We start from the raw sequence: 1,102,869 nt of genomic DNA, 5'->3' as shown, positions 1-1,102,869 counted from the left end.
CAGAGATTCCTGGTGGAGTTGGGATTATGATGAGGTGCTTACCCCAGGCAGCCTGAGTAGAGGGAAAGAGCCAATTAACCCTGTGATAGGCTCCATGTGGGGGAGAGTCAGGGCTAATATGCTTTTAATTGATGAAGAAGCACAGCTGGGTGAGGGGAAGGCTTGCAGTCACTCTGAGTTTAGAGAAGAAAGAGAAGAAACAAGGGGGAAGCATAGAGGCTCTGGGATCCTGGCCATAGGTGCTGACTCCATGGGTGCTCCAGGGCTCAGCCGATTAGCTCCTCCCCCTCCCTCCCAGTGCCTCCTGCCCACCACAATCAGCTGTTCAGGGGCATGCAGGAGATGCTGGGGGGAGGGTGCAAAGTTGAGGGCAGGGTAGAACGAGGTGGGGTGGGTGCAGGAAGAGGCAGGGTGGGGCTTTGGGGAAGGGATAGAGTGGGGGCGGGGGTGGAGCATCCCCCACGAAATGACAAAAGTCAGCATCTGTGATCCTGGCTCTGAGGTAAGGGCATACACCTCGAAGAGGGTGGAGAAGGATTCCAATCAAGACAAAGTAGGAAGTAGCCCAGAGAAACTGCAGCAAGGTTTGAGAAAGTGCAGATCTTCACTGCTTCCTGAATGATCCCTGGGCTGGAACATGGGTTCCCCTACCCGCCAGTGGGGAAATGGCACAGGCTAGGTAGTGGAACAGAAGATTGGCTGAGACAGATGGCCTAGTGGGACTTCGATTCCCCAGAAGCAGAGGACTGTAGTGACCTGGCTGGAGGGCTAAGCCACAAAGAGCACCCTGACTCATGCAGAGAGAAAGAGGCTGTGGTTCACATGAATTAGTGACAGAAGAGGGGATTAGACCTGGAAGGAGCTAGTCCCCACAGGCAGTTAGAAGGCAGTGCCCCAGGGAGGAGTGAATCCCATCACAGGAAGGATGGGGGGGAAATATGCAGCCAATGGTTCTGTAGTAGGTGAGATCCCCACATGAAGGAAGGGAGGGTCTGCTGGCATGATCGCACCGAGGAAAAACCTTTCCTCTAATGGGCATAAAGGCTAAAATCCTGAACCCATTGAAGTCGATGTGAGTTTTACTATAGACTTCAAAGAGGCCAGGATTTCACATAAACACTGTTATAAGATGCTTCTCTAGAACTGACCTCAGGAATATATATTGTATCTGTCTTCCAGGAAATAGTGATAGAGCCCATGGATGATCCAAATATTTTATCACCCTCAAAAAGTCCATTAAAGATGGCTACTAATTCCAGCCATGCTACAAGTTTAGTTTTAAAAAACGTTCTTTCCTAGTTTCAGAAGGGTAGCCGTGTTAGTCTGTATCAGCAAAAACAACGGGGAGTCCTTGTGGCACTTTAGAGACAAACAAATGTATTTGGGCATAAGCTTTTGTGGGCTAAAACCCACTTCATCAGATGCATGTTTTTCTTTCCTACACTCCCACCCCCTAGCTACGGTACTTAAATGCCCCCTTTACTGTAGTAGTTGAGCACCTGATAATCTTTGATGTACTTCTGACAGCACCTGTGTGAAATGAGGCAGTACTATTATCCCAGTTTGTACAGAGAGAGAACTGAGGCCCAGAAAGGCTACATGACTTGCCCAAGGTCACACAGGAAGTCTGTTGGAGCAAGGACTTGGTTCCTGAGCTCTCAAGTCCTAGGCTAGTGCCCTAACCACAGGCCATCCTTCTAACCCCATCATCGTTATTCTGGAAAGTTCTTCCAGGCTACATACTGAGAGTCTCCCATTTGTAGCCTGGCAGTGTGGGAAGGGGAAAAGGCAATTTATTATACAGAGAAGAGAGACCACAACATCATGGAACCTCTCATGAACTTGGTAGTTCTAATCTTTCCACCTACCAGTTGACTCAGCACTAGTGTGTTTGAAAGCTATGGGGAATATGGAAGAAGGATTTTGAGTTTCTATAACAGACTTGCTCTTTCTCTGTGTAGGGCAGCTTCACACAAAACCAGGATTTGCAACCTTTCCAGAGCTTGCATTTGATCTGAAGTGTGATTTCTTTGTATAAATAAAAATTGTGAGGCAGTTGGATCATGCTCTTTAAGAAAAATCAGCCTCTTATGCTGCTTTTAAGGTAATGTGGTTTTTAGAAAGTTGTTTTTCACTCCAGGTTAAGCTTTCAACTAGTCTTCCTACTGACTTAGCCTTTTATGTTTCATGTTCTTTTAATAAATCCCCTGCCCATTTTGCTGAACACTCAACTCATTTTGTTTAAACAGCTATGTACAGTGCTTAATTTGTGCCAGGACTGAATCTCAGCACCTCTAGGCTTGGCAGTTCATAGCCCCGGCACCTTTGGCTGTGTCAGTTATGAAAGTAAAAAATATTGCTTGAGCCCTGGCACCTCTTTCATTACAAATTAGGCACATAGCCAGTGCCTAATCTTAACCATCAGTTCTTTTTATTTGATCTCGTAATTAGACTGCTGAATGAGTGACATGGCCTAGAGACACTGTCGTGGAGTAGACTGATCTAAAGCCGCAACCCTGATTGCAGGCAGAAAGGATGGTGAGGATGGAAATCTCTTCAAATGCACATTTGCAACTGAAGCAGAAGGTAAAGGAAGTTAAGGGGAAAATAAGTTGCATCATGTATAAATGTTACTTTTTTCCAAGTTCCCCCAGCATGAAAGTTTCCCTAATAGCACATGCTGGATCTGTGAATAAGCTTAGGTTTGCCAAGCATACATGTAAGATTTACAGCACATTTAAAAATCAAACTGGATTCAGATTGAACGTAATTTTTAAAATGCACACTTCTGTAAAACACCTCTGTTTTACCCAGCTCTGTCTAGCCTCATCTGACATTGTAGCTGTCACAATATGCATTGTCATAGAATCATAGAATATCAGGGTCATCTAATCCAACCCCCTGCTCAAAGCAGGACCAATCCCCAACTAAGGGTATGTCTACACTACAAAATTAGGTCAAATTTATAGAAGCCGGTTTTATAGAAATTGGTTGTATACAGCCGATTGTGTGTGTCCCCACATAAAATGCTCTAAGTGCTCTAGTCGGCGGACCGCGTCCACAGTACCGAGGCTAGCGTTGACTTCCGGAGCATTGCACTATGGGTAGCTATCCCACAGTTCCCGCAGTCTCCGCCGCCCATTGGAATTCTGGGTTGAGATCCCAATGCCTGAATGATGCAAAACAGTGTCGCGGGGGGTTCTGGGTACATGTCGTCAGGCCCCTCCCCCTCCGTCAGAGCACCGGCAGACAATAGATTCGTGCCTTTTTACCTGGGTTACCTGTGCAGACAACATACCACGGCAAGCATGGAGCCCGCTCAGATCAGCTCACCATCACCATATGTCATCTGGGTGCCGGCAGATGTGGTACTGCATTGCTACACAGCAGCAGCAGCTAACTGCCTTTTGGCAGTAGATGGTGCAGCATGACAGGTAGCTGTGAGGCTGGCAGCCGTAGGACTGCATTGCACCAGCCCCTTGCCTTTTGGTAGAAGATGGTATATTACGACTGGTAACCATCATTGTCGTACTGCAGTGGCTGTCAATCATGGGCACCTGGGCAGACATGCTACTGTCTCGATGATGATGGCTATCAGTCGTAGTATGCTATTTTCTGCCAATCGCCCAGTATTTTCTGCTAAGCACTCAGAAGAGGCCGAGGGCGATCTGGGTGCTGGCAGACATGGGGCTGGCAGACGAGGGGCTGCATTGCTACACAGCAGCAGCCCCTTGCCTTTTGGCAGAAGATGGTATATTACGATTGGTATCTGTCATCGTCGTACTGCAGTGGCTATCAGTCATGCTGCACCGTCGGCTGCCAGCTTAAGATGTAAAAAATAGATTTGTTCTCTATTCATTTGCTTCCCCTCCCTCCATGAAATCAACGGCCTGCTAAACCCAGGGTTTTGAGTTTAATCTTTGGGGGGTGCCATTCTGTGTGACAGTTGTTTGTGTTTCTCCCTGATGCACAGCCACCTTAAAAACCTCTAAGGAAGGAGATTCCACCACCTCCCTAGGTAACCCATTCCAGTGCTTCACCACCCTCCTAGTGAAAAAGTTTTTCCTAATATCCAACCTAAACTTCCCCCACTGCAACTTGAGACCATTACTCCTTGTTCTGTCATCTGCTACCACTGAGAACAGCCTAGATCCATCCTCTTTGGAACCCCCTTTCAGGTAATTGAAAGCAGCTATTAAATCCCCCCTCATTCTTCTCTTCTGCAGACTAAACAATGCTAGTTCCCCTCAGCCTCTCCTCACAAGTCATGTGCTCCAGCCCCCTAATCATTTTTGTTGCCCTCCGCTGGACTCTTTCCAATTTTTCCACATCCTTCTTGCAATGTGGGGCCCAAAACTGGACACAGTATTCCAGATGAGGTCTCATCGAGGTTGAATAGAGAGGAATGATCACATCCCTCAATCTGCTGGCAATGCCCCTACTTATACAGCCCAAAATGCCGTTAGCCTTCTTGGCAACAAGGGCACTGTTGACTCATATCCAGCTTCTTGTCCACTGTAACCCTTAGGTCCTTTTCTGCAGAACTGCTGCCTAGCCATTTGGTCCCTAGTCTGTAACAGTAAATGGGATTCTTCCATCCTAAGTGCAGGACTCTGCACTTGTCCTTATTGAACCTCATCAGATTTCTTTTGGCCCAATCCTCTAATTTGTCTAGGTCCCTCTGTATCCTATCTCTACCCTCCAGCGTATCTACCACTTTTCCCGGTTTAGTGTCATCTGCAAACTTGCTGAGAGTGCAGTTTACACCATCCTCCAGATAATTAATGAAGATATTGAACAAAACCGACCCCAGGACCGACCCTTGGGGCACTCTGCTTGATAGTGATTGTCAGTGATGTTTGAACTCATTCTGCTCCATTTTAATGTTTGGTACATAGAGGGCCTGATTTTCCATTGCTCGACTCTGCCCCTTGTGTAGCCACTGATACCGGTACAAAATGGATGTTGAGAACTACCATTTTTTATTTAGTAAGTGACTGACAAAAAAAGACCTTTAACAGAACAGGGTAATGCAGAACTGGGCCCAGAGTATCTAGAAAACTATTACCACAGTGATGGATGACTCAAGATACGTGTGACACTAGATCTGAGCAGAGAATTAGCTTCATAGTCCTTCTACTATTTGCACTGGTAGGTGTCAGTAAAGTAAAGGCTGCAGGGGTTAGGATTGGGAAAATTTACTCTAGCATGTGCTGGAAGCTATCACTAGGTGAGAAGAATGGGATGCAACATTTAGGTTTTAAATCCAGCTGCTAACATGAGTTAAAAGCAGAGCTGCTGTGTCTTCACTGATATTGTAACCTGGTTTGGCTAACCTGAGTTTAAAACACCTCCCTTCCCCCCTCTCCCGTTTTTTGGGGGGGGAAAGAAAGGGGGGGCAGTGTAGACCTAGCCAAAGAAATACAACACACTTTGGCAGCTGGGATGTGAGTTGGTTCAAGGGCATATGTCACTGCTGGAGTATGTGAGGTAGGTTAATAAGGCTTTGTCTACACTGGCAAGTTTCTGCGCAGTAAAGCAGCTTTGAGCGGTGTAACTCCTGAGGTGTACACACCACCAAGCCACTTAGTGCGCAGAACTGCACAGTTGCAGTGTTGTAAACAAAAAAAAAAAAAACAAAAAAAAAAACACCCCAAGAGGCGTACAGCTTTCTGCACCGGGGCTACAGCGCTGTGGTGCCAGTGTAGACATCCCACAATGGCTGTTCTCGCCTCTCTGGTCATCGGTTTGAACTCTACTGCCCTGCCCTCAGGTGACCAACCGTGAGCCCCACCCCTTAAATTCCTTGGGAATTCGGAAAATCCCCTTCCCGTTTCCTCGGTGACGTGTGGAGTAGTCTCAGCGCATCTTTCCAGGTGACCAGCCTGCTCCACACACCAGGCAATCCCCTACTTGGAGCAATGCCGAGCTGCTGGACCTCATCAGCATTTGGGAAAAGGAGGCTGTCCAGGCCCAGCTGCGCTCCAGCCGTAGGAATTATGATACCTATGGACAGATTTCATGATGCATGACAGAAAGGGGCCATGCCCGGGACACACTGCAGTGCAGGGTCAAAGTGAAGGAACTGCAGAACGCCTACCATAAAGCGCGGGAGGCAAAACGCCGCTCTGATGCTGCGCCCGCGAGCTGTCGGTTCTACAAAGAGCTGGACATGATACTCAGTGGTGACCCCATGTCCACTGCGAAGGCCACTGGGGATATTTCTGTGGCTCGCGTGCCAGTCGAGAGTGGACCGAGCCAGGAGGAGGAAATCTTGGATGAGGATGGGGAGGGAGACCCAGAGACAGAGCATGACTCAGAGGTCAGAGATACATGCAGCCAGGAGCTCTTCTCTACCCCAGAGAAGGCTAGCCAGTCACAGCTGTCGGAGCTTGGCAAAGTGCAAACAGGAGAGGAGGCCCCTGGTAAGTGGCTTTGATTTTGGAAATAGCTGAAGCGAGTTGTTGGGGGCAGGAGGGTGGCAGAAATCAGGCTTGTGTCTGTGTGATGCACGTACCACCACATGCCTAGTCTGAGTGGCGGAACCGGGTGTTGATTGACTCCCTCACTTCACGGGAATCTGCCTCAGAGATCTCCACAAAACTCTCATAGAGATACTGGGCAATCCGCTGCCGCAGGTTCTTTGGCAGAGTTGCTTTGTTTCTTGCCCTATTAAGTGTAACTTTTCCCCACCACTCTGCCATCACTGGAGAGGGGACCATTGCTGCACACAGGTGAGCCGCATAAGAGCCAGGGTGGAAGCCACAGTCTAGGAGAAGATCCTCCCTTGATTCCCCGCTCACCCTCAGCATCAAGATGTCTTCCATAATGAACTCAGCCTGTTGAAAATGTGGGGACAGGAATGATTATAAGTCCTCCTCCCCCTCAGTGCGAGCTCTCCCCAAGAGCCACGTGCCCAGTGGACAGTATGGTCCTGGAACACTGATTTCCCCTGCCCCTGCAGTTATTCACCATTTTGGGGATCTTGTGGCTCATGTGTGCTTGCCTGGGGACAGCCAGTTAGTGACAGGTATGTGAAAAGTGGCTGTGTTTTAAATCAGTGGGCAAACAATACTGCTTCTGTAAAATGTTGCATTTTGGCTTCACAGATATGACCTTGGGAGCCCAGCCTCCCTCTTTGTTATCGCAGGCTGAACGGTTGCACAGAATTAGAAAGCAACCACGAAGCACTAAAGAGGACTTTCTGCGTGAGGTTTTTTGGCTGTGGAGTGCATCATGACAAGAATTGAAGGAGTGGCGGGACAGCAAGAACAGGGACCGAAAGGAGAACGTGGTGTGCCAGAACGAAGCCACGGAGTGGCTTTTAAACATTATGGAGTGCCACGTGGACACACTCCAGGCTCTACTAACACTGCAAACTGAGCAGCTCCATGCCTCTGTTAGAAAACTCTTTCCCATGCACCCCCCAGATACTGCCAACATACTTCTATCAACCTTCTGGCTCCAGTCTGTACCCGCTGCATTCCACTCCTGCCCCATCACAGTCCAGCTCTGCAGACTCTCAGTACCCACTGCACTCTACACCCATCCCTCTGCAATTTAGCCCTGCTGAAGTACAGTACCCACTGCACTGTACTCCAAAGGACAAGGTTGCATATGATACCTGGACATATACAAATCTTTGACTGTCCCGGGACCCCACCTCCTCCTGGGACTCTCCCTTCATCCATCCCCCACAGTGCTGATGTGGTTTTTTTGTTTGTCTCTCTCCTCCAGTTGTTGTTTTTCAATAAAAGAATTGTTTTGCTTTGAAAGCAATCTTTATTCCTGTGGCGGGGCAAGACTCACCGGCGCAGAGCCTCCTGCTGATTGTCCAGGGACTTAGCTCTTTTCCAGCTCTGGAGCGCCCTCTGCCCACTGATGTCTCACCTGCCACTGGCCCCCATGTCCCTCCCAGACCCTGGTGCCCCTCTATGTCAGGTCTTGTCCCCAGCAGTAACCCACAATTTGGGTCTCCCCCCCCCAGGGAACCCCCAACCTATTATCCCCACCTTGCCTCAGTGGCTATTGCCAGTCATCATCTAGCCCCCGCTCCCTGGGGTAGACTGCAGTCTACAAACCACTCATCACTGGCAAGGGGGTTGGACCAGCTGCCTCTGCCTATATCTGGACTGCCCCTCTGCAGCCCCAGTACCTTTGTGGGCCCTTAACTCAGCCTGCAGCCTGGGGCTTTGCTAGGCTGGAGCTCCCCAGCTCCCTCTGCCCTTCCCCAACACTGCTTCACGTCAGGTATCCTGCTCCGCTCCCAGGCAGCCAGGGCCTTCTCTCTCAAGGAAGCTAGAGAGAGTGTCTGTCTCAGTCTCTGGCCCTCAGCCCTCTTATAGGCCCAGCTGTGGTCTGATTGGGGCGTGGCCCCACCTGTGGCTGCTTCCCCCAATCAGCCCAGCTTTTCCCCTGCCACAGCCCTCTCCCAGGGCTGTTTTAAGCCCTTCAGGGCAGGACCACCCTGCTACAATTCCATTAATTGAAAGCAAACAGAGCCTCGCAAAGCAACAGGCAATTGTCCTAAACCTTCATAGTGCATCGTCTCCACCAATCACAATCACCTCCTACCATTACAAGCATTGCACTCCTGAGCATAGCAACAAATATTAGTGACTTTTAGCTTTAAATTGCTGCCTCGAGGTAACCCTGATCCTTATGGCCCCCTGCTGTGCCCCTCTAATAGCCCTGGTCTCTGTCTGTTTAAATTCAGCCTCCAGTCGCAGAGCCTCAGCAGTCCAGCCCTGAGTGAAGCTTTCATCCTTCCCTTCACAAATATTATGGAGTGTACAGCACGCAGCTATAAGCATAGGAATATTATCATTGGCCAGGTCCAGCCTCCCATATAGGCAGCACCAGCGGGTCTTTAAATGGCCAAAAGCACACTCAACGGTCATTCTGCACTTGCTCAGCCTGTTGTTGAACCGCTCCTTGCTGCTGTCAAGTTGCCCCGTGTATGGCTTCATAAGCCATGGCATTAAGGGGTAGACAGGATCTCCCAGGATCACATTGGGCATTTCGACTTCCCCTACAGTGATCTTTGGGTCCGGGAAGAAAGTCCCTGCTTGCAGCTTCCTGAACAGGCCAATGTTCCGAAAGATGCATGCGTCACACACCTTTCTGGACCAGCCTATGTCAATGTCCGTGAAACAGCCACGGTGAGCCACAGGCGCCTGGAGAACCATAGAGAAATACCCCTTTTGATTAATGTACTCCATGGTTAGATGGTCTGGTGCTAGAATTGGAATATGAGTGCCATCTATTGCCCCTCCACAGTTAGGGAAGCCCATTTGTTCAAAGCCATCCACAACGTCACACACGTTGCCCAGAGACACGGTCTTTCAGAGCATGATTCGATTAATGGCCTTGCACACTTCCATCAACACGAGTCCAACAGTTGACTTTCCCACTCCGAACTGGTTAGCGACTGATTGGTAGCAGTCTGGAGTAGCCAGTTTCCACAGTGCAATCACCAACAACAGGGCAGCTCTCATTCTCATGCCCTTGTGCCGCAGGGCTGGGGCGAGCTCATCACACTGTCCCATGAAAGTGGCTTTCCTCATCTGAAAGTTCTGCAGCCACTGCTTGTCATCCCAGACATGCATCACGATATGATCCCACCACTCAGTGCTTGTTTCCTGAGCCCAAAAGAGGTGTTACACTGTGGTCAGCACCTCCATGAATGCCACAAGCAATCTCGTGTTGTAGCTAGTACACGTGGTGAGATCAATGTTGAACTCCTCTTGCCTTTGTAGTTTAAGGTATAACTCCTCTGCCACTCATGACTTGTTAGTGAGAGCGAGCAGCATATTGGTCAACAGTGCAGGATCCATTCCTGCAGATCGAAGAGGCAGAGCGTGCTGTACACAAACCATTGAAAGATGGCACCAAATGTGGATGGAAGCACAGGGATTGTTGGGGTGCAAAGCAATGCATCACGAGGCATTGGAACAGGACCCAGGATGCCCCGAGACCCCCTCCGCCTTCCCACAATTCTTAGCTGCAGAAGCGGAAGAAATGCTTTGTGGGATAGCTGCCCAGAGTGCACCGCTCCGAATACCGCTGAAAGTGCCGCAAGTGTGAACACACTATTGTGCAGGCAGCTGACAGTGTGAACACACAACAGCAATTTCCCTTCAGCGCTCTCTGAGCGGTGCTGTAACTGCCAGCGGTATAACTCTGCCCAAGTAGACATACCCTAAATGTTACCAAGGGGAGGTCTTAGCTGGACTATTTTTTTGAGAAGGTAGAAAACCATCTGTCGGAGAATTAGTCCTTTGACATTGCAAATATAAATAATCCTGCTGAAAGCATAACAAACTGTTGTTCTATGTATCACAAAGCCAAATAAAACTAAGATGATGCGAAGGATGGCAGAGTTGGATGCACACTAGACTTTCAGAACTGGGTCCAAGGAAAGCAATTAGCAGTCTTTTGTAAGCAAATTAATTGAATAGCTGTGACCTAACTTGCTTTGTCTGCTTCCATTTACTTTTCATATGAACATTAGATATGTTAGTACATCTGTTTCCTATAAGTGTTTTTTCATTTTATACTTTTTTTTAAGGGGGGGAGGGCTTCCTGAGTCCAAAATCAAGGCTCTATCACTCACTCATCGCTTCTCCCTAGTTGCAATTTTAAAAGTGCCAGAAATCTTAATGTGACCCAGGTGCCCCATGTTGGCAGCAGATACAAGTCTATATCCCAGGGCCTGGCTAGACGTGCCCAAATGGGAATGTTTCCTCTGTGATCACCATCTTGGTGATATTTCACCGAAGGGGGCCCTGTGTGGTCTCTGCCGAAAGCTAAGAACTTACTGGCTGTCATGGTTATTGTGGGATATAAGTATGGAAAATATTTTAAGAGTTATGTACCATGTAGAGTATTGTGTTCCAAAACTGCTGGATGCGAAACTGGTCACCTGGGGCCGGATGGCTCTTAGAGCTGACTTAATCAAGCGTGAGAACAATTGACATCTTTTAACCCAGCCCAACCAAGTGTTTACAGTCTAGACAAGGTGCAGGCTTGGGCCTTTATAAATGAGCCCAAGACCATGAATAGGGCGGTCAACGGAGCAAACAAAACGCCCTGGTTTTGAAAAGAGACAAAAGATATGAAACTGTACAAAAGGAGAAAGAAAAGCACACGATGGTATCCAGTACAGAGGTGACACTCTGCCAGCATGAGTGTCTCAAGAAAAGTGGATCCTTTCCAGCTCTTTCGACTGGACAATACCTGTGTGGACTGACCATTGGGTGATAAATTTGACAGGAAAGGAATTTGTTATTAAGTTTGGCTTTAAATTGCATTTTGTTTTTCATCTGTAACAGTATGTTTCCAATCCTTATACTTACCTCTATCTGAATCTTTACCTTGTGCATTGTCAAATAACCTTGCATAGCAGGGGTCTCAAACTCAGTTTACCTTAGGGCCGGTGCCAGTCCTCAAATCCTCCCAGCGGGCCAATAATGTCACTCATGCCACCCAGAACCTGCCCCCCCCAACACCGCCCCCCACCTGCCTAAGGCTCTGGGAGGGAGTTTGGGGTAGGGGATTGGGGTGCAGGGTGCAGGCTCTGGGAGGGAGTTTGGGTGCAGAAGGGGTGAGAGGTTGGGCTCTGGGAGGGAGTTTGGGTGGGGGAGGGGTTATGGGGTGCAGGCTCTGCAATGGAGTTTGGGTGCTGGGTGCAGGTTCTGGGCTGGGGCAAGGGGTGGGGGTGCAGGATGGATGCAGGCTCTGGGAGGGAGTTTGGGGGCGGGGAGGCATGTGGAAGGGGTGCAGGCTCTGGGAGGGAGTTTGGGGGTGGGAGGGGATGCAGGCTCTGGGAGGGGGTCGGGGGTGCGGTGCTTACCTGGGGCTCCAAGGCGGAGCAGGCCTGGGGGCCTCCGCATGTTGCTGCCCCCAGGCACCACCCGCAGGCACCGCTCCCGCAGCTTCCCATTGGCTGCAGGGGCACTCGGGGCGGGGGCAGCACGTGGAGGCACAGCCCCGCCCCGGGGCCGCAGGGAGGGGCCAGCAGCCATGTGGAGTGAGCGCAGGAAGCCGCTCAGCTCCGCTGTGCTGCCAGTGGTGGGTGAGGCCCAGGCCATTTTAAATCGCCTGTGGGATGTGCGGGGGAGGAGCGCCCAGGGCGGCAGGTGGGACCAAGGGAGAGACCCGGCCCCAAAATTGCTTGAGCCCTGCGGGCCACATTGGGGAAGTTCTTGGGCCACAGATGTCCCGCGGGCCGGGACTTTGAGACCCCTGTTCTATAGGGTTTTACTATAGGCACAAGCACATGCTATGTGCTAAGATGAGTGTTGAACTGAGGTGAAGCTAGTGACTTGGGGTGCAGCAGTGCCGGAAGCTCCCTAGAAGTGGGGTGGCCATTGGCAGCCGAACTGTGGCTCTGCTCTCCCACACCGCCTCTTTCCCCCCAAAGCCTGCCCTCGCACTGCCTCTTCCCCCTAAGACCCCGTCCCTGTTTGCTCCTCTCCGCCCTCTCCCACTCCCATCGCTCGCCTTTAAGGCAGGTAAAAAGTGATGGGACCATGGCCCTCTGACCCCCCTGTTCTGGTGCCCTGGTGTACAGATAGGTTGGAGGGACCTGTGCCTGGAGGCAAGAGCAGAACTCTGGAGGCTCTCTCTCTCCATAGAGTTAGGCCCAAGTTACCTCTGTTCCACTTCAAGGCAGAGCCTAAGGGCTGGGGTGTGCAAATTGCTAGCCTGCAGAGGGAAAGAGCATGGCTTCCGGAGCCAGAAGTGGGGTGCTTATGTTGCCAGCAGCCGACGGTGTTGGGTGAGTTCCCCCAAAGGGCACAGACAAGGCTCCCTTGCACTATAGCACTAAGCAGCTGGTAGCAATTCACCCTGTACCTCTTGGGTAACCCTGAATGTGTTACACTTAAGTAGTACTTTTACTTTTTTAGATACTGTAGATTATTTTCATCTCTAAAATTAAGGGGAAAAAATGGGCTGGATCATTGGCTGGTGTAAATCCGCATAACTCCATGGAAATCAATGAATACTGATTTACGCCATCTGAGGATCTGGTGCACTGTCTTTTTATGAGACTGTTGATGTGTACCACCATTAATATCTCTACTTGTTTTTTTTTTTTTCTGTCTGTCTCAAAGAAAATGGTAAAAACCTATTTTAATTTGCAGTTCTTGAGACTCAAAAACTTCAGGAATCATAGAATTGTAGGACTGGAAGGGACCTTGAGAGGTCTGTACAGTCTGGGGTGTACAAGTTATATGTGATTTATTTATTTCATATATTCTCCTCTGCTTCATGAATCTTATCCCAGCTCCCAAGAAATGGACTGTACTTGAGTACAGACTCTGGTAGATTTTTGTGAATAAGACTTTTCGTTGTGAAAGAACACTGAGCCAACTTCTGCCTTCAATTACTTAGAAATGAATTCCATTGAAGCCAGTGGGAATTGCATGTGAGTATCTGACAGAATCTGGCTGACTGACAAACGATGAAAATCTTGGGACAAATCCTACTTGCTTTATTCATGCATCCATGAGTACCATACACCCCGTGGGTACATTCACATTCGTGGAATCATTACATCTAATTACAAAGAGAAATCAAACACTAAAAGGGTTCCTTGTCTTTTCTCTGCAGACAAGGGGGATGACCATGGAGTGTCACCGCTGCAGCGTCATTGCCTTCCTCCAGACCCTGCAAAAGCCCATCCACAAGGAACTGAATCTGTGATTGGAGAGCAGGGTCCTCTCCATGAGTTGTCCCTCCATCAACCCCAAAGGCATTCTTCCCGCCACTAATATTTATTATTAATCGATATTCATTTTCTGTGGACTATTTGCATGCTGTTGAACCTTTCCCTGCTCCGTCCCCAGGGGGACCGCTCTGGCATATTGGCTCTTGAGTAGTTATAAATTGGGCTTCTGCTGAGATGTTCTGCCGAGGGGCTGCAGACAGCACCAGCTTTTTCGTTTCATGTTTGTACAGCACCCAACACAGTGGGGCTCCTCGGGTGCTACAGGAATACAAGTAATGGAGTACAGAGACATGAGAGTTGATTCTCAGGTACAACTGAGCTCCATTTGGCACAGGTCCTAAGAGGGGAGAGCACAGGTGACTGACCCAACTTTGTGCCTTCCCTATTCTGAGACTGGACTTGCAACCAGCAGCCTGTGGCTCCCCGGGGCTGTTGCAGCAGCTGGGAATAGGAGGAGTGCAGCTGTGCTACAGCCATGCCCCTTTCCCCTCCACCACTTGGCCCTTATGCTAACAGCTGTGAGAAGGGTGTACCCCCAGCCCACCACACAGAGAGCCCATTACACCAGGTGAATTCCCTAATGACCAGCTCTATCTTCAGGAAGATTATTTTCAATTGCAATATATTTTTGTTTTCTTTTGATTTGATTTATCTGGTGCCTGTATAATCTTTAGGCTGACTGTTTCACCACCTGTTAACTGTGCGTTGACACCCTACAGTTGTCACATGGGACTTTTGGACTGTGGACACACGGAAACAGTGAAGGGAGGAAGGGCAGAAAGAATTCAGGAATAGTGTTACATTAATTTGATTTACAAAGATCCAATCCTATGAAAATCACCCTTTCCATAAAATCCACTTTTAAGGGCAAGGTGGCATCTGGCTGAAACTCTTACCATAAGATCTAACCAGGACTAAGGACTAAGCCCTAAGCAGAAAGTTCCTGAACACTAGCTTTTTAATTCCTTTTGATTGCATACAATCATCACTATCCACCTCCCCATGATGTTGAAAATTTCCCCTCCCACCTTCTCTCTCTTATTTGTGTATGAGTTTTCCATTTTCCACCTTACTTTCCTCTGGCAAGGGGGAAGTTAGGGGTCACCACTGACAAACCACCCATCTAAATGAACCAACCAGAATTAAAACAAACCAGCCAATGAGGTTGCCTTCCTGGCAATACTGCATTCCGAAAAACAAATGGTCCTGGGAAACGGCATAAAAACACAGCACACGCGAGACTCCTCTTATGTGACCAAAATGGAGTCTCACAGCCACCAGTTAATACTGCAGCTTCTTCCGGTTCCAGGGAAACCCTGCCAAAATTATTCCCCTAAGGTAAGAATTTCCAACTCTCTCCTTTTTGAAATATGTGCAACTGGAAAAAGGAAGACACCAACTCTGCAGAATGCACCCTGCAATTGGGTTCTCCTTCTCTCACTTCCCCTTGAGATACTGCATATAAGTCACTATGAGCTTTAAATGCAAGTAACAGACCGTTTTAGCTATTATTTATTAATTAATCCTTCAACAGCTTTACCTCTTGAGTTACTATGCTCTCTATAGTAGCTTACTCCATCACAGAGATAATGCTACTTATCTGCCTAACAAGAGTATTGTGAGTCTAAGTTCATGAATATTTATGAAGCACTCTGAGCCCCTTGGAAAGACTATGCTATGAAGTGCAAAGTATTAATAATATTGTCTTTCTCTGAGAGTTCTGTTTTGTTTCAATGATCCCAGAGATAGAGAGGGTCATGCCCACTTGTATTGAATTTAGGGTAGTTGGTATTAGATTTAATACATGATAGGCAGGTCAGAGACCACTGCCTATCATGCTGACCAATATTATGTAATTATTTTCTTATACTCTCCCATCTGTCTATTCATCAGTTGTCTCTTGTCTTATACTTAGATTGTAAGCTCCGGGGGCAGGGACAATCCTTTTGTTCTGTGTTTGTACAGTGCCTAGCACAATGGGGTCCCCAGGCACTATGATAATACAAATAATGGTGATCGTAATAATACAGTATGGCAATTCCTATGTTCTTCATATATGGCCAGTGATTGGGCAACTGAAGGAGACAGTTGCTTCACTGAAAGCATTTGCACATTTACTCCATCCATTAAACTGCTCATTATCAATTAATCTTATGCCACATGGGAGATGTCAGGCTCACAAACAACCTTTTTAACCACTAACAGTTAAATAGCTACTGCCCTCCTACTCTTTTTTTGTTTTTTAAATAATTTAAGGCTACATCTACAGCTACAATCTATGTCTGCAAAACTTATGTCTCTCAGGTGTGTAAATATTCCACACACACACCCCCAGAGCGACATAAGTTAGATGACATAGGCATTTGCGTGCACAGCGCTATGTCAGCAGGAAAGCTTCTCCCACTGACATAGCTTATGCTATTCGCAGAGGTGGGTTTTTTTATGCCAACCAGAATGCTCTCTCCTGTCAGCAGAGAGCATCTTCACCAGACATGCTGTGCCGCTACAGTGCAGTACGTATAGACAGGGCCGGCGCAACCCATTAGGCGACCTAGGCGGTCGCCTAGGGCACTACAATTTGGGGGGCGGTGACCACGGTGGTATTTCGGCGGCAGAACCTTCTGCTACCTCTGTGGGGGGCGGCATTTTGGGGCGGGACCTTCCGCCACCTAGGGCGGCAGAAAAGCTGGCGGCACTCCTACGTATAGACATACATACCCTAACATTTTTATTGTTTTTGTTCTATTTTTTCTAACCTTCGAGATCCTTAGTCCCTTTAAAGGCTACTTAGAGGTGCAGTAAGTGGCTCTGGGTGGGATTCACAAAAGTATTTAGGCACCTATCTCTTTGTGAATCTCATCTTCTGTTGCTAACTGATCCAACTTGACATTCTCTTTATCACTCAGAGAAATGTCTCTCTTTTCTTCCCTAAGAAGGCAGGCTGCTTCAGGAATGCAGGGGTGGAAAAACCTTGCAAAAACAGACTTTTTTTTTTCTCCCCATGATTTCCAGTATGTGATGGTATCTGCTGGGTTTGAAATACCACGAGAATAGCCTTATTCTTGGTATTTCCTGTCCTGGCTAATATCCATATACATCTACACTTGATGGTTTATATATTTGTTTAATCACCAAACTTTTTCTAAATACAGAAAAGCTTCCAGTCAGTTGTTATTTTATCTGAATTGCTGTAGCCTAGAAAAATTCAGATGGAGACAAAACGACACAAGAAGTAGAATTTAAATGCTGATCTTCAACCTCCTCAGTGCTACAAGAAGTTTTTATTGTTTTTGATTTATGAAATTATTTTGTTCATTCAAGCTCAAACTACAACTAGGTGAAATGTTAAACGGCCTGCTTAAATGACCCCCGTCTCCTCCAGCCGTGTTTGGGAAATCTCCCACCATTGACTCTATCCCTGCTGGAAATACTAATGTTGATCAACCAGCAGCAAGAAGGGATGGCCATAGTTGGGGAAATCTCAGCTGTTTATAAGGCATGTACCTTGTAACATTTTGCCCATCTGTCTATTACTGTGTGTCTTTTTTCGACAGTATGCTATTGGGGACAGGGATTGTGTCATTGTATGTGTTTGGAATGCCGTTAGCATGCCCTGGGTGCTCCTGCAATCCAAATAATAATAAAATAAATGCCCAATATTGGTCTTTTCAACACAGTAACAGTGTGATACTCCCTGTGCTCTGACATGCAAACACAGATGTCAGGAAAAGGTCAAATTTAGGCCGATTCAATTAAGTGTGAACAGGTGCCTCCAGACCACCATGAAATAGCTGTCTGGGTAAGCCACTCTAATAGGGTGTGTGGGATTCTCTCCTATCATTGTGTGTAACTTTAAACCATCCTGTGACAACAGAGACTTTAATGAACCAGACTGCTTGACACACACATCCTTACAATTCCCATTCAGTTATAAAAATTAATCCGTAAAAAAAAAAAACATTTTATTCTGACAGTAGTCTGGATTGCCCCTGCTGTTGAAGTACTCTTGGGAGGGACCATGATGAAGGGAGTAAAACTTCTGCTATGGAGTTTCTGGGTGGGGCGAAACTAGAACCTTTCCCCCCAAATCATTTCAGTAGCAGGGGGTGGGGTTTATTTGACTCCATGTGGAACAAGCAGGGGTTCAGATACCCAAATGCTGTAGCTCTCCCAGAATCTGCAGGAGGCTGGGATCTTCCACGCTGGGTGGGTGTGGTGTGCGCTGTACTAATCTATACCCCACACTGAAGTTGTGTGGAGTATAGAGAAATCCAGAGTTTGGCCCAGCACATTGAGATTAAAATGTATGCTACCTAATGCTAATAACTGCTCAATTTTGGAATGTTTGTTCACATTTCTTAAGGATTCTTTCAATCCACTGTGAGCAGTTCTGTCACTTCCTTTTTAGGAAATGTCTTTAATTTAAACGGACTCAACAAATATTCTTCATTGTCAAGCAGTGATGTGTACAATTGTGCTTGTACATGGCTATTTCTATAAACAGTTTCCTTTTAGGGGAAAAAATCAATTTACAATGCAGAATACCATTAGTCTTCATTCATGGGAGGTGGATGTGTGAGGGTTGCTGTATACTCTACCTGCTAGCTGAAATTCAATATACTTTGCGAGCTCTGCCACAAAGAAGTTTATAATAAAATTATCACCTGCCATATCCCAGCTTTCCAGCTCAACCAAATCTTTTCACTTGTATAAGCAAAAAGTCTGCAGATGATAGATTTGATGTAGGGCAGCCACACATTAATCTATAATCTTCAATTTTAACTTTCCCCTTCAGTGACTCACTGAGTAATCCACTTGAGGAGATTTTCTATACTGAAATCTTCTTTTCCATTGAACTAATCTTCCCAGTCCTGTTAAGTGCTTTCTGTAATTAGGGGTATGTATATGATAGAAGAAAGTTAAAAAAAAATTGTTGGGTAGGTGGGGGTTATCCCAAAAAGAAAATTGTACTATAAGGAAAATATTACCAAAGATGCTGGACATTCAGAAACTGGACAAAGCAGGAATTAATCACTGCTCCTACAGAAGAATCTTTTAGAAAATAAACTATGACAATTGTGATGTTTCTTTTTTCTCATTATAGTAGTGTTTGTATATTTCCTTAAAATTAAATCAAATGTCTGAATTATTAAAAGAAAAGGAAAAAAAGAAAGCGGGTCAGATCCTCAGTTGGTGTAAATTGTCACAGGTCCATCAATGGACCTGTGACAATTTATACAAGTGAGGATCTGCCTCAGTGTCAGGTAGACTCCACTAATTTAGGCCCAGATTGTCTCCTAAACTGTAAAGCTCTGTAATAGACTGGAAATTCTCGACCTGATCCAAAGCTCTTTGAAGTGAATGGCCCTCTGTGAAGTTTTCCTTGTATAGTATCCTTGCAATCTTTTCCCCACTGGGGTAAGGTTTGGCCCTTGTGGAATGCACAGGGAAGTTTCATCCCAAAATGTGGGGATGGTTCAGATCTCAGTGGACCCATCAGAAATCAGGTCTCTCCACAAAGAAGTGCTCTGTGAGGACTGGGTATGTCTATACTGCAAATGGGTCTCGGGCTAAGGGGCAGTTTAATTGCAGTATAGATGTTCAGACTTGGGATGGAGACTGAGCTCTTAGAGTCCCAGAGGCCAATCTCCAGCCCAACCCCAGATGTCTGCCCCACAAGCCCAAGTCAGCTGGCATGGGCCAGCTGCAGATGTCTAATTACAGTGCAGACGTACCCTGTGAGTTTCTATATTGTCTCAGGGGTTGTTGGCTGATCTCTAAGCTCCATGGCAACACGATTGCAGGAGAGCGCTGCTGCAAAGACCATCCCTAGCCACTGCCCCAGGAGCTTTCCACAGCACTGAGGAGTGCACTGCAGAGAAAAGTTAATACTGTATCAGAGTGCCACCTATGCACTCATCAATAGTATTTCTAGTCATATATAAGTGTCCCTGCCATGTACTGCCTCAGCCCAGCCCAGTGTGATTGCTGATCTGAAATCCAGCCCTGACAGGATTTGGGTGCCTCTTGAACTCATATATACCTGGCATTTCAATTGTTTTCTCTGGTAATTTATTCCTGATGTTTATGTTGGGGGAATTTCATAAATCTTTAATTCTTAATTTATAGGATCATTCCCGCCCCCCCCCCCCCAACCCCTCCTGTCTGCAGAGCTAGAGCCAATGGGCCTCAAGTCCTCCCTGACATCAGTGGAATTACACCAGGGATGAATTTGGCCCACTATATTTTATAAATAACAGCTAAGCTGTGTGTATAAAATTACTGACACGCTAAGTATACTGAAGGAGAGTGTAAAACATTCTTTTAGAGACTGCCTGTGTGAGGACTTACTCCAATAGCTGAGCAAAATATAAGAATTTTCAAAAAGAAAACGGAACCTGATCTTAAATGATATTGGTTCTAAGGTACTGTTTTTCATTATCTATTTAAGAGTACTGCAGAGGTCTCATTCCTTACAGGCCAAACCAGCCATAAACACAAGTGGGGCCTCTGCATTTCATCGAAGCTCTGCAACCCAAGGGGTATCCCTGTGTCCCTTTTAGGACTGGATGGGAAGGAAACAACATACCTACTTTAGAGATTCCCTTCGCCTCCTCCAGCAATAGAACAGGAAGAGAAGGCCACTAGTGACCTGATTTCCCATTTATAGCAGCTTAGGGCCCCATCCATCCTTGGAACCTCATGAATTATAGCCAGCCTCATGAATTATAAGGCCAGCCCTGTTTATTTGCTTTACTGCAGCTCAGTTTAAGGTTTTTTAGCTTAATTTTTTTGTTGCGGTTAAAAAAAGCCAAGAAGAATCATTTCAGAAAACCTAAACTAAGTGACTCTAAATTGCTTCCAAGAACTCAGTGTCAACGGAATGACAAGACAAAGAACAAAGTACAAGTAATTATAGCTAATGGTCAGTTCTAGAGTCAGTCACTTGTATGCCTATTAATTCTTATATGTGGATTTTGTAAAGCCCTTTTTTATTAAGTCATCTATTAATACAATGGTGCAAAATTTAAAATATCTCTAAAATGATTTTTTTCTAGTTCCTGAGTCATATCAGTGGCATCTTGTATCTGGAGCCAAAGAATACACATCACAGGAGTAATCTCCCTATAAAAACAGCTAATACTCCTTGTATAAAATAAGATCCATGTGGTAAATGGATTAAAATAAAATGAATAAATATGTGTATTTAATTATAGCACTGGATTCTGAAATCAGAGGCAAAGAGAAAGTTACTCTGGGTTTCAAAAGATAACAAAGGTCCATGCACTAAAACATCTGCTTATCTCTGAAACATCTGTAGTGATTCTATCTATCTTGGTATTTACAGTATGTCTGCCATCACAATAATATCAGAACATTTCCCAAGTGTTCAGAAAATCACAAAAACACCCTCTCTGTTTTGTCCCCATTTATAGAACTAACAATTGACCTGGACTGTGGGGAAGGTCTCTGGGCTGTTCCCCAACCCACATGGTGAATCTCTGAGGCAAGAAAATCCGCCAATAAGCGCAGGACCCACCAAGATAGAGGAGGAACTTTGTCACAGTATATAGAGCTTATTGAGGGAATTCAAGGACATGAATTTTGTATTTATAGTCTTGAATGCACTGAGATCTATGGTTCATTCTTATTTCTGAAAGTAGAATGTTCTACTGATAGTAAGGTTGAGACTATTGCGTTGCTCGTGAGAGAGCCTTTACTGGTTTCATTGTTCCAATGGAGCATAGCTGTTGTGGAAGGTCATGATCACAGTTGGAGAGGTGATGGAGCTAGTTATTTCCGTGCATGTTTGTATGTAGACAAGCCCCTAGATAGCTAGCTCCACTCCCATGGGCGTTTTTGACTTTCAGTACTAATACTTTGTATATCTTGCATTTGGTATTGAACAGGGAGCCACTATAGAAAGTGGAGCATTGAGGTGATGTGCTCTTGCTGACCTTTGTTGCTAAGCAGATAGGCTGCTGTACCAAATGGCACTTTTTCCAGGTACGTGGCTTCCTTTCTAGAGAAGAGTTGCAGTAATTGAACCTTGAGTTCCCAAATGCATGTCTAGGGCTAAGTCTACACTATGAAGTTTTGCTGGCATAGGTATGTCAGGTAGGAGTATGAAAAAATCAGAACACCTAGTCAGCGTAGCTATGTTGGCAAAACCCCTGGTGCAGATGCAACTATGCTGACAGGAGAATGCTTCAGTGGGTTTAGCTAACGTTGTTTAGGGCACACCAGAACTGGGCACAGTGTTCCAGCTGCGGTCATACCAGTGCCAAATACAGATGTAAAATAACCTCTTTACTCCTACTCAAGATTCCCCTTTTACTCATCCTAGAACTGCATTAGCTCTTTTGGCCACAGCATCAAACTGGGACCTCATGTTCTGCTGATTATCAGTGTCAGGTTTACAATGGCTTCATGGAGCTGAGCTTGCACTGTGCCCTGAGACCCTGCCAGCCAGCAGGTTCTCTGGCCTCTGCTCAGCCAGAGGTAGGGGCATTGCCTATGCCCTGCATCTCCCTTGATGAGGTGTCTGCGAGCTCTGGGGAGACACTGGTGTTGTGAGTCTCCTCAGGCCGGGACTGGCCCCAGCCAGGCCCAGAGGCACCTGCTCCCCGCTCCTGTGGTCCAGCCCCCCAGAAGCCAGTGGGATTGGCTGCCCTGACCCAAGGAGGTGGAGCTGGAAGTTCCTCACAGAGGAGACGTGGGGCGATAGGTGTCCTTCCCTTTACATTGTGTCCCCTCCCTTCCCCCCCTTTCAGGAGGCAAGAGTCGTCTATGGAACAGCAAGAGATGGGCACTTAAGAATGGGATCTACAAAAGACAGCACACTAAACTGAGAGCTGCCTAAGCTAGCCAGTGACAGATGGTAAGAAGAAGGGTGTGTCCTCACAGAGTTCGGCACCTAAAGCTGCAGGTATGCACTGATCTCTGCTAGTGATCCACATGCAGTACCTAAAACATTCTTGTAACTCCACAATGAATTGCTGGGGAGAGGCAGGGGCCTCCTTTATAATCTTTATTCCAGTGGCTCAATTCTTCCCTTCTTCTGATGAGAAGGGATTTGAACAGGGGACTCCCATCTCTGAATGGGGTGCCCTAGCCAGGGGACTATAGAGTTAATCTCACTGTGTTTTAGGCCTAATTAATACTTAATTATTCAATTAATGTGGAATGGCTTCAACAGGAGAGATTGACAGAGCCCCACATCAGGAAGTTCCATAGCTCAATAGTTAAGCAGTGGGAAATCTCTGTTCAAATTCTATTTCCTTGTCAGTCAGAGGGAGGAACTGAAGTGGGGTCTCCCACCTCCTGGGCGAGTGCTCTAACTATTGTGCTACAGCAGGCTATAAGGGACAGTGTCTCTTCATTTTGTATGGAGATAAATGTACTCAGGCCCCACAGGAGAAAGGCAGAGGAATGCCTATCTTCCCCTCCTTTGAGGATTGTGGTATGGTTTAGGCATGAGATAAGCATCCAGACACCTGCCTGAGGAAGCAGTGAGCATGCCCAGAGGTAAAAATGTAGGCTCCTAGGGAACTTTTACAGTGAAAATTTAGGCACAGAGTGTGTTTACGTGTCTAAAAGGGTAGATGGCAGCTGAGCCAGGGGTTTTGTGATCACATTAGTGCCTAAAACTGGGACTAGGGTGCCTTTGTGATTCTCTTTGTCCCTCCATTTTTTTTACCTGGCTCCCCAAGGCCCCTTGTCAACATAACTGCTTCAAGAGTCAGGCTAATGCTTCCAAGAAGACCCCCCACACACACACTCACACACACTCACTTTCCCTAGCCAACCACTGCTCCTGGAATCCTACTTCCCTCCATCCCCCCAAGAGGGGCCTTCATAGCATGGAGAGGGAAGCAATGTAAGTTTTACTTATGCTACCACTCCAGAGGCTTGGAGAGTGTAGAAATCTGGTAGACCTGGACCATCACTAGGTGTTTCCTCAGGATTGGGAAAGAGGGGAGCATGCCACAGCTGCAGCACTCCTTCTTTTCAGGAGTGTTTTGTTTCTTTGCATGTTTTGTGTGGATATGGCCATTTGTGCTAATTCTCATTTTCCTTGAGTTTATTTTTCCTTATGAACAGGGAAAAATCAATGCTGAGTCTACTTAGATGGATCCAATTTCAAAATCCTGGCCCCCCTGAAAACATTGGCAAAACTCCCATTGAGTTCAGTGGGGCCACCATTTCACCCCTAGAGGATAATGCTGCAGCTGCCGTTTGTTATCCTCTTTGGCAAAACAACAAACCTTGCGTGTGGTTTATTTCCATGGCCAGTTTTCATATTGGTAACAGAAGGTGCATTAGAGAGAGCTGTGACAACAAAAAGGCCGATCCTCAGCTGGTGTAAATTGTCAGAGCTTCTGGAAACCAACTTACACCAGCTGAGGATCTGCCCCAGAGATTTAAAATGGAGGAACAGCCCATGTTTTAGGAAATCTAAATGTGTGAGACATTATTTAATAGCTGACTTAGTTTTAAAGTCCGGCAACCACTAACTGCTTCATTTTTTATTGTGGAAGTTCTGTTTCCCTCTTCTCCCCTGCAACACTCAGGACTATACTCAAGGAACTGAATAAAGTATATTGTAAAGCATATCAGAGTTTGCATGAAATGAAGCTATTGTTGTATGTTATTGGTTATAAATATAGACCCACAAGCAAGGGAGTAATGTGGAAAAACTGATGGAAACTTGTATTAAAATATGATACCTTGCAACTTAACATCTATAGGCAGCAAGAACTAATGCATTGTGAGCAAAACAGTGCTTTCACTATAAATCTTTTAAAAGAAAAAAACGGGTTCAGAGGAAAATGTCCGCAGTGAAATCGCTGATGGCTTTGGCCTTTACAATGTTAGGTATTACTAATTAAAGAGCTGAAGAGTTTTAGATTAATAACTTCATGGTAAGTCATTTTGAAGCAGCTTGGTTTTTTTTCTGATGTTTTTAATTTATTCTGGTTGCACTACAATGTGATCGTTTTATTTAAGTAGGGGGGAAAATAAACTGAGGTTGTTTTGGTTTTTTTAGGATATATAAATAGTTCAATGTGATATGAATAATGAAGTGAGATGCAACCAGAGGTCGCTAGTGTTAGAGCTTAGTGACATTAAAATGGAATTTCACTCTTTCCTCCATAGCTCTGCACCTGAAAGGTGATGATTTTGTGGAAAAAAGCTGCATAAAAATACCACTTTTTGCAGAACATAATTTATACCTCTTACTATAATAAATAAAAGCCACATAAGTTTAGCAACAAAGTTTAAAGTTATTTTAAGAAGTGAAAGGGATTCCCTTCAAAGTGTTAAGGAATGTCACAGGAGACAAGGAAATAGCCAATGCATAGTGCTTACACTGCAATTAATACTGTACTTCTGTTTCTTTTAATAAAACTAGCAACTGTATTTTAAATTTGTTTTATTTAAAAGGGTATAAAATATTATTTTGTCCTTATTCAAGGAAGTATGAATAAATTGATTTAAATGTGGAGGTCCAGACATGCTAACTTGCTGTCTTCAGTTCTTACTTTCACTTCCCTCTCAATTGAGTCTTAAAGAATAATTGAGTAGCAAAGGGTGTCTTGATTGAAATAACAGAACATTGCAATAACATTCTCTCAAACTCCTCTCCTGTCATTTAACACTTTATCACACTTAATTTGTATTTTCCATAACAGTAAAAGATGTGACAACTTGAAATAAATATAAAAAGTTTTATATCATTGATGGAGATCCTTTCTTTTTAAGTTAAAAACCAAAGAGTCAGTACCAACTTTAAAAAGTAGGTGACAAACGACATTTAGCAGCTCATTCATTGTCTTTGACAGAGTCCCTTTTGTAAGAGAATAAAGGTCATTGATGGTAGCAGCATTTAAATGGCTTTTCTTAAAATTGTATTGCACAATAATATCTAACAAGAAGATTGGGGGGGAGGAATAGCTCAGTGGTTTGAGCATTGGCCTGCTAAACCCAGGGTTGTGAGTTCAATCCTTGAAGGGGCCACTTGGGGATCTGGGGCAAAATCAGTACCTTGGTCCTGCTAGTGAAGGCAGGGGGCTGGACTCAATGACCTTTCAAGGTCCCTTCCAGGTCTAGGAGATGGGATTTTTCTATGTCTAACAGGGAAAGGGACCACTGTTTTGTGTTGTGGTTTTTTTTTTTATTATTTTTTTTTTATTCTTGGATGTGCCACAGATTTGCTTAGGTTTTGTCTATAGAAGCGTTTGCTGATTTTAACTATAGTGGTGTAATTAGACCTGCAAACCCCACTTCATGTGGATGCAGTTATATTAATATGAAAGTGCTTATAATGGTATTGCTTATTCTGGTTTGGGAAGTATGTTATCTTTATATACTGGTATAACTATGTCTACACTAGGGGCTTTACCAGTATAACTATTTTGGTTAAAAGTCTCACCCCTCACCAGAATAGTTATATCAGAACAACCTTTACACCAGACCTTAGAGCTAGATGCACAATACCTAACCCCTAGGTGGCCTGCTGGCCAAGTGAATTCTCAGCTCTGGATGCCTAACTCAGGGCATGTCTGTCTACACAGCCCATACAAGTGAGCCTTCCTTCTCAGCTGTAAACCCTCTCCTGGAGTTAGGTACCTAAGTCAGGGCAGCTGCTTAGATAGCCCATGTCCTAGCAGCTGAAACAGACTTTCTTGCAGGGGGAGAAAGCAAGGGACATGCTCACCCTAGTATAGCCAATAATCCAGTGGTTAGGGCACTCACCTGGGATATGAGAGACCTGGGTTCAGGTTCCTGCTCTGCCTGATTGGGAGTAGGCATTTAAATCCACCTGTGTTCTAGGTGAATCCCCTAAGCACCAGGCTGTTGGCTATTCTGAGGCATGTCTTTCTCAATTTCTCCTTTGGAAGCTGTTCACCTTCATATAAGTAGTGGACCAGTGACTGGAGCTCCCACATTTTAGGTGAGTGACCTAACCACCAGGAGATATGCATGCACATAAACAACCTACTACCCTGCCTGTCTTTTGTGACAGTTATCAGGTCCGAGGTATGCTCTGAGAGAGCCTACAGAATCAGGTCCCACTGGTGAGAGCGGCAGGGGAACACCTAGTTGGAGAATCTCACTTAAGGGCTTCAGCTTGAGGTAGAGCTCTGAGCAGCTCATTAGTTATGGGGTGGCATCAGCACTTAAGTAGTTTTGTGAATGCCTACTGTGGAAAGCTAGGTGCCTGCGGTGTTAGGTGGCAGCTGAGCAGCGATTTTGAGAATATCGGTGGTACCTAAATGTTGAACTTAGGCACCTCAGTCCCTTTGTGGATCTTTCCCTTAGACTTGTCAAAAAAAGTGAGATCTTGTCTCCTCTTGGAAATCACTCTGATTCACCAAGTCATGTAGCTCCACTAGTGCTGATTCTTAGACAAGGGTAAGATGATTTGAGCTAATCAAGTTTTATGTGACAATTGCATCTGATATTGTTCCAGAGGCTGTTCGTATGAGTTGAGCCTCAGGGCTCATGACACAGGAAATGCCTCTACAGATGAACCACAGACTCTGAGTGACTACTGCAGTCACAATATTACTATATATTCCTGACATCTTCCCTCTTTATTAGGTATCTATTCATGGTATTATAATCCTGTAGGTGTTGGCTAATAATATTTAGCATTTATATAACACTGTCCAACTTCAAAGCATTGGGTCAACATTACCTAACTAATCTATCAAGGGTCCTGTGTACATTAATGTTGCTATCCCCATTTTTTTAGGTGGGAAAACTAAGACAAAAGTTGTGACTAGTCCAAGTTGACAGTATTTCAGTGTTTGAGTTAGCATTCGAATTTAGAAGATCCTGGCTCTCAGTCTTGTGCTTAGTGGCAACACCAGAGAACAGGTGTTGTCTATCTGTAAGGAGAAGGGCAGACAAGGCATCCAAAACCCTAACTGTCTGATGTCTACCCTGCAATTAAACACACACAGCTGGCCTGTGTCAGCAGATGCAGGCTCAGACTAAGAGGTTGTAAAATTGCAGCCCAAGCCTGAATAGCTACACCACAATTTTCCAGCCCTCTAGCCTGAGCCCTGTGAGCCTAAGTCAATTGACATACCCAGAGAGAACTGGGTCAGCTCCACTGATCTGCATGCTGCCGGTAGAGGAAAAAGGGAATGATCATACACAGACAGTTTAAGATTTAGAAGGATCAGTTGTTTAAGGCACAATCCTTGCACTGAACCTTCGTTAGGGACACTACTGCATTCTTCTGTCATGCTGTGTGATCCTTAGATTTTTACTGGCATAGGTGGAATCGACTGCAAGGAAAGGAGTGGTGGGGCTGCCAATTCCATGCCAGGGGCAGAAGCAAGTCCAATAGATGAGAAATGCCTGATACTTGGGGTTTTGTGCTTCTGTTCTGGTGGAGGCTCTAAGGTTGGTGCTTCTCTACCTTTCTTAGGGGGCAGCAGCTTGAACCTGTGCATGCAGGTCAGCTGGTCCCTCCCACAACAGGAGACAGGAGAGCCCACTCTAGCAACAGCCTGGAAGGGGTAAAGCAGAGATGAAGTTCTCTTGCCTCTGTGGCAAAGTCCCAGTATAGCAGCTGGAGCCCTGCCTGTCAGCAGCTCCTGCTGTCTTCTGTCCCCAGCTTAATTTTAAAAAATCTTCGCTTTGATCCACATTTAGTTATATTGGCGCATAGAGCAATAATGAAAATTCAGCCTTACAACCTACAGACTGCGTCCGTGCTAGCAGGTAGCAACAGAGCGTAAATCCTATTGACGTCAATAGGAATTTCACCCTGAGGGCAAAATTGGTGCAGGTACCCCCTGATTCATATGACTGCTTATCTTTCAAAATATATTGATGACTTAATATGTTAACCTCAGTGGGGAACTGTCTATTTAAATGCTGCCTAAACATTACTCTCTGATGTGTCAAACAGAATGGTCTCAGGTAATATAGATAAATGCCTAAAATAGCCTCTCTTTTTTTTTTTTTTTTTTTTTTTTTTAATTGTTTTCAGTAGTTTCTGCATTGTGCTAAGCACTGTACAAACAAATAGGATGACGGGCACACACTCAGGGCTATCTCTGTCCCCTCCTCCTTACGTCCTGTGCAGAGCATAGCTCAGTTGGACCTCATTTTGGCACCAGACATTTTTACATGTACTTAGTTTTAAGTAGGTGAGTAATCGGTTGAAGTTAAATCAAGTCAAGCATATGGGTAAGTCTTTGCAAGATCAGGCCTTTTACTGTTACACCAATGCAACCCTATTAAAATACAGGGGGCTGTCCTGATGTAAATATGACAAAAATACTGGCCCAGTCTTCTCTTGAGTGTTTTATAGGAGAAGAAAATACATTGTCAGCTAGTAGGGGCTGAATCCCATGGCTTTGCCACAAGAGCTGAGAAAGCAAGGAGCAGCATGTTGTTGCACTGTCCCTAGAGCAGCCTAGGAGGGAGATTAGGGTTTGGATGTGACCTTTTATGGGAGCTGGGTAGGGCCTTAACTGTAACTATTCAGCTGCCTTCTAATTGATGAGATGATAAACCAGGAGGCAGCTCAGTTAAGTGGGAGGCTCCTTCAAGAGACCCTGGATCAGGGAAAGGAGCTGGAGGGCTTGCCACATATGCTGGATGAAAAGCCTGGTTGGGGATAGCTGCTGTGTAGGCAGCTGCAAAAGACCTCTGAAGCAAAGGTCTGAGGAAGGGTCAGGTGGTAGGACCTGCTTTACCTGCCTTGACTGATGTCAAACTGTTTGTGTTTGAACAATAATGCATCTCTTGGAAAAGGAAATGAAATACTGATCCTGGTAGTAGCCTCATTGATGCACTGGCTAATTAGTTGGCCTGCTTGCTTACATGACAGTAAGGAAACTGAGGCAGAGACAGGGTCTGCTGCCAGGTTTAAGGCGACCCTGTTACACGTGCATTCTGGCTTCTGATTCTCTGGCTGCTACAGGGAGGAAATGCATTGTGCCAGGTATAGACCCAACAATTTATGTTCCCTGGTATACTGGCACAGCTATGCTGACTAGCACACTGGGGCGGGGGATGACAGAATGAAGATTCTAGCCCAATTCCATCTCTCTCCACCCACCTGCCTGGGATAGGAGAACGTAGCAGCTTTGCAAAGCTGCCATTTCCTCTCCTGTGCTACTGCCCATGATGCAGGTAGCAGGTACAGGGGCCTAAGAGGCGTTATCTGACACTACTGTGCCACGGTGCTAGCTGGGCCACAATTGGCCCTAAAATGTAATAATAAAAATTAACTTGTGGACAAATATATTGAAGAATCACTACTAAGGCAGAATAACCATATTTTATGGAATGGTTTTATTATGAATGCAAACAAGATAATATCAGCTAACAAAAATCTTCAGCTGTCACTTTATTAGTAAATAAAAAAAATATGCTGCTGGTTTTGCAAGCGAGTTTCAGAACTGAGCAATTTCAGCGGGTGATTATGTAGCAGAGCTCTGGAAACCTTCTGTCCATTGCAGCTCCCAGATATTAACACAAGCTGCAGACTAAACATTTGTACCCTGCTTGTGCTGCCAGCTGACAAATGAAGGTAATTAATGAGTAGTTATAAGGTGGAAGAGTCTGGAAAATTGCAAGCTTTGTCATCTGAAATGCCCAGCACTGACGCCAGCATATTGGTTCAATTGCATTAGTTTTTCGAAGTAATCTGGTATGGTTGTCTGTTGTATATTGAGACTTACAGATTTTTTTTTTCTTTCCTATTTCCTTTATATAAAATTCTCCTACCCCTACATTTATTGCTGGCAGGGTAGTAGGTGAAAGAAATATCACATGCACTGATTCCAGCTATACGAGTCAGCTGGTGACAGGATTAGACACTATTCAATTTTTATGAAGTTGGGTGTCAGCTCTCCATTTTTTTTGAAAAGACATTTGTAATGAATGGTTACAATGGAAGCTCTCAGCAAAGATAAAATCAGTAGCATCTGCTTCAGTGTCTCACAGTTCCTGTTGGGAAATTGCCACTGCTGGTTTAATATGCTTTCCAAACTCTCTCTTGTAAGGGTTTATGATAGTAACTCTAACAAAAGAAGCAAAAAGGTTGGGCTAAATCCTGCTTGCCTTAGTCATTTGCATAATACCACTAAAGCCCATAGAAATATTAACACTAAGAAAGCAAGATGCATTTGACCATAAACTTAATTGTAGAACATCTTATGAATTCTTACTCTTCTCCCTGGGTTTCCCTTCCATTTTGGAGCCAGGAGAAGTACCTCAACTTCAGTCTGCAATTTAAGGTGTTGGTTGAGAATATTCTTTGGAGAGTACCAGCATTTGGCCTCATGGATCACGGATGAGTCATAGGTGTGGTTTGTTTTTTTGTTTTTTTGTTTTTTTAAAGGGAAGAAGGGATCATCTGTTCTGATCTCTTGCGCAATACAGGCCAAAGAATTTCACCCAGTAATTCCTGCACTGAGCCCAACAGCTCATGATTGACCTAGAGTATATCTTTTAAAAAGATATCCCGTTACATTCTAAGGACTGTAAGTGATACAGAATTTACCACATCCCTTTACAAACTGTTCCCAGGGTTAATTACTCAAACCATTAAAAATATGCATCTTGTTTGAACTTTGCTGACTTCAACTTCCAGCCACTGGATCTTATGACTTTATCTGTTAGATTAAAGAGCATTCTAGCATCCAATATCTTCTGCCCAATGAGAGCCGGGGGGGGGGGAGGGGGGAAGGGAAAGAGGGAGATAAAGCTGTAGCCTAAGGAGCAAAGACCTAGCAATAGATTTTTCCAAAGAGCAGTAGTGTACAAATAAACAGATTGTGTGTATTTTTACCATGTTTTGGAAGACCTTTCTGGGATTAAACCAACATGAATGTGCTATACAGATCAATTCATACTGTCTAACATTTTCCCCTTTGTAGAGCTTTCTTCTCTTGAATCACACTATGGTTTTAAGAAAAATTTCTAAGACCCCAATTCAGAAAAGCACATAAGCAGATGTTTGACTCCCATGCTTGAAGCTAAGCACTTGCTTAAGTGCTATTCTGAATAGGGATGTGTTCCTGAACTGGGACCTAAATGTATTAATAAGGATTACGGCAGAGTCCATTTTCTTTCATGAAGAAACTGCAGCATGATAGTAAAATCAACTTCTCTGTTACCAGCAAAAGCTGATTTCTACTGAAATCCATGATTGTGCAAATGATGAGATTTCTACATTTGTGGAAACATACACTTGTGTACTGCAGATCAGTAAATGAGCACTTGAATTTAGAAGTGAGCCCTTTGAGTTCAAACATCGTAAGTATTAAGTAACTTGTGACAGCTGCAATGTCAGTTGAGCTCACAGGTGCTAGATACAATATGTCTGTGTGTTTGAATTATAGAAGACTACACCTTAATAAATGTTATTGGATTCTGATTTTTACCACCACTTTACATATTAGAAATCTTAAATTTGGACTGCATGTAGGTTTTGAAAATGTAAATTGTTCCTGGAATCATCCTATAGCATGTACATTAAAAACAGTGTCACACTGACCAGAGAAAATTGAAACTAGAAAATATTTATTTAAATTGCAATATACTTTGCCAGTAGTTGTCTGTGTCCTACTACTTCTATTGCAGTTGCATGTTTGAATGGAAGCTTCATCTTACCCAATTTTAGTTTCTTCCTGGTGTGCCATCATATTTTTGGCACCTTTTTGGTTTTTGTTTTGTTTTTTAAATTATCATTAAACTGTTGCTTCCATTCATGTACTATTTTTTGAAGCTTTTCATTCACTGTTAAATTCACTCACTACAGCCTTTTATGTAGCCGTAATTCCACAGAAGGCTCAATTAATCTGAGGCATTATTTTTCTCTTGCAGACTGTAACAGTGCAAGCCAAGATTTGATTTCATGGAAAGGTGTCTGTGAGGTGCTGTGTTGTTGCAGCAGTGGACAGATCCTAGTCATAATGTCCTTCAGAAGTAGTTTAGCACACTACAATAGCCCTAAATTGTATATAGAATATAATATGGCTGCCATTCAATTGTTTGGTTCTGGTGGTGACAAACCTCGAGACTAAAGTTGACTAAAACAGAAATGAGATGCAATTACAGTCTTTTATGCTTTGTTATAGATGATCCTTTTTTATATAAGATTAATAAAAGTGGGGTGTTTTTTTTGTTTGTTTGCTACTCTTTAAAACTTATTTCCTGGCTCACTCCGTGTCCTTTCTGCCTGCCAACTGCTGTAACTGAGAGTTGTGAGTTTCAGTAGTCTTTACAAGCAGCTTTTAAAGTTTTTATTTTTTTGTGCAAAAATACTGCATCAGGACACTTTTAAACCCCAAAATGTAGCTCTTTTAAATAGGAAAAAAAACATAGGAAGTCCAGGAGCTGCAGGGGAGTGGAACCTGTGACTAGCTAACATTTATTTTAAACCTGTTTTAAAGCACTGACCATTCTTCAGTAAAGACATCAATACTAAATTGCACTATAATTATACAATAACTTGAGAACACTTCCTATTTACACAATAATAACTGTGTCCTGGGCTGAAGAAGCACCAAGATCGAGGTCTTCAATGAAAATAGTCCTCTCCACTATAATATGCCAATTTTGCTTTTGCTTTTCTCCCTTCTCTCCCTACCCCTTATAAGTCTTTTCTGATAGTACATTTGATCCAGCCAGTTTAACCATGAAAGGGACAGTACTGACAATCCCACGTGTTAAAAATTCTGAGTCAGGTCCCAATAAAATGATGCAAATGGCTTAGAAACTGAGATTTTAAAAAGTGTGTGGGGGCGTAAGGAGGTGTGTTGACTTCCAGGGTCATGTTTTCAAACTTTACTGTGCAGCGATGAGGGCTGCAAACTTACTATTTTAAATGGAAGCATTGTATGACTCCAGGAGTTAGGGCTTTAAGATAGACCCAATACTGCAAGAATTTAAATTAAAACTATGAGAGTTGGCAACAGGGTGTGGGGAGTCTCCATGCTGCCCCTACACCTGCATCTCAGCCTACTCTGTGTGCTGTTGGGTCCTACCCATTTCCCTCCCCTGGGCTGATATGCACTTAATCCCCAGGGCACACAGCGTAGTCCCTGTGCTTCCCCCACACAGAAAATCTATGGTGGTCTCCAGCCCTTGAATGGGGTAGGCAAACGAGTGAAGGTTCATCGAGCCCTGTCCCCTTCCACACACATCTACACAAGGCCAAAAGGCAGTCTGGCCCTCCATAAGCTTGACATTTCACAGTACCAAAATGAGATCCTGACTGGCCAGTTATTGATAAGGGACGTTGAAATAGTTAAAGTGTAATTTTACTTCTTTTAAGACAAGCTGTTTCTTAAGGACTTTTCTGTTTGCTCACCTCCACTGGATCTTAAACAGAGACATTGTGGTTGCTATGGAGAACTGTGAGCAAGCAGTGACAAATGTTCCCTCACATAAAGCCAAAGCGCCCTGTTAACCATCAGCCATTCAGATATGACTGACAGAGTGGAAAGGAAAGTCTGTGGGAAAAATATGAAACCAGTCCCAGCTTTCATTTTCTTAATATGTAAAGATGACCTCATGTTCTTTCAGCACAGCATGGTGGCACTCATATGATCTTGTGGTAGAGCATGATTTGCTGGTAGCTATTTCATTATTCAGGCATACCCATCACTGTGATAGACATCATTCTGAAACGGGAGACATTGAAAAGCCAGGCCTGAGTTTAATTTCACACACCCACATTTCACACCAAGCTAAAAGAATAAGGAGATTGTTTTTCTCTGGCTTTCTAAAAGTCACAAAAATTTTCTTCACAGTATATTTGTGAGAATATAACATCCCAGATCCTGTCAGTCCTTTCCTTTCCTCCAGACACTGAAGGCATTTGAGTAACATAAACTGTAAAATCTGGCATTACCGTTGATCTTTGCTTTCCACCTAAGATGCTTTCCAGGGCCAGCCTTGAAATTCAACACAACACCATTTTGTTGGAAGGAAACTAAAGTCATAACAGTATAGCTATTTTCTTTCACAAAATATGAATATTATAGCTTTCATTTATTAAAAATGATTTTGGTCACATAGGGCTTAATATGTTTATTTTAAAATGATTAATCTTTTCATTCTAAATACTCACTCTTTTTCTGTCTAGCTCCTGGTTCTTTAATGTTTTTGACCCAGAGCAAAAAAGATTAAAATAAAAGTTAATATTTGTATACAGTGTACTGTAGATGAAATTGTAGACCCTGAAGGCCTGTTATAAAAAGGCCTCTTGGGATGTGACAATCTAGGAATGCTTCCTAGCTATGTTATTAATGAAGACCAAGAAAACTAGATGAGATTCTATAGTCCTTACTCCGGCAAAACTCCCAATGAAATTTTGTCTAAGTTCATACTGGAAGCATGTAGGAGAGCCAGGGATGGAATACAGGTCCTTTTCCCCCAAGCGTACCTTAAGAACCTTACATCATCCTTCTTCTCAATTACGTCTGGTAAGTAAGCTTTGATTCTAAGATGTACTCATTAAAGTGTAAAAACATGTCTGAAAGGACTCTTAACTAAGCCCTAAATAAAATTCCATTCATCATTTAAGTGAAATCTAGTAAGAGTAGTAGGAAACGCTACTGGTAGCCACAGTTGAATTGACTGGTGGAACAATAAATAGTTGAATACAGGTCCGGCTCCAGGGTTTTTGCCGTCTCAAGCGGTGGGGAAAAAAAAAAAAAGCCACGATTGCGATCAGCGGCACTCCGGCGGCAGCTCCACCGCACCGCTTTCTTCTTTGGCGGGAATTTGGCAGCAGGTGCTTCCCTCCCAGAGGGACCCACCTCCAAATTGCCGCCAAACAGCCCGACGTGCTGCCCCTTTCCCTTGGCTGCCCCAAGCACCTGCTTGCTGGGCTGGTGCCTGGAGCCGGCCCTGGTTGAATAGAACTTTGAAAAATTACTATCTGGGAAAGTGAAACAGAGCATCAACTCTGTCTGCAACAGTTGCAGTATATCCGTCTCACCAGCGTCAGAAACACATCTGTGGGGCAGAACAAGTAAATCATAAATTGGACTTTACAGCTCTGAACAGATGCCTAAGTCAGAAACACTACAGTCTTTAGGTATGAGTGACATCATCCTTAGTTTATTTCCAGTTCTAAAGATACTAATGTGGATCAATACTTAACTGTACTAATTTACCTCTTCTCCAAAACATTATCCTTATAGGGTATCCCTTATTTTTTTAAAAGGGAATAGCGTGCCTACATTCCTTTTTCAGTAACATATCCCCATTTTTAATATATGTTTGAAGTAATTTAATTTGCTATGGAAAGCTCAGGTTGGTGTTCAGCAATGCCCAACTTTTGACCTACATTTCTAGCTGCAGTGCGTGATGCAACAAGAGGTCCAAAGATATGAATAATTTTTGGCTCCCATCTTTTGCTCAGTATTAGTCATGATGACACTGTCCCCAAACAAAACTGTTTTTCCTTAAGTGCTTTATATTGAGTCCAACTTTATGACTTGATCCCTTTGCTCCAAACTTCTGTACCAGAAAAATACATTTGTCCTCATATCAATCAGGGAGGTGTCATGTGCCTCTGATATAGCAATGAAGGCTTGTAGAACAGGTACCAGCACAAAGAGTCCTGGACGTCAAAAACGTGCAGTAATATTTCACTTCTTTGTGGGTACTGAATGAAAGGGTGTCTCAGCTATGCCAGTTCAAACCACATCACAGCTGCAGTGTCCAAAGAGACTCTAAAGTTTCAGACTCAGCCACTGCTATGTAAAATAATGCCACAGAAACATTCCCATGTCAAACACACAACTTTTTATAGTACATTAAATAGCTCTCTCAAGCACTAAGGGAGCAGATCAAATAAATATCCTATTCCAAGTAAGACAGAGATCCACTGTGTATCTCTTCAGGAAGAGCATGCAGTCTAAACTCTCATCTCTGCAAAGTGAGGTAATTTTGAAAATCCATCTACACTTCAAAAAGCTCAATTTTCAGTTTGTTAAAATAGTAAATAGAGTAGACTCCTCGTAACTGAGGTAGCTCTTCCCCCAATTATGCTGCTGTCACAATTAAACAAAGGAGCCATTTTTAACAAAATAATTTTTAAAGCCTGAAAAGAATTTAAGGCCTAGTTTGTCCTCGCTAAGGCCAGGTCTGCAGATCCAGCTTGGGGAAGTACAGAAGGTGGGAGAGTATGTTTCCCCTTCTCACCTAAGAAGCCCTTCTGTGGGTTCACCAGGGATTTGTATGGGTTCCAGATTGGGATGGGGTGGGCCAAGGAAGAAGCACTGTCTCCTTCTAAGCCTGAGACAGTCAGGTACAAATGGATACAGATCCAGTCTGTATTAACTTGCACGGTGTTGCCAGAGGGAGAAGAAGAGGTTCCAAGTCTGTGCAGGAAGGCTGGCAGCTGCTTGTGAGTTAGGGCTCTGCCTTCCAACTCCTTGAGTTCAGATACCAGCAGGATAGGAAAGCATTCATACCCAGAGTGCCTGCTCTGCAAAGGGCAGGAGGCCACCTCTTCCCAACATCCTTCCTAGACAGCACGACGGAGTGGCAGCAATAAACAGAGACCAGAGAAGAGTCAAAGACTGAAAGGGGGCCAAATGGAGGTTGGAAGTACAGTACCAAAAGAGGAAAATCAGAAAGGAGAACATAGAAAAGGGGCAAAATGGGGGGAAGGAGGAGGACACACAAAAGGCACAGATAGAAAGGCAGAGAGGAACACAATTAGGAGGACACATGCACACACCCACCCCATACCCCTATTCACAGAAAGGTGACAAAAATGAGAGGAGAGAAACTGGATTTCAGTAGTGGAAAAAGGGGGTATATCAAGGCAAGAAGGAAAAAATGGGGACTCCCCCAGTATGAGAGGGTTTATGCTTTCCCCAAGGAGGAGCAGAAAGAGGGGGGAAGCCCAGTTTCCAACTCTTGTGTTATGAATCACATCTTGCATTATCAGGTGTTTTTTTTTTTTAAAGTTCCTTCTCACTCTCTATATTGGGCTCTAAGGGCCATTGAGTTCAGTGCCTACGTGCTTCTGAAAATCCCCCTAGGTGCCTATCTGCATCTTGAGGCACATAAATACCTTTACAAATCTGTTTCAGAGTGGTGTGAGCAGATGCCAGACTATGGGCTTTAGCAGAGAGCTAGAGAATAATCTCCTGCCAGGAATCCCTCACTTAATAAAGTTTCTTCAGCACTGTATGCCAGTCCTCTCTGGCCACCATGGGTATGTCTACACTACACTGGGTAGCGAGTCTCTCAGCACGGGCCCACAGATTTGGCCTAGTGGGTTTGTACTAGAAATAGATGAGTAGACATTGTGGCTGGGGCTGGAGCCAGGCTCTGAAGCCTGGGTCGGGTGAGGTGGACTTAAGTGCCTGAGCTCCAGCCTGAGTTACAATGTCGAGGCACAATCTACACAGCTATTTTTAAAGAGCTAGCACAAGCCCTTCTAGCATAAGTCTGTGGACATGGGCTTGCTCCCAGAGGTAGGGAAGACAAGTCCTGGAAGACCAAGAAATCTATGAGTGTAACTTTTTGCCACATTTTACCTCCATCCATTTTAGGCCTGTCTACACAGGACAGTTTTAGCAGTTTTACCAATACACCAATACAATCCCCTTCCCCTCCCCCCCGTCCCCCATGCAAATGCTCTTGTTCTAGAATACTCAGTTTAGCTTCCCAAGTGACATACGGAAAAAAGAAAAAAATCACTCCTATAGTGGAATAAGCATGTCTAGAGGACCTGGGGTTATACTGGCATAACTATATCAATTTAAAGTCACACCTTAAGGTTTTTCAGTATAACCTTCCTGTGCACGCCCAGTCTTTGAGTTTTGCACTGATACCCATTACCATCATAACTAAGCAGCACAAAACAATGTGCTTTATTTTTTAAAATCTCATGATTTTTAAGCCAACCTCACAATTTTGGGGGAACTGACTAATGGTATTTGAAGAATGGGCACTGTGATGACAGAAGATTCCTATTCCCTCATGGGAAAGTCCATATGAGAAGAGAAACACTTCAGGTGAGGGAACAGGTTTGCCCTTAGAGTACTCATGGAGGCATGGACCTGCTGTCTGTCCTCTCCCTCCCCTTGAGGAGACATTCAAAGGGAAAGTCATTTGAGTAGGGCTTCCGTTGTTTTGGATAAATATCCAAACTTCTGGAGTTTCTTCTGGACCCCAAACATTTTGAGGCCTTTAAATAGGTTATTTAAATTAATCTAAAATTTACGTGCACCCTTCCAGCATCTGGAAGCCTCCCAGCTCCTTAACTTATTTGGATAATTGTCCCTGACAACAGGTATACAATGTCCAAAATTCTGTCCATAAATGAAAACCTGTAGCCTTTTCCAGACCCTACTTGGAAATACCCCTCAAAAGAGAGCAGCAGACCTGGGATGAAGTAAAATTCTGTAATGCATAAAAGTAATAATCACTGCATTACATCTACATTTCTTCTTTTAAATTGTTATTTGGCAACTTTTCTATCAAAAGATTGAAGCTTAGAATTTCACACACCTTTAACACCTGGGTAAAATACACCTTCATTAAAATTTGCTACTACTGTCCTAATTAAGCAGCAGTCATTATCATTACTGTCATAGATTGGTTCCCTGGGAGCTGTTTCAACAAAGCGTCTGTCCCAATTAAATATGTCCAAATTAAGTGGAACGTATTTTACTGAAATAACTACCTCTATCTGGGGCTCTTTCTATCATTTTGAAAAAATGTTTCTAATAATGACCCTTACAACACACCAGAGTACAAATGTTTTTACAGAGTTAAAAAAATATATATATTGATGCTGTAACAGAGATAACACTTCTTGACATCTACCACACTTGAGCCCTGTGTCTGTCATTTCCCTTGTTCTTTTGACTTGTCCCATGTGCCAGCTGATTATAGCCAGCATCTTGGCAGCACTCTGGCTTCATGTCTTTTACAGAGTGCTTTAGGCCAAGTACCTTTTACCTCCCCAGCTTTCGCCAGACGTCAGAAGTTTACTTTACATCTCTTTGGAACAGCCTGCCGTGGTTACCTCAGTAACAAGAATGTGAAACAAAATGATCTGAAAGAAAGCAATGTTTATTATATTAGAAACTAAACAGAAAATAAAAGTTAAACAGAATAAATGTGGCTGTGCTAGTACATATACAAGGCCTAGCTCAACAAGTTACAGCTAGGGCTGTCAAGCGATTAAAAAAATTAATTGTGATTAATCACGCAATTAAAAAAATTGTGATTAATCATGCCATTAATCGCACTGTTAAACAATAATAGAATACCATTTATTTAAATATTTTTGAATGTATTTTCAAATATATTGATTTCAATTACAACACAGAATACAAAGTGTACAGTGCTTACTTTATAATTTATTTTGGATTACAAATGTTTGCATTGTAAAAAACAGAAGAAATAGTATTTTTCAATTCCCCCATTACAAGTACTGTAGTGCAATCTCTTTATCATGGAAGTTGAACTTACAAACGTAGAATTATGTACAAAAAAACCTGCATTCAAAAACAAAACAATGTAAAACTTTAGAGCCTACACATCCACTCAGTCCTACTTCTTGTTCAGCGAATTGCTCAGACAAACAAGTTTGTTTACATTTGCGGGATATAATGCTGCCCGCTTCTTGTTTACAATGTCACCAGAAAGTGAGAACAGGCATTTGCATGGCACTGTTGTAGCCAGCATCGCAAGATATTTACGTGCCAGATGCGCTAAAGATTCACATGTCCCTTTGTGCTTCAACCACCATTCCAGAGGACATGCGTCCATGCAGGCATTGTAAACAAAGTTCTGCTCGATAATGATCCAAAACACTGCAGACTGACGCATGTTCATTTTCATCATCTGAGTCAGATGCCACCAGCAGAAGGTTGATTTTCTTTTTTGGTGGTTTGGGTTCTGTAGTTTCCGCATCGGAGTGCTGCTCTTTTAAGACTTCTGAAAGCATGCTTCACACCTCGTCCCTCTCAGATTTTGGAAGGCACTTTAGATACTTATGCCTTGGGTTGAGTGCTGCATCTATCTTTAGAAATCTCATACTGGTACCTTCTTTGCGTTTTGTCAAATCTGCAGTGAAAGTGTTCTTAAAATGATATGTGCTGGGTCATCATCCAAGACTGCTATAACATAAAATATATGGCAGAATGCAGGTAAAACTGAACAGGAGATGTACAATTCTCCCCCAAGGAGTTAATTAAATTTGTGACTTAACGCATTATTTTTTAAACGAGCATCATCAGCATGGAAGCATGTCCTCTGGGATGGTGGCTGAAGCATGAAGGGGCATACAAATGTTTAGCGTAACTGGTACGTAAATACCTTGCCATGCCAGCTACAAAATTGCTATGTGAATGCCTGTTCTCACTTTCAGGTGACATTGTAAATAAGAAGCGGGCAGCATTATCACCCATAAATGTAAACAAACTTGATTGGCTGAATAAGAAGTAGGACTGAGTGGACTCGTAGGCTCTAAAGCTTTACATTGTTTGGTTTTTGAGTGCAGTTACGTAACAAAAAAAAAATCTACATTGTAAATTGCACTTTCACGATAAAGAGATTGCACTACAGTACTTGTATGAGGTGAACTGAAAAATACTATTTCTTTTGTTTATCATTTTTACAGTGCAAATATTTGTAATACAAAATAATAATATAAAGTGATCATTGTACACTTTGTATTCTGTGTTGTAACTGAAATCAATATATTTAAAAATAAATTAAAAAAAAATATATGGAGATATACCTATCTCATAGAATTGGAAGGGACCCTGAAAGGTCATCAAGTCCATCCCCCTGCCTTCACTAGCAGGACCATGTACTGATTTTGCCCCAGATCCCTAAGTGGCCCCCTCAAAGATTAAACTCACAACCCTGGGTTTAGCAGGCCAATGCTCAAACCATTAACAAGTAAACTATTAAAGGACCATTGAAAGAAAAAAAAATTCTAAATGGAAGGTGACTGTATTAATTATAAATTGGTCCAACAATATAGGGTCAAAACCTGCTCACCGAAAGCCAATGGGATCACTTAGTGAGTAACAACTTAACATTATTTTTTGTATTTACATATACATCTCTTATTATTATTCATCCTTTCTAGAGTCAATACATGTTTTTTTTTCCCCATCAAACTACCAAGTATACCACAAAATTGCCCCTTCAGTGAGCAAAGCCTGGATTTGATTATCTAGGTATTAAAATAACCCCAAATATCACTGATATGAAGCATGCTAACTTCAAAATAATTGGAAAGAAGATTACAGGCAACGGAACAAACTCCCTCTCTCATGGATGGGGAGGGCAGCTGTCATTATGATCACAGTCCTGCCAAGGATATTTTATATTCTACAGATGGTTCCCTTCCTCTTCAACTCTAAAGATAGAGATGTGCTGAACAAGCATTTTGTAAAATTCCTCTTGAAAGGAAAAAAGCCAAAGATCAAATTAGAGCAAAGAAAATGGTGGGATACCGTTCCCAAATGTAAAGATCTATCTGCCTTTTAACAACAACAAAAGGTGGATATTTCCTAAACAAGGACTTGATTGATTTGACTTGGAAAGGATAATGTTTTAAAATATAAAACTGAGGTGGACTTTATATCATTGCTGATTATAGTGGATCCTTGGCTGCTCCAGTTATACTTGGCCTTTGTCTGAAGATAAATATTTCATAAATGTACCAGGAGGAGAGAAAATTGGAGCAAATCCTTTCAGACATCTTTTAATTCAAGATGGTTTTTCCATACAAAACATAATCCTCCTGAAGGAATAGCACCTTTGCTTAGTTTGAAAAACTAATTAACAAAATTGTGAGCATTGAAAATTACATCTGATCCTGTGTAGTAGAAAATTTCTGTCAAATCATTACGTGCACCATGAGTATGAGTGCACGCTTCCTTGTATGTACATGTTCCATCTAGACTCAGGGGTATACAATAGAGTTCTGTTCTCCATGCAACTGAGCCCTCACAGTGCTTGTATAGGAGTAATTAAAAGGCATAAGTCGGAGGTGGGCAGATAGGAGAAGTCCGCATGAACATGGTCCTCAAGGAAGAGTGCATGATTTGCTACATGTAAGGGGTGGGGGAAAAGAATAGTGTTAAAGAGCTAAATAGGGACTCTGACAATGCTGGACTAAGCATATGTAGTAAACATTCCTTTTAAGGTAGCTGTACACATAAAGGCAAGTGTGAATTAATGAAAGAGCTGGACAAATAATGTAAAATATTTTTCACAATTTTATTTTCCATTTTTCAAACAGAATTTTTAGTTGTAATAAATATTGTCCAGCTAGCTGGAAAGTGCAGCTAGCTCACAGTGTGGCTAAACTCCACAGACTCCTTGCAGCAATTTTTTTCTCCAGCCTCCATAGTAGCAGACAAAGGAGAGGGGAAATGGAAACAGCCAACACTTGGAGTCTAAATGAGAGCTTAAAAGCTCACTGCTCTGTTGCTTTCAATGGCCATCCACTGACAGATGGCATCACTATTACAAATCTTGAAAGATATCTGTTTCTGCTCCACCGATGAGATGCGCCCAGTAGAATGAGGAACACCATACCAGCCTCTTCCAGTAGTAAAGAGAAAGGGCTCTTTCCTTTTCAGCAGGAGCCAGCTAGTACTTTATTTGGTGCTCTGCTCAGCAGATCACTGTTGGTATTCCACAAACAACACATAACTGTAATGATATACATTGAACGGGGGGGGGTGGCAGAATGGAGCCTCACAGAACCCTATCTTCTTGGGGTAGATGAACAGTTACCTACTACTACTCTCTGAAATCCCTCAAAGAAATGAATGCAGCCATTAAAGAAAGAATCACCGCTAAGAAGCCCTGCTATAAGCACTTACCCTTGTAAACTTATTCTGTGGGTATTCAGACATTTTGTGCGCTGAAGACTGTAGAACATGAGACTTGGGTCAATTGGACTCTCTATACATTAAGTAAGTGATAGTGTGTTGATGTGATTCAAGTTCTTTTTTGCTGAGGTACAGCCAGTTTCTGGCTTAGTTATCTTTTATCAGGTATCCATTTTCTATTCAATATCTCCCCAACATTGTTTCTGATCAGTCTGCTGCCTCTCTGACATAGATTTGCCTTCATGATGCAAGGAATGTCAAAAATACTCAGCTTTTTATTTGAAACATTATGACCCTGAGGTGCTTTCAGTGCTAGTTAATTGTTGCTGAGAAACCCACAGTTGGATAACCAGCAGTATTCTGAAGCAGCAAGTGGAATTTGGCAAAGACTGAGGCCATTCATATTAGTTCTAGGAGAAATTTAGCTTCATGATCATTTGACTCTGTGGTATTTGAGGGTGGTTGTCAAAAATTCAGTGTTTTTCTTTAAAAGATCCCTCCTTCTGACTGAAAAGTGACTTTTGATATTTATATTGGTTTGCCTGCAGAGTTATCTTTCCCCCCATTATTCAAACAAAAATACAGTCATCTTGTGCTCTCTCTCTCTCTCTGCATACACATACTGCCAGAACTGATCTTTTCCTTCATTATTTATAAGATATTATATTACCTTATTGGCTGGACTCCCCAAAACAGCCTTGCTACCAGTCTGCATTGCAAACAAAATTGTACATATAAACTCAGTCTCACTAAAATCTTGTTTCAAATTAATCTGAAATAAAGTTGTGGAGTTTTAATATGGCCTTGCTTTAGTTTTTGCTTTTTAAGATTTTGATACTTATGATTTTACTAAACTCATTGGGCCAGACCCTGCGCCCATGCATATAGTGGAAATTTTGCCATTGGCTTTAAGGGAAGCAGGCTCTGGCCCTATAAATATTTCATTTGTAGCTGTATTAACTGCCACACAAATTCTCTATCTGCCAGTGGATACCTGTTCTTAGTTAAGAAAGGTGCTCCAATTATTTTATTTGGAAGTATGGAGGGAAAAATCCTACCTTCTGCTGTATGCTTGTAGTAATGGGGGAAGAACATGTAAAGACCTCCCCACACCCTCTTCTCCCATGCAGTAGCATCACGTTGCATCCAAGCTCTCAAGAGCAGTAGGATACTGTATCTGCTGGCAGCCCAGATAAAGCCACAAGGATGATCTGTTATCTTGTGAGTGGCTAGGCATCCCAGCTCTTGCACATATGCTACAGCCTGTAGGACATAGTATGGCAGGAGCATACTTTGCCCCTTTTCAAGGTCCAGATCCAACTTCTGTTGGCATCGGTTATAGTCAGGTCCTTAATTGTCCATGTACAAAGTGATATCTATTACTCTAATAGTCCCATTTCCCTGGGACTGGAGGAGGCAGGAATTGAGTTTAATTCTGTTTCTTTGTGAAAATATTTTGGTTCAAATTATCCTGATGGCTTTTTCTAATGATAGTCTTGTGCATACCTGGTTTGTTATATGCGTGTAATCAGATATTTCAGTCAGTTTAATAAAATAACTGGAAATGACATGCCATGGTTAGAGTAAAGATGCTCACTCTCTAACATGGGAACACTTTGTTAAATGGAGAGATCGGATGATTGAATTACCGTATAATGTTTCTCTAAACAAAAGCTCACTGTTGTAATTATTATTGTAATGTCTCTGATATTTACATGGCAAGGATTTGTTAACCTTTTAAAACTTCCTTAATAAAAAGATGTGGCCAGTGTCACAGCTTTCATGGGTTCCCAGTGTTTCACTTTTAGGCAATGCACAACATTCACTGTTTATTTTTTTCCAGAAGTATAGGAACAGCAATAGAGAAAGCAACACTGGGGACTTGTTCCAGATTTACACCCATGTTTCCAAGATCAGAATCTGGCCAGGGCCGGCTTTAGTAAGTGCAGGGCCTGATTCCTGGGGCGGCACTTCGGATTGCTGGCTGGGGGAGGAGAGGTCGCGGGGTTTGCTGCGCTCCAGCCGGAGCTCCAGCCGGGAGAGCGGGGCTCCCGAAGACGACCACCGCCGGGGTGAGTGCGCAGGGCCCTCTTAGGCGCGGGGCCCGATTCCGGGGAATCGGGCGAATTGGCCTAAAGCCGGCCCTGAATCTGGCCCATTGTTTTATTTTGTTCTGAGTTACCCCCTATTTATGAGACAGCACAGAAGCTTTTTCCTTTGTATTTGCACACTTTCTTTACGATAACTGAGGAGATGACTCACTTCTCATATTTGTAATATATATTCAAGACTCCACCTGGTCAAATCCCACCTTCATGATGTTATGCCGATAAATGCTTCCAGTACTTAGAGTGTGGAATGCTGGGTAGAGCACACACCAAGTCAGTTATCTATAGAGATGCTTCACAATCACTAAAAATCAGAATAAAGCCTCAGCGGTGTAAATCTGCACCAATTTAGATTTATATTTATATTTCATATTAAGCAATACATTCTTGTTCTATTTTAGCTTTCAGAATACCAAAGAACATGGTTGAAACATGATTTATTCTGAAACCCAGAGAAAATTCCTCATTTTCCCATCCTATAAACCTTCTAATCATTTGTAGATAAGATTGCTAAAGTACACACAAGTTAGAGTGTAGAATCTAAATTTTTCTGTCATCAGTTGACCATTTATGAAAATGTTTTTAAAAGTCCTTCAATAAATAACATTTATCAATTCTAGGAATGTGTTCTTGGTTTTTTTTTTTGTTTTGTTTTGTTTTGTTTTTTTTTTAACCAGGGAAGAGAGAGCTTAACTCAAAACCTATTACTTAAGTTATAAAACTACTTTCCAAAAATGATTTATTGTACAAGATATATTCCAGAAAGCTTATCTTTGTTTAACCATGTAAAAATCTACTTGTTCAGAGCCTGCATCCAATTATCTTCCCCTGTCTAGAGAACAACAAAAGTGATTAAGGGGCTGAAGGGGACTGTGTTATGAAAGGAGATTAAAAAAACAAAATATATATAGCTTGGCCAAATTACCACTAAAGAAAAATATGACAAATATGTACATATATTTGAAAGGTATAAATACTAAGAAGAAAGAGGAAATGTGTAGCATGGACCAAGGAAATAGAGCTCAGGAAAAAATCCTACCAGTGAGGACTATAAATATATGGAGTAGTCTCAGAATAGTGGTGATGAAAACACGGAGCTAGATCTTCTGGTGCAGTGTAGCCACTTATTGCTGCATCACTAACAGCACCTCATGCTTCCAAACAATGACATATAAGGCCAGGTCTATATTCAAAAGTTAAGTTGACCCAGCTACATCGCTCAAGGGTGTGAAAAATCCACACCCTTGAGCAAGGCAATTAATTCAAATTAATTCTACCCGGTGTAGACAGCATAAGGTTGATGGAAGAATTCTTCCATTGACCTAGTTACTGCCTCTCAGGGAGGTGGGTTAACTATGCCAACAGGAGAACCCCTGCTGTTGCTGTAGCGAGAGCCTATGCTGAAGTGCTACAGTGGCACAGCCACAGTGCTGCACCTGTGCTGCTGTAGCATTTCAAGTGTAGATGAGACCTAAGGAGGTATGGACCCACCACTGCTCAGTTCCTTCTCAACAGCCTGCGACTCAAGATGAAGCAATTCCGTGTCCACTGTTCTGAGCTTGCTGCCTTTCTTAACATAGACACTTTATTCTTATTTTTTTATTTAGTTTGTTGAGTTATTTTATTTCTCTTTTTCCTCAAACCTCCTTCACCTCTCTGTGGCAATGCCTCTCCTCCAGAAGGATTTCCTGTCACTGAATTCTGGAATCCTGATCCTTCCCAACCTCTCTTTCTTGATCCTCAGAGCATGGTTCCTAGATGGTTCTCAAGTATGGAGCCAACCTGTTTGGATAGCATTCAGTCAGTTCTTCTATCTAGTAGAAAACCTAGTACTTGCAAAACTTACCTTCAGAAGTGGAAATGCTTCCATTCCTGGTGTTCTCTTCACTGTTCTCAAGAAGTCCTGCTCTCCAAAATCCTAAACTACCTTTAAAGACACAAGGTCTATCAATGAGCTCAGTCAGAGTACATTTGGCTGCTATCATAGCTTTCCACTTGCCCACCAAGGACTTCTCAGTTTTTGCCCACCCTAGTATGCCCAGATTCTTCACAGACTTACACAACTTGTTTCCCCTTGTATGGAACCCTGCCCCACAGTGAGACCTTAATTTGGTTCTCAGTGTCCTGAGGAAACCCCCTTTGAACTGATGGCAACATGTTCTTTCCTCCATTTCTCCCTCAGGACTTCATTCCTTATAGCCATCACTTTGGCTAGACCAATGGGAGAGCCCAGTGCTCTCATGGTGAGCCCACATTTACTGTCTTCTACACAGATAAAGTTACACTGCGTCCCCATCCTCGATTCCTTCTTAAGGTCTCTTTGGAATACCATATTAATCAGAGGTCTGCCTACCAGTGTTCTACCCCAGAGAGGAAACCAGCTTATGTACACTAGATGTCAGGAGGCCCTCACCTTCTTTCTCAGCAGGACTAAGACATTCAGGGTCTTTCCCAGATTATTTGTTTCTTTTTTGCAGAGAGGATAAAGGGACAACCTATTTCCATTCAAAGACTGTTGAAGTGGGTTTTGGGTTGCATTTTAACTAATTATGAGTCTGCTGGGAAGAGTCCCCTCACAGAGCGACAGCACAATCCCCTAGGACTCAGTCCACATCTATGGCTCTACTAAAAGATATTCCCATAGCAGAAAGCTATAGGACTGCAACTTGGTCTTTCTTTAACACTTTGGCCAAGAATTATGCCATCTGACCTGCTTCCAGGGATGGTACTAACTTTGGTGACACAGTCCTCTGCACTGTTGCCTCCTCAACACTCACCTCCTCGTTGATTTACTGCTTGTGAGCCTTCTATGGTGGAGCACTTTTAGGGACAAAATATCTCTAAGAATTCAAGTCACTGCAAGGTAAGTAACCTCTCCCATATCCAGCCCCAAGCAGATCACCCAACTGTAAGGGTGATCCTCCATTGGCACAGAGCCAATGTAGGGACTCTTCCACTACCTTCCCACCCTGTGTAGGATGTATGACTGGTGACACAAAGTATGCCCAGGACATACCTACACTGCACTGATCCTTAGCTGTAGTTTGGACCCCACTGTTAGCCAGGAGAAGTCAGAGCAGGCTCTAGGCTGCTCTAACTCATGCTGAAGACTTGACTTGCACAGAGCCACCTCGGGATCAGGAGAGTGCAAATGAGTTTTTTTGCTCCCATCATTAGTGATATGTGCTGTGTGCAGGTCAGTCAGACCTCAGAATCTGGCTCCCCAACAATAGCCTATGATTTAATAGGTCTTTCCATTTCTAATTTCTGTGCTTTAAGATTAAAGAGAGGGATTATGGAAATGATTCTAACAAACTAACTAACATTCTTATCTGGGAAATCCACAAAGCCCTGTGGACTTGTTGACCAGTACAAGGAGTCTTTAAAGTAATTCATTCTGTATTTTTCCACTTTCCTGATTAATTTTTGTGCGTGGGTGTGTGTGCCCGTGTGTATAAAAATATGTATGTCTTCAGCCATGCCTATTTATGGTGAATGTCTCAAATAGACATATAATGTAATTTATTACTATACATAATGGCCTACATTTTCTAATGTGATTCTAGAGTGACTAGTGATTTTTTGGATTTGAACTTGATACACCTTAAAGGATCCTGATTTTCAAATGGCAGGTAGCTAATTACTTTCTGTAAGTCTTTAAGACGCCCCTTTAAGGTGTCAAATGGGGAACCAAAAATTGAAGCATCCACAGTCAGTGATCATTTTTGAAAATTCAGCCATTACTTTTTAAGTTTAGCTCCCTCCTCAGAGTACAAACACCTGTATGTACACTCCGAGTTTAGGTGGAACCCTTATATGTACTTCCTTTACTAAGTATGTCTTATTAGCGTACAGCACCATTATTAAATATAGGGTCTGATCCTAAAAATCCATATTTACATGAATAGGGACTATATTGTACTACAACTGAAGCATGGGAATTATGGGTCATAGGCTCTTAAATACAATGAAGAAAGAAAGGGCAAAAAGGCCAGAAATCCATTATAAATAACAAATATGCACTTTTAGTTTAAGAGCCCATTAAAATGTAAATAGCAACTTACAGTGTTCCAGTAACAGTAATCATAGGAACTCACCAGCCTGTCTTAAAATCTGCCTTTAAGGACTCTCCTAGTCCTTAGTTGAAATCTTTGAGGTAAGGTCTAACAAGAATGAAGGACATTTGAGCTAAGCTCTGGGCTGGAGACCAGTTTTACAGTTCCTTAGCTCAAACCTTTCTTGTTTTAGTCAATCAGTCCCCTATACCTTTCCCTGATATTTCCCTCCTTAGCCCTCCCCTCCTTGCCCATATATTTCTTCCCCTTATTAAAACATTTTTCTATCTTAAAAAGAAGAACAGGAGTACTTGTGGCACCTTAGAGACTAACAAATTTATTAGAGCATAAGCTTATAAATTTATTATTATTATTCTAATAAATTTGTTAGTCTCTAAGGTGCCACAAGTACTCCTGTTCTTCTTTTTGTGGATACAGACTAACACGGCTGTTACTCTGAAACTTTTCTATCTTGTTACTTCCAGCCTAGAGCCAACCACTAACAAGCCCCCCATATAAACAAAGAAACCCAAACTAGAATATACAAACCATCTAATATACAGCATTTTCTGCTCTGCCCTGGGAAGTTGCAGTGTTGTTTTCCTTGCAATACTGCACTCCTAACATAAGATGGTATCAAGGTCCATCCGGCCATCCCCCTCACATGATCTAAAGTGGAGTCCAACAGGCAGTAACAAACACTGCAGCTTTTCTTACTTTCAGAGTGATCTCTGCAAAAAAAATTATAGCAAGGTAAGAGTTCCCACATCTTTGCACACTTCTATTCAGCTGTATTTACTTGGTTTCTTTTTTTCGCTCCCTTCACCACAACCAAAGAACTCTTAGGAGGAGTATAAAATGGCACTAGTGATTTTTCTTTCTTCCTTACCTACAGGCAAGAGGCAGACTTCATTTTTTTAAATATAAAAGTATGAGAATAAGGGTAATATTGAGGGAAAGTTTGGGCAAAGGGGAAGAGTTTGCATTTTGCTCTGAATGCAGTGAGTTTAGTGCACATTCAAGATCAACTTTCACATGGTTTCTGTGTGAAAATTCTGTACAGTTTGGAGGGTTACGGCCAAATCCTGATCTCAGTGAAGTCAGTGGAGTTACACCATGGATGAATATGGTTCTTTGCTTCCGAGAACTTTTTAGAGTCAATGCATTTGAAATAAGCCACTATATATATGGTAGGAGCCAGTTCCTCAGCTGGTGCAAATTGCGAATTTGCATCCGCTGAGGATCTGGCCCCAGGAGTCCTATTTCTTTGTATCCGTTTAGATAAGCTAGACTGATAATTCTTTATTTCTTAACAATTCTGCACATTAAAGTTGTAATAACATCTGTTCATCTGTACATTTCTATATTTTGACAAAGCAAGTACTGATATCATACATTTGAAATGACAGTTTTTAAGCCAAATATATCAGTTTTATATTACTTTTTTTATTAATTAGAATATCCCCTGCTTCCCTTCAACTATTTATCTTCCAGATATTTTTCACTAACACTCTTATGCCTTCTATTCACATAAATATTTAGCACAGAATGAGATATCTGATGTGCTGATCCTTACATGTAAATCTGTACCAAATATGTAATCCAAGCTAAGTATAAAACCTGTGATTGGATAATACAATTATAAATGTTTGGAATGTTGTGATACAAGATGAAGTTAAATAGGGCTTCACATAGTCAAAGTTGACTCATCTCATACTCTAGAGGAGACCCACAAGCAGAAGAAAGATTTTGTTTTTTTGATAATGCCAATCCTTACACAGATTGAATATAGTCACATCTTTTGGTCATTCCAGGAAGCACTTCTGGCAAGAATATAACACCCCGAAGAACAACATTACGATGTCAGCAACATTGATTTTCTGGCACTGCAACTCCATTTACAAAATTATATTATTCTTTATATCCAGTACCCAAAGGAATGACAGCATGAAAAGTCTGCCAATTCCACAGCGCTAGCAGGCAGGCGGTATTTCTTTGGCAACCCATCTCTATTTCCATATCCTCTTGCTTTAAAAATAACCATTTATGATTAATTCTATATCTTGAGAGACACATTAATGGCTCTCCTTTCCAACTGGCTTTGGTGAAATAAAGTCTCATAGCCTAAACCAAAGGTATCAGGTATGGCATATGTATCTTTCTTTTTGGCAGCATAACACAATATTCAAACAATTAATATTAACATTTATAGAAAATACATATTTATTTTACACATGGTTGTGTCAAATTCACCACTGGCATAAGTGGGAGATGTTATGCAAGATAATTAAGCCCAAAAGCTAATTGTGAAGAGTTGCAAAGGGATCTCACTAAACTGGATGACTGGACAACAAAATGGCAGATGAAATTCAGTGCTGATAAGGGCAAAGTAAAGCACGTTGGGAAAAATAATCCCAACTACACATACAACTGATGGGATCTAAATTAGCTGTTACCACTCAAGAAAGATATCTTGGCATCATCATGGATAGTTCTCTTAAAATATCTGCTTAATGTGCAGCAGCAGTCAAAAATGCTAAAAGAATGTTAGGAGCCATCACAAAAGGGATAGATAATAAGACAGAAAATATCCTGATGTATCTGTGTTAATCCATGGTGTTTCCACACCTTGAATATTGTGTGCAGTTCTGGTCTCCCCATCTCAAAAAAGATTGGAATTAGTATTGGAAAAGGTACAGAGAAGGGAAATAAAAATTATTAGGGGTAGGGAACAGTTTCCATACAAGGAGAGATTAAAAAGACTGGCACTGTTCATCTTAGAAAAGAGATGAATAAGGGGAGATATGACTGAGGTCTATAAAATCATGAAGGGTGTGGAGAAAGTGAATAAGAAGGTGTTTTTTACCCCCTTCATATAACATAAGAACCAGGGTCACCCAATGAAATTAAGAGGCAATGGGTTTAAAGCAAAACATAAGGAAGTACTTCTTCACACAATACACAGTCAACCTGTGGAACTTGTTACCAGGGGATGTTGTGAAGGTGAAAAGTATAATTGGGTTCAAAAAAGAATTAGATAAATTCTTGGAGGATAGATTCATCAATGTCTGTTAGCCAAGATGGTCAGGGATGTAACCCCATACTCTGGATGTCCCTAAACCTCTGACGGCCAAAAGCTGGGACTGGAATACAGGGGACGGAGCACTTGAAATTGCCCTGTTCTGTTCATTTCCTCTGAAGCATCTGAAGTGGCCACTGTCAGAAGACAGAATATTGGTATAGATGGACCATTGGTCTGTCCCAGTATGGCCATTCTTATGTTCTGCCATTGAAGTCAGCACAACTGGTGAGCAGTCAGAGAACAGAATTGCCAATTCGTAGAATCCTTCATCAAATGGCTGCATAACACACATTACTGCAATTGAAACCTGTAGCAGGATCCTCCTGATCCATAGGCAGCAGTCCTAATGTGGAAGGCAGCTGGAGGACATGTCCTCTTGCTAAACTCTTCTTGTCGGCAAGCCATCGGCAAGTCATCCTTACCATATCTTACCTTCACATATAATGTGTTGCAATGCATTGCTGGGACATGGTATTGATGCAACGTGGCATAAAAAACAATTAAAAGTATGTTTTTCCTCAGAGGGCTTGGAGGAGCACCCTTGTGGACAGAATGGAAAGGGAGAGTGTATAGAGGAGAAATGTGCAGCAAAAGGGAAGAGACAGGCAGCAGGACATGGTAGCACTTTTCAAGCACCAGATGGATATGCTGGAGACGATTACAGACCCTCAGGTACAAGTCACCCATGTTCAACTCCTGCTAGAGCCTCTCAATAACTGCATTCTGGGACCTTCCTACATGCCCATCCTCACATACCACATATGTTCTGGGGCCACTGCAGTATCCTACCACTCCACCCTGAGGGAGACTACACAAAATCACAGTCACACATACTCTGACCTGTGAGACACTCAACTGGTGAATGTGTTTTTGAAATGAGAATGACTGTTTTTTCCCCTTCAAAGGTTCTTTTCACGGTACTTATACAGTTTCATGCAGTTACAATTAAAAGTCTATTTATGGAAAATTAATTAATCTGTATTAGTTCACAACATAAAGTGGCCTGGGATGATATCATTCAAAGATAATAGCAATAGGTGCATTTGCCCTGTTATATTACCATGCACACAGGACTCATTACAAGGTTCATACCGGAATGCTAAAAAACAATGCCAAGCAGAGCACACTACAACACACATTACTGTGATTCACTATTGAAATGGTCTTTCAAAGCCTCCCTGATCTGTATAGGTGAACTCTTTTTATAGCCCTGGTATCTGGCTGCTCAAAATCAGCAGCCAGGCATTCCCACTCCGCACTCCACCCCAGTGGAAACTTTCCCCCCTTTGCTTCACAGATATTATCAAGCGCACAGCAGGCAGCTATAACCATGGGGATATTTTTTTCACTAAAGTCTAATTGTGTGAGCCAGCACCCTTCAACAGTCATTCTGCACCTGCTGAGCCTGTAATTGAAATTTTCCTTGGTGCTGTCAAAGTGGCCAGTGAATGGCTTCATGAGCCACAGAAGAAAGGGGTAGCCTCGGTCTCCAACGATCACTATTGGCATTTCCATATCCCCAGTGGTAATCCACCAGTCTGGAAAGAAAGTCCTTGCTTGCATCTTTCTGAACAGGCCTGTTTTTTTAAAGTGGCGTGTGTCATACACCTTCCCTGACCATCCTGCACTGATGTCGGTAAAATGTTCCCGGTGATCCACCAGCACTTGCAATACTATAGAAAAGTAACCCTTTCTGTTGATATACTCCTTGGCAAGGTGGTCTGGTGCCAAAATAGGGATATGTGTGCTAGCTATCGCCCCACCACAGTTCAGGAAACCCATTGCTGCAAAACCTTTCAGAATGGTTGTCAAGAGTCACAGTCCTTTGTAGCAGGATGCAATTAATGGCCCTGCACACTTGCATCATAGTAACCCCCACAGTGGATTTTTCAACTCCAAGTTGATTCCCAGCTGATTGGTAGCACTCTGTCATGGCCGGCTTCCACACAGTGATTGTTTCTCCACCGTTAGTGTAGCTCTTATTTTGGTGTTGCTGCATCAGAGGCCTGGGGCAAGCTCTACACAGTTTCATGAATGTGACCTTGTGCATCCAAAAGTTCTGCAGCCACTACTCATCATCCTGTGCTTGCATAATGATGCAATCCCACCAGTTTGTGCTTGTTTCTCAGGCCCAGAACCAGCACACAACTGTCTGCAACTGCTCCGTGAATGCCAGCAACAACCTTGAATTGAATCTTTCTGTGTCTATGCAAGTCAGCCTACAAGGTATCGTCATATCCCTCATGGCTCCTCTGGCAGCTCTGAAGGACCAGGTACATTGTGTTCGTAACAGTCAGCACAATACTGAAAAGCAGCGCAGGATCCATGCTTCTCACAGAGGTGGCGGATGCGCGGGTTTGCGGGGCTTTTGAAAAGGGATGCAGATAATATTATGGGATGGAGAAAACTGCATCATGGGACATTGAAACTGTGTTCCCAGTCACCTCTGCATGACTCATTTGCCTGCATGAAGCTTTCCAAACCCTTCCCAAAACACCCTGTGCCAGATGGTGGTGCAGTGCACGGCAGGATAGCTACTCACAGTGCACTGCTCTCTGCATTGATTCAAGCGCTGCTAGAGAGGATGTGCACCGCTGATACAAGGACTGTAGTGTGGACATGCAAAAGTGATTTAATTATTGCGGCGGCTATACATCATTGTAATTTATGTCGACTTAATTTTGTAGTGTAGACTTGCCCTTAGTCAAGGTCCCAAAAGAACTCTGTGGCAGAGCTGGGAACAGATTTCCTGAGTCTGAGTCTAGTGTGTTAACCACAAGACCATTCTTTTGTTCCTTAGTGCCTTTGACAGAGACAGAGTAACAAAAGCCTTCATTTGTCTTACAACACACACCTGAAAAAGTAAGAAAGGGCAAATATTTTGCCAACCTCAGCCCACTGTCTCTTAAAAAAAAATCCCTCTCATGCTAACCCTGGCTTCTGAAGGAGTCAGTTTTAAGATACCAACCACAGTGGGAATAACGGAATTAATCAAAATAATTAAAAATATTTCTTTGTGAATCTCATAATGACTAGTTAGGTTCAGGGAGAATAAGAAATGTCCATATTATCTCTGAACCTGGGCATTATTCATTATTTTAACTCTGTCCAATTTTATATGCTTTGACACTGGAAAGTCTGTGACCCTTTAATACCAAGTAAGCATTTGTGGTGTTTTGTTAAAGTTTTTATCTTGTCTACACATGAACAGTTATTAACTCTATTTTCTTTGTATTCTTTTATTTTAATTTCATAGTTGTTTGTTTAGGATATATTTTAATACTTGACAGATATTTTTTTTTAAATTCATGATTACATAGACAGAGAGCGTAAGTGAAATATAATCTCTCTTCCAATAATTTTAGATGAGGCATTCATAAATAGAAAGGGCAAATATTTGGACCCCTGACCCACCATGGTTGAAAATCACAGAAGAAAATGAAAGGCCAAAGACTAGTGAACAACACTTTTATTCACCCCTGTTGAGAAGGAGTAAGACAGACTGATGGCTTTTCTTGAAGGGGTGGAAAATGAGTATTATCTAGGATCAAAAAAAAATTCTACAAGAATGTGGGCATCATCACAAGAAAAACATATATAGTATCTTATTACTCACTGCAGGATTATTACAGAGCACACTATACACGCTATAAAATGGGTCAGGTTGACTTACGTATGCTGGAGGGGCTGGGATGAAATAATGAATAACTAAAGGGGCTGGGATGAATCTAATGGGAATGCCCAAGACTCAAGTCTTGCACAAAAGAGTGTTGAATGACTTCCTGGATGATGCTGAACTATTCAGGGAGGGGGTGCCAAAGATCTTTGGCATGATGGGGGGGATGCTTGTGGATGAGGATGAAAAACAAATGCCTGTGGAGTGGTTTGAGCAGGAGGCTAGCCATGAATATCCAGATGGGTACAGGGAATAAGAGCAGGGGTCCTGGTTGGAGGTGCTCCTTAAAGGACTCCATCAGATACCTTTGCAAGTTCAGATTTGGTTTAGACATGGGCTGAGAGTGGAGCTGGTTCTCATCTTATTGGAATTGCCTTCCATCCTTAAACTATATACATCTGAGGTCACAATCTGGCTCTCTCAGAAGTACAGCAACTATTGTATGGGACACTAGATGTGAAACTGGGCAGTCCTCCTGCCATCTATCCTTCCTCCACTCACATGTTGTTGTGGAAAACAGTTGTTCTGCTAGTGTGAACAGGGTCAACTGAGTTCAACACCTGTTGTAGTAAAGCGTGCCAGAAACCTAGCATACTTTGCTACTGTGGGTGTTGAACTCAGCTGACCCCGTTCAAAAGAGCAGGACAACTGTTTTCAACAGTATCTTGTGGGATGAATGGGCTCTGGTATGTTTGACACTCTGTGTCAATATGGCAATTTCTATACTGTAGACACTTCCTCTTAGTCTGCTGGAAACAAGTGTTCTAACTGCATTGGTTGTACAGACTCAGTCTCTCCACACAGGCCTAAAATTTCTGTGGTGTTGCATGAGAGGCTAAGAAGCCTGATCCTCACCTATTGTTGTATCTATGAGAAATTATTCCACAGAGTGAACTAAAAGATATAGGGCAGATACCAGCTTATAGAGTGTCTGCCTAACCTATGTTGACATAGCAAATGTCCTATTTACATTAAAAACAAGACTAAGAAGAAAAGGCAAAAAAGATGTTGTCATCAAGGCCACCTTAGTTACATTTAAACACTGCTGTGATTGAATAGGTCCACATACAATTTATAAACACTTAGACTGGTGCACTTAAATTTACAGTGATATTTATTTTACTCCTATGCATCAGAGTAAAGAAAAACGTGTTTTTTGTTATCAGGCTGCTGGAGGCCCCACAGTCCTACTACACCATGTCCTAGGAAAGGAGCAGCAAAGGTGGATCCTCCAGGCCTGCCTAGAGAGGCTGCATGGAAGCATCCAATCAGAGCTCAGCAGCCTCAGATAAAAGGAGCTGCAGGAGTTTAGCTGCTCAGTTCCTGGATGGGACTGGGGTAAGCTCTTTTCTGCCACAGGAGCACCACTGGCTGTGTTTGCTTAAGCTGGGAGAGAGAGGATTTACGAATTGTAATCATTAGGTAAGGGGTGAAGATAAAGGGGCCAGGTAGGAAAAGGCCCAGGAAATAGCAGCAATGAACTGAAGTGAGCAGTATGTGGCTGCTGTTTATAGGGTCTCTGGGATGGAACCCACAGTAGTGGGTGGGCCTGGGTTTGACCGCTGGTGAAGTGGTGTAACCCCAAGAAGGGGGACAAGGCTTCCTAGGAAGCCCAAGTGAAGAGGTGAATTTAAAGGGCCCAGAGCCTGGGCTGAAGACCATGGTGAGGGTAAATAGACTGTTTCTGATGGACTCTTTCCTTACCCCAGAAGGGGTTCATTTTGACTGTGACACCCAGCTGGAGGGCTGAGCCACTGGGAACCTGCCAAATGAGGTCAACAACCTATAGGGGTGCCAGGAGTGGGGAAAAGGACTGCAGGGGTGCCAGATGCTTCAGAGGGAGTGAACAGAACAAGGCAATTAATTGAGTGATCCATCCATGTAATCCAATCCCTGATTCTAGCCATCAGAGTTTTAAGGACACCAAGAGTCTTAAGGACACCAACATCGTAATATCTGTAATGGGTTTTGATAAAACACTGAAGGCAATACATACTTTAAAAGGAAAAGAGTCTCATAGATTCCAAGGCCAGAAAGGACCATTGTGATCATCTGGTCTGACTTCCCGTATGACACAGGCCATAGAATTTCCCCCCACAATAATTCCTAGAGCATATCTTTTAGAAAAACATCCATTCTGGTGTAACCCCTTTGGAGGAGTGCTCCTGAAATACCACACTGATACTGTAGGGGACTTCCACCTGGATTACAGAAGTAATGGTGTCAGAGGCACAGAACTCGATTGCCTAACAGGCTGGCAATGCTACTAGCACCAGTCATGAGCTAGGACTCAGAGAAAAGGGGCTGATTTTATTTTCATTTGGCTGTTGGAGTTGAGAAGAGAGAGAAGCATTACAGATAGGGAGGACCTTTTTCTACCCTCCACATCCCTACCCAAGGGAAGACTGATTCCTTTGGGGATTTCTGAGACATTGAACACTGTCAGCGCAGCAGAGACCAGAAACCCAGGAGGCTGAGGAGGGAATCAAGGTCACGCTACCAAGCACTAGCCTAACTGCACATTTGAATCCAGACCAGAGAGCCACAAAGACAATCCCTCCATCCTAGGTATGGAGACTTTGTAACACCCTCGTTTATTTTGACATTGTGTCTTTAAGGCAGCCACCAATTTCAGCACTTTGAAACCTATCAAAGACTGAGCCTGAACTCACTACTTGCCTAGGCAGGTGCTGGGAGGAAGCAGGGAAGTATGCATTGGCTGTATATGTTGGAAGGGGTGGCATTTGTGTATTGGTAAGTTTTTCCCAATTGTTCGCTATTCTGAGTTTCCCCGTACCTGATAAAACCCTGGTTATTGTTTTATTATTCTAGCAGTTGTGATAGCTACTTTATTTTTGTGTGCACTAACACTCATCTGTATGAGATTGGGTGTTTAATATTTTCCTAAGGAATGGGCCCTCTGCACTAGGACGGGGTTCCTTGGGTAGAAGCACCAGGTGCCCTTATGGATGAACCCAGGAAAGGGAGAAGGCTGCAGCCCCATCTCATGGGTTACAGTTGGTTTAAAAACTGTCAGTGGTGGAGACTGCCCCATGAGCCTTAATAAGTTTAAAGGTGTTGGTGTAGTTGTTGTGCTGATCACACTGCAGAGGCAAAGTGGCAGAAGCAAGTTAGCTCACCCCTGGTTAATGTCAATGGATTTAAGCCCTGATTAAGTAAAGTACTTAAGTGCTTGCTTAAGTTCCATTGAAATCACTGTGGTGTAAACACAAGGTTAAGTGCTTTGCTGAATCAGGGCCTTCAATTGTTACCTCTGATTGCCAGTTGGTGGACACTGCCGCTTCAGTTTTAGTAGTACAGAGGGGGAAACTGAACTCCTTGGAGACCTGTTTAGACTATGTGGCAGAGCCAACTTAGTGGATGTGAACTAGATAGGCTCTACTTCCTCTGCTTTCCTTCCCCTTGAGTTGGCTTAATGCACCCTCCCCAAAATGATGTGTGGGAGTTGTATTTGGATCCTGCTATCCCGTAGCAGGCCACTAAGGAAGCAGAACAACAAATATATATTTTTTAAGCGTGCGGGTGTTGCTGTCAGGGTTTAAAAGAGGGATAATAATCCTCTAACAGGCCAATAGTTTTCCTGAAACACCCGACCCTGTTAGCAGGTGTCTATTCTGCTGCGAAAGGGGTAAGTGCAAGTTGCTGACTTTCAGAGACACACTATAAGGGAAGTTGGAATGGTTCTCTGGGGAGTAAGTACTGAGTGTGGCCAAAACAGTGCTGGGGGAGGAATCCTAGGGGCAGCCAGCCTAGGCAGAAAGTATGAGAAGTTGTTTGGTATCATCTTGGGGGGTTTATTATTATTATTTTATTTTATTAAAGTCAAACACCTGGAAGGGGGTGGTTTGGAAGTGGCATGCTGTATGGATGGTGTTTGTAGAGCAGATTAGAAAAGGTATCTGCTTTCATATCCTTACAAACATTGGAAACAGCCTCTTCTATTTTACGGCCAATGGTTACTGAGGTGATTAAGGAGCTTACAGTAAAAATATACTATCTTACAAATCCCTGGATGACTTCTAAAAGGCACTATGACAATAATCAATGCTATACTTTAGCAGGGCTGCCCAGAGGATTCAGGGAGCCTGGGGGAAAGCAATTTCGGGGACCCCTTCCATAAAAAAAAGTTGCAATACTATAGTAAAATGTATTTGGAAATGTAAAAAATAACCAGTGAAATACATTCAAAAATTAATTTTTAATAATTTGAAAATATACAAAATACATTATTTAAAAACATTAAATGCTTTAATGGTATATATACATTTGCAATTACATAATGGGCTGTTGCTGGGTGATGGTGATGGTTGGTGCCAATGGGCTGTCGCTGCCTAGGGGTGGTGCTGCTGTTGCCCAGGGCTGGGTGGGGAGCTGGGCTCTGGGTCGGGGGGTGCCCGACTCAGAGGGGCTGGGCTCGGAGCTGGGGGTCAGAGCTGTGGGGGGTGGAGTCAGGGAGGTGTCCGGCTCAGAGGGGCTAGACTCGGAGCTGGGAGTCAGAGCTGTGGAGGTGGTGTCAGTGGGGTGTCTGGCTCAGAGGGGCTGGGCTCGGAGCTGGGGGTCAGGGCTGTTGGGGGGTAGGGTCAGGGGAGTGTCCAGCTCAGAGGGGCTTACCGTGCTGCTTACTCCCGCCTCCCCCCTCTCCCAGAGCCTCAGCACGCCGCGTCCAGGAGCGGCCCTGGACAGCGTGGCAGAGGCGTGACTCTATGGGACCTGAGCTCCCGCTGCTTGGCCCGGAGCTCGGAGCCCCACCCCTTACCACGCGGCTCCGAGCAGGAGGAGCTCAGGCCACGCGGCTGCAGCGCTGTCCAGGGCTGCTCCTGGATGCAGTGCGCTGAGGCTCCGGGGGAAGGCGGAGGCGGAGGTGGGGGGGAGCCTCCGACATTCTCGTGGGGACCCCTGTGGGGCCCGGGGCCTGGGGCAAATTGCCCCACGTGCCCACCCCCCGGGCGGCCCTGTACTTAAGAGCCATAATGACCAGGTTACTGAATTGAGACCATAGCTTATGTTTGTGGAAGAGCCTTTCCAAAAACATGAGAGTCTGGGGATGAAAATATTTTTGAGACCTTACACACAGCATGTATAGCGGTTAGAGAATTGCCTAAAGATGTAGAGTATAAGAACCATTGCATTTCAGTATAAACTATCAGGAGAAGATTGAGGGACTGTGCAAACTAGCTTCTCTGAAACTAGAGCAGTTTGGGCTAATTTGGAAGCAAGTCCTTCTGCGTGAAAGACTACTTCTAGATGGAAACCTGTGATGAAAGAAAGCAGGTCTGGTGCAGGATAGACCAGGAAAAGGGGGGACAAAGATCGTTCTATGCCACCCTGGAACATGGGCTATTCTGAAGGCCAAAAGTTCAGATATATCATCAAAATTACCCTGGCAGCTCCAATTTATGATAGTGCATCCTACGCTGCCTATTGTCTTCTGCACAGCCCAGAATCCCCATAGCACCCAGTCCATCTTCCTGCCTGTGACATGCCCTCCCCGCTAGGGCTAGTAAACAGATCAATACTGTATCTGCAGCAGGAAACTTCTTCCCTGGCCAGTTGCAGCACATTCACTGCTCCTACTAATTGCCAGAATGGCATCTATCCAGTCATATACAGGGATGTGTAGGTAATGGAAAGCCAACCACAAGCACAAAAAATGTGCCCTGCTTGGCCACCTCTTAATTTGCATATGTGAAAGAAGTGGCCTAAATCTGACACATAACACTGTTATTTGTTATAGATTCACATAAATATAAAACTTTACACTGAATGCAATGTTTTGACAGCTTTAGCTGGTTAGTGAGCACTGACTGCTAACTTGCTTCAATCAAAATAGATGTTTGATATCTGGTTCTGGTTTTATTCAGATAATTGGGTTTATTTTTCTTTTCCAGCAAGATAACTGTACATATTACTTCAGTCTCTGGTATGTGTTAATCTTGTCCAGGTTTTTTCTAATGCACTTATATTAGAATTTCATAGATCATCTATGTCATGAAGGGGGAGAGAATTGAGGACCTATTGTGTCTGACTGGCAAAGGCCTTGCTTGATTCAGAATTAAACAGTGTATTCTAGATTGGGTGCCTTCAGTGCAACTGGCATCTCAGGGTATATTTCGATGACCATGTGGAATCTACCTAATCTATTTACTTACTTACTCTCCCCATCTCCTTCATTCCCCACCATCATTTTTCTTTTCCGATCACTTGCTTCTTTCTGCTGCACTATTTCCACTGCTTCTTCCTCACTCTAGTTCAGTCGCTGAGCCTTTTAGTTCTTTCCCGCCCCTCCATTTCTCCTTCTCTCCCCACAATTTGCTGGGCACAGACCCTGTTTCTCTCTCAAATGTTACTCCCATCAAGTCCTCTCTCTCCTGCACACACCTACGCAATCCTCTCTCTGGGGTAGGTTGTGTTGCTCCTCAGGGGCAGGAGGAAAATGGGCAACTGTGAGGCAGCCAGTGCTGGGTGACACCTCCTCTCCATTGTCTGTAGCTCCTCCCCACTGCCTGCCCCAAGGTGCTACATTAAGAAGCACACTGTGGGTGAGGGAGCCAGAAGGAAGTGGGAGCCTCAATAGAGAGACCAGATTTTCAAAGTTGGGGGCAGGGGAAAACTAGGACAGCTGTTTTAAGGTAGGGGACCAACAGCAAAGGAGAGAAGCTGGGACTCATGCTAGGGAAGCAGGGTATTTTAATAGGAAGTCTCATGAGGAGACTGGGAAGAGGAGGATGGGGAGTGCAGCTTTCAAGCGTCACAGACCTGCCACTGGGAAGCCCTGAAGCATACCAGCACTCAGTCAGCCTTTTGTCAGTTTCACAAGTGCTGCCAGCCAGTTGTTCCTTCTGGTTGCTTAAGACTGCAGGGGTAACAAAAACAGCTTTAAAAATATTCATACAGCCAATAGGGATTCTCTGGAAATACAGAGGTTTCAGGAGTACACAGACATCCTAAGGATGAGGAAGGCTTGGCTACCTGGGGCACCCCCAGAGAATAGCCCCTAGCAGCTGGGTGGAGGAACCTGCTCATTTCCCACAGTCCTGCTTATGTGTGAAATTTCAAATTACCATGAGTGATAGAGCAACAGCAGGGACAAAGATTTGATACCTATCACGTGCCTTTCAGATGGAGTGAGTTTATAAATGACCTTCCCGTGGTCTTTGTAATTTCCCGCCCCCCATCACAGAGACTCTCTACTAGGTTTATAATAAAGTGGACTGTGTTACTTCAGTAACAGGTGAGCAATAGTACACGATGGACCTGCTTCTGCAGCCTTTCTGCAGGCAAAATTGTATGATGGACAGGTCGAGACTTCTAGTCTGGAGCCTTCGGAGTAAATTTTCTGATGGGAGTTCTTGCTTTTGCAGACACAATTTGCACCCACAAAATCTGTATCTGCATTTTTGGACATACAATTCTAAGGCAGGCACAAACCTGAGTAGTTTTGTTATACCACCTGACTTCAGGTGGAAAGGGGCGGTTACTTAGATTCATTCTGTGAGCACAAAAATGTAGGAACAAATTATACCTGCACATAAAGAGACCAGTCCTTATACCTGCTGAGAATATACTCCTCATACATTCATAATCATATAATGGGTCTGATGCTGCTGCCACTGAAGCCAATAGATGCTGCCTTCAATGAGAACAAATTGGGGCCCAAAGTGAGAGAAATATCCAATTTTCTAGTGGAAAAATCTACTGTGATGCAAGACTCATGAGCAAAAATGTGTAATATAAGGTGGAGAACATTTTGTCCTGCTTTGGGATTCTTTGAGAAAACAGGAATGAAGGGCTGTAATGAAAGGGTCTTAGATTGCTATACCACTGTGGTTGCATTTATATTCAGAAATGCATTTCTTTGCAGCCACAAAGCCTTTGAGAAGTGAATTCTAATATTCTAATTAGATATGCATAGCAGAGCATTTTTCATTACATTTAAAAAAAAAAGGGAGGGTGGGGGGGACCAAAATCTACACCATCCTCCTGGAGTAAAGACTTTAAAGTCTCTCCCTGCAAGTTGCCGTAGAATGCACACATGCAAGCCCAAAAAAGTACTCAGAAAATGTATAAATAAACCCTGGATCCCTAAAGAACCAGATCCTGTTAGCCATTCAACCTTCTATAATGCCCAAAGCCTCAGTAATAAATAGAGAATGTTTTTCGTATTCCATGGGCTACTTTTTTCTTTTGTGGATAACTCTGAAACAATACTTTAGAAATATCAAGGAGATTTTACTACTTTTCCTGTCAAAATCAGATGTTTGACACCTCCCACCAGCATAGCTCACTCATTACCCCACTGAAGCAATGACAATGTAGCTTTTATAATACATGCATGTTGTTATATAAAAATGGAGAACTGGCTTCACTTTGTAAAAACAAATTTGGGGATTCTGCGCATGCTTATGTCAAAGGGGGCCTATCTAAGTTACGGCAGCCTTCCTGGGCTGCCCTATGTTTAGCAATGTTGTCTGGAATCTCTGCAGCAATGTGGCTCACCCCAAGATGTCCCTCTGATCCACAGCTCTGTCCCCAGTTTACCCCTTACACCAGTGCTAGTAAGGAATCCTTGGGAGAAAGCCTTATGTCTGTTTCCATTGTTCTTGCACCAGGGGACTCCTCTCCTGGCCAGATGTGAGGCTTTTTGGACCCCTTTGTGCTTCTCAGACCCTCTTAAATGGTATAAAGGGCCTGGCACGCGGGCACAGGATCCCACCCCAGGAGTTCAGTTTGGGACAGGTTGAATTTAAAATGACAGTGAGATATCCAGGAGGAGAAGGTGTAGAGATAGCCTGTGGTTTGGGACTGGATAGAAATTGAAAGGTCAGAGTGGAAAGGTAGATTTGTGAGTCAACCACATAGATAGCGGAGAGTCTGTGCTCCATCCTGACCAAGCCACAACAACTACACAACTATTTTTAGTGTGCTAGTGTGAACCTTGCCAACTGAAGTCTGTAGACCCAGACTCGAAGGCTTGCTCCCAGGCGTACAATAGGCATACCCTGTGAGACCTGCAAAGGAAAGAGGAGAGGAATGTACGGGGACCCACCAAAAGAGACTCTTAAATAACCAAGGAAATAATCTGGATTGCCAAATATAATTGTGAATTTCTTGACTCTTATCCTTTTGTATCACTGCCCAATAGTATCATTTAAGTTTGGGATGACACTTAAAACTGGCATCTTCAAATATTAACTGTAAATGTCAACAAGTTCATGAAATATGATAGTTAGGTGGCAACACTACAAAGCGTCTTTTGTGAAAGAAAGTGTTTTAAAATGCATACTTGAGCAAAAATTCTTCACTTTCTACTACTCTAATACTACTCTACATGCTGACTGCATATGTCACATAAGCATACTTCTAGTTCTAAACAATTAATCTCACATTATCCAGTATGTTAAGCCTCTTTGGGAGTTCATGCTTTGTGTATTTGGCTGACAAAGCAATATTTTCCTTCAAGATTCAATACTTTGCCTCACAGTGTTAATCACAGCTGTTCAACAATACATGATGATTTTGGTTAGATTTTAATGACAGTGGTTTAGCACTGTATTTTATGGTCATTCTAAAGGAATCTAAGATTTCCAAGATACCTTGTTGAATTTACTATTCTGTCTAATTATCCCCAATGCAGAGAGCATCTTATTGTACTAGCAATACGGAATACTTTCATAGCTGAGAAACCAAGACTCTTTCCTTCAGTTTAAAAAAACAAAAAACAATTGAAATGAGAGTAATTAATGGACAAAATGATCTGGGGAAAGTAAAATGTTTAGAATATTATATTTGAACCCAGTCTTTTAGTGAAGTTACACTTGAATCTGGTTAATCCAAAGAGCCCCCTTTTCAGATTATAATTCTTTGAAACTATTTTTATTGATGATCATTATAAATCAAGAAACCAACATGAACTGGGCTTAGACATGATAGGAGACATACAGGTAAGTAATCCAGATAAGGAGCTAGGTTCTGAAAAGGTCTAGTGAACACATATTTAAAAGGCTACATGTAATATTTATTATTTGTATTACAGTAGTACCTAGAGGCCCCAACCAAGAACATTGTCCTAAACACTGTATGTACGCATAGCAAGAGACAGTTCCTTCCTGTCCCAAATAGCTTCCAAGCTCAATAAACAAGACAGACAAAGGGATGAAAGTGCATGGAGAAGTGAAGTGACTTGCCCAAGATCACACAGCAGGTCAGTTGGAAATAAAACCAAGGTCTCCTGAGACTCAGTTGTAGCCTTAATTTTAAATTGAATTGATTAATAGTTCTGTGTTAAATCAGCAAGTCCAGCTCCTGTGTGGCCACAGCTTTAAGATCAGTAGGCTGGAAATCACCCTTAGGCTATGTCTCACTACAGCTTATGTCAGCATAACTTATGTCCCTCAGGGATGTGACTAAACCACCCCCCTGAATGACATAGAATCATAGAATATCCAGGTTGGAAGGGACCTCAGGAGGTCATCTAGTCCAACCCCCTGCTCAAAGCAGGATCAATCTCCAACTAAATCATCCCAGGCAGGGCCCCAGGACCATCCCTTGGGGCACTCCACTTGATACCGGCTGCCAACTAGACATGGAGCCATTGATCACTACCCATTGAGCCCAATGATCTAGCCAGCTTTCTATCCACCTTCTAGTCCATTCATGCAGCCCATACTTCTTTAACTTGCTGGCAAGAATACTGTGGGAGACAGTATCAAAAGCTTTGCTAAAGTCAAGGAATAACACATCCACCGCTTTCCCCTCATCCACAGAGCCAGTTATCTCGTCATAGAAGGCAATTAGGTTAGTCAGGCATGACTTGCCCTTGGTTGTTGACTGTCCATGCTGACTGTTCCTGATCACTTTCCTCTCCTGTAAGTGCTTCAAAATTGATTCCTTGAGGACCTGCTTCATGATTTTTCCAGTGACTGAGGTGAGGCTGACTGGCCTATAGTTCCCCTGATCCTCCTCCTTCCCTTTTTTAAAAATGGGCACTACATTAGCCTTTTTCCGGTCATCTGGGACCTCCCCCGATCACCATGAGTTTTCAAAGATAATGGCCAAAGGCTCTGCAATCACATCCGCCAACTCCTTTAGCACTCTTGGATGCAGTGCATCTGGCCCCATGGACTTGTACTCATCCAGCTTTTCTAAATAGTCCTGAACCACTTCTTTCTCCTCCCCATACTGTGCTGCCCAGTGCAGTAGACTGGGCGCTGACCTTCGTGAAGACAAAGTCAAAAAAAAAATTTGACTACATTACCTTTTTCCACATCCTCTGTCGCTAGGTTGTCTCCCCCATTCAGTAAGGGGCCCCAACTTTCCCTGACCTTCTTGTTGCTAACACACCTGACGAAACCCTTCTTGTTACTCTTAACATCCCTTGCTAGCTGCAACTCCAAGTGTGATTTGGCCTTCCTGATTTCACTCCTGCATGCCTGACCAATATTTTTATACTCCTCCCTGGTCATTTGTCCAATCTTCCACTTCTTGTAACCTTCTTTTTTGTGTTTAAGATCAGCAAGGATTTCACTGTTAAGCCAAGTTGGTCGCCTGCCATATTTACTATTCTTTCTACACATGGGGATGGTTTGTTCCTGCAACCTCAGTAAGGATTCTTTAAAATACAGCCAGCTCTCCTGGACTCCTTTTCCCCCTCATGTTATTCTCCCAGGGGATCCTGCCCATCAGTTCCCTGAGGGAGTCAAAGTCTGCTTCTCTGAAGTCCAGGGTCCGTATTCTGCTGCTCTCCTTTCTTCCTTGTGTCAGGATCCTGAACTCGACTATCTCGTGGTCACTGCCTCCCAGGTTCCCATCCACTTTTGCTTCCCCTACTAATTCTTCCCTGTTTGTGAGCAACAGGTCAAGAAGAGCTCTGCCCCTAGTTGGTTCCTCCAGCACTTGCACCAGGAAATTGTTCCCTACACTCCAAAAACTTCCCGGATTGTCTGTGCACTGCTGTATTGTTCTCCCAGCAGATGATAGGGTGATTGAAGTCCCCCATGAGAACCAGGGCCTGTGATCTAGTAACTTCTGTTAGTTGCCTGAAGAAAGCCTCGTCCACCTCATCCCCCTGCTCTGGTGGTCTATAGCTGACTTCCACCACAACATCACCCTTGTTGCTCACACTTCTAAACTTAATCCAGAGACTCTCAGGTTTTTCTGCAGTTTCATACTAGAGCTCTGAGCAGTTATACTGCTCTCTTACATACAATGCAACTCCACCCCCTTTTCTGCCCTGCCTGTCCTTCCTGAACAGTTTATATCCATCCATGACAGTATTCCAGTCATGTGAGTTATCCCACCAAGTCTCTGTTATTCCAATCACATCATAATTCCTTGACTGTGCCAGGACTTCCAGTTCTTCTTGCTTGTTTCCCAGGCTTCTTGCATTTGTGTATAGGCACTTAAGATAACTCGCTGATCGTCCTGCTTTCTGAGTATGAAGCAGGAGTCCTCCCCTCTTGCGCTCTCCTGCTCATGCTTCCTCCTGGTATCCCACTTCCCCACTTACCTCAGGACTTTGGTCTCCTTCCCCCGGTGAATGTAGTTTAAAGTCCTCCTCACTAGGTTAGCCAGCAAAGATGTTCTTCCCTCTCTTCGTTAGGTGGAGCCCGTCTCTGCCTAGCAATCCTTCTTCTTGGAACACCATCCCATGGTGTAAGAATCCAAAGTCTTCTTTCCGACACCACCTGTGTAGCCATTTGTTGACTTCCATGATTCGATGGTCTCTTCCTGGGCCTTTTCCTTCCACAGGAAGGATGGACGAGAACACCATTTGCGCCTCAAACTCCTTTATCCTTCTTCCAGAGCCACGTAGTCTGCAGTGATACGCTCAAGGTCATTCTTGGCAGTATCATTGGTGCCCACGTGGAGAAGCAGGAAGGGGTAGCAATCCGAGGGCTCGATGAGTCTCAGCAGTCACTCCATCACATTGTGAATCCTAGCGCCTAGCAAGCAGCACACTCAGTTTTTCCAGTCAGGAGGGCAGATAGATAATTCAGTCCCCCTTAGGAGGAAGTTCCTGACCACCACTACTCGCCTCCTTCTCTTGGGAGCGGTGGTCATGGAATCCCCATCCCTTGGACAGTGTATCTCATGCCTTCCAATCGGTGGAGTCTTCTTCTGCTCCCTTCCTTCAGATGTATCATCTAGTCCACTCTCTGCATTAGTACCTGTAGAGAGAACATGAAAACGGTTGCTCACCTGTATCTGCATTACTGATACATGGATGCTCCCCTTTCTTCTTCTGGAGGTCACATGCTGCCACTTTTCTTCTCCATCCTTCTGTCCCTGCTTCGCAGCCTGCTCTGATTCTTCAGAATGTTGTGCCCATAGAAGCATATCCTGATGTCTGTCCAGGAAATCTTCGTTTTTCTCTTTTGCAATGCAGGGTTGATGCTTGTTTCTCCAGACCTTGAACCTTCTCTTCCATTATGGAGACCAGCTTGCACTTTGTACAGACAAAGTTGCTTCTGTCCTGTGGAAGAAAGACAAACATGGCACATCCTGTGCAGGTCATAACAGCTGATCGCTCACCATCCATATTACCTTCCTTCTAAGAGCTTCCTCGGCTGTTGGAGTAACTACTCAGAGAAGCCTGCAAGAAGAAAGCCTCAGTGGGCTCTCCCCAGGCAAAGTCCCAGTCAAACTCCCTCTGTTCGCCGCTCAGCTGGTTCGCAACTGGCTGCCTTTTTATAACAATCAGGCCCACCTGGAACAAAGCACTCCCAATTCACACTTTTCAAACAATCAAGCACATGGTCAAACTGACGAACTGTCCCCACAACAGACAGATACTCACCAACACAGCCCCCGTAATGCAGCCCTTAGTGTACCTATTCTCAGACAGATCTCAGTCAAAGTCCCTCTGTTAGCCTCTCCGCTGTTACACCAACATAAGTGCTCATGTGCACAGCACTATGTTGGTGGGAGAGCTTCTCCCGTCAGCATAGAGTATCTTCACCAGATGTGCTACAGAAGCACTGTACCTGTAAACAAGGCCTTAGATTTGGAGGATCTAGGAACACACGAAGAATGGTCTTGTCTGTATTGTTTTATTAAGTAGATTATTAAGGTTACAATCACAAACAAAGACCAAAACCTAAGTGAGCTCACATGCTAGCTAATGCTGTATTCATACTCACATACTCAAAGATATTATCAAGTCTGGTGGATCTCTCAACAAGTGGTCAATGACAGAGGGGCAGTAGCGTAGCTAGAGGGGTGCAGGCGAAGCAGCCGCTTCCCCTCAGCACATTTTCCAAAAGCGGGGCCCATGCTCCGCTCTGAAGCTTGGTCTGCCGGGCAGCGCTGGGCTCCTGCAGGCAAAGGAGGGCAACACACCTGGAGGAGCCATGGGGAGAGGGCGGCACGGCCGGAGGACTGAGGGGGGGTGCAGCATGGTGGCCCGCAACTCCCCCTCCCCGCAAGTAGGGCAATTTGCCCCAGGCCCCGCAGGAGCCCCCACGAGAATGTGGGAGGTTCGCCTCCGCCTTTCCCCAGCACCTCAGCATGCTGCGTCCAGGAGCGGCCCTAGACAGCGCTGCAGCCGCGTGGCCTGAGCTCCTCCCGCTCAGAACCACATGGTAAGGGGGCGGGGCTCCAAGCTCCGGGCCAAGTGGCGGTAGCTCAGGTCCCATGGAGCCAAGCCGCTGCAGTGCTGTCCAGGGCCACTCCTGGACGCAGTACACTGAGGTTCCAGGAGAGAGGGGAGGCAGGAGTAAGCAGCATGGTAAGCGCCTCTGAGCCGGACACCCCCCTGACCCCATCCCCCCCCCCCCCCCCAGCCCTGACTCCCAGCTCTGAGCACAGCCCCTCTGAGCTGGGCACCCCCTGACCCCATCCTCCCACAGCCCTGACCCCCAGCTCCGAGCCCAGCCCCTCTGAGCCGGGCACCCCCGACCCCACCCCACCCCCAGCCCTGACCCCCAGCTCCGAGCACAGCCCCTCTGAGCCGGGCACCCCCTGACCCTATCCCCCCACAGCCCTGACCCCCAGCTCTGAGCTCAGCCCCTGTGAGCCGGGCACCCCCCGACCCTGAGCCCAGCTCCGCACCCAGCCCTGGGCAACAGTAGCGCCATCCCCAGGCTGCAACAGCTCATTGGCACCAACCATCACCATCACCCAGCGACAGCCCATTATGTAATTGCAAATGTATATATATCATTAAAGCATTTAATGTTTTTAAATAATGTATTTTGTGTATTTTCAAATTATTAAAAATTAATTTTTGAATGTATTTCACTGGTTATTTTTTACATTTCCAAATGCATGTTACTATAGTATTGCAACTTTTTTTTTATGGAAGGGGGCCCCGAAATTGCTTTGCCCCAGGCCCCCTGAATCCTCTGGGCGGCCCTGCTGGAACTGTTCAAAGTTACAATGCTTCGTGGACAAGTTATAGAAAATGTTGCTTTGAATCAGAAGTTTATAACATAGATGACTGTCCTAGTACCACATCCTGTCTTCTCAAATACTTCTAGAGCCCTACCCCTTCGCTTTCTGTCTCTCATCTGGACCATAATTCTCTGTACTATGAAAGAAGGCCTTGTAATTTCTCAGTGCTTACAGGTCTTCAATTGTCTGTCTCTTTCTCAAGCTTCTCCCTCAGCTTTCAGATCTGCACTATAAGCTGTGGGCCAAATCCTGTTCTCACATACACCGGTGCAACAGGGAGTAAAACATGGGCCCCCTTGCTCTTCTCCACTCACTGCAGTTTTTCCAGCACTGTCTTGTTCTCCATTCAGTCCTGATTCACCATTGCCCTGCACCTCATGCCATTATTTACAATGTGAAAAGTGGGTGTAAAACACTACTTTTCTGATCTAATAGTGTTACACCTACCGGGCCCTCACTTTGCTCTAGTGTAAATGACTATGCAAGATGCAGGACAATGGTGAATCAGGCACATTGTGCTCAGTGCACTCCTCTTTTGACAGCACAGAGCTGCTTCTTTTATCCATATAAAGTAAACACAATTCAATGTCAAATGTGAGGAATGGATCAGATGCTATTTTACAGAGCACTAGAATCCACCTTTGACATGAAATGTCTTCTTTCTTTTCATAATAAAATGAACCTCTCCAAATTTGAATTGGGATGGCAGTGAAAGAGAGAAGTCAGTTAAACCACATTTGTAGTAAGAAAACAACACCCTTTCTTCCCTCAAACAATATATACCAAAGTTTAAATCAAGCTTCATGTTTCTTTTACATAATCTTTAAACCTGCCTCAATGACAAAATTTTTCCAAAGTTTAAAAATATCCTCTATCAAGTTATTTATGCACTCAAAATATTTTTCCAGGACCATCTATTATTTCTGAGTTTGTTTTCCCAAGGGTCCTATTGTGAATGAACTCAAAAGCTACAGTTGGAAGGTATGGATTTAATCCATGTGCCAATGATCTCAGGCTCAGTCCTGAAAACACTTAGGCATATGTGCCCAGTATTAAGCATATGAGTACTTCCATTGAAGTTAATGGGACTACCCATGAGCTTAAAGTTAAGTACATGCATCAGTGTTTGCAATGTAGGGTCCTAAAGAACTATAATAATTTTCAGTAAATATTTCTACGGCCTTTCTTTTCTCTGAAATGTTTAACATCTTTATTGTCCCTTGAAGACTTACCTAGCTAAATAAGCCTGTTCTGCAACATCATTTATGTTACCTGTGATTAAAAGCTAGGACTGGGAAAGCTTTGTGAATTTTAATTCACACAAGTTCCAGCTTATTTTGCTATTTCTGATTCTGGTGTCTTAGCACCCTATGAATTTCAATTAGAGTTTTGGGGTCAACCTAACGCAGAGCAGGAAAACCCAGCAACATTAATTAAGCACTGTGAATTACACATGGGATCATTTGACTTTTTTGATTGAAACCAGAAATAGAATTAATGTCTGTCTTGGAAATTCCTATTTGTAGGTTGAATTTAGGTGAGAGAAGTTGAATTTGGAAAGGACAAAAAGGCCCCATCTAGACTAGGAAAATAGGTCACATTTTGAAAATGTTTAAACTAACGCTTTTTTAAACACAACTTTGCAACAAACGTGGACAGAGTGTAACATCTTTTTAAGATATGTTAGCGAGCATGTGTCCAGCTAATTCATTTTAAGGGTGTTAAGCTGTTTCTACAGTAGTGCAAAGTAATGTTTAAAAATGTATCAGCTAACACATTTTCAGACATGATCTAGTCTAGATAGGGCCAGGGAGGAAGAAGGAAGTTTTCTTTTTAAATGTACATATGAGACATTTACCAACACTTATGTTTTATAAGATTCCTTTTCAGTTAGAACGATAAGTTTCATTGTGTATGGTTTTTAATAACGCTTTTTAAAAGAGATGTGTAAGGAGGAGAAAAGAAGGCAGATGCTTTCCTTCCCCTGCACTCCTGGGTAGGCAAAGATCAGATTCTATGGAAACCATTTCCTCATGGTTGTGGCTAAAATCTAATATGTCAAAAATGCAATAGAACTGAGTCATGTTCTATCAGGAATTTTCTGTAGGATCCACAATTCAGTAGGAGCACATCTGCACAAGCCACAGAGAGATGTCTGAGGGTCTGTCACACACAGAAGAGTGCCTAGATAGCTGCAGGCTAACATCAAGAGGTGCATGCACCCATGGTGTAGCTGCAGCAGAGGCATTGGGTTGTTTTGGAAGGAAAGTGGGCCTGGCTGCGGAGGATATGAAGATGGTGGTTGAGTCTGTTAGCCTATGTGAGTGTCAATGATGAGTGAATGCAGGCTGTGTACAGTCAGACATGAGGCAGTGACCATCCCAGAAAGAATTATAACAGGAAGCCAGTTTCAAACTTAATTGTGAAGGGAATTGATGCCCCTCCATAACAGCAGGTGAGCAAATAGTGGAAAAGATACTCTTTAAAACTTGGAAGTGGATTTCTGTTTGAGAACAGGACTTGTTTTCTGTGGACAGTTGAGCATTTGCTAAGAGTCATAAATGGGCCCTCTGGTGAAAGTTTTGTTGTTGTTTTTTATTAAATGGACTTGCAGACCTCAGCTCAACATTATCCCCCTGAGAGAGCCCCACAGCGAATAGAAATGCTGATCTACCACATTACACTGGGAAAGTTCAAAAAATTGGCTCCCAGAAGCTATCATGTGACTCATACCATGTGACTTCTGGTATCCGTGAACCTAAAAAACAAACTGCTAAGCTCAGTTTCTTTAAAAAAAAAAAAAAAGGCTGTCTATCCAAATCAATTCTTTTTGATGAATGGGTTCCGTATTTGCCACCGTCTTGTGACAAAAAAGTATATTTTAAATTTGCATAATCCTATCTCAATGCCTGAAAGCGGCGCACCGGTGACCCTGGCTTGTCTGACAGTGATGATAACAGAGTGTATTCTCCAGTAGGTCCTACCATGATATTAAGGTGCCAGGGAGGGGACAGTTGTCTCCTTCTTGAGGTTGGGTACTAGCTAAGTTGAGGAGGTAAACCTGCCACTGACAGCATATCCAGCGTGTGGCTGAAGAAATGGCTAAAACAACATGAATAAATAGGCCCCAGTTCCTTGCATGTCCCTCGATCCATTCTGCAGCAACGGTGCTGAGTTCTATTGACGAGAGGCTGTTAAGAATCTCAGGGGCCAGAAAAAGGACTGCCCTCTCAGTGTGTACCTACAACTGCAAGACACTAATGAGGGATGACTCGATCAACCATATAATGGAGGAGATGGCAAGGACAGCCTGCGCTGTCCTTGGTCTCTCTGAAACATAACAAAGAAAGGAGCTGGAAGTGAAGTGGAGAGACCGAAGCACCATCATGTTGGGAAAAGGAGAAGGCGTGAGAACTGTTGGAGGAATTGGTTTTATCATCAACAAGAAATGGTCTTCAAAAATCATCTCCTGCAAGTTCAAGTCATCACGCATTGGAGTGCTGTACCTCCAACTGAACAAGAACAGCACAAGCACAAATGAAGATGATGATGTGGAAGAATTCTATCAGAAACTTGAGGAAACCCTTGCTCAAAAATCCACATATACAATTGTGATGGGAGACTTCAACGCCAAAGTTGGAAGGGGGAAAGAAGGCGAAAAGTTCATTGGAAGGTCTGGCATCGGCAAACGGAATTCATGAGGAGAGTGACTGGCAACTCTGGCAGAGACAAAAGAAATGTTTATTGGTAACACCTGGTTTAAGAAAAAGGCCAAGAGATGGTGAATATGGATCACACCCAATGCGAAGAACAAGAAGGAGATTGACTATATTCTGATCGACAAGTGGTGCATTGTACAAGACATCTGAGTAGTGCCATCATTCAACACCGGTAGTGACCATCACTTGCTCAGAGCGAAGCTTAACTTCAATGTCAAGGTGGAGAAGAAAGCGCTACAGATGGCAAATCAGAGACAGTGGCCAAAAATGTTAAACAAGGCAATCCTGAAAGCCAGCATTTCCAAGGACGATTGGAATCTCATTGATAACTACAATGAGGACTGTAAAAACTTCACTGATAAGTTGAGACAATATGCGAAATTAGCCAAGAAAGAAAGACCAAAAAGAGAGAAGGGAAGAATCTCAGAGGAAACGAGGAATTTGCTAGAGAAGTGGAGGAATATGGATCAAAATGATGGCGATAAACTCGAGTACTCCCTCCTCTGCAAGCTAGATAAGAAGACTAAAGGAGGACTTAGAAGTACTGAAATGAAAGGCTCTTAATGACCACTGAAGATCGCAGAAGCCTCAAAAAATGCAAATGGGAATTGACACTGTACAAGTCGACAATAATGGTGCTGAAGAACAAGGACGGAAAACCAGTCATTGACAGAACAGGGGTGGAAGCGGTCTGCAAAGATTTCTACACCAAACTGTTCATATCTCAAATAAATGTCCTACTACCAACACTTCAACAGACCAACAAGCATGCACTCCCGGTCTTCATCAGCAAAGTTCGACATGCAATTTACCAAATGAAGGAAGGAAAAGCTCCAGGAAAAGCTGGACTAACAACCAAAATGGTAAAATCTGAAGGCCATGACCTCTGAAAAACCCTTGCTCAGAGGTTTAGCTGTTACTTGGAAAAGCAGAAAATACCATTCAGGTGGAAGGAGTCCAACACCATTTTGCTGTACAAGAAAGATGATTGTGAAGATCTAAAGAATTATCCTCCAATATGCCTGCTCTCACATGTCTACAAGCTAGCTACCAAAATAATAACAAAATGACTAACAGAGTCTGGACGAGCAGCAGCAGAGAGGGCAGGCAGGTTTTCGAAGGAATTTCAGTACATTGGACCATATCTTCACTATAAACCAGCTATTGGAGTGCTCAAGGGAATACAAATTCCTTTTATGCATTGCCTTCATCAACTATAAAAAAGCATTCAACAGCGTAGAGATCAATGCAGTGCTGAAAGCTCTTGCAGAACTGAGCATCGACACAAACTACATCAAACTACTAAAGGAAGCAAACTCTGACTGCTCTATGGATATAACTCTGTTTGACACTCTCCTTCACATCCCAGTCAAAAAGGGTGTGAAGCAAGGAGACATAGTTTCACTGAAACTCTTCACAGCCTGCCTCGAAATGGTAATGAGGCGGATGAACTGGAAGGGTGGAATCAGCATCAACGGAGAGCATTTAAACCACCTCAGATTCGCGGACAATATCATGTTGATTGCTAAAAACACTATCAAAGTACAGAAAGTGCTGCGAGAACGACACAAAAAGCAGCCATGTCGGACTGAAAATGAACTGCTCTAAAACGAAATGTATACGGTCTGATGCTTTGCCAAAAGCCCAAATAATAGTCAAGGAAGAACAAATATCAGAAGTTGAACAATACGTCTATTTGGGCCAAGAAATTAACATGCGCCACAATCAGGAAGGCAAACTCTCACGAAAAAAGAAAGCTGGTTGGCACACATTCAATTCTATCAAGGATGTCCTCCAAGGAAAAACCAACAACGCAACACATGCCAGCCTCTTCAACTCAACAGTACTGCCAGCAATGTTGTATGGCAGTGAAATATGGGCACTGACGAAGATAGAGGAGCAACAACTGTCTGTCACGGAGAGGGCGATGGAAAGAAGAATTTGGGGGATTTCAATCCATGACTGAGTCCCCAGTGAAGTGATCAGACAGCAGAGTGGAGTGCAGGATGTCACTGAAAGCAGGTACAGTAAAATGCGATGGGCCGAGCATATAGCTAGGCTCACTGACAATCAATGGACTACAGCTGTTGCTGAGTGGTACCCACCGGAACTGAAACGACCACTCGGCCAACCTCCAAAGAGATGGAAAGATTTTATCATGAAAAGGCATGGCCACATATAGAGAAGGAAGGCCAAGATAAGAGAAGAATGGAAGACGTGTTCTGATCAGCGCAATCTATATGAGGGCTGAAGGACCAATTGATCAAGGTGATAAAATTGCACAAATTTGCATGAAGTGCTGCCTGGTGGCTCGGAAGCTTCTAGCTCATTCCAAAAAATAAAATCCCCTATTATAGATGCCCCAAATCCCATCCCAATAATGCACACCCCACATTTGCCCTTTTGCTCCCAGCACATTTATGCTCCCCCTGCATCTCTGGAGCATTCTTCTACACAAAGGCGATGTCTACACAGCAGCTGGGAGGACATGTGATAGCTCTGCTCCAGCTAGTATCTAAAAATAGCTATCATATGTGCATCGAGGAAGCGGCGAATTACACCTCCCAGCTACTACACAGACATACCCAGTTAAGATCAGACCTGAAGGAGGAGGGGTTAGAAGTTCTTTTTTATTCCCCCACCCAGACCTGAGAGGTAGCTCCAGAAAGGACCTCTTCTCACTCTTCCCAGACCTGAGGTAGAAGTTCTAGCAGGGCTCTTGACCCTATTTCCAGGCTTGGGTCTACAGGGGTGGAAAGTTCCTTCTTCCTAACACATTATGAGGAGACAGAGGCAGCAAAGTTGCCCTAAGCTGCTGGGTTCTTTGTTACGTTCTCAAGCCTCTCTACCCCTTGTGAAAATGGTATCAACTCCTTCCTATTCCCTATCCAAAATCTTCTATTGGCTCTTAAGAACCAGTGGAGGGCTCTGTTTGCAATATACAACAGCTCTGACTGGCTTCCCTTACCTATCTCCCCCACATCCTGGGGAAGGGAAGCCCACCAGTCTGAGGGAGTCTTCCCCACAGACTGCAGAATCTCTGAGGAACACCCATAGAAATGTCAGACCTCCTAATTTTATTTCTATGTTTGAACCCCATTTTTAATGGGTTTGGGTTTTGTAACAAAATTTGTTCTGCTCCAGTAAAATCTCTTTACTTGGTGCAGGAAAGTTAGGCTTTTGCCAAGAAAATATATACATAGTTCAAAAGTTTAACAAGACATTTTTGTTCCTAGCTTCACACAAAATAACATCACTCAAAATTGTTTTGGAAATACGCAGCAAAATTAAAATACATAGAGTGTAAATCAGAGAGAGTGTGTTTATCGTAGCCTTTGAAATATTCTAAAGCAGCCTGAGCTGAAAGGAAAGGGCCTCTACCTTAGCTTAATGCCAAGTGATTAGTCCTGTCCAAGACAATCAATTTATGATTAAGATCTTACAGAAAACCCTTGTCCTTTTGTGTTTCAATTACAGAAAATATTACAGTGCTAGCATATATATTGTTTAAAGTGAAAAAGCATCCAGAAGTAATAACTAATAACAGCAAATGGTGCGTGATGACCTGCTGGGAAAGGGCTGCTTCAGCCCCTGACTCTGCTCACATCCTTGCTGTTAAACTAGTTTTGAAGATAGAAAATACCGTGTTGGGGTGTGTGTGTGGAAATAATATAAATAGGTTCAACAGCAAAGAGTAGCGACAGCAAGATCCCTTATTTCAACCTCATCTAGGGGGAAGGTTGGGTGATGAGGAGAGGGCAGAAGATTGCCCCCTGTTTCAGTAAAAACCTCACAAGGGAGCTCTTCATGGAGAAAGATTGTGTGAAATTTCTCTTGGAGTTTTTTTCCCTTCCCCTCAGAATGAGCATCGGTTCGGTCCCTAAACATGGGAGTGAAATCCTAGGCCCATTGAAGTCAACACGCAAACTCCCATTGACTTCAATGAGGCCAAGCTCTGGACATATCTCAAGGGATCTGCTAGAGTCCCAAGATCAGCTCAAAGCAACAGAGAGTCCTGTGGCACCTTTAAGACTAACAGATGTATTGGAGCATAAGCTTTCGTGGGTGAATGCCCACTTCGTCGGATGCATGTGGGCATTCACTCACGAAAGCTTATGCTCCAATACATCTGTTAGTCTTAAAGGTGCCACAGGACCCTCTGTTGCTTTTTACAGATCCAGATCAACACGGCTACCCCTCTGATACTTAAGATCAGCTCAGAGGCCCAGTGTCTCTGCACAGACTCTGGGGGATTCCTGCCTGCCCTCCTCTGGCTCCCTGGCACTGACAGGGCTTCCTTCACCAGCAGACATTCTCACAGATCTCACCTGGAGAAGAAGCAGTGTTTGCCCAGTGAGGGTGAGAGGCACCATGCAAAAGCCAGAGACATTAACTGCTGGTGTTCAGGAGTCATAGTGAACATTCCCCTTCCTTTTGTCTTTACCTCCCCTGCATCCCTGCACCTACAGAAGAACCATCACGGTGTTAGAGGTAGGGGGAGATTGTGCAGTGGCTGACTCTCACCACCTCCAAAAGGGAAAATCAATGTGCAGAAGTTTTTGTATGTGTGATGATACCTCCATGCCATTGCCACCTCCCTTTGACTGAAGCAGTTGTGGCAATCAAAAAATGTTCTTTATTTGCAGACAGTGGGTGCTATTTCTGAAATTATGTTCTATCTGTGCAAAAACTGATTCCGGATCTCAGTATGAGGGAGTGAAGTGAGGGCAGTGTAAATATTTTTACACCTTTTTGACCTAATTAGTTAGCCGAAATTCGGGGTATAGTGCATTGTTTCAGTTAGGAGGAGAAATTGATTTTGGAGTCAAGTTTTTTTTTTTATGCAATCCTGTTTACTTACAACAAATGTACAAAGTGCTGTTTCCCAGAACACAGCAGGAATCAAACAGCAGGAGACAGTTTCTTTGCTCACAGTTCCAAGCCTCTTTCCAGCCAGTACTTAGCCCAAAAGCTCTGTATCCAGGCTTTCCCCAGGGACATGTTCCTAGTGCTTGTTTTGGCTGTGTCATTGGCTTTCTGCTGCTTCTCTTTCAGCTTCCCTGCTGTTTCTCCTGCTTCTCACACAAATACACACCTCCACCAAACAATACCCAGCAACATTCCCACACCCACATGTGCGTCTGTTTTAGGAGTTGGCTGCTATTAGTTTCAGCTAACTGGTTCCATAAAGGAACTTAATTGTTTCTTACATTTATTAACAATTAAGCCTGGCTGTTACACTCACCAGTTTCTATGAGGCTTAACCCAATCCAAAACAACATAAATGTAATGGGCCCTCAACTTTAATAGCTATATATGAACAATAAATGTATTCTGTGAAGGACAACATTCCAGTCTCCAAAAGATACATGTAGAAACAATCTTAAAGACTGTAAAATTCCCTGAATGTGTAAAAAGGGCAACCTCTCTAAATTTCTGTAAATGGCAAATCTAGTGACAGTATAAATATTAGGACATTTGGGAAATGAGTTGACTGGCCTATAGTCATTTTTAGTCTATGGATCTTACCTACTAGATTCCTGCCATGTGTAAAGTCAGTCTAGTCTGTAGTTATAGCCTAGTTTATCACTTTATGTTGCCTACCACAATATTAACAAGAACATCGATATTTAAAATGTATACCATATGTGCACCTTTTGGAGAGGATTCAAATGAAAATGGATAATAGATCCACGATGAAATAATTCTCAGTAAAGAAATTCTTTGGTATTCTCTCTTCTGCCAATTTACATGAAGTTATATTATATGGAAAAATACTGGGTTTTGTCACATTCCAAGATGATTGAGTAGGATATTAATAAGGGTCTGATGTGACCAGCCTATATAAGTATCTGGCAATGTAATTATGAGGTAGATCAATTTATTTTAAATAATCAATACAGGATCTTTCAACTGAGAAAGAAAGGAAGCAAGTTCAGAGTAGACATGTAATATGGATCAAATGAACTGAATACTTAGATTTTCTTATTTTTGGTGATACCTAGCCAAATAGAGAGAGAGTTCTTTGCAAAACTGAACAACAAGGCAGTGAAGTTCATGTAGGCAAGTAAAAAATTGTAATAAAATCAGAACTCTAGTCATCATGGAGGGGAAGGAGTACTACTACTCACCTTTGGAAAGTATTAGATGGCTGTACAATTCTTATGGTACTCTGTGATCATCTTTTCCTCTTAATAATTTATGTATAGGTATTTATGTTAAAAATAATTCTTCTTAATATATTTAATCTTTGAAAGTTATTGTTTTTGTATATAGTCTATATACATAGTATATTTTTTATAAAGTAAAGGGAACAATAAACATTAGTGACAATGGTGACAATATTGGGTCTGATTCTCCTTTCACAATAGAGCTAAGGTGTTTTCAAAAAAGCAAATGGGTGCCTAATGCTAGGCTTTTAAATCGATATTTAATATAAACAATTGAGAAGAAGAAAAACAGGGAACCACCTTTTAACTCTTGGAAAATATGTTGGAATAGGAGCAGTGTAGCAGGCAGAGTGAGAAAAACTATGGATCTTCTTTAAAAGGTAGAGACTGCCTTTCTTAAATAGACAGTTAACATGACACTTATTCTTGAAGTATACTAAAGCACTTCTAAACCACTGGTGTGCAGCCATCTGTGAGTGGAAAGAAACAGTTGTTTACCATGGATTGAAACTCTGCACAAAAGATCTTAAAATCCCAGTTCTGCAAACACTATTGAGTGAACCTTGAGTAGAGCCATTGGCTTCAGGGTAGTAACCACTATGCTTAATAGTAAGTGTTTTCAGACCCTGTGTCAGGAAATGAAGAATACTATATCCTTTTAAAACTGCAAGAGGAATTTAGATAGAATGTAGATACCAAATAGTACTTTTGGTCAAAATACAGGAGTCAAGACCTCCGGAGTTGCAAACAAGTTCCATAAAACTGTTGATGATCACTGTGGTCAGGACTTCAGATTTGTCTCACCAGAAATAGATCAACTGCAACAGCACAATGGTTGCTTATTCTATGATGGGGCTTTGGATGAAATTTCTAGGTTTTCTTTGACGGTTTCCTATCCAAGTATTGAGCCTACTTAGTTTGTGAGAGCTAAAAATATCACAACATGAAGGGGTAAGGTGGCTGCAGAAATAAACAGAAAACTGGAATCGAACAAGATGTACCATAGATAGGCCTTGAGGCTTCATTCTGCCAGGTGTTGAACAGTCTGACTTTGATCCAGCAAAGCCCTTAAGAACAGACTTAATTTGAAGTATATGAGTAGCCCCACTGAAGTCAATAAGACTACGCATGTGCCTCAATGCTTTTCTGGATCAGGGCCAGAATGTTCAATACCTTGCAAGACTGAGATCTCGGTGAACAATTTAGGAACTGAATGTAAATGTTCACTTTCTAATCCATCCACTCCTTCCTTCATCTTTGATCAGCCATCTCTGTTTCAGTTGTAGTTATGAGTAACATTTGTAAGCAACATACTTTTTTTAAGGTAAGTAAATAAGCTCCCTTCCTTTCACTGTTCTTGCTGCCTTTGATGTTCTGCTCAGTTGCAGCTGCTCTCCAATGCAATCCCATTTTTCTGCAAGAAATCTATTAAAGTACCCAGTGCCAAAAGCTCTCTTTATACTTCATATACTTGGCACTGTAGGGATTATGAGCATCTTACAGGTCTCAGAATGGCAAATCTCATGTTCAAATACCAACCTGCCATTTAGCTGTGCAGGTGCTATAACTCAGCTCCTGTGTTTGTTCCTGTTCTCCTACTTCCCCTGAATAAAACCTGAGATTTTTCTTGATGAATTTCAGCTTAAAGTTGAACCCCAGGAAAAAAGTCCAGCTTGAATAAATAGACAACCAGGTGAAGAACATTCTTATTTCATGAATAAGACTTTGTGTTTGCAGACAGGAGTCAGCTATTTTAATTGAATACTTTCTCCAGCTAGGAAATGGAATTCCTTGCCTATTATGTCCCAGACTGCAATCCACCTCTCAGGGCCGACTCCAGCATTTCTGCCACCCCAAGCAAAAAAAAAATTGCCACCCGCGATCGGCGGCGGCAATTGGGGAAAAAAAAAGCCGCGATCGGCAGTGGCAGTTCAGCGGCAGGTCCTTTGCTCCTAGAGGGAGTGAGGGACCTGCCGCCCCCGAATTGCCGCAGGTGCCGCCCCTCTCCCTTGGCCGCCCCAGGCACCTGCTTGTTAAGCTGGTGCCTGGAGCCGGCCCTGCCACCTCTGTGCAGGTGTACAAAGGGGAAGGAGGCAAGAAGCCTTGCCCCCCTTGTTCCCTAGAGGGCAGCCAAGTACAATCAGTCACTGCAGCCCCCAGAGCTGAAGGGGCTATTTGACCCTATTGATCTTAGTGTTCTGCACATTGGATGATCTCCTGCCTACTCTTGCTCATTCCTGTGTGGCCACACAGGGTGCTGATATGGATTGGGGGGCGGGGTGGGGGTGGTCTTCTGCATACAGTCTTTTTACCGTGTCCTGCAGCAGAGATACATGGCTTATGCTGCAAAGGGCTTTTTGTGTCTGTGGAGAAGGGAACTGAATTTGCCCCTTATAGCCTACTAATGCATATCCTTTTTAGCTTATTGCTATATTGACCAAGGGAGAATCGCAATGGTCAAATGATCCCAGCGCGCTCAAGTGTACTTAAGCATGTTAAGTTAAGACATTTTCATGGTGTGGAGCCAAAAGAGATAAGTTACCTTCAAATTAGCCACTTGAAAATAATCACTGTGGATCTTCCATGGGGGACATCTGCTTCACAACAGAAATGCTATTCCATGAGACAATTCAGTTGTCTTTGACAGGTACTGAGAGTGCCAGAGAGCAGAAATTACATGGTACGTAGGCCAGTAGCCCCTTGACTGATGCCTCTGACTTTGCTGTACAAACAGAGATCCTGCCAGTAAATAGGTACTAGAAGAGTATGTATTCACTGTCACAGAATGTTACAGGGAAAGGCGCTTGAGAAGTAAATACACTGGCTAGAAAATTAACTGGATCTAATTCTGTCATACACTAGCCATGGAAACAAAACTATGCTATTATTCACTCTCTTGACCTGAAATACATTTTACAACTATGATACTAAAGCCTATCATGTATTTGTTAATAAGCTGTGTTCAAGCATCTTAAGGAGAGGCTGATGTGTCCATATGCACACAGCAAGATGGCAATGTTTTGAAAATGTAATTCTATCCTAAGTCATTTTGGCTGGTAGAAAAGATGTTTTTCACTATTTTCTGTTTTTTGAGTGATTAATAATTGCATATATATGTGACCCATAGATGCCAATCCAAATGCTCAAAAATCATGAGTCAGGCCCCCAAACTCATGAGATTTAAAAAAAATCGGTTTCATTTTGTCTCTCTCCTGCTGTCAAAATGTTTGGAAATGTGAATCAATCTTCTCTCTGCAGCCATGAGGGTTAGAAACTTACTCTCATTAGACATGAGAGCTGAGATTCTCAGGTAATAACCTGATTCAAGCAGCTGGGACTTAAAGAAAATGCCAAATATTATGAGATTCATAATGAAATGTTGAGAGTTAGCAGCAACGGTGGCCATTTGTCCCACAGTTACTGTTTCCAAGATAGGTGAATTCTTACTGTTAGCTTTCAAATCTGGAGAATCAATAAGGGACCACCTTTTCTCTTTTTTTCTTCAATCTAACTAGGTGGGAGGCACTCACGCTATGGTGGTAAGGGCTAATATAAGACCCTAACAAAAATAACAGCTTTAGCACTGCTGACATCTGATCACAACAGTCCAGATGACAGAAAAAAGAGAAGCAGTGAAGGAGGAGGCATCCACAATAGAAATGGTCTTCAATCTGAACAGTGTCTTATAGCACAGCGGCTATAAGCAGTGCTGAGAGTGATGTTCCACCTCTTCTGTTATCACATTCTAGTGAGGGAGCAATTTATTGCAGATGGTAGTCACAGCCCAGCAGTGGATTCAGCCATGAATGAGGCATTTGAAAGAGCATGGAATGTGTGGCAGATAGGGTGACCAGATGTCCCGATTTTATAGGGACAGTCCCGATATTCAAGGCTTTTTCTTATATAGGCGCCTATTACCCCCCACCTCCTGTCCTGGTTTTTTTACACTTTCTATCTGGTTGCCCTAGTGGCAGACCAAAGCAAAGTTAACTCATACTCTGAATTAATTGGATGCAAATTTGAAGACTCCCAGCAGAGTATTTTGGTCCCACTCTGGCTTTTAAAAAGCCCAATTCACTGGCAAGTTTTCAAACTGCTGCTGTGGCAATAAGGAAGAATGAGCTCCCTTTCCAGAGGCCCAGGGCTACCAAATACACAGGCAAGGATCCAGTAAGATCTTTAGACATGGCACTGACAAATCTAATGATGCAGAATGCTGAGTGAGGCAGGAGTCCTGCAGGGGGGGGGGGGGAAGAGCAATCTTCTAATTAAAGACTATATTGTAATGCAAATGCATAAAACAGCTGAATTAAAGATGCATGGCTGATATCTAAGATCCTCAAACTTTAATGTTTTTAATATAGTTTTATAATGAAATATATACTTTCTAAATTCCATGTACATACTTTAGCTCTAACAACATCTGCCCTCCCTGTGCATTATGAAATGTGACTGAAAATTATACCTTGGAGGAAGAATTGTCCATATATTCACTGTTTGTTACATTAACCAGTAATGTTTATTAAATTGTGCCCATCTCAATTTTATATGTATATAATCAGGAGGAAAAACATAAGGATTGGTTGGAACACTGACAAAAGACCACCTCAAAACAAACCCAAGTAAGTTGCTTTAATAAATCCTAATGATTTATATACCATAACACTGTAATATGGTTGTAAGCTCATTAGAACATTCTCCTCTCCATATTCAGGCCTGGGCTACACTAGAAAATTAGGTCAGTTTAACTATGTTAGTCAGGGGTTGTGAAAAATCCACACCCCTGAGCAGTGTAGTTAAGATACCTATGTCCCCATGACAGCACTAGGTCATTGGAAGAATTATTCCCTTGACCTACCTACTGCTTTTCAGGGAGATGGATTAACTATGCTGATGGGAGAATTCCCCGGCAGTATAGGTAGTGTCTTATACTGAAGTGCTACAGTGGCGCAGCTGTGCCGCTGTAGTGGTTTTAAGTGTAGACAAGCCCAAGGCCTGGTCTACACTATATAGTTTGGTCAGCATAAACCGCCTTGTATCGACCTAGTTTTGCATGTGTCTACACTTAAAATTGTCTCCTACCGATGTAAGTGCCCCATTACACCAACATAGTAAAACCAGCTTAAACAGAAACCCACAGAGACTGCATATAGTACATTTCATTTTGTCAATAATCAGAGAAAAAAGAGCAAATGCAACTGATGGATTTTGTTCAGACACTTTTTTGGCCTCTCTTTCTCTTAGACCATTTATCATCTTTTCCCCATGATCTGTTTCCTGTGACCCTGTTAGCCTTTTGTAACAGCTGAATAAAGGCCAAGTGTATTACATCATGAAAGCCCAGAAAGCCCCTCCAACTTCATGCAGAAGAAAATGCAGTATTAAATTATGCAGGAGGACTTCAGGAGACACTTAGGCTCCGATTTAGACCATCTGCTTGTCAAATGTCTTGTCAGTATATCTTCATATTAACAAAAGCTTTTTCATCATGAGTGATAGGTAGGATGACTGAACAAGACAAAGAAGTGCCAGTGATACTGATGTATCCCCAAAGGTTCTGCCAGTGATTAAATACAAGTTTGAATTTAGCTGATGTCAGAGTTGTTGTGACTTTCCAAACCTGGAAAATAAACACTCGCACAGACACAATTCTCTCCCTCTCTTCCCCCCAAAAAGAAGAGACCACTGTGAAAATGCACCGGTGGTTTATTAAATGAAATGCACAAGCACCTACTTTGTAAGTATATTTACACTTTTTCCAAAATAAAAAGTTTGCAGTTCTGTACGTAAAACTCAAGAACACACAATCAAGTCTCCCAGTCGACTTACTAGTTACAGATTTAACTGTTTTATACCTGCCCCATTTTTGCCAACTCATTTGTTTTTCCCACACTTAGCTTATTAAGAAGTTTTGATCAAATCAATTGGAATATGTTAAACACAATGGATGCTGAGCTGGCTGTACAAGCTATAGATCATATTAAAAATTGAAAACATTTTGAATTCCTATCTGATTTTTAATTCCACAATTTTCCACCATTTTGATACAAACCACAATAACCTCTGTCACAAACAGAGGGGATAGAAATCTGACTCCCATTGTAAATGTGAGAAGAGAAGAAAAGTTCAGAGTCCCCAAAGAACAAATTTTCTTCTTCCAATTCTTCATTCAGCATCAGGCTTTATATTTGGAGTCAGACACATTCATTAACTAATGGAAAGATTCTATAACTTTTCTCCCATTTTTCAATTTTGTCCTTGTGTGGTTTGTCCTTTGTTAATTATACCAAGCCAGTTTCCCACTGAAACTGTGACATCAGCATCATTGGCCCATAATCTCCCATTCCTCCTTCAATTGCCTTTGACAATGGAGTACCTCTCTGTAGGGTCCATTGTTTGTGTGTAAAATGTCCCTGTGTAATCAGCAAAGTCATCCCTGTGCTCAGGGAAATATTTAATAGATGTATGGTAGTTGGATGCAAGAGGAGAGATGATTCTTCTTGAGAATTCCACTGTGTGTCATTTGGAAGCTGGAACATCAGTTCTCCTCTTTCATTCAACCAACCATGAGGGATGTAGAAGAATTTTCTTTTTTTAACTTCCACAATGTGTTTTATGACTGTTGGAGATGCTTCTTTCTCAATTAAGCTTAAATAGGTAGCTGAGCACCCAAGGGTCAGAAGTTTAGGATGATGATTGCACCTGAGAATCTCCCTTTTTTCTTTTATTATTGTTGTCTGAGCAAATAGTAAAGACCTTCATTGTCATATTTTTCTGTGCGTTCTTGGATGGCATCTTCAAAAACTTGGCCACAATATTTTGTGGTTTTCTATTTAGATACAATATCAATAGGTTGAAGATGGAATGTGATGTTGTTTTTTCCGTGTGGATGCTTGTAGCCAGTACTAGGTCCTTTCTCATGTTTGAACTTTTCTGAGTTACTGTCAATGTTGATTCTTTTAGGTCTTCCTTTTAATATTTCCTGTTTCTTTGCTTGCTGAATCTAATTATGGACCTCAACATTTAAGCCTCCTCAGTGACTACTATTCTAATTACAGGAGCAAATTCAAATACTGGTTAGTTTCAGAACCGATCATAATGATCCTGAAGAAATCCATGCATATAGAAACTCTAAATTATGTTTTGATGCTATTTCAGAGCCATTAAAATATGAAAATAATTGTAATCATCCCATTAATCTCATTAAGGTGTAGATGTTAAACTAAACATATTGATTAGACTTCTCTCTAGTTCAGAGCTCTCATGTATGGGTGAATTAGTTTAGGAAAAGAGTTAGCAGAGCACTAATTGTGCCTATTCATGGAGTCTTTACCCAAGAAAAACTCATACTGATGTTCAACCAGATCTATTTAAAACCTTTTTCTAACATCACTGTTTTTCTAGGTATGATTTTATAGTTCAGAGTCCTCCTATATGTGAAATGCTTTGTCTCTCTCTCTCCCGCACTGAGTAACGCTAAATTTCCAACTGGCATCCAAGGTTTGTTTTTAAACTATATGGCCTGAAAAAGTTTGGGATCTGGTTACCTGCAAGATGGCTTTTCTCCCTATGACGTACTGCTATAGCTGCAATCAGTAGAGGAACTTCAGCTGCCTCTTCCTCCATTTAAATCACTGGGAGCTGCTGGTTAGGCTTTCTTCATTGATGGGTCCTCATCTATGGATCTTGCTCCCCAATTTGGTCTATTAGAACCAGGATTTGATAACTATCTTGGTGTGTTGTGCGGCCTATTATTTATTCCAGGTATTTGAGGAGGTGATAGATGACACAGTAGGATTTTAAGGGGATGGAGGAGTGGTTGTTTGCTATAAAAATGTTAATTTTAATTTGTGAAGCTCCTAGAATTGAAGTGACATGTAGCTACAGCAATAAGTATACAACTGTTTACTCCTGAGGGCATTCTGCGCCAAAAAAAAATAAAAATTCTGCGCACAATATTTAAAAATTCTGCAAATTTTATTTGTCAAATAAATGTGGAAGCTCCATTATGGCATTAAGGAGCTTCCCCCCAGGACACGGACTCAGCAGTGAGGCTGCACCCAACCCTGACACAGCGCATGGACCAGGCCTGCCCCAGGAAAACCCCATGGCCCTGTCCCTCTGTGCCAGGCTCATCAGTTGTGGGCAGGCAGCCTCAGCAAGGCAGGATCCAAGTGTGGAGGGGATTAGTACGGGGGGATCCAGGTGTGGGTTGAGAGGGGTCTGTGAGGGCAATCTGGGTGCGGGCAGCTGTGTGGAGGATCCAGGTGTGGGGGGATCTGGATGCTCAGGGGCTTATTGGGGGATCTGGATGCAAAGGTAATGGGATTCTGCAGGGGAGTCCAGGTGAAGGTAGTTGGGGCTCAACAGTAGGGGGTCTGGGTGTGGGGGGGATAGAGCTCAGCAGGGGGGTCTGGGTGTGGGGAGCTGACACAGCCCCAGATGCCATGCAGGGGAAGAGGAAGTCCTGTTCTCCCCAGCCCAGCCAGGATTAGCAGCTGAGCCCAGCCAGGATTAGCAGCTGAGCCCAGCACAGGATAGAAGTTACCAGCTGGGTCTGGCTTTTGTGGACTGCATTCTTAGGGTCCTCCATCCCCACCCTAATCAATGTTAGTAAAGGTCCCCAAGGAGGGACAGGAGCAGAAGGCTGCCACCTTCTCACTGGGACTACACATCTTAGCAATAACCCTGCCTCAAACAGAGGCAGGCTGTAACAAGCTCTTTTTTCCCTTTCAAAAATTACCTCCATAAGCTTGTCAAGCAACCCTCAGGTTTAAGCTGCATCCTCTCCACTGCAGATAATCTCATTGCTCCCTTCCCTTGGAGGTTTTTATCCCACAACCGCACCGTCAGATAATTACAGCTGGGAAATCTTATTGCAACTGTATAATGAGGGGGTGGAGGGAACTTTCTGCCCAGCAATGAAATGGGGGAAGAGATCTCCAGCCCAACCTCTTCTGGAACTCTAGTCTTGGGGTTGTAAAAGGGGGGGGGGGAATATGATGGGGTTACTAACACCACCAGCATGTTTCCCTGGGTAATCTCCCACTTAATTGACGGCGAACGCTCAGCTATTTTTAAGCTGATGTTCATGTGTGTTTCATTTACCTTGCACTGCAGTAGTGCTGTGGCGGGTATGTACCCCATATTGGTACTGAAAGACTTAACTGGAGACACAAAGTAACCAGTGCAGCTGGTTGCACCTGGACGGTGGGTCAGGCCTAACTGAAGATGAAGACCAACTGAGGGAGGAGCTGGATGGTGAATGTAAAGGGAGGAATCCCAAATAAGAAAGCGTCTCCAAAGAGAAGAACTCTGTAGTTGCTCTCTGGTTGCTAGAGAGTGGCGGGGAAAGAGAGGCAGATGTATAGAAAGACCAGGGAGGGCTGTGGGAAAAGGCTTGAAGGAGTCTAAGGTAAAGAAGTCCAGGAAGGCAGCAAGGAGTGTGTAGGAGCGGACATTAGCAGCTTGCCACAGGGTCCCTGGACTGGAACCCTGAAGAGAAGAAGGGGCTAGCTTTTTTTATTGGTCTACTCCAAAAGGTAGTGCAGAAACACCCTGACAAAAGGAAGAGAAGGACCAGATCTCCTGGAAGAAAGCCGTAGGAGCCGTCACTCTGAACAAGAGTGGGAGGACAACCCTGCAGAGCCTGGGAAGGGGTGAAGAGTTATGTTTATTTGTGTTTAGTTTATTAGATTCTTGGCTTGCTCCAGAAGGGGAGGCACTAAATGTGACCTGACCTGAGGGCCAACTCACAAAAAGGCAGACAACTGCAGTGCCAGGGCAGCTTTTGGTAAGAGGGGCTAAAGGAGGAGAGCCTACTGTGCCACACCTAGCCAAGAGGATGGTGTGCCAGCAACGAGGCCTCTCAGTGTGACTGCCCTGTTTATCATCTTTCATATTTTGATGGTGTTAATAAACACAATTGCTTAATTTAAACCAGACTTCACCTGTGGGTCATTATTTCAATCCCACCTTCTTCTATAATAAATCTGAGATCTCCCTCTCCTCTAAGAATAGTGCCGACTGGATTCTGTTAGATACAATGGTGTAAATCCAGAGTAATTCCATTGATTTCATTTGAGTTACTCCAGATTTACATCAGCATACATGAGTTTTGATTATCTGACCCACAATGGACAAAAAAATAGAGCAAATATCTCATGCCACAACAATTATGGTCTATGTTAAAAATAATTGTGATTATTTATTACAAGGATGCTGCATGGGACAAAGGTGTAAGGAGCATTTTAACAGAATTCTGCTGCAAATAAGAATGTACTGACGATTATTTGGGTGCAATCCAAGTAGGCACACAGCTTCTATTAAGAGTCACAGGAACTGTGCTTCTAAGTTTCACTGCACTATAATAAAAATGTCATTCTGTGGGCCTGCCCCATCTTCCACTGAAGTTAGCAGGACTCATTCCATTGACTTCATCAGGGGTTGGATCGAGCTCTGTGTGTCTGAGAAAAGCTAATATGGAATTCAACTGAATAAACAGTTTAGTGATGAAGATTACAAAGTAACCTTTTACTTGCTCTTTTTTTAAACAGGGGAGAGATGTTTTGCTGCCAGTTTGTGTGTTTATTTTCCAGTTACCATAGGAAATAACTGACCTATTTTCTTCCAACGATAAATACCTTTACTGAAGCTTCCTAAAATGAGCACACAGCCAAGACTTGCACTGAGGGTCCCACCCACACTGTCTACTGCTAGAGCCTACTGTGGACTGATTTAAGCATTACCATTTTTACTTGCGGCTGTGAACTGTTGGATGAGTGTTTTTTCTTACTGTATGTTTATCCTGCTGACTCTGCTGTTCCAGATCAGAGATACAATTCTAATAGGAAACCTACAGCATTGTAGGCTGTAAAGAGGCCAAGGAGCCCAGCAATGCCACTGCCCCTCATTCGTAATTGTATCCCCACAATTTTGTTTAGCTCCAACTGTGCACCTTTAAAATGTTTATTCTGATTATTCCTATTTCTCTTCTTGATCCAGATGTTCAGGGCCTGATCCAAAGCCCATTGAAGTTATGGGGAGTGTTTCACTTGACTTAAGTAGCTTTTGGATCAGGTCTTCAATGCTAATGCTATTCCTCTTTTGTTTCCAGTTTAGTTAATGTAGCATCTTTTCTTTTGTTAAAAAAGAATCTGTGCAACTTTTTCAATGGGCGTTTAGCACTTCTGAAAAATAGGCTAATAGTTTCTTTAACCTACGTTATAACATTTGATTTGGCATCAATCTCGTAGCTCTTCTCCCTTGTGCTTTTTCATTTCTATTATTAGAGTAATGTCTGTGTATATATTACTCATATTGGCTTATCATGGTTTACTCAAAACAGTGCTAGAATTATTTCTGCCAAATGATAGCCAGCATTTCTATTTGTATATCATATTTGTTTTTCTTACTGCTGCTAAGCACTGTGCTGAATCTTTCAGAGTCTTATCTATCACTTTGTCCAGACACCAGTCCTGTTCAGTGTTGTACAGTATGGACAGCGAATGAGGCAAGTTTGTGTAATGAATGAGGCTGTCCAAAGGGGAATTTGAAAAGCATGTAATGAATGAGGCACAAAGAAGTGAAAGGAGAGTCTTGTGATTAAGTCATTGGACTGAGACCCAGAAAAATTGGAAGAGACACTGATATTTTGCCCCTGCAAATATGCATTTGAAATGAATTGTTTAAAACTGTATGTCACAACTGGCCCAGTACCACACTGTATGAACACAAGTCTGTTGCAGGTGTACCCAAACACTGGGTTCCACGTGCTTTGAAGCCAACTGGCCCTGGGCAGAGCATCAACTATGTTTCTAGCTCTGGAATTCTAGGGCACGCTCCCAGGCTCAGACTTCTTATCTAAGCCCCTCTTTGTGACATGAGACTTTGCAGTCCAGCTATGCTAGACTCCAAAACCACTGCCTCAGACCTCAACCCCCGTAGTTGTTTGCAGATTCTTTTGTCCTGGAAAAAAGCAAAAGGCACATCCCTGACACAGTCCACTTCTCTGCCAAATTTCAAGCCCTCGCTCCGAAGCCTGAAGGCACAAAAGCTTCTAAGAGAAACACTTGTAAGAATTTTTATAACCTGGACAAAACATTGTATTCTTACACACACACACACACACACACACACACACACACACACACACACACACACACACAAAATCAGCCTAACAGGGTCATATAATGGGAAGTGTTGGGCAACCTTCATTGTAAGTGGCACTACCAACCATTGTACATGAATAATCTAAGGCGCAGAGCAGTCAGGATCTTAAGTGTGTACTGTAACTAGGCAAAAACCTGCCTCAGTTGTATTGGTGGTGTAGGTAAAAGGGGACCAGGATGGTTCATAGCAAATTTTCAAGCAGCATGTGCACTGCTACACTAAGCATATCCCAAATCCATCAGTCACATCTTTAAGTGGATTTTATAGCAATATCGAGTCAGTCTACCCAGTAGCTGGTACAGAACATTCATAGATTCTTTAAAAGGCATTTGTTTAATCAAAACTAGTTTGCTTATAAACATTTTTTTAAATATGCAAATATACAAAAAATACCTTTAAGATATGTACAATAGTGCATATTGCAAGAGTGTTTCATAAATTCAGTTACAATTAAGCATGACTGGAATTCTTGAGGTGGGACTGACATCCACTGGGAAGAGGAAAGGGAAATTATTTACTCAGCACTAAGAAGAGCAGGAGTACTTGTGGCACCTTAGAGTGCCACAAGTACTCCTGTTCTGTTTGCGGATACAGACTAACACGGCTGCTACTCTGAAACCTGTCATTATACTCAGCACTGGATCTCACACCAATAAAAAAAGACACATGGTTTTGATTGTTTGTCTCCCCACTAAATTCCCTTGTATAAAAGTGAAGTGATCCTAAAGATGCTCGGGGATCTGACCATTCCAGCATCTACAAATTATTTATCCAGCTAAATAGAACCCAGTGTTTATTTTAACATTCATCAGCTCTTTCGTATGTTGTTATTGTGGCATTTTTCCTTCGTTTCACTTTATTTCAAGTGGAATTCTATTTAAGATTATAGGTCACTGCCTTGTGTCCTTGGGCTGAATTTAAATCTTTAACTGAGCCACTACAAATAAATTGTAATAATTTTTATGTGATTTCAGATCATGGTTGTGCTGTTAAGAACATTTTATTTAAACGCCCTGTCACTTTTGCCTACTGCTTGAAGGCCAGTTCATGAAATGCAATAGGTGTCAGTAGAAATGTTACATCTGCAAGAAAGAACTCATGCAAATGTAAAACTAGAATGTGGAAAAATGGTGTAATACACTCTGTAATCTAATACTGTTCTGTCTTCAAGGAGATGTTTTCTGTATTGTGAAGTGTGGTTTACTGGTACAATTGGTGCTTCATGTCAGTGGTGACTAAGTATATTTGATAATTTCCCTTTTCTTGGGATGCTCCTGTTAGGGCAGCTCCATTCTAGCCTCCTGTACATTTTGAAGAATCTTTTTCAATCTAATTAGGTAGAAGTCTTTAGCAACACAAACTCAGAACATAATTAGAAGGGGAATTAGATCCATTTTCCTTATGGAAAAAAATAGAATTCCACCCTGTCAGAGAATGGCTGGAACTTCCAGGGAGTTGGGCCCCAGGTCACCTATGATTGGTTAGCTACCTCCCAGCTGAGACTGATCAGCTAGGAATCTGGTGATTATAAAAGCCAGCAAGTGGCTCAGTGGGGACAGAGAGCTGCTAGGAGGAGGGAAGCTCTTGGTTTGGGGAAGAGAAGCTACAGGAAATTGGTTGGCTTGCTCTGGTGTGAGGTCCTGGAGTAGGGTAGGACTTTTTCAGAGGTGGTCTGTAGAGTGGAAACCTGTAGTGAATAGATGGACCCCAGGTAGGGGGAAGGGATAATTGATATTCGGCTTGTGGAAGAAATAAAGCTGAACCAGACCCTGAACATGGCATCACTCCTTTCTGGGCTGAGGGGACAGGCCAGCATTGTATGCCCCCAAGGATCCAAAGGAAATACTCCAGATATCCACGCCCCTTGATGCATTGTTTTAAACTGAATTATATACCTAATGAAACAGTCCGAAGAAGTTATTTCCCCCCACACACACACACTGTTTCCTGGACTAGTCATTCATTGTAGCAGCACAGAGAGCTCAAGAGGCAATGAACACAGGGGAAAAAATGAAGAGGAAAACCATTATATGATAGTGATGTCAGCCACATCAATGGTCATCTGGCCAGCTGGCAGCTATTCCTCCGCTTTAAATCTTAGCCATTCAATTAATGTCACTAGCATTCTTTCCCTTCCCAAGGTCTCTCTCCAGCCCCTGAGATCTGTCTCTGAATGAGGTCCCCTTGATGGTGCCTTCTTTATCTCACTCCTCTGTAAAGTTACTTTCTTCCATCCACTTAGGGAGGCTCCTGTTGGCCAGGCCTCTTCTTCTTATGTTGCCTCCTCTACACACACCCAGCTGGGTTGTTGCTGCCTTTACTGAGAGTGGAAGAGTCCAGAGCTCCCCAGTCTTATAGTCCCTAAATGGCATCTCTTCTGCCTTCCCCCACCCTCGCTGCTGAGGTTTAGAGTCCCCTCTTCTGCTTCATTTTTCCTGAACCCAAATAAATCCTGCCACTGAGCTGCCCCTTCTTATGTCTGAATGCCAGAGGGGTGGTGGTGACCATAAATGATGGAACAGGCTCAGTTGGATGGCACAAGGAGGAAGCCAATCACACAGTGAACAGTGCCTTAGGTGGTCCAAAATTTAATTAAAATCCAGATGGAATCTGCTTTTGAAAAAGTGGGATGCCAGTGGCTTTATGGACTCCAAACACCAGCTTTACGCAGCTTTAACAAAGACTGTAAGTGACCCAGGATTTTTAGGAAATATTATCTTGGCAAACTTTCCTTCCTAGCAAACACTTTACATTTGGAAGGCTATAGTCACAAGGGAAAAAAAACCTAAACACTTTTCTTCAAAATGGAAAACAGATTTTTCAGGGGCAGAAATGAGTCTCTTCACCTCTCTCACACACACACTCCTGATCAAACACTGAAGAAAACTGCATTATTCATTTCCCCCATTGTTCCATTAATGATAAAAATGCATTTAATTAAACTACAGTTTGGGTTGAAATACATATCAACAACTTAAGGCCAAATAAACTTTAAAAGAACCCTGAAGTTTAAACAAAAACGAATGAAACAAACAAAATTTAGAAGCTGAAAAATGTGAATTACTCTTTAAAAAATATGTTGCAAAGTATGGAAAATCAGTTAAGATCCCCTAAATAATCTTAACTCTGCTTCTGTAACCCTGTTTAGTGTCCCCACCTGTGTTCTCTCAATGTAAGGCTGTTTATGACAAGTACCACAATATCACAGCTACAGTAGTCTAGACAAGGGTGGCTCTATGTTTTTGTTGCCCGAAGCACGGCAGTCAGGCGGCCTTCGGTGTCACGCCTGCGGGCAGTCCGCTGGTCACGCGGATTCGGCGGCATTTCTGCAGGTGATCTGCTGGTCCTGCGCCTTTGGCATACCCGCCGTCGAATTGCTGCCGAAACCGCGGGACTGGCGAACCTCCCACAGGCATGCCGCCGAAGGCTGCCTGACTGCTGCCCTCACAGCGACCAGCACGCTGCCCCCGCGGCTTGCCGCCCCAGGCATGCGCTTGCTGCGCTGGTGCCTGGAGCCACCCCTGAGTCTAGATCTGAAACCCTACATACTGAGCTAGGAAACCTGATGGCTGGGGACACATTAAACTCCATAGATATTAAGGCCAGAAAGCACCATTATAATCACTTAGTCTGACCTCCTACATACCATAGGCCAAAGAACCTCGCCGAGCAATTACTGCATAAAGCCCATAATGTCTGTTTGAGCTATAGCATATTTTTTTAGAAAGATATTCTGTCTTGATTCAAAGACTTCAGGTGATGGAGAATCCATTGCATCCCTAGGCAAGATGTTCCAGTGGATACCTACCCTCGCTATTAAAATTTTGCATCTTATTTCTAGTCTAAAATTGTCCATTTTCAGCTTCCAACTACTGGATCGCATTATGCCCTTTTCTGCTAGATTAAAAACCATCTACTATCAGAAATACCTTCCCAATGGTAGGTACTTTATAAACCATATTTGTCACCTCTTAGCTTTCTCTCAGACAAACTAAATAGATTGAACTTCTTAAATGTCTCACTGTAAGGCAGGCTTTCCAGACCTCAAATAATTATTTTCTGGCCCTTTCCAATTTTTCAACATTTTTTTAAAGTGTGGACAGCAGAACTGGATACAGTATTCCAGTAATGGCCTCAGGATTGTGGAATACGGGGTAATACCACTTCCCTACTCCGACTTGTTATCCCCCCATTTGTACATCCAAGGATCACATTCACCTTCTTAATTACAGTATCACAAGGGGAGGGGGGGTCATTTCAACTTGTTATCTACCATGACCCCAAAATCCTGTTCAATGTCATTGTAGTCCACCATCTTGTAAGAGTGACCTACATTCTTTGTTCATAGATATATGACCTTGCATTTGGCTGTATTAAACGGCATGTGGTCCAAATGAGTCCATCTTACCAAGTGAGGCAGATTGCTCTGTAGAACTGACCTGTTCCCCTGACTCCACCAATATCTGTGTCATCTGAAAATTTTATGAGTCATGATTTTGTTTTCTTACAGAACACTGATAAACATATTGAATAGCATTTGGAAAACAATAGATCCCTCTGGGACCTCACTGGAAGCAACCCCATTGGATGATGAAATTCCCCTTTTACAATTCTTTTTTGAGATCTATTAGTTAACTAATAACTATTTTTAATCCATTTAACATGAGCCACACTGGTTTTGTATGGAGGAAATTTTTACCAGAATATTATGTGGGATCAAGTCAAATGCCTTAGAGAAATCTAAATATATATTGTCAACAGGTTTACCTTTTTCAACCAAACTTGTGATCTCAAAAGAATTATAGCAAGTTTTGTTTGTTTGACCTATCTTCCATAAAACCATGTTACCTGGCGCTAATTATGCTAGCAACCTTTAATTCTTTATTGATTACATCCTATATCAGCCTTCTCATGATTTTGCCCTGGATTGATGTCAGACTAACCAGTCTGTAGTTATGAATTTTAGTCTATAGCTATTAATTTTCATGGTTCATTAAACAATAAGTATAGTGAGTTTAGCAAAGAGTCCTGTGGCACCTTGTAGAGAAACAGACATATTGGAGCATGAGCTTTCGTGGGTGAATACCCACTTCGTCGGATGCAAGTGGGTATTCACCCACGAAATCTCATGCTCCAATACGTCTGTTAGTCTATAAGGTGCCACAGGACTCTTTGATGCTTTTACAGATCCAGACTAACATGGCTACCCCTCTGATACTATAGTAAGTTTGCAGCTGTGGACCTCTTGAACAAGATTCCCTCATAGCTTAGGGATGCAAGTATACATAGCCAAACCATGAGGTTATATAGAGTTTAAGTTGCCTGCTGCTGAAGAGAGCTTGACTACTGTGGATAGCGAAAAGCTTAAAGCAGGTTTAGAGGCCAAACGACACATTCATCTCTACTAGTGATCTCCAGAACAGATGTGAGACTCAGCGGCAATGTGATCTGGGGGATGCAAGTGCTGTTGCTTATGCTCTGCACCTTTTCTGTGGATAAACAGAGGAATTCTTTCCCTACATGTACCAACCCAGCACTTTTAATGGGCATTGTTTTCTCTTTAAAGATACTTATGCCAATGTATAGAGCAGGAGCAGGAGGAATAGACCTGGGTCTTTTGACGCCTGCGTGAATGCCCCAACCACCAAGCTATAGAGTAATTCTCTCTCGCTGGCCAAATGACTCTTTAATTATTTAATCCAAAGTGGAACAGCTTCAACAGGAGAGGCTGAAGGAGTCCTACATCAGAATATCCCCTAGCCCAGAGGTTAGGCATCTCTCTTAGAGAGGGAAGGACCTTCAAATACTTTCTCCCCAACAGGCAGAGGAGACAATTGAACCTGGGGATCTCCCACGTCCGGGATAATGATCTTACCAGTGGGCTAAAAGTTATAAGGCAGCAGCTAAACAGGGGGGTTGTGGATCATAGTGGTGCCTAAAACTGGGCCCTAGGCACCTAAGTATCTTTGTGTATCTGGGCCCAAACCCCTAAGCTTCAAAAGAATTTGAAGACTGCATGTAACTATAGTGGTCACTTGTGACATGTCAAAAGGTAAATGAAAATTAAAAAGATAATGGGTCAGATGCTCAGCTGGTTTAAATCAGTGCAGTTATATTGAAGTCACTGGACCTAGACTGATTTACCTCAACTGAGGATCCAGTTGTGGTTTGGTTTGGTCTTTTTTCTTCTGTGCCTCCTCTCAAAAATCTGACACAAAATTCCACACCTGACCCAAAGACCAATACAAATGGGATTCACTGATTTGCACCTACATTTTATTCCAGGGAAATGTTTCCACTCGTTCCTTACTAGCAACTATTCAAATTCCCTCATGCAAGTGCTATTTCAGTGCTTTACTCACAGCTGGGAATATGGGGCTTCCTCCTGGAACACCATCCTTTATTGACTCTATCAGTCATTTAACTATCACCATGGTGTCTGTACACCACACTGGGTACATCAGTCTAGACAGGAGGAGCACAGCGAAAGTGTTCTTGCAAACATCACTTACCACCTCTAACCCCAAGCTGCCTAATTTGAGCATCTCTGCAATGTACCAGTTCAACTGATCTCGAAAGCAAGAGTCCCCTAAACTTGACTCTCCTACATAAAAGTGTGAAGCACCGTGATGGGCTCCTGACTTCACTGGATATTGTTAATGAACAAATAAATTATTAAAATCATACCCAGAGAAAGGAAACTGCGCTATAAATATAACAAGCCTCTGCTTGCACTCAAGAGTTAAGCAGTCATCCATACCCTAGCTCATGTTCTAAATTATATAACTAGCTCACCCCAGTGGTTTATCCATTCCCTTCAAACATTATATATCTGCATTTGCTTCTATGGCAGTGTTATATTTTGGATCCATAGAATTTAATTGAAGACTTAGCCCCATTACCCAAGAGGGGGCAGGTTTTGTAGCTTTAATCATAACCTCGAAGTCTAGGTTTATCTTTATTTTTCAAATATGTGCTGTGGGGTCAGCACTGGGTCTTTGCGTTGATGACAACTACAAACACACACAGTAGAAAAATGAACAAGGGAGATTTAAAATGGTTTCATCGGGATGTTGCAGCCACAGGAACCTTGATATAAACCAGCTGTGAGGCACTCAGGGTAAAACAGCATTAAGATGAATCAATTTTAATAAAACTTCTAGTTTGTCTGCCATTTTCACTGTCTCTATAAGGCTGCCAGGTTTGTTGGGTTCAAGGGATATGTTCGTTATTTAAATAGTTTTATTATTTGCATTCATCCAATAAAACTTAAGAAATAAGTTCCTCACATGCTAACTGTGTATGCTGCCGACTCCTAAGAGACTAGTAAAGGAGCTGATAGGCCTACTTCATGTCTCAAAGTTAGCAGACGGGTCCAAGTATAAATGTAAAGCGCAGAACAAGTCTTGTAAATAAACCCTCCAAACAGGAGAAAGAAAAGTCTTCTGAGTCATTTCTGTAACCTTAATTCTGACTGAGGGCTAGATCTGAAATAATCAGCCTCCCAGGATATCTGCAAGTACCATGAAACTAAAACATCCAGCGGTAACCTAAGGTGCCTCAGCTTGTTTCAGGTACAATAAATGTGGGAATTTTCAATTAATATATTTCTCCTAATTTACACTAAATTATTCTATGTGCATTCTATTTATTGTCTAAAAATGAACAAACGTATATAGTGTTCAAAAAGTTTCACTTGTTGCAAAACGCAAACTTTTGCAGTTGTATTGTTTTTAGTGCTGATTGTGAATGGGCTGAGGAGATTTGGGACTGGCTCTGAATTAGGTTTAGGTTTGGGTTCAGAGTCTGGATCGGAAGCCAAACCAAGACTAGCAGTTCAAGTTTGATGATGCTATAATCCTGCTAAGTATTCCCTGAAGATTTTGTCCCCAAATTGGTGGAATGCTGACTTCTTGAGATTGTCACCATTTAGGGGCTGATCAAAAATAGATTTGGAAAATTAAGTCCCTTCAAGTTTTGGTCTGATCACAAGCCAAGATCATACAGGCAAGTTTGGGTCTGGGGAGTTGAATCTGAACCCATACACCCACCAATCATCTAAAACGTGTTTGAAATTTGAGATTCTAGTGTTACAGTGTGTCTTGCACGCCAGCAAAGTCCTGGGCTGCGTTAATACCACATCTTCCCTGCAGTTAGTTGAAGGAGGGGAAAACTCATATGAGCCACTCCTCATTGCAACCCTTGGGTGTATGCAAACCTGCAAAAGATAAGAAACTCTACGTGCAAGTACTTGGCAGTTAAGTACACCATGGAAATACAATTAATTACTGCACTGTTAAACACAGCATGCAACCTGATTATCTGTCACCCCACCTTGGAATTGTAAACAAACTAAAATGTGGGGCAAATGCGACAGGGTATAGCACCCTAAACATTTTCTTGTGCTTCAATTAATGCATCTAGCTTTCGATACAAGGAATTCAGCAGTAGGAATTTTGATGTGCCAATTAATTAAGGTGTTCAATAGTGAAAAAGAAAATGACTGATTGGTAAAAATGAATGTAACACAGTAAGGGCTTGTCTATACTTTAGCACAGCTACACCTGTGTAGTTGCTTAGTAAAGACACTGCCTACGCCAACGGGAGAGCTTCGCTCGTTGGTATAGGTACTCCATCTCCCCAAGTGGCAGTAGCTATGTTGACGGAAGAAGCCTGCTCATCAATATAGCACTGTCTACACTGGGAGTAAGTTCAGTATAACTGTGTCACACAGGGCGTGGAAAATCCACACCTCTAAGCAACGTAGTTATATTAATATAAACTGGTAGTGTAGACCAAGCCTTAGTCAAACAAATTGTCAGAGACAGTCCTGGGAAGAGTAGCAGCTTCCCAAGAAAGGGAGTTCACCCCAGCAAGGGACCCTGGCCTACCTCAGTGCTGGACCCCAAAACACCCAGTCTGCAACACAGGACCCCTGGCCCCACTGTACACGTGTACAGGACCCCAGACTCCAATGTAGGTCTCCAGTGAAAGATCCCAGTGAGAGACCCCAGTGTACACACTTGCAGGACCCCAGCACACATCAGTGCAGGATCCAGGACTCCCCAGAGGGGGACCCCAGTGCACCTGCATTGGCATCTGTCAGTTTTGGTGTCAATCTTCTATGATGTCCATGTGTTTAGGCTTTGCCTATGGGGGCATCTGCTCACTTCCATTGTATCTGAGCACGTTGGTGTTGAGTGGCCACAGCTTAGGAGAGCACAGCCACCTATTTTTCCCTAGTGTGATCCCTGTATATGAGTGTGTATAGCTCATGGGAGCAGTTCCCAAGCAATGGAGGAATGATTCAAAAGTGGGTTATGAGACGGCACCCAGTGAGTCACATACACTAGCCAAGAAATGCAAAATCTCACAGTCAATAGGACCTAGTGGGAACTGAGGTATTGGCAGGGAGGAGCAAGTCTCTCCTCCCGGTTTCTTCTGCAGTAGCAGCTCCATCTGCCCCACCCATCATCCAATTCTATAATAGGTCCTTGTCTTCCACAGGGTTCAGTTCAGCTCCAGGTTGGGGGAGTGGTGGCTCGAGGAGCTATGGGGCAACTTCACAGCCTCTTGGAGCCAGGCTGCAACCCTCTAAGCAGCTATTACACTGCACAGTATCATTTTTTAAACCTAAATATTTCAGCCATAGTCATTCACATATTTTTGTTTAAAACCTGGTCTACATTAGGGATTTGCCGCCTGCAGAATTTCATTTTAGAAAACAAAGGTGATTTCTGTTACAGAGGATTAAACTAGTTAAACTAAAAGATTTTTTTCTGTTTCTTTGCCCTCTCAGTTTCCTCCATCAGAGCAAAACCATGTTACTGAAGAGGACTGAAAATGGCAATTTTAGAGTACTTTTGTGCAATTGACCATATTTTTTAAATGGTCATTTAAGAAAGAATTCCATTCTCAAGTACAAAATATTTAGAGGCTAAATTTCAGCCTGAAGTTACAATTTATGGCTGTTATGACCCTCTTAAAAGTGAGGGACCTTTAAATGCAATGGTGGTAACAGGCACCAGTATCTTGCTGTAATAATTTAACACTTGTAGACATTGGACAGATGTATACATGTGCCTCTTCATACTCAGGCATCCACTAATTTTTGTAGCAAATGAACTGCAAATATAAGAGAAATATAAACTGGAATTACAGATGAAAAAACCCATGATGGTTTCAGAAGTCACAATTAGAGATATGTACAAACCAAATGACTGGGCGACATTTTTCCAGGGTATCTGAAAGTAGACTGCTCAGTACACAGTAGGCAGTACACTTCTTCCTTCCAATGTAGTCAGTTGGAGTTTTGGCCAATAGTTACATATAGCAATGCAAGTATTATATACATTATGTGAATTATCTGTGTTTCACTCATCTGATGGGCAGTAGTTTCCCTGACAAACCAATCCCTTTTAGGTGCACCTATGGAGAAACAGTGACATCCAGTGGCTAAATTGACCATAAATGTAATTATTAGACTCTAAATAGGTCAGGGCTGTTTCACAGAAGATTGACTATTCTCTTAATATCCTAAGAGTCTCTTAATATCCATAGTTTCCTATCAGCTGGTCAAGTATGAAAACTACGTTAATGGCAAGATCAAGTTGTGCTGCTGTAAAACCAGTATGAGTTCAGAATCAGCCCAATATCTTTATTTCCACTTAAAAGTCAAAATTTAAATCTGGCATCAATTGTTTGTGTTTTTCAATCTGAGTAAAATACCATGCTAACGAAATTCCCCTTACAGCAGGAAAATTGTGGGTCATGTGCTCCCCTCCCACAGAAAATCCCATGAGTGGGGAAAATTACTTTTAAAACAGAAAGCAGCCTGTGAATGTGAATTTGCAGTTTCAGGTACATGTTCCCTTTAAAGAAAAGGGATTTGTGACCTTGCAGAGGGGACAGGAGATACAGTCCTCAAATTTCCACAAGGAAATTAGCCTTCAAGCCACAGATTCCAGAACAACCATGAGTAGGATTGTCTGTCGTTCCATGCTGCTATGAGAGCCATATGTAACACACACACCATCTGGGTGTGGTGTTCTGTCCCATCTAGTGGCACCAAGACCACTTAGAGGAAAAAAAAAAAGAGTGAGTGAGTGAGTGTGAGTGTGAGTGTGCGCTCTACAGCCTTAGCTAACAGGCATTTGGCTTTTAGCTCATGCGGTAGAGGCTCATGCACTAAGCTCTAGAGGTCCCCGGTTCAATCCCGGCCACCAGGGTCTGTTGCCGTTACACGTACATTTGCTAGGGGGAGCAGGTCAGGCTTTTAGGTTGACTGGTATCTGTTCCAGGTTGTGACGAAGCAAAGAAACTGCCCGCCAACACAGCAAGGCTTAAAGAAAGCCTTTGGGCCCTGCTCTGCTCTGCTCTACCTGCAGCCAATGCTAGGCCTGGAGGGGGGATAAAAGAAGGGAGCCTGGCTTAGTTCAAGGCTGAGTGGTGAAGAGGCAGGAGCCTATCTGTCTCCTTGCCTGAAGGGATGGACCACCAGCCTGAGCAGTCACCTGGAAGAAAGCCACCAAGGGAAACTGTGAAGGAACTCCAGCACTGGAGGGAACTGACTGAGTGAACCACTGAGACTATGGGGCTCACCCTCACCAGCTTGCAGCTGCCCCACATGAAGGAGCCTGGGACTGCATCCAGGTGCCATCCAGATCCCAGAGAGAATCCTGTGGGAAGCAAACTGCCTGGTAGATTGTACTAGAGGATCCATGCCTCAAACTAAATGGGCTGGTAGGAAGTAGCATAGGGCAGTAAATTCTGGGTCCCTGCTGAGAGGGATGCCAACCCTCCTGTTAAGGGATTGACATCCACAGGGCTCTAGGCTGGGCCCAGGTCTCCATCCTGTGTTTTACCCTCCTCTTCCCTGCCCTTAAAGGCTGAGGCCACTCACCCAGCCCCGAGCTGAGAGTCAGCTGATCTAATCACTAAGCACTCTGCCACACAAGCCCTGTTACACAGGTCCTCAAAGGTTCTGAATCCACACTGCTTATTGAAAGAAATGTGACTCAGTATCAGTTTCTATCTTATACATTTTATTAAATCCCTTAAACTATAATAAAACTGAGAAAACATATAACCAGAGCTAGGTGACTAATTATACTTAACTAAGAATAAAACACTCTACCACATTAAGATAAAAATCAAACCAGTTATTTTCAATATTTGAGTGGAGTTAAATCTTCATATACATTCTAAGAAGGCTGTTTGATTGATTATAAAGCCCAACTGAAGAACTTCACCAAAGTCAGTCAAATCTGGTTCAGTTTAATACTGAAACCAAATTTTCTAATCTCTGAGCCACAACCTCAGAGCCAGTTATAAAACTTCTGTTTAATACTTGAAATGGGATGGCTAATCCTTTCCTTCCCCCCCCTCAACAGAGATATTATAATACAAATGTTATCAGAACATTTTTGATAAGCGGAAGTTAGTTACAGAGACCTGTTTGTTGATGTTATGACTTCCTCTTCCCAAGATGGTTGGTCTTGTTCATTCTGGAAGGTCAGACTTTCCTCGGGTGGCTTATTGACCTGAAAGGCTAGGCCTCACAGCCTTACCCTTCATTCTTATGGTTTATTAATTGCTCTCATTCTGACTTAGGGTGCCTGCCTCCAAGATTTTTGGATAAATCACATGTGAGACCTACTTTGGAGCCATGCATCTTGGTCCAATCAAATTTGAATTAGGTCATTATCTTTTCTGATGCTTGCTAACAAAGTCCCACTTAAGCTACCAATTTTTCAAATGTGCAATGTTGTCCATATTACAGAGACTGTTGGTTTGTGACCTCCAGTAACATAAAGAATCTGACACACACAACCACTTTTGAGAATGTTTACAGAACATTCAAATAATGGGGAAAACCCTAGCACAACAAAACCAGTTACACAACACTCATTCATCAGCAAAAGAAACATAAACTCATACCTTTCAATGTCATCATCTCCACTTTCTATTTTGCTCTATTTCTTAGGGTGTCATCAGTTGAAACTATATTTTCTAGAAAAATTCTGCCCCTGCTCCAATTTTGAGACTAATATAGGGGGTTTATTGTGGATTTCAGAGGGGGGCAAAATCAGGCTTATAAGGGAAACTCAGTGGCAACCTTAACTATTAACTCCAAAATGACATCATAAAAAAATGTCCTGCTTGAAATGAAGTGAATTACAAGGTTTCCTGGCTAAAAGCTAATCTCTCTTTTTATCAAGAGAGCGGATGATGATTTCAGAAGAGGGAAAGCATTGTAATTCACTTCAGACAAGAAACATTTTAATTACGGTTGCAATATACTTGTAAGGTATGTATTGTGTACTTCTCTAGAGGCTAGTCTATATAGAGGACAATGTTCTGCCTACTGGTGCCAGCTAATTGAATTACTCCTTAGCTCAAGTGATCTATGCTTTGGGTCTGAAGGTCCTAGGTTTAAACCCTGCTAAAAGTTCACCACAGGGGTTGTTACACTGTAACATATGTCAGTGCCTTATAGCACTGCAACAAGTGAGGTGTGATTGCATATTACATGCACAAAGCTAGCTTTAATAACATGTTAAGGTTGAGAAACTCAGAAGTTGGGGGATGAAATCCTGCCTCCATCCATGTCCATGACAAAACTCCCATTAACTTAAATGGGTATGTCTACACTGCAAAGAAAAACCCATGTCACTGAGTCTCAGAGCCTGGGCCAATTGACTCAGGCTTATGAGGGTTGGGCTGCAGGGCTAAAAATAGCAGTGCAACTACAGACATTCTCAAACCTCACCTGGCAGGCAGTGTTAGCCTAAGTGTGGATGGGGAATCAGTGAAAGCATAGCTCCTGAGGGACCCTTGCTGCCATGGGGAAATGTGTGGGTCTAGGACTTAGCTGGGCTTCTGCTGATGCTCCCACCATCTGTGGGATTTCCTTATGTATGTCAGCTATAACCACTACCCCTTTACCTTACCAGCTGCGTGATTTGGGAAAAAAATCTGAGTGTTAAAATTGAGAGTTGTTAGACCTTACCAGAGGTTTTTCTGGGGGGGTGGTGGCATGACTTGACCGTAAAGCACAAATGATTGTCCTGGGCCAAATGCCAAGAAAATTTGAGTATCTGCACTGAAGTCATTGGGAATGGCAGATGCTCAGCGCCAATGGCCTTGTGTGTTTAATTAAAGGCTCTTAAGATTAGAGGAAAAAGGAAAGAGCACAGCAACAAGTAGGGGGGGGGGAGAATTGTTTTTGGGAGGAGAAAAGTTTTTTTTTTCCACTTTTTTAAAAGATACTTTTCTTCCACAAGAATGCATTAGGTTTGCATACAACAGGGCTAATACAGAGAGGAGGTTAATTATCTTCTTGCGTGCTAGCTGATCATTAGAGCCTCAAAGTGAAGAAAGTGATCAGAGAATACATGTCACATGCCCAGGCTCCCCTAATTCAAAGCAGCTGCCACCTCAGTGCATCATATGAGGCAGGTCAAGCCCAGGGTGAAGCAAGCTTTCTGTGTAAGAATTTTAATTAGCAATGAGCACAATGAAATCCATAAGCTGTTGAAAGTTAACAAGTGCTACTGTCTGGGATTTATGCTTAAAGCCAGTTTGTGCACGCACCCCCATCATGGATTAGCCATCTATTGGATAGTCATCTACAAATATTGCAGTCATCCCTCCTAATCTTATTAGCCAGCCGCTAAGAAGCATTAAGGACACATTTATACCACATATGGGAAATAGTCCAAATAAAACTAACTAAAAAGCTACTTATTCATAAGCAAAAGCAGCCTTTTATGACTGATGGAGTCCAAGTTAATCAAATATATCAGGGGCCTAATTCAGGTCCTAAGTCTGGGAAGGTGCATGACATGATCGTACATAAATCAGTGAAGGCTCACACCCTAATTTATTGTAAAGACAAACCATGAGCTTATGTATTCTGCAGTTTGCCCCTTTTTATGCATTTATTTTGACATTTTAAGTATTTCGTCAGCATCTTTTCACCTTACAAATTGGCACTGTTCTGCAACAGAATTGTAACGGACTGTCAAGGTCCTAGGAAAAAGGGGGTACACAGTAAAATACAATTCTAAAAAATGTTAATAAAGTTTCCAAGAACATTGAAAGACCTCAGTATTTTTGTCTTCAACAAGTGTCATGAAGCTGATAACCGAACAACATCCATGACCTTGTGGAGCAAAACTTGAAGCAAATGAGGAGGGAAAGGGTGCAAAGGTGGCTTTGTGTTTCTCTGAGCCTGAGGCCATTGTTACTTTTTTATTTATAGAGGGATGCATGGGATGGGTCAAATGTGCTGTATCAGCAGATTAACAGACACACAGAAGATTGTGCAGTCTGCTCTGCTGACTTGGAACCAACCTTCCATGGCTCTGCTGTTATGTGTGTCTGACTTTTAGGGCCCAGGCCTATTGACTTCACTTGATGAAGGATCTGACCTTCTGTGTAGTCTTCCCCCCCACCCCCGCTGCTTCCTCTGCACCTTCAACCCCTACTTGCAGCCAATCATTCACAGAGGATGAAAGACTTGACCTAGGTCCTCTGCTCACCCTCTGAGCTTTCAAAACAAATGTCTGAATCTTTTATGCTTCCTCATCACTAATTCATATGTAATGAGAAACTCTCTTCTAGGAGGCATCATACCATGAACAGCGCTGTAAACCCCCTAGATTCACTGATTCTAGGACTGGAAGGGCCCTTGAGAGGTCATAGAGTCCAGTCCCCTGCCCTCATGCCTTCCTCACTAGGTTAGCCAGTCTGTGTCCAAATAGGGTCTTTCCCCTCCCCGAAAGGTGAACGCCATCTCTGCCTAGCAGTCCTTCCTGGAATAGCATCCCATGGTTGAGGAAGCCAAAGCCCTCCTGGTGACACAATCTTCGCAGCCAGGCATTCACCTCCACAATGCACCTGTCTCTGCCCAGGCCCCTACCTTTGACAGGAAGAATCAAAGAGAATACCACCTGCGCTCCAAACTCCTTCACCTGTACTCCCAGAGCCCTGTAATCACTCTTGAGCCGCTCAGTGTCACACTCGCAGTATCATTTGTGCCCACATGGATGAGTAACATGGAGTAGTAGTCAGAGGGCTGGATAATCCTCGACAATGCCTCCGTAACGTCTCAGATACAGGCCCCCAGCAGGCAGCATACTTCCTGAGATGAAATGTCAGGGCAACAGACAGGCACCTCCATCCCCCCCAGAAGAGAGTCTCCGACCACCTCTACCCTACGTTTCCTATTCACAGTGGTGGCAGCAGACCTCCCAGCCTTAGGGGTATGAGGCTTCTCCTCCTCTACTGTAGGGGGTGATTCCTTCTCTCCTGTATCAAGAAGAGCATAACAGTTACCTATTACCACGGTGGGAGGGCTCGGGGCAGGGGTGGTGCACTGCCTGCTGCCAGAAGTAACCAGCTGCCAGTGTGCACCCTGAGCCATCTCCTCCACCAGTGGTGTGTCAGCAGTCCTGTGTACTGGGACAGCTACCTCAGCTGTCTCCACAGGGACACTGTCCAGGAATTGTTTGTGGATTCAGATGCTCCTCAACCTAGCCACCTCCTTCTGTAGCTCCCCCACCTGCTGCCTGAGAGATTTCACCAGCAGGCACCTTTCATATTGGATGGTCCCCACAGCCTCAATGTCACTAAGTGGGAATTGCAAATCACAGTCTCTGCAAAACCACACCAGGATCTGGGTAGAAGCATTTATGCTCAGGCACTCTGTCTGGCTACAGGCACAACTGTTGCAGATCTTCCTAACCATCATAGGCCTCCCTCTGTCAAACTCCCCTGTCTGCAGCCCCCTGGTTGCTCTGGCTTTTAAAGCCTGCTTGCCTATGTCAGTCCCCACCCCCCCATGAGTCACACTGGGGAAGGCCAATCAAAGGCAATCAAGGGAACAAGGTCAGGCACTCAGTCCCAACTGCCACAGCAGCTGTAACTGAAACTGAAGTCACCTGAAATCAGAATCAAAATTAAAATTCAAACAGTCAAGCAAACTCCCTCACACCAACAGCTAGTACTCTCACTCTCACCTGGTAGCCTATTCGGCAGCGGGATCTCTTGCTCTCCCTCTCAAACTCCCCTGTCTACAGAAAGAAGAAACATTTAATCATAAACAGAATTTGTACCTAGCACTACTTCAGCCTCTAAATGTGAGTAGGCTCTGTGGTGCTAAGTGAACAAGAACATGAAGGGTGAGGACATGGGGAGGCAGGAGAGAGACCAGAGGGCTGGGCGTGAGTGTGACAAGCCACCTGGGAGCTGGAGCAAGGAAGCTGAGAGCCGTGCAAGGAAGCTGGCTATGCTGGTTGGAAGCCAGCAATGGGAGACAAGCCAGCAAGCAGGGTATGTGAGACAACTGCAGTGAGGGCTGGAAGAGGAAAGGCTAAAACTGCTTGGTTAACGGTCACTGAACCATAACCCAGAGTAGTGGGTGGACCGGGGTTCCCCTGCTGACCATTGGGGAAGTGGCACCATCAGGTCAGTATTAGAGAAGACTGCCTTTAGGTAACCCCCAGAAGGGGAAACCAAGTAGTGACCCAGCAGGAGTCATGAAGAAAAGGCTGTGAAAGGAGCTTCAGGGTGGGATGACAATGAGAGGGACACTGCCAGAGGAGGGTGCAACACCTAGCCAGAGCTAATTCCCAGGTGCCACCTGCAGTGAATGCAGCCTGTGACAAGGATGTGCTGTGATGGTTCTCGGGATACCCAGAAATGACAGCCACCTTGTTATCCACTGCCCCCTGTGAGATTTTTTTTTTTTTTGTGGCAGTTGGGTGTCTGCTCTCTGACAGTGCCAACCCTTCACCCACTCAAGCACACTCCTCTGGACTGTGTCAGTCCTAATTTTGCCTTAAAGGTTAACAATAGGTGCACCCCAACCCTTGAGTCCCTTGAATCACACTGCTGTGATATCCAGCCCCTGAGACTGGCTACTCACAGAAATCCCAGATTCTTGGAACCCAAAGATGCAGTGTAACCCAATTTACCAGTTTGACTTTAAACCAACGCTCCTGTAAGCCTTACAGCACGTGTGAACTAATAGTAAAACATAGGAAGATTTATTTAAGTAAGAATAAAAATTTAACTAGAAACAAGAGAGAGTGATGGAAACAACTGGTTAAAATACAAAACAAAATCATAAAACATGAATCTGGGTCTGCCTTCATCAGTGGTTACTCTTCCTAGCTAATATAGTAGATTTCCCCCAAAGTCAGTCTTTTGCAGAGTTGGCTGGTTTCAGACAAATCAGGATCCAAGTGTTCATAAATGCCCCCTGTTCTTTAAGGGGGTTTCTCAGTTATGGATCCAGAGGGTCTTTCCCCCCTCCTCTATTATACTGAAAACAGTCTTTCATTTCTATTCACAGCCAGGGAAAAAGTCAGAAGGAACCATTGTGATCATCTAGTCTGACCTACTGCACATTGCAGGCCACAGAACCTCACCCACCCACTCCTGAAATAGACCCCTAATCTCTGGCTGAGTTACTGAAGTCCTCAAATCATGGCTTAAAGGCTTCAAGTTACAGAGAATTCACCATATACGCTAGTTTAAATGTGCAAATGGCCGGTGCCCCAAGCTGCAGAGGAAGGCGAAAACCCCCCAGGGTCTCTGCCAATCTGATGCGGGGGGAAATTCCTTCTGACCCCAAATATGGCAACCAGTTTTATATATATATATATATGGCAACCCTGAACATGTGGGCAAGACCCACCACCAGGCAGATATCTGGGAAAGAATTCTCTGTAGTAACTCAGAACCCTCCCCATCTAGTGTCCCGGCCATTGGGAATTTTTGCTACTGGCAGTCGCTGATGGGCCAAGTGCCATTGTAGGCAGTCCCATCATACCACCCTCTCCATAAAATTATCAAGCTCAGTCTTGAAGCCAGTTAGCTTTTTGCCCCCACTTCTCTTGGAAGATTGTTCCAGAACTTCACTCCTCTGACATTTAGAAACCTTCACCTAATTTTGAGCCTAAACTTGTTGATGGCCAGTTTATATCCACTTGTTTTTTGTGTCCACATTGACACTTAACATGGGCAGCTGGTATCAAAGGCGGGGGAAGGCTCAGCCTACCCAAACTGCCTGCATTGTCCCACCCAAACTCTACCCCAAGACTCCCTCCTGCTTTGCGCTCTTCCTTCTCCTGTGGCCAGGGCCCTGGGCCTGTGGCGCCAGAACTGTGAAGGCCAGGTGGCCATACCCCTCCCACTTTTTAAAAGTGTATGGGCCTGGCCCATCCACTTTTGGTCGGGGCAGATCCCACCCCCTTCCCCTCCTCCTGTTCCCCCTGGGGCCCCACCCCCCGGCCAGGCCAGCGTGAAGCCCAGCCAGGGAGCCTGGGCAGCTGTGGGGAACCACAGCAGACCCTCCACCTGCCTGGCATGCGGGGGAGGGAGGGGGGCTGAGAGCAGCCCCTGGCCCGTGTTCCCACTCCCTGGCTACCCAGGGCAGGAGGAGGGTTCACGACTCCATGCCAGCTCCCCACAGCTGCCCGCATGGCTCTCCCCAACCCGGCTCCAGCTGGGCGGGGGGGCCTCAGAGAGCAGCCCAGCCATGGTAAGAGAACCAGGTCGAGGAGAGCCGTGTGGGCAGCTGTGAGGAGCCGTGGAGTCGCAGACCCTTCACCTGTCCCGGGTGGGTGGGGAGCCTGGGGAATGGGGACATGGGACGGGGGCTGCTCGGGCCCCCTGCATTGCAGGCAGGTAGAGGGTCCGCCGCGGCTACCCACAACTGCCTGTCCAGCTCTTATCATAGCCAGGCTGTGGCTCTGAAGCCCCCACCTGGCCAGAGCCGGCTCGGGAAGAGCTGCGTGGGTAGCTCTGGGGAGCTGCAGTGGACCCTCCACTTGCTCGGGGTGAGGGGGAGCTGAGAGCAGCCTCTAGCCCATGTCCCTGCCTCCCCGGCTGCCCAGGGCAGGAGGAGGGTCCGCGACTCCACGCTGACTCCCCACAGTTGTCCATGCGGCTCTCATGGACCTGCCTCCAGCAAGGAGGGAGGGTCTCGGAACTGCAGCCTGGCCACGGTAAGAGCCGCATGGGTAGCTCTGAGGAGCCGTAGCGCTGCAGACCCTCGATCTGCTCTGGGCAGGCAGGGGGTGGGGACATGGGTCGGGGGCTGCTGCCCCCTCCCACCACTGTGGGCAGGTAGGGGGACTACTGCAAATCCACAAAGCTGACCGCTCAGTTCTTATCATGGCCGGGCTGAGGCTCCTCCCCTGGCTGGAGTCAGGTTGGGGAGAGCCATGCGGGCAGGCATGAGGAGCCACAGAGTCGCAGACCCTCCACCTGCCCCGGGTGGGTGGGGAGCCCGGGGGGTGGGGACGTGGGCCGGGGGCTGCTCAACCTGCGCCCCCACTGCAGGCAGATAGAGGGTTTGCCACAGCTCCCCACAGCTAATCGTGTAATTCTTATCATGGCCAGGCTGTGGCTCCGAGTCTCCTCCCCTGGCCAGAGCCAGGCAGGGGAGAGCTGTGTGGGCAGCTGTGAGGAGCCTGGGTCCCTCCACCTGCCCTGGGTGGGGGGCCTAGGACACGGGCAGGAGGCTGCTTTTGCCTCCACCTCGGGTGGGGGCCGCTGCCCTCCCCCCCACACTTTTGGGAGGGCTCCAGCGCCCTTGCCCCGGGCTGGGGCTAGTGGGGGGTGGCCTGAAGCCAGGGACTCCAGGCAGCTGGAGCCGATGCTAGCATGCTGCCCACCCACCCAGTGCTCTGCGGTGGGAGTGGGCCTGCACTGCCTGCCCGCCCTCTGCACTGGGGGCCACGATCAGCTGCCTGCCCACTTGCCTCTCTGGGGCTCCGGCGGGGGGCTGTGCTACCTGCCCACCTGCCCATTGGACGCTCCAGGTGGGAGGGGCAGGGCCCTGGGCAGAAGGGATGGGCTGGCTGGGGGCTAGCCTCCCAAAGCCTGCCGTTCACCCACCACCCATGGCACTTAACTTAATTCCTCTCCTTCCCTGATATTTAGCCCTCTGATGTATTTATAAAGAGCAATCATATCTCTCCATAGCTTTATTTTGGTTAGGCTAGGGATAGCTCAGTGGTTTGAGCATTGGTCTGCTAAACCCAGGATTGTGAGTTCAATTCCTGAGGGGGCTACTTAGGGATGTGGGGCAGAATTGGTCCTGCTAATCAAGGCAGGGGGCTGGACTTGATAACCTTTCAGGGTCCCTTCCAGCTCTATGAGATAGGAATATCTCCATATATAAGCTCTGAGTCGCCTCTCATAAGCTAGGTTTTCCATTCCATGAATCATCCTAGTAGCTCTTTGCTACACCTGTTCCAGTTTGAAATCATCTTTCTTAAACATGGGAGACCAGAATTGCATACAGTATTCCAGATGAGGTTTCACCAGTGCCTTGTATAATGGTACTAACACTTACCCATCTCTATTGGAAATACCTTGCCTAGGATGACATTTAACCTTTTTCACAGCTGATGGCTCATGGTCATCCTGTGATCAATCAATACACCCAGGTCTTTCTCTTCCTCTGTTGATTTCAACTGATAAATCCCCAGCTTATAGCAAAAACTCTTGTTGTTAATCCCTAAATACATTACCTTGCACTTTGCACCTTGAAGATGTTTTAATTGTTTGTCATTGCCTCTGATGAAGTGAGGTTTTTACCCACAAAAGCTTATGCCCAAATAAATCTGTTAGTCTTTAAGGTGCCACCAGACTCCTTGTTGTTTTTGTAGATACAGACTAACACAGCTACCCCTTGATAATTGCCTCTGATGGTTTCCCATTTAAAGTCTTAGTATTGTGCAAGGCTAAACATTTAAGCTAACCAGGGCAGGGTGACAACTCCCCCTTGCCCAAATGGGACATTACCAAAACATCCTTTTACTCCAAGTCCATAAAACAAACTTTCAACAGAAATACATTATTTATTATTACCCATATATAAATCTCACAATGATTATGAATTGTGACAAGTTACAAGCTTTCTGTAGATACCTCACATAGAATCATAGGACCTGGAAAGGACCTTGAGAGGTCATCTAGTCCAGTCCTCTGCACTCATGGCAGGACTAAGTTTACTTAGACTCTCCCTGACACGTGTTTGTCTATATGTATATGACATACCATCTGATTCCAGACTTCCCTCTATTGAGAAGAACAGGAGCTGAGCACCAATGCTTGTGACTTTCCAGCCACATTGTGGAGAAATCAGTTCAAAGTGTTCTGGTTTGTTTTCCTGTGCTGCATGCTGTGTAATAACATGAGAGGCCTCAACATTTCTAAAACTAAACTGGGTCTTTATTAAGAGAACCATTTACAGAGTTGCTGCACTGCAGCTACCATTTAAGCCACATGTACACAGACTGGCTTCCTGGTGCCTCCTCCAAATTCTTCCCTCCTGCCACTTATGCTCTTCCCTCCAAGTTCCATGAAGATTGCTGCACATTTCAGCCAGAGCTGAGACAAATACATTGTCCCAGGCATTGCAACCAACACTTGTAAACACTGTTATACCCCTGGAGTGGTTGTTGTGTGTTGACAGATACAAGCCAATGTACAACATGGCAGGCTTGAGCCACAGCAACAAATGGTTGTTCCCAACACTTTTAAAACAATTGTAGTCTGGGCTGAAGTCACCTAATAGTAACTAGTTAAGGAAAATGACTTAAACAGCATGTGCTTTATCTTTCTCAGGGACCACCCTGGACATGATCCATTGGCAAGCTTTGGTGTAGCAAAAGTAGTAGTATGGTGCTCTCTGGTGGCTTAAACGAAAAGAGAAAATCAGGTCCCAAACATGATCAACAGAAAACAAAAGAAGAGAGTGATCAGTGCAAATGCTGGAGGAAAGGCAAAGTCCCTCCTTCATATCTCTTACATGATATGGCATCAAAAGGCATTTATAGAGTAAAGGCTGCCTAGCCAGAAAATCCACTGCTTTCCTGCTCTATATAAGCATGGATAAGAGGTCTTTCTTCCTCCTTTCCTAATAGCTATGCGTGTCAGCTCAACCGGGTCTAAAGACTGCCTATGAAGAGGAAGAAGAAAAAAGTTTCTTTTTATCATTGAGAGCCCTTTTCAACAAAGAATGTAGGGAATATGAATTAATCTGTTTTTAAATGGAGTTATGGAAGTAGAGAGAAGTTAAGTGACTTATCTTAGTCCATACAGTAAATCACGGTCAGAACTACAGATCATAAGAAATTTTTTTTAAAATTGTCAAAATTGTCACAAAAATGTATCCTGTTTTTAATTAAAAAATAAACACCTTTCTGATGGAAATTTTACAACAGCACTAGTTACAACCAGGTCCCCTAGTTACAACCTAGGTCTATAACTAAGGGTACGTCTATACTTACCTCTGGGTTCGGCGGTAAGCAATCGATCTTCTGGGATTGATTTATTGCGTCTTGTCTAGACGCGATAAATCAATCCCAGAAGTGCTCGCCGTCAACGCCGGTACTCCTGCTCCGCGAGAGGAGTACGCAGAGTCGACGGGGGAGCCTGCCTGCCGCGTGGGGACCCACGGTAAGTACCTTGTAGTTCGAACTAAGGTACTTCGACTTCAGCTACGTTATTCACATAGCTGAAGTTGCGTATCTTAGTTCGAACTGGGGGGTTAGTGTGGACCAGCCCTAAGGGAGAGAGAACAGCTGATTATCCACACATCTATCACATCCCTTAGCTTGTGCAACTGATGATAAGATGCATGTGATTTCTGTGTGCCATCCTGCTGGATACCTCTGCATCACTAACACCCCTTGTCCTCACATTGTCCAAGTTTCCTCCTCAAAGATGATCCAATGTGTGAGCTCACACATATAACATCAATGGACTGATAACTGCTTCCCAGTAACAGGTATGTTATTTTTCACACGCACCCCCTACAATGTCCTGCAATGAACTCTGTCTTGGGAGATCGTCAGGGGACTTGCACAGAACTCACTGAAAGATTGGGCCCTAAGTCATCAAATGAGAATGCCAGTAAATCAAGTGCCAGCTTTGCATTAAGCAAAAAGAGCATGGTATGCTGAGTTGTTATTCCCATTTTACAGGTAGGAAAACTGAGCTAGTGAGCAAGTAATTTGACTTGGCCAGGTGTTAAATGTGATTTTCATGGGCTGGAAGAAGCAGAGCTTGACCTCCGAGAGTGAAGCCCATCCCCAGAAAAAGCAGGGACTTTCCCAACAACAGCAGAGAGCAGTAGTGGGACAGGGACAGTCCCTGCTTTAGACCTCTTCCCTTGCCCAGACCTGTGTAGTCCTGGATGCCAGTGATGGGAACAGATTGCTTTTTCAATTAGTACTCTGGACACAATTTTCTTTCTTTAGTAAAAAGTTTGTATTACTTCAAGAACATGTGTGAACAACCAATAGGCAAACAAGCATAATAATACAATTATGTATGTTACATTTTTTTGTAGCTGAATTTGTTCAGAAATAAAATAAAATAGTACAACAAAAAGACATATGAGAGACAAAACAGCACAATCATAAAACTATAGTGAATGTAAGCCTTGCAATGACAGAACCAGAGGACAACGATGTACCAGAAAGAAAAAGCGGGCCTACATGTATAATAAGGGCTTAAAAACAACACAAGGCCCATATCCATATCATAATGTTAAAAAGCAATTACATTTATCAGGATTCTTCATTACTTTTTCAGAGTTCTTCACTAAAAAGGGGCACTGAATTGTACCAAAATCACTAGGAGCCATTTTTGTGCTAACAATAAGCTTTTCAATAGGAAATATATCCCATATACTTTTAAACTAAATAATTGTATCTGGAGGTTCCTTCTTTTACCATCTCACAATTAAGGAGCATTTTGCCAGTAGATTAGAAATAAACTTAGATTTTTTCAGTGGCCACTTGCCTTTCACAGAAGGTAGCATTCAGAGGCCCACAAAATGAATTTAAGTCCAGTGGTTTAAAAGATTAAATGAAGGATAGATGTAAAAAAAAAATGGCTATATTTGGACATCCTGTTGGACATGATTTTAAAAGCACCTTGCACACTATACTCACTCCAGCATATGTATTTGAGAAAGAACTTCTGGTGATTTGTTTAATAGAACACATATAGAGGAGCTAGCTGCTCTGTTCTAAATTTGGGACCAGTGCTCCAAAGAGGTCTCTTCCAATGTTGTTCCCATTTTGACATATAGCCATTTCTATCCTCCATATCACTTTTAAGAGTTCAATTAAGCCTTTATAGTCTTAATATTGGGACATTATGGCTTCCACTGCTGAAAAAGTCTTTCAAGCCTCTTTCTATCTTGAGTATTAAGTGCACAATGCTTTAACTGTAGTCTGGGAAAAAAAAGGATCTGGAGTAAATAAAGATTTATTTAGTTAATTGTTTTAAAAGTAGCAGCTGTGAAAGAGATTATGCCAGATTTCCTCCCAGAACAAGGGAATTCTGGAACTTGTAGTCCAGGGACCATTGGAGTTGTAGGCCAGAGAGCAAGGTCTGCTGGGAAAGGAAGTGGTATAAATGCAAGTCACTTGTCTTAGAATGGGGAGAAACTTGTGGAGAATAAGTGCTTCTAAGGACTCTTAAGTAATTGGGGACTGGTCAAGAGTTGTGGTGGGCTCTCTGCTGAGATAGAACTAAGGAAGGGCTGTGCTGTGCTGAAGAAATGTGTGGAAGGGCCAGGGCCAGGACTGAGGTCTGAGGCAATCAAGGGAAAGAAGTAGCCCTGAGGAAAGATTGAATCAAACAGTTGAGTTTGGAGCAGATGTCTGTTTCATTGGTTGGAGCTTCAGGGCTTGAGCCTGTGGTAGGAGGGCTCCTCTATGCCCTAGAGTGCTGCCTTAGGATGGTATCCTGAGACCCCTGTAGCTAAGGATACCTAATACAAATTGGAGAAGGTCATGGTCTCAGACATCCTGGAGGAAGGATGAAGGACTTTGTGGTGCCTTGGCACTGAGGGGTGAACCTTAGATTTGTGATTTTATTTTTTTTTCAGGGGAGGGGAGACTTTTTTTTCCCCATTTTTTTAGGCTGGTGGACTAACCTACCATTAGAAAAGAGAAACTGAGGCACAGAAGAGGGGAAAACTGAGACAGTGGCTGAACCTGATGGTGGAGAGGTTAAAAAAAAATCTTAAACCACTTTTTTTATTAATTGTGTTAGATCCTAAACTCTTCGATATTGTCTCCTTATGTAATCTGTAGAGTCCAGTACAATGGGGCTCTGATTCTGACTGGGATCTTTGGGCACTACTGAAATATAAATAATAATGTTAGTGAACTAGATGTGACTGGGAGTGTGGAACACTCCAAAGGTGATTTGTTGTGAGACTTTTGGTAAGTTACTTAACCTGCCTGCCTTGGTTTCCCCATCTCTAAAACAGGAACTACTATTATTAAACATGTTTGTTATGGGGGTGCCTAAGACTAATCAAGAATGGGGTCCAGTCTGCCAGGCATGTGCTTACACACACTGATTAGTCCCTGCTGTGAGGATCTTACAATCTAAATAAAGAGAAACAAAAGGTGGGAGGAAAGAGGTATGACAAACAGAGCAATAGTAGCAAACATCATGTTAATGCCAAGATTTTTTTTTTTTTTGGTAAGGTGGGTTTAGTTAGGAGGGGATAAGACCTCATTAGGAACAGAACTTGCAAGTTTCTGGGTTTGTAATTTTCTTGTCCTTCTTTTAGGACATCTGGACCTCTGATAAGTGGGTGGTAGTTAAGAGGGAGGCAGACTGTCTGGCTGTGCCAAGTAGTACATTGGGATGGTGAGACAATAGTGGTAGGAAAAGACAGATGGTGCCTACTTGAGAGACCTGATGATGGGGGAGGAAAGGGCTGGATGGTGGGATGCAGGTGGATAATGGGAGGTGATAATGGGTAGCCGGGTAATGGTGTGTGTCTAGGTAACCAACAGTAGTGGACAGTGGGAAACTGTTGCAAAGCATGGTGACAGGTGGCAGTTATGGGCAAGCAGTGGAAGATGATGGTAAGTGGGAAGCAGCAGCAGCCGCCACCTGCCTGGACTTGGGCTTCATCAGCTAAAATGACTTGTGGTTATGGGAGGCAGTAGACAAGGCCCTATTTACTCCATGGCACAATGGGATCTAATTCCATGGCAGTAATTCCAAAATTCTACTTCAGCACTAACTTATTTTATTGCTTCATTTCCATCCCCACTGCAAACTGGATTCCAACTATTTCCTCAACTTGCTGCTGCTCTGTGGAAGAGGGCAAGGGGCCTGTGTTATAATCTAATTTACTCCCCCTTGTAGGAAGACCTGAGGAACAGTAAGCCTGGGAGGCAGGCAGGGTAGATGAAGAACAAAATGCCAGGTGATTGGTTATAGGGAAAATGCTGAACTCTGCAGCATCTCTGAAAAATTCTGTATTTCAGAAAAATCCACAGGGCCCTGAATGAGATGAATGTGGAAGGTCACGTCTTAACAACTATTTTTTTCAGGATGTTTGCAGGCTCAGCAGGGCAAGGTTGCATTGACTTATTGCTTGGCTCGTTCTCATGGTTGTCTCTGCAATCCATAAAAGCCAGAAACATAATCTGTTTTAAAACAAATAAAGAGATTCTGGAGCCCAGTTCTGCAGCGAGGGGTGGATTCAAGGGCCGTGGGGGGGTGGGGGGGCTTGCTAGGCGTGGGAGGCAGCCTGTGGGAGCAAGAAAGGGGAGTGCATGGTGGCGTGTGAGGGGAAGGGTGCAAGCCGATCAGCCAGGCAGAAAGGTGATGGGAAGCAATGGGAGGTGGGGGTGATTTGGGGGAGGGGGAGTGAAGAAGGGTAAGTGGTAGTGTCAGGAGGGGTGGGGCTCGCTGGGGGCAGCACTGAGCTGTGTTGAGTGACAGCTGCAGGCACCGACTCTTCTTCTGGAAGAAACCAAACAGCTGTATGTGGATGGGGTGATATAGAACAAAATAGCCCCCCGCCACAGAGTTATTTCCTCTTCCCACCCCCTGGGGTTGTTTCCACCAACCAGAAGGTTTTTTACAGTCAGGTCAATGAGTCACTGCCCTAAAATGCGGCCGGAGAGCCAATGGGAATGGGCGCTCGAGCAACCAATCAGACAGCGCTTTACAAACAGCCAATCGGAAGGGCAGTGGCATTGTTGTTGTCCTGTCACAGGGGGTTGGGCCGTGGAGCAGCTCGCCCGGCCCGCTGCCGCCGAGTGAGAGTCTTGGGGAGGCCCGAGGCCCGCGCCCCTTCCTCTCGGTCGCGCCTTCGCCGGCCCCGCAGCGGGCGGGGCGATGCAGCCTCCGGGCCCCCAGCAGCCGCCCCTCTACGCGCCCAGCAACGGGGACTTCACCTTCGTCTCCTCGGCCGAGGCGGAAGGTGAGAGCGGGGCTGGGCAGGTTCGCGGCTCCCGGCCCGGGAGTGGCCGAGCGGGCGGCCCGGGGGCGCCTCTGTCTCTGGCGGAAGAGGTGGCCCCTGCCCCGTTACACTTGTGGGTGTCGGGGGCTTCTGCGGGACCCGGCAGCGTCTCTCCGTCTGGGCACTTGGGGTGGGTGGGAATAAAACGTAACCGCTTCCCTGCGAAATCCCAGCTACGCACCCGGCCCCGGGCTGCGGCTCCGTCTGCGTGGCACAGGCAGTGCCTGTGGGGCTGGTCTCCTCCTCCGGCAGCGGTGCTATCCAGGCCTGCGCCGCGCAGTGACACAGCCGTGCTTGTGACGCGTGTGGAGGTTGGGCGCCCTCCCCGACCCCCCACCCCCCCGACATGCCTGGGTTTGCTGCTTAGGTGGTGCTGTGAGTAGCTTGGGGCCACCATCTCCAAGGCTCAGTAACTCGGCGCTGAGCAGTAGGTATCTGAAAGCGAGTATTGTGCGGGATGCGTGGCCAGCACACTACGGTATAGTGTGGTGAATAGGCTGACGCTGCGTGAGCGGCTGTAATGTATTATCAAAATGTGCCTCGGGAGAATGCTGTCTTTATGTCAAGATATGCACTCGTGTTTAGTACAGCAGAATTATGCCACCTATAGTTCGACTAGCAGCTGTATTCTCCTCCCCCCCCCCCCCCCCCCAGCAATATCTACCCTAGGAGTATGAATGATCATTGCATGTGTATAAACATAACTGGTGGCTCTGAGAACATGTGTATGCAGACGTAATTCAGGATTTATATACAGCCAATCCTGAAACTAGAACCAGCATGGAAATCTACCAGAAAACTGAAGACTAAAAGGGGTGTGCTTATTCATTTATTAATTAACATAAACTGTGGTGAGTCAAGTGTAAAGGTAGAATTAGGTAGGCCAAAAAAGAATTTGAAGAGCAACTAGCAAAAGACTCAAAAACTAGCAGCAAAAAATTGTTTTACGTACACCAGAAACAGAGCCTGCCAAACAATCAGTGGCGCCACTGGATGAGTGAGGTGGTAAAAGAGCACTCAAGGAAGACAAGGCCATTGTGGAGAATACTCCAGCGGGAATTCTGTGCCATTGCACAAGTGCAGAATTAATGTCCTCTGCAGATGTTTGTTTTTTTTGTTTTGTTTTCCCCGAAGAATAATTGATTCTGATGGGGAGGCGAAGAGAAGCCACGAGAGGAGTGTCATGCATCCCTCCCAGGCAGCGGTCCCAAGCGGGTGCATCTGTTCAGGCATCAGAAGCAGACAGGGGAGATGTAAATCACTGCCTCGGGACTGCCCATGTGTGCATGCAAGACTCTGTCCCTCTTGCTTGCTATTGCCCTGTGTCCGGCGCAGAGGGGCAGGATGCTGGGATGTTTCTGGGGCAGGCATGGGGTGGGTCAGGCCCGTGCACTGGGTCAAGGTTGAGTACAGCCTTGCCACCAAGTCCATGTCCAGGGGAGGTGAGGGGGGCTGGAGGATGAGCCCCCACCTCTGTGCAGCCAATGACCTGTGCCTTTCTAATCTAGGATGCCTTTCTTATCTAGGACACCTGGGAATCAGCTGGGGACATTAATTGGTGTTGCTTTATTTCTTGATTTGTATTATTAGACCTCACTGTCTTGATTCCTTCCTCCTGTGTGCAATTCTTGCATGTCTCCAGAGTGTATACTTGCTGATTGCATGACTCCCTTTCTCCTCCAGGAAAGTTTTCCCACCCCCTTCTGCTTTTGAGATGGACACCAAGATGAGCCTGCTTACATTCTTGCCCTACCTTGTGCTAAGGATCAAATACACCTTCCTCTAATGTGGTGATTCACTGACCATTCATTTAGAAAAACATATTGGCTTTATTTTAAACATACTCAGTATTTTTCTTTCTATTTTAAGAATTTGTTTAAATTAGCCAGTCTGAGCAGAAATGTAATTCTAAAATGCACCATTTTGCACCATTTAAAAATCAGGAGCCTAAGCGAATATTTTTTTCTTTTTTTTTTTTTAATATAAATTTAATTTTTTAAAAACTGATTTTATACAAGGTCTCATTATTTAGCTTGCTGAGTATAAAAGAACATAAGAATGGCTATATTGGGCCAGACCAAAGGTCCATCTAGCCCAGTATCCTGTCAACTGACAGTGAACAATGCCAGGTATCCCAGAGGGAGTGAACCTAACAGGAACCTAACAGGGAAGTGAACCTAACAGGAAATGATCAAGTGATCTCTCTCCTGCCATCCATCTCCACCCTCTGACAAACAGAGACTAAAGACACCATTCCTTACCCTTCCTAGCTAATAGCCATTAATGGATTTAACCGCCATGAATTTATCTAGTTCTCTTTTAAACCCTGTTATAGTCCTAGTCTTCACAACCTCCTCAGGCAAGGAATTCCACAGGTTGACTGTGTGCTGTGTGAAGAGGAACTTCCTTTTATTTGTTTTAAACCTGCTCCCATTAAATTTCATTTGGTGGCCCCTAGTTCTTATACTATGGGAACAAGTAAATAACTTTCTCCACACCACTCATGATTTTATATACCTCTATCATATCCCCCCTTAGTCTCCTCTTTTCCAGGCTGAAATGTCCTAGCCTCTTTAATCTCTCCTCATATGGAACCCGTTCCAAACCCCTAATCATTTTAGTTGCCCATCTCTGAACATTTTCTAATGCCAGGATATCTTTTTTGAGATGAGGAGACCACATCTGAACGCAGTATTCAAGATGTGGGCATACCATCGATTTATGTAAGGGCAATAAGATATTCTCAGTCTTATTCTCTGTCCCTTTTTGAATGATTCCTAACATTGTTTGCTTTTTTGACTGCCGCTGCACACTGCATGGACATCTTCAGAGAACTATCCACGATGACGCCAAGATCTTTTTCCTGATTAGTTGTAGCTAAATTAGCCCCCATGTACAATTGGGGTTATTTTTTCCAATGTGCATTACTTTACATTTATCCACATTAAATTTCATTTGCCATTTTGTTGCCCAATCACTTAGTTTTCTGAGATCTTTTTGAAGTTCTTCACAGTCTGCTTTGGTCTTAACTATCTTGAGCAGTTTAGTATCATCTGCAAACTTTGCCACCTCACTGTTTACCCCTTTCTCCAGACCATTTATGAATAAGTTGAATAGGATTGATCCTAGGACTGACCCTTGGGGAACACCACTAGTTACCCCTCTCTGAAAATTTACCATTTATTCCTACCCTTTGTTCCCTGTCTTTTAACCAATTCTCAGTCCATGAAAGGATCTTCCCTGTTATCCCATGACAACTTAATTTATGTAAGAGACTTTGGTGAGGGACCTTGTCAAAGGCTTTCTGGAAATCTAAGTACACTATGTCCACTGGCTTCCCCCTTGTCCACATGTTTGTTTGACCCCTTCAGAGAACTCTAATAGATTACTAAGACATGATTTGCCCTTACAAAAATCATGTTGACTTTTGCCCAACAATTTATGTTCTTCAATGTATCTGTCAATTTTATTCTTTATTATCGTTTCAACTAATTTGTCTGGTACTGACATTAGACTTACTGGTCTGTAATTGCCGGGATCACCTCTAGAGCCCTTTTTAAACATCGATGTTACATTAGCTATCTTCCAGTCATTGGGTACAGAAGCTGATTTAAAGGACCGGTTACAAACCATAGTTAATAATTCGATTTCACATTTGGGTGCTTTCAGATCTCTTGGGTGAATACCATCTGGTCCCGGTGACTTGTTAATGTTAAGTTTATCAATTAATTCCAAAACCTCCTCTGGTGACACTTCAATTCCTCAGATTTGTCACCTACAAAGGACAGCTCAGGTTTGGGAATCTCCCTAACATCCTCAGCCATGAAGACTGAAGCAAAGAATTCATTTAGTTAGTCCGCAGTGACTTTATCGTCTTTAAGTGCTCTTTTTGTATCTCGATCGTCCAGAAGCCCGACTGGTTGTTTAGCAGGCTTCCTGCTTCTGATGTACTTAAAAAAACATTTTGTTGTTACCTTTTGAGTTTTTGGCTAGCTGTTCTTCAAACTACTTTTTGGCTTTTCTTATTACATTTTTACACTTAATTTGGCAGTGTTTATGCTCCTTTCTATTTACCTCACTAGGATCTGAGTTCCACTTTTTAAAAGATGCCTTTTTGTCTCGCACTGCTTCTTTTACACGGTTGTTAAGCCACGGTGGCTCATGTTTTTTAATTTAATTTTAAAGCTCCAGTGTATGCCTCTTGTTTTGACATTCATGGCCTGTTTTGAATGTGCATCCCCCCAATGCATCATTTTACATATAAATCTTCTCTGAATTACATTGCTAGTGTTTCTGACTTCTCTATGCAGAAATGTGTAACTTGTGCTAACATAAAATGTTTCTGAACTGTTTCAACATTGTCTTGTTCAGTGAGTACCAAGGAGCCACTATTTGTTGCTGGGTTCTATATTGCCTTAATCCAGGTACACTTATATTGCAAACTCTGGTTGAGAAACTAACAGTAGCTCTGCCTGTGTGTTTAGGAAATGCTGAATAGGTATTGTGAGGTTATTTTTATGTATTGTAGTTTAATTATTACTTGTATTCCTTACTACACATAATACAGAATTTTAATCTGTCAAAAAACGTTTCCTAAATCTTTTGTCTATAGTGTTACAGACATATTTGCTGATAGGTATGTTGAAATAAATTACCAAAATAATTGAAACTGGCATGATTATATTGTTTTGAAAAATAAAATATGCAGAATTTTAAAATTGTGCACAGAATTTTTAATTTTTGGTGCAGAATTCCCCCAGGATTAAGAGAGGCTAAATGAAGTCTTTGCATCTGTCTTAGTCGCAGAGGATGTGAAGGAGATTCTCACACTGGAGTCATTCTTTTTAGTTGACAAATCTGAGGGACTGTCCTAGATTGAGGTATCAATAGAGGAGTTTGGAACAAATTGATAAATTAAACCATAATAATCCACTGGATCAGATGGTATTTACCCAAGAGTTTTGAAGGAACTCATGTATGAAATTGCAGAAGTACTAAGTGTGGTATGTAACCTATCACTTAAATCAGCTTCTGTACCAGATGAATGAACGATAGCTAATGTGATGCCAATTTTTAAAAAAGGCATCAGAGGTGATTCTGGCAATTACAGGCCTGTAAGCCTAACTGCCAGACCAGGCAAATTGGTTGAAACTATAGTAAAGAACAGATTTATCAAACATGTAGATGAACACAACTTGTTGGGGAAGAGTCAACACAATTTTTGTAAAGGGAAAGCATACCTCACCAATCTGTTAGTGTTCTTTGGGGGAGTGAACAAGAGTGACAATGCACATAGTGTACTTGGACTTCAAAAAAACGCTTTGACAAGGTTCCTCACTAAAGGCTCTTAAGCAAAGTAAGCAGTCAGGGGATAAGAGGGAAGATCTTGTCATTGATCAGTAAGTGGTTAGACAAAGGATAGGATCATTCTTCAGAATGGACAGAAGTAAATAGCGGTGTCCAAGGATCTGTATTGGGACCATTGCTGTTCTACATATTCATAAAAGATTTGGAAAAAGGGGTAGAACAGTAAAGTGGCAGAGTTTGAAGATGATATGAAATTACTCAACATAGTTAAGTCCAAAGCAGATTGCAAAGAGTTACAAAGGGATCTCACGAATGGCAGCTGAAATTCAATGGTGATAAATGCAAAGTAATGCACATGGCAAACATAATCCCAACTGTGTACAAAACGATGGGGTCTAAATGAGCTGTTACCACTCAAGAAAAAGATCTTGGAGTCTTTGTGGATGGTTTTCTGAAAATATGTGTTCAATGTGCAGTGTCAGTCAAAAAAAAGTTAATGTTTGGAACCATTAAGAAAGGGATAGATAATAAGATGGTAAATATACTTCTGCTATATAAATCTATGGTACACCCACACCTTAAATACTGTGTGCAGTTCTACTCACCCCAACTCAAAAAAGGTATATTAGAAATGGAAAAGGTTCAGAGAAGGGCAACAAAAATGATTTAAATATATGGAACGGTTTCCATTTGAGGAGAAACTAAAAAGACTAGGACTGTTTAGCTTAAAAAAAGAGATCGGGGGGGGGGGGGGAGGCTTATGTCAGGTCCATAAAATCATGAATGATGTGGAAAAAGTGAATGAGGAAGTGCTATTAACCCCTTCACATGACACACGAATCAGGGGTTGCCCAATGAAATAAATAGGCAGCAGGTTTAAAAAAAGTACTACTTCACACAATGCACAGTCAACCTGTGGAACTTGTTGCCGGGAGATGTTGTGAAGGCCAAAAGTATACTGTGTTCAAGAAAGAATTAGGTGAGTTCATGGAGGATGAGTCCATCAATGGCTATTAGCCAAGATGATCAGGGACACAGCCCTGTGCTCTGGGTGTCCCTAAGCAGCTGACCTCCAGATGCTGGGACTGGACAACAGAGGATGGATCACTTGATGCCTTTAAACCATCTGGCATTGACTACCGTTGGATGCCAATACTGGGCTACGTGGACCGTTGGTCTGACCCAATATGGCCATTCTTAATTTCTAGCTAAAAGACCCTGTGGGATTACAAAAAGCTGTGTTTTGTTTTTCCTTTGTGTGTGTATGTGTCACTATTAATATGACGAAGTAAAAGTTTAAACAGGATTACACAACACGAGTGGTTTCGATACCTGCATCATATCCACACCAGCACATCCATTGATGGAGCCAACTTGTACAGAAAAATTAGTTACACATTTTCTCCAATGTAGATTTATTGTAACGGGCAAAAATTGCTGTCTGGTGTAAAAACTATGCTCTTTTTCCACTCCTTTGTTTGTCTATCTTCCTTGTCTCTGGCTTCTTATTTCTTTTGGAAGATTCCTTCTCTCAGTGGGCAAAGGATACAAGAGCCACATTGTTCTCCCATCCATTGTATTGCTGCTTCATAACAGGAGCAGAGAAGATTCTGCTTTGAAAGCCAGCTTTCAAGTTGACTGTCTGCGAAAAATCTCGGTACCACTTGCACAGGATGCTCTGCCTCAGTGAGGCACCACAAACAGAAGTTTTTGAAAGGTTCCGTAGCATTATACCATTACCACTAACTGCAGGACTTGCTTGTTGGAGGCAGGTTGGTGGCTTTTGATTCCCTGTGGGCCCATGTCCTTTCTATCATATGTCCTGAACGTGGTTCAGTAGGACTACATGGTTAGGCGTGTAGTATTCATGATAGACTATTCAAAGTCACAGCTTGTCAGTAACAGACAACTGATATAAAGTAGTCCTACTAAATATGATTTGGCCATAAGCCTTCCTGCCCTAAGACAGGATCCAAAACCTTACCACTCTGGTAGAAATGTTAAGCAGGTGACTGCTTGTTATGCTATACAAATGTTGGGTTTGATGGCAATAACTATATTCATAATACAAAGTACACTGCTCAATGAGACAGACTTTGTAGATAATGATATCCTACTGGAACCAAACATCTGTATGCAATAAAGAGTGCTTGTGGTAACGGATTAAGAGATTCAAAGGTCAGAAGGGACCAGTGTGATCATCTAGTCTGACTTCTGGTATTCTACAGACTATAGAACTTCCCCAAAATAAATCTTAGAGCATAACTCTTAGAAAAACATACAATCTCAGTTTAAAAATTGCCTATGATGGATGAGGACAACCTCTGAGGGGCTCTCCAGGTGCCAGTCCAGGGACAACTTTGTTATAAACTTCCAAATGCCTCTCCCAGTCCATTTCTCCTTCAGAAATGATACTGAATAGGGGGCCTTGCTTGCACGTACACCCCTCTACTGCTCAAGCTATTGCTGGCAAGAGCTAGGGGAGTTCTGTCAGACTAGTTCTAAATTGCTGAAAGCTGAGGGAAAAAAAGTTCTGCACAGGTTAGTGTGATGTCTTGCTCAGGTCACCCTCAAAACTGTGTGTCAGTTTCCTGTGAGCACACCAGCTTGTCTGCCTTACCGGCAACCTTCAAGACTCTGCCAGTCCATACCTTGCCTTGCAGGTGACAGTCAGTGAACCCCAGTTCCCAGGTTTTCTTGAGATGTCTTTTGCTGCATCTAGACCTCTGACTGGACCCTCGGAGAAGGTGTTAAGTTTGCTGCCTCCAAAGAGACAACACACACTAGCCTGTTAATACACAACATGGAGATGGTTTTGTAATAAAACAAGAATAAGTTTATTAACAAAGAACATAGGGTTATGTGATTTCAAGTAAGTGAAAGAGATAGGAAAGGTTAGAAATGAAACAAACAAAACATACTTTCTAGTGACTAAAATTAACTTCAGCAAGTTATTTCTGTCTAAATAGGTTTTTCATCTGTAGTCAGTTCCCAAAGACTTCAGCGTCTTTGATTGAAGGATCCACCTTTCTCAGATTTCAGGAGCTCTGGGCCCTTTTGCCCTAGTGACGGATGCCAAAATGGCATTCTGTTTCTGCTTGTATTTTCCAAAGTCTGTTGTCTTTGATGCCAGAGCCAGGAAGGCTTTGTGGCGGAGCAGGCTTCATTTCTATTGTGATCATTAAGTGGCCTCCCCTCCTCCCCGACTTGTTTTGCTTGAAGACTGTGTGCTGTCTAAGTAGGGGTACTTTTCTTTGTCTTCTGACATATTACCTGGCTCAGTTTACATTGGAAACATAGGAAGAGAGGTGAAACAACATTCCTTTGTCTAAGACGGGCTGGGCTTATAGTTGCAAAACACCTTCTAACAACATATTTCCAAACACACATACATCACATAATATTAATGACCAGCATGTCATCAGTTTGCATAAGGTACCTAACATGTCACCTTTTAGATACAGATTATAACAACAGTGGGTTGGGGCAATAAGTGTGTCAGGTATGATGTGAGTTGTGGTATGGTATGTCCTCTACCAGCTGGCATTAGGGAGGCTTCCTGGGTCACAGTGATGTTGTCAGAAACAAAATTACAAACCAGTAAATATTTCCTTTTGTAATTTAAAAATGGCTGAACAGCAGACACAGGGAAAACTTAAGTTCCAAGAGTGAATCGTTTAGCTAACTGAGTTTAAGGCAGAATTCTAAATTGGTCTTAACATTGGGTGTTAAGTGAAAACTTTATGCATACAAACAGTATAGACTAAGTCGTTATACCATCATTATAAGTTGCATCTTGACTTTTTAAAAACTTAGTTGTATTTGCATAGTCTCTTATCCTATATCATTCACATAAAAATATAACAACAATAGACATTGTCAAATTTAAAATCCCTAGATACTATGTCTATACCCAGGATTGCTGTCAATTGTATGGTTCATAGACACTATTCTTACGTTCCCTGTTCCCCGCCCCCTTTCTTTTGCTGTGTGAAAGGCCCACACAAACAGAGAAAAATGACTTTTCCCCTAGCATTGGCAGGGCAAGATTCTTAAAGACTGGAGGTGCCTCCAGGTTCCATATTGTAAATATTTGCAGAAATGCCACTGTGATCTATTTGTACTCTGTGCTAACTATGCTTACTGCTGTAAAGCTCTCAAAAAGAAGAGTTTCTGTACAAAAGATGTCACAATCTGCCAAAGGAGAGGAAAGACACCTGGGAATAGAAATACTTTAAATTGTTTTTGTTTTTTGTTTTAAACAACTTGATTTGGTTTGGATTCTACTCCTGGGCATTGCAGAAGTGCCTTTCAGATAGATTTGACTGCTGAGAGATTGGTTTCTTGGTGAACAAGTGTGTATATAGAGAGAATTTCATGAGGAAGGGATGATATGGATAAGGCAGGAAGGTGGGAGGAAGGAAATGGAGTTTCTTTAAAGAAAACCTGTGAAACAAAGGAGTTGAAGTCAACAAAATGAGATCACAGTTCTCGCTTGCAAGGTTCTACACCAGTGTACTCAGCACAAGCTTTCTACAAAAGTTGTGCTTTTTCTAGTAACAAATAGTGATTGAGACTGTGTTCTTGGAAGACAGAGAATACCATGTGGAGAAGTATCAAACTTTTTAACACAAAATGGAGCCTGGAATAGCATCCCTTCTTTTGTGACCTTTCTTTCCCATAATTTCCTACTTCTTCCTTGCCTTTGTTCTGTTTTCAGTTATTACTCTGCTCCTCTGTCATTCTAGTTTGTCTGTACCTCATTGCAAAGTAAGTGAAACATGCCAATACATTTTAGTTTGCCTTTTGTGGCATGTATACATAAACAGACAGAAAGCTTCCTTGCTTTGCTCCTTTTTTGTTTCTTTTAGTGTTGTGCCAGGGCTAGATCATTCTGTGTTAGAGAAGTCTGAGAATCTCTTCTGATGATAGCTCTGAATAAATAAAAGCAGGGCCTATGGAGTTCTGGTAGTTTTCTTTTTTAAAATGTCTGTGTAAAATCCAGGTTACAAATTGAAATGCATCTATGAAAGGTTTTCCTGTTGTAACCGGTCACACATACAAGGGAAAAATGGGGTGGAATAGAAAGGTGCTGGAATGCAGATAGGTTGCATTTAGTGCACTTGAAGTACTAAGCAAATTGCTACTATTGTGGCATACGATAGTTATGTCATTTAACTATCAATAATATAACACAAAGTAAGTCCAAAACTGTCAAACCATAATGTCTACAGTTAGACATCTAAATGAATGGGGTAACTTTAGACACCGAAGTTGGACAGTTTTGGCCCTAGAGCAATAATTGATATAGTTTTGTCAACATTTTCTGCCTATATAAAATATGTTATCACTTTCAAATTATGCATCTTATAGTGTACAATTTTATTCTATAACTTTGAATATTTCTTGGTATTAACCTGTGTAGGGTAGACCTACTGGAATACAGAAAAAATAGGCGAAGCAGTTCAAACTGGCTTTTGTGAAGGTATAAACATAGTCTTTCTCTCCTTTTTGTTCCAAGATCTTAGTGGCTCTATAGCATCTCCAGATGTTAAGTTAAATCTTGGAGGAGGAGGAGAAGGAGGAGGAGGAGAATTCATCAAAGAATCTACTGCAACAACATTCTTGAGACAGAGAGGATATGGCTGGCTTCTGGAAGTAGAAGATGATGACCCAGAAGATAACAAGCCACTTCTGTATGTCAAAATTGCTCTTTGATATCTATCTTCATTTTCTGGTTAATAACTTTTTGTTTGTTTGTTTTCCTGAACATTGGTGAGCAGTTAGTCTTTTTGCTGTGACTAGGATTCCACAGTGATAAATGGCTTAACTTTAAGTCTGTCATTGTATTTGTAACATTGTACATCATTATCTTTATTCAGGTTTTATTTTTGTGTTGTGGGGAAGAAGAAGCTAAAACTTGTTGCTTGTCTTGCTTTAGGGGAGGGTGGAAAGGATGAGGTAAAACTTGAGTATAATTGGCCATGGCTCATATAGAGTACAACAAAAGGTTGTTTTCTCACTGCTTCTTTTAAACTTTTGTTCTTTTAATGATTAACAAAAAATCAAATTTTAGGCTTGGTCTATACTACAGCGTTAGGTCAACGTAAGCTGCCTTATGTTGACCTATGTCAGTGCCTACACTGCAGCCTTGCTCTCACTGATGTAAGTGCCCTACTACACTGACATTATAACTCCACCTCCAGGAGAGGCATAGGGCTCATGTTGGTGTAGTTAGGCAACACTGTTGCTGTAGAGGCTGCATTACCTACCTCAGCTGTTGGCTACAATTCTTGTCAATTCTGCTGGAGCTGTGAAATTGACAAGAAAGGCTGTTAGGTTCCCTGCTGTGAACCCTGAGCCAGGCTTACAGCTTGGGCTGTCATCCTTGGACAGGTGTGGGGCTTCAGCTAGAACCCGGCTGCCCTCTAGGCTCCTGGCACCCACTCTGAGCCCAGCTACCAGGCACCGAGAGCCGGGGCTCCCAGAGCTGTCAGAACGTGGCTGCTCTGAGCAGAGACAATAGCAGTGTGAAATTGCCAAGAATGTCAATTTCACTGCTGGTAGGCTCTGTGCTGTGAAATTGAGCCTGCGCGAGTCTCACAGCTGGGGCTTTCACCCTGGGGCAGATGGGGGGGCTCCAACTGTGAGCCCCATGTGGCTATCAGTGCCCCACACTCAGCTGTCAGTGCCCCACAATGCCCCACTTCAGTCAATGCAAGTGCTCCTGGTGAGGACATGCTCCACTGGCAGGAGGAGGGTAGTGTGGACACCAACAGCCAATTGAGTTACTGCAGTGACTGTAGGATGACCTAAATTAAGCCGACCTAATTTTGTAGTGTAGACAAGCCCTTAGATTGTGACCTTTCTGTCCTCCTCTGTTGTGCTGCTATTAAGCTGAGTTTGTTTAGCATTGTTAAACAATCAACAACCCTGACTTACTGCTAATGTTCACTTGATATTTTGTTACTATCTGAAATGAAGGTATTGGAAATAGTGGTGGTCATCACCATAGTCTTGAAGTAAGTGGACAGAGATTTGGATTTAATTCAGGTTTAACTCCTCTGATATAAACTGACTTCATCAGGGCTTTTAAATGCTAGAGAAAAAAAATTCCTGCACTGTAGTCTTGTATACTAGGATTTTTCAGATCAAGGCTGTTTCACCGAAACTCAGTTTTAAAAGTATTATAAATGAAGTACAGTTCTTTTCCCACATCCTTTCATGTTATGTCAAAGGCACACAATCTGTTTAAAGCCAAAAATTACCATGATGCTGATAAACCCATGCTTCCCCCTGTGTAAAGAGGTCTGGCTGGGTTTTGTGATCTAATGGCTAGTGCACTTTGAAGCAGGTGATTTTGGTTCTGTTCCTAGTTCTGCCACTGATTTGCTGTGTGGCCTTGGCAAGACACTTAATATCTGTCCCGCAGTTTCCTCTCTGCAAAACAAGGATAATACTTGCCATTTTTTGTAAAGCACTTGGAGATCCTCAAACAGAAAGAGCTGGGAGACAACAGATCTTTCTGGAGACATTAAAACTCCATCTGCATCTCCTAGAGTAGTGAAACCCAAATATCTTTTCATATGATAAAAGTTGCACGCTAACCTTTTGTTTCAAAAAACTAAGACCACATTTCATCTCTTTTCCTAGAGAGCTAGACTGCTACATTGGGGGTGACAAAGCATAGGTGCTCTCTGTCACATAAGACTGTACGCTATAAAAGCCAACTCTGTGCACCAAAAGGTGATCTGTGCATTCTTAATGTTTATTACACCTCACAATTGGAGGACAAAGCTCCTAACCTTAATGCTTCTATGGATTTAAAACATGGCAGGCTGCCAGAGAGCCAGCACTGACTCTGTTCAATTGAGTCAAGGTCAGACTTCATAGGATAAACCCGTCTTTATTGAGGGATGGCCTTATTCATGGCCCACTTCCAATGACAGCCACCACCCTCTTGAATGAGAGAAAAGTCAATGTCAGGCAACAGACAGATGCATAGGCTTGGTCTACACTAAACCCCCAAATCGAACTAAGGTACGCAACTTCAGCTACGTGAATAACGTAGCTGAAGTCGACGTACCTTAGTTCGAACTTACCGCGGTCCAGACCCGGCAGGCAGGCTCCCCCGTCGACTCCGCGTACTCCTCGCGGCGAGCAGGATTACCGGAGTCGACGGGGAGCACTTCTGAGTTCGATTTATCGCGTCCAGACAAGACGTGATAAATCGAACCCAGAAGTTCGATTGCCTGCCGCCGAACCAGCGCGTAAGTATAGACAAGCCCATATACACGATGGAACCTATTGAGTGGTGGGGCTATGAACTTAACTCCAGAATTTAAATGATCATATCACATGACTTTCAGAATGAAATGTAAAACAAATAGTTGCTGACTTTAGGATGGATGGAGAGACATGCATGCTCCTGTCCTTTAGACAGTGGAAGGTATTAAAAATGTTGTGGCAAAGTTCAGTAAAAATACCTTGCTATAACAGAAGGAGATAAACTGCCCTAAGACTTGCATATACAAAAATAACTTCACTAGACTCAATAAAGAATATTCCCTGTCTGGGGTGACAGTGTAACTGCCTGTTTTCACTGGACTTAACTCATGGTCCAGCTTTTCTGAGAGAAGGCTATAAAACAAAGACCCTCTTATTTCCAGAGTACATTGTAAATGAGCATCATGGGACAAAAATCAAGCAATAACTTATTCTAATCATATTTAGCAGTTCTGTAATGATTTTCATCTGTAGAACTCAAAGTCCTTTACAAAGGAGGCCAGTATCATTATCTTCATTTTATAGCGGTGGAAGTTGAGGCACAGCATGGAGAGGGATATGCCCAAGATCACCCAGCAAACCAGTGGTAGAGCTGGGAATTGAACCCAGATCTGTGCCTTCTAATATAGTGGTCCTGATTCTGTACTTTCAGACCTATGCTCAGATGGGCAGCTGCAGGAGATCTCTTGAAGCTCCCCACTTCAGAGCCGCCTAGTTCCAACTGCGCAGGGGCAGCCCTAACTTGCATTAGAGTCCATCAGCAACCTTACACCAATAGAGGATCAGATATAGCAGAGTTCTGCTTCGCCTCACCTCTCCCTGTCATATCTGTGCTCTGCCCCTTGAATGCCCCCTCCTTTCCCTTATGCCATGGTTGAGGGGAGCAGCAAAGCTAAACTCTGCCAGATCTATACCAATGGAGAGTTTTGCAGACGGCAACTCTCCACTGGCCATCCCTGTCTGTTTTAAGGCTAATTTGTGGCCTGGAAGTGGGGGAGGGAGGTTGGAGAGTAGCAAGATCTGCTGCTAGAACATCTTTTACTGGTTTGATCAGCCCTTAGTTATTGCTGTTTACTCATGCTGGAAACCAGCCAGTTGAACTATTGGCATAAACTGGCCTGGGGGAAACTACCCAGTTGAAGCAACTACCTTTCCTTTAATTAAAAGACCATCTACTTCAGCTTGTTGGTATGCTTTTTTTAAACACTTTGAGGATTAATGAATCCTATGCTTTTGTTCCCTGTTGGGAGCATGTATTATTTTTAGTTGCATTATAAATAAATGTAATGTGTCTATGTGGTTGCATATTTCAATGTATATAATCTTTAAAATAGCATGACAATAAAAAAAACCTTGACAGATGAATATGGCATACATGTGCCTAGATGTTGGAGGACAGAAGCTTTGCTTTAATTCAGACTGCAGGGTATTTTACCCTTCTTTTGTGTTCCCAACCACAGTATTTATTTCAATATAGTTAATGATAAAATTGCATTAATGTTGAATAAAGTTGTTAGAAATTTAACAAGGGTTTCTTGAAGAAATATTTAAACAGTAAAAATAATTTTTATCTCACTAGGATGTTGAGATTTCATTTTATGCTGCCGGTATATCTTGGAAGTATTCCACGTCTTGTGTGTCACTCATCTGAAAGCATGTTCATAATGAACAAACTACAGACTCACTGCTTAATTAACCTGCTCTCACAGATTAATTATGAGATGAATGATTCTCTTTACACAAACTGTTCCAGTACCAAAATATGTAGTAAAGCTTTTGTTTTACAATTGTAGGGAGGAACTGGACATTGATCTGAAGGATATTTACTACAAAATTCGATGCGTGTTGATGCCTATGCCATCTCTTGGGTTTAATAGACAGGTAGTGAGAGATAACCCTGATTTTTGGGGCCCTCTGGCAGTTGTCCTCTTCTTCTCAATGGTTTCATTATATGGACAGTTCAAGGTAGGTATAAACCTTTTATCTAAAGAGAACTTTAAATATTGCGACTTGAATGCTAAACAGTTTATCATATTTATAGACCAGTAGAAAGCCTCTTCTCCCCTTGCCATGAGTATAGTGAGAAGAATGGAACATCTAGTTCCAAATATATTTCTTTCATGGGTGTCTTTCTGCATACTAAAAAACTTGTAATACTATACTAAATGTTCCTTGAACTACATCTCTATGGCTAATTAGAATAAAAATGTCAAGTTTTGTCTCTGAAATGGAAGTGAAGGAAGGGTGGGATTTCTGGAGGCTTGTAATGATATGCAATCTGTCAGATGCTCAGCTGTATACTAACTGGAATGACTAAAACATAAAACCTACATAATAGGTATATTTCAGTACAATGCTAAAGCAAAAGATGGCACCTTTACAATGCTGGTTCATCCATGTTAAATAAAATGTAAATTGTGACTGAAATTGAGGGACCCATAGGAATCAGTGATGAAAGTGAATGTCACTTAAATTTCTGTGGTTGGGGCACGATCATAGAGTAGAAAGTCTGCACCATGTTTTTCTGTATGAACACATTCCCTCCTCTGAAATCTTCTCCCATCTTTAATTTAGTTCTCAAATACAATTTACATTGATTGTACTATTAACTTCGTAATGTTTCAGTTCCCTCTACCACTGTCCTCTTTTTGCATTGCACAGTGAAAAAGATAGTTGGCTTTCCTACATGCTTCACAAAAAAGTTTGGGGACAGGAAACCATTAGAAGATTCCCCCTGCCCAACCACGTTACCCAGCCACATACTCTTGCAAACATCTTTAGTAAGGATATCTCTTCTAGAGAGGGGAAAAATTAGCTCTGTGTCCGGACATATTAGTAATAAGTTGTTAACTAAGAATTCTAATTCAAAAGTGGCTTATTCAGTTGGCCGTTAGATACTTGCTGGTTGAACCTTCTGCATTATAGTCATACTAGTAAGCCTTTTTTCAGATAATTTAAAACTTATTTACTGGTTTTATTGCCAGAAAACCTTTGTATAAAGATCTTGAATTTATTGTGGTTACAAATAATGCCATAACTGTCTGGTACTTTTTTGTCACCTTAGTTACCTTTGCCTTCTCTTGCTCCCACCCCCATAATTAAATAACTTCTGTCTTCTTAATACCTCTGTCTCTTGTCACTTGACTTCTCCTATGATTCCTTCAGAACTCAGGGAATGCAGCTTTTGATTGGCCAGCAAGAATTATAGTATAGAGATGCTTGGCCTTTCTTCCGCTTTTCCAGTATTGCCCAAGCATAACATCCCTTGTAGTGCTTCTAATCACTGCAACCTTTAAAAAGTGACAGAACTTAGATATGAACCTAGGTCTTCTCTTGGTAGCACCTAAGTGAGCCCCCATGCAAGCTCCACTTATAATAATGAGTAAACACCTTTAACCTTATCTTTAAATATAGCAATAAGTAAGGCGGTGTTTTAGTCACGGGTATTTTAGTAAAAGTCTTGGACCGGTCACGGGCAGCAAACAAAAATTCACAGCCCATGACTTGTACTATATACCTAACTAAAACTTGGGTGCTCAGGGGCAGCCCAGGGTCCTACTCGGGGGTGGGGGGTTTGGCATGACTGGCAGGCACTCTACCTGGCTCTGCGTGGCTCCCCAGAAGTGGCGACATGTCCCTTGGCTCCTAGGCAGAGGTGCGGCCAGGAGGCCTCCACGTGCTGCGCCCACTCCACAGCTCCCATTGGCTGCGGTTCCTAGCCAATGGGAGCTTTGGTGGTGGTGCCTGCAGGTGGAGGCAGGGCACAGAGCTGCCTGGCCACGCCTCCGCCTAGGAGCTGAGAGAGAGAGAGACATGTTGCCATTTCTGGGGAGCCCCCCCAGGGAAGCGCCGCCCAGAGCCCTTACCCCCTTCCGCACTCCAGCTCCCTGCCTCAGCCCGGAGCCCCCCTCCCACATTCCCAGCAGCGTCCGGTGTGTCTGGGCCCATTGAATTTTAAATGCAACCATACTTTGAAGCTCAGAGGCTGTCCTGGGAGTGCGGGTTCCCACTGTAGAAGTGCTATTTTCAAAGGGAAAACAATATTTCCCTTATTCTGCTTAGCAGCTGCACTCCAGATCAGCTGGGCTGCGATTTAATTTAAGTGTAGGCTAGGGACCTGAATTGCGTGATAATTTAAGCCAGTTTCATATTCATATTAAGAACTGAGGAGAGGAGGAAACCTGGGAGGAAGACTACCGCCTAAACTAGAAGTACTGTCAAGGTGTAGAAAGAGTTAGGAGTCATAACATAGATCTCTATTCTTTTGATTTTGTATTTTAAGGGTGACACACAGTATTCTGCCATCCCTAGAGACGATCTTCATCAACGAAGAAAAGAGATACAAGCTGAACATTGATTTTTCTTTGTTTTGTTGGTTTAAGCCAACTGCTCAATGTTGTCTGGGCATGCTTTTCATTGGGTGTGAAGAGATATTGATTTCCTTTTGTGTTTCAGAGTAGAATGAAAACAAACATGTTACCATCTTATAAAATCTGAGACTCAGTTGAACCCTCTCATCAGTGGATTCACTAAAATTTAGCCAGAGTTCTTTTAATTCCAAAATTTTTACTGACACTTTCCTGTTCTGATAACAAAACCACACTACGGGTAAAATACTGGTTTTACCATATTTTCTTGTTTGGGCATTCCAAACACACAAGCAAACTTGTCAGAAAAGATATTGTATAAATAATAAAACATCTGAATTTTATTTCTAAATTCCATTGTAATACTGAATAATACAAAGTTTGCTGCAGTTGACTTTCTTATGAAACCAAAATTAATTCTGAATTATAATAAAAATAATTGATAAGAATTAATTGTTCTCTCTCTTTTAAGGTGGTTTCTTGGATTATAACTATATGGATATTTGGATCCCTGACAATTTTTTTATTGGCCAGGGTTCTTGGAGGAGAAGTAAGTAGCATGTGAAAGTGTGATTGATATATAAAATATTCAGAAGTGACTTAGCTTTTTGGATGCTCAACTTGCGGCACTTTAAAATCACCTAGCTACTTTCTCAAAAATCTTGACCTCCCATATTTAGACATGAATTATAGCACAGTGTGGAACACATTGGTCTCTGTTGAAATTGAGTTTCAAGATAAATTCTTAGAGTTAGATCTAGTCAGAGAGCTGCTAGCTAGTGAACAGGTTTTGATTAAAAATAAGAACCAATCCAACTAATTTGTTCATGTAAGTCTGGATTTAAAAAACAAAACCAGACCCTTGGTCAATTTCACGTGCATTTATTTAAACTGCTGGCATTTACTTACAACTTGGCCAGAACCAGAAATATATCAGAAATACTACTAGACTTCTAGAGCATCCTTACTACAATTTTCACTGCTAACATGAACTTCTATCATTAATTTAGGCATCCCAGTGGAAGAGTTACTTTGTGTGGTGGTTAATTGCAGATATTCAGAATTAATGACTATTGTCGAGTTGATTATGAATTTGAAATCTGACCGTGTATTTCATACATACTATACTAATTTCTAAATGCTGCAGTAATTATGTAATAATTATTTGAAATGCATTACTCTGTCATTACCAGTAAAGAACCTTGCATTAAAAAGACTGGAAGTAACCAATTGTTATAATTTGCATAAATATATTACCCTGTGAATTTACATTTAATGACAGTAATATTAAAAAAAAAAAAAAAAAAGTTGCACATGTTAACAACTTTAATTCTGAGCCACAAGACAGATGCATGTACTCAACACTACACTTACTGGAATAGCTACTAATTCCATCATGACAAAATGTAAGTGTTTTCTCTGTTGACAAAACTTATGAGCTAGATTGAAGACATTTTTTTTTATTCTTTACGAATTGATTTATAATTTTCAGGTTGCATATGGGCAAGTTCTTGGTGTGATAGGATATTCTCTACTTCCACTCATTGTAATAGCACCTGTCCTCTTGGTGATTGGATCATTTGAAGTTGTATCTACACTAATAAAAGTGAGTTCAGTAATGTTTATTGTTTGTCACTATGCTTCAAAATATTATGTTGCCCTGAACAAAGTAATAATTTTAGTAACTTGTAATAAAATTTTAAAAGTACTGCTTGAATTCTTGGGACCCTCTTGTTCAGAAACATAGGTCAGGAAGTCACTCTGTCTTCCCCATAATTCAGTATAAGATATGTTTAGTTACTGCAATGTGAATGGTAACGTCAGTCATGTTCAGAGAGATGGTAGTAGAAGTAGTAATCTCAAACCACTTCTACAAAGAAGGTAAGTATTGTTATCCCCATAACACAAATGGAAAACTGAGGCAGAGAGAGCCAAAACTGACCAGCCCAAAGTCAACTACCAGTAGAGTTGGGCAAAATTTTTCAAACAAAACTTTTTTTAGCAACAAAATGCAGATTTGGTAACACTGAAATGTTTCGCAAATTGGTGTTGGTTTTGCCAAATTTGTGTCCAAAAATTTCAGGAAAAGTAGAAATGTTTCATTTTGATACTTCTGAAATGAAACTAGGGCTGTCAATTAATCACCGTTAACTGAAGCGATTAATGCAAAATACATTAACTAGGTTAAAAAAAGGCACAATGAATCGCAGTTTTAATCACATTGTTAAACAATAATACAATACCAATTTGAAATTTATTATAAATATTTTGGATGTTTTTCTATCATTTCAAATATATTTATTTCAATTACAACAGAATACAAAGTGTACCATGCTCACTTTATATTATTATTTGCATTACAAATATTTGCACTGTAAAGAGATAAACAAAACAAATAGTATTTTTCAGTTCACCTCATACAAGTACCATAGTGCAACTTACAAATGTAAATTTTTTTTTACATAACTGCATTCAAAAACAAAATAATGTAAAATTTTAGAACCTACAAGTCCACTCAGTCAGTCCTACTTCTTGTTCAGCCAATCGCTCAGATAAACATTGTTTACATTTGCAAGAGATAATGCTGCCTGATTCTTATTTACAATGTCACCTGTAAGTGAGAACAGGTGTTTGCATGGCACTGTTGTAGCCAGTTTTGGTATTTATGTGCCAGATGCGCTAAACATGTGTATGCCCCTTCGTGGTTTGACCACCATTCCAGAGAACATGTTTCCATGCTGAATTTAAATTGATATTCTATTATTGTTTAACTGTGTGATTAAAACTGTGATTAATTGCGACTATTTTTTAATCTCGCGATTAATTGTGATTTTAAAAAATCATTTGAGAGCCCTAAATGAAACCTTTTGATTTTTCAATTAAAAAAAAAAAACTAAACGAAACACTCAAAATTGAAACAAAACATTTTTTCAACTTTTCAGTTTGCTGAAAGGTTCTAAAAAGTGTTGGGTTTTTTTGTTTTGTTTTTTTTGATTTGCACCAAAACAATTTTTCGTTTTTGAATTGCCAGTGAACCAAAAAAATCTTTTATTTGCCCAGCTTTACCTACCAGGCCTGTGGCAGTAGAGAACTTTAATGAACTGTACTAGTATGGCAAAAGTTTCCTGAGGGTTTGCCTACCCAGCAATTAAAAATGCGTGTCTGACCCATGCCAGTTGACTCAGGCATGTGGGGCTTAGGGTACAGGGCTGTTTAATTGCAGTGTAGATGTTTGAGCTTTAGCTGGAGCCTGGGCTCTAGGACCCAGTGAGGTGGGATGGTCCCAGAGCTCAGTCAGCAGCCCAAGCCCAAACGTCTACACTGCAATTAAACAGCCCCCCTTAGCCCAAGTCAGCCCAAGTCATGGGTGTCTGATTGCACTGTAGACATACCCTGAGAGGTCTCAGAGCTATGTATGATTCTTTAAAGACTATACTACCTGAGTACAACTGCATGAATCTTTACTTGCAACTGTTGCCAGATTTCAGGGACGTGGCGGGTTGTCAATCAAAAGGTAACCTTGCTAGCTTTGTCCTGTATTCCTTTTGTATTGCTCAGTTTTGTTAGTTTATCTTTACTGTTAGCTACCAGTAACCACTCTAATTTCCTCAAACTTGAATTACCTTGCAGTTGCACCGTGGTTGAGGTTTTGCTACCTGTAATTACCACTAATTTGTATACTCAGAAGGTTAATCATTTTTGAATTACTTGTCTGTCCATTAATTAATACATAATTCTAAAAATAGGGTTACATTAATTAAATTTTAGTTACATGGTCATTATTTTATTGTCTTATGGTAATTTTAAGCAGATATGTGCACAATTCACTTGAGTTTCCAGTGCAAAAAATGCAGGGCCAAAGCCCTGTATCGAAGACATTTTAGCCCTGTGAAGCACCTATAGGTTGGCTTGAGGGTCTGTACTAGTGAGAATCTTCCAACCTGAGGGTGCTCAGGAACATTCCAGCAAGTTCTTTTCCAATTTCAGTCGGCAAAGGAGCTCCCTAACAATTCCAAATGATGTAGCTCAAGCCTTTACTATCACAGCCTCTGCTAAAGGCTATGAATATCTTACTGAATTCCAGTCACTAACCTCTTCTCCTTCCTGACACTGCCTACACAGAGCCCCAGTTTAGGAGTCACATGTGTGAGCATATAATTAAAGGACTTTTTGAGGCTATGTGCGTATTCCACTACTTATGTGAACAGATCCTTGGGAATATTGCTTGCAACAGGCTAAGGTCCTTTGACAGTCCCTCCAATTCATAGATTTCATTTTACACCAGTGTGCTAAACCTTCTTGCTTGAGGACAGTGGGTAGAGCCCTGCAAATCTACGGATATCTGCTTTATATCCGCAGATCATTTTTGCGGATTGGATGCAGACACAATTTTTGTATCCATGCAAGGTTCTAACAATGGGTGTTTGATTATATTTTACACTATGACCCAGTTAGCTTGAGACTAGAGGTTTGTATCAGGGCTCACTTGGTCTGAGGCAAGGCAGCCAATACTGCTTGCCTCAAGATGTGTCAGTGACAAGCACATGCACACTAACTAGTTATGCGACACTCTGCATATTCACTAAGCACTGCTGCTTGTGTTCAGTCTTTTTAAAGCATTCCTGCCTTGACTTTACAAATATGATTGTGCATCCAAAGCAGAGGAATCCAAACTTGCCTGTACTTGGAGGTTTTGTTTTTTCCAGTGGGCAATGTGTTAGAACAGTTTTGTTATTTGGGGAGACATTTTACAACCTGTACAGTGTTTGGGCCAGATGTGTTCTAGGAGCAGTAGCGTAGCTAGGGGGGGAGCAGGGGAGCAGCCGCTCCCCCACTGAGCATAAGTGGCGCCATGTCAATTTCTTGGCGCCTTTTTACTCACCCAGGGGAGTGATTTAAAAAAAAAAAAAGGCGCCACCCGCTGCGGTGCTTTTATTTTATCACCCGGAGGCGCTCTGGGTCTTCGGCGATGGGACCTTCACTCGCTCCAGGTCTTCGGCGGCATTTCGGCGGCGGGACCTTCAGTGCTGCCGAAGACACCTGGAGCGAGTGAAGGGCCCGCCGCCGAAGACCTGGAGTGCTGCCGGGTGAGTAAAAGCGCCGCAGCGGGTGGCGCCTTTTTTTTTTTTTTTTTAATTGCTCCCCCTGTTCCCTCCACCTAGCTACGCCACTGTCTAGGAGTTCTTAAATCCCATTTCTAAGATAACCAATGTGAGTTTCTTGTAGTAGTTATTGCCTCATTTTTCCACTGGTACACCGTGGAGCTTTGTAGTCTCCAAGAGTGAGACTTCTGCCATAGATGACATCTTTAGGGAAGGGAAAACTACTTATGTGCAGGGAAGAATTCACAGATATAGGGTAAGATGTCCAAAGTTGCTTACGTACAAGGTCACTTAAGTCCTTTAGAAAACTTAACCCATAATCTTTCAGGATTCTCTCCCACTCTTCTACCCTGCTCCACTTCAGAGTGAGAGGATTCTGGATATGATGTTTTCTTGATTCAGGCTGAGATTTTCAAAGAGGCCATAGTATAGGCACCGAACTTCCATTAACTTCCTTCAGCCCCTTTGAAAATCCCAGTCTCATGCTCTAGGCCACGGGTGGGTAAACGATGGCCCGCGGGCCAGATCCAGCCTGCCAGCCATTTTAATCCAGTCCTCAAGCTCCCGCTGGGGAGTGGGGTCTGGGGCTTGCCCTGCTCTGGTGCTGCAGCTGAGGAGCAGGGTTGGAGGCCGCTCCACGTGGCTCCCGGAAGCAGCAGCATGGTCCCGCTCTGGCTCCTACGCATAGGGGCAGCCAAGGGGCTCCTCTCTGCACACTGCCCCTGATCCAAGCACCGCCCCCACAGCTCCCATTGGCGGGAACTGCAGCCAATGGGAGCTGCAGGGGCAGTGCCTGCAGACGGAGCAGCGCGCAGAGCCACCTGGATGCGGCTCTGTGTAGGAGCTGGAGGAGAGACGTGGCTGCTGCTTCCAGGAGCCGCTTGAGGTAAGCACCACCTGGAACGTGCACCCCTGAGCCTCTCCCTGTGCCCCAACCCCCTGCCCTAGCCCTGATTCCCCTCCCACCCCCTTGATCCCAGCCCAGAGCACCATCCTGCATCCCAGTCCCTCATCCCCCGCACCCCCAGCCGGAGTCTGCACCCTCCCCGCACTCCACTCCTCTGCTCCACACCAGAGCCCATACCCCCAACCAGAGCCCTTACCCCCTCCCACACACCAACCCCAATTTTGTGAGCATTCATGGCCCACCATAAAATTTCTATTCCAAGATGTGGCCCTCGGGCCGAAAAGTTTACCCACCCTGCTGTAGGCAATCATGTATATATTGCTGTTACCTCTGGGATGTTAATATCAAAATAATTTTTTACAAAAATATTCTTTTTATGTCTATGCCTAAGGGAAGCTCTTGCTTCTTCTTGTTATTGAAATAAATTGGTTAGTATGTTCCAGAGCCCTTGAGGTAGGAGAATGCTCAGTAAAGTGACTAAGGTCACCAGCCAACAGGTGCTTGAGGAGGCCACATTTTTTTAGTTTTTCCCATGATTTGCATTGGAGGTGCAAGACCCAAGGGTAAGAATCTTGCAAGATGACATTCAGAGAAGCAGAATTACAGGTAATAATCATGAAAAACGTTCAAGTTGAAGAGGACTAAAACAGAATGAAGAGTTGTCAAATAGTGCTCCCCTGGTATAAAGATCTATACTATCTGAATATGTACACTTACTGTTTGCTTTATTGTAGCTATAGACTCTTACATTTAAATGAGTGCACGTGCAGATGCTTGACGCCACATGATGACCTTCATTGTAAAGTGCTTTGAGATCTGTTGAGAAAAACCAGTACATAAGAGCTGGAGATTATTAGTATGAATACATGTAGGTAAAATCTCTCAAATATCCATGAATGAAAATACTTAGAGACCAACATGGTGCATCTCTCTCTGAACACAGAGAAAATAACATACTATGTGTTCTCAATAATAACACTCAGTAAAAAAAACTGTAAGGTTTCTTTCCTAATTACCTTAAAAAAAAAGTACTGATTTTTGTATTGGTATCTGGACAGATTTTCTTGTACTGTCAGCTAACACTATACCTTTTTTCTTTTTAAGCTGTTTGGAGTCTTTTGGGCTGCATACAGTGCTGCTTCATTACTAGTCGGAGAAGAATTTAAGACTAAGAAGCCCCTTCTGATTTATCCAATCTTTTTATTATACATCTACTTCTTGTCCTTATACACTGGGGTGTGACCTGAAGTGTTGGATGTGGCCAGAAACAATATTTTATTCACATGCAGACTGGTAAAACATAAGATTAAGGAGGCTGGAGAAAATAGGAGTGACTGTTTTGTATCCAGTTGTTGAAAAGTTTTAAGACCTAAACACACATTTGTGTATATTATTTAATTAAGCAATTATAGCTATGTGGATTTGTATCAGAGTTCTAGGTTTAAGATTCTTTAGATTTTCATGAAATAATATAAGAACTTTGTGTTTTATAAGATTGTGTAGCAAAAATACAGCTTGATACCTGTGCCATAAGCACCAGGACCAAATTACTATATTACATTGAACGGGAATATGAAAAAATATTGGTAATGGTCTCAAAGTGCAATTTTTCTTTTTAGTTAAACACAGCTGGCTTTTTTGGCACAGCAAATTCTGTATATATTTATGAAACAATCCTGATGGTTCACAGAATAGGCTCTATAATTGAGACATGAAGATATTAGTATTTTTATGTTAGAACCCCAGATTTATTTGATTTGGCTTTTGCGATTTTATAAATTCTAATTTACTTTGGGGGAAAAAGTGTACATGTGTATTTTGTATCTATTGCTTGTGTGTAGCAGATATACTCCTTGTTTAAGGATGTACATTGGGTTTTCAACACTTGAAGACCCAAGCATTTGAATTAAAATTCGCATTTATATCTCTGCCCAACGGAGCAAGACATATACTGTGTGACATTAATTCATTAAATGGCTTATTTGTGGAATCAAATTATTTCATATTTAACAAGATCTGAATTTGAAGTCACACAAAACAACTTTCAACTGCAGCATTGGAGTAAGGTGTGGGAGAAGGAAGATAATGTATCAAATTTGTGACCTTGAGCAATGTTTTAAAATGACAAAATAAACAGAATGCTTCCCTAACCTTGTATCTGTTTTGTAACAGCTTGTTCTGTATTGCTTTTAATGGTACGTAATTTAACCAATCAGGAGTGTTTTTCTAATATACTGTTCACCTTTTGTAAAATGAAATATTAAGATTCTTAAAAGCCTGATTCTGCCTCCATTGAGTAAGGCAGGCAGAATTAGGGACTTAGCAACAAATTTTCACACTAATTTTGACTATCAAATTAGGTAATATTGTGATAACATTAAATACTTCCTGTATATACTATATAAATTGTTTATGTAATAGTTTGTTGATAATATTAATGGAAATTATGGAAAGAAAAAAATTATTGAAGGTAACTTAGCATGATATTTACTTTATTGAAAGTAAAGTTGTTTGTTATCTTTAGTAGGTAATATTTGGAAATAGGTTTTGACTGACCTTGCAATTTTTTTTTTGCTAACTTTTGTCTCTTAAAAATAATAGTAATAGTACAACCAGAGATCCTTACTGCAAATAATAAAAACTTATCAACCATTACAAGGTAATATGAGGAACTGCCTATTCTCTGTAGTAGTCAAACTACTGTGATTTAGCTTAATTCTGCAATATTTTTAATAAAATTATCCATATAACTTGAAACTTTAATTATTAATTTCATATAATTTATAATAATACTCATTAATTAAAATTTAAAGTTAAATTCTCAGCCTCCAAAAGAAACTTTGGTTTCTGTAACTTGCTTCTCTGCATGGGTACCTGGTAGTTTTAAATTAAACTACTTAAAGTTGGTGCTGGACAAATGTTGTGATAGCAAATCCCAGCTATGCTATGTCTTACAATACTGTAAACCCAGAAAAACTTTAGTTTAAAAGTTGATCATGATACCAATCTTTGACTTCAGCGGAAGTTTTTGTTGAATAAGAACTGCAAGATTTTGTACTAAACAAATAGTATGGTTTCTAAAAATAGATTATATATCTACAGCTTAGTGAACCTTAACCTATACTAGTGTATTTTACCAATTACCTTGTTGCATAATAATCCATAGTAACTGAAATTCATATCCCAAAGTGTTTTGAAAGTATTTGTACTGTTTTAAAATAATATACGCATTAGCAGTGCAGCTCTATCAGATATGATTCTGGAAGAAGTCAGAATAATGTGCTTCCGATCTTTATAATTTATCATTATATTAGTGTTTCATGAGAAGATCCAATTAGCATTTTAAACTTTAAAGAAACCAAGTCAGTGTGAATGAATGTAGTTAACTGCATCATAAACACTAGGGGTTAACCCACTTAAAGACTGGTAGGTATTTAATGAGTTTTTACCATTTCTTGTCTGTCCTTTCCAAGTTGTGTTATAGACAACTTTATAACATGTTTATGGCTCTGAGATGACAATATGAACTTGGGTACTGATTGAGACAGTTTAAAATCACTCTTTCTACACACCCAGCTTCCTTTTCATAAGGGACTATGATCACATTTCTTTAAAAATCTTAGTTTCTTTTATGCTAATATTTTCTTAAAACTATAGTTTTTGCTGTTTTAACAGTTCCCTCCTGCAAACTAGAGGGGTGTGTGTGTGTGTGTGTGTGTGTGTGTGTGTGTGTAATACCCAGTGTATATATGCATATAACATAGTAAGTCTTTTATAGACAACTGCAGAATTGCACCTTTTAAAGTCAATATATTTAGTTTCATCTTTCGCATATGCTATTCAAAGAAACATACTTAAACAGTTCTCAAATGGTTCCAATAGCTTGTTATAACTTTGCATTCAATTAACTCATATTTTTAGACCAGGTATATATGTAAATACAGCATAAGATGTATTTTATAAAGATTTTGAATTAAATTTGTTTACCAAATGTATAAAGCGTATTTATATTCACTGAATCAAAACACATACATCCACATTCCTATATATGTAATCAATTTCATGTTCTAAAATTGTAAATAAATTTTTAGGATTATGAAGTATACAAACTTCTGTTTCGTACTTGAAAATGTAATGCAGATTTCCTATCATTAGTGCAACTTCTAAGCTGAAGCAATTATTTTCCAGCTAAGCTTATTTGCAATGGCATGGATGCAACAGTATGGGACTTGCATGTGCACAGTGAAAATTGTGTTCTGACAAACTTGTGTGCATAGTGAACAGACATGTACAAAGAAGTATTTTCCTTTCTTCCCTCATTTGCAAAACTGGTACCATTTCATGAAAAAGGCAGTACAGTTGTTGGAATTACTCTGTGTTGCCATATAATTGCTTTTACTAGGCGAAGATGACACAGTTTGACTTTTGCATGGAAGAAATCACCACCTTTTCTCTAAGTTCTATTTTAAAATTACACACCTGAATTTTTCATACTCCACTGAAATAACGAAAGGTTGCCTAAAAGTTACTATCATTTGGCCCTTAAAGCACACTTTTCTGGCTTCTCTTTTCACTGTCCTGTATCCAGTCTTCATACTACATATACTTTCTCTGCCTGCTCCCTCCATTTGCGTACACAGTCTCTGTTCAAAGATAAACCCTGATGTTGGTTCAGCTACAGGGGCAGATACTACCTATCTCATTGGCTTCTACCATAAAACAAATCCTTTTGTATCAATGGAACCCTGTAGCTTTTGTCTGCAATAACTGATCATCTCAAGTGCATTCTTACAAAGCGACAGCAGTATATTTTTAAATGTCAAATATCCATCTTTAACTATAGATGACCCAAAAGTGCGTGTTTGTATTGTGTATCTATGCAAGCTAAAACTGCTAGCTCCTGCTGCTGGAAATTGTTCCAGTTTGGGAAAAGTAAGGGAGGGTCCTGTTGTCATAAAGACAGTTGACTATAAAGCTTAGTCCATCAGCTCTCAATAATTCAGTATTTTAAGCTATTTTTGATATGAAAAAGTAATGTTTATAAAACTGCTTGAGTTGTAACTAGAATTTAAAGAGCATAGCTATTTCTTCAGCATTGGACAAGCACTGCTTTCATCTTGAAGCTTTTAGGGCCTTACGTAAAGGCGACTGAACCCAGTGAGAGTATGACTGCAGTGGGCTTTAGACCATGGACTTGACTATGGGTACATCTACATAGAGATAAAAAACCTGTGAGTGGTCTGGGTCAGCTGACTCCATCTCACAGGGTTCCGGGGCTGAAAAATTGCTCTGTAGACATTCAAGCTTGGACCCTGCATAGGGTCCCAGAGCTCAGGCTTCAGCCTGAGCCCAAACCTCTACACAGCAACTTTTAGCCTCGCACACTTAGCTCCATGAGCTTCATTCAGGTGACTCAGGCCAGTCACGGCTATGCTGCAGGTCTTCTATCCTTAGGTAGGTGGGGAGACAGATTTTCAGAAGAGCTCAGCATTGTTCTCAGTGGGTGCTGCTGCACGCAGAGCATTTTTCCATATCTCTGTGCTTCCCTTAGGTGCATAAATGGGAGCTGAGCTCTTTAAATATCTCACCCCAATTGTCATTTCCTCACACTTTGGATTTTTGCAGTGGCACTGCAAGAGTAGAGGCTGTCTTCTTTCATCCCAGTAGATTCATGAATAGCATCGTCCTCACACCATCCTTCAAGATCAGTAAGGCATTCTTAAAAGAGCATATTCTTGGAAAATAAAGTTTAGCAGTCACTTTTGATTATTTAGATCAATAGACATCTAAGATTTAATATTCGGGCACTCTTGCATCTACAGCTGCATGTAAACTGGATAATTGCTTACCTCAACAGGAATTCTGCTTCTCACTGCTCATTATATGCAAAGTCCTAGAAATAGCATTTTGAAAATAAACATAACATTTCATATACATTATGTATATGAGGGCATGTCAACACTGCAATGTAAGCCCAACATTTGAACTTAGGCTGAAGACTCCCCCACTCCAACAATACTCAGATTTTGCTAACCCAGGGCTTGGTTCCAGGGTCCCAGGACCCTATGGGGGTGGAGGGTCCCAGCCTGAGTCAAGCCGGGACCCAGGGTTCAAGCCCTATTGCTTTGCAGTGTAGACACAGCACTACTGGACTTATACTTTGAGAGTCTGCCAAAACTAGCCCGCAATCTCACAGCCTTATTTTCTTTGTTCTCTGGACAGGCAAGTTTCCCCACACTGCACCATGAAGAAAGGGCTAGAGCAGCCACATTTTGGGAGGGCACTAGGAAGTCTGGGCTATGGCTGACTGAAATCGGGCCCACATAATGCAGTGTAGACACTAGAGCCCCAGGTTAGGATCCAGCGTTGAACAATTCCTATCTGAGGTTATAAACTACCTCAAGCCCTAGGTTAACAGATGGGGGGTAGACGTATCCCAAGTGTCCTGAGTAGAAATTTAGGCCACTGATATAAAAATTAGATCTAGCAAATAAAACTTGCTTTCTCAGCCCTTTCCTGGGATGGATAAGAACATTGGTTTCCAATACAAGGCTTTTGATAGCAAACAAAAATTTTATAGAAGCTAGAGCTGGAGAAGAATACATTTGAATAAATAATTGAAATATTTGATTTTTTTAAAGTTCAGTTTTATTCATACATATAATTCCTTATTCATGAATATTTAGATAGCCAACAGATAATAAAATGTTCATGTATCCCAATATTTTCATAATTTGAGCCTAATTTGATTGTTGTGGTACACAAATCCTTTTAAAATATTTGACAGTGTGAATTACATATCATAACTCAGCAGGCAATCACTTTAGATGCATGCATTTGACTCTACAGGCTCTAGCGACTGGTGGAGTCTTATTAATCACACACACTTCTAATAAGAATTTTTTTTGTGGGGCTGGCAAAAAGTGTACAAATATCATAGCTACACTTAGTATAAATCAATAATTTATATTACTAAAAATCAACTAGACTAAGATGAAGAGGGAAAAGGGGTAACTAGAAGTCAAAGGAGCCAGACTGCAAGCAACAACTGAAGTTCCTACACACTCAGCACAAGAGAAAAAGTAACTGAAATTGTTGGATGGGCTACACCTTCTTTGTTTAACAGGGAGTTTATTCTTATTTTAAATGGAAACTGGAACACAACTTTAAGTAGAGGGCCACAACCATCACCTCCATAATTACCTCAGGCACTCAGGGCTAACTGCCACTTTAGGCAACATTTAAGTGCTACTTACTTCTGTGAAACACCCTGTTCAGCTGTCACCTAACACTGTAAGTGCCTAAATTGCCTATGTACCTATGTTTCTGCCAGTAAAGCTACCATAGCACCTACGTTTCTGCTGGTGGGTATGTGTAAAATGGCTAGTCCTGATAGGCTAGTCCTAGTTGAGCTGCTCAGTGCCCTAGTGCAATTCTCAAAATAGACATTTTCTTGCATATCTTGCCTATAGGACCCAATCTGGTAGGTATGCTCTGAGCACACCTAACCCACATAAAGGAATTTTTATGGCTGGCAGGCTCTGTGTGAGTGTGTCCAATAGCAGGGCATCCATCTGGGATGTGGGAAACCTTTTCTCAAATTCCGATTCTGCCTGTGTTTGAAACTTAGGAATTCTGGATTTAGAATAGGGACTTGAACCCCAGTCTCTCACCTCCCAATTGAGTGCCCTAATCCCCAAGCTATGGGGTATTCTGAGGTGGGTAGGGTTCAATCTCTGCCGCTGAAGCTGTTCCACTTTGTATACTAATTAAATATTTATTAGGCCAGACTAGGGTTACCATATTTTAAGTATCCAAAAAGAGGACACTCCATGGGCCCCAGCCCCGCCCCAACTCCGCTCCTTCCCTACCCCCTGCCCAGCCCAGCCCCGTCCCTTCCCAGCCCCGCCCCCAACTCCGCCCCCTCCCCTGGACGCTTCGCCCCCCTCCCCCTCCCCCTCTCCCTCCCCTGCTTCCCGCAAATATTTGATTCGCGGGAAGCCTGAAGCAGCAGGCAAGCTGGGGCGCGGGGGCGCGGCCTAGTCCGGCCCCCCAGCCGAGCGGCTGGCTAAGAGGTTCTGGCCCCGGCATCTCCCGCCCGGCTTGGCTTGGGCCCTGGGGCACCGGCCCCTGGCCGAGCACCCCGGGCCGAGCACCGCCGGCCCCAGCCCCTGTCCCCGGCCCCGACCCCTGCCGAGCGCTGCCGGACCCCGACCCCGGCACCCGGCCGAGCACCCCCAACCCCGGCCCCGGGCCGAGCACTGCCGGCCCCGGCCCCGGCCCAGCCCAGCACCCCCGGCCCCGCACTGCGGGCCCCAGTGGCTCCGGCCCCCGGCCGAGCACCGCCGGTCCCTCCCTCCCTATTTTCCTGGACATGTCCGGCTTTTTGGGATTTCCTCCCAGACGGGGATTTGAGGCCCCAAAAGCCAGACATGTCTGGGAAAATCCGGACGTATGGTAACCCTAGGCCAGACAGAAATAGATTCTATAGTCTTGTGATCAGAGCCCTCCCCTGTGATATGGGAGACCAGTGGTCAGGCCCTACTCCAAATCAGGTTGAGCAGGGAGTTGAAACAGATCTCCCACATTCCAAATGAGTACCATAACCATTAATCTATTGGTTATAATGGGGTACAGTCTCTCTTTCTCATTCCTCCTCTCTCTCTCTCTGGTTTTTCATGAAACAAGGCTGACCTGGCCTAGGCATCTAACTCCAGGAAGGCTCATAGCTGAGAATGCTTAGTGGGGAGAGGTGCCTCTCTCTGCCTTGCAGTTAGGCATCCAACCATCTTTAAAGGGGTTGGGGGGGTATATGAAATGTTAAGGCGAGGGGTGGGACCTACTGGTTAGCTTAGATGGTTCCCCTCCCAGCTTGCTGGTTTCTGTAAATCCCTTTCTTAGGCACTTATCTCTCCCCATGCATTGTGTAGGGTGCATGGGCACCTAACTCATGGCTGAGGAGTCCATGGGGCACCAGGGCATATAAAAATTAAGCGTTGCAATGCTGAGCCTATGTTCTCTTTGTGGATCTAGCCCTATTTGGTGCCGAGGAGAGTTCCTACATATCAACCAATATTGTCTGATTGTTTCCTTGTACTCCCTTGTACTCCCCCTGTCTGTATCTTCCTATTGTCTTTTGTCTCAATTGTAAAGTTTTTAGGGCAAGGACTGTCTTTTGTTCTGTGTTTGTACAGCACCTAAATCAATGGGGTGCTAGTCCATGACTAGGGCTCCTTAGTGCTACAGCAATACAAATAAAATACAAACATCATCATCATCCTTCAGGGCCATGGTTTATACCAACACTCCTTGTGCTAGGGCACCTTTCCCAAGAGTGGGGATATGCAGACACTACCCCAAATGGACAAAGTTTAAACTTAGCTACTGATGACTCCATGTGGGAAGGCTACCCGCTCCTCTCTCTGGCACTGTATTTGTTACCTCTACTGTTGCGTACAGTACTGTGGCTACTGACAAAACAAGGAGCAATGGTCTCAAGTTGCAATGGGGGAGGTTTAGGTTGGACATTAGGAAAAACTTCTTCACTAGGAGAGTGGTGAAGCACTGGAATGGGTTACCTAGGGAGGTGGTGGAATCTCCTTCCTTAGAGGTTTTTAAGGTCAGGCTTGACAAAGCCCTGGCTGGGATGATTTAGTTGGGGATTGGTCCTGCTTTGAGCAGGGGGTTGGACTAGATGACTGTGACGGGTTGGATCACAGAAACCCCCTTGGGAGCTGCCACCCGATGTGCAAAGACTACCCCTGCTTCTGTTTTCCCTGCCAGCTCAGGACTCCAGCACCCTGTCTTGCTGAGCCAGACACTCCCGTCTGGCTCCAGACACAGACCCAGGGTCTGAATCACTTGCCCCAAAGCTGCAAGTTTACCTGAAAACAGCTCACAGTAGTGTGCTTGTCTTTAGCACTCAGATGCCCAACTCCCAGTGGGGTCTAAACCCAGATAAATCCGTTTTACCCTGCATAAAGTTTATGCAGGGCAAACTCATAAATTGTTCGCCCTCTATAACACTGATAGAGAGATATGCACAGTTGTTTGCTCCCCCAGGTATTAATACATACTCTGAGTGAATTACTAAATAGAAAGTGATTTTATTAAATACAGACAGTAGGATTTAAGTGGTTCAAAGTAGTAATAGACAGAACAAAGTAAGTCACAAGCAAAATAAAATAAAATGCGCAAATCTATGCCTAATCAAACTGAATACAGATAATCTCACCCTCAGAGATGCTTCAGTAAGTTTTTCTCAGACTGGACACCTTCCAGGCCTGGGCACAATTCTTTCCCCTGGTGCAGCTCTTGTTGCAGCTCAGGTGATAGCTAGGGGATTCTTCATGATGGCTTCTCTCTCTCTCTGTTCTCTTCCCCCCTTTATATATCTTTTGCATAAGGCGGGAACTCTTTGTCTCTCTGGTTTTCCACCCCCCCTCACTGGAAAAGCACCAGGTTAAAGATGGATTCCAGTTCAGGTGACATGATCACATGTCCCTGCAAGACTTCATTACTCACTTGCCAGCACACACATATACAGGAAGACTCACAGGTAAATACAGCCATCTGCAGACAATGGGAGTCATCAAGATTCCAAACCATCATTAATGGTCCACACTTTACACAATTACAATAGGCCCTCAGAGTTACATTTTATATTTCTAGTTTTAGATACAAGAGTGGTACATTTATACAAATCAGATGATCATACTCAGTAGATTATAAGCTTTGTAATGATACCTTACAAGAGACCGTTTGCATGAGGCATATCCCGGTTACTTACATTCACTTATTACCGTATTTTCTCTAAAACTATCTCAGTTACATTATATTGACTTATTATCAAGTTTTTATAAAACCATATAGACTGCACAACGTCACAGTCTCTTCCAAGGTCTGTCTGGTAGAGGTGTTGTTAAAAGTTCCTTGTGTTGTGTCAATTTGTTAGTTCTGTAATGTTCACATGCAGATACTTTATTCTTTATGTCCTTGCTGATGCCTAGCTGCCACCCTGACTGGTTGCTTGTTCATGGCCTTTAGTTAGTCCTCTATTTCCTTCATGGATTTCTTGTTTCACTGCATTTGGAATGATGATGCAGTCACCTTTATTAGTCCATTTGACTCGCTTAATTGGCCACATAGGTTTTTCTTGCTTAATTTGCCACATTGTCTTTTGTCACCTCCTTAGTGTCCTTTGGATACTTGAGCTAGCTGCCCTAATGTAACTCACAACTTCTTGAAGTTGTGTGTCTGCCAAGGTTGCTTTTTGTAGCTGGTGTAGTCTCTTTTCTGACACTGGCCTGTATGTGTCCACAGCATCCACATACACTTTTACATCATCTTTGCGCTCACGGGTAGTTGAGTGCAATGCTGATCTCTCTGACAGTGTGTCAGCTACTACCAGATTTTTCCCAGGAACGTATTTACAAACTTGGTTAAATTGCATTAACCTTACCAAAAGATGGCATCTCAGCAGTGCTTGATCCAGGTCTTTTTCACTGATATGGGTTACAAGTGATTTATGGTCTGTTATCAGTGTAAAAGAATTGTAAAAGTTCTCACACGCCCATATGTTTCCCAGGCACTCCTTTTTAATCTGTGCATATTGTGTTACTGCTTCTGTGAGTATGAGAGTGCAGAATGCAGCTGGTTTGCATTCAGATCCATGTTGTTGCAACAATACAACAATTAGGCCATAGCAGCTTGCATCCACACTGACCATTGTGGGTTTGTTCATCCACAGTACTTGAGAAACTGGAATGTTGAGATTTTTTTTTTACCTTTTTGAAGGCATTTTCTTGATTTGGCCCCCACAGCCAAGATGTGTTGGACTTTAACAGTACATTAAGTGTTTTTGTTAGTGTAGAAAGTTCTTGTGGGTATCAACCAAGGTAACTTGTATGTGTCTGAGTTCTGGTATATTCAGTGGTGCATTCAATTCTCAAATTGCTTTTACTTCCTCAAGGCTGGGACTGATTTCATCTTTCTTTACTGTCTGTCCCAAAAACTTGATTTGGTGTAGGGGGAAAACACACTTTCCCTTGTTTAACTTCAGTCCAGATTGACTGATAAAGCTTATAACTTCATTGAAGGTTTTGTTGTCATTGAAGGTCTCTTTTCATCGATGATTCACATATCAAAATATTGTCCATGAAAACTGCAACTCCATTTGTGTTTAGTAACAGTTCTGCTATCTTTCTTTGGAAAACTTCAGGTGCACTTGTAATCCCAAAAGTTAGTCTTCAAAAGCAAACTCTCCCAAAGCATGTGATAAATATAGTTAGTTTAGCACTCTCTTTGGATAAAGGAATTTACCAGAATCTATAAAAGGCACCCAGCTTGGGAAAATACTGTAGCTCCTATCACATTGGGGAGGAAGTCATCCTGTCTTGAGAGGATATATTTTTCTCTCCCAACTGCGTCATTAAGTCTTTTAAGATCCCCACATTTGTATTTTTCCATTTTTCTTCATAACCAGTACCATTTGGGGCACACCATGCTCTTGGCTCAGAGATTTCCTCAATTATACTATTCTGTTCCATTCTCTTTAATTCAGCTGCCACTTTATGAAGCAATGTGATAGGAATCCTATAAAGTGTATGTACATTGTACAGTTCAGCATTGTCTCTTAAGATTATTTGTCCTGGATCTCCTTTAAAAAGTCCAATATCACCAAATACTACATCAAGTTCTTCTACTTTTCCATCATAGCTGCCATGCTGTAGCCGAGAAGGTTGCTGGTCTTTGATCTTTTGATCACAAACACTCTGAATGCAACATTTTTGTTTTTGTAATTTATTTATGCTGTGAATTGGCCCATGCAGTTCAGAATTCTTCCACAGGAAGTCAGGGCTGTGTCAGGTGATTTCAGCTCTGGGAAGGGATAAAGTTAATTATATGTCCCTTCTGATATGATGGTCATGTCTGGTCCTAAGTTAATTTTACAGTTAATAGTCTTTCCATAAATATTCAGTTTCACTCTTCAGGCAAGCTTTTTGTCTTTATAAGTCTGCAGTAGTCAGTTCACTGACTGCTTTAGTCTGGCAAATGGTTACAAAATGTTCATATTGTATGCACTTATGCCATCCTGAGCCTTCAGCTAGACACACATCTCTTGGGTTATGAAATTTTCCACATCTTGTGCATTTAGTCTGAATGGCTTTATAGTTAGCCTGGCACTTTTTGCTCACTGCCTTAAGGGTTTTATGATAAATACTTTTAGTAATCACACTGTGTCTCTTTACAGCTTCTAAGCTGTTTTTTTTTTAAAGATACTCCTGTGCTTCACTAATTCACTCTGCTTTGTGGCACCTTTAAGACTAACAAGTATTGGGAGCATAAGCTTTCGTGGGTAAGAACCTCACTTCTTCAGATGCATGAAGTCTTAGTCTTAAAGGTGCCATAGGACCCTCTGTTGCTTTTTACAGATTCAGACTAACACGGCTACCCCTCTGATACTTGTCACTCTGCTTTGTTTTCTAGCTAACTATGTGTAGGGTTAAATCAGTCTTTAATTGTTGCTGCTGTGAGAGGCTTTTGTCTGTAAGCCCAATATCTGGTCTATTGCTAATATTTTCATGTTTTACAGTCCCCCAATCACCCTTTTCTGCCAAAGCATGCAAGGTTCTTATAAAAAATACAACAGATTCCCCTACTTCTTGAATTCTCTGGTGAAAACATGCCCTTTCATAAACTACATTTCTCTGAGAGGTATAAAGCGTGCATCAAACATAGCTAGACCTCTTTCACAGCCATCGCTCTGACTCTCTAAAGGCAAAGGGTTTAAAGATATGTTCTGCCTATAATCTATTGCATAAACTAAAGACAATATCTGGGTGCTTCCAGTACCCTGGAAGAGTTTAGTAGCAATGTAAAATCTTGCAAAGCACTGCTTCGTCTGTCTAGTCTAAAGGTTTGTCAAAACTGAAGTTCTCAGGGGCCATCGAAGAGTTGCATGCTGATGAGATTGATCCCAGAACCTTGGTTGCATCCCTTCCTGCCTCTGTTTGCAACCTTTGTTCCTGTTTTCCTTTTGTTTCTGTTTTCCTCCATTGCCAGTTTGGTTATTTTACTTCTGACACCATGTCCTGCACTCTTTGTACATGACAGGTTGCAAGGCTGCTACTAGGTGAGGCTCCTGTACCAGATATGGACGGGCTACACAGCTGCCATCGTAAGAGAGACCAGACGAGTTCTCATTAAGATACTTTACTGCACTACCAGGTATGGCTGTTACCAGCTCAGGTAAGAAACGTTACACAGGCTGCCAGCTACTGGCCGCGCCACACTACAGTTTTGGCAACCCGTTGCAGACTCCATTCAGCAGCTGGCGCGGGAGGGGAAACCCAGCCAACTCATAGGCTGGGATTCCCCGCTTCCGCCCCGCCCAGCACGAGCTGTGTGAGAGGCGGGGACAATAAAGCAGGCCCAGGTAGCGCCCCCCCTCCCCCGTTAGAGGGATAGACGCCTCCAGCTGTGACATCAGCCGCAGAGGAGACGGGCGCCCTGTTCCCTTCGCACTTCCGCCCCAGTCCCCAGGAGCGGGCATGGCGGAGGCTGCCGGGAAGAGGAGCTCGGAGCTAAGGGGAATTGCGGGTCGGGGGCGGAGTCTCCCCAGAAACGGGGCGGTGACGCACGCCCGGCCCCTCCCCCTTTCTTCCTTAGCCGTTGGCAACTGCGCTTTTGCTTTTTCCTCTTTCACCCCAGGGCTCTCGCTCTCGTTGTCAGTTCCGTATCCGGCGTGGGACGCGTCACTTCCTGCTCACGCCGGCGCTCTCTCTTTCCCCCTCTCCCCGGACCCGGATGGTGACTGGTGGCGGCCGCTGGGACTGTCACTGAGCGGTTCCCCGGGCCTGTTGTCCTGAGCGGTGGCAGCAGCCGGGAAGATGGCTGCGGCGGCGGCTGCGGGGGCCTCATGCTCCTCGGCGGCGGCCGCTGGCCCTGGATCGGTCTCCGCTGCGCCGGGCCCCTGCGAGTGGCTGCTGCTGCGGGACGGCTGCCTGCGCTGCGACGCCGACGGGCTCTGTAGCCTCTGCTACCACCCGGCTCTCAACGCCATCCTGGCCGTGACCGCCCGCGGCGCCATCAAAGTCATCGACGGTACCTCGGGGGCCACGCTGCAGGCCTCGGCGCTCAACGGTAAGTCCCGGCCTGGCCCGGGGGGAGGCGCCGGCGGAGCCAGCCCGGGCTCCGGCCCGTGGGGTAGGGGCTCCGTGAGAGCCGGGCCCCGCTCGGCAGAGTCTGGGGCGGGAGGTGGGCTCGGAACAGCTGGCGCTGGGCTGGGAGTCGGGCCCGGTGGTAGGTGGGAAGGGGGCTGTGATGGGCCGGCTGCCGGCATCTTTTCCCCCTGGTTGCTCCTCCGCCCGGCTGAGTGGCGGGGGCGATGCGGCGCCTGTTTCGGTTGGTTCCTAGGGCCCCGGCTCTCCTGTGCCTGGGGGTAACCCGGGGGGGGGCTGGGAGTCGCCCCCTCAGACTCGGTCCTGGCCTTGCTCCCGTATCTGAGGAGACTGGGGATCCCAGCCAGCCCCGCCGAGACGGGCCGCTGCCCGGTTAAAAACCGGTGAGAAGGGGGGGGGGGGGGGGTTGCGCGTGGGCGGGCAGGTGGGCTCCACTCGGTATCTTCGGCCTCTCGGGTTTCTCCTGAGCTTTCCTGCCTCTGTTGATCAAACCCGATAAATCCTTGCTTTCCTCGGGGGCTTATAGTCGGGGTAGCGCCGTGGCCAGCACTAAGACTTCCTTGTTTTTGGAAAATAAAATACAGACCGTTTACTGATGAGGTGCCAGTGGAGCATCTGTATTAGAGTTATTAAAGGAATAAAGCTAAACAGTTGTGAAACAAAGTGGATTATGTGATGGAGTGTCCTTGATTTCTTTTTATATTAATTTCTTTGTTGTTTTGTAAGTAATACACCATGCACAGTGAAGGCTCCCAGTTATTAGTACAAACCTGCTAGACTGTATAGGGCTTTACTTTAATCTTTATTGATGAAGATGTCAGTTATGTGTGGTGCTAATTGAGTCTTGATCTAAACTACACCTCTATCCTGATATAACGCTGTCCTCTGGAGCCAAAAAATCTTACCGCATTATATCGAACTTGCTTTGATTCGCCAGAGTGTGCAACCCTGCCCCCCAGAGCACTGCTTTACCTTGTTATATCAAGTATCAGAGGGGTAGCCGTGTTAGTCTGAATCTGTAAAAAGCAACAGAGGGTCCTGTGGCACCTTTGAGACTAACAGAAGTATTGGGAGCATAAGCTTTCGTGGGTAAGAACCTCACTTCTTCAGATGCAAGACTGAGGTTCTTACCCACGAAAGCTTATGCTCCCAATACTTCTGTTAGTCTCAAAGGTGCCACAGGACCCTCTGTTGCTTGTTATATCAGGTTGCGTTATATCTGGGTAGAGGTGTATTATAAATCCAGATATTACGTTTATGCTATAAATCACGTTAGTTGAAATTTATTTTAGGTTCTATTCCAAATCAACTATAATATCAAATCACTTTAGCTTCAAAAACCCTTCTGAGGTTTTTCTGAGGGCTTCTGTGCCCCTTGATTCTCATTGGTGATAACAATAATGTTTTTACCGTTCTGTTAAAAAGCGCTCGCTATTCACTGCATTTGTGGACATAGGAGTTCAACACTTTCTCTAATAATTGTCCACTTTTCCTTTGTTTTGGTTTTCTGTCCTGGTTAGGAAACTGATCTTTGGAAAATAAGTTCCGTGTATGAGGATTAGATCAGTTTCCCAGTTCATGAATTATCACCAGTAGAATAGAATATTCTGACAGGATTTCATAGTTTGGGGAAATAATCTTTATTATACAAAAATCCAATTCTGATATGTTACTATACTTCTGCTTTCACTATTGATTTTAAAATTATGTGGTTAAAGTTCATTAAGAGGACTTCCTTCTCTTGAGATTTTGGTGACCACTACCAAAGGAAGTATTGATGGTTGTATACAGAATTTAGCTTAGTAATGTCAGGTCCTGTACTGATTTCCTGCGAATTTTGCCTGTTAGGCTTGGGTAATAAATACACTCTCATTGAATATTAGGATTTAAATTATAAGAGCGAACTTCATAAGTGAGCAAAGGTTAGAAATCTGCACTCACTTTTCTTTCATAGAAAAATATATAATTCCCAAATGGTAATGGTCTCAATTCTTAAGTCTCTCATTTACTAAGTATCAGAGTTTCATCTATGATGATCTGTCAGGGGCAACACAATTGCAAAGTTGCCACTGACTGCTTAGTTTGGCCTGGAGAACCTTTATTCTTTTTTGAGTAATTGTCAACATGGATTCCACTTCCGATGTGCATATGCCTAAGATCAGATTCTTTTTGGCTAGCAATGCCCGTTGGGATTGCACTTATGCCATGGATGTCCTTGTGCCACCTTACCTGGGGGGGTGGGGTATAAAGAATAGAGCAGACCCAATTGGCCTTAGTTCCTTCTTGCTGCCTATAACAGAGATGGAACCTCTGCAGTGTTCCCTTACTCTGTGCACTGTAAAATCTCATTAGCCTAGGTAGTGGTAAATGTTTTTTGCTCTGTTTGTATAGCACCTAGCATAGTGGGATCTTGGCCTATTACAAGGGTCCATAGATGGTATGGTAATAGAAATTAACATTTTTTGTTCTCGCACATTGGCAAAAGGCTCTTACAAGAGATCCCCTAAATCTATTCTATCAGGACCTCAGCCATAGTGGCTGAAACAAAATCCTTGGGATTTAAAACTTGCCCCTTTTGTGGGGCTACTATCCCACACAGTGCTGGTCATTCTAGATGCGTCCTTTGCCTTGCAAAGGGACCCATCCCTGAAAGGTACTGGATATATTGCTCCTTCTCCAAGAAGACACACAAACCAAGGAGTGCCCCTTTTCAGAGCCTGAGGCAAAAGATTCTGCCAAGCCTGAACAGTCACTTTTGACTAGTGCTTCTGTGAACTGGAGCTCTACTGCCAACTCCCAGTTACACTTTTCAGGAGATTGAACCCCTTGACTACTGACAGTGGCAGAGCTCACCCCCCCCCTCGGTTGTCATCAAAGGGGTGTAGGAAGGTACGTTGCTTCCAGCATGAGTGTAGGCATAGGTCACCCTCTCTGTTTTCTAGTAGAATGAGACACAAGATCCATCATGTTTCTGTCCCCACTTATGCTCCCCTTCTGAAAGGCAGTTCACTGCCCAGAGCGGGTCCTTTTGATGCATCAGCACTGGCTGCTTACCAAGCACTCAGAGTACCACCAGAAACTGTGGACTTCATTTCCTCTGGTACCAGTGTTCTTGGTATTGATAACCTCTGTGCCTATGATGCTGATCTCCTGCACAGACTTTTTCAGTACCCTAGGTGTTCTCTATACTGAAGGATCTCTGTGACCACATAACCAGAGCCCCATTGCTCCCCTCGTCGGCTGTTCTAACCTGTCCTTTTTAGAAGTGCTATTACCTTAGTCCCAGTGAGCGATCCTGTTCATGTTGTGGGTAGGATTGGAGAATACCCTTCGACAACAGACAGGATAGCTCTCCCAACTCCCCTGGAAGAAGTATGTTCATTTTCTTCTTCCCCTTGTGAACATATCAGGGAGGTGTCTGCTGCCCCTCACTCTCCGTATTAGCTGTTTTGGTCTGGAAGAGAATCCAGAGATTACCCTATTAAACTTAGTGGGCAACCAACTAGGAAACTTCTTCCACCACCCTTCACTTGCCTCTCCTATAAGACAGCATACGTCTGTTTCTGAGGGTCATTTGGTACAGTCTTTCAGTCTGCACCTGCAGGAGCATGACAGCAAGGAAGAACACCAGCAAGAGGTGGAAGATCAATTGATCTTCCATCTCATGAGGCATGATAGATGCTTTGGAGATTGTGGGATTTTTCTTGCAGTATTTCCACCAGAAATTACAAATTTTTCTCTCCTCCATGCCTATTAATGAAGGATTGTTGGAATTGGCCAAGCATCTCTGGGGCCAGACAGTTGTGACATTTGGATCTGGTGAACCTCTCAACACAGTCTTTGATCGTATTACATGTTCTACTGGACCTGGTTTAGCAAAATAGAGGTCCGATATTACACCCAGTTCCAGCATTGTTATGTCTGACAGACTGGATGCTGGCTGGTTAACTGCCATTGAAATAAATTGTTTAGCTGAAGTCCAGAATATTTTAGCATGTAGCATAAAAACCTCTACTAGACTGACTTGTACAGCAGAACAGAAGAGGTTTTCTATTTGAGCAGCAGTGCATCACTTGTCTTCTTTGGAACCCCTATTTCTGCTATTCTGGACTATCTGCTCATTATACAACATTTCAGACTGTCCATCAGCTCTGTAAGTGTAAGCTTGCGTGCAGTATCTTCACATCATTTTCCAAGTCAGTCATACTATATTTTTGCATGCTACTCTTGAATGAGACCCTCAAGGAATCAACCACATTTCCCTCCTTCTGGGATCCCTTTCCTTCCTGGGACCTCAACACGGTGTTAAGTGACCTACTGGGACCTGCTTTTGAGCACCTAGTGACTTAGTCTTCATAGACAGGTGAGTAAAAAGAATGCCTTTTTTTAGTGGTCAGAACATCAGTTTAGCGGGTAGGGGAAATTCAGGCCCTTATGGCTGGTCCACTCTACATGGTATTCCATAAAGATAAGGTGACTTTTAGGCCTCACCCCAATTTCCTGACTAAAATTGTTCACAATTTTCATTTCAATCAGTTGATTCACCTCCCAGTTTTCTTTCTAAGCCCCACTCAAATCAGAGGGAAAGCCAAACTGCATACCCTTGATGTGGTGGGGCCTTTTCATACTAGCTGGATGAGACAAGGCCCTCCAGAAGCTTCCCTAGGCTGTTTTTAGCCTTTGCAGACAGAGTAAAGGTTGTCCAAATGGGTATCTAACTATAGGTCCTGTTATGAGAGAGCTATCTTGTATCCACATCTGCTGCTTAGAGCTCATTCCACTTGGGCTCAGGAAGTTTCTGTGGCTTCTCTAAGGGTCATCTCTATTCCAGAAATTTGCAAGGCAGCACTGCATGGTGATCAGTCCACACTTTGCCCAGCACTATTCCTTAGTTGAGGCTTGAAGAACCGATGCCCACTTAGATAGAGCTGTCTTGAAATCCTTGTTTTAAATAGCACTCCTAGCACTCCCTTCCTGACTCAGGTCACTGCTTGCTAGTCACCACAGGTGGAATCCACATGGACAATCATACCAAGAAGGAGGAACAGTTACTGACAGTTACTTCCAGGGATTGTGGATCTTTGAGATGTGTTGTCCATATGGAATCCCCAACATGCCCCGCTTCCTTGCTTCAGCGGAGTCCCATAGCAACAGGATTTTGTATTTTCAAAGAAATTGAGGTTCAGTTGTCCCTGCTCTGCCTTTTATGCCTTTGGGGGTTGTGTGTGAGCTGAGAGGATGTCCAGGGCACAGATGTGATTCTAATGGATGCTGCTAGCCGGAAAGAAGGCTAGATCTTGCATGCCTGGGGGTGTGTCTGCATCAAAAGTGGAATCCCTGTGGACAACCATCTTGAAGAACCACAGTTATTGCAAGGTAAATTATTATTCTTTATGGCTGACAAGGATGATGCACAAGAAGGAACAGAACTTTGCTTGCCTAATTTACATGTGTTGGAAGTTTAAAAAAAATGAAGAGGATTTTATTTATTTTTAACTGATAAACTAAACTTACGACTCCATTATGCCACTGTTAAAGTAAATATATTTAGGGCTGTGTAACTGGAATTAAATTAAACCACTACAGTCAACATATTATAATACTTTTATACAGAGAACTACCTTAACTTGATACAAAATGTAGCAAATAAATGACTGACTTCTGATTTGCCTTTCATTCTGAAGGATTCAAAAACACCCTCCAAACTCTGTGAGTTCACTTATCCTCCAGTTAAACACTGTCATGCTTCTAAATGAAGGTAGCTATTCTGTGCCCTCAACTTAAATTAGGGGAAAAAATGGATAAATAATTTCCCCAATTACAGCAACTTTAGAGAATTTAGGTAGGTCCAAAACAAGTTACTGAAATGTGTATCTGGCCTTTACGCAAGGTTTAACACCTCTTACTTTTGTGAAAAGCTCTTCTAAAGAGGTAGTTGCAGCTGTGACACTGGCAAAAACCAATGTGTAACTTTGGGAAGGGATAGTGTGTAAGCAACAAAATTGTGCTTGACTTTGAGCTTTCATTGGAGGGAAAAGTATCCAATTCTCATGGTTTTGGAGGCAACCTTGCCTGTGTGAATCAAGTGTAAATCAAAAGTGTTTTTCTGGCCTTATATACACTAGAGAAACTTGGTATCTTTCCCTAAATTTAATGACTGTAGTCCCTCTAAAATGCCTATTAACACTCCTCATGTCAGCTCATACTTCCAGTGTTGCACGTGCATTACAACTATTGTTTGGATTAGATTTATTTCAAGTAAGGCTAACCGCCATGTGCACCTTAGTCTCTAATATGGGTCGAGATTGCTGGTGTAATAGCTCCAATAGCTCACTTGCAAGCTATGCACATAGTGAACAAGATCTTCTAGTGCCACCTCTTTCACCACTTGTGTTGCAACCTTAACTTGGTGACATGTCTCAACGTAAACCATCATGTTGCCAGCTGGTCTCAAGCTGATGTTTGATTCATGGTACGATTTGGGCAGAGGAAAAGATCCAGGGCCAGTTGAATTGGAGCATATGTAAAACCTAGGTATGTGAGTAAGCATATTCAGGAGTGCCAAGCCATGCCTTGACAAGATAAGGACTTAATAGGATATCTTCAAAATCACTTAGGGATTTAGTTGCATGAACCCCATAGAATATGGAATTTCTACACCTCCACATGTTGAGTGGATCATGGGGTTTACAAGGAGCCAAACAAGAGATGCCCAATCTGTTGCTGGGACTTCAGGATCCCTTTAGGATAGATATTAGGGCTGTCAATCGCAGTTAGCTCACGAGATTAACTCAAAAAAATTAATTGTGATTAATCAGTTTTAATTGCACCGTTAAAGAATAGAATAATTGCAATTTATTAAATATTTTTGGATATTCTACATTTTCAAATATATTGATTTCAAAGTGTACAGTGCTTACTTTATATTATTTTTATTGCAAATATTTGCATTGTAAAAATGAGAAACAAAAGAAATAGTATTTTTCAATTCACCTCATACAATACCATAATGCTGGGGTTGGCAACCTACGGCATGCATGCCAAAGTTGGCACGTGAGCCGATTTTTTTTACTGGCATGCGGTGTGGGCTGAGCCGCTCAGCCCCACCGCCACTCTGGAGTTCCCGCTGCCAGCTGCCGGCTCCTGTGGGACCCACCGTGGGTCCAACTCAGCCCCTGCTGCTGGCCTGGAGGGGGGAAGGAACCCCGGGCTGGCAGCGGGCTGAGACCCCGGCTGGCAGGAGCCGCCGGTGAAAACCCCAGAGCTGCGGCGGGCTGAACCGCTCAGCCCGCCCTGCTCTGGAGTTCCCGCTGCCGGCTCCTGCCAGCCGGGGTACCCGCGGGTCCAATTCAGCACCCGCTGCTGGCCTGTGGGGGAAGGAACCCCAGGCAGGCAGCGGGCTGAGACCTCAGCTGGCAGGAGCTGGGGGCAGAAACACCAGAGTGGTGGCAGGCCGAGCCAGTCGCTGCTCTGGGGTTCTGGCTGCTGGCCCCTCGCCAGCAGGGGTCTCTACCGCGCAGCTCCACTCACCTTGCTTCTGGTTGGAGGCTCTCTTGCAGACAGGGTCCAGGCCTCCAGCCCTGCTCAGGCCTACCAGCCACCTACTCCACTCACCTCAGCTGCCAATCTTGGTTTCCAGCCCTTGCTCATCCTGCTTTCGGGCCTGGAGTCCCAGCAGGCCACCCTTTACATATAACAGTAGTTTGGTTATATATTATAGACTTATAGAGAGACCTTCTAAAAAGCGTTAAAATGTATTACCGGCACGCGAAGCCTTAAATTAGAGTGTATAAATGAAGATTTGGCATACCACTGCTGAAAGGTTGCCGACCCCTGCCATAATGCAATCCCTTTATTGTGAAAGTGCAACTTACAAATATAGATTTTTGTTGTTTTGTTATGTAACCAAGGTGGATTTGATTTAAATTGATTCAAATTTATTTAAATCACTTGTCAGGAAGACTTGATTTAATCATGGATTTCTACATAAAAGTGCATTTTTGTTGGTTGTTATAACGCTAATACATATTCTTCACAACACGGAGATAAATGTAGGTTTCATTTTTAGAAGGTACACACTATACATTTTTAAAGTGATTTATTTTGAAAACTTTTTTGATTAGTTTTACAGCTATATCAGAGAATGAATGATTGTTTGGTTATTTCATTTACCAAAGGTAATTGAAGCAGATAGTTCACCTCCCAATGACTTCATAAATATCTCCAATTCAACAGGTTAATCATTAATATTTGAAGGATTTTCTTGCCATGCTGTATTAGGAGGAGTACATCACCAGATAGACATTTAAATTTAGTTATTTAACTAAAACAACGTTACGTATTATGGATTTTTTTCTTCAACAGCAAACGTATAATATTTTAATAAAACAAGCACATGAATTTTTGAACTTAAACATTCAAGTTTTTTAAAATCAGGTTTGTTTTTGTTAAAATTGGTTAACTAAAATAGTTAAATGAAATATTAAATTAAATTGACTATGTCAGCCAGGTCAACATGAGAAATTTAAAATATTGGCTCCTACAGCTAACTCAGTTGTCTTCACCTTCATTTTCCTGTGTGTTCATAATCTGGAAAAGAAAAACAAGCTTTCCTGCTTTTTCAGGTCCCAAACAATTTCTCAATTTGGAATGAATTAGTCCAAAGGAAGAAAATACTCTTTCTACACCAGTAGTAGAAGCTACTGCTGTTAAGTGAGATTATCACTTCAGCGGTTTCTGAATCCAAGTGCTTAAGTGACTTTTCCACCAGTTCACTGGTGTGACTTTCTTTCAAACATAGATTTCCAAATTGGGTCTCTCTTACGGCCTGCTGCCATTATAGGTTTTCCCTTCTAGTGAGAGAATGGTATGGTAGATCTCAAATCAATGAAAGGCTATACTAAAGAAGACCGGAAGACTTCTGGAATATGCTGCTCGAACAGTTTCACTTTTGTTTCTATTGCCTGTCCCTCCCTTCTCACATTTATCTCCAGATTTCTTCTCCTTGTCCAGATCTATTCCGCCCCCAACAATCTTCTATTCATTGAACTTTTTGAAACTTTGCACTTTTAGAGAGAGGTAAGGGATTGACTGTGCGTACACAAATTTGCAAAGGGACAATGGATTTGAGGTCTGTTATTTCTTACCTCTATTTATTTATTTATTTAAAAACCTTTTTGCTGTTAACAACCATGTTATCTCTGGAGACACAAATCCAGTTTGAGAACTGCAAAACTAAGCATCTCTGATGGTATCTTCTAGACTGAGTACTTAGTCCCATGTTATAAAAAAAATCCAATTTAAATAAAAAAATCAGATTTAAAAAAAAAAATTGATTTTTATCCACCCTATATGTAACTTCACTCAAAAACAAAACAGTGTAGAACTTTAGAGCTTACAAGTCCACCTTATTCCTACTTCTTGTTCAGCCAATCTCTAAGACAAACAAGTTTGTTTACATTTATGGGAGATAATGCTGCTGACTTCTCACTTTCAGGGGACATTATAAATAAGAACAGGCGTTCGCATGGCATTTTTGTAGCCAGCATTGAAAGGTATTTACGTGTCAGATATGCTAAACATTCGTATGCCTGCCCCCATGCTTCAGCCACCGTTCCAGAGGACATACTTCCATGCTGATGACGCTTGTTAAAAAAAAAAAATGCGTTAATTTAATTTGTGACTGAACTCCTGAATAGTATGTCTCCTGTTCTGTTTTACCCGCATTCTGCCATATATTTCATGTTATAGCAGTCTCGGATGATAGCCCAGCACATGTTGATTGTTTTAAGAAGACTTTCACTGCAGATCTGACAAAATGCAAAGAAGGTACCAATCTGAGATTTCTAAAGATAGCTACAGCACTTGACCCAAGGCTGAAGAGTCTAAAGTGCCTTCCAAAATCTGAGAGGGATGAGGTGTGAAGCATGCTTTCAGAAATCTTAAAAGAACAGTCCGATGTGGAAACTACAGAACCCAAACCACCAAAAAAGAAAATCAACTTTGTGCTGGTGGCATCCTACTCAGATGATGAAAGTGAACATGCATCGGTCTGCACTGCTTTGGATCGTTGTTGAGCAGAACCCCCTCGTTAGCATGGACGCATGTCCTCTGGAATGGTGGTTGAAGCATAAAGGGACATGAATCTTTAACGCATCTGGCACATAAATATCTTGCGATGCCGGCTACAACTGTGCCATGTGAACACCTGTTCTCGCTTTCACATAACATTGTAAATAAGAAGTCAGCAGCATTATCTCCTGCAAATGTAAAAAAACTTTTGTCTGAGACTGACTGAACAAGAAGTGGGACTTAAGTGGACTTGTAGGCTCGAAAGTTTTACATTGTTTTGTTTTTGAATGCATTTTTTTTTGTACATAATTCTTATTGGGATATGTAAGGGTTAAGTAGAGACCTGGGAAACAGCTGGTGTGCTGGTACAGTATTGGGAAGTAAAGTCACAGGCAGGCACCGTTTCTTCGCTTAATAGATAAGTGTCATCCCTCACCCTCCCCTTCAGCTTGTTGGGAATAAAGTGTTGCAGCTGCATTAAAAATGTAGTTGTCTAAAGGATATCTTTGTGTAAAGAACTGTTCTCCCCCTCCCTTCCTTTCCCAGCTACATAAATGAGAACTGCTCATGGCCCCCTCGCCCCTTCTCTTGAGAACTGCTGATTAAGGGAATTTGTAGCAACAAACACTGCAAAGAAATGTATTTTCAAGGTAAAAATGTGCGTATAATTTGCGTAATGTTGTAATCAGTCAATAGGGGTGGGTTTACTAACAGTGGGTATTTCTGTTACTTAAGGGTTTTGGGGGGTAAAGATGCTCCTGACGTACGCAAGCATTCCGTTCTGGAATGCCTTGCATAACTCGAATTTTGCGTAAGTGGGGAACGTATCTCCGACCATTACGTCCCCCCAAAATCCCCTCCTATTTCTAGCTTACGGAACTTTTTCCGTAAACTCGGATTTGCGCACGTCGGGTTTACATAACTCGGGGAGCGTATGTATTGTAACAGATGTAGGAGTGTGCATGCTAACCTAAACAAAAAGAGTGTGCTGTAACTAATTCAGTGCTTACTGGACAATGGGGTCCAGGGGAACAAGTACACCTCTACCCAGATTTAACGCAACCCGATATAACACGAATTTGGATATAACGCGGTAAAGCAGTGCTCCGGGAGGGCGGGGGCGGGGCTGCGTGCTCCGGCGGATCAAAGCAAGTTCAATATAATGCGGTTTCACCTATAATGCAGTAAGATGTTTTTTTGGCTCCTGAGGACAGTGTTCTGTCGGGGTAGAGGTGTATCACAATAAAGGATTCCATCTACTCAATCCATCTCTGGGTCAACCTGCTCCTTACAACTCTACATTTGTAAGTTCAACTTTCATGATAAAGAAATTATATTACAGTACATTGTATGAGGTGAACTGAAAAATACTATTTCCTTTGTTTCTTTATAGCACAAATATTTGTAATCAAAAATAAATATTAAGTGAGCACTGTTAACTTTGTATTCTGTGTTGTAATTGAAATCAATATATTTAAATATTTTTGGATGTTTTCTCTATTTTCAAACAGTTTTCTATTATTTAACAGTGTGAGTAATCACAATGAATTTTTTTAATTGCGTGACAGCCCTAATAGATGTTCATTATTCTAACTAGCAGGGGAGATGGCAGCCTCCATTTTAGCAGGAGGAGGGAGTGTGTGTAAGGGATCCTTTGCAGAAGGTCTTCAGCTCTTTATTGTGAAACATAATGTACAGATTTGGGGATAGACAAAGAGTTTTGCAGGTTCTTACAAATATCGCAGCATTTGTAAAAGGCTGGACATAGCTTCACATGAGGGCAGAATTGTCCACTACTTCCTCTACTCTGCCAGCACTTGTTCCATTAGTGGCATCTGCAAAGCCCATTGCCTGGTCAGTCTCCCTAATAACTGCCAGGACTTTTCATTCCCTCACGTGCATGGGACACCACTGCCAGTCAGGCTGGAAGTGCTCAGCTTGGCATACGCAGCAGCTGTCTGAATGTGATTGGGTGGGATCCGAAATGGTGACCAAATGAGTGGCCCCGAATGGGGATGTGGTTCCATCAATGGCTCTCGGTTTGGGCAGCCCAGCTGTATGATCTCTGACACTTGCTATCTTAATCACCTACACCATACTATGACCTGCAAACCTACACCACAACAGCACTCCCTCTCTGGGCTTCCTGACCCCAGATTGGTTGTCCTCATTGAGGGGAACACTCAGTTTCATGGTTTGGTATTGAAATGTCAGCTAGCTCCCCATAGAGGTACAGAAAAGCCTCCTTTCCTCATCCTGAAGTTCTGGACCTGGTTCTGCTTATTCTAGATCCCTAGCACAACTTAGTTCCTGCAGTCTTTGCCCCCCATTTTAGGGAACAGAGCAACCAATCTCCCAATAATAATGTTTCTTAAAATTGAAGGTCCCCACTCATACTTGGCAGGGGGAAGGAATGTTTGTTTCCATGCTCCAGCTTCTTGGCAACTGTAAGAGGAAGGCTCTCTGCATTGGAACCCTTCCTCTTTTCATAGGTCTGGGGCTTTCTCCCCTGTGAATAACTACAGCGAAATGCACAACTTTATGAACACTAGTCAGTGGAATAGCTGAAACTTGTGGGCTCCCAGCATAATGCAACTACCATAGGTTAAAGGGTATTTTGAAGCAAGCAACTATGCTTTGCCTGTTTTCACCATGCCTTCCTGTTCTGAAAGGGAGTTGTGCCAGTGATTTGAAAAGATTTCTAGCATTTTGTAACGTTACTTTGCAGTTCCAAATTAAAGGCTTAACGTTTATATTTGCAGTTATGGGCATTGTTTTGGTACTTACCATGCACTAGATTAGTGATCCCCAAACTGTGGGGTGTGCCCCTCAAGGGGGGGGTGTGGTGCAGTGTTTGTGGGGGCATGTGGTGGGGTCCAAGCCAGCCCTCATGGGGGGTGGGAAGAGGAGAGAGTGCCACCCTGCCCCCAAGCCCAGCTACCGTCCCAGCCAGAACTCTGCTCTGTCCCCAGGCCAGCTGTGCCTCTAAGCCCAGCTTCTCCCAGTCTCCATTTCTGACCCCAGCTTTGCCTTCAGCCCAAGCTCCTCTGCTGAGTCAGTTGTGCAGTAGTGGAGTGGTGGGCGTGGACAGATTCTGTTACTGGTAAGGAGGGGTACTATGGGAAAAGTTTGGGCACCACTGCACTAGATCTTGGCAAAGAGCATTCACTATTAAGATTCATGTGTTTCCTTGGTGTGGATAGAAGTATTAAACTTTTTTTGTAATTTTTGAAAACAGCACAGTTTTTGGGGTACTCTCTCTCAAGGCCTTTTTTTGTTAAAATAACTTCAAGTTTTTGCCATAGGCTCCACCCTGGATCCTGACTTGACCTATCAATTTTCAAGCTGGTCTGACTCATCTTGGGATGTTGAACAGCGTCCAAAATTCAGCTAGAAACAGAACTGCAATTTCAGAGAGGTTCTCACTTCTCTATAATGACAACAAGAGTACTAAATAACATTTTTTTAAAAGTGGAATGATTATAAACCCTATAAACTGTTCTATAAGTGAGAGGGTTTGTAAGAAACTTCCCCTGTGAACACGTTATTCCTTAATTACTCACTTCGGGGTTTTTGTACCTTCATCAGATGCACTGGTACTGGCCATTGTGGGTGACAGAATAGTCTATTAGATGGATCACTGTTTTGATCCAGTATGGAAATTCTTGTACTTACACTCCAATTTTACAACAATTAAAACAGCATATTTTAGTCAGGAAGGAAGGTGAATATGGCAGAGATCTGCTTACTGAACAACAAAAATAAAAATACTGAAATCACTTTTTACTGTCTAACCTGGACGTTGATTGAGGTAGGAGTCCTAGGGGGGTTGGGGAAATGAGTTGATCTCTAAGTAAAGAATTCATCATAATGTTTACACAAGGGGACAGAATTGCACGATGAATCTACATGCTATTTGCTCTTTGATGCTTGCCACAGACAAAAAGTTTGCTCTTTGTCATCATCTTAAGTCAGATGGTGACCATAAGCACGGACGATCTCCTTTACAGAGGAGGAAGAGATTCAACCATAGACAACAAAATCTGCCCCTCAGTTTGGACACTGCTCGTCTTTTTAGTATGCTTCATTTCTCATACAGAAGGTGCTTAGTGTTTTCCATCCTTTGGCTGCTGGAGTGGGTTTTGCTTTCCCCTCTGCTGCATACATGTCACAATACTTTCTCCTGTCATCCCCAATTTACTGTTGATTTGGGAATGGATCTGTGACTGGATTCAATTTTTCTAGTTTCTTGGGAGTACAAGTATTGTTGGTTTGGACTATCACTCTGCCAGCAGAACACCAGTTTGCCTAATGACTGTAGAATGAAGGCTTGACTCTTGTTTTGCCCACTCTTGTAAGCCAGGGATATGTAGAAAAAAATGAGCCAAGTCAATGCCAAGAGTATAAAGAAACTATTCCATGAACTACTAGTGATTGGGGGTGGAATGCAGGGTGGTAATTAGAATGACTGTTCGTAGTGTTCAATGTTCCATGATTTGCCAAGGTTAGAAATATTTTGGAGGATCCAGTTCAAATGATTCCAGGATAATTAACTTTTCCAAATCCTGGTTCTGGACCTGTGATTTGTAAGAACTTAAATTCTTAAGTTTAGACTGTCCTGCTATCACCTGGGCATGTATAAACCACAGTCCACTTTAGAACTTGGAGCTGAACCTTTGAACTAGTGGAAGTTATTAGTCAGCTCTTGAGAGTTGGGTTTGCAACTTCAGCAGTCTTTGATTGCGGTATCTGCTTCTGTAGGTGTAGGTAGACTATGGGATATCCTTTACCAGTTAACTCAAATTCTAGGAACTGAAAGTAGGCTAGTTTTCCTGTTGTAAACATTGAACAAAGTCCAGGTGGCAATCGTAAATATCCTTGTAGAGAGTTTTGCTGATCATCCTTTGACAGCAAAAGTTTTTCTGCAAAAGCAAACTGAAGGAATCAAAATATAAAGGATACTTAGTCTCTCGATAGTCTGCACTGGAGACTTTTTACTAGATTTTTAGTTTAATAAAATAGGCTCTACTATTATATAGTACATGTTAGTCTGTGGGGGTGACCACTATATTTGCAGTTTATGGCATAATTTTGAAGATGTCAAATACGTCTCAATTTTGAACATAATTGTTTTCAATGAGTCCTTGAGACAATTGTAAGTTTAAATAAGTGTAATTTACATTTTAATACTTTTGCTACTGTCTGTAGAAATGATTTTTTTCTGTAGAATGGTTTATTTTCCTTGGCTGCAGTTGTATTTGTCCATAGATATTTCTCGCTGAGGAACTCCAGCATGTTGGTAAAAGTATAGTTTGCAAATGCTTGATTTTCCATTTAAAGTGTCCTCTCCTTTTTAGGTCAGCTAGAACTAAGACTTTACAACTCTGATATGATTCAATGGTTCCTGAGGTGGGGCACATGGCTCTCTCAGCAAGGATCTGCAAAGACAGTATACTGACAGACAAACTTATTTAAGGGAACCAGGGGAGTATAGGGGTCCTTGATACCAAAATTCTAGTTGATGAGGGCACCTGGCACAACTATTTCAGACTTTATGTATGACTTTAGAACTGTAGGTTTTATGTAGATCACTTTGCGTTGAGGGAGAAACCATAGGTGTTAAGGTAAAGCCGTAGTCAGATTATAAATAGAAGAGTAGTTTTCAGGTTAGTAATGGATTAGCTTGTTTATTATTTGAAGGAGGAAGTTTTGAAGTTGTGATGGATGGCAGTTACTGAAAACTATAGAGGGATTGTGAGATATTTAAAATTCATCTGAAGTGTAATGGGGTGGAGGCAATATACATTACCTTGCATAAATGTAAAATAATGCATATTGGTAAAAATAATTGAAACTACTCAGAAGTTGATGGGATCTGAACAATCAAGTTCCGCTGAGGTTGATTGGCTTCTAGTTGTTCTGTTACACATGAAAAGAGAGCACTGTAGAGATGTCAGTTTTAATGTCTTGCACACTTTTGGTATTGAAATGTCTTTAAATGTTTTACAGTTTTAGAAGTGATATGTTTAAGTCGTCATTTGAAATTTTTCCTCTCCTGGAAGAAAACATCAGGATGACTATACATGAGTACAGATTATGGTATCTCTTGTCTAACTGGGACTAATTAGATTTGCTTTAGTTCCTTGCCTTTCCTTCTAGATGGAAAGGAGGGGGCCAGGAAGGGACCCCCTCCCAAACTGTGTATTTTGTCTCCTTCCTCTAAAGCATCAGGGATGGCCAAAGCTGGAGATGGGACATTGAGGGCTGCGTCTCTGAGGTGGTATGGCACATTCTCTCTCATGTGCTTAGCTGTCTGGTTCTTGCTCAAAATCTAACAGATCATCATATGTGGGGTCAGGAAGGAAATTTCCCCCAAGTTAGGTTGGCAGTGACTGGTTTTTTTTCCACCTTTCTCTGCAGCATGGAGTGTAGGTCACTTGTCAGGATTATCTGGGTGTATCTCAATTAATTCCCTGCCATTGCAGGGGCCTCAGGTATTGGTGCATCTATTCTGTGCCTGTGGAACATAATAATGTAGTCTCCTGTGTGCTGTAATATTTTGGTTGTTTGGTGTACAGGTGCTGGGTTTTGTTGGTGAAGTGTGATATACAGGCTGACTGACTAGTGATCTGGTGGTCCCCTCTAGCCATGGAGAGGCTTCACCCATCTCCAAAGTACTGATCAGCTATTGAGTTTTTAGCTTGATCTATCTCTTCACTGTACAGCTTAATTCCTACCATTAACTTGACCTGCAGTCAAGAAGTAGTACTCATCATCTTAAAGGAATGAATGCAAACTGTTCGTTTGCCACATATGTGCATAAACTAAACTAAGACTTTTAGTGAAAGTAGGACTTGATTGACTGCTTTCACTATAGCTCTTAAAATGGTCATAGATAATTGTTTGGCAAGAATACATGAACAGTGTCATTAATCTTAAAGTGACTTTTGCCAGAGGGCTAAATAGCCTTCAAGATATCTGATCATATAGCTATTAAAAAACTAGTCCTAGACTGTCCCTTCAACGTTAACTTACTGATTCTTTAGCTAATTTTTATCTTGTGTCCCAAAACACTTGTTTACTGGATTGTGATAAATAGTTCTACTTTTAATAGCATTTTCTTCTGTATTTTCCCATGCAGCTAAACCAGGTGGACGGGTGAAATGTCAATATATTTCTGCTGTGGATAAAGTTATCTTTGTGGATGATTATGCAGTCGGATGTAGGAAAGACCTCAATGGCATCTTGCTGCTAGACACAGCTCTGCAAACACCTGTTTCAAAGCAAGATGATGTGGTTCAACTTGAATTGCCAGTTACAGAGGTAAGTTCTAAATTGTTAGTATATAATGACTCTATACTAGAGATAATGAAACTGTACTGAGTTGTTAATTTAATATTAAAGGATTGCATGCCTAATTGGATAATATTTTAATGTAAATCACCATAAAGCAGTAATTGCCCTCCACCAAAACTTGATGGGGGATAGTCCAACCTAAAATCTGGGAACAAAAAGGGCACATTGCCAGTCCTGCTCCTGCTATCCAGCTGAGGCATTTCAGAAGAGAAACCTGTCCAGCAGTCATTAGAGATAGGGATCCATTTCCTGCTCTGTTGTTAACCAAGCAGCAACTCCTGCTACCCATTCCAGAAACCAAGGCCCAGACTATGGAGCCCTTAGATCATGTGCTTTCTAGGCTTTCAAGAACAAGGAAAGAGGGATGAATGGCTAACATGTTGCCTCCGCTAATCAACTAATCCCCTACCTTAGAGGTGATTGAAAACACCACCTGGTCATTGAATACCACTTGAAGGAAGCTTGCCCATCTAGCTCGCGATGGAAGGATGATTCCTGGGGTCTTGTCTAGACTCGGAGTTAAGGTGTGATGTTAGCACGTTGGCTAACATATTTTAAGAGTCCATTAAAATATGTTAGCTAACGTGCTAACATATTTTAATGTTAGCACGTTAGACATAGTAGACAGTGCAGTGTACTTCTAACATATGCTAAGCTGGTTGAGGAAAGCTAGACTCTAGCAAAATGTTAGCACATGTTAGATAAAGTGTTAACGTTGGACCGCAATTCTTACTCAGGAAAAGGCCCATGCTGATAGTTAGCTCTGAAAAGAGCTTTCCAAGTCCTCAGGCTTACTGCTACCATTGCCAATGATATGCAGCTTATGCCTTCTGGGTGACTATAAAAGCTTGGTGGGTATCAAGGCCACATACGAGGACTCTAACTAGCCCAACACACTTCCTTTCCTGGGTTCTGCTCTCATTTGATATGTCACTTATGATGTGATACAAACAGTATTCAGTTCCATGGCTGTGTCAGTTTCAGCAAGAAGATCCCTGTACCTAAAACAGTGGGTAGTGGACACTTTTCCAAGGTCTGGACTCTTCTCTTTAAAGACTGTTTGGGAAGGAATTGGAGATCAGCAGGAACAGCTTCAGGGAGTCTAGGGCCTTATTGCCAAGAAAAAAGCAGGAAATGCTATTTTAAGGCAAGAACAGTCTGGTATAGTTACCTTTCATTATTAGAGGTGGTAACACCATCCCCAGAGAGCCCCAGGAAATTTTAAAACAGGTGTTCTGAAGAGAGCATGGGATCAGGTGGAAGAGTCCCTTCATCCATGCCTGGCCCCGTATTCCCCTTTTGTCCTAAGCTTTCACCAGTCTCGCACTCTACATTTATTAACTTTTGGTATGATGCGTCTACAAATCAGGCTCTGTATCTTGTACCCATCTCTAATAGACTGCATGTGATTCATTGGCATGTGACAACATTGTGAGGGTTTCTGCTCTTTCTTTTCTCCCAAATATTCTTTCTCTTAACTCATCACATGATATACTGATAAGTTTTCATCTTCTGAAGAGACTCGGGAAGTGTGAGGAGCCATGAGGATTTTAGTTTGCTCTTCCTCTGAAGAGCAGCCTTCGCTTGGGAGACTCTTATTGGTTTGCTTCCGTTGTCTGCTGCTCTTCAGGGAGTGAAAACAACATACATAATAATGGTTGGTAGACAGCAACCGAGGAGTCACCCCAGGTGGGTGGCACGGTGGGTGCCATTGGGAACTAGTGCTCCTTTTAAATGATCATTTTCAGCTGCCTACCAGCCTGCAAGCTAGCACATGGCATTGGGAAGTATTTTTGTTTTTCCCAATTCCAAACTATGAAAGATCTGACAAAACAGCTTCCTCAGAAGATGGCCTGTTTGCACAGTTCCTACAGTATGCTATGTGCTTCGCAAATAAAATAAATTTCTTGTCTGATACCTTGATCTAGCTACTGAATCCATCAAGTCTTACATTTTCCAGGATAGTAGCTTCTGTATCCAGACCTTAATTTTGTTTCTTTCCACGTTTTTAGGCTCAGCAACTGTTAAGTGCTTGCATAGAGAAGGTAGATGTCTCCAGCACAGAGGGATATGACTTGTTCATCACACAACTGAAAGATGGCTTAAAAAATACCTCACATGAGACAGCAGCAAACCATAAAGTTGCAAAGGTGAAGAAAGTGTCTCCAAAATTCTCTAACACTTCCTTTAAAAAAAAAATTGACACTTCATTTCCATTGTATGTTTTAAGGGCGTTTGTAGGTCACTTTTGAATAGCTATACATTAATTCTTATGGGGAAATTGGATTCGCTTAACATCATTTCGCTTAAAGTAGCATTTTTCAGGAACATAACTACAACGTTAAGTGAGGAGTTACTGTAAGTCTATTCTAATCTAATAGTACAGTTGATCTGAGCAGCTTCACTAGTCTTCCTAGAATGGCTTTCCTTTCCTAACAAGTATAAAATGCATTCTTTCTGTTCCTCTGAGACATGAGTTTGAATTGTAAACTTCCTTGTCTACAGTGTAACAGGATTTGGCCTAAAAGAAAAAAGCCTTCCAATTCCTTAGCGACAACAACAAAATGTAATTGAAAGCAGTTAACCAATTTTAAAATCTTTGCCCAACTCTTCACATCAATATAAAATAAATATTTATGTAGTATCCATAGGTTAGGCTCTTTACAAGCAGTAAGAAAGACCCCAAAGTTTACAGTCAAAATACAGAACATACAAATAACAGAATGGGTAAAGCGATGCAACGCTTCTTTTCAACTTTTAAAATGTAATTTAAATGCTTTTGCCCAAGTTGTTTCGACAAGGGGCTGGTCTGTAGTGTTTCAGTCTTAATCCAGGGGATTTGTGGCCATTAACATGCTGTTCTCAGGAATTGACTGGTGGGGCTATTGCTTCAGTATGAAATGTTCTATTGCAGTGATACTCAGACCTCAGTGGTTGAGGAGCCAAATTAGCAATCAACATTACCCAAAAGAGCCACAGTAATAGCTGGCTATAGTACTATATATTCACATTAAAATAGTATGACAGGGTAAATATTTAGAGTGTGTGTATAAAATCCATCCTCTCAGAAAATAAGTTAATACTTCAGTGCAAGTTGATAAGTTTATTGTTTAATAACATAGTAAAAAGACCCTGATTGGTTAATTTGCACTTGATTGCAAGTATGTGGAGCACACAGCAACTAGGTAAAGTAGCACAAGAGTACATTTAAAAGTGAAGTGTCCACAGGAACCGTTGGATTCTCCTAAAATTGATGCATTTTGAGTAATCTTTGAATTTATGGAAACTCAGTGTACCTGTTAGTTACCTTTGCTGAAATTCTATATTCTGTATCATACCAGAAACCATATTGTTTTGCAATTACTTTAGCAGTAGGCATACCAATTTACACTTAAGTGGACACATGTTTAGTCCTCTAACAAACTTCCTGATTTCTCTACAAAATCTAATACTGTATTGAAAGCTGAAGATTTGAATAAATGATGATCTGCCTCTTTAAATGTTTTATAAACTTTTTTCTTTAAAAGTTAAATATCAGATCTCTATTTCTATACTATTTTCTGAGTAGGCATCAAACTTGACCTCCAAAGACTTGCAAACAAGTGGTGGTTTAAAAATCCCCGCAAAAACTCTACTGTGTGAATTCAGGACTTTTATTTGTAAAATACATTTCTTCAGACATTAAAGACACTTCTGACTGAGAACTAAATTGGGATATAAAAAAGCATATTAAGTTTTAAGGTCTCATGTTTTTCCTGCTTTTATAACTCAAATAACTCAACTATTTTTTTATTATAATTCACCAAAAAAAAATCTTATTTGAGGCATTTTTAGAGCTCACATTGCTGAGTTTGGCTGCCATGTGCAGTATTGAGTGGTATAAGCAAATGAGATTACAAACTAATAAAAGCAGCAGAGAGTCCTGTGGCACCTTTATAGACTAACAGATGTATTGGAGCATGAGTATTCACCCATGAAAGCTCATGCTCCAATATGTCTGTTAGTCTATAAGGTGCCACAGGACTCTTTGCTGCTTTTACAGATCCAGACTAACACAGCTACCCCTCTGATACAAACTAATAAATGCACTCATTTTTCATGAGCAGTTTTAAAAAATTGAACAAATATTTTTGGGTTTTTGTGTTGTATTAGCATTCTGATGCTAGTATCAATGACACACTTATTAAACACAAGACTAGGCATTAGTATTTCTTGATTCTTGTTTGATTTCCAGGTGAAATATTTGTATTGTAATTTCTTGTAATAACTTTCCGATATCAAATTGGACATTTTTTCTTAATTCAGTGGGCAACAGTTACGTTCCATCTTCCTCATCATGTATTGAAGTCTGTCGCCAGTGCCATTGTAAATGAACTTAAGAAGATAAATCAAAATATTGCTGCCTTACCTGTAGCCTCCTCTGTGATGGATAGGTTATCTTACCTCTTACCCAGTGCGCGACCAGAACTTGGCGTGGGACCTGGTCGATCTGTGGACAGGTATATTAAAAAATATTAATGGTGAATTTTACCTTTTGTCTGGATCAAAGTAGATTCTGATTTCTTCAATTAGGAGAAATTGGATTTATCCATCTGCGAGAAAAGAAACTGGGGACTGCAGAAACTGGTTAATGTGTAAAGGTTTAGTGTAAATGATTTTTTACAAATTTTGGCATTATTAAATAAAACTACTGCTTCTCCAAAGATACTATCTCTGTGGATTTATCTCTCCTGGGTGTTACTTCCTTAGTGGAATACTGGTTGAATTCCCCTAGCTCTTAAATTTGTGTGCCATCCCCTGCAGAGTATAAATGCTTCCTTTCAAGCCTTCCCAGCACTTCCTTTTCAGCAGCAAATGGAGAAAACTTTACTTGCCTGGCTATCGCTTGAGCTTTTTCTGATTCCAGCAATGCCTCATTAGGGTTAAGATAATAACTGATACCTGCTTGCCAGTTAGGTTGCTATAGTTGTATTTTTTTAGGCTGTTGCTTAATAACTTTTGGCATGTTTCTGTATTGAGATTTATTTGGAGAGAAGTGTCAAAACCACTTCCTTCAGCATCTATATTTTTCCTTAATCTTCTCTGCAAGGTTTAACTTCTCCAGGTCCTGCTTGTATTGTTGGATTTCCCAAGTTCACAGCTTGAGTTGATATGACTACAAATTGATGTAGTGGCTGTCAGAGTGTTATGAGAGTTGTTTACGTTTGTTGTGGTAGACATCATAGCACATACATTCGCTCATATACCTAGTATAGATCACCAAACTTAATTCTTATGCACAACAATACTGCAACACTGTTTTTATACTACAGTTTCACAAATGAAGAGCTATTTATAGTGTCTTCACTTGGCAGCAGAAAACTCCTTGGACTGATTTTGGAGATGAGACTAAAACCATCTTGAATTCCCAGTTTCATAATTTCTTGTTTCAAGCATGTTAAGCAAAAGGGTACATCTACATTTATAGTAACGACACTGCACACCCAGTTAGCATGGGGATAAATAGCAGTGTAGACAGCGAGGCACTGCTTAGGTGAGTAGAGTAGATTGCCCTACATGCCTGAGCCCCCAGGATATATACCTTACACAGGTTCACTACATGCCCAGGCAGTGCCTCCCACATCTACATTGCTATTGTTAGCAATATAGTATCCCACCGCCAGTGCCTTTCTCTGCTGCAGTGTGAGGCTCTGGCAGCAGAATAGACTCTGTCAGGGGAGAGGCAGTGGGGAGCTGAAACTTTGTTCAGGAGTGCTATGTTTTCTCATCTGAAACTCTAAAGAATGAGAGGTGATGAGGTGGGGGCAGTCCTCCAACAGCACCAGCTCCCATCATAGTACAATTCTTTTCACCTGCAAAAGTGTCTGGGGTATGATGCACTATGGGATGACATTGGGTCACTTAGTGAGTGGTCCCAAAAATTTAGGACCACTGTATTATACAGTACTCAATCCTCTAAGACCCATGTGTGGAACATACTGAAAAGATAAACAGTGGTGGAAACTAGAAAAGATACAGGCTTCATTTCTTTAGCATGAATAAAGGTTTATGTAATCTCAGCTGCATAATTGAGAATTTTTAGTTTTGTTTTAGTATTTGTAGCATACAATGTATTTATGATGTAGCATATTTTCTTACATGGACTTGGCATAACTTCAGTTAAGTTTGAACTAAAATAATGACCTTTTGGATACTGCAAAGTATGTATCTCCATCCCTGGCATCCTGGGCTGGTTTTGGTAGCAAAGATGATTCAGTGGGATTTTCAGATAGTTGTATACCTCATTTTTAGGGGTTAGCTAGGTTTTGAATATCAGACAGGGAGAATAATTTTGGTAGTGTTTAATGCTTATTCTTTTCCATCTGGCTGAAGAGTGCATAGTGGATTACAGTACATTCAAACTTTATTCCTGCATTTGAAATTGATCACGTATGTATTGCCTCTTATTTAATTTGTTTGAAGAAATATTCTGAAATCCAAGTGTTGATAAATCATCCTTTCCCATAGCTTTCCTGATAGTTGTAAAAATGGCTAATTTAGTTTGATTTTAATTTTATCTGTTTACTGATGGCATTTGCTTTCTTAGATGTTTGTACAGCCTGCAGTCATTTAATATTGTTCTAAATGACACTTTGGATAACATAAAATGTCTCTTTTATAGGTCCTTGATGTATAGTGAGGCTAACAGACGAGAGACATTCACCTCATGGCCTCATGTAGGGTATAGGTGGGCGCAGCCGGATCCCATGGCTCAAGCTGGGTTCTATCATCAGGTAAAAAGATGATGCGTTTTGGATATAAATACATTATTGCCATATTTTACAATAAAAGAGATGCAGGGAAAAGTATGAATGCTCTTCAAAGATAAACTTCTCAATGGGTTCCTATGCTTGGATCGGTTCGTAGCACACCATCAGGTAGAAACTCTTAGTTCAAGAATTTTGAAGTAATTGAGCACTTTCTAGCTAGGAGGTGTCTCGTGCTTTCAGTGCATGGAGGCTGTCCCCAGAATTGTTCCAAGGTCCAGTTCTTTTTTCACTATGGTCAGTGGAAGATAATGATCTGAGTTCCCATATATGTAGCACTCTTTTAAATTTATATTTCTGGCAAAAAATAATTACTCAAATTCTGTTAATCATGTATATTACATTAATTTATTTTCCTATCGCTAGATTACTGAACAATTTCTGTGTAACTGAAGGCTTTCTCCTTTATGAAGAGAGCTTACATAAGGCAGAAAAAGCAAAAAGTGTGTGATGTGAATTCCTTGTTCACTAAATTACATTGATTTAGTGGGACTAACATTTTAAATTTTCCTTAATGTGGTGTAGATTCAAAACACATCTAGGTCTAGTTGATTAATTGGTTAAATATAATCGCTTTTTTTTATGTTGTTTCCCCATGCTTTTCATTAACTCCCTTAAGTTTCTAGCACTTTCTTACAGATAGCCTTCACTATGTAAATCCATATGTGGTACAGTAGATCTTTTAGTTTATTGTAAGGCTAGCTTACATCCACTGAAATCAGCATTATTTGCCAACTACTAAGCCTTTTAAATGCACTTAAAAGGTAAGTCTTTTTTTGCAAGGCAGCCTAAAAAAACCGCTTTACTGTTAGACCGTACATGCTTGCTAGCAATTTTCAACCAAGTGTCCCTAAGAACAAATGCAGTATCATGAGAAATATCATGGAGTTGCATTTAAATGTTTTCTAGATATACTGTACTTTAATGACTTGGGGAACAAAGGGAAAAATGCTAAATAAGGAGATTAAGTTCTTGTATGAGACACAAAATGGAATAGAATACTTGCAGTCTAACAGATTAAGCAGATAATTTAACATTCCCCAGTCTTTTAGGTTTTATTTAAAAAATTTGCAGATATGTTAACACAATCTCAGCATTATTTATCAGCTGTCTTATATCATATAGCTGTGTGACTTTTTTCAACAAAAATTACTTAAAGTAATTACTCTTCTTTCTTGTTTGAGATCTAGTATCATCTCTGAGATTCCTTTATCTCCAATGGCTTGGGCAGAGAAGTTTTGCAGTGCTCAGTCTCTTTTACCTAGTAGCATAGTGTTGTACTTTTTCAATTTAAAATACTGCCTCTTGCTATCTAAACTTTTGTGCGGGATATGGATGTAATGCTTAAATCTTCCTGTCAGAAGTAAAGTTTACAGTATATACAAAAAGAATCAAATAACTGGTTAAATTGTTTCTTTTCAAACTGATATGTTGACATTAATGCAAAACTACTTCCCTCTCATCTTTTTATAGCCTGCTTCTTCAGGAGATGACAGAGCCATGTGTTTTACCTGCAGTGTGTGTTTGGTGTGCTGGGAGCCTACAGATGAACCTTGGTGAGTCTAAGTGTGGAATGTGAGACTTATATTTTCATATCATACAGAAAGCAAAATATTAGATAAAAAAATTAAGTGGAGCACTGTGGTAGACATACCGTGCCTGAGTTGTTCTTATGCATTTGTATTTAGAAAGTTTTGAAGCAATGGATTTCCAAAAAATACCAGTTTTAAATGCAAACTGTCCTGCCATTTTAAGTAACACTTTATTGCACTACCTATAATACAGGAAAAGAATGAAACTGTGCTTGGTGAAAGCTCTTGGTTTTTCTCTTTCATTTGGAATACCTTTAAAATTTAATGGTCTTTCTTCTGACACTCAGGTTTACCTAAAATTTCTTCACCTGTAAATACTTATTTCAGGATTCTGTGTCAGGTGTGACAGTTGATGGTTACTGATATAAAGTGTGATAAGGCAAACGGGTTTGAATATTTGGATCTTACCGCCTTTAAATAAAGGGATCACTAGTTTTCAAATGACTTGTTAAATGTATGCATGAGTGCATTTCTTTACCTGTTTCTAGGTGCCTGATCTAACTTTGTCTTAAATATGTATCTTAAATTGTCACATTCCCTAAATTACATTCTGGCTAGCTTGATTTTTTTTTTTTTTTTTTTTTAAATTTTAGCCCTTTACTACTTCTTTGCCCCTTTTACTACACTTGATGATTTTCTCTTCTGTGGTACTATCCGTCAGGTATTAGTAAAGAATTATGATTCTTTTCAGTGTCTCCACCTACTGCACAAATTTAATTCAGAAATCTTTCACACTTGTCTTACTAGCTTTTTTTATTTTTATTGGTTAAGACTCTACACTTCTCAGTGTCCCTTTCTGTAGAGAGAAATGTAGAACTGAACACAGTACTTAACTTACTAAAGCTACATAAGGATGAAATCTGGTATTACAAGCAATGATACTGTATGTATGAGTTAAATTTTCTCTTGTTATAGCATCTTACCGCTTGCTCTTTTGACATTAGTATCCAGTCAGAGCCCAGCAGTTGTCATGATAACTTCATGGTTATTTCTCTTAATAGTGTATGCAAATCCCCCTGCAGTTTGATACACGGAATCCTTTAAGCGTTTCATACAATATGGTTATTGAGAAATAACCACAAACTAAGGATCAATAACCGTATTCTTATGCTCCAGTTAAAACAATTTCATTCTTATATGATTCAACTCTATTACAGATTGAGATATTACTTGTACATTATGTATATAGTGTCTTCACAAACATGGAAATTGATCTTAATAGTTAGTAGTTTGTATTCTAATGCAAACTTGCTGCTATGAGAAGCCAATGTTTTGATATTTTATTTTTTTAATGCACAAAGGTCTGAACATGAAAGACATTCCCCAAACTGCCCATTTGTCAAAGGTGAGCACACACAGAATGTACCCCTCTCAGTCACACTCGCAACAAGTCCAGCACAGTTTCCCTGTACAGATGGCACTGACAGGATAGCCTGCTTTGGATCGGGAAGTTGCCCTCACTTTCTAGCTGCAGCAACAAAACGAGGAAAGATCTGCATATGGGATGTTTCCAAACTTATGAAGGTACATCTTATTTAAGAATTCAGTAGGTAATAATTGTTTTGTCAGATTTAAATCAATGTACACCTCTACATTTTTATTTGTTTAGGTTCACTTAAAGTTTGAGATCAATGCATATGATCCAGCAATTGTTCAACAGCTTGTGTTGTCAGGAGAACAGAGCTCAGGGGTTGACTCAAGGAGACCAACATTAGCATGGCTAGAAGATTCCTCTAGCTGCTCAGATATACCAAAATTGGAAGGAGACAGGTATGCTAACCTTCCAAATTTAAAAATATCTTTAAAATTTTCTGTCTTGGATAATGGATTAGAAATGCCATTAAACTTATTCACACTTAGTTAGAAAGCGGAAGTAATTGATTCATCATTTGCTTATTCATGGAAATGGGAGTGGAATGTGGAGTGGTGATGCTTATGTACTACCATGTGATGTAAAAATGTCACTGAAGTCCCGTCTGGTGAATGATTGTTTTTCTGTCAAAGCTTATATTTTACCCCAGTTATATTTTAAAATACTTTCCTCACCTGTCTTAATGTGTGCAGTTTTTACCTTGCAGGTAGAAGAGATACATTATCAGAGTTTGCTTGAAATATTGTGATGCACGAAGCTAGAAGTAATGTGGGGGAACTTAAGTTTCAAGAATAGATCTTCATTTTAATCATATGGGATAGTAGTTAAATGCAAGTATTCTAAAGCTTTTGGAAAGTGTAGTTTCTAATCGTTATGCTTTGAAATCAAGTAAAATTATTTAAGAGCTGCCAGACCTTGTTTTTTCCATGTCTTATTAATCTGTTGTATGTACAGCGCTTTTAAAGTACAAATTACTATGGAAGTACTAAGAACTGTAATTCTTTCCTTACTACTTATCTTGGTTATTAAATGTGTGTTTATAGAATCATATATGTTTGCAAGGCCTGTCCTGAGGCATTTCAATTTGTTAGCTATGACTTGATGCAGACTGAAGAGATGATATCAAGCAAAGGAAAGGATGGCAGTTGCCAAAAAAAAAAACCCTTGCATATATTCACAACAAATACAGCTCTGTATTCTGTGAGATCTTATCACTATATCCAAGCATCATAAAATAATGTAGACTTTCTTTCTCTCGTGCCCATAAAACAATCATTGATGGAAAGCTCCTGGGGAAGTGAGTGTTGAAGGGTGATGTGATGGAATTTTCTGTCACCTTTCTAAACATTTTCACTGAACTTCAGGAGATCCAGAAAGCAATAGCCAGTCTGCATGGAAGCAGAAATTTATTTTTCTTTTTAACTGAAATTCATCTTCAAGTATACATCCCTATTGGTGTTCCACGTAGGATGTGTGTGTGCTTATGCACCCTTGACAGCCGATTATAAACCGTGTCTCTGCCTGCCCAGTGCAGCACTGTGTGCTCCCACGTGTGGGTAGTAGCGAGGCACAGACCTGCCACTGCTTAAGTTCCTTCTCTACTACCTGAGGCTTGACATGGAGCACCTGCAGTGTCCACTGCTTCCTATCTATTTTCCCACCTTTCTTACTTTTTAGCTTTATTTACTCTATTTAGTTTGTGTGTTTTGTGTGTTTTAAGTTCATTTTGTGCATGGAGGGAGCCCCCCACTGAATTTAACTCTTCAACTTTTGTAGTCTATGGCTTTCCCCATTCTGCCTAAGTCCTCGGGTTCAAACCCTGCCAGACTTGCCACAGGTCTCTTCTCTGTAGCAATGGGCACTCCAGCTGTCTCCGGTGCCTTGAAGAATCATAGAAGTGCAGGGCTGGAAGGGACCTCAAGAGGTCATCTAATCCATTCCCCTATGCTAAGTCAGGGCCAAGTATACCCAGACCATCTTTGACAGGTGTTTATCTAACCTATTCTTAACCTCCAATGATGGAGAACCTCCTTTGGAAGCCTATTCTAGTGCTTAATTATCCTTATAGTTACAAGGTTTTTCCTCTTATCTAACCGAAATCTCCCTTGCTGCAGATTATGCCCACCACTACTTGTCCTATATTAAGTGGATATGGAGAACAATTTAACAGCCCTTTAATGTATTGAATGACTGTTGTTAGGTTCCCCCCCCCACCCCCCTTCAGGCTTTTTTACCCTCAATACTAAACATGACCAGTTTTTAACCTTTTCTCGGAGGTCAGATTTTCTAAACCTTTTATCATTTTTGTTTCTCTCTTCTGGACTCTCTCCCGTTTATCCACCACTTTCCTGAAGTGTTGTGCTCAGAATTGGTTCCCATCTGAAGTCTCACCAGTACTGAGTAGAGCAGGACCGTTACCTCCTATGTCTTAAATACAACGCTCCCGTTAATATACCCCAAAATGATAGTAGCTTTTTTGGCAACTGCAGTACATTGAATATAAGTCACTCATATGTGATCCATTATAACACCCAGTTTCTTTTCTTCAGTGCTTCTGCCTCTCCAGTTACTCCCCATTTTGTAGTTGTGCATTTGATTTTTTCCTTCCTAAGTATAATACTTTTCACTTGTCTTTATTGAATTTCATCTTGTTAATTTCAAACCAGTTCTCCAGTTTGTCAGGATTGTCATTTTGTATTCTAATCCTGTCTTCCAAAGTGCTAACAACCCCTTCCAGTTTGGTGTCATCTGCAAATTTTATAAGCACTCTCCGCTCCTTTATCCGAATCGTAAATGAAAATACAGAGTATGTACAGTCCCCTGCAGGGCCCCACTAGATATGTTCCCCCCAGTTTGACAGCAAACTATTGATAACTACTCTTTTGAGTATGGTCTTTCAACCAGTTACACACTCACTTTATAGTAGTTTCATCTAGACCATATTCCTCTAGTTTGCTTGTGAGAATGTCATGTTGGCACTGTCAAAAATCTTACTAATTTTAAGGTATCATGTCTACAGCTTCCCCACTATCCGCTAGGCTACTAACCCTGTCAAAGAAGGAAATTACCATATATACTCGATCATAAGCCAGTTTGTTTATAAGCTGACACTCACCCCCCCCCCCCCCCCAGCATTAAGGAAAAATGGCTAATTTTTATGACCCATTCATAAGCCGACCCTGTAATTCAGGGGTTGGCAAACTTTGGCTCCCGGCCCATCAGGATAAGCTGCTGGCAGGCCGAGACGGTTTGTTTACCTCGAGCATCCGCAGGCACCGCTTATTGTCCTCGACTTCCAAGATGCCTGCTTTCATGTCATTGTTCATCCCCCCCCCCCCTCAAGAGTCTTCTGTGGTCTGTTATAGGCTCAGAGCATTACCAATACAGTGTCCTTCTCTTTGGGAATCTCGATGGCTCCAAGGGTCTTTATGAAGGTCCTGTCAGCAGTAGTGGCTCACCTGCATCAGTAGGGCATTGCAGTCTTTCCATATTTGGACGACTGGCTCCTCAGAGGCCACTCCATCAGTATTGGGAAAGATCTCTAAGAGAATTCAGATAATAAAAGCATCCCAGTTTTGCCCTCTGGACATGGTACAGCATAATACTTCGTTAATGGGGAGGTAGTATGAACACTTCGCTACCTAAATGTTATTGAATGACTTCTGTTACTCTGAAGGGAGTGTAATCTGTTGGTTATTGCATAAGAACAGGAATTGGGAACCCTGAATTCTAATTCTAGCTGGGCCCATGACATTGGACAAGTTTGTCAGCCTGCTCATGTCCCAGTTTCTGTTTTTAAAATAGGCATAAAACCTATTGTATCTCATAACATTGTGAGAATTAAAGTTTGTACAATCTTTGATGTATAGAGGCTGAGTAAATGCAAAGTGTATAATCCATGATTGCAAGTGTTGCAGTTGTCATGTTTTAAAATCTCATTGAGCTGTGTTGTGCTTTTAGTGATGACCTGTTGGAGGATTCAGACAGTGAAGAGCATTCCAGATCAGAATCTGTGACAGGTGGGTATAATATTTTTGAACACTGTATGCAAAAATCTGTTAGGAATTTAAGGATTTGTGGGTTAGGCAATGAAGTTAATTTGAACTCTACTTTCTTGCTTGTATATATGAAAATATATAGTGTTGGATCACCTTTACAGCTATATACATGTACACACTTTAGTCTGTGACAAGCTAAAGCTTTGGGAAAATGGCAAAATACACTTCACTTACATAAAATTCCATGGCAAGGAGTTAAAATCACATTACAAATCTTTTGTTGTGGAAAGAACTAATAGTAAAAGTAATAGTGGCATACAAATGTGTTCGCATTTTAAATAGCACAAAGCATTAGAACAGCATAATCAACTGGGGTTTATGACCGTGAAGTAATGTAAAGTTAAATGAAGTTACATCTAGGCATTTGAAAATAAGAAGTAGTTATCATTCAGCTAGTGAAATTGTCAGTTAAATGAAACTGGAAGGATGTTAAATTTCAAAACAGCATTCAAGTTCTTCTCAAAATGTGTTAATGGGGAGGGAAAAATTATCACTGGGGAAGGATGTGCAGTCGTATATGAAAGTAGTGTCTGAAAAGTGTTAATGCAGTATCTGAACAGCTCATATAACCAAAAAGGCACATAAAATTTTAAGCTAAAGTAAAAAAGGAAGCAAAATATTGATAGCTTGAATTTGGGTCTGGATTGTCCCATTTCTGGAACTGAGGAAATAGAGTTCTGTGGAAGACTTAAAATAAAAATGTGAAATGTCAACTTTAGCAGTTGTACAGTAACTTTCAGTTGTGAAAATCTTTTTCCATAGTGACAAAATTACTAAGGACCCAAAAGCTATATTGAATTATAAACGTTCTTGGATTTGTTTCTTGCTGTTTCTCACCAGTAGGTATAAACCTTCATGTTCTTTTGCTTTACTGGAGTCTGTACGGGGTTTGTTGTTTTTATTCTTGTAATGCTTGTATGCATTATCAGTTTTCATTTAATTTTATTATAACTTTTACACATCACTGGTTAAATGAACAGTTGCTGGACAAGGACAACAAGAATTTGAAATAGACTACTGATGGTAGTTGACATCTCCTCTCCTCTCCTCTCCTCCCCCCCCCCCTGCCCGTAGTATTGCTTCAGTGAAGATTGAGATGTAAAAGTATACTTTTTTTAAAATACTCTCTGTAGCGGTTTTTATTGGAAAAGAAGAAAATACAGTGAGCGAACAACTTTGATGTCTTTCAGATTTTGACTTCTTTATATCATGCCATTTTGCATGATGTTCCATAGACAAAGCAAGGAGGTAGAGAAGAGGGGACAAGAGTAAACTCACAGCTACACACGTTTTCAGTTGTGTTGGTAAATTGATAATAAGGTAGGACAGGAGTGAAGAGCAAACTTAAAGTCTAAAGTCAGGAAATTCAGAAGTGAGATTCCCACAGCAACCTTGAATTTCCAAGAGTTTTTGGATAGAACAGTGTTTGTGAAAGGTACCTCATACACATCTCTGAAGGCTAAATTTCTCTGTCCTTAAAAAAACTTCAGTGTAAACCCAGCTTCATTCTAGAGGGACCACCTTTTAAGACTGAGAGGTGCACTAAATGTATAATTGTAATATCTGGGAATGGTATCCGTCTGAAACAGAGTAGTAGGGTGAGCAGCAAAAAGGATGCCATGATCAACTTACTGCAGCTGAATTTTTGTAGTTAAGGGTAATGCCAGTAGTTAAACTGAACTTTCCAAAAATGTGACTTGCATATTCCTTTTTGTTTATCTGACTTTGCTATCTAATAAAATCTTTATTGAACAACACAAATTGATTACATGGCTATCAATAAAATAACTCTCAAACTGAGGCAAAGGAAAGTTTCAGTTTATTTTTGTACTGTTGAAGTAGAAATATTGCAAAAAAGTATCAGTTTTATGTTAAATAAAAATTGTTAAAGCTTTAGAAGGGAAACACTTGAAAGTCAGGAAGTGACAGCCCCGTAAATCTTAATTCTATTCGCTTGTATAGATGTAGTCTGATAGTTAATTACATGATCACAACTGCTTTTTGCAAGACCTCTTCATTTTCTGTGCAAAGTGAATAAGGTTGGGATCCTCACTGAAATGTCAAAGGACAGGGTGGGGAGGGAGAATAGAACTGCCTCACTTGCTCTACATTCTCCAGTTTGCACTCTGAATGAGATAGGGTTCTTACAGGAAAACTGATCATGTAATTAACTATATCATAATGCATAAGAACAAGGGAGTAGACTTGAGGTGTAGAAATCTGGATCTTCAAGTTTAAATGCTAGAAAAGAAGAATTTTTTATTTATTTATTTTAGGTTTATTTTCCTTCGGCTGTGTTTCAGCTTCTTCTTCCTGGTCTGGTATCAACCTATGACTTTTGTTTGCAATCATTCATGTTTACTAAATAATGCAAAGGTTCTGCAGCTTCTCAGAGTCACTTTTTTTAAAATTTTGTCCTTGCATTGTTCCAGTTTAATTAGACCAGGTTATATTTCAGCATTGATGGTGGTTCTTTCATATCTTACGATTGGTAGTTAGGAATACTGGGTGGGGGGGTGGTTTTGCTGGATGGTTTGTCAGCTGATGTGAACAGTAAAATATGGTGGTAGTGTAGCATGGGTTTATCAGCTAGGAGTGGGAGTTGAATCTGCCCTTCTGAGGGGGTCATACTGGGCTGTCTAGGTAGCTGGAGGGGGTATTGGGGTGTGTACAGCAGAGCCACTTGAGTGGCTTATGAGGTTCAGTATGGACAGCAGCTCAGGAAGGTAAGTTTGGCTTGATGGGAAAGTCTTCAGTTTCTTGTCCTCTATCATTCTGATTTGATTTTTCTTAATTATTTAAAGGACAGTTGTTAACTTTTGGGGAATAAATGTTTCTAGGTCTTTTCCCAAGTATGGAAATGTCACATTTTTGTATCTTCTGTATATTTGACGGTACATAGAGAAATGACTAAATGGTTGGTTAATAGAATTAGTCTATAATCTATACTTGTTTAGGTTGTGGTGAATTATATATATATATCTACTAATGCACTGTTTGTTCTAAAGGGCATACATCACAAAAAGAAACCATGGAGGTGAGCCTTGATGTAACAGCCCTGAGCATTCTTCAGCAGCCTGAGAAACTTCAGTGGGAAATTGTTGCAAATGTGCTTGAAGACACAGTTAAGGATCTAGAAGAACTTGGGGCAAATCCCTGTCTAGCTAACTGTAAGAGTGAAAAGATGAAGGAGAAGCATCTGGAACAACACAACATTCCCTTTCCTTGTTTATTAGCTGGGGGCTTATTAACATACAAATCACCTGCTACCTCCCCTGTTAGTAGTAACTCTCAGAGATCACTGGATGGTTTAAGCAGGACTCGAGGTGAGAGTGTATCAGAGCAGGGATCAACTGACAATGAATCCTGCACTAATTCAGAACTGAATTCCCCTCTGGTAAGGAGGACTTTACCAATATTGCTTCTTTACAGCATTAAGGAGTCTGATGAAAAAGCAGGAAAAATCTTTTCACAGATGAACAATATTATGAGTAAAAGTTTACACGATGATGGTTTTACAGTTCCACAGATCATTGAGATGGAGCTGGACAGTCAGGAACAGTTGCTGTTGCAGGATCCACCTGTGACTTATATTCAACAGTTTGCAGATGCAGCAGCCAATCTAACTTCTCCAGACTCTGATAAGTGGAATTCCATGGTTCCCAAGCCTGGAACATTGGTTCAGTGCCTGCGACTGCCTAAGTTTGCAGAGGAGGAGAACCTTTGTGTAGATTCAATCACTCCTTGTGCAGATGGAGTTCATTTGTTAGTAGGACTACGGACATGCCCTGTTGAATCCCTGAGTGCAATAAATCAAGTAGAGGCCTTGAATAATTTAAATAAATTAAATTCGGCACTATGTAACAGAAGAAAGGGTGAACTAGAGTCGAGTCTTGCTGTTGTGAATGGCACAAATATCAGTGTGATCCAGCACGAATCACCAGCAGATGTACAAACTCCTTTAATAATTCAACCTGAGCAGAGAAATGTTAGTGGTGGATATCTAGTGCTTTACAAAATGAACTATGCCACTAGAATAGTGACTCTAGAGGAGGAACCAATAAAAATCCAGCATATCAAAGACCCCCAGGACACAATTACCTCACTGATTTTGCTCCCACCAGATATACTGGATAATCGAGATGATGAGTGTGAGGAGCCTGTAGAAGAAATACATTTAACTCCTAAGAATGCTAATGGGAGAGAGAAAAAATCTGAGATCTCTACTCTTGGGCACCTGGTAATAACTACTCAGGGAGGATTTGTAAAAATTTTAGATCTTTCGAACTTTGAAATTCTGGCCAAAGTGGAGCCACCTAAAAAGGAGGGCAATGAGGAACCAGATATGTTTGTCTCTGTGATATACTGCTCGGGCACAGACAGACTGTGTGCTTGCACCAAAGGTAAGATATTTTTTCAAAAAGTGATAAACGCGATAATAAAATGACAAATGTTAAATGTGGTAGAATGTTGACTGAGTTTCAGAACTACAAAAGTACAACATATAAAGGATCTTAAGGGTTGTATATTGAGGATGTTCTCAAATTCACCCCTGGGGTTCTAGAATTATTCCACATTTTAAGTTTAGGTGATCTCTCTAAAACTGGAATGTACGTTTTAGGTGCACGCAGTGTATTGATAATTCTGTTCTTCATAGATTCGTAGTTTTAAAGCCTGAAGGGACTGTTAGATCATCTAGTCTGACTTCTTTTGTATCGCAGACCACTAAATTCCACCCACTTATCCTTGTATTTAAACCTAATAACTTTGTTTGACTGAAGCATATGTTCCAGAAAGACAAGGTGGGTGAGGTAATATCTTTTATTGGATCAACTTCTCTTGGTGAGAGAAGTTGGTCCAATAAAAGATATTCTGTCACCCACCTTGTCTCTCTAATATCCTGGGACAGACACAGCTTCAACAACACTGCATGTGTTCCAGAAAGGCATCCAGTCTTGATTTGAAGACTCAACGAAATGGAGAATCCATCTCTTTCTTCCCTTTGTAGTTTGTTCCAGTGGTTAATCACCCTCACTGTTAAAAATCTATCTTGCTTCCAATTTCTTATTTCCAGCCATCAGTTTTTGTTATGCCTTTCTTTCTTCACTCAATTAAATATTTTCTCCCCATGAAGGTATTTGTGCAGTAATAAAATCCCAATCCCAGGCCTGGTCTATGCTACAGAGGTCGACGTCAGGCAGCTTACGTCAACCTAATTATGTCAGTATCTACATTACAGCATTGCTCCTGCCGATGTAAGTGCTCTACTACACCGACATAATAACTCCACTTCCACAAGAGGCATAGGGCTTATGTCAATGTAGTTAGGATGATCCAGTGTCTGTGTAGACACTGTGTTTCTTACATCAGCTGGTGGTTGTCTTGTCAATTTCACAACAGAAATTGCTGTCCAGCTGCCCCTTGCTCTCCGGGAGAGCTGGGCAGCTGGACACTGCTTCTGCTCCCAGCTGGGAGCCAGGGCGAGAAGCCCAGGGTGGCTTCCCACCCACTCCTGGCAGGGGGCAGGAAGCCTGCCAGGAACCTGTGGGCAGCTAGGCTCCCAGCAGGGAGCTGCCAGCCCACTGCCTCTCCTAGGTCAGTGGAAGCGCTTCTGGTGAGGATGTGTACCACTGACCCAAGGAGGGTAGTGTGGACATGCTGTAAGTCGACCTATATTAGGTCAACTTACCTTTCTAGTGTAGACATACCTTCAGTCTTCTTTTTGATAAGCTAAACTGGTTGATCCCTTTATTTCTCACTGTCGCGCATTTTCTCCAAATCTCGAGTAATTTTGTGGCTGATTTCTGCATCCCCAATTTTTTCAACTTCTTCTTTTTATGGGTATGGACAGCACACAGTATTTCATTATTGGTCTCAGCAGTGCTGCATACAAGGGTAAAATTTTCTCCATACTCCTACTTGCTACTCCTGTATTTATGCATCCAAGAATTGAATTAGACCTTTTTGCCACAGCATCACACGGGGAGTTGAGTTTCAGTTTGTCATTGATCTCCAGGATGCAGTGCCCCATTCTATAGGAGTGGTCTGCCTTTTTTTTCCGCTTTAGATGTCTGACCTTGTATTTGGCTGAATATAAATGCTTTTTTTTGAGTGGGCCTCGTTTACCAAGTGATCAAGATCACCCTGTATGGCTGCCTAGTTCTCATCTGCCATCCCACCAATCTTTGTGTCCTCTGCAAATTTTATCAGCAATGATTATATATCGGGGAAGGGATAGCTCAGTGGTTTGAGCATTGGCCTGCTAAACCCAGGGTTGTGAGTTCAGTCCTTGAGGGGGCCATTTAGGGATCTGGGGCAAAAAAAAAAACAAAAAACTGTCAGGGGCAGTACTTGGTCCTGCTAGTGAAGGCAGGGGACTGGACTTGATGACCTTCAAGGTCCCTTCCAGTTCTGTGAGATAGGTATATCTTCATATATTATTAATAATACTTCCAGATCATTGATACGTGTTGAATGGTGTTGGGGCGTAGTACAGACCCATGCAGAATCCCACTAGAATTTGATGATGATTCCCCATTGACATCTGCTTTTTGAGATTAGCCAGTTTTTAACACTTAATGTATTCTTTGATACTGTGTAGTGTTCATGTTTTAGAGTGTTGTGCAGGACTAAGTCAAAGTATATTACATTTACCAGCCAAACCTGCACTCTAATCAAAGAATGAAATCAGGTTTGTGTGACAAGACCCATTTTTCATAAAACTGTGTTGATTGGCATTAATTAAATCCCTAGCTCTTTACTCTTAGTTAATTGAATCAGCTTTTCCATTATTTTGCCCAGGATTGATGTCAAGCTGCAACCTATAGTTATCTGGCTCACCTCAGCTTGCCCGCTTTGCATATTGGCACCATATTACCATTCTCCTAGTCTTCTGGATTTTCCCCGTACTCCAAGATTTATTAACAAAACAGCAGCAGGCCATAGATCTCTTCAGCCAGCTCTTTTAGAATTCTTGGGTGCAAGTTATCTGGGTCTGTTGATTTTAAAAATGTTTATCCGTTGCAGACATTGTTTAACATCCTCCTCAGTTGCTAATGTACTAGAAAGTAATTCACATCCTCATGTGATAAAAGGATATCATGCTTCTTTCCAAATATGGAACATAAATAATTATTGACAACTTCTGCTTTATTTGCATCATTAACAATAATTTTACCATCTCCATCTAGGCTTATACAATTGCCAGAACTTCTTTTGTTGCTAATATCCTTATTGTCCTTAGCACTGCCGTCCATGGAGTTTCCCCAATGTTTTTAGTTTCCCATAATCAATTTTCTGTATTTCATAACTTCTAGTTTATATTGACTTGGTATCAGTTTCCCTTTTTTCCATTGTTTTGTTATTTCTAATTGGTGCTTTCACTTTGCTACTGAACCAGGGTTGGTTTTTAGGCAAAGTTATCCTCTTTCTTGATTGTGGAATCATGGCTTTTTGACCATCTGCACTTTAAGTACTCTATTTTATTTACATTTTTCTCTCTACATTTTTCTTATTGGTAAATTTTTCTCATAACTTTCCTAAGCTTTGGGAAATGAGTCCTTTTGAAGCTTCATTAAGACTGAATTCATTTAACATTTACAAATAGTTCTTAACTTAGTCTCAAAACATTTTATAAAGGGGGAAAAAATGCATTTTGTGAATAAGACCTTGATGGCTTCCTGTTCATAAGCACACCCGGCAATGATCTTGATATCATGAAAGCTAAAAGGGATTGGTTCTGGTTAATTTGTGGATGGATGTTCAAATTCCAGAAATAGCAACCATTACAAAATGTACCTGATCCGGATGTGTAAGGTGTCTGACACATTTTTCATTGAAAGAATTTCTCATACCATACTCTACTTCAGAGGTTGGTAACCTCTGGCACGCGGCTCGCCAGGGTAAGCACTCTGTCAGGCCAGGCCAGTTCGTTTACATGCCGCGTCCGCAGGTTTGGCCCATTGCGGCTCCTACTGGCCGCGGTTTGCCGCTCCAGGCTAATGGGGGTGGCGGGAAGCGGCGCGGGCCGAGGGATGTACCGGCTGCAGCTTCCCGCCGCCCCCATTGGCCTGGAGCGGCGAACCGCGGCCAGCCGAACCTGCGGCCAGGTAAACGAACAGGCCCGGCCTGCCAGGGTGCTTACCCTGGCGAGCCGCATGCCAGAGGCTGCCGACCCCTACTCTACTTCTTTATGCCATTAATGTTGGGAGAGCTCTCCTTTTCCAAAAATGAACTATTGCACGTCTGGCTGCTAGTAGTAATTGTGTTTATATGTCATTTTCCTGAGTCAGTAACCTCTTTGGACTGTAAACTAATAGAATCACTGAATTCTTTGGATCACCTAACTCTAGTTATCTTAAAAATTCTATTTTCCTTCAAAAGAGATCATTCCCAGTATCTATGCAGAGAGGACCCTGTTCCTCTAAATACTCTCCAGTATTTGACTCCCATTTTTATATTTTCCTTACTTTAATCAGTCATCTCTCTCTCTACTTACGTTATTTTTTTTGCACAAATTGGTGAGGTTTTTGGTTTTTCTTCAGATATTTTCCTGTTCTAAAGTGTTGAGAGTCTTATTGTCTAAATTTTATTAGTAATAATTCATTATATCATGAGGTGAGTAGGCCCTTTCAGGTGGCCTTTGCCATAATAAGTGTTTCTCTCCTCATTAAGGGTCTTGCAAGAGATTTGATGTAATGGTTTACTTGCAAGGAAGTCACAACTAAGAATTATGAATTATTTGGTGTTAATTTACATAATTTTGTTATTGTGGAACAGTTTTTTTTGTTTTGTTTTTTTTATTTCTACTCCCATACATTACATATTTTGGATTAGATAGCCCTGGTTGAATTTCTGGATTGTTTCTGATGCATGTGAGTGGGAAGGGAAGGGGGCTGTCTTGTGTTTGTATCAAATTCTGTATCTGAAGTCTTATTTCCCTCTTGTGTTGGTCTAAATCTTCTAGGTAAAAAAATAAAATCAATGCACTAAATTGCTATTTAAGTTCTATTCAATTTCTACCCATTGTTCTCTGGGTCACCATGATATCAAGTTGATGCTGATCTTAACTGAGCTGCCCAATAATGATTGGTGCTTCCAGTCCTACTGGTACTATTTTTAATATGTTTCTACTTGTAATATGTAGCTGGAAGGTAGCTTAGAAACCTTCTCCCTGGCACATTAAACAGATGGCAAAGCTTGCAGATGAGCTCTCCACCAGACTAGAAAGCGGGGAGGCTGGAGGAATCCATCTGAAGCCTGAAAATAAAGCTACTTACTTATTACAGAATGCAGTGGTGGAGGAAAATGATTGAAGTTTTTTTGTGGTAGAATGGATTTTGAAAATGCTGACTCTTTTGAAAACTGCTAATAGATTTAATACTATTAGTCCAGATTGAGTAGAATGCATTAGTAGTCGATATAGAGTATAAAATCCGTGATACTCCGTGGTTTCAGAAATGGTTTGTAATGATTGCCATAACCATATATTAGTGTTGGATTATTGGTAAATATTATACTAATGTTTTGTTGGAAATTTCATTTAATAATGCTGAATTTTTGTTTACTTGATTTGTATGGAAAATTCAATTTTGACTTGCCCTCAGCTCAAAAATTTTTTTTTTTTAATTTTATTTTTTTTGGAAACTTGATCAAAATCAGTTCCCTAATTTTTGAGTAATGAGGGAGAAAATACAAGTTTCATATTCAAAAACCCAGAACCTTTCCTAAATATGGATAACTCATGAATTGCTAAACTTTCAAACTCCCAGGTGGCAAGCTGTCGAAACTGTTAGGTCAACTTGCCAAAAGCCAACAAAACAATTGGGTAAAAACTGATTTTCTTTATTCCATTATAAAACTGCCAGTAAGTACAGAAATAGTCTTACTTTGCATTCATAATTAGAATGTCTGCATCCCACTGTAGATACATGTGTGAGAAATTAAGTGTTTGCGTCGGTCTCCTTTATTCTGAAGTTTTCAGAACTTGGCCCCAAATGGAATAATGTTTTTCATTTGAGTTGGTCTGTTCTCACCCTTTTCTGAACTATAAACCCCTGTGCATCTGAAAGAGACTTACTCAGGTTAGATGTGGTCTGGACAGTGAAACTTCCATTGTATGAGCTCTACTCTGGAAATTTTCCAATAACTTCATCCTGAGGCAGACATCCGGTATAGATCATTTCAGACCAAACAGTTAAGGTTAGCCAAAATTCTAAGCTGCTGAAAACAGGATCTTACTGTGGGAAGTGTCAGGCAATCTCAATGGTTGGCACTCTTGCCTGCTGCTATAGATAAGAACATAGATGCTGGAACTAGGGGTAGTGGGGTGCTACTGCACCCCCTGGCTTGAAGTGGTTTCCATCATATACAGGGTTTGCAGCTTGGTTCAATGGCTCTCAGAACCCCCACTATACAAATTGTTTCAGCATCCTTGGATGAGAAAGTTTTAGGCTAATAGAGATGGAACACTGCACCAATATCAATATATGCCTGCTGGGGGAGCAGGTAGAAGCAAGGTGCGTTGGGGTTGGGGGAACTTTCTCCATGACATAGGAGTAAGGAAGACATTCCATCTCGCATCTTAAATTCTGACTTAAGAGAACATAAAACTACAGGTAAGGAAACTAACTTTATATTTTCCTAAGAAAGAACAGCAAGAAATACATGGTTCACGAGAGCTACCCAAAAGTTCAGAATATCGGCAGTAAACCACTGGGAATTCTGTTAACTTTACTTTTCTGGTACTTAGCAAAGTGACACTGTAGCTGTTGGGCATCAAGTTTATAAATAAAAGCTTAAAAATCTGCAGAAACTCATCTCTAGGTTCTTTTGCTTGCCAAGGCAAGATTACTACATGCCTAGAACTTAGTGGACAAGTGGATTTTTCAAGCCCTGACTATAAGAAGTTGAGGAAGTGGTATTTTATAGGGAATATGTTGAGTTGTTTTGAATGGGTTTCCAGTTGAAATGTTGGTGTAGTATCAATGTATTATGGCCAGATTTGAATTATATGATACTTATGAAAAGGCTAATCAGAGTTGTTTTTGGCTTTTTTCACATGTACTGAGCTAACTGTCTTCTTGGGTATTCAAGGAACCTTTCTGGCTGATCTGTTTCCTTCATAATCATTAGCAGATGGAATAAACATTTGCATGGTTGTTTCTGTACTTTTTCTGGTAAAGTTTAAAAAATATACAGAAGAGCCTTCAGATGCTTCGCAACTACTGTATGTAATGACCAGATAATGATGTACTTGTTAACTAAAAGTGGTTGAGGAAATATATGCTTGTTTGACATAAACTTGTCTCAAACTACTTCTGTTACTGTCAACCACATTTTAGGTGGAGAGCTTCATTTCCTTCAAATTGGAGGAACCTGTGATGATATAGATGAAGCTGATATACTTGTGGATGGATCCCTTTCTAAAGGGGTAGAGCAATCATCGGAAGGCATGAAGCCCTTATCTAACCCTTCTAGTCCAGGCATTACAGGTAAACCATTCACATTTAAACACAACAAAATATATTAACCATATGGAGGGAGGGAAGGTGTGTGTGTACGCGCGTTTTTTTTAAAGCATGTCAAGTGATCATCAATAGTCTAGTCTTGTGGCTGCAAAAATACCCTAACTCAGTATTCTTCCCAGTTCATTTTATCTTTGCATGTTGTTTGATGTGGAGTGGGGGATAAATGTGGAAGTGACAGAGTTTTATCACTGCCAAAGCTAAACTTTCTACACCCCTTAAATAAGCCTGGTAAGCTCATTATGTTGAATTAATATCATGCATTCAACCTCTAACGGTTGTAATGGCAGGATTTATGATACTGATGCTATCTAATACTGCAGTCTAACATAAACATAACATTTTAAACATAACATTGGGTAGAAAAATCATATATAGTTGCCTGAACACTGGAGTTGACTTGGTATTCTTCAGATCCTACTATTTCCAATGCATTTTAGAAGCCTTTTTTTAGTGTGAAAGTATTTCAAACTATGAAATTTATTAGGCAAAAAAGAGAATGGAGATTATTTATTCTGTACAGATTCCTATAAATCATTGATTAATCCTGGCTTTCCAGGGAAAGTTATGGTCGTCGTCTCTGAGAGTTTTTAAAAGCATTTTTATTTGTAAACTGAAGCTATTTTCATGTGGAATTATTGATCTGCTAAACAATGAACTCCAATGTCATTTTTAGTCATTTTTTCAGAACAGAACTGGACTTTAACAAAGGGCAGGTGCATTCCCTCAACTAGGGTTATTAATACAGCGTCTGTGAACTCTTCTGATTGTTTCCCTCTTCCTGTATGTTTTTCTCCTGACTTTATTGGAATTTAATCTTGTTCCAAGCTGCAACTTCATTCAGATACTTGGTTGCTATCTGGAAAGATTCACTCCTTCCCCCATACTGAAGGAAGCAGCTGGCTCTACTGCCCCAATATCCAGTTCACCTCAAACACCATATCTAAGGCTTGTCTTCACTGTAGCAGTTAATTAAAGATAAAACAGTTGACTTATTTCACTGTAGCCTAGCTTGAGTGAGAGCGGCTGGGCTGTGAAACACTGAAGATGCACAGTGATTTGATTGCCAGTCTAATTCTGCTGTGTAGCTAATGTGATTAGATTAGCATCTGAGTTGAGGTAGCTTGAGCTGTAGCCCGTATCTACATCTCTACTGCATTAGGAGCGTAAGCATCTGCATCACACATACGTCGAACCATACACTCTGAACAGATCACCTAGCTCGAGTTTAAAGCTCCACTTAACTCAAACTAGAGGTCGTTGTGTGTGGCTGGGAGTCAGGTTAGGGGCACCCCTCATTTTTCACTTTGAGCTAATACAGTGAAGACAAGCCCATAGTTTGTCAACTTAGCTGGCCACTACCTGGATTCTTCTCTTTTCATATATCTTTATCAATTATTAAATGTTTATCAGGTCAAATTACACTTGTGTATCTCACTGCCATAACTGGGGTTGACACACGTGTAAATAATCATTTTAGTAAAACCATTCTTATACACAAGAAGGAATAGAATTCTACTCTCACTTATGTTGGCTCTGTAGTGCTAACAAGAGTTAAAATAATAACTTACTTTAGTCACAAAACAAAAGACTTAGTATACAGGAAGCAGATCTGTTGTGGTAAATTGAAATCTTTGAATAATCACTTCAGAGTAGAGCCACCCTATAAGCACGTTTGCATCATAGGGAGCTTTTTAGAACGAGGGTAACCCTGCATCATTGTGATGTGTGTTTTAGCCTTTTTTTATTCTGTGCTAGGTGAAATGGGTGTATTCAATTTTTTCATGGATGCTGACCTTGCTATGATTATCTATTGCTTGGTCTCATGAAGATTACACTACAGCAACAAGTTCTACTTAACAGTAGCTTTAGATCATCAAGAGGCTGCAGCTGGGGTATTTCATGTAGAGAACAGTGTTAAAATTATTATACCTCAGTGTCTTTACATTATTACATAGCAATTCCGCATCCATAACAACCGTTTTCTCTGAATGGAAAGATTTTGACATGAAGTGAGTCAATAGATATTAAAAAGAAACATTCTGAAGTGCAAAAATTAAAGTTTTTGAGCAAGTTTGCTTTTGGGTATGCTGACTTCAAAACTAGCATTTTTTTCATGCCTTTTTCAGAAAATCTTCAAACACCTTTCTAGTGTTAGAGCAGCTTGGATAATTTTGAAATTTGGTCTACGATGTTTTGGAGAGGAAAGTATATGTAGTAAACCTGTTGTTTTTTATCCCCTTCAACAAATATTAGGAGTTGATCTTTTGGTGGACCAACCATTTTCCCTTGAAACATTGACATCCTTGGTGGAATTAACCCGTTTTGAGACTTTGACCCCACGATTTTCAGCCACTGTACCTCCATGCTGGGTGGAAGTCCAACAGGAGCAGCAGCAAAGGCGGCATCCTCAACATTTACATCAGCAACACCATGGGGATGCAGCTCAGCATACTCGGACTTGGAAGCTGCAGACAGATAGGTAAGTAGAGTAATGGCTCAAGAAAGATTGGGGTGGGTGGGTGAGACTAATTTATGTTGCAGTTGGTGTAGTAGTATAAGCTTGCTTCTTCTAATTGTTTTTTAAATAGTTGCACAGACAAGTGTGTGAACTAAAAACAAACAAAACTGAACTGTTAATATGACTCTTATTCTTGATCTTTTGCATTGGCTCCCCTGCTTGAGGTTTCCATATTTGTCTCAGTGGACCTTGAAACTATTTGATTTGTTGGGGAAGAGTCAGGTGCCTCATCAACCTATTACAGTAATTTGTGGAAGTCAGTAAGCATATGGTTAAGAGTGATCCAGTTGATGTAGTGCACTTTTGACAGGGTTCCCTCACCAAAGGCTTTTAAGGAAACAGGGCTTGTCTACACTTTAAAATGCTTCTGCAGTGCAGCGTCTTCAGTGAAGACACCACCTGCTCCGATGGGAGTCTCCTCCTGTTGGTGTAGACAATCCACCTCCCTGAGAGGCAATCGCTAAGTGGACAGAAGAATTTTCCTGTCTCCTACACTGGGGGTTAGGTCGGTTTAACTGCGTTGCTCAAGGCTGTGGATTTTTCACATCCCTGAGTGATATAGTTATACTGTAGTTATACTGACTTAATTTCCTAGTGTTAAGAGGGAAGGTCCTCTCTTGGCTCAGTAGCTGGTTGAAAGATAGGAAACAAAGGATAGGAATAAACGGTCAGTTTTCACAGTGGACAGAGGTGAACAGCATCAGAATCCTCCAAGGATCTGTACTGGGAGCTGTCCTGTTCAGCATATTCATTAATGATCTGGAAAAGGGCGTGAACAGTGAAGTGGCAAAGTTTGCAGATGATACAAAACTATTCAAGATGGTTAAGTCCAAAGCTGACTGTGAGCAGTTGGAGGAATCTCTCAAAACTGGGTGACTGGGCAACAAAATGACAGATGAAATTAAATGTTTATAAGTGCAAAGTAATCTACATGGGGGGGAAAAATCCCAACTATGCATACAAAATGATGGGTCCTAAATTAGCTGTTACCACCTAAGAAAGAGTCAACATGAATAGTTCTCTGAAAACTTCTGCTCAGTGCACAGCTGTGGTCAAAAAGGTGAAAGGTATGTGAGGAATTATTAGGAAGGGGATAGAAAATAAGACAGAATGTCATAATGCCACTATATAAATCCATGGTGCACCCACACCTTGAATACTGTATCCGGTTCTGGTTGCCCCCTCTCAAAAAGGATATAGCGAAACTGGAAAAGGCTCAGAGAAGAGCAACAAAGATGATCAAGGGTACATAATAACTTCCATGTGAGGAGACACTAAAAAGATTAGGACTATTCATCTTAAAAAAGACTAATAAGAGGAGATATGATGTATATGTCGATGAAATTATGAATGTTGTGGAAGAAGTGCATTATTTACCTTTTCACAAAATACAAAAACACCTGGTCACGCGGTGAAATTAATAGGCAGCAGTCTTAATACAAACAAGAGGAAGTACTTTTTTTCACAATGCACAAATAACCTGAGAGAGACATTGGCATGGGATGTTGTGATGGACAAAAGTGTAAGTGGGTTCAAAAAAAGAATAGAATAAGTTCAATGGCTATTAGCCAAGATGGCAGCCCCATGCTCAGAGCGACCCTAAACCTCTGACTACCAGAGCGGGAGTGGAAGACAGGGCTGGATCACTCCATAATTGTTCTGTTCTGTATACTCCCCTTGAAGTTCTAGCAAGGGCCACTGTTGGAGACAGGACACTGGGTAAGGTAGACTCTGGGGTGACTTAGTATGGCAGCTCTTACGTTCTTATATTCTCTAAATCTCATAGATTTTTCCGAAATCTCAGATCCAGTAAATTTACTGGACCAACCAGACATTCTACATGTGGCTTCTTGTTAGCTCACTGCTTGAAGTATGAAGTCTAGTTTCCCTGACTTTTCTACTCTGTTTTTCTCAAACTTAAATTTAGCTAGTTTAAATGGAAAAAAAAATTCTCTCTGCATGCCTAAGATATGTGAAGTGTGTGGGGAGAAAACTTTGAACTGTTCATACATCTTGCCCAGTTCTGAATCAACTTGGGAAAATGACCTGTGAATCGCTGTGGACAGCTTAATGTGCAGCTATGGTGAAAAAAGCAAAAAAGGTCATAGGAGGCACAAGGAATGGAATGCAGAATAATATGGAAAATATGTTATATAAATAGATATAATATTACAGAATTAGAGGAGGGTCAGAGAAGGATAATGAAAATGATTGTGGGCATGGGAAAAGTCATGAAGAGAAACTGAAAAGACTGGGATTGCTTACCTTTAAAAGATGAATAGAAAGGGCATGATAAAAGTATATAAAAGAACAAATGGTATAGAGAAAATAGATTGGGAGTTTGTTGTGCAAATGTCATAACACGAGAACAAGAGGGATGTTCAAGGAAACTGCAAGGTGGGAGTGTCGAAATTGATTAAGGGAAATAAATACCTTTTCACTCAACATGTAGTCAAACTGGAATTTACTGCCCAATGATGTCACTGAAGCCAACAATTTATCTAGTAATCAAAAACAGATTGGGCACTTAAGAATATCCAGAGTTATGACCTGTTGATGCAAAATTTTGGAAGAGATTTAACACAATCCTTACCCCCCAAACCCCCTCATGCTTCAGGGTTTAAGCAAATCTTTCTGTGGGATTAGTATAAGACCTTCATGAAGGCAGATGGTTTCTCTTTTCTGTTGTGGGATTCTTAAACCTTCCTCTGAGGCATCTGCTACTAACCACTGTCCACTAGTTCAGTGGTTTTCACTTTTTTTTTTTTCTGGTGACCCAGTTGAAGAAAATGTTTGATGCCCACCACTCAACGGAGCTGGGGATGAGGAGTTTGGGGAGTGGGAGGGGCTCAGGGCTGGGGCAGAGATTTGGGGTGTGGGCTGCAGGGTGGGGCTAGGAATGAGGGGTTCAGCGTGTGGGAGGGGGTCAGGGCTCTGGGCTTGGGTTGCAGGCTTTGGGGTGGGGCCAAGGATGAGGGATTTGGGGCGCAGGAAGCGGTTCTGGGTTTGGGGGGCTCAGGGCTGGGGCAAGGGTTTGGGGTGCAAGCTTACCTCCGGCGGCTCCCGGTCAGCAGCGTAGCTGGGGTGCAAAGGCAGGCTTCCTGCTGGTCCTGGCATCATGGACCTCGCTGCGCCCCGGAAGTGGCCAGCAGCAGATCTGGCTCCTAGGCAGAGGCACGCAAGTGGCTCTGTGCAGCTCTCGCCCACAGACATTGCGCCCCCTCACCCCCCCCCCCAGTTCTCATTGGCCAGTTCCTGACCAATGGAAGTGAGGAGCCAGTGCTTGGGGCGAAGGCAGCGTGCGGAGCCCCATGACACGCCCCCTCCCTCCCCCATGCCTAGGAGCTGGACCTGCTGCTGGCCGCTTCCGGGGCACAGCGCGGTGTCGGAACAGGAAGGGACTAGCCTCCCTTAGCCAGACAGCACCGCCAACAGGACTTTTAACGGCTTGATAGGTGGTGCTGACCAGAGCCGCTGTGACCCAGTCCATCCATTTCGCGAGCCAGTTCTGGGTCACGACCCATGGTTTGAAAAACACTGATCTATATGAATCAGGGGTCTGATTCAGTGTGACAATTCCAGTGTTCCTATATAAGACACGACTGCACACAAGATGGTTTACTGCTTTCCTCTGTATTTGCTTACCTCTGTGTCAGGTCAGTAACTTGAACCTCTGAGCTGGTCAGTCCTTAATATTTCAACACATTGGCCCTTTTAGAATGGATTGGCCACATCCATGATATATTATGTTTTGAATGATTAAGTGATATGTCCATGTCATAGCAACATCCTTTTCATTTATATAGGGCCAGAAGTGTGTTAAGTGCTATATAGGACAGAGGACTGAGATGCTTAGTCTAAGCTTAGATTAATATTCAGTAATTCTTCAGGAAATAAATTTTTTTTGCAAGAGTCGGGAATGTTAACTGTGGTGTCCTGGACAAACTTTCATCATGAGGAATTATATTCTGTATACTTACATTCCCGTTCTATTTTCAGTTGTAGAGAATTTTTCACTGCATCCTTAAACAAATTTAAACCAAAATAATCTTTCTTTCCCTTTCTTTTCCCCAAATCCTGAAACAAAATCAGTTGTGCAGTATTTCTGGTGCTGAATAGTTGCCATATTCAATCCCAGAAATGGCATTTCTATGTGTTCAGTTTGTAAAGAATTTTAGGATTCTTCATGAGTGTATTAACTACCTGTGTGCTAAAGCTGAATTTGGAATGCTGTTCTAACAACCCCAGTCTTCCTTTGCTCATAACTTCCTCAATTCTTCTTGGCCTAATATTTTCCATGGTTAGTCTTTTAGCCTTAGTGGTAGCACCATTATAATAACCACTTGCCAATCGTGTGTTTTTTGTTTGTTTGTTTTTCTTCCCCTTGTCAGGTTGCAATTTGCATACTGACCAATGGAAGCTCCTGAACCCTGACTTTCTTCTTCAGCAGGGTCTTTGCACTTGGATCTGCAGAGGCAGAATTAGATGTCATGAAACCTAAACAGCTAACTCTTCAGTTTGTTGTAGAGAGATTGTGGACTCCTTTCTGAAACTGTGGAATTAATCCTACATTCTATAGCTGTCAAGAAGATTTTGGAAGGCTGGCTTAGTTTGCTGTAGGAGCAAAGGTCTAGATTCTTTTACCTATCTGACATCCTGGAGTGTTTCTTAATAGGCTTCCACAAAATTCTTTGCTACTTTCTTACTGTGTAGATCTGCTTTAGGAACTTCTTTGCTTCTCTAAAAGGAAACAGGTTCTTCCCCAGATAATTTTCAAAGAGAGCTTCTTTGTTAATCCTTGGTTTGAACACTGTTAGCTAGAAGAAAAAGGAGACACTACTGAAAGTCAGGTACTTACAGTAGAATTAAAAGAAAAGATGAAAAATGCTTTAAAAGGTCAGCTGAAAAAGTTACTCCAGGGAGATGGTTTTTCCTATTTTTTTATTATAACAAGGAGAGAACACAAACTATATTTTATTATTTAGATCCGTTTTCTGTGTCACAAGTTCTTGCCCATTTGATAGCCAATGGGAATATTGGTGCTTCACAAAGCAGTATTTAATATGTGGACACACTGAGACACCTGGAACACATGGTAGTATGCTAGAACTATATGTAATGTTTAAAAATATTTTGCCTTTTTTTTTCTTATGGAAAATGCTGTGCAAAAGACTCTTCCACCATGTGCGGAACAGAACTAATGGTCAGACAACAAGCAATTAACCTTAATTACTGGTTATATGTTCCTAGATCCTGCAGTTTAATGGTGCATTGCCACTGCCCGAGAGAGTTCTGACCTTGAAGATTAATATTTCAAAAATTTAATAAAAAGATGTTAGAAAATAGTTATATCAACGCTTAATATACTGCAAAGAAATTGCGCAGAAGACAGTGATATGTAGCATAGTGTAAAAAACTTAGTTCTAAATAATATATTTATAAATGTCCTTTACACATGCACTGAAAACAGTCAGGAAGTGCAGTTCTTCAAGTGATGGTCCTTATTTTATTCCACTGAGGGGTTATGCGCATGCGCCCAGAGCTGGAGCTTTTAAAAGTAGTAGTGTGCATTGGTCCACACACGTGCCCTTGTACTGCCTCATGATTTTGACTGAGGTGATAAAGGTCAGGGCGGACCGACCGCGCCCTCAGTTCCTTCTCACCATCGCATGGTCTGAGTCAGAGCTTCTGCTGTTCTCTCATCCCTTGTGATGCACTTTCCAAATGTAGTGAGAGAGACTGATTTATTCTTGAACATAGTTAGCATTTTGTTGTTTTTGTAGTAGTTTTTAGTGGTTTTCTTAGGATTTAAGGACTCTTGGGTGCCGCTCTGGCAGTTTTCTTGCCAACCATCCTTCTCTCCCCCTTGTACCCATGCCTGGGTACTGGATTATGCCAAAGATGCTGGGGTTCAAGATCTTGAACCCATGCCCTCTCTTGTTTTCAATCAGTGACAAGTACCAGTGCAGTCCATACTGCTTGGGGGAAGCCCATGTTGTCCAGGTGCATTATCTGCCTCGCCTTCCCTGCTTGTATCTGGGAAGGCTGGGCTCTCAGCCTTAAACACCTCATGGAAGTTGCCATGAGGCCACAGTTGGATCCAGGCTGGGAAACTCTCCCCGCCCCCGTACATCGCCCTGAGTAATCCAAGAGTGCACCTCTTGCCATGGAGCTCAAGTCTGGTTCCGCCAGTACCAGTGCTATGGACCCTGTGCCGGGGCCTAGCTATGAGACAAGGAAGTATGTCAGGTGGGCAAACTATGGCCTGGGGGCCGCATTCGGCCCTCCAGACATTTTTAATTCGGCCCTTGAGCTCCAGCTGGGGAATGGGGTTAGGGGCTTGCCCCGCTCTGCGTGGCTCCCAGAAGCAGTGGCATGTCCCCGCTCTGGCTCCTATGTGTAGGGGCAACCAAGGGACTCTGCATGCTGCCCCCGCCCCGAGCACTGCCCCCGTAGCTCCCATTGTCTGGGAACCGCGGCCGATGGGAGCTGCAGGGGTGGTGCCTGCGGACAGCCCATGCCACCACGTAGGAGCTGGAGGGGGGACATGCCACTGCTTCTGGGAGCCGCTTGAGGTAAGCGCTGCCCGGAGCTTGCACCCCGACCCCCTCCTGCACTCCAACCCCCTGCTCCAGCCCTGATCCCTCTCCCACCCGCCAAACTCCCTGGTCCCAGCCTGAAGACCCTCCTGCACCCCCAACCCCTCATCCACTGCCCCAGCCCAGAAACCCCTCCCACATCCTGAACTCCTCATTTGTGGCCCAACCCCAGAGCCTGCATCCCCAGCTGGAGCCCTCACCTCCTCCCGCACCCCAACCCCCAACTTCGTGAGCATTCATGCCCCACCTTACAATTTCCATACCCAGATGTGGCCCTTGGGCCAAAAAGTTTGCCCGCCCCTGAAGTATGTGCATAAGCATGGCAGCAAGTCTTCCTCAAGGACCAAGAAAGACACTGCATTGGCCACAAGTTCCAGTCATGGAGAAGTGGTCTGTTCCAAAGCACACAAGCATGACAAAATGTTGCAGTGAATGCTGGATCTTCTTGCCCCAGCTCCTGAGGGGCATGCCCCTTCTGCACCAGTTCTGCCAAAGTCCTGTGTATCATTGGTTCTGAGGCAGCTTTCAGTTCTATCCATGAACCATGCGCTGTTGACTCCGGGGAGGCACAAATCTTCCCCCGAGTCTCATGAACTGGCAAAGCGCCCTTTCTCCACGTACCAGAAGGGCAAAGTTTCCCTGCATTTACATCCTAGATTTCTTCTGAAAGTGGTTTCCCGCTTTCACCTCAACCATCCTGTAGTGGGGCGGCTGCCCCACTCCAGGAGAACTGGGGTTAAAAGCAGCCCTTGGAGAGGGTTGTGGCTGGGACCCAATTAAAAAAGGGATTAAGAGCAGCTGAGAGAGGCTGGTGAGGTAGTTGGCCCCAGGTGTGGCTGGCTCCAGGTGTGGCTGGCTCAATGAAGCCACAGCTAGCCCTGATAAAAAGGCTGTGGGCCAGGAGACAGTTTCACTCCAGCCTTGCAGTGGGAAGGGCTTAGCTGCTTGGGAGCACGGGGTACCTGAAGCAGAACAGTGCTGGGGAAGGGCAGGCAGAGCTGGGGAGCTCTGGCCTGGTGAGTACACAGGCTGAGGCCTTGCTAAAGGGGGTACTGGGGCTGTAGGGAGACAGCTGGCCCAAGGCAGTTGGTCCAACCCCCTTGCCAGTGATGAGTGGCCATTACAGACTACAGTCTGCCCCAGAGAAAGGGGGCTAGATGATGACTGGCAGTAGCCACTAAGGCAAGATGGGCACAGAGGGTTGTGGGTCCCCCCTGGGGGGGATACCCAGAGTGTTGGGGTAGTGCTGTGGGCAGAACTCCAAGGTAAGGGGCACTGGGGTCCGGGAGGGACACGGGCCTCAGGCTGGCAAGACACTGGCCAGCAGGGGGCGCTCCAAGTGCTGGAATGGAGTTAATTCACAGATGACCAGCAGGAGGCGCCACGCTGGAGAGTCTGCACACCTTGCTACCCATCCCATACATTTATCTGCCTTCTTTCTGAAGCCGCATGCTTAAGAGGAGGAATGACGTCTTCACTCCGTCAGTTTCTTAGCCTTTTATCTGCAGAGGAAGAGGCTGTTCCGGAAGCCTCTGAGGCTATTTGTTGCCATAGTGGAAAAAATTAAGGTGCAGGCCATCTCCACTCAGTTTCGAAGTGGGTTTTTGGGTGCATTACGCTTTATCAGTTATCAGGGCTGTCTCCACCCAGCGGGATATGGGCCCATGCCAAAACAGTGCAAACATCAACTGTGACTGCGCTTCACAACGTGCTTCTTACGGACGTATGCAAGTCAGCCATGTGGAGTTCGATACACACCTTCTCTTCCTATTACGCACTGGTGCATGACTCTGTGATGGATGCTTCGTTCAGTGCAGTGGTCCTCTGTTCCATGGTGCTATCATCTTTCTTGTACCTTCTTCCTCAGTAGGTGCTGCTCGTTAATCACCCTCGGTGGAATACAATAGGGACCATCATTCAAAGAAGAGGAGAAGGTTACTTACCTGTAACTGGAGGCTCTTCAAGATGTGTGGTCCCTATCTGTATTCCAGTCTCACCCTCCTTTCCCCTCTGCTGCGGATCTGGTAGATTTGTGGAGAAGAAATTGAGGGTGCAGTTGGTCTGCCCTGCCCTTTATTGCCTCAGTCAAAACCATAAGGCGGTAGCAGGGCACATGCGCGGACCAACGGACACTAATACTTTTAAAAGCTCCGGCTCTGGGCACATGGAGCATGTGCATAACCCTTCAGTGGAATACAGATAGGGACCACTCATCTTGAAGAACCTCCACTTACAGGTAAGTGACAACCTCTTACTTTTGAAAATGTGTGTAATGTAACACTTGGAAGCATGATTAATTTTATGTTAATTGCTTTTTCTTCAATTTGAGCTACTTTTGTAAACCTTAGTGTGTCAAGCTATGAAACTTTGATCATTGAGGGGTACTTATTGTCTCAAGTTTACACTTTCAGTATAAAACAAAGTTGGCTTCAAAAGGAAAAATGACTCATTAAAAGAAAGCTGCACCCATTTTGCTCAGCGCAGGCTTCTGAGTGTGCACCTGGTAAGAAGCACTTCTCATCCTGTATAAATTGTCAAATGTATTTCAAAATTTTGAATTGAAATTAGTATTTTGAGCCTCCTGCAGGTGGCCATGATACTGTTGAAAAGTGACAATGTTTGACACCACCAGTGAAGAAGGCCAACTTCAGAGATTGCCAACCAGATCCTATCATGCTTTGGTACAGTTTAACTACTGGAAGACCATTGATGTTTAAGGAAGTATTTTCATTGTTTAAATACTGACTTAAGCCTCAAAAGAAATGTTAAGTATTATAGAGGCAGTATTGTAATGCAGGTAGTAGGCGGTTCTGTGCTTTTTCGCCGAACACATTGATTCAGCCAAATGATTTCCAAACACATTGGTTCAGTATCTTATCAGTTGGCTTTCAATGTTTTCTATATAAACTGGACATGGTTAACTGCAGTTTAATGTACTTGATTTTGCTTCAGAGATTCATGTTGATATTGAGGGAATATGAAGGAAGCTTAGACTGACTAATGTAAAACTTCATCTTTTCTCACTATGCTAGAGAAGAAGTATATGCAGAAAATAAAGTGGATGCTGCTGCTTGTTTGGTTGTACTGAGCTTGTAGACACGGTGTTATAAAATACCTAATATTTTTTCCCCAACAGCAACAGCTGGGATGAACATGTTTTTGAACTGGTTTTGCCAAAAGCCTGTATGGTTGGACACGTGGATTTCAAATTTGTTTTGAACTCAAACATAACAAACATTCCACAGATTCAAGTGACTTTACTGAAAAATAAAGCTCCAGGCTTAGGAAAAGTCAATGGTAAGAAAATAGATCTTCTTTTCTCAGACTTGTTACTTCTTAGGTGTGGTATTTTTACTGATTTAATTAGAGATGAAATAAAGATTTGTAGATATCTCAATTTTACATTTACTTAGTAATATCTTGCATTTTAACTTTCTTTGCACAAATGAACATTTATTGAACATTGGGGAGCAAAAATAAGAAAAAAATTAAAATAGTCAAAGATAAGCATAGATTTTAAAACCTCAATGTTGTATAAAGAAGAAAGAAATATAGCTAAAGCAACAACAGTTTGAGCTGAACTTACATGTTGTCCTACTACTGGAATCTGATGATGCATTAAAAGAGAGTTGCAGTGTCAGACATAAATGACAGCGCTTCTGAGGTGTACAACAAATTTTCTTTTCTAAGTCAAAGGATTAAAAAAAAAAAGAGGTAGTTCTTCCAGGTCATAATTAGAAATTCAGTTTGCAGGTGTCCATGACTAAAGGGTGTCTGAGTGCCTTATTGTTTTAATTCATTATACAAATAGTAAAACTGGAGAGCTAAATAGGGTTTAACTAGAGCCGGGCAAATAACTCAATGTTACAATAATGTTTATTTAAATAAAAAATTGAATTAGATTCAGTTGTTACTCTTTTGTGTTAGTGTTCTATGAATTTATTTATTTATTTATTTATTTATTTATTTATTTTAACTGGTGAGAAGCTCATGGTACAGAATATTTGCAGCAATAAAAATGTGACTTTATGAAATGGAATATCTGCAATGGAAACCATTTAAGAGTTATACTTAGTCAGGGAACAGAAACATACCTATATGTCCAATCAAACTAACAAATACAGCTCTGATTTTCAATATCAAACATAAATAATTGTTTGAGAGCAATGTATTATTGGTAAAAAATTATTTGTCAAAAATAAAACTCAGACTGATAAACTGCTCACAAACAAATTGAGGACAGACTAACTTCATTTAATAAATCATGTGTTCTGTTCTAATTTTAGTACTAAGGGGAGTTGGTCAGCAGCTTTAGGATTTTTTTAGTAGAGATGATTTCAGTGAATTTTGAGCAAAAACTTAAATCATAAATCTGCTATAGAAGTTAATGTTTCTGGTTTTCATTAACACTACACAATGTTTACCAAATCTTTCTAATATTTTTTATTTTCCAGAAGCAGCAGTAGATAGACAGATTACCTTTCCTTTATCTCCAGCTCATAGTATTGAAATGGAAAGAAATGGAAAACCAACACTGGTTGAATTGAATGAAGAAATGCAGAACATGGATGTAGAGGAATCACAATGTGAGTTTAATATGGTTATTTCCCTCCGGAAACTATTATATGAAAAATCTTCAGAGATCACATTGGAACGTCTATGTAAATATTTTCAAGTAATTTAAAATAAAAAAAAAAACCGCACATCCTTTAAGTTTATGCTGGTCAACCCTATTCAGTACATTTGGCAGTTGCTCCTTTCAGTGGAGACTATACTTCGCTGTTGAAAGCAAAAATTAACTGGTGGCGACTTTGATTTTTGGTATTGTTAAATCAAGGTTTTATTTTAATTTAGAAATTATGCTATAGATCATTTTAGCAGCTGTCAAGCCGCTCTGTCATGTCTTCCACTGCAACATGGTTTTAAGTGTTGCTTGAGTTAGTTTTCACGGAAAGTGACCTTTTTTCATTGCATATCTTATTTTCCTTAGTTTTAGCATCAATGCCTTCAAAACTTAAAATATCCAGTAAAAAATTCCTAGCTAGTCACACTAACTTTACAGCCTTATCAAACTCACTCAGTCCTTTCCTCATCTAGCTCATTACAGCAGCTTTCCCCCCAAAACTTGAGAGAAAGTGTCTGGAAGGATATCAAATTAGATCTGTGAAGGGGTGACTAGTGCCTAGAAGTAAGTGTTGGGACTGAATAAGTGTCAAAAAAACCAAACTTCTGTCACTTACTCCTTCAAGCTAAGTCTTACTTTCCTTCTTTCTTTGCTTCATGTGGTGACCAGGTTTTCAAAGAGAAAACCAGGATACTATTGCAAGGTGTGTTTGAGATAAGGGAAAAGTTTTGGAGAGGAGGGTGTCAGTGGTGGGGAGGAGGCACGCACAGAGGTGGGCAGATTAGAATTTCAGTACATGGAAGGAGAGAAAAAGCTTCTGAAGTTTGTCCTATTCTCTCCTTATCCATCTACCCACCCCTCATTCCCTTTACCTGCTGTCCTGTCCTTTTGAAAATTGAGGTTTGTTTATTAAATCAGGATGGGAGAAAATATTTACCTCTGTACTTGTCTCTTTGCTATTTCTCCCAGCCCATCATTCTATTTTCTGTGTTAATTCTGATGTTCTGCTTCAATTTTCCGATCACCTCTCATTCATTACTTATTTCTTGCTGTCTTCCGTCTGTTTTCAGTTTCTAACTTTCTGTGCTTTCCTTGCCTTTTTTGTGTCTTCTACATGCTCCTGCCTCATTTTTCCTTCCTATCCCCACTCATTTGTTTACAAATATGCTAATTGTTATTGCCAATCCCTCAACCCATATCATCAGCTGCCTCACTTTCTTCTCCTGCTGCCATTTATTGGAAGCCTGGTGTGCCCTCCTCCTTAACTCTTGTCACATTTCCTCACTTTGCCAAGGAAGATGGGGGGTGGAGAGAAATATAGGGAATATGAGTGAATCTAACTGGGGATGCTTCTCAACCTGAGACATTGTCTTCTGTGGCTTTAGGCAACACAGAATTCTTGATCCTCTGAGAACTCATCTGTGATATTCCATCTGTGCTAGTATGCTACTGCCTGCGGGCCTCTACAAGCTGTGAGTTAGTGAGCTGGAACAGCACCAGTTGCTGTTTTGTTTGAGACAGAGTAGGTAAGCTCAGACAGCAAGGTGGGTTAGTGGGAGGAAGCCCCTACTTTACAGTCAAGATTTTGAAGCATCAGTTTTGGGACATTGTTGGTAAGTGACACAGGATTTTTTTTTAATTAGTTATGAATTGATCCTTTATACTTTAAATGTACCTCTGACTGCATTTAATATAACCATTACTTGGATGTAATAAGGACTGATTAATGTTTAAAAGTACATCACAGTTTCACTTTTATAATTTCACAAGAATGGAAAGTACCATTGCAATATTCTTGTCACCTCTGATCTGATTGTTTCAATAAACATCAAGGGTTTTTTATGGCCTTGCTTGTGGCTGACACTGGTACTTTCAGCCTCAACTGGTAAAAAAAAATATTCTATACTCTTACATGAAGCAGCAATTAGAATACAACTCAGATTACATATGCTTATTCTAGGATTACCTCTTTCTAAATAGTTCTACACTTCAGGTAGTGGTAATGTGTAAAAAGCTTAGTAATTGCAATTGCTATTTATACTGAGATCCCACTTGAACGTCCCAGTAAGGTTCAAAGTGCCCTATTGTGCGAGGTGCTATCCAAATGTTTACAAATATGTGGTTTTTCCCTAAGAATTGACAGTCTCTCAACTTCATTGTATAAAAATGCTTGCATCATTCTTCTCTGAAGCTCTTCCGTTTCATTGCTAATATCTGCTTTTGTTGTCATTCTTTTTTCCCAAAGTTTATTTGTAATATGACAACAGAAAAATGAGGATTTGCAATGCAGATGTTGACTGACTGTAACTTCAAACATGGTTTTAGTATTTTAGAGCTCTGCGCATATACGAAATTTATATCCGCGGATGTGGATATCCACAGATCTAAAGTGGATATCAGAGTAGTTGCAAGGGTCTACGAGCAATAGCAGCAGCGAAAGCAGCCGCACATCTGGCTGCCGCTTGCAGGAGCCAGCGTTCTGCATGGGCAGCAACTCCGGCATGACTCAACCGACCCCAACCCCGCCCACTGTGATGAGTACCAGGCTCAGTGGCTTGCACGCTCCCAGACTAGCGTGCCCAGGGACAGCTGCTGCTGAGCCTGGTACACCCCCCCCCCCCCCCCCAGTGGGCAAGGCTGGGAGCAGTTCAGCCATGCCAGAGGAGCTGCCTGTGCAGAGCGCTGGCTCCTGCAAGCGGCAGCCAGATGTGCGGCTGCTTTTGCTGCTGCTATTCCCAGTAGAGCCCTGCAGCTCCTCGGCTATCCAGGGATATAAATTTGGTATTTGTGCAGGGCTCTTAAGTATTTGCATTGGAGTGATCCCATCTCCCTCATTTTGTCTTATTTAAATTGACATTTTCATCTGCTGCCAATGAAATCTAACATGAGCTTTTTTTTTTTTTTTAATTAGGACCTGTGATAGTTGGGCTCAAACCACTCTATCAGTTCACCATTCTACAGGCCATAAACTTGTGCAGAATTTTGATATTCTTTCCAGAGCATCAGCTGTGTTACATGTACAGTATATCTGAAAACTGTACTTTTTTGAGAAACTTTCTGAAAATTAAAAGTACATAATTTGACTTACAACATAGCTTAGTTATTTCTTAAATAGGTGTCAGCTCACCTATCTTGCAGTCTAAATTGAAGTTTAATATCTATCCATTTAATTTATGAAAATGAATAACTTATTTTGTAACCTAACCTTATTTGATGAGGCCATATCCATGCTACTTAAATCATGTTGTGTTTTTTAAGGTCTACGGTTGTGTCCATTTTTAGAGGATCATAAAGAAGACATACTATGTGGTCCAGTATGGCTGGCTACTGGACTGGATCTGTCAGGACATGCTGGGATGTTGACATTAACAAGTCCAAAGCTTGTTAAAGGTAAATTCATTTATTACCATATCTCTCTAAAATGTGCATTACTAGAGTATACCCAATACTTCTGAATCGAGCGATTTTGGTTAGGATTTATCAGATTAATTCCCCATAAGACCATGTTAATTATGGACCACTTACACCATATAAATCCATGTTTAAATGCCTGTTCTTTAATGCCTAGCATTTATACTGAATTACTAAAAAATACTTACTTAACTCAGGTGGTTGTGAATTTTAGCCATCAAATTAAAATCTCTTCAATTTGATATAGTACCGATGTAGAAGCTCTTTCCTCTTTTTGTTTTTTCCAGGTATGGCTGGGGGCAAGTACCGTTCATTTTTAATCCATGTTAAAGCAGTGAATGACAGAGGAACAGAAGAAATTTGTAATGGTGGAATCCGGCCTGTTGTAAGGATGCCATCTCTAAAACCTCAAAGTAGTAAAGGGAATTCTCTTGCTTCATTGTTGGCCAAAGTTGCAGCAGGCAAGGTATTGAATAATTAACATAGTTGTAGCTATATTTTATGTATATTAAAGCTTCAGAATCACTTGTATAAATTGCCATTTTGGAAATGAAAGGTCTCTTATACAGTTACCATAAGAGACTTAAAACAAATCCTAGTGAAGTTTTGATTATATAAGTTTTATACCTACCAGAACTGTAGTTTAGGATCTTGTTTTTCTAGCAAGAGGTGTGATAACTGTTAAACAGTAAAAGATCCATTCTCTCACTCAAGTCTTCTAGGCCTCCCATTGTTCTTAGAACTCTCTCTGTATCTAAGTGCACCAGCTGTATACCTCCTTAAATCCCTTCTTTGCTGAACCGTACCTGTAATCCAGTGGAGTTTAAAAAAAACAAACACACACATACCCCAACACTTTTTATCTAAAAAAAATCCTACATTAAAAGAATGTTATTAAGGCTACAAAGTCAAGCACTAAAAATATAAGAAACGCCAGTATTTAGGTTGCCTGCGTAACCTTTTTTGAGCTCCCTTGTGCCTGCATTATGGTAGTCTTTAGTTACATGATCACATATTATATTTTCCTAACTTGGCTTTGCAACCTTAAACAAAAATCCTATATTAAAACAACCTTATTTGCCTAGATTAAAAAAAAGAAAATATTTTATTGTGTTGACCCATATTGACACTCACAAGGGTCATCAGCAGGCTAGGAACCTTTAGATCCACCACACAGTCCTCTGCCTCTTGAACTGATGGAGTAACTGTGATAGGTTGTCATCCTTCATTTAGATCAGCACTAGAGAAGGGTAGGACACTTTTTTTTGCCAGTCGGTTTCACAGATTTGCTGACAGCAGAGATCTGGTGAGTTTCAGGAATCTTGAAGCCCGTTCCAAGCTTTGGACGGGAGTGTTCTATAGTGGGCACAGACTCTTCTGCCCATTCCCCTCCAAACATCACCCCTTTCTGTTCCATACCCTCTAGCTTGTTCCTGTCTTCCCTGTCCCTGATGCCTTGTCATAGTCCCATGCTCCTCACCTAGCCAGCCCCAATTTCTAGTTCTTGAGTTTCTCTTCCCAGTCTACTTGCCCATATAGTCCCAGTTCCTCTCCCTGTGACTCCTTAACTGATCTGTCGGTCTCTCCTCCACCCTGCCCACATTCCTGGTTCCCATGTGCTCCTTGGCCAGTATCTCCCCTCCAACCTCTGCTCCTTATCCCAGATTTGGCAGGTCAGTCATTCTCCCTGGTTCCCAGTCAGCCAGTCTTTCTCTCCTAACTGCAAATCCCAGTCCCGTCCCAATTTCCTCCTCCCCTTTCCCTGTCGCAGCGTCCATTCCCTCTCCTCATGGCTTTTTGTCCCAGCTTATTCTGCCTTTACAGGTCAGGCTCTTGTTCCCTCTGTTTGAATTAGGTAGCTTCATTGTCCATGCTGCCAGGCCATGGAGAGCACAGTAGAGACAGATCTGCATGCTGTCAGTTCAAGTGTCCAGACCTGGCACAGCCAACCCAAGTCCAGAGCTTCAGTTGCAGGGAAAGTCTGCCTTAGTCCTTGGCTGAAGCGGGGATTTTCACAGAGACAGTGAGAGTCAGAAGGCCATCCCTTGACAAATTTCAAGCCCCTGCTCCAAAGCATGAAGGCACTAGAGCTTGACAAAGAAGAGGATGCTAAAATTAAACATTCAGGGGGTGGAGGTGGAGAAACACCATATTCTTCCCTCATCTAATTCTCAGGAAACAGCTGAACAGTCTTGGCTAATTTTTCAAAAAAACTCACCCTGAATCACACTCCTAACATGGAAAACTTCAACACAAATGGTTGAAGTTTGGCAGTTATAAGCAGTTGACAATGGTATCTCACAATGGGAAGTTTCAGGCAGATTTAATAATAGCAAGGCTATCAGCTCCACCTATAATATATAATAAAATTGCTCTGAGATCTGACCAGCTTCTCATATTTTGTTCTTGAAGTATTCCATCTGTCTGAACTGTTGTCTAGCTTAGATTTTTTTTGGGTTGGGGCGGACCATTGTCAGTCTTAGTGCCAGTTACATGGATGGCCATCAGTAAATAAACTACCTGAAATTACCCCTCAACTTTTATCCTAACAAAGCAGTTAAAATAAGCTAGAAATCTCCTTCTTTTGGTTTCCAAGCTGAAACATTCCATGATCACCAGCAGGGCTTTTTCAAGTGGGGTTTTTTACTTTTGGAACTTATTCCTCTTTATGGTCTCACACCTTGAGTCTGGGGATCTTTAGGGCACAAATGAAACTTGTTTAGCTTAGTTTTTAGCTTAAAAAAAAAGCTAGAATATGCTCAATGTCTACACGGTACCATTAACAAGTAATAAATATTTCTGAATTTAAATTACACATCACTTTCCTTCATTTATGCATCTTGTTCAGATGAATCATGAGTGCTATAACTCTTGAAACCAATTATTATTATTTTTTTTCTTTCTGACATGTCAGGAAAAGTCATCCAATAAAATTGAAGCCAGCAATTCTTCAAGAAAATCAGACAATCTGCGAGGGTGTGACTTACTTCAAGAGGTCTCTGTAACTATTAGAAGATTTAAAAAAACTTCTGTTTCAAAGGAAAGGTTAGTCTCTCTGTAAACATGTTTTATTTAAATGTTTAGGTTTTTAACTTCATTATTTATGACAAATCATAATCTGAAAGTTGGTATTTGTTGCTAAATTTAATTGACAGGAAAATGATTTAAAAATGTAAAATGGTCATATATGGATCTTAAATCTTCATACTGTGTAAACTGCAGTGGGATATCAGAATATTCTTTTCACTTAAAGAATGCCATAAATGTGTATGATTAGACACATTCTGGTAGTGAGAAATTTTTCTGGCCTTCAAATGCAAATGTATCTAGCAGGGATTTGTGTTGCACTGCTGTAAACTAGAGCATTGTAATGAATCAGACTTCACTTTTTGAGGAAAAATCTTTCCCCATTCTTAGCTTATAGGTTGCCTAGTTTTTAAACAAAACTTAGCACTAAGTATCAGTTTTACTTGAACAGTTCAACTTTTTTTCTGTTACTAATCTCTTCTTCTTTAGAGTTCAACGCTGTGCCATGTTACAGTTTTCAGAGTTCCATGAAAAACTTCTTAACACACTTTGCAAAAAGACAGATGATGGTCTGACCACAGAACATGCTCAAAGCCTTGTGTTAGATACCTTGTGTTGGCTGGCAGGAGTGCAATCAAATGGACCTGCCAGGTAGAAGAGATATTTCAATTAACTGCATGTAGTTACTCTTCAATATCAAATTTCCTAAATATAAAAGCTTATATAATTCTCCAAAGTACCTTCTTTTTTTTCTTTTTCAGCTCAAAGGATGGGAATGAGAGCCTACTTTCTAAAACACGTAAATGTCTTTCTGATATAATACGTGTGTGCTTCTTTGAAGCAGGGCGGAGCATAGCCCACAAATGTGCACGATTTCTAGCACTATGCATAAGGTTGGTGATTTATTTTTAAGTTTGTGTAATACATGTTCTGAGGCTAATTCTATTTAGAATTTACTTGTTTTTGTTATTCCTTGTAGTTAAATGTGCAAAATAATTTGATATGGTGGGAGTTAGAAAAGTTAATATACTAGTCATTCACCTGGGAATACATATGCTCAAATATGTTTACAAGGGAAGTGAGAGCCTCTCTCAACTAATTTTAGTTTCCCTGATGGAAAAATGTTTACAACAAACTCCTTAGAATATTTGATGCAATGGTATCATAATGCTTAGGGATTACAAGAGGAATGAAATATGAACTTTCATAGAGCATTTGTTTTTTTTGCTAGTAATGGCAAATGTGACCCAAGTCAGCAGGGGTTTGGATCTGTTCTTCTGAAGGCTTTGCTTGACAATATATCTTTTCTACCTGCTGCTGCAACTGGGGGTATGTATAAAATATCTTTGCTGTCATAAGCATATTGCATACCTATATTAGATAAGTTTTCCCTCACTTCTGTTTGATAGAAGAACAATTCTATTTGATTAGTATGAATTGCTTTTTGCCAAGTCTGTGAAATACCCATCTATTAATGTTCCATTTCAGAAGCATGCCTCTTCTATTTAAATTAGTTTAGAGACCTGATTTTTATAATGTTGTTGTTTTCTAAAGCAGAATGCCTAGTGTTACCAACAAGGATTTGATTTAATAAGTAGAGACCTCAGGATCATTTAGCTTGATTGGATTTATTTAGATAACTAATTAGACAGCACATAAGAGTATAGTTACCACAGTCTGAGAACCAATCCTACATCCAGTGACAAGTAGCTTGCACTCTTTGATAGGTTCATGGGTCAACAGGCTCCCCTTGTCACTGTAAAATTAATTTTAGTGACACTAATTTAATTACAAGCAAAAAAGCTGTAAGCAAAATATAAAAACGTAAGAACGTCCATGCTGGGTCAGACCAAAGGTCCACCTAGTCCAGAATCCTGTCTTTTGACAGTGGCCAATGCCAGGTACCCTTGAGGGAATGAACAGAACAGGTAATCATCAAATGATCCATCCCCTGTCCCCCATTCCTAGCTTCTGGCAAACAGAGGTTAGGGACACCGTCCCTGCCCATCCTGGCTAATAGCCATTCATGGACCTATCCTCCATTAATTTATCTAGTGCTTTTTTGAACCCTGTTATAGTCTTGGCCTTCACAACATCCTCTGTCAAGGAGTTCTACAGGTTGACTGTGCATTGTGTGAATAAATACTTCCTTTTATTTGTTTTAAACCTGCTTCCTATTAATTTCATTTGGTGGCCCCTTGTTCTTGTGTTATGAGAAGGAGTAAATAATACTTTACTTTCTCCACACCAGTCATGATTTTTATAGGCCTCTATCATATCCTTCCCCCCCCCCCCCACCCCCGCTACCCCCTCCTTAGTCGTCTCTTTTCCAAGCTGAAAAGTCCCAGTCTTCTTAATCTCTCCTCATACGGCAGCTGTTCCATACCCCTAATCATTTTTGTTTCCCTTTTCTGAACCTTTTCCAACTTCAATATATCTTTTTTGAGATGGGCGACCACATCTCCACGCAGTATTCAAGTTGTGGGTGTACCATGGATTTATATAAAGGCAATATGATATTTTGTGTCTTATTATCAATCCCTTTCTTTAATGAGTCCCAACATTCTGTTTGCTTTTTTGACTGCCGCTGTACACTGAGTGGATATTTTCAGAGAACTATCCACAATGACTCCAAGATCTCTTTCTTGAGAGGTAACAGCTAATTTAGACCCCATCTTTTTATATATGTATAGTTAGGATTATGTTTTCCAATGTGCATTACTTTGCATTTATCAACATTGAATTTCATCTGCCATTTAGTTGCCCAGTCACATAGTTTTGAAAGGTTGTTTTGTAGCTCTTCGCAGTCTGCCTGGGTTTTAACTATCTTGAGTAGTTTTGTATCATCTGCAAATTTTGCCACCTCACTGTTTACCCCTTTCTCCAGATCATTTATGAATGTTAAATAGGACTGGGCCCAGAACAGACCCCTGGGGGACACCACTATTTACGTCTCTCCATTCTGTAAACTGACCATTTATTTCTACCCTTTGTTTCCTTTCTTTTAATCAGTTACCAATACACGAGAGAACCTTCCCTCTTATCCCATACTTTGCTTAAGAGCCTTTGGTGAGGGACCTCATCAAAGGCTTTCTGAAAGTCTAAATATACTATATCCACTGGATCCCCCTTTTCCATATGCTTGTTGACCCCCCTCAAAGAATTCTAGTAGATTGGTGGGGCATGATTTCCCTTTACAAAAACCATGTTGACTATTCCCCAACAACTTATGTTCATCTATGTGTTTGACAATTTTGTTCTTTACTATAATTTTAACCAGTTTGTTTGGTACTGAAGTCAGGCTTACCAGCCTATAATAGCCTGGGTCACCTCTTGAGCCCCTTTTAAAAATTGGCATCCCATTAGCTATCCTCCAGTCACTTGGTACAGAAGCTGATTTAAATGATAAGTTACAGACTACAGTTAGTAGTCCTTCAATTTTACATTTGAGTTCCTTTAGAAGTCTTGGGTGAATACCATCTGGTCCTGGTGAGTTATTACTGTTTAGTTTATCAGTTTGTTCCAGAATCTCCTCGAATGACACTTCAATCTGGGACAGTTCCTCAGATTTATCACCTAAAAAGAATGCTCAGGTTTGGGAATATCCCTCTCATCCTCAACCATGAAGACTGATGCAAAAAATTCATATAGTTTCTCCGCAATGGCCTTGCTGTCCTTGAGTGCTCCTTTAGCATCTCGATCATCCAGTGGCCCCACTGGTTGTTGAGCAGGCTTCCTGCTTTTGATGTACTTTAAAAATTTTTTTTGCTATTACTTTTTGAGTCTTTGGCTAGCTGTACTTCAAATTCTTTTTTGGCCTTCCTAATTATATTTTTACACTTCATTTGCCAGAGTTTACGCTCCTTTCTATTTTCCTCACTAGGATTTAACTTCCACTTTTTTTAAAGGATGCCTTTTTGCCTCACCACTACTTTTACTTTGTTTTTTAGCCACAGTGGCTCTTACTATGTTTTTTAATTTGGGGTATACATTTAAGTTGAGCCTCCTATTATGGTGTCTTTAAAGAGTTTCCATGCAGCTTGCAGGGATTTTACTTTTGGTGCTGCTCCTTGCACCGAATGCGTACATATGCCACCTGCCCATACGCAGGTAATCATACATTCTGCATTGGGTGCAATAAATTGGGTAGCCCTTGCTCTATTGCTGGACTGCCTACATTCTCTTTTTGCTCCTGCAGCTGGTTCCTTTGTTGTTGCTTTGTTTTGATCAGGGGAGGTTTTTAAGCTTAAGTTTCAGGAATGTTAAGTGTATGTAACACCACCCAGCCCCCTCACAACTCTCCTGCAAAACTCCTGTTAGCCGTTCTTGTTCACTAGCTTCTCTGGTTGCTTAGGAGCGGGCTTTTTAAAGCCTTGGTCTTCCTGAGTAGCCCCACCCCCTAGTTAAGGGTTGATGGGTGCTAAAGGGCTTAGGGATCAAAGCCTGGTTAAGAAGCTCTCATCCTTGCCTAGCAGGCCGCACCCACATGGTGTCCCCCTCCCCCCCCCAACAAACAGACCACATGGTATATTTCAGTCGAGCAGCAAGCACACAACAGACAACAAACTTACCCCAAGTGTCACCCAACCTCCTCCTTCACCTGGAGAAGTCACTCACAAAACTCCCCTGTTAGCTGCTCCTGTCTATCTAACACTAATTTCGTTAAAATTACATAACTAGCAAATAAAGCATGTGTTAGAATCTTTGCTTTTTAGCCATGTATCTTAAGTGGCGAAGTAGAATTACTGCAGAAACTGTAACTATTTGTAACAAAATCAAAGCCTTAAAGGTTACTTCTATTCAAGTGTATAAGATAAAAATGTCAGTCTTCATCATGTATTAACTGATTTAGATTTTCCTTTGCTTTTTTCATACAGTTGCCAAGCTGTATGACATGAGTTACTTTTCTAGTTGCTGAGGTAACAGACATTCGAAAATAGAGGTATCAGGATTGCTAATTTAGGAAAAATGCATTGGATTGCATGGAATTAGGTTAATGTAATGTACATAAAGTTTCCTGAAACCTTCCAAAAAACAAAATCTAGCATTTGATTTTTCCAATAACTTAACCTTCTTGACCAAGTTAGAGTTGTCAAGAAACATAGTTCTTAAAGTAAAAAACGGAACCCCCCCTATTTTCCCCCCCCCCCAAATATACTTACAGCTTTGTGTGCTGAAACAGCATTATCTTTAATAACTGTAGCCGGCTTGCTCGCTACAGTTTAAACAGTATTCTTAAGGATGAATCATACACACCTTCTAGTTGCAGAACACGAGCATAAATCATGTACGCATTAGAAAGACAGCATTGATGTATAGTGCTGCTACGTAAATAAAACATGGTTATGTGTTTCTCTCTCCTGATATCCTGAATATATAGTTTTGCTAATTATGGCATACTATACAATTAATAACTATATATATTAGTATAGTATATAATATATATGATATATAACATATGAGACTCTCTCTCTATGTATGTATGGTACAACTAGAAAAACTGAGCAACTGTTATACAAAAAAGAGAAAAGGGTCAGTTACATCAAATGTTAAGTTTCTACATCTGTGAATGAATGAACATTAATGTAATTTTTTTTGAATGCAATATTAGCCATATTTCTGTTGAATTGAAATTCCTGTTCCCCTCTTTAGGATCTGTGTACTGGTATTTTGTATTGCTGAATTACGTGAAGGATGAAGATTTGGCAGGATGCAGTACAGCTTGTGCATCCTTACTAACTGCTGTGTCCAGGCAGTTGCAGGACAGGCTAACACCCATGGAAGCTTTACTTCAAACAAGGTATTGAGAGGAAAATATGGAGTTGTATGCACATTTTCTTGTAAGCACGCTGTTTACTCAAATTTAAAAAAAATGTTTATCATTTTGAATGATCTTCTTGGACACTGTCAAGTAACATTGTTTCTTTCCATATTTTGTAGTACTGGTACAAGTATGATCTGGCTCTTTTTTCTTCTGATCTTAATTTTTATGTGTGTTTTTGAAAAGTTGAAACGAACATGGCTGTTCAACAGATTCATTTTGCAATATTTTGTTTTATGTGCAAGCATTGATTAACACAGCTCTGTGAAATGTTGTTTAACTGGTGCAGAGACAAGAAGGGAATTAGTAATTGTGTCTGTTTAAAGTGTTCAAATACAAATATATGTTGTGTGATATTTTTTGCAATGCATCTGTTCACCAACATTTCTCTAACAGACCAAAGGATTTCCTATTTTAAGTATGTGAAAGGAATCCAATGCTTTGGCTTGACAGAATTCGACTTTTACTTTTTCTAATTTCAACAGATAATATCAATTGTTTATTTTTAAGCATTTTTAAAGATTTTTACTATTGACATTTTCACAGTTGGGGGAAATTGGAGTAGGATCAGACAACAATTAGACATTCAGATTCAAAAAGTTAAAACATTATAATCGTTCATGCAAATTGTCAACATTGCTTGTCCAAATATGCAGAGTAAATCCCTTTAAACTCTAAGTTTCCAAGCATCATTTTTCCCCCCCTTTTCCGATCTGTAAATTTCAATTATTGATGGAAATATTTTTTCATCTGTATGTGTGTATGGTGAAATCAATATTAACTGACATTTACTGATAAAAAAAAATTTAATCCTTCCATCCTAAATATACTGTTGTAAATTGGGGAGTGCACAGGACCCTGCAAATTCTTGCAGTTCATTGCTCAGTCCACCATATTTTTTAAATGCTGGTACCAAAGGACAAATTCCAGGTCTAAAAACTCCCTGTAAAAATGGGTCCATGTATAAATTAAATAGCAGTATTATTCCAGGCTGTGGTGGTGGTTGGTCTTTTTAGTGCAAGCGATCTATCTGGTCAACTTCTGCAGAGTGTGGGAGGGATATCAAGGAAACTGGTGTTGACAATTCCGTAGGTTGCACTTTCCTGTAGCCCATTCCCGTGCAATGGAGCACTGTACTGTTGGAGGTACTTCTTGCAGATTGTGACAATTGTTGTTTGTTTTGCCACTATGTTAGTCAAGCTTATTAAAAATGTGAAGGGTCTGAATAGAGGAGGAATTACAGAGGATCCTGAGTCTCTAGATGGAAATCTATAAATCCCGCAGGCTGGCACTGAAAGGGATATAACCTCGAAATCTGGTCAGTTAAGACTGAATTAGTTTCAGGCATTATACCTACATCTGTGTTCCCACCAACATTTTCTCCCGCATTGAATGAAATTGACTGGACAGTATTTTGTGTGCAGTGTAGTTGTAGACGTGTCCCAGGATATTAGAGACACAAGGTGGGTAAGGTAATATCTTTTATTGGACCAACTTCTATTGGTGAGAGACTAGCTTTCAAGCTACACAGAGCTAAAGAAGAGCTCTGTGTTCTTCAAAAGCTTGTCTCCTTTACCAATAAAAGATGTTACCTCATCCACCTTGTTTCTCTAGACAGTATTTTGTCAAAGAAAGTAAATTGGAAAAATCTGAAAAATATTTTTCTTTCAATATTCGATATTAACTTGTAACAAAAGGAGGTAAAATATTAATACAATGACTTCTTTAGTTTGACACTGTCACTTTTAAGGTTCCAGACTCTCATTCCATCTGGTAGTTGAGCTGTTCCTTAGAAGCAGGCTATGTTCTTAATCAGTGCTTACAAACATTCTATTACCGTGGTTTAACAGGAGCTGGGAGGGGGGCATTGAAACATCAGTTTTCTTTTTTTGTCACCTCAACATCAAACTACTGTAATGTATGATACTTGGGGCTGCATCTGGAGATGAAAGTTAGAGAAGAACCTAACTGACTGCATGTCAGGCAGAGCTTCATGAAGAGAGCTCGTTGTTGGGTGAAAAACAAGATCCACTTCAGTGTATGTTTAAACAGTGTCTTTTAGCCTTCATTTTGCATGTTTTAAGACAATGCTATTATCACCAATGAATTATATATACACAAAAAACAGCTAAGGCAAGAAAGATAATTGATCAAGTTACTTCTCCTGGGGACAGGGCAACTCTTGTCAAATCTCTGATTGCTGCTGTGTTCTTCCCCTCTGTTTTCTCTACTTATCTTTTATCTCTTATTCCATAACTTTGCACAGACTCAGCTTATCCAGTAACCTCATCTGTGTACCTATCTATTCTAATCCCCCCCCACTAAAACATTCTTCTGCACAAACCCCAGTAACTAACCTAAACTAATATGTTTTTGCCTATCCCACTAAAACTTACTTGTATCATATATGACTTACTTATGTCATCTATTCTCTGCTATCATCATCTCTGGCTTAAACTAGTTGTTTTTATTTTATTACTCTGTTTTTGTGGCTCTGGGTTTTTACTGGTTAGCTTGTTTTATTAGGAGGGGCTAGGGGGCACCTGAAATTGTTAAAAATTCTTTCATGACGCTCAGCTTTACTCTGCTCTTTACTCGGACCAAGGTTTTTTGCAAATAAACCACACAAACCATGTTACATGGTTTGCACAACTCTGAAGCTGTTTCAGCTACATTCTGAAATGCCGCGTTAGCAAAGACGCATACAAAAGCAAAAATTCCTTCATGTTTTCTTAATTATAATATTCATTTCTTTAACATTAGAGTGTGTGTGTGTGTATAGATAGATAGATAGATATACACATTATATATATCTGCTGGTGTTCCTTAGCTCATCTCAACTGCAGAGGTATTGGAAAGGAAGAGAGATGGTCTCAGGTAACAGGGTCCCTGGACATCTAAGGTTTTCTAGGTTAAAAAATATATATATGTATTTGACTAAAACAAGACATTACATAGCTTTCTAACGCCATGCTAGTGATGCTCTGTGATCTTTGAATGCTGCCTGTTAGTTTCCAATCAGCGTTTAAGGTATCCGTTTTAACCTAGAAAACCTTAGATGTCCAGGGACCCTGTTACCTGAGACCATCTCTCTTCCTTTCCAATACCTCTGTAGTTGAGATGAGCTAAGATACACATTATATATATCTGCTGGTGTTCCTTAGCTCATCTCAACTGCAGAGGTATTGGAAAGGAAGAGAGATGGTCTCAGGTAACAGGGTCCCTGGACATCTAAGGTTTTCTAGGTTAAAACGGATACCTTAAACGCTGATTGGAAACTAACAGGCAGCATTCAAAGATCACAGAGCATCACTAGCATGGCGTTAGAAAGCTATGTAATGTCTTGTTTTAGTCAAATACATATATATATTTTTTAACCTAGAAAACCTTAGATGTCCAGGGACCCTGTTACCTGAGACCATCTCTCTTCCTTTCCAATACCTCTGCAGTTGAGATGAGCTAAGGAACACCAGCAGAAGCATCTTTCTCATCACATCTACAGACATCACAGCCTTTGTTATGAGCTGTTACTCTTCTCCTTGGCATTCCCAGTGTGGCTTTACCTATTAATCAAAGCAAACTTGCTGCCTTTTTCTGCTGTTGAGATTTCACGCCCATGACGTATCATTCTCGTGTTATAAAATGTGTATAAAACAAAACTGCTTACATATTTAAAAAATCAGAAAATGAGGTTTTCCCTACTGACTTATTTGTAGAATGCTGCATGTTTACAAAGGTAAAGATGAATGTAATGGTATGTAGTTAAATTCAACAAAATATGAAATGTCATCTTTGTAGTATTCTAGGAGTCCCTTCAAATTACTGAGGTTAATGTACTTGCACGGTCTCCCCTTCTCCCACACTCTCTTAAATAATTCAAGTCAAATCATCATCAGGAAAAAGGTAGCATGTATGATGTGTAGCCACATTCTTTTTTTTTTTTGTAAATAAGATGACAACCACTGGTAAATTTTTTATTTTTTCCACTATGGAGCATTTTATGGAGTATATGTTCGATAGTATTCATAGTCTCTACAACTTCTGTGTCCTGTTTTTTCTCATCTCAACCATCAGTTGGTATAATACTTGGTAAATTAATGCTTAGCTTTCTATTGTCTGTGAGTGAGCAGATACACTTTTGGTGACTAGCTACTGCCGTGAGAAAAAGCCACATGAATAAATGCTTGAGAAGGGATAGTTCAAGTGGTGTACAACTATGAAGTGGGGATGGTTACTTATCCCTCTTGAGCTGCCAATGAATGTATATGGGGAAGGCGGAGTGTGTGTGTGTGTGTGTGTGTGTGTCAGTCACAGGTAGCCATCAATTAGCAGCTCAACCCTACTTCAGCTGAACCTTGCATGAGCTGTTAAATATCTCCAAAGTACTCCAGACTCTCTCTTCATTTCCACTATCACTGCTGTATTGCTGCTTTGATCCTGTGAATTTGATCCCAACTCAACATTGCTTAGCATAAGATCAGAGTTTTGTCAAATACACTTAAACATCATGTGGTCTTTACTTCTAGGGTGTCTCCTTTCCCCAAGCATTAGAAAGTACTAAATGATATTTTAAAACATTTCACATATGTAGCCACAACATAATGCTCTTGTCAGGAGATGCAGCTTTTTTTGTTCCCATGCTACACCTGTTGTTGACTACTTTTTCCATTAGGCAAATCAGTGCAATGACTTTCTCAATGCTAGCATCATCCCAAAGAAAAAAGACTTGTGCCATTGTAAAAGGACCTCATAATATCATCTTTGATAGCAAACAGTCTGTCCATGCAAAGTATGGTGGTCTGACTTTTGGGGCTGTGTGGAACAGTACATGTAGAGACCTTGGATGACAGAATGATGATCATATCCATACTAAACATGTTGAACTTTCTGTCTCCTTCATTACCACCTACTTCATGTGGTGAAGCTCTCTGAGCACAGACTGGTCAGTTTCATCACTGCTGTTCAGTAATGGGCAGCAATGAAACTTATAAGAATCATGTCAATTTCAGTCAACAGTTGCCAGGGTTCCAGAGTTTCTGGCATGGCAGAGATGCTGTGCTGACTGCCTTGGAATCAGGGATGCTGGTGCTTCCAGAATTCATGGACAGTCTGTGGAGGCTAGAAGTCTTGAGGGTCCCTAGACCTGGGGCAATCCCTATGATGGGGTGCCCCACAGCTGTGGACCCTGGAAGCCTGACCCAGGACTTCGACTCCCAGGCCAACTGATTCCTTGAGTTTGCCCAACTCTTGGGGTAGTGGGCTGCAAGAGTTGGGAAGCCCGAGGGTCCTCAGCTCCTTTGCAGTCTGTATGGCAGCACTGTCCCAAAATTGTGGACTCTGGGGTTCAAGCTCAAAGGTAAACCTCTAAGTGGGCTGCTGAGGAGCGAGGCAGGCGAGCTGGCAGGCAAGTTTTGAAACCTCACCTAGGTACTATTGGAAGATTAGTTAAAATCAATGTGTTTCTGCACAGTGTTTTGCTTTCAATGAATTGCTATTTTTCTGATGAAAACATGCTCCATCAGAACTTTTCCAACTAGCTGTCTTTGCCAGAGAGATGCAGGGCATGCTGAAAACACCATCTTTGTGGAAAACTGAATGGCTTTGGGTTTTGGGAGAAAAGTGGTATATCTTTACCAGCTGGCTGAGTTAAAGCAGTAATCTAATGTGTGAGTGTTTGTAAACTGCTATGCTGCTGGGTGGCGATTGGGCATATGAATTGTAATTCTTAAGGGTCTGTGGCTTTCTTATGTTTGAGAATATTTTCAAGACAATATTGTATTAAGTCTTAAAGACTGTTCTAATGACAGTTGCTTAGTCAAGATAGTAGGCTGTCCACCAGTGTGTGCCAATTTAGAGGATTTTGGTGAAATATGAATAATTGGTAACCTCAAAGATCCATTCATTAAATGAAAGGCATGTGAGTTTTAGTCCATTGAAATAATACAGCCAAGATCCTAAATGAACTACTTGGCTTTTTGTCTCTTTAAATTATTGAGAATGCATAGACTCATAGTTACAACTTGGTGTCTGAAGAAGTGTTAAACTGTCTTATTCTGTTTGCAGATATGGATTATATAGTTCACCTTTTGATCCAGTTCTCTTTGATTTGGAAATGAGTGGCTCTTCCTGTAAGAATGTATACAACAGCAGCATTGGTGTACAATCGGATGAAATTGATTTATCTGATGTTCTTTCAGGTATGCACACTTTAAATATTATACTTGATCTGAAACTTTTTAAAATAGTAACTCTTTTAAGAACAATATCTCCCCCCCTCCCCACTTATCGGTTTACTAAGCATTTAGTATTGTAGTCTTTAAGTGACTCTGTATTTTAACCTTTGATTAGATTTGTGAAAGTGTAAAACATTATCTTCAGAGAACTAAAAAGCACATATCTGTCTCTGTCTCTGAAAGTGACTTGCCTCAACTTGTTTGCATGACTTTTTAAAAATAATTGCTTTCATGCATAGAGTCTGGTTCATGACTCCTATGCTTTTTAGGTAGACACTTGTTTTGATGCTTTTTCAAATGTAGAGCCCAGGCATTATAGGACACTGATTAATTTGTGTGTGATGTATCATTATGAAAACCCTCTGTTGCTCAGGCATACATTTTTTAATTTGTTTGTTTCATCCATACATTTGTGGTTGGTATTTCCTTCCCACTAAACCCTCAGTTTCCTTTTTCCCCTTTCATCTCAAAAGTGTGGTGTTTTTTTTTAATGCCTCCTACACTTCTAGTTTGAGTTGTTCCCACTACAGCCTGTTGTCATTAAAAGTGCATTCACCAATCCAGAGGAAATCCAGCTTGACGTCACAAGCTTTTAAAGCTGCCTCTCAGCTCAATATGAAAACTCTGGTACTGGTCATCCACACCATTTTCATCAGTCATGCAGTTCCCTAAAGATGGAACAGTCTGACTTGATTGAGCCTGACTCCTCTTTTAAACCCCCTTTCCCCAAAAGACAAGTATGGAGGTCAAGCATCGAGAGATATTTAGATGGGTTAAAAAACCCCAAGAGGCTTTATTTTTGTCAACTCTATCAAAAAGCACAGTCTCCAAGGAAAGAATTCTGGAATGGAATACTAGGGAGGTGGTGGAATCTCCTTCCTTAGAAGTGTTTAAGGCCTGGCTTGACAAAGCCCTGGCTGGGATGATTTAGTTGGGGTTGGTCCTGCTTTGAGCAGGGGGTTCGACTAGATGACCTTCTGAGGCCTCTTCCAACCCTAATCTTCTATGATTCTGTGAATATTAAATATCTAAGAAGTCAAGACACTTAATGGATAGCAGTCCTAAAGATGATGAATTGACATCTTTCCTGCCCACCCCTTCCTGATTTTTGTCTCTTACTACTCTGGAAAGTTGATTAACATGTATTATTTGTCCCCATCACTGGAATAAATTATACCTGGAGGAAGCTAATTTTACTCCAGTTAGAGGTCTCTCACCCCTCAGCCTAGAAGAGAGTTAGAGATAGAGGTGGGATTATCTTTTCTTGTTTCTGATTAACTTGACAAATTTACACTTTGCCTGCAACATGGCAAAGGGATCAATCAGTAGTCTGCCATAAACTTAATGAAACTGAGAATTTTACTTTACTCAGTAGCTCAATTTTTCAGCTGATTAAAAATTTTTTAGCTAAGGATACTATTCTTGAGTTCCCCAAAAGAAGCATCGTGACTAAGAACTATAAAATCTATTTTCTTTGCAGTACTGGACCACTTCCATGTCTGATAATAGTCTCTTCTTAAACCTCTCTTCATTGAGTTGTTAAACTTTCTTCTGTTAAGTCTAAGGATAAACGTGTCAGAAAAAATTACCAAGGGAATCAAGTGGTCATCTTCACTTACGTGTAACTACATAGGTAGTACCTCATCTTAGTGACCCTACCATAATTAGTTGAAGTGCTCCGGCCATTGAACCGTTCTCTCTTTCTTATGGGATTTCTCTTTTTTTACCGTAGCCTGATTTGAATGTCAGAACAGCTTTACCTTTTAAAGTTAAATCATTGCATTCAAAGCTGTCTTAAACCAGTGGAAGACAAGGCACTATCACGACTCAGCCTTGTAATATTTAGTTCTTTGGGCTGTCTTGATATAGGTGGCAGATTATAGCCCCCAAACCAAAGTACAATCTTAATGTAAGTTCCTGCTTGAGCCCCAATTTTCTATTAATCTGATTTGTCATGATTTTTTCATAGTTGCTGCAGTTAGAAGGGTAAGCAAAATTAATCCTTTTTTAGCAGAACTATTCTTCAAGCTTTACTTAAACTAAGTAGTTTTGTCTTTGTGTCACACTCTTCATTTTAGTTAAGACACATCTTGTTACTTTCCTGTCTATGCATCACAAGGGAATTCTCCTTCATAACTTGAACCTCCCTCAGGGTCCTAAAGTTCTTCCAAGAAATCTTGGTAATCTTTGCTTACTTTATGGAAGTCCTAAGAAAGGGCAGGGTTAAACCCATTAAAGCTGCCATTGCTCATTGGGTCAAAGTCACCATCCAAGAAAGCATGTCTTTTTTCTAACAAGCAATTTCACCAAGGTATCTCTGACCATTCAACCAGGTCAGTATCTATGGCTATGTCTACACTACCACGGTAAGTCTACCTAAGTTACACAACTCCAGCTACGTGAACAATGTAGCTGGAGTTGATGTAGCTTAGGTCAACTTACTGCGGTGTCTACGCTGCGCTGGTTTGATTGGAGACACTCTCCCCCATTGACTTACCTTATGCCTCTCATTCCCGGTGGAGTACCAGTGTCGACCAGAGAGCGCTCTGCCATTGATTTACCGGGTCTTCACTAGATCAACTAAATTGACCCCAGGTGCATCAGTCGCCAGAGTGTTGATCCTGCGGTAGCGTAGACATAGATTTCTCTGTCCAGGAGAGAGGCTATTTCCAAAACTTGCAAAGCTGCCATCTGGTTTTCTCTTTGCTCCAGATACTATAAATTTAATGAGATGTTAGCTGCTGATTAACTTCTGAATCTAATACATTATACTTTTTAAATGTGTTCTTGCCTCTTCTCAGACTTGTTCTTTCCTCTGTATTTTAGAGCTTTTAAATCATGGGTAGTTAGGCTTGTGGCTTAATGTTTGAAATGCTGGAAGATAATCTGATGGAAGTCATGAGTGTTAAATGTTGCTGGTAATAGTGTCAATTTTGGAAGTACTCTCCTTAGGCTTCCTGGCCAATGTAAAGGATTCTAATACTGAACTTCGATGTAGAAAAATCTTTGAACTTGCCCCAAACACATCCATGAGTGTGGGTGAATCTTACCAGTAAATGTTACTTAAGGTTAATGAATGTACTTTTTGCAAGTCAAAATTTTGCCAATCCTTCCACAAACAGAGTGCGGCCTTCATTCTTAGTTTATTTCTGCTACTTATTCCTGATCCTCTGACCAGATAGCACTTTGAGCTACAATTTGAACGTTCAAAATCCTATACCTAAAGATACATTTCTATAAAAATTAATGTATATGTTACAGTAGCTTTATTAAATTGTTTCCTCCTGAAATGTTGGGTGAGAATACGCACAGATTATATTTAACTGCTGACACAGTCCATACTTGAAAAATCTAATGACCACTATCAAAAGAACATTAAATGATGAACAAAATATTTTTTCCATTACAGGAAATGGGAAGATTAGTGGTGGTGCAGCAGCTGAGGGTAGTTTTACCTCCCTTACTGGACTCCTGGAAGTTGAGCCTCTGCACTTTACCTGTGTTTCAACTAGTGATGGGACTAGGATAGAAAGGGACGATGCAAGTACGTTTACTGGTATATACAACCTTTTATTATTTCTACTTGGTTAAAACACAAAAATCGATGTATTCTAGATATAGAAAACAATTTTGGAAGTTGCATAAACCTTAAAATTTTAAGTTGTTAAATGGCAACATACACTTTCTTAGATTTGATAAACAATTTAAGGAAACCACATTTAAATTTAGAAGTTTGAATTTGTTAACTAATGTGTATAGCACATTAGCGTGTGTTTGCATTACAACACCACATGGCAAAAGAAATTGGTTACAGTAACCAGTCCTTGAATAGCACTTTTATTTAGGTGTGTGTTGAATGTACATTTAGACATAGTGCATAAACTACAACTTTTGTAACACACAAGAAAATATTACTTTGTCCAGTTTGCTATGTGAGGAAAATGACGACTTGATACTTTCTCTCTAGCTTGCTTTTAGCCTGCTATTTTATTATTAACCTATAAAGGAATTAAGTATGCCGTGTAGAAGTGCTTTTTGTGCTTCTTTTCTACATACATGTTTTTTTTTCTTTTGTTCCATGCCAGTGAGTACCTTTGGGGTTACCCCAGCGGTTGGTGGCCTCTCATCTGGGACGGTTGGGGAAGCCTCGACAGCACTGAGTTCAGCAGCCCAGGTAGCTTTGCAGTCTCTCTCTCATGCAATGGCCTCAGCCGAGCAACAGCTCCAGGTGCTGCAAGAGAAACAGCAGCAGCTTTTGAAGCTTCAGCAACAGGTTGGAGGCTATTTGGCTATTTTTTCATGCTGTCTCTAAACTTCAAAAGCTGAGAAAGTAGTTACAGAGCTATACTTTTTTTTTTTCTCTCCCCATTTTCATAGTGCATTCTGTGAGGAGGGAACAGCTCTGGGCTGAGGATCACGTTCATTAAACAAAATGATGAAAATGTTTACCATGCAATTTTTTTTCTTTTTTTTGCCTTTAAAATTCTATTTTTGTACATGTGAGGTTTTGAGGGTGGGGAATTTCACCAGTGTCATTCACTTTGGTAAAGAGTATAGTTTTGATTAACAAGCAGAAGAGCAAGATAGTCAAGGAACCACACTGGAATTAAAAGAAAGAGAAGTTGCCATCAATAATGATACCAGTTTACACAAAATAAAAATCCTATATGGTAAAGTGGTGATTTGTATGCAATTTTACTTTTTCCTTAATTAAATCCTAGTTCTTGTTGCATTATACATCTCCATTTTATTTTTGGGATAATTACACAAATTTGAAAGTGAATGTTGGTGAGATGCACAACAGTAGTTGGTCCAATAAAAGATATTGCATCACCCACTGTCTCTCTCTAATTGGGACCAATACAGCTATGACAATACTGCATACAAAGTAAATGTTGTCAGATTAAATAGTATTCCATTTTTCCAGCTAGTGTTGGGTAATTAATAGAACCATAATGATGGTAGTTGGATGACATGCATTTTTACATAGTTTAAATGAAAGTTGAGGTTTTATACTCCATCCATAGTGCATATTGCTAATATGTTTACAGGCAGTGTTGGTGTACTCTACATACTCTGCTTTATTTTTCTTACAGAAAGCTAAGCTGGAAGCAAAACTACATCAGACAACAGCGGCAGCAGCGGCAGCAGCATCAGCAGTTGGTCCTGTTCACAACTCTGTGCCTTCCAACCCAGTAGCAGCACCAGGGTTCTTCATTCATCCTTCAGATGTCATTCCACCCACTCCAAAAACAACACCTCTGTTCATGACTCCACCTTTGACTCCACCAAATGAGGCAGTATCTGCTGTTATCAATGCAGAGCTTGCTCAGCTTTTCCCTGGCTCAGTCATTGATCCTCCAACAGTTAATCTTGCTGCACATAACAAAAATGCAAACAAGTCCAGAACGGTAATTAATTTTCTAATGGAAATGAGACACTTAAATATATTCTTAACAATCAAGACTTAATTATTGGTTTTATTTTTACTTGATTGATTAGTAACAATTCTGTTTATTGACTTTGGTTGAGATGTAAACATTTAACTACTAGATAAAAGAATTTCCTTTTCATATGGCCTATTATAGAAGGGCAAGATAGATAATGTCCCAAATTCTATTAAAAGAAAATAGATTCCTTTTATAGGAGGTAACATAACCATATAGCTGTAATATTAATCCTTTGAACAAGGATTCAGTGGGTTTAAATCCATTGATTAGTATTAGTATTTCCTCATGGCGCATACTAATGCGAAATATAGTGTAAGTGAAGTCAAGAATATCAGACCTGTAAATAGAAGGGACTGAATTGTTTATTCTTACAGATTTGCATGAACAAGACCTTCATATACATACAAAATAGTATACATTTTAATGACGTTTTTAATTTTACTACTGTTTCCTCCTCCTCCTCAGAATCCACTTGGATCTGGCCTTGCTCTTGCAATATCTCATGCTTCACATTTTCTTCAGCCTCCGCCTCATCAGTCCATTATTATAGAACGAATGCACTCAGGTAAAACCAGAACTTTTTCTTAACATCTTGGTTTTGTGTCATGGGATTTTCTGATAGAGGTTGAATATTTTCTAGGACATTTTGATTAGTAGTCTAGCTGCAGTCCTATTTGCCTTTGTAAATAAATGTGTATGACTTTATCATCGTATGCCAAGAAAGCTGAATGTACAAGGACACTTGCTGAAAAAATATTGCAGAGGAAGGTATGTTGGGATCTCTAGACAGGTACTTTAATGAAATACTCTTGCCAAAGGGCACAAATATCTATCTTTATATTAGCTATTTATTTACCCTCTATGGCTTCTTATTATAGAGCAAGAAGAAATTATGAAACTCTAGCGATACAAATGGTGAAATTAAGGAGAAAGCAGACAACTGTTTTGCCCATATAGCATGTGAAGAAGAGGCAACAAATAGGTTTTCCAGCATTTCATAGGTTTCTAAAAGATTTAGAATAGTTTGTATAAGTATACCACAAATTGTTATACCTTTATGCATTTAAGTTTTTGTGTGCACGTGTACATACGTCTGTGTACGCTTTGCTGCATAAATTGATTACCAGTACAAATGGATCTAAGTCAAATATTTTGGACTCCTTACTATTTTGCAAATGAAGTCATGTCTATGATTCAGAACATCTTCAGTCAGATTGCAAGTTTAACGAACTACTTTGATGTTTAGTAAAACTGCAAATTTTCACAAATATAGTCTTTCTGAAGTATACTAAATCAATATACCAAACCACTATTTCTGGACTTTGTATTTTTGGTTAATTGGAATGGTACTGGTGCTTTCAGCCCATCTAACTTTTTTCATAGGAGCAAGAAGATTTGTGACCTTAGATTTTGGCAGACCTGTGCTGTTGACAGATGTATTGATTCCCACCTGTGGAGACTTGGCTTCCTTGTCAATTGACATTTGGACTTTAGGAGAAGAGGTGGATGGAAGACGATTGGTAGTAGCTACTGATATTAGCACACATTCACTCATTCTACATGACTTAATACCACCACCTGTTTGCAGGTTCATGAAGGTAAAAAATTAAAATAAAAAAAAAGCTAAAAATGAAAATGCTTTCCCACAAATATTGATTATTTGAATGTCCTATTCTTTTAAACTCTTTCAAATGGAAGTGTGATTTGTGTTAACTTTTGTTTATGCAACAATAAAGGTTACATTACCTTTTATTACAGATCACTGTAATTGGTCGATATGGTAGTACAAATGCTAGAGCCAAAATCCCATTGGGGTTTTACTATGGTCATACCTATATCTTGCCATTGGAAAGTGAACTGAAGTTAATGCATGATCCTCTAAGAGGAGAAGGTGAAGCTGCAAACCAGCCAGAAATTGATCAACACTTAACAATGATGATTGCATTGCAAGAAGACATACAGTGCAGGTGGGAAGAAATGTGTACACAAATATTCAGTTAAATTTGTTTTAAATAAACAGTGGAAGGACTGGTAGTAATTTTGCATTGCCATTTCCAGGACTTGTTTAAAAATATCAGACAGTGTAACTTGGCCTTGTAATGTAGTACAGATGTTATAATATAAGCTCCGTGGTGGTGGTTTTAAAAAAAGTAAATAAAGAAGTCCTCTTTCCCTCCATTTTCAGTATTTATTTAGTAATGTATATAAAGTAACAAATATTCAATTTTAGCAATTTAAATCTTAAATGTGTTGCTATATGTGAATTTCAGTTGAAAGGTATGCTGGAATTTTCCCCCTGTAGGTACAACTTGGCATGCCATAGACTGGAAATCCTTTTGCAAAACATTGACCTGCCTCCACTCAACAGTGCTAACAATGCTCAGTATTTTTTGCGAAAACCAGATAAGGCAGTAGAGGAGGACAGTAGAGTGTTTTCTGCTTACCAGGACTGCATTCAGCTACAGCTTCAACTCAATTTGGCTCATCATGCTGTACAGAGGCTCAAAGTAGCTTTAGGTGCAAGCAGGAAGACACTAAAAGAACAACCTGACCCAAAAGAGCTGATTCAGATGTCCTCCACAGAGCAGTTACGCACCATCATCAGATACTTACTGGATACTTTACTTAGCTTACTTCATTCCTCCAATGGTTAGTGTTTTTTTAATGTTTGCAAATACGTCAGTTAAAATATTTAAGAACACTTTTACCAGTGTTCCAGAAACCTTGAAAAGCTTAATTTGCTAATTTCTTCAGTTAGTTTTTTGAGCAAAAAGATATGCTAGTAGTGGTCATGTTTGTTGTCCCACACAGTACATAGAAAGCTCTTGTATTATATTGAGGTCACATTTACTATAAAATCAGGATGGAAAAAATAAATGTAAAAAATGGATTGTTCTATTTAAATACATTTTTCCCATTTAAAAATAGATTTGTTTAAAATTTAATTTGAAATTGACAATCTACATTAAGACCTAAACTTCTATAATTTAAAAAATCATTTAAATGAAAATATGCTGCATTGATGCGCTCTCATCAACTTTTAATGAGATAAAGGGGTGCTGCTTTTTAATTATATACAGAATTGGGGGAAACTTCTTTAATTTCTGAGAATAACTCAAGCGTTATAAATATCACAATATCAGGTATTGCATTAAGCATCTCAAGTCTTCATACTGGTGTGAATGCTGGTATTTACATTTTTCCAACTGTAAGTACTTAATTTTTTTTATGCAGGGAAGCTTTTGCTTTAATTACTTTTTGGTTTCAGATTTAGCTAGCAGAATATTTTCTTGATTTGGAATAGCGCATTCAAAGTGTTTACAACTATTGAGAATTTAAATGAGCAGGAAAATTTGCTTGCGTCTTCCAGCCTATGAATAAAAACCTAGTAGGAGAGGATGAGGTTTACTAATTCTAAAAACTTCAAAGGTCTGAGGCCAGATTTTTTAAGGTATATAGGCACCTAAAAAGGCAGGTAGGTGCTGAATTGGATTTTCAAAAGCACCTAAGCAGGCATTCAAAAAGGTATCGACTTCCCATTGATTTCAATCCAAGTGTCCATCCAAAGGTAGTGTTAATTTTTCTTATCTAAAAAATAAGAAATGCATCATTCATTTAACGTAACAAGAAAAAATTAAGAATCTGAATAAATGTATGTTAAGCTATATAAATGCTTACATCTGATTTTAGTGTAGCCTTCTGGTTAGCAAAAAGTACCACTGAATTTAGTATAAAGTCTGTTTTTCGTTGCACATCAACATATTGTAAAACAAGATTAAAATCAATGATTTAAATGCAAGTTTCTTGCTTCCTTAATTAGGTCATAATTATAATTGGTAAATTAAATCAGTCCATCCTGCTTTAAATTGGGTAACATAATTTAGCAATCACTTTGCATAAAATACTTAAATATTCATTGGAGCAGAGTTTTGGACCTGAATCTCTCACATACCCGGGAGTGCTCTAACCACTGGGCTATAGAGCATTTTTCCTCTCTGGCCTAATGAGTATTTTATACAGAATGGAACAGCTTCAACAATAGAGATTTAGACTCACCCTAGAATACTCCATAGCCTAGTGGTTAGGTTCAAATCCCTGCCACTCTCCGGGGATTTGAATCTGGGTCTCCCACATTCTGGGTGAGTGCTCTAACTGCTGGGCCATTGGGTCCTGCACAAAATATGTGGTGGTGTCCCCCTTTTTACCCAATCAGGTAGGTGTATTCCAAGCTGGCTTCTGAGCACACCTACTGGATTGGGCCTCAAAGGGGAAAGACTAGTTTTAGGATCCCTCCAGGGTTTAGGCATGAGCTAGATGTTGGGTGTCAGGACTTAGTAGGTGAATATGCACATGCCCACCAGCAGATTTTTTTAGGCACCGTCGGGACTTCATCAGCAGAAATTTAGGTGACCATAAAGTTAGGTGACAGTTGGGTGAGGGTTTTGTTTTTGATAATGATAATTTTGGATTTAAATGCCTAAAGTGGCAGTTAAGCGGTTAAATCCCCTTGTAGTTCTTCGGAGCCGAAGTCTCATTGAAAGTCACTGAAATGGGACTTAAGCTCCTACGTCACTTAAGCATTTTTGAAAATTTTAGTCTTACCCTTTAATAGTCACATTTTTGCCTGTTTATAATTTTGTTAGAAATTTCTAATATAGGAAAAATCCATGTAACTTTGAACTTACTTCAGTAGCAATCTGGAGAACCAAGAATGCTTTTTAAAAACATTTTTTTAAACAAGCCATACATAATGAAGCATACTGAAAATAAATGTGAAGCTTATACACCTCTATCCTGATATAACGCGGTAAAGCAGTGCTCCAGGAGGGTGGGGCTGCGTAGTCCGGCGGATCAAAGCAAGTTCAATATAATGCAGTTTCACCTATAACATGGTAAGATTTTTTTTTTTTTTTTTTTTTTGGCTCCCGAGGACAGCGTTATATCGAGGTAGAGGTGTATAATGTTTTTTGTATGGGTACCGTTTGACTCTGTATTTTTACCTTACATTCACAGGTGGGGGGAGAGGGGGATTTATAGCATTCCTTATGAATGTAGTAACTTGCTACTCTTTAAAATGTGAAGACAAACACCTCTCCCCTTAAACGTCCATATGCATTTCATTTGATTTCCTTCTCTTATAAGGGCACTCTGTTCCTGTGGTTCTGCAAAGTACATTTCATGCTCAGGCTTGTGAAGAGTTATTTAAACATCTCTGTATCAGTGGGACCCCAAAGATACGATTGCACACTGGCCTTCTACTTGTTCAGCTGTGTGGAGGTGAAAGATGGTGGGGGCAGTTTCTCTCTAATGTTTTGCAGGAACTGTACAACTCGGAGCAACTTCTTATTTTTCCACAAGACAGGTAAGGCATAGAGATATGTTGTAACGTTTACTGTGTATGAATGATTTTACATAATTTTATTACAAAATGTTAGGTTTTTAACTTAGTATTTGGGAAGATGGCAGATGCATTTTTTTCCTACTAGCACTAACAATAGAAGTCCAGAGGCTTGAAAAATGCTAATTCTGATTTTTTATTTCCTATTGTTTTTCAATATAATGTAAGCTTTTCATTTTAAAAAGTTCCCTTTTGATTTAAGCACTGATTGAAAAGATTACCTAAATTGGAGGTACAGTGTTGTTGTGTCTGGAGCCAAACGGACTTATCCAACTCACCACAAAGATGAGAACTTCCCTTGTAATAAACTAATGATCTGATCACTACATCTAATTACAAAGAACAACCACTAAAATTATATTTAAAGAACAATTTCTTAACAGGAAATCTCCATTTTGGCAGTCTGATGCAACTTAAAAGTGAGTCCAATGCTTTCTGATGGAAAAGCAGCGTCAAAGTAGAACATTTCTAAGTTGTAAAGGAAGTATATACACTTGTAAGTTCTTAAAAGCATTGCTTGCATAGATTTCGGCTACATAAGTGAACACACTCAAACTTTTGGGTTAGCAGTATCTGGGGATACACGAGTACTCTGCCTTTGCCCTCTTGTGCTTATCTTCATCCAAAAATGTACAAAGGGGCACGGCTCCACCCACCGGGCTTGTTGCTGTGAATTCAAGAGGCAGTGATCAAGTATTCAGTAGTGTCAGTCACTGCCTCTGTCTTTTCTCTTGAGAGAATTTACCTCTTTCTCATAACTTACCAGCTTTAAGTTGTGCCCTTCCATCATTTCTATGATGGCCAAGAATATTTTGCACCTGTTTTTCCCTTTAAGTTGCATTCATGCTATGTGTGATGCCTCTAGTAACTGCACATATCAAAACTTGAGTCTCCTGAAACTCCACCTGTTGGGACTAATGTTTGGAGGTGCCAGTGCCAGGTATATAGGTTTTGTGCCTCTTGGAAGTTCATTGTCTATGAAACTTGACAGCGTTATCCTGCTATGCAAGCTTCAATGTCAAAGGACCATATCAAGCTGCCTTTGCGGATCTCTGATTTAATTTTATTCCCTGACACCTTGCACTGGAAGTTAGGACTCAGTTCAGCTGTCGAGTACCACATTCACTTTGCTGGCATATCCAAGTGGGAGGTCTTTGAAGAGCTCGCTTCCAAGTACTGTGATTTTTCTGATCGAAGTGGTGCCATGACTCCGTAATTCTTGATCTATAACTATGGGCCAGCTTCATTGTGCAAGACATTCTCTGTATCAGGAGCCTAATTAGTGCACTGTTGCCTTCCTTTGTCTTGGGTGTCTTTTGTCTCATCTCTGCAGTGAATGTCTCTGCATTGGGAAACCACGGTTCTGTCCCTTAGTATAAGGGACTTAAACAATTAGATGAGTGGGCTTTCCCATCAATTATAAAAAGCCTACTGGGATCTCTGGTTGACCTCAACATCCATACTTCTCTCCAAAATAGTGATTGACATCAGGTCCCACAACAGGAGTGTGAATTCATCTAAACTCAATCATCATCCAGCTCTGTAGTTATTCTTTAGCCCAAATAAAATCAGGGAAATGTAGCGGGCCGAGCAAAGTGAGGCCTTACGCTCAATTCAGTGTAATGTCTAGCCGGCCGCAACATGATGATGTTTTTTGAAAACATCTGTTCAGGACCTATTGATTTTGATAAAGATGAAAAGTCTGATGTCCACATATGTAAATGTTATGATTATATAGAAGGGGGGAAACGCAATGATCTCAGAGGCCTTCGCAGGGAGCAGAGTCACGCTGCGTATAGGAGTGAGGCAGTGACCTCAGGGTTAGAGTTCAATATGGAGGTTAGGGTGTCCCTATTATGGCCAGACCCCCTCCTAAACTGGGCCCCCTGCCTGGGTTGGTTAAGGGAGTGTCATAGTGGCTGGCCTTAAGGGGGCAAGATTCCATCTCCGTATACAGCTCAGCCTACATGAGCAATGAAATGTGCAACCCTCTCTAGTCCTCACTCTCCACCTAAGAACAGGAAGCCAGGAAGATGTTTTATATAGCATGTCTGTAGACAGTATAAAGTAACAAATAGTGTCAGCTCAATACAACTTCCTAAACTGGGACAAACTGCTTCCACTGTTACATGAGTAAGGCTGCGAGTCTGTCAGGGAGGTCATGGAAGTCATGAATTCCGTGACCTTCATAACTTCTGCAGCGGCTGGTGCTGGCTCTTAACAGCTAGCAGCAGCAGTTTGGGTGTGTGGGAGGGGCTTAGGGCTAGGGGCAGGAGGTTGGGGGGCATTACCTCAGGGTGCAGGGCTCCCACTGGCGTGGCTCTGCAGCTCCTCCTAGGTGGAGGGGCCTCGGGGGTGGGGTGGGGGGGGGTGTCTGCTTGCTGCCTGCACCCGCAGGCCCCACCCCAGCAACTCCCATTGGCTGCGGTTCCAGGCCAATGGGAGCTGGGCATTTGGCAGTTGTGGCAGGAGTAGTGCATGGAGCCCCCTGACCCCTCCACCTCCTAGGAGCTGCAGGGACATGTGGAGCCCCCCCAATACTGGTGCCCACAGACTGCCCTCCTGACTCCCCTCCCTCCCCCCGAGCACCCGTGGCCCCCCACCCAAGTTTTAGTTAGGGATATACAGGTCTGTCGCATTTTACTCTGAGGTTGCATTCCGCAGTCAGCATGTAAAGTGAAAATTGCGTACAGTCAAAATTACATTGAGAGTAATGGCGTGCGGAATTGCCCCCACTACATGTACAGTATTAAAATTGTTGTTGTTCTCGTTTTTGCCAACCGCGTAAAGCTGAAATCGCGCATGTTAAATGCACGTAAGATGTGACAGACCTGTATAGTAAAAGTCACGGACAAGTCACGGGCTGTGAATTTTTTTATTATACGTCACCCGTCCATGACTTTTTTTACTAAAAATACCTGTGACTAAAATGTAGCCTTACACATGAGTTGTTGAAGTGAGACCAAGGAGGATGACTAATTAGAGCTGTATTTTAACAATACCTCAAAATTCTGAGAAACTGGAGCAGATAAAAATCTTTTTTCTTTGCAGAATAACTTCATAAGTACAACACGAGCATAAGATAGACCACTAATCAAGTTTCCTCTCTCTGCTATTGCCAGAACTAAAGATGGCTGAATACTGTTTTTTGTTCATTTGCTGCCAATTCCAGAAAAATCAGTGTCTAGAAAATAATTTTTTTTTGTTTTGAAACAAAAAATTCAGAAAAAAATTCATGTTGGACTGAATAAAATGCTTCCTTCAACAAGACCTGAAATTTTTCAATTCAGTTTTGGGCATTTTATAAAGAGAGGGAGCAATAATGGCAATTCATAGACATTCATAATGACAATGAGCAGTTATTGTGCCGGGGGAAAAAAATGAGAATTACTGCATAGGTTAGTGCACACACTTAGGATATGAGACCGAAGTTCAAGTCCCTGCTCCAATGACTTAAATTTTTTTAAAAAGTAGAACAGCTTCAGTAGGAGAAATTGTGTGACGCAACCAGGCTATCCCATAGCCCATTGGATAGAGAGCTCACCTGTAAGGTGGGAGATTGTAGTTCACATTCCTTGCTCACATCAGACAGAGCAGGAATCGAACCTGGGTGTCTCAAATTCCAGCTGAGTGCCCTAACCACTGGGCTAAAAGTTATAAAGAGGCTGGTGCCATCACCACCACCACCTCCGCCAGCCCAAAAAATAAATGTCAAAATGAACAGTTTCATTTCAGCATTTCCAAAACACTTCAGTTTTTCAGTTCAGTAACTACTTGACAACCTTGACCCAATTTCATGAATAGTTTTGGGTTGACCAAAACTTAATTTTTCAGCATATACGTTTTTTGACAAAAAAATTTCATGCAGCTCAGAATAACTCCCCTAGAGGAACTTGCTTCCTCAATACCTAACCAGTTAGTGGTAGTCCTGTTTTGAGTGATTGTGGTTTATATCCCATTGTCCACTTTTCTGCTTACTGCACCTGTGGATATTCTTATCCATAATCTTTTTTTGAATAGTACTAATCTCTTGGACTTAATACCTTAGGGTAATGAGTGAAAGGAATGTAATGATTCTTTAACATTTCTGTTCATCATAATAAATACTACAAGCAGACATATCAGGAGATCTGCAGCTCAGATTTTTTGGGTTATTAATAGGCAACAAGTGTATCAAATTCTATACAAACACATTGCTAATTACATTTAACAGCTATATAGGGCTTATCTCTTCTGGGATCTCTCAGAGGCTATTGGGATTGGTTTTTGAGGTTTTTGCAGTTCACTATTAACTCTGAAACTTAATGATGACACTTCAAATGCTAGTATTGTTAAACTTTTTCAGTGACTTGTCCTAACAAAAACATTCTTTCTTATCCAGTGTGGTTGAATCGTACCCATCATCTTTCCTTCTGCTCACTTCAAAGGTGGCTACAAGGAAATACAACAGCAAAATATAAATATGTGAATCTCAGTTCTTTCATGTTTTTTGGTGGTGGTGTTAGTACTGCACTCAGGTGATCTAGCAACATATCTGTGCTTTGGAGGGACTGAATAGGGACTCCTGGAGACTCTCTGATGCCCTTTCCACATTTGCAGGGGTTGCTTCACAGCAACATGAGCTGCTTTCTTCTTTGCAAGGCTTAGCTGGGTTTTCATCACAGAGATCTCAGTTACTAGTGGTTTAGGAAGTAAGAAGGTGATTTGAAAGCAGCTCCATAGAAATATAAATCAAGCAGCACCTGGAACACAGGTCCATCCTCTTTGGAGTAAGAGCAAAAGACTAGGGCTGAGAATCAACCCAGATCTTAAGTGTAATTAACTTAATTGCGCGGTCTCAAAGCCAGCATTAGTCATCTTGATTATTCAGATTTGATACTATTCTTAAAAAAGATGGTAAAAATTTTCAGAGCATCAGCCATAAATAATTGGCTGCTGTATTGGGGTGTGCAGGCTTTTGTAGGCTTATAACACATGGGCCAGCCTGTAACCTTCACCTCAAATAGGAAAAACTTCTGCTGCCACTTGAATTCTCCCTTGTCCTCCTGGATTCTTTGACGAGTCAAAGGTTGGAAAATTCTCTTGCTAACATAGGTGTTCCAGGCTGGAACTTCCAGCAAACTCAAAGCAGTGCTATTTCTGAACTTTGTTTTTGAGCCAGGTGCCATCAAAAAGTATCACCTTATTCCCTCTTCATGACCTGCTGTCAGTTAAATAGAAGAGTTTGTTCCCTTGGGGAAAAAATGATGGTAAATTGTTAAAATGAAGGTTACAAAAAACCTTACACTTCAGGCAAAAGGAGTACACCTACACGGGAATAATGTGGTGTAGATAATGTGGTAGATGGGGAATTCAGTCCATGTATGTTTTCAATTATTCATTGTTTTACAATACCCAGAATTATAATAAGTAGGGACAAGTAGAATAGGAAATGAAACTGGTCAATTCTCAGTGAAGAAAATGCATAGATTGGGAACTCTGCAGGCTTCTAATGGTAAATTACTGATGATGACTTAAGGTTAAAATGAGAAACTGCAGATTTTATATTATTACATCGTTCCTCTAATAGTACAAATTGAACCCTGCCTACCTTTTTGAACTACAGCGCTCATTTTTTACCCTTATCTTCCTTAATCTTTGATTTGAATGTGTGGAAATGTTGTTGGATGTATTTTCCAGGAAGTATTACTGCATTTAAATGCTTTTTATAAGAATTATAACTGAAGAGAATTGTTCAGTGTGTTAAACATTTTTAATTTTATTTTTAGGGTCTTCGTGTTGCTTTCCTGCATTGGCCAAAGGTCACTTAGCAACAGTGGTGTCTTAGAAAGTTTGCTTAATCTCTTGGATAATCTGCTGTCACCTCTGCAACCTCATTTACCTATGCACAGGCGCACTGAAGGTAGTTCTTCATTTTAGGAGCTATATTTTCAGATTAGATCTTGATTCTAATTAAAGAGTATATTTTCATAACGGGGGCCTGATTGCACCTACTATCAAAGCAGGTTAAGTTAAAATCCCCTTTTTCGCTTATTTGGAAACATTAATTTTTTTTGTGGGGGGTTAAAATTTCACATTCTTGGTCTTTGCCCAAACATGACTTTTTTTCCTTCAAGTTTTGAGCAAAATCTGCCTCACTATTCTTGTTCAGTTAGGATGAAAAGGACTTTTACATGTTTAAAAAATTATCCCACTGTGTTTTCAGACAGCTGTAGCAAAAGTAGCTGAATTTCAGAATTAGGCACAGATACAGTTCTCTTTGGGAACTAGTCTTTGTTTGTTTAGCAAATATAGTTGGATTTAATTTGACCAAATTATGGCTATTTGAAAATTAATAGAGCATGCGGAATATAAAATTGCATTAAGTGCATAGCTGAAATGCCCTTAACTCATGAGTAGCTAAATGTTTCTTTCTAAATGTTCTGACTTTAAATGTTCATAGCTCTCTAAAAATTCTCAATTGATATTCTCCAAACTAGACTTACTTTGTACATCTTAAAATCATGACAAATTTGAAGAAAATCAGTTAATTGCCTTTGAAATTTGTGAAAATTTCAAATTATGGAACATCCCTTAACTCATGTACACTTACAAAGTTATAAAAGGCTCATCAGTTTGGATTTATAGGTTTGCAAGCTTGGTAAATGCTAGCTGGCTCTCTCTGCCTCCCTACTATCCTGAATCCCTCAAACAAAGCTTTGTAAGTGACGGAGGGGAGTTGACTTATTGCTCCCCATCAGTCTACCAAAGGCTAGTACTGCCATACCCTCTCACTTGGTTCTCATAAGTTCTTATGATCTGCCTCTGCAATTCCTCCACCCCTTCTGCCCTCTTCCCAAAGCTGCCAATTTCTCCCTTATCATCTTGCATCACTATTCCTGCTCACTGAGGACTTAAGAGCTTCATCTCTGTTGGTTTTCCAGCTTCCTTCCCCTTGGGCAACACAGGTGAACACTAGGGAATTAGAGTGTGTGATGAGTGCACCAAGTGTGACAGAATTCCCAGTAGAGGGGAAGGGGTGAGAAGAAGCATCAAATGTAGAGAGCGAGAAAAGGAGTGAGAAACTAATGGTTCTCTCCCATTAGTCCTTCAGCTAAGGGTACATCTATACTACCCGCCGGATCAGCGGGTAGTGTTTGATGTATCGGGGATCGATTTATCACGTCTTGTCTGGACGTGATAAATCGATCCGCGAATCGACGCCCGTACTCCACCTTGGCAGGAGGAGTAAGCGGAGTCGATGGGGGAGCCGCAGCAGTCGACTCGCCGCCATGAGGATGGCCAGGTAAGTTGAACTAAAATACTTTGACTTCAGCTACGCGAATACCGTAGCTGAAGTTGCGTATCTTAGTTCGAACCCCCCCGATAGTGTAGTCCAGGCCTAAGAGTCAGAAAATAAGACACAATAGTAGGGGAGAAAAATAAGGTGTTTGGGGTGAAAGTGAGGGGGAGTGCTAAAATTTGGGGTGGAGGGGGAAAAAGCGTTTAAGAAGTACTTAGATATTAAGAGAAATTGAAGAACAGAGGTATTGATATGGATAGAAGGAAAAGACATAGTATGATCATTTAAAAAAACAAAACAAAACAACCCAAACAACTTTTATACATCTTTCTGTGGACCAGACTCCTATACTGTAGATCAGAATCTTTTTGTTTTTTTTGTCTGAAACCTGGACTGATGTGCAACAATAGTCACCCAGAGAGCCATCCTAGCTCTTGTCCCTCTAGTCTTCATTGCCAGTTCCAGGCCCTACCATAAAGTCTCTTCTGTTACCGTTTAGGATGGGGCAATATGTTCCAATGGACAGAGTACGGGATGGGGAAGTCAGAGTGCCTAGAGTCTGTTGCTTGCTCTGCCAGTGACTGGGTGTGACAACTTGGGCAAATCACTTCTGTGCCTTGGTTTTCTTATCTGTAAATTGGAAATGATACTTGAGTTGACTGAGCATTTTGAGATAAAAGGACAAAATGTCCTGTATAAAAACCATGTAGTTATTAAGTGTGCCACTTAAATATAGTATTTACACACAGATATGAAAATGTGATTTTAGCCTGCAATGTGGTACACAATAATCTTTGGCCTACTGGTGCATGTTGTGTCTATATAGGCATCCAGTTTGTTTAAAGACACTGGTTGAGTGACCTGATGGTCATTGATACACACTAATTAGTGTGTTTTATAACTGTTTTGAGGACAGAAGAATGACTCATTGATTCAGAAGGATTTCTTGTGTGATGTACAAGTAGGTTTTGTGTGACTCACATGCAAAAATCCCCACCCCCCGTTAGCGTGTGTGAGGCCAATGCAGGCAATAATGATATTAGTGCTATCAGTTTGCAGGGGGTACTAGGTCTTGCCTCAGTGTGAGGGTTTCAGCTTTCCCAGCAACTGGCTGAGATTTCACTTTGAATGAGAGCTAGCTTGCTGAAGAGCAATCTGTGGAAAACAGGGGAATGTTAGTGGATTGAGAAGAATAACTGCCCTTTTGTTTGTGGGGCCTTGTTTGCCTTTTGTTACCAAGGTTCACAGTCAAGGGGACATTAACAGTGAGGGAGAATCCTTCTATTTCCATTTTCATCTGACAGGAAGAATTGTGATCTTTGCTTTTGGACCTTACTTCAGCTCTTCATGATTCCCTTCCTTCCAACTTCTTTCTGTGCTCTGAGACCCCATGCAGTGATTCTTGAGTGCAAGTCCTTTCTTCTGCTTGTGGAAGGAAACATGGAAACCCTTATTACCTAGAACTGTGTACACCATAAAATGTCTGTGTGGGGATTCTTTAAGCATTGCTTTTCTGATTTAGTAAATTTTTGAAATTAGAACAATCACTCAAATGTCACCTAAAACCTACTTGTTTAAGGGGTATTGGACATTCCCATGATCAGCTGGGTTGTAATGCTGGTATCCAGACTCCTAGACTATGTGGCAACAGTTGAAGATGAAGCAGCAACAGCCAAGAAGCCTTTGAATGGAAAAGAGAGGGAAAGATTCCTGACAGGTATGGAACACTTTTATAATATTTCTAATTCAAGTCTAGATTTTAGAGATCTTTGTAAAATGTTCAGTACTGCCAGCTCCAGTGTTCAAAAATGATTCAGAATCATGAGATTTTAAAAATACAACTTGGGATTTATTTATTTATTAGCCTTTTGGTTCTTGACCCATTTATGAATTACATTTTCAAACTCTTTTTCACAACCATGATGGGTATAAACTAGTTTAAAAAAAAAAAAAATTGAGATTCTCACATTATCCCATGATACCAGGAGCTGGACCTTTAAGAAACTCAAAATATTGAGACTGTCAGTAATATTGCGAGAGTTGGCAACACTGTTAAACCGAAAAAAGGACAGGAGACACTGGATATGGTTTAATTAGGCTGCAACTTTATTATTAGATGTCTGGGACTACCTGGCAGATAAGTGTACAGTTCAAGTAACTCCATGATCATTTCAATGTCTACCCAGGGGCTTCTGCCAGCCCCCCTTTTTCCATCCTGGTCCCCAGCCAACCGATTACTGGGACTCGATCAAATCCCTTCCCCCTCCCTCAAATAGGTTATAAAGGAAAGGGGGGGTTGACTCCCTGCCATGCCAGTCATAGGACCCCTGTTCCGCTCCTTTAACAAACACCTCCTTTAAGTCCTTTACCAAGCCATTTATCTGGTCACTGTATCCCTTCCCTATGGAGTACCTGCACTGGACATCCACCCCACATTCTAGATTATGATGTCACAACTCATAACTTAACTCCCTTCCCTGTTCACCATAATAAAGCCTACCCAAACCTGTTGTGGGGAAAGCAAAAACCACATCACATCATGTTGGTCAATCTGGTGGTGAGGGAAAATTCCTTCCTAGCCCCCCGAGACAAGAGTGGCTAGTGCAATGCCCACAATGGGTCCAGACCAAACTTAGTATTTTGCCATTTCCAAGGGGAAGGAGTGTGAGTGCTGCTCTGCCTGGTCCAGAGAAAAGGGACTTTTCCTGCCAGGCTTGCTCTTGGTCAACTCTCTGGCCCTTTCAGTCCCTGGGGGATGAGTCAACATTATCACGCTAACCCACTCTACATTTTCAGCAGCTTCTGTGTCTCTCTCTCACTACCACCTGTAAAGTGCTATACTCCTTCCCCCAGCAAGCTGGACAATGGTGCCCGTACTTAAGGTGTGGTGCGGTCAACTTGACGTTTGTGTGACTGTGTTTGTAGGTAACGTGCGAGGAGAATGGTGTGTTTGAGTAAGTGTATTTCAATTTCTAGCTTAGTTGTGGGTGGGGGTTTTTTGGGTTGTGGTGTGTTTTTTGTTGTTTTTGTTTTGTTTTTAAGTGTCATCTTTCAAGGGGAGAAATGTGAGTGATAAGTATTCAAATTATGGTGCTTTTGGTTTGTATGAGTTGAACTAGTCTTGTTTGTTCTTTTCATACTTCAGAACTTGAAAATAGTAAATGCAAAATTGTACTGTTGACCCTTTTAAGCTATGCAGTAATGCTGCCACCTAAAGTGAGGATTGCATGACAGTTTAGTAGAAGCCTTAAATGAGTTTATAGAATAACGACTTCTTATTGCTCTCAACTATTTTAGGAACTGTTAAAAGTGAGCCTCAAATATTGATATGTTTCTTTCCTTTAGGCAACCAGTGGAGTTTTATTAATAATAGCCTACATACCCAGAGCCTGAGCAGATCTTCTAAAGGCAACAGTAGCCTAGATAGATTGTACTCCAGAAAGATCAGAAAGCAACTTGTTCATCATAAACAGGTAACTTTCAGTGTGTACTGGCACTTTTAATGTAAGATACTTGAGCAATGTACTTTATTTCTTAAAATTCCAGCTTTGGGCATGGAGCTCATTCAATCTTGCTTTTGCAGAGGCCTGGTTCTGTAGTTAAAAGCTGTCTCTCTCTCTCTTGACATGCATCTCAAACTGCAGGGCATGGGATCTGCTGAAATCATTCTAGTCTTGTGGAGCATATTGTTATACTTCCCTGTGGTCCATATTTGATAGTAAAACTTTTACATTTTTGGTGAATCAACAAACGTCTGAGTGCAAGCTTCTAGAGGCTGACCAGCTATAATTCAACAGTATATCATTTTTAAGACTGTGTTCACTTTTAAATGCACCTGTACAGGTTTTGTGACCCTGTGTTCATATCTAAAAATTCTCTTAAAATATTGGTGGTTCTTAAACCTAATCTGCTCTGACTCTGCTGGCAGCCCATTGAAGTTGTATAATTCAAGGTTGTACAAAAACTAAACTTAAAAAGGCTCAAATTGCAATTTGAATTGAAGTTTACTATCATATGAAAATACTGATCCTTTTCGCATCTTATTGCTTAATTTTTGTTTTTCCTATTAACATTTTCTTTTAGCAACTTAACTTATTAAAAGCAAAACAGAAGGCTTTGGTGGAACAGATGGAAAAAGAGAAAATACAAAGCAACAAAGGATCATCATACAAACTTTTAGTAGAACAGGCAAAACTAAAGCAGGCTACTTCAAAGGTATGATGTTCTGAAACTGCAGTTCACTTGTTGTCTTTTGTGTGAAAAGACCTGTTCCTGCAAAATCATTTTTGTCCTGGGTTGACTTTATACAAAAAAAAGTGTTTCATTCTGGCTCTTATCAAGGCTGTTCTGTTTGCCGAATTCAGCAGCCATCTGTAAATGTCTGGCTTGGGAAAAATGTTTTAGTTGATTCTGCTACAGGCACCTTTTAGTTGATCATAGCCAAAATCACCAATAACCTAGAAGCGTTTGTAGTGTCAAACTAATCTATAAATCACAGTAAACACCTGACAGCACTTGTCTATAAAGAACTGAAAATGTGCTTTATATGGCTAACTTATGAGTGTGATTTTTTTTTTTAAAGGAAATTGTCTTGGGTGAGTAACTAAAAAGTAAGCATGTCAATCCTTCTCCTCCCAAAGCAAACAAATGCTGTATTGAAAACACTTGCTCTTATTTTTAGAAAGTTTAGCTTTCCACAAGCATGGTGGCAACATATAAATCCTACCTTGTTGTTATGAGCTCTGGATTCTGGGGATGAAAACAAACCCAGGCATGCTCGGAGAACAATCTAGTAAACTTCAGTGCCTTGTCTGCCAACAGAAATGGATCAGGCAGTATGGACATTCCTTTGAGCATAAAACAAGTAGACCAGTGGCACCTTAAAGACTAACAGATTTTAAGGTGCTACCGGACTCCTTGTTGTTTTTGTGGATACAGACTAACACAGCTACCCCCAATACTTAAAACAAGTAGGACTCACTTCATAGATACCAGACTTGAGTATCCATTTAGATTTTTACCTTTGGAAAACTTTAGGCTTTGGAAATCTTGTTACCTATCAGGACTTCTGAAAGCCTTTAAGGTATCATAGATGCATATAGGTTATAAAAGAGAAATCAATAAGCATGTCATTTTATAATTACCATGGGAAAAAATAGGGTTAAAGAAACACCAGCAAATTTTACCAAGCACTGCATTTTCACTAACACTCATCTTTGTCATGAGTTTCACTTTCCTGCTCTTTCTGCTATATTCTTGAGTTGTCACTTAAGTGAAATAGACTCTTCTGCAGCAGCAACAATAAACCACTTCCCACCTTGCAGTGGTTAGCATGTAGTCACTTTTCCCTTGCACAGTAATAGAAGGGCCAGAAAGATTTTGCAGTTGGAACAGAAGGAACTCCATAGGTGATCAGGGGAGGGGAATCGTAGGCCTGCTAGCGAATACTTACAGAGGCTGAAGGGACTCAGCCATTGATCCAACTGTGAAGCAGGTAAGTGAACTGGTTGGCCAATCCTGGAATTGAAGACTCAACAGTGGAGTGCAGCAGGTTTTATAAGTCAGTGGCACAGTTTTAAACACCTGCACTGCCCCACTGGCTGAAATATGCTGTTGGTTAAAGCTGTATGGGATTCGCTTTACAGCAATCCTGCTTGTGTTGAAAATAATAGGTTGCATTAAAACCTTCCACATTTAATATGATCTATCTATTGTATGTACATACCATGTATGTGATAAATTACATTTTATGCCATTTTGATCACATCACCTGTTATCAGTGCCATCTTCCAGCATTCCAAACTTGGGAGTAGCTTCAAACAGCTGCCATGTTTTTTTTAAAAATAAACAAAAAAAAAAAAACCCCAAAACCCTGTCCAGGCAAAGGTTTCCTTCTGTCCCCACTCCCCAAAAAAACACAAACAAAAAAAAACCCTGCAGCCAAATGACAGTGACCCTTGCTCACTCTGGAAAAAAAGATGGGGGGGGGGGGGAGATGAGCGGGTGGTGCTGTTAAAATAATACAGGATTCTGCCCAAACAGTGATAAATTGAAGGTATCCAACTTGCAATGTATTAGTACTAGAAATGACAGCTGCAGACTATTGATTACCATATAATCAATCCCAAAGGGAGAGGCAGGAATTAAGCAATGGAAGAGTGGTCGACGGGGTGTACAAAGTGTGTGACACAAGGCTTATACGGTGTAACAAAGAATCCTTGATTGTACATGTCAAGAAATAATGTCTGTATGTTTTCATATAGTTTGAGTCTTAAGTATTTTGTGTGCCACCAGCGTGCACATGTTTACTTCTCTTTGTGCAGGGTAGTTGAGGCCCTGTATATCTGCAGTTCCAATTCTTAGCCACTAGGAAAGAACTGAGAAGTCAGTATTCTTGATGGGCCATACATTTTAGTTATAATTTACTACTGTGTCGGAATACAATGCTTTTGAATTTATGGTAACTAAGGATCTATGAACAGATGTAGGAATATGAAAAAATTGTATCAATTAAGAGTCAAGTTTCTAAAACCAGTTTTTCTGTAAAGTAAGTATACAGAATACACAATGGTGTTGAGAAATCTATCAAACTCTAGAATATCTTTGAGGATGTGAGTATGACTATAGTCTTAGTCATTGCATGGTTCTGGTTAGGCTGAAACTATAGCGAAAGGAACTGAACCCACGGTAGTTTAATATTATATTACTAAATTCAATCTAAATAAATTTTTAAAAAGCTACTCCGTAGTATGAAAGTTGATTGACCTTTGTGTAAGATGAACTGCATTACACACTTATGGCTTTGTTACTTGAAAGCAATGCAACCAACCCAAATTTATGTCACGTTCCCATATAATCTTAATATAGGCCCAATATGAGAGTGTGGGATTCTCCATTATTATTAAAAAGTTCTAGAGGCACTGTTACATTTTTCCAACTCTTGATATGCTTACATGGAGAAAATAGGCAGTTTAGTTTAAAAATTTAACACTTGTTTTATATTTTGTAATTATGCAGCATTTCAAGGATTTAATACGCTTACGTCGGACTGCAGAGTGGCCTCGTTCTACTTTAGACACAGAAGTATCGACGACAAAGGAAACGCCAGAAATTGAGCCACTTCCATTTACTTTGGCACATGAACGTTGTATCTCAGTAGTGCAGAAGCTGGCGCTCTTTCTTTTGTCAATGGACTTCACTTGCCATGCAGATCTACTGCTGTTTGTTTGTAAGGTAAACAGAATGCTACAAAAGTAGGCAGTGGGGTTGTTAAAGTGAAGTTCATTTTTATCAAGAATTATCCTAAAGTATGTGGTCTTTCAGCATAGTATTGATGAAAATATCTGTCAGATGCTACTTTTGCCTTTTCTTGAGGATACATTAAAAATACTTAAATTAATGAATTTGTAATGATCCCTAATAGTCTCAGGTTCCCATGTTTTCCAGTATTTGAAAATTACATAATGGAATTATGCTTGCAAAATATCTCCTACAGAGCACCATTTTAAAAGATACTTTTACATTAATACAGTTTAGCTAGAACAAATTGAGAAGGGAAACCTGAGAAGGGAATATTTCATCTACTTATTTTAGCTCTACATAACTTTATTGTTCGTATGAACAAAGTATACCATTTGTAAAGGAGAAAGCTATTACTTTTTTTTTTTTCAAACCGTATTATTAAATACACACAACTAGTACATTCACAACTAGTAACACTATTACAGTAAGTTTATATCCTATTTTCCTTTAAAATAACCTACTTTAGAGCACTGTCACTCACAGTCATGTTTTGGCTTAAAATAAAGATTTTTGTATAAAGAACATGCTCGTTTAATTTTAACTGCAGACAAAAGTAACCAGGAACCTTTGAGGCTTTTAGATGCCTCGTTTTAGCTCTTGTTAAGCATATTGTTTCAGTTTTACACCCAAAACTTGGATGCAATCTATTGCATCTGTTTGTGGTTGTTCCTTGAGGCTTTCTGAAACTTTTTTAGAACTACGTAATTACAACTTTCCACCGTTTGGAAACATTTGAACTGCACCTCAGTTTGTTCAGATACCAGATCCAGTTTAGTTTTGTCCACAGGCTCCAGGTCTTGACCAGGCTCTTTCCGTTCTTGTGTCGGATTCTCTTCCAGCAGATGTGCAAAGAGAATAGCAATCCAGTGCTCCTGTCTCATTGTGATCCTAATCTTCTTCAAATCTGGTTTTAGAGTAGTAGTAAGCAAAATATTTCTTCTTTTTCCCCCAACTCAAGAAAATTGAAATATCTGGTGCTTTGTTTCTTGAAAGGGATTACCTGCCAAGCCCATTCTTTGTTTCCTTCTCCTTCATTATCATGGAGCAGGCCAAATGGAGGAAGCCAAAGAGCAAGAAGTCCTTCTCAAGAGCCATAGAAGGAGAGCTCTGCTGTGACTGCGCCAGCCCATGCACCACCTTCTCTGCAATGAAAAGGGGCTCAGTCAATACAGCTTGTAGGTGGCCCCCAACTATCCTTCCTACCAGCAGCCAAAGTCCCCTAGTTGCCTCTACGAGGACAGGTCAGTCCTTCAGATCATGAGATTCAGCAAACTGATGTACCTTCCCCAAACATGGACTCCTCATGGATAAATCAAGAACCTGAGGTGGAGTTTTGATGTTAAATGTAATTGGCAGAGCCCTGGTCTCTTCTTTCTCCACTTAAGAGGAGCATCTGTGCTGCTTTTGGAATGTTCACCTGTATTTTCTCTTCAGCTGACTTTCAGAGGATGAGGAATGGGGGGATTCAGGGTTCCTATACCTACACAGGCTAAGAGCCAAAAGGACACAGCAGACAAGAAGAAGCTGGTCCCTGTAGGACCAGTTTTCCATTAAAAGGCAAAAGAAACTCATAAGGCACAGAAAAAAACCCCAAACTGCTCCAGACCCTAACCTCCTTTCCAGGAGCTTTATCTTAACACTTAACAGAGGAAGTGATGGCTTTGGATCATAACCCTGGGCCAAAGAAACAGAAGTATTTTCATGCAGGCATATTTGAATCTCTGGGGAAGGTGGTGGTAGTGGCCACCAGAGAGCTCCAGGCAAACCGAGGCTGTACCGGCTAAAGCCAAGGAGAATAACTCCCATCAAAAACTAAGGATTTGCTTTCTCTTTCTATTTCTTCTTCAAAGAAACCACTAGAAAAGTGGGACAATTCTTGCAGAGAGCACTGTTGGCAAGTTCTGAAGATGTACAGAGTCATAGAGCCACCAGAGATTCTCTCCCTTCTCTCTCCCTCCTCCCCCCCCCCCCCCCCCAATCTTCTGTAAGACTGATGAAGCAGAGGCATCCATGGCAATTCCTATTGAGGATGATTTCTTTCAATGAGACCCCTTGGGCATAAAGATAGAAGCCACCCTTAAGATTTTGAAAAAATCTTCAGCAGCTCTTGGAGCCTCACTGGCAACCATGTACTTTGCCATAACCATAATGTCCTGGTGCAACAACCTAGAAAGTCATGCCCCTCAGGACAACAATGAAGTCAGATCAATGCCAAAAGAATCTAACCACAACATTTGTAACATTATGAATCTGTGGACTCAGTGGGTGTGACAGTAAGAACCGGCTAACTCGGAGATCAAATGCATCCCTGTTTCTCAGGATTGTTAAAAGGATAAACTTCAATTTCCAAATTGGGTATAGGAATATATAAAGGCTAAGTGACTTTCCAAATGAAAGAGTTTTTGTTAGAGATGGGTATTTATTCCAAATCTCTTTAGGCCTGATCTTGAACCTAAAATTTAGGATGATCTAGCTACATTGCTCAGGGCTGTGACAAATTTACTGCCTCTCAGAGAAGTGGATTACTTACATTGACCGACAGAAAAATCCTTTCCGTCAATGTAGGAAGCCATCTACACTGAGGCTACAGCGGCACAGCTGCAGCGCCATAGCTGTGTTGCTGTTGTAGTGTAGATATGTCCTTAAACTCAGTGCTGTAGCACAAGGCCATTCTTCCTTCCATTTCTGGGGTAAGAACTAGACTTGGGGCGCTACAGGGAAGCCTAGATTAGGTAATAGGGCCAAACCCTAGTGTGAACAGTTAGAGTAACTCCAGTCAGGTGTGTTTTCATCCAGAAATAGACATATGGACAGAAGGGGCACTGTAACGCTTTTTTCTCCAGCACCAGTAATCTTATTGAGCATGGCTTATTTGTATCCAACCATATCATCAGCCAAAGATGGGACCCAGTGACCTAAGCATTAAAGAGGCAATGGTTAGATTGCCTGGACCCACTCTTTCAAATCACAGAAGGTGTCACCGAGCCCCTAGTTCTCATGAGATACATAAATTGAGTCCCATGCTATTTACTAGACTCCAGTTTTTACATGAGAACCAGACACTTGGGAAAAAGTGTTCTACCTGAATAATTCAATGCTCTAGCCCAGGGGTAGGCAACCTATGGCACGTGTGCCGAAGGCGGCACGCAAGCTGATTTTCAGTGGCATTCACACTGCCTGGGTCCTGGCCACCGGTCCAAGGGCTCTGCATTTTAATTTAATTTTAAATGAAGTTTCTTACACATTTTTAAAAACCTTATTTACTTTACATACAACAACAGTTTAGTTATATATTATAGTCTTGTAGAAAGAGATCTTCTAAAAATGTTAAAATGTATTACTGGCACGCAAACCCTTAAATTAGAGTGAATAAATGAAGACTCGGCACACCACTTCCGAAAGGTTGCCGACCCCTGCTCTAGCCATTATGCAATAATGATCTTAACCAGCCAAAGCACTCCAAACACAACTAAATACAGGGTTTTGCCTACACTCATTTTTGATGGTGACATAGGATCCCAAACTATTCTTTCCAAGTTAAACTCCCCTTTCTATTCTACTTAGGAGAGAGTTCTCCTGACATGTTGTCCAAATCTTCAATGTGCTCTGGAGAGATTATGGTATAACTAGATGTTCATAAAGCTCTAAAGTTGTATATTAAGAGTTGCATAGAAAAATGATTAAAAGACTATTTAGATTGCAAAGTCAAGCACTTAAAAATTAGGGAATCACTGATCTAGGAGGCTATGTTAAGGATTCACAGGCAACTGTAGTGTATGTTCATTATGAAAGTCTTTAATTACAGGTTCACATACTATTTTTTCCACAGGACTTCTGACTCTTTCATTGGCCAAATAATAATACTCTTACAATTAAGCCATATTTGGCTGGATTTTCATATGTCAGCACAAGGCACGTCTTTGATGGGATCCCCTGGCAAACTTCAATCCTTTCTTCAAAGCCTGGAGGTGCTACAATTGTTTCATTGAGCAGCTTTAAGAATTTAACACTGGAAAACATTTTTCACTAACCTTTTCCTCATAAATGGCCCAACAGCTTTTTTTGAAATTTTCTTAAAACTCAATCTGGCATTGACCATTTTATTCCAAACTTTTAGTTTGACAAAGTTATAAGCAATGGAAAACAGGGTGTCTATTGTAAAGAAAGTAGCAGGCAACCTTAACTATGGGTAGTTCTGCTAGCTCTGCCTATAATATGTATGCAGTGTTGTTGTAGTCATGTTGGTTCTAGGATATTAGAGAATTTGGTCCAATAAAAGATATTTCATAGAATCCTAGAATATTAGGGTTGGAAGAGACCTCAGGAGGTCATCTAGTCCACCCCCTTGCTGAAAGCAGGACCAACCCTAACTAAATCATCTCAGCCAGGGCTTTGTCAAGCTGGGCCTTAAACACCTCTAAGGATGGAGATTCGACCACCTCCCTAGGTATCCCATTCTCGTGCTTCACCACCCTCCTAATGAAATGGTTTTTCCTAATATCCAACCTAGACCTCCCCCCTCCCCCCCCCCCCCCCCCCCCACTGCAACTTGAGACCATTGTTCCTTGTTCTGTCTTCTGCCACCACTGAGAACAGCCTACCTCCATCTTTGGAACCCCCCTTCAGGAAGTTAAAGGCTGCTATCAAATCCCCCTTCACTCTTCTCTTCTGCAAACTACATAAGCCCAGTTTCCTCAGCCTCTCCTCCTAAGTCATGTGCCCCAGACCCCTAATAATTTTTGTTGCCCTCCACTGGACTCTTTCCAATTTGTCCACATCCTTTCTGTAGTGGGGGGCCTGAAACTGGATGCAATACTCCAGATGTCACCTCACCAGTGCCGAATAGAAGGAAATAATCACTTTCCTCGATCTTCTGTCAGTGCTCCTACTAATGCAGCCCAGTATGCCATTAGCCTTTTTGGCAACAAGGGCACGCTGTTGACTCGTATCCAGCTTCTCAACCACTGTAATCCCCAGGTCCTTTTCTGCAGAACTGCCACTTAGCCAGTTGGTCCCCAGCCTGTAGCAGTGCATGGGATTCTTCCATCCTAAGTGCAGGACTCTGCACTTGTTGAACCTCATCTGATTTCTTTTGGCCCAATCCTCCAATTTGTCTAAGTCACTCTGGACCCTATCCCTACCCTCCAGCGTATCTACCTCTCCCCCCAACATAGTGTCATCTGCGAACTTCCTGAGGTGCAATCCATTCCATCATCCAGATCATTAATGAAGATATTGAACAAAACCAGCCCCAGGGCCGACCCCTAAGATACGCTGCTTGATACCGGCTGCCAACTAGACATCGAGCTGTTGATCACTACCCATTAGCCTGATGATCTAGCTATCTTTCTATCCACCTTGTAGTCCATTCATCCAATCCATACTTCTTTAACTTGATGGGAAGAATACTGTGTGAGACCGTATCTAAAGCTTTGCTAAAGTCAAGATGTATCACGTCCACTGCTTTCCCCATATCCACAGAGCCAGTTATCTCATCATAGAAGGCAATCAGGTTGGTCAGGCATGACTTGCCCTTGGTGAATCCATGTTGACTGTTCCTGATCACCTTCCTCTCCTCCAAGTGCTACAAAATTGATTCCTTGAGGACCTGCTTCATGATTTTTCCAGGGACTGAGGTGAGGCTGACTGGCCTGTAGTTCCCAGAACCTCCGCCTTTCCCCACCCACCTTGTCAGCCTATAATATAGCATGCAGATACCACTCATTTACCTTTTTCTGTCTTGTTACATCCAAAATGGCCAGGTCCACAGAGCCTTAAAGTAGCTGTTGCTGCTAAGATGGTTACATACTAATTTGCCTAGTGTCTCAAGAAATCACTTAGTGAGTGAATCAGGACTCAGTACTGTGTGCTTTGTGGCATTTTGTAGACAGAAAAGACCTTTGTTACCTGAGGAACGTGGCAGAGCAGCATCATGGCTACCCTTCATTATACTTATGAGCTTCTGCAAAGCAGGTTTCCGTTTCTCTTAAGACGGGTCCAAAGTTAGAAGGTTCTTCTCATGTGGTTGTCAATAAACTTCGTAAAATACCAAGCATTTTCTTTATATGGATGGAATTTAAATTTCTGTAGTATTCTATTTGAATATAAAAGACAATTATTCTACTTCCCTATGTTTGTTTATTCCAGGGGTCGGCAACCTCTGGCATGCGGACTGGGCCGGTTTGCCGTCCCAGGCCAATGGGGGCTGCAGGAAGTGGTGCGGGCCGAGGGATGTGCTGGCCACGGCTTCCCACTGCCCCCATTGGCCTGGAGTGGCGAACCGCGGCCAATGGGAGCCGCTATCGGCCGAACCTGTCGATGCGGCAAGTAAACAAACTGGCCCGGCCCGCCAGGGTGCCTACCCTGGTGAGCCACATGCTAGACGTTGTGGACCTCTGATGTATTCACTACTTTGCATTCATTAGAGATTGTGGGGGATGTTGCGTGCTAAAATTGAAAATTTTCTTACTCAATTACATCTAAATCTATCTTTTTCCATAGAGAAATACTACTTTGTTACATTCACATCTGCAAGGAATCTTTGAAATCTTTTCCCATAAACAGGCCTCTTCCCCCAGCCTACTGCACTTGAAATTTTTTTTGAATTTCTTGTACTATGGCTTCTTCTGGGTCCATGTCTGAACTTAAAACACATTTGAATACTGTTAAATAATACTGAGTGGTTCCATAAAACTTTGGACATACTCTCCTGGTTTGAAAGTATAAGGTGCATGGTCACACTCTGGAGCCACTTGAACAAGTCTGAACTTCTTCTGGCATTTGTGGGAATGCCTTTCATCTAACATCCTGTGAGATAAGTACTGATATATAAACCCATTGTATTAATGGGTAAACGCAGTCATAGTCAGTGGGGAGCTGTGACTTTCCAGAACTATTCAACATAGTTCACCCTGTGTGTTGGAAATGGTGGTGAAAGTGAAGGACTACTAAATCTGATGCATCAAACAATAAAATGGAAATATGAGTGGGATAAATAAAGTGGGGTGATACGCGATATAGAGTTTATTGCCACTTTTCTGGGCATACTCATTATTTGAGACTTAGTTACTCATGACTGTCATCCCGAACTTGAAACAAATTCAATTTTGTTCGGGTGTTGTCTGCATGTTTGTTTTATTTTTTTGGAAAATCAGTTAAATTGTATATTTCTGAAATTCTTTTACAGGTTCTTGCTAGAATTGCAAATGCTACAAGACCAACAATTCATTTGTGTGAGATTGTGAATGAAACTCAACTAGAAAGGCTATTGCTGCTTTTGGTTGGGACTGACTTCAATAGAGGAGATATCTCTTGGGGAGGAGCATGGGCTCAGTATTCTCTGAGTTGTATGCTGCAAGATATTCTATCAGGTTTGTTAAAATTCAGTTTTTTTTTTTTTTTTTTTTTTACAAAATTAGGGTTACCATATTTAACCAATAAAAAAAGAGGACCCTCCACGGGGCCCTGGCTCCGCCCCAACCCTGCCCTAACTCCGCCCCCTCCTTCCTCCCACTCCCAGCCATGCGAAAAGGGCTGCCTGAGCGCTACCGGCTTCACGGTTTGCCGGGCAGCCCCCAGACCCTGCGCCCCCGGCCGGTGCTTCCCCAGCGCAGCTGGAGCCCGGGAGGGGAAGCGCCCAGCCGGGGGCGCAGGGTCCGGGGGCTGCCTGGCAAACCGTGAAGCCGGTAGCGCTTGGGCTTTGGGCAGCCCCTATGCCTCCGGACCCTGCGCCCCTAGCCGGGCACTTCCCCTCCCGGGCGCCGGGGGCGCAGGGTCCGGAGGCATGGGGGCTGCCCAAAGCCCGTAGCGCTCGGCTCTTAAACAAGAGCCGAAGAGTCAGGGGAGGAGCAGAGCCGCCACGGCCGGAGGCTCTGCTCCTCCCTGACTCTTCGGCTCTGTTTAAGAGCCGAGCTGCCCGAGCGCTACCGGCTTTGGGCAGCCCCCATGCCTCCGAACCCTGCGCCGCCTTACCCCGGGAGGGGAAGTGCCCGACTGGCGGCTGGGGTTCGGAGGCAAGGGGGCTGCCTGAAGCCCATAGCACTCGGGCAGCTCGGCTCTTAAACTGTGCCGAAGAGTCAGGGGAGGAGCAGAGCCGCCATTTTCCCGGACATGTTCGGCTTTTTGGCAATTCCCCCTGGATGGGGGTTTGATTGCCGAAAAGCCGGACATATCCGGGAATAACCGGACGTATGGTAACCCTAACAAAATGCATTAAGCTGGAATCTCTCCCCCACCCCCAGTTATTTGATTCTCTGATGTGAAACGTGGAAAAGTCTGCTAACGTGATTAAGCTAATGAAAGCATGGAATGTCTTGCTTGTAGGTTTTACAAAGAGACAAATTGAAGATATTAGTATAAAATGAAACATTTAATTTAGATATTATGATTTTAAGCATTGTGGCCTTCATTTTCAAAAATCACTAGTGATTTTGCATACCCAATTTGAAACTTTTGACAGGGCTCTCGCTTTCAGAAGATATTGGGCATATCCTTGAGGCATGATTTTCAGATGGGGGTGTGGGGGATGTATTTCAAATTAAGCACCCAAAATTGCATTTCACTTTTGAAAATTTGGACAAGTGGCTGCAATACTAATTATCATCTGAGCATAGAGTACAGGCTGAACTGCTAAAGGAGTTGTCTGCTTACTGTAATATATAGGAGAACTATTGGCAACAATAGCAGCTGAAGCTATGGAGGAAGGAGCCATGGGAGAAGATGCAGGAGCTTCTGCTGTAGACTCTGATGACTCTCTTCAGCAGTCTACAGTTCAGTTAGTGGAAACGATAGATGAGCCTTTGACACATGACATCACAGGTGAACATTCAGATACTTTTTATATTGAAATGATGTTCAGGAAATAGAATGTTAAATTCTGTTTAGTCAGTTAACATTTTTAAATGCTTGATGTACTTGAGTCTTTATGAATTCTGAAGCTTGCTTAATCGTGAACACTCTCAAACCTTCCACTGTGTAATGCACGGTAATTTAGTAGTTTAGATAGTACTTTTGTGTGAATTTTAGCAAGGCATTCGTTTAAGTTTTGAGTTGTCATATATCAGGGTCCCATAGGTTGAAGTTAGCAAGAGATATCCGTAAGCTTTAGCGCTTACTAATTCTTAAGCATAATATTTCAGCTTGGCCACTCAATATTTTCAACTGCAATTGTTGACACACTGATGGCTCACATTCAACTTTCACGATTGCTTTTCAAGTGAACTCCGTGAAGAAACATTATGTATGTGGATTCAGGAGTGTGGTTCATTGATAGTGAGCTGATTAAACTAGAAATTCAACATGCTAAATGTCTACACTCTATTGGCTGTCTGTTTAATTGTAAGTAGGCCTGGAAACGTATTTTGAAGAATAATCTGTTCCTGCGAGAAATTCATTAACAAAATGGTTAATTCTTACTAAATACACTAGGAATTTAGAAAGCAATAGAACAAAACAGCAGTCTAACCAGCTTCTAGAACAGGGGTGGGCAAACTATGGCCCACGGGCCAGATCCGGCCCGCGAGCCATTTTAAGCCGACCTGCACCACGTGGCTCCAGGAAGCCGCAGCATGGCCTGCTCTGAGGGTCGTGGGCTGCTCCACACCTAGGAACTGGAGAAGGATATGCCACTGCTTCTGAGCCGCTTGAGTTAAGCGCCGCTCGGAGCCTGCACCCCGGAGCCTCTCCCCATGCCCCAATCACCTGCCCCAGCCCTGATCCCATTCCTGTTCTCCAAACCCCTCAATCCCAGCACAGAGCACCCTCCTGCACCCCAAACCTCTCATCCCCAGCTCCACCCCAGAGCCTGCACTCCAGCCAGAATCTACACCCCTTTCCGCACCCCTGTCCCAGCCCTGATCCCCCTCCAAACTCCTCGGTCCCAGCCCAAAGCACCCTCCTCCACCCCAAACGCCTCATCCACAGCTCCACCCCAGAGCCTGCACCCCCAGCTGGAACACGCACCCCTTTCCGCACCCCAACCCCAATTTTGTGAGCATTCATGACCCGCCATACAATTTTTATTCCCCAATGTGGCCCTCAGGCCAAAAAGTTTGCCCACCCCTGTTCTAGAAACTGCTTCCTCTGGCAGCTCTACACTCTGACTGTACAGATGTTGAGGTAGAACATTACTTCAGTTTGGTATCGCATTTTACTGTTTCTAGACTCTTGGAAACAATAGGAACACAGCAAATCTAAAGGTTTCCATGAAACACGGAGACCAATAATATAGCACTGCCCAAAGCACATAATGGCCTTTATAAGATGAGCTAAAACTTGGCTAAGCCTGGCTTTCAAACCGCTTCATGCACCTCTTCTTGAAAAGGTTTAATTTCTCTTTAGAGAAATTAATACTCCTGTGTAAACTCAATACTGTATTACTCTTCTAAAAATACTTTTATGAAGTAAACTTCAACTATGTATTTCTCTATTCAACTAAAATTTCAGAATGTTATACTAATAAGAACAAATTAAATAGGTATTGTGAAACTAATTTTTTATTGCACATAATTTATCCAAACCTAGATTTTGGGCCTCCAGCTGAATTGAGGTGGTTTGAAAGGTGAATGGTGGGTGGGGGGAGGGGAAGGGTTAGTGAAATATGAAATGTCAGTTGTTCAACAGTGCATTATGACAATTTCTCCCTCCACCCCCCACAGACACACACTCGTGATTAATAAGTCTTCCAGATTGTACCAGAACTCGAATTTTTATTTTTATTTTAAAAAGAGAGATGCAGCCTTTAGTGTATATGAAATTAATTTATTTTGTGGTCGTCTTGGCACATCATAAACAAGCAAAAAGTGTTTGCAAAAATGTTTTTCCTTTGTAATTTGGCTCATGACTGTGGGAATTATCTATATCTGGAAAAGAAATGAACAGGGCCGTCTCCAGGCACCAGCCCAGCAAGCAGGTGCTTGGGGTGGCCAACGGAGAGGGGCGGCACATCCGGCTCCTTGGTGGTAATTCGACAGCGGGTCCCTCGCTCCCTCTCGGAGCGAAGGACCAGCTGCTGAATTGCTGCTGAAGACTAAAGCGATGGCCATCGCGGCTTTTTTTTTTGTTTTCTTTTTTGCTGCTTGGGGCAGCAAAAACCCTGGAGCCAGCCCTGGAAATGAATTCTACATTCAGGTGTATTAGAAATATTTGTTGCAGGTTAACATTCTGTACTTCCTATGTCTTGTTCCACGTATCTATCTTCCCAGTAATTAATGAATTTTGAACTTTTAAAAAAAACTTCTGGGTGAAAAAATTACTCTATTCTAATGGTAGTATTTTGTGTTTTTCAACTGAAAGGTTGGTAAAGTGGTGGGTTTTTTGTTTTTGTTTTTTGGTTTGGGGTAATGAGATACTGAATTCACGTGAAGCACTCACATGGGTAGAATTGCTGTTTATGATTTATAGGGTTTTCAAAAAAGATGAATTGTTACTAATTACAGTGTTGAAAACAAAGCAAACTGTTCTCATTCAACAGTCTTTGCTATTGCAAAGTATTTTAAATATACACAGCCCTATAATTGGCCAGTAAGCATGTTTTAGCCCAGTTTTACAGTTTGTGCTCTGTTACTTGACAATATTAAAGCAGTTTTAATCATCCAAAGGTGCTCCACCTCTATCATCTTTGGAAAAAGATAAGGACATTGACCTAGAATTACTACAAGACCTGATGGAAGTTGATATTGATCCTTTAGATATTGATTTGGAGAAAGATCCCCTAGCAGCCAAAGTCTTCAAGGTATGGCCCACGTGAGTTTTCATAATAACTTCTACCTGTGAAACAATATAATCTCTTACCTTTCTGGTGTTTGTCTAGTGATATTTCATGTCATTAGACCTGCTTTAGCTGTATACTATAAAGAACAATATTTTGAAGTTGAGACACGCTTTGACAGGCAGGAGTGTAAACACTGAGTATAGTCATAATTTAAGGTTATAAAAGCAAAATATTCCACGATTATCTATGTTGCAACAAGTCGTAAAGACAGTAGAAGGATAGTAATTAATCTCCCCACACATACTAGATTGTAGCATTAAAAAACAAAACTTACTCCTGATTGTTTCTTGCAATTCATTTGTAACCTTATCCCTCATTGGCATGAAATTTAGGCTATATATTTGATGTAATCGCACTACTGTAAAATGCATTAGCACTACTTAGAATTCCTCACTTGCCTACTTAGAGTATTAAATGAACCAGTTGCTGTGTCAATCTGTTTGGTTCCTAAAGGGGGAAAAGTTAAACACTACACCTTATTTCAGAATAACAGTGTGGGAAGCTAAACACGTTTACACTTGATGCACTAAAAGGTTTTTTTTTTTTACCTAGAGTATAAAATCAGTGTATTTTAGATATAGTTGTAATAAACAGTTATATCTTGCTGCTTTTTCTTCCATAACATTTCCAAGCTCACTTTCCTCTCAGTCCATACCACTGAAACTTTCATCCAGGCTCTCATCTTGTGGCTCAGCTTCTGCTTTCTGGTCTTTCCAGCGCTCACCTCAGCCCTTCAAGTTCATTTGAATTCTTCACCTAAATCATCTTCCTGGAAATCACTTAGCCCATATTACAGTCTCCCACCCGTTCCCCTGTATGTCCCTCCACTAGTTCTCCTGATTGCTCGATGCCACCTAGCCCCTAACTTACCTTCTCTTTCATGTAATTGTTGCCCTCCTGCCCTTTCTTCTGCTAACAATGCCAACCTCTATCACCTATTTCTGTGCTGCTTCCACAGGCACCATCACACTTTCTTCCAGACTGACTGAGTATAGGATGCTTTCCTTGAACTAGTCCACAAAACCATTACCCTGTTCATATCCATCCTCAAGACCCACTTCTACTATGCAGCTACAATAAATTGCCAGCTGGAAACCTGGGTAGATGATTAATAGGGACTTCTGATATTTATCTGTTACTGATTTTAACACACACACAGACACACACACACACCCTCCGCTACGTTAATACATGCTTTTATTTTATTTCCTAACCCTCCTTCCTTTTGCTTATTATACACACCATTGCTAATGGTCTTAAATTAGATAGGAAGCTCTTTGGGGGCAGAGGTGGTTTTTGTCTATTTTGTACAGTGCCTTTTACACTGAAGCCTTGAGGCAATACTGTTGTACAAATTAATGTTGATGTGTTGCACTGTATTTTTTAAGAAATCATATTTCAGAGTCTCTTCTGCAATCTACTTGAGTCTACTGTAAATTTGACAATGAAGGCATAGTATAATAGATATGTGCAAGATAGTTTATTACTTAAAAGTAAAAGTTGATGCCAAGGTTCTGAAAGATAGGTGCCTAAAGCTAGGTTTTTGATTCTTTGTTTAGGCACTGAAATAAGTGGCCTGATAGTCAAACAAGTTAAGCACCCAGTAGCTCTCATTGGATTACGAATTTTTGAAAACTTTTGCTTGAATCTTAATGTAGCTGTCCAGTTTCTGTTTGGTAAAATATACTATTTACACTTCCTCTGTACTGATCCAATATCAGAAATATATTTGAGAGAATCTCAGATGGTTTCCATTTGTACAGTCGAAAGATGAATAATTTACATTTTATTCTCTCATTTGGTAAAGCCTATAAGCAGCACATGGTATGATTACTGGGGTGCTGACTATGGCACTTACAACTACAACCCTTATATCGGAGGTGTTGGAATTCCTGTTGCAAAACCGCAAGTATCCACAGAGAAGAATGGATCACAGACTGTGAGTGTGTCAGTCTCTCAAGGTAAGCAAGCAGTAGGTTTATTTCAATTCTATTGTAGAATCTTTAGATATTTTTCTAAAGTATTTGCTTTGCTGAATAGTAATTAATGGCTACTGGAATGCTGAAGTGGGCATGTGCCTTCTGCTTGTGCCTTCTGCTTGTGAAATCATTAAGTGATTTAACTTTGAGATACATAGTTGGAGAGTTCATACACCAGAATTTCAAGATTCACAGGAGTATAAATAAAGTTTCCTTTACTGGCAAACCAGAGAGGTTCATGCAGTAAACTAGGAAAGATTATACAAATTTTACATTATAGATGGAATTAGTGTATTAGAAAAAGAAAGTGCATGCTGTAGTTAAGAACATAACTTCAATTTCTAATTCATTTTCAGTCACTTTTGACTTTCTAAAACTTTCACCTACTGTGTTGACGTTTTCCATGGTTAACCTCTACTGAAAAGAATGATGCATTTGTTTTGGCAGTTTGAACAAAAATGCTCTAGCTGTTCTGAAGTTGTTTTTTTCAGTCTGTGACTCAATCCCTGCTACATTTAATAATAATAATAATAATAATAATAATAATAATAATAAAAAAAGCATAATTTTTTCAAAGCTGCTTTACTGAACCAGAGATAGGAAGTGTATAGTGTTGCAGGGAAAAGAGCCTTCTGTAAGTAGTACCTCTCTCAAGTTATTTTGGAAACTGGTTCTCATTCCAGAATTCTGACCCACTTAAAAAATGGCGCTTGCACACATGCTCAGTACATGAGTAATTGTGGAAGGGGCAGCCAAGTGAGAAGTGAAGTATACTTTTTTTTGAGAGAGAGAGAGAGAGAGAGAGAAACTATACTATATTGCACTTTAGTGTTCTGTTGTTAATAACTACCTGAGAGCATATATTTACAGATTACTACAAAATTTTTGATATTGCTGTTCTGAGTATACATTTCTAACACTTGCTGCCATCATAAAGAGCAGTGAACCTATTAACCAATTATAATCAAAAATGAGAATTATGTGTTGGCAGTTGCTAATGTTGGATATGTAGCTGTGTTGATCTCTCAGTAGATCAAGCAGTATCTTTTTATTCGATATTTAAATACATTATAATCCACATGTTTATTTGATACTCAAATGTTACCTTGTATGCTGCTTTCTATAGCTTTGGATGCCCGTCTAGAAGTTGGACTGGAACAGCAAGCAGAGCTGATGCTGAAAATGATGTCTACTCTGGAGGCTGATTCCATTTTGCAAGCATTAACAAACACGTCGCCTACATGTAACTATACATTGCTAAATCTTTCTCTTCACTTACTGACCATGAATTTCACTTGAAACTTGTTTGCTTGTTAACCTTAACTTCAGGATTCTCTCAAATAATTTGTAAATTCAAGTGATGATACTAAAAAATAAGTGAGTCATTTTACAAAGTTGTGAAATATATACCATTTTCTACTGCTGTAAGGGAAACGCTATAAAGAAGAAGAATGGGTTTATTTGGAGACTCTAGTTGAATAAAGACATGTTTGGTGAAGTCCTTAAATTTGTTTTCAAGAGCTTGATTGTTGGCTGTGATTGATTGAACAAAGGGCCATACTCCCACTTGGAATGGGACTGCATGAAATGCTTAAAAGGGAATTCCCTATAGTCTGTTTGACTGTAGTGCACAGCAGAACCATAGAGCTTCTGCTGGCCAACAGCTTTGAAAGTCCATTTCAGTAGGGTCATGCCCCAAATAGTGAATGTAAAGAGCTTTATACCTGTCACTCAGACACACCCTTTCAGGTTTCTGTAACCAGTAGTATGGTGACTTAAACATTGTATCAAAGATCTGAATATAACATGAAAAAATCAGTACTGGATAAGTAAATACGAATATTTTTTGCCTAGTATAACTTTTCCTACAAAAGAATTTATGAAAAAACTTGATTTAATTTTTTAGTAACTCAGTCTCCTAGTGGAACAGATGATTCATTGCTAAGAGGATTACATGCTGCTAACCAGACCAACCAGCTGATCATACAGTTGTCCTCCATACCTATGCTGAGTGTGTGCTTCAACAAACTCTTTTCCATGCTACAAGTCCATCATGTTCAGGTAGGGAATTATGAACTTTCAGAACTTTGGCTAATCCAGTATTTAATGCTAATATTGAGAGAAGAGTGTTACATTTCCCCATATTCGTAGTTTTTAACTATTGAAAATAGAATGGGAAAAGACCTGTTTAGTTAAGTAGATGACTTTTTAAGTTCTCATGTGCAAATAGAGATAAAATAAATTACTAGGATTCTAGGTATCCTAAACACTTGTCTACAGAACATAACTTTTTTATTTTTTTTTAACACTTCTGTAATTAAAAACAGTATTGGATCTTTCACTGAAGGACATTGGGTACCTCAACTATTAATGAATGTCACTAAAAGTTAAAATTACTTAACATTTAATGGTCCTGATTATGTAAGGGCCACACTGTGGAAAAGTAGAGACCCATTTACATGTTTTGCCCTTGCATGTGCGTGCACACATGCAAATTGAACAGTATGAACATGGATAGTTGGCGGGCCTACCTTTCAGTTTGTATGCACACTTGTAGTTACTGAGCACATTTGTGTGCCTCCCCACATCAGTTTAAATATTTAATGGAAAGTCTATTGCACTAGCAGATTTTGAATAGTATAGTCCCATCATTGCTCGTGAGTAATGGAAGTCACTGGCTTTGCACATGAGGCATTCCAGAAGTTATATGCTGAACTTCTGCTGAGATATCTTAAATACTGAGATTTTCAGGCAATGTGTAAACCATTCTTTTCTAAGAGAAACCTGGAGCACAGATAATTCTTAACTGTGTTTAAAATATAGAAATAAAAAGCCATTGCCGGACTCTAGTAAAAGTATTCGTATACTATGTTAAGTGAAGTTTAATTTTACTTGAAATTGCTGTACATCTGTTTGAAGTTTCAAAGCTCTTCTGAAGAGGATTGTGCTTGGTTATGCTTGTCACCAGAGCAGGGATAGAGAATGTAAATAAGATAATTGACATTTTAAAAATCAAAATAGTTTGTTTTTCACACTTCAAGGTGTAGAAATACATTTCTGTTTTTGCTGATTTGTTACTTTATATCAGCTATTTATATATTTTTTTAAATTATTTTCAGCTTGAATCGCTTCTACAGTTATGGCTCACATTAAGCCTGAATTCCAGCTCCTCTGGGAGTAAAGATAATGGCGCTGATGTTTTCCTTTATAATGCTAATCGGATACCTGTAATTTCTTTGAACCAAGGTAAAAATATTCTAGAATGGGATAATAGATGTGAAAATCATACTCTAGCTGTTTACACAAGTGGCTAGCGTTGGCTTAACGCTCCCATTGAAGTCAATGGTAAAACTCTCTACATTTCTTTCCAGAGAATACTCTGACTTTGTTTTCCTTAACATAACCTATGAATAGCATTCAAAAAATTTATCTGAGAGCATTCTACCAGTTTGGTCTTTCTGGAAGGGCGGAAGAAACCATCACAGGATACTGCTCAGAATTAGTATTATTAAATTTCAATGGTTAATATGTTGCTGTTCTATCACTACTACTTGTTCTGCGAGGACTTTATTTGGAATGCTCTGCCTGCCAGAAGCAGGAGATATATCTGATATCCTTCTCTAGTAAATGCTTCTGTGGCACCTTCTTCTGCCCCACTCACTCCCATTAAAGGCTGTGGAAGGAAATAAGGTCTTTGAACTGGTTAGTCCAAAGAAGGTGGACGTGGGAACTTTTTCCTGCTGTTTCAAGAAATAAACAGGGCTGTCAAGCGATTTAAAAAAAATTAATCACGATTAATCGTGCTGTTAATAAAAATACCATTTATTTAAATATTTTTGGATGTTTTCTACATTTTCAAATATATTGATTTCAATTACAACACAGAATACAAAGTGTACAGTGCTCACTTTATATTTATTTTTTATTACAAATATTTGCACTGTAAAAAACATGTGTCCATGCTGATGATGGGTTCTGTTCAATAATGATCCAAAGCAGTGCGGACCGATGCATGTTTATTTTCATTATCTGAGTCAGATGCGATCAGCAGAAGGTTGATTTTTTTTTTTGGTGGTTTGGGTTCTGGAGTTTCTGCATCAGATTGTTTTGTCTTTTAAGACTTCTGAAAGCATGCTCCACACCTCATTCCTCTCAGATTTTGGAAGGCACTTCAGATTCTTAAATTTTGGGTCGAGCGCTGTAGCTATCTTTAGAAATCTCACATTGGTACCCTTGTGTTTCGTGAAAGTGTTCTTAAAACAAACGTGTGCTGGATCATCATCTGAGACTCCTATAATATGAAATATATGGCAGAATGCGGGTAAAACAGTAGCAGACATACAATTCTCCCCCAAGTAGTTCAGTCACAAATTTAATTAACACATTTTTTTTTTTTAATGAGCGTATTCAGCGTGGAAGCATGTCCTCTGGAATGGTGGTTGAAGCATGAAAGGGACATATGAATCTTTAGCACATCATCTGGCACGTAAATACCTTGCGACTCCAGCTACAACAGTGCCATGCAAACGCCTGTTCTCACTTTCAAATGACATTGTAATTAAGAAGTGGGCAGCATTATCTCCCAAAAATGTAAACAAACTTGGTTTCTCTTAGCAATTGGCTGAACAAGAAGTAGGATTGATTGGACTTGTAAGCTCTAAAGTTTTCCTTTTTTTTTGTTTTTTGAGTGCAGTTATTTAACAAAAAACTCTACAATTGTAAGTTGCACTTTCATGATAGAGATTGCTGTACAGTACTTGTATGAGGTGAACTAAAAATACTATTTTTTTGTTTATCATTTTTACAGTGCAAATATTTGTAATCAAAAATAATAATATAAAGTGAGCACTGTACACTTTGTATTCTGAGTTGTAATTGAAATCAATATATTTGAAAATGTAGAAAAACATCCAAAAATATTTAATACATTTCTATTGTTTAACTGCGATTAATCATGATTAATTTTTTGAGTTAATCATGTGAGGTAACTGCGATTAATCGACAGCCCTAGAAATAAGCAAAGCATACTTCATCCAGCCTGTACTGCTTCCTGCCAGGATTCACTAGTGAAACCTATCACATGCCCTGAAATCTCCAGTGAACATGTTATTGGGGATTTTGCTGCTGAAATGACAACCCCACAGCGTACCCTGAGGAGTGGATTTTTGATCCACACAGGAAAAACAGCCTCGTCGTAGAAAAGTCTTAACCTTGCTAGCACATAAAGCACTGAAATCAGTCACTGTCTCATTTATTCCATTCTGTAATTTGGGAGACTTTGGGGATCTACCTTAGTGGCAGCCTGGTATGAAGGCATACCTCAAATTTTCTCCTGTAGATAATTGTGGTTAGCCTTTATTTAAAAAACTACAGTATTCTTCAGCAAAGTTCAAAACATTAAAGCCTACATTAATGAAGTTGAATACTTCAATCTGTTAGCCATAGAATGCTATAATGTAATCCTTGAAAACAAAAAATTCATATTTTTTTTTCATGTGCTGCCTTTGTTTATAAGGTGGCAGGATTTTACATTGACATTGTGAAAAATTCTACTTGTGTTAATTCATGTACAGTCTCTTTTAAATGCACAGGATTAGCAGAAAAAGAAATGTAATGAACTTTCAGTCCTAATATAAATTACTGATTATTACCTTTTGTTAAGGGCTCAGTATTTTGAAAAAATAAAGTGTGTTCTTCTTTACAGCATCAGTAACTAGCTTTCTGACCGTCCTGGCCTGGTATCCTAATACCTTACTCCGGACATGGTGCCTTGTGCTTCATAGCCTAACTCTTATGACGAACATGCAGCTTAACTGTAAGTTTTCTCTGAGTGTTGTTTTTGTTATGATGCTTGAAAACTAAATTACAAATGAAATAAAGTAAAATGCAGGGTTTTATTTTCAGGGGATAGGTAGTGAATTTTGGTGCCATTCACCTGCAGGGTGTCTGAATCTTACCCAGGTTTTGTAGTGACTTACTATAAATCCATACTATGGGTGATGTCATGTGTGGGGAAAAAATAAACGATTTCAAGTGTAATTCATCTAACAAACCTCTGTTTAAAATACGATATTCTTACTGAGCATATCTGCTCCTTTCGGGCTTACCTGCTATCTTCAGTGACACAAGTTTTTGCTGCATTTTTTATTCCTGTTAACTATGCAGTATTATCACAAAGAGAGGGAGCTGGATTCTGTTCCTTCTTGTACATCATCAGAACAGCATACTAAATCATTTATACTGTTCACTCCCCCTGTAAACAGTAGGTTCTTAATGATGGCAACATTTTTATAACTGGTGATGGAAGGGAAAACTCAACTTGACTTTCACTCCCTTGGGCTGTCAATAAAAAATAGGGAAAAAAGAGAAATGAAAACATGCAAGGTAACTTAGCTAGATGTTTTTCCCCAGCATAGTATATATCTATAATACCTCACTACAGTGGCATGACAAGCACTTTAAAGAAGTTTAATTGTTCTTACATTTCTGTCAATCTTTAACCTTTGCTGTAAATCCTTTGTTTTTGTTTGAGTAGCAGCTGTGTTAGTCTGTATCCGCAAAAAGAACAGGAGTACTTGTGGCACCTTAGAGACTAACAAATTTATTAGAGCATAAGCTTCCGTGGACTACAGCCCACTTCTTCGGATGCATATAGAGTGAAACATATATTGAGGAGATGTGTATACATATCTCCTCAATATATGTTTCACTCTATATGCATCCGTAGAAGTGGGCTGTAGTCCACGGAAGCTTATGCTCTAATAAATTTGTTAGTCTCTAAGGTGCCACAAGTACTCCTGTTCTTTTTGTTTTTAACTGCTTACTGGTTTTATTTTGGTTAACATTTCTGACTTAACTTTTTTTCCTGTGACTAGACACCCTTGTATGCTCTTCTAAATTTTTTACAATGAAGTAGGATTTGAACGACAATGTAGTTTTATTCAGATGTTGCCGAGTGGAATGTAAGTTAGTTCACAAAGTTATACTTCACCAGCACACATGCAGTTAAATCTACTTGCTAAAATAACCCTTTAAGATATAAATATTTCTGTAACTGTTTTTTGACAACTAATCCCTTAGGTCATTCTGAATATCAGGTGACATCACTTAACAGCAAACGCCGACAGGAAATTCCAATAAATTTGTTGTCAGTCCCTTGTTGAAAGTGTTAGTGCTGATTTAAGAAACTATAATTAAGTATTTGCAGGACATCCATTGCTATCCTGTCTAAATGTCACACTAATAAATCTCTTCTAAAACGCTTGATATTTTCAAAGTTCTTTACAAACTTTTAATTAACCTTTGAGTCCACACAACATCCCTTTGAGGTATGTAAGCTATCTTCTTCCTCTTATCCCTTCATCTTGTGTTGAGTAATTGTTCAAGGGTCTGCCATTTTCCTCTATTTGAGGCAATATTAAGGTCCACCTGCTTACCTTCTTCTCTGATACAGTCCATCCATTGCTTTCTCAGCTTTCCTCAGGGTCTCCTGCCATACTGTCTTACACCAGGTCCTCTTTCTTTGAGGTAGGTAAATGTTGTTGTTACCATTTTATAGCTGGAGAAACGAAGAGGCAAAGTAACTTTCCCAAGGGTACCTAGTGAGTAAATGGCTGTCTTGAGACTATAACCCATGGTGCCAAATCAGTCCTGTGCCAAATCCACTACACCACGCTGCTATGGAGTTCTTACACTATTTTTCACTCAGAGCAGATTGAAACAGTACTAGCTTCCACTTCTAGTTATTTTCTTTTTCTTTTGTTTTTGGCTTTTACTCTTTCCTCCCTGCTTTTTTGATCAAAATTATGTTAGTGTACCCTAACTTCTCTGGCTATGGAGTGATATTTTTTGTTCATGGTGCTCCATCTGGAGCAATTTGTGAGAAGCAGTCCACAGAATAGGCCTTACTTGATAGCAGAGATTACCCTGCAGCTTTCTAGTGTCTCCATTTTTCATCTTTATGGAATAGGAAGAGAAGAAATTCTTTTTACTTGTTTTTTCTTCTACCCACAACAAACTCTTTTCAGATTGAGAGCTTGAGTGTCTTTTCATGATAAACATTCATAATCTGAGTTTGGAGAGCTAGTACCTGTTTTTTGTCTGAAGGCAAGAGGCCAGGTCTTGCCTGTACACAAGTCCATCCAGGGCATCAGACAAAAAAAAATTCAAACCTTGTTAGGGGAACACAATCCTTTTTGTGTTAACTTTTGTAAACACTCTATTGTTTTAGAAATTTACTCTGGAAATTTATAGGGCTATATGAGCTTGTCATGTCAAATCTTAAGATTTAAACTTTGAGAAATAACATGAGATTATCCCTTTTTTTTGGATCACCTTTTGATTTGTTTTGTAATTGCAATGAGGAAATTAGCCTTGGCTCTGAGCCCAGTTTTGAGTGCATTTAGAGAGGGAGAAATTATTTAAGGTTTGACACTGATGCAAGATAGAGAGTGCAAATGGTCTTGTTGCTCAAACATGGGGACTTTGTTTCATTCTTAGATGTTATTGAACAACCTCTGAGCTTATCAGTTTCTTTGAATCAGTTCTCACAGATTGGACGAAAGATTGTGTTCTGTTACACAGCATTTCAATTAGTGTGTGGAAAGTCACTTTCTCCTTTGCATTTTGGTCCCTGTGTGTATTCCACTGAGAGTTAAGCCACAGGCAATTCCAAGAGCTGCTATGAAGGGTGGCGGAAGAACTCCAGCTCTCCTTAGATGAAGTCCAGGATACATAGCATAAGCTCTTAGACATCCTGCAACCCACAGGATTCAGCCAGATAGGACTTCTGGTGAACGAAGCCATGCTGGAAGAGGCATGAGTCAAATGGCATACACTGGCAATGTGCAACCTCCTACCCCCAAGAGATCTGAGAAATGTGACTTTGTCCTGGCAAAGAAAGCAGAGTTTTTATTTTTCCACTTCCCTCCAAACTCCCTGGTTGTTTAGGCTGCCACAGAAAGATGTAGGCAGCAATACCCAACAGTCACCACTGATAAGGAGGCCAAACATCTGGACCTGCTGGGGAGAAAGGTGTTTACATCTACTAGCCTCCAATTTTTTATATTGAGCCATCAAGCTGTGTTGGCTAAGTATGATGTAAATTATTCAACATTTCTAGGGACTAATTATCCCAACAGAACAGGGTTTAATTTCAGGCCTTTGTCAGGGAAGGCAAGCTGGTGGTCAGAACTGCATTATTGTCTGCGGTTGATGCAGCCGACATTGGATCAAGGTCAATGGCAACGGCTATCATGATGCACCAGGAATCATGGCTCATTCTTCCAGGTTTCGCAGGGAGGTCCAGAACACTACAGAAGACTTGCCCTTCAAGACCCTATATGAGAGGGAGGGAAAAAGTATATCCATGAGAGGAGAAGAAAGGCAGCATTACAGATCCTTTGCTGTAAAGATGACAAAACCAGCTTATAGTGCTTCTAGGTAGACAGGAGAGAATCCTCAAAACAACCAACAGGAAAACTTTCTTCTTTGAGTATTTGTCCATGGGGCTCCCACTCTGTGCACATGTGACCTTGTGTACAAGATCAGTGTCTTTTGGGCTGCACCTGCACCTTACAGATATTTGCACCATTAACTTTCATTATTGAATTGATTAGATGTTTGATTCACATTCTGATTAATAACTGGGAAAGTTGCTTATCTATATTGCAAATGACTGTTTAGCGATTACCATACAGTATTGTATTAATTTATCTGTCTCAGTATGACAAAAGATGAAGGAAGTGGTAGGAAATGAAGAGGACTGACAAAATGAAAAACACATTATTTTCCTAAAACAAAATGTGAATATTAGGATTTGTTAAATAGCAAGATAGAACGGATTCTTGTTAATTTCAAAATGCAGAAAAACAGTTTCTTTGGGTTCTCCAAGATAAAATGTTTCCTTGAATAAAGCTGTCTATTGAACTAAAAGAGCAGTACATAAAATTTGATCTTAAAAGTGAGACTTTATGCTATCAGCCTCAAAATGTAGCCTCAATGATAACTTAAGTCACTGTTTCAGGTTTTCCAGAAGCACTATATCAGCTTCCTTCAGGAGCTGTATCTTAGTCTTCAACACCTTCTCCCCTGTGACAAAGTCAGGCCAGACGACTGCAAGAGCGTGCTGCTTCTGAAGAGTCTCTCTCAAACATATAGGCCATGAAGCAAGCATCTGGTCTCTTGGGGACAAGGGGATGCCCTGGTCTCACAATCTCAAAGCCCAAAAAGTTGAAAGTACAGAGCAATGCAGCTCTGTCATCTGTTCTTGTGGAAGCAAATGAAGACATGATCAACTTGAAGCTGTTCTTCAGCAAACTCAAGAAGGACTGCAGAATTGTCTTTGCTCCTTTCAGGCAGAGCACTGCTGGGAATTTCAATATATAGGTGGTGGTTGTTCAACACTGCCCTCCAATTAACATGTTTGGCCTCTGTAAACCTTGAGCCTTAGAATGTTACAGGCCCTCTTCCTTATGAACTGAGAAAGAGTTACCTCAGGTCAATTAGGGACACCTGAATCCAATTAAGGGCTGCTTGAGACCTTTAAAAACAGCTCCTGTGGTGAGAGAAAAGGGGAAAGAGAACCTGCTGCCAGGCTAGTGGCAGCAGGGATATAAGCTTCTCAAGGGTGAGAGGCCGTGCTCCTTCCCATAGGGGAAACAGCCAAATCTGAGTGCCTGCTAGGGGAAGGACTGACACCCCAGGGCAAACAGGACCACAACCTGCCCCAGTGAGGAGGCAGGGAAAAGGTATCCACCTTTGTTTTTGTGTTCGAGACTGTTTCTTTTTGTTTGGTGGAGGATCACCCCTTAGGCCGACCCTGAGGCCTACCCTGAAAATATGTCCAAAGTAGCACAGAAGGGGGAAGGCAAACCCTGCCCAGAGGGGCTGATTTACCCCAGGCCTGCCATCGCCAGAGCGGGGAAGTGCTAAGTCTGGCCAGAAAAGGGAGGTGCCTTGCTGCCCTTTTCCTCCTTCCCCTCCTCCTCCCCCCCGCCCCCCGCTTTTATGCAGTGATTTGGGTCTCAGAAATATTGAAAGGTGAAGATGCACTTAGCCAAAAAAACCACCTGCAATTTTTTTAGTAACTTCACCTCCAGGTAATGCACAAGGGGCAATTTAAACACTGTATCCTGAATACACTCCTCCATAAAAAATTAACTTGCAGTTTCACTACTAAATGTTGCAAGTGAAAAAGAAAAAAAAATTAGGAACAAAAGAATCGCCACTAACATTACTTGGTCAATGTGATATGACCAATCATTTATTGAATAAAGATGGTGAATACCTCATCTTCCCAATAGCATTCAGTGGATTTTTCAGGAAGATTGTATGTCTGTTTGCATCTAACTACTATAAATATATTGAACATTACACCAGGGACACTTATAGAATATATTGTTGTGCAATGTTTTAATCTAAGGAGGGACAGAATTTACAAAAATAATTGAATGACTACAGCACATCCCCTCTTTACTGTTTCATGGGGCTGATGTTGCCTACCTCTGAGGTTGAGACGGCTGCTTCAGCCTGTTTTCTCTTTGAGCCCCAGTTTAGTTTTCTTCATCAGTCTTGGCTTAATTAATTGGACTCAGAACAATATTGGCAAATCAGTGTGAAGCATATGCTCTTTACACCTCTGTAAGAATCTCTTTCAGTATGTGTTTGCTGTATCTAATTAATATGAAAAATCTGTAATTGTGGACAGGCAACTTATGACAAAGGAAAACTACTCACTGAAAATTCTTCTATTTTTGTTTTCCTCTTCTTCCCTCCTGTTTCCCTCCATTTTCCTAGAGGGATTTCTGTTCATGGCAAGCCTCTCCACCATTAACTTTATTTCACTGCTTTGAAAGCTTTTCAGTTGAGATAGAAGTTGTCAGGATTTAATACTCATCTTGATTGACAGTACTTTGCCTCCTGGTGGGTGGAGACTTACTAGTTAGTGTAAGGAAACTATTGTATAATGAAGAGGAAGTCTCTGAGAGACAGAATTTCCTTTTTCGCTCATCTACATCCTTTCCAAGGGAGAAGCTATTCTTGATAAAATAGATGCCAAGGAAACTCTCAAATACAAAGAAAGCAAACTTTCTCAGTATTTTTTCCTCATCTCATCCATTGGGTTGAAGTCTATATCTATCTAAATAGATGTTCAGGCCAGTACAGTTTGATGAAAGTAAGTAAATGTATCTATTCCAGTAGGGCTTCCACACTTTCCCAAGTCTGTTGTAGCTGAGTTTTCTTACTCACGTGCCTTGCATATGATTAAGTTTGCTATGTATTCATTAAGCCTTATTTTGGATCATCTGATATATTCTAATTTTATCTGTATTTCAATATCACTCTCACCCCCAAACTTGGGGGGTTTATTCCTATTGACAAATCTTGAAGTATATATAGTAGTTGCCAAAAGTCTGTTTTAAAGAGCAGATAGACTACATAGTCCTTGCCTGAGAGCTTAATGAGTGCATTTAATAATAGAAAAGACCTGGGCTGAGGAAGATCAAAGGTTAGAATAGAGTTCTCTGAACATATTGCCTCCACAAAACTAAAACTTGCTTCTATCTTAAGAATATTTTATGGGCAAATTCAGAAATTGAGTGGAGTGACTGATGTGGAATTTGATTAATGAAGAATTAAGAGAGTACTGTAATTAATGCCAATTAGCATGGCTTTATGGAACCCTTATCCTGTTAAACTAACTTGATACCTTTTTTTAAAATGAGATTACAAGCTTGGTTGATAAAAGTAAGTGTTGACATAATATACTTAGACTTCTGTAAGATGTTTGACTGGCTACTGCATGACATTTTGACTAAAAAACTAGAATGATACAAATTTAACATGGCACACATTAAATGGATTAAAAATTGGTTAACTGATAGATCTCAATGAAATTGTAAATGGGGAATCGTCATCAAGAGGGTGTGTTTCCAGTGGGGTCTCACATGGATTGGTTCTTGGACCTATGCTATTTAACATTTTTTATCAACGATCTGGAAGAAAACATAAAATCCTCTCTGAATAAGTTTGCAGATGACACACAAATTGGGTGGGGAGTAGTAAAGGATGAAGAGGACGAATCACAGATACAGAGTAGTCTGTATCACTTGGTAAACTGGGTGCAAATAAACATTATGCATTTTAATACAGCTAAATGTAAGCGCATATATCTAGGAACAAAGAGTGTAGGACATACTTACCGGATGAGGGACTCTATCTTGGGAAGCAGTGACTCTGAAAAAGATTTGGGGGTCATGGTGGATAATTAGGTGAACATGAGCTCGCAATGTGATGATTTGGTCAAAAGAGCTAATGCAATTTTTGGATGCATAAACAGAGGAATCTTGAGTAGGAATATAAAAGTAATTTTACCTCTGTATTTGACACTGGTGCAACTGCTGCCGGAATACTGTGTCCAGTTCTGGTGTCCCCAGTTCAAGAAGACTGTTGATAAATTGGATGCGATTCAGAGAAGAGCCATGAGAATGGTTAAAAGATGAGAAACTATGCCTTATAGTTAGGGACTCATAGAGCTCAATTTATTTAGTTTAACAAAGAAAAAGATAAGAGGTGACTTGATTAGTCTATAAGTACCTATATGGGGAACAAATAGTGGATAAAGGGCTCTTCAGTCTAGCAGAGAAAGGTATAACACATCCAGTAGCTGGAAGTTAAAGCCAGAGAAATTCAGACTTGAAATAAGGTGAACATTTTTAGTGGTGAGAGTGATTAATCACTGTAACAATTTACCTAGGGTTGTGGTGGATTCTTCATCACTGACCATTTTAAAATCAAGACTGGGTGTTTTTCTAAAAGTTATGCTCTAGGAATTATTTTGGGGAAGTTCTATGGCCTGTGTTATACAGGAGAGCAGACTAGATCAGTGGTTCTCAAACTTTTTTTTTTTCGGGGACCACTTGAAAATTGCTGAGGGTCTCTGTGGACCACTTAATGATCTTTCCAAATGTTGCTTGTACCATTAGCTAACTATAGTAAAGCACTTTGGATAAAAGTGCTATATTAATTAAAAAAAAATATATATATATATATATATATTTTTTTTTGTTCTACAAATAAAAGCACACAACTCACATTTTAATATCAGTAGTATTACCTTTTTAATGCGATGGATGTGCCCTCTCTCCCCCACCGTGGCAGCCTCCGAGCTGGGGCTGGGAAGGAGGGCCATCTCTCCCCGGCAGTCGCAGCCCTGGAGCTGGGGAAAGTTGCCTCTTTCTCTGGTTGCCGCAGCCCTGCATGTCCCAAATTCCCCCCACCCCCTCTTCTCACGCCACTGTCCCCTCCCATCTACTCCCTATTCCCCCCCAAGGCCACAACATCACCTTATATATGTGTCTTCTCCAGGGTTCAGGCACCTAATTAGTGGAGCCACACCTGCGCGGCTCCACTAATTTAGGTGGGTGGCCCTTCATTCTCTTGTGCGCGGCCATCCAGGCACACATCTCAGAGGGAACTATCCAGTTGGGGGGTTGTTAGATTTGGTGGTGGGAAAATGGTATACTCAGAACCTCAGTGAATGGTAAATAACTTATAGTTGTTTATACATCATTATTCAAAATGGAGTAATGAATAAAGCATCGTGTGTATAAAAGTATAAATTTTATTAATTTTTTTAGTACTTGCAGTTCAAATTCTGTTTTTATGTTTTTGTTTTTAGCTGGTTCAAGCAGTGCCATCGGAGCTCAGGAAAGTACTGCCCAACTGTTGGTGTCAGATCCCAACCTCATTCATGTTTTAGTGAAATTTCTTTCAGGCACTAATCCTCATGGAACAAATCAACACAGTCAACAGGTAATGCTGCTAATTACAAAAACAGAAGTAACTCAGAATTATAGTTAATGAGGTTTTACAACACTAGGTAAAATTATGTCCATGGCTTGCACCATCATCACTTGTATGGTTTTAGATTATTGTGATAATTTTTCTGTGTAATTATTGTTCTTCAAGTATATGTCCCGATGAGTGCACTACCATAGGCTGTATGAGTGCTTGTGAGTCTCGATCAGAGACTGCAAAGTTATGTCTGCCAGCCCTTGTCTGAGCTGAGCAGTGCCAAGTGCTCTAAATGAGGGTATATAGGGAGGCATGAGTATATATCCCTAGGGGATGCCAGGGTAAACTTCTTGGCCACCCCAAACAACATGGAATGTTGCCTGCTCTGCTCCAAGGGAGGCTAAAGCCACAATTCTCAGGGGGATGCCTGATAACACCAAGGCCCAATATCCTTCTTTATGCCTTTCCATCTATTCTGTTAATCCTTAAAACCCTTTTCAGGCGGTGCTTAGAAGGAGCAAGAGCTATGCTCATAGCACCTGTTTGGCTGAGACAGGTGTGGTAACCCCAAACCGCATCCATGTCTCGGAGTTAATGCCTCTTAGATTGCTTTTCACAAAGGACCTATTGACTCAGAACTCAGGGACCATCATCCATCCTAATCCCTCCTTCCTAAATCACTCTCAGGCATGAAGTTGGTCTTTTCAGATAGATTTCAGTCAGTTTTCTTATCCAGTGGAAAGTCCACTACTCACAAGACTTACCTCCATGGAAATGGAAATGCTTCCAATTCTGGTGTCCTTCCCATCTTCTCAAGCCTTGGAAGTCCTGCTTTCCAAGATCCTGGTCTACTACCTATTAGAGTACATCTGGCTGTCATCACAGCCTTCCACTCACCCATCCAAGGCTTCAGTCTTTGCCTATCCTACAGCAATTAGATTTCTTAGAACTTGTTCTCTCTTTGACACCTGGCCCCCCAACCTTGTTTTAAATGCCTTATGGAAAACCTTCAAACCAATGGCAACCTGCTCCCTCTTCCATCTCTCCCTGAACATTTTGTTCCTAATTGCCATCACCTTAGGAAGGAGAATGGGGGAGCTGGGCTGATGCAGCATCCATCACCTTCTACAAAGCCAAGGTTATACTACATCCCCATCCTCACTTCCTTCCAAAGGTCTCCCGGAGCATAACATTAATCAGGAGATTCACCTACAAGTTTTCTACCCAAAACCTCATTTCTTCAGAGAAAAATCAAGCCTTCATTCACTGGATGTCCGAAGGGCCTCTGCGTTCTATCTGGACAAGACTAAACCATTCCAGGTCTCTCTCAGGCTATTTATATCCGTTACAGATGGTATGAAGAGCCAGCCAGTTTTCACATAAAGGCGAAGTGGGGTTGCATCTTGACCTGCTATGAAAATATGGGGGTGCAGCCTTCTCACTGAGTAATAGCACATTCCACTAGAGCTGAATCCACATTTGTAGCTCTATTGAAGAACATTTCCATAGCAGAAATCTGGATTGTTTTAGTTTTCTCTCCATAATTTAGACCCCATCATTTTAGATGTATAGTTGGGAATTATGTTTTCCAATGTGCGTTACTTTGCACTTATCAACATTGAATGTCATCTGCCATTTGCTTGCCCAGTGAGAGTTTTGTGAGGTCCCTTTGTAACGCTTCAGTCAGCTTTCAACTTAACTATCTTGAGTAATTTTGTATCATCTGCAAACTTTGCCATCTCACTGTTTATCCCTGTTTCCAGATCATTTATGAATAAATTGAACAGCACAGGTCCTGGTACAGATCCTTGGGGGACCTCAGTATTTACCTCTTTCCACTGTGAAAATTAACCATTTATTCCTACTCTTTTACCTATGTTTTAACCAGTTACTGATCCATGTATGGACCTTCCCTCTTATCGTATGCCTGCTTTCTTTGCTTAAGAGCCTTTTGTGGGGGACCTTGTCAAAGGTGTGTGGTAGGTTTTTTGTTTTTTTTTTTTTTTTTTTGAAGTTCAAGTATACTATATCCACTGGGTCACCCATATTCACATGTTCGTTGACTTTTCAAAGAATTCTAGCAGATTGGCGAGTCATGGTTTCCCTTTACAAGAACTGCACTGATTCTTCTCCAACATATCGTGTTGATGTGTCTGATAATTCCTTTCTTTACTGTAGTTTCAACCAATTTCCCTGGTACTGAAGTTAGCCTTACCAGCCTGTAATTGCCAGGTTTGCCTCTGGAGCCTTTTTAAAAAAACGGTGTTACATTAGCTATCCTTCGTCATCTGGTGCAGGGGCTGATTTAAGCGAAAGGTTACATACCACAGTTAGTATTTCTGCAGTTTCATATTTTAGTTCCTTCAGAACTCTTGGGAGAATACCATCTGGTCCTGGTGACTTTTTACTATTTAATTTATCAATTTGTTCCAAAACTGCCAGTTAACACCTCACTCTGGGACAGTTTCTCAGATTTGTCACCTAAAAAGAATGGCTCAGGTGTGGGAATCTCCTTCGCATCTTCTGCTGTGAAAACCAATGCAAAGAATTTGTTTAAGTTCTCTGCAATGGCCTTGTCTTTTTTGAGTGCTCCTTTAGCACCTCGATCATCCAGTAGCCCCACTAACTGTGTGGCAGGCTTCTTGCTTCTGATATACTTAGAAAAATGTTGACTGTTAGTTTTTGTGTCTGTGTGTGCTAGTTGCTCTTCCTATTCTTTTTTTGGCCTTCCTGATTATACTTTTACACCTGACTTGCCAGAGTTTGCTTTCTTCTCAAGTTATTGGTAAGGTAAGTAACTTTCCTTTGTTCATGCTGTTAGTTTCTTTATTTAATAGCATAACTCATGGATATGTTTTTTTCTTTTCCGAACTATTCTGGAGGATTATGGTAGAATGAAACACTACAAAGTATACCAGTGATTTGATATTCCATGTGAGGGATTTCCTAATAACAATTTTGTTTTCAGATACAGTAAAATAATGCAAGTAAACCCTATTAACTGAAATCAAATTGGTTAGGAGAACTGTTAATGAACCATTTTAGGATTACATAGTAAAGTATGTATCAAGTCAGGAAATATGAAAATTAAGATTCTCATATTTTTTAACCAGCCTATATTACATATTTATTTGCGGACTACTTTTAATACATATGTTTCTATGTGAAAATCAGTTCAGATTAAGAGGTTTCATGTTAGATAAGCTAAATTACTCATTAAAGATCAGAAATTTTCTAAAAAAAGATAACTGTTTTGAGGGGAATAATCTTTGTTTTTAACCAAGAACTGAATGTTTGTGGTGTTATGACCCATCGCTGGTGGTAGAATGCAAATAAGAAAAGTTAAGACTTGTATCCACCCAATGGAAATTCCACAGACATTATTCAGGAATGCAAGTTTAGTTGACATAATGCTTTTCTCATAAAACATTTTACAGTCAATGTACTGTAAACAAAAGCTTCCTCGTAGCATAAACAACTTTTGAAATCTCTTTTCAGGTTGGGCCAACAGCTACACAAGCTATGCAAGAATTTCTTACTCGATTACAAGTGCACCTTTCTTCAACTTGTCCTCAGATGTTCAGTGAATTTTTATTAAAGTTAATACATATACTTTCAACAGAGAGGTAAAAATTGAGTTTTATCTTTAATACTCAAGTTAATTTTTTTTTTTTTTACTTCCAGAAATAGCTGTAGGCTCTGTCTATAATACAAATAAGTGTTTCTGTAACTAGGATGTGACACTTTCATGTTCACCCCATTGCAACACTGTGTGTGTGAATCATGGCTGAAAAGTTTCTACACATACTATACTGCCTAACCATATTTAAATGAATTAATTTTGGGGTATTCTTAGCAGTACCTATGTGGTATCTCCATCGGGGTTAGAATGCCTGAAGTACATGCCCACAAATTTGCATTGGCAGCAAGTGGAACAGTGGACTCAGGACTCTCCACAAGTCCTTGCTTGAGGAACTGCAAATAGGAAGACTATATTGAGTGTTAGATGATTGGATGACATTGCCTCCTCCTGGAGTTGATTGGGGAACTTGTTCTTTGATGGAGCAACATCTAAAGCAGGGGTAGGCAACCTATGGCACGCGAGCTGATTTTCAGTGGCACTCACACTGCCTGGGTCCTGGCCACCGGTCCAGGGGGCTCTGCACTTTAATTTAATTTTAAATGAAGCTTCTTAAACATTTTACAAAATTTGTTTACTTTACATACAACAATAGTTCAGTTATATATTATAGACTTCTAGAAAGAGACTTTCTAAAAACGTTAAAATGTATTACTGGCACGCGAAACCTTAAATTAGAGTGAAGAAATGAAGACTCGGCACACCACTTCTGAAAGGTTGCCAACCCCTGATCTAAAGTGATGCTGATTTGGGAGGCCTGCCAACAACCCCCCTAATTTTTCATTAGCCAGAGGAAGCTCTACTGCGGGACTCTAGTCTAAGGGGATAAAAGAATCTGGAGTGGGTTAAGAGGATTGCTGATAGATTCTGAAAGTATTTCACATGGATTGGTAAAGGAGGCTAGAATGGGATTTACGAAGCATGGTTTCATATAATATCCTTGCCATCAACTGCTGCTACTTGTCCTTCAAAAAATGTTGTTAAACGTGCATGTTTTAAGGTCTTCAGCATTACCAATAGAAATTAATATATACTTAATTCTCATATCTCTAAAAATGTTTTCAAATAGTCCATATATTAATGAATGCTAAACACTCCCTATATCTTCCCCAGTAACCACTGAAAAAATTTAGAAAGAAAACCTTACTGTAATGGTTATTTTTAAATATAGTTCATTGTAGAATAGATCTCATCACCAAATAACAGTATTTGTTGTTTAAACTGGTAACTAATTCTTTTCCAATATATTTGTTTTTTTAGCCCACAGACTTTTTAGCCAAAGTCAAAAGATCATATTGACTTTATTCAGATCAAAAATATAATCAGTTGATCAGAGTGGAAAATTAAGTAGTAACTTGCTATTGCCAAGATGTAAAAGGTTGAATTCCTCATTTAATTGTTTAAATTCTGTTGTTAAAGACTTAATTTTTCCCCGCTACTGCAAGTATTTTACTGTATGTCAGTCTTATGATGCTACTTACTGGGATGCAAAGATTTGAGAAACCCCCACCCCTATTTAATAAGCCTAATTTTGACCACCTTGAAGTTTTCTTTGCTTCCTGGCCTCAGCAGCATGGATTGGTTACCTCTAAATAAAATAATATATAGAGAGATACCTATCTCATAGAACTGGAAGGGACCCTGAAAGGTCATCGAGTCCAGTCCTGCTCTCTCCTTCCTTCTGCCTATGCATCTTTGTCTCTCTCTGTGGTATGAACATACAGGAAAACAGAGAAGGTAAGAAAAGGAAAAAAAGAACAAGTGCCGAAAGAAGAACGCCAAGGGCTCTGCTTCAGACAGGCAGGAGAGAGTGAAAGGCAGAGTACTAAGTTCTGCGACAGCACTTCATCCTTTTAGGTGTGTGGGATTCCTTGGCCAGAAGATACCATTCAATCAGATGTATGTCGTCTTTAAGCAGGGAGTGGCAGTTTCAGTGGAGCACAGGAGGTCCTAGCAGTCTACCTATCTTACTGCTATCTGAACTGTGCCACAGCTTGGCACTTGCTCTCTGGCTTATCCAGTTCTTCAGCAATTTCTCTGCCTTTGCAAGGTCCAGGAGCTCTTGGATCTGGATGTCTCTCAAATGGTCCCAGTTTTAGTAAGTCTCACTTTAGCAGGCATTCCTTCTGTTTCTCCTTTGTATAGACACCTATCAGCCTCTCTGTCCCACAAGCAATACCTTTCAGCCTGCTTTTCTTTCAGCTCCTGGAGAAATTTTTGTCTCTTGAGCCTCTGTGTGGTGCTCCTTCATCCTCCTGTAGTTCCACCCACAATATGAAGAACAGATTTATTATCTCTTGATCTGATACTAGAGAGCTTAGTCTTCACCCCACCTACAAGCAGGAAACAGTCTCTCATCTCTCCAGAGACCCATTGCCTGAGCAGTTTGGCTGCTTGATCAGCTTAGCCTTGTTCTCTCAGGGTGCCTAGGCCTGAGGTTTCTCTGCTGGCCCCTGGTAAGCTTGCTCTTACAGGTACTTTCTAGCTCCTTTCCTACACAGGGCTCACAACCAATGGTTTTTTTCCCCCTGGGCTATGTATACATTGAGTTGGGAGTGCGATTCTCCTGCTTGTGTATACACATTCACATTAGCTCTCATTGAGCTAGTGCAAGTATAAATAGCAGTGTGGCTGGGGTAGCACTGGTAGTGACAGCAGAGACATGATTGAGCCATGCTGAGTGCATATCTACCATTTTCAGGTGGGTTTGTATTCGCAGATGTCGCTCTCCTATCATATATCCAACATCATATACAAGAAAAACAACTTGACTCAATGCATTCGGCCAGCAAATTGGACTGAAAATCAACTGCAATAAGACCAATGTCATGACCTTTAATATTGTCTCACCATCACCAGTACGGATAGAGGATTATGTTCTCACCAATGTAGACACATTCACATACTTGGGCAGCACCATCAGCCAGGATGGTGGAATAAGCCAGGACATCCGGAACAAAATCAGTAAAGCCAGGAACGCCTTTAGGAGCTTAAATACAGTCTGGAAATCATCAAAATACAACATCAAAACCAAACTCAAGATATATCAGTGCTGCGTACTTTCAACACTACTTTATAGTTCAGAATGCTGGGGAATGGAAAAGTATGACATGTCCAAACTGTCTTTATTCCATAAAACCTGCCTAAGAAAAATCCTCCATATCTTTTTGGCCCAGAACAATCTCAAACCATGATCTGTTGACACAGTGCAGCCAAGAGGGTCTGAGCACCATCATTGCCAGGAGGCGATGGAGATGGATCGGTCCAGTGCTTCAGTTGGAAACTGGCTCCATCACCAGAGTAGCAATAAGATGAACACCTGAAGGCAGGCAAAAACGAGGTCGCCCGAAAACAACATGGCAAAGAGCTGTGGAAGCCAAGCTGAAAAACCTGGGGTACAGCTGCGGAACCAGTGAAAGACTTGCCAGAAACAGTCAGGAGTGGAGGAGCTTCATCACTGCCCTAAATGCCAGAGGTAATAGGAACATGATGATGAATTGTATTAAGAATGGCTCAGCTGTTCTTCCTCTGCTGCTACCAGTGCCACCACGGCTACACTATTTATACACGAGCAGACGAATCACACCACAAGCTTGTAGTGTAAATGTAGCCCTAGTTAAACTCAGCTGGAAGCTTTTATAAACATCTTTGGAGTCCATGCTCCCTCAGGCTTTCTTTCAAGATTTGGGTGCACAGATTGTTAGAAGAAAGAGCAGGTTGACCCAGAGGTGGATATGAGTACAGGCTTCTTTACTGTGATACTAGTAAGCACTGAATTAGTTACAGCCCATTCTTTTTGTTTGTTAGTATGTACATGCCTACATCTGTTACAACACCTCAAAACCACCCATTTTGTTAGTAAACCCACCCTATGGTGCACAGCATTACACATATTACACAGGCATTTTACCTTAAAAATATATTTTTTGCAACAATTTCTTGCCACAAATCTCCCTGGTCATGAGCAATTCTCAGGGGAGGTAGGAAGGGGCCGTAAACCAGGACTTTTTGCGTAGCTGGGAAAGGAAGGGAGGAGGAGATAACACTGCTTTACCCAAAAGGTACCTTTGAGATCCCCACATTTCTTATGCAGCTGCAACACTTATCAAACAAGCAACAGGAAAGGGCAAAATATGGCAACTTATTTATTAAACACAGAACTACAGCCTTATGCCTTTGTCCCCTAATGCCATGTCCGCACATTAGTAGCTTCCCAGGTCTCTACTTAACCCATACATATCCCAATACAGATGACTCGGGGTTTAAGCATAAAATTTGAAATCACTACACTCTTTAGCTCCAGAGGTTCAAACCTCAGCCCAGTCTCACTCAGTGTGGAAGTTAAACTGAATATCTTGCAGTTCATTTTGTCTGGGTCTCTCAGATGACATGTAAAACTAAGGACCTGGCTTTACATATAGGGTACCCCTACACAGCCCCTGGGGTGTGATTTACAGCTTGGGTAGACATACCCACACTAGCTTTAATCTAGGTAGCTCATTAACGACAGAAACTTAAAGCTGCAGTGGCACAGGCTGAACAAGCAAGTGTACACCCAGTGGGGTCAGGCAGGCTTATGAAGCCTGCACTGAAGCTTGCGGCGCCGCATCTTAACTTCTGTGCTTAGCAAGCTAGTAGGATTCAAGCTAGTACAGGTATATCTACATAAGCTGCAAATCACATGCTTGGCTGCAGTGCAGACATACCTAGTGTTCTTTAAGTACCTATTCCTTTACACTAGCTCTGTGGTCTTAGCCTCCCTTCGCTAACCTGTAATCTGCAGGAACCACAGCTTCTGTTTCTCTCTGGATGGGGTTTATCTCTTCTACCTCCTGAGTGATTTTTTTTTTCCCCCCTTGGTTTTCCCTGCTGTTGGCTAGGGAGCTCAGGCTTTCTATTGTTTCATTAGAAACTTCACTTTTGTCTCAGCCTTGCGTAGGGGATTCTTCCCTAGTGGGCAGGTTTACCTCTAATTTTCTTTGTACTGCACTCCCTCTCTCAGCAAAGAGATTTCTGCAGTGCTCTCAGTGGCCTGCCTGCCATAGTACTCCCATTTTAGCTTCTGTGTCAGGGGTTTCCCTTGTTTCAACACCATGGAGAACTCTCAGGGCCCCTTAATTCTCTTGGTGCTTTTCAATGCCTGATGGTCTAGCTTCTGAACAAAGAGCCTGGTCTTGCATATTCTAGCTCCTTTCTACCCTCTGGTGCCAAGTTCATTTCAGTTTTAGAAGTGCTCTGATCCCTCTGCACCCACTAGAACCTGATACAGTTTGTCAGTGGGAATATGATATTGAGGAGAGATCATAAATGAACCACCTTCCTATTCAGAACGACTGGATTCTGTAAACTCTCAATTGCTGGCCACCTTCAGGGTTGGTTTCCTACAGTCAGAATCTGGTGTACATCGTTTTGGGAGAACACCTAAAGTTCTGTACCAGTAAGGGGTACTCTTGTTGACCCTAAACCTCCCTTTTAGTATTTTCCAGGGCAAATCTAGAGAATTGGAGACCTACATGCTTTTATTTGTGATGCATCTTCTCTACTAGCTATGGAAAATGTCTGTATAAGACTTTGCATTTTCACTGTGATTTGGAGGCTCAGAGAGAACTCTTCTAATGTTAGTTAGGCATCACAATGAGACTGTGAGCTAGGAAAGTATCGGCTCCATTTTGCAGATGAGGAGGTGGTGGGCTGAGAAGTCGTGTGACTGAGATTTGTTTCTTTTTCGAGTACGTGTTCCTATAGGTGCACCACTGCAGGATGTGTGTGCGCCTGTGCACTTGCAACTGGAGAGTGTATATAGCAGTGTCTGTGGACCCGCACTTGCATAGAGCAGTGCCTCATGCTCCCAGGTGAGGGCCTATAAAGAGGCATGGGCCCACCACCACCCTAGTTCCTTCTCAGCTGCCTGCGGCTTGAGATGAAGCAACTGTGGTGTCCACTGCTTTCAGCTTTTCTTATTAACTCCCATGTTTGTTTCATTTTATTTAGGTTTTTATTTAACCTCATTATTTTTATTAGTTGGCGCAACGCTTATGTTTGGGGATTCCACCCCTCTGAACCTGATGCCTTGCTCTTTGTGGTCTATGATACTTCCCTGAAGTATGTTTAAGATTCTGGGGTTCAGGACTTGCCAGATTTGCCAGAAAACTTTTATTCATAGTGATGGTCACTCTAGCTGTCTTCAGTCTCTCAGAGAAACTCCTGTCCCATCAAAGTGTAAAGTCTGCATAGGGTTTAAAAGCAGGTCCCACAAAGGTAAGAGAGGCTAGGCTAAAGCTCCTCTTAATAGAATGCTCCTTAGTTCCGACGGGGTCTGTTTGTGTCCCTCTAGGTCAGTCTCAGGCCATACCAGTGACTTCAGGTGCAGTTCTAGACATGAAGCCCTCTAAAAGAAGAGACCATCCCCTTTTCTTAGCAGAGACTCTAGAAAGAGGACTAAGTCACCACACAGAGCTGACTCTTGGGAGTCGTCATGTTCCACAATAGGTACAGCTGAGGCTCTAGCTGGTGCCGGTAGCGAAGCGTCAGTACTGCCTAAGAAGTCCAGTTGGAGAGGTCTTCAGTTAAATAGCACCAGGAGGCCCTTTCCTTGGTAACAATTGATACTTCTAGGCATCAAGAAGCATCTAAAACCAGGAACTTGAGGGCTGTAGTAGTGTCATCTGATTAGAGCCATAGAAACAGCTCAGAGTGATACCCAGCTTCTTCTCAGGTACTGTCCTCCTCAGGACATCAGCTCTCTGAGCACACAGCTATCATCTTGTTGGCCTCTCTGGTACCACATGAAGCATCCTGGTTCTGCATCAATCCCTATTCCAGGCCCCAGTATTGCTTCAACAACTTGTCTGAACCCTTTCCCACTAGAACAGGATGCACTGATGAACTGATGCAGAAAGCTCCCCCCTTTCAACTCAAGAGATAACACATCCTCTGACGAGGTTTCTGTACAAGGCTGTGTCACAGCATCGTACCAGCACATGCCTCTAGGGATGTACCCTGATGAGGACTTTCCAGAGCCCAGCAGATGCCCTAGATTCACTGAACAGCCACTGGCTCCAAAGACTGCTCGCTAGTATTTTATGTTCTCTTGGAACCTGAGGCGACCCAAGATTAGCGAGACCAACCAAACAAAGAAGGGTCAACTATGGACAGTTCTCATCTGATGAGATGGTAATACCACCCTTGCCCTCTTATGCAGATGACTTTAAGGCCTTCCAGGACTTAATGAAGAGTCTAACTGAATCCTTCCACACTGCTTTGGAGGAAGGTCTAGTAGTCTCAGCATTCTCTGGTGGACATTTCACATATCTCCTCCCAGTGTAAGGTCGCCCTACCCATCAATGAGGCACTGTTCTCACCTGCATGAACTCTGTGGTAAAAACACCTACCACTATTCCACCTGTTTACAAACACCAGATAAAAAATATAACGTTCTGCCCAAGGGAATGGAGTACTTCTTCTCCCATCCCACTCCTAGTTCCCTGGTGGTAGACATGGTCAACAAAGAGAACTGTCAAGCATGCTCCACACCCTCTCCTTCCGAGAAGGCATCTAAACGCCTTGATCTCCTGGGTAAGGAAAAGCTATTTGTTGGCTGCTTTCAATTTTGAGTCACAAATTACTAGGCCTTGAAGGCAAAATATAATTTTTACTACTACTCAGTTTGTTCAATTTATTGAACAACTCCCCTGAGACCCCAGGGAACAATTTCAAGCCCGCATTTCAGAAGGTCAGCTGATCACTAGAGCTTCCCTGCAATAAGCTCTTGACAACCCCAATGTGGCTTCACAGTCCTTAGCTACCGCAGTAGTTATACAACATCCTGGTTCCAATCTTCTGGCCTCCTGAGGGAGATGCAGAACATTGTGAAAGACTTCCCCGTTGAAGGGCTCAAGCTCTTTAGTTTTAACATGGACCCCTCCCTCCACTCCCTTTCAGTCATTGGGAATGTGTGTGCCTGCAACAAACAGAAGTCTTCCGTAAGTCTCAAACAGTATAATGCACCTGATCATTTCAGTTCCACCCACAATGGCTCTACGGAGCCCCCCCAAAAAGGGGACCACCATCTTCCCACAACCACCAGCAGGCACATTTCTCTATGCAACTGTTTTGACAACTTAGTCAAGGGCCTCAAACAGCCTTTTTCTCTGGATCTTCTGCTGCACAATTCTGCCATCCAACCTCCTTTTGGAGACCACCTATCTCACTTACTACCTGCCTGTGAGCTCATCATCTCAGACAAGTGGACCTTAAGGTGGTCACTATGGGATACTCCATTCATTTCCATTCTCCCCACATATACCCACCTCTGTTTCCCATCCCTCTTCAGGGACCCTTCTCGCATGGGAGGCTGCATCTCAGATGTGTTCAGACATGGCTAAGGACTTATGTATGCCCTGAACAGACTGTCTTTCCAAACAAATCACTGTACCTTTGCAAGTGGAAAGAACCATTAAACGTCTCAGGTGGTGGAAAAAGCCATAAAGGTGGCGATGTGAATCCTATTCTCATGTCTACCACCTTTGGAAATCCTTACCACAGATGTGTCTCTCTTGGATTGCAGTCACATCTACAGGTTGCCGGTCTGTCAAGATAACGTTAGGCAACAGGGAAGCTATGTACTATATAAACCTACATGGGGTAGCAAGATCCCACTCTTTATGTGCAGAATGGCTAAAACTGTGGAACTGGTGCATTTCCCATCACATAAAAATCTGTGAGATTTACCTACTGGGCCTTTAGAATGCAACGGCGGACTCCTTGAGCCGGAACTTCTATCAGGACTATGAATGGGAGCCCAGTGTCTATCTTCCACAGCATCTGCCAGTTCTGAAGGTAGATTTCTTCACAGTTTTTTGCCCAGTGTGAAATGTTGCTGCTTGTGCTACAGCGGAGGATGTGGCCACAATTGTGTGGGAGATACCCTACTTGCACCTTGGCCCCAACTCCTGCTCTGTTTACCCATAGAATCCTCTTAATACTCAGGACTTTGCTCAAACTGAGACAGGAAAGGGAGCCAAATGGGCCTTGATTTCCCCTATCTTTGTCCACTGTGACAATTGGAACATGAGTGGCTTATGCCACCTCCTAAGGGGGTGGGTATTGATGGCATGCCTTTCATTTTTGTAAGTGCTGCTGCTGAGCATGTGGGCAGGAACCCAGCTTTTCTTCCTGAGGGACCTTTATCTGAGGGATTGCAGCAGCAATCTGACACTAGCTCAGCTACATCTGTTTTTGCGAGAGCAGAGCTATGTGGATTCAAGGATACTTGCCAAAGTTGGGAATGTGCCTCATCTTGGTTTGGTTTTCTGGAACAGTATCAGCTAAGCTTCCCAGAATCTGTTTACACTCCTAATCCCTTTGTGATGTTTCACTTTGATTTGGAGAGGGAACCTGGGATCATGCTTCTCTCGGCTTCATTTTGCTGCCCGAGGTTCAGGCAGGGCAACACCGTCGTGATTTTTACCAACTCCTTGACAATCCTGCCACTGCTGTTTTTTTAGATGTGAAGAGTCTAGAACTGAACCCCCTGTGGACGCTTCTTGAGATCCTGGAGCTGCTCTTCAAGGGTTTGTGTTCTACAACCATCATCTCCAGCTTGCCGCATTGGTTTCTTAACAGAAGCCCTCTGTTGGTAGAGGCATATTGTCTGACCAGCAATAGAATGTCTCTAGCTTCTTGCATTTACTCTAATCTCAAAGATCTTCATGGCCTGATGTAGCATTGGGAAAGTACTGTCCTGTCATTTTTTTCCCGCCAGAATGTTTTGGATTTCCTTCTGTTGGAATTCAAGAGGCACTTCATTCAGCGACCCTCATCCTGCAGGGTCTGACAAGACCCCTATTTGAGACATTAGAGCAAACTTATTGATAACTTCTTTCCTTTAAGATCTTCGTTTATTGTAATGACCGTGGCCAGACAAGTGAGAGATTAATTCTCTCCTCCCTTCTGTGTGCTTTCAGTTATCTTCAGAAGAGTTTATTTTGTTTTCTCCTAGAATTTTTCTGCAGTTAATACCAAATTCCTCTGGGACAAGTCCAGTATCTTCCCCATCAGTGACAAGAGGCTGCCTTTATTGTATGTTGAGCATGTTCTTAAGCTTTATATTTCTCATTTTCAAGAATTTAAAAAGTCAAAAAAATCACTCATGTTTTGAACGTTGCAACAAGAGCAAGGCAGCTGCTGCTGTTAGATGGGTATGAGGCTGCATTCTCAGGTGGTCTGGCTGGTAAACCTTGTGTTCTGAGCTTGTCAAATGCCATAGGGCTTGAAGTCTCCACTTCAATGCTCACTTCAAGTGAGGTATTTTTCCCAGGTATATAAGGTAGCAGGCTTGGCCCTCTCTTTTTACTATCAGCTGGACCTGTTCACTTCTCTGGATGACTCATTTGGCTGCAAGGGCCAGCTAGCAGCACAATAAGGTAAGCTCACCTCCTGAGGTTGCTGCTTCTTAGAGCCATTGCATGTTGTTTTAACCTACCTTTGTAGGATGGGAGAAGAGACTTTGAAAAAGGGAAAATTACTTGCTGGTAATTCCATTTGTTGTCTCCTCTCATTCTTCGTCCTGCCTTTCTTTTTAGTGGTTGGTGTGCTGCCTCTTGCTTCCTATTTCTCTTGTATTCAATTGCTTTCTGTACAGTTCTGGTAGTTCTTTAATTGGGATGGGCAGGTCCTGACTAGGGCTTATATAATTGGAGGTAAGCTTTTTCAATTCTGCTTCCTCACTTCCCAGTAGATGGCACCATAATCCTGTCTGTCCGCTAATCATAGACTGGAAGTAGAGAAGACTGCAACAAGCAAAAGTAATTTTACCTTGGATGATATCTATAATTTGAAATAGTAGAATGCTGTATAGTAACATTTAAATACATTCATGATGAGAAATAAATGTTTTTATTGGCATAACCATTCCAACTTTAATTCACTTTGTCTATACGTTACAGCATGTTACTGTATGCATGCTACATTTGACTTACGTTGAGCAACACACAAACTCAGGGTTGAAATAAAAGAGCTTTTGAAAAAGGAGTTGATTCGTCCTCTGATATTAAAGCCTCCTTTGAGTATGTCTTAAATATTTTCAAACAAGAAGTAGGATTTAAATCTCCCAAAACACAGGAAAAGCACGAAAACAGGGGTTCAGATATTTAATATTGTTTTCAATATACTTTCAAATATGATTATTGTTCATCAAACCACTAGACTGATTGTGAAGGAAGTGGTTTTTATTTTTAATTCTCTTCTCTTTCGAACTAAAACCTCACTCTGTCTTCTAAATTGCACTCTTAAGACCATATACTGAAACACTAATTCACTTTGCTTTCTGTAATGTTGAAAATTACAGAAAGATTCAATTCTAAATCAGTAGCTTATTGCTAGTTTTGAAATTTAATTTTTTCTTTTAGCTAAATCAGACTTAAATAATTCAGCTCACATTGGTAAAACTTCAAAAGTAGTAGCACCAAACATCCATTTTTCAGACCTCCAGTAAGAATACTGCCTAAATTAGAATATCTTTCATGTGACTTATTGGCATGCAAATACTTACTTTCACCTGTTTGTTGACAGTCATCAGTGGAATTATTTGATACTTTTTTCCTGTGATGTTGATACGTAATTACCCAGCCAGACCATTAAGGATTAAAAACCTAGAAAATTTGATGATGGGGAGTAAAGAATCCCTTTTTTTGCCAGAAAACAAGTGGAAATTCACCCAATGGTAGTAAAAGATTGGAGGGCTTTCCCCCATAGAAAAACTTTCTGTAAGTTTACAAAATTTTCCACTCAGTAATTTTATCAAAATTGTTGACGCCAGCATTTCAAAAATATCTCTAAGGTAACTACGTGGCCAAAGAAACAGTAGTTCCCAGACTCTTTCAATGGGGGACGTGTTTACCTTCCTGATGATATCAGCACAGTGTAGAAGGGAGACTTCCCAGAAATAGCATGTAGTGCCCCATGTGATTATAAAAATTGCTATGAAAAATAAATGCCTATCCCCTCTGTCAGAGGAGCAGAAAATTACCTATGTGCTTTCAACATACATTTTTGAAAATTGCTAGGTTTTCAGAGTATATTGGTTAGTGAAATACAGTAAGTCCTTTGAAGAGGACTACCTTTTTAAAGATATATAAACTGTTGTCACCTGTCAGTTAAATATATTCTGTTTGATTCTCTCTTTTAGGGGTGCTTTCCAAACAGGCCAGGGACCTCTGGATGCACAAGTGAAGCTCTTGGAATTTACCCTGGAACAGAATTTTGAAGTAGTATCAGTTAGCACCATTTCTGCAGTAATTGAGTCTATCACCTTTTTGGTGCACCATTACATTACATGCTCAGACAAAGTGATGTCTCGCAGTGGGTCAGACAGCTCAGTGGGTGCTCGCGCATGTTTTGGAGGGCTCTTTGCCAATATTATACGCCCAGGTGATGCCAAAGCAGTTTGTGGAGAAATGACCAGGGATCAACTCATGTTTGATTTGTTAAAGCTGGTTAATATCTTAGTGCAGTTGCCACTTTCGAGTAACCGAGAATATAGTGCTCGGGTTCCAGTGGCTAGTAGTACTACAGACAGTGTTTCTGATGAAGAAAAAGTTTCGGGAGGCAAAGATGGCAATGGAAACAGCTCTAATACTCAAGGATCAACTGCATATGTGGCAGACTTGGTGTTAGCCAACCAACAAATTATGAGCCAGATTTTGTCTGCTCTGGGCCAGTGTAACAGCAGTGCTATGGCAATGATAATCGGTATGTATTTGCAAGTAGATAGTATTCATTTAAATAAAAAGCAACATCTCTTTCAGAATGTTAAGACTTAATTCATTTTTTCCCCATATGAGAAAAATATAATAGTGTAGATAAATACATTTTTAAATTTTAAATTAATGGAGATATCCCTATCTCCTAGAACTGGAAGGTACCTTTAAAGGTCATCGAGTCCAGCCCCCTGCCTTCACTAGCAGGACCAAGTACTGATTTTTGCCGCAGATCCCTAGAGATGGAAGTAGGGAGAGAATAATACCAAACACACACTTTATTGTGGATTGGCAATCTAACTTTTTGGAAGTTGCCTAAAATGTTTTAATAGAATAGATCAACTTGAATTATGAACAATTGAAACAGCATTATTTCTTGACTTCATCACTGCTTCCAAAAGGTAGAGGGCCATATGGTGGCTTTGGCCCTTGCACAGGACATAAGAACCATCCCACTTCTCTCATTTCTGTTAGTTTCAGTGAATGCTAACTGTGTGTTCTGACTGACTACCAAGTATATGCAGAGGTCAGATGGTTTTCTAGGCGGTTTACTCCTATTATAAATAGGTAAGCAAGCTGACTTGTACTGTGAACAGCAGAGCTGCCATTTAGCGAGGGAATAAATTTAGAACTCCTGTGCAACACATACATCTGCACCAGACATTCAGTGAGCTGCGAATATTCTATAATATACATTAGGATTCTTTTCAGAGGGCAATATCAAATACATTTTAGTTGCTTTTGGCTAGAAGGAGCCAGGTGTGACCGTTGAACTTCCTGTCCCATTCCCTTGGTTAATTCACCTCGCTTGTAGTGTCTCACCTAATATTAAAGTAAGCTCTCTGGGCCCAGGATCAATCCTTCCTATATGTGCTATAAAGTGCCTGACACATGTCTGGGCTCTGTAATAATAATTTATACTTCATTGCAAACTTCATTGCTAATTACATGCCAATTCTTATTTTGCAGTAGGTATGGGAATACTAATTAAATGGAGATTTAAATAGCATTAGGTTCTGTTAATGCACTCTCTATTTATGTAAAACTGGCAGTGTTTGTCTGCCAAGCCTCAGCTTCTTGGCCTTAAACTGTGCGTTTCATCTGGTTTTACTAGGTGCAAGTGGCTTGCATCTCACAAAACATGAAAACTTTCATGGTGGATTAGATGCAATATCAGTTGGAGATGGATTGTTCACTATATTGACAACACTTAGTAAAAAAGCCACTACAGTGCAGGTGATGCTTCAACCAATTCTTACCTACATGGCCTGTGGGTACATGGGAAGACAAGTAAGTTCTCTTAAGTCTATTCAGTTACAGTTTGAAATGTTCTTTTAATAGAAATTTTACAGTCTTGTATCGGAGACTTCAGTCTGCTTTAAATATTTTCTGAATTAATCCTATAAAAAAACCTTTAGATTTCAAAGCCTTTCTAAGAAACATGGAAGTCCTTACAGATAATAGTTCACTCCATAATTGAGTTACCAATGTACATGTAATTTTAATGGTGTTTAGTCTCATTAAAATTGTTTACAAGTCGTTTCACTGCTTTAAGTATGAATTAAATTAGATTCCTTTCAAGTGATCCAAATTTGTAGCGACGATACAGCTATTTTCTTGGATCTTCTTTTCTCCTTCATGGCTTCTGCCTCTGTAGACTCCCATTGAAGATGTTGCATGTCCTGAAATGCTTGCAACTGTTGGGGCCATATGCACATGCTGCTTTGGTCTAAGGCTGGGTCTACACTACCCGCCTGAATCGGCGGGTAGAAATCGACCTCTCAGGGATCGATTTATCGCATCACGTTGGGACGCGACAATTGATCCCCGAATCGACGCTCTTACTCCACCAGCGGAGGTGGGAGTAAGCGCCGTTGACGGGAAGCCGCAGAGGTCGATTTTGCCGCCGTCCCTACAGCGGGGTAAGTCGGCTGCGATACGTCGAATTCAGCTACGCTATTCGCGTAGCTGAATTTGCGTATCTTAAATCGACATCTCCCCCCCCCCCCCCCCCAGTGTAGATGTAGCCCAAGATTCTGGAGAAAAGACTCTAAAATTTCCACTCTTGACTATTTCTCTTTCTGCTAGCCTGTGTTATGAGGAACTCAACATTTCCCCTGTATGGGGTTGGCATAGGGCTTTTTTGATTGCAGTTAATGCTGGTTATGTAAAGAGTTAAGTTTTATTCGCCAAAGAATAGACACATGCCAATCCTATAACTGCTGGATTTATCCATGTTCAAGTCAAAAGTAGATGGAATCCATATGCAAGCTTCTGGCTTTCAAATGCTGGCAGTGAGAGATTTCTTCCATCCCAGTCTACTTCCTGTGCAGTAGGAGCTCTAGTTCTCTTCTCCTTCCCCCCAGCCCCCATTTCTTGGTTCACCTGCTTATTTTCTGCCTGCAGTACCCAAGTTCCTGAGGTATTTCAGACTGGTGATTGCAGACCTAGCAGTTCTCCACAGTGGGGTGGCGGGGCAGTGTGTGCGTGGATGTATGCACGCATCACCTCTGTACTTTGCAGCTTTGCCCAGGTGGGCCTCCACTTTACCAAAGTGTCAGGAGCACTATAGTGGTATGTCTGAGCCTAATTGCTGATCTGAAGTCCTACAAGGCTGCCTTTCCCTTGATGAGTGTGGCCCTGCTCGTGTTTTTGTCACCCCAGGCCTTTTTTGCTCCGCTCTTCTGAGCCTAGCTTGTTCATTTGTGACCAGATCTTGGAGATGTCCTATGTAACTGGTTCCCTTCCAGTGCAACATAGGGGTGGGCCAACACCAGCTTCTAAGGAACTGCATCCTTCCCCTGTTTAATGAACTCACACCTATTTAGTTCTCTGTGGGATAAGACTTTCCCCTTCAGGGCACTGGTCATGGTGTCCAGATAGTCTTCGTTTCCTTGTTTTCTAATCAGGCTTTTAGGTATTCATGTATCTGAATAATGTTCTGGCCTTCAGGCATTAGCCTTTCACCTGGGCTGAGGTGCTCATCCACCTCCACCTCCAAAGCTTCCCCTATTTAATAGATCTTCCTTGGAATCCCCCTTCTCCTGTTGGAAACTGATTCCCCACCACACAGGCTAAAGCAGTACAGAATATGCAAGAACAGGTATGAAAAATTTGCTTGGTTACTTAAGCAGTATCCCAGCTCAATGAAACAGTTACTTTTATGTAGGGGGGCTTTCATCCATAATCTAGTGGACAAGCACATAGATAAAATGTTAAAACAGGATTATGACGTCTCCAACATGTCTTAGAGCTGCTTTCATCTGTCCAGCCACTTTTAAGGCTGCATTCTTCTGGGTTTGCCATGTCTTTGCCTTAGTTGGCACTAAAAGTGAGAACACCAACACCTTGTGAATTCCTTTGAAAGGACTTCAGTTCTCTCTGCATTTTTTGTTTTGTTTTGTATATTTCAGGTGCCAATGCTAATTCCATATTGTAGTTGCATTTAATCCAGGATCCCTTCAGTGTAATCGTGCTGTTTGAGGAGACCCTAATTACACCTGTACCCCGATATAACGCTGTCCTCAGGAGCCAAAAAATTTTACTGCGTTATAGGTGAAACCGCGTTATATCGAACTTGCTATGATCCACCGGAGTGTGCAACCCTCTAACCCCCCCAACCAGAGTGCTGCTTTACTGTGTTATATCCGAATTCGTGTTATATCGGCTCGCGTTATATCGGGGTAGAGGTGTATATTCTTCAAGGTTGCTGATGTTGGCAAACTTTTCAGCTGCCTCGTCAGGGAAATGAAATGGCTTTTCTCCATCTTTCCTTGCCCTTAGGGGTTTCAGCGTACCCATTTCATCCCTTTGGTTCCTCCAGCATTAAGAATACCTTACTGGCTGGCTAGCATTCAAGGCAGAAGTCATCAATTTATATCCCTGTCCTTTCAAATTCAGTGAATTGTTGCTGATCTTGATGGCTGCCAGCTCTCTTGAAGGATGGTTGAAATGGTTTCTTTTCCATCTAGACTGGTTCTACTCTGACCCCCCCCTCCCCAAAAAAGTCATTGGCAGTTGTCTGTTTTGGCTATTCAGTATTTTTAGCCCCATTCTTAACTGAGTAGCTTTCCCTGTTCCTAGGCAAAGAAGATTTTCCCTGAGATGGGGAGCCAGGGGAAGTATATTAATGCTATTTCATGGTAGAAAAGTGAACTGGGCACTTGCATTGGCTGTTGGGAAGTGCTGTCCTATCTTAGACGTTCTCCTCAGTTGGGGGTAGGGAAGAGAGGTCAATTCTATAAGAGAAATAATCAGGTAATAAACTTCCCATTGTGTTAAATAACCTTGCATGAAATTTAGCTGTGCACTATACATCATGACTAAGTAGTTCATATATTTCTTCTAGGGTTCTCTTGCTACCTGCCAATTATCTGAGCCACTGTTATGGTTCATTCTGAGAGTGTTGGACACCAGCGAAGCACTGAAAGCATTCCATGATATGGGTAAGAGAGCTGGATTTTCCCTCATTAAAATGTGCTTAGTATAACAACGTTAGGTAAGCAAATTTAAGTAGGTCAAATATGCCTTTGCTTCCTTAGTGTTAAGCAGAAATCCTAGCTTTTGGTTTCTTTTAGTTCCATACTTATCTTTAATGTACATTTTGATTTGCTTCACTTTACTTAGGAGGTGTTCAGCTCATTTGCAACAACATGGTAACCAGTACAAGAGCCATTGTCAACACAGCAAGAAGCATGGTTTCAACTATTATGAAATTTCTTGACTCTGGTCCTAGCAAGGCAACAGATAGCAGTTTGAAAGCAAGAGTGCTAGCTTCTGAGCCTGATAATGCAGAAGGAATCCACAATTTTGCGCCATTAGGTTTGTAATACTTTTTTTTTTTTTTTAACTTTAGGAGACACACTACATTTTTAAAAATGTCAGTGAGGTAGGATAGTCCATAAATTTTATACAAGGCTATTTTTAGAATCTGAATATGCTGATCAAATGATAATGATTTGTCTGCTGGCCTAGCCCAGAAGGTACTCATCCAGAGTCTGAGTACCAACAAGACTGGAGAGTGAAAAAGCCCATTTTGATTAAAATGAGTATATTGGTTTGGGGAAAGGGAGGGTTGCAGATATTGTGGGGAAGTGGCAAAAGATCCCTCCAAATTTGAGTGACGGTATCAGAAGAAACTATTACAAAATAGCTATAAAATTGCAAAAAAATAAAATCAGTGTGTAGTTGATAGAATGAGGGTCCATTATGCATCTTCTACTTTAGTATTTTCAGTAATTACCTTAAGAACGGATATGAACAGTTGTTGTCTTCAAACTCACTCTACAGAGAGCTTGTAAGTAGCTGAGATCTTGCTCTAACCACATAGTATATGCTATAGATCACCTCCACATCTGTTACAAACTGCTCAGTGTCAGCAGCAACTTGATGCTAAGTACACATGGTAGTGTTTGGCACTCAAATAACTCTTCCTACTCTATTCTTAAACCAGGCAGAGATAGAAGACTAATGGTTAGTTCCGCTGGGAGCAGAGAGTGGGGACTTGCAAACCAAGGTTGAAAACTACTTTGCCAGGTTCAAAACCATGCGTGTAGCAATCTTAATATTAGTTTCCTGTACTCTTTGAAAGGCCAGGGCAACAACCTTTGTGAAATCCTTTCAATGCCCCTAATGCAAGAGAGAGGGAGGGGAGCTTCTTTGAACCATTTGTGACCCTACCAGTAGCTTAAGATGGACACAGAACAGGCTGTAGTATTTGAGGTAGACATGCAAGACTGCTTTTAAGTCATGTGTACATAGAAATGTTGTGCATGTGTAGTGCTTGAAAACTGCACTTGCATAGGTGAGGTTTCCCTGGCAAGAGGTGGGCATGATAAACCTGGAGATACCAAGCTGGATTCAGCCCAGCACTTTCCCCATTCTCAGCAGCGGGGGTGGGAGCTTGGTATCTAACCGGAACATTGGCCCTGGACTTTGCTAACAGGCTCCTCTCACATCTTTTTATTTTGGTTGTGGCTCTAGTAGGTTTAGGATTTTGGCTAGCAGATGTCTTGCATATTTACAAGCAAAATTGCGTTAGTTGTATGTGCCTATATAAACTCTTTTATACAAGTTATGCAAATGTATTTTAATGGAAAGAGCACACAAATTAATTTAGTAATTGCAATGATTAAATCAGGTTGCAGTGTTGTAATCTACAACAAATGAATAATAGAAAAATGTTACTCTTTAGTGACTGGTAATTTGAATACTAGTAATCTGAGTTTAGAATGTGGTATTAACAATTAATATAATCATTGTTGTTTGAAGGTTCAATCACATCAAGCAGTCCTACTGCCCAACCTGCTGAAGTACTACTTCAAGCCACGCCTCCCCACAGAAGAGCTCGATCTGCTGCATGGTCTTACATCTTTCTACCTGAGGAAGCCTGGTGTGACCTCACAATTCACCTTCCTGCTGCAGTGCTGCTAAAAGAGATACACATCCAGCCCCATCTTGCATCCCTTGCAAGTGAGTAGATTTATTAACAATTGTGCTGAACTGAAAAACTTTGAGGATATAATTTTAGAAAAAAAAATGTTTTCTTTGAACATAAAAAACCTGATTTAAGAACACTAACAAAAGCCCAGCAGTTTATTACCTTTGCTTTTATTATTGAGAATCAAATGCCATAGAATTGCTTAGTTTTCTGTGTTTTGTGCTGTTTGAATTAAGGGCAGGTCTACACTTAAAAAGCAGCACTGGTGCAGCTGCGCCACTGCAGTGCTTAGTGAAGATGCTACTATGCTGATTGGAGAGCTTCTCAAATAAAAATAAATAAATGGAGATATCTCCTAGAACTGGAAGGGACCTTGAAAGGTCATCAAGTCCAGCCCCCTGCCTTCACTAGCAGGACCAAGTACTGATTTTGCCCCAGATCCCTAAGTGGCCCCCCTCAAGGATTGAACTCACAGCCCTGGGTTTAGCAGGCCAATGCGCAAACCACTGAGCTATCCCTTCCCCTCTCCCATCAGCATAGTTAATCCACCTCCGTGAAAGACAGTAGCTATGTCAACGGGAGAAGCCCTACTGTCGACATAGTAAGTGCTGTTTGCACCGCGGGTTAGGTCAGTATAACTGCAATTTTCCACATCCCACCCTGAGCAATGTAGTTATACCAACATAAGTCTGTAGTGTAGACAAAGTCTGAGTGCACGTCTTGCTGCTCTTCTAGTTCTGCCTCCCTTGTCTGATGAGAGTTGGTGTTAAGTAGGAGAGGCCCTTGCATTTCATAAGGAATCAGTTTACATATGGCTTGTTTTTTTAGTTTCTGTCCCCAAATGTTAATTCTCCTGATGCCTCAGACTGGTTTCTCTGGAGCATCCTACAGGGCCTATTAAAACCCTCGTGATGGCTGCTTTATTGTTTGTGATGTTAGACACATTCAGTTTTAATGGATTATAATCACTGACCTGATGACTCTCCCCCCTAGGTCCCTAATGTTGCTTCATTTATACTGGCAAAACTGCATTTTTTTGCCAGTATAGCTTATTTGCCCAGTGGGGCTGGAATAAGGTATAGCAGCAGAAGCACAGTTTTGCCAGCATAAGCTTCATACACACTTGTGATTTTAGAATACAGGTATAGCTATACCAGCAAGGTGTTCCTGGTGTAGACCTAACCTGAATAGGCAGGGCACCCTATGCCTTCTTAATTAGTTTAACGCCCAATCTTTGAAATAAAGTGCACAAATCACACTTTGGATATAGATAAAAATATGAAATTAATGTGAAACCTATGGTCGTATTTTGCCTCTCAGCCTACATGGTTTGTTAATTTTAATGATTCTGAACTCTCTCTTTTAGGCTTTGTCTACACTGCATACTTTATAACTGCGTAGCTGTGCCGCTACAGCCACGTCATTGTAAAATATGCTGTGTAGTCCCTCTTTGTGGCCGAGAGAGAGCTCTCCTGGAGACAAAATAAAACCATCCCCAATGGGGGGCAGTAGCTTCATCACAGGGAGAGCGTCTCCCGCTGACAAAGCGCTGTCTACACTGGCGCTTTTCGTTGCTAACACGGCTGTTACTCTGAAACTTGTTGTTAAAAGTGTTGTCGTTCAGCAGGGTGTTTTTTCACACTCTTGAGCGACAAATGTTTCAACGACAGAAGTGCAGTGTAGACATAGCCTAAGTTGGGGAAAATATTCTGATTTGTCAGTTAAAAACTGGGTACTCAAACTGATAAATGTTTTTTAAATAAAGTAGACTATCAATCACAGTTAACCCATGTGATTAACTCAAAACAAATTAACTAGGTGCGGTTTTTTTTTTTAGCGTTAATCGCACATCAGGGTGCCGTGCTTGGAGGGGAGAGGGGAGTGTCTTTGTGTACCTCCGGGGCAGGGGTCCCCCTCCTCCTGCTGCCCTGCTCCACTGCTGCTCCTGGGCCTCCCCTCCCCCAGTGGAGCCACCCCTAGCAAGCTACTCCACTGCACAGAGGGGGGGCTGATGTCAGGGGTGCCCATTCACCCCTCAGCGCACTCACACTCTCTCACACACGCTTCTCCCCCCCCAGCATTCAAAAATATTTAAGTAAATGGTATTCTGTTTAACAGTGTGATTAAAACTGCGATTAATTGACTATTTTTAATTTCTCGATTAATCATGATTATTTTTTAATCATTTTACAGCCCTAAATAAAATGTTAAACCCTGTTTTGTTTCTCTGAAGCTTGCCCTTCATCAGTATCTGTTGAAGTAAGTGCAGATGGGGTGAATATGTTACCTTTGTCAACTCCTGTTATCACAAGTGGTCTCACGTATATAAAAATCCAGCTTGTAAAAGCTGAAGTGGCCTCAGCAGTTTGCCTTCGACTCCATCGCCCCCGAGATGCTAGCACATTAGGCCTCTCTCAAATTAAATTGTTAGGCCTCACTGCCTTTGGAAACACATCGTCTGCAACAGTTAACAATCCGTTCCTTCCTTCTGAAGATCAAGTGTCTAAAACAAGGTATGTTTATCAATAGTTGCAAGAAATGAGGAGAGCTATCCATGCTTTTCATCCTGTCTTTATGAAGCCTTTTATGTCTCTAAGGCAGGAGTCCCAGGTAGTGAACTGAATTCTCAGATTGTCAGCATTTCTCTCTAATCAACATCAGTAGTGTCCATTTTAAATCTTTTAGAAAATTTGGGTTTTAACTTAATACAAGGCAAGGAGTAAAAATAAATTTAAGAAATTAAATGTATTGCATTTTAAAGTCAACTGGTAATAAGGAATTTACTAACCTTTAGAAAAAAGGATTGATAGTTTCTATTGGAAAATTTAAGCTGCATTAGTGAGACCTCATAATAGAATTTTTGATTTGGTGGAAATTTCAAAAAAGGAAAATTTTAATTTTAGGTTGAACTGAAAATGACATTTTTTTGAAATTTTTAGTGAATCAAAGTAAAAATTTTGAGTTGGGTCAAAACAAAACATTTTATTTCTATTTTGATAAAATTTAAGGTACTTTGTCAAAAAGCAGCAGAGGACTAGATTCACAAAATGGCATGGATGACGAGAGTTATGTAACATTTAACCCAATACTTAGGGAACTCACCTGGAATGTTGGAAGACTTGGGTTCAGTTCCCTCTCTACCTGATGTAGAGCTTGGGTCTCCCACCTTGCAAGAGAATGCCCCAGACCCTGAACTAGGAAGTATTCTCTTATGGGTCCATCTCATTCTCTCCTATTGAAGTTGTTCCACTTTTTTATAAATAGTCCTTGATGCAAGGGTACTTGAACTTGGATGTCTCATCCTAGGTGAGTGCTCTACCCACCAGGCTATAGAGTTATACTCACTCTTTCTCTAGCTCATTGACTATTCATTGTTACGAAGGACTAGAATTGCCTCGATGATCCCAGGAAACTTGGGATTTTTTTCTAATACAGTTTTGATTTGAATTGGCTTTCAAATTTTAGAGTAACTTAGGTGAAGAAACAGGAAAACTAAATTTAAATTAGATACATAAATAAGCCTTCCTTAAGCAAAGTTCAAAGGATGATTCAGTTAACTGTGAAGCAATTTTTGTAAATTTAGAAAAGCTAAATATGCTATCCAAATTTTGCTATTACTGTTATCTTTTGTGTAATTTTAGTTCATCATGTACTGTTCATGCAGTTAAAAACTTTTATTTATATATATATATATATAGAGAGAGAGAGAGAGAGAGAACGCACAAGGGTGCAGAGTTAAGTTGTCTGCAACCTCATCTTTTTCAAGTTCATTGCTTTAATGGAATTGGTTATTTGTTCAAGATCAACATTCTTGTAACAGTTTTTAATATAGCATGTTACATTTTATATTTTTAAAAGAAAAATAATAGAAGAAACAGGCTAAATATAAACAAAATGTGTTACCAAATGTACAGCAAATGAGGTAGGGCTCCAGATCTGCTAAGGCTCACTGTAATCTATGATGCATTTATCATTTTAATTTATTATAGATTTCCTGTCAAATTTCAGAATTTACCTCTTCCTGGTTCAGGCTAACTATATTAGCAGAAAGATAAAATTGCACTTGTAAGCACTCAAAATAATTTTTTTGTTAAAGTGCCAAAATTAAGTTGCAGGCATACCTTTTAACTCTGTAACAGAACAGTCTTTAATAATGTTTGTATACTGTTGCTCTAATACAATATCATTCATTTCACCTTACAGTGCCTATTACAGTACTATCTAATCAGATATTTATACTTCTCTTCCTGTTGTTCTTCCCATCTATAAAGGTGTTTACTTGACTTAAGGTTGAGATACGTCATAATTATTACATACACTAACTCATTCTAGCTTTTTTGTTTACTATTTCAGTATTGGATGGTTAAGATTATTGCATCACTGCCTCACTCACATAAGCGATTTAGAAGGAATGATGGCTAGTGCTGCAGCACCCACTGCCAATCTCTTGCAGACATGTGCTGCCTTACTGATGTCACCATACTGTGGTATGCATTCTCCAAATATTGAGGCTGTACTTGTAAAAATTGGGCTTCAGTCCACTAGAATAGGCCTAAAACTGATTGACATTCTTCTAAGAAATTGTTCCGCATCTGGGAGTGATCCTGCAGGTGAGAATGTATTCTTTCTTAATTTTTTTTTTTTAATATTTGTCATTCTAATTCTTGTAACTTCTTTTGTGGTTCATGTAAATATGTTAGTAGTTGGTTGAAATTTACAAATTAAAGTGCAGAATCAAAATCTTAAAGTTGCACATCACACCATAATTTTATGTGGTATACAGTGCTGTGCTTTTGAGTGTCAATGAGGAGGCTCTACCACAGGGGTTCTCAAACAGGGGGTTGCAAGGTGGTTACATGGGGGTAGCGAACTGTCAGCTCCATGGGGCTGACAGCCCCAAGCCCACATTATATTAAATTAACCCCCCCCTTTTTTTTTAATTTATAAGGGGGGTAACACTCAGAGACTTGCTGTGTGAAAGGGGTGACCACTACAAAAAGTTTGAAACCACTGCTCTAGTTCTTAATTATCGTTCAGAGGTACAGCAGGATTACCAGCACAAACAAACACACAGATTATAAATAAAAGAATGCAATCAGATTAAACATCAGTTTCAGCAAATCAGATAAATATGCTTCAATCCTTCAGGATACAGGAACTGTACAATAGGACAGGTGTACATAAAATCCCAGTTGCAAACTGTGTTAAAGAATAGTTAAGGCTGAGAGTATGGCTGAGTAATTTTAAGATAAATTTCAGGAATGTTGTGATTATCACATAACTAAGCCTTGTTAAACCTAGGAAATTGAGAGTTATGGCTAAACTTACGGAAATGATTTTTTTTAACTTAACATGTTTGGATTTTTTTTTTAATTTAACCTAATTCTCAATTGCCTGCATATAAAACTGGATTATGGAATTACTACAACATTCCTGTTATGTTTTTACCTTGAATTACTCATTCATTAATGTACATGAACATTAAATAAACCCAAAATGGCCACCAAATCTCATTGTTCCCAGTAGAAGGGAAGCTAAGCTGCTTTAAGGTAAGATGACAGTGTTCCCTATCCTGTCAGGAAGTGAAGAGCACTGTGAGGAGCAGGTTATGGTGGTGGGCAGTTTTGCTGAGAATATCCTGTGGTCTTAGTCTTATGGAGAGCAATAATCTCGAAATGGATACCTAACTGAGGACTGCAAGTAGTCTCAGTATTACTGAGAGCAATAGAATGTGTCAGCCATTTTGGAAGAGGGAATATCTTCATTAAATTTGCTGAAGAAACTCTGTTATGAAGAATAACAAGAAGAAATTACCATCACTACTTAAAAAATCATTAAATATGATATGTGCACAAGATTTTAATGAGTTTTAACTATATGGGAAGTTTAAAGAATGGTATTCCACTTCAGAGGTAACTTAGAACAAAGTCAGACTAAATTGTAAAGAACTGATTTTTAATAGATAAATTAATGAATTTACTTGTAAATTCATTAAACATTTTCTGAGTACTCACAGGTGGTATGGGGGAGGACAGGTGGCATTCTTTATATATTGAGATTGAATTCTTGCTTTAAATGCAAAAGTCAACTCAATCCTAGTATTGAGTTATAATACACTTGTTTCCGTAATTGTCCCACGTGCACTTTAAAAACAAAAAAATTAAATGAGTACTTTTACTGTTAATTTTTTTCCTTTTTGTGTGTGTGTGTGTGGGGCAAGATTTGAATAGCCCTTTACTTTTTGGAAGACTGAATGGCCTGTCTTCTGACTCTACAATAGACATTCTCTATCAGCTGGGAACAACTCAGGACCCTGGAACAAAGGACAGGTAAAATAATTATTTGAATTGTTAATGTCTTTAAGTATTAAAATTGTTTAAAAATGGATTACTTAGTGTTTTCTCATGATGCTAAAACATACTTTTCTTGTATCCAGTTTGAAATATCCCATGAGCACAGAACTATAAAGAAACTTCTAGTTTTGCATTTTACCTATCTTTGCATTCTCTTCAAAGAATGCTTAGTAAACTGGGCACAAGAAAATATACTTTTTAATATGGCTAAACATAAATGTATGCATCTTGGAACAAAGAATATAGCCATACTTATAGGATGGGAGACACTATCCTGGGAGTCAGTGACGTGGAAAAAAATTTGGGGGTCATGGTGGATAAGTTGAACATGAACTCCCATTGTGATGTTGTGGCCAAAGAACTAACGTGATGCTTGGATGCAGTGAAATCTTGAATAGGACTGGAAAGTTTTTTTTATTTTACCGCTGTATTTGGCACTTGTGCCGCTGCTGCTGGAATACTTTGTCCATTTTTGGTGCCTACCATTTAAGAAGGATCGTTGATAAATTGGAAAGGGTTCAGAGAAGAGCCATGATACTGATTAAAAAATTAGAAAATATGCTCTACGGTAATGGACTCAAAGAGCTCATTCTGTTTAGCTTAACAAAGAGAAGTGACTTGATTACTGTCTGAGTATCTACATGAAGAATAAATATTTAATATTGGGCTCTTCAATCTACCAAATAAAGGTGTAACACATCCAGTAGCTTGAAGTTGAAACTAGACAAATTCAGACTGGAAATAAGGTGTACATTTTTAACAGTGAAAGTAATTAATCATTGGAACAGTTTTACCAAGGGTTGTGATGGATTCTCCGTCACTGACACTTTTTAAATCCAAGATTGAATGTTTTTTCTGAAAGATCTGCTCTAGGAATCATTTTGGGGAAGTTCTATGGCCTGTGTTATTTAGGAGGTCAGACTAGATGATCAGTGGTCCCTGCTGGTCTTGGAATCTATAAATCTGTGAAACCCCTTTCTTCCTTCTGCTTAAATTAGCTATTACTTACAGGTGTTTAGGGAATTGTTCTTCCATACTGGTAAGGCTGCAATAGCTCTGTTGCTTCCCCTGCATTCTGCATCCCAAAGTTTAACAGTTTAAGAGTTTTTCCCCATACACTGTGTAGTTATAAAATTACAAATATTTACAATTTAAAACATAAATTTTAAAATCACTTGTTCTTCTAATTATTGCCAATCCTGAATTAAGTCTTCTGTGGTTCTCCTGCAATGGTTAGTGACATCCCAGGTTTTACAAATGGTGCAGGAAATGTGAAATTTGAGAAACTGCAACATGAATTCAATTTGTGGCAGATCAGTATGAGATCCCAACTTTAACGGCAGAACTTGATTTTTTTTTTTTTTTTTTTAAATGAACCTTGGGAAACATTATAAGATTTGTAGTTTACCGTCAATATTGGTTTAAAGAAATAGATAAGTGTAAATTATTTTGGGGCAGATAGTTGATCTGCCTTATAGGTTCCAACTGCTGGTTGATCTTCTGTTATAATATGGTATGTGCTTTTGCCTTCTAGAATTCAAGCCCTGCTGAAGTGGGTCAGTGATTCTGCAAGAGCAGCTGCCATGAAAAAAAATGTCCGCATCAGTTACATCTGCCCAAACAGCTCAACAAGAGAGTATGGTCTCTTGATGCCATCTCCTTCCCATTTGCACTGTGTAGCAGCAATTTTGTGGCATAGCTACGAGCTACTTGTAGAATATGACTTACCAGCATTGCTGAACAGAGAGCTCTTTGAGTAAGTAGTGCAAGTAAAATATTTCACTATATGCAGTCTATAACTTCTGTTTTTCATTTATTAAAAGATGATAGGCATTTTGCTGTTTCCATGTGCAGTAATATTGGAATACTAATTTATTTGGTGCTTAATATATTATGGTTAATGAAAAGGTACTGTACTACAGAGAAAGCCAGAGTTGACTATAAATAACATGATATTCTAAAATTATTTGGTAGTAACTGTAATAGGTGACCAAATTATTCACTTTTGTGGCCTTATTTTTAATATACAGCATTTCTGAAACTTCTTATTAAACAATTTATATGTTTTTATAGCTATTAACAAGATCCAACCTTTGTTTTCATTTCTGGGGCCATGGTTCATGTAAAACAATGTAGAAATATTTTAGTGCAATTGCAGTATAGTAAATCTCCAATATTAAGAAGATTCAGTTTCTCAAGGAGCCATATCCTTATATTTAAAACAAGAAATGAAATTTTACATTTTAATTAGTGAACTAAATTTTTGCTATAGTTGACATTTTAAAATGGAAAAGCTAGAAAATGTTCTTTTGTGGGCAGCCCAAGTAATCCAGTTGGAATTCAGCATACCTGTTTAGCCAGACCATGCCTGAGTTGCTGATTACAGTAACCATTTATTTCAGGATTATCTTCAAATTTAAAAACCTAATTAATATGATAAAATTTTTAAAAAACAAAATAAGTGTTCTCTTGGCTAGCAACCACAATATGTTGGGTAATGTACAAGCAGAAAGAAAGACACAGTAGTTTGAAAAGCTGTAGCAGGACTGGATGCAACGAAGTTTCTCAGTTGAGGAACATAATTACTAAAAGTGTGTCTATCCCATAGGCTGGGTCCAGTCCATGCATGACAGGAGTACATCTTGGAAACTGTATTTTGGCAACTAACCATATAATTTGATTGGTTTAATGTCCTAGTAAATTGGGGGGAAGCAGCAGATGTGACATATCTTGATTTCAGTAAGGCTTCTGACATAGTCCTACATGACATACTCATAAGCAAACTAGGAAAATGTGGTCTAGATGAAATTACTGTAATTACTGCACAACTGGTTGAAAAGCATACTCAGAGTAGTTCTCAACGGTTTACTGTCAAACTAGGAGGAAACATATCTAATGGGGTCCTGCAAGGGTCTGTCCTGGGTCTGGTAGTATTGATCATTTTCATTAATGAGTAGGATAATGGAGTGGAGAGTATGCAATCTCCACTCCATTATCCTACTCATTAGGGAGTAGTAGGTATTGCATGCACTTTGAAGGACATGATTACAATTCAAAACAGTCCTGACAAATTAGAGAATTGGTCTGAAATCAGTAAGATTAAATTCAATAAAGACAAGTGCAAAGTCCTACACTGAGGAAGGAAAAATCAAATGTATAAATACAAAATGAGGAATAACTGGCTAGGATGAGAGGCAGGATGAGAGAACTTGGCTAGGCTTCCCCAGGCCCAGCACATGGCTCCAGCAGTTCTCCTCCTCTTCCTTAAGGGTGTCATAGAATCATAGAATATCAGGGTTGGAAGGGACCTCAGGGGGTTGGACTAGATGACCTCCCGCTCAAAGCAGGACCAATTCCCCAGCCAGATTTTTTTTGCCCCAGATCCCTAAACGGCCCCCTCAAGGATTGAACTCACAACCCTGGGTTTAGCAGGCCAATGCTCAAACCACTTTGCTATCACTCCCCCATCAGTCTTCTTCTGATGCCAGGTAATGTAGATCAAGCTATCCTGAAGTGTTGAAGGCTCAATGTTCAAGCACTACAGATTATCACAATTTTGGGTGTGGAGGTGTTAGCTGCATATATTAATTTTTACTGCTTTCCTTTAAAAAAACAAAAACAAAACAAACAAAACCCTATGTTAAAATAGTTAGCTGCAAAGTCAAGTACTCAGAAGTTAGGAAATGCTAGATTTATGATTGCCTGTGCAATTTAATTCAGCCTTCTTGTTCATATGCACTCTGATATTCTTTAATCACATGGCCACATACTATTTCCCCCCCCCCCCCCCCCCCCACACACACACACACAAGACCCCACCTATTGGCTTATAAGTAGCTATTTAAACTTGGAAATAATACAAAATTTCATAGGGAGTCAATGTAAGGAAATTATGTAGCTGTGTTTTAGTCAATTAGGTCCTTTATAAGAACACTGGGGTTATCCTCTAGGTCAGTGTATCTCAACCTTTTTGATACCAGGGACCGCCTTGCTGCCTTCCTCAACTCTGTCAGGAAGATCTCAGGGACCAGCACCGGTCCATGGACTGGTCATTTAGAAACACTGCTGTAGGTAATTTACAGCTGTAAGAACTTAAAAACAAAAAATTGGGTTAAATTTTGAAAAATTTTAAAACTGAGTAACTGAAAAGTCTGTCTTGTTGCCAGGTTTAGTGCATTAGTTAATATTCTAGAGACTGTAGTAAGACGTTGTTTACAAAACATGAGTACACCTTATTTATAGACTTTAAAATGCAGCTGTTTTTTTAATACGTCTTTGGGTACATATACGTATAATTCTAAACTACAAATTCTTCTTCGAGTACTGGTCCATATATGTATTTGACTATGGGCGCATATTTTCTCCATGCGCACAGAATCAGAATTCTTTGAAAGTAGTGTCTGTTGATCTGTCCATGAGACTTTGGTTTCCTCATGCCTCCAACTGAGGAGATAAAAGGCAGAGCAGACCAACCGTCTTTCCAGCTCCTTCTTACAGCTGCATGGCCTGGGTCAGACCCTCTAGTGTCTGGAGCTTCATCTTCCTCTTTATTGTTCAGTCTGCATATATGTGGTATGTATAGTTTGTGAATAGTTTAGAATTTCACTGTAATTTTAGTTAACGTTTTAGCGTTTGTCTATCCCAACCTTCTCCTTCCTGATATCCTGTTACGGGTATTGGACTCCAGGCTTCGTAATCTGTGCTTCTTGCCCACACTCCTTCTTAGTCAGTGAAAACCATCAATGCTGCCTATACTTCCTCAGTGAAGCTCATATTGTGGCAAGGTGCAGTATCTGCCACACTTTGCCCAGTTGTACCCTTGAGCACAAATTTTGTCTCAAAAAGCACCTCAGAGAGCGAGCCAGTCATGAAGCGGCAATCGGACTCAGGCCAGGCCCCACCTCTTCCCATACATCAGCCTGACTCAGCAAAGAATGTGCCTCCTGCCACAGGGTACAGCTTAGGAGCAAGGGAATCTACTCCCACAGATCCCAAGTCGGGGTCTTATTGGGATGATGTGGAGCACTCTCATAAATATAAGAGAAGTCATTCTCTAAATCCACTTCAGAGAAATCCGATTCAATCATGCCTAAGCCGAGCAAGTCTTCCTGCTCAGCCCATGAGGATTTAGAACATCCTAAGTCTGAGTCATGACAAGAAGTCCTACAAATCCAGGGCTCTGTCGGTACAGGACCGCACTCTGGCAGCAATCATACCTCCGGTACCAATCACAGACTTTAAGATCAGAAGGGACCATTATGATCGTCTAGTCTGACCTCCTGCACAACTCAGGCCACAGAATCTCACCCACCCACTTCTATATCAAACCCCTAACCTATGTCTGAGCTATTGAAGTCTTCAAATCGTGGTTTAAAGACTTCAGGGTGCAGAGAATCCTCCAGCAAGTGACTCGTGCCCCACGCTGCAGAGAGAGGCAAAAAACCCCCAGGGCCTCTGCCAATCTGCTGTGGAGGAAAATTCCTTACCGACCCCAAATATGGCGATCAGCTAAACTCTGAGCATGTGGGCAAGACTCACCAGCCAGACACCCAGGAAAGAATTCTCTGTAGTAACTCAGATCCCACCCCATCTAACATTGCATCACGGGCCATTGAGCTTATTTTACCACAAAGATCAATTAATTGCCAAAATTAGGCTATCCCATCATACCATCCCCTCCATAAACTTATCAAGCTTAGTCTTGAAGCCAGATATGTCTTTTGCCCCCACTGCTCCCCTTGGAATGCTGTTCCAGAACTTCACTCCTCTGATGGTTAGAAACCTTAGTCTACTTTCAAGTCTAAACTTCCTGATGGCCAGGTTAAATACATTTGTTCTTGTGTCCACATTGGTACTGAGCTTAAATAATTCCTCTCCCTCCCTGGTATTTATTCCTCTGATATATTTATAGAGAGCAATCATATCTCCCCTCAGCCTTCTTTTGGTTAGGCTAAACAAGCCAAGCTCTTTGGGTCTCCTTTCATAAGACAGGTGTCCCATTCCTCCGTTCATCCTAGTAGCCCTTCTCTCTATCTGTTCCTATTTGAATTCATCGTTCTTAAACATGGGAGACCAGAACTGCACACAGTATTCCAGATGAGGTCTCACCAGTGCCTTGTATAATGGTACTAACACCTCCTTATCTCTACTGGAAATACCTCGCCTAATGCATCCCAAGACTGCATTAGCTTTTTTCACGGCCATATCACATTGGCGGCTCATAGTCATCCTGTGATCAACCAATACTCTGAGGTCCTTCTCCTCCTCTGTTACTTCCAACTGATGCGTCCCCAGCTTATAACAATAATTCTTGTTATTAATCCCTAAATGCATGACCTTGCACTTTTCACTATTAAATTTCATCCTATTACTATTACTCCAGTTTAGGAGGTCATCCAGATCTTCCTGTATGATGTCCTTCTCTGTATTGGCAATACCTCTCAGCTTTGTGTCATCCGCAAACTTTATTAGCACATTCTCACTTTTTGTGCCAAGGTCAGTAATAAAAAGATTAAATAAGATTGGTCCCCAAACCGATCCCTGAGGAACTCCACTAGTAACCTCCCTCCAGCCTGACAGTTCACCTTTCAGTATGATCCGTTTATAGTCTCCCCTTTAACCAGTTCCTTATCCACCTTTCAATTTTCATATTGATCCCCATCTTTTCCAATTTAACTAATAATTCCCCATGTAGAACCGTATCAAATGCCTTACTGAAATTGAGGTAAGTTAGATCCACTGCATTTCCTTTGTCTAAAAAATCTGTTGCCTCCTCAAAGGAGGAGATCAGGTTTGTTTGGCACGATCTACCTTTTGTAAAACCATGTTGTATTTTGTCCCAATTACCATTGACCTCCATGTCCTTAACTACTTTCTCCTTCAAATTTTTTTCCAAAACCTTGCATACTACAGATGTCAAACTAACAGGCCTTTACTTACCCGGATCACTTTTTTTCCTTTCTTAAAAATAGGAACTATGTTAGCAATTCTCCAGTCATATGGTACGAGCCCTGAGTTTACAGATTCATTAAAAATTCTTGCTAATGGGCTTTCAATTTCATGTGCCAGTTCCTTCAATATTCTTGGATGAAGATTATCTGGGCCCCCGATTTAGTCCCATTAAGTTGTTCGAGTTTGGCTTCTACCTCGAATGTGGTAATATCTACCTCCATATCCTCGTTCCAATTTGTCATCCTACCATTATCCCTAAGCTCCTCATTAGCCTCATTAAAGACTGAAGCAAAGTATTTGTTTAGATATTGGGCCCTGCCTAGATTATCCTTAACCTCCACTCCATCCTCAGTGTTTAGCGATCCCACTTCTTCTTTCTTTGTTTTCTTATTTATATGGCTATAGAACCTTTTCTATTGGCTTTAATTCCCTTTGCAAGGTCCAACTCTACATGGCTTTTAGCCTTTCTCACTTTATCCCTACATGTTCTGACCTCAATAAGGTAGCTTTCCTTGCTGATCACTCCCATCTTCCACTCCTTGTAGGCTTTCTGCTTTTTCTTAATCACCTCTCTGAGATGCTTGCTCATCTAGCTTGGTTTAGAATTCCTGCCTATGAATTTTTTCCCCTTTCTTGGGATTCAGGCTTCTGATCATTTCTGCAACTTGGATTTGAAGTAATTCCAGGCTTCCTCCTGCCTTTAGAGCCAGAAGTTCTTCAGTCCAATCCACTTCCCTAACTAATGTCCATAATTTTTTTAAGTTAGCCCTTTTGAAATCAAAAACCCTAGTTACAGATGTAACTTCCATTTAGTTTGAACTGAATTAACTCATGATCACTCGAACCAAGGTTGTCCCCTACAACCATTTTTTCTACGACGTTCTCACTACTCACCAAAACCAAATCTAAAATGGCATCCTCTTGTTGGTTCAGCAACTACTTGGTGAAGGAATCCATCATCTATCGCATCCAGAAAAATCTGAGCCCTATTATTATTACTAGTACCTGTTCTCCAGTCTATATCTGGGAAGTTAGTCTCCCATGATCACACAATTCCCATTACTGTTTACTTCATTAAAAACATTAAAGAGGTCTCTATCCATATCCAAATCAGATCTTGGTGGTCTATAGCACACCCCAAGCACTATCCTGGGGGAGGCTCTAGTAGCTTTCTTCTCCAATCCATTCCATCACTTCTTATTTCAGACCATCTGAACCATGCCTTCCCTCCCTTGCCATTCCTAACACAGGTCTTACAGAAAATTTGACATGCCAAGCCACAAATCATCCTTATTGCCCTTATTGTCTCCTATGCATGTCATCTTGGTCATTGATCAACATTCCACCCTTTTTCCAATCTCCTGACTCATGGGAAGGGCAGAATCAAACATTCCACTCCCTAAGTACTGCATCTCAAGCCTGGGTTTTTGGATGGGTGTCAACTCTAGAATGTTCATGCTCTTAAGCAGTATAAAATCTTTTCTGTTATTGGCATCCTATCTTATTTCTTGTCAAAGTGACCAGTCTCTCCATTAACTCTTTACAGGTCCACCTGGCAACACTCAGTGCGTACCACCCACCTTCACAGGGATATTCAGTTTTTGCTTACCTAGTGACTAGCCGATTTTGGAAATCAGAACCTTTCCACCAGTCAGGAAACCTTTTCCTCAATGGAACTTAAACCCTGTTCTTTTGGTATTTATTAAACCTCTTTTCAAACCACTAGCTGCATGTTCCATGTCTCTCCTATCTATGAAGGTTGCATTCCTTGTGGCCATCACTTCAGCCAGGAGGGCCTGGAGCATAGACGGCAGATCTACTTTATACCATGTTCCATAAAGACAGTCTCATTGGATTTATATCCTAAGTTCACTCCACCCAGGTAGTTTCAGAGTTTCACCTTAACCAGTCAATCCACTTACCTGTTTTTTATCAGAAACAACACTCATCTGAAGAGAAGAGGTGTCTTCATGCCAGGACTTAAATTCAGCGGGAGCCCACCGGAGCAGAGCTCTGATAAATATTTCAAATCCCCAGGAGCCCTTGGCGTGCCCTCTCCCCTCCGCCGGTCCCCCCTCCCCCAGGCTATAGCCTGGAGAATTTAGAGAATATAAGCCCTGCTTCATGCCCTTGATGTACGGCAAGCCTTACATCTGAAAAGGACAAAGCCAATCAGAATATCACCAACGCTGTTCCTTGCTGTAGCAGAATGAGTCTGAGGTCAAACTATATCTTCTAAGAGGATCTCGAAATGGATCATGAGCTGTGTGTTCTGCTGTCATTTGTCACATCTTTCTCCCCATTATGGGATGAGGGCTCGTTGTACAAGAGCACAATTGTATGGCTTCAAGAAATACTTTTGACACTTGAAAAGCAGTATATGGAGTTCCTTTCACACATTCATGAGACATTGTTCTAGCACTGAACTACTTCCCTAATGCATCCTTTGGGACAGCGGTCCTTCAGAGGATTCTGCTGCTTGCATCTTTGCACCCTTCTCCTACTTAAGTACTGTTTGACAATCACCCACAGTGGGACACACACAGGGATCAGCACTCAAAGTGAAAATTACTTAACTTATAGTAACTGAAAGTTCTTTGAGATGTGTGGTCCCCATCTGTATTCCATTACGCATCCTCTTTCCCCTCTGCTTCAGATCATAACAGGATTTTTTGTAGAGAAGGAACTGGAAAGGTGGTTGGTCCATTCAGCCCCTTATCTCCTCAGTTGCAGGCATAGACCAAAGGATGCTGCTTTCAAAGAATTCTCTAACTCTGGGCGCATGGAGCTCATACCTACCCACAGTGTAATACAGAGCGTCTCAAAGAACCTCCAGTTACTATAAGTAGGGCCCCCCCAAATTCACAGCCGTGAAAATCAAGTCCCGGACTGTGAAATCGGTCTTTTATGTACTTTTACCCTGTACTATACAGATTTCATAGGGGAGATCAACATTTCTCAAACTGGGGGTCCCAACCCAAAAAGGGGGCATGGGGGGGGTGTCTCAAGGCTATTGTAGGGGGTTTGCAGTATTGCCTCCTTTACTTCTGCGTTGCCTTCAGAGCTAGGTAGCTGGAAAGTGGTGGCTGCTGGCTGAGAGCCCAGCTCTGAAGGCAGCGCCACAGCAGTAAAGGTAGCAATACCATACTATGCCATCCTTATTTCTGCACTGCTGCTGACAGTGGCGCTGCCTTCAGAGCTGGGCTCTTAGTAAGCAGCTGCAGAGCTTCCTGCAGCCGGGGGAGGTTCCTGGAGCTGGGTCTGACATGGCCCCGGGAGTGGCCTCTGCAGGGGAAGAGGAAGTCCTGTCTCTCTCTAGCCCGTCCAGGACCAGCAGTTAGATCCTGACATACGATAGGAGCCCTCAGCCAGGGCACCCACAGCTCTGCCCTTCCCTGGCTGTGGGCCCAGTGCCCCGGTACTTGGGAATTAAAGGTGCCTTGGGCTGGTTGTGTGTGTCTCTGTCTGTGAGAGAGAGCGGGGGAGGTGACCGTGGACTCCTCCGTGCTCAACCACGGCACCCTGGACGCTCGCTCACCTATAAGGCCAGCCCTCCCCCCCCCAAAAAAAAGTGAGGACCCCCCCATACTGTGCCACCCTCACTGTTGTTGGCGGCGGTGCTGCCTTCAGAGTCGGGCGCCTAGTCAGTAGCGGCTGATCTATGGCTGCCCAGCTCTGAAGGCAGCACTAGCGCCAGAAACAGCGCAGAAGTAAGGGTGGCAATACCGTAATTCCCCCCATGACTCCTTTTTGTGTTGGGAGCCCCACGGCTACACCACTGTGAAATTTCACATTTAAGTATCTGAAACTGTGAAATTTATTATTTTTAAAATCCTATGACTGAATTTGGTAGGGCCCTAACTATAAGTTAAGTCATTTTCTCATATGTTGACCAGTATCAGCATAACTAAATAGACTCAGTCCAGGTAAATCTGCACATAAATCTCCCACAATCATCCTCCTACATAAGCCTCAATGCACAGGACATTGTATAAAGCCCATCTGTAACGCCAACAGACTTGGAGTCTGGATTAAAAGAAAAGGAGTCCTAGAATTGAGCCCTTCCTCTGTTAAGAGCATATTGCCTTTACTCACCACACATTGAAATCTCTGAACTGTTATCAAGATGATTAGATCTGATTTCAATTGTCATGGCACAGGATAGTGAGAGAGTCTTTCTCTCTAGTAACTGGTACCATAAGTCTGAAATACTAAGGAGATAAGTCAGTAATACCACCGCCATTTTAAAGTACAAAATGGATCTCATGACAGATTATATTAATCCAAAATTATTTATCTTCTTTATATTTTTGTTTGTTTTTCTAAAATCTTTTAATTTGGTTGTTTTCCATCAAGCCTTAACTTTTTCTCTTAAATTTCTTCTGTGATTTTTGTTGTTGTTGTTTCTATTTGTTCTCTTCCCCCCTCCCCCTTCTCTCCTTTCCATTTTAATGTTTTTATGTTGGTGCATAAATACTACTTGTTGTTTTTAAGGCACCCAACAACCTAGATGGAAAAGGATACTTTCTCTTTTCATTTATTATGAAATTACCTAGAGCATTTCAGTTGGACAGGACTTTGCAGTGACTATTTAGCAGGCATGTGATTGGTGATCAAAGAGGAAAAATGATTATAGAATCTCACTAAGCCACCAGTTATGCAGGCTACTAGTTGAACAGTGTTTTCCATTAGATATGACACCTAATTAAGTGTATCATCCTTCAGGGTAGACATGAAATAAATCCTCCATCTATGACGGGAGTAAAAGTGGGCTCTGATTTCAATTTGTAAGTAGTTGAAATTATCCGTACCCAATAAGATCTGAAATGCTAATACTGAAATGGGATCTAGAGTATATCCACCTGTGTGGAGAGTCAGATCACATTAGGCACGAGTGTGCTGTAGTGTGAGAGATATTGAAACTGAGCTATGCTTTTTTAAAATAATTTGTCTACTTTGAAATAAATTATGTAAATAATTAGTGATACAGTCCAGTGGTGTAATAATGGCATTTTCAAAAGTGGATGAGTAATTTAGGAGCACAAGTCCCATTGACTTCCTTTACCATTAAAGGCAGCTCTTCTTTGACTGCAGACAAACTACAGGATATGCATTCTTTTGAGTGGTCCTAGAAGAATAATTGCATAGGTTTAATTTTATTAAATTGTACCCTATCTTCAATTGTAATTTTCTTCAGAAGAGCACTGAGAGTGAGGGTACGTAGAAAACTTCATTACGCTAAATCTACGTTACACTATTTTTCATTCTTCTGTCCTAGAAGTTGTTTAGATGGTGCTTGAATAGAGAGAGTTATAAAATGTCCTGGGAACTTACTAAAATACTTTGAGATGTTTAAACCGCTTAATTGCAAAGTTCTTCACAAAGGTGGGTTACCTTATCCCCATATTTACGTGTTGCGTTATTGAGGTCACAGTTTATTCAAGGTTGCATGACCTAAATGGTACAGTTGCATGACCTGGATCTCTTGATTTACAGCCCTTGTCTTCAATCTACTAGATAATAGCTGTATTAAATATATCCTAAAGAAATAAATGCAAATATAGTGATTTTTATGCAGTGTCCAGATTATGCTGTGATATCAAGTAGGCTAACATTCTCAGATATTTGTTAGTTAAAAAAAGTTCTACAAACCTCTGAATATAGTAGCATAATTAAACTCATTTATAGTATCTTTGGAAAGCATTTTTATTAACTTTTGACTAACAAGGGAAAACGAGTGGCAAATTTTTGTTTTGGTGTGACTTTTTTTTCTTTTTTCTCCTTCTCCTCTAGGTCCCTCTTTAACTGGTCAATGTCTCTTCCCTGCAACATGGTTTTGAAGAAAGCTGTTGATAGTTTGCTTTGCTCAATGTGCCACATCCACCCAAATTATTTTTCCTTACTTATGGGCTGGATGGGTATTACCCCTCCTCCAATACAGTGTCAACATAGACTGTCTATGACGGATGATAGCAAAAAACAGGACCTTAGTTCATCTTTAACAGATGACTCTAAAAATGCACAAGCACCTCTTGCACTAACAGAGTCTCACTTGGCTACCCTTGCTGCCTCATCTCAGTCTCCTGAAGCTATCAAGCAATTATTGGACTCAGGTTTGCCCTCTCTCCTTGTTAGAAGTCTTGCTAGTTTCTGCTTTAACCATACTTCCAGCTCTGACTGCACTTCTCAGTCTGTGGATATTACCCAGGATAGACTCAGGAGACATCATGTTCCACAGCACTTTAATAAAATGCCTATCACAGCAGACCTTGTTGCTCCTGTACTCAGGTTTTTGACAGAAGTTGGTAACAGCCACATCATGAAGGATTGGTTGGGTGGTTCTGAAGTCAATCCACTGTGGACAGCACTTTTATTTCTGTTGTGCCATTCTGGTGCTACTTCTGGAGGACACAGTGTGGTAGCGCAACAGACCAGTGCAAGATCTACTTTGCTTTCTTCAACGGCAGGAACAGGACTGACCACTCAGCAAAGGACCGCAATTGAAAATGCAACTGTTGCATTCTTTTTACAGTGCATCTCCTGCCATCCTAATAACCAGAGGCTGATGGCACAGGTAAAAGAGCAAAACCTTAATCTGTAACTCTTTTATTATTTTAAGTGAAAATTTAGTTGGTACAAGATTTGAGAACATAAGCTTTTGTGGCTTAAATTTTACACAGGGAAAAAATAGCGTATTGGATGATTAAGGGATGTGAATGTAGATTCTGCAGTATATATATATATATATATATCTTTTTTTATTTGTAGATTTGATTCTTTAATATGCCATTTAACGGAGACGATTTTGCATCATAAATATTAGCACATTGGGCTTTGTTTGATGGAAGAGAGATTAATTCTTCTGCCCGCTAGTACAATATTCAGTATGGCACATGGAGCTCTGTTTTGTCACTTACATTAAAGTGCATTTCTGTTTTGCTAACTCACTACAAGAATGGCACCTTGGTCGTGTGTTTGTAAATCAAATTTGCCCAATTGTGCACTCTTAATCTGGAATCCGAAGATAAAACTGGATGTTTTTTCTCTCTCATTAATAAAAACAGAGATGCTTGAGCAACTTTATTGCTTTCAGTGCAGTTGATTGCTGCACAGGTAACAGAAAGCAGGATGTGGCTTTGCATTTGGAATTCTGTTAACATATTGAGAAGAATGGAATTGCAGCAGATGCTCTTTAGTAGCAACATACCGGTGCCCTTTTGCTATCTTGCACCCCCAAGTGACTGTTGCTGTTACGGGGAGTGTCGACAATTCACAGCAGGGAAAGTGTTCCCAGGGGAAATGTTGCTCGTAAGTGGTGGTTGCTCTTACAAGATGCTGCTGCAAACAAGCATCTACTGTAGTTCATGTCCTCTTAGCCGTTAGCTCTGGAGTGCCAACAGGAAGAATACCATAAAAAAAAAAAAGCCTTAATTTTTATCTGTAAATTAAGTCTGAATACATACTAGGATCAGATAAATTGAGTTTATTTGAAAATTAAATAAACTAGCCTTTGTTTTTCACAATATTGCCTTAAAAATAAACTTGAATTATTATATTGATGCCTATGCTTCTTTTTGTTTTTTTTTTTTACTCTTAATTCATTTTTAACTTGTTTTGCTGTTGGTAACCTGTTCATAGGTAACCATTTATCCTCCTCTGGTGATAAATTGAAGGATGAGATCATTTAAACCCTACTTTGAAAAATAAGTGCCGGCAAATCTTAAAAATTAATGGCCATGCTGCGCTATTAATGGTAATGCAGAACTATATTTTATAGGTTTGTGCACGGTCATATTCTAAAATTTTATCTAATCTTGCATTTTCAGGTTCTCTGTGAATTGTTCCAGTCATCTCCTCAACGAGGGAACCTCCCAACTTCTGGAAACATTTCAGGGTTTATTAGAAGGCTATTTTTGCAGTTGATGCTGGAGGATGAAAAAGTGACAATGTTTCTTCAGTCCCCATGTCCAGTAGGTCTTTTGTGTATCTACATTATGAATGTCAATTCGATCTGACTACACACTACTTGTACATTCTCACAGTTGATTCTGCTTTTTTAGCAAACAATGACAGCTTTCTTTACTATATTTATTGCGGAATAGTGATGATTACTTTTTTGGTGGATGTGGGGAGAGGGTTGAAAGGCTCTTTCTAGATTTTTAATTTGCTGTATATCACTTTGACATATTTACGTAAATGTAACATTTAAAAGAGCCACAAGTAATTCTACTTCTATCTGACACAAGAAGTTATTGAATGCCCGGGAAGGGGATTTGGTGGAATCATTGTTGATTGGAGAGATGAGGTTTGTTGATTGAATCAGTTATCACTGGAGAGAGAGAAGTGAATGGAGTTACAAATTTTTAGAGGATCTCAGTTTGCTAGAATCTGGAACCTCTTGAGGGACTTCTGATAACCTGTCTTATGACTTTATTTAGCACTTAATTTTCAGTGTTGAGATGGTTCTCTCATATTCTAACTGTAGTAAATTGAAAGCTGGTCAATGAATGATTAATGTTCACCGATTACCAAACATCATTGTATTAATTTAATTTTGGTTGCCTGATTATTGAAGGAAGTGATGGCAATTGAGACTGCCAATAGATAAAAGCAATGAAAACAAAAAAAAAAAGTTAAGTAGTAAGAGAATTTATTTACAAGAAAAATGTTTTGCCAAAAAAAAAAAAAAAAAAAAAGACAAACATGAACTAGGTAAAATTGCAGCTTTCTTTTATGCCAACATCCTCTTGGATATAATACAAAATGAGCAATTTAAAGAAATAATTGAAGCACTGCATCCAGGATATACTCATTAAGACCGATTTAAATTCGCAAGTCCACTGCTTGATGCTACAAGTGAAGAAGTAAGGGAAAAATTAAAGGAAGAACTGAGACCATCTAATACTTCAATACTGGGAAAATTGCTTTCCCACTTATTGATCCCCACTATTGATTCTACATTTGAAAAGTAAACCATAGAATATTATATCCAAGCAGTTGACAGTGCCATCTAAAAATACCAAGAAATATGACAAGGAGATCTTTGCTACCAGTTCAAAAAACAAAAATGAAAATAAAGAAGAGCAACTTCTTAAATGCAATCATCCTAAACTGCTAACATATAATGTTCAACACTGTATTTAAACCTGTTGAGAAAGGAACATCTAACACAGTTCTAAGGTATATTGAGGAAGTTCAGAGGTTCTTGCCTAGTCACCATGACACTCTATTTACGTTTTTTAAAAAGGAGGATTGATGCCCAGGTTTCCCAATGGCACTTTTGGTGGAGCACCAGAAGAGCGTGTTTACATTTCCATCCAACTACCAAAAGTATGAAATTTGCACTCTTCATGAAAAGCACTCATTTTACATAGCAAGAGACTCTGCAGAGAGTTACTAACTTAGCAAAAGCCATTGAAAAAGACTTCAAAGGAACGTGACATTACAGGCTACATTACTGTCACAGAGTGTGGTAATATGATTTGGTTCTCAATAGCAAAGAACTGGAAGCATACAAAAACAAATTTGAAAAATGATTCAGAGAGTCTGAATTGACATCAGTTCAATTCAAAATTTTGCTAGGTTTTATAGTCAGCTCAGCATCTGTTTCTGGACCATTACTTATCACCCATAGAGGTACATTCTGTTATCTCTTCTAGCATCCCAGAGGGATCTCAAATGCCTTTACAGTGTCTTTAGGGCTTGGCCACAAACCAAAGTGTGGTTCTTCAGACTCTTGGCTCTATGTGGCTGAACAGAGCAGTTGCTCAGTTCTCCTTCCTTTCCTTTTTTTTTTTTTTTTTGGCTTTTAAAGCCAATTTTCACAGCTGTTCCCCACTTCCTCTTCCCTTCTCAAGTAAAATTTGGAGATTTTAAAAAGGAAAAAATGATTTTGTCCAAAATTATACTATTTACTAAACGTCTCACCTTGGCTTTGTTCTCCCACCAACCCACCGTGCTTTACCCAGCATAGTGGATCTGGCTAGAGAGGAAGCAAAAATTGTGATGATGGTGCCTCTCTTTGAGGGACCTCTCTCTCAGGAGCCACAGAAGGGGTGCTCTACCACAGTTGTCCCCAGTCCTTGAACCCTCAATTCCCCCACAAGAAGGGGATCAGAGTCTGGATGACTTATTGGGACTTCTCTCTCACACCCATCCTAATCTACACAAGAGTCCTCTGGAGATAACTGCATAGGTAGGTCAGTTCTCCTCAGTGTCCAGGACAAAATGGGCAAGTCAGTCTTCTTCAGTCCTGAGACCCATCAAGGTAACTCCAAATATATATTCCCAAGACTATTCCATCCACCTCTAAGAGGAACATTTCCATGTCTTAGGCCTTCAAGTGGTTAATGAGATCCGTTGATGGGGAGTCTATCCTTTGTCTCCCATACATCCCTGGAGTAAGATTTGGGCTCTCTTGGGGATGTTCCTTTGTGTTTCCTCACTAGTTACCCATTGAATGATGGCAGACATTGGATCTTGAAGGTTTTTACCAACACGCTCCAGCAGCTTAAAACCCCAAACGGGGGGAAAGGGCTCTGCCTTCTTACAGAAATCAGGATCCTGTCTTTCCACGGTTACAAAGTGATTATCTAAACTCAAGTCATTTTTGTCACTTGACTTGGATTCCATAGTTCTTAGGATATAGCTTTTATTTCTTTTTGCTCAATCTCAAACATCTGAAGAAAAAAATCCTAGCGTAATGTGGATGTACACAGAACAATTAAAATATATTTGCAACATACAGAATCTTTTAAGATTGGATTGCACATTTATATCTTTTCACCTAAACTATCTAGAACAGGGTGTAAGTTAGCTCTAACTGGGTGGGTAGAGTAATCTGATCAGAAATGGCATTTACTGTAAAGAGTAGATCTTCAGAACAGCAAATATTCCATAACACACTGTTCAAACACTACAGAGTTCTCAGGTGTCATAAAAAATTAGTTTTGACTAAATTTTGCCCCAATGACACCCATCCAACCCCTCTGCTTTTGATTGGGTTGCACAGGAATAAACTGGCCCTGCATTTGGGATTTAGTAAACAATTCTGTTGATGAGCAAGAAGTAACAAAATAATAACTTTCTGTGCAGGGCAGGGAGGATTTTGGAAAGCTAGGAGGGGTAAAAAGCAATTTAAAATTTTTTAACTAAAGAAATCGGATATGAATTTAAATGGGGGAGGTAATTTGGGTTGAGAAGTGCTATTTTCAGTTATTTTAAAATAACTTTTTAGTGGTTCTTGTATTATAAAAGCAAAGTACCTATTGCTAAATCTAGAATTACTTTGCTAACTATATTTCTGATTACTCATAAATGGTATGTTATCTTCAACTTTTTTTTCTGTTGATTTCTCAATAGTAGTAACCACCTCTGTGCAAAGCTTATTGGAGTGGGGGAGAATTTCCTTTTACTTTCAAAAATAAAAGAAATTAAACCCTAAAGTACCTAATATGTCAGGTGCGCGCACACTGAAGATGATGAGAGAGGGTCTTGTACTGAACTTAAACCAATAGTCTTTATTTTTATTTTTATTTTCAGAGTGCTAAACAAAAACAGATTTTTGCAGCAGTTTTCTTTGTAAATTTTTTTTTTTTATTTGTGATGAATCATTTTACCATCTTATCAAGTTGGCATACTTTCAAAAAGATTTCTTTTGGTCTGGAGAGTGAATGGCTGCATATTGTGATTTTACTTAATATAGTTTAACAACTTGTCATTGTTGTTGGCCTTATTTCTGAATACTTGCAAGTAACTGGTTTTTATTTATTTTTAGCTGTACAAAGGTAGAATTAATGCTACCAGCCATGTAATCCAACATCCAATGTATGGCGCAGGACACAAGTTCCGTACTCTTCACTTACCTGTCTCAACAACATTAGCAGAGGTTCTTGACCGTGTGTCAGGCAAGTTTCAATACTGTGCATTTAATTCTATAATGTGTTAAGGAAAAATTATGTGTCTGCTATTATATATGCGTGATATCTGCATACTTGTAACAAAGTTTCAAAATAGACAGTAATCAGAGATTAAAATTTTACTTTTTTGGGAACATATAACACAGACTTTCCTCTAATGGTTGCAGTTTTAGATTGACATACAGTTCTTTCAACTTTACATAATAGATTTAGAGGAGGCAATCTTAGACATACTTAACCATTCAAAGCTTATCTTCAACTGCCAGGCCACAAAATATATTGCTATGCCTACATTTTCAATATTTAAAATACTTTCAAATTTTCTCCAGAGATGCTTCCAAAATCTTATGAATATTTGAGTTCAGTATTCAAAGTTCCCTTTAACAATTTGGGCTCCAGTGATCATGAGCTAATTCGGTTTAAAATACATGGAAGGAGTAACAGAATTAAATCAAAGACTAGGGTTTATAATTTTAAAAAGGCCAATTTTAACAAACTAAGGGGACTGGTAAGGGAAGTGGATTGGGCAAACATATTAATGGATTTAAAAGCAGAAGAAGCCTGGGATTACTTTAAGTTAAAGATGCATGAGCTGTCGGAGGCCTGTATTCCAAAAAAGGGAAAAAGATTACTAAGCAAGAGATTTAGACCGAGCTGGATGAGCGACCGACTCAAAGGGGCGATTAGGAAAAAACAGAAAGCGTTTAAAGAGTGGAAGAGGGGAGGGATCAGTAAGGAAATGTACCTAAGTGAAGTCAGAGAATGTAGAGATAGAGTGAGAAAGGCCAAAGGCCGTGTAGAGTTGGACCTAGCGAGGGGAATTAAAAGCAATAGTAAGAGGTTTTACAGCCACATAAATAGGAAGAAAGCAAAGAAAGAAGAAGTGGGACTGCTGAAGTCTATTGCCGGAGAGGAGATTAAAGACAATCTAGGCATGGCGCAATATCTTAATGAATATTTTGCATCGGTGTTTAATGAGGTCAATGAAGGTATTAGGGATACTAGCACCACTATAGAGGGGCACTCGGGATGGGGGATTACCGTATCTGAGGTAGAAACAAAACTTGAACGCCTTAATGGGGCTAAGTCGGGAGGACCGGACGATCTACATCCGAGAATATTGAAGGAATTGGCGCGGGAAATAGCAGGCCCGTTAGCGATAATATTTAATGAATCTGTAAACTCGGGGGTGGTCCCGTTAGACTGGAGAATAGCTAATGTGGTTCCTATTTTCAAGAAAGGGAAAAAAAGTGATCCGGGTAACTACAGGCCTGTTAGTCTAACATCTGTAGTGTGCAAGGTGTTAGAGAAAATTCTGAAAGAGAAACTAGTGGAGGACCTGGAGGGTAGTGGCAATTGCGATAAATTACAACATGGTTTTACGAAGGGCAGATCGTGCCAAACGAATCTGATCTCCTTCTTTGAGAAAGTAACGGATTTATTAGATAAGGGAAATGCGGTGGACCTAATATACCTGGATTTCAGTAAAGCGTTTGATACTGTACCCCATGAGGAATTATTGGTTAAACTGAAAAACATGGGGATCGATATGAAAATCCAGAAGTGGATAAGGAATTGGTTACTGGGGAGAATGCAGCGGGTTGTATTAAAGGGTGAACTGTCAGGTTGGAGGGAGGTTACTAGTGGAGTGCCTCAAGGTTCGGTTTTGGGACCCATTTTATTTAATCTATTTATAACTGACCTCGGAACCGATTGCAGGAGTGGGCTGATAAAATTTGCGGATGATACGAAGGTGGGAGGCGTTGTAAATTCGGAGGAGGACAGGGATATCCTGCAGGGAGACTTGAATGAGCTTGTGAATTGGAGTATCAGAAATAAGATGAAATTTAATAGTGAAAAGTGTAAGGTGATGCATTTGGGGATGACTAATAACAATTTTAGTTACAAGATGGGGACGCATTGGTTAGAAGTTACGGAAGAGGAGAAGGACCTAGGGGTTCTTGTAGACCGCAGGATGACTATGAGTCGACAATGTGACATGGCGGTGAAAAAAGCCAATGCTGTCTTGGGATGCATTAGGCGAGGTATATCTAGCAGGGATAAGGAGGTCCTGCTTCCGTTGTACAAGGCGCTGGTGAGACCTCATTTGGAGTACTGTGTGCAGTTCTGGTCTCCCATGTTTAAAAAAGATGAACTCAAACTTTTTGAGTCAAATCCTCTGGTGTAGTTGTATTGACTTTGTGCATTTCTGAGGGGCTATATTTGTTTGCATCTGCTGATAATCTGGTGTTCTCTGTTTCTGTGACCAACCAGTGCTGCACTGACACTTTTTCATAATTAACTTTTTCCAAAGTCTTTTAACATACTGATGACCAGTAACATATTGCACTAATGTAGCATCTTTCATCAGAGTATAGCAATTTAAAATAAATGGGGAAAAAATACATGAAGTTACTGGTATGTGACACTTCTATTACCAGACAAATTTCAGTAAATCAAATACCCTGTTCACTGGAGCTTTGTGATTAAAAATGATGTACGTCCTACAGTACATTTGAACTTTTATGTGTTGTGTGAAGAAGTACTTCCTTTTGTTTGTTATTAATCTCAAATTGCCGTCTCTTATGAAGTTATAATTTCCCTATTTCTCCAAGTATTTTAGCGTACTTGGGTAGACAAGGTTTAAATACCTAATGATAAACAAGCAGAAACACTTTTTAAAAAAATAATACCCAATACCTCTTTGGCTGCCTTTATGCATCACAGAGAGTTAAAAATGGCAATAGCTCAATTCTTTCTCTTTGCATTTGCCTTTTAAATTAACTCATATATTGTCTGGCCTGCCAGTTGTAAGAACCCTTCCATTTGAGCTGAAGGGGAGGGGGAATAGTTTTTGTAGAAGGATAAAAACGCACACGCACAGTAACTACATGGTTATCCATATTTCAAGTAGTCAAAAGTCATCATAATTGTGAAGAATATTGACTATACCACCAGAGGCAGTGCGATCTCCGTGCAAAAGGAAGGGACTGGGTCATTTAAGAGTGACTCAGTCTACTTCTGGCAGCGTCTGCAGATAGGGAAGCAGCATCTGCTAAAATAATCAGCCTGTGCAACTGCTCACTCCCTTCTCATTAGAACAACAAGGAGTCTGGTGGCACCTTTAAAGACTAACAGATTTATTTGGGCATAAGCTTTCGTGGGTAAAAAGCTCACATCTTCAGATGCCATCTGAAGATGTGAGGTTTTTACCCACGAAAGCTTATGCCCAAATAAATCTGTTAGTCCTTAAGGTGCCACCAGACTCCTTGTTGTTTTTGTAGATAGACTAACACGGCTACCCCCTGATCCTTCTCATTAGGTGACTGAAATGACATTCAGCTCAACACTTAAAACACCAGCAACTATGAGGATTATAATACTGACCCAATATAAGTGCATCCTAGAATATAGCAACATGAGTCAGTCTCAAATTTTGCTTTACAAGTACACCTCCCAGATGCAGTTTCTAATATGCCTGTTGGCTCTGAGAAACCCAATGATGCACATTCAGAGAACCTAAGGATCCTGATTATAAAATGCAGCAGGTGTCTACGATTTGCCTGGATTTGATGGAGAGACAGCTCCCTGTCATGCTGGAGGAGCTCTAGAATAGCTGAGATTTTCTGGGTTTCAGTGGTCTTGTAATTCTCTCTCGCTATCAAAAGTGAAATTTGGTTCAGATGGAAGAGTAGGTGTCATCAGTCAATTTGTGTCTTCAAGCAAGGAAAATGCTTGATTAATCTGGAGAAGAACCCCAGGCAAACAGTTTATCTTTCAGTGCCTCAACTGTAGATGATCTGGGTTGTGGTATAAAAGGGGTCCTTGCAGGAAGTACATGGTGACTCCTTGGACACCTAGGTCCTAGGCCCATGTTTCGTTTGACTAGTAGGAGATGAGGATGATCACGTGGTCCTTTTTGACGTTTTCTGGATCACCTTCCCAATCGGAAGTAGACAAGGAGACTATTTGGCCATTTATGCACTATGACATCCATTACCAATGTGAGATCATCCAATGCAACCAAAAGGAAAATTGACAATTGTTTAATTCTTGCCATTAGTAGATTAATACTGATATCTAGTGTTCTGCATCTAAATAAGTGGTCTGATTTTTCAGAGGTGCTGGGTGCCAGCAGCTTCTGTTGCCTTCAGTAGAAACACAGTGCTCAGCAGCTGAGATTTACAACATGACATCCAAGTTCAAATATTTTGGCTTACTCATCTAAGTCTACAGTTGTCTAAAATTAAACATAGTAATTTATCTTCGTTTAATCTCCTTTTTTCTGTTGGTAGCAGTGATTTTTCTAACTCTGCTAGTCATATCACCCGAATACAAACAACTAAATACTTGAACTTCTGCCTGGATTGTCAAAGCATTGTTTCTTTAAATGGTCCAAGGAAAATTAGCTGCAAGACTTCTTGTCAGTACTCTGTCAATGCCTGGTCTTTTGTTATTAAAGAAGCTTAAGATAATTTTGGTAGTTAGACTGGAACTCAAGGCTCCAAGCCAGCAAGGTAATTGAGTGAAACCAGATGAATATCTAGTGAGTGGGTGAGAAATTATAAAATGATAATTAAATCAACATGACATCTTAATACCTATAAAATATGTGTGTACTTTTTTTTTCCTCCTGCAGATACACCAAGTATCACAGCTAAACTAATTAATGAACAGAAAGAAGATAAAGAAAAAAAGAACTACGAAGAGAAAGAAAAAGTTAAAGCAGAAAATGGCTTTCAGGACAATTACAGTGTTGTTGTTGCCTCTGGTATGTGTTGTGTTTTTTTTTTTTCCCCCCTTTTCACCTCTTTTGTAAAATCAATCCCTCTGAACATAAAATGAGAATTGTCAACTCGTATAAACCCACCATTGTTATTACCAAAGGTGTACTACTGAAAATGTTTGACAATGATACTCCTTAATTAAGCTTACTGACCTTTAGCAACAAGGTATGGGCCCCGGTACAACCACGACCACGAATGAGTTACACTGTGGTAAAGAGTGCTATTTGTAAAAGTACATGTGTCTCCCGCATGTGTCATATTGTATTTATAAAGATCACCTAAATCCAGAACCTTCATTTACACCGTTTGCATGGTAAATACAAATGGTTCCATAGTGGCAAAAGATGTCACGATGGAGATAAGTACGTATAAAACCAATACTCTTTATTCCACATGAATATAGAGGATTTTTCCAAAATCCTAGACCTTTTGAAAACTCATTCATATCCTTCTAAAATCAGTCATGTCAACTTCTCTTGTAAAATTGGAATGGAATGTACACTCTGTAGCTTAAACATGAGAAGTTGGCTGTGGGAGAGGGGATTTAAAGTTGAACAGGTGGCTGCAGGAGGTATTGCAGTATCTTGCTCTGAAGTTCTGCTGTTTAAGACCTGATGACTGAACTTCTAAGGAACTCATGGTATTCTCTTAACACTTTGGCTGACCATCTTTTGAAGATGGCTGATCTACCATAGTTTCACCTGGGCATGAAAATGAGCTCAGGGAGGGACACTGGTTTCTTTTGACTCTTGAAACCAGTATTTCTCAAACTGTCTCCCCTATCAGGACTTCAGCATTTTAAACACAATTTAAGAGGTTCATCTATATCTGAACTGGGCCACTGTTTCACTACTCAAAATATGTTTAATGCAACTCAGCTGACTATAAAGTGCAGCAGCTTCAGTGGGAGAGGTAGTGGGGATGGAGGAACAGATGGGTGTGACTAATCATAAAATCATAGAATGTTAAGGTTGGAAGAGACCTCAGGAGGTCATCTAGTCCAGTCCCCTGCTCAAAGCAGGACCAACACCAACTAAATCATCCCAGCCAGGTCTTTGTCAAGCCGGGCCCTAAAAACCTCTAAGGATGGAGATTCCACCACCTCCCTAGGTAACCCATTCCAGTGCTTCACCACCCTCCTAGTGAAATAGTGTTTCCTAATCCACTTTAATCCTTAAAGTGTTACTATATTTTCAGAATAAAAAAACAGCGCTTTCATATGTACCAGTGAACAAGAAAACTTGACAAGTTTTGTTCAACATTTAAAAAGATAAAGTTATGAGAGAGGCAGCATAGCCAGCGAGGGCTGACCCTAAGCAAATTTCTGTTCTCATAAGCACCATGTTATATCTCCCATCCTTTTTTTAAATAGACTTTAAAGGTCTGGTTCTTTATTGCATCATTTTACTTCTATCCTTTCTATTAAGTGAAACCTTTTAAAAATTTTGTTTATCCCAGTTATGTGTTTTTTCTTTCTTTTCACTATTCTGTATCTATCCTTTTGTCTTTCTCAATTTTTCTCTTAAATAGCAGTTACTATGTTATGAAATAATTGTTCTCTCCTTCTTTTTCATCTTTCTTCTCCTGTGTTGGGTTATCTACCGCTTCCCCAAATTTACAATCTTTCTTCTCTCTTACGTTCCCTGCTTCTAATTTCTGTACTTGTACCTATCATCATCTTTCTCCATACACACACACATTCATCTCACAAAAATACACACATACCATCTCCTTACCCACAAAATCTTTTTCTCCTGACTCTTCATCCAAAATCTCTCTCACACACTAGTCTTCCCATCAAAATCAATGAAATGTGCAAACACGTCATACATTCCAGTCATACTCATCATCTTTCTCCATACACACATGAAAAGTCATTTATAAAGTATAGAGTAAATCACGCTTAAACTGCAGCTTGTTGTGTAAGTATATCCAAGGTCCAGTTTTTATGGCAATCTAGGCTGCAGTTCTGCCACAAAACCCTCAGAATCTGCAGGACTCTCTGGTGGAAACTTGAAATGGTTGCAGCTTCAGAACTTTTTAAACAAAGGTTTTATAGAATTAAGTAAACATATAAATAAATTCAATCAATATAGTATCCCCTGTTTCTCAGTTCATTAGTATGTTCTCCCCACATTTTGTTTCAATAAACCAGATGATCATGTGTACATTTCAGAATTTACTACTACTAAATAGATCAATTCACACACTCAAGAAGATACTAATGAGATTACACTCCCTTCACTTTTTCGAAGCTGTCTCCACAACCATGTGAAACTGGGCTCTTGTGTATACAGTGAATCCCATGTATAGAAATATTTTAGCAGCATGCAGATCAATAATCTATGCTGTTTGTATCCAACCTTCAGTTCAGGTTTTCCACCACAAAATTGGATTGAATAGAGCAGTGTTTCTCAAACTGGGGTCGCCGCTTGTGTAGGAAAAGTCCCTGGCTGGCCGGGCCAGTTTGTTTACTTGCCCCGTCCGCAGATCCGGCCGATCGCGACTCCCCCTCACCGCGGTCACCGCTGCAAGCCAATGGGGGCTGCTGGAAGTGGCGGCCAGTAAGTCCCTCGGCCCACGCTGCTTCCAGCAGCTCCCATAGGCCTGGAGTAACGAACCATAGCCAGTGGGAGCCGCAATCGGCCGGACCTGCGGATGGGGCAGGTAAACAAATGGGCCCAGCCCACCAGGGGCTTTCCTTACACAAGCGGCGACCCCAGTTTGAGAAACACTGGAATAGAGTGTGTCCATATTGTATACAAGTCCCAGCATGGAGTTAAGATGGGGCTGGTGTTTGCATCCATGTCACCCTGCTGCACTACTGAACTGCTAAATTTCACACCTGGAGTGCTGTTGGAGTCCGTGATGATCATAGTTCTTGATGCCTTCCATATTTTGATTATTATTTTTTTTTTTTTCGGAGAACTCTCAGGATTTCATGGCCATTGTGATAAACCATTGGACTGTTTTACATGACTCAATTCATAGTTGGGCACATTCTTGATCTAGTGTTTGGTTGGGATTGGTGTTGGGATAGAAGGATTTTTTTACCCATGTCATGGGCTAATGATTGTCCCCTATGATTTGAGGTTTGGAAAAGGAACCTGTTTTGATGGCCTGCCCTCTGAGGTTCACAGAACCTGAGCATTTCCAGAGAGCTCCAAGAGAGAATATTGTTTCTCTGACGTACCACCTTAGTTGTAGTGTGGATGGTAGGACTTGATAATCTCTTGTAGGGTGACCAGATGTCCTGATTTCATAGGGACAGTTCCAATATTTGGGGCTTTTTCTTATATAGGTGCCTATTACCCCCACCCCCTGTCCCGATTTTTCACACTTGCTATCTGGTCACCCATATCTCTTGCTACCAGTGAAGAGGCTCCAAAGTGTCTTGTTCAGTAGCTTTGTCCTCCTGGATCACCATGATCTTCTGATGACCTATAGCAACTGAAGTGGTAAGAAGACCACGTGCCAGTGATAGAAGCTGCATGCCGAATCAGATTATTTGTGTTAAGAATTTCTTGGAACCTTTTACAATGGCTGTGCAGAAAGCAAAAAAAATTAGTGTCTAAATCTGTCAACAGACTTTCTTAGAGTACTGGACAGCCTGTTTAATCTGAGATGTCTTTATATGTTGTCTGATATTATTCCCTGCTATTGAGTAGAAATTTCATATTACTTGCTGATTAAAATCAGGTAGTGTCACTGAACTGTCTCTCTGGATGTGGGGCAATATCAGGGGGGCACAAAAACTGTGTGATATTTGCTTGAATTCAGACCTTTGTCATTAACTGGGGTACTAAAGTTGTTGAGAATACTTTGTGTCATAAACTGTGCTTTGGTCCCATGTTGTCCTTGACTGGTTTCCAGCTCTATTAAAAATGTGATACAGGCACCCTTTTTTTATACTTTTAGAAATCAAAATAAATACCAAGTAAGGTGTTATGTGGTTGTTACTGTGAGAGAGGGGGAGCTACTGGTAGGGAGTTCTGTAAAGTGGGACCCTCAGTTTAAGAATTACTGATCCACCTTGTCAGCTGAAAGTGAAACTTCACAGCAGCCCATGTATTTATAAATCTTGGCAGCTAGACTGCAGCATGGGTACACTGACTTCCCTTGAAGTTCATTCTCTAGCCCTTAAATAAACAAACTTAAGAAAAGTTTCCCTTCCAGCCCAACAGCAAGAAATTTTGTAAGCTGCTTCACATTTTTCCCAATCACTTTTGATTTGACATAGCCTGAATATTTTTACAGCAGAGCATGCTGCTAGACCATTTTCTTTATCCAGGCTTTAAGGGTCGGAATGGAACAATAAGAGCTGGTGTTTGGCGGTGATGTTAGGATAATGCAATTTGGCTTCATATTTTAAGTGGTGATTATATCTTCTGTTTTTTAGCTCTGGGGGATGGATAGCCTTGTAGTTATATCAAAGGTGCCTAGGAACTTTTATAAAATAGTGGATATAAATCCAAACGCGTAAACCTTAAATACCTATATGCAGTTCTAATATTGCTTACTTCCTCTATGCAGGAAAGTTATCATTCCCGCTATTAGCACTGCTAGTAATGAGAACGTCTTCCATTAAAGAGTTAACTAGAAAGGCTTTTGAAACCAAAATGACTTCGAACATTTCATTTCTTTACTAGGTTTGAAATCTCAGTCAAAAAGAGCTGTTTCATCAACTCCTCCTCGTCCACCATCAAGACGAGGCAGAATGATGACAGATAAAGTAGGTAGCTCTTCCTCAGGAGGTGAATCTTCCAGCAAGACCATTAGCGTTCCAGTTTTTCATCTATACCATAAACTTCTACCAGGTAACTTCAAGAACTGTTTTTAAACTGTTGAAATAATTAACTTTCCCTTCAGTTTAAAAAAAAAAAAAAAAACCTCAACATGATGTACACATGTAATATTAAATAGTAAGTATAATGCTGATGGATCTCTGCATTCCTTCTTTCACCTCTACCTACTGCAGGGTTATAACCATTTTATCACTGATGTACCTTTCAAATGAAAGCGAGGCTTTATAGCAGCTCATGTGTCCTATAAAGCTTGGCTGTAAAAACTGAGGTATGGACGTGCTGGCTTCCCTTGAAATTCATTCTCTAGCTCTTAAACTGGCAATTTAATTAAAAAAAGATTTCCCTGCAGCCCAGCAACAAGAGTTTTTGTAAGCTGCCTCACTGTTTTTGACCTCCTGGGGATAAATTCAAGAGTCCGCTATATCCAGTTTGTCACTTAAGTGGATAGCAACTTTAGTGCTTTAGAGAAGTTCATTTGCCAGTCTGTGTCCTTGATTGAATGCCACAATATTTATGCTTCCTAAAATAACATGTCTTAGCCAGATTTTCATATGAAAAATATGTAAAGCAGCCATGTGCTATTCAGTATTTTGAATGTTTGTAGATGACTCACAGACTGGTGGAGTGGTAAATTAAGATGACAGGTCACCTTATTGCAGAATGAAGGGTTCAGGGAAGAGTAATGAGAATCATTAGAGGTACAGAAAACTCTAATATAAAGAGAGACTGAAAAAAGATTATTTACCTTAGGTAAGGAGACAAGTAAGAGGAGCTGTGATAATATATAGAGTTATAAATAGTATAGAGAAGAGCGTCTGTTCTCCCCATCTAAAACAAGAATGAGGGAGAGTGGGGGGATGTTCACTTAAATTGAAAGGTGGCGAATTCACAACAAGTAAAATAAAATACTTTTTTACGCAATGTGTAATTAGACTGGAACCTTTCCATAAAATGCTGTTGAGGTCAAGATTCAAGTGGGATTAGGGATTGAGGTCTCACAAGAATATCCACAGTTGTTATAGTCAATGCTAAAATTTTTTGGAAAAAATAAAATCTGTTTCAGGGTTTAAGTCAAACTCTGACTGTTGGGGATTATGAGGAGATCTTCACTGGGGTACAGATTGTCTTACATCGCCCTACTGCAGGGTTCATTCAGCTTCCTGGTGCTGGTCACTGTTAAAAACATGATAGATGGGCAACAGATCTGATCCAGTATGGCAATTACTACATTCCCTATCTATTTAGGCAGAGCGATCAGGATTGCTTGATAAACTGGGTTTATTCAAACATGCATGTTAATACAGCCAAATGCCAGGTCATTCCACTAGGAAAAAATGTCATATTTACAGGATTGGAGGTGTATTCTGGAAAGCACTGCCTTGAAAAGGACTTGGAGATCATGGTGGATTGCTCACCAAACATGAGCTCCCAGTGTAATGCTGTGGCTGAAGGGGGTTAACATTATCCTTGGATGGATAATGGGGAATGTAGACTAGCAGGGAAACAATATTGATAAAAGCAGGACTGGAATACTGTGTTTAGTTCTGGTGTCAGCACTTCAAAAAATTTGAAAAATTGAGGGTGCCTTAGGAGGAGAGCCACATGAATTACTTGTGGTCTGGAAAACCATCCTTATAGTGAGACTTAAGAAGTTCAATCTATTTTGGTAAAGAAAAGGCTTTGAGGTGACTTGATCAGTCTCAAAGTTCTTACTCTGAGATAAGATACCTGATTCCAGAGAGTTCTTCAGTCTAGCAGACAAAGGCATAAGAAGAGCTAGAGTTTGGAAATTGAAGTTAAATTCAAAATGGGAATAGGGTGCATTATTTATTTATTTATTATTTATTTTAAGTGCGGGTACCTAACCATTGAAACAGCCTACCAAGGGATTTGATGGATCCCCTGTTACTTTAAGTTTTTTAAAATTAAGATTCAGTGTCCTTTTGAAAGATACTGATATTGATGCAGAAATTTCTGAAATTCTTTGGCCTGTATTACACGAGATCAGATTAGATGAGCACAATGATCAATCACTGTAGTGTCTGATTACCTCACAGTTTTTAAAGTACTTACCCTTACAGCACCCTTTGAGGTAGGGGAAGTACTAATCTCATTTTACAGATGGGGAACTGAGGCACAGAGGGACAAGTGACTTGCTCAAGGCCACCCACAGGAAGCCTGTGGCTATGCAGGGACCCAGGTCTCCAAGTCTCAGGCTACCTCTCTAACCATTCAACCATGCTTCCTTTTTTTTTTTTGTTTTTAAACCTGAGACCTTCATTACCAGTAAAATGAATACATATTTTCATACAGTCTGGCAGCCAGTAGTGGACTATTGAGCAACTACACTCACAGCTGCTACTTGATGCAGCTCACTGGCTAAATTTTTGGTACCCAGATGGCTACCGGTCTGTATGGTCAGAACCTGCCCCACAAGTCCAGGACTTTGCCTCTCTCTGGCAGATGCAGCAGGCTTGGTTTTCTGTCACTTCATTTTGAGGTGTATCTCTTGTCTAAGGGAATAGAGACCTTTCATTTACTCTTTAAGGAAATGCATTGGGTCCCCTGGCAGCCTGGGGAGAAACAACTTCAGCCATTGAAAGAAAGCTTGCTTCTTAAGTGGATGCAGCTTTGACACAAGACAACTATCTGCTTGAAAAAATCAAAGACAGTGCTTCCTCTCTGTGAGATTTGTGGAGTAAACTTCTTAATAACAATTAAAGCTATCAATTTGGTTACCTACCTCTGTCAATCTGGTTACATTCATCCCGGTGGTACCATTACCAGTCTCCACTTAGTATGTCTGCTCATGGGATTTTACATCTGGTGGGGGAAAGGAGTTCAGTTGCTTGGAGATTAGATGTGTATGCCTCGTACCTTTCTGCAACTTTAGCAATCAGTTTATAAATTACATAGTAATTCTACTTTAAGAGATCATCAGACCCTCTTCCCACTGAAAAAGATAAACAGGACCATTCTTTTTTTAGTCCTAAAACTGGAGATTATTGTGGTCTTAGACTGGCCGCCTCCCAATAAGAAAAGATGAGGGAGCAAACGCTTACCTTAAATTACGTCAAATTCCTAAACACAAGAGGTCAAACTTTCTCTCCGAAGTGGCCTCTAAAAGTTTTTGTTTCTGGCTAAAAAGACTAATCTCTGAATGAGCAATTGCTCCTAAGAATCCTGTTGCTTTGCAGTTTTAGCCTGTATTATTCTGTTAATGCCAGACTTTGTGTCCTGAATTATTTTAAGTGTGCTAAATTTCTTAAAGGACTCATTTTAAAATTTTAATAAACTAATTAATGGTAAATTCTCATAAAATTAATTCTTAACTCAGAACAAGTGCTGTAACTGGCGGGGAGGATATACTGTTTTTCATACATAATAAAGTGCAAAACTTAGTATTAATTATGGAACCTGAAGCGGTGATTCCATAATACATGGAGATCATTGGGGCACCAATACTTCTGTCCAGTGAGCTGTATCTGCGAATGTGGGTATCCAATAGTCTATTCCAGACTGATGTAATCCGTGCAATGACAGGATGAGTTTAAACTTACGGACTTCTCTGTCAAATTTTACTGAAGTGGTCAGGAAGTAAAGGCTTGTTAGGACCCAAGGATGTTAAATTCTCCTTTGTAGCTGTGGCACAAATGAACAAGCAAGGTGTATTAAAAGTAACCTAATCAAGTAATTTTCATAAATTTGTTGTCCAGAAAATGATCCAGTTGTGTTGTTGTTTAGGCCAGCCTTTGGCAGCTGAAATGACACTTGCACAGCTTTTGACTCTACTATATGACCGTAAACTCCCTCAAGGCTACCGATCAATAGACTTGACAGTTAAGCTTGGCTCCAAAGTGATCTCAGACCCAAGCCTGTCAAAGACAGACTCCTTTAAGCGTCTCCACACAGAAAAAGGTGAGTGTTTAACTTTGTTGCTGTATTTTTAGCAAGACATGCCTAACTTCAGGCTATTTCCCATTTCTCCCTTGCTGGTATTCCTAAATCATGCAGCTTGAGAGAAGTGGTGAGATTTATAGTGCATAGGGTCTTCACTACTAAACATTGTGAAATGACTTCCAAAGATATATGGTATAAGATGCAGAGAACAAAAAAAAAATGAAATGAAAGCAACTATACTAATTGAGTTTAATTGAATCCTATACCTTCACTCCCAGCTGCCTTTTTGCCACATTTGACTCAGTCCTGAAACCCTACCCTCTTCCTGTCTGCACTTCTTTCTCCGCACAGGATCTCACTGATTTTCTGTCAAGACAAAATTGACAAGTACATAATCACCTTCACTACAATTCCCTCCTCTTTCTCCATGTCACAGAGGAAATTTTCTTGTCTGCTCTCCTCCTCTAACCTCTCTACTTGTCCCAGTGGCTCCATCCCATCTCTTTTGCATCTACTCATCCCCCTCCTTACTCGTCTCCTAAACCTCTCTCTCTTCCCTAGCTCTTTCCCCTCACAATGCAAGCTTTCTGTAGTCTCTTCCATCTAAAAAGGGCCACCCTTCACCTCACTTGCCTCTTCAACTACTGTTGCTTCTCCCTTGCATATCTGAGCTTCTTTAATGTGCTGTCTACAGTCACTGTCTGGGAGTTTGTCTCCTCCAATTCGATCCTAGGCTTTCTCCAATCCAGCTGCTGTTGCTTGCACTCCACTGAAATGCTCTCGCCAAAGTTACTATTGACCTCTTCCTAGCTAAAGTTCAGAACCAGTACTCTATCGTCTTCTTCATTGACCTGTCAGCCACCTTTTGACACCATCCATTATGCTCTTCCTGAAATCCTGTCCTCTCTTGTTTCTGTCCTTTCTTGGTTCTCCTACTATCTCTAACCACTCCTTTTGTGTGTCCTGAAGTAGATCCTCCTCATCCATCCTCCATATTTCTGTGAGGGTTACTCACAGTAACAGTTTCAGCTACCATTTATTTCTGTGCTGACAACTTTCAAATCTGCTTCTCTACTACCGACCTGTCTCCTTCTGTCCAAATTAAAATCTTGGTCAGCCTCTCTGACATCTCCTTGTGAATGTCTAGCTATCAGATCAATCTCAACATGGCTAAAACTGACCCCTTAATCTCTTCCACTGCAAGCTCTTCTTGCTATCTCCTTTCTAGATCACTGTGGACAACACCAACATCTTGCCCATTGCTCAGGTCTGTAATGTCCTGGGTGGCCAGGCTTGGCCATCATCTTCAACTAGGCCCTCTTTCTAGGTCCTCGCATCCAGGCTGTGCTTACATTTTGCTGATTCTTTCTGCATAATATCTGTAAGAGACAGCCTTTCCTATGCACCCACACAGCTAAAACTCATGTTCAAATTTCATCATCTCACATCTCAATTACTGTAACATCCCTCTCTTTGGCCTTGACAAATGCAGTCTTGCCCTGCTCATATCCATTCAGAATGCTGCTGCAGTGATCGCTTTCCTAGCCCATCAGTTTGTCATAAGAACGGCCATACTGAGTCAAACCAAAGGTTCATCTAGCCCAGTATCCTGTCGTCCAACAGTGGCCAATGCCACATGCTTCAGAGGGAATGAACAGAGCAGATAATCAAGTGATCCATCCTCGGTTGCCTATTCCAAGCTTCTGGCAAACAGAGGCTAGGAACACCATCTCTGATCATCTGGCTAATAGCCATTGATGGACCTATCCTCCATGAATTTATCTAGTTCTTTTTTGAGTCCTGTTATAGTCTTGGCCTCCACAATATCCTCTGTCAAGGAGTTCCACAAGTTGACTGTGCGTTGTGTGAAGAAATACTTCCTTTTGTTTGTTCTAAACCTGCTACCTATTAATTTCATTTGGTGACCCCTCGTTCTTGTGTTATGAGGAGGAGTAAATAACACTTCCTTATTTTACTTTCTCCACACCAGTCATGATTTTATAGACTTCGATCAGATCTCCCCCTCCCCCCCCCCCCCAGTCATCTCTTTTCCAAGCTGCAAAGTCCCAGTCTTATTATTCTGTCCTCATATGGAAGCTGTTCCATACACCTAATCATTTTTGTATCCTTTCTCTCACCTTTTCCAATTCCAATGTATCTTTTTTGAGATGGGACGACCACATCTGCATGCAGTATTCAAGTTGTGGGTGTACCATGGATTTATATAAAGGCAATGATATTTTCTGTCGTCTTATCAATCCCTTTCTTAATGATTCTCAGTATTCTGTTAGCTTTTTTTGACTGCCACTGCACATTGAGTGGATGTTTTCAAAAAACTCTCCACAGTGATTCCAAGATCTTTCTTGAGAGGTAAAGCTAATTTAGACCCCATTATTTTGTGTATAGTTAGGATTATGTTTTCCAACGTGCATTACTTTGCATTTATCAACATTGAATTTCATTTGTCATTTCGTTACCCAGTCACCCAGTTTTGTGAGATCCCTTTGTAACTCTTTGCAGTCGGCTTTGGACTTAACTATCTTGAGTAGTTTTGGATCACCTGCAAATTTTGCCACCTCACTGATTACCCCTTTTCCCAGATCATTTAGGAATATGTTGAATAGGACTGGGCCCACTGCAGACCCCTGTGGGACACCACTGTTTACCTTTCTCCATTATGAAAACTGACCATTTATTCCTACCCTTTGTTTCCTATCTTTTAACCAGTTACCAGAACCTTCCCTCTGATCCCATGACAGCTTACTTTGCTTAAGAGCCTTTGGTGAGAAGACCTTGTCAAAGGCTTTCTGAAAATCTAAATACACTATATCCATTGGATAACCCTTGTCCACATGCTTGTTGACCCCCTCAAAGAATTCTAGTAGATTGGTGATGTATGATTTTCCTTTACAATAACCATGTTGACTCTTTCCCAACAAATCCTATTCATCTATGTGTCTGACCATTCTGTTCTTTACTGTAGTTTCAACCAGTGTGCCCAGTACTGAAGTTGGGCTTATCGGCTTGTAATTGCCAGGATCGCTTCTGGAGCCTTTTTTAAAAATTGGCGTCACATTAGCTATCCTCCAGGCATCTGGTACAGAAGCTGATTTAAAGGCTAGGTTACATACTACAGTTAGTAGTCCTGCAATTTCACATTTGAGTTCCTTCAGAACTCTTGGGAGAATACCACCTGGTCTTGGTGAGTTATTACTGTTTATCAATTTGTTCCAAAACCTCTTCTAATGACACCTTAATCTGGGACAGTTCCTCAGATTTGTCACCTAAAAAGCATGGTTCAGGTTTGGGAATCTCCCTCACATCCTCAGCCATGAAAACTGATGCAAAGAATTGATTTAGTTTCTCTGCAATGGTCTTATCGTCCTTGAGTGCTCCTTTAGCATCTCTATTGTCCAGTGGCTCCACTGGTTGTTTAGCAGACTTCTTGCTTCTGATATACTTATTTTTGTCCATATCATCCCTCTCTTTGCAGTCCTCTACTGGCTAACCTTTCCTATTGCATCAAATGTAAGTGGTGTGTTTTCACTTTCATGCCCTTTCACGGCCTATCCCCTTCTTACCTGTCATTTCTCGTTCACTATTGAGATATCAGCTCTCAGCATTGATAGGCCAATGATGCACATCTCCATCACCCTCATGTTAAATTTTCAAACAAGCACCCTTCATGATTTCTCTTATGCTGCTCCTCATGCTTGAGGGGGCTCTACTGTGGAACTGGGTAAACATTCTGATCTAAGGGCTTGTCTGTGTGAGAACTATGCATAGGTTTAACCTAAGGAATGAATTTAAGAAGATTTTGTTTAAATCCTGTCCATACAAGGTTTTATACTTATGTTGCTTAAGGCCATATCTATATAGAGACTTAGTGCATGGCATGTTGGAGTGTGAATGTACAGTGCAGTAATTCTCAAAGTAGATAGAAGACACTCTTTGGTCTTATCTGTTTAGTTTGACTTGTTTGTAATGTATTTTAAGCTAAATGAAAAAAGCCACTCTTAAAATAGGAGTCCATGCAGATTTTTGCAATGGTTTTAGTAAATTGGCTTAAATTCACACCTTAGGTCAAACCAATAAGGACTTTGTCTTGTAAATAAAGCCTAAGGATTGTAGAAATCCAACTATTTTGCAATTCTGGTAACCTGTGCACTGTTACCTATAATTGTGGTACTACAGGCCATCCACAGAGTTGATATTGGTTGGATTTGCCCTCATTTCCTAACACCCTTATGATTATTTTGGGGTGCAAAATGCACTTATCACTAATTACAGGTTTGTCCCTTGGTGACTACTTAGAGATTAATTGATGATAATTGGTGAGACGTACACAAAGGCTTTGAGTTTTATTAATAACACGGTCAGTATAAAAAAAATCACAGAACAAAATAAACAAGGATAACAGCAGAATCCACATCACACATACTCAGGAATCCATGGGGTGGTGAGATAAGTGTTTAGGTTGCCACGGTCCTGCCATCCTAAGGTCCCGCTTGAGGGGCAGGTTTGATTCCTTTTTGTGCAACTATTTCTTACACCTACTTATCTTAAAGATCATATTTGGTTAAGTCTTGGCCTCTTGTCCATATTTGTCATTCTTGCTACCAATTTTTGGGGTTCTGACTATTGTAAGCATTTACGCTGATAGATGGTTCTCTATAGAATGTTTAGCTAAATGAAGACTTTGAGGTCTAACAGTCTATCAGAAGATATTGCTAAATCTTCTGACTTATGCTAACTTATAGTAGGCCTTATGCTAATTATTATCATCACTAGGCCTCAAGCTAAATCTTATGCCTCAGGCTCACTGAATAGCCTATTTTAAAATAATTGTTTCTTTGCTTACTGCTATTTGCGATATAGCTGTAGTTTCATTTGCACTAATGTAGCAAGAACCTTAACTCTTTCTAAGATATAAATGATTATTTTCCTGATTACTTGAGCTCAGGTCATGGGTCCAAGATTAATTCTAAAATTTTGGAGTTTGCATTTTGCAGTGGCACCACCAAGATCTTCATCTGACTGGAAGATCATAACTCTGCCTAAACTAGGGTTACCATTCGTCCTGATTTACCCGGACATGTCCTCCTTTTTGTGCTAAAAATAGCGTCCGGGGGGAATTTGTAAAGCACTCACAATGTCCGGGATTTCCCCCTCCCCCGGCACAGCAGAGCGAGCGGCTGGGAGGGCTGCAGGAAAGTCCCGGGCTGGACTCCGGAGCAGCTGGAGAGGAGCTCCGCCCTGCATTCTGAGCAAGTGTCTCAGCACAAAGTGCAGCCCTCCCCTTTTGCAACTGGGAGCGGTTTCTGCCATGCAGGGTAGCAAAACGGGAGCGAGAGCACTTTGTGCTGATACAAGGGCAGCTCTCCCCTGCAACCCGGTCCGGACCAGGGACCGGGTTTTGTTGTGCAGGGCCAGGGACCAGGTTTTGTTGTGCTGGGGAGCTCAGCCACGTGTCCGGCTCGCACAGAGCCCAACACCCTGTTCTGAGCAGCAGGGTAAGGGGGGGCAGGAGAAGGGGCAGGGAGGTTCTGGAGGGGGCAGTCAAGAAACGGGGGGGGCTTTTTGGGGGGAGTGGAGAAAGTTTTGGGCAGTCAGGGTACAGGTAGGGGGTAGGGTCCTGGTGGGCAGTTGGGGGGGGTCTTAGGAGGGGGCAGTTAGGGGACAAGGAACAGGGAGTCTTAGGTAGGGGGTGGGGTTCTGGAGGGCAGTTAGGAGCAGGGGTCCCAGGAGGGGGCAGTCAGGGGACAAGGAGCGGGGGGGGGTAGGGGGCTGGGAGTTCTGGGGGGGAGCTGTCAGGGGGCAGGGGTGGGGAGAGGGATCGGAGCAGTCAGGGGACAGGGAGCAGAGGGGTTTAGATGGGTTGGGAGTTCTGGGGGGGGCTGTCAGGGGGCAGGAGTGCGGAGAGGGATCGGAGCAGTCAGGGGACAGGGAGCAGAGGGGTTTAGATGGGTTGGGAGTTCTGGGGGGGGCTGTCAGGGGGTGGGGAGTGGTTGGATGGGGCGTGGGAGTCCCAGGGGTCTGTCTGGGGGTGGGGGTGTGGATAAAGGTTGGGGCAGTCAGGGGACAAGAGGCAGGGAGGCTTAGATAGTCCTGGGGGGCAGTTAGGGGCAGGGGTCCCAGGAGGGGGTAGTCAGGGGACAAGGAATGGGGGGAGGGTTGGGAGGTCAGGGGGGGCGGGAAGTGGGAGGGGCAGGGGCGGGGCTAGGGCGGGGCTCCTCCTGTCCTCTTTTTTGCTCGCTGAAATATGGTAACCCTAGCCTAAACGAACCAAATTTCTTCTTTCCGTGGGTCCATATCTTATGAGTCCACAGTCAAATAACCTGATTTGACTTGGCAGTGGAAATTAGATTGTTCTTAATATTTTATATTGTTTTGGTTTTACCAAAAGAAAAGTTGGATTTTCTGTTGCTATTCTTATACTGATGTTTTTAACCCCCTTGAAGACTTCAATATTTGCTGAAGAAATAAGTATAATAGCTGAAGTGCTTAAATGTTCTTATTTTCTGAGTGGAGGAGAAAAAGAAAACATTCTAATGTTTAAGATACCACTTCATTTAATGGTTTGGTTCTTCCTTTCTTTTTCTGTTTTTTTTAATAGAACATGCAGACTTACTGGGGTCCTGTCCTGAAGAGGAAGCAGTCACTCCAGGCGATGAGTGTATGGATGCAGTGCTGGATGAATCTTTTCTTGAAACATGTCCCATTCAGTCTCCATTACAAGTTTTTGCAGGAATGGGTGGGTTGGCCCTCATTGCAGAGAGACTTCCTATGCTTTATCCAGATGTAATTCAACAAGTAAGTCAAACAGTGTGATTGTCTAGAATTATGTACTAGTTTTTTCCTTACTATAGTGATTTCCAAATATTTTCTGTATGGTTTGTTTTCTAAAAGTTAAAAATCATCCTATGAATTATACCTTGCATTTGATTGATCAAATGTTGTGAAATTTTCTCCAGCTTTGCTAATTAAATATCCTCATTAAAATCTACTACCTTTGAAGTTAGGAATTTTTCCTGTGAGAAGTTCTGAATAGGATATAAAATGGTAAATTACTCATTGAGGATCCAAATGCAGTTTTAGTGTGATGCAGATGCAGAGTTCTCCTTACTAGTGGATGAGGGAAAATTGGTGGTAAGGGTCTCATTACAAGCTGCTGTGGATGTAGTTGACTCGACTGCCAGGTCCATAGGTTCGGCAGTGGCCACGTGTAGGAGTTCCTGGTTGTAGTCTTCGGGGCTTCTGTATGAGGTCCAACTGACTGTACAAGTCCTGCCCTTTGGGGATCCTTGCTCTTTTCGGAGCAGACAGACACGAAGCTCCATGGGCTAAAGGACTCAAGGGTGACCCTAAAGTCCCTTGGGATGTACACCCCAGCCTCTTCCAGGAAGCACTATAGGCCTCAACAACCCCTCTGGTACTGTGCCCCGGCTAGCAGTCAGAACCTGCAGAGAAAAAGGAGTAGGGGTTATAGGCATAGACCACTTCCCGCTTCTATCTCTGCATCAAAGCCTTTCCAACCTAGACATCCAGGTGATTCTAAACAGGCATTCTGATGGGATGCTCGAGGACACTGTACCAGTTCCCGTGATGCCATACCCCATTTTTCCTTTGTTTGCAAACCACCTTTTCCACTTCCTCAGTGCTTGGTCCTGTATCACCAGGGACCATTGGGTGTTGAGCACTGTAGAAGTGTGATATACCCTCCAGTTTATTTCTACCCATCCTTCCCAATCTCCTTCCCCTTCCCTCTTCAAGGACCCCTGTCAGGAAGAACGTCTGGTCCAGAATCTGTCCTTCAGGTGGGACCAGTAAAGGAGGTTCTGCTGAATTTAAGAGGGAAGGGTTTCTACTCCCATTAATCCTAATCCTGAAAGCCAAGGGAGGTCGCAGGCCTATTTTAAACCTGCGTCAACTCCACCTATCTCAAAAAGATGAAGTTCTGTATGGTCACCCTGGCATCCATTATTCCCCCTCCAGGGATCCTGGAGGGCTGGTATGTTGCCCTCAATTTTTAGAGACGCTTACTTCCATGTGTCAATGTACTGAGGGCACAAAACGTTCCTCAGGTTCGTACCAGATCACAGTACTTCTACCTGTCCTGTCTGCAGCTCTTTAAGTGTTCACAAACAGTATGGCCATAATGGCAGCGTTGCTGAGACTATTAAGAGTTGCCTGGACAACTGGCTGGTCCAGGGCTCAGGTTGTATCCAATGTTCAACTCATTCAGTTAACTTTCAAGGCTGTAGTTCTATTGATCAGTCCAGACAAATTTACCCTTTGTCTGGTACAGAGGATAGCATTTACTGGGGCAATGTTGGACTCTACCAAGGCCAGGGCGTTCCTCCCAAAAGTTACAATTCAAATTGAGCCGATCCTTGGTGACATACTTTGAATGTCATCCAGTCTCAAAACTCTGAGGCTCCTAGGCCACATGACCTTGAGCATATATATGGCACAACATGCAAGAGTGCATCTGAGACCACACCAGACTTGGCTGACCTCAATGTACTCACCAAGCCGTCATCTTCTGGACACTGTACTCACAGTACCTTCACAGGTTCTAATTTCCTTGAATTGTTGGTTGGATCCTCTCAACGTTTGTGCAGGCATTCCTTACATATGCCCTCAACCATCAATAACTCCGGTCTCAGACATGTTGACGCTAGGGTGGGGATTTCATTGTGTTCCCTTCATTTTATGGCCTGGAAGCTCCATGGCTAAATCCCCGAGAACAGGCTCGCTTGGAGCAAATTTGCCGGATCTTACTAGATAGTAGAAAGCTGTCCACCAGGGCTGCCTACATGTCAAAATGGAAGAGTTCTTAGTCTGAGCTTGCCAAACTGAAGTCTTGCCAATGCATTTGTCCATCCAACATGTACTCGACTATTTGCACCTGAAACAGCAAGGCTTAGCAATTTCCTCTATCAAGGTTCACCTGGCAACATTATCAGTTTTCCACCCTCATGTGGATAAACGTTCTGTTTTTTCAAATGACACAACAATCAAATTCCCTAAAGGCCTGGAAAGGTTGAGTCTGTTTCCCCTTGGGACTTGAACCTGGTCTTGTCTAAACTTGTGGGACCAACTTTTGAGCCTTTAGCAATATGCTCCTTACTATGCCTCTTTTGGAAGGTGGTTTTCCTAATTGCCATCACTTCTGCTAGATGAGTCTCTGAATTGTGTGCCCTGACATCAGAGCCACCATGTACAGTCTTCTTTAAAGATAAGGTATATTTATGCCCTCCTCCTTCTCCCTAAAGTAGTTTCAAATTTTCTTAGTAATCAAGCAATTTACTTACCTGTATTTTACCTAGAACCTCACACAAATAGGAATAAATGACGACCACACACATTGGATATTAGACAAGCGCTAGCATTCTACATAGACAGGACTAAACCGTTTTGGCAGTCCACCCAACTGTTCTGGCTATAGCAGACCAAATGAAAAGTCTCCCAATCTCCTCACAGAGAATTTCATCTCGGATCATTTTATGTATCCGCACGTGTTATGAACAGGCAGGTGTTTTGCCACCAAGTAACCAGATTGCTCATTCCACAACATCATAATCATCCTCAGCAGCATTCTTAGCACAGATCCCTATACAGGACATTTGTAAAGCAGCAACCTTGTTGTCAGTGCATGCACACGCCTCGCATTACGCCATCACTCATTACTGTAAGGACAATGCCAAATCTGGTTGAGCTGTAATATGGTCTGTATGTACATGAACTCTGATCCCTTTGCCTATAGTACTGCTTGGGTGTCACCAAGAGTGGAATGCACATTTTCAATCAGTTGAAGAAAAAAGTTACTAACCTTTCATAACTTGTTCTTCGAGGTGTGTTGCACGTCCATTGCATGACCTGCCTTCCTACCCTTCTACACTGGAGTTTCCATAAAGAAGGAATGGGGGGCTTGGGGAGGGAGCCTTAGGTTTAGCTGGGTGCTTTGTACTGGCACTAGTGGAGCTTGGCAGTAGAGGGTGCTCAAGTTGCCCTGATGGATACCACTGAGGAAAAAAAATTTCTGGTGACTGTGTGCAGGGCACACGCACACCAAGAGAACAACAGTTATGAAAGGTTGGTACCTTTTTTTTTATACACTTCCTGACTTCTGGTTGCTTTAACAGTGCAGTCTTAACATTCTCTTAATACAGTTTTTGTATGGAGTAAATTAAATGAAAAGTTTCACAGGTAATCTTTTAGGAAACAAATATAAGCATTCATGTTAACTCATGAAAATTTTTGTTTGTAATCTGTAGCTTGTACAGAATATATAGTGTGGCTACACTAATACTGCTTATAGGAACCTTGTTTTGCATTATTTCTAATAGTTTTCTAAAAATCTGCTGTCTTAACATTGTTTTTTGTTTGGTTGACTTGTTTCTTGCAGGATTTCTTTTGGGGGAGTAAGGGGAAAGTGTGTTTGAGTAGATGCATGTGTGCGTGTAGGAAGTTGTCATTTTTGCTACAAGCTTTCTAGCATTTCCTAAAGCTGATTTTACTCTGGATTCACCCAGTCTTCTCTGGAAGTTTATTCTGCAGCTGGATCCCCTTGATGGATAATGCATTGTTCTTAGCTCCCTCATGCTTGGTCCTGGGCTCTGTGATTTGCATTGTCTCAGAGGAGTGAAGCTGTCTCAATAGTTCATACATCAAAATTCGCTATTTAAGGTATCTGAGACTTGATCTATTAACTAATGACTGACACATTGGAGAAAGGAAATTTTTCTTAAAGATCCAAGAAATGTACACCCCAACCTTTAAGAAGCAAGAGCTTACAATAAATGTGCTCCGACACCTTTAACTGTTTTTCCAGCAAAGCCAAAGAAAACACGCACTGGATTTTCCGTATTTCAAAAGTTTAAAAAAAAGTGCAAAAATAACTTACAAGCGGCCTTCATTCATTTTAAAAAAGCATAACCCCATTTAAAAAAAAATCCTGTGAAAGTCACCTTTAAATAATACTGAAGTAGTAATATAAAATATTTGCTATTTTATTACTCGTGGATAAGGTGAACATCTTTGGGTGGATTTTTGTGTACTTCTCACTTCAATAGACATGAATAATAATTGGTGTGACATACTAAAAGGAATATCAAAATATTTTGAGTGTTCATTGACTTCAATTAAGAAATGGAAGAAAGTGTTTAATTGCAGAAAATGGGATCTTCATAAACTGTAATGGAAAAGAAAGGTCTTACCCATAGCCATCAGTGGTCAAGGTGAAATTAATTGAGAGGAATGCTCATAGACTCAGATTTTAATGAGGTTATTCTCTGGAACAGCCTTAGTTTGTCTAACTTAGTTTTATTAAAACTTCCTTAAAGAGTTACTATTTCCCTCAAACTGTGATCAAGAATGATTCTCTGTAAAGCAACTGACAGTGGGTCATTTTACCTCTACAGCAAGGTATGAGCTTCACAGAATCGATATAGAAGGGGTAATGTAGTAATTTGTAAGAGCATGGGACATGCTAGCTTAGTTTTTCTCTGATTAGGCCTCCAACCTAAGTGGTATTAGAAATTCCTAATCAGACCAAAGGAGTGTGAAAAGAAAACTGTTCAGTGCCTCTCTGAGGGATGAGAGGGTTAAACTTGAAACCTTACAAATATTAACACTAACCAAAATTCCTCTGATGGAAGAAAATTATGTAAAAACTATGCAAGTAATCTCTTCAGTTTCTTTGTAGTATATTGTACTACATATATTGCCCGTGGCCAGTACTACATCAGGTTATAATCTCCTCAGATTTCATAACCTAAGCAGGGTACAGCCTTGTCATTGCTCAGAAGGGAATCCTCCAAGGAGAAAATAGGCAGCTACTCCAGAATCTGAGCATCTGATTCAGTAAGTAGTACTCTTCCTTCCAAATAGCTGTACTTCAGAATTACAGTAAGAAGCTATTGTAAGCTACAACAAGAAGCTTTTACATCCACAGAAGTTACAGCAGGCATAAGTCTGGGCCCGTATGTCTAAAACTAGAAGTTAAATAGTTGCTAGTATAACAGAGGGGCCCAATCCTGCCACCATGGAAGTCAGTGGAACTTTCGCCATTGACTACAATGGGTGCAGGATTGAAACGAGTGATTTGTGCTACGTTTGCATATATGTGCTTGTGTAGATCTTCTGGCTTATGAATGTTTCGGCAGTATGCTGTTGAGCTTCATGCTTATTGGAGGCCCACCATCCCTGTGAGTCTTAAGAAGTTAATTAATGCCATTCTGACTACCCTGCCTTTCCCCCTATGATCCTAAATAAGACTTTTAATCACTGAAGAGTCTCTTTGGCCTCACGTAGGGCTGAGAGGAGCCTTCTAAAGATGTGGAAGGATTCCTGGGGAGCCTACTAAAGTCTTTCAGACTTCAGGAAGTTGATGCAGAAGCAGAGTCTTGTCTTCTAGGTTCTACAGGCAGAATCATGATTCTGCAGACCTATAGAGATTTCAGAAGTGGAAATATCTGCAGCATCAGATTACCCAGTCACAGGATGGTGGTTGAGAACTGTGGTTATCAGGCAATTTTTCAGCCAGCTTACCAAGGAGGCAGTCCTTTCCTTTCAGCCTTCTGTTGTCTGCTGAATCAGATCTCTCCATTTGTAGACTTTCTTGGGTTTTACAGGAACAGGGAAAATTTGGAACCATTAAAAACAAATATACAAACACATCCCTCTCCCACCACAAAAAAAAAAAAAAAAAAAAACCCACGCAAACTCTAAGCAACTTTCCAATCAAATTTTAAGGCAAAGTTACAGGCACAAATTAGGGGTTTGAGCATGAGTTACCTTTTAAGAAGTTGAAACCCATGAAATGCAGAGTTACGGTTGTGCTTAAATAAGGCACTCAAATTAGGTTAACTCTGCCCCTGAAGAGGTGGCATCTTCCTGTCTTTGCAAATAGAGGAATGGAAATGTACACCTCACATTTCTTTTATATTTTGGTTCATACAAACATACTTCCAAAATGAAGTGTGTTGCTTTCTCTTCATGATAGCATTTTCTCTTTTCATGTAATTTTGTGCAGTTTGTACATGGAGACATGTTAGCTCTATCCCAGTGGTTCCCAAACTTTAACAGCCCGCGAACCCCTTTCTCTAAATTGTGAAATTTTGTGAACCCCCTTCCAAAAATGAATATTTCCAGGTTTTATATTTAAATTTCCTCAATGTGATGGATGCGCTTGCTTTGCTCTGCATAGCTCTTTGAAGTCCGGAACCTTTGGAGAAAGATAAAGTCTCAGGTCTGGTTCAGCATCAAGTCTGTTTCTGTATTTCGTTTTCAGATGTGCATACGAGGAAAACGCTTTCTCGCATAAGTATGTTGTTAAAAATGGTAACAAAACTGCAGCAGCTTTTTCTCCCAGAAGGGGGTACTCATTTCTTAAACTCAGCCAAAAGTTGATCAATGACAGATTTCTGAAACTCCTTTTCAGTTCGTAATCACAGGAGAACTCAATCAATTTCTCTTTTTCCTCAGTGTTCAATATGTGTGTTGAGAAAGTGGTATCATCAAAAGGGTTGCGAATCCAGTCATTATCGCCTGATATAGCTGGAAAGTAATCCCTGAAAGTTGTGCTAAGTCCTTCTAAGTATGCAGTTATATTGGTTTTAGTGCACTGATCCAACTGAAGTTTATGTTCTGCCAGGAAGTCATGAAGATTACTGAAACACTTAGTTTGATTGTTTTCCAAACAACTTCCCAGAATTGCAACTTCTTTATCATGGATTCAACTCTGTCGTGCACATTGAAAACTGTTATATTGAGACCCTGAAGAGATAAATTTAGGTCATTAATTATTTAGCAGATATTTTCTCAAGAAGCTAGGCTCTGGAGCCAGACATTATTTTCCATACAGCTGGCAAGGTGGAAAGGGTGGCTGTTGAAAAAAAACTAGGATTTCCGTTCTAAGCTCAAACAAGCGCACCAGGATTTTGCCCCGTGAGAGCCATCTAACTTCAGTATGGGTCAACAGACAATCGTGTATACTACCCATTTCTTCACAAAGTACGTGAAATATTCTGGAATTTGTTGGCCGTGATTTTATGAAATTCACCATTTTCACTGCATTGTCCAGCACTTCCTTCAGTCCCTCAGGCATGCGTTTTGTTGCGAGAGCTTGTCTATGGATGCTGCAATGAGTCCAAGAGACTTTTGATGCAACCTTTTTTGTTCGAGCTACAAATCCAGTATACTTCCCCATGATTGATGTGGTCCCATCAGTACAAATGCCTAGGCAACGAGACCAATCTGTTTCCTTTTCTTGAAAATATGCATTAGTCAGATTGAAGATATCTTCTCCAGTTGTATGTTCTTCCAATGGTCGGCAAAACAACAAGTCGTCTTCAACCAGACCTTCATTCACATAACATACAAACAGTAGCAAAGTAGCTAGATTAGCTACATCAGTTGATTCATCCAGTTGTATAGCATAATATGGACTATTTTTCACTCTGTACAATTATGGTCTCTACATTATTTGACATGTCATTATTTCTTCATGACAACGTATTATTGGACAAAGGTACCATGTCAATGCTTTTTTTGCAGCCTTTTCTCCGAGCATGCAATGAACTACGTCTTTTATACATGGACCAATCAAGCTCTCTGCTATTGTATGAGCTTCTGTTGCTTTTGCTACTCGGTAGCTCACGCGGTATGATGCTTCAAGTGCATTTTCATTATCAGTACTTGCTTTGGACATAAAACTGGTAATGTCACTTTTCCTCTCAGCTAATTTTCGCTTGAAAAAATCAACAGGCTTGTCGAGTTGTGCAGGATGCCTAGTTTCTAAACGGTGCCGAAGTAGAGAAGGTTTGAGGCTGTTGTTTGCTAGAACATCACCACAAATCACACACAGTGGTTTTGGACATTCTTGATCACCAATGCATGTGAATCCATATTTTATATAATCATGATCATATTTTCTTTTCTTTGTAAGTGACTTTCCAGGACCATCATGATAATTAGAGGTAGATGTTCCACAGTGTGGACTTGAGGAAACACTAGCTGATTCTTGCATCTTTACACTTTACTTTTTCAGCCACTTATCCATTGAACTTGTGTACAAAAGTTCTAATAAAAATAACACAGAGAGACTGCTAACAACCAACAAACTAGAAAATGAGAAGATTCCCTCAAGTCTCACTGAAGCAAAACAGCACTCCAGAGAGAGTGACAATTACAAAGGCACCTTAACACTGCTACACTGGCTACAACGTGCTTCCAGCTGGTTTGGCTCCCAAACAGCTTTTCTTCCGCCATGAGGTTTCTCCCTAGGAGGGTGTCCTGTGAAGGACAAATTAGCTTGGACCACCCCCAACATACAGCACTGCTCCTGCTCACTCTGCCCTCCATACCAACTTCCCCTGTCTGACAAGGACAGGAGTCCGAGCTGCTACCTGCAGGTCTGGGGGTCTCACTGCCACCCTGCCCACCACAGGGCTCAGGCTACTGGCCCCACGCCAGGGCCTGGGCTGCCGGATCCACACGCCCTGGGGCTCCTGCTGCTGGACCCCATTGACCGCCCAAGTCAACTGAGCTCCACTGAGCTTGTGCTGCAGGTCCCGCTGGCCTCTGGAGCTCGGGCTGCTGGCCCCAACTGCCTGGCTCCGCTCTCCCTGGGGCTCGGGCTACCAGCCCCGCTCTCCCTGGGGTTTGGGCTGCCGGCTCCCCCGCTGAGAGGGGCAGGGCTCGGTCTGCCGGCCCCAACTGCCTGGCTCCGCTCTCCGTGGGGCTTGGGGCTGCCAGCCCCGCCAGAGCACTGGGGTTCAGGCTGCCAGCTCCCACGCTGATGGGGGACAGGGCTTGGGCTGCCAGCCCCAACTGCAGAGCCCTGCTCTCCCTGGGGCTCGGGCTGTCTGCCCTGCAACAGGGTCCACCTGCTGCCTCCAATGCCCGGATCCTCTGGCCGCCTTAATGAATTTTTTCTTGTGAACCCCCTGTAACGTTCTGCAAAGCCCAGTTTGGGAGCCACTGCTCTATCCTAATGATGCTTTGAAATATGTTTGCTACGGCTTCCTAAGGCCCGATTCTGCAAAATGCTGGCATCCCTTTTTAGGTATTGGGGTGCTTTCAGCACTTTGCAGGGCCTTTTTGAAGATTGAGAATGATGCTTTTAGTATCCTACTTGCCTAATTTTGTAAATTTTTCTTGGTTACTATGTATGGCCATAAAACAACCCTAACCTCTTACTACCATTGAAACATTCTTGTTTGTGTGAACATTGATTTATTGTCACATGTAACATCAGTTGGCTCAGCTGCTTGTAGTCTGGTCTTAGTACAAAGAAGGAAATGGGGGGGAAATTCCACATTGTGCTGTGGTTGTCTTGTTTTAAGAGTTAAAATAAAGCCACTTCATTTCCTTTTTTGAACCGGTATTTGAACAGCTTCTCTCTAATAAATTGTTGTGGTAATAAGTTCTGTGGGTCGATGAGAAGAAATACACCCTCACAGGTGCCTTCTAATATAATTCTGTCTTTCCCATTTGAATGTTCTGGATCTTCACAAAATAAGTAAACTAGGAAAGCACGTGAACAAGGTTCATAAGTATGTGTAAGCAAATCGTGGCATAAAAATAAACTTGAGGCTTTAATTATATCACATCAGTTTATCCAAATAATATGAACTGTTGAATTTTTTTTGTCATGTTTCATCTTCATGCCTCAGGTGATCTGGGCATATTTACGTGAGGTGTCAGGGTAACAATAAAACAGCATTGTGATAAATACATGTACTGACCCCCACTAGTATTCACCTCCATATGGGACCTTCTTGTGGGTGCAGGTGTCTGCCCTTACAGTTGACAGTGCAGGATCAGGACCTAAAACAAAAGCTCTTAAAGATTAATGTCACATACAGCCTCAGGATCCTAAAATCAGCCATGCATTTTTATAAATAAATTTTATAAATAAATAAATTTTAAATAAATATTTAAAGCCAGCCATGCAAAGTGCTTTTGTATTTTAGTATTAGTTTTAGCGGCTTGTGGTTAACTTTTCTTGTTTTCAGATATGTAGCTGAAAACAATTAAATATGCTAGTTAAATAAGTTTGACTTCCCTTGTTTGCAGTATATTTTATGATTCTTAACTAAATCTAAGATTCAGTATTTTTAAATTAAATGCTAAATGCAATTTTATTTTACCTACGTTTGGGACTTTTTGAAATGTTTTTAAAAATGTAACAAACGTATATTTTCTACTTCTCCATTTAGTCTGATCCATTTTACCTGGAACAGGGTCAATGAATTTTTATTTGGGCATTTTTTTTATGCATGTTTCCTATATATAAAAATTGTATATTCCTTAAACCCTAATTCTAACTGTAATGAAATTGTGTGCTTCAAGAAATGACCCTAAATGATGACTACTTCCAAGGATTGTATTAACTTTTTTGTTGTATTTGAAGGTGAGTGCTCCAGTAGTTACATCCACTACACAAGAGAAGCAGAAGGACAGTGATCAGTTTGAATGGGTTACCATTGAGCAATCAGGAGAACTAGTTTACGAAGCCCCAGAAACAATTGCTGCAGAACCTCCACCCATCAAATCAACAGTGCAAACTATGTCTCCCATACCAGCTCATTCTTTGGCTGCCTTTGGATTATTCCTTCGTCTCCCTGGCTATGCAGAGGTGCTGTTAAAAGAGAGGAAACATGCCCAGTGTCTGCTTAGATTGGTGTTGGGGGTTACAGATGATGGCGAAGGAAGTATGTACTGTACCTACTACGTTTATTTGTAAAACACTGCTAAATTGTTTTAACTTGCATTTAAGTGTATTTACAATGCGATGCTTTAGAAGGAGGTTGGAACTGCTTTGTGTAGTTTGTGAAGAACTCAATCTTATCCACATCCTGGATTTTATAAGAAAATTTAAAACTGGCTGACCGATTTAAAAATAGTTGTCATAGGGAATCATCTTCGAATGAGGGTGTTTCTAGCAGGGTTCCATGAGGATCAGTACTAGGCCCAGCTACTCAACATTTTCATCCATGATCTGGAAGTAAATATAAAATAACTGCTAATTAAACTTTGTGGATGACACAATATTGGCAGAATGGCATATAATGATGAAGACGGGTCAGTCATATAGAGCAATCTGGAGCACTTCATAAACTGGGCCCATTTAAAGAAAATGTGTTTTTAATACAGCCAAATGCAAAGTTATATGTCTAGGAGCAAGGAATGCAGGCCATACTACAGACTGGAGGGCTCTATCCTGGAAAGGAGTAGCTCTGAAAAGAATTTTAAGGTCATAGTGGACAAGCAGCTCAGCATGAGCTCCCAATGCATTTCTGTAGCATAAAGGACTAATGTGATGCTTGGATGTATAAACGGGGGAATAGTGAGTAGACTAGGGATGCGATTTTTACTTCTATGCAGTGTTGGTGAGACCAATACTGCATACAGTTTTGGTGTCCACACTTTGAAAAGGATGTTGAAAAATCAGAGAGGAGGCAGAAGAGACACAAAAATGATTCAAGGCCTGGAGAAAATGCCTTACAGTGAGAGAATTAGAGTTCAATCTGTTTAGCTTATCAGAAAGAAGATTGAGAGGTGACCTGATTACAATGTGTAAATACTTTCACAGGGAGCAAATACTGGGTACTAAAAGGGTTTTCAGTCTGGCTGAGACATGCATAATAAAAACCAATGGCTTGAAGCTGAAGCCTGACACATTCAAATTGGAAATAAGGCACACTTTTAACATTTTAACTTTGAGGGTGATAAACCATTGAAACATACTACCAGTGGAAGTGGTAGAGTCTCCATCTTTTGAATTCTATATAGCAAGACTGAGTGCCTTTCTGGAAGAGTCCTGCACTTAGGACGGAAGAATCTCATGCACTGCTACATCCTAGTGACCGAATGGCTAGGCAGCAGTTCTTCAGAAAAGGACCTAGGGGTTACAGTGGACGAGAAGCTGGATATGAGTCGACAGTGTGCCCTTGTTGCCAAGAAGGCTAACAGCATTTTGGGCTGTATAAGTAGGGGCATTGCCAGCAGATCGAGGGATATGATTGTTCCCCTCTATTCGACATTGGTGAGGCCTCACCTGGAGTACTGTGTCCAGTTTTGGGCCCCACACTACAAGAAGGATGTGGAAAAATTGGAAAGAGTCCAGCGGAGGGCAACAAAAATGATTAGGGGTCTGGAGCACATGACTTATGAGGAGAGGCTGAGGGAACTGAGATTGTTTAGTCTGCAGAAGAGAAGAATGAGGGGGGATTTGATAGCTGCTTTCAACTACCTGAAAGGGGGTTCCAAAGAGGATGGATCTAGACTGTTCTCAGTGCTACCTGATGACAGAACAAGGAGTCTCAAGTTGCAGTGGGGGAGGTTTAGGTTGGATGTTAGGAAAAACTTTTTCACTAGGAGGGTGGTGAAACACTGGAATGGGTTACCTAGGGAGGTGGTGGAATCTCCTTCCTTAGAGGTTTTTACGGTCAGGCTTGACAAAGCCTTGACTGGGATGATTTAGTTGGGGATTGGTCCTGCTTTGAGCAGGGGGTTGGACTAGATGACCTCCTGAGGTCCCTTTCAACCCTGATATTCTGTGATTCTATGATTCTAAGATATGCTTTAGCCAAACACGAGTTATTGGGCTCAACACAGGAGGAACTGGGTAAAATTTAAGGGCCTGTGATATACAGACTGTCAGACTAGATTATCTAAAGATATAATAATGATCTAGTGGGCCATTCTGGATTTAAACTCTGAATTTTGTGTAAGGCCAGACCAGTGAGTTCTTTGTATTTTTGTTTTTTGGGTATCACAAACAACGAACGTGGTCAGTACTAATAAAATTGGCCCTAAGACCACTAATAGAAGCTGTAGCAAATGTTTTTCTTGATCTCCTTCACCCACTGGTAGCCTGATGAAAACAAACAAATTTCTCAGCTCAAATACCTTGGCCACCTTTTTTTCTGAGGGAGACCTGGTGCTTTCATGTTTAATTAACCAGACATTTATCCCTTTGCAAAGGCTAGGCCCCTAGATACCTCTAGTATCAAAACAAGAACCTGTTCCTCCATTCATAAATTGGTTAAATGCCCTAAGGGAGTACTTGTGCTCCCTAGAACAACCATCCTAGTTTAGAACCTCTGCACAAATCAAAAGAGGGAGGGACAATAAACTTCCCAATTTGCTCAGCTAGTCCATGAACTTTGACTTTTGTTTGCCTCTTAATTTCGTGTTGCTTTTTCTGTAAGCTTGTGCACACTGAGGGAGACAAAGTGAGCCAAATAACAAATGAAATTTGATATCTGGGTATTTTCCTTCAGATTTGGGTAGTAAACTGACTGGAGAACCATTCAACTCTCCTGGCTAGCCTGCTTCTTTTACATAATGTAAAGATCTATATCTACAAATCTATGATAGGGCCCAAAATAATTATCCTTTAAACACACCTCTGAGGCAAATAGTGTATCAATGTTCTCTCAGTTGGTTTTTCTACCATCCCCTTGTGGCTTGGCTTATGTATAGAGTTTGGGAGTCTATAGAAAATGAGAATAAATACTTTACATTTCTTGTCATATAGACAGCAGTCATGGGACTTTTTGCTCTCGCCTTCTTTTAGACAGCAGTCTGTTTTGTTCCTTTAAAAAAAAAGTTAGATGTTTTGATAAGTTTGTGTTGATTTATTTTTTAAAGCAAAAATCTCTAGAAAATCACTTTATTGAGTCAAATAGAGCAGAAGACTACATAAAATTGGACAGTTTTAACTATGTACATCTAATTAACAGGCAAGAATATTGTTACACTATGATTTTACAAATCATTATCCTCTTCTCCCCTTGATACAGTAGGGCTAACTTTAAAAATAAAATTATAGTACAAAACTCAAACATTGGTTATCTAGTAAAACATAATTTTAGTTTTAATGTCCTGTAGTGAAAATGTATTGAATCGCTACTGTTTCATTGTGTACTCCCCTCATGAACGGCATTACAGTTTTTGTTACTGCAAAGTTTATCCTAGCATTAAAAATATGTTAATAAAAAGTGAGAGGTTTTTCTCACTGGCTTCCTGGTGGGGCAGCTGTTTGTATAAACTTTCTCTAAACTTTACAGAGTAATCCAGTCTTACAATAAAAAATATGACCAAATACATAATTTAGTGCAGTGAGAGAGTTGTTAATGAACTAGCTTTTCACCCTTGGAGATAAGGGTTTAAATTTTGTTTTTAATCACAAATTATGTGCATTTATTGGTCTCAGCCTAGTCCATAAAGGAAACCAGTTCATATCTCTTGCCCATATTTCCCACCAGAAGTTTGGCTAAAACGAAGCTCAGAATAAAATAATACATTCCGCTGAAGACTTAATGTTTTCAGAAATATAGCTGGATATTTTCAGTAAATCATTGCGAAGATGAACATTTATGTGCTGAACTGTTAAAAGGAAATATTTAATGTTTTTATACTTTCTCAACCTAGGTCATATCCTGCAGTCTCCTTCAGCTAATGTGCTTCCAACTCTTCCATTTCATGTGCTGCGCAGTTTGTTCAGCACCACACCATTGACTACTGATGATGGAGTACTCCTTAGGCGCATGGCACTAGAAATTGGGGCAGTGCATCTTATACTTGCTTGTTTATCTGCTCTGAGCCACCATGCCCCGAGAGTGCCCAACTCTAGTCCCAACCAGTCAGAGGTAAGTTTAACTTCTGGGTAGTGACGTACTTAGCTGCAGTAAGCTCCAGTGACTTAGTAACTATGAAAGTCTTGTTGCTGGGGTAGCATCACACATCTTTCTTAATCTAATGTTCTGTAGCTCTTTAAAATGAATTCTTGAGAACTAGAATTCAAGTGAATTGCAAAAGTAATTTGAAAGTCCTTGCTAAACTACTGCTGCTTACATGTTTCAGTAACCTTAAAAGGCTTATTACATTTAAAAATAAATTACTTTACTTTACCAGAATGCAAAGATTGCAGAGTCAGACACGGAAATTTAATTCTGGCTGCTTGTGCATCTGTATTATGATGCAGTCTTTAATTACACGATTCATAGTATTTTTTCCACAGGATTCCCGTCTTATTCAGTGCTCAAGATGGTCAATGTGTAGCTGTTCAATATTTTTATCCTCACTAGGCAATGTTTGCCTCTGTCTTATATACTGCACACTATCCAACCCTACATTGAATACAGAATTATTTATTAAGTGATTTTCATTCTTCAATAAGTGGTTCACAAACCTTAGTGAATTGATCTTCATAACTCGGTGATAGGGTAAAGTGCTATTTTATCCCTGTTTTACAGATGGGGAAGTGAGGCACAGTGAGATTAAAGCCAAAGGGCCTAGAGCCTGAATTTTCAGAAAACTTAATATTTTATAGTAGTTAATATGTTCAAAGCACAGCTCCCACTGACTTAAGTTGCAATTGTGAGAGCTCAGCACTCCCACAAATCATGCTCAGGTATCCCAAAGTTGGCAAATAGAAGATGAGTCGCACACAGTTAAGGACCATCTGTAAAAAATTTTAAGTGACTTGTCCAGCATCACAAGTGAGGTAGGGCAGGGGAGTATCTAATAGACTCTTCCACTGCACAGTCCCAATTAATTCTCCGAGTATTGTCCATTCTGTGCTCTGAATGAGGCAGGCATCCTGTGGGAAGAAAACTAGTATTTGATCATAGAGTCAGACAGTATCATAATGCATACACACAGGGGGATCGAATTAAGGTTCAACCTACATGTTTGTGGGTTCTCTGTCCTATGGAAGGAAACAGAACTGGAGAAGACAGTCAAGAATCACAATAGTTTGAAAGACACACGCACGCGCGCACACGCACACACACACCCTTGTGATCCTCAGAAGAGACTGAGACACCTAACACAGATGTTCTTCCGTTCCTACACCAATCAGAAATACTAATGAAGAGACCCAACCTATTCTAGAGAGAAATAGTAGTAGAATTGATGTTCATGAATCAGGTAAAGTTAACGTTAGCCTTCTCCCAGAAATAGCTCAGCTCACATTACTCATGGGCTGTAAACCCAGTATCAGACCAGAAAGCAGAATATTTTAGCAGTACATCTCCACTCAACCTCAGAAGTGCGTAATGCAGCCTATACAACTGGCTGGCACATAACGCTCCACCTCATCTTTTTAATCCACTCAGAGTCAAGATATGGTATAGCACAAGTAATAATGAAAATGGAAGCTCACCTCCTGGAGCCGAGAGCTGTAGAACCAGTTCCCTCAGACTAAATGTACACCAGTGTATACTTTATATTCTGTATAATCAAAAATACATAGAAGGTATCAGAGTGATCATTGATGTGAAGTGACTAAATAAATGGGTAAGGAAAGCAAGATTCTGGATGATAACCCTAGGATCAGTCATAGTTGCTCTATATCCAGGAGACTTCCATGTGTATTGAGCTGGCAGATGTCTGTCTCCACATTACCCTACGATCTTGTCATGGTAGCTTTCTGAAATGTATAACCTTGCACTTCTAGCACAAGACCGTGCCTTTTTGATCCATCTTCAGCTACCGGGGTTTTCAGAGTGATGCTAGTAATAATCCTAGCAAGTCTCTGGTCCAAAAATGCTCATCATTTCTAAATGCTATTTTAATCAAACCTCCATCCAGAGCAGCAACTCAGTAAATGAATTCTCCAAAAACTACTGTTTAGGGTCTAAACCCACACACCAGATACAATGCAAAATCATGCACAAATACTGAGTGGCACAGTATTTTTATTTCCCTCTGAATGTTGGTGAACCAAACATAAGAACGGCCATGCTAGGTCAGACCAATGATCCGTCTAGCCCAGTATCCTGTCTTCTGACAATGGCCAATGCCAGGTTCTTCAGAAGGAGTGAACAGAACAGGTAATCAAGTGATCCATTCCCTGTTATCCACTTCAAGCTTCTGGCACGGAGAGACTAGAGATGCTCAAAGCATGGTTTTGAGGACAAGAAAACATATTGAAAGTCCAACCATTTCACCTTCCATTTTTGCAACAAATGCCCATCTTGCTGAGTGGGGAACACACCTGGAAAACTAGACAGTCACATGTAGAGAATGCCACATGGAAAAGAGAAAGTATCTGTTTCCTAGAGTTCACAGAAATTAATGCACTACAAAGTTTTTATCACCACTACCTTGGAGGCGAGCGTGTTTTGGTTCAGTATGGGCCCACACCATGGTCACGTTTCTGAATAATTGGTGGAATCAGAAGCTCACAGCTCCTCTCAGAAGCAAGGGAAATTGTCCTGGGCAGAGAAGAGTATCTCATCACTCAGAGCAGTGCACATACAGGATACTGATGGATTCAGGGAGGATTGGCTGAGTAGCTATCCCACCAACGATTCTGTATGGCATCTGAATTAGGAAATCTTTGAACTAGTGACCAAGCAGTTCAAACACCTGGAAGTAGACCTCTCTCGCAAATCATAGAAATGTGAAACTAGATCACTGTTTTACCAGCGAAGTGGATTTTCTTTCAGTAGGAGCAGATGCCCTCACATAGATTACATGCTGTATGCTTTCCCACCCCCTCCTGTGAGAGTGAAATGAGAGATTCACCAAGCTTGTACTGAAGCCTATATTCTTGAGGTGAGGGCTCTCCTGAAGAGCTCAAGGTCCAAAGAGATAGCATATTCATCTATAGTAACATCTTAATGAGTTTGGGCACATTGTAGTTTTACTATTAAAGTGACTTTAGATTCCAATTTAAAATTAAAATCATGAATGCAAAGCATTGCCAATATATTACTGCAAAGGCCATAATGATATATTTATATAGTGTAAAAATGTTATAATTTAAAATGCTACTGCTTTTCCTTTTCTAGCAGTAAAAAAGATTTCTAAGATGCATAGTAAATATATTTTTGACTTGTTTTTTCCAATTCAAAACTTGTAATTCCATCTGTTTATATATTTTAATATTACATAAGTGGTATTTGCTTTTTATTACAAATAGTTTAACAGCTTTATTTCCTCATTCTCTTTACTGTACTTGAAACAACACAAAAGGTGAAAATCAGAAGAGAAAATGAAGTCATCTCCAGTTTTTGGCATAGGCCAAAATTTTCAGTATGGGGCACCTGACGTTAGGCACCTAAATAAGTGACCTGCTTTTTAGAAGTGCTCATTACCCAAAGCTCTCAGTAATTCTAATGGGACCTGTGAGTGCTCAGTATTTCTGAAAGGCGGGTCACTTATTTTGGTCCTAAATATATGTTTAGGTGCATAACTTTAGGCATCAGTCACATTTTCTTTTCCGAATTCTTATCTTCTATATATGATCTTTCATCTAAGATCTGGCAGCTATTTATATTTTAACACATGTTAACACATACTAATCTCATGCTATTTTGCTATTAAATTTATTTTATTATTTAAATGCAGTAATGAGCACCATAAGAATAAGCAATCTGAGCACCTCCTAAAAAGTTAGTGAAATAAATGTCATGACACTCCAAGGTCAGAAAGTATTTTACTTTCCCATTTTACTGGAGTAGAAAGTGAGATGCCATTGAGTTTAAGTGACTTGGGCCACATATGAATTCTGTGGCAGAGCTGGGACTATACCCTGTTTCTCCTGATTTATTACTTTAGCAAGTTTATTCACAGATAATTCGTGTAGTTTCAAAATCCAAGTCTTAGCAGCCTGCAGAAAGGTTTGAAATGACATTTATCTTCCATCCAAATTTGTCTAATAATTATAATTTTCATTAAACTTGGCTAGATTTTAGTGCTAGTTGTAGAGCTGCATCGTTTAATGTGATCCTAATTACCCTTCATTAGTGTACATTGTAAAATATTGTTATTGCCAACGTGATTATAGTGAACAGAAAAATGATTTACTGTCCCATGCAAGCTGAAAAGCACATGGGATGATTTACAGTCTTGGTTCTGTACTAGAAATCCAGAAGCGTTGCAGAGTCTTTCCTGTCCTGGGGGTTGAATTCCAATGGATGTTTGTCATGGGTTCCCCCCCGGGGTGCCACCTGGAACTGGGGTACCACTGAGCTCTCCCGAACCACCCACCTGGGCTCCCTCTCACACTGTACTGCTGTGACAAGCTGACAAGCCCTCCAGCCTGCACTTTCACCAGCATACATACTGGTAGAGACACACCCAGCAGCAGTTACATGCAGGCTCTCTGACCAGCCCCTGAAAGGCTACCGCTAAGGCAACACCTAAATCCACAGGCACGCACCCCCTCTGGAGTATAAATCCCAAATTATACCATCTTCCACTGCACAGGGAACTGTACAGCGTAAGCTCATAAAATTCACCCCCTCCCTCAATGTGGAGAGGAATATGCAACAGCCATTTACCTCTGAGCTAAGCTTCCCATACACTTTACCCCAACTCACCGGTTTAGATAAAGCAAAAACAAGTTTATTAACTACAAAAGATAGATTTTTAAGAGATTGTAAATGATAGCAAACCGATCAAAGCAGATTACCTAGCAAATAAATAAAAAATGCGAACTAAGCTTAATGTGCTAAATAGATTGGATATGAATAGCAGATTCTCACCCTAAGAAATGATACAAGCAGGCTGCAGATTCTTAAGAGGCAAGTTGCACTTGCTTTATAGCTTGGAATCCCCAGGTGTTTCATTCACAGGCTAAAAATCCCTTTAGCCTGGATCTAACACTTCCCCCAGTTCAGTCTTTGTTCCTCAGGTGTTTCCAGGAGTCGTCTTGTGTGAGGAGTGAAGAACACCAGATGATGTCACTCCCTGACTTGTATAGCTTTTGCATAGGGTAGGAACCCTTTGTTTCAAAGCTTATTTCCCAGACCAATCTCTAGAAAAACACTGACATCCCAAGATGAAGTCTGGAGTCATGTGGTCTCATCACACGTCTTTGTAGAGTGATGCAGCCATTACTTGGAGGCTGTCTGTAACCTTTTCAGAAAGGCTCCCCAGGTGGGAGATAAACTTCTCCTAAGGCCTATTGTTTTTTCCTAATGGCCCATTGCCCTGAATAAGCCTTCCTCACACACTATCTAGACTGAAAGCATCTTGTCTAGTGGGCATTACTCAGGTGTAACTACATTTGAACTACAGATACATAGTCAATATTCATAACTTCAGATACAAAAATGATACATGCATACAAATAGGATAATCATATTCAGCAAATCATAACTTTTCCAAAGACACCTTACATGGCTTATCTTGCATAAAATATATCATAATTATGTCATAATCATATCCTAATAAAATCACTGCGAAGAATATGGGGTGCAGTGTCACAATGTCCATGAATTTGTTTTAATAAGTAAATAAAAAGCAACAAAAAACCTTCTTTCCTGAAGGACAGAAGGAATTTTGAAGGACTTGGACAATATGATGTATAATTCCTTTTTGTTTTTATTAGCCACAGGTGTCGAGCACGCACAACAGTGTATCAACAGAAGAACAGCAACTCTACTGGGCTAAGGGTACTGGCTTTGGAACTGGCTCCACTGCTTCTGGATGGGATGTAGAACAAGCTTTGACTAAACAAAGGCTGGAAGAAGAACATGTCACCTGTCTTCTGCAGGTATGGAATGGTGAAGTATAGATAACCCATATAGGCATTCATGCATGTGGTGATAAGATAGTTAAGCCTGTAAAAAAGTTGTATTCTTAACCCCTTTGTCACTCAAGTATCTGAAGTATTTTACTTATTAGGCTGAAACACCCATCAGCCATTTGTGAGCCTATAGTTTAAAAAAAAAAAAAAATTTCCTGTGTTGCAGCTAAAAAAAAGTCTAGCTTTTTTTCTCATAACAAATGTGAATGTATGAAAGTGTAGGACTGAACCAGATGGAGCAGAAAATTCCAATAAGCTATTTGCTTAAAGACTGATGCAATACACCTGTGACCTCAAGTAATTAATTGTGCAGCTGTTTTGTTAGACATTTTCAGGCTAAGTTGCTGAAAACAGGAGGTTGTAAGCTTGATGTGCATAATAGCTTTGTAGCAAAGGTGGATGCCCCTGTGATTATATGATTGGGGGAGGGGTTTGTTCCTGACCACCAAAAATGAGAATGCATGCCAGTCTTTCAGGTTGGGGAGTATTTCTATGTTATCATAACACACCAGTTACTTTATCAAGGTGAGGAAGATTGCAGAGCATTGCTTTCTATAGACTGAGTTTGATGCTTTTGGACCTTCAGGACCACTTGAGAGTATATAGAGCATGTCTCTGTTCAACCAGGTAATACAGTGAATGTGGCAAACGTAAATTAGCAAGAGATCACAAGAAGCTCAAGTTTAAATGATAAACACAGATTTTTTTTTCCTAGGAGGAGGATCTACCTATAAGTTTATAACCTCTATCATGGTGATCCATAAAAAGAACAGAACACAAAAGCGGATGTGCTTAGTTGTCAGCACATGGACAGCTCTGAATGTTCACTGAACCAAGAATTTTCTAGTAGATTTCTGTGGTGCTTTTATACTCCCATGTAGACCTATTGGCATCCAGGCAAAAGCAAAGGCAGATGATCAGAGAAGCAGACCTTGGAGCCTAGGAACAGACTAATTTCTAGTTTGCCAAATAGGCTTCTTTGTAATTTCCTCCTTTTTTTCCACCATTAGCAAGGGTAACTGATTTTTTTTTTAAGTCCCTTCTTATTACCCAAATTGTCCAAAAAGGCTGTTTTCAGACATAGGGGAATTACTACTACTTCAGAGCCAAGCAAAAGTTTGAATGTCTTGAGGCTGATGGCATAATCTGACAAAGAAGTATATAGTTTACAACTGATATACATATTGCGTTTTTTCATTTATAAAATGTATTTATACTCTTAAGAACTGAAAAAGAAAAATGCATAATTTAAATACATAAACTGCCACATTGTCAGTTAAAGGACTCTGTTAGATCACCATTATTATACGTCCATACGCAAAAGAATCCGTCTCCTATCAAACATTTTTTATTGAAGAAGGAAAAAAAATAGGAAAACAAACTATTAAATAAGCCTAGTAGCAAGCCATGAAATTCAACAAGCTTATGCTAAGAAACATAGGGAGTGAATTCCAGAGCCCAGGGCCCTTTTTATAAGAAATCCTATCTGCAGTCAGTACAAATTTAACTCATGGAGCTGTCAGCTCATATGCCTTCACTAATCTTTACTACTAGGATAGAGCACAAGGGAGAGGCAGTTTTTAAGGTGGCTCAGGCCTGAGCCACATAAAATGTAATAGGTAAAAAACCAATAGTTTCCAGTTAGTTTCCAAGAAACTAATTGAAGTCCTTGTAGATGATAGAACACAAGCTTCATGCTCCCTCCAAGACAATTCACTACACAAACAAGGAAGAAAGCAGCTGTATTATTCACTGACTAAAGATCAAAGGCAGTCTTCAGGTGTAGCCCCATGCAGGGAGTAATCTCACCAGAAGTGACTGAAGCATGGATAACTAGTGAGGTCCATATTTAACAGTAAAAGTTGCAGTCTCTTTGCTAGATGTTGATGATTAAGGTATTCTCTATTGTCAATCGTCTAAGATCCAACAGGTTATGCATCATACTATTGAGAGGGCAGATACTTCTCACTGTCTTCACTGTTTGCCATATGATTTACAAATTGGATTTATCATGGGATTAAACTGGAGATAGGATGTATTTAGAAGGTAGCTATTCTAATAGGAGTGTCAGAACTCCCCCAATGACACACAACAATATGTCTAGCAATTTAGTGCTTTGAATGGGTTTTTTAAACCTAAGCTTTTGAGTAATAATTTGAAGTGGCTTTATTTAATGCTTACTCTACCTTCTTAATTTAGCAAAAATAGTAATAAACTGTGATCTAGTAATTTCTGTATAGGATTCTATCTAAATCATCTTTGAGCTCGAAGGAGTAACTTCTAACATTTAATAGGCGAAATAACAAGCCAGCCATTAAGTAGATATGGACAATTTGAGTTGTTATTTCTAAAATGCATCAGATTTTGACTAAGCATCTCAATATATTTTAATTTTCAGGTTCTTGCTAGTTACATAAATCCTGCAGGTAGCATATCAAATGGAGAGACCCAGACTAGCCATGAGGGTAGAGGACAAAACAGCAATGCTCTTCCATCAGTTCTGTTAGAGCTACTCAGTCAGTCTTGTCTCATTCCAGCAATGTCGTCATACCTCCGTAACGATTCAGGTAAAGTGGTGTTGTTCGGTTTTTTGTTTTTGTTTTTTAAGCATATTGCATTTCTTTCTCTGAAATGAGCCTGGTGGAAAAGCAGAGCTGTTATTGACAAAAATCAGGGTAAATGTAAAGATTCATTTGCAAGAGAATTTCATGCTACTTGAACAAAATAGACAGTCCCTGCAAATTTCCATCAGGGTTATTTTTGACATTTAAAAAAAAAATGAAAAAGCATATTTTATTACTCCTTGATAGTAGATTTATATAAGTCTTATGAGATGAAATTTGTTTGCTGTGGCTGTTGATGTGATTTCTTTATTTTGTAGAGTTTTAAACTCTTGCACAGTTTGAAATTATCCCTTTTTCAAAACTACTTTAAAAAAAATCTGTTTACAGATGCTATCACCTTGAAAAATCACATTTCTAGCTGACAATTTTGTATCTTACTATTCTTCTTCAAGAGCTAGTCCCAAGCATATTCATTATGGGTGCATATGTGCTCCTGGGACTGGAAATTGTTCTGTAGCTGTGTCTGTTGGTTTACCCCTGCCCACTATGCCTCCTCATGCTGTGAACCAAGGGTATAAATGACAGTGTGGATTTTTGGGGTCTTCAGTTGTTAATCTTTCTGTCCTAAGTGTGTGGTGTTAATGAGAAATTTATAGTTGACTTAATATTAGTGTGCATACACGTGCCAGTTGTCGGCATTAACCAGAAATCCTGGTTAAAGGTAACATAGTCATTTTGTGAAAATGTGTGAGCCCTACCATTACTTCTGAACTCTCTAAAAGTGGAACTGGGAGTGGGTATTCAGCCATGAATGATTCTGTACCTTTTAAGTATCAGAGGGGTAGCCATGTTAGTCTGGATCTGTAAAAAGGGACAGAGTCCTATGGCACCTTATAGACTAACAGACATATTGGAGCATAAGCTTTCGTGGGTGAAATACCCACTTTGTCAGACGCTGGTTTAGTTCGCCTGAAGCTGCAATAGCTGGGTCCTTCTCAGTTATGATGTCACAGATGTCATGGATTCCCACTGGAGCTTGAAAACGGCTTGCAGGGTGTCATGTTAATATTTCATTCCTTGAGGCATAAGACAAACCATTTGGGATAGGAGCTACCTTTTTACAAATGTTTTTTCAAAACCATGCATATATAGAACAAAATAAAGGCAGTATAGCTGGCTCTCTGTAACTACTCTGTGGTAGGTGCGGCACTGTGTTATTTTGAGCTGAAGCAGTCCAAAAATGTCTTCAAAACCTCAATCAACAAAAATTTTGAACAATGTGAAGAATGTTTCTCTGGATATTTCAGAGTATTTGACCCATCACTATAGGATTATCTCATTTTTCAAGAACACTCTGGTCAAGTATTTACAAACTTGCAGCTCAAATTTAAGATAAATCAGAGTAGCTAATTTCAAACACTATGGCTAATACAAGTCCTGTTATGGTGTTAATCTTGATAGTTAGAATTTTTTCTTATCTAAAATGGTGCTGACTACTTTTATGTTCCATGGAAACAACTTACTTAATTTTGCCTGAGAGAACAAGTTGTTTCGTTAATTGTGGCTGTGGGCCATGTTGTCCATAAATGACTTATTTTAAAAAGTGGTTTATTCCTTCTATAAATTAACTTCTGTAATACACAGCATATTAGATTTTTTTCTGAATCTATTCATAAGTTATTTGAATAGACTTAAGTTTGAATTTAATAATTCAGATCAAGATTTTCAAAAATAGGTGCCTAAAGTTAGGGTCCTAAATCCCCATATAGGTGTCTGCTTTTGGCACCCATTTTTGAAAAATCTTTGTCTCAGTTCTTGCAGGGCTCTGTATCTCTGGAAACGAATTTTAAAATTTCCTGTGGACTAGAGCAAAGTTATCACCCCTGTGTTCAAATGTCAGTTTTGCTGAGTGGCACTTAGTACTGTTAACAATTTAAAAAGAAGTTAAGAATCCTATTTGTAAAAAACATTTTTAATTGTAATTTTTATTCAGTACAGGGTGTTATTCTTTCCTTAGAATACCCAATAAAATATAGCACAGAACCAGTGAAACATGGCACAGCTTTTCTCTGAGAGAGACTGACAGCAACAACCGACGAGCTGCTTCTCCTGCTGGGCAGTTGCTGGGGCTGAACAAGGTTGTCATTCAGGGAGGCCAAGCCCTGTGCAAGTCCCGCACCACATGAAGGGCAGAAGCTACTGGTTAGAGGTTCTGGATGAATGTGTCACAGCTCATACAGATAGGAAGGAATGAAAGAGATGTGGCTTTTGGAGATAGAAGAGCAAGTAGCCCTAGTTTGTTGACCAGGCCATACAGAAAGGCCTGTTTCTTTCCCCACCCTCTCCCCCACCCCACCCCATGAGGGAGTGGGAAGGCCCTGGTGGGAAATCTTAAAGAAATTAAGTAGATGTTGTGTTGCTGGGTTATTGCCAATTGTGGATATTGGAAGGTTGAAAGGAGGGATGTATAGGAACAATATATTTCATGGTTGTTGTGAATTTAAAAATTGTCAAGGAGTGGCTAAAGTAAGGGAGAGGTGGTTCTTTTTCACGGAAGGGTGCGTAAATATAAATATATGACCAACACAAGTTGCTACCATATATTGAAAATTCACAAGGAACTTCTGTGTATTTAAATTCTCAACCCTTATTTAATGTATTTTGTACTAAATTTACAAAAAAATCTGTCATTATACTTAACAAGTAAGTCCAAATGAACACTCTTGAATTTTTCCTGATGTATTTTAATATACCTTCTTTGCTTTCTTTTTTACTTACATGTTCATTGGAGGCATTTTATAATACAACTCTTGTATCTAAATATTTTTATTTTGGGGTTAGGGAAACAGCTGAGAAGGTCTGCACTCTCAAAATATCAATCAAGGTTTGCTTTTGAGATGTTGATAAAAAGAGGACCTGTATGAACTCCTTAAAGGAGAGAAGGAAATGTGCAGATGGGTACAGATCTGGGAAAATGAATACACCCAGAAAATATTGCCTTCTCTTCATGCATATTTGAGACAAAACATTAGCTAGCTCGAAATGAGTATGCAATTATTTGGTATAAAGACAGATGATTATATTAATGGACAGGAATCATAAAAGTGATGTTGGAGTTCTCCGCTTTTCTAGGATAGGTAACAAGAAGAGACAACTTAGAGAAACTAACAGCTTTGGATTATAAATTAGAAAGGACTTTTCTAAGGTTTGTGGTTCTAAGTAATATAGAGTGTGCGAATGAAGGTTGCATTTCCTTCCCAAACAGTGCCACAGAAGGAATTTAGATCTTTTGTGAGCACTTCGAGAACCACTGATGTAAGGTACCAGACACTCATGGATTGCTGCATGAAAATCCAGTGCTATTCATGTATAATTCATGGAGTTTTTTTGTGCATTTTATGTTTATATCTTTTCCATCTTAGTTTAAAAAAAACTGTTGTAGTTAGCACTCAGAAATTAGAAATATTAGAATTAAGATTGCCTGTGCAATCTTGGGTATACACATGATGATAGTCTTTAGTTATACAGTAACATAGTATTTTTTTCCTACAGAACCCTTGCCTTATTTAGTTCCTAGGATGGACAATGCTCAAGAAATGATGCAGCTGTTCAGTATTTTTTTTCTCAAGTGTCTGGCTCCTTACCTCATTTACTGCCATTCCACGCCCTTCACTGAATATGGAACTTTTAATTTCCTCCTGGGTTTTTCTGTGATGCTGATCTGAGCATCTTTGCAATGCCCCTGCTAGTTAGGGAGGGTTTTCACAGATGAAGAATTTACAAGGCTCCACTAATCTTGTGTGCCTCAATGTTTGATTGGGCACCCAATTCAAAACACACAAAATCCTGACTTTTTTTCAGAATATTTATTATTTTATAGTACTCTGGTTTTAGGACACTTAGTTAAGAAATATACAGTGCTTCGAGAAGAACAGGATTACTTGTGGCACCTTAGAGACTAACAAATTGTATCTGTACGAGTTTTTTCATGAGGTTGATGGATTTCCACTCCATACGGCTAAATGCAGTGCCTTGCATAATGACAGGTTTCAGAGTAGCAGCCGTGTTAGTCTGTATCCGCAAAAAGAAGAACAGGAGTACTTGTGGCACCTTAGAGTTTGTTAGTCTCTAAGGTGCCACAAGTACTCCTGTTCTTCTTTTTGCGGATACAGACTAACACGGCTGCTACTCTGAAACACTGCTTCGAGTATACAAAGTGACTTTCTCAAGACCGCACAGTGAATCTATGGCAAAGTCAGGATTCTCAGCTCTCAATCCTGTACTCATTCTTCAAGACCACACTACCTTACTGCCAGAGGTGCTGAGCATTCACTACTTCCATTGATTTTAGTTGCAAGTGTGAATGCTCTCAGCATCTCTGGAGATGAAGGTCGAGGGATCTCAAGTGTGCACACCCAGAATATGAGTAGCACACAGTCAGTGATAGTCTATGAAAATTTGGATTTAGGTGATTTTGCCCAGCACCACAGGGGCCAGAAATAGAACCCAGTTCTTCCTGGTATCAAACTGCTTTAGCCATCTTTTTTCTTCCTGCTTCATTTACTACACACCTACTAACTGTACAAAGCGAAGGTCCTACAAACAGCCTCATTTGCCACACAGCCTTGATTCATTTTCTGAGTACCATCCATCCTGTCTACTGAATGAAGCTGGTGTCTTGTGGAAAAAATTGTGTGTGATCATGTAATTAGACACTGTCACAGTGTGTTTGTGCATTAGAAAGCAGAATAAAGGTTTCATGGGAATCCTTAAATCTGGTATTTCCAAACTTGAGTGCTTGAATTTGCAGTATTAGCGTGTTTAATGTTGTAATTTGTAAGTACTTCTCTAGGGTTTTTGAAAAGACAAATATTATGCAACTCTTACACCCTCCCACCACACACACAATCAGCAGGGCTTGAACCCCAGAGTTTCTTCAACACAAACACTAGCACTTGACCTAAAAGGTGAATTGCCCTAGTAGGGAGCGCAAGTAGACTGTTATCCTTTGTAGACATGTGAGTAGAGGAGCGTGCATAATACACTGAGTGTATTATGTATGTATGAGTAGCCCCATTTTACAAACAAGTGTACTCAACTGCACTGCCCCTCAAATAATCTGCCAAATCTAAATAGATGAGACTTGAGTCTGTCCTATTAGAGATCTTGTTTTTATTCCAAGCTTCTGTAACCTCTCAGTGGGATAAGAGGCTTTATCCAATAAGTTTTGTAAAGGGCACAAAATTATTAAAACCAGTTACTGTGACTAGAAGAAATGACTTGAATTCATGGTCTCCTGGCTTCTAATCCAAACTGAGAAACTAGGGCATTGCATGCATAGTGCTAATAAAATGTTCAGGGGTTTTCACATCCACCCAGGAATAAGCTGTATTGAGCAACACATTACCAGAAAATAGCAGTTTCAGCAGCTCCTTAACTTGCCCACAGCAGAAAGAATGGCCATGGGGTCAGCAAATGCTTACCATTACCTCAGGACTCTCCTCCTGCTGCAAACCATGGTGAATCTAGAGATCTTTTTTTAAAAAGGGGGAAAAATAATGGGAAGGTTTTTTTTATAATGGAAAATATAGGGGTTGCTATTGCTCCCTCTACAATTAAATATTGTATAGGTTGCTGCTGCTGTTATGAGATAAAATAGTCTTTCAGTGTTTTGGTGATGACTGCAATTTTATTTCTTATTTGCAGACTCATCTTAAGCATAGTTAGCTACAAATACAGAACGTGTATTGCCTGTAAAGTCTCTCGATTGGCAGAGGTTGTTGACAGGCACCTCTGTTTATGAAATACCCTAATAGTAAGTTGCATGTGGTATTGATTTAATGACAACTCTTACAACTAGAAATTTATCTTAAGTTTTCCTGAGGTTTAAATATGTTCTGGCAGGTTCATTCTAGATTAACTCTCTTTAAAGAAAAAAAAAAAAAAAAAAAGATAAAAAAATCTATATGGCGAAAGATCACGTGTTCCTGATAAAAGTGAAATTGATAAATAAGCGGATGAAGACCACTTAAATGTCACTTAATCATTTAGAAACCTCACCTTGAAACAGGTCTTTGCAACCCAAGCAGATCACTCAGTGACGTCCTGCATCATTTTCTGGGGAGGAGCAAGGTGATCCGGATGTCCTTGAAATTGTAAATTGGACATTTTTCATTAATTTCCCTAATTGCTTTTTTCTCTTTAATGCAGAGAAGGAAAAGTCCTTTGTGAACAGGGTGAAGGTATTCAGACATTATTCATAAGGGTCAGAGTTACAATACTACTGAAGCTATTACTCTGAGTGACTTTAATGTACAATTATATTTGTATTCTTAGTGTAGAATTACGCTGGCATTTACAATTAATATCTTTTATAAAAGAATATTGAAGGAAACTCATCACTTCAGTGCGTGATGAGATTTTAATATACTTATGTCTTGTTCATGTCTAAATGAGGACATGATGCACATTTACATTTGTATTATGCTATTTTCATTTGATAGGTTTTAAAAATTTTAAGAAAAAGTTAACAAAACATGTTTTCCTTAATGAGGAATTAGTTATATCTCATATTTGTAGTTTCAAGTGAAGTTTTTTACTGTTATTTCATAATTTTTACATATGATCTTTCATCCATGGGGATGGGGAGGGATAGCTCAGTGGTTTGAGCATTGGCCTACTAAACCCAGGGTTGTGAGTTCAATCCTTGAGGGGGCCACTTAGGGATCTAGGGCAAAATCAGTACTTGGTCCTGCTAGTGAAGGCAGGGGGCGCTGGACTCAATGACCTTTCAAGGTCCCTTCCAGTTCTAGGAGATTGGACATCTCCATTAATTTAATTTTATTTATCCAGAAAGATCATTCCTAATCATTTTTCAAATACAGGAATTACTTCATCTACTGATGAAAAGTAGCCACCTCTGCAATGAAACACAGTTCGTTTGTTACATCAGTAGTTCCCAGCAGTGGATGGCAACTAGTTTGAGTCACCATCTAGTTCTTGTGTGAGTCATGATCTGGTTGAGTGTTTTATATTTTGTATTTAAATAGTAAAGGTATTTTATTTGATCTAATGGACCTCTGAGATGTATGAAGAAATAAATAGTACTAGCCAAAATTTTTAGGTAAGGGAAGGCAGAAAAGAGAAAAGTGATTATCATTTTTAGTCCAAGCAGCTCACAGAGTCTATGTAGAAAAGGTGGGGTAAGGGAACAGAAGATAGAAAGGAAAGGAAAAGAAAATGGGCTGTCTTTTGTTACGTATTTATACAGTGCATAGCACAATGGGGCTGAGACAGGAAGGCTCTACCAAAAATTACCACGGTTTAAAAACACCTTTAAAATTAAATTTAGCAGTACTGGTTTCTCTGTGAATTGGTTCTCATACGCAACACAGTAGATCTATCAGTCTGGAGAACTGTAGGCTGACTACACCAGTCTGAACCCACAAGGTGAAGAGTTTGGGTGCCTCTGTCTGTCTTTATAATAAAGGCTGGTAACTGCATCACAAGCTACAATATTCTGTCTTTGTGTTTTACTAGAAGAAGCTGACATAAGGCTGGCTGCTGGGAAGGCTTTGAGACCCTTGCATTTTTCAGGCATCTTTTCCTTTCTGCTTTCTTCCTTACACTTTAGTTTCAGACCCACAGAACTCAGTGATGGAGAAGTTTCTGGTTAGCACTGCTTCTGATGGCATGGCACTGCTGTCTTCCTTGGTCCTGAAGAAGACTCCTTATGAATGTCTTCTAATAAGAATTCCTTCTCCCCTTGGAGGAGACAGTGTCTTCCTTGTTCTGAGTCTTATTCTGCAGCTGACAATGGGGAAAGTGTTGGTGATCTGAACATAGAAGCTAATTGGCACTAAAACTATCAAAACCTATCCTAAGTTCCAGTGTGGCATTTGGTCTTCACACTTGATTTTAGATATCTGTACAAAAATGCAAGGAGTTTGGGGAATAAACAGGAAGGACTGGAAGTATTAGTACATAAGCTAAATCATTATTTAATTGACATCACAGATTTGGTGGATTAAGTCTCATGACTGGAATATTTGTATAGCAGGGGATATCTTGTTCAGGGGATAAAGGAAGGAGGGATTGCATTCTACATAAAGGATATATACACTTATACTGCGGTCCAGAAGGAAGTGGGAGGCAGACCAGTTGAGAGTTTCTGAGAGAGAAAAGTGTTAAAAAAATAGGGATGATGTTGTGCTGGGAGTCTATTACAGACCACCAAATTGGGAAGAAGTAGATGAGGCATTTCTAAATCAAATTACCGAAATATCCAAAACATAGGACCTGGTAGTGATGGGGGGACTTTGACTACCGAGACATTTGTTGGGGAAAGTTTTATACAGCAAAACATACATCCTAAGAACTTAGTGGAGACTTGATCAGGGATCATTTTTTGTCCCAGAAAGTGGAGGAAGTAACCAGGGAGACAGCTATTTTAGACTTGATTCTGACCAGCAGGGAGGAATAGGTAGTAAATGTGAAGGTGGAAGGCAATTTGGGTGAAAATGATGGATTTCATGAGTCTAAGGAAGGGAAGGAATGAGAGCAGCAGAATAAGGAAAATGGACTTCAAAAAAGAAGACTTTAACAAATTCAGAGAACTAGTAGGTAAGGTCCTATGAGAAGAAAATCTAAGGGAAAATGGAGAGCTGGCAGTTCCTTGAGGAAACAATATTAAAGGCAAAACTGCAAACTGTTCCAATGCAAAGGAAAGATAGGAAGAATAGTCAGAAGCCAATATGGCTCCATCAGTAGCTCTATACTAACATGAAAATCAAATAAGAATCCTCCAAAAAATGGAAACATGGTTACATGCTAAGGAGGAGCACAGAAGAACAGCACAAAATCAGAAAAGCTAAGGCACAAAATGAGTTCCACCTGACAAGGAACATAAAAGGCAATAAGAAGAGGTTCTTTAAATACATTAGGCAAGAAAGAGAGATGAAGGAAAGTGTAGTTCCTATACTTAGTGAGGAAGGAGAACTAATAACTGATGACCTCAAGAAAGCTGAGGGGCTTAGTGTCTGTTGCTTCAGTCTTCATTAAAAAGGCTAGTGATGACTAAACACCATTAATACTGACAATCGGGATGGAATGCAATCAGAAATAGGGAAGGAACAGGTTAAAGGCTATTTAGGTAGTTTAGATGTATTCAAGTCAACAGGGTCTGGTAAAATTCATCCTAGGGTATTTAAGGTATCAGTTTGTAAGCATCTGGAGGATAATAGGGTTATAAGGAATAGCCAGCATGGATTTGTCAAGAACAAATAATGCCAAAGAAACTTAATTTCCTTCTTTGATAGGATTATTGACTGAGTGGATGGGGGAAGCAGTAGACCAGATATATGTTGATTTTTAGTGAGGCTTTTGACAAATCCCAACATGACAGTCTCATAAGCAAACTAGGCAGTATAGTCTAGATGAAAGTACTTTGAGGTGGGTGCACAACTGGTTGAAAGATCATACTCAAAAAGTAGTTATCAATGGTTTTCTGTCAAATTGGGGAAGCATATGTAGTAAGGCCCTCACGGGGCCTGTGTCTACTAGTCAATATTTTCATTAATGACTAGGATAATGGAGTAGAGAATATGCTTATGAAATTTGCAGATGACACCAAGCTTGGAGGCATTGCATGCGCTTTAGAGAACAGGTTTTTAAAATACAAAATGACCTTGGCAAATTGGAGAATTTCTCTGAATTCAACAAGATTAAATTAAATAAAGACAAATGCAAAGTACTTCAGTTAGGAAGGAAAACTCAAATGCACAACTATATAGGTGGTACTGCTGAAAAGGATCTTGAGGTTATAGTGGACCACAAACTAAATATGCGTCAATGTGATGCAGCTGCAAAAAAAGCTAAACTTCTTGGGTGTATTAACAGGAGTGTTATATGTAAGACACCGGAGGTAATTGTCTCACTCTACTCTGCACTATTGAGGCCCTAGCTGCAGTACTGTGTCCAATTCTGGGTACCACAATTTAGGAAGGATTGTGGACAAATTGGAAAGAGTCCAGTGGAGATCAACAAAAATAATAAGTTTGGAAAATCTGAACTATAAGGGAAAGTTGAAAAAACTGGGTATGTTTAGACTTGAGAAAAGAAGACTCAGGTGCGACCTGATAAGTCTTCCAACATGTTAAGGGCCATTATAAAGAGGAGTATGATCAATTTTTCTCCATATCCACTGAAGGTAGGACAAGAAGTAATGGGCTTAATCTGTAGGCAGGAAAATTTGTTAGATATTAGGAAATCCTTTTTAACTATAAGGGTAGTTAAGCTCTGAAATAGGCTTCCAAGGGAGGTTGTGGCGTCCCCATCACTGGGAGCTTTAAAAAAAAAAGGGGGGCGGGGGGACAAACTCCTGTCTAGGTCTACTTGGTCCTGTCATAGTGCAAGAGGCTCTAGATCTCTTCCTGCCTTACATTTCTATTCTATGCTTCATAGATTGAGACTGCCATTTTGAATGCTCTTTTGAATTTCATCAACTAGTCTAGCATCACATCACATTTGCAGATTCATTAAATAGTTGTGAAGTTTCATCCTGCTAAGTCTCCCATTGCAAACTGCTGAAAGCTTAATTTAGTTCTGAAGCACATAATGGAGCAGCCTTCTAAATGTATAGCTACCCACATCCCTTTTTTCTTCATTGTTTAAAGTTGCCTGTCCAAATGAAGTCTCTTCTACTACAGGATTAGTGAGTTAAATGGCCTTGACTCCACCTTCCTCCCCAAGGAAAAAATAGTACTTTGAACATAGCAGAAAATCCTACCCTATCATTTCACTTAGGACATTACTTTTGTATCTCCAAGAGATTGGATGGCATTGCATCCCTGTTTGCAAATCCATCCAATTCTGCTTAGACAGGACCTAGTACTTCAAGAAATCTGATGCCTTGTTCTTTTCTTTTATTGGCGAGAACAGAGGAATGAAAGCTTCAGACAGCTGTCTGCTGGTGGGTCCAACCTTCTAAGTGTAAAAGAAGGCTTGAAAAATAACTCAAGTCTGAGTATATTCACAATATATCTATCCATACTCTGGCAGAAAGAAAGTGTTTTGTGAAGAGCTCTACAGAGCACCCACCTGGAAATCTCCACATCTTTAGCAGGAAACTACAATGTTAGTGTTGCATCCTCATCTGAAGAGGTCTGCACAGGGATAAAAGCCCCCACCTGGCCCAGGTCAGCTGACTCAGGCTGCAGGGCTAAAAATTGCTATGTATACATTCGGGCTCACGGGATCTCAGGGCTCAGGTTCCAGCCTTAGCCTGAATGTCTACACAGAAGTTTTTTAGCCCTGGAGCCTGAGCCCCAAGCATCTGAGTCAGCTGACATGGACAACTTGTGGGGTTTTTATCCTGGAGTAGATGTACCCTGAGTCTCCTTCTGGTCATTAGGCTTTATAAGCTGCTGCTGTTCCCCCTTGATCTTCTATTCTGCTCTTCCTCCATTATGTCTGGTTGATTTGCTTGCTAATTTCCAATAGTCCCCCAGGTTTGTGGATATGCTGTGAGTATAGATGTTTTTCTTAAATATGGCTTCTAATAAGAGGAAATCTCCCCCCCACCCCTTCTCCCAGAGTCTGGATTTTTTTTGTTTACCCACCTATATACATATATTCATTGGTGCTGGAACTAGGAGTGCTGGGGGTGGGTAGGGGGTGCTGCTGTACCTCCTGGCTTGAAGTAGTAATAACAAACACCAAATACACGGTTTCCATCATCCACACCTCTAGTATAAAAATTGTTCCAGCACCGCTGCATATATTTGATAGTTTCCAATGATTAAATTCTAAACAATCTACTGGAGTTTGTGTATCTATATCTCCAAAACTCTTTGCCTCGTGAACTGCCTCTGTGGTCTCAGATGGGTATGTTGAATACGATAATTCTCTGGTGTAGTTGATACATTTTGTTTTAAGAAAGTCTATTCTTTAATTCAAAGACTGGGGTCATTGTCCTACAGTGATAGTACCTTATAACTTAAGGCAGCCAGTGAAAAAACATTGTGTAAAATAAAACTGCAGTGGGAACGGAGATAGAATGTAATTACCTAAAAGAAAAATTTTACCACGACAGCAGCATTAACATCCTCACTCTTGTAAATGGTGCCATGGGATCTTTACCATAGTTGCTTTCCCAAGGCTATGACCAGACTTATCTGAAATGTAAAAACAGCACAGTCCATCAGTGTTGTATTGGTGCACTGGTTCAATAATATTTCAAAGTATAGATTGCTGTCTACTGAATCAAAACAGCGTCCTGCTACCCCCTGCACTTTGCATTGTGCAAACACTAAAATATGTCTGAACTATTTCCTTAAGGCAGAGAATGCTTAACAAAATTACTGCCTTAATCTTTGATATGAGTATGAGTAATTTTTCCCCAAACTTCACCCAAAGGATAACTTTATAAATAAAGTTAATCAATGCTATAATATGTATATACACGTACAGTATGTAAATACTAGAAATATTCAGAAATATCCCAATCTTTGCTACAGTTTCTTAAATCAACATGAATAGGTTGATATTATTTTTCACATACACATACTTTGTGGATTCCAGTTATTTTTTTACCAAACAGTCTATTACTTCCTATATCTATGGTGATGTCATAAAATGAAATATTTTCTGTACCATATGGATGACACCTAAATCTTTTATCTACCTCTGTTATATCCACCCTCAGTGCAGTCTCATTTCTGATTACTTTTTTGACATCTCTTTATAGATGACCCACTATCAAGCTCAAAATAGTAAAAACCAGAATTTAACATCTTCCACCCCCAATCCTTCTCAAATAAATACCATATAATACCATATGATTTAATATGCTGGAGAAAAGATGCAGAAGCCTTTGCCTAATTCACTGTGGATATTGTGGAGTCCTTACTTTATTTGCTGAACATATTTTATTTCTAAATGGCTTTCATGGGCGCCATTTCTCGCTCACCACAGAGTATAGTACACTGTAGTAGATTACCTAAAAGCACTAGATTATCAATTTACAGATAGCCTTGATTAAGGAATGGGATGTAGCAAAACTGCCCCAGAACAGCTTGGGAAAGAAATTGTGCTTGTCACTGTCAGAGGCACAATTATTTCCTTGCCTCCATTTATCCTGGAGGGTAATAATTTTCAGGGGTGTATTTAACAATACTAGGTGATTAAAATCTCACTTCTGTTTTATATAAAAACTAAAGTTAATTGTGCTGTGTCCCTTGTAGCTTTCACATTTCCTGCCTTGAATGCTTAACCTTGTAACTTTAATGTTCTCAAGGTAGTTTTCTTTATGGAATAGGAAAATGTGTGTGTGTGTGTACTTATATAAAAACTTTTATATACGTTTGAATTTAGATTTAGAACCAGTCCTCCAAAGACTCTCACACATGCGTACCTTTAAACATGTGCAAGTTCCATGGATTTCAGTGGGAGTGGTCACATACTTAAAGTTAAGCATATGTATAGTACTGGGCCTAAATCATAAACAGTGCAATAAAATATATGTGGTATAAAAAGTTAAAGATCTTTGTGGGATCCGGGCCTTAGATGGCAAACTCCTCAGGGCAAGGATTAAGTCTTTCTCTGTACAACACGGTGCACATCGGAACTCGGCAATAACCCATTCAATTTGATCTTGAGACTTTAGAGCAAACAGTTTAGAAATCTGTCAGTATCCAGCTAGAAAGAAATGTTCAATTAATTGTTAATTCTGTTCTTTACCCTTGTGTGATAATACTTTTTATTTATTGTAAACTAAGCATCAATATAAAAATGCCCAAAGTGATTTTGTTCATGTCACACACATTCTCGAAATGACACTGTGGAGGAAAACTCTAGTAATGTGTATTGCTATCATTCGTCTAATAAATCTTAAAAGAAAATACTAAACATTATAACAAAAGTTGCAGAATTTAGTCAATAGTTAAAATTTTATTTATAATTTTACAGTACTTTTAGTATAACAGTGCTTTTTCCCCCCACACTCATTATACATTGGTATAAATCTTAGCATACAATGGTGCTTTAAAAATAAAAACTCTACTTGACTTTTTGTTTTCTGGTCTTACCTATATAGGGGTGTACCATCACAAATCTATAGAAAGCATGATATTGAAATAAATAAAATATATGTAATCTACATTCTTCATGAAGACTTCTATGGTGCGATTGTCTTCTGGATTTTAATTTATTTACACTGATTGTGTCCTGAATGTTCATTGGTAGTAAAACAATACTATCTGTATTTCCAGTGTTCGAGTTTCATCCTTCATGAATGAGAAGTTGAATATTGTTGATCTGCATTTACATAATTTAGTACTCCTAACTGGGCTTACTGATGCATTTCACAGTCATTGATGAAGTACCCTTAGCCAGATACTTTGCTCTGGAATGTGTTTGATAATCTTTTGAGGCAGTGTTTTCTATTGCTTTGCATTTAGAAATCATTCTTGCCATCTCGGGTCTTTGCACTGTATACTGTAAAATTGATGCTGAAAAATGTCATCAAAGTGTAGTGTAGACATACACAAAAACAATCACAAAGAGATTGAGCACTGTTCCAATTATCCCCAGCATGGCTAAAATAGATTCTTCTTTTTCTTCATTCTCCTCTTGCTTTTTTACATCTTCTAGTGTTGTGATGGCAGAGGTCCCCATTTTTTCTGCAGTTCTCTTCACCGATATTCTGACAGCTAGCTGGGAAAAGAAAAAATGATAAATCTAGCCCTTTTGAACAGATAGTTTTGACATTTTCAAAAAAAATTGTGCACTACAGCTGTATACTAAAGATCTTTTGATTTCTTAATGCTCTATTTGTTATATCTGGCTCAGTTTTTGTTTTCTTTGTGTGGCTATATTCATATTTTAAGTAGTAGTTGTTTTGTAGCTGTGGAATTAGGCATGACGTAAAATGGCTCTGGTTTTGTTGTTGCAAGCCAATTTAATGTTTTGTCATAAAAGCTGTTTTCAGTTTGGCCTTAGCCTATTTGCCTTATTCCTTGTGAAATAAAAATTGGACACAAGCAAGTGATGGTCATATAATTGAAAATGACTGAAATAGCATTTGTGATTTCTTAGCTATTGTTGAACATTGAATGTCATGGTACAATAACAACTGAAGATACTCTTATTTGTTTAGTGATTTGTAGTGTAGAAATGTCGTAATACAATTCTGCAGTCTTTATAGCTATGCGTACAACTAGCATTGCAGGTAAGGCATTTTTTAATCTACTAGCTTTTGGCCAGTGTGCAGTAGTAAATATTTAACACAAAATGCAGATCTGTCAGTCTTCAGAGATGATATTCTTATTGTACTATGCCCAGAGACCATAATATTTTACATTATCAAAAATAAGAATTTGAGGATTTCTTTGATAAGATAACGTATAATCTTTCCATTTTTTTGTTGCAAAAATAAGGTTGACAGGTAACCCCCACTGTGTAGTTCTGCTTATGTTCTTAATGTATGTGCACACAAGTACCTTCTTCAAGCATTTTTCTAAAAGATTACTTTCCTTTTGGGATTAGGTACCTGGATGCTGTTTATCTGCTATGGTTTAGCATTCCTGATCAGGAATTTCTGCTCTTACTAAAATGTGGATTTAATCTTTCTAGTAGTCCAAATGACCCTTATTTACATACTTAAGATTCAGAATAACATTTTAGAGTATAATTACATTTACCTCTGAAGGTGTTTTTATTTGTTAAAGATAAACACATTGCTTCTGAGAATCAAATTAAATTATCAGCCCATAACATAATGGTAAAAAAGAAAATATTCCTTACCCTACATTGCATCAGGAATAAAATGTCATCAGACATGCTTCTTAGTCCTCGATTCAGTGGCAAAACAACCTTTTATCTTCATGGAGGGCTGCTCTTTTCATTTTAAAAGAGAGAGAGAGAGATCCTATACGAACATGAACAATTTTTTGATAAAGAAGTTAAGCTGTGGAAGTGATGGTGTTACAAAATCTTCCAAAAATACTGACTGGCTTTATCTTTCTGAAATCCATTGAAGCTAAACATATTTTCAAACAAACAAAACAAAACCCCTTTCAATATTGACACAAACTGTACATTATAATTTTTTTAAATTTCAGTTTTTCCTTAGATCACACATTTTGTTCACAAGGAAGTAATACATGCCATTTGGGTTTAATTAAAAAAAAAATTAGATAAGCTCCTGCTTTTGTTCAGGTGTATGTAGTTTTCTTGACTTTCCCTTCAAAAATGAGCCTTTAATCTGCTCTGCTTCTTGCTAGCCCTCTGAAGATGCTTTTTCACATTGACATGCTAGAACTCCAAATTCAGTAAACTGTGTATTCAATTACACTATGTAATTTTAGTCCAGACTTCAAAAAAGGATGAAAAAAATATTTTATTGGCAGTAGTGTTCGAACTGTCACACACCTGCACTCAAAGCCTCTGAAAATAATTCCAAGATATTCTTCAGAACGTTGCATAACTTAGCAGCCAGTAAAATCTGAGAAGTGGAAAGACACTGGCTTTGGTTGCATACTGTAGTGAGCTGTGACATTGATTAAACATGCACTTGGCACTTGCTGAATAAAGAAGGAACTACAAACCACCCTTGCAGACAGTGAGTTGCATAACAATGTGATGGCTCTGCTGTTTCATTGTCAGGCCAGGCACATTTTAATCCTGTAACAGTGAAAGTGGGCTGCAGTATAGAGGGAAGCAGAGTTTACTGTACTTCAGGGTTTTCTGATGAAGTGCTGCACGCCATAGTGACATTAAGGCATTCAAGCTGAAACAGTGTTTCTGCCTTTTGTGTTTTTATGCTTTGTTAGACAGGCTATTGTTTCAAACAGTAATTACTACTTTTAATGCTCTCCCCTTTTTATTCCCCACCCAAAGAATGCAGTCACAATGTGTATGTCATCAAGACTGTTTAGTGGGGAAATGTTCCTGTTCTACTTTTATGGGCAGCAATAATTAGAATCCCTGTGTATGAATTAGAGATGTATTAATAAGACTGGGAATTTTTTAGCTTGGAAAAGAGATAACTAAGGGGGATATGATAGAGATCTTTAAAATCATGACTGGTGTGGAGAAAGTAAATAAGGAAGTGTTATTTAAGAACTAGGGATCACCAAATGAAATGAATAGGCAGCAGGTTTAAAACAAACAAAAGGAAGTATTTATTCACACAATGCACAGTCAACCTGTGGAACTCTTTGGCAGAGGATGTTGTGAAGGCCAAGACTATAACATGGATCAAAAAAGAATTAGATAAATTCATAGAGGATACGTCCATCAATGGCTGTTAGCCAGGATGGGCGGGGCTGGTGTCCCTACTCCTCCTCTCAGTCCAGGGACAGCGGCAGGTTGTATGTCAGCCTGGCCTCCCTTCGTAGTCGTCCATCAGTGGGCCAGGCCGAACAGCCAGCTCCACCGGTGTCACAGCGGGTGCAGTGGCACCGGGCCCTGTGGCCCCCGACACAGCCCCTGGTGGGGGCTTGCTTGGTGGCCAGAGCCTCAGAAGGACCATCAGCCTCCCTCTCCAGACCTCCGAGGAAGGAGTCGGTGGGATGTACATCCTTGGCACCATGCCTGGGACCAATCAAGTGGTAGACCCTCCAGTGCCAGTGGACACACACAGTACCGTGCTGGCCTCCTCACCCTCCCTGGATGAGTCGATTACGGCCCCTCCTCCCTCTGTCCCGCAGGAGGACTGCAGGGCCCACCAAGAGCTCTTAAAAAGGGAGGCATCAAGCCTACACCTCCAAGCAGAGGAGTTGGAGGAGCCCTCAGACTCCCTGTTTAATGTACAGTCCTCCTAGGCACCGGGCAGGGTGGCCTTACCTCTCCATGAAGGGGTGGCAAAAATTTCAAATGCCCTGTGGCAAACCCCGGCCTCATTGGCCCCCATCTCTAAGAGAGCGGAACACAAGTATTTTATACCCACCAAAGGGCATGAATACTTATACACCCACCCTGCTCCTAACTCCCTGGTGGTTGAGTGGGTCAACCACAGGGAACAGCAAGGCCAACCAGCTCCTACCCTGAAAAATAAAGATTCAAGGAGGCTGAACTCATTTGGAAGAAAAATTTATTGGTCCTCGAGTTTCCAGTTACAGGTGGCGAACCACCAGTCTCTCCTGGGCCGGTATGAATTAAATCTGTGGGGCTCCCTGCCCAAGTTCGAGGACTCCCTCCAGGAGCACGACAGGAAGGAGTTCAAATCACTGGTGGAGGAGGGCACAGCGGCTGCCAGGGCAACCCTGCTGCCAGCTTTGGATGCAGCAGACACGGTGGTGTCCATGAGAAGGGTGTCATGGCTCCTGCTCTCTGGGCTGTCCAGTGAGGCGCAGACCTCCCTGCAGGACCTCCCATTTGACGGCAAAGCTCTGTTTGCGGAACAAACGGATACAAAACTGCATGGCCTGAAAGACTCCTGCACAACTCTCCGGACTCTGGGTCTCTGTGTTTTGGCTCCGGCTAAACCTAAATTCAAGCAGCAGCAGACTCCCGCTCAGGCCACCCAGTCAAAATATGAGACTGCTTATAAGAAGTCGCAGGACTATGAGGCGCCCACAGAGGCAGTCTCGGCCTGCCCCCCAGCCTAGGGTCCTCCAAGAACAAGCAAATGAGAAAAAGGTGGTTTTAATGGGATGCCCGAGGGATCCACCCTCAATAAAGCTTCCTTTCTCCAATCGGTTGTGCTTTCCTCCCAAAGTGGTCATGTCTGACCTCTGACCGATGGGTCCTCCACACCATCTCCAGGGGCTATACCCTCCAGTTTACTTCCTCTCCACCCAACCACCCCCTGCCTTTTCTCTTGTGTGTGGCTGCCCAGGCACGCACCTTAGAAGGAACTATCTGCAAACCACCTGAATGGAGCTCACAGACCACTAGTGGGCCACAGTTTGAGAGCCTCTGGACTAGCAGAATAATTCTTTAGTATGTTTGTTACCAGGTACAAGCTCTCTCAGCAGTTCTTACATTTTAGCATTTGTGCTGAAACTGAGACTCAGTGTCTTTGTGAACTCTGAAATGTGACTGGAAAGAGGAACAATATAAACTGAATTTGGAGAGACTTGGATTTATACGTTTACATTGGTTGGCATTTAGAAGAAGAGAAAACATGACATTTTTATATGTAATAATGGCAGTGAATTTGGGAATGTTTTGTAGGGAACAAGAATAAAAGTCACAATTTGGAGTGCACAAGTTATGCAGTTGTACACATTCTTTGATGCAGGTATCCAAAAAAAGTCGTAATTCTTCTGTTTTTTCCATATAAACAAAGTTAAAAGCCTCTAAGTAAAACTTTGACAATTCAACAGGTGTTGATCCCCAGAGCCTTGCAAATCTTGATTATAGATCAACATTAGTAGTGTATGGGAGTAGACCTTAGGCAGTACAAATGCATATAGGTTGTCATTTAAAGGTATTCATATTTCAAGATTGAGATGCAGGTGTGTCTACTAAAGACAACACTTGTATGAAATCAAAGATTTATCACATTGAATGATATTCCACCTGATATGTGCAGTATATAAAAGTGCTTTGAAATAGTAAACTGTTCAGTCATACATTCTCAATATTTAAAGAAATGAGACGTAAACTATGTCAAGTAATAGGAGCTTCTTTCTGACAGCTGCTTATGGGTCAACTGTAAAAGTATAAGTAAAGGTTTGGTTTTAGATAAAGGTATACAATAAAAACATTGCATATCCTGTACAATGTCATAAGACAGTCTGACTGAACTTTGATTCCACAAGGAGAGTAAATGCTTTAGAAAAGTTGCAAGTTAAAAGGCAGCATGTAAAGATGAGGCTTGAGAGGGGAAATGGAGGGGAAAAGGTTAAAGAATGTGTAGATCTTTAAAATATATTTAGGACAAAATATACAAGGAAATTCTGAAAATTTCATGTCTTCTGTCCTAAAAGGCTGTTTTCACCTGTATTTGTTTTGCATTTTCCCTAGAATGCAATGAACTGCTTGAATTAAATTGGCAAATTCAACATTAGATAATGAGCAAAATATATTCTTCTATATTAGGGTGACCAGACATCCTGCTTTAAAGGGACAGTCCCATATTTAAGCCCTCTTGCAGGTGTCCTGACTTTTTCTTTAAAACTGGCAAGTTGTCCTGTATTTTCTGTCCCTAAGCCATCAGTACTGGTGGGTCCTGTTGCTGGCCAGATCCCTGCTCGCCAGTGGCCGAGAATATGGTTGGGTGTGCGAAGCTGATGGCGGGGCGAAGATGCAGCCCCCGCTGCGTGCTGCCTCTCGGCCAGCAGGGCCCTGCCCCCTTTTCCGTTTCCAGCCGTCACTGACTGCACGCTGCAAGCTGTGGAGGGTGGTGAGTGCGGGCAGGCAGGCACCAGGCAGCAGCTAGTTATGTGTCGCCTCTGTTGCCCACCTGTCAGCCCTTTACGTGCTTCCCCTCTCTCTGTTCTCTCCCTGCTTTGCCCCTTTCCCCCCACACAGCCCTGCTGCTCCTCCATATCCCCAACAGCGGATTTGGCAAACTCTTACATTATGTGGCATGAGTGACGCATTTTATATTTTCTTGAAAAAATATTGATTTATATTCTATTCCAGGGGTCAGCAACCTATGGCACGCGTGCCGATTTACTGTGGCACACTGCTGCCGGCCGCCAGCCCCGCTCAGACCGCTGCCGGCCTGGATGGACGGAACCCTGGGTTGGCAGCGGGCTGAGCAGGTCCACTGGCCGAGACCCCAGCTGGCAGGGGCCGGCAGACGGAACCCCAGGCTGGCAGTGGGCTGAGTTGCTCAGCCCGCTGCCAGTCTGGGGTTCTATCTGCTGGCCCCTGTGAATGTAAAATGTATTACTGGCATGTGAAACCTTAAATTACCACGAATCAATGAAGACTTGGCACACCACTTCTGAAAGGTTGCCGACCCCTGTTCTAGTCTATCAAGTTCTTCTCGTGCTCTTCACCATCATATCTGAACGCATTAATAAATAAATAATGCGAGTAAATAAATTAAGTGATGTGAGTATTACCTGTTATGGACGGTGTCTTCTCTATTCCTCTTCCGTCCAAGGGGCGGAGGGGAACTGACTATGAGTGTGTGTGTGTGTGTGTGTGTGTGTGTGTGTGTGTGTGTGTAATGAGGCATGTGTACTTTTATTTCACGACGCATAGTTTAATGAGTGAATTTCACTCTTGAAATAGCCCTGAGAAAGTTTTCCTCTGCACTGGTAAGCTTTACCTTTGCAGCAGACAATTATATTGTTCCAGAAGAGCAGAGTTCACCACTCCAGTCTCAATCTTATATTTCCGGTTCATCTTAAATACTCCATGTCCAGAGCATTAAGAGCCTTCAAAGTGAGGACTGAGGATATGTCTACACGCAATTAACAACCCATGGCCGGCCCATGCCAGCTGATTTGGTTTCAGGGGGCTTGGGCTAAGGGGCTGCTTAATTGCATTGTAGACATTTAGACTCCGGCTCCAGCCCAAACTTTGTGACCCTCCTATCCCCAAAGGGTCCTAGAGCCCAGGCTCCAGTCCTAGCCCAAATGTCAACACTGTAGTTAAACAGCCCCTTAGCCTGAGCCCTAGTCAGCTTGCATGGGCCAGCTGCAAGTTTTTAATTGCAGTATAAGCATACCCTGACATCCTGAATTTGATGCAACTTTCTACGCAAAGCCAATGTATCATGTGGAGGACCAATTTGGTGGTGGTGTGAATATCCAAACTGCGAAGATGACCTGCTGCTGCATTTTGTAGCAGCAGTTTCCTGAAGACTGTAGCTTTCATGCCTGTATAGGTTTTCAACTAAGGGCTAAGGAAGCTCTTACTAGATCGAAGGTTTAAAAAAAAAAAATCAAGATCCTTAAATCCCACCATTAAAATATATATATTTATATCTTTAGCAGCCTTAATTACATAGGGTTACCATTCGTCCGGATTTACCCGGACATGTCCTCCTTTTGTGTGCTAAAAATAGCGTCCGGGGGGAATTTGTAAAGCACTCACAATGTCCGGGATTTCCCCCTCCCCTGGCAGAGCAGAGCGAGCGGCTGGGAGGGCTGCAGGAAAGTCCCGGGCTGGACTCCGGAGCAGCTTCCTCCTCCCACCCCCCCCTCCCTGCATTCTGAGCCGGCCGGCAGCTCCTCCTCCTGCAGCCCGCTCCGGCAGCCCTGTGCAGGGCCAGGGACCGGGTTTTGTGTTGTGCTGGGGAGCTCAGCCATGTGTCCGGCTGGCACAGAGCCCAACACCCTGTTCTGAGCAGCAGGGTAAGGGGGGGCAGGAGAAGGGACAGGGAGGTTCTGGATGGGGCAGTCAGGAAACGGGTGGGGGCTTTTGGAGGGGAGTGGAGAAAGTTTTGGGCAGTCAGGGTACAGGTAGGGGGTAGGGTCCTGGGGGGCAGTTGGGAGGGGGTCTTAGGAGGGGGCAGTTAGGGGATAAGGAACAGGGAGTCTTAGGTAGGGGGTGGGGTTCTGGAGGGCAGTTAGGAGCAGGGGTCCCAGGAGGGGGCAGTCAGGGGACAAGGAGCGGGGGGTAGGGGGCTGGGAGTTCTGGGGGGGAGCTGTCAGGGGGCAGGAGTGGGGAGAGGGATCGGAGCAGTCAGGGGACAGGGAGCAGAGGGGTTTAGATGGGTTGGGAGTTCTGGGGGGGGGCTGTCAGGGGGTGGGGAGTGGTTGGATGGGGCGTGGGAGTCCCAGGGGTCTGTCTGGGGGTGGGGGTGTGGATAAGGGTTGGGGCAGTCAGGGGACAAGAGGCAAGGAGGCTTAGATAGGGAGTGGAGTCCCGGGGGGCAGTTAGGGGCAGGGGTCCCAGGAGGGGGCAGTCAGGGGACAAGGAACGGGGGGAGGGTTGGGGGTTCTGGGGGGGCGGGAAGTGGGAGGGGCAGGGGCGGGGCTAGGGCGGGGCTCCTCCCGTCCTCTTTTTTGCTTGTTGAAATATGGTAACCCTAAATTACATCATAAAGGCACAAGCAAATTACAATGATTCTTTTTCTTCTGTGACACACCTTAAAGCCTCCATGGGGCCCCCACCAGTCAAAGATCAACTGAATGGTACTTGTTCTTTCCAGTTTGTCGTCTTCAATATCCACCTGCCAGTAATATAGATCTTTTTGTTACTCACTTCGGACCGCCTATTTCCTTTTGCAGTATGGATCTAATCAAGCCTAACTCTTCAAAGGCTGTCTTCAGGGAGAAGTTCCTGGCAGGCCTAGATACTTTGCGCTCATATACCTGCATGTCTTATGTAAAAATACAACTGAGCTGCTGGGGCAACTTCCTTCCTTCCACAGAAGACTGAGAAGTATTACATATAAGCTTTGAGGAAAAACATGCCCGATGCTGTTCTGCAGCTGGGTGTGCAGAAAATAATACATCATACATGAGCTGCACCTAACTTTCATTTGATTCTTCCAGCCAGTTTCTCATTAAGAAGTCAGAGGTGCAGGCTGCTGTCCTCAAAATGGATTTGGCTCTAGCTCATTGTTCCAGGAAATCCTTTCTTCTAATAAAGACTAATGCCATCCTCATGGAAGCCCCTTTGGGTATGTTTACACAGCAAAGAAAAACCCACAGCTGTCCTGTGTCTGCCAACTTGGGCTCACAGAGCTCAGGCTGCAGGGCTGTTTCATTGCTCTGTAGACTCCTGGGCTCCCATTGGAGCCCCGAGATCTGGGACCCTCCCACCCCGCAGGGTCCTAGAACCCAGATACCAGTCCGAGCCTGGAAGTTTACACAGCAATGAAACAGTCTGCATCCCGAACCTTGCAAGCCTGAGTCAGCTGGTGTGGGCCACTCTTGGGTTTTTCTTTGCTGTGTAGACATACACTGATCTCAGGGTATAGATAATTTTTTTAAGAGATCCCTGGTACCAGTTGCTAAAGTAAGGTGTGGTTCAGAGAAGCATAGTTGCTCTTCCACTGCTGAAGACAGAGAAAAGAGAGTGCATGCTTCCCATTCTGTTGCATGGCTTTCCCTTCCCCTTGGCTAGTGAGGTAAGGGGAATCAGAAGTGACAGAAGGAGCTTTGTAACTAGCTGAGGTTTACTATGCATAATACATGAGCTCTGTTACTCTGAATTTTTAGTGAAGAACCTATGAGTGATATAGATTATCCAAGTCATGATATAAACTAGTCTAAATTTGTTCATTTCTTTAAAGGCTGTTCTTTATATTAATGGAGTTTGCTTTTATTCTGAAGTATCCACAAGCAAAGTTGAAAGCTCTAGTGTGGGATTTGCATGACTTCTATCTTTTGAAATAGAGATTTGTCTTATTTACTAGTGATTTTGTTTTTGTTTGTTTGTTACATCAAAATAAAATTAGGGTAAGATCCACCTGCCTTTCAAGTACTATAGAGAATGGAAAAAGACGGTTACTCACCGTTGTAACTGTTGTTCTTCGAGATGTGTTGCTCATATCCATTCCATTAGGTGTGCGCGCGCCGCGTGCACGATCGTCGGAAGATTTTTACCCTAGCAACACCGGCGGGTCGGCTGTGGAGCCCCCTAGAGTGGCGCCTTCATGGCGCTGAATATATACCCCAGCCGACCCGGCGCCCCCTCAGTTCCTTCTTGCCGGCTACTCCGACAGTGGGGACGGGGGGCGGGTTTGGAATGGATATGAGCAACACATCTCGAAGAACAACAGTTACAACGGTGAGTAACCGTCTTTTCTTCTTCGAGTGCTTGCTCATATCCATTCCATTAGGTGACTCCCAAGCCCAACTTAGGTGGTGGGGTCGGAGTGAGACATTGCTGTGTGCAAAACCGCTGATCCGAATGCAGCATCGTCCCTGGACTGTTGCACTAGTGCATAGTGAGCTGTAAACGTGTGGACTGATGACCAAACCGCCGCTCTACAAATGTCCTGGATCGGAACTTGTGCCAGGAAAGCAGTCGAGGAGGCTTGGGCCCTCGTGGAGTGAGCGGTGAGGTGCGGTGCTGAGACACCTGCCAGGTCATAGCAAGTCCGGATGCAAGACGTAATCCAGGAGGATAGGCGTTGTGAGGAGACCGGTGAGCCTTTCATTCGGTCGGCCACTGCAACGAAGAGTTGCGTCGTCTTTCTAAAGTGCTTTGTGCGGTCAATATAGAAGGCCAGGGCCCTTCGTACGTCCAGGGAATGCAAACGTTGGTCCTGGCGAGTGGCATGTGGTTTGGGATAAAAGACCGGGAGAAAGATGTCCTGGTTGATATGAAATGGAGAAACCACCTTAGGGAGAAAGGCAGGATGTGGACGAAGCTGCACTTTATCCTTATGGAAAACTGTATAAGGGGGCTCGGATGTAAGCGCCCTGAGTTCAGAAACGCGCCTTGCTGAGGTGATGGCTACGAGGAAGGCTGTCTTCCAGGATAGGTACAAAAGTGAACAGGTGGCTAGCGGTTCGAATGGAGGACCTGTGAGTTTGGAGAGAACCAGATTGAGGTCCCACGTCGGGACGGGATGACGCTGTTGTGGGTACGTCCGGTCTAAGCCCTTGAGGAATCTAACGACCATCGGGTTAGAGAATACCGAGGACGCGAGTTCCCCTGGGTGAAAGGCCGATATAGCGGCCAGGTGAACTCTAATTGAAGATATCGCCAACCCCTGTTGTTTTAGGGAGAGGAGATATTCCAAAATGAGGGGAATGGGTGCCTGCAACGGGGATGTGGCTCGTTGTTCGCACCAACAGGAGAACCGCTTCCATTTGGCCAGGTACGTGGTCCGTGTTGAGGGCTTCCTACTGCTCAGTAGAATCTGTTGTACAGAGTGCGAGCATTGCTGCTCTGCCTGGGTGAACCATGGAGCAGCCACGCCGTGAGGTGGAGTGATTGGAGGTCGGGGTGACGCAACCGGCCGTGGTCCTGAGAGATGAGATCCGGATCCAACGGAAGCGGGATCGGTGTCTGAACCGAGAGCTCCAACAGTGTGGTGTACCAATGTTGTCTTGGCCACGCAGGAGCGATCAGAATTACCTGTGCCTGGTCTCTGCGCAGTTTGAGCTGTACCTTGTGGACCAGAGGAAACGGAGGGAAGGCATAAAACAGGTGGTCTTTCCAGGGAAGCAGAAAGGCGTCCGAGAGGGAGCCCAGAGCTCGACCTTGTAGGGAGCAGAACACGTGGCACTTCCTGTTGTCTCGAGATGCAAACAGGTCTATCTGGGGAAACCCCCACCTCTGGAAGATGGAATGTATAATGTCCGGACGGATAGACCACTCGTGCGTTTGGAAGGACCTGCTGAGTCGGTCCGCTAGAGTGTTCTGGACTCCAGGGAGGAACGATGCCGTGAGATGGATTGAGTGGGCGATGCAGAAGTCCCACAGGCGAATGGCCTCTTGGCATAGAATTGACGAACGTGCTCCTCCTTGCTTGTTGATGTAGAACATGGCCGTGGTGTTGTCGATGAGAACTAACACACAGCGGCCACGTAGGAGATTGAGGAATGCCTGGCACGCCAGGCGTACCGCCATCAGTTCCCGAACATTGATGTGTAGGGCTAACTGGGATGCAGTCCACAGGCCCTGGGTATGGTGTTCGTTGAGATGGGCGCCCCACCCCAGAGATGACGCGTCTGTGACCAGGTGCAGGGAGGGTTGTGGGGCGTGAAATGGGGGACCGCGACCGGTGCCGATGACCTCGTCGGTGCCGGGAGTCAGATCTGGACCTCGACGAGGACCTAGAGTATGCCCGGTGCCGGGATCGGCCCCATGGCGTCGAGCGTCGAGCGTGGCGGTGCCGAGAACTACGTCTCGACGTTGACCGGTGCCGACGATCATATCGGTGCCGAGACGTAGAGCAGTGCCGCGAAGAAGATCTTGACCGCGAGTACGACCGGTGCCGAGACGATATTCGGTGCCGGGACTGCGAGCGGCGTGGGGACCTGCTTCGGGACCTGGATCGGCGCCGAGGTTCCAGCCCTTGTGATGGAGGGCGCATCAAGGCAGGTTTCCCTCTTGACTGTACCGGGCGAGTCAACGGTACAGTCGGTGCCGGTGGTTGAGGCGGTGCCGGCTCCGTGAGAGCTATCAAGTCTCTCGCCGCCGCGAAGGTCTCTGGAGTCGACGGGAGACACTGTATCACCGCCGGCCTCGGAGGAGACGCTATTTGTACCGGACTCGACGGCCTCGGCGCCGGAGTCGACGGTGCTGGAGGCGCCTGTTTCCGTTGCTCCACCGGCGGACGCGGCTCTACCCCCGGCACTGGGGGAGCCGGCGTCTTCGGCACGGACGTCCCCGTCTTATGGGCTTTTTTATGCCCTGGGGATAATGACCGGCGCCGCGGCACTTGCTGTGTTTGCGGTGCCGACGAGGTCCGGTGCCGGGGAGGCTTGTCTGACGCCACTCGCGTGGTCGTCATAGCCGGTGCCGCCGGGGCACTGCGCACCGAAGTGCTAGGCGTCGGAGTCTGGCCCGTGGAAGGAGTGTCCGGGCTAAGTGCCGCCTCCATTAGGAGTTGCCTGAGCCGAAAGTCCCGCTCCTTCTTGGTTCTTGGTTTGAAGGCCTTACAGATCTTGCATTTGTCTGTTTGGTGGGACTCTCCCAGGCACTTCAAACAGGAGTCGTGCGGGTCGCTCGTTGGCATAGGCTTAGCGCAGGAGGCGCACTGCTTGAAGCCGGGAGCGTTGGGCATGAGCCCGGGCCCGCGGCCGGGGGAGAAAGGGGAAGACGACCCCCTTAACCCCCTGAACTACAATAACAACTATAACAACTTTAAAACTATTTAACTATAAACACTAGAACTACAACTATAACTATAACTTTGAATGACTAAGTAAGCTAGGGAGAGTGGAGGACAGCTATGCTGCGCTCCACAGTTCCAACGACCGTCAGGGGCGGTAAGAAGGAACTGAGGGGGCGCCGGGTCGGCTGGGGTATATATTCAGCGCCATGAAGGCGCCACTCTAGGGGGCTCCACAGCCGACCCGCCGGTGTTGCTAGGGTAAAAATCTTCCGACGATCGTGCACGCGGCGCGCGCACACCTAATGGAATGGATATGAGCAAGCACTCGAAGAAGAACTAATTTATTCCAATTTAAAATTAGTTGTTAGTTTGAAGTTTCAATGCATTCTTTTTGCAACCTATTTCAAACTTGCTGCATTACCAGTTAAATCCCAAGCTTAATTTTAGATCATGTTCCTGAATTTTAGAACTCACTAATAAAAACAAATTTATTCCCAATGTATTGTGGTAAGGTGATCATTCTTGAAGATTAAAGAATTTTGCTCTACCTTAGTCTGCCATCTGAAGGTGTATATTTTGGAGCATTTTTTATGGTTATTTTACAATATGCATTTTTATTGTTTCCAAGTTGTAACTGCAGTTTCCTTCTGCAGTATGAACTATTTTTAGAATATTGCTGATGCTCTTTGCAGAAAGATTAGTTGAACAATCTAGCAATGGGCAGTAGAATGTAAATATGTTCTTTTGATTAAATTTATTATAGCATGAATGTACAGAAGGATAAATGGCATAAAATTAAAGCTAGAAATTTCATTGTGAGTATTTCTTATTAACTTAACTCTGTTGAAAATTAGAGATATGGAATAATAAGGTAAAGATTTCTGGGGTTAGCTTCCTTAAGCAGTTTGTTGGCTGACCAGTAATGTCTTAAACTATATAGGGTTTAGACTAGAACAATGACCAACTTCGATACGTTAGACCTTTGTTTTAATATCTAGATCTTAGTGAACACAGCATTAAAGCTGAGGAGATTATGTTGTGTGCATAAGTAGTGGCACAAAAATATAATTTTTTTTTATTATGACGCACCAGTAGCCTCATCTGACTTCACACCCAAACTTAACTTTGCCCACTAAAATTTGCAAAAATATATGAAAAAGTTCAGTTTGTTCTTTTTAATAGATAAAAGCTATAACCATTCCTTATCAGATTTTGTTAGATAAAGTCTCCTATATATTTCTGAAGTATATGCTATGGGAACTGCAGGTTTTCGTCATCTTTTAGGTTTTCTTAATCCAAAATGTTAGTGGCAGATTCATGTTCTGAAAGGGGCAAAACTTGACTAAGGACATTTGCAAGGTGTCTGTCTGGTCCTTCTTTCTCCTCCTCTACAAAACATTATATAGGGTGTTCTTTCTCCTCTGCCAATACTCCCTTGAACATTCAAGATGAAATTTTTAAAGTAGCTGAAGAAAATTGGGTGCCCAGCACCCACTGACATTCAGGAGAGTTGTGCACCTAAGCTCCTTAAAAATACCAACCTAACTTCTCAGAGCAATGGTATCTTCCTACTTTCTGTACTGTTGTTGGTGGAAGTGATTGTAGTCCAGAACTCATCAGTTTGAACTGGTGGCTTATAAATGTATTTTGTATTCTTTGATCCACCAATCTGGAATATCCCTTTGAGAGCTTTCAGCAGAAGAAAAGAACTGAAAAATCCAGATATTGTGTAAATATTTTATTTACTTTGGGCTGTCAGGCTTATCATGCTGTCTGAAGTGGCTCACAACTGAGTGTGACAATCTCAGGTCAGGCAGTCAGAAAATAAGGCAGACACCCCAAACTGGTGGTGGTATTCTATAATTAACTTTCACCAAGCCAGTAACAAATGTGCACTCCTGGATCACTATGCCAGTCTTACCATGGAGTCACAGACAGTCTCCTTAGACCATTGGTGCCCACATTTTCCAGTCACCCCCCCCCCCCTTTACCAGTAATGGAATCTATCCATGCCACACATTCTCCCCCCCATTACTGCACATTTGGCTCAGCAGAGAAGCTTGGGCTGAAACTGATGCTGGGGGCTGAACTGGGGATGGGGGAGGAGCTAGGGCTAGAGGCAGAGCTGGCCTAGGGGCGAAGTGGAGCTGTGGCTGGATCTGGGCCAGGGGCAGAGTAGGGCTGGGGCCGGAGCTGGGTTGGGGGAGGAGCGAAGGCGGGCTGGGTGGCATTCCCTCCCTCCCCCCTGTGGGGGCTGGCCTGAGCCCTGCTGCGCACCCCTCCCACCCCCAATGTTCCTCCTCTGTTAAAGATTAATACAAATATATTGCACATACGTTTTATACTAGTAGATTTAGATGCAAGTTTATGGTTGCTTTCTTGATTGCAGTAGAAATATCATTTGGGTATGGTCTTGTGCCTCAATTACTTTTTATAATAACTCCTCAATAAAGAATTTAAAATATTTTTCATTATCTGATATTAGCATCCATTTGAGATTTTCTTAGATATAGTCAGGGCCTCGTACTCAGCACAGTGGGATCAAATTCTGCAGCCGTGTTAATTTATTGTATCACTATGAAATACCCTTCATTCCAATCTCTTCTACACCCAAATGCACAGAATTGATGTAGAATTTATCAATAATTATATTCATTAATGAATATTACTGATGGATTTTTACCTGTATTATCTCGATGTCCAGTCTGTATGTTCTTCAGCAGTTATCAACGTATCTGGGCAGTCCAGCTCAGAATACCTTTCCCCTGCCTGGTATGTGCCAGGGAAGTAGTAGGGAGAGTGTAATGAGCGTCTCAGCTCCCCAAGCCTCACTTACTACTGTTTTCTCTAGACAGCCTAGTTAGTCCACCTGCATCTTTGGTTCACTTACCCCATCGTGCTTGGTTTTATAAACAATGAAGGGAACGTGCACAATAATTCAATTAATTCCCCCTCATGGGGAAAAGTGCAGAGTAAGAGGCAATTTCAGGCAGATACCAGCAGGTCAGGGGAAAGAAACAAACGTTGGGCACACGGCTGCAGCAAAACAACAAATTCTGTAGCAAAAACAATTAATTTTGTGGTACTTTAGAAAAATGTCAAATTCCATGGCAGCACAATCATTGAGTTCACAGGGCTCCTAGTGAGATGACTGAGGCAGTTCACTCCTCTCAGACCCACTGTTTCTTTGTAGACATTTGCGGGCATCAGTTTACACTCAGTTACACTCAGTTAACATTTTCAAGGTTATCTTTACAAGCGTAAAAACTAGAAATTTAAATTGTTTCCTAAACAAAAGCCAAGATTACTTTTCCAGACTTCCCCGAAAAATCCTACCATAGGCTGTGATGTGACATGGGATTTTTTGGGAACTTTTGGGAAAGTTAGGCAGGTGTTGGAAATTGGGGTTTATTATAAGATATTAACTTTAATCTAAGATACTGATAATGTTGATATATTGTCCATTACTTAAATTGAAAATGTTCAAAATAAGAGTCTCAGAAATTATTCACTAAAAATGCGTGACTATCCCTTGTTATCGGAAGAGGAGTACTCTGGTAGTTTTCTAAGCTCAAGCCTTGTGTCACTGAAAGCATGAGTTCCTACCTACACCACATAATGGAAAATTAATGTTGCAAGTGTATTGTAGTCTACATTTTTCATATATCACAACTTAAGATGTTCGGAGCCTTCAGACATCAAATACAAAAGCTGATTATCTGTTTTTCATAAATGTCCTTGTTTTCATTTAAGCGTCTACTCTAATGGCTTAAAATTCTAATATGCCACTACAGGTAGCTTTTTAGTGCCTTTTTATTAATCCAACACCATATAGATTTAAACTGAAAAAAACCCTATATTTTTGTCAGTATATTTTCTAAAACCTAAGAAGTGTAATAGCAGCAGCATTTTGTCAAGTACTCAAGGGGCCATTTGAGAGCCATTTATTCTAATTCTGAGCACAACAGTCTTTTCTGATGCATTGTATTTTAATATTCAAAACGGTACTGTGAGAGCACTCATGTTCATTTTGATAAGGAAAAACCGAAAAATCAGCCTAACTATAAAGACTAAGGTATGCCAGCATTTTATATCACTTTTGCTTAAGGCTAAATGCTTTTCCTACAGGCTTTTGAATGTAAAGTGTTCTTTGGGTGAACATTGTCCTCAAAACTTAACAGAATTTAGAGTGTTAATTAGACATATTATAAAGGAGGCTTGCCTCAGGTTGTTTCTGAAATAGAAAATCAAAAATCTGTAGAGCGTGAAGTATTTGGAACTGACACTATAGCCTGCAGCATGAACTGTATTCATAGATCATATGTTTGGAAAGGTGCAGTAAAGAAGTTGGTCTGGGGAAAGCCTGCAGCTGTAAATTATTTAGAAACAGTGGGAACAAAAGCTCGGCCCTTTAGGAAACTCTCTAAGCCATTAAATGTTTGGCTGTGTATGGCAACAAGAACGGGTTTAAAGATTTAAATTAGAAACAGATAAAACTGTGTAATATTTTGTTCTGTTTTTCTCCTTGTAACAGTGCTGCGCTTAGCTATTCTAAAACTCTTCCGAGTGCTAATGAGATTCTTGAAATTGTTCTGAACTTTAGTACCCTTAGGGTTTCAGGCTTGTGAACAGTATTATGCCATGGCATCAGAATTAGAAGTCCTCAATAATTACTAAGGTTATTACATATTCTATAGATACCAAAAAATGCTATAAAAATTGATTTTGAGAGAGCTTTTAAGATCTATTTTACAATGATCTGGTGGTAAAACCACTAGGAAGTGTGTTCATATTGCAGTAGTGATATGGTAAACATTGAACTTGAGCTGTTTAATAAACAAAAAGATAGTGAGGATATATTACATTTTAATGCTTGAAGTTTTACTGTCTCATTGATGAAAACTGCACAGTGCCTCCCCCCCCGAAATGAATACTTTTGTATTAACAAAAATTAATATCCTTACATCTTTAAACTAATTCTTGACATACAGTTGTTGAGCTGGATTTGCTGCAGTAAATCTTAAGAAAGTAAGTGTGTGTGTGTGTGTGGTTGTATTGGTTTTTCTGTGGTCAGTTGAAGATTGTTTTATGGTAGCCTCAAAAGGCCCCAGTCAGGATGGGGGTGGAGGGCTATTGTGCTACCTGTTCTACATACACAAACAAAAACATAGTCCTTCCAAGAATTTAAGACAAGATGTAAAAAAAAGTTAGTGAACAACTTGATAAAATTACTGAGCAATGGGTGCACAACTAGTTGAAAGACTGTACTCAGAGAGTAATCATCAATAGTTTTCTATCAGACTGGAAGGATGTATCTCGAGGGGTCACACAGATTTATCCTGGATCCAGTACTATTCAATATTTTCATTAATAACGTGGATAATGGAGTGGAGAGAGTACTTACAAAATTTGGGGATGACACCAAGCGTGGGAGGATTTCCAAACACTTTGGAGGACAGTTTTAGAATTAAAACTTGATAAACTGGAAAACTGGTCTGAAATCAGCCAGAGGAAATTCAATATAGATGAGCAAAGTACTTCACTTAAAACGGAAAAAAATCAAATGCACAACAAAATGGGGAATAACTGTTTAGATGGTAGTACTGCTTGAAGAGGATCTGGGGGTTATAGTGGATTGCAAATTGAATGAATATACACTGATGCAGTTGCAAGACAAGGGTAATATAATTCTGGAGTGTATTAACAGCAGTGTTGTATATAAGACATGGGAGGTAACTGTCGCAGTCTACTTGGCATTGGAGAGGCCTCAGTTGGAGTACTGTATCCAGTTCTGGGCACCACACTTCAAGAAAGGTGTGGACAAATTGGAGAGAGTCCAGAGGAAAGCAACAAAAATTATTAAAGGGTTAGCAAACCTGACCTATAAGAAAAGATTGGGGGGGGGGGAACTGGGCATATTTAGTCTTCAGAAAAGATGACTTGGCATGGGGTGGAGGGTCTTGATAAAAGTCTTAGAATGTGTTAAGTGCTGTTATAAAGGGGACTGTGTTCAGTTATTCCTTGTGTCCACCAAAGATAAGACAAGAAGTAATGGTCTTAATCTGCAGCAAGGGAGATTTAGGTTACATATTAGGAAAAACTTTCTAACTTCTGTTCACCCTTTGTTATACAAAAGCAAGGAGAATTAAAATTGAGATGTGGCAAATTTAAAACTGATAAAAGGAAATGTTTTTTCACATAATGCACAATTAGCCTGTGAAATTCATTGCCACAAGATATCATTGGGGTCAAGAGATTAACAGGATTCAGAAAAAGATTGAACACTTATGGATAATAAGAAAACCCAGAGTTGATATAAAAGATTTTTTTTAAAACAAAGTTTCAGAAGTTATTTAAATGTCATGAGTTAGTACATAAGCCAGTTTGTTAATTTTCAGGGAATTGTGGGCTGTTTCCTCCATAAATGCCTCCTGCAGGATTTCTTAAAGCTTCCCCTGAAGTAGTTGTGATTAGCCACCGCCATCGACAAGATATTGGACTAGTTGGTATGGGTCTGATTTAGTATGGCAGTTCTCCCTGTATCAGTACAGCTGCCTCCATACTAGTGTGTTACACTGATTTAACTGTCATGTTAAAAATCTAGTTAAATTGGTACAAAAATGGTATGTAAACATACTTTTTGTGATGGAGCATAGTGAACATTGCAAGGGCTCTGCAAGGAACCCTTGGCTTACTGCATATGTCATAATGTAACAGCTGCACAGCTTCTAAAGTTCGCAGGAGAGAGGCTCCCTTCTGTGTACCTCAAGGTTTGCAAGATAGAGCTTTCCTTGGGGTCTTGCAACATAGTTTCAGATTTAATATTCCATCCTTTCTCTTGACATTTTCTTCTTAACTTGTTTTTAGGTGTGAATATTTTGGAATTGGTATTACTGCAGCATATTTGTTGTTTGTTTTTTAAGTTGTTTGCATATGCACTCTATGTGCAGTATTTTTAAAATACATTACCACTGAAAAGTAAAATATAAGTCATGTATTACCATCCTTATCTAATTAAGCTGCACTCAGAATGTTAAATGATTTGGAAAAATAATTTTGTGCTGCTCAATATTATCTATTTAGTGGGTCATTAGGCCTGTCTGTTCTTGGTTTGAGTATCTTAGAATATGAAAGGAAATCAAAAGAATCATTAGATTATTGAGCTTGGGTCATATTATTCCTTTATAACATTTAAAGTGATGTTTTTATTCTAAGAAACTGCTTGCCATTAATATATTTTTCACAGGTCTTTGAATTTAAGTTACTATCATATATGCGTTGTTTTGGATCTACTTAGAAAAATGCAAATTAGGTGTGTTGCAAGTCCATAAATGAGTTCTAAATTATGCAGGCTATCTAATTTTTTAATCAACTCTTGGTATCCAGGGACTGTTAACCAGGATCCAAATTTTTAAATGTGACTTGTGATTTTGGGTGCATTAATTTTTGACTGTTCTGCTTTAGACCACTTTAAAAGGGCTAAATTTTCAGCGTGGATGCTTAGTGCTTTCTAAAAATCAAGCCTTGGTCTCAAAATGGGCCCCCAGAATTGGAGAGAGAGAGAATCACTAGTCAGTTCTGAAACTCGTGGTCTATAAAGAGTCTCTGCTGACAGTATCAGAATTTTTTTTAATTGCTAATATTTCAGCAATGGAATAAAAACACTTTGAATAGTGTTGATTCAGGATAAAAGCTCAAAGTTTATATTGTACAGATGTGAAAAAAGACTGAGACATTATGCCACTGCAGTTATGGTAACCGTTTCCAAGAATTATGGTATATTTATTTACCAGCTATGCCTTTCATTCTCAGCAGATGTGACGTCAGTTGTTTGTTATATATTATTAAAGATTTATACGTTTTTTCTCTTTCTAAAATGCGACACACTTTAGAGAGCGCCAAATGTCAGTAAAAGTAATAATCATGCTGTTTGTATAAATAAATAACACACTTTGCATGAAGGCTTGGACTTATTGCAGTAGTGTTAAAACAACTGGAGACAGCTCACTGGTGCAGACATTTGTAATTATTTAATTTCAGATTTTGACTACCTGGTTAATAACCAACAATTCTGGATAATGAATAACATTAGTATCATTCCCTATTAAGATAGATACTTTCAGTATACCGTTTTCATTTTCTTAAAAGGAATGCTTTGTGTTTAATTATTTGCATGCGTGTACATGCACCTATCCATGTGCTTGAGGTGCCCTTGACATACCTTTAAAATATTCACCTCAGAAAGAGCGCTCCAACATAATTGAGAGGCAGTATTATCCCTCAAGTTGTAGTACTCATTTGTATGAAATATGTAAACACATTTGTTTCTGTTTGACCCTTTGTAGAGAAACTTATCTTTCATCATACTAGACTACTTTTTAGGTGGGTTTCAAAATTAAGTCTCAGAACATGCATCGGCCTGTGAACTGTTTTTAGCTCAATAGTAAAACATTTTTAGTGCCTCTTGTGGTGAAACAAGGAAAAGTTTGGAAGTTCAGGGTGTGCTGTCCAGTACACAATTGATGACTCATTCCACTTATCATAGCATTGACAATTATTACGTTAATTTTTTCATCCATGGTCCTGTAGTCATTTCTCTGAACACTTCTGTGTGCATCAAGACTGCTGGCTTTTTCTGGGTGTTGCCCTTAGATTTATGCATTTTAAACGCTTGACAAACTCAAAAGATGATCCAATAATAGTTCAACATCAAATATATATTTTGTTGTCCCTTTGTACTTAAGAATGGTGGTAAAAAAAAGTCCCTAAATAGAGAATAGTCATATGTCCAACTGTATATATTTTTAATGGGAATCTGTCATGTATGTATGTGTATATTTATGGTGTAAATAAAGGAATGGTGTAGAAAATGTTTTTTGGTAATTTTATCGCTGTTCCCCATTCTTCCATATTATTAAATTTTAAAAACATATTGTATACGAATATCCACAGAATTTCATACTTGGAAGTCATGCAGTAGCTATAGAATTTGTGAAAAAGCAAAAGACTGTTGGTCACATTTTATCTTGCAGCCTGTGAAACTTGCATTTTAAGGGGCAACTCCTGGCTCTCATTAAAACTCCAATTGACTTAAAGAGGGTGAGGATTTCATCCTAAGTGTTCAGTGAGCTAACAAAATTGAAAGTAAACCACTGCTGACAATGCGATAACACATTTTGCTATTAAAATCCAGAGGCTACATGGATGTAGCTGATTTTTAACAGAATTATTTAGGGTCCTGTTCTGCAAAGTACTTGATCACATGCTTAAGGTTAAGCATGCTTTGCTGAACTTTAAACTAAACTTAAATTTGTGTTGTTGATGGATATAGGCCTTAATGCATAATCTGATTGTTTTCATTTGTGATGCAAGATGCTTATAGGTAGGTAAAATAACCTAAGGCTTTCCAATAGTTACTTCCTACTGTATGGACGTAACTGGATTATTTGTATTCATTAATGTGAATTCAGTATGAGATACTGTTGGAGTCCCCGGGGTGGGGGAGAAAATTTGAAGTATGTTTCCTGGAGCCAAATGGAGATGTTCTGTTATGGTTATGGATGGAGCTATACTAACAGAATGAGAGAGCAAAAACAACGAGGAGTCCTTGTGGCACCTTAGAGACTAACACATTTATTTGGGCATAAGCTTTCGTGGGCTAAAACCCACTTCATCAGATTAATGGAGTGGAAAATACAGTAGGCAGGTATAAATACACAGCCCATGAAAAGATGGGAGTTGCCTTACCAACTGGGGGGTCAGTGCTAACGAGCCAATTCAATTAAGGTGGAAGTGGCCTATTCTCAACAGTTGACAAGAAGGGATGAATACCAAGGGAGGAAAAATCACTTTGGTAGTGCTAATGAGGCCAATGTAAAACTTCAAAAACAGACTCCAACGAGAGACTGCTGAGCTGGAATTGATATGCAAACTAGATACAATCAACTCAGGATTGAATAAGGACTGGGAATGGTTGAGCCATTACAAACATTGAATCTATCTCCCCTTGTAAGTATTCTCACACTTCTTATCAAACTGTCTGTACTGGGCTAGCTTGATTCACTTCAAAAAAATTTTTTTCTCTTAATTGGCCTGTCAGAGTTGGTAAGACAACTCCCACCTGTTCAAGCTCTCTGAATGTGTGTATGTATATCCCCTCGATATATGTTCCACTCTATATGCATCCGAAGAAGTGGGCAGTAGCCCATGAAAGCTTATGCTCTAATAAATTTGTTAGTCTCTAGGTGCCACAAGTACTCCTGTTCTTTTTGTGGATACAGACTAACACGGCTGCTACTCTGAAAATGTAATCAAGGTGGCCCATTTCAAACAGTTAACAAGAAGGTGTAAGTATCAACAGAGGGAAACTAGTTTTTCTAGTGACAAAATGAGAGGGGTTTGCCTAATTTTCTGTCCTATATTGCAGCTGACTCAGGTATAAAGCCAGTGCAAATATTTGAACTAATTTTTCTGAGAGATGTAACATTGAACCTGAGCTCTTGGCACAAAACTATATTTATTTTTAACTAGCTCACTTGATAAATAGATACTTGTATATTCAGGGTTATGACCTGTACAAGATAAAAAAACTCTGGATAAAAACAAGACAAACACTCTAATCAACAAAACCAATTAGGATACTTACTCCAGACTAGCTCTCTGTTCTAAAGAAAAATATAGCAACGTATGAGGTAAAATAAATCATTTGTCATACCCTACACAATCTTCCATGATCAATACTAAGACTAGCTTATTAAAATATTAAGATTAATACTAAACTTAATGAACCTAACTTGGAATAGCACTTATTTCATTGAGGAAACCACAAAGCAACATAGCAAAGTGCTATCCTGTGAAAGATGGTATGGCACAATGATCTACACAGTGCAATCACCCAGAAGTTAAACCTCCTATCCATGACAGCCATGCAGCAGAGAAGAAAACAAGCAGGCATTCAAAGGACTTAGAGTGATAATTAGTTTCTTTTGGCTTTTTGAAAATTTAAAGTCCGTATTAGAAAATATAGAATAGTCTGGAAACAAAGTAATTTGGTTATATGGGAGATCATATCTCTGTTAAACTGCCACAGTTGAAATTGGCTCCTTCCATATAAATAAAAGGAAGCTGCTAGCTGGGCATTGTATGAGGAGTCCTTGGTTTTGGAACTCCCTCTTTCAGTCCAAGAGAGCCTGAATTTTTTAACCATCCGGGTGTGTTTCTCTTTTCTCAGCAGCGTGGAATGCCTCACAATGGTTTGCTGCTGTAGCTCCCAACCTGCGCTCCTTACAAATAGCCAGACAGCATACAGGTTACACCCTTGAGTGTCTTATATAGCCACAGCCCTGGTCCGGCCACTCTGTCCCCCACCAGCCTTGGTTACTTCCAGCAGTCTTGATTACTACTTGCAGAGTAATCCCAATACACTTCCAGTCCCAGATTTTCCCCAAAAAATGTGTATTCTGTGCTGTCCAGCCCTTTCCTCCTTTCCTGGACAGTCCAGCTATATAGTCCATTTCCTCTCTAAGGGGATTGACATGCAATGGACTTCCTTAAATGCAGTTACCCAAATAATTCACAACACTGGATTTGTTTTAATTAAAGAATAAAACAAGTTTAACTACAAGGAGATAAGTTTAAGTGAGTACAAATATAAGGCATTAAAGTCAGAAATGGTCTCAAGAAAAATAAAGACAAAACATGTTCTAAACTTAAACTAGACTTGGTTTAAGGTGAAATTCTTACCACATGTGGTCAGCTCTGTTGCTGGGAGCATTTCACGTCAGGATCTACTCCTAAAGTCCATAGGCTGTTTCTTTCGTCATCTTGTGGAAGAGAGAAATGGCTAGGGGGAGAGAACTTGGGTTGCTTTTGTCCCTTACTTTTATAGTTTAGTCACCCCTTGAACTGCAGTTTCTTGAGCCTTACCCCAAGAGGTAAGGGTGGAGACATAGAATCATAGGAGTGGAGGGGACCTCGGGGGGTCATCTAGTGCAGTCCCTGCACTCATGGCAGGGTTAAGTATTATCTGGACCATCCCTGACAGGTGTTTGTCTAACCTGCTTTTAAAAATCTCCAATGATGGAGATTCCAGAACCCCCCTAGGCAGTTTATTCCATTGCTTAACCACCCTGACAGGAAGTTTTTCCTAATGTCCAACCCAAACCTCCCTTGCTGCAATTTAAGCATATTGCTTCTTGTCCTATCCTCAGAGGTTAAGAATAATTCTTCTCACTCCTCTTTATAACAGCCTTTTATGGACTTGAAAACTGGTATTATGTCCCCTCTCAGACTTCTCTTTTCCAGACTAAACAAACTCATTTTTTTTCAATTTTCCGTCAGAGGTCATGTTTTCTAGACCTTTAATCATTTTTGTTGCTCTTCTCTGGACTTTCTCCAGTTTGTCCACATCTTTCCTGAAATATGGCTCCCAGAACTGGACACAATACTCCAGGTGAGGCCTAATCAGTGGGGAGGAGAGTGGAAGAATTACTTCTTGTGTCTTGCTTACAACACTCCTGCTTATACATCCCAGAATGATGTTCGCTTTTGGTTTTTTGCAACGGTGTTACACTATTGACTCATATTTAGCTTGTGTTCCACTATGACCCCCAGATCCCTTTCCGCAGTACTCCTTCCTAGGCAGTCATTTCCCATTTTGTATGTGTGCAACTGATTGTTCCTTCCTAAGTGGAGTACTTTGCATTTGTCCTTATTGAATTTCATCCTATTTACTTCAAACCATTTCTCCAGTTTGTCCAGATCCTTTTGAATTTTAATTCTATCTTCCAAAGCACTTGCAACCCCTTCCAGCTTGGTATCGTCCGCAGACTTTATAAGTGTACTCTCTATGCCATTATCTAAATCATTGATGAAGATATTGAACAGAACCGGACCCAGAACTGATCCCTGTGGGACCCCATTCGTTATGTCCTTCAAGCATGACTGTTAACCACTGATAACTACTCTCTGGGAATGGTTTTCCAACCCGTTTTGCACCCACCTTATAGTAGCTCCATCTAGGTTGTATTTCCCTAGTTTTTTATGAGAAGGTCATGCGAGACAGTAACTGACTGTTATTTATCACGTTATCTTCTAGATGTTTGCAAATTGATTGCTTAATTATTTGCTCCATTATCTTTCCGGATACAGAAGTTAAGCTGACTCATCTGTAATTCCCTGGGTTGTCCTTATTTCCCTTTTATAGATTGGCACTATATTTGCCCTTTTCCAGTCTTCTGGAATCTCTCCCATCTTCCAGGACTTTTGAAAGATCGCTAATGGCTCAGATATCTCCTCAGTCAGCTCCTTGAGTATTCTAGGATGCATTTCATCAGGCCCTGGTGACTTGAAGACATCTAACTTGTCTATGTAATTTTTAACTTGTTATATTTGTATTTTAGCCTCTGATCCTACCTCATTTTCACTGGCATTCACTATGTTAGATGTTCAATCACCACCAACCTTCTTGGTGACAACCGAAACAAAAGTCATTAAGCACCTCTGCCATTTCCACATTTTCTGTTATTTCTTCCCCCTTCCCCTCCCCCCATTGGGTAATAGTCCTACCCTGTCCTTGGTCTTCCTCTTACTTCTAATGTGTTTGTAGAATGTTTTCTTGTTACCCTTTGTCTCTAGCTAGTTTGATCTCGTTTTGTGCCTTGGCCTTCCTAGTTTTATCCCTACATACTTGTGTTATTTGTTTAGGTCAAATTACAAAGGATGAATATAGTTTCCACTTTTTGTAGGACTCTTTTTTGATTTTTAGATCACTAAAGATCTCCTGGTTAAGCCAGCGTAGTCTTTTGCCATGCTTCCTATCTTTCCTACGCAGTGGGATAGTTTGCTCTTGTGCCCTTAATAATGTCTGTTTGAAAAACTGCCAACTGTCCTTCAATTGTTTTTCCCCTTAGACTTACTTCCCAGGCGATCTTACCTACCAACTCCCTGAGTTGAGTATTCTAGGAAAGTCTGCCTTGTTGAAATCCACTCTTTATTTTGCTGTTCTCCCTCTACCGTTCCTTAGAATCATGAGCTCTACCATTTCATGATCACTTTCACCCAAGCTGTCTTCCACTTTCAAATTCTCAAACAGTTCCTCCCTATTTGTCAAAAGCAAATCTAGAACAGCCTCTCCGCTATTAGCTTTCTCCACCTTCTGAAATAAAAAATTGTCTCCAATACATTCGACTTGTTGGATAATCTGTGCCCTGCTGTGTTACTTTCCCAACAGATGTCTGGGTAGTTGAAGTCCCCCATCACCAAGTCCTGTGCTTTGGATAATTTTGTTAGTTGTTTTAAAAAAAGCCTCATCCACCTCTTCTTCCTGGTTAGGTGGTCTGTAGTAGACCCCTATCATGACATCACCCTTGTTTTTTACCCCTTTTATCCTTGCCCAGAGACTTTCAACAAGTCTGTCTCCTATTTCCATCTCAACCTTCAGTCCAAGTGTATACATTTTTAATATATGAGGCAACACCACCTCCCTTTTCCCCCCGTACTGTATACTAATACTTCTAGTTTTGCCTGTTTATTCCTCAAACTCCTTGCATTTGTGTACAGATATCTAAAATCAAGTGTGAAGACCACGAGTTTTATAACTGACTAGTGATTGTGTGTGTTTCCAATTCTGGGGGCCCATTTTGAGACCAAGGCTTGGTTTTCAGAAAGCACTCCCACCTCTCTCTGTGTTCTGGATTGCACCCCAAAACATGACACCATCCTTGGAAGTTTTAAAGAAGAAGTTAAATACCTCTCAGGGATCGTCTAGGTATATTTAATCCTGCCTCTGAGATGGACTAGATAATCACTTGGGGTCCCTTTCAGGCTTACAATTCTATGGTATTGGATGGATGTTAGTTGTCTCATCTTCTCCTATTTAGAGTTAAGGGACTGGTAATGAGAAATGAAAACTTGTAGTATGCCTTATCTCCAAGGGTAAGATGTGCTAAATGAAACATTAAAGTGCTCCTGTATGGTTCAACCTTTTACTAATGCGAGTTGTCAGTTAATTTTTTTTGCTGGAGAAAGCAGAAATGTATTTTATCATAAACTCATTCATTTGTGAATACTCTGAATTAGAGCAATAGTTTTCCTCTGCAGTGCTGTTAAAAATAGTATGTCCTAGGGACAGAGGAAGCAGCTGTGTAAAGTATCTGAGTATTGCTACATTTTGAGGATTTCTATGATGATATGAAATCCAGTTGAGAAATGACATTCAATAGATATTTGAATTCATAAGTGGAAAAGAAAAATAAATATGAGGGGAGAGATCTTTTTAAAGTGTGTGCATATATTTGAATTATTTGGAAGTCCTTGATTTTTAATGAAATATTTATTTCTACCTACAATTGCTTTTATAATACATGCATGCACTAAAATTTACATCATATACAATGCCAGCTTTGGTAAAATATACTAGTAAGTGAAGTCTAATGTTGGGGTAATTTTAAAACATAGTTTAGTTAGGATTTTTTCCTGTTCACTTTGCTCCTTTTTTCAGTCTCTCTACTGGGGTTTAGCTTTGTCTACTGTTTCTGGCCCTGTGTGTTACTTTGAGGTTTTTTCCCTACTTTCTGCTCGTTTGCACTGTGACACATCTAAAAGGTTGACTCTCATTAAATGAGAGGTTAAGGGGAAAAATCAAACTATTGTTTTCAGCCATTTGAGGTCTGATTGGAAGGTATATTGTTTTTACCTTTTGGTGATTTTATAAAATATTTGTTTTCTCTCTTGTAGTTTTGGATATGGCCAGGCATGTTCCTCTCTACAGAGCTCTGCTAGAGTTGCTCCGTGCTATTGCCTCCTGCACCTCTATGGTGCCGCTGTTGCTGCCTCTGTCTGGGGAAAATGGAGAAGAGGAGGAAGAGCAGTTGGAATCTCAAGCTTCTGTTGGCACTTTATTGGCTAAAATGAAGACATGTGTGGATACCTACACCAACCGATTGAGGTACAGTAAACATTTTGATCTCTCCTGAACTTTCCTGTAAAGTATTTTTGGTGCATTTATTATTAATTTTAGAAAAAAACAAAAGCTGCAAAGATAAATATCTCTGTGCCACAGTCCGAAGTGATAAAACAATATACCATTTTATTGCCTCTGCTAGGTTTTAAGGTCACTCTTCATAACATTTTATGTCATTATTCAATTAAATTGATTTTTACCAATTAACAGAATGGTTTATGGACTACGATCTATCAGTTCAATTGAGATTTAGGTTTCATTTTCATGTATTTTGTTTTACCGTACATTCCTCTTACCAGAAGTTAAATAATAAACTTGAAACTTCCAAAATAAGTTGGTATGTTTTGGATATTGTCCCTTTTTAGTAGTAGTTACTCACCGGTAGGAAAGATTGGTACTAATCTAGTGTTTGGGGGCTTAAACCTTCCATTTTCCCTAACTTTATTCCTGCTGGGCTGCAACAAGACAAACCTAACTCTTCCAGGTCCTGCTGCCAATCTGAAGATAGGAGCTGCTAAATAAGCTCACTTCCTCAGAAGTGGGAATGGAGCAGTCAGAGGCAGAGAAAATGAGGGCAACTGCCCTGGCTCAGTGGCTTTTGAAAGAAAGATAACATGGTTGCCATGCCTGCTGCTTATAGGTGAAGGACACACCTTATAAGTGGGCTCTCCCCAGAAGTTTCACTAGTGAAGAAAAGCCTTTGGAGCTTGTCAGTAAGGGTGATAGCCAGAGGGAATCATGAGTTTTTTGCACATTTGTGTTACTGTGGATTCTGCTATACGTATACATGCACTTCATGTGCAAAAGACTGGAAATTTTTGAGTAGCAGTGGCCATTGGGGCCACACATGCACCTTGTGCTCCCGTGCATACATATGTGTCTTTTATGCCATGTGTTGGCATGTAGGTATGCGATACCATTTGCCAGATTTAACCTTCAGCCCTTACAGCTGTGGCTGAGGTTTGTGTACACCTTAGCCAGATACCCTGTGGACAAAAAAGGTCACAGTCTTGCCCCAAGTCCTAGGAGAGCTAAGTTGGTGGTTGGGCCCAGTGAACATACGGAAAGAGACGGTATTCTGTCTCCTCCCTGACTCTCAAACTCATAGACATTAAGACCAGAGGCACCCAAAGGAAGAAAGAGAAAGTACTTACAAGTTACTGTAGTTCTTCAAAGGTGTTGCTTCTACATAGTCACACTCCCTGCCTGTATCTTCTGAAGAACAGTTGGGACCGCTCCTCCATTTTATACCCTTGTGCCTGGTCTACACTGGTGGGGGGGGGGGGGAGGGGTGTCGATGTAAGATATGCAACTTCAGCTACAGGAATACCGTAGCTGAAGTCGACATATCTTATTCCGACTTACCTCCCGTCCTCACGGCGTGGGATCAACGGCTGCGGCTCCCCCGTCGACTCCGCTACCGCTGCTCGCTCTGGTGGAGTTCTGGAGTCGACAGAGAGCTCGTTCGGGGATCGATATATTGCATCTTAACAAGACGCAATATATCGATCCCCGATCAATTGATCGCTACCCGCCGCCAGTAGTCTGGACGTACCCTTGGAGACATACATAAGGTGAGGAGGCATGAGCCTAGGACAAATTTATTCCAATAATGTGAATATTGATGTAATGCTCTCCAAGAATTACCATTACTGGTAAGTAACTTCTCTGTAACAGAAGAGCTGAAAGGTTCAGTGGCTTTATTGTATCAACACTTTTGATAAATTTACCGTTCAGTGTGATCAAATTTACCTCTGAAATTTTCAGCTTGGATAAGTTTCAGTATTGGCTTTAAAAATTGAAGTTGTCTCCAGAATGTATCATCATTCATTATTCATTTAGCACAGTGTGAAAGGTAAGGATGTCATCTTTTAGCACAAGCGAAATTAAAAACTTAAATTATTAGCATGTACTGTATCTTGTCTAGCACATATATCATTGAAATATTGCTCAGTTTTCCATTGGCTGTCAGTACGTTAAATGTGAGCTGAGATGACTTTATCATCATTTTTCCAACATTTGAGAGTCTAAATTAAATTCAATTTTTAGTTTCATTTCCTCGCCATTCTAGCACTTTAATCTACCCAAAATTTGATAAAGTACAGCATACACTGTATCTGCTAACTGTGATAGAGTATAATTTTTGCCTCACAGAAAAATCAGAATTTTGGAACAGAGTTTATAGCAATAAAGATTTTTTTTGTTTTATGTTTTTTTTAAAGCATCCAGGTAAAAGTAGAGAAAAAGAATGGGAGAATGTTAATATGGATTACTTATTCCCATTGAAAGTATTATAACAATTTATTCTTGGTGTATTTTGTTACTGGGCTTGTTTGAATTTTAGGTGATTTTCAATGGAATGATCTTATTTAAATCTCCATAATCAGTGTTCAAAAACTGATAATCACGGCTTGTGTGTGCATGTGCATGCACACACCTGCAGACTTATACTCTGGCTGTGGGAATGTGGGGGGATCTATTCTCTTCCCCACTTCAATTTTAGAACTTCATCTGCCTTTCTCTGGCTCTTCAGAAGGGCTATGAGGTCTCTCAGTAGCTTCCTCTTTCCCACATAAGTGTGGTACAGTCTTCAGCTGGGCCTTCTCCTCCCTTTTTCCCAGAAGCACACATGTATCAGAGGGAGTTCAGAGAAATTCTCGGATCATTTTCCCCCTAATCTTCTAAACCCAGACAAAAGGAAAGCAGACTGTGTGGGAATAGTGTTCATACACAAAAAGGCAGAGCTGGAGTTCCACAATTATGAATTTGACTTACCAGTGGCATGTGCATTTACAAATGGTGGAATAAAACCACACTTCTTTCAAACACGGGTTAATGTCTTACCTTTGAATTACATTAGGTGCATGAAGCTAAGTTTTGGGCCCAAAAGAAAGAGGTTGACATGTTTATAAAAGCCTGGTGAATGGAACCTTCTTCAGATATGCAGTCTTTTCTGCCTACAAGGGAACTTCCAGCAGAAGTTTCTATATTGACAGCACATCATTCACATTGCTAGAAAGGTCCTGTTTCATGGACCCAAGCCAGGCAAAAAGATTTCAAGGAGGCCTAGTTCTAACCTGTAACCTTGCGTGCCTACTTAGTTTGGTGTTTGTTTTTTCTGTGCCCCAACTCCATTTGAAGTCTAAGTTTATCTTTCCCTGGGATTGAACCAAAGTATTGTTTTAGCCCTTCTGATAACCACTTTAGAATGGGGATAGGAGTTTGACTTTTACAATGTGTGCGAGACTTCCCATTGTTGCTTGGGATACATGTGGCGTAGACTGGTTTGAGATTTCTGTCAGTGATTCCAGAGGATCTTCCTCAAAAGAGCTTTGATCTCTTCAGTTTGCAAGAATCTGTTTTTAAAACTATGTTCTTTTGCCAGTGTTTGGGAATGGGCAAAGACTCCTGCCATGGGTAGAGTTGGGTCTGGTTGTTTAGAAAGGGGTGTGTGATGATTGAAGCTGTGCTCATCTATTAAGTGGATTTGTTACAGAAATGTAAAACAAAATGTAATAACTAGTGACTAAAAGGGAATTAAATTCTGTCTGAGTGGCTACCAATATAGTCAGGAAGACAGAAGTGTCTTGGGATGAAGAGATGTCTAAATTGTAATAGATTTCAGGCCAAAAGAAATGTTTGATCAAAGACATGCCATGGAAATGAATCCCTTGAGACGGATTTCCCCATCTAGTTCAAAGGAATTATTTCAAGTACCACATGTTGATTGGAAAGAAACTGAAAGATTATCAGTAACTATTGGGTATAATACTAAAGTACATAGACAAGAAGGCAAGACAATAAAGCTTAATCAAAGGTAGTGTAACTGAAAGAAGTCATTGATTGTACAGTGATCCAAAGGTTTGCATCATGTTTATAATGGTGATGGCATCCACATGTAGACAGAGATTTCGGAGACATTTAAATGAGTAATAAGCCCAAAGGAGAGGGAAACAATAAGAGGGCTTCACTGAGAAGGGCATGATATACAAAATAATAGATAACATGAGCAATGATACTTGTATCTTATAGCAAGAAGGCGGGGGGACACAAAGTATGAGAATGTAAAACTGAATCCTAATCTACAATAACTACAAGATACTATATTTAGCAGGACGGTTACCTAGATATTAGATGAAATATAAATTAACCTGCAGCTGTGGTTTCCTCTCCAGTCTCTCCAACCATTATTTTACTTAAGGTTATAAAGGTTATTGTTTTGATATAAATACTGCAAGGCATTCTTATGGAGAAGGTAAACCAAATTTGAATATCAAATGATTAAAGTCAAAGGTACCTCCTTGAGGTACTTGTCCAAGGCCTGTTGCTCTCCCAAAAATCACTTATAGTACACTGTCTATTGTCACAGTTGAACACACTGCCTCTGAAAATCCACTAGCATTAGACCCTTGGAAAATAAAGCACTCAGAATTAGAGACCGCTATTGAAAATTTAGCCATCTGTACCCAGTCAGTGTCTAGCTACTAAAGTAGCAGCAGATATTAAGGTCCAGATCCTCAAAAGATATTTAGGTGCCTAATTCCCTTTTATTTCAATTAAGGATCTATGGCCTATGTCCCCTTTGGCCTTTGAAGATCTGGCCTTAAGTCCCCTGCATCCATTAAACTGTAGACCTAAATTTTAAGCTTTGGGTTTCCCACATATCACCAGAACCAAGGAATCTAACATTGCTAAAGCTAATTATTTAGCAGTTAGTCATTACTAGCAAAACTTGTAAACCCAAAATATAGTTTGTTTTGGGTTATCATTGTTAATACTTGACACCTAAATCATTTTCCTCTTCCCTCTTCAAGGAATCTAGCTGCAGAGCTGTTATGGGTATGAGCTTTGTGATGATTTGCTGCGCTGTCAGACCTTGCCTTTGTGAAAATTAATAGGCCCCAGTTTTGGAATAATTTAAAGCAGCTTTTTTTGAAAGTTAGTTTCGTTTTCCTGACATGAGGCTGAATCACAACCTCCTTCAATCTCACCATGTGGTGTTAAAGGCCTAGTCGTCTTAATTTATACATCTTCCACTCCATCTGTGCTCCACATTGAGAGATGCTGCCCTAAAGGCTGGGGGTTTCTCTTCTCATGGAGGACCAAAAGCAAGATTAATTGTAATCCTGTGTGGGTCTGCTTTCATTTCAGACAAACAAGTCAGGAGTGTGTGTTCCATGCTTGAGTGGGATACGTTGCCAGGTCCAAGGACGGAGGTTTTGTTTAGATTTCTTTTTACTGAGAGCCACAAATCCTGTAAATGAGTGAGACCTAGCACAGTCAGATCTTGGGTTACATCTCAGTGTGCTTATTAGTGCTTATCTAATCCTTTAGTTTATCTGGCTAAAGGTATGCTTCCCCTTTTTTATTGCTCCTTCATTTTTGGGAAGAGGAAGTCTCTCCAGGAGACAAGGTCCCAGGCCACATGATGAGGCAAAATAACACACTTTCTTGTTTTTTTAGTTGTTGGTATTTTACTATTTTGAAAAGTTTAATTTTGGAGCTTATTCCATTTCCTCAACCAACTCCCTGGTTCAAGTGAGGTTTGGCTTACCTGACTTTATAGTTTTGATATGTATATGTACCCAGGAGATGTACTGTATCATACACAATATGGATTCAACCTGGAGAAACTCATTCACATAAGTGGCTCCATTAGAAATATAGTGGAACTGATCCAGTCCTAGGACATAAGGTCTTTAGAGGCACCTGCAGACTTAAGGTGGTTTGCAAGGACTCTTTAGGGTAGTTCATAGAACTGGCCAAGTAAAGGAGTTTAGAAGGTTCTCAGGCTTTGCTTCTGTTTTGAGAGTAAATAGTTTAGCCAAATTAAGAGTATAACTCTGTTTCCATTATAAGATTGCTTTTAATCTCCTCCTCAAATTTAACCAAAGCTGAAGAAACTTTACTCAATTTTCTTGTGTGGCATTCTGCATGAGGAAAGTTTTCCTTCAACATTTTGGGGATAGTTGGACAAGCTGTTTTTGAAGTATGATGATTTCAGAAGTGAAAAGTTTTTCACTTTTCCAAAAGTCTGTTTCCCAAGTACATTTATTTACCTTGCCATTGTGTTCCAATATCAGAATTATAACTCCTTACACCTTTTGTACCCGTCTCTGTACCTTTATAAAGATAACATTCAAGCTTTTTTTCTGCTCCTCTTTTACTTCAGAAATAGTAGCCATAGAATGTCGCAGTCTTTGTAAGACTGCGAATGTAATATGACAGGAAGCTAAAGCCTGCTGATATCCAGCTTTCTAAGCTAAGGGTGGGAAAGGAAGAATGTTGAGTTCTTCTCTGAGTGCTTGCTCATGTTGATTCTATTGTAAGGGGGGGGGGGGGTGCCCATGTGCACAGTTGTCAGGATTTTTGCCTTAGCACAGTGTCTGTGGGATCAGCTGTGACACCCTCTGGAGTATTGTGCTCATGCGTCAGTATATTAAGTGCCACTGTTCCTACGCCCTCTCATTTCTTTCCTACCACCTGTGGCGGTTGGTCAGAGCACCTTTTTTCACTTGCCTAGCAAGTGTTCAGCAGTTCTCTCTTTTTCTTCAAGTTTTAGTGTCTTGTAAATAGTTTGTTTACAGTAGTTAGTGAAGTAGTTAAGTACTGTAGTTAGTAAATTAGAGTCCTGACAGGGACTTTGCCCCAGTCTCTGGGTTTTAAGCCTTGTTCTGACTGTAACAGGCTATGCCTGTTAGTGACCCCCATAGCAGCTGCCTGAAGTGCTTGGGGGAATCCCATGTGAAAAAGTGTTGCATCTCTGTAAGAACTTTCGTCCCAGAACGCAGAGTGCCACATCCTTTTGAGGGCTCTCCTCATGGAGGCTGCTCTCCGCCCAGCCTCTGAGCTATCCCAGCCGTACTCAACTCCCAGTACTTCGGCCTCGGTGCACAGTGCATCCCCAGCACCAGGCTCTATCCAGCACTGCTCCTCTTCTCCAGTGCTCAAGAAAAAGTTAAAGAAGCGGGATTCCCTGGCACCAGGCAAGAAAGGCCAAGGGGTATGGGGTAAAGGACGCAGTTTGGGCTGCCGAGACGCCCCCTCTCCCTCTGAGGGCTCTGCCACTGACTGCAGGAGTGGTAGGGGACCCAGACTCATAGTGGGGCCAATGCCTTCCCAGAAAGCAAAGGACTCTCCCAACGCAGCCAGCACTGTGCACTGTGATGGACCCGGCAAAGGCTCACTACGAGGGCAAGCCAGCCGTAATAACCCCCCAGAGGGTGAGTGAACGCTACCAGTCTCTGGAGCTGAGGCAGCGCTCTCCGTCGCCGTGCCCCCGGTCTTTACAACAGCTCAGGTCACTGGTTCGACACTTGAGATTTCTGGCACCGGGCTTCCGGTCTACGCCCTCTTGACGAGGTTCGCCCAGAGGGAGACATCAGTCACCATATTGCCAGCATTAATCACTCTCCGGCCAACCATCTGCACAATGTAGATGGCCATCACCTACACTGTGGGAACGTTCTCTGACATGGTACCGATCCCCCCACTTCCGGCAGCAATCCACCTATTCGAGGCACCGTTCACCCACAGTGACGGTTAGCTGCCACGCTCAGGGGGGTGGACAGGAGCTCTCTGTCCGACATCATTTTGCTCCCATGGTCGGAGGCTCTGATGTATGCCTTCCCACCAGTGCCCTTGATCAACAGAGTCCTTATGAAGATCAAACGTGACAAGGCAAAGATTATCCTGATCGGCTTGGCCTCACCAGCACTGGTCCAGCACACAGCTGGACCTTTCGATAGCCACCCCGCTGCAGCTGTCTCTGTGGCCGAATCTGCTGTCCCAGAACCACGACGGTCTTCTGCACCCAAACCTGGCGGTGCTGCACTTGACAGCCTGGTTACTGCATGGCTGAATGTGGAAGAACAGGAATGTTCAGCCTGGGTCCAACATGTCTTGTTGGGTAGCAGAAAGCTCTCCACCAGAGTGACCTAGCTGTCCAAATGGAAAAGGTTCTTGTGCTGGTCCTCTGACCAAGGTATCTGGGCTGAACAGGCCTCGCTGCAGGCGATCCTTCTGAACTCAAGCTTGACGGGTTATCCCTGCCATCAATTAAGGTCCACTTGGCGGCTATTTCAGGCTTCCACTCCCCGCTCCAGGACAGGTCGGTCTTTGCTTATGACACGATGGTTTTGGGCTGTGTGCGGGCAGTGAGGTAGCTCAGGGTGCAGGGAGGGGATAGCTGGGGACTGTGCGCCAGGAGGACTCCCCTGTGGTTCCTGCTCCCAAAGGGCTCCTGGTTTCACTGCTGTGGTAGGGGCTCCCGGCTTCAGGCCCATGGCGGGGGGGGGCCAGGGCTTGGGGTTTCAGCCCCATGGGAGGGGGTGGTGGTGGGCGAGGCTCAGGCTCTGGGTTCCAGCTACGGGTCCCGCGGCCCCCCTGAAAGGGCTTGAGGCCCCTCGGGGATGCAGAGCCCCGGTTGAGAACCACTGCAGTAGAGTTTGAAATAATGGAGAATGTGCAGGGGGAGAATAGCAGCTGGCAAAGGCAGATTACCAAATGGATGTAGAACTCTCCTTTTGAACAAAATACAGAAGAGATTTTAAAAGAATTTGTGAGGTTTAACAGACTGGGACGCATTAAGGATAATATATTGCACTGAAATACTTCCAGAAATTACATGCACCACACGAAGTTCCATTATCACAGAGTGATAAAGTAAAAACTGAACTTGGCCAAATGGAAGAGTTAGAGGTTATTGTGCAATATGCGCACCGGCTGACTGAGCTAATGGTTTGGTCACCATAATAATATGTCAAAAACTTGTATAGATTCATAAATTTGAATTCATCATTCCATGCTTCACAGGGAAGTGATCCTCCTATCATTCTGTCCAAATCCACAGCATTCTGCTATCGCCTGTCGCACAATCTGGATGTATGTATAGCTCTAAAGATCTTGTGGTCATGCTCCTTGGTGGTTTCGTTTTTCCTAAAATGCCACAGTCTTTGGGCATGCAAACAATCCCTGACCAAATGGATTGTTAGACATTGTGGTGGCATTCAGCAAACCTATTCTTGAAGGAATCCAAGCACACACTACAAGATCTCTGGTGACATCCTGGCAGAAAGGTTATGCTTCAACTGAGGAAATCTGCAGGGCAGCAACCTGGTCTTCTATCAATGCCTTTATTAAACATTTAGGTGGAGCAGGAGAGAGTGGGGAAAGTGGCTCTTTGCACATCCTGAATTCTGGCACACTAGTTACAGCAGCCTTGGAGCTGTGCTAAGATGTATCAACTTGTAACAGCCCTATATGATCATTACATCAATTGTGAAGAGCTGGAGGTTGTGGGGTGGTAGGGTGACCAGATGTCCCGTTTTTAAAGGGACAGTCCCATTTTTTGGGACTTTTTCTTATATAGGAGCCTATTACCCCCCACTCCCATCCTGTTTTTTCACAGTTGTTATCTGGTCACCCTATGGGATGGTGGTGGTGAGGGTGGCAGAATAGGGTCGTTCTGCCAACCCTAATAATAAATCTATCTGCTAAATTAATTACTACTGGCGTTGAACTATTTTTAGAGTTCACTGTATGTTCTTTTGGTTTTTGGTTCTTTTTCTTAGTCCTCAAACGTGCTTAAGTGCTTTACTGAATTAGGGCCTATACATTTACAATATGCTTTAAAATTAAAATTGGAGGAAGACGTTTGGATTTTCCAAATCTAAAGTAAAATATATGAGATTTATTATGGAGAATAGTAACCTGTTTTGAAGAGGGTTTTTTTAAATAATTTTTAAAACAATAATTTCTCTTTCCGTAGCTTCACTAGCCACATTTTCTTTGCCTTTGACATATTTTTCTTTCTTGTAAATCTCAAGGGTTTTTGGGCTTCTGCCAGAAAAGCTGAGGTGCAGTCTCTGTTTCTAGCAAGCAGCCTGAGAATTCTGAATTCCCTGGGTGCTATTAGAGCAGGGGTGGGCAAATTATGGCCCGGGGGCCACATCCGGCCCCCCAGATGTTTTAATCTGGCCCTCGAACTCCCTCTGGGGAGCGGGTTCCGGGGCCCGCCCTGCTCGAGCGGGGTTGGAGCCTTGCCTCGCTCCGGGTGGCTCCCAGAAGCATGTCCCCCTTCCGGCTCCAGGGGGCTCCGCACGCTGCCCCTGACACAAGTACTGCCCCTGCAGCTCCCTTTGGCTGGGAACCACGACCGCTGGGAGCTGCACGGGGTGGCGCCTGTGGCCAGGGTATCTCGCAGAACCGCCTGGCTGCACCTCTGTGTAGGAGCCGGAGAGGGGACCTGCTGCTGCTGCTGCTTCTAGGAGCTGCTTGAGGTAAGCACACCCCAGAGCCTGCACCCCTGACCTCCTCCTGTGCCCCAACGCCCTGCCCCACCCCTGATCCCCCTCCCACCCTCCAAATCCCTCGGTCCCAGCCCGGAGCACCCTCCCGCATCCCCACCCCAGAGCCTGAATCCCACTCCCGCACCCTGAACGCCTCATATTTGGCTGCACCCCAGAGCCCACACCTCTAGCTGGACCCCTCACCCCCTCCCGCACCCCAACCCCCAATTTCGTGAGCATTCATGGCCTGCCATGCAATTTCCATGCCCAGATGTGGCCTTCGGACCAAAAAGTTTGCCCACTTCTGTATTAGAGGCTCAGCACTTCTGAAAAACTCTTCACTTTTTTATGTACCAAAATACAGATTTAGGAACCGAACTTTAGCCTCCCATTTTTTTAAATCTTGGTCTATATCTCTACAAACAAAAGACTACGGTGGAGATTTTGCAAAGCACAAATGGTGGGAGTTAGGCACCCCAACTGCCTTTTGTGCATTTAAAAATATCTTCCTGTGGCGTTAATACATGTGTTGCCTAGCTCCCTCTTTCCCCGCACTAGCACTCGTGAAAATCCAATATTTCTTTTAAGAAAACAATGGGTCATGATAATTTTGAACAAAAAATCTGGTACAAGGGAAAATCAGTGTTGCTACAATAAATTTACTTTGTTGTTAACATACTCAAGGGATAGCTTTATTTGATGAGGTTCAAAGACCTTAAATATCACCATAATTTACTCAGTGTTGAATGTTTTAGAAATACTCTAGTATTAACACAATTTCAGCCTGTTTTAAAATGTACAGAGTCTGAAGTATTCAGAGATTGCAAAAAACAAAAATAGTAGTTTGGAGCATCAAAGCATTAAATTGCTAATTTCTACTTACATAAACAGCTTTTTGTTATGCTGATACCTATGATGATAGGAAAATAGGAAACGAGGTGGTTTGGCTGCTAATCTTGTTTGAATCTTAAAATGAACAGCTGCTGTTTTAAAAACAAAGATTTACAGAGAAGCAAGAAACTCACTTAGAACTAAATGAAAATGATTTTGTGAAGTGCCCACTTTAAAATCTATAATGGCTTACATAGTGTTTAGTGCATATGCATATTAGAACTTAATTTACAAATAAACTTTGAAAATGTACACACTAAATAATTTAGCATTGTCAGTCTCATGCTTTCTTTTCAAGAGCATATTTATATTCATATGTAAACTATTGATAGGTTGGCAAGATAAAAAGATTGTTTAAAATGACTTAATCATTTACCGTAGCTACTTTTATAAAAAATAGCAATGCTATTGTACGCTATTTAAGTATCTGGAATTTTTTTATTCTAAAACTCATAAGTTGGCCATTTTAATTCACATCAGGCTGAACGGATATACATAAATGTAGATTAAAATATTTAAACTTTTTAATGTTAATTTTTTCATTATTTTTATTACTTTAAGAAAACTTTGAGAGCATTACAATGTGGGGAAAAAAGATTACACATTTTAGGACCTATTCCTGCTCTGAGCTCTGTGCAGGGAGACCCAGTGTCGGTTTGGGACCTTCAGATGTTTTTGTATTGGATTTCTGTACTAATTTTTGGTGTAAAGTACTTTGAAAATGAAAGATGTCATATAGTTTGTTACAAACAACTTTACTGCTGGAGCAAGAAACTGTTATTTCAGTATATTGTTTTGTCTTTCTTCAAACTTCACTTTGCTGTACCCAAAACATACATTTGTGCTGGTCCAGTCAAGACCATATGCTAATGACTGTGATATTTAAAGGAAAGAATTCAGTTTTTATCCTATTTCATGGTAGGTGTGGCGACACATTGCATTTCAAAAAGGCTTTGTTGTTTTTAATGCTAATGTTTTTACCCATTGTCAATAATAGCCAGCTTTCTGAATATTGTGTCTGATTACAGTCCTATAACCTCTCCCCCCATCCCCACCCCCTTCCCCATTCATTTCAACAAACAGGTCTAAGAAAGAAAAAGCTAAAGCAGGAGTAAAACCAGATGCTTCTGATCAAGAGCCAGAGGGGCTGACGCTTTTGGTACCAGACATCCAGAAGACTGCTGAGATAGTTTATGCTGCTACCACCAGTTTGCGCCAAGCAAATCAAGGTAAAATAAAAATAGTCACTATTTTGATGAATACCGTACATAAGATTTTTTAGCATGCTTGTTGACATAAAATTCAGAGGCCAAGATTTTAAAAATGGATGCCAGAAGTTAGAGTTCTAGGACTTAGATGCCCAGCTGCCATTCAAGGTGGCTAAGTCCAATATTTAGGCACCACTGAGCTCCTCAAAATCTCTGCTCAGATGCCATGTAGCCCTGCAGATGTCTAAAGTCCCTAGTGCCTTGCAGTTCCACCATTAAACTTCCCAAAGTTTTATCCAGTGAGCTGCCACAATCTAGCATCCAGGTGCCTATCTCATCTGTATGCCTCCTCGGGATCCTCAAAGTAGGCATTCCCCGGCCTGTTTCACCTGTGGCAGGGGGATGAGGAGGTGGAGGCAGCTCCTTTGTAACCTTTATCCCGGTGATTAGGGCACTCACCCAGGATGTGGGAGATCCAGAATAAATTCTCTCTTCTACCTGATGTGGAAAAGGGATTTGAATATGGGTTTCCCACCTCTCAGGTGAGTCCCTTAACCACTGAGCTATGGGATATTCTGGTATGAGTCTTTCTCAATATTTCCAGTTGAAGCTGTTCCACTATGTAATAAATAATTAAGCATGCATTGGGCCAGAGAGAGAGAATGAGTCTCTACTCCAGGGGCTAGGGCACACACCTGAGAAATGGGAAACTTAAGTTCAGATCCCTTCTCCACATAAGGCAGAAGTGGGGAATTGAACCTGAGTATCCCACATTCTGTGTGAGTACCCTAACCACTGGGCTAAAGGTTGTAAGGGGCTGCCACCTCCTGCATTTCTTGACAAAGAAGAAGGAAAAAAAAAACCCAACCAACCAAAAAACCACAGCAGCTTAGGCGCCTACCTCCAGAAGAGGGGATTCCCAAGTAGAGATTGGTGTCCCAAGTCCCTTTGAAGGGCAGGGCTTAGGACTCAACACCCCCCCCCCCCCTTTGGAATTTCCTGTTGACTAGTTTAGGCAGCTCCCCATTCAGTGCGCTGGCTTTTTTGGATCCCATTCTTAGGCATCTCTCTCTCTCTAACAACAACCCCCCTCCCCCCCCCCCCCGCATAGGGAGCCTCGTTGCCTAATTCAGGGCTGTAGATTCCACTTGGTATCAAAGTGCCTACAAGTTAGGCACTGTAACATTTAGCATTGCAATGCTTAAGTCCCTTTGTGAATCTAGTCCCTAAGTCTTTAATTTTGGAGTTAAGTGGCTTGATTTTCAAAACTGCTGAACACCCAGCAGTTTCCTGGGAAACTTTGGCACTCGTTTTTAAAATTCTTGATCAGATTATACAAAACTGGTTAGTGTAAGGGACAATGCTGTATCTTCCAGTTTTTATCACAATTCTGTAACATCTTGTTTAACATTAAGAGGAAAATGAATATGAGAAAAGCTGACAAAGTAATAACTCTGCTGTTGCAATTAAACTTCTTGAAAAAAAAATTCTTAGTAAAGTAAGTACAGAACAAAGAGAGCCTAAATTAAGGATTAAAATGGAAGAAATTTCATACATTTGGTGTCTATACAGAAATTAAAGAAACCAAAAATGAATAGCTCTTATGGTAACATAAATTTTACAATATATGTGGTCTTCTACTTATAAGTCTATAGGGTAGGGAAACATGGAATTTTATAAAAAGTTAAGAAAACTATCTTAAATTCACAGTGCAAGCTGATAGTTTGAGCTTTACAGTTACATTATTTGTAAAGCAAAACTTAGTCTGAAATAAAGAGCTGATTTTTGTCATCACTTGTGGGGAATACGTGTTCAGTATCGTTGTCAAACCCCCGCCACTAGTAAATGAGAAAAGATCAGATTTTAATCTTGTGTGGAAAAATATACATCACTTTCAAATTTTTATATAACAGAAAAGAAGTTGGCTGAATACTCCAAAAAGGCTTCTGTGAAGCCCAAGCCTTTGTCTGTTTTAAGGTCCCTTGAAGAAAAGTATGTGGCTGTCATGAAAAAACTCCAATTTGGTAAGTTAAGAAGTATTAATATTGTGTAATACTGTTGTGTAGAAAGAAAAATTCTAAAAACATACATTGAGGCTTCAGTCCAGGAAAGATTTGCACATGTGAATAACTTCATACAGTAGACTATTCACATGCAGAAGGTTACCCATATCCACATTTTCAGGTTGTAGTAGTTTCATTAGATTAACCAGTGGATGTGTTATTCCTTTACTTTAGCAAAGCTTTTGATACAGTCTCCCACAGTATTTTTGCCAGCAAGTTAAAGTAGTATGGGCTGGATGAATGGACTATAAGGTGGATAGAAAGCTGGCTAGATCGTCGGGCTCAACAGGTAGTGATCAACAGCTCCATGTCTAGTTGGCAGCCAGTTTCAAGTGAAGTGCCCCAGGGGTCGGTCCTGGGGCCGGTTTTGTTCAGTATCTTCTTTAATGATCTGGAGGATGGCGTGGACTGCACTCTCAGCAAGTTTGCAGATGACACTAAACTGGGAGGAGTGGTAGATACGCTGGAGGGTAGGACAGGATACAGAGGGACCTAGACAAATTAGAGGATTGGGCCAAAAGAAACCTGATGAGGTTCAACAAGGACAAGTGCAGAGTCCTGCACTTAGGACGGAAGAATCCCATGCCCTGTTACAGACTAGGGACCGAATGGCTAGGAAGCAGTTCTGCAGAAAAGGACCTAGGGGTTACAGTGGACGAGAAGCTGGATGAGAGTCAACAATGTGCCCTTGTTGCCAAGAAGGCTAACGGCATTTTGGGCTGTATAAGTAGGGGCATCGCCAGCAGATCGAGGGACGTGATCATTCCCCTCGATTTGACATTGGTGAGGCCTCATCTGGAGTACTGTGTCCAGTTTTGGGCCCCACACTACAAGAAGGATGTGGAAAAATTGGAAAGAGTCCAGCGGAGGGCAACAAAAATGATTAGGGAGCTGGAGCACATGACTTATGAGGAGAGGCTGAGGGAACTGGGATTGTTTAGTCTGCAGAAAAGAAGAATGAGGGGGGTTTTGATAGCTGCTTTCAACTACCTGAAAGGGGGTTCCAAAGAGGATGGATCTAGACTGTTCTCAGTACTACCTGATGACAGAACAAGGAGTAATGGTCTCAAGTTGCAGTGCGGGAGGTTTAGGTTGGATATTAGGAAAAACTTTTTCACTAGAAGGGTGGTGAAGCACTGGAATGGGTTACCTAGGGAGGTGGTGGAATCTCCTTCCTTAGAGGTTTTTAAGGTCAGGCTTGACAAAGCCCTGACTGGGATGATTTAGTTTGGAATTGGTCCTGCTTTGAGCAGGGGGTTGGACTAGATGACCTCCTGAGGTCCCTTCCAACCCTGATATTCTATGATTCTATGTTCAAATGTATGTGAAACCCCCCCGTACTTAATACAAGTTACAAAACGATCTTTGTCTGTCTTTTAGTTCTCAGAGACCACTGCTGACCAACATTGTTTCCTTGTGTTTCCCCCATCTATCTTTCTGTATCCCTCTGTTTTCTTGTGTCTTGTATTTAAAATTGTAAACTGTACAGGGCAGGAACAGTCTTTTTGTTCTGTGTCTGTACAGCACCTAGCATGATGGGGTCCTGGTCCGTGACTGGGCTCTTAGATGCTATGATAATATAAATAATCATTTCTCAAATATTTGTGTGGGGGGTTTACAAATACTACAAAAACAACTGTTTAACCAATTTATTTACTTCTATGAATAATTGTAAGACAATATTTTGTTCAGAGATGCATTTCTAGAGAGTCATGAACAGGGTTGTCAAGCAATTAAAAAAATTAATCACAATTAATCACACTGTTAATAATAGAATACTATTTAAATATTTTTGGATGTTCTCTACTTTTTCAAATTGATTTCAGTTACAACACAGAATGCAAAGTGTATAGTGCTCACCTTATATTTATTTTTATTACAAATATTTGTACTGTAAAAAAGATAAAAGAAATAGTATTTTTCAGTTCATCTAATACAAGTACTGTAGTGCAATCTCTTTATCATGAAAGTTGAACTTACAAATGTAGAATTGTGTGCCAAAAAAACCTGCATTCAAAAATAAAACAATGTAAAACTTTAGAGCCTACAAGTCCACTCCGTCCTACTTCTTGTTCAGCCAATCACTCAGACAAACAAGTTTGTTTACGTTTACAGGAGATAATGCTGCCCGCTACTTGTTTACAGTGTCACCTGAAAGTGAGAACAGGCTTTCGCATGGCACTATTGTAGCCAGTGTCACAAGATACTTATGTGCCAAATGCGCTAAAGATTCATATGTCCTATCATGCTTCAACCACCATTCCAGAGGATATGCATCCATGCTGATGATGGGTTCTGCACGATAACGATCCAAAGCAGTGTGGACCGATGCCTGTTTATTTTTATCATCTGAGTCAGATACCACCAGCAGAAGGTTGATTTTCTTTTTTGGTGATTCAGATTCTGGAGTTTCCACATCAGTGTGTTGATCTTTTAAGACTTCGGAAAGCATTCTCTATACCCCATCCCTCTCAGATTTTGGATGGTATTTTTGATTCCTAAACCTTCGGTTGAGTGCTGTAGCTATCTTTAGAAATCTCACATTGGTACCTTCTTTGTGTTTTGTCAGATCGGCAGCAAAAGTGTTCTTAAAATGAACAATGTGCTGAGGCATCATCTGAGACTACTATAACATGAAAAATATGGCAAAATGCGGGTAAAATAGAACCAAAGACATATAATTCTCCCCCAAGGAGTTCAGTCACAAATTTAATTAACACATTATTATTTAATTAACACGCCATCAGCATGGAATCACATCCTCTGAAATGGTAGCTGAAGCACAAAGGGGCATGGAATGTTTAACAAAAGTCAGCTACAAAAGTGCCTGTTCTCACTTCCAGGTGACATTGTAAATAAGAAGCGAGCAGCATTATCTCCTGCATATATAAAGAAACTTGTTTGTCGTAGCAGTTGGCTGAACAAGAAGTAGGACTGAGAGGACTTGTAGGCGCTAAAGTTTTACATTTTTTTTTTTTGAGTGCAGTTATGTAACAACAAAAATTCTACATTTGTAAATTGCACTTTCACAATAAAGAAAGTGCACTACAGTACTTGTATGAGGTGAATTGAAAGATACTACCTTTTGTTTACAAATATTTGCACTGTAAAAATTATCAAAAATAATATAAAATGAGTAATGTACACTTTGTATTCTGTGTTGTAACTGAAATCAGTATGTTTGAAAATGTAGAAAAACATCCAAAATATTTATAATAAATTTCAATTGGTATTCTGCTATTGTTTAATAGTGCAATTAAAACTGCAATTAATCATGATTAATTTTTTTGAGTTACGCGCGTGCGTTAACTGTGATTAATCAACAGCCCTAGTCATAAATACTCACGTTACTGGGTATTCACACCAGAAATTTTTGTGGGCCTTCTTGAAAGCTCTCTGAGTTTGGTAGCATGAAGAAGCAATAACATGGGACTTAAGTGATTTGATAATTGCATGAAATACACTAGGATGAAATTCAGTAAGGACAAATGTAAAGTACTACACTTAAGATGGAATAATCAATTGCACAAATACAAAATGGGAAATGACTGCATAGGAAGGAGTAGTCCAGAAAAAGATCTGGGGGTTACAGTGGATCACAAATTAAATGAGTCAACAATGTAATGATGTTGCCAAAAAACAAACAGCACTCCAGAATATATTAGCAGTACTGTTGTAAGCAAGACACGAGAAATTCTTCCACTCTACACCCCACTGTTAAGGCTTCAGCTGGAATACTATGTCCAGGTCTGGGCACCACACTTTGGGAAAGATGTCGACAACTTAGAGAAAGTCCAGAGGAGAGCAACAAAAAATTATAGACTGTTTAGAAAACATGACCTAAGAGGAAAGATTGAAAAAACTGAATTTGTTTTGTCTGGAGAAGAGAAGACTGATGGGGAATATGGTAACAGTCTTCAAGTAGAAGCAAGGGAGATTTAGGTTAGACATTAGGAAAAACTTCCTAACTGTAAGGGTAGTTAAGCACTGGAACAAATTAATCAGGAAGGTTGTGGAGTCTCAGTCATTGGAGGATTTTAAGAACAGGTTAGCAAACATCTGTCAGAGATGCCTAGATAATATTTAGGGCTTATCTATACTTAAAATGCTACTGTAGCACTTCATTGTAGACACTATCTATGCGTGAGGGCATCTGCATAAGTAATCCACCTCCCTGAGAGGCGGTAGCTAGGTTGATGGAAGAATTCTTTGGTTGCTCTAGTGCGGTGTACACCGAGGGTTAGGTCAGCTTAACTGTGCTGCTCTGATGTGTGGATTTTTCACACACCTGAGTGATGTAGCTGGCTCAACCTAACTTTTCAGTGTAGACCAGGCCTTAGTCCTGCCTCAGTGCAGCAGATTGGATTTGATGACATATTAAGGTACTTCCCAGTCCTGCATTGCTGCGATTTTAATGAATCGTGAATAGTCATAGCAGTAGTCATTGTGTGAATAGTTTCTGAGATATCCGTAGGTTCAGATATTTTCACGTAAGCCATTCTAATAATAATGAAAGAAAACTAGTAAAAAATTAGTCTTTCAAGGATAATTCATAAACAGAAAAGGGGGCTAAACTTGTTCATAAATTGTTGGCTGTGGTTAGTTCATCCCACTCTCACATCAAGCTTTGAACAGCCAATAGGGACATGGGTCCATATCAGAGGTCACAGCCCTAGGCTCTGCAAAAACCTTACCTCAGGCCCAAAGCCTGCAACTGAATCAGTATGTTTAGGCCCATATTGACTTCAGTAGGGCTCTACTCTAGCACAGTGGTCTGCCCGTGTGGATCCAGTTCACTGCCATTCCTCTGTTACACAACAAAGAAGTTTGGGTGGGTGGGGGTTCAGAAAAAGAAGCCAGGACTAGTATTGAAGGTGGCTTGACAAATCATTTGTTATTTTGAGAGTAGTTTTTATGTCACAAATCGAGGTCTTGTTGTCATTTTGGCTACATTATCTTTTATGTTAGTATCAATTTCATTTTCAGCTTATTGCCAATGAAAACAGAGTATGGAGCTGGGAGAGTTAGTGGTGCTATTTTTTCACCTTTGGCACCAAGTATCAAATTTCATTTAATGACAAATGGTAAAAAATCTGGTCTTGTTCTAATCTTTTATGAATATTTACCCGTATTAAACATAGTTGGCAGTCTGCTCCAAATTGATCCATGACTAGAATTATTGTTCATTTCTTAGGACCACAATGTGCTTAGTCTGAAATAACAGGAAGTTTTATAGATCAGAATTGAGGTACATTAACATGGTTGTGCATGGAAGCTTGTAAACCTGCTGAACTGTACTTGATTCTACCCAGTACTGCTTATGCTTCATTTTCTGTGGTCACTATATTAACTCACAAAACTGCCTAGAAAAGAGGAGTGAAAGGGCCGTATATGTTTTGATTACATGGCATGTAACTTTTCAATGAGTATCAGTTTGACACTTTTTCAACATCAATCCATTAGTACCGTTATTTTTCTGATGCAATAAAAATATTATTTTCACTATTCTAGATACATTTGAAATGGTTTCTGAAGATGATGATGGAAAACTAGTTTTTAAAGTAAATTACCACTACATGTCTCAGGTGAAAAATGCAAGTGATGCAAACAGTGCTGCCAGGGCTCGACGTCTTGCTCAAGAAGCTGTGACTCTTTCAACATCGCTGCCACTTTCATCTTCATCCAGTGTCTTTGTACGCTGTGATGAGGAACGGCTTGATATCATGAAGGTAAGAAACGAAGGTGCTTTCTGACTCTGCACTCAGTAGAATAAACATTTAGGAGAATATTTTTAAATAGTCATGAGAAACATGACTATTTAATTTACCATTTTAATTGTTGCCAATTGTAACTTCTAAATAAACTTCCTGTAGGTGACTACAAAGTCCTAGCAACTTGGTATTTATTCCATACCCATTCTCTGTGTGTTCACTTCTGTTAAAACTGGAGAGAGGGGCCAGATTAATGAAAGAAATAATAGGTGCATAATTTTATTTTTGGAATTTTTTTAAAAGTGAGGTTCTGCTCTGAAAAGTGGATATAAACATGGTATCTTGCAGTTCTACATCAATTTCTCAATAACTTCCATATAAAATAAGCTCAATTTACAAGTAAAGCCATCTCTTTTCTAATTACTAGCCCTTGAGACTTAGCCCAGGATTTAAAAGTCAAGTCGGATTCTTTCCTCCTTCTCATCTCTAGCAATAGATTCTGCAGGCCAAAATTTGCCCATACATATACTCGTGCAACCCCATTACATTCAAAGTATACCATTAGTGGCTCCTGTTCAACCCCACTGCCTTCAGTGGGCTTGCAGAGGTGTAACTGAGGGTATAGCTACACTGCAGTTAAACACCTGTGGCTGGCTCATGTCAGCTGACTCAGGCTTGTGGGGCTCAGGCTGGCCCTGGGACCCTCCCCCATCGCAGCATCCCAGAGCCTGTGCTCCAGTCCAATCCTGAACATCTGCATCTCAGTTAAACAGCCCTGTAGTCCAAGCCCTGCGAGCCTGAGTCAGCTGATATGCACCAACCAAGGGTGTTTAACTGCAGTATAGACACACTCCGAATGACCCTGTAATTGGTATTTAGTAAACAATCTATTACTGATGTACAAAAAAGGAGTAGACTTAGCTTCCTCTAAATTGCTTTGGATGGGTGGTGCTACCAGGAGAGAGAGCCATTAACAACTTAGATTTATCACTAACGCAACCAGGTTAGACAGATTTGTAAGACGATGACATTTTTATGTAGGTATTATTTTCAAAGTAGAACTGGAGCTGAAAAATAAGTTTATCCTGTAACCTCTCAAGATACCAATTATAAAATGTTTAAAACTGCAATTTGTCACATTTCTTTTTATATGATAGGTGCTCATAACTGGCCCAGCAGACACCCCTTATGCAAATGGTTGCTTTGAATTTGATGTATATTTTCCACAAGACTATCCTAATTCACCTCCACTTGTGAATCTGGAAACAACTGGAGGCCATAGTGTGAGATTTAATCCAAACCTTTACAATGATGGCAAGGTAATGTGCATTGAACTTAGTTATCATGATGAAATGCAGTATTCAAGTATACTTCTTGGTATGTCTGTCTGTCCTGCTGCCCTGCTTTGTGTTGTGCTAGCAACAAAGTGAAATGGAAAAGAATCTTGCTTGTGCCTGTGTTCACTCATGCTGTCTCAACTACAGTTGAGAGGTGAAGGTTATTTTAAATTTCTCTACTGTAACCAGGGTGGATTTGATTTAAATCAAATTGATTTAAATCACTAGTCAGGAAGACTTGATTTAATCATGGTTTTCTACATAAAAGTTCATTCTTGTTGGTTGTTATAACCTTAATACTTATTCTTCACAACTCAGGGATAGACATAGGTTTCATTTTTAGAAAAGTACACACTATACATTTTTAAACAGTGATTTATTTTGAAAACTTTTCAGATTATTTTTACTGCTATATCAGAAAATGAATGATTGGTTTTCATTTACCAAAGGTAATTGAAGCAGATATTTATGAAGTCATTGGGAGGTGAACTATCTCCAATTCAATAGGTTAATCATTAATATTTGGAGGATTTTCTTGCCATGCTGTATTAGGAGAACATCACCAGACAGACATTTAAGTTGTTTTATTTAACTAAAACGACAACATGAAGAAAAAAATCCAGAATACTTAAATAGCAAACCTATAATATTTTAACAAAACAAGCATATGTCCCTCGCTTCTCACATTTATCTCCAGACTTCTTCTCTTTGTCCAGATCTATTCTGCCCCCAACAATCTTCTATTCATTGAACTTTTTGAAACTTTGCACTTTTAGAGAGAGGTAAGGGATTGACTCTGCGTACACAAATTTGCAGAGGGACAATAGACTTGAGGTCTGTTATTTCTTACCTCTATATATTATTTATTTATTTTAAAACATTTTTGGTGTTAACAAGCACGTTATCTCTGGAGACACAAATCCACAGTTTGAGAACTGCAAACTAAGCATCTTTGATGCTGAGCACTTAGTCCCATTGGGTAGATAGAAAGATTAACCTAAATAATCTATACAGAAGCCGCTGGAACTCCATAAGATTAGGGTCCCTAATCATGAACTATTGGAACTCATTTACAAAACTTTTCTTAAACATTACATGAATATATTGTCTCATACTATAGAATTAGAATTTATAATCCCTATTCCCTGATGAGAGATCTGAGCTATCATGTATCTTAATTAAAACTATCTTTAGATAGGTTTTTTCCTCAAAAAGCATTTTATCCAAAAAAAAAAACCCAATTTAAATAAAAATTATATTTTTTATTTTTTTTAAATCATTGGTTTTTATCCACCCGGACTGTAACTCACAGCAACTGCACAGAGGAAGAGCAAACCAGGAAAGGAAGTGTGAAATTTGCAAGTTTCATACATACAGAATTTGTGTTCTGCCTTGGCATGAGAGAGAGAACTTTTTAATAAATGTGCAGTTTATCATTAATTGTACTATGCATACATTAATATATCTTTTTTATTTTTTATTTTATGCACTGTATATGCAGAAGTGCTAATTTATTTTTCCTCCTTGAAGCCAAGGTTATCAGCTGTTCTTGACTAATTATATGTTGGTGAGGGCTCCCAGAAGCTGCTTGTTAAATTTGCCTTCCAAAGTGAAGGGACATTGGGTTGATTTCCCTATTACTAATGGAATTCACCCCCTCTCTGGATACTGCCACAAATGACTTACCCTGGGGCTTTTTTTCCCTATAGTATGGACTAGATTGCAACAATTTAGTGGTTTGTTTTGTTTTGTTTCGTTTTTTTTAATATTTCCCATCTGAGGGGGAGAACTGCAAACCTCACTAGAAGGTCATCATCTATTTCATCCTCCTCACCAGATTTCATAGGCTGAGCACTTGTGTTATAAGTATCCAAAGAGACCAAGTCACTTTTGAAAATGGGATTTAGGCTCCTAAATATCTTAGCGTAAAATTTTCAAAACCTCATAAGTCTTATTGAAAGTCAAGGGACTTGTGTTCCTAAATTGCCAGGTCATTTTTGAAAATGGGATTTAGTCCAAGTCATTCAGATGCTTTCAGAAATTTTACCTTTAGTCTCTTTGCCTCAGTTGCCCATTTTGTAAAATAGGGACAGTAGTACTTCTCTGCCTCACTGGGGTGTTGAGATACTCAAATACAGGGGTCGGCAACCTTTCAGAAGTGGTGTGCCGAGTCTTCATTTATTCATTCTAATTTAAGGTTTCGCGTGCCAGTAATACATTTTAACATTTTTAGAAGGTCTCTTTCTATAACTCTATAATATATAACTAAACTATTGTTGTATGTAAAGTAAATAAGGTTTTAAAAATGTTTAAGAAGCTTCATTTAAAATTAAATTAAAATGCAGAGCCCCCCCGGACTGATGGCCAGGACCCGGGCAGTGTGAGTGCCACTGAAAACCAGCTCGCATGCCACCTTTGGCACATGTGCCATAGGTTGCCTACCCCTGCTCAAATACTTTGGTAATGGAGGCCACATAATTACCTAAGATACGTAAATAGATATACTTGAGAACCCTGGCAATAATATTCCTCAGACACCAACAAGCAACTAATTCTTCCATTCTCCTGTGGGAATTTTCAAGGGGGTGCTCAAAATAATCTGGGGATGCTCACTAGTGGGATTCCTTCATAGGTCCCAGGGTGGTAATTGCAGGTGAAAGAGGAATGCAAACTGTCTTTTTGTTCTCCATAAACTACTCTTGTGTAACTTTTAATATTCATCACACTTGAGTTTCCTCCACCACTGCTACAGGGACTCTGAAAGAGGCTGCTTAAAGCAGACACACTTCTGGGACCCTGTTGACAATGCTCACCTGCCATTGCATGTGCTACTTCTCAGGTGGCACCTGACCAGGGCTGGCTCCAGACACCAGCTTGCCAAACAGATGCTTGGGGTGGCCACTCCAGAGAGGGGCGGCAGGTCCAGCTATTCGGCAGCAATTCGGCGGACAGTCCCTCACTCCCGCTTGGAGCGAAGGACCTTCCACCGAATTGCCGCCGCAGATCATGATCGGGGCTTTTTTTTTTTTTTTTTTTGCACTGCTTGGGGTGGCCAAAACCCTGGAGCCGGCCTTGCATCTGACTATATTTCAGAACGCTTTGAGGTAGGCCCCTTTTCAGTGTATGGAACTTAAGGAATGGCCTTCATTTGGGCTGAACCTCTGACACTCAGGATCTCCTTGAACTCTTACTCTCATACTCCCCTATTCAATCCCTTTCCTTGATTTTGTTCCAGTCTTGTATCTAGTTTCAGACATTCCCGTCTTCAATACAAAAGTGCTGTTGAAAAAGAGAGTCCAGTCCGACATAAGCATTCAAGAATGTTCATGCTCTCTTGATATAGTTGTGTGTGATAGCGTTCACCTATAGTGTTTGGCTTAATAGTTTCCTTTTCCTTTTTTTAAAAAAAAAACCTGTATTTTTAAGGGAAGGCAGGGAAGAATTCATTACATTCTCAGGGATATTGAATTTGTGTGATGCATACATTTTGGAACCTCCAGAGTTTGACTTTTTTGTGATATATTTTTTTTTAATTTATCTGTTTCACTCATTTGCTAGCATACTGTCCTAGTTGAACTTTGTCTATAATTTGTATAGTTTAATTTGGCTACCATTTCAAAGTTTGATTTTCAAAAAGATCTAATCTGGCATAGTTCACAATATATTTTGATGCCCTACAAATCCATATTAGTTTAAAAATGTTGTTGTAAGTCTAAACGTCACGTTAATTTAACTATGCAGAGTTTGTCCCTGTGGATTTTATGTTCTATCTTATTAACAATTTTTTTCTACAGGTCTGTTTAAGCATACTAAACACATGGCATGGAAGACCAGAAGAAAAGTGGAATCCCCAGACTTCAAGTTTTTTGCAAGTAAGCATTTTTTCTCTTCTTCAAAATATGTTGTGTAAGAATAAATAAGCATCTGAAAAATGTCTGCTCTTTCCTTAGCTTTTCTACCTTAGAACTTTAAACAACTTTTTTCTTCATAAAATACCATGGACAAAAGAAATGTATGAGTTACTTTTCCATTTTGCCTGTGGGAACCTATGGCTAACTACCAGCCCCTCACTGAACAATGACTGTTGGTCATCAATTAGATTTCTTATTATTTTGAAATGGACTTAATATGCTGTAAATGTCCCACACTGAGTCAGACCTCCTTTTCATTGATTTCTTCTATGTAAACATTCACTCATTGCACCCAGAAGCTGTATGGGATACTATAACAATCTTTATGTACCTATTTCCAGCCAATTTCCAGCTAGCAGCTACAGTCCCCAAAATAAAATACTAATATGGATTTAGCAAAACCTAAATTTCAAAATCATCATCTTATAGCTGGCCATAGTATGACTTTTGTTCTAGTATCTCTTAACAGCTGCAAATAACAAAAGAAAGTAGCTTGTTGAATTACAGCACTGTAACTAATAATGTGAATACCTGTGTATTCAAATATTCATGAGGCTAGCACCTTTGGAAAAGAGAGAATCTAAATCTGTATCTGTTTTATAAATGTCAGGACTTGACAGTCAGTTTATTACTCTTGAGAAATCTTAACTTCTTGTGTTCAAGAATTAAATGTAAATTACTGGCGACCTTGATCTAGTTAAGTCTTTTAATTCAGTGTACTCTGAGGGCTTGTTTTAATGTGTGTGACTGTGCCACTGTAGCACTTTAGTGAAGACGCTGCTACACCAACAGGAGAGCTTCTCCCATTGGCATAGTTAGTCCACCTCCCTGAGAGGTGGTTGCTGTGTCCATGGGAGAAGCTCTCCCATTAACATAGCACTATCTACATGGAGGGGAGTTAGGTCAGTATAACTAAGTTGCTCGGGAGTATGGCTTTTTTACACCTCTGAGTGACATAATTATACCAATATAAGTCTATAGTGTAGACCTTGCCTCAGAAGAAGCAAGAACAACATAGCCAAGGGAAATTATTACTCAAGAGCTAACCCTCGCCCCTGCACTGGTTCTGGAAGCAGTCCCAGTTCATTTCTCCTTGGCTGAAAGAAGGATGGCAGTTATGGCCTTTGATGGTGGAAGGATAGAAATCTGGTAGAAATAGGGGGAGGTATCTGGACACTGAAAGGGGTGAGAGAGGACTCCTACCCACTAAGCGTGTAAGGCAGTGGAAATAATACTGTTTATATGCTAGCTTTTGTCTCTGGGAACCTAGCTTGGCATCCTACTTTACTTCATAAGAGAAGCTAAAAGCATAGTGACTATTTTGACAATTTAACATACAATGCTTTTATATGAGGAGAAAGTCATTCTGATAATGATTGAGGCTCAGTGCATAGCAAGCTGACTTGTATTCAAGCATTTGCTCAACTTCCCCCATGTAGATTTTTGGAGGTATTTTCCCTTCCGGGGATTGGAGGTCTGAAATTAGGCCCCAGTCCTGCAAAGTTTTACACACATGCTTAAATTTACATACTGTAAATAAATATATATATATTTTTTTAATTAAATAATGCTAGTTACAGGGGAACTGTCGACTTAAAATCAAGACAAATTCAAAACTTAAGCTAAAGTAATTTCATGTACTTCAATTGCCCCTGCCACATTTTCCTATCTTTTAATTTTTTCTATTTCTATTGTACACCAGACCCCTGCTAGAACGCGGGGTTTTGGATCCATGCGTGGTCCCACGTTAATGCGGGGACAGCGTTACTATGGATTCCAATGAAGGTAATTAAATTTGGGATCCATGCACAGTCCCACGCTATAACCGAATTTGCGCTATAAAGACGCGCATTCTAGCGAGGGTCTGCTGTATATGATGCATTCACATTAACAGGAAAACCAATAAAAATGATTGTACAGAGTGTTGTCAAAAGCAGAGTAAACTAATTGACTAAAATAGAGGGGTTTTTCCCCTAATGTTTCAGTTACAACAGTGTTAAGTGTTACTTGTCACAATAGTGGAGAAACAGTTTTCAGAGAGAAGTTTAACTTAAACAGAGTCTGTTAGGGGTCTTCCAGTGGTGAAATGTGGTGGTTGTTTTGGAGATCCAAAAAAGGGAAAAAAAAAAAAAAAACAGACTTCAGATGAAACCTACTGACAGAATATAGTTAAGTCAAAAATAAGACCTCTTTGAGATCTCTTTCAAGAATCAGAGGAACAAATAATGGAGGACTCCAGGAAGGCTGAAGTAGTAAATAACTACCTTTCCAATTTTAAACAAACGGGAAGAGGAATTATGAGCAAGCAAATACAGGTGACAGTTCGGAAGATGCCGAAGTTTCAGTAAAACCTCATAAAGTTAACTATGTATTAGCAGAGTTAGAGAAGATAAGCTCCAAATGTGGTAAACAAACAGACAGAAGAAATTATGTGAAAGTGACCAATACTTTTTTATACATCTTGGAAACCGATAACAGTCCCTGATTTGAGAATACAAAATGTGGTTTCAGACGGAAGGACAGGGAACCCTTATTCTTTTTGTAACACATGAACAGTAAAAATAAAAGAGGAATGTTCATAAAGGTGTTGAAATATTCTACACAGTCACTGCTTAAATTGTTTCCAGTGTATTAGCTACAGAGTTGACAAAATGGATTACAGGATGAAAATAATAATAATCTTTTTCAGAGTGGGCTCTTCGTATTCCCACTGTGATGAGGCACCATAAGCCTTGGGAGCCTTCTGTGAACACAGAGCATATTATAGGTACTAGGATTCTGAGAAAAGGGAGACTCAGTCCTCTGGGATCCCTACTATTGCTGCACCAAGGCCTTTCTTGACCCATTCTCCAGCTCCAAAGTTGGTGGAGTTGGCTGGTGCTGCTCTTTCAATGCTAGGGCCTTCCTCAGTGACTCTGCCTAGTGAAACCTCAAAGGTTGGTGCCAATTACACTTGCAGCACTAGAGAAAGCTACAGAGGTTCAGTCCTCTCCGAACAGCAGTAAGTCCTCAACCATCTCTAGTTCTTTCTAAATTTGTGGGAGGCCCTGGGAACTTCTGTTCTCTGCTGTAAAACATAACATTAAGAGAAAGTGGAGAAATGAGAATTCCTTGGTGCCTGGGGAATCAAGCACTCTAACAAGAAAAGGTATTGTATGAATCCAGAGATGGGACCAGTCCTTGGTTCTGGAAGTTTTGGTTCTAAATGTTCTCTCTCCAGTGCAAATGCTGAAGACACCATCTGCTGCTTCTCTTGATGCTAACCTCACTTCCCTAGTGCTAATGCCTAGATTAATCAGTTTTGAGGGCCAGTTTATCTCTGGATAGATCAAGAAGCTAGTTGGTCCCCCATTGTGGGCTTTTGGTTTCAGGGACAATTTGATTGGGCACAGCTGTACTTTGCAGCTTCTCTCTCTCTAGACTGCTCCTAGAACAAGGACTGAGGTTCTTGGTTTGTGCTCATAGGAGCTTCTAGTCTCAATCCTTTTAAGCCCCATGGTATGATCTTGTGCCTTACCACCCTGTAGTGTTGTGCAGGTTCCTTGTTTCCCTCATTAGGCTTCTTGGTGTTGTAGGAAAAGGCCTAGATCTCCAGCTTTGTCTCACTTATTTCCTTTCCAAGAGATTATGGGGTCATTTTTTCTTGAACTTCTTTCTATTTTTAGTTGTTGTTTTTTTTCTCTTATTTCTTGGTGGCGTATGCGTTGTACATTTGCTTCTGAGTATACAAAAATCTGTTTACAAGCAGCATAATTTATGCGAATGTGCAAGTGAGATTGCATATATTTAATATTTATATCTATAGCCAAAGGTTTGGGTTCCTCTTTTTTCATATATTGTGGAAAGACCTGCAGAATCTGTGTGACGAATGAATTATACAAGACATAGGACAAATTGTTATCAGTATAGTGTAGATAACCAGCTAAATTTAGCTGGTTGATTTCACAGGAATAGGTAATTCCTGATTTTAAAAAAACTAGCACAATGCTCTAACATATAGTTATTATTAGTTTTCAGAATGCTAAAGGCAGCCTTGGTTAGCTCATTTTAATACTCTTAAAGGCTAATGTAATTTAATAAAGAATACTGGTTTGTGACTATAGGGAGTTAACCAGATTCATGGCCAGTAATGCTTGTAAAGAAGTGTTGGTTAATGGTTTTGCTAATAAATTCCTATTAAAGGACTGTTCTGGGGGAAAATACATAATTTCAATGTTGCTGATCAGTTTAGTTTTCCATCTAATTAGCATTTTGAAATGACTGCAAAGCATAGTACCAGTTAAGAGGTTAAAAAAAAAAAAAAAAACATGGACATAATTGCTGCAAAATGCCATTACGTTCTTTAACATCCTGGTATGCTAATGACATGAAATTTTCTTCTCTGTAAGAATCCATGTTTTTTAACTTCATATTTTTTTGTGCTGTGTATGGGATTGTACAGTAAAGTAGCACTGCAGGGGTTTCAGAAGGTTGAAATTTAACACAAGAAAACATTCTGTAAATATCTAAGTGGAAAAGTCCAGTTTTTTGGGTGGGGGAAGGGGGGTTTAAAACAGTTAAGGCTTGAGATTCCTCTCAAACATCAGGAGAGCGTTACCATGTATTCTACGATATCTGTGTTATTGTTATTGAGACATAGGGTTTTACTATCTGCTTCAATGAAATCCAGATTCTATGGTGATTTTGGAAAGTTCCTCTTTCTGACAGAATCAAAATATGAATATGCTACATCCTGGGGACTGTAGTTGTTGAATAAGAAGTTATAGGGGAGGTAATTAAACAAAATCATTCTGATTTTAAAGGTATTTCTGATTCTCACAATATTCCCTCTCCTTAAAATAGTGAATATGGCTGGACATATGATAAGAACTGTGGGACAACATAATTGTCACACATCATCTGGCAGTATCACAAGGGGGACTGGTAGCAAAGTGTGAAGTCTACAGTGAAGTTTATCTTTCTCCCAGACCAGAGGCGAGACTATCGTTACTGATAAGCATAACAATCTTTCTATGTAAAGAGTGCAGATAGATAATGATTGTCAATATGTAATTGCTAGTTGTGTTAACTGGTATTATAGTATTTGTGGTCAGCTTTTGTGTCCTAATTTGGCCAGAAGTAGAATGTTTTAAAGAAATCAAACAGAAATTTACATTTGATAAATGGATTTCTATTAACTAGCCCCAAAGTGTGATTATTTTGCTAAAAAGTCTAAAAATTACCACAATCCGGTGAAAAGCTTACTGAGCTACTGGAACATTATCAACCTAATGACACATGAAGCGTGCAACACCCCATGAACACTGTTCATGCTAATAAATGGTACATGACTGTCTTGTCTAGACTGTTGAATAATTCCTAAATTTGAGGCCTTTGGCATAACAGATACAGAATATCCAACTCACAACCTGTCAAATACTGTTTATATGTTGTATCGCGGAAAAGACCTGGAATAACAGAAAAAAAAAAACTGGGAAATAAACACACCTGCAAAACTTAATACTGCATGTAAAGTAATTCTTCAGTGTGTGATTTTTTTCCAAAACGAGAGGCACTGTTCAGGTACTTAAATGGCTCCCATCACTGGTAATATTTGATTGCCTCCCAGCTGTACAAAAATAGGAGTAGCATTATTTATTCCTTCCTTCCTTCCAAGTCTGTAGAAGAAATACGTGTTAGTTGGATTTGCTTGCTTGTTTATGATTGTGTCTAAGTGGGTGAGGGAAGAAATTATTGAGGAAAAGTGAAGCCAGAGAAATAAATTTTTAAATTTTGTTCTGAAACTGGTAACTCACTGGTCATTCTCATTTCTTGTAGGAGTGAGTTCCATAGTCTAGGAGCAGAGTCTGTGAAAGTTCTGTCTCCTGCATTCACAAGCCTCCTCCCCCTGTTGGTCAACAGTTTCATCTTAGCTGCCATGGGAGCTCATGGTCTCAGGGAGAAGCAATTTTTCAGGTAGCAAGAGCCAATTCCATTGGAGGGTTTTAAATATTTGGACAGACCATGAACTGGACTCTGTACCCTGTGAGGAGTCAGCACAGAAAGGAGACAACTGGGGTGATTGCTTACAGTCAGTTGTGTTGCTAAACAGATGGACATTTTGTACCAGCTGTAACTTTTTCAGGGTGTGTGGCTTCACTCCTATATTTGAGTTTCAGTAATCAAGCCTGGAGATCATAAAAGGGAGCGCTGTGGTCTGGTCTGCACCTGAAAGTTGGCAGCAATTGCTGCAGGGGATAGTTGAACATCTAGTGGAACGGAGGAGTCCAAAAGGGCATTCCGACTGCAGACTGACTGACAACCATTTGAAGGCAATTGCTCTCTCTAGTGAGAAACATTATAGAATAGGCAAATTCTTCAAAGTGCTTCCCTCTTCTTACCCATAATATTTCAGCCTGTCTTGGCTCAGCTGTAGACAGCTGCTTTTCATCCAGGTGCTGATTTTGGCTAGGCACATAAAAGCTGGGAGATTGAGCTCTTATCTTGCCGGAATCATTTAACATCTATATCATGGTGTTTATGTTGAACGCAAAGCAGCCTCCAAAATTCATATTATCATAAATAGTAAGAAATGGATGAGAAAATGAAGTATGTGCTATCCATAACTATAAAGAAGCTCTTCCAAAACCACCTAATAAATCAGCTGAATAAAGCTCATATATTAGCCACAGCAATGAATGGGGATTAAAAATAATCCAGCAATTACCAGGAAGCATGGGATTTTGCAGTTGACTAACATAAAACAGACACTTGCGCAGAATATTATGGAAATTTAATACAAAGCCTGTATAAATTCACCGGTTGTTACACAAATGCAAAATAAAAACTATAGCAAAGTCTTTTAATGCACTCAAATAGCTTGTTTGGGTTTCCTGGCACTCACTTGATTCTTTCCTTACCTCAAAGTGTTTTTTCTCTTGGACAGAGTGATTTTCTGCCCAAGGTCCTTCCCATTAGGACTTGGCTTTTATTCCTATATACTGATCAGATTGGAGGTAGTTTTATACTTTAACTAGCTTTTTCTGGACAAAATTGTTCTCCAGACTAGGTTTTTACATAGAGACCATCTGGGCCATAATTCTTTGCATTTTCAAATTACTTTGTAAACATTAATTGATGAAAAATAGGATAAACTGAACGTTTGTTTGGAAAACATTAACTAAAAATGTAATGGATAAAGGTGCGTATGATAGAAACCCTGTGTTCACCAGAGGCCTTTTACCCTTGTTTGGTTTAGATTAATTTAGTTCAACAGACCTTTTCTTTATTCATTTATGTAATTACAGATTACATCTGGGAGCGGGGAGGCAATCATTAGTGGTATGTTTCTGTAGAATGTTAGATTTGATTGTTACAAAGAAACCTAGTTTAGAAATAGTTTGTAATTTTATATTGAAATCCGTGGTCTGCTGGTTATTTTATTTTATCAGGGTTTTATTTTGAAGGTAGTAAGAGAACACTGTAAGAGAATTTTCTAACACAGATGAAAGTGGAAAATTCAGTTCAGAGATTTTAGGTAACTGAAAACAATATACAGCAGCAAATCTGCTTATTAATTAAGACTATGCATAATGGTCAAAGCCATGAATAGCTAATATCTATTCAGTGTCTACTATGTCTAAATTTTAAAATACACAGAATGTAAGATGTTTGAACAGTAGATATGGCAGGGTTTTTGTGTTCTTTATATAGTGAATCCTATGAGTTCAACATTGATTTTTATGACAAGTTTTGAAATGTAGCATTTTTGGGTGGATTTTTCAAACGCTTTCAGAGTTGGCCTAACTCAGCTCCCATTGACTTCAGGGGGAGCAGAATTAGGCTGACTCTAAACACTTGTGAAAATTCCACTCTTTATTATAATAGAAAAATCACAGTTTTATAGATAAACAGAATCCAAAATAAAATAGCTTTTTCTTTTTTATATGAAACATGACATCCATTAGATAGGACAACCATAAACTGACTCAGCTTAAGATCTGATACTGAAAGAATTAGATAGCAAGACAACAGCCTTCTAATAAATCTTAAAAACATAGACACCCACCCACCCCTTTTTTGGTATCTCTTGATTCCTGGGGGGAGGAATCCATGTTTGTTAGTCTACATTTTTGATGAATATAGTCTAACTTTTATTCAACAAAAACAAGAATTTTTATTTGAAAAAAAAAATGACTTTTGATGTTGATATGGAGATGAAAACATAACACATTTTCTTCATTAGAAAAGTACCTCAATGGAAGCTCACAAGTATTTTTCATATGCAGCAGTGGCAGCTAACTTTCATAGAGGTTCTGTTTTGCAGTTCTGATTATACGATATGTTGTAATAGCATTTAACATGTTTGAACTGCTAAATATATAAACAGCCAGTGACAGAGGTAGAGATGGAGAACTGAGTCAGACAGATTTAAGCAGTATGCCAAAGATCACTCAGTGAATTAAAGGCCGAATGAGACTATAACTCAGATGTTCTTAGATTCCAGTCCCCTGCTCAGTCCACTAGACACTATGCTGTCCCTCAGCTCACCACCTTCATTTCTTCTTGGTGCAAATTAATTCAACAACAAGAATCATTTTTATCAAAATAAGTTCACCCACCCCTACTTGTGTTATCACATGCTAGAATGACCTCCAGATCATCAGCAATGTAATAATAATGAGAATGGATCTACAAAAATCTAATTTCATTCACCTGATACTTCATTAAAATATTTTTAAATGATTGTTTAAGCTTCTGTTTCAAATAAGAATGGTTTCTTCTTGTTCAGATGGTGAAAAGAGGGAAGTCAAGGCCAAATTCTGCCCCCGTATTTATTTTGTGTGTCTGAGAAGACTATTGGACCCTTTCAGTTAACCATAATCTTTACAAATAACTAAAGTACCAAGTTACATTATATTATATAGCTAATATATCAGTAGATCTAAAAACTTTGAAATAATACTTTTTTCTTTTAAAAAGAGAATGATCAGACATCTACTTATTCTTTTAAATGGTTTCTTTGCACCTAAATTTCAAAGCTTTTTTTCCATGTCAAATAGAGTATAGTGTTTTGTGGTAGTAAGCTACATAGGGAATTCCACTGAAACTAAGGGCTTGTCTACACTGGAAATTAACAGCGCTGCAACTTTCTCGCTCAGGGATGTGAAAAACACCCCCTGAGCGCAGCAAGTTGCAGCACCATAAAGCACCAGTTTAAACAGTGCCCCAGCGCTGGGAGCCACACCACTCATTGAGGTGGGTTTTTTAGAGCGCTGGGAGAGCGTTGCCAGTGTAGACTAGCCCTAACTCACTTCCATTTACTTAGACGTACGGTTATAATTTGCACTAGATACTGATCAGAAGTTTCAAACTTGCATGCCTAGAGTTAAGCACCTAAATCCATATTAGAACACCTAAATAGATGTCTAATTTTCAGAGGTGCGGAGTTCCTGCAGCTAATATTGACTGCAGTGGGACTGGCAAGCACTCAGCACCTTTGAAAATTAGGCCACTTAGGTACCTCAATAAAGATTTAGGGTTGCAATTCACAGGCACTTACACATTAAAATTAAGAAAGACTGATAAAAATTTTAAAGTAATAATTTTCAGCCATTTGTTTTAGTAGGCTTCTTGTGCCAAAAGTGTTCAGAAATTTTCTTAGTAATCCTGCGTTTGTGATTGGTTGTTAAATTTATATTTTTTTCAGCCAAAATTTATCCAGGCATTTGAAAATAAGGGAGAATTGTGAGGAAGGAGAATTTTTGGAGAGGGAGTTTAGCATTAAATATCTATTTGATTGCTGGCCATGGGTCTAACTGAATGTTACTACTGCACATTAGGTATGTTGGAGTGTTGTTTCATGTAGGTACTTCTGAGTTTTTTTTCGAGGGTTACCTAGTGCATATGGTTAGATACCTTGTGTGTGTATATAAATCCCAATAAAATAAATAGTGAATGTGCAGTCAGCTTACTGAACATTGAGTTTGTATTTCCTACAGGACTTTTACTTTTTTTTTTTTTTTTTTTTTTTTACTACTTTGAAAGTTTATTTTAGCTGCTTTTGATCTGTGAAGAGCTGAGTTTCTTCTGCAGTAATTAACCCTGGCACTAATAGCTAAGTTAATTTAGGGAGAGTTGCTTTAGGTATTGGCAATATCAGGCGATGTTGCAGGAAAACCACAGAATCCTGAATCAGGGGGTGACAGGTAATAGTGAAGCTGTTTCACTTCAGCTATTTAATTTTAATGTGTATTTTGTAACTTGTAGACTGTTTCATTTTATAAATATTCAGTTTATACTTAGTGCTTGTCTTTTAGTCTCAAAGTCTGTGTGCTGCATCTGTGCTACGCTTGGACCTGAAAGCTAGAATTTTTACCTCCATTATGGATTTTTAAGCAGTTTGAACAAACTAACAATGGTTACGTTTTTAATGTAATAAAAGAAACCATTGTTCGTTTGTTCAAACTGCTTAAAAATCTACGTGGGGCCAGGCCAATTTATTCAAAAAATGTTTAGCTCTGGAAGTAATATGTAGCTACATATTTATGTTCGTATAGTTTTCTAATTTATTTTTTCTTTGGACTAGGTTTACAGTTGTGTGGATGATGGTTTTTAGTATAAGTATGGTAATTGTTTCAGATGAAATAGATATTTACCACAATTCCCCACTCGTATGAAATATTCATATTTTACAACATACATTAATTAATTTGTCATAAACTATTTCTTGTAATGAAGACAAATCTTTTAATATATAATGTATTTTAAAAACAAGTGGTGGTCACTATGTAATGGGCTGAATTATTTTTCATTTACTTATTTAACTGCTTCTCTCCACAGGTGTTGGTGTCTGTCCAGTCCCTCATATTGGTAGCAGAACCCTATTTTAATGAACCCGGATATGAAAGATCTAGAGGTACTCCTAGTGGTACACAGAGTTCCAGAGAATATGATGGAAATATACGACAGGCAACAGTCAAGTGGGCTATGCTTGAACAAATCAGAAACCCTTCACCATGTTTTAAGGAGGTAGGTATTCTGAAACAAAGTAAACACTGGCTTTTGCTTTTAACATATTTAAAGACTGTTATCAGGTCCCCAGTCAGTCATCTTTACTCATGAATAAATGTGCCCAGTTTTTTTTACCTTACTGCAGAGGTCAGGTTTTCTAAACCTTTTATCATTTTTGTTGCTCTCCTCTGGAGTTTCCAATTTATCCACAGCTTACCTAATTTGTGGTGCCTAGAATTGGAGACAGTACTTCAGCTGAGGCCTCACCAGTGTCAATCAAAGTGGGAGAGTTACCTCCCATGTCTTGCATACAGTCCTGTTAATACACCACAGAATATTAGTCTTTTTTGCAACTGCATCACATCATTGACTCATATTCAATCTGTGATCCACTATAACCCTCAGATCCTTTTCAGCAGTTCTACTACATAGCCAGTTATTCCCCATTTTGTAGTTGGGCATCTAATTTTTTTCCTTCCTTTTGTTGATTTTATCTTACTGATTTCAGACCAGTTCTCTAATTTGTCAGTCATTTTGAATTCTAATCCTGTCTTCCAAAGTGCTTGAAACACTTCCTCGCTTGGTATCTGGTCACAATTAACCTTTTTAGTGATGACTGAAGCAAAATAGGCATTATACACCTCAATTTTCTTGATGTCATCAGTTATTAACTCTCCTTTCCTGCTAAGTAGAAGACTTACACTTTCCTTCATCTTTTTCTTGTTCTTAATGTATTTAAAGAACATCTTTTTATTGTCATTTATTTCCTTGTTAGATGTAATGCATTTTCTGCCTTAGCATTTCTGATTTTGTCCCTACATGCCTGTGCTGCTATTTTGTACTCCTTCTTAGCAATTTGTACGTTTCCCACTCTTTGTAGGATTCCTTTTTGATTTTCAGGTCACTAATGAGTTCCTGATAGAGCCATATTGGCTTCTTGCTATTCTTCCTATTTTTCCTTCCCATCAGGATGGTTTGCAGTTGTGCCTTTAATACTGTCCCCTTGAGAAACTGCCACCTCTCCTCAACTCCATTTCCCTTAGGTCAGGTCTCATGGGAAGAAAATCTATCAGCTCTCTGAGTTTGTTGAAGTCCATTGTCCCTATTCTGCTGCTCTTACTCCTTCCTTTCCTTAGAATCATGAAATCTATCATTTCATGATCACTTTCACCCTAATTGATTTTCATCCAAATTGTCTTCCACCTTCCACCTTCAAATTCACATCCAATTCTTCCCTGTTGGTCAGAATCAAGTCTAAAATGGCTGTCCGTCTGGTTACTTTCTTCACTTTCTGAAACAAAAAGTTGTCCCCAATACATTCCAAAAACATATTGGAGATTGTGTTTTGCCATATTATTTTTCCCACAGAAGTCTTGGTAGTTAAAGTCCCACATTACTATCCGGTCTTGCATTTTGGATATTTCTGTTGTTTGTTCTAGAAATGCCTCATTCCCCCTCCTCTTCCTGATTTGGTGGTCTATGGTAGACTCCTAGCATGACATCACTTCTCTGTTTTCCCCCCTTTATCTTTACCCAGAGCCTTTCAAATGGCTTGCCTCTCACCTCTTGGACCTCAGAACAACTGTATATATTCCTGATGTATAATGCAACATCTCCTGCCTTTTTTCCCTGCTTGCCCTTCCTGAACAAGGATTCCTTTGTACCAATATTCTAGTCATAAGCTTTATGTCACCATGTTTCTTTGATACTAGTCAAGTCGTAATTTAGCTTACGCACTAATACTTAAATTTCTTCCTGTTTATTCCCCATACTGCTTGCATTTGTGTTATCAACATCTAAGAGGTTGAGCACATTTCCCCACTGATTTCCTTCTTGTTGAATGAGAACATTAACTATATAAAAAGGTTGAAAGAGAAATGATGGGAATATCAAGGTTCTTGCTATACTTATTAGAAAACAACAAGAAATTTGATGCATTGGTGGAGTTGAGTTTATTAGATGAGTTTGCTAGAATCTTGAAACGTCTAGAAAGAGGAGTGGAAAATCTGATAAAATGTGGTTCTGTAAAGCTTAGCTAGTTTGTATTTTTAACTTTTCACAGCATCAGATGTGGTGTTTGTTCTAACTGCATTACATGCAAAATCTGCTGATCTATACTGCAAATACATACTAAAGGTTTAGTGATTACCAAACATTAGTGTATTAATTTATCTAACTCAAGATGCCTAAAGGAAGGAAGGGGCAGGAAACAAGTGAGTGAATGGACTAGAGTAATGGAAACAGAAAATTCAAAAGCAAATTATAAATGTTCTTGAGCTGTTAATTAAAATGCTACCTAGGATTTGTACTCATTTCAAAAAGTAGAGAAAACCAGTTTCCAGCTCTGAACATCACGAGTTTGGTTTAGGAGGCACTGTCTGTCTTTGAAAGACAAAGATCAATTGACGTAAAAACAACTATCTTGAACTTGATAATTTTCTGCTAATGATATTGCCTTCAATGTACTGCAAAATGAGGTATTAAAGAAAAGATTTCACCCTGGTTATACTCCTCCAGACAGATTGACACTTATAAGTCTGTTACTAGATGTGGCAAGTGAAGAAATAGATGACAGATTAAAGGAAGAAGTAAAATAATCAGTACAGACATTAATGGAAGATGTGAAGTTGTTTGTTTGACCAACCAATCATCAGAGTCCATAGAAAAGAAGTGTTTTATTGAGAGTTAAACAGATCAGCTTTTCATTCCAGAGCTGGCTGCACCATAGTGATGGGTGAAGTGATTCCCATTACTGCCTATAATTTATACATGAGTTTGTAAAGTATTTAGTGTGTTTTCTGTCTGAAAAATGTCACAAAAATGTATATTGTCCATGGCATGTGACAGTTCGTTTAATTTAATCTTCATTTAGCATTTTAATGAAGATATCATCAGACTATGATTTTCCTCTTTTTTCATTTATATTTGATGTTACTAAGAAACTTGCTAACTATGCAGCCAAGCAAGAAATCTGATATTTGTCATATTTTTTCTTGGACAATTTCACACCTCTATTAAACTGTGAAGGTGTGTATATCAAATTAAGCGTAACTCCCAACTGTGAGAATTGATGCCTTCCCTAACATCTAAGAAAAGTGGAATGCGTGATTCTAGCAGTTTGAACATAGTTTTAAAAAAATTCTGTTCAACTCCCAGCTAGACCTTTTACCCATGGCATATTACTTATGCTCATTTACTTTTTCCTGCTTTGAGCCTTTTTCTTATGTAAAAGAGGAAGGAAGTTGCTAAGTTTTGTCATAATGTCAGCTGCTGGTTGTCACTTGTAAAAACCATGCATTATTCCTACCACTTCCAACAGCAGGCTTAATAGACTTCTCTGAAACATCTGATAGTACACACTGACTAAGAAAAGAATATTCACACTAAAGATAGTGTATCTTTGACAAATTGGGCACTTATCTTTGTACAATGGTAGTATAATAAAATACTAATTTAACTCCAGAAAGCGTATGTTTTACCTTGAAAGTATCTGGCTTTTGTGGTCAAAGGGCCGCTAAAAGAATAAAATAACATATTTTGCTACTAACAAAATTAAATTGAACAACCTCATGACTTTCTCCTCTTCCACTTTACTTGTTATGTTAGGTGTGACATTGACTAAGGCATTTTGTAATTTTTGGAACTAGCAATGGGAGCTGAATCATTGATTTATCAGTAGAATAATTGAGCAGCTCAATATTACACTGAAAATGTCTTTTGTACCTTTGCAGTACAGCAAGGACATGCCTAGCACTAGGTTTTTCTCTTTAAACTAAAATGCCTTTAAAAGACACTATGATAAATAGATTTGGTGGTTCTTCTCCAAGTATTATATGTGTAGATCCCTACTTCTGGGTGTGCCTATGTAAAGTTGGATCCCTCTGTCGAGTAACCTTGGTGCTGCCTTACATACTTCCATGCAAAATCCAACATTGAGTGCAGGAGTATATAAACTATTGCTTCCTTAGTCCCATAGGTTTCTTACCATAGTAAATGACTCCCTTGGTCGTTTCCCCCCATCATCAGTTTATCAACCATGTAAGTATAGTTTTAGTGTAAACAGTGCATTAGTTTTTCAGATTTTATTATAATTGTATTTTGATTAGTAATTATAACTAACTCTGTAGCCCAGTTCCAAGGGGTCAGTTGCATCAGGTTCTGTGTTGCGTTGGGTTACCTGCTTTGGAATTCACATATCGTGGTCAGGTTTAGTCCAATCCAAAGACTCCGTCTGGGAAGAAGACTTGTTGATACTGTATAAGCGATTGTTTGACCACACTTTGGTTTGTTATGAACTATACTTGAGACCAAATAACCAGTGTCAGTCAGGTTTATTAATAGTACAGGAAAAAACGTTCTATATGATACCAATCTCCAAAGAGGAGTCCTGTGCAGCGATGTTACATTCACCTTACACAGTAGGTGTGCTCCCCAAAGTTGCACATTTTAGCTGGTATGATTTTACAGGTTACACATCACTAAAATCCAACCCATCAGTTTGTTCCAGTTCCCTAACTTGTTGTTCTGTTCCTTCCTTATCTTTGTTTTGGGTATTAGCATTCCAGGTACTGGTCCGTGAAGGTACTTCCCTAGCTTGTACTAAGACTCGGAAAGAATGTATCTTGATTTTGACAAGTTTATTATCTGCTTGTGCCAAATGCTTACTTCAGCAAATGCAAGGTGTTATGGGATACTTAGCGTATGTTAACAGGGTTGTAATAAAAGTACAAGTCAATTTGGGCTATATAGCAGCTATATTAATGCTTAATATGTATACTTTACCTTATTTATTTAATTAATGTATTTACTTAAATGCTTGGAATCTATATTGCGGGTAGTAGTATCAACATAATATATATGTATGCTAGCCAGCGTATACTAGTCAACAGACTAAATTTAGGTGGTACTCTCTCCAGAGAATAAGATATTCCTGATCCACATAGCAAGTGCCTGGGCACTTAGCTGAGAGATGCATTGTTTGTGCTAGTTTCACTCTCCAGTCCAGGAAAGTGTTAATTGTAATCCCAGTTCTTCCTGATCGGTCTTTGAAAAAAAAAAAAACTGAGTCAGTGCCAGTCCCTTCTTGAACTGCCTGACCCAAAGACAAGGCAAGGGATGCACTGATCTGTGTACAGTAGGTTCTGTACTTTTAGTATTTAAGCATCTCAATCATTAAAGTATTTATCCTCACAACACCCCTATAAGGTAAGAACATACTGTTCTCCTCATTTTACAGCTGAGGAGTGAGACACATTGAGACTAAGTGATTTGCCCGAGGTCATACTGGATGTTTGTGATAGAAGCAGGGAATTGAACTTGGGTGTCCCAAATTCCAAGCTAGCATCCTTAACCACTAGACCATTCTTTCTGTAAGATTTAAGATGCAAAGGTATCCAGAAGCTTAGGAGGTCTAAGAACCAGCAGTTCACATCTGACTGCTTCCTATGCAGAATTGAGTGTGTGAAAAAGGGAGGTACCATCTATCCCCTGGCTCCCGCTCTGGTTTCAGAAAGAAGTCAAGAGCCTTGATTATCAAGGGGAACTACATTGAGAGAGTCCTCAGAAATTAGTAGGCACAGGAGATGCCTCATTGTGTCCCACTTCCATTGTGATGGAGTTTTCCCATCTGTGATTTGTTTTAAGCAGAGCACTATCTTCTGTGACACCTGCTAAGTAGTCTGAATGGGAGCTTATTTTGTCATTTATACTTCAGTAGTGCTTAGAGGCCTCAACTAAGTTGGGCCCTGTTGTCTTAGGCAATGTACAAATATTTAGTGAATGACACACACTGTCTCAAACAGCTTTCTCAGAATGAAAGTCTTGGAACCAAAGACTTCGGCTATTGACTTAATTACTACTAGGGATGTAGTCTGAGCCTTTTTATCTCTGAAGCCATTAGTTACCCTGGGTTGGTTCCTTCTCTCTCTCCTATCCTATATATACAAACTAAAAAACTGCTTGATCCCTCAGAGGACATTGGGATGAATGTTGATGATGTTGGCAGCTGTCCCAATCCTCTATGTCATCGCTGAAGAAGCTAACATTCAGGTTGTCCCCAAAGGACAAAGAATTTCTAAAATCTTCTCTTGAATAGCTGAAATGTCAGGCACAGTTTTTCTCAGTGCAGAAGCTTCAGCATCTATTTGACTTATTGGCTCCTTAGCTGAGAGGGAGTATGGCTATCCCTATAAATTAGTCTGGTCAAACCAAACAAAAACCTTTTGGATAAAATAAGCATCTGTTCCACCTGAAGCTTAAGAAGGAAAACAGGCACTACTAGGTTGCTGCCTATACAATTAGTGGGGTGGGGAAGAGTAGGGGAGGGAATTAAATACTCTACACACTGTTTATTCATAGTGTCTGCTATAAATGAGGAAAACAGCTCTCAGGATAGAGTTTATTAATTTACCCCATGAGGAATAATAAGGAAAAGATGAAATAAGCAGCGGAGAATATGGCCCTATGTCTACTGTACTGCAAAAATATTTAGCCTTGAAGTAATTGATCGTGTGCTTGATAAAATTCTTTAGGAAACTATTTCAGAGTAGTTCTCTAGTTTTACATATCTGTGACCCCACTTAGGGTTTAGAAATCTCTGACAAAGTCAGTGCTTAGGAGTCTCATACCATTAGTAAAAGTTAGGACTACTTTTGTGTGGTCTCTACTTTTGAACACCAAAATAAGTATAAGTTCAGATTTTGGCTCCCACCTGTGTAGGGGGCAGCCTAAATGCTGATGCTTTAACTCTAAAATCACAAGAGCATTACAGGGAGTTTTAGTACCACCAAAGGTGGTAACCGCAAGGTGACATAACTGTGGCCTTGCCCCCTTCCACGCTAGCTGATGCTCCATGGCCAGCTCTGGGGAAGAATATACTGCACAGTTGACCACCTTCCATACTCACTTGCTAATACAAGTTCTTCTGCCTACCTGTTTACTGTTCAGGCAGAAAGTGGCACTGACTAGAGACCTAATTGGTGCTCTTCCCCCTTCCACCAAACACATTCGGCTCTGAGGGCAGTGGCTTTAAAACTCATGAAAAGCCCTATGTATTATATCTGTTCTTTTCCAGATTAATAAATATTTGTGTGTAAATGTATGCCCTGTGTTGTAAATACATCTGGGATTTCTGTGCAGTCAGGGAATTTGGCTACCATTTTACTGTCAATATTTTAGCATCCAGCAAGGTATTGTATTTAGGCTTTTGTTTAATCTTCATCCATATAACACAAAATACCTGTGACAATGTTCTCATCTGCATGGGATTTCTCAATCTGTGGATTGTGACCCAAAATTGGGTAGCCAGAACACACAAAAGGGTCCTGGGGCTGGCTGGGCTAACCTCCCCTCTTGGCATTGCGACCCTATGCACCAGGTTATAAAGCCATTCACAAATTTGGTCCAGCCAGCCCAAAACTGAGTGCCATAGTGACTCTGGAGGTCACCAGCCCTATGGGACAGGAGCTGAGAGGGAATGAATCATAGGGTTCAAGTGCTGTCAGATTCTCTAGTAAGTACTGGCCCCTTAAATTATCCTCCGCCTTGCAACATCCTCTCTTCAATGCCCCATCCTGCTGCCCAGCCCCACTCCACTTTCCCCCCAGACCACTTTGCCCCCAAATCCCATCCTGGCCCCCATGGACTGGGGGAGGAGGGGCTGTATTTTTGGGGGGAATATCTCAGCTCACTGCTCTTCCCCCAGTTAGGGAGTTCCCTAGCTGTAATGTCTGGAATCTTAGTTCTGAGGCCACCCAATCCCTTGCTGCAACCCTGCAGAGGGTTTGGGGGTGAGGACTGGGACTGCGGGCTTCTGGGGGTAGAGGTCTCTCTGTGTCATGATAGGCTATCAAGGTTTGCAAATTAGTCCTGAGCCCAAAAAGATTGAGAACCACTGATCTACTTGACGTTTTTAGGTCAAAACTCAGTCTTGCTGTTCTTAAAAGCATATGGTTGTTGGAAGCCAGTGATTAAATTTTTTTTCTTCTTATCTTGTATATTTCTTACAGGTCATACACAAACATTTTTACTTGAAAAGAGTGGAGATCATGGCCCAGTGTGAGGAGTGGATAGCAGATATACAGCAGTACAGCAGTGACAAACGGGTAGGCAGGACTATGTCTCATCACGCAGCAGCTCTTAAGGTGAGGCATGCTAATATAATGACCGGTAACATGAAGCAACAGTTCACTTTAATGAAACTATCCTGCATGTATGAGTACAACAAGCAAAAATAGCAATATTTAAAAAAAAAAAAAAATTGAAACATGATTGAAGCTTTAAAATAAACTGTAAAACTGACAGTCACAATGCATCTCTTGATGATCATTTATGAAATATTTTACAAATGAAATTTATTTCCGTCTTATGTAGTTTGTTCCACCCCATGCAAATGTGAGAGTTCAATTTTCTTCATAAGGCTTTTATAGCAGTTTGGTGTTATTTTGGGATGTACTATAACCAATCTGCAATACAGATTTAAAGGGAAGCTTCCCAGAAAACAAATTCCTTTCATAGACAAAATCATAAATTGATAAGCAAATAACACTACATTTAAGAGGCTTGGCACATCTAACATTCCAATGCAATTTTAGTGTTCAGTAACAAAATATATAATACTTAACAACTTTTGGTTTTTGTTTGGACAAGAGCAGAATTTGTGGCTTTATTACTGGGAAACACTTTTTCTGTTGCTAGAATGACATTGTTTCAATGCAACTGAGCTTTAAATTGGTCACTGCTTTTTATGGTGAACAGATTAGAGAAATGTCCACAATGTTTATATTATATATCTCTGTAGCATGTGTATTATCATAACCCTTTTATAGATGGTGAGTTCTAATTATCCAAAATTTTCCTGCCTTGCCCAGCATCAACTTTGAGCATGGACAGTACACAGTTGTGATGCACAGGAGGACAAACCAGGACACTTTCACTGCTGCCTTCCTGACCCCAAATGCCCTGCTGCTGCAGATTGGCGTCCCATTGTCCCCTTTACTTCACCCTCAGTAGAACTCTGGGGTTATATGAATTTCTGCACCCGTTACTATTGCTGAACTGGTTGAAAGCCACAGAAATAGTTTTCAACTCGTGGGAGCCTGTTGTATTATATATTTTTCCTGGATATTATTTGATTGATAATATGCATCAAAATTACTCTTAGAAGAATTGTGAAAAGTAACGATGTTTTAATCAGTATCTTAATATCTGTACATACAGCGTCACACAGCTCAACTCCGTGAAGAGCTTTTAAAACTCCCCTGCCCTGAAGGCTTGGATCCAGATTCTGATGATTCCACCGAGAAATGCAGTGCCACAACAAGTTCTGAGGAGACGATATTGCATGACCAGGTTAAACCTAGCAGCAGTAAAGACATCTCCAGTGATTTCAAATTATGAGTGGCATTGACATGGACTTTACAGATACAGAGGCTTTGAAGCACAAGCCAAATATGTCAATATTTGTATGTAAGAAGCTAATTATGTAATAGGTAATGAAATTGAAACTATACTATGCCCTTAAGGATATACAGTTTAATTCAAGATGATCTTTTATTTACCTGTACAACAGTGTAAACTTTTTTGTGCTTTTATTTTTCAATTGTGAGAACCACTGATTGGTATGTTTAAAAAGTTATGTATACGAGAAATGGATAAATCACTGATATATAAGGGAAACTCCTTAGGAAAGAATGTTTACTGAATGTTTATTATTTTTTTTTTTTACTTGTAGAGTGAGGGCGGATGTAACAAAGAATATATATTGGTCATTCTTACAGCTACTATTTAAAGTCAGAAAATTTTCACTGAATTTGATAGATTTTATGTTCGGCCATATCTTCATGCTCATATTTGATTTCTAAAGAAAACCTGTATACTTCAATAAAAGTTAAATGGACATGCTCCCTCTTTTATGATTTACTGGTACATTTTTTTAAATGATCTGCCATAAAATACGTTATAGCTGGAGACTTGCACTTGTATGACTGAATTATTACAGTCAACGTATTTAATTTTATGCTTACTAATTCTAAAATGCAGATTAAATAAATGCACATGGTTTTACCTCATGCCAATATCTGGACTTCTGAATTTATCTTTTATTAGTTATTTTGTGCAAACTAATGGTATTCCAAAATTTGTCTTGATTGTTTTAAAAGGCTATTCTGGAAGTAAAGGATTTTTTTTAAACAATTGTCTGATTTTACATAGTAAAGGCATATGTATTAAAAATAAATTAAGCATTGACAAGGGCTAAGGATATGCCATATAGGACTGCTACATTCTACAGTTAAGTATATTTTTCATTTTATACTTGCATGCATACATCATAAAAAAATCAGTTATTGGCTGGATTAATAATTATAAGTCTTGCGGCTAACACAACATGCACTGCTATTGGTTCTTAATTTTCAGTAGTCCTTGAGGGACAAATCAAATCATACTGGTATTACCTTAAATCACAGTTAGATAAGATATGTAATATTACATTAATTAGAGACCTGCTATATTAACAATATTCTAAATGAGGCAAGAAACGAAGTCCTTTCACCCTCTTTTTTTTTTTGTTTATAAATATCAAATTGGACTTATTCAACTTTTTCTTTATTTTAAAATGCATCATTTCTAATAATTAAAAATGCCAGCAACTTGATGTCATGTCCTTATGCGGGTGTTCAGCAGAAACATTAAATACTTGTGTGTTTATAAGTCTGCAGAGACCTTTTTGGCTGAAACAACCTGGTTTTCTTTTTAAGAGATGTTATGTTAATCCATGGCCTGTCCTGATTGCACATAACTGTCAAAATACTTACTGGACTTCAAAGTATCAAATTAAGCAGGCCTATTTGCTACCTTAGGGAAATCCTTGTAATTAAATATTAAGCAAAACAAGCAGGTGAACATTGGAATATATTTACATTTTGGTAAACTTCTCCTGCCTTGATATTATCTTACACTATGAAGTGGAATGCTAACAAAGGACTATGAGATGTAAGTTTCTCTAAAGACTGGTATTTATTTACAATACCTTTCCTTAACCTGCATGAGGTTAATTCTTTTTACACACTTCAAAATTAAATGAGTCCCACTTAGTGGAATCCTCCATGTAATGGAGGGGAAGGTGCACCCAGTATCACCTACAGCAGGAAGGCCTTTCAGTCCAGTTCCTCACCTGAGGTGTAGCTTCACCTCAAGTTGCAATGTCCTCACCCTCTTCTTATCAAAGGGGGAGTGAGATTGAAATATGGCTTATGCCCCTCCAGCAAGCTCAGACTCAGGGCCCTATGTAAGTCAAACGTGTCTGGCACCAGAGTTACCCTTCCTACCATCTGTCTCTCTTCCATGGCTCTAAGTCCAATACAAGGTAACAAAAGAAAAGATAACCAAACCTTCAGCTCAGCATGCACTTCTATTCCTCTTGGTGAGGCTTCTTCAGCAGCCTTGTCCAGGATCCCTCAGAGTAGGTCTGTCTTCGTCCGTGACTGAGGTGCATTTAAGCTTCCTCTCTTTAGAGCATGCTCTACAGATCTAAAGAGGCAGGGCTACTGGGCTTGCCCAGTGTGAGGTTTGTATACCTCATCACATTCCCAGATCTCTAGCAATTACCGTAGGCTTTCACAATCCAGTTAACTATATTTTGTATTATATTATTGAAGCAAAAGCCCTAATTAAGACTGTAAAATTGTTTCCATTATATAGCTCCATTTTTAGATACAAATAATTTTTCCAGAAAAATACTCCTTTGGGGCCAAAACTCCACACAGATTCTCAGTTGGATTGAATTGTGACAGCTCAAGCAAAGCCACTCAAACTATCACAAACTTAGTCTAGCTGAGGATCTGTTCCATGAAGGTTAATTATCTAATGAAAATGTAAAGTCCTGCTCTTGCTAACCATAATTTATTTTAAATATGTAATTTGCACCAATTTGACATTAAGTGGGTGGGCAAAATGACTGACCCTCTTCTGGTGAGTACCTTTTTGCACAGGGGATATAATTCTGATCTCACATGCTTTTGTAAATCAGGAGTAGTGCCACTGAAATGGATGCAGTGAAATTACACAGGTATAAAACCTGTGCACATGACATCAGAATCAAGCCTCTATGAACGTCCAATCAATTGAAGTTATACAATGGTGTGAGTGCAAAAATAGTATGACTATTTTACTCCAATAATTAAATTGCATTTGACTTTGGCCCAGTATTGCAACTGTTGGCAATGATACAGCGCTATCAAATTTTGAATTGTTTGACCATCAGGTGGCTAAGTCTTGAAGGTGGTGTGAAGTAGTAAAAAGTGCATCTTCACATTTCTGAGCCTCAGTACCTGGGAGGGAGCTGATGCATTATCAAGCTATAAAATCATCATGTTTTGCAATACCCATGGAGCAGTCAAACTCCTTTAATCAGTTCCCAAAAGTTCTCCATGCTCTTTCATTAGTGTACCAGTTGCATAAAGTAATGAGGTCAAAATCTTTTCCAAAACAAGCATTTCTTTATCACTGAGCTGTACAGACTGACTAGAACAATGTGGTCCTTAAAGTCTTCGCATTACAGTTGCCTAAAATGTCACTCTCTCTTAATTTAACACAAACTATCTTCTGGCTAGTGTTGTACCAAAAAGAAGTGGGTTCTTCTATATTAAAAACAGAGGGAGACTTTCAAAATCACACAGGGTACCAAACTCCCATTTGTGTTTTTGAAAATCTCCCCCATAATTTGTAGTCTTACTTTTAGACCAATCTGCCCATCATTCACCACTGACCGATCTACACCATACAGTCTGCGCTTTCTTATGCTGCTCTTTGAATTCTGCAGTCACCTTGCAAAAAGGTGAAAAGTTTGCATCCAGCATCTTACCTTTACTTATCAATACATCACTGGCATGTCCTGAGACTTCATGTCCTATTTCCACAAACATAATGCCAAGCTTTCTCATAATAGCACAGCCTAGAGTAGCCATAAGATTAGCAGAAATGGTTGAGCAGCCTACAAGAGTTTGCTTCATAAAAATAAAAGCAATAATTTTGTTTTAAGATTTTTGCTCCCCTTCATATTTGGTGGTTTTCAAGCATGTGTTTGACTTCAGCTTTTTGATGATGCCTTTGTACAACTCACTAGTTCACTTCTGAATTCCAGTCAATGTACAGTTACACATCACTGCGGAGCATCCTTTTCTGCACCCACTCTTCTGCTGCTAACTTAAGTAAGGGAAATACAGCCAGCAGCTGGATACTGGAATCGTGGATACTTGCAATACCATTTAACAGGTCAAACTCTGTTTCACAACATTAGGTTTAGATCCATGCATGCAACTAATAGCGGAGTGAAGAATAAAATGCTGACTGTGTCAGGGTCTACAGTAGCTCCTATTTTTCAGCTCCTGACAGTGAGAGAACTGGTGCAGAAATGGCTCAGGCATGTTTACTACCATATCCAAAACCTTGCTCTGAACAGGTAAAAACTGAGTACTAGTATAGACAGAGCTTTGAGATCTACAGATAAAAAGCATTTTACAAGAGCTATTTGTACAGCTATCATTACTGTGACCATAAACAAGTTGTATATTAAGCAACACTAGCTTTTTATCTTTAAAACATGGCAACCTCCCACTCCCTATGTGAAATTGTTTATTTACAATACAGTAAGTTGGTCTGTGGATCAGCAGCAGCCCTCTGTAGTGGTCAGCAGCAAGTGGGCTGACATATAGGCGTCTCCTCTGCATGTGCTATATTGCTTTAAAAGAAGCTTCAAATATTTTGAATTCTTCCTAACGTCTCTTTCCCATGTAAGCAATTGCTGCAGCTGTCACAAAGGGTGTAACAAACACCAATCTGGGAAGAAATGGTCTGCGTGCTCACCAGTGGATGGGGAGGTAGTCCACACTATGCAAAATTTCTGAGCTCCTCTGCAGCATGCTATCCCGTGACATTAACTCTTCAATATTCTTTTCAAAACACTATTTCAGTAGTGCAAACCAACATAATTTTAACGTCTAGCTGACATTTTTAGACTTGAGGAAACAAAACCAATATCAACGGGAGTGGGAAGAAAAGAGGCTAAAGACAGTATCCTGGATACAGTTCAGACAAATACAATGTTAAGTATGTGCAGAATGAAGAAATTAAAGTATTCAAAAGAGCTGCATATGTCATAGAATTTAGGTGGGCACAAATGAGAGGGTGCTTTTTTTCAAGTACAAAACTGAAATTAATTTCAGTGGTCTTACAGAAACATTGCTCCAGTGCGGAATAGGTTTCAATCCATATCAATTTCCAGGACCCTGTGTTTTCTGTGGCACAATGTCTATCAGGTCAGACATCCTGCTTCTGGCTGTCACCAATACCTGATAATTAACAAACACGAAAAAGAAAATCAAAATACATTTTTTTCAATTTCACAATGCAGTTGATAAGAGATTTGGGGGATAAGTGATCTATTTATGTCCTGATGTAGAAGCCTTGATTAACCTTATTATTAACTTAGCCTATGTTGCTATAAATATTATTTGTGGCTTTAAAGCTACTACTTTTTTATTGGGTCAACACTTTCTATTATTTTGGTTGTTTTTTCCCCCACTTTTGTTTGTGGATTTTTCCCTATATCCATATTCTTGCATAGGGAACTTGTTCCCATTTGTTAGTTGTGATTTTCATTTGATTTTTTCCTTTTGGCTTTTTCTTATATTATTTGTTGTATTTTTAAAGTCTTTTCCCTCTGTTGGGAGGTTTATTCTCCATCAGCTAGTCAGTGGCACAGCAATATTTGATTGGAATGACAATTCATCTTCCTGGGATATTAGCTGTTCTGGAAACAGAAATCATAAATTTAAAACATTTTTCTACAGAAATGAGGCAGATTTTTCCATATTTTAGCACCAGGAACAAACATGTCAGTGAAGCTGTTTCAGATAAATGTTCATAAAATTATTTATCTTTTTAACCAAATATCTTGTATTCAGACAGACAAATTGTCACAGCAGAAATACATCAGTGCTTGAAATGTGGTGGTGACTTGTTTTTGACAAAATACTGTGTTCTACTTAGCCTTTGTGATTTTCCATAAAAGGTGCTGACATTGGGTGAAACATGCAGATGTCCAGATCTGAGCTTTCCAAAAGATTGCACCTACACTCTTAAACAAACAATCCAAGATTTATTGGGCTAGTTTGACTCTAGATCAGTGAACCCCAAAGTGCAATTTATATACCAAGTGAGGAGTATTGGAGTTCTATAATACAGCCCACAGGCACCTTTATTTTAATAGAGGTGCGATCCAGAGAAAACAAGTCTGCGCATGCAGTGCTCCATCTTGATCAAGAGAGAGTATTTCACACTATGACCAGTCATCTCTGCAGGCTGCACCTCCAAATACATGCTGCAATCTGTTCTTTTCTATACTTGTTACAGTAGGAGCAGCCTTTCCGTTCTTGGAAAACTGCAATCTGGCCTCTCTGGTTGGGCAAAGTCTGGATTGCTTTACATTAGTACTCTTTTTTTCCCCCACTCTATGTTGCAGGGATGATATATAATGGACTCATCCTCAATATGTCTGAAAAGATTATATAAGTGCCAATGCTACTGACGCTTCTGTAACTCGTGGTAAAGTTGCTGACTTTGTATTTAAGATTCATTGGTTAAAGTTCGAGCAAGGGGCAGGTTCCTCATCTTGACATCAGCCTTCATGACCTGGTTTTTAATTAGGTCTGAGTGCTTCATAACCGGGCAGTAGCAGTCTTTGACAGAGAAACTAAAGCCCAAAGATCGGCCATGGGTGAATGAAGAGGAGCATCTGTGCTCCCAAGGCATTTGGCAGTGAGAAGGTTGGCACAACAGAAGCAAGGTAACTTCCTCAAAAATGCTTCAGTAACTTAGGGACCCAAGTTTTATTAACTTTCAGTGAGAGTTAGGTTCCCAAATGCCTGCATGACTTTTGGAAAATTTATCCCGAGTCTCAATGAAAGTCAATGGGACTCAGGATCCTTTGTATCATTAAGTCACTTTTCAAACTGGAAAATTTTACCTCCAATCAAATTCACACAAGTAGAGGTGGAGCCGGACAGTGGGAGTTCAGGGTAAATGTCCTGAGAGAAGACTGCAGGGTACGTTCTGGGGAGCTCTGAGAGTCAGTTGTGGCAGTGAGGCTGACCTTTAGCTCCCTCCCGCGCTTTGTACAGCCGCGTATGGGTGCAGGACCTTGGATCCAGCCCATCCACTTTTACTCTGCTCCTGTGATTTTCTGTTGGGAGGGAACTTGTGCAGTTGTGGAATTTCAAAGCAGCGTTTCTCATTACTAAATCCTGGATTTCCTTCTATATTAATGTCAATGCTCCCAGTAACAGACATGCCTAGAAGGTTGCTGCTAACTTTGAGAAGTAAAAAGAAAAATGAAATCAATTACATTATTAGGGATTTAATTTTCCTGGAACTTTGTTCCCTATTTCTTTCCGAAGCCCTCTGTTTTTTTGTTTTTTTTTTGTGGGGATTTGGATTTCTAGACTGTACATAAATTGAAAGAGACAAAGTTCTTTGATTTGTATATTATGCTTTTGTTATAAATTATATTAAATTTGAATTCCCATCCCTCAGGACCTAAAATAATTGTAGTGAAAGTCATACGTAGTGGAAGTTGATAAAGTCTTGAGGGTAGTGGCCAAACTATACTTAAATAGGTATTTATGAAGATAAATGGACAGATTCATCTATCAAGGTTGTGGCAATGAATGAGACATACATTTTTGTGCATAGGAGCAAATCCTTAATCAGCTCTTTCTCAGGCAAACTCTCACTGAAGTCAATGGGAGTTTCACTAAGCAGCAGCAGCTGATGCTGAGAATCAGTAGTGGGGGGTCACAGAGGACCCCTGCCACCTTCAAATCACCCCTGGCTCAATGGACCAACCATCACTCCACACCCTCCTTTCAAAATGCCTCTCTATACCACAAACCAGTGGTGAGCTGGAGCCGGTTCCCACCGTGTGGGACAACCGGTTCTAAAAGGGCTTTTAAATTTAACAACTGGTAATGCTCTGGCAGAAACTGATTAGTCAGCGTTTCCACCTTGTGGAGTTATTTTCATAAGTCCTTCCGAAAGCAATTTGGAGAAGCAGTCAGTAGGACAGATCTTGATACTCATCCATGGCCAGCAGTTTAGCCAGCTCCAAGAGCCCTGCTCTCTCACACTGAGGCAAAGGGTGGATTCCCAAATAGTCTTAGGCCTTCTCAGGTTTGCAAAGGCTGCTGTATATCCACTTTCCATTGATGAAGTGGTGAACCAATTAATAAATTTCATTAATAAAAATCAAGACGAGCAATGCAAGTTGGTATATTCCTGAGGTACAGTGCTGCCTCCATGGCTGACTCTGCCTAGCGACTAGTGATGGTATCTCTGTCCCTCTCCCCCAGCCAATGGGAGCTGCGGGGATCAGCGCCTGCCGCAGACATTGTCGGCAGCCTGTCTGCCTGCATCTCTCCGCAGTGGGGAGTTTCTCAGGCCGTAGATGGCCCATGGGCCGGGACTTTGAGACCCCTGATCTAGACCATCCCTGACAGGTGTTTGTCTAACTGTTCTTAAAAACCTCCAGTGACAGCGCTTCCACACCCCTAGATAATTTGTTCAAGTGCTTAACTACCCTTCCTGTTAGGAAGTTTTTCCTAAAGTCTAACCAAAATTGCCCTTGTTGCAGTTTAAGCCCATTACTTATTGTCCTGTCCTCAGTGGATAAGGAGAACAATTTATCACACTCCTCTTTATAACAACCTTTTACTTAACTGAAGACTGTTATGACCTCCATCTGTCTTCTCCAGATTATACAAATCCATTTTTTTTAAATCTTTCTTACTAGGTCATGTTTTCCTAGGCCTTTTATCTTTTTTTTTTTTTTTTGCTCTTCTCTGGCTTTTATCCAATTTGTCCACATCTTTCCTGAAGTGTGGTGCCCAGAACTGGAAACAATGCTCCAGCTGAGGCCTTACCAGTGCTGAGTAAAGTGGAAGAATTACTTCTCATATCTTGCTTACAACAGTCCTGCTAATACATCCCAGACTGATGATTTTTTTTTTTGTGCAACAGTATTACATTGTTGACTCATATTTAGTTTGTGACCCTCTATCCTCTTCTGTACTACTCCCTCCTAGGCAGGCATTTCCTGTTTTGTATGTGTGCAATTGATTATTCCTTCCTAAGTGGAGTACTTCGTATTTGTCATTACTGATTTTCTTCCTATTTAATTCAGACCATTTCAAATTCTAATCCTGTCCTCCAAAGTGCTTGCAACTCCTCCCAGCTTGGTATCATCCGCAAACTTTATAAGTGTACTCTGTCATTATCCAAATCATTTATGAAGATATTGAATAGTACCAGCTCAAAGACCGATCCATGTGGAACCCCACTCAATATGCCCTTCCAGCTCGATTCTGAATCATTGATAAATACTGTCTGAGTATGGTTTTCCAGCCAGTTGTGCACCCATCTTTTGGACGGTTCATCTAGACTAGTGGTTCTTAACTAGAGGTTCGGGGCCCTCTGGGGGGCTGCGAGCAGGTTTCAGGGGGTCTGCCAAGCAGTGCCAGCGTTAGACTTGCTGGGGCCCAGGGTAGAAAGTTGAATCCCCAACACATGGGGCTGAAGCCCAGGGCCGAGTCCCGCCACCCAGGGCTGAAACCAAAGTCTGAGCAATGTAGCTTCGTGGGGGCCCCGGCAACTGCTCTGTTGCTACCTGCTAACACTGGCCCTGGCTTTTATATCCAGAAAACCAGTTATTGTGGCACAGGTGGGCCATGGAGTTTTTATAGCATGTTAGGCAGGCCTAAGAAAGAAAAAGGTTGAGAACCCCTGGTCTAGACTATATTTTTCTAGTTTGTTTATGAGGTCATGTGAGACAGTATCAAAAGCCTTATTAAAGTTGAGATATACGATATCCACTACTTCCCCACCCCCATCCACAAAGCTTGTTATCCTGTCAAAGAAGGCTGTTAGGTTGGTTTGCCAAGATTTGTTCTTGATAAATCCATGTTAACGGTTACTTATCTTTTTTTTTTCTCTAGGTGTTTAAAGATTGATTGATTGATATTTGCTCCATTATCTGGGTACTGAAGTTAAGCTGACTGGTCTATAATTCCCTGGGTTGTCCTTATTCCCCTTTTTATAGATAAGTACTATATTTGCCCTTTCCTAGTCCTCGGGATCTTTCCTGTCCTCCATAAGTTCTCAAAGACAATCACTAATGGCTCAGAGATCTCTTCAGCCAGATCCTTAAGTATTCTAGGATGTATTTCATCAGGCCCTGCTGAACTTTCCTAACTAATTTTTTACTTGTTCTTTTCCTATTTAGTCTCAGACCCTATTCCATCTACACTGATGTTCACTATGTTTGTCATCCAAGTACTGCTAACTTTTTTGGTGAGAACAGAAACATAAAAGGCATTTATCACTTTGGCCATTGCTATGTTTTCTGTTATTGTCTTTCCCTCCTTATTTAGTAATGGGCCTACACTGTACCTGGTCTTTCTTTCGCGTCTTATGTATTTGTAAAATGCTTTCTTGTTACCCTTTATACCGTTAGCTAGTTTAACCTCACTTTGTGACTTGGCCTTTCTAATTTTCTCCCTGCATGCCTGGGTGGTGGTTGTTGTTTTTTAATATTCATTGTAATATGACCCAGTTTCCTCTTCTTGTATGTCTCTTTTTTGAGTTACAGGTCATTGAAGTTTGGTTAAGCCAGGGTGGCCTCTTACCATACTTTCCATCTTTCCTATGCATTGGGATAGTTTGTTCTTGTATTTGTAATAATGTCCCTTTAAAAAACTGCCAGTTCTCCTGAACTCTTTTCCCCTAGACTTGCTTCCGATGGATCTTACTCACCAGTTCTGAGTTTTCTAAAATCTGCCTTCTTGAAGTCACTGTCTTTATTCTGCTGCTTTCCCTCCTACCCTTCCTTAGAATAGCGTTTTTCAAAGTTTGGGTCGCGACCCAGTACTGGGTCTCTCTGGTCAGCCCCACTGACTGGGACATTAAAAGTCCTGTTGGCGGTGCTGCCCAGCTAAGGCAGGCTAGTCCTACCTGCTCTGACACTGTGCTGTGCCCCGGAAGCGGCCAGCAGCAGGTCCAGCTCCTAGGTGGGGCAGCTACAGGGCTCCACACACTGCCCTTGCATTGAGCACTGGGGTCACGGGGTGGGGAGGGCAGTGCTTGTGGGTGAAAATCATGCAAAGTCGCTTGCATGCCACCGCCTAGGAGTCAGACCTGCTGCTGGCTGCTTCCGGGGCACAGCACGGCCCACGGTGCCAGGAAAGGCGGGAAGCCTGCCTCTGCACCCCAGCTGAGCTGCTGACTGGGAACCGCCGGAGGTAAGCCCACACCCTAACCCCAATCTCCAGCCCTGAGCCCACCTAAACCTGGAACCCCTTCCTGCACCTCAAACCCCTCATCCCTAGCCCCACCCCAGAGCCTGCACCCCCAGCCCCGAGCCCTGACCTCCTCCTGTACCCCAACCCCCAGCCTCCCAAACCCAGAACCCCTCCTGCACCTCAAATCCCTCATCCTTGGCCCCAGGCCAGAGCCCTGACCCCGTTCCCCACCCCACACCTCTGCCGCAGCCCTGAGCCCCCCAAACCCTGAACCCCTTTCTGCACCCCAAACCACCCATCCCTGGCCCCACCCCAGAGCCTGCGCCCGCAGCCCTGAGCCCCCTCCAACCCAGAGCCCCTGCTGCACACCAAACCCCTCATCCCTCTCTCCAGCCCAGAGCCCTGACCCCCTCTCGCACCCTGAACCCCTCATTCTCAGCCCCACCCCTGCAGCCCTCACTCTTGCACTCCAATCCTCTGCTCCAGCCCTCCCACACCTGTCATCCCCAGCTCCGTTGGGTCAGCAATTTTCTTCAACTGGGTCCCCAGAAAAAAAGTTTGAAAACCACTGCCTTACAATCATGAATTCTTTCATTTCATGATCACTTTCACCCAACCGGCCTTCCACCTTCAGAGTCTCATCTAGTTCCTCTGTTTGTCAGAACCTAATCAAGAACACAATCTCCCCTAACCGCTTTCTCTCCCTTTTGTAATAAAAAATAATCTACAACGCATTCCAAGAATTTGTTGGATAATCTTTGTCCTGCTGTATTATTTTCCCCAACAGATGTCTGGGTAGATGAAGTCCCCCCTTACCACCAAGTCTTGTGTTTTGGATGATTTTATTAGTTGTTTAAAAAAAGCCTCATCCACCTTTTCTTCCTGATCAGGAGGTCTACAGTAAACTCCTATAATGACATCATCCTTTTTTTCTTTTCTCCCCCCCACCACACCCTCACATTTTATCCTTACCCAGAGACTTTCAACAGGTCCTACTATCATCTTTGATATACAAGGCAATACATCCCTGCTTTTTTCTCTGCCTGTCCTTCCTGAAGAAGCTGTACCCTTCTATACCAATCTTCCAGTTATGTGAATTATCCCACCAAGTTTCTGTGATGCCATACGTATCCAGGCAGCCTTCAAAAAAATGGACTATGTGGACATGAATGTTCACCTCCTACTAACTACTCTCAAAATGGTTCTTGGTAATTGTAGTATCAAGAAGTAAGCACTGCACCTAGACCTTGGTATACTACTGGTAATTGCAAATGCTCACATTGAAGCAGAACTCATGTCTAAAGGAAGTAGCTCGAACAGGTAAGCAAAAACAAAAAAAGCAGGCAGTGTTATGATAGCCTGCCCGAATGCATCCAAGGTGAAACTTGGCCCCACTGCAGTCAATGGAAGTTTTGCTGTTGACATCAACAGAGCCAAGCTTTCATCTCTAGACTCTGTGTAAGCACTTAACTACGAAGAGCCATTTTGATATTGATTTTATACATTTTGAGTTATATTAAAATGCAACACAAAAGTAACCACAAATCAATTATTGTGTAACCATGAAATAAAATGAGTTCTTGAATTCTTATTGTGCTAAACTCATCACCTCATTGTCAAACTGCCTAAATCAGGCAATGTCTGACTCTAAACATGCTAAAACATGTTCTATTAGTTAAGAAATCTACATAGCAATAAAGTGCAGAGTCCATTCCATAACACCTCTTCCATTAGACCAAAATATACTGGAATAGTTTTTCTTTCAAACATTCTTATACCCACCAGATTTAGTCCAAACCAAAATGATTAGTCCTTATTCGGGAACTTTAATCTTCAGCCTGTAAGGTCTTTTACTGGTTTCTTATTAGATGCTAAAATCCTTTATGAAACAAACAGCTTGCTCTGCTACTGTTGCAGTAAATTTGAAAATATCATATAAAATAGAATAAAACCAATTCTCTTGAGTCTGAAGATTTTTTTTTTTTATTACTAGTACTGTCCTAAGTATAGTTGCCCTTTGTGACCCCTTCATAGTTCCTTCTGATCATCTCTACCTCTAAAGCCAGATAGATGGCATCTGAGCATGAAGATAGACCAAGCGTTCAGTCACTTGGAAGACTCAAAAAGTAACAGGTGTAATATTAAGTATATATCAGAAGGGATTATTTCCTTTTTGTTCTCTTTCTAATACATCAGTGAATCCCAAATGTTTTTAAACAGCTTCGTCATACTTATCTCATATAATAAGCTCCATTCTGCCTATGCCTGATTTTACAGAACTTTGACATTTAAGCTACAATTTTTCTCTCTTTCTCCTGTAGTACTGGTTACTCAGTCATCGTACAACTATGGTGACAGTATATTAACCTTGTTTCAGTGTTAAGTCATTTATGTCTTCAATAAATGAAATGAAGAGCATAAGGAGAAAGAATATAAAAATATAGATCATATTTTATTGTAAATGGCTACGTCATTTTAAGTTCCTCTTATAGTCATGGTAAAATCATTAATCATGATAAACTCATTTTGTCTAAAAGCAGAAGTAATACATTGGTCCATGTAAATCACTTTATGGCCTTGACGGAATGATGTTAGAATACCTAAATAGGTGCTGTAATAAATTTCCTCTTTTGGAACATTGTTTGGCAATGAAGGTTACCTAGGGGTGGGTGTGATTGGTGCCAACTGTTCACAAAAATAGTCTTCTTTAATTTCTGTAAAATGTACAGGAATACCATAAAGATGGGTTCCACACCCCCCGCCCCTGAGTTTCTGAATGGACATAGACATAGCGGAACATTTGGAACAATAAATGCCCAGGACTCTTCTAGAATAAAATCCTAACTCCAGCTGCTTATAAAGTTTCCTGATATTTACAGGACTGAAACTAAAGAAAAATGAACACTGAAGGATGATTAATATATTGTACCTTTCAAACTACAGTTTCTTTGAGAAGCAATTTTGGCATATTTTATGCAGGTACATCAAATGTAAAACACAGTGGTGTCCTACATATTCCATATTATGCCTTTTTTCCTAAATTTGGCTATGCTGTGATTTGGTCATGTATGTAGATGTGATTAAATATAGCAATAATATATGATAGAAACATCATTTTATTTCACATATAAATAAATGATGTAGCCTGAGCAAGTCCTTATCCACTTATCCAAACATTAGCCAATTACTGAAATCCTACAGCAGTCTGGCAATATAAATATACATCTGGCATCAAAGAAAACAGAAGACCTGTGACATGTCATATATACAACCTAAATGTCCAAGCTACCCTCTTATTCCTCATAAAAGATTTTTCAGCAAGGCTTTAAGGGAAATTGGTGTCTTCCCCTTTTGTGTTTTGTCTTTTCAATAATCCTGTTTATAGTTAAGTAACTAGTGTGACTCCAGAATGAATCAAGAACATGCACATTAAAAATATACCAGACCAGATTCTTTACTTCAACCAATTTCTGTTTGACAGGGCAGAGAGAAGGGGAACTGTGAGAGTACTAGGAGTGGCTCCCTGGTTCTCTGTCCAGTCCCAAAGGACTGTCCATCAGCTGAAGATACTTGGGATGAAATCCTGGCCCCCCTGAAGTTAAAGGCAAAACTTGCAGGGTTTCACTTCTGGCATACTGTGTGCTCTGGGCATATTCCTCCCACCCCTGACTGCAGCCCAATCCAGATTATACCAATTTTGTATCTACTGAGGATCTCCAGATGGGTGTTGCAGAAAGTCTTCTCCCTTTTTGCACTGCCTGAGTGGTGGAAAGAGAGCACAGCCAGACAGAGAATCTACCCCATGTTCAACAAGTTAGAAATTTATTAACTAGCTAATGTTTATAAAACTCCTGGAACATGCAAACCAGTTAGGATTAACTATTATTAAATAGAGCATTTTGTACATATTTAAAATCTACATACTAGCAATTTGTTCCAAATATTAACTATACTATTTACTTTAAAATATTTAAATAAATTCCATTCTACCTTAAACAGCTTCTTGTGCTCTGATTTCTCAATGGCTTTGTAATTGGTGTAAATGCTCTTGCAGATCACAGCTTATGTAGTCTTCTAAGAAATGACAGAGAGAAATCTAGTCTGAGGGTACTGGAGTGATTTTGTACTGTTCTACAGAAAATGTGAAGTTTGATACAGATTTTAACCATGTGACAATCTGATACTGGTTCACAAGTAATCCAATTAATTGCAAACTGAATAATAATAATGATGATGCCTAGCTCTTACATAGCACTTTTCATCCATATATTTCAAAGCTGTTTACAAAGGTCAGGACTATCCCCATTTTATAGATGAGGAAACTGAAGCCCAGGGAGGTAAAGTATCTTGCCCAAGGTGACCCAGCAAGCCATTGGCAGAGCTGGGAATAGACAACTCATGTGCCCTGAGCCCCAGTCCTGTGCTCTAACTCTAGGAAACACTGCCTCCCAAAGTAAACTATAAATAATAAAGTTCTTTGTAGTCTAAACTGGACAAGATGGCATTGCTTTCTCTAAATTGAATGGTTATACTTAATCTTGCTTAAAAGTTAATTTTATTAATTTTTAAGATTAATGTGCCTTACTGAAAAAAAAAAAAAACATAATACACATATGGTAATATCGCTATGCAATATGATGCTGCTAGGCTTGAATCCATGTCAAAATTCTCCAGGATCTTTGAAAGGTATGTGATGGATAATTAAAGTGGAATATATGGAAAATTTAAAAGGAACAGAATGATCAAAACTGCTTTTCCAATTTCACAGATTCTTTAACTATTACCACAGTTATCTAAGGGTATGTCTACACTACATTTAGACATCTGCAGCTGGCTCATGCCAGTTGCCTCAGGCTTGGAGGACTTGAACTAAGCAGCTGTTTAATTGCAGTATAGACTTCCCAGCTCAGCCTGGACTCTAGGATCCTGAAAAGAGGGAGGGTTCCAGAGCCCGGGCTCCAGGACCCTGGAAAGGTGGGAGGGTCCCAGAGCCCGGGCTCTAGGCTGAGCCCAGAAGTCCACTCTGCAATTAGAGACCCACAGCCCAAGCCCTGTGAGCCTGAGTCAGCTGGCATGGGCCAGCCACAGGTTTTTAATTGCAGCATAGACATACCCTAAGAGGACTAGCAAGAGTACAGATATCTCCATCCATCCATTTGTACTGACTTTACTGAGAAAAGACAAGGAAAAGAAAATGCATGCCTAGCAATTGATAATTCTACAAAGGAATCGTCTATTTTGTAATTATCCACAGCTACTTCTTCCCAGGATGCTTATCTTTATATTCAGCCTCTATGAAAATAAAAAGACGCTTCCCTTTCCGTTCAGATTCTGCTGAAATTACCCCTCTTGAAGCCAGTGCAAAATGGCTTACAGTGATCAGCTTGGTAAATACCTAGATAGATAAAGTGATTTAGAAATCGGATCCCTCAGGTTCCAGCCCTTGTAGTGGTACATGGTTGTTTTCCTCTTTTACCAGAAACAGTTTTTAGTGTGGTTAGTTTTGCTAATCCAAGGAGGGAAAACAACACTTAAGTCAGGTAAAATAAAATGAAATTGTTTCATTCATTTCCTCTCAAGTATGAAGTTCTACTCTATCATCAGCTGCTGATATAGATGGTATTTTTTCCGTTAGGATGTTCTGACTGAGTATGCTTTATATTGCCTTCCTAACTAATAAAACAATTAGCTCTATAGAGCTGCTTGTTTGTTTCTCTAAAACAATTAATTAAATAACCCTTCAATCTTTTGCACAAACTCCTTGGTCATTATCTTGGGTCACTTCAGACTTTCTGTTAACTTGTTTTGTTTATTTCCCCCACTCATTCTATACCTGTTAATAAAAAGATTCTACAGAGAAGAAAATTAATAGTTTTTAACATATTTTACAGACCGACATAAATAAAGTTTTATTTGATTCAGTAAAGTAATAAGCCACAATTTTGCCTGATCCCTTCACCCACACTGCTTACTAAAATTTACTTTAGTATGGCTTATTAAAAAATAATATGACTCCTTAATTTTAAATTCCTTTAAAAGCCCTCTGAAATACATATTGTAGATGTGGCATGTTATTAATGTGTCCTTCCACCATGAAACATAGTACCACGATATAAGATAGAACAGTATGAATAAAGTTATAGAACTGTTACCATTATCCTACTATTCTGAATATTTCCTGTTTGTAATCTCTTTCTCTCTAGGGTCCTGTATGATACATGGAACCCTTCTCTCTCTCTCTCTCTCTCTCTCAGGTCTTATATGACCCCAATCACCACTGTATCTGAGCACCTCACAAACCACAATCATAATGTACCTTTTTTCTCTTCCCTCTCCCACCCACCCAGCAGATTTCTTGATAGCTTTATAGGATTCTATGTGAGTGAGATACTTATTTCAGGAATGTTAAATCCCAGAAATTAATTTTGCATTTTAGTTCTGATTGTGAAACTCACGGTCTCTTATCTCCTGATGAGTTTTGTGAACTTCATCGACTTGTAATAGATCGTGGCATAGCAGTAAGTGAGAAGGGGAGAATAAGAGTGGGAAGTGCCGTGCCTGTAATACTGAATGCTACAGAGGATTCTGGGCTGAAGAGAAACCCATAGGCACCCTAGCGAAACTGCCTTAATTTAGAGCAGCCCTTGGGGGCAGTCAGTCAGTATATGGATGGTATAAAGCCATTTTACTGCCTCTTCCCCAACACTGTGACTTCTGTGCTCTTTCTCTCTCTCTCAGAAGACACAACACAGAATCTGCCCCAGAAACTTCAAGGTACAGATGTGTGAACTTCTCTTGCTCAGATATTTAAAAGACTGTTGTTGAACTATTTTATTAATTTGTCCTGTCTCCTTACATGACACCTTCCTCTCTATCAGCTATGGATTTTCTATTCACTCATCCTCTTCATATCACCAGAAAAAAATCTTTTAACATAGCCAATATTGCTTTCTGTATTCCCCTTAGTCTTGCCACACTTCTCCCATATTTTTAGGAATGGTCCTCTTCTTCTGTAACTAATGCCCATCATTCAAGACCACCAAGATTACAAAGACATGTAATCGATATTGTCTTTTATTTTGAAGCCTTATTCTCTTAAACTGCTGTAGTACTTTCCAGGTTGCCAAAAAACATCTTTTCACATGTCTTAAACTAGCACAGCTATTAAGTCTGCTCAGTCTGAACTGTCACTCAAGCTTCTGCCCTCCCTGCCACTCTTAAAGAGATATTGTTAAATGGAATTGAAACCTTTGAAAGATGTGCTTCAAATCAACAATGTCTCAAGGGTAACAACATATGACCCACACAAATAAAAGGAAAACCTTATTTGCTCTTACATGTTCTTCACATGCAATTCATTTGAGATAATATGCAATTGCACAGCCCTGTATCATTTCTATTTTTTTGTATTGGAAAACTGAATGAGTAGTCACACTTTTGTACACCTTAACAATGATAAAAGTGGTGTACTTTTAAAATTCATATGGAAATCCATTATCTTCCAGAGCAATGTTAAAGCTGCAAAATTACTCTTAAAGCAACCATGGTTGTATGAAATGTCCCTCTATTTCTCTCAGCATATTACAAACTAGAACTAATGAGACTTTTTTAAACTCAGTACTTTTTGTGTGCATCTTGCCTTAATCATTTTCTGTCAGATGCACTGCAGTCAGAAAGGGGATTACCAGCTTGCAGAATCGTTGTATACAGCATCTGCTAGAGAAGGATTTTCCTGATCCCTGTGACTGCCATGTTAGTAAAGGGAACACTTCAATGTAAAAATCTTCTAACTACAAACCCACTGTATCTGTCAGTCCTAGATGATATGCTGATGTCTTATTTGAGTTTGGTGAGGACACCATTTGTACTGCCTTAGGACAATAAGTGCTCAGAACCAGGGATATATATCACTTTCTTTGCAGACAATAGAAAGAGCTCTTTAGAGAAGTGCACATAAATCTGTACACAGGAAGGATGGAATTTAACTAGCTTGGAAATTTTTACTGCATTCCACGGAAAGAATGTGCATTTAAAAACAGAGAGAGAGATTAGAAGAACCAGAATATACTGGCAGCTATTCACAGAGTGTATTTTAATGCACACCTACATGATCACATACTATTCCTCAAATAATATATCATACAATTTATTTTCTGTCACAGTCAGGGCATACAGAGACCACCACCACAAGATTCTCTCAGTATAAAGTCTGCTTCACAAATCCTCCCGGCTGGCTCATTCCCATCGACTTCCTCCTCTCCTACTCCCAGGCTTCAGAGTTCCTCCGAAGACAATTTCATGATCACATGGACTTCCGCCATTATAAATTGGTTCACTCCTCCTTCAGCTCTGCCATTTTCCTGTTCTCACAGCTCTAATTCTCCACTCTCTTTGACTCCTAAGACAAAAATTTGCTAGCCATTTATTTGCCACCTTTGACTTCCTCCATAAACCCACCACACTTCCTGCACCCTCCTTCCTCTCCATACAGAATATTGCCAAATATTTCAGAGCAAAATTGATTGTGACCTTCTTACTCTCTCTTCCTTTCCCTTCTTCCATTCTATCTTACTTTTCCCATCACTGATGCTGAGGTTTCTCACTTCCTCTCCTCTAAATCCTCCACCTATTCCAGTGACCCTTACTCCTTCTGCCTCATGACCTTCCTTGTTCCCCACTTTCCTTCCCTTGCCTTTTTCCTCAACCTCTTTCTCAGCTCATTGAGTGCACCATTAACAACTGCTCACTCTCCCTTCCAAACTCTGTGCTTGATTCCCCTCTCACCTGGTTCTTGACCCTCAAATTTACTGAAACTATTCTTACCACGGTCTCCAATTACCATTCCCTGGCCTCTTCCTCCTTGATTGCTCAGTGACCTTTGACACTGTCAATCATACCCTCCTTTTAAAAAAAAATTCTCTTTTGACTTTTGTGCATCTTGCCCTTCCTTGTATTCTTCCTTCTTCTTTGGTTGTTCCTTCACTGTCATATTTCTGTGTATCCTCACCCTTTTTTGGTGGGGTTTTAATCCCAGAGGAGTCACTCCTCTTGCTCTTTACACCCTATTTTAGGATTACCTCATCTACTCACATAGCTTGAACTACTAGCTTTATGACAATGGTTCACAAATCTATGTCTCCGCTCCTGACCTACACCCAATCCCACATCTCAGCCTGTGTTCCTGACATCTTGCCCTAAATTTAAAATTAAGATGGCCAAAAACAAGCTCATCTTCTCTCCCAAATCCTCCCTTTTCCGTCTATCTTCTGCCACTGATGGCACCTCCATCCTGCCTGCCACTCAAGCGCATAACTCAGGTGTTATTTTGGACTGCCTCTTTTTTAAACCTGCACATCCAGACCACATTCAAATCCTGCAGTTTCATCCTCTACAACGTTTTCAAAGTCTGACTTTTCCTTGGTCCACACCACTGAAACCTCTTGCCAGGCCCTTAGCATCTCTTTTCTGGGCTACCACTCTCCTTCCTGACACTAGTTTGTTCCCTCAGGTCCAGACTCCCCCTCATTTACTACATCAAATACAAGCTTCTAGTCCTTTACTTTAAGGTCCACATGTAATCTAGCCCCTTCCTACTTATCTACTCTTGTAACTCGTCACCCCCTGCTCCCTTCACTCTGCTAGTCTCACTTTCTTCCATTCTGCTCCTTACGCATAGAACCAGTATTTTCCCCAGGAATTGAAATTAGGGGGGTGGTGTTTGAATTTACGGGGGAGGGGTGTCAGGGCCGATGAGGGGTGAGACCGTGAGGGTGAAGGTGGGATGTATGGCACCACAGTAAAAACTGAAAAATTTTTCATGACTATTTTATTAGATTTAGCTCATGTTTCAAAATCATCACACAAATTAAAGTTGGCTACTCAAGCCTTCTATGAAGCACTACATCTACATCCTTCTTGGTTTCTGGTTATATTTTTGCACAACTCTGTTAATGAACTTCTTGAATGCAATGCGTTCATCTTCAGTGGCTTCTCGTGTGTATGGTACTTCCATTCCGTCAATTGATATGCTCATTAGTTAATTCACATGATCAGGCAGAAGGGGACTTCTTTCAGAACACAAAATTCTATTCAATGATTAAAAAGAATGCTCAACTCTAGCTGTTGTGACTGGGAGTAGCTAGAGATGAATTCCTACTTCTTTCATTCCAAGAAACATGGCACAAAGATCGGTTCGAGCCACTAGTGATGATAAAAAAGAAGTTGAAGTCAAATCTTTATTCATTCATCATATGATATTCCACTCTGTGTTCAAATTCTCTATTCTGTCCTGAGCACATGGCAGCCCCATTGTTGGTAGTGCCTCACTCTGCTCAACTGTCGGTGTTTTATAGGACAGGGATCTGTAAAAGCTACGTAGAGGTTGAGTAGAATCTAGAAATCACTGTTGTAGATTTTTAAGAATCAAGTCTGTGTACTTTTCCAGTTGTCTTAAAAATTTCTTGTCCTCTTCACTTAAGGATTCAATATAAATGCTTTCATTAGTCAACTTCTGGACTGAAGTCTTTGCTTCTTCCAGTACTTTTTCAATGTATAGCTCTCTGATTGATCCAAATGTAGCTTCTATTGCTGGACAAATATCTACTTCTGTTGTAGCAGATGCCTGGATGGCATTGTTTAATGATCCAAGTGGTTTCAACAGTAGACTTACAAGAGAGAGAATGGCAATAATCTTCTCTGAATGTAGTAGCAAAAGTAATCCACCAGCCTCACTACTTAGATCCGTCCCATCTTGGTAGATACTTTTCAAAGCCAGTAGTAATGGCTGGAGTAATTTTAAAACAACAGCCAAGAATCGCTCATGAGAAAGCCAGAGGGTTTTCCCAGGTTGGACTAATTTGAACTTCAGTCCCAGTGTATCTTCTATATTTTCCAAGATATTCAGTCTTTTTGGACTCTTGCTGAAAAAAGAATATAATGAAGACATTAAATTTATAGCCTTTTTAATGTCTTTTGAAGAGTCTGCAGCTCGTACAAGTGCTAGTTGGAGTAGATGGCCTCTGCAGTGTGTATAGGAGTGATTAGGGTTACACTTTTCTCTGAAAAAAGCTTGTACTCCACCATGTCTTCCAGAGAAGTTTGCAGCTCCATCAAATGCACAAGCAGCCATCTGTCTGGGGTCCAATTGACAAGCATTTAACTCTTCTAAGATGTGGGTTGCCACAGAGGCAGCCGATGTGTCTTCTATAACTTGAACATCTAGAAATGCATCTACTGGCTTACCGCTGACATCAAGATAACGTACACAACGACTTAATACTTGATGCCCATTTGCATCGGTGCATTCATCAGCCATGTATCCAAATTTTTTGAATGTGGTGAGAGAGTTCTTCACTTTTTCAACTGTTGAGTCTTTCACTGTTGCACCACATGCTTCTAGCCAGTCAGTTGAGTTTCTTGCAGAAAGATAGTGAGCATTTGCTGGTTTTGTTCGGAACCAGTGTTCAACTTCAGGATGAACAAGTGACAATGCACTTAACATTAGCCTCCAGTTTGTAGTGTGTGGTATCTCTTGCTTAAGGTCTTAAATAGAAAGTATGATGCCACAGCCATGTTTGTTCGCATGAACTGTGTTGTGTCTCCAGCATTCTTAACAGCCTCATTAACACTCACCGATGTTGTCCTTGGTCAGTGGAGGTTCAGAGGTGCTTTCACATGAGTTCACCTCTCGAGTGGGGGGCAAGAAGGCACCTTGCCCATTCCTCCAGATGCTCATTGTTCGCTCTGGCCACTGTTGTTCATTGTGCCACCATTCACTCCATCGCTCTGTTGCCAATGGCCCTGTGCCGTCACTTTCTGCTGCCACTGTGACCTCTGTGAGTTGGTCTCTTGAGGTTCCACCCAGCTCTCAGTGATTTCAGCTGAGCTCTCAGTGCGGGAACCTCGCTGCTAGGGCAGACTGGACCGTCTCTTCCACAGAAACACTGTCCCACAGCAGGTCTAAGCACTTAGACCTGATTATCAGTGATTTCAGCTGTTGTGGTCACTTAGCAAAACAAAAGACTATCCTTGGAGCATAATCAGCTCTATCTTTAAACAGTGGAGAGGGGCAGGTCAAATAGTACTTGTGACTCAGGCAGACCATCAAGCAAAACACCTTTTCCCACCCTTTCTCTTGATGCCCTCAATCAGCACAGGCTAATTACGGTTCTACTGCCCTTTATTCATACAATAAGAATAACATTTAATTACCCTCCCCCATCCCCACACCTTCCCCCCACATTCAAGTGATCTGTAACCCAACCCCAGCCAAAATCTATCACTTGGGCAACACAGCTCTGTTTGCTGGATACCTAGGTAGATTAGGTGTGAATGTAAATACAATCTGGTCCTGAAGCCTTTCCCCCCAGCCCATCACTAGCTGTCAGGAAGAGCTCATTTAGACTTTGCTTACACATAATTTGAAATTATTAGGTTGGCCAACATCACCGAAATGAATGTACTGACATTGTCATAAAAAACAACAGCTGTATAAGGAAGCTAGTCTATGTTCAAACTTTTCAAACTTATGATACTTTTTCAGATACACATATTGTATCATACACTTTAAAAGCATATGAAGTGTGTATTAATGTTTCAATTTCAATTCAAATTTCTAAACAATCACTAAATTGGCAACACTGCATGAAACTAGTTCACAAAACTGGGGGGGGGGGGGAGAGATGTTGGGGAAATTCAGGGGGGGTGTAGGGAAATCCCTGCATAGAACACCCTCCCTGAGCTGGTCTGTAATGCCATTTCTCTATACTCCTTTAAAGCCTCTCTCAAGACCTGTGTTTGCCATGATGCAAATGTAAATCATCATCTGTTAGTGTAGACTTGCAGGGACTTCTGTTATTTGGCTATTATTTATATATTTTAATTAAAGAAACCTTTAACAAAAAATTCTAGCTGTTCACAAAGCTGATCTCTGAATGATGCATGCTCTTTCTCCTGCTTACCTTATCCTCCCTCCCCAGTTCCTTCCAACTATTTGTTATATCCACTCTAGCATCTTAGCCTAAATTTACTCTCTCTACAGGATCCTGCATAATGCAGGTCAATCCTGATTAGGGCTTCTAGAATCTACTGTAATAATCAATTATGATAATTAGAAGATTGTTCTTGATGATGGGGAAGAAAGGCAGTCATGTTCCACCATTGAACTTCAGAAATATCTTGCGTAGACTGTCTGTTCAGCAGCATGAAAATGTCATCATCTCTTTTTGTGGATTCTGGAGTGACTCTCAAGTCTAAAGCATGATGCGCATGCTCATGAGCAGATCGGGCAGACAAAGTCATTCGTGAGTGTCATGGTAGCTATAGCAGTGGTATGACGCTTTTCCCTTGCAGCTAACAATCGATTATTTCTGGCCTCTTCAAAGGATTGGAAAGCTCTGAGTGTTGTGTGTCGCCATGCTGATCTATTTGACGCAGCCTTCTCACAACAACTGGTTTTATTGCACCAAAGCGTATGCTGTTCTCAATGCTGTCCTTGTAGTACTTTCTGGGGCGGCATTGATTCTGGTGTGCCAATTCTCCATAGAAAATTTTTCTGGGAAGTTGCTGTTCCGGCATCCTAATGATGTGTCCAACCCAGTGTACTTGGGCTTTTATCAGCATGGCCTCGATGCTTCTGGCATTTGACTTTTGGAGAACCTCCAGGTTGGTAATTTTGTCTTGCCAGCGGATCTTGATAATGGCGCACATATGGAAGGCCTCTAGCTTTTTGATATGCCATTTGTATGGTGTCCACGTCTCACAGCTATAGAGGAGAGATGTGAGCACAAAAGCATTGTAAAGTTTTATTTTTGTAAAGAAGGTTATGTTGTGGGATTTCAGGACTTTGTTACGTAGCTTTCCTAATGACTGAGAAGCTTTCTGTATCCTGTTCACAATCCCTTTGTCAAGAGATCCATCATTGGAGATGTTGCTGCCGAGATAAGTAGAATTGTCAACTTGCTTTCGTTGGATTACACTAATAGATATGCTAGGGGATATGGCATGGAGTGGTGAAGATGACTGATGCAACACCACAGTTTTCTCCAGGCTGATTGTGAGGCCAAATAATTTTGATGCTTCAGTGAAGCGATCTATGATACACTGGAGACCTCCCTTTGTTTGTGCTAGGAGGGCACAATCATCTTCAAAGAGTGCTTCTCTTATTAGTAGTTCTGTTACTTTTGTTTTTGCTTTAAGCCTTGTAAGATTGAAGGCTGAGGGATTATCTTCACTACCCGCCTGGATCGGCAGGTAGAAATCGATCTCTCGGAGATCGAATTATCGTGTCTCGTCGGGACGCGACAATCGATCCCCGAATTGACGCGCGTACTCCACCAGCCCAGGTAAGAGTAAGTGCCGTCGATGGGGGAGCTGCGGCGGTCGATTTGCCGCCGTCCTCACAGCGGGGTAAGTCGGATCGGATACGTCGAATTCAGCTACACTATTCGCGTAGCTGAATTTGCGTATCTTAAATCGTCCCCCCCCCCCCCAAGTTTAGACCTAGCCTGAGCTGTCGTGTCTGTATCTGATGTATATGCCTCTGTTAAGCCTGTTTGTAGCATGGTTGAGAACTTGGGTGAACTTCAGAAATGCTAATATGACAAACGGCCAGATCCTCAGCTTGTGTGAACTGGCTTAGCTCCACTGAAGTCTCTCATTTACAAGACCCCAGTGACTAAAAATACTGATGTTGGCTTTGTTAAATGAATACAGATGAGGAGTAAGTAAAACTATATCTGGTGGCACTGAATTGTAATGGTATAAAAATCAGAGTATAATAGAACTAAAAATCTGAAAGAGTGTTTTCTTTTGTTCAGTAAATATGGCTGAAACAAGTTTAAGATAAGACATTTCAGTTTTTATTTCATCCTGTGAATTACTCACGGTTTGAAGACACTCATATACAGACTCCATCAAGTTCCCCAGCTCTGAAGTCCGCAAGAATCAAATTTGGCCCTAAAAACAGCACCACTCACCATTTCACAATGATAACTCTCCTTAACTTTTAAATTAGTCACCTGAGCAACCGCTTTTGTTAAAGAACTCCAGAATACTTGCAGAAGTTTTAAATGTAGGGGACCCACGTTGGAAATAGATTTTTCCAAGGACACACACTTGACTCCTGCAGCACTGAAGCGTGTGTGCCAGACAGAAGTTAGGGACTGCTGCTGTAATAGCTCACAAAGCAGTAAGCTTGGCATTAGCTTTATTTGAAGTTCAATTTAATTTTACTTCATCTTGTTTGAAAAGTCCTGTACAGTACACATGTTATGAATTCGCTCACACCCAGGCAAATTATGTAGACTATTTGTGGAGGTATGTAGAGATTAATATTTGTGGAAGTATGTAGGAACTGATCCATTTTGCGTGACAAACTATCCTTCCATCTTAGATGGTGTTCAAGTAGACTTGTGGCAATGAATTCATCTCACTTTAGTCACTTGCAAACAGAGTTAACAGAGTAAAAGATTCCAGAATGTGGATAGCTTTTTTTAAACAACATTGTCATCTAGCTCAACTTCTGATCATATTCAGCAAAAAAATGTATTTCTATTAATCTTCGAGGTTTTGGAGATTTCCATAATATCCCATCTTTACTGGCTACTGCTGCTGTTCTCCAGATAAGGAGATGAGGTTAGTGGGCCTGGTGTCTCGGGTAGGAGGAGGAAGCAGGAAAATAAGACCTTGGCATACATCATATATGTGCCAAATTTTCCACTTTCTTCAGTTCACATGAGAAGCAACAATAGATTGGTCTGGGAATTATGAAAGTTATATGAAATGAGTAAACAAGTAATAAAATCTTGGTTTTACTTTCTGCTTTGCTCTTTACAGCAAAGCACCATATGAAATAATTTTACTTAATCCTTGGCTGCCTGTACCAGTCCAATGCTCAGAAGATGGGTTTGCACATAAGCATTCAGAAGAAACTCCTTTTTTAAAAGGCTTTGATATTTCCGACTGATTTGAATCAGCCCCAAACTGTAGCAAATTGTCTTCCAGCCTTTTTGGTGAAAAAAATATTTGACAGCAATTGCAATTTTTAAAAATAAAAATATAGAATTTCAGGGTTGGAAGGGACCTCAGGAGATCATCTAGTCCAACCCACTGCTCAAAGCAGGACCAATCCCCAAATCCCTAAATGGCCCCCTCAAGGAATGAACTCACAACCCTGGGTTAAGCAGGCCAATGCTCAAACCACTGAGCTATCCCTTCCCCTCAGTTCTGGCCTAATCCCAATAATCCCCAATCCCAAACCCTACCTTCTTTGTCAGCACTTCGGGGGATTTTTTGTGTATTTAATGCCTTTTAAACATGGTAAAAATGAGGAAGCTATCTTCAGAGCCACAATCCTCAGGGCTATCACCAGTAGTGAGGCAGTAATCATGACTATTTTCCTGGGTCAAGAGTAGACAGCAACCAGCAGCATTCCTCTCAGCAGGAAAACACAGTCTCACTAAGAAGCAGCTACACCGGTGCTACTGCAGTTCCCCCAGGAGAGCCAGCAGTGGGGTCAGTGCATGGCAGCAACACAACTAGATTGGAGTTCAGTATGAGTAGCCTGAAGTTCATGGAAACCCTCAAGCAACCTGACAATCTTAGGCCTGAAACATACTGAAAATGGTCAACAGCACAATAAGAGAACAAGTAAAGTTATTCAAAGAAAAGAACCTTAAACTGAACAGGAACAAATGCCAGATTGGTCTGAATGAGGCTGATTATTTTGGACATGTGCAGCAACCAAAGAGTTCAGCTATATCCAAGAAAGATGGAGGCAATTGTACAAAAGGAAAGATCCAAAACCAAGAAAGTCTTAGAGATTTTGGGGCATGTTAATATGGGTAAGAAAATTATTCCTAATAATTAAGTTTTCTATTCAGAATGCTACTTGAAGACAGAATAGAATGGCAATGCTAACTGCAAGAAAAACAGTGAGGAGAATTTAAAAAGTTTGTCACATAAGTCACAATACTGAAATATTTTGAGACTAATACAGAGTGTAAAAGCTTGGTAGATAAAAGCTGGGAACTGTCCTACAAGAAGATCATTCAATGTCATATGCTAACACACAGCAGAACTAAGCTCAGATTGAAAAAAGAAACGTTGGAAATTTTGGTTGTGAATGTGTTTATAGGCACAAAGTGATTGAGACATAAATTAGACCATAAATCAGTGGAAGCCAGATCTCAGAAACCATTGTGCAAGATATTATCAGGGCTTCAAAAAATAATCATGAAATTACAGAAGTATTTGTTCAATGTGAAATACCAAAACTATAAGGGATTTTTTATAGTAGTCACGCTTTCAAGAGCGCCTAGTGAAAGCAAGGAGCTTCAGGAACAGAAGTTTGAAGTAAATACGACTCAAGTTCCACCGATTTTTGAAACAACATTTGAGAAACTCCACCAAGAAACACAAAATGACCCAAACTTATAATTATGCAGCATAATTTTAAGTGAAGAACCAACAGAAAAAGTCACCTTTCCACTGCTAAGATCCTGGGGCCAGCCAGGAGCCACAATGGATTAGAGCCACCCTCCTTTTTCCTCCACTCTACATGAACCAATTGTGAGCTTGGTGCAGTTGAGGTTTCTGTCCCAAGAATGTAAATCTGAAGAATTTAGACTATTAATTCTTATTGGTAAAGAGAAGACTTGAAAGTGATCGCTTACAGATTTTCCATATTAAAAAAGAAAATGATACATTTAATAGAGATATGGAACAAAATTATGCTATCATTGATGATGGTTGTCACTGACAGCAGAACTGGGCATGATTTGGTTACTATGGTAAGAAGTCCACAGGCTTGAAAGGGTACATAAATAAAACATTAGCAAGCTAAGAATAGATTTGGGAAAAGCTGGTTAATGCAAAGAGTAATAAACATATGGGGAAAGTTACTGGGGAAAGTGAAAGATTGACTAATTTGTGTTCTGAAAATAAAAGATTTAAGGGGAACGGTGAAAAAAGCAAGGAGGATTTATAATTACAGTAACTAAAAAAAAATGGCAGGAATACTGGGTCTGGATGGCCTCTTCCTATTCCTAAAATTTCTTATGTTCTTTGTTTCTTTTCTACTAGTCATATATGAGGCTGAGTTGTTGCTACAATGTTATATCAATATATTTGTATGAATTATTATTAAGGCTGCATGTCTATCACGGAGGTTATGGAAGTCACAGATTCCATGACTTTCCGTGACCTCTGCAGTGGCCGGTGCTGGCTCAGAGGCTGCCTGAGCTGGGCAGCAGCAGCAGTTTGGGTGTGGGTGGGGGCTAGGGGCAGGAGGTTGGGATGCAGGGCAGCGCCGTCCTCAGGGAGCTCCCCGGCTCCCACTGGAATGTCCCTGCAGCTTCTAGGGGGAGGGACCGGAAGGCTCTGCGTGCTGCCCACAGGCGCTATCCCCACAGCTCCCATTGGCTGCGGTTCCCGGCCAATGGGAGCTGCGAAGCCGGCACTTATGGCGGGAACAGTGCACAGATCCCCCCTGGCCACCCCTCCCCTTAGGAACTGCAGGGACATGTGAAGCCAGGTAGGGAGCTTGCCACCCCCACCAACCTCCCTCCCCCCCCTGCACCAGCGGGGGTCCTGGGCCATGCGCTGCTGCTCACCTTGTCCCCGCCCCTCACCCCCAGAACCAGTGGGGGTCCTGGGCCATGCACTGCTGCCCACATCCCCTCCCAGCACCAGCGGGCGTCCCAGGCTGCGCACCACTGCCTACCTCCTCCCCCACACACACACACCAGCGGGGGTCCCGGACCTCCTCCCCAAGCACCCACAGCCCCCTCCCACCAAGTTATAGTTAGTGGTATATAGTAAAAGTAAGGGACAGGTCATGGGCTGTAAATTTTTGTTTAATGCCCGTGACCTGTCCATGACTTTTACTAAAAATACCCGTGACTAAAACATAGCCTTAATTATTATTAGCCAAACAGAATATGAAGGCTATTTATTTAGGCAGTGAGCCTGCACTCTGTCATTAGTCCAGGTCCTTGAGAGGATCTTTTCCTGGAGGTAAAATGACATCTTCCAAATTGTACATTGGTAGAGATTTTTCCCCATTCTGTATTAAGTCATTGAGGGACAATAAAATTTTTATGATGGTTAATGCATGGAATGTTATACTGATTTTCATAGTTTGATTGTGTTTTATAGCACCTTTTAAAATCTCCTCCTGTAAGCTGCTGTACATATTGTGACACTGCACCCTATATTCTTTGCAGTGATATTATGATGATGATGATGATAATTAAAATGTATTTTATGCAAGATAAGTAATGTGAGGTGTCATTGGAAAAGTTATGATTTGCTGAATATGATTATCCTATTTGTATGCATGTATCATTTTTGTATCTGAAGAATATTCTACGTATCTGTAGTTCAAATGTAGTTACACCTGGGTAACACCCACTAGACAAGTCAGTCTAGATAGTGGGTGGGAAGGACCTATTCAGGGCAATGCGCCATTAGGAAAAAACAACAGACTTTAGGAGAAGCTTATCTCCCCCCTGGGAAGACTTTCTGAAAATGCTACAGACAGCCTCCAAGTAATGGCTGCTATGACTCTACAAGGACATGTGATCAGACCACATGATGCTGGACTCCATCTTGGGATGTCAGTATTTTTCCCACAGACTGGTCTGGGAACCAAGCATTGAAACAAAGGGTTCCCGCCCTATGCAAAAGCTATATAAGGCAGGGAGTGACATCATTTGGGGTTCTTCACTCCCCAGCCAAGAAGACTTTGGGAAACACCTGAGGAACAAAGACTGAACTGGGGGACGTGCTGGACCCAGGCTAAAGGGATTTCTAGCCTGTGAATGAAACACCTGGAGATTCCAAGTGGTAAAACAAGTGCCGCTTGCCCCTTAAGAATCTGCAGCCTGCTTGTATCATCTCTTAGGGTGAGAATCTGCTATTCATATCCAATCAATTTAATATATTAAGCTTAATTTGCGTTTTGCTACGTAATCTGCTTTGATCTGTTTGCTGTCACTTATAATCACTTAAAACCTATCTTTAGTAGTTAATAAACTTTTTTGCTTTGTCTAAACCAGTGAGTTGGAGTGAATTGTGTGGGAATCATAACTCAGGGGCAAAGGCTATTGCATATTTCTCTCCACATTGAGGGAGAGGGTGAATTTTATGAGCTTATGGGGTACAGTTCTCTGCGCAGTGGAAGACAGTATAATTTTGGGTTTATACTCCAATGGTGGGTGAGAGTCTGGAAAGCTGGGAAATTGGCTGCTGTCTGCTGCATGTATTTGAGTGGTGTGGGTGAAGCTGCTCTCTCAGGTAGCTCAGTTAGGGTGTGTGGCACCATGTGCTGTTGTGTTGGGTGATAACAGGGTCTGGGTTAGGCTGACTGTGTCTCCAAGCAGTGTGAGCAGGGCCAACCCAACTGAGTGCTTAGAGGGGCCCAGCAGTTCCCACAGCTCCCAGACTGCACGCCAGAGGTGACAACCTGTCACACATATCACTTAGCAAAGCATTTGTCTGGAATCACAAGGCCTCATGCCTTGATCGCAGGGACTTAGACACCACACCTGTGCAGAAGTCTCTTACCAACTTGGGGACTCTAGTGCAAGAGGGGTGTATATAACAATACTAATGTCACTAGAGCTGACAGAACACCTGCTAGATTTAAAAAAGTCTGTTGAAGTTGAAACAATGTGATATTTACAATGAATTGCGTAGGTTAGGGCAAGGATGGCTCTATAGCTATTCCCTGATTTATGGCAGCAAATTTAAGGCTAATCATTTCTGAGAGCATTAAGACAGACATATACTATATATGCAATAAGTAAATATGCAGCCCTCTTCCCAGTGGGTTTACATGTTTCATTGTAGAAATGGAACACACAGTTTGGAATACTAGCACACTTAGTTGTTAAAGTAAACAAGGGATACATTTAGAACTAAATTCATTTGTCAAGTTGACCGTGCTTGGAAGCTCTCTGCATGCAAAATATAGAACCATCTGGCTACCAAAAATACTTAAGTCCTCACCTAGTTATCTCTTTCATCTCCTGAAATGGATTTAAGATGTTATGAGGCTTTAAAATGCAGATTACATACACAGAACAAACCCAGAAGCAGATTCACTGACACTACTGAAAAGAATAGCTAACACCTACTGTTGGGGTGAATAAATAAATAAAACAGAATGCAAAGGTATGATCCTGGATGGGAAGTTTTTAAACTTTTGTGAAGTTCCTTGCACCCCTGTGCACAAGCAGGCACAATCAGATCCTAGTATCGAAATAGATTTCAGTGACAGAGTGGGTCTCTCTTGCCATCAAAACCTGGCATTCAGTCATTTTTTTTTTTTTTTTTTTTTTTTTTAGAAAGACTTGTCATATTTTCTATGGAGTGGCATAAGTCACTAGGCTAACCTGCCTTTGCCTTGTGCAATTCGACAAAAAACCCTGCTTCTTCCAAACTTCATCCAATCTCTTAAAGAGATTGCAATGTACAAGCCTCATGCCTGAGTCTTCTCTCACTTGCACTCTTTTTTAAAGTATCAGAAGAGAATCAAGTCCCTGATCTGTCAAAGTCTGCCAGAAAGGAGTCAAGTGTAATAAGGACACTACCTTCCTCCTACACATTTTTTCCATTTTTATATTAACATAGTAATCTTATGTCTTGAAAATGAGACGTAAATAGAAATAGCTATTATTCTATCCCGGGAACAAAGAGATGACATTAGAGGAGAATCTGTTCACATCACTAGAGGCCAGATTAAATTAAGTCTTGATCTATTCCACTGAGTCTATTAGAATCTGGCTCCATGCCAAAAAAAGTCTCATTGTCTCCTTTGCAATCTAAATTCAACTATAAAAAATATAAAAGAAGGAAAATAAAGTGTAATTGTTCATTTCCTTTCTAAGCTTCCTGAAAAGGCAATACAGCATTATTTTAGCAGATGAAATACCTGCAGCAATTAAGACTGCATAATATATATTTTCAGAAAACATTAGCAAAACAGCTGCAGATTCCAACCATGCCATACACAAGTCTTGTATCTTTACAGTCATTCAGTTCTCCTCATGCTCACAGTAAGTCCTGTCATCCCTTCTGAAGCACTATTTGGGGGAGAGAGAGAGTGTAAACTCCTTTGTGCTCAAATGACTGCGTTTTTTAAAAAACATGATTTTTTCTAGAAGGTTGCATGGCACTTTACAGCAAAGTTTAAAAGACAATTGGACTTTAGATGTGCTTGTTTAGCATCACAACCATCTACAGAGGAAGGCCTTCCCAATTTTCTTGCCAGTAGGGCCATCAAAGCAGACAGATAAAGCTGTTCATTGACAAAAGTTGTTGGTTCTATGCCAATAAAGCTTCAAAGCTTGCATCATATCCATGTGTGTGAATGTAACCATCATTCCTCAGGTGATTCAGGGTTCAGAAAAAAAGCCAGGAAGACACAAAGGGTCAAGAACTTTAGAAAGAAATCAGGGGTAAAAGGAAAACTGCTGACACATAGAAAAACTAAAGGTAAGGAGAGTCAATGGAAGCTCCACAATTCCCCAGCCCTCTTGGCCATTATCAAAATCATCAAAAATATGACCTCAATGATCAATAATTTTAAACCCATTATCCCTGAGGGCTCAAAGGGAGACCCGATGAGTACCTATAAAACTACAAGTAACTATTGAGGAGAGCCACAGGCCAAATGCCTAGGCCTCTCTAACGAAGAGACAACGACAAAGTAAAGTAAATATGTGATAATTCATGTCCACACCTTTGAAAGTATTCCTGTAAGCAGAAGTGACTGGAGAATGGATTCTACAGGAGCTTACACGTAACAATGCTCCAGTTGCAAAAAATCTAAATAAGCTGACCAGAGTAGGCATTTGAAGAGATAGCTTTAGGTAGGTTTCAGCTAGAAATAGTATGCCACAACTTTGCATGTAGGGGGTGGGCTGTCACTGAATCTGAGAATTATATTACGCCATCTCCAGAGGAAACCCTGCAAAAAACAGGTGAGAATGAAAGGATGATGGAGTTCATAAAGTAAACAGAACCCTGGTAGAGAAGATCTGAGAAATACAGTATAATCAAGACAAGGGTAGAAGGGGAGATGGAAAGCAGCCATTCCTGGATGTCTCATCCAAAAGGGTACTACCGGCACACCTCCTTTGCCTGACCTATCCTAATCTAGGGCAGGATTATCCATTTTAGAAGCAAGCCTTGGAGGACTCCTGCCAGAACTGAATAGTGGTATGTTCTTCACTCAGATTGGTTGCCACCACTTCAGCAATAATACTCAAATATGGTTGAAGGGCCCTTGCCACAAAAATTCCATGAGCGGCAGCATATGCTTGTTGAGACACATCAGGTTATCAAAAAGGTTGTGGATGGTGGTGGCACTGGAAGACCAAGCTTCTGTAGGGAGTGTATTTCTCATACACAGGTATACCTGGAAGACATTGATACCTAATTCAAGATACAATGCCTTATCTGCCACCATGGAGAAATCAGGGTATTTATATTCAAAGGCCTTATGCTTAGCCAAGCATCTGTCCATGAGGCTCCATTCCTGGTTCACCAGCTCCAGGACAGCTTTGTGCAGGGGGAAGGCTACCTAAGACATGGAGTTCCTCACATAGGTCAGTTTTGTGCTGAGTGGGAAGGATTTCCAGACGCAAGGAGTTTAGGGCTCTGATAATGATGGCCTCTGTTGATCTGCCTGTCTCAGAAGGGTCACCCTATGTTTCCCCTTTAATCATCTCATAAGGATCCACACCATAACCCTAATTAGGGTCTATGCATTTGAGGGGAGGCAGTTAACAAAGGTTGAGAGTCATAATAGGTTCTTATGGAACCACTCTTCTCTACTCTGGTGGGAGATTCCAACTACAGTGTAGTGAGGCACTAGACACACAATATAGGATTTCCAGCCAGACACTTAAGATTACATGAGGGTCAAGTAAGAATTGCTTTACTCTTAGTTTCCTTTTTATTCATACAGTTGACAATCCAGTTGAGACTACAACAATGCTTTAAGTCTACCTCTCCCATGCGTATGTATACAGAGGATGGGATGAATTCTTTCCCTACTCTTAGGATCACAGTATTGTCAGTGCCAGGTAATTTCTTTTAAGACAGAAAATAAATTAATGGTAGACATAGGATTAATACATTATCATTTCCTAATCTAGTTTTATTTACAATTCCTGCAAATAGCCTTTGAACAGAAGGGATTTATAACAGCGCAGTTTTGGCTTTGCACCAAGAGATTAACAGGAAAGCTCTCTCACTATATGCTCTTGGACAACTTTATTCTCCCCTCTAGTAACACTCCTACTAGAATGTTCCCCTACTACAACAGTGGAATGAAGAGAGAGATCTGACAAAGACAAAAGTGTGTGTGTGGAGGGAGGGGGATACAGTGATTCTGTTACTACCACAGAGGAAGAGCATGCCATTTGAAACCAAGGGGAAATTTTACCTAGCCCTCTAACCCTAAGAAACACAAGAGGGGGTCACAGGGTATTATACTTGCCAAAAGCTGTAGTATTTGCATTATAACAATAACGAGGAGCCCGGTGGCATAAGCTTTCATGGGTTAAAAACCCACTTCTTCAGATGCATGAAGTGAAAATTACAGATTCAGGCATAAATATACTCACACATGAAGAGAAGGGAGTTACCCTACAAGTGGGGAACTAGTGCTGACAGGGCCAATTCAATCAGGGTGGATGAGGTCCACTCCCAATAATTGATGAGGAGGTGTCAATACCAAGAGAGGGAAAATTGCTTTTGTAGCGAGCCAGCCACTCTCAGTCCCTGTTCAAGCCCAAATTAATGGTGTTAAATTTGCAAATGAACAGTAGCTCTGCAGTTTCTCTTTGAAGTCTGTTTTTGAATTTTTTTGTTGAAGTATGGCTACTTTTAAAAGTATCTGCATTATGATCAACCATTGTACATGATGACTTGCAGATGTGGGGCCCAAGTGAAAGGTGATGTGTCAGTTGTATATGTTAGTAAGTGGGTGTAAGGGAGGGCTGCAATAGGAGTTTGGGTATTGACTTCACTGGGGCAGAATTTTGCCTAGGGAATGTAGGAGTTTGTACGGGGATTTAAAATGGTATAATTTACATACTTAGGGCCTCATTCTCCAGTGCATTGTTCATTGCATAGTCTTCTACTCCTGTGCAAAATGGGAATAAGAATGCACTACAGTGCACTCTGAGTACCTTAGAGAATGCAGCTGAATCAGTGATTTGTGGGAGATTCAAGAAGCCTTCTGGCAGCCTAAGGAAACTGTAGGAGAATGGGTTAAATTTCCATAACTCCCTGAGAACTTCCACCATTTCCAAGGTATTTTCTAAAATCTATGATGACAAGACAGAGTTTGCTCTTTGCTCAGCCAGAAAATTTTCTTATGCAGCTCCCAAGAAGCAACTGCAAGATGTTTCAGCTAAAGATGACCTACCCATGAAGAGCTGGAGAACGAGCTCTCCAACTTCCTGGGATTGTTGTTATGATTACACCTATCCTTGAATATGTTAAAATACATATACATGATGAACTCTGAACTATATTCTGAGACAGTTACAAGCAAGATACCAATGTATCCCACTTCAATCTTCCCAGCGTGACTAAGGATTAACTGGTGCCTGCGAGTTTATGAAAACTGCAACATACCAGAGATATTGTAATCACTACCTCTCATTAAGAAAAAGAGAAAAAAATTTTTTAAACATTTTAAAAATCATTTATAGGAAGCCATGCTCTTGAGAGTCAAAGACGACATATTAGTACTGAGAAAATGCAGGTCCCACTAGCAATTTTTGAACACTAAAACAAGTTAAAACTTCTTTCTGCTATAATGAAATTTTATTATTTACTTTGAAATATATATACACTTCTTTGGGGTGAGTTAAACAGAAATGTTGCCTACTTCACATTTAGCATGTAGCCAATCTTTAATTAGCCAACCATCGCTCTGGTGCAGAGCCAAAAACATGCTGCTTCTACAAGGAGCTGCACATCATCGTCGGTGGCGACACTGCCTCCACTGCCAAGAGCCCCATGGATACTTCAGAGGACTGGAGGCAGCAGCCAGCAGAGTCAACTCCAAAGACAAAATGGTAGACGATTTGGAGGAGGATGTGGGACAAGTGATGACAGGCTCGTCCAGTGGCGTGGTGTACCAGGACCTCTTTTTGATTCTGGAGGGTTCTAGCCAATCCCAACAGTCCAGCTCTGGTGTGCCTAAAGCAGGACAGGGAAGCTCCAAAAAGTACTCATTTTGTTTTGATAGTGCACGGTTACAAGTTAGAGATGTCCTTTATTTTGTTACATGGTGAACATGGGAGAAGGGATCAAAATTAATGACACTAGGTACTGTTTGCATCTGCTTCGCATTCCTCTGTGCAGCTACAAAGTGGGAGCCCTGAGGAAAAGTTTGTTAATGCACACCGCGATCTCCCAGGAATCCTCCATAGAGATCTCTAGGAACCTTTTCTGCAGATACTCTGCAATTGTCTGCCAAAGGTTCCTTGACGGAGTTGCTTTGTTTCTTCCCCCACTGTAGTAAACTTTGCTGTGCTAATCGGCAATTACTTCTACAGGAACCAAAGCAGCATGCAGGCAAACAGCATACAGACCCTGTCTGAACACACGATTGCAGGAGATGCACCCTGGTATCTTCAGTTACCCTCAGTAGTGTGATTTCAGCTTTGATCACCCCGGCTGTGGAAAACGGTGCCAGTATTCAGAATACTGTCCCTAGGTGCTTGTATTGATCCCCTTCTGAAACCACCCAGACCCTTTGTCCCGTCTTGCACCCCACTTCCCACCCCCAGGCTGAACGCACCATATTCAGTGCTCTGGCCATGCTGCGTGCTTGCCAAGGGAAGGTGAGAAAAAAGTTTCATCCACCTCTATGATTCAAGACTGAGAGTGCACACACAATAGTGACTCAGTGTATTGTTTCTTTTGCTTCTGCAGATGTGCCCTTGAGGGCCAGCTCCTCCATACCGGCCGAGCGCCTCCATCAGATTAGGAGACATACAAGAAGGAGTAAGGAGGGTACGTTTCACAAAGACCTGCAACTGTCAGACCAAGCCAATAGCGAGCACAGGTCATAAAGAGAGACAAACAAAAAATTAGAAATGGATAGCTAGGAAAGGAGATGGGCAGAAGCAGGTAACAGAGGACCAGGAGCGAATGATAAACCTCACAGAGGACCAAATAGAGATGAGGAGGTCCCTGATTGAGCTGCAGACTTCCACTCCTGCCCATACAGAACTGCCTTCTTTGCCCGTCCCAAACTGCCTACACACATTCCTCTCATGTTCCTAGTGCATCACAATACCCCCTGCACTCCACCCCAGGAGCATTTTTCCATAACGACAGCTAGACTTACACACAGCGGTGAAATCCTCACTTCAGAGAATGCTGCTAACTGTCATGTCCCTTGTAAGAAATGTTAATCTGTGTATTGCTATTTTTAATAAAAATTTAGTCTTACAAAGACAGTGATTCTTTATTTGTGACTTACACAGGTGGTTGCAACAGAAATTCATGCACAGTGGCAACCATCACATTTGCAGACCACAATTAGGACTCAGGCAGGAATCATTAGAGGGGTCATTCAGTTGACAAGTAAACAATGCCTGGCTCAATTCATTATAGAAAGACACATTACTGGGGCTCATTGTCAAAATGCTGCTTCAACTCTCCCTGATTCAAATATTCTCCCCTTCCCCCTGTTAAGATCTTCTAATAGTCTTGGTGTCTGGCTGCTCAAAATCAGCCGCCAGGCGATCCATCTCAACGCTTCACCCCTGGGAAACTTTCCCCCCTTGGCTTTACAAATGTTATGCAAAGCACAGCAGGCTGCTATGAACATGAAAATATTTTCCTCACTGGGGCCTAACCTGCCTAAATGGCACCGCCAGCGACCCTTTAATCTGCCAAACACACATTCTATGGTCATTCTGCACCTGCTGAGTCTGTTGTTGAAGCACTCCTTGCTGCTGTCAAGGTTTTCCAGTGTATGGCTTCATGAGTCACAAGAGTAAGGGATAGACTGAGTCTCCCAGGATCACTATGGGAATTTCCACATCCCCCACTGAAATCATCTGGTCTGGAAAGAAAGTCCCTGCAAGCAGTTTTCTGTACAGGGCAGTGTTCCTGAAGATGCATGTGTTATGCACCTTCCCTGACTACCCTGCATTGATGTCAGTGAAACAACCCCAGTGATCAACCAGCATCTGCAATATTATATGGATTTTTTTATTATTATATGCCTATTAATGTACTCCATTGCAAGATGGTCTGGGGCCAAAATTGGAATATGCGTGCCATCTATTGCCCTGTCACAGTTAGGGAATCTCATTGCCGCAAAGCCATTCACTATTTCCCGCACAATACGCAGAGTCAAAGTCCTTCATAGCAGGAGGCAATTAATGGCCCTACACACTTCCATCACTGCAACCCCACGGTGGACTTCCCAACTCCAAACTGATTCATGACTGACTGGTAGAAGTTTGGAGTTGCCAGTTTCCACACAGTGATCGCCACACACTTTTCCACCATGAAGGCAGCTCTCATTTTGGTGTCTGCGCCAAAGGGTGAAGGCGAGCTCCACACGGAACTCAAGAAAGGTGGCTTTGCACATATGAGAGTTCTGCCATCTCTCATCATCCCATACCTGTATCACAATCTGATCCCACCACTCAGTGCTTGTTTCCTGAGCCCAATAGAGATGGTCCATCATGTGCAGCTGCTCCGTGAATGCCATCATCAATCTTGAATTGTTTCTTTCCACACAGCAAGACAGGCACCACGGATTCTTGTTCAGATTTGCAGGTCACCAAATACTGCAGGATCAGCTGCGTTGTGTTCATAATGCTTATCACAAGCGTGGGGAGCAAGGCAGGATCCATGCTTTCAAGCACAGATGGTGGGCATAAAGTTTACAGGGGCAGTTGAGAAGCAGCGCACAACGCAGTCCGAAGCCCTGGGAATTATGGGATGGAGAAAACTGTATCATGGAGCGGTGGTCCCATCCCAATGATGCACTGCGATCCATTCCCAGAACTCCTAGCAGGAGACGGTGGCAATTTGCACAGTGGGCTAGCTACCCAGGGTGCTTTGCTCTCTCTGTCGGTGCTAGAGCACCAACTGTGGACACAATCCACCAACACAAGAAGCACTGTATGAACATACATAAGCAATATAATTACAGCGGTTTATAACCGTCGACGTAACTTAAGTTGACCTAACTCTATAGTGCAGACATGATCTCAATTTCCCTGGCTCTAGATTAAGCCCATTACTTCTTTTCCTGCCATTAGTGGATATAATCAACAATTGGTACCATCCTTTCTATAATAGGCCTTAACAAATATGAAGATTATTATCAGCCCTCCTACCCCCAGTCTTCTTTTCTCAAGACTAAATATGCCCAGTTTTTTAACCTTTCTTCATAGGTAAAGTTTTCTGAACCACTGGTTCTCAACCAGACGTATGCGTACCCATGGAGGTACGCAGAGGTCTTCCAGGGGATAAATCAACTCATCTAGATATTTGCCTAGTTTTACAACAGGCTACATAAAAAGCACTAGCAAGGTCAGTACAAACTAAAATTTTATACAGATAATGACTTGTTTATACTGCTCTATATACTATACTCTGAAATGTAAGTACAATATTTATATTCCAGTTGATTTATAGTTATATTGTAAAAATGAGAAAGTAAGCAATTTTTCAGTAATAGTGTACTGTGACACTTTTGCATTTTTATGTCTGATTTTGTAAGCAAGTAGTTTTTAAGTGAACTTGGGGGTACGCAAGACAAATCAGACTCCTGTAAGTGGTATAGGTCAGAAAGATTGAGAGCCACTGTTCTAACTTTTTATCATTTTTGTTGCTCTCCTCTGGACTCTCTCCAATTTATCCACACCTTTCTAAAGTGGGATGCCCAGACTTGATACAGTACTGCAGCTGAGGCCCCCCATGTTTTACATATGACACTCCTGTTAATATACCCTAGAATATTAGCCTCTCTCACAACTGCATCACGTTGATGACTTATATTCAATTTGTGATACATTAAAACTCCCAGATCCTTTTCAGCAATACTACTACTGAGCCAGTTATTCCCCATTTTGAAGTTGCACATTTGATTTTTCCTTCTGAAGTTAAGTTCTTGTCTCTTTTGAATTTCATCTTGGTGATTTCAAAAACCAATTTCCCAAGATCATTTTAAATTCTAATTCTGTCCTCCAAAGAGCTTGCGATGCCTCCCAGCTTGCTATCATCCACAAATTTCATTCTCTCCACTCCATTATCCTAGTCATTAATGAAAATATTGACTAGTACCAGACCCAGGACTGACCCCCCTGCAACTTGACAGAAAAACATTGATAACTAGTCTTTGAGTAAGGTCTTGCACAACTAGTTGTGCACCCACCTTATAATGATTTCATCTAGACCACATTTCCCTAGTTTGCTTATGAGAATGTCATGTGGGGCTGTGTCAAAATCCTCACTAAAACCAAGATGTGTCATGTTTCTTGCTTCTCCCCATCCACTAGGCAAATAACCATCTCAAAGAAGAAAATTAGGTAGATTCCCCAAACCTGAACCCAGCCGTGCAGCAGGGCTGGCAGCAGTGGTGAACTGGAGCCGGTTCCCACCGTTTCGCAGGAACCGGTTGTTAAATTTATAAGCCCTTTTAGAACTGCTTGTCTCACGTGGGACAACTGGTTCTAAAAGGGTTTCTAAATTTAACAATTGGTAAAGCTCCTGCAGCTGTCCACCCTGCCCCCAGCCCCAGCTCACCTTCCCCTCCTCCCCTGAACACTCCACCCCCCTTCTCCTCTCCCTCCCCTGCTTCCCGCAAATCAGATGTTCGCGCAGGAAGCCTGGAAACAAGCAGCGGCAGGTAAGCTGGGGCGGGGGGCGCGAGGAGGGCTCCAGGGAGGCGCGGGGCAGCTCAGTCCGGCTCCGGCCGAGTGGCTCCCTCCAGCTCCCGGCGTGGTTCTGGCCCGGCCCTGGCGCGGGTAAGAGGCATGGTAAGAGGGTGGGCCGGAGGGGGGGGGGGTTGGATAAGGCAGGCAGGGAGTCTGGGGGACAGGGAGAGGGGGCGGTTGGATCAGGCAGAGGTTCTGGGGGGGGCGGTCAGGGGATGGGGAACGGGGGGGTTGGGTAGGCATGGGAGTTCCGAGGGTCTGTTGGGCTGGTGGTGGATGGGGTCAGGGCAGTCAGGGGACAGGGAGCAGAGCGAGTTGGGTAAGGGGTGGTGTCCTGGGGGGCAGTTAGGATGGGGGGGTCTTGGGAAGGAGTGGTCAGGGGACAAGGAGCAGGGGGGGTTTGATGGGTTGCGGTTTCTGAGGGGGGCAGGACATGGGTGGGGGTCGGATGGGGGTGGTGGTGGTGGATGTGCTCACCGGGCGGTTCCCTACCGGGTCTTCAGCAGCACGGCTCCGGCGGGTGACGGATCTGCCGCCGAAGACCCTGTAGGGAACCGGTTCCTAAGATTTTGGCAGCTCATCACTGGCCGGCAGCCCGGACACCGACTCCAAACCCCAGATCCTGGACCGTGTGGGGACAGGCATCAGCCCTGGACCTTGCAGGGTCAGGTGGCAGCTCCAGATTCTGGGGTGTCGGGTGGCAGCCCTGCCCTGCTGGCTAACCTGGACCCTGCTACACTGGGCAGCCTGGCACCCAGACCTTGCCATGCAGCCTTTAGCACACAGCTGGGCCACAGCTGTGTGCTAATTGGGCTGCACGTGGTTGAGAACTGCGGACGTATGTACTAAATGAGATGGGGATCCGGTGAAAAAATATTATGTGATCATGTTATTAAAGACTGTATTATAATTTATATGCACAAAGGTGCTGAATTGAGGTTGCAGAGGCAACCTAATTTCGGCATGTCCTAACTTTTGAGTGTTTGACTTTGCAACCTTAACGTTTTATAACAGTTTTTTGTGTGTAATTTTCTAGGTTTTAAAAAAAGCAAACTGAAAAAACAGAAATTCCACCATGTGGTATATTGGCACCCATGTCAGCATTATATCTCCATCTGAGCTGACTGAACCTCAGCAGTCAATTGCATTACTCAGTATTGGGAGACTTGGTTGAAGGCCAAATAAGACTGGGGTGGTGATGGCTGAGTGGGTGAAGCAACTGGAAGATATGGTAAGGATAATACCAGCCCCTCTGACTGAGGGATGCTACTGCCATTAGTTGACCAGGTATGCTAGCCGTAGGGCTGGTTAGACTCTCAGCTGCTGCTAGACAAGCAAGTAGTAGTGAGAGCCAGATTGGCTTCTTTCTAGCTGTGGCCCACCAAAAGGTTAGAACCACTTCTTTCACATGTGGACCCTGCAACTGTAATTCATGTCTTTGTCTCCTCACGATTAGATTTCTGGGTTTATTTTAAGATGCTGATACAAATAAGATCAGTGGAGCCGCTTGAGCTGGACCCCTATTGGTATAAATGAGAGAGGGCTGCTGATATATCATCATTCACTACAGACCCTTCTGTTTGGATTTTGCTCCCCTTCCTTGATCAACAATAGCCAAGTTTGTTGATCTTCAGAGCATGCTGCATGACCCATATTTTCTCCCTTGATTTTAGGAAGTGAGGAGACTTGTGAAAATAGACTGCTGAACTTGTATTAATATGCAAATTAGATACAAGTAACTTGCACCTAAACAGAGACTGGGAATGGTTGGGTCATTACACTAATGGAATCTATTTCCCCATGTTAAGTATCCTCACACCTTCTATGGGTCATCTCGATCATCACTTCAAAGATTTTTTTTCTCCTGCTGATGATAGGTCATCTCAATTGATTGGCCTCTTACAGTTGGTATGGCTACTTCCACCTTTTCATGTTCTCTGTACGTATAAATATCTTCTGTGTGTTCCATTCTATTCATCCGAAGAAGTGGGCTGTAGCCTACGAAAGCTTATGCTCAAATAAATTTGTTAGCCTCTGAGGTGCCACAAGTACTCCTGTTCTTTTTGCGGATACAGACTAACACGGCTGCTACTCTGAAACCTGTGAAAATAGTGCCTCTGTCAAACACCACTTCAATACTCGGGAAAATTCACTACAAAACAATTCAATTTGCTGAGTCAATTGATGTCCCTGGTGCTGCAAAGCTTCCAGGGCTAGATTCACAAGGGGAGCTTAGGCACTACAACTTGGGCACCCTGCTACTTAGCGGAATTCAATGCATGCACACATACCAGCGTGCTGAATGATGAAATGCTTAAGCTAGCCAAAAGGAAATGCGGAGGAAAGCAGTAGCCTCCCCCCATGCCCCTCAAAGGGAGTTAGGTGCCTTAGTTCAGGCTAGAGAGAGGCATCTATCTCCACCTGGGATTCAAAACCATGTACCTCTCTCTTGGAGTTTAACCTGGCTTAAGTGCCAGTTATTTCTCAGGCAGAGTAGGGACTTCAACCCAGATGTCTTACCTCCCAGATGAGGGTGATTTAGACAGCTGTGTACATGCCTGCCACCAAAATTTAGGTGCCTCAAGGACTTCAGTGGTGGAAACTCAGGCACCTAATTTTAAGAATGTCTGTGATGCTGAAATGTTGGATTTAGGCACTTCAACTGGCAGTTAGACAACCAAGTCCCACATGTGAATCTAACCCCCAGTGTGTTTGAGGTATGTTTCTGATGGTTTTATTGAAGATGTAATACCAGGACATACAACAAGTGATGACGTAAAGAGGGGGAAAGAGATTGGCATCTTATGCAAGTTGGTGATCAAATAGCTGAACTGACTGAGCCACTGTTAGACAAACCAAGAGATTTTCCCAGTGGCAAAACTGCAGCTGATTTCCTCTACCAAGGCACTCAGACAGCGTTTGCTTTCTCTGAAGAACTACCCAGTTTTAGATCCAGAACCCTGCAAGTTTTCATCCTTGTATGGCTGTGAGTAGGTCTTCCCTTGATCATGGTGATTAAAAAACCAAAATATAGCAAACTGTTGATCAAAAATTACTAAACTGTGTATTTCCCTAATTCAACCTCCTGTAGAGCATCGTTCTTCAGCAAGACCAGCTTCCCCACCATACTGAATTGTGAATGTCTTTAATATTTTGCAATTTTTAATGACACTTCATAACTGTTTGCTATTTGACTACTGTTGCTATTACAAATATTTACCTGCTCATGTTTAGTGGAGGTCTGGACAGATTATGGAATGTTTCATAATCCCCCCCAAGGTTCATCAGCTCCAAAAGCTTGAGAAATCCTGCAATAAGGGATTTAGATTAACAAAACAAAAACAACTGAAGGCTTTTCTGTTAAGACCTGTAGGCTGAGATTGTTAAAGCTGCCTAAGGTATTTGGACACCCACTGTCTCTTTAATTTTAATGGAAATCAACATTCTAAAGTATTTGTGTGTCTACTACACACAGTGCTCTAAGAGTCTTGTTGGAGCATTAATTACTTATTTAGAGGCAATGGGCAGTAGCGACTTAGATGAGGACAAAAACTATTGCATCTAGGTTTTGAGGAACCCAAGACACACAAAGCTCAAGCAATTTTCAGTGATCTCAAAGTACATAGGGGAAACAGGGTTGATGGATCAGCCTTGAAATCTGTGGCAAAACGAAGAGTATAATTAAGCTAACAAGCCACATTAATGTAGAGCATTTTCTCAATCAGTGGTTCTCAGCCTGTGGCTCGCTGGCGCATGTCAATCAGCACACAGTTGTGGTCCAGGAGGTATCCTCAGGGACATACAGGTAGTACATGTATTGCTTGGATGCAGCCCACATAACACACAGATAGCTGCATATGCAGCTCACAATGGTAAATAAGTTGAGACCCACTGCTCTACATGAATAATAATCGAAGGACAACTAATAAAGTGTTCAAATCAATTCACTGGTGGTTAGGAGGTCAGTGATGCCAATACCAAATTAAGTAAAATGTGTAATTTATATGAACTCATTGGAGGATTTTCAGTTCCTTGCTGTGGTTTGTTGTTTCTGAAGTTTATTTCAACTAATTTTCTTTCACTGAAAATTGTATCAACAAATCATGCAAATGTATTTCCCATGCCCCACAATCTACCAAACTTCTAGTACTTGCTTGGCATTGTTTTAATTAGGGAATTCTGAACAACTTCTCATTTTTATTCTATTAGCTAGACCAAGTTTAAGAATTTGTCAGTTTGATTTTGGAAAAATCCAAGTTTAAACTCAATGCATTGCTGTAACTTGTTGAGGAAAGTAACTTTACTAGTGGTCTTTGAACAATGCAACTTTTTCAGCAGAGTCCAGGGGCCAAAAAGCGTAATCATTGACTGCCACCTTTTATTATAAGCAAACAAAACCCAACTCACAAATAAAATAAACAAACAAAAACCCAACAGCATTACAGGAGAACATAGAGAAAAAGAGAGAGACAGATGTGCTGAGGAGACAGGAAGGAAGATAATCTTAAAACTGGGCTCCCAATACTAATTTTTATGAATATTTAAGTCAACTGAATGTTAGGGTAAAACTCTGACATGACATAACAGACCAGACAATTAAGTGTGTGACTAAATAACTCATTTTGACTATTTGATTGCATTTGAAGTGTCACTCAAAATATGCAGGATACATAAATGCAGTTATCAATATGTGAGTCTTCAGGACTGACCCAGACGATATGCTCATGTTCTATGGATACAAAAAGCAAAGAAAGGACAAGTAATTTTATGGTGATTCCACATAGTTTTACTGATTCCTGGTAAATTTTAAACAGCGATCAGTACTCTAGGTTACAAATTCAAGAGATGGGAATTAGATTATTTGGTTTTGGTAAACAGTTATAGAACTTTTTAATCTCCGGATTCAAATCCGGACTATTGTACCTGAAAGTTGTAGTCAGTTGATGGCTGTTCAGTGGTTATGTAAAATGAGCTTGTAATCTCAGTTCAGAAAACTGGGAAAGCAATTCCATAGCAAGTGGCATAAACCTCTTTGAAAATGGAGAGTTTATTACATGGATATAAGAAATAGGAAAGGGCTTCATAATGTTCCTGTCCTAGTTATGTAGTATGTATGGATATGATTCCAATAAAGAAGCAACATCAGAAAACCTGAAAAAGTTCCAACTGTTATTTCAGAACTAAGTTCTTGAAATCCAACATCTACCATGAGGAAGAGTAATTGGAAGGGTATTGAAGACCAAACAATCCTTATGAACATGGTACAGATTTCTAAATAGAGAGCTAGGAGATGGTAGCTTTGTAACAGTGTGTTGAGAAAGGAGTTTGATCTTCCTTTTGAATGGAGGAGATGTGTACCCTAGTATTATGAGGAAAAGCGAGAGGAGTAGAAATAGAATTCCTGGTACTGTCTTTCTAACCTGATAGTATGGCAGGAAATAAATGTTAATAAATTTTACAAATAGTATAGCTGTGAAGAAGACTGTTACAGCCCAGATGGAGAGATCCAAGCCACAACCTCAGCTTAAATTTATCTAGCCCAAATGCTGTCCCCTCATCTCAAATGATCAACAGTTCCATGGTAGTGTGTCACACAGGCATTTTCCATTGTGCTGCTTCATTCAGTGATCTGGACATAATGGAGATGAAATCTTTCCATATCTATTTTACACACTTAGTTGAAGTGGGGAAAAACTGTAAAGTTCCCTGACTCAAGCAGGGGACAGAGCTTCTTTCAGGAGCATCAAGAGTCAATTAAGACATTGTACCTGATCCTTGGACTAATTTTCCCACTGCCATCCACCTGTGCAAAGTGGATGTAAAACAATATTATTCTGATTTAGCAGCATTTTACATCCACTTTGCATAGATTTAAATGCCTACACAAGGCACAAGTGGAGAATCTACCCCAGTGTTTCACAGATTGAGCTGTTTAAATGTAACCACACAGAGGGTAGAAATAGCATAGTCCTAGAAGAGTGAGAAAAATGACTCCCAGGTGGTGTAACTTCATCTTAGAGAATGATGTTATGGTTACATGGAAGTCTGCCAGCTACTAAGTGTGAGAAAAACACATCCATAATGTAGAGAGCCAATCCATGGCCTACACTTTCCATCACTATGGACAAACACATTGCTCTGCATACATATACACCAGTAGATAAGATTCCTCCTAGAGTTCCAACTCTTGGTGGGAACTCCTCCTGCCCCTAACCCTTTCTACACTTGCATGGCTCTCTGCACTCCTGGGTTTTCCACTGACAGAGGCCTAGTCTAGATTCAAAACTTAGATCACCCTGACCACATGGCTCAGGGCTGTGAAAAATTTAATGCTGTGACACACAGTTAGGTCAGCCCACTGTAGACGCAGCTAGGTCAATGGAAAAATTATTCCATCAAGCTGGCTACTGTCTCTCAGGGGGTGGATTTAGTACAGTGATAGAAAATCCTGTTCCACTGCTGTAGTAAGGGTCTACATTACTGTACCACAGTTATGCTAAAGTGGCACCACAACAGCTCTGCAGCTGTAGTGTACACATACCCTTGAAAAGATCGATTAACTACATCAAGGGAAAAAACGCTTCTGTGCATGTTGGAAGACTCTACACTACAATATTACAGAAGCATGGTGCAGGGCTATAGTGGATCCACTTTAGAATAGACATATCTACTGTGCTCAAGGGTCTGAAAAATCCACACACTCCTGAATACTGTATCTATGCCAACCTAACCCCCAGTGCAGACACAGCCAGGTTGAGGGAAGAATGCTTCGGTTGACCTAGCTACTGCTTCTTGGGGAGGTGGAGTTCTTACAGTGACGGACCAATCCGTTCCATTGTTGTGCTGCTGTAGTTCCCATAGTATAGACATGGCCGTGACTCAATTCCCCTAACCCAAGGGTTCATTGCACCGCGACCCCCATCTGACAACAAAAATTACTTCACAACCCCAGGATGGGGGACCGAAGCCTGAGCCTGCCCAAGCCCCACTGCCCCGGGGTGGGGTGGGGGGGGCACAAAGCCTGAGCCTCACTGCTCTGGGCAGGGGTGCCAATGCTGAAGCTCAAGGGCTTCAGTCTCAGTCAGGGGGCCTGCAACCTGAGCCCCGCTGCCCAACACTGAAGCCCTCTGGCTTTGTCCCTGGGCAGTGGGGCTCAGGCTTTGTCCCTGGGTCCCAGCAAATCTTAAACCAGTCCTGGTGACCCCATTCAAAGGTGGTCACGACCCACTGTTTGAGAACCACTGCCTCCTACATACTAACCCCCTGACACTGCTGAAATAATAAAGACTCCTCTCCTTCCCTCCCAAAATTAAATAAAACTATTAGAAAGGGAGTGGGGTACACAGTTTAAGACTAGAGCACCCACCATTCACCTCCCGCTCTTCAATCCCCACAAGGCTTGCTGCCAAGTTTTTCTCCAGGGAGCCCAATGGCAGAAGATGGCCAGCAGCGGTAGCATCTCTCCATTATTGCTCTGAGCATAGGTAGTGCTGTGCTCTCAGTCCCATCCTCTGCTGATAGCAAGGATCACCTTGGAGCTGGGGCCCTTCCAAGTAAAACTGGAAACGCACCAGCTCAGCAGGGCTATGAGAAACGATGATAAATCGCACTACTGTCGCTTTACACCCTCACACGCACAGGTGCAAGGCAGAGGGAACATTAGTCACTAGCCCAGCACTGCAGCCCCCAGTTCCCGTCTCAGCCTGCCCGGGGGTACCAGCACAAGCACCCCCTCCCGTCAGCCCTCGTGATACATCACCAGGTGTTTCAGCTTGGGCGGGCGGGGGCGGGTCTGCGGCAGATAACACCTCCCCAGACCCACCCCGACCGGGGCGCTGCCCATCAAATACAGCGGGGGCTCCAAGAGTTGGTTTTGCTGTTTGTGCGGCACACGGTGTCACAAGGGGCGCTCTGGAAAATAGCCCCACAATGGTACCTAGTTTATGGGCGGCCCCATAGCCGCGGCTCCTGCGGAGAGTCCGAGCGGGAGACGCCTCAAGGCCCGCGCGCGCCTCCGCGAATTCGAGAAGGCCGGCACGGCGCTAACCCCTCAGGCTGGCCCCTGGCCCCGCCTCCCCTCACGCGCGACGTTTAAAGAGCAGCCCGAGGGGCTCGGCCCGGCCGCACGCAGGAGGCGGGGCGGGGCGGGGCGGGGCGGGGCTGGGCTGGGCTGGGCTGGAGAAGGGAGATGGTGCCCCGCCCTGCATCTCACAGTGACGCACTCGCTCAACTGCTCAGCAATATGGCGCGCGTGCGCACTCCATCGGCCCCGCTCAGTGCGCGAGCCAGAAGCAGTTGGTTCCACCGCGCGTGCGCCAACGCCCTCCGCCCATCGTGCTTTGCGAAGCTGTCATGGCGGCTCCCTGAGGCCGGTGGCGGCACATGGGTTGGGAGCTCGGTGGCGGCGGTCAGTGAGGGAGTAGCACCTCAGTCTGGCTGGTGGGGGGCCGCAGAGTGAGCGCGAGGCGGCAGCAGCAGCAGTGGAGGATGTGGGCGCTGGAGTGGGCGCTCCTGAGGGGCTTCCCCAGCGCCGCGGAGTCCCGGCGGGGGAAGCAGAGCGAGTTGACCGCGGCAGGTGAGAGGCCGGGCCGGGGTCCCCGAGGCTGCGGCGAAGCCGGGCCGCTGGGACGTGCAGCTGGTGCTGCCTGTTGGGGATGTTGTAACTGCCCAGCTCTGCGGAGTGAACCCGGTCCCAGTCGCTGCAGGGGCCCCGCACCGCTCACCGGGCCGCCTTAACGCGCCGTGCAGGAGACCGGGGGTCGTTACTTGTGACAACTCAACACACACTTGAGCAGGACATTACCGGCCCTGCTGCTGGTGGTGGGGAATGGCACCTTGTTGCCCTCGAACAGACGGGTCAGGTAACGTCGCTTCACAGGGTCTGTCTCCTGCCGAACGGGGCGCGCTCAGCTCGGGTTCCAGCGGCTGTGAAGACACAGCAGCGTTGGTTAGCAGCTGTAGTTAAGCCTATAGGGCTGCGTCTGCACGGCAAAGTGAAAGTATGATTGTAGCATGGGCAGACATACTTGTGTTAGCCTTAATTTAACTAGCATGGGTACCAATAGGAGTGTAGACATGGTGGCACAGCCTAGCAACTGGAGTATGTTCCCAGGGACCCTGGCGGGCTTGTACGCTGGTTGCTAGCTCGGGTTGAAGCCTGTACTGGTATGGCTTTGCTACTGTTGTTATCCGTGGTAGTAGACTGGAGCTAGCATGGGTATGTCTGTTTCTGCTACAATCACACCTTCACTTTGCACTATAGATGCCCCGTAGAAGGAGTTTGTGGTTGAACTTGAACTGCTAACTGGAGTTAACAAACTGAGTTGCTGTGTCTTCACTGCTATTTTAACCCAAATATGGTAGCTTGAGTTAGAGCACTTATTTTTTTGCTATGTTGACCTACCCAAAATGACATAATTTAGCTTGTGCCAACCAGGGCTGACTGTACTTGATGCTACAATTACTACTAAGACAAAGAGTATGTCTACGTTACAATTAAACACCATTGGCTGGCCTGTCTCAGCTGCCGGGTTTGCAGGGCTCGGCCTGCAGGGCTATAAAGCTGCATCATAGACAGCCCGGCTCAGTCTGGAGCCTTGGCTTTGAGATGCTCCTGAGCCCGCTGCAGTTTCATAACCTTTCAGCCCTAGCCTTGCAAGTCCAACTCAGCTGACACGGGCCAGCCAGGCATGTTTAATTGCAGTGTAGAGGTACTCAGCCATTGAGGATATCGGGGATGTACTGATTATTGTTTAACTACACTAAAAATTCTTGGTTTGACTTTAACATGACAAGTTACTGGCATTGGCAAATTGGTAATAACATGAAACTCCTTTTTATTGTAGGGAAGGAGGGCAAAACATTTGTACCTGCTAGTTATTCCATATTTTTCAGTCATGTAACTAATTACAATGAAAGGTACTTTTCTTGGGAGGGTCTGATGAGGCTGTAAGTGGCCCATTTTTCTTCTAACACACTCATTGGCTTTTTAAATGCAATCTTTCATTCTTTGTGAGGAGACTCTTCTGTATTTCAAGCACAAACAAGCATTTGCCCTCTCAAGCCAGGCATCCACCTATTGAAATACTTAAGTGTCAGTGGGGAGAGAGACTTTTGAGCTTTGACTAAGCAGGTGGTGGATTTTGAAAGAGAATGGCACAGGTCCAGATGGCCCTTGTCTGTTTTACTCAAAGAATGCTCTTATACCAATTCCATCACAGTAATATCCAAGCACCTTCCAGTTTTTTATTCAGTGATGTGACCAACATCTGTCATGTGATTTCTCTATTATCTTCTCCCCGGTGAGAGAATTGTGTGTGCAGGGTAATGCTGCTGTGTGTGTTTTGTAGAGACAACAATGTTGAAGTGCACCTTGTACGTGGAACAGAAGGTGGGAAGGTTTGTAATGGTACTTAGTTCCTGTGGGAGTTTCATTTCTTACCTTCAAACTAGCCATTGAGAAAGCTCTGTCTGTTGCACATTTGTGCTTCACCCTTACTGTAGAGAGTCCTGTTGTGTTTCAGGAGTGGAGTTATCAACCATGGTCTTCACCCTGGAGCTTTATGTGATCTTTTAGATATGCTGGGTCCAGTCCATTGACCACCTTGAAGATAAGGTCCAAGATCTTGAACTTGATTTGTTATTATATAATAAGTCAGTTTATAGAATGAAGGAGAGGTTTGATGTTTTCACAGTAGTATGTTATGTTGTTGAAACGGATGTATCCAAGGTGGGTTTCTTCATTGTTGGTCACACTATCACATTCCTTCCCTGAACAAGGGATAGGCTGTTCTGGTGAGTGGCAGCAGTTGCTCACGACCCTTTCATCAGCCAGGAAGAGCATGGGTCAAATTCACAAGTCTTGGGTCAAGACTGAATACTTACAGAGGTCCAGTGCTTCTTGAGGATTGAATGTACTGACCTGCAGGAAAACACGCATGCTATTTGCTGTCCATCATAAGGGAAATAGACTCATGCTGTTGGAGAAGCCTTCCTAAATGTGTGTGAACTTTTCAGCAATGTAGGATGATAGTTTTTTGCAGCGCTTCACTGGGAATAGTTAGGCCTAGCCTGAGCATTTCTGAAAATCCCATTCTGTGTGCAAACTTCTCGATGATAAGTGGTAAAGTTACCATGGTAAATAGTTTCCTTATCTATATAAGAATTTATCTTGCTCATTCCTTGTGAATATCTTTGGTAGCTACAGGAAGGGGTGTGTGACATAGGCTATGTTAGATGGAAACTTATTCTGTGAACTCCTTTTATAAGAGTGTGTTGAACTAATCCTTTCTCTTTCCTCGTCAGAAAATTGTCTCATGATCTCTGAAAAGGTCTTCTAGCCTGTGATACAGAGCTAGTGTCTCAGTGAGTTACCTATGGCATTTAAGATGTTTTTGCATTACAAGTGCTGGTTTCACTTAAGACCATTAAAATCTTTCTATTTAGTTTTAACGTGTACATTCTGTACATGTAAAATATTTTCAGGTCTTTTGCCTGAAACTTGAGGTTTCCTTAGTGGTGTTGAAAAATATGATTGTTTATGCTTGAACTCATAGAGCAATTCATATTTTCATTGGGAAAAGGTAGCACTGATTTGTAAAATTCAGCTTGAACATTAAGCTCTCAGCCTGCTGGGGGTGATCTGTTTGAAGAAGGTGTATTTGCATTTAATGTCAGGTGAATAGAGATTCTTTTTTCCTACGATGAGTGGGGAATGTTTAAAGTTTTGGTTTGGATCGGTCTTATGTGCCTTAAAACCTCTGTTGTTTTATATCTTGCTGTCATCGCACTCTGATTTTTTTGTTTTAATTCCAGGAAGTGAATCCTTACTGCAGTTGCATTTCGAAGGGAACTATGAGGCCATTTTATTAAGTGAAGTGATCCAGGATGTTTTCACTACACTCACGATGACAGAGGAGAAGATTGACACCTACTTGGAGAAGCTGATAGTAGCGTACCTGGACTGTTCTGCTGCAGATGCTGATAACGTGGAAAGGTGGAAATCATTGATTTATTATATGTGAGGCTTGAAGAGGCTCTTAGTTTTATTAGAGATCATTTTATCTTCTATAAACGTTGACAGTATGGGACCTCTAAAACTTTTGTTCCAGGAGAACAAATCTCAGAAATAAAACTCAAGAAATCTATTTAAAAACAGAAAAATCAATAATGAATTAATTTCTTTCACTAGATTATATTTCAACATAGTGGGTTCAGGTGTTTTTTTTGAAGTCACATACATTGCTAGTAGTGTTTTTATCCGAAGCTACTGGAATCAAGAAGTTAATCAGTTTTAAATTAATCTCACCTTTCCTCTGCATCCACAAACAATTGATCATTGTTTGTAATTCTGTAAACATCAGATTACATATATGTCAATAATTAAAGTTCCACAAAACATGACATAACATAATGTTTACATTATGCAGTGTGAGTCACACTGTGAAAATATCTTTATCCTTTTAAAATTACAGAACTTAACTGAAGGACTATTTCCTATGAGTAAGAACTATTTTCTCCTCCTGACTTTCTATAAAGCATTTACAGCATTTCCACTGTACAATACATTCAAGTCCTCTTTCTAACACTAGATGTTATATGTCTGGATTTAATGTTTGCAGTTTGTCACATAAATAATATATAGTTTAAGGATTTCTAATTGAATGGAGTTATGAAAGTGGTTTTTTGTTAGTTTTAGTTTTAGTTTGATTTTTTTTTAGAGAAAGTGGTAGCAAGGAGAACAGACCCAGCCCAGTTGGTGTGGTGAGGAGTAGGGGCAGGGTAGGAACCATCTATATTTATAAGGTGTACAATAGAGAAGGTTAAGATTTTGTCATTGTTATTTTTAGTAAAAGTCACGGACAGGTCATGGGCAATAAACAAAAATGCATGTAAGCCCATGACCTGTCTGTGACTTCTATTAAAAGTAATGGGGGGGAATGCGGGTATGAGAGCCCAAGCCCCACTATGGATAGGGCCCTACCAAATCCATGGTCATGGAAAACATGTCATGGACCATGAAATCTGATCACACCCCACCCCCACCCCCTGTGAAATCTGGTCTTGTGTGCTTTTACCCTATACTATACAGATTTCACAGGGGAGACCAGCGATTCTCAAATTGGGTGTCAGAAGGTTATTTTAGGGGAGTTGCGGCATTGCCATCCTTACTTCTGCATTGCCTTCAGAGCTCGGCGGCCAGAGAGCGGCAACAGTTGGCCAGGCGCCCAGCTCTGAAGGCAGCGCCCAGCCAGCAACAACGCAGAAGTAAGGGTAGCAATACCACACCATGCCACCCTTACTTCTGTGTTGCTGTCTTCGGAGCTGGTCAGCCGGAGAGTGTCACCTGCTGACTAGGGCCCCGCTCGGCAGGCAGCAGCGCAGAAGTAAGGGTAGCCGTACCGTAACCTCCCCTACAATAACCTTGAGACCCACCCACCACTCCTTTTTGGGTCAGGACCCCTACAATTACAATACCATAACATTTCAGGTTTAAAAAAAGATATGTTTATCTGTAGAGGTGGGGAGAGCAGCATTCTTTGTAAAGGACTTCATAGTCTATCAAGTGGAAGAGGTCAGGAAGTAGAATATGCAGAGAGAGATTCTGAGCTATAAGAGTACAAATATGGTGCAGTGTGCTACTGGTCTCTGGATCAGAACAGTTTTAACGGTGACTGACTTTTTCTGAAATTAAGTATTGGCTGAAAATCAGATAGGGATATAGTCTGGAGAAAGTCTCAATATTGTAAACTGTTTCTTGGAACATCTTGTTCAGAGTATACAAAGAAGAAAGACCCCACTCTATCAGGGATTGAAAAAGTACCCAGTACGTACCAGCCCAAGATATAATCCTAATCCCCAAGATGAAATACACCCTCTCTAGCCTAGTGTGGTGCACTTTAAAGAAATGAGTCTTTTGAACAGTTGAAGTTTAATTGTTCAAGATATTATCATCTGATAATAAATAGTACTCAACATTGATGCATCTTGTTGATTTAAATTAAGCCCTCAAATGAAAATGTGCCCCACACTCCAATGAATTTACAGTGGACTCCACCTCTTTACAGGGTTTCATTGCTTCTCTTGCTGTACTCCTGATGTGCAGAAGGTCTTCTGTCTCTCAACTGCTCTTTCTTCTGTACCTCAGTCTTTGGTATGCCTTACTCCTCTTGTCCTACTTAAAGGAGCAGTAGCTCACAAGTCTCTGCTCTTTTTTCCCCCCTCACCACCCACTTCTCATTTTCTGAAGAGCAGCCCTGGGCCTGTTCCACTCCCTGTCCCCTATCTTCCCTGCAAAAATAAAGTAGCTCAATCCACTCTGCTTCTTCCCGCTCTCAAAAATAACTTCTATTTATTTATTTATTTATTTAGAGATTTGTGCCTCTGCTCCTTTCTTCTCCTTGAGAGAGAGATGGTGACTCACTGCTCCATTCAGCCCACATGCCCAGGCAAAATAAATAAAATCTTCTCATTCATCATTTGTAGTATTTATAAAATAAATGAGTCTAGAGTGATCTGGTGATACTCTCCCTCCTTCTGATAAATGTAGCAAGTGAATATTATTAGTTTCATACTTACTGAACTACATTGGAAAATTAACACTCTTACTCTCCTTGTTAAAAACAATCACCAGTGAATTATGATGGTCCATTTAGGTGAGTCAGCTATCAAATGCTAACACATTTTGCTGCCAGAAGGGAGATATATTTATGGGCTTCGATCCTGAGTCAGTTGTAACATGGAAAGTTTAGGAGACTGGGTACGTGTTACCTGCAGAGAAGGAGCAACATTTGTAGCTCAAAAGTTTGATTCAATTCAGAGTAACATTGGTGACTTCTGAAGGAACCACATTTAGCCTATCTCTGCCTGCAGGTCACCTTGATGTGTGATTTTGGAGAGTGGAAGGAAATAATGTTTGTGTGATATAGGAAGAGAGAGAGGGAATTGACTATCCCAAGGGAATCCCAAAAGGGCTCAATGACCTCTTTGGGAAAAGAATAAGTCTCATTTGCTCCTTTTCTTTTTGGTATCCACGTTTGTTTTTTGTATGTCACCTTGTTGCTGTCTCCTTGGTCTTGAAGTATAGTATGTTCATGGATCCAACATGTTAAGAAAGCAAGCCATGGAAGACAGAAAGGAATCCAAAAGTTGAATGAAAGCTTAAACCACAAGAAACCTCATTGTGAGCACCCCGATTGTTGACTTGTTTTTCATCCAATGCTCTATTTATGTGCTCTAACAATATATAAATTGGTCAGTTCTTTTTCTAAACAAAATCACCAATTATACATACACTTTTGCTTAGGTATATTATAAAGCTTGATAGCATATGTTCCCTTATTCGTTTGTATTGTCATGCAAGCCCAGGTCATAGATTAGGACTCCATTGTGCTAGATGCTGTGCAAACACAAAACAAGAACAGTACCTGCCCCAAAGAGCTTACAATCTAAATACAAGACAAGAGACAGCAGATTTTTACAGACAGATGATGGAGCACAAGAAAACAATGGGACAATATTGGTCGGCTCAATAGGCAGTGATCTCTGCGTACCAGCAGCCTAACTATTGTCAAGTTTTTTGTAGGCATCACAGCAAAAGTTGTTTTTTTTGTTTGGTTGGTTGGTTTTGTTTTTTTTAATGAGGGATTTGAAGAAGGATAACGATAAGGTAGTTTTGTAGATGTCTCTGCTCCTCCCAAGTGTGAGGTACAGCATGGAAGAAATCAGGAAGGTGCTTGTTTAAAAATTTAACAAGCGAGCAATAGACAGTGCAATTATTGTCTGACTGGTGATGGGAATCAACAGTTTCTTGGAGGACCGATTGCTGTGGGACATAGTGAGAACCAGTTCAAGGTTGGATGGTGTTCATGGAGCAGCTGGAGATGGTAGAGTGCCACTTCTGGGCCCAAGAAACCAGCACTGACTGGTGTTACTGCACCATAATGCAGGTTTTGGATGATGAGGAGTAGCTGCAGAACTTTCAGGTGCGCAAAGCCAAATTCATGGATCTGTGCATGGAGTTTACCTCAGCCCTCCAGCACAGGGGCACCAACGTGAGAGCTGCATTGACAATGGAGAAGCAAGTTGTGATTGCACTGTAGAAGCTTGTGATGCCAGATTGATTTCTGACTGACTGGTAATAATTTGGAGTCAGGAAATCCACCATGGCAATTGGCATGGAAGTGTGCAGGGCTGTTAATCGCCTCCTAATACACAAGACTGTGACTCTGGGAAATGTGCAGGACCTAGTGGATAGTTTTGCAGTAATGGGGTTCCCAAACTGCAGTGTGGCAATAAATGGCATGCATATCCCTATTTTATCACCAGACCACCTTGCCACAGAGTACATAAATAGAAAGAGCTAATTTTCTATGGTAATGCAAGTGTTAATAGATTACGGGGGACACTTTACCAACATCAATGTGCACTGATCAGGGAAGGTGCATCATACGCACATCTTTAAGAACACAAGACTGTTCAGAAAGCTGCAAGCAGAGACTTTCTTTCCCGACCAGCAGATTATAATTGGTAATGTTGAAATGTGGCTATTGCTGTACCTGTAGGAATATAATATTGTCAGTGCACCTATTAATTTTGTTTGAGACTGATTTCATTAGTTGTGTGACACTGTGCAGTAACAGGTAATTGGTTCCTTTCAGAACTGCTGAGCACTTGGCCACATATGTTGTGAACTAATGAAGATGAAGTATGTTCTAAATAATAGAATTTTATTCTGTAACAAAATCAGTGCAAAACCCCCCCAGTAATTTTAAAACATTAAAAACGTAAGTTTTGTTCTGTGAATGTATTAAAAGGAAAGAACATTCATGTCCATTTCAGCTATGTATACACCAACCCTGGCTTTTACAGGTTAGTGTATGTGAAGCTGTGATTGTCTTTAATGTCCCTCAGCATAGAGTGGTAGGGATACTGCTGTGACCTCCAATGCCACATGGAATGTTGAGGTGGGATATTGTGTTCTCAATGAGCTGTGAGGGAGGCGAGCCTGAGATTGATTGATTGAACTTACAGGTCCACCAGAGTCTGCAGCATCTGTGTTTGCTGCTTGAGAAGCCCCGTTATGTCCTCGTGCATCTCCCTCTCCTTTTCCTTCTGGGACTTCTGGGCTTTTTTCCTCTCCACTCTTTCCTTCTCCAGGCTGTCTGCAATATTCACACTCCAGGCCCTGTGTTCACAGTCCAATGTAGCACTGGCTCACAGGCTCTTATTGAACACGTCATCCCGAGTCCTCTTCTTTCACCTCCCTTATTTGGCATAGGCATTCTGAGGGTGTGGAGGGGGAGACCCTGAAGTCCACGATGGCAGGAGCTGCAGATAAAATACACAGAGGTACCATTGTAAGTGTATTTACTGCAGAAAGAGAAATGTAATATGCTAAACTCTCTCTGCTGCTCCGTTCAAGTTTTCAGCATTACCCTCTCACTCCTGCTTGGGATTCCTTGTGCAGTGCAGTCACAGCAACAGCCACCAGGAGTATGGCCTGCAGGTAGTTAAGAAAATGAGGAGGGAATTGCTCAGTTATATAGGAAAATGCCACTGAATATTGGCACCGTTTTCCGCAGGCGGGGGTGATTTTTGCTGATATCTCACTCCTGAGAGTAACGGGGTGCAAGCATAGTTACTGCTGGCGTCCCAAAGTCACCCCAGCCCATATGCTGCTAGTCTGTGTACTGCAATGGTGCCTGCCGAAGTTATCGCTGAGCAGCATGGGAAAGTGTCCTACTGCGGAGGACAAAATAAGGCAGCCCTCTCTAGAAACCTTTTGCAGAGGATTGCAGGGTACTTCCCTGAAAGTGTCATCAAGATCTCTCAGAAGGATTCAAGGGCTATCCCTGTGTACATAAACAAATTTCTCTGCATGGACCCTCACACTGAACTCTGTAGGGGAATGAAAAGCAGATAGCAACTCTGCCTCTCTTGGTTGTACCACTTCCTCTTCTAGCACGAGTAAATTAATGAAAAGTCAAAAGATGTTTCCTGCTATTTTGAGAGTACCACTCCTGTCATTGAAAATTTATCTACACGCTTACCCTGCATTGGGCTTGGCTGTGTTGGACTAGCTGAACTGAAGTGGAGTCAAAAACAGGTCCTGGCTTGCTGCGCAACTGAGTCCCTCGGTCACCTGTTCCCCCATACTCCTCCTCCTCGTTCCTCTTCCACCTCCTCCTTCTTGCTGTTCACAGCAGGGGCCTGTGACTTGGGCTTCTTGGAGGTATCCATGGTGTGTGTGTGGGGTGAGTGTCTCCACTGAATATGGCATGCAGCTCATTGTAAAAGCAACAAGCCTGCGGCTCAGCACCAAATTAACTGCTAGCCTGCCTGGCATTCTTGTATGCCTGCCGTAGCTCCTTGGCTTTCACAGAGGACTGCTGCTGGTCCCTGTTGTACCCCTTCTACTGCATCCTCCAAGGAATCTGTTCATAGATGTTGACATTTCTAAGGCTGATTCAGAGCTGTACCTGCACAGCCGCTTCTCCCTGTAGGCCCAGGAGATGCAAAAATCTGTCTCCCCCAGGCAGGAGTGCATTAGGAGCATGTAGCTGGCATGGTCAGCTGGCCAGCTGCATTCAACGATGGAGAGCTGCTAAATGCACTTGTCAAGTGGGGCAAGCTGGAATAGGCATTTCAAAAACTTGTGTGATTTTAAAGGTCAGGAGTGACGACTGTGGTCTACATGACCCCTTGGCAGTGGAGTACAGAATGGTGACCAGAGTGGTCAGCATTGGACATTATGAGACCGCTTCTGGAGAATAGTTAGGGTCGACGTAAGTAACATGGTGTCTGCACTCATGCTGCTTTGACCTAAGTACATTGGCCATGGCTCTGTGTCACTGAAGGAGGTGGTGTTCCTGTGTTGGCATAATGGGGCTCTTACATCAATGGGAAATACATTTAAGTGTAGACACAGGCACAACTAGGCCAACATAACTTCGTGGTGAAGACCAGACTATAAGAATGGCCATACTGGATCACACCCAAGGTCTATGTAGTTTAGTTTTCTGTCTGTCTGGCAGGTACCAAATGCTACAGAGGAAGGTGCAAGACTCCTATAGTATGCAGATGTAGATTAATCTGCTCCCCTGATCTCTAATAGTTAGCGATTAAGCAATGAAGCACGAGACTTAATATTGCTTCTAAATTACTTGTTATTAATTGACAACTCTGAATGTTCTTGATATCCATATAGTATCCAAGATGGTAGAGTTATGGGGGGGAAATAATGAGAGTATGGATATTGAGTTTCTTCATCTTTGTTTTTCTTTCAGTAAGAAATAGCAAATTTTAAGGCTGCAAGGGTGTTTTAATTGGTATGAGACTAAATCTGTTCTAATATGTTTTTTGATGAAAAATATCATCAGTTAATTGCTTTGATTATCTGTCTTGCAGACAAAGGTTGATATTTCTGCTTGGCGTGGGCAGTTTGCAGCTCTTTGTTCAGAGCAATTGGACCGGACCTCCTGTTCACTTACAGCCTCAGGACTTTTTGCCATCTTCATTGTTACACCAGTTCTGTGAGGTACGCTTACATTTAAAAAAACTGTATTTTGGTTAATTACTGTCACTTCTATTCACTGATAGCACATGTCTCCTGTAACAAGCATACACAGGTGTCCTAAACAAATGCAGGCAATGTGAATTAATAGAAATTTACTATCTGTAAATTCTGTTGCTGCAGCTAGGGTGACTGTGAGAGTGTCATGGGGTTTTCTCATTTCATAGACTCATAGACTCATAGACTTTAAGGTCAGAAGGGACCATTATGATCATCTGGTCTGACCCCCTGCATGCTGCAGGCCATAAAACCGTCCCTACCCCTTCCCTGGACTCTGCTGTTGAAGTCCCCAATCCTGTTTTAGGTGACTTCAATCGGCAGAGACCCTCCTGCTAGAGATCCCTGCCCCATGCTGCGGAGGAAGGCGAAAAACCTCCAGAGGCTCAGCCAATCTGCCCTGGAGGAAAATTCCTTCCCGACCCCAAATATGGCGATCAGTAAGACCCCGAGCATATAGGCAAGAGTCTCCAGCCTGACCCCTGTCAGCCATTATACAATTTACCTACCATTGCTTGGTTTTCCTTGACTACTATGTTTTACCATTAAACCATTCCCTCCATAAACTTATCTAACTTAATCTTAAAACCAGACAGGTCCGTCGCCCCCACCATTTCCCTGCATGAGCCTCTTCCAAGTACAGTCTTAAGAGAGTATTTCAGAGTGGACACTTCAGTGTCTGGCAAACATAAGATACAGAAATGTTGCACTCAAAGAACCTATGGCAACTTACGTCTTGCAAACTCCTGAGAAGCAGACTTAAGTGGTTCTGAGATTGTGGCTTTCTGCAAAGATCTGATATATATACAAAGCATTCCTATTTTCTGTATTAAAACATTCTTAACCTTGTTAACTCCCAGGTAATCCCAGCAATTCTACACAAGCACATATTTTAATGGGCTTCCATGGCCACGCATTAGACTAAGGCACTGGATTCAAAAGTGCAGTCATAAACTTTGGGAAGGGGGTAATGTCACATTTGTAAAGCCTTTTGAGCACCTTCAAAGCTGCCATCTGGTGTTCTCACATGGAATAGCATGAGATTTCTCCTCCCCAATTCATAATATTCTATTCCAAACATCTCAACCTGGTCAGACTGCAGAACGAAATGTTACCTTTAAAAAAAAAAAAAAAAAAAAAAAATCAGTTTCAACAGAACAGCCAGAGGCAGTGTCTAGGGCAGGAGTGACCAAACTTACTGACCCTCCGAGGCACATAGTATAATCTTCAGAAGTTCTCAGGACTTCAGCCTGCCTGGACTCGGAGCTTCAGCCCCACTCCTGCTGAAACCCCAAGCCCCGACAGGCATCTTCTGTGGGGCTGAAGCCCCAAGATTCCCCTGCTCTAGTCTGGTAGGTGGAAGATGGGGGCTCTGTGAGCCATATTTTAAGTGCAAAAGAGCCACATGCAGCTCACAAGCTGCGTTTCGCCACCCCTGGTCTACGGCATCTCTCTAATTTATTTGGGATATGGCAGAGGCTTTAATTGCAATATAGTATATTCATAAGTACTGTGAGAGTATTTAGCCTACAATGTTTTGATCCAGTTAAAATGATTAACAAAGAAGCTGTTTCTCAAGGACTGTCAACAAGATTGTGCAACAGAAGGGAAACTGAAGGCTTGATGTTCCCAAAACATGCTGAGCATCTATAGCTGAGGTGGATTTCAGTGGGAGTTTTGGATGCTCAGCACCTTTTCAGGATCAAACCCTTAATAAATAGGATTAACATTAAGCATTTTCATATTACTGAGACAAACGATACTCCTACAAGATAGCAAAGGGATTTTTAAAGTTAGAACTGGTGGATAATTCTATTTACTTTGGAATCTTTTTCTTCATATACAACAAAGTAATAACTTTTTGAAGTATTATGTTTTAGAGGTATGTAGTTAGACTGAAGTGTAATTGCCACTTTCTCACCAAGACTTCTCTATATCTCTCTTCCTGTACTAATAGAAGTTAGAGTGTCTACAAAGATCTACTTATAGGAATACAATAGCTGATGCCTTTAGTTAAATCGTGGACAAATAAAAATATACATCATCATAGTTTTTTGCTGCTCTTGCAGCAGCTGACGTAACCATTGCTTAAAACAGATCAGGGAGCTGCTTTGTTTGCACCACTTCGTGATATCAATTCTTGCATGGAGAAAACAGAACTTTGGACAAGAATAGTTGAATCATAGCTAGTGTAATTGTAGACACTTTTCTTAGCGTGTGATGAACGCTTACCCTAGTGAGTCATTGTGTGTGTCTGTCCCTAGTGAATAGGAATGGGCCAGTGCTGGCTGCTCATCTTCTTAGCTCTTGCTCCTGGCAGGATCACAGCAAAGAGGAGCAGTGCAGCCAGCACTAATGAGTGCTTCAGTATCTGTGGTTCAGCATAGTTTCTTTAATATTAACTCTGTCCTAGAATAATGGAATCAAAGCAACAGAGAGATGCTAACTTCTTCACCCTCTCAGTGGCCTTCAGGGGAGGGACTAGAGGATTCACATCTTAGTGCTCCCCATGGGCTTGACTGGCGGTGGGGCAAAAAGTGTTTGCTTTTGCTTAGATTTGCTCTTTCCCCACCTTCAACAACATGTCTAGAGTGGGATGAGAATGAATGACGGTGGGGGTGGAGTTGTGGGCAGACTAAAGAGGGAGAAGCTGACTACTGACAGCTTCCTAACTAGTCAAAAACAATGTTAAAAATTGCCTCTTCTCCCCTTCCCCAAAAAATGATCCAGGGACCTTATGCTGTCAGGCAACTCAGCACACAATCGACCCAAAAGCCAGGAAGGGAATCCATGCTGGACTTCTAACTTAGCCTGTATTGAGCTGGAGAGCTCCCACCAACCACTGCCAGCATGAGCTGTCTTCGACAGTAGGTGCTCTAACTTTCCCCCCCAAGGCATAATTCCTTTCAGTAACTGAGAGGGTTAGCAGAGTTTTTACCTTAGTAGCACAATATTATATCTGCTTGTGCCTTTGTCGCAAGTGTGCATTAGGCATTAGTTGCTATTTTGTAAGTTACGTTTAGCAACTTGTTGAGACATTAAGGAACTAAAACTGGACATCATGGTTAGTGTGTGCACTCAGGCAGCCACAACCATACATGAATAACATTAAGAGTAAGACACGTGGCCTGAAAGTACTGATAAATGTACTTAAGCCAGTGTTTTTCAAATTGTGGGTCGCGACCCAGTACTGGGTCACAGCATGTAAGACACTGGGTTGCCTCGCTCTGGTTAGCACTGCTGACCGGGATGTTAAAAGTCCCGTCAGCGGTGCTGCCCAGCTAAGGCAGGCTAGTGCCTACCTTTTCCGACACTGCGCTGTGCCCCGGAAGTGGCCAGCAGCGGGTCCGGCTTCTAGGCCGGGAGGCCACGGGGCTCCGCCTGCAGCCCCCACCCCGAGCCCCAGCTCTGCACTCCCATTGGCTGGGAATCTGCCAACGAGAACGGGGAGCGGGTGGTGCCTGCGGGTGAGAGTTGCACGAAGCCACTTGCGCGCCTCCGCCTAGGAGCTGGATCTGTTACTGGCTGCTTCTGGGGAGCAGCGCGGTCTGCGGTGCCAGGACAGGCAGGAAGCCTGCCTCTGCACCCCGGCTGCGCCGCTGACTGGGAGTTACCGAAGGTAAATCTGCACCCCAATCCCCAGCCCTGACTCCACCCCAAACCCCCATCCCTGGTCCCACCCCACAGCCTGCACCCTCAGCCCAGAGCCCTGATCCCCTCCCGCACCCCAACCCCCTGCCCCAGCCCTGAGCCCAAACCCAGAGCCTCCCCTGCACTCCAAACCTGTCATCCCTGGCCCCAGCCCAGAGCCCTGATCCCTTCCAGCCCCCCAACTCCCGGCCCCAGCCCTGAGCCCAAACCCGGAGCCCGTCTCACACCCCAAACTACTCATTCCCAGCTCTATTGGGTTGCGGGCATCAACAATTTTCTTCAACTAGGTTCCCAGAAAAAAAGTTGGAAAATCACTGTACTAAGCTACTTATTTGAGAAAATAATGAAACACAACAAATAGCAAGATTTGACTGAATTTAAAACATGATATACCTGCATTGAGAGCCTCCTGGAATAAAACTGAATTAAGCTTATCTTTTGAAGGAATGATCTCTGCTTCTGAAAAATCCTCTCTGTTACCGGTGGTTTTAATTAGACTTAATTGAAACTCTGATATTAGTGGGTTGAGTGAGTTATCAAATTGGACTCTTCACCACCACAAGGTCCATTTCTATTTAAGTATTCTCTGCTAATTTTACATCCATACCTGACTTGCTTGCTTCCCGGCTCTTTGAGCTCTGGTCAAGTGAAAAATTCTCTAAGTTATATTATGAAAAAAATTAAAGCAATATAAATGACTGATTAAAAACTACAGTATCAAGGAGATGATTTAATGAGCATGATGAAAATAGAATATTAGAAAAATATACATACAAGATTTTGTGTAATTTAAAAAAAATCATTCTTTACTTCATGTTCTGCTGGGAAGCTAATTACATTTGAGTGGTGGTTAGCCTGTCATAGTGTACTCTGCAGGAATATATTTCTAAGTATATTTAAATTCAGGTATGGCATTTTTATATTAAAAGCAGACTTATTATTTTGAAGTATGTTAAAGGTGACCTGACCTCTTCCCTCCTCCCCCTCCCCCCCCCCCAAATGTAGTGTGTTTGGGTTTTTTCAGTTTGCTGGTCTCCAATATATAAAGAGAGCCTGAAATTTCCTGATTGTATTTAACATTAGAAGTTCAGATCTTGTTTGGGGTTCAAGAGTCCACAGTGAAATTAGGAGGATTATGACACTGGAAGCTGAGGACATGAAACCTCATTGAGAGAGGAAAGGATGTTCAAAGTATTTAAAACTAATTTATTTTGACATTTCTGCCATTTGTAAGATAGACTTTTTTAGGCTGCCTTTATACATCAAAAAGAAGCAAAGAAGGCACAAACTCCTCTTTTTTTTTAACCTTTGTAGCTTCAGTAAACTTGATTTGATACCCTTAAAATTTATATTAAGCTATGTCTACACTACGAAGTTAAGTCGCATTTATAGAAATAGGTTTTATAGAAATAGGTTTTATACAGTCGATTGTGTGTGTCCCCACTAAAAATGCTCTAAGTGAATTAAGTCGGCGGACCGCGTCCACTGTACCAAGGCTAGCGTCGACTTCCGGAGCATTGCACTGTGAGTAGCTATCCCATAGTTCCCGCAGTCTCCGCCGCCCATTGGAATTCTGGGTTGAGATCCCAATGCCTGATGATGCAAAAACAGTGTCGCGGGGGGTTCTGGGTACATATCAGGCCCATCCCTCTCCGTCAGAGCAAAGGCAGACAATCGATTTGCGCCTCTTTACCTGGGTTACCTGCGCAGACAACATACCACGGCAAGCATGGAGCGCGCTCAGCTCACCGTCACCATATGTCATCTGGGTGCTGGCAGATGTGGTACTGCATTGCTACACAGCAGCAGCTAATTGCCTTTTGGCAGTAGACGGTGCAGTATGACTGGTAGCCGTCATCGGCTATCTGGGTGCTGGCAGACGTGGGGCTGCATTGCTATACAGCAGCAGCTCCTTGCCTTTTGGCAGTAGATGGCGTATTACGACTGGTATCCATCGTTGTCGTATTCCTCAGTGAGTTCGGTCAGAGGCACCTGGGCAAACATGTTTTGTCTCCTGGAGACTCAGTCCTGCCGGCAGTCCTATTGAACCGTCTGGATGATGATGGCTAGTAGTTGTAATACAGCATCTTCTGCCAAGCACCCAGAAGATGCCGATGGCTATCAGTCATGCTGCACCGTCTGCTGCCAGCCTAAGATATAAAAGATAGATGGACCAGATTTGTTCTGTATTCTTTTGCTTCCCCCTCCTTCCGTGAAATCAACGACCTGCTAAACCCAGGGTTTTGAGTTCAATCTTTGGGGGGGCCATTCTGTGTGACAGTTGTTTGTGTTTCTCCCTGATGCACAGCCACCTTTGTTGATTTTAATTCCCTGTAAGCCATGTCGTCATTCGCCCCTCCCTCCCTCAGTCAGACAATAGTTTCGTGCCTTTTTTCAGCCCAGAAGCCATAGCACTGGGATCATGGAGCCCGCTCAGATCATCGCGGCAATTATGAGCACTATGAACACCACGTGCATTGTCCTGGAGTATATGCAGAGCCAGAACATGCCAAAGCAAAACCAGGCGAGGAGGCAATTGCAGCGATTGCTGCGCGGCGGCGAGAGTGATGAGGAAATTGACATGGACATAGACCTCTCACAAAGTACAGGCCCCAGCAATGTGCAAATCATGGTGTTACTGGGGGAGGTTCATGGTGTGGAACACCAATTCTGGGCCCGGGAAACAAGCACACACTGGTGGGACCGCATTGTGTTGCAGGTGTGGGACGATTCCCAGTGGCTGTGAAACTTTCGCATGCGTAAGGGCACTTTCATGGAACTTTGTGACTTGCTTTCCCCTGCCCTGAAGCGCCAGAATACCAGGATGAGAGCAGCCCTCACAGTTGAGAAGCGAGTGGCGATAGCCCTGTGGAAGCTTGCAACGCCAGACAGCTGCTGGTCAGTCGGGAATCAATTTGGAGTGGGCAAGTCTACTGTGGTGGCTGCTGTGATCCAAGTAGCCAACGCAATCAAAGACCTGCTGATATCAAGGGTAGTGACTCTGGGAAACGTGCAGGTCATAGTGGATGGCTTTGCTGCAATGGGATTCCCAAACTGTGGTGGGGCGATAGATGAACCCATATCCCTATCTTGTCACCGGAGCACCAAGCCACCGAGTACATAAACCACAAGGGGTACTTTTCAATGCTGCTGCAAGCCCGGGTGGATCACAAGGGACGTTTCACTAACATCAACGTGGGATGGCCGGGAAAGGTACATGATGCTCATGTCTTCAGGAACTCTGGTCTGTTTCAAAAGCTGGAGGAAGGGACTTTCTTCCTGGACCAGAAAATAACCGTTGGGGATGTTGAAATGCCTATCATTATCCTTGGGGACCCAGCCTACCTCTTAATTCAATGGCTCATGAAGCCGTACACAGGCAGCCTGGACAGTAGTCTGGACCTGTTCAACTATAGGCTGAGCAAGTGCCAAATGGTGGTAGAATGTGCATTTGGACGTTTAAAAGCGTGCTGGCACAGTTTACTGACTTGGATAGATCTCAGCAAAGCCAATATTCCAATTGTTATTGCTGCTTGCTGTGCGCTCCACAGTATCTGTGGGAGTAAGGGGGAGACATTTATGGCGGGGTGGGAGGTTGAGGCAAATCGCCTGGCCGCTGATTATGCGCAGCCAGACACCAAGGCGGTTAGAAGAGCACAGCAGGGCGCGATGCGCATCAGAGAAGCTTTGAAAACCAGTTTGTGACTGGCCAGGCTACGGTGTGAAACGTCTGTTTGTTTCTCTTTGATGAGCCCTCCCCCTCCCCCGATTCACTCTACTTCCCTGTAAACTAACCACCCTCCCCTCCCCTCTTTGAGCACTGCTTGCAGAGGCAATAAAGTCATTGTTACTTCACATTCATGCATTCTTTATTAATTCATCACACAACTAGGGGGATAACTGCCAAGGTAGCCTGGGAGGGGTGGGGGAGGAGGGAAGGAAAAGGACACACTGCAGTTTAAAACTTTAACGCTTATTAAAGGCCAGTCTTCTGATGCTTGGGCAATCATCTGGGATGGAGTGGCTGGGTGGCTGGAGGCCCCCCCACCGCGTTCTTGGGCGTCTGGGTGAGGAGGCTATGGAACTTGGGGAGGAGGGCTGTTGGTTACACAGGGGCTGTAGCGGCGGTCTCTGCTCCTGTTGCCTTTCCTGCAGCTCAACCATACGCTGGAGCATATCAGTTTGATGCTCCAGCAGCCGGAGCATCGACTCTTGCCTTCTGTCTACAAGCTGACGCCACCTATTATTTTCAGCCCGCCACTTGCTCTCTTCAGCCCGCGATTCAGCCCGCCACCTCTCCTCTCATTCATATTGTGCTTTTTTGCACTCTGACATTGACTGCCTCCATGCATTCTGCTGTGCTCTGTCAGCGTGGGAAGACATCTGGAGCTCCGAGAACATATCATCTCGAGTCCACCATTTTCTCCTTCTAATCTTCACTAACCTCTGTGAAGGAGAAATATTTGCAACTGGTGAAGGAGAAGGGAGAGGTGGTTAAAAAAGACACATTTTAGAGAACAATGGGTACACTCTTTCACGTTAAATGTTGCTGTTCACATTACACAGCACGTGCTTCTGTTACAAGGTCGCATTTTTCCTCTTATATTGAGGGCCTGCTGGTTTGGTGTGAGAGATCACTCATGCAGTGCCAGGCAACATAATTCGGCTTGCAGGCAGCCATGGTAAGCCACAGTCTTTTGGCTTTTTTAACCTTCATAATATGTGGGAATGGTTTCAAACTGCAGTGCCCTCATTTCCCATACTAAGCACCCATTGGGTTGGCCATTTAAAATGGGTTTGCAATGTAAAAGGAGGGGCTGCGGTTTCCGGGTTACCATGCAGCACAAACCCAACTACCTCTCCCCCCCCCCCCCCCCCCCCCCCCCCCCCACACACACACACACACAATTCTCTGGGATGCTCACTTCACCCCTCTCCCCCCCCACGTGGCCACCAGCGGGGAACATTTCTGTTCAGCCGAGCAGGAACGGGCACCTCTGAATATCCCTTTAATAAAATCACCCCATTTCAACCAGGTGACCGTGAATGATATCACTCTCCTGAGGATAACAAAGGGAGATAAGGAATGGATGTTGTCTGCATGCCAGCAAACACCGGGACCATACGCTGCCATGCTTTGTTATGCAATGATTCCAGACTACGTGCTACTGGCGTGGCGTGGTAAAGTGTCCTACCCTGGCGGACGGGATAAGGCAGTCCTCCCCAGAAACCTTTTACAAAGGCTTTGGGAGTACATGAAGGAGAGCTTTCTGGAGATGTCCCTGGAGGATTTGCGCTCCATCCCCATACACATTAACAGACTTTTCCAGTAGCTGTTCTGGCCGCGATTGCCAAGACAAATTAATCATTAAACACGCTTGCTTTTAAACCATGTGTAATATTTACAAAGGTACACTCACCAGAGGTCCCTTCTGTGCCTTCAGGGTCTGGGAGCACGCCTTGGATGAGTTCGGGGGTTACTGGTTCCAGGTCCAGGGTGATAAACATATCCTGGCTGTTTGAGGAAACCGGTTTCTCCGCTTCCTTGCTGTGAGCTATCTTCATTGTCTTCATCATCATCTTCCTCGTACCCCGAACCCACTTCCCTGTTGCGTGATTCTCCATTGATGGAGTCAAAGCACACGGTTGGGGTAGTGGTGGCTGCACCCCCTAGCATGGCATGCAGCTCCGTGTAGAAGTGGCATGTTTGCGGCTCTGCCCCGGACCTTCCGTTTGCCTCTCTGACTTGTAGGCTTGTCTTAGCTCCTTAATTTTCACTCAGCAGTGCTGTGCGTCCCTGTTATGGCTTCTGTCCTTCATGGCCTTTGAGACTTTTTCTAATATTTTGCCATTTCGTTTACTGCTACGGAGTTCAGCTAGCACTGATTCGTCTCCCCATAGGGCGAGCAGATCCCGTACCTCCCGTTCTGTCCATGCTGGAGCTCTTTTGCGATCCTGGGACTCCATCATGGTTACCTGTGCTGATGAACTCTGCGTGGTCACTAGGCTGGGCAAACAGGAAATGAAATTCAAAAGTTCGCGGGGCTTTTCCTGTCTACCTGGTCAGTGCATCTGAGTTGAGCGCTGTCCAGAGCGGTCACAATGAAGCACTGTGGGATAGCTCCCGGAGGCCAATAATGTCGAATTCCGTCAACACTACCCCAAATCCGAGCTGCAAAGGCCGATTTCAGCGCTAATCCCCTCGTCGGAGGTGGAGTAAAGAAACTGGTTTAAAGGGCCCTTTAAGTCAAAAAAAAGGGCTTCGTTGTGTGGACGTGTCCAGGCTTAATTCGATTTAACGCTGCTAAATTCGACCTAAACTCGTAGTGTAGACCAGACCTAAGAGTTAATATATATGGGCAGTATTGTGTAAGCTGGATTTTAACAACTGATTTAGCATCCAGCAGCAACTAATATTGATTTGCCTTTGTCCACTTCTTAGAGTACCGTATATACTCAATCATAAGCCAGTTCGTTTATAAGCCGACCCCTCCAAGATGGATAAGTAAAAATGGAAAATTTTTAACCTGTTCATAAGCTGACCCTATAATTCAGGGGTCAGCAAACTTTTGGCTCCCGGGCCATCCAGATCAGCCGCTGGTGGCTGAGATGGTTTGTTTACCTCGAGCGTCCGCAGGCACGGAGGTAAACCTAAGTAAACAAAGTGTCTCGGTGTGCGAGCTGCTTACCCTGACGGGCCAGGACAGCAACTGGTGGGGAAATTTTTTTGGGGGGGGGAGAAGCTGGGAGTCAGGGAGTAACCCCTGTGACCACCCCCCACATGACCCCACCCCTAGCCTGGGACCCCCACACTCTCCCCATCCCATCCCTTCCCACCTTATCTGGGGAGGATGACTCTGGCCTGGCTGGAGTTGCTCTGGCAGGCTGGGCAGCGCGGCCGCAGCCTGCTCCGGTGGGCCAGACTGGGCAGTGCAGCTGCAGCATGTTCCAGGGGGCTGGCCTGGGTGGGCTGGCCTGGGTGGCACGGCCCCAGCATGCTCTGGCGGGCTGAACCAGGCGGCCACAGCCTGCTCTGGGGGGCGGGGCCGAGCAGCACGGCTGCAGCCTGCTAGCCCTGGAGCTGCAGCTGCTTTGGAGGCTGGGGGGGGAGAGCAGCGTAGCCAGAAGCGGAGGGACTCTGGCCACGCCTCTTCCCTTCTGGCTCTGCAGCCTCTCCTTGCTCCTTCTGTTGGGGGGAGGGGCTGTGTCCCACCTCTCCCTCTCTATACCCATTCATAAGCTGACCCCCTTCTCTGGTGCTTCCCTTTTTACTAAAAAAAATTCGGCTTATGAATGAGTATATATGGTACTTTTTTAACTTCCTTGGAAGGATTGTAAAGTCCAGCATTTGTATCCTAGATCAACTAATACAGAGGTCTCCAAACTGGGGGGGCACGCTCGCTAAGAGGGCATGGCTCGGTTCTGGGCCAGCCCCCGTGAGAGATGGGGAGGGAGCGCTAGCCAGCCCCTCCCCCAGCCTCGGCCTCCTTACCTCTGTCCATTCCCCCACTCCCGGAGCCTAGACAGTTTAAATACAAAACATAAACTTCCAATTTTTATTCTTTCCTCAATATTCTTAAACTTTCTAATCTATCCACATATTAGTACTGAATTGTCCTGATATAAATTACATCAAGAAATATGAGGGAAAACAGAAGAAATACTCTATCAATTAACAAAATAAAAGCCCAGTTGAGACGTTTTGTTTCTCTCTGAGTCCATTGTTTCTTCACCCTGAATGTGCAAACTCAGAGAGAGATCAATAAAGAATGCTGCTGATTTTCTCTTTCTGTGATAAGAAACCTTAGCCTAGCCCATGCTTCCATCGCCTGTCACTATAACTGCTGCAATACTTTCTCCCACACCACTTCAAGTCCCAACTTTCCATACTTAAATGTGCTGCTGCCTGTTTCAAGAATAAAGAAACACAATCATGTCATGTTATCTTCAATACCATAACAGACCTTCCTTTTCCCCACCTCTGCATCTCATTCATTTCAGGAGCATGTTCAAAACTACCTTTCTTGTTTTCAGAGCTCTTTATGAGCTTGGTCTTAACTTTATGCTGTTTGGTTTATGCCTACTCCTAGGCAGCATCAGCATCTGAAGGCATTTCTAATTATAATTGTGCTATGAGTGCATTGATAACTGGGTCTGACCATAATTATTTCTGTCCCTGGATAAATCAGGTGAAAAAACAAATTGTGAATACTGTTTTTTAGATTAGCTACAGGTAGGGTCCTTATAGACGCCTTGCATGAGCAATGTGTTCATGAGGGTGTATACATTTATTCTTCCCCTCTGAATTAATCCTATCCCCACTTAGATTATAGGTAAATTAAACAATAATCCTGTGGGATCTTTAACAGAATTGAATTATGCTTTGATGCTTATGAGTATAGATATTGAGATGGTTTAATAACTTCCAAATGGAGGAATAGCTGACAGTTTAGTAGTAGGTATGTGTTCCATTTCCCTGAAGTGATCTCAGCACAACAGCCATTAAGGAACTTGAATGCTTAAATAGTCTACCTGATATTGCCTCAGGTATTGTATGCGAAATTGTGAAAGCTGACAAATAATGACTCTGAATACAAAAAGGAAAAAAAGTACATCTCAATTTTTGGACTGAACTTGCTGGGATCAAAAAAGTTTGGTGGGTGGGGGGGGGGGGAAGAGGTGGCCTCTGTGGTAAAAAGTTTACAATCTGTGGCCCTGATCCTGCAAAGACTTAACCTGTTGTGTAGAAAAGTCCTATATCTGTGTAACTTATGTCACTCGCTGGTGTAAATAAGCCACTGCCCTGATGACGTAAGTTACACCAACTGAAGCGCCAGTGTGGACATTGCTATGTCAGTGGGAGAGCTTCTCCCTCCAATCTAGCTACCGCCTCTCACAGAGTTAGTTTTATTATGCTGACAGGAGAGCTCTTGCCTGTCGGCATGGAGCGTCTTCAACAGATGCGCTGCAGCGGCACAGCTACATTGGTGCAGCTGCACCACTGTAGTGTTTCTAGTGTAGACTAGCCCTTAGTCCAGATAAACAGTTAACAGTTAGTTTAGTTAAAATTAGCTGATAGGTGAAAGGCTAGCAGGAATTATTTATTTTAAACACCCTGGGGCTTCGACGAACACTTAGTTTGCAGCAAGCTGGGATGTAAAACTAGCCTGGTGCTAGCCTGCTTTGAAATGGGAGTATATTAAAGAGCACTTTTAGAGAACTTTTAGTGTGAGCAATAAGGTCTATACGGCCACCTGGATTTACACCTCCACTTGCCACAAACCAAGTGTTCTTGTAGACAAGCCATAGGGTGTTTAAAACAAATAACAATTCCTGCTGGCCTTTCACCAGTCAGTTCATTTTTAGATCACTTTTAAATTAATGAGAAACTCTTTTAGTTAATGGGACTTTCGTAAAAGCTTTGGGAATCCCTATCCTCACACATTCAAATTGGCACTTCATTTCTTGAATCCTTTTCTACACCGTCAGACTGTTCCCTTTGCTGGAAAGTATCAGTATGATTTCACTAAGAGACCAATGAATCCATTCATAATTCTTGTGAAAAAAATGCTAGTGTACTTCACAACACGATGGCCCCAAATTCCGCATTAGGGACCCCCTTCCATGGCATTATTAATTCAGGCTATTGTTATATAATAAACTTCATTGTCTTCCCACCCCACATGCAGGTTTATTTCCATCGGGTTTGAGTTAGTCTAAGCCAGTGGTTCACAAACTTTAACAACCTGTGAACCCCTTTCACTAAAATGTCGAGTCTCACAAACCCCCTCCTAAAAATGAATATTTCCAGGGATTTTCTCCTTTACCTGAGTATAAATTATAAAAGCAGTGATCTTGGAAATATAAAATGTGTTCTTATGACATGCTTATTACACACTTATTATTTATCATTACAGTATTTGTATTACATTATGAAAACGGCAACACTCTTCCAAGATCTCACTTTTGTAGCTTGTATCACATTGAATAAGCCTGTTATAAGACAAGGCTCCTATGTTTCATCAAGGAGTATCAGATGTGAAACAGCATGAAGGTATTTAAGAAGCCAACTCAGAGTTCCTCCTACACAAGCTTGCCACCCTTACTTCTGCACTGCCTTCAGAGCTGGGTGGCTGGAATGTGGCAGATGTTGGCCAGGTGCCCAGCTCTGAAGGCAGCGCCCCTCCAGCCCCCAGCAGCAGCGCAGAAGTAAGGGTTGCAATACCATACCATGACACTCTTACTTCTGTGATGCCGATTTCGGATCTGGGTGGCCAGAGAGTGGTGGCTGCTGACTGAGGGCCCAGCTCTGCAGGCAGCAGCACAGAAGTAAGAGTGGCAATACCATACCATGCCATCCTTCTGCGCTGCTGCTGGTGGCAGCTCTGCCTTCAGAGCTAGGCTCCTGGCCAACAGCTGCCGCTCTCCAGCTGCCCAGCTCTGATGGCAGCGCTGACAGCAGCAGCAGCACAGAAGTAAGGGTAGCAGTACCGCAACTTCCCCTACAGTAACTTTGTGACCACCCCACCACCACAACTCCTTTTTGGGTCAGAATCCCTATAGTTACAACACTGTGAAATTGACCAAAATGGACTGTGACTCTCACAGTTCTTATGCCGGATTTTTTGATATTTGGTGTGTGTTCTGAAACCCCCTCCTGCTGTAGATTAAAGCTTTAAAATGCAACCCTTAATGGCTCAAACACTAGAAGGCAAATAAAAAGAACTCAAAAATATATTATTTTTTTTAAAACCTCATGATTTCTAGCCAAATCTTAAGATGGAGGAGGGATGGGGGACACTTGAGTCATGACATTTGAATGCTTGATGTTGTCAGTATTGTAAATGTCTAACCCTTTTTTTTTTTTTGTATCCTACTAAGCTCTCATCCTCATTGATATCTTTTAGCAGCAAGTTCTGTTGGTTTGGGTTTTATTCCTAAATGCAGTCTGGAGAGTGGGGTTAGAAGATCATCTGTTGGCTTAGGTTTCTGGACATGAAGAAATGGACTCTCCATGTGGTGGTGGTTGCATGGAGGAGGGCATGACACTGTGAGAGCAACTTAATAAGAAAAATTGCTATGGCTTTCTGAAAGTCCTAGACCCATTTCTAAGTCTGGGACAGCGTTACCACCTATCTCTACCCCTCTTGGTTGTCCTTCTGACACTGCTTTAACTGGACAGATGTGTCTTTTATCCTGCTAGTGGCTTTGAAATGTGAACTTGTGCCTAATGGATTGCTGCAGCAAATAATTTTACTGTAGATTGCTGCAACATATCAAAGGTCAGAGAACTTGTCTTTATCAAAATAGACATCTGGTTTGCTGATAGGAGGTGGGTATGCTGTGTGCTTCTTAGTACTTTATTTTATTGTATCTGTAAGCATAGGAAAAATTTAAAAAAGAAAAAAAAAGTTTAAAATCAGCACTGAATTTGTTGATGTATGCATAAATTAGTTTCCAACTAAATCCCTGGTGCTATTCTTTAGCACAGTGGTCCCCAAACTTTTCAGGGTTGTGCCCCCCCCCCTTATCCCTGTCTGTGCCCCCCCCCCCCAACTGGGGCTAGGAACAGGGCCAAGGCTCCAGGGGGAGGGGAGCGTAGACAGAGGTAAGGGTCCAAGGATGGGGCCACCGCTGGGGGCTGGAGTAGCACCGGGAGCCAGAGCCCCGGACACAGGGCTGGCAGACAGGGCTAGGAGCGGAGCTGGGTGGTGCTCCCTCCCCAGCCTCCATGGGGGGTTGGCCTGGGGCCCCAGCCGCACGCCCTGAATGATCATCTGTGTCCCCCTACGGGGGCACGCCCCAAAGTTTGGGGACCTCTGCTTTAGCATATTACCTTTTTCATAAAATCAGATCAGTTACGGATGTTGGTAAAATTCTTCCTTTGAGTGGGCCTGGGGTTAGGTTTTTGGTACAGCTGTTAAACAACTTATTTCCTTTACTGTTTTACTCACAAGTGGTTCATCAGACCATCGTAGACTTCATTTTCATGAATGGAATTGAAACCACTATGCTGATGTCATGTAAAAATTCCTCTCGGTATCAAACAGTTTGATACCCTGCAGCATTGGCTGTAGGATACAAGGCTGAATTATCTAAATGTATATAAATGAATTACAGCACTACCCAGAAAAATCAGGGAGGGAAAAAAGCCAGCTTTACTATGGCAAGGATTTGACTCCACTAAAAAGTGAACAACTTCATTTAGCAAGTTTTTTCTTGAGTGTAAATTGACAGTCAAGGTGTTGAATATTGTTTAGATGCAGATAACCTTACTTCATTTGGGAACAAATTAATATTTAAACAGCCATATATATTTTGCTCAGCTAATATTACATCAGGGCTTGAACAATCCCCACTCACCCAAGATGACTAAGAATCTTTCTCAGATAAGAGATTCTCCAGAGGTTGAAGGCAAAGCTGTTACTTTTGGGGGAAAAGTACATAACTTTTGTTTGCTAAGGAAACCTTCCAAACATAAAACAAGAGTAAACTGATGGAGTGACATGAAAATAAACATCTCCAGCTGCCTTGTAAAGGGAGAAGGCTGTCATTACAGTTAAAATAGTTGGAGGGATGCATGGACTCTGGGTTAAGAGCAGGATGCACTGTGGGGGATGGCACCCATACCCCATTAAGCAGAGGAGACGTTCTGGAGGGCAGTCCTTTTAGCGGGAGCCATGGAATGTAATTTCCCAAGCAGAGGGTTCTGTATGTCCATGGGGGACTGTGCTGACACTATCCCCATCAGAGGACTCTGTGCTGGGGGAGGGAGGAAATAGCATGCGCTAACTGACTATTAGAGAAACACCCAGCATTAATTTATTTGGACAATGGAAGGATGCACTAAATTGACTTATTTGGGTGTCTATAAGGTGACTTAATTAAATTATTGGAGGCAGTTTTGGTTAGTTTGTTTGTTTGGGCAGCATCATTAATTGATATGGGATTTATGTGCTGGGGCTGCTGTTAACTGGAGATGCAGATTTTACCCAGCAGGGAACTGGAGTCTTTAAGCCCAATCCTGCTGGTGGGGTATCCCTGCTAGAGATGAAGCAAGAAGGGGTAGGCCTTGGGGTGGGGTTGTGGCTTGAGAGTACCAGTGTACGTCAGCCTGGTGAGCAGACTTTATCCTCTGGTGAGTGTGACGTTCCCCTCTGGTGTTGTCTGGACCAATGATCTACTAGGCCACTTCAATCCTTGACTCTGGGAGCCAGCCTTTCCCTGCTCTGCTGTGAGAACCCCCATTCCTGGGCTGTTCACACACAGCCTCTGGCATGTAAGCTGCTCCCAGCTACTTGCAACTGAATGACGCTAGCCAATATCTCCGGTCCCAGACACAATCCTAGGAACCTCAGTCTTGCAGCGTCCAGTTATACCTGCTGGACGCTGCAAGTTTATATAAGTTTGTCAGTTTAACAAAGCAATTGATATGTACCAGGCTTGTTATCCCAAGGAGAGTCTCTGACACACTTTAAACCAAACACACTGCTTTAGATAGAAGAAACAAACAGATTTATTAACTATAAAGGTAGATTTTAAGTGATTATAAGTCAAAGCATAACGAGTCAGATTTGGTCAAATGAAATAAAAGCAAAACGTATTGTAAGCTGATCTTAAAATTTTCAATGTCCTTAAAAACTTAAATGCTTCTCATCACAGGCTGGCTGATTACTTTTCAGTCAGGCTCTCCCCTTTGATCAGCATTTCAATTGCTTGGTGGTGGTGGTGTCTGTAGATGTAGGTGGAAGAGAGAGAGAGCATGGCAAAATGTCTCTCCCTTTTATCATGTCCTTTCTTTCCTCTTGGCTTTGCCCCCTCTCCCTCCCCCCCCCCCCTTTTCAGAGTCAGGTGAGCATTACCTCATTGCAATCCCAAACTGACCAAAGGAAGGAGTTTCAGAGTAGCAGCCGTGTTAGTCTGTATCCGCAAAAAGAACAGGAGTACTTGTGGCACCTTAGAGACTAACAAATTTATTAGAGCATAAGCTTTCGTGGACTACAGCCCACTTCTTCGGTATGCATCCAAAGAAGTGGGCTGTAGTCCACGAAAGCTTATGCTCTAATAAATTTGTTAGTCTCTAAGGTGCCACAAGTACTCCTGTTCTTTTTAAAGGAAGGAGTGACTCCCTCGAGGGTCTAACAGATTCTTTTGTTGCTGCCTAAGCCAGTGTCCATTGTTCCTGTGAGGCTGGGCTGGGTTTGTCCCATCCATGCCCTGACGGGTGTGAACTGCCTCTCTGTTCTTGGAGAGTTTTTGCATGGGCTTGCTTTAAGCAGTGAGGATACATTTTCAGCCTCATAACTATATACATGAAATTATAACCTTACTATAACATTACTGTAACCATTACTATAACATCACTATAACAACCATGCTCGGTGTATTATAAGCCTTCTGAAGACACCCAACATGACAAACTTTGCATTGGATACCACACAATCATTTTATAAAGATGAACATGGGAGTGCAGGATGTTCCCCCGAGGTACAGAGCATCACAGTGAGGTGTTGGGTAATCTTTTTAAAGCCCCGTAATACATTATTTTCTATTTAAGTGCTTTAATATTGTCTGGTGCTGATATTATTATTTATTCTTTCTTTTTTCAGCCCAAAGCATTGTGTACAGCTGTTCTGAGTATGCTGGTTCTGGATGGTGAATCAGTCTATAATCTGACTTCTCTTCCTATCTTGCTGATGTTAGCCAGAGTGATTCTTGTGCATTCAAGACATAAACTTGCTGCTATTCAGGTATGAAATGTGTGGAAATAATTATTGTGGTTGCCAACCATGGATTGGTTCTCATTTTTCTTCCAGTGTCTCATTCTGTCTACTGTTTTTTTTCTCTTCCATTTCTTTTGTCTTCCCTCTTTTTTTGGCCTATTCTGCTTTCAGAGATGACTTACTCTAAAAGAACAGTTCTACACAACAAAGCAGTGACTACAATAGTGAGGGAATTAAAATCAAGGGTTATCTTTTCTAAAAGATAAGTTATATAAATTGAATTTCTAATAGCTAAGCCAGAGAAATGTCTACTGGGACTTTTTCCCTTGTGAGGGATGAAGGCACCTCTTTTTCAGGAAGATAATTTCAGTGTTAGAATTTGCTGTTTTTCTTACATATATAATTAGAATAACATGAGTCTAAATATATAGTACCAAAGAGTCCTGTGGCACCTTAAAGACTAACAGATGTATTGCAGCATAAGCTTTCGTGGGTGAATGCCCACTTCGTCAGACGCATGTGTAGTACGTACAGTTGTGACAATCCTGTTTTTACATACTGTAACCTTTCTATTTCACAAACGTTTACATACTATAAAGTTATTTAAAAACTGCTAATCTTTGTAAGCCAGTGCAGCACATTCTCTGGCCTGGATGCCTGCTGCTCCCATTCTAGACAGGATGGGTTTATCTGCCTTATTCCCATGCATGGAAGTGGAGCTAAGAGATTCCTCTCCTTGAGTTTTGAATTGTCAGCTAGATCCCCACCCTGCCAGCACATTAGGAGTACTAAACAACTATGGGGACCATATCCCTATCCGCCTCCCTTCTGATTTCACATGAAAGACAGAGAGGTTTCCTTGAGTTCCTCCTTAAAATAAAGTTTTCTGACTATTTTCCTCCTTTGCTTTAGCTTAGAAGCAGTCTGATTGGCAGAGGGCGATTCTGGAGCTGGGGAGGCCCTTAGCAGCAGTGACTTCTCTCCAATGCATTGTAGATGAGCAGGCCCTGGCTTGAGGTCAGAAGCCTTCCTTGGTCCATCTTGGTGCTTGGGCAGGCAACCCCTACTTCCAGCTGCGTCTTCATAGGGGCCTGAATTAAACAGTGTGGGAGATGTTCCTGGTTGTTTTGTACTTCTGGAAGCCAGGCTCTCTCTCGTTTTTTCTCCTCTCACTCCAGATAAATGCTGTTCAGCTCCAGCAATTAGGTCAGCCAGAAAGGGAGAAAATGTACCTGGTGTACAAACAGGCACAGTGAGGGACCTCCTCCTGTCTAAAGGCTTGTTTACACTATTAAAAGTGATAAAACCAAGTTTTAATGCTAGTTCAGGAGCAACAGCTGCTGAAAACCATTTTCTGCAAGTTTCCTCATGTTACCCAGCCATTCTTTCTCATGTAAGTTTAAATCTAACGAAAAACTCTCAGTATTTCAGTTCTGTAATATTCATGTAAATGAGCTTAGAATTGGATAAAATTCTGAGAAATCTACCTTTTACAACATTAATATAGCCCTCTTTTTCACAAATACTATTCCACATGAAAGACTAAATACTTGACAAATTTTAAAATAATACAAAAGAAAATCCTGAAACCATCCCCCCAAAATTAAACTTAATAAAATAAGTGCCATGCACAGCTCAACTGACTTAACTGAAATTTTTACAAAAATGTTCTTTTCTACTCTGAGACCTCTGTGTGGCAAGCTGTAGGCTAGAGGAAATTTTTATCACTGAGCTTATAAACCCCAGATATATCCTCCGCTACAGAGTTGTGAAAAGAATAGTGTTCATTTCCTAACACAGTCATGTTTAAATTGCCTTTGGGTTTCTAAACAAAGTGATTGGGGGGAGGAGGGAAAGGATTTGACCTCTTTTACAAGGTCTTCTATTTGTGAGCCATTGCTTTGTTCAGCTTGATATCATAAGTCATATTTCATTGCAGTTTAAAATAGACAGTATTTTATACGTTTTGATAGCTCCTCTCAAGGCAGATTATAATCAACTGCATGTAAATTGGTTTAGATTTTTTTCCCTAGATGCTGTGTGTGCAGTCCTTTTAGGTTGATGTACACTTACCTGTAGAACAGAAGTGTGTGTGTATATATAAATACTTTCTTGGTATTTATAGACAGTAGCATATTTTAACACTTGTTTACATACACACACAGTGAAATAACCAGAATTAACAAATCTGGTAAACATTAAGGGCTAAGTGCCATTCTGTATAGAGATTCATAGTATATTTATGGATAGTAACCTTAGTGTTATATCTTATTGGCAAAATTACACTACTTGTGAACTCTAGCATGCACATTCTCCCAGTGCAAGCAGAGTGGGGTAAGTTAAATTGGGGTAGATTTTTGTACTGCTTGTATGTGCACAACTTTAATCAGTTATAATTCTCCTTTGAGCTATGGTCTGAGACAGCTGTAGAACCTTGTCCATCCCTAGTATTACAATTTTGTTTGCCTCAGATAGGTTTCAAAAGCAAATACTTCATCATTGTCAGCTATTTTTTATTATAAAGAAAATTATTCACGCTTCCTAACTGTAGCTTCCAAAAAGCTCCTAAAGTCTCATCCAGCTTCCATTAAAGTCAGTGGAAAGGCCTCTGTTGAAGTCAGTGAGAGTTGGATAGCTCAGAGAGAGTACTGCTTCCTGCCACACACGCGGTAAACCATAATTGAATTTGCATGAATTTGGTATGTGTTCATTTGTATAAAAAACCCTCAGTTTTATTTAAAAAAAGATGCTATGCACACAACATACATACCTGACACCAAATCACAAACACAAGGAAATGAAAAGCTAAGCCGCAATCAATATGTACCCTCTATTCCTCCACCCACATACACACCTTGCCACTATTGCACCTGTTGTACACCACAGTCGTCAACCTTAATTCTGCTCCTGTAGGGATGCTAGTCTCCGACCTCAGTATTCTGCAATATATGTAACACATAGATAGGCTTGGCAGATTTTTATTATTTTATTTATTTATTTTAATATTTATTTTTTTCTATTTTTAACAATTTTTATTCATTTAAAAAAAATTCTATTTGTAAGTATTTTTATTTTTTCAGTTGGGGGGGGTGGTAGTGTTGACAGTGGGGCTGCAGGGGGCTCCCTGTGCAGCCAAGAGCCCCAAGACACTGGGGCGCAAGGTGTGAGGGAGGCTGCAGTGCATTGTGGCCCTTGACACCCAATCCTTGCAGGCAGAAGGTGAGAGGAAGGCTGGCGTCCTGGCAGAGAAGACCCTCCGCCCCCCACCCCAAAGCGCTCTCCCAGCTAGGGCCATGAGAAGGAGGACAAGATTCTGGCCAGGAAGGAAGCCACTCCATTGCTGAATGGCTCCTGCTGGAAAAGCCATTCAACAGAGGGGTGGCCTCCTCCACGGCCAGGGATGATGATGACAGATCACTGAAGTTCTGCCTGGGGGTCTCTGCTTGGCCAGGACTCCGGTCTTCCCCGCACTTTATGTCTGCAGGGATCCAGTGTCACGGGCCCCACTCACCAGTCAGGTGTGTGTGAGCGCCATCCCTGGCCAGGAACTGTTCAGCAGCAGAGTATCCTTCCCTGGAGCCAGGGGCTTGTCATCCTCCTTGCAGTCCTGGCTGGGGGGGTCTCTGCTCTGCCCTGCCAGGTCCACAGCCTCCCCACACGCGGATTGGGTATCACAGGCCCTGAGACAGCACAGGGAGTCCTCTGCAGCTCTGCTGTCAGGACCCACTCATTCTCTCCCGTGACAGCAGGGCTGCAGGGGGCTCCCTGCACAGCCACAGGGCTGTGGACACCCAGTCCCTGTAGGTGCACTGATTATTACTGATTTGACATTTACTCTTATGGTCAGCAGGAAGAGGCAATGCAGTGACGATCTCCTGATCTGACCCCAACTTCTTTGTGCCCTTCCTACCCATCCATGTAAACTTCCCCCTTCTCCCCACCTGTTAAAAGGGAGCCCTTAAAGGGGCAACACACCTTTTCTTCCAGCTGGCCAGGCACAGCCCTCCCTTCTCTCTCCCCACATGAAGATTGTGGTGAGCACAATTCTGGGGAAAACTTAAACCAGACACAGACACAAAAAGCTTTACCTCATACTACCAGTCCAGATGCTGATTATTGTTCACTGAAATTCATCCATAAATTCTCACTGTCCTCCTACCTTCCACAGAAAAAAGCTGTGGTGTCAAATTCTGATTTAAGATAATAAGACTTTAGAGGAGATGAACTGTAAAGAAACAAAGACCCTATTTTCATGATTTTTTTTTTGAATGCTCGAGTTTGTCAATATTGCATAGATTCATAGAATAATATTTTTGACCACAAATCAGATACTTTTTCTTTTGCAGTGAATTGCAAACACCAGAGTTAAGAACTGACCAGTCGACCACACACATTTGGAACCAGAAGTACACAATCAGACAGCAGCAGAGACCAAAAAAAAAAGAGCAAGTACAGTATAGTACTGCATTAAATGTAAACTACTAAAAAAATAAAGCAGTATTTTTCTTCTGCATAGTAAAGTTTCAAAGCTGTATGAAGTCAGTGTTGTAAACTTTGGAAAAAACAATCATAAGATTTTGTTCAGAGTTACGAACAAGCATTCACGAGGTGTTCGTAACTCTGAGGCTCTGCTGTAGTACATTTTGTCTGTCTCAAATTCTCAGATTTAAGATTGCACTAATATTTCTTTGTATTGATTTTATAAAAATATTAACAAGTGTGCATATTCACACAACTCAGGATGCAATTCAGTATGCAATGTGAAATATAAATGTTCCGAGTTTTTAATGTTCACATGTTTATATGCTCATACATTGAGATAAACTTTTTAATGTGCAGAGTTCAAAATATACACAAGCTTGCCTAGCTTTTTCTCCTGGGTGACACACATTCTTTGTTAACTTGAAATTTATTTCAAACACATTTAATTTTAAACAGAATTTCTTATTTTTATTGAGGATGAACTTCATAAACCAGTCTGAAGTTTTAAAAATAGGCTGTGTCTAGGTTATCTGTGCACAGTAAAAATGCAAAACTGCTTAGCACAAAAAACCATGATCTCTTCATGTTCTGGAAACTTGAAAGGAAAGAATTAAAATTAAAGTTAGGTTGTCCTTACTAACCTCAAGCATCATGGTCAGCCCCCCCTGCAAAATTACTAGCTTGAGTTAAAAATATGTTCAAAAATAATACATTTTGGGTTCTTTGCATTTACCTTCTGGCTTCTTAGTGTGCACTCACATTACATTTTCAAGCTTTTCTCCATAAGAGCAAGAAGCCTTTTTTCAAAAAAGCAAAAGGTGAGATTCTCATGTAAATACCTGATCCCATGACCTGAGGTTCTAAGAGAAACACCAAATATGACTTGTGATAAAATTGCACTGTAATCTGCAGACAAAAACATGGAGTTTAGGTAACAAAAGTGTTTGTTTTATATATAAAATGTGGACATAGGTATTAAAGCAGTTTTACAAATGTCTCATATTATTGACTACAAGTGAAAATGCAGTGTTGTAGCTATGTTGGTCCCAGGATATTAGAGACAAGAGGTGAGTGAGGTAATATCTTTTATTGGACCAACTTCTGTTGGTGGGAAAGAGAAGCTTTCCAGCTACACAGAGCTCATCCTCAGGTCTGGGAAAGGTGCATAGAGTGTCACAGTTAAATACAAGATCAAACAGATAGTTTAGCATAAGTAGTTAGCAAATATTCTAGGGGACCATTCAAGGTGATGTGGCCGATTAACACCCCCCCACCCCCATAAAACAAAAAACAAGTTACAGATTATTGTTGTAATAAGCCCTAAATCCAGTGTCTTTATTAAGACCATGATTTATGAATTTAAATTCCCATGGTTGTCTTTTGAAAGTGTTGCATAGGTGTCCTCTGAGGATGAGGAAATGATAGGTCAGATCTAGAGTGATCACTTTGGGAAAAGTGTTCACTCACAGGTGGTGTGGTTTTTTTCTTCTTCTTTTCCTGTGAGAGTTCATTCAAGAGCTAGTGACTTTTCTGGTTTCACCCACATAGTTATTGTGGCATTTAGTGCTCTGGATGAGTATGTTGTGATACGCATGTGAAAACGTGTCACATGCTGGCTCTCATCTCTCCTTCATAGGAATGTATTGAAGCCTCAGTCTTTTTTGGTGTAGTTGTAACTGCAGCCAATATGTGTAGAGTAGATAAGACAAAGTTGTTCAGATACAAGCCAGATGTAGGACTGAGATCTAGCCCGTGTTTGTTTGATGTAGACTGGATTTTCTGACTCGCGTTGGCCTGCCAGAGCCTGGATTTGATTAATCTCAGGATAGGCTACAAATATTAGAATGTGGTTTATTTGTTGCAGTGTAGAAAGAAGTACACATGGTTTCTGTTACTGGACAACCTCAGGATAGAATTCCTTTATCTCCCTTCAGTATATTAATGGTTATCTATTTATGAATACTAAACTGTACTTTCAGCCTTATTAAATTAGCTTGTCTTTGTTGAGTGTGCTCAGAGTGATCTTAATATGAAATCCTAAAATGTCTGAATCTGACAGTTCCTTTACATATGTTGTGGTGAGATGTGCATGTTCCTTGAGTCAAGGAATAGATATCTTGACAAGGTGTGCTTTAAATTCTAACATGTAGAAGAAGAAAAACCTTCAGTGCCAGTCTTCAGCCCATTGGTGCAGAGCTGCGTCCGAAGAGACAAATGGTTGAAATTTTAAACTATAACCCTTAAAATAGCAAGGAGAAAGAGAGGCAAGGCTGTAGGGAATTCAAATCACAACTAATTGAATTGTCCCTTTTTATTGGGTGACACCTTTTCTCCATATTATATCAAAAAGCTGTGCGGCATTTGTATTGAACTAGAAACTCTGTCATAAAGATACAGTGATAATTGTCTTATTTGTGAGACAACTTCAGACTTTTAGGACTCCCCTTTTCAGAAGAAAGGAGAGGATGTTTGGAAAGGAGCATTGTTGATTGAAGCCATCATTTGAGGGGGAATACAAGAGGGGAAAATTATTAACTGTTAAGTGACTGAGCACCCATCTATATAGTAAGATTTTTGTTGTTGTTTTTCTTTTGACTCTTTCAAGATTTATTCAACCTTGATATAATTTGAATCTACACTTTAGGAAACTTCCTACCTTAATGTAATCTCAAGTAGATCAGATTTGGTATTGAATTTTTATAAAGTAACTGTATTTGTGTTTTTGAAGTTATATTTTTAAAATCCGTTTATAAAAGAAAATCAGTTGTATTTATCATTCATTTAAAATATTCTTATTCTCCGTTTTAGACATTGCCTTGGTGGACTTTGCGATATGTGAATATTCACCAGCAGTTGCTAGAGGAGCGATCACCTGAGCTCTTCGCTCTTGCCCAGAGTTGTATAGAACAAGGTACGTTTCAAATAATTTGATTGTGTTCGCATATAATACCAATCACTTGTCAGAAGAGTTTTGTAGATGTGTCACAGTTTGCAGCATTGTGCCTATCAGGTGCTTTTGTAACTGCAGAGAGTAGAAAGACACTTCTTAAATTTACATTGGTTTAACAATTCTCTCTTGTTCGTGGGTGCTCTGTTGGTTAAGGCTCTGTAATCCTAATTACACTCTATCTGCTTGGAAACAAAAAAAGTGTTTCAGTGGTATGCCACTGTTAATATGTCACAAATTGACTTGCAGGCATTATGCCTGTCTTCTCTCTTATTTAACAAGGCTCATTTGAGTTTCAAATGTGAATTCTTCTGGTTTTGTGCAACTTTGTGAGAGACACTGAGCAATTTTCTACTGCTCCTCCTCACAGAGTATCAGAATTCTTATCAACCTGAACCAGAAATGTTCGGTACATGGTGTTCAATTCCAAAGACGTGCTGGGTTACATTGCAGAAAGAGGGCATTATTTTTAAATTGAATTTTGAAGTGAATATTGATGCTGAGGAAAGCAGACTAACAGTGTTAGAACTAAACATAAATAAAATACCATTGATTTTTAAGACATTGAGTTTATTTGTTAGCTGAAGATTTTTTGCTGTAACTATGAAGCTTAAAATTATATTTTCAACAGTGTTTTTAAGACATTTTTCTCTCCCACTTATCTACACATGCCAGTGCATGTCTTTTGCCCTTGCCAAAAATGGTATAGACAATTTTAAATTCCCTATTTTACAGGATGAACATTTTTTTGGTAATGAAAGGTTATTTCCTGGGGTTTGAACCAGCTCTAGGATCAAGGCATGACAGTGATGTCCAGAGTACCAAATAGTAGTTTGGTGTCCTTGCAAAATCACCATCTGAATAGCAAAAACTTGTAAAATACAATGGTAAGATTGAGCATAGAGTTATATTGGGCCCAGTCCTGTGAATTGGTGAGTGATCTCCACTGCCATTGGGCTGCTCCAGCATTGGGTCCATCCGCTAAATTCTGTAGTGTTTATCTTTCTCTCTTCGAGAGCTTTAAACAAACTTCCACACAGTTGTATTGTATGAGTGTGGTAAAACTTCATTTATGGACTATAAACCATTTAACTTCAATAACTTAGATGTCTAATTGACCAAATGTCTTTAATCCATAACATTGGGAAACTTGCTGTGTAATCACACTTTTCAGAATAAAGGAATTCTAGGACACCTTTACTTTCATCACATGAAATTAAATTAGTTGACATGCTGACATACAAGCCAAGGAAATCTTGGACATTAACTGACATGAAGATAAACAACTCTGATTTGACCTCCTAATATCCTAATTAGCAAATGTATAATCATTTTAGCAAATTGTATTTTTAAGGTAAAAATCAGATGTTGTACTGATCAGTGTGGTAATTGAGCACTTCAGAAAAAAAATTAAACCTAATCAACCTGTTGCTTAAAAAAATCCTATAAAATCTGACCTTCGAGGTGTGCTGCAAAGCCAGTCTTTCTCTTCACTTCCCCTCCCCCCCCCCGCCTTCTTCAAAGGGAAGAATTGTGAAGGTGGTGAATTGGGGGGAGAGAGAGATGTTTTGCCTGATTTGCTGCTGCTGGTGGTGGGGGTTGGACTAGATTAGATGAAAATGTTGCTACTTAGTTATAAAGGAGTGGGGTTTTGCTATTTCTTTTTTTTATCTTCAGGACTCCTAGTCTGGATGGATAGCTGCTTCCTAAAAACTCTGTATAAAATTAACTAAATGTCAGACAGGTGGCTGCTGATGTTTGTTGTTCAGGCTAGGAAGTGGAAGGTGGAGGGATTCCAAAAGCTTTTTCATTATTATAGAGAATGCAAATGACCCATTTGTAATACTCTGCAGTGATTGTTGCTCTGAATACAAGAGTTGTATAGATGAATAATCAGTGAGAGGGAGACAGTGTCAACATCAGTCTATATGCCAGCAGTTATTCAGTTGCACTTGAGACTGTAGTTTATCATTTATTTGGCTGAACATTTCTATGATGACTTTGCTGGAGAGTACAAAGTACTTTAAAAATAAAGTATTCTTGCTTGTCTGAAACTCTTACTCAAATAATTAAGGTAGCAGAAAAAACAAAACCTGTAATATGGAGTATTTTGTCAGACAGCGATTTTGAGTGCAGACGCCCCCCGACTTACGCAATCGTTCCGTTCCCGAAAGCCTTGCGTAACTCGAATTTTGCGTAAGTTGGAAACGTATACCAATACGTTATGCAAATATTTCCGCAACTTGAAAATCCTATTTCTGGTTTATGGAACTTTTTCCGTAAGTGTGAATTTGCATAAGTTGGGTCTTGCGTAACCTGGGAAGCGTCTGTAGTTAGCATGTGTGTTGCCTTGAAATTCTTAAAAATAAGATTTTAGAGCAAACCTAAAAATAGGATGCTATGATTGGGGCACACTAAGGTTATGTCTGCACTGGTGTGCATACCCTAGTACGGGTTGTTTTCATGCGGGCTTGAGCCAGCCAAACCCACCCCAAAACCCACCCCTACATTTGCTCTGCTAGACATGCATATAATGCTGTGTACCCATGTGCATCCACACTGCTGTCTTGGTACACAAGTTTAGTGCTACTATTTCAGGGACGGTATGCCAGGGTTCTTGGATTCACATGGAGACACTGTAGGAACCAGTTTTTGGTGTGTTGTTGGTACTATGTCGCAGTCCTTCTTGGACCCATATGTGGAACACATTTCTGCCTTGCCTTCACACACATGCTGATGACACTTCTGGATCATGTTGTCCTCAGTTCTGTTTCTGCAAAACTGGGTTGTAGTCATGGATCTATTGGATGAGCTGTTCCTATTCCTTATTGCAGGACAAATGTTTATGCAGTGGAGTAAGTGCTTTGCAAGATGCTGGATGGCATTTCAGCATTATTTTTTGCTGAAATCAAAGACAGACGCTTGCAATAACAATTCATTTTTGGCACAGTGGACAGATATGCTGAATGCCACTATTGCCTTTGGTGTACCATCATTTCTGGTGCAGGAGAAATAGCACAGTGTGATGGGATCGCATCATCCTGCAGCCTTGGGAGCAGCAGCAGTGACTCCAGTGCTTCAACATGAGGAAACAGACCTTTATGGAGCTATGTGAGAATCTTGCACTACCCTCCAGCACCAGGACACTTGATTGAGGGAAGCCATATTGGTACAGAAGCAGGTTGTTATTGCCCTGTGTAAGTTGGCTGTCCCAGACGGCTACATGTCCATTGGAGTTGGAAAGTTCACTGCGAGGTTTGTGAGGTGATTTACCCATTGGTGGTTGGCATAAGAAACGATCCAGAAATAATAGCTAGTTTTCAAAGGATGCGGTCCACAAACTGCATTGAGGCCATTAATAGCACTCATGTATCCATTGTTTGTTTGCCACAAGGAACAAGTGAATATGCGAACCACAAAGGTTACTATTCCATCATTATGCAAGGCTTGGTGTACTACAGAGGCAGGTTATTACTAACCTGTGGAAAACTCAGGAAAGTTTCATGATGCTAGGGTGCCGAGATCTCTCTTGTACTTTAAGGGGGAAACGGGGACTTTATTCCCAAGAAATGATATTGTTATAAGCAGTGTATCTGTGCCACTTGTTGGTTTTGGGGGAACCCCACATACCACTCCTGCTAGGATTCATGAAACTGTACCCTGACATCAGGAGTCCTGGAGAAAAAGAAATTAAATTTAAAGCTCTGTAGCTGCAGGATGGTCATGGAGTGAGCATTTGATAGGCTGAGGGCTCATTGGTTCTGTCTATGAATCTGCCTGGATGCCAGTGTGGCCTGCTTCACACTGCACCACAGTTACGAGGCTAAAGGCACATATTTCTGCACCAAGTGAACTCAGGATGCTTCTGGTTTGCAAACTCTGTACAGTCAGCAGGATCCTACACATGTGCATACTAATGCTGGGTCCAGGCATGCAAGGGAAAATAGGGATGCCATGTGTGCATACATCCTGGCAGCGCAGGGAGACAAAGGATGACATGGAACTTTTGCTGCTGCTAAGGGCTACCTTTATAGCCTTCCTGTGAAGCTGCTTTAACAAAAGAACGGCCATACTGGATCTATCTAGCCCAGTATCCTGTCTTCTGACAGTGGCCAATGCCAGATGCTTCAGAGGGAATGAACAGAACAGGTAATCATCAAGTAATCCATTCCCTGTTGCCCATTTCCAGCTTCTGGCAAACAGAGGCTAGGGTTACCTCAGAGCATGGTTTTGCATCCCTGCCCATCCTGGCTAATAGCCACTGATAGACCTATCCTCCATGAACTTATCTAGTTCTTTTTTGAACCCTGTACAGTCTTGGCCTTTACAACATCCTCTGGAAAAGAGTTCCACAAGTTGACTGTACAGTAACTCTTCTCTTAACTACAACAAGGAGGGGCTGCTCTTCCAGAGAATCCTGCAAGCAGTGGACAAAGCAGGCAGCTGCCAAACGACGCTATAAGGGAGCATTGCGCAACTTTAAATGAGCTTGTTCCCTAATAAATCAGCAATGAAACAATGTTAACCGGGACAACTTTAAGTGAGGAGTTACTATATGTCATGTGAAGCAAAACTTCCTTTAACCTTACATGATGGCACATGCCAAGCTCAGCGTGTGGTGCAAAAGTTGTTCTTAAGAGTTTTGTGTTCATCTGATTATCACTTGCTGAAAGTTTTAATTTGTTTGTGCTTTTACCAATGCATATCTGTGTGAAACCCATCATTACAGGTTACTTCTAATGCGTTTACAGTTTGGGATGCAGTTTATGCTGGGGGAAGTTAAGATAGTGGTGTGATGCATTCCTTTTTCATTCTGCATGTGCTTCTCGCTGTCCATATCCATATGTAACCCATCTTAACTACTTCGCTCTGATGTGTTTACATCTTGGGGTGGGTCTGTTTCTGGCAACAATTACAGCCATTGTTGCTTTGCATTGCTTTTCAGTTTGTATGTGCAACTTGGAACTGTAGGGGGAGCCCATAGTTACAAGATTTCCACAATGTTTTATGGTTCAGTTTGCAGCTGCTGCAGGGGATTGTTGCAGTCTTCTTGTGACTAATTGGGTTTTGAATGTCCCTACTGAATACTACTATTTACATCTGCAACTTTACTAAGTTTCCCAGGACCCGCAACTGCACTAGACATCTCTCTCCTAAACCACTTTAAAGCTATGCTGGACTGTGCTGTGTTTTCCCCCAGACCAGACTACCCACCCCCTTTGCTCTGTGTGGCCCCAGAAGGCTGCCTGTATCCTGTAGATAGGCCTGGCCTGACATTCCAGCAAAGAAAAGGAAATTCAGAGAGAGACACTTCATTAAGTTACCTTGGTCCCACAGCTGCACCAGAAACCTCTCTCTCTCAGCCAAATGCAAATGTATCGTGAACTCTTCTGTGTTTCCCCCTGAGACCAGACTTCCCACTCCATGCTTTCTCACAACATTCCCTGCCTGCCAGACGGTCAGGAAAGAGACAGAGGCATGCTGATTTTTACCTTCCCAAGTTTCTATGGAATGTGGTCTGCACCTTAACCCACGCTCCCTGTGATCATAGATCTTTGGAAAACAGTAAACTTAATGTTTAAGATTTTTTTCCCCCCGTAGGTGCATTTTGGGGTTGGGACAGAAACTGGTCAGGGGGAAAAAGGTGGAGGAGGTGGTATGGAGATGGGCCGTGACAGTGGCATGGCTTCAGCATTATTCCTCGCACACAGTAACACACAGAGCAATGCTTGGCATATTATCGAGGGAAGAAAAATAATTGCACATAATTTCAAATATTCTTGTTTTTAAAAATGCAAACTTTGCACTACAAAAAGAGGGGAATATTTTGGAGGGAAGGAGTGGCTTGCATTATTAACTTACCAGCCTGGGGTTCTGCACCTTGCTGAGGCACCAGTCTATCTTCAGGGTCCTCCGTAAGGGCTTCTGCAGCCTGATCCTCCTCCTCTTCTGTGTATCAATAGTTTTCTGGTTGCTTTCTGGGTCTTCAGGGTTATCCTTGATATTTCTAGCTGCATCAGCACCCTTGTCACTGTCCCATTGAATGATGAGAATGGAAGGCAAGTATCAGGGGGTAGCTGTGTTAGTCTGTATCCACAAAAACAACAAGTAGTCCGGTGGCACCTTAAAGACTAACAGATTTATTTGGGCATAAGCTTTCATGGATAAAAAACCTCACTTCTTCAGATGCATGGAGTGAAAGTTACGGATGCAGGCATTATATAACGACACATGAAGAGAAGGGAGTACCTCACAAGTGGAGAACCAGTGTTGACAGGGCCAATTCGATCAGGGTGCATGTAGTCCACTCCCAATAACAGATGAGAAGGTGTCAATTCCAGGAGAGGCAAAGCTGCTTTTGTAATGAGCCAGCCACACCATCAAGGACTCATTCACCTGCACATCTACTAATGTTATATGTGCTAGCAATGCCCCTCTGTACATTGGCCAAATTGGACAGTCCCTAGTAAAAGAATAAATGGACACAAATTGGACATCAGGAATGGTAACATACAAAAGCCAGTAGGTGAACACTTCAATCTCCCTGGACATTCTATAACAGATTTAAAAGTAACTATTCTTGAACAAAAAAACTTCAGAAACAGACTTCAAAGAGAAACAGCACAACTAAAATTCATTTGCATATTTAACACCATTAAGTTGGGCTTGAATAGGGACTGGGAGTGGCTGGCTATAAGCCACTCAATTTTCTTATAGCTGATAAAATGTTTTTGTGTGGCTGTCCCCACAGAGGAAACTTTAAGAAATTTCTTAAATAAAAAATGTATATCTTTTAAAAAGTTCTGAATAGATTCAGGTAACATATTAACACCCACTTCAAACTTTTAAATTCATTCATCCATTTATTTATTTATTTTATTTTTTATAGCAGATGATGGGCCCACTGTAACTTTAACAAACTTTCCTTTTTGGGATTATCAGTCAGTTTTTTTTCTTAGAACTTCATTCCCCTTAGGGTGTTCTGATGTCTTTTTTCTTCTTGGTTTTTATTTTGCAGTGACAAACTTAGAGACTTTGTTCACAGATGATGAATGTTGGCATTTGGCAGTTCAGTTCCATCTTGAATGTGCCTATACATTTTTGAATTACTATGAGTATAAAAATGCTAAAAAGCATTTCAGCGCAGCTAAGGACATAACCAAACTACAGATTAATTTGACAGGTACGTTTTTTTTATAAATGTTATGAAAATGTGCTTTAACTAGCCTTGTATTGCTTGAGATTTTTTTAATGGCCACGAAAAAATAGAAGGTGAGGTAATGTTTGGGAAATGCTTGCTTGTTAAGGGCAACTGTTCATTTTAAGGGGAGGAGGCGGAAAGGGATTGATTCTTGAGCTTGTAGCATATTCTGAATTTATATTGGTATCTGTGCATTTACAGTTTGTGCTTCTGTTCTCTTGTAAATAGTGCTGAGAAGGTGCAGAAGAAAGTCACCACATCCACTAAGATACTTAGTGTTGTATTGTGATTTCGTTTCTAAAAGCACCACTTCCTGAAGAACTGCAAAATAGTAGGCAGTCATTGTTTGTTTGTGAAACATCATTGTAATTCCTGGAAGTACTCATGTACAACATGGAAAATGAAGAGTGTGTACACAGACTGTAAATAGTAGTAACAAATGGCGCAAACGGAAAGTCGCTAAACTCTCTTGCTATTAGAAAATTAACCTTCTTTTCTGTGTCTTGTAATTCTATAGCAAGTGCAATGGACTTTGTTACATGTGGGGGTTTTTCTTCTGTGTATCAATAGTTTATGCATGATTTATGAAAGAAGATGTAATGGTAACTCCAGAAATACTACAGAGGAAATGGAGAGGACGGGAATAGAGGGAAAATTCCCCAAACTTATAAAAATTTCATATCTGCCAAGATGGAACAAGATCTTAAAAATATCTGTCTCTACATCAAATTGACCAAGAAAATTATATACTGTACAGTATTTATAGTAACCTTAGTTACAAGCTTTTAATACGTGGTTTTTTTGGTCAAAACTAGAATAACGTATCCAATATATGAAATCTAAAAAGTGGATCAAGCGATGTCATTCACCAGAAAGGAAAAAGATTTTATTTTGGTTTCTTTGTGTGGTGGATGGTAATCTTTTAAAATCAACTTTCCACCATCTGAGGAACTGCTTCATGTATTACTGCACTAGGACACATCCTGGTATGTTTCTAGTATTCAAGCAAATTCTTAGTCAGTGAGTCTCCAGACCTGGCTGGTAGCATGCTTCAAAATTTTGGACATAAAAATTGAAATCAATTAACTGTTGGATAGTCTATAATGATGAAACAAGAATGCATGGAGTCTGGATGGCTCAGAGGATTGGTAATTTGATTGTCTCACCTCTGTGACACTGAATTGAGTCTAGTCTATTTCAGTAGTATGTAAAAGTAGTTCTAAAGATTGTTCAGTGCTTATATGGTGTCATCAGTCCAATTCGTAATGAACAGGTGTTGACATCACAGAAAACACTATCCTGTCTTTTGGCAATGTTGACAGACAGGACAAGAATTGATTGGCTGTAGAAACATGGATATGTTAATATGAAACGTGCAATCTCCAGCAAATATAATTTTAAAGCTTTTTAAGAAGAATTTCAGTTTTAAAAAAATGAAATGTCAAATAATTATTTAATGACTATAGTCTTTATTCACTGAACATTTTTTCATCATGAAAATATATTTATATATTTTAAAGAAAAGGTGATAGTCCCCAGACAGAGTCCAATAGAGAGCTCTGAATTTTAAAGTCCAATCTTTTAAGAACCAGGCTTAGAAAGAAATACAAAATGCTCCTGGATTTTGTAGGTTAGTTCTCATTTTGTTTTTATTTTACATGAAATTTGTAAGTAAATACATTTTCCAGAAGGTGTTGGAGATCCTGATTCCTCTTAATAGTCAATAAATCTTAATTTTCTGTAGGTGCTTTGGGAAAAAGGACACGATTTCAGGAAAAGCATGTAGCACAGCTGCTACTTGATGTCCAAAGAAAAGATGATGTCCTCCTTTCTCACCGTGAGCTAAGCCCAGCACCTACTGATCTAGAAAATTTAACAAAGGTATGCACTGGAAAGAAATTGTTTGTTGTTTAGTAGTTCACGATTTTTAAAACCCACTTGAACACACAGCAAAGCTTCTTTTTCTGGAATATTTGTGGAGAGGGGTCGGGATGTGAGTAGGATGGACTTATTTATTATTTTGGAAGAGTTTTGATTATGATTTTGGGACTATTAGTAGTGGATTTACTTGGTTTAATTTGTTTATTGTGAATTTTGAGTTTTGTAAGGGACAACCAGAGGTTAGGACAGGTATTTCTATTATCTGTTTTATAAATCTAAATAAATTACAAATAAATGTATAGAAATCCCTAAGATGGGTTGTATGGCTTTAGTGACTGTCTTATTCTATTTGATGCACAGTGATTTTCATGTGTAGATCATATCCGGATGTTGTGATCATACATTCACTTGGCACACGTTTTCCTCTTAAACTCATATAGTGCACAGATAAAGAAGACTGTTGTTTAATTTAATAATGTTTTAAAGAAAGTACACCTATTAATCAGGCCTCTGTCCCTGCCCTTATTTCCTTCTCCCTGAGAGAAACAGTTTGGACCCTTTCATAGCCCAAAATGGAACTACTGAAGTTCACCTGGTCATCAGAGATAACACTGCATTACCATGTAGGTTTCTAGCACCTGACGCCCTGTCTCTCGCACTTTAGAGTAAAACTAGCATTAAATGGTTAGGAGCTAAGTCTTTAGAAGTGCAGAGCAATTTCCACTGACGTCCAAAAATCATTCTGGGGTGCAGTCTGGACCAGTAAGGATTGTGTCAGTGCCTGCCATGCAACCCAAGGTGCCTTAGAAGGCTTTGCTGCTGCTGTTCACAACCATCCAACCAGCATGTAGGTCACACCTTGAGTGTCTGTGTATAGCTGCAGGCCCTGGTCTGTGTGACTGGTGTGTTGCTGGCAAGCTGCTGGAGTCAGAGCTGCTGGACCAGGGCCTGCAGCTATACACAGACACTCAAGGTGTGACCTACATGCTGGTTGGATGGTTACTACTTCCTTGGTTACTACTTGAAGGCTGGTTACTACTTGAAGTAACTTCCTTGGTTACTACTTGAAGGCTGACCCCAACACACTCCTACTCTGAGATTTTCACTAAAACACGTGCTTTGCAATGTCTAGCCCTCTCCTGGACAGTTCATATATTAAAGTTCATTGCCCATGTAAGGAATCAGTATTCAACAGTTTGTTACTTTAACTTGAGTTATCAAACAGTTCAGTTTAAAGACAGCACTGGATTGGTTTAAAGTAAAAATAAAACAAGTTTATTAACAAAAGAAAATAGGATTTTAAGTGAATTCAAGTATAAGAGATAAAGTTAAAAATTATTATAAGCAAATAAAAGCAAAAACATGTCTAAAAGTCTAAAACTTAATCTAGTAAATTTTGGTTCAAGACTTTTGTTCAAGAGGGCCTTTCTCATCCAGAGTCTTCCAGCAAGATGATGGCTGACCCTTTCCTCGGTCAGTATGTCTCCCAGAGTCCCAAAGGTGATGGTGCCTTTGTTGTCTTAGGTGAACAAGAGAACTTGGGATTTTCTGCTCCTTTCTTTTATAGTCCAGTGAACATTTAAAGTGGATTCATCTGAAAGTTACTCTTCAAAGTAAAGTTTATACAAGTAGTAAGGAAGGCAACATAAAGTCTTGTGGCGAAGGAGCCTCCATGCTCTTTCTTCCCCACCTGTGTTTGCTGAAATGCAAACTGTGCCGTTTCCTGCCATCACCTCCTAGGGTTGCCAACTTTCTAATCGCAGGAAACCGAACACCCTTGCCCCACCCCTTCCCCAGAGCCCCATTCTGATCACTCGCTCTCCCCCACCCTTGCTCAAATGCTCATTTTCACTGGGCTGGGACAGGAGGGTGGTGTGTGGGAGGTGGTGAGTGCTCAAGCTGGAGATGCAGACTCTGGGGTGGGGCCTGGGATGAAGGGTTTGGGGCTGAGGAGTTCAGAGAGTGGGAGGGAGCTCCAGGCTGGAGCAGGAGGTTGGGGACTGAGAGGGGCTGAGGGCTCCGGCTGGGGGTGTGGGCTCTGTGGTGGGACTGGGGATGAGAGGCTTGGGTTTCAGGAGGGGGCTCCAGGATTGAGACAGGGGATTGGGGTGTGGAAGAGGGTGCGGGCTCTGGGAGGAGTTTGGGAGCAGGCTCAGGGCTGGGGCAGGGGGTTGGGGTGCAGAAGGGGGTGCGGCGTGTGGGCTCCGGGCAGCACTTTCCTTAGGCAACTCCTGGGAAGCAATGTCATGTCCCTCCAGCTCCTGGGCAGAGGTGCAGTCAGGGGACACTGCGCGCTGCCCCCTCCCTCGCAGGCGCCACTCCCACAGCTCCCATTGGCTGTAGTGCCTGATTAATGGGAGCTGCAGAGCCGGCGCTGGAGTGGGGGCAGCGCACGGAGCCCCTGTGGCTGCCCCTCTGCCTAGGAGTCGGAGGGACATGTCATCTGCTTCCGGGAGCAGGGCAGTGAGTCTGTAAGCCCCGCTGCGCCAGCAGCGCCACCAACCTGACTTTTAACAGCCTGGTCAGTGGTGCTGACTGGAGCCGCCAGGGCCCCTTTTCAACCGGGTGTTCTGGTCGAAAACGACACCTGGCAACCCTATCCCCTCCCCCTGCTGTCTTGATGACCCTGTTTCCTACTTATACAGTAACTCCTCACTTAAAGTCATCCCAGTTAACGTTGTTTCGTTGTTACGTTGCTGATCAATTAGAGAACGTGCTCGTTTAAAGTTGCGCAATGCTTCCTTATAACGTTGTTTGGCAGCCGCCTGCTTTGTCCACTGCTTGCAGAAAGAGCAGCCCTTTGCAGCTAGCTGGTAGGGGCTTGGAACCAGGGTGGACCGGCAGCCCCCCCATCAGCTCCCCTAAGTTCCCTGTGTGTCAGCCGCCCAGCAGGCTATCAATTGCTGGCAGTTCAGCTGTCCCTCCCACCATTGCCATGTGCTGCTCCTGCCCTCTGCCTTGGAGCTGTTCCTGGAAGCCTCCTACTTGCTGGGCAGGGGAGGGGGAAGAGGGAGGCTAATGTCAGGGTGTCCCCCTCCCTCCTGTTCAGGCACAAAATTTGCTTGCCTGTCCTTTCATTATTTTTATCTTATGGTTATCATTCTGGCATTTGACTCGCCCATCAAGTAAGATGATTTGCATGTCCAAAAAAACTTGTTCCAGGAGTGTGGGGAAGTAGAATTTCTTAATGCGGAGAGAATTAAATACTGTATCATAATGCATAAAAGTGGGACAGTTAAGGCTGTGTGTAACTTCTAAATCTGGCATTTGCTTATGTGTGGTTTTTTTTTTTTTTTTTTTTTTTTTTTTTTTTTTTTTTTTTTTTTTGAGAGCATCCTTAAATTCCTCTGTGTTCTGTGGAATATGGAAAAGTCCACTTGATAAAAAACCTATTCATTGCAATATATGATGAATAATAATTGTACAAAACAAAGCCAATATAGCCATCTGACTTTGTGCTTGACTAGATACAATCAAGGTGACATAGGTACTGTCTAATGCCATCTGGTGCTGGCCAGCTTTAGGGTACTTCTTCACTATGAGCTAGGGGTGTTATTGCCCTACTCACATACACATACTTGTACTAACTCTCATTGAACTAGTGAGAGTATAAATTGCAGTGTAGCAACAGTAGTGTGGGTAGCAGCAGCAGCAGAAACTCACCCACTGGTTTTCATGTGCGCTTAGCAAGGGCAAGCTGTGCCTTTGCTGCTGCTATCCATGCTACCATGAGTACGCTATTTGTTAGCTCTGTGAAAGCCAGCATGAGTATGTGTATTCGGATCATGCCCTTAGCTTGTAGTGTAGAGGTAGCCTTGGTGTGTTTGGTTGCACCACAGAAAATATATTTTGTATCTCAGAACAAACAGTTTCAAACTTCCTTTTTGTTGCAGGAAGGTAGAAGAATAGAGCTGTGGGACGGTAAATTTCAGAGGTCTTGTCTGTAGTCAGACTTACATGGGTTAAACTAAATCTCTTAAAATCATGCCTTTAGTTAAATAGGTGCAAGACTGTGCGGAGACAAGGCCTGAGATGTGGGATGTTAGTTTAGGTCTCTTAATGCAATTCAGGTGTGTTGAATGTTGTTGGATTAGTCTAAATTGATATCTGAAAACACAGTCCTGATCAGCTTCTTTGTTTTTGCATGTAGTTTGTCAGCTTGGATTGTAAAAACATGTGTAAGACATGATCTAATCTCAGTATAACATATTTCAATTGACCATCTTAAATAAGTAAGTTAACACTAGCTGAACCTGTTCAGTCAGCCTAATGACTGCTGTAAGAAAATTTCTCTGGCTTGTAGACTAGAACTTGGAAACTGCTTATTGATTATCTTATAATTCCTTAATGCAACTTCAGTTACGTCTGATGAAGTAGAATCAGCTGCTCTCTTCTTAAGAGCCTGGCTCATATTGGAAGAGGATATAGCATTTTTGGTTGACTGTGTTTAGTCAATACGTAGAAACTCTGGTCAATACCAACATACTCTTGAAATGTACTTTCAGTATACTTTAAAAACAGAACACAGATGCATATTTTCACATAAAAACCCTGTTTGTTTTGAGGGAGGAGATGAATAGAACTTTTTTGTTTTATTTGACATATTGTTTTAGTTCTAAGAATTTTGTACTACCGCCAGATTCAAGCTTTTTGGCCTCATGATTAAACTTCAAATTATTGACCTTAGATTATTTTTAGGGCTTAACATTAACTTCACCATTTACAGGGTCAGTAATCATAAAACATTGCATGTTCAATGAGCATTGAAACATAAGGTAATTACTGAGAACTGTAAAATCTTCTCTTGTGACAAACCGTAAAAACTGGAAAAAAAAATCAGTGAAGATAGTTATAATTGTTGCCCGTCTCTCTCTTGCAGACAATATTCATTTTCCTATTAGACCACTGAAAATGCCCCTAATGTCACATCTTTGACATTCTGCATCACAATGACTATCCTTCTGGCAAAAAAGGACTGGATGATGCTCCTTTCCACTGTTCAGTCAGCTGAACAGGTTGCTGCTAAAGAATTATAAAAGCTGATTTTCAGTTCAGTTATTTTATAAAATATCTGTTGTGACATTCAAACAGTTAAATATGTTCTCTTGTGATATTAAGGGCAACAAAATAAGCTCAAGGTATTACTATAATATTTTGTCATTTACTTTAAAATGTTTTTTTTCAACAGAATTATGATTTAAATGATGACACAGTGCTAAATGAGATAAAATTAGCAGATGCTAATCAGTACCAGTTGCCTGACCTATGTGCAGAAGAACTTGCTGTTATCCTTGGAGTTTGGTAAGTTTATTGGTATCTTTGTTCCTTTTGTAAAATCTCCCTTGAATCTTGTTAAAAAATAAAATCTCAATGAAATAGGCCTTTTTAAAAATCAAGACTAGAGCATATACTAAGCTATAGTCTTGATAAAATCTTTCCTTCCAGAGCAGGGGGACAGCTGCAGGGAGTTCCAGCAGTTCTGTTTTTAGGACTTGAGTACTGACGTACACGTATGTACAAGCATGTGTGTATCTTTCACTACATCACCTTACTTTAATGGATGGCCTCACAGCTATACTTGCACTAATTTATTATTAATGTATCTACCTAATGTGATGGATTCGTTTTTCTTAACATAATTGTATTTTCCTGTACTTGAGTGGTTCACATTTTGGATAAAAATCAGTAAAAACAGAATTATAGTGATTGTAAAACCTGGGAATTTTTCAGTAAAAGTGAGTAAAAACTGAAAATGAAGGGCCTTGAGCATATAAAGTGGTGAATGAGAATTTCACAACAGAGTAGATAAAAGGGGACACAACCTGTGTGTGGATATCTCTCACATTTCAGAAAATTAATAAATGTCCAGTGATATCAGCAATGCTACATGAAGCACTATATCACTGTGACCCTGTGAAAACCTCTCTCTCTGTGCCTTGGTTTACCCATCCATAGAATGGATACATAACTGTGATTATCTACCACATAGTGATGAGCCTTTGTTAATGTTTGTAGCACTCTTCTAGAATTTACACTGAAGGACAATATAGAGCATGAAATTAGTAATGAATGATATTTAACTTTGAAAATTGCTAAATTGAACTGATTGGGAAGGGACTTATACATAATTCTATGTGTGTACAATGCCCACTTCACACATGGGCACATAAATAGTGATTTTAAATAAATATACAAACAACCACCAATTAAAATATAAATGCTGCTAATGTGATCTTAAGATCATACAGTCCAGGAGGGAAGGATGAATTGTACTTGATAACATTTGTTCTTCCCCTTGTTCGACACATTGACTTGTCAAAAACATGCATTTACTATTGTAACAAAAGTAGTAAGGAGAGTCAACCAATAAATAAATCGAAATAATGATTTGAGATGAGAGCCTACAGATGGAAGAGCCACTGCCAATACACTTATATTCACTGCTCACATAATTCTCCCCCTGGAGAGAAGATGAAACAACAAACTACAGTAACTCCTCACTTAAAGTCATCCTGGTTAACGTTGTTTCTTTGCTGATCAATTAGAGAACATGCTCGTTTAAAGTTGTGCAATGCTCCCTTATAATGTTGTTTGGCAGATGCCTGCTTTGTCCACTGCTTGCAGAAAGAGCAGCCCATTGGAGCTAGCTGGTGGGGGCTTGGAACCAGGGTGCACCGGCAGCCCCCTATCAGCTCCCTGTGCAGCAGCCGCCCAGCAGGATATCTATTGCTGGCAATTTAGCTGTCCCTCCCCATGCCGTGTGCTGTTCCTGCTCTCTGCCTTGGAGTTGCTCCTGGGAGCCTCCTGCTTGATGTGCGGGGAAGGGGGGCAGGAGAAGGGGGTGGCTAATGTCAGGGTGTCCCCCTCCCCCTGCTCCTATCCCCCGCTTACCCCATCTCCATAGAGCGGGGTGGGGGACATGACAGGACTCAGGACGGAGGGAGCTTGCAGGAAGCAGCTGCTGTCTTAACTTGCTGATCTACATTAAAAAGGCAATGTACTTAGAGTGGGATCAGCATACCTAAAGGGGCAATATGCATCTCTCTCTTACTCTCACACACTGGGTGTGTCTCTCTGTCTGCCGTGCTGTCTCCCTTCCCTCCATTTGTGCTGCCTTGTAGAGTGTGAGGCTACATTAACAACATGTTAACCCTTGAGGGCTCAGCCGAGTGCTAGATCATTTAGCAGTAAGGCATTCCCTGGGAAATATCCCACCCTCTTCCACTCTCTGACTTCACCACCCCAAGCAAGCTTCACAATCATCATTGCTGTGTACAGTATTAAATTGTTTGTTTAAAACTTGTACTGTGTGTGTGTGTGTGTGTGTGTGTGTGTGTTATGTATATAAATAGTCTTTTGTCTGGTGAAAAAAATTTCCCTGGAACCTAACCCCCCCCCCATTTACATTATGGGGAAATTGGATTAGCTTAACATCATTTCGCTTAAAGTCGCATTTTTCAGGAACATAATTACAACATTAAGCGAGGAGTTACTCTACACTGACTGTAGTTAGTCATATTGCTAGTGTGTTTCTGAACAATGTTCTGACACTAAGGTGATGGTGTGATGTATAGAAAAGATTACCTCGGTACTGAGTTGATGGCAAGTACATTTGAACTTGATAGTTAACAGCAGACTCTCCAGACGTGTTGAAAGGAAGGATTCTCTAAACTTAAGTGAACTTCCTTTTGTGTTGCAAAGCATGTACCTGCCCAACTCCAGGTTGAACCCACAGGCTTTGACTCTCAGCTCCTGTGTGGTTTTGATTGTTGGTGGACGAGTGATGCTTTTGAGTGACTGCCCTTGGCACATTGTCATGATAAAGGATATAATAAGTTACGGGAGGAGTTAATAGAGTAATTTCCTAGCTCAAGGCTTAAGATTCCTTAGTTTGGCGCCCCAAAGAATCTGCAGTTTTCATTAGCTTTCAGTTTCCAAATCATTTCTGAAATGATGCAGACCTTGCTTCGTTCTGGTCTGTTCTTGTAATTAGTGTTCAATACCACTTAAATGGCATACATTGCTGGCTCCCATTCTTAGCAATGAATTTTTTTCTGAATGTAAATAAGACTTTGGGTTATGGAAATCCCATTGAAATCGATGGGAGTTTTGCCATGGCTAAGAGAAATTCAGGATCTGGTCCCAGGTCTGCAGCAATACTTGGGGACATCAGTGCAAGTTAGATATTATTTCAGCTATTCAGAAAGTATTTAACTACAAATACATAGGATGCAATTGAATTCACAGAACACAGAATGTGTCCTCCTGCAAAAATTCTTAGATTCAAACTGGTTAAAATGCTTAAGTAATGAAACAAAATACTATTGCAAATGTTTTCCCTCTAATAAAATTTTGAGAGGATATTAAATGTTTTTAAAAGTCTTAATACCTCATAGCAGATGTCTGCATAACAATCCAAGAAACACCTCATGCAGTAATATTTGAGCCAATATGGAATTAATGTGTTTAAACTCAAACTGATTCATTTTTTTACCTCATGGTACAGTAACTCCTCACTTAACATTGTAGTTATGTTCCTGAAAAATGCAACTTTAAACGAAACGATGTTAAGCGAATCCAATTTCCCCATAAGAATGAATGTAAATGAGGGGGTTAGGTTCCAGGGAATTTTCTCTCTCTCTCTCTCTCTCTCTCTCTCTCTCTCTCTCTCTCTCTCTCTCTCTCTCTCTCTCTCTCTCACACACACACACACACACACACACACACACACACACACACACTTTTAAACAAATGATTTAAAGTTTGGTTGAAGTGGAGGAGTCAGAGGGTGAGATATTTTCCAGGGAATGCCTTACTGCTAAATGATGAACTAGCAATTGGCTGAACCATCAAGGGTTACTCTCACACTCTACAAGGCAGAAGGAATGGAGGGTGGGGAGACAGCATCGCAGACAGAGACAGCCACCTGTGTGTGTGAGAGAGAGATGCACATTTCCCCTTTAAGTACACTGCCTTGTTAATTAGATCAGCTTGCTGAGACCGCAGCTGCTGCCAGCTCCCTCCATCCTGAGCCCTGTCATGTTTCCCCCCGCTCTATGGAAGATGGGGTAAGCGGGGTGCAGGAGCAGGGTGGAGGGGGACAGACTGACAGCCCTCCTCTTCCTCCCCTCCCGCCCCGCACAGCAAACAGGAGTCTCGGGGAGCAGCTCCAAGGCACATGGCAGTGAGGGGAGGGACAGCTGCAATTGCTAGCCTGCTGGGCAGCTACTGCACAGGGAACTTAGGGGAACGGGGAGCTGATAGGGGGCCTGCCGGTCCACCTTGGTTCCAAGCCCCCACCAGCTAGCTGCAACGGGCTGCTCTTCCTATAAGCAGTGGACAAAGCAGGCGGCTGCCAAACGACGTTAGAAGGGAGAAATGCACAACTTTAAACGAGCATGTTCCCTAATTGACCAGTAATGTAACAACGAAACAACGTTAACCGGGACAACTTTAAGAGAGGAGTTACTGTACTCTTACACCAGTATGGCGGGGGGAGGAGGGAGAGAAATCCATTGATAGTAGTTTGGTGTATCATATTTAATTTTCCCTTTATATATGACATGTTACTATGTGCATTGTCTCCAACCAGTTTTCTGTGGCTTCTTTTGTCTTTGCTATGGCACCTTTCATTTTAAATTTGTTGATTTTTAGTTGTTATCTTTTCAATCAGTCTACATTTGGGTGACTACAGTATTTGGTAGTTTTTAAAATGCCCAACTGTGGCTTGGTCTGCCTCAGCATGGACATGCTTTTTCTCCTCTACATCACTTTCTTTGACACTAAAGATAACTACTTTAAAGCCTCTCTCCTCTGCTTATTCAGTTTGATTCCAACTTCAGTCATCACAGTGCACAGGATGGTGATCAGAATAGTGTCTAGCCACCTCTTTCTTCTCGCATTCGTTTTCCAAAAAAAATTCATAATGTCCAGAGAAGCTTTATTCTAAGAAAAAATAACTTAATATATGCCCCTGGTGGTATTGAAACAACTGCTGAATTGGGCAGTGAAAGACAAACCCACTTTGCTTAGCTCACACAAAGGTGGCACGCACTGCAGCTCCTAGCCTTCGTGGTATCCAGTGGCCCTGCCTCTGTATGAGATCTCTCCAGGCCTCCGTTCTGTCAATATGGGTTCAGTGTCCCTATCCAATCAGATTACCTCACCACAGCAGTAACCCAGTCCCTGAGGTGGTGCAACAAATACAGAAACCTGATTAAGGGAAAACATCTCATGGTCAAAATCATGACACATCCCTCTGTCTTTTTGTCTGGGAAATTAGTCCTCCCTGGAATGCAGAAGAAGCATCAATTTGCTGGAACTGTGGGCAGTTGGCAATGTTATGAGATGCTTAGTGACCTGCATGATTGCCACTTCTTTCATGATGTAGACCAACAATTGCACCACTGTAGCTTATGTAAACAAGTAGGATGGGACTTGCTGCTGAGAAAAGAAGCTCTCTAAATTCTTTTTTGGGTCAAAAAATGCAGAAACTGACAATCTTGGTCTTCTAAGGGAAAACTCAAAATTTGGGCTGATTGACTGAGACACCCAAACTTGTCCATAGGAGAGCAGGAACTGGACAACAAAGTATTTTAGCTATTCTCCCTGGGATGGTGGATACCACTAGATTGATTTAACTACATTGAATGGGTAATAAATAGACCTCTTCTGTTCCAGATTTTGGGAGAAAAAGAACGATAACTTGTCATTCAGTTAATCAGACTATCAACTATGTCTTTCTCCGACAAAGCTCTGGTGGCCAGGAAAATTGTAGAGGACAAAGTAATCATCCTATTGATAATGCTGAATTGGACTTTCAGATCCTGGTTGTCACAACTGATGAAAATGTTACCTTGTCCCCCATGACTATTACTCCACATTGAAGACCACTGATGCAGGAGCTGATCGGTTGTCCATATCAGGGCAGGTTGGAAGTGGTGACCTGTATCTTATAGAGAATACATCCTCGGAAACTTGGTTTCTCTAATCTATTGGTTGATGTCCTCCTTCAGTCCAAGCACGATTCCACATCCAAAACCTATTTGGCAGGTTCTCATCTCCTGCAGATGGGTCTCAGTTTAAATCAGCATCTAATAAATCTGTCTCCACTTTGATTTTGATGGATTCATTTGAAGAGTTGAACATTTGTATATTAAGTTTCCATGTGGGTGCATGTTAGAAACTTTCTGTGGAAAGTATCCACCTGGAAAAAGTTTTGCATTACAAACTCACGTTTCTGTACTGATTAAAGCAGTGGGAAAGCTTCATCCTCTTATAATATACTAACATCAACTGGAAGCTGAATTTTGGTTCTATGATAATTGAAAGGGCATCTCTCTGAGCACATGGCTACTACATCATTGTTTTTCTTACCCACAAAAAGCCACTTTAATGGGTATTGCAAGAAGAATCAATTACTTGATTATCTTGTCAGTCAAGAGAGTCTCTTCAGCAGTTCTTTTCTAGACCAAGTGGTACTTCAAACAGCTGAATTTTTACCTAGAATTGTCTCTCCCTACCCTTTAAATGAAGGCCTTACTCCTTATTCTTTCTTTGTTCAGCCCCAATTCTTCTAATTCCTAAAGAAGTTTAAATGGCAGCACCTAGTTGTCTGTAGAGTTTTTAAACTCTTTTTGGACAAGACAGAGTCTTTCAGGAAAACACAGTGCTTTCTCTGTCTGATATTGGGAAAAAAAAAAAAGACTTTAAGCCTCTAGTCTAAAGCAATCATAATCTGGCAGCAACAGTTGAATTATGTAGGAAAGCTGGTAAAACTCCTCCGCCTGGTTCGAGACCTTATTTGACAAAAATCTATTTCCACTTCTTGGGCACAGAGAAATAGAAGCTTTCAATAAGGAAATTTGCAAAGCGGCAACAGGGACATCTTGTCACTCCTTCAAAGAGGATTACGTGATGTATATATCTCCTTCCCCTCAGATGCAGCCTTCACTTGTTGGGTCCTGCAGTCTACCTTTTTTTCTTTGATGCCTATGTTTCAGATGCTCTCTTCCTCCCTTCCCTTTTCTGGATTCTGGACTGCTGATAGTGTTTTCCAGACTGTTGTGGTGCCTGTGTATGATAATACAAGTTTGTCCTTACATGTAAATTTGTTCTTCTGTAAGTCTGGGTATTACCAGACTTACAGTTAGAATTTTAAGCATGGGAAGTTATCTAATGGGGCTGCATATGTTTATTTTATATATAGGGTGCTAAAAATTCTGATTCCATGATGCCTGTTGTAAAAAGACAAACCCATAGGTCAGGTCAACATTTTCTTAATGACCAAGACTGCCAAGAGGAGGCATAGCAGGCGGACTGGTGGATAATCTGGCAATAAGAATCCCCTACCCTAGTGCCATCACCACCTTCCGCAGGAGCCAGTATTGCACCCAGACCCACATGCCTTAGATTGTCTGGCTTGATTCAAGACAGGCCACTTATAAAGAATACCGGCATCTCTGGTAGGGTATCCAAGCCAATGTTGCACCCATGAAAAAGAGAACCTCTTTTTCTTTCTAATTTAATACTTTTTCAGGTAACTTAAAAATCATCAGGGTCATGGAAATATTTATCAATCCGTATCTATAGTGATATATAAAAGACACCTCTTGTAATGAAGTTTTTGTATTTATAAGCCAACACCACATCCCATAGAAACTGCACTGTTGAAACACACAATGCCAGTATCCATGCTTGAAAAATTTATGAGATAACAAAATAATCAGAGGTTAATATAAAAAGGAGGGAACCTCGTAGATATTATGGGGTAGCACACTAATAATAAGCCCAGTACGCTGCCCCTTCCACTTGGCACACTGGCTGGTATGTTAGGGTTTCCACCAAAGAGCTTCTCCTTAAGGGTCCGTTACTATTGTATTAATTGAACTAAGCTTATAAGTGTCTGATAATTTTGGAGTGCTCACCCAACTCCAACACAGAAATGCTGGAAGGGAAGGGGATGCTTTCTTTCTCCCAGATCTCCTAGTGGTCTGATCTCCTGTATTTTTACTGCTGCTATAGCATCATTAGTGAAATTGACCCTTTTTTGAATGTTGTATTCTATTGCTCCTGTTGGGGAAGCCCTATTTGCAAGAATGGCAGATGCAGGCTAGGATCTTCACTGCTTTGTGTGTTCTGTGTGGAGAAATGGCGGAAGAAGAGAAAGAGAGGCGATAAATAATTGATTTCTTCTTTCACCGTTCCCTCCCTCATAGTTTTTTCAGTAACAGCGGAGGATGTACAGGCATTGTAGAATGAAATTTCGAAAAAGAGTCTGTTCCACCTCACCTGATATGCATATCAAACAAGGTGATTTGTGAGAGTTAAACTCTGATGTTTGAGAAGAACTGTGGGCTGAAGGCGTACTGTATCATTGCAAGCCTGTGCTCGTCAGTTTTCCAATTTATTGCTGGTGACTAGGAAAGTACTTTCTCTTCCAAGCTGTGGAGTACTAGGTGTAACCCACACACCTTCAGGGTGTGGTGTTCTGTCCCATCTAGTAGCACCGAGACCACTGAGAGAAGGGGTCTCAAACTCAATTTACCTTAGGGCAAGTGCCAGTCCTCAAATCATCCCAGCAAGCCCATAATGTCACTGAAGATGGTGTTCAGAAAAGATAACATATATTTTTTATTTTGAATTTCTTAGAAATAATAAAACTGCCATACAACTTTATACAATTCTTCGCCTGCCAGAGAGTTTTTCATGTTTGCCAGACACCTGGCAACGCTTCAGTTCTGTTGATGATTGGCTCCAGTGACTGAGCAGTTGAAACCTTCAGGATTGCAGCAAGGTGTACATCAGACAGTTGTGTTTGGCATTTTGACTTATTTATATTTGTGGGGAAAAATGACGCTGCCTCCATGGCTGACTCTGCCTGGCGACTAGTGATGGTATCTCTGTCCCTCTCCTGCACCTGTAGCAGACAGACCCAGGGGGGTGGCTGCATGCATCTCTCCTCTGTGGGCCGCAGTGGGGTGGTTCTCGGGCCCCAGATGGCCCGCGGGCTGGGACTTTGAGACCCCTGAGTTAGAGAGAGATTAATGAGTTTGCTCTACAGCCTTAGCTAAAAGCCTACTGACTGTTAGCTAAGGCTGTAGAGCGGACTCATAATATCTCTCTAAGTCAGGGGTCTCGGTGCCACTAGATGGGACAGAACACCACACCCAGATGATGTGTGGGTTTACATACTTCCCCTAGCTGAGGAAGCGTGTCCCGAGCTTCAGAGACTTCCCAGTTGAAATCCTGGACGAGCCCCCACTTGTAATGCTGACAGACCCCGGTCGGCAGCAGGCGGGATCAAACCTGGGACTTCAGTGCATGAGCCTCTACCACATGAGCTAAAAGCCAACTGCCTGTTAGCTAAAGCTGTAGAGCAGACTCATTTTCTCTCTCTCTCTCTACGTGGTCTCAGTGTCACTAGATGGGACAGAACACCACACCCAGAAGGTGTGTGGGTTACATGTGCACAAGTGACTTTGGAAGTCCTAACCTTGTACTAGTTATTTTAGTATAAGACTGTGTCTACACTGCACAGCTTCTGAAAGGTATGCAGTGTAGCCGCTCTTTGTTGGCAGGAGAGATCTCCCAATGAGGTGCGGTAGCTTTGTTGGTGGGAGCGCATCTACTGCCGACACAGCGCTATCCACACCAGTGCTTTTCGTTGGTAAAACTTTTGTTGGTCATGGGGGGTGTTTTTTCACACCCTCAAGTGACAAAAGCTTTAGCAACAAAAGTGCAGTGTAGACATAGCTGAAGAGTAAAAGTCATGCAATAAAATTTCTGTTTATAGGTGGGCAGTGTTTAAAGGTGGTGAAGAGCACTAATAAATATTTGTTGGCAATATGACCCAACTTTAAATACAGCTCATGAGTATACATTTTTGAGAACAAGACAGTTAGAAAGTGGTGCCAGACATTAAAATGATCTTGCCATGGTCAGTTTGTAATATATTTTTTTAAATTCTAAAATACATTGCTGTACACCAGTAACCACAGCTGTGTTAAGAGAGTCTATTCAGGAAATCATCTTCTTGCCATTCAGAACTACTTACATAATGAATCTCACTGGTCATGAATTGTTCATGAATCTGAAGCGTCTATCACAGAAATTATAGCTCTGTAAGACTAAATGAATCATCTTGTCCATCTCCCTGCAATTGCAGATTTCTGTTTAAACATATATACTCTGTTGTTTAATTTGGCTTCAAATGACTTGAGCAATGAAGCTTCCACTACTTACCTGGGAACATTTTCCTGCAGCATTATATACCCCATTCTAAGGGTATTTTTTCCTGGTATCTGCATAATTTTATTAATTTTGTCCTCTTATTTCTACTTCTACTTCATTGGACCACCCTTGATGCCTGGTCTCTGTTGTTTGTATTGCACATCTACTGAGACACTATTATAGCCCCTCTTAATTGTTTGGCCAAGATGTACATACAGAGGAGTATTTATCAATTACAGCAATCCCCTCATCCTTTTGGTTGGTTTCTTTTTGAGTGCCCTGCAAGATAGGACACTTCCTTGTATTTCTTTTTTTTAGTCTATTATTCACTGCAGTCATTCTTTATGAATTGCAGGTTGCTTTTTATTCTTTAAAAAGTACATTTGTCATGCAAATACATTTTCTTGGGATGAAAAGGGAAAGGGAACTGTACATTTTGATTAATAGTTTTTGTACTTTGTGTGTGTTGCATGCAGAAGTGGAACCAGGAAGGTTCAGTTTTATTAAAATTTGAACTCTTCTGTGCTTGCCCTTATTTTTCTAAATCTGCTGTTAATTCATCTAAAATAATTATGGTTATTAAGAGACTTTTTCTGATTTTTATCTATTTTTGGGGAGGTTGGGCATATTTTCAGTAGAAATAGAAAATTGACTATTTGCTCCTGTATTCCATACATAAAGTCACAGTCCTATTTGTGACACCATTGTTGGTTGCAGTGGAGATGGCTGTAATGTTCCCCTTCACAGCTGATTTCAGGCAAGGGAAGAAGCAGCTGAAGCAGAGAATCTTTTAAGTTATCAAGTTTCTGTTTTCATGAAAACTGCCATGGTAATTTTTTTTAAAGGAAGGAAAAAACAGACTGTGACACACAGGCAGAATTGTTTCCAAATAGTGTTCTCCAAAGGTTTCCATGAAGCATCGGTATCATTTTAAAGAAACAAATACATCTTCAGGTGGTAAGAGGAAAGGGATGTTTGTTATTGAAGTATGGAAGTAGGTTGTATTTAGCCACATACGTGTAATAGTTAATATACAAACCCTTTAGTAATTGTTAAAAATATATTGTATTATTCCCTTGGTTACAGTAGTTTTGAGTTTTATCTTTAGCTTGAAGACTGGTATCCCTTTACATGCTTTACTAGATAGTTTACACTTCATATTTTAATGTTACTACTTCAACCAAAAAAAAAATGAACCAATAAGACAGTAAAATATTGGAAGAGAGATAGCAACTCTAGTAGTAAGAATACCTCACACTTTCTATTATAACGGCTTGCTGCTTGTAACTTTGAGAAACTTTAACTATCCAGACTGAAACTTTTCATGCTTTGTCTTTGCCTCATATTGACGTTATTGGAAAAGTTTCAGTAAAAGTGTATGAACTTGCTTCAAAGAAGGGAGCCAAATAGAGTTGGCCATGTCTGTACAAGCAGCAGGATAGGCTAGCTGCCCCAAGGATGTACGCATCCGAGCCTCAGGGCATGTACTTGAACCGATAGCCCCTCATGTTGCTGTAGCTACACTCTATTTTTAGTGCGCTAGCTTGATAAGAGCTGGCGTGAGTATATTTCCTTGACCTAGAAATTACCATCAGCTCCAAACGTAGACATATCCAACGTTACTTTTTTTTTCTGTCTTGCTCACTTAGACTGTAAGCTCTTTGAGGCAGAGGAAATGAGTATCTGTTTGTCCAGCACCAAGAATGATGAGGCGTTTAGGCACTATTGGAATACAAATAAAAATGATTGTATTTCTCATCCTCTTTTTTCCCTACTGTGCCCTCTCTGAGCCCCCATCATCTTTTTTATCTGTCACTGAGTTCTTGAGTCAAATGTAGAGCTAGATAAAGTTCCTTGGACAAGGTATCTCTTTCCTTTGTTCTGCAAAACCTATGGTATGCTTCTCAGGTGCTGTATACATATTATGTTTGTTACTCCGGAGGAAGCAAAATGGTATTCAATAATTTTTTTTAAATGGGATTAATAAAATCCCATGATCCATGAAAATTCCTTCCCAACTCAGAATTAGGTAGTTTTGGTGGATTAGGAGGATGTTCAGTGTGGTGAGAGCAGAGAAAACAAAATGTAGTATATTAGGTACAATACTATATAAAATTTTAAAGTTAAACTTTCTCTATAGATAAACCTCAATGAGGGAGTACATTTCAGTTTTGAAATTGTGTTCTGCTGTGATATTAAGGAAACATAAGGTTGAAAAATATAAATGGACAAAATTTGGGAAATGAAAATGTTCTGATTAATATGCAACTTTAACTGTGTCCATTGTGCTTATGAATGGTGACAGTCTTTAACTACATAGTTGCATATTATGTCTATAATGTAACTGTACAATATATGCACAAAGTATAATTATTATTAAAGTTGGAGGATAATTAGTTTGAGACACACAATTTCTCCCATTTGAAGGGTATAGAATTAAAGAGCATAATCACTTTTCATGTTCCATGGCTCCCATGAGAATCTTTGCAACTTTACCTGAAGAACATTACCACTGTATTCTTTATATTTTGCAATGTCAGGTACTTGGAAAAAGCAATTATAAAGTTTCAATGGTGATCATTATTTGTTTATAGTGTGATTTAGGCCTTAATATAATTTAGTGTTTCACATGGGGCTGGAATTATAACCCTGTTGTCCCCTTTTGTACCATTTGATGGACTTCATATATCACTTGTAGTACATTATGGGATTTGGTGAGCTATTTTGATTTGTTTGTGTAAGAAATATGCAATTATTTGGAGTTGTGTACCCATTTCCTTTTTTGGCTTTACAGATACATCCTACTGTGATTAATATCCTTGCGATCTCTCAACTTTTCACAAGGGCTTTTCCCTTGTGTTTGCTCACTACAGCCTGCTGGCAGCTTACTGGGAGAGGAGCCCTCTGTCAGTGCTCCTTGACAGATTGAAAGGAGGTTGCATGTTCCAGAAATTTTACCTTTTAGTACTTCTCCTTAAAGGTTATGGAGTTTTTTCTCTTTGAGAAGATTGTGTCCAATTACCCACTGATCAGTAATCTTAACATAAACAAGTTTCTGGAAAGACAGAAAATGGATTTAAAATACTGGCTTAATATATCTCAATTTACACTGCTTATAAGCTTAAACTAGATAAGGTATCTCGGCTTGTTTACAGAGAGAGAGTGGATAAAAAAGAAAACTAAACGCATAACATCCCTTGAAACTAATCCCTTTCTCTGACGACTCTGCTTCTCTTTCTGTGTCGCCCTTAACACGCTTATTAAATCCTTCCTCTAGTTGTCCCAGTTTTCTGAAGGCAAAGAGTTATAATAGAAGTTCATAAAACAGTTTTGCTCTCCACCCTCTAGAAGATGGCACTAAGGAAGAGAAAACAATGATTTAATGCCACTTTGAAGGGTTTTTAACAACCTATCTTGGGTACCATCTTTCAAAAATCTCCTTGACAGGATGTAGCATACCCAAATGTTTGTGGGTTTTTTTGTTTTGTTTTCAATTACCTGTGACTTATGGACAAAGGCCCAAACCCTCTGTTGCGCACACACATAAAACATTTTTTATTCATAACATTGTTTTCTAAAAGATGTTTTTAGCTTTTTGCAAATTTGAGAAGCATGCTTTATATATAGATTGTATTGATTGAACTGAAATTATTTTGTGTATAGTCAAAATAATTCTTGTTTTACAGCATAGATTTCCAAAAGAACAACCCAATACACAAGCTAACTGAAGAGGAGCTTTTAGCATTTACATCGGTAAGTAACTTATCTCTGTTTTTTACTATATTTATATCTTCCTTTGACTTCTTTAAGTGAAGTACTAAGCTGTGACCCATCAACTATTTTGGTGAAATTGTTTATGGATAAAATCTAATCTGGTTTTGGTCTGTTGCTTCCATAATTATGAAAAAGCACATTCTCTCTCTCTCTCTCTCTCAAATCAATGCTGAAATTCAGCCTTGTTTGCTTCACCAGCTCTGCACTATAAAGTTTACATTTAAAAAACCCCAAATACTATTTTCATTTCAATGTCTTTTACAAACATTTAATGAGAGAATTTCTGACTATTTTAGATTCTGATTCCCTATTGGGAGTTGAAATGTAATGGTTACAGGTCAGGCCCTTACAACAAATTCTTCACACTGATTTAGTGCTGAAAGTACTTCCCTACCTTGTGAGCATCTAATTCTCAAGAGTCTTTTGTAAATTAAATAGAATAGTGCAGTCAGAAACAGTATTCTGATCCTTGTAAAGCCTTAAACACAGGAGCATACATATTCTTTTTTGGGAGTTAACTGAACTGAAGTCATGGAAAGCTAAATGTGTATTGTTTACACATTTCTTTAGCATGGTTTCTATCTGTTATATTTGACTTATTCTGAAAGTGAAGGATTTTGTAATGTGCTTTAGAGTGGCCCACTAAATGCAGGTTTTAGCATTAATACTCTATGAACTTGTTCTTGGTTCCATTGTCAAGGTTCATCAACATTTCTAAGTCTGTCATGAAGAAAAGAAATTTGTGGTGGGTGGGGAGACTTTATTGAAATATTCAGAATTATAATAGTATTGTGAAAATTTATTAATCAATAGTTATCCAATAGTTGTTCAATAGTTCAAGAATAAGTGCATCAGTGAGTGGCCTAAATGCCTGTTAATTGAAGCATTGTTGTTCGAGAAAGAGAGAAAAAAAATCAAAGGAGGATGATATGGAACTTGCTAACCAATGTGGGAGTGTTAACAGATCAACATTTTAGGGTGTCTGAATCGGGAGTGGCAGAAGCTGACCGGTCTGTAGTTCCCTGGATTCTCCTTCTTCCCTTTTTTAAAGATGGGTACTGTATTTGCCTTTTTCCAATTGTCCTGGACCTCCCCCGATTGCTACAAGTTTTCAAAGATAATTGCCAATGACTCTGCAATCCCATCAGCCAACTCCCTCAGCACCCTCGGATGCATTAATTCCAGACCCATGGACTTGTGCATGTCCAGCTTTTCTAAATAGTCCGTAACCTGTTCTTTCACCATTGAGGACTGCTCATCTCCTGTGCTACCCAGTGCAGCCGTCGGGAGCTGACCTTGTCTATGAAGACCGAGGCAAAAAAAGCATTGAGTACTTCAGCTTTTTGCACATCATCTGTCACTAGGTTGCCTCCCCCATTCAGTAAGGGTCCCACATTTTCCCTGACCACCTTCTTATTGCTAACATACCTGTAGAAACGCTTCTTGTTACCCTTCATATCCCTTGCTAGCTGCAACTCCAGTTATGCTTTGACCTTCCTGATTACACCCCTGCATGCTCAAACAATATTTTTATACTTCTCCCTAGTCATCTGTCCAAGTTTCCACTTCTTATAAGCTTCCTTTTTGTGTTTAATCTCACCGAAGATTTCTCTGTTAAGCCAAGCTGGTTGCCTGCCATATTTACTATCCTTTCTGCACATCGGGATGGTTTGTTCCTATACCCTCAATAAGTCTTCTTTAAAATATAGCCAGCTCTCCTGGACTCCTTTCCTCCTCATATTAGCCTTCCAGGGAATCCTGCCCAATAGTTCCCTAAGGGAGTCAAAGTCTGCTTTTCTGAAGTCCAGGGTCTGTATTCTACTGCTCTCCTTTCTTCCTTTTGTCAGGATCCTGAAATCAACCATCTCATGGTCACTGCTGCCCAGGTTGCCACACACGTCTACTTCCCCTATCAATTCTTCCCTGCTTGTGAGCAGCAGGTCAAGAGGAGCATGGCCTCTAATTGGTTCCTCCAGCACTTGCATCAGGAAGTTGTCCCCAACGCTCTCCAAAAACTTCATGGATTGTCTGTGCACTGCTGTATTGCTCTCCCAGCAGATGTCAGGGTGATTGAAGTCCTCCATGAGAACCAGGGCCTGTGATCTGGAAACTTCTGTTAGTTGACCAAAGAAAGCCTCGTCTACCTCATCCTCCTGGTCTGGTGGTCTATAGCAGATGTCCACCATGACATCACCCTTGTTGATCTCGCCTCTAAACTTAAGTCTGTTCAGAGTCTTTGGGTTTTCTCCATTTTCATACTGGAGCCCTGAGCAATCACACTGCTCTCTTACATACAGTGCAATTCCTGCACCTTTTCTCCCTTTTCTCAGCATGACCCCTGTCACTTGAACTAAACTAACTTCAGTGTAGATAACTCAAGTTAATTCTGCAATGAAGGTTAATCTTATTAGAAGGTAAAAGGACACTGCTAGAAAATAGGTTGGAGGAAACTGACATCCCTGTGAATCAAGAGTTATTCAGGAACACAGCCATAAAGGTGATGGTGATGTCTAGTTACATCTTCTTTTCTGGTCTGATCGGAGCATCTTGCAAGATCAGGGTAGGAAAAGAATTTCTGGGACCCTCCCATCTCACCAGGTCGCAGAGCTCCAGCGTTAGCCCAAATGTCTATAATGCAATTTTTATAGCCCTGCAGCCTGAGCCTGAGTCAGCTAATACAGGCCAGTCCCAGTTGTTTTATTGAGGTGTAGACATACCCTGAGTTACTGTAAAGGAGTGTGGTGAAGAGATCACAACTACTCTCTGGTCACCCCAGACTCGCTCTTTGGGTTGTCTTCCTCCTAGTATATCTTTAGAGTCTACCACTGTGGTGCTCATATCTGTCCTCAACAGCAGCATGATATTGACGTTCTTGATACTGTAGTTTCATTGCTGCCCAAAGATTCTAGATAGCAGCCATGAAACTGACCAGAATCTTTTAAAATTCCCTCAGTCATGAACAGAGGAGAGGAGATGGAGCTGTCTGCAGACTCAAGAAGACAATTCTGCATTGTTCTGTTCATGTACAGTATGGTTGCAAAGAAAATCTTAAGGCTAATGTTTCTAAGTTTAAACATATTTTTCTCTAAATTCATTAATTCTCTTTTCTATTTGATTGTGTGTTTTAATATTCTCCCTCCGCTCCTGTATTTTTTGTCCCTATTTAACGTTTCTTCAAATATTTTTATTCCTTCATTCTGGAATTATCTTGTAAAGCCTCATTCTCTCTTCTCTTCCCTCACACCGTAACTCTTTCTCCATTCCCCTTATTTCACCATTCACCTTTCTCCTTCCCACCTCTTTTTCAAACTCCCCCCCCCTCTTTAAAAGTATTAATTCAAACCCAAACAACAGCTGTCACTGTGTAAACTAAAAAATACTTGTATATCACTGGGCTTAATTTATCTATCACAGCAATGCTAATTTTAAATCATCTGCTAGTACAAGGCTGAAAAGCTTACGTAAACAAATGTGAGTAATTTATATAGTGATTCACTCAGCTTCCTGAACCATTTGCTTACAAGCACCTATACATATTATGTTGTCATGGAGCTTGGCAAGCCAAGGAGAAAAATTATTTCCAGTGCTGCTGACTTGATGTATGACCTTGAAAGCAAGTCACTCTGCTTGGTTAGCCATCTGTAAAAGTCTTTCAGTGAAGATACAAAATTTACTTGAATGTTTGTAAAATGCTTTAAGATTCTCAAGGAAAGCATTAAAGAAGTGCAAAAGATTAAAACAGACTCGACGTTAATACAATACTGACATCCACCACCACTTCAAGGCTGGCCAACTGATGTTAAATTTATATCTGTTGCAGAAATATTACTATTGTATTTCATAGGTCTGATTTCTTGTTTCTAGTATAAAGATTGGAAAGGGTTCAGTGTAGTTAATCTTTGTCCTTAATCATTACTTAACTGTAAATTTACAGGGCAAAATCCTGGCCCTATTAAAGTCAATGGGAGTTTTGTCACAGTCTTCAGTGAAGTCAGGATTTTATCTTCAGTACTTAATCCTAATCTATTTCCTCAGGTGGCAGGTATCTTTCTAGAACAACACACTATGATTGCAGTGCTGAGGAACAAAAAAATCTGCAATTTGTAATCTGCCATGGATTTTTTAAGATACTCACACAGTCTTACTCTCGAAATTATAGATATTCCAGAAATGTAGCCTGAACCATTAGGTTTAACAATCTGATGGTTAAATCTTGCTGACTTGCATTTTTGGAACTTTTTCATATTAAGATCTGATCACCAGCTGGATACCTGTATTAAGAGAGAGATTTGATACCTCAAACCTAGACCCTTTTCAAGTGCTGCAACCCAGAGCCCTGTGTCCCATCACACAGGTACAAATAGAGCTATAAACAGGGAATAATTTGATAACTTTAGCCCTTTTATTGGTTTGTGAATTATCCAAGAGCAGACTGATATTTGCTAGCTTATTCTTGAGAATTGTTCAAACATCATATGCAAACTTCTCAACCTCTGCACTGTTTGCAAACGATTCACCACCTACATTTTAACTGGATTGCCCTCACATGTAAGATATGTACTTATAAATGACCAAAGATTGGACTTACACCTACCTTTTTAACTTTCTCTTCAAGAATATAAATACTTCTGCTCAGGAGTTAAAACAGGACACATTACACCGACATAGCATGTGGGCTATGCAGTAAAAGTAAACTGTCTTATGATCGCTCATGTGATATTGCTTAGGAAATCATACTAACTGATATTTGTGAAGTGGCAGAGGCCCATCTTTTGGGTGAATTCTTCATAGAAAAAAAAATAGAATAGCATTATCATGCCATCTAGTGGCCAACTATTAGAAAATCATGGTGGTTTTTACTTGTACTCCCTTCTCAGTATTAGGGTACATCTACACTACAGGGGGGAGTCGATTTAAGATACGCAAATTCAGCTACGTGAATAGCGTAGCTGAATTCGACGTATCGCAGCCGACTTACCCCGCTGTGAGGACGGCGGCAAAATCGACTTCTGCGGCTTTCTGTCGACGGCGCTTACTCCCACCTCCGCTGGTGGAGTAAGAGCGTCGATTCGGGGATCGATTGTCGCGTCCTGACGGGACGCGATAAATCGATCCCCGAGAGGTCGATTTCTACCTGCCGATTCAGGCGGGTAGTGTAGACCTAGCCTTAGTGTCCCTACCCTCTGTTTGTCAGAGGGTGGAGATGGCTGGCTGGAGAGAGATCACTTGATCATTACCTGTTAGGTTCACTCTCTCTGGGGCACCTGGCATTGGCCACTGTCGATAGACGGGATACTGGGCTGGATGGACCTTTGGCCTGACCCAGTATGGCCATTCTTATGTTTCTAGAATAAAACACTTTGAAGCACTTGCCTAGGACCACATAGTTAACTGCGCACAGTGACCCTAATCCAAATCTTCTTTCCTTCATTTCATCTTTTGAGCCAGTTGATCCATGGCCTACTTATTGTAACATCGTAAATCCAAGTAAAAATATGTGTGGCTTGTAACCACACAATCCTAAATCTTGCCTGGAATCAAAAGGCACAAATTAGACTCTAGCCTTCATATGGTACTTTGTATCAACAAAGGCTCTCTCTTAGGTTTATGCTTTAACCTGAAATTGTATGTAGTTAGGAAAGGATCTTGTGGAAGAATCTCAAGTAAAATCTCGGACATACCCTGCAGCTGAGAGAATGAGTCCCATCATAACCTGAAGACTAGGCAAGCCAAATTACATCTGACCTTACGTGGGTTTAAAAAAAATAAATAAATACAAAGATGGGGAGAGTTGGTGCATCAAGGGCTCCTAAATCATCTATTAATGAAGACTTTTAAAGGGCACTGCATGTGCTTATTTGCTCATCAGTTGTTTTCCTGTAAATTAATCAGTTGCAATTCTTTTAAGCTAGTTCAAAGCACCTTCTTAAGCATATAAACAATAACTATACAATGAAATTGGGCAAAAAAGCCATATAATAATGCTGCCCTTGGTTCCTCTAGCATTATTTAAACTGCTGTGTGTATGTGTGAGCAGGCATCTTTTCAGCCTACATGTGGATTCCTAAATCTGCAGGCTGGTTAGATGGTTGTCATACGTTCATCTGATATCTGCTGAAATGTGTCTTTCCTGGAAAAAGGAATGCCTTTCAAGATATCTTAAGAAACATCAGAAATCTTAAATCACTTTAATAAGGCAGTGGATCATCATGAGACCCCTTTACTGTGGGCACCTTTAATCAGAAGAAGTACTTGTGGCCTGCAGTTCCCTTTTAATGGATGTAGTTAAATCATAGTTAAAATAAAGGTAGTACAGTAGGGGACATTAACAAAATAAGATCACACTAATGGCCTGATTCTGCCAGGTACCCAGCACCTCTTGGAAGGTGCAGAGTGCCGTGAACACTGAGTGAAGTCTATTTGAGTTGAAGAGCTCAGTATCTATCAGGTTCAGGTCCTTAATTGAAATTTTGTATCAATGTTGATTGTAGTCCTAAAAATATTGAGAGCTACAGTGGGGACATGAATCATGCTACAAGAAGAATACTGTAGTTGAAAGACATGATTGAACTTGACAGGGAGCTTTGGTATTGCCCTAACAGTACTGATAATTAATTAATAAGTACTGTTAATACTATTGAAGCATTATTTTTGGGTCAAATCCTGTTTGTGTCCATAATCTCATTGACTGTAATGGGCCTACATCTGAGTAGGGCAATCTAGATTTAGTGTATAGATTTTTTTTTTTGCTCAAACCCATTAATCGAACATCACATACACAAATATTTTAATAGCTTGTCTTCTTTATAGAGTAATTTATAGCTGAAATTAAAGAATCACATATACATAGTAAATTATCTTTGATTTGAATTACATTTTGGGTGTACGTAGGACTCTTTTCATCTTTGAATTTAATAGCCTTTGCTGTGCACAACTATACAGTAATCGTCAAGATTTTTACAAAAGTACCAGATTGAACACTAAAATTATTAACTCTTTTCTAGTGTAGCCATTTTTGGAGCTATCACATTCTTGTGATTAAATTGTTAACTAGATATCTTCATGTTAAACATTTTGGCTCCTGTACAAATTATAGTAATCACAAAATGAGTATTTGGATTTAGGTGCGGCTAAAATAGTGATTCCATATTTTACCTGTGTGTTTAAGAATTTAAGGAAACACTTTTCTTTAAAGGATTATTTTATCTTATTTCTATTGTGATAGCACATGGGGAACCCAAAGAGGAATTAGGGCCCCATTGTGCTAAACATTGCACAATCAGGTAGAGTCCCTGCTCATAGTTAGGCATGTATCGTTTTTTTCAGACCTTTTGTGTTGTCTTGTTGAATAGCACATAAAAACCAGTAATTTTCAAAAGGGAAAAAATACAAAGAATTATGACAACAAATGTGCTGTCACCTCTCTTTGGTGCTACTTACACTTCTCTGTCATTATCATCTCTTCAGAATTAGCATTTGTTTCTTAGAGCTTTTATGTAGAAAGTAGAAAATAGGGCAAGAAAACAAAGGGGGAGCTAATTCAGAACATTTCCAGATACTGATTTTGTATTGTTTGAGTACTCCCAACTCCACAAAGATTTAAAATCCCCAAAAATATGTACCAAGTTACCCTTTCTCTGTTGTCAATGGATTTTCTTAGTTTAAGGCGAAGAAATTACAGTTGTAACAGTTACTGGTTTGGTGTGATATTGGGCAGTATTTTTTCCCTACAAGTTCACAAATATGTAAAAAGACCGCCTCATGTTTGTGCCCTTAATATTTGCATTGGCATAAAAATCCTTTTTGTGAATCAACAAATGTGAGTCCTTAAAAACTAAAATGCTCTTCCTCTGTTAAATTTTTGCTCATTTCATTTGTTCACTCCGAATTTCTTTGATCTGGTTAATGCATTCACTGCAGTATGTTTGAGAGGAATGAATGAACAAGATAACTGTACATGAGACTTCAGAATATTTTGAAAATTAAAAATTGTTAAAAATGTAACATTAAAATATCTATTAAATATGGCTTGTGTGTATACAGTGACCTGTAAGGCAGGAAAGTTCATTACTATTACTGGAATGTAAAGTAGTATTATAGTACTTCTATTGGTTTCTGTAACAGACTGTAGTTATTGCTTCATTTTGTTAAATTCTAGGTTCTTCTCAGTCTTTGTTGACATAGTCCCCTCCCCAGTTCCATGGATTCTGTTCAGAAATGATGATAAAGACATTTCCATGGAAAAGGGAGGTGCTGGGGGCAGGGTAGGGCAGGGCTTTGCCACACCAGTTCAGTGCTATGAGATCCTTTAGATCTCAGGCCAGGGGCATGGGTTAGAGCAGCACAGGGAGGAGTGTTCATTCTGGCATTCAATGATCAAAGGACTCTAGCTTCAATAGTGGTACTAGGAACACAATAGTGAGGAGGGAGAGCAAACACAAATGGTGCAGCGGAAACTGTCACTATGTGCTCCCCACCTTTTCTTGATTTCATTCTCTATCCCATCTTGATTTGCCTGTGGAGTGATGAAGAGGAGAAGAGGGGACAAGAAAAGGTGTACTGCATTGGTTCACTATACTTTTAAGATTTCTGTGATTTATGGAGGGTGGAGCAGCTTGGTGCCTTTATTATGATGCATAAAATTGGGCAGGGAAGATTGGCTGTTGTCTCCCTTCAGACATTTCCAATCTGCGAGAGATCTTTTTCTTACCATTTAAAGGGAGAACAAATCTTACATAATAGTTATCCGCCTTACTGTTCTGTTCGTGTTGATCTGACTACAAAAGTTGAACATTCAACCTTCTCTTGCCAAGGAAAATATAGGCATAAGTTAGAAAAATCAGATGAAACAGATTGAAAAAACAAGGTATGATTGAGAGGGGACCTGTCCAAACCAAAGGAACCAAAAATGGACCAAATGGTAATGCTAGCCATTCTTCCTGTTCCTTGGTTTTCCACTGTGCTGATCCATAATTCCATAAGACTATTTTTATTATGGAATTTGATCTTGAGGTTGGCCTGATTTTTCAAAGGAGGTGGGCATCCACTGAAGTCAGTAGGATCCAAAGATGCTTAGCCCCTTTTTAAATCAAGCAATACATTTTAGTGCACGTTTTATTAAATGTATATGCATTGACATTTTTCTCCCTTTAATTGTATGCATTTTTTCCCATTTGTTCTTCTCAACCTCTATATTTCATTTGGGATATTAAAGGAGAACTAGGGACTGATCAAATCAAGGCACATGACATTTTCAATGCCAAATTATTAGTAATATCTCTGCAAAAGTAACATGGGAATTTGGTTTATAAAAACTGCTTCTATAGCTTAAATAAAAGCAGTTCATTTTTGTATCTGCTGAGAAAAGGGGTGAAGTATCTTTATATTTTTTTTATAACCAGAAAAAATACTGAGATTCTCATTAAGAATGCTCTCCTGTTGGAACTTTTGTGGTTCTATAAAAAGTTTTTTTCACCTTATCTTCTGAGCAGCATTTTCAAAAATGATAGATTCTGTCAGTTACAAGATTATAACACTGCAAAAACTTTCTCACAGCAGAACTGTACTAGTGCCAACAAATGTAAGAGGGTAAATGATTTCAAGACCATTCTGCTCTCTTTTTTCCTCTTCTCTAAGGGGCACTAGGGAAAGGAGTGAATCACTTTCTAGGAATGTCAAGATCCAAAATTTTACTGCTAATTTAATATATGTATGCTTTCTGGTCCAATTAGCATTGCTGGGAAATTGGATTGCTGCCTCTTGAGTACAGTAGAATCTGAAGCTGCCTCTTCATGCTGATGAGTTGTCATGCACAATGGCTCAAATGGTTTCTGGGGTTCTTGTTCACAAAGTTTTTAGTATGTATGTTTATAAAGTATTATGAGTAGGATTAGCAAAGAATTCTTAATGATTTTTGCTGTTACTATTTTCAGTGTGTTTTGTGGTTTCAGGTTAAAAAAATTAGATGATGTAGTTCATGTGTTGCAGGGGACAAGTTTGCATTCCATTCCAAGATGGAGATTAAGTAATGGTCAGTTTGAAGTTGCTTTATTTTATAGAACATCATATTTATACATAACTGACTTTTTTTTTTTTTAATCTCCTTAAACTCTATTCCCCTCTCTGGTCTGTGTCTTCAGTGAGTCCACCTGACTGGCAGCACTGCTTGCAACACATCTTATAGGAGAGGACTGCTTTTGTAGTGTGGTTTGGGAGCAAGAATCTGAATGGGGAGAGGCTTCAACGACACTTTTCCTTCTTTGGATGATTTGTTTTTTGGTACAGTCTGCAAGGAATTACCCAAGCAACAGACTTCAAAGGTCTCATTAAACAATATTTATTAGGAAAAGAACAAGAAAACCACATTAAAATTAAAGAAATGGTTTGTTAGTCTTGTGCTCTGAAAAGTTAAGCAAACTAAATTTGATGACAGTGACTAACAGATTTTCTTCTCTGCCTTTATAATTCAGCTGCTCACTTTTTTCCCTAGTCAACCTGGTTGCTGTGTCCCAGGATTCCCCATCCCACCCCCATCAATTTTTTGGTCAAGTTGTAACTACTATAATTGATTTCAGCTGAAAGGTTTTAGAGTTCATTATAAAAACAGGGTGGAGTTACATCCACATTTCAACAAAGTGCTGTTTTATGTGGTGTATCTACCGGGGGTTGATGAAATAGTCTCTGTTCTCCATACAGTGGTTAGTGTCCCTTCTTTATGCTAACATTCCCCTTACTCTCATTTCCGCCCCATGGCCTAGTTCTGCAGTGGTTCCCCAACTTCCTGGTTCTCAGTCAAACGTTTCAAAGGTGGTTTTGACCTACCTTGCTCCATAACTATCCAAGAAAATCCAGAATTTTGATTTGCATGTTAAATTGTTCCTGGTATTAGACTAAATTAGATCAGTCTGTACTATTTCTGTATATTGGACTTTTAAGCAGAAATTATTTTTTTCCTCCTAATTCCCTCATATCAGTCATTCTATATTGTTAAATAGGAATTATTGACAAATGCCAGATCCTTTGTCACAGTCCTATAAGACTGGTTATATTTTAAAATTGCAATTAAGTACAATCATTTGGTACTTTTCATTCCGCCTAATTGACCGTGCTATTGGGAAATGTTTTAATACCTTGAATTCATGTATTATCTCTAAAGAAATCAATGCTAGACGAGCATCAATTGGTGATGTCAATTTATTCTACTCATCTACCTGTTTGAAAAAATAAAATTTAATTAGATGAGGATGAACCCAGTTTGAGGCTTCCTTTTAGATGAGAGTTTACAACCTCCTTTCTGTTTTCCAACACAGGAGAGGTGGTTTCTTAATGTAAACATTTAATGTTTTAGTGCAGTTGGAGGTAGAATTGCATGTAAAATTTAATTGGCTCCAGAATTTTAGGTAAGCATCCAAACTTTTGTGCATTCTCCCAATTGGATTGTATTTTGGGGATTCATCAATTAAGACTCTTGTTCAAAATATTTCAGTCCATAAGCTGCTGGACAGAGAAGGAAGAGCCACAAAGGAGGAAGTTGTTTTTTTGTTTGTTTGTTTTTATATTTTAAGTTTTTTAGTTAATTTAGGGTTTATGGCTTTGATTTTGCAAAGTGTCCAAGCATATGCTTAAGGATTTTCTAAAGTGCTTTGCTGAATCAGGTCCTATAAAAACACTGGCTCGAGCCAAGTATAATGTGGGAACACAAACAGTAAAGATTCTGCATTCAGACTTTTAGACTGCTATATTTTCCCCTCTGTATCTTAGTAGAGAGTATTTTATTGAATAGTGAAAAAAATCCTTTGTAAACATTACTGACGAGAGGTTAAAGCTAAGAATAAACTGAATTCGAATACCATTTAAATACAGCAGCAGCTACACAAGTATGTTTTATATCCTGAGACTGAATATTGCTTGCTCTGGGAGATTCTATATTTAGGGAAAAGGAAGGAACCATATATCTGGCAGGTTGTTTTGATTTTATTTTCAAGATCATCTCTGAGATTTGATACAGGTCAAAGATTTGGAGCGTTAATCACAATCCTATGGGATATGGAATAGCAGTGGACAGAAAGCAAATATGTCAGTTAAAGTTGTGTGATTAAAGGCCATAATTTACATAGTCCTGCGTGGTTATCCTTACGTAGTCCAACTATTTCATGGTTATCACTACTATTGCAGTGAGTATATTATGTATTTCTGGCCACACCCTTTTTCTATGGAAATGAAGTCATACCCCAATAGTAAACTGTACATATAATTATGTACATGAATGTAATTTGCTTGCTAGATGTCTAACAGATCTTGGTAATAATAATAATTAGTGTTATTAAACCGCTTTACCTTGCTGTATTCTGACTTATTTTAAGAGTTAGACACAAGAAAGCTCTGTTCACCCCTAAAATTATACAAAAATATAGTATGTTAAAATGATTTAATAAGCCTCATTTCTATTTGTTTGAGTAATGCCTAGAGGACCCAACAGAAAATTGTGCCCTTTTATGCTGGGTGTTATTGCAAATGCATAATAGATAGTCCCTTGCCTCAAAAAGTCTAATCTAAATAGACCACGGCAAACAAAAACGGGGGAAAAAAGTATTATCCCCATCTTACCGATGGGGAACCTGAGAAACAGGAAGATTGAGAGATTTGCCTAAGGTAATAGAGGAATTTCTGTGGCAGAGTTGAGAATTGAATCCAGGTTTCCTGAGTCTCAGTCCAGTGCCTCAACCATAAGGTCTTTCTTCCTCTGATCTTTTTTCTTTTACTTTCAAAGCTGCAGGACCCCGGGGGTAATGTTTTTAAATACAAATTATCATTTTATGCAAATTATAAAATCTTTAGCAGATTATTAAAGAAGAAAAAATAACACACTACAGCTTGAAGTTAGTTCATTATAGCCTTTGAATGAACTGCATTTTTATATTCAGCTGAAAGTAACTAGGATTTTCACATGAAACTGGTATTTCTTAACCCAGTTTTCACAGAGCATTTTAAATAAAATAGTATTTTATTAATACTTGTATTCTGTAAAATGTCTGGTTTATCAATAGTGTATGTTCAATATCCCCTTGACAAAAATAACTTGTTTCTACAGTAGTTCAGCATATGTACACTTGCCAGCCTTGCTTTTGTAAAATGGTGCATTGTCACCAAACAGTAATGCCTTCAGTTGTTGCTGCATTAGTGTGTTGTGGAAAACCTGATAGTTCCCTATATCAGGGAGTTATAAGACTATAGTATTGCAAACCCAAGCATGCAAAAACCATGAGTTGGACCCTGCAAAAATCATGTGGTTTTAAAAGTAATATCACATTGTTTCACCTTCCTCCAATTTCTTTTTCACTACTTGCCCACCCCCAGTTCAGGTAAAAATTCAACCATGAATATACCCTTCCTGTTCACTCCATAAAGAGGATTCCACTTGCCATCTCCTCCCAAGGGTGAGGATAACTGCCATTCTCTTTCTCTCTATCCTAGTATTTCCAACCACATATGTTCCAAAATCATGAGTCAAGTGCCAAGAAATCATGACTTTAAAAGGTTCCTTGATTTGCTTTCTGGTTTTTGAGTTTTAAGTTACACCCAATTCATGTTCTCAAGCTTTTCTCCAAAGACACAAGAGCTAGAACTGTTTGTTTTGTTTTAACAAATGTTGAGAATCTCACCTAATCATAACAGATAGTCCCTTGCCTCACAAAGCTGAGACTTTAGTTAGCCACCTCCTCCCCACTTTCATCTGCTTGTCATAATTTTTAGTCCTCTTTCCTAACACATCCTCCCCTTGCTGCCCTCAGTCTCTTTTGTTTCTGCTGCCTAGCCCTCACATAGTAATTGAGGAGGCCACCATCTTCACTGAAGGCCACGTGGCTTTAGGCCCATTGGAAAACACTGGAACATAAATGCCATCTTTGCTGGGCCTGGAGGCAGTCTTACTTTCACCTGTAAAGATTAAAGGGACTTGCTGTTGCTGGGGACAATCTTTGTCTCATTGATAGTAATGGGAGATGGTGACAATTTTGGGAAAGGGCCAAATTTTGCAAGACTGAAGGTAGAAATCAGAAATTCATAAAAACCCTTAACCCCAGATACTGTGATTGTTGTAAAAAAATTGTGAATTGGTAACATGAGACCTGAAGGGTGTTCTGGAAGGTTGTTGTGACAATCCCAGAATTTCTCCTATAATTGTCAATACCTTCATGAGACCGAAGATGTAGCCCACCAAGTGGCAGCTGAGGTGTGTGTGCGTCTTTCACTCAGCAAGTCACATGTATGGGCGAATTTCTAGTGATACAACATATAGGAGACAGAACATGTGAGACAGTGGTGGACAGAATTCCTCTGGTGAAAGCTGGCTTTCAAAACTGGGTAAGCCAGGTATGCTAAACTCCCAGTAACATCTTGCCTGGAACTGTGGATGCTGCCCTGGTATGCCTTACCAGTCTGGAGATGTTTTGTTTTTCCCCTGGACTTAACATCACACACCTTAACAGCCTTAATTTTATTATGGCATTGCTTGATAGTACATTTAGTGCCAAGCCGGGCATAAGATAGGGTTCTCCCCACTTCCAGACTGTCCCTGTGTGAGGGGCTCAGGTAGGGAGCCATAGGATCCAAGTACACCAGTTCTACACTTGCTAGGGACTCCCCCAGGCCAGGGGAATCCACAGCAGGAGTCTTGGGAAGGATTTCATTTCCCTATGTGTTAATCTGGATGGAACAGGGCAGAGACTCTGCCACAAAGTATTGATTATGCTCCCCTGACCTTCTTTAAAATGATGTGCTTTACCCTGAGGGTGAAATGGTTGGAAATCACCAACGTACACATATTGTTTCCTACAATGCAGACACTTTGTTGTCTACAACAGTAGTTTTTCGAACTGCGGGTCACGGCCCAGTACTGGGTCGCGGAATGTAAGGCACTGGGTTGCGGTGGCTCTGGTGAGAACCCCCAACTGGGCTGTTAAAAGTCCCATCGGCGGTGCTGCCTGGCTAAGGCAGACTAGTCCCTACCTGTTCTGGCACCGTGCCGCACCCCAGAAGTGGCCAGTAGCAGGTCCGGCCCTGAGGCGGGGGACCACGGGGCTCCATGTGCTGCCCAAGCACTGGCTCCGCACTCCCATTGGCCAGGGAGCTGAGGGGGCGGTGCTTACGCATCTCCACCTAGGAGCCAGATCTGCTGCTGGCCACTTCCGGGGTGCAGCACGGTCCACAGTGCCAGGACAGGCAGGAAGCCTGCCTTAGCACCCCAGCTGTGCTGCTGACCAGGAGCCACCCAAGGTAAGCCCGTGCCCCAATCACCTGCCCCATCCCTGAGCCCCCCCAAACCCGGAACCCTTCCTGCACCCCAAACCCCTAATCCCCAACCCCACCCCAGAACCTGCACCTCCAGCCCAGAGCCCTGACCCCCTGCCACACCCCAACCCCTTGCCTCATTCCAGAGTCCCCCTGCACTCACACCCTGAACTCATTCCCAGTCCAACCCTGCAGCCCTCACCTCAACCCCTTGTTGTCAGTGGCTACCGGTGTGGTGCTCTGCTCTTGTTCTATGATAACAGTCGGCTGCGTGCATGTTCCCTCTGTGCTGCCCCAGCTCTGTGCAGATAGCTGACACAGCAAATCCCGAGAGAACTCCCAAAGACCACAGACACTAGTAAGGTACGAAGGAACCCAAGCCAGGTTTATTGTCAAATGAAGCACAGTAATAGTTTCCCGTAGACTCTACAAGATATACTACGAATTTGTGCCCCCTGGCAATGGATCGGCTCAGTCAGTGGCTGGACTTTCCACTGCCCCCCAGACTTTCCACTGCCCCAGACAAAGATGTGCACTCCGGGACCTACTTTTATACAGTTACAGGACAGATTACTCATCCCTACTGATGTATTGAAGTACAGCCCCTTGACTCATTGGGGGCTGTCTCCCTCTTTGATCATGTCAGTTCAAACAAATCTATCCATCATGTTGTCCTTTTGATCCTGTCTTTAATATGCACCTGCCTGTTCCTTGTTATCTCTGTGGAGTGTTCTGATGCTATCTTGGCATAAGTTCCTCTTATTAGCACTTATGTGTGGATGCACCTGCTTCTAGCAACCCTCTTCTCGCCAACTTCTGTGAGTGCGGCCTCTCTCTTGCTCACAGCCTAGCTTTTGCTTAGCAATGCCTGGAAGTACTTTGGTTCAGGCTTCAGGCCTCAGACTGGGCCTCTGACACAAGAGTTTGTTTCAGGGCCTCATCTTACTACACCCCTCATCCCCAGCTCCATTGGGTCGTGGGCATCAACAATTTTCTTCATCTGAGTCACCAGAAAAAAAGTTTGAAAACCACTGGTCTACAACATTTAAAATAAAATCATTCTATATTATGTCCTAAGAAAATCTTGCATTAGTTGCAGGAGTTGAACTACTTAGCAAAATTTAAATTGAACTCAGTTTGTAGATTGTAATACTGAATGAGTTTAGTGTACACAAATTTCAGTTTTTCAATAAAGTTCTCGAGCACATGCTGCATTTACATCCTTGGCACTGAGTCTGGAATTCCTGATGCTTAACAGTTATGAGACATGCATTATTGTTTAATGTCTAGGGAAATCCTTATCAGTGGTCTCAAAGAGTTAATTTCTTCTAATTTGAATCCAAGTGCCTGATTTATTGCTGTTAAGATTGGACTTTAGGAAATAAATGCAGTACTGTGATGTGGTGTGGAAGTCTGCCCTTACGCTATTTCAGGAACAAATCCAAACCCCAAACCTGAAAAAAGACAATGCTACTACAGTCAAGCCTGACTGAAGTGGTTTTCAGCATAACACAGAATAAGTGATATGTTTGGCCAAGTAGAGTATGTCAGTAATATGGCTTGACTCCATTCTAAGTGAAAATAGAAGATACATCTTATGTGGTTTCACCCTTCACAGGTCATTGAAAACAAATTTCTTTACATAAAACAGTATCCTCTTTCTTTGTGACATTTCCTTGTCTTCAGTTTTTTCCTTCTCCTGAAGAAAGTTGATTATAAGTATCTATGAAGAAAGTTTACTTTAGTGGTGAAATATGTTCCTTAAAACTCTCTATCAAAAAATTCCAGTCAAAGCAATAACAACACCGAAAATCATCTAGTATCCTTTACAAATATAGGAAGGTTAAATGTATGTAGTTTGTAGTATATTTGGAGAGTGGTGAGCTCTTAAAAGCTGAATAGGTACCATTCTACATATATCTGTTCTGATAAAACTTTCATTATTTGAATATTCTAACATCAAGAGTGGATTCTGCAATTTGTAGGGATAAAGTATTGGTGTCAACGCTTGTTTGATATACCTACAGTATCTTTAGAAAGTGATGAATCCTAGAGTAGTTATTGTAGAAAGTTACACATTTGTGAAAACATTTAGTCACTGAGCCTGATTAAATGTTTGTTAGGCACTTTTGAAAATCCCATCCTTAAGTGATTTGGAATCGGATTTGTGCTCCTTTCTAAGCCACTTAGGGCATATGTACACGGCCCTGCAGTTTGGACTACTGGGGTGTGAATAGCAGTACACGACAAAGTGTTGTGATGTAACAGCCCTGTTTGGACTCTGTGGGTGCAAACTAAAGGGTTCCTAGTTCACATTAATACAATCTTGCTTGAAAAGGATTTTACTAATGCAAACTAGGAATCTTTTAGTTCATTCCCACAGCCTCCACATGGTAGTTCAAAGTGCAGGGCAGTGTAGACAAGCCCTTAGTTATCTTTGAAAATTCCACCCTAAATTTAACAGCTAAAGAGTGGACTGCATTATGCATAAATATTGAATCATGCTCTTGGCTGTGTATGCAAGTAATAGTTCTGTCCTTGTTACTATTTTTATTCTTCTCCTTTGAGACAAATTAGTCTGAATTTGCTTTCTGGTGTCCCTATGATATTCAAGTCCAAATCAAGACGTTTTATCTTTTGCTGTCCCCCATTAGAAACTCTTCATTGCATCCAATATGTTAATCTCCTGCATACTTTCACTTAGATATTAATTCCATACGTATGCTCTTCACCATGAGGTGCACATCTTATGCACTCTTCTGTCACCTGTCCATCCACTGAGACTGATATTCCTCTAACTCTCACTTCCCCTTTAACTTCCTTTCCTCTTATATAATGTGCACTGCTAGAGACACTGTACAGCACTCCCATGTGTGCTTCTATCCCCAGAGAAGGCAGGGTAGACTCCTTTTGCCTGGTCCCCTGCTGAATGAGAAATGGAAGTCCTGCAGTCCATTACTCAAAACTCACTAAAAAGAAATTGGGACATCTCATGGTTGGATTTTTTTCTACCCATGACATGATGTCAGGTTCCAGTATATGCAGCTAGACCAGATGGGTTTCTTTTGCTCCACAAAGTGTAGAATATTTTGTGTCAATGTGAGACAGGAGAACTTGCAAGAAAAACACAAAAAACAGCCAGCTTAAATGCGAAGTCATGAAATGATTGATGTTTGTTGTTCTTAAGGAGTTGTTAAAAGCGGGGTGGAGGACCAGGTTTGGGGGTGAGCTTTGGACAGGAATACTTGTGTATTCTTTATGACCATTGTGCAGTCTCACCCTATTCATCACTACCTCACTAAAGAGCAATTAAAGTAGTCAGAAATGAGATGGTCTTCTTGACTAACTTTTCTCCCTCCCTTTATGTGCAAAAATGAGAATTGGAAGGGAATGACAGCTTCTTCTGGCCCAATTCTTTCTCTTCCCCTCATGGATATCTGTGAAGAGAAGTGGGAGATGGAAACTTCTTGTCTTCTGATTCTTTCATCCAACTCCTGAAAACTCCAGAAAACCCGCTGAAGAGAAGTGCTGGGCAAGAGATGGCTTGCTCCAGCCTCCAGACCTATGTCTTCTAGCCAGAACTGGAGAAAAGGGCGACTTTCATGGCTAATAATACTCTTGCTAGAGCAGAGACTCTGCTTAGGGCAGCCTTGCATGGCTTTAACCACCACCACCTCCACCAGCAAAGGAAAGATTAAAAGAGGTGGTCTGTCAGGCCTGACTCTTGCTTTCCTCTATTGGACATGGATCTTTTTTCACTAACGGTCCTTCAGTTTTGTTTTCAGTTGAGCCCAAATATCACACAAAAATTAATATGAATAAGGAAAAGGGTAGTGGATAGGAATTACCCTTATTTAATTATTTATAAGACAGAGAAAGTGCTTTTTAGAGCAGATGGTAGAAATATATAGAAAGGAGTAAAAATGTATAAAGAGCTCTAATGAAGAGAGTGGCATAATATTTTGGAGCCAAGATCTAGGATATTCTTTGCAATATTGTGTTGAAGTTGAAACAGACTCTTTGCTAATAAGTAGCAGATACATTTAAGTGATTTAAAATCCAGTACTGATTAGCACTATTCAGTATTGTCTCCTAAATATTTACATTGAAAGGGGTAAATTTGTAGCCTTTTAAATGTAAATTATTATTCCTTATCTGTTTTTCGAAGTGTTAGGTACAGAATGTAACTATTTGCCTTTACAATATAGAAGCAACTAGGAGTTTCACTTCTTTATTTAGAAGGGTAAGGACTTGTCTACTTGGAGGAAAAATCCTGGAATAGCTAGTACATTTTAAATTCACACCATTCTTTCTTTGCACTAACTTCCCCATGTGGACAAGCCCTAACTCTAAAATATGTGATTCTTATGCCTTTTTAAAGAGATGTTCAGTTTTTATAGCTGATTTCTGTAAGAACATTACAGTCATTTCTGCAGCCTTCCATCTGCTTTCTAACACACAGCTGGGTATCTGAACAAGTGCCTAAACTGATATAACTTACTCAGCAAATTTACCTATGTCTCAATAGTCCACTTAACACTGGGTGGGTAGCCATAATAGGATGCAAGACAACCCCTGATCTCTCATTAAGTCAGCAATTTTTGAAGTAAATAAAGCTTCATTTAAGTTTTTCCTCCCGCACCAGAGACGGAGGAATAAAATTACAAAGCTATATCTTCATGTCTGTTAAGAGTTGGGGAATCAAGTGTGAGCCAAGATTGGAAGATTTATTTTCTCATGAACAAAATGATTGTTGCCGGTCCTCCAAACAGGTTACTATGTCATACAGCTTTGCAGGAGGCTGAAGTACCATGGGGCTCATATACATTACAGAAATGATAAAAGGGACAGCACGGTTTTTTGTGCGTCCTACAAGTCAGCTAATAAAGAAAATAGCATTGGCAGCTGCCCAAAGATTATAGCGTATGATCAGCATTGCAAGATGCTGATAAAGAGCAGCAATGGTGGCTTCCTATAAGCAGGGTGACAGGGGAAGAATATATTCAAACTGACTAGAGCCGTGTCTATACTACCGCAATAAGTCAACCTAAGTTACACTACTCCAATTACGTGAATAACGTAACTGGAGTTGATGTAGCTTAGGTCGACTTACTGCAGTGTCTCTTGACTTACCTCACTCTTCTTGTTCCGGTGGAGTACCGGAGTCAACCGGAGAATGCTCTGCGATCAATTTAGCAGGTCTTCACTAGACCTGCTAAATCAACACCTGCTGCATTGATTACAGCAGCACCGATCTACCGATAAGACATGGCCTTGGTGTGGAGATAAAAAGTGAACCAAAGAACCCCACTGGGTTCAATCTCCGTTATGGCAGCGCAGGACTTGTGCGCGGGGGGAGTGAGAGGGAGTGGAAAGTGCACTTTAAAAATAACCTTTTCTGTCTTACACATTGTATTAGAATACTTTCTAAATTTTGTGAGAGGAAAATGTTTTTCCTTCTAACCTTTTGTGCTGTCACACAGCTTGATTATGTTGAGCATTTACTCAGCGATGCTTAGCGTAACTTCAGTTTCTCTCGAATCCAGTGAGAGCTGAAGGTATTCTGCCTCCTGCAGATTCAAGGGTAATTAAAGATATTTAAGAAGTTTAAATCTGTATTTTAGGTGAGTGCAGTTCAACAGTTACAGGACTGTGGGCGAGCATTCGGGACTATGCCAAATTCCTAGTCTCTAGACTGTTCTAGATTGACCCACCTATATCGCTCAGGGGCATGAAAAATCCTCACCCCTGAGCGACTTAGTTAAACTGACCTAACTCCCATGAAGACAGTGCTCGGTAGATGGAGGAATTCATCTGTTGACCTGCCTACCATCTGTCGGGGAGGTGGTTTTACTACAGCGATGGGAGAACCCTTTTCATCACTGTATTAAGTGTCTACATTGAAGCCCTACAGTGGCGCAGCTGCAGCACCACAGCTGTGCCGTTGTAGCATTTTAAGTGTAGACATAGCCTAAGGAACAGTATGATTAGCTGTTAAAGGCAGACATTTGGAACAATGTTGTAACTTTCCTGCTGGGAAAATATGCTTGGTGATGTGGTAACTGATGGGGCAGGGGAGAAAGGGAGGAGAGAAAACTTGTAATAAAATCCTAACTGGGAAAAAACAATACCTGGGTCAACAAAAAAAGTTTTTACAATTGTTTTGATGTGAAAATTCTAGTGCAAATATATCTGTCTGTATCTAATTGTGAAACAACTTATTTGAATAAGCTTACTTCACATGAATTAAAATGTAAAAGAACCCAAATGTGTGTGTCACTTTTAAATCACTTTGAAATTTGAAATGGGCAAGTTAAAACCAAAAGTGTAAGCTATATTTATAATTATGCAATGTTATAACTTTAGTGCATAGGATACTAGACAAGACTAGACAAAGCAAATTTTAAGAATACTTTTCTAATTAAACTGTCCCTTGGTGCAGATCACTGTTTGTGTCTTGGCCTTGCTCTTGATTTTAACACCAGAAGAGGTATTTCTAATGGCTGTGGTTAAGAGCTTTAAGCCCAGCTCTGCTGATGTTCAGCTAACACCTGTTGTGGTGAAATGCTATTTTAGTTGTACATTCTCAGGATTAGTTTTTATGGACTGAAATAAACCCTTGTCATATACTTAAATGAGCAGCTCTAGTCTCTGGAAAAGACGTACTGAATGTGTGGTCTAAGCCAACTGAAAAATATATGGGATATTAGATTAATAGTGGAAAATAGCACTAGCTGTGTGTGCTGATCTCCCAAGCCAATACAAGAGAGTAAATCTCTCTTGCCCTGTCATTCTGATAATTTTAAGATTTGTTTTTTCTCTGTCACTTCAGGTGAACAATAATCAACACTTTTTAAAACAGGTAGTGAATTAACTGAATGCTCCAATTTAAGTGTTCAAATAACAATTTGAAGAGATGTGAAAAATGACACTAGAGAAGTGATAATGGGGATATTTTCCCCCTTTTGACAGAAATTTTTGTAAAAAGTTGTGGCTTGGCAGAGCATCTGATAATACATCAAAAAAACACCAACTAAGCTGTTTTTAAAAGCAACACCTGGCAATATCTCTTGCAGAATCAGTTCTTGTGCAGTAATTATGAACACTTTACCTGATTTAAAGTCCAAAAGGAGGCAGTTAAAATTGTGATTTAAGTGGCACCAGAAAATATGTAAGACTTAACGAAGGTAATGCCATTTTTTTCCTACATAACATTGATGGAGTCACACAAATAGGCAACTTGGAATACTAATCTGATATTTTGGGTAATCGAGCAATTGGATGTTTTTTCACTTGCCCTGTGTATATATTTTTCTTTGTGAAATTTTAACTAAAGTAGCTACAATCACCTTGAATCAGTTGATTCAAGCTGATTATACTGAAAGAATCCCCTTTTTACTGAATGATTACTGGAAAGATATTAAATTATATTTTCAGAGAAAGGAATGTAAACTGAGGGAGAGACACATTCAAGGTCTGTTAGCGTCACCTCATAGACTTCTGAGGCCACTGGTTTTAAAAACTGAGAATGCTGTTACAAATATCTGGAATTTAATTCATTTTGACCACACAACACAAATCATGGATTTTTCACTAGAAATAGTATTTTAATACTGTTGCTCCAATACAAAAGTTAATTCCCTTTGCAGGCTTTAACTGCAAAGATTTATGGGTATTTTTCTAAAATGTTTAAATCTAAGTGGAAAAAATGTATAGTCAATTTCCTGCTAAAAGTACTACAAGCACAATAATATAGAAACATATAGGAATTTTTAATAACAAATTCCTTTTAGAACCCTACTAAAAATTTATTTTTTAGATTTGTAGCTGAAGTATTGGGTTTTCATCCAAAATCATTTTAATTTTTTTCTTTTAAGATCTGAATTAAGTTTAGTGCTTCTGAAAGTGAGGCATTAACAGATGTGTTGAGTTCAGCTTCTGACAGCTATGGGCAAAGTGTCTGCAGCATCCTTTATGTTTCAGTTTTCTCCCTGTTCAGCAATTCTTCTGTCTGTGAGATGTGGAGCAAGCAGGAGATGAGGCTACTGACCACTAAAAGATTTTTGCTTGTTCCCTAAGTGAAGATTTAGAACCTTTTTTTTAATGTGGAAAGCTAATGTACTAACTATATCAACTGTAATGTACTGAAGAAATAAATATATTAACACAACACAACCACGGTACATTATGGGTGATACAAGGCTCAGTTTAGAAATGCTGTAGTGTTAGGGATTCATCTTTTTGAATGGATCTTTTTGGACCTGATGTACTTGGCACTCAGTACTAAGGGGTGTATATGTAGTTATCTTTCAGTAGATGAGAAGTTGCAGTGCTACATCACAGCACTTTCTATCACCAGCTTGCTGAACAGTAAATCTAGGGAGTAAAGGAAAAGGCATAATAGCATGCAAGAAGAGACTTGACTGCATCCATAGAAAATTGGAGGCAATTTCTTCTGAGATGGACATCTCAAAGTAGAGAAGGGGATCAATGAAAATCAAAACTTTCTGCATAAAGTGGATGTGATGGAAAATGAGGCCCAAATAGTCTCAAAATTGTGAGAGTGCTAGAGCAAAAGCCCTTCAATGACTAGTTTTTCTTAAATGGATTATAAACCTCTGAGACAGAATCCCTTAAAGTCATCAAATTTCATTTCTGCCTAGAGACTGCTTCTCTCTATCAAAAGACTGCACTTATGTCCTTTTAAATTATCCTTATAAGAAACCTAATTCTTATAACAGCTATATTTGTAGGGCATTTAAAATTTCAATATATGAGGGGATTTACACTGCCTATATGCTGTATCTCTCTAAGGAGATAACACTCTTAAATGTTGAAAGTCAGCTATGCCAAATAGGATTAGAATTTGTAATAGTGTATCTAGAATAACATGCAGTGAAATTCTACTGGAAAAATCTTCTTCACAACTGTAGAAGACATGAAGGTTTTATAGCAAATAAGATGTGATTAATAAATATGGATGTTTACAACTTCTACTCAGATTGTTTTATACACAAAGTGACCTTATTCCTGTAAGTAATCAGCTTACTTCTGTTCAAGACAGCAAATCTTTAGAGATTTTTTTCATATTAGTATGTATCATCCTATAATTATACATGAAATGAAGTATTAACTGCATCTCTTGTGCAGTACTTGTGAAAATGAGGAATTAATAGAAGGTGCTCAAGGTACCACACTGAGTGGTAGAAATTCCCAAATAGTTATTTGGAAATACCCTACGTCATACCAGTGTACTGTATTACAATCTCTTTATCGTGAAAGTTGAACTTACAAATGTAGAATTGTGTACAAAAAATAACTTATTTTTTAATGCAATGTAAAACTTTAGCGCCTACAAGTCCACTCAGTCCTACTTCTTGTTCAGTCAGTCGCTCAGACAAACACGTTTGTTTACATTTGCAGGAAATAATGCTGCCCACTTCTTGTTTACAATGTCACCTTGTAGCAGCGCCCGCTCCCGGCCCCTCCACAAACACAGTCAGAGACCAACTGAAGTGCAGCACCCGTGTCCTTTTATTGTTTGTGTCCCTTCCCACCACCTACTATTTACAAGTATTTAGAGACCAACACTCCTGGAGACTACTAGCTTCCCAGCCAGCAGGGCTCTAGAGTCCACGCTCCTCCCTTTCCTGTCTCCCCCTGCTTCCTATTTCGTAGCCAGCTTTATAGGGCAGGCTGGCTACCCAGGCCTGCAGGTGGATCCACTCTGGTAATTAGGGCATGGCCCTTCAGCCAGCCCAACTAATACCCTTCTTTCTCTGGAACAGGGCTAACAGGCCTGGCTTGTTTCTCCTAGCCAGCACCCTGTTACACACCTGAAAGTGAGAACAGGCGTTTGCATGGCACAGTTGTAGCCGGTGTTGCAAAGTATTTATGTGCCAGATATGCTAAACATTTATATGCCTCTTCGTGCTTTGATTTGTAGGCTCTCAAGTTTTACATTGTTTTGGTTTTGAGTGGTTATGTAAAAAAAATTCTACATTTGTAAGTTATGTATAAAAATACAGCATCTCCTCCCCAAAGTTGCAGCACTTAATTCATTTGACAGTTAAAGAATAACTGAGAATTTACAAGTAAATCTCTTAATTAGTTTAGGAGTTACAGTTATTTTAAAATGTGTAACATGAGAGAATAGATAAAGTGTTAAGTATCTTTTAATTCAGTTTCATCTATTCTGGGAGGGCTATAAACATTAAAGTGACAGTCATAATCCATATAAATGTTGCAAAGTAATACAGGGCAGGGTTAAGGTTGTATAGGTGCCCAAATTGTGCATTTTCATACCTTAACATGGTTGGATTTGTTAAGTTTAAGCTCTAAGACAAACAATTGGTTAATCCGTAGCCAAATTCCATAACACCAAATGCGTACACTATTAAACTAAGCTAGCTATTGGAAAGATTTACTAAAAATAAGATCACCCATGAGAATGCTGAAGATATGTACTGGGATAATTTTTGTAAAATTAAGCTATTGTTGTAAGTATAGCTAAAAATTAATAGATTTCTTGTGAATTGCCAGATGTGCTTGTAACTAATGTATTATTTTCCACAAAAATTTTAGTTGCTAAGCAACAAAATATTTTGATTGTATTTAAATCTGTATTTAAACTATTTTCTTCACTTAAATAGAGCAGTGCTATAAAATGGAATGGCAAAAAAGATTCTTTATAAACCCAACAAAAATTGTAAATACAGTTAGTGTAACTTAACGGTGTTCTATTTAAAAATATATTTGGTAATAGTTATATACAATATAGTTATATGATTTATTTTAGACTTTCTTAGTATCTTCAGCCCAACGAAAGTTTGGTGAACAATAGAATGATGTGATAGAAACTTGATAATAAGTAAAAGAGCACATCCTTCAAAACGCAAATGGAATATGAAGGGTGTTAGTTTTTGAATTACAATGTTTATGTTGACTGGTGATTATCTGTGGAGAGATGTGCTGTTTTGATTTTTTGTTTCCTATATATTTTAATAGGAAGGACACCTGCAGCCTAGATAGGCATTTATTTATGTTGTATTTTAAACCAAAGTCAGTAAATAACCTCTATTTGCCAAACCAGAGATTTACAAGTTCACATACAAAATAGCTGAACAAAAAATGTTAATATAAACTGACTTGCTGTGTTATGGACCAGAACAAGACAGGAATCTGCTGTCAAAACCAAACTTGTGGTTACCATTAAATCTTTCTCTAAGACTCCCTGATGTATATCTTAAACCCTTCTCATTCCACCACTCAGATGGATTTTGCATTCGAAACTGCTTTTGTAGCAGTTTGGGTGTCTCACTGCTGTGATTGTTATAATGACAGATGTTCTATATTTTGCATTTTAACACTTGCCATTAGCCATGTTTAAACATAATATGAAGTATGGTGTATTCACTGATGAAAAACTTTGTTAATGCAGAGTTAAGGTTGCCTGTTAGTACCTCGTGCCCTTCCAGAATGTTGAATTCAGCAAAACTCTGAACCAGGAAATAGAGTTAAGGTTTAAACCTTAAATCTGCTCCCCCTCCCTACCAGCCGGCAATAGCCACTGGGAATTATCTGCATGCACTCCAGGTGCATTTACTGTTAGGTGTAGCTGTATTGAATGGTGAAGGGATTAGTTGGAACAGCTTGGCAGAGCTTTGATTGTGATGTTAAGAGATTGGGGAGGGAGGCTATGTCCCTCCCCCTACCTTCACCTGTATTCACGATCAAAGGAAACAAGTGCATGTGTGCCTTGAGAGATCCAGTATGCTTCACTTCAGCACTCAGTTCTGTGGGTTGTGTCAGGAGCAGTGCACGGGGTGGTCTTGCCATGTCGATTGTCAGCAGTGAGGTGGGATATGAGTGGTCTGTGGGTTTAATCATGAGTAAGTGAAAGTATAGTGTTAGTTGTCATAGTGGGCAGGGTGAAGGGGTTGTAAAATTTAGCAAATGTGATCATATTTCTGTGTGTTTCTAAGTGTGTGTATAAAGCAGGTGTAAATTTCTCCTGTTCAGTACAGTTCACCTAAACACTTTAGACAAGGCGTTGCTCTCTTAAAGGGATAATGTGTTCTGAAAGTACTACACTATCTACAAAGGTAGAGTGTGCATGTCCCCTTGAGCCACTTAATTCCTGTGACAGTATACTGCCTTTAAAATCCTTTACCTAATCTTGCTGCACATACATGTGTAAATCTCTTTTGTGCTTTAGATTGTTGTGTACCATTCTAAAGAGCCAAACTTGTCTTTCAACAAATAGCATTTTCAATAGCACTTCCCCAAAGGGGCAGTAGGTATGGCACAGTAGCCGCGATCAACATTGTAACTGAATAAGATCAATTGGGGGACAATCAGAGCCATAGTTTGAGCCCCACTTGTGCACAAAAAATGAGAACTTAATGATCTTGTAAAATTGGGGGTTAGGGGGAGGCTTGCTCCAATGACCTCAAATTTGAACCACGAACCATATCCAGAACTCCATGAAACATGGCAAATTTCAAGTGAGCAAGTGGGTTTTAGAGCAACCTTCTCAAGCTTAACTACAGCAGAGCTGATGCCCTGCTATGGTATTTTCTTTCAGCTGAAATGAAGAATATCAAAAAGCCTCAGCAAGTCAGTGGAAAACATTTCACAATCAGAAGGTTTTATATTCTGAATATTATCTCCTTGATCCTGGCTGTGAGGGTGCTGTTGTCCAGTTCACCATCTACATGCAGCCTCAGAGAATTGGTAAGATGTCATGGGCTCATGTGTTAGCAATTTAAATATCGAGGCCCATTGCTTTGATGAAATCAGCCCCTGGATGAAGAACAGCAGATTGAAGCTGAATCTTAGCAAAATGCTGGTGGTCAGAGATAAGCACTTTGAGGAGTTTGCACCCACAATACAGTTTCCTTTGGTTAAAGGGCACATACCGAAAATTGGTGAATTCAGTCCATTGCTTGGGTGTTCTCCTGGATTCCTCCCTGAAGCTAAGCAATTATATAACAGCGTTTTGAGTAACACTTTCTACTGTCTCTGGTTAGCTAAGAGATTGCATCCCATCCTGGTGGATGATGAGGTGCCTCAGTTGCACATGCCTTCATCGCCTACAAGCTGGACAACAGCAATGCAATATACTAGTGCATGAATCCGTCAACTGCTAGGCTATTCCAACTATATGCCAATATATTTCCTCAATAATGCGCTTTTATCAAACCTGTCCTCAGTCCTCTGAAACTCTCTTCCAATAGAATATTGAGTCAAGTTCAAGGTTTCAGTGCTTAATTTTTTAGTGCTCAGTAGCTGGAGCCCAAGATAAATGAGAAATATATTAAAATTACAAACAAGACAATAACACAAGAAAATTTTCTCACTTTCTTTTAACCAGAATATTTGCCCAGAGGGAGGTGCACCATTTCTAGAAACACTGCAATACCAGGTTGATGCATGGAGTGGATGGAGCAAGCTCCTATTCCACCTCCCTTCTTCAAAAATCCATTTAATATAAAGTTCTCTAAGATAGGATCTGAAACTCTAGGATCAGGACTGTGGTCAATATTGTAACTCTTTCCATTGACTTCAGTTCACGCTGCATCAGGCCCGTAAACCTTCAGGCTAAGCCTGTCATTTTGGCCAAGTCAGCCAAATACTAGACTAGAGCTCAAATTTTATTGGCTTCTAAATATTTTTGTTCTTTTTAACGAAGGTGGAAAAGTCAAGGTGCCCCAAACTCCTCCTACACTTTAGGCAGGATTTTCTTTAAAAATTTGCTTTTTAACTAAGCAGACTTGGAGCTCTGTTTTAACTTTTAAGTTAAATTCTTCAACACTTTTCTCATGAAATGGATTTTTAGAGGCCTTTAGTGTCTTAGAGGGATGCTGTGTCAGTTTATGGAGCAAGGCCCAGATCTTGCAAAAATATGCTTGAGTAGCAATGCATGTGAGGTAGTTCCATTGAGCTCACTGGATCTACTTACTTGTGCATAGTTGGTTGCAGGATTGGGCCACTTTTTAACAAGATACATTGTTACTAAGACTTTACATTAACGCTGAAAGGCTCTTTAAATGAACTTTTCACAGTTAATGCTGGTTGTTTCCCTTTAGCCTTCATTCATTCCATTGTATGAAAAGAAGTTAGTCTTTCATGTCTGTTTCTAGTTCATTTTGCTTTTAACATCAGTACTTCAGTTATGGGTTACAAATACTGTGTGGGAATATTTAAATGCAACCACGCCTTTTCTAAAGGAAACACTTATGATCAAGTTTCATAAAATCTTTTACCAGATTTAAATTTTGGGTCTAGACCTCTCTGAAAGTGTGCTTTTAAGACCAGATCAAATTTTCCCTAATTTCATTTTCTCCTTCTGGTCCTCAGGATCATATTCCAAGTTGTCTTTTCTTGTCTTTAAAATGTAGAAAGACCCTTTCCGAGACACTTAAAAATAAATTAACTGTACAGTAGATGTAAAAAATGAGACACCCACCAGAAGTGAAGTAACAGGTGTGTGTGTGCTACCCAGCTGAAAAAAAACCCAAGAATTTTGTTCACTTGAGCCCAGTCATATATTCCCTCACAGGTCTTGTTAACCAGCAAGTTTGATTTTTTTTTTTTTTTTTTATATACAATGCGTGCCTTTGTAAAGAGAGGTCATTCTGTGACAATACCTCTCTGCTATAGGTGGAATAACATACTTAAGCTTTCACTTTGCTTTTGTTTGTATTGATATAGTGTTCCAGTATAAATTACCTGGATGAATTAAACAGTTTCATAATTAGTTACTTATGGGAATAGTGCTCTACTTCATTTGTGTGTGAGATTTATTTTTAAAAAAGAAGTGTTTGATGTCTGGTGATTTAACATGGCAGAGCTTTAGAAACCCTCTCAAAGTAAAATATTTGCCTGGGCAAGTAGCCTGAGTGGGACCGGGGAACAAGTGGCTCTTTCACTTGAGGTCACAAAAGAAAAAAGTAGCAGAACAGCCTCAAGCTCCCCAGTTACTTTATACTTTATTGGATCCCCCAGGATCCAAATGTCCTGTTCTTTTAAAAGGGATGAGGAGGAAAGCACAAAATAATCCTAGACACCACTATTCTTGGGGACGATTCTAGGGGCAGGCGAGCAAGGCAGTTGCCTTGGGCACCAACTTCCAGCGAACACCATATCTCTGTGACACTCAGGGTTTTTTGGCGAGTGGAGGTTAGGTGGTGTTTTTTACGTGTTTGCTTGGCCTCTGGAGCAGCAATTAACCTTTTTCCACCCTGGCTGGTAAAATTGCTTCGGGCTGCTCCTGATTCTTCTGTAGGAGAAGAAGAGCAAGATAGTAGAATGGAACAGATGCTGCATCTCCTTAGAAAGGAGGAGGAGGAGCAGGGTTGCTGGAACTGCTGCTGTTCATTTAGTGGAGTGGTGTCAAGAAGCCAGAGCACTCCATGTGGAGAATTGCTCCTGGGAGGCTGAGGGTCTCTTGCATGTCCAGGAGGGCTTGTTATTTATTTGGGGCAAGGTGGGAGTCCTAGAGCTCTTTAATGGAGTTGATACAAAGTATGCTAGCCTTATGGAAGATTACTTGCATTAGTATGCCCTCATTCCCCAAAGCTGCTGCTTTATTATTTCTCACATCTTCCCTACTTCCAAATAGTAATTGCTGTACTATTTCTGATTGGAAATCATCTTCCCATTATTTATACTGTGTCATCTAAACCAAAGTGCCACATTGTCTGTTGCTGAGAAACTGTTTATCTGCTGTTGTACAAAAAGTTACATAACTTCGTTGGTCTTTCCATTTTTTTCTCTCCTTCCAACAGCTGATCCCCTTATTTTTTTCTTTTCTCTGTTTAATTTCTAAAATGAACATAACGAAGACTTCTTGTGAAGATTCTTTTTCAATGAGCAGATTTATTTCTGAAATTGTTTTATTAAGCAGTTTTCTTAATTTATAGAAAGTAGCACAGTACATTAAAGTACGATATGCATGTTTTTTCCCAAGTTTGATTTATTTTTTATTGTTTCCAGGTATATTATTTTAAAATATAGTGATGTGTATTAATGTCTAGTTTTAGTCACAGGTCGAACTATAAAGCCTTAAGACTGCCCAGAATAATTAGAATAATTTATTTTATGGAATATTCGGAGTACGTACTCAGTGGGAATGTGAGGACTGCCCAATACACATTCCGAAGCTATTCTTTAAAACCCTGAGTGTGAACAGTAGTATCTTTAAATGAGTTCTTTTTTCATTTCATTGTACTTTTTTAAACATCGTGATTAGGCAATGAAAATGAGGAACTGAGCATTTTTAGGTTTTGGCATGAGACTGAGCTGACTGCTAATACAGTTACAAATAAGCCTAAGTGAAACTAACTAACACGTGTTTTCCAATTGTTCACTGCAGTTACAGTATATTACAAAAGGTTGCTTTGTGCACAATGTATTTTCATTAAGAATAGCACAGGAGAATTTACCATGTCTCTGTTGCAATAGTATTAAAGAGTGTACCTGATGTTTTGTTTGTGTGTAACTTTAAAACAACCCAGGATTGTTATTAAGTTAAAGTTCTCCCCAGCCTATGGCTTATTTGACTGAGGTGATTAAGGCACATCAGTTTCATAGCCAATGGTACATAAGGGACTTGTTCCACATGCTAGTGCAGAGGGGAAAAAAGGGGGCTGAGTACTCCCCACCTACTCCAAAATGGGATACCCAGATTGCTGGTTGGCGGGGAGAGAGGGGCAGGCTTCTTAGGGGTGCTACTCCCCACCACCATACTGGTGTGTGGGGGGGAGCCTTGGTTCTGCCCCTCGTAAACCAACCAGCACAGCTGAGCCTGAGTGATGAGTGAAGTTAATCTGCTGCTGGATAAAGGTTGTCAGATTGTTGTCCTCTTGGAGCAGTGGGAGAACCAGGGAAGGAATTATGACTAACAACTATTTCCCTGTGCTGTTTCTGGGACAGCATAGCTATTCATCTTCACGTTACTCAGGGTCGCACACAGGCTTATCTTTACTACCAGGGAGATCGATGCTGCTGAAATCAATGCAGCAGATGTTGATTTAGCGGGTCTAGTGAAGACCCACTAAATTGACTGCAGAGCGCTCTCTGGTCGACTCCGGTACTCCAGCTTCCCAAGAAGAGTAAGGTAAGGCGACCAGAGAGCGTCTCCCATCGACACAGTGCAGTGAAGACACGGGGGTAAGTCAACCTAAGCTACGTCGACTCCAGCTACATTATTCACGTAACAGGAATAGTGTAACTTAAGTCGACTTACCCCAATAGTGAAGACAAGCCCATAAAGTCTCAGTCTAGGCCTAGGTGAAGTCATAACTATTGCTGTTTCTAAAGTATTAATAGTTGACTGACAGGGAGAGATGTAGTTTTGTACCTCTTAAGAAGATCTATTCGTGTCTATTTATTGTTTTGTCTACAAATTACTGTTGCACTCTGTGAAATGAAGAGTATTGCCCTTGTCCAAATTTTAGTGCCTGAAAGTGTACTTAGGAATGTTCAGTTGCTTAATCATTTTGGGTTGTGGGGTTTGTGTTTATATTCCCACATTTGGGAACCTTGGATGTAGCTGAAATACCTTTCACTGAGAAATTTATATTGGCATCTACCTCCAACTAGTTAAACTTTTTTTTTTCATTTAGTAAAAATAAAATGCAAACACAGATAATGGTAGCATACCCACATCTGACACCAGGCTGGAAGGGACTAAAGCCATTTATATGGAATCAAGTATTTTGAGGCCACTCTGGCTACCACTTTCTTAATGACCTCCTGTGACGAAGTGGCTCCCCTAAAAAATATAGGTTAGAGATTGGATGATAACTGGTGAGGTTGCTGGCATCAAGAGAGGGCTTTCTGAGTAGTGACCTCACGCTGTTTCTTTAAGGGCACTCAGCTTCAATATGGAGGAAAGTAGGATGGACTAAAAACTCCTCACTAGCCTACAGCCATGAGCCAAGTTTGTAGCTCAGTAATGATTGACCACCGAGTTCTCAACACATGTAGCATAAACCTCAATGAAAGAAAGTGGAAAATACCTCACCATTGAAGGTGGCACATATATATAATCTCCTGCGTAGATTCATCTCCCATGGCGCTAAACAAATCAGCCCAGGGAAGACTGATATTTTCAGCTAACAAGTAGAAAACTCCACACAGCAAGAAACTGCATAGAACAAAACAAGTAAAATTCACTAGATTACCAACAACTCTGATAAATTCTGCTGAGCACAACTTTGTTTATGCTGTAACACCAAATAACTACTTTTTTGCTTGTATCAGAGCCACTATTTAGGGAAATAAATAAGAAGCCCTCCTTCCTGTAATCACCTTCCATGTGTTTTTTCACCACTTCTTCTCTGTCTTGCTTCCTTGTTGATTCACTAGTCACAAGTTCTATTCTATGTGTACACACCCACCCACCCATATGAGATGAACTTTATTCAGATGAAATGGCATAGCAATAAAACCTTTGGTCCAGTCATTTTTGATCCATGGTTATCTAATAGACCAGCAAATGCATACATGTAATGTCTTGAATTTACCAATAAGATACCATGACAGAAAATTTGAATTTCAGAATAGACTGCAGTTTGGGCAGACCTGCTTGAGCAAGTGAGATATGTTGAAAATTACCATCAAATCTCTTTTTTTTTTTTTTTACCACTTTTAAAATAAAAAATGTTAACTTTTTTTTTTTTTTTTAATCATCCCCTCATTAGTGTTTACTTTCACAACCTAAATTCTGGGCCATTCAAACTTCAGCCTTACTTCTCCGGACAAAACTTGAGAAAGGAAGCACTCGTCGAGTGGAACGGGCAATGAGGCAGACTCAGGTAGGTCTTCCATTGTTACTGCCTCCAATCCTCATACACATTCTCTTGCAAGCATTTAGACAGCCAACTTTGAAAGAAAGCTAGCATTTTTCAAAGTATTTAATTTTGTAAATAAAAACACTTTTTTTTACATTAATCCTTTGGAAGGTTGAAACCAGAACCTGTTTCCTTAACTTTTCTTCTTTCTGTGACATTCAAATGGTTATTTTGTAGTGGTTTGTGAACCTATTAGCTAACAAAATCCACAAAACATTTCAATTGTGTGGTATGTTCTCTTACCTTTAATTCTATAGAACTTAATAGGGAAATTTAACCTTTCTGTGGAGCATTTTTTAAAATAGTCTGCCATCTTTACAAATTTAAACTTGGTTCATGTCAGTGTTGTTTCACCAGAAACCTTTACTAGTTAAATGTGTGGTGAATCTGCGTGGGGGCAAATATGTTGCTGCTTTTTTCTTCTAGATCAGGAGGATAGTGGGCTGCTAGCAGGGGAAGATCCTTTGGCAGTTAGGAAGAAGGGTGTCCAAAGCCTTGGGATAAGCATCACATTTGAAGGCAGTTAGACGAGGGCCCATCAAGTGTAATAGATTCTCGGTGTTTGTTAGAACAAGGAACAGTCAAGAAAAATTGACTAAAGCTTATAAAGTTGGCATAGTGGCATATACCTTTATGTTGAGTTTAACATAAAATTTTAATCCCATTATGAATGAATAAATAGTTGTCAACTGCAAGTAAAAACAGAGGTTAAAAAGTAGACTGAACAAATCATGAGTGCATAGAAGTACCTCAATGTGTTTCAGCTTCAGGGATTCACCATAAATAGGTATGCAAATACACTTTTATAAGATAAGGTTATTTTTTAAAAAGGGTATCCGTTTTATAATTATTCCATAAAATAACTGCTTAGGAGCTAAATTAAAATAAATAGACAAAATAAATCTTAGATTTTGAATTCTATTTATGTAGTTGTCAAGAAAAATGTAAAACATCCCTATGTAAAGTTATAGGTTCCCTAATAAAAAAGTTAACTTACAATTGCATAATTTATTACCTAGCAGCAATAAATAATCATACAGTAGAAAATTAACTCAGACACCCAATATATCAAAGCATCAAATAAGCCCCTTTTGCACCATCCACTCCTCTCCCAAAGTAACCATCTTTCCCCCCAAAGCCTGTCAAATAAATGGCTTTTGAGCATGCCCAGAAGTTTCCAATCCAGTAGGCGATTTTAGATCAAAGCAAGTTCAAGAATCGCAGAGCCAACCCCCCTGGTCCAGCGCAGGCAATTGTGCTGACCACTAGTGAAAGACTAATTTATAGACCTAAAGGTATTTCTCTCTCTCTCCCTCTGCGTAAAAAGCTTAGATCTATTAAAACAATTGCTGGGAAGCTCAAGTACTATAATAATGAAACAAAAACCATTGTATTAATGCTTGTGTAATTTTTTAAAAAGTTAATTTAGTACATATTGAAAAGGTTTCAGTTTTGTTCTGAATATTTCTTCCAGTAGGTGATAGTTATTACTGTGCTGCATTTTCCATTGCAGGAAATAAGATGCTGATCTGGTTTTAATTTTAGAAGTATTTAAAGTGCAAGAATCTGAAAATAGATGTGGGTGGAATAAATTGTAATGTATAGAAGTTGATATAGGTAGGAATATGTTTGTAGTTAATTGACCAGGTAACTCTCCATTATTACAGCCCTGCAAATCTCTGGATATCGCGGACCATGTTTGTGGAGCAAATGCGGATACAAATTCTAGTTTGTTTCCACTACTGTATAAATATAGTATCAGTTGGGTTTTTAATACAGAAAATCTTGATATTTTTTTTTTAAACATCTTCCCACCGTGGTCTAAATCTAACACCATGTGTTAGGTGTGGTTCTAATTCAGAATCTTCCTTACTATTAGAAATGACGCTTCTCAGCAGGAATAGTAGCTGTAGTTTCACATAAACCAGGATGTGGAAAAAGAATCCCATCACATTTGCTTCAAGTATAGTAACAAAAGCTGAAAGAAATTGCACTCAAGTTTAGAAAATAGAGAAAATTAGAGTCTTAGACCATTATATTAGAAACATTTTTTTTATTATGTAGGCCAGCACCACAGACAACTACATGGAAATCTTGAGCAGATTTATTTTTTAAATGTCAGTTAAGAATTTGATTTGATTAGAACAGATTTAGCAATAAAATTAGAAGAACAGTGTGATAAGCCTCCCAGAGTTTTATGCCTAGACCCAAAGGGTATTGGTTCAGAATTACTGGGGTGGAATGAAGTGGGGAATGTTGTAAGGTATTAGAACCAGTGACAAACCTTATTAATGGAGAAATAATGAAGAAAAATGAGGGTCATTTGTTTGTAGATAAAGGTCCAGAAATTAAAGAAGGAATGGAATGTACAGTAACCATGTAATTACTGAGGGGAAAATGATTTTCCTTTTTACTGGCTTGACGACAATACAAGTATAGAAACTGAATCTAAAAGTGAAAATACTACTGCTAGAAATGTATCTGTAAATGAGATACTGGAGGAGCAAGCTGTAAATGCTCTTCCCATCAGGCCCTCTAACAAAAACAGAATCTTCAACATTCCAAAAAACAAAATCGATAATTGATAAATTTACCAGGGAGGGGAGTGTGTGTGAAGCTAAATTTTGGTGACTGTGTGTGGTTGCTGCACCTCTGATGTCTGGAATGCACATTTAACAGACTTATCAGTTGGAAGCAGCTGCTCTGGAGTCTGAACCCAAGAGCAAAGGGGGCTGGATGTAACTTGTGAATAAGGACTCACATGCTGGGCTAACTCAACTTATTTCATTGTTTTATTTTTTCCTTGTCTTTCCAATCCAATGACAGTTATGAAATCAAAATACATACTTACTTCAGAGGATCCCAAATTGGTTTGTTGAGCAGTTTGTGTTGCTTCATGGAGAGCTGGATGGTCACTGGCTCTCTTCATTGTTTTCACTTTCTTTTACAGTTATCTAGTGTAACGTTGCTGCCTCTGGCAGGACACAACTGAGAGTATCAGTTCAGGACAAACTGCATAGAGCAGGGCAGTTACAGACCAAGGCTGGGTTTCCTTTATTATTAAGGCACACCAAACCAGCCAAACAGAGAGGACTTCAGTCTCACCCCACTGGCTAACCATAAGTCATACAAGCAATTCTCTTAGACACTCCAGTTTCCCAGTGTCACCATCAGTGCTACTCGTTATGACGAATGGTTATGAAAAACAATACCCCAGTAAAAGAAAAAAGGTTCTCCCGATCCCAAAGGACCAAGCCCCAGACCCAGGTCAATATACAAGTCATATTACCCACAAATCATGCTGTTGCCAATCCTTTAGAATCTAAAATCTAAAGGTTTATTCATAAAAGAAAGAAATATAGATGAGAGCTAGAATTGGTTAAATGGAATCAATTACATACAGTAATGGCAAAGTTATCGGTTCAGGCTTGTAGCAGTGATAGAATAAACTGCAGGCTCAAATCAAGTCTCTGGAGTACATCCACAGCTTGGATGGGTCATTCAGTCCTTTGTTCAGAGCTTCAGTGTAGCAAGGTTCCTCCGGAGGTAAGAAGCAGGATTGAAGACAAAATGGAGGGGTTTCCAGGGCCTTTTATATTCTTTCTCTTCTGGGCGGAAACCCCTTTGTTCTCCAGTGCAAAATCACAGCAACAAGATGGAATTTGTAGCCACCTGGGCAAGTCACATGTCCATGCATGACTCAGTTTGCAGGCAGCAGCCACTGCTCACATGCTAATTTGAACTTTCCCAGGAAGACTTCTCATGTGGATTGGCATCTCCCAAGGTCCATTGTCAGTTAAGTGTTTCCTTATTGGGCACTTAATATGCAAATGCCTTTCTCAAGAAGCTGACCAAAAGCTTCACTAATGCTACTTAGAATCAAACACATTGAGATACAAGTACATAGATGTTAGGGGGCTTATTCCTTCACCCTCTCACTTCCTTGGTCCTTCTCGCATGAACAGAGAGCAACAATACCCGAAGTCGAAAGGCGCAAACAATTCGATGTTTATTGGGGTTGTCATAACTATAAAGGGAAGGGTAACAGCCCTCCTGTGTACAATACTATAAAATCCCTCCTGGCCAGAGACTCCAAAATCCTTTTACCTGTAAAGGGTTAAGAAGCTCAGGTAACCTGGCTGACACCTGACCCAAAGGACCAATAAGGGGGCAAGATACTTTCAAATCTTGGGGGGGAGAGGGGCTTTTGTTTTGTGCTCTTTGTTTTGGTGGTTGTTCGCTCTTGGGACTGAGAGGAACCAGACATCAATCCAGGCTCTCCAAATCTTTCTGAACAAGTCTCTCATATTTTAAACTTGTAAGTAAACAGCCAGGCAAGGCATATTAGTTTTATCTTTGTTTTCTCAACTTGTAAATGTACCTTTTACTAGGGTGTTTACCTCTGTTTGCTGTAACTTTGAACCTAAGGCTAGAGGGGGGTCGTTGGGGCTCTTTAAGTTTGATTACCCTGTAAAGTTATTTCCCATCCTGATTTTACAGAGATGATTTTTACCTTTTTCTTTAATTAAAAGCCTTCTTTTTAAGAACCTGATTGATTTTTCCTTGTTTTTAGATCCAAGGGGGTTGGATCTTGATCCACCAGGAGTTGGTGGGAGAAAGGAGGAGGGATGGTTAATTTCTCCTTGTTTTAAGATCCAAGGGGTTTGGATCTGTATTCACCAGGGAATTGGTGAAGAGTCTCTCAAGGCTACCCAGGGAAGGGAATTAGCACATTGGGAGTGGTGGCAGCGGACCAGATCTAAGCTGGTAGTTAAGCTTAGAAGTTTTCATGCAGGCCCCCACATCTGTACCCTAAGTTCAGAGTGGGGAAGCAGCCTTGACAGGGGTGAACTTCCAGCAAGCATGATTCCAGTTTCCTTCCTCAGTGGCCCCCTTCCCAGCTCTGGGGCCATCCCTGTTCCCATTCCCTGTTCCCATTCCCCCCTTAGCAAAACATGATTCCAATTTCCCCATTCCCCCCTTACTTCCTGATTGACTGCAGACTATATAGTAAAACTTGAGTTCTGCTTAGCTATACCTTAACCAATCATTTTACTGAAATTTAACTAACCAATCTTAACATACTGTAACATGGTTATTTAACCAATTATATTCCATCACCTTAATTAGTTTACACCCAGCAAAATTAATTATACAGCAGACAGAAACAATTACAGAACCAGACAGAGACCATGCAAATAAACATACAGAAGTGAGGATTTCACAACTACATCTATACAGACATAAGGGTTTTTCAGCTGTGTCTATTGATAAGTGAGTTCTTACCAGACTAAAAACTATCAAACTAAATTTCCTTTTACGTGTTCTAGGTTCTTTCCTTTCTCTGGAGGTGGTAGGAATATCAGGACAGAATTGTATTCCTAACAGCCCAATAGCACCTTATTTCCATGTGACTGGTTTGGAATGTAAGGATGTGACCGTTCACTTCTCAGCTTATGGCTGCCTCTGCTGCTTAGCCAAAGGCCTTACTTAGCCTAAGAACAGGGCATCAGACTGTCACAGTACGAGAAGGCCCTTTCACAGGCAGTGATTTTGATTCTTTCTTTTATATCTCTATAACTATCTTAGTGATAAGAATACACCTAAATTCTTAAAGTATAGGCCTTTACAGACAGGCCTGAATATCCAATAGCCAGTATTCATAACTTCAACTACAAAATGAATACACGCATGCAGATAGCATAATTATAACCAGCAGATCATAACTTTTCCATAGACACCTTACTGACCCTCCTTTGTACAAGATTTGGTGCAACTATATGGTTGCATCAGTGATTTATATGGTCCAGTTTATGTCAATAACATCACATCTAGTCCAGGGGTTCTCAAACTTCATTGCACCATGGCCCCCTTCTGACAACAAAAATTACTACACTACCCTAGAAGAGGGAACCGAAGCCTGAGCTGGCTTGAGCCCCACCGCCCCAGGCGGGGAGTGAGGGGCAAAGCCTGAGCCCCAACACCCCGGGTGGGAGTAAAGCTGAAGCCCAAGCTCAGGAAGCTAAGACTTCAGCTTTGGCCCCCAGCAAGTCTAACGCCAGCCCTGGTGACCCCATTAAAACAGGGTTGTGACCCACTTTGGGGTCCTGACCCACAGTTTGAGAACCGCTGATCTAAACCTTTAATTGCATAGCATTAGAACTACCTGAATGCTGTAAATGTCAGTATTGTATTATTAGTGATAAGGCTCAGGGATATGTCATATTTTCCTACAGAGGCTGTGAGTAAGATGGCTCTCCGTGCCTAAAATAGTACTTAAAATTTTTAAATGTTACAGGAAAGCATAAAGAACGGAAATGTTTGTGGACATTATACACATTTTAATGTAATGCTTGCCCGCTTTCCCAGATGCAGAGTTGTACAACCATTTCAGTTGCCTAGAAATAGAAGGCAATAAATGATTCTACAGTAGGACTCTCCACCTCATCCTGAATCCATTTTTCCTGTGTGTGTATGTGTACATATATTATACAGATAAAAAACTCACATTCAAGAATGTTTGCAACAGGAACTCGGGGCTTGTCTTCAGTGTGGTGCTAAATGGGCGCCGCTGCAATTGCTGTGGTCTGGTGAAGACGCGATAAGTCAATGGGAGAGCACTCTCCCGTCAACTTCAGTACTCCACCTCAACGACAGGCGGAAGTTAAGTTGACAGAGTTTTTCCTGTCGACGTAGCGCAATGTAGACAGCGTGCTAAGTCAATGTAAATTATGTCAACTTAAGTAATGTAACTCACGTAACTTAACTAGTGTAACTTAAATCAACTTACAGCATTAGTGTAGATAAGGCCACAAAACTGTCAACATTGACACCTCTAGCTGGGAAGATGCAGCTAACAGTCTATGCTGGGGGGCTGCTCTGCAACAGGGAGCCAGAGGCAGAGGAAAGGTGGTTGAGAGAGGGGGAAAAATGAAGAAAGCAAAGAGGAAAGCACAGCAGGCCTCCAGGTGCTAATAGTGTGCTGGCTTCATCTTATGGCCCTGTGCATTACACCTGTATTAACTATGGCAAGCACTTTCACTCAAGAATTGGACTCTTCAGTCACTCATGATGCTTTGGCATGACACAGTAATTGCATTGTTTTGGTGCTTACACAACCATTTTTCAAGCTGGAAGGGTGCCATTACATTACCATATATTGTGTGTTTGCTGGGTTAGGCTCAGCCATTGAAAGAGTGTTTTTCGCCAAGTAGTTTCTCAACAAAAGTTAACTAGATATCACTCAGGCTTTTATGTTAGTTAGGGCAGTCATGTTTGGAAAAGAATGAAATGTTATAAAGAGGAAAAATAGTAAGAATTTGACTATTCTGAAACAGTTTAATCAAATGCAGAACTAGAGACTGAACTTGTTTTTCCTGTTCTGCCCCCACTGAGACCCCCCCCCCCAAGTCAAAAAGATGTGTTGTAATTTGTAATTGATTGAGAAGAGTAAAAATGCAGACCCAAAAGAGCTTTTTTTTTTTTTTTTTTTTTTTTTTTTTTGGTCAAATACATTCCCACCATCTTCTGACACTTGTCACCACAAGAAGGAACTGTTATTGTTAAAGCTTAGGTTAATTGAATGTCTGTGGTTTAGAAGCTTGTACTCAGATTGATAGTTAGATAAAAGAGTAGATGTAAATGTTTTCTCCAGTTTGTGGGCTCTTCAGGAAAAAAAAGTAATATTATTGGTAACATGAAGCAGTTATCCAGTTTCAGTGCATGTGGTAGGTCAAAATTGAAATACCTGGAAGATGGAACATTTCATTCAGCATATGCTCCTCCGTGCGCCTCCCACAGCGAGTCCGCCAAGGTGGGGTCCTGGGGAAGCCAGAGGGTCCTGCACACACCCCCACTTCACAGTCAGACATGACTCTCAGCCAGCCAGTAAAACAGAGGTTTATTAGATGACAGGAACACGTTCTAAAACGGGGCTTGTCGGTCCAGCGACTGGGACCCCTCCGCCGGGTCCATTCTGGGGCCCAGCGAGCCTGACACCCCCGTCTGCCCTCACTCCTAGTCCCCAGCCAACTCCAAACTGAAACTCCCTCCAGCCCCTCCTCCTCTGGGTTTTGTCTCTTTCCCGGGCCAGGAGGTCACCTGATCTTTGTTCACCTTTAGCTATTTCCTTGCAGCCCACCTCATAAATGTCCTTGTCCTCAGTTTTCTCTCAGTCCTGCTGATACTTCCTCTGGTAGCGCTTAACAGTCCTTTCGTATCACTGATACTCGATCAGCATTGACAACAGAGGAGGCAGAAATGTTGCGGTGAAATATCCTGCAGCACTTCTGCCTGCCTGTTGTGCCCAGAAAGACACTATACTGGTTGTTTGAAGGTAAGTTCTACTATTAATTAGAATCATTTATTAGAAATGTGTGTGTAAAATATGCAAGTATTTATATTAAGCCACTAATGTTAGTTTTTTGTTCACGTTGTTTTAAGAAAAACATTAAACTACTGAACTGTACATTTTCTACACAAATTGTTCGAGTGCATAACAGTATTTACCTCTCAAATCTGTGGAAGATATATTTTTACTCATGCATAAAAACAGCAGAACCTTAAAACTTGAAACTTGCATGTTGTTACTCTTCATTGTGGAATAGTTACTGTCAGGTTTTTTGGTGTTTTGGGGAACTAATAACTCCCATAAAAATAACATTTATAAGTGACTTTAAATATGGATAAAGTTCACTCCCATTAATATGAAATTTCTGTTAAGTTTGTCATTGTATGGTTGCTGGTGGAATTATCAATTGGGGTTTCAACACTCTGCGAAGGCATGAGTAGGTCATAAGACTGAAAATATAAATTCATCCATCGTAAATACTTTCAATTTCTTGTGACCTTTTTTTATAAACGTTTCTTTCCAGACTGTTTTGAAGCATTGAGACCTAACTAAAAGTGATTTTTTTGGTGGCAAGTTTGGGGATTGGTTTGGCCAATTTTAAGTTATCAGAGTATGAAAAAAAACTTAAACGCAAAAACAGTTAAAATAACTAATGCACAGCTGCAGTTTAAAACGAATTTAAAGGAAAAAATGGACTAGCAGCTGAGCCCGGCACAGGGTAGGAGCCACCAGCTGGGTCTTCCCCAGTTCTGCCTTCTGCCCTACAGTGATTTACCTCTCTGCCGGAAGCCCTGGGCACCCAAAACATAGTGCTGGGGAGGGTCACATGACCGCTCTTGTGGCTTCCTTTTGCTTCCCCATCACAAAGTCATTTTTCTGCAAGGGACATAAATTCTGCGCATGTGTAGTGGCACAGAATTCCCCCAGGAGTATGGAATAGAAACTGGCCCACTGTACCCAGATTGCCTATTAGCTGTCCAGTTTGATGTTAGTCAGCAAGGCAAATTGTCAAGAGGGACTTCAGCATCTGGGTATGTTGCAAAACCTTTCTGTTTACACAGGCTTTTCCCAAAAGCAGTGATTAAGCGGGGAGGATTTTTTTGGAGTGGGATGGGGTGGGGCAGGTTGAGTGTGTGAGAGAGTTGCTCATTTAGTTTTGTTGACTTTTTAAGTTTTATTGATTTATAGTTGTATGGTTGATTTTCAGCTATGGAGTAAGGGTAGGATTCTCCCTCCCTACACGCTAGCCACATTTTAAATTTTCAAGCATCATTTAGAAACATATAATTCAATACTCTCCCAGTGATCTATTATCCACAGATCATTGGCATACTCAACCATAACAGCTCCCTGTTCTTAAAACATACTTGGGAGCTCTTAAATCTATGAATTATAAGAGCTGCTGTGGTCTGTTGCATTTTTTCATATCTAGGGAGTTTTTAATCTTCAGATATTGTCATGTGTAGTAATTTGGAACTGCAGACAGAGTACTGTCATTACTTTCTTTCTGTTGGATGGGGGCGGGGAGTCTTTTTTTTTTTTTTTATAAATAGTCATATTCTAATGCAGCGTTTTATTTACATTCAGCTATTTCCAAGCATCCAGCATAGAAGATGGAGTTAGTTGGGCATTTTCTGATTAATCCTTTTGCTTCCAGAAAATGCCGTTGCTTCAAAATTAAAGCTTTCTGCAGGAATCCATGTCAATTTCAATGAAATTACATTTTAAAGATAAATAAAACGAAGCATTTTGCTATAGTTGAAAACGAATGTGAGACGTTGGACCCCAGAATGATTTATAGAAATATACTTATGAGTGTAAATATGACATAACTGGAATATGTTTTATGCTAGATATGCCATGTAACATATCTTTGCAAAGGTTATGTTCTACTGAATGTATTCATCCTATTCGTATGCATGTATCATTTTTATATCTGAAGTTATGAGTGTTGGCTCTGCTTGTATTTAAAGTGTTTGCTGTAGGAAGCACATAAGACAGATTTGGTCAACATAGTATGAAGGGGTTATTCAGGTAATTGGGAGTACTTAGCTAACAATAGACCCTGGGAGACGCCAATCTACATCTGAGCTTTCCTGGGAACGTTGAAACCAACATGTAGACAATGGCGTCGGCCTGTAAAGAACTGAATCATGCATGGACATGTGACTTGCCCATGTGACTCCAAAACTCCATCTTGTAACTGTGATTCTGCACAGGAGAACACAAGGGGTTTTCACCCACAAGAGAGAGACCATATAAGCCCCTGGAAACCCTTCCCATTTGGTCTTCAGCTAGCCTCTCCACCCCAAAGGGATGCCTGAAAGAAACTGGAACAAAGGACAATAACTACAGGGTTGTGAGTGATTGCTGGACCTTCGGTCTGTCTGTTATTACTTGGAACCACCTAAATCCTACTTTTTATATTTAATAAAATCACTTTTTACATATTAATTAACCCAGAGGAAGTATTAATATGGGGGGGGGGAACAGCTGTGCATATCTCTCTATCAGTGTTATAGAAGATGAACAATTTGAGTTTACTCTGTATAAGCTCTATACAGAGCAACACTAATTTATTTGGGGTTGAATCCCATTGGGAACTGGATATCTGAGTGTTGGAGACAGGAGCACTTCTTAAGCTGTTTTCAGTTAAGCCTGCAGCTTTTGGGGGACGTGGTTCAGCTCTGGGTCTGTTTGTAGCAGGCTAGCGAGTCTGGCACAGCCAGGCAAGGTACTGAAGTTCCAAGCTGCGAGGGAAAACAGGCTTAGAGATAGTCTCAGCACATCAGGTGGCAGTCCCAAGGGGGTTTCTGTGACCCGGCCTGTCACAGAATTTTTTGAATTTTTGTTGTTGTTTCAAAATTACTTAATATAAAATAAATTTTGAAATTATATTATACACTATAATATATAAAACAAAAACTCTAAATCTGAACAAAACATTTAGATTTTAATGAAATGGAGCACTTGACCCAAAACTAGTCTTTTCCAGAACATTATGAAATTTTTTGTTTGTTTTGTTTCAATTCGGAATTTCCCACCAAACAGAAATTCCGATTCCTGCACAGCTCTTGTAAAATAAATAACACACACCTAATGAACTGGACAGTTTTACTGTTATCTTCTGCTTTACTGGAATGTGTACAGAAAAATGTAGCCTACACTTCTAAGTAATGTCAGAATACAGTTTGCAACTATAGACCGTGGTCAATTAACTTCTTTATCTAAATCATCTTGTTTTGCACAGCGCATTAAAAAATAGTTTGAATCCCTCCTTGTACTATATAGAACTATGCATAAGAATGCGACATTACTAGTCTGTTTCTTTGTGGTTTGATGGAAGATACTGTAAATACACCTCAGCCAGGCGCCTGAGGTAAATTCTGATTAATCTCTGAGACCAGAGCTCCACAGAAATAATTTCACGGGAGAGAATTTAAACAAAGGCCAAGATTTAAAAAAATAACTGTTTAAAGCTAGGCTTGTAATCCACAGTCAGGCTCCTAAATCACTGGCTTGATTTTCAAAAGTGCAAAGCACCCAACAGCATCCACTGAAGTCACCATAGGTGCTGGAACTAGGAGTGCTGAGGGTGCTGCTGCACCCCCTGGCTTGAAGTGGTTTCCATTATATATAGGGTTTACAGTTTGGTTCAATGGCTCTCAGCACCCCCCTATAAAAATTGTTTCAGCACTGCTGGAAGTCACTGATATTTCCAAGTTGCTCAGTAATTTTAAAATCATATCACTGAGATTGCTAACATTAGGCACCTATTTTTGAAATTCTTGAGCTAGGTTAGTAAATTAGTAACTAGAGTTTTCAAAATGTATTGCCTCCACAGATCACAACCCATCTTCTCCACTTCTTTGGAGTATTTGCATTTTCTGCCCTAGTGGACAAGAATTGAGGGAGAAAGGACCAGACATGTCTCTAACTTGTCTCTGTGCTGAACTGTGCGTACATAGTGGCAAGAGGAGCCCTTTTAGGATTCTGCTTTCAGTGGTTGAGTTCAGTATGAGATTTGATGGTCAGACCAATTATGTGAAAGCAAGTAACATATCTCTGGCCTTACATGCACTTCCATTTTAAATATGTGGATTTATTGGTACATCCAGCTGAAGGAGATTCTTTCTTTAAAATTCCTAATCTACTTTCTAGTTGTAAATAATTCACACTTTTTTTTTCTTATCCTGCTAGTTCTGTTGAATTTCTATATGTTGACTTGAGACAGGTTTACTGTGCAGAACTAACTTATGGAGATAGATGGGAGGCAAGAACATACATTTCTCTCTCATAAATTCACATTTGTCCTGAAGGAAAAACTTGAATTGAGTTGTCTTCCCAATTAGAGCAGTGTATTCTATGTGAGAGGTGTGGTTATGAAAGTCTGACTTCGAGAACAGTGGGCTATACTTTGGTGTGTTTTTTCCCTACAAACTTCAGACTTTAGGTAATTCAGTGTTCTCTCTCTCAGAAAAAGCTGACTAGGCACTGAAATATATAAGCTGATATCACCTTAACTCCTGTCATCTTATCTTTTGTCAAATATTCTTACATAGCAGCATTTACTCAACATATGCATAATGGCAGGGTTTTTATTGTTTGGGGTTTTTAAATTGCTAAATTGTTTGGGTGGGAAAGTAGAAATTTGATTCTTTCTTGTTCTTGCTTTATGCAATGTGTAAGGCCTTGGCTACACTCAGGACTTCACAGCGCTGTGTGTATGTACTCCATCTCTCCGAGGGGAATAGCGTGCAGCACTACGAGCGAGCGTGCAGCGCTGCAGGCACTGATTACACTGGCGCTTTACAGCGCTGCACTCGCTGAGCTCGGGGGGGGGAGGGGGGGCGTTTTCACACCCCTGAACGCAGCAAGTTGCAGTGCTGTACAGCGCCAGTGTAGCCAATGCCTAAGGTTCTGTTGAATTTGATAAGGTTTGTATGCTCTTGGAAGTTTGATTTTATGTATGTTTTAGTATACAATGGAGGGTTTAAATTTGATTAATTGTCTTGTATGTAAGTGTAGCCCATCTCCTTGATAAAAATATCTATTTTTATCTCATTATAGCATCTGATAAGCAGGGCAGGATTAAGCTTTTGTGTGTCTGGCTCCAAACATATTTGTGGGCCCCCATGCAGGCAGTGGAGCATGGCATGGGGAAGTCAGTCTCCAGAGTGAGGGACCAGCCAGGGGCAATGGGGCATGGCATGGCAGGGCCCTCCCCGCTCCGCCTAGCCCAGGGAGAGGGCACTATTTACAAACCTGCAGTTGCCAGATGCACAGTGGCCCGCCTGGCCCTGTGGTGCCAGCATGCCCCTTCCCCTCGGGGGCAGGCCCATGCCATGCCACACAGCCCCCACATCCAACACAAACACAAACACCCCGAATCCCTATGGCCAGAGCCCCCCCTGCCTCCGGACCCATTATGCCCAGTGCCCCTCCAGACTCCCTCCACAAATGCACAGCACCCTGCACAACACCACCGCTGCCCAGTGCCCCCTGCCCACAGCCCCACCACAACTGCCCAGAACCCCCCACAGAACCCCCACTCCCTAGTGCCCCAACACACACATCTTCCCCACCCCCTCACAGCCCAGCACACACACACCCCCAAGTCCCCTAGAAACTCACTCCCCCACGCCCTGCCTCCCGTCTGCACTCACCAGCCCTGCTGGGAAGCGACTATGTTTGCCAGGCTGAGCTGGCAGTGCAGCCAGGGCTGGTCCAGGGGCTGGGAATCACTCTGATCCCTCGGGAGTGGCGCGATCAGCCAGGCCAGGGCCTGCCCCGGACGCGCTCCCTCAGTACCCACTTGCCTGGCGGGGCCCAGCCAAGCCCCCCACATTGTCCCACCTGTCCCCAAACTGACCGAGACTGGCCAGGCTTCTGCACCAGTCCCAGGTGACTCACTTCTGGGGAGACAGGCAGGGCCCCACAGGTAGTGGGAAGCAAAGACTGCCCGGAGCTGGAGGTGCACTGGGGTCTGGCAAGGGGGCAGATAGGAGCCAGCGGGTGGGGCCAGAGGGCAGAGAGGCGCCTCAGCTGGGGTGGCAGGGTCTCGGGGGCAGTGCAAGCGGAGCAGGCTGGGGCCCCTTCTGAGCATGGGCGAGGCTCCATGGCGCCACTGGCGCCATTGTAAACCCGGTACTGCTGATAAATTACACTTGAATACCTAATACTGTTATAGCTGCTGTCTTATAGCTTATATCAAGGGCACCTACAGTCTCAGGCACCTCTTTATACTTAAATAAATCTAAATAATAAATGAATATGCTTTGTATTTGTAGGCACTTGCAGATCAGTTTGAAGACAAGAAAACATTGGTATCTGAACGACTGAAGATTTTCTACAGTTGTCAGGTGCCTCCACACTGGGCCATAGAGGTACAAGCTAATAATATGACATTTATTCTAGATACCATCAAATTATATTTGATATTGCATGCTATCTTGTGAAGTACCATGTCCTAGAAGCTGCAGTAGAAACCCACTGTCTGATGCATGTTACCATATATAAATTGGAAAACTTGTTGAAAAAATTGGATTAACCTAACAATATAGGAATATGTAGATTTTTTTTTAAAGAAATTTAATTCTAGAAATTGTGCAGCTTTTTTATATACGTTTCTATCATACACAGAATTGACTGCTTGCTTAGAGATGTTTGCTTGCAAAACAGCTTTTCTGTATGGTCTTTTCCTTTTTTGCTTTAATGGAAAATGGAATAATAATTCTTCAACAGAAAAAGGAGCAAATAGAGTTAGGGTGTTCTACGGTTACCAAAATACCATAAATGAAAAGGGATGATTGCCATTCTTAGGGGTCTGCTTCCTGTCTCTCCACCTACCCATTAGTGAGGTAGACCAGGTCTTATAGGAGGTGGGTCATGGCCAGAGTACTCTGGGTCAGTGGGTGAGATAACCCTGTTTGTTTCCATTTTCCACATAAGCTTGAAGTCCTCGTATACCTCAATAAGGTTCTGCCTCCTAGATGTTGGCCTTTCACTTTGGTCTAGACCCACTCCCCTTCTCCACTATGTGATGGATTTTCTTAAGAATTCCCTCTTTTCCCCTGTGGAATCTGATACCTCATCCCACAAGAGGACTGCCAAAGCTGAAGCACTCTTATTTTCTAGTTGTGCACCTTCTTTTTTTGTAGAATGAAGAGGGCATTTTTTTCCAGCACATTTTAAATTTAAGCAGAAGGTCATGCTATTTGAAAGATTTCAGACTGTGCTTAGTCTTATCTGGTATTATTATATTTAACCCTAAACTTGAAAATTATTAAAATAAGGTTCTAGGCTTTGAGGACAAAAGATTTCCCTAAATCATGCATTTTATTTACATTTAAATGTTTCCGTTTTATGAAAGTTTTTCCTTTTGATACTATGCATACTATCTTAACCAATCATCATTTCTTCCAGTGTTCCCCAAATTATTCCACATATAATCTTTCAACAAACATTTCAAATAAACACAATCAAACCTAATTTTCATTTCCAGTTGTCAGAGTAAATGTGGTTTCAGTCCAAGCCAATTTTCTAAGTCAATGTTAGAAATGCTAAAATAGAGGTGTATTATGGAAAGTGTGGCAGTCTTAACTATAGTCATTATCTCTCTCTAAATTTTACCAAATTTGACCCAGAGGGTAAATTAAATTTTAAAATTTCCTGTATGTGGAATTAAATATTTTCCCTAAATAATTAGTATCCAGATTAAAATAAATACTTTGTAACATATTTAAATTATATTATAGTATACATTTATGCAGAAATACTATTGCTGTAATAAGATGGTGTTATCACTACCATATGTGTATGAATACTTGTCAAATTGCAGAGGCTATAGATCCCAATCCTGTAGTGAGATGCTCACAGGTGGATGCTTGCATCTGCATAGAGCTCCACTAAATTAATTGGGGCTACGAACAAGCTTAGGGGGTTTGCCTCCATTATCTCGTTGCAGGATTGGGGCCTTACTTAGTAAATTTCTATATGTTTCCACAAAAAAAATTGTGTATTTTATATATGGTAAGCAAGTTTATAATTTCTTTAAAACTGAAGGGGATATTGTTATATTAATCTCTTTAAAAAAAAAAAAACTTCAAAGTCTAGAAAACACAGCTTAATACAGGGGTGGGCAAACTTTTTTTACCCGAGGGCCACGTCTGGGTATGGAAATTGTATGGCGGGCCATGAATGCTCACGAAATTGTGGATTGGGGTGCGGGAGGGGATGAGGCCTCTGGCTGGGGGAGTGGGCTCTGGGGTGGGGCTGGGCATGAAGGGTTGAGGATGCAGGAGGGTGATCCGGTCTGGGACCGAGGAGTTCGGTGCGCAGGAGAGGGATCAGGGCTAGGGCAGGGGGTTGGGGCATAGGGGAATCCAGGAGTGCAGGCTCCAGGCGGTGCTTACCTCAAGCAGCTCTCAGAAGCAGTGGCATGTTCCCCCTCTGGCTCCTACACGGGAGCGCAGCCAGGTGGCTCTGCACGCTGCCCCATCCACAGGCATCGTGGTTCCTGGCCAATGGGAGCTGTGGGGGCGGCCTTTGGGGCAGGAGCAGCGTGCGGAGCCCCCTGGCTGCCCCTACGTGTAGGAGCTGGAGGGGGGACATGCTGCTGCTTGCAGGAGCCATGCAGAACAGGGCAAGCCCTCGACACTGCTCTCCAGCTGGAGCGTCAGAACGGGCAAGCCCCAGACCCTGCTCCCCAGCAGGAGCTCGAGGGCCAGATTAAAACATCTGAAGGGCCGGATGCAGCCCCGGGCCGTAGTTTGCCCATCCCTGGCTTAATACGTTAGTTTAAAATGGAATTACTCATTTGTAAAAGTTACATAAATATTGTATTGCAATGCTTCTGCTCTCAAATCTGTGTCTTACCTTTAAGTCAGATTTGTATGGCTGCTCAAACTGGACTGATGTGCCTTCTGGAAGAAGCTCTCAATTTTTCCAATTTTTTCCACATAAAAATCATTTATGGAGATTGTTACATTGTGTGGACAAGTTGACTTTAAATATATTTGAAACAATATAGAGGAATTTTTATTAGGATGATTTGTCAGTGATGAACAAAATTTAGAAGTTTGATTGGGATTAATCATCCAGAAGTTGTACTTTATCCAAACTTTATCCCAACCTCATTAGTCTTGAAAGTTAGGCTACAAATTTCAGGAGAAATGTTTCTCGTATTTTTTGTGTGTTTTCTGTTCAGGCCAGAAATGCCTGTAACATCTTTTCTAAAAATGATAATGAACATGCATCTAACTTTTTTCTATTATTTTGACTTTCAGCGACAACTTGCAAGCTTACTCTTTGAACTGGGGTGCACAAGTTCAGCTCTACAGACCTTTGAGAAGCTGGAAATGTGGGAAGCTGTAGTAATCTGCTATGAAAGAGCAGGACAGCATGGGAAGGTGAGAGAGTCTTATCTGAGCTGAGTTTCTTGGATTTTGTTATTTATATTACAGTAGCACCTAGAAATCCTGTTGTGCTATGCACTGTATACATGTATACACATACAGATACAGAGGTGTTCTGTATTAATATAAATAGATATCAACTCACCCAACTTTTCTCTATTTAGCAGTTCAAACAGTGGCTGATTTATTGTAGGTGTCATGGCAGAAGTGGGTCTGGAGAAGGTATTTGAACTGGGAGAGGGTAGTACAGGTCAGCGTCCATGCACAAGGAGAAGTGTGTGAAGAAAATATTTGTGGGAAAATTGGACAAGCAGCAAATGAGTTTGGCATCATTGGTAGAATTGAGAGGACCTGTGGTTGGGGACACTGGGAGAGGAATGCGTGAGTGAGAAGTGGCTTTGGAGGTGAGAGCAAGAAGTTTGAACTTGTGTGTGTGAGAGAGAGAGAGAGAGAGAGAGAGAGAGAGAGAGAGAGAAGGGTGATGTGGTCCTGGCTATGGACAATTAAGATTGTTTTGTATGGTGGGGTACAATGTGAGTGTTACAGATGTGGAGGTTTAAATAATCAAAATGGGGAGTTGCTGAGGGCCTGGACAAGAGTTCTGACTGTAAAAGGAGGTAATCCCGTTATAATTCCTACTTAACTTTAGTTCTCATTTAACTGTAGTTCAAACAGACATATGCTGTACATTTTGTTTTTAAAAAGCATAGTTTTAGGGCATCATTAAGATAAAGAAATCAAATACTCAAGTCAGGAAATGCAGTTTTAAGACTGAAAGTTCCACTTTAACTCTGCCTCCTTGGTTGTTTCTCTGCTGAGGTTTCTCTGAACTTCTCCCCATTGACCTAGCACTTGTGGCCAGCAGTGGGAGCACTAGTACAGGCCAGCCAGTTGACATTTACTGCTTTCATTGTCCATAGACAGGACCACTCTCTCGCTCTCTCTCTAGTTCACCAAGGAATATGCTGATGACACAGTAGTATAAAGCTGCTGGTGGCTAGTCTGTACTAGCTCTACCTGTTGCTCACACCAATGAAAATGCACTGGTGCTAAAGCACTGATGGAAGGAATGAAAGAAAATGCTTTCTGGACATGTTGCCTGTTTGCTTATACCTTTAAATGTGTTCTGATTATGCTAATATATCCGGGTGGGAAGATTGATAACATAGGATTCCATGATAAAAACCCTGTTTTCAGCATGTAACTTCCTGAAAGGTGAAAGCTTTTCCTCGTTGGTCTCTTGGCCCCTTACTCAGATCTACTGATACGTTTGATTACAAACATCAACAATGCAGATACAGAAGTGAATAGGTAAAGTAGTGCCACAATTAATATTGCAGCATATATTAGATTCGTGTATTAGATCCAATATACTTGAGAAAAGCCTAAATGATAACTGAGGGAGTGCATATAGCAGCATAAAAATTGCTAAAAGCAAGAGGTTACTAAAGTTTACTAAACTGTTTTCTGTTTTTTTTTATGATTATTGGATATGATTCTACTTGTTTATTTCATAATATGAATATAATTAGTGGAATCTGGTATCCTAAAGTGAGCCAGCAAAAGAGCAACATGATGCCAAGCAAGGAGCAAAACAGGACATTTATACAAAAAGAGCAATTTAAGATGTGAACACACAGTGTGTTGATAGTTACTGACCTTGTCATTCCATTTTTTTCACTTGTTGCATTCCTCCATTGGACCTATTGAAGAGCAGACACCGATCTTCATGGATGTGGTGAAAAAAGTAGGCTGAGGACAGGGGCCTGAGCTTGTCAGTATTACTGAAAACTAAAGAGGGGCATTTGTACCAAGTGGGAATGTTACTGGGAGCATAAATGTGGGGGAGGGGGCCATAGCTATAGAAGCTAAGGTGGTCCATTGACCTTGGAACCTCGAATAAGGCATCTGGTTTAAAAAATATACCCCTACCCTCCAGTGCCTGCCCTGCGCCCACTCTTCCCCTTCCTCTCCCCTTTAGCCAGAGAACTGCATGTTTTGCCAGCTGGCTAATAGACCTACACCCACTACTTCCTCTCTGCTTTGCCCCCTCCACGCTGCTTGGTATGTGTCGAAGGCGTAAATGAAGGGCTGTTAGGAGAAGAGTTCCCTCCTCAGCTTCTCCTGCATTAGTTCCAGCCATTGAACCCACTGTGGTTCACTAGGGGTCAGGTGAGACATCAGAGGAGAGGGCTGCTAGCTTGGTTCTTAAGACATCATCAGGACAAGACACTCTTCCCTCCATCATCAAGGCTTGGTGGGAACTTGTTTCTTACCCTAAATTGGGTATATTTAAAATAAGATGCTAGCCCAGCTCCTCATCCACCTTCCCCAGCCTTTGATTTACCTGTGAATTTCCACCTTGAGGAGTGCCAGTGTAACAAGCCAGTAGATGCTTGTGAGATGGACAGTGCTTTGGAGGAGGGGAATTGCTCCCCCTAGGACAGATGTATTTGGGGACAGAGTGGTGGGGAACCTGCATAGGGACTGGCCCCCCTGACCACTTTCCATGTTAGGGAGAAGCAGGAATGTGGTGAGAGGAGGAGGAGGTGTTAAGGATATTAGAACATGAAAAGTTCATGAGGGGATTCCTTCATGTGCAGGAGCCCTAGAATGCTGCTTCCCCTTCTTCCCCGGGTGGGAAAAGCCAGGAACAGAGCCCAGCTTTGCAGCTGCAAAGGCAGCAATCCATACGTCAGTGATCGTCCTTGTCACCACAGGAGAAGTCTGTGAATGCAAAACCACAAAACATTACAAATGTTACTTCATGCAGGGAAACAACAATAGGAAGAGCTGGGAAGTCTGTTTCACCCTCTTATTCTGACTGCCTATGCATTACGGAGACAATGTGGGTGAGGTAATATCTGTTATTGGACCAGCTTCTGTTGGTGACAGAGACTAGCCTTTGCACTTATACAGAGCTCTTTTTCAAGTCTGGGAAATGTACTCAGTGTGTCACGGCTAAATACTCAGGTAAGCTGTGGAGTGGCAGGGGGAAGCGATTTCCAGCCTGTTCATGCCCTGACCCTGCAGGCTCCACAGCAGCCCCGCGGGCAACGGCTTAGCAACCTCTTCACCCGCCCTTCCCTGCTCTGTCCCCTAGGCACCCTCTGCTGCTGAGCCACCTCTCTGGACAGGTTCACTGAAGCCCCTACAGTCAGTTCCCTGGGCCCTGGTGCACAATGCATCCTTACGGCTTAACCCCTTCCTGCCCGCACTGTAGCCGGGGGACAGGAGGTGGCTGGGTTATGTCGGTGGCCAGCAGCAGCCTGGAAGTGTTAGCTGCCTTTCAACACTGTGTGGGCAGGAAGGGACAAGCTACATCCAGCCACTGGGGGATGCAGGGGGAGAAGAAGAGATGAGCTCTGCAAAGACACAGGCCAGATCATCCCTCCCCCCTCCTCCACCCTCACACACCCACAGCTGGAAGCAGCTCCCGTCCCCTCCCTCCCGCACAGTGCTGAAAGGCTGCTGCTGGCCACATTCTGGTGTGAACCCTGGCAGAAATCTGGTGAGAGGGGCATGTGATCCTGTGTCCCTGCCCCCCCCCATGTGTTGCCTCAGGAAGACGCAGCACCAGGTACCAGGAGAGGCGGATCCGTCCTGGGAGCCCAGCTAGGCATGGATGGCGGAGAGCGCTGGGCGGGGAGGGGAGGGTCAGACACACACACACACTCACACTCACTCACTCTGTACAGGATGTTACCTCCTCTTGTAAACCCTAAAGTCTTAAAAATAAGAAGGTAAATAAAAAGAATCCAACTACACAGTATTTCTTTTTAACAGGGTCTCAGTCAACTTGATGTTAATTTGAACATTTGTACTGCATAGTTGAACTTGCCGTTGAACTTGCTTGAATATGAGTAATTTTGCCAGGTGTCCCGTATTCAGCATAGGGAAATATGGTCACCCTCCCAAGGGAAATGATGAAAATTTCATTTTAGCATATATTTAAAATTAGATAGTCCAAAGCACAAAAATATACAGCATTTAAGACTGTAGTATAATGAGTGAGTGATGGAGACTCATGAATGGAAAGAAAATAGGGTCTATAAAAGGGAGAGAGCAGATGGGTAGACACACAGGACATTTTGAGGCTGAGAAGCCTATTTCTGGGACAGTGTTAAGCTTGGTACATGGGAGTCTATGCAATGAGGATCAAAAAGGAATTATCCCACTTGTGCATTTCTAGCTACCAGAATATTCTTTGTTGTTCTCTTTCTGCCTACTTAATACTCTGTTTTCGTTGTAGTATCCCAACACATCAAGTGCATGCTGTTATATCTTTCTTCGTGTTTTAAATAAGTGTTTAGTGAACTGAGCTCTTGCTTTCATTCCAGTTCAGCTTAGACACTTCTGTCCAAACCATTTAATTATAACCAAATCTTGTTTAAACCAGCAATATTTATGAAACTGTAATTTTAGTTTTATTTACCATGTTAAATTTAACCTTTTTCTAAAGTTAAATTTAAGAAGATTTGTGAAGATAAAGAAAAGTCGCTTGTTCTACGGTTTGGGAACATGCTCAAAATATATTTTCCAAAAGTTCATTTTATTTAGATTTCATGGCTAATTATGTAACATTTCAAGTCATTATTAAAATTTTATTTAACGATTAAGAATTATGAAATGAATCTCTCACATAGTGATTACACTTCATTTATCTAAATTATGGTCTTACCAAGAGAAAATCACCACTCAGATCCACATGAAGGATTTTGCTTCCAATATTTTTCTTTCTACAGAACCAGAATTCCCATCAAAGAGCAGGATACCAGTTTTTGCTCTTAACAAAAATGCACAGCATAATGGGAAATCTTGATTTAAAGCATTATCCAGATTTTTATGAGCAAACAAACTAATGATTTTTTAAAACCCAGATAAATTTGTGACTTTGTGATAAGAATCATTTGCATTAGTCCTGTGAAGATTGGAGGAACAAAGAGAGGATGAAAAACCAACTGCATAATATATATGGGAGGAGAACAGACAAAGTATTGTATATTTAATTAGTCTGTTTTATCTCCAAGCTGAAATATTTATGTTGGCAATGAATCCCTGCAAATTCAGGCCAAAACATACTGGTTTTGCGTACTTACATGTAAAATGTAATTAGTGAATGGCTGGGCTGTTTGTGTAGTGTATAACAGTACTAGGCACTACCATACAGAGACCTGGATTTGGGAGTGACTTACACAGGATGAGGTAAAGGAGCAGCATGCAATGCCCTTTTCACCTCGTAGCTGCTGTTCACAGCAGAATTTCAGTCTTGTTTAAAAAAAAAAAAAAAAAAGTGCCTGTACTTTCAGGTGCTGCCTGCTATGACTGCAACTATTTTAATTGTGTGGTTCTCTCTGTTCTAGAACAATTAATCTTTGAGTTCAGCTATCAATATTTATTCATTTAATCACAGTCATAGAAATTAGAGATGGGAGGAAACATTGTTTATCTAGTCCTTCCCTCTGCCCGTTCAGGGTTCTTTATGAAGATATATTTTTCTCATCCTTTGCCCAGTCTAATAATAAATATTTCAAGTAATAGAGACTTCACAGCTTCCTTTGGAAAACTGTTCCACTGCTTAAGAACGCTTACAGGTCAGCAATTTTTCCTGAGATTCAGCCTACAATTTTCTGCTTCTTAATTTGGTACCATATTTTCCAATTATATTCCGATACTACCCTAAACAATTCCTCTCCCTTCTTAGTGTTTATGCCCTTCCAATATTTGCAGACTGTTATGTTTCTGCTAAATCTTCACTTACCATAGATGACAGCAAGAATGTCTTGTTAATATATTAGAGATGAAAAAATTCACAACAAAGTGAAACCCTTGAAAGGGCTCTTTCTTTCTGAAGATTTCTGATTGGGCTCTTTGAACTTTATTAATAGTCCAAAATTAACCTCTATGCCCAAGATTGAGGAAGGGGCAGTAGAAGACTGCACACACATCAGCCATTTTTTCTGACTGAATTCCCTAGGGATTATGCAAATATGGGGAAGGAAAATAGCTTTCATTAGAACAGAAGAGGGAAGAATCATTCCTACATGAAGATCAACAGTGCAGTTGCCTTAGGTAGATGGAGTGACATACTGCAGGGGGATGTGATTAATAATAAACTGCTCAAACTTGGCTCTGTGGCAGGATTTGTTGGATTTAGCCATAATCTTATATGGTTCAAACTGATCCTTTCAAATAGAGAGCATACACTGAGTTGAATTCTGTATGATGCTGCTAATATCTGTGTATGTTATGTGTTGAGGTTACATGTGGGAGGGGGGAAATTTAATTTATTTATTTATTGGTGAGACTAGGGAGGGGAAAGTATCTTTTTGAAACTTTGAGGTTAGAGAGAGACTGTAACCTGGCACTGAGGAGAGTAAGGCAGAGTTATAAAGGGTATTGTAGACAGCTCAATTTTAAAAGGTCTTGTGGGAACTCCAGCATGTATCCTCTCTTCCAAAAGCCTGCAAAACCTCTGAAGCTTGCTTTTTAAATGCTTACTTATTTCTGAGTGTATTTTTATTTCCTACATTTAGATGAAAATATAGCTTTTATTTGTACATTTTGTAGAACAGTAGCAGCCACAGCCAAGGGGGAGTGAAGAGAGAGGTAACATAAAACATGTTGGAAGCATTGCCTACAGACAGGGCAAATTAGAGATCAGAAAATGGAATAAACATTGAGGATACCTCATGAGGTGATTCAAACAAAGAAGAATACAAGAGCAGGCAGGGCCTGTCAGTAGCCTAATTAGTAGCGGCAGTGCGGTACCATGTAGGAGATAGAGATTGGATTTCCAGAGTTGGTATTTGCTCGTTGGGCAAAAGATACGGTTGAGGCATGAAATGGGGAACAGCTATTTGCAGCTTTGACTTATTGACTCTTTTCCCAGTACAAAGAAGTAAAGGTTAATCCCATTTTGACACTGAGGTGCTCCCAGGTTGTACATATTTCAAAATTTTACTGGAGAAGAATTCTCCTTTTCACATAGTCGTCCTCTGTTTTATCTCCAAATAGTCCCCTGCTTGAAAATGTAAGAGTTTGCATTTCACCTTGAGTTCTTTGAAAAACAGTTTGAAAAAATTTCATCTCTGAAATGACTTCATTTTACCGCACTAGAGTTGCAATAAAAATGAATATGGCTTTAGGATTTAACATAAGTAAATCATGCCTTAAGGTTCATGCAGACATGAACAGAATTTTAATAACCGCACTTAAATGTTAGTCTTTGGGCTTTACAAGATGTAAAAGAACTTATGGAGCATTTTTTTCACAGATTTATCTCTGACACAGACTTTGTTCAAGATATTATTTTGTTTTTCAGATTTCTTGACTTTTCTTAGATAATGTAAAAAACTGCTAAGGTGTAAAATCTGAGTGACAATGGTAATATATGGTTAGGTTGACCATGGATTCTCCTATTAAGGGGCTCTGTAGAAAGGGTTCGTCGGGGTTCGTCCCTCTCCGGGGCAGCCGGCACCCACACCGCCTCCCTTGGTCCTGGCCCGGCCCCTTGGGGAATCAGTCAGGCCGCAGGAGTCCGGGCTCAAGCCGTTCGGCAGGGGGCTGAGCACACACGGATATCAACTAACAGATAACTAACCCAGGCCCTGGGTCAGGGCGGGGCAGTAAAGAGACCAAGGCTTAGACCTTCAGGCAGGGGCTGAGCAAACACAGGTAAATAGCACACCCAGGCTTCAGGCTCCGAGCGGCTTGGGTGTCTGGCCTCTCCAGCAGCTGCCTCCTGAGTGAGCTCTGGGGTTGAGCTCTTATACTTCCTGTCCAGCCTCTGACCCTCTGGGGGGCGGGCTTGGAGTGCTCTGGCTCCGCCCACCCTGGTGTCCGGCGGAGCTCGTCCCTCTCTGGGGCACCAGGGAACCACACCACCTACAGGCTCATTTCCTTTTTGTTTTTATAATAGGCGGAAGAAGTCTTGAGACGAGAGCTAGAGAAAAAGGAAACACCAGGATTATATTGCTTGCTTGGCGATGTTCTTAAAGATCACCAGTACTATGACAAGGCTTGGGAGTTATCTAAGCATCGCAGTGCCCGGGCCCAGCGCTCCAAGGGCCTCCTCTATCTTCGCAACAAAGAGTTCAGAGAATGTGTGGAGTGCTTCGAACATTCGGTGAAGATTAACCCCATGCAGGTTGGGAAAGAAAAACAAATATGGTTTTTAAAGTTAGCATTTTTACTTTTTAATTGTGTTGTGTTTTTAAATGTATTTTTCAAAATTTAAAAACAGGTTAACTATGTTCACAAATGGTCAGAGTAACAGTTTTAACTTTATTAATTTATTAATGTGGTAAATATTGATGATCTTCAAGGTGTGAGACTAAGAGCTTTGTCTAGAAGCAGCATAATAATGGACATGTACAAGCTTTCCTATGCAGGCTTTCTGCCGAAATTGAGACTTGGCTTGTTGCATCCCCACTATCCCCAAAATGCCAAGACACTGCAAATGAATAGTTGTTGCTAAATAATTGTGAACATGGTCTCAGACTAAGGCAATAAAGGGCGGGGCGGACTGACCCCATCTTAAGTTTCTTCTCACCGCCAAATAGTCCAGATCAGAACTTTCAGTGTCCTCATGTGACGCACTTCTAGAAATGATAGTTGTACATAATTTTACAAGTTTTATACTACTTTACAAACATTTTATTCTTTAATCTATTTGTCTGAAGTGCTGTATTAAAGCGCAAAAGTTTGCAAAAGGCAACACAGTAGTACAGTTATGGTATAATATATAAAGGTATTTCTCACTAACATATATTCTTAATCTAGCATGATATTTTTTCATGTAATATAGTTCCCTAACTGCAAAACAGTATTTCGTGTGCATTTAAGAATATATAAATTTTATAGGCTGCTTAGAAGTACTTAAAATAGAGATTATAAATTATAGAATCTTAACACTATTACTCCCTCCTTTTCTGCTGGCAAAAGATTTTTAAATACAAATATATTTATAAATTTGACTGACTGTCTTGCATCCTAGTTAAAGAAAATGGACCATATAGATATTTTCAGTAGAGAATCCTGCGAAAGAGAGTGACGTGACGTAATAAGAGAGTGGTAGGATCTAAATCACGGGAAAACCTACGAACTGGAGTTGTCTTTATACCAATATGGAATGATGGGATTACATGGCAGAGTTGGTGACACAAACCTCTCTGGAAGATCCTGGCTAATTGCACTAAAAATGCAGTTGATACACTAATGAATTGTTGTGTATTAATGAATTTGTGTAATAATTAATTCTCAGTATTGACTAGAGACCTGGAAGTGTTTACCTACTGAGGAAGCAGCTTCTGCTGCAATTTACTACTATTTTGGGTAGTGACAGGGTTATGGGAGCTGCTAAATCCGTTCAGATTTAGAAACATTTATGTTGATGTTTCAGTTTAGAGCTGAATTGTGTCTTATAGCTATTACCTTGTATTGGAAATGGATTAGAACTGCCACTTCCCAGCAGGCATTGTGCTTCGTAGATGACTCCTAGAGCTCCTTAACAAACATGGGGAACACACCCACTGCTCACACCCCATAAGACCTTCCTTGGACTCATTTCTTCTGCACATCTCTTGGCTGGGTAGTGGTTCTAGACCAACAAAGTTTTTGCTCTTGGATGAGTTTGAGGATTTTTGGCTATGAATAGGCCTGCATGAACAGCACAAACCAAGAGTGGCATCTTATGGCCTATCCCTCCCTCTGTCCAGTAACTAACCCCATTCTGGTCCTTTATGAAGAGATCTGCAAACCAAACAGATAAGCCGGAAATGTCTGGGAAAGCAAAATGGAGCTTCCCAAGCAACAAAGATCCATCTCTTGGTTCAAGGAGATAGAAGTACATTTGGGTTCTTCTTACAAAGCCAACCACAAGGAATAAGGGAAGAGTGAGCACCATCAAAAAGGCCTTGATTTGCTGTGAGAATAAGGGGATCCTGCAGTTGGAGAAAAGAGGGTACTAACAGATACAAGCAGTAAAGTAGTCTTATCCTTTAAATTCTCCAGATTATGATTTCTGGTACCTCTGTCATCATTGTGTAACCAAAAGCTTTAAAAGAAGATCCCAAAGAACATGAGAAAGAGGTTGGGAAAAGGGTACATTTGGGAGAAATTTGGTCATATGGATAGACAGAATTCAACCAAGGGGAATGCCAGGCAAGAAAAGCAGTAGAGATAATACCACATCTGAGTTTAAAAAAAAAAGGGGGGTGGAGGCGTTGGACTTCATCACTCAGGGGTGAAAGCGAGGAAGAGGAAAACACTCCAGAGGCAGTGTTTGTATCTGTGACTGACTTGAGCCATCTCTGTGAGTTAGCAAGAACTTTCATAAATTGAGATGATGATGAGGCTGTTAACTGAGACAGGAGAGAAACACAGCAGAGCTGCATTAGAACGTTTTTGAAAATTAGAAATCTGAGGTACATCGAGGATGTAGGAAATAAAAAAAAGACTTTGAAAATGTTGCTAGCACAGTAAAAGAAAACACAGAGAAAGGTGCAACATTCCAAAGAGTTGATTGAGAATCTCGAAGAAAAAGATTAATAGACCCTGATTATTTTACCCACAAGCTAATTAGCAATTTGTAGTAAACAAAGCACTTAACTGTTTAGGCCAAACTAGGTTTCTGATTGAGTGTTCACCTTATTTTCTGAAAAAGTTATGTGAAAATAAAAATGTATGTATTAGTGCAGTGGTTCCCAAACTGGGGTTTTGTGAACCCCTGGGGGTTCATGAAATGTTACAGGGGGTTCTTGGGGGAAAAATTCCCTAATGGCGGACAGAGCTGTCCTTAAAGATCCCAGGCAGCACAGGGCCAGCAGCCCGGAGCCCCAGGAACTTCCAAGAGCTATGCAGATCAAAGCAAGCCTATCTATCACACTGAGGAGATTTAAACTTCAAGACTCCTATAAGAATTGGAAAGGGAGGTGGATTTTTTTTTTTTTTTTTTTTTGCTGTTTTTAAAATTAAATAGGCTGCTAGTATTGTTTTTTAAATTATTATGAAGAACAAGTTTAAGCTTTGTTGTAACGTGCGTTGTTTGCTTGCACTGCTCAAGACCTGAATGTTGTGTAGGAGGAACTCTTTGAGTTGGCTTCTTAAGTACCTTCATGATGTTTCACATCTGATACTCCTTGATGAAACCTAGGAGCCTTGTCTTATAACAGGCTTAATCAAAGTGATACAAGCTACAAAAGTGAGATCTTGGAAGACTGTTGCCGTTTTCATAATGTAATAAAATACTGTAATGATAAATAATAAATAGTGTGTAATAAGCATGTCATAAAAACAAATTTTATACTTCCAAGATCACTGCTTTTATACTTTATCCTCGGGTAAGGGAGAAAATCCTTGGAAATATTCATTTTTAGGAGAGGGTTCATGAGACTTGACATTTTAGTGATAGGGTTCACGGGTTGTTAAAGTTTGGGAGCCACTGTATTAGTGTCATTGTGCCAAGAAAGCAAAATTTAAAAGCCTGAGTAAAAGCACACTTATGTATCCGATAGAATGGAGATAGTAATGTTAAATAGTTTACTTTCCAGCCTGAGACCTTCAGAGATGCTAGAAGTTCATTGTTAAAATTGAACCTGCAGTTCATTTGGAAAGGTTTGTTGTGCTAAAGTATTCTGGGCAGTTAGCTCCAGCTATTCTGTAGTAATTTGGCTGAAAGTAGGTGAGTGAACAATGTTACCTGGCATCCAAAGAAAAATAGTAAATTATAGTAAAGAGCTCCTGTACTACAACAGGGGAATTAATTGAGGTTTTCAGAAATTTAATATTATACGCTTCTTTAAATATGGCTAGTTTTCTTTTTAACACTCCTCTAACCCCCTCTGTCCCCCCCAACCCTTCTCGTCCGTCCCCCCCCCCCCCAAAATAGAAAGCATCTGTTTCCTTGCTCTGAGATTTGTATTCCTGCTCCAGAGTATGTTTATTTTCTCTCTTGACCTAGCAGGGAAAAGGAAAACAATGCACTGCCAGTGGCAGTTGCTCTTCCTTAAACCTTATTACATGAGGTGACAGTTCTTTGATGAGATAAAAACTTGTAATTCAACAGTAATTTTTTTTTACAAGTGAGACTAAAGTAAACTGAATAATTTCCACTAAAGTTATTTTTCAATTAAATCTTCACATTTATTTGTCTCACAGTATATTGAAAGCATTCTTGATGTATCAGTAATTCTACATTTTTGGTACTGGAGTCTATAAATGCTTGAGAATAACTCTCAAGCATTATAAGGTAAAGCACAGAACACATTTCACCTGCTTATTTTGGCAATATCAAAAGCTTGTTCTAATGCAAATTATATGAAAGATTGTTGATTAAGTTCTTCCCATTGTCACAGAGACAGCTGTGCTAGAGAGAGTTCTGGAGCGACCTATAAGAACTAAGACCAATAATTCAGCATCTGTGACCTTAAGCTACCTTCATCTGGGAAGCAGCTGGCAGCCTTACTGTTCCATTTTACAGTCTGCCTTCCAAAGTCTGTCTTCAGTTTGTAACCATTTTCTCTGATGGGGAGGAAATTTGAATAAAAGTGGTCTTCTGCACTGTTCTGTCCAACTTCTAAGACATACAGAAACAATTTAATCTGCCTACAGCAATCTCTGCAAAGTGAACTACAGTATCTTGGTCTCCATCTGCCATTAGAGTTACTCCTGACTAAGGTTAAGTGTCTGTCACAGGTATTTTTAGTAAAAGTCAGGGACAGGTTGCGAGCAATAAACAAAGATTCACGGAAGCTTGTGACCTGTCCCTAACTTTTACTAAAAAATACCTGGGAGGAAGGGGGCTAATGGTGGGAGCGGTGCAGGGGCTAGCCTTCAGCAGCTGCTCCGGCTGCCCCAGGGATGGCCCCAGCCCACTGCTCTGGCAGCCCTATGGAATGCAGCTCTGGCAGCCCTGGGGCCGATTTCCTCCCCCGCCCACACACACTGCTTCAGTCCTGGGCCGCTGCTCCAGCATCCGTGGGATTGACAGCTGCTTCAGCCCTGCCGATGCGGAAGAAGTCATGGAGGTCCTGGAAAGTCATGGAATCCGTGGCCTCCATGACAGAATTGTACCCTTACTCATGATCACTGCTGTGCTTGTGGTGGTGGTAATTTGCATTAGAGTAGTACCTAAAAGCCTCAGTCAAGATTATGTCACTGTTGTGCTAGGTCTGAATGAACATATAGTTTACAATCTGAATAGACAAGACAGACACAGGTTGGGAGAAAGAAAGTGATGATATCCCCATTGTATAGAGAGAAAAGTGAGGCACAGGTATTAAATCCCCTGCCTATGGTCACCAAAAAAGTCTGTGCAGAGCCAGAAATTGAGCCCAGATCTCTTGCATGCCTGGACTGCCACACTATCTTTCATATCAGTTTTGAGTAGCTTGACAGTTCTTCTCCAACCTCACCTTTCTAAATATTGTGGTCATTAGTTTCTCTTACTCTTCTATTTTTGGGTGCAATTGACAGTCAGAACTATTTTCCTATTTCTCTGCATAACAGAATCTCTGTCTGCAATTAGTGCAACTCAGGACTTCTGGTTTTCTTTCCAAAGGCGAGTGGCTTCTCAGATCCACCCACATTTACCCCGCTGTATACAGAAGTACATTTTCTCTAGCGTCACTTTTTTTGCTACTATTATGTGTGATGCCTACTTCAGTAATGCCTGTCCTGTAAAGGATGTAGATATTTTAAATATGCTTTCACCTCTTCTATGTCTGTATATTGTGCTTCTCATAACTTCTTGCTCTGGTCCATGAGAAGATGGCATAAAATACCTCCCCCTCCAAATCTCCTGTTTTTCCACAGAATCGTACCAAAACCACCACTGCTAATTGTAGTTCTGCACAAACAAATCACCCTTCTTCCTGTAGGAAAATATTTCCCTGAAGCATTAAGAATTTAAATCCTGAAGTGATTCAATGCTTAAATGACATGTTTGATTCCAGTGAGTCAGAGCCTGATTCTGGATTTATACAAGTACTCAAGGTCTATATACACATTAGAAGCTAAAAAAGGAAGAAAGATCCATTCTTGTCTTCCTGGTCCCTGTCTCCCACAGGAAATGCAAAGGGGAAAAAAAGCATTTTGGGTCAAATTCAGCTGGTATTATTCAGGCAAAATTCTCACTTAAGGCAAGAGGAGTTTTGGTTAATAAAGGGCAGCAAGTTTTATTCCTTAAAGCATAAAATTAACAAGCATTCTGCTGAGAGGTGCGCTTCATTTTTTGTGTTCCATCCACAGAAAGCTTTTAAATGAAAGCCAATCCAAGAAAAATAAAAATGAGCAGCTTTCCTCCATATAGAAGAGAGAAATTTCCTGTTCCTCAGGATGCTCTACCTAAGATTTAGAGGCAAACTGTTTGAGACAAGTTGGACAAAGTGATGTATCTTTTTTTTCCCCCTTGGATACTGAAGATTTTCATACTCCATTGTCTTCTAAAGATCTGCCTAAAATGTATCCTTTCAAAAGTTAGTTCTCTGTTCCAGAATATCTTGGAAGAAATTTAGATTCCTCCCAAAAATTATGAATGATTCAACTACATAAATGATTCATTCTCTGTTGCTAAGAATCCATTCTTCCTTTCTAGCATTGATCAAAAACTTCCTGATTTCTGTGGACAGAGTCCAGTGTTCCCAAAGATTTCTTAGATAAGAACCAGATTTTTGAGACTGAGGCTAGAAATGGCTTACGTTTTCACAGCCAGAGTCTTGCTACAATGGGTTGTGGCCATTCCGGTGACAATCAAGTAATCTGCCAGTGAGAACTCTTGATACATATACCATACCATTCATGCTACTGCCTCACTTCACCAATAGAATTACAGCATGTGAATTAGAAGGCAAGGAAAGGTGATAGTTGAGATAACTTGAGAAGCCTCAAGACTTCTTCCACGTATTGAGTTAACACCTTTATTTAGCTGTGACACTTGAGTACCTTTCCCAGAACTGAAGAAGAGCTCCGTGTAGCTCAAAGCGCTCTCTTGCACTAATGGAAGTTGGTCCAATAAAATATATTACCTCACCCACCTTGTCCCTCTACTATCTTGGGACCAGCATGGCTATAACAACACTGCAAGCACTTTCCTGGAAGTAGCGGACCAAATCATGTGGCTGATATAACTTTTCATGATAGCCTGCATGGATTTGAGACTGCAACTGGATTTCAAAGCTTCAAACAATGCAATAAAAGTCTTACTTTCAAGAATCTCCCTTTGAAAATCAGTCAACCTTGTAGTGAGTGGCAGTGGGCAAAGGTAACTTATGTAAACAAACAAGGTTGAACTTTTATTCTAAACTTGCCTTGGACTTCCTTGGTATAACACAGATCTGAGCCTAAATTATCATCATATGATGGTATCTGCCCTGAATTGTGTCTTCACAGTTCACTCTTATCTCTGTTTTTCTAATCAATGGAGAGACTTGGACCTCAAGCCAACAAACTAGTGCCAAAAAGGAACCTAGTTTCACAAGCCTTGACAAAATTATTTTTTGAACCTCTGACAAAGTTTGCCTTACACTACTTTTCAGTCGCTTTCCTCAGAGCAATTATTATATCAGCCAGCGAAGTAGTCCGATTTGATGCCCTGCATAATAAAGTGGAATTCTTATTTTTTCTGCACAGAATACTGCCAGATGCATCTCTAAACTAGCAATTTATCTTGTTCACTTTTCATCTTAGTCAAAAATGTCATTACCCACCCTAGAAACACCTGGAGAAGGTACATGTACTCTTTCTAGATGTCCAAAGGACAGATAAATGTTACCTGAATACAGCAGAGGATCGAAGGAAATTGATTCATTAATTGATTTTGATTGGGGTCACAACAGAGGCATAAAAACTTCAAAGGCCACTTGCTGTAGTAGTCAGAATGGCCATTACTAAAGCCTATGGACTTGATTCTGAGGAGCACCTAAGGTAGGTAGGTCCGAAGCTTTTTAGAATTTACAGGTCAAAAACCAGCTCCTTAAGGGGAGATTTTCAAAGGTGCATATGGAAATCAGGCATCTAATTTGCATTGAAAAATTATGTCTTTTGAAAATCTCCCTTTTAAATTCCACCTAGAAACCCACAAGCAGTGAGTGCAAATCATAGAGCACTGATCTCTTATGCTGTCAGTGAGATACTTCATTTACCAGGGAAATAAATTCTGCGTTAGCTTAAGTTTCCAGATTATTTTAAGATATAGCCCCATACAGAGAACATTTTAATAGTCTAATCTGGAAGTGACACAGAAGTATGGATAATAGTCACAAGGTCTGTATCTGAAAGGAACAGTTGCAACCTCCTGGAGATTCTTAAATCAACCCAGATACTGAGTATGCTTATTGGCTGCTTTGCCCAGATATAATGAAATGGAGGCAGAAAGTGTGCATCATCATCACCCAGAAACACTGCAGCCCATGACTCCTTAATTTACCCAGCACACAGGCTGAACAACATATTTATTAGGTGCTTTAAGTTTCTGTCCTTTCAAATAGCTCTTCTCAGTTTATATATAATCACACACAAACTACGTTAAAAGAACATTAAGGTTTCTTATTTACTAGGTAGCTATTCAATATTTTGATTTCTCCTTGTTCAGTGTGTGGCTCAGTACCTTATTTACTGTATACTATTCAACCCCTGGTATGGAGACAGAATTAATTTCCTCATGGTCTTTTCTATGACCCTCATCACTATATAGTATCTGAGTGTTTCATAAATTATGATTATTTTTCCACAATACCCTGGTGAAATAAGGGGGTATTACTCTCTTTTTACAAAGAGGGAACTCAGGCACAGAAATTAAGGTCAAAATTTCCAGGTAAGTTTGGGTGCCCAAATTGAGACTCCTAGGACCTGATTTTTCAAAGTACATAATATTTAAATCATTCAAAGCACATCTTCCATTGACTTCAGCTCCAGTTGTGAGTGCTCACCACTTCTTTAAAATAGACTCCACGGGATGTCAAGTTGGGTACAGAAAATGAGGAATGCACAATTAGTGACGGCCTGTGGAAAGTTTGGTGTCAGTGACTTGACTAGCATCATATAGGAACTCTGTGGCAGAGAGAGAATCCAGTTTTCCAGTATTCAACTGTCTTAATCATGAGACTGTCCTTTCTTTACATGAATCCGCTGCCTCATTCACTATACAACTTCCAGATTCTGCAACAAATGAAGCAGACAATAGTCTCCTTCCTTACATAACCCTGTGAAATCGCATGAGATTGGGATGGAACATATTGCCAGTGGGTTTCACAGATATTTGTGTACAGCAAAGGAATATTGATACTCATGAATCTTGTGTTCCAGTCCAGGCTCTTGAGAGGACTGTGCTCTAATAGGCACTGATTCTTCTGCCTGTTTTCCCCAAGCTTGACCATTCTGTCTCTTCTCCTTCCCCTCTCCCCCCCCCGGAATTCCCTTACAACCTGTCACTGTCTTTGTTCCACCCCTTACTCACTTTCCTCACTTATCCAGTCCCAGTCTCCACTCCTCAGGCTTTTCATCCAAGCCATAGTCTCATTGCTCAGCAAGCCTAGCTCCACCCTCCTGGCTCCTTGTCGGATCTGTCTGTTTCTTTCTTGGCCTGTGGTTACCCCTGTGCCCACATTCCCTGTCTCCATTGGCTTCTGGTCCCAGCCTCCCTCTCAGATCTCCTCATCTAATCAGAGTACTCCCAATCTCCATGCCCACCCAGTTCCAGTTCTCCCCTCCCTCTCTGGTTCCTCGTCATTTCTCTCTGCACCTCCTTGCTACCACCCGGCTCCTGTCCCAGTCTTCTTGCCCAGTGAGTCCCATGTTCATCCCCCAGCTTCCAGTCCTAGTTTCTCTCTCCTTCCACTTCCAGCCTCCAGTCCCAGTCTTCTCCCCCTAGGCTCATTATACCAATCTACTCCCCCCCAGCCCAAGGTCCTGCTCTTATCCCCTCTGGACTGAACATGGGAAAACAGCATAGTTTCCCCAACCTCTGTTTCAGAAATGGCTGAACAGTGTTGGCTGAAATTTTTCAAAAAAAGATTCCGCTGGGGGAGACACCCAGCCTCTAAAATTTCAGCCAAAACAGTTAATGTTGTAAAGTTCTAAGCAACTGAAAAATGGGTCTTACAATAGGAAGTATTGGGCAACCTTGATAGTAGATAGCTCAGCCATTCCCAGTCCTTATTCAATCCTGAGTTGATTGTATCTAGTTTGCATATCAATTCCAGCTCAGCAGTCTCTCTTTGGAGTCTGTTTTTGAAGTTTTTCTGTTGTAAGATAGCCACCCGCAGGTCTGTCATTAAATGGCCAGACAGGTTAAAGTGTTCTCCCACTGGTTTTTGAGTATTATGATTCCTGATATCAGATTTGTGTCCATTAATTCTTTTGCGTAGAGACTGTCCGGTTTGCCCAATGTACATGGCAGAGGGGCATTGCTGGCACATGATGGCATATATCACATTGGTAGATGTGCAGGTGAACGAGCCCCTGACGGTATGGCTGATGTGATTAGGTCCTATGATGATATAGTACTGTTTATCTTAACTTGTTGCTGTTGGAAAAGTTACTGTTTGACCAACTCAGACATTAGCAAGAGCATTCACTTCTTTGCTTTTTAAAGACTAAATCTATACTGCACATCTCTTGGCGGCATGTAGGGTATGGGTAGATGCATGCCGCAGTGAAAATCAAACTGCGCTGACACTGTGGTGTGTAGCTACCTGTCAGTGAAAGGATCTGGCAGGGGGGCAGCATCGGGGGAGCATTTCCCTGCTGCTGCAGTCTTTCCCTGTGGCAGGGAAAGGCTCAGACAGCAGGTTGCTGACAGAGTTTTCCCACTGCTGGAACCTTTCCCTGCGGTGGGGAAAGACTCCAGCAGCGGGACACTACACTGGTAAAAATAGCAGTATAGACAAGGGAGGCACTGCTTGGGTGAGTAGAGACCCCTGTGGGGTACATACCCGCATACATATTCTCAGGGTTCAGGAGTGTCTTTACTCGCTTAAGCAGTGCCTCAACATCTAATTATTGCACAAAAAAGGATTAGAGGTGTGTTTGTAGGTAATGCTAGTTGAAGCTTATCAACAAAAGTTTGCTGCATTCAAAACAAAAAAAACAAACACATTATTTGGGCAGTTTTCTCTCTCTAAAAATCTTAGGGTTTTTTTTTTAATTATAATTAGTGGGGAAATTTAATATTGTAACATCATAGCTTTTGCAGCTATAATTCATTTTTAATTATCTGAAATTTTAATGTAGAAAATGTAATTTTGTACTGCAAAACAAATTTTCTACCGTTAACAATGATATTTATAGCCAGGACCCAAAAATGAACATAATTTTCTCACAAAATACAACAAAAGAGGCAAACCTTTTTGAGTGTTATTCACCTGCTTTTCTAAACGAGTGTGCATTGGTGCTGTGCACTGTAAGCGCAAACCCTGTGTGGAGAATGAAGCAATTCCCATATATTTTATACTTCTGTATATCCATGATTGTTAAAAACTTTGGACAAAAAATTGCTCCATATTTTGTTTGGAAGATATTACTTATTGTAATACAAAGTTATATCTGAATATCTAAATATCATATAGACAGAGTCCCTACCTGATCCCAGCTCTTCTGAGAGCATGTCATGTGGAAAGGGAGGATAGTGGCCCTCCTGCAGCCCCCGAAAATACTGTGTACCCCTCCTCCATCCACGGGCCCCTGTGAATGTTGGGCACCACCTCCTCTGCCAGACACCCCCCACCCACTGTACCTAGAGAGTACCAGACACACCTCATCTGCCAGGTACCCTCTGCCCCCCGCCCACTGCTCCTCCAAGAATATTAGTCACCCCTCACCTACCATCTGTTCTCTCCGTGATAGCAATCCATTTTAGTTGCTGGAGTAGGCCTTTTCTGAGACACATTTGAATTTCTCTGCCCTGTGTACTTAAATTGTGTGAAGAGAAGGCCTCATTTAAGCATCAGTTCACAGTGTGAACTACTTCCACTTTTCATTGATCAAAACCGAAAAACTACATCTCGACTTTTTCAGAATATAAAAAAAACACCTTACGTTTTAAAAAAGAAAAGCAGAACAAGAGTGAGTCTGAATGTTTGCACTGTCCATGTTGTGCCATAGAAGTTGAAACCTGGGCACACCAGATTAAAGAATGTTTGGAAAGCAAACTACATTTAAGGCTAAGAGAAGAAAGCAAAAACAGAAATAAATGTACATTGGAAGCAATATTCACACAGGCATGGAAGAAAAATCAAGATTGACATGAGTAATAAGTGAATTTCTCTGTGTCCTGTACTTCTCAGGGCAATAGTTAGGCCTTGGTGATGGTCTTTTGGGAGATTCTGTCTGAAAGTTCTGCCTGGCTGTGAAAATTCCTGCCAAATTCAATCAACCTGACCAAGTCATATTTGCTCTGCTCTGCCTCTTACTGCATGAAGGTAACACAGGAAGTAAAGCTGAATGAAAAACCTAAATTGCTTTGTTTGTCTTGCCAAGGTCATTTACTGTACATTGCTCTCTCATGCAGTGGGTATTCCAGAAATGACTAATTTAAGCAAGTTGTTAATTGAAACTAGTGCTATTTTTTGGTATTCCAGTAAAATGAAAAATATCTTCTGTGATGTCTGCAAAGATAACAAATTTGAATGCAGCCTTCCGATTGCCGTTGTACTGAAAAGATGGTGTAGCTGATAGTTAGTTGTACAGAGTGTTCAGAAGGCATGGAGTGTCCTCATTCAGCTGTAAGATTATGAAGAGTTCAGCAGTGCAAAAGCTGAAAATTCAAGCAGCTACTCAAGAAACTAGGCAAATCCTTTGCACAAAACTCAAATTTTGATCAAAACCCTTCAGTCATTGTATGAAGTATAAAAGAAATTGGAATCTTGTTCTTCAGCAGACACAATATTCTCTAACACAGAAGCGTATGGCACTCTGGTCAACAGTGTCACTGCAGAACTTTGCACAAAAGCACATCTGGAGAGATTCTAGAAAAAAAATAAATCCTTTCATGTCCATTTTGCCAGTCAGGGAGCAATATTCAGAAAGGCTTTCCAAAATTTTCATGCAAAGCTATGTCACTCGTGTCCCCTGATGCTTTTAAGAACGAATTAGCATTCTGGAAAATTGTTGTGCTGTTTGATCACCATTGTAATAATGTGGTCTCTGATATACATTTAATGAAGAAAGGGCTAACCTGAAAAGCAAACTCCATGCTTACATGGCGATACCTTCTCCAGCCAATCGCGGCACCATTCTATTTGAATTCTGAGAAATTCACCACACCTACTTCCCAGATTCGAGCTATGCTGCTTCCCTCATCTTCAGTGTCCTGCCTAGCTCAGCTGATGTGGAAAGAATATTGTTCTAAATTCAGGTACATCCAAGACTGCAAGAGAATGAACTTTTGAACAGACATTTTGAAAAAACTGCTGAAAGCCTATTCTACCCAGAACTTTTGGATTTACACTGACACCCTTTATCTCAAGCATCACAACTGTAAATTGTTTTTAAAAGAAAAAAATTAATCACATCAGTAAACTTATTTTGCTTTCACTACTTAGTTTTCTCTGTTTTTTCCCTCTCCCCTGTCCTCCAACATTAACCCCAATAATTATCCAGAAAACTGTGAAGTTAATTTTCACCCATTTTTCAAATAATGTAATAAACACTAAAAAAATTCTAAACAAAATAAAAACTGGAAGTGAAGGGCCTTACATATAGCGCAATGCCCTATAATATCAAGAAATGTATGGATTTGAGCATGGAGGAATCTTAACTAATTTCTTTTGTGCAGAACATACATACTGAATTCTCTTTCTCTTCGTTTTCTTTTCAGTTGGGTGTGTGGTTTTCTTTGGGCTGTGCCTATTTAGCTTTGGAAGGCTATGACGGTGCTGCCAGAGCATTTCAGCGCTGTGTGATGTTGGAACCTGAAGTATGTACAATTTATTGAAGATTTATCTTTGCTCATCTAATAGTTTGTGAAAGCAACCAGTGACGACTCCCCCCCCGCCCCCCAAAATGTGATTCATGCCTTAGTTCTAATTGTTCAATTTTTACCCTGTTCATAAAGAATGTATTTTCTCATTTAGCATCACAAAAAGATTTGCTTGATACTTGACTTTTCTATTTTGCACACGTACGTACGTCCTTTATGGTGTCATACAGCATTAAAATAAAGCAGATAATGCACAAGTTCTTTTTGATTAAAAAAATTAGAAGTGAAGGAGCATATTATTAAATAGATAATTTGTTAAAATGCTTAGTCCACTCTAGACTTTAAAGAAGCCTCCTGCACTCTTCAGTCAGCTGTGCTGCTTATTTAATCTTTCTGTGGAAGTGGCAAACTAATCTCAGTTAGAAACACTCACTAAAGAAATGGCAGATAATTGGCCTTTGGGACTAAATTTGAGATTGAACTCAGTCTCCCACAAACTGGGAGGTGTTTGGGATCCACCTTTACAGGGGTGCATCATGCAGGTGTGTGTCCACCATTGCCAGGCTCACAGGATGCCCGCAGGATTATACTCCCTTTGTTTTTTGTGTGTAAGTGATGTAGGGAAGAATGCTTTGAGTCTGCACAAGGGTATGTTGGCCTGTACTGTTCTATCAGCAGGTCTGGCCTTAGGAGTAGAAACCTCTATCTCATCTTCCCTGCTTCAAGAGAAGTATATTGATGGTATTCATTTATTTTTACTAAAAAAAAAAAAAAATTAAATTTAAAAAACAAATTATTTCAGTGTAATCTGAAATATAACTCAGTTGTGCATTTTCTTGTATCCATGAATATGAATTGTTAAACTGTAAATTAAAACCAACTTTTTATGGAAATCATTCCAACTTGTTTAGTACAACTCAGTCCTGTCTGTATTCACAGAAATAGACAAGTTGATTTCCTAATGGCTTAAATGGGATTTATGTGAGTAAAGGATGCAGGATTGGGCTCTTAGTCCTGGTCTACACCTAAAATTTAGGTTGACCTAGCTATGTTGTTCAGAGGTCTGAAAAATTTATATCCCCTGAGAAACGTAATTAGCCTGTCCTTAAGCCCCGGTGTAGACACCACTACATCAATGGAAGAATTCTTCTGTAGACCTAGCTATCTCCTCTCCGGTGGTTGATTTACTACAGCAACCGAAAAACCCTTTCCATCTCTATAGCAAGTGTCTTCAGTACAGCGCTACAACAGTGTAGCTGCAGCAGTGCAGTTGTGCCACTATAGCACTCGTAGTGTAGACATACTCTTAGTCACAGTAGGCCGTTACACTAGTTAAGTCTAAACTAAGCCTGCAAAACACTGAGGCCTTCAGTGGTCCATAAGTCTGTTACCCTCAGCCCCGAAGTTAATTTCACTGAAATATTCTGGTTCTGTTCTTGTCTTGGGTTTACACCATTGTCACTCCTCTGACTTCAGTGGAGTTACTCCAGATTTTCATCAGTGTAAGTGAAAGCAGAATCAGACTTAATATGTTCAATGCCAGAACAGAATTAATTTAACCATTTACAATTTAACCATTTCTCTTATATTTCTGATTGTTGCTATCATTTTGTTTAGTTACCAGGCAAATTTTATATTTTTAATTAATGTTCTTGCCACCTTAATATTTAATATGTATGTGCATTTATTAATGTATGTATATAAGAAGGAAAATTAGTCATGTAAATCTTTTATAATTTTATGTTTTATTCAAATGATTTTTCCAAAATAAGTGGAATGTCTTTGATTTTGTTAAGTGCTTCCTCTGTTATAATTGCAGAATGCTGAGGCCTGGAACAATTTATCAACTGCATATATCAGATTGAAACAGAAGTAAGTATTTCAAAAGGTTTAGAGAATACTGCTTCCAAAATAAATATTTCTGATTTCCTTTCTCCTAACACTGAGATATTATTCTCACGATGTGGTTTACTCATTAATGCTAGTCCTCTACCCTTCAGTCTAGTCTCCCAGTAGGTTTCCTACAGTGATACTAATTAGCAATTAATCCCCTTTCAATTGGAGAAAAATATATTTAATTAGCTTTGTAAAGAGAGCAATAATTTGGAGCTGATATTTTCAAATTCATAATTCATCACTTATTATACACTAAGTACAAACGAATCAAAATTATTCATACTAGAAATAGAAATTAATTGGACTGTGAAGCCAAAAAAAGATGTGTCCATTTTAAAACAGAGGATATAGTCAAACCTGTATTGATTCATTCTATATTCAGCTCATGAGATTTGAGGGAACAAGAAGTAGTTTACTATTCATATCATAAAAGCAGATGGAGATTCATATGCATAATAGTCTGCTTGTTCTTTTCCCTCCAAATTAACCATTAATAGAGGAAACCCAGACTCAAAGCAAACTAATTTCTTATTTCTGTATTTTGACTTGTTGTAATATTAAAGTTCCCATAGATACCTTTTGGTAATGTTCTTGCAAGGGCTTAATATTGAAGAACAATTTAATTGAGATAATACTCTATACTTGGACTGTGTCCCATTATATTTTCTACCAAAAAAGAATAAAACTTTAGAGTGAAAAGTAGAAGCATGAAAATATGGGTATATTGAAATTGCCAGGGTTTTGTTTTAAAAACTGACATTGTGAACAATTTATGTGGTTTAGCTTTCATGAAATGAAATAAAAATGAGAAGAACAGTGAGTTCACACAAAGTGGTAAACACATGAAATAAATTGCCATGAAAATGCATTGTAGCAAATTCTATAAATAAGTCTGAGACGTTTAGACATATTTATGGAGAGACGAAGAGAAGAAAGCAAGAGGTAGAATGACTACCCAGGCTGAAACGAGGAATAGAAATAAACAGTTTGACCAAATGTCCTTTTCTTCAGTTCCTGGTGCCTTCGTGGAAGTGTCTTGAAGGAACTTCACAGTCAGTTATCAAAATCAGGAAGATTGAATCAGACAATTACTTATTTATTCATTATCCCAGTTGAACGCTAAAAAGGACAACCTGTTACCTGTTCACAAGATAGTGTGGTTATGCAGTCACTCAGAATGCACTGTTTTAATTCAGAAGTAGATTAATTCAAAATGTTTCCTCTTCCAATCAGCAAATGTTGGTGTTTGACTCCAGCTTCTCAACCTACAAAACATGCTATGGCACTTCAAGCGCTGTATATATTGTCCTATGCCTAATAATTAGAAGTATGCTTCATCAGAATGATTTCCACCTGCCCGTTTACAGCATAGGGCAAAGGCACTATTGAGTGATGCAGTCTACTTTACTTTTTTTACTTTGACTTCAATTTTATGGTATCAAGAAAAACTCTTGCCAAAATTGCAAAGTATTTTATATCCTTAATATAGACAAAAATATTAAGTGTTGGAAAATATTTTTGATGTGCTGTGAATTGAATCATCATTTTCATATTTCTTTCCACTGTAATAACTCAGCATTAAAAAACTATTTTATTTTTCAAAAATCTATTACAACTGCAGCGAGAGGTTAATTGCGTTGTCATCATTTGTTGGCAGAATTCAGATTCAAGATTGAAAATATCAATACATATGGCCAAACTGTATGAGGAGATTTAAACCCAAAGGTGCATTTAAAATAGCAGTGGAAACAATTATTTTGGTGAAGTTCTATGGCCTGTGTTTTATACAGAAGGTCAGACTAGATGATCTAGTGTCCCTCTGGCTTTGGAATCTCTTAATCTACTGTGTTCTTTTTTAAAAACAAGAAAAAGTTACCAAGCAATAAGAATGACAGTTTTTTATTTTGCCAAAATGTAACAGCATTTACATTTATTGAAGTGATTAAATAAACACCTGCTTTCTGTTTTTTTCCTATACAATGGTTATATTTATTGTAATATTTTCTTTATATGCATAACAAACAATAGTAAAAGGTCTGTCCATTATACTAGGTGTCTTTCATTCCTGTTAATTGGAAAGGGCCAAAGTTGTATTTATCACAATAAATTGTGTTGATTAATGACAATTATATTTTTTTGCTTCTTGATTAAAACCTTATATGATCTGATCAAGTGTTTGCAGACAACTTACTACAGTAAATTATGTGGTTTTTCTTTTGTAGGTTATGTGTAAGGGGAGATTAATGGAGTATTTTTCATTATCTGTGGTTACTGAATTTAAGGGCTAGCTCAATGTCTTTTCAAAAGAAGGTGGACAACAAATAGGTCCTGCAAAACAGCTTATTTATTAACAGCTGAGGTTTCTGAGTATTCAGGAAGCAAATCAATAGTCTACTTATGTTGCTGTCCCAGGGAGAAAGGATTTGAAAGTGGTAAAGGACCACTGACTCAATATATATCACCAGAACGATAATAGAGGACCAACTGGAAGGCCAACAACTAGGTCATCTTCACTAAGGCCAACTGGTATCACTGAGAGAGAGAAAGATATCTCAGAACACATATGAGATAGTGAGCTATGTAATCAACTGGTTTGAGCAGAAGGGCATGAAAGAAAGGGATTCTCAAGCTTTCGTGTAAATTCTGAGCAACTAATCTTAACGTTGCATCTGTTTTCAAAATATGTTCATGAATTATGTAGCCTTTAAGTAAACACAGAATGCTTTTAATATGTTATATGCCAAATCTTTTGTTTTTATTCTTAACTAGAATCCAAGCATTTCGCACTCTCCAAGAAGCTCTCAAGTGTAACTATGAACACTGGCAGATTTGGGAGAATTACCTTGTTACCAGTACAGACATTGGAGAGTTTTCAGAAGCAATTAAAGCTTATCACCAGCTCATGGATTTACAAGAAAAGTACAAAGATGTGCAGGTGGGATGGATTTCTTTTTATGTTTTTTACATGTTCATATACATTCATTTTTCTTGTAGAAATTATTTGCATCATTATCAAGTACATTTCAATAACAATAGCATACTTTACAATGAAAGTATACTTCATTATGAGACTTTGATTGTAAAGAGAAATAATTTAAATTGGAGAAGAGACCAAAACAGTACCCTGAATTCCAACATCCCCAGGCTTTGGGGAAGAATAAATTTAGAGTTTGCTGGTCAGGTCCATCCCTAAATTGAACTGTTGGGGATTATTTCATTTTTCATACACTCTTATGTATCTCACTGTAAACATTAATACAGATTGTTTTAGACCTTACAGCTGTAGTAAGGTTATGATTTTCCTCCATAAATTTGAAAATGTATATCTTATACAACCAAACCTTTACAAATGAATTAAATTTCACGTACTGAAAAATATGTAATTGCAGTATTAAATCTACATAATCCAATACTATGAAAATGTAATGGATGAACTTCATATGCCTTTCACTGTAGTAAATGAAGGCTAATATTTGTTTTTATGTATTAGATGTGCTTTATATCCCTGGCAAACGTTGAGTTTGATCAGGAGATGTAAGGAATACACTGTACTATGACTGTCAAAGGCATCTCGCTTGCTCTTTTTCTTTTTCAGTTTACTTTTTACCAAGAATGCTCAAGTATTAGTATTAATCGCTTGTATAAAAACCACCACAACCAAGTCAGCCTGTTGTTCCATATGAGCAAAATCAATCAAATTTGAGATAGTTAAAATTGAAAAGGGTTTAAAGCTCTCTAGTGTATTTCAATCACAAATCAATGTCTGTGGAAACATCAGTAGTTTGCCATGTGGTAAGGATTAGTCTATTGGCAGCTACAATGCTGTCATTAGGAAGGAATCATGTTTATTCATGGGGACATAGTGTAGATTTTTCTGGTTAGGAAGTGCCTTTTTGAATTACTGATTCAAATAATAGTTATGTTACACAATGCACTCCAGAAATGATTCTAATATCATTTTAGTTGGTCAGATTGTCGTTAGCCTACAAGAAGTAAAATAATGTGAACAAATTTGCCTTTTCTGCTGTGATAGTTCACGTATTCTGAGCTAGTATGTGCTCCTTTCATCATCAAGGGTGTTCTTTTAGGATTTTTTATTGGATATTCAGTTAAGCTTTTTGCATATTGCTTAGAATAATTTTCCTCTTTTGTTGCATAATTCTCCTTTCTGTTCTATTTTTCCATACAGTTTTTAATCACACACTTTGTTTAGGACTGTATTGATGTTAAATGTCCTGAGTTTTTGTTCAAGATGTCCCAGTAGAGATGGACCTTAAAAAGCCTTCCAAGTTTCTGCATGTTCTCTTTAATATAGCTATATGCAATTTGAGGGATTTTGATACATGGTTATGAATAAGCCCAAAATCTGATTAAGGATTCCAGGAAGGCTTGTATTAATAATTGTTTAGGGAGAAACAGAATACTCTAGTAGCTAACAATGAATAGATAAAACTAAACAGTTAAGTTATGGTTCTTAGATGAAACTCAGCCTGTTCAATATTTCCAGAAAGTCAGTGCCCTAGACTATCTACCATCCCACCTTGCAGCCTGACTTCAGCATTCGTTCTTTTCCTTCCCTCTGACACTTCATCTCCCCTGCAATGGATTAGTAGCATACCTGATAATAGACACCTAAGTAAACCATACACATGGCTAAGTGGAAATTGGTGTGTCTATCACATGCCTCTTTCCTTGCCAGTGCAACTTGATCATCTTGCTAGATATATTCAGCAGCTCTGATATTATTTTATTAACTGCTGTACTAGTTGACGTCAAGAAAGAGAGGGGGAAGAACATAAAAACTTTGGTTAAATCAGTATTAGGTAACAACCTAAACTAGGAGGATGGATATACAAATAGTGCCCAACACATTAACAGTACAAACCCTTATGACCCATAAATAAAAAATCACCCATGCTCTGCTTCATAGCCCATTGTTCTAGTATCCTCTGATACAAAACTAAATGTACCAAATTAGTAGTGTATAATGGAAGTAATTTAGAATATCCCTGGTTTTGTATGCTGTGGTCAGATTCTTAATATTATTTCACCATAGTATTCAAAGATGTTTTTAAACTAATACAATTTTATTAACTCTGTAAAGGAGTTTGTAATTGAATTATAATATGTTTTCTATTTGTATGTTAGGTCATTGCTTTTCTGTTTTGGATTTGTGACCACAAAATGTAATTGTGGGAAATTATGGTTCTGAGTTTATTCTAGTTATCTAATGATATCACAGACCCCTTCATGGCAGGAAATATGATAGGCTGTAGGAGATTGTGAAGTTGAATGTATACACATACAGATGCTACAGGCAAAATTCTAAAGGGAAAAATATTAATAATCAGTCCCATATATAAAATAAAAATGATCTGAGGAAAAAACTGAGATGTGTCCCATTAACAATAATTGATCTTTGCATGGATCACGTGTCTAAGCTAACACTCTGGACTTTTTATAGTGATGTTATTAAATAGATATATTGTTAAAAGTGAACAACACTGTCTTTCATATGTAAGAAAACTCCCTCTCTTTCTCCTTAGCCTACAGATCCTTCTCAGCTTTGTGATATGAACACTTACATTTACAATGTCTACATTTTAAAGCATGTTAATCAGAAAAAAGTGGTTGGAACATATTGATGAGAGAGACTGTGAAATCTGCATGATTGCTACCCAGACTATAACTTCTCTGTGTCTAAAAGGAGGACTTCAGTCACTAGGCCTGTCAATCTTGGCACCTAGATATTAGATGGTTGAAGAAAAAATATTGAAGGAGAGACTCTGGCACCTTTTTAGAAGCCAATTGGCAAGTTTTTTAGGTTCGTGCCTGTATGTGAGTACAGTTTAGCCCAGGAGTCAGCAACCTTTCAGAAGTGGGGTGCCGAATCTCCATTTATTCACTCTAATTTAAGGTTTCGCGTGCCAGTAATACATTTTAACATTTTTAGAAGGGCTCTTTCTATAAGTCTATAATATATAACTAAACTATTGTTGTATGTGAAGTAAATAAGGTTTTTTAAATGTTTAAGAAGCTTAATTTAAAATTAAATTAAAATGCAGAGCCCCTCACACCGGTGGCCAGGACCCGGGCAGTGTGAGTGCCACTGAAAATCAGCTCGCGTGCCGCCTTCGGCACGCATGCCATAGATTGCCTACCCCTGGTTTAGCCAATAATTAAGTCACAATTTACCAGGAAAAAAAAAGACCTGGGCCAGAATCTCAGCTGGTGTAAACTGTCTTTACACCAGCTGAGAATCTGCCTCCCTCCAATGATTTAACCTCTGGTGTGTATGGGAATGTTATCCGAGGGACTTCCAAAAGTGTTAATCACATAACTTTTTACAGAATGCAGATCACTGAAGCCAAGCAGTCGGTGTTTATCTGTAATGTTAACATGCTGAGGATAACAAAGACGCTAGATGCTCCATTGATTGTTGGGATGTTTTGCAACATCGCTTTCAGAATCAAAGCTACATACTGTACTGTCTGTGAATGTGAATTCACTGTGCGCGGCTTAATGTGAATACAGGATCCCACACAGGAAACAGCATAGAGTGAAGGTTCCTACTGCCTCTTCCCATTATGTATTATCCTCATTCAACTGGCTCATGCTGCTAGAATGTTTTGTAATAAGAGGCAGAAGCAAAAGCTTTTTGTGCTTGTATTTCTGTAAGGACACTTTCCAACAGGGATTTTGAATGAGGAGGTGGGGGATTAACATTTTCAAGACACACCTGTGCTCTCAAGCTGTTCATTAATGATCACTTCCTTGATTTTAAGCTTTAATTTGGGAAAGTATTTGCAATGAGTGTATTTACAGAGAGCTGCCTTACAGAGTGCTGACTTATCGTGAGAGGCCTGTTATCTGAAGGTTCTTTTCTCACTTGAGCTCTGTCAGCTTTGATTAGCATCAGTGCAGCTTTTGAACATGTTTTCACTAGTTTGAATTTTTATATGAAAAGAGCTGTTGTACAACATAGTAATTGTGAAATGAGGTAAACTAACATCAGTTAAGATGTTTTAGGGTAGGTTTTTTTTCTTGTGTTTTTGTTTTGTTTTTAATAAATTAGTGTGGGTCAAAAAAATAGATATGAGAAAGGAGGAGGAATCGTGGTATAGTGGAGCACTGTTAAACACACAGATGCTTTGTACAGTGGTCATATGAGGCATAGCTTATTAAACAGACATAAGAAAATAAAAGCTGTTGCTTGCACAGGATCCTTTTTAACTTAACATCTATTGAATGTGGTGGAGTATTAGTGGATATGGCAATTTAACTTCTCTCAGAGGACATTTAAATAAAAGTTTAACCATTAAAATTGTGTTCTGAAAGTAGAAAGTTGTGTCTTGATTGCTAACCCTGTTTTGGTGTTTAGATGCAATTAGCTTGCAATTCTAACAAAAATATTTTTAACAGGCAATATAACCAAGACATGATTATGATTTAGCCCCTTTTCAAGTAGAACCTATACTTTAATGTATTATTTATCTGTTTTATACTATTGAGTATGATATAGTAATAGAATATAGTGTTTTTACATTACAATATAGTTTAGTAGACCTATTTTGTAATATCACTCATTTTAAATTTACTGTGCTACCGACCAGGAATTTGAAATACATAATTGAGAATCACTTGATTGCTGTTGGTTTTGACCAAACAGTGTAATCCAATTATTACTGTTGAGAAAAATATTTGTAATAGAAACATTTAGCTGTTTCATGAAAAATAAATGTTTTTTGTTGGCTAGCTTAAAGTAAAATTGTTTGGAATGTGTAATATTATTGATGCTTATAAATACAACAGTTATTATGAATAGCACAGAATGTCTTAAACTTAGTGTTTTTAATGTCCTGTACCCATCTCCATTTTTAAGGGTTCTAAGCTTTTCATATTTTTAGCATGATAGTGGTACATCAGTGAATCATTCTGAGTAGTCATAAATGTAGCTTTCTTGCAGGATTAATATCCTGTATCCTAACCACAATAAGGATTCTATTATCTAAGAAGTATCTTATTGTTAGGTAATGCCAATTAGCATTATTTCTTTGATATTTATTCTCAATGATTTATTAATACTATACAAGGAAAAAAACTAAGTTAAAGAATGTTATTAAAGGTTGCAATGCCAAGCAGTCAGAAAATACCAAAATTAAGGTTGTCTACGCAACACCTCCTCCAACCCCACCCTTTTTTCCTACCTGTCTCTCAGCCTCAGTCTTCATCCTGGTCTACTCTCTCCACCTCCCTAATCCGACTCTTGACCCATCTACATTCAAGTGAGGCAGCACCCCAGGTGTCGCACTCCTTGGTGTCTCAGCCCAGCAGGGTGGCGTTAGCAGCACCTCCTCTCAACTCCTGTGCCTGGCCTCAGCCCAGCCTGCAGCATCAGCTACAAATGCAGAGAAAGTCCTGCTCAGCCCTAGGCTGGAGTATGCTCAGTGCAGACAGAATCTTCAGGAAATTAAGCTGCAAAGCTCTAGTAAGTCTCCACTGAGCATATGCAAATGTTGATTTTTCAAAGATTTATAACTTGGACAAATTGCCAGGTTTCCACAGGTTGGACAAGAGACACATCCCTGACACGAAGGTCATCCCCTGCCAAATTTCAAATCCCTGCTTCAAAGCATGGAGACGGTAGAGATTCTCAAAGTAAAGTTTGCCAGAAATTTTAAACATGAGCATAACAATGTATTTTCCCCTAACTTTGTTCTTGGAAATGGCTGCCCTGAATTTGTTGAAATTTTCCAGTAAATTCAACCTGAGGCAAACACCTAGCTTGGAAAACTTCAGCCAAAATGGTAAAAGTTCAGTTACGTTCCAAGTACTTGAAAACAGGGTCTTATAATGAGACGTGTCAGGCAACCATAATAATAGGTGGTGCTCCAGCTCCCACTTATAATCTAAAATTGTATTTCTCACATGCAGCATCCTGCTCCTGGACTATTCCTAAAGCCCCCCTTCACACCAGCTTTTTTGGGAAAGCACAAAATTTCCACCACTGCTCACTGGAGGGAGGACAGAAGCCTCCTGCATACTTGCTCCACCTATAAAACTCCTTTGCAGAAAGTCTAGATGAGGTTTAAATGGGTGAACTTCACTCATAATATACTTTTTGGTATCCCACATAATTGTATAAGAACATTTTTGTAAGCTTATTTTGCCATCTTTGTGTTGTAAAGTCTTTGTAATTTACTAAATTATCAGTGACTATATACTGGAGTCCAAATGTTACAGAGATATCAAAAGCCAAAATTTGTTAGTGTTTATCAGAATATAAATGAAAGCTCTCTCTGACTGCTTTCTAAGGTGCTGAATATTCTGGTCAGGGCAGTGGTGGATGGAATGGCTGATCGCAATGGAGAGGTGGCAACGGGGTTGAAGGGGAAATTGCAGGAGCTGTTTGGCAGAGTGACTTCAAGAGTGACAGGTGATGCGGACATCTGGAGACTGTATGCCAGACTCTGTGGAAATGGACACAGTGATAACCCTGAAGATATTGAAAAGGTAAATGTTGAGGTTGTTTTTTGTTTTGTTTTTGTTTTCTAAAATGTGAGTTTGTTATAGCAGTAGAAGGCTGTTATCCTCTAGTGGACCAGCTACTGTAGCAAGATACAACACACACACTTTGCCACTGTTCCTGCATTTTGCTGCAGGCATTCTATCTTTTGGGGTTTTTTTTTCTCCACATATATATTTTCTTTAGGGGGGAGGAAGATTTTTAAATTTTCCATCAGTTTGTTTTTTTAAATATACATAATTCTATCATTCTAAACTTGGACATTAATCTTCTTCAAAAGAAGAAATTTCCTATTACAGCATCTGTTGGTTACACTAGGTTCATATTTTGAAGGTTTTCTTTGCAACCATAATGGCTAGAGATTTAATTTTAACTCAAAGCTTAGATTCTGGCGATAAGGCTGCAACCTCCAGAAAACAGTGGCTCACTGAGTCATCATAAGTTACCAAACTCAATTCTGGGATCATAATGTGGAAGCATATTTAGGGCTTGTCTACATTGCAGTAATTCAGAAACAGCTAATCCTGAACTACTCCATGTGGACACATTCCAGAATAAGAATGCCTTGTTTCTATGTAGCTTAAAGTGGGTTTACTTCCTCCACTTAATTCTTAATCTGTTGAAATGTCAAGGCCTATGTACAGTTCTCTGTCCTAATAGAATATTAGCCTCTAATCCTCATGTCGTCCCCTTTCCCTCAGCCTCTCAGATCACAAATTGAGGCTAGAGTGATTGCATTTCCAAAATAACTGCTACACAACTGGAGCGCTTACTTTGTTATTCATGCTGGATGGTGCTTTACAATTTGCTATTAAGTTTCCAAAATTCACATACCCATGTACACTCCCAAAATAGCTCTGGGTTATCAGATCTTCACTGAACCTGAAAATATAAAATGTCAGCATTCAGTATGTGTTTTCTAATGGCACTCCTTGGCCAGGGCAAAAATATCAGGCAGGAAGATTGCTCAATATTCTGTGATAAGTACGTGATGCAGATTGTTGGGCTTGTGGTTCACACATCCATGGTGATGTACTTCTAGTCACTTTGTCCTTCCTTATTCTGTTCTCTTCAAACTCTCCACTGTGGACTTGCATGCTTTAGCCCTCACTTGCTTTTCCTCTGACTTTGATTTGTCTGATTCTCCCTCTCTCCTTTACATTGATAGATGAACAATGAAAATGATTTTGCCCTTTTTGCATTCAGAAGCACAGAAGTTGCAATATCATGTAATGCATCCCTAAATACTAATCAGACACAAAAAGTAACTCAGCTTGTCTACGCTATAAATATAGTCATGTCAGGGAGCCAGGTTACATCATGGTCTTCCCCTAACCCAGTTATAAATGTGGTTTCACTATGTAGAGGAGACAGGACTTTAACTATGTGTCATAACCAGACTGGTTATGAAACATGGTTAAAATCTAGTCTACCGTGCAAATTGGAACCATATTTGTAAAAGTTAGGGTACCCTTTTGTCAGTTCCCTGACATGGCTGTATTTTAGTGTAGAGGGAGCATGAAAGAGAACTGAGAAATTAAAGTCTCTACAGGCACAACTTGAATTAATTTACAGTATCAATTTATAAAACTTTTATTGTACAAAATTTGAAAGGTCACTAGTAAGCATTTCATCTCCTCGCTGCCAAGAAGGTTTTCCTGTGCCTATTGGGCATTAAATCAAAGTAGCTGTCTATTGCAGTTTTTCAAAACCCATATAGTGTGAAAGAAGCAAAGAACTTGAATAGAATATAAAATAATGTTTGCAGTTTTTATAGCATCATAGATGATAAAGATGGGAAAAGGCCTATTAGATCATTCTGTCCCTCTCCCTGCAAATGCACATCTGTCCCCTTTGAACACAACACTAGAAAATGTTCTAGTTGAGGTTTAAAAGACTCAAGCAATGATGCTTCCAGCAGTTCCCTTGGGAGAATACTCCACAGCCTCATACATCTGGCTGCTGCTAAGATTTTCCTGGTATTCAGACTAAATTTTTCCTTTCCTAATTTTATCTCTCTATTCTGGTCGTGGCTGGTGTCCAAAATAGTTGCTGAGGTGGCAGGTAATAATCCACCACACTCTCCTTCATGTTAATCGGTGTTTCAAAGTGAAATATAGGGACACTGGTAAGGAAACATATTTTGGGGGAAGAACATGGTTGATGGGGAAGTGGGAAGTAAAAGATGCCAGTCCTGTACTTTCAGAATGAAAAACTCGGACACCTTTTATAGCAAATGGTGGTATTTATCCCTCAGTCACTCGTTCATTGTTCTCTCCTACTCCCAACCTCCACCCCTCTGATCTAGCTTTCAACCCAGCAAGGCACACACTCACTCACTCTCGCGCACACTCCTACTCACAACCTCCGATTAAACTCTCCATGGCTCAGTACCCTCTCTCTCCAAATACATCCAGGCTCAGAAAACACACACACACACACACACACGCACAACCCTCCAGCCTCAGATCTTTTTCCCTTCCTGCCTGACACCCACGTACTCAACCCCTATTTGTTGCTCGGTCTGGTAAATGAAGTGGCAGCAAGGAAGCATTTGCAGGCAGCCCTATACACTGCCTCTCTGGGACTAGCCCCACAGAAACCTGTATTCCCCATTGTGTGCCTCCTCTATCTACTACCTGTTCTCTTCTTGTTAACCCTTTACAGGGATTTTACAGCTAACTGGCTAGCTGGGTGTCCATCAAAGGGAGCTACTCCTGCCCCCCTCCCACTTCATGTATCACAATTCTGTTTTCCAGATAGTGAAGATGTTGAATATGACCAGATCCTTGTAATACAGCACTGGATTCCTATTCCCCAATTTATTTTCCCATTTGTCTGGCAAGAAATGGTCTTCATAAACTCATAGTGATCAGTGGTTCTGTTACAACTTAGATATTTTCTTTCCCTTTATTTGTTCCATTATTATACTAAGGACAAAAATTGTATTGAAAGGGTGGTTATTGCCTTTCATTTATACATTTGTTTAATAAACTGGTATCTCATTTGTTTTTCATTACAAGTTTCCGGCTTATGAAAATTCTTCCTTGATTACTGTTTACATTCATTTTCTATATTTCTGTTTGGTTTTGGGAATAAATGCAGTATCAAAGCAATAACTCAGTCTGAGAAAAATAATATTGGGTAATATTTTTGGAAAAAAGCCTTGTAGTATTTAACTATATATTCCTTAGGTTCAGAACGGCTTCAAAATATTAAATATAGGTGTTTTTCCTTTTGGATATGCTTTTAATTATTTTGACCTGGCAAACATGGGTCACGTCCATCAGTCTAGACAAATTTTTAAAAAATAAAAATGATCTTCAGACACGTGTTATTTTATGTGCCTGACATCCTTGAGAGGCAATATCAGTGAACATCTGTGTTACAGCTGGTGCTAATGGTTGCAGAGAAGGGAGCCCTTCTAACTCTCAGAAAATCCATCATATTAAAGATATGTTCAGTTTTTTGGGGGCAGTGTTTAATATGTGCATAAAGCTAAACTGGAATTCTTTTATAATTTTGCATTAATTGATTGTTTTGCAGTCACTACAGTATCTCACCAAAGCACATAAATGTGAAATGCAATCAGCAGATTGGGAGAAAGATATTTCGTCTTTTAAAGAATTGGTGAAAGGAGCCATAGAGCTTGCCCATGGTATGTTCGCCCTAAAACATTACATTTTATATTATTCATAAAGAATATAGAGAGTACTTAAGAAACTCACTAACAAAATATGTTTTTACTTATCCTCAGTTATTGGAACTGATATGGCATCTATTATTTGGGATATAATCTTGTTATTGCATGTGAAAAGTTGAGTCTGGGTGAGGTGAGCTGGAGTTCCTGAGTACAAGATGAGGCGCATTTAAAAGGCCTGTGAGCCAGCAAACACTGTGAGCAGCACACAGTAGAGATCCCTGGAAGTTCCTGAGAAAGTACTGAGAGAAAATGATTCCTGTTTCAACCGTGAAAAGGGAGAGCACACTGGGGGAGAAATATTGTAGTGGTACTCTTCAAAGCCTCCCACAAAATAAGCTCAGCTGACTTGAGATACAGATTGAGAGGCAATTCTCAGTAGACTGTGTAGCTCTGGACTCTGATAGATTCTTTGGTCTTGGATCCTTCTCAGTGAGATTCAGATAGATATACCACCTATGATCTCTGTACTTCTTGGCTTCCCTTCATTGGGGCTCAGATGTTCTTCTAGAGACCTTGGTCTTAATTAAGGGGAGAGGGGAGGAAATAAGTGATAGTTCTCTGCCAAGCCCACCCACCCACAATGCCAAAATGAGATGCTGCTCAGAGTAGATTGTGCAAATCTTCATAATATACTTCCTTTTCTTACTTCACAGCTGAAAGCGTGAAAGATGTTAATGGTGAAATTTAAAGGACCAGTCTACTTGAAGGAAATTAGCACCAGTGTAACTACACTGAGGTATAGTGTAGTATAGTATACACTGGTGCAAACTCCTAATATAGTTTCTCTGCACTTGTGTAAAGTAGGGCTTAGACAACTTCATCCAGCAACAAACAGCAGTTCAGATCACTGGGAGAAACCAAGAATGCAAAATTAGGCTGAGCCACAAAGAAAGACCCCTTCTCACCAACTACTCCTTGACACAATGAATAAGCCAGTAGTGACAAACAAGACAGTAATAAGAGATTTGGCAATTAGAAAGAGTAATAAGAATAGCACAGGGAAACATCTGTTAAGGAGGATTAGGACCTTGTACGGAAGCTAAATTATTTCTTCATGCCATTTTTCAACACTTGAGGATGTTGGGCAGATGCTTGCGCTATATTTACTCTTTCTTCTTTGAGTGATGGTCCCTATTGTATCCACTAAGGTTATACATAGGGCCCTCCCAAATTCACAGCCATGAAAAACACGTCACAGACCATGAAATCTGGTCTTTTGTGTACTTTTACCCTATGCTATACAGATTTCACGAGGGAGACCAGCATTTCTTAAATTGGGGGTCCTGACCCAAAAGAGGGTTGGGGGTGGTGATATTGCCACCCTTACTTCTGCGCTGTCTTCAGAACTGGTGTCCAGAGAGTGGTGGCTGCTGCCAGGTGCCCAGCTCTGAAGACCGCACGGTTGCCAGAAACAGCGCAGAAGAAAGGGAGGGAATAGCATACCATGCCACCCTTACTTCCGCGACGCTGCCTTCAGAGTTGGATCACAACCCCTACAGTTACAACACAATGAAATTTCAGATTTAAATATCTGAAATCATGAAATTTACAATTTTTAAAATCCTATGACCATTAAATTGACCAAAATGGACCATGAATTTAGTAGGGGTCTAGTTATATGCATGCGGTATGCATCCGGAGCCGAAAATTTTGAAAATAGTAGTGTCCATTCGTCCGCGCACACCCCCTTGCTCCACCTCAGGGTTTCGTCCAAGGCAATAAAGGGCGGGGCTGACCAATGGCACCCTCAATTCTTTCTCACCACCGCATGGTCCAAGTCAGAGTCTCTACTGTTCTCTCCTGTCTTGTGACACATTTTCTAAAAATACAGAAACAAGACTGTTTTTACCCTTGTATATAGTTAGTATTTTTGTTGTTTTGGTAGTAATTTTTAGTGTTGTAGTAGCAGTTTTTAGGAATTAAGGACTTTGGATGCCATTTTGTCGGTCTCTCGCTTCACTCCTCCCTCCCTCCCCCCCCCCCCCCCCCCCCCCCCGACGCACGCCTGGGTATTAGATTATGTCAAAGACGCCAGGGTCAAGATCTGCACCTCCTGCCTTTGCTCGTTCTCACTCAGTGGTGACAATCACCAACGCTACCTTTACTGCTTGGGGGAAGCCCCACATCGCATTGAGGTGCAGTATCTGCTTCTCCTTCCCAAGCCATATACAGGAAGGCTGGGCTCCCTACCTCAAGAAGCATCTCATGGAGGTCACTGTCAGGCCACAGTCAGATCCAGGCTGAGGAACCTGCCCTGTACATTGGCCTGAGCAATCGAAGACAATGCCTTCTACCGTGGCGCTCCAGCCTAATTCCGCTGGTACCAGTGCTATAGACCCCGTGCTGTGGTCTAGTCGTGATGCAAGAAAGCCTTTGCATAAGCATGACGGTAAGTCTTCCTCAAGGCCGAAGAAGGACACTGCATCCTCTACAAGTTTCAGACATGGAAAAGCAGCGTGTTCCAAGGTTCACAAACACGACACGAAGTTGCACAAAACACTGGACCCGCTGTACCCCTTCCGCTTACGCCTTCCGGATCAGCACCACCAAAGTTGAGGGAACCTTCAGTTCCAAGACAATCCTTTGTTCTGGCTTTGGTTCTGACTACAGAGCATGTGCTGCTGACAATGGAGAGTCTCAAGTCAGCACCCGGACCTCATGAACTCTTTGCCATGAAAGAGGTGAGGTCTCCACATCTCCCAGTGCACTCACCCCCTAAGAGAATCCACCTCTCCTGCTTTGGACTTACCTTTTTTGGGTTATGTTCCTGACCACTCCCCTACGACTTATACGGTTCAGATGGCACTGCCATTCGAATAAGTTTCTGACTTCTTGGCATCGGAGGACTCAGACAGAACGCACAATCCACCTCTTCTGTACCATCGTGATGACTATCGAAAGTTCCTGCCGTCTCAATGGCAATACTCTTTCCTCAGCACAGGAGTCTTTGGTATCCTGCTACATGGGGCCCTCTGCAGCAACCGCCAGATCTGCCTGGTTGGCCAAACTGGGAGTGTTGGCCCCAGTATCCGCCTTCGGAGCCTTCTCAATCCACCTGAGAGGAGTCCCTCATCTGATACCAGAGAAATTTCTCAGACTCCATTTTGTATCCCTGGCTTTCATTTTAAATAAGCATGAGTCACTCTGCCATTACAAGCTGTAGATCATATAGCACTAAAAATAGAATTGGCGGGAAAACCAAAGTAGGGGAAAGGTCAGCAAATTATAACTCTGAAGAAAACAACGGTTGCAGGCTAAAAATAGAACTGACAGTTTGGAATGTTTGGAATGTTAGCATGCGTCCAAGAAAGATCTGACCAATATTAGCAGAAGTGTCTAGAAAGTTCTGATAGTATAAAAGTTCATGTGTCAGCGGGCAGAAGCCCGGAGGGGGTTAGGAACTGACAGTAAAGAAGAACTAGCAGCAGAAAGCAGCACTAGAGGGAGCCCTGTCCTGCCACTGGAATGCAGAGACATAGACTGGGATGCATAGGGAGGAGAGAAGAGAATGGTAGCAAAGAAGCAAATGAGAAGGCAGCAGCAGCAGAGGGAGTCCTGTGACTGAAGCAAAGTTATCAGACAGAATAGGCTTGTCAGTTAAAGTTATAGTCATACTGTCGGATGGCATGGTGTTAGTGTGTACTTTTGTTGGTGGTAATAAAGGTGTGTGTGTGTGTGTGTGTTGATTGTGGAGGGAATGTTTATATGTATGACCTAAAGAACTGTTATCAGTTGCTGTCCGCAGACTGTCCATCTGAAGCAGGGGGCAGCCACTTTGGATAATTTCAAACTGCAAGGCAATATGGTTTAGGGTGCTCTTTCACTTGTTATAACAGATTTGTGTTTTTATCACATTAATATTGTTACTGTGTTAGGGATTGTTTGCACCAATTAAAAGGTGCCTTGTTTTGGAAAAGAATACTACTTGTAGCTATCCGTCATTTATCGGAAGGCTGTGTCTGTATCCTCCAGGTATTTCCTTAGCCACCCTGGAGACCTGTACCTTAGGAGAATAGATTGGTGATAGGTGAGCTATTTTGGGGGTACCCTAAATCTGTTTTTGGGGTAGAAAATTGGCAAGCCAGCCAGGAGGAGCTTAAGGAAAGAAGACAATTGATTGACACAAGACAGTAGTGGTTATTTTCTGCATGGTCGTGACTGGTAAATTATCCCAAGTGGTCATGACAACCAAGAAATAGTGGTTGGGACTTCTAGTGGTCCTGTGAACATTTTCTCTTGTACATTCAGTAGCTAGATTCGTCTTTGTGATTTACGATATAGGATTACAGACCAGTGGGTCTGGGAGGTGAAGGACCATAGACACAATCCCACAAGCAAGAAGGTAGAAACTAGGGTCGCAATCTATGTTCCTGCCATAGTCTGTGAGTTACACTAGGGAACTTAGGACTCCAGTATTATTACCTTGCTATGTGTGTCTAATAACATCTAAATGACAGCAAAGAAAGGAGAATCAAGTACTATTAAGTGTATGCTATTAGGAAAAGGGTTGGAGAATTTTGTTTTAACATATGGGAATGGTCCCTGGAAGCCTGGTGCTTTTATTGGACCTAGTGCATATGAGCAGTTATGTAGGCAATGGGAGCTCCAAAGAAAAAGGCTGGTTTACAAATGGTAGCAATGGTTTTAGAAACAAAAGTACAGGAGTTAGTTGAGGAAAAGGGGAAAGACCTATACCTTAGGAGAATAGGCTATCTTAAAAGCAGAAGTTGATATTCTGAGAACAGAGGCTGACACTTTAAGAGATACTACTTTAATGCAGGAAGCTCATGCTGCAGCCACACAGAAGGAATTAGCTGATTCAAAGGTAAAGGCTGAAATTCTGAGAACCACTGTGCTGGTATAGTCTACCCAGATGGATGTTGCAGAAGGAATGGAATAGTTAAGGAATACAGAAGTAAGAGGATTTAGAAAGGTTGGGAGATTCCCTAGATCAGAATCAGCAGCTCCAGCAGCAACTGGATTATTGTTTTAGGGAGAAGGCTCAGCTTGAGGCTGAGAATTCCACACTGCAAGTGAATACTTTAAAGGATGTGCCGCAGATTGAAAAGCTGTAGCACACTTGTGATAAGCAACGGCAGAAAATTAAGATATTAAAGGAGCAAGATTGTTGCTTCAGGGAAAAGCATACTGCCACACTGGCAGCAGTAGCTGTAGTTCTGGAGTCTCAGGACCAGCAGACCATGACTGACCATGCACATTGCCAGAAGAAGATGGCTTGCTTGCAGAGGGAGATGCAGGCTTTGCAGGTGGTTAATAATGTGGCTCAGGGAAGTGATGCTGTGATGAGCATTGAGAAAGCTATGCTCATAAGCTTGAAGGAAAGGAACAAGGTTAGCCCTGGTATTAGTCCAGCGAAGTTTTCTGAATTCCCCTATGGAGGTAAAGTGGTGAAGTCTTTCTTTCCAGGAGGGAATTCTGTGATGTGCTTTCCTGAAAAGAAACAACAGTTAAAGGCTGAAGGGACATTGGTTTTGGAATTAGGCATGGCAATGGAAGTAGCGGTGGCATCTAATAATTCAGGTGCTGCTGTTGATAATGTAGGAAAAGCTGTATGTAAAATACAAAAGGAAGGATGGCTACTGCTGAGAAAGAAGATTGAAAAGGTATCAGTAGTGACCTTTTCTAATAGTGGTCCTCAGGGAAAAAGAGGACCAGCAAGGTAGACAGAATGGGAGAAAATGAAATAAAAAGGAAGGCCAAGGTAGAAATTTTAGTAGGAGACAGTTGAGACCCTCTGACTCACTGAGGAGTTTAGTTTGGAAGTGGCTATTGCAATATGAGAGAAGGGACCAAATTGACAGATGGCATACTGCAGAGCTGTTCAGAAAACTAGCGGACTAGGCGGGAGCTGTACCCACATCTCCCCCGCCTTCCAAAAGTTCACTATAGGGAAGCCAGGTGCTCCCAATCTCCCCAGTTTCAGCACAAGATCCTGCTGGTTTAGGGGCACATTTAGATCGGGTTACCTGGGGAAGACATGCCATTTAATAAGGGAGCATTCAGACAAGATATGCTGATACACAGGTGCCACTTATTCATTAATTAAGTACTAAGAAATAAGACTTGTTTGTATCCCCAGTAACAGTAAAAAAAATTACAGGGAGTCATAGTAGAACACCAGAGCACAAATAATGCAGCTGTTTGGTCTGAAAAGCAGACAGAAAAACTTGGAGATTAAACAATTGATTTTAGACCACTTAACAAGGTGACACCTATCACTGCCCCAGTAGTGGCAAAGTACCTGGAGGTCATGGCATCCATAGCTGGAGGAGCTCCGTAGTTTACAGTGATTCTTCCCAATTGAAGCAATGGAAAAGAGTTATTAATGTGTATAACTGTTTAGAAATAAGATTACCTAGTAACTAGGGATGTCAAGCAATTTAAAAAATTAATCGCGATTAATCATGTTGTTAAACAATAATAGAATACCATTTATTTAAATATTTTTGATGTTTTCTACATTTTCAAATATATGATTTCAATTACAACACAGAATACAAAGTGTACAATGCTCACTTTATATTTATTTTTGATTACAAGTATTTGCACTGTAAAAAAACAAAAGAAATAGTATTTTTCAATTCACCTAATACAAGTAGTGTAGTGCAATCTCTTTATCATGAAAGTTAAACTTAAAAATGTAGAATTATGTAAAAAAAAAAAAAAAAAACACCCTGCATTCAAAAATAAAGTTTTACCACCCACCTCCTGCACAAAGTGGTGAAGTCTTTGTGTTCAGAACTCCTCAGTTCTTTCATCAGGGAACTCTACAAGTATCCTCGTAAGTGTCAGAAGACCAATGGTCCCATCCTCCTGGTTTGACCATGCAGTCTTCAACACCACACACTCAATCTTCGCATAAGCGGTATTTGAGTGCATCTAGAGAGCCGTCAACTGCCTTGCATCCTATCATACGTACAACTTTCCCCCTTTGGGGGACATCTAGCACTCTTTTTACCAGCTCGGAATGCAATAACAATAGACAAGTGGGTCCTGGATGTCATTCGACATGGCTATATGATCGAGTTCATGATGCTACCTCATCCACATGCCTCATCCCGTCCTGCTTCCAGGACCACTCTCATGACAGTATGCTCACCCTAGAGGTAGACTCCCTACTGCAAAGGGGATTGATAGAGCCTGTTCCTATGGCATTTCAAGGTGCAGGGTTCCATTCCACTTATTTCCTGGTGCCCAAGAAGAAGGGAGGATGGAGACCAGTCTTAGATCTCTGTCGTCTCAGCCACTTCATATGTAAACCAAAGTTTCATATGGCAACCTTTGTAGCCATTATACTCTCAATAGAAAGAGATGTGGTTTATGGATCTTGATATGCAAGACGCTTGTTTCCATTGAGATATCCATCCTACCCACAGACAGTTCTTGAGATTTACGGTAGGCCCAAGACACTTCAGAGTTATACCATTCGGACTCACCACTGCTCCACAGGTCTTCACTGTTGTCAAGGGGCTCTTATCTCAATAACTGGATGCTACAGTGTGATCCAGACAAGAGGCTCAAGCCTCGACCTCTTTGCTGCTCCTACTCCTTTCCTCCCTGGGGTGAGCGTATCCCACGCAGTCCAAGTAGTACTTCAGGGCACATAATGATGTGGTCTAGGCACATGGCTACATACCAGAGGATAGATTTCAGGCCTTGCAAGCACTGATTACCACAGTGGCCACCAGTACTTCTGTTCCAGCCAGAGCTTGCCTTTCTCTTCTTGGCCATGTGGCAGCATGCATGTACGTCACTGCCTTCACTCATCTCCGCTTCTGATGCCTACAGCTGTTGCTCAAGAGAGCCTATTATCCCACGCACCATTCCATGGACCTCTTACTAACAGTTTCCCCTGAGGTTCTCTGTTCCCTTCGATGGTGGATGGATCCAGCTCAGGTTTTCACCAGGATACCCTTTTTCCATCTTCTCCAAGCATGACAATCATCACAGATGCATTGCTCAACGGCTGGGGTGCCCACATAGGCAAACTCATGACACAAGGAACTTAAACTGCTCTTTGCATGGTAAGGACAACATGTCATGCATTTCTCCCATCCATTCACTCCTGTCATGTCATTCTTATCATGTCAGACAACAATACCACCATTTACTACATAAACAAAAAAGGGGACACGAGGTCACCAGCGCTTTGTGCGGAAGCAGTTCATCTCTGGGACTGATGCCTTACCCACAAGATCCTGTTGTCAGCGGCCTGTCTTCTGGGGACTCAGAACATGATTGCAGACTCTCTCAGCAGGAAATTTGTGGCCGACCATGAATGGGAGTTACACAACTTTGTGATTGCCATCATTTTCGACTGCTGGAGGACTCTGACCAGAGGCCTCTTTGCCTCCAGCACCAATAGCAAATACATCCAGTACTGCTCCTGGGGAGGGCTCGGCACCCTTTCCCAAGGCAATGCCCTAGTTATCCACTGGTCGTACCAGATCAGTAATGCCTTTCCTCCCCTACCACTCCTGCTGTGTATCCTATACGAGATCAGATGGGGGAGTGGGGGAACTACGGTCATCCTGATCACCCTGTTCTGGCCTCACCAATTCTGGTTTTCCCTTCTTTTCTGTGTGTCCCCTGCTTCCGCTCCCAGCTTTTCTGGAACTGCTCATGCAGCATAACGGCAGGATCAGACATCCCAATCCGCACACCCTTCACCTGAGAGCTTGGTTTTTGGATGGGCATCTTCATTAGAATGGGAATGTTCGTTGGCAGTACAGGATGTCCTCTCAAGTAGCAGGAAAGAGTCCACAAGGCAGTCCTATTGGGCCAAGTGGAATCATTTCACCTCCTGGGCCCAGCAGAAGAGTCTTGCCCCTGAAGCCATGGGCATTCCTCTTCTCTTGGACTATCTCCTGTCCCTGAAGGAGTCAGGACTCACTCTCAACTCTGTCAAGATGCTGTGACGTTATGAGTGTAATATAATATTTCATTGGAAGGTGACAGGGCCAGAAAGAGTTAATTAACTCACAGACTGACCTGACCTATGGGTGAACCTTAAGGACTGGTTAGGAAGATATGTAAATGAATAGAGCTTTGAAATGCAAGTCTGCATTGTTAGAGATCTCAAGGGTAGATGTTTGCTCAGGTCTTGTGATGTAAGCAAACAAGTCTTGTCTATTGCTATAACTTTAATTCAAAGATCAAAAAAGGAATATTAACATTTATGATACTTGAGTGAAATAGTATTATTGTCTATATGTCTCTTTGAAGGTTGTGGTAACCTGTATCTGAACTGTTTAATGGATAAATTATCCTGTGCCATGATGTTTAGAAGAAGGAAAGTTGAGCCTATTGTTTTCTCAGGCCAAAAGGCTGCTGGAAATGTATAAAAACCTTGGGACACGATCCTTCTGCATCTCAGATCTGCTTTGGGTTTTGGGGGAAACCTTAAGCCACAAGGATTGAGATCCCCAGTCATTGACTGGAGCCACCCTGAATATGGACATTGGACTATAACCTATGGACTATATCTAAAACGACTTTTGGCAACTACAAGCTCACCTCTGCTATGTGTCTGAACCTCAAGAATTGAATTCAAGTCTGTATGTATATTGATCTTTTAATCAACACACTCTCTTTTCTTGTTTAATAAATTTTAGCTTAGTTAATAAGAATTGACTATAGCGTGTATTTTGGGTAAGATCTAAGTTATAATTGGACCTGGGTTGTGGCTGATCCTTTGGGATTGGAAGAACCTTTTCTTTTATATGATGAGATAAGATTTTCAGTAATCATCATCATATCTGACAGGTATGCTGGGCGGAGGCCTGAGGCTGGGCACTTTAAGGGAACTGCGTTGTTTGGACTTCTGAGTAACCAATGAGGTATGATAGAAGCTACTTTGTGCTGGGTTGGTAAATCTAAGTATTAGAATAACCACCAGCTTTTGGGGGTTTGTCGGCCCCGTTTTGTTTGCAGTTCACCCTGATTGAGTGACCTCAGTTGGCTCCCACGGGCAGCACTGTCACAGATGCACATAGCAGAAATTAGTGCTTTCCACCCCCATTTGGAAAGGCACTCTGTCTTTACACACCCCTTGTCTACAAAGTTTCGGAAGGACCTCCTACAAACTTATCCTTCCGTTCAACGCACTGCTCCCCAGTGGGATCTCAACTTTGTCCTCACAACATTGATGAAATTACCCTTTGAACCACTAGCCTCCAGCTCCCTGTCTCTCCTCTTCATGAAGGTCACCTTCCTAGTAGCTATTATTTCTGCGAGAAGAGTATTCGAACTGGAGCCCTCATTTACCACATTCCATAAGGATAAAGTTTCCCTGCACTTGCGTCCCCAGTTTCTGCCAAAGGTTGTATCCCATTTTCATCTCAACCAACCCACACTTGCTTGCTTTCTGAAGCCACACACCTCAGTGGAGGAACAGTGCCTTCATTCACTCAACATCTGCGGGGCCCTGGCCCTGGCCTACCTGCAGAGGACAAGATCATTCAGGAAGTCTCCTAGTCTCTTTATCGCTATAGCAGAAAGGATTAAGGGGCAAGCAATCTCTGCTCAAAGTATTTCTAAGTGGATTTCAGGATGTATTACACACAGCTATCTGTTATTGGAAGACCCCCCCCCCTTGGTGTATACCTTCTCTTCCCAGTACACCTCGGTGCAAGACTCTGCGATGGATGCCCTGTTCAGCATGGCTGTTCTTCGTTCCACAGTTCCATCATCTTCCTTCTCACTATGTACCGCTTGTTAATCAGTCTCAGTGGAATACAGTAGGGACCATCACTCAAAGAAGATGATGAGGTTACTTACCTGTAACTGGAGGTTCTTCAAGATGTGTAGTCCCTATCTGTATTCCAATCCCGCCCTCCTTCCCCTCTGCTGTGGATGTCTTGGTTCGCAGTGGAGAAGGAACTGAGAGTGTGGTTGTTTCACCCTGCCCTTCATCGCCTTGGATGTAACCATGAGACAGAGCAAGGGCACATGTGCAGACCAGCAGACACTACTATTTTCAAAATCTCCAGCTCCAGATGTATGGCATATGCATATAAGCCTCAGTAGAATACAGATAGGGACCACATATCTTGAAGAACCTCTAGTTACAGGGAAGTAGCCTCCTCTTGTAAATATGAGGTATTGTCAGAGGCCGAGGTGTCAAAAGTAGTAGTGCTGGAATATATTGAAAAATTAAGCAGTATCAGTTGCCAGTTAAGGATCATATCGTATATCCAAGAATTCTGAAGGAATTTAGGAACGAGGTGGTTGAGCTGTTAACGAAAATCGGCAATCTTATTAAAATTAGCTTCTATCCTGGAGTATAGTAAATGCATCTATTTTTAAAAGAGTACATGAGGTGATAGTGAGACTTATAGACTAATAAGCCTTACAACAGTACTGGGTAAATTGGCTGAAATGGAAATTACAAATTTAAAAAATAGAAATAGAATTCTATAGCACCTGGATTATCTTGTTATGATGGGAACTAACCAACACAGCTTCTGCAAAGTAAAATCATGCCTCAGTAATCGCTCAGAATTCTCTGAATGTGCCCAAAAAATCAGCACACCCATCTAGACATCTGTGTACTAGTGAAGTGTGTGGTGTGGTGTGGTGTATTTTCTCGTAGAGAAATATGAGGTCAGGGTTAAGGTTTTGCTTTATAGTGAAATCTTAAGGAATGTGGTGTATACATAGTGTATGTGTTGGCGGTATATGGGACTTTTTTTTTTTTTTATAGAATGGTAGGGTCTGTCAATACAAGTAGTGAGTATGACTGATGAAGGAATCCTAAAATATATCTTAACTGGACATATCCTTGTTTGTGGTTTTGTTTTCTCCTTAAGCATACTTACCATTTTTAATCAAGTTTTCTCTTTGTGGGATGTTATGTTCAAAAAGTTTTATGACAGCTGTTCAGTGTTCTGATTAACTGTTGGATTTATACTTACAGGCTATCATTATGGTGTTAAATGTTTCCTCCCAACCCCTTTGCTTTGACTTTTAGTGGCAATAAAGTGCAGTAAAAACAAATCTAATCTCCAGGAAGCTTTGCAGATACTTTCTTCAGCTCGACTCAACCTGCGTGGATTGACATCCAAAGCAAAGGTGAGATTGGTTTAGAAATATCTCCGAGGAAAAGTCTCTATGACTTTATCTCTAGTTCTGATCCCCCAGCCCACCTCCTAAATAGAAGACATTTATAGATCAGATAATGCCGATGAATCACATTACATTATAGAGGGATGCTTATTTCTGCTTAGTTAAGGGTCACTATTATAAGCCAAATTTATCTCTCCCCAGCTTTGCCTAAACCAAACCAATTATCCTGAAATTTCACAGGCCAATTCTTAGCTCACGTTAGAATTTTATTGGAAAATGTCACGCAAACTGGCACAGGTGGTTTGGAAGATTGGAAGGTTTCAGAAATTGTGTTACGTTTTACTTCTGGGTTATTTTCCATATGTGGATAACATGAGAAGAATGCCAGGCAGGAAACCATTCTGGGAGCAGGGGTTGTGGGAGACCATCTGAGAAGCACTGGGCTCCAGCTCTGCACAGATGGCAAAATCTGCCAGAATTATTGTGACTCGGCATTATTAAATATTTTTTTAAATTCCTAGGCAAAATATTTTAAACTGTAGTTAGGTGTAAACAAACATAACACTAAGCTTTTTTGAAAATGCCATAAAAATGTGACAATTCAAAAATAAAATTGAAAATTTGTAGCTATGCAGTCATCCTTAATTCTGTCCCTGTACAACCATCAACATTCTATCTTTCACTCTTCCTTCCCTTCACTGTACTGTGTAAGGTGTACTCATTTTTTAACTAAGGCCTGCTCCTGAATATATTTTTGTTGAATAAAAATTAATGTTTCTATCTGATTTTTAAGATAGTTTCATCCTGTGTCTGTATTTAGGCAGCGTGTATAGAATGTGAATTACAGAGCATAGGTTTTATATACATTATAAACTTGGCTAAACTTGGTTCTCACCATTTAAGTACTGTAATTTAAGGATCTGGGCCTAGGAAGTTTGTATCTCTAGATATGCTGACTCCATGACTAATGGCACTTGTTTAAATGCTGACTCCAGGACCTCTTGGGAATACTGGTAAATTATTGCCGTTTGTGTGTTCTGTTTTGATTCAGTAAATAGTAAAGGACTGTATGTCTATTCTTTAGACTGAGTATGACTCTTGAAAGGAGGCAGGAGTCCCTGGCATGAGCGATGTAAACACAAGTCCAGGTGGTTTAAATCATTCTGTATGGTGCAATCTTTGGAAAATTAAGAATCAGAGTCTAGTAAAATGTGTTCTTAATTCCAAAAGTTACTGATGAAATGGACTTGTATGTTCCTGGCAGATAAGGGTGTCTAAGTTTCTGGCCGTTCTAAGAGAAGTGAAATGGGCAGGATTAAGTTGCTTGGGTGATCTGAATTGACTTTTCTGTATGTTCCAATTTTTTGTCTTAAATTTTAAACTTCACAGTGCACTTCCAATGTTGTTTGTGTTTTGTTTAAATACTATCCCCTTCGAAAGTTTAGTGTTATACATGTCTGCTCAGCAGTAACTCCAATATAGCCATTTTTTCACTTGGTTCTTGTATTTAGTTTGAGGACTCAGTGTTTGGGGTTTTTTTTAAACAAAGGAACAAAGTACTGTTCTTTCAAGGTACTAAGAATGATCTTAGGTCTTAGACTAGTGACTTGTTCTTCAGAAGAAAAGAAAGAGCAGAGAAAATAATTAAAGATCAAATTCTAAAACTTCCTGACTAGTAGAGGTGATATGAACAAATCAGTACAGTTTCTATTAAAGTAAATCATGCATATCTAGTTGATTAGTCTAGTTGACTAGTTCTTTAATAACGTTAAGAAAGTAGTGGATTAAAAAAAAATGTCAGTGTAATGTAAATAATGCTGAGCCAGTGTAAATTGACTAGCTGCATTACACAGAAAGGATCTAACTTGCCTGCCAAATTCCTAGTTTGAGTTCGCTGGGCTGAGTGTCCAAAAAAATCGTATGTGTAGTTGTTAAAATGAGCAAATCTATATTTCTGTAAGAAAGATTTCTTTGTTCAGTGGCAAAGCGCTTGTGAAACAAGTTGGTGACTCTTGTTCGGATCTCCATAGCATACTTGTGTTTATATGTCCATCTTATTTTCTTATATTTTGATGGTGGTGGTGACATATATATCCCATAGCAATCCTTATACCCTTCGTTAGTTTTTATCCTATCTAAATGTAGGCTTCATTCTGTCTTTTAGTCATTGAGTTTGACAAAGTGAATCGCTCTACACACTTCCTTTGGATCAAAAACATGACATTTATGGCCAGATTTCCCTTTTGATTACAAGCATGACATTTCTTCTGCCACCATATTCATGCTAAGTGGTACCTCACTCCTCAAATAGTCCCATACATTTCAATGAGACTAACTTGAGGAAAGCAACATGACTAAGCGTAGCAGAATCTGGCTTTCAGGTAGCATTGTCTTTTAGTGGACAGTACAAAGGAGTGACTCCGAAAGTCTTGAGATCTAATCCCAATTTTAGTACTAACATGTTGTATGACTTTAGGCCAGGGATCGGCAACCTTTGGCACATGGCCCGTCAGGAAAATCCACTGGTGGGCCGGGACTGTTTCTTTACCTGCAGTGTCCGAAGGTTCAGACGATCGCAGCTCCCCCTGGCAGCTCCCAATGGGGGCTGCGGGAAGCAGCAGCCAGCAGTTCCCTTGGCCCATGCCGCTTCCTGCAGCCCCCTTTGGCCTGGAACGGCAAACTGCAGCCAGTGGTAGCTGCGATCGGCCGAACCTGCGGATGCTGCAGGTAAACAAACTGTCCCGGCCCGCCATCAGATCTCCCTGATGGGCCGCATGCCAAAGGTTGCCGATCCCTGCTTTAGGCAAATCATTTAACCTCTCTGCCTCACTTTTCCTATATGTAAAGGAAGAATTGCAGTATTTTACAGGATTTATTGACAGTGAAGTTTTAAAAATATAAATCACTGTATAAGTGCTTAGCATTATTATTACACTTCAGCTTCTTGTTTTCTGTTGATTGAGTTAATTATTGACAGATGCCTGCAGCCACCCACTCATGTTCTGACATCAAACGTGACAACATGTTTATTTTGGCAATCTGGAACAAATTATATACAGTATAACATACTAGGAAAAATTACCAAATCACTTAAAATACAGAACAACTACTTCTTTACCAAACAGATCAGTCCACACAACAGTGTTGTGTGAACTTCAGTGTGAAGGGAGGGTCTGATCCTGCTTACTGAGTTTAATGGCAGAACTTCTTAGATTTTATTAGTGGCAGGAGTGGGCCTTAAAAGAAGCCCGGCTTTCCTTGGCAGACTGGAGAACGCCAGGAGTACTGAAAAGGAAACACGCTCTGAGTCTGAGAAGAGAGTGATAGTCATTCACTTCTATGTGTGCCTTCTGTTTGTTCACCACAAAGTGGCATTGGTGGGTCAAGTTAAGATGAGAGAGACAACCATGGATGCAAAAAAAAAAAGAAAGAGAGAGAGAGATCAGAGATCATAATATGCAAATTGGGGACTTTAATTCTGTTTGTAGGATGATCTCACTGCATCTAGTTTAGATTATGATGACTGTAAATATAATTAAATATTGTTTTTGTGTTTATTATGCAGCAACTTTTTGCCGATGCAACAAGCAGTGAGGTTTCCAGTGAATTGGTTGATGAAGTAACAGCTATGGACAGCATGATTGCTGAACTGCAAGAAATGAGCAACCAGCTGAGGAATCAGTGCTGAGATAAAAATAAGATTTCCTAGAAGGAAGACAACGATGACATACTTTATTGCTCCAGTTTCTGCTGACAACAACTGTAACACACAACACACATTTTTAATAAATGTTTTCCTGTACAACGTTGATGTCCTTACAGTCAGATTCCCTAAGCTTCTAAACTGCTTTTAAGGTCATGTCTACTAAATCTCTTAAAATTGTGTGTCTGCTTCTGTAGGGCCTGAGTTTTCTGGAATAAAACCAATTGTATTTATAAGGCATTTATTTAGGATTAGTTCTGCCTGAGTGCATTATATAATTGGCTCCAGGATATAGCTGTACACTGCTGCAGAGTGGAGAGAGTAAGCGATCCCAGTGATGTTATAGCATAGGAGGAAATGCAAAATGATTTAGATCTTGTCTTAATTGGGAAAAGGGGAAAGGTGAGACATAGGAAAAATTCTAGTTTGTTACGTTTTTTTATTTTCTGTTATCTCAAGCAAATGTCGTGTTGTCCAAGTAGCTGGGTACTTGCAAGGTGAATATTTAATGACAAGTTATTAAATTAAAAATATAGTGATGGACACAGCAGTATTCAACTTGCATCATTTAAAGTAGAGGCCATGAGACCTGTAGGGAGACTTATGAAACTCAACCACCAGTTGTTTTTTTGGTTTTGTTTTGTATTTTTTTAAGAATATCTACCTTTTGGTACAATCTGGTTTATTTCAAAAGAAGAAAAAAATGCTTTTTAGAATTATTTTTGAGTCCTAGCACTAAATCATCTCTGGAAGGAAAGTTTTAGCACTATCAGGGAGGTGTGAAATCCATCAGAGGCAGAGAAATCTCCCAAGTCCTCCTTTCTACATGGTGGCAGATTTTAAACAAGAACCATCCCACCACGACCTTGGACACATGTTTCTTATATTCAGCAGTCTTGATTTTCAAAATAAATAATGATGTCCACTGATTCTGTGTAGCATACCCATTTTTAACAAAAAGTTGAAGATGTGCATCATGAGCTCATTTAGCAATCTGGGAGTAAACCCTCATTATTTTCCACTTACACACATCTATCTACCCCTTAAATAACAGTGGAAGTAGCAAACTTAAAATTTGTGCATAAATAAATAATTAGTAGTACTCTGTAATTAGGGTTTAACTATCCTTCTCCATTGATTGTTTTTACTATAACTATTTCTTCACTTGATGTGGCCACTTGTAAGGGTCCTCCTCTCTTCTAATGCAGCCTGTAGTGTTCCATCCCCACCCCACTCACTTTGCAGACATCCTCCATTGCACAGAACATAGACAGCTTTGACTTTGACCCTGACTGATTCTGTGTCTGGCCACTTCTCTAATAATAGATACATCATGGAAGACTTCACAGAGGTCATGGAGACTAAAGCTACCTTCACTCTGAGATATCTGACTTCTATACTCCTCAATTCAGCAACATTTGACTCAGAATCTCAAGAGGAGACAGTTGCCAATTAGGGCAGAGGCAACCCTATCATTGCAAGAACTTTGGTCTTCCCCCACTTCACAATGGAAAACTTCCTAGCGTGGCATGAGGACTGCCATTCCCACCCACACAGTCCTAAATTCCTAAATTTGGGTATTTCCACTGAAGCCTGCCCCTCACAAGCCCAAAACTGCTGCAGCCTCATGGATTATTGGTGATTCTGTGGCCCCAGAATCCTCCTGATGAGTAAATGATGGAAATTGGCAAGCTTCCTGGCACCAAAGCTAATCTGTCTTAGACTGGATACTGAGGTGGCTGGGTATACTCCCATTTCCAGGATAGAAGGTGACTTTTAACATGAAGGAATACCAGCCTCTGCTTTTAAACTCCTGCCTCTCCTCTTCTGTGATTCTATGTTAGAGCATGATAAGGGAAAGATCAGATAACTTATCGGGACAGCTAACACGGACTGTCTCAGTACTCTAAATTTGGAAGAGACTTTTGTTCAATTCTTGATGAGCAGGAAAATTATTTAGTACAATTTGTTTACATGGGATTATCTCCCAAAGTGTGCTGGACACTTCCCAAGCAGGGGGATGACACTGTCTCTGTGCTGAAGAGGTTAAAATGTAAAAAGAGACACACAAAGGGAATGGGAAATGGATAGAGAAGAAACCAGCAACAGTGGTCGGGGTAATTGTGAGAGATCTACTTATTGGTTTAATGTTTCTGTTTTTAAATATAAACTAACACCAGCTTCTTTGTAGTTATTACTAGTTCCTATTACAAACCTCAATTACTTTTCATTTTAAACATTTCTCTTTAAACCCAGCTCAACTATACCCTTGCCCATGACCTCCAATCCACACCAACCAGGCTGTGAATGCAACCTGTCAGATGGGGTCCTCTACAGCGCCCTCCTAAGAATCTTCCCCCCTACCTCTGCACAAATCCCCAGTGTGCAGGGAGATGAGAATCCAAAACAGTCACTGCTGATGTAAAAAGATAGTGGAGGCCCCTCATGTCTGGCCTGCCAATTAGTACTTGTCATTAGTTGATCTCCTGGTGTAGAATGTAAATGAAGTGTTCATACCGATTCTTTCAAATCTGTTGGCTGCCTGTAATACTACTGGTGGAACATGACTAGAGACCCTAGCAGTAGTAGGTGAAGTTGCTCCTTTCTAAAAGATCCCAGTGGGTAGTTTTGGGCAATTGCTCATCTGCCCAGAGGGTTCTGTCATGCAGGATTCCACAGAACTCCATTCTGTTAACCCTCTTGTTCAAAAGGTTCAAATAGGGCTATTAGAAGTATTCATGATAAATATGGACTACAGCATATTCCACATGCAAATAATTCTCTTCTCCCTATCCATCTCATCCAACGCTGCTAACTCAGTCAAGTAACTTACGAGAGTAAAATAGAAGACTGGTGCATAAGATGCGGAAAAACAAGCAAGACATGAGTTTCTGGATGGCCAGCTAAACATGGAGCCATTGTTACTGCTTTCATTTGCACACAGCAAAAAGTTGTGACCTTTCCTTTTGAATGTGGACCTTGGCACCCTTACCAGGCCTTTATCATCTCCAGGAAGGATAATGTCTATGTGAGTCTACACATTAAAACCATTTGGAAATTACAGCTGGTGCAGAATTCACTGGCTCACTTGTTACGCAGTGTTTCACACAAAAAGCACACTCCACCTGTAATCTGCACTAGCTGCCATTCAGTTCTGAGTGAGACTTAATATGTTGATTCTGATCCAGTTTGGGTTCTGGTTGTGTTAGAGCCTCACCTCTATCCTCGTAGGATACCAGCACAGTTATTATCTGGTAGGTGATCAAGATAACAGCCACTAGTGGCAGGGCATTCTTGTGTCCTGGACTCTGGAACTCACCTCTAACCTTGGTCTGCTCTTGAACAGCTACTCTATTTTCTGAGGCTTTTTTTGGAGGAGGGGATGACCTGCATAAAGTTATGAAGGGTCTGTATGGTAGGGAGGGCAGTTTGCCTGCATTGATCAAGAGATCTTTTTTTTTTCAGGTCATTAACCTAATAAGGTTGAAAGCTACATTATTAAAGGTGTGCTGTATTTTTAATCAATGGTACCTAAATTCTAGAACTGGTACTTTTATAAATTTGAGCAACTCTGTGTGTGTGTGTGTGTGTGTGTGTGTGTGTGTGTGTGTGTGTGTGTGTGTGTGTGTCTATAGAGAAAACAGTACAGTGTGGTGGTAGTCAGATTTTTTTGGGATGGATGCATTACTCATGAGTAGCGAGGAATCTGTAAGGATGGTGAAGCCACAAGTTAGTCAAGCAGGTCATCCCAAACAAATGCCACATCATATCATCTTACATTTTCTTTCTCCCACTTTTTTTTATCCCTCCACCCATAATACCAAGCTGCCTTAGTACCACATAGAGGCCTAAGAGGTGGGGGTGGGGGAAAACTGGAATAATTAAGACCTAAAATGGTGTGGGGGTTGTATGGTAATAATTAGGACACATTTGTAAAATTAAATTAAGGAAATATATGTGCTTGGGTTACAGCAAGGGCTCTATTTTCAGAATGAAATGTATTGATTTTATCTTGCTCTGCATTACTTTTTCCCCGAGAACATATAAACCAGATTTTTTTTCCTCATCCATTTTTGCTCAGGCCCAGTCTCCACAGTGGATGTGAGATTGACCAAACCTACTGGTGGATGAGTGAAGCCAAGGAAACACACATCATTTACAGGCTAATATACATGTAAATTACATTTTTCTGAGTTTGTTTATCCAAATGTGAATAAAACTGTGTCCCTTCAGGGCTAAATGCAAATGGAGCAGGAAAGAAAAAGCAGCTGGTGACATACAACTTGTGTTCTCTGAACTTAAAAATAAACTGGAGCATGGGTAGGAAAATCTTATTTTAAACAGGAAAACACTACTACCATGTGAATGGAATTGTTGTCAGTCGGATTACTCAGACTGGCTGCTGTGTGTTCCAAAAGCAATTTTTGAAAATAGATTTGGAGATGGAAAATGCTTTTTTTCTTTAAAATGTTTGTGTTTATGTCAGAGAGAGACAGGCTTGGTAGTCCTGGAGTTGTGAGGATAGCTGATCTTAAGGAGTGTAAATCCAGCAAAAAAAGCATTGCACCACAGTGACTGGAACACATGCTGTCCTAACTTTTCTAGAGTGCTCATCGCCAGATCGATGACCTACATGTTTAAAAGTGATTTTGAGTGCCCAACTAGAGATAGCTTAAAGGAGCCTGGTTTTTAGAGAGAGAGAGTGCTCAACACTTCTGAAACATCAGATCCCTTCAAGTTGTCACAAGTTGAGCACCCAAAATCACTATTTACATCTGAAACTTTAGGCCAAAATGGACCATCTAAATCAGTTAGTAGAAGGCAGTGGATCAAGAATTAGAAAATATTCATTACAGTTCCACAAGAAGAATTTTGCCTCATGAGCTGGAAGGTCCCCAAAGCACAAAGTGTGACTGCCTTAATTTTGACCTTCCTATTTTCTTTGTTTAGGCGCTCAGTGTTTTCACATAGATTTTCTATTGGTTATCTCTTTTTTATTTTTTTAACATACCAAAGCATTACAGTTGCTCTAATTTATATTTTAAAAAGTTAAATTTTCCACTGGTCTGAGTCCAAAGCTGCTTCACCGCAACTATTATAATACCAACACTGATGCAGCTGACACATTCAATCTGAAGGACCTCTGAACAGGATGTAATGTTGTTAGGGGGAAAAAATGGAAGTCAGGGTCGATAATCAGCGGAACATGACCTCCCAGTGTGATGCTGTGGCCCAAAGGATGTGATCCTTGGGTACATAAACAGGGGAATCTTGAGGCGGAGTAGAGAGGTTATTTTACCTCTGTATATGGTATTGGTGCAGCCACTGCTGGAATTCTGTGTCCAGTTCCGGTATCCCCAATTCAAGAAGGATGTTGATAAATTGGAGAGAGTTCGGAGAAGAGCCTCGAGAATGATTAAAGGATTAGAATATGCCTTATAGTGATAGATCAAGGAGCTCAATCTATTTAGCTTAGCAAAGAGAAGTTTAAGGGGCAACTTGATTCCAGTTTATAAGTATCTATATGGGAACAAATGTTTGATAATGGACTCTTCAGTATAGCAGAAAAAGGTATGGCTAGAAGGTGAAGGTAGACAAATTCAGACAAAATGAGGCATAATTTTTTAACAGAGTAATTAACCATTGGAACAATTTACTGAGTGTCCTGGTGGATTCTCCATCGCTGACAATTTTTAAATCAAGACTGGATTTTTCCTAAAAGGTCTGCTCTAGGAATTATTTTGGGGAAGTTCTATGGCCGGTGCTATATAGGAAGTCAGACTAGATGATCACAATGGTCCCTTCTGGCCTTAGAATCTGTGTATCTAGAAACCATTATGCTTTTATCATAACATGTCTGTGACCTTTGCATTATTTACTGCATAAGATAATAAGTGGTTCAGTTTGTGCTTCTTTTAATATTCTCAAAAATTATCTGTTTGTCGCAAATGCAGGTAAACATTATTTTATGTATTTATATTACTGCAGTCCCTACGAGCCCCTCTATCATGCTAGATGCTTGTTATTGACATTTACCTGTATTTTAGTTAGAGCTGTCAACCCATCTAAAAAGGGTCTTTCCTCATTAGAGCTCAAAAATTTTAACTAAATTGACACTCTGTAAGAAAGCAAATTCTGTGTGTTTTATATGCTGAGGTCCAGAGAGAAAACTGAGAAATGAAGACAACTTACTTTTTGTAATGAAAATGGCAATAAACCATTGACTATAGTGGCTAAAGCCACGCCATTCTAATACAGACAAGTTTTTTGCAACATTCAGAAGTGCTTATAAATAGATAGATTTCAATCGACAAGTAGCTTATTCAGGCATGTGCTCAAATATAGTAGCTGCATTCATTAGACAAACATTTCTACTAATCCTTGAGCTATACTAATAAAAGAGTAATCCCTTATAGGCTGAATGTAGTTCTGGTTTTCTTTTTAACTATTAATGTCCTTCAAAGACCAAAGTCTAATAATAATTGTATCTGTATTTGGTTTTCAGCAAGTGAGCTTAAAAATTAAGATAATCCAGGCATTGTGCTATGAGAACTGTTTATTGGACCAAGAGCGACTTTCAGACTTGGGAACAGTTTAAAATATATTCTATTTATTAAATGGATTTGTTTCATTTAAAAAAACAACACCTTTGCTCTTTTTGCTAATTATGAAAGGAATCTGTGTTTTTTAAAGAGTTTCTTTTCTTGGTTACCCATCTCTTTCACTTTCTTGATCCTATTGTGAAGGCAATAATGTTACATTTTATTACATCACAATCTGTGGCAACAAACTAATGTCACAAACAGCAGGTGCAGTCTTAATTGATGGAGCATGGAGAGGAAGCTCTTATTCAAACAGATGTGGGCAGATGCTATTCTCTGCTAGGCTGGGGTAAGTAATGGAGTTATTACAGATATAAATGACTGTTTAATTCATATCAGAATCTAGTCTATGTATTGGCAGTAACAGGGTGGATAGGTATCAGAAAACTGCTACTTGTATAAAACATTATTTTCCGACTATGCCTGAGAAAGTCCCTTTGTAATTGCTGACCTGAATGTAATTAGCTTTCTATGCACACACCAAGAATTTTTACTTCCAGTGATGTCAGGTATCCCCTACTCTCTATTTCCATTTGTTACAAATGCTAATAATGATCATCTCTTGGCCAAAAACTAACATACTGGTCTATGCAAAGGAATATCAACCAAGAGCCATGAATGGAAAACCAGTATTAGCAGTTAGTTTTCAAATAAAATTGTATGTTAGCCTGTTAGTGACGTGACTACCAAAGAGAAAACCATTTGTGGTGGTTAGAAGTTAAAATTTGGAATTCTGCCATTTCCCAGACTGCCATTCCCAAATGAATACTATGTTTTTCAGCCTTAAATGTGATGACTCATCTGCCGTAGTGCCTCTTGCCCCTCACTCTCCCTTGTCTTTTGGCTTCCACCATCATACAGACACTCCCATTTCCTGACATGGTTATTCTTTCAACTTTATCTTCACCGTGAACAGTATTTTTCTCTCTTTCTCGCTGAGTTTTTTATCTGCCTCCATATCACCCATGTTGCCCCTCTGCATTGTAAGGCCCTGCTACATTTTTATGACCTCTGCTGCATCGATCAACTGATAGATTTTTGCTGTTGCCTTGATGTTCTCCTGTCCTGATCATTTCATGTTGTCCACCTACAACTCCATGCTCTCCTCAATCGTCAGAGTCTTTCCTCCTCACTCCCATCACCTTGTCTGCTTCTCTAGCCCCTAAACCTGCCAGGGTGGTGCAATGTGGAGAGGGAGTCAGGAATGAGGCTTGTGAAGGGTTTGGCTAAAGAGGCCCAAGGAAGGCCTAGGAAAAGCCAGGCAGCCCAGGAAGTGACCCAAGGAAAAGTGAAGCAAAGTGGGGTTTGCGTGAAAGGGACAGTCTCTTTTGTTTAGGGCCCCCAGGCCAGTGCTTGGAGAAGAGGGAGGGCCTGTGCTCTCCTATACCTCAGTTGAGCCACTCGGAGAGGGCGAGCTTGATACCTCTGTGTATGAAGAGGAAAGTGTTGTAAGTCCCAGCCAGAAAGCTGAGGCTCTAATGAGTTGCCCAGAGAAAGTGAAGGTCCATGTGAAGCCCCTGCACCGCGGAGAAAAGATTAGAGCTATTGATTCCATAGACCTTGATCCAAAGACCAATGCACTAACTCATCCAATTAAACTAACTAATCACCAGAGAGAGACTGCAGACCAGCTTGGGGAACTGAGGCATTGAGGGGTGGATGCATCCAGACAGCAGAGAGGTAAGCAACACCCTCACAACAGACCAAAGATTAAAGGAACCAAACTATAGTTGTCCATCTCCAATTCACTGTATGACTGTTAACAAACAGCCGAATTAGTAATTCTGAATGCTGGGGCAGATTCCAAACACACAGAATTTTTTCTTTTGTTCTATTTATAGCTGCAATCCCTTCCACTGCTCAGGTTCTGCTATTGTCTATCACCTTGTATTTTTAGAGGCATGTGATTTGATTGCAAATTTTAGTGCAGGCCTAAAACTTTGTATAGTGAACATTGTTTCAACCAATTAACATTTTTCCCCAAACTCAGGGAATGATAACTGAATGGATTTTAAGCTATGGATTTTGTTAGAACTGGGCGATTTTTGTACTCTTATGTAGTACCTGCAAAAGGAACTTCTTTAGGCAATAAGGACCAATGTAGCAATTTTTTTCAGCTGAGGCATGTCTTGCAGTTAGTCTGTATGTAGGACACAAGTTTTGACGTTATATCAAATCAGTGGCTAAAATGCTCTGGTACTTCTTTCAATAATTAAAAAAATATATATGATGAGATGGTGCCCATGCCTGATTCCTGTATAAATGATAAGGGGTAGAAGGCAGTAATCTATAAACACAGAACTAAAGAAAATGCCACTCACAAATTAAATGTAAACAATGCAATAATGTTAATACTCTGTACTTACCTAGCACTTTGTATCCATACATGTGATAGGCATTGATCTGGTCACTCCTGATGATGGTGAGTAACGCCACTGAAATACTTTTAGAAATAGTTCAACTTCTGAGTAGTTCCTGACGGTAACCTCAAATAATGAAAACTGTTACAGTCGTATTAATCAGGAACATGTCCACTGATGTCAGTGGAGCTATTCCACCATTAATTGGGTAACTGAGAGCAGTTGTGACTGCTTGTCACAAGTGACTAGTCCTTTGATTATCTAATCCCATCAACATCCTACATCTATTATATCCTTATAACTGCCTTGCTCTGTTGGGTATAATAAAGTGGCTTGTACCTTGGTTGGTGACACCAAATATGAATTTAAGATGGCTGTTATAATATAATTAACCTTCCAAAACTTCTCCTCCAACCCCAAAGCACAGTCAAGCAATGCATCTGTGACTGGCACCAAGAGAAAGCATGGCTTTGCTTTCCCAAGCTGCAGCAGGGCAAAGGGTGTCAGCGCTATCAGGCTTGCACTCAAACTTTTACAAGATTCCTCTTCTCACTTCCAAACAGAGCAATAGGTTCTTGGGTTTTCCACGGCACAAGGTGATCTCTGCTTTGGCTAGAGAAGGTTCCTGACTCACCAGTTATTTGAGTGAGCTGATTTCATATATGTTCTATCTTAGGGTTTTATACTGCCACATACCACTGTAATATCTAAGTGCCTTCCATATAAAATCAGTAGCAATAGAGAAGTCCCTAGAAGATGTTGTGGAGTCTCTGACACCTCTCTCTTCTTGGGGTCAAATCCCTGGTCAGGGCAGGGTTTCAGTTTGGAATTTTTTTTTTAGATTTTGTTGTGTGGTAGGGATTTATTGGGTAGAAGGAGTATCAATGTTATGAGTGTCATTCTTATGAAGGAAAGACCTTTTCAAAGTGGAAGGTTTTGCAGTCTTTATAAAGATAGTCAGACTCTAGGTTGCCTAATCTCTTCTGGAAAATTTTTCCATAACCAATCCCTTCAGGCGAGAATCCGTTATCCCCAGTTCTCACACAGTTCTTTCTTGGCTTTATGATCAGCATTGTCCCAGAGGACAACAGTGTCAGCACTGTCAATGGTGGCTCTTAAAATAAAACTCAGTCTCCGATATAGCTGTGGCTTGGTCCAACACTTTAAAGTGGCATCAGAAGCTGCATGGGAGTCAATGGAGAGACTTGAGTGTGGATCTGATGGACTCGTGCCAGCCTAAGGCCTGGTCTACACTACGACTTTAATTCGGATTTATCAGCTTTAATTCGAATTAACCCTGTAACCGTCCACACAACGACGCCATTTAATTCGATGTAAAGGGCCCTTTAAATCGATTTCTGTACTCCACCCCAACGAGCGGAGTAGCGCCAAAATCGATTTTAGCAATTCGAATTAGGGTTAGTGTGGCCGCAATTCGATGGTATTGGCCTCCGGGAGCTATCCCACAGTGCATCATTGTGACCGCTCTGGACAGCAATCCGAACTCGGATGCACTGGCCAGGTAGACAGGAAAAGCCCCGCGAACATTTGAACTTCATTTCCTGTTTGCCCAGCGTGGAGAGCACAGGTGACCACAGATACCTCATCAGCACAGGTAACCATGCAGGCTGATAATCGAAAAAGAGCACCAGCATGGACCGTGAGGGAGGTACTGGATCTGATCGCTGTATGGGGAGAGGATTCAGTGCTTGCAGAACTTCGTTCTAAAAGACGAAATGCAAAAACTTTTGAAAAAATGTCCAAGGGCATGATGGAGAGAGGCCACAATAGGGACTCTGAGCAGTGCCGCGTGAAGGTCAAGGAGCTCAGACAAGCCTATCAAAAAACAAAGGAGGCAAACGGTCGCTCCGGGTCAGAGCCGCGGACATGCCGCTACTACGCCGAGCTGCATGCAATTCTAGGGGGGGCTGCCACCACTACCCCACCTTTGTTCGTGGATTCTGGGTCGGGGATAGTCTCGACGCCTGAGGATTCTGCCGATGGGGTAGAGGAGGAGGAGGAGGAGGAGGATGAGCTTGCAGAGAGCTTGCTGAGCATAAACTCCACGAGAACGCGCGAGGTGTTTGCAATATTCATGAGTGCTGTCTTGACCTCAGCGGGCTCCATGCTTGCCGTGGTATGGAGTCTGCAGTGTTCACCCACCCAGGAAAAAAGGCGCGAAAATGGTTGTCTGCCGTCCGTTGCTTTCATGCAGGGAGGGAGGGAGGAAGTGAGGCTGTACCCAGAACCACCTGCGACGATGTTTTTTGTCCCATCAGGCACTGGGATCTTAACCCACAATCCCAATGGGCGCGGGAGACTGCGGGAACTATGGGATAGCTATGGAATTGCTACCCACAGTGCAACGGTGCAGAAATTGACGCTAGCCCCGGTACTTGGACGCACACCACCGAATTACTGTGCTAGTGTGGCCGCACTCATTTCGACTTTATACAACCTGTTTCTCAAATCCGAATTATCTAAATTCGGATTAATCCCGTAGTGTAGACATACCCTAAGCCATGGAGGAAGAGAGCAGCCACATTCTGAACCAGTTGGATCCTGTGCACTGTCTTCACATTCAGCTTCAGAAACAGAGAATTGCTATAATCCAGCCCGGAGGTGACAAATGTATGGATTACTGTGGCCAGGTCCTCTTATGGGAGGAAGGAACAAAGTTTTTAGCAAGCTGTAGGTGAAAGAAGGCATTTTTAGATACTTATGCCACCTGGTCATCCAAGCTTAGTGAGGATTTGAAATGAAGTGATTTATGCTGAATGAAATGAAGTTGTGCTTAAATTAGCATACCTTGCACCTGAAAGATGAGGACATCAATGCATTGATCAGGATGCTGTCTATTTCACCAGCTTCTTTATATGTCTTCTGCAAATGCTATTAGTGTTTGGCATGGGACACATACCACCGTATTTGTCATCTGACTGGTCAATTGGGCCTTCAAAGATGGTCAACACCAGTGCACAACTGGGACCTCATCACTGGAATAAGTGAAAATCCTCCACACCCTTAATGTTGAATGAAATAAACGTAAATGGAGGTGGGAGAGCACAAAGAGGAACAGAGGCAGTGTTATGCTTATAAGAAGCACACAGGATCTTTTTCAGGGGAAAAGGCAATACGCCATGTTTATTGAAGAAACAACAATTAACATATGCATTCAATCACACACACTCTGTCCCGCCAGTTGATGTTATAGTTACCAGTCCAGAGTCCAGATCAATCTAGTGGCCAGCTAGGTTGATCACGGGTAGAGAGGAGACGGGTTCTGTTGGTCGCGACACGATGCTCCGGGGAAGTCTTGGCAGGACGAACCCAAAGTTTCATGGCAAGGCACCCTGTTTATATAGTGAATTTCCTTCATTGGGACCAATGAGTTTTGCACCTTCATGCTGTAATCAATTATTGTTTGATTGACGAGTGCTTGTTTTCTTAAATTGTCCTTCCCATTCTTTATCTTGTTCTTTTATTAAGACTCTCGGCGAGTTACCCAATGCTGGTTTTGATCACAGCTATGTTGTCCCCATTAATAGGTGCCTGTCTCATCTTTAGAATCGTCAGTCTGCTCTCTTCTGACATTTCAGTAGGGACCTGTTGTAATCTTCTGGCGCCCTTGTGTCTGTCCTCGGTTCCTCCCTACAACATCTGGTTTGGTGATGGCCTTCATGTTTATCTTCTAACACACACATTCCTCATTCACATACAAAACAGAATTGATTTACACAGAACATTTGAACAGGAACATCAAATTGTAATGCAAGAAAAAAATAATCATTGCATTCTTTTACTTATTTTAAAATGCTAAACCTACAACAAAATGGTGACCCTAAAAGGTCTGTTACTGCCTTGAAACCATCTCAGACACAGATTCTGGCTGATGCATCTTTATCAGTGGTCCATTAGGCCATTCCTTTCTGCTTTCAGAAAGGGTGGCTGGCAGGATATGGTCAAATCATACACCAATACATTTAATACATGCTATATTATTATTCTTTATCCTTCAATCTAAATTATATAAAATACAAACATAAAATCCTACTACTACAGCAGTGTGTGTGTGTGTGTATATATATATATATAAAGAGAGAGAGAGAGAGGCTGGAGAAGAAAATGTGACTCGACTCCAAGTGTTCTCACGACACAAAAATGTCAGGCTTCCCATTCAGCAGCAAGTGGCCCTCCAGCCACTTTTAATCCACTTTTGAGTTTAAAGGCATAGTGGGAACTGTTCAATATTCCAAATTTAGTTTGGATTTTAGAAAGGGAGTTGAAAGTGGCTGTTTCCTGATGCTGAAAGTACAAGCTGAGCATCTGGGGAGATAAGCTTGGGAACCGTGGAGGAAACTTAATTAAACTATAAATATATTCACTAGACGTTTATAACCTTTTCTCTGTTATTTTCTCATATTCTTATACTAGGAATTATTTTGCACTCCAGACTCAAAGAATGGTTCTTTATAAGTGTTTAAGTCCCCTTTAAAAAAAATTGAAATGTGAAACCACTAGGATGTGCTACTGATGCATTTCCTGGATGACTGAGGACCCCTCCCCCACAGTGTGAACCAATAGTATATAATGCAATTGATGCACCCCCAATGATGATTAATGCTATGACATTTCAAACATGAGGCCTTGCATAAATGAAGACTAATGGGTTTTATCTTAGTGGGAAGTTAAGTTGTTTGAGTAAAAACAGTTCAGTTGACAGAATTGTCTATTTTAAGAAGACAGGCTTTTGATTTATTTTAATTGAAATGTAATTAGGGTATTTTCCCCTTTGACTGCCTGTGCCAGAATTTATGACACTGACAATATGGTATTTTGACTTCAGAAATGATGCAGTAGTGCTATTCTGATCCATCAATCCTGCAGTGAGAATTGACTGGGGAGACGCACATTGACTTCAGTGGGACACTATACAGGCACAGAGGTCTGCCTGTTCAGTTCAGGATTGGGGCCATAATGAGTATTTCCCAAATAGATGTACACACCCAGGCTCCCATCCTGCAACTACTTACACGTATGAGTAACTTTATTCATGTGAGCAGTTTCAATGACTTCAATGGAGACTACTCATCTGAGTAAAGTTAGTCATGAACATATAGGTTTGTGAGAATGGGCTTCAAAACAGTAACAGACTGAAAAGATTCTAGCAGCATCAGGAAAGTAGCATCCCTTCAGAACTATCTAGACATAGTTTTAGCAGACATTAAATGTGCCTTTACATGAGCTTATATGCCTGTACAGGAGATTATTCTTTGTGAATGTGTCAGACTTTTTGGACAAATACATTTATTAAAAATATAGATTCACAGACAAAATACCGAACTGAAATAATATGAGAAGTAGTAAAAATACAAACACATTGGATTAGAATTTTGAACACACATTTTATATCTCCACCAATTTTGCCCTTTTTCATTTGGCAAATTGCTGTGTGTGTTTGTAAAGGGCAGCGATATTAACATGACTTTTTAATTTACTGCTGTGTTTGTGCTCAGTACCATCCGTGATTTCAGCACAGCTCTGTGAATAGTGTTGAACTGCTGCAGAATGAGGACAAGAGCATAAATATTGTTTCTGTAGAAGTCTTTCGTAAATACTGACCTTTTAAATATACTTCTGCCATCACATGGGTGGAGGGGTTGTTTTGTTGTAAAGAAATTTGTTTGAAAGGTTTGTCAGCTCAACCCAGTGAATATATTAGGTGTTAGAAAGGACAGTATCAGGCCAATTCTTTCCCAAATTTTTAGTTAAAGTAGATTTGAAATCCTTACTTGTCTCTGAGTTGTTCTTCTGATTTTTGCCCCATTTAAAAATACCTTTACCTGTATTTTTTAAATGGGGGAAATAGTTAACAGTAACCCTAACCACCACCTTGACTCCCACCTGTCCCCTTCCCCAAGCCCAGCAGTAGCTTTTTCCTGACCCCACCATTCCCCTGCCTCATACTGCCCCAGGACCCACTCTCGGCTGTAGGGCCATACATGAAGGTAGAGCTTAGTATCCAGGGCAGATCTGTGCATTGCCCATGTACCCAGCCCTGAAAATCATGTGATCAGAAGAACTTCTGGAGTCATAGCAACAGCTCTTCCTGGAAGCACCAAAATCCTGTGCCTCGCGATCAGATTGGGAGAGTTGGCAACATTGTAATATGGCTTCCTCTTAGGGTTGCCAAGTGTCTAATCACACAAACCCAAACACCCTTGCCCCACCCCTTCCCCAAGGCCCCTCCATCCCTGCTCCCTCCATCACTTGCTCTCCCACCCTCATTCACTTTCACCGTGCTAGAGCAGGATGTTGGGGTGTGGGCTCTGGGCTGGGGCCGAGGGGAAGGGGGCTCCAGGTTGAGCCTGGGGCAGGGTGTTGGGGAGCAGGAGGGGGTGCAGGTGCAAGCTCTGGGAGGGAGTTTGGGTGCAGAAAGGGGCTGGGGCAGGAGATTGGGGTGCAGGGGTGTGTGGGTGCAGGCTCTAGGAGGAAGTGTGGGTGCAGGAGGGGGCTCCAGTCTGTGGCAGGGGTTGGAGTGTAGGAGGGGGTATGGGGTGCTGGTTCTGGGAGGGAGTTCAGGCTGGGGCAGGGAGTTGGGGCCTGGGAGGGGATGAGGGGTGTTGGCCCTGGCCAGGCGGCGCTTACCTCAGTTGGCTGCCGGTCAGCAGTGCAGCAGGGCTAATGCAGGCTCCCTGCCTGCCCTGGCCCCGCGCTGCTCCCTGCAGCCCCTGAGTGGAAGCCAGAGGGCTCCTCGCACTGCTCCCACCTGCAGGTACCGCTCCCGCAGCTCCCATTGGCCGCAGTTCCCAGCCAATGGGAGCTATGGAGTTGGGGCTTAGGGCAGAGGCGGCACATGGAGACCCCCCCTGCCGCCCCCCAGGAGCCACAGGGCCATGCCAGCCGCTTCTGGGAGCGGCGTGAGGCTAGGGCAGGCAGGGAGCCTGCCTCAGCCCTGTTGCATCGCAAGCCTTTTCGCAGCCTAAAATCTCCCTCTTTGACTTCAGTAGCCTCTGAGAGACAGCGCCCAATTCCAGGAGACTCCCAGTTCCCCCACACCCATCACTATCCTCTGCACCCTTCTCAGCCTCCCTGCAACCTCTAAATGTGCCTCCTGCTCCCCCCAGTGCCCTGCTCACCCTCATTCTCCTCACCTACCTTTCACAGTGTCCTTGCTGCTCCTTACAGGCCCTGGGTCCTGTCCAGCCCTGAAACCATAGCGTGGCAGCAATTTTGGCTGTGGGTACAGCGTCAATCTAATTGAAAACAGTTGGAGGTGGCAGCCAACTTTATTAAGGGCAGCCTCACTTCCATGTGCAGACAGACTGCAGGGAAATGGTGGCTGGCTTGCTGGCTTTAGCCCCATTGACTAACAGGCAATGGTGGCCATTCTGACTAAGGGAAAATTCATCAGGTCAACAAAACCCCCAAATCATTAGGGATGCAATAAAATCACCAGAGTTGGCAATTCTCCTTTCTGTTGTCAGCTAGTGTAACTCACGTGTCTAGTAAGGAGATATCTCTTTAAGAGACTCCTTGGGGAGGAGGTAGGAGTGAGTTGTGTCTGGGTCATTGTCTGGAGGTATATATTGTCACCAAATTTGAAATAGTTGTATGTGAGGATAAAGTCACAGAGCTCAGCAACAAGTTGTGCTGTGTCATCATCAGAGATACTGTTCCTGACAGCTTGTATTCCATCTGTGTGTGGGATGTTAGTGTAGAGAGCCTCCACATCCATGGTGGCTAGGATGGTGTTTTCTGGGAGATCACCAATGCATTGTGGTTTTCTCAGGAAATCAGTGGTGTCACAGAGATAGCTGGGTGTGCTGGTGGCATAAGGTCTGAGCAGAGAGTCTACATATCCAGATAGTCCTTCAGTGAGAGTGCCAATTCCAGAGATGATGGGGCGTCCAGGATTTCCAGGTTTGTGGATTTTGGGTAGTAGATAGAATAACCCCGGTCGAGGCTCCAAAGGTATGTTGAATTGTTCCTGGTGACAATATATACCTCCAGACCAGTGGCACCGCCATGGGCACCCGCATGGCCCCACAATATGCCAACATTTTTATGGCTGACCTGGAACAACGCTTCCTCCATTCTCATCCACTCACGCCTCTCCTCTACCTACACTACATTGATGACATCTTCATCATCTGGACCCATGGGAAGGAGACTGTGGAAGAATTCCACCACGATTTCAACAGCTTCCACCCCACCATCAACCTCAGCCTGGACCAATCTACTTGGGAGGTCCACTTCCTAGACATCACAGTACAAATAAGTGATGGCCACGTTAACACCACCCTATACCGAAAACCCACCAACTGCTATGCCTACCTTCATGCCTCCAGCTTCCTCCCCGGACACACCACATGATCCATCGTCTACAGCCAATGGTACTGAGGTACAACTGCATCTGCTCCAACCCCTCAGACAGAGACCAATACCTACAAGATCTTCACCAAGCATTCTCAAAACTACAATACCCGCACAAGGAAATAAGGAAACAAATCAACAGAGCCAGACGTGTACCCAGAAGCCTCCTGCTACAAGACAAGCCCAAGAAAGAAACCAACAGAACTCCACTGGCCATCACCTGCAGTCCCCAGCTTAAACCTCTCCAACGCATCATCAGTGATCTACAACCCATCCTGGACAATGATTCCTCTCTTTCACAGACCTTGGGAGGCAGGCCAGTCCTCGCCCACAGACAACCTGCCAACCTTAAGCACAGTCTCACCAGCAACCACACACTGCACCATAACAACTCTAACTCAGGAACCAATCCATGCAACAAACCTCGATGCCAACTCTGCCCACATATCTACACCAACAACACCATCACAGGACCTAACCAATCAGCTACAACATCACCGGTTCATTCACCTGCACGTCCACCAATGTTATATATGCCATCATGTGCCAGCAATGCCCCTCTGCTATGTACATTGGTCAAACTGGACAGTCACTACATAAAAGGATAAATGGACACAAGTCAAATATCAGGAATGGCAATATACAAAAACCTGTATGAGAACACTTCAACCTCCCTGGCCACACAATAGCAGATGTAAAGGTAGCCATCTTACAGCAAAAGAACTTCAGGACCAGACTCCAAAGAGAAACTGCTGAGCTTCAATTCATTTGCAAATTTGACACCATCAGATCAGGATTAAACAAAGACTGTGAATGGCTAGCCAACTACAGAAGCAGTTTCTCCTCCCTTGGTGTTCACACTTCAACTGCTAGCAGAGGACCTCACCCTCCCTGGTTGAACTAACCTCGTTATCTCCAGACTGATTCTTGCCAGCATATTTATACCTGCCCCTGGAAATTTCCATTACATGCATCCGAAGAAGTGGGCATTCACCCACGAAAGCTTATGCTCCAATACATCTGTTAGTCTTAAAGGTGCCACAGGACTCTCTATTGCTTTTTACAGATCCTGACTAACTCGGCTACCCCTCTGATACTGTTTTAATTGAATGTCTTGACTGGTATGATTCACCGACTTCTATTTAAATCTAGTAACAGGGAGTCACTTATATTTAACTACTCTCAGTTCTTGTATTTTTTTGTGACAAGGTTTGTTTTTTAAATCTGTATACTTAATTGAGTGGTTGATCAATCAGTTAGCTGGCTGGCTAACAGTGATTTCAGCTGAGGAAGAGTCTGCATGGATTCCAACTGAAGATTCTTACAACCAAATGGAGGGAAGATGTTGCTTTTGACTCAGCAGACTGTATAGATTTGGTGATCAAAGACTCTGAGACTCAGGTGAACTCAAACTCAGTTTTTGGGAACTCTGAGTTTCTTCTCACTGTGTTTCTGTGGGGACTGACCTGTTTAGATTTAATTTGTTTTCTTTGTGTTTATGCATAACTGTGAAGAGAATGTATGTGGATTATAAAATAGCCACGATATGTTGTAAAAATTAAATTATCATTTATTATGTCTCTTTATCATAAGATTTTATAAAGTTGTTAATTAGATTAATTCCTTTCGTTCCTTTTGGGACTTGAATGTGGGGAGATTGACCCTATGCAATCCTTGCTGAAAATCCCGAGAGACTGAATTCTGGGCCTCCAGGTGCTTTTCTCTGGCCCACCCAAAGATTACACTAGGAGGCGGGGAGGTCCACCTGTCTTGCTGTTCCTTTCATCTCCATTAATCACCACTCTTATTAATCTCCCCTGTTATAACATGCCTCCTGCCACCTTGTCCCTGGAATTTTTCCTCACGTGACCCCACAGAGTCCTCAGGAGGCCAATGTCCCCTCAGGGAGGCTGTGTGCCCCCTTGGCCCTCTTTGCTCTTCCAGGTTCATTGGCTGCACTGCAGGGACCTTGCAGGTGAGCTCAGGATGGCTGTTCAATGCATAGGGGATCATATGTGAGGTAAGGTCACACAGGTAAGTGTGAGAAGCTGACAAACAGATGGACAAGGATTGCAGCATTGGCAGAGTGGACTGTGGGGATGTGGAGCAACACAAAGCCTGACAAGGGAGCGTAAGTAGGAAGGGGCAGAGTTATGTAGAGCCTTGAAGATGCCCATAAACAATATGACAAGAGACAATAGGTAGAGAAAAACTAACAGAGGGTGGTGAGGACAAGAGAAACGTGAAACAAATGATCATGTTTGCTACAGTAAGCAGCAGTCACTAAAGTTAATGGCTTTTCTTCCCCCAGAACAGGAGTTGTAACTTTGTTTCCTTTTAAACAGTTTCTGTGATTACTTTAATGCTTCTTTATATATAGCAGGGGTTTTTTTTCTGTGAATCATCTATAACCTTAATACCACAGACAGAATATCTCAAACTGTGTAGTCCTGTTGTAGTTACATGGGACTATTAATTTGAATATTGCTTTTTTTGAAACCATGTTATAGTTGCATTTGTGTAACTCTTAGAATGTTCTATTTTTCAGCATGCCTGTAATCTCAGAAATGCTATATTCTGCCAACAAACTCTGATACACAATGATACCCAGCATGAATGCAATATTATGCTAGTCTTCTCTACAATGGAGAGATCAGTGTGAATTCAGCAACTGCTAGACACTTCTTTCAGGTGAATGGTAAGATAAGTAATTTACATGGAGACATGACCACCATTTAAATCAGTTCCAGGTCCTCAGATTGAATAGAAGAGAATATTTCACCCTACAGATAAACAAAAGATCTTTCCTCGGCTTCTGTTTAACATCTGGTATAAACATTGATTAAACGATATGGTAGGTTGTGTGCAATAAGCACCATCCCTCCCTTCAGCTGCCCTCCTCGCAAAGCACTTTCAATGGCATTTGCAAGGTTTCAGTTTAACTGACCTTCATACTCAACTTATTTTTGTGTCCTGGGTATTTTTAAGATGAGTCCATGGGAACTCCCAAACATTTTGCTTCTACAACTGGAAGAAACATTTGAGACAGTGCTGAGATTGCTGTTTGCTACCAGGAGCTTGAAGTTTTTGGAAATTGAATATTTTGGAAAGTGGATATTTTCCACTTTATAGTATTTTCTAAATGTAGAAAGACTGGCCCCATATGTTATGTTTGTTGCTAAATGGCTGGGAATGAGGGAAAGATGGTCATTCCAGGTTCTGTAGAATCCCACACACACTCTTGGGAAAGCCAGGTACGGGCATGTAGATACCTGGCTGCACAGAAAGTGGCTGATAGCTATGCTTACAAGGAGGTTATTCTGATAATTACAGGTTCAATCAGGAGCTGTATAATGCACCTGTCCAGGGGAGTGAGGGGGCATTAGACACCCCCTTATTCCTCCCTGTGGGCTACTCTGAATGCCAGTCCCTATGTAATGCACAGGTGGGAGAAGAGTGGGCACAGCCTTGACTCCTCAACTCAAATGCATTGGTACATGCAGTTGAGCCAGTATGGAGGAGGAAGTACAGCGGTCCAGCAATGAAGCAGGCTCAGATTGCTTTCTTCTTGAAACAATAGGGGGAAAAGGGACCGAATTTGTCACTGTTCTCTAGGGGAGTGCAGTTGTGCTATGCCCCTTACTGGGAAAAGAATAGAGGATGCTTATGCTGCTCATAAAAAGAATGGCCAAAGTGGTGAAAGGGCCAGAATGCAGGATGAGTGAGTAGCTTGTGTGTGTGTATGTATGTGTAAAATATAATTGCACTTTATGAAATTGATTTTTTCTTTTGTGAACTGTTTTTAGATTAAGCAATGCTAAATCATACAGTATAAAGTGATTTATTTAAATATAAGGAGTGAAACTACTATACCACTGTGTTTATCATGATGCAAGACCTTTTATAACTTACATACAGTTGGAAGGGTATAGACAACTTGGCATAAACAGTCCCATGCCAGATGCAGAGTGTTCAAATTAGGATTTTATTTACATAGACACAAGGGGCGGGGGAGATTTGGTTTAAAAACTGACTGAGGAACTGATACACCAAAGAGTAATAATGGTAAGTGACATTCTATTGAGATGGGGACGGTGGCTAATTGGATGCCAGGACTGATAGTAATTACTACTTTAATGATCTGGAAGACTGAGTAAAGAAAAATGGTAATGAAATTAATGGATTATATTAAATTTGAGAGATGGGGGAACATCAGTGAAGACACAAAAATAATATGGAAAGGGGTGGAGCCTGATCCAAAGTCCAGCAAGATTCTTTCACTAATTTCAGTGAGCAGTCCTTTAGAGAGAGTAGAAACATAGAGAGGGAATTACATATTGAATTTGGGGAAATGGAAACTAATAAATCTTGGAGTGGGGATAATAAATAGATATTCAATGGGTGGGATTCCACTGGAAAGTAGTAATGGCCTATGAGTTGTTGGATGTGAGTTTACAACAGGAAAAAAGGCCAATTTAACTTTCAGTACACAAAGAGATTATTATTTATTCTTTGTATCCTCATGCAAAGAGATGATGATTCCTGTGTCTGGTGCAGCCATAACTGGAATATTACATTTGTTTCTGAGTACTTCAGTTATAGGAAGATCTCATCTGCCTAGGTATTCATACTGAAAGGACTAGTTTTGTGGCTGTGCATCTGCTGGTAGGCACAGATTAATCAGAAGACGTTCAAAGAAAAGCGTAAGCAGAGTCAGGATAAGCTCTACCCTGACATCTGGTGGTGAATTATGGCGAGGGTGGAAAAGAACTTCAGGGGCTGATCTTGTTTGCATAGGCACACCCACTCGCCTAGCCTGGGACAACAACAACTGAAAGTGGTTACTTCGGCTGGTGTGGGATCCCCAGTTTCTCTGTTATTGGGGCAGGAAGAATAAAGTGTTGTTACCCTGATTCTGTGAATCCAGGCCAGTGGAACTGTTGTATGACAGAGGGACTCACCAGTAACTAAGTAGCACTCGCTAGACAAGGGGCATGGGTTACAAAACTCAGTGAATTGAGACAGGTTGGGGACAGGTATATGTACCTGATGGTATGGGTCCCTTTTGAGGGCCTGGAACACCAATTGTACTACCCCCTCTCTCCACTGTTGAATAGCAGAGCTAAGTTTGCTTCCATTAGGAGTCTAGCTAGAAGTTGCTGAACTGAATTCACTTTGGTCCAATGGTGCACCAGGACTGGGGCTCCCCTACTAAGAGCTGAAATCACTAAAAGAGCTAAAATAGCTGAGCTGAGATCACTGAGTGATGTGTTAACCAGTGGGGGAGCCTGAAGGTATATTGCTAAGCAGCTGGCAGGGCCGAGCAGTTTGAGGGACGGTTGGAGCAGTCCATGGAACAGCGAGCAAGTGGAGTGGTGCAGCACGGAGCTGAGCCATTTGCGGGGGCAGCTGGAGCGGTTCATGGGACGGCTGGTGGAGCGGCTGGCAGAGCTGAGCAGTTTGCGGGGACGGCTGGAGGAGCGGAGCGGCGCGGCTGGTAGAGCGGAGCCATTCGTGGTAAAGGCAGCAGAACTCCATGGAGAGGTGGGGTAGTCGGCCTCGGACCACATAAGGTACCCCTTAACATCCTGTGTGCGCCCCCCCCCCATTTCCGCCCAGGCTGGGGGGGGGAGGGGTAAAACTTTGCAGATAAACTTTTGAACTCTGGGGTGGCACTGACCAGGGACAGAGACTTTGGGGTTGTTGGACTTTGGGGTGATTGGACTTAAGACCCTGAGAGGAAAAGGACACTGCCAAACTTGCTTGGAGGTGGGTCTTTTGCTCATGGTTTGTGATATGAATCCTGTTTGCGGTGTTTCCCCAACATAATGCCACATTGTTTCCCTCCTTTATTAAAAGGCTTTTGCTACACTCAGACTCCGTGCTTGCGAGACGGGAAGTATTGCCTCCTAGAGGCGCCCAGGGGGTGGTATGTAATTGTCCCAGGTCACTGGGTGGGGGCTCGAGACGGTTTTGCATTGCCTTATTGAAACGGAACCCCTAGATACTGAACCTGGCCCTTGTTGCTGCCAACTCAGAGGGGCGGAAGGGTTACAAAAGTAACAAAAATTATTAAAGTTTTGTTGTCACAGCAATAACAAATTTCCAAATCTGAAAACACCTTAATTATTTAAATATGATTTTTTTTAAAAAATGTAAATACTGAGCTATTTAAACTCTTCTTTAGATTAACTTTCACTTTTCTTGGCCTTACACTCAGATCCTCACTGAGAATCTGAGTGTATCTGGGCACCTGTTGATGATGCCTGAGCAAGAGACAGCAGCAGTTGCTGATAGTCCACAACAAAAAACAGAAGTCTTAATGCACAACCATGCAAGTTTAGTGGCACATGGTCTGCTTGCTCCCTAATCTCTCATAAAATGGCCTACTGATACTTCAGTGAGGAAGTGAACAATGCATTGGTGTCCAGGACTAGAGCTGTCCAGAGGACAATTTCATTCCATGGCAAACTTTTTTGAAACTAAACTTTGACATTTGGTTTTGTTGTTTGCTGGAAGGAAAACAAGACCTTTTGAACATTTTCGTAAAACCAGAATTGTTGAAATCTCCATTTTTGGGTTGAAACCTGAGTTTCAATTTGGGAAGAGGATGTGGATGTGGCCTGGTATTAAAGGCACTGGCCTAAGATATGGGAGATCCAACTTCAAGCCCCTACTGTGCCTGATTCAAAGCAGAGTTTTTCTTCCCAGATTGTTCTGATTCCTAGCCCATGAATGATCTAGTATGAAAAACTCTGCTCTAAATCAGGCACAACAGGGACTTGAGTCTGGAAGTAGGCTCAAGGGGGAGGACTAAGGTAGAGCGAGAGAGGCATTTCTTTCACCAAAAGATGTCTCCATCCCTTCTCTCCTCTCCTCTCAGAAACATAAGCAATATGTGCTTCTGTTATCTCCTGGCAACACTCCTTCTTATCGCTGCTTCACATACTGCCACTTCTCCTCAGTTGTGTGATAAAGTTGGAGAAGGGGAAGGATAGGTAAAAATAGGCCAAAAATGATGGTAAAGTATTGAGGTAGTATGGAACATAGTCTGGCTTGAAAAACAAAAACATGTTGCTAAGTGGAAAAAAGTTTTGTAATTATTATTAGGGAAATACTGGATGGTGGTTGGACAGGGGAAAAGTTTGAAGAGGGGATCTACCTCAGAGAGGAAAGAGAGGAAGTTCTGAGAAAACATTAGAAGGAAGGAAAAAACAGTGTTACTGAAGAGGGAAAAGGAAGGAGATAAAAGGGTTAAGGAAAAAGGAGTTAAAGAAATAATTATTTTAAACACCTTTTAATTCATAGAAATGCCTCCACCACTACCCACTAACCAGCAAAAATATTGACAAGGAGCTAAACTAAACTGTTTGACTTCGTATATATTTGATTTATGATTTAGTACATATTTTTAATGTTTTCCTGACAGAAAAGAGGAAATTAAAAGGTGGGGAGGGACTGGGCAGAGTTCCAAAAGCTATGAGAGAGGAAAAGAATCTTTCAGTCAATTGTTTTCCTGGCCAGAGGGTGGATGTCACACTATCACTAGTATTATTCCCACCAGAGTACTGCTATCCCTGTCCTCCCTTTCTAGAGATCTTAACCAGAGCCCTGTGATGCCTGTGGCTGTTGATCCCCTGATCTGAGAGAACAAGAAACATAAAAGTGAATCCTGGGGAATTGAAAGTCTTTAGCCCTTTCTTTGTGAAGCTAAATTTGAAAAACGTAAGACAATAAACAGATCACCAGGGAGGACAGGAATAAGCAGCTGAGCTCCGTTTCTGCTGCACGAGGTTAAAGGGGAACCAAAAAATATCTTGCCCTCTTCCCCCACCACACAGAAGCCTGTTATGTAAAGTGAATAATGTCAGTTTGGGGTGTTCCCCCACCCCAAAGAATCATCTTGTTGATTATCCTCAAAATTCTTAGGCCAATCTTGCTCATGTTGGTGTGATCGTGGTAGACAGGGATGTCTTACATTGGTGTGACAGGCAACAAAAAAGAAAAAAGAGAGAAATATGTAGATCTTCAACTGCCTTAGCCCAGAATACTGGTATTCCCTTCCTCCCCACCCCCCACCCAGTGTCCATCACCTGCAACTGGTACTCCTTAATAGGCAGACTATCCCAGTTTGAAATTAGTATTTCAGAAGCAAGTAGTGTCCACAATATAGAAGCTTTTGTGTGCAAAAGTGTAGATACAGCTAGGTCAACGGAACGATTCTTCCATCCACCTAGTTACTACCTCTCAGGGCTTGTCTGTGTTTATAGTGCTGCTGTGGCGCAGATGCACCAGTGCAGCTGTGCCACTGTAGCACTTAGTGAAGATGCTACTACACCAACGGGAGAGCTTCTCATGTCAGTGTAGGTACTCCACCTCCCTGAGAGGCTGTGTCGACAAGAGAACCTCTCCCATTGACATACTGCTGTCTACACCAGGGGGAGGAATGGGGTAGGTCGGTATAACTACACTGTGCAGGGGTGTGGATTGAGCAATGTAGTTATAATGACGTAAGTTTGTAGGGTAGACCAAGCGTCAGAGAGATGGGATTACCTACATCGATGGGAAAAAAAGTCAATGTAGGAAGCATCTACACTGTAGGGGTGCTACAGTGGCACAGCTACAGCACCATAGCTTTGCCACTGTAGCAGCTGTAGTGTAGACATACCCTAAGCTTTTTGACTTTGGGTCTGTCTACACCACAAAGAAACACCCGCAGCACCAAATCTCAGAGCCTAGGTCAATTGACTTGGCCTCATGGAGCTCAGGCTGCAGGGCTAAAAATAGCAGTGTAGGCGTTCAGACACCATCTGGGGCTTTGGCACCAAGACCCTTCCTCCTGCCCAGGTTTCAGAAACTAGGCTCCAGCCCAAGCCCAAATGTCTACACTAGTATATTTAGCCTTGCAGCCTAAGTCCTGTGAATCCAAGTCAATTGTCCTGGGTTCTGAGACTCAGCACCACAGGATTTTCTTTGCAGTGTAGACTTCCCATTGTGGATGGGCAGTTTTCTATTGTTTACTTTTGGTTGCTCTAGGAAGACCTCAGTTATGTACCTATTTCCCAGACATTTAATTTTCCTGTTGTCTCACTTTTGTACTAATTTGATTACCCTTTTTGTTAATGACAGTTTTGTTTCTTGGTGGGTTAGGTACATAATTTATTGCTAATTGAAGAGGGGTAGCTTAGTGACAAAACTGGAAATGCTGGCTCACACTTGGATATGGCTTACAGTACAGTGAACTTCTCCAAGAGAACTGGAGGAGTAATTCTGGGCACAGAAATGCAATGGAACTTTGTTCCCATTATAGTATTATATATTATGATTATATTTGCACAAGATATAACAATATTATATATTTAAAAAACCCTTTAACAACTTTGCCACAATCTAGCAGCTAGGTTTGAATGTTAACCCTGATTTTTAAAGTCATGTGCACATGTGTAATATGCTTGTAAAATGGGTCTTGTGTTCCCCTGTAGTGGCCAGTCTGCACAAGATGACAACCTGCTACTGCTGCCAGCTAGTGGACTTACTCCTTTAACTCAGGTAGTGCAGATCTGTCCTTTGGTGCAGAACATCTTGTGTTCAGTCATGCTATAAAAACCTGTAGTGGGAGTTATCAAATATGCATAGCTGACATGTACAATTTCCATAATTGTGCACACATTCATAATTATGCATATAAATGCCTGATAAATGCAAAATATACATGCATAATACACTAAAAATTACATTTGTACAATACACTAAAAATTACATTAAGCGCTTAATGTGTACTTGCATGTTAAAAGCAGATATAAAGAGCCAGGGGTACAGGAATTCCTACATTAATTTCAGTGAAGTAAAACTCTACTGTGTTTTCATATTTTTTCCCCTGAGCTCCAAGAGGAAATGCACATTTTTAATGCTGCCTTTACAGTACTTGAGCTTTTGGCTGTGTTGAAATGCAGTTTTTCATCTTCTGGCTTTAATGTTTTGGGGTTGTGGTGAATACACTATAACTACATTTTCCATATTGTGCACCATCGAGACTTCTTTTTAGTTTTTCTTTTGCTTGTTCAGTGATTGTTAGTAATTCTCAAGTCCCTGAAGGGTTTGGGTGTGGTTAAGGATTCTTTCTCTCCCCATAAATTAGTCACAACAGTTGAGGTCAACTATGGTGCTTGAACTAGATATCCTTATTTAAATATCTGGGAAATTGGGTTTCTCAGTTGAAAGCCGTCAGTTTGGGAACTCAGTTCCTCCCTTAGAGGGCGGGGACTGGCCCAGGATATTTAAGATGATGAAAGTTTCCTGGTCTGTCTGCTAGATAGCCTGAATTTTTGCCTTGTTCAAGGGACCTGTGGCCATTTTAAGACACATTTCATAAACCTCCAAGGATATAAACTAATACTAATGATACCTAGAACTTTTTGTCTGCAAATCTCCAAGTGCTTTGCAAAGGAGGTTAATATCACTATTCCCATTTTATAGGTGGAAAAACTGAGGCACAGAGCGGCTGAGACTTTCCCAACATCACTCAGGAGGCCAGTGACAGAGTGGGAAATAGCTTCGTTTCTCCTGAGTCCCAGATGAGAGCTCCATCCATTAGGCAACACTGTCTCTGTGTTATGCACTATTAGAAATCTGGGACACCTAGCATTCCAATGGTATATAGTAGTATATTCTTGCCTTCAGAAATATAAACCATTTAGTTTTTGTGGTTCAAAAAATATACTTAACATATGTCATTTTGATTGCCCTCTTACCTACATTTTCTCCCGCACACGTACTTATGAAAATGTTCACTTCTAAATACATGCCTTATTCCTCCTACTTTAATTCCAGCAAGACGCTCACATTTCAAGATGAAATCTTTTCTGACTTGATAAACACTTTAGGAAACAAACGTTCAAAGCAATTGTCTTGGACCAATGATCAGCAATATTCACTCCTTTCCTAAATTCCCAGCAACACCCATTTGCACTAGGCAACCACAGCAGCAACCACCAACACCCAAAAGTAGCCCACAATGAGGATGCCAGCCTGCACTGGGGGGCTACAGAGGAGAAGGTTGGATGCCTGTCTCAATTGGGGAGGAGGCAGGATGCTTCCTGGGTTTGTAGCATCCTGTTCTGTGCTGTAGCCAGTCCACATGATTCCCTCTCTGGTCTAATAGTACATTTCAATTTTTAGGGCATAGTGCAAGACCTACTTCTTTTCCTATGCATTTGCCTGGGATTGGTGGTAGGGTTGAGGTGTTTGCTTTAGAAATTGTCTTCCCCCTCCCTCTTCCACTCTGTACAAATAGCTTGTGTTTTATTAAATAATATATGAGCCTTGTAATACATAGCTAAACACATTTTTTAAATCAAAAACTATGTAAAATATAATTTCATTCATGCTTGCCTGTTGTCTGAATCTGGATGAGACAGACCCTGGTGTTTGATCTTTTGTCCTGGGTTACCCTGTAAACCAAAGTAGTTGGAAATGGAAAATTATTTTGCTGCAATTCTTACATCCTACTGCTGCTGAGCATACAGAGGCTGCAGCTTTTGCTGTTCCTTCATTGCTCCCCCTACTGGCTTGCTCAGGCAAGGAGGCAGCTCACACGAATAGCTGCATCAGCTCTCAGGAGGAGGAAGAGGGGGATGCATCATAAGAATTGCACAGTGGGAAAAGGGATGGAGCAATAAGCAGGGGATGTGCCCCCCCACTACGGGATCAAAAAGAATCGGAATGGGGGTTTTGCTTAATTAGGTACATGAGAATTTGGCCCTGTATCATTTGAGGCCCTGATAACTAAGATCTCTATTTTACAAATCCTGGAATTAACCATGCACCCAGCCCTTGGGTGACTCAGGCCACTCAGCCTCGTTTCTGATATTTTCCCTTTTAAGGGGGAAAAAAGCTTCTCAAGTTGGCCACTATAATTTCATTCAGTGATAATAGCAAAGGTGCCCTAAAAGCCTGTGCTGGCATGTTACCATTGTGACATGAAGCCTAAGCCTCTGTATTTTACAGATGGTCTATCCACTACATCATGGATTTCCCTTGGTAGGGAACAGACAGTTCTAAAAAGTCTTTTTTAAAAAGCGTCATTGTACTGAGGTGGTAGCAGTCTGAAGCTACAAATATAGGCTTCAACTGTGCAAGGGATTGAAGTGCACCTCCTGGGAAGTGAGGAGCTAACTGTGGTTGAGGTCAATCAGTGTTAAAGGTATTGAGCACATTATCATCTTCAGTTAGCTCTTATTCTGTAAGGTGCTAATGATTGGCCAATTTGACTGCTTCTGTTAAAAGTGACCTGTCTGTAGGAAACTGACCTAAAAGGCAGAAGAAAACTAACCTTTTAACAAGTCATCTCAAGAAGTGGGTGGAGTTTCAATATTCTCTGCAAAAAACTCAGACATTTTTTGGTTGTGTGGAGGGAAAGTGGCAACTTTTTTACAGCAGGAAAAATATTTTCCCAGGCTCACATAACTCAAGAAACAGCTAGATATATTTGACTCAAAAATTATCTTTCAGTTGAGAACAAACATGAAAAATTTCAACCTAAAGGAAGACAGTTTTCAGAAAGTTCTGAGTTAGGAGAGGAGGGGTTTACAATCAAAACTATTTTGCATCCCTAACTCTAGCATGCTTAACATGTGGACAGTGCATTTTGGATATCAGATGAATGTTCAACAGAGAAAATGATTGTCATTATTCATGCTTTGTATTACAGTAGCATCCAGAGGCTCTTGTCAGGATTGGGCCCCCTGTGTGCTAGGCATCGTACAAACAGGGTAAAAGATGGTCTCTGCCCTAAAGAGCAAACAGCTAAAGACAACTCACCACACTTTGGCAGCCCTTGAACCCAGAACTGTGCCTCTCTGTGGGAGGCACCTTGAATGATTTATCGGCCCCAATTTTGTGTCAAAACTCCAAAAATAGCCAGTTGACTTTGGTGCAGGATCCTCACTGTCCTATGTACATCCATTGTTTTATAAGCCAAATTATGTCACATTTATTTACTACAAAAGACTATTTTTAAGTAGTTCAGTATTAAGCCACTAAGAACTGCAGAAACTGGGGCTTGGCTGAACCTTCTGTTTAATAATGCCAGTGATAGCCACACCCATGAGTTCTTAGTTAATTAAAAACAGAGAGAAAGAGATTAAATTGGTGGTTTTATAGTGCTGCTGATTTAGTCCCATTGCAGATACTATCACAGATTTTAATTCCATAGTGATGGGTTGCAGTTCTTTAGTGATTAATAATGGACATATCTCTTAACTTACTCTTGTCATGTGGCTCATTTAACAAGGCTACCTAATGTCAGGTTATTGTACCATACGCTAATCTAAGAATCCATGCAAAGCAACTTTTGTAGCTGCTCTTTTTTTTTTTTAATGAAAACCAGAATTGTTTCAGGAACTGAACAATAAAAGTGTTGGGAGTTTGTTTTTCTAGCTGAATTTCCAATGACAAAATATTTAAGGCATACAGTTAAGTTGGCTTTCGCTAGTAAGCCTTATTACTGAGATAAGATACATGATGCAAGAAAGTACATTGCTTACATTAGTGTTTATAAACACAAATTATATCATGTAAGATGAGCTGTAAAATATATATATATATATATATGTATGTATGTACAGGGAGACGTTCCAGTCAAAGCAAATATTTTATCCTACATTTTTAGTGAGTCTGAGAATCTGATCTTCCTGTTCTTGTGTTTTAAATCTCTGTGGCTTGAACTTGATTTTCTAAGTTTCCATAGAACCGTCCAAATTGGTTAGCTACACAGCCAGATTTTCAAATTTATTTTCAATCTCTCTTGCAGTCTATCTAGTTTAGTATTAGTTCCAGGAAAAATCTTGACTTGTAGTTGGGTCACTTTTACTTTTCAATTTAATATTTTTATTGTGGGTTTTTCAGAGATTCATAGATTCCAAGGCCAGAAGGGACCATTGTGATAATCTAGTCTGACCTCCTGTTCAGGACAGGCCATAGAACTTCCCCCAAAATAATTCCCAGAGCAGATCTGTCAGAAAAGCATCCATTCTTGATTTTAAAATGGTCACTGATGGAGAATTGACCACCACTTTTGATAAATTGTTCCAATGGCTAATTACTCTCATGATTCCAAATTTATTTCTAGTCTGAATTTGTTAACTTCAGCTTCCAGCCATTGGATTGTGTTATGACTTTCTCTGCTAGATTGAAGAGCCCGTTATTAAATATATTTCCCATGTAGTAGACTGTAATCAAGTATCCCCTTAGCCTGCTCTTTGTTAAGATAAATAGAATTACACAATTTCTTTAAAAGCTGTACACAACACAAGTTTCCCAATACCAATTCTTCTATTCATCCTTTCTCGTGTTTTGAGAACAAGGGAGCATTCAATGAGCTTGAAAGGCAACACTTTTCCAATGGATAGAAATAAATAATTCTATTAATAATACAAAGCACAACTAGTCTGTGGAACTTATTGCCACAAGATATCACTGAGGCCAAGAGCTTAGAAGTTAAAAATTATATGAATAACAGGAACCTTCAGAGTTACTTTAATAAAAATTCACAACATGAGCAATAAAAGTTTGTAAGGAATGTAAACCCCTCCTGCTTAAAGCTATTCACCAACTTCTAATTGAGTGAGTTAGGAAGAAGTTTACTTTATGAAAAAGTTAGTCCCCAATTGCCCACTCCTGGGTTTTATGCAGCAAATATTTATCATTGGCCCTCCCCTTCAGTGTGTATTGAATGTAGAATTATTAAATAATGTACCTGAATGACAAAAAGCTCTGGCAGAGCTAAAAAACAGACCAAAAAACAAAACAAAAAACAAGGGGGAAAAAGCATTAAACTCATTTTGGGCAGGGTAAATTGTGGGTGTGAGGGGTAATTGGTTTCAGAAGGCATTTTATGCCTCTGGCTAGCAAGGAAAAAGGGACTGTGTGTAATATTCACCACTCCCATAACATCAAATCAGAGTTGAGGGATAGTTTATTTTATTTAAGGGCACAATTGCTGGGCTATTACACTGAGCTCATTGTTATGTTCCTAAAAAAAAAAACCAACAACTCTTCCTTAATTATTTTGAAACATTTTGGGGAATGGGCAGTTGTACTCAGTGGAGCCTTCAATTGTACATCAATTCCTTGATGGGACAGATCCAATAAAAAAAGAAAAGATAGGCAAGGAAACAGGTGTTGCAGGAACTTGTTCAGTCTCTCAAAGTGTAGAAAAGAATAGCACTCAGGGGAATTAGTTTAGATGTTTTATTTAGACCCTCAACATTTAAATGCTAGAATAGATTTAAAATTAATTTCTAAGGCCATTGAGGTCAATGGGAGCTGTTTTAGGTACTCAGCACTCATGAAATTAAGGCGAGTGCCTAAATATGGATTTAGGAGACTAACTTTAGCCTACTATATTTTAAAATCTTGGCCTAAATCCTTAATGAAACAAGCAACGTCTGCAGAAATATTCAGATCATGCTCCATTGGACGGCCCGTTTCAGGGGTGCCCTGAGAAATCCCCCCCCCCGGTATGTACCATCAATACCCATGGAGTCTTCCCCGCTGTAGCTGCTGGCTTGCCTGCAGAGTCCGCCCTATGCTCCTCCCTCACCTTCCAGCCTGGTCTTCCCCAGGGTGCAGTTTCACTCCCCATCCTTGCGAGGGGACACAGGCTGCTAGAAGTGGAGTGAGGATGATGGAGGCCAAACTTTCTGTCATGATGCAGGGACGACGGGGCCACACCTGATTGGACACACAAGGCAATGGGGTGGCCTCTTAACCGCTGCTGGGCGCTGGCTCCTGCCTGACCTGAGTGGGAAGTGGGGTGGCCAGAGCTGCTGGTCCTCACCTCTATTGCAAATGTAACTGGCATATGGCTGCAGGTGCCACTGTACCATTTGATAGCTGGGATGGGACCCAGCAATCATTATTGTGAAAAATGGATTGTTTGCTTCTCCTCCAGAACAAAGACCAGGTTCCAGCAGTTAAACGTGACATTGTTCAACATGGTCAAATAAATAATAAAGGAGGTAAAAGTATTTAGGGTTCATCTGATAAGTACAGCCTCACTTTAAACAAAAAAGAATTCATAGATGGGCCAGAAAGGACCACTTTGATCATCGGGTCCTACTCCTGCATAACACAGGAAAGAGAATTTAATCTGGTAATTCCTGTACTGAGCCCAATAAATGTCGATTGAAGTAGATCATATCTTTTAGAAAGACATCCAGTCTTGATTGAAATACTTCAAGACATGAAGAATTGACCACATCCCATGGTAAGCTTGTTTCAGTGTGTAATTATCCTCACAGTAAAAAAGTTGCATCTTAATACCTGTTTGAATTTGATCTATCTTCAACTTCCAGCCACTGGATCTTGTTATGCCTTTGTCTGCTAGATTTAAGTGCCCTCTAGTTTTTAAAATGTATATAATGAAGTCCATAGCAAACTAGGTGTGAGTGCTCAGTAAAATATATTTTTTGGAAGTCAGATCAGGATTACATTGACCTGTGCATAATGTGTCTGTTTTTGTGAACACTTTTTTTCTTCCCAAATTTGGAGTACTCTGTGAAATACTAAAAGAGAAATCTGGGTTACATGCAGTTGGGGTCAGACAATTTTAGTATCAATTCATAATTTCCTTTGAGACATGTGCCACTCCTTAAGGGACTAGCCTATAAGAGGAGGTGATTTAACATAGCAGGAATAGCCAGGATTGGTATGTAAGGCAGCATTGCTACATCTGAGGAAAATAATACACACTCTGGTTCAACTGTTCGTCATTTAGCTGTACTAGAATGGAGGGCCTATTGTCTGACACATATGAGCTAAGCATTGATCTGATCACTTCTGACATCTAAAAATGGCAAGTTGCTTTTTCTCTTGAGGCCATGAAGATAGCTAACTTAATCCTGGCCTTTCAATGTCTTGAAATAAATTTTGGAAACATGCTTAATATCTGGTTTACCACCTTTGGAATAGTACATAGGATCAGATGGCATAAATAAAAGGGTTTAGGGCATGCTGTTTGGATGGAGATTATCCATCTGGAGAGAGGGCAGAAAATTTCCTCTTAAATCCTCTTTTATTGAAGTATTCATATACGGAAAGTTTAATATACCTAGGTCAGAAAGATTGCATGAGTAATATCTAAGTGCTACATTTAAAGTTGTTTGTCAGGGACTTAGACAACTCGCTAATTTAATATGACGTTGTTTATAGAGGCTACAACCCAGGGGTGTCTCTTTACACCATTTTATTTTTATTATTTATACAGCACTATAGGAATGCATAGTACTTACGGACTAATAAAATGACAGATTCTGTCTCCAAATAACTTAGTTTTGATAATTTCCATCATACTCCCACAGAAGAGTTTGTAAGACTTTCTCAGCTGAAAATAGTTTTATATTGACTAATCATTGTAGCATTTGTTGAATGTTGTTTTCAGGAGTCTAGTTAACAACATGAACTTCAAATAACACTAAGCTCTGGGCGAATAAATATGCATTTTCAAAAGACAAAACATTAATCCTGAATGCTGCTATACACATCCTTTAATTGTATGTTTCCACCTGTATTCCACCTCCCAAGAAGTGCATGGGATCTTTCCTCTTCTTGAGATCTAGACCTTTTAATAAAAACTGATTAGTCTTTACAATACAACTACTGTACTTGTTTGGTCTTTTATATAGATAAAAAGAAATCAAGTACATACAGGGATTATTTAAGGATAAACTAATTCAATCTTATTTGTGTTTTTGAAAATGTGTTATACAGACTGGAGGTAATGTTCCTTAAAATTCTGCTTTGATGTCCCTTTGTCTTTCTGGCTGTGGTCAAATTCCGTTTTTATGTCTCAGAGATCTACAGCACTTTGTTTCTTTTGAAGTGTAATAATAATTGGAGTATTGAAATGTTTAAAAAGCATTTTGAGAGAGAATTTCTGATTGGATTAAGGCTGGTTTGAATCAGTGTAGCTCCACTGAGCTCCATTTACATCAGGTGAAAATGTGATACTCAGCCTTTAATCATGTCATCACATTTTTTCTCAAATATCATAGTGTAATATAATCCTACACAATTTTTCTACAATTTTAACTACACATGTGTAGTACTTCATACTATATACTACTTTGTGTAGCCAGGCAGTCCATGAAAGTAATCTAGGAGGGGAAACAGTATAAATGTCCAACATAACGTAGATAGCAAGGAGAAACAGATAGTGGGATAGACGAGTTGGCAGAAAAGCACTATGTGGTAGCACATGGAGGAATTTACAATTAACTTGCAGCTTAGTCCAGTTAGCATTGTAGTTCCCAACATTAGCAAACAATACAATGAATACTCAAACATCAAGGGCTAGATTCCACAGTACACTCGTGCTGCTTTATGTCTCCCTGATGATGCAAAGCAGCCATAAATCTAATCCTGTATTATAAATCTGATGGAAAGCTGAATTTTAATCTTGTGGAAATGGGATCAGAATTGAAAGTTGTGCTGTCTCCTATCGGGTGTGCTACCACATCCATAATGACCAAACTGGGTTTGTTCCAAACTTTATAGATTTTATCCTTCTGTTGTTGTTCAGTTGTAATGTGGAAAAATTGCTTGTGGTTTGACAGGCAAAATATTGTTTTTAAGCACTAGACATTTAAAAATGTTCATTTTTCTGCTCTAGCGGTTACATAAATTACTATAATCTGTTAGTATTTTCCCTGAGCATTAGGATTGTCATTTAAATAGTGTACCTGGCATGTCCCTTTGATCATTACAGAAGTGCCAAGTGAAATACTATTTGGTAGCATCCATGTGGAATAAAAGGCCTGCTTTATTAAAAGGGAAAGCACCCTAGAATGGTGCATTGGGATTCGGATACAAATGCTTTACAATAGGACACATTCTCATGAACTGATTTAGTATCCCAACTGAGATTCAACTCCCAGGGAGAATTCCAGATTCCTCACTTACTGACACTGGTTTATTTTCAGTGAAGGGAATGCTGGCTTCTTAGAAAAGGAGGAGGGGAGAAGAAAACTGTCTCATTTATTTTATCCCTGTATTGGGGTCAAGGTGAAGTTATTTTGGGGCAATTTTGCTGCATTCCTTGTCAGACATTCATGCCATAAGTGCTGAGCAGGGAACTTGCTTGCTTTTGCTTGGGCCATTTAAAAATATCAATTGTATTTGTGATTAGATGATGCCTTTCATATGAATCTTGTAAACTTTGCCATACAAGATCTTCATCACCTGTAATACTGTACTAGTGATCTTTGTCTTAGGTACATCTGGGAAGCAACAGATGGGAATAATTTTCAGTTTAAAAAAAATTGTGTGGAAAAAGGAGCATAAGTTTTAGTCATATACTGCCTTTTTGTAAATGGGTGATATTCCAAAGAGACATCGTGATTAGTTGTTTTTCTATTTTGTGCAGGCCTAAGGTGATCAGATATTTTCTTGGCAGCAAGACACACATTTTCCAGTAACTGATTGTTATAATAAAACATCCTGGATCACCTTATTAGCTCTCTTGAGTCAGTTTACTGTTGTGCTTTTGGAAACTGACTCCTTAAGGTTCACAAAATGCAGTACTTACGGAGCAGTGTGTGACTTTGCCACAGATCTACAGTACAGCATACGCCAACAGGAGAACATTTGGAAATAAAGCAGAATGACTTATGTGAATTTTAACTGGCAAGCAGTATAAATTAGAGATAGATGAGCACATCCGAAGGTAACCAGCAGAAATGAAATATGAGCATGGGTAGGGGTAATATGTTCATAATTAGAAATCGTGAATCCTAATGATTGACGATGGAAAAATCCACTTTCAGAATCATTCGTATAACAGAAATTTTAAACACGTTAAAAAGAATAGTGCACATATATGTGTAAGTATGGGTGTGTGTAGTGCACTACATCTATATGAGACAGAGAAAATGTCTTTCCTCTGATTTGAAACTCACATAAAGCCAGAGGAAGTGCCAAATTCTAATGTAAATGTACATATAAAAAACCAACAACAATGAGGTTGTTTCAGTCTGTTAGAAATGGCTGAGAGTACTTTATTTCTTGATTGGCAATCCAATGTTGCAAATATTGTGAAAATTTCAAAACATGTTGCAACATTTTCTGACAGATTGTCCCTATCATGTGCTCAGAAAAATGCAGAGATTATTTCTGTTCACCTTCTCACACCACTGAAAATAATTTTCATCTAGAACAAATGTGAGCTGCTTTAGTTCGTTTCCGGTCATGGCTAGCAAGGAGAGACAATACCTATTTTATTGACTTGCTTAAGTATCACTGGTATCCATAGTCATCCATTCCCTTATTCTTAATGTGAATAATTAAGCATATGCATAAGTGTTTTTAGGACTGGGGCTTAGACTGCACACCCTTCTCGCTGGGGTACACATCTTTGTGTGTGTGTGTTTGTGTGTGCGCGCGCGTGTGTACAGGGCCCAACATAATGGAGCCCTCATTCAAACTGACGTCTTTGGCTTCAACTGCAATACAATCAAATAGTCACACCTCAGCAAAGTTATCTAGAAGCTCACTCAAGAAAATTATCAATGTGTACTGGGACAATTTCTGATTGTGTTATTTCATTTGAAAGAAGTCACTAACAAATTGAAGCTTGACTAATAGCATTTCACACACTGTATATTATCTGCAAAAAGTTGTCTGTCAGATTCTATCCCTCAGATCCGTGCGTGGAGAGGACCTACACAGAAAAGGGGCTTTGGAGTCTCCATGTCACTATCCATCCCTGCTCTATGGGCCCTGTAAAAGGCTATGTGTGGCTGAAGGGTCAGCATCGGGGAAAAAGTGGTGTCAGTCTCAGGACAATCTCGGAGGGGGACGGGACAGGCTGGGGGAAACTGCAATTCCTATTCCAGCCCTATGGAATTTACTTGGAAAAGGTAATGCATGCCACATCATATTAACTTTCCCATAGATTCCCTTTCAAGGGACATGAAGGCAGCTATGCAAGAGGTGTTCCCTTGGACAGCCAGTTCCATTGAAGCTATGCTGGCAGAGGGTCAGTGAAGGAGGGGGCTACCAGTGGCTATAGCTGAAGCACAGGAAGACAGGGCCTCTGCACAGGTGACCCTGTTTTTTCATGGATTCCCCAATACCTATGTGGTTTCTGTCATGTTTAGGGCCATGTCCTGTGGGCTTTGCTTTGATGCCATAAACCACACCCCTCAAAGGTGTGCTCTGGGGGAAATCATTCCAAGGGACCCCTCAGAAATATCTTCATAAAAAATCCCCTCCTCCAAAGCTTTTCATATGGAAGGGGGTACTCTGCCCCTGTGTTAAGGCAACATTAAGGCTACACAGTTAAAATGATAGAAAGCAAGGAAATGTGAAAGTTAAGGTTTTTACAGCAATATTAATTTGTCCGTGTTGCACATGGAGTATTTTGGGGGGGAGGAGAGAGGGAGAGGGTTATTACATATGTAGATTAATACGTTTTGTTTGTGGTGTTAAATGTATAAAATAAAGAAATGAAATAAAGAGGGTATGCAATGCAATATAGCAAAGGTAAAGTTATTGTGAGTTAACTTTTGCAGTTCCTCACTTTTTGTAATTTTAACTGTGCAGACATAAAAGAATACCACCATAGAATTTCCTTGATTTCATCTAAGAAAAATTTATTTCTGGTTCCTAGCCATGTTAGCATTTAAGACCCTAATTCAACAAGGCATTTAGGCACCTGAGTTAGCCCTCTTCAGCAAAACACTTAATGTGTGCCATTGAATTCAGTGAGATTTAAGTACATATTTCAGTGTTTTGCTACATTAAGATTAATAGATTATAAAGCCAGAAGGGACCTTTGGGATCCTCTAGTCTGACCTCCTGCATAACGCAGTCCATAGAACTTCTCTGAATGAATCCCTGTTTGAAATAGAGCATATATTTTAGAAAAAAAAATCCATTCTTTATTTTAAAATTGCCAGTGATGGAAAATCTCCCACAATCTTTGACAAACTGTTCAATTAGTTAATTACCCTTATTGTTTAAAAAATGGCTCATTTCCAGTATGAATTTGTTTTGCTTCAGCTTCCATCCATTGGATCTTGTTATGCCTTTGTCTTCTAGATTGAAGAGCTCATTATCAAATTTTTGTTCCCCCATGTAGTTGCTTACAGACTGTGATCAAGTCACTCTTTAACCTTGTATTTTTGAAGATCAATAGATGGAGTTTCTTGAGTCGATCACTCTATGGTATGTTTTCCAATATTTTAAACATTCTTGTAGCTGTTCTCTAACCCTCTCCAATTTATCAACATCCTTCTTGACATGTGAACACCAGAACTGGACATAGTATTCCAGTAGTCTGGTCGCAAAGTGTTTACTTTGTTGAATCAGAGGCTAAGTGATCACAAATTAGACTTGGATGCTCTTTTTTCATTGAGGTGAAAGAGATGGGGCAGGAGTGGTTTCACATCTTTTCTGTTATTGCTTTTAGCCTGGAGACAGTTTACCACAAGTGTGGGTTAACAGGGCAGCAGCAGACCAAATTATATTGTGATTGCATAATTTTGATAACTGAAAAAGACAAGAATTTTTAAAGGGAAAGCTTAAAACTTGTAGCGCATATAGTACAGAATGCGGCAAAAATTGTTCAGAGTTGTCTGTGTTTTCACAAGTACATATTTCTCCTTTGTGATGCTTTTCTGGGGGGGAGGAGGGCAAGGTTCTGTTGTGGCTATCTGTGCGAGACTGCAGTCTTCTTCATGACAATTGTCCCTGCAGTATCGCTCATACTTCAGATTGGGCAGGAAAATATGCATTAAGTCACAAGAGGAGTGGAGTTCATTGGGTTCTGCTAAAAACCTTAGCAGATGTCAAGTAAGCATACTCAGAATTGCTTATACCTTTATTTTTATCCCACCTATTCTGTAGTCAAGCTTGGACATGTGCATACTCCAAAATTAGTACTATTTACATGCCACATTTCAAAGTTCAGTTATTTTTGTATTATCTGTGTCAAAAAAAAGTGTGGCTGGGTTTGTTTTTTTGGTTTCTTTGGTTTTTGTTTTGTTGTTGTTTGTTTGTTTTTTCACAGTGGAAATAAGAGATGCTGATTTTTTTTTTTTTTTTTTTTTTTAGATCTAAATATAACAAATTACATTTTGTGCTTTGAGATTAAATGTGGGAAAATTTGATCCACCAAAACAGATCCCGCCCCCCAAGTTAGGATTAGGTGAAACTAGTTTATAAATGAAACAGCCTCTAAACTATAGAATTTGCAATTAAGCACATTCTGTATGATCACTTCATTTTGATTGTTTGTTTATTGGTTGTCGCACCTGGGAACTCTGCTGGTGGATTAGGGCCCCAGTTTGATACATACAAAGAAGACAGTTCCTGCCCTAGAGAATTTATAATCTGAGACCCTGATCTGATTTGCATGTCTAGAGCTCTATTGATTTCAGTGGGTCTCCATGTGGGGACACGCAATTGTAGGATTTGGGTGCAGGTGACAGACAGGATGCAACAAGTGAATGAGGCAGGGAGGAAGACAGGAGTAACAGTAAACGAGAATTTATCATAAAAGCAGAAGTCTTGGCTCACCACTTATCTAACCAATGTTAAATTTATAAGCATTGCAGCAGAGAGAGGCTTTTAAGGAGGAAAGTTTTACAATTTTTTACAGGGATTTTTACCAACTGTAAGGGTTCACATTGGAGACAGACATAAGATTATGTGGAAAAAGCCGGCAATCAAGGCAGGCATCATTGGAGTGAAGCTAATCTTCAGGTTTTTACATTTTTCATTTATTTCAAATGAAGGTATGTGCAAAATAAATAAATGTTAAAAAAAAATCTTTAAAATTGTTTCAGTGAGAAATTTTAGAGCCTCCATTCTTAGGAGCAGGAACTTGAAACCTGGCAGGGAGCTCACCCTATTGTGAAGGAATCCACAAAAATTTGGACATATGAGCCTCTGAAAAAATGTCATTTTACACATGCTCAGTAGAGACTCGTTAGAGTTTGGCAGCTAATTCTCTGAAGGCTAATCTGCACTGAGCATGATCCATCCCCTCACAGATCCTACGTTGTGACCAGACTGCGCAACTACCATCCTGATAGAGCAGCTGAGTGTGATTCAGCCAAGGGCCGCAGGGGCTGAGCAAGATTTTCCCTGCAATTGCTGCTCCTGGCAGCCAGAGAGCCATTATGGCATTGGGCACAGGGACTGAGGATGTGGACTCCATCTCTCCTGTGTTCTCAGTGTTCCCTATGCTTGTGCCCAGGCAGTGAGGAGGAGAAGGAGGAAGCAGTGTGACTTGAATGCAGAAGGGTGAGGAATGGATTGGGAAGGGGAACAGAGGCAGGAACTCTGGGAGAGGAGGAGGTTAGGAACAGGAGCTGGAAGGAGAGGGGGCAGAGGCTGGAAACCAGAATGGGTGTGTGATGGGTTGGATCACAGAAACCCCCTTGGGGCTGCCAACTGATGTGCCAAGACTACTGCTGCCCCTGCCTTCCCTGCCAGCTTGGGACTCCAGAGCCCTGCCTGGCTGTGCCAGACATGCTTGCCGGCCACAAACAGAGCCAGATCTGAAACACGTTCCACAAACTGCAAGCTTAACTGGAAGCAGGTTAAGAAGTGTTCCTATCTCTGACACTGAGATGCCCAACTCCCAGTGGGGTCCAAACCCCAAATAAATCCGTTTTATCCTGTATAAAGCTTATACAGGGTAAACTCATAAATTGTTCGCCCTCTATAACACTGATAGAGAGATATGCACAGCTGTTTGCCCTTCCCCCCCGGTATTAATACATACTCTGGGTTAATTAATAAGTAAAAAGTGATTTTATTAAATACAGAAGGTAGGATTTTAGTGGTTCCAAGTAGTAACAGACAGAACAAAGTGAATTACCAAGCAAAATAAAATAAAGCAAGCAAGTCTATGCCTAATACAGTAAGAAAATTGAATACAGATAAAACTTCACCCTCAGAGGTGTTACAGTAAGCTTCTTTTTACAGACTAGTCTCCTTCTAGTCTGGGTCCAGCAATCATTCACACCCTCTGTGACTACTGTCCTTTGTTCCAGTTTCTTTCAGGTATGCTTTGGGGTGGAGAGGCTATTTCTTGAGCCAGCTGAAGACCAAATGGAGGGGTCTCCCACAGGCATAAATAGACTTTCTCTTATGGGTGGAGGCCCCCCTCCACTCTCCTATGCAAAGTCCAGCTCCAAGATGGAGTTTTGGAGTCACCTGGGCAAGTCACATGTCCATGCATGACTCAGTTTTTACAGGCAGCAGCCATTGCCCACATGCTATCTTGAATGCCTCCAGGAAGACTTCTTATGTGGAGTGGAGCCTCCCAAGATCCATTGTTCATTAAGTGTTTCTTGACTAGGCACTTAATTTGCACATTCCTTTCTCAAGAAGCTGACCAAATGCTTTATACTAAGGCTACTTAAAAATCAAGCAAGTACACAGCCAATATTCATAACTTCGAACACAAAAATGATACATGCATACAAATAGAATGAATAGATTCAGTAGATTATAACCATTGCAGAGATATGTTACATGGCATATGTTGCATAAAACATATTCCAGTTATGTCATATATATATTCATAAGCATATTTCCATAAAGCCTTATGGGGTGCACCGTCACAGGGTGAGTATAGGAGCAGGGGAAGGAGGACAGAGGAAGGAGAGGAAAGGGGCATTGGCAGACGCTGGGGGTGGGGTATGTTAAGAAATGGGGGGAGATCTGAGGTGGGGTCAGAACTGGAGAGAAGTAACAGCAGGAAGAGGGGGCAAGGACAGGAGCTGGGGAAGAAGGATGGGAGCAGAAGGGGACAGAAAGAGGCTGTGGGGGGCAAGGCAGAAGGGTCTGTAACCACTAACGTATACTCTTCTATGGAGCCTGGAACTGAACAAAGGATTTCTGATTCTCAGCATTTCTTTGCTGTGTAGCCAATGACTGGGAAACCCACTGGCAAAAATGCCTCCATCCCCTTCTAGTGACAGGTCTACATGGAAGATAACAGCATTGTACTGCTAGCTGTTAGCTCAAGTGGTTGAGGACTATGTTCAGGATCTAAATATTTCAACCTTACTGATGACCCATATGGCAGGGAAATGGGGGCTGAAGGTTATGGGGGAATCAGTATGGTTCTGCATGGAGGACATTTTGTTTTTTCAGTTTAATTTTTTTTTAAGAACGTAGGAAATTACATTGAAACTTATCATAAAGGAATATTTTGGTTTGCAAAGTCTAGCCACAACAACAAATTATTGTCCCATTTATGTCTATTATTCAGAACCACAGAAAATCCAATTTAACATGATTATGACTAACAAAAGCAGAATTAGAACCTGGATTATGTTGGAAATCAGAATTACTTACTTTCTGGCAATTTGAGATGACACAAATGCTTCCATTTGGAGTGAGGGGTGAGGGAACCACTATTATTTACAGGCAGATTGAAAAGGGAATTTCTATTCACCATGGCAATTTTATAGAGACAACTGAGGCCTGTAGTTAACACTTTTAATTTCTAAAATTGTGGTCACAGTGTGTTTGGACCAATTAATTAGACAAATTACAATCCTTGACATTAAATCCTGGGTATGACTGGTATGTATAGGGATGAATAATTGGCTGTCTCTATTTAACTGTTCTGGTTTTTCTTGTTTCTTTGGAGAGTTGCTTAATAAAATGCAGGTTTGATTATGATCCAATATAGGATAAAGGAGATAAATGCATAATGAATACAAGAACATACTTTAAAATTAACACTTTGCAATATATTTATTGATTTTATTTGATTGTTACAATGTTATGTATCTGTATAATAAAGGCATAATATGCACGGAATGGCATAAAATGAGCACCAATGTTTTTTCTACTTCTGTTTTGATCATGGATTCAGATGTGCTATCCATGTTTAAGTGGAACTTCCCATTGAAACTAATGAAGACTACTGTCTAAAAATCAGTGACATGATCTGCTCATAAGACCTTTCTTAGAAGGACACAGTCAGTGTACAAATTTGTTTCAGGAATTACTATAAACCTGACTCAGAGGTCTCCACTGATTTTTGTGGTTTACCAATAATAATTTCCTACTTAACATTTTTTTCTTGACTTTTGCAATGCTAAATATCCATTCTAAGAACAAAGGAAACTAACTGACTGACTACATAAGGGAAACAGTGAAACAAGGTATATAGTCAAATACATTAAGAAACTGAAAGAACAGAAACATTATTTTCTCTAATCTCTGTAAGCTATACTAACCTTTCGTGTTACATATAACCATGTTTTGTTTTGTTTTTTAAATCAGACCAAAGTGTGATTTTTTTAACTTGCTGGGGTCCCTTTTAAATGTGTTTTAAATTTGTTTTGCACTTGGAAATATGTTAAGATGTGCTTCACAAAATATGTAAATCATTTTCCAGGATTCAGCTGAACGTGTGCTATTGAGTTAAGCTCTTTTTTATTCATATAAATCAGTCTTGCAGCTATTCAGGATCTTGATTTGCTGACAAATCTAATCTTGTTAGTACATTCTGTCCTTATTGTTGGTATGTTTTTAGAAAATAGCAATAAAATACCCCATACCCCCTTCCATCAGCCCACAAACTACCAACCCAACACCTGTCTTACTATAAACATTAATGTGAGAAATGAAATGTAGGGCTTGACTACACGGGCAGATAGTGTGCTCCAAGCCACGATGTGAATTTACAGGGCTCTACTCTGACACTCACTAACTGGCCATGTGGACCATGCTACCACACACTACGAGTTCTGTAGAGCAATTTGACCGACTGCTCTTTCAAATGGGAGTATGTCAAAGTGTTCTACGTAACTTTTAGTGTGTGATAGCAGGGTCCACATAGCCAGTTAGTGTGCAGCAGGCTAGTGGACTATACATTCGTAACTCGACTTGCTGTGCACTAATTCTCCATGTGAACACGCCCTTAGGGATTAGTCCTGCATTTGGATCCTCACGGATCCTTGCACCCATGCAGAGACCCACTGACTCAAGCATCATGTATGAAGGCCAAACCCCACAAATGTGTATGCGTTTGTGTAACTTCACTCATGTCAGCAATCTCATTGGGTTACATCACCACCTCTGAGTACCTCCCATTTAAAAGTGATGAGAGTGGGTTCTTTGGGAGGAAGTGTCCATTTGGATCTCCTCTTTAAAATATCCCCACATCATCATACTGTGCAGCAAAGTCAGATTTTCTGAGGAAAAAGGCCTGAGGTCTGCCTCCAAACCTAGTGGATCCCTAAAAATCTGCAGAGATTCAAGGGAGTCTGGTGTTGAGGTCCTGTGTCTCTGTACCAGCTCTGGCATTGCTTCCAAAATGACTTGTCATGTATTTTAGTTTTCAAAATCCTATGTAGGCCTTTCGTTCTGGCCTTTTAATATTTAAAGTCCTTTAGGACCTTTAGGTGTCTCCTTTGCCAATCTTGAGTACATGGGGTTGGCATGGGTGGGGTTGTGGGTGTATGAAAGAGAAAAAAAGACAGAACCCTTTGCAGCCTAGGTCATAGAGTATTAGTAAAGTCACTCTGTGACTGCTACTGCATTGCCTGGGCTTCAGGAACAGCCACCGTCCCTGAGCCTCTCCATTACATGGTTAGGGAAGGTACTGTTTGAACACATCTAATCATAGACATAATGACTCCAACCCTGACCTCAGATTCGCCTTTGAAACTGCATGGCATGTAGAGGGTTGCATGCACGCCTCCTGTATGATTTCTCAAAATTCTGCCCCTGCTCCCTGTAGAACTGCACTCAGGAGAGGGAACAGGATTTGCCCCTTTCTAAATGGCTGGGGATTTTTTTAAATTTTTATTTATTAATTCATTCATTTTGCTTGGATGGAGATGAAACTGTTCTCTGAATAGTGAATTCAGGAAAGTGACCTCATTATAATCCTTTATAGTTTATGAGCTTTGAAAAAGATTCTGAATGACACTGAGCAATTAAGATGCCTTTTTTATAGTTCTTTCAAGTGTAATCAAGTGAGTAATTGAATAAAACTGAATGAAGGCCACAGCAGGCCACCCACATGTACATTGGCTTTCATAAGCGGTTACAAATAGATGAATAACTCAGGGTGGGGGAAGGTGCAGTGTGGCTAAGTGGTCCTATTTATGTATTATTCAATGAACTCTAGGCATAGAGCTTTCAGTTTAGAGCTATGTTTTCTGTGTATTTCTAAACAAGGATGTTCAATGGCTGATCAATGTTTTAGAGTATATTGTGGTGTTTGTTTATTCTTTTCAATTTATACAGTGGGCCACTTACAAAGCTCTTGGTGGATAAACAATCAGCATTTTAAACATCATATAATGTATGTTGTGCCTGATTCTCCACTGCCTTGTAACTTGTGTGGTCATGTGTCAACATTTGTGCAAAAATGCTCCACAACACTACATAGATCACAACGGCACAGTGTTACAAACACTTTGCACTCATTTTGCACAGGTGTAAATGACACAAGGGACATTGGTAGAGAAGAATCAGGCCCATAATATTTGAGTGTTTGTGGCAGAAAAATAAGTGAATTTGAAGCAGTGAAAGATTGTAGTTTTAGGGATAATAATAATTCCCTTATTCTAATATATTTTCTTGTTCAGCGTTGGAAGAAAGCAACTTGTTCTACAATTCTGTACCATTGTCACATGACAGATGGAATGCTGTTATTACTCAAAATAATTAGAAATAGTCTACATGCTGATGTATTTCAGAAGTGTGTTCTTTTGTACAGGAGTCAGGATGTCCAATTGATATCAAATCTATGAAAAATGTTGGCATTTGAGAAACCTTCTGCTTCAAATAAAGAAGCATTGGAGTTATATTTGGAGAACATTTCTGTGAATTTAATTTTGCATACATTGCATTGGGGTTCCTGATATGAACATGGGAACAGGCATTGGTTGAATACAATAGTCTCATGATATTCCCTATTCAGATCCATAAAATCACACACTGTCTTGTCTTCTCCTCCAAATTCTTCCTTAAGACTCCCCTTTGCTATGATGCCTTCAGGGCACTACCAGCTGATAATAGCTATATAGGTGGTGAGTTGACCTATTATGCAACATGTGCTCATTTCACTGTTACCTTGTCCTCTTCTCCACCTCATTTGCCCATTTCAATTTCTTTTTGCAGCTTGTCTTAAATCTGGTCAATGAGCTTTCTGGGAAAAAGTCTTCTCATTATCTATTTATACAGTGCTAACCCTGCCTAGAACAAGGCCCTGCTCATTGTTTGTAGGTGTTAATGTAGTACAAATATATATTGTTTTCCTAAGATGTGATTCTCTATTTCTGTTGCATTCACAAAACAATAGAAGTTCCCTCCGGGAGAGGAGAAAGGGCGCAAAATAACACCTGTAAATTTCCATAGATTTTCACTCAGATCTGTTTGGCTGAGGAACTAAAATGTCTGCTTTACATGTGACTTCACTGAGTTAAGTTTTATTGGAAAACCTGTGGAAGGAGCCAAAATCTGTGAAAAAGAATGCAAAAGAGAGGTGATCCAATGTGTGTCAGATCATAGGAATGCAATTGGTGACACTGTCAGATCCACACTTGGTGTAGCTGCAAAATCCATTTCCAGATACTGAGTCCCCAGATATCATGTTGGAGTAGGCACAGAGCACTGAATGTCAACATGTGGGCCAACTATTGGAGGCGGAGTTGGCAGCAAGCAGAGCATTCAGTAGGAGACCTCAAACAAACTTTAGTCTCTCAGAGAACAAAATTTCCTGTGCACACCCAAACTGGACCTTTCTACAATTGGAAAAAGAAGATTCCTAACTCTCCATTGACAAACACAGCCCTTGCTTTTCTCATTGGAAGATACTGGACTTTAAAAGTGTGGCATTTTTATGTATAGAAAAACAATTGGACCGTAGGTCATTTTAGAAGTTTCTATGGCTCCCTCTCAGTCTGGTATAGGTAAGCTCATGGAACTAGGGCATGTGGATGTACATACATAAGGATAAAAAAAAAAAAGAAACAGTCCTTAAAAGAAAAAATCCTTCAAAACATTTTCCTTTTAACTTCTGTGGCATGTACAAAATACCTGGTGGCACGTGACTTTGCCATTTGTGAGCGTGGTGGGGGCTTCCCTCTCTGACAGTTAGTTTCAAGCCCATGCCCCTTGCTTTGGAGTGGAGATTCCTTCTCCAGCCTTGTGAGAAGACAGGAATTCACCCAGAAATCACATCAGCACCTGTCTCTGTAACCAGCAATTTTATCAGCAGTGGTCACCTTTATCAGCAGCCAAACAGTCCAAGTGCCCTCCAGCATCCATCAGTCCCTCAGTCATCCATCAGCGTGCTTGCTTCCCTTTGGACTCTGGCTGATTCCCTGCACAGAGCAAGCTCATATGGGCAATGCAGGCAGGCTGCTTCCTGGGCTTTCCCCCCAGCTTCAAGCTCAGACTCTTGCTGTGGCCCTGCAGTAGCAGCACACGCCCTGTCCAGCATCCCATGCAGGCCCTACTCAGAAAGCATCCCCCTCTACCAATTGAAGGAGAGTAGGCAGCGGGAGCTAGGAGTGGATTTCCTGCCAGCTTTATGCCAGCCAAGGCTCTGTGGGTAGAATGCTTTCCCTTTCACAATGTTGGTATGTCAGGGTGCCACAGTGAGTAAGACAAAAAACATCTCAAACTCATGCCAAAAAAAAAATGGTAACATTTATATAATATCTAGTGTATAAGTAAACACAATATATATGCACTCACACTGTAGAGACTGAGAGCACTAGTAAGCTGAGGAATTAGTATCCCAAGGGAAGTCTCATTCCTTGAACATATTAAAACTGGCTGGGACAAAATATTGCAGAATGTACTCTAGTGAGCAATCCTGGAAGGAAGTGGACAGGATGACTTCAATTCCTACGATGCATAGAATTCTACTAAAATTGACCCATCACCACAAGTAAAGAATATTTTTTATACCAAGCCCTCTGATTATTACCTTACATGCTGCTGAATAAATCAAATGTATTTTCCAGTATCCAGGGTAATATTAAAAGCAGATCTGGTCAAATACTTAAAAAATAAATAAATTATTCCAAGAAAAAGGACAAAATTCACCAAATTATTTATTCACTGAATAGTATTTGACCAACTCTATGAAAGTGTCTGGGTATAATGTACCATTATTGAATCATAACTTTGGATTCCCTGCTATCCACAAAGAAGGCTTCTGAAGTGGCCACACTTATCATGTGACTCTTACAGTAGTATACTTGGAGAAGCAACAGGGACACAGCTTTCAGTGAAATGCTTTTATTTAACAATTTACGTCAACATAATGGATAAAATTGAATACTCAGAAATCACTAAACTCTGTCTGTTGTCTGTCCCCATGTCTCTCTTAAGCCTTCTTCCTGTTAGGGCTTGCCTACAGAGGGGGCATTTAAACTGGATTGATTTGATGAGTGTAATTGAACATGCAATATGCAAGCTGCACTAATAGTGTGCAAATGGGATGGCTGTGTGCTCTTTTAATTCACACCATGGTCCTTTGCGGCTCTGCTGAGTACTATGCATTCTGGAATTTTTCTCACCATGCATTTGTGGGATCCATTGCATATACCAGTCAGGTTAAAATTTTGAGAAAATCCCATATTTCTGCTGTCTCAGCCCAGGCTTTGTTTCTGTGTGGGCCAGTGCCATTGTTTGAATTGCTATCAGCCAGCATGGACCCAGCAATGCTCTGTGCTGCTGTGCTGGCAACTACAAATACACTGAGGCTGCTTGGCTGTATTTCAGCTCTCAGACCTGGAGCTTCAGTTTTAGACTTTGCCCACTGCACCACTGAGCAGATGATGTGGTGGCAGCTGCACCAGCAGGAACTTCAGCAGCAGCAGAGAAAGCAGGATGAGGAAGAAGAGGACACTGACTTACAACTGCTGCCACAGGAACGGTTCCTTAGGGCAGCTTCACATCATGCAGCACCATTTCTGGGTTTGGGAAACCACTGTGGATTGGTTAAAAGGATCATGCTGCAGACCTGGGGCGATCAACGCTGGTGAGAGAATTTCCAGGTGGTGATGGCAACCTTTTTAAAGATAGGTGCTGAACTAGTACTGGAGCTGCAGCAGCAGCATACCAACATAAGGTGCTCCATACCGGTGGAGAAGCATCTAGAAGCTGGCCATTTCTGGATGCTACTGGCCATAGACAACCAATTTGGCATAGGGAGATCGACCATTGGGGTCACTGTCATGCAGGTGTGTGGTGACATAGAAAAGGTGCCGATGCACCAGGTTAGAAAGCTTTGTAGTACTCAGGAGATTGACAGGTTTCCATGAATGGAGTTTCCAAACAGTACTGGGGAAATTGATAGAACCTATGTGCCTCTTATTTGCCCTCACCTCACTCCACTCTAGGCCTCAGAATTTATAAACAGAAAGGGTTATTTCTCCATGGTGCTCCAAAGGCTGGTTGACCAGCATGGCAGGTTTACATACATAAATGCAGAATGGTCTGGAAGGGTCCACAATGCTTGGATCTTTCAGAACTCAGTAATATCTACCTTAATGGAGGAAGGACTGTCTCTCACCAGCATCATTATGGACATTAACGGTGTGGAGATTGTTCCAGTTATCCTGGGAGACCTGGCTTATCTTCTGCTACCTGGGTTAATGAAGTCACAGGCCACTCAGACAGAAGGAAGGAACTGTTGAGCTATTGCCTCTGTAGTTGCAGAATGACAATGGAGAGTGTGTTTGGCCATTTGAAAGGAAGGTGGCACAGTTTGTGGAATAGGTTGAATGCTGCAGAAAAAAATTGCCCAAGATTATAGGTGCATATTGTGTTTTGCACAGTATTTGTGAAAGTAAGGGAGAAGGCCTTAACGATGACCGGGAGACTGAGGAACAGCAACTTGCTCAGCAGTTTGAACAACCAGCAAACCATCCAATAGAAAATGGAAACAGTCAGACAAGACTGTCAGGAATGCCTGTTGCTCATACTTTGAGTCTCTGACCTGTACGTCCAGCTGTTAACTTGTGGATGGGGGTTGAGGGGTGGGATGGATTGTGAGCTCTGCAGTCTTATTTGATGGTGGTGGAAGTGGAATGTTGTGGCCAGGGGCGTGCACAAAGGGGGGCAAACGGGCACCCCCAATAATCATCCGGTGAGGAGAACGAGCTCCTGCCAGAGCGGGGAGGCGGGGAAGAAAAGGAAGAATGAGCTCCTGCTGGAATGTGTGTGTGTGGGGGGGGGGGCATAGAACAGGTCCCTCCAAAAGGGGTCAAATTTAAATTTCTGCACATGCCCCTGGTTGCAGGCATCCTTATTTTACCTTGTGTCTATGCCTGGATACTTTTGTAAAAACCCTCTGAATTATTTAAAATTTATGGATTTCCTGTGAGGGTGGAGGGTCCCAGAGCTCAGGCTCAAGCCTGAAACCGAACATCTACACAGGAATTTTTAGCCTCGCAGCTCAACCCAGCTGACCCGGGCCAGCCATGGCTACGCTGCAGGTCTTTTATCCCCATGTAGACGTATCCTGTGAGCACAGCTGTGGTGGCAGAGCAGGGAGCAGCTGCTGGTGTTCCTGTATTGTGCAGGGGTTCCAGAATATGGCATGGTCCCCGTTTGAAGCACTGCATTGCCTGCTGCCCTAAGACCACCATGTGCTGTAGCAGAGCATGCTGGCTCTGTGTGTCCTCCAGGAGTTGCCTATGCATCTCCCTGTCTTTCTCAACAGTGTCTTTTGCCATGGCATTGTCCCTGACTACTGCAACACTGTCTTTGGTCACTCCAACAATCTCTTTGGAGAATTTCATTACCTCTTCAATGTCAAGTACAACCTCTACGTCTGCATTGTTTTGGGAGTCAGCAGTGATGTCTGCAAACATCCCAAGTTTTCTGTTTTTTCCCCCTTCGGGTTAGCTAGCTGCTCCGTTGTTGATAAAGGCCCTGTCCTTGAGGGTCTGCTTGCTGCAGGTGCCGTGGCTGTGGGAGTAGGAAACAAACCACAAGCAGTGAGTGTTCATATTCCAAAGAGACTATCATAGCATTTTTATATGCATGTCTGACTTTAGCACCCTGAAATTCTTCCCTCAGAAGACCTCAAGGGAACCTCAGAGATGGCAAGTGATGTGTGCATGAGAGGGCTGCATCAGGATTATTTGGCTGTGTGATACATGCTGTTTGTGTTTGTCATTGTGCCTAGGAGGCTGGGTGGGTTGGGAATTATGTTCCCAGTTTTGATTTGCAGTTTTGCTGTGCCTTGGAGGTGCTTGTATGGTCTTAGAGGATTTAGTGGGGGGCGTCTGGGACAAACTGGAAGGTAATCCCCTTTAGAATGTCTGACTCTCAATGATGTGACACTGAGGAGGGTGACTAGGAGGTGGAGAATGACCTAATTTAAAAAGGCAAAGGGCAGATCAGTGAAATATGCTATGAAGTTATCCACCATGATGGTTCCTCCAGAAGTGCTTCAAGAGTGGAGTAAGTTATCCCCAGTATTGTCCAGACCAAAACTAGGCATTTTCTCTGTCTTAAATTCTTTATCTCCCCTGCAGATATGGTGAAAGTGAAGTAACATAAAATAAATTAAGGCCAATTTAATTTTGAATCAGAGTTTCCGCACAGGGGTTTAATGCAGTTTAACTAATCCACAACTTTAGTTAATTCAAATGAAGCTTCTATCAGGGTCGGCTCCAGGCACCAGTGGAGGAAGCACTCTATACATAGGTGCCGACTGGGTGGGTGCTCCGGGGCTGGAGCACCCACAGAGAAAAATTAGCGGGTGCTCCCCACCCACCGGCAGCCAAGTTCCCCCCACCTCTTCCCCGGCTCCTCCCTTGAGCGTGCTGTGTCCCCGCTCCTCCCCCTCTGTTCCGGAGCGCTGCCAAACAGTTGTTTGGTGGCAAGCAGAAGTGCTGGGAGGGAGAGGAGCAGGAATGCGGCGCACTCAAGGGAGGAGGTGAGGAAGAGGTGGAACTTGGCTGCCGGTGGGTGTGGAGGACCCACTAATTTTTCCCCATGGGTGCTCCAGCACCCATGTATAGAGTAACTACCAACATTTGGGTTTTTTTTAAACATATTTGTTGAACATCAACATCTGTTATAAAGACAAGAGGCCAGATCCTACTATCCAAATCCAAAACACCTGATGAGTTAAAATTAGGGCTGTTAATTAATCACAGTTAACTCAAGCAAAGATCTCAAAAAAATTAATCACGATTAAAAAAATTATCACGATTAATTGCACAGTTAAACAATAAAATACCAATTGAAATATTTTTGGATTTTTTTCTACATTTTCAAAAATATTGATTTCTATTACATCACAGAATATAAAGTGTACAGTCCTCACTTTATATTATTTTTATTACTAATATTTGCACTGTAAAAATGATAAAAGAAATAGTATTTTTCAATTAATCTTACACTTTCACTACAGTACTTGTATAACTTACAAATGTAGAATTATGTACAAAAATACATAACTGCACTCAGAAACAAAACAATGTAAAACTTTAGAGCCTACAAGTTCACTCAGTCCTACTACTTGTTCAGCCAATCACTAAGACAAACAAGTTTGTTTATATTTATGGGAGACACTGCTGCCTGCTTCTTATTTACAATGTCACCTGTTCTGTTTTGCCCACATTCTGCCATATATTTCAAGTTATAGCAGTCTCGGATGATGACCCAGCACATATTTGTTTTAAGAACACTTTCATAGCAGATTTGACAAAATGCAAAGAAGGTACCAATGTGAGATTTCTAAAAATAGCTAAAGCACTGGACTCAAGGTTTAAGAATCTGAAGTGTGGTCCAAATTCTGAGATGTTTGGAGCATGCTTTCAGAAGTCTTAAAAGAGCAACACTTAGATGCAGAAACTACAGAACCTGAAGCGCCAAAAAATAAAATCAACTTCTGTTGATGACATCTGACTCAGATGATGAAAATGAACCTGGGTCAGTCCGCTCTGCTTCTGATCATTATCGAGCAGAACTCCTCATCAGCATGGACGCATATCCTCTGAAATGGTGGTTGAAGCATGAAGGGACATAAGAATCTTTAGCACATCTGGCACGTAAATATCTTGCGACGCCAGCTACAGCAGTGCCATGCGAACGTCTGTTCTCACTTTCAGGTGACATTGTAAACAAGAAGCGGGCAGCATTATCTTCTGCAAATTGTAATCAAACTTGTTTGTGTGAGTGATTGGCTGAAGTAGGACTAAGGGCTGGTCTACACTTAGTCCGGACTTCGGACTAAGGTACGCAAATTCAGCTACGTTAATAACGTAGCTGAATTCGAAGTACCTTACTCCGGACTTACCGCGGTCCAGACGCGGCCGGAAGTCTCCCCCCGTCGACGCCGCGTACTCCTCTCGGCGAGCTGGAGTACCGGCGTCGATTGTGAGCACTTCCGGGATCGATCCCAGAACATCGATGGCGTGCCTCCGGACCAGCCGGTAAGTGAAGACTAGGCCTAAGTTTTACATTGATTTATTTCTGAATTCAGTAATTTTTTGTACATAATTCTGCATTTGTAAATTCAACTTTCATGATAGAGATTGCACTATGGTACTTGTATTAGGGGAATTGAAAAATACTATTTTTTTTTATAGGGCAAATATTTGTAATCAAAAATAAATATAAAGTGAGCGCTGTACACTTTGTATTCTGTGTTGTAATTGAAATCAATATATTTGAAAATGTAGAAAACATCCAAAAATATTTAAATAAATGATATTCTATTATTGTTTAACAGTGCGATTAATTGCGATTAATTTTTTTAATCACTTGACAGACCAAGTTAAAATTCTATGGGAGTTCTGCCAGTCTAGCGACTACAGCATTAGGCTCAATATGTATACATGTATCACATGACTGTTTAGAACCAAAGAGTAATATATAGATCATTATGATTTAATGAATACATTATGTATTGAAGTGCTAAGTAAAGTTTTTGATTATTTGTCCACCCATAAATTTTACAACTAAGCATTCCTACACAGTGAGATCCCTACAGAAAAAAAACAAACACAAAACAAGCGCATTCTCCCTTCACATTTAGTGGATAGTTTTCAAACCTTTTCATTCAATAAAATATACGGTTTGGTTTTATTTTTAACCATATTTGACATCCCTCTTTTTGAAAACTTCTAGAGATCTTAGACTTATATGAATTTCATAACTACAGGAGAAAAAATAAAATGCATTTTTACATATAGCATAGTACAATAATGCAGTTTGGAAAATAGAAATGATTTTGTTTTAGTTGAAGGCATAGACATTTTCTTGGCATGTTAAATGTATTTGTTTGTTTTCCTCTGTAGTTTTTCTTTCCTGTCTAACTTTAGCCTTTTTATTTTTACATATAAAGACAGACATTTTTTTGACTCTTAATAGACGGTTACATCAAAATGATGTTTCATGGTTGTTTGGTGTAAAAGACTAAAAATAAAAACACATTGTTCCAAGCATTGTGGACAACTTTTCCAGACAGGGGAAACCAGAAGTTTTTTATGACTTAGGAAAGCAGAGTTCCCAGAGGGCTGGTCTGCTTTTCTTCCACTCTTCCCTTTAGGATTTTCTGAAAACATTTCACTCATTTTTGATTGTGCAATACATTTAAAGCCTTTTATTTTTAGGGTTCTGTCTGTCTGTCCTGTGTTCCTTTTCCACCCCTCCTCCCTGTCTAGAGCTTTCTCATGTTGTCAGAAGTGTATTTCAATGTGGGCTCTTGTTTACGAGCAGTACTCCCACGATGACATGACTTCAAAGAGGGTTTTTCCCCCTCCTAATAGGGAAAAATGAACTGACTGCAAGTCTGAGCCTTTGATTTCAGCCCTATATAAGAGGCAGCACATAGCTGTGCTGCCACAGAAGGAGCCCTGGGAAGGAACTATGCCTCAGAGACGCCCATTTCCTCCCATGTTCCCCTTTTTCTCTGAGTGGAGAGAGAACATTGCCACAGAGCTTTTCAGGGCACACCATGCTCTTTTGCCTAGTGTGCCCAGCTGGTTCTGCGGGCATGTGTGTGGGTGCAGGAGGAGGAAGGGAGGTGGCCAGAGAGGCAGAAATCTGCCCACCACATACCCACTTGCTTCTACATGGTGGCATCCAACAGGCAGCCCTTGCCCTCCTTCCTGCTCCCAGAGTTACTAACCAAGTAGCTCTGATGGAGTGGTGAATTAGTGAGAGAACACGCACCCCCTTATTCTCCTGCACAGCCATGTTAGACCCAGCCACAAACTATACAACTGAATGATAATATTAGCTTTTTAAAAAATTGTATATTTGATTAGTTATGTTAGCTGCTTGATAGTGTGGCTTTCTTACAGCTCAGAATTTCTTTGTCAGTAGGAGAACCAATTGAATCATAAACAGAAGCATAGATCAACGCTGCACCAAGGCCAGTGTCTGACTTAGGCCCCTAAATCCACATTTAGGCACCAAATAAGTGGCCTAATTTTCAAAAGTGCTCGCAGCCAGGAGCTGCTGGTGACTATCCTCCAATTGTTCTAGTAAAATTCAAATCATATGTTTGAGTATTTGGATGCGCTCTCTGTAAAACAATGAAAAACTGTTTCTTAGAATATGTGATTTATTCACAGTTGATTTTAAGTATATCCGTATATTTCTAACTGGAAAGTATAAATACACTAACAACTGAGTTTTTTTTTTTCCATGCGCTGACATAAAAATACCTTGTGTCAACATTAGGAAAAATAATTGTTCTAATGCACCTTGCCTGTTCAACACATCAGCCATGATAATTATTTGGTATTCATTGCACATTTCTACTTTCCAATATCTGGATTTTTTTTAAGAGGAGCCTTAATTTTGAAATACCAGTTTTCTAATATTTGTCTCTTTTAAGAAAACTACAGCCCTTTCTTAAGTGTATTTTCCCTGAAATAATAGATTTAATTCTTATAGTTTTCCCCTGGGATTAAAGTTTAGTTATATATTGATTAAAACTGTTAGTCTGTTGAAAATAATTTTTTAATCTTTTAACATTAAATTGCTGCTTGTGGTTTAAGATTAGAAAATTGTGTCCCCCTGGAGAAAGGAAATTAAGCTATTTTGGGGTTATAAATGCAAGGAGTTAGACATGTAATCACACTCTAATATCCAGAATTGTTGTCTTATAAATCATATATATAGGCATCAGTATTAATGTAGCTGTAATTATTTTTAAATAGGCCATATGCCAAAAGACATGCAGTTAATTTGACATGCTCGCTATCCATTCAGAAGAGGCCCAAAACCTAGCTAAAATGGAAAGAAAATTCTCACTCCAAGAACATATTGTTCCTTGAATTTATAACAAGGGAAGCTGTTCTTGTGTAATTACAGGCTTTCAGCTTTTAACTTCTGGCAGGTCTGTTGGTTTTTTTGAGGAGTTGTGTGGGGTAAGAATACAAATGCACTATAAAATCACTTGGGTTGTCAAGTGATTAAAAAAATGAATCTCAATCGCACTGTTAAACAATAATAGAATATCATTTATTTAAATATTTTTGGATATTTTCTACATTTTCAAATATATTGTTTTCAATCACAACACAGAATACAAAGTGTACAGCGCTCACTTTATATTTATTTTTGATTACAAATATTTGCACTGTAAAAAACAAAAATAGTATTTTTCAATTCACCTATTACAAGTACTGTAGTGGAATCTCTTTATCATGAAAGTTGAATTTACAAATGCAGAATTATGTATTATTGTCTTAGTGATTGGCTGAACAAGTAGTAGGATTGCGTGGACGTGTAGGCTCTAAAGTTTTACATTGTTTTGTTTCTGAGTGCAGTTATGTATTTTTGTACATATTTCTACATTTGCAAGTTACACTTTCACGATAGAGATTGCACTGCAGTACTTGTATGAGGTGAATTGAAAAATACTATTTCTTTTGATTATCATTTTTACAGTGCAAATATTTGTAATAAAAATAATATAAAGTAAGCACTGTACACTTTGTATTCTGTGTTGTAATAGAAATCAATATATTTGAAAATGTAGAAAAACATCCAAAAATATTTAATAAATTTCAATTGGTATTCTATTATTTAACGAAGACTGTGAATGGCTATCCAACTACAGAAGCAGTTTCTCCTCCCTTGGTGTTCACACCTCAACTGCTAGCAGAGCACCTCACCCTCCCTGATTGAACTAACCTCGTTATCTCCATATTGATTTATACCTGCCTCTGGAAATTTCCATTACTTGCGTCTGATGAAGTGGGCATTCACCCACGCAAGCGTCTGCTCCAATACTTCTGTTAGTCTTAAAGGTGCCACAGGACCCTCTGTTGCTATTCTTTAACAGTGCGATTAATTTTTTTAGTCGCAATTAATTTTTTTGAATTAACTGCGATTAATTGACAGTCCTAAAAACACAAATACTTCCAGCACAGTGCAGCAAAGAGATCACCTCCAGTAAAAGAACATTAGTAAGGTTTCAAATTAAGCGCTCAGGTCAGGAAATTCCAGAAATAAGACTGCTTGTGCAACCTTAATTCAGCCCTCTTATGCATATGACACAGTCTTTAAGTACATGATCACAAATTATACAAGACCCATGCCTCGTTCAGCTCTGAATACAACCAACCTTAATTTCTCATTGGAGTCAATGGGACATAAGCATATGATTAAAGTTAAGCATATGTTTAAGTGCTTTGCTGCATCAGGGCCTCAGTGCACAAGATGAATGGTGTTCTTCAGCTTTTCTCTTCATCACCAACACTGCCAATTCCTGTTCAGTGTGATCCATACTACACACTTGCACATGAGCTCTCCCTGTCTCTATAGCCACTTGTCTCCTTGCTCTTCTCTAATTCTGCAGCATGTTAGGTAACGTTTGTAATCAGTTGTAATGGGGTCTGCAGATGTGCTGCACCTGCCTGGGCCCATGAGTGTGTCTGTTAGGTGAGTGTATTAATGTCACCTGCTGAGATTGTTGTGCCTGAGGCTAGAACAGCTGCACTAGTTTGGGGATGTGGGCTTCATGTTGGGACTTTAGAAAATGCCATATAAATCACCATGCTCTTCTTTTGCCTGGGCACTTGAAGCCCTTTGTGATCAATTAATCCATTTAAAAAAAATGCCATGAGTTCGTAGAGGAAACAACCCCCACCCCCAGTTCAGCCTTGCAGCTGTTTGGAAATTCTGGTGTTACCCTCCCTGGTCTTCAGGTTTCCCCTGTGTGAAATGGGGAAGTTTCTCACCTCTGTATGTGCTTTGAGATTTATGGGTGACAAAGTGCTATGTAAGTGCAAAGTATTATTATGAGTTGTCTAATAGAACTAGATATTGTGGAGAATGAACCTGAGACAGAGAGTGTACTGAAATGGTGTACATTTGTCTTAAATATCCATTTTTTAAGGTGTGTGTGTGTGGGGGGAAATCTTTCAGGGTTTGCTTATCAGGCACTACTGAGATATGATAGACTCTTGCTTAAAATGTTTGCAGGAAATAAGTAGCGGCTGTGGCATCTCTGTGTTCCTGTTCAAGATTTCTCTCCAGAACAGTGAAATGTGATGAAGGGCTTTTATGCGATGGATCTGTGGGTCATGGTATCGATGGCAGAAATCAACTTCTGGGCTACCTGATTTGGAAATCTTCCTCCATCTTGGCTTCTGGCTTAGTGAGAACCTAAAGTAACTTTTGACTGACTAGTTTGTCCTCCCCTACAAGTGGGTACTCTGTTTTCAGTGCACAAACTGCAGTTAGGAATTAATCCTAAATCCACAGGATGAGGTAGTTTACGCTGACCAGGAAAGAAGACCAGCAATTCCCCATCAAGCTGACAGGCTGTTAGGACATGTTCTAGTTTTTCTGACCTAATGAAATCTACGTAGGGCTGCTCTGATGCAGCGGCACTGCTGTAGCGTGTCTGAGGAAGATGCTCTATGCTGATGGGAGAGAGCTCTCCCGTTGGTATAATTACTTCACCTCCACGAGAGGAGGAAGCTATGACAGCGGGAGAGCATCTCCCACCAATTTAGCACCGTATGGACAGCGCTTAGGTCACTGTAACTTGTGTCGCTGAGCCGCATGGCTTTTTCACACCCCTGAGTGACATAAATTATATCGAGATAAGCACTAGTGGAGACCTGCCCTCCGTGCACCCTCTCTAGTGGTGGTTGAGCCACATATGGAAGTTCATACTACGATCTTGGGTAATAGAGCTGAATCTTTTAGCTCAAGCAGTAGATACTTATGCATTTAGATGCAAAGATCCCAGATTTAATCCCTATTGTTGGTGACCCATTCATGGTTGCAGCACTACAAGTGGTGGCCTGCACGGGGAATTGAATTGGGTGAATCTCTGAAATTTAAAAAAAGCTTCCCCAGCCAGAGGGATTGCATAACACGCTCAGGGTGGAATTTTGTCCCCACTCTCTTTTCCAGCTCCCATTTACTTATGCTTCCCAATGACTCTCCATCCCATTCTGCCTGCTACTGCTTTCTACTTCTTTTTTTTTAAAGTTTGGTCCCTTCCTTTCATTTCTGCCTCCTCCTCTTTTCTCCCAAGTATCTGGCCCCTTCCCGTTCCCTTCTACTGCTGCCTCCCAGCTACTCCTTTCTTTAGGGAAGGGTCTTTTGCTACTACCACCCACTCCACCTGGCCCCTTTCAGTCTGTCTGTACAGCATCTCATATACAAGGCCATGGCCTAGTTAAGGTGTTACTGTAATACAAATAATACTACGTATAATTCATTTTTTAAAAGCTTGTTTTATTAATATTTTTAATGTATTTCATGCTGCTGCTGCTGCTGAGTTTCCAGTTTGCCACTGAATTCCACACCAGGATCTTGTAGATGCCTTTGCTACAGCGTTTGGGTCCAATGTGTCACAGACTATGTTGAGTTTGAACATGATTTTTGAAGAATCAAAAGGAAACATTTTTACGTTGCTACTGGTAATAGCTACATGTTGAAACAGTACATTGAATAATTTTCGACTGTACCTAAACAGGTAGTATCATATCAGGAAAACTGGACCAATCTTTCCAAAAGGATTTGGAAGCAAAATGCTGCAGCTATTATGTTGCAGACATAAGAGCAATTATATATGCAGTGTTAACCTAAGTTTTTATTTCAGACAGTACTGCCAACTGTGAACTTGTAAATATAGTACCGTGGGCATGCACATGTTTAAACAAGTGGTTTCCTACCTTCAGGTTAAATTGAGTCATTTATATATAATTGTTTATGGGTTTAGAAGAGCCAGACATCATGTCTAAATGATAACAGGGAACTTAAAACATGCACTCATTTCTCCCATCACATTAGAAGGCATTAGAAGTGCCTTCTAAAAAACAAAAAATGAACCTGTAATAAAGTTTAGAATCTTTTCCAGGATTTCTAACTTAATCCTTCTGAAAATATAATGACATTTGTTATAAAATATTAATAATGATAATAATAACTTAGCTTTCATATATTATAAAACTTACAACTAGAAAAAAGAGAGCTAATAAAACAAATGCACAAAGAACAATTACATGTTCATAAATGAAACAATTCTGTAACATAATTTGTGCCTCTGTAGGGCGCACACACAAGCCTGTGACCCGAAACATCTTAAAATGATGGGCTCGGGCAGCTAAAATTTGGAAATGTAACTCCTTTTGGATCCCTCAAGCTACCTTGTGGCTTAACCCCCTACTGAAGGTCAGAAAAGTATTATTCATCTTTCACAAGTGGCTAGACTTCACCATTCACACACATGGAAATGTCCTGGAAAATGAAGCTATGAAAACATTCCAAGAGCTTCAACAGGTTCATAGTCTGTTGAAAGACCATCTTGGACTCTACTCAGAACTTAGCATATGTATCATCATGGGAGCCCATAAAAATTAAACTCCACCTTGGGGCCAGTCTGGTTGGTCTACAGTAATTCAAATAAGAGTATCTTCTATGCAGCCTCTAATACCATATATACAAACTGTTAAGACTCTCACAGCTTCCCACCCCAAGGTTACAGATACTATAGGAATAAACATATACTCTGAATTTAGGCCTGTGTTGTCTTTCAGATATGTTGAAAGAGATATGTTGAGAGAGAGAAGTTTGAGGTTTGACACAGACTCTGGAGAGGGACAGCCTGTGGACCCATGGCAACAAACTGAGTGAAGAATGTCCTTGATTTGGACTCTCGTTTGTATGGATTTTCCTTATCCCAGAAGAGATGGAGTTTTTTAGTCTGTCATGATAACTAAACTAATTTACCAGTGAGGGGAAATATCCATGTTCTCAAGGTGAGAAGGTAATGTTCCATAATATTGGTTTAAGTTAAGTCGAAAGCTTGCTGAATATCTCCACTTAACTAATCGATGACAGAGAATTTCACAAGAGGGGAAAAGACATTTTAAAAAGACCCATTAAAATATATTTCTGTGCTTAATGACTTTAGAGTCTGGGTAGTAGAGCATTCAGTATATATTCTGACTTTAACTCAGTTGTCATGTTAACAGCTTTAAGTCTGTAAAATGTCTCATTGTGATTTATTTACTTTAATGCCTGCCAGGTGCTTTCCAAACAGTTTAGGATGGTCACTGCTCTGAGGAGCTTGGACTCCCCATCACCACACAGGCAGCCATGTCCCATTCACAAAGAGCCATCCATTGAAGAGCTTGGTTTAAATTCCTTATACATATATATAAAAATACCTACCTATTCCAGTCTTAAAAGGTGACTTTCACACTATAATAATGATGATAAGACCAAACTGATTGACAAAGAATTGTACAATGGTGGGCCTAAAAAAACCGTATCAGTTGTTTTAGATAATGAAATATTGTGGTTGGATAATCTCAGTAATTTAAGGTGCATCCTATAGTATAGCGAACTACAAGGGAATGCTATGGATACTGAGATTATTATGTAATTTATCTTAAGTAACACTAGTAAGGCTTTAAGGACCACCACTGTCTTTTGTCTAACTATTTTAAGGGCTTAAGTGGAGCATAGTGCCTTGTTCAGGATCTCTGTAATGGAGCAAATTTCACCCAAATGAAAGAGTAATCTGACATCATAACAGATTTTCATAGATATTTTTCCAAAGAAACTTCAGCTGTCTTCTTTGGAAGAACCATTTTATTCTCTTGCCAGGTAAGCTTGATGGGCATCTTCAAATTCAATACCCTCAGTTGTTAGTTGACAAAGATAACTGTTCAGCCTCACACAGGAAATGAAGGACAATATAAATAATTTAATGCAACCCAAAACGAATAGAGAAGTAATTTGATTTTAGGTCAAAGACAGTCATCTATACTAATGCCCTGTGAGCAGGAATAGTCAAAAAGCTCAACACAGAACTACAGAATCTCTCTCTAAAATTATCTTCAAGTAGGAGTTGATTATGCTTCCTGTGATAGTCCTAAACTTTGGTTCTTTTAAGTTGCTTTCTTGTTTCTCTCCTTTATTCACATTTGGGAAGGGAGAAATAGATTTTTATTATTAATTATTATTATGTATTAAAGATTGGAATCTATAGAAAATACCAAAAGTACAGAAAAACTACCTATACAAGTACAAAAGTACAGATTCTGATTCTATTAAATTTCTAGTCTTCCTGCACATGATCCAAACAAAGGTTCAGTACAAATATAATGGGAAATAGGAACTATGGCTACATAGTTGGATACTGTTTGCTACAAAAAGTTTGAACTGTTATCGTAACCTGAGTGAATAAGGACTCAGCCCTCTATTCCCCACATACCATGTGATTCAAAGAGAAGCGTATTCACAGAGAGACTATTCAGCATAGAGCCACTTATTCTGGTAATATAATTGGAGTCTCCCATCACTTCAACAGAGTTATTTCTTTTTATGGTTTCTCACATGGGAAGCTAGTCCAATCCCAGATTTGCAAATGCAGTTGCCTGTCTTGCAAGTGTAGTTGTCATTGGGAGGAGGGTTTCAGGCGTTGGCTTTATGACATGCTCTCATCTCCTGCAAAGACCTTAGATGTCACTCCTCAAAAGTGGACATGGCCTCCTGGCACAGACCTCTCCATCTGGGTCTGTTCAGTGCAACAAGTTCCTAGGTTTTAATATGTATCTTTGAGGTTGGCCTTCAAGGTGCCTTTATATCTGAGGATGGGTTGACCCTTAGAACAGGTTCTTATGCTCAGCTGGCTGTAAAGCACCGCTTTTGGTATATGGGAAATCTCCATGCAGACCATGTGTCTGACCCAGTGAAGTTGAGCCCTGAGGAGCATGCTCACAATGCCATAGTTCAGTGTGGAGTATCCTGTCCTGCCACTTGATGTTACAGATGGATCTTAGGCAGCGAATGTGGAAGCTCTCCAGCTGTTTGAAGTGGCATTGGTAGAGCATCAGTGTCTCATAGCTGTAGAGGAGTGAGGTGAGTACAACAGTATGGTAGATTTTAATCTTGATTCTGAGGCAGACTCTATGCTCTCTTCAGAGTCTGTGGGTGAGCCTGCTAAATGCCAGGTTGGCCTTTGCCAGATGCTGAGTGATCTTATCTTCCAACATGGTGTGGCTGGAAAGTATGCTAAACAGGCAGCAGAATTACCTAACTGAGTTGAGCGGTGTGTTTTGTCAGTTGTGATGCTGGATCATGGTTCTCGTGATGCTGGTGGTGTGGCACTGGCTGGTACATGACTTCTGTCTTTCTTAGACTGATTGTGAAACAAAGCATTTTGAGGCATAGGCAAAATGGTCCATGATAAGCTGAATGTCCTTGAGCATATGTGCAATGAGGGCACAAACATCAGCAAACAGGAGCTCTCTTAATAGCTTGTTCAATTACCTTGGCACAGGCTCCTGAGTCATTATAGATTGGATGGTGGGGGGGAGGGGGTCTATTCAATCTGAAAGGATTGTGTACACCTCTGTCAAAGTCCTGGAATACGAACAAAAGCATGGCTGAAAATACAATGGCAGAGAGGACTGGAGCCATTACATGTCCTGATGAGTCACCACACTCCATCACCCTGGCCCATCATGCCATTGTGAAATGAGCATATGACAGGAATCATCTTCTCTGGGGAACCAAATTTATGAAGGTGTTTCCATAGGCTCTCATGATTCACCATGTTGAAGGCCTTGCTCAGGTCAACAAACACCATGTACAGGTCCTTGCTTTGTTCATGAACCTTCTCTTGTATTTGCTGGGCTGCAAAAATCACGTCTGTGATGCCACTGCCAACATGAAAGCCACATTGGGATTCTGGATACACCAGGTGAGAGATGAGCCTGTTGAGGACAAACTGTGCAAGGATCTTCTTTGCTATAGACAGCATTGAGATAGTGTGATGCTTGTCTCAGCTAGATATGCTTCCCTTCCTTTCGTCTAGATAAACTATGAAAGCATCCTTATACTCCTGGGACATGGTACCCTGTTGCCATATAGTCTTGAAAAGGCTGATGAGTTTCCTGACCAGGTGGGCACTTCCACATTTGTACACTTCAGGTGGAATGCATTTGTGGCCTGGAGACTTGCCCATGGACAGTTGCTTGATGGCTTTAATATCCTTTTCTAAAGAATGGGCCATGGACAGCTTCTCCAGGACAGGATACTGTGGGAGTGAGTCGATGGCTTTGTTGGACATAGTGGATTGATAGTCCAGAAGACTATCAATGTCTTCTGCCCAGCAAGAGAGAATATTGCCTTTGTGTGTGAGTAGCCAGTTACCATCTGCTGTGAAGACAGGGGTTGTATCTCTGGATTTTGGGCCATACACAGCATGGAGACCTTAATAGAAGGCTTTCATGTCATGCTTGTCAGCTAATTCCTGTAGTTCTGCAGCCTTCTGCCCCCATCAGTGGTTCTTCATTAGCCTTAATTGGTTTTGTGGCATTTGTTTAGCCTTATGATACTTGGCCTTCTTCGTTGCTGATTTCTTGTCCAAGATGTAGGACTTGTGTGTAGTGTGCATGGTCTCCAGTAGCCTGTCTCTCTCAGGACATTCTAATGAAACCAGTCTTGCCTTACAAAGCTAAGAATTTTGAATGCCATAATATATGTGACATCTCTGAGCTTCTGCCAGGTTGCCTCAATGTCTGTGGAGTTTTCTGGGACCTCAGATGACACAGTCTTCAGTGTCTATGACAACTTTGATTGTTTGCTGGGGTCTTTCATGGCAGCTACATTGATCTTCTTTGATGGTTTGAGGCATCTTCTGGGCACCTTGGTAAGAAATGTAGTGACATGATACTTCTCACAAGCTGATGGTCTGACCACCATTCGGTGCCTCTCAAAGAGCAGGTGATGTATACATCTTTAATGTCTCTAGACCTTAAAATTACATAGTTCAACATGTGCTAGTGTTTTGAACTGGGATGCATCCATGTTGTTTTATAATTGTTGGCCTGTTGGAAAACTGTGTTGATAATAGTGAGATTGAACTAGAAGAGAAGTAGTTGGAGTTTGATCTTCTAATGCTGTGATGTCTTAGCACCCTGCTCCAGGGGTCAGAGTTGGCTCCCACATGAGCATTAAAGTCTCCAAGGACAATGAGTCTGTCCTGGTGTGGTACCCCTCTCATGATCCTTCTCAGATCTTCATAAAATAGCTCCTTGATCTCATCTGTATGAGTCATTGTCTGTGTGTAAGCACTGGTAATGGTGGCGTACTGGTCTCCGGACAAGTATATGTGGAACACCATAGTCAGTCATTGACTCCCTTGGGGAACAAGTCCAGCTTAGCGTCAATGGAGAGGATGGCAATGGAGCACATGCCTTGTGATGGCATATAGGAGCAACCTGCATTATATATGCAGCCATTGGCCAATCATTAAATCCATGGGAAGATGATGCTCTTTGGCTCAGGTAGGTAGCTCATTTATGAGAAGGACACCTCTGAATACAAATCTTGCACCAAAGTTAGCTGCTGTGCTTGTGGCATTTATCGTACCAGTGCTGCAACAGCTGTTTGGGGGAGAGAGAGAGATTCTGCACAAAAGCTCTTTCACCTAAATCCATTCGTAGTGCATGTTGTTCAACTAACTCAGCTCATTCAAGTCATTTAACCTAATCAACTCACTGGAGTCCTGTTGCGAAGGGAAGTGACGAGTGGACAGGCAGAGAGTGCTGCTGGCAGTCCTTAGTCACAGCTCTGCATACAGTAGTGATGGTCATTCTCCACAGATCAGGCCAGATATGGAGCTTGTATCCTCCTGAGGTGATAGAGCAGTGCTGCTCTCCCCGATCTGGGGAAAGGGGACTGAAAAGGAACCCTAAACACAGTCTGCCTTTTCTGTACTGTCAGGCTACTGTTCCTGGCTAGTTATCCAATTCAGCCATCAAAATAACACACAGATTCACAGACTGACTTTTGGGTCATGGACTGTCTGAACGCTTCTTGATAATGACCAAAGCCCGGAATGAAGATTAGCCCTTGTTGCCAAAACACTGAAGAGGTATAACATAGACATCACTGCCTTCACTAAAACCAAACTCACTGCTGAGTCCCACTTTGAGGAGGTGAGAGCAGGCTACACCTATTATTGGACTTGCAAGGCCAAGGACGAGCTGAGACAGTCGAGGGTACGGTTTACCATACCATGTGAGGTTGCCCACAAGCCCACTCTGGAATACGGACGCTACCATTTCAGGATAGGGGTGCTGAGATCCTTTGTATGTTTGTGTAGCTTCTAAATGGGGCATGAGTGTGTATGCTCATAATCCTGCAAATTAGTATAATCAAACATACTAGCATGTTTATGTATTAAGGCTGTTCATGTCTTTGTGGAAGAATCTTCCTGAAATAAAGGCATGCTAGGAGTTAACCAGTTAGTTTCCACTGTACCCTGCCTTATAGATGCATGTATCTGAACTGTCCTGGAGGACTGAGCTTAAATGGAAAAAGTAAATGAAAAAATGAATGACTGGTTGACACCCCCAACTCCCCATGTTCACCCCTTTTGTTGGTGTGGTTTAGCAGCGGGATGAATGACTCACTGGCTGACTGTCACTGGAATGTCTGAGTGCAGGAAGATGTTGGGGCCATGCTCTGGACCACAAACTGCATACTGTCTAGATTTGTTTGCTGTTGCTTTAGGTAACCACAGTAAATTACAATGGCAAGCTTTAAAAATAAAAGTTGGCAACTACTGGTATTTATTTTAGACACAACTGTTTAGGGTAAGATGCAAATGAACATGTCTCACTTTCACCATCAAATACTGGAGGTCAAATTCCTGGTCCCAACAGCAAAGCCTGAGTAAAAGCCTGCAGGAACTAAAAAGGTGTCAGGGATGTGACTGAATCCTGTACAGACAGTAGCTGCTGTACAGGATACCCTTCACCCTACCACACCATATGGGCCTCAATCCAAAGCCCATTGAAATCAATGGGAAATCCTTCCTTTGTCTATGGCACAGGCCCATGGAGAGGAGTATCAGATTTAGCTTGCTATCCCCTCTAATCCACTCGCTTGTAGGGCTGTGATCCAGTGGATGCACTCTGTGATCTCAATTCTCCTCAGTGAAATTGCTAGGAAGCACTGCTCCACAATGTTAAAGCGTTATAAAAAATCCTGTATGTAGGGTGGGGAGGGGGGATGCCCTTTTGCATGGGAGACCAAAAGCATTTCAACTATTTTTAGAACTCCCTTGGGTGCCCTAGGATTTGGCCCTTAGGAAATTGGCATGAGGATCATGTGATGAGGGCACTACTGCCTGGTAGTTTGTCCCCCTATTCCCACCCACCTAGCTACTTTTCTGGTTTTCTCAGCCAGACTGGAACTAGGGTTGCCAACCCTCCAGGTTTGGCCTGGAGTCTCCCAGAATCGGCATCGATCTCCCGGTGACTATTGAAAGCAATCCAGGAGATTGTAATAGGATATTTTAAGAAAATGAGATTGTGAGGTTGGGGGGGGAGAGGGGGAAATCTCCCGGAATAGCTTCAGTCAGAGTTGGCAACCCTAGCTGGAACAGCTGTGGTACAGGTGCTCTTGGGTCCAAGTCACTCAATCCCCATTGGCTGGGTTTGTTGCCTGCTCTACATTACCATTCTAACCCTGCTGGCTGCCACCATGCCCATGCAGGCTAACCCTCTTCCACGTGTGGCAGATTTAAGTCACTTTTCCCTAACTAGTCTCCCTACCCCTGGTCCTATGCCGCCCAAGCTGGTTTAACTGGCTGCCCCCCTAGTCCCCTCCCCTTATCTCAGACCTCCTGTAAGACATCTGCAGACAAGGCCTGGTTCAGGCTGGTCCCAGAGTTGTTTTCCAGTCCTGTTTTCAGGCTTGCTTTGGGCCTGCTGTATTCCTTCAGGCAACAGCACATGGTCCAGTCTGCAGCCTGCATGAAGCAGTCTCACCCCAGCCCCACCCTTTAGGGCTATTTTTCAAGGGTATCTGAGCCAGTCAATTGGCCAAGTGCCTTACTTGTCTGCACCTAGGCTGGGCTCCCTCTGTGGCATGACATTCCAGATTTGTAAACATCCTGAAACCAGAAACAAGGAGACTGCAGACTTGCATATATTTAAACAAATCTGCATAGACCTGTAGAGAGATGGGGGTGGGGGGGAGAGTGAGGAAGGAGATGGGAGAGGGAGACCTAGCATCTCATTCTTTTCCCCTCCCCAACCCACCCCCAAGCACATTTATTTTTTGTTCTCCCACTCTTCTTATTCAGAAGCCTGGAAGGGCAGCACATGGAGGAACTTCACATATGCATCCCTTAGCTGCCAGGGCTGAGAGAGCAGTGCTGGGACCTTCTTCAATCTTGATATTACAAGAGGACATCTGCTGCCCCTGGGAAGAGGTGGGCTTTCTTCCCCATAACCAGTTGTTTATCCTGCTGGGGAAGATAACATTGAGAATGCTAACCTTCTGGGTATGTGTTTAAAAAAAAAAAAAAAAAAGAGTGGAAAGTAGGCCACAAAGACCCAAATCCTTTGCCCAGCACATTGCCCAAATAGTCAGGTCATGAAGCTGATGCAGAATTAGTGTCTTGGCTGCCTTTTAGATGGAGATGCCACTCTGCTTTCATATGTTCATACCCATTTCTATCTGCTTTTATACCCTTTCCCCTATGCAGGTGGGGAAGAACGTTGGGCCCTGACTGCCTGGATTTGTACAGTTTTATATAGCCTTTAGCAGTCTCTCCAATGCGGATTAAAGTCAATGGGATGGCCCTATAATGATATTTTTATTTCACACAGATAACTTTCCCCTGAAACTTGAATACGTTTGAGAAGTGCACCATGTAACAGTGCAAATCAGGATCAAATGCTGAAGTTTATTTTTGTAAAGGTTAGTGTTCCTGGCATATGACATACTCATGCTGCTAGAGTTTTCAAATATTAGTTATAATATTTACTTTGGTTTTGTGAAGAATGTGTTAGTTTAAACATATCTATTCCTAAGGTAAAGTATAGTTATTAAATTTATTTTTTTCATTTTTGTGGTTCATTCCATCTAATTTTCCCCACAGAATGTTTATTATTAGTGAGTACGGGATTGTACAGAGAAACCAGCAATAGTGTGGATAAATAATCTAATTAAAAAATTCAATTGATATTTTAATTGTTTTGTGGAGAACAAATATTTACCTCGTTGAGGGGAAAAAATAACTGCAGTGGAATACTATATAGTGGGTGGGTGGGTGGATTTTTTTTGTTTTGTTTTTAAATCCCATACATTTCCAAATCAGTCATTTTGTGGGCAAGTGTACTGCAGAGCTCCTAATTTATCTGTTGGAGATACTTCTGCTAGTATTGGGGGTGGGTTTTGAGGGTACATAAATGCACAAGACTACTTTCAGTGTGACATTTATGTCAGCATGTTGAAAGGAGGCCAAATCCTACTAGTCTTAAGCAAATAGTTTTGTTGGGTATGGCAGTGATCACTAATGATGGACAGAAGCATTAGGTTTTGTCCAAGTGGCTGCAACTTTTATTATAACTTACTAAACAAGATAATCCCTAAAGGCAGCTTGTTCTGGTAGCTGTGAAAGGGGAAGAAAAGAGTCGCCCCAAGCTGTCACCAGCCTCTCCGCTTTCAGTGTTTAGATCTAGTGCAGCCTAACTGTCTGTGTTCTGACCAGCCTGATTAAACCCAAGCTGTTGATGGATCCACTGTATTCCAAGATCTGCATTTACATGCAGGCTACCGCATAACCAAACCCCATCCCTCACCATGAGAGCTTGTTATCTCTGCAAATCCAATCAGGGATCTAACTCATGCTGCTGGAGTATACAGAGATGCCATTACTCTTGAGCATAGATGGAATACCCTTCAAGCAACCTTCCATCCAATTCTTGATCTAGGTCTGTATGTCCCAATCATAAATACCAGCTGCTAAAGATGATGTTATCTAGATAAAGGTGTCCAGGGTGCTGTTACAGAGTTTCCCTCATGCATCGGTGTTTGGTCATCAGATCAACATGTCTCAATGCCAGGTGAATGTTGTCCTCCGCCAATCTATAGTCACCAGTCTGAGCTTACCTGTCTGAACCATAGCAGTTTGGAGAAACTGAATTGGCCACTGGGCACAGCTACCCTATTGCAGCCCAATTCCATTCCACTTGTGCAACTGTCTTATTGTCCACAACCAAATATTTGCCCCTGAGATGGAAGATGATTAACTTGGGGGAAGGAGGGGAAGTATTGCTGCTAAAGCTCATAAATCAAAGGCAGTGTTGTTGTAGCCATGTCAGTCGTAGTTGGCTATATCACATAACACAGAGTTGAACCCACAATAGTCTAGTCCCAATAAAAACCCAATGGTGATCTGTCTGCGGCCAGCTGCCTGCTTGTGAGCTCAGTGAGGAATACTCCAGCCAACAGTACAGATCGAGAGGAGCTTCCTGATCCTATCCTGCCAGGCCAACGTGCAAAACTGGGGAAAAAAGCAAATAATGATGTGAGATTAGATATAAATTAATGCCCATTTATAAGCAGAGGGTTGTGGTTGATGGGTGGGTAGGGAGTTACTGAAAGCTGCCTGTAAGGCTAAGCTGGTTGCTTGTGAGCATTCAGTGAAGGGATAGCTAAATCCTGATGGACATAAGTCCAAGAGCAGATAGAGCACCCTGGCCCAATGGTTAGATCTTGTTTTCCAGAAGGCCAGCCGAGGCAGTAGCTGCCCCAACTTGGAATAAACAGCAGCAATAGGTCTGTTGGTCCTGATCTACAAAGTCATCTGAAAAATGACAAAAACTAAAATTGCAACAGGGTAGTAGAGTCAGCATGCAAAACCAAATAGGCCTTCAACCTACAGTTCCAAGAGAGGCAAGCAACCATGTCCCAAACCTGGACTTATGCTCACTGAGGCAGAGCCTGTTATTCTGTGTGTATGGTGCCTAACACAATAGAACCTCATTCTCCGTAATAATAATCATAATAATTACTTATTCAGAGAGAAACAACTCTTGGAGAGGAGGAACTGAAAAAGAAACCATAAAGTTGCAGCTGGCACCATAACGTACAAGGAGAAAGCTTGCTTACCCAAGGGCTGCAAAGTATCCAGCATGAGTCTTGCAGCACTGAGACATGCATGGGTTGACCCTTAAAAGCCCCTTAAAAAGGGAGGGCCACCATTGGCCAATAGTCTGTGGTCACTTTCCCAAGCCTGGACTTCCACCCACTACTGGCTTGACTATCTGGTTCCCCTTGATATACTTACAATTACTTGCATGGATAGGTTGAGCAGGATTTGGCCTTCTGTGAAATATGATTTAATATTTATATTGTGGTAGTACCTAAAGGTCTTAACTGGAGTTGGCCCCTATGGGGCTGGTTGCTGTACCAACAGAGTAAATGCCACTTTCTGCCCAGAACAACAAATAATTTTCAATATAAAATGTGCAGTGCCGCTATGAAAAATTATTATGTGAAAATTAAATTGACACCAACACATTCTTACTTGGCAGATCTGCTTCTGGTAGTCAGTCATATTTGCTTATTTTAGTGACTAATTTTTTTTCCTGTTAGCACTATGGAGCCAGCAAAGGTAAAAGTAAGTGAGCTGGACTCGATTCCTTCTTGATCATTATCAACAGGATTATCTACTAAGTTCCATGCACCATTGTTGTAGCCATGTCGGTCCCAGGACATTAAAGAGACAAGGTGGGTGAGGTAATATCTTTTATTGGACCAATTTCTGTTGGTGGGAGAGACAAGCTTTCAAGCTTACCCAGAGCTCTTCAAGACCAGAAGAGCTGTGTTAGCTCGAAAGCTTGTCTCTCTCACCAACAGAAGTTGGTCCAATAATAGATATTACCTAAGTTCCAGTTAGTTACACCTGTGCAAAGCCACTGAAGAGAGAGGGGTTGTGCCAGTGTAACTAAAGGCAGAATTTGGCCTACTGGTGATGATGCACAAAAAGAACCAAGTCTGATGGCTGAGTCTCAGGTTGAGTTTGCAGGGCTAATGGTTAGAAAAACTGATTCCCAACATTTATCTCGGAAAAAAGTAGGATTAATGCCACTGAAACCAATGGAGTTTCACCAGTGTACAACTGTTCTGCACCCTCTCCAGTCATTTATACCTGTACAAAGTGGCTTTATAACACAGCATTGCCAACCTTAAAGGTTCAGAAATCATCAGATTTACAAAAAAGATTATATTGTGGTTTTGGTCAGTCTGTCTTTTTTTTTTTTCTTTTTTTTTTTTCAAAACTCATCCGGCCCAATTCACTCCCCCTCTGCCATACTGTGTTACTGAGAGAGAACACTACTGCTCTGATTTGATAGCTGTGACAGTTCTGGTTGAGCACCCACTACTGGACACTCACCAGGCAGGTGTGTTTGGCCCCACATATTGGATCCATGTGTCTCTATGCTCCCCTGGGACTGGGCAGGCTCCAGCCACAGACTTTGGCTTCGGCTTCTTGGGTACAATTCCCAGGCACAGATACTCTGCCTGGTATCACTTCCAGGGAATGGATCCCTATGGTCCAGCTGCCTTGGGCCCCCAGGACCAGTGTTAACTCCCCAAGACAGCCCAGTCATGCAAACATACTCTCCCCAGAAATCCACCCTGATGGGTATTCTGGTTTGTGGTTAACTCTTCAGAGACATGTGATAGCTGAAGCAAGAAAGGCAGACTTTGCAGAAGGATTTCTAAACTAATCACTTCTTTACTCTTATACAAGTCATGAGAGCTGCAACTCTAGGCAAAACAATAAAGCACCTGTACACTATTCCTCCCTCAGAGTGTTACTACTCTTGAGTGCTCTTTGAGATTTGGTCAGTGTCTTATTAGGAGTTCCAGGTCCTTCCTGGACCTCTCTTCTCCAGCTCAGTCTTCTCTTCCTGAACATGATTTCTCCTTGTTGACTCCATTCAGCTTGGGCTGGTCCAGCAGTCAAAAATTCCCTCTCTCTCAGAAAGCATATTCCTTTGTGTTCCTTGAAGCTCCCAGCATCTGAGTTTTTAAGAGCCAGTTCTAACATCCTTGTTTCTTTGTTCCCCTTCTGGGGACTTTCCACTGCTCCAACCCTACCTCCTGCAGACAAGGTGGGGACCACTGGTTTTCCCTAGGTGGCAGCCATATCATTGCTCTGCTAGGGAAAGGTTATTCAATTATTGATGGTCTTTAATGACTGTCCCATTCAGGTGCCCATCTTTTCCCCTTAACAGAAAAGGAATGAATGCAGTGAAAGACAACCATAAAGGTGTAAACATACAAACACAAAACCAAACTGGAATTCATAAATTCACACAGACAAATTTCCCAAATAGTCGCAGTAGCATTTTACATTCACTTTGTACAGGTGTAAGTGGCTATGCAAGTTGCATGGCAGTAGAAAATCAGGCTCTTAGATGTCAAGCTTCAAAATGTAATTCTATTTGGGAAAATGTTTATCTGATTTGTCTTTCACTTGTGCAGTTACACACTGGTGTAACTTATTCCTGATTGACACTGGGGTGACAGGAAAATCAGGCCCATAGATCTTTTTGGAGAAATCAATAGAGATTCTTAGCTGTTAGCTCCACAGAGTTTAAGGCTAGAAGGGACCATTAAGATCACCTAGTCTGACTTCCTGCATACCACTGGTCCATAAAACTTGACTCCAGAGTTCTTGCATCAAGCCCAGTAAGTTGTGGTTGAACTAGAGCATATCTAGAGAGTGGTTACTCTTGAAATTAATGGTGTGGTATAAGTGGTTTACTGTTAGTTTTGTGATTTGAAATTTGGAACTTTTTTTTCTTTTATTTACTCACTGATGTAATTCTCACTTATTAATTGTCAATTACTTTGATTAACAGTTTCACGGTATTTTTGTTATAATTTTGTATTTCTCATTGCATGTTTATATGTTGGTTTAATAATAAAATATAGCAGATTAAAACATTGGCCTCCCAGGGGGCCATTTTCATAGTTACTTTTCAGAATATAACCTTACTTTATTATTCAGAACCACAATAGTTCTGGCAGCACTTTTATCAATAGATTTGTTAGATGGCAAATCTAGTGCTGAAACGAGACTAACAGATTCTGAGGGAAACTTCACTACAAGCAATTCTGGTGTCCATTGTTCACAAAAGAAAGATATATCCCCAGACTTAGTTTTCTCTTGTACTGTTATCACATACATTATACACTTTAGCTTTGCTGTTTATATCTTACTGTACATTCAAAGTCTGTCACATCTTTTTCAGCGTTTGAACTGTTGAAATCTTGGTAGCACTATGATAAGTTTCTAAAGGTGAGATTCCTCTGAGGTCCATAAGGCAGTATTCTGTTCTTCCTGCTTATATAGAACGTCCTTAGGCATCAATGGAATTTCCATTCATTTAGACCCAAATATAGAACGCAGTACCCAACCTGAGAAGGCAGACAGAGCACTGACCATTTGTGCATATGGGAGGGGAGGAATATTCCCTCATAGATCATAAAGTGGCTTTGGAGCCTCTTCCTGGAAGATACTCCAGGCCAATAGTGGAAATAGCCTCGGCTACTGCTCTTCAGCCCTGCTCTTATGTTGTTCTTCATGTTGTGGCCAGATGCCATACTTGTATCCAGCCCCACATTCTCATGCAGCAGAACCACACCTGCTCTACTGTCGAGGGAACCTCTAGAGCTACAGAGGAGAAGGCTAGATTTACTCCACAGAGGAAAGAGAATTTTGGATCCAAGATCTGCCATGTAGATTTGTGTCAATAAGTCTCAGTCAGTTCCTTGCATTTGCCCTGAGAATTATTCATTTTTTAAACATTCATATTTCTATTTCTTTTATGAAGGACTTCTAGCTTCTTGGACTTACCTCCTTTGAAGACATACAAAATAAGCTAATTTCACTCTTTGCAGATACAGTAGCTACTAATATGCCACATTTGTCCTCTATTTGACATGATTTAAAACTGTGTTTCTTAAAAGCAACTGGCTTCTGCTTTGGGATGACACAGGTGTTGCTCTCTGTATAAAAAGCCCAGTCACACATGTAGATGTGATCTCATTCTGAAAAATTTCTGAATGGCAGCAGCCTTGTGCAGTGCAGCAATCCCGAGCAGCCCATCAGTTTGCCTCTGTGCTCAGTCCCCACCCCCATTTAAAGGTAGTCTTTTTTAAAATCTTTTAAAAATATTTAACTTTTGTAGGCATGACACTAAAAATTATGCACCGTAACTTTGGATGCAATAGACCAGCTTCTGCATTAAATAAGATGTACAGGTTCTCTGAGATGGGGGGAAAAAAGGAATGGTCTTACAATTAATTTCTTAGTTATATTAAAAGTAGGAGCTACTTTCAGGCTGTATCCTCCCTGTTTAGTTTTTTTCTGCACCACCTAGACTTCCAGGTCTATTTTGAATGTAGCCTTCTTTACCTGCATGCCTCTTGTATTGGTAGCATTTTCTCTTCAAAGCATCACTGCTTAGTGCTAGGGGGAGGGGTGCAGAAGCCTTTGACATTGATGTGGTTCTGCTGTGGTGTGAATATAGCAACCCAGAACTCATCTATTTAAAACATCTATTTATATTTGAGGAGATTTAAATAGATGAGATCTGGAGGGGAGGGAGCTGTTATGCTCATTATACTGACTCTTCCATGTAGCCTTGTCAATTTAAATGGCTTCTGTTTCATATATAGAGTTGAGTAGCTGTGTCAATAGCTCTTAAGCACAAAATCCAGTCAGCTTGTGCCAGGCTCAAACTCCCAAAAGTCCTGGAAAGGAGAACCCAAGGAGGAAGACCTGGGTTACAACCTGTCCAGTTAATGTGAAAGATTTTATTCTGTTTTCTCAACACCTTGTTCCATTTCCCATCTATAAAGGTGCATTGTAGATGGCTCTCACATATTAGCTCCCAAATACTTCAAAGGATGGAATCTTCAGGGTATCATTAACTTTTACTTCTTTTATTTGTCTGCGATACTGAAGAAAATTATTAATAAAATCAATGTTACAGAAATAAGTAAATGGAACTGGGACAAGTTTATTCCTGGCATAACTCTGACTAAGTTGGTGGAGTTACATCAGGGAAGAATTTGGGCAATTTGGTTTATATATTATTTTCCAGCTGTGGTAGTTATTATTTATATAGTCCCTTAGATGTACATAATGCCTTATAGTAATACAAATAAAGTCCCTGCTGTGAAGAACTTACAGTCTAAGGCCCTGATCCTGCAAAGATTTAAGCATGTGTTTATCTTTACACATGTAAGTAATCTCAGTGACCTCAATGAGATTGCGTACACGTGTAAAGTTAAGCATGTAAAGTTAAACCTTTGCATGATTTGGAGCCTTAGGCCCCAGTCTAGGAAACTGATCCATACAGATGGCTACATGGAGCCTAGTTGGACTGTGTTTAGTCATATTCCCGAATTTAGCATCCTATGCCTATGCTCTTTTATAAAGATCAATCGGATAATTAAAATTCAAATAAATAACTCTTAGCAATCACATAATTAAAGTAGTAACTTACTCAATAGTATTCACTTTGTGAAATGGTTACTTAATTTTTAGTAAAGTATCACATGATAGCATTCACTGGCAAAAATGTACTTTTGAGGTGTGAGGGAGCCATTAAGAATACACATTTGCGTTATACATTATAAGTGGATGCATCTGCATCAGGTTATACCATCTTATTTGTCCATATTAATCTATACAGTCTCTACACCACTGTTTAGCTAGTGTGCGTGTACAGGGGGATTCTCATATAGGAAAACAACTTTATCAACCCACTCTTAACTAGTAAAATCCGAGAGGTAAAAGCTCCCTCAATGACTCCATTGAGTTCTTTGTCCCTTTCTTATAAAAGTGGGGAGGCAGGAAGCCCCTAGCTGTGGCTTTCTAGACCTACACTAACTGTATTTTAAAGTGTATTGTGACTGAAGTCTCAGCCCCATTTTATGGTTTTCCCAATTAGGATTTGTTGCCTGACGTCATGTCTGCCCGAGATTGGCTGTTCAGTTCTGACACTCAGGGCAGCTACATATTCTCTCTCTCTCTCTCTCACGCAGAGAAACTTTAAAAAGAGTTTTTGAGCCTGATCTGGCTTAAAGACTATTTCTTACACACACAGAGACCACTGGCACCTCCAGCAGCCTAAACATCTGCTCCTTATTGAGAACCCCCTTCCATTGCTGTTGTTCCTCCTCCCCTTTTACTGCTGCTTAGCGCTCAGACCGTGCCCAGACCTTCCTTTCCTCTAACAATGTTTTCCTGCTTCATGGGACAACTTGTTTGCTGAAATTTCCTAACCTTTTGGGGGCGGATGGGGGAGAACTAAGTTACTCTCCTAGGAAAAAGCAAAGGCGAGTGGAAGCGGCAGCACCCCGGGGGCGGTGCAGCTCGCTCGCAGGCAAAGTGAGTAGTTGCACACACGCACAAACTTTGGAGGAGAGGAAATCCTTGCATCGGGAGCGTTGTGGAGTTTGCTGGCTGCAAGGGCTCTTGCAATGGAAATGGCTTGGATCAGGTGGGGCTTTTTGCTCTGTGCATGTGTATTTTTGTCACCGGCGCTCGATGCCGCTGAAAAGAGCAGGCTGAGGAGAATCACATACGTACTGCGCCCCGGCCAGGCGGGCTCCCGGCTGCAGAGCTCGGCTCCTCTCGGGGGCCAGCAACAGCACACTTTTAACGTCGAGCGGAATACCCGGTACAGCACCAGCACCCTAGAGCGGACTCGCAGGATGAGCAAACCGAGAAGTCCCAGCGTGCAGCTCCGCTTGGGCTCCAGCGTGCAGCTCCATCACAAACCCAGTGGCCCCGCAGCCTCCTTCGCCAAGCCGGCCAGGCTGGTTCAGCGCTCCAAACTGCAGCAACGGGGGACCCGCAGCAACAGCAGCTCCAGCCCGCAGGTTCAGCAGACGCACCCGCTGCAGGGGTAAGGCGAGCTCACCTCCCCTACTAGCCGCCTCCTCCTCCCTCCCTCTAAGCAGCCGCGCTTCGGAGGGTCCCTTAGTGGGCTGCGGAATTAATGAAGATATCACGCAAATGCCTGCCTCAGACCTCCCACCAACAGTGCAGGAGGGGCGGGCAGTGACTTTTGCGGTCACCCTGGGGGGCATCTGAAGTAAGAGTGAGATTAATCGGCCGGGCGGAGGGAGGAAACTTCACATAGCTCAACATCAGAAACAAACAGCAAGTTCACAAAGGTGCGGGTACACACGGAGGCTGTTCATTGCCCCCAGTGCAGTGTCCGCGGTAGCGATATCCCTGGGACATTCCTCATTGTTATGGTTTGATGGATTGCTAGAAAGTGGGGAGACACCCGACGTCATTGTCCTTTCGTGCCGTGAGTTCCCCGCTCGTTTTCTGGGCTAGCCCTGGGGCAGCAGCTCTTTAAAACTGCCCATCGCTGCCTCCTCCTCGCCCCTCAGCGCGGCGGCTGCAGGGCTTTGTTTGGCTTCTCCCCAGTACCTGAGCGTGGGGCTGGCAACCAGGGCAGATTTTAGCCCTGACGGAACTTTTTTTTTTAAAGGGGGGGGGCGGTAATCCTTCTACCGGGGTGTGTGTGAGAAAAACGGGGAAGAGTCGGATCCAGGCTTTGGGGTCTAATCTTTGGGAAAGCCACAAGCCATGCAACCAGCTCCGAAATCGGTAATCTCTCTCACATGCCCCTGTAGCTGGGCGCGGGGTTGGCTCGTCCGGTCATGTGCAAGGAAAGAGCTTGTGGCCCCAGCTATAACCACAAACCCAATTCCCCTTGTGGGGGCAGGGGAGACCCCATTAGAGGAGGTATTGAAAACAGTGAGCTTCTGTTATGATTTAGAGCTATTGTATCTTTCAAATTAGGGGGTTTCTCCTGAGGGCTTTAAACTCCATTTCTTGCCAACTCCTGAAATACCTTATAGGGAGCAGGAGTTTGTGGAGTGCTTGTCTTCAGACTCTTCCTTCTTCCCACCTTTTCTCCCCTCCCGAGGTGTGGAACAGTATTTTCTGGAAGCAATAATGGTCCAGCTGTGAGCACTGTTGAATTACAGGGCACTTCTCTTAAAGCCCTACTCCTGGGCACAGGTACCTTGTCAAGGGCTGAGTTGGATTGTTTCCTTTCTTTACTGCAGGGTGAACGTCTGCGGAGGACAGTGCTGTCATGGCTGGAGCAAAGCGCCTGGCTTCCAGAGGTGCACCAAACGTAAGTGTCTATGTGGTAACTGGGGATGTCTGGCTAGCTGGGAGGAGAGTTGGTAGCCCAGGGTGTAGCCACAGGCTGTTAACCCCAGGCAATCATTAATCATCAGGAAATACCCTGTGCCAAAGTCAGAACCTACAGATTGGGGGGTGAGGGTGTGTGGGGAAATCCACGGCCTATGGATTATTTTTTATTAGGTAACAAGATACTAACAAGCTCACTGAACTGATGTTTGTTGTTTGGCTAGTAAGTTTGCTTGCTTATCTCTCAATGTTTTATTTGGGTTTTAAATATTTATACACTTGTGAGAAGGTAGCAATGCTGAAATCTTAACATTTTGGATTTTCATTCCATTCTAAACCCCTGTTTCCTGGCCCTCACAACTTTCATAAAGAATGAGCATTTCTCAAATTGATTCTCTGCGCAGAGGTGAAATTTTGGGGAAAACTTTGTAAAATGTCATTCAGATGTGTTTGAGTGATCAGAGTGTGAAGGAAACCTTTGCTGTTCATGTGTTGTGACATTTGTGAGTGGAGGGGACTCAGGACCTGAATGAGGTAGAGAAGCCCCCAAACATGCAGAAGTGGGGAGTACTGACTCTGCAGCATACACCCTCCTGGCTCCAGAGACCCATGTGAGAACCACATGGTCAAGCTCTGCAGAAAGGTGGAGCTGGAGAATGGCCATGCTGTAAGGCATCCTCCCTTGCATAGCTACAGGAATTAACTGTGTAAAATAATTCTGGGTGGGTTGGTATTATTATTCCTTGCATAAGGAACCCTTGCTAAGTGGGGCAGGATTCAGGGGTGGCTGCAAACTTCTTAGCAGATGTACTGTTATCCTGGGTCTTGGGAAGAGTTGGAGGCTACTGCAGGGACTCAGGCTCTTCACATGGGTGGTCTTGCTTCTGCTCGGTATCCTGAAAATCAAACAGACCCTGGGACATTGATCAGTTTAGCAATCAGCAGTTTTGTTTTGGTTCCCTATGTGGGATTTTCCAACACAGTGGGCAATGTGGCTCTCAGTCCTCAGTGAGGTCCTATACTTCGACCTGTATGGAGAACTAAAAAATTATATAATAGAATGGGTTGTTAAAGAGAACACACAGAGCACACGGTTTCCCTTTCCAATTTCCTTTACATTGAATGCAGTCTTTCAGACTTGCATGTCCTCAAAAATGTGTGGATTGAAATAAATGTTGCTGTGTTTATTTCAACAATTAAAGGTTGAAATAAACATTCAAGTAATAGATTTGATTACCTATCTGTGTAAGGAAACAGAAATATTTTAATGTGATTAATTACAGGGCTTGAAAAACATACCTGATACTAAGTCACTAACATGGGTAAAAATACCTGCATCACCAAGCTCCTGCAATTTAAGACATAAAACAGTTGTTCATTGTGTACTGTATTTAATTGCAACCTGTTGACAGTCAAATATTTTCAACACATTAAAAAAATTAATTTACTACATCACATTTTTCATTTGTATATCTTCTTTCTCTTCCTGGCTTCATTCTACTTCTTATCTCTTGTATTTCCATCAGTCATTAGTGTGTCTCTTTTTCGAGCAGTTACAGTGTCCTTTTCCTCTTTCTATATCCCTTTATAGCTTTCTTTATAATAAATTGTGTTCTGTCTTCTCTCCTATAATTTCTGCCTCTTTCACTTCTCCAAATTAGCCATTGATTCTTTTTCCCTTTTTTCCCTTTATTACTCTTTTTTTCTAACTTTCAAATTCTTCATAAAAGTCAGTCTGACAATCAGAACCATGTGGGGCAGACCCCTGTACTCATGTGGCATTTCACTTAAGTCAATGGTGGCCCTCTATGGGGGAGCAAGAGTTCACTCACAGCTATTGCAGGATTGGCGTCTCATATTGTAATTCTGTCAGAACAGGGACCTGTCCTCTGTGAAGCACCGAGCCCACTTTTGGTTGCCGTAAAATTATTAATAATCAGTCTCTTCCCCTTTCCTACCCACCTACATTCTCACTTGCACCCATTCACATACAGTCTCGTACCTTTCCACCCACCCTATTATACATTACCTTAGTCCATCACGTGCTTTGCTGCACATTGGGCTACCCACATTTGCCATCCTTGCCTCTCAACTGCCCTTCTCTCCAAATCTTCCCATTTCATGTTGAGGTGCTTGATGTCATTCAGAACTGTTGGTTTCCATATTGTTTGTGGTCTTCCTCTCTTTCTTCTTGCGTTTTCTGGCTTCCATTCAAGGGCGGTATTTGGTAAACATTCTTTTTTCATTCTCAGCACATGTCCCAGCCACTGATGTCTTCTTTTGTAGATTATTTGTGAGAGGGTACTTTGTCCAGTAATTTTTCTGACTTTTTCATTCGTCTTCCTATCTCTCTCTGTTATTCCCAGTATTCTCAGACATTTGTGATGAAATGCTTCCAGCTTTTGCATATCTTTCTTGGTAAGTTGCCATGTCTTACTGGTATATGTTGTGATGGTGATAACAATTGCTTTGAACTCTTTCAGTTTTTTCTTGAGGGAGATGTTTTTGAGTTGCTAGATGTTTGAGTCTTCCAAATGCAGCATTTGCCTTCCTGATTCTTCTTCTTCTTTCCTCAGAGCTAGTACCATCTTGGCTGATAGTACTTCCAAGATATGTGAAATTGTCCACGTTCTCCAGTTTCTCTTCTTCAATTTTGATTTCTGTCCCCATTAACATGATATTACATTCTTTGCATTGTATCTCAAACCTATCTTCTCCATTTCTTCTTTTACTTGGTTTGTGCATTTTTGTAGTCCGTTGGCATCTTCACTGATGAGAAGGGTGTCGTCAGCAAAGTCTAGATCGAGTCTAGATTGAATTGTTCCATTTTAGGCCATATGTATCACTGTCACATTGTTTTAATCCATACACTTAAAAGTTAGGTTGACCTAGCTACCTCAGTCAGGGGTGTGAAAAAACCCACCTCTGACCATCATATCTGTGCTGACCTAGCCCCCCAGTGTAGATGCAGCTGTGTCAATTGAAGAATGCTTCCATGGATGTAGCTAACTTTGTTTGGGGCGTGGTGTTCCTACATTGAAGGAAAAAACCCTTCTGTTGGTGTAGGCTGAGCCTGTGCTACAGAGTTATGCAGGCTATGCTGACATAGCTAAGCTGGTATAGTCTCCATAGTGTAGACATGGCCTACATAGCGTTCACTTTGGTTGTAACTTGGCAAAGCTATGAATAGCACCGGAGGTGCTGAAGATGTCTGTCTGAAGATGTAGGATGATAGCACTATGTTAGTTTAGTTTTGGAAGGTTAACTCCACAGCCATAAGAGCCAGAAACCTCCTTTTTAAAAAGAAAGCTTGGATTTGCAGAAATTGATGGCTTTCACATATAATTACTACTCCCCCTAAGTGAGTAGATTTTTTTTTGGAGCCCTGATTAATAGTTTTTTTCCTACTGGAATGGCTGTATTTGGTAGGGGTCAGCTTCCCACATACAGAGCCCTCTGCAGGGGTGCCTGGGCCTGTAGTGCCTCCTGTTCCAGGGAGTGGCAGTCCCTCCAGGACACCCTGCTTCTAACAGCAGCAGCTGCTGAGCTCCCCCAAGCTGCTTTAATGGCAGTACTTGGTACCCCCTTTCCCCAAAGAGTGGCAATAGGGGCACTGGAGCTGATTGTGTGCAGTCTTAGGAAGATATCGCTTACGCATCATGTACTGAGTGGACAGGTGGATTTTTCAAGCTCTGGTTATAAACTACATAGTTTGGAGCTACACTACTTGCTACATTTACAAGTTTCACCACCTCTATTGAGCTGCTTGATCTTACAGTCTGTTCTTGCTTCAGGGGGTGAGTTTATACATTCCTGTAAGTAACCAAACAGCTTTGCAGTTAATTGCCTGTGAGTAAATGTGCACCACATCCAACTTTAAGCATGGGGTTTTCTCCTGGAATGCTCAATCTTTCCTTTTCTTTTTTTGATGTTTAAAGCTTTATTTTAAAATAAATCATTTTCAAGCTTAGCAAAACTCTGCTGCTCAGCAATCACATACTTATTGTGTAATAAGTATGGAGTTGTAAAGTTCCGCTTTAAAAGAAAACAATATCTGTGGTTAGAGCTGTTTGACAATGGGAAAATAACTTCAAACCAGCTGAGAAAATTTTGCTCAGACTCTTAAACATTCACCTTTAGATACAGACCCCACATGGAAAATTTGAGCCCAAACAATAAATATTTTGGAAAGTTGTGAGCATGTGAACTGGGCTTGGCTGTAGTGGTTGTAACAAGTAAAAATGCAATAATAAGGCACGGTCAAATTTTAAAATGTCACTCAGTTTTTATAATACATTTAATAACAGCACTTAGTATTTGTTGCATTTTCGAAGCATTATGCAAACACACACTATTTTAATTAATTCTCCAACATTCCTTTGAGGCAGCCAAAAAGCATTATCTCGTTTGTTAGCAGATAGGGAAATGAAGGCAGTGAGAGGGGTTAAATGTGGCTTGGGCAAGTCACAACAACTGATTGGCAGAGCTGAAATTGGAAATTAGGAGTTCCTGGCTCCCAGCCCCATACCCATTCCATTGGGTCATGTTGTTGTTTTTCAACTGCGGTATTTGGTAATTACTAGCAAATTCCTGTCTATTGGGTACAACTTCTCTTTATAGAGTTGCCCCTTTCTTTCATTTTGTTTATGATTACAAAGGGCTTTATTTTTTTTTTGTACTTGAGAAATTCCAAAGATTACTCCCTGCTGTTTGCAGTACTTGAAATCTCCCAAACAGTGCATGAGAGCACTTTATAATTATAGAAGAAAGAGATAGGCAGAGGAACTGTTACAAATATATTATAAACAGTACACTGGTACAGCATGTTAATTTGAGCTGTTTCTTAGGATGCCCAGTGTAACTGTTGCATATCCTCATAAAAATACTGGTGCCTTGAGGAATTCTAAAATCCATTAATGGACTGGGACTCATGAATGCTGGGGGTGCAGGTTGGGACAGAGTTGTTGGGTTGTAGTTGAGAAAAGGAAACAGCCACATGTTGTTGCAAAGACGTGGGGAAGGATACCTACCAGGTCAGGCGGATGAATAATCTGTCATTAAACTTTTCCATTTTACTATTAACTATTCCTATGTTTTCCTCTCTCTCAGAACTAATTTACAAGTTGGTTCTTTTGAATCTGTTCTTTGGTTTTACTTTTAAGCACTTGTCTTTCAGTTACTCAAATTAACTTGGATAATTTGTTTCTACCTTAGCTAACTGTTTCCTTTGGATAAAAGTTCTGTTTTCATTTCAAATAGAAAGATGGTCCTCAATTGCAGTATTATTACTTTGTATTTATTTGCAGTAGTGCCCATTATGTGCTTTCCTTTCACACGCTTATTGATCCATGGAGAAAGAGGAAAGAGCCTGATTCTTGTATTTACATTCTGCTAGAATGCCTTATTGACCTACCTGCCATTTTTATCAGTCAGTCCCATTGCTGTGGGGATGGGAGAGAGTTATGAGACCTCCCGTCAGCAGAAACTGTTCAGCTGCGTCTATCAGTTTGCCCTTTCTTTGGGGAGACAGACTGCTCACAACTCATACTAGGTGAGACTTTCTCCCCATTGTCTTTGTCCCCCGACCCTGACTTTACCTGGCAGTAATAAACTCTAAATTATATTTTTCTATCTGTACTTTGAGGGATCAAGCAGTTTGTCCTCCTTCTATTGCAAATCAGATACTATGTTGTGATGTGAACTGGCACTCATTACAGCAGTGTGTTTAACACCCATTAAATAGCATATTCAAATCAAATTTCTCAGGCTCTTCAGAGCATTCAAACAGTTAAATAGGTGTCTATAGAGGACTGAAAAGAAAAGCTGTCAAATCTGGGTCCTTTCTTGAGTTGGTATGAATATGCAGTGGTGTTAAGGCTTAACCACACCCATTTTTCAAATGCTATTGGGAGGAGCCTATGGGTCCAGTGTTTTCTCTGTGGGACTGCCTGGCTATTTGCTTTAAATGTTGTGCACTTCAAAATGCACTCTTGGGTGCAAAATCCAAAAATATGAACATTTTGAACAGAATGTGTGATGATTGCTGTGACACTTTGGGGTTCAACCCAGTCCAATAAGGGGTTGTTTTTACCATTTGCCCTGCAACTTTGGGTGCCTTCACTGCTGTGAGTCACAGCCCTGATGCCAACACCCTGGCTTCCGCTGCCCAGTTATTTTTTGCAGAGTGACCCCAAGCACTCCCAGATGGCTGCCTTCCTTCCGGTTTCGGAGAAAACATGTTTCTCCTTGTGTTTGGTCACATACTTTACAGCATAATAGCAGCGGGTATCCATAATTCCTCACGGTGTTAATGCATACATTTCACAATATTAATCACCAATGTGTCCCCACTGGTGATAGTTGAATTACCACCTCCCCTCCTTGTTAGCTTGAGGGCTTTGTTTACTTTATATGTAATGTATCTTAATTGTCTCTGCCTGGCATCCAGGCTGGTCAGAAAAGCAAATGCACATTCCTTTGTTTAATAAGGCAGACTGTTTATGCACTACTTGCCAAACACATTTTAAGAACATAATCTAGCGCATATTTATAACTCTTTGTACACACACCTTACACAATCATCAGTGAGTTGTTAGTTTTTTCAGTTATATATTTCATGCCACCTTTTGGGTGTATATCATAACAACAGTGTGTTAGGTGTAGTATGTCAGACCTGATCAGTGCTGACAGAGTAGTGAACTCCAATGGGCGTCTGTCACAACTGAACATTAAATAAGCAACAATAAGAACATAATTTGGAGAAGGTATAGGGTACAGAGTTGCATAAGTACTTCCTAGGTTAAGATGGACTGGTTTCATATGAAAATCTTCCTGATGTTTTGCTTGTGTAGCTTGACTTATGCCTAGAAACAAGTACCTCCTTGTGATAAAATGTTCCTTTCTCATTGACATCATTTCATCCTTCACTTTAATTGCACATAAGAAAATAAAATTTCTTCCTTGTTAGCAAGCTTATTTAAGTAAGGAGACAGAAACATCTTTTCACATATAGATTCAGAAATTTGAGTAGTCACTTCTTGATCAAAATGAAGTAGTTTTCTCAGTCCTCTCTAGCAGGAACAGACACTCCTAATCCAGATAGATTTTCTGTTATCTCTAGGTGGTGTGTTAGGCTGGGATTTTCAAAGATCCTAACAGTGAGGCACTCAAATCCCATTTAAATTCAGTTGTGTTTGAGCACCTAACTCCCTTAGATTCCTTTGAAAATAATTCAATAGCTTTAATGATTTATTTTCTCTAATCAAATTAATGGAAGGTTCTCCAGTGCTAAATATTTCTTTCAAATATTTTTTCACAGTTGAGTTTTAAGTATTGGTTTAATTTGCACTCTGTTAAACTCTGGACTCAAAATTAAATATCCTAGCTACAAGGTTGTCCATTTATGAAGTTTTATTTAACTCTACTGTTAATTAATTTATTTAATTTATTGTCTATTTCTTACAAAATATTTTGTAGCAAAGTGAGCAAGCACTTTGGTAAGAAGGGCTAAAATGGTGCAAGTATTGGAGCTCTAAAACGCCATGCCACAATCCTTCTATTTCCCAACCCCCTAGGGTGCTAGTAGCATGCCCAGTGTACTGTCTCAGAGGCAAGCACTTTAGGTGCTTCAGCAGCTAGCCTGTAGGTTCTAGCCCTGGTGGGTCCCAGAAACCACTCAGACACATGGCTAAGTGAAAGTATTTTTACTAGGGCTGGCAGGAAAAGGGAAAGGTTGCAAATACTTGGGGTACAGAGGCTTAAAGAGTTACAATTCAAAGTGAGCAATAGCGGTTACTGTTTGGGTCACTGGGGTGGTCCAACTGAGTCAGGGCTCTTCAAGTGTAGTGCCAGGGGCGTCCTCTCCAGTCCAGTCTCTGGCCAAGCAAATAGGCGCTTGAAGGTTTCCAAGCCAGGTTCAGTTAATGTGTCTCAATGGGGCTACCTTGCACTAGTTCCCTGCCCAGCTGCTGCTGCTCCCACCTAAGTCCCCCACAGACCTGTGATGTCCCAGACTGTTCTGAGTGTGGCTCTGTCCACAGATTCTGGGGCTTCTCTTCAGCTCCCTGCTGACATGCTGCTCACTCCCTAAAGATCCCAGGCACTTCCTGGTTCAGAACCTTTTCCCTTACCTGGCCAGGGAAAGGGGAGAGGGCTGATGGGAAACATAATCCCTGCTTAGCCAGGAGGAAGGGGCTGTACAGTGGGGAGGAGGCTGATGGGAGTGTTAGTCCCCTGCTGTGCAGATCCATCACACTTTGAACTCAAAGCAACATTGATGACATCAGTGTTCTGGTCTCTTGGGCTTTTCTGTGTATTGGGGACCTGTAAGGATTGTGCATAGGGAAAGGACACTTTTGGGTCACTGCATTTGAAAACAAAAGAAGGATGTGCAGCATCTGAAAACTTAATATAATTTTGCTTGCACTTTCAAAACTCATTATATTCGTATATCATGATGCACTTAAAATGTTTTTCAAATCACGCATTTCACCTTAGTAGTATATGCTTTATAAGCTATGTTGAACACATTATTAGTCAAGCATTTCAAATATCAAAAATGCAATATGCGGCTTGTAACTGGCCTAATAAGGTGTACTTTTGCTAACATGAATTTTTCAATGCCTCTAGTTGAGTCTGCCTTTAATTTCTGATGTACTTTGGCATTTTAAGAGTATTCTATAAAGTTGCAAAGAGAAGAATCTTTGAGTATGTTATATTGTCATTATACTAGCCACACACTTATTTTTATATTGGGAGCAAAAGACTAAGAATATATAGTGAAGGCATTTGTTTTTGTCCCATTCCTAGAGGTCATGTTTACACAATCATTGAAGTCAATATAGGAATGTATCAAATGTTTTGAAATGGACCAGTTAAGAATTCCAACAATGTTGCACACTTTTATTAGATGCGTATTTAGGAAAAGAATTCCCTTTGGCCTCAGTTATAAGAAGAACAAAGTCCATGTGCAGAAAGATATAGATGGTCATAATATTTCCTCCACAAGAATTACAAGGATAATATCACTTTTCCAAAGAGTTTAGTATTTTTGGCTTTTTCTGAACTAAAAAAAAAAAGCTGAATGAAAAATTATTTATAGAACTGTCTGCAAGATGGCTTACATTTCTTTCAGCTGATTTACAGTCAAATAATTCTCAGTTTTAATGATTTTGTAGTCCTATTAGTTATCATTCTTGCAGAAATAAAACAGTTTGTCAAATCCACTCAGTCATAATTTTCAAAAATTATTCCTATGCGATATATATACCGGTAATCAAATTGTTGTGGAAAAAAACCTGAATGGCCAGTAATTTGTAGGTGCAGTGTCTTTGCTTGCCTCCTTTGGAATAATTTTTTGAGATCTATGGATGAAAAGATCCATATAAGTGCTAAGTATTGTTGATAGTGTATTTTATTTTTAATGTGTTCACAGTTAACTTGTTAATATTAAGGTCTCATCATTATTCCTGACTTCAGTCATTCTAGCAATTCAGTGTGAATGTTGTCTGAGTATGAACTGTAGGATTGGACCTAAGGGTATGTCTACAGAGCAATTAAACATCTGTGATTGGCTTAGGTCAGCTGACTTGGGCTTGCGGGGTTTGGGCTGTCGGGCTGTAAAATTGCTGTGTAGAAGTTTGGGCTACCCCACAAAGGGGAGAGTCCCAGAGCCTGGGCTCCAGCCTTGGGCCAAACATCTACACAGCAGTTTTTAGCCTGCAACCCAAGCCCTGCAAGCCCAAGTCAGCTGACCTGGGCCAGCTGTGACCATGCTGAAGGTCTTCTATTCCAGTGTAGATGTACCCAAAGAGACTATTGACGCTTACAAAATCAGTGCAATCATAAATGTTCTTATCTCTGGCCTACCTTTTCAAAAATGTTGACCATCCTCTCTGTTCCAATTTTATAGAGACTATGCCATGGCTGTACATTCACTCCACCATAATACCGTTCAGATCTTCTAGTTAACAGACAGCTGTTGGTCTGATGTCCAAATTCAGCTCTCTGTTTCAGTGATGTAAATCCAGAGGAATACCATTGAGTTCAATGCTATTACTTTGGATGTACCCCATTGTACTGATAGTAATTGAAAGACTCCAATGAGTTTACACAAGTATCTAGGTTGTTCAAATAAACCTAATATTGAACTTCTAATCACACAGGGTGAAATTTGCCGCATACAGATGGCCAGCAAAAGGTCCAGTCCTTAAGACCCACTTATCCTCAAAAAGGGTTTTGTTTTTTTTGGTGGCCCTCTGCACAAGGGTGAATTTCACTCATGGAGAATACTGAAATATCACTTCAATATATATACAAATATAACAATTTATATTAATATAAAAATCAGTATCAAATTAAAAAAACAGTGCTTACCATACCCTGTTATACCACACTTGCACGAGCCTATTCTAGTATAGTGTGGAAAGGAACTTGAAACCACTGCTTCTGGAGCAGATGGTATTGTCGCAACTCGGCTTTTTTCTCTTCTTGACCTAAAATTGATCCAGACATCTTTTCCAGATCTTACTACACTGGTATCTGAAACAATGCCACATTTATGCTGTTTTAATCTTGCTGCTAGTGACTATATTTTTTTTAACTTACTCTATTGTGTGCATTTTGTTTGACAATGTACTCTATTTTATATGGGAGAACATAGCGAAAAGAGATCAAAGCAGATATTTTGGAAATTAATAAAGGATGGGCAATATTTCATCAAACACATGTAGACTGATACATATTGTGACAATGTGTGCAGTAATAGAAGAGTGGCTTCCCAATAGCTCCATTTGAATTGATGGCTGGCTATGTGCTGTTTAAGAAGTACAAATTCAACGTGGATTTATCCTTTGAACAAGAAGGAAATATTTAAGGTCTGGGCTCACTAGAAATAATACAGGACTTATAAAGTTATAAATGATAGTCATTATTTTCAATTAATTAAAAATTCAGTTTTGAGTGAAAAATATCTGAATCCACCACTCAAGAGACCAGCAAAAACCAGTTGTCTGATAGAGCTGGTATTTAAATAAAAGTCAAGAATGTATGGAGGACTTTGAAGTGACTTTTGACAAAGGGTTGCTTTGTGAAAGTGATCCTAAATGCAGGTTTCACTGTCTAGTTCAGTGTCTCCAGTGTAGCCTTTAATAAATGGAAGAAATAAACTTGTAAACAAAATGACATTATTAGCGAGAGAGAACTTTACAGTTCAAGTTGAAAATCAAGGGCGAAGGTTTTAAAACCCATAATTGGGGTCAGATTCTCAGAAGTGCTGAGCATTCAGCAGCTCCCATTGGAAAAAAATCTGATCACTTCATTTGGGTGCCTAAATACAAGCTGATGTCGTCTGAAAATGTGTCCCCAAATGTATGGACATTTTGGATCAAATTTAGCCCTGTGTAAACAGGCCCAGATATATTTGACTTCACTGGAGCTATACCATCTTATACTAAGCCTGAATTTGACCCTATTTGCTCTCTTCTATGAAACTTTTTTTAGGTTGAAATTGTGTGTGTGTGTGTGTGTTTTTTTTTTTTTTTTTTTTTTTTTTTCTTATTTCTTATATTAAATCTTATCTTTAAGTTTCTCTGTTTACTATTTTTTACATAACATTAATAAAAGTCTCTGTAAATTCATTAAAACTCGCTTAGCCCGGTCTACACTGTGGGGGAGGAGGGTGGGGAGGAATCCAGCCGGTAATGAAGACATGCCCTTAGAATTTGAAGACTTTAAGTAATATTCTCTGTTCTCAATTGATCTTCAGGCAATTAAGAATAAAATAAAAACACTTCTTGTATAATATTCCCAGACAAAAATTATATTAAAATGGAATTAAAGTTGAGAGTACATCTCAGTAATTTAGGAAAAAATACATTACAGGGAAGTTGGTATTATCCCAAAATCAAGTATTATAAGCCGAAGAAATTCAAAGATAAAGTTAAGTTTAAAAGAAACCCAAACATGCATATACATGGAAATGTAATTAGGGCACCCAAGTAATCTTAACTCTTCTCTGTAGTGATGTCGTCCAGTAACCCCTATGATTATGATTGGGGCATTATATTGTTTGTGGTTTGAGATTAAATGTACTTTTTAAAAAGACACATTAGATTTTTTTTTTTCTTTTCTCCCTTTTGTGGTGTTACTATGGGGCAGAGTTAAGATTGTTTTGAGTGCCCCAACTGTGCAGTTCTATACCTTAACATGTTTGGCTTTCTTTTAAGTTTAATCTTAACTCTGAATTTCCTGGGTTTATAAAACTAGGTTTTGAGATGACCGAAACATTCCTGTGATATATATATTACTGGTAGGTTTTTTTCAGCCTTAATTCCATTTTACCATAGTTTCTGTCTAGGAATTTCCTTGGTTGTTTTGTTTAATTAAAAATTCCATGAATTAACAGTAAACAATAAATTCAAAATAATGTTAGCATGTGGTATTTCAAAAAATGTACATATGAAATATCAACCTTTAATTTTTAAAAATATCTCTTTTTATAACCATATTCACCAGTATGTTCTAGCTGCTTTATGCCACTCTGTAGTAGCATGAAGCAGCCAGAGTGAACTGGTCAATTAAACTGCATTGCAGTACCAGAGCAGTGTAAAGCAGCTGGAGTGTATACCCTAGTTTCCCCTTCCTTAGTGGAACCATGCGGTCAGACCTATAATTACAAAAACATTACATTAGGTCAGGGGTCAGCAACCTTTCAGAAGTGGTGTGCTGAGTCTTCATACATTCACTCTAATTTAAGGTTTCGCGTGCCAGTCATACGTTTTAATGATTTTAGAAGGTCTCTTTCTATAAATCTCTAATATATAACTAAACTATTGTTGTATGTAAAGTAAATAAGATTTTAAAATGTTTAAGAAGCTTCACTTTAAATTAAAATTCAGAGCCCCCCTGACCGGTGGCCAGGACCCGGGCAGTGTGAGTGCCGCTGAAAATCAGCTCACGTGCTGCCTTCGGCACGCGTGCCATAGGTTGCCTACCCCTGCATTAGGTACTCATCCTCCACCGTCCGTCCCCCCCCCCTTTGAAATGTACAGCTCTAATCCTCCAAACACTTTTGCATGTGCTTAACTTTGGAACTAACCCCATGCTTATTGTCTCCAACAGAACTGCTGTACTCATGTGCTTCTAGTTAATAAGCATGCAAATGTTTCCAGGATAGGGGCCTGAAAGTATAAGGTTTACAGTATTGAAATAGTTCTAAAGACATTTATTACTGTTTTAAATAATGTGTACTACATTAATTTATTATATTAAATTAGTAAAGTAAATATATTGACTTAAAAATTAAAATCTATTGGATGGCAGTTTAAATTTAAGTGATTTTATTGTAGTTGCATTTCCTTTGATGGTGCCAGAGGGAATAGATATCAATTGTTGAATTGCAAGAAGAGAGTATTTTATTGGTACTTATAATATTTCACCATAAAATAATCTCTAGGAGTTTCAAGGCTTTCTTTCAGTTGATATCACATACTGACACTTGATAACTTTCAAAGCTCTCCTTCCCCATTCTTTAACTTTTAAAACAATTGTTTCACATTTACAGCATTATTCACAAGAATACTGCTTGATTAAATGTGTGATTAGAGTGAATTTCACATTGTGTTTTTTTTGTTTTTTGTTTTCCCTTTTGCAGAGTTATGGACTAACATTTCATGCTGAGACTTGGAAGCTTTTTGTTTATTTGTAATTGAGACCCTTTGACCTCTGTGTTGGGTGTGAGATTGAAATGATCAGGTCTGAGTGCTACAGGATCTGATACAGATGGTGTAGATATGCTTCTGTTAACCACCTATATATATGAGTGCTTGATTCAACACTGCATATTCCAGTTTTAAACCAGTGTAATTTTATTGATTTCTTTAAACCACTATTGTGACCTCCAAATTCTGGCTTGACCAATTCCCAGCATAATTTAAAGCAGTCACTGTTTTTTATAGTGGCTTCTTACAGCCACCCATGGGCCACTCCATAACCCAGAAATAGCTGGAGTACTGAATATTGAGGACATATGCCTTTGACACCAAAACATCCCTCTTCCCCTGCCTTCTGCAAAGCCTCATGCCAGGAGGCTACAAGGGTGCAGAGGGCAGTGTCTGGCCCTTATACCAGGCAACTCTGGGAACCTCTACAGAGGAATTCCTGATCGGTTTCTGGCCCCTTTATGCCTCTAAAACCTGATTATTTATTTGTTTTGTATTTCAGTGGGACCTAGGGGGCCCAGTCATGAATCAGGGCTCCATTGTGCTGGGTGCCGTACAAACACATAATAAAAGATGGTCCCTGTACCGAAGAATTTACAATCTAAATATAAGATGAGATAATAGGTGGATACAACAAACAGATGGGGAACATAAGGTAACTATGAGATAAAACTGCTCAAATGAAAAGCATTGGTCATATAATACCAGTCTCTTACCCACAGTTGAGTTTTTGTTGGCATCGCAGCAGAGGAGTTTTAAAGAAAATTTGAAGGAGAAAAATGAGGTGACTTTGCAGTTTTTATCTCTATCTAAACAATCTTCTTTGTGGAAATTCTTGGCATACATCTGAAAGGTTTTTTGCATAGGATTCCCAAGTTTTGTTTTTTAAACTTGAAATCAGATGTTTTTAAAATTAAACAGAGGTTTATTTGTTTAAAAATAAACATATTACAATTCATTTTTAAATTTGGCAACATCTAGTAAGGACTAAACTTATTAAAATTATTTAAATTAAATAGAAAAAGTAATATTAAGCAGTATATATTTGCTGCCAAGTTTTAAAGAAAGTCTGGTCACTGAACTGGTACAAGTCGCTGTCTAGGCACCTGGAATCAGAGTTTTGTGACGTGCTAAACCGGTTTTTAGAACAGGCTGCTCTCATAGGAGCAGGCAGAATATTTTCTACATTTCAGTTTATTTAACTAGTTCAGTTAAATGTCTAGTTCATTCAAAGTTAAGAAACCAATTTGGGTGCTGATAAATCAGGAAAGCTTATTTTCCTCTTCCAATCTATGAATATAAACTATATATGAGAGGATGAGATCTACTTATCGTGGACGGTGGGTATAATAGGCCAGGGGAGGCTCAGCCTCCTCCAAGCACAGGCGGTGCTCTGGGCCCCGTTGTGGTTTGGCGGGGGAAATTTTTGCTTTTAAATATGCCCCACGCAGGTTCCAGGGCGGGTGAGAAGACGGTATGTGCTATTCAGCTTCTTGGACTCCAGGGAGATTACTAATGAACCCGGGATGCTGAGTAAAACATACCACCTCCTCAGGGGCATACCTGCATGGGGCATATCAAAAGCTCAGGTTCTTCTTCCAGAAGAGAGAAGAGCTTTTTGAATTTTCCCACAGGGTGCATTGGGGTCTGCAGAAGGGGAGGAGTGGTTGTGGGGGCTCTGGCCAGCCCGGGGCTCCTCTGGCCGTGGGCGGGGAGGGGGTCTCGGGGCTCCTCTGGCTGCAGGGAATGGGGGAGGGGGTGGAAGGGGCAGAGCTGGGGGCTAGCCTCCCTGAAGTGGGGTCCACCCACTGCCCATGCTACTAATTGTAAAATCTTGAAGCACATGGTGACCAGAAACAATCAGTTCAGTACACTAACTACAGATAATACTTCCTTTGTTTAGTCAATTAGTTTTAAATGTAAAATGTGTTAAACTTTTTTTCTTGTATATCCAGCACATTTAAGGTAATTTTATTTAATAAAAAAATTAAAATGCTCTTTTTGTGCATTTTAATTGAATGTGCATTTCATTCAAATAGAGCTCGACACAAGTTGCAAATAAAAACATTAATCTAGTAAATAAGAAATGCATCATTAACCATTTTCTAACATACTAATAAATATATCCTGCAACTAACTGAGTTGTAGGGTTACCATTGGTCTTTCTTTCTAAATGGGCAGTTTTTCTTCTGGCAGTATCCAGGTTTTCTCTGGGACCCCCATTTTACAGATGGGGAACTGAAGCCTTTTAAATCGCCCAGGCCCCTGGGAAATTGACCCCTTTTGATCCACCCCCCCCCCACCCATTGGCGCCTGGCTAGCAACCTTCCTTTAGGTAAATAACTAAAATGTACAAATTCAAAACACGATTCAACTTGATTTATTCCTGCTTGCTTATTTAAACCATGATTCCGTGCTGATTAGGCCTCAACTGGAGTATTGTGTCCAGTTCTGGGCACCACATTTCAAGAAAGATGTGGACAAATTGGAGAAAGTCCAGAGAAGAGCAACAAAAATGATGAAAGATTTAGAAAACATGACCTATGAGGGAAGATTGAAAAAACTGGGTTTGTTTAGTTTGGAAAAGAGAAGACTGAGAGGGAACATTACAGTTTTCAAGTACATAAAAGGTTGTTACAAGGAGGAGGGAGAAAAATTGTTCTCCTTAACCTCTGAGGATATGACCAGAAGCAATGGGCTTAAATTGCAGCAAGGGAGGTTTAGGTTGGACATTAGGAAAAGCTTTCTAACTGTCAGGGTGGTTAAGCACTGGAATAAACTGCCTAGGGAGGTTGTAGAATCTCCATCATTGGAGATTTTTAAGAGCAGGTTAGACAAACACCTGTCAGGAATGGTCTAGATAATACTGTACTTAGTCTTGCCATGAGTGCAGGGGACTGGACTAGATGACCTCTCGAGGTCCTTTCCAGTCCTGTGATTCAAATCAGTGATTTAAATAATTTTTATTTAAATTAATCCATTCTGACTGTGGTGGTATTGATCTTTGTAGTTTGCAACTAATGAAACACCCCTATTGCAGTATATTTTAGAAAAATAGCAGTAATGAAAATTACTTGAATTAAAACAACTTGCTTGTATCATAATGTTGACTTCAATGAGAATTACAAGCCCCCCAAAACTGCAGAATGTGGCCCTTTGTCTGTTGTGTTGTCAGTTACTATGTTTACGTACATGGCATTCTTTTTGTTTCTCCAGTAAATTAGGAATAAATTTGTCGGCAATCAACTGTGCAAGATTATACCAGAAGTTAATGCAAGACTTATTTCTATTTTACAATCCTTCTCCCAGTAATGAAACTAGAGATCAGTACAGCATCATTCCTATCATGAAACTTCTGCATCCTGGGTATCCATTGGGCCTAAAAATGGGGCCGGGAGAATAATTTGATCCAGAATTGCACTTTTCTAATGTTATGCATTGGGTATTTAGGTACTACACATTAAAATACATAGATCGATTGAGATTCTTTAAGACTGCACATGTACCTCCTTTACTGCACTGCACTGCATCAGCAGGCAACGTAGGACACCGGGCACATCAAAGCCAAAAAAGTGCTTTCTGCCTACTTTAACAGAGAATGTGTCTAGTGAGAGAAGTCCTGGGGAGGTAGAAAACTGAGTTGGGGGCTACTGGAAAAGTAAGATGTTTTGCACCTCCCTTAAAAAAAAGAAAAAAAAGAAAAAGAAAAAAAAGAAAACAGGATGAAGGGAAGCCATTTTACTTCTCCCCAGGGATTTTAAAACATAATCCAGTTGGCTGGTGTGTTGTCATATTTTAACTAATAGGTTAAAAACTTTATTTTATTTTTCAGATTAAACAAGTTTAAATAAAACCAAATAATAGAGTGAGCACAAACCATTCGTATCATCATAGGATTCACCAAGTGTAAGAGTTATCAGACAATATGCTGGCACAAGCATGTAAACAAAAAGAGAAAATTGAAAAATCACATGCTTTACAACAAAACTATTAGCATTAAGCTTAGAAAACAGAAACTTGGATTGATTTGGAATTCAATAGGTACAAAATGAGTGCAATTTACATGCTAATGGAGCAAGAGACTGTAGCAGGAAAAGCAGCCAAGGTGGAGATGTAAGATAAATCAGCTCTGCACTTCAATTTACCCCTGTACCACTCCCTGAACTCTGATGGCAAAATGAATCTCTGGGCAGAAGACCAGCACAAGGCCTTTCCACCACTTTTATCTCTCTTCAGCCTAAGGGCCTTAGGCTGGCCCTCTGCAGAAGGGTGAATTTCACCCACCACAAATCCAAAATCAGTGTAAAGTTTACTACTTTGCTACTTACCTTGCCATTTTCTGACTAATTTTATACCCACGTTACTTTATTATGTACATCACTGCTGAATTTTGGCCCTAGTGCCCAATTTTGCTCATATTGAAACCAGTAGCAAAATTCCCATTGACTTCAAGAGGAGCAATGTTGGTCCCATGGTTTTGCTGTCAGATCTGTACTTTAACATTCCACATTTTAGAAACTCAACTTTATGGAAAATAATGGTGTTTAAACACAGTAATCACTGCGCATCTAGTTAAATTGTAATAATTAGGTCATATTTGTGGCATGTTGCAGATGCCTGTCTTGGGTATTTATTTAAAAAAAAAAAGCAATAACATTTTTAAGTGGGTATAAGGAAACAATAGACAGTTCTGGGATGTATTACAAATATGGCCTTCCATTTTGTCATCCTATGATCTGATAGCAGTCTGTGTTGTTATTCAGTAACTTCAATAAAAGGGCAGCTGGGAATTGCTGTGAAGATATAATGCAACAATTTTTCATCTGCTGTTACTGATCACTTAAACAATTTGGTTAAAATTTCTCCCCATAACGTGTATTAGACATGCTATGCTGCTGCCTCTTCTTGTGTTATAAGAGGTGATAGTAGAGTAATGCAGTTTGCTCTGCAACGCTTCATATGTTTTATATGCAAATTGGAGAAACTTTTTGGATTTATCCTGCTGTAAATGAGATCAGAATCTGGCCTGTGTGATTATAAATCAAAGATTTAAAGAATTTCAAAAATTACTTGGGTGAAAGAAGTTAAGCTGATTTTAAAACCAGAGTTCAAATTCTACTTGTATTAGTGTAAATCTAGAATAATTCCATTAACTTCAGTAGAGTTACTCAGGATTTATGTTTGTGTAGCTGGAGCAGAATTTGTGAGGAGGATCCAAATTCTTTCGATATTTTTGGCAAAATTATGAATTTGTCATCTGGATTACCATTTCATTTATTTTTGAGAGTGATAGGAGTTTTGTTTATATTATCAGATGTCCTAGTTGATTGTTTTGTTATGTAGGCTTGGGCTGTTTTGGGTGGGTGGTTGTCTTAATTTTGTGTGCATGTTTAAACTTGTTAAAGAGCCTAGAAGTTAGGATAGGTGATTTTAATATATTTTAGGTGTCAGTAGAACACAAATTTTCAGGGTTCATAAAATGTGACTGATTTTATATTTTTATCCCTGACTCCTACCCAGAATGGATGATATCTATCTGTTTCTGTGTCTGCATAACTTTATCAGCTTTTATAAAGTGTCTATCACTATAGCATCTGGATGCTGTGTGGGGATTACAGAAAAATGGCATGATCTCTCCAGAGGGGCAGCTGTTCTCTGTCTTACTCTTGGGTTAGCCACTGAGCTCCTATCTACCAACAGGTGTGTTTAATAATGCTCTAGCTATGGAGGAGTAGCCGTGTGAGCTTCCCTTTTCCACCTGCATTATCTGGTGATTTCTGTTTGCAGCTCTCTGCCAAATCATGACATAAGGGGTCAATGTGAGTCTATCCATATTGGTAGAGAAACAAAGCATTATGAAGAAATTTGGCATTTCCTTCATTAAGTGTCTTTTTGAACAAGGTAAAATACAGTGCAAGTAATTGCCCTCTGATTTGCTGAGCTAATGAGTATGACAGTTATCCAATAGTTTCTATTTAATATCTTATGCTGTGTGGAGTGTTAAACCGGTGATGAGGTAGCCATTTTTATATTGTATCAAACAGAATTTCTGAAACTGATAATCCACATTCTTTGCTTCCTTTTTGTCTAGACACAGGCATTAATATACCCAGAAGTCCATTTATCAAGCAATAACAATGTACTTAAAATATAAGTGAAATCATTTCTTAAATTGTGATAAAGTCTTCCAGTGGTGAGACTGATAGATTTTCATTTCTTCATAGCAATGTTGACGTAAAGGATTTTAGATGGAAGTGGAAGAAGATTTGTGTATCAGAGTGGTCCAGTGTGGCCATTAATTGTGGAGTTCCACTTACTTTGTCATTAAACCTCCAGTTTGAAGAATATTGTGACATGCTTAGCAAGTGTTAGATCTTCTGGATTTCTCTTTGAAATAAAAGGTCAAAGGTCTATTTATTCAAAGGCCATGTACATTGGCCAAACTGCACAGTTTCTATGCAAAAGAATAAATGGACACAAATCAGACATCAAGAATTGTAACATTTAAAAACCAGTAAGAGAGCACTTCAATCTTCCTGGACACTCAATAACAGACTTAAAAGTGGCAGTTCTTCAACAAAAAAGCTTCAAAAACAGACTTCAACGAGAAACTGCAGAACTGGAATTAATTTACAAACTGGACACCATCAAATTAGGCCTGAATAAAGACTGGGCGTGGATGGGTCACTACAAAAAGTAATGTTCCCTCTGCTGATACTCTCACCTTCTTATCAACTGTTGGAAATGGCCCACATCCACCTTGATTGCATTGACCTCATTAGCACTACAAAAGTAATTTTTCCTCTCTTGATATTCACCCCTTCTTGTCAGCTGTTGAGAATAGGCCACCTTAATTGAATTGGCCTCCTTAGCACTAACCCCCCACTTGGTAAAGCAACTCCCATGTTTTCATGTGCTGTGTGTGTGTGGGAATACTGCTTACTATATTTTTCAGTCCATGAATCTGATGAAGTGGGTTTTAGCCCACGAAAGCTTGTGCCCAAATACATTTGTTAGTATCTAAGGTGCCACAAGGACTCCTCGTTATTTTTGCTGATAGAGAATAACATAGCTATGACTCTGAAACCTGTAGTAAAAAGGATGTTGAGAAAACAAATACTCTGTTTCTTTTGTTCTCATTCTTCCATATTTAGGATGAGATTTTCAGAAGCACCAGAGGGACTTGTGCTCCTAAATACCTTTGGTGCTTTTGACAGTCTCCCCTTTAACAAATACTGGATTAGAATTAGAAAACTGGAATAAGTTCATAAATTATGTATGCAGGCCTTTATCTTCAGGTTTGATTTGCATTCCAAATTCAGAAACATTCTTCACCACGTCTGCCCTCCTCTTCCCCCAACCTTCTCATACATCATGATGTTTGGGGCAGCTGTCTTAGTCCTTTCAACTCACTCTTCTAGCTGTTTCACTACCCATTGTGATCCTGTCCCTTGTTAGCCCATGGCACTTTTTCTTTCAGCTCCACTTAGCAAGTTCTGTTGAAATGTTATTGGCAAAAATGCTATTAAAGATTCTAGACTGCATTTTCTAAATATGTGATTTTTATTTGGGTTGTATAAGAATCACTTCGGCACTGTACACACTAGCAGGTTATTGCTGTTGTTGGAATAGTTTTAAATGCAGTTGTTGATTATGAGTAAGGTTGTGAGTCTGTCAGGGAAGGCACAGATTCTGTGACTTTCCGGGACCTCCATGACTTCTGCAGCGGCTGGTGCAGCTGGCTCAGGGGCTGCCTGAGTAACTTGGGTGGCTCCCCGGAAGCAATGACATGTCCCTCGGCTCCTAGGTGGAGGCATGGCCAGGGGGTGTCGCATGCTGCCTCCGCCCTGAGTGCTGGTTCCGCAGCTCCCATTGGCCATGCCGTGCCCCACCCCCAAGATTTAGTCGGGGGTATATAATATAAGTCATGGACCGGTCACGGGCTGTAAATTTTTGTTTACTGCCCATGACCTGTCCATGACTCTTACTAAAAATACCTGTGACTAAAACCTAGCCTTAATTATGCAACAATAATTTTGGGGATACCGTGGCAAATTAATAAAATCTGAGTCTGGAGGCAAAATGCAACTAAAATATTTAGTCATTAAGATTATTTGTTTTTATATTATATATTTGTTACTGTAAATCCTTATGCCGTCTTTCTGAGAGAAGGAAAAAAATCTCTCCTAAATCAACCAAAATGTAAACAAACAAATGTAACAAACAAATATAAACAAACTTTGTATAAGGGACCATCTTTTTGTTCTCTTTGTATAGTGACCAGGACACGTGCTAAGCTATGACTGGGATTCCTGTCCACTACTGTAATACAAATAATAAACAATAACATAATATTTAATGTTGTATTCCTCTGGTATCAAACTTTCTTTAGCTATGTAAAGTTCAAGAGGAGATGTCATGTTCTTTAATAAATGTGTTCTTCGGTGGTACAATATGGAAAACACATGCTGAGATTACATAAAATATTCTGATTCCAATTTAACACCCAGGTCATGCACATGTACCATTAGCTGAAAAATTCTAAGTGAATAGCACCCAAACAATCTTAATTCCACCCCACCTTTGTTTTAAATATTTTAAGGACCAATCCGACTTCCATGAAAGTCTCAAGTAGTCTTTCCTTTGACTTAAATGGGTATTCGCCCAGGGCCTTGCATATTTTTTTAACATAAATTTGGATAATTGAATATACTTATTATTCTGTGGTATCAGATTTGATGGTTTGTTATGACCTAAACTGTTCCAATTTTAATATAGTGGACATAACTGATACCAGATTATAACATTATGTTTAGTCTATATTTAAAGAATAACTTTATCTCTAATGATATTAGGGGTATATACAATTATTATGCTCCAGAAGAAGATTGTAGTTTGACTGTGATTACATTCTACAATAATGGGGGCTGTAAGAAATTACCTTTAGATAGTTATTTGAATTATAGTAAGGTTGTTTAGTGCAATAAACTTTAATTTAAATTGAATTGTTTTCAAAAGTAGCTGGTGAAGCTAATTGAAGTGGGGGATGGGCTGTAACGTGATATGAGTTTTATAATAGATTCAAACAGAACAGCTCTTTGCTGAATAGACTGCAAGGCTGATTGGGAAAATAGGAGCACCATCCTTGGGTGCAACACAACAGTTCAAATAAAAATTACAGGCTTAAAACGAAAAATACATGTTAAGAGACCAGAGAAAAGCTGGAGCTGACCAAAAATAGCCAGTACTGCAGAGAAAGAAACCACTTTAAAATTCTGCAAATAAAATATTACTGGTAACACTGCAAAAAAGAAGTCTCTATTTGCCAGTTAATGTTTGTTGGTTAAATAGGATTGAAATATTCTGGTTTAAGTGGGCTAATGAAAGAGATTACCCACACAGACCACTAGACTGTTTTGTTGCAACTCTCCCATAGCTGGAGATTTGTTATAGGAAGTTTACTGAATCAGGAGTAGCACAATTTTCATTAATCATTTTTTTTCTCACATAAATTAATTGTTATGGTTAAGCAGGTGTTAGGCTGCTGCTGGCTTTGAAAAGCTGTCTGGCATTGCTAACTAACATAACTAGACATATTGAAAGATCTATTGAGACAGGAAGGAAGAAAAATGCAGAGATTATAGTATACATTATATGTCTGAAATTTGAAGACAATCATATTGTTTTAAAAAAAACCCTGCTTTTTAGTTTAGATGGAAATTGCTCCACCAACTTTACTACACATGGCATGAATCTTATTTCAAAAGGGGAAAGAACTGTTTTCTATTTTAGAAGAGACAGTGTTTTGTTTAAAAAGCAAACTACTTTGACAGAAACTGCACAAAACTATGTCCTCCACCAAAAAATAGGGAAAATTTCTACTTGCTGTTGGTTCAGAAAATTACAGCAAGGAAAAAACTCAGTGATCTTACATGATAGGTAGGATAATGTAACTATACATTTTGTTGCTTTGCGTCATTGATTTACAATGCTGATACTGATATTTATTATTACTATCTAGAAAATTTTTTTTCTTTTAAGGTCAAATTCTGGGCTTATGTCTGTAAGGGATGCAGTATATCAATGGCTCTTAACCTTCCAGACTACTGCACCCCTTTTAGGATTCTGATTTGTCTTGTGTAACCCCAAGTGTCACCTCAACTGAAATTTACTTGCTTACAAAATCAGACATAAAATTACTGAAAAAATTGCTTACTTTCTCATTTTTACCATATAATTATAAAATAAATTGACTGGAATATAAATATTATTATGCGTACATTTCAGTGTATAGTATATAGAGCAGTATAAAAAGTCATTGTATGAAATTTTAGTTTATACTGACTTTGCTAGAGCTTTTTATGTATCCTGTTGTAAACCTAGGCAAATATCTAGATGATCTGACGTGCCCCCTGGAAGATGTCTGCGTACCGCCATGGTACATGTACCCGGGGTTGAGCCCACTGCAGTATATTCTTACTGCCACCTGTACTGGTCCTTCTTTCACCAGGCTGACTGATCCTGATGTATAAGTGGGTGCAGTTTGGGATAGAAGGGAGTGGAGTGATGGACATCAGATTTGTTTTTAGAGGCTGGAGTTGGGCAGCAGGCAGCCACCTCTTAGAGGGTTTGTATACTGCAAGATTTGCAGATAATTGAGAGCCTGTTATGGCTACAGAACAGCTGGGGCCAGGATTTGCAGGGTTTGGTTATTTGTTTTCCAAGATGCTATAGATGCGTTCAGTTAAAATTTTAGGGAAACAATATGGTCTAGTAGATTGAGCATGAAGGTGAGAACTTGGAGTCCCTGAGTTATAATCCTGACAGATCTAAATAATCATTTTGATAATGCTAAGAGGCTGGGTTTTGGAGACTGACATTCTCTGTCCTCGAGTTCTTTCTCAAGTGCTCTATAACTTGTGTCTTGTTTGTTCATGGGGGTATTACAGTACTTAGCTCTGAGGGAGGTTTTGCTGCAGTCTGTGACATATGCTTTGAATGCCGTTAAAGATTAATTATTGCTGTGCTTTTTGCATCAAGGAAAGCTATTTTCTTGACGGTGTTGCTAGCTAGTGCTAGGACCACTTGTATGTATATTTTTTTTACACTATTACTATGCATATGGATGTAAGAGGAGTTTTAGTCTCCGCTTTAGTGGAAGGAAATAGGTGAATCATTTAACCTTTCTGTTCCTCATTTTACTGATCTGTGAAATGAGTGGGACAATTCCCAATAGTGCATTGAATATTTGTAAAGAGAATCTGGTTCCTTGTGTCAATAGCAGTTATATAACTTGCACCAATTTGATGTTTAGTGGGTGTGCAAAATGTGTCCAATTTACACATTGAAAGGTGGAAAGCTGGGGAATGAAGCAGAAAGCTACTAACAGGAGGGTATATAATAAAAGTAGCCTTCCACAATTTATCTTGTACTGTATTCTTTGTTCATCAGCCTTCTGCCCGTCATCATGTAAGCATGCACCTTTAATGTCAAATCAATGTGAGTTACACATCTTTACCATATATACAGTTTATATCATTGCTGAATTTTGCCCATTTTGTTTTCAACCATTAGCTTTAATTCTGTCTTTGGGAAACTCTGTAATGTTGCCATTGTACTTTGGGGGAGGGTTTGTTGTTTCCATCGTGCTTTGCTTCACCGGTACTTTTTAAAATGTCTTTTTTCTTAGCTAACTGTTCGCCACCATGCCAAAATGGAGGGATGTGTCTGCGACCTCAGCTTTGTGTGTGTAAACCAGGGACCAAAGGGAACTCCTGTGAGGATACTATCGTGCAAGATACTTCTTCCACTGGAGGCCAGGCCCCTGTGGCTCCACCATGGCCAATTCCTCAGCAGGCTGCTCAGCAGACTTTCTCTCAGAAGGTGCAGGTTCCACAGAAAGTCACCCCTGTGGCTCAGATGATGTTCACTCTCAAGCAGAAGTCCCCTGTTGGATTACCTCAGCAACTGCAATCGCAGTAAGTTCCCCCCCCCACCTACATTCTTTGTTTCTTTCTTTTAAAATATATTAGATTTAGGGAGATGCATAATTTAAAACAAAATATTATTCCTTGTAACTGTCTCTGCAAAACTGAGAGGAGTTGTGTAAAAGTTGCTTTTTTTTTAACCTCATTAGGTAGATCCACTGTGCCTTTTATAACATATGGGCCAAATCCATTCACTGTACTGGAGAAGTGCCATTAAAGTCAATGTGCCTGATTCTCTTCTCATTATGATTTTTACACTGATGTAACTATGTTGATTTCAATGGAGTTTACTTTTAATTTACACCTGTGTAAGATGAAAATAAGGCCCAAAATGTCACGACTGAGTTTAATTGAGAACAGAATCCAGTGGTAAGACTACACACATGAACGAAGGGAGTAAAATTTTACCTTTACATTCTGCTCTGGTGGTTCTTGGCTTTTTCATTTATGATATGTCTTAACGGCTCGAAAAGTTTATTGCTTTTTCATGGTAAGGTTCACCGATCTGTCAGGATGGTTACTTCAGCCTGTTTGGAACTTGGGGGCAGAACCAGTCACTGGCAACAGGGGAATTTTCCCCTCCTGAAGTTCCCTCCATTTTTTTCTGCCTCCACAGTGACTGGTGGCTCAACCAGGCCTCCCTGCTGCAGCACTTTTCTGAGGGAAATGCCAAACTTTATTTACAATGTTTGGATTAACAATTTGGCTCAATAATGTAGCTTTCTAATTCCGTGCTGTGTCCCAGGGCTGCGTTTACCTTTTGGGGAGACTTTCTCCTGCACTCTGCTTCCCCTCTGAGGCACGGTGCCCCTGTAGGTTTCAGGGAGAGCTCTATGCAGAGAAAACCCAGAGACAAAAGGCATGGTCTGTGTCTCCTGCCTGTTGTCTGATGCTTTTTGGGAGGGTGTAAGAGAGGGATAAGGATTTCCTGTCACACCTAAAAGATTGCTGCTGCTATGAGTCATCATGCCCTAATGTCCAGATTATTATTTCCATCTTCTGTTTAGGCTGCCATGCCTTGTTATCGCCTCTATCTCTTCCTCCAGCAGTTGTCTAAGGAATGAGGAGAAGGACAGCATCCCAGATGTGGAAGAACTGGCAGGCAGTAAGGGGCCTCTTGGCCCACTGTAAAAGGGGTATGTCTGCACTGTTGTGCCCTCTGCCCTGATTTCCCTATCACAGATTCTCAGGAATAATCCAGAGGCTTATGCTCAATAACAACCCCCCTTTTTGAGGACTGATGCCTGTCTCACAGGAAACGGCACCGTCGACTTCGGGCCTGCAGAGGGGTCTGTTGAGTCTAGTGCTGTTGGACTCTCCTGCTAGAGAGTGCCAGGTGGAGGAGTTGGAGCTCCCTTCCACCCCAGATGCATTTCAGGTAGTCAGGGACCTGATGGCCATGATGGCACCACAGTCCTCCGCCAGGTGGGACAAACCTCTGGCACTGCAAGGCATGGCCCCATCCAGAGATAAGCCTGTGATGATGAGGCACTGCTCACTGTCCCCAAGTTATCATTCCCTGGCACCATCCTGCTTGGCACCGCTGTGTTTTTTGTGCTCTGAGTTCCAGTTATCGGACTCAGAGGCAGAGTCCTATTACTCCAGGTGCAGCCAGCACCGATCAGAGTGGCGCTGCTATAGACAAGAGGCAGGGATGGTGCCGTGGCCGGTTCCGTGGCCAGTGCAGTGGCAAGGGCCTTCGCAATGACCTTTCTGGACCCTGTGGGCATACCATCAAGCCCAGCGCACTTATTCCAGCAGCTCCCAGTCAATAGTTTTGGAAGGGCATGCCCCTTTACCACCCCGGAACCATCCCCAGTCACAAGGCACTGAGATGGCTTCAGACTGTGGCGCAGAGCCATGTCCAGGTCCCAACTCCAGCACCAAGGCCACTGCTGGTGCAGAGCAGGTCTCACCTAGCTTTTCTCCCAAAGGTCGTCTCTCAGTTTCATGCCAATCAAGACATTTTTCTCCCAGTTTTTTTTACCCTAAGCCATACAGTTGGGAACAGAGACTCTGCTCTTTGGGTGTTCGGCAAGCATTGACCTTTTATATCGAACGCACAAAGCCATTTCATAAGTCGAACCAGCTGTTCATCACAGTAGCAGACAGGATGAAGGGCCTCCTGATGTCTTCTCAAAGAATTTCATCAAGGATCACATCCTGTATCCGGGTATGTTATGGTTTGGCAAAGATACCTGCCCCTGCACTGATGACACAGGCCTCCTCGAAGGCATTCCTGGCCCAGGTCCCAATTCAGGAGATCTGCAGGGCAGCAACATGGTCCTTGGTCCACACCTTCACTTCCTATTACGCTATCACCCAGCGTGCCAGGGATGATGCAGCATTCGGCAGAGCGGTGCTTCAATCAGCGATTCTATGAACTCTGACCCTGCCTCCTACATAAGGCTTGGGAGTCACTACTTGGAATCGACATGAGCAAGCACTTGAAGACAAAGTGGTTACCTACCTTCTCGTAAATGTTGTTCTTCGAGATGTGTTGCTCGTGTCTATTCCAGGACCCACCTGCCTTCCCCTCTGTTCGAGTATTCACCAAGAAGGAACTGAAGAGGTGGCGGGTCAGTGGGGACTTGTCTACACTGCTATGAAGGCGCAACTCCAGGGGGCTCCACAGCTGACCCGACGGGGACCGCTAGGGGAAAAACCTTCCGATGACTGTGCATGTAGCATGTGCACACCTACTTCGAATGGAAATGAGCAACACATTTCAAAGAACAGCAGGGCTGGTGCAAGGAAGTTTCATGCCCTAGGCGAAACTTCCACCTTGCGCCCCCCCCGCCCAGCCCTGTGGCAGCTCCCTGCCCCCCCATCCGCCTGAGGCACCCCCCTGCGACAGCTCCCCCGCCAGGGAGCCGTGCGACAGCTCCCCACCCCAGCTCACCTCTGCTCCGCCTCATCCCTGAGCACTCCGCCCCCGCTCTAATTCTCCTCCCCTCTCAGGCTTGCGGTGCCAAACAGCTGATTGGCGCTGCAAGCCTGGGAGGTGGGAGAAGTGTAGCTGTGACCGCGCGCTTGGGGGGGGGCGTAGGAACGCTCGAAGACTTGATGCCTTTGGAAAAAAGGTTTATTCCTCCACGAGTTTCCAGGTCAGAGTGGCCAACCACCAGGTGCTACTGCAGGGGTAGGCAACCTATGGCATGAGTGCCGAAGGCGGCACACGAGCTGATTTTTCAGTGGCACTCTCACTGCCCGGGTCCTGGCCACAGGTCCAGAGGGCTCTGCATTTTAATTTAATTTTAAGTGAAGCTTCTTAAACATTTTAAAAACCTTATTTACTTTACATACAACAATAGTTTTTGTTATATATTATAGACTTATAGAAAGAGACCTTCTAAAAATGTTAAAATGTATTATTGACACGCGAAACCTTAAATTAGAGTGAATAAATGGAGACCTGGCACACCACTTCTGAAAGGTTGCCGACCCCTGCGCTACTGACTTTAACCTCTGGGGGTCCCTTCCCAAGTTTGAACCCCTCCTTCAAGACAAGGACAGGAAGGACTTCCGGACCTTAGTGGATGAGGGTGTGGCGGCGGCAAAGGCGACACTCCAGGCGGCTTCAGATGCAGCGGACACAGCCGCCCGTTCGATGACTGTGGCAGTCTCCATGCGGAGGGCGTCGTGGCTCTCACTCTCGGGGCTGTCAGTGGAGTCCCAGTCCGTTATGCAGGACCTGCCATTTGACGGCAGGGATTTGTTTGCGGAACAAATGGACACGCGTCTGCATGGGATGAAGGATTCCCATACGACCCTGCAGACGCTAGGCCTGTATGTCCCACCCTCCAAAGACAAGACCAGGCCTCAAACCTCTGCTCCTCCGGCTCGGGGAAGATACAAGCCCCCACCTAAGAGGCAGAGAGAGCAGAGGCGTCGGTCCCGACGCCAATCCCGTTCGACCCCACGACCTGGGCCCTCGAAGGCCAAGAGACTAGGGAAATGGCATTTTTGACTTGTTGCGGGGGATCACTGGGCCTGTTGCCAGTGTTACCCTCCCCCGCCCCCCAGTTAATAAAGTTGAGTTTTAGGGACCGTTTATTGGCATTCCGACTGCAATGGTCCCGTATAACGTCGGACCGATGGGTCCTCAGCACCATCTCTCAAGGGTACAGGTTGCAGTTCGTTTTGCCCCCAACCCAGGGAGCCGGCCGGGGACCCAGAGCATGCCCTACATGGACGACTGGCTGCTCAAGGGCAAGTCTCAGCCTCAGGTGCAGGAGCAGATGACCTTCCTGCTAAACACCTGTGCAGCTCTGGGCCTAGTGGTGAACGAGGAGAAATCCACGTTAGTCCTGGTTCAGTGCATAAATTTCATAGGAGCACTGTTGGATTCCCGGGTGGCCATGGCCTCCCTCCCACGGGACAGATTCGAGACGCTCAAAGCTCTCATCGCCTCGGTCACTGCCTTTCCGGTAACCATGGCACGAGTGTGCCTTCAAATCCCTAGGCCATATGGTAGCGTGCACCTATGTGGTGCGACATGCCAGGCTCCAGATGAGGCCCCTTCAGCTTTGGCTGGCCTCCCGGTACTCCCAGGCCAGAGATGGCCTGGGCAAGGTAGTCACGATGCCGCCAACGATGGTGGCAGACCTGCAATGGTGGTCCCTCCTGAGCAACATGCTCCAGGGTATCCCCTTCCGACAGCCCCCTCCCTCACTAGATCTAGTGTCGGATGCCTCGGACCTGGGCTGGAGAGCCCACGTGGGGGACTTCAGGACCCAGGGTATGTGGTCACCCGAGGAACTGACCCTGCACATAAATGTCAGGGAGCTCAGGGCCATACGCCTGGCGTGCGTGGCTTTTTTCCAGCACGTAGAGGAGAAGGTGGTCAGAGTCCTTATGGACAATATGACTGCCATGTATTATGTCAACAAGCAGGGGGGCACGTGTTCCCGGGCCTTATGCTAGGAAGCCCAGCTCCTGTGGGAGTTCTGTATAACCCACAACATCCTCCTGCAGGCCTTTTACCTGCCTGGCAAGAGCAACACGCTTGCGGACTGCCTGAGCAGGGTTTTCTCCCAACAGCATGAGTGGTCCCTGCACAGGGAGGTGGCCAGGTGGATCTTCCTACAATGGGGTACTCCCCAGGTAGACTTGTTCTCCATCACCCAGAATCGCCAGTGTCTCTGATCCTGCTTCAGAGCAGGAGAAGGCGACGGTGTGATATCGGATGCGTTCCTCCTCCCATGGTCGGGACCCCTGTTGTACGCCTTCCCATCCTTCCCCCTGATAGGCAGGGTCCTACAGAAGGTGATGTCAGACGGGGCACAGGTTATCCTCATAGCACTGGACTGGGCCCATCAGCATTGGTATGGGACCCTACTGCAACTCTTGGCGGCCCCCCTCTCAGGCTGCCGCTCCGCCTGGACCTCCTCTCCCAGGGGGAAGGTCGTCTCCTCCACCCCCACCTGGCCGCATTCCATTTGACAGCGTGGCTGCTCCGTGGTTGAATGAGGAAGGGAGATGTTCTGAGGATGTGAGACAGGTCCTGCTGGAGAGTAGGAAACCCTCCACATGTCGAACCTACCTAGCCAAATAGTATCGGTTCTCCATGTGGGCGAGGGATAGAGGTTCCTCTCCCTCTTCCACATCTATCCAGCTTGTCCTCAATTACCTCCTGTCCCTTAGACCCAGGGGCTTGCGCCCTCCTCTGTCAGGGTACACCTAGCGGCCATCTCAGCTTTCCACCCCCAGGTGCAAGGCTTTTCGGTTTTCTCACATCACATGATGTCCCGGTTTCTAAAGGGATTAGATCGGGCATTTCCTTACGCCAGACTCCTGGTCCCACTTTGGGATCTGAACCTAGTGCTTTCATGCCTCACAGGGCCAACTTTCAAGCCTCTAGCCACGTGTTTGTGGTCCCACTTATCATCAAAAGTGGTGTTCTTAGTGGCTATCACCTCAGCCCGCTGGGTCTCTGAGCTCAGGGCCCTGACCTCTGAACCACCGTATACAGTCTTCCACAAGGACAAGGTTCAGCTGCGCCCTCACCCCGCCTTTTTGCCAAAGGTAGTCTAAGTTTTTCACATGGATCAGGATATATTCCTCCTGATCCTCTGTCCGAAGCCCCATTCCTCCAATGAGGAACGACGCCTGCATGTGTTAGATGTGTGTAGAGCGCTGGCTTTTTACTTACAGAACCGGGCCTTTTAGGAAGTCCCCCCCGGCTGTTCATTGCATCGGCTGAGCGCATGAGTGGGCGACCGGTCTCCACCCAGCGGATCTCCCGCTGGATCCCCTTGTGCATTTGCACCTGTTATGACCTGGCAGGGGTGCCCCCGCCTCCTATAGTGAAGGATCATTCGACGAGAGCTCAGGCCTCATCAGCGGCCTATGTGGCTCATGTCCCTATTCAGGACATATGTAGTGCTGCTATGTGGTTCTCTGTCCACACCTTCTCCTCGCATTATGCAATTGTCTCCCAAATGAGGGATGACGCCGGGTTTGGTAGGGCGGTGCTCCGCCCAGGTAACCCTTAATACTTAACACTCCTACCCATCTCCATCAGGTATAGCTTGGAGTCACCTACAGTGGAATACACATGAGCAATCGCTTGAAGAAGAAAGGACAGTTACCTGTTCCGTAACTGGCGTTCTTCGAGATGTGTTGCTCAGGTGTATTCCACATCCTGCCCTCCTTCCCTTCTGTCGGAGTTGTCTGGCAAGAAGGAACTGAGGGTGGGGGGAGCACGCAGCCCCCTTTATGGCGTGATATACTTGCGCCACTCCAGGGGTCGCAGCAGTGCTCCTCCAGTACGGGTACTGCTAAGGGAAAAACTTCCGGCACCGGTGCATGTGGCGAGCATGCACACCTATAGTGGAATACACCTGAGCAACACATCTCGAAGAACGCCAGTTACGGAACAAGTAACTGTCCTTTATGAGAAGGCAGCTGGGAAAAAACGGTTACCTATCTTAGTGATACAATGGGAAACTTTATGGAACGTGGAGGGTATTCAGGAGTCAAGGAGAAGAGTCAATTAACAATCCTGACTCCTGCCAGACACTACAGAAAGGAATACAGCTCACATGACAAGCTGAAGCAGTCCATGGAGTACAACAGGAGAAAATACCTGTTTGCAAGAGGTAGCTAGAAGAAGGGCAGGGTCAGTAGCTTCCCACTGTTGCATCAGAGCTATAAGCAGGTCTCCAAATTAGCTTTACCTGGAATTAGGCCCACCAGTTAGTACCAGGCTCTCTCAATTTGGGAGCAAAAGAGCTTACGTGTAGCTTTCACTAAATGAAATCACTGGACGTTGCCCAGAGGGGGTACCCAATGGAGCTGCACAAGAATTACAGGAACAGCTTTGTCCCATTCGCAGTCTCAGCAAACCATGGAAAGGTCACAACATGAATGAAATCATCCATCATCTATTTCATGTCAGAGCACGGCAACCTGTTTCCCATCCTGTTTTTATCCCCTGAGAATCAGGGCTCTGCTCTGCTTGTTGCTATCTGAAACATCTAAATAAGTTCCTCATGGAGGCTTGTCTTCAAAGTGTTCCCATTTTGCCATCCTCAGACAATTCTTATGTATTGCAGATGGATGGCAGCTTTTTTCTTTTCCCAGCTATGATTATTACCATTACATCTGCTCCCAGGATCCCTCTCCATGATCATGGTAGCAATAATATTGGCTTTAGGGAAGAAGAAGAAAATTCACTTAAATCTTCCTGGACAATTTTTTCTCAGCAAAATTCTGAACAGATTGAAGCTTGAGGCCAACAAAGTATCTTGGATTCAAGACAAAACAGACACGTGGTCCAAGAAAAGTCCATTCTAGGTCTGTGTTGAGGATACAAGGTCTCATCTCCGAAGAATTTTAACAGAAGATGAAGATTGCCATAACTGAAAACAAATTGTGTCACAGAAACAAAAATTCAATTCTTATTGGAGCCTGTTGGGAATTCTGATCTCATACACAGGGATGCTTTTATGATACAGAGTTCATAATATACCTGTCTAGTAATTCTAGGCATTCCCGCCTCATCTCTCCTTATCTCATCCATTGGCAGAGATCTAGTTCCAGTTGTATATTCTCTGCTCCTACAACTGGTGAATGCAGAGAATCAGGGTGTGTTTTTTTTTTTTTTTTTTTTTAAGGGATCTTCCCAATTCAGTTCAAGGAATTGGTACCAGAAGGAGAGAGCACGGTATCCACCATTTGGAACACAATGATTCATTGAATTCTCGGAGCTTTGCTTCGTCCATGGATAACAGACCTGTTCTGGTCATGACAGTCAATGAGTCTGATTGTGTTCTTCTTTCCAGTTATTATGAAAACTCTATCAGCTCTACTCCAGAGAAGTTCTCCTGTTCTAGGTAGAGCAAAATTTCCTATTTCTATGTGCACTGCTCACCAAAGGAGAGATGAACTCCAAGACTTGCATGGTAGAAGTTAGGTTGGCAGAGTGATTCTGACACCCAGAAATATTTCATTCATTTAAAAAAAAAGTTTTTTTTAAGCCAGTTTGGAGGGCTGGTGACCAATCTCTTTGGATCTGGAAACAGTAAAGTATCCTGCTTCTCTGAATGTCAGGACCTGTGATGATCATGAGATCATGAATGACATCTTGCAAAGCCAGGCAAGGTCCAAGCTATGTGCCTTCCTATCTATTCCACTGATCTCCTGGGGAATACAAAAGATAGAAGTGAGAGAATAGTAGTGATATGGTTTCTGACTTTTTGGTTAACCTAGAGCCTGATTCACCTAGCTTTGGACCTTCAGATGTGTCTGCGTCACAGAAGAGCTCTGCTACTGCAAGACCAATCCTCCACTGGGGACCAGACAGATTTATTTGGATGAAGTGATTATTGGTCTCATTGACCCCAAAAGAGAAGTGAACAAATAGAACATATTCTACTGACTGGTGCAAAGTCCATAGTTTAACTGCCATGTTAAAGCCTTGAGTGGCCATAGCCAGGAGGGCTTTATTGTGGCTGTATAAGAGTGTCCAAGGAAAAAGGTCAAGTCTCTGTAGTATAATGCTCTCAGCATGTTCAAGAGAAAAGAGTTTTTGTACAGATCCCTATTTTATATGCTTCCTTAGGATGCCAACTTTATCCAACCATGCAAGGTCATAGAGCATGATCTTGAAACCTCATTTTGCTCTGAACAACACCATCTATATTGAAGCTCTGCAGAAGGTGATGTTATGTTTCCTACCCTCTAGGGTAGGCCTCCAAGAGCATACTGCCTAAAATCACATGACTATTCTTTATTGGAAGTTGGGAACTTTCTCTAACTAAACCCATTAATGTACTTTTAAATCACTTTGGTAGTCCCTCACAACTGTCATAGCATTCATTTCCAAATTACATTCAAGAAAAATTCCTCCTTTGGTTAAGTTTCAAAGTTCAGTCCTTAGGAACAATGCAATATCAGGGCAGAGTAGTGATGACTGCTGTACTGAGATCTGCTAGATAGCCATTAGTTAACCAAATTCTACATATTGGTCATCCAATCTTAGTGAATGACTTTTTTCCTTTCTTTTGGCTGAAGTCTTCTTTGGGCCTTTATATTAAGGGGAGGATGGAGGAGATATTTATATGTAATCTACTTCATTTTGGATGTGGCATAGAATGTTTTGGACCTTGAGGTTCTATACAGTTCCTTTCTTATCTTTTGTTGTGGTCCTGTTTAGCATATGATCTCCGCTGTGCTTGAATCATATTCTTGTTAGATTTTATTTGTTATTTGTTGTTCTTAGCAGTTTTAGGTATTTTAGATACTTTGTCTAGTGTTTTTAGCTTTTTTTTTTTTTTTTTTTTTTTTTTCCCCTGTGGCTAGAACACTTGGCTCCATGGCTAGCTCTGTCTTGGTGTTGATCACATTGCGGAGCTGAGAAAGAGGTTCAAAAGGTGACCTGACATAGTTTCTGAATCCAGTGCCCACACCAGGAGTGATTCTTTCTGGGAGACATAAGAACGGCCATACCAGGTCAGACCAAAGGTCCATCTAACCCAGTATCCTGTCTTCCGACAATGGCCAATGCCAGGTGCCTCGGAGGGAATGAACAGAACGTGTCATCATCAAGTGATCCATCCCCTGTCACCCTTTCCCAGCTTCTGGCAAACAGAGGCTAGGGACGCTATCCCTTCCCATCCTTGCTAATAGCCATCTATGGACCTGTCCTTCATGAATTTATCTAGTTCTTTTTTGAACCCTGTTATAGTCTTCGCCTTCGCAACATCCTCTGGCAAAGCGTTCCACAGGTTGACTGTGTTGTGTGAAGAAATACTTCCTTTCTATTCCTCCTAACTGATGTGTGAGGTGTGTCTGCTCTTTATTCTAAGGGCCTACAAGGATCAACAAGTGACATGTCAGACCTTCCTGATTAGGAAACCCTTGTATGTGGACTAGGGCTGGTTCAACATTTTTAATCTAAACTGTTTTTTGAGGAAATATTGGGTTTTTAGCTCTGATTTTTTTTGTGTGTGAAAAAAGTGTCTGCTTTCCACAGAAAAATTTTGATTTCTCACCCCCCCCACATGAAAACCCCAAAATACTTAGATTTGAAATGCTGCTGCGCCTCATGGCAGTTGTAATTTGATTGCCTCATCATGACCCCATTTTCCTCTATGGGCTGGGCTCTCTACATCTTCCATGATGCACGAAGGCCAGGGACTCCCCAATGCAATGTTACCCCTCTCCAAGAGATACCGATTGACCTGCATCATGAGAAATGTAGTTGGATCAGGGAGCCTGGTCTATAGAGGAGTATTGGAGTGTGAAGCACCTGATCTACAAGTCCTGTGAGGCACCACAGCAGTATTTCCAAATAGAAAATTTTAAGTTTTTGACAAATTTTTTCAGTATTTGAATTGTTGATCAACTCCAGTGGACCCATTAGGTGACCATGACCGTTGTTCCATGAAGAATTCTAGTCTGTTATCTTTGACTTCCAAAAGCCTAAACGCAAAGACTTAGAAGTCATTTACTACAGTTTTGACACCGCTGCTGACCATGAAGCTCAGTTCCATGACTAGAGAGATTCTTCCTGAGAAAAAGAAGGCTAAGTTCACAAAGGCTTTGAATAGTGCCATGCTCTCTGCAGTATCAAGGCTTTGATCCCTGGTATTGCCAACCTCAAGAGATCAAAAATCATGAGTGGCCCAAAAAATCATAACAAGGAGTCCGGTGGCACCTTAAAGACTAACAGATTTATTTGGGCATAAGCTTTCGTGGTAAAAAACCCACTTCTTCAGATGCATGGAGTGAAAGTTACAGATACAAGCATAAGTATACTGGCACATGAAGAGAAGGGAGTTACTTTACAAGTGGAGAACCAATGTTGAAGGCCAATTCAATCAGGGTGGATGTGGTCCACTCCCAATAATTGATGAGGAGGTGTCAATACCAAGAGAGGGAAAATTGCTTTTGTAGTGAGCCAGCCACTCCCAGTCCCTATTCAAGCCCAAATTAACAGTGTTAAGTTTGCAAATGAATTGAAGCTCTGAAGTTTCTCTTTGAAGTTTTTTGTTGTTGTTGTTTGTTGTTGCAGGATGGTTACTTTTAAATCTGTTGTTGAATGTCCAGGGAGATTGAAGTGTTCTCCTACTGGCTTTTGTATGTTACCATTCCTGATGTCTGATTTGTGTCCATTTATCCTTTTACGTAGAGACTGTCTGGTTGGCCAATGTAAATGGCAGAAAGGCACTGCTGGCACATGATGGCATATATCACATTAGTAGATGTGCAAGTGAATGAGCCCCTGATGGTGTGGCTGATGTGCTTGGGTCCTATGATGGTGTCACTAGAGTAGATCTGGCGACAGAGTAGGCAACAGGGTTTGCAACGGGGTTTGTTACAGGGATTGGTTCCTGGGTTAGTGTTTCTGTGGTGTGTAGTTGCTGGTGAGCATTTGCTTCAGGTTGGGGGTCTGTCTGTAAGTGAGGATTGAGATTTTTTTAAAAATAGAAAACTATACTGTAGGGTTTTGGGGTTTTTTTTTGGTCTTTTCCTATCATGAGAGAGAGAATTGGTTTTGCCCACTTTCCCAAATTTATTGGGTAAGGTAAGTCTGGCACCTGCTGAAAGAGCTTTGACCCCCACATTTACCATCACCTGCCCAGCCATTAATTCTGCCTCTGTCTAGTCTCCGCTCCATCAGTTCAGGCCCATTCAGGTCACTTCCTGAGCTCCAACACCAGTTCTGGTCCATCAATTCAACTGCCCACCCCCACTGGTTCAACCCCCCATCTCTGTGCAGGATGTGGGGAGGAGCAGAAGAGCTGGGAGAGAGCTCAGCCTGCAGCAGCTCTGGTTGGTTATTCTGTGCCAGGAGGTGGGCAAGTGGGGTGGATAGCCAGTCAGAGGGCTCAGATTCAGTAAAGGGTGTCTCTTCCCCCTTCCCCATCCTCCCTCTTGGGTCATCATGAGACTGACTCCAGTCCTGGCAAAAATCACATCACTCATGAAAAAAGATCACAAGAGTTGGCACCACTGGATATGCTCCCTGGCTCTGACATTGATGGGAGTCATCCAGTGTCATTCCATTGATGCCAGTGATTAGTAAGGGGATCGTGCAGGGTCATTATGCCGAGAGTACCTGTGACACCTGATTAGCTGAAAGAAGCCTCTCAACTAATTTTCAAGTCTTCAGACCAACAAGCTCCTTTGGATTATGTTACATGTAAACCATAGTTTCACTTTCCTCCACGTTCTCTTAGAACACGAACTAATAGGAAATGGAGTGGGGAGAATTTCTTGGAGCCCAGAAGGTCAGCGCACACCAAGAAAAAAAAGCATCATTTTTAGGATTGGAGATTGGATCTAGAGTCCTCTGTACCATGGATTATGGTTCTGAGTTATTTATTTATCTCTCCAGTGCACATCCCTATTGTGCCTACTGTTTCCCCAGTACTGAAGCCCTGTTGCACCAGCTGCAGGGCCTACTCATGCACAGATGGATCCATTGGGAATCAGGCTACTCATCTCCCCATTATGAGCTTTCAGTTCTGGGGGACGTCCAAATTGGCCTTCGTTCCATCTGGGATGGATTTTGAGTCCCCTTTGGACAACTCTTGGAACAAGAGGGCTGTTGGCCCTAGGTGTAAGAACCTGCAGGGCTGGAATCTGGGACCGTGGGTGTTCTGGGCTGCTGTCACCTCCGCATCGCCGCGGGGCACTTAGGCTGGACTCCCTCAGGAGGACCCTGTGAGGTGGGGCTTGGCAGGAAGTACCACCCAGCAGGACCTCTGGGGCGGCTCCACCCAGCCCATTGATTGGCTAGTACTACCGGTAGTACTTAAACCAGAAAGCACAAAGGGGCATCAACACAGACTGCCTGCCCATCTCTGCTCCAGACCCTACTTGCAATAGACACTAGACTCCGGCTTACCACCCTGGTTTGTCCTCTAGTTTGCTATTTGATTGCTGTCTGTAACTTGGTGCCCAACCCCAGTCTCCTGATAACCTGACGCCTGATTCTCGGTCTGCCCACTGTCCTGTCTTCTGGTACCAGACTCTGACCTTTTGGTACCAGACTCGACCTAACACCCTGATTTCCTCACTGGACACTAGGTCTGACTGTCCACATCCTAGGCATGACACTAGGAACCATGGTTTCCTTGTTAGCTCTCACAGGAGCTACTACTGTACTATCATTCTTCCTTAGCAGCTTGGGGACAATATTTGCAGGTCACTTATTCAGACCACCATATGATGATGTGTCCCTTGTGGCATAGTCTTTCTTGTACAATTATGCTAACAAGTAGAGTGTACCTCACAGTGGAGCCTCAATTTTTTAATTAACTTATCAGTTATTTTCTTTGATAGATACGGGAGTAAGTTTAGACTGGAATCTCTGTTGGTAACAGCAGAATATTCCATAGACATTACAAGGTAAATATATTCCATGTGCCCGGGAATTCTGCCCTTTGCTTTCAAGGCATTTCAAGAAAGAGAGCTACTTGTAAAACTACATCACCAATTAAAATGTGGTTGGTTGAAATGGAAGTTTCAGCCACTCTATTTTAGGCTGTAGTGTTGTCAAAATTTGTTGGTTAAACTGGATTGTGATTGGCTGGTCAATATATGGATGAGAGGCATTGACAAATATGTCCAGTTTTAATGTTCATTTTTACTTGACACCATAGGTTTCTATCTTTTTTGCTTATGTGTATGTGATCTTCCAGCACTGCCTACCCAGGACTATCCCAGAAAAAATAGCATTTTGAGATACGCCTCAAAGCTGTGTCTTTTCTCTGTACAATTTCCCCTCATTGCTAACACTTCCTTGCTCCCCCCCGGTAGTACAGTACCAAAGACAGCAGCTCTAGAATACACAAAGCTCTACGCAGCTACCAGCATTTTAACCGCTTTGCTGTCTACCACTGTTCAGGACAAATCTAGATAACATAGTGAGGCAGATGCTGGCATCTTCTTTATGTTAGACCTCCTACCATTGATACTACTAGTGGAGCTTCATTGATGAAAGAAAGGGTTCAGAAGTTGGGGGGAAATAGGCCAGTGCAGACCAGGCTGATTTAATTACAAAACTGAAACTGTACTAAGGAGTTGTTTAAAACAGCAAAAGAACTACTGGTGAATATGTATCATTTCCAGTCCTGGAGGGGTAGAGTAACAATTTCCTAGGTGATAAAGGATCTGTATTTCCTTTGGAAACAGAAACCTACAGAAAGCATCATCGGAGATTTGGTGTATCTGAAGTAGGACAAAGTATAATGGAATTTGTTTCTGGACAGCATGGACCAAATTCTGCTCTTATTAACACTGGCATAAATCCAAAGTAACAACTAAAATCAACTTTGGGAAAGCTGAGAGGCACTTTTGGCATGATCTAAATATGCAAGCATGTTAAAAAACAGGAAAAACTGTAAAGTGCTCTAGGGAATCTAGGATATTGTAATATACTAGGAAAAACTGTTTTCGGTCCTATCCAATAACAGGCACTGTGCGCTTGATTTGTGATTCTACTGTAGGGCAGTAGCTTCTGGCATTATACCAAAAGAGCAGGTCACGGTTATGGCTGAGCTGGTGGTCTCTGTGCTAGAGATAGTTATAGCTATAGAAAACCCCTTTCCTTGCAAGAATCACTCAGGGCTTGTCTACATTGTGCCTTAGCCCACACTAGAGGGGTGTAAATTCTAGTGCATACTAGCATGTTGTGCACTAACTGGCCCATGCGGACCCTGCTAGCATGCACTAAAAGTTCCCCAGTGTGCGTTAATATATTAGCAAATAATTATAAAAATAAAGAGTATTTAATGTTTGCACCTATAAATCTGAAAGCTGGACATCAGTGTCTATCAGTGCATGGTCTGAAACAGAGATGTCCTGCATGACTATATCTCTCTGTAGAAAGTAAGAAAAAATCTAGTCTAAATATGAGGCATACTAAGACTGTGGGGATGGGGGGGAAAGGGGACTTGTCTTCTAGTAGCATTAAGTATAAATATAAATAAATTAATGGAGATATCCCATCTCCTAGAACTGGATGGGATCTTGAAAGGTCATTGAGTCCAGCCCCCTGCCTTCACTAGCAGGACCAAGTACTGATTTTGCCCCAGATCCTTAAGTGGCCCCCTCAAGGATTGAACTCACAACCCTGGGTTTAGCAGGCCAATGCTCAAACCACTGAGCTAACCCTCCCCCTTCTACTGCCTTACAGTAGAATCACAAAGTATTGGTGATGGGGTCTTAATGCAGGGACACATTGTGTTGGAGGAGTTTGCTGTGAGTTTCAACAAGTCCTATACAATCTCTCTCCTGAAGACTGTCAGCAGTTGTGTTTCAATTATTTATAAATAATATAAAACTTCTTGATTTTTAAATGATTCCCCTAAACTTAGCTGAGGGGTTGTTCCTCAGTAAGAAATATTTATGTGAAATGTGGAGGTATTCAGTCTCCCAGATATTTTTGAGTTATTTGTGACTTAAAAATCTAACAATACTTGTAAGACCTTTTTTTTTTTTTTTTTTTTTTTCACTTCTTCAGTAGCAGAATAATGGTTGAGATTTTCCTCACATTTTCAAAAACAAACAAAACTGAAAAAGAGTGTACGCTAGTTTAGATTAAACAGCCCCCAAGGAAAAGTTTTCAACAAGTTATGAGCATATGAAAATAGCCCAGTAATGAAGGTCCCAATGTAAAGTTTAGTTTGAGACTGTAAATGATCTGTAGATATCTATGTACAAAAAAAGAATAAATTCTTCTATGATGGATTCAATGTAAATTGCAATAATGTTTGGATTTTAAAGTATGCATTAAACAGAAGATTGTTTTATTATTCCATACCATCCAGCTTGAGGACAGATTTGTAGAGCACATGACACTGCTGGCATGTTTTAAAAGAAATTCCTCACTAGTCTGGATGCTATAATAAACAGTGTTGTAATCTTGTCAGATATTTATTATATACAGCTCATATAATATTTTACAACATATTTTAGTTGAGAAATATTGCTTTTGGATAGTCTAAGCTGTGGCTTGACATGTAGTTTTGTTAAAACTTTTTTTGAGATGCAATTCTATGTATGCTATACCAAGGACAAATGGGTATCAAAAACAGAAAAGGAAGAAAGAAACTTACAAGACAATACTAGCACTTACTATTATGTCATTGGGCAGTAGGTGGCAAGCTTTGCTTTTCATTCTCTTTAGGACTTATTTACATACCAAAGAATGCCAGAATTTGAAAAGGGTGGTTTGAATTCACTGGAATATGTCATTTCTTGGCAGCACATCTTGAACCACCTATTTTGTTCAATGTGTATAATTGCATTTCTGTTGAATGCTGAAGTGGGCCTTCTCTTCCTCAAATGGCAGATGGATATGAATGAGTACATATGAGCTCTGTTTTGTTCTCTTATGGTTTCAGCAAAAGATTACTAATACACAAAATAAAGTAGAAACAAATGAACTGCTGTCAATGGGCAATCCCAAATAATTTGTTGGGTGAGGCCTTGCCATATACCTCTACAGTGGTTGTGGAGCAGCAGCACCTAGTTTCTAATAGAGAAAAACTAACTTTTTTCTGTTTACCATTCCCCTGAAACGTATTTTCAACTTTTGCCTGGTCAAGCAGTATTTTTGTAATTTACAACTGGGAGTGGGGAAGAGGGTAATGGCAAAACAGTTTTGACAATTGAGACAGGAAGCAACAAGAACAACACATCCAAAGATAAACTTCTTTTTGTTTGGTGCTTTGTTTCTCCCAAAGCCACTCTACTGTGCTCATATATTAGATCAGAAGCTGATGCACTAAAGTGTCAGGAAACCTCCACCCAGTGGTTAACAATAACTTTTAGTGGAAAAAAGAGAAGATTTTAGAAAATATTGGTTTCAACTGTCTTAAGGCCAAAATGTGACCATTTTCTGGGGGGAGGGGAGGTGGGCAAATTTTGTACCTCCTTTGAGAGACAGCAGTGAGAGAGAGAGTGAGTGGTTCCTGGGGCGGGAGGGAGGGAGGGAGAAGCTCCTGGAATAAGTTAGAACAGATCCCACAATGGCTACCTATGTGTTGTGCTATTGCCCAGAATCTTGTAGCATTGAGAACCCCTTGCATTGGGGCCTGTGGAGGAGTGGGGGCATTATAGTATTACTTACATTGATCCATGCTGGTCCAACGCTGGGGGAATTCTCCCTCAGCCCATTTTAACTCATCCTTTATATGCTGCTGGAATAGGCAAGAGCCAGAATTGCCTCTGGGCAACAGAGAAATGCATGTTGATCTTTATGAAACAGTTTTGAATTCTGCTTGGTAAGCAGGGTTGCCAACCCTCTGGGACTGTCCTGGAGACTTCAGGAATTAAAGATTACTCTTTAATTAAAGATAATGTCATGTGATGAAACCTCCAGGAATATGTCCAACCAAAATTGGCAGCCCTAATGGTAAGTGTGAGTGAATTTAGCAGAATTGTTGCCATTGCTAAATTAGTTCACATAAAAACCCATAACAATTGTAGACGTAGAGTTTTTATTTAACCACTCATTTATTTTTATTGAAACATCACAGAACACAACAATTAGCATCTGCTATGAGCACCAGCTAGCCACAGTCTGTTTTTCCCCTGCAGACTAGAGCCCTGTCTTTCTAAAATGGAGGATTATAACCTTTGATTTCTCCAGTCACACCCTTACTAACAACAGAAACTGCTTCTCCAAGCAATGTTCATTTATGGTTTTCCAGCTGTTACACTGATCCAGACCCTTAGCAAGGAGTCAGGCTCTTTCTTTAGTAGACCAGAGGCTTAGTGCTTCAGGGAATATCTTGTATCCTGAAATAGTTCCCTACTTCTGAACTCTACAGGCTGCTTTTTGATGGAGCTGTTAAAAGGCTGGGAAGTTCCCACATTGGATTGTCCTTTGATCTGATCTTCATTCTGAAAATGAAGGTAAAACAGATATAACGTACATGTCCTGTTCCTCACCCCCGACCTCTCTCAGAGCTGGGAGTTAGTGCAGGGCAACCAGGACAGAGAGAGGTCCTGAATGGAGTATGAGATGTAACCTCATCTAGTCTGCCTTTAATCCGAGTAGCTGATTTAAAAGGACTGCTGGAGAGAGAGTAAAGAGGAGCTGCTGCTAGTTTTTCAAGCAGTTGTGTGCAGATCAGAGAGCTCAGACTTGGGGCTGGATTCACAGTAATTGACCCGCTGAACAACGCTGTAGCACCTGCCATCCTTTCTTACAGATGGTGTTCCGCCCCATTCCTCCAGGTTCCTGCTGGGGAAGAGAGCCACAAAAGCTCTTTTCCAGCCTTCCCTGCCACAGCTGGATATTTCATTCCAAGGAGGGGTGTTTCTCCATCAACTCTGACTCCCAAGTCTGAGGGGAGGAGAGGGCACAGGTACTCCTTTGCAGTCCTCTCACCCTCTCTCCTATCTTTGATGGGTATTTCCAGTGTTGCCCCAGATTCTTGTGTTCATGGGGTTTTATGGAGGAGGTCCTCTTTCTCCTCTGAGAAGCACTATGGTACTTGTATCCTCACCAACTTCTTTGCCTCTGGCTATAACTGCATAGGGAACATATATAGCAGTTCCTTTACACAACTCATAGCTATAGCATGGATGGGAGGGTGAAGGGGAGAGGAAAGGAACAGGATAGGTTCCTTAAGTTGGTACCAGATAAAATCTTCCCTGCATTGTAGAGATGTTTTGGGGTTGGGCTCTCTGTTGGTAATTGCCATGGGGATTTATATTCAGCCCAATGGGTTTCTCCTGACTGTCTTCCTAGGTGAGCTCCATTTTGAAGCTGTCAGCCAGGGGTATGTCTTTAGCCTGTATGGTCCCCTACAACTCTGGTCCCTATGAACCTTCTCCCTAGCTGAGTATTAATCAGCCAGAGAGGAATCTGTCCTTTGCTGCAATGTCAAGAAGGTGATGAATGCTGTCTGTGCCTCTCCCAACTTCATTCACAAGAGCCTGACATCCTTAAGTGACAATTGGGTGGGAGCTGTTGAGGATTCTACCCTGAAGAAGTAGGAGGAATCGGGCAACTATGGAAGAAGTGTGAAGCCACTTCGTTGACTGGCTTACCTCCATGCAAGGATCTGGAGTAGCCAGCCCAGATAAGGATGTGCCTTAGCCCTAGATCTTCTGTGTATTTAACACCATATAACTGGCTGCCCACAGACCAAATAATAGCCTCTTTCAAATAGCCAGTCATTAGGATACCGAGACCATGACAACTTCCTTTAACCTTGAACTGCAGCAGCCCTTCCTCTTTGCAGATCACTGACTCACAGCTTATGCATTCTGAGAATGCAATTATGCATCTTCTATTTTGTGTTTAATTTACTTTTAAATTTGTTTGATATCAAATGTTGCTTTGTCATTGTCAAAAGTAAAACAGATGCACTATTTGATGATAAGGTAACTTTGGGGAAGCAAGTTTCAGAGTAACAGCTGTGTTAGTCTGTATCCGCAAAAAGAAGAACAGGAGTACTTGTGGCACCTTAGAGACTAACAAAGTTAGTCTCTAAGGTGCCACAAGTACTCCTGTTCTTCTTTTTTTGGGGAAGCAGTGTATTCTAGTGGATAGAGTATATAACCAGAAGCTCTTTGCACAAGGGACTGTTCCTTGCTATGTATTTGTACAGTGCAGTGCACTTGGGGCCTCTAGGCTACACTGCAATAAAAAATCTGCGGCACTGAGTCTCCGAAACTGTCTCAGCTGACTCAGGCTTGCGGGGCTAAAAATAGCAGTGTAGCAGTTTGGGTTTGGGATGAAGCCTGGGCTCTGATACCCTCTTCCCCCTGCCCCCAACAGGGTTTCAGAGCCCAGGCTGCAGCCTGAGCCTGAACTAGGGTGACCAGATCACAACACGAAAATGTCAGGACACATTGGGGTGCCATCAGCCCCGCCCACAGTCCACCCCTGTCCTCCCAGGCTCCGCCCCCTCCCCACTTGCCCCCCCCCCCACACCCTTCCTCATCCCCCGGCCCCCTGCTGGCTTGCTGCGTCCCTCCTCAGTCTCCCACCCACCACTTGCCTCCTCGCCCCCCCCAGCCACTCGCTCGCCTCCTGGCCCCCCCCCCACGCCTGCCAGCCACTCACCCCTACGACGCCAACTTCCCCTCTGCCGGGTGGGTGCTCGCTCACCCCCCACCTCTTCCCGTCCAAGCATCCACCCTCACTGCCCCCATTCCACCCCCTTCCCCCAAGTCTCTGCCCCTGCCCCTGCCCTGCCTCTTCTCCACCTCCTCCCCTAGCACACCGTGTCCCCACTCCTCCCCCTCCCTCCTGGAAAGCGCTAAGTGCTGCCAAACAGCTGTTAGTCGTCGGGAAGCGCTGGGACAGGGGGAGGAGCGGGGACACGGCACGCTGGGGGGGGGGCAGAGGAAGAGGGGGGAGCTTGGCTGCAATTTTTCCCCATGGGTGCTCTAACCCTGAAGCACCCATGGAGTCGGTGCCTCCCTTCCTCTCGTTTCCTTACCTGAATATTGGGACAAATGGCGTCCCAATCGTACATTGATCGGGACGTGGGACAAAGGGTTAAATATCGGGACAGTCCCGATTTTATTGGGACACCTGCTCACCCTAGCCTGAACATCTACACTGCATATTTTATAGCCCTGCAGCCTCAGACCCGTGAGCCTGAGTCAGCTGACCTGGGCCTGGTGCGGCTGCGACCGAGGTCTTTTGTTGCCGAGTAGACGGACCCCAGGTGTTAAATTGTATTACTGTATCAGTGCATTCTCAACAAAGACAAGTTTAAAAAAGTAAACTAACGGATATACTTATTTCTGTCAAAAGCACAGAAATGTTAAATTCACAATGGCAGCTATTGTTAATCATATGTTTTTGGTTTTAAATGCTTTAAAAAAAAATTTCCTTAAAACAACCATTTAAAAATTGTGCATAGAAAAGTAGTTTGTTTTAAAAACTTCAAAGCTTTTGAATATTTAAGAGGTGGCCATAGAGACTAGGTGATGGCTCCCGTTTTAAAAGACCTATGTTTTTGTTGGCTCTAATCATGTTCTGAAAATGTCATATATTATGTGCACTGTACAACATTTTTACACTATTATTTCCTAATTTAATTTTCTGCAAATAGGCAAATCACTTTCCCCCATTAAGGCTTGCCAAGATTTTAAAAATCTAAATTGTTGCTGTTTGTTCTCCTCCCCCCTCCCCGCCCAAGTTATTTGAGCAAAAAAAAAGAATCTTTTCATTCCTCCAACTGGGAAATGTTCAAGTGCACTCCTTTTCACGTTTAGCAAAAAATAGTTTCCTCCTTGAAATGAGATCAAGTGTGCCAAGTTTCACCTTGAAAGATTCCTCTGCCCAGCAAATGTTATAAAGTATGACCCTGCAAAAATTAGGGGGGTTGTATGCTAATGCTTATAGTTCCAAATTTACTATGGACCATTTTCTATTAATTATAGTACTCTCCTAGAAAATGCAGCTACGGAAATTATACAGTTCCATTGTGCTTGAAAATAAGTCGATTACTACATTAAATTACCTGTTTCCTGACTGTATTATGTTGCATGTTCCTGAAAAAAATGGTTGAAAAGGTTTTGCCATCATAAAAGAATGAAACCAAAGAGACAGTGAAAGCTGATGCTTGTTACATACTCCTTTTTATTCTATCCTTGGTGGTCTTGCAGTTGTAGATATAAAATTCTTTGGGAATGCCTGTTAAATGTTTCTCTTACCACAAGTACAGTTCAAAGTCAGATTTCTTTTTGATGCTGAAAGGGGTAGATTGCCTAAAACTCTCTGTGTATAATGGTTGCCAAGTTGTTTGACATAGTGTGAATGTTGCTGTGGTTTTGTTAGGTCTGCTTCTCTTAATATTCAGAAAGTTCTGAAGTACTCCTGACTCTCAAAAAGGGATTTATATCTGATTCAACATCCTGCCTGGTACACAGGATGTAATATATACATTTTAAAGAATTTCAGTTGTAAGTCTTCTCTGAAAATGTGGAACCTATAGTACTTATACAACATATATATTAATTTCCTTTTTAACATGACAGCAATGGCAATATAAATAATTTGTCTGAAGACATTTGCATGCTTCACACATGTTTTTAACCTTATACAGATATGCCTGAAAATGCATGTGGTGGTGGTTAGAAACCATTGCTGGTTTTTGTCCAATATTAAATAGTGCAGGTAAATGGTTAATTTGGGATTATGTGAGCACTATGCAATCCACCATTGTTATCAAGGAAATGCAGCATTTTAATTCTCTCAAACTTATTATATTAGGTACAGAATAATTAGGTGTAAAATATGGTAAATTTTAAGTACAAATGTAAAATATTGGATTTTGCTTCTCCCCTCCTCCTTTGTAGAAAGCCTACTGTACAGTTTAAACCTACTTAATCATTGGGTAATTATTTTCACTGAAGTGTTTGAAAACAATTGTATCAAACAAGCATAAATAAAACAAAACAAAAAAAAAAACATACAAATTTGTATTTGTTAGTTTCATACAAAAACTAGTGTTAATGAAACCTAAGTTTGAGAAATCAAATAAGGAAAAGTCAGAAAATGTAGAGTTTAAGGCCTAAAGCTCATCCTCAGTTCTACCTCCTTGTGCTTATGCCTGAAAACATTTCTCTTTATATTATTACAAATTATTTTACAATTAATATATTAACATGAAATATAACTGGAATTTCTTATGACCTTATATAGTGTAAGTTACAGTACAATAAATATAGACCACAACTTTAAAAAGTGAGTGCCTAAAAGTAGAGTCCTAAATCCATATTTTGATTTTCAAATGTGCTCAGCACCCTGCAGATTCCATTCAGTTCAGTGGGAACTTCCGGGTGTCAGCACTTCTGTAAATCAGGCTACTTTGTTAGGTACCTGAGGTGGATTTTTCTCTTCAGTCTTCTTTATCAGTCCAGGGATATTTGAGAAGAGAATATCAAAAGCCCCCCCTCTACCTGCAAAACCTCAACACAGCTGCAAGTGTTTTTCCTCCACGCCCCCAGATCCAGATAAGGTGACCAGACAGAAAATGTGAAAAATTGGGACGGGGGTGGGGGGTAATAGGAGCCTATATAAGAAAAAGACCCCAAAATTGGGACTGTCCCTATAAAATTGGGACATCTGGTCACCCTAAATCCAGACACTCCAGGAAAAAAATCTTCCCAGCAACCATTAGGGGCAAGGACTTATTTCCAACTACATCCTCCTATACATTGAATAACAAGGCCTCTGCTAAGCATTCCTGATATTACAGACCAGATCTGACAGAATTCTTAGGTTGTGCTTTCCAGGCTTTCAAGGAAAAACAGACCAGAAGGAGGAGGAAGAAGAGAGAAGAAAAAAAATCATTCACCCTCCCCCACTTACTAGTGATAATAACCAGCATATACTGAGGACTGAGTATTGCACAGAGGAAACCAAATCCAAAAGAGTCATGGTGTAATATAAGGATTGCAGCTGAAGATGATGCAGAGCCAGGGAAGATGGAGCTCATCATGAGAAGGGAGAGAGGAAGAAGTGGATGTTACAGAGGATCAGAAGACATCCCAGAATCTTAGGCACAGAAGAGAGGAGACTAAAGAGGACCTATCAATCATAGAAATGTAAGACTGGAAGGGAACTTGAAAAGTCATCTAGTCCATCCCCCTGTGCTGAGGCAGGATCAAGTATATGGAGACAATCCCTGACAGGTGATTGTCTCACCTGTTCTTGAAAACCTCCAATGGCAGAGATTCCACAACCTCCCTTGGAAGCTTATTTCAGTGCTTAACTAACCATGGTAGTTAGACATTTTTTCTTGGGCTGTTGATTAATCGCAGTTAACTCATACGATTAGCTCAAAAAATCGCCATTAAAAAATGAATCACACTGTTAAACAATAGAATACCAATTTAAATTTATTAAATATTTTGGATGTTTTTCTAAGTTTTCAAATATATTTATTTCTATTACAACACAGAATACAAAGTGTACAGTGCTCACTTTATATTATTTTTATACAAATATTTGCACGGTAAAAATGATAAAGAAAAGAAATAGTATTTTTCAGTTCACTTCATACAAGTACTGTAGTGCAATCTCTTTATCATGAAAGTGTAACTTATAAATGTAGAGTTATGTACAAAAATACATAACTGCACTCAAACAAAACAATGTAAAACTTTAGAGCCTACAAGTCCACTCAGTCCTACTTCTTGTTCAGCCAATCCTAAGACAAACAAGTTTGTTTACTTTTACTGGAGATACTGTTGCCTGCTTCTTATTTACAATGTCACTTGAAAGTAAGAACAGGCATTTGCATGGCCCTTTTGTAGCCAGCATTGCAAGGTATTTGTGTCAGATATGCTAAATATTTGTATGCCCCTTCTTGCTTTGGCCACCATTCCAGAGAACATGCTTCCATGCTGATGACATTCGTTAAAAAAATAATGCATTAATTAAATTTGTGACTGAACTCCTTGGTGAGAACTGTATGTTCTTTGAGTGCTTGTTCATGTCCATTCCAATCAGGTGTATGCGCGTGCACGATGACCGGAAGATTTTTCCCCTAGCAGCATCCGTTGGGCTGGTCTGGGCGCCCCTTGGAGTTGCACCTTCATGGCGCCCAATATAGAGCCCTGCCGACCCACCACCCCTTCAGTTCTTTCTTACCGCCAGTGATAGTTGGCTGGAACGTGCCTTAGCCCTTGCTTAGCAAGCACATTCTGTACTCATTGGATATGGTTTCCTTAGTGTCTTCTTAGTATTAGAGTTCTTAGTATAGTGCTGTTGGGGGTGTACTCCTCTCCATCCCGTCTCCCCGGAGCCGTGGGTCCCTGGGGTTTAAAAACACTGTGGCCTACGCAAAGCGTACGCCGAACAGCAGTCCACACTTGTCGTGTTTATGGTGCCTAGGGGAGGGCCACCAAAAGGATCGCTGTAAGATCTGCCATGAGTTCTGCCCTAGAACCCTTAAAGAAAGGGAACAGCGGCTTAAGGTGATCCTCATGGAGGCAGCCCTACGTCCCCACTCCGACCCAGGCTTAGTGGACCCGGCCCCTAATGCTACGTCCTCGACGCAGAGCACCCCACCACCGTAGTCAAGCTCGGCGCAGAGAAAGGACTCGTTCCGAGATGCCCGGCACCGATCCCACTTCCCAGTGCCTCAGAAGAAAAAGAAGCCATACAGCCGCTCTCCTCCGGCTAAACCCAGAGATGTGAGAACCCAGCTGGGCCACAACTCCAGATCCCCTGCTGGGGCCATGTCAACTCCTGCCCAAGTGAGGCAGTTGAGTCTGGCCTGCCCTCAGTTGCTGGTCCCTACACAGCAGCTACAGCTCCCTTTGAAGCCAGAAGCTTACCAAGCCGCTCGGGATCTCCTGCACCTTACGGTGCCATTTTTGCCGCCAAGGAGGGAAGAACCTTCAGTGCTGGTGGACCCGCCCCGCCCCCTGGTGCAGTCAAGAGGGAAGCCAGCTATGATGTCAAGGCACTCCCCCTCTCCATGTCCCTCGGCACTGGCTCACTCAGACAGAGAGCCTATCCGCTCCCGGAGCTCTCGATGCTCAAGGCACCGAGGCTCAGCTCCTCTATGGTCTTCAGTCTCGGAGACCTGGGAGTCAGAGTCCGACTTCTATCACTCCAGGAGAAGCAGGAGTTGCAGATCAAGGTCTGGGAGAGACAGGAGGGAGCCCCAGGTGTGGCCTCTGCAGTGGCAGAACCCACCTCAGTGGCCCTTCTGGACCCCCTGGGCCTTTCACTGAGGAACCCAAGGTCACTGCTCTGTGACGCCTTCTGTGGCCTCAGCCACTTTTGTCCCGCCATTGGCTACGCATCTGCCCTCAGTGCCTGCCCACATGCTAATACCTCTGACAGCAGCACTGTCGTCGACTCCAGCACTGTGCTTGGCACCGCCCTTGCAAGTGTCCTCATGCCTGTCTCCCACACCAGCACCGTAGTCGACGTCGACTACGACGCAGGCACTGACAGCCCCAGTGCCAATGTCGGTGTCGGGCCCTCCGCCTTCGTCAGCGCCTGCGAGTGGATCGACACTGGCTCCATCGACAGTTCTTTCCGTCGTACTGATGGCGGTGCCAGCCTTTGGTCCAGCTCCGGCACCGTCTGGCGCAACACTAGCCTGCACACTCCCGCCACACAGCGGAGACACTTCCGATCTGCAACCTCCTCTGAGAGTCTATCATCAGAACTGACAGGACGGTTCTCGGAGGAGGAGCAGAAGTGGCAGGAGGAGGCAACACCCATCCTCAGGCCAGGGCCTTTTGAAGGTGCGGTCAAGGACACACCAGATCAGAGACTGGATCTACCCCGCCTTACATTTTCCTGCCGACTATCCCCTTTCTACTGTGCATGGTCCCGTTTCACTTCGGACCACAGGGTGCTCTGCATGGTAGAGAGGGGATACTACATCCAATTCTGTGCCCTGCTGCCCTTTCACCCCCCTTCCCCGTCCCTCTTCAGGGACCCATCTCACAAGCATCTACTCATCCAGGAGGTGCAGTTGCTCCTATCGCTAGAGGCAGTGGAGGAGGTTCCTCGGGAACACAGGGGCGAGGGTTTTTATTCCTGGTATTTCCTAATACCTAAAGCCAAAGGTGGCCTCAGGCCTATCCTGGACCTGCGAGAGCTCAACAAATTCGTAAAGAAACTTAGGTTCCGCATGGTCTCCTTGGCCTCCATCATCCCCTCACATGATCCAGCAGATAGGTATGCCGCCCTCAACTTGAAGGATGTGAACTTTCATATCACCATCACTCAGCTCCACAGGAAGAACCTCAGGTTTGTGATCAATGGTTCCTACTACCAATTTACTATCCTCGGGTATTCCCCAAGTGCATGGCAGTCGTCGCCACGTTCTTGCAGAGGCACCAGGTATGGGTGTTCCCGTACCTTGACCACTGGCTGATCAAAGATTTGACAAAACGCAAAGAAGGTACCAATCCAGGATTTCTAACAAGAGCTACAGCACTCAAGAAGACAAGGTTTAAGAATCTGAAGTGTTGTCCAAAATCTGAGCGGGACTAGGTGTGGAACATGCTTTCAGACGTCTTAAAAGAGCAACACTCCGATGCAGAAACTACAGAACCCAAACCACCAAAAAAGAAAATCAACCGTTTGCTGGTGGCATCTGACTCAGATGATGAAAATGAACACGTGTCTGTCCGCTCTGCTTTGGATTGTTATTGAGCAGAACCCATCATCAGCATGGATGCGTGTCCTCTGGAATGGTAGTTGAAGCATGAAGGGACATACGAATCTTTAGCAGATCTGGCACATAAATATCTTGTGACGCTGGCTACAACAGTGCCATTCGAACACTTGTTCTCACTTTCAGGTAACATTGTAAACAAGAAGCGGGCAGCATTATCTCCTGCAAATTGTAACCAAACTTGTTTGTCTGAGCAATTGGCTGAAGTAGGACTGAGTGGACTTGTAGGCTCTAAAGTTTTACATTGTTTTATTTTTGAATGCAGGTGTTTTATTTAGTTATTTATTTATATAATTCTACATTTGTAAGTTCAACTTTTATGATAATACAAGTACTGTAGTGCTATCTCTTTATGTGAATTGAAAAATACAATTTCTTTTGTTTTTTACAATGCAAATATTTGTAATCAAAAATAAATATAAAGTGTACATAATCCTACACTACACACTTTGTATTCTTGTTGTAATTGAAATCAATGTATTTGAAAATGTAGAAAACATTAAAAATATTTAAATAAATGGTATTCTGTTAATGTTTAACAGTGCGATTAATTTTTTAAATCGCTTAACAGCCCTAATATCTAGCCTAAGTCTCCCTTGTTGCAGATTAAGCCGATTACTTCTTGTCCTATCTTCAGCCGACGTGGAGAACAGTTGATCACCATCCTCTCTATAACCTATATATCCTCTATATCCTCTCTCTTAATATTTTAAGACTGTTATCTCCCTCTGACTTCTTTTCTCAATACTAAACATACATAGCTTTATTAACCTTTCAGCATAGGTCAGGTTTTCTAAACCTTTTATCATTTTTGTTCCTCCCCTCTGGACTCTCACCAGTTTGTCCACACCTTTCCTAAAGTGTGGCACCCAAAACTGGACACAGTACTCCAGCTGAGGCCTCACCAGTGCCAAGTAGAGTGGGACAGGTACCTCATGAGTCTTCCATAAGGCACTGCTGTTAATACACCCCAGACTGATATTAGTCTTTTTTGTAACCAAGCCAACAAAGTGATGCATATTCAATTTGTGATCTGCTGTAACTCTCAGATCCTTTTCAACAATATTACTGCTCAGCCAGTTATTCTCCATTTTGTATTTGTGCATTTGATTTTTGCTTTCTAAGGGTACACTTTGCACTTGTCTGTATTGAATTTCCTCTTGTTGATTTCAGACCAATACTTCAATTTGTCAAGGTTGTTTTGAATTCTAATACTGTCCTCCAAAGTGCTGTCGTCCGCAAAATTTTGTAAGCATCCTCCATGCCATTATCCAAGTCATTAATGAAAACGTTGAATAGTATTGGACCCAGGACAGACCTCTGTGGGAGCCTACTAGATACAGTTTGACAGCAAACAATAGTTACATAGTTTTCCTTAGTAAATGATAAGTTCTGGTACAAATTTTTTGTTAAATGCAGATTTGGACTTGATTTACACTTAAAAAAAAAAAAAAAAAAAAGTCCTCTGTCTAAAACAGAAAAAATATTTTTTCTTCACTTACACTCAAGAAGCCTCATTGTTTTTGAAGATGCATTTTCATCACCAATAAATTGTGAAATACCTTTGAAATGCTTGGTTTCTTAATATTTGATATTTTTTTACAATAAATAAGCAGACAGGGAAAAAACAGTGCATTTAATAGACTGAATTTCACATTAAGCTAATAAAACCAAATGTGACAGGGTGTTGGTTAAAATGATACAGTGAGTAGTTCAGGTGATGAATTTCAAGAATAAATCTGTTTCATTATTCAAGGGTACATAAAACTTTTGCCTTTTCTTTAACTTAGAATAAAAAATGTCAAAGTCATGCCTTGGAAAGCTAAGAGAAATCTTTGAATATCAAATTTTGGGAGTATGAAATTAAACCAAAGCTGTTATCTAAATGTAGAAATTTTGCAACATTTAAAAAATAATGATATGTACCGGTAATCTATTAGTATTTGTGCTGTTGTTCTGACTGTTTGATACTTTTGTGTTCGCTTTCTTACCTATGAAATAGTTGGTCATTTCTAGGAGGTAAGTGTGTTTTTCTTCTAGTTTGTTGAATGGTAACAGGGTGTGTAAGATTTAAATTTGTTTAATATATTGGGAATTCAAGCATGTATTGCTTTGAAGTCATCAAGAAGAAGGGAGAAAAAGAGGGCTATACCAGATGTGTCAGTAATGAAGCGTGTAAATCAAAAGAATGTGAAAAGAAGCTTCTAAAACTGAGCCCTAAGGATGTAATTTCAAACACCTTACAGCCTCTCCTTTTTTATAGCTTAGACTTGCTGTAATGACAGCACTCAACTTCAAGACTGAACAGAAAATGCTTATATAATAGAGAAAAAAAAAGTACCATAAAAACTGGCTTACTGTTGTTCCTTTTTGTAGCCCAAAACTGAGATTGTGACCTTACATTTTATCTGATATACAGATATCGAGACAAAATACCAGCACTGGGGACCAGGAAAGAGTCAGAAAAAAAAATCCAAGTATTGTAACTGCCCTTTTCAAAATATACTTTGAAAAATTCTTAACAAACTTTGTAGTTTTTAGATAATAATGTAAGATTTTTTAACAGAGAAAAAAAGAGAAACAAAGTGAATTTTTGAAGAGAAATAATAGACATCCATAAAACCAGAGGAATGCCTTATAGACTTAAAATTTACCTACTGCACATAGGAAAACAAGCTATTCCTAGACCTCTGGTATGCAATCTGGGCTTTTGGTCACACTACTGTAGAAAATAGGCAAAGTGGTTTGGAATAAGAGATCCAGCTTCTTCCAAACATTGTTGGTTCAGGCATATGTCAGAAATTCTTCATAGCTGTCTTTTTGCAAGCTGACATTAAACTGCAGTTAGACCTATTTTTATAATAAAGAGTTAGATTCCTTTTCACATACTTTTATCCTTGTGTTGATCATGGGCTGAAGTCAGGGATACAGTGTTCTTTTAAGTTTGTTTGCATTTCAGTGCATTCCAGGGTGACGAATGTGGGTTTCAGAAACTAGAATTAAGTACTAAGTGGAATCTCTACTTCTGCTTTCAAAGGAAGGGTAAAAGAAGTTGAAATGTAGTTAGGGTGACCAGATAGGAAGTGTGAAAAATCGGGACGGGGGTGGGGGGTAATAGGTGCCTATATAAGAAAAAGCACCAAAAATTAGGACTGTCCCTATAAAATCGGGACATCTTGGTCACCCTAAATGTAGCGTTTATGGATCACAAGGCCAAAGGTGGGAACCACTGTCTGACAAATAGCAAAGTCCTGGGGTGAAACTCTAGCCCCTTGAAGTCAGTGGGAATTCTTCTTAGAGTGCTTGCTCATGTCCATTCCATATTAGGGGTGTGTGCTTGCCACATGCACCCGTGCTGGAAGTTTTTCCCTTAGAAGTGTCTGTATGGGATTGGCCTTGACACCCCCCTGAAGTGGGGCCTGCACGGAGCGATATAAGGGGCGCTGCTGGCCCTTCCCCACCCACACCCTCAGTTCCTTTTTGCCGCCAGTGACAGTGCTGGAACTTCTGCTGCTTCGGCTAGTGTTGTTTTGTTCTCTGTTCTTGCAAACCTGTAATATAGTTGTATATAGTTAGTAATTTCTTAGTTACCGCTTAGTAGTAGTTCTCAAACTCTTTGTTAGTCCCAAATGGGACTCCGCTGGGGGAGGGGCATGCCCTGATCTGCAAGCTTTAAGCCCTGCAATTGCTGTAAATGGCCTATGCCCATCAGCAATCCACATACCAACTGCCTAAGGTGCTTAGATGAGGGGTACAAAAGTGACATGTGCTGTATCTGCAAGTCCTTCAAACCTAGGATGAAGAAAGAGCTCAATATCCATTTGAAAGTGCTCCTAATGGAGTTGGCTGGCACTCTGGCACCGGAGCAGCAGTCTGAATCCACACCGAGCACCTCGGCCCCCTTGTACAGTGCTCTGCCGGTGCTGTCTATGAGCTGGCACCAGTCCCCCTCCACGGCTTCAGTCAAGAAGCTGAAAAAGACTGAGGGGAAGATCTCCTACTTTCCGCAAAGGAAAAGAGGGGGCTGGGGGTGAGCCCCGATCCGTGTTGGGCAGCTCAACATCCCTCTCGGGAAGTTGGGCCCTAGCTCAAGTTGAGCGGTGCAGTCCATCTCACACTTTGGCTGTGACTCTGGATAGTGGTGCAGGCCCCGGCTACTTCAGGTGCTGTTGATGCCCAAAGCCCTTCAAGCAGCTCAGGAGATCCTGACACTCTCAGTGCCACCCACACCGGCTCCAGCAGTACCCCGGTTTCGGGGAAAATCCATGCTGGGACTTATGCGTGTTGTCCCCACCTCAGCAGCACTGTTCCCCATCGAGAGGGACGTCCCGCCATCGCTCTCCCGCCCGAAGCCGTCACGCCTCAGGACTAGAGATGCAGGCTCAGCGGAGCCCTCTTCAGTTGCCACACAGAGGGCACCGATCGAGGGACTCAAGGCATATGTTGTCGGTGGATTGGTACGGACCCTCTGAGGCACGCGCCACCCAGCAAGAACTTCTGGGCCGGCCCCAACCGTCTCCAAGGGCACAGGACCGATCGAGGATCAGAGATCGCAGATAGCCAGGCCTTCATTGCCCATCTCCTAGCAGTAGGTTGCCCTACTCGGGAAGATCCTCCTGGCAACTGGTCAATATTAGCTCCCGGTCCTGTTCGACGTCCCGGTACCAGTTGAGTAGCATGAGACGTGGCTTGTTGGGTCTCTGATGCAGATCCGCCGAACACCGTCAGCCCCTGAGATCCTGACCAAGACACCCATCCCGCTTGGACAGGTCGGCTTCAGGATGCATTGACTGGCACCGGTCGGACAAGAGCTACTGCTCCACCCGATCCTGGTCGCCCGGTACCGACTACTCCATTTACACCTCTGGCACGGAGTGAGACTCCCTGACTGTGAGACAAGCCCCCGTACTTGCGGTGCCGCCTACATCATTAGCACCGAAACCTGTCCCATGGTCCCAGGCACAGTGGCCGGCGCCATGGTACCCATGGAACCCTTGGGGGTTCACCCAACCATCCCAGGCAGCCTGGTCGGTGTTGGGAGCCTCAGAGAGGCCAGCAGCCTTGGTATCCCATCCCGCTCAAGGCTTCAGGGGGTAAGACCCCACAGGTCCAGGAGGACCCAAGAGAGCAAGCTGCTGGACCACCAATGGAAGTAGAAGTCCCTGCGGCACCAGCATCATCCTTGTCATCCCCAGACGAAGCTATCACGGGGCCCCCTCACCCAGTTCCTCAAGATGACGCCAAAGCGCAGCAGGAACTTTTGAAAAGGGTCGTGTCCAACCTGGGTCTTCAGGCAGAAGAACTGGAAGAGCCCTTGGACTCCCTGTTTGATGTCCTCTGCTCCACGGCTCCTGCCACGTTGGCCCTACCCCTTCACAAAGGGATTTCCAAAATCACTAATGCCCTGTGGCAGACCTCCTCTTCCCTAGCACCTATCTCTAAAAGGGCTGAATGCAAGTACTTTGTGCCAACCAAGGGGCATGAGTACTTATACTGTCACCCTGCCCCCAATTCCCTCATGTAGAAGCAGTTAACCACAAGAAGAGTCAAGGACAACCCAGGGCCACCCGCAAAAATAAAGACTTGAGGAGGCTAGATCAATTTGGGCATAAGAAGCAACAGAGGGTCCTGTGGCACCTTTTGAGACTAACAGAAGTATAGGGAGCATGAGCTTTGGTGGGTAAGACCCTCACTTCTTCACTTGCATCTGAAGAAGTGAGGTTCTTACCCACGAAAGCTTATGCTCCCTATACTTCTGTTAGTCTCAAAGGTGCCACAGGACCCTCTGTTGCTTTTTACAGATTCAGACTAACACGGCTACCCCTCTGATACTTGGGCATAAGATTTATTTGTTGTCCAGCCTTCAGCTGAGAGAGGCAAACTGCCAAGCCCTCCTTGGCTGATGTGACTTTAATATGTGGCAAGACACAACCAAGTTCGAAGGGTTGCTCCCCAAGGCTGCCAAGAAGGAGTTCTGAATGATCTACCTCCCCATCCCTCTTCAGGGACCTCTCTCACGAGAGTCTCCCCACACAGGAGGTTAAAGGGTTGCTACAGCTGTGTGTGGTGGAGGAAATTCCTCTCAAGGACATGAACAAGGGGTTCTGTTCCCAGTACTTTTTAATCCCAAAGTCCAAGGGTGGTCTGCGGCCCATCCTGGACCTGCGAGACCTCAACAAGTACCTGAAGAAGCTAAAGTTCTGCATGGTTTCCCTGGCCTCTGTTATCCCCTCCCTGGATCCGGGAGACTGGTATGCTGCCCTGTATTTGAAGGACGCATACTTCCACATAGCAATCTTTCAACTACACAGATGCCTCCTCCGTTTACAGTGGGGTCCCACCACTACCAGTTTGTGGTCCTCCCGTTCGGCCTGGTGACAGCACCGAGAGTGTTTACCAAGTGCATGTCGGTGGTAGCGGCTTACCTCAGGCTCCAGGGATGTCCAGATCTACCCGGACCTCGACGACTGACTCGTCAAGGGCAGCTCCAGGTCTCAAGTCCAAAGGGATGTTGCGGTGCTTCAAGCCACATGCCACTCTCTGGGCCTACTGATGAACAATAAAAAGTCACCGTTCGTGCCAGTGCAGAGTGCTCCTCGACGTGACCTGCGCTGGGGCATTCCTGCCGCTGGAAAGTTCCACGCGTTGACGAATCTCATCGCAGAAGTCTCCGCGTTCCCTTTGACCACAGCCAGGGTCTGTCTGTGCCTGTTAGGTCACACGCCAGTGTGCACTTATGTGGTCCACCATGCCAGGCTCAAGATACGGCCTCTGCAACAATGGCTGTGAATGGTCTACTCAGGAGGTCCCAGGACCTCTGGAAAGGATTACCATTCCCCAGGTGATACTTACCTCACTGCAATGGTGGACCAACCACAGGACGGTCCTGGAGGGGGTTCCGTTGGACAACCCCCCCTCACTCCATTGAGTTGGTGTCAGACGCCTTGGACCTTGGCTGGGGTGGGCACTTCGGCAACTTCCAGACATGGGATGTAGTCCCCAGAGAAGGCGAAGTTGCACCTAAACATCAAAGACCTCAGCAGTCCAGCAGGCGTGCGGAGTCTTCCTGCCCCACCTGTTGGGCAGAGGTGGTACAAGTCCTGATGGACAACACAGCCTCGATGTTCTACATAAACAGGCAAGGGGGAGCGCACTTGTCGGCTCTCTGTCAGGAGGACCTCCGTCTCTGGGACTTCTGCATCAGCCATGAACTCCACCTGGAAGCTTGTCACCTTCCCGGGGTCAAGAATACGCTGGCGGACCAGCTCAGCAGGGACTTCTCCTCTCATCGCAAGCGGTTGCTCCATCCAGAGGTAGCCTGCATGATCTTTCAAACATTGGGAACTCCCCAAGTGGACCTGCTCGCCACCAGACAGAACAGGAGGTGCCACCGGTTTTGCTCTCTGCAAGGTCTGAACAAGAGCTCCCTCTCAATACCTTCCTCCTGTTGTGGTCAGGGAGCCTGATGAACGCGTTCCCTCTGGTTCCACTCATCAGCAGGGTCCTGGCAAAGATAAAGAGAGACAAAGCACATGTTGTTGTGATCGCCCGAGTGTGGCCTCGCCAACATTGGTTTGGCATGCTCATGAGCTTGTCAGCGAACCCACTCTGGCCCCTTCCCAATCCCCCAGACCTGCTGTCACAGGACCACAGTCGGCTCCTACACACCAACCCAGAGTTCCTCCATCTCTTGGCATGGATGCTGTGTGGCTAAACCTAGGGGAACGGACTGTGTAGCTAAGCCTGGAGGTCCTCCTGGGGAGTAGGAAGCCCTCAATCAGACTGACTTACCTGGCCAAGTGGACGAGATTTTCCTGCTGGGCATCCAAGTATGGTATCTCTCCCTCACATTTTTTCATACAGGCTGTCCTGAACTACCTGCTCCATTGGAAAAACCAGGGCCTGGCACACACTTCCATTAGAGTGCATCTTGTGGCCATCTCCCCTTTTCACCTGTCGATCCAAGGACAGACAGTGTTTTCCCATGACATGAAGGTCAGATTCTTCAGAGGGCTCGAGAGATTCTTCCCACAGGTACGGACCCTGTCCCGCAGTGGGAATCTTAACTTGGTCTTCTCTAGGTTCACAGGCCCGCCCTTTGAGCTGCTGTGTTCCTGCTCCTTTTCCCACCTATCATGGAAGGTTACTTTCCTGGTGGTGGTCACATCGGCAAGGTGGGCCTCTGAAATTAAAGCATTGACCTCAGAACTGTCATACGTGGTCTTCTACAAAGACAAGTTTCACCTTCCATCTGAGCCAGGACATCTTCCTGCCGGTATTCTGTCCCAAACCGCTTAAGACCAGTGAAGAGAGGTGTTTTCACGCGCTGGACATCCGAAGGGCCTTGGCTTTTTATTTAGAATGTACCAAGCCTTTCCGTAAATCAACTCAGCTCTTCATTGCTACAGCGGATAGGATGAAGGGCCTTCCGCTGTCCTCACAGAGGATTTCCAGTTGGATCAGCTCGTGCATAAGGACCTGTTACGACCTGGCAGGGATTCCGTCGCCGACGATTGTCAGAGCCCACTCAACGAGAGCACAGGCGTCTTCGGTGGCCTTTCTGCTGTACATCCCTATCTAGGACATCTGTAGAGCTGCAACGTGATCCTCTGTCCACACGTTCACAGCTCATTATGCCATTACTCAGCAGGCTAGAGACGACACTGGATTTGGCAGAGCTGTGTTGCAATCGACGTGTCCATGAACTTCTACTCACCTCCAGTCACTTTGGAGTCACCTAATATGGAATGGACATGAGCAAGCACTCAAAGAAGAAAAAAGAGTTACCTTTTCCGTAACTGGTAACACTTCGAGATGTGTTACTCATGTCCATTCCACAACCCGCCCTCCTTCCCCACTGTCAGAATTTCTGGCAAGAAGGAACTGAGCATGGGGGGGCGCCGGTGGCACCCATTATACCATGCCATGCAGGCACCACTCCAGGGGATGCCAGGGCCAGTCCCCTACAGATACCGCTGAGAGAAAAACTTCTTCTGGCACCGGTGCACGTGGCGAGCACATACACACCTAATATTACAGAAAAGGTAACTGTCTTTTTTGCCATTAATGTTAGTAGGGACAGGATTTCACCGTGGGTCTGTTAGTGACATACTTGCATGTTGCAGATTGTATTAAAGACAGTTCATTGTCTTAGCATATTTTTTGTGTATTTAGCACTTTACATTTTTAAAGCATTGTACAGGTATTAACAATACCTTTCAAGGCCATGTTAGGTTAGGTAAGGTAAGTATAATTATGTACATTTTACAGGTGCAGAAACTGACACAGAGGACCAAATTTATTCCTGCTGTCACTCCATTGACTTTAGTTATTGGAATTAAAATCTCTAAGCTAAATAAATCTCTAGTGTAAAACATACACCACAACCAGAATAGGAAGATTAGTGATAAAACTGATATAAGAACTCAACCATGCCTGGCTCCTTGTACTGTGCTCAGTGCACTAGATCACCGTGCTTTCCTATTAGCTGAATTAAATTGGTAGGAAAATGGATTCAAATCCAATTTAGGAAACAAAAAATTTTCTTTTTATAAGATGTCTGGCTTTATATAGTTGTGTTTAGGAAGGAACATGAAGGCTTATGTTTACTAAATTAAAATTTATGACCATAATGTAAAGATGTATATATTAGAAAAAATAATACATGCTAAAAAGGTATAACTTTAAAAAAAAATAAAGCCTTGATGTTGTAGAAATTCAGTACCAATTCTATTCCCATTGATTTCACTGGGAGATGAAGCATGCGCTTGGTAATGTGCACTGAAATTTGGGTACAACAGTTCTTTCATTTTTTATTTTAATTGCTGGGATTTAGCAAACATGGAACAGCAAATATAGAAAAAGGTGCATTTATGATACTGGAAATGTGAATAATTGTGGGGTTTTAATAGGCACTTCCAGTTTCAGTGAGTGGAGTGACTCTCTTATCCATTGCTTGAGAAATGGAAAAGAGCCCATCAGAAGTTCATTATTAAATCTTCCTAGGTTGAGAGAGTATATTAATTAAAAAAACAAAACAAAAAAACCCCCAAATTGAGCTGTTTTTAGCACAGAATTATTTTATAGCTTTAGAAGCCATTGATTTACTTTTTCAAATATAATTTTCACATATTATTTTACTTTCAAAAATGTATCTAGTTAGAAATGAAATGACAAAGTAGGAATCAATGTGGTAATTGCAGCAAGAATACAATTGCGATCCTGTAAACCTTCACTTACATGCTTAACTTTACACATGTGAGTAGTCCCAGTGAGTTCAGTTTTACTGAGGTGTGTAAAATTAAGCACGTGCATACGTTTTTGCAGAATCGGTATTTAGATTATTTATGGTCTGATCCTGCAAGCACTGCACATGTGGAAATGCCATGTATTTCAATATAAGCTTAGTGGGAGTTTAACATGTGTAGCGCTACCATAACTCCATCTCTAATTTCTATAACGGAAGGAATAATGATTGAGTATAACATAACATTAATTGTAATATGCATTGGTCTCATTATCAATGGAACATTAAACTTCATTAATCAGTTGTAGTATATAAAATTTACTTTCAGAGTTGCATAGTATTTTGTTGAAAATCAGAAAGTTAACCAACAAACAAAAAGATATAGGCCCAGATTTTTAAAGGTATTTAGCCATTGCTGCACTCAACATTGCAACACCTAACCGATTTAGCAGCCTAAATCTCATTTTCAAAAGTGATTTAGGTACTTAGGAGCCTAAATCTCATCAATGGGATTTTGGCTGTTAAGAGCCTACATCCTTTTTGAAAACGAGATTTAGGCTCCTACATATGTTAGGCATTGCAATGCTGAGTGCAGCAGTGCCCAAATACCTTTAAAAATCTGGGCTATAGTCTTTCTGTTCTGTGTTGATTTTTTTTTTTAATCTGTTTTAACTTTCACTCTTTTAAAGAAATCAACTTTTATAATAATTTTAAGAAAACCCATTTCTGTATAACTAATCAAATGTTAAAACTTTGTTTCACAACTGTTGTAGATCTGAATTTTCAGCCTTACTTGATGTTGGGGTTCTGTTGGGCACAGAAGGGGGGTAGGTGGTGTGCACCATAACCTGGGTTATGTGAGTGGGGCCTTTCTCAGAAAATACTGATTTATTATTATTATTATTATTATTTTTTTTTTTTTTTGGCTTGTGAAAGGTCTCAGAGCAGTGATAGCATAGGCAGCAGTATGCCTTATCCCTGTTCTGGGAGGACAGGCCAAAAAGCTACTTCCATTAACACTGAAGAAACTTTTCAAACAAATGATGCTTATGTTATGCTTCACTGGGACTTCTCATGTAGCAGGATTTGGCCTTTGATAGAACAAAGCCAACAATACTGTTCTGGTGACTTTTATGTGTTGGTTTAGATTTTTTTTATAGAAACAAAAATAATGTCCATTTTCTTGCTAAGCTGTCACCGAGCTTCTTTGTGTAAAATCCTTGGCTTGTTTGAGAAAGAGAATATAAAAAAGACTGCAGAGGAATTTTCCAGGCCATGACCCTGAATAATGCTATATTAGTTGCGTTAGCTTTAGTCAGTTCTTCAGTTCTGTTTAAGGGACCTTTTTATGTCTGGGGTCTTGTACCAATACAAAAAGGATTAGAGCTATCTCTCATTATTCTTTTTAAAGACATAGCACCATGTAGACTTGAATCCACAATTTCTTCAAGTGTTATTTCATGTGAAAACCCATAATAATTTAGCATTAGTTGTGGCATTTCTTATACTTTTTTTTGAATGGACAAGACATTGTCTAAATTTACCAAAAGGTTTTGAAAACTGCTGTCCTCTGATAGTGAGTGATCTTAATGTACTACCTAATTGACCAGAAAAACATCTTCGTAGGGATTTAAATTGAAATGCAATCAAACTATTAAAATGCATGTTGTTTATACTTCCTTTCCCCCCCGTTTGGACTGAAAACTGGAAAATTCCATTTTTTGTGATGGGCTTGTAAACAGAGGATAATCGCTATCTATTACTCATTACTGTGGTATGAAAAGAATAGATAGGGAAGTTTAGTTAACTTAGTAGCTACTTTAGCTGTACATTTGAAAGTGCTTTATAATGTGTATTAAAATTCTCCTGTTTCTTATTTTTTCTCTTGGTGTGTGCAATTCCTTCAGAGCTTTCACATATAGATGGGGCACACATCCATTGCCATACCCTTCTGAGCCTTCTAGCTCAGCTGGCCAATGTGGAGGAGGGACAGAACTAAGGTTCTACTTCTTTTCCAACCTTCCCCCTTTGCGGTAGCTAGCTTCCATGGGGCCAAGAGGAGAGAGCAGTCCCAGCACTTGGGGGGACTACATGGACTGTAATCTGGCCAGCAAAGCTTCTTGCATCCTCTCCTCCTGTATACATGTACAGCAGTTGGCATTGGCTGACCCTCAGGACTGGGGCAAAGAATTTTAAAGGTAGTTCCAGAGTATTTTCAATGGTGGGGCAAGATGTGTGGGTGGCTTATGTCATCCTTTTAATTGATGTATGCCTTACTTCCTAGGGCACTAAAAGGATTAAGTCATATGCTATTTTAGGAAGGACCATTTACAGTCCTTGTTGTTTTCTTTACTGTATTTCTCATTTCCTTCCAAAAAGACATCTATATTTTTAATTTGCTGGAGATATTCCACACAACATAGTGGTTTATGATGACATAGTATAGTAAAAATGAGCTCCTTGTGCAGAAATATACACTTGCTAAGCTTGAAGACTAAATTTAGGCTTGAAAGTTTCTGTATAATTTATGATCTAAAATAACGTGCACATTTCTAGACTCTCCATTTATTAAAACATAATTTACAATAGAAAATTCATTAAAGTGGAATTAAGACTTTGGTCACACAACATCCTCTCAAATTCCTCACAGTGTTCTAATCTCTTCACTAACATAAATATTTTTGTGTCATCTGTGTATTTTACCATCCGATTGTACACCTTCTTCTCTGGATCATTAAAAAATATAAGCCCCAGTTCAGCAAAAAACTTGCTCAATGGGGCTTAAGTGTTGGCATAGTTAAAGCAGAAACCTCCCTTCCCCAGTGTAGCGCTTATATCAGTACAGCTTATTCTGGTTCACTGAAGCGAAATAAATGATACCAGTACAAATCATCTTATACTGCTGTAACTTTGTCTACACTAAAGCTTTTACTGGCATAACTTTAGTCAAAAAAAAAAAAAAACCCACACCCAACTAACACAGTTGTGCGGTTAAAAGTTGAAGTGTGTTTTCTTGAATTGGAGTCATAATAAGTAACATCAAGCCTAGTTTGGGAAGTTGGGGGCGGGGCACCCCGCTATTAACCTTTGACCATGCAGAAAATTGACCATTTTTTTTTTCTGCTGTCTGTTTCCTGTCTCTTAGCTCATTTCAGTTTCTTGACATTTCTTCTCATCCCATGACAATTTAGGTTCCTTAATAGCCTCTCGTAAGGTACTTTGTGAGAACCATTCAAAAATCCAAATAAATTATATAGGGCTGTCGATTAATCGACGTTAACTCTCACGATTAATTCAAAAATTAATTGCGATTAATCGTACTGTTAAACAATAGAATACCAATTGAAATTTATGAAATATTTTTGCATGTTTTTCTACATTTCAAATGTATCATTTTCAGTTAAAACATAGAATACAAAGTGTACAGTGCTCACTTTATATGATTTTTTATTACAAATATTTGCACTATAAAAATTATAAATAGTATTTTTCAATTCACCTCATACAAGTACTGTAGTGCAATCTCTTTATCATGAAAGTGTAACTTACAAATGTAGTTTTTTTGGTTAAATAACTGCATTCAAAAACAAAACAATGTAAAACTTTAGTGCCTACAAGTCCACTCAGTCTTGCTTCTTGTTCAGCCAATCGCTAAGAGAAACAAATTTGTTTACATTTACGGGAGATAATGCTGCCCACTTCTTAATTACAATTTCACCTGAAATTGAGAACAGGCGTTTGCATGGCACTTTTGTTGCTGGTATTGCAAGATATTTATGTGCCAGATGTGCTAAAGATTCATATGCCTCTTCATGCTTCAGCCATTGTTCCAGAGGACATGCTTCCATGCTGATGACACTCATTTAAAAAAAGTGTTAATTAAATTTGTGACTGAACTGCTTGGGGTTGAATTGTATGTATCCTGCTCTGTTTTACTCGCATTCTTCCATATATTTCATGTTATGGCAGTCTTGGATGATGACCCAGCACATGTTGTTCGTTTTAAGAACTCTTTCACTGCAGATTTGACAAAATGCAAAGAAGATACCAATGTGAAATTTCTAAAGATAGCTACAGTACTCGACTCAAGATTTCAGAATCTGAACTGCCTTCCAAAATCTGAGAGGGATGAGGTGTGGAGCATATTTTCAGAAGTCTTAAAAGAGCAATAATCTGATGCTCAGAACCCAAACCACCATAAAAGAAAATCAACCTTCTGCTGGTGGCACCTGACTCAGACGATGAAAATGAACATGCATCGGTCTGCACTGCTTTGGATCGTTATCGAGCAGAACCGTCATCAGGATGGACGTATGTCCTCTGGAATGGTGGTTGAAGCATCAAGGGATATATGAATCTTTAGCACATCTGGCATGTATATATCTTGCGATGTGAGCTACAACAGTGCTATGCAAATGCCTGTTCTCACTTTCAGGTGACGTAAACAAGAAGCAGGCAGCATTATCTTCTGCAAATGTGAACAAACTTGTTTGTCTGAGCGATTGGCTGAACAAGAAGTAGGGCTGATTGGACTTGTAGGCTGTAAAGTTTTACATTGTTTTATTTTTGAATGCAGGTTTTTTATTTTGTTGTTGTTGTTGTTGTTTTTTTTACATAATTCTACATTTGTAAGTTCAACTTCCATGATAAAGAGATTGCATTAGAGTACTGGTATAAGATGAATTGAAAAATACTATTTCTTTTATTTTTTACAGTGCAAGTATTTGTAAAAAAAAAAATAAATATAAAGTGAGCACTGGACACTTTGTATTCTGTATTGTAATTGAAATCAATATGTTTGAAAATGTAGAAATCATCCAAAAATACTTAAACAATAACAGAATACCATTTATTTAACAGCACAATTAACCGCAATTAATTTTTTTAATCGCTTGACAGCCCTAAAATTGTATCAATCAACTGTATTCTTTGACTGTTTTGTTAACATACTTGAGAATTCCAGTTGAATAGTGACGCATGGCTTTCCTTTACGGCAGCTGTGCTGTCTTATCGTTATCATATTATGTCCATTGGGATATTTTGTACTTCTGTTTTTAATTCTTTTCAACAGACTCTTCTAGTACCAAATTAAGGTTTACTGGTCAGTATGTCATAGGATCATCCTAGAGAAATGCTTCTTCCTAAAATCTATTTATTTTATTGCACGTATTACAGCAGTTGAATGTACAATAATGTACTGCTAACACCATAAAAAATGAAATTTTGGTGTGGAATACTTACTGTGAAATATGGAATAGAGATCAGTGTTGTTTCAATGAAGACTTTATGTTGGACTTCCAGCAGGAAAAGGCTTCACACACTTACAGTTAAGCTACCCAGCCATTAAATGGTGGGTTTATTCTTGAATCACCAGTGTATCATAATGGTGGTGCCTTGTGATCACATTCTTAATACAAATCTTCACCTTCACGAGGCCTTTTTTTGAAACTGATGTTGCTGGAGGAGGAGGAGAGTTTGGTTTGGATTTGGTAACCTCCATAAAAAATAAAACTTTTTATAAGGTGAACAAGTTAACAGACTAGTTAGTCATTTCTCTTTTTCTTGTGTTTTGCCAGTAGAGCGGTGCATAGCTTGTTGAACATGTGCATGTGGCTAATGGCTGTGTAACATAAATTAGACACCTAGCTAATTCAGACCGGAATTTTGAAGCATCACTTTGTCAGATGATTTGATAATGTTATGCAGGGGGTGACAAATCATTATTAGTGGTTGCTGGTTTTCAATCTGTGTTTGTGTGATGTTTTCAAATACATTTAAACGGAGACTGCCTGCACAGTAACTTTGACTAGCCTGTTTGCTAGTTACAGTTGTTCCATACTTAGGGGTGCTTTATCATTGCTCAGCTGAGGGCCGTAGTGGCAACTTGCCAGAAGCCAGAAAGCTGTACCTAATTTACATAAAATAGAGCATATTGCAGCTACTCACTTCTTTAGTATGGAGGTTCAGCCCACTGAGACTACAGATCCCAATATTCAATGCTCCATCTTAATCTAAACATAATTTGATACAGATGTTGAATTTTTAAACCTTAACTCTTCCCTTTCAGTATTTTCCATACTGTTGTAATTTTTTTCCTGAAAACGTTATGGCTATTCAGGCTACTTTATCTGTTTCTGTAATGTGTTCTTGTGAACAACATAGATTTCTAAGGCAGAACTTTAAGGATGGCTTAATTTTTCTGTTTAATTTTCTGGATAATAATTCATAAATTCTGAACAAATGACTTTATAATTTTTTTAATCATTCCAGTATAATTAAAAAATTCTAGTCCAGCCAGATGCTTCATAGCAAGTACTATTATTCTGTTGTGATATTCCTATTTTGATATGATTAATCTGCATACAAAAGTTTAATTCTGAGCCATCAGCTTAGTTGGCAAGAGAACAAAAATCATATACTTCATAGCCTTCAAGTGTGATTGAAATGAAAACAGGCTTTGAAGCTAGAAAATTGCTTTTACTTTCTTTCCTGTTTTACTGGCTGTTGCTAAAACTTGATACTCTAAGAAGGTGTTGAAGCCCACACTTTCTGGAACCTGATAGCATTCTGAAAAAAGCCGATTTATACACACATCCAGGTGAAAAGGCATAGTAAACAACCCTTCCGCCTTTATTATTCATTTTTCTAATTAATATAATTGCGCCTTTTTATAATTGAATATCTTTTCAAGGTGGTTCTTTAGCATATTTGGTCTTTGAATATTCGCATTACATGAGAATGATAATCTGCTGTTGGATGATTTGTTTGTAAGGGATTTAAAACTACTTTTGTGGAGTTGCTTGCAGTTGTTTTTGATACTTTATGCTGGTACAGTAGTGAATATTAAGCTTACTGATACTGTTCTTGTTTCTTAAGAGACCTTTCCCCTTTTGAGGGCTAGGAAACATAAACTGTTGTACAGTAACTCCTCATTTAACGTCGTCTCACTTAATGTTGTTTCAATGTTTCGTCCCTGCTCAGTTAGGGAACATGCTCGTTTAAAGTTGTGCAATGCTCCCTTATAACGTCGTTTGGCTGCCTGCTTGTAAGATTCTATGGAACAGCAGCGACTTTACAAGGGAGCATTGCACAAGTTCCTCTTCTCCACCTCCTCCCGCTCCCTCCCAGCACTTCGCACTCAGGACTTTCTGGGAGGGAGGGGCAGGAGCGGGGAAGCGCTGTGTCTCCGCTCCTCCCCCTCCCTCCCAGAAAGTCCTAACAGCTGTTTGGCGGTGCCTAGGACTTTGGGGGGGGGGGGGGGAGGATGTGGCGTGCTCCGGAGAGGAGGTGGAGTGGGGGTGGGAAGAGGTGGGCCTGGGGTGGAGCAGGGACAGGAAGAGGCGGGCCTGGAGCATTCCCGGCAAAGTCTGAGCCTGTTCTTCTCCGGGGAAGCTGCCTCTGCTGCTGCAAAGGTGCTTCCTAGTGTCCTTGCCTGCAGCGGGCTGTACCTGTGTGGGGTAAGCCAGGGGCACTTCCCAACCACAGTACAGTACAGTCCTGTACAGTATATAATGCCTTTTTTCTGCTCCAAAAACATTTCCTTGGAACCTAAACCCCTGCATTTACATTAAATCTTATGGGGAAATTGGATTCGTTTAACATTGTTTCACTTTGTTACATTTTTCAGGAACATAACTACGACGTTAAGTGAGGAGGTACTATACATGGATTTCGGAAGACTCTTGGGTGACTCCTCTTCTCTTTATAAGCACTGAAAAATGTTCAAAATCTACCAAGATCTCAACTTTAATATATCATCTTGTGTACAAATAGGAATTTAAACACTTGATGTGTGTAGCACTTACAGTACTTAAGAGTGCCTGAATTCTCTTTTGTGTTGATACAATATTTTTACAGATATATACAGCCCTTTTCTCCACAAGAAAGATATTGTTATATCGGTTATTGTTATACTGGCATAACACCCCAGCTGGTAACTCTTATTTTGCTTTTAGTGGCTTTTTTCAATTTAGGGCATGTCTTCACTACCCGCCGGATCGGCGGGTAGCGATCGATCTACTGGGGATCGATTTATCGCGTCTAGTGTAGACGCGATAAAATCAATCCCGATCGCTCTGCCGTCGACTCCGGAACTCCACCGCAGTGAGAGGCGGAAGCGGAGTGGGCGGGGGAGCGGCAGCGGTCGACTCGCCGCCATCCTCACAGCCAGGTAAGTTGACCTAAAATACGCAACTTCAGCTACGCTAGTTGCATATCTTAGGTCGACACTCCCTCCCCCTCCCCCCCCCCCCCCCAAGTGTAGACCTAGCCTTAGTTTAAACCCCTTCCAGGTGATATAAACTAAAATTAAAAAAGCCACTTTTGTACCAGAAAAGCATCTACACTGGGGTTTATACTAGTATAACTGTGTTAGTTTAAATTCACACCTTACAGTGAAAAGAAAACTTTTCTGTGTACACAAGGCCACAATACTCAGTGTATGTAATTACCTTTGATCAGACCGAACTGGGGACTTTTTCTTCTGTTTTTCTGCATCATTGTCTTTAGAGTTGCCAATCCTCCAGGATTGTCCTGGAGTCTCCAGGAATTAAAGATTAATCTTTTATGAAAGATTATGTCATGTAATGAAACCACAAGGAATACAGCCAACCAAAATTGGCAACCCTAATTGTCTCAGTTCATTCAGTGTAATTATAGTTCTGCGAGTGCTGGTCGCGCTGTATATTCAGTGTGGCATGTGTATGCACTCTGTGTGCCCAGTGTCAGAGACCAGGACATGGGCAGTCGTGCCTAGTGGTTGAAGCAGGAGTTGTATCTAGAGACTAGAGCAGGAGTCAGGTCTAGTGCTTCGAACAGGAGGCAGTGGCCAGGAATCAGAGCTGAGGGTCAGAACTGGAGTACTTACAGTGAAGCAAGGCTAGGGCCAAGGCAGGAGTAGGGCTGGAGCAAGGCTGGGAGCATGGGTGGCGGGTGAACCCCCCCTTCGGGGAGGCTAGCCCGCTGGCCCTGCCCCTTCCTCCGAGGCCTCGCCCCCCCCCCCTTGCCCAGGAGAGCCATGAGTCCCTGCGGTTGGAACAGCCCCAAGCTCCCTCTCCCTGCCATGGCAGGAGGAGCCCCGAGCCTTCTGTGGCTGGCTGGAGCTGAGTGAACCACCACCAGCTTCAGGGGAGAGGGGGAGAGAGGACATAGCCTCCAGGCAGAGCATGGGTGGGGCCATGGCCTAGGGGAGGCTTAGCTTGTCCTGGCCTTTGATACCTGCCCCCCATGGCTGGGAACAAGCAAATGCAAAAGTTATCGCTGCCTTTGGCGAACACTTTGAGCAGCCTCTGGGCTACTGCTGCTGCTGGGTTTAAGACCTGGTCTGGTGACTCTTCCAACCAATCTGGTGGAGTAGCCATCAGGTAACCTACTACTGCAGGCCAGATGCGCTTCTTAGGTTGCCCAGAGACTGGCGCTGTTGTAGGCTCTGATTCCTGACATTCAGGACTTGAAATTCTTAAATAGCACGTGCACCCTTTGTCTCCTTGTGCTCCCATCAGAGAGCATAAAAGGCGGTGCAGATTGCCCGCCTCTCTAGTTCCTTTCTGTTGCTCTCAGTGTGAGACTGAACCCTTCTGTGTTCGTAGCCTTTCACCATTGCTGCTTGATCTTCAGTTCTGTAAATAAATTGTTAAATAGTTTATTAGGTATTTTAGGTTTAGCTAGTTCAGTAGTAGTTAAATAGTTTGGACTTGGGGGGAGGGAGGGGGTTCCACTCCTTAGTTCCCCCTCTGTTCAGGCTTGTATTATGTAGCTTAAAGTTCCAGGTTTAAAAACGCAGCCTGGCCTGAGCCCAGGTCTTCCTGGTGAGTGACCAGCACAAGCGCCACCTGTACTGCCTTGGGGAAGCACACATCCCCTCAAGGTGTGACACCTGCAGTGCCTTTCCTCTAAGTACCAGGCAGTCTCGGAAATTGAGACCCCCACAGACATTGAGACTCTGAGGCCCCATTCAGACCCTGGGGCCTCCCATTCCCCATCGGCCTTATCTGAGCCTCTGAGAAGTGCCCCTCTGACACCAGCATCCTCCAGCTCAGAATCTTGCAGCAGGCCCAAGGACTCCACTAAACAGGGGCATGAAGAAGGTGGGGTTAAATCACCTCACAAACTCTTGAAAAAGAGGTCTACCTCCTCCCTTCCTCTAGAACTGCCTGGGACTCTGTGCCCAGAATGGGTGCTTCTGGATCTCACAGGGAGTAGAGACCGAAATTGATGGTACTAAAAGGTACCAGTGCTCTCATGAAACCATAAACTGACTGGGTGGGACCAACCCTGACATCTCTCTGCATTGGTGGCACTGTTCTGGCAGAAGTCCACCATTTCCACGACAAAACTGGTGTATTCAATCAAACCCAAGACACCTGCCAGTGCTCGTCTGGTGAGATCATGATACGCTTTCCTTAAGAATCTGGCAGTTTACACAGACACAGAATCTCCGATTCTCTCAGTCCCAATTATGCTGAGAGAGATCCCGAAACTGTCAACTTCACATTTGCCAGTCCTGAGCTCCAGCCAAGAGGTGGAGGCTCCGGCACCATTGTTGTGTTATTCGCTAGCTCCTATCCATTGGTCAGGGTCAGGGTACACCGTATCATCAGCTCTGCCACTAGAACGTGACAACTCCTCCTCATCGGGCCAAAATGACCCAGCATCAGCTCTTAGCCAGTTAGTGAGAGCGCAAAGGCACCTGGCTGGCTTTAGAAGACCCATCAGGGCTAACAGTGATTGCTCTGATGAACTGTACTGTTGGCCAAGGAGCCAAGGGTAACTGTCATGAGGTCCTCTCCATACCCTTATGATCCTGTCCACTGACCTTATTAGGCCCCTGGAATCTGTACTTTTGGGCACCGGAATACAAGGACCCTGGACATTGCTCCCAACAATGGTCATCTTCCAGAGAGGAACCACAATCTCCACAGAAGTGCTTTGATCAAGGAGGATCAGACAGTTCTGCCAGAGCTGCCAGTGGTGGTTTCTTTGGCTTCCACAGACAAAGCAGTGACACTAGCCTCTCCATCACTACGAACAATTATAGACAGTACCAGGACCTCCTGTGTAAGATTTGCTGAATCTCTTCAGATCCCAATAGAGAAGGTTCAGGATCTTATCACAAACTCCTTTTCCAAGCTACAGCTCCCTCTAGGGTGGTGCTTCCCATCAATGAGGCCTTTCTGCATCCCAGTGAGCAGTTTGGCACACACCTATCACTTGTGCCCTGACCCTAAAGAGGCTGAGAAGAAATACTTCATTCCCCCCAAAGTAGCAGGGTATTTGTTTTCCTACCCTAATCCCAGCTTCCTTGGTGGTACAGGGAGTCATAAGAACGGCCGTACTGGGTCAGACCAAAGGTCCATCTGGCCCAGTATCTTGTCTACCGACAGTGGCCAATGCCAGGTGCCCCAGAGGGAGTGAACCTAACAGGTAATGATCAAGTGATCTCTCTCCTGCCATCTATCTCCACCCTTTGACAAACAGAGGCTAGGGACACCATTCCTTACCCATCCTGGCTAATAGCCATTAATGGACTTAACCTTCATGAATTTATCCAGTTCTCTTTTAAACGCTGTTATAGTCCTAGCCTTCACAACCTCCTCAGGCAAGGAGTTCCACAAGTTGACTGTGCGCTGTGTGAAGAACTTCCTTTTATTTGTTTTAAACCTGCTGCTCATTAATTTCATTTGATGGCCCCTAGTTCTTGTATTATGGGAATAAGTAAATAACTTTTCCTTATCTACTTTCTCCACATCACTCATGATTTTATATACCTCTATCATATTCCCTCTTAGTCTCCTCTTTTCGAAGCTGAAAAGTCCTAGCCTCTTTCATCTCTCCTCATATGGGACCCGTTCCAAACCCCTAATCATTTTAGTTGCCCTTCTCTGAACCTTTTCTAGTGCCAGTATATCTTTTTTGAGATGAGGAGACCACATCTGTATGCAGTATTCAAGATGTGAGCGTTCCATCGATTTATATAAGGGCAATAATATATTCTCCATCTTATTCTCTATCCCCTTTTTAATGATTCCTAACATCCTGTTTGCTCTTTTGGCCGCCTCTGTACACTACATGGACGTCTTCAGAGAACTATCCACGATGACTCCAAGATCTTTTTCCTGATTTGTTGTAGCTAAATTAGCCCCCATCATATTGTATGTATAGTCGTGGAGCGCAGCAGGCTGCACCAGCCCTGGTCTACCCCTTCAAACAAAGAGGAAAACAGACTTGATTTCTTTGGCAGAAAGAATTTTTCATTGGCTAGCCTGCTATTCCCCATAGCAAATGACCAGGCATTGATGCCCAAGTATGACTTCAGGAATTACAACAAGTGCTCAGAATTTGCTAATGACTTGCCACAGGAATGTAGGCCTCAATTCCAGGCCATCCTGGATGAGGGAAAACTGGTAGCAAGATCATCCCTCTAAGTGTCTCTGGATGCAGTGGACTGGCATCACATTCTGTGGCCACCTCTGTGGTTATGAGATGGGTTCATGGCTGCCGTCCTCTGAGTTCTCCAAGGAGGTCCAAGTAATGGCAGATGATCTCCCCTTCAGGGGTAACCACCGTTTTAGAGAAAAGACAAATGAGTCACTGCACACTCTCAAGGACTCTCTTGTTACCCTCTGTTCATCACCATCCTGCAGTTGGCCTCTGGCCCATTCATTCACCCACAACCATTCCCAGTTCTACTGTCTTGAACGAGGGCAGGGCTAAATTCCCTATCCCAGCTTCCCTCCATCTGGCGACGTGATGGACAATGATTGTAGAGAGAGCCTGCTGAGAGGTTATGCAATCCATCCTTAACAATAGCAGGAGAGACTCTACAAGAAAATGCTATGACACCAAGTGGAAATGTTTCTACCTGTGGAGTCAGCAGTGCCACTTATCTTCTGAGGAATTGGAAATCCCTCCTATTCTGGAAAACCTTTTCTTGTTGAAGACATCTGGCCTGTCTATCAATTTCCTAGGGGTACATTTGGCAGCTATTAATGCCTTCTAGCCTGTGATGGAGAGCTGCACAGTGTTTACACATCTCACTACCATGAAGTTCCTAAAAGGTATCATAAGGACATACTCTCCAGTTTCTAAACCCTTGTCTTAACTGACTGTTTAGTCTCATGGTCAATAACAGCATCAGTTTGTGAAGTGTTTTCTCCTTGTATGTCTGCTCTCACTTCATTTGTGTCGGACAAGTTGTCAGACGGTTACGATTCCTTCAGAAGATTTTGCCTTCATCTGTAATCATGGACTATGAGCGAGGTGACGCTTCTTTTATCACTGTAGCTTTGACTGGCCAGTGCCCATCTTGCCAAAATCTCACCCAGTCTTTGTTTTTCAACCGTGGAAGGGATCTTGCTCCTTTTATTGTATTATTTTGTCTGATTGTACTTTCCTACTATTTTCCTCACTATTACGGTGTCCTTAGTCATCATTTCTTTTTGTCCCATATCTGTTGCGCTATAGCTTTATTTACTTAAAGTTTGTAGAGGCTTTTCACTTTCCATTTTTGACATAAGAACAACCAACTTGCCTAAAGGGGATTGTTTAATCACTTTTACTAAGATAGCTTTCTAGTATTGTACAGTATTAATTTTCCTTCCATCAAATTATCAAGCTCTAAATACATAGTCAAGTGGCATAGCCTCTTTCATGTCTACAATATCCCAAAAGGCTATATAGAGATAAATAATTCAATTGTAAAATTAATATTAGCAGAGAGAGAGAGAGAAAATAATTATTATAGCGAATGGAAACTGATATATTTTCAGGTGAGCTATGAGAAGAGCCAGAGAGTCCATGAGCTCGGCATGGCTGCAGAATTCACCCCGTGCCTCACAATTGTGCTGTAGAATCAAAAATTTAATTTAAAAGTTATTTACCATTATGGTTGCAAAGATAACTTCAAAAATGTGAATTTAAGACTTGTCTGCACTGCCCTGAAGTTCAGACCGCAGTGGTGTAAATAGCAGTGTGCCTGGAAGCACTGCACTGTAATTCCTCTGTGTGGGCACAAACTAAACGTTTCCTAGTCTGAGTCAATGTAGTCCAGTTTCAGAGTAGCAGCCGTGTTAGTCTGTATCCGCAAAAAGAAGAACAGGAGTACTTGTGGCACCTTAGAGACTAACACGTCCCTGCAGCCCGCAGCTCTCATTGGCCGGGAACGGCGAACTGCGGCCACTGGGAGCTGCAGGAGGCAGTGCCTGCGGACAGCAATGTAAACAAACTGTCTTGCGGCCTGCCAGCGGATTACCCTGGTGGGCCGCAGGTTGCCCACTATGGGTGTAGACATAGCCTTAGTTTAGCTGATGCGTTGTCTTCTGCCTAAATCTACAGTATAAAACAATAGCTCTGAGATCTGCGAACTACCTCAGTCCTCACAGTAAATTGCTTAATCTGAAATTTAAAGATGATTGTTTAAATGTTAACACTGTTAACTGTTTCACTGCTGCTCACTTACAAGAAACATCCAACGAATTTGTTTATCCCACAGTCATTAACTGCCTCTCTTGCCTCCCCAATTGTCAGAAGACCCAACTGCTCCCTACCAAGTTGCTAAAAGCTTTAGTTTTCCCTTAAACAACTTCAGTGATGGAATTGCTATTTTTCAGCACAAAAATATTGGCTCAATTGATAGTGTGGGAACAGTGTAAAATAAATTGAATATAATATAATTAATATAAAATTAATAACACTGTGACTACATACTGATTGCATCACTAATTTTCATATTTAATTAATTAAACCCCTCAACTTTGAAACATTTAAACAAAACAGTTACCAAATTTCTAGTGTGTTGTAACACAATGCCACGAAATCCAGGAATCTTCTCACAAAACTTAAGGTCACCTTGCTGCAGGCTACGCAGGACCTTGTCCATGAGACAGAAAGTTACAAGAGGGCTGTTCCACATGTCGGAAGTTGCAGAAAAATAGGCTTTCATATAAATACTGTTGAGATTAGCAAGGAAGGAGATGTGGGATAGATTAGCAGATAGGAAGGGGAAGAAAGTAGTGGGCGATCAGGTCTGATGTGTAGCTTCTTGAGGATCGAGTTCTATGATTCTGCATCTTGGTACATGTGCACAGGTCGACAGCAGTATTCTGCATATTCAGCATTCTGGAGCCTGCAGGACTGAGATTTTGGGACACCAAAGAGAAAAGATTTACAGTACTCAAGGAAATTATGGTATTGTTGACAACTTCAGAGAAAATAGACTTGAGAAAGTTATTTATACAGACAGTGTTGCAGAAGAGATAAAAGACAGATTTACAGATACTGAAAATGAGAGAGGAAGAGATTTCATGGTCGAGCATGATATCAAAATTACAGAAAGCTGAGTTCAACAGGAAACCTGAGTTAAACAGAGAAAGAAGAGATGGAGTTGTGTTTGTGTATGCTCTTCTTGTCCAGCAAAGGTGCTTATGTTCTGAAATGTAAAGCTGAAGAAAACTGAAGTAAATTTACTTGGTTTTGACAGGTCTTGAGAATGTTTAAGAAGGAGTTAAAAATCATGTCAAAAGATATATACTCGTATAACTGAACATAATCATGTAAAGGGGGTAGTTATGGGTAAAGTAGGCATTTGTATTTGATAGACTCCTATTTAGAGAGCTTTTAAATTACAGATCTTTTACTTGAGATATGGTGAATAATGAATTTTTGTTTGTTGGAGTGTTTAAGGAGTTCCATGTCATTGCAGCTTATCTGCATTAAGTATCTGTATTAAAAATCAATACTATCAATTTCTTTTATCTCAAATAAAATCTAGTTTACGTTTTGTGCAGAATCTCAGTTTAAAAACAAACTTTTGAATGAAAGGGTCTCAAAAAAATCTGAAACTAGAAACTTCCTATTTTTAATGTGATAATTTTCAGATATTGTTTAAAGATTAATTGCTCCTGCACTGTGACTGTGAAGTATACCCTATAAGAAAGTTTTTTGCTGAGAAAATTAACCTTTTCTAATGAAAATGCTAACTTAATCTTTATTATTCTAGCACAAATACGACACAATATATATGTTGTGATGCTTGTACTGTATCCCAGTGACAAGATTTAATCTGTACATTTCAGTTTAATATGCAGTTTTTATGAGACTGAACAGAAGAATGGAAAGTTTTGAACGCTTCCTGCTCTTGAAGACATTGTGAAATAGGCCATATTTTATTAGCACAAAGATATGAAGAAATCCCACACACTTATCAGTTTGAAAATTAAACCTTGTCCACAATATTATTAAATATACATAAGCAATTTATTTGAAGGAGAAAACAGCTGTCAGAGACCAGGGTGCACTAATGGCTGTATTTTTTTTATTTAAATGGAAGGAAAAATATTGGTTATATTTTCATCTTTTTGAAATTCAGGCCTGAATAGTTTCTTAATTATCACAAGAGTTTAAGAAAGATCAAATAATCTTTTGTTATCGACTCTTCCATTTTATTTTGGGGTGAGTGTGTAAGAGAGGGGAGGGAATTGTCCTTTGGGGCCATATAAAAAGATTGTTCTGGCAAGTCAGTTTTCCTTAATTATTACTAGGTGTGAGGGCAGAGCATGAAAGAATCAAACTTACAGTAAATAACATGAATTTAGAAGGAGGCAGCCTGAGTCAGGCTTGGCTTATTTAGTCTAGACAGGACTTTTTCATGCCAAATGTTGCTGCTTTCATTTCTGCCTGCCAAATCTGTTTGATAAAGGCAGTCCAGGAATGCTATATATCAGAGTAAGAAAACTTTCTTTTGAATGCAGGTTACTTAGTGACATTGAGGTTTATTCCTCCCTTGATGTGCTTTCATAACCTCATTAATATTTGTGATATTGTATGGATGCATTGAAACGAGAGGTGGCACAATGAGATATCTGTTCATGTGGCTCATGTACACTTTAGCCAAGGAGATCTTATTAGTCAAATGTATTTAAGTTAATATCCATTTTGACAATTTATTTACAGTCTCACTTGCACATATATTGCAGCGATATAAATCTATGTGAAATGAAATCTTATTTCAAAATCATGCTTGATGTATGCAAGTCTTAATTTTAATCTTGCAAAATAGCATGTATTATAATAGCATTAGTATTATTTAATGTTTACATTGCAGTAATGCTCAGAGGCCCCACTGAGCTATGTTCTGTCCAGACTCTGAGTAATAGACAGTCCCCGTCCCAGGGAACTTACAGTCAGAGAAGACAACCAACTTTTTAAAGTTGGGAGCAGGGAGAGTAGGAAACAGCAAGATGTGTGCAATTTTTATATACATTTGTGCTGTTTATAAATAATTAAAAGAAGAGTCAGTTATCTTCAGCAGTCACTCAACTTGCATATCACTAATTGGTTGATTTCTTATAGGTGTCATGGTACATTAGCTTTGAGGAGGGTTTTATTTAGAGGCAGTAAACAATGAGACTTCAGAGTTTGTGACTAGGAAGACTGAGTAAGAGGGTGTCAAAAGAGGTGAGGAGAAGGGGAGAGGAGAAAGGTCATAAAATATGTTCTTCGAGTACGTGTCAGTGTGGATCCCACTGTTCTGTGCGCATGCACCTCATGCACACAAGATTGGATTTTTTTTGAATAGCAGTGTCCAGTGTGGCTGTGCATGCACCTTCCACCACCTAATGCTCACATAAAATGTGGAGCAGCTGCTACCCTGCCTCAGTTTCCTCTTCCCACGGCTGGCAGTAAGACTTAAACCAGCGAGTGTTGAACCTGCTATTTCTACTGAGCTCAAACTCATCCTTTTTCAAGTAGTTTAGTGAAGAAAACCTATCTTCACCTTCTTTATTTTTTCTTTTCTTAATTTGAATATTCCAAAGGAAAAGACACGACAACCCTCTTTCAGTGGGGCAAGATGCCTGGTGCCTACTACCAGGACAGTCTTTAAAGTTTTTAGTGTATAAAAAGTGACTGAACCACAATGGACTCATCCCCCCTGGGCGACCAGCATAGTTGATACCTACTCTGCCCGGGGGAGAGTCTCATCCCAGATAAGTATTTGGTGTGTAAATCCTTCTCCTCAAGGACTTGCAAGTCAGGGGATGCACTTGTCTAGAAGAGATCCTTCACGAGTACAGGGGAAGAGGCTTCTATTCCCGATATTTCTTTATCCCAAAGAAGAAAGGTGTGTGGGGGGAGGTCCTATCTTAGTTCGGAGGAGACTAAGAAATACATATGCCACTTTAGAAAAGGAATCCATCATTTCACCTCTGCAGGCTTAAGACTGGTTCATGGCGCTTGACTAGTGAGATGCATACCTCCACATAACCAATCATTTGGCCCACTGGAAGCACTTGAATGTTCACTGTGTGGTCAAGGCATTACCACTACAAGGTACTTGCACTCAGACTCTCCACAGTACTGTTGGTCTTTCTGAAATGCCTAGCAGTGATGATAGCCCACCTGAGAAGGCAGGGAATTCACATCTGCCCCTACTTAGGTGCCTGCTCCTCATCCCTCTGCCTGGATGCTGTCAAATTCTGCCATCAGAACAGGGTGATCCCTGGTCATCCTTCATCTCCTGTGAATCAACAGCAGCCTAGTGGATTTCCTGTGTGGGCAATCAATGACCAGTCACAAATGGTTATCGCACGGATCCATTGTAGAATCGAAGTTCCATCATTTGTGAGGACAAAGTCAAGTGTCAGAACTACTGTTCCAGAGGAGGCTTGAGTCAAGGACTGTTACCAGATGCTTTCCTTTTGCATTGGAACAGAGGCCTACTCTCTGCCTTTCTACCAGTTTCCCTAATTCCCAGGATAATTTCCAAGATCAAAAGAGACAAAGCCATGATCATTCTCACAGCTCTGGCAGAGACAATTTTGTCCGATAGAGCTGCTGCAGATGTCCCATCAGCCTCTTATGCACCTAGACTCATCTCACAGCACCACAGCCAGATACTCCATCCAGACCTAAAGTCACTGCACCTGACGGTATGACTGTTGGCTGGTTAAGTACCATAAATTAAATAATAAATAAATAAATTAATGGAGATATCCCATCTCCTAGAACTGGAAGGGACCTTGAAAGGTCATCGAGTCCAGCCCCCTGCCTTCACCAGCAGGACCAAGTACTGATTTTGCCCCAGATCCTTAAGTGGCCCCCTCAAGGATTGAACTCACAACCCTGGGTTTAGCAGGCCAATGCTCAAACCACTGAGCTATCCCTCCCCACAAATGGCTGGAGACTGCTCCCAACACATCCAGGAAATCCTGAATCAGAGAAGGAAAACATCTACCAGAAGGACATACTCATCTGAATGGAAGAGGTTCTTAATATGGGGACATACCAGGTCCAAGCTTTGCTGCTAAAGATCCAAGACTTTTAGTTACACTTAAAACAAGCCAGCATGTTGTTCAGCTCCAATGAGATTCACTTCACAGCAGTCTCATTTTGCCATTCAACTGTACTGTCATGTTTGGTTTCCTCTCTCTTCATGGTATCGAAGTTTCTCAAATGGCTATTGCTCACTTAACCACCTATTAGAGAACCAACTTCTGGTTGGGACCTCAGTATAGTCCTGCAGCTCAAGGAGTCTCCCTTCAAACGTCTCTGAATGTTCCTTATATGATATAAGCCTTCTAGGAAGTTACAGATGCCACACTTCCTGTACACTGTTTATTCAGTCTTTGGTTTTCTGGTACACACTTCCTGCTGGGGCAGAAACAAGCCAAGGAAAGGGTAGTTGCAGGCGGCAGCTACACAGAGTGGTAGAAAGTTGTTACCTATTATATTCATAATAAAAGGTTTATCCTGACAGTGATCTGCTTTGTCAGTAAGGGCATGTCTACATTTACAGCACTGTAGTGCTTAGTGTGAAGATGCTACTCTGCTCCCCTCAGCGTAGATATCCACCTCCCTGAGAGAGGTGGTAGCTATGTTGATGGGAGAAGCCCTCCCAGCAACATAGCACTGTTTACATTGGGGGATTAGGTCAATATAACTTCACTGCTTGGGGTGTGGATGCAACTGCATGTAACGGCCCCACCAGCCCTGAAAATCAGGGGAAATGCTGTATACAGTGATTTGAGCTGGATATGAAGGCCACAGGGGCAAATAAACTCGAGGATGAGCAAAAGATTGCTCTTCTCTTAATGGTGAGAGGTACAGAATCCCTAAATGTACACAATGCATTCCACACAGAGGTGGTGGGGAAAGAGGAAAGCTTTGCAGAAATAATGAAAATGTTTTGAGGATCATAGTGTTCCTAGTAAAATGTTACCTCAGAGAGAGAGAGAGCTGTTCCAGATGAGAACACAATGAATGAAAAGCAACAGAGGAGTTTGTTACAGACTTAAAACTAAAAAGTCAGTTGTGTGAATATTGAATATTAAAACTCTCTGATTAAAGACCAGATTGTCCTAGGGTATAACAATAAAAGTGTCTGTGAATGGTTACTAAGGGAGATGGATTTGACACTAGAAAGGGCAATATGTATTTTCCAAGCAGCAAAAAAACAACTAAAAAGCCTAGAGAAAGGCATAGAGCATTTGACTGTGAGTATGATAATTTTCCCCTTCCTGGTTTAGCTAACAGAAATTAAATTGGCCAAAGACCAAAACCTGGAAAGCAGGAAACCATTCCAGGAATGTGGCAACCATCATGAGTATAGGAAATTTCCTGACTCTGGCAAATATGTAGAAATAGTTATAAACCCAACCATTATGCTAAAAGGTGAAGAGAAAGCAAAAAAGTGCATGTATTAATTGTAGAAAGGTTTCCTCAAGTGAAGAGCAAGAGCTATTTTTAAGCACAATAACAGAGGAGGCTGAAAATGCAAAAGATGGACTAATTAAAATGTGAACAAATGGCACATATAGGACATACAAGATAGACACTGGGGCACAAGTAAACGTAATAACAGAAACTGAAATAGAGAGATGTAAGGAAGCGGAAGAGGCAAAAGTGTCTGTTAAAGACTATAATGGAGCAACAATTTCAGTATTGGGAGAGTGCACATCAACAGTTAAAGATAAAGGAAATTGATAAAACAAGAGTTTGTGATGGTACACAGAGGCAAGCAACCAGTCTTGGGTTTACTTGAGGTGCTTAGTCTTGTTAAGAGGATGTATACCAGAGTGAATCAGACAACATAGAACCAGATATGAAAGTATTAATGGCATCTTATGAAGATGTAATCACAGGAAATGGGTGCCTCCCAATAACTTATAAGACTCCAGAAGTATTTCACTGATCCAGATGCTGGACAGTCTAGCAGGTGTGAAAGTGTACATTGATGACCTCATAATTTAGGGTAATACTGCCATTGGACATTTGGGGGAGACAAGGTGAGTTAGGTAACTTCTCTTATTGGACCAACTTCTTACAAGCTCTGTTCAGTTCGAAAGCTTGTCTCTCTCACCAGCAGAAGTTGGTCCAATAAAAATATTACCTCACCCACCCTCTCTCACTAATATCCTGGGTCCAGCATGGCTACAACAACACTGTAAACAGTGAACATCTGGGATGACTGAAGAGAGATTACAAGAGGTAATAACCTTAAAATGAAAAGGTCAAACATCAGTTTCAAAATAACATAGTTGACGTAAAGAATGACCTCCAAAGGACTCTTACCTGATGAATCAGAGAGTCGTGCAAAACTGAACATGTGGAGACCAAAAGGGAATTCAAAGGCTGTAGGCATGTTGAATTGTGTCAGAAAATTCATACCTAATTATACAGTTCTCACAACTCACCTAAGACTGCTGCTTCACAAGGGCATCGAATGGGCATGAATGCCAAGTCTTGAAAGAGAGTTCAGTAATTTTAAGGACATTCTGTCATTAGCTCCAGTGCTGCAAGTTTTGAGCCACTGAAAGACATCAAACTCTCCACAGCTGCCTTCAACGAAGCGTTGGGAACAGTACTATTACAGTATCATGGAACTGATTAGCTGTCAGTGTCATATGCATGTAGGGCTGTGACAGCCACAGTGAAGATGTATACACTAATTGTAAAAGTGACAATAAGTCTGGGGTATGGGTGTACAAGATTTCACAACTTTCTCTCTGGTTGTAGCTTCAATGCAGAAACTGATCACAAACTACTGATTGCAATACAGAAAAAGGGATGTGGAGAAGCAGCACCAAGGATGCAGTAACTAATTTTATAAATACAGAAGTATGATGTCAGCCTGGAGTTCCTACCTGGATGCCACTTAGTAATGGTAGACACCCCCTCAAGAGCATGTGCTCCATCTAACAATACACAACCTGATATCTGGATCAGTCAGTGAACATGTGAATATGATAAAAGTGTCACGCTGTATCTCTAGGCATATGACATGAATTGGAGACAGAAGCAGCTAAAGATGAAATGCTGCAAGCAGTGATACAAGTGATAAGTAAAGGTGGAGACAAAATCAACTTCCTGTTCCCACTATAACAATGAGCTTTCAGTGATCTCAGGAGTCGTCTTGAAGGGGACCCAGATTGTGGTTCCCACAGTGATGTGAAGGAAAACATTGGAATGAATACATGAAGGGGACCTAGGAATGACCAAATAAAAAAAGGAGAGCTAGAGAAGTTGTATTCTGGCCAGAGATAAATATTGACATTGAAGAAATGGCGAGCAGATTGGAATGTCAGAAATACAGAGATTCTCAGCAGAAAGAACTAGTGATATTGCATAAAAATCTTGCAGCTCCATGCGAAAAAGTAGGAATTGACATATTTAACCTGGAAGACATAATCACCTGGTTATAATGGACCTACTTGACCACTTTCCCAGAAATAGTCATGCTTGAAGATACCACGGCAGCAACAGTTGCAGGCACATTAAATCTGTATTTGCATGTCATGGAATTTCAAAAACAGTAATAATGGACAACAGACCACAGTTCAAAAATAGGGAATTTCTGGACTTTGCTAAAATGTACAACATTCATCATAAGACATCTAGTCCCAGGCCTGGTCTACACTACGGGTTTAGGTCGACTTTAGCAGCGTTAAACCGAATTAAGCCTGGACACGTCCACACAACGAGGCCCTTTCTTTCGAATTAAAGGGCCCTTTAAACCGGTTTCTTTACACCACCTCCGACGAGGGGATTAGCGATAAAACCGGCCTTTGCGGGTCGGAATTGGGGTAGTGTGGACGGAATTCGATGTTATTGGCCTCCGGGAGCTATCCCACAGTGCTTCATTGTGACCGCTCTGGACAGCGCTCTCAACTCAGATGCACTGACCAGGTAGACAGGAAAAGACCCGCGAAGGTTTGAATTTCATTTCCTGTTTGCCCAGCGTGGAGAGCACAGGTGACCACGCAGAGCTCATCAGCACAGGTAACCGTCATGGAGTCCTCCCAGGATCGCAAAAGAGCTCCAGCATGGACCGAACGGGAGGTACGAGATCTGCTCGCCATATGGGGAGATGAAGCAGTGATAGCTGAACTCCGTAGCAGTAAAAGAAATGGAAAAGTATTAGAAAAGATCTCCAAGGCCATGAAGGACCGAGGCCATAACAGGGACACACAGCAGTGCCGCGTGAAAATTAAGGAGCTAAGGCAAGCCTACCACAAAGCCAGAGAAGCAAACGGAAGGTCCGGGGCAGAGCCGCAAACTTGCCGCTACTACGCGGAGCTGCATGCGATCCTAGGGGGTGCAGCCACCACTACCCCAACCGTGTGCTATGACTCTCTCACTGGAGAAACACACAGGGAAGACGGTTCGGGGAACGAGGAAGATGACGATGGAGGTACTGTAGGTAGCTCACAGCAGCAAGGAAGCGGAGAAACCGGTTTCCCCAACAGCCAGGATATGTTTGTGACCCTGGACCTGGAACCAGTAACCCCCGAACTCACCCAAGACCCTCAGGGCACACAGGAGACCTCTGGTGAGTGTAACTTTGTAAATATTTGTAAACATTACAAAAAAAAAGCAAGCAAGTCTGTTAACGTGTATGGGGATGGGGCGGAAATCCTCCAGGGACATCTCCAGAAAGCTCTCCTGGTTGAAATGGGGTGATTTTATTAAGGGGGACATTCAGAGGCGCCCGTTCCTGCTCTTCTGACCAGAAATGTTCCCCGCTGTTAACCACGCGGTGGGGGGGAGGGGTGAAGTGATCATCCCAGAGAATCGTGTGTGTGTGTGTGGGGGGGGGTGGTTTACTTGTGTTTGTGCCGCATGTTAACCGGGAAACCGCAGCCCCCTCCTTTTACATTGAAACCCCATTTTAAATGGACAACCCAATTCATCCTTGATATGGGAAATGCGCTGCTGTTTGCAACCTTTCCCGCATGTTAAGAAGGTTAAAAAAGCCAAAACACTGTGGCCTACGATGGCTGCCTGCAAGCCGAAATATGCGACCTTGTAATGAAAGAGTGTACCCATTGTTCCCTAAAATGTGTCCTTTTTAACCACCTCTCCCTTCTCCTCCACCAGCTGCAAATGTTTCTCCTTCGCAGAGGCTCGTGAACATTAGAAAGAGAAAACGTAAGACGAGGGACGAGATGTTCACGGAGCTGCAGATGTCCGCCCAGGCTGATAGAGCACAGCAGAATGCGTGGAGGCAGTCAATGACGGAGATGAGAAAAGCCCAATATGAACGAGAGGAGAGGTGGCGGGCTGAATCGCGGGAAGAACAGAGCAAGTGGCGGGCTGAAGACGATAGGTGGCGTCAGCTTGCAGACAGACGGCAAGAGGCAATGCTCCGTCTGCTGGAGCATCAAAGTGATATGCTCGAGCGTATGGTTGAGTTGCAGGAAAGGCAGCAGGAGCAGAGACCGCCGCTACAGCCCCTGTGTAACCAACAGCCCTCCTCCCCAAGTTCCATAGCCTCCTCACCCAGACGCCCAAGAACACGGTGGGGGGGCCTCCGTCCACCCAGTCACTCCACCCCAGATGATCGCCAAAGCATCAGAAGGCTGGCCTTCAATAAGAGTTAAAGTTTTAAAATGCAGTGTGTCCTTTTCCATCCCTCCTCCCCCACCCATCCCAGGCTACCTTGGCAATTATCCCCCTACCTCTGTAAGGAACTAATAAAGAATGCATGAATGTGAAAAAACAATGACTTTATTGCCTCTGCAAGGGGGAGGGGAGGGTGGGGTGGGGTGGTTGGTTTACAGGGAAGTAGAGTGAACCGGGTCGGGGGGGGGGGTTGGAGGGTTCATCAAGGAGAAACAAACAGAAGTTTCACACAGTAGCCTGGCCAGTCACAAAACTCGTTTTCAAAGCTTCTCTGATGCGCACCGCGCCCTGCTGTGCTCCTCTAACCGCCCTGGTGTCTGGCTGCGCGTAATCAGCGGCCAGGCGAGTTGCCTCAACCTCCCACCCCGCCATAAAGGTCTCCCCCTTACTCTCACAGATATTGTGGAGCGCACAGCAAGCAGCAATAACAATAGGGATATTCTTTTCGCTGAGGTCTGAGCGAGTCAGTAAGCTGCGCCAGCGCGCTTTTAAACGTCCAAATGCACATTCCACCACCATTCGGCACTTGCTCAGCCTGTAGTTGAACAGGTCCTGACTCCTGTCCAGGCTGCCTGTGTACGGCTTCATGAGCCATGGCATTAAGGGGTAGGCTGGGTCCCCAAGGATCACGATAGGCATTTCAACATCCCCAATGGTCACTTTCTGGTCCGGGAAGAAAGTCCCTTCCTCCAGCTTTCGAAACAGAGCAGAGTTCCTGAAGACGCGAGCATCATGTACCTTTCCCGGCCATCCCACGTTGATGTTGGTGAAACGTCCCTTGTGATCCACCAGGGCTTGCAGCAGCATTGAAAAGTACCCCTTGCGGTTTACGTAGTCGGTGGCTTGGTGCTCCGGTGACAAGATAGGGATATGGGTTCCGTCTATGGCCCCGCCACAGTTTGGGAATCCCATTTCAGCAAAACCATCCACTATTGACTGCACGTTGCCCAGAGTCACTACCCTTGCTATCACCAGGTCTTTCATTGCCCTGGCAAATTGGATCACAGCAGCCCCCACCGTAGATTTGCCCACTCCAAATTGATTCCCGACTGACCGGTAGCTGTCTGGCGTTGCAAGCTTCCACAGGGCTATCGCCACTCGCTTCTCAACTGTGAGGGCTGCTCTCATCTTGGTATTCTGGCGCTTCAGGGCAGGGGAAAGCAAGTCACAAAGTTCCATGAAAGTGGCCTTACGCATGCGAAAGTTTCGCAGCCACTGGGAATCGTCCCATACCTGCAGCACGATGCGATCCCACCAGTCTGTGCTTGTTTCCCGGGCCCAGAATCGGCGTTCCACGGTATCAACCTGCCCCAGTGACACCATGATTTCCACATTGCTGGGGCCTGTGCCTTGTGAGAGGTCTATGGCCATGTCAATTTCCTCATCACTCTCGTCGCCGTGCTGCAATCGCCTCCTCGCCTGGTCCGGGTTTCGCCTTGGCATGTTCTGGCTCTGCATATACTCCAGGACAATGCGCGTGGTGTTCATAGTGCTCATAATTGCCGCGGTGATCTGAGCGGGCTCCATGATCCCAGTGCTAGCTATGGCGCCTGGTCAGAAAAAAGGCGCGAAAGTAGTATCTGATGGACCAGGAGAAGGAGGGCGGGAGGGAGGGAGGGAGGGAGGGAGGGCCAAGTGACGACATGGCGTACAGGTACAGGAACAGGGAGAAACACAAACAACTGTCACACAGAATGGTCCCCCCAAAGATTAAACTGGAAACCCTGGGCTTAGCAGGCCGTTGATTTCACGGAGGAAGGGGAAGCAAATGAACACAGAATAAATCTATTTTTTACATCTTAAGGTGGCAGCCGACGCTGCAGCATGAGTGACAGCCATACCAGTATGATGATGATGGGTACCAATCATAATATACCATCATCTGCCAAAAGGCAAGGGGCTGCTGCTGTGTAGCAATGCAGCCCCATGTCTGCCAGCCCCACGTCCGCCAGCACCCAGCATCGCCCTCGGCCTCTTCTGGGTGCTTAGCAGACAATATTGGGCAATTGGCAGAAAATAGTACATTATGACTGGTAACCGTCATCATCGAGACAGTAGCATGTCTGCCCAGGTGGCCATGATTGACAGCCACTCCAGTACGACGACGACGGGTACCAGTCATAATATACCATCGCCTGGAAGGGGCTGGTGCAATGCAGCCCTACGGCTGCCAGCCCCACGGCTATCACTCATGCTACACCGTCTACTGCCAAAAGGCAGTTAGCAGCTGCTGCTGTGTAGCAATGCAGTCCCACGTCTGCCGGCACCCAGAGGACATATGGTGACGGTGAGCTCAGCTGTGCTGAGCGGGCTCCATGTTGTCTGCACAGGTAACCCAGGTAACCCAGGTAAAAAGGCGCGAATCTATTGTCTGCCGTTGCTGTGACGGGGGAGGGAGGGGCCTGACGACATGTACCCAGAACCGCCCGCGACACTGTTTTGCATCATCCGGGCATTGGGATCTCAACCCAGAATTCAAAGAAAAGGCGTGAACCGCTTCGCGGCTCGAGCTGTGGCGCAAACGTAGTATCTGACGGCCTAGGGGAAGGAGGGAGGGGGGCCGAGTGACGACATGGCGTACAGGCACAGGGAATTAAAATAAAGAACGGTGGCTGTGCATCAGGGAGAGACACAAACAACTGTCACAGACTGGTCCCCCCCAAAGATTAAACTGAAAACCCTGGGTTTAGCAGGCCGTTGATTTGACGGAGGGAGGGGGAAGCAAATGAATACAGAGAAAATCTATTTTTTACATCTTAAGACGACGGTGCAGCGTGACTGATAGCCCTCGGCATCTTTCTGGGTGCTTGGCAGCAAATACGGGGCGGTGTATGACGATGGTCTTCAGGCCTATTGCACGAGCTGCTGCTCAGGGAAGACTCTGCTAATGTGCGATGACCCGACTTGTAATAGGCCGGCTAACAGTCATAATACACCATTTACTGCCAAAAGGCAAGCCCCACGGCTGCCAGCACCCAGATCGCCGATGAAGGCTACCAGTCTACTGCACCGTCTACCGCCAAAAGGCAGTTAGCAGCTGCTGCTGTGTAGCAATGCAGTCCCACGTCTGCCGGCACCAAGAGGATATATGGTGACGGTGAGCTCAGCTGTGCTGAGCGGGCTCCATGTTGTCTGCACAGGTAACCCAGGTAACTAACCCAGATAAAAGGGCGCGAATCTATTGTCTGCCGTTGCTGTGACGGGGGAGGGAGGGGCCTGACGACATGTACCCAGAACCGCCCGCGACACTGTTTTGCATCATCCGGGCATTGGGATCTCAACCCAGAATTCCAAGGGGCGGCGGAGACTGCGGGAACTGTGGGATAGCTGTGGGATAGCTACCCATAGTGCAATGCTCCGGAAGTCGACGCTAGCCTCGTACTGTGGACGCGGTCTGCCGACTAGAGCACCTAGAGCATTTTATTGTGTGGACATACACAATCGGCTGTATACAACCGATTTCAATAAAACCGGCTTCTATAAATTCGAACTAATTTCGTAGTGTAGACAAACCCCCAGATATCTTCAAGCCAATGGATTAACTGAATGTGGAGTATGTATAGTGAAGAACTTGCTCAAAAAAGCATTGGCTACAAGACAAAGATCCATCTTTAGCACTACTCAATTTATAGAGCTTCATCCGCTGAACTTTACAACAGATGTATAAATACTCGAGTACCAGATATGGGACAAAAAGAAAAGATGAGTAATAGGAAATGAGTGGGAAAGTACAGTCAATAAGGGAGCAAGATCCCTTGCACAGTTAAAAAACAAAGACTTGGTGAGAATTTGGAAAGATGGGCACTGGTCAGTCAAAGCTACAGCGATCAAAGAAGCGTACCTCTCTCATACTCAGGCAAAATCTTCTGAAGGGATTGTAACTATTTGACAGCTTGAGAGAAACAAATGAAGTGAAAACAGACATACACGGTGAAAACACTTCATCAGAGGCAGGAAGAAAGCCAAGTAGCAGCCTGTAAGCATGGTGTGACCCGGGTGAAGCCTAGAGTAAGATTCTGGCTCTGGTGCTAGCTAAAGTGGCTTGGGGCTATAAGCAAAGAAGTTGTCCCATTTTTTGGTTCTTGCTGCCTTCAGAGAAGCAGGTCTTTGTACATTCCTTGCAAATAAACAAGATTGCATCAAAGAATTTACCAGACTTCATCATCAATTTCTACTCCCAGTTGGGACATCCCTAGGGCCCTGAACTTTGACTAGCTGCTCAGTTCAAAAAAGGGGTAATAATAATTATAGTAAAAATACCTCCTTTAAAACACACTTAAATGGTAAAGATTTTTACTGTTATTCCATATTTAAAAGGAGGGCTCACTGAATACATTTCTTTAAAAATTCTTTCATTTCGCCAGTGGACTAGTCACCCTGGGCCAAATTTAGACATGGTTTAAGTAGAGAGGTCCATTAAAAAGGATAAAAATGTGTACAGTGATTGTAAACCTAAATGCTTTAGCTCATAAGTCAACCACTAACTGACGAAGAAACTTCCATAATGAGCAAGTAATTTCATTATTTCTTGTATCTTCAGCTGAAGTACTTGGTACCAGCCATTGTAGGAAACAAGAGAATGGCCTAGATGCATTGCTACTTGTGTGATCCAATCCAGAAATTCCTATGTTCTAACAAAATTGAGTTCTGACTTGGACTTCTGAGGAGAGATCCCCCCCCCCACCTATATATATATATATATATATTTTTTTTTTGGTAATCTGTTAAATGATGTCAGTACTTAGTAGGAATATCATAAGACAATCTCTGCAAGTTTAATAGATCCCCTTTGTATGATGACCTATGGACTGACAAGGCCAGGAGAATGCTAGAGGCATGACTAGGTAGAATGAATTGAAACTCAAGTTGCTATGTTTCAAAGCCAAAGACTTTTATCCAATAAGTTTTCCAAACTTTATTTTGAGACCTTAAAATGAGTACAGATGCATTATCAATAGTTTCCCCTGTGTGTGTGTGTGTGTGTGTGTGTGTTTGGGTGAGTGTGTGTGTGTGTGTTTGCTTCCATGGTTAATTTATTAATTTCACTTCTTTGTTTCCCTTAAACAGAATGATTCCCCTTTCATCTCAGACTTTGATGATGAATCTTCATCATGGCCAGACACAAGAATATGTGATCAAACCCAAATATTATCCCGCAAAGAAAGTGATTTCTGGAGAACAATCCGCTGAGGATTCATTGCCTCTAAGAATGGGCCAGGATCAACTTGCATCACCTTTCCGTTGTGAGTAAAACTGTAAACAAATAGCATAGAGAAAACAGTTTCAAATCTTGGAAATATTTTGTATGATGTCTGGATGGCTCTAACATGTCAAAACAGATAAGTTAAAATAATAAAAAACAAGATAATTTTCATACAAACAAGACGGTCAACATTTAGTATGGTTTTCTGTTTATAAAAAAAATTGAACCTGACTCACCTTTAGAATTATGTAATGCTATTTCCACATCATGGCTTCTTTTCAGATAAAAAATGCTTCGTGAACTCTGCTAGATTTAGATATAACAGAGAGTATAGCCAATATAAACTAACAGATCCCTTCCTCCAATCTTATATCCAGAACACACTTCTTGAGAAGCTGCCATTCTGATCAGTGACTTTTTTTAATGTTTCATTTATTATGTGTTTATGTACTTTTGCACAGTAAGGAGATTTTTTTTAGTTCGTATTTGTAAAGAATGGTTGTATAGTGCCCAGCTTGTTGCCTTGGCTCATGTCCCATCATGTGGACAGCTCAAGGATAAGCTCTGCCTTAAAGGGTGGAGAATATGATGAATTATGAGTTAGGCATTACAAGGTGACTGCTGGCTTGATCCGAAGAAATGTTCCGCGCGTTAAAAGGCCATGCAGTCAATTTGAGGAAGTAAGGTGCTTATCTTCTATTCCCAACAAACTTTTTCTGCCTAAACTTGATTTCATTATATGTTAATGGTTATGTATTGTGGTAGAGAGAAACAGTTTCTGCTGTGAATTTAGAAAGAAGGAGCTTCGCACTAGTGAGAGTAGTTAAAAAGCTGTGAATATAGCTTCCATATGCAGGTTTCAGAGTAGCAGCCGTGTTAGTCTGTATCCACAAAAAGAACAGGAGTACTTGTGGCACCTTAGAGACTAACAAATTTATTAGAGCATAAGCTTTTGTGGGCTACAGCCCACTTCTTCGGGTGCATATAGAATGGAACACATATTGAGGAGATATATATACACACATACAGAGAGCATGAACAGGTGGGAGTTGTCTTACCAACTCTGAGAGGCCAATTAAGTAAGTGGAAAAAAAACTTTTGAAGTGATAATCAAGCTAGCCCAGTACAGACAGTTTGATAAGAAGTATGAGAATACTTACAAGGGGAGATAGATTCAATGTTTGTAATGGCTCAGCCATTCCCAGTCCTTATTCAATCCTAAGTTGATCGTATCTAGTTTGCATATCAATTCCAGCTCAGCAGTCTCTCGTTGGAGTCTGTTTTTGAAGTTTTTCTGTTGTAAGATAGCCACCCGCAGGTCTGTCATTGAATGACCAGACAGGTTAAAGTGTTCTCCCACTGGTTTTTGAGTATTATGATTCCTGATGTCAGATTTGTGTCCATTAATTCTTTTGCGTAGAGACTGTCCAATTTGGCCAATGTACATGGCAGAGGGGCATTGCTGGCACATGATGGCATATATCACATTGGTAGATGTGCAGGTGAACGAGCCCCTGATGGTATGGCTGATGTGATTAGGTCCTATGATGATGTCACTTGAATAGATATGTGGACAGAGTTGGCATCGGGCTTTGTTACAAGGATAGGTTCCTGGGTCAGTGTTTTTGTTCAGTGATGTGTGGTTGCTGGTGAGTATTTGCTATCAAATCTCTGAGAGTGTGGCCTATTTGAGGAACAACATTCTCTCTGAGAGGCCACTGGAAACCCTCTGGTTCTATTAACTTCTGGAGCCTGATAATTAAAAGAGGTTTCATGGCCTGACAAGACGGGTCATGAAGTAATTATAATTTCCAATTGCCTATTCTCCGATTCCAACACCAGATCCAGAATGTAACCAACTGTATGAGTTGTGGATTTAGTTTGGCTTCTAATTTCTACAGGCATTACAGTGGATTCTGAGCTCAGAAAACTGCTGCGTCTTTCAAAATGTGATATTTTAATACAAAATAAATGACTGCTGCAATTTAGTTAAGTAGCTATGTTTCATAAGAGTTCTGCTTAATTAAACCACTAGGAGGAGGAATGATGGCAATATGGTAGAATTCAATTCAGTAAGAAAGGAAAGGTGAGGTTTGATTAGTAACTATAAAAATACCCTAGCTTTTCTCTCAACCTAAATTTTAAAAATCTACTGGTAGATAGGGGTTTTCTTTTAAATCCTATTTATCTTTAAATAACTTTTGAAAAAGATAAGATAAAATAATAGCCAGATAAATATGTTCTGGGGCTAACCAAGAATTCAAAGATAACAATAAATAGAGTGCCAAATAAATGATGCTGTGAGTTAAAACTAATTCTCATAATTTCTGCATTCAGTTTTAAAGCATAGACGTCTGCTGCTTTGGTTGAAAGCCAATAAATGTGGGAGGGTAGGGTAAATCTTTGGCTGTGATTTAGTCTATTGATTACTTATCTCCTTCTTATGTGGTATAAATTGTTCTTTCCAAGTTAGAGTTTGACACCAGGAAGCAGGTCTACTTTTGATCTTGATAAATTCTACTGCCAGGTTACAGGTTCACCCAGGAATTGTTTGACATTCTGGCTGAACTGCATCCAGCACTAACCGTGTCTGCTCCACCAGCTTGTACCATGTAAATTTTGTTAAATAATTTCATGAAATTTAAGCATCTGTTTCTTTTCTGAAATCTTACATTGGAAACTTCTGCTGATAATAGTATAAAACAACAAACCATGTAAGATCTTGATAATTGTCAAATCAAAGAATTATGAGAGAAGCCAAACATTTTATTTCATGTGGTAGTTTATTTTAGATTCCATTTCAGACACATTTTTTGGCTCAAAATATTTTTTCCTTTTACACCTTGCATCACTGATTGAAAGAAAACGACAGTTGTTTTACTTGCATTTGTTTAGTATTAAAGTGCTTTTCTGAGATTATCCAGTTTTTAAATACACCTCTACCCCGATATAATACGAATTCGGATATAACGCGGTAAAGCAGTGCTCTGGGGAGGTGGGGCTGCGCCCTCCGGCGGATCAAAGCAAGTTCAATATAACACGGTTTCACCTATAACGCAATAAGATTTTTTGGCTCCCGAGGACAGCATTATATTGGGGTAGAGGTGTATTTATTTTCTTTTGTGGCATATTTTAGTCTTTTCATCTTCAGAAGTTAGAATTGCATCAATTTGCAGTAGTTAAAGCCTAAGAACTGCCACATAGCTAGCTCATAGACTCTTACATTAAAAGTAAGCAAAATCCACCTGATCCTTATATACAGGAAAGACTTAATTGTTTTAAAATGCCATATTCCTATATTGATTTCTGTTAACTCCTTAGGTAGTTCCATTCCAACATGGTTAACATCTGAGGTTAAGTTGGTATAATATTTTATAAGTCCTAAGTAATTGCAGTATAAGACACACCTTCAAAGACAGATTTGCCTTTGGCCATTGTTAGCTTGAGAGGGGGCAAGGAGAGGGGTCGATATAGACCCTGAAGGTGTCTAAGGAGTAGAACTATCAACTCTTTTCCTGAGGCGGCAGCAGCCCCTGTTGGCAAACCTGAAATTCATTGGCAGAGACTTCTGTTCTGTCAGACCAATACTACTAGGAGTAGATAGGGGAAAGACATACTCTGAAGCCACTAGGCAGAATAGGTTGTGGGGCAAGTATAGCACCTGTGACATCTCCCCCAAGTTTGCCGACGGGCACCTGCAGCTGCCTTGGGGCTCCACCTTCTTTAAAGAAACGAGTGTAGAGGGGGCATTGTTGTTGGATTTTGACCTTTGGGCCAGATCTGCCCAGTTGTGTGTGACAAATGTCAATAAAATAGTTAAGATACGCATAGATGTAAAATGAGCCATATTGAATAATTTTTCACAAAAGTTTATGAGCATTTCCTGGTGGAACATTATCCCTTAATATCTCTGAGATGGAGGTGTTTGGTTTGTCTTGCCACTTTCAGAGCCTTCAGTGCTCTAGATTTACTAAAGAGTGCAAAGAATGAAACAGGTGACTTTTGAGTAGTTATTGCTGCATTTGGAAGCATGCTAAAACTTTTTTAAAAATCCACTAAATTCTGCTGAAGAGTTATATGAATGCTATGCCAATGGAGCTTGAAAATTCAGTGAGCTCTCAAGATTATGCTGCTTATAGGTTAAACTTTAGTGAGACATGAAATGCTGGGTTCCCCTCTACTGACCCCTCCAGGACCCGGGATCTGGACTGAGCCGTGCTCCATCCTTCTTCTGAGATAAAACCCTTCTCCTGCTGCTAACCAATGCACTTAGACCTGTAGCTCAAATGGTGGCACTAGATGCTGAAAGTTCGTGGTTCAAACCCTACTGATGATGTGTGATGGAATGGTTATTACAGTTGCACATAGCAGAATTTGTTTTTACCCTTTCCCCTTTAAAGAAACCAATAGGGAGACTGATAAAATCCAGTGGATTTCTACAATCTTTGGAGGCTGGATAGAAATACATCAGCATGGGTTTTGATATAGCTAGTGAGGGGAAATAGCTTCCACGCTGAAATGGATGGTTACATAGCCCACCCAGCATGGGTGAACTATACACTAAAAATATTTAGATCAGACCCAGAGATGAGGCCATGTCTATGGCCTGCTTTATGGGAGCTCTCCGCAAGCCAATAGTTAATACCCAGAGAGCACATTGATTCCAGGAAAGTATATATCCTCACAGCTGAACCGTCATTTGCCTGAAAGTAGAAATCCCCAGGGATACAAAATTCTCAGGGATTCCAATGGTAACATTAGCACCAGCTTAGAAAACTCACCTGTGAAATTCCCCATTTATAAACCAGCAAGCAAATAAAACTTACAGAAATTCAGATAGGACTTACTGCAAAAAAAATTCCATTGAACTTTACTCTTTTGAAACAGCTATTAAATAAATATACACTAGCCAGCATGAGTTGAACTTGAATTCTGTAAATATTAGTGCTGGGATGATGGCTTCTATAAATTAAATGCTACAGAGAAGTATAGACTAGAGGGACTCTGTGCTGTCTTTTAAATCCATGAATATTTAAATGATAATGAAGTAACTCCTGAACAAAATGTACTCTGCTCCTGGCATTACTGTCAGCAAAATTATTGTGATAATTACTTACTAGACATACCATCTATTAGTAATTAGTAAATTCGTGCTATTTGCTAATTAGAAGATACAAAAAAAGGGATAAGCAAGGCAGATTTCCACAGGTTTTTTTTTTTTATTTGCTTCTTTTGATAAAGTTGCAAAATCTTTTGCTGAGACTGGGCCAGCGCAGAATCAGGGAGCATAACCAATTGCCTGATTGTCCTTCCTGTGCTGCACTGAGCAGAACTCAGACACAGGGGAGAACTGAGCCCAAGAAGGAAAAGGACGTCCCCAGCTTTCCACAGGGATGCACGTAATACTCGCTCCTAGCTCTGGATGGACCCAAGATGATATACTTTAGAGTCAGACACTTTCCTGGAAGGAAAAGCTCTTTTAGGCTATATTTAGAGGTTTTAGGTTCCATTTGAGTCCTTTTCAGTTGGATTTATGGCTGCACTAAAGTCAGTGGGATTTTGCTATTGACTTCAGTGGGGCCAGGATATGACCCATGGTAACTAAGGCACCAATCTTAACAAGTGGAGAATACAAAGATAATTTCAGTGAAATATTGAAAACTTTACTGAACACCTTTCCACCAGTGCTGAAGCCTATGCTCCCTTGGGACCTTAATCTCATTCTCTCCACCCTCACAAAGCCACCCTTTGAACCACTAGCAACATGCTCCCTCTCCCACCTCTCAATGAAAGTGGCGTTCTTAGTAGCTATTACTTCGGCCAGATGAGTCAGTGAACGCTCAGCCATGATGGCGGACCCCTCCCCCCAAACACACATGATATTCCATAAGGACAAGGTGTCCTTATGGCTGCACCCTAAATTCCTTCTAAAAGTGGTGTCTGAGTTCCACCTCAATCAGTCTATCCACCGTCTGGTTTTCCACCCCAAGCCACACACCACCTCCACTGACAAAGCCTTGCACTCCCTCGACATCTGTCACACACTAGCATTCTACCTCCACAGGACTCGACTATTTTGCAGATTGCCAAAACTATTTATGACCATCACTGACAGGCCAAAGGGCAAAGCCCTCTTGTCCCAGTGAATCTCCAAATGGGCCTCGGGGTGCATCTGTGAATGCTACAAATGATCCAACATACTCCTGCCTGACAGAGTCACAAAGCACTCTGTACGGGTGCAGGCTGCCACCTCAGCCTCACTGGCCAATGTGTCCTGGCAGGATATGTGTTCAGTGGTGTGGTGATCTGACGTATATTCACGACACACTATGCCATCGCACAAACAGAAGCTACAGATGCAGCCATGCACCAGGATGTACTGCAGACGGCACTTCCATTGGCATCCTCAAATGCACTGTCTGTGCTGATCACTGCTCGCGAGTCATCTATGTGTGCAATAGGGCCCATCGCTTGAAGAAGAAGAAGGAGGAGGAGGAGGAGGTTTTTACCTATAATTGGAGGTTCTTTGAAATGTGTGGACCCCACTACCCCAACATCCCCTCTGCTTTGGACTGGATTCTATAATGGTAAGAGGGAAACTGGAGAGGCGTTGACCCGCACTACCTCTTATATTCTCGGCTGAGAACAGAAGGAGATGCACGACACATGTGGGTCAACGAACACTGCTAAGAAACACTTACGGACTGACTCGGGTGCATAGCGCCCATGTACACCCATGTGTGGAATACAGATCGGGAACACCCATCTTGAAGAACCTCCAGTTACAGGTATATAACCCAGTCTTTCCAGGAATGGCCTTCAGTTGTATGACCCATTATCTGGGTCCCGATTTGAGACCGCTCGGACCAGATTCTCAGAAGGGTTGAGCATTCACGTATCCAGCTGAAATCAAGGGGAGTGGTGCGTGGTCAGGACCTCCGAAATATCAATCCTTCACTCTCAAAATAGACATGCAGTCATTGTGACTTCCAAAGTTAGTGGATACTTTTGGAGATTTTTGTCTTAATCTTTGTTTGCCAGAGTTGCTCATCTGTAAAATGGGGATACTAATACTTCCCTACTTAAAAGGGGTGTTCTGAAGATAAATTAATTTGTTTGTTTGAGGCACTGCGTTATGATGATGAGCTCAATAGGGAAAACCCATGAAGAAATTAAAAAAAAATCCTTATTTAGTTCAGGATGTAAAGTAACCAAGGCTTGGGAGCAACACAACGAATGAGGAGGATAAAAATAAATATGGAACAGCTGCCTGATTGATTAAGTCCTGTCCATTCTGTGAACTCATTGAGGCAAGTGTCCTGTGGAAAAAATACTATGGGATCATGTAATTAAAGACTGTGTCAATGTATGAGGGAGCATGGACAAGCTTTATTCTGGCATTTCCTAACTTTTGAGAACTTATCTTCACATTCAGAATATCATTCCTAATGTCACTTTTTTGTGCTTTAATTAAAATTGCAAACTATATGTAATCAGGAATCAGCATCTTGCTTATCTAATCTATTTTCATGCCAATCACTGTGCTATATAAGCACCGTGCTATTACTTCATCCATCATTAAAATGCAGCTTCTTCTGGGATAGCAGTTGGAAACCTTTGATCAATAGTGCAAAACAATAGAATCTAGAACAGTAGCCAGAATGTAACTATCTAACTGAAACTTAGGCTTTTGCATTGTCTTGAAAATATTACAATTATTCATTAAATAGAAAAACACAAATTGATTTCATTATATGGTCATCCCTCAAATATGCATAGATATCTCTTGTAGCTTTGTATGGAGGTTGCACATGCATCAGAATATTAATGTGAAAATCATAAAACAATCATTCTTTATTAATTACTGCTGCACATAATTGTTCTGTGTTTATGGCACCTATTTGCATTGTGTTTTTAAAATATAAGGACTATTTATTACTGTGAGAAAAATATAGCAAGACTTGGAATTCTGTTAAGTGTAGAAGACTTTTAGTTAAAAATTTGCCATAATATATTTAATGCCTATGAAATTTTAATTTGGATAAGTTCTTCTTTAAACCTCAGGCCTTATGCTATATTTGCCCATGCTGTTTCACTGGGTTATTTTGGGGGTGGGGAGAAGGTGAAACTGGATCATTGTCTCCATTGCATGACACCATTCCCTGTCAATAAGTGTGGGAAAACAGTTGTGGGTACATGAGGTATTCTAATAATGAAAAAAGACTTTCGCAGATATGACACTTAACATCTGAAATATGTCTCTGTGATGAAACATTATAGTGCAATTCTATTTTAGCTATTCAATATGTGTTGATTTTGGGGAAAATCTCAAACAGAAGCATGTCTCAGTGGACTGAATATCCTTTTTTTCCTTCTCTTTTGATGTTTCACTTTAAAACAACATTGCATAAATAACAAAATAATTCTTCCATTTGCTTGGCTTAACCAGTGAGACATTTCCCCCAAAAGACACATAGGGCTACATATTAATGTCTTTTCTAAAGAAACTCTCCTCAAACATTTTAGTCCAGGCTGCGGCAACATCAGTTTGACTATGCAGTAACTAAGCAAATAAGCATTTGCTTTTTTATTTAAAAAAAAATAGTTGCTTTGGCTACAGATACTATTAAAATTAATTTAAATTTACTAAAGTATTCAACAATACAAGAGTAATGTTTGTAAAGTTCTCTGAAATCCTTGGAGCATTATATAAATGCATCTATACAAGTGAAAATTATTATTTTAATAACAATACTAAATCCTTAATAAGAAAAATGAAAAACATCTATAATGGTATGTGATATGGAGAAAATATATTTACCAGATTTTCTAAACTTAGGGTATGTGTCGGGTAGAATTAACTCAAAAAGAGAAATGGGATATAAGGACAGAGTCCGCATTCAAGTACTGCAGACACAGTTTGAGAGCTTCTATTAATGTACTGGAATTGCTAGAATTTCATTAATATCCTTACCAAACTATTTTCACAGATTTGTGGGAATGTTGAGGCTCAGTCAGCAAATGAAAACTTGCACACATACACAAAAAGAAAATGTATTGCCAATTTGAATGTTCAAAAAAAATCTCATGATCATGAATTCAGTAATGACAGCAGATCCAGATTGTAGGCTTGGGTTGCCTCTTCATGGAAATTAATTTAAGTTGCATAACCCCTCCCCCCCCCCCCAATGGAAGAACAACTATGAACCTTTTAAAATATGGAAGCTGAAATTGATGAACGGTAGGCAAATACAGTTAGTATCTACGCTTTGATTCTCTAACAATACAGGCATACATATTAAAGAATCTGGTCTACTTAACCGTGACTTTGATAACTACAAGGAATGGCTCCGTTTACCATTTCAGTACTCTTCTAAAATGTCCTTAAGGGTTGCTTCCAGGTCACCCAGCCTGCTGGTTGCTTAACCCTTGCTAGGTCAGCATCACAACAGTTTTTTTTTTGAGAAGGAAGAGAATACAAGGATCTTAACATCAGAATTGTTGTTATACAAGTCTTAAATACCCAGAATTAGTAGGAGTTTTGTAAGTAGCTAAGAAGTAGTCTTGTTTCACTCATAAGAAATTGAAAATACTTTTCTGGTGTTAGTTTTCTCTTGCAGGCCTGAGTGATGTTACTAACAAGCTATGTCTACACAGGGATTAAACCTTCAGTGGCCTGGGTCAGCTGACTTGGACTCAGGCTCCGGGGCTGAAAACTTGCCGTGTAGATATTTGGACTTGGGTTGGAGCTCAAGCTCTGAGACCCTGTGAGAATGGAGGGTCTCAGAGCTTGGGCTGCAGCTGGAGACTGAACGTCTGCACAGCAATTCTTAGCCTCCCAGCTCAAGCCAGCTGACCCAGGCCAGCCGTGGCTGCACTGCATCGTCAATGACAGAGAATTACTTCAGGAGGATGGCCTGGAAGCAGCTCTTTATATCCAGTGAAACTAAGATTTCAGTGTCAGTGACATATCTATTTATTTTGGGATTTTATGCTAATAAACCAGTCTTGGCTTTTTTCTGTGTTAAATTAGATGATTTTAATGGAGATTCAGTATATGGAGAGGACTGAATATATTCACAAGTTATCTCCCTGATGACCTGTTTTTGATGGCTCATCCACATATGTCACTGTTTACTGTTTACTGACTTTCTTGGTACTTTTTAGTTGCTTGCTACGTTTCAGTAAATATAATGTTACATTAATGTGCTTTGTAAGCTCATATGCAGTTCCTCTTTATTTCACTTACTTCCTTGAAATGGTGGACAATTTAGTGTATTACACCTTATATTCAGTATCCTATTGAGGTAAAAACAATGAGGAGTCCTTGTGGCACCTTAGAGACTAACCAGTTTATTTGGGCATAAGCTTTCGTGGGCTATAACACACTTCATCAGATGCATGGAGTGAAAAATACCGTAGGAAGGTATAAATATACAGCACATGAAAAGATGGGAGTTGCCTTACCAAGTGGGGGGTCAGTGCTAACAAGGCCAATTCAGTCAGGGTGGATGTGGCCCATTTTCAACAGTTGACAAGAAGGGGTGCCAGCAATGCCCCTCTGCCATGTACATTGGCCAAACCGGACTGTCTCTACGCAAAAGAATAAATGGACACAAATCAGACATCAAGAATTGTAACATTCAAAAACCAGTGGGAGAGCACTTTAATCTCCCTGGACATCCCATAACAGACTTAAAAGTGGCCATTCTTCAGCAAAAAAACCTTCAGAAACAGACTTTAATGAGAAACTGCAGAACTGGAATTAATTTGCAAACTTCACACCATCAAATTAGGCCTGAATAAAGACTGGGAGTGGCTGGGACACTACAAAAAGTAATTTTCTCTATGTTGATACTCACACCTTCTTATCAACTGTTGGGAATGGGCCACATCCACCCTGACTGAATTGGCCTCGTTAGCACTACAAAAAGTAATTTCCCCTCTGTTGATACTCACCCCTTCTGGTCAACTGTGGAAAGTTTCCTATTAAGTCAGTGGGTTTTGGATCAGGCCCTTACACAGAGACCTAAAGATGATGATAACCTTAATAATCTGCTTTCATCTATCTTTGGACCACCTGAATCCTGTTGCATGTGAGTCCATGTGGAAAGTTGTTGAGTTCAACAACTGATCACACGTTCTTGATGTTTATTGCATCTTTATGTGTTTTATTCTAGCCCTCAGTGCAAATTCCTATTTGGGACGTTGGGTAAAACCAGCAATGCCACTCTGCATCTGTGATGACCAATAAATAATGCTGGTTTCTGTCCTGTAGCTTTGAAAGATAATCTGGTCCCAAGTGTGGATTTACTGATTTGGGTCTACAAACATTAACCTGAGGAGTTATGGTATAATTTGATTTAAAAAAAAAAAAACAACAAGATAAACATGACAAAGCAGAATTGAAACCATTTTGTTAGACACCACAAACCACATTATTGCTTCTATTCATTATTTGGGCCACTTTTTTTGCTGGAATGCCCTGAAGCTGGTTGCCAGGAAACAATAACAGTATTGCTCACACTGCTATTAGGCATGTTTTTACATTGTTTTAAACATGGAAAAATGGCCATAGTCCAAAATCCTCTGTCTGAGGATACTGCCCAGAGACTTGATGGTAGTAAAATATACAAGGAAGAAGAAAGGTGATTCATAAAAACCTTTTGACAGAGACCCCAGTTTCCTAACCCAGTCATGATCATTCATATGCTACACACTTTCGCAAATGAACAAAATCAGTTACAATTATTGTGCGCGCCTCTGACTCAGACAAAAAAGTGGTGTCAGTCTCAGAGGGAATGCTTTAGCCACAAAAGATCTCTGATGCAGAGGTGTAGAATATAGTTAAGAATTTCTTGAAAAACCACTACAGCACTTGTGCCTGCATGTGTAGCAGCTACTTTTATGGTATAAGGAGTGATGCTCGTCATTGTGTAGGAGGGAAGGGCAGGATCAAACCTTTAACATTATGGAATGAAGAAACTTTTTCAGAATCTGTCTGGGTTAATGAAAAAAGATTACTTGGACAGAACAACTTTTGCTATGGTGAATTATTTAACCAAGATATGTTGTATACTTTCTATTTTAACTTAATTCAATATTAACTACGAGAACTGAAGTACGGACTTTTTTTATAAATGGGTCAGACATGTTGCCATGCCATGTGTAAGATTGCTTGTTTAATGCAATCAACACAAGTTGTTTGTTGTATACCCCTTTCTCTTCTCCCATCCTATGGCAGTGGAATGAGAGATGTATTGTTATGGTGTTTCCCAGTGGGAATCAAGAAGACAGAGTTGTGAATCCCCAGCTCTGATTATGAGAGTCGGAAGAGAACCTCTTTCCAAAGATCTTTTTCTCTCCAGAAGTACAGAGCCTCCTCCTCAACTCTCCTACTCTCTCCCTTCTCTTTCTTTTGTATTACAGGGGCACTAAGGAAGAAAGAGACACCAATAAATAAATAAAAATAAAGAAAAGAGCAAGGGCAGAAGTAAGAAGTCTGAGAGCTCTGCTTCATACTGGAGGGGGAAAAATGAAAGGCAAAGCACCCAGTACTATGGTCAAATTATATAGAGCAGGCCAGCCATTCTGTCACACTGTCAGGAGGGTGCTGGATTAGCGTGATCAGAAGAGAATGGGCTCCCCGGACAGGAGTATCTGCAGCTTTAGTGCGCTGCCTGCCTGTTCTCTGCTTATAGCCTTGCTCCACAGCATACCCAGTGGGAGAAGTGGAGCTGAGAAGAGAATTTGTGAGAGTGAAAAGGGGGGGATCATATGTGGAGCTGGGGAGATTTAAATGAAGAAGGCAGTAGAGCTTGTGAGAACAGAATAATGAAGGGAGACGTGAAGATGTGGAGAGAAGAAGCACGTGAGGAAAAAGAGGGAGGTTAATGGAGATGAGTACAGGAGGCATGACTAGAGGTGGAAGGAGTTGTATGTGGCGGTAGCCTGGGTTGTCAGAACCGTGACTCTGAGCAAATATTGGAGAAATACAGGAGCACAGGTAATAATGGCAGCACTGAACTTAAGAATGACACTGTGAGAAGGAAGCTATTAAGGCATCAGTTCTGTCACCCTTGTGTTAGATAGTACCTTGCTCTGTGAGTAGTCCCATTGGCTTGCATAAGGTTCACAGAACTGGGCCTTTAGATAATAACAAATATATCAGAGGTCTGGCAGTACTTAATGAAGAAGGCAACAATGAGACAATAGAATTGTGGCAAAAATAATTGAGGGGCAGAGTTTTAAAAAATTGTAGGAAAAAGGCAACCAGTAGTTGCTGGAAACAATGTAATTGTAGAGGTTTGGCCACAACTAATTAAGGGATAGTTTCCCAAATCCCTCTTCCCTCTTATTCATAGTATTTGTGTATATATGATGATTGTACACACACACTTTACATAATATAGTAGGCCAGTGGGTACGTTTTATATAATACAATCTAGTATAAGGCCATCTAGATCTTGGATGAACTAAAACTGTGGTGCTATGTCTAGTTTCCGTGATGAGCCTTGTTCCTCCCCACACCCTCACAGCTTCCTGGAAATATTCCTACTAAGCTAGTGGAAATAGGATTGAACGTGGGGTATGCAAATGCAGACAAACTGAGTATCTGAAAAGAGGGAAAACATTTTATCTTTGCAAATAGGTGCCCTCAATCAGTGCTGTTAAAGAAATACTAGTGTGCAACTATGGAAAATCTTTTGGAGTCCATGAATGTTCTAGTATTTGCTCTGCACTCATGGCTATCATTAAAAATACTAAGGGCTATGACTGGTCATTATACAGATAAGGTTTGAGTGGCGGAGATTTTCTTCCCATGATTGGAATGCATAAGGGCCACACAGAATTTCAGTCTTTGTGCTCAGAAGTGTGCAGATACTGTTCCATTCCTATTTCCCCAGGGATGCGTGGCACCCTAAAAGGAATGGGAGGGGGGAGGCTATGCTCACCTACATTGACCTGCAGAGTGGGGCTGCGCAGCTGTGAGAATAAGGAGAATCTTGTAGTGTTTAGGACTAGATAATGCATCGCTCAGAGTAAGGGTTCCCTGAACCCCCCCCCAGTGTATGCTCACTCTGCACATTAGCAGATTCAGGGAACCCTTACTCTGAGCGATGCATTGGGCATCAAATTGAAATGTTTTTTGTCTAAATTCCTTTGTTCCTAATGTAAATTGATCTTCCGCATCCTGACTGATAGAGGAACTGGGCAAAATCTTCTGGGAGTTTTTAAAGCCATGGTTTAAATTGGTCTAATCTCTGGGGAAATTTGTTGATTTATTAATGATCAGGATGATTTGTTGTTCATGACTCAGTGGCGCTTTCCCTGTATATTGTTAAAGGTTAAATAGGTCATTATTAAACAAAAAGTATAAATAAACTTTTTACTTCCACGGTAGATTTTTATACAATGTCAGCTTTCCTTTTGGCTGAAAAAACAAATCTGTTGGGAAGAATTAAACCAGGTGGGGTGGTAAAATAACTGGGAGAGACTAGCTTTAGGAAATAAGTCATTTCCTTCTAAGTTTTTGTTGTTGTCAGCAATTAAAAAAAAGTTGGTCAACTAAAGAGTTCCAAAAAATTGAATTTGTAGCTTAAGAGGGAGTACTTTTAACAAGAGAGGAAGAGAGAAAAGATAGAGTTGCATTCTTGAAGTCTCCGAATTCTTTCAAGTTTATCTACTGTGTTTTGCGCAGATATTTTCCTTGTTAAGACTGTTTGAAGTTGCCTTTAGCAGCCCCATCATAATGTTTACTGTCCTATGGAATGACTGACTGGTTATTTAAAGGTACCTACCAAATCACAAAAAAATTAGTACTATAATGTAATCAAGGAACAAAAGTTGAGTGGAGACTTTTTCTGCCCGCAAAATATATATAGGTGTACATGATTTTTATTAAATTTGTGGATAATTTGCTCCTTCCCACTTGTCACTCAACTTCACGTATGGGATGATACAGTCTTCTTCATAACAAGAGCTGGCAATGGGCGACAGGGCATGGATCACTTGATTATTACCTGTTCTGTTCATTCCCTCTGGGGCACTTGACATTGAGAACTGTCGGAAGACAGGATACTGGACTAGATTGACCTGTGGTCTGACCCAGTATGGCCATTCTTACATTTTTAAGAGCCTGATCCTGCTCTTTCTGACATCAATAGCAATACTCTCACTGACTTCCTTTAGAGTAGGTTCATGCACCAAATATTCTGAGGTCCATTTAAACTATAAAATGTCATCATGATTAGGAAGCCTGCAGCATACTGTAACTTTGAGGATAGCCATGTAAACTTCAGAGGGATGTGTGTAGTACAAGTAAATAAAAAAAAACATTCCACATACTCAGCAAAATTTATAGTAATTCTTCCAGAAAGAGATCTGGACAGATTAGCATTATAGACAAAGTGACCCAGGAGGTTAACCTGAGGGATTCTTATACCTTCTATAACCCTGTGCCAGGTATGGCCAAAGCAGCTGTCTGGACCATCTGGTCCTAGACCCTGCTAACTACCTCACTCTTCAGTGCATTCATTCTTCCTACTAAAATATAACAGACCAAACCCCCCACTGGTCACAGTGGAGTGGTAGGGGGAAAATCTTTGGCTTTTATTCTCCATTTCTGATGCTACTAGATAGTCTCTACCCTGAAGACCTGACAGTCTTTATTGTTGTTCATGGTACAGCATTGAGTACATTTTTAGTTCTATACTAAACAATTAATATATATTAAACATCTGTCATGCTCATCAACACTCTGTCTCGGCACCTTCCAGAGGAGAAGGAAGACAGTTAAGAATGCATGAATATGTGATACCAATTTGAGATGAAACTTTCTTAGTTGCACCTTTGCAACTCCATTGGGAATTTGGCCCAAGATAACTTAACAAACAATATCCATTTAGCACTGATGAGCACATGCCTCCAGCAGTCGCTGTAGGCAGTGGCCTTGTGAACATGCAGAAATAACTGAAACTAGCTCTGTATAGCAGAAATATCGAAGGAAGTGGTAGTAATGTTGGCTGAGTTCCCTCAAGGTGAATCTATCCCTCAGCTTATGCACTAAAGACAAGGGTAGAGCCAGGTTTTGCAACCAGGGGGGTGAGGATTGGGCTGGGGGGGGGGCATGGCAATGGTTCAGTGGTGGTGCTACCTTCAAGTATACCTTTTAGCTTGCTACTTTCACCCATGCTAACATGCCTGTGTATTATGACCCCTTCCCCAATCTGGTAAAAAAGGTATTTGGGAATCTTTTAAAACTGCACCCCCATTTCAAAAAGGATACCACATGCAGACAGGAGTGACCCTTTGTGGCCTCTTGTCACCTCCTCCCCCCCCGGTCAGTTCCTCTTTCAGGGTGACAGAGTGGCAAATATAGCAGCCTGCTTCTCCATGCACAGACTGCCCTGGAAGGATCCCCACTGGGGGTCCCCCACCCCAGGGAGCCAGCAGTCTAGCCTCAAGAGCACCATCTGCCCCACCCCTAATTGGCCTCTGGCCCTCCCATCCCAAGCAAACTCCTCTGGATGTCAATCTGAAGGAAACCCTAAGGTGCAGGGGAAGCTGCACCAGGCTGGGGGTGGGGGCCCGATATGAGGCAGGGGAAGGGGCAGCATGCAATATATGGCTGGAACAATGGAAGGATAATACCAGAGGGCTGGCTTCTGGACATGGGGTATGGATGGGGGCAAGGGCCCAGGAGAGACCAGGACACAGAGGAGCGATGGGGTGAGGTTCAGGATGCTGTGGGACATAAATGGGGTGGGGGAACTAGGACATGGAGGCAGATGGGTGGGAAAGCTAGTAATGCAGGGGAGGGAGCAGATCATGGGGGAGGGGGGTTTGGATGGGCACAGATGGGGCAGAAAGCTAGAGAAGGAGACTGATGACATGGGGGGCAGGACTCTAAAGGGTAGGAGGATAGGAGAAGGGGACAGCCCCTAGATGATCAGGAGGCAGATGAGGTGGGAGATAGGGGACAGTATCCCAGGTGGCAAATGAGCTAGGACAAGGGGGAAAAGACAGTAATCAGGAAGGCTAGGGTGAGACCATTAGGGCATGGGGAAAAATAGAGGGCAGGTGGGATGGGAGTAGGACAGGGGGCACAGAGAGGGGCAGGAGGACTAGTGCAGAGATGAGCCCCAGAGGGTTGCGCAAGGCTCTGGGCTCCCCCAGGCTGCCCCCACCCGGCTAAGCCCTTCAGCTGCATGATCTGTGCTGAGGCCTCTGCTCATATGACGCATATTAACAGGTGGTTGTTGCACTTTGATTTAGTTCTGTTTCAGAGAGGACTAGATCGAAGGGCTTGGCTACACTTGCAGATGTAGAGCGCTGGTAGTTAAACCAGGCTTCGGAGACCGCAGCAGGGAAAACGCTGCCGTGTGTTTACACTGTCAGCTGCAAGTGCACTGGCATGGCCACATTAGCAGCTCTTGCAACACCACAAAGAGCAGTGCATTGTGGTAGCTATCCCAGTGTGCAAGTGGCTGCAACATGCTTTTCAAATGGGGGGTGGTGGTGAAATGTGACGGGGAGTGTGTTGTGTGTATGTGGGGGGAGAGACAGTGTGTTTTGGGGGGCTGAGAGTGTGTCAGCATGCTCTCTTGTAAACTCAGACAGCAGCAGACTCCTCTCCCCCCCCCGACTGACAACAGCAGCATTCCACACTAATGGTTTGCTTTGTCCCGGAGCAGATAAGCGTGCCAGCTGTCAGAAATGGAGCTTTGAAAGGGGATATCCGCATGCCTGAAGCCGATTTCAAAACAATGAGAAGAGTGGCCACTTGACTTCAGGGGATTATGGGACGTATCCAGATGCCAATCACAGCTCAGTAATGCAACACCTTGTCCACACTGACGCCCGGGTGTTTCAGCCAGGGCGCAGCAAGCTTTATGCTTCTTGTAGAGGTGGATTACCAGGAACACTCCAGCTGCAGAGTCCAGGCACTCTACGTGCCTTGCCAGTGTGGACACCTCAGGAGTTAGGGCACCCGGGGCTGCTTTAATGCTCTCTCACTTGCAAGTGTAGCCAAGCCCTAAGTGCAATAGGGAACTGTTAATGCGTGTCAGGGTGTATATGGACAGTGAGTCTGTGCAGCGGCAGGCTAGTCCACTACAGATCACACCCGAGCTTGCCATGAATTGGCTGCGCTAGGCAGCTGCCTACCTTGCTTATACCTAGAGCAGCCTCTGTGCATTATACCCGTGAAGAGGCACCACAAGGACTCCTAAAGGCTGCTGGGGGGGGAGACAGTTGTCCCCCATCGCTCTATAACTCTGCCATTGACCGAAGACCTAGTTTACACCTGCCTCTTGTACCTTGAGAAAATCAAGACTTTTAAATCCTCTCTAGTTCTACTGTTAATTTTCTCGATAGCTTTGCTAATGATGCCATGTCTCTATTATCTGCTCCTGGAGCCTCTTTTCTTCCTGTTTAGGCTCATTTGCTTATCTTGTTTTGCCATTATTTTGCTATTATGTTATCATGAGCACATCAAATGGAAAGCCAGTTGTACAGCAAGGTTTTCCATTTCCATCTCTTTCTTTCAAATGGATCTTGAGGTGCCTATACTATACTTCCGTCTATAAATAAAGAACGTGAGCTAAGCTATGGTGCTGATGTCACCACCATACACTGTCATAAATTTGTTTGAAAAAGTAGAAGCTCCAGTTTTGTTCCTGTCAATAGCACAATGGCATTATCTTCCGAAGTTCATTAGGTAAAGATGTCAAGTATCAGAGGGGTAGCCATGTTAGTCTGGATCTGTAAAAAGTGACAAAGTGTCCTGTGGCACCTTATAGACTAACAGAAGTATTGGAGCATAAGCTTTCGTGGGTGAATACCCACTTCGTCAGATGCATATTCACCCAGAAAAGCTTATGCTCCAACACTTCTGTTAGTCTATAAGGTGCCACAGGACATTTTGTCGCTTTTTAGGTAAAGATGAAGTATAGTGTGTGCGTGATCTTAAATTACATTGTCCTCCCATACCATAAATTAGGCAAACTCGAGGAAGGTGTCAAGGCCATAGCTGTTCTGTACTTTGTCAAGCCTGAAATAATTATTGTTTTTAACATCAACTCTGCCAAATCTACTAAGAAAGCATTGGAGGATACTGTTTCTCAGATAGGACTAAGTCGTACCCTCCTGTGAAAAACCCACAGAAGAAGGGAAGAGGATGCAGACAACTCTGAGCTCACCTGGCAGAGTTTCTGCCTAAAAGTTTGTGGTTTCTCTTTTTTTAACCTTTCTTCTATTTAGGGATATATATCATGCTCATGAGTATTGTATCTGAACCTGAGGATATGCAGGGAAAGTAAGGTCCATAATTATAAGGGAGGAGTATCTCTTGTCATTTTTTTCCCCCTGTGGTCCATGAGACCCCTCTTTTCCCCAGACAGATGCTCAACACACACCCTACAGGGGTGCTTTCTCCATCTTTGCACCCTATCCATGTGTTTGGCTGAGGGAATAGAAGATAAGGGTACTTGCCAGCCAGGCAGGGAAAAGAAGAATGCTAGTTCCAGGGATGCCCTGAAAAAGTGAATTGGTGATCTATCAAAAAGATTGTACAAGTAATTCTAATCACCATTTGTCACTTTACATCCTCTGTCTTTAATCCTCTATGGCTTTGATTGCATGGCTGTCTGAATACTTTACTCACCTGGAAGGCCACCTGTAAAGATTTTAGGGAGACTCTTCACTCTTATAGACATTGGCCAACATTTTAAAACCTGGTTACCTAAATTCATATTTAGGCACCTAAACTTACTTGCCAAAATCCTTCCTCTCACTGAGACACACACATATACATACACAGCAGTAGTAGACTGCAAATTTACAATTGGAGAAGTGAGAGCTAACTGAATGTTGGGTCTAATCCTTAGTCAGGCCAACCAATCCCCCAACATGTTCCTGCCATGGACGTTTTCACGTAAATTATTAGCTGTGTAGTAAAAATTATTTTGTTGATCAAATTGTATTTTAACTTTGTTCCCAAATTGTTGTACCGCTCAGGACTTGGCAGTGTTGTACAATGATTCTTCTTCGAGTGATTGCTCCTGTGTATTCCACAGTACGTGGAAACCAGTTGCCCTGTCATGCGTTTGGCTGTAGCAATGAAAAGCTGAGGGGATTTCCGGAATGGTCTAGTTCGGTCTAAGTAAAAGGCCAGCGCCCTACGCACATCTAGCATGTGTAGGCGTCGTTCCTCATTGGAGGAATGGGGCTTAGGACACAGGACTGGCAGAAAAATGTCCTGGTCCATATGAAACGCCGAGACCACCTTCGGCAGGAAGGCCGGGTGCGGGCGAACCTGGACCTTCCCCTTATGGAAAACAGTGTATGGGGGTTCAGAGGTCAGTGCCCTAAGCTCCGACACCCTGCGGGCTGAGGTGATAGCCACCAAAAACGCCACTTTCTCTGATAAGTGGGACCAGGAGCATGTGGCCAGGGGCTCAAAGGGTGGCCCCGTGAGGCGTGACAGTACCAGGTTCAGGTCCCACGGTGGGACCGGGGGTCTAACATAAGGGAACGCTCTGTCCACCCTTAAAAACCTGGAAGTCATATGGTGGGAGAACACGGACTGTGTCGGAGGGTGGAAGGCCGAGATGGCCACCAGGTGCACCCTGATCGAGGAGGGAGCCAACCCTTGGGTCCTAAGGGACAGGATGTAGTCCAGGACAAGCTGGAGCAGAGCAGACGGGGGGGAGGAACCTCTCTCCCTCGCCCATATAGAGAACTGATACCACTTAGCCAGGTAGGACCTCCGTGTGTATGGCTTCCTGCTCTCAAGCAGGACCCGTCGAACAGCCTTGGTACACCTCCCCTCCTCTGCATCTAGCCACGGAGCAGCAGGAATAGACAACGGCAACACATCTTGAAGAACGCCAGTTACGGAACAGGTAACTGTCCTTTCCGGAATACAATTAGAACATGGTTTAGTTTCATCTACACTGGCAAAGCCAAATTGTATTTTGACTGAGTTGGGACGCTAATGGGAGTCTCCGAATACAGTCATTTTTACAGTGTAGCTAGGACCTACTTTTGTTACTCAACTAAGCATGTTTTTTATTTAGATCACTTCATAAAGGAAACCTGTTACAAAAATGCCTTCGAAATATAAAATAGAAAAACTTTTTTTTTCTGGGAAATAACTTTTTATTTAAAGAAATCTTCCAAATAAAATATAAAACACTAATATTTCTTGTGAAACTGTCTTAGGTGCTTTTAAATCTGTCTTTTGGAAATCTTCACAATTCAAGCCATTTGATTTCTGTTTGTCAGGGAAGGTGTATCAGTAGTTATTATAAACAATGGCTTAGCTTCTGAACAATCTAAAGTGCCTTTAAATTAATTAAAATTAATGAAATCAGACGGTTGACTAAATGCTTCGTTTCTATGTATTTCTAGCCTATGCTTGTTTTTTAAGTATTGTTTATGATAAGGTGGAAACATCTGTAATGCAGCTGCTGGTCAACTAGAGTAATGCCCCTTGTTGCAGAAAAGACAGTTGGCACAATTGTTTTAATTTATTTATTTTATAAAGAGCCAGAAACAATATAAATGTATAGTCTTTTGAAGTGGGAAGATTTTCTTAATCTTCCTGAGTTTTATCAAAAAATATTTATCTAGAGGATATTTCATAAAGTGGATTGGACCGCTTGTGGGTAATCCGACTGCTTTTGCTGCAGGGGCAGTATAAGAAATGAGATGGTCTTTCTCTGTATGTCTCTCATTTGTTTTTTAAATGTAAAATTTGAAATGGACAATTTTCACAAATGTATCCTAATATATTTACAAGTACTTGACAAAATAGTAATAACTAAAAATAAAACAACAAAAAAGATTTTATTTGGAAATAGTTTCAAAATAGAATCACTTCTTTGTTTTTTCTTTTTCTTTAGCTTTAGCTTTTGGCTTTAACATCCAGGTGAGGGGCCAAATATATCCATAATGTAAAACCCACTTAAGTTAGATAGTTTACATGAGGGATGAATTTGGCCTGAGGAGTTTAAACTCCAATTAGTATATGGTCAATCTTTGTTACCTTTTTAAAAAACAAAACATACAAACAAAAGGGGAAAATGGCAGATTTTCTCCTATAAGATTTATAAGAGCTCTAAAGGAGTACTTTAAGCTATTGATACTTATTAGGCCTTTCCCCTGCTTCACCTTTGTTTAAGTATAAACAGTTGATTGCAAAACTCAATCTATAATATGTAAATCCATGTGGAGTAATAGTGCCAAGAAACTGTGAAGAGAGAAGAGAGAGAGAGGAAAAAAAAAAAGGGTCCAGGCAGCTGCGTCACAGGGTTTGATCACTTCAGGCTGGGGTGCCAGGAGATTTGAGACAGATGTTTTCAGACATGCCGCATGCCTAAAACATTTCCAGGGGTTGAGCTACAAATAGTGACTTAATAAGAGCAGAAACAGGAAAAGTATGCAGGAGGACACAAGAGTTTATTCACCCCTAGGTGCACAGTCAGCCTCTTTACATTACATCTGCTTGTCAGAGTTGGCTATTTAAGCTGTCATGCCCTTGGTATTGCTCTTTGTCTGACTGTGAATAAAGTGCAGCATTGTGATTACTAATCCTACTCCAGTGACTTGACTTTAAATGTGGTTTTGGAGTGCATCCCGGAGTTCTGTTTGCTAAGCTTCCTACTTCTGTTCCTGAGACACCACTGGAGATCGATGAGAGAGAGCACTGCAGGCTGCCTCCTCCTATAGACCTGTCGCTTTTTTCTTTTTATCGTTTGAAGGAAATCAATGGATACCAAAGTGATCTGTTTGTTTTTCTTTTTTTATTTGCCTCCGCTCGCAGTGGGAAATCACACTGGCCGCATCAAGGTGGTCTTTACTCCCAGCATCTGTAAAGTGACTTGTACCAAGGGCAATTGTCAGAACAACTGTGAGAAGGGAAATACCACCACCCTCATTAGTGAAAATGGCCATGCAGCTGACACCCTGACAGCCACAAATTTCCGAGTAGGTAAGTACCCTCAAACCGTACTTATCTTTAGCTTTCTTGGCTAACAGAGAGAGGAAGATTTTTAGTGATTAGTACCAGTTGCGCAGCTGTTACTCTTTGTGTGGAGAGGCTGTGCTTAAGTAAAAGCAATTGTGTGTCAGTCAAGGTTTTTGGTTTCCTTCTGAAATGTTCTTGATCATTTCCCGGATGTCCTAAAGAGAATAGATCTGAATTTATAATCTAAAGTTTCAGTTGCAGGACTACAGTGTACTGGACTACAGCTTTTCCTGAAAAAACCCATAACTCAAAGCTTGGATTAATACGTTCTGAAAGATTTGTCAGATACCAAAAAAAAGTTTTTCTCCCCCTATTTATTTAAACTGTAGTAAATGAAGGTGAAAACTAGTTTGAGTTAGTGAAACTATCCTGAAAAGCTCCGTCTGAGAGTTGCTTGACTCTGCATTCCTGTTACAGTACAGAGTTGCCAGCTTACAACTTTTGCCCTTTTTGTCCTGTGAATAAAGCAGATTTATTATGTATCTAATATCTTAACAGAAGATTGAAATTTTAGAACTATAATTAAGAATTCTGACATATTGTAATTTCTCTGTGGGAAGTAGTCATGTTACTGTTAATGCTCATGCTTCCATACTTGTTTAATGAGTATCTACAGTATACTAGTCTATAACCTAAAACTGATAAGTTATGGTGAAACAAATCCTGAATAATTTGTGGGATAATGAGTTTACATAGGGTTAACTGCACTATATCATTTAATGATGGTAGTACCTCTTGTGCACATATATTTTTTTCTGTAAATTAAGAGAAATCTTGATATATAGAGACAGGTATGGCATATTGACTTTAAATTCTTTATTTCACAAAAACATTTTCTTGCTGCTGTTGAGAGCGGGTTTTTTGTTGTTATGAAAATACCATAGTATTTTTATCCCCACACCTTTTTTATCAATTATTTTGCCAATGTGCACTCAAGGAATCATAGATATGCACATTATAATTTTAGTTTCTTGGTAGTATAAACAAAATGTCAGGCAGCATTGATGGTGGCCAATGTTGCCCTTTTAAAAGTGCACGATATTTCAGTTTCGGGGTGGGGGGGGATCCAATTCCTCTCTTACATCCAGAACAGAAGATGCAAAGTACAGAGCAGTCACTCTAAGACTGTTATTAGATTACTTTGCTGTGGATGCAAACTCTTTTGAAATCTAAGCACACTCCTTGACAATGCATTTTGGTATAACATGCACCTTAGTACAACATACGTTTTCTTTTGCTGTAAAAACATGCTTTGTAAAAAGAGGAATACAGCACTGATGTCGTTGTGAAGTGTGGATATTCTGAGACTTTTTAAAAAAAAAAAAAAAAAGGATTTTACTAACGAATGCTAAATTAATTAATTGTAATTGACATTTACTGTTAATATGGGTATTTATTAATTCCTGGTAATTGCCATAGCTAAGCAATTTCCTTATTTGACTTTATTTTTGTTAGAAAGGATGAAACATTGAGGATGGGCACTTACCTAGTTTATTTGCTGTGTAAAGATGTTCTGTAATCTGATTTCTTCACAAATATTTGAAAACTTTGAGAGAGTGGAAATCGACCTGTTAAAACATGTAACACACCTTCCTTCCTGGCCTGAGGCCAGATATTTTTTGATTCAGCATGTACAGTAGTTTCTTAAAAGTACTCAGAAAAAGCAGTATATTATAATATTCGGTGGAAAGGAAGGGGAATGTTTTATGTTTGGAAATGCATACTAATAAGTGATTGTGCATGTATAGATATTTATTAATTTAGTTGTATTCATCATAATGCATTTCTCTACTTCATACACTTATGTTATAGACAGGGTTTGTTAGAAACAAACCAAAAGCATGCTTAGTTGCTCTCAGGATAGTTATCTTCATAAAAATTAAGACTAGGATCTAAGCAAAGATTTTTGGGCTTTCCAGTTACAAATATAATTAGCCTGTGAATTTAAAATATTTCTTAAAAACAAGCTCAGGGTGAACCAGTGCATCTGTAGACTCAGTTACCTCAGTGGTCCCTAATTTTCAGGGACCTCGTGACTGATTCAGGGTTTAAAGCACATGTTTTAATGATGATCTGTGTGGTACAAACATCCCAGTTCTGATAATTGGCAGGTGTCTCGGCCTGTCCTGATCAAGACATTCTCCTAACGTACAAACTAGTGATTATCTGAGCTTTGTCAGATTCTCCTGTTTTTTAAAAATTTGAGTACATTTTATTTGTGCTGTTGGCTGAAAAGACCCTGTTCTGATATTGCTTAATGCTGCACAGTGCAAAGTTACAGACTGATACATGCAGGTGCTTTGTGGGATCATTTTCTATTGAAGATGTGCAGCTAGGGAAACAGCATGTTTAGGTCAGAGAAAATATGTTTTTACCTTTCTATTTTTTAAAACCAAATTTTCCATAAGTTTTAAAGAAAATATCTATCCCATAAGTGAAAAGCATTATTCCTCATGCCCTATTTGAACAATTAACTCTTACACCTAATAATTGGCACCTATTGCAAGGGAAAAATCAGAATGCTGTTTTAGGCTGTTATTGAGGCTTAGTGTAATTGCCTTAGAGACAGCAGCAAAAATGTGTACATATGTGCAAGTTTAAATTGTTTGCTGGGGGCTTGAAATTAGCAGTTGTTCTGTTACATTGTGGATGAGCTTTTATTGCTCATAAAGAACAAACTTTACTTTTATATTCATTTTCAACCTTAGCTTTGCAAATACTGTATTGCTGTAGTTAGGATTTTAGGCAGAACACATAGTGATACCTATAATAAGGTTTTCCAAGCATTTCCATTTTAATGGCTCATTTTCAGTTTCCTAAAATTTGCTCAGTGTTTTATCTTTTCAGGTGAAATTCGGTATACTAGCTCTTAGGGAGCAAAATTTTTCTGAAAGTTTTTTCCCCCAGAAATGTGTGACTGGTTTTCAAGAATATACAGATTGGGAAAAACATGATTTTTCGGCTAACTAAAAAAAAATGGCAACCTTTTCTGAAGAGCTCCAGCACTTGATCTGGAAATGATGAAAACCTGATATTTTTAAGGGAGATAGACTCTAGATTGTAGATGTGTCTTTTCATGAGACAGTGAAATTTGGTTTAAAAAAAAAATTACCTTGCACATGGATTTCATTACACAATGAGACTAATAAACTGCCAATGTTTCATTGGCATGAAGCATGTGTGAATATATAATGTGAATGGAAATTTCTGCTGAAGAGATTATCTCTCAGTATTTCACTGGATATGCCCATATATGCATAAGAAAATTGAGTGGAATTTCAGTTCTTACATATATGTAGGGGCTTGCATTATATGGTCTGTGTAGGTGGGTATAGAAGCATGCATACAGAATACAGCAAGGGCACCTGCCTCATTCATTAGACACATTACACAGTCTATTACATCTAGCAAATAGTTGCACATCATAGCATTTTAAAAAAACAAGTAGGAAAATCCATTTAAAAAAAACTTCACTAAAAGACCATTACATCTGTAAAGTGAAACATCAAAAGTTAGGAAATGCAAAAATTAAGGTGGTCTATGCAATCTTAATTCTGCCCCATTGTGCTTATGATACAACCTTTAATTATATGGTCACATGCTATTTTTTCTACAGGACCATTACCTGAATTGAGCTCTGTAAAAGAGGCAACCATTCAGTATTTTATTTTTAACTTCACTGTTTAGTGTGTGGCCCTGTGCCTCCCATACTTCACCCCTTTCAAGCCCTGCCCTGAATGAGTATTTTTTATTTATGTATAGGGTTTCTGTGGTTATCATCTTTGTATCTGAGCATCTCGCAAACATTCATGAATTTTTCTTCACAATACTCCTGTGAGGTAGGGAAGTAATACTATCCCTATCTTACAGATTGCAAACTCAGAGAGATTAAGTGATTTGCCAAAAGTCACACAGGAAGACTATTGCAGAGGCAAGGATAGAATCCTTGTTCTCCCATTCCCTTTTATGTCATACTTCACAACTCCTCGATCTCTCCCTCCACTTCTTCACTTCCATTTCAAATTCTCTCTTCTTTCTCCCACCTCCTTTTGTCTCACTCTTTCTCTATTCTGTCCTTCCCTTACTTAGACCCACACACACATTCCCTTAAGAACATAAGAACAGCCATACTGGGTCAGACCAAAGGTCCATCTAGTCCAGTATCCTGCCTTCCAACAGTGGCCAATGCCAGGTGCCCCAGAGGGAATGAACAGAACAGGTAATCATTAAGTGATCTATTCTCTGTCACTCATTCCCAGCTTCTGGTAAACAGAGGCTAGGAATACCATCCCTGCTCATCCTGGCTCATAACCATTCATGGACCTATCCTCCATGAATTTATCTAGTTCTTTTTTGAAGCTGGTTATAGTCTTGGCCTTCACAACATCCTTTTGTTTGTTTTAAACCTGCTGCTTATTCATTTCATTTGGTGACCCCTAGTTCTTGATATGAGAAGGAGTAAATAACACTTCCTTATTTACTTTCTCCACACCAGTCATGATTTTATGGAACTCATTCATATCCCCCTTTAGTCGTCTCTTCTTTCATCTAGTCTGTGCTGGGGGATTGGAGAAGATTTCTTTCAGTGTGCTCTCCCTTGGGTGAAAGGGGAGGTTCTTAATGGCTCTTTCCCTTCTCCTGTATTGCATAGGGCAGTCCAGTGAATACTTATGAGAACTCCTCCTGCAGCTTCCCCAGACTATGAAGTTAAAACTCACTTTCTCTGGGACTGATGCTTTGCTCCTAGGGAAAGTGATTAGGGTGCCAGACTCTGTTCCTTAGAGCATTTCCAGAAAGCCTTTGACAAGGTCCCTCAGAATGGAGAGCGGTAACTAGTGTTGTTCCCCAAGGGTCAGTCCAAGGACCAATCCTATTCAACTTATTCATAAAGATGTGGAGAAAGGGGTAAAAAGTGAGGTGGCAAAGTTTGCAGATGATACTAAACTGCTCAAGATAGTTAAGACCAAAGCAGACTGTGAAGAACTTCAAAAAGATCTCAGAAAACTAAGTGATTGGGCAACAAAGTGGCAAATGAAATTTAATGTCGATAAATGTAAAGTAATGCACATTGGAAAAAATAACCCCAACTATACATACAATACGATGGGGGCTAATTTAGCTACAAAGAATCAGGAAAAAGATCTTGGAATCATCATGGATAGTTCTCTGAAGATGTCCACGCAGTGTGCAGAGGCGGTCAAAAAAGCAAACAGGATGTTAGGAATCATTAAAAAGGGGATAGAGAATAAAATGGAGAATATATTATTGCCCTTATATAAATCGATAGTACACCCACATCCTGAATACTGTGTACAGATGTGGTCTCCTTATCTCAAAAAAGATATACTCGCACTAGAAAAGGTTCAGAGAAGGGCAACTAAAATGACTAGGGGTTTTGAGAGGGTCCCATATGAGGAGAGATTAAAGAGGCTAGGACTTTTCAGCTTGGAAAAGAGGAGACTAAGGGGGGATATGATGGAGGTATATAAAATCATGAGTGATGTGGAGAAAGTGGATAAGGAAAAGTTATTTACTTATTCCCATAATACAAGAACTAGGGGTCACCAAATGAAATTAATAGGCAGCAGGTTTAAAACAAATAAAAGGAAGTTCTTCTTCACACAGCGCACAGTCAACTTGTGGAACTCCTTACCTTAGGAGGTTGTGAAGGCTAGGACTATAACAGGGTTTAAAAGAGAACTGGATAAATTCATGGAGGTTAAGTCCATTAATGGCTATTAGCCAGGATGGGTAAAGAATGGTGTCCCTAGCCTCTGTTTGTCAGAGGGTGGAGATGGATGGCAGGAGAGAGATCACTTGATCATTACCTGTTAGGTTCACTCCCTCTGGGACACCTGGCATTGGCCACTGTTGGTAGACAAGATACTGGGCTAGATGGACCTTTGGTCTGACCCAGTACGGCCGTTCTTATGTTCTTATTGGTGCAGGTGAACTGTTCTCACCTATGATATCATGGAACTGGGAATCAGAAGCTGCTAGTCCATTCTGCTTCTTTTTCTCTCTTGGTCCCTGTGAAGGTTTTCTCAATCTTCTCCACTACACTGAAAGGTTACTAAGGATCACCCAGGGATCCTCTGTTGATATGGTTTTGTAATGTCACAGGTTAGAAATGAATCTCATCCTTCTCAGTATCCCACAGGCGTATCAATCAAATAGGAGTCAGAGATATCCGCACAGACCACAAAAATCTGTATATACTTATATACCCACTGCAGTAATGCTCAAATACTCATATTATCAATAAGGGATGTCGTAGAAACAACTTGTATGCTTTACATAATGAACAGTACTGAATGATGGTGTAGCACATTTACATGATTATATTATTAAAAGTGTTATCACATTGACAACCCTACGGTAATATGTTTACTGTGTAGGTTAGGTGTGTTTTTGAACAACTTCAGAGCCTTCCTCCATGATTTATAGACAGAAACCTCCAAGCAGAAGCACAAAGTACTTTGCTCAAATTTTACCCTCTTTTGTGTTTATCCTGTATTTTATGACGGATACTCAGTCTTCCTCATGTCCCTGAGAAAAGATAATGCACGTAGTTTTGCTCAAAACTACACAATTATTTTGCACAGCTTAAATGTCAGAAAACAGATTTGTAAGGCCATACAATCTGGTCCCTAGATACTATGGTGATGGATGCATTTGCAATGCCTAAGCAGGCACTATGCATTATCCCTGAAGATATATTTTGAACCCACTGTGATTCAATACATGTTTCATAGCAGTGAAAAGACATTTGGACACTACATTATGAAGCAATGAGCTCTTAGGATGGAACATAGTAGTGGCAACATGAGTTACTATGTAATTATCATTATTTTAATAGGCTTTCTAGATAATTACTAAATTCTGTGAAAATATAAAGCAGTAAATAAATGCAGTATATAAACAAATAAAGTCATTTTTTTTCAGAGTTGTACTGCTCATTAATTTGTGTTGCCTCTTTAGTTTAAAGGTTAATTTTTTTTGTTATTAAAACAGTTCTGGAAAGTACTGTAGAAAACTCTTCGTTAAAACACAAATGTGACTTGTAAGGAAGCCAATTTTTAACTGTAGTCTATGTATGAGAAGAGATCCAATAGCAATGAGTTGCAGTTAAATGTTTTTAAGGAAATTGCTTTTAAAAAGTCAGTGTAGGCATAGAAGAAAGAAAATGAACACCAGATTTCATTACTAAGAAACAGGATGCTAAATCATACCTTTTTTCTTTCCTTGTGTTGCTGCCATTTGCTTTTTAATACGGTGCCCAAGTTTGCTTTCATTGCTCCATTTTATATGTGGAATCCCACAGGATTCAAGAGATACTGTAAAGCTATGATAATTGAGGAAACTTCTCAAGGATAGTTTGGTTAATGCTGATACATAAATAGCACAACCAGTCAGGCATATATTTCATATAAAAGTGGAGTGAAAAGACTGATGACATATAAAGGACAGTGTGCCAGGGAAGGCAGATTAGAAGGAAGCATAAAGTCAGACAAACAGCTTGTAGAACTATTTGGATAGAAGTGGAAAAGGGCTTAAAAACTTTTCTGGCTGCTTGTGTCAGACACTCAGTATTTAGTTTTCTACCTATTATAACTGTATTTTTATTCACTTGGCCACTCTGTTGCAAAAGGTCCAGTGAGAATACCAAAAGTGCAACACACTATTTAATGTATTTTCATCTTCCTCATTATTACACTCTGATCCTCCAGTACTTTGTAAGTGTGAAATCCATGCACCACTTACATTTGAGTAAAGCACTGTTTTGAGGTCTACAAGTGGGACTTCGCTGGTGCAAAGGTTTTGAGTGCATCCTTTGCTTATGGGTGAACTTTACCCTGCCTGTATAGGAATTAGCATATGAAAACAAGTTGTAAAACTGGAGAATTACAAATCTGATTTAAAAACACCTTTCAGCTAGATTTTTTTTTTAAAAGTTATTATTACTGACATTGCTAAGGGAGCAGTGATTTAAAAAAAAATTGATTTTCAAGTTGGTGGTGTCCTATTAAGTGTTCTAATCAACGAGTAGGCTGTTTCTGAAGTAATTATTTAGTTCAGGCACAATATTTCATTATGATTGTCCTTTCTTAATGAAATTATGATGTAGGAGCCTTTTGATTCTCCTTGTAGTATTAACAATGTATTGGGTCAGACTTTTTATTGATTGTATACAGTCGGCATTTAGAAGCATATGAGAATCTTGTAAAGTACTCAAAGAACCTTGTCTGTCAAAGTACTGGGGAAATGAAAAAGTTATGACAAGCTGAAGTTGTGTACACAACAAATAGATGGAGTTTTGCTCAAACATTGCTTACTTTCTCTTATGTCATAAGTTCTACGGGCCAGATCCTCAGCTTGTGAAAATTGGCATAGCTCTGTTGGAAGTCAGTGGAGGTGTGCTGATTTATGCCAGGAGAGGATCTGACCCATTATAGTGAGGATCTTGCCCATGATGTTGGCTTCTTTTGAATTACACTGACTGCAAAAATCATAACTGCACATAGCCTTATTTGGTAAAAGATTTGATTCTGCTGTTCTTGCAGTAATTACCATTTCCCTTTTGTTGAACTTTATTGTCTTTTGCTTTGTTTGCTACCAGATGATTTTTTTTTCTTTTTTACCTGGTAGACCCTTGAAAATTTTAGAATTCTCAACAACTTGTTTAGAAGATTAACTGTTAAATATATTGCAGCAGTGATTAAGCAAGTTCAATTTGCCTGTCAGAGTCTGCTTTAGAACACGGTTCAAGGCTCAGCATACAGAATTTATTCTCTGTTTTAGCTGGTAATTTGAAATTTAATCTGTACAAATGATGACCATACTTGAAATATTTAGTCATGCATCAACACTATAACAGCAGTAGCCAGGCATAGTACTTTTCTTGAGATGTTGGACTGTGTGGATAAACAGGAAAGGAAAACTAATGAATGCAGAACCAGTTTGTGAGTTCATTCTACATTTAAAGATACTAGTGTATGAATACTTCATAGTAACAACTTTTGCTTCCATTCCCACAAAAAAGACCAATATTAAAAAAAAAATTAAAAATGGTGCAACCTAATCTGAAAGAACCAATGAAAAATGTTAGCTAAATTGATTTTGGAGGGGACCATTTACTGCTGGTATCAACAGAAGAATATTAATTTTCCTCTCTTTTATTTCCTTCTATAAAGTGAATTTTAGTGCACTGGAGAATGAAGTTCTTTGTTTATTCACAGCACATGTAGGTGCAGTGTAAACTTTCCCACAATGACCCACAAATGGGCCTCAATCCTAATCCTGACGTAAGAGCGTGGGTCAATCTGCCGGCATATTCAGTTTTTTGCCTCCTCTGTTCAAACTATTAAAAGGAGACACACGTCCAGTAGAAAATTAACTATTCTGCTCTGTTCTATATAGGTTCTTATACTGCACTCATCACTATAGTAGCTGAGTGCCCTTGTTCTGTCATCCTCTCTGTAGGGGGAGAAGTGTGAGCAGTGGGGTGTCTTGTTTTGGTAAGGTGGTTTTTTTTTTTTTTCTTCAACGTACATGTCGTGTTGTGTTTGTTTTAGAAAAAGCAAGGTCAAAGAATTGTCCCTGCCACTTAGAGTGGAAGGTGGTGAGGTTTGTGATGGGACTTAGTTCCTGGGGGAGTTCATTCAATGATCTCATTCCTCAATGGGTCTGGTTTGATTTTCCCTGTGTAAAATAAAGCAATACTTTAACTCCTCTTGTATTTCCTGTCTTCATATTCATTAGAGAATGCCATAAACCAAAGACAGTTCTGGTCCTAGGAAGCCTCAGGGTACGGAACCTGTGTCCCATTGGCACATTTATAATAATTCTTAGACTAATTAGCTAAATTTGCCATCTTACCTTGTGGCTCTAATAGAAGTGATATGCTAGTTCAAAAAATTACATTGTGCTGCAGTTCCTTAACCGGTCATGAGATGACACTACTGGGGCTGGCCTTAGACAAGACTAAGAGTGACTTGTTTCCATCCCCTGCTCAGCTTCAGGACTGTAGGCCATCTCTACAGAGACAAAACACATCTGTTTTTATAGCACTCATCAAATTGTATTATACATTGCACAGTTCTTTGGATGTTCATTCATACTAAAAACCACAAGTGGAAATTTTACAAAATCTTCACCTGCAGTCATTCAGAAAACACATCAAACATCCATGCTCAAAGTTAATACAAAACAAAAAAAAAGTTAAATGTGAATGTAATACTTTGTTTTACTGAATGCAGCTTTAACTCTTATGCATAAATATATGTGCAATATATCTGAGCTATGATTACTGAAAACGAGAATGAGTTCATTTATCTTATGATGATTACACCATTGCATTTTCAAATAAACACATTACCTTGAATGGCTATAATTTTGTTATTGCTAAACCAAATGTCTTTGCACCCATCTCATTTGAATCTCAAGTACATGCCAAGATTGGATAAAACAAAAAGCTGCCTTTGAATTATCCAAGTGCAAAAAAGAGTCTGACAAATTCCTTAACTGGTGAAAACACACCTTTTATCATGGCTGGATAACTTATACAGTCAAATGGATTTATCTCAAACATTCACCTTTGAGCTGAGGACAATCACAAGAAAACAAGCAGCTATCCTTGCCCTACCAATAACAGTCTCCCCTGATTCCAGCCCCCACCATTTATGCTTTTTTGGTTTATTCTGCTGCAAGTCGGTTACTATCTCCACCCATTCATACCTTTTCCCCACCCGTTATAATCTATCATTAGCTCTTAGATGTCAATACCCCTGTAATTAAGTGCACTGTCTTTAGACGATGGACATGAAAAGTTCTTTGCACCATACTATTCCCTTCTTTTTGAAATCTGAATGGTATGTTTTCATGTTTGTTTACTAATTCTTTGAGAAAATTTACACTTGTGCTTAAAAAATAGACTGGGAAATGAGCAAAATCAACAAGTTCCAGATTTAGGGGGTGAAATCCTGACCCATCTGAGGTCAGTGGGAGTTTTGCCATTGACTTAAATGGGGCCAAGATTTCACCCAGGCTATTTATGTAAAATGACATGGTTGGGGGAGGTTTTGATTGGGTTGTGCTATGCTAGAAAAAAGCTCCATTTCACTTGAAAAAATTCCCCACTGATTTTTCGAAAGGTAGCAATGTATTTTCTTCACATCAGCTTTCAGCTCTGGGGAGAGCCAACTGAACCTGAATCCTTAGGTTTCACTAGGCTGCTTCTGATCAGAACTGAAAAATGATGTTAAAACCACAAGCTGTTGATTTGCCATGGCTTGTTATCTGGCTTTGGGTTCTGCTGAAATACGTGAATAAAACCTAATATATGTTGAATAATAAGAAAAAAACACATTGGCAAACAGGCAAGTAACCTCAGCCCCTTTCCCTTATGAAATCAGATTGAGAGATATCCAGTGTCTAGATCCTGGGCCAAATTCAGCCTTAGTTTAATCAAGTGCAACTCCATTGACTTAAATGGAGTTGCATCAGCTTATACTGGGGCTGAATGTATCCCATTGTTTGTCAGTTGTCAGAATTAAGCCTTTAAAATTTTGACAGTTTTAATAGACCCTTTATAAAGTCCTAGGAATTGCCAATTATGGAACAGAAGGTATGTGGATTTCAATTAATTCCTTGATAATTTTAGAAAATGTAGGTCCAAATTTTAAAAACTTGGCATGCAAAAGTGAATGTGCATGAATTGCACAAATTGTGCAAGTTGAACGAATGGGGCAAAATCCTGGTTCTAATGAAATCAAGTCAAAGTTGCATGTATGTGAAAAGTGCTTGTGCAAATATACAACTTTGTGTGTGCCCACTGAAGATGAAATTCACCTTTTGTGGAGGACCAGCAAAAAGAACAGTACACCACTTAGTAAGCCCTACTTTGAGGGAGCCCTACATGAGGCAGCAAATGCACCCTTGTGCACAAAAACAGAATAAGGTCTATACACCACTGAAGTGTCCCATTTGAGTCCTACTTTAAAGGCTTGAGTGTGTCTTAAGTACTGAATAGGTTTTGTGCTGGCTTCCTGCAAAGCAGGGTGGGGGGTGATTTCATCTTGGGAGTTTTGCCTGTGCATCAGTTTTTTAAATTTCGCCATTAGTAAACATTTCTTACCTTCATTGTATATGACAAAGTACTTGTCTCTTTGCTGTATTTGTAACACCTTCCATTTAGTTTAGAAACATTAAGCCGCACTGTAATGTAATATTTTATAATGGATGTAATTCAAATTTTATAGTTTTTGAGGCACTCATAGCACCTTTTCATATTCTATTATTGCTTATTATTCATACGCCTTGGATTTACACAGCATGTTATTTATTGCCGTTCCATTTCCCCGCCCATCCACTGCTTCAGCAACCTCCAATTCTTAGTGTTCCATTTCCATTCATAGAGCTAGTATTTTATCAGTATCAAGTGTGCAGTCCAGATACAAGGCTTACATTTAGGGCTAAATTAATAAAAAAAAATTATTTGAAAGGCTGGGTCATTCCAGGCATCTTTCTATGCACTTTTTTTTTAATACAGTACACAAAACCTTCTCTTGCCATTTTAAGCAAGGAAACATCTGTACTCACCACTTGGAGCCTTCAGGAAACTTCAAGCTGTGCAATAGTTAACCTATGTAATTGCTTCATCTTATTTTTGTTCTTTTTGTCACTCCTTGCCCTTTCCTTTTCCCTCCTTTTGCTTGTCACACTCACTTGCTGTGTCTTATCTCAGTTTAGTTTGTAAACTCTTTGAGGTAAGGACTGTGACACAAATGTCTTTGTATGGCATCTGGCACAATGAGACCCTGATCCTGATCTTGCACCAGCAAAGTGAATGGGAGCAGGCCAATAGATAGCAAAGGCCTAAAGTCTCTGATGGGATCAGCCATAATAATAAACACAGTTTTTGTTACTGTGCATGCTAATCGATCCTTTGTAAAAGAGTCAAAAACAATCCCAAGCACTTACTACAACTACATTTTTCTTGACAGCAGCCGTGAATGAATGCAGATGTTTATTTTTTCAGACTGTCTTAAAAGTTTTCTTATGATAGTTTGTTCAAAGGGAGTATTAATATTTGCAACTTGCTGAAGTGCAGTAGTATGGGTACAGCCTCATGACCATGCTCTTGAACTGCTCAAGAAAGCTTTGTGTGCTCTTTTTTTATTCATTCATACTGTTGGAATAGTACAGGATAGATTTGAATGGCTGCTGTACATTCAGGAATATGAGTGCAAGTGTAAACACTGATTAAAGTGTTTTGAATGGATGATAACCCTGTTGCAGAGGTGCATGTTTTTAGTACATTTCTGATTGTTATTTGCATGCATGCATAGTATATTTTCCCTTCCCACCCATCACCAATCCCTTGGTTCCTTTCCCCCTAGACTCCAGGATTTCAGTCTTTCCCTCCACTGTCTTGCCTGTCACCTATTCCCCATGACCTAATTCACTACTCAAACTCTGTCTTAGAACCTCATGTCCCATCAGTTCCTAAAGCCATCCCCCAGTAAAACTTTCTGTTTTTCCTCAACATAATCTATGTCAGGAAATTTCAAATTCCCTTCATGCTATTACTCATGATTCTGAACTGGCCCGGGAGAGTTTGGTTCATGGATCCTTCTTTATATGCCAAAGGGGATTCACTTGAAAGGGATTATCCTCACTTTATTCTTTGCGCAAACTTTCTCCAAAAAAGTTGGTATTGTGGTAGTATTACCCACTGACATAATTGGAGGGACGCCTTCTCATGTTTCAGATACTGGTGAGAGCAGGTGCACTTTGCTGGGTTTGTAACATGACTCCACAGTGTAGTTACTGCTCCTGATGATATTTCAAGATCCTCCCTCAGGGTGCCTGTGTGGCTTTGTGTTGCACAGCTGCATTGATCTCTGCCTCAAACCACTCTACGCTGTTACTTTTTTACTCCATACAAAGCTTCCAACAGGCCTTCTAGAAACTTTCAGGTAGGGGAACTACATTCTGGTAGGAGAATGTTATAATGGCAGGGGAGCAGTTGCATTAATGGTACAACCGCTTCCACCAGCTCTCAGATCATAGTGATGTGGAGCCTTTAAAGAGCTAGTGTCACTATAGTCATGCTATTAAATAACCAGATAGCCAATACGTGTGGGACTCCTGCCCTCCCAACTCTGTGTATCCACTGAAACATGTGGACTCAGAACTTGGAAGGAGGAGAGTTCTGTGTACCTGTGTTGCCCTGATGTCAAAACATGGAAGGGGGCTTTCTCTATAGTGGCAAAAGCAGATACAATAATGCCTGTGTACCAGGTATGCCCATTTAACAGTCAAAATGTTTGCTGTCAGTTGAAGTACGGATTTACGTTTTGGACTCTTATTTTGAGTGTTAATAAACAGAGAGAATTATTAATATTAATGAACAGTATATGGGTGTTCTATATAGGGTAGGGAGGGACTTTAAAGTGTTAGGAACATAGAAATTGTCACCGTGGATGAGACCCACTGTTCATTTAGTCTAGTATCCTTTCTCTGACAATGGCCAGCACCTGATTCTTCAGAGGAAGGCACAAGAAACCCCACAATAAACAGATGTGGGAAAATCTGCCGAAGGTCTCATCCTAATCCCTAATATTTAAAGATTGTTTTAAGATCTGAATGTGACAATAGGGTAAAAGTAACACGTCTTGTACTTTCATATTATTTAACTGCAACATCTCTACTTTTATATTTTGATATATATAGTATTATTTTCATGTTTGTTTATATAAAAAAACTTTTAGTAAGATCAAAATTAATGTATTTCTTGGGATTATTTGACATAATTTTTACTCTTCAAAAGTCTATCATCCCAATATAAATTTCTTTACTTTTTGCTGTAGGGAAATGTTTAGAACCTAAGACTTGGTAATAAACCTGTGCTATTATGATACATGTAGAGAACACATAATGGTGTGTTGTGGTACCAAGGTTTGAATGGCATGGGCTTGGGATGACAATAATTCTTGAAATTGGCAAAGCAATTAATAAGTTTTGCAGGACATCCCAAAGTAATACCTATAAAACCTTTATACCACAACACACATGTATTCTGTTTGACACTTATTTTGCAAAAAATTGGTACTCTTTCATATCCTTCCGCACCCAGGCTTCCTAAGAACTATGAGTCCAACTGCATGTGTTTTGCAGGGAGAGGAAATGATTACTGATGTGGTGACAGATATGGCAATTTCCTGCATATCCTTGGGAGACCTTATTGAATTAAGTTTAAGTATCTTTGGGGTCCATTGTTTAAATGAATTGTTTATGTATGATTATGTTCTACTCCATGGAGGAGGGTTATCACAGCTCCTCCAGGAATTAAAGCTAGTGGGTGGTAATTAAGGGGAATCAGCCAGGTTGCAACCCCCCAGAGAGATGTCCCTTGCTGGGGAGGCTTGCATATACTAGTTCAAACTGAATGCTCCAGAGATCAACAGAGAAAGAAAGGACTATTGGATAAATATCCTGAGTTTAAACTGACTCAGGGCCTTCTTTCTGACCCGTCAAATGGATGGGAACTTCTGTCCGAAGGAATAGGGGACCAAGCCTCGTGGAAGGGTTGAAAAGACTGACACCTACCTGAGCCCAAGGCTGGAGTCAGAGTAACCTCTGGTAAGCTTTTGTGCTTGCTTAGAAAGAGTTGTATGGCAACTTGTAACTGCTGGCAACTATGCCATTCATAGCCCTGGAGCAGGGCCGCCCAGAGGATTCAGGGGGTCTGGGGCAAAGCAGGGGAGCTGTGGTGCTTGTACTCACCTGGTGGCGGTCCAGGTCTTCGGCGGCATTTCGGCGGCGGGGGGCCCTTCAGTCGCTCCGTGTCTTCAGCAGCACTGAAGGGCCCCCCGCTGCTGAAATGCCGCCGAAGACCCGGACCGCCGCTGGGCCAGGGCTCGTGGGGCCCAGAGCCTGGAGCAAATTACCCCACTTCTCCCTCCCCACCCACCCCCCCGGGCAGCCCTGCCCTGGAGAGAAAGCAAAGTGCAGCTGCTTGCCTTTTAGGCAGTCTGGCTTTCTGGAGATATCACAGTGTGCCTAGGGAACTGTGCAGCCTGGAAGATTTCTTGGTTAGGAGGGAGAGATGTGGGTCTCCACCCAAAAGAGGTGGTGGGTGAGGAGCTTGGAACCCAGAGTGGGTGCCCTTGTGGACGAGAGGGGAATACAGGTGCAGTTACCCTGAACTGTGACAGATACATTTAAGAAATCACTAAAAATGACTAGCGGAGATTTTCTGTACATGCTGATGTTATTTAGGTCTGATATCCTGCAGTTTAGCGGGGCAAAAGCACAGGCCTTATATCCTTCAATAGTGGAGGTGTTTTAGGGAGATTCCCAACTTTGTATTAGTGAAGAAATTTCAGACCCACTCTCCTCTCATATTACACTAATGTAGGTCAGGATTAACTCCACTGGAGTCAATGGAGTTGCAATGGTTTAAAACCAATGTAACTAAGCAGAGAATCCCAAAGCACATTTTGTCTCCCCTCCCCTCTTTGCACTTCGAACTGTGGTTGTTTGAAGCTGCTCAGATGTTTGGAATGTTACAAGTATACTTAGAAAAGCTGGATTAGTAGGCAAACTGAACGTGATGTGGTCAGAGTTGTATGATGAATGTTTTCACAATTTATTATGTGAATATTACTACCACATGTGAGTATATTTACAGCAAATGACAAATTTAAAAATAATATATTATTTTTATTTTTAAAGTAAAAATAGTCTTATTGTAGTCTTGGGTTTTACCACTACTGGTGAAGAGGGTTTTTCCCCCCTGCAGAGTAATGCATGTAGAGGAAACAAAATCATCACTCTAAAGAAAACTGGATAGCCATAGAGATTGGTATAGAGAGACAGAGCTGTTTCCCCTCTAGGTTACCAATTTGATTCCAGCTCCACATTAGTAGTGTAACCTTATGTTCAATGTCCTATATGAAATATGTAGGCTGTTTTGGCCTGGTTCCAAGAGTACAGGTGGCCACCTCACAATTGACGTTAATTGGTACCTTTATTGGTAGTCTCATCAGAGAGACCAGTGATTAAATTGGTATGAATGAGAGGTATCCCCTCCAGAAAAGGGGTTAAGATTCATTTAATTTCAATACAGAAGTCTTGTACTGTCACTGCCTCTGTTGTATGAGCTCCTGCTCTGAGAATTAATATTGTGTTTTAGTTTGGAACCTTTTATCAGCACTAAATTCACTTTAAATGTTAAAGTAAAGAAAAGAAGTCATCACCCTTTTAATAAATAGCCCGTTTTCAACAACCCTTATTAAAGTCGATCGCTGCAAGAGAATAGTTTCTATTTTTTTCATAATCCAAGTTGGGGAGTGGAGGGCAAATTTTAAATAGGCCACATGGGTTTCATATAAACATCTCCCTTTCATACCATGAATGAACTGAATCTTCCATTGGTGGTGTTACTGATAGCCAGCCCTAAAAATTGAAAGCATGTGATGTATTGTATGCTAATCATTTAAAACCTGCAAATTTTCTTAAGAACTTGCATAGTTCATAGTCAGACAACCTGCAAGATAGTTTTTGTACTGCTTCAAAAGGGGCTATTTTCATTGATTTCCTGAGGCTCAATAATGGCAACCTCTGGCTAGTTAAAATTAAGGATTCTCTACTGATATCCCAGGAACCTGGATTATTAAAAATTTGATGGACTACATTTTATGGCGTACAGTGTATGCCACATTTTTGAGGAGGCCTGTTATATCCTCCATATTTGTGGGCACAAATCATGTACTTAGCCCTCCAATTGTTGAGAGTTTTGTTCACATTAATCACAAAAAAAAAAAAAAGGCAGGATCAGTTTTTGCAGGTGCAAACTGTGTCTGCAGAAAATGAATTTGCCCTTTCCAAATTTGACTCTATGGGCAAGTGGCTGGAGATGGACAACTGAGAATTCTCCATGTTTAGGGGATCTCTCTGCTGGCAAAGCCACCTCCCCCACCAGCCCTATCTCACCCTCAGGCTAAGGGGAGGGAGTGAGCAAGTGGGAGGGAGGGAACTACCTTCTGTCCTCCACTGATGTAAAGACCTTGAGTGCATAAGTTAGAGCTGTTCTTTGAAGCTCTAATTTGTGCTGGAGCCAAGTGGTCTAGATTAAGAATCCACAACTGACTCCTGGATGGCCCCCTGTCTCTGTTCCGTTTGATCTGACACTGCTTCAAGATCTATGGCGACAGCTATAGTGATACACCGAGAATCTTGGCTACATCTTCCGGGGCTCCCCAGAGAGGTACAGAATACCATGCAGGACTTGCCCTTTGATACAATCAGTCTTTTTCTCGAGAAGACACATGAGTCTTTACATTTGTTGAAGGACTCCAGGGTAAACCTCCCCTTCATGGGCATATACATGACAGCCCCAAAGAGGAAGTACCATAAAAAGTCTTACAAGCCAAGGCCTTTACATCTGCCCTTCTACCACCAATGCTCTTAGAAGCCACCTCGCAAAAGGCAGCAGGTACAAAAGTTCAGATACAATGCCCCACCCACCTCTACTGCAGCTACGCAACTTCACCCTCCAACCAAAAGGTACTTTTGATGGGACGCTCAAGAGCTTCAAACCATTTCTGGTGACATCTCCACTTGACTCCCAGATCTGCTTTGGTTGATGTCTAGCATGATTTTCCCACAATTGGAGGACAATAACAATGGACAAATGACTGTTAGATATTATCAACTCTAGATACACCATCATGTTCTCTCAGTCGCTCTTCAGGGATCACTCTCATGAGGAGATCTTCTTTCAGGAGGTAGAACCCCTCCTACAATAGGGACCATTAGAGCAGTTACCCCTCAATAACAAGGAGGAGGGTTTTACTCCAAATATTTTCTAGTCCCCCAAAAGATAGGAGGGTTCAGTCCTATCCTTGACGTGCAACGACTCAGTATTTTTATTTGCAAGATAAAATTCCACATAAAATTCACGTTGGCATCAATTGTACCAACCCTAGAAAAAGATATATGGTTGATAACTCTTGATATGAAAGATGTTTCACATCACTGTTCACTCTTCTCAGATTAGTGGTGGGCCACAACTTCTGTCAATACAGGGTATTCCCATTCAGCCTTGTAAATGCACCCAGAGTCATCATGGAAGTGTTGTCTCTAGTAGCAGCACATGATTCCACTATCTTCCTGTGTCTGGATGACTGGCTTCTCACAGGCAAGGCACATCAAGAAATCATAGCATCACTGCCCCATCTCCTAACAGCCCTAGGAGATGTGAAAATAGAGAAGTCCACCCTGACTCTGACCCAGACAATAGATTCACAGGCGTGACCTTAGATTCAATCAAGGCAAAGACTCAGTCAAGGCAAATCTTAGACTCAGTCAAGGCGTGACCTTAGACTCAGTCAAGGCAAATCTCCCTATGGACAGATTCCAGGCCATGGGCAGACTGGTAGATACACATAGGACTAGGTGGGCCTTGCACTCTTGAGTCATGTGGTGTCATGTACTTACCTAAAGCTGTTTGTCAGACACCACCTCTGCTGCCTACTGGCTTGCTTTCAAACAGTATATGTACTGAGCAAACACAGCCTGAACATTGTAGTGACAGTCTCCATCAACATAAGGACCTCTCTGATCTTGTGTGAGGATCCAGCATAAGTGTGTGTGGGCATTCCTCTCCTGTGTCCTCCTTCCAACAGGACAATAATCACAGATGCCTCTTTGTTAGGGTAGGAGGCTCACATGGATGGTCACACAGCACTGGGCTCTTCAACACCCTGGGAAACCATGATGCACATAAACCTGGAACTCAGATCAGTCTGAGAAGCATGCAGAGCATTCTTACCATTAATCCAATCTCACTACATTCTCATAATGTCAGACAATATGGCAATCATATTCTACATAAACAGGGAGGGGCGAGTTCCAATCCGATGTATGAGGAAGCGGTCAATCTGTGGAACTGTTGTATCAAGAACCAGATCACCCTATCATCAGTGTACCTCCGAGGAATCCATAATTTACTGGCAGACAGCCTCAGCAGGTACATTGTCACCAACCATGAGTGGGAATTACACAGTTCAGTGGTGAACCCCCACCTGGTATCTTTTCATCACTCAGACAAACAGGACATGCAACATATACTGCTCCAGGGGAGTTCAGGACCAGTTTTCCAGGTGATGCTCTCCTACTTCCTTGGACAGACCGCCTAAACTATGCCTTTCCTCTTATCCCACTTCTTGCTTAAATACTGTGGAAGATTTGACACGACAGAGTATGAGTCATTCTCATCACGCCTAGATGGCCAAGGCAGTTCTGGTTTCCAGTTCCCCATGCACATGTCAGCTCAACTGCCAATCAGCATTCCTTTCCTTCCAGATCTTTTGACTCAAGAGAATGGCAAGATCAGATATCCCAACCCAGAAACTTTTTATCACACCGCTTGGTATTTGGATGGGCGTTAGATTGAGAATGTTCCTGCTCCCACAATGTGCAAGCTGTCCTTACTAATAGTAGAAAGGGCTCTACATGAAACTCTTACTTTGTCAAGTAGAAGCACTTCTCTATCTGGGCCCAGTGGCTCTGTATATCTTTGGCACTTATACAGAAACAAAACGGCATCTTCCATCTATGCACCTCACATACATGGTGTATTCAAGGTCATCCTGATGGGAGTGGAATCATGCCGGCGGGGACAAGGAACTGGTACTTGGAAAAAATCAGGATTGAATTTCTGGTAACTTCACTTTTTCTCTTGTATGTGCACTAGTGACTCTTCTTATACCTGATATAAAAGATCATGAGAAGTAGGTTCCAATCCTGCAGTCTGATCCTTCTGGGTGGCCTGCACTCTAGCAGAATCCCATTGACTTCCAGTGGGACTTGACGAAGGCAATACAATTCTTCCTTATGGATCAGATTGCAAGTTTGGGGCCCTCTCTTGGAAAATTCTGTCTCTGAGCCAAACCCTATATGCCCTACTCACCTGAATAGTCCCAATAAATTTAGTTAAACTTCTTACATGAATTAAGGCTAAAAGGACCTGAGCCAATGTGTACTAGTTTATTTTGTTTTTCATACGGCCCAAACCCTATCAGCCTATGATTAAGACACCGATCACGTCTCATTATTTTCATATGATATACTTTAGTCAAACACAAGTTATTGCGCTCGCTATAGGGGTATCTGGATGAAATTTAATGGCCTGTGATATACAGAAGGTCAGATTAGATGACTTAATGGTTTCTTCTGGCCTTAAACTCTATGAATCTATGAAAATTCAACCAAATGTCATTGATTTAGATTTTTAAAATGTAGCTCTCAAAGCTTGAGGTACATGTTCAAATTAATTTAAAAATACATACAAAATTTCTAGTTGACTTTCTGACTACATTAATTATCTTTTCCAATTTAGTGGCCCAAAACTTTCCCCTCAATCCACCCAACACCATTCAGCACACCTGTTAGAGAGAGCCTGGGAAAATAATTCTTAAAGTGTGTTCGGAAAGTCAGCAAACTGAGACTCTGCTGTAGCATCCATGGGTTAGAATGCCAAAGCCTTCTTTGGTAACTTGCTGTTCCTACCCTCCTCACATTTAAATCTGGGAGCTATTAGTTCATGTGCCTCAGCTGGCCTCAACCACCACAATATGACATGAGGAGAGAAGCAATTTCTATGGCAGTTTACCATCTCCCTAAAACAATCCTTTCACTGAAGCCCAAAATCCCTGTCAAATTGTAAAATTCAAGGTGTTCTTTGGGGCAAAATAACAGGTTCCACTCTTTGGGTTCCATGTTCACCTCTCAGTCATTAACAGAAACACGCTTGTATAAGGGGGAGTTCTGCATCTGTGGCATATTTCCCTCTTCCCTCAGCGTTGAAGTTTCAGGTCTTTGGAGGTGCTGGGAAAAGGAAAGAGGTAAATTCTCCTCTTAAAAAATCCTAAATTCTCCCCAACAGAGTCCTTGAGCCCAGCTATAGAAATGAAAATAGTGCAATACTTTCTGAAAATACACATGGTTGCAATTGTAATAAGGCAGAGTTAAGGTTATGATGGTTGTTTAAATATGAGTCAGTATCTTGTTTGGGAAATTTAGCCTTTGCGCTGCATATCATGCATATCTAACATTGTGTTGCTTTTTTAACACTAACAGTCTTGAAGTAGAATGTCTGAAGCTTTATCTTCACCTTTAGAGGGGTTTGTGTGTGTGTTGGGGGGGAACTAATAAGTGATACCACTCCTGATTGATGTAATCATCTTTCTTTTTTCCTATTTCCAGTGCAAAATTTAGAAAATAATTATTTTATCTATTTAAAATAACAACTTTCAAATGCCCAAACAAGGTCTTGATATTTTTTAAAAAATTATAAACTTATTTCAGCACTGCTCTTTGTGGTTAATTCTCTTGCTTTGTTCTTCTGTTTTCTCTCTTAAAACATGCATAATCATGACAGGACTGGCACCACAAAGCTTGTTGTATTTGGCAATAATTTGTTTCCCTTATCTGGATAAAACACAGTACTATGACATCAATGTTTACCCATTTGGGACTGGGATTATTACTTTGTCAAACATCCCACTGGTACTAAACATTGCTTAAATATGATGAAACGGATCATCAGCTGATATAAATCAGCAAAGCTCCAGTGAAGATATGCTGATTTACACTAGCTAAGAATCTGGCCCAATATCTATCCTCTTGTGCTTACCATATCAGCAGATTTAAAGTAGATTCCTTGTCTGAGTTTAGTCTGCGGCCCAAGAAAATGTTGTGGTAGACTTTGTCTTTGTCCCTACTGGAAACATCTAAAGTACCTTCATCAACACACTCCTAGTTTTAAGGATATCTCTAATAGCAAATCATGGTGTTCAATGTTTATATTCTCTTTTGAACAGCTTCTTGTTATAATTTGTGTAATCCTTCTGTCAGGTGGTTAATGGAAGCAAAAAGGGCTGGGTTCAGTAAATGTAGGGTCCCTCTTCACCAATAATGTAACTGGTTTGAGCTGCCAACCTAGAAACCAGGGAAAACTAAATGCACCCTTTTGGGGTACAGACAGAACTTCCCCACTCGCAAGCACTCTGAGACTAGACAAATAAGGAAATCTTTATTAGTGGAAAGGGAACATAGTCATTAACTTGAGAAAACACAGAAACCGAATATATATGTGAATAAAGAGTAAAATGCTCCTTTCCAGTAACTTTGGCAGTAGTCCATCTAATTCCCTTCCCACTGCCAGTGAGAATGTGTCCCACAAGAAATAGTCCAATGGCTGCACCACTTCCCCCATTCACCAAACCCTACTCACTGTTTGGATCAGCGAGTAGCAGTAGTCGGAATTGTAGGTAGATAGCCTATGCAAACAAAGCTCCCTATTGCAGCACTTTTGCCTTTTCACCAATAGATGGGATACAGAGCTTTTTCCCCCTCTGGTGCTTCTGGCCATTGGGCTTACATTTGGAAAAAATGTTTACTTCCAAGAATAATATTTTTGTTATATATTCACCTTTAAAAAATAATCATCTAGGTACTGCATTAAAACGTCTCAGAGAAAAAGAGTTTTGTCGGTGGGTATGTTTTCACAGTAATCAGAAGCGCAGCTGCAGCACGTGTAAACGTACCCGAACTAGCTCAAGTAACAATAGCAGAGAAGCTACAGCAGCACAGACTTCAGCACAGGCTAGCTTCTCCTGAATACATGCCTAGGATTCCAGGCAAGCTTGTACAGACTATGCTGAAGTTCCTGCTGCCACGATTTCACTGCTATTGTTGTTTGATCTAGCTAGATCAAAGCTAAATTGGGTATATCTACACGTGCTGCAATCACACCTCTGATTGCTGCGTAGATATACCATTTGTATGGATTTGGGGATAAATACATTGGTGAGTCTAGAGATTAATGTACCATTAAATTGGTGCAATTTACTATTTCTTCTGTTCTCCCCTCTCCATCTCCATGATCAATGTTTGTAACACGAGACATACGTAGACTCTATTAGACATACCTAGATTCATTCCTACTCACCAACCTGTAACAACCTCCACCTCTTTACCCATCATTTGTGAATTTGAGCATGAGTCTAAGGGCTTGGCTACACTTGCGAGGTAGTGCGCATTAAAGCAGCCCCGGGCGCACTAGCTCACTCCTCGTCCACACTGGCAAGGCACGTAGAGCGCTCTGACTCCGCAGCTAGAGCACTCCTGGTACTCCACCTCAGCGAGAGGAATAACATTTGCTGCGCCTTGGCTACAAGTCCCTGGCATCAGTGTGAACGAGGTGTTGCATTACTGCGCTCTGATCAGCCTCCAGAAAACTCCCATAAGCCCCTTAAGTCAAGTGTCCACTCTTGTCATTGTTTTGAATCACTGTAGGAATGAGGATATGCCCTTTGAAAGCTCCGTTTCTGACAGCTGGTTGCTTATCTGCTCCGAGACAAAGCAACCATTAGTGTGGAATGCTGTGTGTGAGAGAGAGAGAGAGCAGGGAGGAGGGGGAGGTCTGCTGCTGTCTGAACTTACAAGACAGCATGCTGACATGTTCTCAGCCCCCCAAAAACCCACTCTCTCTCCCCCCCCATACACACAACACACTTCTTGTAACATTCCACCCCACCCCCCCATTTGAAAAACACGTTGCAGTCACTTGCATGCTGGTATAGCTGCCCATAATGTACCGCTCCCAATGCTACTGCAAGTGCTGCAAATGTGGCCACGCCAGTGCGCTTGCAGCTGTCAGTGGGGACAGACTGCAGCACTTTCCCTACTGCGCTCTACGAAGGCTGGTTTAACTCAAAGCGCTCTACATCTGCAAGTGTAGCCATGCTCTAAGTATAAAGGCATCTAATAAGGTGTAATTCAGCCTTTTGAGGGGTCAGAAGAGAGGAATGTAGCAAGAAAAACAATAAACAGGGGAGTACATGAATATGCAATTTGAAGTATACCACCACCTACTTTAATTTAAACACCAAGGAGCCAGAAGGTATAAGTTACACCTAGTTAGACTCTCTTGTAATCAGAAAATGAGAATAGGTCTTGAATATAAAGGAACATTGGACCACCATACACATCACCTCTGACTTTGGTCTTTTGTCTACAAATGTATGGTATGTAAAGAATTTGAGTTAGAGGAACTTAGTGCGCACTGATTTGTCACTTCTGTTAAAACAATTGTCTTTTCCAGTCTATGAGAAATTGCATTCATTGTATTTCTGTACTACTCCCTGTGTTTTTTAAGTGCTTAGCAAATTTTCCTAACAGGAGAAAGAATGACAAGCCTCCATCTCTGCATATGTATTAGTGCTGGACAATTAGAAACTCTCAGAAAAAAATCTGCTAGTTTCTGATACATGCAATGGAAATACAATTTTTAATTAAAAGTATTGCAGTTTTCTTGAGAGAGCCTGCCCTGTGCATTTTATGCACAGTATCTGGGATTAAGTACTTTTATAGGTGACTAAATTTGAGTGGTTGTTAACTTGTAAAAAGAAAAGGCAAAGATTAATGGGGAAGTGCAGGGAATTACCTTATATGTGTATTTGGAAAAGGACACAAGGGGATGGGAAACTTTGACAGCCATCTTCAGCTGATTCTTTGTTACAGGCAAGGAGTTTCCATCCATGTTTAGCGCTTAATTAGATAAGTATGGGCTATTTTCTGAGGATTAGGAGGAATTGGGTCCCAAGAATTTGGTTTGTTGCACATTATTTTGATTGGATTAAAAATTTCAAACTTGACTACAGTATTAAGTTTACTTGGAACTCTTTAGAGGAGTTTAGAGTCATGAAAACAAATTACATGATGTAATTGCAGTGACAAACTAGGTCTCAATTGTTTCATACCTTCCGTGCTCTCGATTCCAGCCCCTCTGCTTTGCCAGGATTTGTCCTGCAAATACTAAAGATCTCCCAGGCCAGGTTTCTCTTTCTACCACTTGTCCTGACTCACCAAGACACAAGATGGAGGGGTCTCACCAAATCTTCTATGACTGGCTGATTTTGAACTGTGATTGCCCAGCCAGAGCACTTAGTAGCACTCACAGAAATTAAAGCCAATTACCAATTAACCACTGGAGGATCAGGAGAGTATTTTTAATTTTTGCCCATTCCCCAATCCAGTTTTAAATTAAACCTGGTACCTTTTAAAATGATAGATTCATTTATGAATCAAGCACAAATCTTGATTTGCTCCATCCCATAGTGATGGATCATTAATAGATGTTGGACAGTTTTGGCACCTAACTTGGTAAGTGTATATTTTGAAACAGGTAGTTTATTTTGCAAATTAGTCTCTCTTTCTCTCTTCTTTTCCCCCTTGCTTGTGGGTTATCTGTCAGCAGACTGAAATTTCTTCTATGCTATTTTATACTCCTATTCCTCCACATTGTTATTACTAGACTATAAATAGCTAGGTGATTCCATCATTACAGTGAAGGTTTTCCTTTCCTTCAAATACAATTATAACAATGAGCCCAGGGATAAACAGGTTATATTTTCAAGAGGTCCCTTGTCTGGATGCTGCTCATCAGTGTTTATGCAAAAAACTATATGTTTTGTTTAAGTTCCTTAAGCTTAATGGCAAAATAAAACAAAAAAGTGTTTGACCAGAACGTGAGCTGTTCAAAGAAATACTGGCTTCAAAATGAATTTATATTTGCAGAGGTCTCTTCCCCAGGGCACTTTGCTCTTTATTAACCTGTATTTCCCAGATGGTTGAAAAAGAGGCCAGAGTAGCTGTTTACTTTCTGCTGCCCCCAAGTACCTCTTGTTCTTTTGAGTCTATTTTATCCGCATGATAACCCTGTCATTCCAACTCTGCAGAAATTACAGCAGCAGAACTGGGCAGCCTATTCACAAAAAGCAATTAATTAACCAACAATTTAAGATGTGAGTCCAGAATCTACTCTCTGTTAGACTAGTCTCAAACTAGAATAGGTCAGTTGACTTCAGAGGAGTTACTATAGATTTATTCTGGTTTAACTGAATTTGCCCCATTATTTCAGTACCTAAAGAGACAGAACTGACAAGAATGACAGGTTTCTTATGGGTTAGGAGCACCTCAGTGAGAAACCAGTTCCCACTTTCTAGTTTCCTAGACTGCCTCTCTGCTGATGCAGCCTTACAGAGAATTGTATTTGGAATTTTTCACTGTACTCCCTTGTGATCTAAAACCAATATCACATTAACATTGCACACACTGCCTCATTGTTGCAAAATATTTTCAGAACAGTTATTACTTGTGCAAGAACTCAAACATGATTCTGTTTTAGGCCCCAATCCTGCATATAGAAACCTGGGGTCCCCCTGATGTAATGCTCTTGCATAACTAGAAGTGTTAATTTTTGGCTGCTCACAGAGAAGCTGATTTTTTTAAGAAATGCCAAAAACCTTTAAGAGGAAAAGCAATTTTATGTGTTTCAGTCACTGCTCAAATCAGAAACATTTCTCCTTTCTCTGAAATGATTACTTTTCTGTAAAGACAGCTGTTTTTTCCAGCTAAGCCACAACAACAGTTTGCTGGTACACACCATAAGGAATGGGTTAAAGCAATCAGTATTCTGAAAGCTGCTAGATTTTTTTATGCTCATTTATAGTGCTACAGTTTGTAGTCCTTTTATAATCAGTTCCTATAAAATGAAAATGATAAGCAGACAACAATTATTAAATATATATTTGTATAATAGAATGGAAAAACATTTTAGATTATTTACATTTGTATGTCGATATAGTAAAATCTATCCAGTGATTTGGGCAAACAAGTTCCAAATCCTGTCAATATAATGTGGTTATACTTCTGACAAGAGCCAATCCAATTGCTTATTTTTCCAATGCTTTTTATACTCCAAATGAATTACGCAGCTCAGTTGGAACTCTTGTGACTTCTAAATCTCCTAGTTTATCTTGTTACAACACACAACATGCACATTCTTTTTCCAATGCTGACCTTTTATAGTAGCTCTAAGATAGCAATATGCAGTGGTTGTCAAAAGATTACACCACTTGGGTTAGTACGGACAATGTACACATACAACCTGCCACTCTCTGTGGCTTTCAAATTACCTTGTAATTCAATACAATCAAACAGTTTAAATCTAACACAATATCAAGACGTAAAAAGAAAAATTATGGCTTCCAAGTGAATGCTATATTATCTCTCCAAGAATCTTATAGTTATGTAAAAAGAATAACACAAATGGCTTTAGCTTATCCTGAGCAACATTGTTTTGTATTTTCTGCTTGATTTAGTTTCTGAAAGTTTTTACAATACAACTAAACTATAGTAGATTCTAAAACACTATGCTATATTTTTAGAATGGAATGAACCTCAGATATAAAAGACCACTTATTGTTAAATATTCACTTTTATGGCTTGGGGATTTAATCTTGCACTTAATATTAATATTTTCTATGTTTGATCTGATAAATTATATAGACAGGAAAGTACAAGTTGGCACAGAAATAATCAGCCATAGGTAGGTGTTTATGTAGGTGTTAAAATATTTTTATAACTTGGAACTTAGGTTTCTTATATTATTGGAATAAAACTAGTTGGCATTTTAATTATCCTAATGGATGGTTATAAATATTGGCTCCTGTCAGAAAAAATATATATCTATAAAGCTACCCTGAATAGGAGACAAATTTTCAAAGAACAACCAGAGCACATGAGGGAAATGGGATATTCACCCCCAGCATTGTCTGATCTGGCAGTGTTTTATCCTTCTCTCCAGAGGGGGCACAGGCCTCAGGGTTTTCAGAAAGAGCTATATTTTCCAGGAAGTGGTACCCACACACAGGGGTTTACACAAGGGATGCTTCTAAACATAGCATTCTTTTTGTCATATGGTGAAATATAATCAATTAGGTTCCTAAGAAAGAAATACACACACTGTGCTTGATGTGAAGAGAGCCAAACACATGAACCACATAGAGGTAATAAGCAGAGTGGTTGGCCCTGCCACTAAGCAAGTAAAAACCTGCCTCAAATGGACAGCAATTCCACAAATGTCAGAAAAAGGAAGGCCCAGATCTCTCCCTTCTCTACTGCTATCAGTAGCACCATTATGTATCATTAGATAATGCTAAAAATAATCACAGCTGAAGAGAAAATAACATCTCTGTATTTTTTTTCTTTTTTTTGCCTTTCAGTTATCTGTCACCTTCCGTGCATGAATGGTGGCCAGTGCAGTTCTAGAGATAAATGCCAGTGCCCCCCTAATTATACTGGTAAACTCTGTCAAATCCCAGCAAAGAATGCCAATACTCCAAAACTTTATCATCAACCACAGCAGGCAAGCAAGACCATTGGATCACATGTCATCCACTCTACGCATACTTTACCACTGACTATGCCCGGACAGCAAGGAGTAAAAGGTAACTTTTTTTCTCTCGTGGATGCTTTTCCCTTTGGAGCTAGTTTTACTTTCGAATTGTGGCTGTCAGACCAGTAATGATAACGACATCTGTCTACACAGTTTGAATCTAGATACCACAGCTTGACTCCAGAGCCTACCTGAATGATTGGAAGTTATTTTCCTTAGATGGTTGGAATAATAAGAAACACAGTGTTATTGAAATGAGTTTGATAAGGTAATTTTACTTTAATTCATGGTAGAATTTAGTCCAGATCACAGAATTAAAAAGGGTGCCACATTCTTTGATATAACAAAGTTCTCTCCTGTCAGATGCGTAGCCAGATTTCACATGGGGGAAAGGACAGAAGACACTGTTCCAGAATGCAGTCTGTAATTTACCTGTGACTGTTAAAGTGGCAAGTTATTAAGTTCCCACTAGTATTAGACAGAGAGTGGTTGCCTTCCACCATAATTAACTTGATGCTCAAATGAAAACAGAATCCATGTTTACCCTTACAATTTACCTCTCACTCTCAGTGAATTGTTGTATGCATAGGTTGTTTTTTGTTTGTGATCCTTTTAACTTACAGAGGCCAGGATACGGATCATAAATATCACTTCAGGAGTTTGAGAGAATTTCAGTGAAATACAACAATATTTCCAGTAAGGTTGATGAAATCACAGATAAGGTGCTACTGCTATCTAAACACTGAAAAGTATTTATTTAAAAACAAGATTAATCTGAGAAGAAAACCAGTAATCTTGCCCAAACTAAGAGATCAGAGTCACTTTCAGCCTGCTAGCTGCAACTGATGTGTTGATGATGCTTGACCTTGTTTGATAAAAAATGAACTCAGAGGATTATTTATCAATCTGTTTCATCCATGTTTGTTTTCTGGTTTTGTGGAGAGTCCCACAATTAAATTTTACAGTTCAGTAATTTAACACTAATTTTTTTGTTTGAATAACCAACCTGATTTTGACTGTAGTTGGGAACGTACAGCAAACTTTTCCATGTTGTTGCAACTGAATTAATAAATTTTAAAAATCATTTTCTGTTGGGATTAGATGTTCACAGTTACTTTCTGAATCACTTTGCTGAAAACAAACCCATCTTAATTGCATCTTTATGGCGGGTATAATCTAACTTAATAACTATTATCAAAACAGGCAATAGCTGTGTAAGAAATACAAGTAGTCATCTACTTGGCAACATTAGAATGAGAAGGTACTCTTAAGCTCCATCTCCATTCTTCAGTAAATCAGACTCTGCGGGACTGCTACCTAATCCATTGGAAAATAGGTTATTTTACCAGTGTGGAAATACTAGACCTTATCTTGGGCTCCCAAAATTACTTTGAACTTTTCTTTTAAACAAGAGGATCAAACTGCCATATACTTAATGTGACCAAGGCTTATTACTGTGAGCATTCCATTAGAAGTTAAGATATCCTGTATGAAATGGTGACCCATAAAGAAGAATAGCTCTTTTTATGTTTGGCCATAGTCATCCTTCAGATTTAATGTACAGGTAACTAGCTTGAAAAGTACAGCAAATTTCTTACTTATGTGAGGAATTTTCCTACCCCTTTGGAAGGAAGCTCCCCATCAAGGTCATCACCAGTCCCATTGCCTTTGCCTGCCATTTCCATGTCCAAGTGAGGACATTGACCAGTGGGGAGAGGAATGCTCCTTTTCTGGATAAGAGGATGAAATATATTATCCGTAAGAGATTGGTAGAAAGCAAAGTTTAAGAGTGCAACTAGACAGGAATCGAAGACGTGGAGAAAGAGGGTCTTGGGGATAAACATTACCTGGGAGAAAGAACTTTCATCTTGATTTGTCACAGTCTTGATAGGGTGACCAGATGTCCCGATTTTATAGGGACAGTACCAATTTTTGTTTTTTTTTTCTTATATAGGCTCTTATTATCCCCCACACCCTTCCCGATTTTTCACACTTGCTGTCTGGTCACCCTACAGTCTTGAATTGGCTGAACATCTCTAGCAGAGCTAGATGGACTTATAGAAGCCGGCAAGGCATCTAAGTCAACATCAGCCTGCTGAGAACTGTTGAGTCAGAAAGAAGCCACAATACTAGCCTGAAAGTCCTGAAAGTGTCCACTTGCAATGTATTCATGTAAGTGAACCAGCTTTGTTTGCCAGAAATAGCCATGTTATGTTGTCTTCCTTATGTAGTTCAAAATGACATTAAAATTATTGTGTCAATTCCTAGTAAAAAGATTTTCCTGAGAGAGGGCTTACCTTTTTTCTTCTGGCAACATTTTCCCCTTTCCCTGTGTGCCTTGACTACAACAGACCTCTTATGGTATTAAGAAGTTCTGACTTTCTGATAGCAAGTGGAGAATTAAAAACCAGTAAAGCCGTGGAGGCATACTTGCTGGGTTCCCATCAGCTAATTCCTGGGAACTCTGCCTACCCTAAAGCTGTGGCTTCTCAGACTTAAAAAGAAAGCAGTGCAATAACTGATACTACAAGGCTGCTTCTTTTAAGCAAGATAGATTGGATACACTGAAAATGCCTGTCACAGGGTACTCTAGAGAATAAGAGATGGAAAAGCAAACATAATTTCATTACCAAAAAAACACCCCAGACTAAACTAATTAAGCCTTATGGGAATTAGAGTTTTAGCAAAGAAACATTTAACCATAAAGAAGAGCTGCTGCATCTGCTGGAGACAGGAAAACAGCTAAGCAGGATCAGCTAACATCCTTTATAGAGATAGCAGTGTGACAAGACTTTTGTGTGTTCTTAAATCCTTATGATGGTTTGATAGGGGAGTTATACCCACTTGTCTGATTCACCTGAGGAGTGCATTAGAGGAAAGTACATTTAACAGATGCTGAAAATATCCCAGATACAAAGACTAAATATTGAATTCTAACTGTACTGTGGTAACTTAAAAATTAAGTGTTTTTTTTTTCTTTCAAATTTTGTGTTGAACTGCATGTATTAAATGCTTTTATTTAATAACCCAAATGGATGTAAGGCTCATAAACAGTCCTGAAATTGTTTTCTTGGAAACACAAAATTTAGAGGTGAGAAAATACTTAATACCTATCTACAACCTAACTATATTTCATTTGAGAATATTGTTTATATGTTGACCCTCTTCATTAGGGGGGAGAGATAGCTCAGTGGTTTGAGCATTGGCCTGTTAAACCCAGGGCTGTGAGTTCAATCCTTGAGGGGGCCATTTAGGGATCTGGGGCAAAATCAGTACTTGGTCCTGCTAGTGAAGGCAGGGGGCTGGACTCGATGACCTTTCAAGGTCCCTTCCAGTTCTAGGAGATAGGATATCTCCATTAATTTATTTTATTTATTAGTTTTCCTGTGTATAATACATGAGAATTGTTTTACTTCACACTATATTGTATCCAGTCTTCAGTAGGTCATTCACCATAACATTTAGCTTGCAGGGTTTAGCATGGGTGGCTAGGGCAGTCCTTAGGCATAGGCAGCATACATGTATGCATAGGGCACCTGAACATTTGCGGCACCCCTGGGTCTTAGTGTCCACCCAACCTCTTCTTCCTATCCCTGTTCTGACGCTTCCTGCAGGTTCCTGCTGCAGCCTGGTGAGTCTTCCTTTGGAGGGGATCTAGTACTTAAAAGTGAAAAAGCCTTGCAGACCAATTAGCATAACATTGAAACTTTAAAGAGCCATTCAAGTGGTAATGAAACCATTTAACAGGCATTTGCCAACCCCCAGGTATATACTGTCAGTTTCTGAATTTACTTACAAAAACAGTTGTGCATTACTGTAATATTTACTCACAACATGTTATTCTACAGGACCTTAATTTAAAATTTGCTTTAAAATATTTCATTAGTGTGTTGCTGAAGATTATAAAATCACATCTCTAAAAAATCCTTGCATAGATTTTTAGATGCACAATCTGAGTATTCATCTTTAGTCTTAAATGCTTGTAGGGTGACCAGATGTCCCAATTTTATCGGGACTGTCCTGATATTTACTTCTTTGTCCCGCGTCCCGACCAAAAAAGAAATTTTGCCCTCCGCTCTGGCGCTCGCGCCACCCCGCCCCGGCTCCGCCCTCTCCTTCCCCCATTGGCTCCCTCCCCAAATCCCCGCCCTGGCCCCACCTCTTCCGCAACCATGCAGCATTCCTCCTCCCTCCCAGGCTTGCAGCATGGCAGTGCAAGCCTGGAGGGAGGGGGTGGTGGCGGTGCCTGGATCCTGGAGCTGGTGAGTCAGCTCCAGCACCCGGGCACTGGGCGGGCAAAAGGGAGCTGGCAAGGGAGGGAAACGGGGGGCTCAGCTGTGAACCCCCCCCACCGCGCCAGAGGGCTTCTGCCCGGGCTGCTGCACCCGGGGCCTGGAGCGCAGCCTGGAGGCTGCTGCAGCCCTCAGGGCAGCGCGGTGGGTCCAGTCGGGGGCGGTGCGGAGTGGGCAGGGGCTGGGTGGGTGGCGCAGGGGTGTGGGCTGAATCCCTGCTGCTGCTGGGGAGCCCCGCGCCTTTCCCTCCCACTCACGGCTGCGGCTTCTTCCCGGTGGGACGTGCCCCCCGGCCTGCCCCACGCACATGCGGTGCGCGTCCAGCTGCTCCTTCCCAGCGGGAGGGAGACTAGGTGCGGGGGACGCGCGCCGCATGTGCCCAGGGCAGCGGGAGGCGCGTCTCGCCGGGAAGGAGCCGCAGCTGCGAGCGGGAGGGAGAGGCGCGGGGCTCCCTGGCAGCAGCGGGGATTCGGCCCCTGCCGCCCACCCGGCTCCTGCCCGCTCCCCGCTGCCCCCGTGCGGACCCACCGCGCCCCGCATATGCCCGTGGCGGGCCAGGGGGCGGGAGGCTCCGCGGGAAGGGCAGCGCGTGGGGCCTGCTAATGCCCCAGGCCCCTTTAAAACTCTTTATTTTTTTTTTATTTTTTTTTTTTGCTCTGCCCCCCCCCCCTTTTTTTGGAATGCTTAAAGTCGGTTTAAGATTGGATTTAAAGGTGCACTAAGATTTTATAAAAATAATATTTAAAATAGGTTCAGAACCCAAATCAATAAAGGTTTTGGGATTATGAGACTGGTTTAATATTCATGAAATTCCATTGATTTTAACATAATTACTCCTGATTCACATTGGAATAAGTGAGTGGAAGTTCTGAAGCGATGTGCACAGACTTAAAACTACAACTCCATTCAAAAACCAAGTATTTGAAAAGCAGTCCCTCCTTATTTGACAAATCCTTAATTCAAAGTTCAATGAAGGGAGTGGTTTTTTTTTTTTTTTTTAGATGGTTGGGAGGTCATCAGTGGTTTCATGGGCAAATTCAGGACTTGGCTGGTATACCAAGGTGAAATGATGAACTCTGAAGCTTTCTCTGTGTTCCAAAGAGAGAGAATAGATTTGAAAAATAGAACAAAATTTACTGTATATCCAAAAATAATATAGTAGAGTTTGAATTCTGGGACTTAGAATGGGAATTTTTTTTATACAGTCTGACCACAAATATTAATGTCACATCAGCCAGCTGGACACCTACCTTACACTGTAATCTTTAACATTGTTTTCTGTAGAGTCTTACTTTTCTGTACAAAGAGCTTGAAATCTCTTCCATTCTAAACCACATGCTATACATTTTAACTTTTTTCTATATTTGGGTTTTATGTATATTTTTTTCGTTTTTTAGGCTGTCATATATAAATTTTAATGTAAACATTAATACTAAAGAACTGTTGAAGATGTTGGGTATTTCTGTTTAACATCTGTTCTCGCTGTTTTTTGTTTTTGTTCTTCCAATTATTTTAGTGAAGTTCCCCCCTAACGTAGTGAATATCCATGTGAAACATCCCCCTGAGGCCTCAGTACAGTTCCATCAAGTTTCAAGAATTGACAGCACGTCAGCAGGACAGAAAGTGAAAGTACCCCAGCCAGGACATCCCCAGGTCTCTTATCAAGGTGTTCCATATCACAAGACCCAGAAAGGATCTACTTACCCACATCAGCAACCCACTCCTCATGTGTTTCCTGTTTCTGCTAAAACTCAGCTTGGGCGCTGCTTCCAGGAGACTATTGGGACACAGGTAAGAAATATTTGCAAATATTTTTTGAGATGGGAAGCTTTAAAGCAGTATTATACAACACTGAAAAATGTTTCATCAATGAGCAAAGAACATCTCAGCATTTTTCCCCCCAAAAGAGATATCACCTCACACTGACTGTAGAGCTTTGTTTTTCAAAATAGTACTAATAGTTCAAACCTCCTGCTCTTCTCTGAGCGAGTGCCTTCTCCTGCTGCACATCAGCGTCCTTGAAATAGGGCTTTCCGGTGATGTATACAGCTGGGTCCCCTTTCTCCCTTTACTGGATGCTTTTCAAAAATAAGAACAGGTGGTTCTCTCCTCATCAAATGGCTGCAGCTTCAGCAAGCTACAAGGAGTGTCTTCAATGGTTCATCCTCTCTTCTCCCTAAACAACTGTTTTCAGAAGGAGCAGTAGATTTGTCTCCAATGCCCACTCTCTTCATGGGGCTGCCATCTCCTTTGACATTTTTTCCCCTTAATCTGCAGCATCCACGTATGTTTTTCAATAACATAGGCCCGGTGGGTTGTGACTGCTGGATTGTGGTGTGGGAGTGTGTCATGAAAGGCAATCATTAAAGCACTGAAAATTTTGTTCTATCTAAAATAAACAATCTTGCTTCCCCACCACCCACACACCCTTACTCCTCAAGGTTCAATATTCTCTCTCAACCTCTCAAAACATAGCCACAAATAAATTATTTAGGCTTAGTGTTGTTACCATTGATACATTTTTATTAGGGCTGTCAGTTAATCACGCGATTAACTTAAAAAAATTAATCACGATTAATCGCATTTATAACAATAGAATACCAATATAAAAATGTATTAAATATTATTGAATGGTTTTCTACATTTTCAATATTGATTTCAATTACAACACAGAATACAAAGTGCACGGTGCTCACTTTATATTATTATTTTTATTACAAGTATATGTACTGTAAAAATGATAAACAAAAGAAATAATATTTTTCAATTCACCTCACACAAGTACTGAAGTGCAATCTCTTTATCATGAAAGTGTAACTTACAAATGCAGATTTTTTTTGCTTACATAGCTGCACTCAAAACCAAAACAATGTAAAACTTTAGAGCTTACAAGTCAAGGCAGTCCTACTTCTTATTCTGCCAATCGCTAAAGACAAAAAAGTTTGTTTACATTGACTGGAGATACTGTTGCCTGTTTCTTATTTACAGTGTCACCTGAAAGTGAGAACAGACATTCGCATGGCACTTTTGTAGCTGCCGTTGCAAGGTATTTACGTGCCAGATATGCTAAACATTTGTATGCCCCTTCATGCTTTGGCCACCGTTCCAGAGGATATGCTTCCATGCTGATTATGCTCGTTTAAAAAATAAAACAAAAACATCAATTAAATTTGTGATTGTACTCCTTGGGGGAAGAATTGTATGTCTCCTGCTCTGTTTTACCCGCATTCTGCATATATTTCATGTTATAGCAGTCTCGGATGATGGCTCAGCACATGTTCATTTGAAGAATACTTTCACAGCGGATTTGACAAAATGCAAAGAAGGTACAGATGTGAGATTTCTAAAAATAGCTACAGCACTCGACCCAAGGTTTAAGAATCTGAAGTTCTGTCCAAAATCTGAGAGGGACGAGCTGTATAGCATGCTTTTAGATGTCTTAAAAGAGCAACACTCCGATGCGGAAACTACAGAACTCAAACCACCAAAAAATAAAATCAGCCGTCGGCTAGTGGCATCTGACTCAGTTGATGAAAATGAACATGCCTCAGTCCGCACTGCAGTCGTTATCAAGCTGAACCCATCTCAGCATGGAAGCATGTCCTCTGGAATGGTGGTTGAAGCATAAAGGGACATCTGAATCTTCAGCACATCTGGCACATAAATATCTTGCAACGCCAGCTACAACAGTGCCATGCGAGCACCTATTCTCACTTTCAGGTGACATTGTAAACAAGAAGCAGGCAGCATTATCTCCTGCAAATTGTAACCAACCTTGTTTGTCTGAGTGATTGGCTCACCAAGAAGCAGGACTGAGTGGACTTGTAGGCTCTAAAGTTTTACATTGTTTTATTTTTGAATGCATTTTTTTTTTTTTTTTTTACATAATTCTACATTTGTAAGTTCAACTTTCATGATGGAGATTGCACTACAGTACTTGTATGAGGTGAATTGAAAAATACAATGTTTTTGTTTTTTACAGTGCAAATATTTGTTGTAATAAATAAATATAAAGTGAGCAGTGTACACTTTGTATTCTGTGTTGTAATTGAAATGAATATATTTGAAAATGTAGTAAACATCCAAAAATATTTAAAATAAATGTTACACTATTGTTTAACAGCATGATTAATCATGTGATTAATCGCAGTTAATTTTTTTAATCGCTTGAAAGCCCTAATTTTTATGCCTGTTTTTATATTAATTTGAAAAATGGAAATGAAAATAGTGAAAAAAAATTATAATTTTTGACTTCAGAGAAGGGTTTGCCATCCTGAAAAGGGTAAGAAACAATGTTATGGGAAAAGATGGTAGCAACATCTATATTTAAGGTTGCCTGATGCTTTCCATTATAAGACCCTGTTTTCAGTTGCTTTTAACTTTGATGAACTTTAATTGTTTGGGGTCAAATTTTCTATGCTGTTTGTTTCAGGTTGAATTTTTTTTGGGAAGCTTTAGGAAAAACAGTTAATCTCTTCTTTTCTCTGTATCTCTTCACTTCTCTCTGTTTAAATTTCAAACAATACATACATAGAATTTTTTAACATAAAAATATATCAGCTTTTAAATGAACTTTGTACACTATTACTTCCTGTGTGGTACACCTATTGGTCACCTGTTCAATAGCAGGCTATTATTAAGCAATTTATAAGCTTGTTCCTTGTTAATATAACCTTTCTTCTCCCCCTTCCTCCAGCTAGTCCTGTAGTTCAGCCAGCAGTAGGTGTTTGTGCTTAACTTTACTTGATGTTTAGTTTGTAAGGTGCAGTAAGATTTAAAGTGTGAGAGCTGTGTAGTTTACATCACAGGGCCATGCACTCGGATGATTGGAAACATTTCACAAAGTGTGTTGGTAAGAAAGTGTCAAGTGCAAGAAATAAATTTGCTTATCTTGGTGGAACAAGTCATCCATTTGCCGTACATCCATGCTGTATCTGCCACTCCAGATCTCAGACAGATCCACGTCTGACTTTGTATTTAGCAGACCTTTCTGCTTACCACTGTGGGCAACTAAATTGGATTATGCTTTGGCAGAAGCCTTTGCAGTGAATGCTTCTCCAACAAAAGACGGGGGGAGGGACAAAATACAGTTTTTTACTTACTTCTGGGCAAAGAAATGGAAGATGCAGACACTGTAGAAGCTGAGGTAGAAAAAGATTTGAAGAAAAATGAGTGCCATTAGTTTGGGCCTATTTATCACTACTCATTTAAGGACCATTCTAAGTTTAGCTTAGAGAAGGGCTTTTGGACCAAATTCATTTTGTATTTATTCACAGTGTCATGATATACAGTATAAGGAGGACAAACATGCCCTACATTATTGTATGATTATCAGATTTACTCCTCTGTTAACATGGTTTATTACCAAGTGCCAGAAATATGATAGGAACGTGCAGGCCCGGAGCATATGCGATATTTCCCAGACAGTTTAGGGGCATGCTATCCTTGTAGAAATGCTATGTTTGTACTGGGGTATATGTTTTTTGTTTGCCATCATTGCATATTTTATGTTAAATTAGGGCCACGTTCTGTCTGTAGTAGTTGGAGTGGAAGGCATAAAGAATCTACTTGAGGCCTGCATAAGGGCCAGGTAGAATTACAGGCAACAGAGCACAGGAATTTGTTCCTCCCTATTCTTTTTGTTGTGTACAATGGGGGAAGAGATGGTACATACGAGTGCTATGGTGTCTTATCTACCAGCCAATGGAGGATAGCTCTTAAATTGGTGTAGCTGCTCGCACACTCACCCTGATGACTGTGGGCTCCACAAGACATTCTGCTTGTCTGAGACATATTCTTCTCAGTACTCCCTCTGTTCTGGAGCAGTACCTCTCTGCACTACCCCCGCACGTGGGCAGTGCCTCCCAATTTAGACTGAGATATGTTCCTATTTCTCCCAAACTTTATTCATCCTTTTAGTGCCAACCTTGGGAAAAAGCCTAATGCAGTCTGAGAGAACCTTTTTGTTTCAAGGAATTTAATTTATAGCTGGAATTGTAGAGCTTTCAAAGGAGCCAAAAGCAGGCACTAGGACCTACCATAAATTTGTTAGGTTCAAACAGGTCTGTAATCTAAAAAGAGCCATTTATTTTTTATTTATTCAATATTTGCTTTGGTAAATGTGATAGGGCCTCTCTATATGTCCATGGAGGTTTCCAGGCTGAGTTTTCTTTATTAATACTAGCATGTAATACGTCCTCAGTTAAAATACTTGAGTCTGCTCTGGATAATTTCTGTATTCTTACTTTGCTTAACAATTGTCAGTGTTTATGTATTTTCTTGCACAGTGGCTTTGCATAGTTGGCTTTAGTACTCTAAAAACCTTTTATTAATTATTCTGAGATCAGGGGTGATTTTACTGTCTGCAAAAGAGTCTGAAGAAATGTGTGTGTGGTCCCTTCTAGGCAAATCAACCAAGCTAATATAGGATCTTGCTTATCTTCCCATTTCTATTCTCTGCTTTTAGCATGGGTGAAAAAGTGTTCTATTGATCTGATTTATAACATTACAATTTATGAGTAAACTGTCTTGAATCTCAGAGATGTACTGGGGGACTTGTCTTGTGTGTGTAGTTATGCAGCATATAGAAATTAGAAATTAATGGAGATTTCCCATCTCCTAGAACTGGAAGGGACCTTGAAAGGTCATCAAGTCCAGCCCCCTGCCTTCACTAGCAGGACCAAGTACTGATTTTGCCCCAGATCCCCAAGTGGCCCCCTCAAGGATTGAACTCACAACCCTGGGTTTAACAGGCCAATGCTCAAACCACTGAGCTATTCCTCCCCCCATATACATATGTGCAACCTTAATTCAGACACTTCCTGACTGTCCGAGTCTAACTGTGCAACATAAGAGTCTCATTTTGGATAGAATTTATTCAAAATTATCTGAATTTGTCCAAACCTTTTAACATCTTCTCTTTCCTTCTTTCCTTCTGATTGTATCTAAACTGATCCTGATCTTCCCTCCTTCCTCATTGAACATAATTAGCTGATCTCCCAGGCATAGGACGGTGATTCTTGTCACTCTGTTTTTTTCCCACCCCTTCCATGGTTCTCCCCTCTCCCCAACCCATTCCTGCCCACCTTACCTTTTTTGGTATTTCTTTCATGGATCTCAGTTACAAGTAGCTGTCTTCACTAGGCCTGGGCTGGCTACTGTAGTCAAATCCCAATTACTCTGGCCTTACCCAGGTCAGATACCCAGAATGTATTTTACACATTTAAGCCCAGAGCATGCAATAGTAGAACAAGCAGTTGGCCAAACCCCAGCCCAGACTGCCAAACCCACCTGGTGCCTAACCACCTAGAGCCTACAAAAGGACTATAAGCGAAGGCGGGGCCCTCACAGGGGTCAGAGAAAAGATGATGAGCAGGTGCAGGAGAGAATAAAAAATTATGACAGTCCCCAGGATTCAGTGTGATATATTTTTAGGTATATATTGTTTTATTGTGTGTTTTTTGTCCTGATCATTGGGAAGAGGAAACAAAGGTGGGCTGATGGGCACCTGTAGAAATAGGATTATTGTTATAATATTTTAAAACTTGGGTGTAGAGAAAGAGTTTATGTTCTGGCTGGCTCTTATTTTTTCAAAGTCAGTTCACCCATCCCCACAGGGTTTTTTTCAGAATGGAACTCTGAGTCAGTATTTTTTCTGGAAGATTTCATAGAATTCATTCCATTAGAGGTTCTTAGTGCTATCTCAGAAAGAAACTTTTCTTGTTGCCAAATACTTTATCAGCATCAGAAAGATTGTTGCACATATGTCAGAAACTAACAGTAATTCATCTGTGGTCCAGACACTGATATTTCCATGTCATAAAGAATATAGATCAAATCAATATATGTACTTGAATCTTTTTGGAAGCCAAGAGTCTGTCAGCTTAGAGCATTGGTCCACTCAGCCCTATTTATAAACCAAGCAAACAAATAACATTATGTTTTATTTCTTTAACCCCTTCCCACCACCTCTACTGCTTTTCATTTTAATTCTAATAATGTGTCTTTACTGTGACACAGAACATAGTGTTATTTTTCTAAATGCTTTTATTGTGTCAGTGATGCACACAAAGTTTGTATTGCTAATTTGAGTCCTATTAATTTTACATATGATTAATATGCATTTAAATTGTTATGGAACATTTCAGTGTAGATGGAATGTATATTCACACAGGTGCCTACGATGTGTCAAGATTTATGTATAGATTTCTCTCATATGCCATTTTAAATCTTTATTAGAGATATTTCTAATATTGCTAGAGATGCTGACATTTAAATAAGTATTTTCTAGTTTTAAGGCTCTTGTCTAAAAAAATAGCTTTCCCAACATTGATCTGATTTCTTTCCAATTAAATGTAAATAAAGAATTTAGTCACAAAAATAAATAAAAAACAATATTAAGAAGCAAGAAGGAGAAGTTGGCTGTTGCGTATTTGACTAAACCAGGGAAATTCCCATATCTTCTCTGATTAATAAGTTATAGTCTAGCCTCTTGAATAGGATTTTTTGAATGTTGGTTTTACATAATCACAGCCATTCAATTTCTGGTGGGCTGCTCTGTGACTTAAAAAAACCAACAAATTCCACCCGACACACTCCAAACTACAACGACAACAAAACAAACAGTTTTCCTGTTTAAAGAGAAATATTTAGTTGAAACAACTTAACTGACTGAATGTACTCTGCACCAAATTCAAGCACATGACACTGCTTTTGGATCTGCACTGGTTATCTGTTAAGATGTAATCTGTGAAATTTATAGTGTTTGTTTTGACCTATAAAGCCTTCAGCTGCCTTTCTGAAAGTCTGTCCCTGTTTGCATACCATACTGCTATATTCAGTGTTGTTGTAGACGAGTCAGTCCCAGGATATTAGGGAGACAAGATGGGTGAGGTAATATATTTTATTGGACAAACTTCTGCAGGTGAGAGAGACAAGCTTTTGAGCTTACACAGAGCTCTTCTTCAGGTCTAGGTAACTTACAGAGGCCAGGTCTACACTACAGGCCTATACTGGTATAACTACATTGCTCAGAGGTTTGAAAAATCCACACCCCTGAATGATGTAGTTATACTGACTTAACCACCATGTAGAGCTTCTCCCGTCAACATAGCTTCTGCTTTTCAGGGATGAGGATTAACTATGCTGATAAGAGAAGGGTTGGCATAGTAGGATTTTCACCATAGCACTACAGTGACGCAGCTGCAGCGCTGTACATGAATACAAGCCCTCAGATTGTCACAGCAAAATACAAGATGGAACAGATTGTTTAACATAAGTAGTTCACACGTATTTCAAGGGTCCATTCAAGGAGAAGTGGCCCGTTAACATCCTTCCAGTCATAGGTAGGGGAGAAAAAGTAAGGAGAGATGGAAAGCGGATGGGGGGAGAGTTGTTAGTGGGTTTTAAATTGTTGTAATAAACCATAAGTCCAGTACTTCTATTCAGTCCATGAGTTTTAGTGTCTAGCAAAGTTATGAATTTAAGCTCCCAGGCTCGTCGTTTGAAAGTGTTGTGCAAGTTTCCTTTGAGGATGAGGACTGATAGGTCAGATATAGAGAGTGGTCACTTTGTGAAGAGTGTTCACTCACAGGTGATAGGGTGTTTTTGTCTTTTATCGTTTTCCTGTGAGAATTCATTCAAGAACGAGTGATTGTCTGGTTTTACCCATGTAGTTGCTATTGTGGCATTTAGTGCATTGGAGGCGGTACACCACCATGTGTGGGACCCATGGATCTGCTATAGTTGAGATCAGTAAGGGTGCCCGAGCTGAACTTCTTACTGTATTAATCTATTTGATCATTGCATTTTTAAAATTAAGAGGCATATAGAAAATGAAAATAAATAAAAAATAATCTTATTGAAGACTTCATTGGGAATTGTAAGGTACTGTCCATTTTTCAACATGACCATTGTTTAATCAAGGGAGTACTGAATTATTTAAATTATGATGATGATTGAAGAAAGTAAACATGTACTTGATAAATATCTCAAAGAAATTACTTTTTGGAAGCATTTTAATAAACCATGTTTTTTTCAGAAGTGATTTCAGATGGGATGTATGTATTTAGGCTTGAAGTGGCCCCCATCTTTTAAGTGCTGGACTTAGAAAAGTATAGAATAAACAGACTGTGGCAGTTGGAAAAGTGTATAAGTTGGCAAAGTTCAGAGGATGGGTGGTGACACAAGCCCTGTCCATGCAAAAACTTAAGCATATGCTTAACTCTGTTCAAATTAGTAGTCCCATTGACCTTGGGCATAAAATAAAGCATATGCACAAGTGTTTGTAGAAACTGGGCTTGAGTCACTAACATGTTTTTTCCAACTGCAAGTATTAAATAAAACACAAAACAGATCTCTTTGTGATCAGGGCAGCAAAGTACAGTAAAAGCTGTTTATTGGGCATGTTGGGGGAATGGGAGAGGGGTATGTAAATGAAAAATGCCGGTTAATTAAGAGGGAGGGAGTTTGGGTATGGGAAGGGATGCAGATCTAAGGATTGGGGTGTGGGAGGGGTTGTGGGGCGCAGGCTCTGGGAGGGAGTTTGGGTGTGGGAGGGGGCTTGAAGTGCGGGGTGCTGGATCCGGGCGGGTGCTCACCTCGGACAGCCAGACCTACCCTGGCTGCTCCTAGCCGGAGGCACGGCAGGCGGCTCTGCATGCTGCCCCCGCCCTACCCTGAGTGCTGGCTCTGCAACTCCCATTGGCTGGGAACAGTAGCCAGTGGGAGCTGCGAGGGTGGCACCTGCAGGCAGAGGCAGTATGCAGAGCTGCCTGCCGCACCTCTGCCTAGGAGCAGCTGGTATAGGTTGCCACTTACGCGGAGCTGCCTGAGGTGAGTGGCCCACAGATCTGGCACCCCACAGCCCCTCCTGCACCCCAAACCCCCTCCCACTCCCCATCTCCCTCCCAGAGCCTGCGCTCCACACTCCTTCCCATGCCCCAACCCTCCTGCCAGCCCCGCGCCAACCGGACTATAAACCAGGCTTTCAATGAAGATTAGAAATGCTGGTTTATATTCCTTTCCGGTCGGTGAAGTGACGGATAAAACAGCTTTTACTGTATATTGATAGTTATTAGTGAATAAAGTAATCCATTTATAGTGCTTTCATGTAAATGATGTATGAAATGGTTGTAGATGTATCAGGGATTAGTATGGAAACATGGCCATATTAATGTGCCATTTTGTCAAACACTAAGCTAGCTTGCTTATTAAACAACATAAATGACCATACTGTACTTCAGATTTTACAGACATTTCCTATGAAAATGAAAGAATATAGATTTTCATTGCTCATAGCAAATACCTGCCATATTGTAATTTGACAAATTCTTAAAAAAAAAAAAAAAAAAAAAAAGTAAAGTAAAATCAGATGTTTCACACATTAGTACTTTTTCTTTTCAGAGCACTTTTAAAAACTTTTTTTCTTGCAAGTAGTCTTAAAAATACCAACTCATAATAGAAAATAGTTGTCTGGAATTCCTTGAGGCTCATGGTTTGGCTTCAGAAGCTTTTAAACAAATAGACTGTCAGAAAATCAGTGTGGATCCATTTACAGGATATAATGCTTCATCCACAATAGATTCTTTGCAAAATCAGTACCCTGAAATATCAGAGGATTAAAGATGTATCAGATACCAAAAACATCAAACATTGTTTTAATTACTCAAATAAAAGAAAGCTGGATAATTTTTACTTGCCTATAAAGAATGTTCTGCTTAAGCCAAAACAAATTCTTTACAAGTCCTTTTAGAAAGTCTGGAAGTATTTAAGAGTTTCTCTACTCTTCTTATGAGACAATGCCTGTTACTGAGCCAGTGTTATATTGGATGATATTCTTTTTAACAACCTGTCATTCAGATATCCAGTATGTTGTTTGGTCATTATATCAGTAATAAGATTCAGTAAATTTGGGGTCTATTAGTCTGAAGTTCATTTCGGGGAAAGAAAGATGCAATAGCCCAGTGTCTATGCCTATTGAAAAGTTTTCAGAATGCTTGACAGTGTATCTGTTCACTTCGGAGAATTTGCTGTTGCGGTACGTGGAAGAGAAGTCTTTAAGCTGAATCCTGAAATCATTAGTTATTCCTCAGGCAGTGCGCCCATGGATTTCAGCCAAGATCAATCAGTTAGTATCACTTTGTTAATGGTGATATAGTGACTTTTTAGTAACAGCCCACAAAAGGGCATTGCAAAGGAGTCACATGGCAGTGGGAGTCCTGGGAGGCATCCTGATGATTTCAGACAGAATAATTGTGATTGTTGTGGGACTTCTTGCCAGATTGGGATCTCCAGCACCCTTTAATAGGAGCTCCATTTATTCCTTGGTGTACTGGTTCTGCTGTGCTGGGGAGGCTGGGGAGGGTGTGGTCTTGCCATCTCTCTAGTTCTTTTGGGGAATTTGTCACTGGCAACAGCACCCAACTTATGCAAAGACTGGGATTGTGGCTGAAATGCACACAGGGTAACAAAGTGATGTGGCTCTTGCAGCCTCTGTGCACCAGCACAATCTAAACTAACATTGGGAATACTGTGCACTTTTGTTAATTATGCAAAGTATGAGTGATATAAAAAAATTAAAGATAGACATGTACAAATGTTTAACAGTATCTGTCTTAAAGCATACTGAAAGTTGATGCCTCATTAATGGAATCTATTCAAAGCACAGTGTGCACATTAAAGGCTTGCCACTTAAATGAGGGCTAGATTTTTGTGGCAGAGCTGCACTGAAAGCAGTGACACACAAGGAATTTCTGGGGATCTCCCCAGGGCAGTCACCCACCTATTGTTTGTGTCTCAGAACATGAGATAGAAAGGGTTAAAGAATTATCTGTGGGGGAGCAGGGTGAAACTTCTAAGGAGGGTGAGGCTCCAATCCAAGTTTTTGCCCCAGTGAAATGGAGCTTCACTCCTGTGAGGCAGGCTCTGTGAAAGAGGAGAGCCTTTCTGGAAAGTGTGGCTGGCTGGGAAACAGGGCATGCGTTGGAAGGATCTGATGCACTATGTTGGAGGAAACAGGAACATCAGAGCTCATAAGTCAGAGTACATGCCAGCATACTTTAGAAGTTCTGCATGGCTACCACCTTCCCCTGCTGCATATGTCCTAAACTCGGGGTGGGAAACCTTCTTTCTGTCACGAGCCATTGACCCACAGAAAAAAATCAATCGCAGGCCACTCACTCACCCAGGTGGGGGGACACAGAGGCTCGGGGCTTCCCCCCACGGGGGGTGCTGCAGGCTGGATGAAATTAACCAATGGACCGGATCCAGCCCTTGGGCTGTAGGTTCCCCACCCCTGTCCTAAACCATGCAGATCTGGGAGCACCATTTATATGGAGCTGAGGAACCCCACATGGCAGATGCCTTCCCTTGATGTCAGTTCCTAAAGTGGCTGGAGACTAATCAAATTACCGCTGATTCTTCAAGCTTCAATTCATCATAGATGTGATGGGAGCAAGATCTTAAATCATTGCCAGTATTTCTTGATAGGATTGTAAACCTCAGTTGCCAGATGACTCAGAATTTGGAATCCTTATTCTTGCTCATGGTTTTTATATGGAAATTTGAAACCACAGAGATCATGATCTTCAGTACAGTACAAATGCTGCAGCATCACACCAAAATTGAGAGTGAACTTTCCCTTTTTTTTTTTTTTTAATCCTTATGTTTTGTTGATTTGTTTGGGGTTTTTTTTTTCAGTTTAATGCGCTTAAATGATAAATTTAATATTTTGGGGGAAAAAACAACAAACAAAACAAAACCTGCTTCTGGAATATTGCCTCTGCACGATGCACACTGTTAGGATGGCTTTTGATGCCGCAGGAGATTGGATCCTTCTAGAAAAACTGTGTCTAATAGGTGCCACATAAGTGCCCTTCATGGCACCAAATGCTCACTGGCTGAGGTCATAAGGGGAGGTGCAGTCTCAACCACCTTGATTCCTCCCACTAAAGCTCAGAGACCAAAAAAGTAGTAGAACTGAGGAAGAAGGGAAGGGCAGGAGGTGGGGGAGAAGAATATGAGTATAAATATGCACAGGCAATATTCACAAAGAACTCCAGTTTCTAGTAAGTAACTTTTTTGAGTTTTGCGAGAGTAATGCAGTATCCAGGAAGGCAGGCTGAGCAAATCTAGTTGAACAGGAACACTGCCCTTCCAAACAGTGTGTCTGACCGGGATGCCAGGTCAAGGGAGTAGTGCTGTATACAGGTGTGAATAGAACTCCTTGTAAATGTTTAGGGCTGCACTTGCAGGAAATATTATGAAAGCTGTCTAGTTGAGTGAGCTCTAAGACTTGGGGCAATTCTGGCTAAGATGTAGCAAGTTTCAATATATACTTTTATCCTTTCAGAGAGGCACTGTGGAGAGATGGCATTTTTCCCACCCCCCACCCTACCGGTACACTGATCCCCCTGATATGTCACAAAAAATCTGACCCTATTTAAATAAAAGCTTAATACCCTTTTAACATGTAAGGTTAAGTCTAATATCCCCAGGATTGCATGTGGCTTTGGGGGGAAAAGATCTGGGGTGAAATCCTGGCCCCATTAAAGTCAATGGGAATTTATTTTATCCCTGTCTTTCAACTGACAAATTTTAAAGTCTCTTTCCCCCAGTGCAGTGGCACTGGAACATTTTTAGTAGTGGGGGTGCTGAAAGCCAGCCCCTTACCCCTGTCTGTGCCCTGCCCCCCCCCCCCCCAAACTGACTGGGAGGAGGGATGTGTTTCTGGGAGGGGGAACCCGGATGGGGGCAAGGGGGCTGAGGCCACAGCTGGGGGCGAGTGTGGGGGCAGGAGTGGAGCCCGGGGCAGGTGCCAAGAGCAGAGCCCTGGCTGTGGGGCCAAGTGCGGGGCCCCAGGAGCGGAGACCTGAGAGCAGGGGCTGGGGCTGGGGAGCGGGGCAGGCAGCTGGGGCCCCAGGAGCAGAGCACCCCGCATGGGGCTGGGCGTGGGGCCCAGGCACAGGGCCAGCGGCTGGGACCTGAGCCCCAGGTCAGGGGTTGGGGAGCAGAGTGTGGGCAGAGGGCCGGGAACAGGGCATAGGCATGGGAAGCACCACCAGGCTTTATGTGTGGAGCCAGCGGCTGGGGAGCGGGACATGGGGCTGTCCCCTGGGACCCAAGGTGGGGAGTGGAGCTCCGGGTGCGGGGCCAGCTGCCCCGTGTAAAACCTGAGGGTGCTGCAGAACCCCCTGCACCGCTACTTCCCGTGCCTATGCTCAAGCGGCAAATGTAATCTAGTTCCTGAGTTCAATAGATGCACAATTTAGAATAGTCATTAAAAAGACCAGGGCTGCAGTATTTCCCCCAGGCATTCTTCTAGCAGGTTATGGTGTTTTAGGGCCCCATTCTTCCATCTAGACTAATCCTGAAAGCACTGAGAAGAGAAAATCTCCAGTTTTCTACTAGTCACATTTCCAAGTAGCTCCACAGTTATTAACTTTTAAGCTGTTATATTGGTGTGTAACTCACCTGTTTTCACTTGCAGAGATGGCTCAGGGTGGCACAGGTTCCATGTTGCAGAATTGTTTTGCACCTAATTGATACTCTTCAGGTACACAGCAGGTGTACAAAACTTTCTATATCCATTCTCTAGACAGAAAATCCATTTTACTTGCCTGTGCCTTGCAAAATGAAAAATATGAACAATCAAGAAGGTACATTTAAGCTTGGCAATTGCTAAAGTGTTAACATATTTACTAATATAGGGTACTAATATAGGTCCGGTTTTCCTTATTCAAGACAAAACACCATTTGAAATAAATGAGAATTTTGCCTCAGTAAGGACTGCAAGACTGGGCCAATTGCTTGCATGATTAAAGAGTCACAAATAAAAATACGCATCACTTATTTTTTTGCCCAGTCATCTTATGTTAAATTCTCTTTCAGTTTACAAATACTATAATCTTTCAATATAATTTGACAATTTCAGTAACCGGTCATAAACATTTGGTACAACTTGTGGTACTAGGGGTATTTGTATTTTTTAAATGAAATAAGAAATGACATTTAAAAATCATGGTAATACTTTCTTGTCCCTTTCTTTAAAAGAATAATGGGAAAGGTATTTGAGATGATTTGTATACCTTTTGAAAAACTGCAGGGACAGATTTTATAAAGAAAAATTTAAGGCGTTACTGCCAATGAAGAATTACTAGCTTGGAAATATACTCACTCTTTCAGTGACTGGTTTTTGTTCTGAAAGTTGAAGGGGAAAAAAATACCGATACAAAATGTTTTAAAACTGAATCTGCTTACCCCCACGAAGAGAGCTAGCTCAAGGCCAGTGCACTATTTAAGTTCCACTGAGGGCTTCAATGAGTACTTCAGTGGGCCTCTGCAGGTGGGTGAGCTTTTCCCAAGATGATTATGTAATTAGCAATATTCTAGAGGTGAGCATCTGACAGTAACACTAACCTAAATATTCTTTATTATTACAGTGTGGTAAAGCACTCCCTGGCCTATCAAAGCAAGAAGACTGCTGTGGAACTGTGGGTACTTCCTGGGGCTTTAACAAATGTCACAAATGTCCCAAGAAGCCATGTAAGTGTGATTTCATCATTCTTTTCTGCATCAGTTTATTTATTTGTGCTCTAAATACCTTTTTCTTTAAGAGAAATGCTAACGCTATATTTCAAAGAATCCTATTATTTGATATAAGAAAGGTGATAGAAGGTACACTCTGAGCTTCAGAGACAACAAAGTAAATTTTTTATTTTTCTCCTTCCCTTACTAAGCTAGTGATGCGTCATTGTGTTTTCTCAACGTAGGGAGATAATGATATTGAATCATCTTGCATCACCTAGCTGAACTTATTTTTTTTTAAAGTTTGCACAGAAATGTTAAATTATAGAGGCACCAGTTCCTACTTAGAGAAAATGCAATGACATCTTGAGACCTTGAATGAACTTTTGAGTTTTAATGCCAAAGCTTTCCAAGCTCTAAAGTATCTGTGACATTTTTAACTCTGTTGTTCGAATGCTGTCTATACAATTAGGGTACCATGAAGACTTTCCCAATATTTTTGCTACAACTTGACATAATAATGTAAAATAGTGAAAAATAGTTACTAAGTGATTCTCATGAAAGGTAAACCTAATCTATTGAAACATTTCATAACTTTAATAAGAAATAATTATACCTAGTTCTTAAATGGCTTTGGGGAGGAAAGACCTGAGGTGAAATCCTGGCCCCGTTAAAGTCAATGGCACTGCCTCTAAGTACTAAAGTCAATCCCTGTCTCTAAGCACTTTACGAAGAAGATATCTTTATCCCCATTTTGCAGATGGGGAAACTGACACAAAGAGAGGCCAAAGTGACTTGCCCAAGGACATCCAGCTGGCCAGTGGCAGTGCAGGGAATAAAATGCTGGTTCTCTTGAATCCCAGTCCAATACCATATTCCCTAGGCCACACTCCTTTCCCAATTATCAACATAGGATACTTAACACAAGGAAATACACTAATTGTTTTGTATGGTGCAGCATATCTTTATCCATGAATTTAGGGATGCATTTTTATATAAAAATTCTCAAAGGAAAAAACCTTGTGTCATATTGTGATTGGCCCTTTCACAGGCAGCACAAGGGCACTGAGGGAGCAGTTTTGTCAGGAGTCTTTTACAGTCCAGAAGGGGAATCTGCAAAAGTTATTACTGACTCAGTCTGGCCCATTGATTTATGAGGTAGTATATTTTGTGTCCCAGAGTCCCCTAATCTCATGATTTGCTTCCACATAGGGCACTCATTGGGTGTCTTTAAGAACATAAGAATGTCCATACTGGGTCAGTCCAAAGGTCCATCTAGCCCAGTATCCTGTCTTCCGACAGTGGCCAATGCCAGGTGCCCCAGAGGGAATGAACAGAACAGGTAATCATCAAATGATCCATCCCCTGTTGCCCATTCTGGCAAACAGAGGTTAGGGATACCATCCTTACCCATCCCGGCTAATAGCCATTGATGGACCTATTCTCCATAAACTTATCTAGTTCTTTTTTGAACCCTGTTATAGTATGACCTTCACAACATCCTCTGGCCAGGAGTTCCACAGGTTGACTGTGTGTTGCGTGAAAAAATACTTCCTTTTGTTTGTTTTATAAGTGCTGCCTATTGATTTCATTTGGTGACCCCTAGTTTTTGTGTTCTGAGAAGAAGTAAATAACACTTCCTTATTTACTTTCAGGCATATGTGCCAAATTGTGCTTCATAGTTGCATCAAAGCCTTAAATTTCTGTAGAACAAACTTTTCCAAAGAATAAATGTAACAGTTTATAATGGGATTTTATAAAAAATTATACTGTACATATCTGAGGATCTGTATTGCACCAGATATTCTTATATTTTGATGATGAAGATAAGAATTTTTCAGTGGTTGAGAAGAATAGGCATAACCACGTAGTAAGTAGGATTAAAGAATTTACCATTGAAAATAGGGATAAAGCAACCAGATCATATATGTAAAAATAGAATAGCAGATATGACATACTAATATTTAAGTCTTCTCATTGGTATCATGATGCAAAAGGGTTGGTTTCTTTAACAGAGATATTGGAAGAAAAGGATACCCACAATGTTGAGATTTTTGGCAATGTTTGTAAGCATGGAGAAATTATCCAAGTGAGTAATGGGTGTGGAGTTTGTAAATATATAATGTGTTCATGTTCTTCATTCACACACCCACATCCACCTACACTGTTTCTGTAGATTTTTTTTTAAAGCATTAAAATGCTGACTTGTTTCTTGTAAAGCTGAGCAAACTGACTTATCCTAAAAACTGCCATTTCAGATTAGGAGAAAATCAAATAAACTGTTAACAGTTTGACATTTAAATTGTACCCATGTCTTCTGTTGACTCATTCACAGGATACAGATTCAGGCTCAGATTATTACCATGTTGTTTTGACAATTTTCCTTTGCTGAGTTGGTGTTACTCTCCATACTATAGTCATCTTGGAAGAAAATAGACTTTCCATGGCTTTCTCTTTTATGGTTTTGTGCTTCGTGATCTTTACTTGAGATTGAAATATTTTTGTAAAGGCCAATTTTTGAGCAGGTTGGATTTAGCATATGGTTGTCTGCAATAACCCAATTCAGCAAAAGCATTCAAGCATGTGCCTAAATCACACTATCTCTATCCTCTCTTTTCCCCCCCTGTTCAGTAAAGCACATGCTTAATTTTAGACACAATCTTAAATCCTGTTGACTTTAATGGATTTTTGCATGTAATTGAAGTTAAACACATACTTAAGTACTTTGCTGAATCAGCAAAGCCCTACAATGTATACCTATACCTATCTCATAGAACTGGAAGGGACCTTGAAAGGTCATTGAGTCCAGCCCCCTGCCTTCACTAGCAGGCCCAAGTACCGATTTTGCCCCAGATCCCTAAATGGCAAAGATTGAACTCACAACCCTGGGTTTAGCAGGCCAATGCTCAAACCACTGAGCTATCCCTACCCCCAGACACTTTCGCTTGAAACAGCTTTTGTGGATTGTATGCCCATAGGCTTAATAATACTGAAAAATATGAGCAGAAAATAGAAAGAGGTTATATGTCAAAGGTTTTTGTTTTTTTTAAGAAGAGAACCTTTGAATCAAACTGTACAGTGTTGTATTACAAGTGGAAGCTGAAGTCCATTCAGAATGCTTGTCAATAATTAGTACTTGGTAAATGAGTAAGAAAGAAATGTAGGATTTTATCCATCTCCCACATTGCTCAGCTGTGAGCCAACCCAACATACCCCAAACTCCACTTCACCTGCAGGAAGCAGTGACGCTGAAAAAGATTTGGGGGTCATGGTGAATAATCAGCTGAACACGAGTTCCCAATGTGATGCTGTGGTCAAAAGAACTAATACGATCCTGGGATGCATAAACAGGGGAATCTCAAGTAGGATTAGAGAAGAGGTTATTTCACCTCTGTATTTGGTATTAGTGCAACCACTGCTGGAATACTATGTCCAGATTTGATGTCCACAATTCAGTAAGGATGTTGATAAATTGGAGAGGGTTCTGAGAAGAGACATGAGAATGATTAAAGGGTTAGAAAACATGATTTATAATGATAAACTCAAGAAGCTCAATCTATTTATCTTAACATAAAGAAGGTTAAGTGGTGCTTCATTACATCTGTAAATATACGTGGGCTCTTCAGTTTAGCAGAGAAAGGTATAATATGATCCAATAGGTGGAAGTTGAATCTAGACACATTCAAACTGGAAATAAGGTGTCAATTTTTGACAGTGAGGTTAATTAACCATTGGAATAATTTACCAGGAGTCATGGTAAATTCTCCATCACTGACATTTTAAAATCAAGATTGGATGTTTTCTAAAAGATCTACTCTAGGAATTTTTTGGTAAATTCTATGGCCTGTATTATACAGGTCAGATTAGGTGATCCCTTCTGGTCTTGGAATCTGTGAAAATCCTTTTTCTCTCAATGCTTAGTCTGTACTGTTAAAATAACTAATGATTTGGTTTTAAGAAGGCTGTTTTGTCCATGTATACCAGTGGCCACTGACTCCTGAATGGAAATAACTGCAAGTGCCAAGACTAGCTTTGTCCTGCTGGGTAAGCACGGTTGATCTATACAGTACAGTAGCAAGGGCTTGGTCTAAGAGTGGGCGAATTACATAATTTCACCCCAGCATACTTAAAGGCGATAGATAAAGGCATGATATTTGCACCTGAGGTGGTGCAGTCAGCGAGACCAGGAAGGGGAAAGAGGTGTAGCTAGCCCCGTAACTGTGACAAATATCATTTCCAATTTTTTTCATTTAACTTCAAATAATTGCAGCCAATTTAAAGGTCAAAATTGCATATGTTTTAAACCCATAACCCATGAAGAAGCATATCTATTTCTGCTCAAAATATATCCAGGGAAGCTGCATCTGAGTCTTATTATTATTATTAATTGGTATTGCCATAGTGCCAATTAAGATAATATTATTGTTACCAATTAAGACAATGTTATTGTTCAGGATGAGACTTAGAAAATCAACATCACAATATATCTTGGAGGAAAGAAACAATAAATAGAAACAAAACTATTAATTAGCTGAAGACTTTCTAGTTTGGCTAAAGTGAATTCATTTTGTGTTCTTATCCTTTATAATTCACATTAGATAATTTATAATTAATAGCCAACAAATGAAAGTCTTTTAAAACTCAAAAAGATTAAAAAGACAAAGCATAAGTCTGTTTCCTTTCTTATAATTGTGGTTGCACTATTATAGAAATAAAATATTTGACTGCCTATATTTTTCTATGGATCTCAGATATGTTCAGATTATAGTGGGAGCACCAACAACTGCCATAGTTAAGGTTGCATTCATGATCCTATTCTAACTCTGATTTCACTAGCTTGAACATTTCTAAAACAGTTGTCTTCCAGGCTGAAATTTTCCAGCATGGCGACTTCCCGAAAGTGATATTTTTATTTTCAGCAAGGATGATTCAGTCATTTTTGAAAATGAGTAGAGTGAATCAGAAAGTTTCCTAAGGGATTATGCCAAGTCAGGGTGTGAAAGTCCTGGCGTGGGGCTTAGCATGCTTTATGTTGTATTATCTGCAAAACAGTATTTGATTGAGTAATTAAAAATTGTAGTAATGCAAACACAGAAGGAGACAGTGTTCAGGTTGCATGTACAACCTAAATTTTGGCATTTCCTGACTTTTAAGTGCTTAACTGTGCATCCTTAAAAATGTAAATGTACATTTTTTTTATACAATTATATAGTAATTTGACTGTGCTGCTCTCCATATAAATGTGTCATACATTGTAATAACTAACCAGTAGTTTTCTTTCCCCCCCCCCCCCAGCTTACCCTGGATACACCCAAATGGTGGAATGCCCCCAAGGTTACAAGAGGATTAATGCTACCTTTTGTCAAGGTAAGATATTTGTCAACAATTAACTTCATTTGTTTTGAGTAAATCTTTTGGGCTAAATTAATCCCAGGCCTAGTCCCATTGATTGCAGTGGAGTTACGTGGATGAATTTGGCTCATTGATTGTGCTTGGGAGAAACTGGTGTAACTGAGTCCAAAATATTGGCAGCTGTCTAGCATAACTGCAAAGTAAACAGCTGTTTGTATCCTTACTGGTCCTTTCTGACACACAAAGATGGTTTCATAAAATTTTACTTTTGTTGCTTTTTTATGAAAAATATCAGACTCAGACTTTCTTTTGCTGAAGGATGTTAAGTCTACCTTTCCTGAGGCTGCAGTAGCATCTGTAGAGCAGTATAGAGGAAGAGGAGGGCAAAGGATTCCTTTCCCTAGTTACTCCTGATTTACACTGATGTGAGAGGAGAATCAGGCCCCATCATTCAAACAGCTCTTAAATGTTTGTGTGTATATACTGTACACACAAACATAATCAACAGAAAATATAAATAGAAACCAAATTAGACAGAAGTGGTAACACAGGATAGCTTTCTAAAAGCCATTATTGGCATTGAGTTAAATCCTGCCTATGGCACAAGGCAAGACCCTACAGAAACCCAGAAGCTTTACTACAAGAACAATGGCCCCCAAACAGGCTGCCCTGCTGAGCTAAGACTGGGCAGCTCAGCCAATGGTGTCACCACAGCAGCAAGCAGAGATGCAGGGCCGGTGCTATCATTTAGGCAAATTAGGTGGTTGCCTAGGACGCCAAGATTTGGGGGCACCAAAAAGCGGTGCCCCCAATTTATTTATTTTTTTTACAGCGTTACTACGCCCCTCTCCCCAAGTGCGCGGTCGCAGCTCCACTTCGCCTGCCTCCCAGGCTTGCGGCGCTAATCAGCTGTTTGGCGCCGCAAGCCTGGGAGGGGAGGAGAATTAGAGCAGGGTCGGTGAGCTCGGGGAGGAGGCGGAGCAGAGGTGAGCTGGGGTGGGGAGTTGTCGCATGGCTCCCTGCGGGGGGGGAGGAGCTGCCGCAGTGGGGCGCCTCGGGGCAGGGGAGGGGAGCTGCCGCGGGGGGGTCGCCTCAGGGCAGAGGAGGAGGGTGGGGAGCTGTCGCAGGGCTGGAGGGGGGGCGCAAAGTGGAAGTTTCGCCTAGGTTGCGAAACTTCCTTGCACCGGCCCTGCAGAGCTGTGACCTCAGGCAGAAGCTCCCTTCCTATACTTCTGTATAGCCATGTACTCCTCTGTGGTGTGTGAACTACCACCCTATGAAAGCCTTTCCTCTGCCACATGGACAGGCTTTGAATTGAGCACTACTCTGCAGGTAGCTCAGCACACTCCTGCAGGGCTCCATGTGCTCAACCATGCCCTGGGATTCATGATCAAGCCTTTAATAAGGCAGATAAGTACATTCAAATTGGAAAGTTATGAAATAATTTGACCTTAATTGGATGTTTTCTGTTTCCTAATTTGATATTTTTAATAGAATCTTCACTTTGATTTCTAGGTTTTCCAGTATTTGAATTTTTCTGAGAAAACTGTAGCATTCTCATACAGGATTTTTGTTCTTGAGCTTTTCCTGATCCTTTTCTGGAGGTTTTTTCAACCTTAACTTCAGATTAAGCAAGCTTTATTTTTTGCCTAAGAATTTGTTATTTAAGTCACAGTACAGTATACGTTTCTTCTGTCCACTGATAAATAATTACACACTGTCAATATGAAGGGTTTTTTTTTTTTATTTGTGCTTAGTAGGTAACCAAAACATGGTGCCATTAAACTGTTGACAAGTAGTGGCCAGGAGTCTGATTTTGATCTCATTTATACCTGTTTTACATTTGTAACTCCACTGACTTTAATAGAGTTATTCCTGTGTTATGTTTAGGGCCCTATCAAATTCACGGATATGAAAAACGCATCACAGACCGTGAAATCTGATCTTCCCCCGTGAATTCTGGTCTTCTGTCTGTTTTTACCTATACTATACAGATTTCATCAGAGAGGTTTTTTTAGGGGGGGTTGCAGTATTGTCACCCTTACTTCTGCACTGCCTTCAGAGCTGGGCGGCTGGAGAGTGGCGGCTATTGGCTGGGTGCCCAGCTCTGAAGGCAGCACCCTGCCAGCAGCAGCACAGAAGTAAGAGTAGCAGTACCACAACCCCCTCCCCCAATAACCTTGTGACCCCCCCCCAACTCCTTTTTGGATCAAGACCCCTACAATTACAATACCGCAAAATTTCAGATTTCAATAGCTGAAATCATGAGATTTACGATTTTTAAAATCCTATGACCATGAAATTGACCAAAATGGACCGTGAATTTGGTAGGGCCCTAGTTATGTTGGTGTAGAAATGAAGGTAGAATAATTCCTCAGCACAATCATAGCAATTCCTTGCTTAATGTATGTTACAAGAACAAGTTGATTACCTTCCTTAAGTAAGTCTCTGTTAAGACATCCTTCAAGCAGAGAATATCAACTCATAATGATGATCTCACTCAAAACAAACTGTTTTGCAGAAATGGTCAATTTAAAATGGATTTGGGTTTTTTCTTTATCAGTGATAGTCAGTGAAACTAAACAGAACTTCCCTCCCTCTCATTTTGCACAATACACACAGATACAGTGACTTACTTTGAAAGTTGGAAGCTTTTTGATTTAGCCATCTTCAATTTCTAAAATTTTGCATGGTCAATATGGGCAGTTTGGGCATCTGAAAGGGTAAGTCTTTTGTTGGCTGTGCATAAAAGGCATTTTCACAATGGATCCTATTGTCCTTGGAATGGTGAACAAAAGGGCAGGAGAAGGATGTAGATATAGGGCATCATCTTGCAGGTGTGGTGCTATGCAATGGGACAGGGAAAGAAGCACAGAGAGAGAGAGAGAGAGAGAGCAGTTGTGAGCTATGGAACTCATTGGAGAAGAATGGGTAGGGAAGGAAGAGGAAAGGGAAGGGTAAACTAAAGATCCTAGAACATGATGTTGGCCTGTGGGCATAAGGGCAATCCATGAGTGGAGAGGAAACGGGATAATTGGTATCAAAAGATGCACGCAGGAATTTTAGGAGATTGAGGTCATTTTACTGAACAGTTTAAAAAAAAAAAAAAAAAAAGGTTCCTCACCTTCCTGTAACTATTGTTCTTCAAGATGTGGTGTTCACATCCATTCCAATCAGGTGTGCGCACGCTGCGTGCACGGTCATCGGAAACTTTTCAATTAGCAGCTCCCGTCAGGTCGGATAGGGAGCACCCTGGAGCAGCGGCCTCATGGCACTCAATATATGACCCTGCCGACCCGACCCCCCTTCAGTTCCTTCTTGCCAGCTACTATGACAGAGGGGAAGGAGGGTGGGCATTTGAATGGACGAGTACAATACATCTCAAAGAACAACAGTTACAAGAAGGTGAGTAACTGTTTTTTCTTCTTCGAGTACTTGTTCATGTCAATTCCAATCAGGTGACTCCTGAGCTCTCCCCTGGAGGTGGGGTCGGAGTTAAGGAACCACTGATTGGAGAACTGCCCTGCCAAAAGCTGCATCCTTTCTGGCATGCTGTGTGATGGCATAGTAGGCAGTAAATGTATTCACAGGCGATCAGGTCTCCGCTCTGCAGATCTCCTAGATGAGCACCTGGGCCAGGAAAGTGGTGGATGAGGCTTGAGCCCGCGTCAAGTGTGCCATAGTAGGCGGAGCTGGAACCTTGGCGAGATCATAGCAAGTATGGTTGCAGTCCATGATCCATAACAAAATGTGCTGTGAGGAGACCGGAAGCCCTTTCATCCAGGCTGCCACTGGTATGAACAGTTGGTTCGATTTCCTGAAAAATTTTGTGTGCTCAGTGTAGAACACTTGCGCTCTCCAGACGTCTAGTGAATGAAGTCTCTGCTCCCGCGCGTTGGCATGCGGCTTGGGATAGAAGACTGGTAGAAAAATGTCATATCCAATATGGAATTGTGATATCACCTTGGGCAGAAAGGCTGGGTGAGGCCTGAGCTGTACCTTGTCCTTATAGGAGACTGTGTAGGAGGGGTCGGAGGTTAGTGATTTTAACTTGGACACCATTCTGGCTGAAGTGATGGCAACCAGGAACGCTACCTTCCACGAGAGACCGAGAAGGAGCTCCCATTAGTCTGGAGAGGACCAGATTGAGATCCCAAGTGGGTACAGGTGGTCGAGAATGTGGGTATAATCTTTCCAAACCCATTAGGAAATGGCCCACCATGGAGTTGGCGAATACAAAGCGCCCTGACTCTCCTGGATGAAATGCCGAGATGGCCACAAGTTGTATCCTGATGGATGATCCTGACAACCCTTGCTGTTTCAGATGTAGTACGTATTCCAGGATGAGTAGTATAGATGTCTGAAGTGGAAATGTACGATGCTGGTCACACCCGCACGAGAACCTTTTCCACTTAGCTGGTGGAAGGTTTCCTGCTGCCAAGCAACACCTCCTTCACAGAATCCGAGCATTGGAGCTCCATTGGGTTTAACCATGAAGCTTCCTAGCCATGAGATGAAGGGATTGGAGGTCTGGGTGAAGGAGGCGACCATGGTCCTTTGTGATCAGATCTGGGTAAAGTGGCAGTGCTATCGGGGTGTCCACCGACATCTCCAGAAGCATGGCATACCAGTGTTGTGTGGCCACGCTGGGGCCAGCATGATCACATCGGCTTTGTCTCTGTGGATCTTGAGCAGTGAACAAGTGGGACTGGTGGGAAAGCATACATGAGGTGGTCTCCCCAAGGTAGCAGGAACGATGGAGCCCAGACTGTGTTTCTGGAAGGAGCAGAACTTCGTACACTTCCTGTTGCTCCTGGTGGCAAATAGGTCCACCTGGGGAAAGTCCCACCTTTGGAAGACAGAATGTAAGACGTCTGGATGGACTGACCACTTGTGGTTGAGAAGCGACCTGCTGAGGTGGTCTGCAATCTCGTTCTGCAGGCCTGGGAGGTAGGACACATCCAGATGAACAGAGTGGGCTATACAGAAATCCCAAAGCTGGAGAGTTTCCCAACAGAGTGGGGAGGAACAGGCTCCACCCTGTTTATGTAAAACATGGCAGTGGTTTTGTCAGTCAATACCGCCACACACTGACCTTGAAGTCTGTCCTGGAAGGTCTGGCAGGCTAGCCTCATAGCTCCTGAGGCACCTCCTCCACTGCCCCTAAGGCAAGAAGTGATTGCACCTTCTGGACAAGGAATAGCTCGTGAGAAAGGTCCCTGAAGAGGGACGGGGAAGGGCAGTGGGAGGGAGGGAAGGAGCAGAATTGGAGAGAATATCCCACCTTTACCGTGCGAAGGACCCAACGGTCCAATGTTATAAGGGACTACACAGGATAGAAGTGGGATAGACAGTTCAGAAAGTAGGGGAAAGGATCTGGTATAGTCTGGCATGCTGTCCCCGCGTGTCCCCTCAAAACCCTTGTTTGGATCCCGACTGTGGCTTAGTCGGGCCCTGGCCCTGGCTTGAGGACTGGTTAGACAGCCTACGCCTATTGTTCCTTCCCCTGTGGCGGTAAGGGTCCTACCTTGGGCGGGGATGCCTCTGCTGGAGTCTTCCGCCTAGCCCTTTGTGCAGAGGCCTACCTCTTGCCTTGCGCCCTATTGCCGATCCCTGCTGCAGGACTCACCACACTTTTTTGTAGTAGTTGTTGCTACTGCACCTGGGCTTGCTCCCTTATAAATTATCTTCAGGTTTTTTTGTTGCTCACCTTGCGAGGTGAGCAAGGACTGTCTCTTCAAGTGGTGGGAATTCTAGAAGGTCTACCAGGTCTTCTGCATTTTCTTCTTCTGTTCAACCAGCCATTGTAATGTCTCCTCCCTCCCCCAGCCTACTAAATTTTTCTAGCAGCTTCCCCCATCAAGTTCTCCATCAACATAGAAAAATGCAGGATCCCAGACAAGCCCCCTTGTATGACAGGCAACCTCTGCTCCCATCTTCTTTGCTCTCCCACAGGCTGCTCAGAGACCTTCCCATTATACATACACTGTGTAGTTTATTTACAGTGCTTCACCACTCCACCTCTTACATTCTTATGCTGTCATACTATTTACACGGTCATTCGGTTTAACTACTTTGTCTCCCAAGGGCTGGGGTGTGTGCTTTTATCCGGTCTCCTTGTTAATGGGCTAATTAGCTCATTAGCTACCTGGCCCCAATTTGAATTGGTAATCAGGAATTCCTCTCCTTAATCAGGTCCTCCTTGTGGCCTAACTGGTTAAACCTAACTGGTTCAGTTGTTGATTCCCAGCACTGTGTCACCATATGAGGAGACTTTCTGGGACTACCCCTTTCAGAAAATGCTGATGCCCATGTGTCATACGTGGTAGAAGGGACCAACACTTTGCCAGAGCGAACAATGCTGGAAATGTATTTTCAGAGCCCTTTCTACAGCCAAACAGCTCTCTGAAAATTGGTATCATGTTCATGGCACCAAGAGGGAGTGCACTTTTCTCCCAGAGAGTACCCAACTCCCACTTCTTCTTTGCGTGCTGTCCCTGTGGTGGGTGCTCCACTCCAGTTGATGGTGCGTCCCGGCACCGTTGATTGGAGATCCTCAGAAGCAATGCCTGGCTGGGCTGCGCGTGTACCCCAGCTGTCTCGTGGCTGTGGGAAGGCTGGTCAGTCCGCGCGCAGCCTGACCCCCATCAGCCCAAGGAGTCGAGACACAAACTCTCTCAAGTCTCCTCCACGGCACTGGGCACAATGGCAACATTGACTGATGTGGCATGGATCATGCAACCGCCCCCGGCACTGGCGGCGGCTTTGGCACTGCCAATGCCCGCAGCACTGACCTTGCATGCAGCACCTGTGAATGGCACCGCAAAGCACCACTCGGCGCAGAAATCAATGCATAAATCAAATGGTCGCCACTCCACCTCAGCACTGATACCAGCACTGCCACAATACCTGACTCAGACAGACATTACCGTTTCCTCAGTACCACTCTGTCCTATCCTCGGCACCGAAGGGTCACCTATTGGTACCCAACCGACCTCGCCTGTGGCATTGACCACCTTCACAGATTCGGACAATGAGGACCAGGGTGAAGACATCTTCTCTCCCCACCAATCTCCCCCATACTCTAGAAGGGAAGATGGAGAACAGCTCAGACCTAAGGACCACCACACTCAGGTGTCCTGCCAGTGGTACAGACAACCATGGATGTACCCCCTATGCCCTTCCTAATCCAATGGCCACCTTGGGAACCATGGGTGGCATATAGGTTACATTATTCTAGGACCTCCTCTGCACGAAGGGGAGACGTATGCTCTCCACCCAAATCGCCCGCACCTGCTACTTCCGTGGCTCCTGAGCAAGGGACAGAAGCACATGAGGTTGAGATGGAGACAGAGGATCTGCCCCATGCACACAATCCTTCTTCCTCTCCACACAAGGCGATAATGCCACCTCCGCCCACGACAGCTGATGACCTTAAGCAATTCCAGGACTTATTTAAATGAATTGCTAAAAGCCAGGACGTCCCCCAAGAGGAGGTTCAGGAGAATCAGCACAAACTACTGAAGATACTCCAACCTTCCTCTACTTCTAAAATTGCTGTCCCAATTAACGAGGCAATTCTCAAACCAGCGGAGGCAGTATGGAAAACACCTGCCACTGCACCCCTGGCATGCAAGAGGGCTGACAGAAAATATTTCGTACCCGCAAAGGGCATGGACTTTCTTTTTTCACACCCACAGCCCAATTCTTTGGTTGTGGATGCAGCAAATCACAGAGCCAAACAATCCCAAAATGAGGCCATGCCACCGGATAAAGAGCACAAACGCCTAGACCTACTAGGCAGTAAGGTGTACACATCATCAACTCTACAGTTCCGTATTGCGAATTACAGTGCTCTTCTAGCTAAATATGTTTTTGACAATTACAGGAAACTGTTCGAATTCTCTGCTGACCTCCCAGAGGGCAAAAGAACCGAGCTCGAAACTGGGCTTATCGAAGGACAGCTAATATCTGCTCTACAGTCATCTGAAGTGGAGTACCCACATGGACAGCACTCGAAGAAGAAGAGAGGGTTACTCACCCTGTGCAGTAACTGAGGTTCTTTGAGATGTGTCCCCCTGTGGGTGCTCCACTACCCACCCTCCTCCCCTCTACTTTGGAGTTCAGCATAGGGACTCCACGGTAGAGAGAAGGAACTGAGGGGGTCGGGCTGTGCGCGCACTAACCAGCCTTCCAACATCTGCGAGACAGCTAGGGTGTGCGCGCGGCCCAGCCAGGCACTGCTACTGAAGATCTCCAGTCAACGGCGCCGGGACACACCGTCACCTGGAGTGGAGCACCCACGGGGAACACATCTTGAAGAACCTCAGTTACTGCACAGGGTGAGTAACCCTCTCTTCCTTTGAAAATTCTGGCCTAACCATCTAATTAACATTTTGTTCTGCATTGTTTTTGCAGTCAAAGGTCTTCTCTGTTTACAAAGCCTATGTAGTATTAGTGTGATTTATAACCAGACACTGATTATTTCATTTCAGCTGAGCGAACTAATGTAATGAAACAACTCCCTTTTTAATGTGTGTAAGGATAACAAAGAACCATCTGTGTGCACATTAATATGAACAGTTTAATAGAATTGCTATCAAACTAGGTTTTTTCCCTCATCGGTACAGTAATTATCTTTTCAATGGGATGATTTATTACATACACACACGTGAAGATCCTAAAGCTGCCATTAAACTCAAAAGACTGAACTTATTAGAGTTTTATATTTTTTTGTTACAACACACATGCAACTCTAATTTCTGGTTGGATTTAGAATTGTATTTATTGTTTTGTCATTATGATAATGGCTTTCTTGGAAAAATGAAACTGAATGAAAAAACAGCTGGTGAAAGGTTGGGTTCTTTCTGTCAAGAGAAGAGCATGTTGTCAGTAGAATTCTTTAAAATTTTTACCTTAAAGAACTGGAAAAAATACCTGGATATTTGTTGTTTTTCAGTGAAGTAGAAAGTTGATTATGCCCTGGCTCCAGTCCTGCAAACACTTACTCGTGTGCTTAACTTTAAGCTAATGCACAGTCCCATTGGTGTGTTTGAGAAGTGTGACTCTATATATCTCAGTAAATCCCATCTTGCTGGCATAGAAGGATTTGGGTTAATTTTTGCTGCTGTGTTTGCTGATAGAGTTCAACTATTCCTTAGGGCACGTCTTCACTACCCGCCGGATCGGCGGGTAGCAATCGATCTATTGGGGATCGACTTATCGCGTCTAGTGAAGACACGATAAAATCAATCCCCGATGGCTCTGCTGTCGACTCTGGAAATCCACCGCGGCAAGAGGTGGAAACGGAGTCGAAGGCAGTGCGGCAGCGGTCGGCTCGCTGCCGTCCTCACAGCCAGGTAAGTCGACCTAAAATACGCAACTTCAGCTATGCTATTCACGTAGCTGAAGTTGCGTATCTTAGGTCGACCCCCTCCCGTAGTGTAGACCTAGCCTTAGAATGACAACTGAGACTCTTAATAAAAAATTTCAATTATATTATAATACCTACATTAGCAACTAAAGCTATTTTCTTTAATCCTGTCAGTGTGTATTAAGTTTGCCAGCAGGATTGTTTTTTTATTCAAGTAATCAAACATAATGGATGTAGTAAGATGCAAATAGCATACATTTCATATAGTTGGGGAGATCAGAGAAATCAACAACCTTGCTGTGTCACGTGGGAATAATATTTTCAATTTCATTAGCATTTACAATCGTAATTGATGACCCTACAGACAATAAAAAGTAAGGGCCCAACTGTCAACCCTTACTGACATTTGGAGAAAACTTAAATGAATAGTTCCAGTATAGCCAAATAAATACTCACTAATGTGACTAAGAGTTCCACAAATGAGCCCTATATGAAATATTCCACACTCAGTTAATTTATAGAATGAGTTGTCACATATGTTAGGTAATTTAATATACGCACACTTCTGTCAGGGCAATAACTACTAAATGACATTTAACAATTGACTTATGAGTAACTTCTAATTAAGAAACTTCTAATTAAGAAACCTCTAAGAAATTATGTGGTACTTTGACAAATTCTAATTTTCATGTAACTGATCTAGAAGATTTATTTTGTTTAAGATTAACAAGCTAAAAGAGTTTAAATGTATGAGTCTATTATTGAGAAATAAATAAAACGCTTTGTAGTAAATGTGAATAAACATTTTTCATTCAGCTTAATTGCTTGTTGAGTTAAGTGCAGTAACTCCACTTCATGTCTGGAACCTTGTAGAAAGCAGGAGTGTTTGTGTCACCTGGCATGAAAAGTTTGCAACAGAGGTTATAAAAAGAGGACCACAATGCTTCTCAATTCCTTTCTGGACACTGGCTATAAGTATCAGAGCCTTTGTTCCCTTGCCTTACAAGTGTCCTTCACTATTTTCTCTCCATAATCTGGGATTTTTTCCATGTTTCTCTTTTATTTGTCAGCTAGGGTAATTACTGTTTAGTGTAGTTTGTTCTTAGTGCACTCTTCTGTTTGGAAAAACAACAAGGAGTCCGGTGGCACCTGAAAGACTAACAGATTTATTTGGGCATAAGCTTTCATGGCTAAAAAACCCACTCCTCATTTTGGGGATACAGACTAACCCTCTGATCTTCTGTTTGGGGCTTAGTCCTAGTTTCAGATCAGTAAATGTTCTAATCCAGCTCCTTTGGTTAGGGTTTTCACCTTGGAGCAGCATAGAATCATAGAATCATAGAAATGTAGGGCTGGAAGGGACCTTGATAGGTCATCTAGTCCAGTCCCCTGCACTGAGGTAGCACTAAATATTATCTAGACCATCCCTGACCGGTGTTTGTTTAACCAGTTCTTAAAAACCTCCAGTGACCAAGATTCCACTACCTCCCTAGGTAATTTGTTCCAGTGCTTAACTACCTTTACAGTTTGGAAGTATTTCCTAATGTCTAACGTAAATCTCCCTTTCTGCAATTTAAGCTCATTACTTCTTGTCCACTCCTCAGTGGATAAGGACAATTTATCACGCTCCTCTTTATAACAACCTTTTACATACTAGAAGATTGTTACCATGTCCCTCCCTTCCCCCAGTCGTCTCTTCTCCAGATGAAACAAATCCAGTTTTTTCAATCTTTCCTTGCAGGTCATGTTTTCTAGCTCTTTTATAGTTTTTGTTGCTCTCCTCTGGACTTTCTCCAATTTGTCTGCATCTTTCCAAAGTGGCTCTCAGAACTGGACACAATAGTACAGCTACAGCCTTATTAATGCTGTGTACAGTTGAAGAGTTCCTTCTCCTGTCTTGCTTATAACACTCTTGCTAATGCATCCCAGAAAAATATTTGCTTTTTTTACAACAGAGTTGCATTGTTGACTAATATTTAGTTTGTGATCCCACCCTTCGCTGCCGAACATGGAAAAATAATGGGCTTCATAAGATATGCCTCCAATGACACCAACATATTAGTATCCAGCTAGCATGTCAGGTTACTTATACCGTTTGGGGGAAGGACAGTTGTCCAGAATGTGTTTTGATTGTGCTGTCTTAACTCCCAATACAATAGGGCAGGTGTGCTCAACCTATGGTCCATGGGCCATACATGGCCCACCAGAGCATTTCATAAGGCCCATGGCGGGGCTCCGGCTGTCAGCCTAGAGTGACCAGATGAGAGGAAGAAAATATCGGGACACATGGGGGTGGGGGGTTGCCAGTGGAGCAAAAAAAAAAAGCTGAGTGCTCCCGGTGCAGCCAAAAAAAAAAAAAAAAAAAAGCCGAGTGCTGCAAGCGGAGCGAAATATTGGGACAAACACCTACATATCGGAACGTCTGGTCACCCTATGTCAGCCCCACACAGTGGGACTAGAGCTGTCTGTGCCAAACAGCAGGGCTCAGGCGGCGCGGCTCAGGCTGTCAGCCCTGGGCAGCTCTTTATTTTTGATTTGGGAGAGGGTGATGTGTTCTTTACTGTTCCCCCCCCCCCGTTTTCTATCATTCTGATACACGTTTTATGCACTAATTTCTTTGTTTTTAAATTGACAATATCATAAATAGAAACAGCCTATCTAAATACATATGAAACAAGTTGAATTTAAAATATAAATCCAACAGGTAACTTTAAATCTTTTTAAAATATGTAGAATCTGTTTGGCCCACACAAAGTTGTGCTTAGATTTATGTGCCCTCCTGTGTAATAAGGTTGGGCACCATTGCATAGGGAGACTCATGGAGGAGACATTGGAGGAGGCAATGGCAATGTATCAGCTCTGGACTTTAAATTTGTGTGCTTCTTGGTTTCATTGAGGGCTTCAGGTTCGACGACTAAGAGCTTGTTCATTCCATATTGCATAGATCTGATGATGATCTCTGATCCTCACAGACTAACCTATTCTGAGTCCTTGGGAACTCTTTCAGAAGTTTGGAAAAAAGAGAAAGAGGAGGATGCAGGAGCACTCACCCAGTTTTCAGAGTGGAGTTCTAAAGCAGAGAAAAATCATGTATTCAAAACTCATGAGTCAGGCCCCCAAAATTGTGAGGTTTTTTAAAATAATTTTAGAATTCTTTTATTTGCCTTCTGGTTTCTGCTCCTTTAAGGGTGCATTTGCTTCATGTTTTCAAGTTTTCTTTGCAACTATGAGGGATAGAAGCTTTCATTTAAAAAAGTAAGCAGATTCTTATGCAGTCTCTTGATTGCAGCAGCTGGGGCTTTATGAAGAGCACCAAATAACATGAAACTCGTGATAAAATCATGAGAGTTAGCAACACTGCCATGGTGCCATTTTAGTGGAGCACTCCGTGGAGCTGTAGAGTGCATCAAATTTGAAATCAAGGACTGAGGGGACTTCTTCGCTCCCCTAATCCTTAGTTCTGTTGGAGGGAGCATCTCTGGTTCTAGAATCTCTCTCAGAGCCTCCTGGCACCAAGGTCAACTTGTTGGTTCCTTGTTTTTTCTTATGGTGGGAGGAGTTGTATGTCCTTTCTTGCACCTGATTCAGTGTCAACTGCTTGACTGATTCCCCTTGATCCCCTATTGCTCTTCCTTGGACTTGCTGTCCTTTGGAAGATCTAGTTTCCCCAGATCTGAGAGCCACTGAGCTTGCTTTCTGTTTCTGTAAGTTCCCTTTCAAGGACAGACATTTCTAGGAGCCTTCCTGGTGTCTTAACTGTCACTGCCTAAGGCACTTGCATGTTTCCCTTTTATGCTCAATGATCCATTTGGCTTCCCTAGTCCCAGTCTACAATTACTACCTGGAATGGCACAGCCTTTGGTTTGGAAGCACATTTTGTCCAAGACAAAACTCACAAATTACTGTGTATTTTGGAATCCCATCATAAAGGAAAAATTACACATCCAATAAATAAAGGCTTAGAATTTACCAGATGTTATGGCTTACTCCTAGATCAATCCCTCCTGTGGATTCATTGGGTACTAGTAAAGACATTTTAAATATTTTTTCCTCACATCCAAACCTTGGTTCGCTATTTGTCTGAGCTGCAGTGGTAAAGACCAAAGCTCAGTTTCCTGAGTAATGCTTTAAGATGCGGCCAAAAAAAAAAATCAATAACTTGAAGAAGAAAGTTTATTATAGCCCTAAGCATTGAGAACTACTAGCTGGTCCTCTCTTGGTTTATTTAAATATTTGGGAGAATATCTACTGAACCATCTTCCACAAGAGATTTAGGCTCCATTTCAGCAAAGCACTTAAGCCTGCGTTTAAGTCTTATTGATGTCAGTGAGACTTAATAAAATGCTTAAAATTCAACACTTGTTGAAGTACTTTGCTGAATCAGGCAAATTATTTGATTCTGAAGGTCAAAGTATTTTGTGATATCCATTAAGCATTGTATGACATTTCAGATTCTGAAATAAATGCAGTGCCACTTTCCTCTCTTAGAAGAGACATTTTGGGCTGAAGTCATGGGACTGTCTTTGGATGTTCAAGTGAGAACTGAGAATTTAAAATCTTGCATGTCTTTAGATGGAAATAGATGAGGTCTTTGAGAAAGGGAAAGAGAGCAATCCACTGGATCGGTAGGTCTATCTCAGATTCCATTCAGGAGAGCATCTTTTGTCTGTCTTGCTTCACTTTCAAAGGCAGTGCTCCTGAGGTCACTTTCAGTCCAACAGTGTCTTCCTCCCAGATATCAAAGTGGAAGATCTCAGAGGCAGTATAGCAATAACTCTGCTTCCATTATTCTGTTAGCCCCATTTGCTTGGGATGGCTTTTGCCCTTATCTGGACAGTTGGATAGAGCACCATCTCCTCAAGGAGTCAGAGCCTCTTTTTGCGCCATAAGTTCTCTCTCTAAATTTTCAGGAGTAAGGATAAAACTAGAAAAATCTACTCTGATTCATATCCAAAAAGTAGACTTTACTGGGGCAAGTTTCAGTTCCTTAAAGACATCTGCTTTCTTTCTGAGAGAGAGTTCAGGATTTAAGAGATTCTATTTTCTATCCTCTGTGACAGCCTCAGAGATCTGTTCAAATCATCCTTCTATGCTTACTGGCATCTCCCACCTTTGTGACTAGCCTAAGACCTCTCCATCCTAGTGTCAACTTCTTGAGCAGACACAACTATCCTGATTTCTAGACATCTGTCTCAATGGTACTATGAACTCATGCATCCCAGAACCTGGGTCAACAGAGGCTCTATTCTTGAAGAATTACAGTTGCTGTTGAGAGAGAGAGAGAGAGAGAGAGAGAGAGAGAGAGAGAGAGAGAGAGAGAGAGAGAGAGTGTGTGTGTGTGTGTGTGTGTGTGTGTGTGAAAACCCCGAATATGTGAGTCTCAAATGTTCATTACATTTTGTAGAGGAATATCTTCACATGCTTCCCAATAAATCACTTACTGAATGGAATATGAAATATCTTACAATACAAAAAGAGAGTTATGTTACAAAACTGCAAAGAGTGTTAGGTCATTTCAGGAAGTTTTTCGATATAGTGTCTAAGTTTTTTTTATTCTTTTGTGCTTACATTTTTAAAAAATTGGAGGACGCATTTTGATAGAAGTGTAGATAAAATGGGCTTCTGACATTATTAATATTTTTGAAATTTCTGAGGCTCTATGTTGACACAAAAATGATAACTGATACTGCCATTGAGTTTACCACTGCTCCTTCAAATAGAAATTTGGTTTCATTCTTTAAATGGCTGGTAGCCAGTGACATCTTTGAGAAAATAAGATCTCTGAACACTGTGCTAAAGGATTAATTTTTGTTTAGAATTACACTGTTCAAAATGCATGTAATGACCTCTCTCTGTTTTTGTTGAGCTAAAATGTTTTCTTTAAAATCAACACAGTGGATTTAAAGAGTATGCTGTCACTAGGCTGTGGCTTTGACCTGAATATATTGACAAATGCACATTCAGTTCTGGAATTTTTTTTTAAATTCTAGTAATGTGTCAAGCAGTGTTGATTCAGTGAGCATAAATTATATTCCATTAAGGATGGAGATGAAAATGCAGATTTCATTTTACACATTTTTCAAATTCTATCTTGAGTTTGTGACCAAATATGGACTTAAATCAACATCCCAAAAGAGTGAAGACAGTGGCCTTGTGTCTTAACAAGCTGTAGTGTGGATACTATGTTCATGGAATACGAACAGAGAATTTAGATAAAAACATAAAATACTCTTTTTGGAAGGTTACAGCAAGACTGTTTCTTAAAATCCAGAATCTTAGCATACAGCAACCAAGAGCAGGGAGAGAGAAAGCAGGCTGCTCCCTAAAGCAGAGAGGCACACTGATCCCACCTTACTCTAGGCTGAATCTTTGCAGATTGACTACTGCTAGAGCTGGTCACATGCTTCCCTATAGAGCCCCCTAGCTGAAAGCAAGCCTAAAAAAACCTTTGAGAATTTAAATTGTTGGTTTGCAATTTTAACACTGTTTTCATTACATCACAGTGGGAGTGGGAGGAGGGTGGCTTTGTACCACTTTTTTGCTTCCCTTGTTCTGAGCTTAGACAGCTGTTCACACCAATCCTGGTCCCACCCAACTGTAATGGTCCCAAAAGGACCATTACAGTTGTTGGGATAGCCAAAACACAGAGGCACTGCAGCCGTGCTCCCTTCCCGATACTTCCTTGTGCTGGAGACAGCAAAGGGGATGTGATGCAGAGCTGATTAGGCCAGCTCTAGGTTGCCCAGGGTTATCTGGAACAGGTGAACACTTAGCTGGCCAATTAGGCCAGTGGAATAGAACAAAGAGGCTGTAATGGAGATCAGGATTTCCTCCAGTGTCTAGTTCATAGGAGTCTTTTGATTTGTCTTAAGCTGTAGATGGCATTGATAACCTGTAGGTTGTGTTGAGTTTTCACGTTTTGTTGGCTGAGTTATTAGGTAAAAATACTGCAGTTTGTAGGTGAATTAATGATGTATAATAGCTTTATGACACGAAAGATAAATCACTCAGCATATTTAACAGTAACCAACCAAAGCATATGTTTTCAGTAATAAATAAATGTCAGATGCAGATCTCATTAGAGTATGCACTGGAATTCTCCCTAGAATTGGCCATTAATCTTTGGAATACTTTACTATTAGGGGGAAAAGGAAGAAAATGGGCTAAATTCTGATGTCAGTTACACTAGAGTCAATCTGGAGTAATTCCATTGCAGTCAATGACCTTTATTCAGGGCCGTTGTTGAGCTGAGCATCGCACAGCCCAGAAAAGGGTTGGAGAAGGACCAAAGGTGGCTTTATGCCAATTCTGGGCCTCCCAGATTCAGAGGCAGTGGGGAACTGCAGTGGTCTTCAGCATAAACTAGTGCAGCCCCAGGATCTACTTTAATTTACATGAAGGGCCATTGAAGCAGACCACTATAGCCAGAGCACAGTGTATTCTGGCCAAGAATCCTCCCTTCTAGCAACTTCCCCTTCCTGGTCCTTTCCATGCCTCTGAAAGACGGGAGCCAGTTGCCTGCTTTGCAACATTGTATACCCACAGAGCAAGTGTTCAAGAGCCAGAGCAGAGCCTTGAATCAGGGTTTCACATTTTGAGGTGAAATCCAGACCAGTGAGAAGAATGGAAGATTGGTGAGGAAACTACCTTGAACAAAGAATGTAGCTTGTTAAGCTGGTTCTTAGCCATTAGAAAGCATACGTTTACTTGTGTTTGTGTGTAACTCTTGCTAATGTTATTACTTCTACTTGGTATCACTTAACCTATGTCCTCTTGTTAGTAAACATGTTATACGTTTAATCTAAACCAAGCCAGTGCTGTGTTAACATTGAAGTAATTGTTAACTCCAGTTAATGTGGCAAATTGCTGAGTATTGTCTCTTTAAAGGACCATTTCTCTGAGTGGCCCAGAAAAGGGCTGGACACTTCAGGACAGATGTTTTGGTGAAATTCAGGACTGGACATGTGCAGAGACCATCTTGCCAGCTGGTGGAAACCGGGGGTGTCTGTTGTGTTGTGGCAGGCTGCTTGGCATCAGTGGCACTGAACCAGGGCTGCACAGACACTTAGGATACTGCATGCTTGTCTGCTGGCTGTTGGTGTCTGGGCTCTGAGCCACAGAATCAGAGCATTTAAGGCACACCGGGTGACAGGGCAAGTGGTGACACAATGCCTTATTAGTCTGGATTGCACCCTAAAACATGACATATCGCCACTGTGGTGACTTTGCATTTACATTTGGAGTTACCAAGAACAGAATTTGGCCCTATCTCTGACTTTCTACATCAAAATTGCTGTGTTTATTTTTTAAATCAAATTTGCTTATAATTTGTAATCTTAGCCCCAAAAATTCACACCACATACAGTATGCATATGCAGCCAAGCAAATGATTCTCAACAAATAATTTATTTGAAAATCTCATCCTCTTCCTCTGTTTCCAGAATGTCAGCAAGTTGATCATAGGCTTCTCAGATTTATTCATTATTCTTATTGATTCAGCATATTTTTGCCTTTTTTTCCTCATTTTTTTTTTACTTTATGAATTGATTGCAAACAGTTTGCTATGAGTATTTGGTTCTCAACAATGAAAATACGAGATGTATTGGTTGGTCACGTGATATTGTTTCTGTTACGTGGCTGAATGAGCCTACCTGTTATAAACAGGAGAAGGCATCCGACCTTTGAATCTCTAAGGGAGAGGTAGTCAGTTAGAGATAAGTAGCAGAAAAAGAGGATTAGGTAATTTTAGAAAATTTTAAACCTTTCACTTTCTGGACTATTACAGTCCTTCCTAGAATCATAATTCCTGGAAAAATTAGATCACTATGAGATTTGCTGGCTGCATATGAGCTAATAAAATTTTATTTTCTGTTGATACATTCACACCAAGTAGTCCTGTATGCGTATGTGTAACTGTGGCTGAAAAGGTGTGGTCAGTTCCTTGTCAGATTCTTTTAATTGCCTATGTACCAGGACTCTAGCAAGGGATTTTTTGAAATGCTGCCTTCTTTCTGCGCCAGCATTTGTCCTATGGTACATAAAATATTCCACTTCCAATGCAGATACTTGTGTATGTGAGTTTAGAATGGGCTCTGCATGATCATTTTTGTGAATAAAACTTGATTGCTTGAATATTCACAGAAAACAAACAGAAAAGAGGCACAAGCATTGCAAATGCCAATTCATTTTTAAATTCAAGCCAATATTTGTTGATTTTTTTTCAGTATCTCCCCATCTCTATTATTAATTAGTTAATGTAAGTAAAGACAAAAAGCATTCTACAAGTACTAATTGTTGGTAAATCCTATTATTAAAATTAAAATGTAACCCTCATCTCCAGTCTCATACAGTTTTGGGGCCAAATTCCACTCTCCTTTACAAGACAACATACATATCAAAACCTTCTTCTTGCTAGTTGTTACAGTGTGTTTATTATTTAATCATAATCATTGTCATAATGAGATTTGTTTCTGATAGAACCCAGAATTTGCTGGGTGAGGTAAGAAGTCACCTTCCAAAAAATATACGGCCATTTTAGCAGGTTTTCTGCAACTTTCATCCCCAGCACTACTAAACTCAAAAGAGATGATTTGGCACATAGTTCATGATATAGCAGGTGTAATTAGTTCCGGTTTGTTTTACCAACTTTTAGTATGTTTTTTGTAAGGAAGTGCTCATTTCAAATTTCATTCTGCAAAACAATTTTTAATATGATTTTAATGTATATTTTTATTACATATACAAACTACACAGTGTAATAATGTTAACCTATGGTATGGTAGCTATATTTCCATCTAAACTAAGATCATCTTCTGTTATCCCCACATCTCCCTCCTACATTTTTTGTTTTACAGCATTAAAGTCACCTTTTTCATTTATAGTCATACCCTTCACGTGAGTGGGCAAACATTCAGATAGGAAATGACTGTTTATTTTAGCCTGTTTTCTCCAGGAAATTCAGCTGCAAAGTGAGTCATTAACACGTTGTATTTTCTAGTAGCACTTTGACCTTATACCCAGTCGTCCTATAAAATCTGTGGCAAGGTGTTGTATGCTATCTTTTGTTGTTAAAAATTTATTTTTAATTCATGTTACCCTGAAAGTTTGTGGGATAAATTAATAGTGGTGGACAAGGTAGCCACAAATCTAACGACTAGAACTTCAGTGTGTTAGGAACAAGTTCCATGTGTTGTGCACATGTAGTATTCTGGACAATAATGACAAAGGGCTAGATCCTCAGCTGATGTAAAACGGCATAGCTTCGCTGATGTCAGTGGAGCTGCACCGATTTACATCAGTTGAATATCTGATCCAAATTATTTGCTGTAATTCTAATGCTTTTTAAAATTTTCTTTATTGAGGAATTCTAAATATATATATAAATAAAGCAGCAAAAAGAACAAAAGAATATATTTTACAATAGTAGCATACTCAATAATAAAAGAAATTCCTTACATAGATTTCTCATGTCATTTTTGTTTTAAGTAAAACAAAATAAAAGCCTGGATTAGAATATAACAGTTCATGAAGATCAGAACATAAAAACATCCACCTATAAAAGCACTCTTCCTGAGTGACAGTCAAAGACACTAGTACTTTTTTTTACAAAACAGGTAATATTTTACTTCTCTTTCCTATTATTCTTTTTATGCTTCAAGAAGCACACTATTCAAGATTAAGAAACAGACCTCAAAGCCCTACAGTTTTCAATCATTCAGTGGCTTTGTGGCAGTCTTTTGAAAAATTAAAGCCAACAAGGCAAGAGGACCAAATTGACAGGGATTTCTTTTTCTTACTTTGAAATGTATATGTGAGTTTTGTCCATGTCTAGCACATGCCACACTTGCTATAATGAATGTGTATGCAGAGAGGTTGAATTGATTTCTCTCTCTGTGTTTGCTGCAGTGATTTTCTGACCACCTAAATCACATAGTTTCATACTCTTATGTATTGAATCATTTTTCTCTCTGAGTTGGATTGTGCCATTTAGACAATGCCAATGCAGCATGAAGCCTCACCATCCTAGGATGTGTTTTGGACACACAGTCCATTCCCAAGTTCCTGGGAAAACAAAAAGAATGCACTGCTGCGTCATTCCTTTTGAAAATTCAGACAGCTTCCCTGGTATGAGCAGACCAGAGCAGAACATGGTGAAGCTGTGCCCTGCATTCTCCTTTTGTCATTTGTTTTATTCCCCTAGGAGGAAGCAACTACTGCACCTGGCCTATTCTTACGTTTGGCCCTTGCAGTGTGTGGAAAGAAGGAAGGGCTGCTTCTGACTGCCCACCACCACCCTCTCTTGTACACTAGGCCCAAACATATTCTGGCTCTGATTCTTTATAAAAGAGAGAGTCAGATTTGGTAGGGAAAATCCTCAACTGGTATAAATTATTGTAGCTCCATTGAAGTCAATGGAGTTATGACAGTTTATACCATCAGAGGATCTACCTTGATGACTCTGTATTTTCTAGCTAATAAAATAGCTGGGAAAATGGGCAGGGGGAAAGAATCCTCCCCTACAGACTACAGAATACCTGCAGAGTGACTCCAGAAAACCTACTTTAGCCCGGTGGTTCATAACCAGGGGTACATGTGCCCTTGGCGGTACGCAGAGGTGTTCCGGGGGTACATCAACTCATCTAGATATTTGCCTAGTTTTACAATAGACTACATAAAAAGCACTAGCAAAGTCAGTACAAATTAAAATTTCATACCTACAATGATGTGTTTATACTGCCCTGTATACTATATGCTGTAATGTAAGTACAGTATGTATATTCAAATTGGCTTATTTTATAATTATATGGTAAATATAGGAAAATAAGCAATTTTTCAGTAATAGTGTGCTGTGACATTTTTGTATTTTGATGTCTGATTTTATAAGCAAGTAGTTTTTAAGTGAGGTGAAACTTGGGGGTACTCAAGACAAATCAGACTCCTGAAAGGGGTACAGTAGTCTGGAAAGGTTCAGAGCCTCTGCTTTAGCTCAGTGGCTAGAGAAGCCATTCTGTACCCTCATGCACCAACCTTCCGATAACCTGTTGAAGGGGAGGATGATAGGATCAGCATATCAGTGAATCCCTAACCCAACCATGACTCACATGGAGCAGGACTCTGCACCACTTCAGGGGTGCAAGCTATGCTGGTTCTGACAATTGAGGGACCCTCCACGCTTGCAGATTTACTATCTACTGTCCTCGTTAGTGTGCAAAATGCACTTGGTTGCATTTGGTCTCCTCAGACTGGATTATAGCTTTTAATTGAGTAGGCACAATCTCTCCCCAGGACTGCTGCTTGCACACAGATGGAGGAGATTGTCATGTGTCTGCCCACACATACCCATACACTGGCCATGCTCCAGGTCCAGTGTACTGGGAGGCTACAGCAGTAATCCAGTTTCTTCTCTGCTTTTTTTGCTCATCCTGGTCCCTGCGTGAGGGAAGAAGCAATGAATGAGCAATCCGTTATCTCCCTGGTGCTCAGAGACTGCTGTTATGAATGGTTCCTGGACAGCCATACAAGGTGTTGGGGCACGGGGTGGGAAGCTCCTTGATTGACTCTCCACCCTGTACAGCCACGCAAAGACTTCTCACAATTTGGGCCCCAGCATTAGTGCAAATTAATGAGGGTCTACTATGTTTCTGACTCTACTTTCTGTGAAAAGAGAAAATTGAGGTGGACTCCATAAAACTTGATTAAATCAAGTTATCTATAGTTTTTTTACAATGGATAATACAAAACTCCAGAAGGTATTTCCTTAGCTGGAAGGATGGGCCCACTGAAGATTTTGACCTCCTCCTAACTCCATCACCCTTTTTTATTCTTCCTTTTTGCTATGCAAGCAGCAGAAGTCCTTCCATTTTGGTTTCCATCTCCGGGCCTCTGTCTCATTCTCCTTCCACAAGGGATTCTGTGGAGTTTTTAAGAATGGGTCAGAATTAAAATCCAGACGAAAATGTTGAAAGTAAGTGTTATGGCAGACAGCTTGTTCAGCTGAATTTTGTTCCCTGAAAAGTATCCTTTTAAGTCTATTCTGATTTTTAGAGTTTTCTTGGAACAAATTACAGTGTTCCTATTGGTCACTAGGATGCCAAATTTTGTGGAGGTTATAATGTGGCTGTTTAACAAAATTATAATACTTAGCATTTATGTAGTGTTTTACACTTCAAATCACTTCACAAACATTAGCTTATTTATAATTCTGGATGATAAAAAGACCAGACAATTTTCAAATATACATTTCTCTAATTTTTAATTTAAAAAAAGAGGAGGGGAAGAGCAAATAAACACAATTTATAAGTTTAGTCATTTTTAAGTAACATTCTTGATTTAAAAAAAAAAGAAGCACTTAATCTTGAGCCAGATTCCTTTTCTGGCTGCCTTAACAGGTTGATTTCAGTGCAATTTACACAGCTGGACAGGTCTGCGGGTGGCCGGAAATGTTTTAGGTAGGTGGCCATTTACCACGGGGTGAATTAATATGCAGTGAATAGGAAATCTTGCAAGGACTTTTGCCCAGAGTTCATAATAAAAATCATTCTAACATGTCCATCAGTTTCTTTTAAAACATTTGATTTGTTATCAGCTGGTTCCTGTTGAATCCCTAGATAGAACTCTGTAATGCAGTACCGTATATCAACACAATGTTTCTCTGACGAGCTTAGCCAGAAACAAAAGAGCTGGAAGAGAGACATGGAAAACGTACAAGAACTGAGTTATGCTGATACATCAGAACATGCACATTAAAGTTAAAATTAAAAATAAAAAGCAAATTAAACAGAAGGAATGCTGATGTCACTGACCTCAGTTTCAAATGAAGGGAGAAGCAGCCAATATCAGCATTTATATACTACATGTATCTTAGCAGAAATGCCTAAATTTAATGGAATTCCATTGGTACAAGGGAACTGGATGTTTATTGATTGCTGAGAGGTATTTTTAGATACTTGAAGAGAAAGGATGGTTCATCTGGGAAGAGTTTTATTAGAGATATGGTTATGACAGCATCCTACAAAAGAATAATTTATGGAACAGAGTACAGGCTGGATGATTTTGAAGAAAACGTTGGTATATCTGAATTTTAGAGGAAACATAAGCCCCTTACCTCCCAGTCATTAACATTAACCTGTGTTAGAGACCACCTTTGGTAAGCAACCTTTTCTAAAAAGTTACTGTCCCATATTATCACCAAATGCATTGAGCATTGTTTTACTCCAACTTTATTAAATGCCACCTTTATTAAGCAACTGATTTTTTTCTAGTTTTCTAATGGTCACTCAAGACCGGTTTCACTATACTTAAATGGGTACGTCACAGCTTGCTGTGTAAGTTCAGGAAATGGGGCGAACAAAATAAAGTAGCATACAATAGATTTCTCTCTGAGATATTTTCCATCTTTTTGGTGATAGTGAGTTGGTTTTCCATGAATGAAAATGTATAAATTGACTTATTTGCAGGGGGATAAAACTGTTCACAGACTTTCTAGCTGTAACAGTATACATTTGAAGATTTCTTTTACCTGTACTTATGTTGTAAACATCTATAAAGAACGAACATTAAAAAAGTGAGCACCAGATTAGGGTAAGTTTTAAATTTGTTAACCACAAGTTTTCTTGCAAGTAAAATTTGATTTTATCAATGTGCATTGAAAGTAAATACAAGGGTTCATAACATGGGGAAGCAATCTCATTTTTAAGTTCAGAGTGAGTACTTGAAAAATGACATGGACGTAATTTTTTCTTCTCTTGTGTTACCAGTGATTCTATAAAAGATGCTAAGTCAAATGTTGCTAGTAATAGAAAAATTACTCTAACCAACATGTAACTACACAGTTTGATCCAATGTAGCATATGCTGCAGAATAAACATGTCTTGCCGATAAAACAGCAGAATAACTCCTAAATGAAGACAAAACTGATTAATATTAATGTTCAGTTATTTCCATTCTCCCACTGATAAATATTTTTGTTTCCTTACAGATATTAATGAATGCCAGCTGCAAGGGGTATGCCCTAATGGTGAGTGTTTGAATACCATGGGCAGCTATAGATGTACCTGCAAAATGGGATTTGTGCCAGACCCTACTCTTTCAAGATGCATACGTAAGTAATAGAAATTATCTAAAATGGGGTGTTTTTTTCCTTGCAACATACAGTGAATTAAGCAGATTAGACTTTCAAAAAAGCTAGTGTTGATTAAAGATATTGTAATCACATATAGTTACAAAGAAGCATAAATCATCAAGTAAGAGGTCTCTTAAAAACAGGACAATAATCAAATAGGAAGATGCCATTCTGAATCACGAAGATAATGGATGACCCAGAGGGTGCAGCTCCCCAAACCAGGAAATTTTCAAAGTTGCACAATCAACCATAATTCTGTCACTTCCTATTATATTAATGCTTGACTTTGCAACCTTAATAATGTTCTTTTAATATAGTTTTTTGTATAATTTCTTAGGTTTTTAAACAAGCAAACTTAAAAAAAGTCCATCATGTGGCATCATATTCACACCCACATGGGTCATCAGTGGGGTTGGAATCTTTAGATCCACCATACAGATCTCTGCCACTTGAGCTCAGAGTAACTATAGCAATAGTAGGTTGTCATCATCTATGATGGAACAGCTCTAGAGGGAGATGGGACACTTCATCATTTGTCAGTGGTTTCACAGACGAATGGCTCAGGAATCTTGGGTTGTTTTTTGAGTATGTATGTGTCAGTACGGAAACCACTCTAGGTGGGTATGCACCTCAGGAGTGCCAGATAGAGCTGCAGTCTTCAAGGCCTGTCCATCCTGTAATAGATTAATTCCATTGAAAGATGTTTGATGTGCCTATCATTCTCTACAGAGCAGGTAAGTCACAGAATGGATGGTTGAAGCTTATCTCCTGGAACAAACTAGGTTTGTTCAGATCCTGAGGCGAGGGCATGAGAATGCTAGTAGCAGACAAGCCAGATTCATTCAGTGCCCTGTTTAGCAAATGCCTAAGACCAACACAGAGAAGATGGGACTGCCAGATGGAACCTGTCAAGTTTCCAACCCACTAATTCTTAGCTTCAGCTAAATCTTTTCAAAACCTGCAAAAACCTTCAGAAATCTTCTGATTCACTGATATATAACCATTGTAAACTATATCAATCCATATTGAGTGAATATTGATGGTCAGACCATCATGTCCACCCCTTCTGTACAGACCCTTCGTACAGGACACTCAACATGGCAGATCCCAAACCTGCAGTCTTCAAGGCCTGTCCATCCTGTAATAGATTAATTCCATTGAAAGATGTTTGATGTGCCTATCATTCTCTACAGAACAGGTAAGTCACAGAATGCATGGTTGAAGCTTACCTCCTGGAGCAAACTAGGTCTGTTCAGATCCTGAGGAGAGGGCATGAGAATGCTAGTAGCAGACAAGCCAGATTCATTCAGTGCCCTGTTTAGCAAATGCCTAAGACCAACACAGAGAAGATGGGACTGCAAAAAGATCTGGCACCGACACCTCCAGCACGGAAGCAAACTCCATTGTCACTGCAGACATCATCAGTACTAAAGCTGACACCTCTGGTATCAATGTCTGGCACCAAAAGGGAGCATTCCAAACACAGAATTAGAATCCAGGAGTAGCTCCGTGTCTTCCCACAAGATACTGTAAAGCTTCCAGAGAGAAATCCACCAAGCCCCACCTGGCCTCAAGGGCTGGTAATATGGAGCATCCTGTGGCACAAAGATCTCTGGTACCAACTCTGGCTTTGGCAACACTCTCCGCGGCATTGATGCCTACAGCTGAAGATGTGTCTCTGGAAGAATCATTAGCATAATTGGTACAAAGGCACCTACTGGTACTGGTTCACACCCCAGTATTAAAAGAACTCTATATCTTGGCACATCATATATACACAGTCTCGGATCAAGATGGTAATGCTTGCCTCCATCATTCTCTCTTTCCAAGCTCAAAACTGGTTCATGGCTCTTGACTTGCAGGATTCATAGTTCCATATAGCTATCTATCCAGCCCACAGGTAATATCTAAGATTCACAGTGAGGCCCGACCATTATCAATACACGGTTCCACCCTTTGGACTCTCCACACCGCTGAGAGGATTCACAAAATGCCTGGCAGTAGGAGCTTTTAAGGCGAAAGGGAACCCACATCTACACATATCTCAATGACTGGCTGATCAGGGGCAGGTCCCAGCGGAGGCCACTGCAGCCCTGGATTATATCCTCTCTCTTTTCTCTCAACTAGGACTCCTTGTGAACTATGAGAAATTGTCTCTTACACCATCACAGATGATGGTGTTAATAGGAGCTGTGATCGACTCTCATTGGTGAGAACTTTTTTACCAGAGCACAGGTTCTTCTTCGAGAGATGTCCCTGTGGGTGCTCCACTGTAGGTGCTGGTGCGTCCCTGCGCCTTCGCCCGGAGATTTTTACAGCAGTACTCATAGCGGCCACACATGCTCAGAAGCTGCCCCCCCCGGTGTGCCTCTAGGTTAATAGTACGCATGCGTGGCCGGTCTCCTCAGTTCCTTCTCAACCGTCCCCGGCCTGAGACGGAGCTCAGCAGACTCATTAGCAAATCCTTCACTCTTACCTTTTAGTAACCAGTTCTTGTCAGTTTTTTTCTGTTAGTATAGTTACTTACCCAGTTCATCTGTTTAAAAAAAAAAAAAAAAAATTTTCTGTCAGCCGCGGCTATGCTGGGCTCCACAGGTTTCAAACGCTGTGCTACCTGCAAGGAAGCTATCCCGTTGTCGGACGGACATTCAAAGTGCATAAAATGTTTGGGGGAAGCTCACATTCCCCAAAAATGTGCCCACTGCTCTAAACTCAGCTCCAGGGCACGGAAAGACAGGGAGCTTAAACTCAAACTGCTCCTGCTTCAAAAATCTATCGGGTCAGTTTCAGACCCAGGCATTGAAGCCGGCTCCGCTACCCGACACAGCCCCCCCCCCTCAAAAAAGCTCAAGAAGTCTATGAAGAAGGGGCACCTTTCCTCACCGAGCAAGACTATGAGGCATAAAGTCTCTCCAGGCAGATCCACGATCTCTCTGCCTGTGCTCCCTCGCCTCAGCAATTTCCATGAGCCAGGCTCCTCCAGAACAGCACAAAAGCCGCCTGAGGCTTCAGCGCTGCCGAGAAGCTCCGGTGCCGAGGCATCAGGCTTCCAGTTGCCTGCCTCAGTTACGGCACCGTTCGGCACCGCGAATGAGACGGTGCCGACATTCCACAGCACGCCTCACCCGAGGCAGCCCGACATTTCTCGCCCGGCACCGACCGCGGCACCGACGCCTGCGGGGCATTCTGACACACAGATCACAGCCAGAAGCCCCGATCGCAGGAATGCTCTTGTGCAGCAGCCTCTATCGGCTCAGCTTTCATCTCCCGCAGGAGCTGCATTCACTCATTTTACCCAGACAGCTGATCTTCTAGTATCACCTACCTTGCAGTCTCCGCTCATGAATGCATATTCTTTTTCAATGCCTGAGTCAGGATCTGAGCAGTTTTCCTCCAGTGAGGAGGAAGCAGATCCACAGGGAGTTTTTTCCCCATATCATGACTCCCAGCCCCGGACCCAGAGCAATAAGGGTTATGGAAATACTACCTCATCCCACTCTCAGGACCCTGCCCCTTGGGGGATGAACCCCTGGATGGCACCACCTATGCCCTACCCGCCACCATGGCAATACTGGACACCATGGGCATCATACCCTCGGGAACACATGCCCCGTGGCCACTCGACCAGGCGCAACACTGATCCAGCGCCGTCCCCTAATGCATATGCTAGTGACACGAGACGCCTCGCAACACAGCCACGTTCCCAGGATAAACCTAGCCCTTCTCCTGGTCCAACAGACCCGGAGTTAGCACCTGAGGAAGCATTACTTCCCCTTCCTCCCACTCCCTCTGATGAATATACAAAATTCCAGGACCTCTTTAAGAGAGTTGCTAGTGACCTGAACATTAACCTGGACGTGGTTCCCGAACAACAGCATGAGCTAACGAACATCCTACAGCCCCCTTCTTCCTCCAGAGTGGCACTCCCAATTAACGCAGCCCTTTTAGAACCCGCTAAGTCCATTTGGCAGACTCCAGCGACAAGCCTACCTACCTGCAAGCAAGCGGACAAGAAGTATTTTATTTCTCCAAAGGACTCTGAATTCCTTTTTACCCACCCAGCACCAAACTCATTGGTAGTAGACGCTGCGAACCAGAGGGCTAGACAACAGTATTCTCGTTCTGCCCCACCTAACAAGGATAGCAAACGACTGGACCTGTTTGGTCGCAAGGTCTATGCATCCTCCACCCTCCAATTTCGTATAGCTAATTATACTGCAGTCCTGGCAAAATACGACCATAAAAACTATAATAAGTTAATGGACTTTATTGATGACATTCCAGAACAAAGAAAGCAACAGTTCAGAGCTATGGTTTCTGAGGGCCAAGCCATTTCACGCACCGCTCTCCAAGCAGCCCTCGATGTAGTCAACACAGCGGCAAGATCTACCGCTACAGCGATAGTCATGCGACGGGGCTCATGGCTCTCCTCTTCCTTTTTTCCTCGCGAAGTTCAGAACACAATTGAAGATCTTCCCTTCGACGGTGACAAACTCTTTGCTTCTAACACGAATGAAGTGCTTCATTCAATGAAAGACTCCAGAACAACCCTCCGGTCTCTAGGTCTCCAGGCACCTATGGCAAGAAGACGACAATATCGATACCAACCATACCACCGGCCACGTTATCCCGCATTTACACAACCTTCCCATAGACCGCAGGAACAGCAACAGCCGCAACGTCCACGACCAAGATTCCAGCGACGTCGCCCAAACTCTACAGGGGCGCCTCAACCCCCACCAGCTAATAGGCAGATTTGAAGACTTGGTCGAGGGTTTAGAAAGCAACGCCCTCACTTCAGCCGGCACACCAATCTTTGGACACCGCCTACGACCTTTTTTCCAACAATGGAGGACGATTACCTCCGACAAGTGGGTCTTAGAGGTAGTTACAATTGGATACGTCATCCCCTTCCTCTCCTTACCTCCCACCCACCCACCCTCCCCGTCCCTCTTCAGGGACCCTTCTCACGAGCAGCTACTCCTCCAAGAAGTGCAACATCTCCTTCATCTGGGAGCAGTAGAAATCGTGCCAGAGCGACACAGAGGGAAGGGTTTTTACTCCCATTATTTCTTAACGGAGAAGAAAAATGGGGGATGGCGACCAATCCTCGATCTCAGGCGGCTCAACAGATTCATCAAAAAGCAAAAGTTCAAGATGGTGACCCTCACTACCATAATCCCAGCGCTGGAGCAGGGCGACTGATTTTCTGCCCTCGACCTACAAGATGCCTATTTCCACGTCACTATACATCCGGCCCACAGACGTTTCCTCCGATTTACCCTTGGTTCCACACATTTCCAATACAGGGTACTCCCCTTCGGACTATCTACAGCCCCCCGTGCTTTTTCCAAACTTCTAGCTGTAGTCACTGCTCACCTCAGGAGACAAGGGGTAGTAATATTCCCTTACCTCGACGATTGCCTCCTCAAAGCTTCAACATTCGACGAGGCGCTCCGGTTCACACGGCTCACAGTCGAGTGCTTTCTTTCTCTCGGCCTACAAATAAACAGAGACAAATCCACATTACGCCCCACCCAGCACTTGCAGTTCATAGGCGCAGATCTCGACTCTCGGACGGGGCTAGCATCGCTCCCACCTGATCGCTTCAATTCCATACACCAACTGGCCACAATTATTCGCAACAGCCCTCAGGTAACTGCCCGAGACTGCCTGCAACTACTAGGTCACATGGCCTCGTGCACTTTTGTCGTCCAGAATGCACGCCTACACATGAGGTGCTTCCAAGCGTGGCTGGCAACAGTTTACAAACCGAATATGCATTCTTTAAACAAGACTCTCTCCCTGCCTACTCCAGTCAAAGATTCGCTACATTGGTGGACCGTCCACTCCAACCTCTGTTCTGGAGTCCCGTTTCTTCAACAGGCTCCATCACGCATTCTGACCACCGATGCATCTATGACAGGGTGGGGTGCACATATGTCTCATCACACAGTGCAGGGACTATGGTCACCAACCGAGACCTCCCTGCACATAAATATTCTAGAACTTTGAGCCATTCGCAACGCGTGCCGTCACTTCCTGCCACTAATCAAACATCATCACGTACGCATAATGACGGACAACATTGCATGCATGTTTTACGTGAACAGGCAGGGCGGAGCTCGTTCCCATTCGCTGTGCACAGAGGCTATGAAGCTCTGGAATTGGTGTATTGCGAACAACATCCGGGTATCAGCAGCCTATCTTCCCGGAATCATGAACACCACAGCAGACGAACTGAGCAGACGCTTCCCATGGGACCACGAGTGGGAGATAGACGAGAAAACCATTCACGATGTATTCAACACCTGGGGTTACCCAACCGTAGACTTGTTTGCAACTGCAAAAAACAAGAAATGTCTCAATTTCTGCTCCAGAGCAGGACTGGGCAAACATTCCCTGGGGGACGCATTCATGATCTCATGGCACCAAAACCTATTTTATGCGTTTCCCCCGATACCAGTTCTCAACAGGGTCCTGATAAAAATACGAACGGATCGAGCCAAGGTGATCCTCATTGCCCCATCGTGGCCCAGACAACCATGGTTTCCCTTCCTCACCAGAATGTCAATCCAACCACCAATCTCCCTGCCGCTTATTCCGAACCTTCTATCTCAACAGCACGGCCGTTTTCTCCACCCCAACCTGCCCATCCTTCACCTCAAGGCCTGGTTCCTACGTGGTTCTCCCAACGCGAATTAGATTGCTCCAAACAAGTTCAGGAGGTACTCCTACATAGTAGAACGCTATCTACTCGCAAGACCTATCTTCAAAAGTGGAAACGGTTCACACATTGGTGTTCTGCTCAACATCTTTGTCCTACCTCGGTACCTCTTTCATTTATATTGGACTGTCTCTTGGGCCTTAAGCAATCTGGCCTTTCCTTCAGCTCCATCAGGGTCCATTTAGCTGCTATTACGACTTTCCACGACAGAATTGATGATACGTCTGTCTTTGCTCATGCTACTACGAAGCGTTTCCTCAAGGGTCTACAAACCTTATATCCAGACATTAAACCACCGACCACCCCGTGGGACCTTCATCTGGTACTATCTGCCCTAACCCAACAACCTTTTGAACCCCTAGCCACGTGCTCCCTCTTACACCTCTCGATGAAAACAGCGTTTCTGGTGGCAATTACTTCTGCTAGACGGGCAGGAGAAATAGCAGCTCTCATGGCACACCCACCATATACGATATTTTTTAAAGACAAGGTTACCCTCAGATTACATCCCAAATTTCTTCCGAAGGTCCACTCGTCATTCCATATTAATGAACCCATACACCTACCGACTTTTTTTCCGAAACCACATGCGAACTCCTTTGAAACCTCCATGCATACACTAGATGTACGCAGAGCCTTGTCATTTTATTTGGATAGAACCAAACCTTTTAGAGCTTCCTCCAGACTTTTTGTCTCTATCGCTGACCGCTCTAAAGGCACGCCTATTTCCACCCAGAGACTCTCGAACTGGATCTCCCAGTGTATCCGACTGTGCTATCACTTGAAAGAGATTACACCTCCAGACGGCATTAGAACACACTCCACTAGATCTCTGGCTGCCTCAGTCGCGTTCTTACGCAAAGTTCCCTTGGCTGACATTTGTAAAGCAGCCACCTGGTCCTCGGACCACACTTTTGTTAAACATTATGCCCTTACTCAAGGCCCTCTCTCTGACATACGCTTGGGCAGAGCGGTACTTTCAACGGCGTTCCTGCCAGATCCGAAGTCCCTACCTCCTTAAGATACACAGCTTTTTAAGTCACCTACAGTGGAGCACCCACAGGGACATCTCTCGAAGAAGAAGAGGAGGTTACTCACCCTGTGCAGTAACTGACGTTCTTCGAGATGAGTGTCCCTGTGGGTGCTCCACTACCCACCCTCCTCCCCTCTACTTCGGAGTTGGGGGCCTCCGTGGTAGAGAAGGAACTGTGGAGACCGGCCACGCATGCGTACTATTAACCTAGAGGCACACCGGGGGGGGCAGCTTCTGAGCATGCGTGGCCGCTATGAGTACTGCTGTAAAAATCTCCGGGCGAAGGCGCAGGGACGCACCAGCACCTACAGTGGAGCACCCACAGGGACACTCATCTCGAAGAACGTCAGTTACTGCACAGGGTGAGTAACCTCCTCTTCTGATCTCTCCAGTCAATGATGAAGGATCTAAAACCGAATCTGACAATAATGATGTATACAAGAGGTCAGACTAGAGGACCACAATGGTACCTTCTGGCATTGGAAACTATGAATGTCTTTTGCTATGTCACATGTCAGCTTGCAGGTAGGTACATGATGCTGCGTGCCAGATTTCACCTGTAGCCATTACAGCTATGGCTGACGTTGGTGTACTCCCCTTTCAAGCATCACATGACCAAGAGAGTTGCAGTCCCACCCCAAGTCCTACCAGAATTGGCTTAATGGCTAGACTCAGAGAAAGTATGACATGGGGTTCCCTTCTATCCCCGCCCCAGCAATGACTCATAAGTGCCTGCCTGACCAATTGCAGATGCAAGGGGCCCTGTTCCAGGATGAGCTGGAGCTGCATACAAACATCCTAGCTCTCAGGGACATCCAGTTGGCCTGTGTAGCATTTCTGCCTGTTCTGCAGAACTGCCAGGTCCAGATCTTGATGGACAACACATCCACAAGGCACTGTATAAGCAAGCAAGGGGCTCTCAGTTGTTCTCTCTCTGCCAGGAAGCCATCAGGCCATGGATCTGGTGCCTTCACCGCAGGGTAACTTCGCTGGCTCTTCGCCTTCCAGAACCAGCAATGACTTGGCAGATTTCTTAACCTATGAGTGGTCTCTGCAGACATCCAGCATAGAGCCAATATTTTGCCAGGGAAGGCTCCCACAATAGAACTTTTTGATGCAGAGGACAACACTAAGTGCCTAAACATCTGCTGTAGAGGGGGCATGAGCTTAAGTCACTTACCAGACTCCTTCCTGCTACAGTGATCTCCAGGCCTCCTATATGCCTTTCTCCCGATTACCTCAAACCCAGGGTAATATCCAAAGTCAGATGGCACAGGACCACATTGATTCTAATAGTTCCCTATTGATCAAGGCAGTTTTGGCTCTCAGACCTCTTGCAAATATCCATTCGGATTCCCCCTGTCTCCTGATTTTCCTGGACATGATATCTCAGAACTATATCAGATATTGCACCCAGACCTGCAGTCATTTCACCTGATGCCTTGGATATTGGCTGCTTGAGCAATGCTGACAGGTACTGTTCTCAACAGGTTGTACAAATTCTCATATAGAACAGGAAGCCATCTACTAGGAATACCTACTCCTGCAAGTGGAAGCGGTTCTCCCTGTGGGCAATCCAATATAATATGAAAACAGTAGAGGCCCTGATAGCAGACATCCTCAAATACATGCTACACTAGAAACATGCCAGACCTGCCTTTAGGTCTGTCAAAGTCCAACTTTCCAGCAATATCAGCTTGTAACGCTCTGATACAATCGCACTTGGTCTTCTCCCATCCAATAGTGTTGAGATTCTTCAAGGGTCTTCTGCATACTTATCCACCTGTTAGAGACCAGACTCCTATGTGGGATCTCAGCATTGTCCTCCTAAAACTTATGAGGCCTCTGTTCAAGCCACTATCGGATTGTTCAGTACATCACTTTACTCTCATGGCAGCCTTTTGTTACCTTGACCTGAATGATCAACGAGCTCCGTGCCCGTATGGCTGTACCTCCTTACATATCCTTTCACAGGGACAAGATGGTTCTGAGACTGCACCCTAAGTTCATCCCTACATTGGTCTCAAAGTTTCACCTGAATCAGTTGATTTAACCTACTGGTCTTTTTCCCCAAAGCCACACGACACCATGAGAGAAAAGGCTGCCTAGTTTGGATGTTTCACAACCTGGTTCTATACCTTGATAAGACCAAACCTTTTAGATCGTCTCCTCATCTTTTTATGGCTAAACCCAGTTTGTCAAAAGGTCAGCTATTCTATCACAGAGAATCTCTCAGTGGATTAGATAATGTATCTCCAGCTGTTATCAGTCAAGGCACATTCATCCATAGTACATGCAGCATCTTTGGTCTGCTTCAGAAAAATGCCAATATCTCAGATCTGCAAAGCAGCAAAGTGGAAACTTTTGTAAAAAATTACGCATTTGACATGGTGGCTAGATCTGATGCCAAGTTCTGGAAAGCAATACTTCAGTCTTTATTTCACTAATGCAACTAAAGTTCCTCATTCCTGGCATTCTGAGGTGATACTGCTTGCCGGTCCCTTATAGTGGCTTCCACAGTGACACATTCTTAAAGATGAAAGAATGGTTACATACCTACAGTAACTGTGGTTCTTCAAGATGTTGTAGTCAGTGTGGCTCCCATGAACCATGCTATATCCCTGCTGTTTGGAATCCTCAGCAACACAGGGTTTGAATTATGAGGGAACTGAGGGAGGGTCATAGCTACTCTTCACTTTATGCCCTCATAAGGGAGCATGAGGAGGCACAAGGCACATGCGCGGCTCTGACAGACAGTGCTATCAATAGGCTTTGATCTCATGCATGAAACATGCGTACGTATGGTGGGTTCCACATTGACAACATCACAAAGAATTACAGTTACTGTAGGGTAAATAACTATTCTTTCCATTTCAGGCTCTGGTGAGCAGAGTTCTCTAGTGGGCACAGACTCTTCTGCCCCTCTCCCCCAGGTTTACCCCTTCTGCCTTGTTCCCTCCAACCTGTCTCAGCATCCATTCTGTCTCTTCTCCACGCTAGCTCCTCATCCCAGTCACATCCTCCTCACCTAGCCATTGCTGTATTACTTTAGATGGAATAAATGGACCAAAGGTGTTAATGTAACCCGGTCACAGTTCAACAGTAAACAGTGTTAAACAAGGTCGGGGTTTGGTATACAGAGACCTCAGCCTACTTAGTACCATGGCAAACACACAACTAAAAATCCTTTTAGCTTGTTATTAAAGATAAAGAAAAGAAGGAAAAACAACAAATTTGAAATGTAAAGTATTATATAAGGCTTTCATTTTAAAAGCATCCCTTGTTCCTTTTCCCTTTAGCTGGAGAGAGCTTTTAGAAGGAAAAACCTCTTGTTTGATAGACTCTTAGATGGTATCTGAGTTGGTAATAACTGTCCTTTTGGGGAAGAGAAAATAAATTAGTTGAGATGGGCTGGAGCTGTTGTTGCTGTTGTTGGTAAAGTCCAATCCTGTTTCATCCCAGATGGTGTTTGGGATTCATCTGGAGCCAGTAGAGTAGTGATGTCACCTAAGTCCCTCTTTCTGGCCCAGTCTGGTCAGGACATTTCTTAGGATCAGGATGCACAAGGCCCAGGGTACCAGGAGATGTATGGGTTGGCAGCCATGATGATGAAGCTTGAGAGAAAAACTGGCTACTGGAGCAAAGTCTCTTTCTTTAAGGACCCACAAAGGGAATAGTGGGTGGAATAGCTCATCCCCATTATTTTGTCCACTATTTAGGCTTACTTTCCGACACACAAGTTTTGGTTCACTGATTTCTGGTTTCACACTTTTCTTGTTTACCAAGCATGATCTTAACACAGTCTTTGAATTATATCAGGAGGCCTTTTTGTTTGGACTAATTCAGTTTTTCTGTCTTGCTTTTGTACCTTTTCACATCAGCATTTGTTGTTATAGGTTATTGTGAAATGTCGTCATTATTAACTTGATTATTTATTAACTTGCACTGTGTTTACAGTTGAAGTCATAACTAGGGTAAATTTGTAGGCCCAATTATTGCAAAATGATTCCCAATCTCCACTCCTCAGGCTTCTCATCCCATATCCCAGTTCTGTCTCCTTGCCCAGCAATTCCCTGTTCCTCCCTTCCCCCAGTTCCTCATCCAATCTCTCTCTTTCCTATCCTGGCCTCCACTTCCCCCAGTCCACATTCCCTGTCCCAATCTTCTTCCCTGGCTCCTCGTCCCAGTCTCTTTGCCCAGCCAGTCCAGTTCTTCCCATGCACTCTGCCCATCCTCAGATCTCTCCCCCCTTCACCCTCATCTCCTTCTCCCAGTTCCACTGGTTCTCTGTTCCAGTCTTCTTGTCCTGCAGTCTCCAATACCCCAGGTCCTCATCGAATCTCTGTCTCCCCACACTTACTGGCTCCCTGTTCCCACCCCCATTTCTCTCCAGGTTCTTTGTCCCATTCTGCTACTTTCTCCATTTCCAGTCCTAATGTCCTTGCCCAGCCAGTTCTAATGCCTGTCCTATCCCCACCCCAACTCCGAGTCTCAGTTTCCCTCCAGCTACTCTGCCAGCTCCCAACCCCAAGGCTTTGTCATCTTATATTTTTTGCAGAGGGAACGAGTGTGGCAGAGGAAAATTAAAACAACTGAACTTGAACAATTTTTCCAGAGAAATACTGCTGATTTCTTTTTTAACATGGCACATTTTCTTAGTAACAGAAAATAAAATAATTAATATGCCTCTGTCATTTTGCAGAATAACAACTTTTATTCAAAAACTTATGTACCATAAAATTATATCATAAAATTGTACATGACCAACAATGCCAACATCTTCATTTATTTTTCTCCCAAATGGTAGCTTTACAAACAATCAAACTAATGATCCACAGAATATATAGTACTTATCTGAAGTGAAACCATAAGAATTAAAATTGGAAATGAAAAGACCAATTATACAACAGACTTCTTATCTCTGGTTAGCCTTTTGCTGTAGGATATCATTGTGCTTAGAGTTAATGATTCCCCTGAATTATTTAATAGCTTTTTTGGATGGAATACCCATGGGATTTCTGATATAATTATACATGTCTTATAAGAGAATTACAATAATATTTTGACATATTTAATAAAATTTAGATTTTAAGACATTCCCTCACTATAACTGCAAGGGACACTTTTTTCCACCCTTTTTCTCTAAACAAAATTTTGTCGAAATTGATATTTTTCACACACAAAAAATGGTTTTCCCTCCTACAGATTTTATATTGATTTTATATATTTTCTGAACAGCTCTAGATGGGAATGGTGTCTAATTGAATACTACATGGATCTTATAGTTAACATTGTCATTTAGGCTCTTGATGAGAGAATAAACAGCATGATACTGAATTAGTTGATGTTACAAACAACATTTAGGACAGAGAAGTAAGTCAAAAGGATATTGAGACATTAGAAATATGAAGTAACTATTTACATGGTAATATTTTGATATGAGCACCCTGTACTGGAATTCCACACATGACCCTTAGTTATGATTACCAGCACTGAATCCTGCAATCACAGAAATTAGGTATGCAATCTCCCTACCTCAAATATCAAGTATACATGTCCTTACTGTGATACTTACCTTCATGGTTGATGACACCATGATCTTCCCTTTGCTTCACCTTTCCTCTAAACATGCACATCCAGGTGATGTCTAAATCCTGCCACTCCTTCCTATACATTTCCTAAATATGATCTTTACTCACCATCCGAACTGCTGAAACCGCATAATTTTATTACTGTTACCTCTGTCTTCTCCCCCCCCCCCCGCCTTCCCACCTGTTTTTTGTTAAACTCACTTGTTGTGCCGTGTTTCAAATTAGATTATAAACTCCTCTGGGCAAGAATTGTGTTTCCTGTGGGGTTTGTACAAAACCTATCACAATGATTGAGCCACGGTCTTCATTGGACCCTTTAATGTTACCTCAATACAGATTAATAATAATAAAAGTACTCACATTAGAATCATGGCTTCTCCTTGCTGTCCCTCTCCATATTAGGCTGTCGCGAAGGATAGGATTACGAAAAGCCTCAGTAGTGCTGGTGATTATCATTCAGAGAAGGCATGTTTTATTTCTGGATGATGTGTCTGAGCCCCACTTGCGGAAAAACTTGATTTATTATTCTTTTAATGTAACAGACAAAGTCTTTGCTCAGTGATATTGGGAAGGGAATGAGAAGAATGTATCTTTCCTTTTCTGTTTCCCCTCACTAGAATGGACCCAGCAGGGAGCTTTGGGAGGGGATGTCAACTTGAAAGAAGAGACAGGGGAATGTCCCTTCCACTCAAAAATGGAGGTGGTGGGAACTCTATTGATATTATCGTGGAAAGGATGTGTGTGTCCCTGAGGGTGGTGGGGACATGCTTTCTGACCACCATGGTATCAACACTTGTTACTATTACAGCCGTCTGAGATGCATGCCAGATGGGTGTGGGTGCTGGCATCATGGTACTACCAAGAAAATAGATGCAACCTTAGAAATATGGAAAGGATTGAAGTTACATGTCCCAGGATAAATTCAAGTTTTGTTAACAGATCTGGGAAAAATAACCTGGAATGCTGATATTTAGTGGGAGAAAGCTCTTCAGAATGCAGTAGTGCAAAAGAAAATCACCCTTACAATTTTTGCTTCGTTGATAATGAGATTGTCACCTCAGTATTCTTCCTTCTATTACTCTGTGCTTGATGGAGGGAAAACCTGGGAAGTACTGCGAATACATAAGAAACTTTATTTAGTTATTTGGGGCAACTTAAAAGTTTGTATGTAGTTGTAGTGTGATAAAGTGGCAAAAAAAAGTCATGGGGCAGTATAAGACTACATAAGCAGAGACATCACATAGTCACATATTGTTCAGTGAAATTCCACCATGAAGATTAATGGAGATACTTGAAATGTTTCTTTCTAATTTCTGTTTTGTTGAATCTTTAACAAAAGACATCTTTTCTCCCAAAATTTTTCTTGGGTGTAGGCATTAGCAAAGTGAAAAAGTTGTAAACAGCATGAATAAGAATAATTTCCTCCCTTAGTTAAATCAGGCTTTACTTGCTTCAGATTTCTGAGGTCATAAACTTACGACTTCTCCAGTTGACCATAGTGTCTTATAGAAAAAACAGGGTAGGCAATACCTGAATTTCTAATGTGAAAAGCTGATGGGGTAGGGGGAAATATATATATAAATAAATATATATATATATATATATATATATATATATATATATATATATATATATATATATATATATATATATAAGCTCAATCTCTGCCCCTCTTTCCCCCGACCTTATGTGTCTGTGCCTTTGGAAGACACAACATAGCCCGAAATATTGCATCAGACATGAGTTCTGAGACTTAGTCACTGTCCTATGTCGCTGGCTGTTGATGCTCAAATATTAAGTAACTTCTTATAGTTTAAGAATTACATTACAGTTAGTTTGCATATATGCTCTGACATTTCCAGTTGATTTCCACATCTCTGAAATCTTTGCCCTTATTTTGATTTAACTGAACCTTTCACCCAGCTCTGTCAACTTTTTTTTTTTTTTTAAATATTAAGGTTGGATGGATCTCAGCCTCATATTATGTCCACACTAGGCAAAGTTTATATCCTTTGTATGTGCAATGATCAAAAATATGCTAAAGCACTGTGATTTTCTTGGACCAGAGCAATTTTGAATCTCAGTGGAATATTTAATCTCAAATATTTGAGGGGGTAGATGGTAGAGCAAAGAGGGTGAGGTGAGGTGGGGCATTGCCTGCAGCATTACTAACTGACTATTTCAGCAAACAGCTCGTAAGTCTGGTGAAAGAAACAAACAGCAGGATAATCTAAAATTGTTCCCTTTATTTAGCTGTTTTAATTGCAAAATGTCTTTGTTGTCAGGAGTAGAAATAATCAACCAGTTGTTGTTAAAAGGTATAAAATGCAGTGAAATGTAAATATCTAATTGCCTTGTCCATTTAAGAACAGCTGTCTGATATATATAATACTCAAAATAGCCCTTTTGCAGTTCCATCTGTTTGTATGGCTTTGTAAGTCTGAGTGGTGTTGTGACTGTAGCCTGACAGTATTCTGTATTACTGTTCACCTGCTTTAAGCTTATGCTGTAGTGCTCATGCATGGGAAAGAGAGCTGTTTCTAATTCTGTGTTGCTAGAGCATGGCAACTTCTGGTGTGAACATCGGCTTTGGTGCCTAAAATATCAATTTTGTGTTGTGCTCGTCTGAATTCAGATGCTGTTGATGCCAAATAAGAAATCTTCCTTATATCCTGAGTACTGAGAGACCCAGGCATTTTTTAAAAAAATTGTTGGCAGATAGCAGTGTTAATCCTGTTAGTTGGTGCTGGAACTCCTGTGGTGTTTCTCATGTAAACTCTAGCGTCCTCCTTCCCTTTTTGCTGCAGCTGATAATCCTATGGTCTCTGAAGAGAAAGGGCCCTGTTACCGGTTTGTCAGTGCAGGAAAGCAGTGCATGCACCCTCTCTCTGTTCAGCTCAGCAAGCAGCTCTGCTGTTGCAGTGTTGGCAAGGCCTGGGGCCCACACTGTGAGAAATGTCCCCTTCCAGGAACAGGTAAGAGGTGCCCAGAAAAACCTCGAACGCTCACTCACACAATGTATGCAGTGTACGTACTATATCCTCTCCTACATTTTATCTATTTTTTGTATCCTGTAGTTTCTTGCTGGTTTTGTAAATGTTAATAGAAAAATACAATACAGCTTTTTTATTGTTTGGATAAACAAGCATTCCTCACAAAGATGGGATTTTCCTTTGCTGTGTAATGGTAGGCTTCCAATTTAACAAATAGACCCATCTCAGTGTGGGGGGTTTTAAATGACTAATTCCTGTAACATGAAGATAAGGTTAGTTTACAGGGATCTGGATAAATTGAACCAAAGTGCCTTTAATACTTTTCAGACATAAAAGGCAGAAACGAAATGATGGAAGGTTTTGGGAAATAGCTTGCTCCACCTGCATGCATTAAGTTTTCATTATAAATAGCGGAAGTTACATGTGGGCAAGTGTACTCCCCGCTTTTTTCCGATATGTTTCTAACACATTTTTGTAGGGTGGTGCCAAGGGTGGGTTCATCGGATTAGTAATACCTTAAAAATTAAATATTACAAATTACTTTTGGATGAAACAATCACTTGTGGTACACTTAGGGTGAGATTCTACCATCCTTACTTACTTTGAGTAACACTTTATTACATGAGTAGTCCAGTTGGGTTTTGTTTTTTTAAAAAGGCTTACTGAACTAAAAAGATGCACCAGTCATCAACTTGGTACACCAAAGAGATGGGATCATTGGTTTTAGTGAAGCCACTCACAGACTAAGATACTACTCAGTGTGAGTAGTAAGGATTATTTCAAAATGCCTATTATCTAATGTTACTTAAAACTTAAATGTCAGAATTCTGAATCTTTTAAGGCTTCATTTCAAGATTAGTTCACTGTTTCATTTGGATGTATAGTAAAATAAATGATTAAAAGCACTTAACATCAGTTCACTGTTCTAGTTCAATTGTATTACCATTATGTGTATTCAATTTAATATTGTTTCAGTTGTGTTTAGTGGATTAGTAGGTTCCTGGATTTGCAGGAGATAGAATAGAACTTGAACTATAATAATACACTGTGTTTACTGAAACTGCTGCTATAGAGGTCACTGGTATGATACCATAAAGTATCACAGGAAATTTTTATTCTTATCTAAAGCATGGTTTTATGGTACATTGGCTCATATTTTCAGAAGTGACTGGAAATGTTTGGCTGTCCGGCGTGGAACATCATAACGGGATCTAATTTTCAGAAAATACTGGGCCCCGTTAAGATGTTTGAATTTGGGCTCCAAAAACTGAAGCAATCAAAATCACTAGTTACTTTTGAATATTTGGGACATTATTTCCTGTATGAATATTTGACTGATAGTTCATACATCAAAGGTGACTTTTTAAGTCCATCTGTTTTTCACGATCAGACAAGTAATGTTTGAGCAGTTTTTACATGGAACAATATTCTCATCAGGTGACTAGTTATTTAATTGCAGGAACAATATATGGTTCCTGTGAGAATTCTAAAGATTAGGAAGGGCTTTGTGTCCTGCTTGGTCTAAATTAGAACTGGACAAATATCTTTTTGCAAAAGTTGTTTCTCAAATAAAAATAAGTGTTTTAATACTGTATGCTATTTATGTAATTAGAGTGACTATTCTAATGAAATAAATTAACATATTAGTTTACTAGTGAGAGAATATAAAATATACAAAAAAGTCAATTATTAATATGGGAGCCTGATTCTGTGGGTGAAATCCTGGCCTAATTGAAGATAAAAGGAGTTTGTCATTGACTTCAATGGAACTTGAATTTCACCCTACATCTTTTGCGTTACTAAAACTCCCACTGAACACACTGCAAAAAAAATGTCGGATCCAATGACTACATACAGAAGTTCTACTTAATTAGATTCCTAAAACAATATTACAAAATAATGTGCAAATATACTTCACAGATTTATGGGTTCACCAGAATGAAAAATCTGTGGAGTATATTTGGACATTATTTTGTAATATTGTTTTTGGCACCTAATTAAGTAGAACTTCTGTATGTAATCATTTTAGAAGTAAGAAACATATTTAAGGGCCACATTTTTAAATGGACTTTAATCTGTTCTCCACTTTTGTGCCCACAAGTGAGGTTATATAGACATCAGACTACCTCATTTGTGACTTCAGTGGATTTCTAAATGACATCTTTTGTCCCTACAAAATTGCACCAGCAATTGACTGCAAGTGCCAAATTGGAGGCTGGTTTACAACTTTGCCCTGTAATATATTTTGAGCCCCATTTTAAGGTGGGTAAAACATGAGGTAGCCATTTAATAAAATATATTACCATTTGCAAAAGTACTGTCCAAATTAGGAGTGAAAAAGCATGCAATAGGCTAGATCATGCCCTCCATCGTAAAAAGATCTGGGTGGATCAAAATTAAATGAAAAACTCAGCAAATTTTAAACTGCAGGATTTAAGCTGCATCACCCTCTTCAGCTGGCAAGGATTGGTGGTCTGTTGAAAAGTCTATGGGGATTGGCCTCCTACTCCATTAATATTTCAAGATATAGAGGTAGATCTTCCGCTGCTGTGAAGTATCATCACTGGAACGTGAAGGGCCAGATTCTCTGAGTTCCCCCCTGGGCACTATTGTCCCACATATCAACTTGATTGTATTTAGAGCAGTGATGAAAATAAGTCCCTGCTCCTACTAAACCCCTAACTTGTTTCTCACCTCTGCCAGCTCAGTTTTTCAAGCACCGCGCAAGAATCCACTATTTTGGGTGGGATGATCACAGAGCCAGAGGCCCTCTGCATCCTGCTACAACTCCCAAACCTCAGAACCTGGAGTTCATGCAGAGGGACTAATGTGGGGTCAGAATAGATGCTGCTTAGCTTCAACTACCTTTTCTTCTGATAGATTTAAGAGCAGGATTTCCACTCCTCCCTTCTAGAGATGATCTGATCATATATCAGCCCTCTTAGCAAGTACTAAAGAAATACTCTTTTAAAAAATCCAGATGAAGTGTTGTTGTTTTTTCTGCACATATGGAAAGGCATGTTATTTTTTGAAAATTATACCATACTACAATATTTTAATCCTGTTATTTCTGCGTGAATCAGAACAATGGATTCAGTATACATTTTAAATTTCAGGGGCAAGATCACCACTGTATATTTAATTTGAAGATAATATTGCAGGGTGAAACAGGTACTATATATTTGGGGACCTTTGGAACCCTTACTTCTGGAGATATTTTGATATTAGTTTAATTTTATTTTTTAAGAAAAAATAGACATCATGTTGTTGTAGATTTCTGAAAGACACGCCACAGCTTTCCTTTAAATCATTTATTAATATCACATTTGAGTTACTGAAACATTTTTTATCTTTCATTTAAAGATTACTATATGACAAAATATTTTTTAGAACGAGATATTTTTCATGTATTTTTCATTGCCTATTTTTAAAATATCTTTACTTTTCTAATAACACTGTTTTTAAAGTCAGATTGCTACACATGACTCTCTTAAAAACCCCAATCTAAAATATGCTTTTGCTGGTAACACTTTTTTCAGTGGTCTCCTCCCCAGCAAGGAGGAAGTATCCAGCAGAACTTTTCAAATTGTAGGAGATATTAGTATTTCACTGAAATAATCTTTTCCATGGTAAAATTTCATTCAATTTCACTTATTCTGAGTGACTGATTTATAAACCAGGTAACTCCATGTTAGGATATATGGAGTATATCATTGTTTCACTAGAATTTTAACATTCATTATGGGCATTATCCAAAGCCAACTGAAGTCTATGGAAAGACTCACTCATGTTGAGTTCAGTGGGCTGTAGATCAAGGACTATGTCAGGTTTCTAGTGTAGTTGATTCATATCACTTAAATAAAAGTTATAAATCAAGATTTTTCAGCTTGATGTCTCTGGTTCAGTGGTAGTGAGAAGCTAGTTTTTATTCTTTGGCAACTTCAAAAAGGGAACTATAGAAATAATAAATCCTAGTTACTTATGCTCTATAAACAATGACAAGTTTCAGATGAAACGTCACCTCAGAAATAACATACTATTTGAATTAGATTAATTAAAAATGGTTCAGATGAAGAGGCATATTTAACACAGCTGAAGAAAGAAATAATAAACTGGAGGAAAAGCCTTTTATAGAGGAATGAATTAAGTCCTAAAGTAATTTTTCAGCAGTATTCAATATTAGCATGCAATGTTTGTTCTTAAATATAGCATATTTTGTTATAAAAATGTACATACAGTAGCAGAGTTGATTTGTGTTCATTATATTTTCCATTGTGTCAAAATATTGCACTTTTAGACTCTTAAAAGGAATATTTTCCCATCCCAAATCTAGCTGCTTTTAAGGAAATCTGCCCTGGTGGAATGGGTTATACGGTTTCTGGCTCTCATAGAAACAAGCTATATCATCACCCTGCAGTTAGAGTACAGCCACCTGTCATTGGCAAGACCCAGATTACTCAACCTGTTGCTAAAGGTACTTCTCCTCCACCTCTCCCAGCAAAGGAAGAGCCAGTGGAGGCACTGACCTTCTCACAGAAAAGTGAGCCCGAGGTGGCTGTGCAAGAAGGTGAGAGTGGAAAAGGATCTTGAACTGTAGTTTAGTAGATAGCTATATTTCTGTGCATGTACTTCTGTTTTACATCCTTTTTATACAGTGTTTGTATAGAATTCGAGGGTTTTTAATAATGAAGAGCTCCATGTCACCGAATGAATTATGCTACAGACTGTAGTTCTCAGCCATTGTTATACAATAGCTCCCCTTGTACACTGAAAACTCTACATAGAGAGAAAACCATAGCTCAGCCTAATTTTTGTGAGTAATAGAAACAGAAAATGTTTGTTCTATTATAAGGATTCCTGTAATAATATTAGGCATCTCTAAAATATGAAAGCTCTCATTAGTGTCTTATTTCTTACAATGAGGCCTCTTTCTGTAAGTTTTTTTCTCAGTCTTTGCATGGGTTTCTGCAAGCTCCTCTAAATACCATTAGCAGCTTTAAAATGGCCTGTTTTTAACATGCTTAATTTGAATGCAGAAGCAAAGAAATACAGACAGCCTGCAGCATGTGCAAAAATAAATGCATTGCCAACACGCTATTGGTGAACAGAATATAGGCAGGTAAAAATCTGATTGTGAGGAGTGTTGTGATGGTTTTGAGTCCTTTTATATGTTATTTTCAAGAAGTAATTATGCAACTGGTTCACAGGGGCAACAGTTGGAAATGTCTGAGTAAATTTTGCAGAACTTCATGGGAAATGCAGTCACCATAGATTTACTTCTTCTGAGGATCAATTCCCTGGTGCTCCTTTAAAAAAAAAAAAAACAACCCTAACATTTTAATTGAAAAAACAAACAAACATTGTAAATAGTCAATTTGTTTTGCGTTGGAAAATCCTACCTTGAACTTGGCAGCCTTCATTTTGAAACGCTGAGGGATATTTCTGCATCAGGAAGGTAGAAAAAATATGAGATACTTTTCAAGTAAGTGAGTTCCATCTACTATAGTACGAGTTACATAAGTAGAGGGAGAGACTTCAGACTTTTCAATCTTTGAAGAGGAATTGTCAACCTGTTTAGGCCCTGAAAGGAAGATAAAGACTACTTGGTATTTTAAAGAACTCGAGGGATTCTCTCTGTTCTAATTCCGCCTTTTCAGTTGCTCATACCTTTCTTACACAGTTCCTTTTGAGCTGAAATTTTCCATGCTTAGTCTCAGCCCGAAAATGAAATTTACCCTTTTCCCACCAGAAATTTTGTGCAAGGATGAATCAAAACAACTGAAGCTAGAAATTCTAAATTTTATAGAACTCAGGGAGATGTAAAAAGTCAGGAAAGTTTGAAGAAAATTGACTCGCTAGTTTTAAAATTACGCATATTAAAAAAACACTGTGCTCACTTGAAGTCAGTAATGATGCACCAGCATGTTAGAATTTTTATCCTTTTTATACATTGAATACAACCTTTGACATTTGAAATGCAAAATATTCTTAGGTTCTATGCTCAATTTACCTCTAATGCTTAAGAACTGGAGCTGGTGAGGAAATGGTTTTTGTTCTCATGAAAAAAATTTTTTGTGGGGGGTTGGGGTCTTAAAACCCCCACAAAAACTGGGGGAGAAATCAGTTTACAGCAATGGAAAACCATAACATTTCTACTGAACACTAGCATTGGGCCAAAAGTGCTTCATTTTTGGTTGCTGGAAACGGGGAAAAAAAGAATCCGGTTTTGATTTTTTGGTGACACCCCCTCCTCCCAATTTTTGTTTTGTTTTGTTTAGTCAATATTGGATATTTTCCATGGAAATTTTCATTTTGACAAAAAAGTCTTTTTTGGTGGAAAAATCACATTTCCAATTAAACTTTGATCAACTCTATTAAGAACACCTCTGCTAAGGATGCCTTGCTCCCGTGGTAAAGCCAGCAGAGACTGTAAGCTCCTCAAGTTGAATATCTCCAGTTTAAGTAAGTTTAACTTTCACAGACCGAACAGGTCCTTATCAAGAGATTTGCATGCTCCATTAATGACAGTTTCCTCACTTAAGGGTGGGTAAATTACAGGCCAGGAGCCTGCAGGGCTCATCAGCTCTGTAATGGGTAGACTCACCAGGCTGGGGAGCCTTTAGCATAGCACTTATGCTACATTACAGGTGCATACTGAATCTAAAGCCAGCATAGCCTGCAAGAGAAGAATCATTGCAGCATAGGCGACTCCTCCAGTGGCATAGATCTGGGATATAGATTGCTGTTCCACCCTTCCTCCTGTCTGCCAGTGTTGAGGGCAGAGCAAGGACTTCTCGTGTGATTCCCACACTGCCATACTAGAGTTATGCTGGGGGCCAGCCTGGCATACAGTCAGACTAGGATAAGTCATGAACCTCTTGAGAATGTGTTGTGTGCTCCTTGGCCATAATTGGGATGAATCCTCAAAGGAGAGGGAATAGAAACAGCGGTTCCACAGATGCTGGGCCAGTTTTCTGACTGGAACAGGGGCCAGGAATCTGGCCCAACATCTTTGAAGATCCAAACCATATTTTAAAAGAATTAAACTGTTAGCAAACGGCATCCTTTAGAGAGGCTGCATTGGATTTACATTCAAGATAGTCTTTGAGACTTACATAGGGTTGACAGTAGCCCTCTTTCAGGATTTAAAAGTCTCAGGTTTATCTATCAGTGGTTAGGATAATATAAAAATACCTAAGATGCATTACATTTTCAAGCTTAAATATTTAATCTAATGTTAACATACTCATTTTTGAAAGATTATGAAGCAGTTGACAACATTTAGGGAGTAACTAACTACCAACAAATTTTCGTTTGTAAAATAAAGATTTTTGTTTTTAATATGGAACTTTTGGGGACAAACTTGGCAAGAAAGTCATTTCTATTTGTTTTATATTTTGCTACTTTACAACAAATACTGCACAACTGAGCAGATTAATACCAAAACAAAAATTAATTACAAAACAATATCTTGCATGCCAGGTTTCTGCCTAATTCATTATTAAGGCCTGGTCTACACTAGAAAATTAGGCCAGTGTAACTACTTCAGTCAAGAGTGTGAAAAATTCACGCCCCTGAGTGGCGTTCTTAAGCCGACCTAAGTCCCTGTGTAGACTGTGGTAGGCTGATGAAAGAATTGATGGATTACGTACATCAATGGAGTATCCCTTCCATTGGCATAGGTAATGTCTACACTGAAGCACCACAGCTGTGTTGCTGTAGCATTTTAAGTGTAGACAAACCCTAAATTTCACTGAAACCAGGTAACACAATTAGGGCCCTACCAAATTCACAGCCATGAAAAACGCATCACGGACCGTGAAATCTGGTCTCCCTCATGAAATCTGTCATGAAGTCTTGTCTTTTGTGTACTTTCACCTTATACTATACAGATTTCTCGGGGGGGGGACACCAACATTTTTCATAATGGGGGCCCTGACTCAAAAGAGGGTTGTGGAGGGATCACAAGATTATTGTAGGGGGGACACGGTATTGCCACCCTTACTTCTGCGCTGTCTTCAGAGCTGGGTGGCCAGAGAGCGGCGGCTGCCGGCCAGGCACCCAGCTTTGAAGGCAGTGCCCTACCAGCAGCAGCGTAGAAGTAAGGGTGGCAATATCATACCATGCCACCCATCTGCGCTGCTGCCTTCCGAGTTGGGTCAGGACCCATACAGATACCACACTGTGAAAATTCAGATTTAAATATCTGAAATCATGAAATTTACAATTTTTAAAATCCTTTGAATGTGAAATTGACCAAAATGAACCATGAATTTGGTAGGGCCCTAACCATAATATACATGCTTAGTCCTTTCACAAACTGTGTCTCATTACAATAACAGTGCTATACAGTAATGTAAAAAAAATCATTTTCACAGTCGTCATCTGAGCTACAGGGCCAGATTGTCAGCTAGGGTAACTCTATGGAGCTTTGTTGAATTTGATGACTTTATGTTGATTTACTCCAGTTAAGGATCTGGCCCATAATGTTTATCCCAAGTATTCCTTGAGCCAAATTCAGGAATTGCACATGTTTTTGATGTGGTTAATTTGGGTCCTTCACTCTCCCTTTTCCCCCTTAATTCACAAGAATATACACAAGGCTCACAACATCAACAGCAATAACAAAATTACTACATAAAAACAAATGCTTTAAAATACAATTCTGTAGTTTTGCAGGCATCACTGTGTTTCCCAGCAGCTCTGACAAGTTCTAGGAAAATTAGATAAGAACTAGCTTATGGAGCTGAAAGTTAGGGGATGAGATGGCAGGCTGTGTTATTTTATAGAGCCTGATTCTGACCTTGTTTTATATCAGAATAAGTCCACTGACTTTTGCAAAGTTACTTCTCATCTGTACCAGTGTGAGATCAGAATCAGGCCCATAGTCTTTATGAGACAGCCAAGTGGAAATAGAAATCTGATGATAATTTCTTGGTTAATTGTTTTAAAATGGTACTAAGGCCTGGAATGCAGAAATAATTTCAGAACACATTAAAATGACTCATGTTTTTGATATATATTCTTTCTATTCAAACTAGTTAATTCCTTTCCTTTCTTTTCTTTCTGGTTTTAGTGGCAACTGCAGCCCCTGATAAGGTAAAACATGAATTCTTTATTATATGCTTTCACAAAATAACTACAATACAATAGAGGATCCATGGGATTTGCATTCAGTTCTGAGAAATGTACTATATATGAGAATATAATAGTTACTGTTTGAGGCTGTGGCAATTCAGACTCATTGGTAGTACACATATTGTTTAATTTTCCACTGAAATTTACCAGTGACAATGAAAAAGCATCAGTCATAGTGGCTTAGGGCTAACACTGTGATTCATCATATGTTCATAAAGGTTAGGGCTCTGATTCATCACTCCATCTGTATTCAGCAACTCACTTAAACATGTGCTTAATGGGCTTTAAGCATCTGCTTAAGTGCTATCCTGAATGGGGGTGCTTCCTTGAATTGAGGCCTAGATGAATAGCATGCAAGAGTACCACTAACAAAAATTTCCATGATGAGGTTAAATAGGGAAGTCATACAGACTGATCTGGATTGCTTGGTAGGCTGAGCCCATTCAAATACAATGTGTTTTAATATAGCCAAATGGAAGGCCGTACTTCTAGGAACAAGGAACACAGGCCATCCCTACGGAATGGAGGACTGTATCATGAAAAGCAGTGACTCTGAAAAGAATTTAGGGGTCATGGTGGACCAGCAACTTGACATGAGCTCCTAATGTGATTCTATGGCAAAAAGGATTAATGAAATCCTTGGATGTATCAACAAGGAAGTTGTGAGTAGGAGTAGGGAGGGGATTTTGCCTCTGTATACAGCATTTGTGAGATTGATACTGGAATAGTGTATACATTTCTGGCATCAGCATTTTTAAGGGGATGTTGAAAAATTGGAGACAGTGAAGAAAATAACTAAAAAATTATCTGAGAGCTGGAGAATATGTATAACAGTGAGAGACGTAAAGAGCTCAGTCTGTTTGGTTTATTAAAAAAAAAAAAAAAAAAGAAGATTGAAAGGCAACTTGATTACAGTGTTTAAGTACCTCCCCTAGCTACAGAAGAATCAAAATGCTTTTAAAAATAAAATAATTAGATGTCACACAAATAAAGAGCTTATTTAGTATTTGTTTATTTACTCCAGTGACAGTTTTGCCTAATTAAGAAATGTAAAACAGGCCCCCCTACATTACAGCAATATATTGTAGTGGGCAGTGTATTATATTTTCTGCTTTGATTTGTTAGGGATAACAATAGCTATGCTTCACTTCACTCTTCCATAGTGATGCAAGCATCTCTAATTTATTAAAATAAAAAGTCTAATACAATGACCATTGTGATAAGTTCTCTGTCAGCCAAATGCCTACAGAGATGCTCATGAGTGTGCCCTATATCTGTGATATAGATACATTTATAAAATAAAATTGCACTCTAAACTGCAATTAAATAGATTTTTGAACTGTTCTAAAGTGGGAGATGGGGCTGCTCATGAGTGGTAACACCAATGTTATGAGTAACCACTTCAGATAATGGCAGTATTGCATGGTATGCCACCATTATTTCATATTTTAATTAATAATACTTAGTTTGCTGTTAACATGAATTAGATATGAAAGAACAGCAACTGTTTTTCCAGACAATAGTTCCCCACACAACTCAGAAAACTGCATTAAAATCACATCTTCAAATTGTAAATTTTTAAATACTTTTTTAGGAATTAGTTTCACTTGATGATCAAGAAAAACCTGTGCTAGAGCCTGGTCAACCTCAGCTTTCTCCTGGGATTTCAACGATTAACCTGCATCCAAAATTTCCAGGTAACTCTTTTTGACTCCTCTTTTAGCGGATGACAGTACTTGTGAATCAAAGAATGGAATACTACATTTTGCTGTATGTTCCTTTCTCTTTCAGAATCTAATTGCTCATTTGAAACTCTGGATTCACAAATTTAGGGCCTGATCCTGCAATAATTTTACTCCTTACAAGATCCTTACAAGAACGGCCCCATTAAAGTCAGTTGGACTATTTGTGTAAGTGCGTGCAGAACTGGTTTCTCCGAATCCAGTTCTGCAGTGCTCTGCACACAGAGCTCCCATTGAAGTCAATAGGAGTGACATGAGGGGAGTGTAATGGAAGGATTGTACTGTAAGGAGTGAAATTCTTTACCTAGAAAAATTATAAAGGGAATAATAATACAAAACAACAACTAAAATTTGTAATATTATTATTAAAAGTGTGCTAAGTGCTTTAGAGAATGAATACAGAAATATTGTCTCTGCCCCAAAGAAATTACACTCTAACTTCAAACTGGACATAACATTTGAGAGTAATCCAAAGGTGCGAAAATGAGAAGGTTGACAGTTAGACCACATGATGACTGTTACTGAGTGTGCACATTTTGGTTCCATTCAAGTTACTATTGTTCTTAATGGTAAATTGGTGCACTACTTGTAGCAACATGGAAGACGTGGATTTTTTGAAGGGATATTCATTAGAAGATGTTAGGGGCTTGGCTAACAGGTTTTGTGAGAACATTCAATGAACAGGAGGCAGAATGTTAAAAGTCATAGAGCCAGGAGTAGAAGAAGGAAACGGGAGTGGAAGGAGTTGCAGTTGGCATCACTGGAGGAGCAAAGGGTAGGCAAAGTGTTAAGAGTCAAAGATATTGTAGGCTGAGGTGAAATGGTGGATGACCTTGAATATGAGAACACGAAGTTTGAAGTCCATTGTGCTGTGAGTGCAATCCACCTCTGATAATGGGGACTCTCATTGAGGTGCCTAAATCTAGATTTAGATGTCTAAATTTAGGTGCAAAAATGTGGCCACTAGACATTCTTTATTTGTTTAACCCAGTACAAAGGTTTTTTTTCACAAGTGGTGTAATTATAAAATCTTCAAACTGTTTTTCTTATTTAAAATCAAAGAAGCATAAATTACAAAAAACCTTCATACTGTCAGATTAGTTCAATACTGTGTGTGTTATGTGTTGAAATATATCTTAAATATGATTGTTTTCCATTCTATGTCAAACAGCAGTGATTGAAAAAACCTCCCCTCCTATGCCTGTTGAAGTTGCCCCTGAAGCTTCTACTTCAAGTGCAAGTCAAGTAATTGCACCTACTCAAGTTACAGGTATGGTACTTGCCTTTTAGTGTAAAAACAGGGTAAGATATGACTATGAACATATTCCTGACAATAACACCTAATACACTACCGTTGTATTGGGATAGCAAATAGACTATAACAGTAGAGCACAGGGGAATACTTAACTGGGAGGTACAACATAGGAGGGCAAATCGCACAGTAAGGAGTATGTTTTCAGCAGAGCTAGGACTTGGGCTCCCCTGGTTGCAGGTACAATTTGCTTCCTCATTTTTATGCCCACAAAATAAAGGGTGGGTGCAAATATGAATAATTCCACCTTTAGAAACCGCAGCAATAGAGGAGGACACAGAAATTGAAAGCTGTCAGAAGGCAAAGATAAGAATGGGATGAATAAAGCCTGTGAGAATTCTTTGCACTTTAAGCCTGCAGAGAGATAACTGATCCTGGATAACCTTATGAAGGTGAGAAGACATTGGAAGACAGTGAGCAAACTGAGGACACTGAAAAGAAGCTTGAGAATCTACAATGAATTCTACTGTAGATTACTAAACATCAAGGATTGTGAATTAAATATAATGCAAAGAGGAAAAAAATAGCAGGACAGAGAACTGTGTCCCATAACTCCAAATGTGATGCACGTCTCGGTGAATATCAAACATGGTCTAATCCTCCTCTCATTGAAATCAAGGGTAAGAGTTCCTTTGGCTTCAGTGGTGCAGGATCAGAGAAGTGGACAGCAAGAATGACCCTACACATCATTATCTACACTGGTGCTTATGTCAGCAGCTGAATGGAAAGCATCACAGACAGCGGGGTCCACATTTCACCCCTGGGTCAAAACTGAAGATTACTTCCATGCTGATATTTCCAAAATTATTCTGCTAGTACTAAGGCAAAAAGAATCATGCTTGTGGGTATAAATTACCGTAGTTATTTTTCCAGCTCTAGCCCAGATCCTCACTAGTCTAGCTTCCATCTACTTCAATCCACCAAAACTGTTCTCACCAAGGTGTCAAACAGGCTCTTCCTGATCAAATCTGAAAGCGCACAATTCCCAGCCTCATCCTCTTGGACATCTCTGTGTTTTTGACACTATCTGTCAATCTGTCCACTTTGCTTGTCCTCTCTGGGTTCTGCTTCTGCCATTCTAGCATCTCTTTTGGCACGTCTGCCTCTTCCTCACTCCCACTTCTGTGTAGATTCCTCATGGATCTATTCCTAGTCCTCCACTTTTTTTTTTTTTTTTTTTTACACACTTTCTTTGGTTAATCTCATCCATTTGCATGGCTTCAACTAATATCTCAATGCTAAATAAAACATTTACCTATCCACTCCTGGCTCATTCAATCCTCTATTTCACCCTGCCTCTTACATCTCCTGGATGTGTCTCCCTCAATTTAAACATAATACTGTCAAATCTGAACTTATCTTTTCTCTCACACCCTTACTGCTCTACTTCTCTGCCACCATCATCCTCCCTATTCTCAGGACTGTAACCTGGGAGCCATCCTTTCATATTCTCACTTTCCCCACACATGCAGGTCATATCCAGATCTTCTCACTTCCTCCACCATGTTATCTCTAAGGAAATACATTTTCTTTCTTATCTATACAACTAAAACTCCATCAGCTCCAGTGTTGATGGCTGATTTAATATTTGAATGATGACTGAGGCAGGATAATTTATTAATTTAACTAACAACTTAAAAGGGACCTTTTATGAAAACTCCTGAAATCACTAAAAGTTCATTTTAATATTGGGAATAGATAGGACTTGATTTCTCCACCTGTCACTTATACTTTGTATTACTGCTTGCAGTGTTTCTTTTCCAGCTCATCCCATATTTCTGGTAACAGAGTGTCTGCAATCAGTAGGTGATATCAGAGGTGACTAGAAGGCTCGTATCATACTTTTGGATTTAAGTAATCCCTGTATCCTTGAGGTTGTACTTTCTTGTGAACTGCAATCACTTTTTTATAGTCAGTTTCAACACAGAAACTTCATCAGTAGAGAAAAATCATGAAACATATTCATGGCCTAACATAGCTTTTTAAAATTTGCACAAACATTTTCTCTACAGCGATCATAGCTCTTATGGCACACATGACAAGCAGCCATTCAGTTCCATGTATCTGTAACAATACTCCCCACAGCCTTTCTTTTGAAGCATTTTTGTGGAGAATTTTATCTCTTTCACTGGGTCAGATAAATTGAAGCACTGGTGTTAATGTTTCTGTACACTCCCAGTCTGAGTGCACTCTCATGATCTGGCATTCATGCCCATCCTCAGTCTTTGTGAGTTATTTTCTTAGATAAGTTATTTAAACTTCATAGCTGGGTATGAACTTATTGATCTACGTCAGCATGCCTTGCAATCTCTGAATTCCTTTTTTATCTTTGTGTCTCTGCACACTCAGTATCATTTAAATATTAGACTCAGTAAATATTGTTCCCTTTGTTTCTCATCTAAGCAGGTGATTTACATTGTTTGAAATTGACAGTTTGCCTTATTACACTTAACGTTGTTTTTTCTTGCAATTTTCAGTACTCTCCACAATTGTTCCTGATGTTCTCCTGCAAGACCTTCTAGTATCTAGGACAGGTTGTTATGAGGTGAAATACTTCCAGTGCAAAACATGTTTCGAAAGGCAAGCTCAGGAAACATTATCTGCCAAATGGTTACTGAAAATACAAGTCTTGGAGATTTCTGTGTCCATGGGAATCTGCCAAACCCTTGTGATGCATCTAATTTGCTGAAAAATTTGGCTCCTGCCATGTCAGCAAATATTTCATACCTTGTGGGCAAGAGGAAATATACCTTCTAAATTGTCTTTTTCAACTCCTTTTGTCTCTGCAGTTGCCAAGGAGTAAACCCAGTCTGTCAGCTCTTCAGAATAATCCCATTTGCTATCATGTTTTCCAGCTCTCCCTAGTCTCTTTTTCTAGGCTTGTGGAGCATTTAGGGTGGCATATATAACAAGCTTTGTCTCTTCCCATAATTGCATCTTGTAAGTAACTGGGAGACACCCTTTTCCTGTGAATATGTCTTCATATGCCACAAATAGATTGTTCACATCTGCTTGAGGTTTGTTAGCAGACTTGTCATTCAGACTCTTCATGACATACCCCTCTTGATTAGGCCTAGCACCTCATGTGTGTGTAAGCTCAAATCTGGTCACTTTCCTCAATGTGCAATGTGTCACAAACTCTCGTTTTACCGTTTCCTTTTTTCCCCTCAGTGACCATTCACATTTACTCAGAAGTAGAATTTGTTCCTCACATGTAACCTCTTGTGCATATTTTTTAGCCATTAATTTGATTTTGCAGCTTCTTTCTTTGATGGATTTATGAGTAACATTTTGCCTTCACTTGAGTTCTGTGTCACTCTCTACTGCCATTATTTCCATTCCTCTTTGTTATACTGCTTGGCATACAAATATTGCCTTTTCCAGTGCCAGGTCCATGTCTCAGAGTAGCATTTCACATGTCTTTTTATCATTGCACCCCAAAGGAATTTGATCTTTAATGAGGGATTTTAATAATCTTTATACATAATTCATGGTCTTTATCCAGAAAATATATTGTCCATAGGTAACATTCTTTCATGTAACACACTAGTGCTCAATCCTTTTCAATAGTTTTTCAAAGCTTTTTTACCTTTCCTCCTTCTCTTTATGACTTGAAAGGTTTCCATTTGAACACCATTTTAACAGCAAAAATCCTGAGTCCTAGACTGGCAAGGTTGGTAAAGAGGCATTACATTAAGTTTAAGGACAAAACTAATGAAACTACATTCTACGACAGAATGTTTTGAAATTTAAAATGAGATTGATATTGTGAGATGCCTACAAAAAAAATCCTCATATTTAACCGAGTTGTCATACTGCTTATAATAAAGTAGCCAAATCTATATTTCACCTAATTAGGAAATGTGTGTTTTCATAGACAACCTGCTGTGATATTGCTAAAAACTACAGTCTGTGAAAATAATTCTGTAATCTGCTACAGCTAACATCTATGATTATTTTCATTTTACTCTGTCTTCACTTTTGATTTGCATATGCACCCACTTGACTTCTATGTGCGGGCGGGGGAGGGTAGGAAGGGGCGGTGGAAGAGTCAACTGACCGTAGGTCTGTTAGTCACTCAGGATAAATTGGACCGATCAGTGTGGTCATAACTGATTTCAGGCTTTCTCTCCTTTTAGCTGGAATAACTGAATATCACCCATTTACTGAAATATTTAAGATAGTTTGTAATATTTTTTTTCTGTCTGTGTGTGTGCGTGTGTGCGTTGTGTGTATATAGAAATCAATGAGTGCACAGTGAACCCTGATATCTGTGGAGCAGGACACTGCGTTAATTTGCCTGTGGGATACACCTGCATCTGCTATGATGGGTACAAGCTGAATGATCAACAGACAAAATGCTCTGGTATGAAAGAACTTTTTCAATAATCTAAAGTAATAACTGTATGAAGCATTTTCAAATATAGAATACCTTGTTCCTCCAAGGTGCTATGTATACCATATGTATATGTAGAAATCCTCTTCTGGACATGCCAAAACTACATAAAAATGTAATTTTTATATATAAAGCAATATTCACCAAAAGCAGGCTCTAGTGAACCTTTCAGCCAGTCAAAGATGAATGGAATTTTTAAAAAAAAGTTTTGTGTGTGTGAATTTAGTGCTCATTGAAAGGTCTCACTGAAGTCACTAGGAGTTGAGGGCAATAAGCAGGAAACCATTTTAACTTGTCTGACCTGTCTCAATGAGTGTGAGTTTGACAGTCCAAGTGTGTGATAAATATGTAGAGCCTGGTGAATGTCAAAATCTATTTTACTTATGGGTACAATCATGCTTTGGAGGCACTAGTCTGCATTTTGGGAGGTGCAAGATCACGTCACCCCATGAGGTGCTCTGGGAGGGATCCTGCCTCAGGGAAACAGAATCTCTCTCAGATATCCGCAGTGCATATTGGACTGTTTTGCTGATACTATCCTTCTGAAAGTGCAGTTGACTTTCTTCTGCTGGCTAATGAGGAGTGGGTTGAGAAGGAAGCAGTTACCCTGGCACCTTTCCTGCCCTCTTTGGGATATCTTACATTGCATGGCTGCTATGAAGATGTAGACCTTGTGCTCTAGGGCAGCGGCTCTCAACCTTTCCAGACTACTGTACCCCTTTCAGGAGTCTGATTTGTCTTGAGTACCCCCAAGTTTCACCTCACTTAAAAACTATTGGCTCACAAAATCAGACATAAAAATACAGAAGTGTCACAACACACTATTACTGAAAAATTGCTTACTTTCCAATTTTTACCATATAATAAAATAAATCAATTGGAATATAAATATTGTACTTACAATTCAGTATATAATATATAAAGCAGTATAAACAAGTCATTGCCGGTATGAAATTTTAGTTTGTACTGACTTCACTAGTGTTTTTTATGTAGCCTATTGTAAAACTAGGCAAATATCTAAATGAGTTGATGTACCCCCTGGAAAACCTCTGCATACCCCTGGTTGAGAATCACTCATCTAGTCCAACCCACCACGCTGAGTATACCTTACATCTTCGCTTACAATTGTGCAACAGCACTGATAACAGTGGGTCCACATGATAGTAACTTGGAGCATAATTTGGCCCATAGAGTGTATTTGAAGGATCGATCAATTCTTTCTCTGCATTTTTTTCTTTAAAAATAATAAATAAGGTTATATATGCAAACATTCTATTAATGCAGTTTTATTGGTGAGATTTTACATGTCCAAGAACCAGAAGTACAGACCTGTAGTTGCCCACAGCAACTATAGTTGAGCCATATTTTACTTATATTAAGGGATTAAAGTTACACCATATACAAGAATACAAAAGGCTGCCTGTGAATTACAGCAGATGATCAGAGTCACAACTAAATCAGGAATCAAGTTCCTGACTTCTGTGTAAACAAAATTTCAACTGTAATACTGAATGAACACAGTAATGTTTACATTTTGATAATATATTTTCAAATGTTCCATTATTCATTTTTACTTTATCAGAAAGTCAATAACTACTCAAAAATAATACCTCTACTGACTGGTGCTAATACAATTAAAATATATTTTATACAAATACACCTAGAATAATAATTTTGATTTAAAATTCTTATAATTTTGTCTAGCTTTATACTGTTCTATGCTTGTAGCAATGCCAATGCTTAATATGGGGAGTATCACAAATACTGTTGTAGCATTAATTACTTGCAAATGGAAATTTTAAAGATTTGAAGTGTGTCCACTATTTAGTCTTCAAGCAATTTCAGTACTCATATAGCTTAAACCAGTAAGCATGATTTTTCCATCTACAACTATTTGATATATTCTTCTTGAGGCTCTTTAAGAGAACAAAGGGTATAGGCTTTCAAACAGTTAAACTCATTACAAACCCTGTCTTTTCAAAGGCACATATTCGTTGGGTGGAGTGGGGAAAAGAGTCATGACCAATTATGTTACATTTTTCAATATCCTTATATTTTTATTTCTTAAACAGATATCAATGAGTGTGTTCAGACTCCCCATCTATGCTCCCTTGGGCACTGTGAAAATACAGAAGGGAGTTTCCTGTGCATTTGCCAAGCAGGATTCATGGCCAATGAAGAAGGAACAGAATGCATTGGTAACCTCTGCTCTTCTTTATTAAAACGTTGATTAGAATAATCATTTTAAAACTGATCATTAAGAGCCTAAGCCAAAGTTAATTGAAGTAATTGAAAATACTCCCTTTGACCTCAATGAGTATTGAATCAGGCCCTAAAGCCCAGATCCTCAAAATCAATGTCCGTTTGCAGCCTAAATACCTTTGAGGATGGGGGCCTAAGAGGTCAATATCATGTTTTCTTCATGACATATTTATCAGAAAGCGGGCAAAAAAACCCAAACCCGACTCCAAGGTGTTTTATGTCTATAGCTACAGAGGGACATGATTAACCACATTGAGTGTTGACAGTTATTTATTTTTAAAGTTATTGCTTTTTGCAGGTATGAAATTAAGATTCTCCCTGATATTATTTTTTATTTTCTCCCCTAACTGATTGGCTGAAGGGTGAGATATTTAAAACAAATTACAAAACAACTCCTTACCTCTCAACTGTCCCAAATTTGGCAGAACAATCTGCTTTTCCACAGCTTTCCTTGGAATTACCCAACTGTCCCTTCTTGCCATCTGTAAGCCCCACAGTGTGAACACACTATTCATGTAATATTTATACATTGCCTTGATCACTCTTTTCTCCACTTCTCCCTGAGGCTTCAGTTGCACCCACAGCTCTTGTGTCCTCTTCTCTATTCCCTTTGCATAGGAAAATTGCAGGTGACTCCACATAGCTGTGGATCTGACCTTCTCTGGTCATCTTCCAACAAAGTATGTATAGGCTGTTGGATTTGATTACCAGCCTGGGAAAAATAACTAGCCACACCCTTGCCTCAGGGCTCTGTTTTTGTCCAACATAAAAAAGGAAATGTGGCCTGACAACATAAAGTAATAGTTCTGGTCTCAACATGAGACTGTACCCGGCCCGCCAGTCTCCTTCAATTTGGTGGTCAGAACCTTCAGCCAGCTGTGGAGACAGAAGGGAAGAGCAGTTTGCAGGGGCTCTCATCCCCTCACAGTCCTCTTCTGCAGTACAGGAGAGTATTCTCCCATCAAGCTCCTGGACCCAGGCTCCTTTATGGAGCTAGGGCCCACATCTGCATCACCAAGCTGGTAATTATCAGACCCAATCACCTGACACTGCTCCTTTCCAGAACAGGGCTGGCTGCATCCTGGCCCTTAAAGGGGCAGATCACCCTGATAGAGTGTAATGCAGAGAACTCCAAGGAACACAGAGGACCAGGTCCTCAAAAGTATTTTGGTGCTTAATTCCTATTGAAGTCAATGGGAGTTAGGCACCTAAGTACCTTTGAGGATCTGGGAATAGTTTTTCTGGATTTACACCAGTGCAGTTGAAAGCAAGATCTGTCCCACAATGTTTCTAATATATTATTCTCCAGTGTTTGTTAAATAGCTCTTCTTAAGTTGAACATTAACATTTTCTTTTGTAATTCTCTACTTCTTTTCTATCTGGCAAACATACAAGAAAGAATGGGGGAAATTCATATGTTACGTTTGATGATTAATTTAAGCTTATTGTGCACCTTTTGGTTTCTCCCCCTACCCCACTTCTCAGATTTTGTTGAAAGTTTGAGACCTCACATCTGTGGGGAAGGCCTCTGTGTAAATACCATTGGCTCATATAAATGTGAATGTTGAGACAGAGAATGCTGAATGAAAGGACAGGCCAATGTGACGGAGAGTTCTGACTCTACAGTAGTAGAAGTATGGCAGTGACATTAAGCAAGCCAAACCACTGGCAAGTTAATAGCCGTATGTTAGTATTGAATCTTCCCCTGTTGTTTCCAGACTAGTGTTTCTAATTTCTCCAGTTAACTTTAAGTCTGTCTTTCTGAGTATTTCATACCCCTCTAATTTTCATATAGCAAATTTGATCATGGCTATGTTTAACTTTTGGATATTTGATAAAAATATTAAATAACACATCCCATTATGGAAGAATAAATACAACAACAACAAAAGTAAAGCTCTTCTTTTGCAATTTTGTGATGGGTGATAATTTGGGCAATACTTAAGACTCCAGGCTAACAGAAGTTCATCTATAAAAACTCTGTCCACAATAAGGCTCATCTTTAATGTTTTATATTTGTGTAACAACAAAAAATGAGCAAAGGGATACATTTGCTGTTTGGAATATAAAGCTGCCACCAGACACTGGCATTTCATAGAATAAGAGAGAAGTCCCAGCACATTTGACCTAAAAAATGTGTACCTTTTCTTTTTGGCGTGAATTTTTCTCTGGTGTGTGTTTTGTGGGATTTTTTTCCTAACCTCTTCAACATTGATTTGATAATCAGTGAATTAAAACCAGTCAATTATTCTATTTTAAATATATACTCATTTGTACTTCAATCTAAATTACTGAGCATAGAAGAAAATTGTTAACATATTTCTATAATAATTAAACAGACACAAAATACCATGTATTCTGTAGGATCCTGATTGCCTTGTCTGCGTTTCAATAACCCATGAACTGTTAGCAATCCAGCACCAAGTATTCTTTTGAGTGACTTAGGATGACTTTGAAATGTTTTTTGAACACAGTTCAAAGTATTTTTCATTGTTTTTGTATTTGTTTGAAATGATCCTCATCACCTGCTGTGGGACAGGCTGTCCTAGGCTAGTTTATTCTGGCATAAGACATATTGATCCAGATTTTCAAAAGGACTCCTATCCAACAACCAGTATGGATGCACAAGTGAAGGGCTTGTGTACAAACAAGCAAGCTTAATTGTACTTTTGTGCATGCACTTTTAAAAATGTAGGTCATGAAGATTTTCACCATTATACGTCAGAAATTATGAAGTGAGCATATTAGTAAATCAGAGTTACTCAGGGGTAGCATTTAAAGAGAACCTTTTTTTGTTTTTTTGTTTTTTTTTTTACTGACAACAAAAAGATTCCAAATTGAGATGAAGTCATTTGAGATTTTTAAAATAAAATGTACATATTTACATGATAGTGCTACGTTGGCTGAGCAATGAAGGAAGAACTGTGTTTATTAGAAGAAATTTAAGAAATTACTGATTGTAGGGCAGTATTTGTAAATGGGTCCAAGCAGAAACACATGCAAAACATGTTTGTTTTGTTTGGCCCTTTGCTTCAGAGAAGAAGCTCAGACCTGATTATAAATCCAATCCAAACACAAGCTGAGTGGAGAGACAGTTAGTTCATTTGTAGTGTCTTTACCAGTGGATAGCAATCAGTTACTTCTCTTGGAGAAGCCATTCCACTTAAATTCACGGGACTAGGACTGGGATGTTCAAAACCTGGAAGTGTGAGCTTGTCTCACAGGCTCCTCAATCCCATTGGCCAGGGTTTGGTTTGGTTTGGTTTGGTTTTTAAATCTAGCTCTGGGATGGTCCCTGCATAGTTTTTTAAGTGTTCTTTCTGGGCAGGGGCAGATGAGAGAATCATAGTTGGATTATTTATATTGTGTGCTAAAGATGGGGGGAAATAAGATTATTAGAGTCCTTGCATGGTTCTGAAAATAAAATGTTCTCTTAACTTATGATTAATTTTTTCATTATTTTATCTTTCGATACATCACTTTGAGATTAAATTAATCACAGACAAGGGGAGTTGAGACTGCTTCTAGGGTTCAAAATATTGAGCACCCTCAGTGCTCATTGACTTCAGTGGGAGTTGAAGATATGAGTATCTTGCTCAGTGTCTTGCAAGATCATGCCCATCATCATTCCTTCTATCTGTCCTCCTTTTACAATGTGTTTATCAACTTTCCTGTAGGAGACTTTACATACAGACATTCACAGCAGCATCCAGTGATAGCAGCAAATAGATTTGCTGCTGTGGGTTTTGTTAGAGAACTCCTCCTTCTAGTCTGAACCATCAGTTATTTTCTGTTATATTAGTAATTGTTTCAAAACATTCACTCCAGTGTATCAAGTTTCTTATTCTCCCAGATTTGAGACAATAGCTTCCCTTATATAATGCATATAATTCCTACAAACAAATTCTACATTGAAAACTAGTTAAGGTTGCTTAAGGGAAAAACCCTCCCACGCTAACCCTTCAAACCAAGGAAATGACATGTTAAGGGAACCATTTTCACCACATCATTACACCCACACATGACATTTACCATTCTGACAGATTCTGCAGCTCCACAAATAACTCCCTTCCACTTCCCACACAACCCCCCACCACACACACACACTGCACACACTACTTGCAAATCATTCACTATAACACCACACCTTACTTCAGACTTTACACACCCACACAAGCACATATAATAGATCTGGAACTTACCCAGTGGTCATATTTTAAGAGTACATACAAGTTACTATTGCTGAGTTCAGAATTAAAGTGTAATATTATCATAGGTGGAGCTGGCATTGCCGCTTATAGTTAAGGTTGCCTGACACTTCCCATTATAAGATCCTGTTGTCAGTTTCTTATAACTTTGCTGGACTTTAACTATATGGGCAGACATTTTCCATGCTGCATATCTTCCTCAAGCTCAGGTTTTTTGGAAATTTTTCACAAAAATGGTCCAGCTGTTCCTGAGAACAAGTTTAGAGGGAAATATATTATTTTGCCCATGTTTAAAAAAAAAAAAAAAAAAAAAAAGTCTTACAGCCATTTCCTTCAGAAGCTCTTGTGCCTCCATGTTTTGGAGCAAAGGCTTGAAATTTGGCAAGGGGTGGTCTTTGTGTCAGGAATGTGCCTTTTGCTGTTCTCATGAAAACCTACCCAAATTTGGTCAAGTTCTAAGCCTTTGAAAAATTGCCATTTGCACATGCTCAGTAGAGAATTGTTAGAGTTTGGTTGCTGAATTCTCTGAAGATTAATCTGTACTGATAATGTTCCAACCCAGGGAGGTAGGGGCAGAGCAGTACTTTCCCTGTAGTTGCTTCTTCAGGCTCCTGGGAACCACTGTGGCACTGGGCACCAGAACTGAGAGCAGCGCTTTCAGTACTCCCACTGCTTATGCCTGGGCACGATAGAGTAAGAAACAGCTTGCCTTGAATATAGGGGGGACAAGAGCTGGGCAGAAGTATGGTGTGCGGAGTAGATTGGGACATGGGGTCTGGGGATAGGAGGGACTAGGAGCTGGGAGATTAAATGAATCCTGTTCATTGGATGACGCAGGAGACCTATGGAAAAAATAGTATGTGATCATGTAATTAAAGACTAGTAGAATAAGGCATATGCACAAGGGAGTGGAATTAAGGCTGCACCGGCAACCTTAATTCAGACAAAAAGAAGAACAGGAGTACTTGTGGCACCTTAGAGACTAACAAATTTATTAGAGCATAAGCTTTCATGGACTACCGCCCACTTCTTCCTTAATTCTGACATTTCCTAACTTCTGAATGCTTGACTTTGCAACTTTAAGAGTCTGTTACTTTAGCTTTTTGTATGTAAAAGTGTATGTATTGTGAGTAGCGTGGTGTTCTTTTTTTTTTTTTTTTTTTTATGGAAGGGAGTTATTTGTGGAGCTGGAGAGACGGTCAATGAGAGCTCTGAGGTTTAGACATAAGCTCCCTGCTCTGATGTGACTGAGCTAGACCATCAGAGTGGAATCTGTGCTGATGCACCCACCTACCCCATACATTGCCAGAAGCTTTTCTGCAGTCTCATGGGGTTGTTCAGTCACACACACCCTCTTCTTAGACCCAATAGCCCTCCATTATCCACCCAGGTCTTCGATTGCCACTCACACTGCCTGCATTCCTAGTCCTCCCACAACTTATCTGCCCTATAATTCTGCATACAAAAGGGCCTAGGGGAGCCTCAATTTCCCACCTCTATGCCCCCTCCTCAAGCTCTCAACAAATCTCACTTTAGTTAGGGAAGCTGGAGGTACAGTGAGACCTGAAGTGCTGGTGAGACAACCCTCTACAAGGTCCTAAGAGTGGCTGGAGTTAGGTAGCTGGGGGTGCTGAAAACAGATGAGATTCACCCAAATTTCTCTAAAGAAGGGTTTTTGCAGGTTTATATTTCACCCCAGCAACATTTTTAATGCTCATAATACCCTCAGAAATTCAAGGTCACCTCAAGGAGTATTTGCCATTTTTAGTTTATTTAAATGGCAAATGGGCTGAGCTACACAGAGGTAGTCAGGTCCCATCAAAGCCAAACGCTTGATATGTCCTTCACTACGGAACCACTGTCAGCAACTCCAGAATTTAATTGTGAAGCCACAAGTGATTACCCTTGTATCTTTAATCAATTTATAAATAAAAGATCTGATCCACAACTGGTATAAATCTGTAGGGCTCCTTTGACTTCAATGGAACAGGGCTGACTTACACCAGACGAGAAGGATCTGGTCTGCTGACTTCAGTAGAGCTATGCTGATATACACCATCTGAGAACCTGGTTCAAAATACACAACTGGATATATAAATGCAGTTAACAATAATCAGACTAGTTTGTTCTTCAACAGCCTGTTATGATTCCGACCTAGATTTTCTTATTTTTAAAGATATTGACGAATGCCTGACCCAAAGTATTTGTCCAGATGAACAATGCATTAATGGTCCTGGCTCTTACCAATGCGTTCCTTGCACAGATGGATTCAGAGGCTGGAATGGACAGTGCCATGGTATGTTCTGTAGTGTTTGTATCCCAAATATTGTTACATTTGTGTTCTGAGAGACTGTGGTGTTAATGGAAATGTGCCAAAAAGGCCTCCTATTGTTGCTGAAATAGAAACTGAAGATTTGAAGATTTCAAAATGATTTCTGGTCTTGGAGAGAGAGGGAGTCAGACAAGGTTTCCTCACTACAGAGCAATGAAAATTAAATTTAGGATGTAAGTATCATGAGATGTGAAAGTGGAATTTTAGAAATATGAAAATATGGAATTTTAAAATTTAAGAGATTTTTAAATTAGTGATATGCTAGAATGGGCCATTGTTAAGGTTAGTAAGCAAGTGGAAAAACTTGAGATAGCTATAATACTTCAATGTGAATGGCGTACTGTTGAAGAAAATTCAGATACTGGTTCACAAAGCACACTGACATCATCTCTTAATTATTAGTATTTCCAGCAAACCATTCAGCACACCTCTAACAGTTTCAGTGCCATTCAATAAGGATCATTTTTAGCTCAGGTTTTCTGATAGATTTTTCACACTCCCTATTCCTGTTTTTTTCCCAGTTGTTTGCCTTCCTTTTTTCAAGGACTGTGACATCTATTTCTGAAACTGATAGCAAAGGGCAGTCAGAGGTGTTGTGTAATAATTGTACAGTGGTACTTGTCTTCTGGAGCTGAGAGTACTATCTGCTGGATTAATTGAGGCATGATTGCATTTCAGTTGTGACGGAAGTAATTTGTGTGTGTGTGTGTGCGTGCGCATGCGCGTGCATGCATGGGCGTGTGTACATATATGCATACACACACTGTATTTTGTGCAATGATTTGGGACTCTCTACAACACAAGATTTCCATTTATTATTTGGGAAGTAAAAGGTTGACTTTTTTATATATATTCCTTTTTTATATATAGTACAGTTGAATATATAGCTTCAAAGGTGGTCTAGGAAGAGTGCATATTTTCTAACATTAGGCTTGATTTTTATACCGCCACAGAAATAGCTTTACAGAGATAACCCAGTTCAAAATACCAATAGTCTAGTGCAGTCCCAGAATTACATCACTTACATTTTTCCTTTTGCCAGCCAGATTATTAGAAGTGCAAGCAGAAATGTTAAATCACTGCATTACTCAGCCCAGGGTCACAAACTTAACTGCTTGCTCCAAACAATAAATCTCTGCTTTGAATTGCTGAAGTCATATATAATCTTTTATTAAAGGCATGCAAAGTACTCTTTTATTTTCTCTTGTTTCATGTAAAATTCTAAACCACATACAACCAAGGCAATTCATCCACACTTTTCATGATATGATCAGTCTTCATTTTCTGCTTATCCTGGACTTGAATTCCATTCAAAATTATTCACATGAACTTTAGTAGGTCTAATGGGGACAGATTTTTCCTTCTTAACTCAACTCTGTAGCTTTATAATAAAGTACCCTTTAAACAATGTGGCAAAAATCCATCCTACTATATCTGTGAAGGTATTTATAGGCAAACTTGAGAGTCCCTTTTGCATTCAGCCCATTGGTCAGATTCTTGATGAACCTTCATACCAATTGCCATTCTGTAGTTTCCCTCTGCAAGTCAGTCTTCTGTAGTTCTTTTCCCAATTCTTGTTCTCCATTCTTGCACTCCTTTTAAGTGATCCCTTGGGAAACAAATTCCAACAATCCCAGTGCTCTTTAACAGTACAAATTATATCCTCCCCTGTTTTATGAAAGGTAATCATATCATTTCATTTTAAATTAAGGTAGGTTTACATGTATACAGCATTAGGAACTGTGTGGGATAGGGACATCAAAAACTTATGGGCTGAAATTGAAAATCACATCTCATCCTCAAAGGAAATCTGCACAGCATCTTCAAAAGATGAGCCTGGAAACTTAAATTCATAACTCTGCAAGATACCAAAAATCATGGGCTTAATAAAAACACTGGACTTACGGCTCATTACAACAATCAGTAACTCACTTATCCTCCTTTGTACTATGACTATAGAGGTGTTAGCTGCCCAAGTTACCTTGCAAGAATGGTCTCTTGCAACATGTGTTAATTCAAAATTTATTCCATGTTGTATTTAGCTGTGACACTCTAGGTACCTTTCCCAGACGTGAAGGAGAGCTCTGTGGCAACCTGCAATTGGCCCGTGCCAGCTGACTCAGGCTTGTGGGGCTCAGACTAAGAGGCTGTTTAATTGTGGTGTAGACGTTTGGGCTCAGGCTGGAGCCCGGTTCTAGGACCCTGTAAGATGGGAGGGTTGCAGAGCTCCGGCTGCAGCCTATCTCCGCAAGCTTGAGTCAGCTGGCACAGGCCAGCCACCATGTCTAATTGCAACATAGAGATACCTGGTGTAAACTTGAAAGCTTGTGTCTTTCACCAACAGAATTTGGTCCAATAAAAGATATTACCATACGCACCTTGTCTCATTGATACAAGGTCTGGGAATTGCTATAATCAGTCCTGGAGCCTAGGTGGATTGATTTAAATAAATGCAATTTGAATCAATTGTTAATTTTAAAAAAACTTGATTATAATCACCAATTTTAATCTTTTTGTTTCCATTTAAAAAAAAATCTATTATACATTGAAATCAAAATTGCTGATGTGATTAGTTACAAACTATTGATTTTTATTATAAAGTTGAAGCAAATTTCAGTAAAATGATTGAATAAATGACAGAAACAGCTTTGAGAAATTTTCTCAAATACTGTGTCTTCATATGCCACCTGGATTTTGTCCATTGATTTTCTTGCTTTCTTTACACCAAATGAGTTTTCTAACTTAGAATAAATTAGTCCAGGCCTAGAAAATGCTCTCTCCACACTTGCTACACTACAGCTACTAAAGGAGAAAAGCTGGTTTATCATTGCTGTGAATTCTATATCTACATAGCCAGCAATTCCCCCTAGTACAGTTGTTCACTTTACTAATAATTCCTTATTTTTTTAACGGTTCTCCTCATTTCCTGAAATGTTATTATGGTGGGCAGGATTGATGGATGATTAGCAGATGCCCAAGTCACAGTGCCAACCCCATCATTTGTATTTAGACACCTAATTTTGTAATTGGATTGAGAACATTGTGTGATATATAACAGAGTGGAGTAAGTGCTTGCTCCATCTGTTTCTCCACTGCCTGCAATTGTCTTTAGTTCTCTCTTTCTCCAGTGTTTTCTGGTGTTCTTTCAAAATTTCAACAGCATCAGCAATATAATATCTATCTCTAGCTATCATTTTCCAGTTGAATTCAATATATTCATCATGTCTTCTACATTTCTTTTTAGTTGTATGATACTATTTTTGGCAATGATGTTGCCTATTGTGTCAAACATTTCTTCATAAATTGTCATGGGGACAGGTTGGTTATTAACAAACAGTTGAAAATATCAGCCACCCAATTCCACTCCACATTTTTGGGTAGAATAAGTTTTGACATTTTTCCTGAATGTTTCCCACAATAGGAATGGGGGGAGTGCTAGTATTTGCAAGACACTGGCAACCACTAGCATTTTTAACAGTGTTGTCTATGCTTGCTAGGATTAAATTTGTAGAATACAGGAGTAAAAATGCCAGCACTTGGTGACACCTGATCTGCACTCAAGCTGCACCAGTGTGAGCAACAATGAGCAAATTAAGGGGAAAAAAGATTAGTGTAGATAAGGATAGTGTGGACATAGCTAACTCATGGTAGAACCGTGCTTTAAAACTGTTCACCAGCCTAGGCTAGAATACAGTTCAGGGATCAAGAAATTTTAGATCCATGTGTTTAACAAAAAAAGTGTTCTAATCTATACTGGATTAGATTTTTTAAGTATGATTTGGACAAACTTTGGCTGATCCAGAATGGCTGGCCAAATCATGTCAGGACCCAGTTTAATTGGATCCATGTTCACACACAATTTAAATACCATTCTATTGAAAGCCCATGTAGATAGGAACTAATGCATATATATATATTCATGCTTTCTTTGTATTCCCAGATATAGATGAATGTCAGTATGGCAATCTCTGTACAAATGGACATTGTGAAAACATCGAGGGATCTTTCCGATGTACTTGTAGCCAAGGTTATAAACTATCTGCAGCAGGGGACCAGTGTGAAGGTAGGAATGTGGCTAAAACTCAGAATAATTCATCTAATGATTCTATAGCATTTTGCATCCAGTAGGACCCCAAATGCTTTACAAAATAACTATTCATGCAAAACAACAAAATGTGCAATGTAAATCCTGCATAGTTAAAACTTAAACAAGTCAGAAGATTCAAGAGCTAAAGTTTCTGTGCATTCTGTATACTTTGTAACATATATTATAAAACATTATGATATCTAAGAGTATCAATCTAATAGTCTAACAAATACAAATAAATTCATGTAGCTGTTTTAGGGACTTGCTGTGAAAGCAGGGAGTAACCTGGGGATCTGTCCCTCAATCATCTTTTTATTACACATTTATACAATACCTATGGGACAGTGGGACTTCTTGGTACTATTGTAAAAGGAATAATACTTATTAATGATAATTTATTTCAGATTTCCTGTCAAACTTAAACAAATTCTAGGGGAAGATTGAGGGGGCTTGGAGGAGTGGCTCAGGAGGCAAGACAGTCTGAATTTAGAGGAAATATTTAGGCAAAGCTAGACTATGTCCTCAGAACCCTTTATGGAAAAACACATTTGCTAAGTTAGGCATACATGGAAGGTTGGCCTTTCCTGAAATGCACACCTCTAAAATAAGGACCTGATCCTGCAATGTGGTGTCTAGTCACTAGCCAGTCAATTAAGTCAGTGGAGGTTCATAAATGTTAAAGCCAAAGGGACATTATGTTTATCTCATCTGACCTCCCGTATAACACAGTCCAAAGAACCTCACCCCAGTAATTTCTGCATCAAGTCCATCACTTCTTTTTGAGCTATACCATATCTTTTAGAGGGACATCCAGTCTTGATTCAAAGACTGAAAGTGATGGAGAATCCACCACATTGTTTCACAGTGGTCTATCCATGCACATCACATTGCTGTTGGCAGATATGAAATGGGTATATCTCTGTTTAATCAAAACCAATTTTGATCCCCCGCCACTAGGGTGGACCACAACCAGCTAACATCTTTTTAAAGATGTTAAAGCCTGTCAATAGTAGGTGCTAAGACATTTTTAAACACAACCAAATTAAAACTTGTTAGCTAATGCAATTTTTTAAAAACACCTTTTTTCCTAGTTTAGACAAGCATTAAAGACTACACTGCTCCAGTAACACATGGCTCCCTAACATCACTCTGTGGTAATGGTTCGGTACTGACTCATAGAAACATGTGCTACCTTCTGAATCAGCAATACCACTTTCTGCAGAGTCCTATCCTATTTGGAGTATCCTATCCAAATCCAAATGTTGACCTGGGCTGACCCCGCTTAAGTTTGTGAGAGCTGAAGAGATCACTCTAAGCACTGAGGGATTAGCAGTGGCTATAGTAGCAAAGAGAGACATTTGACTCATCATAGTTACAGGATTAATTCTAATATAGAGCAACTGTTTAAATAAGAAAATCTAATTTTTATGTAAAATTTGACAGTATAACAGCCTGCCAGTGTTTGCCTGAAAATCACACCCTGTGGTGATTCTGTTGGAAATTGTTTTGTGTGTTTTGCTGACACAATGGGCCAACTGGCTCATTACCTCAGCCAGCTATGCGGGAGGTGGAAGAAGCCCTCATGCAAAGCGTGTGTGCTCGCACGCATGAAGGACAAATGGGTATTGAGAGAGAGAACCCTAAATGAAGCCAAGTCACAGGAGAAGTCTTAGGCTGAGGTTTCATCTAATACTATTTTGAACTTACCTATTTGTTAGTAAACCAAACCAAAAGAAGAGTGATTTTCTTTTGACTCTTCAGTTTTGTTTGAGTGGGATGTGGATACCTTGTGCTTCAAAACAGGCATTTTCAGAAGCATGGCATTACTGTTTTCTTTTTTAGATACACATTTTCTTTTCATTCATAGATATAGATGAATGCCAACATCATCATCTCTGCACAAATGGGAATTGCAGAAACACAGATGGGTCTTTCAGATGTATTTGTAGCCAAGGTTACACATTATCATCTATGGGAGACCAATGTGAAGGTATGTATGTAACTTAAACTACTTATGGATTTTTTCAATGAGATCTTGAGTATTCCAACCATAGGCACAGCCACTTCTGAGGATGGAAAAGGAAGATGTTTTTCTCCTCCTCTTCTCAATTCTTTACTATCCCGTTGATGGTCTCTATCTATACCACCACATATCTTATGTATTCTCACCCACAGAATTCCTGTCACCTGCACCTATGGCTCCAACAGGAAGGTGAGGAGAATAATTTGATTTTCTTTTGAGTAAGGAAATCTCCTCCTTGCTCAAATTCTAAAACAAAGGGCAGTATTCATCCCTGGTTACAAATGCTTCTGCCATCATGGAAAGTCCACCTAGGGGGCTGTCTGGGTTACAGCTGCTTCTGTGGCTGGTTTGGGGGACTGCAGCCAACCACCGCAACTCCAGACAGAAGCACTGGCAGGGTGGCCTGGCTTAGCTCCTGTGGAGCCCAGTGGTAGTACCCCTGGGGAGGAAAGCAGTGTAAACGCTACCTGCCCTTCCCCAGAGGTGTCTCAGAAGTGCAATTTGCACAATTGTACAAAACAGAATAAATAAAAAATACACAGCAAAATCCCAGAAGATATGCTGTGCTGTAGGAAATGATCTTCCGATCTTTTGGTGATATCCCAAATAAGATTTCGGGCCTGATATTAGCAAACTGATACAATCATTCAGGTATATTCTCTGTCCTTGCTTATTCTCATTGCTTCTTGACATTCTTATATGAGCTTCATCTCAAGAAAACCTTCAGCCCAAGGGGGCTCTCTCCGGGCTTCAAGAACAGTTGTTCCGGGTTATCTTAGAGAAAAGCCCTCAGATGGTTTCACTTTGGAGTAGACACAGACACAAGGAGGGCCAGACTCTTCCCAATGCTTCTTCACATACAACTCCTAGATCTTTAAGTTTCATGTATAGAACAAGATTGCACATGAGGAGCTTTGGGAAATTCTGTTCAGGGGCTAGAATCAAATAAGACATGCAGAGAAAAAGGAAGATACCATCTCCACAATGATTCAGTACCTCTGTTGGTGGGGGAAGAGTAGCCCAGGTAGGTAGTCAGGGAGGGATAGCTCAGTGGTTTGAGCATTGGCCTGCTAAACCCAGGGTTGTGAGTTCAATCCTTGAGGGGGCCACTTAGGGATCTGGGGCAAAATCAATGCTTGGTCCTGCTAGTGAAGGCGGGACTGGCCTCAATGACGTTTCAGGGCCCCTTCCAGTTCTATGAAATAGGTATATCTCCATTTATTATCATCTTCCCTTCACAGACTAGGATGCCAGCTTCTCTTGCAATTCATAGAATCTAATATTTTAAGAAATCAAAGAAAAAAAGCTCTATTTCTTTGGGTTCTTGCACTCTGATCATAGGAACTATGAACAGTTACAATAGAAGAAGGGGGGGGTTGTGTAGTATGTTAGGATTAATAAAATTTCACTTTTTGAATGAATTTGGCAGAAAACATTATCTTTTTGTGGGGTTTGGCATTTATTCAGTGCAAGGGAGTTAATTTTTTCACTTGCTCTCAGTCAAAGTTAATTACCATTTAAATAAACCATCATTTTTTTCAGTTGAAAATATGATATAAATATAAAACACATTCATGTGAAATCAAATATGTTTATCAAGAGTTCACATAACGTCATCATCATTAAGTGCAATTTTATCTGAAATAAGAACTTTCACATATGCAAGAAAGCTCTTAAAAAAAAAAAAATAAATCCAAAGATCAGAAAGAGTCTTATGTTTTTTTTATTGGGTTCATGTCCAAATGGAAAAGGTGGCATCATTTTGGTCTGCTAAAAAGTCATGCATAAAAGGTCAGAATAATAAAAATCCTTCACATAAAGCTGTTTATTTTGTGTATCAAAGAAAATCCTATCGTCCTGTAGCCTATATACTGTTTTTTTTTTCTACTTTATTTTCTTTTACTTTCTGTTTTCCCCTAAAACTAGTGAAGCACAATCATAAAACATTAAATGGCTTCCTTTGCAGTAGTGAAATATAGTATTCATGTAATGTAAGCATTTTTGCTATAATCACTTCTTCATATAGTCCTATAGCAAAATAGCTGATTTATTGCTTCTTTGCATTTATCAGTGTATCATTTCAGCTGCTACCATCATATTAATTTCACAGTGGTTGAGGCCCTGATTCTCAGCTGAGACCTTATCCCAAAGCCTATTTAAGTCAATGGAAGTCTTTCCATTGACTTCAAGGGCTTTGGCTCAGTCCACTAGTGTAAATCGATATAGCTGTATTGACTTCAGTGGAGCTATGTTGAATTATACTTGCAGACAATGTGGACCTGAGTGTGAATTCTTAATATCATTACCAGTTTATAAAAGTTTGTATGGTGGCCCAGTAGTGCCAAAACACACAGGTTCAGAAAGTACCAAAGCGTGAATGCAACTCAATTTACAAAAGGTAACCAGGCAACGTAGTTCGTACAATTTATGCAGAGAGCATAAAAATCCTACATATCCACGTGGAACAGATTACATAACCTGGGCAGCGTTCATTTATAAAAACTGCTTTGAGTGAGACTACAGCATCCTATTGAATGACAGTGGATTAGTTTGTATTGTTTGCATGTCATGGAACTAATGTTGCAGAAGCATCATAGTGTTTGTATTGCATGTACATCAGAATCTGTATTTGCATCACTGTGGAGTTCATATTTTCTAAATGTGCACCTGCTTTAGGTTTCTAAACCATTGAAGTTGCTTGTAGTGCAATAGCCCCACAGTTCACATGGAAATGGGGGAGAATTTTGTATAATTGTCTCTGCGTATAGAGGAAGGGAGTTGTCTCAGTCAGCATTACAATCAACATTGTGTGGTCATTCTTGCTAAGAATGAAGAATGTACCAATTCAAATTTTAACGCTGTATAGAACTATAAGGGGAAAAATCTGAGGTGTGAATGTGTAGGCAGGGAAATTAGACACACGCTACATTTAAAAATTTTTATTTTTATTTAAATATAGTAAATATTACTATACTAGTTACCACAAGTTGATATACCAGTATTAAATACGTCACTTTTAAGAGTTTATTCAGTTTTGAAATTGTCTAATTTTTTTGGCAATGGTTTGATTTCAGACATTAATGAATGCCTTCAAGACAGTGATATTTGCCTTAGAGGAAACTGCATTAATACTGAAGGTTCTTATGAGTGCACTTGTCCAGATGGCTTCCAGCAGATGGCCAACAGGGGATGTCAAGGTATAGTCTGATTCGGTTAAGATATCTGATGAATGTTATAGTATAAAAGAGAATCCCAAATCAACAGGATTACAAGCACCTTCTGATCCTTCTCTTCTTGCTATAAACAATTATCTGCTGTGCCACAGGCAGGCTTCCCTATACTTTGAAAAACTGTTCCAACAGGCATAGTCTCAGTCTTCATATCATGAGGTAGGAATTCTTTATAAACTAACATAGGGTTAGAGTTGTTGTGTCTTCCCAAGTCCTGAGAGAGATTCATTTTGATAGCACAGGTTGTGCTGAAAATTACAACAAATCATTTTATACCATTTTTATCAATGTTGTAGATTTGTTAAGTACAAGATTTAAAAAATACAACAGGAAAATAAATGAAAAATAAGACTACACAGTTGGTTATATTTATTTTGTATCTTGTTATAATTAATAGTTCCACTTGACAGAAACAATAAATATTCACAGGGAAAACAATTATTAGCCAGCAATTAAGGCTGAAAGGATTTATCCCTTCAGATAGAATACTATTGAAATTTTTTTTCCTCAAAGAACATAAATGTTTGAAAGTCTTGATAGTCAAAGATTAAGTGCCACTTAGCGAAAACACTCCAAAACATTTGAAAGTATGCAAATACACAGTTAAGATCACTCAAAAAAACCTACCTTAACTCTGCCCCTATAACACTATTAACCTTCCATTTTCATTTTGTTCCCTTTGTACTATCTTTGGAAGCAGATTTTTTCTAAGATTTTTTTCTAACAGTTTTAAGACATCCCCAGCCTATAACTAGGGACATATTTTCCACAGATACTGTACCTTACCACTAGTAATAGTTCATTTTACCTTACTCATTTTTTTCATAAGAGCTTTAGGAAGTTCATATTTGGGTTGTGAATATCTTAAATTTGGAGACAACAATGTACTTGTAGACTTTGAGTGGTATATTGAACATTGGTTTTAGAGCGTTATGTCCATGGATTAGGAGATATGCTAACTATGTGTCTAAAGACACTTCTATAATTTGTGCAATATGTAATTGTAGTGAAACGTGAAATGACTGTGCTATTTATTTCAGAGGGGTAGCCGTGTTAGTCTGTATCAGCAAAAACAACTAGGAGTCCTTGTGGCACTCCCAGCATCACAGCAAAATGCAAGGTTTAATAGATTGTTTAGCATAAGTAGTTAGCACATATTTAAGTATCAGAGGGGTAGCCGTGTTAGTCTGAATCTGTAAAAAGCAACGGAGGGTCCTGTGGCACCTTTAAGACTAACAGAAGTATTGGGAGCATAAGCTTTCGTGGGTAAGAACCTCACTTCTTCAGATGCAAGAAGAAGTGAGGTTCTTACCCACGAAAGCTTATGCTCCCAATACTTCTGTTAGTCTTAAAGGTGCCACAGGACCCTCTGTTGCTTTTCACATATTTAAGGAATCATTCAAGGCAGAGTGGCCTGTTAACACGTCTGCAGTCCTAGGACAAAAAGGGGATTAGTGTTAGATTGTTGCAATAAACCATAAATCCAGTGTCTGTTCAGTCCATGTTTTTTAATGTCTAGCAGAGGAATGAATTTAAGCTCCCACTGTGCACACATTTCAGAAAGCAATCAATCTTTATCTAACCTATCACTCCTCATCCTCAAAGGAAACCTGCACAATACTTTCAGAAGACACCTACCTCTCACTAGTTAAGAGTAAGTATTTATATTTTTTGTGGTCACTGATCAGAAGAACCTTTGTGGTAGATGGGTCAGGTAATTTCACAGTTTGTGGTTGACCTCAAGGTAGGGCTTATTTGGGTGACTTACCTGAATGTTTTTGAGTGTTTTGTAGAGCAAAATCTAAAAGTACATTTTATGGTCTGCAAAAAGAACAGGAGTACTTGTGGCGCCTTTTGTTAGTCTCTAAGGTGTCACAAATACTCCTGTTCTTTTTGTGGATACAGACTAACACGGCTGCTACTCTGAAACGTGTCATTTATAGTCTGAAAAGTGACTATGTAAAAATGGCAACTTCTTAATCAACAGACCCGATCTTTGTATGTATTTAGCCATCTGCTTACTTTGCTGACTAAAATATGTATTACTACTTTTTACCCCTAGTTACGCTCCACAACCAACGAGACTCCAAAACAGGGTTTCTCAACCTATTTACATTGTGGGCCGCATATACAGCTTTCTATATGTTTTGTGGCCTGCACCCACACAAGAGTATTTATACTACCTATCTGGCCCTGAGGATGTCACATGGGTCGCAGATGTGTGCTGATTGGGCCGTAAGCAGCCCGCGGGCTATGGATTGAGAAACGCTGTTCCAGAATGTTGAGCTGATTTCTATTCTGGCTCACGCATCATCAACAGAATTATTGACTAAGTTCTGGCTGCAGAAATTTTTATCGTTGATGATGCTTGATCCAGAAAGAACGAAGAGTTGATTTTCTAATTCCAGGTTGAGTTTGCAGGGCAGGCAGGCAGAAAAAATATCTTTACTTGTGAAAACTGAGCAGTGCTTGACTGCTCCGTATGCACTGACATCTTGAGAACATGCCCAAATTCTAAAGATGCTTTTTGGCTGCAGTGTGTAGAAAATCAGCTTATTGGAAACAATGTAATCTTCCAAACTCTGCTGTCAAGATCGTGTACCAAATGCTCGGCTGGGTTTCTGGGCCTTTTGTGCCACTTGAGCAGCACAGAGGGGCCAGAAAGCAGTCAGATTGGGCCATCTGAGAATTCCCCTCCTGACACAAGGGAGTCGTCAACTAGTGCAGAGCTGATGTAGCTAACCCCTGCACCACTCCCCATCCTCCACTTATTCTCATTGGGAGTCAAGTGAAGGGAGCATGGCTAGACCAGAATGTACTCTCTGGCTGTGCTTAGCTGACATATTGGCCCTTAGAATCTGCTTAGCTGGTGGAAGTTAGTTCCGTATGCTGCTCTAACCCGTGCTTGGGGTCAGAGTGGTGTAATTACTGGCTTCCTGGCAGCCCCTCCCTCTCTGTCAAACTTCTGTTCAGCACCACAGAAAATCTGACCCTTCACTCTAGTAAACATATTCTTACTGATTTAGCACTTTCACCCATGGCTGAAAATGGATCATGTATGACAACTGAAGCATACTTCTGCTAACAGGTATCAGCATTCCTCACATACATTTTGACAGTTTAACTGACCATCATTAACCAATGTAAATAGGTTGTGGCAATATGCCAAACACTAATGCACATTGGAATCAACTGCAAAAGCAATATTAGAGAAGTTTAAAACATTTTACAACTCTGCTCTGTATTTTCCAGATATCAATGAATGTGAAGGATCTGAACTCTGTTTGCCACATGGGGAATGCCTAAATACAGATGGTTCTTTCCTTTGCATTTGTGAGCAAGGCTTTTCAGTTTCTACAGATGGCCAAACATGTGAAGGTGAGATGAGTAGTGATACCAAAGTGAATTTCACCCTGTAACCATATGCCACAGAAATGATTTCATGTAGTTTAAGTGCTTATGTTGCTAAAAACATTTCAAACAACATAAAAGCTGTCGTCTTCCTCATTTGAAGCACCTAAAGCTGCGTTAAATTTTTTAAAGAGAATCTAGAGAACTAAGTATTAAATGCTATGCTAATGCAATATTGAATGTGCATAGTTAGTCACAAGAAGTTAAGAAATGCAAAAATTAAAGGCCAGATTCTTACTCATGTAAGTGATCCCATTGATTGTATGAAACTAGTTGGGTAAATAAGGTGGTCACAATTTGGCTGTAAGATTCCAAAACCAACATTAATATAGCAACCTTGCATATAAAGTATTTGGTGTTTTATATTCTTATTTTTCTGGTAAACATGTAGCTTAATATTACTGTTTGTGTCATAAAATGTATAGTATGAAATGTACAGAACAAGCAGCAAGACTGAGTGAATGTTAGAAACTCAACTTCTGCTTTTCTTGTCTTTTGGTGACTAACTGTGGAACCTTAATGCTTTATAATATTTAATAAATTAAACTGCAATGTGTGGGGGATTTAACTGAAAAAGGAAAGAGAGTGATGGAGAGAGAGAGAGAGAGAATAGAATAAAGAAATGGAAAAAGGTGAGGGAGAAGCAAGAAGGACACACAGCTGTAAAGTGGGGAAACTATTCATAGCTGGAAAATGTTTCCTTTATTTTAAAATCCCATGGTGGGGGTGGAAGGAGAGAATTGGTCACAAAATGTACATAAATTAGAGGGGGTATTCAGACTCTTGGTAAGTTTTAAGTGTGACCATTATTGCTACAAAGTTTAGGCACCGTTAATTTAGGGCTTCTCAAATCTTTTAGCAGTAAAACCTTAACTTTTTAATGTTCTGAGTGTTCTATTTGAAACAATAAAACCTTGTTTGTAATATGTTTAAAAATACAGACATGGAGAAAATATTCCTGCAGTAGAAATAAATCAAATTGGAAATCCTGGTTAATTTCTGTTTGCATGGGGCTATTTTAAAATCCTGTTTTAGTGCTTTAGACATTTTAAAATTTCTTTTCAGAGCTACAAATAGTTCTTCAAATTAGCATTTTCAATTTTAAACCAAACTCATACATCCCCCTCTTTTTTCCCCTCCCCCTTCTCACATGCATGCACACACACATATGTAGATCTTTTTCATAAATGGTAGTAAAAACAGTTCCAGTAATAACAATGGTGAGAAACCTCAACCACAGGCATGGAAAGTTTGCAGATGAGGTGCACTTGGGGTTTTGTTTGGCTCCAACATAACAAAGTGTCCTGTTGCTGATTGAAAGCACACACTTGCCAGTGGTGCTGCTCTACTGTCCTTACGGCGAATTTAAAAAAAAGAGATTTATGATCCATAATACACAGAAAACATTATTTTTGCCATCAACAAAGCAAAAAGTAAAAGTTCCGCCAACCAGATTAAGAATGGACATTCACATAGATACATGGACTATTCAGTCCAGAAATCTTGTGAAACATATAACAACGATTCACGAGGAACAAAACCAAAATTAAACAATGCGAACAAACAACAAAACCAGCAGGCATCTTGAGAAGCAGTTCTAGAGAATGCACGAATAGCAGAAATACTGGATAGAGTTATAAGCAGCTTTGTGTTGGAAACCAGGGGAGATGGACTTCAGACACCCAACCAGCTTCTCCACTCCAAATGTTAGTGTTGGAGGCCAATTAACCCATGTAAGCTTATTTACACATGGTGCCACCCCATCAGTCTACTCAGGGCTGGTACAAAGACCTTCTCTGCAGTGGAAAGGGCATGTGGAGACCTCCTGCTTGGTTACTGTATTCATTCCCTCCACCTTGTGAAAGATATACCGGGGGGGAAATTGAAGTAATTTTTGTCTAGCATATAATATACCTGCTGTAGTAATAGCTAATAAAGCCAAATATGCTGTTGGCAATGGGATATTGCTGTACTACCATGAAGAGATGGGAGTCAAATATTTAGAACTGGTATGGCACCAACCATCTTGTCACTCTCAGTAATTAATAGTAGCATGAACTGAAAGAGCCATGCTTTTCCTGACATTAGAATAGCCTTGTCAAGTAGAGAAGAGACAGTGGATCTGAAGAGTTCTGGGGGTGGGATGCATTTTTATGATCTCAAACAATGAGAATACTTCAAAGTTCTCCCAGAATCCAGACTGCTAAAATTATTCATGTAAAATTGTGCAGGATATATAGACTCCATCCAGTGTTTAGCAGGGAAAGGGTTAAATGTCTTCAGTTTCTAAACAAGAACACTATAGTAGGTGTCTTCCTCACTGTAGAGGATAAGGAAGAAGTCAGAAAGGTTTAAACTAAACACTCTATACCACAAGAACAAAACAAAACTCTATGTTAAAGGAACATTATCAAGGTTGCAAAGTCAAACACTCAAAAAGTTCGGCAATGCCCGAATTAAACAACAACCTCAACTAAATAAAAACAGTAGCTACTAGTTTTAGGGGTCCCACAAAAACAATGAGGCAGTCTGGCTGGGTCTGTGCCAGTTAATTAACCAGCACTATTCCTGGAGATGTGGTGGCATCATTCATGATGATGGTTATGTGTACAAAGTTAATCTTAATTACAGACAAAAAGAGAGACAGATTTTTAACCAAATAGAAAAAGATGAAATCAGAAGATTGATATCCAGGCATCTAAATAATATTTATAAACAATGGAGAGTAAAATAAAAAGTGCAAAACCCATTAACCATGATTCACAGGTAACTGGTGATGTATATGGGATACAGATCAGGCAGTATATTTGACACTGGGAAATGTACTTTAATAACTTAACTAAGCAAGGCTGCTTATAGTCTCCTGAAGCAGTAATAATCCTTTTCATTTATAATTGGCTGCTGTATGCAATCATTTTAATTTTAAAAAATAATGAAAATGTAAAGATCTAAATCTGAAAAAAGCTTTCAAGCAGACACCAATCACTTCAGTTCTGATTTTTGAATGTCCATAATTTTCAGAATTCAGTTTAACATAAAATTAAAAAAAAAAAAACCTATAACATTCCAGGTACTGTAAGAGGATGTGGCTTCCAGCTGCGGAAGCTACTGTTCTTCACACTAGTTGCCTTTGTGAATTTTACTTCTAGATAAGTGAACGAGAATAGCTGTTTATATCATCAGAGTAGGGACTAACTGGATTTAGCTGCCTTTAGTAATGTGGAAAGAAGATTTTCCATCTCTCTGGGTTGTTTTCTTACAAGTTCAGATGTTTTCTGGAAAGTTAAAAACAACAACATAAGATGATTAAGGAGCTTGTGTGGTTTAATCCTGGTCTTGAGTCTTTATGGCTATTGGCCAAAGTAAACTGCACAGCTGTGTAGACTCTACCCTCTTCCAAGGAGTAAATCAAACCTTTGTAGTAGCTGTGGTATTCCATCACTGCCCCCTTCCCAGGAGCTGAATCTGGTGATCAGGCTTGACAGAGTTTCCTAATAAGGAGACTCTTGGAAGTAACATTGGGGGACTCATTAGCTTTCCATTGAGCTTGTTGAGATTCTTGCAAATGTTCTTCCCTAGCCGACTGTCGGCCAGCTTCGGCAGCGATAAGTCATGGCAGCATCCTCGGTGCTAAGCAGCAGCCCTGTCCTGATACCTAAGCCTCTCCTCTAGTCCTGGCAACTCTCAATTCTGTCCCCAGCGCCACCCCAGTGCCTCTTCTGGGACACCCCATCCCCAGCATCTCCCCTCTCTGTGCCAAGAACCGACACACACGTAGTAGCTCCCAACACCTCTAAGTGCTACCATAACATGTTTGTATCTTTCAGCCCACCGGAGCTCCCCACCCTCTCTGCTCCTTCCCTACTCCACTTGGTATCTGTCATCCCTCTGAGCTGTCAGGGGACTTTGGTGAAGAATAGATCTTTCTAAAACAAAAAAAAATGGAAATTCATACACAAAAACCACTATATTGTGTATCAGTTAAGGCTATTGTACACACAAAATACCTACCACAAACCTCAACATTGGGGAAATGAGAAGTTACGTGATTAAAAATACATAATTTCTACCCCTCCATCCAGACACCTTACTCCATCCAGACACTTACATAGCCATTGTTCACCACAGACCACACATCACAACCTTAACTGGGCCCTTGCTGGGAAGAGGAGGAGGTTTTGGGAAGGAGGAGCAGGAACTCTGGCACTCCTCTGGGGCCATGGGTATGGTCCAGTAAATGTGCAAGTGAATTCCTCCAATGCAGTGTGCAACGGCCATCATCACAGACATACTAGACCTCAACTTAAATAATATTCTGCCGTGAAGTCGGAAACTCCATCCTTGACCTGTCAAAAATAAACCCAGAATAAATGCATGGCACTTTCCAAAATGGGCCACCTTTTTGGTGAATACTTAATGGTTTTCTAGCAAGCTTTGACACCCCTCTCACATGTGCTGAAGTAAACAGATTGGGGTCCTCGCCATAATGTATCCACCCTGACCCTGAGGCTAAAGCAGTGACCCAGAACTTGAATGGAAAACAGAGAAACCTCTTCCTTAAGCCAGAGATGCACATCACCATCACCACATGAAATAGCCACCCAGCAATACTTCACGTGGCCATCCAAACACTATATTCAAAATCCTAGTTATTCTAACTGCCCCCTCATCGTTACTGTTATTGTTATTTATTAGGAGTATTATGGAAGTACCTAGAGGTCTCAGCCAATATTGAGGCTCTTTTGTGCTAGGCACTATACTGTACAAACATGTAGAAGGAAGCAGTCCCTGCCCTGGAAAACTTACAATCTGAATAGAATTCAGTGCAATTTAAGCAGATACCTAAATTTAATCACATCTTTAGGTGCTTTCCTGAAAGCAAAGTTTCCCTTAATTTGGACTCAAGTGCTTTGCTGAATAGGTATAGGCTTAAGTACATGCTTAAATATTTTGCTGATTTGAGGCATTCCTTTTAAATATCTTGTTATGCAGGGACTCAGTCCTGCACTCATTACTCAGGTAAAACTCTTACTGATTTCAGATCAGTAGGAGTTTTGATTAAGGAATGCAGAACTGGCATTGGATTTTGAAATATATCATAATTACAAAGCTACATTTTAATTGTATAGACATATGGTATCTTCGTTACTTATGTTCCCCCACTTTTGTCTCCATGTAGCAAGATGTTTGCCCGTTACAAGCCACATGCTTTACAGGGTGATTAAAGCAACAAATGCCCTTTCCGGCTGTAAAACAGGAGGCCTTTGAGTGAGCTGTCTAGACAAGGAAAAATATTTGGTGCTTGGACCCTCTCTGTAGGTTCCCAGTCACTCACTGTATGAGTCAGTCATGTTCAGACTGTGTACTTTTAAAAACAAAATCATCCTCTGTGGATGTGTTATATATTTAATTAGGACACTTGTTGCAATGATGGATTTTGTTTCTGCTGCTTTTCAGTCAATGACCTCACTTTACCTTTTGAGAACAGACTTATATGATCCTTTCCCATCTGTTTTCTTTAATATATAGCTATTAAGAAAAAAGGATACTGTAATTTATACAATTTTAAATCCCTAGTTCTTGTCGTCTCTGTGTAGACTTTTAATAGGATAACTGTTCTGTGGCTCAGGAATCCCTGTTATTAAATTGTAACTGGGCACTGGAAATGTATGCAGTGCATTGCTTTGTATTGTCTTATACACTTGGCTCTCCATCCTATATTCCGTACTCAGACAGAATTCTCATTTGACCTGAATGGAAGTTTTGTCTGAATAAAGAGTGCAAGATCATGACCTTTTTCTAAGACCACGTGTACAAAACTCTGCAAACCACAATATGAGGTTAACAGATAAAATAAGATCTTATTCTCAGTAGAAAGAAGAGACAGTCAGAAAAGTGCATCCGTAAGTGCATGTATCCTGGGTCTCTCATAGTACACTTGCTTTTGCTTTTCTGACTATAGTGGATACATCTTTAATAATAATTGTCCTATGGTTATGGTGATTGGTTAGGAGATGGAAGTATTTGGAATGCAAGACAAGTTTTTGACCTCTCAACCTTGATCATGTTTCTTTAACACTATAATACAGACATACGTATTGGCTACTCTTACTGCTCTGTTTATTTTACTGATTTTTTTGTTATGATGTTGAACAGTTCAATAACCAATTTTTTGACAGACCATTCCCATTCCTATTATCACATTCAATTCCTGTGAGATAAATGTATTAATGATAGTATTCTTTACCAAAGACAAATAACCATTTTCAAGATTAATTACTGTGGTATTTTTCCTTGATCTGTTTAATAAATCAAGATAAAAAGAATTATATTAAAAACATGTATTGGCAAAAATCAATCATCTATTGATTAACTACTGATAAAGTCTTATTATCGCATGTTTCCAAGTAATATTACCTTCAATAGTAAAATATTCTTGTGGCAATCCAAGCTATAAGTGAAAAAAATTATACCAAATACAATAATAAATATAACAATAAAAGTATTTCTAAATTTCAGAGCAATGTTGGAAACTTTACATTAACATAAGTATACATTTTACACATATTTACATAAGTTTTATATACATTAATAGAGAGGATAATTAAACAGAACAGCTTAGGAGAGAAAGTGGTAAATTCTCCACCACTTGGAGTCTTTAGAACAAGATTAGGTATCTTTCTAAAAGATACATTGTGGTGGAACTAGAAAGTATTGAGCTTCATGCAGGAATCACTGGGTGAAGTTCTGACCTATGTTATAAAGGAGGTCAGACTAGATCGGCGTAGGCAACCTATGGCACGTGAGCTGATTTTCAGTGGCACTCACACTGCCCGGATCCTGGCCACTGGTCCAGGGGGCTCTGCATTTTAATTTAATTTTAAATTAAGCTTCTTAAACATTTTAAAAGCCTTATTTACTTTACATACAATAGTTTAGTTATATATTATAGACTTATAGAAAGAGACCTTCTAAAAATGTTAAAATGTATTACTGGCCCGCAAAACCTTAAATTACAGTGAATAAATGAAGACTCGGCACGCCACTTCTGAAAGGTTGCCGACCCCTAGACTAGATGAACAGAGTAATCCCTTCTGGACTTAGAAGTCTATGAGGGAGACTCTCCACCCGCTCCAGTCCCTTTATGCCATGTAAAGAGGCCGAAACAGCATAGAGGGGCTCTGAAGGTCCTAGATCCAGCTGAGGGAAAATTCCTTTAGAACACCATCTGAGGCAGACAACAAGAGGCTGTTCTCCAAGTACTCCTTCACAAGACTCTGCACAGGGATGGGAGTGGGGCTATGAGTGGGATGGGTGTGTTGGGTAGAACCATAGCCTGTAGCACTGCAGAGATTCTGGGTAGTACTGCTGCCATAGGCAGGCAGTGAACGCATAGGCACCAACTCCATGGTTGCTGCGGGGCTGGAGCACCCCCGGGGAAAAATTAGTGGGTGCTCCACATCCACCGGCAGCCAAGCTCCCCCTGCTCCCACCCCCTCCTCCCCTGAGCATGGCCTCCCCGCTCCTCCCCCTCCCAGCGCTTCCTGCCCGCTGCCTAACAGCTGTTTGGGGGCACTTAGGACTTTCCAGAAGGGAGGGGAAGGAGTGGGGATGTGGTGCTCTTGGGGGAGGAGGTGGTAAAGAGGCGAGGCAGGGACGGGGATTTTGGGGAAGGGGGTGGAATTGGGGCGGGGTGGGGCAGGGGTGAGGCCAAGGGTGGGGGGGATCGAGCACCCATGGGGCAGAGGGGAACTCGGAGCCTATGAGTGAAAGGCTGCCAAAATTTAGGCAGCCATTGAGGGATAGTGACCAAGTGATTCAGAGACCTTAGATTTCCTTGACCCCTTTCAATTGGACTTTAGATCTGGGTATTTTTAAGAGATTTTATTGATATCATTGCTCAATGATCTCTTTCGGGAGATGAACAAGGCGTATCTTTCCTGATTTTTTTAGGCCTTTGGTATTGTAAATGATGAGGTGTTGTTGACATCTCCGAACACTGGGAGAGGTAGACAGAGCTGCACTTGAATGTCTCCATTCTTTCCTTCCTGAGATTTACCAAAGAGTAACATTGTGGAAATGCTTATCTGTCCAAAGGGTTCTCTTCTATGGGGTGGTTCAAAGTTCTGTTTCGTCAACTTTCCAGCCGAATGAATATGTAAGGCCTTTAGTGGAGATAGCGAGAATGAGTATAGGTGCCATCAATATGAGGTTGCTCGGGAAAGAGATGTTGAATTCCATTCCCAGGGTTTTTTTTTCTTGGAATCCTTCTGTAATTTACTTTTTTCTCAGTTTCTGTATGTTTTAATGTGCACAACTAATTTCACATACAGCTACAGCCTAAACTTGGCGCTTTTTATAAATTAAAAAGAATCACTTCGTTCACCACTGAAATTCAGCCACCTCAGCAGCAGAACACTGAAGGTGTTTCACAGTGGACAGCATCACTACTCAACATTTACAATAGCTTTTAGAAACGGAATGCAGAAATAACTTCTCCATTTGAAATTGCAGGGGTGATTTAAGATGGCAGAATGTAATAACCCAAACTGGGATTTAGCAAGGATACTGGGGTTAACATTCTTACTCCTGAAAAACATGCCATGAGATTTTTAATGACCACAAGTGGTCAGGACTTTGGTTTTAGGTCTTATTTTGAATGGAGATTAATATATTCACAGTACTCATAATACACTTATGATAACAGACTGCTCTCTGCCACAAGCAGCCTCCTTATAGGCTGACGTGGCAATTGAGTCAGTCAGGAGAGCAGACTTACTCAGCACAGTACTCTAGGATGCTCACTAGGGAGGGCAACAAACCAAAAATAGGAGCTACACACTGAGACCTCAATTCTGAAAATACTTCTGCACCTTAAAAATTTGACACACCTGAGTAAGGCTGTTCATTTGTATAAATCTACAGAATTAGTGCCTAAAGGCCCGATCTGCAAATCTTTATTACTGGCACCTGTGCAGAAGGCCAACATAAATAAATGGAGATATACCTATCTCATAGAGCTGGAAGGGACCCTGAAAGGTCATTGAGTCCAGGCCCCTGCCTTCACTAGCAGGACCAAGTACTGATTTTGCCCCAGATTGAAGGAGCAAAGGATTGAACTCTCAACCCTGGGTTTAGCAGGCCAGTGTTCAAACCACTGAGCTATTCCTCCCCCTAAACATAAGGTCCATACTACTCTTTAAGTCCCACTTATGCGCTCAAAAGCACATGCTTATGTTCCATTGATTTCAATGAGACTTAAATACTTTTTTTAAAGTTAAGCATGTGCGTTGCTGAATTAGGGCCTCAGTGTGCTGGCCTTTTCCACAGGCATGAACTTCACCCATATTTTTTACTATTTAATACTAAAATGATGGACACCATAGAAAACACTAAAAGAGAGAGTTCCATTTACAAGTATTGTATTATTTACAGTGATTTTTATTGGATCAAGCTCTAATATTGTGGAGAGGGAGATGGCTAGAATTTGCCAGTCCTGCATAAAATGTCGCCCATAAATTAAATTTAGGAAGTTGTTGTTTCAGTGTTTGTCTATCTGCATGCAGCTGTTATAATAGAGTAAATCTGAAGCATGTATGTGCATCGCTATTATTATATTGTTCTAGAAAAGTGCACTTATAGATGCTCATAAGTTAATTATCTGTAGAGTATTATGTGACTAGTGATATTTTTGTTTCTTGTCCTTTGTGTTTGTTTCCCTTAACATCTACAGATACACTAACTGTATCTACTTGTAGAGATGTAATTGTCTACCTGTCAAACTGCCTTTGTATTGTGTCTGATGTTAAAATGTCTTATTTGCAGATGTTGATGAATGTTTTAACAACACTCTATGTGGCAGTCATGGGTTCTGTGAAAATACACCTGGTTCCTACCGCTGCCTCTGTTACCAAGGGTATCAGGATCCACAGGATGGCCAAGGGTGTGTGGGTGAGTTTTTAGATTTTATAATCAATACTGCATCACCCCAGTGATGAAAAACTGATTTAAAAGAAAATTTATTTCTTCATAAAATTATTTTGTCTTCCATCATTTTGTGTTAAATTTGCACCATTTCAGAGTAACACAGGACTCAAATATGTCTTTCTCACTAAACCCAGTAAACCATGTGGGTACTTACTGTGTATCTGTTTAAGGAGAACCTGTTTTTAGGATTGGAATGGAAACCAACCGCAAATAAGCTGAGCCACTCCTTTTATCTATTTAAAAAAAAAAACACTATTTCTGCAAATGTCAGGCCATTCACAAATATAAATCATAATGGATTGAAATTAATACTTCAGCTTATTTAAGTGCAACATCTGTTTAGTCTCTTAGTTGACTAGCCAGAACTCTGTACTACCTCCTACAGGAAATATAGTCTGGCGTGTGGTACAGCCTGTCTGAGTTAAACAGCATACCTCCTTAGAAACAGTATGTTTGAACAGGTTTTAACATTACCTTCAGGCTCCAGGAAAGACACCTATCACTGTGAAAAGATGTGAGAATTCCATAAATGTGTAAATATTGTAGATTTCTCCAGTGAGTAATAGATTTACAAATCTGTTGTTAATAGTGGTAGTTGGACCTGAGCACCATCTGAGGCAGCACAAGTCACTAATATAAAATTAATACCAGATCAACAAAAGGTATTCATTAAGTAATTTCTTCAAACTAGATTCAGGATGAAACACATTTGCCAGTAACACTAAGCTGAATGAAAACAGAGGGGAGTGAAAGAGTGGCAAAAAAAAGTTGTTGTTTTTTATATATATTCAGTATAAAATGGTTTTACTGAAAAATTATTCTGGTCCTCTTTTGGGGCTCAGCTTGCAAGGTGCTGAGTATTCTAACCCCCATTTAAACAGAAAAACAGAGTTTTAGACCTTAAATTATTTTTCATTAAAATGCGACATTTACTCCTATTACCATCTGGTGTGGGAGCACTACTACAGAGAGAGCCAGTGCTGCTTTTGAAATTTATTTCAGTGTGACGGACCCAATTGACAGCACTCCCTTCACACAACTCAGGCAGGCAGCACAAAGAGAGCTTTGGAGGGGATTCCTTAGGACCGAAAACTATCAATAACTGGAGGGAAATCCATAGAAGCCATAAAGCCAGCATAGCTGGCTCCTGTGCTACCCATCCATTGCAGCCCTAAAATAATATGGGATAAGGGAGTGTGGCCAGAGTTCATGGTGTCCAACTGTTCCCAGATGATGGGAACCAAGGCCAGTATTAGAACAATAATGGACATAAAATTAGGGAGGCATAACCAACAAGCCCCACCCTTGTCGAGAGGCTACACAACAGAAAACCCAATAATAATGGGGGATTTGAACTATCCCCATATTGACTTGGGTACATGTCACCTCAGGGCAGGATGCAGAAATATAATTGCTAGATACCATTAATGACTGCTTCTTGGAGCAGCTAGTCCTGGAAGCCCCTAGGGGAGAGGCAATTCTTGATCTAGTCCTAAGTGGAGCACAGAATCTGGTTCAAGAGGAGAATTTAGCTGAACCACTCAGTAATAGCTATTATAATGTATTTAAATTTAACATCCTTGTAGGGAAGGAAAATACCAAAGAAACCCACCACAATAGCATTTAAATTCAAACACAAAAATGAGGAGGCTAATTAAATAGAAAGTAAAAGGAACAGTCACAATAGTGAAATATGCCTGCAAGCTGCATGGAAACTATCTAAAAACAACATAATAGCATCTCAAACTAAATGTATACCTCCAAGTCAAAAACAAACAAAAACAGTAAGTGGACAAAAAAATGCCACCATGGCTAAATGACAGCGTAAAAGAGGCAGTTAGAGACAAAAAGATATTCTTTAAAATTGGAAGGGAAATCCTACTGAGGAAAATAGAAAGGAGTATAAACTCTGGCAAGTGAAGGGTAAAAATATAATTAGGCCAAAAAAGAATTTTAAGAACAACTAGCAAAAGAGAAAAATTAACAGAAAAAAATTCTTTAAGTACATCAGAAGCAGGAAGCCACTGGACGATTGAGGTGCTAAAGGAGCACACAAGGAAGACAAAGCTGTTGCAGAGAAGCTAAATGAATTATTTGCATTGGTCTTCACTGCAGAGGATATGAGGAAGATTCCCACAGCTGAGCCATTCTTTTTAGGTGACAAATATGAAGAACTGTCCCAGATTGAGGTGTCAATAGAGGAGTTTGGGGAATAAATTGATAAATTAAATGGTAATAAATGACCAGGACCAGATGATGTTCACCCAAGAGTTCTAAAGGAACTCATATATGAAATTGTAGAATTACTAACTGTGATAATAGCAGTTTTAAATCAGCCTCTGTACCAGATGTCTGGAGGGTAGCTAATGTAATGGCAATTTTTAAAAAAGGCTTCAGAGACAATCCTGGCAACGGTAAGCCTAGCTTCAGTACCAGGCAAATTGGCTGAAGCTATAGTAAAGAACAGAATTATCAGACACATAAATGAACATAATACTTTGAGGAAGAGTCAATATAGTTTTTGTAAAGAGAAAGCATGCTTTACCAATCTATTGGAATTCTCTGAGGGTGTGAATGAGCATGTGGACAAAGGCAATCCAGTTGATACAATGTATTTGGACTTTCGGAAAGCCTTTGACAAGGTGCCTCACCAAAGGCTCTTTAGCAAAGTAAGCAGTCATGGGATAAGAGGAAAGGTCCTGTCATGGATCAGCAACTGGTTAAAAGGTAGGAAGAAAAGGGTAGGAATAAATTGTCAGTTTTCACAGTGGACAGAATTAAATAATGGGGTCCCACAAGGATCTATACTGGGACCTGTGCTGTTCAACATACTCATAAATGATGTGGAAAAGGGGCTAACTGTGTGATGGCAAAGTTTGCAGACGATACAAAATTACTTAGGATAGTTAAGTCCAAAGCTGACTGCAAAGAGTTTAAAAGGGATCTCTCACTAAACTGGGTGACTGGACAACAAAATGGCAGATTACATTCAATGTTGATGAGTGCAAAGTAAAGCACATTTGAAAACATAATCCCAACTATACATATAAAATGATTGGGTCTAAATAAGCTGTTTTCACTCAAAAAAGACATCACTATGGATAGCTCTCTGAAAACATCTGCTCAATGTGCAACTTCAGTCAAAAAAGCCAACAGAATATTAGGAGCCATTAGGAAAGGAATAAATAATAAAACAGAAAATATCATAATGCCACTATATAAATCCATGGTACACCCACATCTTGAATACTGTGTTCCATTCTGGTCCCCCCATCTCAAAAAGATATATTAGAATTGGAAAAAGTACAGAGAAGGGCAACAAAATTATTAGGGGTATAGAACAACTTACAAAGGAGAAGAGATTAAAAAGACTGAGATTGTTCAGTTTAGAAAAGAGATGACTAAAGAGGGAAACAATAGAAGTCTATAAAATGGTGAATGGCTTGGAGAAAGTGAATAAGGAAGTGTTATTTACTCCCTTCACATAATACAAGAACCAGGGGTAACTCAATGAAATTAAGAGGCAGCAGGTTTAAAACAAACCAAAGGAAGTACTTCTTCACACAACGCACAGTCAATCTGTGGAACTCATTGCCAGGGGATGTTGTGAAAGCCAAAAATATACATGGGTTCAAAAAAGAGTTAGATAAATTCATAGAGGATAGCAGAGCCAGTGCTAGCCCATTGAGAGCCTAAGCAGGAATATTTTTGCCCTCCCACGACAATACTAAAACAAGCGAGTTCTTATAATAAAAAGCAAATTGCGGGGGGGGGGGAAGAGTGCTCTTGATCTGCTCAGGGCCTTAAGAAATTGCTTAGTCTGCTTATGGGGCTAGTGCCAGCTCTGGAGAATAAGTCCATCAACTGCCAGAAGCTGGAACTGGTTGACAATGGATGGGTCACTTGATAATAGCCCTGTTCTGTTCATTCCCTCTGAAGCACTTGGCACTGACCACTCTCAGAAGACAGGATACTGGGCTAGATCAGTGGTTCTCAACCAGGACCTGGGCGCCCTGGGGGGCTGCGAGCAGCTTTCAGGGGGTCCGCTAAGCAAGGTCAGCATTAGACTCGCTGGGGCCCAGGACAGAAAGCCAAAGCCCGGGACCCTGAGCCCCTCCACATAGGGTTGAAGCCTGAGCAACTTAGCTTCATGGGGGCCCCTGTGGCCTGTGGCCCCAGGCAATTGCCCTGCTTGCTACCCCTTAACGCTGGCCCTGGCTTTTATATGCAGAAAACCAGTCGTTGTGGCACAGGTGGGCCATGGATTTTTGATAGCATATTGGGTTGGGCCTCCGCAAAAAAAGGTTGAGAACCTCTGGGCTAGATGGACCATTGGTCTGACCCAGTATGGTCATTCTTATGTTGTGTTCTCCCTCCACTACACTGGATGTATCTCACTCACAGCAGAGAATCTGGCCTTATGAACTGTTCTTAAAACAGATTGGCCTTTGTACACAATTTGTACTTCATTAGAACTGTATCATGACTGTTCAGTTTATGGCTTTTATCAGATTCTGCTTCAAGCTGTCAATAGGCCTTTTCAACTTAGTTTGTACTTTATTTCTCTAAGGATTCATAGAAATAGAAAAAAGACCTTTATTGTTGTGCATTCTCTTTCACATGAATTAATTTGTGGGATAAAATCATAATTTGTAAAGAGTTCTGATTTTTAACTCTTTACTGATAGAAACCTGAGAGAGGTTACTGGTTATATCAGGGGTGGGCAAACTTTTTGGCCTGGGGGCCACATCTGAGTGAGGTAATTGCATGCAGGGCCATGAATGTAGGACTGGTGCAGGGGGTTGGGGTGCGGGAGGGAGTGCGGTGTGCAGGAAAGGGCTCAGGGTAAGGGGTTGGGGCACAGGAGGGATGCGGGGTGTACAAGGGGTCTCAGGGCAGGGTGTTGGGGACTCAGGGCAGGGGGTTGGGGTGCAGGAGTGGTGCGGCAGGGGGCTCAGCGCAGGGAGCTGGGGTGCAGGAGGGGTTCAGGGTGTGGGCTCCGGTCCGGCGCCGCTTATCTTGAGCGGCTCCGGGATGGCAGCGGCATGCAGCTGGGCTCAGGCAGGCTCCCTGCTTACCCTAGCCCCGTGCTGTGCCGCTCCTGGAAGCAGCCGGAACCATGTCCCCGCGGCCCCTGGAGAGGGCAGAGGGCTCTGTGCGCTGCCCTCACCTGCGAGTACCTTCCCCGAAGCTCCCATTGGCCACGGTTCCCCGTTCCCAGCCAATGGGAGCTGCGAGGGGCGGTGCCTGCAGGTGAAGGCAGCGCACAGAGCCCTCTGCCTCCTCCCCCTACCCCCCCCCCCACCCGGGGACGCAGGGATGTGGTGCCAGCCACTTTCGGGAGCGGTGTGGGGCCCGCGGCGCCACGGGGGTTGCAATCCCGCGGGCCAGATCCAAAACCCTGACAGGTCAGATCCAGCCCGCGGGCCATAGTTTGCCCACCCCTGGATTATATGGTATATGGATAACTCCTGATACCACTCACATCAATGGCAAAAATTCCCAATGACTTCAATAGGACTAGGAGCTGACTCTAAAAATCAGAATGCATAAATGCTTTTTAAAGCAAATATCTGTCTATTTCTTAGTTAATGGCTTGGGGGGTGTTATTATTAAACATGTTGGCAGTTTGCTTTAGTTTTTCTGTGCCTGCAACTTCTAGTTTGACCTTGTTGAGACCCTGATGCCACTGAAGTCAGCAGAACTATTCAGGTGCTTAAAATGAAGCAGATGCATAATAGTTTGCAGGTTCAGATCTGACTGAGCTCTGTATTCTGAATAGGAGTCATTTGGACAGTATAGCCCATCAGTCATGAAGCAGTGAGTATTTCCTTGATTTTTATATAGTTTATTTTATAACAACTGGGTGTTGCCAACTAGTAGACGTCTGTGGTTACCTACAGAATTATGGAGGTATCAGTAGTGACTACATAGTAAAGATTGCATTGAGAATTTAAATAACAATAGGGGTAAAATCCCTATCTTAAACAAATGATTTCATTGAGTTTCCAAATTCTGCACACTATCTCTTCCTGGGCAAAGGGAGTTTTCTATAATGTTTCCGCTGCCAGTGTTTCTAAATCTTTTAGAAAACAAATACTTTAAAATGCTCTTTTACAAATATGGTCCTGACAACCCTCACCTTTGTTCAACTCCCTTTAGCTAGACAACCACAGCTCCTACGAACTCCAAGCTAAACATGCACATTCTGATAATGTCTCCCAAGTGGGCCAGTTGGGAATTTATATGTAAAACATTCTAAATGATCCTCCTAATTTGGCAAAACCTATTTTAGTAATGCCCGGAGTACCTAGAGCTCTCCCATTCCATGAGCTACTTCTCTTTTTTGTTACCGCCTGCTTTCCTCCACAGTTGTGTTCAGCAAATGGCTCCAGGAAGACAGACTGGGCTGCTCCAGGAGCTGGGGGATGGATATATCCAGTTCCTCATTATCATGCAGCATTAACTGTAGCCCCAGAAAAATGATGTTACCCATGTACAGAGTTTTACTGGCAAAAGTAATGAGTACTTTACAGGTTCTGAGGGCACAGTTACGTTAGTGCATGTGTGGACAATTCTGGAGAATTGGATGTATGCTTTGCAGATGGCTACGTGGTGGAAAGGAAAGGGATTTTGTTGTGCAGGTGAGGAGTCTGAGTCTGTTTTGGTTTTCTGATGTGTGGGTGGTAAGGCATGTTAACTGAGGCCCCAATTCGGGAAAGCACTTAAGCACATGCTTCAGTTCATTGCTTAAGGACATATTTAAATCCCATTGTCATAAGCACATACTTGGGTACTATGCTGAGTAGGGATGCTTTCCTTGATTGGGGCCTTCATCTGGTGTGAATGCCAATGTTGCTTCAACTTATGATTTCCTTAATCTTAGTGATTGAATTGAAAGGAAATAAATTTCAGCAAAATTAATTCTAAGGGAGTGATGTTTTTTTTCCCCAATGTTATGAAATATAAACTGAGACAAATTAAGCCTATTTGAACTAATGGAAATAGGGTTGGCAGGATTCAGTTTAAATAGATAGATTTGATAAACAGCCCGAAATCAATGGTAAAACTGTCGGTAACAGGAGTGCAACCTGCAGGGATCAGGTGTCACCAACCCGGCAGCAGTGCAACTGCAGCCGCACTGTTATGGACCTGCTCCCTCACTCCTGTGATGGTGGATCTGCAGAGGTCTCTCTCAGCTGCTGCAGGGCCGATGGCACCCAATCTCTGCAGGCACTAGGTGTGAGGAAGGCTGAGGTCCTGGCAGGGCAGAACAGAGATCCCAGGCTAGGTTGTGAGAAGAGGGAGGATGAGCCCCCAGCCACGAGGGAGGCCACCCTGCTGATGAATGGCTCTTTCCCTGGGCAGGAGCCATTTGCGGCTGGGTGGCCTTCCCCATGGCCAGGGACTCGTCGTTATGGCCCTGGCTGGGGGTCTCTGCTGTCTCTGTCAAGAACACGACTTTCCCTCACCTTGTGCCTGGAGAGTTCAGGTGTCACCAGTCCTGTGGCTGTGCAGGGAGACCTCTGCTGTCATGGCCCCACTCTCTCACTCACCAGCCAGGAGTGTGGGAGCCATCCCTGGGCAGGAACTGTGCAGCAGTACCTCACAGCCCATTGCAGTCCTGGCCAGGGATCTCTGCTCCGCTGGGCCAGGCTCACAGCCTCCCACGCAGCTTGGGCCCCACGGCCATGCAGGGAGTCCCTGCAGCCCAACTGTCAGTGCTGGGAGCTCTCAGCACCCCTGCTGTCATTCCTAAACCCAACCTGACCCCAACCCCACCTTAATTTCCGGAAACTATAAAAATAATTAAAAATCAGGGGGGAAATCAATATTACTAATTGAAATTAGAAAAAAAAATCAAAATTGAATTCTGCCAATCCTAAATATGAGCTGTCCCATATGGCGCTGTGTTGATATTTGCTTTTCTTTTGTAATGTGACAATCATTGGTTTGTGTGTAATATTTTGCATATAATAACTTTTCAAATACTACAGCAAATTCAGGGAAAAAAGTAAGGAAGGGAAGAAGAAGAAAAGAAAGTGGAAGCTTATTTTTGTTTCTGGCTGTTAGTAAAATGAATGGAATTCTGCACTATGGAAGAACCACAGAGTTTTGCTGAGTTGGATATGTGCTAATGAGATTATAGGAGATGTTGAAAGTATTCAAACATGCTTGTAAATGATTTTGATGTAAATGGACTACCAAAACATTTTTATGGAAAATATGTGTTTGCATAGTTTGTAAACAGTGTTCCCCAAAGAAGACTTTGAACTTCTTAAGATGCAGCAAACAAAAGACAATAATTAATTAAATTAATTTAGAAAGTGTCACCTTAGCTGATCCAGATAAGATAAAAGCATATAAAATCAGTAGTGTAGTATATTATATGGCTACATGTTTATTTTGGTGGATAAAAAAAGAGCCAGTATGCTTTGTTACAAATATTATACTGTATATTTCCAATTAAATATACAAAAAATAAATGTATAAATTATGAAAAATAATGTAATAATTTTCGTTACGTAGTTAGTGGATGTGCTGTATTGTGGACAGTCAGATGTAAAACTCCGATAGATTTCAGTGGGAGCAGAGTTAAGCCAGTGCTGAGCATTTTTGGTAATCCTGTGGCATTCAAACCATAGACAACTCTCCTGTCAAATAGCAACTTTTCATAGTATTTAGATGAGGTAAGAAGTGTTGGGAGCCAAGTTTAGGATTCATGGAATGTTTTTTGGTCTCAGGCCAACAGCAATTGAGAGTACCACGGGACTCAGCCCTTACTGTAGAAGAGGAGACTTGCATTGGTCCACAGGGACTTAACTAGGTGATACCAGAATAATGTTTCTGGGCTCCAGAGCAACCTATAGGGTTTTGTGGGTGAGAAGTCTATTACAAAAATGAGTTTAGAGGACAAAAAGGACACGGTGCAAGAAGGCAGTTTTTCAGGGGGTGGGGAGAAGAGAATTCTGTTTGTATACCAGGGCCTAAATCCTGTCATCTTCTATCTGTTGAACTCTTTGATTTCACTGACCTCTGAAAGAATGACAGCAAGTTTTGGCACAATATCTGTTAAATAAAATAAATAAATACGGTGGGTTTCCTGCTGTCCTGGTAATAGCAAACATAGCTCAAAAGGAGTCAATATCTTACGTTGTAAGAAATGGGGATGAGGGAGAAAGAGAGTAAAAAGGTTAGGACTCTGGTCTACCTTAAAATCAACACTGTCATTTTATAATTTTACTGTTTTTTCAATGGCTTTTATCTCCTCAGACAAACTAATTTCCTTAGGAGTCCACTTAAGTAGTAGTCAGGTTTCGATTGTTCCTCGGGGATCGCCTTTGTTTTTCTGCAGACAATATTGGCACAGACAGAGCAGGTAAAATAAAGAGCTGTCAGTGATGGAGAATGCGTCTGAATCAATTTATGCTTCATTCTCCAGATGTGAATGAATGTGAAATGCTGAGTGGGATATGTGGTGAAGCCCTCTGTGAAAACGTAGAAGGCACCTTCCTGTGTCTCTGTTCCAATGAAAACCAGGAGTATGATCCAATGACTGGACAATGTCGCTTCCACACATCCACAGGTAAAATACCAGTTGCTTTGCTTGCAGACATAATACAAAGCATAAAAAATGCACATCCTCCTGAATAACAGCAAGGATAAAAAATTGTGAAAGACTGTTTTTAAAAAAAAAGGGGGGGGGTGAAGAGTTACAACGAAAATTGTGAAGATTTGGATTTTATTTATTGCTGTAGTTAAATCACTGTTTTCTAAAGAAATAGTGTATTTTAGATCCCTTTTTAAAGCACAGTAACATAATAAGCTATGTATGCTTTTGGGTCTGTTATTCTTGAACATGCTATAAATCATTAACAACAAAAATATGGCATAGATGCCTTTAATTTTTGTACACGAAACAATCTCAGAGCTCTGATTAGCAGGGCCTTTTTTCACACAGTGTGGTTTGTGGAACATTGTTTCTCATGATGTGTACCATGCTGAGGTGATAATGTCAATGTTAATCTTTGGCAGTGAAATGAAGACTATGGCACATGAGATTTAAAATAATTTTTTTTAAATTTATATAGATGACTACTGGTGTCTGGATAAGGTTGAAGGAAATGTAATGTTAAGAGCAAAATTCATACATGGTAATCCAGTCGTCTTACTGAATACTAACAGAAGAACTCACAAAAGTCAATAGTTGAGTGGCAATTTGTTTATCTAGTTTGAAAAATCCCCAACACATTGGCTCATCAAGACATGGCCAGTCACCTTGACCACGTTACTTGTTGGTTATACTCTAGCCTCTTGTCCCTATTTTTTTTACTCTTGATCTGTCTTTTTAGATCGTGAACCTTTCAGAGCAGCCACTGTGCCTTTCTCTGTTATTCAGTGTCTAACACACTGTGGATGCTACTACAAACACCTTACTTACAAGTTATCTTAGGACTCTCTCTCAGAAAGTTGCCTCCAAGTAGGCTACACAGCTCCAGTCTGGGGAGAGGAACAGGTCCAAGATAAGGGGGAGTAGAGAATAAGAGGTTGACAAATTGATTTACATGAGCTTTTCCCCCCAAACAAACAAATATTTGTTTTTTAATTTTGGGTTTACATTGCAGGCTGAGGTAGCTTCTGGATAGCTTTAGAATAACTTGCTGTACTACCAATATCCAATCTACATAATTCAGGAGGCCCTGGAAATTTCATCCTGTCTCCCATCTCTCCAAATCTTTTGCACAAGGCAAAACTCCTGGTGACTCAAATGGAACCAGGATTTGGCTCACTGAACATAGTGCCTTTTTACCTTCCTAATAATAGATCAGCTTTTTCTTTTGTGCAACACCTAAGAGGCAAGTTCTTCTTGTTAAAGAATCAGAGCTACACACTCTTTCTAGTTTATTCAGATTCCCACTTTATGTGTATATGCTTTCTTCAGTATTTTGTTCTGCAACGTTTCCTGAGATGTGCTTGCACAGGGAAGCACATTGGTACTGCAAAACTGTCTATGAAACAGCTACATAATAAAATGAAGTGTGAACCAATAGCAATGGGTTGAGGATCTCATCTTATGAAGTGGTTGAAGGCGTGAAAGATCTGGAGAATTGCTGGTTTAGAAGAATAGTACACAGCAGTATTGCCATTTACTTGCTTGTGAGGAAACAAACTGCAGTATACTTTCATCTCAAGGGGCCTCATCTCAGTACTGATATCTGATGATAACATAAATGACAACATTAACTATTTCACTGCTGATCAAAGCATGAAAAAGGAGAGGGTAAATCATAATACGAAGATCTACAGCCAGCTATGAGTGCCATCTCATTTTGGTGCCATAAGTGGATGGCACTTGCGAGATCTAACTATTTTTTCCCCAATCAAAAATGAACCAAGACCTATGAGCCTAGCAGAGTCACATCAAGGGGAGCCATTCCCAAGGAGCCCAGCAGGACATCTGATTCCAGCAGAGGGGAAGACAAGCCCAAGAAGCCAAGCAGAATTCATGGATATATCCAAGTATCATTTATTGCTGAGGGAAAGGAAAGCCCCCACAGTCCAGCAAGCATGCATGATCATATTGTGAACATCTGTACAGTCTACAGCAAGTAGGAAACCAGACAGTATGGAAATTAGAGCCAAGTAGGAGGCCCTGTACACTATATTATTTGACAAATGGAATAAGGGAACCTATATGTTACCAGGGAACACTGCAAGCTGATGTACATTGTGAAGGACAAGTCTTCTTACCATTCTTTATCTCTGTTTGCTTGCACAACTGAAGGAAAAAAACACTTCCTACAATCAGTGTTTCACGGGACAGGATATTTCTTTGTGTACTATATAAGACACAAAGCATGCACTTTTCTGTATAGCTTGGTAGCAAACTCTTTCTCATTAAGCTCAGATGGATTCTGTCTCAGAGTCTGAAGATCCTAGGAACTGATCACCCAAACAAACTGTGAAGTGGTGGTAATACCTACGGTGTCTGTAGGTTTTGGAAAACTTTTATGTAATTTACAATATGTTCGTTTTTCGTTAACTACCTTTTTTTTGTTTTCATTTCATGCTGAAAATTAATGGCTAAATGCCAGGTTGTGGCTGATCCTTGCATGGGTGTGTAAGGCAGAGGAGAGCACAAACAGCCTTTCCTCTTGCACAGGGACTGGGCTCAGTCTAGTCGTTATTTTCCCCAGAGTACAAGGAATCTGCAAGGCAAGCTATGACAGCAGTGGTACACTGCTCAAAGGGTGCAGGGCCAATGCCACATCCTTCACCTAGCACCAGCCACACCAAGGGGGTGATGGAGTTCATGCTACACTCATGCAAAGGATAATGCAAAGGCCATGCTTCCTGGAGCTTTGGCATGCCATGTGCCTGAGTCAGGCACAGTGCTTCTGGGAGCTCCTGCTATGTGCTCCCATATCACCCCCAACATGGGCTGGTGCCTTATTTTACCTGCATGCACAGAAAAATATCTTGTCTGCCTTATATTGTTGTAAACATTAACACGCAAATGTTACAGATGTATTCAGCCTTTGCATATTTGTTTTTATACGTGTGTGCTATTTTGCACATAGAGAAATGTCATCCCATTTCCACTCTACTAAAGAGAAGTAGGTGCCATTTCTACTGAAGATAGGGGCAGGGCATAACTGAAGCATAACTTTAATTCAGGGACTTTTTCACATGTGGTTAAAGGCTGTTCCCTCTGTATGTTCACACTTCTCTTTATTCACCCCAGGGGACCTAGAGTTTTCCTTTTATTTGGCAGAAATTCATCTATTATTTGCTATGTCCTGAAATGATCCTGTCACTATATGAACATTCAGCTCCTTAGTTCCAGCCATCTTGTTGTGTTCCAGTATTCATTTCAACTAAATACAAAATACATTTAACAAAAAATGAATGCGCAGGTTTCAAAGCACCTGTTTCTCTTTTCTTTATTTTGTACCCAAAGTAAGAAACATTCACTGAAACAACAAACACTTTTTTTTAATATAAAATGAAAATCTGCGGGGCCTTTGGTATTGGGGGGGGGGGGAGAGAAAAAAATCTTCCTGTATATTTTTGATTTAAGGAATATACTTGTGTATCCTTTTAACAAGTTACATAAAAGATTTATTTTATCATGGATTTTTGTGCATATTCAGCTGAATATTGCATATTAGTAATTAATCATTAACATTTTATCATAATTATTAATAGTCATAAAAGAAAACCTGTTCCATTGTGCACTTAAAATCCCAATATATGTGATTCCTGTACTGACTTCAAAAGTAGTAAAGGATAGTATTTATTTGAAAAAGTCTGTCTTCCATTAGCAACTATAGAATATATATTTTTAAAACAAAAATTGAAAATGCGAATTTTATGCATAAAACATATTCAAATAACAGCAGGAATCTGGCTTATACACACAAAGGTCAGTAAAAGGAGAATTTAGGCCCCAATCCTGCCAGTGCTTTAATTCAGGTGGAGCCCTGATCGCTGAAGTCAATATGAGCCCCTGGATCCACCTGTGCAGATGCAGTTGAAGGATCGAGACCTTAGGCTGCAACTCCATCTTTTTCTCACCTCGGTATTTAAGATGTGCTCAATTACTGGGGCATTCAGAAGAGTGGATTACCAGTATTCATGAAAAAAAAGTGTGCAGTTTTGGCATCCAAAATATAATATGTTTACTCCTGGACCAGTTCTATAAAAGTGTGGCCTCACCAAAGACCAGTTATAAATGTATGATGCAAAAACTCATGAAACTTCAAGGATAGAAAAAACAAATATATCGCTAATAGTGTTGTAAAGCTAGGAGTCTCAGGGGGAAAGTTAAGAGGAGATTTTTGGGGGGAGATCAGGAGAAGATGACACAGAAAAGAGTCATGGGGGTGTCTAATAGTGTCATCTGTTTCTACCCTATTAGCTGTGAAGCAGTTCACAAACATCTGATATTAAAGTTGGTTATTCTGATTACCATAGCTCTGCCAATGTACATCATTCCTAACCAATAACATCTCTGCTCCTCAGTCTTGGGCCTTTCTTGAACAGAGACTGCCAATGATGTCAAACTATTCTTGGTGGCTTTGTAATCTGCATTAATGTTTATTAGACACTAGACTGAGTCTGGTGTTCAAATCCAAATAGTATGTCTTTACATTTCAAGGGAGACCTTTCATACTGTCATTACTACCAAATAATTTTTATTTAAATATGTAGTTCTTCTTTGAGTGCTTGTTCATGTCAATTCCAATCAGGTGTGTGCGTACCATATGCACGACAGCTGGAAGATTTTTCCCCTAGCAGTATCTGTAGGGTCGGCCTGGGCGCCCCCCTGTCAGAAATATGACAATACAAAACAGTGGAAAAAGCGCTCAAATCTTTCATGTTTCCAAAACATATATTCCATGTGGGGGTTGCAGTTCCGTATCACTAACCATCAGGTGGTGGTTAGCAGGTACAATTATAATACTTGCGAGCCATGCAAAAATTTGCAGAACTCCTCCCTATGGATTCTCATGAGGAGTTTTCCATGCTAGTAGAGGAGGGCAAATTAATTTCCTATGCATCCCTCTAGGCGGCCCTGGATGCAGTGGATGCAGCATCTCGCACCATGGCTACCAGGGTGGCCATAAGGAGGAGTTCCTGGCTGCAAGTCTTTGGCCTCTCCTACGAGGTGGAGCAGACAATCCAGGACCTCCCCTTTGAGGGTCAGTCTTTGTTTTTCGAGAAAACTGACTCTCGTCAGCACAGCCTCAAGGACTTTCAAGCCACCTTGAAGTCCTGGGCCTCCACACCCCTGCCACGCAATGGAGGCACATTAGAACCCAGCCCCCACCGAGGAATTATCAACCTCAGGGTAGGCAGGACAGGTCGCGCAGGAGAAATAGGAACTCAAGGAAGAGACCTCGCCCCCTCCTCTGGTCAGGGCTGTGGCCAGTCTAAACCCTCCTCAGGCCCAAAACCAGCCTTTTGAAGGTGCACCCAGGGGCGACACACCAGTGCAAAGACTGGATCCATCCTACTTTACCTTTTCGTCCTGTCTATCCCCTTTCTACCATTCATGGGCCCGTATTATGTCGGACTGCTGGGTGCTCCGCATGGTAGAGAGGGGATATTCACCCCAATTCTCTTCCCTTCCGCCCTTCCACCCCACTTCCCCATCCCTCTTCAGGGACGCTTCTCACGAGCAACTCCACATAAAGGAGGTGCAATCGCTTCTCTCACTGGGGACAGTTGAAGAGGTTCCTCAGGAGCAGAAGGGCAAGGGCTTCTATTCCTGGTATTTCCTAATACCAAAAGCCAAAGGCAGGCTCAGGCCCATCCTAGACCTGCGAGAGCTCAAGTTCATATGGAACTTGAGTTTCTTCATGGGTCTCCTTGGTCTCCATCATCCCTTCCTTGGATCCAGGGGACGGTATGACACCCTCAACTTGAAGGACGCATACTTTCATATGGCAATCACACCATCCCACAGAAAATACCTCAGGACTTCTAGTTCACAGTCCTTCCTTTCGGCCTGTCAACAGCGGCTTGGGTATTTACCAAATGCAGGGCAGTCATGGCCGCGTTTCTGCACAGGTACCCGGTACAGGTGTTCGTGTACCTCAACGACTGGCTGATCAAGGGCCGCTCCAGGGCTCAAGTGGAGGCGCAAGTCAGATTCATCATTGCAACGTTTGACAAACTGGGCCTTCTCCCGAACGCAGGGAAGTCAACTCTGTCCCCTGTTCAGAGGATAGAGTTCATACAGGCAGTGCTGGACTCGACCCAGGCCAAGGCGTATTTACCGGAATCAAGGTTCTGGCCTTGGACGACATCATTTGGAGTCTCAGGCAGTCCCTCACCACCACAGCAAGGAATTGCCTCAAACTTCTGGGACACATGGCCGCTTGTTCGTATGTGGTGCAGCATGCCAGACTCAGACTCCAGCCGCTCCAATCATGGCTAGCCTCAGTGTATCGGCCGGCCCAAGACAGTTTGGACAGGTTCGTTACTTTGCCTCGCGTGGGTCTCAACTCCCTTCTGTGGTGGCTCAACCCACACCTACTGTGTGCAGGGGTCCCCTTTGTCAGCCCCCAGCTAACTCTCTCGTTGGTTACAGATACATTGGACTTGGGCTGGGGGGCACATCTGGGAGATCTCAGGACACAAGGCCTCTGGTCTCAGGCGGAGCTCGCTCTCCTCATCAATGTCAGAGAGCTGTACGCCTGGTACGTCAGACTTTCCAAGCCCATTTAAGTGGGAGATGTGTATCAGTGATGACAGACAACACCACAGTGATGTTCTGTATCAGCAAACAGGGGGGTGCATGCTTCTCTCCCCTTTGCCAGAAAGCCCTCGTGCTGTGGGACTTTTGTGTACAGCAGTCAATACACCTGCAAGCATCATACCTCCCTGGGGTACAGAACGAGTTAGCGGACTATCTCAGCAGGTAGTTCCATAGCCATGAGTGGTCCTAATGCCTGGATGTCGCAAACTCCTTTTTCCATCAGTGCGGCTTTCCCCAGGTAGACCTCTTTGCCACACGGCACAACAGGAAGTGTCAGCAGTTCTGCTCCTTCCTGAATCCCGGCCTGGGCTCTATAGCAGACGTGTTCCTCCTTCCCTGGGGAGGCCGTCTCCTATATGTGTTCCCGCCTATCCCTCTCGTTCACAAGTGCTCCTCAAGATACGGAGGGATTGAGTGGTGGTAATATTGATAGCCCCAGCCTGACCCTGCCAACATTGGTATACATTGCTCCTGGACATGTCCATGGAAGCCCCAGTCACTTTGCTGGTCTTCCTGGACTTGATAACTCAGGATCACAGCCGTCTCCAGCACCCAAATCTCGAGTCGTTGCACCTCATGGTGTGGAAGCTCCGTGGCTAAACCCGGTGGAGCTCTCCTGCTCGGACTAGGTTAGACAAGTTCTCCTTGGCAGTGCAGTAAGAAACCCTCCACTAGAGCTACCTACCTTGCCAAATGGAAGAGATTTTCAATCTGGTCAGCACAGCATCGTTCATCCCCGACGTTCCCCTCTATTCCGCTCATATTGGACTACCTTCTCCATCTCAAGCAGCAGGGACTGTCCATGTCATCAATAAGGGTTCACTTGGCTGCCATCTCTGCCTTCATCCACGCTCAGAGGGACAGTCAGTCTTTGCCAACCCTATGGTCAGCTGTTTCCTCAAAGGTCTCGACAGGCTTTATCGATAAGTTCGACAACCGGTCCCGGCCTGGGACCTCAACCTGGTCCTTTCCAGACTGACGGGGCCACCCTTTGAACCATTAGCGACATGTTTCCTGCTCTACCTCTCGTACAAGGTGGCATTTCTGGTGGTGATAACCTCAGCCAGGAGGTGTCTGAGCTCAAGGCCCTAACATCAGAGCCTTCTCACACAGTGTTCTATAAAGACAAGGGATCCAGCTCAGACCCCACCCAGCTTTTCTCCCGAAGTTTGTCTCCCAGTTTCAAATTAACCAGGACATCTTCCTCCCAGTGTTCTATCTTAAGCCGCACTCAAGTGGCAGGGAGCAGAGGCTTCACTCATTGGATATCCACAGAGCACTAGCCTTTTACATCGAGAGAACAAGGCCATTCCGAAAGTCCGTGCAACTTTTCGTGGCTGTGGCAGACAGGATGAAAAGTCTTCCAGGCTCTTCTCAATGACGTTTGTCGTGGATCACGTCCTGCATCCGAGAGTGTTACAAACTGGCGGTGGTGCCTGCCCCTCTGCTCACTGCGCACTCCACCAGGACGAAGGCTTCTTCAGCAGCATTCCTGGGGCAGGTTCCCACCCAGGAAATATGCAGAGCAGTGACATGGTCCTCCATACATACTTTCACCGCGCATTATGCGATTACCCAGCAGGTCAGAGACGATGCGGCCTTTGGTAGAGTGGTGCTCCAGTCAGTGGACAACTCCGACCCCACCTCCCTAATTTAGGCTTGGGAGTCACTTGATTAGAATTGACATGAACAAGCACTGAAAGAATTAAAAACGGTTACTCACCTTCTCATAACTGTTCTTCCAGATGTGTTGTTCATGTCCATTCCAATACTTTACCCTACTGCCCCGCTGTCGGAGTAGCCAACAAGAGGGGGGGTTGGGTTGGCAGGGCACTATATTGAGCGCCATGAGGGCGTGACTCCAGGGGGCACCCAGGCCTACCCTACAGATACTACTAGGGGGAAAATCTTCTGACTGTCGTGTGTGCACATCGGATTGGAATGGACATGAACAACACATCTCGAAGAACAACAGTTATGAGAAGGTGAGTAACCGTTTTGTTTTAACTCAAGTGAACTGAGAGTCTGATCTTCAAGTATTTGCATACATACCCATGCATGTCTTTTTTGCACATGCATCATTGGATGTGCATGCACAAATTCCTGATTTACACACACACATGCCAAAAAGAGAGACATCTTGCCATGTGTGCAACAGATTGGGAGATTTACATTACACATTCTGTAGTGCTTTGCATATAGAAAATAGAAACATACAAATACATATTTAGTGGCTTGCTGAAAATCAGACCCTGAAACTTTGTATTTCTTATGTCATTTGGAGGCAAAGGGCAGTGCTTTATAATTTATTTACTTAAGATTCCATCAACCCTACACATTTTATTTTTTACATTAATAATTTAGGGCACAATTAATCAAAGTTTTGAAATCTGTGCTTAATTTTAAGCATATGCTTTAGTTGCGTTGATGTCAACAGCACTTAGGCGTATGCTTAACATTAAGTGATTTGCTGGATCAGTGCAATATTAAGATATAAAAATATATAAAATACCTTTAGTCTATATTTAGCCCCCACTTTTTATATCTGGAATTCTGAGGCACTAATATAGCCATCATATTTACAGTCAGATAAATGTCTGTCTGTTGGTATCTAGAATTTCTTTGGGTTTGTTATAAGAAAAAAGATTGAAAAATGTTAATAAATATTTTTAAAAACTCAATCAGATAAATGACTGTATTATCCCACAGTTACTTAGTAGAGTAAAATTTCTAATTTTTTAACAATGAAATAAAAAAATCAGAAATAACCAAAATTGTGAGAAAATAAATATCTAGGTACTAATCAATTTTTCCAAGGAAAAAATACACTAAAATATCTTTTAAAAGAATCTGTTTATTAAAAGGTTAATTGTGTGTGTGTGTGTGAGAGAGAGAGAGAGAGAGAGAAATTATGAGTTTGTAGACACAGACTGGCCTTTGTAAATTTCTTTTTTTAAAGATCTATGTCTCACTCACTTTCCAAACATTCATGACGCCTGCTTGACTAACCCTCAGTCACAGCTGTGTAAACAACAGACTTTTAAAGTGCTGAACAGATAATGGGAGGAGAAACCATCACATCAAATATAAAATGGGAATAAATAATCACATGATGAGAATGTTTCTCCTTCCTCTTGGGACAGCCTCCGAAGCTCTTTCCCTGGTAAATGGTGTGAAAACTTCCATGGTGTTTCTGCTATTTAAGCCTTTGGCCCTGATTCAGTTAGACATGTGGCATCTGTCCAAAGAAAATGTATAACTTGGTGGTTAAAGTACTGCTCTCTCACCTTGGAATAACAGATTTAGTTCAGTTGAGTTTCTGCGACACATGATAGTCTTAATTTTGGTTCCTGTTGGACATCAGCTGATACCACAAAACCATCGTACTTTATGAAATGCAGTACATTATGGAAAATTGTAATTATCTGATGAAGGGAGACCACAGACTAAACTAACAAAGATGAAATAGCACTCAGCTGGGTGTTTCCCTTAATGTATACTTACTTACATTTGCAAAACAGCAAAGGAGAGTTTGCATTGTTGGTGGCAACGTGGTGTCTGCCAGCCCCTCAAACTCCACAAACCAAAACATTCACTTTTCTAAGGAAGTTAGAAACAAATTCAAATGTATGTTTTGAACTAAAAGCCATAAATGTCTATTATACTCTCTTTAATTCAAACACAATAATAGGCACAACAAAATAAATATTTTGGGCATGCTAATGTTAAAACAGTTGTAGCTAATGAAAATTAAAGAGAATAAGCTTAGTAAAACTTACTTTATTTCTTATGTGCAGCATTTTCATTTCATCATATTTTACAGATACTTGAAACTTGATGTTTTTATTACTTTTAGTGTGTGTGTGTGTGTGTGTGTGTGTGTGTGTGTTGGGAGCAGTGGTGGAAGTAAGAGCCTGAGGTTCATTTTATTCCCCCAGCCTCTGTTTTACCCTTTCCACCTTGAGATCCCACATACCAGCCACTATCCTCACAACAAACAGGACTGGATGGGATTGGAAATGGTCCATTCCATAATTAGCATAGTTGGCTGCTTTTGAACTCCTTAAAGGCCCATAGAATGAGGTAGATTCTAGGACAGTGAGATGAACCTGGGTCTCCCTCATAACGGTATAAACAACTATCACTAGACCAGCCTGATGCGTTTTCCTGGACATGCAGGAAGAAAGACAGGATGTGAGGGATGTGCATTAATTAGGTCACAACTTTATTAATTTAACTCGTCTGGGGACTCATACAAGTCATCCTTCCTTCCTCACTTGTTTCCACCTATCTGAGGGGTGCTGTCAGCCCCCTGCTCTTCCAAACTGCATCCTAGCCTATTGTTGTGACTCCATAGAAGGAGGGTGGTGAGGATAAAGGGGCTGGGGAAAGGAGGTTGTCTTCTCACTGTGCAACACATTATGAGCCCCAACTCCGTTTCCCATCCTTCTCCTAAATTCACTTCCAGCTCCAGTGTATCAAGGAACCAGACCCCTATGGAATGAATACCTGCACTGGACACCTGCCACCTGTTAAGTTTCAATATCTTGAACCTTACCTCCTGACCTATCCCGCCAGGTCCCTAAGCTACTATGGCGAAGGCAAAAAAAACCCACCCTGCCACAGCTAATGTGTCAGTGAGGGAAACATTCCTTCCCAGTCCCCAAAAAGGCAACTAGTGCAGTGCCCACAGCAGACCACAAAATATGGTCCTTCTCTGATCCCATGGCTGGGAGGGTGGTAGCTACTAATTTGGGTGTGAGAGAGGGCTGCCTCCAAAGGGACAAGTTATATATTCTGTGCCCCAGGTGCACAGGGCACTAGTGGCTTACCTTAGCCCCTCCAGCCAGCTTTCAGGTTCCGTGATGTTTTGGCCCCCTCCCCATTTGAAGGGGGGGACCCTTAAAGGAGCCATGACTTTTTTCTTCCTGCTGACCAGACAAAGACAAATCTTTGAGGTTGCAAGCCAAATATAAATAAAAGAACAATATGACAAACAACACAATGTAACCATATGGCAGTTTTGATCTCAATTCTTATATAACATAATGATTTTGAAATACATTATACCTGAGGCATAAAATAAAGATTTCATCTCTTCCTGTAAATTTGTGACAATTTCAAAAAATGTCTCATGACAGTAATATTACCTTCTAGTCTCAATTGAAATTAATCAAATTTAAAAATATATGACAATCAGCCAACATGGAATAATTTTGGGTAGCTCTTTGTTATATTGCTTTGGATGGTTGTTGTCACATGTTAAATGCTGAGTATGAAGAATTTTCTAACGGGAAAAATAAATATATTTTTCATCTTAAGAGTTTGCCATTCTGAAATCCCCAGCAGAAGTGGTGTTTTCTACCAATAAATTTGACATCTTTGGTTTCAAAGCACATGGGGAATCCAAATGCAAAATGTTGCAGTCCATATTTGTCAGGTATTATGGAACCGTGGAAACAAAAATAATTTCCACTTGAAGTTTCTCTCATCTCAGATCTTACTAAAGGTGAATAGTTTGTGGAAACTTGAGGTTAGATGGACTAAAGTGTTTTGGAAACATGAAAGATTTGAGTGCTTGTTCCACTGTTTTGTATTGTCATATTTCTGAAATGACTTGCTCTAAAATCTCCAAAGATATTTTATTCATTTATCTCGAAGGAGAACCGGTGCCCTTTAATTATGGTTTGGTAGGTTTTGATAAGTTTTCTTGTTATTTATTGAGTTAGTAACTATGTTTTGTAGAATTATCCTCTAGGTATTTGAGAACTCTGTGACATCATAAGTTTTATAAACTCCGTAAAACTGTGGATGATAGACTAGACTCAGAGCCAGCCTTAGGGAAAATGGCGTTCTGAGCAAACTTGTATTTTGGTGCTCCTGGTCCCCGTGGGCTCCCCAGGCTCCCCACCTCTCCTTTACTCCTAACCCTGCACTGTGCCCCCTTCGGCCCTAAGTCCTGTACCCTGCCTTCACCCCTAACCCCTGCACTTTCCTCCTGTACCCCAAATCCCTGAACCCCCTTCATCCCTAACCCTGCACCCCCTCCTGTGCCCCTAACCCTACATTGTGCCCCCTTTGCCCCAACACCCCTATTCCCCTTCTGTGCCCCTAACCCTTGACCCCTAACCCCTGCACTGTGCCCCCTTCACCCCTAAGCCCTGCACTCCCCTCCTGCGCCCCAATCCCTGCACCCTCTCCTGTGCCCCTAACCCTACATCGTGCCCCCTTTGCCCCAACCCCTGTACTCCCCTCCTGCACCCCCAACCCTTGCAACTCTCTTCTGCAGAGTCAATATATTTTGATTCCTCTGCTTATCTCTTTCAAATACTGCTTTAAAGTACAATGCAACTGCAAAACCCACCTTAACATAAGAGGGGAACATGTCCCCTGGTTCCAGATCAAAGAAAGCACTGCCAAGGTCCTGTGTCCTGCGGAATTATGCCTTATTTAGCTGCTGTTGTTTGGGAACTACGTCTTCTCTGTTTCTCTATAAGAGGCATAATTTAGTCTAAAAATTGATGTCATTCTAGTCCAGTATATCAGGCATCAGACTGAGAGTCAGGAACCTGGGTTATGTTCCTGTCATTCACATTGACTCACTATATGATTTTGTATAAGTCACTTAGAACTCAATTTTCAGTAGTATTGAACTGTTGTCTTCCACTGAAGTCAATGGGAGCTGAGAATGTTGAAAATCAGACCTTTTCACTCTCTCTGCCTCACTTTCCACATCTGTAAAATGTTTATTAACCTTTGTGACGTGCTTTAAGTGAAAAATGTTTGAAAAGCAACTTCGTAAGTGCTAATATCGTTTTTAATCATAAAAGTAGAGGTATGTGCATGACTTAAACATAGTAGAAGTACAAATATGGAAGCTCTTCCAACACCTAAATCTGAAAGAAAACAGTAGTCTGAAAATCAGGGGAAAGATTTTGAGGATTAAAAAAATCCACCAAACTTTTTTGCTGACACATTTTTCTCTCTGAGGATTCTGCCACTGAAGATAGAAAATGGTGCTATGACAACATCATGCAGTTGCTTTTCTCCCGTATCTCTTATCAAACTGATTAATTTGACATATTATTTTATTATTTATTTATTTTTCATTTTTAGATTTACCAGTAGATGTTGATCAACCTGAAGATGAAAAGAAGGAATGCTACTACAATCTAAATGATGCTAATTTCTGTGATAATGTGTTGACATCCAATATCACCAAACAAGAATGCTGCTGTACTTTGGGTGCAGGCTGGGGTGATAACTGTGAAATCTTCCCATGCCCCGTCTTTGGAACTGGTAAGAGGAGGCTTTCCATCCAGCAATAGTTTCTGAAGGGTTGTGCTTTGTACTAGTATAGGTATCCTTGGCTTTCATGAAGGCTGTTTGTAAAGGGCCATCTCCTGCAGCAGCTTACTCAAAACTTATCCAGGCAAAATTTCCACTCTCACAAAAGCAATGGGAAGAATTAATCTCTGGTGTAACTCCACTGGCTTCATTGGAATTACAGCAGGGATAAATATGGCCTATTATTTTTCTATGGCCAACACTATCTCCAAATGATTTTTAAAGCAACAATATTTCTGATGCAAATTTTTGCCAAATTTTATTGTAATGTTACAGTTATATTACTCCCCATAAAGTAACAAATTAAGATGAGCATTTTTATATTTTTGTCTGGCTGTCATTAGTCATAGCAGCTTAGCTTATGCAGCAATGTGAAACATTAAAATAGATATATAACATGACATTAATTTTACATTCTGCTACCTACTGTATAATACAGTTAATCATGCTGTCTGCACAAAATTTTTTAGCCTTTAAATACCAATTAGAAGAGCATAACCATATGCTCTTTGGCATAAATATTGATAACAGTACTTGAAGCACAGTGTGTAAACAATGATGGCTGATATTCAATATCCAGCTGGAATAAATCATTTAAGATTAGAACATGTGTAAATTCTTCAGAATGCAAGAGATAACTTTTAAAAGAAAAGTGATTTCTTGTTCTGAGTTCTTATCTTAGCCACATCTTTGAACTGGTGAAACTGTGCCTGTTGCTGTGTGTTTTGGAAAGAGCCACTATACTTGAAAATATAAAAGAGGATTTGTTTGCATTTGAGCCTATGCCATCTCCAACATAACGTAATTCATTCCCTCTGTGAGCCAGATGATGCAGTTCTTATTCAGTTCCTGCTGGGGCAAAACTCTTTTTGAAGACAATAGTTAAATTCCTGTTGAAGTCAATGGAAGTTTTGCCTGTGTTATGACTGCAGCATTTGGCCATAAGGTTATACTTAGGTGTATAAGATTGCCCAAAGGGAAGTAATCAGAGGAAAGGTTGCCTAAGATTTCTGAGAATTAGAAAGTAGAATACGATTTTTAAATGTATTCTTGAACATGAACATTTTATCATTTGTTACAGTTCTAGATTTCTAAATAACTGCTTTTTTTCTGATATGATTCTTTGGTTTATTTCTCTACCAGCTGAATTTACTGATTTGTGTCCTGAAGGAAAAGGTTTCATCCCCTCTGGTGATTCATCATATGGAGTCATTACACAGAATTACAAAGGTCAGTACCAATTAGATATGCTAACTTGTATTAAATATGAACATTTCAGAAATTCTAATAATAGATAGTTTACGTAACCACCAATGTCAACATATTACTTCAGTTTTTCAACAAGACAGAAACAGCATCTTGAAGTAAAATGTTATTCCAAAATACTTACCTTTGGTAAACCTGTATTTAGGACAGAACACTATTACAGTTTTTTTCTTTATTATTCACATTTTATTCATCTTAGGTGCTGTAACACTTATCATATTTTCCCTGTATTCATCTTATACTGTAAGAGCAGATGTTTAAAACACATAACCCCAAAGATCAGCTTTTGCTCATGTATAAGTAGCATAAACCAGTCTTTAATTTATAAATAACAAGTGTTTTTAACAGTTATGGGGAAAGGCAAGTATGGGGAGAGGGTTCTGTCCTACATTAGCATGCAGGCTACAGGGGGAATGAATGATTTATGCTTAAATTATTCTGAAAATTGAAAATAAACTTAACTATGCTATTTAGAACATAATGCCATATACAATAATCTGTGAAGAAATGGACATTATTGGAGAGAGCAAAATAGAATATGTGCATGAGAGAAAGAGTATGTAGGCAAAAAACTTTATTAACAAGGAAGAGCGAGATCAGTAAAATTCCTTTGTTGAGCTAGTGAAGTCTGAAACTACTGTTAATAATTCAGGAAAGTGAATTTTCCACAATGCGTGGCATAAATGCATTGTAATTTTATATAGTTAGAAGGAAATCTGCATAATTGCCTTGAATTATAAAGTAGCTACAGTATTGCTACATAAAATTACATTTGTTCCTATCAGACTTGCAGTTTTACAGATCAAATATTTAATAACTCTGAAGTTATTGTGTATATTTATATTACATTAAAATGCAGTATAATGTAACATACAATATCTGAAAAGAGCTGTAGCATCACATAGTTAATATGTTTAGCTATGCCAACATCACCAATAGCGAAGTCAGAAACACAGTCCTTAAAAGTTATTCCATATAGGGCCTGATTCTGAGAGATGATAGGCATCTGCTATGTCCATTAAAATCAGTGGGAGTTATAGGTTCTTATTGCTTCTCAGGAATAGGCCACTAATTTTTATATCTGAAGGGTTGCCCAGTGGCTATGGCATAAGACTGGGATTCAGTACACCTGAATTCAAGTCTCTGCTCCAGCTCAGGCCTCCTGTGTGACCTTGGGCAAGTCAATTAATCTCAGTGTACCTTCCTCATCTGTAAAATGGAGATAATAGTAGTTCCCTACCTGACAGAAATATGATAAGTATCAATACATTAAAGATTGTGAGGTACTGAGATACTGTAGTAATAGAGGCCTTGATAGATTGACAGATAATCAGAAAGATGTCATAATTCTGTTTTTAAGTACCTGAAAAAGATCTAGTGGATCTATAGCAAATTGTACAGAACTGGGAAATCCAGTTTCTGAGTACACTTCTTTTTGGATGGAGCAGGCACATGATATTATTTGTGGCTTTGCTATGCTTCTTTATTCTTTGCAACAAAAAATTGGCACACTTGATTTGTATGTATGCATCTGAGATAAAAAGCAGCTTTGGTTGGTTATGCTGCCTTGCAGTTGATAACATCTGCAACTGTTAAGAGTATTAAAATGTGGAAATTAAAACATTTTATAACTAGATATGTTTTCCAGGAAAACTCTCACCATATTAACAAGATTTTTGCATTGAACAAGTTTTGGCACTATCCTTATAAATGGCATATTTATAGTGGAGACAGTGGACCTGCAAATGGACAGATTATTTTGTAAAATGCGACATTTTTCTCTTCCGTTAACACATAATGTATTTATTTTGCTTTCATCTGCATGCTTCTTTTTGCAGGAGTAACCCAGACATTTTTAATTTGGAATTAATTGCAAAAACAAATGTATGTTCTCTTTCCCAAACCCCCAGCTCTCCCACTTTTCCCCAAAACCACGTATTCTGTTTCCATAAGAAAAGATGGAAGTCACTTGACTATGTGTTTTTTTTTAATTAATCATTATAGTGGTCTTGCTGCTAAACAATCTAACTTAACAAAATATTTAATGTTTAAAATTGCTTAGTGGCTGGAAAAGTGACTGTAAAAATATTTTTATAGTCCTTTCAGCTCTTCTGGAAAAGTACGTATTTTAATAATTCACCTTGAGAACTGTTCAGCAGATGGAAAAAATAGTTTGTAGCTACATTCTTGTTACCCTGGTGTAAATCTGGAGTGACACTATTGAAGCCAATGGATTAACACTAGGGGAATTGAGTGCAGAATTTGGCCCAATTTACCTGCTATACATTTTACCTTTCATTCTTCGTTGGCATTTCTAACACCAGCCTGGTTTAAACGAAGTAATATAGTAAATGTTTGGTAAACTAAAAGAAAAGGGGGTGGAAAAAGGAAGCAAATTCCAAAAGTAACAAAAAGTAAAAGCTTGGTACAAAGTAAATAAAACTGTAGAAAAGTAGGTATGTGTTAGCATGGTTTATATTTTTCAATGAAACCTTATTAAGAGCACTAATTCATTTTAGATATCATTGATTCTATCTGCTAAGAATATGCTTCATTATATGTTTAAGTATGGAGTATACTGTGACTATTGACATGTACGATACATACTGACTACTTCTGGAAAAATATCTCTCTTGATCTAAATTATATCAAATGTCCCCAGATACAATAGTGATGAATGTCTTATGATTGTATATAGCAACAGTAATAATTATGTCTGTGTGTGGGAAATCTCCGTTGAGGTTCCTTAAACAAGTACAAAACCAACAAAATAAATCATGAGCACAGCAGAAAATAACTTCAAGATTCTAGATCATAAACAGTGGAGGAAGATAGAGGGGGTGCTCAGTCAGTAAACATGTGCAGAGAGCAAAACAGTGATTATAAGGAGCATAGGGTGAAGTGCTTGGTCAAGCCATACAATGGTAAAAGGATGATGCAAGCGGGAAAGATGATGATCACCCACAGTGGAAATGTGATGGGAAAAGCAGAACATGCTGGAATGAGAAACATACGATCCTAGCCAAATACAGGTAAAAACTACATGCTGCACACTTGCAGGCGGTACACAACCATCACAAACAGTTGTGCCATAGGACTGGATCCCAGGTCATCTCTATTAACAGTATTAGGAAAATCCATCCAGCAAGCACCACTGCTGTTTGCTTATATCATAGAAACTCTAATTATGAAGTGAAATCCTGGCTCCATTGAAGTCAATGTGAGTTTTGCCATTGACTTCAGCAGGGCCCGGATTACATCTGTTGCTTCAAAATGGGGGAGACAAAACCATGACAACAGATTTACATATACATAGTCATAGACAATCGTTGAACTGAGACAGTCACAGAAGAAGTTCAGCCAACATGGAAGACAGTCTTGGTCTGTTTTGCTTGAACCTAAGGCCAATTACAAAGCAAAAATACAGGAGGTGCAAACTGAGTACTGTCGATTTCACATAGCCTGGACTGTGAGGAAATGTTTTTATGCCTGTGTATAATACAGGGTACTTGAGCCATGGCTACCTCTGCCCTGCTTAGTAAGTTTATTGTCACCTCTTTCTCCTGCTCTAACCAGTGGGGTTTATCTCTTTGTCAGAACTATCCTTTTGTTGTTGTTTGCTGTCTTAGTAAACTTTTTCTTCCTTAGCCTCAGTCTGCATCAAAATATATAGGATGCATCAGGACTACCGCACTGTCAGTATTCTGGATTCAACAGGAGCTGTCCTTACTCACTTTGGATCTATAATATTGTTTTGTGTGACTCTGGGAATTGGCTTTTTTCACAGTCCAGCATGTAGGACATCTACAACATTGCTGCAGTTTATGCCCCCCACTAATTTCAATTGGCAATATAAATCTAAAATCTTCTTTAGTAGCTTACCAGGCCTAATTTTGGCACCCGTGCACACATGGAGTAGTCCCTTACTTTTGGAGTAGCTACCCACAGAGTAAAGGACTGCTCAGCATGAGTAAGGGTGACAGAATTGGGCCTTATGTAAATACAATAGTATTATATCTTGGTATCCACCTTGTCACCTTACAATCTGCCATGAGTAAGATATAGTGCATAGCTGCAGCACCCCAGAATCAGACCAGAGAATAAATTGTGGCTCAAAGTCACAATTCCTCCCCTGCTTCTCCCTTGCTCTGGGAAGGGAGTAAGTTAGTTCACCCTTTTTTGTGGAGTGATTGATTTCCCCCATGCATCCAGCTAAGTTACTCTGGCCACCAAATAGGGAGGCAGAACCAAGGCTCCCCCAGTTCTCCACACCCCACCCCACCCCGGTCCCAAATCATTTGCTCACAGTGGCAAGTAGCCCTGGCTGTGCTCCCAACAGCCAGAGTCACAGTCAGAACAGGGGAGTAAGTGGGGCTTGCTCTATAGTCCCCTACATGACTGAGTAAGGGCTGTAACTGTAGTTTTCTCTACAGATGCAGATGAATGCCTGCTCTTCGGACAAGAAATCTGTAAAAATGGCTTCTGTCTGAACACACAGCCAGGTTATGAGTGTTACTGTAAACAAGGCACATACTATGATCCTGTTAAACTCCAGTGCTTTGGTAAGTTCTTTAATGCCTCACTCTACATTGTAATGGTATGCAGATGGACATGATCAGCAGACAGAGGGGTAGCCGTGTTAGTCTGAATCTGCAAAAAGCAATAGAGTCTCCTGTGGCACCTTTAAGACTAACAGAAGTTTTGGAGCATAAGCTTTCGTGGGTGAATGCCCACTTCATCAGACGCAAGTAGTGGAAATTTCCAGAGGCAGGTATAAATCAATATGGAGATAGCGAGGTTAGTTCAATCAGGGAGGGTGAGGTGCTCTGCTAGCAGTTGAGGTGTGAACACCAAGGGAGGAGAAACTGCTTCTGTAGTTGGATAACCATTCACAGTCTTTGTTTAATCCTGATCTGATGGTGTCAAATTTGCAAATGAACTGGAGCTCAGCAGTTTCTCTTTGGAGTCTGGTCCTGAAGTTTTTTTGCTGTAAGATGGCTACCTTTACATCTGCTATTGTGTGGCCAGGGAGGTTGAAGTGATCTACAACCCATCCTGGACAATGATCCCTCACTTTCACAGACCTTGGGAGGCAGGCCAGTCCTCGCCCACAGACAACCCGCCAACCTTATTCTCACCAGCAACTACGCACCGCACTATAACAACTCTAACTCAGGAACCAACCCATGCAACAAACCTCGATGCCAACTCTGCCCACATATCTACACCAGCAACACCATCACAGGACCTAACCAGATCAGCTACAACATCACCGGCTCATTCACCTGCACGTCCACCAACGTTATATATGCCATCATGTGCCAGCTATGCCCCTCTGCTATGTACATTGGCCAAGCTGGACAGTCACTACGCAAGAGGATAAATGGATACAAGTCAGATATCAGGAATGGCAATATACAAAAACCTGTATGAGAACACTTCAACCTCCCTGGCCACACAATAGCAGATGTAAAGGTAGCCATCTTACAGCAAATGCTCCAATATTTCTGTTAGTCTTAAAGGTGCCACCGGACCCTCTATTGCTTTTTACATGATCAGCAGAGTTATGCAGTAAAAATGCAAGGCTGAAATGTGGTAGTTATCCAGAGCTCACAGTAATGGAAGCACTGAGCTTCCTGTACTCCTGTAGCATCTTTTTAAGGGGTGCAACATGCTCCCACTTTCTCCTGCATGGCTGGCCAGCTCTCCTGAAGGACGAATGGAGGTGGAAGATAGAACCATGACTCTGCCTACTCCCTCCCTTCTTTTTAGCAAATTGCTCCCAGGGGCTTGCATGTCAACAACAGCTCCCCAGAGAATAGGAGCTACTAATCCAAGTGGCCTTTGTGTGCAATGCACAAGGTGACAGGAAACTACTCCCTTTCTCCACATACAGTGCTGCTTCAATCTACTGGGTACAATCTAACTTTCTGTTCTTTGTACACAAATCAGGCACTGAATGTAGGGTGACCAGACAGCAAGTGTAAAAAATCGGGACAGAGGATGGGGGGTAATGGGTGCCTATATAAAAAAAAAAAAAAAAAGCCCTCAAAATTGGGATTGTCCCTATAAAATCGGGACATCTGGTCACCCTAACTGAATGGCTGCATGCTTTATCCCACTTTAACTTTGGTAAGTGTGCAGGTTTTAATACAGTAAATTGAATTAACACTATGATTTTTATTAAGTACAGATTTCTCCACAAAGAGTTAATATGCAATGTGGAATTACAATTCAGGTCACTGATGTAACATAAGCACGTTCCTTTTAGTCTGCAGAACCTCTTACTCCTTTATGCTTGCCATTTGATTGAAACTTATTCATAAGTGTGACCCTGACTTTTGCTGCTTAAGTGGAAAACCATATAGACTATGCAGAATAACATAATGAAAGGAAGTAATTTTTGAAACCACAATAAGAGAGCCTTTCACCTGGGGTTTCTAAGACTACCCTCTACAAAGATATTTTCTTTTCTGATTTAATGTCATTTAAGAAAAATAGCCTACTGTTTCCCTAGGGCTAAATTCTTGCTTTTCCTCTCTAAGCCAAGCTTACGAGGAGTAGAGCTGTGGTGGCCAAAAAGGAAGATCCCTTTCTCTCTGCAGAGGTACTGAGGGACCTTTGGCAGGGTGCTCATCAATGGTCCTTACTGCTACCGAATAAAAGAGCAGCATGCAGGCACTCTCTCCAGAATCTGCTATGGATTCAGCTGGCATACACAGGAAGTAGTGTGGGCATGTCTAGGGACACACCCACCTGGGCCCGTGAAGCGCTGCCACGTGTGTTAATCAAGAGGCTGCTCAGTTCTTGAGTGCAGTAGGTCAGCATCCTGCCTCTCTCCTGTTTGGGTGCTCTGAGTAGGGTGAAGATGTTACCTGACTCCTATTCCTCCATGTGGGCATAGATGCAAGCAGAATTTTTCCCTGTGTAAAATTTGTATTTGGGCTAATTCAAAGGTGGCACTGGGGGAAATCTGTTCTTAATTTAAGAATTTGCAGGCATTAATTTACACAATGCAGCTTCTTTGATGTTGACTTTTCTTGGTGCATTTCTTCCCTTTTAAAGATACAGATGAATGTCAGGACCCAAACAGCTGTGTGGATGGCCAGTGCATTAACACTGAAGGATCTTACAACTGTTTCTGTACCCATCCGATGGTTCTGGATGCCACAGAAAAGCGATGTATCAGACCAACAGATTCAAATGGTATGCTCCATTATTTGCATTATACTGTTCCTGTACAGGATCAACAACTGACACTGTTGACCATGAGGTGTTGTAGATATGGCTGCAGACCCTACCAATGGTAGACAGGGTCACTCTTGGGTGGCTCTGCTCCATTCTGAGGAAATCTCAGATGGTAGTCTTGCACAGTTTTTTATCTATGCTGAGGACACATTCGTGTGATTCCACAGGGTTCCATCTTGTCACCCCAGTGTGTATATGGGACCATTGGGACTGTTAATGAGTAAGCTTGGTTTGAGGTATTTTCAATATGCTGATGATACCCAGCTCTGTATCTCTATCTGTTCCAACTCTGAATGTGAAGTGACCCAGCCTGCCCAGTATCTCACTGAAATTGAGACTTGGGTGAGGGATAGCTGGCTAAGACTCAATCCAGACAAAACAGAGATTGTGCTTTTACAATAGAGGAAAGATATAGGAGTAAATAGTGGGAATTATATCTGTGCTTCTGATTACTTAATGGGATATGTCCCTCATTTGTCTCTCAGCTTTGTAACTGTAGGAAGTTTGTTTAGGGTACACTCAGTTCATTTTTTCAAGCTTTTCTCCACAACCAAGAGGGTTAAAAGCTTGCTACTTTTTTAATGAAAGCTGAGAATCTCAAGCAAACTCTTAATTCCAGCAGCTGGGAATTTAAGAAAAACTCCAAATATTCTAAGACTCATGATAAAATCGAAAGAATTGGCAACACTAACTATGGAATTCTGCATCATACACATTTTTAGAAATGTTAAAACATTTTATTAATAATGGTGTGTATAGCAATGAATTCAAGCCTCTGTTCCATGCAGCCAATGAAGAATTTAACCATCCAAGAGGTTTCCATAATAGGGGGTACTAGTGCGGATTGATTAAACATTTTATTTTATGTGGATCATACAATAAACCTCTATAAACCCTTACCTAAAACTCAGCCAGACAGTGGTGTTTTAACTAAACAAACTATGGACAAAATTGCGTTGGGCCCCTGCATGGATGTGCAAGGAGGGGAGAGAGCACAAGGATCTCCAGACAATGCATGCACTAGGGCTAGCAGAAGAACAATCTTTGTACTCAGGAAGTTCATAGTGCTCCTGCTTTTTAACTGTTGGCACTAGCCTCTCTAAAGTAGAGAGGGAGGAAACAGAGCAACAGTACAGCCGCATTCTCTGCCACCAGCATGCAGAGTTTGTTATGTATAGATGGATTGTACTTGCACCTTTCTTCCCACTCTCCTTTCAGCTCTCTGGAGCTCAGGGAGGCAATGTGCAGTGTCTTAAAGTGTCTAATTCTATCATTTGAAGCTTCTGGCTACATGAGCTGTAAAAACGGATCTAAACTCAGGTAAACCTCATGCTTTCAGAATACCACATTTTCCTTGTGAGTTGGGATTCAATCCTATGATTTCACATGTAGTGTGTGTAGTTGAACTTGTATTGTTACGCCATGTAACAAATGCAGTTACTACAGCTCACCAGAGGATGACAATTCCATTTCATGACAACTTCTGTGGTTTCAACATTTGTTTTCATTCTGCATTGGAACAAAATTGAACCATTCAAATATTTTCACAAAAGAAAAATATCAGTTTTCTAAGCCAAAAAGGCACCTTTTCTATTTGGGTTTATTTCTGGGTGGCTGGGGTCAACAGTGATCAGAGAGCTCTGTCAAAAATTTAATTGAAACCAATATGTCCCCACAAAACATTTCAGTATTGACAAAACAGCGTATTTTGACAAAAATAGTGTGTCAAAAATATTCCACCCATCTGTAGTGGACAGACTTCTTAAAATGTCTTACTGATACAACCTTTAGCTCAGGGTAAGGAAATCCAAGTTCATGTATTTTAGGGTTCACTCCTTGGATGGGATTTCCAAAGCACTTAGTGTAGACCTAACTCTGCTCCCACAGAAGTCAGTGGAAGTTCCAATAGGAGCAGAACTAAGTCAATGCTGAGCACTTTGGAAAAATACCACTCCCTGACAAAGAATTTCAGAAGTGGCTAGGAATTCAGTGTCCCATTCTTGGGTGCCTAGCTTGAGAATTTTTAAAGTAGCCTGTTTTTCCGAGAGTAGGTACTGAACAGTTTCTGAATACCAAAACCCTTTCAGATTTCTCAAGTTGTACAGTCAACATTTGAGCCACTCCAAATCACTAGTCATAATCACTTGGTTATGATTTCTAAGTTAAACATTTGAATTCATTAGTAAATCCATCCAACTTTGGTTTTATGTAAAGCAATAATGTTAGATTATTCTTGTAACCTTTGTTTAGATAACACTGTATTTTACCAATGTCTTTGAAATATTAAGAGCATTGTGGTAATGGTGTAATACTGACTTCTCTTTCAGAACAAACTGAAGAAACTGAAGTCTACCAAGATCTTTGCTGGCAACATCTGAGTGAGAATTTAGTTTGTAGCCGGCCTCTGGTTGGAAAGCAGACTACATACACTGAGTGCTGCTGCTTATATGGTGAGGCCTGGGGTATGCAGTGTGCACTCTGTCCCATGAAGGACTCAGGTAAGGAAATGTAAATTTCAGTTCCTAAGATGATTTTTAGAACCAACAGTCATTTTAATCTCTTGCCCTGTATTCTCAATACCTGAGTTAATAGCATAAAAAAGAAAAAGGAAATTGGCTGTCCATAAACCAATGCTGCTAAATGGAAATAACTAAAGTCCAGATTTTCAAAAGTGACCCCTAATTTTTGCTGCCCCAGTTTTAAAAACACTTGGGCCTGACTTTCAGAGGTGTTGAGTATGATGGGTTTGGTCACAGAGACCCCCTTGGGACTGTCACCTGACGTGCTGAGATTACCTCTGAGCCTCCCTGCCAGCTTGAGACTCCAGAACCCTGCCTTGTTGAGCCAGACAGGCTAGCTGGCTGCAACACAGGCCCTGGTCTGGTCCATGCCCCCAAAGCTGCAAACTTTAACCAAAAACCACTCAGCAGGTCACCTCTTTCCAGCACCCAGACACCCAGCTCCCAAAGGGATCTAAACCCCAAATAAATCCATTTTACTCTGTATAAAGCTTATACAGGGTAAACTCATAAATTATCCGCCCTCTATAACACTGATAGAGAGATATGCACAGTTGTTTGCTTCACCAGGTATTAATCACTTACTCTGGGTTAATTAATAAACAAAAGTGATTTTATTAAGTATAAATAGTAGAATTTAAGTGATTTCAAGTAATAACAGACAAAGTAAGTTACCAGCAAAATAAAACAAAACATGCAAGTCTAAGCCTAATACATTAAGAAACTGAATACAGGTAAATCTCGGCCTCAGAGATGTTCCAATAAGCTTCTTTCACAGACTAGACTCCTTTCTAGTTTGGGCCCATTCCTTTCCCCGGTACAGTTCTTGTTAGTGCCAGCTCAGGTGGTAACTAGGGGTTTTCTCATGACTGCAGCTCCCTTTGTTCTGTTCCACCCCCTTTTATAGCTTTGTCACAAGGCGGGAATCTTTTGTCTCTCTGGGTCCCCACCCCTCCTCCTAAATGGAAAAGCACCAGGTTTAAGATGGATTCCAGTACCAGGTGACATGGTCACATGTCCTGTGAGACCCCAAACCTCCATTCTTTCTGGCCTAACTCACAGGAACACAGGAAGGTTTACAAGTAAACAGAGCCATTTACAACCAATTGTTCTAGTTAATGGGAGCCATCAAGATTCTAAACCACCATTAATGGCCCCCACTTTTCATAATTACAATAGGACCTCAGAGTTAACTGCATATTTCTAGTTTTAGATACAAGAATGATATATACATACAAATAGGATGAACACACTCAGTAGATTATAAGCTTTGTAATGATACCTTAGAAGAGACCTTTTGCATAAAGCATAGTCCAGTTACATTATATTCACATTCCAAGCATATATTCATAGAGCATATGGAGTGCAACGTCACGTCGAGTATCAATCATTCTCATTCATTTCAGTTGTAATTGTGGGTGATTAGCACCTCTAAAACTCAGGCTTTACTTTTTTTTTTATTGGCATTCTGAAAATTAGAGACGTTTCAGAAAATGTAGGCCTGATACATTTTGCTCATTAGTATTACAGAAGAAAATTCAGAGTAGGTTTATTTTCTTGTTATATGCTAACATATAAAAAATATTTAGAAAGAAATATACTTCTTATTGTGGTCTGGGCTAAGATTAAGGTTTAATAGGCTAGAGGAAAAGTATTGTTCATACAGTGCAGCCAATTGAAAAAAGTACCAGAGTAAGAAATTGTTTTTCATCTGTTAACTTGGCAAGTTTCCTCAATAGCCCTGCTGGACTGCTTTGCTTTTCAGTGAATGATTTTTGTGAAAGAAGAGTTCGTCGTTTCAGAAAGTTACTTTTATTTTATAGTTTTAAAATTTCTGTCCCTCTATGGCAGATGATGTAGCCTGTTCTTTCTCTCTCTCTCTTTCCATATATGTGTGTGTGTTTGTGTGTATACACACACACACATATATGAATTTTACCTTTTACATAAATATTATGGATTTTAATAACTCATTTTTTGCATATATACAGATAGAGCAATTATATCTTCTACTAGACTGTCTACAAAGGGACATATTGACATGATAATGAAATGTTACTAAAGGTATTGTGTAGAATAATTAGCCCTACAGAAGAATAAGTCTTGGTCATTTAAGATAGATAAGGAAGCCTGTTAGGTGAGAAAGAAATGGGGTATTGCTATGGATTAAGGAAATGCATGCTCCCAGGGAATATTGCCTAATGCTATTGAAATTTTTGGAGCATTAGCTAGCTGACATTGATAGTTGAAAACGAATGTGTTTGTCTTATTATTTCAAAAGTGGACATTATTTCAAAAGAAGATTGTTTTGTGTAAGGACAGAAAATTCTTTTTATTAGTATGACTGGAAGCTAAACGGGTATGGGGAGAAGTCTCTGGTTATACACAGACCTCTTTCTGGGACTTGTGGCCTGAACACCGATCTGTTATAGCAGCAGAGTTTTAAGCTGTGAGAGAAGAGATGCAATTTTATTAGATGAAAATGAGGTGATAAGTAATAGCTGATATGGACTTGTCAATAATAAATCATGCCAAACCAACCTAATTTCTTTCTTTGACAGAATAACTAGCCTAGTGGATAAGGGGAACATAGTAGATGTGAGTTAAGTAAGGCTGGACTTAAGTAAGGCTTTGGACACTTTCCCATATGATATTCTCATAAGCAAACAAGAGAAATATGGTCTAAATAAAATTACTCTAATGTGGTTGCACAACTGGTGGAAAGACTGTACTCAAAGTGTAGTTATCAATGGTTCTCTGTCAAACTGGGAGGATATATTGAGTCTGGGCCCATAGATGTCTGTCCTGGGTCTGGTACTTTGCAATATTTTTATTCATGACTTGGATAATGGAGTGTGCTTATAAAATTTGCAGCTGACTCCGAGCAGAGAGGGGTTGCAAGCACTTTGGAAGACAGCATTAGAATTCAAAATTCTAGATAAATTGGAGAATTGGTCTGAGGTCAATAAGATGAAATTCAATAAAGACAAGTGCAAAGTGCTGCATTTAGGAAGGGAAAGTCAAATGCACAAATACAAAATGGGGAATAACTGGCTAGGCAGTAGTACTGCTGAAAAGGATCTGGGGGGAATAGTGGATCACAAATTGAATATGAGTCAACAGTTTGCTGCTGCTGGAAAAAAGGCAAACGTCGTTCTGGGATGTGGTAATAGGAGTATTGTATGTAAGACATGGGAAGTAATTGTTCCTCTCTACTCAACACTGGTGAGTCCTCAGCTGGAATACTGAATCCAGTTTTGGGCACCACATTTTAAGAAAGATGTAAATACATTTGAGAGAGTCCAGAGGAGATCAACAAAAATAATAAGAGGTTTAGAAAACTTGACCTATTAGGAAAGGTGAACTGGGCATGTTTAATCTAGAGAAGAGAAGGCTGAGGGAGAACACAGTCTTCAAATATGTAAAGAGGACAGTCATCATTTGTTCTCCAGGTTTACAGAGGGTGGTAAGACAAGAAGTAGTTTGATTAGTTTGCAGAAAGGGCGATTTAGGTTAGATATTAGGAACAACTTTCTAACTGTTACCCAAGGAAGTTGTGTAATTCCCATAGCTGGAGGTTTTTAAGAACAGGTTAGACAAATATCTGTCAGGGATGGTTTAGATATACTTGATTCTGCCTCAGCATGGTGAGGGGAGAGATGCACAAGAGGGCCCTTCCAGCCCTACATGTCTGTGACGCTATGATTTCATGCCATGCCATACATAGGTAATATTTCAGTATTTTGTAATCTAGGCCTGGTGCACACACAATTTTTGTACCAGCATAACTGTGTTGGCTGGCGGGAGAGGTGGTAATGTTTTACCAGCATAGTTATACCAGTCCAATCTCTAATGTGGACACAGTTTTATACCAGTATAAAGGTGCCTTTTACTGGTTTAGCTTATTCCCCTTCCTGTATAAGCTATCCCTGTATAAGCACTTTTCTACTGATATATAACTTTTTCCACTGTATGGGGGTTGCATCATTTTAATCATACCATTATAGTTAAAGTGATACAGTTTTTGTGTGTAGACAAGATCTCAGTGTTCTGAAGTATTAGCCCAGGTGTGTTTGTTTCTACTTATGTTTTATTTTTTAGAATTTACTCACAATGGCCTTGAACAGCAAAGCTCTTAAGCACATGCATAACTTCACTTGTTGTAGTAGCTACCCATGTGCTTATATGCTCTGGAAGATCAGGACCTATTTCTGCAAGACTACAAATAAAATCCGATTTTTGAATTGGCTGACTGGGGTAATTGTTGGCTGCTACCCCCAAATAGTGTGTGAAGTACATTGGCTTCCCAGACAAGAGTAAAAAGGGAGTAGGGGGATTGTTTCAGAAAGGAAATTGCAGCCTTCTCCATGTCTTGTAAGCCAAGCAATGTCACAGAAAGTCTGCTGCGGGCAATTCTGGGCATTGGAAGAGTTGGTGACTCTGGGTAAGAGGTGCTTTTACACTTGCCCTCAAAAGCATGAGATTCACCCACTGATCGATTACTAAACTTACTAGGTATCAAATTAATGGTTAACAGAACTGTCTGTTTAGTATAGTTAAAATAAGACTGGGATAAAACCCTGGTAAGCATACAGTAGAGAACAGTCCAGCACTGGCTGAGGGCCAGATGAAATGATCTAATAGGCCTTTCAGTCTCTAATTTCTGCAATTCTGTGATAAATAACTGAAAAGTATCAATTTCCAATCTAGCAGAAAAGTAACCAGAAGCCTGGTCTGCAGAGTTTGATTGCAAATCCATACAAAGAATCCTGGTACAGGAGCAACCAGGGATTGAATCTTTCATCAGGAAGGTGGTTGAGTGCATTTCTGAAGTGACACAGAGGAGGGTTAGCCAAGTGGCCCTAATGCAGCAAATTCTATTCATGTGATTAAATTTCAACATGTATGTAGTCTCATTAAAATTAAGCACATGTGAAGATGTTTGAATATCAGGGCCTTTGTGCATTTGGATAGTCTTTCTGGGGGCGACAGAAATATGCTAAAAGGATAGCTAAACTGTCAGCCAAGAGAGAATCAGCATAAAAAGTGTGGAAATGGCAGTTCTAAATTAAGTGGTAGTATAAATCCAAGGTTCCCCTTTGCACCAGTCCTGTCTGGGGAGGGTTGGAGTCCCTGAGTGTAACCCTTTAATTGGGGATTGTAGTGCCATTGCTGTCACTTGAACACACACCCCCTCGTGGCTGGGGTGCTGTTACAGTGCCTTACCCATGTTTCCCTTTCTTCAGGGCTCCTTAAACAAAACTTCACCCAGTCTTGTTCAATCACAGCCCTTCTTGGGGGTCTGGGTGTTTTATTAAATTAACAAAGTTCCCAAAAACAAACACAAAAGAAATCATCCACGCAGCCTTAAGCTGGGCACAGCCCCTCTCTTCCCTAAAGAACTATCACTTCCTTAGGGATCACTGCAGGACACCCTCTTTCCCTACAACTTTACTCTGCCGTTCCCTTGCAGTAGGAAATACCGTCCCCTGTAGCTGCCTGCTGCCTTTTATATTAAAACCACCTGATTCCTCTCAGGTGGGGCTCATCTTGTAATCAAGGCTGGCTTAGCCCCAGGTTCTCCAGTCTGTGGGCAAGCCACCCGGTTACAAGGCTGATCCATGGACAAAAAGAACCAGCAAAAGAAGCGTTCTGTGTGTGTGTGTGTGCACACACACATTTATAAAGTAAAATGATCATTAAAGATAGATAAGGGAGAAGTAATGTTTAATTATCTTTTATAGGTCATGATTTTGAGTTCAATTTATGTGTTGGTTTAAAATAGAAAATAGGAACGAATAATGCTTCATGACATTTGGAAGCATTTTGTTGATTCCAGTGAGAACCTTTGAATGCTCTTTGGCTTATATGGAATAATTGTTGTTGGTTTCACCTTTACTATGTAGATACTACCTGCTTTTTATAAATAATCAAGGAGCAATCTAATTATTACCAGCAGCTAATAGAACACAATGTACAATGTGCCTGCTAATAAAAGCATATAACATTTTGATTCAGTATTTGCCTACAGATGGCCCACAAAGAAGGGCTGTGCCTCTCTTTTAAATGCATTTTTAAAATATTTTAAAATACTAAATTCTTTTTCAACGGTTGGGCTCAATGGGTTTACTCAGTTACATGGGGGAAGCTCCTATTGACTTTCCTGGAGGTTGAATCTTCATAACGGAGGGCAGAAATTAGGCCCAGTATGTCAATAGGAACAGATGGGCCATCAGCATGGTGCAGTAAAGTATAAAATTAAATGTAAACTATCAGGCAAACTATTGTGATTTCACCAAAAATAACCATCTGATTGACCAGTTGTTGTGGCAAAAAGATTTCTGATATACAGTGAAACCTGGGAAGCAAGATATAATATACTGGCTTTGTATATAATACGTGTTTCTCCTGGCTGACATTGCCTCCACAGTTACCTTCTAGGAATCACATTGCTGCCAAATTTTTTGGAGTAGTTATGATGGTGGTTAGGGGCCTGTATATGTCACTGAAGCTGTAACTTTATAAAAAAAAAAGCTTGCCCCCATAACAGTTCCCACTTCCTCTCTCTCTCTCTCTCTCTCTCTCTGCCAGATATTGTTGTCTAGGAAACTTTCTTTCCTTCTATGTTGTTTTGGGTTTTTGTAATAGAAAAGAAAAAGTAATGTGACTACTGTGTGTGAAAAAATGTCAAATGAGGGCTTATCCTTAAATGAACTTCCACAATGATCTCTAAGAGCTGCAAATGAAGATTTAGACTTAATTTCATGTTTTTAAAAACCCTCTTTGCTAAGCTGGGGCTGGCTCTCAAAATCTTTTTTCCTCTAATCAAGAAATAGCCAGTGCAGGTTCTCTCAAATAATATAGTTACCACATGCTACTTGAACAGACAGGGAAGACTTCAGTTTGGACTGCCTCTCCGCTGGCAGGAGTGAGAGAGACTTTCTGGCAGACCATCTAGTTCAGAAAGAAGCATACCAACTCAAATAGTCATTTAAACCATCGGGGTGAATCATATATTTATGGGTCAGCCAGACTGGGACTAGTTTTGTACAAGTCAGAACAGGAGTTGGCTTGAGGGACTGCTCAAGAGCACTTCGGAGCCCAGGTATCTTTATTTTGTACTAGACAAATTCTTCTGTATGCCTTTCTTCCATGTCCTCTTATCTATTACTGTTGGTGTCTCTACACAAGAAGCCTTGAGTTCATTTATCAGTTATGAAGGATGACTCTCTTCATTCCATTGAAAACTAATTCTTTCCAATTAAATGTGTTAAGTGAATACAGTTTACTTATGTGAATTTTAATAAGCACTGAAGGAATGGGTAGGATATTTGTCTTCATTTGAAACCATGAGCCATGTTTTGATCCCAAATGGAATTGGTTTTTTGGCACTATTATATTTTTCCTTGTGGAGCAAAGAATGTGAAAATAAAAGCCTTGCTTTTATCATGTAAGAACAATTATAGCTAGAAACCCAAACCTTGGGAGGCATTCACCACTTCAGGAACATTTACCAGGGAAAACTTAGAACTGAGTGAACTGAATGAATGAATCATTTGACATGTCTTCAGTCTGCAACACTTAAAAGTGATATCATTGGCTCAGGAGAGAACTTTCACACTTCTAGGCCAGACGGTCATAGGTTCAAGTCCTGACTTGGGGACCTGGAGTTGCTCCTTTGTCAAATACCTTATACATTGTGTTGGCCAGATTTACTACTGTAGCAGTATGCATATTTCTATTGTTGGGGCACCCTGAAGATTTGTAACATATGTTAAGGAGGATCTGAGGGTGGGGGAAGCATTATCACCAGAACATTTTCATGATAAAATTGGTAGATCATAGAATGATCATTCAGTGACCTGCAATTTCTTTTTTCCTTATATCATCCTTGTATCTGAGCTTATAGATGACAGACATAAGAGTAAAGATTGGGCTGTCTGAACACAGTTGCAGCCATTTGTCCGACAGTTTTAAAAATGGTTATAAAGTGAACTTATATCTTAAAAAATAACCTGTAATTTTTGTGTCCTGGCTTTTCTTGGAATATTTTGGCTGCTTCAATTTTTCATGGTTAGATTTAAACCTGCCCTGTCTCAACACCATCCAACATAAAAAAACATCTGATGAAGACAGGAAACTTACATCACAGTTAATGCATGTAAATGAGAAGGGTAGAAACAGTGATCTGGTCAGCTGTAGACCAGTGATGAAAATCATTCATTGGAACCCCCCTGTTTCTGAAAATGATTAATGGGGATTCTGCTATTTTCCTGCTCTGAGTCAAAATGATTCCCATAGACCCCCTCAAAGTAAAATCATGGTTTTATGCCAGCTGAGACTTAGCCTCTGGAGTCGGGGGAAAAATGGGTAGCATCTATTCAAGTGTTGCTGTTTGGCAGTAAACTTGATAACTGTGCAGTAGACAAGTGTGCAATTGACAATATATTTACAAAAACAAGTTTCATAATCCCAATCAAAACTGTTGGTGCAGTTCCATAATTCACTATAAAGCTAGTCAGACTCTTTTGGTCTTTCTGCCTAAGAGTCCAGTCCTGCAAACACTTGCTCATGTGAGTAGCCCTTACTCACAGGCATACGTTCATTGACTGTAATATTACAAAGGTGAATAATAACTACTTTCATGAGGATGAGTTTGCAGGATTTGTCTCTTTGACATGCAGGATAAGACAGGTAAGATGTATGAAAATAAGAGAAAATCCACTAAAAACTGATGAAGTAATTTGCTGTCTGTGATCTTGCATAATAAAGTATTAAGGCAGCAACAGTACAGCTGAAATCATACAGTAACATTATCTTCCAAATAAAAGTCTTCACAGTTTTGGATCTAATACTGAACTGAAATGGTAACCACAGAAACATTCTATATTCGTTCTGGGACTCAGCAGTATGTATATATATTGTATTAGGCCAAAGAACTGACAGTTGGATTAAATAAAAAGAATTGTCTTTGTAATATTCCTGTGTTACAGAACAGTTCATCTTGACCTTTGATCTTGTAAGGCTACTTACAGTGATACTAGCTTTTCCAGGACCTGTATCACCTACTCTTTTCATCTGTCACTAAATCAATAATAGAAATTTATAGTAATTCACAAAACTTCTATTTGGGGGTTCTAATGCTCCTATCAGTTCAAACAGCAGCATTCTGAATGGAAAAGGTGCATTCTGAATCAAGAGGAGAAGTCTAGTCTATCTCTGTTTGGATAGTTTTTTAAAAACTTAGAAATTCTGCCTCCTTGGTCACTTAGCACTTACCTGTTCTTACTATAAGACCCAACTTCCAAGCATTAATGCCTAAGTTTAAGCACCTAGGCACCTTAATCAGCACTTAATGTAAGGTGCCTAAAGTGGGTATTTAAGTTCCTAAATATGGATTTAACTAAACTGAAGCTTCCATATTTGAAAATATGGCACATTGGCCACGATTTTCAAAAACTGATACCTACAATTGAGCCTTTATGTCCCTACTTGGACACCTAAATAAAATGTCCTGAGTTTAAAAATTGTTGAGTCTCCATTAGCTCCTATTAAGAATCTTATGGTGTTGGGATACATTGTGATGTAAGGGATATTGTTGCAGGGAACAGTGAATCTGGTGGGGCGGAGAGAGACCAGCAGAAATTAAAAGATGTTGAGTAAGATGGGGGAGAAAGGGGTGTGTGCATGTGTGTGTGTTGGGGATTCTGTTTTGTTTGAGGAGGATTGGTATATTAATGTGGCTTTTAAAACCTGCATTAGAAATCACTGTTCTAGTACCCAGCTGCAACAGCTATGTCTTTTCAGTGGCTGCCTCTGTGTAGCTAGGAGAGTGAAACAGTTTTGCCAGGAGCTTAAGATGTGGAGGGGGTCAGGCTCCCTCGATTCCTGTGGTGGTGGTTTGGAGGAAATATGACGCTGAAAGGGAAATAGGTAGGCTGGAGGCAATAATATTGTCATGGGCCAACTGTTACTGCTTTCTGTTTGGGGATGCATCTGCAGTCTCTAGCAGGGATAGACAGAATCACTTTAGAGTGGTTTTGTTCAGTTCTTTCTGGGAGTTCACAGATTTGGTTTTGGGTGATTGACCATGGCAGAGAGCTGCAAAATTCCATGTTCACATTCCTCCTATTCAGTGCGTATGTGGTCTGCTTGGAGGTTTCATAAGGAGGCATGGGCTGCTGAGGAATCCAACTTTGTTTCCACCTCATCAGCTCTGGCAGGTCCAGCAAAAGTGCTTTACCTTGTGTCTGTATGAAATTGGGGCTTGAGTGAAGGCTAACTGGCTTGAGGCTTCCTATGAGGAAGACTGGGGAAATATTTTTAAGGTGTGGGAACCACCTGGCAGAGTTTATATCAGCTCTGGGCATTAGTTACTCAAGCTCACAACCTTGGGATTTTGTATTGTTCTTGGTCTTCTAGATGTTCAGGTACCCACTGTTGATAAGATTAAGTTTTTTCATCTTTCCTTTGCAAGTAGGGTGCAAGCAACTATTTATTTTATATGCAGATCTAGTGACCATTATCCACGCCTTTGTCACTTCAGGATTAGACCATTACAATTTGTCCTATATAAGGCTCTCCTTGAGACGTTTTCGAAACTTCACTGGGTGGAGGAGAGTACAATTACCACTAAGGAAAGGTTCATGCAGAGAGCACATTACATCAGTGCTCCAAGATCTGCACTGACTACCAGTTAGTTTCTGTCTGGAATCTAAGATGTTTTGACCTATAAATCTCTAAATGGTTTGGACCCTGATTACTCCTCTCCCTGAATTTTATCTCTGTAGTTGCAGTCAGTCATCAAAGGTGCTCAAGCTAGGGACCCTCTAGGTGAGAGATGCTGGCAAAGCATTCTCCATGAGAAGTCCTCAATTCTGGAATTTTTCTCTCCTTGGTCCTACAGATCCTGGATTTTTTGGCCTTCAAGCATTTTGCAAAGCTTTTGTACTATTGGGTATTTGTTTATTTATAGTAAAGTACTTAATAATTATTAGGTTGTTGTACTGTCGTACAGCTGTTTAGATGGCAGTGGCAATTTATATTGAAAAAAATGTTTTTATTATGATTTTAACTATTTGTACAAGTGCCTGTGGTGAAGATGTAGTTGCTTTTAAAAACTTTGACTCATATATTCATTTACTTTTGGTATGAATCCTGATCTAAAAAAATAGACCAGAGATTGGGTTGTGTATTTAAAAGAGGAAAAGCAAAAGCTAATGTTCCTAAACCTCAAATCGTGAGTGAGTGAGTGGTTGGAAACCAGCAGTGAAGTTATCACAGACATAGCTTGACTCTTACTGTAGTTTTACTAGTCTGCCACAAGCCATAGGAGAAATTATTATTTCAGCAGATCTGAACAGCCTACGTTCTGAAATAAAAAAACACCAAAAGTTTCTGTAATAAGCAGGTTGGTAACCTGAGTTTCTTCAACTTTAACAGGAGAGTTTATCCATTGTGAGCTTTTCTGAAGCCATTTGCTTTAGAGCTTATCTCTGCAAGAACCTAAATATCCTTCCTTAATTCCTGGAAAAATCGTTTGTTGTGACTAGTGCCCTTTCCTCTTTCTTGAGCTCTATAAATTAAGAAGAAATAACCTTGTCATGTGTATTTAACCTAAACTCCAATTTATAGAGGATGTCAAACATGTAAGTGAGGATAGCTGTCTAAATGTAGAACAGAAATCTTTTCAGTCTTGGTTCATAGATGATGCAATTTCCTGAGAGAGCACAGCTTAAGCAATTCAGACTGATGTCCGGAATCTGATTGGGACACATATTTTGTGTAAGAAATATTTTCTTGGCATTGTCCTTGTCTCCAGTTATTTCTTCTATGGTGAAACTGTCGCATTTTAAATATTTCTGTCATGGTGTTGATAGCTTTGGCTCTTTTTTCTGTGATGCTGACAGTTATAAGGTGCTGGGCAGAAAATAAAACTTCCTTTGTGGTGGGAGGGAGGATTTGGCGGCTGTTCATTTGTAATCATGGTCATCTCAGGAAAAACTGTTTATAATATTCTGTGTTAAATATATGAAACAATAGAATAAACTAGTTGACTGGAGATTTGGGATCCAGTTTTCAGAAGCTCAGGCACATACTTGAGCACCTCTTTTGCATGTACCCTGACCATAGTTGCATGTGTAGTCACCACAATTTTACAGGCAAATTATGTTACCCGGGGTTATCTGAACCTAAAACTATGGCAACTAATCACTGTTTTTTCGGAGGTGTCAGGAAATAAATCTGGGGGGGACACAGCACCTCCCTCTGATAAATGATTGGTACACATAAGAGTGCTTTCACTTAAGCACTCTTGTTTTTATTGAGTACAAAGCACACATCTAAACTAGCAATAGTCTAGAGTGTCCCAGAATATAGTTACCCAAAGTCTGAGGTTGTGCCAAGTGACAGCAGCAGGTTTCTGGTGGCCAGCCTTCCTCCTAGCTGCTAGGGAGATTGATGTTAGTGTCTTCTTGCTCGTAGAAAATCAAAACTTTTCCAAAGTACATGTTTTAACTAATTTTTTAAATAAGTAACTTAAAGAATAATTCAAAGTAACTTCTAATAAGCTAACAATTTCCCTAGCAACAGCAAAGCGCTCATAATTTCTACTTAATAGTAAAGCAACTCCAGCAAGAAACTTATAAACACAGGCACCCAGACCAACATCAGCTATCCTTGTTAGTAACACTGCAGTTGTGCAGATGTTTTTGTCTGCCTAAGCAAAGCCAAATTCTTCCTTGCTACATGGTATCCTCACTTCCAATTTATGGTGGCTAAGTGCACAAGATGGCTACAGGCTATGTCAAGTCCAGTTCTCTCATAACAATTAGATGTGCATTTATTTGACTAACACTTCTGAAAATCCAGGGACATGATGTCCAATCATTGGGCTTATATCAGACTTGTGTTTATCTTCCTTTTTTGTCACCTAGAAGTCATGGCTGACTTCTGCGCAGGTTCGCATGTGCATCTTCCTATTTTCCCCTAAAACACACTTATTTTTGCATGCACAACTTAGGCAGCTACTTTTGAAAATAAGTCCCTTTAAATTTTTGGAACCTCACACCAACTTCCCTTATGCATTAGTCATCTTAAGTTACAAAATGCACTGCCTGTATATTTTTTTGAAAGTACTTCTTAAGAAGAACTTAGAAACATAATATGCACATTATAAAAAGGAAAATCCTGTTCTTGAGCCATGGATATAATAACCCTAATTAGTGCTAAGAGATAGACTAGGAGAGAAAATATAAACAAACAGTAAATGCTATTAACATAGATTATGAAACATGAAAAATAGGTATGCATTTTTTATTTCTTTATAGGAACATGATTGGTTTGAAATTGTCCATTAATTTCTGCATTACAGGTAAAATATTACTGTCATGGTTCAAGGGTAGTTGCGCCTCTGTCCCCTCTTCTGATCTCACAGAGTGCACTCCTTCCAGGTCATAGGCCATGAGCTGTCACCTCTCTGGGGAGGAATCCCACGATTCTCCCACTCTTAGAGCAGGGTGCTAGGCTACAGAACCCTGTAATAATCAGGCTTACTCCACAATAGGTTCTACTAGACTCTGTACCTGTGGTTCTTCCCTCTGGGAGCTTGTGACCAGTGGTGAATACATTGACCCAAAACAGCCTTCTGAAAACAAAGTATTCTTTAATCTTAACAAAACACAGAATAGCAAGGGGGAAAGGTTTAAAACAACAAAACACATACATGTGTAGTTATCTTTCTGTCTTCAATGTAGGGGGACCTGTTAGTCTATCTTCTATCTTTTCAGCCTCTGGGGCCTAGTTCACCTTAGTTCAAAAACCATGTCCCCCTCCCATTCAGGGAGTGTCTCTCTTTTAATCCCTCTCAGATTTTGATCTGCCCTCCCTTCATTGGGTGGGAGGGGTAATTCAGTTCTGGCAAAGACAATCAGGCAAGCCCACCACAGGGAGGGAGGTAGCATATCATAGTTAATACTCCTGGATGTTTACTGAAGAGCTATTATCTGGGCTATTGTCCTTCTTTCTGGGTAAGTTTCCTGACCACCGGGCTATTGAATTCACCTAATATAGGCATACAATAAAAATCTTTAAAGTACTCAGAAAAACACATAACGTATATATTATTCATAGTAGGGCTGTCAGACTATTAAAAATTAATAGCGATTTAATCATGAGATTTAAAAAAAGTGATTAATCGCAGTTTTAATCACACTGTTAATAATAGAATATAATTTATTTAAATATTTTTGGATGTTTTTCTACATTTTCAAACATATATCAATTACAACACAGAACACAGTGTATAGTGCTCATTTTATATTATTATTTTGATTACAAATATTTGCACTGTAAGAATGATAAAACAAAAGAAATAGTATTTTTCAGTTCACCTCATACAAGTACTGTAGTGCAATGTCTTTACTGTCTAGCAGTGCGATTAAAACTGTGATTTAATCATGACAAATTTTTTTAATCTAGTTAATTTGTTTTGCGTTAACTGCTTGAGTTAATTGTGATTAACAGCCCTAATTCATAGATTAATACCGGCAACTCCAAATCTGTCACAGCTATGCACCAAACAAGTGTTTATTGAAATTTCCTAAGTGACTTTGTTAGAATATATTAGGTCACACTTCACTTGAAAGATACATTTATAAATTGTTTATAAAGTATTAATAAAAGATGAATAGATGTTTTTAATAAATGATTAATCAATTGTTATAGAGGCCAACAGGTTCTGTATAACCATGGTTTATTACCGTCTATAACAACTCTTACTAGTGTGCTCATGACTATTTATAAAACACATCCTACTCGTGTCTGTAACATGCTTATAACATTTATTAACCATTAATTTATTTGTAACTGTTGTACAAGAGCTAGCAATGAAGACATTTAAAACTTAGTTGTGTCGAAGAAGGCTCAGTGCGACAGAGAAAAAGTTCCCATTATCAAAATTTGCAGTAGATTAGATAATAAACTATGTGCATTTTGTATTGACAGATATGCAATATAAAATACTGTCTGAGACTTCAAATTATCCAGGTCATCTGTATCAACTAGTTCCATCTCTGTGTTGCATATACAATTTTTACATGACTATAAGATGACACATAGGGGTCTAAAAATATAAAGAAAACTGAAGTGTAGTATTTTATGGACAGATATATTGATACCGCTAACGGTTATTACATGTAGTTGCATGAGCCAATGCATTGCAATGGAGATATCTGTTCTCTCTGCTCAGAAAAACAGTACAGTAACTCATTTAAGTAGACTTACTGTTATATTTACAGTAAAATGGGTAGAATCGTGCATTGGTGCATCAACTCAAGGGAGGTCTCCAAAGAAAGCATTTTGTATCATTTGTGTCATACATTGCATTATGTACATAATTAAAATCAAAGATAAGTACATTTTCAACACTAGTGCACAGTATGTTAATAATAATAATGGGTGTCACACATTTAGGAGGGTTGCATGTTTACTTTTTAGCAAATTGTACTGGAATATTTATTCTCACAGGCCCAAATACCATGATGTTATGTTACCGTTGCAGACTCTCCTACAAATGCTTTAAACCTGGAGAGTTGAGATTTCCTGGCACTGTATACTAATGTATTTTGCAATGGCAGAAACAGCAGGAACTCCAGACTGTCTGGCTACTGGTCGGTGGTTTCTACTTTTTTTTCAATTAGAATATTTTAAAAATGTATTGTATATAGTGGAATTAGAACCTGTCCCAATTATGAAATAGATGCACAAATACCCACAACATGGGTCAAGAAAATTCTCAGTGCTAGGGTTACATTGTATATAATGGTCATGATTTCCAAAAGGGCTGAGCATCAGCCTAACTCTGCTCCCATTAAAGTTAATGGAAGTTAACAATGTTAAAAACCCCTTCCCAAGAAAGAGAGCTCTTAAAATGGCAAGTGATCCACTTGCATGAGTTTTGTAACATTCTAACTCCGCTGATTTCAGGGGAGTTATTCTTGGTTTAGATCAGTGTGAGATCATGGTTTTTTAGTTTGGAAAAAAAAATAATCAGTCATTACAGTTGCCTAGTTCTGAAATATGTAGTATTTAACATTCATTGGTTTTAGATTTAAAACAAATGTATAAAGAAAATTCTGCGAAAAGAAAATTACCTCAACTCTTGAAATTTCTAAACATTTCAAGAATTATTATGCATGGGATAATACCAATGTTCCTGTTCATTTTTAAGCTAAATTATGACAGCCGTTTGTACTTTGGGTAGTGTTCAGTTGCATTCCTTCCAGTTTTTCTTTGTATTGAATATTCTTGCTGTTTAAAATGTTTTCTTCATATGTTTAATATTCATGGTAAACACATTCTATGCGAAGATTTGTAAGGCACGCTGGACACACTTGCTATGAGGCAAGATTATACATAGACGTTTTAACATGATATCCAGAAAAGTGCACTAAGTCCCTTTCCTGATAGATACATCTTTCTTTGTTGTTATCTCTTTCTCTATTTTATTTTAAATATATTATTTTGGTGGTTCAGAAAGTGAAGGCATGATAGCATTGGCTAAATCGAGGCAAAAAATGCAAACAGTTAAAAAACAATCTTCTTCATACAAATCTCAGTTCTGACAATCCTAGTTGTTAATCTAATCCTCTACCTCTTCTAAACAAACACTGCCTTAAATTGTTTGTGAACAAAATGCTTGGTTTATTTTTGTGGTCTTAACTTTCTATCTACCACAATGACCCAATGGAGTTCTACGATTTACACCAGCTGAGGATGTGGCCCTGAGACTTTGCCTCTTGTCCTGAGTTAGGGCCAGCACATAGTTGCACTGTGGCGAGCAGCCCATGGAAAGAACTGTGACTCCAAGTCACAATCCCTTCCTGGCTCCCACCCTTGATCCACAGAGAAGTATTCTGCTGCTGGCCCGTATCTGCAGCACACTACTTTTCCCTCCTCCATGGCTAACCTGTTTTGCCCAGGGGCCAGAGTCAAAGCTCTGCCTAATTCCCAATCCTCTCCACCCTCTCATCTGTGCATGAGGGAAATGGCAGGCCCACAGAGCTTGCTCCCCATTTACGCTCCCTGCCTCCTCCATGCGTAGGCTGATGATGCAGGGAGGTAGTTTGCAAGGTCACTAGAACTGAGTGATTGGTTTCTTTTGTTCTGGTCAGAATTATGAAAGTTTTAAATAATAATTAATGGAAATATCCCATCTCCTAGAACTGGAAGGGACCTTGAAAGGTCATCGAGTCCAGCCCCCTGCCTTCACTAGCAGGACTAAGTACTGATTTTGCCCCCGATCCCCAAATGGCCCCCTCAAGGATTGAACTCACAACCCTGGGTTTAGCAGGCCAATGCTCAAACCACTGAGCTATGCCTCCCTTTATTAGGGTAGGTAATAAATTCCCTTTGTCAAGGGAGATGTTGATAATCTCTGTTCAGAGGGGTCTCAGGTTCTGTCTACTCTTGTATCATCCAGAAAATATCTATATATCTAAGTACTTAGATACAATGATAGGCTGTATACAAAACCCTAAGACAGATAGGAAGGCCAGAGAATCACTGTCAGAGGTTGGTAGCTCCGGCTGCCATTTAAGCTTCCATTACTTTTTTATGAATAGGCTGGATTCTTAGAAGGGAGGGTGTTGTGTTTCTGGTCCTATGAGCAATGTGTTGTTCTTGATAGCCACATGCACGTGATTTTCTCTGTGAAAAAGATGACAACTCCACCCAGTGAATGGTTCTGGCTTCTGGGCTTAAGTGAAGACAGTCTGAGTTTATGGAGCCATTTACTATCTGGAATAGTTCTACATAGTGAGAGCTTGCCGGTTCTATGGCCATCACACCAATGCCTGAGTTTTTTTCCTTCGTACTTTTCCTGTTATAGGTGATCTGAAAACCAGTTATTCTGTATGGGAAGTGTTGCTTTGATGCTAAAATGTCTGCAGCAGTAGTCAGGAAGTGGCTATAGACCCATATGACAATGAGATTTTTATTCCAAAGCATCTGTCTTGTATATAGTTCATTGCAATATGTAATAATAGTTCAAGTACAGCACTGAGGCTGATCTAACTTACAGTATGGGACAGGCTGGTGATGTAATGCAATCCTCCTGGAGTGAGGGGGTCATCAGCAGTGGGATCAAATCTGGGACATCTGAACCGAAATAGAAAAGCTTCTACTACCTCAGCTAAAAGATCCAGGTCTGTTTATTAACTTAGAGCTAGTGGCAGAATCATAAAACATGTGGTCCAGCCACTAGCAGAGGACAAAGAGCCACGCTCTGTACGCAGTTACGGTAGCATAAAGTTACTTTCCCAAGACCCCTCTGCCTTTTCAGTGCCTTAGCCAAGCAGAGCTTGGGAGGAACTGATATTTGGGCTCTCTGGTTTTAGGACATGGCCCGCATCGTGGGACAATGAGAAGTGGCTATGATGGAAGGATGCAAAGTATTCTCTACCTACACTGGCCCAGCTCTGTTGGCCAGTGCAGTGTGTGTGGGACAGGCATGGACCCACTCTCTCCTCACCCTCTTTGCCTCGTTTTGGGTGGCTAATTCCAACACCTGTTCTGGCCTGAAGTAGTCTTTGCAGTCAAGGGATACAAAAACTATAATTGCAGCTGGCCCTTGTGCAGTGGGAGTGTGGTAAGCTGCTTGTGCCTTTTCATCCCCTCCTCCTTTGAAAGGACTGCGAAAATCTGGCCCTTAATTTTTTGTACAGTTGTTAATTCAAATCCATTCCTTCGGTGTAAAACAACCGAAGTCACAAAAGGGATTAATTTGGCCCAGTACATTTTAATGACATTGTTCTTGAAGGGGAGAGAACAATTTGAAGAAGCTTCAGTTTTATGCTGTTTCTAGGAAAGACATTTATTTCCAGCTGACAGGCACTGCTGTAATGTGGCCTTTGTTACAAGTGTGCTTAGTTGTATGTCCTATTTTGCTTTCTCCTCCTCAGAGGATTATGCCCAGCTGTGCAATGTTCCAGTTCCAGGATCTCGACGACCATATGGACAAGATGCTTTGGTTGACTTTGAGGAACGCTTTACCCCAGAAACTGATCCATTCTTTGTTGAAGACCGTAAGTAAATATCACTGTTATGTAAAATTCTTGAAAGCAGGATTATAACTTGGATTACTTCCCTGTAGTTGGCTTCATTCATCTGTTTGCTTCTGAGTAATGTGACCTATTTATTTATGTTCTACTTATTCCTATTACATTAACTTTGTCCAGTGTTCAGGTTCCAGCACCAGAGTTGTATGAGAGCCCATTTGGGCCCAAAGTACAATATTATTTTGTTTAATATAGTGAAATAATGTGTGCCAGGTATACTACATTTATATTTACCAACAGATTTACAGCTAAAGGTCAAAAAAAGCCAGTTTTCCTTCTCACAAATTAATTTTTCTTTGGAGCATGCGACTCAAACTCCTTTGGGGTATATTAATTTTTGTTTTTAATTCTTCATGCCAGCTTTCCATGATTTTCCAGCAGAACTTATGTGGGGGAGGTGGAGTGTGTGCATGATGGTCTTACTCCAAAAAAATTGCCTAGCTTAGCATGACCACTGAGTATGATTTGCACAGGCTTTAGTTGGAATGCCAATGCACACATAAATGAATAGGTCATGGGGAAAGCAAAGGTCTTGCTACAGAATCTTATAGAAGTAGGGTTCTAAATTTATGCTTGAAAAATACATGGGTTTTTTATTGAATAAGAGCCCGATCCATCTCGCTTTGAAGTCAATGGAAATCTCTTTGATCAGGACCTAGGCCAGGGGTTCTCAAACTTCATTGCAGTGCAACGTCCTTCTGACATCAAAAATTACTACATGACCCCAGGAGGGGGGACTGAAGTTTGAGCCCACTCAAGCTCTGCCGCCCCGGGGGTGCCAAAGCTGAAGACCAAGGGCTTCAGCCCCAGGCAGGTGGCCTATAATCTGAGCCCTGAGGCTTGGGCTTTGGCCCTGGACTCCAGCAAGTCTAAGCCAGCACTGCTGACTCCATTAAAATGGAGTTGCGACCCACTTTGGGATCCCTTCCCACAGTTTGAGAACTGCTGACCTAGATTACTTGGACTGCCTTGAATTCAGCTTACACCCTTATACCAGAGCTGAATTTGGTCCAGCATATTTCTTCAGTCTTATGTTAGAAACAAAATGGTGGTTACAAAAGGGACAGGCAATCCCAACTGCCTTGTACGTATAGCATGCAGGTACCACTTCTCTCTCACCCAACATGTCCCATTAAAATGAATTAATAAGTTAAAAGAAATAACGCTAAAAGAAATCAAAATGATAGCTTTGAACAGGGCCAGAGGACTACAGTGAGTAGCAGAAGTTTGAGATGTATTCCCTTCCACTAATTGCACAAGTACTAGTAGGATGAAATTCAATAAGGACAAATGTAAAGCACTAAACTTAGGAAGGAATAATCAGTTCCACAAATACAAAATAGGAAATGACTGCCTACAAAGGAGTTCTGCAGAAAAGGATGTGGAGGATATAGTAGGTCACAAACTAAATGTGAGTCAACAATGTAATACTGTTGCAAAGAAAACAAACACCATTCTGGAATGTGTTAGCAAGAGTGTTGTAAGCAAGATATGAGATGTAATACTTCCACTCTACTCAGCACTGATAAGGCCTCAGCTGGAGTATTATGTCCAGTTCTGGGCACCACACTTCACGAAAGATGTGAACAAATTGGAGGAAGTCCAGAGGAAAGCAAAATGGTTAATCAGAAAATCAAAAATGATTAAAGGTCTTGAAAACATGACCTATGAGGAAAGACTGAAAAAAATGGATCTGTTTAGTCTGGAGAAGAGAAGACTGAGGGGACATAACAGTCTTCAAGTACAGCAAAGGTTGTAATAAAGAAGAGGGTAGGAGATTGGTCTCCTTATCCACTGAGGACAGGTAAAGAAGAAATGGGCTTAAATTACAGCAAGCAAGATCTATGTTGGACATTAGGAAAAACTTCAACTCTAAGGGTAGTTAAGATCCGGAACAAATTGCCTACGGAGGTTGTGGAATCTCTATCACTGGAAATTTTTAAGAACAGGTTAGACAAACACCTGCCAGGGATGGTCTCTAGATAATACTTAGTCATGCCGCAGTACAGGGGACTGGACTAGATGACCTATTGAGGTCTCTTCCAGTCCTACATTTCGATGATTCTATTAAATATAGTCTACAGAAACCAGGGTTCATCTCTGTTTAATACCTAACAAACCTAGCAGACTTTATGCAGAGTTGTACAAAGCTAAACAATATTGACTTCTAACACTGATGAAAATTATCAAAGCACAATGAAAACCCCAGAAAGAGATGATAGTGTTCCTAATATGATGAAAGAGAAATAGAGTGGGAGACATGCTTTCTATTCCAATGTCCAAATTATAAATGGGTGTAAAAAAAGTACTTCCTCAAATTATAAGCAATGATAAAAGACTTTCCATTAATAAGTGATTAGAGAACTGTGTGTAACCCTAGGAGATATTGAAGAGATATCAGAGCTAAGATCTCTCTAGCAACCTGCCACTAAATCAGAAACAATAATGCCAATGAACACAGAATATAACCCAGAACATATCTGTGTAACCCTGTCATGGGCAGATGCTTGAGCAAATGCTGTATATGCCTTGGCAAATACCCAAAGTTTTGATCCTTTTGGACATTTTAGCCAGTTGTATTGTTGTTAATAATGATAATTGTAATAATAAATATTTATTATATGGTAGTACTCAGAGATCCCAATTGGGATTGAGATCCCCTTGTGCTAGGTGCAGTACAATCCCAGAAAAGAGACAGTTCTTGCCCTGAAAGACTTACAGTACAGATCTTGACATGCCAATTAAATATTTTTCAATTTTATTACCATCAGATTCTCTTAGAACTGCAAACAAACATTTGTTACTTGTTGCAAGCAAGTTTGAAAATAGACATGTGCAGTATGGATTATAGTGCAAACAATCTTGTTTTAACCAGTTTCAGCTGATGAAAAATTTCAGCATGCTATATGTGAGCACAGTGGAGAACAGATGATATCTTTCATTTGTAAAGAATTTGTTCAAGAGCACCACCTTTTCCCTGCTTGACAGTGCTTGTTTTTCATAATTAGTCGTCTATATGATGGCCCAGCAAATGCCTGCAATATAAAGAAGCCACTGTAAATGGATTAAAATATAATAGAGGTTGTTGATATTGTATATCTGTAGCTTACTGCAGTTTACTATATTAATAGGAAACTTTGTAATGATCCCTACTATATGTGAAGGTGTGTATTCAACAAAGTAAATATATGTTCAAGTTCATTTCTAAGTCTCCATGGTGTGTGGCACCATTTTTGTTATGTTGATCTGTTCCACAAATCAACCTTATCCCAAACTGAGCGCATTTTGGCCACAAGTGGATATGAACCTGTGAAGTATCCAGACAACCTTGAAAAGCCAGTGCTGGACGCCCTAGATTTGTGCAAATAGAGGGCATATGGATGAGGACAGAGAGGGTACAATTAGAAAGGTAGGGCCTGGATAGAGAAAATGTGAGATGAGGGAAAGAATGAGAGGGGCCTGGTCTAATAAGGGAAAATGTGAAAAGGCAGATGGAAGGGAAGAACTGTAAAAGAGAGTAAGAGATTAATAGAACATATAGTTGAGGTGTATTATACATACCAAATATCTGTTAAAAATTATTCAAAATATATGAACAGGTTTTAGATATACCAATGGTCTGTTTGTGGAGTTAATGTGTGAATTAAATGTCAGTAGAAAACCCCCTATATGCCTTCCCTGCCATGCACACACCAAGACCGCACAAAAAACCAAACCCCAGTGTATTATTTAAACTGGATCAGGAGGGATGATATTAAATGCTGTGGACTTTTTCTCAAGTATTCTTTTTGATGTGGTTGGCTGCCATCTACAGTTCTGTTTGATTTACTGCTTCTAAGAATGGAAAGATAGTAAGACTGTTGTATAATGTTAACTTGTTGGTATTTAGATGAGCACGTTAATCTTACTGAAATTCAATGAGCATTTAAAATTTTTGAGTAAGTTTTAAAATATATGCATTCTTCCCCTATTATTATTATGTTATTGTCTAGAGACCCTAAAGCAGGGCTCAAGATTTCATCATAACAGGCATTGTACGAACTAGTAAAACAAAGACAGTCCCTATCCTAGAGAGCTCACTACCTAGGATTATGACAAGACACAGTAAAGTAGTTTATAAGTATTTATATCAGTGCCCATCATCCAAGTATCTGAGTGACTCCTAAAGAGTTATTAGCCAAAACTACAATAGGCTAGTAGTCTAATTTCCTCTTACTTCACTCAAGGCAGTTGGGACTAATATTTTTTTGCATGTTTCATCTAGAGCAGGGGGGGCAAACTTTTTGGCCCAATGATATGGAAATTATATGGTGGCCATGAATGCTCATGAAACTGGGGATTGGGGTGGGGGTGAGGGCTCTGGCTGGGGGTGTGGGTTCTGGGATGGGGCCAGGAATGAGGAGTTCAGGGTGTGGGAGGGGTTTCCAGGCTGGGGCTGGGGTGTAGGTAGGGGTGATGAGGGCTCCGGCTCTGGGGTGCAGGAGGGTGGGATTGAGGGGTTCGGAGGTCGGGAGAGGGATGAGGGCTGGGGCAGAGGGTTGGGGCGCGGGAGGGGGTGAGGAGTGGAGGCTCCAGGCAGTGCTTACCTCAAGCAGCTCCCGGAAGCAGCAGTATGTCCCCCCTCCGGCTCCTACATGGAGGTGCGGCCAGGCAGCTCTGCATACTGCCCTGTCTGCAGGCGCCACCCTTGCAGCTCCCATTGGCCCCATTTGCTGGCCAATGGGAGCTGCAGGGGCAGCGCTTGCGGCGGGGGCAGCGTGCAGAGTCCCCTGGCTGTCCCTATGCATAGGAGCCGGACGGGGGATGTGCCGCTGCTTCCAGGAGCACATGGAGCAAGCCCCCGGCCACGCTTCCCTGGCAGGAGCTCAAGGGCTGGATTAAAACATCTGAAGGGCGGCTCCCAGGCCATAGTTTGCCCACCTCTGATCTAGCGTAATTACAATATAACTTCTTCCCTCCCCTTTTTATAGTAATATTTAGAAGGGCTTTTTATAATTATTTTTCAAATTACCCTAAAATACTTCTACGTCAACACTATAAAGTCTGATTTTACAAGATTTTATTACAAAGTAATATTTTATCAGAGATAATTTATCAAAATGTGTCTCTGTAAAAATGGATCAAAGCTTTTAACATTAGTTAAACACATTTCAAACAGCCATTTTTTTCCATCTTAAAATATAACTGTATTTTATTAGTACATTAAAAATTCCAGATGGAACAGATCTGCCAAAGCTGACATATTTTCTACAATGTTGAGTCACATCCCAGTAAACCCCTGGGACAATTAAAGAGTCTCACAATACATTTGTAAAAAAAAAAAAAAAAGATTCAGCATCTCTCTAACTTATTTGTTTGCAATACTTTCTCTACCTAGGTTTTCTGAACAGCTTTGAGGAGTTACAAGCAGAGGAATGTGGCATTCTGAATGGATGTGAAAATGGCCGGTGTGTGAGAGTCCAGGAAGGCTATACTTGTGATTGCTTTGATGGCTACCACTTGGACATGGCCAAAATGACTTGTGTTGGTGAGATTACAATGCAATATTTTACATACAATTCATTTTTTGTATTTTAGCAGATTTACTCACACAAGCAGACCCATTCACTTGACTTCAGTGGAACTACTTATGTGAGTAAAGTTACTCATTTGCTGTAAGAGTTTGCAGGAGCAAAACCTTTCTGACAAATGATCATCTGAATTATGTTAAACATTCTAAATCTATATATGATGTATTGAAAGTCAGTTTTCACTTGAGCAGCCATCTCTGAATTCCTAGATCATTTGAATATCAGTGAACAGTTGTCCGAGGTATCCATGAGAAAAATGGGATTGTGAAGTGTATACTAATAATAGTTAGCTAGGGAAACATACTATTCATAATAGTTATAAAAAGTATGTTAGCGTGCCTGTGTCAATTTCAATGCTAAGCGAACTAGTATGGTAAAGGTACTATTAATTAAAAGACGCTCAGTAATAACTCACATCAATAAAATGTAATACATTAAAATGCAGAACAAGCTTTGGTTAAAATTTTCAAAAGTATCTAAAGAGAGTTAGGAGCCCAAGTCCCATTTTCAAAAGTTACTTAGGGCCAGATTTTTAAAGGTATTTAAGCACCTACAGGTTCAGATAGGTGCCTAGTGGGATATTCAGAAGTACCCATGTGTCTAACTCCCTTTGAAACCATAGAATTGGAAGGGACCTTGAGAGGTCAATCAATGGGAGTTAGGCACCTAGGTGCTTGTGAGAATTTCACTAGGCACCTATCTGAATCTTTAGGCACCTAAATATCTTTAAAAATCTGGCCCTAAGTTACTTTGGGAAATGTCATCCCTTATCTAGCTGTATCATATGTTTTCCCATATACATGTATATATATTCACACGTATTTTCTGTCCTTGTTTCCCCAAGTTGTTTTTAAGTGAATTTATTATTCATGTAAAGAACTGAACTGAAAGCACTGGAGACTGACATACTCTTATTATCTGCAGAACAGATGCAACTCTAGTAGCAGCACCATACGCTTCTTAACACTGATCTTCCCTAATGACTGTCTTCACGGCCAAAAAAGGTTTTGCAATGAGATAACTAATGTATATTAGCTATATCTCTGTAAAATATAGTGAAGGCGAAGGGTCTGTGGTTGTTACTGCAAAGTAGCTAGCTAAGGTCAACCACAGGTGATGGCGTATACTGTTGATTTTGTCTAACTGCATTGCAGTAAAAACTACTCGCACCATGTCTCAAATAGGATTTTACAGCAAGATAGTTACTACGCAAAAAAACAACCATCTTTTTGGGCAATGAAGGCATAGCCCTGCTGCATCTCAGTCCAGTGCTATAGAGATTTGCTGGAGGAGTGAGGTAGATTTCTCTTCACAACTATTAGTCACTGGCCTCTCTGCTAAGACTGCCAACTAATGCTAGTTGTATTTGTTTTCTTTTTTAATATGGCTATGTAAGAATTGTATTACACCAAGAACTGAGATCAACAATTCATTTCACGTAGACCACTGAACAGTCACTGGATGGCACTTTATGAGAAAGCTTCAAAGGACTAGTTCTTCCTCAAGTGAAGGTCCCTATCGTATTCCACTGTGGGTTATGCATGCACACCATGCTCTTGGAGTTGGAGAATTTGAAAGTAGTGTTCATTAATCTGTGCATGTGCCCTGACTTGTCTTGTGCTTCCATCCGAGGCGATAAAGAGCAGGGCAGACCGACCACATCTCCAATTCCTTCTCACCACTGCATAGTCTGGTTTGGAATCTTCAGTGCCGTTGTCTCTGACGCAGTTCTAATAATTACAGTTGTAAATAGTTTTATCAGTTTTAGCCGTACTTTTTCTAATTTTATTTGTTTCTTAGTTTTAGTAGTTACTAGTTTTAACAGTTAGATTAGAATAGACTTCGGTGATTTTCACCATCTGTCCTCCTACCTGGTAACTCCTGTTCAAGTACTAGACTACTCCTAGAACTCTGGGCTTCAAACTCTGTGCCTCTTGCTCACAATCCTTCTCAGTCACCGACAACCACCAACGCTGCCTTTACTGCCTGGGAGAAACTCGCATGCCGGCTAAGTGCAGTATTTGCCGGTCCTTCCCCAGCCATCTCTGAGAAGGCTGAGTACTTGTTCTCTGGAAGTATGTCATAGAGATGGCCCTGAGACCTCATTTGGACCCAGGCCAGGGAACCCTATCTGTATGTCAGCCTGATTCAGCGAGGAGTGTGCCATGTGCTCCTGCATCAAACTCTGGTGCCAGCAGAACCGCCCCCACATACCCATGACGGGGCCTACTCAGGAGATTAGCAAGCACTCCCCTAAGTCTTCCTCCAAGTCCAAGGAACTGAACATTCCCTTCACTAGCTCGGCCCAAGGGGATGTAGCACGTTCTAAGTCCCACAGGCATGAGAAGAAGACCCATAAACAATGGGATTCAATGGTTCTTTCCAGGCAGCAAACCATTAGTACCGCCATCTCCGGCACCTCACAAGACGCAAGACGCTCCCACACCAGGAAGACTTCAGCAACGGTACTGGCGACCGGAAAAGAGAGAGTACTCTTTATACCAGGGAGATCCAGATGGCTGCACCCCAAGATGTCTTTGCCTTACCGAATCCAGATTCTCCTCCTCCATAGGGTCCCTCCACTTCCAGAGAACTCATATCTCCGCCACAGGATATGCCTACAATATTGGGTCTATCACCCTCCTCACATGTGTTATACACCAGCGGTCCAACCTGATCCAGCTAGATTCCCATCCTCATAGCTGGACAAAACTGTGACTGCGTCATCCCCTTCCCCAATGGATGACTTCAGACAGTTTCAAGACCTTTCACAGAGAGTTGAGTGGAAACTCCAAATCCAGCTGGAAGAGATCCAAGACTCACAGCATAAGCTTCTGGACATTCTTCACACTTTGGGACTGACAAGAACAATACCGCTGATCGACAAAGCCATACTGGAGCCATCCAGAACAGCATGGCACACCCCTGCCACATCTCCCACCACCCCTAAAAGAGCGGAGAGACACTACTACATCCCAGCCAAAGGCTCAGAATTCCTCTTCTCTCATTCAGCTCCAAATTCACTGGTAGGTCAGGTTGCTGTAAAGAGGGCTAAACAACAACACCTTTGAGCCACACCTGTGGACAAGGAAGGGAAGCATTTAGATATACTTGGGGAAAGGAAAAGTCTTCTCTTTTTCCAATTTACAATTCAAGATAGCCAGTTATCAAGCATTGTTGTCTACTTATGACTTCCTGAATTTTGCTGAATTCAAGGAATTTGCTAATAGTCTCCCATCAGATTGTGCCTGCTTTCAGGCCCTGGTCAAGGAAGGGAAACTCTTAGCCAGAACTGCCCTCCAATCCGCAGTGGACATGGCTGATACTTACTCCAGGGCCATCGCTATGGCTATTGTGATGCATAGAGTGTCTTGGCTTCATGTTTCTGGTTTTCCTTTTGAGAATCCCATCTCTTCAAACAGAAGACAGATGAATCTTTGTATACACTAAAAGCCTCCAAGGCCACCTTTCACTCATTGGGCATCTACACTCCTGCCCCAAAATGAAAGTTCCACTTTCCGTTGTCCAAACAGAGGTACAGATCTCCACAATTTTAGCAGCAGAGACCCTATGAACTTCCACGCAAATGACAAAAGGTCCAAAGTTCTCGCCCTGGGCCCTCCTCTCAGGCTTCAACATCTCAAACCCAACCACAAGCCATCAGATACTTTTTACATGAGCTTAAGAACCACCACCTGCTGAACCTAATGCCTCATGACCTTCAACTCCTTTTGGGGGTCATATAGCATTCTTTTTCCATGCTTGAAGCATGATAACAATGGACAAATAGGTGCTGAATGTCATCCACCATGGCTATACCATCAAGTTTGCAATGCTACCTCCTCCAAGACCCCCACTGTCTCCTTTCAGGGATCATTCTCACAACAGTATTCTTGCCCAAGAGGTGAACTCCTTATTTACCACAAGGAGCAGTAGAACACCTTCCTCTCAAATATCAAGGAACAGGGTTCTACTCAACTTATGTTCTGATATCCAAAAAGAAAGGCAGCTGAAGACCAGTCCTCAACCTCTGCCACCTCCGCCATTTCATCTGCAAACTCAAGTTTCGCATGGCCACATTGGCGGCGATAATTCCATCCTTAGAAAAAGGCATGTAGTTTATGGCTCTCAGTATAAAGGACGCTTATTTCCATGTTGATATTCGCTCTGCTCACAGACGTTTTCTCAGATTTATGATGGGCTCCAACCATTTCCAATATAGAGTACTACTCTTCAGGATAGGTACCTCTCCCAGAGTTTTCACCAAAGTATTTTCTGTAGTAGCAGCTCACATCAGGTATTATGGTCTCCTTGTTTTTCCATACCTCAACAACTGGCCCATAGGTGCCAGGAAGCCCATGAGTTGACCTCTATGTTACTCAGCCTCCTTTTTTCACAGGGAGTCAGCATCAACATTGAAAAGTTGATCTTCAACCACAAGCAATCATTGCACTTCATTGGGGCTACCCTAAACTCTATCACAGCACGGGCATACCTATGCACAGACAGATTTCAGGCAATGAATGTCTTCATAGCTCACATCATGAACAACCCTCGTGTACTAGCCGAGACTTGCTAATCTCTACTTGGCCACATGGCCTTATGCACTTATGTGACCCCTTTTGCGAGACTTCACCTTCCCTGCCTTCAGACATGACTTAATTCAGTCTATATACTCACCGGACCGTCACTCTGTGAACCTTATACTGACAGTCCCAGCCAAGATACTGTCATCCCTTCTATGATGGACAGACTCACATCACACACGTGTGGGAGTCCTCTGTCTTCCCTCTTCCCCAGACAAAACTATAATCACTGACATGTCCCTGTTAGGCTAGAGGGCCCATATGGACATCTCGAGAATCCGGGCTGCACATCAATATCCTGGAACTTGGAGCAGTAATGAAGACATGTGAATTCTTTTCTTCCACTCCTTTGCTCTCATCATGTCCTGGTCATGTCAAATACCACCATCCGTGGTTTCTACATCAACAAACAAGGGAGAACAAAATCTGCCGCTGTATGCACAGAAACAGTCAATAGCTGGAACTGGTGCATCAACAATCAGATCACCCTGTCCGCAGCTTACCTTCCAGGAATGCAGAATGTGCCTGTGAACTCACTCAGCAGACACTCTGATCGACCACAAGTGGGAACTTCACAACAAATTGCTACTCAACATTTTAGCACAATGGGAGAACCCAGCCAGAAACCTATTTTCTTCTCAAACAGCAACTGTGCCACTACTGCTCCAGAGGAGCCCTCAGTTACCACTCTAGGGCAATGCTCTCCTTCTCTCCTGGTCAGACCAACTCAACTGTGCCTTCCCTCCACTACCACTCCTACCTCAGGTGCTACACAAAATCGTAAGTCACCACAGTTCTTGATTGCAATCGCCGAGGGGATGAAAGGGCTCCCCGTCTCATCCCAGCATATTTCATCGTGGATCATGTCCTGCATCAGAACGTGCTACGGCCTAGCTAAAAGTCCAGCCCCACCGTTAACAGCGCACTCCACAAGAGCACAGGTATCATCTGCCGCATTCCTTGCGCAGGTCCCTATCCAAGACAGCAACATGGTCCTCCATCCACACCTTTATGTTGCACTATACTATCACCCAACAGGTAAGGGACGATGCAGCCTTCAGCAGGGCAGTACAGTAACTCCTCACTTAAAGTCGTCCCAGTTAACATTGTTTCATTGTTACGTTGCTGATCAATTAGGGAACATGCTTGTTTAAAGTTGTGTAATGCTCCCTTCTAACATGGTTTGGCAGCTGCCTGCTTTGTCTACTGCTTGCAGGAAGAGCAGCCCGTTGCAGCTAGCTGGTGGGAGCTTGGAACCAGGGTGGACCGGCAGCCCCCCATCATCTCCCCCTATCAGCTCCCCACTCCCCTAAGTTCCCTATGCAGCAGCTGCCCAGCAGGCTAGCAATTGCAGCCATCCTTCCCCCCACTGCCATGTACTGCTCCTGCCCTCTGTCCTGGAGCTGCTCCCCAAGACTCCTGCTTGCTGTGCGGGGGGTGAGGGAAAGAAGAGGGGGGCTAATGTCAGGGTGTCCCCCTCCCCCCTGCTCCTGCACCCCGCTTACCCCATCTTCCATAGAGCAGGGGACACACACCAGGGCTCAGGACGGAGGGAGCTTGCAGCAGCTGCAGTCTCAGCAAGCTGATCTAATTAACAAGGCAGTGAACTTAAAGGGGAAATGTAGAATGAGAGAGTTAACCCTTGAGGGTTCAGCCAATTGCTAGTTCATCATTTAGCAGTAAGGGAAATATCCCACCTTCTGACTCCTCCACCTCAACCAATCTTCACAATCATCATCACTGTGTACCAGTATTAAATTGTTTGTTTAAAACTTATAGTGTGTGTGTGTGTGTGTGTGTGTGTGTGTGTGTGTGTGTGTATATATAGTCTTTTGTCTGGTGAAAAAAAATTTCCCTGGAACCTAATCCCCTCATTTACATTAATTCTTATGGGGAAATTGGATTCACTTAACATCGTTTCGCTTAAAGTTGCATTTTTCAGGAACATAACTACAATGTTAAGTGAGGAGTTACTGTACTACAATCAGCAACTCGGTGAACTCCGACCCCTCCTCCGTCAAACTTGCTTGGGAGTCACCTATTGGAATGGACATGAGCAATCACGCGAAGAAGAACTCGAAGCTATAATGGCAGACCTGCCCATTTACAGTATTCCACAAGAATTAAGTCTCCTTAGGCTTATACCTGAAATTTTTACCAATCCATTCACTTACCCGTTTTCTTCCCAAAACCTGCACACATCTGCAGAAGAACATCGACTCCATTCCCTCAACATCCAACAAGCTTTGGCCTTTTACCCGCAAAGAACAAAAACAATCAGGAAGTCCCTTACGCTGCTTATTGTGGTAACAGAGAGAATCAGGTGACAGGCCATCTCTACCCAGAGAAACTCCAAATAGATTTCCGGCTGCATTAAACTCTGCTACTAGCTGTTGAACCTACTGTGCCCCCCCACACACACGCACACTGGGGTATGGGATCACTCCATTAGAGCTCAAGCAATGACCATGGCATCCCTTCAAGATGAGTCTTTCATAAACATATGTAGAGTTCTGTCCACACATTTGCAACACGCTATACCTTGGTGCAGGACTCAGTGGTGGATGCCTCCTTTGGCACAGCAGTTCTCCACATGACCCTTCCATCCTCCTCCTTGTACCCTCCTCTAACTCAGGTATTACTTTCAATCACCCACAGTGAAATACAGTAGGGACCATGACTCAAAGAAGAGGAGGAAGTTACTTACCTGTAACTCGAAGTTCTTTGAGATGTGTGGTCCCTATTTGTATTCCACTTCCCACCCTCTTTCCCCTCTGCTTCAGATCTGTCAAATTCACAGGGGAGAAGGAACTGGAGATGCGGTCAGTCTGCCCCGCCCTTTATTGCCTCAGACAGAAGCATAAAGAAAGTCAGGGCACATGCATGGACCAATGGACACTACTTTCAAATTCTCTGACTTCGGGCACATGGTCCATGTGCATAATCCATAGGAGAATACAGATCAGGACCACACCTCGAAGAGCCTCCTCATTTTTTGTTGGTAAATATCAATTTCACCATGCACATGCAAACTGACAAAAAAAAATTCCTTCAATGATTGAAATTTATAGATAGGCAAAGTAAGAAAAATGCTGCTTCAGAACTTATTAGAGTTTGACTGAGGATGTTTACTTTGTATATTTTGACATGCGATGTTGACAATTAGTTTAACAGTTATAAAACTTTAATTTTTTGAATCTGTGTCTACTGTCATTAAACAATTGTCTGACCCCACCCAAAAAAATTTCCTCTGACTGCAAAAATTCACAGATAAAAATTGAAATGTTTTAAATCCATAATTTTGTGCAAATGTGAAAATGTATATAGATAAAAATAGAAAAAAGCTTAAAATAAACATTGATATTTTCTGTTGAAATTAGAAAAAAATAAAAATCAAATTCTGCCAAACCTATTTAGAAGTGTTTGTTTATTAACAGCCTGGATTGAATTCAAACTAGTGATTTAGCATTGAAAGTCTCTTTAAACCATTACTGATTCCCTATGATATCCACTCCACTGTTTTCTTTTCCATTAAATGTGTATTCATTAAAAAGCTTTTGACCCTCCCTAATATAGTTCTGCCTAATCTGAAGTTAATACACAGTTTATCACTTTTTATACATGTTCTACCATTGATGATGATAGAAGTTAATTTAATGCATCCAGGGGGAAATAGTCTTTGTGGAGGAAAATGGCAACATTGACATGTTTAGTTATACTGTAGTTTTATCTACATGTTCTGGTGTGTCTGTTTTTGCAGATGTGAATGAATGCAATGAACTGAACAGTAGGATGTCTCTCTGCAAGAACGCCAAGTGCATTAACACCGAAGGTTCGTACAAGTGTTTGTGTCTGCCAGGCTATGTACCTTCAGACAAGCCAAACTACTGCACACCACTGAACTCAGAAATAGACAGTGAACTGGAGTAGAGGAGAATCTACATAACCTAAGCCCATATACTCTGCACTGTATAAAGAAAAGGAAGAAATGTATTTAACTTGAGCTGAGGATGCACCTAATTTAGAGTGATGACTATATGGAAAACAGCATTAAAATGTGTTTTCTTGAAGGTGAAATGTGATGGGTTGATATTCATCAGCTTCACTGAAATGACAGACCAAATGGACACATTTCTCTATATGGAAGAAAATCAAGTATATAGTGTGTTCATAAGTACAACTCATTGGAAATGGGCAAAACAGTGCTGTTATTTTAAACAGAAGAGGGAGTGGTTGTTTTGGGTTTTTTGTTTTTACTATTGCTTGATTTAATTGGCATTTAAATAGCAGTGAAAATATTTTATATTACTTTTTTTCATTTTTTGATTGTGCAGTTCCTTTCCTACCAGTTCTCTTCAAAATGTCTTTTTCTGAACAGTGCAAATTCTTTTATACAGATTTTTAAGGCCATTTTATAAAAGTTGTAATGCAGGGTAATGCTCCTCCAGTTCTTTTCTGGACTGGAACATTGGTCACTGACTTTTTTAATTGCCAGTTGTCTGTCCTGTGGAGCAGGCACTGTTTGTTCTCAAATGTTTATACACCTTGGAGAAAAGTCCTTTGTACTCATTTTATATTCTACATGGTCTTTTACTGCACTTAAAATCCTTAGAACCTTTCTTGCCAAGTTTCAAAGCTGCTAGTGGACAACCATTGGATTCCTTTTGTACATTAAAACAAAAGATTTGAGCTCATGTCTGTATTGTAATATGTACATTGAACACAAAAGAGATCTTGTATGATTACCCTAACATATTAAAGCTGTATATTATAACTCAATAAAATCACTTTTTTTCCTTTTTCTTTTTTTAGAAAATAAGCTGTTTATTAATTGTAGATTATCTTATTTCTTTCATGGATTTACTGATTTTTATTGGCATTTGTTTTCTCGGGTTTTACAATGGAGTCAACAAAATTAGAGTACTAGTGTATATCTCACTAACCAATATTCTCATACACTATTGGATTTATTTGACACTAGTCTAGTTTTAAGGATTCATCGTGTTATTTTTTTTCTTTTCTCATATTGTTTTATCAAGGCCAAGACTTTCATTGCAGGAGGTCAGACTAGATGATCATGATGGTCCCTTCTGACCTTAAAGTCTATAGGCACCATTCAAAAGACTCAAAGTTAGAGTCCTACGGGGAGATTTTCAAACACACCTAAGGGAATTAGGCTGACTTGAAAGTTGACTTTTCCTTGGTTTTGTGCTTCTAACTCCCTTGGGCACTTTCGAAAATATCCCCACTAAATCCTTAGTTAGGCACCT

The 1,102,869-nt window shown here is 41.1% G+C and overlaps 4 protein-coding genes, 1 long non-coding RNA gene and 1 pseudogene across 16 annotated transcripts; 4 read left to right on the top strand and 2 right to left on the bottom strand.

Annotated features, from left to right (window-relative positions):
- The first annotated feature begins 122,071 nt into the window (after nucleotides 1–122,071).
- YIPF4 (Yip1 domain family member 4) lies at nucleotides 122,072–148,451 on the top strand. Its single transcript, XM_054021964.1, has 6 exons — nucleotides 122,072–122,288; nucleotides 133,156–133,330; nucleotides 137,714–137,885; nucleotides 140,760–140,837; nucleotides 141,780–141,893; nucleotides 147,401–148,451. Exons 1-6 carry the CDS (start codon nucleotides 122,204–122,206, stop codon nucleotides 147,536–147,538), a joined length of 762 nt encoding a protein of 253 aa, XP_053877939.1. The 5' UTR covers nucleotides 122,072–122,203; the 3' UTR covers nucleotides 147,539–148,451.
- Nucleotides 148,452–161,104: 12,653 nt separating this feature from the next.
- Nucleotides 161,105–472,060, top strand: BIRC6 (baculoviral IAP repeat containing 6). The gene is given in 76 exon segments (XM_054021501.1): nucleotides 161,105–161,121; nucleotides 161,123–161,183; nucleotides 161,185–161,440; nucleotides 178,691–178,872; nucleotides 180,918–181,055; nucleotides 183,211–183,404; nucleotides 185,567–185,678; nucleotides 187,185–187,267; nucleotides 188,605–188,827; nucleotides 188,913–189,073; nucleotides 192,636–192,694; nucleotides 195,742–197,136; nucleotides 204,076–204,225; nucleotides 206,515–206,740; nucleotides 216,515–216,675; nucleotides 217,833–217,964; nucleotides 221,261–221,392; nucleotides 221,701–221,879; nucleotides 224,328–224,458; nucleotides 224,930–225,091; nucleotides 225,202–225,333; nucleotides 225,672–225,769; nucleotides 230,093–230,240; nucleotides 236,325–236,458; nucleotides 239,904–240,038; nucleotides 240,580–240,767; nucleotides 241,591–241,905; nucleotides 242,410–242,509; nucleotides 243,328–243,542; nucleotides 243,703–243,911; nucleotides 244,247–244,593; nucleotides 247,087–247,306; nucleotides 253,111–253,244; nucleotides 256,204–256,341; nucleotides 257,970–258,097; nucleotides 258,708–258,839; nucleotides 261,642–261,857; nucleotides 269,113–269,296; nucleotides 270,588–270,743; nucleotides 273,524–273,657; nucleotides 275,504–275,657; nucleotides 276,802–276,918; nucleotides 277,582–277,736; nucleotides 278,795–278,921; nucleotides 281,380–281,490; nucleotides 290,356–290,489; nucleotides 293,970–294,097; nucleotides 306,299–306,861; nucleotides 307,984–308,159; nucleotides 311,218–311,314; nucleotides 311,496–311,690; nucleotides 313,140–313,340; nucleotides 315,542–315,821; nucleotides 317,662–317,918; nucleotides 319,529–319,637; nucleotides 321,196–321,417; nucleotides 332,406–333,186; nucleotides 334,439–334,582; nucleotides 338,389–338,518; nucleotides 343,170–343,301; nucleotides 347,967–348,134; nucleotides 351,867–352,040; nucleotides 358,639–358,835; nucleotides 369,445–369,745; nucleotides 373,473–373,690; nucleotides 379,387–379,551; nucleotides 381,983–382,151; nucleotides 425,533–425,743; nucleotides 438,022–438,167; nucleotides 440,060–440,170; nucleotides 445,721–445,938; nucleotides 447,078–447,239; nucleotides 451,052–451,129; nucleotides 461,990–462,178; nucleotides 470,167–470,301; nucleotides 471,377–472,060. Coding segments are annotated over 76 exon segments (14,652 nt in total). The 3' UTR covers nucleotides 471,557–472,060.
- Nucleotides 471,860–521,469, bottom strand: LOC128833546 (uncharacterized). 2 transcript variants are annotated; one of them, XR_008444269.1, is made up of 4 exons: nucleotides 521,377–521,469; nucleotides 516,661–516,748; nucleotides 486,496–486,579; nucleotides 471,860–476,505 (listed from the first exon to the last, which is right to left on the bottom strand). It is a non-coding gene; the product is annotated as an uncharacterized LOC128833546 (long non-coding RNA). The 2 variants fall into 2 exon arrangements; XR_008444268.1 differs by lacking the exon at nucleotides 486,496–486,579.
- A 314-nt stretch (nucleotides 521,470–521,783) lies between these two features.
- Nucleotides 521,784–692,574, top strand: TTC27 (tetratricopeptide repeat domain 27). 3 transcript variants are annotated; one of them, XM_054023918.1, is made up of 20 exons: nucleotides 521,784–522,015; nucleotides 525,255–525,435; nucleotides 532,848–532,977; nucleotides 551,271–551,411; nucleotides 558,675–558,777; nucleotides 565,832–565,996; nucleotides 567,759–567,895; nucleotides 573,084–573,196; nucleotides 586,813–586,879; nucleotides 620,899–621,012; nucleotides 635,689–635,784; nucleotides 638,686–638,808; nucleotides 646,736–646,963; nucleotides 660,629–660,727; nucleotides 662,550–662,602; nucleotides 665,396–665,561; nucleotides 671,942–672,139; nucleotides 675,699–675,810; nucleotides 687,848–687,948; nucleotides 691,508–692,574. In XM_054023918.1, the coding sequence occupies exons 1-20, from the start codon at nucleotides 521,928–521,930 to the stop codon at nucleotides 691,628–691,630; spliced, it is 2,538 nt and encodes an 845-aa protein (XP_053879893.1). In that variant the 5' UTR covers nucleotides 521,784–521,927; the 3' UTR covers nucleotides 691,631–692,574. The 3 variants fall into 3 exon arrangements, with proteins under 3 accessions (XP_053879893.1, XP_053879896.1, XP_053879894.1); XM_054023921.1 differs by lacking the exon at nucleotides 620,899–621,012; XM_054023919.1 differs by lacking the exons at nucleotides 687,848–687,948; nucleotides 691,508–692,574 and adding an exon at nucleotides 685,102–685,452.
- LOC128835170 (U2 spliceosomal RNA) lies at nucleotides 615,578–615,701 on the bottom strand (annotated as a pseudogene).
- Nucleotides 692,575–770,388: 77,814 nt separating the features above from the next.
- On the top strand, nucleotides 770,389–1,102,401 carry LTBP1 (latent transforming growth factor beta binding protein 1). 9 transcript variants are annotated; one of them, XM_054022522.1, is made up of 32 exons: nucleotides 770,389–771,238; nucleotides 772,419–772,489; nucleotides 797,917–798,205; nucleotides 866,066–866,241; nucleotides 889,030–889,197; nucleotides 918,375–918,599; nucleotides 924,356–924,630; nucleotides 939,279–939,381; nucleotides 944,659–944,730; nucleotides 969,066–969,188; nucleotides 985,368–985,535; nucleotides 989,887–990,120; nucleotides 994,630–994,652; nucleotides 996,286–996,388; nucleotides 997,605–997,703; nucleotides 1,001,986–1,002,111; nucleotides 1,004,214–1,004,339; nucleotides 1,010,788–1,010,907; nucleotides 1,014,884–1,015,006; nucleotides 1,016,898–1,017,020; nucleotides 1,020,128–1,020,250; nucleotides 1,023,536–1,023,661; nucleotides 1,033,520–1,033,645; nucleotides 1,043,124–1,043,267; nucleotides 1,057,065–1,057,247; nucleotides 1,058,439–1,058,525; nucleotides 1,062,995–1,063,123; nucleotides 1,065,627–1,065,767; nucleotides 1,068,137–1,068,307; nucleotides 1,087,288–1,087,410; nucleotides 1,092,821–1,092,970; nucleotides 1,101,360–1,102,401. In XM_054022522.1, exons 1-32 carry the CDS (start codon nucleotides 770,811–770,813, stop codon nucleotides 1,101,527–1,101,529), a joined length of 4,848 nt encoding a protein of 1,615 aa, XP_053878497.1. In that variant the 5' UTR covers nucleotides 770,389–770,810; the 3' UTR covers nucleotides 1,101,530–1,102,401. The 9 variants fall into 9 exon arrangements, with proteins under 9 accessions (XP_053878497.1, XP_053878501.1, XP_053878499.1 ...); XM_054022524.1 differs by having other exon boundaries at nucleotides 770,393–771,238; nucleotides 969,066–969,104; XM_054022523.1 differs by having other exon boundaries at nucleotides 770,393–771,238; nucleotides 997,608–997,703.
- Nucleotides 1,102,402–1,102,869: the final 468 nt, after the last annotated feature.

Source organism: Malaclemys terrapin, chromosome 3 (assembly GCF_027887155.1).
Source record: "Malaclemys terrapin pileata isolate rMalTer1 chromosome 3, rMalTer1.hap1, whole genome shotgun sequence".
Lineage (NCBI taxonomy): Eukaryota > Metazoa > Chordata > Testudines > Emydidae > Malaclemys > Malaclemys terrapin.
This window is presented reverse-complemented; position numbering and strand designations above follow the sequence as displayed.

Bases quoted from the DNA above. Each gene is read 5' to 3' on its own strand.
- YIPF4 (XM_054021964.1), top strand. From the start codon at position 122,204: ATGCAGCCTCCGGGCCCCCAGCAGCCGCCCCTCTACGCGCCCAGCAAC. The intron at 122,289-133,155 runs GTGAGAGCGGGG...TTTTGTTCCAAG, and splicing joins CTCCTCGGCCGAGGCGGAAG to ATCTTAGTGGCTCTATAGCA. The intron at 137,886-140,759 runs GTAGGTATAAAC...CTCTCTTTTAAG, and splicing joins CATTATATGGACAGTTCAAG to GTGGTTTCTTGGATTATAAC.
- TTC27 (XM_054023918.1), top strand. From the start codon at position 521,928: ATGTGGGCGCTGGAGTGGGCGCTCCTGAGGGGCTTCCCCAGCGCCGCG. The intron at 522,016-525,254 runs GTGAGAGGCCGG...TTTTAATTCCAG, and splicing joins GAGCGAGTTGACCGCGGCAG to GAAGTGAATCCTTACTGCAG. The intron at 567,896-573,083 runs GTATGCACTGGA...TTTTTTCAACAG, and splicing joins ATCTAGAAAATTTAACAAAG to AATTATGATTTAAATGATGA.
- LTBP1 (XM_054022522.1), top strand. From the start codon at position 770,811: ATGGAAATGGCTTGGATCAGGTGGGGCTTTTTGCTCTGTGCATGTGTA. The intron at 1,020,251-1,023,535 runs GTATAGTCTGAT...TGTATTTTCCAG, and splicing joins GGCCAACAGGGGATGTCAAG to ATATCAATGAATGTGAAGGA. The intron at 1,068,308-1,087,287 runs GTAAGGAAATGT...TCTCCTCCTCAG, and splicing joins CTGTCCCATGAAGGACTCAG to AGGATTATGCCCAGCTGTGC.